A 1153433-nucleotide genomic window follows, 5' to 3' on the forward strand; every position below is an offset into this window, starting at 1 on the left:
TCGATGTGTATCATACAAAGACAATGATAATTGTAAATTCCTTTTATGATCTGCGTTTGTCTTCCTTTGTTTTTACCTTCTGTTGGATGGCTTTTGTAGGCTCAGCACACAAGACGCATATCAAACTGAGGTCTGTTAAGAAATTGTAATTATTTGTTAATTATTACTTGAAAATAGAGTTCATTATTATTATAAACATGAGTGAATAATTATTTGTAACTGTAATTCCTCTCTCAGTAAGCATTATCTGTGTTAATTGTTTCTTTCCGCTGCAAGGAGCGCAGCCATTGATGATAGCGATTTGTATCGCGTTTTTGTCTGTGTTTTCCTTAGAAACAAATCAAATGTTTGCTTGATGAAGTCTAAATAGTGCACAATACGAAAGTAAAGTTTCTGTAAAGTTTAATAAGCAGTTAAAATACTTATTTGGTCTAACAACAGAAAGTCTCTATCAATTGTCTGCCGCCATCTTAACAATTGTCTCAGCGGCAAATTCAAATTACGCAACTCTGCAGACATAAATGCTGAACGTAATACAAATGTGTAAAAATAAATGTGCACCGGTGGTCCCGAACTCATTTGAATGAAAATGATTCGAATCAGACTGGTTCTTAAAAAACAGTGCTCATAGCACGAACGTTATAACAAACTTTTCTAGCTGATGTATGGAGCCGAAATTAATTACGCACGAGTTGCGAAGAATATTGTTTCAGGTAACATACGTCAGTGTTGTGCGCGGCTGATATTCGGTGGTTTTAATGATCATTTTCCTGAAGATAACTGCTTCCATCTTAATCAATAGTTGTATAGAATCTGTTGTATGAACTGTGATTTAGTGACACTTACACAACTTACAGACAACACTTTAACACGACGTTAACTTGGAGTTCTTTAGCAACTTGACCAAATCTTTAGCCGGGAGAAAAATTATTCAGTAATTACTCAATGTAATAAAATAAGATTATAATTTCCATTTACAAATTAGTTAAATATCAAACCACTGAATAACACAGCGAACGCCACATAACCTAAGGACATCACACACATCCATGCCCGAGGCAGGATTCGAACCTGCGACAGTAGCGGTCGCGCGGTTCCAGACTGTAGCGCCTAGAACCTCTTGGCCATCCCGGTCGGCTGATGAGAGGCAACAGATGCCGATACAGTATGGCGGTGGTGTACAGTTCTGCAGTAGAGTTCCCTTTCTCACTCCTTGCCATGAACAGAAGTCGTACGCGATGGCACCCCGTGTTCCACAGTTTCTCCAGGTACATTAAAACTACGCCTCTGCAAAAAAGTGGAAGAGTGGGACCAGGTCACCACCATACTTGTAAGGATTCCGCAGGCTGTTTCAGGTAACAACCGCAAATGTGACGGGGCGACGACGTGATTCGCACACGATACGGTGGTCCTCCATAGTGACGGTCAGGACTTTGGTAGACCGGAATCTTGACGACGAGTATATCTGCTCTCAAGTTTCCATGTATTCTATCATCTGGCCACTGTGATATACGAATGCCACACAAATCTTGATACTGCACTATTAGACCAGAAAGGCTAATACAGCCCCCGCGATAAGGCCCCTTTCAAACCCACTCAGTTACTGATTACACTGTCTCACACGTGTACACGCCGTATCTGCGTCCTTCGCAGTGTTCAGTCAACGTTCGACACTGCTCACGTCTCTTATATACCAAACCAGATCTACGTCTACATCCACATCTACATCCACACTCCGCAAGCCACCTGACGGTGTGTGGCGGAGGGTACCTTGAGTACCTCTATCGGTTCTCCCTTCTATTCCAGTCTCGTATTGTTCGTGGAAAGAAAGATTGTCGGTATGCCTCTGTGTGGGCTCTAATCTCTCTGATTTTATCCTCTTGGTCTCTTCGGGAGATATATGTAGGAGGGAGCAATATACTGCTTGACTCCTCGGTGAAGATATGTTCTCGAAACTTCAACAAAAGCCCGTACCGAGCTACTGAGCGTCTCTCCTGCAGAGTCTTCCACTTGAGTTTATCTATCATCTCCGTAACGCTTTCACGATTGATAAATGATCCTGTAACGAAGCGCACTGCTCTCCGTTGGATCTTCTCTATCTCTTCTATGAACCCTATCTGGTACGGATCCCAAACCGGTGAGCAGTATTCAAACAGTGGGCGAACAAGTGTACTGTAACCTACTTCCTTTGTTTTAGGTCTGCTTTCCTTAGGATTCTTACAATGAATCCCAGTCTGGCATCTGCTTTACCGAAGATTAATTTTATATGGTCATTACATTTTAAATCACTCCTAATGCCTACTCACAGATAACTGCTTCAGTTTCTGACCGGCTATATTGTAGCTAAATGATAAACATTCTTTCTTTCTATGTATTCGCAGCACATTACAGTTGTCTACATTGAGATTCAATTGCCATTCCCTGCACCATGCATCAATTCGTTGCAGATCCTCCTGCATTTCAGTACAATTTTCCATCGTTACAACCTTTCGGTAAACTACATCATCATCCTCAAAAAGCCTCAGTTAACTTCCGATGTTATCAGGTAATAACACAATACAGAAAAAAATCTAATGCCCTTTCGTGGCTATTCAACCTGTCGCAAAGAAATGCTACTCTTGATCGTTTACCTTCCAGTCTGCAGTGTGTAGGCTCACAAACTTACATTGACATCCGCCCGGTCCCGGTGGAGGTTCGAGTCTTCCCTCGGGCATGTGTGTGTGTGTTTGTCCTTAGGATAATTTAGGTTAAGTACTATGTAAGCTTAGGGACTGTTGACCTTAGCAGTTAAGTCCCATAAGATTTCACACACATTTGAACATTTTTTTGACATCCAACCATGTCTTCTCGGTGCTTCATTCTGTATGTCAGACACCGTCTTTTAGAAGCGTGTTCCTTCTCGAAGTATTTGTAAACGAGATTCATGTACATTAGCTGAACAATGAAGGTTTCATTAACGCACCACAGAGACCTTTAACATAGTCTTCCTGTTGGAAACAATCTCCGCTAATACACTGAAGCGCCAAAGAAACTGGTGTAGGCATGCGTATTCAAATACACAGATATGTAAACAGGCAGAATATGGCACTGCGGTCGGCAAAGCCTAAATGGTTCAAATGGCTCTAAGCACTATGGCACTTAACATCTGAGGTCATCAGTCCCCTAGACTTAGAGCTACTTAAACCTAACTAACCTAAGGACATCACAGGATTCCATGCCCGAGGCAGGATTCGATCCTGTGACCATAGCAGGAGCACGGTTCCGGACTGAAGCGCCTAGAACCACTCGGCCACAGCGGCCGCTGGCAAAGCCTATGTAAGACAACAAGTGTCTGGCGCAGCTGTTAGATCTTTTACTGCAGGTTATCAAGATTTATGTGAGTTTGAACATGATGTTATAGTCGGCGCACGAGCGATGGCACACAGCATCTCCGAGGTAGCGATGAAGTGGTGATTTTCCCGTACGACCATTTCACGAGTGTACCGTGAATATCAGGAATACGGTAAAACGTCGCTGCGGCCGGAGAAAGAACTTGGAAGAACGGGACCAACGACGACAGATGAGAATCGTTCAAGGTGACAGAAGCACATCCCTTCCGAAAATTGCTGCAGTGTGCTGGGCCATCAAAAAGTGTCACCGTGCAAACCATTCAACGGAACATCATCGATATGCGCTTTCGAAGCCGAAGACCCGCACCCGTACCCTTGATGACTGCACGACACAAAGCTTTACGCCTCACCTGGGCCCATCAACAATGACATTGGACTGTTGATGACTGGAAACATATTGCCTGGTCAGACGAGCCTTATTGCAAATTGTATCGTGCGTATGGACATGGACGCGTATGGAGACAACCTCATGAATCCGTGGACCGTGTATGCGATCAGGGTACTGTTAAAGCTGGTGGGGGCTCTGTAATGGTGGTGTGCAGTTGGAGTGATTTGGGACCCTGATACATCTTCTTTATACGACTCCGCCAGGTGACACACACGTAAGCATCCTGTCTGATCACCTACATCAATTCATGTCCATTGTGCATTCCGACGGCCTTGGGCAATTCCAACAGGATCATACGACACCGCACACGTCCAGAATTGCTACAGAGTGGCTCCAGGAACACTCTTCTGAGTTTCAACACTTTCGCTGGCCATCAAACTCCCCGAACATGAACATTATTGAACGTATCTGGGATGACTTGCAAAGTGCTGTGCGGAAGAGATCTCCATCTGGACAGCCCTGCAGGATGCATGGTGTCAGTTTCCCCCAAAACTACTTCAGACATTAGTCGAGTCCATGTCACGTCGTGTTACGGTACTTCTGCTTGCTCTCGTGGGCCCTACACGATATTAGGCTGGTTCTTCAGTGTGTGTACAACTAATCAAGCTACTGTGCATAATACGATTATTCTTGACTGTCTTCTAACAGTCGTTTTCCATCACACCTTACTTGTTTTCGAATATATTTTTCGTCATTTTCTCGTTATACTGTTGGGAATTTGTACTTTTTTTTCAGAAAGGTTAGCCATGGGTATAAGAACCAGCATTGTAAATTCTAGACTTTACCTTCAAGACCTTGTTATGAATGGTCGGATATAGTTTTCAGACAACAGATTTAGCAATACTTGGGTTCCTGAGACTGAGAATGGTTACACAGTTGCTTGTTATTTGTTCCGTAGATCAAATATCGATAAATATTGTGAAATGGAACGTGTCAAGAGAGCAGACACAGAAATCTTACATACATCTGAATAAAAAAGTGTAAAATAATATTAATAAGGCTGCAGGCTGGAAAAGTGCTGGATTTCTTCTTCTGTGTTTTGAAAATGAGTAATTATCCTTCCTCAAGAAATCCTCTATGATATAGAAGGAGTTCTTAAGGAGATGCATCTTAATCTGTATTTGAAAACACTCCTGCTGTCTGTCAGACGTTTCACTTCCATGGATGGATTGTCAAACTCATCCCTTTTTGCGACAAAGTTAGATTCATTGAAGGTTTGTCCAGATAATTTTTCCTTCTAGTGCTCTATTTGTGTTATTCTCAAACTGAGAGTGATTGTTGATAAAAATTTTCATAAGCGAATATATGTACTGTGAGGCTATGGTTAATATTCCCACCCCCTTATAGAGGTACCTGCTAAATGTAGGTGTGTGATCTTCACACGTAATTCTCATTTCTTTCTTTTGTGCAATGAAATCTTCTTGCTTATCAATTCATTAGACTTCAGTGCGTGAAAATATGAAAAATATGTTCACTTACTGATTTATACAACGCCAATGTTGGCTGTTGGTCTTTTGGCAAAAGTATCCCCACTTAAACGTTTTATCAAGTCTGCTATACGGGTTTTCCAGTTTTCCAGTTTTCGTCAATATTCACGTCCAAGAACTTTCAATTTTCTACCCTGTTTACTCGTTATCATTGCTACGCTAGTTTAACTGGATCTGGGATATTTTTGACAGTACAAAATTGGCTGAATAGCGTTTTACCCAAGTTAAAAGCTAGCTTATTTGTCCAAAACACTTCAGAAACTTTCACAAGGATGCCATTTACCATTTTCTCTGTTGATGCTTTGCTCAGTTTCACGGCAACCCTTGTATTTTCTGCGAACAGGACTAATTGGTGAAAAGAAAATACCAGGTCATTGAAATGTAGTGAGAACAGTAGTGAGCCAGTAATACGGCCTTGTCGGACACCCAATGTAATTTTTACACGTGCAGATTATGGGAGGACTCTCTCTGTATTACTTAAACAGCCTATGGTAACTTTCAGTATTACGTTTCATAAATAAGAACTAAACCCTGTATTTTCTGCAGTACGTATTCCATAACAGAATATTACGATTAACACAATCAAATGACTTCGTTAAGTTACAAAGGATCCCAAGTGACGATATTTTGTCATTTAAACACTTTATCATGTACTCAGCACATGTATAAGCAGTTGAATCAGTAGAAAGGCCCTTTTGGAAATCAAGTAATATCTCATTACTATTGGAGGGAGCCGCCAGTTCTTTGTAAACATAAGTTGAGATCCATGCTTCAGTGACCATTGTGCAGCTTGGCTGTGGAGAGTTACGTGGCACAGGGATACTGTTGTGTGTTGAATTCCTAAGGGACCAAACCGCTGAGGTCATCGGTCCCTTGACTTACACACTACTTATCTAACTTAGCGCTCAGGACAACACTCAAACCCATGACCGAGGGAGGACTCGAACCTCCGGCGGGAGGGACCGCACCATTAGTGACATGGCGCCTCTAACTGAGCGGCTACTCCGCGAGGCCACAGGGATACTGCCTTAACTGCCAGGATCACCAGAACGGCAACAAATCCCAGTGGAAGGGTGATGTCACTGCAGGTTTTTGCATTCACTCTACATAGGTACCTCAGGCAGATAAACGACTTTGCGCCCCCCTTCCCCCCTCCCCCATCCTCTACCTGCAGTTCTCCTTGATCGACAAATCGAAAACTGAGTAATTTGGTATCGCCTGGTAGCTAACTATGGATTAAAAATACAAATGGCGCCACATATGTTTAAAATGGCTCTGAGCACTATGAGACTCAACATATGAGGTCGTCAGTCCCCTACAACTTAGAACTACTTAAACCAAACTAACCTACGGACATCGTACACATCCATAGCCGAGGCAGGATTCGAACCTGCGAGCGTAGCAGTCACGCGGTTGCCACATTTGTTGATGTTAGAGCAAAAACCAATGCAGAAGCACATTTCCCAACACGATTTGTATATTTTTGTGACTCTAAACGAATCTGTGCCAAGATTTCGTGCTGTGAATCAGACTTATTTACCACAACACGCAGAAAATGGTCATCAGACCTGTGAGTGGAAACCTCTGAACCCATATAAAAAGAGTTATAGATCTCGAATTTGCCATAAAGGCATAGGTAATTGTTTCCTGAGATGCCAGAGAGATTCTTTTAACAGATTACTTTATAAATACAGTAACGTAAGAAGCAACCGGAAATATTATAAAAGGAAACCGTGTTTTATCAGTGGAGTACTACAGCTGGAATATTCACTTTGTCACGAGCATTTTCACCGTATAAATTTCATAAAGGCCAACATTTAAGGAATTTTGTGTCCGAGAAATGTTTAGAGTTGAATAATGAGCTAATATCAACCATTGTTTTCTTTCAGACTTGCAATATTCGACTTCACATATTGAACGCATTGACTAGAAAGAGTTTTAAAATACCAGATCTAAAAGAGGAATAATTCGAAATTGGTGGAGAGCTTAAACTTAAATGTCTAGGTGCGTTGATGTGAATATTCTACGGTTTCGGTCCTATATTTGATATAAGCTACTGTCTTTTCTTTTCTCGTAACATTCTGCGACCACCACGTCCAGAATGGATCTCCTATAACGAAACAGTGTGACTTCACATTGTCCCTAGGGCCTTATAAAAATATGATTTCATTAATTTATGAATATTTAATGACGATTACACAGAGAAAGATGTAATCAACACCTTGTGAAACTGTAATGACTTCATATTGTGTATTTACCCGTTGCTCTATCCATAAGTCTATGAATGAACACGAAATATAAATAATCTCAGCTCGTCTTAAGAGTGTTTATAATAATTATTAGGCAAGCATAATATTTTGCAAAAGAACTGCGGCAGCCATTAACTGCGGCAGCCATTAGGCCTGAGAACGACCAAGCCGATACCCTTGTCATTCCTCCTAAAACATGTATCCTACAAAAGGAACGCGCCGTAGGTTGACCCAGTCGACTTTGGGTGGAAGGTGCGCCTTGGCATTTTTCGTTGTGAGAACGCCTTTTGTCTAATAAGAGATATGCTGCAGAAAGACTGGGCTGCAGTGAGTAAACTGCCAGTACTGATAGTGAGGTCATGTTCTGCAAGACACTGAGTACATGTGCTAACTTTGGAACGGTTGATGGTAATAAGTAATAACGAGCATTTGTGTATTTCAAAGGCGTCTCTGTTATATCTCTGGCGTGGATGTGTTTTCCTGGCATTATTAGGTTCAAATGGCTCTGAGCACTATGGGAATCAACATCTATGGTCATAAGTCCCCTAGAACTTAGAACTACTTAAACCTAACTAACCTAAGGACAGCACACAACACCCAGTCATCACGAGGCACAGAAAATCCCTGACCCCGCCGGGAATCGAACCCGGGAACCCGGGCGGGGGAAGCGAGAACGCTACCGCACGACCACGAGCTGCGGACCATTATTAGGTCTTGCAAATGTTACACCATATTATTTCAAGTATGCTGCTCAAGAGTAGACGTTATGGTACTTCGGCCTACTCAGTTCATTACAGAGGTGAAGTATATGCAGGAGTATCTTAGCACCGTCTCCTCATCTGCTTTCCGTCACACAAGGCAAGCTATAAATACTCTGTTCTTTAGTATTACGTAGAGAGCCAAACTTAGGTTAATTCAGATTTTGTGGAAAGTGGCTTTGATTTAAAAAGCAGACAGTGAGTTGTAATGAGAACTGTTATTTCGTTTCAAGCGCCTCTTTAATATGGCTTAAATCCTATCTTAATGTTAATAATTTCTGGTTTGAGAGTTGAACCACTTAAAGCAATAACACTGTTGTGTTTTAATGTAAGAAATGGAGTCGCACAGCTTTGACCGGGCGCCTTGTTTCAGTTTTCGATTGGCTTTTATTGGTTTAAATTCATTGACTCGAAGTTCATGACTAAAGTAACTGATGCCTAAAGACCGTTTCTGACTTCAGTTATATTTACAAGTTCCCTAAAGTGATACTTGAGTACGAAGTAATTTTGATGTCTGTAGGTCACATTCTGGTTTAAAATACTTTAATTACGATCCGTGTTTTTTAAGAAAGTACGGTTTTGAAATTAAAAAAAGACGTGCTAAGATAGCTCAATGATTTTACTTCTACATAAAAGCCTGTACCTTAATCTACGCACTGACGCCATTACTGTCTGATTCTTCCTTGTTTACGTTGTGTAGTGAGTGTTTAAAATGCCTCCGATAATCTTGAGTCCCGCCGACTGTGAAGAACGGGGTGTTATAAGATTTCATAGTGCTAAAAGCCTAAAAACGATCGATATTCATCGAGAGATCTGTGCAGTTTACGGAGAAAACATTATGAGTGATGCAATGGTAAGAAAGTGGGAGAGAGCATTTAAAGATGGCCGCACAAATGTGCATGATGAACAACGGAGTGGGCGTCCTTCGGTCGTTATTGAAAGTTTGGTGCAGGAAGTGGACAATAAGGTGAGAGAAAGCAGACGCTTTACGATTTACTCCTTGCGGGATGACTTTCCTAATGTTTCTCCTAGAGTTTTGTATGGCATTATGACCGAGCACTAGAGTTACCGAGAACTGTGCGCACGTTGGGTACCGAAAATGTTGACGGATGTGCACAAAACCAAACGTTTAGACAGTGCATTGACTTTCCTTGAGCGGTACCACAACGACGGTGATGATTTCTTAAGCCAAATTGTTACGGGCGATTGAACATGGGTGGCCTACGTCACACCAGAGTCAAAGCAACCGCCCATGGAAGTTGAGCAAGGGCATCGTTTGGCTGCAAGACAATGCCCGCCCGCATGTGGCGAATCAGACCAAAGATCTCATCACATCTTTCGATGGGAAACTCTAGATCATCCCACGTACAGACCCGATATTGCGCCCAGTGACTACCGTCTGTTCCTGCACTTGAAGAAACACCTGGACGGTCAGCGCCTTCAAGACGATGACGAAGTAAAAAAAAGTGGTGATGCAGTGGTTAACAAATCAGGCGGCAGACTTCTATGAGGAGGTTATTCAAAAACTAGTACAACGCTATGAGAAGTGCCTCATTATTGACGGATATTACTTAGAAATGTAGACTGAGGTACAGGCTTTCATGTAAAAATAAAATTATTGAGATATCTTAGCACGTCTTGTTTTAATTTCAAAACGGTACTTACTTAAAAAAACACGCCTCGTACATTCGTTGAACAATAAATTCACTAACTGTTCAAACGTGAACAAACAAGTTGACTTTTCCAAAATTCGTCAATACAAGACGGTTGGACCTTTTATAGCACATAATTGTGTTAGAAAAGGATTGTTCAGAATGTGAGTCAGTATTGATTCTGACAGAACAATGTACACTGTCATTGCAATTTACTAGAAAACATGCATCAGAAAGATAGATTAAGGTAACAAGTGGGTTTCGTAACTTTGTTTAGCAGCGACCGCTTAGTTTGTCCACTAAATGCTTCTAGCTAGTTTTCAAAGAGTGACAAACACTATTAACTATAGTAAGAGTGTGAATAGTAATGTTAAATGTGATTGTGCTGCTGGTTTGACTGCCAGCTGAAAGTTATAATTTATGGAATGCAGCCAAAGTGGTAACAAAGTTCACGCCACTTTGCAAGCGCAACCAGAATTTCTTAAGATGAGACGATTGTGCAACGCTATATTTGACAGATAGGAAAGAGGATGTTAGTGTTGCTACTCTCTGATAATCCTTATCATTGTGCACATGTCAGCTAGGCATAAACAATTTGCTGAGGTATATGGTAAATACGCAATTGAGGCAGTGCAACTCCATCTACAATTTCTGCCCACCACTAACTGCTTCCCAGTGTCACGGCTGGCTGTCGAGGCGACCAGTTTGGATATTGAACTAATCGACCATATCTCATTAGTCAACTTCGTAACGACTTTCAGCTGTAGGTAAGGAGGGAATGTAGCCAATAACTATCCACGCTGTTGCTAGAGTGAAGAAGGACAGAAGCATTTAATATCCAGTCGACGAGGCGATAAGATTGAACCAGAATGTGGAATGAAGTCGATAGTGTCCTTCTCAGAGGAACCAGCTTACCATTCTCCTTACACAACTCTGGGAAACCACGGAGATCCTGCAATTCCACGTCTGGATGGGACGATCCTCCAAATTACGAGTCCAGTACATTGACAACTGCACTACGTTGTTCAGCATCACCAACACGGATTCCACAGAAGTTCTGCCACATTCTACTCCAAATAAAGGTTTACCTTTATTAGTATTAAGTGGACCTATAAGGTTAACGGTAATGATGGGACATGGGAGCGGTGCGTCATTGTGGAAACAAATGTAGTACATTGGCATACTTGACCCTCTTAGCTTAGTTTTATTCTATATGCCTTTCCACTATAAGGACAGAGATTACTTCTCTTACTTCTCAGTCTGTCAGTTCTAAGAAGATTAATGCCTCATTCCTCCATCCATACTGGCTGTGAATGGATCCTTGAATGTTGTTGGGGATCTCTTTACACATCAACAATCCTAGTAAAAGACGGTGCTATAAATGGTAAGTCTTATTGCATACAAAAGAAGCAGGGTCAAGGCATCACTACTACCAACGCAAAAAAATGACGGAAATATGAGCTGCATATTTCCCAGCGAGTTTGTAGTGGTTATGTTAATTCATCCAAATCTTGGGTGTGAATTTTTCTTTTAGTATCCTTCAGTTATTAGCTACAGGGGGGTTTATTAGTTAACTGACCCTCTCAGTCACAGTCACTTTTATTACGTAAGCTGTGCTTGGATGCATTTAGAGAAATCGCATAAAATCTTAATATTTTATGGCAGGAATACGAACCGCAAGGAAGGCAAGATGTCAAAAAAAAAAAAAAGCCTCTGTTCATAAAGTATCGAGAGTGGCACTAAAATACAAAGAAAGTTGTAATGGGGGTACTGACGCTTCAGATGTTTTCCTTTTCAACCCCCTTTCCATCCCACTTCAGTACAGCAGAACAGAACGTTCATTCTACCATGTGAAACTGCCAGAATTAAGTCCTTCTTTGGGAGGTCGATCAACTCGCGTATTACACTGGTTTCAATATCGGACATGTTGTCCAAAGTTGGACCCTTCATGAGAATTTCTATACTTTGTCGTTTCGTGGTAGTTTGGTACTGTTGACACCGAGTGTCGTCAGAAAAGTCCTGGTTTTATACTTCAATAAAGTCACGGCCGGCGTACAAGGTCTCGTTTCCTTTTCGCAGTCAAGGATAGGGAGGTAAACACTGCGCGAACTTTTCTCTTCTTCAAAACTTTGTGGAAAATACGTGAATGCTCAATATTATTCTTCGGTCAATCAAAACATTTTTCTAATCAGTAAACAATAATTGCAGCGAAGCAACACATGTTTGTTCCATTATTACGCTGACGCACATATTTTCTGTCTGGAATTTCATTATAAGAGGCAAGTATTTCTCTCTAATACTGAACACAGATTCGGAAAAAAAATCATGTTCCCCTTGCGAAAAATTAAAGAAGCCGGTAATTGGCACTTTCTTCTTTTTCCAGAGACGGAGGTTTCTTAACCCATGACCTTGTTCGACATGAGTTTGTGCTGTCGTGTGGGACGGGAGATTTAGCGCCTCTAGAGCACTGTGATTCTCTCAAGACGTTGTGAAGGCGGTGTCTTTCATGCACTTTACGGGTAAACGGATTTTTTTTTTTTTTTCGGAAGAGATGCAAAGCACTCGGGGCTTTGGTCTAGTAAGTACTTCTTCAAATGGTTCAAATGGCTCTGAGCACTATGGGACTTAACATCTATGGTCATCAGTCCCCTAGAACTTAGAACTACTTAAACCGAACTAACCTAAGGACATCACACATATCCATGCCCGAGGCAGGATTCGAACCTGCAACCGTAGCAGTCGCGCGGCTCCGGACTGAGCGCCTAGAACCGCTAGACCACCGCGGCCGGCTAAGCACATCTGGTCGTAGCTCTGGCATGTGTGGTTCGTACCTGGGACCTTTCCTGAGACCGACTTCACTTGCGAGTAGTTTAGACTGGAGAGCCTGTGGTGAAGTTCTTACCGTACTGACAGTGTGACTCCAAACGTCTCGGACTACTCGTTTGACGAGGGCGCACTTATTCGTTTTTGGTTTACCAGTCTTGACGTTTGGTATCCTTGTGCGCTCTGTCATATAAGTGAGCTAAATTGGTCCTTGGTACGACCAGCAAACGGGTGTGTCACACACTGAAATCCACCGTGATATCAGGGATTTGGTAGAGAGTAAATTGTGATCTGTCTACCTGATCGCTAGACCGTCAGATCTTTGCATTTCTTTCGTGACCGTGGTCGATTCACAGGTGCAGCCTCCACGTCTCACCTTCGCCCCACACATCGCGCGGGCTGCAAATTACACCACCGCACGAAATAAGCACGGTAACATACTGCCGCTTCGGCATTGTGAAGGTGTACAGACTTCAATCGCCACTTGTTCTCAGCCGCACCTATGTAGAGAAACTTCAGTAGATTTTATCAACCAAAGTCTGCTGAGGGTCAGATCAATTCAGCTTGCGTTATCCACATTTTTAGGGCCAGAGTACCTGACTCACTGTTCACATGGTTAAACTGTCTCTGCCACCAAGGATCCACCCGATGTAGTCTTAAATCACCTTTTAGTTGTTTACGATATTTCATAAATAGCTTGTTTATCATAATTTATGTCTATTTTGGAAAACAAATGTTGTTAGTACATTAAATTTTGGTTACATTCTCAATCATTTAAAGAGTCCCACCAGGGTTTTCTTCCAACTCTAGCATTCAATTTCGACTATTTTGCATTACTATTTATTCGAAATACTTCTAAATGGAAGAATCTTGGAGATACTAAAAGGTATCAGATAGATTATATAATGGTAACACAGAGATTTAGGAACCAGGTTTTAAATTGTAGGACATTTCCAGGGGCAGATGTGGACTCTGACCACAATCCATTGGTTATGAACTGTAGATTAAAACTGAAGAAACTGCAAAAAGTTGGGAATTTAAGGAGATAGGACCTGGATAAACTGACTAAACCAGAGGTTGAACAGAGTTTCAGGAAGAGCATAAGGGAACAAGGGACAAGAATGGCAGAAAGAAATACAGTAGAAAAAGAATGGGTAGCTTTGAGGGATGAACTGGTGAAGGCAGCAGAGGATCAAGTAGGTAAAAAGACGAGGGCTAGTAGAAATCCTTGGGTAACAGAAGAAATAGTGAATTTAATTGATGAAAGGAGAAAATATAAAAATGCAGTAAGTGAAACAGGCAAAAAGGAATACAAACGTCTCAAAAATGAGATCGACAGAAAGTGCAAAATAGCTAAGCAGGGATGGCTAGAGGACAAATGTAAGGATGTAGAGGCCTATCTCACTAGGGGTAAGATAGATACCGCCTACAGGAAAATTAAAGAGACCTTTGGAGATAAGAGAACGACTTGTATGAATGTCAAGCGCTCAGATGGAAACCCAGTTCTAAGCAAAGAAGGGAAAGCAGAAAGGTGGAAGGAGTATATAGAGGGTCTATACAAGGGCGATGTACTTGAGGACAATATTATGGAAATGGAAGAGGATGTAGATGAAGATGAAATGGGAGATATGATGCTGCGTGAAGAGTTTGACAGAGCACTGAAAGACCTGAGTCGAAACAAGGCCCCGGGAGTAGACAACATTCCATTAGAACTACTGACGGCCTTGGGAGAGCCAGTCCTAACAAAACTCTACTATCTGGTGAGCAAGATGTATGAGACAGGCGAAATACCCTCAGACTTCAAGAAGAATATAATAATTCCAATCCCAAAGAAAGCAGGTGTTGACAGATTTGAAAATTACCGAGCTATCAGTTTAATAAATCACAGCTGCAAAATACTAACGCGAATTATTTACAGACGAATGGAAAAACTGGTAGAAGCCGACCTCGGGGAAGATCGGTTTCGATTCCGTGGAAATGTTGGAACACGTAAGGCAACACTGACCTTACGACATATCTTAGAAGAAAGATTAAGGAAAGGCAAACCTACGTTTCTAGCATTTGTAGACTTAGAGAAAGCTTTTGACAATGTTGACTGGAATACTCTCTTTCAAATTCTAAAGGTGGCAGGGGTAAAATACAGGGAGCGAAAGGCTATTTACAATTTGTACAGAAACCAGATGGCAATTATAAGAGTCGAGGGGCATGAAAGGGAAGCAGTGGTTGGGAAGGGAGTGAGACAGGGTTGTAGCCTCTCCCCAATGTTATTCAATCTGTATATTGAGCAAGCAGTAAAGGAAACAAAAGAAAAATTCGGAGTAGGTATTAAAATCCAGGGAGAATAAATAAAAACTTTGAGGTTCGCCGATGATATTGTAATTCTGTCAGAGACAGCAAAGTACTTGGAAGAGCAGTTGAATGGAACGGACAGTGTCTTGAAAGGAGGATATAAGATGAACATCAACAGAAGCAAAACGAGGATAATGGAATGTAGTCGATTTAAGTCGGGTGATGCTGAGGGAATTAGATTAGGAAATGAGGCACTTAAAGTAGTAGAGGAGTTTTGCTATTTGGGGAGCAAAATAACTGATGATGGTCGAAGTAGAGAGGATATAAAATGTAGACTGGCAATGGAAAGGAAAGCGTTTCTGAAGAAGAAAAATTTGTTAACATCGAATACAGATTTAAGTGTCAGGAAGTCGTTTCAGAAAGTATTTGTATGGAGTGTAGCAATGTATAGAAGTGAAACATGGACGATAAATGGTTTGGACAGGAAGAAAACAGAAGCTTTCGAAATGTGGTGCTACAGAAGAATGTTGAAGTTTAGGTGGGTAGATCACGTAACTAATGAGGAGGTATTGAATAGGATTGGGGAGAAGAGAAGTTTGTGGCACAACTTGACTAGAAGAAGGGATCGGTTGGTAGGACATGTCCTGAGGCATCAAGGGATCACAAATTTAGCATTGGAGGGCAGCGTGGAGGGTAAAAATCGTAGAGGGAGACCAAGAGATGCATACACTAAGCAGATTCAGAAGGATGTAGGTTGCAGTAGGTACTGGGAGATGAAGGAGCTTGCACAGGATAGATTAGCATGGAGATCTCCATCAAACCAGTCTCAGAACTGAAGACCACAACAACAACAACTTCTAAATTACTTTATACACAGATAGAGAACGCGAAACCCATCGAATAAACATCAGAGTTGGTTCAAGTATATTTTCTGAGTATTTTGGTATAGTGACGCGCGCTATCCACGGGATTTTTGCAGAGTAATGTGGTTTGTTCGGTTTCTTATTTTCAGTTCATCAGTTCTTGCCAAAATATAAAGTACAAAAGATGGAGAGGTGCTACAGCATTCAGATTAAACACGTCAACTTTTATCGCAATGAATTTAATTGTTTCTAGCAGTGTACAGTACAGTACGTAACTGATGCAGAACTGTTGCCTTACAGGTATTGGTTGAAATGTTGACCGCCGTGATCACGGCATGTTGTAAAGTGGGGTGTCATCGATTGATTTACGTGCTCAAAAATCCCTTCAGTTTGGCGAACTGTTTCACCAGTTTCTCTGGAATTTCTTAAACTAGGCACATAACATGCCTTCACAAGAAGATTTAGATCGAAGTCACGTCTGGTGACCTAAACGGCCATGTACTATAGAAAACTGAGTAGTAATGAACCCAAACTTGAAAGCAAAGTTGAAACACGCATGTAACATAGCAGCGATGGCGAGGCATTGTAGCATCTGTGACCAGAGAGTATGCGCTTGACCGCGCGAGTGTTGCGAGCGGTTCTCAGTCTGTCAGTCGTTGCGAGTCTGTAGCTCTGTCTAGTTGAGAGCAGTACTCTAGTAGTAGTCGTACAGTGCAGTACGCTAATAGTCGTCATGCAGAGCGGTCGGTCAGTGATAGCAGTCCAGTGCGGGTGATGTAGGCGGTCGGCAATACTGGTCAAGATGCTGAATAAGGTATACTGTTAATTAATATAATCATTAGATAATGTAAAAATTTATTTGTTGTAATTATTCTCTAACAAGTGCCCCAATAATAGTTTTTATTTCAAAAGCATTTTTTTTCAAAAATTTAATTTTTATTGCACTAAAGATTTCGTTGCACTTCCCATTTCACTCCACTTCTTTAAAAGAAAATTTTCAGTAAAATCACAAAAAAAAGAGAATATTATTATTTGCAATGCAGTTCCTCCAAGCGGTGCGCAACAACAAGAGCAGAAATGTGACATCCATTTATTCTGAGGTAAGACTTTAACTCCGATTGTTTTACACAGGGCCAAAGACCGATGTTTCGGTTTAATTGAATTTCCTTATCACTGAATGGACTTTAATTTTTTTTGAAGGATTTACATTCGAGTCAGATTGCGTATTTCACATTTTGTTGCCATTGTCAGTACATTTCATTGTGGGCAGGTTACGCTTAGAGCAGTGTCCATTAGCATTCATAATTAAATATTGTCATATTTCATTTTTCATTCAAATTTTTGTGGGGAGGTTACACTCGGCTCCCATTTGTATTAAGTATTGTCCTTTTTTTCATTTCTTTAAAATTACGGTGGGGAGGTTACACTTGGCGACACCCAATCCAGGATCGTATTTCGTTGAGAGTCTTTTGAGCGACAGTCAGATATCTGCTCTTATTTGCTTAGATATAATTAGGATTTAGCGCAACGCTTTTACTAATCTTGTGACTTTCTTTCCACAGATCAACGACAATTTGTTGCTTTGTTGTATTTGTGTGTTGCTTTTGCATTGTGCTTATTTATTTTGTGAATAATTTTGACTATTGTTAAAATGCCGCGAAAGACTGTGAATAGTGTATCGCGAGGTATTATGAATGAAATTACCGACCCAAACAACTTTGCCGATAGGACATGCGACACGCAGTGTAATGATGACAATCCTGCGTTCACTAACAATCAGTGCATTCCAACCACTAATGATGACTTTCACCTTAATGATGAACAAACGAACTCAATTGTCTCGTCTGTTAACTTGACGACAATTGATGACGCAGAACGCTCTATTGCAATGAGCGCTGCCCAGCTTAACACACCCGATTCGGAAAACTCAAGTAATGTACAGACAAATTTGTCTAATGAAAACGAACAGGACACTCAAACTACGATGGATCTATTTAATTCCGAAATAATGACCGACAGTGGACATTCGACTGACAAACCTTTTTGTGAATCTCAAAATAACCAAATGGTTACAGACAGCGAAACAATTCCAAATCCACCATTAAACACCACAGAGAATAGAAATGCTAATTTTTTGTCGGATCCACTTAAGGCATTGTTGCTACAAATTCTTGAAAATCAAGACAACAGTAGTAAAGATCTCAAACAACAACTTAATGAACAGGACAAAAAATTTAATAAAATTGATGAAAATTTCAAACAACTTAGGGAAGATAACAAACAAAATGGCGAAAATCTCAGACAGCTTAGTGAACAAATTAGAGCCGTTGCCGCGCAGTGTCATGACACTAAGGAACAGTTGCGCACGGAAATTGAGGCGTGTTCACAAAAAAATAGCGTAGAAATTAAATCTGTTGCGCAAGAATTAAGAGAAATGCAAACAGTTGCAACAGAAACACTCAGAGACGAAATTAGCGGAGTCGCTAAACAATGCTCTGAAAAAGCTGCACAATTACGGGACGAGTTTAAAGCAATAACGGTAGAACTTTCGCGCACAATGGACGCAAAGATAGACGCGAAATTCGAACAGCAGAACACTCAGATTAACGAGCGCTTTAATCAGCACATACAGAACAGTGATACGCGTTTCCGCAAATTTATTCAAGATCAAAACAAAGTAAAACGACAAGTCATGGAATCAATCACTGCACAAAGACAAGAGGACCAACGTAAAATATTCGCGAAAGCGAAGACGTATGTAGACAATAATATTACTACAGTGTCCGACAAAATTAATACCATAGAACAATTGAACGCGGGATTACGGGATGAAATTTCTGACCTTAAATCAAAAACAGATACACACACAGTAAATATTCAAACAGTGACAGACAGATTCGAACAATTAGATCTAACACAGGATTGCGATGTCATCAAAGCTGATGTTAAAAAACTGAGCGAAACTACGCGTAAGTTGCAAAAACAGATTAATGCGTCCGATTCTAAAACCGATGATCAGGTTAAAATACTGACTGAAAAATGTGATGAATTGGCCAGTCGTATTGATGTTATCGAAAATACTAATGACAATAAATCAGACGATACTGCACCGGTTTCATTTATCCAAACACCTGAATTTCAAAATTTACAGCAGACAATTAATGAGATCGATTCATCTAACAACACGTTACGTAGGAAGTTATCAAATTTACAACAAGAAGTAACAGAGATGAAAAACATTTCAGTTAATAACATACCACAACAGACGCCACTTTATGAACATGTGTCAGACTCACGCAGCGCGTATAATTTGGGTAATCTGCAGAGAGTACGGGACTTAGATTCCGAACAACCACAGTTCAATAGATACTCTTACGATCCTGAACCTGTTGCATCACACAGAGATGATAATTTCGATTACAAACATTTTCTGTCAGTAAGAAAGTTCAAAATATTTAAAAACGATAGAACGCAGATTCACCCACTGGATTGGATTCAACAGTTTAGTTTTGCTCTTCCACCGACTTGGCCTGTAACACATAAACTTGAATTTATTTGCAGTTTTTTGGAAGGCGAACCGGCAACTCGTATGAGACCGATCGCGAGACAGTGTTACTCGGTAGAGGAATTTCAGAATGCTTTTCTGTCAGCGTACTGGTCGAAGACGACACAGCGCGGAATTAAAGATCAACTAATTAGTTTGCCAAACTATGAAAACTCAAATTTTCCCAGTGTAACGCAATTTTTTGAGCACATGGTACAACAAAACCAATACCTGAGTGAACCGTACAGTGAATCCGCACTTATACAATTATGCATTTCCAAATTACCACGGTCATTACGAGTGTCACTTCTAACGGGTCAGCAAAAAGAAAACATTTCAGCATTCAGAGATCTTTTACAGCTCTTGGAAGTACAGCAATCTGATTATTCTTTTGTAAACAAAAACTTTTTGAGTAACAACCAAGGTCAACAACAGTACTGCAATTATGATCAGGGACGTAATTCCAATCGGAAAGATAACAGACGTTTTAGGAACGACAACTACCAAAACTTTAATAACAGCCAAAATTCTAATTATCAATACCGTCAAAATTTTCAGCAACAGGAACAACACTTTAGTAACAATAGAGGTGTTTCACAACAACAACATCAAAACCAGCCGGTTAACATACCTAACCAACAATGGAATACACAAGGTCAACCAGGCTTTAATGTTTCGCCGCGTGGACGTATAGCCCCTGGTCCAACAAATAGTAACGTACGTCAGCAAGGAAACAACTACGTACAAAGAAGACAGTATTTCAGTTCCTATCGTAATGCGCCGTATAGGAATGACTGTTACGACAGACGTAAAAACGATGAGCACAGTTACCAGCGTACATATAATAACAGTCGGTCTCACCAACAGCAAAATCATACGCAAGAGCATATTCTCATGAATGAACCCGACAGTAGGTACCATCCAGAGCGTAACACGTCTGGAAGAAGTAATAGAACAGTTCAAATAGTCGAAATGCCACAGAATCCTCCTAATAATAATAACACGTCAGATAGAATCTGACTAGATAATGTACAAGACGCATCTTGCAATAATACAAGCACTACCTTAGACACGCAAAATGTTGTTCACGAAAATGTAATTACTTTTGACGACATCAGAGACACTCTTTTACAGGAAAGACCAGTTATTCAGAAAACCATTTCACATCCTGTTATCGAAATTAAAATTGGTTCATCGAAATTCTCAGCAGTAATTGATTCCGGCTCACCTATATCAGTAATAAACGAGGAGACTTTTAATGAGTGCAACAAAGAGAATACCTATCCGACACTACCTTTAGGCAAAACAAAAGTGAAAGGAGCAGTATCGAGTAAAGGTGTAGACGTTAAATTACAGACGCATTTATCATTTTGTATTGGAGGTCATACTTTCCACTCTAATTTTTGGATTGTTCCTTTATTGACAACAGACATTATTTTAGGCACGAATTTTCTGGTACAACACGACGCAGTCATTGATTTTCAGAATTCTTATTTAATGTTAAAGGATGAAAATGTACAACTTGCTTTAGAATTTCAGCACTCATTATCTGCGGAAGAACAAACAATCAACCGCACAGAGGTCATTTCCGCAACACGTGACATAGACTGTAATCCCGCATTGTTCACGGATACGTACGTACACAACTATAATACTCCAGACGAAGCTGACTACGATGTAATACAAATGATTTCCGATAAAGTTAAAGAGAGTAGTGCAATTACAGACGACGAACGAACGCAATTACACAAAATTCTTTTACAGCAAGCTCCAGTTTTCGACAACATTCCTGGTACTATGTCCGGATTTATGTATGAATTTCAAGTCAAACAGCACGATACATTTAAAGCTAAACATTATCCTATCCCATATATTCACAGAGAACAGGTTAAAAAGGAATTGCAGGATATGCTTGACCAAGGAATTATAGAACCAGCAGTTAGTCCGTACATAAACCCGCTACATATTGTTAAGAAAAAAGATGGCTCACTTCGCCTTGTACTTGATTCACGTCACATTAATGACATTATTATTAATGAAACAGATCGACCACAGACACTAGAGGAACTTTTACAGAAATTTCATGGTACAGCTATTTATTCTACACTAGATTTGAAATCGGGATTTTGGCAAATTCAACTTCATCCGAATTGTAGAAAATATACAGCTTTTCTCTGTTTCGGCGACTGTTATCAATTTTGCAAACTACCGTTCGGCTTAACTATTTCTTCTGCAGCTTTTATTCGCGGTTTGAATACTATACTTCCGACAGAACTTAAGGACAGAATTACGACGTATGTAGACGATATTCTTATTGCAGAAGCTAACTGGTCTGAACACAATATGATTCTTGAACAACTGTTGCAAACTTTTCATGCTCAAGGACTCACAGTTAATCTTAGTAAATCGCACTTTGGCAAAACTTCCATAAAATTTCTTGGACACGTAATTTCAGCAGAAGGCATTGCACCTGATCCGGAAAAACTTCAGGCTTTACGTGACATTACTGTTCCTACAACAAAAAAGCAATTACGCAGTTTTTTGGGCTTAATTAACTTTTTTCGCAAATTTATTCATCATTCTGCTTTAGACACGCCTAGACTATGCCAGTTAACAGGTAAAAACAGTATTTGGTCTTGGGATAAGCAAGCACACTCTGAATTCATGAACCTGAAACATGCTTTGTTGAATGCACCACTATTATCGCACCCAGATCTTACTAGAAATTTTTCCATTGCCACTGACAGTTCCAACACCGCTTTAGGCGTACACATTTTCCAGGAAATTGAAGAAGATGGTTCTACTATAATTAAAAACATCGCATTTGCAAGTCGCATTTTGTCACCCGCTGAACGAAATTACTCTGTTACAGAATTGGAAACATTATGTGTTGTATGGGCTTTTACGAGATTTAGGCATTTTCTTTATGGCAGACATACCACCGTCTACACAGACCACAGAGCTATACAATTTTTGCTTTCAGCTAAATTTACTCACGACAGATTAAGTAGATGGAAACTTTATTTACAGGAATTTAATTTTACAATTGTTCACATTCCCGGCACACAAAATGTTATAGCAGACGCACTATCGCGTTCTCTCGGCAACAATCAGCAAGACGTAGCAACCAACTTCTGCAAAACAAATTTCAGTGTCATGTACAATCAGCAAGTTGCATTTGAAAACTTTATTTCATCGTCATTACAGGACATAGCAAAGGAGCAAAATAAAGACAATGTGTGGAAAGAAATTAAACACCTTTGGCAAGATAGAAAAAATGTTACGATTAGAAACCATTACACTGTACGCAATGACGTTCTGTTTCGCCGCTCTCATCCTGACAGCAACAATTGGTTATTATGCATTCCTGACGAACTGGTCAACAAATTAATTTGGTACACTCATTTAAGCTACGCACATTACGGAGCACGAAAATGTTTTCTTGTATTGAGACAGAACTGTTATTTTACTAACATGGAGAAACGTATACGACGAGTTTTAGCGTCTTGTAAAATTTGCCAGAAAGCTAAATCAGACACCACTTCACATATTCCTCCTTTATATCCCATTATACCTGTTAAATTAAGACATATGGCCGCAGTAGATATTTTTGGTCCGATTCCGAGAACTAACAGAGGTTTTTGCTACATTTTTGTCGCTGTTGAGCTCACTTCAAAATTTGTTACTTTCACTCCGCTACGCAAGGCTACTGCTAAAACTGTTTCGAAAGCATTTGTAAAACATTTTCTATCTCATGTAGGGCATGTAATGAAAGTAATTTCTGACAATGGATCTCAATTTCGTAGTAGCGTATGGACACGCATGTTACGAGCCAGAAACATTTCTCCGATCTATATATCCAAGTACCACGCTTCTTCGAACCCCTGTGAAAGATTAATGAAGGAAATTGGTAAACTGTGTAGAATATACTGCCACAAAAGACATATTGATTGGGATACACACATACTCTCATTCCAAGATGTAATTAATTCCATTCCAAATGAATCCACTATGCTATCTCCGACTGTTATACTGAAAAACGTTGAACCACCGAACAAAATTAAAGAATTAATAGAATTTCCCAAAAGTCGTCGCCTACGACACCACGAAATAATTGACATTGCGCTGAAGGACATCAAACGTGCCGCAGAGCGCCGGAGAAGACAGCAAAAACAGGTTTGTACACGCCGCGACTTTCACGTTGGACAGAAGATACTAGTACGTACACACTATTTATCCAGCAAATTAAAAGGTAAGTGCCGTAAATTTGAACTTCTATACGCAGGTCCGTATCGGATTCGCAGCATCCCTCACCCCAATGTTGTACACGTCGAAACTTTGAGAACTAGAAAATCGAAAGGCAACCACCATATCTCAAACATTAAACCGTTTATTGAGTGAAACCACTGTATGATTCAACACACTATGATGCCATTTACTAATGCAATTATTTCACGTGACTAATTACTGATGATTATCGTATTTTTTCTTGGCAAGTGCCCGGCAAGGTAAGGTTAGCAGGTCGCTTTTCTTGTCGTTACACATCAGACCGTGCATATTTTTCCAAATGAACTTACGTATTTTATGAATAATTATGCAATTCTATGTAATGACGTATTAATTGTATCAAATTCTCTCTCCATTAAAGTCTTTAATTCTCGCCTCGATTAACTACACTACATACAAGCTGAACACAACGAACGTCACATTTTGTCTTTTTATGTATGATTGTATTCCAGTTTTGTTTATATGCACTGTGAAATAGTTAAGATATAACACACACCAGTCGACTTTGACTTTTTTTTTTGCCCTATGATATCTCAACATCGTGACTGTTTTACATTTTTCCTTTTGCTGCTGCATTGTATTATTCTGTGTATATTTTTACATTTGAACACTGTCAATGTTTTTGACATATTACGTTTTCTGTCATGTTATGCTGTATGGTTAATTATGTCACCATAAACAGTCATTATTTAGTGGGTATATGATTTAAATGCAAGACATTAATCTCTGTTCATCAATTTCAGAAAGAAATGATGCATATAAGAAATAAATTCAACAGAAATGGGAATTTCACCTACGGAATAAACGAAAGAAGATGCAATAACTTTATGAGGAAGAGTAAATGGATCAGGATTAACAAGCATTAACAAGAATATACTATACTCATCATAGAATAGCAGCCTTAGCTAATTTTTTCTTTCAGAATACAAGGTGATTGATGCAGGCTGTCAGACTGAACTACACATCTTAGTTTTAGTGATGAAATATGCTAGAGATAAGGAATAGTTATGTAATGAGTAATGAAGTGATTTTTTGCAGATGATAATGAATACTGATGAATAATGATGAAGGATATGATGTTATGAATAATGAAGTTTTTCTTTACAGGTGATGATAATAGTGAAGTTATGATGATATGGATAATGAAGTTTTCTTTACAGATGAGGATAATGTTGAAGTTATATATTTATGTTATGTAGTTATTTAAGTATTTGTTGCAGTTTGCTTTGACAGCAGGTGTTATATTGCATAGTAGGATGACGGAAAGTTTTGGAAAGGACAGCTATGGAACACATTTTTATACACATTTCACTACCTGTTAATTCGAAGTTCACTACTTTTCAGCATAGTGTGCGTTTCTTCTTTCAGGTCAATAATCCATTTTGTATTTTTTCCAGGAGAAGCTTTTCATGATACTTACTAAACCTGTTACTTATTATACCTGTTCTAGTACTTGCATTTTTATATTTTACCCATTTTTGTCTATCATTTATAAATGTGATCACATATACTGCCTTGTTACATAACCTTGGTACAGCTGACTCATGACGAATGACGTTACCTATCCTCGTTTGCAGCAATAGGTCAAAAGCAAATAGTGTTATGTCTCAGCAATTAATTATCGATCCCAATGCAATGCATTGCTAACAAACAAACAAAAAAAAAAAAAAACCAAATAGTGATACCAGTTTGAGAAAATACTGAATAATACTGATTAGCTCTGAATAGTATGTCGCTTGAGTAATGACTTCTTAATGAGACAAAAAAAAAAGTATATATTTAAGATAATGCTTTGTCACCAGCTAATAACTGCCACTGTTTATTGTAAGGATACTACTTATAATGCCTGTGATTATTAATGCTTTGACTGTAATTAACTGATTTTAATAATGACTTTGTAATGATCTGAATACTACTGAATGAGGAATACTGTTTATGGTAATGAGACTACTTATAATGCCTGTGATTATTAATGCTATGACTGTAATTAACTGATTTTTAATAATGACTTCGTAATGATCTGAATAATACTGAATGATGAACTATGTTTTATTCTGTTCAATACTTGCTGGCCACTGAGTGCCAATAATTAATGTCACTTGAAGAATTGTTATTAATTATGCCATTAATTAGCTCTTTTTTATGTTGAGTTTTCATGATTTGGTTAATGGCCAATGAGTGCCAATAATTTGTATCACTCAATGTATTATGTTAATGCGAGGCCAATAATTGACTCTCCTTTTCAACTAAGACTTCTGATGAACATTATTCTGTCTTACTAAATATACTTTGTAACTGGCCAAGGACTACCACTGTTTATTGTAATACGATTACCCATGATGCCAGCTAATGATTCTTAATAGATTGGAATGACACATAATTAATTAACTATGGTACTGTTTAATAATGCTTTGTAATTAGAAGAAGACTAATAATTCTTACTATTGGAATGACAAATGATTAATTAACGACAAATGATTAATTAACTGTAATTAGACAAATGATTAATTAACAACAAATGATTAATTAACTGTAATTAGACAAATGATTAATTAACGACAAATGATTAATTAACTGTAATTAGGAGAAGGTTAATGATTCTTAATTACACTCTGTAACTGAAAAGAATGCGATTATTTCATAATGCTTTGTAACCAGGAAAAGAAGGCTACTGATTCTATGTAAAACAATTAATGAACATTTTTCTGTAATACTACATACTTGGTACAGAAATGTTCAATAACTAGGCTATGAAATGATTATATTAATTAACAGTATACCTTATTCAGCATCTTGACCAGTATTGCCGACCGCCTACATCACCCGCACTGGACTGCTATCACTGACCGACCGCTCTGCATGACGACTATTAGCGTACTGCACTGCACGACTACTACAGTACGCTAATAGTCGTCATGCAGAGTGGTCGGTCAGTGATAGCAGTCCAGTGCGGGTGATGTAGGCGGTCGGCAATACTGGTCAAGATGCTGAATAAGGTATACTGTTAATTAATATAATCATTAGATAATGTAAAAATTTATTTGTTGTAATTATTCTCTAACAAGTGCCCCAATAATAATTTTTATTTCAAAAGCATTTTTTTCAAAAATTTAATTTTTATTGCACTAAAGATTTCGTTGCACTTCCCATTTCACTCCACTTCTTTAAAAGAAAATTTTCAGTAAAATCACAAAAAAAAGAGAATATTATTATTTGCAATGCAGTTCCTCCAAGCGGTGCGCAACAACAAGAGCAGAAATGTGACATCCATTTATTCTGAGGTAAGACTTTAACTCCGATTGTTTTACACAGGGCCAAAGACCGATGTTTCGGTTTAATTGAATTTCCTTATCACTGAATGGACTTTAATTTTTTTTGAAGGATTTACATTCGAGTCAGATTGCGTATTTCACATTTTGTTGCCATTGTCAGTACATTTCATTGTGGGCAGGTTACGCTTAGAGCAGTGTCCATTAGCATTCATAATTAAATATTGTCATATTTCATTTTTCATTCAAATTTTTGTGGGGAGGTTACACTCGGCTCCCATTTGTATTAAGTATTGTCCTTTTTTTCATTTCTTTAAAATTACGGTGGGGAGGTTACAAAGTGTAAAGCGGAAGTTAGCGTTGTCAAGAGCAGACACCATAAGTAAAATGACCAAGTCTGTTTCAAAAACCGGAAACACAGCACATACTGTTAAAATCTGCTGGTGTACAAAAAAGAATGAGTAAAATACCGATACATTGAAGAATCAGTTAACACCATGCGACGCCGCTGGAAGCAAATGAAACGACTGTCCGTGAGGGGCCGAAGGTGTTTTGAGCGCTGTGCTGTCGGCGCCACCGCCTCCATCACTGACATCTACGCCGGCATGCACTTGGAAAATTGTGATGAAAAGTAAATACCTATACTACTAATTGGACAATGGTTATTGGTGTCCATCACCATGTCATCTTTTATGCCCCTCGCCTCACAACCGCTCATCTCTGTATAACCTAAATTAAATCCGTTACAACATTCTGTCAAGAGTACAATCCTAAGTATTCCTTTACCGATCACTATTACTGAGGAGGAAAGAAAACATAGAGTCTCTCATTGCGCGTATCAGTTTTCGGTAGTATTCACCAAAGTTCGTGTGCGATTTTCGAACACGGAACTACTCTCATGCTCATAAATTAAGGAAAATTGCAGAATGTGGTGCCACACAACGAAGTACTGCACAAAACTGGCGCTAATAGCATAGGTACATAGGGAACACACACGACACAGATCTGTAAGTTGACGGTATTTGTGATACTTTGAGAAATCCGTCCCAAAACGCATGCGCTACATAACACTACTGTTTCCTGCGCTTGTACTCCGGCATCAATATGCGATATGATCACCATGCACACGTACACAGGACGCACAACGGGTTGGCATACTTTGTATCAGGTGGTCAAGAAACTGCTGAGGTATAGCCTCCCATTCATGCACCATTGCCTGTCGGAGCTCCTGAAGTGTCGAAGGGGTTTGAAGACGTGCAGTGATACGTCGATCGAGAGCATCCCAGACGTTCTCGACGGGGTTTAGGTCTGGAGAAGAGGCAGGCCACTCCATTCACCTGATATCTTCTGTTTCAAGCTACTCCTCCACGATGGCAGCCCGGTGGGCCGTGCGTTATCATCCGTCAGGAGGAATGTGGGACCCACTGCACCCCTGAAAAGACGGACATACTGTTGCAAAATGACGTCTCAATACACCTAACCTGTTACAGTTCCTCTGTCAAACACATGCAGGGGTGTACGTGCACCAATCATAATCACACCCCACTCCGTCAAACCACGACCTCCGTACAGGTCCCTTTCAGGGACATTAAGGGGTTGGTATCAGGTTCCTGGTTCACGCCAGATGAAAACCCAGCGAGAATCACTGTTCACACTATAGCTGTTCCAATGACAGTGTACTGTGTTCTTGACACCAGGCTTTATGGGCTCTCCTGACCAGGGCCCAGTGGAATGCACGTTGCAGGTCTCCGGGCGAATTAACCATGTTGCTAATTCGTCTGTAGACTGTGTGTCTGGAGACAACTGTTCCAGTGGCTGAGGTAAGGTCCCGAGCCAGGATACCTGCAGTATTCCGTGGCCGTCTGCGGGCACTGATGGTGAGATATCGGTCTTCTTGTGGTGTTGTACACTGTGGACGTCCCGTACTGTAGCGTCTGCACAGGTTTGCTGGAATCGTTGCCATAATCTTGAGATCACACTTTGTGGCTCACGGAGGGTCCGTGCTACGACCTGCTGCGTTTGACCACGCTCCAGTCGCCCTAGTATTCTACCCCTCAAACGTCATCAATATGTGTTCTTTGAGCCGTTTCCAACACACAGTCTCCATTAGTACGTCTGAAATCGCCTGCACCGTACTATGACAAGCACCAACACGCCTCTGCGTATGTGGACTGCTGCCAGCGCCACCGTGCGACGACCGCAGGTCAAATGCACCGTATGGTCATACCCCGAGTGATTTAAACCCGCAAACCGCCCACCAGAGCGTTGTTTCACCATGTATCAGCATAATCTTTTATTTATGAGGATGAGTGTAGTTAATCACCGATGCGGACAACACCCTTCTGCCGGAACTGTTTTCTCTGGTGATGCAGCGGAGGGAAACGCGGTGGTGGTTGAAGGACTGGTAAGGGTACTACATACATCAAAAAAGTTTTGCGTCACTGCGGTTCTCAGAAATCCAGAAGACAGACGTAGACAGTGGATATTGTATCACATACACCGCCCCTTGGACAGTTCAGAGATGCCACTAAACCCTCCCAAAATTGTAAACAACCATGCATGAGCAGCGCTTATTAGACGGAGGAGGTTCGATTGCCGATCAGTTCCAGTCATTCCACGAGGAAGGAGGTACACGGCTCGTGTTGTCTGTAGTTCAACCATGCCCAGACGGCCAATACCGCGATTCGATCGCGTCTGCATTGTTACTTTGTGCCAGGAAGGGCTCTCAACAAGGGATGTGTCCAGAGGTCTCGGACTGAGCCAAAGTTATGTCGTTCGAACATGGAGGAGATACACAGAGACAGGGACTGTTGATGACATTGTAGAATGAAGGCTTTCACGACCGGGTGACATGGCTGTTGATATACTTTCCGGGATGTGAGGTGGTGGTCCAAGAACTTTTCTGCTCCTTACGTTTCGTCCAGGACTGCGCTGGACTTCCTCAGAGGCGCTGCTCCGCTGAGTCTTTCCGACTGACTGGTCGGGTGTCTGAGAGCGACTTATATATTGTGAGAAAGGGGGGCGTGGTTCAGGTGACACGTGATGAGCAGTGATAATCCATAGCAAAGATGAGGTTGACTATCGATTATCACCTTGACAAAGATAAAAATTGTTAGCAATTTTGTAGAGCCACTGTACATATATCGCTAAGTTTCATAGCCTCTTCTTTCCTATTGAAATTATCGTGATGTTTATAAATTTCGATAGCTTCTCTATAAAGCCGTGGATAGTAATTTAACGTTATAGATAAAACTTCGGTATCCGAAAACTTCACTTGGTGGTTGCCTGGTTGAAGAGCATGTTCCGCTACAGCTGACTTTTCTATTTTTCCAAGTCGACAAAGACTTTTATGCTCTTTCAGTCGCGTGTTTACGCTTCTTTTGGTAGTACCAATGTAAACTTTACCACAGGTACATGGAATTTTATACACACCACATGTCGACAGGGGAGGGCGTTTATCCTTCACAAATCGTAGTACTTGACCTATTTTCTTTGTTGGTTTAAAGATCGGTTTTATGTCATGTTTTCGTAAAATCTTACCGATCCGATCTGTTACTTTTTTAATAAAAGGGAGAACTACTGTATATTTCTGTCGTTGTGGTTCATTCTTATCTTTTGGGTTTCTGTTCCTTGGACGCAAAATTCTATTTATCTCTTTTCTTGAGTAGCCGTTTTTTTCAAAAGCCTGCTTCAGATGATTCACTTCAGCATCCAAATGTTCAGGTGTACATATCCGTTCCGCTCGATCGACAAGACTTTTTATGACACCTCTTTTTTGTTGAGGATGATGATTAGAATTTTTATGTAAATGTCTGTCCGTATGTGTTGCCTTCCGAAAAACTTTACATTCCAAGCTTCTATCGGGCCGTCTCATAACTAAGACATCCAAGAAAGATAATCTGTTTTCCTTTTCTGTTTCCATGGTAAACTGTATTTTTGGGCTGAATTTTATTTAGATAATCAAAGAAACCGTCCAAGGCCTTTCTGCCATGGGACCAAACTACAAATGTGTCATCTACATATCGATACCAATGAGATGGTTTGTTATTAGCTTTGTCTAGGGCTGATTGTTCAGATTTCTCCACATAAAGATTGGCAATCGCAGGGCCTAATGCATTACCCATTGCTACTCCATCAAGTTGTTCTTAAAATTCATTATCCCACTGGAACTGACTTGATGTAAGACAATGTCTGAAAAGAACAGTCAAATCTTCTGGAAAACATGACATAAACCCGATCTTTAAACCAACAAAGAAAATAAGTCAAGTACTACGATCTGTGAAGGATAAACGCCCTCCCCTGTCGATATGTGGTGTGTATAAAATTCCATGTACCTGTGGTAAAGTTTACATTGGTACTACCAAAAGAAGCGTAAACACGCGACTGAAAGAGCATAAAAGTCTTTGTCGACTTGGAAAAATAGAAAAGTCAGCTGTAGCGGAACATGCTCTTCAACCAGGCAACCACCAAGTGAAGTTTTTGGATACCGAAGTTTTATCTATAACGTTAAATTACTATCCACGGCTTTATAGAGAAGCTATCGAAATTTATAAACATGACGATAATTTCAATAGGAAAGAAGAGGCTATGAAACAGCGATATATGGACAGTGGCTCTACAAAATTGCTAACAATTTTTATCTTTGACAAGGTAGTAATCGATAGTCAACCTCATCTTTGCTATGGATTATCACTGCTCACCACGTGTCACCTGAACCACGCCCCCCTTTCTCACAATATATAAGTCGCTCTCAGACACCCGACCAGTCAGTCGGAAAGACTCAGCGGAGCAGCGCCTCTGAGGAAGTCCAGCGCAGTCCTGGACGAAACGTAAGGAGCAGAAAAGTTCTTGGACCACCACCTCACATCCCGGAAAGTATATCAACAGCCATGTCGATGACATACCACGCTGAGGTCGCCCAACAGCTACTACTGCAGTGAATGAGTGCTACCTACGGATTATGGCTCGGAGGCACGCTGACAGAACGCCATCGTGTTGAATAATGCTTTTCGTGCAACCACAGGACGTAGTATTACGACTCAAACTGTGTGCAATAGGGTGCACAATGCGCAACTTCATTCCCGACGTCCATGACTAGGCTCATCTTTGCAACCACGACACCATGCACCGCGGTACAGATTTGCCCAACAACATGCCGAATGGACCGCACAATTTGGCATCACGTTCTCTTCACCGACGAATGTCGCATATGCCTTCAACAATCGTCGGAGACGTGTTTGGAGGAAACCCGGCCAGACTGAACGCCTTAGACACACTGTCCATCGAGTGCAGCAAGGTGGAGCTTCCCTGCTGTTTTGGGGTGGCGTTATATGGGGTCGATGTACGCCGCTGGTGCTCATGGAAGGTGTCGTAACAGCTGTACGATACGTGAATGTCATCCTCCGGCCGATAGAGTAACCACATTGGCAGCGTATTGGCGAGGCATTCGTCTTCATGGACGACAATTCGTGGCCCCATCGTGCACATCTTGTGAATGACTTCCTTCAGGATAACGAGATCGCTCGACTAGGATGGTCCAACCACTCTGCTTGATCTGTGCCGAATCGCCGTTGAGGAGTGGGACAATCTGGACCAACAGTGCCCTGATGAACTTGTGTGTGATGAATACAGGCATGCATCAGTGCAAGAGGATGTGCTACTTGGTATTAGGTGTACCGGTGTGTACGGCAATCTGGACCACCACCTCTGAAGGTCTCGTTGTGTGGTGGTACAATATGCAATGCGCGGTTTTCGTTATCAATAAAAAGGGCGGGAATCATGTTTATGTTGATCTCTATTCCAATTTTCTATGCGGATTGAGGAGCTCTCTGAACCGAGGCGATGCAGAACATATTTTGATGTGTGTAGATTACACCGGCATGCATTCAAACGACCGTAATGATGGGCCACGTATTATTCAGCAGCTTCTGTAGTTTTATTCCTGACATTCTGGGTAATGCTATGACAATAGCAAGTTACTTTATTTCTCTGTTAGGAAAGAAAGGGGAAATTAAGAATTTCATAATGTTTACTGGTGAAACCCTTCGTGGAGACAACTCGCTGTAGGTCGTACTTATGGAGTGCCTGCCATGGTCGCTTTACGAAAGCGTTTTATTAGCACATTTGACACTTGCGTACCGGGTATGTAGCGCCCGTATCCGTATCGTTGGTCGCTATTCTGACCACTGCTCTGATTGGTGAGCCCCTTTATTTGAATGTTACTGGTTTGAAAATTGTTCTTTGGTTCCCCAGTTTAGGGGGCTCTGTTGAAGCTCCCCTGCCCAAAGTGTACTCTGTTTTCCTAAAACGCCGGCTCAGTTACGCGATTTGGCTGTTCCCACGATTTTAGTCCCTCCAGCATACCACGTTCTAATGAACTTCGGGCTTGTTAATTAACTGGCGATTATTGTAATTCCGGAACTTCTGCCTCCGAATCGAGGGGGATCTGGACATTTAAGTGCTCGCGCTTTGAGAGCGGGAGTGTAACACAAGTATTGTGAAGTGTAAAGACGGCTCAGTACAACCTTGTTGTTTTTCATGATGTGAACAATTATTTAAAAGTCTCTTTACCTCTTGAAAATTTGCTTAAGCTTTGTAGAAGTTCTTTTAATTTGTCTTTAAAACGTGCATCAGGATAAATTTTTCCTATTTTAATGCTCCTGTTAGATGTGGTTTAGTGTAATTTAAATTAAAATCTTGGAGACATTTTTATCCACTCTTGAAAGTTGGGTGACTCTGAATTTTACTCTTTTGTACGCATTGGTTGAAACTAAACTTTAATGTTTTCATTGAGGTCTGGTTAATGTAGTGGTAAGCCTAAGTAAAGTTCTGATAACTTATCCATTAGATGAGTATGATGCATTAATTGCCTTTTGATATGTTTAGATCAGTTCAATTTATTTGTGTGACATCGATGAAGTTATTCTGCATGTGGCCGGCCACCTGAGTCATCTAAGAGGTCTAAAGCGCGATACCTGCGTTATACGTTGTTCTTAACCTTCTGGGAACATTCCCTTCTATCTAAATCCTAAGTAAAGCTATGAAATTTGTGTGCATGTTTATTTCCTGGTTTCCCAAAATTTCACCGTTTTTTTGGTAGTGGGAAACATTTCGTGTTTTTAGACTTATAGCCACATTTTGATTGAAGTAAAGTTTCTCAGTACACTCCTTTTTTTTAGTTTGTTTTACTAGTCACATTGCTACATATGCCAGTAAAGTCATACTTTGCTTAACTGTTTACAGTTAAATCTTTTGCCTTGATTAGAATTTGTCTAAACTTTGTTCTGATTCTTGGTAGTACCGCTCAGAGCGCTGAGCTTTTCTTTAAAAACACAACTTGCTTCATGGATCTATATAACTACAAGTGCTTTGCGTAAAAAAAGAAAAAAAAATTAATTTTGCTTCGTCCTCAACTTAGGTTTTCTCCTTCCTATTCAACAGGCCGTGCCTTGCGATCTTACCTTATCAATATGAAACAAAAAATCTGCTGAATTAAATAGTGAGGAAGCCAGTTACCAATACTGTACTGCATTGTTCGCCAACAGCGTTCGTGTGCCGGGTTAAGCAAGTATGTGAATCAGCACCGCGGTTCACCAAATGTGCTCTACACCAACATAGAGATCTCAGAACCATTGCAAATTACGAGGAATCCATACATATTACAAATGGAGATATATGCATGTACACTATGTGATAAAAAGTATCCAGACACCCTCAGAAACATATGTTTCTCATATTAGGTGCATTGTGCTGCCACCTGCTACCAGGTACTCCATATCAGTGATCTCACTAGTCATTAGACACCGTCAGAGAGCAGAATGGGGGACTCCACGGAACTCACGGACATCGAAAGTGGTCAGGTGTTGGGTGTCACTTGTGTCACACGCCTTTACGCGAGATTTCCACACTCCTAAACATCCCTAGGTCCATTGTTTCCGATGTCATAGTGAAGTGGAAACGTGAAGGGACACGTACAGCATAAAAGCGTAAAGGGCGGTCTCGCCTGTTGACTGACAGAGACCGCCGACAGTTGAAGAGGGTGGTACTGTGTAATAGGCAGACATCTATCCAGACTGTAAGTAGGCTGTTTAGGTTTTTATGTTGGTAACTTCACCTAGCGCTCTGTATGAAAATCACTGGATGTGCTGTGTGCAGTCTGTGGCTGGTAGGCATTGTTGAAATAGTCGCTGTTGTAGTGTTGGGCAGTTGGCTGTTAACACCGTGCATATATACGGCGGACTTTTGAGAACGGATGATCTGGACGTGTGTCCATCAGAGACAGTAAATTTGTAAGACTGGATGTCATGAACTGATATATATATATATATATATATATATATATATATATATATATATATATATATATATATATATATATATATATATATATTATTATTGGTGTTTTGCCCTTAAAGAGCGCATTTGGACTAAACTACATGGCCAGTTCCTTTTGCTGCCTTCCTTGCTGCCCAAACTTCCCTCATTCGCTCGCTGTGTTTCTGTTTCCGGTCCTCTGTCCATGCTTCTTGTCGGCTTCGTGTCTTCGGCTTCATCTTGATTGCCTTTTTGGTTGCCCATATTTCTTTCATCTTCTGGCTGTGATCTTGCTTGCGTTCTTCGGTCCATTTTATGCCTGTTCGTTTGTCGCATTGTATCTCATGTAGTTTACTTTTCTTAATGACGTTTCTGAACTTTATTCTGTCGTTTATTGTGTCTGCTGTTATGTTGAGCTGGTTCAGGTCGTTTTCTACCTCCGCCACCCATTTGTTGTTTCTAGTGGTTACCCAGTCAAAGATCTGTTTGGTCAGCCTGTGTGATGGCATTCTGTATAGGTGTCCATAGAATTGTAGTCTGCGTTTTCTAATCTTATCTGTGATTGTCTCCGTATGTTTGTACAGTTCCTCTGTAGGTTTCTTGATCCATATTCCATTGTTGTTAGTTGCGCCAAATATTTTCCTAAGTATTTTCCGTTCTACTTTTTCTAATTGTCTGATACGTGTATGCCATCGGATTAGTGTGGTCTCTGCTGCATATAGTGCCTCGGGGAGCACCACCGTGTCGTAATGGCGTAATTTGGCTTTTTGTGAGATAGACTTCTTGTTGTAATGATTCCACACTACTTTGTATGCCTTGTCCAGTTTAGTCTTTCTTTCTTCATTTGAGTCTCTGTTATGTCCACTCATTTGTAGTGTTTCACCGAGGTATTTGAAGTTTGCTGTTTTGTAAATCGTGCCATACTTTGTGTTCAGAGATGAGAGTTTCTTTGTGCTCATAAACTGTGTCTTTTCGTAAGAGATCTGTAGTCCAGTTTTGGAAGCGATTTCGTGCAGTTTTTCAATAGCGTCTTTTGTTTCCTTTATACCTTTCGTGACAATCGCCAAATCGTCTGCAAAAGCCAGGCATTTAATCTGTAGGTTTCCTAAGGTTATCCCCTGTTGTGATGTTTCCCATTCTTTTATGACCTTATCTAACACCAGATTGAAAAGGAGAGGTGAGAGGCCATCGCCTTGTCGGACACCTGTGCGAATTTCAAAGGGCTCTGATAGTTCCCCACAGAACTTTACTTTGGAGGTCGTGTTGGTTAAAGTTTGCTCTATGATAGCCCGTGTTTTGTTGTCTACTTTGTCTTCTGCTAGAATTTTGAAGAGAGTTTTCCGGTCGATAGAGTCGTACGCCTTTTTGAAGTCAACAAAGGTAATGATCAGGTTCTGTTTGTGTTGTAAAATCATTTTCAGGTTCCAAATTTGTTCCGCACAAGACCGCCCTTTACGGAAGCCTGCTTGGTATTCCCCAATCAAGTGGTCGGTTTGGCATTCTAGTCTGTTCAGTAAAGCTTTAGAGAGGATCTTGTATGTGACCGGTAGTAGGGATATTCCTCTGTAGTTGTTCGGGTTAGTCTTGTCACCTTTTTTGTGTAGTGGGTGTATCAGGGCAGTTTTCCAGTCGTCAGGAATTTTCATGGTCTTCCAGATGTCTTCCAAGATCCTGTGGATGTCTTTGGTGAGTTCTGGGTCTTGTAACTTCCAGATTTCCGCGATGATGCCATCTTCTCCTGGTGCTCTACGATTCTTGAGTGACTTTATTATTTCTTTAACTTCTTCTAGAGTTGGAGGTTCACTATCTGGATTGTATGTGCTCGTTTCTGTCATCATTTCTTCCATGGGGGGGGGGGGGGTCCGTGTTGAGCAGTTTTTCAAAGTACTTTGCCAGACACAATTGTTTTTGGTATTGGTTTCTAGGGTTCCATCCGGTCTTATGAAGCACAAGTTGGGTGGTTGATATCCAGTCATATTTTCTCTGAACGTTCTGTAGAAGTTTCTTGTATTGTTCTTCATAAAGTCTGATTCGATCTCTGTCAGTCGCCGTTTGTCATACTGTCGTTTTTCACTGCGAATGATTTTGCTTGATTGCTTCTGCGTTTTCAAGAAGTTCATCCAATTCTCTTGGGATTTATGGCAACTAAATTTTTTCCATGCACTGATTCGTTGGTCAATAGCTTGGTCACATGTGTGGTTCCACCAACGGTGTTTCCGTGTTCGTGGTGCTTGTGCTAGTTTCATGGCCTCTCGGATTCTTCGTGAAAGTTGTGTCCAGTCTGTCGTTTTCTCCATTTTAATTTTGTGTAATATTTGTGTCTGGTTTAAAGTAACGTATTCTGGATCTGGTCTAACAATTTTGTTCTTCTGGAGCTTTTTCTTGGGCAAAGGACGAATCCTGATCTGTAGTAGGTGGTGGTCTGAGTCGAAGTAGCCTTTACGGGTGTCTATGTTCAAAATTTCTTTTTGTGAGTCTTTCTGCACTATTACGTGGTCGATTTGTAGTTCTTGCTTTCCGCTGGGGAATTTCCATGTGGTAAGTTTTCGTGTTGGTTTCTTGAATTTTGTTGACATAATGGCGAGGTCGTGGCTTTTGAAAAAGTCTATCAGATGTTTTCCGTTTTTGTTGGTGTCCTTGTGTGGAGTATGTTTTCCTGTGATATGTCTGTATATCTTTTCTTTTCCGAGTTTGGCGTTGAAGTCTCCCAGTATTATTTTGACTCTATGTGCAGGAATTTTTCTGATAGTTTCTTCCATTGTCGTCCAGAAGTCATCAATTTCGTCTGGGTTTTTCCTGTTGTAGTCATTAGTTGGTGTATGTGCGTTGATTATTGTGTAGGATTTATTGGCTGATTTCACTGTGATGGTGCTGATTCTTTCGTTTGGTGACGAAAAGTCGATTATGCTGTCCGTGATGGACCTGTGTACTGCAAATCCTGTGCCAAAAAGCCTTAGGTTTTTCAGTTGTCTCGATGGTTTTCCTTTGTATATTCTGAAATTCTCCGTGTTCAAATGGTCTTCGTCTGTGAATCGTGTTTCTTGCAGTGCACATATTTTGATTTGAAATTTTTCGAGAGTGTCTGTCAGTTGTTTCATCTTTCCTGTCTTCATCGGTGTGTTCACGTTGAGTGTGCCGATGTAGTGTTTGCGTTTGGTCTTGAGGGAGTTTGAGAAGCTCCGATTCTTCTCATGATGTCCGTGAGCCCCCGGAATCCGATGCTCACGACAATCCCAGTCTATTGACTGGGCGCCGGGGTAATGAGATTTTTCTCGTTGTACCATCATGATGTTTAGTAGTTGGATGTATGGCATGCTGCCGAGTACAACCTGACTTTCCAGATCAGGAGGTTGGTTGAGGCCGCCACTGACATGTGGAGCAGACGCCTTTGGTAGCCGCCCACTGTGGGAACAGACGCTACTAGTAGTTTTGGGCCGCCCCGAGTATTTCATTTCCTCGGTACCACCTATATCTAGGAGGCATTCCCCTATCCGCCACCTGGGGAGGCGCCGAACCTGGTGCACATATTTCTTACTATCTGGAAAGAAATATCGTGGGTGGTGGGTCTGGAGAGGGGGGAGGTAAAAATCAGCGACCTGGTATTGGAGTGTGAGTGATAATGTGGAGAGAGAAAGGGAAGGAGGAGATATGCAGACAGAGAAACAGGGAATTTGGAGGAGGTGGATAGAAGGAGAGAAGGAGATGGACAGAGAGGGATGAGGAGCAGGTGGACGGAGAGAGGTGGGAAGAGGACGTAGACAGAGGGAGTAAGACGAGATGGACAAAGAGAAGGTGGTAGAGGAGGTGGACGGACAGAAGGACGAGGAGGATATGGGGAGAGGGAGGAGAGGAACACACGCTCAGAGTGGGGGGCGAATGAGGAGGTGGACTAATAGAAATCTGGAAGAAATGCGAAACTGAGCAACATTGGGAACTCAGCTAGCGATATGATAAGAAACTTGTCTATGATTATGGAAGCAATTTCTGAATTTTAGAATTAGCTGGAATTCACTTTCGCGTTTTATTGTTTTATGTCTAACGATAAGGCTTTTTAAGCAGATCGAACGTTTACCCATGGACAGCTACATGTCAGCTCTTTTAGCAGAAGTTTTTGAGAACAACCTTGAGAACAAATTTTTACTGCGTTACATTCGGATATACTACTCCGTAGCTACGAGATATGACACGTTATACAACTTATGTACTTTACTTAGATTGAATTTTTTACTCGTATAGTTTCGTAAGCACGATATTGGAAAAAAAATGTAACTTTTTTCATTGCTCAAGTCCTGAAGCTGAACGACGTTGCCCGAAACCGTGTATTTTGAAGTAAAAATAGCGATCGGCAGACAGAAAATAAGTCTGTTTGCTAAGAATTATTGCATTTTTAATGAAGGTAGCTCGTGCTGCCTTTTTGCTACTGCGTGACGGGACAGGGTGCAAAAGTTTAGAAGAATGGCGGTACAAATTTTGCACACGATCCCCCTAGTGTATTGTAATTCCTTATTATCTCTGCCGATGGCCGTTTCTGTCTTTTCTTCGAGTCGAATTTCACAACTGTTCGAAACTCAGGTGCATTTAAATCTATTTACCTTCTTTAAGAGGATAATGTCTGTTTGAGATTTATCTATGAATTGCTGTAGTGTAGCTACTTTCATATAGGATCTAGTTCCTCTAATGTTCAGTTAAATAATTTTGTATGCCTGTGATATTGCATAAGGGGATGGTCCTCTTTAAAAATTTCAAAAAGTTTTTTTTTCTTAAAGTGTTCTTTGTGTGTTGCGTTCATACCCAGTTTATTAGCAACTCAGTTATAGAACTACAAGGCGATTTGTGAAATGTGTCTCCGAAAACCATTCACAGCAGGAACAAAATTGTCGAAATCGTGGCCGGTATGGCCCGACGTATTCTAAACGATGGCGTTAAGGTATTACGGAAATTATGAACGTCCTCGAACTTGAGATCGGACCAACATGCTACAACTTCTGCACGAAAGTGGACGAAGAGCGTAACGGGCGAGCTGCCAAAGACGTCCGCGGGATTACCATGGCCACAAAGAAGATGGAGGAGGACCTCTTTTCGTATCTGGAAGTAATGCTACATGGTTCAGCATCGCTGACTAACCCTTTATCTGCGGTTGATTTCATTGGAAATCCTCTTTAATCGGGCCTGGCATACGATGGACTGCTGTGGAAGATTGCTGGGAAACAGATGTTCCCTCCGGTGGACTGTTGTAGCAGTGTGTTTACAGTGTTGCTAAGTTAAAGTGTTATTGGGAGACCGTCCGGCGCTATCTAGCGGGCTTACTGGAACCTTTAGTGGCATTTATTGCCACTAGATGTCAGTGGAACTCACTTTCCATTCCTTTACTGGGCAAAGGATTTATGGGCTTTCTGTTTTCAGTGCAGTGCGAGCGGAGCCACTTTTCTTGACGATATACACAATATGTACTGCCTATTTTCTAGGCTATAGGTGTTTCACTTTGTGAATGGTTTTTAGTTTGAATATGACTAAACATTTTACTCAGCAGGAGAAGCCTTGAAGTTGCTATTACACAGTGATTTTTAGATTAACAGTGAAAATGAATCTGGCAGTGATTCAGTACCACGGCCCAGGGCTTCGGCAGAGCAACCACTGCGGCGGCGCGGTTCTTCCCGTCCCTTTACGACGAACCTTCTCCTACCTGTGAACATTGTCTCAGCAGATCATCAGTAGGGAAGCCGAGCGAAATCTACTGTACTTCAACGTGAACCAGGATGCAATTAAAGTCACTAGATCTACGTTTCGGGAGAAAGTTTTCACACGAAATGAAAGGTTGGAAATTTTTTCCTTAAATAATATATTCTGAAACTTAGATGAACAAAGGTGAACAAGTATCATTGCCAAACCCGTGCTAGTCTTAACGCAGTCATTCACTATCCCTTTCACTCACGTTAGCAAGTTTATGGTGTTGCATTTCCCGAAAACGTAATAGCTACAAAAATACGTATTGTTTTTGGTTGAGAATGCTCGCCAAATATGAAGTCTGTCGGTACCTATGCAGTCACAGTTTTTAGACACCGACCTGCTAAATACGCCACACGGAGTGTATGCCTTTTCTCGTCACAAAATTCACTTGAAACTCCGAAATTTCCACACACCCGTTGGAATAATTATGACGTCACTTTACCATACCTCTGATGTACGAAACACTGCTAGATCCGGCAACTTATCATTTCCAGCGGAACTACTACTACACACGTTCGTACTGTTTCATGGATAGGCTCCCACTCTTCTCTAGAATACTCTAAGTCTTCTCTACCAGCAGAGAAAGGCGCGCGAAGAATATTGCTTTACCATTGGGCAGTTTACTCAACAGGCAATAGCAAAATAACATTCTCCATCGTCAATCCACGCTTTTCACCAATAACCAATCACAAAATAGTAACCTAATGAGTACACTTTTTACCGACGTAATTATTTAATATGCTGAAGTTTTGATGTACATTAAGTTATTTACTATTGTTATTTATACCTGAATTAACTTTCCCCTTACCATAAACCTACTTTAAAAATCAATTCTACAAAAATACCCTTTGTCCACATCCATACTTCTTCGAAATGTTCCCACACTAAAGCCCATTACATAACTCGTTAAACAATTATCTTCATATTAACCTTAAATCACACTCACACATTATTCATACTACTAAAACACATTTATAACATTTTACATACAAAAAAAGACATAAAAACACTTGAACGTCCCCTTAGAAAAATATTGAATTATGGTGCTGGTAAACAACTTACGTTATTTGATTTTCAAACAGCTGAGCAAAACTGAACGAACTCAGACATTTCTCTCTTTATTTATTCTGATCATCACTAAACTGATACAAAATATTTTTACCTCAACGCAATCTGACTTTTAATAATCCCTACAAAAGAATGGCCCTGACTAACAACAACCTATACCATTCATGAATCACTTACCTCACAAAATCTTCGTTACTTGAACTACTACAATACAGCGAGCGCCAATACTGCCAGCTAAATAAAAGATTCTAACTGCTGAAGTCACTAACTACTGATAGGCATAGTTAGTAAATGAAAGATTTTGATAAAGAACAAACAATGTATTTACCTTAATAGTGTTCAAAAGTCGTAATATATATATATATATATATATATATATATATATATATATATATATATATCTTTATGACATCCAGTCTTACAAATTTACTGTCTCTGATGGACACACGTCCAGATCATCTACTCTCAAAACTCCGCCATCTCTCTCCCTACATCCACCACTGCTGGCGGCTCACTTCCAACTGCGCAACGCTATGCGCTGTTAACAGCCAACTGCCCAACACTACAATAGCGACTATTTCAACAATGCCCACCAGCCAGAGACTGCACACAGCACAGTCAGTGATTTTCATATAGAGCGCTATGTAACGTTACCAATATAAAAACCTAAACAGCCTACTTATATAGCCCCCATGCTCCCCACACAAAATTTTACAAAGTGATTTGGGCCAGGGCCAATACAGATTTGAAAATTTTTACATAATTACAATAACAAAGATATCAAATGCACACACTTATTGATAAAATGTTGGTCAAAAGCTTAAATTTTCTCACAGTCCATAAAGACAGTCCTGATCATTCACCACAGTAAAATTGCAGTTTTTTTTCTCAAAGTCTGAGCAGTAAAAGAAAATGCACACAGAAGTAGTGGATTTCCGGTGTTGTCCTTCCAACAGAAAGACAGTGCTGACTCTTGACATGTAGACAGGTAATGGGCCACAACAGAGCAAACCCACAGCAGGGTCAGTCGAAGTTTTGAAGAACATTGGTAGGTAGGTCATCACAGACAGACCACTGTAGTCTTGTTAGAGATTACGGTATTGGTGGGCTACCAGAGGTGCACATCCACTGCAGCCCTTGTAGAAATAATGGTGTTGGTGAGTCATCAAAGGTGTAGACCCACTGTAGTCCTTGTAGAGATGGCTAGCAGCAATCCGTTGCGACTGTGCAGGTGCACAATCACCATTGAAGAGTCTTGTGGACAATATAGCTAGTCCATGAACCACCACTTGTGCACTCACAAACTGTTTGGTATGTCCTTAGAACCAGCAATGCTGTTAACCAGTCCCTTGCTGAATTATCAACACACGTGCAAACACTAACAGTCCCAACTTCTCATCTATTGTGCATATACTATGACCAATCGAAACGTGTGCAGTGAAATGTAACTTAATTTGAAGAACTGCTGTCTATACAATTATAAATTTACAGCTTAAGAATACAATTACAAAGGTAAAAAATACATCATTAAAGAACATAACAATACAGATAACATTTGTAGTAATACGGGCTTTACAAAAGAATCGAAATAACATATACATCAGTGTTACAGGAATTATGACGTAAGTACATACATAAAAGATCAGAATAACTTTTGAAACATCAACTTCACACATGAGCAACAAAACAGAATAAATAATGTCTAAACATCTTTACAAAGTAAATAACATATTATTAGAAAAATTCTACAACATAACTCTCATTAGCTAAACACATAAAGACAGGAAAAACACAAATACACAAGGGTACACAAACACATAGCGGAATAACACAAAAGGAAAGGACAGGGTTTGTTTTCAGTGAGACGTTTGGTACTGCAGACCAACCCAAAACTTCATTCCATAGAACTTTTCTCTTATTTCAACATTTGTTTCCACCAACAACAAAAAATCCTATCCAAGCATGCTTTCAGTATTCTATTCATATCCTCTTTGAAAATAGTTATTCTCCACTGTACACTACCTTTTTGGCCAAACCATTTTCTTATAACTTCTCAATGCATTTCTTCCAATTCATCACAACTCGTTCTCTTATATAGCCTACACCATCTTAAGCTAACTTAACTCTACTGAGCTCAGATGTGTAAACTAAGGGACGAGGCAATGCAGCAGCTTAAAAAATTAACACAAACACCAATGACAAAAAATGCAAATCGGCAAAGCAAGCAGCAGTATATCTAAATTAGCAAAGCAAATGCTACATTACAACTAATATGAGCCAATGTGCAGCAAGCAAGAAAAATAAATCCATAATAAAGCTGCCTCAACAGAGTAATACAAAGTGAAATTCAGTAGAACAATGCCTGGCAAACAGCAGCAGCAAATGCATTAACTTATATCTAAACATGACAAAGCTTAAGCAGAAAAAATATTAGAGTAAAAATAGGAAATGTCTAATAACTATGTCGCATCTTAACACTAGAGTGATGCATCACCTTGACTAACTCTACGAAACAAGTTACCCAGCCATTGACAAAAACTATGTATGCAATTCCTGTGAAGGGAAACGTCTTTTTGTGCTCCCTCGTTTCTATTGGAAGTAGATCATAAAATAATTATTTACGGGATCTGTAGGCACAAAATATCTGTATTAGTACATCTATCAAATTTTATTTTAACCAATGCTGCAGTGCAGCTAGAAACTAGATATTAAACAAAACAGGCAAATATATATACAAAGCATGAAACATCATTCACTAGGTAAATGGCGTCTCCAAAGGCAGTAAAAAATCTCTCAACTAGAAAGACAATAGATGCAAAATGTTTCTCATCATTTCATTAGGCATTTTAGTAAATATCATACATTAAGAGCTCCACATTGTAATCATATGTTTTCAAGTTTGAGCGTGTCGTATTTGCAATGCTTTCTACAAAGGAATGTCAATGGCAAGGATAATGCCCTCTTTTATTTCACCTAATGGCTGTTACTCCAGGCAGCTGGCACAGCTGGACACCCACGACGCAGGTCACTTAGCTTTCTTACCGAAATATTTATGACAGCAGTTTGCACTACAGTGACAGTCTGATATAAGAAAAAAAAAATTCACAGGTCGAGAATTTGCTTTACAAATGTGTAGAAACAAAATCCTATAAATATAACAACATCCAAAAAATTTTTGCTGGGACTGTGATACTTTCACGCATTTACACACATTTCATAGCTCTTAAAGTACGATTCTTGGTTTCCAACATCCTTTTCCACAAGTCAGAGTCCCTAACCACTACTCATTATACCTTACCTTATACACAAATACATATTCGTCGACACTTCTATATTTCATCATAATAAATATGTAGCATAAACAAATTCCTCATATAGCATCAGCTTATTGATCATAAACATACCTAAGCAGCATAATACACATCGTCGTCGTGATAATAACATCATAACACCTCAGTCAAATCTCAAAAACGTCGTAGCTTTCTGCAATAATTTCAAATCCTAAAAAAAATTCTCTGCTCATTTAAATAGTCTCATCTACCTCAAACATACTTTAAAATTCATGATCCCATACCAAACACATCATTCAGAGCTCTCATAGTATCACAATGGTTCCGAAAAATATGAACAGTTCACAAAGTACAGACAAAATACAATTTCATAAGTGTGTAGTTATCCAACTGTGTAATTACGTAAACATCTGTGACTGATGTAGTAAAAAAAATGTTTCTTTCTTTGTTAAATAATCAGATAGCTGTGTAATTTATGTATTAGAGAAATATGGTAGCGATGTGTAAAGTTATATAAGCAAATACCATATTAGCTAGGGCTCCCTATGCTTGCCAAACACATGATACACAAAGTAAGCGTGTATCCTCCTGAGGATTAATGTAATTATATCCTCAGGTGTTACAGATTACAGCAATGGAATGAAATGTATGATGGAAAACCTTTGTATCATTGTAATTGAAAAATCTTTAAAAATACATGTTTTAAGTACAAAATTAATCACTCAAATATGTGTACTGTAACGCTAAACTGTGCGTCTTGTTGTAAGACAAACTCTGTCATTACTTAAGGGTAAAAAACGTGCCAAGTGTCGTAATTATCGTCGTCTGTAAGCAATGTTATGTAGAAGTCAATGTACTTACCTCGTAATAAACAAAAGTGAAATGCTCTGCCTATAGATATCGTAGTTATTACGCTTATTGCCGTGATGAAGTAAGTACTGTACTGTAATGTATTGTTGTGCTACGGAAAAGGCTGTCTCATTGTAGCTATACCACAAAGTTACTACTAAAACATGTTTACTTTCCAGAATAATACAGAAAAACTGTGCAAATTTTAAAAGAGATACATGGCAAAAGCAACAATGTAAATTGTGTCACATTTTAGTAGCATCGTGATATAATCGTGTAGCTATCAAAGAAACCAAATGCCAAGTCATCTTTAATCTCACAGAATGTACTCCAAATAAAGAATATCTTTTCAAGTAAACCAAAATGTAGCATTAAAATCTCATTAGCAGTATATGTTCTAAGTATGTAAGCCATATATCCGTTACGTAATCGTGCAACTAACAAGCAAGAATGTACAAATAACAACACTGTGTCGTCTGTTCACTATAACAGTGCATTCGTAATGTCTGTTTAAATAAGTTCTCTTGGTTTTTGACTGTATATTTAACTTCAAACATTGTTGCATGTTAACAGATTCAAAGTCTGACAAAGCATACTAGTAATGTAAAGTGAAAAATTTTATATCAAAGACTAAGTTAAAAAGCAGATTATCTCTCAATAAACGGTTTTACATGTGAAATATGGTGTAACCCTTTACCCTTCCTAGTACGCAGAGTGTCAACTTCAACGCAATTATCATGTGGTATACGTCGGTAGAGAATACTAGAATTTTTCTCAAGGTTAGCGTCTATGTTATTTCTCTCTGAGCCAGCCAGCGCACGTGGCTGCCTGCGGTGCGAGTCATTGACTGTCTCTTTGTTTGCGCACGTCGTTACTTGGATTTGGAGGTCTAACTTCTATAAATTCACCTTGTCGACAGAGCCCTGCCCTGTTTTAATCCCGCCAGTTCTGATGAAATTCAGATCTGTCGTTACGATTATATCGTCTGTCTTCATATCGGTAGATTGTATAGTATCTTTCTTGTCGGTCACGTGGTGGAGAATTTCTCCCTGAATCGTAACTATGCGCTGAACTGTTGGGTCTGAAGTTATGCTGTCTCCCTTGATAATAATTATTTTGGTTCCCATATCGTCTGTTTCTATGGTTATCTCTGTCATATCCTTTATTACGGAAATGCTATCTTTCTCTGTGATTATTATTACTCTGTCAGTGGTTGTCATATGGATGGTGTCTGTTTTCGTCACGATTTGTGTTGTAAGAATAGCCTTGTCATGTCCAGTTATAGTTTCTGTCGTCACGGAATTGTGACGGATGTGACCTGTAATTGTTGTGTTCCTGTTTTCATGTCCCGCGATTGTCAGTACCAATTTCCAATTCTTGTAACAGTCCCTGAAAAGCTTCAATGTCGTCTTTGCAACGTCCTGCTAAAATAATATGTCGTAAACGTTCAGGCAATTTGATTAAGCAAATGTGGATGAGTTCTGAGCGCCTGTATGGGTTTGACAGGTACTGAGTCTTGTGCAACATGTCTTCAAAATATTTCACAAGACTGGAAAATTCAGATTGTTTGAAATGTTTCATCATTATGATGCTATGTTTTACTCGGTCTTGTGTAGCTTGAGACCAATATGCTGAGAGGAAGGCATGATAAAATTCTCCTTCACTGTGACAATCGTGAATGACCGATCGCATTCTTACAGCTGATTCATTCTCTAAGTAGCCACACAAAGATTCTAATCTGTGCTCCAATGACCAGTTGGGAGGAAAACAACGAGAGAACTGATGAAGCCACGCTTTGTGGATGAATGTCGTTGCAGGAATTCTTGAATGTTTTGAATTTACGTGTAGTAATAAACAGCTTATAGTCAAAATCACCATGTCGGTTAGACGCATATCGGTCATTGTTACATCGTTTCGGCGGTTCCATCTCAAAATTCAGTGTACCTTGCCAATTTCTTTCATAATTTCCGAAATGCCCTGTGTTATTATTTTGTGGCTGTTCCATATTTCTAAGTTCCTCTTCCTGTGTTGGAGTGCGAGTGTCCTCTGAAATATGTAATTCTTGTATTACTTGTGCCAAATGTTCTTTTACTTCCCGGATTTCTCTTTTGTCTTGAGTATTAATTTGATTCTGATCTTGTTTGAAGTTCTTAATTTGATCATACTCTTCTGTGTCAGTGAAGGCTACAGGCCTTGTGTCATTCAGATCATCATCCACCTTTGTAGACAAGTTAGTGAACTGATCCGAAAGTTCGGCTACTTTCTAAAATAGTGAACTTATTTTGTCAGTGTGTTTTTCTGAACCAAGTTTCAGAGTGTCCATTTGTGTTGAAATCGTATCTACAGTGTCCTTTAAGTTTTCCTGAGTTTTTGCAAGTTGCGTAACCAAATCGGTAGATGCAACTGAGTTTGTTTTAGCTTGCAAGGTGTCGCGATTTTCATGAACAATAGTTTGCAGTTCCTTCATGGCTGCTTCGCGATTCTGTAATGCATTTTCAGGACGCGAAAAAATAGGTTGAAAATGCTCACAAATTTGTGTTTTTACGTCATTACAGACTTTTTGACAATTGGATTATATTTTAAGTAACTCAGCAGTTAAACCTTCACGTGTTTGTTCAAGCGTGGTGTCTAACTTTTGAAGCTGTTGCTGTGACTGTTTCTGATTTTGTTCCATTGTGTCTAACTTTTGGATCCTCTGTCCCATTTGTTGCATTAACTGTAATAACAATGCACTGGTGTCTGAAACATGTTCCTCAGTGCTGTTCGGCAGCGCATTTGAACTGGCAATATTCGAATTTTGAAAAGCAGAAAATGTGTCTTGACTTATTTGAGAAAACGGTGAGGACGCAAAACCTGAATCTACAGTATTTGCAAGATTGTGAGTCCTGTCATTTCGGATTCCTGAGGCGAGCTGTTGCCAACCGATCGATAGATAATGCTTCCCAGTTCACTAATCGTTTCACTGTCTACACCATTACTTACAGCCCGCTCCATTTCCGTATGCACAATTACCAAATTACTAAGTTGAAAGTCTGCAGCTCGTGGTCGTGTGGTAGCGTTCTCGCTTCCCGCGCTCAGGTTCCCAGGTTCGATTCCCGGCAGGGTTAGGGATTTTTTCTGCCTCGTGATGACTGGGAGTTGTGTGGTGTCCTTAGGTTAGTTAGGTTTAAGTAGTTCTAAGTTCTAGGGGACTGATGACCATAGATGTTAAGTCCCATAGTACTCAGAGCAATTTGAACCACTTTTTTAACTACTTTGAACATTAGTTAATTCATTACTCGGTGGCGCTAACACACTGCTTTCGTCTTCACTGTCATTTCTCAGTTTACTTTGGAGCCTAGTATTACGTTTTTCACACGCCATTATTGTCACAATATTTCACACGATAACATATAAAAGCACAATTTGAAGGGCAAAATAGAAAAAACACATTAACATAGCACCGAAAATAATATCTCGTTATTGCTAGTGCAGCTGCGAAACACTTGGTGCAAATCTACATGCATGCCACAACTGTTTTACTGTACAACAATGAAAAACTACAACTACAAAGGAAATTCTCTCTATAATTACGCCCCAGCTATAAACAATAGTTACACTAATTACACAAACTACAAGAAAAAAATCAGAAGATTCCAATGAGGTACCCTCGGCTAAGGGGTCGAAATATGAAACGTCCCCGTAGAAAAATTATTGAATTACTGTGCTGGTAAACCCCTTACGTTATTTGATTTTCAAACAGCTGAGCAAAACTCAACGTACTCAGACATTTCTCTCTTTACTTATTCTGATCATCACTAAACTGACACACAATATTTTTAGCTCAACGCAATCTGACTTTTAATAATCCCTACAAAAGAATGGCCCTGACTAACAATAACCTATATCTTTCATGAATCACTTACCTCACAAAATCTTCATTACTCGAACTACTACAATACAGCGAGCGCCAAGACTGCCAGCTGAATAAAAGATTCTAACTACTGAAGTCACTAACTACTGATGGGCATAGTTAGCAACTGAAAGATTTTGATAAAGAGCAAACAATGTATTTACCTTAATAGTGTTGAAAAGTCAAAATATATATATCAGTTCATGACATCCAGTCTTACAAATTTACTGTCTCTGATGGACACACGTCCAGATTTTCCGCTCTCAAAACTCCGCCATCTCTCTCCCCACATCCACCATAGCTGGCGGCTCACGTCCAACGGCGCAACGCTATGCGCTGTTAACAGCCAACTGCCTAACACTACAATAGCGACTATTTCAACAATGCCCACCAGCAACAGACTGCACACAGCACAGTCAATGATTTTCATATAGAGCTCTACGTGACATTACCAATATAAAAACGTTAACAGCCTACTTACACACTTTATGAAAATATTAGGACAGGTTATGAAAAACATTCTATTACTTTAGTGCGCTCTAGTGGGCACAATCGAAACTAAATCAGTTCCCTATCCAATATTATCCTCTATCGGCTGACGCCTAAACTACGTGCGCGTCCACTCTGTCGTCTCCATCTGTCACTATCCAGCTCTGAGTCACATCTCCCACTTAACCACCTCAAATGCAGTATCGTTGTACGGCGCTACGCCTCACCACATTCTGCAAACCATTCGATGGCTTCAGGTATTCCGACGTCTTCGGGTACATCGGTGTTTTCTCAGCAGTATCAGATCCAGGAATATCTGATGACTCATCAGAATGCGAGAACGACGAAGAAGTAACCACGCCTCCATATATAAAACAGAAACTGGTATGGGCCATTAACAATCTAACACCATAAAATCATCGATTTCGTCCAGTTTCTGGACTGAAAAGTGCAGTTGACACGAGAAGTTTCTTTGGCTTGTTATCTTTGTTTGTAAGTGAAGAAATGGGGGCTCATATTTCTAGCGAAACAAATAGCCATTTTTCTCAACGTTCTGGACACCAGAAAGACAGAATGAAAAAATGATGGACAGATGTGACACCAAATAAATTCTTTATTTTGTAGCTGTGTCTCAAAGTTGACAAGAGTGAAAGGACTGTCTCTGTCGGAGTTCTGGAGAAAACATTCACTACTTCTTTCACTAAATAGATATTTGCCAGTCTTACAGTTTTTACACTTAAATGATAATACTGTGAATACAACAGACTACTTGTTCAAAATTTGTAATATTTTGGATCACTTTCATATTTTTTCAAAAAGCTGTTTTACCCAGTTGTAAACTTTTGTGTGGTTGAAGAACTCCTGTCCAAAGAGAGACTAAAAATAAAACAGTATGTCCCATCAAAGCGTTATCGTTTTGGAATAAAAAGGTTTTCGATTTGTGTGGATCAAACAAATTATATTTCTTACTTCATTATTTACTGCGGAAGTGACACAGATGTCACAAAACACAATCTCGGCGTCTCCAGAGACGTCATCGAAACTCTAATGGGGTCATATTAGCAGAAGGAGTTGTTTTGTGATAATTGGTACACGAGAGCACCAATCATCTGTTGTCTGTATAATCGGGCAGCTAATCCTTGTGGCACAGTACGGCCTTACAGAAATGACAAGACCAAAATGGCAGAGAATTTTCAAAAGGGAGAACTGACGTTCAGGTCTGTCTCAGGGCTAATGTTGACTATGGAATGATGTCACAGAAGGATTGTCTACCTGCTGTGAACTTTTCATTTATCAGAAATGCAAGAGACACCTAAAAAGGAGTACACAATAGGTGTATAAAGCATGAAACATTCCGTTGTAATTGATTATAACAAGTCAACAGAAAGCGTTGATAGGAGTGAGACGATCATGAAAATCGCGGAAAATAGCGGGAGGTACACCAAAAGGTAACGAATAATTTTCTTCCACTTAATAGACACAATAAATGGAATATAGTCGCATTTGAGAATATGGACATCCATCAGCTATATAGTGGTAGGACAACTGAAAATTTATGACGGACCGGGACACGAACCTGGATGTCCCGCTTACCGCGAACATTCGCTTAATCATTTGGTTATCTGAGCACGACTCACAGCCTGACCCAACCTTCCGTAGTTCTGGAATCAGTTGCACGTAATTCAGAGTAACACAGGCATTGTAATATTGTATTTATCTACAGACATGGTGTAAGGTACACCAAGAAGAAATGCAGATGATAAACGGGTATTCATTGTACAAATATATTATACTAGAACTGAAAGTGAATACATTTTCACGCAGTTTGGGTACATAGATCCTGAGAAATCAGTACCCAGAACAACCAATTTTGGCCGTAATAACGGCCTTGATACGCCTGGGCATTGAGTCAAACAGAGCTCTGATGGCGTGTACAGGTACAGCTACCCATGCAGCTTCAACACGATACCACAGTTCATCAAGAGTAGTGACTGGCGTATTGTGACGAGCCAATTGCTCGGCCACTATTGACCAGACGTTTTCATTTGGTGAGAGATCTGGAGAATGTGCTGCCCAGGGTTTACAGGACCCGCAACAAATGGTCGTGCAGTATTCCGCTGAAATGTAGGGTTTCGCAGGCATCAAATGACGGGTAGATCCACGGATCGTAACACATCTGAACCGTAGCGTCCACTGCGAACAAAAGGTGACCGAGAGGTGTAACCAATGGCACCCCTTATCATCACGCCGGGTGATACACCAGTATGGCAATGACGAATACACACTTCCAATGTGCGATCACCGCGATGTCGTCAAACACGGATGCGACCATCATGATGCTGTAAACATAACCTGGATTCATCCGAAAAAATGATGTTTTGCCATTAGTGGACCCAGGTTCGTCGTTGAGTACACCATCGCAGGCGCTCCGTCTGTGATGCAGCGTCAAGGGTAACCTCAGCCATGGTCTCCGAGCTGATAGTCCATGCTGCTTCAAACGTCGTCGAACTGTTCGTGGAGATGGTTGTTGTCTTGCAAGCTTCCCCATCTGTTGACTCAGGGATCGAGACGTGGCTGCACGATCCGTTACAGCCATGTGTATAAGATGCCTGTCATCTCGACTGCTAGTGATACGAGGCCGTTAGGATGCAGCAAGGCGTTCCGTATTATCCTCCTGAACCCACCGATTCCGTATTCTGTTAACAGTCATTGGATCTCGACCAACGCGAGCAGCAATGTCGCGATACGGTAAACCGCAACTGCGATAGCCTACAATCCGACCTTTATGGAAGTCGGAAACGTGATGGTACGCATTTCTCCTCCTTACACGAGGCATCACAACATCGTTTCACTAGGCAACGCCGGTCAACTGCTGTTTGTGTATGAGAAATCGGTTGGAAACATTCCTCATGTCAGCATGTCGTAGGTGTCGCCACCGGCGACAACCTTGTGTGAATGCTCTGCAAAGCTAATCATTTGCATATCACAGCATCTTCTTCTTGTCGGCTAAATTTCGCGTCTGTAGCACGTCATCTTCATCTACATCTACATCTACATTTGTACTCCGCAAGCCACCCAAAGTTGTGTGGCGGAGGGCACTTTACGTGCCACTGCCACTACCTGCCTTTCCTGTTAGAGTCGCGTATGGTTCGCGGGAAGAACGACTGTCTGAAAGCCTCCGTGCGCGCTCTAATCTCTCTAATTTTACATTCGTGATCTCCTCAGGAGGTATAAGTAGGGGGAAGAAATATATTCGATACCTCATCCAGAAACGCACCCTCTAGAAACCTGGCGAGCAAGCTACACCGCGATGCAGAGCGCCTCTCTAGCAGAGTCTGCCACTTGAGTTTATTAAACATCTCCGTAACGCTATCACGGTTACCAAATAACCCTGTGACGAAACGCACCGCTCTTCTTTGGATCTTCTCTATCTCCTCCCTCAACCCGATGTGGTACGGATCCCACACTGATGATCAATACTCAAGTATAGGTCGAACGAGTGTTTTGTAAGCCACCTCCTTTGTTGATGGACTACATTTTCTAAGTACTCTCCCAATGAATCGCAACCTGGTACCCGCCTTACCAACAATTAATTTTATATGATCTTTCCACTTCAAATCGTTCCGCACGCATACTCCCAGATATTTTACAGAAGTAACTGCTACCAGTGTTTGTTCCGCTATCATATAATCATACAATAAGGGATTCTGTATTCGCAATACATTACATTTGTCTATGTTAAGGGTCAGTTGCCACTCCCTGCACCAAGTGCCTATCCGCTGCAGATCTTCCTGCATTTCGCTACAATTTTCTAATGCTGCAACTTCTCTTTATACCACAGAATCATCCGTGAAAAGCCGCATGGAACTTCTGACGCTATCTACTAGGTCATTTATATATATTGTGAAAAGCAATGGTCCCATAACACTCCCCTGTGGCACGCCAGAGGTTACTTTAACGTCTGTAGACGTCTCTCCATTGATAACAACATGCTGTGTTCTGTTTGCTAAAAACTCTTCAATCCAGCCACACAGCTGGTCTGATATTCCGTAGGCTCTTACTTTGTTTATCAGGCGACAGTGCGGAACTGTATTGAACGCCTTCCGGAAGTCAAGAAAAATAGCATCTACCTGGGAGCCTGTATCTAATATTTTCTGGGTCTCATGAACAAATAAAGCGAGTTGGGTCTCACACGATCGCTGTTTCCGGAATCCATGTTGATTCCTACATAGTAGATTCTGGTTTTCTAAAAACGACATGATACTCGAGCAAAAAACATGTTCTAAAATTCTACAACAGATCGACGTCAGAGATATAGGTCTACAGTTTTGCGCATCTGCTCGACGACCCTTTGAAGACTGGGACTACCTGTGCTCTTTTCCAATCATTTGGAACCTTCCGTTCCTCTAGAGACTTGCGGTACACGGCTGTTAGAACAGGGGCAAGTTCTTTCGTGTACTCTGTGTAGAATCTAATTGGTATCCCGTCAGGTTGTGGGGCGGCGGATAAGTTCGTAAAAATAATAAAAAAATCTGATTGCTGGATATACACTTGCATGTAGAATCAGTTTCTGGCTTTTAGAATGTTGTTAATGCTGTCTTTCGCCGTTCTCAACACTGGCTCTCTATTTACTTTTTGGCACCCAGAAAGTGATTTAATAAAACATGGAACCAGTAATTAGAGATCCTTGTGCCCACTTTATCTGAGAATGTTATTATAGCTGCAGCTTATAGCTCTGAGGAATTAGGAGATTGTCTGGGATTTCTAATCAAAAACGGTTTTCCAAAATAGTTGAGTATATTCTGAAATTCACTGATAAAAAACACAAGTATCCCTACAACCTAACTAACAGAGCAGTTCAGAGTCTAATGCGCTGATGCAACTATAAATGTCCGAATTAAATGTTAAAAAGAATGCTCGCCATAATTTGATGAATATACTTCATCAAACGCCACGCTAAATTTTCGGTAGAATGTCTGTCCCGCGACGGCACGTGAAAATACGACAATACGCAAACTGAAGCTAGATAATGAAAATCATCCCAGAATTAACACTTCACAAGAAATGTTTTCATGGTTCCGCGTATCTCTAGTAACTTAATACGGCACCCGAGGCTGTTTGTAGCAGTGACACTGATGCGACGCGACTCCTGACACAGATGGCGTGTCATTCAGCGTCTGGAGAGAACTGGGGCCTTTCTTCCTCGCGCAGCGTTCTTATATATAAAGCCGCGGTGCGGACGGCTAAGGGAACGCCTGATCTTTTCGGCTCTCCCGACTAGCCGCTGGGCTAGTAACACACCACTTCAAGTTACATAATAATTTATAGCTTCTTTTACTAATGGCCGATGTAGCTCTTAATTTAAACGTGCATTCAGCACGCAGGTAAGTATTGATAATAAAATTTTGACGTGGCTAAGTTAAATATTTTGGGCGAGAGAATTAATTAAATTACACTGCACGCAGTAGATGAGCTCTGAACTGGCCCTTTTGAGATCCGCTATCGCTATAATTTTATGGGTATTCAAAAGAAACTTTACACATCTTCATAGTCATAGCGGACCTCCAACCTATTTAAATCTAAACATCCTAGCCTTATTTATTAGCCTACTTAATCTATCTTGCTTCCTTCCGTTTTGAGATGAAAACCAGAAAATCATGAATTTCCACTAAAGTCTTAATTTGTGAAATCCTAAGTACTGTTTTTATTAAATCATTATGAAAGATGAATCTAAATATAAATTTTGAAGTGTCTAGCTCTTTTCTGTTGCGCCAATGATTTTTTTAGAAAAACGTCCAAATTTCGAAAATGACTTAAGTTATCGTACTGATATTCAACACACATTAATTTAGTATTATTCCTGATATGCTAGAAAAGTTTTAGGTCATTTGCTTGATTTTTAAGGTATTGCGCAAGTTACAGCTAGTTACAGCAGACTGGCTGGCACACAATAGAAACAGATGTGAATTTACTGCAGCGTGAGTAGGCTGCTTCCCTACAAGGTCCAGTGGACTTTCCTCTGTTGAGTGATTCCTGGACACTTATTTCGATGTCAGCCATTTTTTCGTTTGTGCGAGGATTTAGAGAAGGAACTGCAGTGCGGTCATCCTCTGTGAAACAGCTTTGGAAAAAGGTGTTTAGTATTTCAGCTTTACGCGTGTCATCCTCTGTTTCAATGCCATCATCATCCCCTAGTGTCTGGATATGCTGTTTCGAGCCACTTACTGATTTAACATAAGACCAGAACTTCCGAGGATTTTCTGTCAAGTCGGTACATAGAATTTTACTTTCGAATTCACTGAACGCTTCACGCATAGCCCTCCTTACGCTAACTTTGACATCGTTTAGCTTCTGTTTGTCTGAGAGGTTTTGTCTGCGTTTAAACTTGGAGTGAAGGTCTCTTTGCTTTCGCAGTGGTTTCCTAACTTTGTTGTTGTACCGCGGTGGGTTTCTCCCGTCCCTCACAGTTTTACTCGGCACGTACCTGTCTAAAACGCATTTTACGATTGCCTTGAACTTTTTCCATAAACACTCAACATTGTCAGTGTAGGAACAGAAATTTTCGTTTTGATCTGTTAGGTAGTCTGAAATCTACCTTCTATTACTCTTGCTAAACAGATAAACCTTCCTCCCTTTTTTTATATTCCTATTAACTTCCATGTTCAGGGATGCTGCAACGGCCTTATGATCACTGATTCCCTGTTCTGTACATACAGAGTAGAAAAGTTCGGGTCTGTTTGTTATCAGTAGGTCCAAGATGTTATCTCCACGAGTCGGTTCTCTGTTTAATTGCTCGAGGTAATTTTCGGATAGTGCACTCAGTATAATGTCACTCGATGCTCTGTCCCTACCACCCGTCCTAAACATCTCAGTGTCCCAGTCTATATCTGGTAAATTGAAACCTCCACCTAAGACTATAACATGCTGAGAAAATTTATGTGAAATGTATTCCAAATTTTCTCTCAGTTGTTCTGCCACTAATGCCGCTGAGTCGGGAGGTCGGTAAAAGGAGCTAATTATTAACCTAGCTCGGTTGTTGAGTGTAGCCTCCACCCATAATAATTCACAGGAACTATCCACTTCTACTTCGCTACAGGATAAACTACTACTAATAGCGACGAACACTCCACCACCAGTTGCATGCAATCTATCCTTTCTAAACACCGTCTGTACCTTTGCAAAAAATTCGGCAGAATTTATCTCTGGCTTCAGCCAGCTTTCTGTACCTATAACGATTTCAGCTTCGGTGCTTTCTACCAGCGCTTGAAGTTCTGGTACTTTACCAACGCAGCTTCGACAGTTTACAATTACAATACTGATTGCTGCTTGGTCCCCGCATGTCCTGACTTTGCCCCGCACCCGTTGAGGCTGTTGCCCTTTCTGTACTTGCCCAAGGCCATCTAACCTAAAAAACCGCCCAGCCCACGCCACACAACCCCTGCTACCTGTGTAGCCGCTTGTTGCGTGTAGTGGACTCCTGACCTATCCAGCGGAACCCGAAACCCCACCACCCTATGGCGCAAGTCGAGGAATCTGCAGCCCACACAGTCGCAGAACCGTCTCAGCCTCTGATTCAGACCCTCCACTCGGCTCTGTACCATAGGTCCACAGTCAGTCCTGTCGACGATGTTGCAGATGGTGAGCTCTGCTTTCATCCCGCTGGCGAGACTGGCAGTCTTCACCAAATCAGATAGCCGCTGGAAGCCAGAGAGGATTTCCTCCGATCCATAGCGACACACATCATTGGTGCAGACATGAGCGACCACCTGCAGATGGGTGCACCCTGTACCCTTCATGGCATCCGGAAGGACCCTTTCCACATCTGGAATGACTCCCCCCGGTATGCACATGGAGTGCACATTGGTTTTCTTCCCCTCTCTTGCTGCCATATCCCTAAGGGGCCCCATTACGCGCCTGACGTTGGAGCTCCCAACTACCAGTAAGCCCACCCTCTGCGACCGCCCGGATCTTGCAGACTGAGGGGCAACCTCTGGAACAGGACAAGCAGCCATGTCAGGCCGAAGATCAGTATCAGCCTGAGACAGAGCCTGAAACTGGTTCGTCAGACAAACTGGAGAGGCCTTCTGTTCAGCCCTCCGGAATATCTTTCGCCCCCTGCCACACCTTGAAACGACCTCCCACTCTACCACAGGTGAGGGATCAGCCTCAATGCGGGCAGTATCCTGGGCAACCACAGTCGTAGTCCGATCGGGGGATGCATGGGACGAGCTGGCCATCCCCGACAAACCCCCATTCGGACCCCCACAGTGATGCCCATTGGCAACAGCCTCAAGCTGTGTGACCGAAGCCAACACTGCCTGAAGCTGGGCGCGAAGGGATGCCAACTCAGCCTGCATCCGAACACAGCAGTTGCAGTCCCTATCCATGCTAGAAACTGTTGTGCAAAGAACGTCTGAACTAATCTACAGAGAGCGCATACAAATCGACACAAAATTTAAACGGTTATTGAAATACAAGATTGCCTAGTAAATGCAGTAATGCTGCTACATGCGCACTGCTGACACACTGCACGGCGGCGGAAGGAGGCTACGCGATCTTACACTATTCAGGTACTAAAACGCGATGCTACAGCTCTCAAATACTATAATACGCCCGAAATTTATGAATTAAACAATGCAAGTACCAAAAACACGCAGAGAAATTAAGAATTAAACTATGTAACAAATGAGTGAGCTAGGAGTATACGACTTGCTGCTGCAGCTGCTTATCCAACGGCGGCAGGGAGCACACTGACTGACCAACCGACACTGGCCGTTCAAAACAAAAGCAGAAGACAGACGACTACGCGAATTTACACTATTCAGGTACTAAAACGCAATGCTACAACTCTGAAATACTATAATACGCCCGAAATTTATGAATTAAACAATGCAAGTACCAAAAACACGCAAAGAAATTAAGAATTAAACTGTGTAACAAATGAGTGAGCTAGGAGTATACGACTTGCTGCTGCAGCTGCTTATCCAACGGCGGCAGGGAGCACACATTGTGTAGCAATTGTAATGGCCAGTAGTGTACATAATGGATGTACGAGTACAGGTTGTAGACACACGGTTAATGACGTATGGAATATCAGGAAAGCTGCTAAATCTGCAGTTTGTAGCTGCCATGTACTAAATAAGTTGAAATTTGAAATGTTACAATAATTCGGATCACGTATGTCGTCTGGTTATAAATAGATAACTATCTTTCATACATACATGTTCATGGAAAGATAAGATACTGAAGATAGCACGAAGTTTCTAATGTTCAGGAAGCAGTATTCAATTATTGTGCTGTGTATAGACTACAACCTCTTACAGATTAAAACGACACTGAAGGTGATGTGTGTTTGTAGACCGCTGCCGTTTGATCGTAAAAAACATTTGTTGCGCTACTGCAGAAAGTAGGTTGCTAAGTATGCAATGTATCTGTAGCCGAGAAAAAGTCGAGACATCTATACAGGTGTCGCCTCATATTGACCTTGCAGGTGCAAGTCAATATGCAACATGAGATACCGGTGTCAGTATATGCATGTGAACAGGAAACAGGTGTTGGAAGAACTAAACGTTACTCGAGTGCTTTAAAAAAGAACATTCGTAGCAAATGTGTGTCTCTTTTAATGTGGGAAGAGTGGGTGACAGGAAAATGCAACGGACTTTACCACCAAATAGTTCCAATAGCGAGTTGAAGCCAGTGTTGTGTTTGTCTCATAGTAATAACTAGCACTCCGCAAAGAACCCATGACATAGTTATTAACAGAGTGGGCGTACTGTTGTTTTACTTTTAATCTTAGAGTGTGATAGCAGTGACTGATTCTCAGGTACGGAACATTACTCGTTCTGTACCGAAACTAGTGACGGTCACTTTAGACAAATGTTGCATGGGGGCTTAATTGAATTAATGAAAATAATTTTTTAATTTGGTAGCTGTATGTCCGATTACGCTGTGTCTCGTAAACGGTTGGCCCTGACTAGTATTATTACGCAATCTGACTGCATAGAACAACAACAAAGAATGAAATGAAAATTTTCGTTAACACAATTAATTAATTAAGTCCCCAGCAACTATAAAACCTACGAAACCAAAGCACAAGTATAGCTGTTCTGTGTGTAGAAGTATGACTCAACGTACACATCTGGCACGGTTCTTCTTCAATAAGACAATAAATTTAAAATACCATTTATACTAGCGAGATAAAAAAAATTAGAAATACTATAATTGCGCAAGAAAACCAGAATTACACTCTAATACTAGAACACAAGCCAGATGCTTTGTTGACTGAACCTGTAATGACGCACTATTCAGGACATTGAAATAATGAGAAAAAAAAGAAAAGTAGTTTGTTACCTTCATTTATATTGATGAAAAGCACTCTAAACATTACAATATCTCCACACCGACTCGCTACTACCACATCTCAACAAGAACTGACTACTGCCACATCTCGACAAGCACTCTTCACTACGACATCTCAGCAAGCGCTCTCCACTACGAGTTCTCAACAAGCACTGCCCTCCGCTACTTCTCAATAATCACTGCCAGTGGAGGCGGCGAAACAAAACTCTCTGGCGCTGTGGCTCAGTGTAGCCACCTTTCAATGTTACGAACACAAGTTTTTGCTATAAAATGGTTGTTGTTAATATTAATTTATAGAAATAAAATATTTATTGCATATAGAATTACATCTCCTCCCGGTGTTCAGTCTAGGTCACTGTACGATCAGTACAATTTCCGACCTAACGGTTAGGAACACTGTAAATAAAGCCTTTTGATCTGCTTCTCTGATTTAAATGTTTTCTACATTCAAAAGTATTCCTTAAGCATTATGATCTTACAAACAAATTCTTCATTGGACAAATGGAAACAATGTTTTAATTACCCTCTCACTGCGTCTATTTATGGAGTCCTGTTCAGTATGATTGTCACGGATTTAACAGTGACAATGACACTAATTCGAAAAAGATATCTTAAATGTCACAAGAACTCATGTATTAATTATTTGTATCATTTCCAACAAATTTAGATCTGAAATAATCATCAGGTCGACGAATGTGGCCAACGTACAGGATTATAATTATTGAACTAAATGAAATGAAGTTGTTATAACTTCTGAACGGTTTGTGTTATGACGTTCAAACTGCATAGTTGACCGCGAGGAATGATGGGAATCCGTATGTGAATATGGTTGATTTACCGTCGTAGCCCTTTCATTTGGGGGACCGAAAATTCGCATTTCGCGATCGAGAAGTCTCTTCATCCTCAACGAATGACTGTGCGTGGGCATTGTCCAGTCACAGAATAAACAGTTCGATATTCCTTAAAGGCACAGTGAGTACCGAATGATACGTGAAGGTTTTGGAAGGTGATTTCATGCCCATTGTTGAAAGTGATCCTGATTTCGACCGAGATGTAGTTCATGCAAGACGGAGCTAGACCCAATCGAAACAGGAGAGTGTTTGATGTGCTAGAGGAGCATTCTGCGGATCGCGTTTTGTCTCTGGAGTACCAAGAGGCCACTTTCTTTGGCCTCGGTTGGTCGCCATATTCTCCGGACTTGAACACAAGCGTATCCTTTTTGTGGGGCTGTGTTAAAGACGAGGTGTACAGCAATAACGTCAAATTATTGCTGAACTGAAAACAGCCATTCAGGAGGTCATAGACAGCATAAATGTCGCGGCACTTCAGAGGGTCAAGTAGAATTTCGCTATTCGTCTGCGCCACGTCATCGCCAATGATGGCAGGCACATTCAACATGTCATAATCTACAACCGAGTATCTGTAATGATATTTACATTTTAAATAAAGTGTGTACACGCCGTAGTTTGTAACTAATTAACGATTTCTTTTCACACAGTTTAGTAATTGTCACCCTGTAACCGAGGAAGATGGTTTGTTGACTTGAAAAGTACAGGCAGAATACTAAACTTAAGTGTATCAACTATAGCGCTTTAATAGTACTTCATTTTATACTTCCAGCTAATGAATAATCACTGCCTCGATATTCCACATCTTACAGCTCTGAAATGAAGATTACTAATAGGTCTCGAAAGGTCAGAGTTCCGGTCATGGTCGAGTGCTGCACTGACAGATGGACGATGAGGACAGGAGGCACAGGGACTAGGATGATTTATGTCCCCGATTCCGGACGGGGAAGACGCCTGTCTCCCTTCGTTTCTGTCTGCTGGGGAACTACGTGAGAATACGGACCAGAGGCTGGGCGCGCGCGCTGCGCTCTTCCTTTGTTCGGCAGCCGAGCTGTGGCGCTGTGATTCGCAACTGTTTCCTGCGGGAGCGCGGAACAATGGCGGCGTCGGCGGTGCTGCTGCCTCGTGCCGACAGACCGCAACCGCCAACCGTCCGGAGATGACGGAATCGGATGCGGCTCCAGCGCACGGATAAGGTCTGTCAGCGCGAGGCGAGGCTAGCAGGAAGGATGGGGTAGTGGGGTGGCGATGGCGGTTGTGGTAGCGGCGGCGGGGGATGAGGACGGAGCAGGGTAGACGGGCGAGCAATTTTAATCACGACTCCCATTCAGGCGGGACATGCGGCGCCACTCGTGTTGAAACAGAAACAATTAAAACTGCGGCGGGGCTGAGTCGAGCCCGCGCCGTGCACCCTCAGATGACGTCGGCAAGGGGCGCCTACTGTGCTGCGCCCTGCTGAGAGCCGCAGCGAATCAAACATTTAACGGCCTACGGCACTGGGAGCCTGGGGTGCAGGTGGAAAGTGGCTTCGGCGAGTGGAACGCACCCTACCCCTTCCGGAAGCTTGCTTAACTCTAGCAGCGACGTGAAGGCTTCTTAATCGCTTCCTTAAAGTGTAGCCCGTGCGCTCGAAAGCAAAAACATAAAAATGCTGAATCATATTATACTTCCTCTTCCATTAACTACTTAGGGAAGCAGGCTCTCGTCAACTGGAAGATCGCTGTGCTTTACTAACCGTGGTCGTGTTGAAAGTGTTGTGACTTCGAAGCTTTAAACTGACAAGGGGAAGGCCTCAGATACGGCCAACCGATTCGGCTCAAATTTGGCAGGTCGCTTGTGTACAACCTAAAACGAAGGAATCTAAGATATTTTGGGTCAAAACCCCCGCGTTTTTTAGAAAATCACCCCTAAAGGTTATAACGAGCAATCGACTCAAAATTGGCGGGATCGATAGATAATTGTAAATAGAGCATCTTTCGTCATGAGATGTGGGGTCTGAAAACGCATACTTTTCCAGAAATCGAGGTAAGGAACTATTACAACTGCCGTTTCTGTAGCCACATGGTAAACGCTTTTCGCCGGCAGCACCGATAGCGCAATGGCCAAGGTAACTGGCTTATTTATTTACTTACCTTATTAACCCTCCTATCCCTGTCAATTGAGATATGGAAAAATACAAACGAAAAGAAGAACACTCGTTAGGTTTCTTCGAGATTCGAACCCGGGTTCTCCGATTCCCAGCCAGTTACCTTGGCCGTTGTGCTATCTTTTTTTTTATCTCATTTTGTTCGTTTTCGTTCGTTGTATCTGATCGGAGCGGACGTCGCAAGACACGTGTTTCAGTTCGTCGTTGATCCATTAACTCAGTTTTTTTTTTTTTTTTTTTTTTTTAATTGCAGAGGACAGCTAACCCTCTGACCGAACACGCTGAGTTACCGTGCCGGCGCGCTGTCGGTGCTGTCGGCGAAAAGTGTTTACCATGTGGCTACAGAAGCAGTAGTTGTAAAAGTTTCTTATCTCGATTTCTGGAAAAGTATGCGTTTTCGGACTCCCATACAGTGTATAAACTTTTAGATGGCAGACCTCTCCCTGGTCCTGAATCGGTAGAAGTCGGTAAACGACAGGAGGCTTCGGTAGGCACGCAGTTTCGACTGCTGCCAACATTACGTAGCTGACTGTGTTGTTCAAGGTAGCCATTGTCGTCTGCTTCGTTATTGTTTTGCGCTGTACCGTTCGGCGAGTTTTTTTTGTGCAGTTGTGCTAAACATTATCAAAATGAGTGAAGAGGTAGTTGCTGGCCCATCTCGGGAGTCGCCAACAACCCCTACCGGTAGGCCTACGGTTGGAAGGAAACCAGTATTACGTATATTACGTAGCGACGCTGGCAAAATTATATTGCGTGTGATTGAATGCTGCGAAAGGGAAAGGGAGCAGAAAAAATTGCTTCACCCCATTTACAAATCTTCAGTGAGAGCTGCTACATACACAGGACAAAGAAGGCGTAGCATTGGAAGATTCAAAGAGTTTTCCAAGAATCATCCTGGCGTATCACCACAAACGCCTGGCAAGAGAAGGTGAGTTTTCATTTCAGATATTTTGTTCGCGATCACTTTGAAGGAGCCCCCTACTTCGTCCGAATTACCTTATATTTCATTTTTCCTTGCTACCGTATTGCTTTGTATGGAAACACCACTGGTTACTGTATTATTTCGAAACACGTTCATATTACAGTACATTTCCAAATTCAAAAAAATATATGCAGTGCAGAAGGCATTTTCTTATAAATCTTTCTCGCTTTTAACTTAGGAAAAGAAGTGGAGAAATCGAAGTAATGATCGATGATTTCAACCAGCGTGTCATTCGCGACACGATAGCGGAATTTTATTCAGTGCGGAAGATTGTGCCGAGCCTGCGAACACTGCTTCCAGTTCGGAGAACAACTCACCAAAGTTTCATTGCAATCGGATGAATGGTTTGTGAGCGCATAGTAGACAAACATATACACATTCATTTATATATATATATATATATATATATATATATATAAATGTACATGACGATTTCAGTTTAGTTTACGAACGACATTTAAAGCGAGTTTTACTTCCAAGCCTTTCGTCTGCTTTCGTGTAAGCATGCCGCGCAATTTGTAGTGCCAGCACTGCAACTGGTAGGCGTGCCTTGTCCCCACCCAACGTCTCCTCTCCATTCGCCAGCCAATGCTTACTTCCTCCTCTCCCCGCACTCCCCTCACAACTCCACCGTCTTACAGTTAACACACTGTACCTGATGATGAAAAATGCTCTATTTACAATTATCTATGTATCCCGCCAATTTTGAGTCGATTGCTCGCTATAACCTTTAGGGGTGATTTTCTCAGAAACGCGGGAGTGTTGACCCAAAATATCTTAAGTTCCTTCGTTTTAGGTTGTACACAAGCAACCTGCCAAATTTGAGCCGAATCGGTTGGCCGTGTCTGAGGCCTTCCCTTTGTGAGTTACATGGCTAGTGACCAGTTACAGGAGAACCCAATATTTAACCTGCACTCTCAACTAAGATGCAGCTCGGCATTTTTCACATCGAAAAACACTGCCATTTTATTGCAAGTTCCATAAGATCAAATGTCGGCAGTATAGGACTGTTGAAACAGGTCGCCTCGAAACAATAAAAGTGTCGACAATGCGATCGCGACCTACGAAATGCGTTCATTTTCAATCATACCAACTGCCCCACAGCACATCACATGTACTTTGCACCATGGGTACGGTAACGACTTGTAACGCCCCTATGTCCTTCGTCATACGGAGACCATTTTCGTAGGATGCCACAAAAAGAGGATTTGTTGTATTTATCACTTTGATTCTGATGACCCGTCTGTCGATTGAGAGTAGAACCTTGCGATTTTCGTTAACACTTTTCGTCATATAGTTCCACATTGGTGTGCACTAAAGACCTATGTAAGAGCAAAGCAGCGGTCTTACGAATGTTATACCAGATACGTTAAAGAAAGAAATTATAGCTTTAAACTGAGCGCGCGCCATTCGGAGATATCGGTCGGCGAAAAAGCACGAACAGCAGTCAGAATGGATGTTGGAACTGAACTGCTGCTGATGCGCAGTGCTATTTGCCTCGAATTTTAGCTGCTTTCTCGACACAACCAGAGACAAATGAACATCCTCTCCTGTGCTGTGTTACGAATATGGATGTTACGCTACATATCATACAGACTGGGGTTGAACCTTTGGCTTTCGTATCAGTAGTTTGGCACCTAAATATTTTCTTTTTAAATTTTTCGATAACCTCATTACGGTGTAACAGTTTTATTAACAGTTTTAATAATTATCGACTTGTCTCGTATACAATGACTTTGTCTTAATTACATGGCTGTATCACTTCACTAATAAAACGCCAATAACTGCTTTCTCGATAACCGTTGTACTTGAAACTAACAAAAAGTACAATCTAAGCATCTAAAGTTAGTACGTGAGAAGAGTTAATCGAGTCAACGTTTAAAACGAAATTTGAATTTTTCATGTATCACTTTCAGTCCGATTCAGTGATGTTACGGGAAGAAAAGTGTACCTTTGAACTCTACTATCAATCAACGGAGATGGGCTTAAAAAACTGCTGTGCTCCACAGGGATTATACGAGTCGACGAACGATGGCGGTTGAGTTTACGCGTGTTCTGTGTACCTACATCATACATTCTGCGACTGCCAATAAGCATTCAGTAGTGTTCTTCCGTGAACGTCACAGCGAATGCGGTCATTAAACGTGGTCGTAGCTAGTTATTTAGTGAATTGCTGTTCCATTTGTTGCGAGTTGTCATGGCTGATGGTGGTAATAAGCGATAAATTCTACATAAACAAGCGAGAGACATAATTCGCAGGCTGCATCTACAACTGCAAAGCAAAAGTATATGGATACCGCAGCTGTCATTTCGAACCAGCAACATTTCAATCGTGATGACTGGGTGTTGTGTGATGTCCTTAGGTTAGTTAGGTTTAAGTAGTTCTAAGTTCTAGGGGACTGATGACATAGATGTTAAGTCCCATGGTGCTCAGAGCCATTTCTTGAACAATTCAATCCTCGTCCTTGCCTCGACCTGAACAAACCAACGTCGTTCGCGAAAGGGACTATACTGCATCATTAGTGTCCCACGCTACATCAGCAAACAGCCCTATTGTTACTTCAACGCCTCCCATGTTTGACATACTCATTCCAGTCGGTGCAACAGGTTCCTGGACCACACCTGGCTGCCACTGAAGCAGCAAGTGGATCACTTGGGTTGGTAGTGTCCTCAGGAGCACCTATGGGGGTCAGTTTAGCTGTACAAACACAGCCACAGCCAGTTCTCCAGCATCCAGTTAACCTCACGACAGAAGCTCTTCACCGTGACGAAACTCCTGCAAGAATTATCTTTGAGCTTCGAAACTGGGCCATTGCTTGTTAGTGGAATTCGATTTGACATTTGGATTACTCCCACATTTACTACTAATGCATAAGCTATAACTAAGAACTAACGTCCCTCTAATGCAAATCATAATTCAAATCAAATCTGTATATTGAGCAAGCAGTAAAGGAAACAAAAGAAAAATTCGGAGTAGGTATTAAAATCCATGGAGAAGAAATAAAAACTTTGAGGTTCGCTGATGACATTGTAATTCTGTCAGAGACAGCAAAGGACTTGGAAGAGCAGATGAATGGAATGGACAGTGTCTTGAAAGGAGGATATAAGATGAACATCAACAAAAGCAAAACGAAGATAATGGATTGTAGTCGAATTAAGTCGGGTAATGCTGAGGGAATTAGATTAGGAAATGAGACACTTAAATTAGTAAAGGAGTTTTGCTATTTGGGGAGCAAAATAACTGATGATTGTCGAAGTAGAGAGGATATAAAATGTAGACTGGCAATGGCAAGGAAAGCGTTTCTGAAGAAGAGAAATTTGTTAACATCGAGAATAGATTTAAGTGTCAGGAAGTCATTTCTGAAAGCATTTGTATGGAGTGTAGCCATGTATGGAAGTGATACATGGACGATAAATAGTTTGGACAAGAAGAGAATAGAAGCATTCGAAATGTGGTGCTACAGAAGAATGCTGAAGATTAGATAGGTAGATCATATAACTAATGAGGAAGTATTAAATAAGATTGGGGAGAAGAGGAGTTTGTGGCACAACTTGACCAGAAGACGGGATCGGTTGGTAGGACATGTTCTGAGGCATCAAGGGATCACCAATTTAGTATTGGAGGGCAGCGTGGAGGGTAAAAATCGTAGAAGGAGACCAAGAGATGAATACACTAAGCAGATTCAGAAGGATGTAGATTGCAGTAGGTACTGGGAGATGAAGAAACTTGCACAGGATAGAGTAGCATGGAGAGCTGGATCAAACCAGTCTCAGGACTGAAGACCACTACAACAACAACAATTCAAATCACCACCTTCAATAACATTAACACTGTTAAACACAAATTGCCGTGTTCCTCTACTTCACTTCACCACATCCCCGACGCAAATTAGCTGAAGGACAAGGATCTTCTTTCTCTGAGACACCGAGACATGCTAATGGATGAATTTTCCACTGCATAATTTCCCTCAACGACCTTTATGGCTTACACTCACGAGCGAAGACTTTGTGATCACTTTTCTTAATATCGTGCTGGTTCACATTTCGAACGCAGTGCATCGGCGATGCTTCACGTCTTCGATTCATCAATGTCTGTTTAGGTTTCTCCAGCTACGCGGCGTCTTACGTCTACGCAGAAGTTTCGAAATTACCGCAAATTAGGGAACGGTGGTTTGTGGGTGCGGAGATAACATCTCAGGTGTGCTTCAATGGGTACAAATGGTTCAAATGGCTCTGAGCATTATGGGACTTAACATCTGAGGTCATCAGTCCCCTAGATTTACACTACTGGCTATTAAAATTGCTACACAAAGAAGAAATGAAGATGATAAACGGGTATTCATTGGACAAATACATTATACTAGAACTGCATGTGATTACATTTTCACGCAATTTGGGTGCACAGATCCTGAGAAATCAGTACCCAGAACAACCAGCTCTGGCCGTAATAACGGCCTTGATACGCCTGGGCATTGAGTCAAACAGAGCTTGGATGACGTGTACAGGTACAGCTGCCCATGCAGCTTCAACACGATACCACAGTTCATCAAGATTAGTGACTGGCGTATTGTGACGAGCCAGTTCCTCGGCCACCACTGACCAGACGTTTTCAGTTGGTGAGAGATCTGGAGAATGTGCTGGACAGGGCAACAGTCTAACATTTTCTGTATCCAGAAAGGCCCGCACAGGACCTGCAACATGCGTTCGTGTCTTATCATGCTGAAATGTAGGGTTTCGCAGGGATCGAATGTAGAGTAGAGCCACGGGTCGTAACACATCTGAAATGTAACGTCCACTGTTCAAAGTGCCGTCAATACGAACAAGAGATGACTGAGACGTGTAACCAACGGCACCCAATACCATCATTACGGGTGATATGGCAGTATGGCGATGCGTTCACCGCGACGTCGCCAAACACGGATGCGACCAACATGATGTAGTAAACAGAACCTGAATTCATCAGAAAAAATGACGTTTTGCCATTCGTGCACCCAGCAGCTCAAGGGTAACCACAGCCATGGTCTCCGAGCTGATAGTCCATTCTGCTGCAAACGACGTCGAACTGTTCGTGCAGATGGTTGTTGTCTTGCAAACGTCCCCATCTGTTGACTCAGGAATCGAGACGTGGCTGCACGATCCGTTACAGCCATGCGGATAAGATGCTTGTCATCTCCACTGCTAGTGTTATGAGGCCGTTGGGATCCAGCACGGCGTTACGTGTTACCCTCCTGAACCCACCGATTCCATATTCTTCCAACAGTCATTGGATCTCGACCATCGCGAGCAGCAAAGTCGTGATACGATAAACCGCAATCGCGATAGGCTACAATCCGAGCTTTAGGGAAGTCGGAAACGTGATGGTACGCATTTCTCCTCCTTACACGAGGTATCACAACAACGTTTCACCAGGCAACGCTGATCAACTGCTGTTTGTGTATTAGAAATCGGTTGGAAACTTTCCTCATGTCAGCACGTTGTAGGTGTCGCCACCGACGCCAATTTTATGTGAATTCTCTGAAAAGCTAATGATTTGCATATCACAGCATCTTCTTCCTGTCGGTTAAATTTTGCGTCTGTAGCACGTCAACTTCATGGTGTAGCAATTTTAATGGCCAGTAGTGTAGAACTACTTAAACCTAACCAACCTAAGGACATCACACACATCCATGCCCGAGGCAGGATTCGAGCCTGCGACCGCAGCAGCAGTGCGGTTCCGCACTGAAGAGCCTGGAACCGCTCGGTCACAGCGGCCGGCGTTATTGTGTTCAGACTGTGTGAATTTGGGGGAAAGGCCTAACCGTGAATTCACTATCATTCCAGTATCATTCTCTTCAATACACAATAGCACTATTATGGCCTGCTAATACAAACGCCATTGCGAGAAGGGGTGACATGAGGTATACAGGGATGCAGGTGGACGCAACAGAATTCACGTAATCCATAGCTATGATGTTGTTCTCAATTACTGCCACAGATTCCATTAACGCCCGGGTGAACGACCCACATAACATGATGCGGTCCCCACCGGCCTCTGTCCGTGGCGCTGTACATATTTCGATGAGTCATTCCCCTGAATGACGCTGTATCGGGACAGTATCATTGCTCTGATGTAACGAGATGAAGACATATTTCCACTGATGCACGGTTCAGTCTCGACGATTCCGTACCAACTGCAATCGTAATTGGTGATGGTTCAAATGGTTCAAATAGCTCTGAGCACTATGCGACTTAACTTCTGAGGTCATCAGTCGCCTAGAACTTAGAACTAATTAAACCTAACTAACCTAAGGAAACCACACACATGCATGCCCGAGACAGGATTCGAACCTGCGACAGTAGCGGTCGCTCGTTTCCAGACTGTAGCGCCTAGAACCGCACGGCCGTAATTGGTGATGTCGTTGGGTCAACATGGGAAGAAGTAGAGGTCTTCTGATGCTGAGCTCCTTATTCTACAATGTGCGCTGAACGGTGTGTCGAAAAGCACTTTTGCCTCATCTCTGTAGGGCAATTATCTATAGATCCTGAGTCAATGTGTGGTGTGCACTAGGGGTAAGGACCAGCATCGTTCATGGTGTGCATAACAGACTTAGCACGTCTCGCGTGCAGTCACCTATGAATGAATTCTATCTGGTACACATTGTAGAAATATCCAATTAGGTGTCGAATAAATAAATACCAGCTTGGTGCAAAAATGACAATAGCCACTGATGCAAAATAAAGAATCTCATGAAAGTTCGTCTTTTGACTACAGAATGGATGATTCCCTATTACGGTCAGTCGGATTATAGACTATGCGTACAAATTTCTGAGAGCGACAGTGCATAGACATGCGAAGTGAGGGTGTCAGTAAAGGAAATGGAAGACTTGATTCATTGGTAGGGTATTGGGGAGCTGTAAATTATCTGCAAAGAAATATATATATACAAAAACTTGTGTGGTCCATTCTTCAAAACTGTTTACCTCTTCGGACTGTTATAAAATAGGACTAACTGGGAGGCATATACAGGTGATAAGCACTTTAACATGGTAAAGCTCGTATATTCGACAGTGAAACTACAGGAAACTTCAATCTGAATTTTTCCATGTTGTAATAGCGAAAGTAGTTCCTCGTGGCAAAATTTTGTCCTAGCACCTACTGAATCGAGTTTAGGTAATGGTAACCGTAGAAATGGAAGAGAATAAAAACCAAACGTAGTAAACTTACGGCTTATTTCTGGACGCATAACAACATGCACAAAGCAAAACAACTAATATATAACCACATACACAACGCCAACAAAAGACGAAAGGTGAACACCCAGCAACAACTGGTAACAGTACAAACTGTAGACACACACACACACACACACACACACACGCACACGCACACGCACATTCAACACATAATGAAATGTGCCAGTCAAGGGTTCTAGTAACTGTGGGTTAAAACGAAAAAAAGCCGGAAATCGTTCATCTGGGGTGTGGCTTGCAAGTTCCCACATCTCCAAAACAAAACACGTGGACTAGCAACATTGTAAATACTAACTAACAGCAAACAGTGTAAGTAGGCTGTTTAGGTTTTTTCATTGGTAACGCCACCTCTGTATGAAAATCACTGGCTGTGCTGTGGGCAGTCTGTGTCTGCTTTGCATTGTTGTAATACTCGCCATTGTAGTGTTGGGCAGCGGCAGCTGGATGTTAACAGCGCGTAGCGTTGCGCAGTTGGAGGTGAGCCGCCAGCAGTGGTGGATGTGGGGAGAGAGATGGCGGAGATTTGTAATTTGTCATGAACTGATATATATATTATGACTTGTGATGATATTAAGGTAAATACATTGTTTGTTCTCTATTAATATCTTTCATTTGCTAACTATCCCTATCAGTAGTTAGTGCCTTCCATAGTTTGAATCTTTTATTTAGCTGGCAGTAGTGGCGCTCGCTGTATTGCAGTAGCTTGAGCAGCGAAGATTTTTGTGAGGTAAGTGATTTGTGAAAGGTATAGTTTAATGTTAGTCAGGGCCATTCTTTTGCAGGGATCTTTGATAGTCAGATTGCGTTGCGCTAAAAATATTGTGTGTCAGTATAAGCACAGTCCAGTATAATTGTTCAAAGGGGACGTTTCATATGTCGACCCTTAGCCTAGGATACCTCACTGGAATCTTCTGATTTTTTCTTGTAGTTTGTGTAATTAGTGTAGATTTTGTTTATTGCTAGCGCGTAATTGTAGAGAAAATCTCCTTTGTAGTTGCAGTCTTTCATTATTGTACAGTAAAACCGTTGTGGCATGCATATAGATTTGCACCAAGTATTTCGCAGCTGTAATTAACTAGATATTATTTTCAGTGTTATGTTAATGTGTTCTCTTATTTTTGCTCTTCAAATTGTGTTTTTCTGTGTTGTCGTGTGAAATACTGTGACAATAATGGCGTGTGAAAAACGTAATACTAGGCTCCAAAGTAAACTGAGAAATGACAGTGAAAATGAAAGTAGTGTGTTAGCGCCACCAAGTAATGAATTTACTAATGTTCAAAGTAGTAATTTGGTAACTGTGCACAGGGAAATGGAGCGGGCGTCAAACAATGGCGTGGACAGTGAAACAATTAGTGAAGAGGGAAGCATTATCGATCGATCGGTCGGCAATAGCTCGCCTCAGGAAGCCGAAATGACACGACACGATCTCGCAAATACTGTAGATTCAGGTTTTGGATCCTCACCGTTTTCTCAAATAAGTCAAGACACATTTTCTGCTTGTCAAAATGTGAATGTTTCCGGTGTAAATTCACTGCCGAAAAGCACTGAGGAACATGTTTCAGACACCAGTGCATTGTTATTACAATTAATGCAACAAATGGGACAAAAGCTTGAAAAGTTAGACACAATGGAACAAAATCTTAAAAAGTTAGACTCATTGGAGCAAACTCTTGAACGAACACGTGAGGATTTAACTGCTGAGTTACATCACATTGAATCGAAATGTCAAAAAGTCTGTAATGACGTAAAAACACAAATTTGTGAGCATTTCCAACCTATTTTTTCGCGTCATGAAAATGCACTACAGAATCACGAAGTAGCCATAAAAGAACTGCAAACTATTGTTCATGAAAATCATAAGACCTTGCAAGCAAAATTTGACTCAGTTGCATCTACCGATACGGTTATGCAACTTGCAAAAACTCAGGAAAACTTAAAGGTCACAGTAGACACGATTGCAACACAAATGGACACTCTGAAACTTGGTTCAGAAAAACATAGAGAGGAAATGATTTCACTATCGGGTAAAGTAGCCGAACTTTCGGATCAATTCACTAACTTATCTACAAAGGTAGATGATGATCTGAATGACACAACACCTGTAGCCTTCATGGACACTGAAGAGTATGAACAAATTAGAAAATTCAAACAAAATCAAAATCAAATCAATACACAGTACAAAAGAGAAATCCGGGAAGTGCAAGATCAGTTGGCACAAGTAGTACAAAAATTACGTATTTCAGAGGACACTCGCGCCCCAATATGGGAAGAGGGACATACAAATACGGAACAGACACAAAATAACAACACAGGGCACTTCGGAAATTGTGAAAGAAGTTGGCAAGGTACGCCGAATTTTGAGATGGAACCGCCGAAACGACGTAATAATGACCGATATGCGACTTGCCGACATGATGATTTTGACTATAAGCTGTTCATTACTACACGTAAATTCAAAACATTTAAGAATTCTGGCAACGACATTCATCCACAAGCATGGCTCCATCAATTCTCTCATTGTTTTCCTCCCAACTGGTCGTTAGAACACAGATTAGAATTTATGTGTGGCTACTTGGAGAATGAACCAGCTGTAAGAATGCGATCGGTAATTCACGATTGCCACAGTGAGGGAGAGTTTTACCATGCCTTCCTCTCAGCATATTGGTCTCAAGCTACACAAGACTGTGTAAAACATAGCATCATGATGATGAAACACTTTGAACAATCTGAATTTTCCAGTCTTGTCAAATATTTTGAAGACATGTTGCATAAGAATCAATATCTTTCAAACCCATACAGCCCCTCAGAACTCATCCGCATTTGCTTACTCAAATTGCCTGAACATTTACGACATATTATTTTAGCAGGACGTTGCAAAGATGACATTGAAGCATTTCAGGGTCTGTTACAAGAACTGGAAATTGACACTGACAATCAGGGAACGCGGAAACAGGAGCACAACAATTACAGGTCACATCTGTCACAATTCCACGATGAAAGAAATAATAACTGGACACGACAAGGCTATTCTCACAACACAAATCGTGACCAAAACAGACACCACCCATATGACAACTATTGGCAGAGTAGTAATAACTACAGGGAAAGATCACCTCTCCGTGGTAATGACTATCACAGAGACAATAAGAGAAACAGACAATATGGGAACCAAAATAAATACTATCAAGGGAGGCAGAATAACTTCAGACGCAACGGACCAGCGCGCAGTTACGATTCAGGGAGAAATTCTCCACCATGTGACCGACAAGAAAGAAACTATGGCATCTACCGACATGACGACAGACGATATGATCGTAACGACAGACCTGAATTGCATCAGAACTGGCGGGATTTAAACAGGGCAGGGCCCTCTCGTCACGGTGAATTTGTAGAAGTTAGGTCTCCAAATCCCAATAACGACGCGCGCCAACAAAGGAACAGACAATGACTCGCACAGCAGGCAACCACCTGCGCCGGCTGGCTCAGGGAAAAATAACATAGACGCTAACCTTGAGAAAAAATTTTAGCACTCCTCACCGACATATACCACATGATAATTGCGTTAAAGTTGAAACTCTGCGTACTAGGAAGAGTAAAGGTTTACACCATATTTCACATGTAAAACCGTTTATTGAAAGATAATCTGCTTTTTAACTTTGTCTTTGCCATAAAACGTTTCACTTCACATTACTAGTATGCTTTAGAAACTGTTACCATGCAACAATGTTTAAAGTTAAATATCCAGTCAAGAACCAAGACAACTTATTCAAACAGAAATTACGAATGCATTGTTATTGCGAACAGATGACACAGCGGTTAGTTAATGTGACAGCTACACGATTTTATCACGACGCTACTAACGAGTGACAATTTACAATGTTGCTTTTGCAGTGTATCTGTTTTATATCTGCACAGTTTTTCTGAATTCTTCTGGAAAGTAAAACATGTTTTAGTAGTAACTTTTGTGGTACAGCAACAATGAGATTGTCTTTTCCGTAGCACAACAATACGTTACAGCACAGTACTTTCTTCATCACGGCAATAAGCGTAATAACTAAGATATCTATACATAAAGCATTTCACTTTTGTTTATCATGAGGTAAGTACATTGACTTCTGCAGAACTTGGCTTTCGGAGGACGATAAGTACGACACTTCCACAGAATTATCTTACAGCAAGACGCACATTTAGCGCTACAGGACACGCATTTGAGAGATTTTGTACTTAAGCCATTTATTTTTCAAGATTTTTGAATTACAAAGAAAGTTTTCAGTGATATATTTCATTCTATTCCTGTAATCTGTAACACCTGAGGGTATAATTACATTAATCCTCAGGGGGGTACACGCTTACTTTGAGTACCATGTGTTTGGCAAGCACAAGGAGCCCTAGCTAATATGGTATTTGCTTATACAACTTTACACATCGGTACCATATTTTTCTAACACTCAAATTACACAGCTATCTGATCATTTAACAGAGAAAGAAACTTTTTTTACTACATCTGTGACACATGTTTACGCAATTACACAGTTGGGTAACTTCACACTTATGAAACTGTATTTTGTCTGTACTTTGAGAAACGCTCATATTTTTCGGAATCATTGTGATACTATGAGAGCTTTGAATGACGTATTTCGTATGGGGTCATGATTTTTAAAGTACGTTTGAGGTAGATGACACTATTTAAATAAGCAGAGAATTCGTTCTAGGTTTTGAAATTATTGGAGGAAGCTACGACGATTTTGAGATTTGACTGAGGTGTTATGATGTTATTATTACGACGACGATGTGTATTATGCTGCTGAGGTATGTTTATGATTAATAGGCTGAGGCTATATGAGTTATTTGATTATGCTTCATATTTATAATGACGAAATATTGACGAGTGTCGATGGATACGTATATGTGTAATAAGGTAAGGAGTAATGAATAGTGATTAGGGACTCTGATTTATGAAAAGGATGTTGGAAACCAAGAAACGTACTTTAAGAGTTATGAAATGTGTGTGTATATGCGTGAATGTATTACAATGCAGACGAAAATTTTTTTGGACACTGTTATATCAATAGCATTTTGTTTCTACAGATTTGCAACGCTAATTCTTGAACTGTGAAATATTTCTATGTGAGACTGTCACTGTAGCGGAAACTGCTGTCGTAAATATTTCCGTACGAAAGTTAAGTGACCACCTGCACGTAATGCGTTGTGGCGCCCAGCTGGGCCAGCCGCCCTGAGAAAAAGCCACTAGGTGGAGAAAAAAAAAAAAAAAAGAGAGGCCATTAACCTCGCTTCTGACATTCCTTTGTAGAAAGCATCGCAAAAACGACACGGTCGAACTTGAAAACATATGATTTTTGTAATGCGTTGTGGGCACACAGCTGTGTCAAACACCTGGAGAACAAGCCATTAGGGTGTGCCTTTCATCGCTAATGCGACACCCTCGTTACTTGAAAACATATGATTACTCGCACTTTGTGCTAATTACTGAAATGCTTATGAATTGATGGGAAATATTCGTACATCTGCACACCTGATTACGACAAGCGTCTTTCTACGAGAGTTGAGAGAATTTCTACTAACTTATGAAATGTCACATGACTATTGAACGATGTTCTTACGCTTTGCTTTGTACTTGCTTATTTCATTTGATATCTAGTTTCTAGCTGCACTGCAGCATTGATTAAAATAAAATTTTATAGCTGTACTAATATAAATATTTTCTGTCTACAGATCGAGTATATAATAATTTTTTTCAAAAAAATGAGGGAGCACAAAGCGACATTTACCTTCACAGGAACTGCATTCATAATTTTCTTTTCAAGTACTTCGTAATTTCTTTTGTAGAATAAATTGTGATGCATCACTCTAATGTTAAGATGTGACATAGGTATTAGACATGGCCATTTTAGTGTAATATTTTTTCTGCTTGCGCTATGTCATGTTTAGGTATAAGTTGCTGCTGTTTGCCAGGCATAGTGTTATTGAATTTGACTTTTGCTCATTTATGCTGCTAGCTTTGCCAATTTGCATTTTTTGCATTGCTGTTTGTGTTGATTTGTTATGTGATGCTGCATTGCCTCGTCCCTTAGTTTAGCATCTGAGCTCAGTAGATTTAAGTTAGCTTAAGAGGGGGTAGCCTCTAAGAGAATGAGTTGCGATGAATTGGAAGAAATGCATTGAGAAAACAAGTTTAGGTAGGATTTTCTTGGAAATAAATGTTGAGGTAAGAAATGTGTGAACATATAAATACAGAAAGCATGCTTAGATAGAATTTTTTTGGTGGAAACAAAGGATGAAATAAGAGGAAAGATATATGAAGTTTTGGGTTGGACTGCAGTACCAAATGTTACACTGAAAACGAACCCTGTCCTTTCCTATTGGTGTTATCCCACTATGTGTTTGTGTACCTTTGAGTATTTGTTTTCTTCCTGTCTCTGTGTAGTTTCATAGAATTTTTTCTTCTTTTAATATTAAGCTACATTCACTATGATGAGGAATACTGTTATCCTCGAATATAATTGGCATTAATAATATGTTATTTACTTTGTAAAGATGTTAGATATTATTAATTCTGTTTTGTTTTAATGTGTGAAGTTGATGTTTCAAAAGTTATTGTGATCTTTTATGTATGTACTCATGTCATAATTCCACTGATGTATATGTTAGTTCGATTCTTTTGTAAAGCCTGTACTACAGATGTTATCTGTATTGTTATGTTTTTAATAATGTATTCTGTACCTTTGTTATTGTATTATTATGTTATAAAATTGTAATTGTCACCAGTTCATGATATTATTAACTTGTTAGTTACATTTCACTGCACACGTTTCTGTTGGTCATAGTATATGGACAATATGTGAGACGTAGGGACTGTTAGTGTTTGCACGTGTGTTAATAATTCAGCAAGGGACTGGATAACAGCACTGCTGGTTCTAAGAACAATTTCAAAAACTTTGTGAGTGCACAAGTGGTGGTTTATGGACTTGCTATATTGTCCGCAAGACTCTTCAGTGGTGATTGTGCACCAGCACACTCACAACAGATGGCTGCTGGCCATCTCTTCAAGGACTACAGTGGGTCTACATCTTTGATGATCCATCAATACCATTATCTCTACAAGGACTACAGTGGGTCTGCACCTCTGGTGGCCCACCAATACCATTATCTCTACAAGGACTATAGTGGGTCTACATCTTTGATGATCCATCAATAGCATTATTTCTACAAGGACTGCAGTGGGTCTGCAACTCTGGTGGCCCACCAATACCGTAATCTCCACCAGGACTACAGTGGGTCTGTTCTGTGATGACCTACCTACCAATATTTTTTAAAACTTCGAATGACTCTGATGTGGGTTTGCTCCATTGTGGCCCATTACCTGTCAGCATGTCAAGAGTCAGCACTGTCTTTCCGTTGGAAGGACAACACTACTTCTTCAAGACAGCATGGAAATCCACTACTTCTGTGTGCATTTTCTTTTACTGCTCAGACTTTGAGAAAAACACTGCTATTTTACTGAGATGAATCAGGACTATCTTTATGGACTGTGAGAAAATTTGAGCTTTTCACCAGCATAATATCAATAAGTGTGTGCATTTGATTTCTTTGTTATTGTAATTATGAAAAATTTTATCAAATCATTATTGGCCACTGCCCAAAAAAAAATTTGTAAAATTTTTGTGGGGAGCATGGGGGCTATGTAAGTAGGCTGTTTAGGTTTTTTCATTGGTAACGCCACCTCTGTATGAAAATCACTGGCTGTGCTGTGGGCAGTCTGTGTCTGCTTTGCATTGTTGTAATACTCGCCATTGTAGTGTTGGACAGCGGCAGCTGGATGTTAACAGCGCGTAGCGTTGCGCAGTTGGAGGTGAGCCGCCAGCAGTGGTGGATGTGGGGAGAGAGATGGCAGAGATTTGTAATTTGTCATGAACTGATATATATATTATGACTTGTGATGATATTAAGGTAAATACATTGTTTGTTCTCTATTAATATCTTTCATTTGCTAACTATCCCTATCAGTAGTTAGTGCCTTCCATAGTTTGAATCTTTTATTTAGCTGGCAGTAGTGGCGCTCGCTGTATTGCAGTAGCTTGAGCAGCGAAGATTTTTGTGAGGTAAGTGATTTGTGAAAGATATAGTTTAATGTTAGTCAGGGCCATTCTTTTGCAGGGATCTTTGATAGTCAGATTGCGTTGCGCTAAAAATATTGTGTGTCAGTATAAGCACAGTCCAGTATAATTGTTCAAAGGGGACGTTTCATAACAGTAATTTAACCTCACGAAACTTGTGCTGCAAAACTTCTTTCTAACCTGTATTACAGGCCACTGAAGATGCTTCATAAACAAAAGATGCGAAATACGTATAGTAAAAAACAAACTGCCTTTTATATAGCTGCAAGACAAAACATACCTAATGAAATTTGAAACAACTAAGGGCCGACGGATAACGGAAAAAAATGATGACATGTCTTACTACTGAGAAAAAAAAATCTTTGGGAAGAGACAACCACAGCTCTGCTATGACTAATGGTGGATTTGAAAATGGAGGCTCTAGGCCACACTCTTCTGTGTAACTAAGCTGCCTGGTGACTGTCCCGATGGTCTATCAGCCCTGGGAGTGTGTGTATACGTCGTAAGCGAATAACATGTATAAATAATCGAAAAGAACTGTCTTTTCCATCAGTTCCCCAATATATGGGTGGCTGGACTGCTGGAAAGTCTCAAAGGCTGCACATGCTGCGATGACGAACACCAGAGTAGACAGTTCGGTTGAGGGGTAAACGACACCTCTATAAAGGGCAATCGCAGAAGTCGGACTGAAAAACGTAGGTACAAGGAAGGTAGCAGCAAAGAAAATTAGGCTAAAAAAAAGTGCTTCAACTGCGCTACGAAGGAAGAATGTACAAAAAAGTTTAGTGAAGGCAGGTTCAAATTGTTCAAATAGCTCTGAGCACTGTGCGACTTAACTTCGGAGGTCATCAGTCGCCTAGAACTTAGAACTACTTAAACCTAACTAACCTAAGGACATCACACACATCCATGCCCGAGGCAGGATTCGAACCTGCGACCGTAGCGGTCGCTCGGTTCCAGACTGTAGCGCCTAGAACCGCACAGCCACTACGGCCGGCGTGAAGGCAGGGACAGGCAGTTCGGTTGAGAGGGAGTGGACATCTCTAACAAAGGCCATCACGCAAATTGGACAGACAAACATAGGTACAAAGAAGCTACTTGTGAAGAAAATTAGAGTCCAAGAAGGAGTACTTCAACAGGCCGACGAAGGAAGGCTATACAAACATGTTCAGGGAAAGACGGGGATACATCATTATAAATCACTGAAACCTTTCCGTCTCCTCTATATCTCTTTTGTTGCGCAACCTTCCCTTTTACAATATCCTGTGAAACCTTTCCTTAGGATTTCTATTTCTTGCTTAATAATAACAAATGAAATCTTGCCTGTGAAATTTATTCTCTTTCTCAATCATCGTATACAAATTTAATTGCTGATTATTAAAAGTGATTTTCTAATTATTTCGACGAAACATAGAATGTGTCGTCGTCGTGGTCCTCAGTCGTTATCTGCAATAACCCAAAACTGTTCCTTACCTTTTTTACTGTTACTGGATCGCCATCTGACTGCTACATCGAACTGCGATATGAATATACTTACTCTGGTTTACTATACTCTATTAATTGCTAGGGGGCTGTCATAATAAGTGGCTTTATTTATTACCAAAGCTGACTTTATTCTTTAATTAATTTGACTGAAGTTACGTAATTCATAGTTACACTTTTTCTTGACAACAATAAAATTTTTGCAAAGTTTTACGTTGATGATTTTTGAGATGGATTATAATCAGTAATGCAACATTGCTTGCAAAAATTAATTATATTCTGAAAACATTTCTTACTTTTTACAATAATCTTACAACTAGCATTGCGCAAACGTACCTTCAGTAGTCTTGAGTTTCGCAAAGAAAATAATTCAATAATATTAGTTCCTCTTATGATAATAGTTACCTGATGTCTCTGTACATCCGTTTATAATCTCTTGTAAATCATAGCTGGTGGTTGGCAGGCACACCGCTCCTCTCAACCTCTCGCTTCAAACCTGCTACAGACTCGCTTCACATCTCGCTTACTACTGATTCCAACGAACGCTGAAGTGCGGTCTCTCCTGCCAACAATGCTTTCTGGTGCAGACAATCCCTGCTACCGTTACAAAATGTATCAATGAGCGGTCTTTCCCGCTCTTTTCTTAAAATGTATCCATATGCGGTCTCTCCCGCCCTTTTTAAAATTACATCAACCTGCGGTCTCTCTTGCCAGCAATACTTTGGTTCAGAAGTTCCGTGCTACCACAATTATTTCCAACACGACAAATATTAATTATTTCTACTTAATCCTATTAATAAAATATAAACATCTTCCAAAAATTGTAGTTTGACAATAGACATTAGAAATATACACGTCTTACATCACATAACGAAAAAAGTTAATAGGAAGTACAGGATGTGGTGCGAACGGTCACAAGCATATCTGGCTGGTGCGAAAGTGCAACACAAATGTCGAAATCTGTTAACTATCACAAATGAAGAAGGACGCAGGGGAGTCCACAAGTTTTCATGTCAGTGGGGCAATATATTTTCCCCGTAAGAGTGATTTACAAATTTTGAGGAAATTATTATTTGCTCATTGTTTTCTCTTAGTTTCTATAATGCACCTTCAGTACCTGATCAAAAGTTATAAACATAAACAAATTTACACTATACATATTTATAGAAAAAACGTTTTGCCACATTTCCTGAATTTCACATTTTCTGCCTTTGGCTATTTCTTTGTTGACCCTGCCGTACGACTTGTTTTCTCAGTTAACTGTTTTCCTACCATTAAAAATTTCGTTCGGATAGCATTCCCACATTTTGCCCTTTTGAACCAGTACCACAAATTTCAACGTCGATTTATGTGGAAGCTATGTCGTATTGCCGCTCACACTCACGCACAACCTGTAGGATAATGCATACGATAAAACTGTAAAGTTTGTTTCAGATTACTTAGTCGATCTCCATCAGTACAATGACTGGAATTTTCAGCAGAGATATTTGCATCTGACTCACCCTCTTCTTGTGATATTTCATCGCAGCTAGTGTATTTTTCGATTTCCTCATCATTCGTTTATGAGGTACCAAAAACGTACGAATATTGGTTATTTTATCCTGTATTCACTATGATTTTACAAGTAACAACACCAAAACTCTTGAACTACAAGCAAGCACCACTGTTCGTTCACAACTGTGGAAAAGTTGAGGGATAAGTTCTTTCAACACTCTCGTGCCGTGCCGGTGCGTTTAGTTTAGTGACAACGCATTACTGAGACGTTCACTGCTCAAATGTATTTCTTATTTGCAGGACTGATTGCGAAATTAACTAAATGAAGGCTGTTTTACAAGAACTACTCAACGAGTGCCACCCACGGTTGGATCGCTTAGTTTGTAGTACCAACAGCGACCTATTTCAACCAAAAAGTACCGATCACACTATGCAGAAAAGTATCCCTTCAGCAAATGGAAATAAATATAACACAATTTGCTACTTTAAAATAACGCCTGACAGTTGTTAGCCATTATGTGAATTTCGAAGGAGTAAGCTTGTTTCGGGAGTGTGTTGTTGCTCAAATAGCAATTTGAGGTTCATGGACACCTGCGCACTTAGTGACGTGGGTGCTCGGAGGGTGACTTTTTCGTTCCCTAGGAAAAGGAAACATCTCTGAGACGAAACTCTCACGATGGATACCCCACTTAATCTACAAATTTCGTCAATCAGTCTTTCGGCAGGTTCATTTCATTACAGCTTAGCAGCAACGCCAGGAGTTTGTTGTTATATAATCTTTCCTTCCATATGATCTACGCTGCATTCACAACTACTACAATCCAAAATAGTCTTGATAGAGAAATGCGAAATTAATTTTGAATTTTCAATGACGTGATTTTTAAGATTTTACTTCATTTTCTACGCGTTGGTATCTAACGTTCGACAAAAGTGATTCTTTTAATGTTGGTAATAACAAACAATGCGTATGACTCTACAGTGTTGCGCAAGAATATATACTTACAGGTGGACAAAAATTGATGCTTCATCTGCTCATTGCAATTGTTCCGTTATTGTTAACTCTCACCAAGTTTGGCAAGGGTACTGAAACCAAAATATACCGATGTTTAGTACTGATATTGAGAAAACTTAATGTTCATGTGCGAAACATCGACATTCGTGTTTTGATCTTTTAGATTTATTTTTTAAACTACAGGAAAATATTAAATGAATGCTCTAGTTGTTTCTGCAAATGTTGGAAGATTTTCTGTTTACAAGCACGTGTTGTCCAACAAGATATATTCGCTTTGGAGATATAATAAAAAATACCAACTGGCGGTATTTTTTATTTAATGTTTGTAATATTTGAAGAGTGAATGTAAAAATAGCATTCTCAGTCGAGCAGCCGTTCTGGTCCCCTAACTGTGATACACTAAGTAAATTGTTTATACTAAACTGTAAGACTACTCTGGAGTACATTACTTCTTCTATGATTTGGGAAAAGCTGTCAGTAAGGAAACTGGATGATAATTATCGAAGTCTTCCGTCTCACCTCATGGGCGAGAATGTGAGGAGTGGACCAAGCAGTCGAGTGGTACCACTCGCTTTGTTCATTTGTCATTACCACGATCATCTGAACAAGGAGTACCTGGCTCCATTATGCAGCACATTATTTTCAAGTTCCTCGCTCGGCATGGTGTAAAATCAGACGCAATTCTCAGAATTTTTCAGTCAGACACTTTTAAGATTTCGACTGTTTGCTTGGCACAAGGTATTTGCGGAGACTCGCCAGTGTGTTGAGAATGATGGCCATGATCGCCGTTCCAGAATCAGTACCACAGGTAAAAACATTCCCCGTGTTTAACAGGCTACTGAACGTGACAGGTGTTTGAAGGTCGGTGAGGTTACGGATGGTAAGTTGAGGAAGCGCTTTTACCATTAACTCCTCTTGATTAAATGCCAGGATGAGGGAGGCTTGTTTCTGATACGCGTTTTAGCTTTTGATAACACGTGGGAGTACCATTACACCGCTGAAGCGAATAAGCGAGCGGGGAGTGACTAAAGAAGGCCGAGCCATGAGCGATGAAAGCCAAGTCATGTCTGTCAGCTTTCAAGGTCGTGGCAACTGTATCTTTTCGGCTGTCGTGCCTAGTTGCACATCGACTTTTTTCCGCGGACGACGGACAATAAACTCTGCACACTGTTGCGATGTTTTGAACGAGGTTAGGCAGGCATATCACCGAAAACGACGTTTATCAAGAAGAGAAGGCGATGTGCGTCTCCATACAACAGCACTGACCAAACAAAATACTGAAGTATCTAGGCTGGGAAACTAACAATTTCCCTTTAGCCAAGACCTATTTCCATGCGTCTTCCATATCTTGGTCCTATCAAAAACGGTTTTGGAGTTCAAAGGTTGAAGAACGCTGGGGTTGAATCCTATGGGAGCAGATGGCTGCAGATACAAGGACGGCGTACGAAAGTTACCAATTCGCTGGTGAAATGTTATTAGAAAGCCAGAGGATATGTGGAAAAATTACCTACCCTTGTAAATTTCACTGTCAAATTAAAACTTTTGAAGGGTTTAGTTTATTTTTATTCATACTCGCAGTTTATTAATACAGTTATTGTGCACTATCTGATCAAAAGTGCCAGGACACCACTGTGTAGTGTGGGAGTAGCCACTAGATCTCGCGAGAGAAGGATGAGCCAGTGAAAAAGGAGGAGGGCAGTACTGTGATGTTAGTGAGAAGCAGTAACAGCAGAATGAGTCCGAGAGAAGAGCTCATTAACGTCAAATGTGGACTAGTCATTGGATGTACTTGAGTAGCTAACCAATCACGGGTATTTCAGCCTCACTAAACCTCCACAAGTCGACTGTTGGGGATGTGATTGAAAATCGCAAATGAGAAGGAACAACCATAGTGTAACTAATATCAGGCAGACCTCTCTACTGAAATGAAATGATCGGAAGACATTATTGCCCGGGAGACCCAGTGTTGGGTTGTAACGTCGCCTGGTGCTGCGAGTCTTTCTACCGGTATCTGACGCCACTTCACGAACTTTACGGTCGTTGAAAATGAGATGAAATGTTGATGAAAAGACAAACATCTAATTTTACTCGTAATTGATCGTAGTATTTGTTCTGAGCGGACGTCCTATGACACTTGTTGAAGTTCATTGTTAATACATTAACTCAGTTTTTTATTACAGAGGGCACGCTGAGCTACCATGCCGGCAGTTCCTAGACCGTGAAATAAGGACACCTCAGGTACTGACGGACAGCGACCGTGGAGCATTATGGAGGATGATTGTTAAAACTCTCATCAAATCATCGGAAGGAATCAATCGTGAGTTTCAGAGTGCTACCAGCAGTACGGCTTGTATAATGACAGTACGTAAGGAGTTACAGCGATATATTCCTATAGCCAAATGCTAAGCGATGCTTTATGTGACGCCACTAGACAGTGGATGATTGCGAACGAGTACTTCCTTTTAATTTACGTTCCGCGTCCAAGTGAGAAAGCCAAAAGCCTTGCCACAGTGGTAACACCGGTCAGACCGACGAAGTTAAGCGCTGTCGGGCTGCCCTAGCACATGAGAGAGCGACCATCCGGCCTGCCGAGCGCTGTTGGCAAGCGGAGTGCACCCAGTCCTTGCGAGGCAAACTGAGGAGCCTCTTTATTAATAAGTTGTGGCTCCGGTATCGTAAACTAACATACGGCCTGGAGAGTGGTGTGCTGACCACATGCCCCTCCATATCCGTAACAATTGAAGCCTGTGGGCTGAGGATGACGCGGCAGCCGGTCGGTACCGTTGGGCCTTCATGGCCTGTTCGGGTGGAACTTAGTTGGTTTTAGTCCTAGCGAGAAAAATTCTCTTCTTCCAAAATCTGCATGTTTATAGCCTTGTCATTGCATGAAATAGATGTTTTATTGTGCAAACCAGCTCCATCCTTGAGCATATGACATACGATGCATTAGCATCTTCTGTTCAGGTCTCTACATGTAGAACAGTGTGGTTCCTGCTCTTATAGATTTCCTCTTTGGTGTTATGGTTTGCATTTTGCAGTTTCCAACCATTAAGACACGCCGCTGGTGTCAATTCGGCTTTATAGCTATTGAGCTGGTGCGTTTCTGGCACCAATTTCCACCGATCGTCATTTTGATCTTTAAATTTTGTACATGGTTGCACGTTCAGAGACCGTGAATAGTTACAATTGAAAGAAAACAACTCTTTGTCACTATTTTTAACGAACTAATCGGGTTTCAACACTGCTAGGAGTGTCTTCCTCAGAATTTAAATCAAAGAATGGCCCATAACATGGTCACAGAATTATGACTGAAAACGCATGATACAGGTTGCAACCTGTAACCGTGTAAGAAACGAACAGCCCTTAGTGGCTCGCCATCACAATTTTTTATCTTAAATATTTTTGTGACTAATGCCCTTTTGGCATATTTATTATTTTATAAACGACATATAAGTACTGCCAGTCTCTCACGATGATTCTGTACTTATACTCTGTATCATACGTTTTTAGTCATAATTCTGTGACCATGTTGTAGACCATTCCTTGATTTAAATTCTGAGGAAGACATTCCTAGCAGTGCTGAAACCCGGTTAATTTGTTAAAACTAGTGACCGAGGGCTGTTTTCTTTCAACTGTATTTTGATCTTTGATTCGCCTTCGATGCTTACTGGTCTTCTTCACATCTTTGGCGGCGGGATTTAACGGCAGCTCGTGCGCTCTCCCAGAGCCGGGTGCGGGTATCCGCGGTATGAGGTGGAGTGACGTCAGACTGTATGTACGTAGCACGCCGAGAGACCGAGTCGGCATCACGAAGGAGCGTGACCAGCCGCTACGACGTGTTTAACCGTGCAAGGCAGATCCATTGCCCATGGTGATGGGGTTTTCAAAGAGGTTGGAAGGACAGGTTCCTTCGAGTCTGTTACAAGCTACACAGGCCGAATGAATTGGAGTCGTCGAGTTGCTTCGGTGGGTTGTGTGCATCTTAACTGAATATTCCAGTGTACTAAAACCATTTGGTACTGTTCTAGTTGTTTATCAATCAATTCGGTGTCATGACTTCATACCTAGACGGCAGTTAAGGAAGTGTAGCTACACCCAACAAACAGACACGAAGTATGGCTAAATACGTAGCTAGAAGTGCAACAAGTAGTGAGTAAGTCGGTGTCTGGCGTTCCAAGCCACGCCGGGATATTTCTCCCATTCTATCTTCTAGTTCATTATTGTAGTCCGGCGTTTAAATGTGCGCCGAGATGATTGTGTGTCTTTTTAACTTCTAGGCCGTTATTTTATTGGTAGTTTTAAGCAAGTGGTTCATTAAATTTTAAGGGCCGTGACTGGCCAAGGAACTCACGGAGGTTAATTGTGCTTACATTTAGTTGTGACGTATATCATTGAAAGTTATTGATAACCTCTTATCTAGATAAGATTGTGTATCTCATGCCTCAGAATATTGTCTGTCGCTGATGTGTATTATGTTGCAGATCACTGGCAGTGGTCGACGTGAGCAGAACGGGAGCCGAGTACCACGGTGGCAGAGTGATATTTAAGGCCCTGCCCCCCTCCTTTCCGCCCCCCCCCCCTTGCATATATGGTTATATTGTTACTGTTTTGTGATTTCATTCGTTACGCTGTAGAGTTATGGTGTATGAAGTTTAAATTGCTGTGCAAAGTTCAGTACATTTGTATTTCATTTTCTGACCCGTAGATCTCTTGTATTGGTTAAAATCCTTTGGTTTGCTCGCATCTGATTCATACGCATAATTGAAGTGGTCTCATTTTAAGGGCTACTTGTCAGATTGATATATTCTAGTAGCAATGGTTTTATGAATATTTTTTGTTAATCAACTTGACTAACCAAACTTAAAAAAAATTGTTTGGTGAAATTAATGCACCTCCTTAGTCGTGAAAGTGGTCTTGTTTTTACTAATAAAGCTTTTATGAATATTGTTTTATTTAAGGAAAGTTGGCTAGCCTAATGTTGCAAAAGCTGTGTTTTGGACTTAATGTATTTGTATTTTCTTTGCGGTTGGAAGTAATTAGAGTTCTGTTAGGAGTCGTGTGGACATTAGTTTCATCTACATAATGAAATTTATCTGAGTTCACACAGTCATATTCAATTTTTCAGGTTTTATGGGCATTGTTTTAATTAAAGAAATTTGTTTATGTCATTTGTTAAAGTTATCTTTGTATGATTGTTATGATTGTGATTTGATAAAAGCTTTATGATTGTAATAAAGAAATATGCGGCAAATACAACGGATTTCTCCTGTGATTTCGGTGTATCCCTGAGATTCACATCCGAGCTATATTGTCCTTTGGATGGAGTTCTTGACGAGTTGGAACTGTCTGGTGGTTACACATTAAGTGCCATGGGTCGGTTTGCTCTTTTTCCCTCTTCATTTCATCTGCACATTGTGACTTATATCTGTTGAAAATGGTCGCAAGAGAATAAATTTTGTGGGCAGGTGTAGGCCTCAAACATCTAGTGATAATCCTGACAACCTTACTTAAAGCAACGTCTTTGTGTTCCGTTGCCCGATATTACCGGCTGGTTTAACAAGAATTCACGTGTGCCATGGTATTAATAAAAGCGGATTAACTGACACACTTATACAGTTTCAGTTAACGTTATTACCATTATATTTCCAAAATTAAATTCTCCACAACTTCCGTTGAAAACATTGCGAAATTGTCTGACATTTAAAAAAATTGGGCCAAGTAGTCAACTAATAAAAAAAATTAGGAAATTACTTCTTTGCTTCTTTGGATGTTCTGGAAAACTACTGCAGATACACGTCTGGGACATATTTTACTAGATTCACCAGACCAATAACTACAAAATAAATGGAAATCGTGGTTTACTTTATTCTTGTACAGTTTTGCGATGGTTTCATACATGAAGAAACAGAGATATTTTGATTGCTGGTGACTTTAATGCAGATTTTCTAATGCAATCTTCCAGTAAACATTTACTGCAGTTAGTAATGTTGTCTTTCAATCTAACCCACACTGTAAACTTTCCAATTAGGGTCACTAAATCTGCAAGGACAGCTATTGATAACATTTTTATAGACTAATCAAAGGAACAAAATGATATCATAAATCACATCAAGACTGCTAAATCTGAGTACAGGAGAGTAGTCAATCGACCAAAAATTGAGTGTTTTAGAAAACTGCTCAAAGATATGAACTGGAAAGATGTTTATAGTGCTCATGACATGAATGAAAAATATATCACATTCATGAACAATGTCAGTACCATGTTTGAAAACTGTTTTTCTCTAAAAGTTACTCAAATTAAATAATCCATGGATTACACAAAGAATAAAGATTTCCTGTAAGACAAAAAGGAAAATGTATCTGTCGTCCAAGAACAGCTCCAACACTGATGATTTACCTAAATACAAGGAATACTGTAAAATATTTAGAAAAGTTATTTGGACGTCTAAACAAATGCATCTCGAGAAGAAGACAGCAATGTCAGGGAACAAAATAAAAACAATATGGGATACAGTGAAAGAGGAGACTGGTAGAACCAAAAAGGAACAGGAGCAAATAGCATTAAGGGTAGATGACACTTTAGTAACCGATGGGCATAGTGTGGAAAATATATTTAACAAGTACTTTATGTCCATTACTGATAGAATTGGATTGTCAGGATCAGTAAGTAATGACCTTGAATATCTGAAACTAGCCTTTACAAGTAGCTTTAGGTACATGAATATATCACTCACTTCACCAAAAGAAATAACTTCCGTAATAAAATCTTTAAAAACAAAGCATTCTAGTGGTTACGATGAAATATCAACAAAGTTAATTAAGGCATGTTCTTGTGAGTTTAGTACAGTTCTAAGTAACTTGTGTAACCAGTAAATTATAGCTGGGACATTTCCTGACTGGCTAAAATATTCAGATGTTAAGCCTCTATTCAAGAAAGGGGATAAACAGATACCATCAAACTACATATCGATTACAATTTTGCCAGCATTCTCAAAAATTTTAGAAAAAGTTGTGTACAGGCAGCTTCTCAACCATCTGACCACAAATAACATATTATCAAGAACTCAGTATGGATTTCTGAAGGGTTCTGATATCGAGAAGGCTATTTACACCTACAGTAGAAATGTACTCAATTCATTAAATAACTAATTACAAGCAGCAGGTATTTTCTGTGATTTGTCAAAGGCATGTTATTGTGTGATCACAACATCCTTTTAAATAAATTAGAATTCTATGGTGTCATAGGCAGTGCTGCAAAATGGTTCAAGTCATACCTCGCTAACAGGAAATAAAGAGTGTCAGTGCAAGGAACTAGTGAATTAAGTCATCAGTCATCATTAGAATGAGACGAAATTACATGTGGTGTCCCACACAGATCCATCTTAGGGCCATTGCTTTTTCTTGTCTACATTAATGATCTCTCATCAGTTACACTGCCAGAAGCAGAGTTCGTTTTGTTTGCAGATGACACAAGTATTGCAATAAAAAGTATGTAGAGCGTAAATCTAGAAATATCTGCTAATGATATTTTCATGGATATTAATAAATGGTTTAAAGCCAATTCACTGACATTAAACTTCGAAAAGACTCACTGTATGCAATTCAGAACCTGTAAGAGGTTTAGACCCAGCATATGCATATGAAGAAGAGCAGATAGAAGAGGTTGACATTCTTAAATTCCTGGGATTAAAACTTGATAATAAATTCAGTTGGGAGGAGCACACCACAGAACTGCAGAAACGCCTTAACAAATCTGTATTTGCAATTCGAGTGTTAGCAGGAATAGGCGGCATAAAAATGAAAAAGCTTGCATACATTGCCTACTTTCATTCCATAATGTCATATGGTATAATATTTTGGGGTAACTCTTCAAGTCAAACAAAAGTTTTCAGAGTCCAAAAGCGGGTGAGGTTTACCTTTTTATGTATTTTTTCTCTAACTAGGCAATTGTCATTTTGGGCAGTCCGTCTGATACTTGATACTAACTGCTCTTTCCTGTTTAGAGGACGATGCGCATATAACGAATGTTATTGACAATCTCGAAACGCTTCTTGCATGTTTTTCTATATAAGACAATATAATATTATTAGTGGAGTAAATTCATGGACGTCCTGTAGAAACCTCTTCAAAGAACTGCTTATACTAACTACTGCCTCTCAGTATATTTACTCCTTGATGAAATTTGTCTGAAATTATATATCTCTTTTTCCAACAAACAACTCAGTTCATACATACAATACCAGGAACAAAAATGATCTGCACAAGGACTTAGAAGCACTTAGACTTTAGTTCAAAAAGGGGTCCACTAATCAGGAACACTCATCTTCAATCATTTACCACCAAATAAAGATCAGTTTAAAAGGAGCCTGAAAGACTTCCTAGTGGCCAACTCCTTCTACTTCATTGACGAATTTTTTGATAGAAACAAATGATGTATTGTATATACTAAAACTATTAGTATTCTTATTTCAGCTTAAAAAAATTGGCATCTTCCACATCCACGAGTATCTCCTCAGCAAGGATCTATGGAACGAAAAACTAATCTAATCTAAACTAATCTAATCTCATATTAGCAAAGTTGCTAAATATCAAGGAAAATCTTTTATTCGCGCTAACTCCTAACTACATATTTTATATGAACTTTTTTCTTTAGTTTTACTCGTAGAAAAACATATTCAAGTATTTGGATATCTTCGTGACTCACCCTTCAGAAAGAAAATACAGTTCCATACCGTTTATTGTTTCCCAAATTTTGTCAGGGGCATATTGTCCCAGAATTTAATTTTATGTAGTTTCCACCCCCGGTTCTGACGTAGGTTTTCTTGATGTTTTCCATGGTCCCGAGGTAAATGCCAATACCTGAAATGCCGTCCAAACTATTCCCGATTCGGAATGGGAAGCTTCCTGTCCCACAGTCGTGTCACTTTGTATTTAATTGGTAAGTACATAACGCGGCATTGGGTCGGTACTGAGAGAGTTTCGCTACCTAGAGAAAAAAATGCTTTGTGTTGCCTTAACTTAATATCATGCCGAATAGTCATCGCTAGGAAACTTGTAAATAATAGATTTCAACTATCAGTAGTCCTTTTGAAATTTTATTGGCAGATCTAGATTTCAGCTAGAAACTAGCCATTCTCAATGCACTATCATTTTTGATCAATGCATGTAATGCCTGTTGGTCGGGCTTCATCCACAGTTCATTGAATACTCAAGTATTGCAATGATCAAAAATGACAGTGCATTGAGAATGGCTAGTTTCTAGTTGAAATCTAGATCTGCCAATAAAATTTAAAAAGGACGACTGATAGCTGAAATCTATTATTTTCAAGACAGTCGCTGCGTGCAACAGGCTCTGAATGGAGGGTAACCAGATAGTGAGAAAAGTCTGGAATAAAGGAGTCCAGTTTTTAACTTCGTTTTGCGAGGCATAATTTTCAGTGGTTTTAGGCAAGTTTGCTAATGTATGCATCTGTTATGAAAGCAGTGAATGGAGCGTAAATAGTTCATTACAATCAATATCGTTCGACTATCATCCATTCCACTGAGCTACATAATTTGTAGCGCTGATAAAAGCATATCGGGAAAAGTGCACGTTTGGCATTATTTTCAACGGTTTTGCCCTCTCTCCTTTGGAATCATACACAAGTGCATTTAGAGATCTATTTTCTTTTAATATGTCTTCTTATGAAGCCAACGAGTGTCCGGACAAATTTAAATAATACTATTTTTTATTTCTGTAACGCAATAAATCCTTTTCTTATTGAAGCACTTGATAACGATTAATATTTCCGTACAGGACAGAAAATGTCGCGTGTGCATTTTGAGCTAGCAACCAGCAGATAGGTGTTGCAGAGCTTCAGCGTTTGAGTCGAATGGAGATATGCAGTACGTAGAAGAGAGCGTTTTGGGTACCTGCTCTTGCACAATACATAGGCACTATGAAGAGAAAGTAGGCAGCTCCTCACGCGACAATTACACAGGGAAAAGCGCCTAAACAAGCCACTGAAAATAAATCTGTAACAAACAAATATACCGAACTGTGATTTTCCCTTAGATGTAGTGAACACAGTAGAAATTTTTGTGTCGTCCCAATTATTTTGCAGCTTATGTTGCTGCCAAATTATAACATATTTTTTAATTGAAGTATGTAATTTTTCTTCGGTATTAGAAAGTGCCATCGAAGAAGGCTTCAATGACATAACATGTGTGGAGCTTGCTAAAATAATAACTTGATAACAGCGCCGCAAATTGCTGTCCTGTCGTCAGGAGCGGGGATTGTACAGACATCTGCATACATTAACAAAATTAAGTGAACTTGTAACTGAGTTACGGTATGCGCATTTATTATTAAGAAAATCAAGTATTCAAAATGTTAACGTTGAGCGTTGACAGTGCTATAAAGCGATTCTGGGTTCATAATAGTGTCAGTGAATTTCATCTGGACGTATTCGCGGCACAAGCCCTTGTTATATGGCATTTCATGTCTTCGGGAGCCGTTGTTGTTTCCTTGTAAACACCTTGATTTAATTTTCTCCAAAGAAAAAGGTCTAGAGTTGTTAAGTCTGGCGAGCATACGGGCCATTTTATTTTTCCTTGAACGTCTGAACAAGTGATTGCCAAATGTTCTGTTAACTTGGTCTGTAATTATTTGTGTGGTGTTGACGGTACTTTCATAACACTGGTTTCATAAGAACTGCTGTACATCCAGTATAAATGATATGGTGTGTACTGAGCAAGAGGTACACAACAAATACCTCGACAGGCTCTCACAGCCCAGGTGCAGCAATTCATAGGACGTCTCTCAGCTCATACAATAGACTCCAGATGGCACTCACTAATGAGGGCCGCCTCCTGCTTCCACTCCAGTTCCTCCAGCATGTCATAAATCTGCCAATAAGGTGGTCAAAAGCCCATAGGGAACGCTGTCAACCGAAGATTACATCGCTTCTGTATTCTACTGGTGGACACTGAGATCCTTTCGCCAACAGGCACAAAACACGGTGCACTGCCAACATTCACGCAACTTCACACCAGAAAGTATTCGGTCGCGAACCACGACTTAGTCAGTCCAGATCATTGCCCGCGTCCAACCCAGTACTGTACTTCTTGTATTGTCTTCCAACGTAAGAGTCATTGCTTACAGAGAACTATACAAGAAGAAAAATGTCTGCTAACTTTGCTGTCAGTGATACTGACAAATTACAGACTGCTAAGAGATAGCAAAGTTAGCTAGATCTCATTATATTAGGTGTAGCACATCAAGTGCCAAGTATCAGACTGTATTAAAGCTAAGCACCACTTGTAACATGCTCTTAACAAATGTTATTTGTTATTTCTTGTTGTGCTGTCACATTTCTGATACAGAGCTACCTATGAAAATGGTGTTTATTTGCAAGCGTGTAAATCAAATATCATTAAGGAACTATGGCCAGGAAACAGTTTCCTGCTACTGTGGTTGTTTGGACTGAATTAACAGCAGCATTCAGTTATTACATTCATATTGTTTTTGTGACGAGGCAAAACTTTAAGAAAAAAATGGCTCTGAGCACTATGGGACTCAACTGCTGAGGTCATTAGTCCCCTAGAACTTAGAACTAGGTAAACCTAACTAACCTAAGGACATCACAAACATCCATGCCCGAGGCAGGATTCGAACCTGCGACCGTAGCGGTCTTGCGGTTCCAGACTGCAGCGCCTTTAACCGCACGGCCACTTCGGCCGGCGCAAAACTTTAAGACTTGCTAACAGTTTTCGTAAGGCAACATTTTGGTGGCATAGAAAAGGATATTCACGCTTTTTCTGCCAACACTCAACAACTGGAGATGACAAAAAATTTGCAATTTTTCCCTAACAGCGAAGCAGTTTACTGCTACCGTGGATATTTAATCTGAATTAATAGCAACATTCGGTTATTACATTCACATCACGATGAAAGGTATTACAATGCAGTATTCCCTGAATATTCCGTTGGCAGAACCCACTCACACATCAATGTCGTGATGATGTTTAGATTGTGTGTTACCACTGTTAAAATGTTGACTACATTTCTCTCATTATTACATTTCGGTGGAGTATTTTAGTCTTCATTATTTCATAGTGACTGATAAGACATATCGTGTAGGCTTCAAAGAATCGGAATACTATCTGTATTAGAATCGCACCATTTTTCTAAGAGCTCGGATAAATTTGCCACGAATGAAAACCCTTTCCATTGGTTCTGTTGTCCTATGTAAATGTCTGAAGAGTTCCACGAGGAAACTGTTTGATCGTTACAACAACAACGCACAAACTGATGTGATTCAAGCACATAGGTAAACACACAAATCATACCTGAGTTTCTTGTTTGCTTACTTTTCGTACAATAGGCTGTTCTCGGGATAGTGGTTTGGGACACAGATATCTTGTTACTATCTGATACAGTGCCACACACGCTACTTCGCTGAAATTCTCTTCGGAGACTATTTTCAAGCGTGTAGTGAAAGATCGATGTGTAGAATATCTAATTGCACACGTCTTATGCTACCAACCACTTCTGCAATTGTTGAACATTTATTTCCAATTCAATTATTCAATAGAGTATAATAAAACAACATTTAGGAATTCCGTTATTAAACAATATATATTAACAGCAATACGTGTAACAGAAAACCTCATGAACCGTGATACCACCTACCACTTCGGTAATGCTTGGAAACCCATAGTTTCCACTACACACGAAGAAGAAAGAGTACGCCGACGGCCGCGGTGGGCGGCAAACCTCACGCCAACTGACGCTGAAATCGTTATAGGCACTGAAAGCTGGCTAAAGCCGGGCATAAACTCAGCCGAAACTTTTGCGAAGAACCTAACGTGTTCCGAAAGGATAGGCTAAACACGGTTGGCGGTGGCGTGTTAGTTGCTTTCATAAGTCGTTTATCTTGTCGCGAAATTGAGTTAGCATGGGCAGAAGTCTTTATTGGCAATCGGAATAAAATAATAATAGGATCCCTTTACCGACCTCCCAGTTCAGATGATACAATTCCTGAAAGATTCAAAGAAAACGTGAGTTCGATTTCAAACACGTAACCCGACTCATACGATTATAGTTGGTGGTGACTTTAATTTACCCTCGATGTGTTGACGAAAATACATGTTTAATTCCGGAGGTACCAATAAAACATTATCCGAAATTGTGCTAAACACATTCTCAGAAAATTATTTCGAGCAGTTAGTTCATGAGTCCATGCGAATAGTAAACGGTTGTGAAGACACACTTGACCTCTCAGTAACAAATAATCCTGAGTTAACACCGAGCATCAAAAGGGATACAAGGATTAGAGGACACAGGGTTGTCGCAGCGAGATTGATTATCGTAACCCCCAAATCCTCTAAAAATAAACGAAAAATATACCTATTCAAAAAAGCAGATAAAAATTCACTTGACACATTCCTGAGAGCCAATCTATACTCCTTCCAAATTAACAATATAAGTGTAGAACAGATGTGTGGCTTGAATTCAAAGAAATAGTATCGGCGTCAATTAAAATATTTATGTCACAGAAATTAACAAACCGAGGAACCCTATCCTTCATGGTACATAAAACGGGTCAGAACACTGTTGCAGAAACAACGAAACAAACATGCCAAATCTAAACAGACGCAAAATTCCCAAGATTGGTGATCTTTCACAGAAGCTCGAAATTTATTGGGAATTTCAATGCGAGATGCTTATAATAGTTTCCACAACGGAACTTTGTCTCGAAACCTGGCAGAAAATTCAAAGAGATTCTGGTCGTATTTGAAGTATCCTTGCGACAAGACGCAATTAATGCATTCTTAGCGCGATAGCAATGGAGATACTATCGAAGACAGTGCTGCCAAAGCAGAGTCACTAAAGACAGCCTTCCGAAATTCCTTCACAAAAGAAGACGAAGTAAATATTTCATAATTCGAATGAAGAACAGCTGCCAACGTGAGTAACGTAAAAGTATATATCCTCAGAGTAGTGAAGAAATTTAAATAACTTAACAAAAGCAAGTTTTCTGGTCCAGACTGTACACCAATTCGGTTCCTTTCAGAGTATACTGATGTAATAGCTCCATGCTTAACAATCATATACAACCGTTCGCTCGATGAAAGCTCCGTACCCAAAGACTGGAAAGTTGCACAGCTCGCACCGACATTGTAGAAGGGCAGTAGGAGTAATCCACTAAATTACAGGCCCATATAAGTAGCGTCGATATACAACAGGATTTAGGAACATATGTTGTGTTCGAACATTATGAATAACCTCGAAGGAAACTGTCTACTGACACACAGTCAACATGGATTTAGAAACCATCGTTCTTGGGAAACACAACTAGCTCTATACTCGCATAGTGTTGAGTGTTATTGACAACGGATTTCAGAGTGATTCCGTATTTCTGGATTTCCGGAAGGCTTTTGACACTGTACCACACAAGAGCTTGTAGTGAAATTGCGTGCTTATGGAATACCGTCTCAGTTATGTGACTTGATATGTGATTTCCTGTCAGAGAGTTCACAGTTCGTAGCAATTAACGGAAGGTCATCGAGTAAAGCAGAAGTGGTTTCTGGCGTTACCCAAGGTAGTGTTATAGGTCCTTTGCTGTTCCATATTTATATGAACGATTTGGGAGACAATGTGTTCAGCCGTCTTAGGTTGTTTGAAAATGACGCTCTCGTTTATCGACTAATAAAGTCATCAGAAAATCAAAACAAATTACAAAACGATTTAGAAAAGATATATGTATGGTGCGAAAATTGGCAGTTGACCCTAAATAACGAAAGGTGTGAGGTCATCCACATGGGTGCTAAAAGGAATCCGTTAAGCTTCGGTTACACAATAAGTCAGTCAAATTAAAGGCCGTAAATTCAACTAAATACCTAGGAATTACAATTACGAGCAACTTAAATTGGAACACACAGAATTTGTTGTGGGGAGGGCTAACCAAAGACTGCGTTTTATTGGCAGGACACTTAGAAAATGTAACAGATCTTCCAAGGAGACTGCCTACACTACGCTTGTCCGTCCTCTTTTAGAATACTGCTGCGCGGTGTGGGTTCCTTACCAGATAGGACTGACGGAGTGCATCGGGAAAGTTCAAAGTAAGGCAGCACGTTTTGTATTAGCGCGTAATATGGGAGAGAGTGTCACAGAAATGATGCAGGATTTGGGCTGGACATCATTAAAAGAAAGGCGTTTTTCGTTGCGACGGAAGCTTCTCACGAAATTTCAATCACTGGCTTTGTCCTCCGAATGACAAAATATTTTGATGACACCGATCTAATTAGGGAGAAACGATCACCACGATAAAATAAGGGAAATCAGAGCTCGTACGGAAAGATATAGGGTTTCGTCCTTTCCGCGCGCTATAAGAGATTGCAATAATAGAAAATTGTGAAAGTGGTTCGATGAACTCTCTGCCAGACACTTAAATGTGATTTGCAGAGTATCCATGTAGATGGAGAACTAGGTTCCAGATTTGCACCACTGAGGGCTCTGTCCCCAAGGTAGTGTGGTCATTCTTGCAGCACTGTGCTAACGCATGCGCGGAATCCAGACACCGCCCTAATAAATTGCGGAGCGAGGGAAATCTTTTTCTGTCTTCGATCATTACCTGAATATGGCCGGCAGGTGCCCAGCCGAAATACCGCCGATTGCAGTTAATGATGACTGACAGAAAGACAGAAACTTGTCACAATGTTCAGTTCGTCGGGACAAATACCTAAAATTCAAATATTCGTTTCTGCTTTATACACACCAATACTGCAAGAAAGAAACAGAAGAAGGAAAGAAGTAAGACAACTAGTGGACACGCGTAAAAAATTCAGTTACCCACATACTGTCACCCTTCTCCACGACACTCTTCTAATTTGTTCGTTCGCTAACGACTGTCTCGCTCAATGGCAATTCTCCGCTAGATTAATTACGTGTAGTACAGCACGTAAACAAACATTTCCACTGTGGCAACCGATTCTATGATTCACCTCCCTGTCACCGTCAATACTTCAGACAAAGACGATTCGCAACCCTGAAGACCTTCAGTGATGCCATCTCCTCACCGGTGCAGAATGCGCACCGCGCACAGGAAGGGAAGGTACTCGTAAAACACTGTTGTGTGGTTGAAAGCATCGTGGGCTATTCCCTGGTCCGTACACCACTAAGTGAAAGAGAGAGACTCAGAAATTATGGTCAATATTCGCCAATAATACACTTAGAAAATTCTCACACTGCCTTCTGCGGATGCACGTTTCATGTGCACTGTAGGCATGTATACGCCTTTCGACCACGGCGTCTTCAATTTTGCTCTGTCAGTGACATCGTAAACATGACCACTGCTCTAGTACACACATTAAAAAAAGTTTTGCACCACCCCGGTTCCCAGAACTCCTGAAGATAGTCGTTGACTGTGGATATTGCATCACAGACACAGTCCCTTTGACTGTTCAGAGATGTCACCAAACCCGCCCGAAGATGTAAACAACCATGCACGAGCAGCGCCTATTAGACGGAGGGGATCCGACAGTCGATCTGTTCCACTCATTCCACCAGGAAGGAGGTGCATAGCTCGTGTTTTCTCTAGTTCAACCATGCCTAGACGCTCAATACCGTGGTTCGATCGCGTCCGCATTGTTACTTTGTGCCAGGAAGGGCTCTCAACAAGGGAAGTGTCCAGGCGACTCGGAGTGTGCCTAAGCGATGTTGCTCAGACATCGAGGAGATACAGGGAGACAGGAACTGTCGATGACATGCCTCGCTCAGACCGCCCAAGGGCTACTACTGCAGCAGATGACCGATACCTACAGATTATTGCTCGGAGGAACCCTGACAGCAACTCCACCATGCTGAATAATGCTTTTCGTGCAGCCACAGGACGTCGCGTTATGACTCAAACTGTTGCAATAGGCTGCGTGATGCGCAACTTCACTCCCGACGTCCATGGCGAGGTTCTTCTTTGCAACCACGACACCATGCAGCATGGTACAGATGGGCCCAGAAACATGCCGAATGGACCGCTCAGGATTGGCATATCATGTTCTGTTCACCGATAAGTGTCGCATAGACCAACGAGACGATTGTCGGAGACGTGTTTGGAGGCAACCCAGTCAGGCTGAATGCCTTAGACACACTGCCCAGCGAGTGCAGTAACGTGCAGGTTCCCTCCTGTTTTGGGGTGCCATTATGTGAGGCCGACGTACGCCGCTGGTGGTCATGGAAGGCGCCGTAATGGCTGTACGGTAATTGAATTCCATCATCCGGCCTATAGTGCATCCACATCGGCAGCATATTGGAGAGGCATTCGTCTTCATGAACGACAATTTGCGCCCCCCTTCGAGCACATCTTGTGAATGACTTCCTTCAGAATAATGACATCGCTCGACTAGATTGGCCAGCATGTTCTTCAGACAAAAACTCTATCAAACACGCGTGGGATAGATTGAAAACGGCTGTTTATGGACGACGTGACCCACGAATCACTCTGAGGGTTCTACGCCGAATCTCTGTTGAGGAGTGGTATAATCTGGACCAACAGTGCCTTGATGAACTTGTGGACCGTATGCCAGGACGAATATAGGGATACGTCAGGTAGGTATTGGAGGTACCAGCGCGTACAGCAATCAGGACCACCACCTCTGAAAACTCTCGTTGCATGGTGGTAAAACATGCTACATGTGGTTTTCATAAGCAATAAAAAGGGCAGAAATGATGTTTATGTTGGTCTTCATTCAAATTATCTGTACAGGTTCCGGAACTCTCGGAACCAAGATGACGCTAAACCTTTTCTGATGCGTGCAGTTTCCACAGAAGGTGGGACTATGAGCAGTGGTTCTACTTCTGTGCTCGTAAGGGGTGTTAAATTCATCACCGAGTTTCAGCACAATACGAGTGTATTCCGGCGTCATGTAAAAAGTGTTTGTTTGTGGGTCGTGATGTTTGATTCTGCCGGACGAGTGTGACACATGACGATGGAATAGGACACCTGTCACTGTCCACTGCCCCAAAGGTACTAAAGAGTCCCTTAGCATAAGAGGTGGTTCTAACGGGTAGAAGAGTTACCATCCAATAGGAATATCTTCTTTGGACGTTAATGACAGTTTTGTCTGTGAAATCATCCAAGGTGAGCTCAGCTGTCGTAAAGTTTGTGCTAACCGCTTTCTGGGACGCTAAAGGGAACCATACTGCAAGTATGCACTGCAAAGGGAATAATAGTCGGTATAGTATGTTACAGTGAATTATTCGATAAAAGCTAAAGTCAACGGTCCGCAGTAATCGACGAGGTATGCTGTAAATCAAAGGCTGTTGCACGATATCGCCCGCCCGCACATGGCTCACCACACCGCTGAAACCATCAAGATACTGGATTTTGAGTTGGTGGAAAACCACCAATACAGCTCAGATCTATTTACAACCGATTTTTATTTCTGTGGGCTGCTCAATGATGCTTCGCGAGGTCGTTGACTTCTATATGTAGATACAAACAGTGTTGCAAGAGTTGCGTCACGACAAAGAAAATACCTTCTTCTCGGCAGAAACATGAAAGCTTGTGGGCCTATGACCAACCCGTTAAAAAATTATATGTCAAAAAATAAGATACACGTCAAGCGAGTGTTCTTTAGGTCTACAAACCATGGGTGTGACACTAACATCGCTTCCAATTATGCTCTACGTTAATCTCCACACCCACCTCTAAGATGTGTCTTAATTTAGCTTTATTTGTTCTCGACTAACTTGAAATTAAATACAAAAAGTTTAAAACATATGTTGCTATATTTCAGTATACATCTATACACAGATGCAGCATCGATCGTAGAGACTATGGAACACTTCGGCGATAAATTGAGAAACGTCGGCACATTCCGTTGAATCTTCGCAACATCGTGAATATCGTCCCCCTATGGGCACATTTTACAACAGCGAAGAGCACGACATCTGCAAGGAACATATCAGGTAAATTTTACTGGGTGGAAGAAACAGGGTGGGGAGATATTTTTCGACGACTGCCATTCCTGTTTCCTGTAAAATGAGGAACGAAAATGCTGTTGTTGGCTGAAAAAGAATGGCAAAGGTTAAACATGCAACCCTGCAAATCTCGTGCATTCGAAAATGATCTTTTTCAACTGGTGCAAAAAAAGAATTTCTACTGTTAGTAGAAGAAACTAAAGCCTACATTCTTCAATATTTGATTGACTAATAGCGCAACAGCTTTCTCGTGACCTAGTTCAGTCGCAGAAATTATTGCAGTAATAATGTTGCAGCTTACTATTTGATAACACTTCGGCGACTTACACGTCCTCGTGATGAAGATGAGACTGAATGATTAGGACAATACAGACACCCAATCCCTCAGCGAAGACAGTCTCTAGCCCAGTCGGGAATCGCATGACATAGAGATAACTACGGTGCCACTGCAACACGAGCTGCAGACTAGGATCTTATTGAAGTGACTATACATAAATGTATTTATAGAACGGCTCCGGTAAACACACGACTTAGTTTTCGGGCAAAAGAAAAACCTGGGATGATGTTACTGTAGCATTGTGAGAAGAAGTGGTAGGCTTCGGAAGGAGGAGTCGAGTCCACAGTTCCCGGTATTACTGAAGTGACTGGAGACAGTCCCGATTACCTGTCATCCCTGGGAGAGGGCGTAGATGTGGGAGATGAGTAACATGTATAAATAATTAAATCATAGACTCATTGGTGACAGCTTCGATGCTATATAAACCACCGCAAACGATTCATTATCTCTATGCGTACCCTCAAACCACAGTGAAATACGTGACAAGATAGCCTACTTCACCTTACAGCACGTCCTGGGGTTCCTTACATTTCCATTTGCGGGGTAGAATGATAGTTTAACCCCCTCTTTGTGAGAGAAAATTATTGTATTGTTATCCTCAAGGGCTGTAGCGTATTCCCAGATTTCTAATCTATTACTGGTTCTCGAAGCTTTACAAATAAGCAGAAAAGGGGCAATTGGCGTCTGTCTTGAAGTGTTTGCAGATGAGGTTTTACAGAATTTCAGTGATGCTCTGTCGTGCGTCAGGCGAAACAGTGATCATCGGTGATGTCCTTATCGTACACGTTCAGTATTCCCTCTTAGTCCTATTTGAAATCGATCCCAGACGCCACACTAGCAATCGAGGGTGAGTACACAATCACTTTTAAGCAGTCTCCTTTCATGACTGACTTCATTTTCTCTGTATCCTTTTAAAGAATCGAATTCTGCCACCTGCTTTACCCACAACCCAATCCGTGCGATCATTGAATCACATATCTCGACAAATCTCACCCAGATATTTGCACGATATGACAGACTGCAGTTGCTTCTCATTGACATTTTAGCTACTGGATGGTATTTTTCTGTATTACGTGAAGTGAGCAGTTTTACATTTCTGAACACGCAAAGCGTGTTGACGGGCTTCGCTCCACTTTCAAATTTTACAAGATTCTACTCGATATTAGTGCAACATTTTTCTGATAGTGCTGCATTACAGAAAATTAAGTCATGTGCAGAAAGTCAAAGGATTCTATTAATATTGTTTGCTACAGCGTTAAACTGCAAAATGAACAGTAAGGATCAAAATACACTATCTTCAGACATGCCTGAAGTTACTTCTACATCTGTTGATTACTTCATCCTTGATGACATAAACATAGTGTGTCCTCCGTATCAAGAAGTTCTCAGTCTAGTCACACATTTTGTTTTCTACCTCCCTATGGCACTAGTTTTATTCGTAAACGTTTTGTGTGGTATCGAGCCAATTAATTTTCGAAAGTCAAGAAATACTTTATTCACATTATTTGCTTCTTCTATGAACACACTGATATAATCATAGTTTGTAAAAAATTCATTAGTTTGGTGTTACACAATTTTGACACTGAGTTCTGTACGAAAACGTCACAGAGGCTTTCACCAAAACCACAGTATCTCTGCCTACGCTCCGACCGAACTGCAACTGCACTCAGACGTCTGTCCCGCGGGTGGCCTAACCGCAGGCGTCGTCCAGTTACTGCACAGGCGCCGGCATGGAAGATTCCTGGTAACAAGGTAGCAGGTCAACATAACAAGAACGCAGCTTGATGTAGCTGGAAACTCTGGACACCATCTCTGCTGGCGCTACTCTCGCTAACAGGAGGTGTCCCAATCGACAATAGGAGACATATCCAGCGCATCCGGCGCGGGATTATTTCCCTTTCCAAGCCACACGGCAAAACATAATCCACGCTGTGTACCTCAAATGTTCAAATGTGTGTGAAATTTGATGGGACTTAACTGCTATGGTCATCAGTCCCTAAGCTAACACACTACTTAACCTAAATTATCCTAAGGACAAACACATACACCCAAGCCCGAGGGAGGACTCGAACCTCCGCCGGGACCAGCCGCACTGTCTGTGTACCTCGTCCTTGCCCTTGCCTCCTAGAAGCCAGTCATCGTCACGAGTTTCGCTGGGCAATCGTGACGACCGCTCTGCAGTCCCCCCATTCGGAGTAACTTCCGACCAGCGCCGACCTCCGCCGATGAATCCTTCTCTCAACGGGCACCGTCTCCCACACAAAGGCCTTCGACTACATCTCAGAGTTAGGCTCCACCACGTACCTACGACGGAATTACCAACCGGGTGATGTCTTCTCTAGTGACTCACCAGGCTAAGTGCATAGGGTTTCGGTAACCCACATAGACGGTACAGTTGCTTGAAAGTGTTATTTCGTCCCCTAATTGTTCCTAATAAATGAGTATCATTCCAAATCCAATTCGCTTGACTTCTATACGTACGGAATTCTGTTACACGACAAAGCTCTAATAAATTACAAAGCCCTAACAAATTACAGTTCACGGATCGCAAATGCTATTCCAAGGTTAGAGTATTATTCACGTTCCACACATTGAACAATATTGCATCACAGTCCTTTCATTTCTTCCTACTCATGCAACACCTCCATCCCATTTCATAGTTCTGCATGTAATATTAGGTGGACTGCATTTACATTGAAACTTCAAAAATTATTTGACAAGGCTTTTTATGCTGTTTTGTGCTAATGTGATTTTAGATAATATATTATAATCGCATCAGTGAAACCAAGTTACCTAAATGCTTTACGTGCAACTATTGCGTTGCAATCATTCCATTTCATATCCCCACAATTTTCTATACACGGGTATTGTGTATGTTGATTAGTTTCTATTATGACTCATTGATATTATTGGACACTATGTTCTATGCGTTTTGTGAAGTACGCAATTTCTGAACATTTAAAACTGATAGCATTATCTGTACCACTTTGAAATCTTAATAAGATTTTTATAGATGACCGCATGATCTAGAAAATGTCTTTAGTTACTAGTAATATTTAGAACGAAGTTTCCCGCCAAGAATTTCTTTTGTGAAACATTCTTGGTTTTCTTACTTACTTGCTTACTCTTTGGCCTGTCTGACGATCGCAGCCCAGTCTTGAAGAGCTTCTACTCTTTTCCACCATCTTCTTACTACCATCTTTCTCAAGTCATTCTCCACAGCGTCCAGCCATCGCTACCGTGGTCTCCCTTTGATCCTTCCGCCACCTGGATTTGTATCTGTTAACCATCTTGAAAGATCTATCCTGTGACAGTCACTCTGCATGGTCCATCCACATTAATCTATTGCACTTGATTTTTCCATCTCTTGTATGAGTCCCCGTAGAGCTACTGGTTTGTTCAAAGTGCTCACGTTCCAAGTAGCAAAGAAGATATCATTTTACCGTTCGCATTGTCCTTTTCCTTGCTTGGGTCTTCATCAGAATCATCTGTTGCTGTTTTTGACTTTCCTAAAAGCATGTCTTTTCCCGATGTAGGGATGTTAGACCCATGATCAACCCCAGCCTGGAGGACTAAGATTTGTATCAGATTTACCCATCTGGGGTACCTGGCTTCAGCATGGCTCTAGAGTCCTCCCTGCCTTATGTTGTGATACACATATCACATTGTCTGGCTCCTCTGTCAACACCACTTGGGTGACCCAGGAGGTGACTGTCCTACCTTGTTTATAGCCCTTGACTTCGTCGGAGAACGCAAACCCGAACGCCCGACACTTGAGGGGACCACACAGTGGTTCAGGTAGAAAAAAATCGATTTTCAGTGTTCGTCATATTTCGGTAGATTATGGTTTTATTTAAGTACTCTGAAAAGGATTTTGCTGAAAAAAATTTTTCGAGCATTGAAAGAGCATTTTCCTACCACGTGTGTTTATGTGCCACGATCAGTTTTCTGTCACCGACTGTCAACCCGCCCACTGTCAACTCTAAGCCATATGGAGACGCCATTATTAGCAAAATAGAATGTGTACGCCATGTCCAAAAACGTTTGGGAACAAACTAATTGTTTATATGAGAGGAAAAAGATTAGAAGATCGAAAATTGTTGACCGGATGGGGTCGGTTAACTAAAACTGAAACAGAAAACTTGCAGGTATACTATGGGCAGGCAAATGGGAGAAATAAAGAAAATCTGGAGGCAATGAAGAGAGATGTTTGGGCCTTATTCTTCCATATGCCCTCTACTGATGATAAGAAATGTCATGGATTGTGTACAACAGGAGAAAATTCGTGGTGCAAATACAATAGGGCTCAGGCAACTGGAGAATCTAATTCTGACCAGCATTCTCTTCCTGCTGCTGTTATTACAGCAATTAAACCTATTTTGAGAGGCTTGGCTCATCCTTACTTTCTAAGGAAATGTCTGCATGGGCAGACACAGTACCCAAATGAATGTTTCAACAGCATAATTTGGAACCGCCTTCCTAAAACTGTATTTGTAGGCACGCATACAATCAAACGATGAATTCATGATGCTGTTATTACATTCAATTGTGATAATATTATAAAGTGCTGGGTACTGAAAAAGCTGGGACTTAATCCTGGTCGAAATATGATCACTGGGCTGCAACATTGCGATAAAATGAGGATAGCTGATGAAGACAGGTCTGCATCTAATAGGGCCAAGAAAGCAAGACCAACATCCGGGCAGGTGAAAAAGAAGCTGGAAGAACTGCTAAAGGCCAAAGAAGGGCCATCATACGCAGCAGGTCACAAGTAACGAATTTCAAAATTTTTTCTTCAAAGTCAGTTTCTCGCAAACTGAAATTTTCAGTAGATATGCCCCATTATATCAGAAACTATCATAGATAAATGAATGAAATTTTCGGGGAATCTGCATAACATAAAAATCCACCTCTGGTACTACATTCAGTAATACTCTACCTTTAGGAAGGTCAGAAAAAATATTTTCTGCAGAAAAAACTTAATATTTTTTTTAGTAAATTTAAAAAAGTATTTCTTAATAACTATGAACTGGATAAAGTAGATTTTAATACGATTGACTCTGTTAGCATCATGTAACATACAGCAATAATATTAAGGTCCTGCATCAAATAGTTTTTTTCAGAAATGGGTGAAATACTTGCTTAAATTGACATGGGTTAGATAGGCAGGGTGTGGTCCCCTTAAGGCGGCTTCAACAAGGCGGTGTCCCCTGGGACGGTATTGGTTTTCTTCTAGCATGGAATCTAGGCAGAAGCTCAAGTCTTCTGTTATCACCACCAGCAGCAACTGACTGTTGTGGCTAAGCGTGCTCGTCAGATACAACTATCAGAATCTCCACACGGCAGTATGCCCGTTCCACTTCAGAGTGCTCAATATATGAGAAAAAATGAGTGGGTGTGGCTGTTTAGTTTGCATGCAATACAAGTGTGAATCTCTTAGTATCATCTCTTGGCGCTTATGAATCGAGTTTGCTGGCTCTTGGCGCATTGTATCGATGAGCTGGGACGAAGCAGCAGTTTTCTTACAGAATGATAGTTGGATGATTGCCCTAACTTTTGTCTACATATGTGCTTTAGAGTACAGTTAGAAATTCGAAAACTTTGTTTTGGAGAATCTGCTGTCTTTTCAGATGGGTGACTGCGAGTGTTGATTGCAGTTTAGAACCATACAAGGTGGCCAGAGTTATGATATCAAACCAAACTGTCACTGTCGTGAATGCCATTGTGGTGGCATTTTATAGACAACAATTTACTTATGCTGTTCTGTCGGCCTGCGTCATCATGACATAATGATGATGGACACAGAGAAATCAGAAATAGTGGACTATAAAATGACACCACAGCAGGGATCACAACCGTTAGTTGCTGCTGAAGAAGAAGATGGCGATGGCGGTGAGAGTGGCCGGAAGCTTGAGGTTTTATCCATGGTTGGCGCAGCAAAAAAACCGAGATTGGTTATAATCTTAACACTGTCTGCCAGGAAGTGAGTAATGGGCAACTGCGGCTAATCTCATATTTTCATTCGCTTACTTCAGTCCCGAAGCTCGAATTCTTTGTGTATTGCCATTCATGCAGTCTAAATGACAGGGTGCATTTAGTGTACGAGGTTTATTCGGAAAGTAAGGAACGATCGGTCGCAAAATGGAAAATACAGTGAAAATATGATGACGCTTTGTGCAGATGAGTAGGACACTGTGTCCAGAACGCACATCGACTGCATCATGTCGCTCTTTTCAGTTCTGAGCTCACAGTGAGAACGTTAAGATGGCTAGAAACTAGTGTCTCCCGCCAAGTATGAGGGCCTGGCGAAAGATTTCGCCTGAAGGTATGCAATCGACATAGCATAACTGTCATGCGGTTCATTCTACACGATAATTCTCGGCTACACTCTGCAGGGGCAATGAAGATGCTCCTGCACCATTTCCGATTGGAAGTGTTTTATCACCCACAATACAACCCGTTATTGGCTACCCCTGAGGTTCATCTCTGCTCAAATGAACCACTGGCTATGAAGACAATATTTTGACACAGACGACGAGATGCAGTCCAGAGTAGAAAATTGTCGAAAAGCACTGGCGGCTGTTTTTTCTAACGAGTGAATTGAAAAGTTGGCACAACGCTAAAACAGATGTCTAAGTGTGAGCGGCGACTGTGTAGAGAAGTAGCGGGAAGGTGTAACTAACAGTTGCAAATAAAACAATTTTGATATTCACTGTGGTTTCAATTTCGCGACCTATCGTTCCTTACTTTCCGAATAGCCCTCGTACATTTTCGTTGGATTTGCGATTTTCACACGCATCAGCGTAAATCGGAAGTGTTGCAGTTGGTACCAGTCACTTTCAGCGGCGGCCGGACGCCAGCTTGCAGCCAGTCGCGCTGACACCTCCTGCTTCGTAGTCGCGACAAAGAATGCCCGCCCACTCCTTGACGCCCCGATCGTCACTGCTGGCCCAACCCGCCAGTGCCTGCTAAGCCCTTTTAATTACTCGCCGTGTCTGCGCGCGGGCGGATCACAGCGCTCCCGCAGGAAATTAAAAATGAAGAATCGCGGCGGCGCCGACACGAGCCGGCGACTCACTTCAATCGCCTCGCCAATACGAGCGCAGCAGAGTGGAACAGAGCAGAGCTGCCTCCATCCAGCACCCCCCCCCCCTGCCACTCTGGAAATGGGTGGGGGGGCTGGTAGCGCCTTTGTGTCGCCCCAGTAATATAGAGGGCTGACGTCCACAATGGAAGGGCGACCAAGAAGTTCCGGGGGCTAAAGCGCTGCTGTATTGCGGGCAGTGTTACAGCTTTGAAAAAGAAGCATGTAGCGGGGAAAACGTAAAGGGAAAATGGTGATCAACCTAACTACTTCTGACGCAAATTCCTCCCGAAATTTTAGTGCATCCGTCAATGAAAAACGTGTGAGTTTTGTGAGCTACTGTAGTGTCAATAGTTTCACATCTTAAGTGAGTGCTCTGTTTGTTTCTGACAGTGATGTGGAGCAGGTACCAGACGATATTTGGCTACTGGCCCATCTCTTTACAGTGGAGTGCCTGTTTATATGCCAGTCGGTTGTCAGGACTCACCAAAGTAACATAGGTCGAATGGAGCGTAAGGGTTGGTGTAATGGAGCTCTCACGTTTGGATGAACAAACTGAGGATGATGTAACCCCATTTGCTTGTGTATCATCGTAGACTGGCAAACTTTTGTACAAGAACTGGTACAGAATAGCACCCATATAACACAGCCTGGAAACAGTGACAGCAAAACAATCATAACCCGCACGAACTACAGTCTTAAACACACCGAGGCCGTTCACCGTGAGATCTTATGCCCAATCCTGTAGTGTGTTAATAGTTTTTTTTCGATGTTAATGTTAACAACTGGAGAGAAATTGCAATTTATTGTAGTTTGCGTTGCGTAAATGTTACTAACTCACATCTAACCAGCTCTCTGTTAAAGGTATTAGCTTTGCCATTTTGTGTGGTGAGATCTGTAGTTGTATGTTCTTAACTCTATAGTTGTAATAATGATAAGTTCCTTTTACCTTTTATTTTTGTGTCTTGTAAATTATTATCACTTAAAGTAATTTAATTTAATTTTATCTTGATTGTATCTGAAATGACAATATTATGAAGAAGTCTGAAAACAAAAATCCATTGACGCCAATATTGTTTAGTTTATGTTCAACCAACTGGAGTTAGAAATCGTTGTTGGTAAAGCACAGTCACGTACGTTACGGATAAAAGTGAAGAATCATCAAAGAAGTGTATTCTACCACAAATCGACAGCTATTGCCGACAATATCACTGAGGATCTGTTTCATTTCCTTTTTACACTGAGGCATCAAAAAGTCTGGTGCTGCGATATGTACAGTCGGTGACAGTATTCGCCTGTTCGTTACGTTCAACTGCAAAGCTTTGCTGTCCGCTTCAGAACGTAACGGCGATAGGAGACACAAAGCTACCAACATTATCAGTTACATGTGTAACTCGTGTATGTTTCACAAAAAAGCTGAGAGGAAAACAGTTATCTTCGAGCGTCACAACCAGCAGTAATAAAACGAGCGCTTTTTACTGATAAAAGAGGTAGGTCTCGCAGATGGATTATAAAAACTGCATTGCAATTTTCCCTAAATATTTTGAGCTAGGACTATTCACGGACGATACATTCTTTTCTTCATCCCTTTTATCACAGCTTCGGTGAACGAAGGCAGCAATAACAATTGACATGTTACAGTTTACAGCACCTTATTCAGGAATATCTAATGCATTACGATGTAGAAGGTGCTTCCATAACATGGCGCTTAAATAATACTGATGATAGGAAGCAATGTATCGACAGTAGCTAGTGATTAAAGTAACTTTGATCACAAAAGTTTGAGTCGACAGACGTTCAGTGGCTACTTCACCGGCACATTTGCTGGACCCACGCTAACAGCACTTATTCGTTGGCAGGACAGACTAAATGATTCCAGTTCTACGCCCTTTGCTACGAATCCCTATGGGCCACGGTGCACACCGATATTCGATTTTTGCCCTCTCCCCCCCCCCCCTCCCTCCTTTATTTTAGGCACTAGAATGGTGACAAATGTTTGGTGTGACGGACCGCTGGCAATTTTGTTCTCCACTGATTTATCACGCTCACTGATTTTTAACACTTTATTTTAACGTTTTGGTTCACGTGATAGTGAAAATATTAATGTATATTTAAACAAATATCAACTACCTGTGTTACTACTAATGAGACTTCCGCCTATAGATACGTTATGAATATAACAATCTACCGTTCGTCTTGTGTCGATCTCGAAACAAGAGTTCTAACGATACCCCAAGAAAAATAAAAACTTCGAGCTGCACGTTACTGTGGCAATTAATTTTAGTAATAGTGTGTCCTTAGTACACACGTAATTGAGAAACAAATTTTGTAATTTCTCGGATGAGAATGGCAAACGTACCCAAAACTACAAATGTTGTCAATCTACTGGAAACATTCACTACTCCTGCTAGTTGATAGAAAGTCGGTATCTTACTTCAATCTTCAACGGCAGGTGTACGAAAACATACTGGAACCTAATATTAACACATTTGATAATTTCAAATGGAAGAACCATCTTTGCTAACAGATAGCTTATTTATTGAAACTCAAACTATTGGTTACCAAGCGATAGGAACGTTATGCCGGCAGTTGACTGATTTCAGCACGGTAGCTCAGGATGTTCGGACAAAGGGCTGATTGCCCTCGGCAATATACAAGAAAAAAAAAAAAAAGAGAACAAAAACTGAGTGAAATATTCAACGATCAATTGAAAGAGGTATCATTTGACATTTGTGCAGAACACACAACGAACACGATAAAAGTGAAAATAAAGTAGTTCTGCATGGGTGTCAACCCTACGGCGGCTTGAGTTGTTGCTTCTAACTGCGATGGGTACCAGGGTAATGAAAATTGCCACACTAAAGTCTCTAATGAAATTTGAAGAAAATCTTACACATTAAGTCCGTCAGACTCTCAATTCTCTACACTGTTTTAATGACCATAATTGTCCAGTGTGCTGAGAATATCGAGTTGCATCATTACACAAACATATCTGAAGAGATCCGAATCGACTGTCAACGATACGAATTACAGTTTTGTTCGTCAAATAGCACCCATAAGCCAGGGGAATAGTTAAGAGGTGAACGTAATGATAAATATACTTCCTCCTTGCTTAATTTCTGTATAAGCTATTAGAACGCCTTCTAGACTTTCGCTGACGAAAGGGCTTGCAATTTCCTTGAACTCAGGGTAACTTCGAATACGAAGAGTTTTGTTGGTTTAAATCGAATTAAATAGCTTAAATATCACTTTCAATTAGCGTTTGGTTCTCCAAGAGACCATGTGTGATCCCCAAAATGTACAGTGAGCCGGAACTGTATCGTATTTACATTGTTTATCACACACATGTACCGTAGAGAACCAAAAAGCAACAGTAAAACGCATGGCACCAGCGTTAGTAACTGTTGCGTGATTAGTGCGGTATAAAAGTCATCGTATTGAAACGTGTCGTCTCTCTCCGTTACTATCAAGTGTGAAATGCATATCACAGACTTTTTGTGAAGTATTACTTAACAACAGAAAAGCATTTTATACTGTCCAAAGCGATGAGCGAGAGCGGGCACTATCGACAAGGGGTAAGGAGCACAGCTCCATCAGTACTGTGTCTACCGGGAGACAGTAAACGTGCCCCGGGTAGCTGTCATGTTCAGAGGCAGAGAGTCTGCCAAGAAATCTGTCGTAAAAGTATTACTGGGTGGAACTGTATTGCTGGTGTGTCAGAAAGTAGCTGCGCTATCATTAAACTCACGACATCAGGATTCATATGAAGGACGCTTAACACAAATATGTAAACACGAAATGTTGTCAACACCAAGACGCCGAATTCGCATCTCACGCGTTTTATCAAAGGCGTAGACAATAAGATTGACTTGGAATAAAGACAAGACTTTCGACACGAAATACCTCACCCACTACAGTGGTGTCAGATTGTGCATTGTCAGATTGTGCAATTTCTTTTTTTTTCCATTTTGACGTATTTCTCATTATTTTTTTCTCGTCTCAAAGACAAAGGCATATAAAATTTTAATAATAATCAGTTTCGCAAATTATTGTTGTAATTTACCGTCTTGTTCAAAAATCCTGAAATAATCTGGATAATAAGGGAGAAAATGAGAAAAAGAGAATTGTGACGCATCAAGGGAATTTCTCGAAGCCATTGTACCTAAACACATAATTACGTTTTTATTCTGTATTTTTTAATAATCACACAAAAGCTGTATTTTGAGTGCGACCGACAATAATAATTTTAAATGGCCGCGACTTCTGCCTTTGTCATGGTCTAATGTAACAGTATTTCAGACCTGTCGGAAGAGGGAGAGCATCATGTTAGACTAGAATTCTAGTAACGACTGGTCCGGCCTTCTTCACTTGTCACTGACAGATGTGAAGGACGTTTTTTGGTGTGAGTAAAGGTTTTTATCACTGGTGAGTATCTAAGGAAAGGAACAACCCTTTATTGTGAGTAAAGGTTTTTATCACTGGTGAGTATCTAAGGAAAGGAACAACCCTTTATTGTGAGTAAAGGTTTTTATCACTGGTGAGTATCTAAGTAAAAGAACAACCCTCCAGACCATTGTCTCCCACAGCTGGAAGTGAAACACGTCGATCATCTTATACTAACGTCAGACATAAGTTCCAAGAAGCAGACCTTAATTTCGTACTGTGTACAGCGAAACCGAAGACGTTGAGCAACTTGTAATAGGCAAAAGTTCGAGCCTAATATTCAAGTTTTGGGGTTTGTTCTTCGTAGCAGCAGTCGTACTGTGTCAAAATAAGGAGACAAACAGGACAAGTGCGAGTAAGACGTCTCCTCGGACAGTTTCGTTCAGACTTAATTATATACATTAATAATAATGTATAATAATTTCGCGTTGCTCATTGGCTTGGTGGTAGCCTTTCTATTGGACGAGAATTTGGTGACTTGCACGTTCTTACGACATCCTAGTTACCCAGCTGTGGAAGGGGGACCTATAGCGCACGAACCACGTGTTGTTTCTGTCAACTCCTTACATAACTGAGAAGTGAAGGCTAGGTTAAAACGGAGATTAAAAATTCCCATGTGTCGACAAAGATTAGTTCCAGCGAACCTAGAATCCCACCACGCCCTTTATCGCTAGACCACCAGAACCGACGTGGTATAAAAAGGAAGGTCAGCAGGTTTGAAAGGTGAGACTGAGAATATCAATATATGTGATATGTTTGGGCGTGTATGTCGATTGCATGGCCTTAGAAGCTTAAATTATTTACCTCACCAAGGAGCCGTACACCTTAGCATTTTACATAAATTGTGATTTGCTACTTCCGTCTGACAATAAAAGGCAAACATTTTTTATGTGTTATAATGGTAAATTAATACCTTTCGGAGTTTTTCCTTTACTTTTACTGTGAAACCTTACTTGTGACCAGATTTCATAATTCTAGGCCACTGGGCAGTATCCAATGAGTCTTTCTTGAGTTTGTGAGTATCAAATATGGAACATAAATGTCCCTATGTTTTGACTGCACTGAGTTAGAAGTTAAAATGTTTTAGATTTCCAGGGGACCGTAGACCTCAGTGTGTCAAATAGATTTCAGTTTGTCAGCTTTACCTGTTTCTGAAGAAAAGGGGTCTTAAGAATCGGACAGAAAGATAGACTGGCAGGAAGGCAGACAGCCAAACGGATGACAAAATAATCCCATAAGGGATCCGTATCTACCGACTGAGGTGTGAAACCCTAAAAATGAATGAAATATGAGATGGTTAATGATTCGTACCCTGATCCCCTGAATATATAGAAGTCAACACTAATTCTTCTTCGAAAACAGATAAAGTAGGGAAGTTTAATTTTGCAATGGGACTTCGTTACTAGCTAGAAATCAAAATTGCGGCCGCCTGTCTCTGATGAAAGGGTGTGTGATTTCCGTATGGTGTGTGTCACTCCTTCATAAATACTAGGTTCTCGTAAACGATCGAAAGTCGGTAATGCTAGTCTTCTTACATTACAGGGGTAGTAAGTTTATTCACCCATTCAATCAATTTTTAAACTTAAGTCCAGTTCATGATGTAAATTAAAAATAGACAGAAGAATGTAATGTCATTTCCGGTCACATTCAAACATTGTCGATGCTGAAACTTCCTGGCAGATTAAAACTGTGTGCCGGACCGAGACTCGAATGTGAGGACGGGGCGTGAGTCGTGCTTGGGTAGCTCAGTCGGTAGAGCACTTGCCCGCGAAAGGCAGAGGTCCCGAGTTCGAGTCTCGGTCCTGCACACAGTTTTAATCTTCCAGGAAGTTTCATATCAGCGCACGCTCCGCTGCAGAGTGAAAATCTCACTGTCGATGCTGTTCGTAATACATAATATGTTCAGTTTATATTTGGGTATTGGTGGTGCAAGAGTAAACACACTGCTGCCCATAACGAGGTCCTAGGATCGAGCCCGTCCCACAGCAGGTTTATTTTTTAATGTGCACCCTTCTTCGTCACAAAATTTGCTATCCGTGTAGTTGACATTCAGAAATACAAACGTCACGTTATGTAATAACTCACATAATCACTGTGCGAACTGCTTGACAACAAACAAGAATCAACTTTCCAGCCGCTGGATGGTTTTGTATTCTTATTTCACTCCCCACTGCCAATGGGAAATCTGATTGTGTGCAGATGATTTGAGCAGCTCACCACTGCCACCGAGGAAAGGTAAGAGAGATTCTACGAATCATAATGTGAATATGTTCCATGTACACATCATATTAGTACATAAAGAATGCCTTTAAACAAAGTCTTCAGGGCACACGTAGTATGCATTTATTAACATCAGATACAGTTGTAGATACAATTTATTAGGTACAACAAGTGCGTACTGAAAAAGCCGCATAATTTGATCTCAGGACGTCAACGTTGAACCGTGAATTTAATTTCAAAGAATATTCTTAAAAAATTACTTTATTTACTAGCTATTCATCAAGAACATTAACAATTTAATCACACTGTGTGAGCGTGGAAGCAGTTGCCACGGAGTAACTGATGAAATCAAAATGAAATTGCTTTTAACAAATGTGAATTTTATTCATTAAAGCTTTTTTTTAGAAACAGATTTAAAATTATAAGCAGAAAGCACTCTCCAAACATCAAGTTACAATTTATTCAGAGGCAGAAAGAAACAAATTTTTGAGTCTGTGAGCTTTCGGGCTGAGAACCTTGCCGCTCCCTTTCGACACGGCCGTAGTCACGACCGCTCACAACAACCTCTGAAAGACTGCACAGGTGCAAATCTGCAACGCACCAGACTACCTTAAAGTAAAAGTTTTAACAATTCATACAAGCACACAAACTATGCACCCCGTAGGAGGGATGAAAATGGTACAAAACACTAAAATTAAAAGATTAACTTGCCACCGAAGGTGCAACTTGATTTTAACTTCTATGAGAAGTCTTAGGGTGGAAGGGTGGGAACTTTATATACTAAAATGACTTTTAAAATAAAAGCCCGTGAAATGCATTCTTACATAAAATTATAGAAGGTCGGCCAAACATGCTCTACAGTACACATATACCGCCTCTCACGATGATAGGCAAGATAAAAATTTTTTTCAGGAACTAGGCCGTTACATTTCATGCAATAAATTGGTTAACACACCGAATCCGACAAACATGACAGAGGCAGCTATTAAAGTCCGGCAGATTGATATGGAAATTACCGAAGGACCCGAACCGCAGGTTGCTCTAACCCGCCGCTATTCCACAAGGGAAAAACGGACCACCCAATTCATAAATAACCATCTTCCCGCGGGTGGGCAAACGGAGAAGAATGGTGGGACGACCCCAAAACAAAGCGGCTGGTGACCTCACCAAGAAAACAAGTAGAATTTAACAAGTACATGAAACAGCATTTCACCAATCACTTAACTTCTAATAAACTGCGATTTCTGGCGAAGACCTGGCGCAATACCCCCAAAACGCTCTCCCGAACCGTTCGCTGCCAGCCGCTTCAACGGACGCAGGAAGGCGCGCCGATCTCCCGTTTCACGGCGTCGCAGCTCGCGCCGGCCAGACCGATGTCGTGGGTTGACTCCTGTTGCTCTCGTGTCGGCCGCGAAGCCACTACCCCTCGCTATACGGCGCGGCCCACTGGAGTCACGTGGCGACCTCACATGCGCCGACGCTCAAGGCGGGCAAGTCATCTTGTGTCTCAGTGCGCGACCGACTAACCGATCGATCCAACCGCCAATGACCGTTGCCTGAGCAACTCGAGCAGACTGGCGGCCTAACGCGCAGACTCAGCTGCAGGAACTCAGCCCCCAACCGAGCGACCACTCGTTGAGTTCTCTCACTGCGCCACAAATTCGGACGAGAGGCAGACTAGCAAGCTGGGGAGGAGAGACTGACCCCAGACTGACTCCAGCCTCACCCAGACTGACTAAACAGGTCGACTCGTGCTCATAGCGTCCCTTAAATACACGTGAACAGGCAACCTTTCCCCTTTCCCACCAGAGGGAGACACCAAAGCTGCGATTGCCACAGCGGCGCCACCGCCAGAAACGGAGGGCGACTGTTTCACACTACGCGTTGCGGCGCGCTTTTCAAAACAGCAAATTTTTACATCGGCTCAAACGTCGCATGCATTGACAGATTGCTTACCACTGAGCCTCCACTGCTCCAGAACGAAAAGCACTGGACGTCACAGTCATGAACTTTACACATGCTGAATGACGGTTCAGTCATTGAGGGGAAGTTCGCATACTTCCGCACTCCTTCTTATTAACGAAAATTCAATCAGTGAAAAGCTCATCATGCAGAGTCCGCTGGCTGAGAGTGTTGAGAATGTGAAATCCTGAGTCCTCTTAGATTAGCAGCAATAGCCAAATAACTGATCAAATACTGTGATTGGAGACATCTCTCGCTTTAAATTCATAAAGACATAAATATTCTGCTGTGTCTATAAACGCTGAATCCCTGAAACAGGTACAAATCTAAATTTTTTACAAAGACATTTATGTCACGGTGTTCTGTCTCGTTAATGAAAATTTATCTATAGTTGAAAGCCACATGCCTTAACAGCTGAGTAACGTTGCGAAAAACGTAGGGCAAGAAGTGTTCTAAAACACACACAAGAAAGATCTTTATTAGTATGTCGATGTGTTCATTCCACTGTAACTCGGTGTTACATTTCCCATGAATGCAATGACCCTGAGATACCTATTTATTCATTAAAAAATCTGTTAAGTTCACAGAAATGTGCTCATGTATTACGACACCATGCGTTATCATTTTCCAATTTTTGACTTCCATATTACCAGCACACATAACGGAAGTAAGAAGCATTTCTAAAACGTCTGGGGTGTACTGAAAAATATTCCATGAATTTTTAAGTTGCAACAGGTTATCGTGTAAGGCGGAAATCCTCTTTATCGCTGTCTGCCGTGTTCTCTTGTGCCACAGTTTGTTCTTGAAAGCCGCGTCCTACGTAAGTGTCAAAAGTGACCAACAGCACGCGGTGTCTGTTTGTGCAACAAGCCGCAGAATCTGGCGATACGCTTTGGAATCCTGCGTGCGAGCGACAATCTCCCACTACAAGATGGCTACTACAGCAGACTAACCGCTTCTATTAAACGGTGCCCGTAAATCGTAGAACACTGCAGCTCAAGTGTGAGGCAACACATTTAGCCTTCGTTAGGAAAGTAACGCGATAGAGGAGTGCTGTGTGTGAAATTTAGAAAGGGAGGAATCTTCAGGGAGAATTTCATAATTATTTATATAATCAGAGATGAGGTCACCAGACAAATTATTCGAATATGGGGGGATGAGCAGAGATACGTTCGACTATCTCATCAATAAATTATTTTATTTCTTCCTTCTTATAGCTTTTACGCAAATCATTTCAAAAATTAGCCCCATTAGAAGTTTAATATCGGTTTAGCAGATGTCAGTACCTTCTCCATTGAAGCATACTGCCATCATATGTCCAGAAAAGCACAAATTGTATGAGAATATTGAAAGGACGGATTGACTATTCATAGCCACTGATTCTTATTTATGTATACAGTGTGGTCCATTGATAATGACCAAATATCTCACGAAATAAACGTCAAACGAAAAAACTACAAAAAACGAAACTTGTCTACCTTGAAGGGGGAAACCAGATGGCGCTATGGTTATCCCGCCAGATGACACTGCCGTAGGTCAAACGGATATCAACTGCGTTTTTTTTAAATAGGAATCCCCATTTTTATTACATATTCGTGTAGTACATAAAGAAATATGTCCGTCAACCTCATTGCATTTGGCAATACGTGCAACCACATTCCTCTCAACAGCGAGTAATTTGCCTTCCGTAATCTTCGCACATGCATTGACAATGCGCTGACGCATGTTGTCAGGCGTTGTCGGTGGATCACGATAGCAAATATCCATCAACTTCCCCACAAAAAGAAATCCGGGGACGTCAGATCCAGTAAACGTATGGGCCATGGTATGGCGCTTCGACGACCAATCCACCTGTCATGAAATATGCTATTCAGTACCGCTTCAACCACACGTGAGCTGTGTTCCGGACATCTATCATATTGGAAGTACATCGCCATTCTGTCATCCAGTGAAACATCATGTAGTAACATCGGTAGAGCATTACGTAGGAAATCAGCATACATTGCACCATTTAGATTGCCATCGATAAAATGGGGGCCAATTATCCTTCCTCCCATAATGCCGCACCATACATTAACCCGCCAAGGTCGCTGATGTTCCACTTGTCGCAGCCATCGTGGCTTTTCCGTTGCCCAATAGTGCATATTATGGCGGTTTATGTTACTGCTGTTGGTGAATGACGCTTCGTCGCTAAATAGAACGCGTGCAAAAAATGTGCCATCGTCCCGTAATTTCTCTTGTGCCCAGTGGCAGAACTGTACACGACGTTTAAAGTCGTCGCCATGCCATTTCTGGTGCGTAGACATATGGTACGGGTACAGTCGATGTTGATGTAGCATTCTCAACACCGACGTTTTTGAGATTCCCGATTCTCACACAATTTGTCTGCTACTGAAGTTGCCGATTACCCGCGACAGCAGCTAAAACATCTGCTTGGGCATCATCATTTGTTGTAGGTCGTGGTTGACGTTTCACATGTGGCTGAACACTTCCTGTTTTCTTAAATAACGTAGCTATCCGGCGAACGGTCCGGACACTTGGACGATGTCGTCCAGGATACCGAGCAGCATACATAGCACACGCCCGTTGGGGATTTTGATCACAATAGCCATACATCAACGCGATATCGACCTGCTCCGCAGTTGGTAAACGGTCCATTTTAACACCGGTAATGTATCACGAAGCAAATACCGTCCACACTGGCGGAATGTTACGTTATACAACGTACTTATACATTTGTGACTATTTCAGCGCCATCTATCACAAAGCAAAAAAGTGGTCCAATTAAAACATCCACCTTTCTTTACGTACTACACGAATATGTAATAAAAAATGGGGGTTCCTATTTTTTTAAGAAAGCAGTTGATATCCGATTGACCTATGGCACCGCCATCTAGCGGGCCAACCATAGCGCCATCTGGTTTGCCCCTTCAAGGTGGACGAGTTTCGTTCTTTGTAGTTTTTTCGTTTGATGCTTATTTCGTGAGATATTTGGCCCGGTCACTATCAATTGACCACCCTGTATGTCAAGCAGTTGCGATACTTTGGCAAGACCTTAAAATATTCTTTGGGATGAAGTGTAAGGAGTATAGTCAAAACTTAGGACAGATAACGAATGATAGGATTGTATTTCAGTCAGTTAAAATATTAGAAATAACTTGGATCGGTCCCAGGACGCTCGGGGAACCAGATTCATTCACCCCCTGCAAAGTACCTCACGTTGTTTTCTATTAATCAAACATCCTTGTGCACTTACCGGATTTACTGATGATAGTGTCGGTCATATTTCCGCTCATCCCTGTATATTCGAATAATTTGTCTGGTGACCTTCGTGGCTGATATAAGTGAGAATGAAATTCTCCATGAAGATTCTTCCCTTTGTAAATTTCGTGTGCTACAACCCTTTATCGTCTTACTTTCCCAAGTAAAGTTAATTTTGCTGTCTTACCCTTGAGCCACAATATTCTACGATTTATAGGCGACGTTTTATAAAGATAGCTGGTTGGCTCTCCTAGCCATCTAGTAGTGCGAGATCGTCGCTCTTATGCGAGTCATCCGAGAGTATTACTTGATGCGGTTGCTTGTTGCACACCCAGACATAGCGCGCTTTTGGTCGCTTTTGACACTTACGCTAGACGCGGCCCTATGCAGATCTGTAGCTGGCACAAAACAGCGGTGCAATGGCGTGACGAGCGCTGCGACTGAGTAAAGTATTATCTTTCCTCGACTGCTCACTGACGACTGTGGATGCAGCGCTTCTTGTACTGGCAGTTTGCTTTATGAGGGCTGGTTGACCTGATAACGGTCTACTAATGGTAAAACAAGGACTTCTAGTTTATACTGTTGCGCCTTGGACGTACTGCTCCGAGTTAAACCGTATATGCATATTGTGTAACTTCCTGGCAGACTACCGAGCGAGGTGGCGCAGTGGTTAGACACTGGACTCGCATTCGGGAGGACGACGGTTCAATCCCGCGTCCGGCCATCCTGATTTAGGTTTTCCGTGATTTCCCTAAATCGCTCCAGGCAAATGCCGGGATGGTTCCTTTCAAAGGGCACGGTCTACTTCCTTTCCCGTCCTTCCCTAATCCGATGAGTCCGATGACCTCGCTGTCTGGTCTCCTTCCCCAATAACCAACCAACCTGGCAGACTAAAAGTGTGTGCCGTACCGAGACTTGAAATCGGGACTTTTGCTTTTCGCGGCGAAGTGCTCTACCATCTGAGCTACCCAAGCACGATTCACGACCCGTCCTCACAGCTTTAATTCTGCCAGTGCCTCGTCTCCTACCTTCCAGACTTCACAAAAGCTCTTCTGTGAAATCTCGTAGAACTAGCACTCCTGGAATTGCGGAGACGGGGCTAAGCCACAGCCTGGAGGATGTTCCCAGAATGAGATTTTCCTTATGCAGCGGAGTGGGCGCTGATATGAAACGTTCTGGCAGATTAAAACTGTGTGGCGGACCGAGACTGGAACTCGGAACCTTTGCTTTTCGCGGCCAAGTGCCCTACCATCTGAGCTACCCAAGCACGATTCACGACCCGTCCTCACAGCTTCAATTCTTCCAGTACCTCGTCTCCTACCTTCCAAACTTCACACAAGCTCTTCTGCGAACCTTACAGAACTAGCGCTCCTAGAATAAAGGATATTGCAGAGAGATGGCTTAGCCACAGCCTGCGGGATGTTTACAGAATGAAATTTTCGGTCCGCAGCAGAGTGTGCGCTCTCGTTTCTTGACGATCTCGTTTGTTGGAAAAGCAACGGAAACCTCAGCCATAGTGTCTCCAGTAAACCTACCCACATGGATCGGCATTTGCACGGTCTTAGCCATGCCATCCGGCAAATGGACGTGGCATCCTGATCACCCTCGCCCACCGTGTTCAAAGCGTCTCAGACGCTGAAAACTTGCCACTAAACTAAGCCAACTCCAAAATGTCGTCTGGGAAAGCGGCTACCCTTATCGCCAGATGTCATATTTCTGGTGAGACACGTAGAAAAAGAAAACAGCAAGAATCTTTTAGCCTTTTTGGGACACAGTATCGGGAAATATTAGCCGGGTGCTGAAGAAACACAACATCTCGTCAGTTTTCAGTTTCCGAGCAAAGATACGACGGATCGTGATGCCTGTAAAGGACAATCTAGGGCTGAGGATGCCTGGAGTGTACAAAATACCATGTCGGCGTGTCTGCTGCTGCGTCGGCCAAATTGTACGCACTGTGGAACAACGCCGGACGGAACACGGGAGGTTGGTTGGTTGTTTTGGGGAAGGAGACCAGACAGCGTGGTCATGGGTATCATCGGATTAGGGAAGGATGGGGAAGGAAGTCGGCCGTGCCCTTTCGGAGGAACCATCCCGGCATTTGCCTGGAGTAATTTAGGGAAATCACGGCAAACCTAAATCAGGATGGCCGGACGTGGGATTAAACCGTCGTCCTCCAGAATGCGAGTCCAGTGTCTAACCACTGCGCCACCTCGCTCGGTAACACGGGAGGTGCTTACGCCTACGCTGTGCTGAAAAATCAGCCGCGGTAGAACACGCTTTAGATAATCGACAACGCATTCTATTCGACGACACAATGGTCATTATGAGGGCGAAGGCGTTTTGGGACAGAGTCATAAAAGAAGCGGCAGAAATAAAAATATCTGAAAACACTTTGAGTAAGGACGCTGGCTTCCAGCTCAGCAGTGGCTGGGATCCGGCCATAGCGAGGCTGAAGCGGGTGCGATGGACGCGGGACGTTAATATTAGCGCAGTTGGAGAGGAAGAGAGCACCAGTGACGTCAGAAGCAGCAGCGTTGCTATATAACGGTGAGGCCACGGCGACCTGATAGTGGCCGAGGAGAGCTAGGTCGAAGGCTCGGGGAACTTTATCTACCATACGCGGATGGATGCCCAAGAAAATTTCATCAAGTCGTAGGTGTTTTGCCGATCTCAGGTTTAGATTAATGAGTAGGAGTTAACGTTCTACATCAGTACTTGTTCAGTTTACATACATTTTGGGTGTTGTTTTTACAACAAATATCTTTTTAGTACCTGGTTGTCCTACTTTTCCTAGGATGATAATCCAAATACCAGTCCTGATTAAGTTAGAGTAGATCAGGGCTTAACAACTGGCCGGTTTTGAGCGCGAGTACTCGCGTCTGCTCAGGCACGTGCTCGCGAGCAGCTGCAAGGTCGCGGAGTAGGGAGGGAGCGGAGGGAGGGGAAATGCGCGCGCACGTTTCAATGTGATCTCGCGGTCTTAGCGGATTTAACTAGCCATCTGAATGCTTTGAACATTTTACTACAAGGTAAAGATCTGCTAATTACTCATTTCATAGATCGAATACGAGCTTTTAAAATGAAATTGACACTTTGGGTGAGTCAGCTGGAAACAGGAAACCTAGCTCATTTTCCTAAATTATCATCCGTGCAGGATGTTCACAAAGACTGTGAACGTTATTCACATAGTTTAGTTGATCAGCGCTTTCAAGATCTGACAGCACTAGACAGTGATTTTGATCTGTTGTCTCCATATTCAGCGAATATTTAAGAGATTCGTCCTGAGCTGCAGCAAGAAATTATTGACCTGCAGTGTGACAGAGAATACAGAGAGAAATTTAAGAACAAGAAAAACATTTTGGAATTCTACAGACGCTTCCCTCAGGATAGATTTCCTCGTTTGCACAAACTGGCGGCTACAATAATATCAATGTTCGGATCCACGTATGTTTGTGAACAACTGTTCTCTGCAGTGAAATGTAACAAGACGCACCTGAGAAACGCATTGTCTGATCGAAATTTAAACACGCTGCGCCTAAAATGCACAAGAACAATTACTCCGAACATAGACGCAATTGTAGAGGGCAAAAAGTACAAGATAACCGAGAATCCCACACTTCAGTGACACCTTTTATTGTGTAACAGTTCACAAATTAATGCGAATGTAGAGGCATACACTAAGCTAATAAAATTATGTGGCATGTGTACATTCTCCTTTATTTGTTTCATTTGCCGCAGTAATAATTCGTGAGTGATATCCCTGCAGGTGGCCGCAGATTTACACTCCTGGAAATGGAAAAAAGAACACATTGACACCGGTGTGTCAGACCCACCATACTTGCTCCGGACACTGCGAGAGGGCTGTACAAGCAATGATCACACGCACGGCACAGCGGACACACCAGGAACCGCGGTGTTGGCCGTCGAATGGCGCTAGCTGCGCAGCATTTGTGCACCGCCGCCGTCAGTGTCAGCCAGTTTGCCGTGGCATACGGAGCTCCATCGCAGTCTTTAACACTGGTAGCATGCCGCGACAGCGTGGACGTGAACCGTATGTGCAGTTGACGGACTTTGAGCGAGGGCGTATAGTGGGCATGCGGGAGGCCGGGTGGACGTACCGCTGAATTGCTCAACACGTGGGGCGTGAGGTCTCCACTGTACATCGATGTTGTCGCCAGTGGTCGGCGGAAGGTGCACGTGCCCGTCGACCTGGGACCGGACCGCAGCGACGCACGGATGCACGCCAAGACCGTAGGATCCTACGCAGTGCCGTAGGGGACCGCACCGCCACTTCCCAGCAAATTAGGGACACTGTTGCTCCTGGGGTATCGGCGAGGACCATTCGCAACCGTCTCCATGAAGCTGGGCTACAGTCCCGCACACCGTTACGCCGTCTTCCGCTCACGCCCCAACATCGTGCAGCCCGCCTCCAGTGGTGTCGCGACAGGCGATGAGAGTCGCTTCTGCGATGAGAGTCGCTTCTGCCTTGGTGCCAATGATGGTCGTATGCGTGTTTGGCGCCGTGCAGGTGAGCGCCACAATCAGGACTGCATACGACCGAGGCACATAGGGCCAGCACCCAGCATCATGGTGTGGAGAGCGATCTCCTACACTGGCCGTGCACCACTGGTGATCGTCGAGGGGACACTGAATAGTGCACGGTACATCCAAACCGTCATCGAACCCATCGTTCTACCATTCCTAGACCGGCAAGGGAACTTGCTGTTCCAACAGGACAATGCACGTCCGCATGTATCCCGTGCCACCCAACGTGCTCTAGAAGGTGTAAGTCAACTACCCTGGCCAGCAAGATCTCCGGATCTGTCCCCCATTGAGCATGTTTGGGACTGGATGAAGCGTCGTCTCACGCGGTCTGCACGTCCAGCACGAACGCTGGTCCAACTGAGGCGCCAGGTGGAAATGGCATGGCAAGCCGTTCCACAGGACTACATCCAGCATCTCTACGATCGTCTCCATGGGAGAATAGCAGCCTGCATTGCCGCGAAAGGTGGATATACACTGTACTAGTGCCGACATTGTGCATGCTCTGTTGCCTGTGTCTATGTGCCTGTGGTTCTGTCAGTGTGATCATGTGATGTATCTGACCCCAGGAATGTGCCAATAAAGTTTCCCCTTCCTGGGACAATGAATTCACGGTGTTCTTATTTCAATTTCCAGGAGTGTATATTGACTGGCGGCAGCTGTTGTGTGCCCCACGTGACTTTCCCCACTCTCCGCTCTGGTCCGGTAGTGGGGGTAGCGTGCTCGCGCTGCCCCATGCTCGCGCCTTGCTGCTCACAGCTTACTCCGCGAGCACTTATGTTGTGAAGCCCTGGAGTAAGTATTACAATACCTTGGGGGACTTATGCAGATGTTATTCCCCCCATTACAGGTTGTCAGAGCAGAGATAATTTTACTGAATTTTTAGACGCGACCAACGCATTGAGAACATAACATTGGCATAACTCGTCACGTTTCCCGATGATTCTTCCCCATTGAAGTCACCCAGATATTCTCTCCAGGTCTCTTCGCAATGTGAAACACCACCACAGTGCACAATAACTTCTAGCTGGTTGATACTCTCTGTCTTGCCTCGTTCCTTCAAGTGCCACATGTTGCGAGGCCAGACTGATTTGGCGCTATGTAACGCCATGTAACGTCCAAATTTCTGCCCACAACTGGGAGACCTGTGGGAACAATATTCTGCACACCCATTCATATCAACCATGTAGTTAATGCGTGCTGAACTGACCAAAGTCATGGGATACTTATTTTGCCCGGAGTAGTGCAGCAACTCGACGTCGTAACTCCACTGCAGAAATACGGAGCCATACTGCCTCTATAACCGTACATAAATGTGAAAATGTTGTTGGTGCAAGATTTTGTGTACAAACTGACCTCACTATTATCTCCCATAAATTTTCGGTGATATCGGGTGATCTGGGTGGCCAAACGGCACTCTCGAACTCTCCAAATGTTCTCCAAAACCAATCGCGAACAGTTGTGGCTCGGTGGCATGGTGCATTGACAGTCACGAAAATTCCATCGTTGTTTGAGAACATGAAGTCCATGTACCCGTGGTCTAGGGGTAGCGTCTTTGATTTATAATCAAAACGTCTTCGGTCCCGGGTTCGATCCCCGCCACTGCCTAAATTTTGATAAATAATCAGCATTGGCGACCAAAGACTTCCGGCGTAAGAAGTCAGCCCCAATCTGCCAACGGCCTTGTCAAAGAGGGCGGAGGAGCGGATAGAGGTTCATGGCACTCTCTTGTCCTAGGGGTGGGAAATTGCCCCTAAAGGCGGAAGAATCAGCAATGATCAACGACATGAGGATGCAGAAGGCAATGGAAACCACTGCATTATAGACACGTAACGTGTATCAAAATGGCTCTGAGCACTATGGGACTTAACATCTGAGGTCATCAGTCCCCTAGAACTTAGAGCTACTTAAACCTAACTAACCTAAGGACATCACACACATCCATGCCCGAGGCAGGATTCGAACCTGCGGCCGTAGCAGTCGCGCGGTTCCGGACTGAACGCCTAGAACCGCTAGACCACCGCGGCCGGCTAACGTGTATCCACAGGACATGTGGCCTGTAATTGAAGAAGTGTCATGATGATCTTTCCATTGGCAAAAGATTCCGGAATAGTCCCCCATTCGGATCTCCGGAAGGGGACTGCCAAGGGGGAGGTTACCATGAGAAAAAGATTGAATAATTAACGAAAGGATAGCGTTCTACGAGTCGGGGCGTGAAATGTCAGAAGCTTGAACGTGGTAGGGAAACTAGAAAATCTGAAAAGGGAAATGCAAAGGCTCAATCTAGATATAGTAGGGGTCAGTGAAGTGAAGTGGAAGGAAGACAACGATTTCTGGTCAGATGAGTATCGGGTAATATCAACAGCAGCAGAAAATGGTATAACAGGTGTAGGATTCGTTATGAATAGGAAGGTAGGGCAGAGGGTGTGTTACTGTGAACAGTTCAGTGACCAGGTTGTTCTAATCAGAATCGACAGCAGACCAACACCGACATCGATAGTTCAGGTATACATGCCGACGTCACAAGCTGAAGATGAACAGATAGAGAAAGTGTATGAGGATATTGAAAGGGTAATGCAGTATGTAAAGGGGGACGAAAATCTAATAGTAATGGGCGACTGCAATGCAGTTGTAGGGGAAGGAGTAGAAGAAAAGGTTACAGGAGAATATGGGCTTGGGACAAGGAATGAAAGAGGAGAAAGACTAATTGAGTTCTGTAACAAGTTTCAACTAGTAATAGCGAATACCCTGTTCAAGAATCACAAGAGAAGGAGGTATACTTGGAAAAGGCCGGGAGATACGGGAATATTTCAATTAGATTACATCATGGTCAGACAGAGATTCCGAAATTCAGATACTGGATTGTAAAGCGTACCCAGGAGCAGATATAGACTCAGATCACAATATAGTAGTGATGAAGAGTAGGCTGAAGTTCAAGACATCAGTCAGGAAGAATTAATACGCAAAGAAGTGGGATACGGAAGTACTAAGGAATGACGAGATACGTTTGAAGTTCTCTAACGCTATAGATACAGCAATAAGGAATAGCGCAGTAGGCAGTACAGTTGAAGAGGAATGGACATCTCTAAAAAGGGCCATCACAGAAGTTGGGAAGGAAAACATAGGTACAAAGAAGGTAGCTGCGAAGAAACCATGGGTAACAGAGGAAATACTTCAGATGATTGATGAAAGGAGGGAGTACAAACATGTTCCGGGAAAATCAGGAATACAGAAATACAAGTAGCTGAGGAATGAAATAAATAGGAAGTGCAGGGAAGCTAAGACGAAATGGCTGCAGGAAAAATGTGAAGACATCGAAAAAGATATGATTGTCGGAAGGACAGACTCAGCATACAGGAAAGTCAAAACAACCTTTGGTGGCATTAAAAGCAACGGTGGTAACATTAAGAGTGCAACGGGAATTCCACTGTTAAATGCAGAGGAGAGAGCAGATAGGTGGAAAGAATACATTGAAAGCCTCTATGAGGGTGAAGATTTGTCTGATGTGATAGAAGAAGAGACAGGAGTCGATTTAGAAGAGATAGGGGATCCAGTATTAGAATCGGAATTTAAAAGAGCTTTGGAGGACTTACGGTCAAATAAGGCAGAAGGGATAGATAACATTCCATCAGAACTTCTAAAATCATTGGGGAAAGTGGCAACAAAACGACTATTCACGTTGGTGTGTAGAATATATGAGTCTGGCGATATACCATCTGACTTTCGGAAAGCATCATCCACACAATTCCGAAGACGGCAAGAGCTGACAAGTGCGGGAATTATCGCACAATCCGCTTAACAGCTCATGCATCGAATCTGCTTACAAGAATAATATACAGAAGAATGGAAAAGAAAATTGAGAATGCGCTAGGTGACGATCAGTTTGGCTTTAGGAAAAGTAAAGGGACGAGAGAGGCAATTCTGACGTTACGGCTAATAATGGAAGCAAGGCTAAAGGAAAATCAAGACACTTTCATAGGATTTGTCGACCTGGAGAAAGCGTTCGACAATATAAAATGGTGCAAGCTGTTCGAGATTCTGAAAAAAGTAGGGGTATGCTATAGGGAGAGACGGGCATATACAATATGTACAACCACCAAGAGGGAATAATAAGAGTGGACGATCAAGAACGATGTGCTCGTATTAAGAAGGGTGTAAGACAAGGCTGTAGCCTTTCGCCCCTACTCTTCAATCTGTACATCGAGGAAGCAATGATGGAAATAAAAGAAAGGTTCAGGAGTGGAATTAAAATACAAGGTGAAAGGATATCAATGATACGATTCGCTGATGACATTGCTATCCTGAGTGAAAGTGAAGAAGAATTAAATGATCTGCTGATCGGAATGAACAGTCTAATGAGTACACAGTATGGTTTGAGAGTAAATCGGAGAAAGACGAAGGTAATGAGAAGTAGTAGAAATGAGAACAGCGAGAAACTTAACATCAGGATTGATGGTCACGAAGTCAGTGAAGTTAAGGAATTCTGCTACCTAGGCAGTAAAATAACCAATGACGGACGGAGCAAGGAGGACATCAAAAGCAAACTCGCTATGGCAAAGAAGGCATTTCTGGCCAAGAGAAGTCTACTAATATCAAATACCGGCCTTAATTTGAGGAAGAAATTTCTGAGGATGTACGTCTGGAGTACAGCATTGTATGGTAGTGAAACATGGACTGTGGGAAAACCGGAACAGAAGAGAATCGAAGCATTTGAGATGTGGTGCTATAGACGAATGTTGAAAATTAGATGGACTGATAAGGTAAGAAACGAGGAGGTTCTATGGTGAATCGCAGAGGAAAGGAATATGTGGAAAACACTGATAAGGAGAAGGGACAGGATGATAGGACATCTGCTAAGACATGAGGGAATGACTTCCATGGTACTAGAGGGAGCTGTAGAGGGCAAAAACTGTAGAGGAAGACAGAGATTGGAATACGTCAAGCAAATAATTGAGGACGTAGGCTGCGAGTGCTACTCTGAGATGAAGAGGTTAGCACAGGAAAGGAATTCGTGGCGGGCCGCATCAAACCAGTCAGTAGACTGATGACAAAAAAAAAAAAAAAAAAATTGCTTGTCAGCACGGGCAGCTCTATGCAAATGCCGCTGCTCTCTGTCGTTAAAAGAAGGCCGTCGGTCACTGTTTTGTCGCGAGAGGTCATGCCTGAAATTTGGTATTCACGGCACTCTCTTAACGCTGTGGATCTTGGAATATTGAATTCCCTAGTTATTTCCGTATGGAGTGTCCCTTGCGTCTAGATCAAACTGGAAGTCCGGCAATTCCCGTCTTATGGCCATAATCACATCGAAAAACATTTCACATGAGTCACCCAGTATAATTGGTAGCTCCTGTAATGCACTGCTCTTTCATAACTTGTGTACGTGATACGTTAAGGCTCTGTGCAATGCACAGCGACATTTTATAACATTTCTCATCGTGGTATGTTGAGCATATTTTCATTTATTTATCAAGTTCCGTGAGACCGTGTGAGTCAAAGTTACTTGAATATGGACCGAATCAGTACGTAGTGTAAGTACTGCTGAGCAGAAAATTAATAAACTAGTCCTCTTCATTAATGCGGAGGGGACAGGGGGTATTCGCCGGTTCATTACATTCACCACTTTGTCCATGTAACACAGAAGTCTGTGTCATTAATAATATTTTTGGCTTAAACATTCCTGTGCCTACAGTCGTTGTGAATAAAGTATTGTGAGATTTATTTGTTGAGAAATGTGAATGACATTATTATTCTGTTTTTGTATCGATATATGGTTGTAAAATATCACATTCGACGGTACCCAAGCCCATCTTTTGGATACAGAGGATAGCGATGTGCGGCTGTTTGCTGATGGTGCTGTGGTGTACGGGAAGGTGTCGTCGTTGAGTGACTGTGGGAGGATACAGGATTTGTGATTGGTGTAAAGAATGGCAGCTAACTCTATAGATAAATGTAAATTAATGCAGATGAATAGGAAAAAGAATCCCGTAATGTTTGAATACTCCATTAGTAGCGTAGCGCTTGACACAGTCACGTCGATTAAATATTTGGGCTTAACATTGCAGAGCGATATGAAGTGGGACAAGCATGTAATGGCAGTTGTGGGGAAGGCGGATAGTCGTCTTCGGTTCATTGGTAGAATTTTGGTAAGATGTGGTTCATCTGTAAAGCAGGCCGCTTATAAACCACTAATACCACCTATTCTTGAGTACTGCTCGAGCGTTTGGGATCCCTATCAGGTCGGATTGAGGGAGGACATACAAGCACAATTCAGATTTGTTACTGGTAGGTTTGATCATCACGCGAGTGTTACGGAAATGCTTCAGGAGCTCAGGTGGGAGTCTCTAGAGGAAAGGAGGCGTTCTTTTCGTTAATCACTCCTGAGGAAATTTAGAGAACCTTCATTTCAGGCTGACCGTAGTACAATTTTACTGCTGCCAACTTATATTTCGCGGAAAGACCATAAAGAAACGATAAGAGAGATTAGGGCTCGTACAGAGGCATATAGGCAGTCACTTTTCCCTCGTTCTGTTTGCAAGAGGAACAGGGAGAGAAGATGCTAGTTGTGGTACGAGGTACCTTCCGCTACGCACCGCAAGGTGGATTGCGGAGTATGTATGTAGATGTAGAAGTAATGCACCAATTTTTTTTCTTCAACAATTCTTTATTGAACATAATGAGAACTTCACACATGAAAGAATGGTGTTTTATCTATACACCCTATTTTTCCACGTAATCTTCATCCCGTTGTACAGCCTACCTCCAGCGCGAAACCAATCCTCGTGATTACTCGGTACCAATCTTTGTACTGGTGGCGCAGCCAGTACTTCACTGTGTGAATCACCTCCTCATAATCATCAAAATAGCTTCCACGAATGGCATTCTTTAATGGTCCAAACAAGTGGACGTCCGAGGGGGCTATGTCAGGGCTGTAGAGTGGATGGTGTTAACACTGTCCAGCCCTGTTCAGTAGTCCTCAGACTTGTGTGGGGCTTACCGTTATCGTGTTGGAACAAAACATCTCCTTGGTTTCTATGGGAATAAAGTCGCCGGAAGCGTATCTTGAGTTTGGTTAATGCGTTGATATACGCTTCTGTATTAATGGTACCACATCTTGGCGTCATATCAATGAGAATCACACCTTGATCATGAGTTTACCGGCGGGAGCAGTTGCTTTGAATTTTTTCTTCTGTTGGGAGAGGGAAGGACGCTATTCCATCAACTATCGTTTAATTTCCGACTCAAAATGGTGAAACCAGGTTTTATCACGCGTCAACAAGGCCTCCCGCTCAGCATCAAATCGTGGCAACTAATCAAGATAAATGTTTTTTCTGCACGATTTGCCATCCACCGTTAGACACCGCGGGACCCATCTTGGACACGCTTTTGAATATCCAAGAGTGCCGATAAATGCATCCGCACTTCCTTTGTTGACTGACAGATGCAGCACCAACTGTCCTCGTGAATGCCAACATCAGCTCGCTGCAACATGTCAGGTGTGACGTCTATGGATGGTCTCCCCGACCGCTGCAAATCGTGGAGCTCCGTCGAACCCCCTTCTGATGACCTGACCCTCCGTGCCCAGCGACAAACAGTACTTGTATCGACAGCAGATGATCAATCGACTTTGCACAAGCGTATGTGAATATTCCCCACAGTTTCTTTCCGTGCAGTGAGAAATGCAATGACGCCACGTTGCTTGTAATGTACACCCCTCACAGCCGCCATTTTGAAACTGTCCTGCAGCTACGCTATCTGTCGGAAGCAACGGAAACTTGGAGAGCTCACTCAGGAGACTTCAAAATAATACATATGTAACGTTTCACATTCGTAGCATTGTTTTCAGCAGAGAAAAAAAAATGCAGTGCATTACTTTCTGGGCAACCCTCGTATCACTGAAAACCAGTCTGTTTAGCAATAAGTTATCTGACGATCGCCTAAAATACGATAGCTGGTTCGCAGCGAACTGTAAAATAAAAAAAACTACTCCCTATCATCAAAACTATTTATAGTAATTTATGGAATGTCCGCCCCCTGTAGTTGAGTGGAAAGGCGTCGGGTAATTCTCGACGCCGGTAAGGACACAAATCACATGCAATACTATGCAGCGAACAAAATACACAACTAATGCCGGCCGAAGTGGCCGTGCGGTTAAAGGCACTGCAGTCTGGAACCGCAAGACCGCTACGGTCGCAGGTTCGAATCCTGCCTCGGGCATGGACGTTAGTGATGTCCTTAGGTTAGTTAGGTTTAACTAGTTCTAAGTTCTAGGGGACTAATGACCTCAGCAGTTGAGTCCCATAGTGCTCAGAGCCATTTGAACCATTTGAACACAACTAATAACGGGTTACACCTGTTCCTGGGACTGCTCCCGACTTCTCAATAGTGTTATTAACTTCATTTGACGTTTTCATTAATTTATGTTGCCTGTGCATGTCTTGTTATCCGTTCGTATGCTACAAATGACTTTCTGTGAAGAGTTTGGACGGTTGTAAATCAATTGACAGAACTGCAATTCTAGTTCTCTTTAATATGTCTGCGTTTTGCTTCTATTTCTCTGTCTGGACTGAATGTGCTATTGTCAGTTTAATATTTTTGTTCTGTTTTGTAAGCTTACAAATGGCACTATATTGAAATGTGTTCTTTAGTCTATTGTAGGATACAATTCGTGTTGAAACAATTCCAGCACTTAATTATTTTGTTTTTGTGCTTATGTGTTTATATGATTGTTTTAATAAAGAAAAAAAAATAGCTTAGCGGTTACAGAAAAAAATAAAATAAAATAAAATAGAAGTTGTCAGCGCGACAGAATGTCAATCCTAAGGGCCCGGGTTCGATTCCTTGCTGGGTCAGAGATTTTCTCCGCTCAGGGACTGGGTGTTGTGTTGTCCTAATCATCATCATTTCATCCCCATCGACGCGCAGGTCGTCGAAGTGGCGTCAACTTGAAAGACCTGCACACGGCGAACGGTCTACACAACGGGAGGTCCTAGCCACACAACTTTTTTTTAATTTATGGAATGGAGCTACTGGACGAAGCAAACATTCACGGTATAAAGAGCGCAACGAGAGGACCGTGGAACTTTGCAACGCTGCAGAAAGACATTTGCGGATGGCTACCATAAGAAAACAGAGAGAACGTCATGTGCAGCAAAGCGCGCGTTGGCAAAAGCACCGTCAGTCACACACATCCGGCCGTGAAAAACCTCGCACTGCGCTCACAGAGGACGCGACTGCCACCGGAACTGGGACACGCCATTTTTTCCGCGCCCCCCCTCCCCCCCCCCCATCACACCCCTCGTTTTTTCTCTCTTTCCTTTTTTGTGGCAATTAGAAAGCAGCGTCCGTCCCCTGCCCGGCTGGTAATTTGTTCAGGCCGTACGTCACGGGCTGGGGAGGGCTGAATGAGATATGTGCGCCGCGGCGCCTTCCACCCCTTTCCTACCCACCCGCTCAACCCCCCAACAGCCGAGCCAGCCGGCAAGCGACCTGCGCAGCCAGTGGGGGATTTGCCGACTGCATCAGTTCCCGATCTTGTAAGCGGCTTACTCAGGAACAGAGCTGTAGTACGAGGCGGCCGTCTGCGGATTTCCTTCGGATGAAGTCGTACAGCGGGCCTGAAAAGTTTTTGGCGCTGTTGCGTGCTGCAGCGGAGTTCGTATCTCTGCCTCGTACATCGTGCTCTACGTTCTGCGATCGCGTGGTTCTGTCAAGGTACCTGCGTTCGAGGCTACGTTCTGCGAAGCGCATTCCAAAACAGGGAAACTTCCCACGAGTTTAAGGAAATGAAAAGATATGATGGTGCAGCATTATTGGCCGGATAACGTCACCCGGGGGAGTTTTGCCACCTGGTAAAAGTCCTTCTACACTGAAGTGTCAAAGAAACTGATTTACGCAAGCGTGTTCAAAAACAGAGGTATGTAAACAGACAGAGTATGGCGCTACGGTCGGCAACCCCTATATAAGATAACAAGTGTCAGGTGCAGTTGTTGGATCGGTTACTGCTGCTACAACGGCAGGTTGTGAGGATTTAAATGAGTTTCAACGTGGTGTTATAGTCGGCGCACGAGCGATGGGATACAGCACCTCGGAGGTAGCGATGAAGTGGGGAATTTCCGGTACGACCATTTCACGAGTGTACCGTGAATATCAGGAATCTGGTAAAACATCACATCTCCGACACCGCCGCGGCTGGAAAAAGATCCTGCAAGAAGGGGACCAACGGCGACTGAAGAGAATCGTTCAGCGAGATAGAAGTGCAAGTCTTCGGCAAATTGCCGAATATTTCAGTGCTGTGCCATCAACAAGAGTCAACGAAACATCATCGATATGGGCTTTCGGAGCCGAAGACCCACTAGTGACTCTTGATGACTGCACGAGACAATGCTTTACGCCGCGCCTGGGCCTGTTAACACCGACAATGGACTGGTGATGACTGGAAACATGTTCAAATTGTATTGAGCGGATGGACGTGTACGCGTATGGAGACAACCTCACGAATCCATGGACCCTGCATGTCAGAAGGGCACTGTTCAAGCTGGCTTTGCAATGGAGTGGGCCGTGTGCACTTGGAGGGATATGGGACCGCTGATACGTCTAGATACGACTCTGACAGGTGTCACGTACGTAAGCATTCTGTCTGATCACCCGCGTCCATTTATTTCCATTGTGCATTCCGACGGACACTTGGGCAAATCCAGCAGGATAATGCGACACCACACATGTCCATAACTGCTACTGTGTGGCTCCAGGAACACACTCTTGAGTTTAAATATATCCACTGGCTACCAAACTCCCTAGACATGAACATTATAGAGCATATCTGGAATGCTTTTCAACGAGCTGTTCAGAAGAGATCTCCAGCCCCTCGTACTCCGACGGATTTATGGACAGCCCTGCAGGATTCATGGTGTCAATTCCCTCCAGCACTACTTCAGACATTTATAGAGTTCATGCCACGTCGTGTTGCGGTACTTCTGCGTGCTCTCGAGGACCCTAAACAACATTAGGCAGTACACCAGCTTTTTTGTGTCTTCAGTGTATTTGACGCCAATTTGGTGGCTTGTGCGTCGATGAAGCTGCGACGAACTGGTGAGGACAACACAAACGCCGAGCGGAGAAAATTTCTGACCTTTCCAGAAATCCTGCCTGGGACACTGGAATCTAGGGCCAGCGTCACTAACCACTAGACCAAGGGCGGCCAAGAATTCGGCATACGAGGATAACTCTGGCTCATGCATCAAAGTTCTCTAGTCTTGTTCCACACTTCCTCCACCGCCACGCCGCGCTGTCTGAACTAGAGGAGGAGTAACGAGGGGGAATCTACGAACATGCCTTACTCAGACAGCAATGCAGTCGTAGTTTAATATTTCGCATTTCTCAGCAACTTGAATCTTAAAAAACAATTTCCAGTATTATTTAATTGTTTATGGTCTTCGGAGAAAATAACACAGTTATTGTCTGGTACGGACAGACGCAGACAATTTCATAGATTTTCGTATTCAGGTTGCCACGTAATCGTGACTTACTTAGTTTCGTAATCGAAAAGGAGTCTTTCACACACGTATGTCGATCGAAATATTGTAGCACTCTGGCGACCTCGTGATGGAGACGTGGAAACTCTACCTGAGGAAAACAATGTCGACGTCTTAGGCAGCTTTAACTTCAAAAGATTTGTCTTTGTAACGTGAATTACACTGCAGATCAACCAGTTGCATCTGTACATGTGCAGCGGTGCTTTCGGCAGATTGAACGGTAGATTGTCTCGAAAACAGATGTAGGATTATAAACCTCCTTGAACATTTACAATACTATCCCTGTAATTAAATCAAAGTTACAATGAATTCTTAAGACCTCACCCCTTCTTTTTTATTAATGACAGTGATGTTAGGGAAATGGACGGTGCGTTTTGTCAGAATTTGTCTCTTCCAAAACCCGATTTCCTTTCTAAATGCATCTCTGTCAAATACGAAACATGTTTCCCACCTTACAGTGTCTTACAGTGGGTAGTGTGAAGTCAAGTATACTTACAATGCGAAGTCTGAAATCTATTCCTACTGCTCAAATTTTCTTTCCTGTTCTTCTTTTTCTCTCTTGATTTCAATAACAGAGTCTTTTCAATCGAACAATCATTCCACGAATGACCCTTGACTGAACCGACATACCATGCAGTAAAATACAAAGTTCCCGTACTCTTTATTCAGTTCCATCGAAAATTGCTGCAACTGACAGTGGAATAATGATTATGACTTCAGAAAATATACTATTCATACCACCAGTTTCATCATTTGCTGCATGCCTGCAAATTTGGCGTAAACTGTTTCTTGATTACAGACTAATGATAGCCATCTCTCGATGGCTTTAACAAAACAACTTTAGTTAAGACACGCTATTTAAGACGCTTTCAATTCCAATTCTTTAACATTACATGTAAAACAACACTGGACACACAGCCTCAATTTTAACACAGATACTTAGAACATATTTATTAAAACGTAGCTTCGGCCAACTTGCAAATTACTAAACTAGAGAACCTTGTAGAACGAACCACGAAATTATTAAAATGCCCATAGGCTTGTAAGATGGGCTTTTAGGGCATAGAAAGTTAGAACTTGGTACAATCATAAATGTGTAACAACAGAAGTAAGGCTCAAGCTTGTAAGGGCGAAGCTTAACCACGAACGGTGGAACCGACGAAGGGAAGTAATATATAACTTCGAACCAAGACGTGGCTCCGTTTGCAACCCCGCATCGAGTAGCCCACCGAAATGTGGACCCAGCAGATCCTACCGATGAGGAACACACGAGCTCAGGCGAAGTCCATCGCCCGTAAGTTAAACTTCTAATCTAAAGGGAAGCTCTGCGCTTCGGCTGCCCGCTGCCTCACTCACTGAAACACAGACCACACCTGACAACAGGAGGCCAGAAACTTTCCTTAACTTTAACATTCAAGATTGACCAGTAAATTAACACTATAAATTCGAGGCTAAACAACAACTAATTTCACTTGCAAGTACTTTCTTTAAATGAAACAGTACCTGATAAACAAACGCTAAGACTGGGAAATAAACTGGCTCCCGAGAACCAACACTCACTAGAACTTACTAACACACATATTGGCCACCTTAAGTGGGCATGAAAAGCTCAACATGGTAACCTTCAGAAATAAAAACTCTGACGCCCGGCAGAGGATATATTGACATGGATTAGCCGATATCGTAAGCAAATTAAACACTTGCTAACAATACCTAGTGAACTAAATTCTGCAAATACATCAATATTATGCGGAAACAGAGCGCACGCTTAGTAAGAAGCATCAAATGAAGTGGAACACACATAACATCACCCTTCCGGCAACGTCTTACTGTACCAAGAACGATCACAATCACAGTTAACTAAGCGCTCTTAGTAATTAGAGTACTTAAATGGGTGTCTTGATGCAGGGGCGATTTTGCGAAGATCATCACTTCGCAAGACCTTAACAGCGTGTCCCTCCAAGTAAGCGGGCACATCCACAGCTCACGAGGTTGTCAGAGAAATGCACAGCGCCGGCCAACTCCCACACCTTCCAGTTTATTTATTTAACCGTATGGCTAGCCCCCACCCCCGTCGGGCAGACCGTTCGCCCGGTTCCGGTCTTTCAATTTGACGCCACATCGGCGATCTGCAATCGATGAGGATGATGTGGTGAGGATAAGGACGGAGAAAATTCCCCGACCAAGCCGGGAATCGAACCCGGGCCCAGAGGACCGACAATCCGTCACGCTGACTATTCAGATACTGGGGGAGGAATCCGCCTCCAGTATAGCCACGTGATAACTGCCGCCCGGCCTCAGGCAAGCCATCTTCGCTTCTGCCCACCAGCCAATAGCCGACTCACCCACCGCCACCTTCGGTTCTCGAAGCGTTCTTCCACTTCATTCGCTTTTTTTTTTCTTTATTGATTATCAATTCCCCCCGAAGGTGGCGGGCTGGCAGCAGCTTACTATGCTGCTCTACAGCCTACAGACTTGTTTTAAATAAAGGAAGAAGAAAGAAACGAGGAAAAACAGGCGATAAAATGGTGATTTAAAGTGTAAAATGGCGTAAAATTGCGGAAAGTTAAAACAAAGCAAAAGGGGTTGGCAATGTAGATAAAATACACAGGAATCAAACAAGTAACATAGTAGACACACAATTAAAAAACATGGCGAGAGTCTGGTTTCTGTTCGCGAGAGATAAAAGGCACACCCAGCGACAGTATGATGGCCGTTCGCAACCAGTCCCAAAAAACACAACACAGAACACTCACTGTAAAACACGCACTGTAGAACACTCACTGTAGAACACCGCACGAAAGTGGCAGCACAAAGACGACACTCCCGAGCCAAAGGCAGATGGGGGGGGGGGGGGGGGACCTGCAGGAGGGGGAAAAACAAGGAGGGAGGAGAGGAAAAAACGAAAAGGGGAGGAACCAAGGAGGGAGAGGACTAATAAAGGGGGAGAAGGGCAGACGCGAGAGGGAATGAGAGGAGGCAGAGGAGGGAAATGGAAAAGGACGTGGGGGAGAGAAGGGGGCAAAGAGAGGGGAGGTGGGGAAGAAAGAGGATGGAAGGGGGGGAGAGGGAGCCCGGGAAAAGGACAGAGAAAAGGAGGGGGAGTGAGGATCAGAGTTGATAGGAGGGGTAAATGGAGGGAGAGAGGGCATCATCCGGGAGGGGGAGTTGATGGAAGACTTAATTCGCTGTCGGCACTCGCTTATATCCCGAGACCTCCTAAGCCCAAAGACAAACCTCTGTACTAGGAGATCGATCGTACTCAGGTCAGAGATACTACTGGCGCCGGTCCCTCTACTGCTCATCTGTCTTCCTCTACAGGTGTTAGCCTCTAAAGCTCCCCCTAATATTATGGAAGTTATTTGCTGATGTCTTAACATTTGATACACCGGAATTCGTCGTAACCCAGTTTTATGCGTATTTGGGTGGTGCTTTGAGTGTTGCCATGTTGAGAAACGTCCAGGAAAACTCTAAACTATAACCAAAGGATAACTTGGTCTCTAAAATGAATAGTATTTTGTCACACATAGATTTTCTGAAATAATCGTTTTTATTTTAAATTTCATAGTCGAAACTCCACAGTATTTCATCAAACATCGTTCTATCTACATCTACACCCATACTCCGCAAGCCACCTGACGGTGTGTGGCAGAGGGTACCCTGAGTACCTCTATCGTTTCTCCCTTCTATTCCAGTCTCGTATTGTTCGCGGAAAGAAGGATTGTCGGTATGCTTCTGTGTGGGCTTTAATCTCTCTGATTTTATCCTCATGGTCTCTTCGCGAGATATACGTAGGAGGGAGCAATATACTGCTTGACTCTTCGGAGAAGGTATTTTCTCGAAACTGTAACAAAAGCCCGTACCGAGCTACTGAGCGTCTCTCCTGCAGAGTCTTCCACTGGAGTTTATCTATCATCTCCGTAACGCTTTCGCGATTACTAAATGATCCTGTAACGAAGTGCGCTGCTCTCCATTGGATCTTCTCTATCTCTTCTATCAACCCTATCTGGTACGGATCCCACACTGCTGAGCAGTATTCGAGCAGTGGGCGAACAAGCGTACTGTAACCTACTTCCTTTGTTTTCGGATTGCATTTCCTTAGGATTCTTCCACTGAATCTCAGTCTGGCATCTGCTTTACCGACGATCAACTTTATATGATCATTCCATTTTAAATCACTCCTAATGCGTACTCCCAGATAATTTATGGAATTAACTGCTTCCATCTGCTGACCTGCTATTTTGTAGCTAAATGATAAGGGATCTATCTTTCTATGTATTCGCAGCACATTACACTTGTCTACATTGAGATTCAATTGCCATTCCCTGCACCATGCGTCAATTCGCTGCAGATCCTCCTGCATCTCAGTACAATTTTCCATTGTTACAACCTCTTGATATACCACAGCATCATCTACAAAAAGCCTCAGTGAACTTCCGATGTCATCCACAAGGTCATTTATGTATATTGTGAATAGCAACGGTCCTATGACACTCCCCTGCGGCACACCTGAAATCACTCTTACTTCGGAAGGCTTCTCTCCATTGAGAATGACATGCTGCGTTCTGTTTTCTAGGAACTCCTCAATCCAGTCACACAATTGGTCTGATAGTCCATATGCTCTTACTTTGTTCATTAAACGACTGTGGGGAACTGTATCGAACGCCTTGCGGAAGTCAAGAAACATGGCATCTACCTGTGAACCCGTGTCTATGGCCCTCTGAGTCTCGTGGACGAATAGCGCGAGCTGGGTTTCACACGACCGTCTTTTTCGAAACCCATGCTGATTCCTACAGAGTAGATTTCTAGTTTCCAGAAAAGTCATTATACTCGAACATAATACGTGTTCCAAAATTCTACAACTGATCGACGTTAGAGATATAGGTCTATAGTTCTGCACATCTGTTCGACGTCCCTTCTTGAAAACGGGGATGACCTGCTCCCTTTTCCAATCCTTTGGAACCCTACGCTCTTCTGGGTATCTACGGTACACCGCTGCAAGAAGGGGGGCAAGTTCCTTCGCGCACTCTGCGTACAAGTAAGTAAAACAATGTTACAATACAGAATCAAAGAATACTGTTTATGTGAGTACTAATAACATTTTTATATCTACGGACAAATAGGGTAAGTACCGAGAACTTGTGGAAGATTCTAAAACGAAGCAGATAACCAACAGACTCTGCATGTTTTCTTGTTTATTGCAATCAAGGAACTAAAACGTAAGACCACACAACTTCAGTCGATAATTAAAAGTATTAAGAAATACACACATCAAAAAATGTTTTGCTTCACCCCGGTTCCCAGAACTTCTGAAGATAGACGTTGACTGTGGATATTGTATCACAGACACAATCTCTTCGACTGTTCAGAGATGTCACTAAACCCGCCCAAATATGCAAACAGCCATGCGTGAGCAGCGCCAGTTAGACGGGGGGGGGGGGGGGGGGGGGTCCGACAGCCGCTCAGTTCAAGTCATTCCACCAGGAAAGAGGTACACGGCTCGTGTTGTCTGTAGTTCAATGGCTGAACTAGAGGGACTAGAAGGTCAATACCGCGGTTCCATCGCGTCCGCATTGTTACTCTGTGCCAGGAAGGGCTCTCAACAAGGGAAGTGTCCAGCCGACTCGGAGTGTGCCTAAGCGATGTTGTTCGGACATGGAGGAGACACAGAGAGACAGGAACTGTCGATGATATGCCTCGCTCAGGCCGCCCAAGGGCTGCTACTGCAGTGAGTGACCGCTATCTATGGATTATGGCTCGGAGGAACCCTGACAACAACGCCACAGGACGCCGTGTTACGACTCAAATTGTGCGCAATACTCGTAGGCTGCGTGTTACGCAACTTCACTCCCGACGTCCATGGCGAGGTCCATCTTTGCACCCACGACACCATGCAGCGCGGTGTGGATATGCCCAACAACTTGCCGCATGTTCAAATGTTCAAATGTGTGTGAAATCTTATGGGACTTAACTGCTAAGGTCCTCAGTCCCTACGCTTACACACTACTTAACCTAAATTATCCTAAGCACAAACACACACACCCATGCCCGTGGGAGGACTCGAACCTCCACCGGGACCAGCCTTGCCGAATGGACCGCTCAGGATTGGCATCATATTCTTTTCGCCGATGAGTGTCACATGTGTCTTCCAGAAGACAATCGTCAGAGACGTGTTTGGAGGCAATCAGGATGAACGCCTTAGACACCTGTCCAGCGAGTGCTGCAACGTGGAGCTTCCCTGCTGTTTTGGGGTGGCATTATGTGGGGCCGACGTATGCCGCTGCAAGTCGTGGAAGACATTGTAAGGGCTGTACGATAGGTGAATGCCATCCTCGAGTGATAGTGCAACCATTTAGGCAGCATATTGAGGAGGGATTCGTCTTCATGGACGACAATTCGCGCCCCCATCGTACACATCTTGTGAATGACTTCCTTCAGAATAACGGCATCGCTCGACTAGAGTGGCCAGATGTTCTCCAGATATGAGCCCTATCAAACATGCCTGGGATAGATTGAAAAGTGATGTTTATGGACTGCGCGACCCACCAGCCACTCTGAGGAAACTACGCCGAATCGCCGTTGAGGAGTGGGACAATCCGGACCAACAGTGCCTTGATGAAGTTGTGGGTAGTATGCCACAACGATTACAGGCATGCATCAATGCAAGATAATGTGCTACTGTGTATTAGAGGTACCAGTGCGTACGGCAATCTGGACCAATTTCTCTGAAGGTCTCGTTGTATGGTGGTACAACATGCGATGTGTGGTTTTCATGAGGAATAAAAAGGACGGAAATGATGTTTATGTTGGTCTCTATTCCAGTTTTCTGTATGGGTTCCGGAATTCTCGTAACCGAGGTGATGCAAAACATTTTAGATATATGTATTTGGAAATAAAGAGTTGACAGAATAGTCTAAGCTAGGATGGGCTCAGAGTTGAGACATTCGACAATAGTTTTTGCTTGGCTGTTTTTTGTACACATACTCGTTACACTTGATGCATATGTTTCATGCTTCATTCCCCTTCTGTTGTTTGCTGGAAACCTGAGACTGACAACGCCTTCTATTACCATATTGGCCAGTGTCAGTATCGAGAGCCAGCTCCTCTATACAGCTTGTAGAAGGCAGCAAGCCCATCTGCTACTCTAAGAATAAAGTCTCGGCATTATATTTTACAGGTAAGTAGCTTCAAAATTGTGTGACCATTGAGCATGGTAAGGTTCAAGAATATTGTGAAAGACATGCACATGTCATCGGTGGGTGCCAGCTCAGACACTGTAGTGTCTATCCGTTTTGTCAACTATATCGACTCCACCTTTAGTTTCATTATAAGACTTCACAGTTTCCGAAAGTTTCTTCTCAGTGTTCTCATTCACGCGACATCCAACATACATGTTACACAGAATAAGGTCTATTTTTTTCTTTTCCTGTTGGTATGATGTGATAAGGTTGTTGGCTTACTTGTACAAGTGCGTTACATGCAGTGCATCGTCTCCACTTCGCGGAGGACCTCTTTGAGTGATCTCCGGCTTGTGCCAAATAAACTAGCTCCTTTTCGTTTCAGCTCATCCGCCAGTTTCATGGAAGTGAAGAAGTTGTCAGTCGCGTTGTTACGATCACAGTTGAGGAATGGCTGTACCAGCTTTATAACGACATCATGAACAAGGTTCTTGTCTAGATAATTAGTTTCATTTTTACCACGGGAAGGAAATCCATTGAGGATGTAGCGCTTGTCAGCATTACACAAAAGCCTATACTTTATCCCGTACTTATCAGCTTGACTCAGCATTTGCTGTATGAATGGGCACATAGCACTTATAAGGATACAGTTGGTCGTCGACAGTCATGTTTTCGTCCGACATATTGCAGACAATGCAGCTGTCAATAAACAAATTCCACATGTCTGAAGCAAGGCGGAATTTATAAGTTTCATTACGTTTTTTCTTGATGATATACAAGCAAACCTAAGATGTATGCATATTTATGGAAATCTGTTCCTTTACATGGTGCTATGAAAGAAAGGAGGTCCCCACCTACTGCTTCACAAGTCTTTGGAGGAATTACGCTAAGCGCCATGAGCCCCAGGAACGTAGAGTAATCCAATGAAAGCATGTAGTTCTTCCAGGCTTAGGGACCGCTCATTATTACCAATTGTGCAGTGAGCTTTTTCTTCAATTTATTTTTTTATCAGTTTCAATAACTGACGTATAGCCGCAAAGCAAAGAGTGGAGAGTCGTCTACAACATGTCGTTCGGCGTGTCCCGTCTGTCCTGTTATCTCCCACAACACATTCTGGGCTGTGCGCCTGCCTGCTGTGTCGCCTGGCATTTGTCCCCTTGGCCGCACTGGAATTCCCCACTTCCACGCCAGGGAGTAGGTACCGCATGGCGCCTCCTCTTCCTCGTCCACCATGAGATGCTTCACCACGTGTGGCACCCAATGGATTGCAACCATGTCCACTTCTCGCTGTTCTGTCAACTGCACCCACCGTCACGTCGTAGCCATCTTGTGAGTAGTGCACAACTTCTGGATCATCGCCATTGCACTGTCAGCTGCAAATTGAATCATATGCCAAAATTCCTTGTAACTCTTGAGAGATAGGGAATTACTGCAAAAGACCGGCCATGACGCAAGATGTTCAGTGACACTGCGCTGGAATTTTGAATAAAGATTTATTTATCAGTGACTTACCGACTCCGTCAGATGCTGACGCCATCATCGTACTTATCGAAGGTCCCGACCTGCATTGCACACACGTTTGTCTCGTCGTTGGGAGGGACATGCACGCCTTCGGGTGTAACCGGTAAACCTGACACAAAAGAACAGAAGAAAGCCAGCTGTATGGCCGACCGCGTGCTCATTGGTTCAAAAAATTAGGTACAATGGTTCATGCTTAGATTGTGTAAGAGGTAGGTTATAGTCAGATGGATCAGATTCTAATTGCTGTTCATTTCAATGAGTCTGAATCACTAGAGTCAGCAGTTTACTCCGAAATAAAATAGTCGTTTTCCTCCGAATTCGGACCACTACCGGGTTCATCACTCAATTGCGTCGGTGAAACATTCTCCAGACAGCGCTGAATCTCGGCCACAGAAAGGCTACCTCGTCTTGCCATCGTAGCTTCAATGACTCGAACTGGCGAAAATAAGCTGCCTCAGCTCGCTCAGCTTGACCACAGATGAAGATATACCGACAGGAAAATTCCGTAAGAGCGACGCACCTGACATCTGCTGTCATGTAAAAGAATTATTATCAGTGCCTCAGACAGCGGTGTAGGACGGGGGAAGACCTCCAAACTGTATTATATCTCACTCTGTGGCTTGACAGACTTATTTCGTAAGTCTGCATGTCCCCAGTCCGTAGAAATCGGAAGTCGCACTAATGTGGAGTACAGCCCGATCGCTGAATTCTTTGATTTCAAGTTCATTTGGATCCAAAGTGTCGTAATATACTCCTACATCTCCCGAAGAACGTCGAGGCATTCCCAGAAGCTGAAAACCGGTGTCACCGATACCAAATTACGTTAAAAGCCATGTGGATAAAAAATGACCCACTGCTGCAACAGGTAAAGTTTTCATGCTTCTAGGTTGGCTAGGAGGGATGAAATTTCGGTGAGTTGTACAACTTCACAAATGATGAAAATTCACGGGAGAATTTGATCCTGCTGAAACCTCAATACAACTTGGGATAGGAAAAGAATCACATGGAGTGGTGGACCCACAGTTCTTCCATTATTTGTCTTTTGAATGATCAGATTTATTTACAATGCACACGATAACACCAAATAAAATCTAATAATCATCAAGTATCTCTGAACATAAGAGGTTGTTATATGAAAATAAACCTTTTTAAATATTAACAGCGGATTGCCATGACTTAAATTTCAATTCTTGATACCTCAAGGAATCAGTGCCAGCAACAAATAAAAATAAATTTCTTAAACTCTAAGAAAGTAAACGGTAAATCTTGCAGAATCTTCTTAAACAGTCACAGTTATTAAGTTAATAACTTGTAATTTAGAATAAACACCCAAGCATGGCAGATTTGACAAATTTTGTTGTATTCATAGAACGGCTGCGGTGTAAAATTGAACCCAAGCAAACAATAGTGAGCTATAATTAAAAATAGGAATCTAAAGAGATGGCAATCAGAACAAAAATTACATTAAAGTTTTCCTCAACACGCCAAGTATATATATAAATGTTTGAATAGGCAAAGGAACTGCCTCAAAGTTTATTTATAACATGGCTCACATATTGACCTTTATGCAGCGTATTAAGGAGCAGGTATATCAGAGCCTTAAGAGGAAAAAAATGGTTCAAATGGCTCTGAGCACTATGGGACTTAACTTTTCAAGTCATCAGTCCCCTAGAACTTAGAACTACTTAAACCTAACTAACCTAAGGACATCACAAACATCCATGCCCGAGGCGGGATTCGAACCTGCGACCGTAGATGTTACGCGGTTCCAGACTGTAGCGCCTAGAACCGCTCGGCCACTCCGGCCGGTTCCTTAAGAGGAAGCAAGCCACCAAAGTGAACATTTCCACTAAAGCAATAGCGAACACACCTCAAACATAGCCGGAAGGCATGTGCAGGGGCACAACAGAAACAGGCCCTTGCGGCAAGGAGCTGCAGAATGTCGAATTCGCACGTGACAAGGCTAAGAGGCGCTGCTAACAAACACCACATACTTTAGGTATACGTTACAGAAATACAAATTACATGAACAACAATCGCCAACTTCTTACGACATCACGGATGTAAGCCCAAAAAGATCCATCATAAAATAAAGTAACAAATATTACTCTCCCTCCCTGCCCCCCACACAAAAAAAAACAACTGCCTACAAGAAATAGGTCTTAAATCACTGGTAAGGAAGTATAAATATATAATAATTAACGTCACCCCAAACAGTTCAGGAAAACTACATCAAAATCTCACGCCCCGGTGCCAGCGACGCCAGCAAGAAGTGAATATAAGCGGCTCTCCCGCCAGCCTCGGACGGACATTGGTGGAAAGTATTCGTGGGGTATTAGCACGGCCTAGCAGAGTGTGCTACGAGAACTTTTATCAGTGTTCCATAAACTGTGTTTAAAACTAGCAGGAACATTGCATAGCCAAGAGTATTACTGATTGCATGTCGCCCATCGCTTGCGACTCAACCCATCAAATGTCAGTGTTAATCTGCACTATAGAAATAAAGCTATTAATTTCATTTGCTTGAATTGTTGTATAGCATTCCGAGAACGCAGTATTCCTGTAAGCACCCTATACGAGACGAGTGTGCAGGACCCAACAATTTCAATCGAACAGATAGAACAAATGGATGATTAAGCTTACCCCTCCTAGGGAATACTTAGTGACTAGGCGGTACAAATAGTGTTTTCTTGAATCAGTCTTCGGCCTTAACAAACATCTAGAATCTAGTTTAAAAACAGACTTGGCAACACATGGAACTCCTCTTAAAATAATTTAAAGGTAAAATTATAAACCCTGTTTGTTGTTGTGGTCTTCAGTCATCTCCATGCTACTCTACTCTGCGCAAGCTTCTTCATCTCCCAGTGCCTACTGCAGTCTACATCCTTCTGAATCTGCTTAGTGTATTCATCTCTTGGTCTCCCCTCTACGATTTTTACCCTCCACGCTGCCATCCAGCACTAAATTGGTGATCCCTTGATGCCTCAGAACATGTCCTACCGACCGATCACTTCTTCTGGTCAAGTTGTTACACAAACTCCTCTTCTCCCCAATTCTATTCAATTCCTCCTCATTAGTTATGTGATCTACCCATCTAGTCTTCAGCATTCTTCTGTAGCACTACATTTCGAAACTATCATTTCTCTTCTTGTCTAAACTGTTTATCGTCCATGCTTCACTTCCATACATGGCTACACTCCATACAAATACTTTCAGATACGACTTCCTGACACTTAAATCTATAATCAATGTTAACAAATTTCTCTTCTTCAGAAATGCTTTCCTTGCCATTGCCAGTCTACATTTTATATCGTCTCTACTTCGACCATCATCAGTTATTTTGCTCCCCAAATAGCAAAACTTCTTTACTACTTGAAGTCTCTCGTTTTCTAATCTAATTCCCTCAGCATCACCCTTGTTTTGTTTTTGTTGATGTTCATCTTATACACTCATTTCAAGACACTGTCCATTCCGTTCAACTGCTCTTCCAAGTCCTTTGCTGTATCTGACAGAATTACAATGTCATCGGCGAACCTCAAAGTTTTTATTTCTTCTTCATGGATTTTAATACCTACTCCGAACTTTTCTTTTGTTTCCTTTACTGCTTGCTCAATATACAGATTGAGTAGCATCGGGGAGAGGCTACAACCCTGTCTTACTCCCTTCCTAACCACTGCTTCCCCTTTCATGCCCCTCGACTCTTATAACTGCCATCTGCTTTCTGTACAAATTGTAAATAGCCTTACGCTCCCTGTATTTTACCCCTGCCACCGTCAGAATTTGAAAGAGAGTATTCCAGTCAACATTGTCGAAAGCTTTCTCTAAGTCTACAAATGCTAGAAACGTAGGTTTGCCTTTCCTTAATCTTTCTTCTAAGATAAGTCGTAAGGTCAGTATTGCCTCACGTGATCCAACATTTCTACGGAATCCAAACTGATCTTCCCTACGTCGGCTTCTACCAGTTTCTCCATTCGTCTGTAAAGAATTCGCGTTAGTATTTTGCAGCTATGACTTATTAAACTGATAGTTCGGTAATTTTCACATCTGTCAACACCTGCTTTCTTTGGGTTGGGATTGTTATATTAATCTTGAAGTCTGAGGGAATTTCGTCTGTCTCATACATTTTGCTCACCACATGGTAGAGTTTTGTCAGGACTGGCTCTCCCAAGGCTGTCGGTAGTTCTAATGGAATGTTGTGTATTCCCGGTGCCTTGTTTCGACTTAGCTCTTTCAGTGCTCTGTCAAACTCTTCACGCAGTATTGTATCTCCCATTTCATCTTCATCTACCTCCTCTTCAATTTCCATAATATTGTCCTCAAGAACATCGGCCCTGTATAGACCCTCTACATACACCTTCCACCTTTCTGCTTTCCCTTCTTTGCTTAGAACTGGGTTTCCATCTGAGCTCTTGATATTCATGCAAGTGGTTCTCTTTTCTCCAAAGGTCTCTTTCATTTTCCTGTAGGCAGTATCCATCTTACCCCTCGTGAGATAAGCCTCTACATCCCTACATTTGTCCTCTAGCCATCCCTGCTTAGCCATTTTGCACTTCCTGTTTTGGGACGTTTATATTCCTTTTTGCCTGCTTCACTTACTGTATTTTTGTATTTTCTCATTTCATCAATTAAATTCAGTATCTTTTCTGTTACCCAAGGATTTCTACTAGCCCTCGTCTTTTTACCTACTTGATCCTCTGCTGCCTTCACTATTTCATTTCTCACAGCTACCCATTCTTCTTCTACTGTATTTCTTTCCCCCATTCCTGTCAATTGTTCCCTTATGCTCTCCCTGAAACTCTGCATAACCTCTGGTTCTTTCAGTTTATCCAGGTCCCATCTCCTTAAATTCCCACCTTTTTGCAGCTTCTTCAGTTTTAATCTAAAGTTCATAACCAATAGATTGTGGTCAGAGTCCACATCTGCCCCTGGAAATGTCTTACAATCTAAAATCTGGTTCCTAAATCTCTGTCTTACCATTATATAATCTATCTGATACCTACTAGTATCTCCAGGATTCTTCCATGTATACAATCTTCTTTCATGATTTTTGAACCAAGTGTTAGCTATGATTAAGTTATGCTCTGTGCAAAATTCTACCAGGCGGCTTCCTCTTTAATTTCTTAGCCCCAATCCATATTCACCTACGAAGTTCCTTCTTTTCCTTTTCCTACTGTCGAATTCCAGTCACCCATGACTATTAAATTTTCGTCCCCTTCACTACCTGAATAATTTCTTTTATCTCATCATACATTTCATCAATTTCTTCTTCATCTGCAGAGCTAGTTGGCATATAAACTTGTACTACTGTAGTAGGCGTGGGCTTCGTGTCTATCTTGGCCACAATAACGCGTTCACTACGCTGTTTGTAGTAGCTTACCCGCACTCCTATTTTTTTATTCATTATTAAACCTACTCCTGCATGACCCCTATTTGATTTAGTATTTATAACCCTGTATTCACCTGACCAATAGTCTTGTTCCTCCTTCCACCGAACTTCACTAATTCCCACTATATCTAACTTTATGCTATCCATTTCCCTTTTTAAATTTTCTCTACAAAACGTAAAATCAAAATCTCAAAGTTAGTGAACATGAATTATAACCCCAGGTCTTGACAAAATTAACAAAAGTTTGTAAGGAACTTTATTAAACGCTAAAACTTAAACTGCAAACTGCCATCCACATGAGGCGAAGGTAAAGTTCACTAGTAAACCACTGAATTTGAAAGGGCTGCTCGGCTTACTGCGTTAGTAATCCACAGCGAGTAAAGATCTCAGTGCTATACTTGATGGCCAAAGCAGGGACAGTCACTAATTTATTCTCAAAATTTCCACCAGTGACATAAATACAAAGGTAAAACACGGGTGCGGCCAAGATTAATCGTAATAAATTAAAATGTTCCAGTGATCCATAGAGAACCAACAAGAAAGGAAGAGGTACTAGCACGAACAGAAGAGGAACAGATATCAGTGCATGAACAATAATGACCGCACAATTTTCCTGTAATGATTCTTGCATACCTGGAAAAGATGAAGTAAAAGCTGCAAACGTCCAGGTCCACACAGCATGGGTAAACAGGAAATTGCTAATCCACTGAAGGCACTGTAGGCAGTATCCATCTTACCCCTCGTTAGATAAACCTCTACATCCTTACATTTGTCCTCTAGCCATTCCTGCTTAACCATTTTGCACTTCCTGTCGATCTCATTTTTGAGACGTTTGTATTCCTTTTTGCCTGCTTCACTTACTGCATATTTGTATCTCACCACAGATGCAGCAGTGTGACTGCCAGTATATAAAGGAGTGACATGTCGATCTCAGCACAAACAGAGCTGATGGCCGAAGGAACCGTTTCGCACACAAACCCCAGCATTATACCACCACACGGCACCTCTTCTGTCCGTTTTCACCTCACGACCCACTGACGCCCTATTGAAAACTCTCTGAAGTAAGTAGTGATCATCTATGAAAATTGCATGTTAAATTCGCGCCCCCTTGTCGGAGCGTCAATAAAAGAAGACATCGGGAAGACAAAGATAAAATGAACGGGGCCATCACACCCAACCGCAATAACTTTGAAAGGGGGCAGGGCCCATGAAAAACCCTTGTGGGTAACAAGTGTTAACATCCTGTCTCATTGTTGAGACTGCTACAAGTTTTGTTTAGAAGTAGTGGTAGCGCTATTCGTGCTACTGTCTCTCAGACATTCATGCATGTTTTAAGGACATTGCAGCCACTGCGTTATAGTATTTCATGAGAAGACGAGGCCTCGACAATAATCATACGTCTCTTCCTGTCCCGGAATCACAGCAGTCGCGCGGATACAGGACGTAGACAGAGGGCTACTTACGGAAGTTCGGGTCCGAATCAGTGCATGGATTGAGGAGGGTCTATGGCGACAGCATGAATAAAACGGGAAATCCGGTTTAGAGCAGCTGGAATCTGCCCATATTTTAAACTGCGAATACATTTCTTGTGAGACAGTTTAGGCTGATGGTCGCAAGAAAGCCTACATATCGTCATATACAGTCAAACCTCGATATAACGAATTTCATGGGACCACGAAAATTAAATTGTTGTACCAGGGTTATTGTTATAATGAGGTTTTGTTATCGCGTCTCGGAGCAAGGAGCCATGGTATCGTGGCTGAGAAGTACATTACTGTAGTAACTTTCTGATGAAAAATAACATTAAAAGACAAATAATAAAACACATTTTGTTCACGTCATCTATTAATACTGTGCCTGTAGAATATATAACTTTGGTATACAGAATAACTCACCTATTTTCCTTTGTTTCTATTTTCTTAAAGATTCTCTTTTTAGTATTGTCCTTATCTCCTCTAACGCAATCAATTGCTGCGTTAAAACACTGTGGATTGAAGATGCTACTTGCTGAATGGTTTCCAAATGACCTATTAGCTCCATCAGAGGAAGGGGATTCGCATTTATCACATCACTGTCATCGTCAGAATCTTCAACAGGCCAATTATCCTTTAACTCCTCGATGAAATTGGAAATTTGTGGTAAGTTCCTATGGGATTAAACTGCTGAGGCCATCCGTCCCTAGGCTTACACACTACTTAATCTAACTTAAACTAACTGCAGTTTAAGGGCAACACACACAAACGCATGCCCGCGGGCGGCCTCGAACCTCGGACGGGAGGAGCCCTGTGGACCGTGGAAACGTGCCCTAGACCGCGCGGTTACCCCGTGCGGCACCTCGATGCTAGATTCGTCGGTATATGCTTCAAACACCAACGCCTCATCATTCACTGAAAAGTATTCAATTACTAAAGCAACCATGGTTTTACCAGTAACTCCTGAATAAATCTCCAAATCACTCTGAATATCATCCTGCGTTATTTCATCCACCACAACACTCTCACCAACATCTTCACTTTCGGAAATTCTTTCCAGTAGTTGACAGTCACGTTCGGCTGTATACTGTTCCACGAAGTTGAAATCATGTCACAAGCCTGCTTCACATTGAAACTGTAGGGGTTGCTCACCTTCCTTTCAATGTTTGCGATCACGTCATGAACTAAATGTGAACGGTATTTTGTCTTAAAGTTCTTAATTATCCCCATATCTATTGGCTGAAGTTTCGGAGGACTTTTCGGGGGGAAGTATCATAGTTCTACGTTTTTCAACGCTGGTATATTGTTACTACAATTATCCACCAGCAATAAAATTTTCCTATTCTTCATTGAAATCCCTTTATCAAGCGATTGCAGCCACCCACAAAAAGAGTACACATCATTCGTACTTTTCAATTTGCCTTGAATGTGTCTGCAAAAATGAAATCACATTTACAATACGACTGTAGCAAAATAATTACAGCTGAAGGTAAAATAAAATGTGTGTACCCTCTTACCTGGGAAGCTTGTTACAATTTTGGAGCACCGCGGGTTTGCTGATCGTCCGATCACCAGTGGTGTCAATTTATGTGTCCTGATGCGTTGCTGCAGAAAAGAACAGTTAGACGTACTTTACACTGCTTCCCTCCTTTACACGTTTGTCCTGTTAAGACCATCGTCTTCTCTGTCATCAGTTGATAAAACAATCCCGTCTCATCTGAGTTGTACAAGTATTCTAGACTGTATTTTTCTAACAGTTCACACGTGGAGTTTTTCCTCCAAAATTCTGCATCACTTAAAGGTGCTGATATCTTGTCTCCTGAAATCACTTTAAAAATGATCCCATGCCTGTCCTTAAATCTTTGCATCCGCCTGTTACTTGCCTACTTAGCGAAATATAAGGCTTTTTGACATATCAACGGACCACTAATTGGTACATCCTACGCATGCATCTGATTAAACCGCCGCAGTGAAGCACTGTCCACATCGTCAGCAGCAGCCGTCTTCATTCCTTTTCTTGACGGGTTAAATATGCCATCCACGAAATTTTCTTGAATTTCCTTTCTTTTTTTAAGCAGTGTAGCTATCATTAATTATGCAAGTCCATACTTCCTCGCCACGCCTACTTGTTTCATTCCACCGCGGCCGGCAACAAAAATCATCCACAGACCGCAAACATCAGGGAGATAAGCTGCATATGAGCCCGACAACACACTTCTGTGTGCTACTAAAGCTCTACCATGGAAAAACTAAACAATCGTTTAAACAAAGGAATTCTTTGACGTCTGCCGCTCAGCACAGCTCGCCCGCGGCTGTACGCTATTCTCACTACCGCTAGAATAAACACAGTACTGTAGCATGTAGCGAAGCTTCTGGAAATAAAGCGCCGAAACTATAGTAGCTAAATAAACAATACCTACCGCTATAGTAAGCTTCTTAGAAGTATGGAAATAGTAATTCCTAGAAATTTTATCTTCGTTATAACAGGAGGTTGCTAAATTTATTTCACTGCTGTAATTAGAGGTAATTAACAAAGTATATATAGGAAGGCAGCCGGGGCCATAAAAAATCATCGCTGTACTCGGGTTTATCGTTGTATTGGTAATCGTTATACGGAGGTTTGACTATACTGGCGTTCCACGTCCATGCACAGAACTAGGTTTTTTTTTTAAGTAGCGATGAATTACGCATCTACATGACTTCATAATTTAAAAAAATCAACAAAGAGTTAGTGGAAAGTTACAAACCAACATTCGTACAAACATCACTTTCACCTACAGTCAAATCAATGAAATGATCCAGATCGAAAACTTATACAATAGGTTTCTACTAGATCAACATAAACAGATGGTTCATAAAACTCCGACGGGATAAGTAGGCCCAGTCTACGAAAGTGCTACGTGATAAGGAGCATGGTTTAAGCTTCCAGAAGTAGCATAGATCCTTCCAGCTGAAGTCACAGTAAACCGGGAGGGACGCAGTTACACAAAACGATTCTCGGAAGACACGCTATAAAGCAATCAGACGATCGGCGATGACGCTATAACATATCATCTCAACAACGACAAAACAGTTATCTCGTGTACTGCGTCTTAGCCGTGTCCACACGCGCAGCTCAGCACAAAACTAAGAAAACAGGCTCGGCGCAGCGCTGCGCATGCGTTCGTTGCCAGGTGTTCGGTTTTTTATCCAACTTTTCGTGATATCATTCTCGTGTCCGGTGTCCCGTACCGAAGTGTGAGTGGTTCATTAGTTTTAGAATTCCATTCATATCACTAATTACATTATTTGCTTACAAAATTAACATACTTGGCTAACATTGAGCTGGTGCGTTTTCTGGCGCCAGTTTCCATCGATCGTCATTTTGATCTTTGAGTCGACTTCGATGCGTATTTGTCTTTTGCTCACCTTTGGCGACACGGATTTAACGGCAGCGCGTGCGCTCTGTTGGGGAGGTGCGTCGGAATCGGCGGTGAGCGAGAGTCACGTGGGACTGTGTACGTAGGCAGGACGGCAAGAGGACCAGTCGGACAACGGAGGAGCGGGGCCAGCGGCTACGGCGTGTTGAGTCGCGTGGGCAGATCCACCGCCCATGGTGGTTTGGTTTACCTAGTGGTCGGAAGGATAAGCTCCTTCGAGTCTGTTACAAGGTACGTCGGCCGATTGAATTGGAGTCGCCGAAATAATTCTTGTCATCTTAACTTTAGGACATGATTTTTAGCGAACTTATTAATCGAAGTTTAAGGGCTGGCACTGGCCAAGTAACTCACGGAGGCTAATTTATCTCAATGCAGTTGCATGGATCACCTGTTCTCTAAATAAGATTGTGTAGTTTATGTCTCACAATATTGGCTGCCGTTGATGTGTGTTTTGTTACAGATAATTGGCAGCGGTCGATGTGAGAATACTGGGAGCAGAGCACCAAAGGGGCAAAGAGATATTTAAGGCCCTGTCCTCTCCTTTACATCTTGGGTTATGTTGTCACTGTTGCGTGATTACATCTTTCCGGTGGAGAATTACAGCATCCGAAGTTCAATTGCAATGCAAAGTCATTTCCTGTCTCGTGGATCTCTCGTATTGATTTGAATCCTTGATCTGCTCGCGTCTAGCGCTAATTCACACGCAATATTGAAGCGATCTCATTTTAGGGGTATTGTCGTATGGTCATGTTCTAGTTGTAATTATTCTAAAAATATTGTTGATTAATCAACTAAGTAAATTTGAAGATTGGCTTGGTCAAAATTAAAGCACCTCTTTCATTGTTTTAGTCATTTGTATATAGTTTTATTTAGGAAAGTTGGCTAGCCAAACCTTAAAAGATCTGTGTTCTAACCCTTAATCTCTTCCTCAGCTGATAGGAAGGAATGAGAGTTCTGGTGGGAATTGTATGGACATTTGTACTATTTAAGTAAAGCTTTACGTGAGTATATTTACCTAGTCATATTCAAATTTCATATTTTATGAGTCTTGTTTCGGTTAAAAAAATTTATTTGTTACTTGACCAAGTGATCTGACCTTGTAAGCCGGCCTGTGTGGCCCAGCGGTTCTAGGCGCTTCAGTCTGAAACCGCGCGAACGCTACGGTCGCAGGTTCGAATCCTGCCTCGGGCATGGATGTGTGTGATGTCCTCTGGTTTGTTAGGTTTAAGTAGTTCTAAGTTTTAGGGGACTGATGACATCAGTTGTTGAGTCCCATAGTGCTCAGAGCCATTTGAACCATTTGGCCTTGTAAGGCAGTCTCCTGTATTATTGTGATTGTGATTTTATAATGCTTTTGTTTGTAATAAAATATGTAGCAACTACAACGGATTACTATCGTGATTTTGGTGTGTCATTACCATTACCACATTTCAACATTAAAAAAATATCGAAGAGATAGTGGCGGTTCGATGCAGCTTTATCTATGTGGAAAGAGTCTTGGGTCACGTGAATCATTTATGGTTTGTCGCTGGAAACAAACTGAGTGTCGATACGATAACAGAAGAATTACGTATTCGTTCTATTTTGAAGTTTGCACTATACGATGAGTTTTACCAAAAAACTAAAAGTAACAAAACTTGATTGAAAACTATACCCTCCCCCCCCCCAAAGAAAAAAGAAGAAGGACAATGCTCCGTCCGAACAGGCATCGGAAGACCCAGCGGTAGCGAACAACCGACCGCACGCCGTGCCATCCTAAGCTAATATGCGTCATTGGATGCAATTCAGAGGTGGGCTGCTAGATTTGTTACCGGTAGGTTCGAACAACACGTAAGTGTTGGGGAGATACTTCTTCGGGAACTTAGATGGGAATCCCTGGAGGGAAGGCGACGTTCTTTTCGAGAAACGCTATTGAGAATTTTTTGAGAACCAGCATTTGAAACTGACTGCCTAACGATTCTATTGCCAGTAACGTACAATGCGCGTAAGGACCACGAAGATACGAGAAATTAGGGCTCATACGGAGGCATACAGACAGTCGTTGTCCCATCACTCTGTTTTCGAGAGGAACAAGAAAAGAAGTGACAAGTAGTTGTACAGAGTACCCTCAACCAAGCACCATACGGTGGCTTGCGGAGTATCTGTGTACATCCAGACACGGATGGGCAGGTGGTCAGCACACCGCTCTCCCGGTCGTTGTCAGCTTTCGTGACCGGTCCCGCTATTTCTGAGACAAGTAGCTCCTTCATTGGCCTCACAATGGTTGAGTACACCCCGCTTGCGAACACCGCTCGGCAAACCAGAACTGCACCTATACAAGTGTTAGCCAAGGCCGACAGCGCTTATCTTTGGTGATCTGACGGAAACCGCTGTTACCACAGCGGGCAAGGCCGTTGGCGAAAGCTATAACTAGCAATAATAAATATAATTTTTAATATTTACTAATGTTTTATTGTGTTCACCCTCAGCCCTCAGTAGAGCCGTCCGACAGGTAATGTTCGGTAATTCTGTCAGTCTAATCCGACAAAACCTAGGAGCGGCAAATGTGGACGTCAAACCACGCCATTCCGCGCCACACTGTGAAACAGTGAACGAGTTGCGGTCAGTGACGGTACATCAGAGGAAATGGCTCTGTTTGGACGGTTTGTCTCGTTTTCCCTTGCTCTGCAACGTTCTGCGCTGCTGTCTGCCGTGCGTTTGTGTGCGATGCTGGGCTGCGCATTGCGCCGCGTCCAGCATGGCTGCGGCTATAAATGTAGGTCTGGAATTATCGAACAAGGGAACAAAAACCATACGAACTCATATTCTGAATGAATGGGCACGATCAAATTAAGGGTAGTGAACAACTCAATACTTTGTACTCTAAGGGTTTTCTCCGGATTACGAAATACGACAAATTACCACCATGCATTGCAACCAAAAGGACCAAATTTAGGAAGTATGGGAAGATATTAGGCAACATTAGTACCCAATGGACGAAAGAATCCTTCGATTAAAGGAAGTAATTGTAACAGAAACTTCAAAGTTACTTATCGCTCCTTAGGTTTATTCACTGGAGTTTCGTAAGCACTACATCGAATAGCAGACTTAACATGTTCCCCTATCCCTACCGTGACTGCGTCTCTGTAGATGACCTCAATTTTCCTCGGCTTCCCACGAAGAAAGCATGTAACTTGGAAATTACTGTAGAAAGTGGTGTCGTCGGGAAACGAACATCCCACCCGAATGAATATCTTATTAGCGACAAGTAGTATAAGCATACAGGGACACATACACGACTTCTTAGTGGAAGGTCAAACTAAGATACAGATTCACCTGCAATCGTTTGTAAGCGATTAAAATATAACAAAATAATTATGCTAAACTTTGTCGCTCTTATATAATTTTAGGTTTTTGTCCGTACCTGTTGTTTAGGAGCTGCGGTCTGCATTCCTTTAACAAAGATAATAACCAGTCATCAGCTGCTCAAAAACTTTTATTAAATTCGTTTTATAGGTTTCAGCAGATTAATCTATCATCTTCAGAAATCTGTTACAGTCTTAAAACCTAGTTACGCCAACGTCAAATAAGGATCGGACAATAAAGGTGCCCTGCGTTAAGGAATTTTAGGAAACACTGATTCATCTGTAAATTAGACCGCATAGCCTAAAAAACTCTAGTGCGAGCCATTCTTGAGTATTGATCGAGTGCTTCGGGACCCCATCAGGTCCGATTAAAGGAAGACATCCCCTCGCGCAGGAGTTTCGAATCCTCCCTCGGGCATGGCTGAGTGTGTGTTTTTCTTAGCATAAGTTAGTGTAAGTTAGATTAAGTAGTGTGTAAGTCTAGAGACGATGACCTCAGCAGTTTGTTCCCTTAGGAATTCACCCACACATTTTCCAGTAGGTTCGATCAACACGCAAGAAAGAACTTAAATACCTTCACCATTTCGCGACCCTATCATCAACTTCCAGTACAGCACTCGTGCCTGCCGCATCGCGGTTGCGAAGTGGGGCGGAGGCATTTCCAGATAAGTTTTATAGTCTGACGATAATTTGTGGATTTGTACTTTTACCTTGACGATGTCCACTATGGAGAAGCGGTGGTTACCGTTTTTCTGAAGAAGGCTGGGTTATCCCGACTGAAACCTAGGTAAATTCTAGGTAAACGGTGCAGCTGAGGCTGTTGATTATCAAAATTAAAATCAACACGCAAGTGTTGTGGAGGTGCTTCGGGAATTCAAATGGGAATCACTGGAGGGAATGACACGTTCCTTTCGCGAAGCACTATTGCGAAATTAACGGAACGAGCATCTGAAAGATCACTCCAGAACGATTATACTGCCGCCAATGTACATTTTGTGGAAGTACCACGGAAATAAAATAAGAGGAATTAGGGCTCGTACGAAAGCATGTGGACAGTGGTTATGCAGTGGGTAAGCAAAAGACTACAAGTGATACAGGTACCCTCCGACATGCACCATAAGGTCGGCTTGAAGAATATGTTTGCAGATGTAGACGTGGAAGAGCCAATGAATAATGTAGTCATATCATGATGAGCTGTTCTGTACTATAATACTCGTATATGTATACCTGATAAAACACATGGTGACTTGCTGTGTGGGTCATGTTCGAAGAACAATACATTATGAAAAGACGTGAAACATACAAGAATGTCTATAAATGATATTTCTGTGTTAAACGTTGCTGTTGGTTGAAGTCGGGTTATTACGTTCCTTTTGTAATCGCAGTCACTGAAGTGCCACGCAAGAGTGTGTGCTCTTTGCACGTAGACCTTGTGACTGGTGTAGGGAGAGTGAAGGACACAACAGCTGACGCATTTGTATTTACAGTTCTGTTGAAGTTCGTTGTATCTAACAAGTGCTGGAAAACAGGTGGTGATTGTTACCGAAGAATGGCGCTGTTTGCAACGACCCTTGAAAACAGTCATGGAGCCTGCCCAGTAGCGATTCGAGTCGTTATGTTTTAGGCTGCAAGGGCTGTTTACAGCGCAGTTGGCCTCTGGGCACGACGGAGCGGCAGCTGCGATGTGAGCGCGAAGCGTGGGTGGAGGGAGAGGGAGAGAGAGAGAGCCACCGCCGGCCCCCGGCTGCTTAGTGGCCGCGTGATTAGCACTCTCCAGAATACGGGCCGTCCCTCCAGTGCTCCGCCAGCTCCAGAGGACCCCGCCGATTTGTTCTGCAGGCTCCCGCCGGGCGCCGACGCTATAACGAAGCAGCCAGCTGCCAGCTCACGCGCTGATCCCAACCCATCACACAGTTGTTGCGTAAAGTGAGCCAGTGACAGAAGGGCGTAGGACGGATGGCGGAGGGAAGAAGGGTCGTGGAGGGTGCTATGAACTAAACACACTAGCTTTTCTCAGCCACCCAAGATCACTGTGGTAGGTTCTAATTTAGAAATCCTACTCTTACCTTCTGAGACTGTAGTGGATGAATGACATTAGTATAACTGGGGAAACCACTGCGCATCACCATATTCCTATCGGACAGATGGTAGCACTCATCTGCTAATTTTCTTTCCCTGTACCATGAAGATGTGGTTCAAATGGCTCTGAGCGCTATGGGACTTAACTTCTGAGGTCATCAGTCCCCTAGAACTTAGAACTACTTAAACCTAACTATCCTACGGACATTACATAAATCCATGCCCGAGGCAGGATTCGAACCTGCGACCGTAGCGGTCACGCGGTTCCAGACTGTAGCGCCTAGAACCACTCAGCCACCCCGGCCGGCCATGAAGATGTCTGTCTTCTTTACTTGGTAGGTATTTCGTCGCCTAACGGACAGTTTAATTTAAAAGGGCAGTGGGACAGAGCGAATGATATAGGACGATAGCCAGCAAATATGATTAAACTTGAATTTGTTTTGTCAGAAGAGAAACAAATGCATGATAGTCAGTTACAGTGTTTTATACACTAAAGAGTCAAAGAAACTTTTACACCTACCGTGTAGGGACCCCGTGAGCACGCAGAAGTGCCGCAACAGGACGTGGCATGGACTCGACTAATGTCTAAAATCCGTTAAGAGTTCGAGGGGATGGAGATCTTTTCTGAATGGTTCTGAGCACTATAGGACTTAACAGCTATGGTCATCAGTCCCCTAGAACTTAGAACTACTTAAACCTAACTAAGCTAAGGACAGCACACAACACCCAGTCATCACGAGGCAGAGAAAATCCCTGACCCCGCCGGGAATCGAACCCGGGAAGATCTTTTCTGAACAGCACCTTGCAAGGCATCCCACATATTTAAAATTATGTTCATGTCTGCGGAGTTTGATGTTCGGCGGAAGTGTTTAAATTCATAACAGTGTTCCTGGGACCACTCTGCAGCCATTATGGACGTGTGAGGTGTCACATTGACCTGCTGGAATTACACAAGTCCGTCGGAATGCACAATGGATATGAATGGATGCAGGTGATCAGACAGGATGCGCTTGTCAGAGACGTATCTAGACGTATCAGGGTTCCCATAGTACTTAAGCTGCACACGCACACACCATTACAGATCTCCATCAGCTTGAACAGTCCCCTGCTGACACGCAGGGTCCATAGATTCATGAGATGGTCTCCATACCCGTACACGCCCATCCACTCCATACAATTTGAAACTCGACTCGTCTGATGAGGCAGCATGTTTCCAGGGCAACATGTCCCCCGTCATCAACAGTTCAATGTTGGTGTTGACGGGCCCAGGCGAGGCATAAAGCTTTGTATCGTGATATCATGAAGGATACTTTGAAAGCCCACATCGATGATGTTTCGTTGAATGGTTCGAACGCTGACACTTGTTGATGGCCCAACATCGAATTCTGCAGCAATTTGCGGAAGAGTTGAACATCTGTCACGCTGACGATTCTCTTCAGTCGCCGTCGGTCACATGCTTGCAGGATATTTTTCCGGCCGCAGAGATGTCGGAGATTTCACTTTTTACCCTATTCCTGATATTCACGGTACATCCGTGAGATGATCGTACGAGGAAATCCCCACTTCATCGCCACTTCGGAGATGCTGTGTCTCATCGCTCGTGCGGTGACTATAACGCCACTTTCCAACTCACTTAAGTCTTGGTAACCTGCGATTGTAGCAGCAGTAAGCCACCTAACAACTGCGCCAGGCACCTCTGTTACGTATTCTGCCTGTTTACATATCTCTGTGTTGGAATACGCGTGCCTATACGAGTTTCTTTGGTATTTCCGTGTAGACAGCATTCACAATTCTGGATGACTTGGCGAGATGCCGCCTTACTGCAGGAGAAGCAATGAAACTAAAACCAAGAAACGTCAAACAACGAGAAATTTAAGCGAAAAGAAAACCACTCCGTAGACATAGTGAGTGGTGTTGAATTGAAACGAGTCAAGAAATTTAGAGTTGCTAACAATGAGTTCCGTAATATGTATACAGAGCTAGGGCCGCAAGAAGAGAGCTCGCCACATGGCTATCAATGAGGTCGGAATGTTGGAGTCTTACGCTGAAGAACTGTTTGACCGTACGAAAGAAACCACAGTAGGTGCTACGCGATACTTATCACGTGCATGCTGACTAATCCAGATGGCTCCCACGGACATAGCAGGCGGTGGTTGCGTACCAAAATCGCGGTAACTGTCGGACTCCTGCTCTGCGTTGCGTACTCGTCCAAGATCAGCAACCAAAAGGGTCTTTGAAGTTCCTCTCGTACCATATTTAATCATGGACATCGCACCGCAGTTTTGGTCTGCTATTAAAAAATAATCTGCCCCAGCAAGCAGGATTGGGAGAGGATGAAAACCATTGGTGCAGGCTCACCCCGGTCTGCAGCACGGATTCTTTGTCTCTCAAGTTGGGATACTTGTTTCGAGGTAGGTTCCCTATGACTTTGCCTGCTGTGTTTTTCCTCTTACATTCAGGTGTAACGGCCAGGAACATTACAGGAAATTTGCCATATTCAGCAATTTCTACTTTTAAAACCCCCCGCCAATTGATGGTCCATCATGTAGGCAGTCCATCTTTGGTATTGGCTGGCTGGGGAAAATTAGTTTAATTTCATAAACTGATCGGTTAAGTCTTGTAACTGTTTGATTAATGATCTGTCTACTCTAAGTTTATTATCAAAGAGCTCGGAAGCTTGTAACCAGAATTTGTGGTCGGAATTCTGAAATTAATGTTATTTGGCTGTCTTTCTTTGTGACAGGGACTGGCCAAATCAGCTGTTGTGCCGCCCCATGCTCATTTTACGATTTCAAAAAGTCTGTGTTATAATACGCAAAAGGAGTTGTACCAAACTAATACAACAAATAGCTAAAATTCAGGAGAGGTGTAAGACTGGGTTGCCCTCTGTCACTTGCTGATTTAATATGTTAGTCGATAAGGCAATAACAATAATGAAAGGAAAGACGACTGGAATAAAAATTAATGGTACCGTATTCATATTCACGGTATCTGATTTGCCGCTAACATTATGATAGTGACAGCCTCTGAGAAGGAAGTACAAACAATGTTTACGGTCTTAAATAAAGAGGTACCGAAGCTAAAAATAAATACCAATAAGACAAACTGTGACTGCAGATAAGAGAGGAGGTGCCGATAAGACTCTCACACGAACCAACAATAAGCAGCTCGAAGAAGTCATCGAATTTCACTGTCTTCGTAATAATGGAAAGGAAAACAATATATGTCTCACGAAATTCAAGAGAAGAACAGCACTCACAAACTGCGCCTTTTTCTAAAAAGTCGCACAAGACTCCACACTGTGAAATGATTTGTAAAGAGCTTTATATGGTTTGTCTTGAGATATGGACATGAAACCCGGATGTTAGCAAAGAAGTAGAACCTGACCTCGAGGGTGCGGAAATGTGCTGTTGGAAGAGAATTACACTGACTAGTCGGTCTGATCGAAAAACGACTGAGCTAGTTCTGTAAGAAATAGGACAGGAGATAGGCCAGCACAGAGCAAAACTCGTTTTTTTTTAACAAAACAACTTCGAAGGTAATATTGTAGGGAAGAAAACGAGATGAGGATCGAGAATGTCCTGTTTGAAAATGTGAACAGTGAGATGGGGTGTGGCTGCAAAGACAAGGCTTAGCCTTTTGAAAGACAATATGAATTGCATACAACTGATTAGAGTCGTTCTCCGACAATCCCAAGTGAAAGTTCATCTGACTATGCCCTACATGGCGACAACAGTTAACCTTGGCAAACGCATCATAAAACTTGCTCATGTACGTAAGAAGGATATGATTAGTTAGTACCACAAGTGGATTAAGTGGTGTTCCGGCATAAAGTCAAGCGACGACACTCCAGTTGGGGTCTATAGAACAGAGAGGGCTGTGAGAAGACGTCAGCCAATCGCACGCTGACCGACCTTTCTCCAGGACGACAACGCGACAGCAGCGGCTCCTATGTGCAGAGGACGTAAGCCCAACTGGTCGCGGCGCAGTTGAAGAGTAGCTTCAAGATTAGCGAGTTCTATAGCAGCACTGGCACTGATTACTTTGCTTCTACAATCTATGTAACACGGACTTGGTAATTGTTTGTACTGAAGAACCCTGCTTATTTTGCATGTTGCCCTTTGCTTGCGACGGATCTGTGCAATCTCAAAAGTTAAGTACTGTAATCTGTTCATTTTGTAATAAAACTCATTAATACGATTTGTTTGAATGTCGTCTAGAGATCCGATAAAGACACACCATTTTCACGACTAGGCTGCATTTAAAAGTCTAATTAAGGGAGTGCAAAGAGCATTGAACTCTTAGTGTAGTGAAGATAGCCTTATACACACTCTTTCGTTCATTTACGCTGTTTGTGCCATCTGAAACAAGTCTGAATCTTACTTAACTGCACAAACTCAGACTTTTGAAAACATGAAAGAAGTTGATGTGAAAGCATTAGGTGAGAGCTGATCTGCACCGTATGCCGGAAGCGCTGCTGCATCAGTCTTCTTACGAGTACATACCATAAATGCTCAAAAGACACGTAATATATAATACTACTCAGGACATTTTCAAATGTTCAGTATTTATGAGTGCCAGTAAAATTGGACGGGACATAAAATCATTTTATTGTCTGTTGGAGGCCGTGTGCTTATATAAACACGTGGTTGTAACAAAAGCAAAGAAGATTTGGGAAAAAGAGCACATCGACACCAGATTTGTTAATAACTTGCTATGTTAGAAAACCACTTCTTCTACATAATATGCAGACACGCAGTGAACCTCCATAATTAACATTGAAATTTCAACTCAGCGCAAAAGGAATAAAGCACTTCGTAGTAGACGGGTACGTAACGTAATGTTATAAAAGGATCGAATTGACTAGTTACAGGATGAAAGGGCGCTGACCTGTACCCAAAGGATCGCGGTATCAAGACCCTGTACGGAAAGCATTTCAATTTTTTCGTTACTTATACTAAAATTAAACCAAGTAATACTTAGTATATTGGATTTAGCAATATTTTCATAAAAACCATTAAAAGTAGAGGCTAAGAATACTTTGGGATTCTCAATAAATTTTCCAAGAAAGGATTGTAAGAACTTCGTATATAAAATTAGATTCTGTTATATTATTTTACAGGTATCGATTAACAGGTGTGGGGTGACATTAGTCGTATAAAACGGGGGAACTACTACTTTCGTGCAACCGCCGAGGCCTGCCTGGAGGGCAAAATAAAACTGACGCAAGCCCTGTACCCTTTAATTACGATCCCTTCTCGGAAAGTTATTTGCAGAGTCTTCATGGAAGCTAAGCGCAATCCGTTCTTGGAAATTATTTGCAAACTCAAATTATCTTTTGTCTCTCCTTTACATGTCTTTTATGAAGATAACTATGAATACGATAAGGGATATTATTTCAATGTATTTGCGATGAAATTCAAGGAAAAATTTAAAATTGTGAAACGGACAAATGTTACCGCTAGAAACTCGATCCAACGACCCTCGGACTACCGTTCTACGCTCTCTCTGTTGACCCAAGCACTTATTAGAAACTACGCTAGCATAAAATGCTCATATCTCGCCCGATCCGCATCAAAAATACTTTATTTTCTAAATAACTGGAAATCTGCAGCTCCCATTTCCGTCATTCCCATGCAAGTTCTGCATACACGCTGAGGTTCCAAAGAAAGTGATATACGCCTGCGTATTGAAATACAGAGATATGTAAACAGGCAGATGCGGCAACGCCTACATAAGACAACAATTGCCTGGCGCAGTTGATAGATAGGTACCGGCTGCTACAATGGCAGATTATCAAGATTTAAGTGAGTATGGACGTGGTGTCACGGTCGGCGCATGAACTATGGGACACAGCATCTCCGAGGTGGCCATGAAGTGGGGACTTTCCCGTACAACCATTCCACGAGAGTACGGCGAATATCAGGAATCTGGTAAAACATCAAATCTCCAACATTACCGCGGCCGGAAAAAGATCCTGCAAAACCGGGACCAACGACGAATAAAGAGAGTCGCTCAGCGAGAGAAAAGTGCAACCCTTCGGCAAATTGCTGCAAACTTCAATGCTGGACCATCAATAAGTGTCAGCGTGCGAACCAGTCAATGAAATACCATCGATATGGGCCTTCGGAGCCAAAGGCCCTCTCGTGTAACTTGATGACTGCACGACACAAAGCTTTACGCCTCGCCTGTGTCCGTCAACACCGACATTGATGACTAGAAACATGTTGCCTGGTCGGACGAGTTTCATTTCAAATTGTCTCGAGCGGATGGATGTGTATGGGTATGGAGACAACCTCTTGAATCCATTGACTCTGCAAGTCAACAGGGGACGGTTCAAGCTAGTGGAGGCTCTGTAATGGTGTGGGGCGTGTGCACTTGGTGTGATATGGGACCCGTAGTACGTCTAGATACGACTTTGACAGGCGACAAGTACTTAAGCATCTTGTCTGATCACATGCATCCATTCGTGCACATTGTGCATTCCGACGGACTTGCGCAATTCCAGCAAGATATTACGACACCCCAGACGTCCAGAATTGCTACGGAGTGTCTCCAGGAACACTCTTCTTGAGTTCCAACACTTCCACTTGGCACCAAACACCCCAGACATGAACATTATAGAGCATATCTGGGATTCCTTGCAACTTGCTTTTCGGAAGATATCTCCACCCCCTCGTATTCTTAAAGATTTATGGGTAGCCCTGCAGGATTCATGCTGTCAGTTCCCTTCGACACTACTTCAGACATTAGTCGAGTCCATGCCTAGTCGTTTCGCGGCACTTCTACGTGCTTGCGGGGGCCCTACACGATATTAAGCCGATGTACCAGTTTTTTTGTCCCTTCGGTGTATATGCAATCTGTTTCTTCTGCCAGCAGCATCTGGTGATCTCATCAACAGATTTTCAGCGGCATGATGTTGAAAAGCAATCTTCACTCGTCGGACCGAGCAGAACTAAGACCGAAACAGGAGCAAACCTCACCAGCAACTAGACCACGCGACGCTAAGTTCACAACGAGTTCTTGTAGCAAACCATCTGATTGGCCACTGCGAACCAAAGAGCATCCTGTGCTTCAAACCAGGAGAAATATCTACGCAAGGGAGTACAACGTGGAAACGAGCGTGTTTACATGCATACTTTTTGGGTAACAGAGGATAGAAGTAAGTTAATCAATGAAACGGCTCAAATCGAAAAGCAGATGCATTTCGACTTGATCAAGGGATAACCAAAAAGGATTGCCACCGCTAAGAATATCATAATTTCACTCAATACATTAGATATAATTCTCGAAAATGGGCTGAAACTGCAATGTAAGTATGATGAAAATACAGAAACACTAGATTCAATCGAAAACTTCTTCCAACATTAGTTCGTAGACCTTAAAAATTTATTAATTGATGTCAGTTCAGCTTTACTTGGGTGATTTTACTCGTAAAACCATCTGCGTTAACTTTTCCGCTTTTACGTTAACGAAGGAGGTAATTTTGGATAATTTTAAACTAATTTAAGAGGTCATAAGTGACAGGGAGGTCGTCCCATTTGAAAAAAATGTTGTCAATTTTACCCCCTATCTGTAGTTTATGGTGCGAGTGGAGGCATAATAAACAAGATCTCTGCTACAAACACCTTATGATGAACATGTCAGCATGTCGCGGATTATCCGATGTTGAATGTGGGTTAACCAGTGCGCGCTCCACAACATATCGTAGGTCACACAATACGTCGTGTTACCGAGGCTATCAGTGTCAATGAAGGATATTCAGTACCGCAGAGGCCACGTTTGCATACGTGTAAATCGCCAACCACGACTATCACAAGATGTTTGACGAACGGACGTCACGTCCATACGCAGTGAAGTGCGGGGAGATACCCCGTCAACTGTCAGTCAGGTCACTGCTGATTTGAATATGGGGCGTCAGCAAGTTAAACTATGTAATCAAAAGTTTCCGGACACCTGGATGAGAATGACTTACAAGATCGTGGCACCCTCCATCGGTAATGCTGGAATTCAATATGGTGTTCGCTCACCCTTAGCCTTGATGACGGCTTCTACTCTCGCAGGTATACGTTCAATCACGTGCTGGAAGGTTTCTTGGGCAATAGCAGCCCATTCTTCACGGAATACTGCACTGAGGAAAGGTGTCGATGTCGGTCGGTGGGGCCTGGCACTAAGTCAGCGTTTCAAATCATCCCAAACGTGTTCTATAGGATTCGGGTCAGGATTCTATGCAGGCCAGTAAATTACAGGTATGCTATTGTTGTGAAAGCACTCCGCCACAGGCCGTGCACTGCGAACAGGTACTCGATTGTGTTGAAAGATGCAATCGCAATCCCCGAATTGCTCTTCAAAAGTGGGAAGCAAGAAGGTGCTTAAGACAGTTTAGGCCTGTGCTCTGATAGTGTCACACAAAGCAACAAGGGGTGCAAGTCCCTGCATGAAAAACACGACCACACCATAACACCACCGCCTCCGAATTTTACTGTTGACACTACACACGCTGGCAGATGATAATCACTGGGCATTCGCCACAACCACACCCTGCCATGGGATGTGCACATTGTGTACCGTGATTCATCACTCCACACAACGCTTTTCCACTCTTCAGTCGTCCTATGTTTACGTTCGATGCACACCAACCGAGGCGTCGTTTGGCACTTACCGGCGTGTTGTGTGGCATATGGGCAGCCGCTCGATCGTGAAATCCAAGTTTTCTCACCTCCCGCCAAACTGTCATAGATCTTGCAGTGGATCCTGATGCAGTCTGGAATTCCTGTGTGATGCTCTGGATAGATGTCTGCCTGTTACACATTACGACCCTATTCAACTGTCGGCGGTCTCTGTCAGTCAACAGACGGGGTCGGCCTTTAAGCTTTTGTGCTGTACGCGTTCCTTCACGTCTACACTTCATTATCATATCGGAAACAATGGACCAAGTGATGTTTAGGAGTGTGGAAATCTCGAGTAAAGGAATATGATACAAGTGACACCCAATCACCTGACCACGTTCGAAGTTCGTGAGTTCCGCGGAGCGCCCCTTTCTGCTCTCTCACGATGTCTAATGACTACTGAGGTCGCTGATATGGAGTATGTGGCAGCACAATGCATCTGATATGTAAAACGCATGTTTTCTGTGGTGTCCGGATACTTTTGATCATATAGTGTATTTCTACCAGGAATGTACGAAGCTGTAAGCTTCAGCACACAACAACAGGATCATATCTAATTAGCGTCTATCATTTTGCAGCTAGTGTTTTTTGTAATCAGCAGGAAGGCACATACGATAGGGAGTAGTTCGGTAGTTACGGCCAGTTACGAAGTAAATATTTGCTCTCCTTTTGTGAAAATTTCTGGACAATCCTGTAACAAAGGGCAAGAGCCTTCTACCATCCTCGAACCCGATAACGAAGTTAGCAGTAAACATCTAGACCATATAAATAGTTGTATGTAATACTCAAAGGATGACGAAATGGGACGAGTACTAAAAATTTATACGAGTACTACGGCCCTTAGGATTGATACCACCGTTCTGTTTAAGTGTGGTGCATCTACGAAAAGAATCGTACAAAAGACGTTAGTGTAAGAGTTCCTTTCTGTAGTCTGAAGTTTTCATGGAGTAATGACAACTACGATCTTAACGAGGAAGCACAGCCCGTATGAAAATGTAACAAACATTATTACATCGTACTGCTGGCGTGCATCCGGAATACTATTAACTGACTCTGACACATTCGGAATTACTCCTCGTTAATGTCTAGGATGAATTAAAGATCTTGTTACCGTTTCAGCCTGAGAATCGGTGATAGCTTGTCAACCGAAATATCGGAGGAAGAATTAATAACATCCTGGATGCAAGCCCTAATATCCGATCCGCAGGGAAATCTTGGAGAAACACATGTAACAGAGACGCTTGGTGAGTGCATAGAAGAACATTTGTAAGATAAGTGAGCTGTTATTGCTAAATCAAGTTCCACTTTTTAATTTGATATATTTTCTGTGAATTTTGTTGTCTTTTTTGGTAGAACATTGGTAAAATTACCACTAGCCGCCAGTACGTGAAGGGAGATGATTGTCCTTTCTCATGTGTGCTGAGTTGCTGTGTCCTTGGCTGATGGAAAACAACAACAACAATAATAATAATAGTACCAATAACATCAATGATACGTGTTTTGATTTTGATGTGTACTGCAGACAAGGAAACTAATAGTCAAGTATGCGCACTATGGGACTTATCTTCTGTGGTCATCAGTCCTCTAGAACTTACAATTACTTAAACCTAACTAACCTAAGGACATCACACACATCCATGCCCGAGGCAGGATTCGAACCTGCGACCGTAGCGGTCACGCGGTTCCAGACTGAAGCGCCTTTAACCGCACGGCCCCACCGGCCGGCGGTGCATTGCATTCTCATGGATTAGGGATCAACAATGCGGACGATTACGACACGCCGATAGCATCAATTAAGTGAAAATTATTTTTATACATACCAGAAAAGCTCAGCTCTCGTGAACTATTACTGGAAATAATTTTGTAATAAAGATATTATTTGTGTTAAAGCTGCGTAGTTTTTCATTTTCAGTATCCTTCATCTAACTGAAAATCCACTTTGTTTTGAACAGCATTTCAGAATTCAAATTAAAATCTCTGTGTTGCAATTTTAGAAGCCTGTTAACTTTCGACACCGTCCCCATTATTGAAAGTTAGTAGTACTATTATTAGTGGTGATATTGAAGTGCTCAGTCTTTATTTTACATTCGCTTTAATTACCTGTAACTATGTTTTGGATTTTTGCAAGTGTTGTTTTTTGCATTTGCATGTTGCCCTGGTTTTCTGTTCAGTTTCGTATTGGGCACTGCTGTATGTTAAGAAAATAAGGGCATTGTGCAGTGTCCACCATTAAGCTAGCATGCAGAGGCCAATCACAAATAGCCGGTGTGTTCGCATTGGTGAAGTACTTCGATAGTGGAAAACTTTTGGTTTTGCTTGACGTGTGATGATTTATGCTTATTCATATATCAATATCCTCATGCTACCGTTTTATGAACCAGTGTAAGGCCTTGTTTAAGTCTGTGGGAAATGGTAGTAGTCCATTCAATATGTGTGTGCCTACTGTTCAATTAATCCCGGGAAACGTTATATATTCTTGGTTTCAGCTACCTCCGAACTTGTATACATGCGACATTGGTTGCGCATCAGGGGAGACGTATTAGGTTTTCCCTACTTTTGTTACACGCACACAGTCATTTGCATTAAGATCAACATTCCAGAGGGTTCTTGATTTGACACAGACGCGCCCAGACATCTATCGCTCAGTATTCAAACAAAGCAGGTAATATACTGCCTAATAACAAAAGAGAACAACCAGAAGGGAGGGGGAAACGAAACTTCACGGATTGGGAGGGTATGTGACGTTAGTCGAGTGATTACAGCTTCGAGCCAAATTTACAAAGAACTAGACAGTATGAGCATATTTATCTCTATGAGATTGCAACCCCTGTAGGCTAGATGCAAGCACTGATTCGATTGGAAGGGTGTCAAAAAACCATTGTAATATCTCCTAAGCCAGATGGCCGTGGTAGTAACTCAACATCACGCATACAGTTCGTAATATGTCATATATGGACGAGGGTTGACTTGTTGGAAAATCGTGCTGCGATACAGTCGCATGAGAAGTAATCCATGAAGACGCGGGATGTCCGCGACGTGCTGTTGTGTTGTAACATTCGACCAGACTCTACCAGCCGTGGCTTGAAGTAGTACCCGACGGCTGCCCACACCATGACATGAAAGGCATAACCGCTGTGCCTCGTCAAAGCAATGGAAGAATGGGATCTCTCCCCATGTCGCTGCCATATTCGCCTACGATGATCGCTGAACACATTGTGACGCCATTCATCAGCAGCTATGCTTAGTGGTAACTTCATCAATTAACATGCAACTTTCGTATTGTGATGTTAACGGCAGCCTACACTAATAACACTATGCACTCTCCTGGAGGTACAATTTTTTGTCATGCAGTGCAAAATCGCCGATATTGCTACTCCGCACCACTTTGTGTAAAGGGGCTTGTGGGCTATACAGATATAAATAATGACAACCTTACGGATCTGTATGTCTTGTGAAAATGACGTAGTTTGTTTAGATAAGTGTGTTTAGACCGTCAACGGAAAATAGAGGTAAAAACGAGAGTCTGCTTTGGTCTTGTTGGTTCCAAGACTATAAAAAGAAACTGGTAGGAGTACCCAAAATAATTTTTTTCAATTTTCTAGTGGACTGACAACATAACGTACGCAAAGGGAAACCAGTGTCTTCCCAATGGAGAATGAGCGAGATGTATTGGCATTAGCCTAGTATTCAGAGATCTAACGCTATAATAAGTAGCAATCATGACGTTTATCGTTCAACAGGCGTATATTACTTCCATTATTTGCGCTAGTCTTCAAATACGTGTTGAGATGGTAACACTCAAAGGCTGGGTAACATGAGCGAGATGTATTGGCATTAGCCTAGTATTCAGAGATCTAACGCTATAATAAGTAGCAATCATGACGTTTATCGTTCAACAGGCGTATATTACTTCCATTATTTGCGCTAGTCTTCAAATACGTGTTGAGATGGTAACACTCAAAGGCTGGGTAACAGATCGTCGTGAACCATGTCGCTTCCCTCTGCTTGAATTTCGCTATGTCGTTCTCACCGTCCCTATAGTACCTACATAAAAATCAGAAGATGATTTTGCAACCTTCTCTCGACTCTAATGATCTGTGATAAATGAAAATTAACAACTGAGCACTCACTCCATATGAGTTAATTGCAAGATGTTTGCTTAAGACAGAGAAATTTTTGATTCAAATTGTAGTGAGGGTAAAATTTGGGCACTCATCAGTATTCAGAATGTGGTATTCAGGATGTAAACGTTCACTGCGTGAGTTCCTCCCCCAGTAGATTCAAGAACCGTACTCTCAGGGCTACAGCGAACAGGACCTTCTTCCTTCGGTTCCAACTCTTTGAACTTACATTAATACTGAGCGCAAAATAAATTACACAAAACCAGCACAAACGATATTAATAAACCGACAGCAGGGCTCAAATCCAATAAACAATTTTAACAGTGTAAACAGCCAAGATGGAACCGGTAAACTCTTTAAACAACTCAAATCAAAACGCTAGTATAAAGAACACTACTGCATAGTGGATAGAGCCAAATAACTGTTCATATTGTCTACGCAATGAGATGCTCAATGAACAATTGCAGCAAGCGCTGATGACTAGGGCGCAGTAATGCCACTTTGCCTGTGAATTCTGCATACACCAGATAGCAGGGCAAGTTCCCAGATCGTCTTCAACCAAATCCGGGCAACGTGCTTCTCGGGTGTGGGTGTCTTTAGTATCTGACGGTTCCAACGAAACGCAACAATCGCTTTGCAGAAATTTCATCCGCTCCCTTGCTTTCGGCCCACAATTTATTCACAGCGCCAAGATCCCCAGTGCCAACGGTCCTTACATCTGCAGGCCTCTTGCCTGTGTGCAATCAATCGGCTCACTCCAGTTTCTCCAGGCATAAGCAAGCACCGATTACTCCGGGGTGGCCTTTTGTCCCTCATGCTCAGCGGAGTTGAAAGAAAAATTGGACCAACTCATGAATTTATCTCAGTTACTCTGAGACTGGTATGATGGCTATGATAAATAATTATCTCTAATTTAAGGTTGTGATTGACACGTCAAGCGATCAACGGTTCATTATAGTACGGGAGGTGGTGATATATGACACGACGCTACTATACAGCCTTTCCTAAATTCTCTAGAAGTGAAGATAGGTGTATTTTCGGTGACTAATGTCTTCAGAGGTCCAAATGAAGACCATATTTTATGAAGATGCCGAATTGTCAAACTTATGGCCATATCCTTACTTGCGACAAGCCACTAAATGGTAGCGAAAGCATCCACCACAGAAAATACTTACTGACGCTTTTAGTGCGTGGAAGCGTCCCTGAGCAAGCGACAGACAATTTGTCCGACGGCCTGTCTTCCCGACGAGGGTACAACAAACCACGACTAGAATTGGGACTTGGCTTGACAGACTAATATTTCTGACATCCTTTGGCTAAATTCCTACCATCGGAGTCAAGGGATGGCCAAGTAATGTGTTCTTTAATCTACATCAGTGGTCCCGAGCCTTTGATTAATTACTCCTTAGGGAGTAGACTCAAATTGATGATGATGATGGCGAGTCCCATACTTCTTTACAGAGCGTAGGGGAGCGACGAGGGAGAACCGTGCCGCCTTACTAAGGTCCTAGTGGAGCTGGTTTGCCATTGCCTTCCTCCGACCGTAATGGGGATGAACGATAATGATGAAGACGACACAATAACACCCAGTCATCTCGAGGGGTAAAAACAAAAATCGTTTCACTGTGTTTCTCGTGAAACTTCATTATTTTTAAGAGATCATTACCATAATCACAGTTTCGTAAGACGCTAATATTGATTATGTAAGTTATCAATAATCACTTTTTCTGAGTCACTATTATTTTAGCGATCACTGTGCAGTGAAGGTTACAGGTTCCTCATATAGTCCCCCCTATACGTACATACTTTGTAGTTTCAGCAAAATAATGAAGACGGAAAAGTGGGACACACACGTAACAAATACAAAATGTCTCATGCTAATATCTTCTACAAATTGTAGCTAGTTCCCACAGTAGATCATAGGTTCCTTGATTACTCACTTCGAAACAGATAAATGAGGTAATTGATAACACGATACAACGGTGATAACGTAAGGAATAGTAAAGAGCTGTACGCAGTAATATTATTATTATTATTAATAATATTATTATTATTATTAGAGTGGTCAGATAAAAAGCGTTGGCAGCCTGAAGTCTTCAAATTTCTGCCCTTACGGAAGTAAGGAATCCAGGAATCAAGTGATTACAAAAGTAAGTGTAGTGCACAACTTTGAACTTGGTTGATTTGAAATGGTGGTTCAGGGTCGGGGTGAAGCAACTACCGATAGGGAAAGGAGTAGCTCAACGGAACCATTTTTGGAACAAGCTTCTATATTCCTGTGGAAAGTTAAGTTTCTCACCTGAAAAGGAATCACGGACCCAAGATGCACCAGGAACTGCTTCATCATTCATTCTAACACACACACACACACACACACACACACACACACACACACACACACACTATCCGAACTCAACACATAGAAAAGAAATTTGTCATTCAATATTTATAGACGTCGACGTAGAGTAGAGTTCTGAATACGGTAGCAAAGAAAATAGTAGCAAATAAGTGGATAGACTTCGAGCATGATTTACGATGTGCCCTGAAGAAGAGCAACGCAAATATAAAAATATTGTTGTCCACGGACCTTGCCGTTGATGGGGAGGCTTTGTGCCTCTGCGAAACGCATAGCTGTACGATAGGAGTAACCACGATGAGGGGTATCTGTTGTAAGGCCAGAGAAACGTGTGGTCCCTGACGAGGGTCAGCTTCCTTTTCAGTTGTTGCAGGGGCAACAGTCTGAATAACTGACTGCCTTGTAACACCAACCAAAACGGCCTTCGTATTTTGGTACTGCGAACGGCTGAAAGCAACGGGAAACTACAGCCGTAATTTTTCCCGAGGACATGTAACTCTATTGTGCGGTTGAATGATGAGGGCATCCTCTTGAGTAAAATATTCCGGAGGTAAAATAGTCCCCCGTTTCGATCTCCAGGATGAGACTGTTCAGAAGGAACGAAACTGGCGTTCTACGGATCGGAGTGGCGAATGTTAGACCTCTTAATCGGGCCGGTAGGTTAGAAAACGTAAAAAGGGAAAGGGGTAGGTTGACGTTGTCGCAGTGTGGGAATTAGTGAAGTTCGGTGGCAGGCAGGAGAGGACTTCCGGTCAGGTGAATACAGCATAACAAATACGAAATGAAATATTCATAATGCAAGAGTAGATTTTTCTTTTAATTACATAATTTTGTCAATTATAGACCGCTTAGCACCTAAGACAAAGGTACAAACTTTTTGATTTATCTTCTCAGAACTTCACCATGCCGTGGCTGATGAACAGCCTATGTTCATTTGATATCACCCTCCAAGGTTGTGAATTCTGTTGTTGGACAGGAAATTTTGCAGTAATGATCAGTAGCCCGAAACTTCCCCTGATCTGTATTGTTTCTTCAGTGGCGTGAAGTATTCTCAAGTCCTTTCTTGTCTTTAGCCAGCCATCCTGTGGTGTTTTTTTTTTTTTTTTTTTTTTTTTTTTGCCAGTGCTAGTCTGCTTGCTTCATCCGCCATGTGTTATTTTGCTGACTAGTTAGTAGAATTCCTTAATTTCATCTACTTTGTGATCACCAGTCCTGATGTTCAATTTCTCGCTGTTCTCATTTCTGCTGCTACTCATTACTTTCATCAGTCTTCAATTTACTCTCGGTTTATATTCAGTACTCAATAACATTGCTCATTTCATTCAGCACACCCTGTAATTCTTCTTCACTTTCACTAAGGATAGCAATGTCATCAGCCAATCTTATCATTGATATCCTTTCACCTTGAAATGTAGTCTTACTCTTGAAATTCTCTTCTGGTTCCGTCATTGCTTCTTCATATGCACAGACTGAGTAGTAGTAATTAGAGCACATGGTCAGTGATCTTCCACTCTCATTATTCCCTCTTGGTTCTTGTAAATGTTGTATACAATCCATCTTTGTCTATAGCTTACGTGTATTTTTTCACAATTTCGAACATCTTCCACCTTCTTACGTAGTCGAAGTGTTATTCCAGGTAAACAAATATTGTGAGCGTATCTTGATTGTTCTTTAGTCTTACTTCCATTACCAACCGCAACGTCAGAACTGCATCTCTTGTGCCTTTGCCTTTCCTAAGGCCAAACCGATAGTCATCTAACAGTTCCTCAGTTTTTTATTTCCATTCTTCTGTATATTATTTTTGTCAGCAACTTGGGTGCATGAGCTGTTAAGCTGGCTGTGCAATGATTCTCCCCCCTTTCAACTCTTTCAGTCTTGGACATTGCCTCGGATGACACACATGTTCAGTATGGTGTTAAATTGGCGATGATGTGTAAGTGTCTACTATAGGTTTCTGAAAAGCCAATTCCTGATTCAGTGTAAAACACGATTTCATGTAAATATGAAAATATTTGTGAAAAAGATGCCTTGGACAACCTATAACTGTTATATCGTGCCGATCTTAGGATCATGTGAAATATTATCTATGACTTTTTACAGTTCTTGGTAAATAAAGATTAGCAACTTGCTGGTGTACATTATTAGTAGACTGGCTCTCGAAATCGTTTCGTTGTCTTCTTGACTTTATGAATAAAAGAAAGTCAAGTGCATCCTATTACTTTACCATTCTGTTATGGGCTGATTATTTCATGCGCTTTAGAGTCAGCGGCCGGCAAAGAAGAAAGCAATCAGGAAGACGATTACGAGTCATCTTTACAAGACAAGAAGTAAACAATTTGCTGCCAGGAGTGCCAGAAGAAGTGCGAGTTGATGTTAGATTCAGATATCCTCAACGTGTGCAGCACCTGGCATGTTTTCTTGATGGAAATCATTACATTCACCAATCCACTGTGTAGTAGATGAGGGATCCAGTTCGCATCTTTTGGGAAAAAGAGCCAGTAGCTGTCTGTGATCGCTTGCATGAGGAAACAGTCTGAACAAGTGGAGCCCTCATAAATATTATATCAGTAATACCAAGTAATCACTCTCAGTTAATGGGTAAATGATCTGAAGAACTACATGATCGAAAATTTGATGGACAATAGCCTGCTACTGTAATTTAACCAACAAACACCAATATAAAAGTTCTATTGTTCTGTCAACATTCTCCACTGAGAATTTGATTTATACAGTAGTCGCAATACAGTTAAGTAAACGATAAAAATGATTCAATACATCCATATTAGCTCCTTCCTGCGATATACACTCCTGGAAATGGAAAAAAGAACACATTGACACCGGTGTGTCAGACCCACCATACTTGCTCCGGACACTGCGAGAGGGCTGTACAAGCAATGATCACACGCACGGCACAGCGGACACACCAGGAACCGCGGTGTTGGCCGTCGAATGGCGCTAGCTGCGCAGCATTTGTGCACCGCCGCCGTCAGTGTCAGCCAGTTTGCCGTGGCATACGGAGCTCCATCGCAGTCTTTAACACTGGTAGCATGCCGCGACAGCGTGGACGTGAACCGTATGTGCAGTTGACGGACTTTGAGCGAGGGCGTATAGTGGGCATGCGGGAGGCCGGGTGGACGTACCGCCGAATTGCTCAACACGTGGGGCGTGAGGTCTCCACAGTACATCGATGTTGTCGCCAGTGGTCGGCGGAAGGTGCACGTGCCCGTCGACCTGGGACTGGACCGCAGCGACGCACGGATGCACGCCAAGACCGTAGGATCCTACGCAGTGTCGTAGGGGACCGCACCGCCACTTCCCAGCAAATTAGGGACACTGTTGCTCCTGGGGTATCGGCGAGGACCATTCGCAACCGTCTCCATGAAACTGGGCTACGTCCCGCACACCGTTAGGCCGTCTTCCGATCACGCCCCAACATCGTGCAGCCCGCCTCCAGTGGTGTCGCGACAGGCGTCAATGGAGGGACGAATGGAGACGTGTCGTCTTCAGCGATGAGAGTCGCTTCTGCCTTGGTGCCAATGATGGTCGTATGCGTGTTTGGCGCCGTGCAGGTGAGCGCCACAATCAGGACTGCATACGACCGAGGCACACAGGGCCAACACCCGGCATCATGGTGTGGGGAGCGATCTCCTACACTGGTCGTACACCACTGGTGATCGTCGAGGGGACACTGAATAGTGCACGGTACATCCAAACCGTCATCGAACCCATCGTTCTACCATTCCTAGACCGGCAAGGGGACTTGCTGTTCCAACACGACGATGCACCTCCGCATGTATCCCGTGCCACCCAACGTGCTCTAGAAGGTGTAAGTCAACTACCCTGGCCAGCAAGATCTCCGGATCTGTCCCCCATTGAGCATGTTTGGGAGTGGATGAAGCGTCGTCTCACGCGGTCTGCACGTCCAGCACGAACGCTGGTCCAACTGAGGCGCCAGGTGGAAATGGCATGGCAAGCCGTTCCACAGGACTACATCCAGCATCTCTACGATCGTCTCCATGGGAGAATAGCAGCCTGCATTGCTGCGAAAGGTGGATATACACTGTACTAGTGCCGACATTGTGCATGCTCTGTTGCCTGTGTCTATGTGCCTGTGGTTCTGTCAGTGTGATCATGTGATGTATCTGACCCCAGGAATGTGTCAATAAAGTTTCCCCTTCCTTGGACAATGAATTCACGGTGTTCTTATTTCAATTTCCAGGAGTGTAGAACCAGACTCGCGATCATCCTCTACTCTTAGTTGATCTCCAGAAACTTCTTTCCAGAAAAAAACTTTAGTATGATGTTCGAGTTCCTTAACCTTATTTTGAAACTTTTCCTTTTCAGAGCCCTGCTTTAATTGCTTAAATTCTGTACCTGTTTATTGAAATGGTCTAGATGAGCATGCACACAAAATGACTGGGACCGTGGCGGGTAACTATCCTAAAGGAGGTCAACGTTGTGTTGCACACTGGCTGGGGACTGGAGACAAACAACAATATTATGCAAATTGAAGGTGGAGGGCTGAGAAAGTAAAGTAAAGGAAAGGAACTAATGATGTCAGCTGCATCAGAACTTTAGGCAGAATCGGAGGTGATGAGTGAAAATGTGTGGCAGACCATGACTCGAACCTGGTAGCTTTTGCTTACTGTGCACCTGCGTTAACCGCTGCGCCATACGGACACAGAGTGCGTCGGAATTGCGATGTCTGGCCCGGTACGCCTACCCGTCGACCCAGATTCCTAATCAGCGCCACCTTCCCGCAGTCCTGGCCATGTACTTCATGCTCGCTGGAGTTCGAAGTAAACGTGTATCCGCACGGAAGGTGGTGGATTCATTGACCATTGAGGCGAATCAGTTATATGAATGAGTGGCGTCTGTTCTTTTAGGACATGTTCTAAAGGATAAACACCACACATTTATGTAACACAACAACAGCTCGACTTACCTCAGCGAAGCAACGAGACTCAGCTGCAGTGGGCACTCCAGTGTACTGTGCAGACGCTGTGTCAGATCACCAACACTGCCTGGTGCCGGATTTTGAATTCATTTATCAACCGGTCTTTCTTCAGGTGCCTCATGCAAACCTAATCTCATGCAGCCAAAAATGAGAAAAGAATTAGCTGGGAACAAAACAGCCGAAATCTGACCAGCCATCAAGAAAATATTTACAAAATAATTTCTTATGCCTCTTCTTGTATGACAAATTATCAATCCACAAACCTGCAATCATCACTGAAATATGTCAGCAAGCAAGGAGCTGGGAGTGGTAAGGTGCTAGGCTACTAAAAGAAGGAGAAAAAGAAAGAAAAAATTGTTCCGAAAACAGTTTATTTAGAAAAATTCTCCAAAATGTTCTTATTGAATCGTTTTTACACATGAAATTGAAGAAACTCAAATTAATGCAAGAAAATCACCAACACACCTTTAACAAATGAAATTTGAGGAAAATCCAGTTAAGATTAGAAATCATTAAGTTGCTTAGAGCTTCTTCTCAAACTGAGTAAGGCACAGTACTAATCCAGACACTACCATAACAGAAAGAAAAACAGATCAGTTAACACCCATATAACATTCAACAGTTGGTAGTCATGGTAGGTGGTTACTCTCTCTCCAAGCTCTCAACATCAACACCCATAGTTTCAAAATCTACATGTTGTTTTGGATATATCGCAGTGCTTTTCATAATTTACTGATCGCTTCTGTTTAATACTGTTATAAAAAAATCGTTATTTTTAGTTTTCATTCTTTTTGTCGCCTTCTGATATTTAAAAATTAAGTTCAGTGAATATCTGTTAGTGGTTTACATTCTAGTGTAAACTTTCAGCCACTATCTGTTGGTTACGTGTTGTTTCATAATTTCTGGATAGTTTCTCTTTAAGACAGTTGTTAAGAAAGTACCGTGGTTTTTGGTCTTCATTTATGCCATGGCTTCTGATACACTAAACTTTCGTTCACCAAGCATTTGTGTGGTGGTTAAATTGTCGTGCTTTTACCTCCGCCTTCCGTCCGGAAGTCAGACGAACAATTCATCAATTGATATGTTTTTACTAATTATTACTAAGTCTAAGTGTGTTTATACTTTCTTGTTCATTGTAAATGTAGCGTTACGTGTGACAACTCTGCATGTAACTCTAGGTTACTTAGTGTAGGAGAAACATCTCAGGGCTGTGGATTTATGTTTCACTTTCGTGATTGTAGCAGGGAATCAAATAAAGTATCAGATGACGCTCTGCCATAGATCTGTAAATTGTTTAGTGAAGACAAGAAAATCTTCTAACAAGAAGAAAAATTTATACCCATCAGACAGAAATTTTAATGGTATATTTCGATTCAAATAGGTTGACGTTTGGACAACGGGAGCTGTGAAGAGGGACACAAGTAACAAACAAAACTAGCAAAACTCATAAATCGCATTTCAAATTCTCATTAGCAGTGTTTGACCTACTATCTGAAATAGGAGAATAGTCTCAAGCAGTTTTTGAGTAAATTAGCAAGGATGCAACAGGCCCGTGGAAACAACTGTAAGGTTAGGTCAGCACAAAACTCGAGTAGGAAGAAAAGGTTCCAGCTGCCAGGTTGCAGTCGCAGAAGGCGCATAGGCAAAATGCTACGGGAAAAGCTAGGTGTAGAACATCAAGTCACAAACATCATGAAAACTAGCACCTAGCTTCGGCAGATGACAGAGGACATAGGAGCTTTGTGCAGGATGTTTGATGAAGAGGATCAGTACTTGTAGCAGGAGGAGCAGGGAACTGCCTGGTCAGCAAGTTACATTACTAAAGTTGACCCGGAGGAAATAGGAGCAGCAACAGCTCACGCTCACGTGGGGTTTGTGCAGCTTTTGTAGTGTCATAACTAGCCTTGACTATCAGTCGCCTAAACAAAGAGCCGAGAGAACTATTTATGACTGAAAAAAGTCTCACATCGGTGCTGTGTCTGTTGATGCAACTGGGAGATGAGGGCACAGCAATCATGCTCTGCACACGAGTAGAAGGAGGAAGGAAAGATTAGCTGAGAATCTTAGAGAAGCCAAAACCACACACGGCAAAACCCTTGTGATAACTGGATTCAGAAATGCACGTTGTTTTGGTAACATCCAGTTGTATGCCGGACAGTCTTGAAACAAAATAGAACAGAACACCTAAAACGGTGAGTTGCAAGTTGCAACTTACGTGTAAGTTGGACACAAACTCAAAAATATTGAGTTTTTGTGTAGAACAAAACCTGCGTGTGCTTGTGAGATGTTATTGTAAAATACTTCTGTGTTAATTATAAAAGCCTACAGATCCCCTATAGGGAAGCTTCAGCTGTTTATAAGGAATCTAGGAGTGTTGTTTAGCTACCTAAAGAAACAGTAGTTTTTGCTAATTTCAGTGCAGGTTTCTTAAAAGATACGGACAGGACAAGTGAACTGGAATTCGTATGTGCGTGTTTCACTCAGTTAAATTCGAGCAATGAGCTTCTTGGGCATGTAAGTTGGTGGAATAGAGAATGAAACACCCACTCAACGCGATATCCAACAGACAGTGTCAAATTCGCACACGACTGGCACCACTCGTACTTGGACGGTAATCTGGTAGTCATCGGTGATAAATGACAGCGCCAGAGCTCACATGCATCGTCATTAAGTCGGTACAGTAGAGTAGCTGAACAAGTGAAGAGATTGTGTCGCGCTTTCGATGCACCAAACGTATTACCGAATGGCCAGACGTGGATTTCTACCTCCAACGTGACGAATGTGGTCCAGTGAGGTAAACAGCGCCCCACCTCCTTCGGCTCCCTCTGAGTACTCTGTACAGTATTGAGTTCCAGCCCTTCTGGTTCGCTTGAGTAACTTTGAATAATCAATACAACAAATCCTTCAGTTACTCCTTAAGGAATCATCTACCGGGCTAGTGCACCCGAACTAAAGCGTTTGTTCAAGAAAGACGAGCATTAAGAATATTGTGTAAAATGATAACCATACATCTTTCAGAAGAATTTTGGAGTTCGGACACTCACTTCCCGATACATTTACTCCTAAATGATTTTTCCTACTGGCAATAAAAATCAGTTTCAACTTAACTGTGATATGCACTATCAAAACACAACACATGGACATCTTCGTGTAGGCATTACTTTCAGAGTGACGTAACATACAACTTGTGGTGTACCAAGTCTCAGCTACGCAAGAAACGCCTGGTGCCATGATGTTTATTTCGAAGTTACACCAGCCAGCAGCATTGTATGTAAGTATGAAAAACGTAAATTATGAGTTAAACCAAAATACGAGGGCTATTCGAAAAGTAAGGAACGACAGGTCGCGAAATGGAAACCCCAGAGAGAAACAAAACTGTTTTATTTGCAACGGTTAGCTACAGCTTCCGGCTACTTCTCTACACGGTAGCCGCTCAGGCTTAGCTTTGTACCAGACGTAGCTTTGTACCAACTTTTCATTCCCTCGTTATAAAAGACAGCCGCCAGTGCTTTTCGACAATTTTCTACTCTGGACTGCACCTCTTTGTCTGTGTCAAAATATTGTCGTCATAGCCAGCAGTTCATTTGAGCAGAGATGAACCTCAGGGGTATCCAGTTACGAGCTAAATTGTGAGTGATCAAACACTTCCCATCGAAAACGCTGCAGGAGCATCTTCATTGCTCCTGCAGAGTGCGGCCGAGAATTGTCGTGTAGAACGAACCGCATGACAGTTATGTTACGTGGATTGCATAGCTTCTGGTGAAATCTTTCGGCAGGCCCTCATACTTGACGGGAGACGCTAATTTCTAGCCGTCTTTGCGTTCTCACTGTGAGCTCAGAACTGAAAAGAGCGACATGATGCGATCGACGGGCGTACTAGACACAGTGCTCAACGCATCTGTGGAAAGCTGCATCAGAATTTCACTGTATTTTCCCATTTCGCGACCGATCGTTCCTTACTTTCCGAATAACCCTTGTATTTTCTCCTGACAGGTTATGCTAAACTTCTGAAAATTGCGCCACAATCGGAACTGTGGAATAGTAGAAAGTAAAAAGTGAAATGGTATTGTAAACCAAGTAAGGACAAATTATTGACGTTAAGAAATTAACTGAGGTTTTATCTGTCTTTTGTGACGCCACACAACCTTTCCCCTTTCTTAGTCTGTTCTCTCATCTACGCCTTTTGCTGACGGCACAGAGATGAGGTTTCGTTATAGTGACAAAAGTGCGCGACTTGCTAATAGCAGCAGGTTCCAGAGGCTGGGGACTGGGGGTGGGTGGAGCAGCTGGCGGTTGCTTCACCCCCACCTCGGTAATTGCAATGCACGCCCCAGCCGCCCTAATCGAACGTGCGGCGGACCTCGTCAGCCTGTGTGACGTAACCACAGTGTCTCTGACACCTGTTTCAGTGCCGTCACTCAACCATCATACCGCAGGTCCATCCTACACTTGATGACTTACAACGTCAACAGAAACATACAGTTTTATTTAAAGGACAACACTATATTCTGGAATTTACACCGTCGTTGTGCATTCAAATACGTGGGTAAGTCAATAAAAACCTTAAATATTTTTGAAAATATTATTTATTGTTCAGATGTGGTACAAATCTGTATCACTTTTCAACTTTTCTCCCTTACGCTCAATGCAAGTCCTCCAGCGCTTAAAAAGTGCATAAATTCCTTTCGAAAAAAATTCTTTTAGTATTCCGCGCAACCACTCCTGCACCGCGTGGCGGAACTCTTCATCACAACGGAACTTATTTCCTCCTATTGCGTCTTTGAGTGGTCCAAACATATGGAAATCACTTGGGGCAAGGTCTGGTGAGTATGGTGGATGAAGACACTCAAAGGCAGGTCTGTGATTGTTGCAACTGTTGTACGGGAAGTGTGGGGCCTTTCATTGTCATGTTGCCAAAGGACACCTGCTGACAGCAATCCACGTCGCCTTGATTTGATTGCAGGCCGCGGATGATTTCTTGGGAGATCTGTGTATGATGCACTGGTGACTGGTCATTCTAGGCATGTAATGCTCCAAAATGACGCCTTTTTCGTACCAAAAGAGAGTCAGCATAACCTTCCGCGCCGATGGTTCTGTTCGAAACTTCTTTGGTTTTGGTGATGAGGAATGGCGCCATTCCTTGCTCGCTCTCTTCCTTTCCGGTTGGTGGAAGTGAACTCAGGTTTCGTCAACAGTAACGATTCTTGCAAGGAAGCCATCACCTTCTCGTTCAAAGCACCGAAGAAGTTCTTCACAGGCATCAACATGTCGTTCTCTCATTTCAGGAGTCAGCTGGCGAGGCATCCATCTTGCAGACACTTTGTGAAACTGGAGCACATGATGCACAATTTGGTGTCCTGACCCATGACTTATCTGTTAACATGCTGCAATGTCATTCTGTGTCACTCGATGGTTTTCCTTCACTACGGCTTCAACTGCTGCAATGTTCTGTGGAGTCACAACTCGTTGTGCCTGGTCTGGACGAGGAGCATCTTCCACTGAAGTCACACCATTTGCGAACTTCCCGCTCCATTCGTAGACTTGCTGCTGTGACAAACATGCAGCACCGTACTGAACCTTCATTCGTCGATGAATTTCAATAGGTCTCACACCTTCACTACGCAAAAACCGAATAACAGAACGCTGTTCTTCCATGGTGCAAGTCACTAGTGGGGTGGCCACCTTTATACTGATACTGCGACGGTATGTGTGCATCTGCACTATACTGCCACCTACAGGCCATCCTGCACGCTGTTGGTAGCACGATTACCAACTTACAAGATAACGGCGCGAAATTTTGATTTGTTATTACAAATTTAAGGTTTTCATTTGACTCACCCTCGTAGTATTAAGGTTTAACATTCTTAATAATAAATTAAAAGCACAGTATTGCGTATATTGTGCAGAATTAATTTATTCAGTCAACCGGTTTTTGGCATACGTCGTCTACATCAGACTTTATATGACTATCGTCGTCAAAGAAGTTGAGCTAACTGGACAAAAAATAAACCAGCTATTCAAATGCACATGCACAGATCAATCGTTAAGCCTTTAGAGATGGTGCAGCGATCACAACACGCCCTCAACTACATGCGCACTGGGTCTGCATTAGATTAGGACAGCAGGGATTAATGAGACACTTATTTTTCAAGATGATATTATACGTAAACCTGGGTGTCAGAGCGGCAGAAAGGCGCTGTCGTATTTGGCCGTGAATATGCGGAACTGGTCGAGGCCATAGATTTATGAAGTTTCGGGATTTTTTAGTGTTCGCGGCGGATTATTCAACGTGTCTACAAGCAGTGGTGTAAAACACACGACCGCGAAAGACGACATTAGAATTGTGGTCGGAAAAATATTGTGACAGAGAGGGACCAGAGATGTGTTTCACGGCTTCTGAATCACAATCGCTTCCAAATGCGACAGGAGCTGCAGCAGTCATTGAATGAGGCTGGATCCCGACCTGTCTCCTTATGAGAGGCCAAGCCCACACTGGCACATAAATACGACAACAACGAAGTTCCCTGGAGCTGGAAGAAGATGTGAATGGTTTCTTGAACACTCTAGATCACCTGACCTGAACGTCACAGAAAATCTGCTTGTAAAACGACGTCATCAGCATCCCCGCAATTTGGTGGGACTGCGCGATCAAATCCTAAGAAATTGACTTAACCTGGATCTGACGTATCTGCACAGCCTTGTGAACTCACTTTCCAACTGAATCCAGGCGGTTATCAAGTTCAGGGGTGGAATTACACGGTATTGAACGAAGCTTTCAATTATTTGTGTAGGGGTGACTAACTTTTCTGTTTGGTGAGATTACAATGTATGTAAACAAAAAGAAATGGCTCTGAGCACTATGGGACTTAACTTCTGAGGTCATCAGTCCCCTAGAACTTAGAACTACTTAAACCTAACGAACGTAAGGATATCACACACATCCATGCCCGAGGCAGGATTCGAACCTGCGACCGTTGCGGTTGAGCGGTTCCAGACTGTAGCGCCTCGGACACTCAGGCCGGCGTTTGGAAAAGATGTTATTCAAATAGACTGAGATACGAACACACGGGTAATATTGAAATTTAAGAGGTAAAATGTTGAATAATAAATAAATAGAAAGGGAAACAACAAGGAAAACATTAACACTAAACTCGAAAACAGTGAATGTATAACGAAGTACATTAAATAAACAAACCTAATGAAATAAAATTAAACTAACACCCGGCAAAACTACTTCCAGAGGTATTACTCATGGAAAGTGATACAAAAACCAAGTAAAAGAAAGAATTAACAGATATAACAACAGAACGAATGCGGTACGTATGCGATCACAATGAAATAGAAACAAACGAATAAATACAAGAAAAAAGAGGCACAGCAAGGAACAGAGTGAGAGGTAATGGAAAACTGATAGGATTGTGGGAATTTAACCTGTATTTGGTCATTTAAGTTTAAGTTAAATAAAAACTGTGAGCTAGATGTGTGTTGATTTCCAGGAGTTATTACTTGAGGAGCTTTTGGCCTTTATTTTCCAAGTTAAAGACATGGGACTATCGCCGATAGCTGTGCCCTCATTCATTACATGCTCAGAAACACAGGAGTCATAATTCTGCAACCTCCAGCTGCGTTCGTGTTCAGTCAGCCTAACTGCTATATCTCTGCCTCATAGATCAACATAAGACTCATATTAGTGAAATTATTTTTGTGTATACTTCTGCCCTTGGCAAGTAATTTAATCTCATCTTTGCTATTGAAATTACAGTAGGCCGTGGTGTTCTTCACATAGCAGGAAATCTTATAGTTTCAGGATTTCATTATCTTTGCTATACTCTGTGATACATGTCCCAGATATGATATTGTATACCACTTCTTGCAGACAGTAGATTAGGTAGTAGAGGGAGCATAATCTTCAAGTTTTGTTTCCTATTCAAGATGTAGTCGATGAGGACAAAATTGTAGCGATTGGTTGAGCAAAGAAATTACATCGAAATATTCTTTCGGCATGAGAAAAGATATAAGATGGTGCACCATTGTGTGGAAAGCTGCATGTTTGTGTGTTACTGAGTGTTGTGTGCAAGATGGTATTACTGAGACTGTAGGTGTATTTTTTCTATAAATTTTGAAGCAGTGTGTCAGCGTACTGTAATCAATGGTGAGATCTAGGAATTTTATGGGTTTATTGCCAATTTCCATTTCCGACTGTACTGGACACTACACATTGCAGTTTGAGTAGTTTCGCTCGAGCCCCCACGTGCTATGGCACGCAAATATATATAATTGTCACACTCAGCTTAATTGAGGGGCCCAGAGATGTGACTGGTCTTCAATGTTTGGCTTCGTTTTACGTCACAGGCTGCCAGCGCACATCTGTCGTAAACTCACGTTTTAAGCTGAAATAAAATATAACAGAACAATGCAGGCAGGTGTTGTTGTTGTGGTCTTCAGTTCTGAGACTAGTTTCATGCAGCTCTCCATGCTACTCTATCCTGTGCGAGTTTCACAGGCAGGTATTACGGTGAATTTTAAAATACTGAGTCACTCACGTTGATTTATAATTTGAACAAGTAGTTTATTTTTCTTCAATATATTCACTAAACACTTAAAATGCAGTCTGAGGGGCTCTTACGTAAGGGCGGCCGTTAATAACTAATGCTACAACACTTCAATATAAAATTCATATGTTCCGATCATAGCGCTCGACAGTCTGTTCACAATTCACAAATACACTCTTGTCTGCTGTCCTAAACCAGTATATAGCGCTCCACTTGACCGCTTTCGAACATCGCTACATACATACTTCTCCCCGAACGTGGCTACCAACCCACTACTACCCCCAGATGCGTGGCTCTTAGCGTCGCTGAAACCCAACTGTACCCAATGATCAAAGATGGTCGCCCTATGCACCCTCTAAACGACTGCCTAAAACAATGTATGACAAAAAGAGTTACGGATATTCTAAAACTAAACACAAAAACACATATGATACATTGAAAAATACGGAAAATTATCGGGCAATAACAATTTAAGGTCCAATTTTCTGCTTCTGCAACCGTTCTTTCACAGATAATGTTCTTATGGTGTCATATTGCTTTTCCTGGGTTTTGATACTAAACATAAATAAATAAAAATACGTACTTAATTACTCATCTACCTCTTTAAACTTCAGAATGCTGCCGCTAGTTTCGTCTTTTTAAATTTGTTTATTACCAAAAACACAATTTCTCTCAGTCGAATCCCATATTCCGAACTCTCATTCAAAATTGGTACACACTATGCTAAATCGGCTATGGTTTCTCGATGCAGTTCTACTAGCGGCAGCCGTAAACACTTTGTTCATATTAATTGACCGAAGCATTGGCGAGATATTAGCTTTTGAAATTCCTCAAATTTACAATTTTTAAGACCACGATAACTTTTAAAGTATTATATATTTTTGTGATGCGTCTAGATAATTTAGTTTTACATGTCTCTGTCCATGAGTGGCAACTCGCACCTCCGTGTCAATCTCAGTTTTGTTTTTATCGATTTTTCTCTGGAATATAAATTCCTCCTAGTGCGAAAACCCGGCCGTACCACCCCTGCCAAGCGCTGGGGTTGTTTCAAGGCCACGTAAACGCTAGCCGCTCGTCACAGCCCCGTAGCAACCTCCAGCCACGTGCTCTGCGGCGGGAAACTGCCGCTCTTATCTCCCACCGCAGCTTGTGAGCCGTGCGCTGCTCGTGTTCATGCCGTTTCTTGCTTGACAGCTTGTCTTTACGGAACTGTCGCCTCCTTTCTTACTCGATTTACTGGCGTCACTAAAATACTGGTTTGCCTGCCCGTGAGTGACAGCAGCAGTGCTTGTTGATAAGAGGTCGTATTATCTTTGAAGTGACCGCTAGTATTTGCGGCTCGTCGTGTGTCGGGGGTTCAGTTGGGATGGAGCTCCAGTGAGGTTTGGATAGCCAGTACTCGCCCGACCGTTGGGGACACACACATATACTGTCCGACGGAAGAAGACTTGAGCGGTGACGACCGTTGCTTGGTCGTTCTGTCGGTCGTCTCAACGGGTGACGTATATTTGGTCTTCCGATCGCTTCTGGGCCCCTTCAACTGATCATCTTGCGGGACTTGGGTCGGTTCCTTCTTTGTGCAGAGATGTCGGATGGCCAATGAGCAAGTGTTCCCTCTGCATGGTTGGGTCTCAACCAGTGGCTCCGGGTCGTCGTTCGTCCGAAGGCAGTGGGGACGGAGCGCCAGTGAGGTCAGGACAGCCACTACTCGGCGGCCGCTGGTGACACACAGGAACTGTCCGACGGAAAGAGATTGGAGCGGGAACGACCGTTGGTTGGTCGTTCGGTCGGTCGTCTCATCAGGCGATGTGAATTTGGTCTTTTGACCATTTCTGGGTCTCATCAGTTGGTCATCTTGCCGGACGTGGGTCGGTTCATTCCTTGTGCAGAGATGTCGGGTTGCCAATAGGCAGGTGTTACCTCTGCATGGTTTGGTCCGAGCCAGTGTGCCCGGGTCGCTGTGTCTCCGAGATCCGAACGGACATGGAGTTGAGTCGGGATGGAGCTGCAGTGAAGTCCGGAAAGCCAAGACTCGGCCGACTGTTGCTCACACACATGACTTGAGTGGGGACGACCTTGCTTGGTCGTTCTGTCGCTCGTCTCATCGAGCATTTTGTTGCCGACCGCTTCGGGTTCCCTGTGTGTGAGTCGACTTGTCATTCGTCCTTGTTGTTCCACAGTGATTGCTTTTACGATTGTTCGAGTTCTTGTGGAAATGTTTTCTTGGAACTGTGTGCAGCTTGTGTAATTTCGACTGATCAGTTATGTTAATGCTGTCTGCGTTCTGGAGTTGGCTGTCGGTCGGTTGGGACAGAGCAGCGAGGAAGTCTCCGCGGCAAGGACATTAGCGTAGTGTTCCGCAGTGTGTTTTTCCTCTCCGTGTTGATACTGCGGTACCGCTTGTAGTTTGACAGTCTTTGGTGGTGTTCATGTTTTTGAGTGGTTATTGTGTCTTAACTGTTTTTAGTCGCCAGTTTTGAAGACGTAGTGCTGCTGGTATCTTCGTCCTCGGCTGATATTTTCCGTTGTCGTGCAAGGTTGTTGGTCGGTCCTTCAGCCGTCCCGGGGTCGGGTTGCCATTTGATTACTTAATCTTATTCTTGGCTGCCTATCTCACCTAACCTTACGTTAGAGTTACCTCCTCGGGCCGACCATTGGAACACTTCTGAGCACCATTGTTATGTTCTGTATAGATTGTGATTTTTGTCTCAAGCACTGTGCGAGGCCTTCAGCCGCATATTAATTTAGGTTGTTTTAATTTTAAGATAAGGCCATCGCCCGTCTCAAGATAAAACCTTGAAGATTCTTGTTTGAACTAATTTTCTTTTAAAATTGCTCTATTGCAAATCCTTGCTATTCAGGCCTTAAGCATTGAGTTGTTCTGTGTTCAGTATGTGGCCTTCAGCCGAGCTTTTATGTCGAATATTTTTAAGCTAAGGCCTTCATCCGTCTAAAATTAAAATTTGAAAATTCACTTGTTTAAAACCTTTTTAAATTTTCTTCTTTGTTGGAAATTGTTGTTACCCAGGCCTTAAGCCTCAGTTCTTATATGCCCAGTGTGTGGCCTCCAGTCGAGTATTTACGAAACTTTCTTTTTAAGTAAGGCCTTCAACGGCGTGTATTCCCCTTAAAATAATTTTAATAACTTGTGTTCTGGCTTTCAGCAGTATTGTTTTTGAATCCTTTTAAGGCCATGTGTGATTAAGTGTTTTTAGGAAAATAAAGTTTGTGTGTTTTGTGCAACTAACAGTAACAGGTTTTGGCCCCTTTCCACAACCATAACCTGATCCGCTCTGCCCTGCGAAACCAGATTTCAGCTTGTACGCTCACACAGTGTGAACAGATTATTTTTATGTCACTGTTCAAGTAATGCAGAAACGTCTTGAGTTGACTTGTAGTGTCTGTCCACATACACCGTACACCCCCTACATATTTGTACTAGGTTTTAATATTTGCTTTCAAGGATTTTTTATTTTAAAATAAATGGTTGTTTTTAGTCAAAAGTAGCCTAAGACAGGACCCACTGGCTAAGTCATGTAGCTGTTTATACAGAGCCTCGTAGAACTGGAAATAGTTGGATGGTAAGCATATCTGAGTGGGCACTCTCAAGTCGTTCTGTTATTCAGTCGATCAGGGTTGACAGTGGACCCGCACACTAACTCTGTCAGAGCATCCACAAATTCCCGTACCGGTACGTTATAAAACTAACTGCAGACATCAAAGGATACTAAAATCAAGACTAACTTCAGATACAAGTGTATGGATGGATACGCCTTGCTTTTATAGTTTAGAAACCCATATTGCCTAGAAGCGACTGGGTTCGTATTAGCTGACAGCTTTGCTTCGAAATTAGAAAATAGACTTTTGACAGAATTGGTTACACATATAATATCGCCTTGGAAGCGTTTAGTAGGGTAATTAGGAAGGGCATGGAGTCATGTGACATTCAGGAAATGACTAACTTTTTCCACGTAATCACGTTTGTTCAGAAATACAATATTGTTGTCTTTGTCTGATTTCGTGGCAATGTTATCTTGATGATTTAACTTGTTTTTAAGGGTCTTGAGAGTATCAAGATCATTAACCTACGGAGTGTTACACCCAGATGGTGATCCTTTCTTTTGTGCATGGTTAACTAAACGCTCTGTAGCACTGTCTTTGGTTAAATCAAATTCTATATCCAGTTTCATTACATCAAGTTGTTTTCTGATGGAGGCTGCGAGGGAGGCTTTTAACACCCTAACATACTTCTTTTCACACGAAAACACAGTTCATTTGAAACAAAGAGATTTGGGATTTACTCTTCAGCTTATTCACATGGCTTGTTGAACGAGAACGCCGTCTATAATTTCCTCTCCTACTTTTCCTGCAATGCTAATGATTGCTGAAAGTGGACTTCGTCTGAGCGGCAATTTATTTTATGTAACCGCCGTGGCCATTACGCGGGATTCATGTCGATGGAAATATTACTAGTTTGGCAAATGAGCTTCCACAGCCAGGGTCACGTTACGGTGGCACTATTCGACTCCACTGTATCAGGTTCGAATCTCTGGAAATGTAAGAAATTTTGATCTTCATCATTTGGCCGGCAGTCAGAGATGAGGTGCCGATATCACGTTCCTGATAGCCATTTCTGCCACTGTGCGTCATTCAAAGCAGATATGGAGCACTGTTGATGGTGATCAGTTCTTCGGATGTGGACGCTAAACTTAATGGCCCTTTTGATGCTATACAAGGAACAGAAGACTTAGTACCGCTACTGGGTTTCATCCTTCACCCCTAACAATACCAATTGTACACTGAACAATCGCTCGTCACAGTTACCTGCACAAAAATTTGACCCTTAATAAAAAGTGGATCGAAGGCAGCGTCTAAACACTAGGGTTGTTGATAATGTAAGTAGCCTGTTTATGTTTTCTTATTGGCAACGTTACGTAGCGCTCTGTATGAAAATCACTGGCTGTGCTGTGTGCAGTCTGTAGCTAGTTTGCATTGTTGTCTGTCATTGTAGTGTTGGGCAGCTGGCTGTTAACAGCGCGTAGCGTTGCGCAGTTGGAGGCGAGCCGCCAGCAGTGGTGGATGTGGGGGAGTGAGATGGCCGATTTTTGAGAATGGATAATCTGGATGTGTGTCCATCAGATACAGTACATTTGTAGGAATGGATGCCATGAACTGCTATATATATTATGACTATTAAGGTAAATACATTGTTTGTTCTCTATTAAAATCTTTCATTTGCTAACTATGCCTATCAGTAGTTAGTGCCTTCCGTAGTTTGAATCTTTTATTTAGCTGGCAGTAGTGGCGCTCGCTGTATTGCAGTAGTTCGAGTAAGGAAGATTTTTGTGAGGTAAGTGATTTGTGAAAGGTATAGGTTAATGTTAGTCAGGGCCATTCTTTTGTAGGGATTTTTGAAAGTCAGATTGCGTTGCGCTAAAAATATTGTGTGTCAGTTTATAAGCACAGTCTTGTACAAATTGTTCTAAGTGGACGTCTCAATACTATATATATATATATATATATATATATATATATATATATATATATATATATATATATATATATGAAGATCTTATTTCAATAGTGGTACAAGTCCATTTTTGTTCATTCTGAGATACAGAGTCCTAAAGTTATATGAGCGCTGAAAAATCTGCAGTTTGGATACCAGAAATATTCAAGCATATGTCTTCTTGCCAGAGATGAACCTTTCTTTCTGTTTGTTTCGACCATTAATTTCAGAAGCATTACAGGCAGAAAAGTGGAGGTAATGGACTTGTATCACTACTGAAATGAGCTCTTCATATATGCCCGCCATTTTCTTACACCGAAATGCCGATAGATTAATATTCAAAATGACATTATCGAGTGCCGATATTTTCATTTTATGTCATATTTTTTTCGGATTTTTCTGTAAATATTTTAAATTATTCTTTTCAATTTACTTTCACTGTTTGAAGGAGCATTACTACCTTTTGAGCTTTCATCACGTCTAGTGTTTCCCTTTCATTGTGTGAAGCAAGTATAGGTGGCACAAAGAAGAAGTCCTATTGCACTGGGGGAGGGGGGGGGGGGGGAGTTGAATGGAATAACAATATTCTCTATGTGAACTAATAGCACACCAGTTGCATTAGAGAACAATTTCTAACGCACCTAGTGTGTTATTTCTTCACATCAGCGCTCTTCAAAAACAATTACTGAAAATGATAAACAGAACTTTAAATTTTGATGAGATGGTTGTGGAGTAGTTGCGATTGATATAAAATTAACTTAGTATTAAGAAAACAGTCTTAATCGCGTTCTTTTTATTTATTTGGTGCCGACCGGTTTCAGCTCATCGCAGGGGGCATCTTCAGGGCGAACATACCGCTCAGTCTTCTGCCACACCTCGGTAGACGTGACGCCACCAGCAGTCGACCAGCGGTATGTTCGCCCTGAAGATGGCCCCTGCGATGAGCTGAAACCGGTCGCCACCAAATAAAAAAAAAAAAAAAAACGCGATTAAGACTGTTTTCTTAACACTAAGAAATCTGAATGACATGACTGGTCGTCACGGTGGGCGGAGACGTGCGAGTGGAAATGCTAACGTAATCGGCGGTCGCGCTACCGACGAAAGCTGAAACCTTTAACTTCAGGCAATTTTGACACAATTGCTAGTTCGCTGGTGTTTTCAGAAATGAAGAAACAGGGAAGCCGACATGAAGCTTCCCGGAGAAAACGAACATGTGACGAAAACGAACGACGGAACCATCGGACACCATTTATTGCGCCATTTACGTACAGTTACCATTGTTAGCAAAGTGGCAGAATGGTTCTCAATAAGCGTGAACGAGCTTACTTTTCCTTTCAGTTCTTGATCTAAGGGGTATAAGCAGGCTGCTAGCTTGTTGATGTACAGACTATCTAATAATAAATCAATACTTATATATAGAGCTCTAAAATTGCAGGTGCATTTCCAATGTGCAATCGATGTTTTTATAGGCCCGTACGTCGATATTTCTTCCGTCGATATATCATAAATTCTTAACGACGTATTGAGGTCCGATAATGATATATTTTTTAAATATCGATCTATCGGATTCCCGATAACTCTAAAAATATGAACAGCCCTACTAACCACCTTCACTGAAACCTTGCCCAGGACGTCAATGCAGGATTCCCGTATGTGATCTTCTGCACTCCCGGCCTCCCTCCAACGTCCTCCCCCCCCCCCCCCTCCTTCTCACACAAAACGCTGCAGTTGATTTCAACTCATGCAAGACATTTTACAACAGCCAGAACTTCTTTTCATTATTTCCAACCTGTTTCGATTTTAAATCATCATCATATCGACAAATATTATCCCAATCACTTTGAAGACCTGTTAGTTGACACCGCAAACGTACACTCTGTCAATCATCTTGGTCATATAGTATAGTTCATTTAGTTGATTTTTTGTCTGTCATAATCAAATCATGTTCACCAAAGATTACTCCCATAGCTTTGTGGCTATGAAGACGAAGGCATTGAGTACCCGGACACAAATAGAGCACGCGTTACACGTGTGTATGGTCCATTCACGTGAGCAAATCCAAGGGCAGCGAGGTGTGTTCATATGAATTCAAAATTCTTTTAGGAGGAGCGCTGATAGACGTGCAATAATAAGTGATGGGTATAATAAGGCAGAACGGTCCATGTCCCAACAAGTATGCTTTCGCAGACGTATGTTTACGTGGCTTTTTTCTAGTTTCTGCCAGTACTGTCTCCTATATGTACGTCGGACACTTCATAAACAACCGCTACAAATACAAATTTCATCAGTTTTGTTTTAAGATTGTGGTATTACACTCTATTTGTGGACTGTGGTAAACCTTTCGCTAATGGGTAAAATATGATTTAGAAACGAAGGTCAGTTGACTTTGAAATTGATTAGTAATTAAAAGACGTACGCAAATATGTGACACTGCATCTCTAACAATAATAGAATTCTGATTGAGAACAAAACGAAACATAAACTCTACCTACAAATGATAAAGAAAGCAATTCTCAAGTATCTGACTTCGTGTTTTAAAATATTCTGTAGCAACTCCTAACAACTGTTCCGAAATGCCCCTGTACGCATCGGACAACTTACCTTCTCTTGCCCTTGCAACTGCACGACCAACAGCATACTAACAATATTTCAAAAACAATACTACGGTCCATGCACAGTGCAATACCATGAGTATAATAATTGCAACAACTACTACCATTTCTTCATACAGGAACTGAATGATCAGGAGCGGTTTGGTCAACTAACTTTAAATGGTGTAAAAAAATAAATGAAAGAAACCAATGGAAACTTTAATTTACTATATTCACAAAATAGATTATTTAAACACTGACAAATTTAACATGGTAATTATTCCACAATGTCTATACTCAACAAACACGTATCTGCTCACAACAGAGATACGAATATTACTCTGAGTGTATGCATACACAAATGTAACAAAATCCATCCAGCGCGCAAGCAAGCAAAGAAAAAAGCAAATTACCGAAAATCCTCTATTAATACCAATGTCTCCTCCGGCGCTACTACACGACCACGGCAGGTTATGTGGCGCAGCTTTTCTCCACCGCAGGTTGCGTCCGACTACTCCAGACTCCTCTCAACAACTGTTCGGTGGATACTGCTCGCGATAATAGTATCTTAGACTCAGAGTTCTTGTACGTACCACACAGCAGAATCATTGGTCAATCTTGCAAGGAAGTAGTAACATCCAACTTTCATCTTTCATGAGAAATGCTGTGACTGGACCGTGAAAAACACGGCTCACGGTTTTCTTTAAAACTATCTGTGAACAACCCTTTCCCATTCGAGAATGCAGGTCTTCTCGACCATCTTCACTGACGAAATCTTCTTCGGTTGTCAATGAAATGGCAGTGTGATCTTCAAGGAACTTCTCACCTAGTCATCATTTTCAGGTAAGCAGTTTTTGAAGTATCCTGAAGCTGCTTTATGTTTCCTCCATGTGGAGGTGTGCTACATGCGAATGCACACCTTTCGGTCAAACGTCATTGATGAAATCTATGGTTATCCTCTGCCTGGTAGCTTCGTCCTGAAGCAGTCTTCCAACGGGTTTTCAATCGTCTTGTTCAGGTCATAGTTTTGCATCAGAATGAAGCTGCGTTGGTTGCTTTTAGACAATACAGATTTTCTCGACAAATTTCAGAAGTGAAATTTTCTCTTGCTATCAGCAGTCTGGCTGCATCGTCCTGAAGAAACTTTTCAACGAGTTCTCATCTTCGCATTTTAGATCTTTTTTGCAGTTTCTTGAAACTATGTTGAATATGTTCCCTGTAGAGTTGAATCATCTGCAATTGTATGTTCTTCCGACGAGTCTTACTTATTCTCAGATTATCGACTGCATATCGGCATCTAGCCGAAAGAAAGTTTGCACGAGTTTTCTAACAGATACCCTCAGCTCCTAGTTTTGAAACGTCTTGCAGGACGTGGGTTCTCCTATTCATAGAGGAATATTTTGTTAAAAATCAGACTCTCTTGGACAGCCTCACTGATGAAATCTCCTGTTATCTGCCGAGTAGTAGCGTGGTTGCGACGAGTTTTCTACTTGTCATCTCGAAGAATGCTTAGACCGCTCATCGTTGCTCAGAAAGGCAGGCTCCTGGGTTCGGTTGTAATTACCTGACTCCAAGACCCCAACAAAGTTCTGGTGGGTCAGGTGAATTCGTTTAACACGTGCCATCTGATAACAGAGTGGACGACTCAAACTGGAAAATACTTCTGCACCTACATCTACATCTACATGGATACTCTGCGAACCACATTTAAATGCCTGGCAGAGGGTTCATCGAAACACCTTCACAATTCTCTATTATTACAATCTTGTATATCTTTCCGTACGAGCTTTGATTTCCGTTATTTTATCGTGGTGATCGTTCCGCCCTATGTAGGTCGGTGTCAACAAAACATTTCCGCATTCGGAGGAATTGGAATTTCGTGAGAAGATTCCGTCGCAACGAGAAACGCCTTTCTTTTAATGATTTCCAGCCCAAATCCTGTATCATTTCTGTGACACTCCCACACCGCCCAACAGCATTCTAAAAGAGGACGGACAAGCCTAGTGTAGGCAGTCTCCTTAGTAGATCTGTTACATTTTCTGTGTCCTGCCAATAAAACGCAGCCCTTGGTTAGCCTTCTCCACAACATTTCCTATGTGTTCTTTCCAATTTAAGTTTTACGACTTTTAGATTAGAGTGATTTATCGTGTAACCGAAGTTCAACCAGTTCCTTTTAGTACTCGTGTAAACGACCTCACACTTTTCGTTATTTTGGGTCAACTGCCACTTTTCGCACCATTCAGATATTTTTTTCTAAATCGTTTTGCAGTTAATTTTGATCTTCTGATGACTTCATTAGTCGATAAACGACAGCGTCATCTGCAAACAACCGAAGACGGCTGCTCAGATTGTCTCCCAAATCGTTTATATAGATTAGGAACAGCAAAGGGCCTATAACACTACCTTGGGGAACGCCAGAAATCACTTCTATTTTACTCGATGACTTTCCGTCAATTACTACGAACTTTGACCTCTCTGACAGGAAATCGCAAATCCAGTCACATAACTGAGACGATTCTCCATAAGCACGCAACTTTACTACGAGCCGCTTGTGTGGTACAGTGTCAATAGCCTTCCGGGAATCCAGGAATACGGAATCGATCTGAAATCCCTTTTCAATAGCACTTAGCACTTCATGTGAATAAAGAGCTAGTTGTGTTTGACAGGAACGATGTTTTTCTGAACCCATGTTGATTGCGTGTCAAATGGTTCAAATGGCTCTGAGCACTATGAGACTTAACTTCTGAGGTCATCAGTCCCCTAGAACTCACAACTACTTAAACCTAACTAACCTAAGAACATCACACACACCCATGCCCGAGGCAGGATTTGAACCTGTGACCGTAGCGGTCGTGCGGTTCCAGACTGTAGTGCCTAGAACCGCTCGGTCTCTCCGGCTGCCCAACTGTGTGTCAATAGACCGTTTCCTTCGAGGTAATTCATAATGTTCGAAAACAATATATGTTCTAAACTCCTGCTGCATATCGACGTTAACGATATGGGCCCGTAATTTAGTGGATTACTCCTACTACCTTTCTTGAATATTGGTGACCTGTGCGACTTTCCTGCTGCATCGTTGACTGCCTGCCATACTACCTCTGGATGTATACCAATCATATTCCTTTTTTTCTCGCCGAATTCGGGTATCGCTGCCCCCTCCGGACACCCCTTCCCTCCCCCCCTGCCCCCCCCCCCCCCCCCCCCGCCCTCCCAGTCATCTGCAGACGCAGTTGGCTCGCTGCGTATCGCGCATATTCGAGCAATGGCAGACTAAGGAAAGGTTCGCCGCGGGCGCAGATCTCTGGAGAAAGAAAGAAAATAAAATGAAGGGCAGAAAAATCCGCATCACCTGGGGCATGGTTTGCCTTTTAGGAAATAAAAATTAAACGCTCCGGCGGGCCAACTGCGCTTGTTTTCCGCCGCCGGCCGCCTTCCTCGCGCGGTATTAAGCATTGAAAGCGGTCCATTGGAGCGCGCCCTGCCACGTCGGCCAGTTTTTCAATAGCGAAGCCAGTGTCCGGCTGCCGCTTGCCACCCGTTAATATGCAAAGCGCGCCAGACCCCACGGCATACAACGTTTTCGGCCAAGGGCCGTCGCAATTTTTTTAATTTTATTTTGTGCGAGGCGATTTGTTTGCTGAAAAGAGAGAGACAGCGGTAGAGAGAGAGAGAGAGAGAGAGAGAGAGAGAGAGAGAGAGAGAGAGAGAGAGAGAGCAGGAGAGATCGTAAACGTGTGGTCGATCATGCTGCGTGCTCACCCCGTAAACGGAACCGGAGCAGATAGCCGCACTAAAAAAAAATAAAAAAATAAAGTGAAAACGGAAGAAAAAAATATAATGCTGACTGTCTGCTTCTGATATATGGGAGTTAGACGCCAGCGACCGTAGTCAGTTTCAATAAAATTCCATCGTGCAGCGGTGTATAATATTTCACGTTTCGGTCACTGATCCCAGCGGCCTTCAACAAGATGCATGCTGCAACACACTGATGAAGGCGACCCGGCTGCCTTCCGATACGTTCAATTATTTTACATCGTCACGCGGTACCTCGGAAATTTATTGAAACTTTTTGGTTCAGAAAAGTTTTTTCCCTTAATGAAATTACGCTACGTTTATCACATGCGACGAGGTAAAATTGTGTACTGATATGATGGTGGACTTTGGATGGGTGCGAGGGTTTGGCGACAGTTCCGAATATCTTTCCAGGAACGGAGGCTCACACATAGATTACAATTTTGTGCTTTGGAACGTATTCTGTTCTGACAGCCATCTATGAATTGTACCGCTGAGATGCTCTTCAGGTTCAGATAACGTCTAACCATTTTAAGCGGGATAGTGCCACTAGAGCATTTAGGTGAAAATTTCCGCTGATTAGTTATGGTGTAAATGTTACTAACGTCGAAAAAGCATAACACGTGCGACGATCAAAAAGCGTCCATTTGAGGGCGTTGCCGCAGCGTAAATGAAACATAGCGGGTCCCTGACGCAGATATATAAGCAAGGGTAAGTAGGCAAGCTATCAGCGTGGCATTTGTGTCTATCAGACGTGCCTGCGATAAAAGCGGGAACGTGAGCTATGACCGTATTATTTCTAAATGCGTCCCAACACAAAAAAGTGCTATTATTCTTTTTTTCGCTGCATCAGGACGATCACCAGTAGACATCCATCGGAGAATGAAGAACGTGTGTGGTGCAACATGTCTGTCGAAAAACGCCATTGTGGAATGGTGCGGCAATTTCGGTGCTGGTCGCTATTCGACAAAAGACCTCTGGGAAGCCTCGGCTGGGAGACAAGTGGAAGACAATCGAGCAGCCGTCCTATAGTCCTCATCTCTTTCCGTGCCAATATCAGCCATTCAGTCCCTTAAAAAGGTACGGAAGTGTGGACGATTCCTGTCGGACAAAGATGTGCAGCAAGCAGTTGTGGAGTTCTTCTCGTAGTAGGACACAGTGTTTTACCAGAAATTATCTTCAGTTTGCTGCGCGCAAGGAATGATTGCCTTAGTGCTCATGGTGATTTTGCCTGTTTGATACACCGATTCTGGTCACTATCTCTTTCGAATGGGAGCTTTTGATAGCCACTTAAGCCGGCCGCGGTGCCCGTGCGGTTCTAGGCGCTGCAGTCCGGAACCGCGGGACTGCTACGGTCGCAGTTTCAAATCCTGCCTCGGGCATGGATGTGGGTGATGTCTTTAGGTTAGTTAGGTTTAAGTAGTTATAAGTTCTAGGGGAGTGATGACCTAAGATGTTAAGTCCCATAGTGCTCAGAGCCATTCGAACCATTTGATAGCCACTTAAGCAGCAAGATGATATGGCTGATGCCTTTTGCAGTGATGAAATTACGTAAATTCTGACATCGAACGTAATTGGGCAGTCAAATGAATACAGTGGCAACAAGGGAACATCTGTGTTGCACCAGGATTCTAACCCTGAACTCCCGCTTTACACAAGGTGTCACTTTAAATGCTTCGACTCTCTGAGTACGCTCTCTGGCCACCCTAAATTACCGACTTACCGCATACTGCTTATGTAGCACCCCTTTCCACGATGATCACTACTCAACAGTCTCTATCTCTCTCTTTTTTTTTCTGCCACATCTACCATTGTGCGTTGAAAATCAAGTAATCCTAACAACAATGTAACGAAGTTATCTAATGCTTTCAAAATTTGATCGAATATGAAGTCCATTTTCTTATTCTACATTGTTATGTGTACATATTCTTATGAATTTCATAAAACAGTGAAATACCCGAAATAGAGGTTTTTATTCTTCAGCGGAAGTGGAATTAACACTTCTGCAATGTAAAATTTTGTAGCAAGAGAGCTAACTTTTTGTAGTTTAAGCTCGCATGAACCCTGTCCACGTTGAAACGATGCTGCGAAGCAGGGTTTCATGATTCGATTTTGTTCTCCATAAGCTACTTGTTATAAAAAAATATCTTCTTCATTTTACTGCCTGTAATGCCTTATTGTCAAAGAAGTGGACACCATATTGTTTCAGAAAATAGTACAGAAGCTGTCTAATCACTCACAGATTATATGATGGTTCTGTCTTTATTAAAATCCGAGACAAATTACATTAAATATCGAAAAAATAAACTATCCGGTAATAGTCTTCGAAGTTAAAACAGTTCTGTTCCATAGCTGCAGTCATCATGTTCATCTTGAAATGCATTCTTGAGTCTTCTCATTGAGCCTCTTTTTCATTACCGTGCTTTCTTTACCGTACGTGTGAGAGCAGTGCGCCTTTCGTAGCCTTGCCTGATCTAAGGCTAACACGCCACCAGCTGGGTATTTCTGAAGAACTCGGCATTTCGTAATGTTACCTTGGTTAAATAATTCCCCAGCATCATATACACCAAAACGAAGAGTTTTAATAGACACAGACACTCGTTATGGGAGGCAGTGCCATATTACACCCTCCATGCTTTCGTTTTGTGTTCTGTGTTCTCCTTTGAACACATGTCTCTAGAGTGTTTACGTCAGACAGATGCCAAAAGGCTAGGGTCAGTATTGCCTCGCGTATCCCAGCATTTCTACGGAATCCAAACTGATCTTTCCCGAGGTCGGCTTCCACCAGTTCTTCCATTCGTTTGTAAAGAATTCGTGTTAGTATTTTGCAACCATGATTTATTAAACTGATAGTTAACTATTTTTCACAACTGTCAACACCTACTTTCTTTGGGATTGGAATTATTATATCCTTCTTGAAGTGTGAAGATATTTCGCCTGTCTCATACAACTTGCTCACCAAATGGAAGAGTTTTGTCATGGCTGGCTCTCCCAAGGCTATCAGTTAACATATCCGCAGCGATCCTTCACTCGCGTCATGTATGGCCCGCGATGCACCACATTTGCTGGAGTCCGGTTTTTAACAGCGCCATTTTGGCATCCACGGTATAATTTAACAGTGACGGCACACGAACAGTTTGCAAACTTAGTCTTTTCGGAAATTCTTCCACCCTTGACCCGAAAGCTAATGGTCATGTCCTTTTGGTTGTCAGATAAATCACTAGTTCCAGCATTACGAGAAAGACTGAACTGTTTTCCGCTTCCCATCGACGCGTATTATATACTCTCCAATCTTAGTGCTACTACCTACCGTCTTTAAGTGGTTATTGCTCCTTGACATCGAACATAGACCATGGTCACTTATAGAAACTGAGCAGCCACGCAGAAATGGCATTCAACCCAAGGAGGAAAGTAATTTTTATAACACGTTTTCGATTTCAAGTACTTCACACAGTTTTCTTACGTCGATAATTTCAGAAACCTGACGCATTTATCACCCATTTTGTACATATTTTCAGCTTATTTAAGTTTCCTAGTAGGAGCATGAGCTTCCTAGTAGAAGCACTAACAGCAGAGGAAGGTGCAAATCTTTCGGTTGCGTTCTCTGGACCACTTGATTATCGCCGTTCATGACATTGTAACTATGTTTCCTATTGCCAATTCACATTTTGTCAGTATATTTCCACTATTCCTAAGCATTTTCACGCAAATATCAAAGAATAAGAGGGAAATCCTTTTAAAAAACAATCGCATTCGTCACATGTAACGAACACCGAACGCAAAGATATACGCAGGAAACAAGAGACCACCTTTTACAGGCTGGAAAAATGTGAAACTATCACTGGAAACTGGGATTCATTAAATCATGATGAAGGATGTACAAATCTTGTGTCAGCCATGACAGTCTGCAGCGACAATGACAGCATGCGTCACTTCTGGGAGCTGGGCTATTAATATCGTTTCGATGGGAACACAACAACGTGCAATGCACCGTTTTGAAGAGGAAGTCCCATATAAAACTTAAAGACCGTATAAAATCATTATTTTCAAACTAGGGAGCAAGTTTCGTTACACTCTCTGTGTGTGCTGCAATATGTTGCCACTTGCTAATGATTTCACAGCTGTGTGGAATGTGAACTGAAAGTCCAAATATTTCGACATATATCTTGTTGAGGTGATTCATGGGGATCCTAACTCTCGAATAACGATAGCCGAGAGATCACACTGAGGCTCTAAGCACTATGGGATTTAACATCCGAGGTCATCAGTCCCCTAGACGTAGAAATACTTAAACCTAACTAACCTAAGGACATCACACACACCCAAGCCCGAGGCAGGATTCGAACCTGCGACCGTAGCAGCAGCGCGGTTCCGGACTGAAATGCCTAGAACAGCTCGGTCACAGCGGCCGCCAATCACACTCAGGTTTAGTACACAGAATGAACTGCATTGTTTTTAAAAGTCTTGACGGCAATTAATTTTGTGAGATTTGTTGTTCCATATAGTTCCGTACATCATGTTTCAAATAGACGCATACGATTTAACAAGGCTATCTTCGACATGACTGAAGGTAGGAATTGGGGGTGCATTTTAACTTACGCACATGATAACAAAGTTTTGATTTTTAATTTTGAAACGATATATCCGACATTATAAGGATGTGCAACTTTCACAACAATGACATACAGTATTTGGGTTCTTTTTATAACTATTCTTATGTTCAAAGTTCATTCAACTTCCACGAATGTTAAATGTGTCTATCACCTGACACACGACAACGTCCAGGCGGTAGACAAACTGGTACCATTCTTTTCCGAGACTGCTTGGTGTTACTACAATGCATCACTGTTCCCCGAAGTTGTCGGAAAGGAGGATTCTTTCACTAAACCGTCTTCCACCCCAGTCGAAAAACATGGTCTCAATACATATACATAGACATAATTTTCCATGGAGCGCAGCGATCTGGTGCCAACTTTGATTAAAACAGTAGTCTAGATCGCAATAACTTGTTTATTATTTCCATGTTACCGGTTTTGGCTTATGTTGAAGCCATCCTCAGATTTTATGTTTTATTTTTAGCCCCCCTATGGCTGGTGCTGGCACGATCGTACACTGGCAGTGTACGGTCGTGGTATCACGTGAAGAACCGAGGAGCCACCAGTACCAGCCATTAGATGTCTAAAAAACTCTGAAGATTGCTTTAACATAAGCCGAAACCGGTGATAATAAACATATATTATTGCGGTGTCGACGGTTATTTTTACCATTGTGACGGTAGATGGCTTTTCAGGCGCATAGTATCACGCGAGATCTGTACACTTCTTCCAGCTGATGCCCTTAAAGTGAGGGGCGAGTGGAACGGTCCTGATACCTCATGAACTATGAAATTTTGGACATTTTTATGCGATGATGGAAATAACCAGCTCTCCAACATATCCAAGTTCGTGGCTGTTGTAGTCGTCATTTTCCGCAAAGAAGAATGGACAGAAATCTTTTCCTGGGTAGTGCTCATAAAGCTTTTGAAATTCCCTCTCGTGGTCACCTATGGTGTGTGGCTGCTGTATTCCCTATATTGTTCCACTGTAATGGTTCACTTTATCACTGAACTTCGACATAAGCTCATCACTGAGCAGTAAATATGAAAGGGAATTAATATCTTCCAACTCCACGGCTAGAATGAACTCACAAACACTAATCATTCGTGTTTATCGCCATCATGAATAGACAGAACTAGTTGAAACCTGTATGGCCTAAACCACAAATTTCGCCTCAAAATACACGAGTTAGACATTGCAATAACAACAAACTGTCGTTCGGCACCATGAACCCAGTTCAGAGGACTGTGAGTAAAACTCAGTTGAATGCGGTCGGGGAAGACCTGTGGATTTCTCCTTGTATAATCAGTACCTTGAAATTGCTGCGCCGTTGTCGAATGCCTGTACCTGCGTGAGATACATCGTCATACTCTTGACGAAGGACTGCACATGAAACTGAGATTGCTAAACACCTTTTATAGCTGTAATATCGTAATCTCCACCCGATCCACGTATCCGTTCCAACGAGATCTTTACCGACAATCACGTGAACCAACCTACAACTGGTGCCGTGATGAACTTCTAGGTTCGACGTAGAACTTAAAATAAACCCCATATTTTCATTCTTCAGTTCTACATCTACATCTACATCTACATTTATACTCCGCAAGCCACCCAACGGTGTGTGGCGGAGGGCACTTTACGTGCCACTGTCATTACCTCCCTTTCCTGTTCCAGTCGCGTATGGTTCGCGGGAAGAACGACAGTCTGACAGCCTCCGTGCGCGCTCTAATCTCTCTAATTTTACATTCGTGATCTCCTCGGGAGGTGTAAGTAGGGGGAAGCAATATATTCGATACCTCATCCAGAAACGCACCCTCTCGAAACCTGGCGAGCAAGCTACACCGCGATGCAGAGCGCCTCTCTTGCAGAGTCTGCCACTTGAGTTTGTTAAACATCTCCGTAACGCTATCACGGTTACCAAATAACCCTGTGACGAAACGCGCCGCTCTTCTTTGGATCTTCTCTATCTCCTCCGTCAACCCGATCTGGTACGGATCCCACACTGATGAGCAATACTTAAGTATAAGTCGAACGAGTGTTTTGTAAGCCACCTCCTTTGTTGATGGACTACATTTTCTAAGGACTCTCCCAATGAATCTCAACCTGGTACCCGCTTTACCAACAATTAATTTTATATGATCGTTCCACTTCAAATCGTTCCGCACGCATACTCCCAGATATTTTACAGAAGTAACTGCTACCAGTGTTTGTTCCGCTATCATATAATCATACAATAAAGGATCCTTCTTTCTATGTATTCGCAATATATTAAATTTGTCTATGTTAAGGGTCAGTTGCCACTCCCTGCACCAAGTGCCTATCCGCTGCAGATCTTCCTGCCTTTCGCTACAATTTTCTAATGCTGCAACTTCTCTGTATACTACAGCATCATCTGCGAAAAGCCGCATGGAACTTCCGACACTATCTACTAGGTCATTTATATATATTGTGAAAAGCAATGGTCCCATAACACTCCCCTGTGGCACGACAGAGGTTACTTTAACGTCTGTAGACGTCTCTCCATTGATAACAACATGCTGTGTTCTGTTTGCTAAAAACTCTTGAAACCATCCACACAGTTGGTCTGATATTCCGTAGGCTCTTACTTTGTTTATGAGGCGACAGTGCGGAACTGTATCGAACGCCTTCCGGAAGTCAAGAAAAATAGCATCTACCTGGGAGTCTGTATCTAATGTTTTCTGGGTCTCATGAACAAATAAAGCGAGTTGGGTCTCACACGATCGCTGTTTCCGGAATCGATGTTGATTCCTACATAGTAGATTCTGGGATTCCAAAAACGACATGATGGTTCAAATGGCTCTGAGCACTATGGGACTTAACATCTGTGGTCATCAGTCCCCTAGAACTTAGAACTACGTAAACCTAACTAACCTAAGGACATCACACACATGCACGCCCGAGGCAGGATTCGAACCTGCGACCGTAGCAGACGCGCGGTTCCGGACTGAGCGCCTGAACCGCTAGACCGCCGCGGCCGGCAAAACGACATGGTACTCGAGCAAAAAACATGTTCTAAAATTCTACAACAGATCGACGTCAGAGATATAGGTCTATAGTTTTGCGCATCTGCTCGACGACCTTTCTTGAAGACTGGGACTACCTGTGCTCTTTTCCAATCATTTGGAACCTTCCGTTCCTCTAGAGACTTGCGGTACACGGCTGTTAGAAGGGGGGCAGAACAGACGGTCTTCTGATATCGATTGGTATTTCTTCCACATATCACTGAAGCACCAGAGTTTAGTGGTGAACACCATCTACAAAAATCCGCTCCTAAAAAATGGACGATCTTTTGTATTCCAGGAAAAACCATTGTCCTCATTCTGCATTTTCGGTGCTTCTGGGGTGAAAAGAGGATCCCTTCTTGAATTTTAAATCCATTCAGTCCCTTCCGACTCATGAACCTCCCAACTGTATCACTGTTCTTGACTTTCCTCAGGCGCAATAAGCTGTCACAATGTTTAGCTATTGAGGTCACCGTGGAAAACGTTGAGAGCAACTCGAAAAAGTTTTCAGTACCCTCTCCATGTGCTTTCCGCTCCCTGTTACCATTGACCTTTCTGTCACGTGACTGCTTCGTCCTTCAGAGTCACATTGTGAAAGCGTTACACATTGACAGGTATTTTGTTTTGCACAGTCGTCTGCCCTTCCATGGAAAATTTCGAGTATTGTAGCTCTCACACAATCTGCGCTGCTAACTACTAATTGTAGTGACCGCCTGTAGGGCTTTTATCAGTGACAAAAACACAGAAGCCATACGAGCCATCTCTCAAAGACCAATATAGTGGGGGAAGCACACGTTCTCCTACGAGTGGTCGGTATTGCGTATATCTGAAAAAGCATCGCTGGTGGAATAAAACTGACGTTGACATTAGAAAGCGGCATTTTGGAACTAAAAATAACTTGGAAAGCAGACGTTTCGACCATTCTTTCACTGTTTATCTTCAAGGCGACTGATACTGCTATTTTACTTCCTTGCAATTAGTAGCAACGCTTTTGTGACCTACTTTGTATTAATTAACCAATTACTTTTTTTTCCTTCCTCCAGTTTATTTTTTATCATAAGAAGGTAGTGGCAGTGCTGCACCTCTGATACCTTATGCCAACCTTCCTTGAGGTCTCTCAGGTTACTGCTATTGGTTTATGACGAGCATAAATCTAATGCTAGCCTTCGTTTCCCATCAGGCTTATCCTACCCTTTATTGGCGTCCTGATAGGGACTAGGAGGTACCGCTGTCATAAACGCATGGTGATCTATGTCGGTCTGTGTGTTTAACGAATCGCGTGAATATTTTCCAGAAAATTGCTTTGAAGGTTTCTATTTGAATCGCATCGTCACAAAATGTCTTAATTCCCTAGAACCTTTTACAGTTATATGTTGGAGGCTATATCCCCCGCAAGGCATCGATACAGGATGGGAAATACACTTGCCCCGTAGAAACTAATCTTCATTTTTGTTTGAAACTCGTCGCTGATGAAGAATGGCACCAGTGCCTGCACCATCTGGAGGCATTTTTGTCGTTCGTAGAACAAGCCCTGGTGTCGAGCGTAGTTCCGAGTGGCTTGACAAGTGGGCACCATGAAATCCGGTGGCCCTGTAGGGGATAGCGATATGCACATATGCAGATACCGGTAGTATCGTGAACACAAAGTATAAGAGGTCAGTGCACTGGCGTAGCTGTCAGTTGAGCTCAGGTGATTCGTGTGAAAATGTGTCCGATGTGATTACGGCTGCACGACAGGAATTAACAGACGTTGGACCCGGAGCTACACGCAAGGGATATTTCATTCTGGAAATCGTTAGGGTATTCTGTACTTCGAGATGCACTGTGTGAAGAGTATGCCGGGAATACCAAATTCCAGGCATTACCTCTCACAATGGACAACTCACTTGCGGCGACCTACACTTAAGAATCTGGTGCTAACAGACAAGTAACAGTGCGCGAAATAACATCGGAAATCAGTGTGGAACATCTCTCTTAGGGCAGAGCGGCGAATTGCCCGCTCAGGACATAGCGCGCAGCTCCTCTTCTGGGCTCGTGACCATATCGGTTGGACCCTAGACGACTGGAAAACGCTGGGCTGATCAGATGAGTCCCGATTTCAGTTGGTAAGAGATGATGGTAGGGTTCGAGTGTGGCGCAGACCACACGAAGCCATGGATTCGAGTTGTCAACAAGGCACTGTGCAGGCTGGTGGTGGCTCCACAATCGTGAGGGCTGAGGTTATGGTTCAAATGGCTCTGAGCACTATGCGACTTAACTTCTGAGGTCATCAGTCGCCTATAACTTAGAACTAATTAAACCTAACTAACCTAAGGACATCACACACATCCAAGCCCGAGGCAGGATTCGAACCTGCGACCGTAGCGGTCGCTCGGCTCCAGACTGTAGCGCCTAGAACCGCTCGGCCACTCCGGCCGGCAGGGCTGAGTTTACATGGAATAGACTGGGTCCTCTGGTCCAAATGAATCCATCATTGATGTGGAATGGTTGTCTTTCAGAGACTTAGGGACGATCTGCAGCCATTCATTGACTTCATGTTATCAAACAACTGTCGGCCGTTGTGGCCGAGCGGTTCTAGGCGCTTCAGTCTGGAACCGCGTGACCGCTACCGTCGCAGGTTCGAATCCTGCCTCGGGCATGGATGTATATGATGTCCTTAGGTTAGTTAGGTTTAAGTAGTTCTAAGTTCTAGGGGACTAATGACCTCAGATGTTAAGTTCCATAGTGCTCAGAGCCATTTGAACCATCAAACAACTATGGAACTTTTATGGATGACAATGCAATGTCTCAACGGGCCACAGTTGTTCGCATTTGGTATGGAAAACATTCCGAACAATGCTATCGAATGAGTTGCGCACCCAGATCGCCCATCGAATATTTATGGGACATAAGAGAGCGCCCAGTTAGTACACAAAATCCTGCACCGGAAACACTTTCGATATTATGGACGGCTATTCAGTAGTTCTGCAGGAGACTTCTAACGACTTTTGGAGTCCACGGCAGGTCGAGATGCCGCACTATGCCGGACTATAGGAGGGCCAACACGATGTTAGGAGGTATCCCAAAACCTCTGTCACCTTAGAGTATGTTTTTATTTCTGTATCTATTGGCAAGTAATGTTATCAGGAGTTCCCTTAAGATGTGTTGGAGACTATCAGCATTCATGCCGCATCTTTGGTCAACTGGATTTATTTATTTATTTATTTAGCGTATGGCTCATAACATCACAGTAAAAATTACAGAAACAACACGCCAAGATAGATACGAAGCCCACACCTACTACAGTAGTACAAGTTTATATGCCAACTAGCTCTGCAGATGACGAAGAAATTGAAGGAATGTATGATGAAATAAAAGAAATTATTAAGATAGTGAAGGGAGACGAAAATTTAATAGTCATGGGTGACTGGAATTCTGGTGTAGGAAAAGGGAGAGAAGGAAACATAGTCGGTGAATATGGATTGGGGCTAAGAAATGAAAGAGGAGGCCGCCTGGTAGAATTTTGCACAGAGCACAACATAATCATAGCTAACACTTGGTTTAAGAATCATGAAAGAAGTTTGTATACATGGAAGAACCCTGGAGATACTAAAAGGTATCAGATAGATTATATAATGGTAAGACAGAGATTTAGGAACCAGGTTTTAAATTGTAAGACATTTCCAGGGGCAGATGTGGACTCGGACCACAATCTATTGGTTATGACCTGAAGATTAAAACTGAAGAAACTGCAAAAAGGTGGGAATTTAAGGAGATGGGAGCTGGAAAAACTGAAAGAACCAGAGGTTGTACAGAGTTTCAGGGAGAGCATAAGGGAGCAATTGACAGGAATGGGGGAAAGAAATACAGTAGAAGAAGAATGGGTAGCTTTGAGGGATGAAGTAGTGAAGGCAGAAGAGGATCAAGTAGGTAAAAAGACGAGGGTTAGTGGAAATCCTTGGGTAACAGAAGAAATATTGAATTTAATTGATGAAAGGAGAAAATATAAAAATGCAGTAAATGAAGCAGGCAAAAAGGAATACAAACGTCTCAAAAATGAGATCGACAGGAAGTGCAAAATGGCTAAGCAGGGATGGCTAGAGGACAAATGTAAGGATGTAGAGGCTTATCTCACTAGGGGTAAGATAGATACTGCCTACAGGAAAATTAAAGAGACCCTTGGAGATAAGAGAACGACTTGTATGAATATCAACAGCTCAGATGGAAACCCAGTTCTAAGCAAAGAAGGGAAAGCTGAAAGGTGGAAGGAGTATATAGAGGGTCTGTACAAGGGCGATGTGCTTGAGGACAATATTATGGAAATGGAAGAGGATGTAGATGAAGACGAAATGGAAGATAAGATACTGCGTGAAGAGTTTGACAGAGCACTGAATTACCTGAGTCGAAACAAGGCCCCCGGAGTAGACAACATTCCATTGGAACTACTGACGGCCTTGGGAGAGCCAGTCCTGACAAAACTCTACCATCTGGTGAGCAAGATGTATGAAACAGGCGAAATACCCTCAGACTTCAAGAAGAATATAATAATTCCAATCCCAAAGAAAGCAGGTGTTGACAGATGTGAAAATTACCGAACTATCAGTTTAATAAGTCACAACTGCAAAATACTAACACGAATTCCTTACAGACGAATGGAAAAACTAGTAGAGGCCAACCTCGGGGAGGATCAGTTTGGATTCCGTAGAAACACTGGAACACGTGAGGCAATACTGTCCTTACGACTTATCTTAGAAGAAAGATTAAGGAAAGGCAAACCTACGTTTCTAGCATTTGTAGACTTAGAGAAAGCTTCTTTCAATGTTGACTGGAATACTCTCTTTCAAATTCTAAAGGTGGCAGGGGTAAAATACAGGGAGCGAAAGGCTATTTACAATTTGTACAGAAACCAGATGGCAGTTATAATAGTCGAGGGACATGAAAGGGAAGCAGTGGTTGGGAAGGGAGTAAGACAGGGTTGTAGCCTCTCCCCGATGTTGTTCAATCTGTATATTGAGCAAGCAGTAAAGGAAACAAAAGAAACATTCGGAGTAGGTATTAAAATCCATGGAGACGAAATAAAAACTTTGAGGTTCGCTGATGACATTGTAATTCTGTCAGAGACAGCAAAGGACTTGGAAGAGCAGTTGAATGGAATGGACAGTGTCTTGAAAGGAGGATATAAGATGAACATCAACAAAAGCAAAACGGAGATAATGGAATGTAGTCGAATTAAGTCGGGTGATGCTGAGGGAATTAGATTAGGAAATGAGACACTTAAAGTAGTAAAGGTGTTTTGCTATTTGGGGAGCAAAATAACTGGTGATGGTCGAAGTAGAGAGGATATAAAATGTAGACTGGCAATGGCAAGGAAAGCTTTTCTGAAGAAGAAAAATTTGTTAACATCGGGTATAGATTTAAGTGTCAGGAAGTCATTTCTGAAAGCATTTGTATGGAGTGTAGCCATGTATGGAAGTGAAACATGGACGATAAATAGTTTGGACAAGAAGAGAATAGAAGCATTCGAAATGTGGTGCTACAGAAGAATGCTGAAGATTAGATGGGTAGATCACATAACTAATGAGGAAGTATTGAATAGGATTGGGGAGAAGAGAAGTTTGTGGCACAACTTGACCAGAAGACGGGATCGGTTGGTAGGACATGTTTTGAGGCATCAAGGGATCACCAATTTGGTATTGGAGGGCAGCGTGGAGGGTAAAAATCGTAGAGGGAGACCAAGAGATGAATACACTAAGCAGATTCAGAAGGATGTAGATTGCAGTAGGTACTGGGAGATGAAGCTTGCACAGGATAGAGTAGCATGGAGAGCTGCATCAAACCAGTCTCAGGACTGAAGACCACAACAACAACAACTCACAGAAGAGCAATCACAAACAAACGTCCAGCTTAGATAATATGTAGTGGATTGCCTCTTGGGTCACCATTAGTAAATCCTGTGGGTCACCCTCATATGCCCTTAGTGAGCATTCCTGCACGATGTGTTTGACCGTCTGTCTCTCAGCGCCACAGTCGCAAGCGGCCGAATAAAGTTTACCCCATCTGTGTAAGGAGTCGTCGCATCTCCCACAGTTGGTTCTGGTGCGATTAAGAGTTGACCAAACTTTGCGAGGGCAATCAAATCCTTTTGGTTTACTAAAGATGCATAGCATACTGTGGCAGTTTACAGGACTGTAAACGTACGTAAGCAAACGTTCTTCTGTCCCGGATGAGGATACAACTCTGCAACCAAATAGCTGTTGGAGTTATTCAGTTTCCTACAAATCTTATTTAATAGTTTGCTGCTAAGTTCTCTGTATAAGTACACATTCAGAAAGGAAATCGAAATCGAATGTCCAGAAGCAATTCAGTCGCATCGAATAAGACGGCTACACAAACGACTAAAACGTCAGTTTTTCTGCATTTATCATTTTTGCATTTTAAAAATGAGCCACGCGAACCTTACCAAGGCGCCTAATACCGCGCGGCGTAGTGCTCGATGTATCTCCTTACTAGTACAGCCATTCTTCACGAAACTCGACCGTAGATGTTCAGTCTCATGTGTTAAATAAACAGGTTCACAATTTTTTACGCCGCGTCTACCAGGGCTTTTATTGCACCTCTTACTTGTCTAGAGTGGTGGATTGAATCTTTGTGCAATTAACAGTCAATATGTGTGGCCCTCTATACACATTATAGCCCAATGTTCTGTTCCGACGTTTAATCACATACACACTCAGAAAATTCAATTGTCCATTACTCTTGGATTTTCGTATTAATGCTGTTTAGATGTATCAGGAAGGCATCCAACTCCTCTGCTCTGTGTGTCCAAACTAAGAAAGTGTCATCGACATAGTGATAACATCGGGCTGGTCTCTTGCTGCCACTGTGCAATGTCCGTTGTTCAAACGTCTCCATAAACAAGTTAGTCACAGCAGGACAAACAGGACTGCCCATAGCCACCCCGTCAATCTGTTCATACAGGGTGTTTCAAAAATGAGCGGTATATTTGAAACGGCAATAAAAACTAAACGAGCAGCGATAGAAATACACCGTTTGTTGCAATATGCTTGGGACAACAGTACATTTTCAGGCAGACAAACTTTCGAAATTACAGTAGTTACAATTTTCAACAACAGATGGCGCTGCGGTCTGGGAAACTCTATAGTACGATATTTTCCACATATCCACCTTTGACAACGTGTCTGGCGGAATGGCTTCACATGCAGATGAGATGTACTGCTTCAGCTGTTCAATTGTTTCTGGATTCTGGCGGTACACCTGGTCTTTCAAGTGTCCCCACAGAAAGAAGTCACAGGGGTTCATGTCTGGCGAATAGGGAGGCCTATCCACGCCGCCTCCTGTATGTTTCGTATAGCCCAAAGCAATCACACGATAATCGAAATATTCATTCAGGAAATTAAAGACGTCGGCCGTGCGATGTGGCCGGGCACCATCTTGCATAAACCACGAGGTGTTCGCAGTGTCGTCTAAGGCAGATTGTACCGCCACAAATTCACGAAGAATGTCCAGATAGCGTGATGCAGTAATCGTTTCGGATCTGAAAAATGGGCCAATGATTCCTTTGGAAGAAATGGCGGCCCAGACCAGTACCTTTGAGGATGCAGGGACGATGGGACTGCAACATGGGGCTTTTCGGTTCCCCATATGCGCCAGTTCTGTTTATTGACCAAGCCGTCCAGATAAAAATAAGCTTCGTCAGTAAACCAAATGCTGCCCACATGCATATCGCCGTCATCAATCCTGTGCACTATATCGTTAGCGAATGTCTCTCGTGCAGCAATGGTAGCGGCGCTGAGGGGTTGCCGCGTTTGAATTTTGTATGGATAGAGGTGTAAACTCTGGCGCATGAGACGATACGTGGACGTTGGCGTCATTTGGACCGCAGCTGCAACACGGCGGACGGAAACCCAAGGCTGCTGTTGGATCACCTGCTGCCCTAGCTGCGCGTTGCCCTCTGTGGTTGCCGTACGCGGTCGCCCTACCTTTCCAGCACGTTCATCCGTCACGTTCCCAGTCCGTTGAAATTTTTCAAACAGATCCTTTATTGTATCGCTTTTCGGTCCTTTGGTTACATTAAACCTCCGTTGAAAACTTCGTCTTGTTGCAACAACACTGTGTTCTAGGCGGTGGAATTCCAACACCAGAAAAATCCTCTGTTCTAAGGAATAAACCATGTTGTCCACAGCACACTTGCACGTTGTGAACAGCACACGCTTACAGCAGAAAGATGACGCACAGAATGGCGCACCCACAGACTGCGTTATCTTCTATATCTTTCACATCACTTGCAGCGCCATCTGTTGTTGAAAATTGTAACTACTGTAATTTCGAAAGTTTGTCTGCCTGAAAACGTACTGTTGTCCCAAGCATATTGCAACAAACGGTGTATTTCTATCGCTGCTCGTTTAGTTTTTATTGCCGTTTCAAATATACCGGTCATTTTTGAAACACCCTGTAAAAGGCACTATTGAACTGAGAGTAGGTTGTGGTGAGGCAGCGTCGGTAGGAAAAATATCCGCTGTGCATGAGATTGCTTCGTCTACAGGAATCATGGTCCATAACGACAGAATATCGAAACTAACGAGGATACCATCAGGACCCACGCTCATTTCCTTCAAATTGTCAATGAAATGATCTGAATTTTTATATTACCAGAGGCAGTCTCATAGCCGACGCCACCCGGTGGACAGTGGCGCCCTCTGCACTGCCTACATTATCAGCGCTTTCTCGAGTTCTCTTTGCAGTTCGCCGCTTTACCTCGGAGGATGCCTCCCTCAGTCAGAGGCGTAACGTCGAGGGAGAGTTATATACATCGACCACGGCCTATGAGTCCGAAACTTTTAAATGAAGAACTAAATGTGCCGCTGTTAGCATTACTAGGCGGGGAGGCAGATTTCAGTGAGATTACATCATGATCAGAGATTCCAGAATCAGATAGTAGACTGTAAGGTATACCCAGGAGCAGATATAGACTCCGATCACAATTTGATAGTGATGAAGAATGAGCTGAAGTTTAAGAGACTAGTAAGGATGGATCAATGCGCAATAAAGTGGTATGCGGAATTCCTAAGGAATGAAGAGATATGCTTCAAGCTCTCTGAGGCTATAGATACTGCGATCATGAAGAGCTCAGTAGGCAATTCAGAAAAGAGGAAAGGACATCTCTAACAAGGGCAAGCACAAATGGTGGAAAAAAAACAAAGGTACAAGGAGGTTAACTGCCAGGACTGTTTATTACGAGGCCTGTTCAGAAAGTAAGCTCCGATTGATTGCCAAATTGAAACCACAGTGAACATCAGAAATGTTTTACTTGTAACAATTAGCTACACCATTCAGCTACTTCTCTACGTAGTCGCCGTTCTGACTTAGACTTTTGTCATAGCGTTGTACCAACTTTTCAATAGCCTCATCATAGAAGGCAGCCGCCAGTGCTTTCCGCCAATTCTCCACGCTGGCCTACACCTCGTTGTCTGTGTCAAAATGTTGTCTTCAAAGACAGCGGTTCATGTGACCAGAGATGAAACTCAGGGGGAGACAATTGCGGACCGTATTGTGGGTAATCTCACATTTCCATTTGAAAACGATGCAGGAGCATCTTCATTGCCCCTGCAGAATGCGGCTGAGAATTGTCTTGAAGAAGAAACAGCACGACAGTTATGTAATGTTAGCTGCATAGCTTCAGGCGAAATTTCTCACCAGGCCCTCGTACTTGGCGGCAGGCACTATTTTCTAGACATCTTTACGCACTCACTGCGAGCTCAGAAATGAGAAGAGCGACGTGATGCTAACTGGGGTTATGCTAGAGACACTACCCAACACATCTGTGCAAAGCTTTATCGGATTTTCATAGTCGTTTCCATTTCGCGACCGATCGGAGCTTACTTTCTGAACGCCCCTCGTACTTTTTTACCGTGTGGTTTTTAAGCACAATATTAAATATAAGACAGACAAAAAAACGTGTAATTTACAAACAGACCACTAAATTTTTAATATAATCAGTTGTCACGCGCTGCCATCGGGAAATCGTCGAAAGTAGCACTATTAATTCTGTTGGGACATTCTGTAACTACCGACGAACGGTTTGCCTGGCTGCTACACAGCCGCAATTTGGAGGTGAAGCCTTATCCCATCTATGAAGAATCAGTGATTCTGACAATAGTGGTCCGTATTCTGTTACACATTGGCCATGTTTTGCGCATTCAAAGGCAAGTGTATTTTATTTATTTATTTATTTATTTATTCAGGGCAGGTTCTGGCAATGTGGAGCGCAAGCCTCTGTCTGGTTTCGTTCCCATGAGCCATTCGTCGAACATACATAGACATGTGCAGATACAATGCTGTTCTCATGGCTGATTTTCTTGATCAAGCCTGTTTTTTTTGTAGGATAATGGCATCTTGACCGATAGGGACTCGGGGATGGCCTTGTGTGCCTCTCAGCTCACTGAGTGGGGTTGGTTTTCGTCGAAGTCGAGAAGGCGGAATGTGACTCAGTACGGACAGCCATGCGACTGAGTTCGGTCTTCGTGTACCATTGATAATTGTCATAGACTTGTTCAGCTATGCGTTGAGAATTAGTGGTGTACAGTAATGAGCCACACTGGATCATCATATTCTTCAGCAAAGTAGACAAGCCCAAGTGCTGAACTGCCAGAGTTTCAGCAGCGGAGTCCCAGGTTCTTCAGCACAGCTCATGTACGATGTTGTTCCTATTTGGTATTTTCGCAGCTGCATTTTCCAGATGCTTCTTGTAGGACAGTTTTAGGTCAAAGTACCACTAGATATTTTGTCTGCTCATTGTGGTGAAAACGTCTATCACCACAGTAGACCTGGATATGTCTGTTCGCCGCTCTGTTGCGTAACTGAAAGCGAGCCGTCTCTCTCTTGATGCGGCTTGGTTTCAGTCTCCATTGGACCCATTATCACCAGATCAGATGTTAAGATCTCTTCCTTTCGTTCAAAATTTCCATGTTCCACTGCCATCACTCACTCAGCGGCGTGTCCAAACTCACGAGAAACAGTTTTAGGCATCTCGGAGACATACAGGTTAAACAGAAGGGGGGAGAGGGCAGATCCCTGGTGCAGTCCACCATTTAGCGTTTTTAAAAAGCTTATCCTGTTGCCCATCCTGCCCCGAAAAGACCTTTCAATAAGGGTTCTATTAATAAGTTGGACTGTTTTTCTGCATTGGATTATTTGAATGACGTTTTAGAGAAGACCGTGTCTCCATACTGTGACACAAACTGATGACAGATCTATAAATTCTTTTGAAAGCCTTTTCCTATGTAGGTCGTGAATGACATTATCTGGTCCATACAGATTCTTTCTCGGTGAAAACTATCTTTTTCAATCGGATTTTCTCAAGTATTACAGCCGAGATTCTTTTGTAGATTGCTCTTTCAAGAAGCTTGTATATTGAGCTAAGAAGGGCTATTAGGTGGTACGTTTCCGGCCCGTTGCTTAGTTTTCCCCGCTTTAGAATAACGGTGACGCTTGACTAAAGACGTCTGCTAGATTTTAATTTTTTTAATATATTTTTACTGCAGTTGAGGAGGAACTCAGGATGAATTCCATTAGGTACTGGCGCCTTTCCCAACTTAACTTCTTTAAGAGCCATTGTTATACCCTCGACACTAAATGACTGGGAAAATGTTATCTCGTCTGGGCTTGACGTCTTCAAAGCTGTGAATTAATGTTTGGTATTGGTGATGTGTGCTTCGTCCCGTGTGGTTCATGAAGTAGGAAATCGATTCGTAATCCGGTCTGGGTGCAAGACTACTTCACCTCTGGCATCAGTAGGACTTCTGCCTAATTTCTTTAAAAAGTTACTACGCTTCTCGGCTAGAACTTTTGAAGTCCAAGTTGACGACTGTTTGAAATCAAATGGCTCTGAGCACTATGGGACTTAACTTCTGAGATCATCAGTCCCCTAGAACTTAGAACTACTTAAACCTAACTAACCTAAGGACATCACACACATCCATGCCCGAGGAAGGATTCGAACCTGCGACCGTAGTGGTAGCTCGGTTCCAGACTGTAGCGCCTAGAACCGCTTGGCCACCTTGGCCGGCACGACTGTTTTCATTTCTCACGTCGAGCCATGTCCATTGTGCGTAGCAGATCATCAGTTATCTTCCCCCCCCCCCCCCCCGCTTTCTACATCTACATCTACGTGATTACTCTTCTATTCACAATAAAGTGCTTGGCAGAGGGTTCAATGAACCACCTTCAAGCTGTCTCTCTACCCTTCCACTCTCGAACGGCACGCGGGAAAAACGAGCACTTAAATTTTTCTGTGCGGGCCCTGATTTCTCTTATTTTATCGTGATGATCATTTCTCCCTATGTAGGTGGGTGCGAACAGAATGTTTTCGCAATCGGAGGAGAAAATTGGTTATTGAAATTTCATGAGAAGATCCCGCCGCAACGAAAAACGCCTTTGTTTTAATGACTGCCACTCCAATTCACGTATCATGTCTGTGACACTATCTCCCCTATTTCTCGATAATACAAAACGAGCTGCCCTTCTTTGTACTTTTTCGATGTCATCTGTCAGTCCCACCTGATGCGGCTCCCACACCGCACAGCAATACTCCAGAGTAGGGCGGACAAGCGTGATGTAAGCAGTCTCTTTAGTAGACCTGTTGAACCTTCCAAGTGTTCTACCAATGAATCGCAGTCTTTGGTTTGCTCTACCCACAATATTATCTATGTGATCGTTCCAATTTGGGTTATTTGTAATCGTAATCCCTAAAATTTAGTTGAATTTACAGCCTTCAGATTTGTGTGACTTAGCGCGTAATCGAAATTTAGCTGATTTATTTTAGTACTCATGTGAATAACTTCACACTTTTCCTTATCCAGGGTCAACTGCCACTTTTGACACCATACAGAAATCTTATCTAAATAATTTTTCAATTAGTTTTGATCATCTGATAACATCACAAGACGGTACAATCTAAGGCGGCTACTCCGATTGTCTCCAATGTCGTTAATGTAGATCAGTAACAACACTTCCTTGGGAAAGGCCGGATATTACTTCTGTTTTACGCGATGACTTTGCGCCTATTACTACGAACTGTGACCCTTCTGACAGGAAATCACGAATCCAGTCGCACAACTGAGGCGATACTCCGTAGGCACGCAGTTCGGTTAGGAGACGCGTGTGAGGAACTGTGAGGAAAGCCTTCTGGAAAGCTAAAAATATGGACTCAATTTGACATCCCATGTCGATAGCACTAATTACTTCATGAGTATAAAGAGCTAGTTGTATTTCCAAAAACGATATTTTCTGAAACCGTGCTGACTATGAGTCAATAAATCGTTTTCTTCGAAGTACTTCAAAATGTTCGAATACAGTATATGTTCCAAAACCCTACTTCAAATCGACGTTAGTGATATCGGGCTGCAATTCAGCGGATTACTCCTACTTCCCTTTTTGGATATTGGTGTGACTTGAGCAATTTTCCAGTCTTTAGGTAAGGATCTTTCTGTGAGCGAGTGGTTGTATATAATTACTAAATATGGAGGTATTTTATCAGCATACTCTGAGAGGAACCTATCTGGTATTCAATCTGGACCGGAGGCCTTGCCTTTACTAAGTGATTTAAGCTGTTTCGTTACTCCGACGATATCTACTTCCATGTTTCTCATCTTGGCAGTTATTCTTGATTGGAATTCAGGAATATTTACTTCGTCTTCTTTGGTGAAGGAGTTTCGGAATACCATGTTTAATAACTCTGCTTTGGTGGCACTGTCATCAGTGACTTCAACGTTGTTATCGCGCAGTAAAGGTATTGATTGCTTCTTGCCACAGGTGTGCTTTATGTATGATCAGAATCTCTTTGGCTTTTCTGCCAGATTTCGAGACAGAATTTCGTTGTGGAAATTATTAAAAGCATCTCGCATGGAAGTATGCGCCATATTTGGAGCTTCTGTAAAGTTTTGCCGATCATCTTGGGGATGTTCCGTTCCTTTAAATTTGGCATACGTTTTTCGTTGCTTCTACAAGAACGATCTGACCCGTTTTGCGTACCATGGGGGATGAGTACCATCACTTATTAATTTAAGTGCTGTATATCTCTCAGTTGCTGTCGATAATATCTCTTTGAAAACATTACACAACTTTTCTATAGTTAGGTGATCAGATCGGAAGGAGTGAAGACTGTTTCTTAAAAAAGCATTAAGAGCATTTTTATCAGCTTTTTTAAATAGATATACTTTGTGTTTCTTTTTTATGGTTGTAGGTGTTACGATATTCAGCCTAGCAGCAACTGCCTTGTGGTCGCTAATCCCTGTATTCGTCACAATACTCACTATTTGTCCAGGATTATTTGTTGCCAAAAGGTCAAGTATGCTTTCGCAACCATTTACGCTTGGAGTGGGTTCATAAACTAATTGTTCAAAATAGTTTTCTGAGAAAGAATTCAGTACAATTTCGCATGACGTTTTATGCCTGCCGCCGGCTTTAAGCGTATAATTTTTCCAGCATATCGAGAGTTGATTAAAGCCACCACCGACTATAATTGTACGAGCGGGGTACTTATTTGAAATGAGACTCAAGTTTTCTTTGAACTTTTCAGCAACTGTATCTTTTGAACTATCTACTTCAATTTCGCAACAGGACAAACTACGTCTGACAGCAATAAGTACTCCATCACCAACTTTATTTAATCTTTCCTTCCTGTACACTGTTAGATCGTTTGAAAAAATTTCGTCAGAACTTATTTCCGGCTTTAGCCAGCTCTCTGTACCTACAATTATCTGAGCTTCAGTGTTTTGTATTAGGGCTTGGAGCTCTGGTTCTTTCCCAACACAGCTACGATAATTTACAACTACAATACCAATCGCTTCTACAACTACCTTATTGTGTTTTACCTGACCACTTTTAGACGAACGTCCCTTCTGTGGTTCCCTGAGACCCTGTAGCCTAAGAAACCGCCCAGTCCCTTCCACACAGCCCCCGCTTCCCGTGAAGTCGCCTCCTGTGTGTAATTGACTCTTGACCTATTAAGCGGATTCCGGAAACCCACCACCCAACGGCGCAAAACAAGGAATCCGCATCCTACACGGTCAAAGAACCGCCTCAGCCTCTGATTCAGACCCTCCACTCGGCTCTGCACCAAAGGACCACAGTCGGTTCTATCGACGATGCTGCAGATGGTGAGCTCCGCCTTAATCTCGTAAGCAAGACTGGCAGTCTTTACCATTTCCCCTAGCCGCCCGAAACCAGACAGAATCTGCTTCGATCCAAAGCGACACACGTCATTGGTACCGACATGAGCCACCACCTGCAGTTGGCTGCATCCTGTACTCTTCATGGCATCCGGAAGCAGCCTTTCCACATCCGGAATGACTCCCCGCGGAATGCACACGGTGTGCACACTGGCTTCCTTCCCCTCCTCGGCAGCCATATTTTCTAAGGGGCCTCATTACGCGCCTAACGTTGGAGTTCCCAACTACCAGCAAACCCACCCTCTGAGAATGCCCAGACCTTCCGGGCCGAGAACTTTCCTCTGGAACAGGGTGGACGACTGCATCCGGCTCAGAGACATCGTCAGCCACAGACAACGCCCGAAAACTGTTCGTCAAACGGACCGGGAAGGCTCTACGATCAGCCCCTCGGAAAGTTTTTCGCTGCCTGCCAGGCTTTGGAATGATCTCCCACTCGACCACGGGCGAGTGGTCAACCTCAGTGCAGGCTGGAGGAGCTCCTTGCGTAGCTCTTAACATCGATCATTCCATCCTGGTATGTACTCCTTGCGGAATCCTTTGGCTGTGGTCTTTTTTGCTGTATCAATCACTGCTCTTGTGAACATTTAGTGGCTTTCGATAATAGAATTTTAAGATGGCGGATTGCAAGAACTTCTTAATCCACCTTGAAAAAAGCTTATGCTGGACGAATCCATTCCACCCTAAGTATTTGTCAAGGTGAGTAGAGAAGTTCTTCCAGTGCGCCTTCTTAAAATTCCAAGTTGTACGGGGATAAGACCTGATCAAAGGAATGTTTATTCCATTTTCATTTAGCGCTGATCGATGTTGGCCGTGTGGGAAGTCTTTAAGTATTCGCCGGGTCCCTTGCAGTGGTATGTTCTCATTGTCTTTGATTGCCAAGCACAAATAATGGCTGTATTCTAGGCTACAAGCTGCTGATTTGAAACATCCCTTCAAGTTTACATCAACTACCAAGAATAGATTGTTATCATCGGCCTAGATTGCAAGTGTTTCACCGATGCTATTGTTGATCCTTTATTTCAATTGTGTGTGGTGACTACTAAAGATCCCCACATAGAACGCTATGTGGGGCAATAGTGGCGGCGCTTCTGGTGTCCATTCCATGGCGGATTCCATGAATGTTGTTGGTGATGGACGTCTTAACCAGGTTAGTATGTTCCACGCAGGAATGAACAAACGTAGCGACCCCATAAGCGCGGTGATATGTGGCTCCTTTCAAGTCATATCCTGGTATTTTCCGTGTTTTGGTTAGTATGGGTTTTCTTGACAGCTAAGATGTTAATATCATCTATCATAATTTTAAAGACTTGACATTTGGCCCAGTTTATCCGTTCTGTATTTGAGTTGGCAGAGAGGAACCTGGCCCAAGTTTTCTTGTCAGAAAGCTTTGAGAAGGTCCTGTTACATTTGATGTATACTCAGGCATCACGTGGTGTTACATGCTTCAACCAGGAGATCCGGAGTTTGGCAGCCAGTATTGTCAGCCCTTTAGCATTATCCAAAGTACACCACATGGAGGTGTACTGACAATGAACAACAAATGAATGGGAATCATGGAAAACACTCCAGCTGATCGACGAAAGGAGGAAGTCCAAAAATGTTCAGGGACATTCAGTAATATATAAAACAAGTCATTTAGAATCGAAATAAACAGGAAGTGCAGGGAAGGGAATATGAAAGGGCTGCATGAAAAATGTGAATAAACTGAGAAAGAAATGATGAACGGAAGGACTAACCCAGCATACAGAAAAGTCGTTGAAATTAAAAACAAGGGCTGTAACATTAAAAGTGCGATGGAGAGAGAGAGAGCTGAATAAGTGGAAACAGTACATTGAAGGTCTCTATGAGACGGAACTCGCAATAAAACGACAATTGACGTTGGTGTGTAGAATGTAACAGTATGGCGGCACACTATCTGATTTTCAAAAAAATGTCATCCACACAACTCCGAACATTGCAAGAGCCCACAAGTGCGAGAACTATCGCACAGTCAGATTAACAGTTCATGCGTCCAAGTTTCTGACAGTAATAATTTACAGAAGAATGGAAAAGAACACTGAAAATGTGATAGATAGCGATCAGTTTGGCTTTAAAAAAAATACAGACACCGCAGAGGCAGTTCTGGCGTAGAGGATGATGACTGAAGTAAGATTAAAGAAAAATCACTACACGTTTACAGGTCTTTTTTCGCCATGGTAAGAGCATTCGACAATATCAAATGACGGGTCTTCCAAATCCTGAGAAAATAGTGAAAACAGTACTGGGGCCAATACGAAGAATAATGAGAAATTGAAAGGGTTTGCTTCCCATGCTCCCCTGGGTGCTCCTTGTGTGGTATACAACATGTGTGGAAGCAAGAGGACACAACAAGAGTGGAAGACGAGGAACGAAGTACTCAAATCAAAATGGGTGTGAGATGGGGATGTAATCTTTCGCTCCTACTCTTCAATCGAAGAAGCAGTGACAGAAGCAAAAGAAATGTTCAGGAGTGGGGTTTAAAATTCTCGGTGGATGGATACCAACGATACGATTCGGTTATGATACTGCTATCCTCTGGAAAAGCGAGAAGTATTACAGGATCTGTTGAATGGATTGAAATGTCTAATGAGGACAGAATATGAACTCAGAGTAAATCAAATAAAGACAAAAGGAACTTGAAGTAGGAGAAATGAGAATAGCGAAAACTTAATATCAAGACTGATGGTCATGAAGTAGGTGAAGTTAAGGAATTCTGTTACGTAGGCAGCGAAATAACCGATGACGGACGAAGCAAGGGGGACAACGAAAGAAGACTAGTACTGGCAAAAAGGACATTTCTGGCCAAGAGAAGAATACTAGTATCAAAGATAGGAATTAATTTGAGGAAGAAATTTCTGAGAATGTAAGTTCGGAGCACAGCACTATACTGTCGTGAAACATGGACTGTGAGAAAACCAGAAGAGGAGAGAAGAGAATCGAAGCATTTGAGATGTGATGCTATAGCAGAAAGTTTAAAATTAGGTGGCTCGATAAGGTAAGCAACGAGCAGATCTAGGTCTACATTTACATGTACATAGATACTCTGCAAATCACATTTAAGTGCCTGGAAGAGGGTTCATCGAACCACCTTCACAATAACTCTCTATTATTCCAATCTCGTAAAGTGCGCGGATAAAAGGAACACTTATATCTTTCCGTGCGAGCTCTGATTTCCTTTGTTTTACTATGGTGACCATTTCTCAACAAAATATTTTCGCACTCGGAGGAGAAAGATGGTGATTGGGATTTCGTCAGAAAATTCCGCCGTAACGAAAAACGGTTTTGTTTTAATGATGCCCACTATAAATCCTGCATCATTTCAGTGTCACTCACCCCCTATTTCACGATAATACAAAACGTGTTCCACTGCAGAATCAGCGGGGAATTGAATATATGGGAAACACTGACAAAAAGGATGGTGGAATGGTAGGGGATCTATTAAGACATCAGGCAATTACATCCATGGTACTAGAAGGAGCTGTAGAGGGTAGAAACAGTAGATGAAGACACAGATTGGGAGATATGCAGCAAATAATTGAGGATCAGGTTGCGAGATGAAGAAGTTGGCACAGGACAAGAATTCTTGCCGGGTCGCATCAAACCGGTAAAGTGACAGGTGAAACTTGTTTGGTATACCAAATGTGGAGACGCAAGAGAGAACAAGAAAGGTGGAAAACAAGGAACGAAATGCTAGGAGTAAAAAGGATGCGAGACAAAGAAACAGGGATGCAGTCGTTCACTTCCACTGTTCAATCTTTACATCGAAAAAAAAATTTTTACGTCGAACATCGGGCCGATGTAGAAGATGTAGACAGCATCTACTACTAGATTTGTGATGACTACTTGTAGTGACAACGAGGTCAGTATTTGATGAGGATATAATATCCAAATTTCGGCCATGGTCAGAACACTTGATCTGCCAATTCATGAATATTTCTAATTACTCTGGAATCCTTAATAAAATTAATTAACAGGAAAGACAGGGGATCGTTTAGTCGGGGCGAAAGCGTCTCGGTAGTGGTCAACAAATTCCAGTGGCAGTTGCTGCCACAGAAATGTTTACTGCAGGATTTCCTAGAGTGTACGTTCCAGGAAGAGCCGAGCCACCTATTACTATCAGCCACATACATCATGCAAAGTAACTAGATAATCAGAGAAATATACGCCAGTATTTAGCTTCCATGGCTTATAAAAGGGATGTTTTTGAATATTCACACAAAGATAAAAAAAAGTAAAACGCACAAGAAATTCATTCGGTTTGCGACAATAGTAGATTCCATTGTATAGTGTCTCCACAGCAGTGTTGCCCCTATTTAAGTTCCAACCTACGTCATAATAATATTAATAATAACAATAATATATATTGTGTATACATCATGTTTTCCAGGCTGTTACATTCAGCTGCTACGATCTTCCTCTTTATAATAAGGGCACCTTCTGTTTGGACAAATCTACCTCTAACTACATTCCTCGATTCATTTCTACTGATTTTACCTCCTGCGTATGTAAGTGAGTCAGTTACTTGATCCGATTCTGAGTTAGAGATTTAGTTACATTGGGACATTTTAGTGATTAATAGTGACGATCCTGCCTTTACTTTAATCTCTCTGGTTCCTCCCTATACTACTTTTCTCTTTCCGTGTGTGTGCGTGTGTGTGTGTGTGTGTGTGTGTGTGTATGTATGTGTGTTTGTGTATTGTCTGAATCACAGTGTCTGTGAATCGAGGCCAGAGTGCAGGACACTCGTTGCAGCTTTACTGTTACTGGTGGATGCAACCTAGAGATGAATGATTGATCGCTAGACGAACGTCGCCCCAGTCCTGTATTGGTGCAGGCGGCGGCTTAATTGAGGCTGCTTAAGGTCCGCCATTGAGCGGTGCCGTGGCGGCGCCGTTACGTCACCAGTGTCTGGGGCGCCGCACAGTGTCGCCGCCCTCGCCGACGGCCTGTGTCCCAGAGCAGATCTCAGGGCAGTTAGCGCTTCATTACGGCAGAGGCGCAGGCCACCTGCGCCCGCGATCACCCCGGCCGTATTGCCTGTGGTTCAGCCGCCGCCTCCCGCAGCTGTTCCCACAGGCAGCGACCGCATTTCCACTTCGGCCTGCGCTACCGTCTGCCTGGTCTACAGCAAAGCAGAACGTCTAAATACCGCCCATAATTCTGATTTAAATCAGATGTTATCTGACGGGGTAGCGACGCGTACTGTCTGCAGACAGCCGCCACAGCGGCTCTGCTCTCCACCACGAAATAAGCTCCCTTTTAAAACTCGCACAAAAATGATGGAAATTATCTGAATTTCACGTGTACTATATGAGCCGCGCACGGCTCACGTTTATCCCATCTTCTATTACGGTACTGCCGCCTCGTTTCCTTATTCCATTTACTGGCGTCACTAACTTCTTGCCTTACTTTCCCGTGAGAGGCAGCAGCAGTGCGTATCGATGCACTGTCGTACCATCTCTGGAGCGATCGATAGTATTTCCGGGTCTTCTTGTGTCTGGCAGTCAGTTGGAGACGGACCAGGAGTGCAGTCGGGACGCAGCAGCAGTGAAGTCGGGGAAGGAGCGCCGGTGAGGCGCCGACAGCCAGAGCTCGCCGACCGCTGGCGACGCACATGAACTGTCCGATGGAGGGAGATTGGAGCGGGACGAGCGTTGGTTGATCGTTCGGTTGGTGGTCTCATCAGGAGACGTATAGTTGGTCCCTTCACCGTTACCGGGCCTGGACAGTCGGTCAGTTGGCGTGGAGCAGCGAGGAATTCTCCGCGGGACGTAGTTTGGCCGGGGCCGCTGGCGGTCTCTACGCGGTGTCGGGTGTGTGGGGCCGTTCCCACTGCTGCGAGGTCCGTGGCTCACCGATCCTGGATACGAAAGTTGAGTTTTGATTTAATCTACCAACAAGTCAAGACTGTTCACATTGTGTCGTTTGGAGTTCGTTGTCGGCTGTTGGGATATTCCGGCGAGCAACAATATGGTTTTCAAGTTGGGAAATTCTAGCCACCCTCTGGTGGAGTTTCAATGTATTTGGTTATTTGAATTGAAGTGCGACAGCAGAATCTTCTGCCTTGTGGCCGTTGACGTTCCGGTTACCTGCCCTGGCCTTTGACGTAAATTTCAGGCAGTGTAGTTTCCTCACCGTGTTGTTGCTGACCAGCACGGAGTGTAGTTTGACAGCTCCTTGTATGATTGGTTGTGGGAGCCAGTATCTCCTACGTTGTTCCTTTCAACTCCCTGTTGGGACCCGGTCGGGTGAAGTGGAATATATCTTGTCGGTGCGTCAATTGACTGTCGGTCGGTTGGGTTCTCGTCGGATCGTGAATGGTTGGCCCTACTGCCTGTCTCACATAAGCGTGCGTTAGTGGTTGACTTCCAGGCCAACGCTCGAACATCTGAGCACCGTTGGGTGTACTGCCTTTTTTATTTGTTCTTGTTGTTTGTACTTTTATGACTTCTAGCCGATTGTTTTTAAAAATTAAAGTTGTTTTGCCATTAAGGCGTAAGATTCTTTAGGCCTTCAACCTAATTTAAAGAACTGTTTCACGTAAGACCTTTGGCATTTTAAAGGTTTTAATGTTGTTGAATTTTAAGTGTTAGGCCTTCAGCCGATTTCAATTTAACTTATTTGCTCTTGAAGTGTCTGATTATTTGGGCCTTCATCCTAACAAAAGAACTGTTTTAAGATAAGGCTTTGCCTTTTAAATTTCTGTTTTGGTTGAGTTTTGCCTATACGAACTTTTACGTAAGGCCTTTGTTTTTTTTTTTAAACAATTTAATGTTAAGTGTTTGGCTTTCAGCCGATTTTGAATTCAAATTGTTTGCTCTGAAAATCTGATTCTAAATAAAGAACTGTTGTAAGATAAGGCTTTCCTTTTAAATTTCTGATTACGCTTGCGCTTTATGTTATTGACCTTGAGCCATTTTTAAATTGAATTGGCTTTCAGCTGGTAATTAAGTTCCAAAGATTAAAGCTGTGTGTTTAAAATAAAAATTTGTGGGGGGCTCTTGTAATGTTTGATCTAATAATATAATTGTTTGTTCGAGTGTAACTGACACCCCCTTATTTTGGCCCCTTTCCACAATTTAAACTACCTGTTCTGGGGCGCCTCAGTATAAATTTCTACACTGAGTCTTAGGCACATCAAAAACATGGTAAGGTTGCATCATGATCCTCTTCAGTTTCTTCATGTACAGTCTAGGGACTCCCCATGTATATACAGGGGATGTGTGACCGGGTGTGAAGTCACGTTTCGTCCACGTACATCACACGGTTCGCATTTTCACAGTACTTTTTTGGCGTTGTAGCACTATTTTCAAGATGTGTTTGAGTTACTTTGGGATTTGTTACTCATTGTTTGCTTTTTGATTGGACAGCAATCGACATCCAGCGGAAATATAACATTTTATCTGATCATGTGGGCTGTGCTGCTGATGGTTCAGATGGCTCTAAGCACTATGGACTTAACATCTGAGGTCATCAGTCCCCTGGACTTAGAACTACTTAAACCTAACTAACCTAATGACATCACACACATCCATGCCCGCGGCAGGATTCGAACCAGTGACCGCAGCAGCAGCGCGGTTCCGGACTGAAGCGCCTAGAACCGCTCGGTCACAACGGCCGGCTGGCTGTGCTGCCTCCTCGGCTTTAGCCTACGTCACATTTGCCGACTACACAGTGATGGGTTGCGATGGGTTGTTGCCCCACTTCTTCGAGTCCACCACAACCGGAACAACCTGCAGTTCGAGCGCAGATGAAGCCCCCTCCACCGTCCGGGCCGAGTCTTCCGATTCCGGCGCTGGTGGCTCCCATACCGCCGGCCTGCAGACTGCCGACCCACACGCCACTGGACCGCAAGTTCCCGACCTGCAAGCTGACAGCCCTTACGGCACTCATATACTACTAGCACACTCAATACTCTCCTCCACTTGCTTCAACCTTCCATTTCTTGAATGTTCAAGTACTGTCCTCTTCATGTCACCTTCTCGGTCCGATGGTGACGATATTATTTCGACTCTGATGACCACACTTTGTCCCGCCTGGACACGTTGCCATTGTTTCACCCTTTTCTTTGCCTCCTACCAAAGTTCAGCCATCATCTCCGAGTCCTGCTTCATCTCTTTCTTCCCTTCAGCGTGGGGTTCCCACTCTCCTCCAACAGGCACACTCATGGCGCACGACACACTTTCTCCTGGGATCTGCTCTGTGTCGCTCTACTCTGGTCGCTGACCTCCGACGTCTCCAGGCTTGGTCTTCTCCTAAGTCCTCCAGGGCCTCCTAGTTCCAGCTGACCAGCTGAGTCTTTCCTAGGGTTACCGTCTGTCAGTTTTCCTCCCTGTTTCATTGGTCACAGAAGCACCGCTGCAAACCTGATCTTAGGGTCAAAATCTTGTGGTCAAACCCCGTGTCCATCGAATTTCATTAATAGCAAGTATTTTTTACTTTTATTTAAATTTCGTATTTATTGTCAAATGGAAATGATCTCAGATAAATAATCAATCAAAGTTTTATGTTACCGAACCATGGCATTATTGTACTTGGTCTCCTGTGGCCGTTATCGGAAACATTCGCTGATGCTACAGTAAAATAATACAGGGGTGGGTTCCGCTGCATAACTATAGTTGTACTGTCCTTACTTCCCTCCGCAAACCCGATTAAATTCTGAGTCATGATAAACTCAGCGACGCGCCCTCCCTCCTAGTGCAATAACATAGTGAAATAACATCTTTTTTATTTGTATTTGTTGGGCCTAAGAAATAAGTTATATATTGATACAACCAAGCGACATTAATTATTGTTAAATGAGAAAGTTACTTACATTAATAATAATGACAAATTCTGTAAATGTTTGTTTCCCTGCAACACGGAAGAAAAAACTATTAGAGGACTCAAAACGAAAATAATGAAATTAAATTAAATTACTCTTAATAAACAATGTTCGGCATTTAAACGTATTCGTAAATATGTATGTATGTAATATTGTGTCTCACTGTTTAGAGGCACAAAACGCGTGGGTGTTTCCAGCTCGTTTCCAAATGCAAATAAGTAGGAGGCCGAGTTGATAGGAGCTGAAGGAGTCCAGGTTGCAATAATATGCGGTACGGCACACTGTTAGAGAGAAGGATTATTATTCAAGAAACACATAGTACAATGAAATTACTTATCTTCAGCAGTTTGTAGGACTGCAGCTGCGGCTATGAACTGACAATCTCGTAACAAGGAATACCATTAACTAATACAACATATTCTCAGGGACTAAGCCTGATGGGCCCTCCTCAGAGAATCAATGCAAACATTATAGAACTGGCTGAGGGCCTATTATGAAAGTGCGTCTGCCTAGGTTGAAATCTAGCTAAGAAGTGAACGAGGCACACTCCAGTTCCGTCGAGCTGCACAGCCCGCTAGAGTGCGCTGTGCTCGGCAGACGACGGGCTGCCAACCTTGTGTTGGCGCGGCGTTCTAGTAGTATCTGTGGCAATGATACTACATGTAACCGGAGTGGTTAATACAAAACCTCATGTTAAAGCTGTTGTACAGCGGAAAATAGCATCCTCTTCATGAAGTATGAAATTAGGGCTGCTTATAAAATGGAAGATGCTCTACGTTCTAAAATGTATACATTACATATTTCATTGAATAACATGATGTACCTTCTTTTCTTTTGCGTTTTACTCGAAGTAATAGATGATAAAATTGATTACATGTGGGAATTCATTGAAAAAAGTCGCAGTGTGAAAATTGATGAATTGTGTGCACAACAAATTGATACTCCCTCTAAGTTACCTGCACCGGTGTATCAGTTTTATGCACGAGGTATCAATTTAATGGACCATAATATTTGGTCATCTGAAACAACCTTCCTCAACAAAGGGCTAAGAGATAAAATAACACCTACGTTAATTATGCTTACTTCAAATTAGCATCATTGCTGATATAAGAGTTCAGACTACATGGGACAAACAACATAAACAAGATACATACAACATTTCCTTAGAACCAAAGAATTAACAGACTGTAACGCACACAAGTTACTACGAGATAAGATTCGTTGCAGTAAGGCACGCAACCGTCTAGTACGGTGGCTTCAGGATGGCTATGTCTTCATTTTTTTTTTTCACTCTGCTCACAGAGCAGCTGACGCTGCCGGCCGTGAAAACTGCATAGAGTAATAGTCGATACGAAGATTCATACCCTCTACAAATGTAAATAATACATATTAGTTATTATCTGATTTTGTTGAAATTTGGTACACAAACTTTTTTTATTAATGGAAAGATGCTGGCAAAATTTCAGATTTTTATTTATTATAGTTCCAGAGATAAAGAGAATTTCCTAAAAGTCCTAAAACCTACGCTTCTGAACAATAACATATTGACTTCCATTATCATTTGAAGCCATCACAAAGTTGTCAGTGCATAAAAATCAATTAATTATAATTTTCTTTCTAAAACTTTTACCACTTTACATTACGTAATATAAAAATCGGTCAAAATAATTATTTGATTATATTTTGTTATGTGAGTGCGTGAAAATAATTCAGAGAGTGTATGTGCGATATACGTTAGAATTTAATATTCATTTTACGTAAAACCTTGTAAAAACGAACCGTGAGAAAGTTATGTTGCAAACACGATTCAGGTGGCGTGTGTCGGTGTGTGCTTGCTTTTGTACAAAAGCAGTCAGAATGTAAGTTAGAGGCGGAATAAGTTCATTTATCAATTTGAAGAATATTTCGCACTTTCCTTATTTTGATTGAACATAATACAAGAAATTGACGTTTTGCTGACATTAATTATTATCAGATTAGTGATTGGATAAGGCAAGATTTGCCGCGAGAATGATCAGGAAGGAACGTTCTGATTGGTCGTTTAGATCAACAGCCAATCAGAATTAAGCTGTTACTGCACGAAAAGAGGAATGGCATATAGGAGAGTACCTCGAGAGGAGTCGCTTGCTAGCCGGTCTACGGATAACACGATGTTAGATCGCTTCTTAAAAATACTCTGTAAGATAAGGAAATAGTGAGTTAATTTCGGTTAAAACATATCGTAACTGAAGCGACTGGAGTTATGAACATTTTAATGAAAGTGTGGTTCAAAAATGGTTCAAATGGCTCCAAGCACTATGGGACTTAATATCTGAGGTCATCAGTCCCCTAGACTTAGAACTACTTAAACCTGACTAACCTAAGTACATCACACACATCCATGCCCGAGGCAGGATTCGAACCTGCGACGGTAGCGGTCGCGCGGCTCCAGACTGAAGCGCCCAGAACCGCTCGGCCACAAGGGCTGGTGAAAGCTTGGTGTTCCTAAGTTAAACAGTTCGAGAGATATGAGCGTGTGAACTTTCTGGTCGCAATAACAAATCCGCGTGGGGAGTTTCGTGCTCTATCCGGAGTATTTAGGCAAGCACCTCTTACGAAGAAGACCACTGAAACGTCCGAATGTTCAACTCGAGAATAGTGGGTCTGTGACTGGTAGAACGTAAAAATTAGTCGGGTCGGACTTGCTAAGATTCTGGCTACTTTTTCGAGTGAATATTAGTGATACAGACAGTGAACTTTCAATTATAAAGTTTCACCATACTAAATATGCACTTGATAGACACTTCATGTGCTTCAGTATAAATAAAAAACGTAGTTAATGTAATTTTAAACGCTTTTCTGCAAGTATACTGAGTATCCCGAACGCCCGATTTTTAATCATGAACTTTCAGGAACTGACTTTCAACTAGAGTTATGTGGCCTCTGTGTGGTAGCTATTAGGTAGTGGTTTCATCAACGCTGCTTTACACTGCCTAGCACGTATCTGCTACCACAGAGTGAAGGGACTCGGCAAGAATCCTATCGAGGTAGATGGACTGAACGATAGCGTTAACAACAACACAGACGACCGACGCGGCCCCGCCGCGAGACAATAAGAAAAGACGTAAAAATACGAGTAATCAGAAAATGTCACTAGTTAAAGGGATTAACAATAAACTTTTGTTACATTATTCTAATATCGCGAAAGTGGATAAAGGTAGTGCCTTTGTGGTTATCTATGAAGAGGAATGCATTTCTAAAATAATAGAATTCTTTAATGAAAAACATAGCAAAACATCCAGTTACAAAATTTGAAGCTACCAGTGGAAAGTTAGTTGATAAAAATGACTGCCTATTTCCACAGCTACCTAGGCTTAGAGCTCAAGTTACATAAGACTGAACCAGATACAGCCAATTGTGAATATTATTAACTGCCCTTCATACGTGCTTAACAAAAGCTCTATGAAACTTTGAAAGAACTCTGCAATTTAGAAGACAATTATAATGTTAAGAACAGGTATGAATAGCAACAAATATTTACAATACAATTATTTCGGCAGGAGCTAGGTATGCCTCACTGGATATAAAAATTAATATACTAACATCCCAATAGCAGAAACTATTCAGATTATTAAAAATAAGCATGGAAAACATAGTACGATGAATTTTGAGGAAATTGTAGAACTATTACACTGTTTAGAACCAAGTTATATTTTAATACATTTAATAACAAGTTTTATGTACAGAATGTTGAGTTAGCCACAGGGACACATTTTCTTCGTATTCTTAGGAAACCCGCCATGACTGATGGTGTTATTAATGCTCTTTCTCGTTATCTCACGAAATACAAGAGAGCGTTCTTTTAACAATAAGAACAGTATGATTGAAATTCCTTTGTCCCCAGCTGAAATACAGAAAAAGTTACTGTTTCAAAAACGAGCTGCATTTTCCAATGACTATGATGGACAAATTATTGGTGACATGTTTCAGAAAACACGATCAAAGCAACTGCTGCTACCCCTAAAATGATATACTGTGGATCAGGAGTATATAAATTAACCCTCAATGAGTAAGAGACAATATACAGGGTGATTATGATTAAAGTTACGCTTTGAAACCGCTGTAGTCAGAATGACGTCAGATTGCACCGGTATATTGTCGGAGAAGGGGAATAACGTGTGGCTGAAGGAAAATAAATAGCTACAAATTATAGCAATAGATGGTGCTGTAATTATCGTAATTTAATGGTGGTCGACTACAAATGACAAATGAATCATACAATAATGACTACAGTGTACGTTTGACGTTAAACACACTGTACTAGTGTGTGCAGGGGTGTACAGGTGTGATACTGTTCGCTACGTAAGCCCGTGCATCACGGCAACATCATATCACATTGGATGGGAAAAATCGGTTTTTAATTGTCCTGAGGCCAAAAACCGCCTAAAAAGCATAAATCATGTCGGTTTTTAATTGACCTGAGGCCTAAAACCGCATAAAAAGCACCAGTCACATCGGTTTTTGACTGTCCTGGGGTCAAAAACCTCGTAAAAAGCATCAATCAAAATCAGATTGGATTATTAATTTCCATATGACTGGCGCAAAACATGTTCAGTAAGCTATCCACCGTTTTCTCCAACACGTTGAAATCGATAAACAGCTTGTTCCACAACTGATACAAGTGTTTCTGTGGTCAAGTTCAGAATGTGTTGCGCAATGCGTGCGTTCATTGCAGCTAAGTTAGCAATCGGAACACTGAACACAACATCTTTCAGATAGCCCCACAGCCAGAAGTCACACGGATTAAGATCAGGTGATCGGGACGGCCAGGCTGTAGGGAAATGGCGGCTGATAATTCGAGCATTTCCGAAATGGCGCTTCAGCAGCTGCTTAACTAGATTTGCAATGTGCCATCTTACATAAAAATAATCCGATCCACACTTCCACGCTGTTGGAGAGCTGGGATGATGTGGTTGCGCAAAAGACCCTCGTAGCGCTTAATGTGGCCCTGCGAGAAATGATGCCGTAAACCCGCACTACACAGTGACCTGTTCAGGACGAAATGGTGCTGGTTGATTTGCGTGTGGATTTTGCGTTGCCTATGTTCGACAGTTCTGTGTATTGACATATCCTGTAAGATGGAAGTGGGCTTCGTCTGTCCACAAAAGCTTCCACGGCCAATCATTGTCCACTTCCAAGCGAACAAGAAATTCTTTGCACTCCACCACTCGTCTCCTCCTGCATTTCCTCCTGACGTCGACTCAATTTGTTTCCTCCCTCTACCACGTTGCACAACAAAAGAAACCACCTTTTGTAATTTCAGAATCATTTTCTCCAGACCCACGGCAGTCATCGGACTAACGCGTTTTTTTTAAACTCAGCAGTGTCCGTAACTTCTGGAGAGCGACGTGTCACAGTCATCATTCTTGTAGTACAGCTTTGCAAGCAGAACTCGATCCTGCATTGAGACCAGTCATCGAACGTCGCGGACACAAAAGGACGAAAAGCCGTGTATTCGGCGTGTTTATACCAACTTCAATGGGTCAAGCGCATGACAGGTGTTTTCATTTACGTATTCTGACACATACAGTGCCATTTATTGATCAGTTTTCAAACTATTTTTTTTCTTCTGTCATACCTTTCCCCCCTTCTCCGATAATATTCCGTTGCAATTTGACGCATTCTGACCAGTGGTGTTATTTCTACAGCGTTTTTAAAGCTTAACTTTAATTAGTGCAATTACCCTGCATATTGACCAGACTGGTTGTAGTTCAAGGAACATGTCTCAGGTGTGTCATGTAATAGATCAGTTTTCGGACAACACCTTGCTAACAGCAAATAATTAGAAAGCGATATAACGGAAAATCTTTAATTTGTGCACCACACTTCTGAAAGTTTACTTCTGTATATTTTAGAAGAGTTCGCAATATTTGTGCATTAGAAAAACAACCCGTCAGCTCTTTTTAAAAACAGTTCGATTTCCACGATGAAGCCTTTTTATTCTTATTAGAAGATATTATTTAAGCAAGAGGCTCCCTGTTTTTCTAGGTGTACTTCAGGTTTTTGTTTTGACTCTTACAGAATTTTCATATCATAGCCAATTGTAAAATGACAATGATTCTTACAACAGTACCTGTTTATTCTAGAGGTTACTGTCTCCTCTACGTAAAAGACGCATATTTGGTAAAATGTATCACATCAATGATTTCAGCTATTCCATTTTTGTAACTGATATTTATACGTTTTTAACACAGTTTCATACATCGACTTCAGTTCTTGGGAAAATTTTTTACTAACTTTCAATTTTCAAATATCGGGCAACGTCTTGCTGTTGACAACAAAATTTCAGCCCACTGGCGTCACTTCTGTTAGCGACACCATTCTCTTCATATTTGGCGGTGAGTATTGACCACTGTCATCAAGGGAACACATGGCGTCCATCGAATACATCTTTGGAAACCGACAGCCATTTCGACAACGATGTCTCCATGCAAACGGCCTTCTTAGGCATTCTAATTGATGCCACGAAACGGCACTCATTTACCACGAAGCTTGTAATTTTCCGTATTACCTTGAAGTATTTTTTAACACTCCAGTTATAGTAATGTGAATACTGATGTATTGAATCTTTACATAGGCATTTCGTATATCTTATTCCATTATGAATGTATATTTGATGACTTAATAGCAGTTGTTAAGGAAACAGCGTCTTGATAATTCTAAATATTGTCTCTGGATGACGTTCTGGGTCACAGTTTAACCTATCACGTTGGTTTGTTGTTTAATGTATTATAAAAGCGATTTTAAAGTATGCGATGTCCATAGGGTCTTGAAATTCCTATTTTTTAGCTGTTTATGTTTTTAAAAATAGACTTTCAAATCTTAACATATGACATAGAAATAGCTTACCATTAACTCACTTACGTCATGCGGCTGATGCGCTCCCACTTTCCCTGTATTTATCCTGTGTCTTCTCAGCCAGCAGCAACATTTTTGGGACTGGAATCAATACACCTGCTCCAAATGGTATCATAGTCAGTTGGATGGGTAGTTTTAACGTAAATTCTTTTTAATATTTACTGACTTCCCAATGTAAATCAACACTATTAATTTTTGTATTTACAATCAATTATCTGAAAATGGCTTGCTACTATGGGCCGAAATATGTCATATTTTTAACAAATGACTATGTGACCGAGACTCTTTTTACCGGTTTTATTGATGAAGAAATTAGTAGTAGCAGAGGAGATATAGACTACCCAGCAAAATTATGCTTGATTAGTTGACTAGCAGGTTTTTATGCCGATTCTATTCAGCCTCTTTTATCTCTTTTACACAAGAGGAATCTGTTAGATAACTCCTGTCAGGGATGCCTGTCACAATGATTGTTAGCTCCTTTATTTTACGCACAGTGACTCTTAAAGTTTTGGTGACTGTTTTAGTTGGTTCATGTAAACTGTTGAAGATGTGACCGTTCCGGTCGCGGGGTGGCCGTGAACGAATGTGCGGCGGGACCAAACGGGAGCAGCCCACGAACAAACAAGACGGACGAACGGGAAAGGATGGACATGCACAACGACATACGGCCGAGAAAGACTACAAGAAAAACAACACGCAAGAAGCAACGGGGTCACAAGCGAAAACCTCACGAAATCTACAACGTCCTGTCATACACGGAAATAAGCAAAGTAAACATGATTTCTGTAAGCGAGTTATCCAGACTCACGCGGATATCAGACTGCCTCGCTGAGTGAGAGGCAGGCGCATAAATACATGATAGGGTACGTCGTTATTGGGCGATGGGACCATATGCTCCACAGTGACACCTTCACATTATACGCGGGTGAGGAGCGCGCGCAGCCACTGCTTACGGAGCGACTGCTGCAGATACAGGGTGTTTCAAAAATGACCGGTATATTTGAAACGGCAATAAAAACTAAACGAGCAGCGATAGAAATACACCGTTTGTTGCAATATGCTTGGGACAACAGTACATTTTCAGGCGGACAAACTTTCGAAATTACAGTAGTTGCAATTTTCAACAACAGATGGCGCTGCAAGTGATGTGAAAGATATAGAAGACAACGCAGTCTGTGGGTGCGCCATTCGGTACGTCGTCTTCCTGCTGTAAGCGTGTGCTGTTCACAACGTGCAAGTGTGCTGTAGAACACATGGTTTATTCCTTAGAACAGAGGATTTTTCTGGTGTTGGAATTCCACCGCCTATAACACAGTGTTGTTGCAACAAGACGCAGTTTTCAACGGAGGTTTAATGTAACCAAAGGACCGAAAAGCGATACAATAAAGGATCTGTTTGAAAAATTTCAACGGACTGGGAACGTGACGGATGAACGTGCTGGAAAGGTAGGGCGACCACGTACGGCAACCACAGAGGGCAACGCGCAACTAGTGCAGCAGGTGATCCAACAGCGGCCTCGGGTTTCTGTTTGCCGTGTTGCAGCTGCTGTCCAAATGACGCCAACGTCCACGTATCGTCTCATGCGCCAGAGTTTACACCTCTATCCATACAAAATTCAAACGCGGCAATCCCTCAGCGCCGCTACCATTGCTGCACGAGAGACATTCCCTAACGATATAGTGCACAGGATTGATGATGGCGATATGCATGTGGGCAGCATTTGGTTTACTGACGAAGCTTATTTTTACCTGGACGGCTTCGTCAATAAACAGAACTGGCGCATATGGGGAACCGAAAAGCCCCATGTTGCAGTCCCATCGTCCCTGCATCCTCAAAAAGTACTGGTCTGGGCCGCCATTTCTTCCAAAGGAATCATTGGCCCATTTTTCAGATCCGAAACGATTACTGCATCACGCTATCTGGACATTCTTCGTGAATTTGTGGCGGTACAAACTGCCTTAGACGACACTGCGAACACCTCGTGGTTTATGCAAGATGGTGCCCGGCCACATCGCACGGCCGACGTCTTTAATTTCCTGAATGAATATTTCGATGATCGTGTGATTGCTTTGGGCTATCCGAAACATAGAGGAGGCGGCGTGGATTGGCCTCCCTATTCGCCAGACATTAACCCCTGTGACTTCTTTCTATGGGGACACTTGAAAGACCAGGTGTACCGCCAGAATCCAGAAACAATTGAACAGCTGAAGCAGTACATCTCATCTGCATGTGAAGCCATTCCGCCAGACACGTTGCCAAACGTTTCGGGTAATTTCATTCAGAGACTACGCCATATTATTGCTACGCAAGGTGGATATGTGGAAAATATCGTACTATAGAGTTTCCCAGTCCGCAGCGCCATCTGTTGTTGAAAATTGTAACTACTGTAATTTCGAAAGTTTGTCTGCCTGAAAATGTACTGTTGTCCCAAGCATATTGCAACAAACGGTGTATTTCTAGCGCTGCTCGTTTAGTTTTTATTGCCGTTTCGAATATACCAGTCATTTTTGAAACACCCTGTACCTGTAGTGGTAATCGAGGTCCATGCCGTCTGGCGCGGATTCGAAATCCGCTGCGCGCGGTACCAGATAAATACTATTTTCTCCACCATGTGTTGTCACGTGCCGACATTCTATGAACAACATTTCTTTAAACTGTCGTGTACGCAACCAACACGATTCACAAAGGAGTATTCGCGATTATTTATTTATTTCGATACGAACGGTTTTCTTTGCAACTTCACCCTTCTTACGACTAATACTGACTATTCTCAATTCGAACGATCATCGCGTCATTTATAGTTTTTTGTAGTGAGCTGAATCATTTCCGAAAGTTGAAATCTTTTGCACATAAGAACTTAAAGATATCTATTATACTGCGTCGCGAACTAAACCAAGGTTCTGAGAGTCTATTTTCTGTAATGTTAGTGTATTACAATAAAACACAACCACAGTTACAACAATTTTAATTAATTCTTCCAGTATGTGCAATGTAGGTTAGCTGAATTCATTGTAATAGTTCATTCTAAATTCTCCAAACGCATTTTAGCAAACACGAAGTAGGTTTTTCATCTTACCATAAGAAGTACAAGTCTGAAAGAAGAATCTTGTTCTTCTTACTAAGCTCTCTTTGCACTATGTTGCATACCATTATAATGTGATTTTTAATATCAACTAAGCCATATTTTTCCTATTTCAATCAGTGTTTGCTCTAAATTTTTGAAAGTCTATGTACTGCTACCTGGCCTCGAGTCCTAGTTGCCCGTTTCCAATCACTTGTAGGCTACTAAGACTTTGTCTTCTTTCAAAATATTTATCGAGTGAGGAAACTGCTGGTCAAAGCTACAAATGTATGGCAACACACACGAGGTCCCAAAATGACTGTTTAGGAACATTTTACAAAACTTGCATTGAGAGACAGTTATCGGATGTATTTGAAGTTTCCTCATAAACAAACGACAACTTTTACCCTCCTGAAGTTGGGTTCTGTTTCCTGACTGAGACATTCCCTAGTTTTGATTTCACCTCAGTCTCTCTTTAGTTGGTGCATTTTGCTGCTCCCATCGCTGTGATATATGAGCTGTAGTGAAACTACCTAGCAAGCATATACCTGGCTAGTCATGTTGGATTGATAGCGCAACTTGTAAGGTGCAACAGGCTAAAGAGTCCCGTGAATCTTCCCAGGCCTGCGGAAACGCAAGTTGGCGTGCTTTAGCCACTGTGCTTTGATACACGTGTACTCTTGTGTCTCCGTTGCGGCAGGTTGAGCTGCTTTAATAGCTAGGGGAGATAAGGTGAAAAGAGCATTCATACCCTTCTGCAACACTTCGCAACAGAGTCTTTGACCGCACCCCAATAATTACGTAAATTCTACTTTTGTTATACATAAGACATGTTTCTAACATTAACGCCACATTACTGACTGTCTGACCAAAAAAAACCTTCTGAAATTGTATTTTCAGACCCCAGCAAGAAATGGAGTTTTTGAATGTTGTAACCCGATAAATCCAATACCCCATTCTCAGCTACCATAAATAGAAGAGCTATAACAACTAAAGATAGGAATAGGATAAGAGGTATCATGGGGACTCCTCTTTTGGCTCATTATAGAACTGTATCAGATACGGACAAAGGAAGCTAGTGTGCAATACCGAAATCAAATTAAAAGATGTTTTCAAACATACAGGTAATTCTACTGCTCTTAGACGACAAAAGACCTGCTGCACATCTGCAACTGGATTGCAAACATAAGAGGTAAATTAATATTACTAATATATTTAGGAACATCAACCTAAAAATTCTGTTATCCAAAGATTTGGAAATATGGCTGTCGCGCAAAACCTTAGACCAGTTTGTCCTTCAGCGCAACAAATTCTTTCAGATGAGACACTTTTACATAACATTTTAGTCACTGTAAATTATTTTTGCTTTATTGTTCTAAGGTGTCAGAACCATTTATGGACAGAGTGGATGTTCAAATATTGTTGCATTCACATTTGTATACATTCCAAATGGTTTAATTCACAAGCGAACTTCTCTTTCGTGCTAAAAGTATTATAAATTAAATTATTGCTTGCCAGCAGGCAGCATGTTTCAAGTGTGAAGTACTTATTTGTTCTTAGTTTCGTGACCTCACATCCCCAAATTTGGTGGGGAAGGCATGACTATATACACATTCTGGAGAGACACCACTAGTAATTCGGAGTGAAATGTCAATGGGGCATGTCATGTGACTTAAAACTCATGTATTTGTTGTGACTGTGCTTCAAAATTAAGTTCGCAAATCGGAAACAACATGGCAGATATTTTGATATTGTGGCTCTTGTGAACTGTTATTTCTGTGAACGGTGTTTACCAAATAAAGCAAGTACTCCGAATTAACGTGTCTACTTATTTATTAATACGTGGAACATAGCACTTTTAGTACAAGTGAACTCAAGGACCAATGTTCTGGAATGGTCTGCAGCTAACATTATTCGTCATTGTAATCAATGAGCTCAATTATTGTATGTGGACTGGTGACATAATTTAAGTTATGGGGGCTCAAATTTAACAACCGAGTTCAGAATATTCTTCTGACCTGTGACATGGAGCATTTTCATCCATAAAAATTCTGCCATTGTATGGGAACGTGAAGTTCATTAATGGCTGCAGACGTTCCCCAGGTAGCCGAACATAATCATTTCCCTTCAAAGATCTGTTCAGTTGGACCAGAGGATGCAGTCCATTTCATGTAAACAGCCCACACTCGAACACTACCATCACCTCTTAGCAATCGAAACCAGGATCCATCTGTCCAGGCAATGGTTTTCCAGTCGCTTAGGATCCAGCCGATAGCCGATATGGTTACGGGCCCAAGACAGACGTTGGAGACGACGCAGTTCTGTTAGCAAAGGCAATCCCATCTGTCGGCTGCTGCCTTAGCCCATTAACGCCAAATTTCGCCGCACTGTGTTAACAGGTACTATAGTTGTACGTCCCACACTGATTTCTGCGGTTATTTCACGCAGTGTTACTTGCCTTTTAACACTGACAATTGTACGCAAACACTGCTGCTATCGGTCGTTAAGTGAAGGCCGTTATCCGCTTCGTTGTCACTGGTGAGAGATAATGCCTAACATTTGGTATTCTTGGCATGTTCTTCAGTGCGGATCACTGAATATTGAGTTCCCTAATGATTTCCGAAATGGAATGTTCCATGTGTCTAGCTCCAACTACCATTCCGAGTTCAAAGGTCGCTATCTTCCGTAGCGTGCCGCTTGGTGAAGCCGCGCGGTATTGGGCACCTAGCCACGGTTCGCGCGGCTCCACTCGTCGGAGGTTCGAGTCCTCCCACGTGCAATTGCATGGGTGTTTCTGTTGTCCTTAGTGTAAGTTAGTTTAAGTTAGATTAAGTAGTGGGTAAGTCTCGGGAGCGATGACCTCAGCAGTTTGGTCCCAGAGGAACTTATCACAAATTTCCAAAATTTCGAACCTTCCGTTGTGTGGCCACAAACCTTTCCACGTGAAACACCTGTGTACAAATGACTTCTCCACCATTGCACTGCCATTTTATAACTCGTGTATATCATACTACTGCCGTCTGTGTATGTGTATATCGCTGTCCCATGGCTTTTGTCAGCTCAGTGTAGTTTAATAAACATTCCCTCTCTCTTGCTCTGCCTATTTCGCTGTCCATCCAGAGACAGTGGCTCACCAAAAGTAGCCAGAAAATTTTCACCCAATAACGGGGAACCTCTTTTGTATAAGTGTAAGCTACACTGGTCTTTGACATTTCTTAGCTGAGCACCCCAGAAGATGCTGTAGAAGCTGAAACGTGGATTGTGTGAGAAGAAACTGAAGAGAATCATGTCACGTGCTTACAACCTAGAAGACTTTATCTTCATTAACAACGGCAACGAAAAACCTGTATACTCATATACTTCCAAATTTGTACATAGTTTCTAATAACGCCACATTAATTTTTTTCAACTAGGTGAAAGCTTCCCGTCCGGTAAACAGCTTTAAACTTCCAGAATGAAATTTTCACTCTGCAGCGGAGCGTGCGCTGATATCTGCCAGGAAGTTTCAGCTTTAAGCTTATTACGCCATTTCTTGAAAACGACAAAATTTATTGAAACTTTTTCTCCCAGTGTTGCATATCACATATAGTGTAACGTATATACAGGGTGATTTTTTACACCTTGCATAAACTCCAGGGATTGATCGATTAGAGGATTCGCAACAAAAAAGGTCTAATGAATTTACGTTTAAAAATGCATGGTTTCCATGCTAGAGATCATTTATTGTTGCAGAGACTGCACTATAATACGCGCTGTACCATGCAGCCACAGTTGCAGTATGAATCGTTTTCACTAGGGGGTGGTACTGTTCCTCATACGTCATGCCCTAGCGCCCTCTCCTGCCATAGTAAATGGTAATGTTGTGTCCGATTCACTTCTCTTGCTGACTGATATTGTAGTCAATGTGATACAGCGTTGTACACAATGTACACAATGATTCCGCATTGGAATCGAGAGCTTGCCGAAGTGGTATATATTTACGGGAAGGCAAAAGGTAATGGGCGGTTGACAGCATGGTTGTATCAGGAGACCAACCCCGCCGACAACAACCACAGCATTCAATGTTTGTAACAGTGTTTACCCGTTTTTCTGGGACAAGGTCGTTTCAGGAAGCAGGATATCATGACAGACGTACCGGAAATATTCGGACACCAGACTTGGAGGAAAACGTGATAAACAATGTGGAAGGCAGCGCCGTGTCAGTACCATGCCAGTACATGGTGGCATTCTGCATGACAATTGCTACCACCCTTGTCACTTACAGCGTGTGCAGGGCTTACTAACGACAGATTTGTCACATAGGGAGCTGTTTTGTCACTGGTTTATTCACCAGGCAACCACGATTCCGGGATCTGTGCCATCCACCACATTCACAGATGAGGTTACCTTTACGCAGAGTGGTATCTCCAACTTTCATGACGGTCATCTGTGGAATAGTATACAGAACCCCCGTGGTATGGTGAGAGCGAATCATCAGCATCGGTGCAGCCGGAATGTGTGGGCCGGAACAATTGGCGACCGTATTTTGTGACACGTCTTCCTTCCATGTCTTCTAAGAGGCCGAACCGAGCGCGGTGGCGCAGTGGTTAGCACACTGGACTCGCATTCGGGAGGACGACGGTTCAATCCCGTCTCCGGCCATCCTGATTTAGGTTTTCCGTGATTTCCCTAAATCGTTTCAGGCAAATGCCGGGATGGTTCCTTTGAAAGGGCACGACCGATTTCCTTCCCCATCCTTCCCTAACCCGAGCTTGCACTCCGTCTCTAATGACCTCGTTGTCGACGGGACGTTAAACACCACTAACCTAACCCTAAGAGGCCGGAACCATCGACGTTTCTTGTGGGTAATTTTGCCTCTCCTGCTGGAAGAAGTGTCATTGATGACTCCAAGGGCTATGTGGCTGCTACATGATGGTGCTCCAGCCCACTTCACCGGTAACGTCCGGACGCATGTCCATCGTGTCTTCCCCGGTTAATGGATCGGACAAAGAAGTCCTATTCCATGGTCTGTTTGTTCACTGGATCTCAACCCGTACGATTTCTGGTTATGGGACCATCTCAAAAGTATCGTGTATGCAGAGTCCACTCCAGATGTGGAGACACTAGAGCAGCGTAATCATGTCGCCTTTGGCACTGTTCAGATGCAGCCTGGCCGATGTCAGCGTGTGAGGCAACATGCTAAGGCGTGTTCACGCATGCGTTGAGGCACATGGAAACCATTTTCAACTCATACTTTAACTGTGGCTGATTGGTACAGCGCATGTTGGACACCAGGGTCCGTAGAAATGTACGTATGATTGCATAAACGGTCTATAGCTTGGAAACCATACATTTCCGGACATAAATACATTAGACGCTTTTTGTTCCGTATACTCTCATCGATCAACTCCTAGAGTTTATACAAGGTGAGAAAAACACCGAAACTATATACTCACATACATACAGTTTCGGAAAACAAAGCTTCGTTTGTGCAGTTCTGTCAGCGTCTAACTCGTGATAAGCTTGATATTTAGACTTGACCTCCTTCAAAAACAGCCTAAAAGTTCTGCCTCAAGTATAAATATCTATAATAGTCCTCTACGTACCTCTTTAGGCTACTTTCATCGGACATCGTACGGCTGGGGTAACTAAGGGTTACACTAATCTCCTATTGCAACGACTTCCTGATAACTGGCAGGCACAATGCTTTATGCAGCTGGAGCCGTAGCACTGTGGGCGTCGACAGTGTCAGGCTCCCTTTGGTATATCGCATAAATGGTCGATGTATCGCACTAACTATCAAATATGAACGAATTCAAATGACAGCACTGGGTCGAAAATACGACTAGTGGGGTTTGATGTACTGCGAGGTACTGCCCTTCCTCAAACAGAAGTTGAAAATAATTTATTAAAGCTTGTAGTTCCGTGAACATTTGAACTCAGTGCATTGTTCTCTGTCAATGAAATGGGTGATAGTTCATTCTCTCGTCTCTTAAAACTTTTGCGCATAAATCTTCCTTATTTCATTACGGATTACTGTTTAGCACTAGCCCTATAACTTTTTACCCATCTTGATAAGTGCACTCGAAATTTCTATCATCTATTCGGAGTTATAGGTTGGGATTCGTTTCCATCTCGTTCATAATCTCAAAAGTCGAAACGTTATTGTAAACTCCTATTAATGGTCGAAAATCAGACTACAATTTCGGGAAGGGCGGTCTTAGTGGTATTTTTTTCAGAATGCCTATAAAGTATCATACGTCAATTCCAAAGAATCAGTGGAGACAGACAACATCAAATATACTGGAAAGCAATCCATAAGAAGAAAGAAAATAACATTTATAATCTTTACTCTGCTAAATCTTTCATTGTGCTTCTTCGTACTCTGACACATATGAAAAGAAAGTAAAAACTCAAAACAAAAGAATTAAAAGAAATTGAAAGGAAATTTTTTCATGAAACAGAAGGAAGACGGTTTTTCAGAATAACTTTTTGTTGGAGAAAGCGTTGTTAATGAGCACGTACGTGATAAAGTTTTACCGGTGGCAATATGGACATCTGGCGAAGAAGATCCAGCTTGTCGTTTCTACGAAGTACAGTGTTCAGGCGACAACAAAGGACATCCTTAGACTACGTGCGTGGAATCTTCGCTCTTATCACGACTGTGCTACAACAGAAAAAGATTTCTGCGTCTGCGAGTTTCGTAAATGGATTCAGAAAATAATATAATTTTACTTTGATAGTATGTTGGATTATTAATTTGCTGTTGCACCGCTTACTTTAGTTTTATTTGTTTTTTCGAAAGTTTTTTGTGAATTGTCTAAATTTATTTTTTCATCAAACATTTCCAAAGAAAATTTCCTCCCTTTTACTATGCGCAGTCACGTAGAATTTCAAAACAAAGCCTCTAGCTGTTATGTAATTTCATTACTAGTTTTTTATCCAGTAGATGTGGAGAAGAAAGTTAGAACGGCCTTATACTAAATCTCGTACAACGGAAAGCCAAATCTAATGAGCCAACTTCAGAATTAGTCCTGCCAATCAAAGCTAAGACTAACAACCCTACTCTCTAATTACCTTGTCATTCAGAAGCAACTCTAATAACCTCACTCGCTTCCTCTTCTTCACTACTTATTATTTCTCTGTAGCTCATTTAATTAAGTAGTACTGTGCATTTAACTGATTTAAATAATAAGTTTCATTATTTTAATTAAATGGTCGTATATACAAAGTAGTTTTGAGGATACCACACGGGTTAATAAGAGAAATGTAATGTAATTAGTTACTTTAGATTAAAAACAGAATTTATGAGCGATGTCTCTTCTTTATTGTATCTGATCAGGTAGCTCATGAAATGGTTACATTGAACATAGTTCATGATCTAGCTAACCAACTTGCTGTCAGTAACTGAAGACTCTATGACACACTTCTGTTTGGCCAGTAATAAACACCATCACTTCTTACCTGCTTATCCTTCTCCTTCTTTAAAACAGTTTTTAGCAGTGTAGTGCATACAGCTAAAACAGAAGTCAGTTATTATGATTAACCTATACGCCTGAAAGTTTAGTTATTCTAAAACGTTGTGAAAGTCCTTACCTTGTAAAGCCTGACTATGCCAGAGTTTTATTATACCTGTTAATATTTCGTTTGAAATGTAGCATTAACATTGTGTTAATCAGGATACGCTCTTACTAACGTGGAGAGTTGTTATGGTGCCCTAAAACAGCTCAGAATAGAATTAATGTTTCTTTTGAGGAAACCAAGTTTGGATCAATTAGAATACTGTGTAGACATTGAGGCTATGTTTCTCTACGAATTTAATAGACCTATAATTCAAAATATTTACTTGCAAAGTTGAGAATGTACTGCTAAAAAATTAATTAAACCTACCTCCCTATCACTCAATGAGTATTAAATTCAGATATTAAAAACTACTGTTAAGAATTTTCTTTTTTCATCAGACTGTCATATAGTCTCGACTGAGTGACAGTATAAGTTAGTTCTATCAGCAGAAGGTGGTAAATATTTTGTACTGCAACTTAAAATGTTTATTCTGACGTAGACTTGCTATAAAATTAGATTACCTTTGAAAAAGTAGGTGAAAGTGGGTTATTGATGGCACAGCAGTCATACAGACTCTTGGTGTCAGCATAATATATATGAATGACTTTGAAACATGTTCAAAAGCATGTAGTTGAAAGTGTATGAAACCTCATTTCTTATGTTCATGAATATGTATTAACTTCAGTTTTTAAATCTAATATTCAATATATAATTTCTTTGAAGTGTTCTGTAGTTTTTATTGCATGACAGCACAAGACAGTCATCGTCTAGTTTACCTTAACCTATAAGTTAAGTAAATAGTGGCACATGTGTTTGTGTTGTTGTAGAATAAATAGAGGCAGTTTTTGGTTTCTTTAAAGCATGGTACAAATATGGAAATATTCTCAAGGACAAGTGCATATTAATCTGTAAGGTAGATCAATAGTGACCATGTGCTTTTAATAATATTATAGAACAAATGTTTGTTATTTCGTAAGTAATACATAGAAATTTTGGTTAGTAAACATCACAGCATTCTTCGAAAATTCGTTTACTTACATACCAGAGGAACATAACCACAGGTAGGTCAAAGAGTAAATATAATAAAATTTGTATTACCACCCAATAACATTAATTACATTTTTCTTGGCGCATTACGTTCTTCTCTTCTAAAATGGTCAATGACCAGTTTGTTTTTGTTCCACCATTAGCATTGCCTCATTTAGGCCTAACAGGAATGGAAGACAGAGGTGAGCGGGGAGGAGAGAGGAAACAGAGGGGGGAAGAGGGAGAGGCATAATTGGAGAGAGGAGGGAGGGGGAAGAGGAGGAGGAGGGGGAGGGGAGAGCTTAAGGGGGTAGGATGGAGAGAGAGAGTGGAGAGGAGATGGAAGTGGTCTGGGGGAGAGATAGATAGGGGCAGAGAGCGGAGGGGGAGTCAGGGGAGAGCAGGGAGGGGAAGACGGACGAAGGGGACGTTGGCATGGTGGTGGAGGGAAGGGACAAGGTGAGGAGAGGAGAAGTGAAATTTACTAACTACCACAACTACTTACAGATATTGTGTGCATGTGTCATGCAACTGCCGGCCGGAGTGGCCGAGCAGTTCTAGGCGCCACAGTCTGGAACCGCGCGACCGTATACGGTCGCAGGTTCGAATCCTGCCTCGGGCATGGATGTGTGTGCTGTCGTTAGGTTAGTTAGGTTTCAGTAGTTCTAAGTTCTAGGGGACTGATGACCTCAGAAGTTAAGTCCCATAGAGCTCAGACCCATTTGAACCATTTTGTCATGAAACTGTCAACAAAAGTGATGTCCCTCATGTAGGAAGATCTCTGACTGGCTCATTCATTTTGATAGCTAGTGAAACACTGGGCTGTCATTGGAGAAGAGTAAGGATGTGTGTTTTGGCTTAGGTCTCTGACTGACAAACTTGTGTGGTTTAAGAAGCAATTAGAAGAAGTTGATCGGTTGCTAAGATTCTAGGTTGTGGTTTTGAGATGTAAATATGTGTGTGTACGCTTAAACGCTCTCTGCTCGCACTATTTCCAAGGAAGGTGTTGTAGGTTGTTGGATCCTGGACATGCCACGTAAAGGCCTACATATGTGGTATGTAAACAAGAATCGAAACAGTTCAGAAACTGGCATAGCTATAATACTCAAGTGACTGGCGCTCTTGCCAAGCGTGGTAATTCCAAGTGGAGATATCAGCGATACTGAAGATACATGAAGGCAAAACATCTCCCAACTTCTGCGAAGATGAGTGATTCTGCTGGCTACGCTAAGTATACAGTGGGACTGTATGACACATTCCTGTTTGGAAAGCAGTATCACAAGGGGCAGCAGAAGAAAAAAAGAAATCGTAAGCAGAATACAACAGGCCAAAACTGAATTTAATTTGAGAATGAATTTACTCACCAGCAAGAAAATAAGCCTGCAAATTAAGAAATGGGTCATGGAAGCATTTATTGGGATAGTGGGGTACGTGAGTGTGAAATTAGGTAACAGGACAACAAGAGAGAAATAAGGAAATGGTTAATGGAAGTATTTCTTTGTACTGTGGCCCTATGGAGGTGTGAAACTTAGGCAATAGGGCACAATAGACAACACGACTAGAATACTTGGAAATGCTACACAAGGATGATAAGTCAGCCGAAGACAGAAGTACGAATGGAGAGGTGCTGAGAAAATTGCAGGAAACCATATCTCTACGGAGGCACAATCCAACAATAAGAGACCAACTCATTGAACGGTTTCTAAGACACGATATCTTTGCAAAAATAGCTGAAGGATCTACTGAGGAAGGAATCGCTGGAAACGACAAAGGACGTAATACAGGAAGTAGATTATAAATGATGGATGCACTACACATGCGGAAATGAAGAGAACGGCGGACAGAATGGGGGAATGAAGTGCTTGTCTAAGCTGACATGAGGGCTGAACAGTAGAGAAAGAGAAAGAGAGAGAGAGAGAGAGAGAGAGAGAGAGAGATGGAGAACAGATGCCTCTACAGATTTAATGTGGTGCAGCCTGCGGCGCATCCAGCTGAGAAACACAACGCCACATTCTGCACTACTTTTGGAGTTCATTGGAACGTACATATTTATATGTCTGGTATCTGTTCTTTCTTACGTGTCCAAAGCCACTCCTTTCTTTGCTATGCAGTAATGTTGTAATATGATTTGCTCACTTCTGTTTTCACTGCAAAGAAACTAAGGTGATGTGTCAATTTCCATTACAGTTTCAGAGTCCAAATAAATTGTAAGATTAGGCAGTATTTCTCATCCTCAGCGAACAAAAGGATTAGCTTGTTTGAGGGTAATAATAAAAGTGCCAAAGGTGATGAAAGAAGGAACAAGAGAGGACATCAAATCGCATGTGCTGATAATGTGCCGTTGATGTGCAGTGATACTTACGCAAACAGTGTCTATTGCAATCTTTTTAACTGTTGTGCAATGGAATTGACAGAAGATTTTTATCAGTAAATTGTGCAACTTAACGTAAAAAGAAAGGAATCTGGGTGCAAAATTTGTAAGAAAGCTGGGACACTGGGCAAGAAAGAAGTAAAGAAGGTATGGATATTCCACAAGAGCAGTAACAGTTTGTTGCTTTGGAGAAAGTGTAATTGACCAGATGACATCGCTCTGTAACTAAATCTTCAAGCAAAAATAGAGCTGTTATGTTTAAAGCTTTCCTGGTGTACTGATTGTTGCATAAAAATACGGGAGAACTGCCGAATGTCAGTAGCCTCCTGCCACGACATTTCGGCGCAGAGTCTTCTGGCCATCTTCAGCTGTCTACCACTGTAGTAGTACTGGCGAGTAAACGCTGAGCTCCGCTATTTAAAGCCTTACTGAGCTGACATTGCGCATGCGCTGCTCAGCGTGCGCGTTCATAACAACTCCGTGCGCTGCGACTCGCACCCTCTGCGGTGAAAGCTTGGCTGCTACAGTGGTAGTCACCTGAAGATGGCCAGAAGACTCTACGCCAAAATATCGTGGCGGACGTTACTGACATCCGGCAGTTCTCCCGTGTTTTTATGGAACAAAAACAGAGCTGAAAATGTTTCTGCAGGAAGCGAAAAATCTTTGGAATCCATGGTAAAGTAATGAAGAAGCAAAGTCAGCAAAACCTCAAGTTTTTAGGTCTGCCTGCAAAGTTGCCAAAAGCAATCAACAGTTAAATGATTCTGAGTCAGAAATTGATGTTCAGAAATTAAATGGAGCGGACATGGGTCGTATTCATCATCCCAGGTTTACGTGCGTCAACTTATTAAGTCATATTGCTGCAGAAATCATAGTCAGTTATAAAAAGATAACTGGATCACACCGCAAAACTTTTGCTTCATGCTTGATGAAAGTTCAACAAACATTCGAACACTGCTACGTGATATGATAGCACCAGCTAATATACGTCTAACTGAAATAGAATGCACAACTCAAGATATTTTCAAAGCTATAATGAATACTTCACAGATTTCAGATTCTTCAGTAAATTTTAAATGAAAATCTCATTTCTGTTACTAAATATGGCGCAGCATTTATATTCGTGAAACAGAAAGGAGCAAATGCTTTGCTGAAACAAGCTTTTTCACAAATTCTGAGTTGGCACTGCACCAGCCATAAACTAGAGCTATTTGTTGGCAACATTGTAAAAACGTCTTTCTTTTAGAAATCAGCCATGTACTCGATAGGTTCCCTGTAGTTTTGGGGAAATTATGGGGCACTAGTTGCACATTTTGCTGGTACTAACAGTACGAGAAACAACAATGATAGGAAATTGTGTGAAGGGCCTGTAAAGAAAATCACCAGTATCAATTTTATTTCGGATGTGGTTTAATGTGTCATGCGCTACAGGAGTTGTCTGACCTTTGCCTTAGTTTAGAACAAGTCTCACGATATGACTCTTCAAACTGCTACCAAAAAAATAAAAACAAAACTCACAATGGTTAAAGACAGAAAAGTAAAAAGAGGTCCATATTCTAATGAACTTCTCAAACCAAAAGAACAATTACAATTCAAAGGGATCTCTTTTTCAGAAAGTTAGACATTGGTAACAGGTTATAACACTTCTCCTGCTACTGCTATACCGTAACCTTAAAGTTGGAGACAGGTCATGAAAAAAAACTATCTTGTTAAAGCAATTATGGTATAACGCAACAGAGCAATGTTACCTTCTGAGAGGAGTATTGTTATGTTGACTGTGTTGTACCTAACGGAGGTGGCTTATCGGAAGTGAAAGACAGAATTACGTAGATATTCAAACAGTAACAAACAATAATTTACTTATCCACACTGTTCAAAGAATAAAAAAAAACGGTCGCCAACCTAATTAGGCAAGATAATGATTGACATTCTTCTTCAAGAAAATAAGTATGAGTAACTTTAACATACAAACACAACCTAAACTTTGCCGCACGCGAGTACAATGAACTCTGGCACCTGAATACAGTATGTTGACGTTAAAGTTGGAGCTACCAGATTAGAACGAACTATTTGCTTAAATATAACCTTGTAACACTATACACTATTACTTTCAGGGCTTATTCAAACTGAATGGTCTTTATAACATTACTATTAATATTCACTGAAGAATCAAACTGGACATAGGTTCAGTATTACTTTTCAAACCTTTTCCTAGCTGACATAAAAATTGTAAATGTAGTTCACTGCAAAATTATGAACTGGTCACATGTTAAGGCTGTGTCAGCTAAATAGTTTTCTATTTAGAATGAAAGTTAAGTGGAATTCACTAACGGATTATTGCTCACTGTCTTTTGAATAAAGAAATTGTTTTCATAGATAGTGGTCTTTCTATTAATTGTTATTTGTCATGAGCATAAATGATAATTACACTATTAATATGCACTTTCAATACATAAAAGAAACAGTTGCTTAGCAAGTATGAGTATATAACTTCCCAAAAATGCAGTTTTCAACTTTTACTACAGTGAGACACAAAATTGACATTTGTAAGATACTGACTCACCTTTTGCGATTTACAACACGCAGCAATGTGATCATTTATTAAGCAAAACTTTATAAGCCTCAATTTTAAGAACGTTCAATTTTGAAGTTGGCAACAACATATTAAGCAGTTTTAATAGGAGTATTATTTTCAGCAAGCATCATTTACTTTAGCTCACTCTCTTGCCACTTTAACTTTCTTTTTACAATGTTCAAGAGGCATTAATTAGTAAAACAGTGGACATTAATGTTCTTTCAGTAAGGATACTCGATAATCACTTTAGTTCAAACGGAGACGAACCTGAGAGGTGTTATGATATGGAAGAAAATCGAGGTAGGTACATAAATTCAGTTATAAATTACCTTATATTTGAGTAACCTAACACATCCAATAAACTGATCCTTCACTGTACATTACTATAACGTTCCATTACAGTGATTGCGCAGTGTGGTGGCGATTCCATGTTGGTAGGTGGAGTTGCAGGCTGAATTGCTGGACTCTGTCATTTCTTGGTGGCGATGATAGATACCAATTTCAGAATAGTTCCAGCTCTTTACCCATCCATCCGAGGCATTGGAAAGCGTCTGGAAAAGCCTCTCTCGGAACCAGCACAATATAAAACTTTTACATGGGCAGTTCACAGTTTGGTAGCTCGTCCCCGACTGGCTCTCAATTCCACCTTTCTACCTAGGCTATCCACTATTTGCGCGCGCTACACAGTTACGTTCCCGAAGGGAACCACAACACCTTTTACGTATGAAGTAACTAAGATCCCTAAGTGAAGGTCAGCAGTTTACATAATAGCAAACAATCATTTTAAATAATACAGAACTTTTGCATATATTGGTAGTTCTACACAAAATTATTAAAATAAAATTATTTAATTTTAAAGATAACCAAAGAGATTATATGAGTAAGACAAAAGATCATTACAGAGGTTATACTTCATTACAGTATCGAATTAATCGTACACTAATTACAGAAGTTCAACGATGGGATGTTGAGCAAAATAGAAAGCTAAATCAATCAAAAAAAGGTATGTAGTGTCTAAGCTATGGTGTTACAAGGTCATTTAACGTTTTACCAGAAAATCAGCATCGATTACACCCATTCAGAAATAGATCGCACATCGTCAGAGCGTCCTTGCTCTGTTGTTGGAAAACGATGAGGAGAAGGCAGCTGCCGTACTGTGGTCCCGGTTAATGCCCCACACGTGTGGGACGACAAGATGGTGGATTGCACAGTAGCACGGTCCGTGGACAGCGCTTATCTGTGCAGTGCCCCGGGCTAGCGCTGGCAGATTCCCAGAACTCACGGTCGCGGAATGGTCGCCGAATTGCTGGCATTCCCGGCCACCGGCATGCTGCTATAAGTCGTGGGACCGAGTCCTGACCCCGCTGCGGAATACACGGAAACGCGGTGACAGGTGGTGGGCGCTTTTTCTCCTAGCACATTCCGCTGTCACCCGGTGGTACAAAATCAGCACGCATACGAGGGGTGCAGCTGGAGAAAGGGGCATCTGAGTGAGATGGAGACTGAGAGAGAGACTGAGGGACGGAGAAATGGAGAAACAGACAGACCGGTCCGCTGTTCGCATTGGACATTCCACTGGACATCCGTATAGACTGAGGGCACAGCTGTTTCCAGCGGCACGCGGTTCATTAGAGGGCTTTAATACTACGCGTCCTTCAACTAAAATGGTGCCACGTGTCCCTGAAATTATTCAGTTCGATTTTGCAATGAACAAACGGACAGCACTACACAGTTGCTGAAATTCAAACTAAATGTCAATCCCCGCGTAAAATTTCCGAATCTCTCCCCACACTCCCTAGAGGTAATCTGCAGCAACTCTGTGCTCCCGTAACAGAAATATGTGTAGGGCTTATGTGGTAGCAAATCTAGGCGCAATGTGATCTGATATGTGGATGGTTCTATTTGCGTGTAACACCCTTCCACGCTGTTCTTTACCCAATACGTTGTTCCACATTCACAATGACGATGCAGTTCGTAGACGGAATTCTACAGTAAACGTTATCGTGCAACAAAACATTTCGGTAAAGCTAAAATAACTCATATAAACGGATGATATTACACCGATTTTTCAATAGATGCGTTATAAAAAGAAACTTATGCACCAAATGTAATATTAACAGAATATAATATTAAAACATCTTCCAGTAAATCTAATATCGGAGTTTTATGGGAAATATACAATGAGAACTAAGAGTAGCTAATGCAAAAACATGCGAACGGGTATAATATTTTAACTATCCCTGATGTAAAATATCGTATGAACGCGAAGAAGATAAGCAAATTATGTTGAACAGATTTGTAAGTATCTGGGGAATAATTAACAGAATTTTAAAGCATGAAACATCCAATGAAAGGAGACCAAAATTTTATAATAAAACACTAGCATTGGCAATCTTGCTATACGGAAATGAACTGTGGGTATGAAATGAGAGACACCAAAAGCAAATACAAGGAATGTAAATGAGATTTCTTAGAGCGGTTAGGGGATGTAAAAAATGTATAAAATACGAAATGAAGAAATTCAAAATGAGCTATAACTGTGAGTGTGGAAGAAATACTAAATGAAAACAAAAAGAATTGGGAAGAATATCGACAAAGAATCGAACAAAGAACTCTAAACTGAAAGGGAAAAGATATCCTCAGAGACCGAAAGAAGATGGCCAGAATTGCACCAAGTGCGTAAGAAGAAGACGATGATTCCGTACAAAGTGACAGACAATGTGTGCGTTTGAGCACACAACAGCTAGTACACCGCTGCATATAACATCTTCATTTGATGACAAATACACGACGCAAAATATCTTACGACAATCAGTGCCAATAACAATTCCAGTAATTCCGATGTTCGCGCCCACATCACAAGCGGAATCTGAGCAGGTAATGAATTAATGTGAGGCTATCGAGGTGACAATGCAGCATGTGAAGGGAGACGATAATGTAATAGTCGTGGGGGACTGCAATGCGGTAGTAAGGGAAGAATATGGGGTTGGTAGTAGAAATGGCACTGTCCTGAAATAAATCTCAGCTAGTAATATCTAACACACCATTGAAAAACGGCAAAAGGCGGAGATGTAACTAGGTAACGGCCGGAGACTCTTGAAGATTGCGGCAAGATATCATAGTGATCAAAGAGAGAGACCGATATGAAATATTGCATTGGAAGGCGTGCAGTGGATCACTTACATACTCAGATCACAAAGAGCTGAAGATAAATGGTAGGCTAAAGTTGAAGAGAATCGTCCAGAAAAATGCATCTGCAGTACTAAGGAATCGTTGTGGAGCACTAAGGAATGATGAAATACATTTGAAGCCCCCTGACGCTGCATATACCCAGATAATGGACAACGCAGTACGTATTTAAGTTGAATAGGGATAGGTACCTCTAAAAAGGCTAGCTGGACAGGCAAATATTGATAGAAGAAATCTTTGGTAACAGATAAAGTACTACTACAGAACGATGGAAGAAGGAGGTACTAAAATGTTTAGTGAAAGACACAGGCACAGAAAAATAAGCCACTAAGAAATGAAATAAGCAGGAAATTCCAGGAAACCATGGAGCAATGAGACTAGGAAAACACGAAAAAATCGACAAGGGAATGGTCGCCGGAAGGACTGATTCAAAATACGATGCACAGGAGTGGAAAGAGTACATTGAAGGCGTCTTAAAAGAGAAGACGTGTGATGCTGTAAGACAACAAGATACGGCAGGTGATATAAAAGACGTAGGAGATCTAGTATTACAGATAAAAGAGCAGTGGAAGACTTGGGGTCAAATAAAGGAAAAGCGAAAGAAATCACCGCTTCGCAGTTTTTTAAATCTTTGATGCTAGTGGTAATCAGTCGACTGTTAGGGTTGATGTGCAGAATCTATGAGACTGAACAAATACCGTAACCTTTTCGGAAAAATATCATCCACACGAAGCTCAAGATGGCAAGGGCTGATTAGTACGGGAACAACCGCTCACTTGTGGAAGTTACTAACAAGAATGTAAGAAAATGCAAAAGAAAATCGAGTAAGTGTTAGATAACGATCAGTTTTGTTTAAGGAAAGGTATACGAATCAGAGATGCAGTTCTGGCATTACTCTTGATAATGGAAGCAACAGCGAAGCCAACTTAAGACATGTGCATAGGATCTTGCAATCTACAAAAATGATTCGACAGTGTAAAATGATTCAAAATATTCGAAATTCTTTGGAAAATGGCGTACGTTATAAGCAACGACTATTTGTACAGGAATCAAGAGGAAACAAACAGAATGGAAGGTCAGAAACGAAATGCTCGGACTAAAATAAAGGTTGTAAGACAAGGACAAAGTTTTCTTCCGTATTGTTTAACCTACACGTCGAAGACGCAATGACGCAAATGAAAAAGGAAAGGTTGAAGGGTATCAATAGATAAGATTCGTTGAAGTCATTGCTACCATCAATGAATAGAAGAGAGAATTACAGGATCTGTTGAACTGAATAAGCAGTCTAATGAGTAGAGAGTATAGATTGAGAATAAGACGAAGAAAGATGAAAGTAATGAGTACTAGCACAAACAAGGTCATCGATAAACTTAACATCGAAATTGGTGAGCACAAAGTACACGTAGTTAAGGAATTCTGCTACCTTTTAAGCAAAATAACCTATAAAAAGCAGAAGACTAGCACAGGCAAAGAGGATATCTACTAGTACCAAACATAGGCCTTAATTTGAGGAAGAAATTTTCTGAGAATAAGCTTTGGTGCATAGCATTGTCCAGTAGTAAATCGTGGACTGCGGTGAAAAATGTAAAGAAGAGAATCGAAGAATTTGAGGGTATGTAACACTTATATCTACTAGAAGTAGGTTTATATTATGTAACTGTGTACATGCAATAATTCAGTGTATATTCTTTGTTATTTAAATGTCTTGATTTGTGGCAGGAAAATTAGAATTTCGTAATGTATATATGATAAAAGCGAAATGATTTGTTAAAATGATAAATTATTATAATATTTATATATATTTGAAAAGAATATCTTTATTGAAAGCTGGTTCATGCTTATGAGACTAGTATTTGTAATACACAATAGATGTAGGGAAGTTCTTCCGCAACGGAAGTGGCATGGCGCGAGGTAAAAGGTGGTTTGGCGGTCGAACTGAGCAGATCTGTGGTGTGAACGGTACGCAGTAAATGGCTAGCAGTAATACCGTACACTTCGACGGTGCTAAGAGAGGCGACTGGAAGTTGCTTTACAAAGGATTTTCCTCGGATGTGGATCTGGCTATTATTTGGTATTCTCAGTCAAAGAGCAATGGCTCTAATATAGTGAAAATCTGACGCCAAGGTTATAGAGCATCCAAACTTCAAGAGCCGTGAGTACAGATACCCACGACGTCGCTTGCCACCAATCTTCGCCACTGCTTCACTAGCTTCATACAATCAGTAATATATATGGGCATGGACCAGTTAATTTGTGTGTGGTTTGAATTATAACAACAAAAACAAATTTGTGTCCTGAACCATATTTTCTATCCTGATGACGAACCTATGCAGGGTCCACCGAAGTAGTACAAAAACCGAGTATCCTGATTTAAATGAACAATTCTTGCATTCAAGTGTTTTAAAGTGATTTTTGGCCTAATGTAAAAGGTGTAGTAACAGTTAAAGTTCAAACTTCAAAAGTGAAGTTAGATAGTATTTTGCTAAAGCATCCTTAGTTTACTACAAAGTACAGTTTTGTAGGAAAACAGTGCAAGATCGTGTAAATACTACTGTCTAGAATACCTGCTTCACAGATGATAAAAAGGTCAAATAAGTAAAGTACATTTTCAAAAATAGTGTGGCTTTGATTTCTGTTATGAATGTGTTTTATTGACTTACAAAGTAAATTATGAACTACTACAAGTGAAGTGAGTGATTATCTTTTTGAATTAGTCCCTTTTTGCTGTAACATTCAGAGAGAGCTGACTAGAGATACTATACTAGTTTGTGGGTCCCCATCATATTCTCCACTTACTAGCAAAAAATTGAACTATTACTGTTGCTCAGGAAAGCTAATGTATGTAAAGGAGCTTAAACCGTGTATTTTATGATACTATTCGTGTTTATTGATTTTTTATGTCAGTTAAGATAAATGCCCATCATGTCCAAATTTAGTTCTGCACCTCATACACTGCTGGCCACCGTAAATGCAACACCCTGAAGGAAGCATCCGAATCAAGTGAAATTTACACCATGGGTTTGCAGCGATGAGATATGCAACTGATTAGAATTTCAGCGCAGACGCACATCACGCGCGCCTGTGGCGCCACCTCATAGCGCCATTTAAGGCTTGGCGATTTCGACGAGTGTACGTTCGGCACGTGTGTTTAACTTGTAGTTGTTTCACAAGACGATCAGTTATGCCTCGTAGACAACAGCGAACATCGTTTGATCAAGTATCCGAGTTCGACAGAGGAAGGATAGTGGCTTACCGAGATTGTGGATTATCATACAGAGAAATCGCTAGTCGTGTTGGACGAAACCAAACAACTGTAATGCGGATATGTGACCGTTGGATGCAGGAGGGTACGACGGACCGACGTGGTCGATCGCATTCACCTCGGTGCACCACTGCACGTGCTGATAGGCAAATTGTGCGCATGGCAGTGACGGACCGCTAAGTGACATCCCGAACCGTAGCACAGCACATTGCGTCTGTAACGCATCATCCAGTGTCTGCGCGTACCATTCGACGCCGTTTACAGCGCAGTGGTCTGTCCGCAAGACGTCCATTGCTTCGTCTACCATTGACGCAGAACCACAGACGTCTCCGTCGCCAATGGTGTGATCACAGACGGATGTGGACGGCAGAATGGAATGACGTTGTCTTTACTGACGAGGCACGCTTCTGTCTGCAGCACCACGATGGTCGGATTCGAGTGTGGAGACACCGTGGAGAGAGGATGCTGGACAGCTGCATTATGCACCGCCACACTGGTCTTGCACCGGGTATTATGGTATGGGGCGGTATTAGATATTACTCTCGCACGCCTCTAGTACGCATTACCGGTACTTTAAATAGCCGGCGTTACATATCCGAGGTGCTGGAGCCAGTTGTCCTTCCTTACCTTCAGGGCTCGGCCACAGCCATATTTCAACAGGATAATGCGCGACCACACGTGGCACGCATTGTCCAAAGGTTTTTCGTCAATAACCAGATTGAATTGCTTCCCTGGCCGGCTCGCTGTCCGGATCTTTCGCCGATAGAAAACATGTGGTCCATGGTTGCTCAACGAGTGACCCAGATTACATCCCCACCTGCCACACCAGATGATCTTTGGCAACGTGTGGAAGCTGCTAGGGCTGCTGTACCCCAGGAACACACCCAACGTCTCTTTGACTCAATGCCGAGACGTGTGGCAGCAGTGATCTCCAACAATGGCGGCTACTCTGGCTACTGATTCTGGCAGGAACCACATGTCACAGAAGTCTGTAAAAGTAATCATTTGATACTTGGTCAACATGTTATCTACAAAATAAATTTTGTTGTGCTACCTCTTGTCTTTCTTGGTGTTGCATTTACGGTGGCCAGCAGTGTAGAATAACATTTCAGTATTTGATTAACTAATGCTGTTGAGTGGGGCTGTCATTAGTATGGGCTTGACGCAAAATTACTTCTTATAATGTACTGATATGTGCGTTATTGGGAACTGCTGCTACACACAGTTCAAAGTGTACTGTGTCAGTTTGTATACTGTTTGCTATTCGAAGGGAAATCTTAACGAAAGTAACTTCAATAACCAATATTCAATTTTCTTAAACGTATATTTCCAAATTAATGGGCCAAGTTGGTCTGGCGACCGTTCATTTCATTTAATTCACTTATGATTTTATCCCTTTCATTAGCTCCAAAGGTTAAAGTCCGTTTGGTGTTTTTCACCAAATTCAAAATTGTAGTCCAATATCTTTGTCAATTAGACACACGCGGGGTCAATCTTCATTCTCCTTCCGTACGTTAACATTAGCTTGTTTCACGGCAAGTTAGTGTTATAGGTAGTTCCACAGACGAATCTCAAAAACGAAATGGACTTAAAAGATAAGGAGGAGGAGGTTCTCCACGGAATGGACGAAGGTAGAAACGGACCTGAAATATTTTTGATATGGAAAAAAAAGAGGGAGGACGACGTACATGTGTTAAGGCATCAGAGAGTAACTCTCATGGCTGGATAAAACTGCACGGGGTTCAATTGCAGGGGAAGCAAAGTTTAAGCAGGTTTTAAATTGTGGTCTGGAGAGTTATGTGCCTAGTGATTTAAAAAAGGATCAAAAAGACCCACAATGGTTTATTAATGTGATTCGTAAAATGTCGATGAAGCAGAGGCTGCTGCACACAAGACTGTGCACAGATAACGGTAAGTGAGGGTTAGTAGAGACCAGCGCGACTGTGAAAATATCCATGCGCGAAGCATACAACAAATACCAGCGTCACAGCTTGGCGAAACATCTGTCACAGAACCTGAGAAAATTCTGGTCCCATATAAAATCGCCAATCGGGTCTAAGGCTTCCATTCAGTCCCTTGTTGAGCAGTCCTGTGTAGCAGCTGAAAACAGCTAAACGAAAGCCGAAGTTTTAAATTTCAGTTTCAAGACTTTGTTCACACAGGAGAATCGTACAAACAAACCGTCCTTTGACCATCTCGGACTCCTTATGGACGACATATTAATAAAAATCCGTGACTTAGAGAAATAACTGAAAGATTTTAAAGAAAATAAATCACCACGTCGGAATGGAATCCCAGTTCTGTTTAACAAGGAGTGATCTTCGGCATCAGGCCCAAGCGTGTGGAAAAAAGTGCAGGTGATTCCAGGGTGTACGAAGGGTAGAAGAACGTACCAGCAAAATTACGGACCAATGTCCCAAACTTCGATTTGCAGCAGAATCCTTGAACACATTCTCAATTAGAATAATAAAGTTTCTTGATACAGAGAAGCTTATGTCCACGGATCAGCATAGTTGTAGAAAGCATCTCTCGCGCGGAATTGAGCTTCCCTTTCTTTCACATACTGAGAACTATGGATGAAGGACAACAGGCGGAGTCAATATTTCTACATTTCCGGAAAGCATCTGACACAGTTCCCCATTGGAGCCTGTTAACGAAGGTACGATAATGCGGAATAAATTCACAGATATGTTCGTGATTCGAAGGCATCTTAAGTAATAGAACCCAGTATGTTGCCTTCGACGCCGCGTGTTTATCAGAGACACGGTTGTTGTCACCAGTGCCACCAGGAAATGTAATAATACCGCTGTCGTTCTCTGTATACACACATCAAAAAAAGTGTTGCATCGCCTCGGTTCAGAGAGTTTCGGAACCAGTACTGTAAATTGGAATAGAGGACAACATAAACTTCATTTCCGCCCCTTTTATTGCTCATGAAAACCACACATTGCATGTTGTACCACCATACAACGTGACCTTCAGAGGGCGTGGTCCAGATTGCTCTACACACCGCTACCTCTAATACCCATAGCACGTCCTCTTGCACTGATGCATGCCTGTATCCGTCGTGGTATTCTATTCACAAGTTCATCAAGGCACTGTTGGTCCTGATTGTCCCACTCCTCAATGGAGTTACGGTGTAGATCCCACAGAGTGGTTGGTGGGTCGCGTCGTCCATAAACCGCCCCTTTAAGCCTATCCCAGGCATGTTCGATAGGGTTCATGTCTCGAGAACATGCAGGCCACACTTGGCGAGCGATGTCGTTATCCTGAAGGAAGTCATTCACAAGATGTGCACGATGGAGGCGCAAATTGTCGTCGATGAAGACGAATGCCTCGCCAATATGCTTCCGATATGGTTACACTATCAATTGGAGGCTCGCATTCACGTATCGTACAGCCGTTACGGCGCCTCCCATAACCACCAGCGGCATATGTCGGCCACACATAATGCCACCCCAAAACAGCAGGGAACCTCCAGTTTTATGCACTCGCTGGACAGTGCGTCTAAGGCGTTTAGCCTGCCTGAGTTGCCTCCAAACACGCCTCCATCGATTGTCTGGTTGAAAGCATATGCGACACTCATCGGTGAAGAGAACGTGATGCCAATCCCGAACGATCCGTTCGGAATGTTGTTGGACCCATCTGTACCGCGCTGCAGGGTGTCGCGGTTGCATGGACGTTGCGTTGCGCATCATGCAGCCTATTGCGCACAGTTTGAGTCGTAACGCGACGTCCTGTGGTTGCGCGAAAAGCATTATTCAACATGGTGGCGTTGCTGTCAGGGTTCCTCCGAGCCATAATCCGTAGGTATCGGTCATCCACTGCAGTAGTAGCCCATGGGCGGCCTAAGGGAGGCATTTCATCGACAGTTCCTGTCCCTCTGTATCTCCTCCATGTCCGAACAACATCGCTTTGGTTCACACCGAGACATCTGGACACTTCCCTTGTTGAGAGCCCTTCCTACTAGACATGGTTGAACTATAGACAACACGAGCCGTGTACGTCCTTCCTGGTGGAATGACTGGAACTGATCGGCTGTCTGACCTCCTCCGTCTAATAGGTACTGCTCATGCATGGTTGTTTACATCTTTGGGTGGGTTTAGTGACATAACTGAAAAGTCAAAGGGACTGTGTCTGTGATACAATATACACAGACAATGTCTATCTTCAGGAATTCTGTTAAGCGGGGTGATGCAAAACTTTTCTTGATGTGAGTACATAAATGATTTTGCGGACATGGCGGGCAGAAATCTCCAGATGTTTGCTGATGCTGCTGTGGTGTACGCTGAGGTGTCGAGGTTGAGTGACTGTAGGAAGTTACGACTCACGCAAAATGTCTAGTTGGTGTGATGAATGGCAGCTTGCTCTAAATGTGGAAAAATATAAGTTAATTAGGATAAGCAGGAAGAACAAACCTGTAATGTCGGCATACAGTATTAATAGTGACCTGCTTGACACAGACAAGTCGTTTAAGAATCTGGGCATAGCGTTGCTTTTGGTAGGGGAGGCTAATGGCCGACTTCGGTTTATTGGGAGAATTTTAAGAAAGAGTGGTTTACCTGCAAAGGAGACCGCATATAGGACGCTGGTGCGGCCTGTTCTTGAGTACTGTTCCAGTGTTTGAAATCCATACAAGGTCGGATTGAAGGAAGACATCGAAGCATTTCAGCAAAGGTGGGCTGATTGATTTGTTAGCGGTAGATTCGAACAGCACGTGTTATGGAGAAACTTCGGGAACTCAAATGGGAATCCCTGGAGGAAAGGTGGCCTTCTTTTCGAGAAACTCTATTGAGAAAATTCAAAGAAACTGCATTTGAAGCCGACTGAGGAGCGATTCTACTGTCGCCATCGTACATTGCCCGTAACGATCACGAAAATATGACACGAAACGTTATTGCTCATATGGAGGCATGTAGATAGTCGTTTTACCCTGGTTCTGTTTAAGGGTGGAACAGGAAAGCAAATGAATATGTAGTGGTACGGGGTACCATCCTCCACGCAACGTACGGTGGCTTGCGGTGTATCGATGTAGATGTAGAAATTGGAATATATTTTTTTAATTTCCCGAAGGCTTTTGACACTGTCCGTCACAAGTGACATCTAATCAAACTGTGTGCCTATGAAATATCGTCTCAGGTGTGAGACTCGTTTCGAGATTTCCAGTGAAAAGGTTCACAGTTAGTAGAAGTAGTCTGAAAGTTATCGAGTAAAAAAGAAGCAATATCTGGCATCCCCAAAGGGGATTAACGATTTAGGAGACAACTTGAGCAGCTCTTTTATATTTTTTGCGCATTATGCTGTCATTTACCGTCTTGCAAGGTCACCATATAATCAAAAAAAGATGCAAAATGATTTATAATAGTTATCTGTGGATGTTTCTGCAGTGTCTGTGGTGTTAAGAAGAACGGTGCGATGTTCCTTCGGAAATATATGCATGTATGAAAAGTTACTGCGATGACTGCAGGCCTTATGTAACACCTGAAATCTATTCGCAGTTGCGAATACAAGCTACCAGCAGCTGTGTAAGGAAATGAGAACGATGAAATCTTGTGGTTGGTTGGTTGGTTTGGGGAAGGAGACCACACAGCGTGGTCACCGGTCTCATCGGATTAGGGAAGGATGGGGAAGGAAGTCGGCCGTGCCCTTTCAGAGGAACCATCCCGGCATTTGCCTGGAGTGATTTAGGGAAATCACGGAAAACCTAAATCAGGATGGCCGGACGCGGGATTGAAACGTCGTCCTTCCGAATGCGAGTCCAGTGTCTAACCACTGCGCCACCTCGCTCGGTTGAAATCTTGTGCCAGAGCGGGATGTGAACCCTGACTTCCCGTTACACATGCATGCATGTCCGAAGGAATCTTTCTGAAAATGGTAGATTAATACAGGGTGTAACAGCAGTGGAAATTTTAAACCTGTATCTAGAACCCAAGCAGGGCTGGGTGATGTTAATTTAGCTGCCTGGCGACTGTTTATTTATTTTTGGTGGAGAACAAATCCAGATCGCCAATAAAGATTTCAGAGTAAGTGCATCAAGTAATTTGCCTCGTGCGGCGCACATCACTAAGGATGTAAGTGACACTTCGAACATCACGAAAGCCTCCACGAAGAGGCGCAACGATCCTTTCACAAGAAATGTCATTCGACAACCTTATCCATTCCTTTCAGAAATCTCACTATTTATTTCCTAAGCTAAAGCAATCATTTCGTTTTAATGGGTTTGACACCGGAATTATTTGCTTATCTTTATTCTTACTCGGCCTTTCGCTGTTTACTGTTCGTGAATTTCACTATGAGACGTGGTTTTATTCGAGCTCTTCTAATCCAGGCGTCTCATATAGATTCCAGAGTATGCAGGAAAAATTAAAAACTGTCCTTAGTCTCACTGACATTAACCACATAGTCATAATGAGCAAAAGGAGAATAGTGTGAAAAATAACGGTTCTGTTCTGATTGAATGGCTCATCAAATTCTGCAGCGATAGTAATAAACATTATTTTCTTGAATCACAAACAACAAAGAATTTCCTCCGTTTATTACTGCAGCTAGATTTATGTTGATCTGAGAGTTTGCAATCGGTGAAATTTTACGAACCAAGGGAAATAAAGCCATTCAACTCTGAAACTCTGCGAAAAAAATAAGGGGTGTATTAAAGGTGCAGAGATAACTAACTCCCGACTTTGTTCTTTGTGCTCGGAGAGGGCAATCCAATCAAGAAATAAATACACTGCGTACTTCGACTGGGGATATCTTCCTTCTATGTATGAATAATAAAATTTCAGATGTGGCTATATCTGTAAGATATTCGTAACAGTGGTGTTACTACAGTAATAAAATCGTTTGACTATCTTTAATTATTATCTATTTGTTTGAGAGTATGTCACGTAAAAGTACCGTACTTAAAAGATTAAAGCTTATACGAATATTACCAACGATACTTTCGACACACGTATTATGTAAAATTCCTGTTTAGCTGCACATTTAGCTTTGAAAATGTAAATTTTATTCCTTTTTCTGGGTGACAACATTTTCGACAATTTGAGTGACATGTTCCCCGAAGGCTACGATTTTACACTGGACTTTGGTTCGCAGCAGTTTTTGTTAACGAAGTGACAAATTCAGATGCAGCGCTTGTGACATTATTGTGCATATTTTTTAAAATTTTTTTGTAAATATTTTATTGAAACCGTTAAAGCAGAAGTAGAGACATCTTGTTTGAATTGAAGTCGATACTGAAACTCTGTGATAAGATTAAAATGAATGTACATATTAAGAAAAAGGGTGTAATATTTACTTTTAAATATTGTAAAGATATCTATTTGTTGTAATTATTAAATGTAGATTGGTGCTATAATGTAATTATGTATGAAATAGTTAATGGCTCTCACTTAGGGCTGTTTGAGATATGTGTAGTATAAAAGATGGAGGAGTTCCGTCAGGAACGGTAAGCTGGGTAAGCGTAGGAAAAGGTGGGAGCGGAAACGTTTGGCGCGCTTTGGCGGGAACGCACAAAGTCAGTCGGTGGCCAGTGAAGTTAGAGGCAGCACGTACAGCGCCAGCATAGTGTGGAGTGCGCCATATTGTTGCACCTTGCCTCGGTTGGAAACTGCAGTTTATCACGGCCTGGTATGGGGAGAAAAACGGTCTATTGGTTATAAGATGGGTCATCGCTATGAGGAGGAAATAAGTCCAACATGGATGAATGCTCTTGGCCGTTCTGATAAAATGCAGTTGTTGCCACCAACGCCACCGTCGCTGATCACAGCTTACAGGGTACGACATTTTAGCTACGTACTATAGAGTGTGCCAGGAAGTTGAAATGTGCTTTAAGAATAATAACCATCATCCAAATCAAGAATTGTGTCCACCTGGTAATTTATCACGCTCATAAACCAAGTAGGATCCTGTCCTGGTAAATGAAAATTCCGAGTGACGTGTATTCAGCCAAGACTGTGAATCTTTAATATACTGTTAGAAAAGCAGTGATTAATCAGTGAGATGGTTCAAATGGCTCTGAGCACTATGGGACTCAACTGCTGAGGTCATTAGTCCCCTAGAACTTAGAACTAGTTAAACCTAACTAACCTAAGGACATCACAAACATCCATGCCCGAGGCAGGATTCGAACCTGCGACCGTAGCGGTCTTGCGGTCCAGACTGCAGCGCCTTTAACCGCACGGCCACTTCGGCCGGCAATCAGTGAGATAATTGATGGAAAGAATAACTGAGAATTTCATAATTAACATTGCTATTATTTTCTGACCCCCCCATTAACCATGGACCTTGCCGTTGGTGGGGAGGCTTGCGCGCCTCAGCGATACAGATAGCCGTACCGTAGGTGCAACCACAACGGAGGGGTATCTGTTGAGAGGCCAGACAAACGTGTGGTTCGTGAAGAGGGGCAGCAGCCTTTTCAGAAGTTGCAAGGGCAACAGTCTGAATGATTGACTGATCTGGCCTTGTAACAATAACCAAAACGGCCTTGCTGTGCTGGTACTGCGAACGGCTGAAAGCAAGGGGAAACTACAGCCGTAATTTTTCCCGACTGCATGCAGCTTTAGTGTATGATTAAATGATGATGGCGTCTTCTTGGGTAAAATATTCCGGAGGTAAAATAGTCCCCCATTCGGATCTCCGGGCGGGGACTACTCAAGAGGATGTCGTTATCAGGAGAAAGAAAACTGGTGTTCTACGGATCGGAGCGTGGAATGTCAGATCCCTTAATCGGGCAGGTAGGTTAGAAAATTTAAAAAGGGAAATGGATAGGTTGAAGTTAGATATAGTGGGAATTAGTGAAGTTCGGTGGCAAGAGGAACAAGACTTCTGGTCAGGTGACTACAGGGTTATAAAAACAAAATCAAATAGGGGTAAGGCAGGAGTAGGTTTAATAATGAACAGGAAAATAGGAATGCGGGTGAGCTACTACAAACAGCATAGTGAACGCATTATTGTGGCCAAGATAGATACGAAGCCCACACCTACTACAGTAGTACAAGTTTATATGCCAACTAGCTCTGCAGATGACGAAGAAATTGAAGAAATGTATGATGAAATAAAAGAAATTATTCAGATTGTGAAGGGAGACGAAAATTTAATAGTCATGGGTGACTGGAATTCGAGTGTAGGAAAAGGGAGAGAAGGAAACATAGTCGGTGAATGTGGATTGGGGCTAAGAAATGAAAGAGGAAGCCGCCTGGTAGAATTTTGCACAGAGCACAACATAATCATAGCTAACACTTGGTTTAAGAATCATGAAAGAAGGGTGTATACATGGAAGAACCATGGAGATACTAAAAGGTATCAGATAGATTATATAATGGTAAGACAGAGATTTAGGAACCAGGTTTTAAATTGTAAGACATTTCCAGGGGCAGATGTGGACTCTGACCACAATCTATTGAATATGACCCGTAGATTAAAACTGAAGAAACTGCAAAAAGGTGGGAATTTAAGGAGATGGGACCTGGATGAACTGAAAGAACCAGAGGTTGTACAGAGTTTCAGGGAGAGCGTAAGGGAACACCTGACAGGAATGGGGGAAAGAAATACAGTAGAAGAAGAATGGGTAGCTTTGAGGGATGAAGTAGCGAAGGCAGCAGAGGATCAAGTAGGTAAAAAGACGAGGGCTAGTAGAAATCCTTGGGTAACAGAAGAAATATTGAATTTAATTGATGAAAGGAGAAAATATAAAAATGCAGTAAATGAAGCAGGCAAAAAGGAATACAAACGTCTCAAAAATGAGATCGACAGGAAGTGCAAAATGGCTAAGCAGGGATGGCTAGAGGCTTATCTCACTAGGGGTAAGATAGATACTGCCTACAGGAAAATTAAAGAGACCTTTGGAGAAAAGAGAACATCTTGTATGAACATCAAGAGCTTAGATGGAAACCCAGTTCTAAGCAAAGAAAGGAAATCAGAAAGGTGGAAGGAGTATATTGAGGGTCTATACAGGGGCGATGTACTTGAGGACAATATTATGGAAATGAAAGAGGATGTAGATGAAGATGAAATGGGAGATATGATACTGCGTGAAGAGTTTGACAGAGCACTGATAGACCTGAGTCGAAACAAGGCTCCCGGAGTAGACAATATTCCATTGGAACTACTGACGGCCTTGGGAGAGCCAGTCCTGACAAAACTCTACCATCTGGTGAGCAAGATGTATGAAACAGGCGAAATACCCTCAGACTTCAAGAAGAATATTATAATTCCAATCCCAAAGAAAGCAGGTGTTGACAGATGTGAAAATTACCGAACTATCAGTTTAATAAGTCACAGCTGCAAAATACTAACACGAATTTTTTACAGACGAATGGAAAAACTAGTAGAAGCCTACCTCGGGGATGAACACGTGAGGCAATACTGACCTTACGACTTATCTTAGAAGAAAGATTAAGGAAAGGCAAACCTACGTTTCTAGCATTTGTAGACTTAGAGAAAGCTTTTGACAATGTTGACTGGAAAACTCTCTTTCAAATTCTAAAGGTGGCAGGGTAAAATACAGGGAGCGAAAGGCTATTTACAATTTGAACAGAAACCAGATGGCAGTTATAAGAGTCGAGGGACATGAAAGGGAAGCAGTGGTTGGGAAGGGAGTACGACAGGGTTGTAGCCTCTCCCCGATGTTGTTCAAACTGTATACTGAGCAAGCAGTAAAGGAAACAAAAGAAAAATTCGGAGTAGGTATTAAAATTCATGGAGAAGAAATAAAAACTTTGAGGTTCGCCGATGACATTGTAATTCTGTCAGAGACAGCAAAGGACTTGGAAGAGCAGTTGAATGGAATGGACAGTGTCTTGAAAGGAGAATATAAGATGAACATCAACAAAAGCAAAACAAGGATAATGGAATGTAGGATAATTAAGTTGGGTGATGCTGAGGGAATTAGATTAGGAAATGAGGCACTTAAAGTAGTAAAGGAGTTTTGCTATTTGGGGAGCAAAATAACTGGTGATGGTCGAAGTAGAGAGGATATAAAATGTAGGCTGGCAATGGCAAGGAAAGCGTTTCTGAAGAAGAGAAATTTGTTAACATCCAGTATTGATTGTGAATTGATTTAAGTGTCAGGAAGTCATTTCTGAAAGTATTCGTATGGAGTGTAGCCATGTATGGAAGTGAAACATGGACGATAGATAGTTTGGACAAGAAGAGAATAGAAGCTTTTGAAATGTGGTGCTATAGAAGAATGCTGAAGATTAGTTGGGTAGTACACGTAACTAATGAGGAAGTATTGAACAGGATTGGGGAGAAGAGAAGTTTGTGGCACAACTTGACCAGAAGAAGGGATCGGTTGGTAGGACATGTTCTGAGGCATCAAGGGATCACCAATTTAGTATTGGAGGGCAGTGTGGAGGGTAAAAATCCTAGAGGGATACCAAGAGATGAATACACTAAGCAGATTCAGAAGGATGTAGGTTGCAGTAGGTACTGGGAGATGAAAAAGCTTGCACAGGATAGAGTAGCATGGAGAGCTGCATCAAACCAGTCTCAGGACTGAAGACCACAACAACAACAACATTATTTTCTGCGTTAAAATAATTACGTAAGGTTATGCCAGATTCAGAGATCACATTAGATAAATTGTTTGCTTCTTTCACATTACGTATTAATGAAAGGAAATACTAAGTTGATGATTAATGGTGAAAAATAGTAACGTTAAACAGTTTATAGTGAACCAATGAAATGTTGAGCACGAAATATGTTGATGTAGAAACCCCCGCCCCGTGCAAATTTACTTTTGTTTTCATGAAATCAGTCTGATTAAGCAATTGGTTGCTGTAGTTTTGTTTCAAGTGGCTAAACTTTTCTTCTATTGCTGAACCACATTTTATCTAAATCTAATGTGAAGTCTGTGAGGTAAGTAGGGAGTTGCAATCTTTTCTGCTGTCTTACTCAGCTTCATTACGTGTGCCTAATTCGACCGGTGAATAATAGTGTACTACTAACCACATATATATTTTTATCGATGCAGAATAGTAGTCTAACTACTGTTATTTGCCATACCTCTGAACTAATGACTTATGTGAAGAAACGAGTTAAAGTCTGATGCTTATTCCGTAGGTTAGCACACACGGTTATTACACTTGTTTTTTGTGGTTTTGCTGTCCGTATAGGTAACTGTATTTTCATTTGTTACATTGCTTATTATTAACAGTATAGTATAAGAATATTACAGTTGGCTCTGCATGACAGTATGTTTTGTAAACCAATTCAGAAAATACAAAATACACGCAGGTATTACAACTGGTTCTACATATCAGGACAGTAAATAACACACACAACGTAAGGAGGAATATTACACGCTTCGCACTATTCTTCTCCGTAATACTGTTTTATACTTTTAGCACATACCGAAGGTATTTGATTAACATTTGATTATTAAGTTCAAAAATTTCTTCTTGTTGTGCTGTAACAGCAATTTCCACAGGCATTTTTCCTTTGATACGAAAAGCAGCTTCAGTGGGTTTCAGGAGTGACACTCAGTTTTGATTTTACGTTTGATTGTCATACGATCAAAACAGTTGTGACCATAATTTTTACGTAAATAAAATGTTACTTGTAATTACGGCCGTCTTGCCAAAACCTGCATATCTTATCATGTGTTGATAGGTTAGGAGACGTACTTCCACTTTATTTAACAAATTTCGGTACATACTCACGTCCAAATCTCTTCGTTTTCTTATTTTCACTCTTGCTTTTCGTTAACTAAGTGATCTAATAAACTTCACTTTGGCTATAGCCTAACAAACGAACATTTTTTGAGACTGCAGCTGTGACATTTGTCGTACTATAAATCTGACGTTATTGGCATATCAGCAGCGTACCACATCATTTACGAAAAAAGCATAAATTTGGAACAATTACGGTGTAAACTGTTTTAAATCTGTAAGCGTCGGGTGTAAACTGAAAACTATGATTTATACCAGAATTACATTGATGATGCCTCTAATATACGAAAGGCAAAACACATCTGTAAATGCCGTTGTTTGGCTTTCCACAATGCCTCCTTATAGAAACATTCAACAGCTTCTCTGGATCTAAAATCCTTAACGAAAGACAATATTGTATTATTAGTTGTTGTGTTCGGACAATGAAAAGTACATTTAGCTATTGGAGTTTCTATGTACATTAGTATTTATAAATACACTATTTGTTGACCTAGTTGGATTTGTAGATACGCAGAGAGAAAGTGGAGAATGAGACAAAAAATTCAGTCTTCTGTAGTGGAACGTTTTGGTGAAATTCCAGAGACGGTAGTGAGTCTTGTGAGTGTGAGTAAATACAGATTGTTCAAACCAGTAGTGGTATGGATGGTAGCAAAATCATTTATGTAACCGGAAAAATGCCTTTTATCACGAATGGTGTTATTTTATTTAACTAACGATAGAGAACCGCCACTAACAATTCTTTGAAATGAGTTATTTAAACAATATTCATGGCACAAATAGAACCATATATACGAAATAAAATTATTAAATAGGGGACAGTGGTGGCAGAATTGTTTGGACATACGGTTCCTAGGAATTACGTTCAGATCTGTATCAAAGACATCAAGGTTTGTCCACTCATGAATAAAATCACATAGTTCACGCAAGCACTCACAAAATGAAAATATCGGGCAAGGATTTACTCTGCTGTCTATCTTCAGTAAGGCAAGAAGAGAAAGAAAGCCGTGGGCAGTAGATGCCGTTACATGGAAGACACGTGACTGTTAGCATTTTGTAAAAATCAGAAGAATGTTTATCGTACTTTAATCTTCGACACGTACAGGTATTCGTTCGGATCTGGTTTTTACGCATTACAAAATTCAATGCACTGTAGCTTAGCAGTCGTGAGGACAGAAATATGTAGCGTTCTAATCAGACGAAGACGGATCTGCTCGACACAAAGGATCCACCATTGAAATGATATTGAACTTCACATTAAATTCTCCACTCGATACAAAAGTTAACGATAGACCAAGTTTTACAACCGATAACCCTGTATTGCTTAAGGGGCTCCGGAAAGGCTCAAAATCATGAAAAGTTCAATTTTTACTTTTTTGCGTTTTCTGAATCTGCAGACTAATACCTTTTAATAGATATATAATTTATTCAATTCCGAAGACTACAACTATTTTTAAATTTTTTTTGAAATGTGTTCTACATGGGCGTGACCCACTGTGGCGCTGTTAAACTGCTGTCAAATGGTGTTATTATTAACGTCCGTGTTCATCAGGTACATTTTAGTCTGCCTCATGCAATAATGGAGGTGATAAAACCTCTTTTCAGAGACTTAGCAGCACCTGAACTGTTGAAAAAGTGTATTCACGGAAAAACTCAAAACCCCAATGAAAGTGTAAATAGTGTTATATGGTCGAGAATCCGCAAGACTGTATTTGTTGGAATAGAAACACTTCACTATGGTGTGTATGATGCTGTTGCGACTTTCAATGATGGCAAAACTGTAAGGTGCAAGGTATTTAGAAATATGGGAATGAAGATAGGTTCTAACATGGTACGAGCGATGCTTGCTTTAGACATGTAACGCCTTCGGGCTGCAGACAGGGCTGTAAAGAGTCTAGAAATACAAGCAAGAGTAAACAGGAGGAGGAACAAGAGGAAGCTGGAGGAGGAGTTTGCAGAGGATGAAGATAATCCATCCTATGGACCTGGAATGCACTAAAAAGGTAATCCAATCTTTGTCGCTCGATTCCCAAAACTTTTATTTTCTCAAACTAATTACATGTTTTCTAAGGATCTTCCAAACATATTTGTTTCAAACTTTCAGTAAATGTTACACAGTACCTTCAGCATAATTTAACACAGCCTTTTTCCAAAAAACTGTATATTTTTGAATATATAAATAAAAAATTGCAAAAAAAAGTTGTGAATTTTCATTACAATTGAAAAAAAATCATCTTTAATAACTGAACTAAAATTTTGTAAAATCCCTGTGTTAAGTTGTAGCCCATATTCCAATAAATAATCTGTAAGAAATTCAACTTCCTACCTCAAATACTTTGTGAGGAAAGATGTAATTTATAAGCGTTATTTTAACATTGCAAGTATAGGGCGTTCCGGAGCCCCTTAAGGCATTGAAAACGTGGTGACGGGGCAACTTCGATCAACGCAGTAGCTATGAAACTACTCTCTTGCACAAAATGTAACCCAATAGCCAAACTGAGGGACCTCGTACCGTTTCCCTAGGGGTAAACGAACCTCAAATAGGACGTATCAATCATTTCTACAGCTAGACAAACACATAAAAATACCCGTATCTTCTATTGAAATAGACAGGCCCTCAGAGCGCGTTCGTCTATTTACACAATCACAGTCATAGCGCCAATGCACTGGTGTGGGCAAGAAATCCTGTATTAAAAATCACAGTAACTGAGAAGTCGCAGATATAACAATAAGAACCTTACAGAACCTGGCTGTGATTCCAGTCGAAACTAGAAGACGCAAATGGTATTTACATTCAATGTCACCTTACATTATGGTGTACAACCTACTTTGGTATGAACCAAGAAACTATCTACCCCTCCCTTACCACTAAATCTGGATGACAATGCTTGGTTGAAGGGTGATAATTCGGTTTAGAATTGGTGAAGAAAACGAATGTGTATGCCAATTAAAGGTTATGCTAATAGGTGGACATATAGCTGAGCCTAATGTTTACACTTGTGCCACATTTAAACTTACTGAACGTACATTTAAATATAAAACCTAAAGCTACAATATAATTTCAGGAAATATAGACAAGGCTCCGATGAATATTCTTACCTGGAGTCAAAGATTAACTAGAAGATCACTACCCTCCACCGATTTCACTTGGACACAGTTAGACTTACAAAAGGCAACCTTACAGCCTAACCTAGACCATGGTTTACGCTAAAGTTCATTGTCATGACAACCAACATTTCCTAGTGAGGGAGCTACAGAGGGTGTGAGACTGTCCAATATAACACTCTAGAAGTCATTGTCAATAACCAGTTTTAAGCTGCAAGTTCTTCAAGAGATGTCTTGAATCTTCACAGTTATCTCTTCTAGACGTTGATGGATACATTGAGCAGACAATAATCTAACTGGGAAGAGCGTCTGAAAAATCCCGAGGATTATTAAATTCTTCTGCTGTTACTACTGTAGTTACTAGCAATATAATTCACAGTGCTCAACTGCTAATATACTGAGGTGCAAATGTCATGGTGTACTGATATCCACCTATATAAATGGCGCTCGTATCGAGATCATAAGATAAGAAAGGGCAATGCATTAGTGGAGGTGTCATTTGTACTCATTTGATTCATGCGAAACGGTTACCGAACTGATTACGGCTGCATGACAGAAATTGACAGACACCGAGCGTGGAATGGTGATTGGAGGTAGACGCATGGGACATTCTATTTCGGAAATCGTTCGGGATTTCAATATTTCAGGATCCACAGTGTCAAGAGGATGCAGAGAATACCAAATTTCAGGAACTACTTCTCACCACCAACAACGCAGTGGCTGACGTCTTCACTTAACGACCGAGAGCAGTGGCGTTTGCTTAGAGCTGTCGGTGGCAACAGACAAGCAACATCCTACGACATATCCACAGGAATCAATGTGGGACGTACGGCGAACGTATCTGTTAGCGAAGTGCGGCGGAATTTGGAGTTAATGAGCTACGGCAGCAGGCGTCAGTGCGAGTGCTATGGCTAACAGCTCGACGCCGCCTGCACCGTCCCCTCTGGGCTCATGATCATATCGATTGTCCCCTAGTTGACTGAAAAGGGCCGTGGCCTGGTCAGATGAGACCTGATGGTTAGAGATAACATTCTAAGAGTCAGGGTGTGGAATGTCAGAAGCTTGAATGTAAAAGGGAAGCTCGAAAATCTCAAAAGGGAAACGCGAAGGCTCAGTCTAGACATAATAGGTGTTAGTGAAGTGAAATGGAAAGAAGACAAGAATTTACGGTCATATGGGTATAGGATAGTATCAACAGCAGCAGAAAATAGAATAAGAGGAGTAGGATTCGTTATGAATATGACGGAATGAAAATTTGTGGTAAGGTCTTATGGGAACAAAGTGCTGAGGTCATAGGTCCCTAAGCTTACGAGCTACTTAATCTAAATTAAACTAAATGACGTTAAGAACAACACACACTCGTGTCCGCGGAGGACTCGAAACTCCGACGGGGAGGGGGGGAGCAGCGCGAATCGTAGCAAGGCGCCTAAGACCTCGCGGCTACCCCGCGCGGTGAATATGAAGGTAGAGCAGAAAGTGTGTTGCTGTGAACAGGGTTTTTCGTATTAGAATCCACAACAAACCAACACCGACAAAGATAGTTCAGGTATACATGCCGACGTAGGAAGCTGAAGATGAAGAAACAGAGAAAGTACACTCCTGGAAATTGAAATAAGAACACCGTGAATTCATTGTCCCAGGAAGGGGAAACTTTATTGACACATTCCTGGGGTCAGATACATCACATGATCACACTGACAGAACTACAGGCACATAGACACAGGCAACAGAGCATGCACAATGTCGGCAGTAGTACAGTGTGTATCCACCTTTCGCAGCAATGCTGGCTGCTATTCACCCATGGAGACGATCGTAGAGATGCTGGATGTAGTCCTGTGGAACGGCTTGCCATGCCATTTCCACCTGGCGCCTCAGTTGGACCAGCGTTCGTGCTGGACGTGCAGATCGCGTGAGACGACGCTTCATCCAGTCCCAAACATGCTCAATGGGGGACAGATCCGGAGATCTTGCTGGCCAGGGTAGTTGACTTACACCTTCTAGAGCACGTTGGGTGGCACGGGATACATGCGGACGTGCATTGTCCTGTTGGAACAGCAAGTTCCCTTGCCGGTCTAGGAATGGTAGAACGATGGGTTCGATGACGGTTTGGATGTACCGTGCACTATTCAGTGTCCCCTCGACGATCACCAGTGGTGTACGGCCAGTGTAGGAGATCGCTCCCCACACCATGATGCCGGGTGTTGGCCCTGTGTGCCTCGGTCGTATGCAGTCCTGATTGTGGCGCTCACCTGCACGGCGCCAAACACGCATACAACCATCATTGGCACCAAGGCAGAAGCGACTCTCATCGCTGAAGACGACACGTCTCCATTCGTCCCTCCATTCACGCCTGTCGCGACACCACTGGAGGCGGGCTGCACGATGTTGGGGCGTGAGCGGAAGACGGCCTAACGGTGTGCGGGACCGTAGCCCAGCTTCATGGAGACGGTTGCGAATGGTCCTCGCCGATACCCCAGGAGCAACAGTGTCCCTAATTTGCTGGGAAGTGGCGGTGCGGTCCCCTACGGCACTGCGTAGGATCCTACGGTCTTGGCATGCATCCGTGCGTCGCTGCGGTCCGGTCCCAGGTCGACGGGCACGTGCACCTTCCGCCGACCACTGGCGACAACATCGATGTACTGTGGAGACCTCACGCCCCACGTGTTGAGCAATCCGGCGGTACGTCCACCCGGCCTCCCGCATGCCCGCTATACGCCCTCGCTCAAAGTCCGTCAACTGCACATACGGTTCAAGTCCACGCTGTCGCGGCATGCTACCAGTGTTAAAGACTGCGATGGAGCTCCGTATGCCACGGCAAACTGGCTGACACTGACGGCGGCGGTGCACAAATGCTGCGCAGCTAGCGCCATTCGACGGCCAACACCGCGGTTCCTGGTGTGTCCGCTGTGCCGTGCGTGTGATCATTGCTTGTACAGCCCTCTCGCAGTGTCCGGAGCAAGTATGGTGGGTCTGACACACCGGTGTCAATGTGTTCTTTTTTCCATTTCCAGGAGTGTATATGTGGATTTTGAAAAGGTAATACAGCATGTAAAAGAAGATGAAAATCTATTAAACATGGGGGAGTGGAATGTAGCTGCAGGGGAAGGAGTAGAAGAAATCATTTCAGGAGAGTATGGGCTTGGGACAAGGAATGAAAGAGAAGAAAGACTAATGGAGCTCCGTAGTAAACTTCAGCTGGTAACAGCGAATACTCTATTCAAGAACCACAAAAGGGGGAGGTACACTTGGAAAAGGCCGGGTGATACAGGTAGATTTCAATTAGATTACGTCATGGTCAGACAAAGATTCTGAAATCAGATACTAGATTGTAAGGCGTACCCAGGAGCAGATGTAGACAGATCAAAATGTTGTAGTCATTAAGAGTAGGCTGAAGTTTCAGACATTAGTCAGGAAGAATCAATATGAAAGAAGTGGGATACAGAGGTACCAAGGAATAACGAGATACAATTGAAGTTCTCTAAGGCTATAGTTACAGCAATGGTGGATAGCTCAGTAGCCAGTACTGTTGAAGGTAACTGCGAAGAAAGGATGGGTAAGAGAGGAAATGCTTCAGTTGATCGTTGAAAGACGGGAGTGCAAAAATGTTCAGGGAAATTCAGGAATACACAAATACAAGTCACTGAGGAATCAAATAAACAGGAAATGCGAGGAAGTTAAGGTGATCGGGCTGCATGAAAAATGTGAAGAAATCGGAAAATAAATGATTGTCGGTCTAGTACCGCGCGCCGTGGAATTTGAATCCCCACCTGACGTCATGGACGTCGAAGACCCATAGAGGTCTCTGTACCATCGCGCCGTAAGCTGTGGCGGCGCGCGCCTCCTGGCCCGAATTTAGAGTGGGGGCGCCTCAGTGGTACACGTGGTTGCAGCAGCCAATAGCGGCGCCCCCGATCGAGTACTTAAGCGCCTGCCTGTTGCTCAGCCGCTGGTGCAACCAGTGGTTGGTCAAGGTCAATCCCTCCAAAACCCAGGCGATCATTGGAGGCAAGACCACCCCTTCCTTCCGCCTCCTTGATTTCTATCTCACCATCTATGGCCGTCCTATCGCCCTTACCCCCACCCTTAAGTACCTTGGCGTCACCCTCGACCGTCGACTCTCCTGGACCCCCATCTCTGGACAATCCAAGCCAAGGCACGCTCCCGACTCCGTCTCCTCAAGCTCCTTTCCGGCCATACGTGGGTTCTGGACCCCTCCACCATACTCCACACCTATAAATACCTCATCTGCCCTATCCTTTGTTACGCCCATCCGGCCTGGATCTCCGCCCCCCTACCTTTTATAGATCCCTTCAAATCCTTGAACGTCATGCTCTCAGCCTCGCCTATCGCATCCGTCTCCCCTCCCCCACGCGGATCCTGTACAACCTAATTCCATTCCCCCACCTCCTCCTTTTCCTCGAACAGATACGGATCCTGTAAACCTCCTGCAAGCTCGATCCTCCTCACCGGCTGGTCTCGCCCATCCTCTCCCACCCCCGCCCGCTGCTGCGCCTGTATTCCCATGTCCCACCCGGTCTCCATCTCTCCACCCTCCTTACCCTCTCCCAAGGGGGCTTCCGCCAGCTCCCTCTCCCTGATGATGCCCTCCTCCCCTCCATCTACCCCTCCTACCAAACTTTAATCCTCCCACCCTCTTTCTGTGTCTGCTCCTTTGGGCACCCTCCCTCCCTTCTCTCCCTCTTCCCTCCCTCCTTCATTTCTCCCCACTCCTCCCCCGAGCTTCCTCTCCCCTGTCCCTCTCCTCCTCCCCCCATCTCCTCATCCATTGGCATCCTTGTTCTCCCCTCTGCCCCACCTCACCCTTATTCCCCTCTTGGCAGGTCCCCCGACTCGCACACGCTGACATTCGCGCGCCGGAGATCATCGCCATCAGTGTCTCGTGTGTGCCATCGTGTTTAGTGTTCAGTGTTCACCACCACACTCCATCGTTCACCAGTGCCATCGACATCTTCAGTGTTTGTGCTTCGTGTCAACAGTTTTTAGTGTGGATTGTCATCGAGAGTGAACGGCTTCATGTTTTTTATTTCTCTTCATGTGTCTACTGTTTTTTCCCCGCCGTTTTGTTCCAAGTCATGTGTCTTCTCTGTTTTTATCATTGTACTATGTTTGGCTGAAGAGCGGCGTCTTGTGCTGCTGCCAACCTACCTGTTCTATGGGTTTTAAAATCACAATAAAGAAAAAAAAAAAAAGCTCAGCCGCCAGTCTAGCCTCGCGTGCGTCTCAGGACATATCGCCTCAGACAGTGTATTGACTTTCGTGTTTCTATACGAGTGGACGTGGTCGTCTTGTTTGGTTCGTGACTCTGTTGTTTCGTTATTGTTGTGTCGTAAGGTCCTCCGTTGTTCGTGTCCCTCCTCTGCCGTTGTGTTGTTGTTCGCGGGCCGCTCCGCGGCTCCCGCCGCGTTTTGCGTCACTTCAACCCCGCGACCGTGCCGGTCGCCGATACAACGGTCGGAAGGACTCACTTAGCACACAGGAAAGTCAAAACAACATTCGGTAAAACTAAAATCTTGGGTGATAGCGTTAAGATTGCAACGGGATTTCCACTGTTAAATGCAGAGGAGAGAGCGGACAGTTGGAAAGAGTTCATTGAAGGCCTCTCTGAGGGAAAGAATTTGTGTGATATGATAGAAGAAGGAACAGGAGACGATTTAGAAGGGACAGGGGATATAACGTTAGAATCAGAATTTGAAAGATCTTTGTATGATTTAAGATCAAACAAGGCAGAAGGTATAGATAACATTCTATATAGATAACATTCTATAATCACTGGGGAAAGTGGAAATAAATCGACTATTTGCATTGGTGGGTAGACTGTATGAGTCTTGCGGTAAACAATCTGACTTCCAGAAAAAAATATCATCCACCCAAATCCGAAGATTGCAAGAAGTAACCGGTGCACAACTATCCCACAATTAGCTTCACAGCTCATGCATCCCAGTTGCTGACTAGAATACCAAACAGAAGAATGATAAGATAATTGAGAATGTGTTAGATAAGAATCAGTTTGGCTTTAGGAAAGGCAACGAACCAGAGACATAATTCTGACGTTGCGGTTGATAATGGACGCAAGACTAAAGAATAATCAAGAATCGTTCATAGGCTCTGTCGACCTGGAAAAAGCGCTCGATAACGTAAAACGGTGAAAAGTGTTCCAAACTTAGAGAAAAATAGGAGTAAGCTATAAAAGAGACGGATGATATACAACATTTACAAGGGAAATGATGGAGTAGAAGGAGTGGACGACCCAGAACAAAGTACTCGGATTAAAAAGAGTGTGAGATAGAGATGTAGTCTTTCACACCTATTGCTCAGTCTGTACATCAAAGAACTAATGATTAAAATAAAATAAAAGGTCCAGGAGTGGGATTAAAATTCAGGGTGAAAGGATACCAATCATACGATTCGCTGATGACATTGCTATTCTGAGTGAAAGTGAAGAAGAATTACATAATATGCTGAATGGAATGAGCAGTCTAATGAATACAGAATATGGATTGAGAGTAAATAGAAGAAAGATGAAAGTAATGAGAAGTATCAGAAATGAGAACAGAGAGAAACTTAACAGAAGGAGTGATGGTCTCGAAGTAGATTAATTTAAGGGATTCTGTTACCTAGGCAGTAAAATAACCAAAGACGGCAGAACAAGGATGACATCAAGAGCAGACCATCAATTGCAAAAAGGGCATTCCTGGCCATGAGATGCCAACTAGTATCAAACATAGACCTTCATTTGAGGAAGAAATTTCTGTGAATGTACGTTTGGAGCACAGCATTGTGTAGTAGCGAAACATGGACTATGGGAAAACCGAAAGAGAAGAGAATCGAAGCGTTTAAGATGTGGTGCACAGAACTAGATGGACTGATAAGGTAAGGAATAATGAGGTTCTACGCAGAATCGGAGAGGAAAGGAATATGTAGAAAACAGAAAACACTGACAAGGAGAAGGGACAGGATAATACATCTTTAAGATATGAGGGAATTAATTCCATTGTTCTACATCTAAATTTACACGGATAATCTGCAAATCACATTTATGTGCGTGGCAGAGGGTTCATCGAACCACCTTCACAATTCTTCGTTATTCCAATCTCGTATAGCGCGTGGAAAGAATGAACACCTATAGCTTTCCGTACGAGCTATGATTTCAATTATTATATCGTGGTAATTAGGTCGGTGCCAACAAAACATTTTTGCATTCGGAGGAGAAATTTGGTGATTGGAATTTCGTGAGATGATTCCGTCGCAACGAAAATCGCCTTTCTTTTAATGATGTCCAGCCCAAATCCTGTATCATTTCTATGACACTCTCTCCAAGCTGTAGAGGACAAGAACTGTAGAGGATGACAGAGACTGAAATACATCCAGCAAATAACTGAGGACGTAGGTTGCAAGTGCTCCTCTGAGACGAAGATGTTGGCACGGGAGGGGAATTCATGGCGTGCCGCGTCAAACTGGTCAGAAAATTGATGACTCAAAAAGAAAATAAAAGAAAAGAAAAGAAAGGAAAGAAAAGAAGAAGAGCTGATGGTAACGTTAAAGTGTGGCAAAAGCCCCAGAAAGCCATCGACCCAGGATTTCAACAAGGCACTGTACGAGCTGATGGTAGCTCAATAATGGTTTGGACTATGTTTACAAGGAATGGACTGGTCCTCCGGTCCAACTGAACCAATCATTGACTGCAAATGGTTATGTTCGTCTACTTAAAGACCATTTGCAGCCTTTCATGACGATCATGTTCCCAAACAACGATGGTATTTGTATGGATGGGGGAATGATTTGGCCACCTAGGTCGCCCAGTGTGAGTCCCATCGAATATTTATGGGGCATAGTCGACTGGTCAGTTTTTGAACAATACCCTGCACAGAAAATTCTTTTGCAATTAGGAACGGCCTTAGTCAGTATGGCTTAGTATTTTTGCAAGGGACATCCAACAACTTCCGAGTGCACGCTACGTCCAGTTGTTGCACTATGCCGGGCAAAAGGAGCACCGACACGGTATTAGGAGGTATCCCACGACTTCTGTCACCACAGTGAATTTGTGGTAACGAAAACAGTTGAGTGCGTGAGACTTCACACATGGCAATAAACGATTTCACTATGTTCGTTCATAAATATAAAAGCTAACCTATCTTCTGATGAAATGGTTCAAATGGCTCTGAACACTATGGGACTCAACTGCTGTGGTCATAAGTCCCCTAGAACTTAGAACTACTTAAACCTAACTAGCCTAAGGATGTCACACACATCCATGCCCGAGGCAGGAGTCGAACCTGCGACCGTAGCGGTCGTGCGGTTCCAGACTGTAGCGCCTTTAACCGCTCGGCCACTCCGTCCGGCTCTTCTGATGAAGAAAGTCTAACAACGCTGTGGCAACTTCTCCAAGTCTTCTGTCAATGATATTTTTAATTTTCGGTAAATCGAGTGAGTGAGGTACATGTCTCTTTCCAGACAGGAGTTCCCGTGTTACAAGAGGAGCTCTGATGGTGTACCTTAGTCAGCGGTGCTGTGATATTGGTTAGCTGAGTTGATACTGATGGAATTTGAAATAAATTGAACAGTATAAGAGGTGTGCATTGAATGCAGAGATTTGTCGGTCACATACCGCACGGAAATATCATGACGAGTTGAGGTTTCTCCACCTGTTTACACGTTGCGCAAGCATTGGTTTTCTCTGGGTGGGAGCTGTGTTAATCTGGTATTGTTATTCTTTAAGAGTAAGCAGAAATGTATGTGATACTATACAGAGAACTGTTATCGATAATTTGCGTAGGTAATATATGGTAGTAACGAGTAGCTGTTGAAGGGAGCTAGTATTTATGTTATGTGAAAACGCATGAAAGACCAGCTATATCTGAGGGCTGATTTCATGATCTGTCGTTTGTATTAAGTGATTTTGTATGGAGGCTACATTGCACGACAGAATTAAAGGATCACTTCTTTGACACCCCGTAACTACTTCCCATTCCAACGCATAAGCGTGAAAATTGGCTCAAAGGTATCTAATACCTTTCTCTGTAGTGGTGCAAAAATGTTGTTTCGAAACATGCGAAAAAAAGACCACAGCTCAGAAGTCCATGTGCGATATAAGAGGGGCTAATGATCTCACATTTGTACCAAATTTCACCGCCGTTCTCCCCAAAGCCACAGTAGACGTGTCACGCGTTGAGAATTTCGCAACAGCCCCTCTTACCCACATTTCACCTCCTATTTCGTTGCTTCTGCGATGGAGGTCAGAACAAGGATACCCAACGGTGAAATCAGGTAGTTTTCTTATGGGTGGCCGAGGGAAACGACGTAGACATGCTGTCGCTTAGAATCGACAGTAAAAAGGTCGCAGGGGATGGCGTAAGAGGAGTCAACCGAAACAACCATTTTTCCTAGGCATTGATTCGTATACTTTTCGAGGTCGAATACGGCAGTTGGCAGCGCGTTGAGGACACGAAGACTGTTTTGACAACAACGCTTCCACCCTTCCCTAAGGACATTGTGGGGTTGCATCCCCTTTGAACGCGATCGCAGCCCTTTTGAGTGCAGCGCAACCGCAACTTTTGTTCGTCTGATCAGGCTGGAACCACTAGGGACCGTCCAAAGCCAGTCGACGAGATGTGAACATGATCCGAGGTAGCAAAGGGTGCTTATCCTTTTTCACCCTTCCGGCGCGTTACGCCTTCCTGATGCTGGATCATGGAGGAATGTAACAGTAACACGTGCATGAATAACATGACAAAGAGTCCCTTTACGACGTACCAGTTCAACAGCACCCTCCGTTCCATACATCTTTGTTGACCACGTTTCGAACGTACCTGTCAGAAATTCCGACACGAGCTCAGCCTCGTGACTACTCTAGTACCCGACGGGTAGGCAACCCGTTTCACACCTAGAGGAGCTAGAGCAGCCGCGAGGCTACATTCTTGTCGAAATTTCTGACAAGTGTTTTGAAACATGCTCAAAAATGTTGCGTGTATGGCACCAAAGGTGTTGCCTAGTTTTGGTGATTGGGGGAGGGGCGTTGCGTCTTAGAGGGATCATTTTCGGTTGTTTTCATCTACATTTTTATGTAGTACTCTACCACGAGGGCCGAATAAGCATAAGTACAGTTTGCTCTTTTGGATCTCGTTCAAGTTTAGTCTCACGGTGTTGAGCAGTCCCCAGCGTTTTCAACCTATACAAGAGACCAAAAATTTTGTGATTGCTATTTAAAATCTTGGCTACGAAAAAACGATTAGACAGACCACTTTTATGGCCAACTTATGTCTTTTTCTGCCGTTCCGCAAATACAACTATAGGGACCTCAGTTAGTAAGCACTAGCACCTCATAGTGGTCAGTTTCATGCAGTGGCTTGGGACATTAAAGTTCATACAAAGACTTGGTTTTAACGAAAATCTCATTATCAGCAGTAATTAGTGAAACGTCCCCTTTGAAGAATTATACATGACTGTCCTTAAACTGACATATAATATTTTTAGCGCAACGCAATCTGACTTTCAAAAATCCCTGCAAAAGAATGGCCCTGAGTAACATTAAACTATACCTTTCACAAATCACTTACCTCACAAAAATCTTCGCTACTCAAGCTACTGCAATACAGCGAGCGCCACTACTGCCAGCTAAATAAAAGATTCAAACTACTGAAGGCACTAACTACTGATAGGGATAGTTAGCAAATGAAAGATATTAATAGAGAACAAACAATGTATTTACCTTAATATCATCAAAAGTCATAATATATATATAGCAGTTCATCACAAATTACAAAACTCCGCCATCTCTCTCCCCACATCCACCACTGCTGGCGGCTCACCTCCAACTGCGCAACGCTACGCGCTGTTCACATCCAGCTGCCGCTACTCAACACTATAATGGCAGACAACAATGCAAACTAGACACAGACTGCACACAGCACAGCCAGTGATTTTTATACAGAGGTGGCGTTACCAATAGAAAAACCTAAACAGCTTACTTACATTAGTAACTCTTTAATACAAGCAGGGATCTACACTCGAAAAGCAATGTAGAATACCTATATACTTATTCATCATCGTCATCTACTTACAGTGTTGTGAGGGACTTAAGGACGAAAGTAACTTTCCCATGATGTCTCACTGCCAAGTAAAATAGTCTGATGAAACCTGGACCATACATAGAAAGAACTGCTACAGTATAGTACTAAAGATAACAAAGAAATACGCAACGATACAAACAGTAATGCCCTCTACTATTACGGGTAACTCTAAAATATTTCTGTTTCCTGATGACACTAGATTGGTAGTAAAGGATGTTGTGTGTAACATTGGCTCGGTTTCAAATAGTGCAGTTGATGACCTAAGTTATTGGCTTGTAGAAAATAAACTAATACTAAATCACTGTAAGTTTTTACAGTTTCTAATACACAATTCAACAGAACCTGACGTTTTAATTACACAGAATGGGCATATGATTAGTGAAACTAAATAGTTCAAATTTGAAGGTGTTCAGATAGCAAGCTGTCGTGGAAAGCCCACGTTCAGGATCTTGTTCAAAGACTTAATACTGCCATTTTTACTATTCGAAAGGTATCTGAAGTGAGTGTTCGTTCGACACGAAAATTAGTCTACTTTGCTTATTTTCATTCGCTTATGTCGTATGGTATTATATTTTGGGGTAACTCTTCCTATTCTAAAAGGATATTTTTGGCTCAGAAACGGGCGGTTCGGGCAATAAGTGGTGTAAGTTCACAAATCTCTTCTGGACCCCTCTTCACGAGTATGGGTATTTATACATTGGCCTCTGAATATATCATCATCATATTATATATATATATATATATATATATATATATATATATATAATTTCTTGTTAACAATATTGACTTATTCCCAAGAATAAGCAGCTTTCACTCGGTTGATACTCGGCAGAAATCCAACCTGCATTTGGATGTAGACGTAGATGTAGAAGACGTCCTCGACAAGCCGGGTACTTGGATAGGCGAATGCTCTGTCATTTTCAAGACAAAACTGCGAAATGACAGGGTGTGCACCTGTCGAAATATCGGTGATTGTCGGCAAGGTCACCACGCTACATACCCGTAAGTTATTTGGACGTTGAAAGGAGAAAGTTAGACATCTCAATGCTTTACGTTTTCCCCACTCTCGCAGTATGAGCCTATTTCAAACATTGCAACATTTGTACAGCAGTGTTATTTCGGCGCCACCCTTGTATCATACATAAATTTGAGACGCAACTTTCCGAAGTCTTTATTTACTGTATATTCTCGATTAACTTTTTCCCAAGTGCTTCATTTTCTTTATACTAAGGAATCCTAAAAATTTATCACCCCAGAGAACAATGGACACATAGTGTCAAAGCCGATCAAAAGGACGCAATGAGGAAAACGAGATACGTGCTATACGATATAATTCATTTCGGCTTACGATACGTTGTGAATGAATGATCTGTGCCTAGCTTAATTATAACGTGATGCTTGTAATTGTGTTTTAAGTAGCTGAAGTGCCAGTACTGCCAGTGTCGTCGTAACTCCCGTCTGCTGTGCAGCAAGCTACGTAAATTTAAGTATAAACTGTGTTTTCCTTACTTGTCACTTCCTTTTTCATGTGTTTTTGCTTTTAGGAAGCTTTAATTTTCGAGTACTAGCAATAGTGTTCCATAGATTTCGTGTTTGTTTTGAATACAGTCCAGAGACAGTCAGTGCTTATTTTCATTGTTTCCAACAAGAAGTGTCTAGTACCAGAGTTTAGTCAACATCAGCCGCCTTTAGTGAATTAGCAGTCTAGTTAAAAGTTGATTACTTAACTCCCTACAACAAGTTGTTGATTTATAACGATGGATAGGATGTGTGAAGGCTGTGTACGGACGCAGGATGAGCTGGCCACTGTTCGCGGACAGCTGAGCGTGCCGATGGCCGTAGTCAGCTGTCGTCAGGCTGCTGCCTCGGTGTGTAGCGGCAGTGGGGTGTCTGGTGCGTCGCATGGTACACTGCAGGTGTTACATGCTTCACCCACAGTCTCTGCTGTCGAGACATCTTCGCAGGTACCGGGCGCGGTTGGGCCACCCTCTCCCCAAGGCGAGTGGCGGGTTCAGCGGCGTTCGAGGCGCACGAAGCGGAGGGTCAATGTGGAGGCTGACCGTGGGGCACCGCCCGCTCTGCCTGTGAGTGGACATGTGGCCGCTGCTTCAGCAAGGTCCGAGCAGGCACACGGGGGAGAGGGGTTTATTAGTGATGGGGATCTCCAATACTAGGCGGGTGATAGAGCCCCTTAGGGAAATAGCGGAAAGGTCGGGGAAGAAGGCCAGTGTTCACTCTGTCTGCTTGCTGGGGGGGTCTCGTTCGAGACGTGGAGGAGGCCCTGCCGGTGGCGATAGAGAGCACTGGGTGCACCCGACTGCAAATTGTTGCACCAATGACTCCTGCCGTCTGGGTTCCGAGGTCATCCTCAGTTCGTACAGGTGGTTGGCACAGTTGGGGAAGGCCGAAAGCCTCGCCCGCGGGGTGGAATCTGAGCTAACTATTTGTAGTGTCTTTCCCAGAACCGATTGCGGTTCTCTGGTTTGGAGCCGAGTGGAAGGCTTAAACCAGAGGCTCAGACTATTCTGCGGAGATCTGCGGTGCAAATTTTTCCACCTCCGCTATCGCGTGGAGAAATGTAAGGTCCCCCTGAATAGATCAGGTGTGCACTACACGCAGGAAGGGCTACAAGGGTAGCGGATTAGGTGTGGAGAGCACATGTGGGTTTTTTAGGCTAGCGAATTCCCTCCCTAGACCAGACAAGCCGCCTCCTGAGAGACGACAAGGTAGCAGTAGACAAAACGCAACAGGGAATGACAGTATTAATGTGGTAATAGTAAACTCCAGGAGCGTCTATAGGAAGGTCCCAGAACTGCTCTCATAAATAACCGGTCACAATGCCGACATAGTACTAGGGACGGAAAGTTCGCCGAAACCAGACGTAAACAGTAATGAAATCCTAAACTCAGATTGGAATGTATACCGCACAGACAGGCTGGACAGTGAAGGGGGGGGGGGGGGGCGTGTTTATAGCGATAAGAAGAGCAATAGTATCGAAGGAAATTGACGGAGATCCGAAATGTGAAATAATTTGGGTGAAGGTCACGGTTAAAGCAGGCTCAAACATGGTAATTGGATGTCTCTATAGGCTCCCTGGCACAGCAGCTGTTGTGGCAGAACACGTGAAGGAAAATTTGGAAAATATATCGAGTAGATTTCACGACCATGTTATCGTTTTGGGTGGAGATTTTAATTTACCGGATATAGACTACGGGACTCAGACGTTTATAACGGGTGGCTGGGACAAAGAATAGACTGAAATTTATTTAAGTGCATTAACTGGAATCTATCTTGAGCACCTAAACAGAGAACCGACTCGTGACGATAACATATTAGCCTTCTGGTGACAAACAGCCCCGAACAGTTAACGCAGAACAGGAAATCAGCGATCATAAAGCGGTTACAGCAACGATGATTTCAGCCGTAAATAGAAATATTAAAAAAGGTAGGAAGATTATTCTGTTTAGCAAAAGTGACAAAAAGCAGATACCAGAGTACTTGACGGCTCAACACAAAAGTTTTATCTCAAGAACAGATAGTGTTGAAGATCAGTGGACAAAGTTCAAAATCATAGTACAATATGCATTAGATGAGTATCTGCCAAGCAAGATCGTAAGAAATGGAAAAGACCCACGGTGATACAACAACCGAAGTAGAAAATTGCTACGGAAGCAAAGGGAACTTCATAGCAAACATAAACATAGCCATAGCCTTGCAAACAAATGAAAATTACACGAAGCGAAATGTTTTGTGAGGAGGGCTATGCGAGAGGCGTTCAACGAATTCGAAAGTAAAGTTCTATGTACTGACTTGTCAGAAAATCCTAAGAAATTTTGGTCTTATGTCAAAGTGGTAGGTGGATCAAAACGAAATGTCCAGACACTCTGTGACCAAAATAATACTGAAACAGAGGATGACAGACTGAAGGCTGAAATACTAAATGTCTTTTTCCAAAGCTATTTCGCAGACGAAGACTGCGCTATAGTTCCTTCTCTAGATGGTCGCACAGGTACCAAAATGGTAGATATCGAAATAGACGACAGAGGGATAGAAAAACAATTAAAATCGCTCAAAAGAGTAAAGGCCGCCGGACCTGATGGGATTCGAGTTCCATTTTACACGGTGTACTCGAAGGAACTTACCCCCCTTTTTGCAGCGGTGTACCGTAGGTCTCTAGAAGAGCGTAGCGTTCCAAAAGATTGGAAAAGGGCACAGGTCATCCCAGTTTTCAAAAAGGGTTGTCGAACAGATGTGCAGAACTACAGAACTATATCTCTAACGTCGATAAGTTGTAGAATTTTGGAACACGTATGGTGTTCGAGTCTAATGACTTTTCTGGAGACTAGAAATCTACTCTGTAGGATTCAGCATGGGTGTAGAAAAGACGATCGTGTGAAACCCAGCTCAAGCTATTCGTCCACGAGGCTCAGAGAGCCATAGACACGGGTTCCCAGGTGGATGCCGTGTTTTTTGACTTCCGCAAGGCGTTTGATACAGTTCTTCACAGGCGTTTAATGAACAAGGTAAGAGCATATGAACTATCAGACCAGTTGTGTGTTTGGATTGAAGACTTCCTAGATAACAGAACGCAGCATGTCATTCTCATTGGAGAGAAGTCTTCCAAAGAAAGAGTGATTTCAGGGGAGTGTCGTAGGACCGTTGCTATGCACAGTATATATAAATGACCATGTGGATAACATCGGAAGTTCACTGAGGCTTTTAGCAGAGATGCTGTAGTACATCGAGAGGTTGTAGCAATGGAGAATTGTACTGAAATGTAGGAGGATCTGCAACGAATTGACGCATGGTGCAGGGAATGGCAATTGAATCTCAATGTAGACAAATGTAATGTGCTGCTAATACATAGAAAGAAAGATCCTTTATCATTTAGCCACAATATAGCAGGTCAGCATCTGGAAACAGTTAATTACATAAATTATCTGGGAGTAGGCATGAGGAGTGATTTACAATGGAACGGCCATATAACATTAATCGCCGGTAAAGCAGATGTCAGACTGAGATTCATTGGAAGAATCCTAAGGAAATGCAGTCCGACAACAAAGGAAGTAGGTTACAGTACCCTTGTACGCCCACTACTTGAATACTGCTCACCGGTGTGGGATCCATAACTGGTAGGGTTAATAGAAGAGATAGAGAAGTCCAACGGAGAGCAGCGCGCTTCGTTACAGGATCACTTAGTAATCGCGAAAACATTACGGAGATGATACATGAACTCCAGTGGAAGACTCTGCAAGAGAGACGCTCAGTAGCTCGGTACGGGCTTTTGTTGAAGTTTCGCGAACATACTTACACGGAGGAGTCAAGCAGTATACTGTTCCCTCCTACGTTTATCTAGTGAAGAGACCTTGAGGATAAAATCAGAGAGATTAGAGCCCACATAGAGGCATATCGACAATCTTTCTATCGACGAACAATACGAGACTGGAATAGAAGGGAGAGCCGATAGAGGTACGCAGGGTACCCTCAGCCACACACCGTCAGGTGGCTTGCGGAGTATGGATGTAGACGTAGATGTAACGGTTGACTATTTTAATCACATATGTTCTTACAATCTTTGAAACTGTAAAAATGGTAACACAGACATATTACACCCAACACTTCGCTGTGCTAAATGATTGATTATAAATACTTCCTTTTATTGAAATTACATTATCTTTCAGATACGGCACTGAACACCAAAACAAAAACAACATATGAGAATGATCTCGTTTGGTCCCAGGGGTTGAAACCTAAGGTATACTTATTAGTAGCACACTGGTTTGCTAATTTTAATTGCATGAAGCAATTTAGTTACAGCTTCCTCTGTAATGGTGCCCGTGGGGAAAACAACTTAAATGATAATGATGTTGGTTTGTGGGGCGCCTAACATCGTGGTCATCAGCTCCCGTACATATTCCAAATCATTCTATTTCCGTCTCGGCGCTTCCCCAATGATAATGAAATGGTGAAGACAACACAAACACGCAGTCCCCGGGCGGAGAATATCCCAAATCCGGCCGGGAATCGAACACGGGATCCAGTGATCCAGAGGCAGCAACGCTAGCCACTAGACAACGGGCTGCGGTCAACGTACTCAATATTTGTGGCCCAGTACTGCACAATTTGCATCATAAAACGAAAATAATGACGGATACACTTTAATATCTTTATAAATTCGTAATATAAATTAATTATCTCAATGAAACTGGCCTAGAAGAGCCGTAATTACCAAAGCTAGTTGTACCGACCGTAATGGTCGACAACAATAAGGTAAGATCGTAACTAATAAATCTTCTGATAGCTACAGAAAACGACAAAATTGTTTCAATAGAAAGAAATAACATTTTCTATTCTGGAAATTATTTAGATAAATTAACAATTATTACACTTATTACAGACGTCTTACTATGGATCGTAGGAAGAGTGCATCTTGTTAGGTCAGGGGTACAACTCGAAAAAAAGTACAAGGTCTTTTTTTCATTCAAATGAAAATTAAAAATTTATTGTCTTCTTTAGTTATTGTCTACACAGATAATACACCGTGCTTATTACCTTTATCCTTTTTACTCAACGCACTTCACATGAAAAGATGTCAATGTTTTTCACATATTACAGAAAAAAATATTAAGTTCTTTTTACAGATATGCGCACAGGGAAAAATAAATCAGGAGGCAGCACACGTGCTCGTTTAAACTTGCATTATCCGCTGTGACAAAGCCTGGATTGATTTATTCACTGGGCAATATCCGCTGCGCCCTTAGTCATTCAATAAATGAAACATGTTAAATAGCGAATATGACGTAGTCGGAAGCGCACGTACTCATCGATATGTGCACGAAAACCAAAACCCTATTTGTCTCCTCTAACTTTTTGTGTGGTACACGTTAAGCGACGCGTGAGGTGCTGTAAAGGGAGACACCGTTCGACAGAGGACGACGGTCACCGAATGGTTTTGACCAATGAATCAAGCTATTCCCTGTGGCAACCCAATGGAGGGGTCTGGGTTTGCCGAATGCCTAGAGAACCTTACCTACCAGCAGGGGTACGGGCAACAATGAAGTACGGAGGGGGAGGTGATACAGTATGGAGACATTTTTCGTGGTTAGCGTGTCGTTCTCTCGTTGCGCTTAAGAAAACGGTAAAAGCAGAAGAGTATGAAGATATTTCACACTATTCTATACCGCAAACAGCAGGGGACTATTTGTATCAGCATGAAAATGCACCCTGTCATAAAGCAGCACCTGTGAAATATTTCCTGAAATGAACTGACATGCCTAGATACGCCAACTGAACACAGTAGAACACCTCTGGACGAGTTAAAACTTCAACGCCGCTCTAAACCCCATTGTGCAAGTCAGGACATTAATATCCCCTTATAGGTGTCCGGATACTTTTTATTGGAAAGTGTATTTTAATATTTAATATATATTTAAGTAGAAGGAAGCTTGATGCGACAGTCAATGTGTGGAGCGACTCCTCACATACAGTGTCATTCAGTCAAGCTCTTCACGTCATATACCGTATGTCTTTCCAAAGACTGATCAGGAGCATTGTCTCTGGTGTTTCTGGAGACATCCGCAGTTTTGTTTCTGCAATATGTAGCTGGAGTCAGCCGAAACGGATACTGCTTATGACGTCTTTCATGCGATGTCCAGTGTCGACGGGTGGCATCTATTTGCTTCCCGTTACAAACAAAATGAGTTTTAAAGCGGAATTACACGTGCCCATTTGATAGAGCGGTCCAATATTAATCTAGTACCATGTTCGTTGAGCATGTTTGAGGCATTGTCCTTGCAGATTTCAAATGATTTCTTTCCACACCAGCAGATCCACAAGTACACGTGGCAGAGTCCTTCCTGAAATGCCCAGACAAAAGAGACCATACTATTCAAAATAAAAATTCCAGCACAAGAACAAAGACTGTTGGAGTCTACAGGGATGTAGAATGTGGCTCAGACCATTTCATTTTGTGGTCAATGATTGTTGTAATATCCAAGAGCCAAATACAAATTAAAGAGACAAATATTCCTACGAGGAAAGTGGATAATACGCAGTACAACTTAGAAACGTGATCATTTGTCTGCGCACTACATAAATTACGGTTGACAAACAAACTGAGGCACTTAGAAGAAAAAATGGTGGAACATATTCACCAAGGAATTAAGAAATGCATACATGAAGCGATTGGAAATTAAGATGGAGAAAGAAAGTGGCACACACAATGGTGGACTGAAAGCAGTGAGGAAAAAGTGAATCTAAGGAAGATGTTCTATAATAATTCGTTGAAAACACGTGACAAATATGACAGAGACCTGTATGTTAGAATGGATATAGTAGTAAAAAAAGAACATCTGTAAAAGGAAAAACGAAACCTGGGAGGATAGATGCGAAAAAGCCGATTGATGGATGAGGACAACATGGAAAATGATTTCAGAGCTGAGGAAAGAAGTAAAAGGAACAGCAAACCTGCCGATTACCATTGTCATAGAGTGGAAGAAGCATTTTAATGATTTCTTAATAGACGGAAGGACAGAGTAAGAGGAAATGAAGTGGAAGACAGGAAAGAACCAGGAGAGTGAACAGGTAGAAAAAATAGCTGCGAATGACCTACAGAAGGATACTTCACAAACTGAGACTTGGAAAACAACAATGCCAAGAAATGTGCAACTGGAATTAGTGAGGTATAGTCCAAGCATTCTGTATGAATAACTTAAAAAGTTAGTTAATAAATGTATGTGGGATGGGAAGGAAATTCCAGCGGAGTTGTTTGTAACGTATCTAAGCCCCATACATAAAAAAGGGAGCAAGAACGTATGTAACAATTTTTGTGGCGTGTCACAGATACAATTAGCAGGCTATATGGGAGGAATATTAAATCAAGAATGGAGAAGTCTTAAATGAAGTGGAAAAACAAAGTGGTTTTAGAGAAGGCAGGACATGTGTAGATAAAATCTTTACCCTAAGAGAGATCATGGAGAAGAGATTGGACAGGAATCCAAGCAGTCATTTGATTTTCAAACATATTGAGGAAGCATATGATACACTGCCACTTGAGCTACTCTTCGAGGTGCTGCGGTCAGGTGAACTGCCAAAATTTTATGTAAGGCCTAAACCTCTAAAGGTCGGTAGAGTGTGTCATTACTGTAGGGAAAGAAATTTCTACTGAGACCCTTAGAATAACTAAAAGAGTGAAGCAAAGAGGCCGTCTGTCTCTCACACTCTTTAAGATGTATGTGCAGATGTGCAGGAGGTACTGAATCTACATCTACATCTACATTTATACTCCGCAAGCCACCCAACGGTGTGTGGCGGAGGGCACTTTACGTGCCACTGTCATTACCTCCCTTTCCTGTTCCAGTCGCGTATGGTTCGCGGGAAGAACGACTGTCTGAAAGCCTCCGTGCGCGCTCTAATCTCTCTAATTTTACATTCGTGATCTCCTCGGGAGGTATAAGTAGGGGGAAGGAATATATTCGATACCTCATCCAGAAATGCACCTTCTCGAAACCTGGCGAGCAAGCTACACCGCGATGCAGAGCGCCTCTCTTGCAGAGTCTGCCACTTGAGTTTGTTAAACATCTCCGTAACGCTATCTTCTCTATCTCCTCCGTCAACCCGATCTGGTACGGATCCTACACTGATGAGCAATACTCAAGTATAGTTCGAACGAGTGTTATTGTAAGCCACCTCCTTTGTTGATGGACTACATTTTCTAAGGAATCTCCCAATGAATCTCATCCTGGTACCCGCCTTACCAACAATTAATTTTATATGATCATTCCACTTCAAACCGTTCCGCACGCATACTCCCAGATATTTTACAGAAGTAACTGCTACCAGAGTTTGTTCCGCTAACATATAATCATACAATAAAGGATCTTTCTTTCTATGTATTCGCAATACATTACATTTGTCTATGTTAAGGGTCAGTTGCCACTCCCTGCACCAAGTATGTATCCGCTGCAGATCTTCCTGCATTTCGCTACAATTTTCTAATGCTGCAACTTCTCTGTATACTACAGCATCATCCGCGAAAAGCTGCATGGGACTTCCGACACTATCTACTAGGTCATTTATATATATTGTGAAAAACAATGGTCCCATAACACTCCCCTGTGGCACGCCGCCGGCCGCGGTGGTCTAGCGGTTCTGGCGCTGCAGTCCGGAACCGCGGGACAGCTACGGTCGCAGGTTCGAATCCTGCCTCGGGCATGGGTGTGTGTGATGTCCTTAGGTTAGTTAGGTTTAAGTAGTTCTAAGTTCTAGGAGACTTATGACCTAAGATGTTGAGTCCCATTGTGCTCAGAACCATTTTTTTGTGGCACGCCAGGGGTTACTTTAACGTCTGTAGACGTCTCTCCATTCAGAACAACATGCTATGTTCTGTTTGCTAAATACTCTTCAATCCAGCCACACAGCTGGTCTGATATTCCGTAGGCTCTTACTTTGTTTATCAGGCGACAGTGCGGAACTGTATCGAATGCCTTCCAGAAGTCAAGAGCCTGTATCTAATATTTTCTGGGTCTCATGAACAAATAAAGCGAGTTGGGTCTCACACGATCGCTGTTTCCGGAATCCATGTTGATTCCTACATAGTAGATTCTGGGTTTCCAAAAACGACATGATACTCGAGCAAAAAACATGTTCTAAAATTCTACAACAGATCGACGTCAGAGATATAGGTCTATAGTTTTGCGCATCTGCTCGACGACCCTTCTTGAAGACTGGGACTACCTGTGCTCTTTTCCAATCATTTGGAACCTTCTGTTCCTCTAGAGACTTGCGGTACACGGCTGTTAGAAGGGGGGCAAGTTCTTTCGCGTATTCTGTGTAGAATCGAATTGGTATCCCGTCAGGTCCAGTAGACTTTCCTCTGTTGAGTGATTCCAGTTGCTTTTCTATTCCTTGGACACTTATTTCGATGTCAGCCATTTTTTCGTTTGTGCGAGGATTTAGAGAAGGAACTGCAGTGCGGTCTTCCTCTGTGAAACAGCTTTGGAATAAGGTGTTTAATATTTCAGCTTTACGCGTGTCATCCTCTGTTTCAATGCCATCATCATCCCGGAGTGTCTGGATATGCTGTTTCGAGCCACTTACTGATTTAACGTAAGACCAGAACTTCCTAGGATTTTCTGTCAAGTCGGTACATAGAATTTTACTTTCGAATTCACTGAATCTGTGGTATAGAATGTGCAAGGGCATGGGGATTGACGTAGGGGACCAGTGTATGTACACGCTTTTCTATACTGATGATCACTCCGTTGCAACAAACGATTAAAAGGATCTATCTTACATGCTCACGAAGTTGTATAGAAAGTGGAATTTGAAAATGTATTTTGAGAATACTGAATATCCATGCTGTGGAGAAGAGGGTAGTGACCTGGACCCCTGGATGACAATATTTTTGGCGAAACGTATTAATAGCGGCAGTAGAAGGTGAAGAATACCGGTGACCGAGCAGCGCCGAGGCTCTTGGTGACTGCTCTTTGCTAAGAAGCCAAGCAACTGTGCGGCTCAGTCGCTGCTGGCGTACTGCTTAATCTTAGTGTTTTTCTGTCCATGTTAATATCGCTCGACTAATTGGGGACCACTCTGTCGAATGGGCTCGTAAATTTCCCATTTGACATGATAGTCAAATGCCACGTCATAAAAGCAAACCAACCATTTGGTAAGAATCACAACATATAAAAATATATACAAACATGTAATGTTGAACAAATAGAGGATGCAGTAAAAATATTCTATTGAAAAAATATCTTGTACAACTATATTTTGGACTATTGTATTTCTTTTATTGTAATTTGAGTGCATTTGTATCTCTCTGTGACTGTACTATAGTGTTCACATATCCTTTAACTAGTTCTTGACCTATAATCTTTGACTTCGGGTTGTAGCTTCTTAGATCAACTCTTGCGTGTGAACCTACTCGGTCTTGCGTAAGTATCAATTTTCTCACGTTCTCAAGTCAGCAACAGCGTATGCTTCCCTGGTTAAATAGCATGTGGGACATATGAAGTTATTACAGCAGATAGTTTCCTAATTACACTTCATTTTTCCGACTGTAAATTCTTATCAAAATGTAATTTGTTTTGAGAGACATAGTTTTCACTTTGTTTCCATTTTCGTGCTAGCACTGTGAAGATGTTCAATGATCGAAACACGTAGTGAATAAATGTATCGTGAGACAACACACAGTGTATCATGCATTTCTCCTAATCTATCGATGCTGTTGACAGTGTTTGAAATTTTTTTTTTGAGCTTTCATTTTGTCTGTATCGTTCTGGAGAGTCGATTGGTGGTTAGTTACGAAAACTAAATGTCGCTTACAAAGCATGTAAGTCGTGATACGCTATCTCTTTAGGCAGCACGTGGAAGTAGCTGGTAGACAACACTCAGGAAAAGCATGGGTGACACCGATATTCCTATAATTACTATAAATACGAAAAGAGACTGATTTGAAACAGTTCTGGAAATATACGGGATGAGCAGTTTGGCTGAATCACCACATAGCGTTAAAATGTTAATGACACACAATACAGAAAGAATGGAAACAAAAGCTTTCAAATATTTATGTTGTTAAAGTTCGCTGAAGGTTAGATGGATTGACTAGAGCCTAATTAAGCAGACATGAATTAAATACAACGAAGCAGTTTCACGCAACTCCTTGATTGAAAGAAGGAATAAGCTCACAGGTAAAGTACAATAAATAGATTAAAAGAAAGGTCAGCGTTGGCCATAATATTGATGTTTTATTGATGGCAGAATCGATTTTCGGTCACATAGTGATCATCTTCAGTGCTGGAAATTAAAAATTTTTTACATAGCGATCAGTGACTAAAAAGAAACCACAAATACACCTGAGTATAAACGAACTGTTGGAAAGAACATACCTGATATGTACAAATTAAACTCAGACACTGGTCTCAAGTTATCAATAACGAAAACTGAGAAGTTATAACAATAACTGAAGCCGCTGTTTACATTCACCTATACAGCAGACCTCGGTGTGACAGGGTCTTGGAACGCCCTCTATGTGGTGTGTGCCGCGTAAAGACTGAACAAATCTTTATTGGCCAAGAGAGTACCACAAAATACCAAAGTGCAACTGTAAATCATTAATTGAATATTTCAATTTTAAAACTGTACATTAAAAAACACATAGGAAAAAAATAATAGATTCAAATGGATGTCTGTTGCAATAGATATGCAGAGATGAAAGAAGCTTGCACCAGACAGACTTTCTTTTGTCATCAGTAATCAGAGAATTTTCATGTGGCCTGCCACAAATTCCTCTTGCCTGTCAACGTCTTAATCTCAGAGTAGCACTTGCACCCTACGTTCTCAATTATTTGTTGGATGTATTCCAATCTCCGTCATCCCCGATAGTTTTTCTCTCCAAAGCTCTCTCTGGTACCACGGAAGTTATCCCCTGATTTGTTAACAAATGTAGTATCGTTCAAAAATGGTTCAAATGACTCCGAGCACTATGGGACTTAACTGCTGAGATCATCAGTCCCCTAGAACTTAGAACTACTTAAACCTAACTAACCTAAGGACATCACACACATCCATGCCCGAGGCAGGATTCGAACCTGCGACCGTAGCGGTCGCGGGGTTCCAGACTGTAGCGCCTAGAACCGCTCCGCCACACCTCCGGCTGTAGTATCGTCCTGTTCCTTCTACTTGTCAGTGTTCTCTACAAAGAGTCCCAGATATGGTGCGACAAACATCGCGGGGTTATTGTGGGTCTCTTAGGGAACAAATCTAGGATAGGAAACCTTGCCCGAAAATGACATCCAACGATGCTACAGAGCATCGAAGTTATAGGCGCCGTTGCATACCACTAGGCCACCCATTCGGCAGCAAACACGACTTTGTAGAGGAGGTCCAGTAGGCAGAAGGTGTGGTAATGTTGTCTGTTATTTAGCGATCGCGAGTGATTGCCACGATCGCGAGCGGAGATGACGCTGCATAGAAAGTCCACCGAATGCGATGCACTGTTGCCTCAGTGGATGACGTTTCCGAACATGGAATCCATATCTCGATTTGATCCTGAAGACATCTTCTACAACACCTCGAAGTTTGTCAAAACATTTCTGGGGCACACTGTACATGTTTCTTTCCGCACCGATTCTGTGAGACTCCACACTCCTCGGCGTATCACTCCAACTAACTCTCAGAATTTTCGGTTGCACATACCCAATGCTTCGATTCTCTTCTGTTCCTGTTTTCACACTGTCCATGTATCACTACCATACAGTGCTCTGCTCGGAAGGTACATTCTCAGAAATTGCTTCTTCTAATGAAGGCGCATGTTTGATTTCATTAGCTACCAGACAGACTGGTGCGAAGAAATGACTAAAGCATGTGAAACGTTAGATTCTTCCTGTATATAAAATTTTGGAACGACTTATGGGGATGTAGCCGGTTGAAGCCTTCGATAGCCACCAATATTCCGACATCTGAACAATCTATTTTCAAGGCACATGTGCAACGAAAGAGCATTGTGAAAGGAAACTTAAAGCCTCGTTAGACGGTGCTACGCCGACCAACAGGAATCATACGGTATGTAGAAACAGAAAACATTGACATCGGTAACAACTGTCGCTATGAACTACACAAAGATGGACAAAAGTTTTCGGTAGTGAATATTAAATATCAGCTCTGTTCGTAACCTTCCACTTACTAATCGCCCTATCCTGCTTGCGAAATAATATATGACCGTGGATCGCGTGAATGCCTAATGGATTTTTACTACACTACTGGCTATTCAAATTGCTACACTAAGAAGAAATGCAGATGATAAGCGGGTATTCATTGGACAAATATATTATACTTGAACTGACATGTGATTACATTTTCACGCAATTTGGTTGCATAGATCCTGAGGAATCAGTACCCAGAACAACCACCTCTGGCCGTAATAACGGCATTGATACGCCTGAGCATTGAGTCAAACAGAGCTTGGATGGCGTGTACAGGTACAGCTGCCCATGCAGCTTCAACACGATACCACAGTTCGTCAAGAGTAGTGATTGGCGTATTGTGACGAGCCAGTTGCTCGGCTACCATTGACCAGACGTTTTCAATTGGTGAGAGATCTGGAGAATGTGCTGGCCAGGGCAGCAGTCGAATATTTTCTGTATCTAGAAAGGCCCGTGCAGGACCTGCAACATGCTGTCGCGCATTATCCTGCTGAAATGTAGGGTTTCGCAGGGATCGAATGAAGGGTAGAGCCACGGGTCGCAACACATCTGAAATGAAACGTCCACTGTTCAAAGTGCCGTCAATGCGAACAAGAGGTGTCAGAGACGTGTAACCAATGGCACCCCATACCATCACGCTGGCTGATACGCCAGTATGGCGATGACGAATACACGCTTCCAATGTGCGTTCCCCGCGATGTCGCCAAACACGGATGTGACCATCATGATGCTGTAGACAGAACCTGGATTCATCCGAAAAAATGACGTTTTGACATTCGTGCACCCAGGTTCGTCGCTGAGTACACCATCGCAGGCACTCCTGTCTGTGATGCAGCGTCAAGGGTAACTGCAGCCATGGTCTCCGAGGTGATAGACCATACTGCTGCAAACGTCGTCGAACTGTTCGTGCAGATGGTTGTTGTCTTGCAAAAGTCTCCATCTGCTGACTCAGGGATCGAGACGTAGCTGCACGATCCGTTACAGCCAAGCGGATAAGATGCCTGTCATCTCGACTGCTAGTGATACGAGGCCGTTGGGATCCAGCGCGGCGTTCCGTATTACCCTCATGAATCCACCGATTCCATATTCTGCTAACAGTCATTGGAACTCGACCAATGGTAGCAGCAATCGCGATAGGCTACAATCCGACCTTTATCAAAGTCGGATATGTGATGGTATGCATTTGTCCTACTTACACGAGACATCACAACGACGTTTCACCAGGCAAGGCCTGTCAACTGCTGTTTATGTATGAGAAATCGGTTGGAAACTTTCCTCATGTCAGCACGTTGTAGCTGTCGCCACCGGCGCCAACGTTGTGTGAATGCTCTGAAAAGCTAATCATTTGCATATCACAGCATCTTCTTCCTGTCGGCTAAATTTCGCGTCTGTAGCACGTCATCTTCGTGGTGCAACAATTTTAATGGCCAGTAGTGTAATTGGATGAGGCTATCTTTGCCGAAGAAGCAATACCGACGAGTAGGAGGACAGTGTACAATCGACCCTTCTAAGGGAAAATTCCACTAAAATTGAAAGTAATTAATCCGAACAGGGCTATGATTTGGAAAAATGAAAGTTATTTTGTGCATTCACCCACGAATGACCCCAGACAGTAAAGGGATACCACTGATCATGAATCCCAAAGTTACACTAATGAACGTAAGGGAAATAATTAATTGTCGCGAGCCCACTAGGCCAGTTCACATTCAAAATCCTGTACAAGACGATGGGAAAGAAAAACATGTGCTATTAAAAACTGACGTGACAACTGAAGGTTGCACGTTTTTTGACCCTTAATTTTAAATGAGTATGTAATGATGAAAAAAATTGAGAAGTCACTCTTACGTTATGTTCGGCATTAAATTTTGAAAAAGGCAATCGAGTAATGAATTGAAAATATGCAATTAAACTGTATGATAGTACTGATCTTCGTTACATGAACGATAACTTTGTGTCCTCAACATAACGTCATCATAGAAATTTAGAAAAAAAGGAGCACTTCTTACTTTGCCATTACTTATTTTGCAAATTGGATTTCATATTATTGTCTGAACAACTGAGCCTTTTTTAGTGTCTTGAACAGAATTAAATACTAGAATATGTACCAAACGAAACAACCATGTGCTCCAAGCTATATGTAAAATAAATAAAACTTCTGCACACTTAATTTGTGCATTTTATGTAGATTTGGATTTTTCCAGTGACAGATTCTCAAACTTGAAAAATGAAATTGCTTTACTTTCGTCATAAACTGAAGCCTCTGTGGTACAACAGTTAATTGATGGTTGACTGAGGCTAAAATTCTTAAAAGTGAAATTATTCATTAATAAACTGGCTGTAACTATTCAGTTTGTTTCTTATGTCACTAAGTTAGCATATAAGCGACAAAAGGAGCAAGGGTGCTGCTTGGTAACAATGTCTGAGGACAATGAGGACACAACCGCCATGAGTTTAACTGCTTATTATTTAAATAAATTTTATCAATCAAATAACATTCAGTTGTGCTGCTGGGTTAGCCGTTAATACTTTCTACCAATGAACAGTTTTACTTCAGTGCTCTGCATACAACAAAACTCGGAGCCGATGACGAAACTGTGTTGCTGCAACTGCTGCGTTTGTTGAAGATGGTAGCATCTTGCGGAGCCACGGCTAATTACAGGAATGGGCAAACGTAATTAATACAGCCTCTTCCGCCCGTCCACTATCCGTACTCCTGCTACTAGACATCTATCCGGCGAGAGTACATGATACCGCCGAAAATGGTACCATTTACTGCGAGAGCGTTAACACCACTCTTCCGCACACTAAAAGCGCTGGAACCCGTCTCTCTCTCTCTCTCTCTCTCTCTCTCTCTCTCTCTCTCTCCGCGCGCTCCGCGCAACAACTCCCTATCCAAAGATTTTGCAACGCACAGGCGCTGCTGTTATCGTTGCTAGTCGTTGCAAATAACAATTCCTTTGGCTTTTTCCCAGAGCTTATAAGTTTCACAACCGCTGGAACCCGTCTCTCTCTCCCTCTCTCTCTCTCTCTCTGCGCGCTCCGCGCAACAACTCCCTATCCAATGATTTTGCAACGCACAGGCGCTGCTGTTATCGTTGCTAGTCGTTGCAAATAACAATCCCTTTGGCTTTTTCCCAGAGCTTATAAGTTTCACAGTAAGACACAGATAAATACAATGAAACGTCGACAGACTTCTACCTAAATTAACACATACAGCGAAGCAATGCCCTTAGTTATTGAAAGAAAGGATTTAAATTACAAATATTTACATATACTTCAGCAGAAAAAATTATATATCGGTAGCAGGTGCCACGCGTCCTGCATTTTCGGTATTACATATTGGTTTGCTGCCCGGCTCTAACAAGACAGCGAAACAGTGAAAGCTACTTACTCGCCAGCTGGTAATTCAATATTCAATGTCGATAACTTCTGACGAAGGTCAGTTTTGGTTGTGTGCGTGTGTGTGTGTGTGTGTGTGTGTGTGTGTGTGTGTGTGTGTGCTGTTTATCTTTCCACATATGCAGTATTACTTCATTTATGTGTCAAAAATAGCAGGTTTTCACCTACTGTAATAGCAGCGGTTGTCGAACACGTCACTCTCTGCAAGTTGTCTATCAAACCAGTCTTCGGAAGGAAGTGGGAAGGTTAATGTTCAGCTTTCCATCGACAGTGAGGGCTTTAGAGACCGAGTACTAGCCTGTATTACGAAAGGATCTGGAAGGAAACCGGCCGTGTTCTTTCCAAATGGAGCATCCCGGCATTTTCCTAGAGTGATTTAGGGAAAATACGGATAACTTAAATCATGGTTGACGGAAGCGGATTTGAACCATTGTCCTTCCGAATGCGAATCCTGTGTGCTAACAACTGCGCTACGTCGCTCCGTTCTTCGGTAGGATGACTAAGACAAAGAAGACAGTGATCCGTAGTACTGCTCCTGTTCTTGAAGCTACCAAGGGACGTCGTACTCTGTAACAGAGATTGTAGTACGTTTCTTTCGCCTGTCTTGGGAGGAGAGAGAACCTTAGGAGCAACGCAGAAAAAGCGATGGTCGAGCTTTGTGCGACGAAAGACCGCCTGGCGTGGCGTCATGATTCGTGCGGGCGCTGAAAGCGCCGTTATGGGCTCCCATTACGGGGACGATTCATATCGGCCAGTCTGTCGTGATGCCTTCCGCCCGACCCACACAATGAGCTTCGGTCCCGTTCCGCAGCAATTATTTAGCGATCAATTAGGGCCACACGCGCTGGAGCAGCTGCCCCGAGGCGTTCTGGCCGCGGTGTTGTCTGTCCCTAACGGGTGTTCTGACGTCATCTGTCCGACCTGTACAGTTACGTTCGGCCCCAGCTTGGTGCTCCGCAGCTATTATTTAGTGATCAGCCACTATTCAAGTTGACGTGTAGAATCTATCATCCTCTAGACATACCTTCAGCCTTCCCGAAAAATAACTCCCACGAAATTCAAAACATAGCAAAAGCAATAAGACAGAAAAATATCACTTAATCAGCTTTAATTTGCTGACAAGAATGGAATTCAAAAGCAAGGATAAGAAAAGTGAAGATCCGCTACGTGATCATCAGATTGGCTTTCGAAAGGTAACGAGAGCAGAGAGAAAATTCTGACGTTGTGTTTCGTAATAAAAGCAAAATTTAACAAAAATTGTGACATATTAATCGTATCTGTCGACTGTAAAATGATGCAGTTACTTGAAATTCCGAGAAAACGGCATAGAGAAAAGCAGACGATTCACAGTATTACATGATAAGAAGGAAAGAATAGTAATGGGAGAACAGGAACGAAATGAAACTTCCTGGCAGAATACAACTGTATGGCGGACCAGAATCGAACTCGGGACCTTTGCCTTTCGCGGGCAAGTGCTCTACCAACTGAGCTACCCAAGCACGACTCACACCCCGTCCTCACAGCTTCACTTCTGCCAGTAACTCGTCTCCTACTTCCAAATTTAACAGAAGCTCTCCTGCGAACCTTGCAGAACTACCACTCCTGAAAGAAAGAGCACTTGCCCGCGAAAGGCAAAGGTCCTGAATTCGAGTCTCGGTCCGGCACACAGTTTTAATCTGCCAGGAAGTTTCATATCAGAGCACACTCCACTGCAGAGTCAAAATCTGAATCTAGAAACACCCCCAGGCTGTGGCTAAGCCATATATCCGCAATATCCTTTCTTTCAGGAGTGCTAGTTCTGCAAGGTTCGCAGGAGAGGTTCTGTTAAGTTTGGAAGGTATGAGACGAGTTACTGGCAAAAGTGATGTTGTGAGGACTGGGCGCGAGTCGTGCTTCGGTAGGTCAATTGGTAGAGCACTTGGCCACGAAAGGCAAAGGTCCCGAGTTCGAGTCTCGGTCCGGCACAGAGTTTTAATCTGCCGGGAAGTTTAACATCAGCGCACACTTCGCTGCAGAGTGAAAATCTCATTCAGGAAAGAAATGCTCGGATTAAAGCCTTTCATCCCTACTGTTCAATGACGAAGCCTTTCATCGCTACTGTTCAATGTATACACCGAAGAAACAATGGCGGAAATAAAAGATTTGTTGATGTAACAAATTTATTCATAATAATCCCTGACACTGCATCTCGTGATGCAGGGATAGTCGTGATTGTAACAGTGACAAAACTATTGCGCATAATGGAACACTATCGATTAGCTGTTTGAAAATTAACCATGGCCACAAGTTATGTTGTGTAGGTACATAGCTACAATATCTAAGTGCAACAATAAATCATTAAATAAAAAAGCTACGAACCGGGAACATGAATTTATTGATGACATGACACAATATTAGGGTGACCGTAAATGTACCCTTGAAAGAAAATCTATCTTGAAAATTTTGGTTCAAGAGAAGATATGCATTTAGTAGTAGTAGGATAAAAGCATAATCCCATCTTATTCATAATTACTAGAGGGGAGACTGGGGTCAAACTAAAGTAGGAAACTAGTGCATATCCTTTTCTTTTAATACCACGACACAGGTTCTCGAAAATTTACCTGAGCGTATGAAGACCACCTGACTAACACAGGAAAAGAAGAGGAATATAAAGAGCATCACTACTTGTCTAAGTTGTCTACCTTATACGAATCACTGTCAATTTATCCCCACGTTACCTAACTCGAACCCTACGTCTCTTCCCTCCATTGTGAACTCAATGCTTCGCATTGCACACTATCGTTACCATGGCTGGTTCGGTACTTATGGCAGCAAACGGCGAGATATGACTGCAATTTCCGCCCTCGCTTCATTTGATAGACAGTCCATTTAACCACTGGACGTGCTAATCACTGAAAATTGGCGAACTGTTGTTCCCAATCGAGGCAAGTTACAACTTACCGAAAAGTTTCAAAATTCAATCAAATGAGCAATTTCTCTGGAAGCAAGTTATTACTCCAAGTCTTCTCCATCTGAACTGAAAACACAAAGCATCCTTAGTTAAAGTCTGTAATTTTTCATCTAGCCTCGTATCAGTGCACCCATGTCTGCCCCACAAGCAGTCACTAGGAAAACACAAGACACAGCTACCAAACAAGAAAATTGGCAATAATATTTAAGAACCCCACCAGCCTGCTCAGCGTAGAGAATCCAGTCAAACTCGCCCTCGCGTAAGGTAGAATGTGCGCCCGAGATCACCCCTATAGATTCACATTCTGGATTTGAATTCCTCTCCCTCTCTAGCAAACAACGTCTTTTGTGTGTGTGTGTGTGTTCATTTACACAGTTTTCTGCAGCTGGAGACTCCGTTTTACAGCCTCACAGGGACTCAGTTGTAAATTCCTCTCCCATACCATTAGTGAAAGAACAGAACTTACGCCACGAACCAGTTGCAAAGAATGTACTATACCCTGCCGCAACTCTGAGTGCAAGAGCGACTATGAAATGAAATTAAGAGAAGAAATCATTATGTCTGAGCCTAGTAATCACTCATTGACTGAAAAAGAAAAAAAGCTTGTTACTAAACAAAATGAAAAGCTGTAAACTCCAGAATTAAAGAGGAAAGAGCTAGTACAAACCAGACCAATGCCCAAATCACCTCCACCACTGGAAAAAAAAAACTGAAGCTGGTAAGATTACTCCAAGAAACACGGCATTGCCTTTCCCAGTCGATTTCTCCCTAAACCTCCTGACATGGAAGAAACTAAAAGAAAATTTTTGTGGATACAGAAATAAATGGTGATAGTGAAGCTCTACAGTCTACTACCTCCAGAGTGTTTACTCCTTGTGCGTGGAGAGTTTGACGCCATTTACAGCCTGCAGCACGTTTGCCGTTGATGAGTGGCACAGGTTTTGGGACTAATCTAAGCGCAACGGATATGTGCTCTGCTGCACTCATAAGGCGAATATCGGATGTGTTCGGTACATTGGCGTGTTAATATTATAATTAAAAGTTAATGACTTAGCTTAACCAGCTTCTACTTGGCACTGTTCTTTGAAGATGCTTTTTTTTAAAAGGATTTTCTTCCACGTGGTCATACGGCAATATATTTTTGTAAACAGTGTACTACACAGTCAGCAGCTTTTACAGTGCCTTTTGTGCTAAACAAAAACGAATCTGTTCTGTTCTTTGAGCTATCAGTTGATTTTAATAGTTTTATTGTAAATGTTTTCAATATTTCTGCTATTGAACTTAATGTTCTAAGCTATTACTTTGAAGGTTTACAGTTATTCACCTACTGATAATTACTATGTTTTACTGATTAATTTAGTGTCACGATGGTTTTGCTCCAAGTTGCTTCTCATGACCATTTTGCAGAGTAATCTATTTTCTGTTTTAGTTCCGCTATCGAACTGCAATGTGCCCACGGGCAAAGACGAAGACAAAACTGGCGTTCCAACTGCTATTAGGATATTTTTTATTGTTTAATCCAAGAGCATGCATGAACTGAGATTAACACCTTTGCTGCTGCGCTTATTGAGTTAAGCTTTCAATAGAGTTTTATTAAGCTGGTTCAACTCGTCTAAATGATTAAAAATTATGATTTAGCTATTACATGAGTAGTTTCGTAAATTACAAATTCAAATAAAGATTTTTTCAAATATTTTGTAATGTTTTACCTTGCCCCTTCTGCTCTCCCTAATCATCGCTAGCAGTTTTAAATATAGCAGAGCGTGTGGTGTGAATTGACTGGATTTTTTTATACCAGGGAGAACACTAAAAAGTTGTGTGCATTATTGTATTGTAACTGTAATTATTTTCCTATAAAAATACAGCGACCAGCTACCTTTTTAATGTGTTTTATTTATACCAATATGCATTTCGGGTTTGCTCCCATCTTCAGCTGGCAAATTACATGTATCTTCAGTTTCTACAGTGGTACAATCTCGACAGCAGTTTGGAAGCTGCAGCTGGCATTCTCCTCTCCTTGTTTTTTCTTGGCTTTTCTTTTTTGTAACAACACGAACACTTTTTGTCACGTATTTTACACAGGTGCACTGCGTTATCCGCTGCGTAATCAGTCGACAACATGGCGGATAACGCAGTGCACCTGTGTAAAATACGTGACAAAAAGTGTTTGTGTTGTTACAAAAAAGAAGAAAAGCCAAGAAAAAACTAGGAGAGGAGAATGCCAGCTGCAGCATCCAAACTGCTGTCGAGATTGTACCACTGTAGAAACTGAAGATACATGTAAATTGCCAGCTGAAGATGGGTGCAAAACCGAAACGCATATTGGCATAAATAAAACGCATTAAAAAAGTGGTTGGTCGCTGTATTTTTATAGTAAAATATCATTATCCACGCCCACGCAGCTCAACAGTCCACATACAATGGACAACTTGTTAACTGTAATTATATTCAAAACTGATAACCTTTCAGTGCGATGTGTACTGCTTAAGGTTTGGGTTTCATGCTCAGCTGTGTAAGACGGCTACAAGCAATGTTTAATATATGTACTTCAATTTCGTAAGCAGTCGTTGGACAGAAATGTCGCAGAACTGATACAGACGTTCCGCTGTCTTGTCGACTGTCCGCTTCACATCACTCCAGAGATGTTTGTTTAGTTAGGGGACACGGTCCGCGTAGGTATCCAGCTGTTTACCAGAATACAGGGAAATGTCGAGCTGTTTCAGTGTAATGCTCCACATTACTCTCACTTGTATCGAGTTCTTTCTCATCTCAGTCCTCTCCATAGTAGGCTACTAGATATACAAGTCCTGATAAAAAATTAATATCGACTAGTTCCTAGGAAAAATTAGTCTTCGACATAAAGTAAATGTGCTTCAGAGAGAAAATGATACGGATGAGGAAGCAGTGTTGTCAGATGGCGCTAACCAGGATAACATGTCACTGAAAAGCAGGCGGACTGAGCTTTGGACATCATTCAGTAAAATGCCTAATCTGATGTTACTTATTCTAGAGGGTACTGGTCAGCTTAGCATTGAGACATCAGTGAATATTCTGAAAATTCTGTGGGTGCTTGGCAGATGAATGGTTCACGTTAACGAATTTCGTGTTGTTCGTGTTGTTATGTTGCAAATGAATTTTTCGTTGGCTGTAGAGTGGTTAGCGGAATCAGCAATAACATTATTCAAGAAGTTGAATTATTGCAATATTTACGCTATAAAATGATGAAGGAACGAATGTTATTCTCTGCTTAGTCGCCAACGGAGACTTTTTCCACCTACAACGAGAGTATTAGAATAGCTGAAGTTGCTCTAAGCATTCAGTTCACTGAAGAACAGTTAAGAATTTCTCTGAGTACAAGCTGGTGGAAGATCGTTCGAGAGTGTCTCTCTCTGAGAGAAGTCTGTTACGTTGAGTGATCGCGTTGCTAGTATTACTGACGGAATTCGTTTTAGCGAGGAGAAGAGGGAGGTTCAGACAGCTGTCGTCAAAGTTTACGGTTCATCTTTTGCCCCAATGTTCTCTGAGAAATGAATTCCTCTCTATCAAAGTAACTGTTTTCGTTGCAATGGGTTAGGTCATTTTGCTCGAAATTGCCCGGGGCTTAAGAAGCTGAATAATACCGCCTGACGACATGAGCTGCGGCTAGCAACATGTGATAATAGTACTGCCGTGCTCCGAAGCGCATTTCCGCGTGTGTGCACCCAAATTAACAAAGAGCCGATCTCTGCACCGTGGGATTCGGGAGTAATTTATGCTTAATGAACCTGCAGGCATTTGTAAGTCTTCGGCATTAAACTCAGTTCGGCAAAAGTATTGTACAGCCAATCATGTGTCCGTTCCTGATCTTGGGTAATTTAGAGCTCAAATTAAAATTCAAGATTTTTCATGGACCACTAAGTTTCACGGGGCAAAAAATTTTGTCAGTGGATGTCATTTTGGTTTGTGATATTCTTGGTAATGCAAACTGTATATCGGATTTTTCTAACATGACATTTTGATTTAAGTTCCGGCCCAAGCAGAGGTTTGTTTCTTGTAATCATTCTAGTTTTGGCGTTAACTATGTTCAACCTGGTGAAACGGACTTTGCTGTTTCTCATTTAAAAGGGGGGAAGTTAAACGCTTATAGCAGTTATTAGAGAAATTTCCCGATGTTGTTAACGAGCCTTTAAGGTTTACTAACCGCCTTTAATATCAGGTTCAATTAAGTGGTACAATTCCTGTTCGCCAATCATCTTATAGATTTTCCTCACCTGAAAGGAGATCAGAAAGATTATCGATACGTTTTTGCAGGAGGGGTCATCAGACCGTCAACATCTCGGTCACCTTACCCGTGTTTCATGTTCCCAAACCGAGGGACGTAGATTACAGATCCGTTGTCAACTATAAGGAGCTAAACCGCAATATGGTTCTCCAGTCGATGTCTCTTCCACTGCACGTGTCCGATGGCGAGCGCCTTACTTTGGCACATGCACATTGTGTAGAAGTTAATTATTCTGTATACGAGTTTGCGCTCTGGAAAAATTTTGTTTCTATTTAGGACAGCGACTTTTCTTACTTGAGGTAGAAATCAGGCCTTTAGTAATGCGATAGTTAGGCCGCGTAAGACTGGTCGCTTTGCGAGGTAGGCGGTCCAGATCTCAGCATTCCATTTCACTGTTAGGCATTTTCAGGATACCGACAATCAGCTGTCTGCTGCTCTCAGTGGAATGTTTAATGGTAGTGAGGAGGCGGAACCGGTGCAGGATCAGGATGAGTGTACTTTCGACGCTATTAGTTAGTTTCCTGAATTATTTCAAGGTTTAGCCTCACAACGGGCTAAGTAACGCAAACTTAGCAGCATTTTCCAACAACTTATTCGGGTAGAGAATTACCAGCTTCCAGTTTCGGAAAGGACTACCTAGCTGTCGCATCGGAGGGGATGATGCGATCATGATACGTCTTATAGCAAATTTGCTACCCGTCGTTTTTCGTTATTTTCATCACTATATCTGCAGGGGCACTGGGTGTTTTTAAGACGATATCTAAAGTGAAGGGGCACTAACGCTGCTCTTTCTCCATTTTAACACCCGTCAGTTGGAACAATATCTGTAACGTCCCTCCTCTCACTAATCGTTTATTGTGGGAATTCGACAGTGTTTCGCGTTCACCCAACATAAAGGATAACATTTTGAATAACGCTACCGTTTCCGAAGAAATGCGACACCGAGTAGACGGAAGATTCGTACATCAAGCTATTCCAAAAATTACTTACTCCACTCCTACATCTTTGCTGCTATTACACTTTCCGTTATCTTCGTTGATAATTAGAGCAGTCACTCATGGAAGGTACTAAAAGAAAAGGGGTATCACAAGGATAGACTAGACCACAACAATAGAAGTGAAATGCTTTAATATGATTAACAATTACGATCGTAAACAAATTAGGGCAGCTGCTGTTCGATAAACTAGTAAATACTTCAACAGTAGTTGCTTTAAATAATATTGAAATAACAGCGCGTCAGCAGAAGACTTACACACTTAGTTAAAACTACAAGCAAAAATTAGAAATAAATGGTTATTGCAGAAAATGACTTTAGATAATATAATGCAGTTAAATTAAATACTGTGGAATGTGCTTTGAAATACACGAAACTGAATTTAGCGAACTGAAGCGCACTGTTGTTACGACAAAGCTTATGTAACCTCACGCTACTAATTACTCGATATTAGCTCTTTTTGAGAACACACAAATTAATTGAAGTTTAGTGAATAGTTTGCAATACGTCTCCTTATCAATGTTGTCAGTTAATTTGGCTGGAAACTAATAACGTGCTTGATTATGAGAATTGTAACACACTTCGGATTATAACGGTCGCAGGTTCGAATCCTGCCTCGGGCATGGATGTGTGTGATGTCCTTAGGTTAGTTAGGGCTAATTAGTTCTAAGTTCTAGGCGACTGATGACCTCAGCAGTTAAGTCGCATAGTGCTCAGAGCCGTTTGAGCCGTCGGATTATAAACTAAGAACCGAGCCAATGCGCTCGAGGATAATGTTTTTATTTCTTCTCCATGGATTCTAATTGCTATTCAAAAATTTTCTTTCGTTTCCTTTACTGCTTGTTCAATGTGCAGATTGAATAACACGTAGATAGGCTACAACCTTCCCTCACTCCCTTCTCAATCATTGCTTCCCTTTCGTGCTCCTCGACTCTTACAACTGCCTTTTGGTTTCTGTACAAATTATAAACAGAAATTGTATGTATACTTGCTATTGAAATATATTTGCCAGTAATTTTCATTTGCATTTATTTTCAAACTCAGAGTGAACAGTGCCTCTGATTATTCTGCAATACGGACAGTTAAGTTTGCGAGGCATTTCTAAAAGTGAGATTGGGTTCCATTAGGAAGTTTTGCAGCATGATCATACAGCTGCGACCAATGCTGGAGTTTCCGTTGTTTGCAATAAGTTTCTAATAGTTGCATGTGATTACTTTTAAATATCAAGGCAGACTGGGAGATTTTTTATTTATTTATTCAGTTCTCTTTTCTCGCGCATTACACTCGGATGAGCACTCAGCGGAAAGGTATGGACCCTGTCTAGGTTGCAATGACTGAGGTTAAATAACAATATGAAAACCTTATAGCCTATCTTATTGCATGAAAAATGATCAAAATCAAGTAACTGTGTAATGCCTCACGGTTTCCAAATAACGTGAATGATTTTACAAGATCTCACAGTTTTTTGAAGTCGCCGAGATGCTGCAGCCGTCTTAGGCGACAATGATCCAACAACTCCAATTTTGGCGAGCGCACTTGCTTTGGCCACCGAAGATTCAGTGTCCTACCAACCGATCCCTTCTAGTCAAGTTGTGCCACAAATCCCTCTTCTGCCCAATTCTACTCAGTACCTCGTCGTTAGTTACGTGATGTGTGCGTACTGTAAGACCTTCGGTACACACACCATCAGATTATTTGACTTGTCGCACCAACGAAGTAGGCGAGTGTCAGTAATATGTCTCGTGGTCTTATTGTGGCGTGTTTATCTTCTGCCGTTTGGTCAGACGATAGAAATGCCACTTGCATGCTTAGAGTAGCAGATTGACGATGACCAACTTTAAACAGAACTTGATTAATTTTCACACACATTTATTAAAATAGTAAAAAGGCATTGATATTACGTAGCTTGATTCTGGATGCTGTTTACAACTGACAATCTGAAGTTCCTTTGGTCTTGGTACGTTAATCTTATTCTCACATATCTCTGATACTTGACAAAGTGTCTATTCACTTATCTTCATGGCTATGTACAGGAATATGGTAATCTTATTAGGCGCAGACCGAAACTTGACTACGGGCTAATGCAAACTAATGCAGACAAACGCAGACTGACTAATCGGAGGTCTGTACACTCGTTATAATACCTCGCGCGTTCAGGTTATCACTGCGCGAGTGTGATCCGCGAGGAGATAAGGTTCTACGTTAGCAGCAATCTCATTGGCTGTGTGACATATTAATACGCGGATCGGCGGAATCAGAATTTGGTCCGTCTCTAAGACAGCGCCATCTCATAGTGCGGAGACGCATGAGCGCTGCGCCTGCGCTGTTGTGCTTAGCGGGGCGCGCTCTAGTGGGAAGGTTGTGTACGCGCTGACTACGCGGAACTATGTACACAACACGTGATCTACCCATCTAATATTCAACATTCTTTCGTAGCGCCACATTTCGAAAGCTTCTATTCTTTTCTTGTCTAACCTGTTTGTCGCCCATGTTTCACATCCATACATGGCTACACTCCTCACAGATACTTTCAGAAAAGACTTCCTGACAAATCTATACTCGATGATAACAAATTCCTCTTCTTCAGGAACGCTTTCCTTGTCATTGCCAGTCTACATTTTATATCGTCTCTACTTCGATCATCATCAGTTGTTTTGCTCCCCAAATAGTAAAACTCATCTACTACTTTAAGTGTCTCAATACACAACCAAATTCCCTCACCATCACCTGATTTAATTCGGTTACATTCCATCATCCTCGTTTTGCTTTTGTTGCCGTTCATCTTATAGCCTCCTTTCAAGCCACTGTTCATTCCGTTCAATTGTTCTTCCAAGTCCTTTGGTGTCTGTGACAGAAATACAATGTCATTGGCAAACCTAAATGTTTTTATTTCTTCTCCATGGGTTCTAATTCCTATTTAAAAATTTTCTTTCGTTTCCTTTACTGCTTGTTCAATGTACAGATTGAATAACACGTAGATAGGTTACAACCTTCCCTCACTCCCTTCTCAATCATTGCTTCCCTTTCGTGCTCCTCGACTCTTACAACTGCCTTTTGATTTCTGTACAAATTATAAATAGCCTTTCGTTCCCTGTATTTTACCCCTGCCACCTTCAGAATTTCAGAAAGGGTATTCCAGTCAACATTGTCAAAAGCTTTCTCTAAGTCTAAAAATGCTAGGAACGTAGATTTATCTTGCTTTAACTTAGCTTATCAGATAATTCTTAGGGTCAGTATTGCCTAGCGTGTTCCTACATTTCTACGGAATCCAAACTGATCTTCCCTGAGGTCAGCCTCTAGCAGTATTTCCATTCTTCTGTAAGGAATTCGTGTTAGTATTTAGCAATGGTGACTTATTGAACTGATAGTTCGATTATTTTCACACCTGTCCGAATCTTCTTTCTTTTAAATTGAAAAGTCCAGGGGAAGAAGCAGATAAGTTTAGAATTCCAAAGTTTCAGTTTTCTTTCATAATTTAATAGACCAGTCCGTGTAGTTTTAGCTAGTTTCACAGAACTGATCAAAAACCTGATGAGTAAAGAGATATTCTGATATCCTGTAAGCATGTGCAGGTGAAAAACATTATAATACCACGCAAAACAGGGGAATATCCTGACAAGTCCAGAGAATGCAACGATTAAATTTTATGACTTAATGATTCCCAATCCGCGCAGGTCTGGTTACACTAATGTTATCGTTGTTTTATCATTGTTGTCACAGTCATTGTTGTGTATAAGTTGACCATTGCTGTTAGCTTTGTGGAGTTTGTGAAGGAAGTTATGTATAGCATTGTATGCTGTCAGTGTAAAATGAATAAAGAACGTAGGGACTCATATACTTGCGAAGAAAACTATAGAATGTCATTAAATAATCTTAAAAAGAAAAGGAAGAAGTATGGTCGCGTTAGAGATGCCTCCAAACGTTTAATTTGCAGTCACATGAAACAGGAGAACCATGTAAGTGCAAAAAGAATGGTTTGGATGTTGTCAGTGATGAAAATAAAAGGAATATAATTAATAACATGAATCACTTTCACAATCATGATAAAATAAACCTCTATTTTAGTGATTACGTCACAGTGGTCCCTGTACAGCGCCGGCGTCCTTGAGGAGAAGAGCAGGAAGCAAAGTTTCGTGAAGAATCATATAAATTCAGTGTTTGTATTACCATTTATGGAGGTGTCCAAGAAGTACATGTGTGCAAGAAAGCATTTATGTCGTTACATAGAATAAAGATGGGCAAGGTAGATCATTTACTGAAGAAACTTAAGTCTGGAGACCAACCTCTACGAGACGGCCGAGGGAAACGCAGATCCCGCCCACAGGCTTTGAAAGATGAAACACGTGCAATAATACGAGGGCACATTAAATCGTTTAAAGGTCGCAACAGCCACTACATTTTGACGAAGTTAGAAAAAATTTATCTACCAGAGTCTTTGAATATTAAAAAATTGTTCTATATGCTCAAGGAGAAGTTTCAGGATCAGAACGTGTCGTACAAAACATACCGCACCATATTCAATTCAGATTTCAATATAAGGTTACGATATCCACGATCTGATACTTGTGGCTCCTGCGATGAGTATCTAGCCAAGTAGAAAAATTTGGAGAAGGAACTGACTTTAACATCTTCTGTTGAAAATAAAGTAAGGCGTCATTCCGAACCTCGGTCCAATGAAATAGCCCATGAATTGCATCTCAGAAAACAAAAACTGTTCTATGACAGGAAGAAAAAGGCAAAGATGGAATTTCAAAAAAATCCATCAAAGGTTGAAATTACGATGGACTATAGCAAAAACTTTCCTTGTCCAAATATAACGACAAATGAAGTTTTCTGTATTTATATTCCATGTACATGTTTTGGCTACAGGGGACAGCTATTTTTACATGTATCCAGAGAGCACAGGCCGAAAAGGAGCAGACGAAGTTTCATCATTCCTTCATCATCTTGTGCATAATTTTCTAAATTCAGAAGTCAGACATCTGGAGATCTTCTGTGACTCCTGTGGAGGGCAAAACAAGAATGCCACTGTGTTCAGATTCCTTCACCGTCTGTCCATACAGAAAAACTATTGGACTATGTAAAGATGACATTCCCCATAAGTGGTCATTCGTACCTCGAATGTGATAAAAATATTGGTATGATAAACCAAACACAGGAATGTCAAATTCCAAAGGACTGGTGTCAGGTTTTTCAGAATTCATGCAAACACCCTTCGCCTTTTGTCATCATTGATGTTGAGGAGCAGCCAGAGACAATGAAATGCTGGACAGAGTATCTGGATAATACAATATACAAGAAGCAACTCCCTTTCCAGTCCTGGCCAATAACATTATTCGAAGTCACGTGGCATCATGCAGCACTGGTTCGGTATAGAGGAAGCTACAACGGAGCATAGGAGCAAGCTTCATTTCTTCTTCGTGGAAAGAAAGGGCGAGATTCAAGCCTGAAAGAAGGCGAGTTCAGCCTACCCTCTGCTAAATATGAAGGTATAGTAATTCTTTTACAGCAATATGATTTGAAAGTTTTTCTATTTATTGAAATAAGTATTTTTTTAAGTATTGGTCATATAGCTATTTAAATTAAGGGATTCTGATTTTTTGCAGGTGATCTTAAAATATCTACTGAGAAATTTAGAGATTTACAAGACTTGAAAAGATTTTTCCGTGAAGTGCAAGTGTATTTTGATCGTCTTTTGTATTAATCCACCATCGAAAAAGCACAGGACTCTATATAGAAGATTATTAAATGATTATATGAGATAATTTGTTGTAACATGAATTTGAAATATTGTAGTTACCTGCAGTATTTTAAGTAATTGTGATATTTTTCCTCTGTACGACCTGCCTTCGTAATAAAAATGCATCATATTGTTATAAATACTATTTAGATGTGTATAATTTCAGCAGTACTCTTTCTCTGAAAGGTATATTAAGGTGTAAAACAAAAATGAAGAATATAACTTGAAAAACTAAAATTTTATGAGACTTGAAACCTTAAATTTCGTCTCCAGGAAAAAATAAGAATTGTGACTTATCAGGTTTTTACCACTGGATTCTTCAATTGGACTTATTGTATTTTTCTTGAAGTTGTATTTCGCCTGTCTCATACATCTTGTCAACCAGCTGGAACAGTTTGGTCATCGCTGGTTCTCCCAAGGCTATCAGTAGTTCTAACGGAATGTCGTCTACTCCGGGATCTTGTTTCCACTTACGTCTCTCAGTGCTCTGTCAGATTCTTCATACTGTGTAATATCTCCCATCTCATGTTCATCTAAGTCCTTTTCCATTTCCATAACATTGCTCTTGTATGGACGCCCTATATACTCCTTCTACAAAGGCTTTCCCTTCTTTGCTTAGGACTGTTGCATAATTTGAGCTCTTGATATTCAAACAGGTGGTTCTCGTTTCTCCAAAGGTCTCTTTAATTTTCTGTGGGCAGTATCTATCTTACCCTTATGATGTAGGCTTCTACTTCCTTCCATTTGTCCTCTAGCAATTCCTGCTAAGCCGTTTTGCACTTCCTGTAGATCTCATTTTTCAGAAGTTTGTATTCCTTTCTGCATGCTTCATTTACTGTAGTTTTATAATTTCTCATTTCATCAATCAAATACCCAAGGATTTCTACTAGCCCTCAGCTGTTTACCTACTTGATCCTCTGCTTCCTTCACTATTACATCTCTTGAAGGGACCCATTCGTCTTCTATTGTATTTCTTTCCCCTGTTCTTGTCAGTCGCTCCCTAATGCTCCCTCTGAAACTCTCTACAACCTGTAGCAATTCAGTTTGTCCAGGTCCCAGCTCCTTAAAATGCTACCTTTTTTTTCTTCTGTTTTAATCTATAGTTCATAACCAATAAATTGTGGTCAAAGTCCACATCTGTCCCTGGAAATGTCTTACAATTTAAAACCTGCTTCCTAAATCTCTGTCTTACCAATATATATTCTATCTGGAATGTTCCAGTGTCTCCAGGCCTCTTCCACGTATACAAACCTCTTTCCATGATTCTTAAACCATAGCCATTATTAAAAAATTCTACCAGGTGGCTTCCTCGTTAATTCCTTTCCCCTAGTTCATATTCACCTACCTTTCCCTTCTCTTCCTCCTATCGAATTCCACTCCCTCATGACTATTAAATTTTCGCCTTCCTTAGCTATTGGAATAATTTATTTTAGCTCATCATACATTTCTTCAATCTCTTCATCTGCAGAGCTAGTTGGCGTATAAATTTGTATTACTGTGGTAGGCTGGGCTTCCTGTCTATATTGGCTAGAATAATGCGTTCATAATGCTGTTCGTAGTTGCTTATCCGCTTTCCTATTTTTTTTATTAACTATTGAACCTACTCCTGCTTTACCCTTATCTGTTTTTGTATTTATAAACCTATATTCACCTGACCAGAAGTCCTGTTCGTCCTGCCATAGAACTTCAATAATTCCCACTATATTTAACTTTAACCTATCCATATCCCTTTTAAATTTTTTACCCCACCTGCCCGATTGAGGGTTGTGACATTCCGTGCTCCGATCCACAGAACGATAGTTTTGTTTATCCCTATAACGACATCCTCCTCAGTAGTCCCCACTCGGAGATCCGAATGGCAAACCATTTTACCTCCGGAGGATTTTACCCAAGAGGACGCCATCATCATTTAGTCATACAGTAAAGCTGCATGCCCTCGAGAAAAACATTACGGCTGTAGTCTTTCCTTGCTTTCAGCCTATCACAGTAACAACACAACAATGCTGTTTTGGTTGATGCTACTTTCCATTTGAGTCATCTAGACTATTGCCCCCGCAACTACTAAATAGACTGCTGCCCCTCTTCGTAAACCACACGTTTGTCTGGCTTCTCAAGAGATACCCCTCCGTTGTGGTAGCACCTACGGTATGGCTATCTGTGTCGCTGAGGCACGCAAGCCTCCCCATCAACGGGAAGGTCCTGGGTTCATTTGGGTGGGGAGGGGGAGGGGGGCAAATTCACATAGGTAAGCTTAAATATAAGAGGAAATGCTAAGTGCTAATACCTGTGCACGAGATCACAGTAGTAATAAAACATGCAACAGTAAAACAAATTCCTTCTTTAAAAGAAGTGCTGGATCTCACGAAAATCCACAGAAAGCGAGCAAACATTCTTCGGGCCGCTGGAGTTTGCTTGTCACGACCATGCCTTACGTTACAATTCATACACAAGTCGGGAAGCAAGAACTTGTTACTTTAAAAGTCAAGCTCGATATTCGACCTCAGTGGTCACTAATATATGCTCTACGACATATGACAACCAAATTAATTTCATACCCAAGCAATAACGATAAGATAACCGAAATGCTGAGCAAATTGCAATAAAAGGAAAAAACAGTTTAAATTCACTCAAATATATCAAGTGTAAGGGGAATTCACACAGAGAGGGCAGGGCGAATTTGGTAGCTCGAGTACGGGATGGCGGAACAACAGGCATTCCAGCGTAACGGGAGCAAGTCAAGCATCGGAACAGGTGCCAAAATACGCAAACAGAAGTCTCTCACCAAAAATATGGTAGGAAACCCGGGGAAATCAACGTGATCACTACGCCCACACCAGTAGACGGTCACTCGCAAACCAGGATAGCCAATCGGGTGCAACAGCGTAGAGACCAATGTTCATCACCGACACGGCCTGTAATGCGCATCGCCCACGTCGCTCCGTAGCGCTCCCACGAATGGAATAGGCAGCGATGGCACTTGCTGTGGCGGGCGCTGGGTGTCCCGAGATAGCTGTACCAGACGTCACTGAAGACAGTCAGTTCCAACATGGCCTTCCTGCTCGCTGCCAGAGCAGGTTTCCGGATGATCACTGTATGTTATGGCGGCTCGGCAGCCACCTATTGTCACATAAGACAGTATGAGCTTCCAGAGTTCAGTTTTTATTTGACGCACTCCGCTGCGTATGAGACACGTCTCGAAGGTGGTCCATTTCTCTGCAGGACTATTAACTACCGTGCCACAGGGGCGAAGAGCTGCGACAACCATGTCCACAGAAACTTAGAAGTTAGAATGCACGTACCGTTCTCATTCCGAGATCGGGAGAATCAACAGAAACTACATCCACGTTTCCGTCGGTGTCCGGCGCGGCAAAAAAAAAAAAAAAAAAACAGTCGGTGGATCGACGAACGAGTGTGCCGGACGCTGCCTCGTCTATGAGTTTTACGTATACGTCGCTAGCCAGTATTGATAGGTGAATTCCTATCAGCTCCAGGGGATCTAGTTTTACCACTTCGCCGATGAAAAAATGGCTCTAAGCTCTATGGGACTTAACATCTGAGGTCATCAGTCCAACATCTGAGGTCATCAGTCCCCTAGACTTAGAACTACTTAAACCTAACTAACCTAAGGATATCACACACATCCATGCCCGAGGCAGGATTCGAACCTGCGACCGTAGCAGCAACGTGGTTCCAGACTGAAGCGCCTAGAACCACTCGGCCACAGCGGCCGCCTCGTGCAGGAAACTTTCGATTTCGTGTGCTTTTGGTCTTGTGTATTGTGCGTCGAACGTGAAATTGATAGTCGCCTTCCGGGAAGAAAGATCCAATGCAGCGCTATGCAAAGCCTCACGGTTGTAAACAAAGCTGGAGTGAGCTAGTCGCGTAGGAGCCGCTACAACGCTGAAGGGGGACTCTCCCGAGACCACGGCTACATTTTGCAGAAGAATGGAAAAGAAAATTGATGATGTGGTAGATCAGTTCATCTGCAGTAAAAGTAAAGGCACCAGAGGGGCAGTTCTGAGGTTCCTATTGATTATGGAAGTGAGACTAAAGAAAAATCAAGACACGTTGGTAGCGTTTTTTGACTTGGAAAAGCGCTCGAAATGTAAAGTGGGGTAAGATGTTCTAAATTCTAAGAAAAACAGGGTAAGCTGTACGGAAAGACGGGTAATACACAATGTGTACAAGAGCCAAGAGGAAACAATAAAAGTGGAAGACCAAGAACGAAGTGCACATATTCAGAAGAGTGCGAGACAGGTGAGCCGTGCTGCCTCGTTCCGGGCTGTTATATCGTTGCCTACTGGCGCAATGCGTTTTCCTGTCAGAAATGGTTCAAATGGATCTGAGCACTATGCGACTTAACTTCTGAGGTGATCAGTCGCCTAGAACTTAGAACTAATTAAACCTAACTAACCTAAGGACATCACACACATCCATGCCCGAGCCAGGATTCGAACCTGTCTGTGACCGTAGCGGTCGCTCGGCTCCAGATTGGAGCGCCTAGAACCGCACGGCCACTCCGGCCGGCCGTTTCCCTGTCACTTCACCGGGTAGGACGTTGGTCGTCTTGTAGTTGGCTCTTCGGCTGGAGGAAGTTGGAGGCAGGCTGTTGACGGACGGTAGGGCAGGAAGAGAGAGGAACGGGTGACTAACTGTGAGCATGCGATTACGGAGTCTAACCGGCGGTCGCTCGTCCAGGTAGGCGGCACAGCAAGTGCCATCGCTGCCTATTCCATTCGTGGGAGCGCTACGGAGCGACGTGGGCGATGCGCATTACAGGCCGTTGCCCGTAGAGTCTGCGAGTATCACCCCCTGTTCCACTTCACTGATGGCGCAAATGACCTTGTCACACCATTATCTAGCATCCGTCCACAGCTCGTGGTCGTGCGGTAGCGTTCTCGCTTCCCGCGCCCGGGTTCCCGGGTTAGATTCCCGGCTGGGTCAGGGATTTTCTCTGCCTCGTTATGACTGGGTGTTGTGTGATGTCCTTAAGTTAGTTAGGTTTAAGTAGTTCTAAGTTCTAGGGGACTTATGACCATAGATGTTGAGTCCCATAGTGCTCAGAGCCATCTGAACCATCTAGCATCAGGTCGCTGTGGCTGATCGGTTCTAGACGCTTCAGTCCGGAACCGCGCTGCTGCTGCGGTCGTAGGTTCGAATTCTGCCTCGGGCATGTACGTGTGTGATGTTCTTAGGTTAGTTAGGTTTCAGTAGTTCTATGTCTAGGGAATTGGTGACCTCAGATGTTAAGTCCCATAGTCCTTAGAGCCATTTTTTGAACCATCATCCAGCTGCGGAGATACGGTCCTGCCACTCTCCAGTCGAACCCATCTTGAGATGTGGAAGCGGATTCGCAAGAGGATAGCACTGAATTGCATCCCTCAGCAGAAGTGGAGGCTCCACAACGAAAACAGCAATCAAAGAAGCGAAAGAAGGGGTTGTCCACACAAGAGGAGCACAACAGCCGAGGCGATGAACAAGTCAGAGGAACGATCATGATACGTTTCCACCGACTTGCCAGGGCGATGTCACACCTACAGCGTCTGTGCTACAGACTGTGGAGGAGCCGCCACACCAAACAGACGTGATGTATACAATTATGCAAGAGGATTACGTCCGGTCCACATATGAATGCCCGTCAATAACGGGAGTCCTCACCGAGGAGGAGGTGGGGAAAAAGAAATGGATCAAACTGATGAGATGCAAGAGGTCGACGTTCAGTTATTTGCTCTCTCCGACACCAATTCTGGAGTCAACGTTGTCCTTGGCGGCCAATGAGGCAGTGTCGTGTGGTCCCGGCGCACGAAAAATGCAGCGTAGACAGCCGGTTCGTAGGTGCATGACTTCCTAGCGGTGCACAACCGATAACATGTCACACGTGTACCGTATTAGTACAATTAACATCAGTGGTATTCGCTCTCCATTAAAGATCTAAATGCTACAAAACATGCTGCGGGCAGCGGACGTCGACATAGTTTTTATGCAGGATGTACGAAACGATGCTGCAGTTGAGTTCTACGGTTATGACGTCTATCGTTTAACACGTTACGACGGTGGCCGTGGCTCAGCCAAGCTGTTATGAGAAGGAATAGTGGCGGAAGATGTGGGAAACTTACAATCGAAACGTGGTGTTACCCTGACTGTAGGGGACGTCCGCTTGGTGGGTGTTTACGCACCATCTGACTCGACGAAGAGACACGAACGACCAACTTTCTACACAAAGGAAGTGTCACCGCTATGTCGGGGACGTCAGGAGAATTATTTTGTCGGCGGCGACTTCAACTTCGTTCTGCGGCCCGAGGACCAAAGACTGCACTTCGTCCCACGCCTGGCGCTACAGATGTTGGTCCGGGATCTTGCACTGCATGAAACCAAGGAAAGGACGGACGGCGACAGCCGCGGATATACAGGGTTATTACAAATGATTGAAGTGATTTCACAGCTCTACAATAACTTTATTATCTGATATATTTTCACAATGCTTTGCACACACATACAAAAACTCAAAAAGTTTTTTTAGGCATTCACAAATGTTCGATACGTGCCCCTTTAGTGATTCGGCAGACATCAAGCCGATAATCAAGTTCCTCCCACACTCGGCGCAGCATGTCCCCATCAATGAGTTCGAAAGCATCGTTGATGCGATCTCGCAGTTCTGGCACGTTTCTTGATAGAGGAGGTTTAAACACTGAATCTTTCACATAACCCCACAGAAAGAAATCGCATGAGGTTAAGTCGGGAGAGCGTGGAGGCCTTGACATGAATTGCTGATCATGATCTCCACCACGACCGATCCATCGGTTTTCCAATCTCCTGTTTAAGAAATGCCGAACATCATGATGGAAGTGCGGTGGAGCACCATCCTGTTGAAAGATGAAGTCGGCGCTGTTGTCTCCAGTTGTGGCATGAGCCAATTTTCCAGCATGTCCAGATACACGTGTCCTGTAACGTTTTTTTCGCAGAAGAAAAAGGGGCCGTAAACTTTAAACCGCGAGATTGTACAAAACACGTTAACTTTTGGTGAATTGCGAATTTTCTGCACGAATGCGTGAGGATTCTCTACCGCCCAGATTCGCACATTGTGTCTGTTCACTTCACCATTAATAAAAAAAATGTTGCTTCATCACTGAAAACAAGTTTCGCACTGAACACATCCTCTTCCATGAGCTGTTGCAACCACGCCGAAAATTCAAAGCGTTTGACTTTGTCATCGAGTGTCAGGGCTTGTAGCAGTTGTAAACGGTAAGGCTTCTGCTTTAGCCTTTTCCGTAAGATTTTCCAAACAGTCGGCTGTGGTACGTTTAGCTCCCTGCTTGCTTTATTCGTCGACTTCCGCGGGCTACGCGTGAAACTTGCCCGCACGCGTTCAACCGTTTCTTCGCTCACTGCAGGCCGACCCGTTGATTTCCCCTTACAGAGGCATCCAGAAGTTTTAAACTGCGCATACCATCGCCGAATGGAGTTAGTAGTTGGTGGATCTTTGTTGAACTTCGTCCTGAAGTGTCGTTGCACTGTTATGACTGACTGATGTGAGTGCATTTCAAACACGAAATACGCTTTCTCGGCTCCTGTCGCCATTTTGTCTCACTGCGCCCTCGAGCGATCTGGCGGCGGTAACCTGAAGTGCGTCTTCAGCCGAACAAAACTTTATGAGTTTTTCTACGTATCTGTAGTGTGTCGTGACCATATGTCAATGAATGGAGCTACAGTGAATTTATGAAATCGCTTCAATCATTTGTAATAGCCCTGTACGTGCTTTACAAGCCACTCGTCCAGTCGACGAGACAGAACTTAGGTGTCACATGGGCTACGCGAGGCAACGACTGACGATGAGGTGTGGCCAGACTCCCAGGCTTACATCTGCAACATCGCTCTACCACGACAAAGGACATGACGCAGTAGGGCCCCATGGAATCTCAACGCTACCGACCTGCGGGATGAGAACTGTTCACGGGAGGTTGAAGACACATGATGTCCATGTCAACGGTGTCAAAGTTCGTACGATTCATCGCTTAAATGGCGACTCTGCTGTGCCCAACCGGCGTTACGCCGAACTTTCACACGATATGGCTCAGATACGTCGCACTGACAACGAGCGACTTTCGAATTTTATTTCCCAGCCCTGCGTGTGTTGGCGACATAGCCGCTGTCTCCCGACCGTCAGCAGGCTGTACAACGTATCACAGCGCAGCTGCTGCCTCTTACAGCAGTGAAGTTACAAGGAGTGAAAGTAAATGCTCGACAGATTCTGCAGCGAACGGCCGTCATTACACTACACAGTGAGAGAAAGAAGGCAGCGGCGGCGTACACTTATATGGGCTGTCGAAATGGCCGATGGATCGCACGCCACGTCACAGAAGGATATTGCACGTACTTTCGCTCACCACTATCGCAGTTTCTATGCGGGGGAACTGTTGGACAGACGTGCCGCGAAATGCCAGCGGATGAGCATGTGAGCATGTGCCCCTACGCAGGGACACGGAACGGATGGGAATCCTCCCCACGTTTGTAGACACGATCTTAAGGCTGATTCATGGCGCGCACTAGAGAGTGTTGGTGAAAGGTGCTAGCTCAAAACCTATCGCGATCCAGCGCTCAGTGTGGCAAGGTTTCCTCATTTCGGCCACCTTATTTGCAGGTCAAGTTAGCAGACGAAACCCAGGCTGCACTGGAATGGATTCAGCAGTATGGAGCGCTGACGGATAGTGCTCTCAATGTACGAAAGACCCGATGCATGGAAATGAGCAGAGGGCTACCGCCATGGGCAGCAGAGCTTATCAGCAAGGTTCCCATTATCAAATGTTTGGGAGTGGTATTCCAAGGAAACACAGGACGTACAGCGTCGGATAATTATCGACGGCTACTGCGACAGATTTGCGCATTAGTACGACAACACACACTGCGATCCACAGATGTGTTCCAGAGCGCACATTATGTCAGTGACTATTTGTCACCAGAAATAAGTCTCTTGGCACACATACTGCCTTTACCCACCACCATTTCGTCGAGACTACAGCCGACCTTCGAACATTTCGTGAGTGCCGACCCCCTCTTCAAAATCCGCTTCGATACTTTGACGCTGCCACCGAGAAGAGGCGGCATCAGACTCGTTAACTTGAGGAACAGACCGCGTGCTTTATTTCTCAGTACGAAGCGAGAACCGAGCACGTCACCTTAGTAGGCGTTGTGGTCAAAGAAGTGGTCCCTCATTCACTCTGTCCACCAGTCACTGTTGGCCACATCATGGCAACGCTCGCACACCTTCAGGACCTCTTCGACGATTACAGTTACCTTCAGGACAGTTTACCGGAAACCAGGCTGCCCACAACGAAAGACATATATCGAAGATTCCTTCAGCAACAATAACGCAATGTGGTCGAAGAGGATTACCTGGCGATACGGTGGCAGAAAATGTGGATAGCGATTCATCTTCCCTCTCTCCCTACAGAAGTACGTGCGTTGTGATACGTGGAGGAGAACGGCAAGTTCCCGAATCGCCAACGACTGCGCTTTATTCGCCTGATCGACAATCCAATATGCCCCCACTGCGCGGTCGTCGACTCCGTTTGACACCGTTTGATTTTTGGCAGGGAAATCGACTGTTGGCTTGTAATGAGGAAAATGCTGACTCTTTCACTGCGTATGGCGCACACGGTGATGAAACCTAACGATCTACTGTTCCCGTACAAAGTATACTTTCCCACCACCAGAACAAAGTCCATAAACTGGATAGAGGAATGGCGACGTATTATCTGTGTTTGACCAATGACAACAACGTCATAGACTTCTGGTACATACTGCAAGAGCAACATATGATCTTGCGGCGGCACGTGAAATGTGAACATCTTTTTCCAGTTACTTAGGTTCTTTATTCATGGACTCTTCAGCTAACTGGACTTCGGATACCTGGCGTGTTCCGGATATCAAAAGCGAAATGAGAAGATAGCTCAAAGTTCAGAAACTTACGTTCATTCCTGATGTATTCAGGGGACTACATATCGTTTTCAAGCTAGAGAGAAGCCGATCTGGATATACGCCATCACCGCCGTTGCAGGGTCCCGCTTCTTTTTTTTTTTTTTTCTTTTTTTAGTGAACTCTTTAAACCTAGATGGCATTGGCAGCCGTCTCTACGTTTGGATGTGTTGACTGGCACCTTTAGTTCCTACATGTTGTGTTTTGCGCCTATCAAAGGCAAAACAAATCAATAGCCACAAAAATAACTCAAATAAAAGTCAAATAAAACTTTATAAAAATAAAAGAAAATAAAAAATTTCATACCTAGGACCACATCCCCACAAAAATGGAGGGAGGAGACATTGCGTCCAGGCCTCTGGTTCCGACCCTTGCCCACTCTGCCCCCGCCAGCCATGAGGAAAAGACTGAATGACCGAAGATAGGATAACGTTTTACTAGTCGGAGCGTGGAATGTTAGAAGCTTGAACATTCGTTGAATTTTAGAAGCTTGATCGTTAGAAGCTATACAATCTTAAAAGGGAAATGCAGAGGCTCAATCTAGACATAAAAGGGATCAGTGAAGTGAAGTGGAAAGGAGGCAAGGATTTCTGGTCCAATGTATATAGAGTAATGTCAATAGCAGCAGAAACTGGTATAACTGGAGTAGGATCCCTTATAAATAGGAAGGTAGAGTGTGTTACCGTGAACAGTTAGTGATAGATGTCGCAAGCTAAAAATGAAGAGATAGAGAAAGTGTATGAGGATATTGAAAGGGTAATACACTACTTACAGGGAGATGAAGATCTGATTGTCATGGGGGACTGGAAATGCAGTTGTAGGGGAAGAAGTAGAAGAAAAGGTTACAGGAGAATATGGGCCTGAGACAACGAATGAAAGACGAGAAAAACTAATTGAGTTCTGTGTTAATTTTCAGCTAGTAATAGCGAATACTATGTTCAAGAATCACAAGGTCGCTCACTACCGGGACCATCCGATCGCCGTGTCAGCCACAGAACGAATCACAAGAGGAGGAGGTATACTTGGAAAAGGTCAGATTTCGGTTAGATTACATCTTGGGATACGGAAGTACTAAGGAATTACGAGATACACGTGAAGCTCTCTAACGCTATAGATACATAGATACAGCAATAAGGAGTAGTTGAGTAGGCAGTACAGTTGAGAAGGAATTGACACGTCTAAAGAGGGCAGTCGCAGAAGATGGAAAGAAAAACATACGTACAAAGAAGGTAATTGCGAAGAAACCTTGGATAACAGAAGAAATACTTCAGTTGATCGATGAAAGAAGGAAGTACATAAATGTTCAGGGAAATTCAGGAATACACAAGTATAAACCGTTGAGGAATGAAATAAATAGGAAGTGCAGGGAATCTAAGACTAAGTGGCTGAATATATCGAAAAAGAAAGTGTTGTCGGAAGGACTAATTCAGCGCAGAGGACAATCAAATTAACGTTCGGTGAAATTAAAATCAAGGGTGGTAACATAAAGAGTGCAACGGGAATTGCACTGGTAAATGGAGAGGAGAGAGCGGATAGTTGGACAGGGTACATTGAAGACCTCTGTGAGGGGGAAGATACGTTTGACGTGATAGAAGAAGAAACAAGAGTAGATTTAGAAGAGGTAGGAGATACAGTATTAGAATTAAAATTTAAGAGAGCTTTGGAGGAATTACGATCAAATGAGGCAGAAGAGATTGTAAACAATCAATCAGATATTCTAAAATCATTGGGAGATGTGGCATAAAAATGGAGATTAACACTGGTATGTAGAACGTATGAGTCTGACTTTAGTAAAAATATCATTCACAAAATTCCGAAGATGGCAACAGCTGAAAAGTGCGAGAATTATCGTAACATTAGCGTAACAGCTGATCCATCGAATTCCATGACAAGAATAATATAGAGAAGAATTGAAATGGAAACTGAGGATGTATTCGATGACGATCAGTTTGGGTTTAGGAAAGGTAAATGCACCAGAGAGGCAATTCTGACGTTGCGGTTGATAATGGAGATTAAAAAAAAATGAAGACACGTTCATGGAATTTATCGACCTGGGAAAATAGTTTGACAATGTAAAACGGATGCTGAGAAAAGTAGGAGTAGGCTACAGGGAGAGACGGCTAATATACAATATGTATAAGAACCGAGGGGGAATGATGAGAGTCGCCGAAGAAGAACGAAGAGCTCGGATTAAAAAGAGTGTAAAAGAGGGATGTAGTCTTTGTCCCCTATTAAATCTGTATATCAAAGAAGCAATGATGGAAATAAAAGAAAGATTCAGGAGTGGAATTGTAATTCAAGGTGAAAGAATATCAATGATGCGACTCGCTGATGACAGTGCTATCCTGAGTGAAAGTAAAGAAGGATTACAGGATCTGCAGAATGGAATGAGAAGTCTAATGAGTACAGTTATGGATTGAGAATAAATCGAAGACAGATGAAAGCAGTATAAATTAAACTCAACATCACGATCAATGGTCACGAAGTAGATGAAGTTAAGGAATTCTGCTACCTAGGCAGCGAAATAACCAATGACTGATGGAGTAAGCACTTCAAGAGCAGATTAGCACTGGAGAAAAGGGCATTCCTGGCCAATAGAAGTCTACTATTATCAAACATAGACCTTAATTTCCGGAAGAAATTTCTGAAAATGTACGTTTGGAGCACAGCATAGTGTGGTGGTGAAACATGGACCTTGGAAAAAGCGGAACGGAAGAGAATCTAAGCATTTGAGATGTGGTGTTACAGATGAATGTTGAAATTAGGTGGACTGGTAAAGAGGAGGACTGACAAGGAGAAGGAACAGAATGGTAGGACATCTGTTAAGACATGAGGGAATGACTTCCATGTGCTGTAGAGGACGAAAACCGTATAGAAGGAGAGAGACTGAAATATATCCAGCAAACAATTGAGGACGTAGGTTGCAAGTGCTACTCTGAGACGAAGAGATTTTCACAGGAAAGGAATTCGTAGCGGGCCGCATCAAACCAATCACAAGACTGATGACTCAAAGAAAGACGAAGTGATCATCTAACAGATCCTCAATTTTCTTTTCCTTTCTGCTGTGTACTATTCTTGTCACCAACCTGGACGCATGAGCTGTTAGTCCGATTTTACGATGGTTCGTGCACTTGCAGTTTTCGGATCTGTGTGGATGATGAAGTCAGGTATTATATCACCAGACCTGTATATTCTACTTTCCAACCTAAATAGTCTTTCTGTTTCTATTTCCGCCTACGATTTAGAAACTCTGATTGAACGGCATCTATGCCTGCTGCCTATTCTGCCTATTTGATTTTAACTCTTCCAAAGGTCTTTCAAAATCTGATACCAGTATAGGATACCTTATCTCCTATATATACCCTCTTGTTTCTTCTTTTATCACTTCTTCAGACAAGTCTTCCCCCTCATAGAGGTCTTCAGTGTACCCTTTCCACCTATCCAGCTTTTCCTCTGCATTAGCAGTGGAATTCCCATTGCACTCTTAATGTTACCACATTCGATTTTAATTTCACCTACAGTTGTTTTGACCTTTGTGTATGCCGAATCAGTCCTTCCGACTACCATTTCTTTTTCGATTTTTTCTCATTTCTCATTCAGGCGTTTCTCCTTAGCATACCTGCATTTTAGATTTATCTTTCTCCAAAGCGACTTGTATTTCTCTGTTCCTGAATTTCAATGAACGTTTTTGTACCTCCTTCTTTCATCTATCTACTGAAGTGTTTCTCCTGTTACCACCAGGGTTTCTTCGCAGCTACCTACTTTGTACCTGTATTTTTTTTTTTCCTTCAGACTTCTGTGAATGCCCTTTTTAGAATTTTCCATTCCTCTTCAACAGAACTACCCACAGAGCTGTTCATTGTTGCAATATCTATAGCCTTAGAGACCTTCAAGCGTCTCTTTTCGTTCCTTAATACTTCCGTATTCCACTTTTTTGGGCATTTATTCTTCCCGACAAGTCTCTTGAACTTCAGCCACCTCTTCATTACTGCCACATTGTGATCTAAGTCTCTATCTGTTCCTGGGTCCACCTTACAATCCATTATCTGACTTCGGAATCTCTGACTGACTATGATGTAATCTACCTGAAAACTTCCTGTACCACCCGGCTTTTTCCAAGTATACCTCGTCCTCTTGTGATTCTTGAACAGAGTATTCTCTATTATTAGCTGAAATTTAGTACAAAATTCGATTAGTCTTTCTCCTCTCTCATTCTTTGTCTCAAGCCCAATTCTCCTGTAAACCTTTCTTCTACTCCTTTCCCTACACCCGCATTCCAATTTCCCGTGACTATTAGACTTTCATCTCCCTTTACGTACTGAATTACCCGTTCAATATCCTCATATACATTTTCTCTCTCTTCATCTTCGGCTTATTGTGACGCCATGCGGTGTTGGTTTGCTACCGATGCTTATGGGAACAGACCTGTCACTAAACTGTTCACAGTAGGACACTCTCTGCCCTCCCTACCAATCCATAACGAATTCTACTCCAGCTATAACATTTTCTGGCGCTGTTGATATTACCCTGTACACATCTAACCAGAAAACCTTGTCTCCCTTCCATTTCACTTCACTGACCCCCACTGCATCTGAACTGAAATTTAGCATCTCCCTTTTCTAGCTTCCCTGCCACGTTCAGACTTCTGACACTCCAAGCCCCGTCTCGTAGAACGTTATCCTTCCGTTGGTTATTTAAATTTTTCTCATGGTCATCTCCCCCTTTGCAGTCTCCTCCCGGCGATCCGAACGGGGACTAGTCCGGGTTTTTTTGATAATGGAGAGACCATAATGACACTTTTTGATGAATGGGACATGTCGTATGTATACATATTATATGCCTTTAATGCAGTGGTTTCCATTGCCTTCTGCATCCTCTTGTAGTTGGTCATTGCCTTTAGGGGGTTAACTTCGACTGCTCTTTAGGACACACCAGGCGTGTGGTCTCCAAGGAAACTTGCAAAAACTGTATTTCCTTCAACCAGAAATCGAATGTTTGGGACAAAAAACAATTAATTATCCTTTGTACCACATGGACAGACTGGACAAACATGCTGAACCCATCACTGAGCCACCGCCACCGACTAATTTAAAGGGGCTGCAATCATTGCTTGAGATAATAAAGTACTATGGAAATTTATGCTTAAAGCGTAAGGCATACCACCAAAGAACTACGTCATTTACGCGTACAATTGAAATGGACAGAGGAAGACCAAGCAGCTTTCAAATATCTTAAGATATGCTTTAAGAAATCCTCTTGCCTAGCATCGGTTGATCGCACAAGACCACGGACAGCACGGAAAAACCCATCACTTATATATTAAAATCTTAAACAGCAGCCCTGATAAATCACAACGAAAATGACAAATAACATCTAGTGCTCATTCAAATAATTAAAGGCTTCCATTTCAGGAAATAAACTCGATTTAATATTTCCGTGAAAAGATAGACTTAATTCGTGCCCACGACTCATCAACAAACAGCTACGGCCATCATAGCTGACACAGCCTTTTTTCTTGTAATTCGTCGATAGCTGGATCTCTGTGGTTGTCTTTAAATTTATTCCAAGTGCCTCAACACGACGAGGAGAGAGCAGAGTCACGCGCACTGTGCTCTTCGAGGAGGACCAATATTTGGGACGATTTGGCGAAAACAGCTTAATCTTGGTTCAACGCCAGTACTTAGTAAGGACCGCTTCCGCGACGTCCGACTCAGTAACGACGGAAGGTCCTAGTAACTTAACAACAGGCGGTAACTTAATCGCTGGGAGTAAAGGAGAGAGGGTCAGAATGAAGAGAAAGACTCTATCTCAGACATTCTGTGGATAGTCAGCCGTTCCATGGTGGCTGGTGATCTCGAGGAAGCAGGATTCTTAGGGGGCAAGATTTACAATACACACAAATAATTTAGTCGATATTGCCAGTGGCTTCACGAAATTGCTCGCAGACGATGCTGTAGTGTTTAGGAAGTTTGCAACACCAGAAGAATACAGAAAATGCCACAAAAACCTGTGGTGGATTGATGACCAGGGAATGGTAGCTGATCCTGAACGTAAGTAAATGTAACAAACTGCTCATTAATAGGCAAAGATATCCACTGCTATTCTTTTTAATGTGGGTGAAAAATAACTGGAAATCGTAAGAAACGTATAGCACACCTTTAGGCGTAGATACAGAGTCGATATCTGGACTAACACAGTGTTCACCTCTTAGGGACCTTCAGAGCACCATATCGAAGACTGGCAAGAGTTCAGTTTCAACTCTTTTCAATACTCCCCCCGCAACATGTGGTGTTCTGTTTTACATAACACCCGTATAAAAACATCGAACAAAATATTTGAAAGCGAGCGATGCAAATAAATTCAAATCAATGCATAAAACGTCTGTACTAAATATGATGCCATCTCAGTATGCAAACGACCATCTCGCAACAAACAAACCGATAAATACTTTCGACAGATGGTTTGCATGCAGATGAAAGTCTGTTATATCTTTCGGCGTGTAGAAATTTGCCAGTGGTGGGTCCCAGAAAATAGGTCCTCACGTCGAAAATATTCATCTAGTGGAACATTATACAAATTGTAACGGGTATGAATGCAGATATACACTCCTGGAAAGGGAAAAAAGAACACATTGACACCGGTGTGTCAGACCCACCATACTTGCTCCGGACACTGCGAGAGGGCTGTACAAGCAATGATCACACGCACGGCACAGCGGACACACCAGGAACCGCGGTGTTGGCCGTCGAATGGCGCTAGCTGCGCAGCATTTGTGCACCGCCGCCGTCAGTGTCAGCCAGTTTGCCGTGGCATACGGAGCTCCATCGCAGTCTTTAACACTGGTAGCATGCCGCGACAGCGTGGACGTGAACCGTATGTGCAGTTGACGGACTTTGAGCGAGGGCGTATAGTGGGCATGCGGGAGGCCGGGTGGACGTACCGCCGAATTGCTCAACACGTGGGGCGTGAGGTCTCCACAGTACATCGATGTTGTCGCCAGTGGTCGGCGGAAGGTGCACGTGCCCGTCGACCTGGGACCGGACCGCAGCGACGCACGGATGCACGCCAAGACCGTAGGATCCTACGCAGTGCCGTAGGGGACCGCACCGCCACTTCCCAGCAAATTAGGGACACTGTTGCTCCTGGGGTATCGGCGAGGACCATTCGCAACCGTCTCCATGAAGCTGGGCTACGGTCCCGCACACCGTTAGGCCGTCTTTCGCTCACGCCCCAACATCGTGCAGCCCGCCTCCAGTGGTGTCGCGACAGGCGTGAATGGAGGGACGAATGGAGACGTGTCGTCTTCAGCGATGAGAGTCGCTTCTGCCTTGGTGCCAATGATGGTCGTATGCGTGTTAGGCGCCGTGCAGGTGAGCGCCACAATCAGGACTGCATACGACCGAGGCACACAGGGCCAACACCCGGCATCATGGTGTGGGGAGCGATCTCCTACACTGGCCGTACACCACTGGTGATCGTCGAGGGGACACTGAATAGTGCACGGTACATCCAAACCGTCATCGAACCCATCGTTCTACCATTCCTAGACCGGCAAGGGAACTTGCTGTTCCAACAGGACAATGCACGTCCGCATGTATCCCGTGCCACCCAACGTGCTCTAGAAGGTGTAAGTCAACTACCCTGGCCAGCAAGATCTCCGGATCTGTCCCCCATTGAGCATGTTTGGGACTGGATGAAGCGTTGTCTCACGCGGTCTGCACGTCCAGCACGAACGCTGGTCCAACTGAGGCGCCAGGTGGAAATGGCATGGCAAGCCGTTCCACAGGACTACATCCAGCATCTCTACGATCGTCTCCATGGGAGAATAGCAGCCTGCATTGCTGCGAAAGGTGGATATACACTGTACTAGTGCCGACATTGTGCATGCTCTGTTGCCTGTGTCTATGTGCCTGTGGTTCTGTCAGTGTGATCATGTGATGTATCTGACCCCAGGAATGTGTCAATAAAGTTTCCCCTTGCTGGGACAATGAATTCACGGTGTTCTTATTTCAATTTCCAGGAGTGTATTTATTGGTTACCGGGTTCGGTGTACTGAACATTATTAGATCAGTGTTTACTTCTTTTTTGGACTAATAATTATAGGTATTGTAAGTAATGTCTTTTTAGATTGACTAGTACCTCCAAGCACATGTGGCGAGAGCACGCCATTAATGCTTATTTTAGCCGGCCTCTGTGGCCGAGTGAATCTAGGTGCTTCAGTCCGGAACCGCGTGACCGCTACGGTCGCAGGTTCGAATCCTGCCTCGGGCATGGGTGTGTGTGGTGTCCGTAGGTTAGTTAGGTTTAAGTAGTTCTAAGTTCTATGGGACTGATGACCTCAGATGTTAAGTCCCACAGTGCTCAGATCCATTTTAACCCATTTTTTGATTGTTTATTTTTCACTCGGCAGCCGCTGTTGAAGTATACACGCGTGGGCACCAAAAGGTAATCATTAATGAGAGGTGTAGTCTACTTAGTGGTGCAGTTACAGTGTAGGAAACATCAAATTGTACAGTTTCCAGGACGCTTCTCCAGGTGGGTGTGAACTGAATTTGAGAAATGGAAAATAATAAACGCTAAAATGAAGATTTGGCCCTGTCTGACCACCCCCTGAAGCAGATCTTAGGATATCTTAAAGGACTTTAACATATAAATTACAACCTAAACATAAATGAATGATTAAGGCAACTAATACTACTAAATGATGAACGTTGTTCCTGTTTATATATTTATTGTAGATTAAAAAAAACATTCATATTACAAAGTTTACATTTCCTAAGTGTCCCTTATTATGACTACACGATCTGATATTAATAACGCGGAATGACTGACATCATCTACGTACCAAACACTAGAAGACATTACTTTCAAAGATGATCAACGGTGGTGTGGAACCTCAGTGGAAATAAACTAACGTGATCACAGCTGTTTAACTTTTATAGCCCTAATATGCCGAAGAAGTTTGCGATATCACCGTATGTACTGTGTCCGATGTGTCGAAGTGAAAGTTCTCGTATTCGTCTGCGACGATATAAGAACTCCAGCCATAAATAAACTCTTTCAAACACTAGGACGGCAGAAGGCCGTCCTCTGACTAATATACTCTAATACCGTCTTCTCCTCTCTGTGTTCTACAGACGAGAAACGTTAACTCCTAGACACGAGGACGGAGTTTAGATAACGTCACAACATAATTATTGGCAGCAGAGGTGCTCTCAATTACTGCACGCTCCGTACTCAACGACTTCCGACCCGGAGAGGAGGTCCAGAATTGTGTATGTTCTCCTGAGAGCAAAGACAGCAGGTCCGCCTGCACCAACGAAACTGATACTGGACGACTGTCAAATCGGAAGACGTCTTCTCTCCACCACTGGCACCCCCAACATGGCTCGGCTCCCCACCATTGTAATTCGGAAAACGAATCATATTCCCGAAACCACAGAATATTCTCCCTCTCTACAGATTCTTCTGAACGCCAACCAACCACATTTTAATCTTTTTTCGTCCAGCGTGGAATGTTCCGAGGAAAACCCTATCCTCGTACGATTGTACGCTTCTGAGTAAAAGTCGTTGGAAATAACCCAACCTGCGTGGTTTATGAGGTGCCTCTTCTTCGTTCCTCTCGCCTGCGCCCAAGATTTTCGTAGTTTCTGAGGTATAATCTTTCTGGAAACCCTTTATATAGGTACCCGTGGTCTAGGGGCTTGTGGTATAAAGTAAAACCAAATTAAGAATGTATTAAAACCGTAAAAAAAATAAATAAATAAACAATAATTCCCACAAAAGATTTCCCCTTCCCATCCCTGACTCCTTGACGGACGAGGGGGACACTGCGACCAGGCCTCGGGTTACGACCCCTGATCGCACTGCCTCCCGCGCCCTCCCCCACCTTCTTAAAAAAAAATAAAATAAAATAAAATAAAATAAACAAAAAAAGGGGGTAGCTTCTTTGATTCATAATCAAAACGTCTTCGGTCTCGGGTTCGATCCCCGCCACTGCCTAAATTTTGATAAATAATCAGCATTGGCGGCCGAAGACTTACGGCATAAGAAGTCAGCCTCATTCTGCCAACGGCCTTGTCAAAGAGGGCGGAGGAGCGGATAGAGGTTCAGGGCACTCTCTTGTCCTAGGGGTGGGAAAGTGCTCCTAAAGGCGGAAGAATCAGCAATGATCAACGACATGAGGATGCAGAAGGCAATGAAAACCACTGCATTAAAGACACGTAACGTGTATCCACAGGACATGTGGCCTGTAATTGAAGAAGTGTCATGATGATCTCTCCATTGGCAAAAGATTCCGGAATAGTCCCCCATTCGGATCTCCGGGAGGGGACTGCCAAGGGGGAGGTTACCATGAGAAAAAGATTGAATAATCAACGAAAGGATAACGTTTTACGAGTCGGGGCGTGGAATGTCAGAAGCTTGAACGTGGTAGGGAAACTAGAAAATCTGAAAATGGAAATGCAAAGACTCGATCTAGATAGTGGTCAGTGAAGTGAAGTGGAAGGAAGACAAGGATTTCTGGTCAGATGAGTATCGGGTAATATCAACAGAAGCAGAAAATGGTACAACAGGTGTAGGATTCGTTATGAATAGGAAGGTAGGGCAGAGAGTGTGTTACTGTGAACAGTTCAGTGACCGGGTTGTTCTAATCAGAATCGACAGCAGACCAACATCGACAACGATAGTTCAGGTATACATGCCGACGTCGCAAGCTGAAGATGAAAAGATAGAGAAAGTGTATGAGGATATTGAAAGGGTAATGCAGTATGTAAAGGGGGACGAAAATCTAATAGTCATGGGCGACTGGAATGCAGTTGTAGGGGAAGGAGTAGAAGAAAAGGTTACAGGAGAATATGGGCTTGGGACAAGTAATGAAAGAGGAGAAAGACTAATTTCTGTAACAAGTTTCAGCTAGTAATAGCGAATACCCTGTTCAAGAATCACAAGAGGAGGAGGTATACTTGGAAAAGGCTGGGAGATACGGGAAGATTTCAATTAGATTACATCATGGTCAGATAGAGATTCCGAAATCAGATACTGGATTGTAAGGCGTACCCAGGAGCAGATATAGACTCAGATCACAATATAGTAGTGATGAAGAGTAGGCTGAAGTTCAAGACATTAGTCAGGAAGAATCAATACGCAAAGTAGTGGGATACGGAAGTACTAAGGAATGACGAGATACGTTTGAAGTTCTCTAACGCTATAGATACAGCAATAAGGAATAGCCCAGTAGGCAGTACAGTTGAAGACGAATGGACATCTCTAAAAAGGACCATCACAGAAGTTGGGAAAGAAAATATTGGTACAAAGATGGTAGCTGCGAAGAAACCATGGGTAACAGAGGAAATACTTCAGTTGATTGATGAAAGGAGGAAGTACAAACATGTTCCGGGAAAATCAGGAATACAGAAATACAAGTCGCTGAGGAATGAAATAATTAGGAAGTGCAGGGAAGCTAAGACGAAATGGCTGCAGGAAAAATGTGAATCCATCGAAAAAGATATGATTGTCGGAAGGACAGACTCAGCATACAGGAAAGTCAAAACAACCTTTGATGACATTAAAAGCAGCGGTGGTTACATTAAGAGTGCAACGGGAATTCCACTGTTAAATGCAGAGGAGAGAGCAGATAGGCGGAAAGAATACATTGAAAGCCTCTATGAGGGTGAAGATTTGTCTGATGTGATAGAAGAAGATTCAGGAGTCGATTTAGAAGAGATAGGGGATCCAGTATTAGAATCGGAATTTAAAAGAGCTTTGGAGGACTTACGGTAAAATAAGGCAGAAGCGATAGATAACTTTCCATCAGAATTTCTAAAATCATTGGGGGAAGTGGCAACAAAACGACTATTCACGTTGGTGTGTAGAATATATGAGTCTGGCGATATACCATCTGACTTTCGGAAAAGCATCATCCACACAATTCTGAAGACGGCAAGAGCTGACAAGTGCGAGAATTATCGCACAATCAGCTTAACAGCTCATGCATCGAAGTTGCTTACAAGAATAATATACAGAAGAATGGAAAAGAAAATTGAGAATGCGCTAGGTGACGATCGCTTTGGCATTAGGAAAAGTAAAGTGACGAGAGAGGCAATTCTGACGTTACGGCTAATAATGGAAGCAAGGCTATAGAAAAATCAAGACACTTTCATGGGATTTGTCGACCTGGAAAAAGCGTTCGACAATATGAAATGGTGCAAGCTGTTCGAGATTCTGAAAAAAGTAGGGGTAAGCTATAGGGAGAGACGGGTCATATACAATATGTACAACAACCAAGAGGGAATAATAAGAGTGGACGATCAAGAACGAAGGGCTCGTATTAATAAGGGTGTAAGACAAGGCTGTAGCCTTTCGCCCGTACTCTTCAATCTGTACATCGAGGGAGCAATGATGGAAATAAAAGAAAGGTTCAGGAGTGGAATTAAAATACATGGTGAAAGGATATCAATGATACGATTCGCTGATGACATTGCTATCCTGAGTGAAAGAAGAATTAAATGATCTACTGAACGGCATGAACAGTCTAATGAGTACACAGTATGGTTTGAGAGTAAATCGGAGAAAGACGAAGGTAATGAGAAGTAGTAGAAATGAGAACAGAGAGAAACTTAACATCAGGATTGATGGTCACGAAGTCAATGAAGTTAAGGAATTCTGTTACCTAGGCAGTAAAATAACGTATGACGGACGGAGCAAGGAGGACGTCAAAAGCAGACTCGCTATGCCAAAAAAGGCATTTCTGGCCAAGAGAAGTCTACTAATATCAAATACCGGCCTTAATTTGAGGAACAAATTTCTGAGGATGTACGTCTGGAGTACAGCATTGTATGGTAGTGAAACATGGACTGTGGGAAAACCAGAACAGAAGAGAATCGAAGCATTTGAGATGTGGTGCTATAGACGAATGTTGAAAATTAGGTGGACTGATAAGGTAAGGAATGAGGAGGTTCTACGCAGAATCGGAGAGGAAAGGAATATGTGGAAAACACTGATAAGGAGAAGGAACAGCTGATAGGACATCTGCTAAGACATGAGGGAATGACTTCCATGGTACTAGAGGGAGCTGTAGAGGGCAAAAACTGTAGAGGAAGACAGAGATTGGAATACGTCAAGCAAATATTTGAGGACGTAGGTTGCAAGTGCTACTCTGAGATGAAAAGGTTAGCACAGGAAAGGAATTCGTGGCGGGCCGCATCAATCCAGTCAGTAGACTGATGACCAAAAAAAAAAACCCTCATGGTTCAGCTACAAAACCGGCCGGTCGCGACTGTAGGTGCTATGACGTCCGTCTTGCTATTTCCTCTGTTTAAGCAGGACCAACACACCTGTGTGGGGCTTGGGTTCTGTGTGCCATTTCATTTCCACTGTCCTTCCAACCTCTTCTAGTATGACAATAAAGGCACTGTGTCACCTTTCATGCAATAAGCGTTAACAGTTATTTATTCATATATACGATTACTACCTATCAAATAATACCTAAGGTACGAAATTATAGCCACTTTACAAGTTCATGACGTGTTTGTGGGAAGACTGTTTGACACAGAGAAAAAGCAACCAGCGACCTGAAGTTTGTACATACATAAAAATATGTGCACTTATACCCGTTACACCCTACATAAAAAGCGATAAGTAAATATTCTCCACTGGTAGATTATTCACCTCTGGTTATTATCACTAGTGGGTAACGGAGAAATGAGTGGTTGAGTAGTGACACAGCTCAAGAGATAATTCAAAGTGCTTTCCCGATAATGAAACTATTGATACTTATTCATTCATCCCCCTCTTTTCCCGTAAGGGTTTCACTATGTCCAATGTAGGACGAAACATACTCCTCTTTATCTCTTATGTTAATGCTACTAACCGAATTTTAAAACATTGAAAACAATAGTATATGGAGTTCTACGTCAGCATATCGACTGTCTGATCACAGTCAATTGTGCTAACTGCTTACTGCCGTTGCACAGTCAAGATGCAATAAATCGTATCAGCTGCATTTAAAGTGTATGAAATCGCAATTAAGTAGCTAGATTTCGAAAACCTAGCCTAAATTGTAAATTCTTGATCAGGTAATTACTTTCCACATGTTCAAAAGCGGGAAATTTTTTCCTTGTCTGCAGTATGGCTGAACTGATGTGAGAGTCGCCCCTAACCAATGTTACTATTCATGCAGGGTAATTTTACTAAATAGGTATAAACTGCAAGAAACAATCCCTACAGGATAAGGAGCAATAAGGTCACATGTACATATGGCCTTAAATGCGTTCAATTGGGTATATGCCCACTTCAGTGTGGAAGTAGAGACTCTTTGACAGTGTCGGTTCCACGGGCTGAAAGCACACATGAGAATTCACCAGGTGAGTTGAGAATGTTCCGCCTGTAGTAGTATTTTACATCCACACTCAAGACGGTGAAGCTACAGCAACATCATGCAGTAGCCACGGTACACTTGAGAGGTTCCATGCCCTCTTTTGCATGTCGCCTCTCATATTCATTAATTTCATTAATGTGTTATGTCATTGCACGGTGGTACCGGGCCGAAAAAGGTTACCGTAATGAATTTGTACTGAGAGCTCAAAATACTTTTCACGTGATTCGTATGCTTGATGGGTTACTTCCCTGGCTGGCCTGTGCGAGGCGAGCATCGGAGGACGCGGCACACTGCGTTTCCGGTTGGGTGGTTGCACCTCTGCGAATACTGAGAGGGTCCTACATCAGTGAACTTAAGCACCTGGTGGAACGACTGACGTCGGTCGAGTTTCGCCTATTGTATGCGGGGCGAAACGACTTGCGACACGTCTGAGTGTCGCCTCAGTTTATGTGTTTATCATTCCGACGCATCCGCAATGAAGACTGCTCGCACTGACTGACTGCGTTGTCCTCTTGATTCTGAGAATACTTGTGGACTGTGCCCTGTAGGGCGCAACTGTCTGGCGCCGAATGTCCGGTGGTCTAGGCTTGTTGTTTTCAAAGCTGGTCAACTGGCAAGTTCAGTGGCCTCAACTCAGTAGCAGAGGCATGATTTCTCAACTTAAACTGAGGCTAGCTGATGTTATAAAGCCCTGCTCGAAATTGGAGGGAACTGTCGTGTGCCGATTTTCGGCACGATTGTGTTCCGGCCGCGAGTGTTAAGGACGATATTGGCCTCGCCAGAGATACTGGGGGGGCCGAGTGGCCCTCTGGCGACGATGAGTGGAGGAGTAGACAGTACCGAGCGAGAAGAACAAAAAATGGTTCAAATGGCCCTGAGCACTATGGGATTTAACTTCGAAGGTCATCACTCCCCTAGAACTTAGAACTACTTAAACCTAACTAACCTAAAAAAATGGTTCAAATGGCTCTGAGCTCTATGGGACTTAACATCTATGGTCATCAGTCCCCTAGAACTTAGAACTACTTAAACCTAACTAACCTAAGAACATCACGCAACACCCAGTCATCACGAGGCAGAGAAAATCCCTGACCCCGCCGGGAATCGAACCCGGGAACCCGGGCGCGGGAAGCCAGAACGCTACCGCACGACCACGAGCTGCGGACTAACTAACCTAAGGACATCACACGAATCCATGCCCGAGGCAGGATTAGAACCTGCGACCGTAGCGGTCGCGCGGTTCCAAATTGTAGCGCCTAGAACCGCTCGGCCATCCCGGCCGGCGAGAAGGACAGAACAGCAGTTGGGTCCGGATGGTCCGAATTGTACATTTAATAATTTTGGCCCTCTGTGGTTGTTGACTGATGGTGAAACCGAGACGCTTGGGAATTTAACGCTGCTGTGGAACCATAAGCCTTGGGATCTGCAATTGTATGGACGCAATTACAGCGAGCTGTGGCCGATGTCGCTAGTGGGTGGTTTGCCACGGCAGATAAACGAGACAGTGTGGATCCAACGTGAACACGCTGTGCTGTAGCATGTTCGCCCACGATAAGGAGTTCATGATACTGGAGAAGAAAGTAATGGACTACGGTACGTGTATTAACCTTCAGTGAGTTCTGCGGGGTTAGTTTGCTTGACTGTATGGAGATTGAGCAGTAATTGTCACTTTTCAGAGGAACTGACGAATGTATAAAAGTGTGGCCAATGCTAGATGGGCGTTGTCATAAAGTTGTTATATTTTTTATTTGTGAACATAATTTTGTTATCAGGATTACTCACTGGATAGATTTGAAATTCAGTTCTGCGCTGTAGTTCAGCGTGTTATAGATACAGGAATTTAGCATATTTACTAATTGTGAGTTTTGTATATGGTTTTATATCTGCGTGTTAAATGAAAGTAAATTCTGAATTTTGAAGGGTACCTTTCTACCATTACGATTCAGTAAGGTTTTATTTGGAAGTGATGTTGTTTGCTACTGTTATCGGTTGAGAATTTATTACCCAAAGGAACAGTTATTTAATCAGTATATTATGATGTGTTTCAAGACTTGTTGTTGTTCGTGAACTATTACTAATAAATTACGTAAATTAGTAATGTTGTGGAAGCTGTTATGGAAGGCACCCATCTCCATTAGCCAATCAACCATTGCCAGTTGGGAACGGGCATAGATGTAACATTAGGGAACTAGAGGCCAGTTGCTAATCCTGTAGTTTGTTGTATTGTTGAAGTGTCTAGTTGCCCCTAAATTAAATTAAAAAGTTCTGCACATTGGTAGCAGAGCGTGGTTGATTGGCTGGAGCTAAGTGTCTTCAAAAAAGGTTCAAATGGCTCTGAGCACAATGGGACTTAACTAAATACATATCCATGCCCGAGGCAGGATTCGAACCTGCGACCGTAGCGGTCCTGCTGTTCCAGACTGAAGCGCCTAGAACCGCTCGGCCACTACGGCCTGCTAAGTGTCTTCAAACTGCGAATAATTAGGTTGCATTGTAAGGTTGCTCCCAACTATTTTTGATCTGATACTGGTGTAATTATTCCAGAATGCCGTCGAATCTGGTGAAGGGCGCGGCTTTATTGAGGAGAAGTGAGCTGATGTACGAACTTCAACGGAGCGGTTTGGATCCACCAGGCAATGTAACTGAATTGTCTGAATTATTCAGGAAGAATATGCATCTCCCGGTAACGATAAATACTACTGAGAAAAGAGAGGTAAAATAGCCAGCTGCCGTTATAGTCTCACCGATTGAGGAAATGTTGGAAAATGTTGACGGTTTTGATATGGGTTCACTAACCGAAAGTCAGGTTGGGAGGCTACAAGCGAGACATGCCCCTTACCTAAATCGGGTGGATGATTTAGTAGGTATGGAGAGGGAGGAAGAGAATGTAATAAGGGATTATTTAAAGCGAATCAGTGATGAGTTTCCTTTAATCTACGTCTAGGGTCACAATCTTTTCTGTTTAACAGATTACCGGTTTCGGCCTTTAATGACCAACATCAGATCTGTTTCATAAGCACAAAGTCCTAATGTACTACAGCCATAGTGGCATCGTCAAATGTTAAATGCGGAATCGGCACCAGCATCGTCGAGCACATATAATTCACGATGCGTATAAATGACGATGCTGGTGCTGATTCCGCATTTAACATTTGACGAAGCCACTATGGCTGTAGTACATTAGGACTTTGTGCTTATGAAACAGATCTGTTGATGGTCATTAAAGACCGAAACCGGTAATCTGTTAAACAGAAAAGATTGTGACCATAGACGTAAATTAAAGGAAAGTTATTACATATACGGGTCACTGCGTTTTTTCGTGACGATGTCGCAGCTTGTGAATCAGTGATGGGCTGTCTCGCATCGGAGGAGTGGAAAGCGAAGCGGAATGTGTAGCGGCGCAGGTCCAGCGACGCTGTGTGGGGAGGGGAATGCGGTTTCAGATTGGCCGTATTTGAAATTACCGCGCCCCATGCAAGATTATTTGACAGAAGGTAAGGAATGGTGTTTAGATTCGGTGGAGTATATTGTGGAGCTTTTGTATTTCATCGTCGGTTTTCAGCGTATTGTGGAGTTTTTGTATTTCATCACAGGTTTTCAGCGGAAAGCGCAAGCTATTGATATGACGAACTTGGAAATTTTAAAACTCTTAGTGGTAAAGTGAAAGGGAGAGTTACTAGAACACCTGTTGAACCCGATTTAGGAGAGACTAACGTTGGAGCAATTTAGAGGGAAAATTTGCTCCTGGATTCCACCCCGTGCGTTGCAAGAATTAGTTTATAGGGAGTATGGTCAAGAGCAGGGGGATAATGAAAAGATTGACGACTTGGTCAAGAGAGTTAGAGAGAGTGCGCTAGCCTCGTGCCTCCCATACTGCGAAGGAGAAATTGTATTACATATTGTTGAAGAATTACTACCAGACGATAGAGAGAGGGCAGTATTTGGCGGGACACCGCAAACGTTTGCCCAGCTGATTGAAGCAGTAAGTCACATCCAGGCTATTATGTATGTAGACTCACGGAGGGCGTGGCGGGCCATTAATTGTGAAAGGGTACGTGGACAGGAGAATCGGTTGGATGAGAAGGAATGGAATAGGAATGTTCAAGCGACCAATAGGAATAGTATGGAAATTACGAGGGTTGTTTTTTAAGTAAGGGCAGTTTTTATTTTTAAAAAAAAGGTACAAATACTTTTGTAAAAAAACTTTTATTTTCTGATTCTACACACTTTTACCTATTTTTCTACATGGTTGCCTTGTTTATTTAAGCACTTGCCATACCGTACAACTAAGTTTTTAATTCCTCTTCAAAGAATTCGGCCGCCTGCTCCGACAACCAAGAGTTCACGGCCGCTTTCACTTCGTCGTCGTCATTGAAGCGCTGCCCACCAAGATCGTGTTTCAGGTACCGGAAAAGGTGAAAATCCCTAGGAGCAAGGTCGGGGCTGTATGGTGCATGGTCCAAAACTTCCCAGCCAAAAGAATCAATCAAATCCCGAGTCTTTTGAGAGGTGTGAGGCCTAGCGTTATCGTGCAGGAGCAAAACTCCTTTTGTCAGCATGCCGCGCCTTTTGTTTTGAATTGCTCTGCGGAGCTTCTTTAGAGTTGCACAGTAGGCATCTGAGTTGATTGTCGTTCCTCGTGGCATAAAGTCCACTAGCAAAACACCGCGCTGGTCCCAGAACACAGTTGCCATAATCTTGCGCTTTGACAGCGTCTGTTTGGCTTTGACCTTGACGGGTGAGGTTGTGTGTCGCCATTCCATCGATTGTCGCTTGCTTTCGGGAGTGATATGGGATACCCATGTTTCATCTCCTGTGACAATTTGACTCAACATGTCATCCCTTTCTTCCTTGTAACGAATCAAAAAGTCCAATGAAGTGGCAAATCTCTTCCCTTTTTGGTCCTCTGTGAGGAGTCTCGGTACCCACCGAGAACACAGTTTCTTAAAGTTTAGGTTTTCAGACACAATTTTGTACGAAACCGATCTTGAGACTTGTGGAAATTCCAAAGAAAGAGTGGAAATTGTGAATCTTCTGTCCTCACGAATCTTTGTTTCGACTGCAGCTCCAAATCATCAGTGATCACAGAGGGACGGCCTGAACGTTCTTCGTCATGGACGTTTTGACGGCCATTTTTAAACTCTCTAACCCATTGACGCACTTTACCTTCACTCATTGCATTCAAGCCATAAACTTCTGTTAACTGACGATGAATTTCTGCAGCTGATAGGCTTCTCGCGGTCAAAAAACGTATCACTGACCGTATCTCACACGCTGCGGGCGATTCAATAACTGTAAACATTATAAAGTAGCACAGCGATGCGTACACGTCAGCTACAGAGCTGCAACTTGCATCAGTGTGAACGGGAAGGATGCCGGCAAGTGGCGCGGTGGCTTGTTGCGGCGTCCGCGCGAACTACGGGACTATACGCGCGAACGGCCCTTACTTAAAAAACAACCCTCGTACTTATACGAATCAGCAGTGGGAAAGGAAAGCAAGATAAGGTGTTGGATTTGTGGGAAGTTAGGCCACATTAGTAGGAATTGTCGGAAGAGCAAGCCAGAGACGTCCTGACAATTACAACAAAAGGTAGAAACGGAACGAAAAGAGATTTGTGCGATAAGTAGAGGGGAGGAGCGGGGTTTACCTTTTGTATGCTGTGTTGTGAATGAGGAACCTGTGTGTGCGTTGTTGGACTCTGGTAGTGCTATTACGGCGATTGAAGAAAATTGGTTCAACCGTAACAGTGCTATTTGTAATTAGGGTAAAATAGGAAAGGATACAGTGTAATACAAGGCGGTAAATTAGTACAGTGTAAGAGTGAAGGTTGTCGCATGGGTTAAACTGAGAATTAGGGATTTCACGTGGAGGGTGATGATGCGATTGGTAAGCGGGCTTGCCGCGACATGCATTCTAGGAGATGATGTTATTAAAATGATTGGATTGGTGACCGACTGGAGTGCAAGCGAATTTGGCTTCAGATTTAAACCAGAGAAGTGTTTTGAATTTTGTAAGCACCAAGGGGAAGTTTCTATGGCAGCTGTGACTAGTGAAGTGGCATTACAAACCAAAAAGAGACAAGAGGAAGAGTTGCAGTAGGAACATTTGGAATTAGAGTCGAAAGAGGAAATACAGAAATTAGTAGTGAATTCCAGGATGTTTTGACGGAGAGGTTGGGGGTGACGTCTCTCGTGGTATATCACATCGAATTATCTGATGATGTGCCTGTTAAGAAAGCACAGTATAGGTTGGCTCCATCTCGAAAGAAATTGTTGAAGAAAAGATTGAAGAGATGTTAGATCAGGAAGTAATTCGGCCCTCAGGTGGTCGATTATAGGGATTTGAATGAAAAAGTGATATTGTGGCCAGTACCTCTTTCGGACCTGCAGTCCTGTTTTGGATGGTTTCACGGTGCCAGGATATTTACCACCTTAGATTTAAACCAGGCTTATAATCAAATTCCGCTCGCCGAAACTTCTAAACCGATTACGGCCTTCTCGACTGCTTGGAATATTCACGAATTCAATAGGGTCCCGTTCGGATTACCTACGGGTGCTGCAGGTCTATCTTAGCTCCTAGACAAAATATTCTCTGACATGAAGTTTAAGGTTATATACCACTACTTTGGCGACTTGGTAGTTTATAGTAATTCCATGCAGGAACATTACCAACATTTAAAGGAGGTTTTAGTAAGGTTAAGGAAGGCGGATCTTACGGTGAATCCAGCCAAGGTAAAGTGTGATTCTGAATCTATGCACTTCTTGGGTCATGTGGTCTCTCTGGAGGGGGACTGAGGAACCGGTGGGAGCTATAAGGTAGTTGCCATTCCTAGAAATGTGAAGGAGGTTGCGAAGTGAGTCATGGTAGCAAATTTCTTCCGTAAGTTCATCCCGCAGTTTGCGGAGAAGGCGGCCCCGTTGAATGACTTACGTAAGAAGGGGCAAAGGTTTGAGTGGGGTCCTTCGTAGGAAGCCGCGTGGGAATCCTTGAAACAGTGCTTGGCGTCAGCACCAGTACTCGCTCTTCCGGATTTCAATGCTCTATTTATACGTCAGACTGACGCCTCAAATGCAGGGGTGGGGAGCGGTCCAGAAGAAGGCCTATAGCGTACGCTTCGTGTGCCTTGAACCATTTAGAAAATAGCTATTCTATTTACGAGCTGGAGGTGCTCGCGGTATTTTTTGGCAATGGGAAATTTCGGTATTACGTGGAAAATACACAGTTTTTCTTAGATACCGATAACCAGTCGCTCACCTGGGTCCTTGCACGTCCTCGTAAGACCGGAAAGATAGCCAGGTGGGCAACAAGGGTCTTGGCAATTAAGTTCCAAGTCAAGAACATTAAAGGATCAGAAAACCAGGTATCCAATGGTCTCAGCCGCCTTTTTCGGGAACCTGACATACAACATTATAGTCATGAGTTGGATGAAGGTAGTGCTTCCACAGGGAGAATTAGTTCGATTATCACTGATTTTCCACAGCTGTTTATAGACATTCGGGAATATCAGGAGAAGGACGACGAGGTGCGAGAGATAAAACAAAATTGAGGGAAAGGTGGTGATACCACACCTGCTTAGAAATGGTGTATTGTGTTGCAAGGCTCTGTGCTACAAAGGTTACAAAATTGTGGTGCCTGGGGATTTGGTGCCTTTCATTTTTAAATATTTTCATGAATCGCCGATGGGTGCCCATTTGGGAATATTTAAAACTCGTTCAAAAATTCGTCAGCATTTCATATGGAAGGGAATGTATAAAGATATTAAGGACAATTTTAGTACATGTCGGGTGTGTGTTACTGCCAAACCAGCGCAGGATGGTAGGATTGGGTGGCTGGAATCCGTACCTGCGGGCTATCCTCTATAGAAAATGTACATCGACCTCGATCTAAGAAGGGTAATAAGTACATCCTAGTATGTATTGATGCCTTCACAAGGTTTACTTTTCTGTATCCCACTAGGGTAGCGACGACTGAAATTGTGATATAGAATTTGATAGAAATATTTGGCGTGTTTGGTCCGCCGCAGTAATTGATTAGTGACAATGCTTCATGTATTACTCCAGGAAGGTTTAAGAACTTTTGCATGGGAATGGGTGTTACTCATGGGAACACGACTCCATATTACCCGAACCCATCGTATGCCGAAAGGGTAAATAGCAATCTCAGGGTGGTATTAATTGCCTATCAAAGTAAAGACCGGGAGAACTGGGATCGCATGCTCCCTTGGCTTATGATGGCGTTTAACAAGGCCAAGCATGAGGCGCATTTGTCGACTTTTGCGGAGCTCATATTGAACTTTAAGATTTCCACTCCTCTGAGTAGCCTATGGTTGCTACCTGAGCACATTGAACCTCAGCAGCTGGTGAAACAGTGGAAAAGGGCGAAGCGCAATATTCTTAAGGCTCATCAGATTCGCGCAAAGCGTTAGAATGAGGGGCGGCTGACAGACCCGTACAAATTGGGAGATTCGGAGTATGTAAGGTGGATAATGTTCCTAAAAAGCTCCTCCCACGTTTCATCGGACAGTATCAGCCCATCTCTCTCAGATAAAGCCGGGTTCATCACCTATTCATTCTGGGGGGGGGGGGGGGGTGGAGTATGTGCCGATTTTCGGCACTATTGTGTTCCGGCCGCGAGTGTTAAGGTCGATATTGGCCTCGCCAGAGATTCTGGGGGCGCCGAGTGGTCCTCTGACGACGAAGAGTGGAGCATTAGGCAGTACCGAGCGAGAAGGACAGAACGGCAGAGTGTTGGGGTGCGGATGGTCCGAATTGTGCATTTGATAATTTTGGCACTCTGTGGTTGTGGACTGATGGTAAAACGGAGACGCCTGGGAATTCAACGCTGCAGTGGAACCATAAGCCGTGGGCTCTGCAATTGTATGGACGCAATTACAGCGAGCTGTGGCCGATGTCGTTTGTGGGTGTTTTTCCACGGTAGATAAACAAGACAGCGTGGGCCCAACCTGAACACGCTGTGCTGTATCATGTTCGCCCACAATAAGGATGTCATGATATTGGAGACGAAAGTAGTGAACTACGGCAGGTGTATTAACCTTCAGTGACTTCTGCGGTGTTAGTTTGCTTAACTGTGAGGAGACTGAGCTGTAACTGTCACATTTCAAAGGAACTGACGAGTGTGTAAAAGTGTGGCCAATGCCGGATGGGCGTTGTCACAAAGTTATTATATTTCTTATTTGTAAACATAATTTTGTTATCAGGATTACTTATTAGATAGATTTGAAATTTAGTTCTGCGCTGTAGTTCAGCGTGTTATAGATACTGGAATTTACCATATCTACTAATTGTGAGTTTTGTATATGTTTTTATATCTGCGTGTTAAATGAAAGTTAATTGTGAAGTTTGAAGGGTACCTTTCTACCATTACGATTCTGTAAGTTTTTATTTGGAAGTGAAGTTGTTTGCTACTGTTATTGGTTGAGAATTTATTACCCAAAGGAACAGTTATTTGATCAGTCTTATACGAATTGTTGTGAGACTTGTTGTTGGTGGTGAACTATTACTAAGGTATTACGTAAATTAGTAATGTTGTGTAAGCAGTTATTGAAGGCACCCATGTCCATTAGCCAATCAACCATGGCAAGTTGGGAACGAGCATTGATGTAACATTAGGGAACTAGAGGCCACTTGCTAATCCTGTTGTTTGTTGTATTGTTGAAGTGTATAGTCGCCCTCAATTACGTAAAAATTCTGCGCAGTCGCTATTGGAGCGAATGATGTTCTGAGACAGTGTGGGGGCATTTTGGAATAAGCACTGAATGCTGATTCGCGGTTTTCGAGCATCGTAGGGAGTTGAGAAATGTTGGCTTCACTCTTGCGTTGTGCGGGCGCATGCATTCGGGATCTAATCTTTGTCGGAGTCGGACGGTCTTGCGACTTAGTCGCTCTTTTTTTCGGCAGAACTTGGAATTCTCGGACAGCCTTCGAGGTCAGGGTTTGAAACAGAGTTGCTGCACAGCAGATGTCGGCACCCACATCATCAGAACGCTGCCTACGGACGACGTGCTGCAGATTTGAGATCTGGTACAGTATTTTACGGCTTCGGCATTGTAGGACATATCATTTTTATACTGAATCCTTCATCAGCATGTGTGCTCGCTTTGCTGCAATTCCACCGTGCTTGTTCCTCCATGTGATCCCATTTGAGGTCTCAGTACTAATCGCAATACTGCATTACAGTCGGGGGAGTAATATTTGATTCATTAGGACCTCCAGTCACTATCGTCAGTCTATTGCATCACAGAGAGTAGGACCCCCTTGTTCACGAACCAACTCTTATTCTCATAATAGTTCTGTATAACTTGCCCTATAGCATATTGCTTGTATTGACAATCAGGTACCTTTGTGTTCAGATTTATAATAAATAACATTGTTATAGTTAATCCACATATCATTTCATAGATAAATGCAGTACCCCATTTCCTGTCGCTTATTATGACAAAATTTCGCTTTTTCTTTACTGAGTAGATAATGATTTTTATTAAACTATTGTGAGTTTGCACTCCTTTTTTACCAACTAGGAGTGTCCACCATCAATTCCTTTCGTTACCGCCATTCACATAATCAATTCGGTAGTAGGTAAGGAGGGGGGCGAGTGCATGTCCAGTTCTCACACAGAATTCGCCAGAATGGAAGAGGTACAAACTCTTCTCCACCCTGGCACCTAACACCCTTCCTACCACCAACGGCAAGTTTTAGACATGGGAAAGTGGAGTCACCCACAGTAAATGCATATACGTCTCGCCTGTATGGCGTTGTGGATGCATGTCTGGTCTCCTAGAGCGGTGGCTAATAATCCCCACCCGCAGACTGAGGTTGAACCAGTGCTGATGGTTCGTTGACACTGTATCATTTGGATTCTCAGCGACCCACAGATGAGTGTTGTAGAGGCTGAACGCACCTGCCCCCGTAAAGGTTGCATTATCTGAGAATAGAATAGATGACAGAAAGCCTAACGCCGTGGTGCCCTGTCGACGAACAAACGACAAAACCGTCACCAAGAAGCCAGCATGCTCTTGTCAGTGACACGGATATCTGCATTTGCGGTGGAGAACGTTCCATACGGTCTTCTCAGTTATCCTATGCTGATGGGCCACGGGCTTGGTGTTCATCACTGTCGAAGATCATTTACCTCCACCTTCTAATGAGTGTACCTCCCTTGCAACGCATTTCCCGCCATTTATCCATACATAAAATCACGCTGTAGACTAAAATAACGTGGAAAAAGTAGGTTCAATAACTGATCAGTGAACCAGATGATGAGTTGTTGGAAAGTAAAAGATATAAAAGCCAGAGATAACGTAGTCTGCAGTGCTTTTAATAAGCTAAAGTGATAGGGCCTTCAAAACTAAGCTTCGCTGGATATGAAAGAGAATGTTCACAATCACTAATGAGAGTTGCTGCAAGCTCTTGCATCGCTTGAGGCATAATGAGAATACAGCCCAGGTAATCAATGTAGAACAGTTTTACTGAAAAGTACATAAACGAAAAGACTCCTCCTTTGGAAGAAATGTAGTGACTACAATACTTTGTGACAGTTGGTGATTAGGAATGGGTTATCCCAAGTCCGAAGTTAGGCTGAAGGTCGTAGCAATGAAACAGTCAAAGTGTAGTATTCACTTGGAAGTAAACCAAAGTAATGTAATGAGGGTCGATGGTCGATATTTAGTTCCTGGTCGTCTCTGCTGCAGAGTCCTGATGGTGGTAAAACCAGACACTGCTGGTTACCTCAGTTGGCGGAGAATGGTGCAGCAAGGCTTTGTTCAGAGCGAAGGTTCTGACTTAGAGATGCAGATGTAGACGGCGCCAGGCCCAGAGGTCGATGTAAGATGCCTGAGAGCAGCTTTGCGCCATCCTAAATAGCCAGTTCACACAGAGATATTAGAGGAAGTACTTGCGATCCGGTTTCCTTTGGAGGCTAACAGGTCGGCGTGGCCAGCAATCTCTGTCAGCACTGCCTCCGCCGCCTGCTGGCCCACGCAGCAATCCTGGTTGAAGCCCAGTCGTCTGCTGACGTAACCGCTTCAGGATTAGATAAGTGCACACCATTGCTGTGAGAAGTGTTGCCAGCCTCTGTAGGGTGTACAGCCCATACACAGCACCCCACCTCCACCCCTTCAACGAGGGACAGAACAGTGCGTGGCACATATCGATGTTCAGGGAACCTGGTGCCTCTTCATTGACCCTTTGTGGAACAGGTGACTCCTTTGGGCTGAGGTCGATGTCCATTTGAATTGTTGTCTCAACTGGGGACAAGTTGCCCTCGTCAGAGGCCGGCAGATGTAGAACCGGCAGCTGTTAGGATTGTGCCCCCTTGCTCAGAGAAAAGGAAAGTGGGATATTTGACTCTGCAACAAAATACTGTGATAAGCCACTGCTACGAGGAGACGCTGTTTTCCATGGGCGTATCTGGTTTACATGCTTTTAACAAATGGGGCTGTCATGGAGACATACTTCCACTATGGCCCGTACCAATAAAAGGGTGATCCTTGTTATGGCCCGTTGGCGGCGATTTTTAGAGCAGTCCAACACCCAGACACCATCTTCGATGGAATAACAGTGGTGCCGAGAACGCAGATAGGGAGAAGAAGTTCTCGTGGTGCACTATGGACAGTTGCTACCAGTTCGCCGTCCGTGGAGGTTTCCGGTGTAAGTCACGCTGTACTGAGGGATGGAGTGATAAGATGTCTAAAAGAAATTGGTAGCTTCATCTGTCACTAAGGCAGTGCTACTTTGCTTGTTGTGACTAGACTAAATGAACAAAACATATCGTAAATCCATCGGGTGTTGGATGAAAAGGCGTTGCCATTGTCAGAACAAAAAGTGGTAATTTTGTAATATTTGACCTGAGTTCAGTTGTTGGTAACCATGGTTTCTGGGAGTCCTTCTACCGAGAACACTCATCCCAGAGTCTGGATAGTCTGTTCTGAGGACGTTGAAGACGTCCGAGAAACCGAGAAAGAAAGGGAAATCTGGTTCCCGTGTAGACTCTGATAAACCACGAATAGACGAAGAAGAGGTCTGCAAAGCCTTCAAATTCTAAATGGAGTTGCGTCCAGGGTGCTGAAGCACCCAGCATAGGGAAGTACATGTGAGCAGGTGCTGCCTGTTTCCTTTGGAAAGTCTCGAATGCTGCCACCAAGATGTCAATATCTACATCGATACCTCATCAATACACACGTTGAAAGGCAGCCTCTGTGTGAGAAGAATTCCCCAGTGGCCCTGTTGTAGGAGGGAGAGGCTGCGATATCATAATGAATGCGGGATCACGACATATGTGCACACTTTGTTCCTTACAAAAAACAACACATCATTCAGACTGAAGAACTCGTGGTGTTTGGACTTACGGATGATGTAACTGTTCCACATCCGTCAGCCATCCTTGATATACTAGACAACTGGATCGTCTGAGGACTGATGGACGATGAACTTGAGAGAAGGGTGGCTACAGCTTCTTCCGTTTCTGAGTCCACGTGGCAACAGAACTATGGTCCCAAATCTAATTGTGTGCTCTGTCCCAATAGTAAACTGTAGCATGTTGAGCAGTCGAGCTCTGATTGTCGCAGAAGGAGCTAGACAAAACCAGTAGCCACTTCTGGAAGCAACACGCCGATTTGTTCGGATCATTGGAGGCTGCAGTGAATAACGATAAAAGAGATTTAATGTCAGTCACCAACGTGAAAAGGCGGCCATAAACACAACCGTGGAATTTCTTGAGTGTGAACGCGATAGATAGGGCCTTTCTTTTATTTGACTTTTGCGTTAATCCTTTGTCAGAGTCTTCAATGTGGAAGCATAACGTGTTCTACACCATCTCCTTCATGCGATAACACTATGCCTGACTACAATTATAAGCATCAGCAACTACAACTAAGGTGCCTTACTGGATGACGGTAAGGCATGTTGGATAGATCAGGGCTTCCTTGATATCTTGGAAGACTTTGTCACAGGTGGGAGAGTCCAATAAAATTATGGTATATTGATAATTTTTATTTATGGACAGTCTGACAGCAACAGAAAAAAAACACAATCTTAGTGCCATACGCGTTTGGCCCTTATTTTCTGTAAGACATTATCAGTGGCTTGGAATATGTACGTTTGCTGTTTAATTTACATTTTGTTCACTGTACCTATAGGTTACGAACAGTTCTGGTGGTTGGTATTTCCTATTAAGTAGTAATGTTTTGAACTGTACTTACAGGTTGCGTGGACGATTTCCTACATATTACGATCCTGTTGTATTTTTGGTGTTGTTCTTCCTCTTGTAAATTCCAATTCTCTGTTTTTTCCCACATTTCACGGCACTATACCCTGAAACCTTGTTTCGAAGCAATGTTTTGGGTTCTATTGGCGACTGTCAGTTGTTTTTGCCAGAGATCGAATGTTATTGCCAAACTTTCGAGTATAATTATTGAAGTATCTGTGATCTGTTCGTGTATGCTTTTGTGAGTGTGTGTGTGTGTGTGTGTGTGTGTGTGTGTGTATGTGTCTGTGCGTGTGTGCGCGTGTGTGTGAGTGTGTTTATGTTTGTGATATTTTTTTTGTGTGATTTTTTTTGTGTGTGGGCTGTGTTTCTATGTGTGTCCAGAAGGCGAAGGGGGAAGTGTCTTTTTCTTGGTTGTGTGAGAGGAACCATTGGTTTCTTTTCTTTTATCTTATCATTTCTTTTATTAATCGTAGTAAAGAGCCTGTGCTGATGTGTGTTTGTTCATTTATCACATGTTCGTTTTCAGAGATGGCTATCTGAATGTGGAAGTTTTCTTGCGTTTGTATAAGATGTTTGTCATGGTTGCTTATTCTCATTATTTTCATTTCTTGTTCCATGTTTGTAGGATGGTGGTTTGGTTTGTATAAGATGGTTGTCATTGTTGCTTATTCTCATTGTTTTCATTTCTTGATCCATGTTTGTAAGATGGTGGTTATGGCGTTTCAAATGTTCTGCAAATGTGGAATGGTTTGTTTCGTACTTCCAGCATCTGATATGTCTTTGTATCGTGTTTTAAAATTCCTGCATGTCATGCCTATGTATACTGCATCATCACAACTTTGACATTCAAGTTTATATATTCCTGATTGTTGGAATTTGTCCCTCTTGGTAGCTAGTTTGCTTAGGTGTGATTGGAGGGTTTGTCCAGGCTTATATACTGTCTCCTCAGAATGTTTGCAACTCTGTTTGTTAGTTTATGTGTGTAGGTCCTGGTGCACCATCTGGTTCTTTTCTGTGTGGTGTTGTCATTGTGTGTGATTGTTGAGTGTGTTTATAAGTTTTCAGCTTGTGAGTTCCCTTGTATTATGGAATTGTTGTATTTGTTTTGTTTTAATGTTTTTACTTTTTGATTGAGTTTTGTACTACACATGTGTCATACCCATTGTTCCTAGCTATTTGTGTAATTGTACTCATTTCCTTTTCATAGTTTTTCTTGTTGAGTGGGATTCTGTTTAATCTGTGTACCATATGACTTAGTGCTGCAAGTTTATATCTGTGGGGATCGTTAGGTGTGGAATGTATTATTGTGTCTGTGGTTGTTGGTTTTCTAAAGATGTTAAATGTATGTTTGCCATTTTCTTTTTTTATTGTAATGTCAAGAAAATTTATTCTATTTTTCCCTTTTCTTTTTCAAGTGTGAACTTTATGTTCTAATGAGCTTTGTTGATTTCTGAATTGAGTTTATCAATTTTTTCACTTGGCTCATCTACCAGACAAATAATGTCATCCAGATATTTGTACCAATGTATGATTTTGAAACTTTCATTAGTGGTTATCTTTCCAAATACCTGATTTTCTGGATGACTGATCAAAATGTTTGCTAATGTTCCTGATATTGGGGATCCCATGGGGAGTCCATACCGGATTTGAACCCCACCACCACTTTATAGTGTTTTGTAACTAACTTTTGGAGGTGTTTGGCCATATGGTATGTTGGGGATCTCTTGAAGTTGATAACAGCTCTCACTGGCATTCCGTCTTTATGTACTTTCGGTTGACTGCGGAGTGTTGGTGCTTGTGGGTTTTTCTGTGTTCTGTAGTATATCTGCTTGCCTGTGAGTGTGTGTTCAAGGTTTTTCAGTGTTCGTTTCACGTTTGCCTGGAATCGTGGATTTGGATCTGACTTTAGTTCTTGTATGGCATTGGTGTTTATGTATTCCTTGGATTTTGTGATGTATTGCTCTTTATCCATGAGTACTGTTAATTTCCCTTGTCTACTTTTGTTGTTAAGATGTTATTGTTTGTTAACATTTGTTTTAACCTTTTCATAGTTGCTGCTTCTGTTTGGTTGTTCTTATTGTGTGTCTGATATGTTTGTTTTATTATGCCTTTTATTTCTTCTTTTTCTAGTTATCTTGTCAGTCCTACGTTTATTTCACAATCATTATGTTATTTCTCACGTGTAAAGATGTGTTCAGTTTCTACTATGAGATATTCTATGTATTGATTGTTCACTTTGCTGTTGGTGCTATGCTTCAACCCTTTTTCCAACAGCCGTTTTTCTTTTCCATATAGTTTCGTCTCTGTTAGGTTAACTAAATGTGGATGGAATATGTATTGGTGTTCATGTGGTATCACATTTAAAATGTCACTGTATTTTTGAGTCTTTCTTACTGTTAGTTTCATTATACTCTGTTTGTGCTTGTTTTGTAAATGTTTCACTGCTGTGTATGTGATGCATACAGTTTTTTCAACTAGTGCCATGAAAACTGTGGCGTTTCCTATGTTTTTTGCCAATTCTATATGAGTCTCATAGAGCATCATGTTTAGGTACTGTTTTTTCGAATATAGCATCTTAATTTCATTTAGTAACAAATATCGTTCTGCAACTGATTTCGACTTTCGTGCCACTGTTGAAGTGATTCAACCTTTACATTAATTTAACCTGTAATTAAATCGTTCTTTTGACATGTTCTGTTGAATTTTAACCGATACTGAATTTTAACGTTTAGGTACAGTGACCAGAATGTAAATTAAATAGTAACATATGTACATATTTCAGGCCACTGATGATGCTTTGCAGAAAATAAAGCCGAGACGCGTATGGCACTAAAAATGGTATAAGTAAAAATTATCGGTATACCGTAATATTGTACGCAACTGATGAAGACAGGACTACAAAAGTTGAAGAGTCCAATAACAATTGACTTTTTTGCAATAAACCTGGAGCTAACCAAGCACAAATTATAGCTGCTTAATGCCCTTTGGGACTGGAAGTCGAGGACAGCTTGACTATATTGTGGTGTGGGTTGCATTCCGGAAGCACTAAGAATGTGACCTACAAATTCCATATGAGGTAAAAAAATGATATATGTCTATGTTACACTTGAGATTGGCTTGTTGAAGAACAGCAAAACGGGTATCAAGGCTAGCCACCAATACCTTCAATGTCAGCTGAGACAAGTAGCGCCATCAGATAGCTAGAGCTCTGATGAAGGCAAAAGGAAACCTGTTGCAGTATAATAGTCTAAATGAAGTGTTAATGACCAGAGTGCTCCATAACGACTAATCCAGAGGGAGCTGAATAAAGCAATTTAATCTTGACGGGAAATTTTCCTTCTGCATGTCGCGCCATAGTAACTGCTGGTGATGGCGGTGACAATCAAAATTGGTTCAGATGGCTCTGAGCACTACGGGACTTAACTTCTGAGGTCATCAGTCCCCTAGAACTTAGAAGTAATTAAACCTAACTAACTTAAGGACATCACACACATCCATGCCCGAGGCAGCATTCGAACCTGCGACCGCAGCGGTCGCGCGGTTCCAGACTGTGGCGCCTACAACCGCTCGGCCACTCCGGCCGGCGCGGTGACAATCTCTTCCTCCTGGGGGCCCTGTAGTTCGTTCCAAATGTAACGCATCCCCCAAATAGAATGGTGCAATCCATGTTATTAGAAGCTGCGAGTGGAAGAAGGTGGACGTGAACCCCAAAACTAGTGACACCAGTGGTAGTATGAGAAATATCTGACTTGTATATGTATAGCTTAAGTAGGAGCTAGTCCCGGAAGTGAATGCTTCGGTGGAGTCATGTGCTTCCAAGCCCAAATATTTAAAAAGGTCCCAGCCAAGGATGTTCGTGGTTACTTCAGTGTTTACCAACAAGGTATCCGTCATGAAAACGTAAGAATGATGCTGAATGCAAGCCACAAGTTTTCCTTTCACATTGACAGTATTGTTGCTGTAATTATGCCGGTTTCTAGATAATTACTGTATCAGAGTTAAGCCGAAACGGCAATGGTCTCCCTGACAGTCGTGGAAGAATCCAATCAACCTGGAACTTCACTGGAATTGTGCTGACGACCACTTAGAGTCTTAAGAGTCTATCAAATTCAGGGGCACAGCGTAGACTTGTAGAAGTTTGGGCTGAAGGCTTTGGGCACCTCCTCAAGTCCAAGGGTCCATGGGAGGGAGGCTCTGTGTGGATGTAATCCACATTCATCATGGCGAAAGACGTGCAGACCTCCATCTTGTGTCCTGTCTTGCTGTAAGAAGATCCTTTAGCCTACTGCTGTGAGTGAGTAATAAAGCAGGGTAACCATTGCAGACAACGTAGATTGGTTGAGGGATTTCCACCCACCGACGAACCAGAATGCTGTGAAGGCCACGGCTCAGGCTGGGAGCAGCGAGTTGGAAAATGTCTAATGTGAGATCCTTGAGATTGAGGCGGTCCTTCATCTGCTGAATGTAAAAGGGAAATTGTGTATGCCTGTTTACATTGAGGACTAGTAGAGTGGAAGCGACAGTAATGGGATAAACCCTGCACTTTGGCAATCCGCTCTCAGTGTGCTCGTCTACTAAGCTTGTGGCAGCTGATAAATTTATGTCGGCCCCTCTTCAGCGTTGAATTTCTGCATTAAACGATTCTAGTCCTGTGTGAGCCAAGAAGAACAGGTGTAGCTGGGTATTGCTGGTGATACCATGGGATAGGAAATGTTGCTGCATTCTGGCCACGTAGTTCACCCATAGGACGATTTTCTGGTTAAACACCTGAAACGGTGATGGCGGCGTCCCTGTGAATACTTCCACCAGTGGATCGAGGTAGAACAGCCGACTGGATAGCTCTATTGTAGATGCAGTGATGACTGACATCTTGTCCACCATAGCCTGTCGTATGTTATGACGTATCATCTGAACTTGGGTAGAGACATACGAAGGGTTAACACGGAGAAGCAAAAATTCATCGTCAAGATCTTCTCCAGTTAGGATACACTCACGCACACTTACACTGTCTACCTGTGGTATGAAGCATGAGTAGAAATATTAGGTACACAGAATTTCCTTACCGCCGCTTATTAGGCCTGGCGCCGGTTAAGACACAGTGAGAGAACAGTCCAGGTGAACAATGTAGAACAGTTTTATTGAAAAGTACACAACAAAACACCGCTCCTTCGGCGAAAAGTCACTATATTAGTTTGTAAAAGTTCATTATTAGCACTGAATTTACACAAGAATGAGCTTAGGCTTAAAGGTCGTACAGTGAATTAGTCAAAGTTCAAAAGTTTAATATTCACTCAGCTGTACAACAAAAAAACAGTACTGAATGTCAACGGCCGATACCAAGTTCCTGGTTGTCTCCGATGCAGAGGCCAAGTCTTGGTGGTGATAAAGGTAGACACTGGCTGGTCCCTTGGTTGGCGGTGGCTGCTGCAGTATGGCATTGTACATAGAGAAGTTTCCGATCGAGACCCTGACTGAAAAACTGTGGGTGAAGTTGGCACCTGGCCCAGAGTTCGACGGAAGATCCATCGAAGCGGCTTTGTGCTGCTGTAAATACCCAGGCCACACAGATACTAGAGGAACTGTATGTGATCACGTGACCCATGGAGAAATGGAAGTCCTCAGGGTAAGAGGCTTGTGGCGGGGCTCGCTCTGCAGCCTGAAGACCTAGGCAGCCTGCATAATAGCAAATCTGTAGTCTGCTGATGTTACCCCTTTAAGGTTGGGCTGCTGGTACACCAGTGCTGTGAGAAAGGTTGCCGGTTTCAATGGCATACGGACCCTGCGCAGCAGTTGAAGATGTATTTTGAGAATAAGTATGAGATTGAGGAAAAAAGTTATTCAGAGGACAGCCTTTTTGAAGACGACTTAACTGTCACCTTAATGATAAAGAGGAGTAAGAGGACAGGATATGTAACCAGGAAAATGGATGGACGCTGTATGAAGGAAATTCTTTGCTGCATTTAGAGATACAAAAAGATCAAGAAGGTTAATTAATACAAAGGAGAACAATATGTATGTGCTCAACAAAGGACCTCAAGGAATGGAAAAATCTAGAGAAGGCTTTTATTCGTGAGTGAATGGTGAATGTGTGATGATGCTGATATACTGAACAACAGTTTTCCTTTCCTAACAAACGAAATGAATTTCTGTACGAGCCCGTTATCACCGTGAATATTTTGTGAACACAACCATTTACATAGCTAGTAAAATATAGTATTTTTATAACGCCTTTTCCGCTACTGCCAACATCAGATAAGAAAAACCTTGCAGAACAAGGTTCACTGTGAGTGTTAAGGGGATATGGAATGGCCTATCCCTGCAATGCTAAAAGATTCCTGCTATGGGGTACATTTTCTCATTAACTAGTGGAGACAGAGAGATAAAATTTTTACTGTATGTGCATTGATATAACAATTCTGAAACAACAGTTTATTGTCACAGTATTTTCTTACAGAGATACTTTACATTTATTTTTAAGTAAATTTTTTCCATTATTTTTTACGAGATAATCATCCGTTAGTCTTTTGTAAATCAAGTAATTAAAAAATCGTTTTTTCGGTGTGTAAAAGAAACCGATGTGACATAGTTATAAAAATTTCAGACTTCTAGGTTCGCCAGTACCTGAGATAATGTTCCTAGAAGAAGTAAAAAGCAAACTTACGGGAAACGGAGAAAGAAGATTAAAACATTCCTCATCCATGTTTAATACCCCATTCACAGTCTTCATAGTCATCTTAGGGTCTTCTTTTGGCACTACTCTGTACCTGTCTTACTTTATTCACTAATGCCTTGATTATGTTGTCAGCATGCCTTAGCCTGTGCTGATCTAAAGTCAACATAGCACGTGCTGTACGGGAAGCGACACGAAAACCCAACTTTTGAAGGACCTGGCATTTAGTTACATTCCCAAGACTGAAAGTTTCCACAGCATCATACACATCAAAATGTAGTGTATTAATTCCGACAAACCACTGTTTTTGGCAGACAGTGCCATATCACACTATTCAAGCACTCGTTGGGGTTCTGCGTTTTTCCATGAAGACATTTTATCAGAAGACTTCTGTTTGCCAGATCTCGGAAAATGGGCTTTATTTCTTCCGTGATGGCTAATGGTAGACTGTGGTGGTGAAGGTATTTCTCTCCAGTGGTTAGTCCTCTATTGTATTTACAGCAGCTCTTTTCACCTTTGGGGCACAAACCATGTTCTGGATGCTCATCTATGGATGCGGTATGGAAATAAAAAGCCCATTTAGCTTTCCTCATTTCTTCAAGATTGCCTGTATTTTGCCTGATTGCAAGGCCATAGCAATTCTGAATGTCTTCTATTATGGAATCAGTCAATCTTCCTTTACCATGCAATTTTCCCATCATCGAGTTTTTCCCTTTCATAACTGATTTTAGCCTTCTCAGCCTGGCACCCATTCTCTTCTGCACATGTCCTATACATTCAAGTTTGCTTATATTTACACTGTTCCCATGTGGTTTACTTTCCGAAACTTCTTTGAATGCTTTAGAGTCACCATCTCCCAGATACTTGATATAGCGAACATTATACCACTCTGAAGAGCGATGAAAAATTTTTTTCACCCCAGCAACCTCCATGCCAACTACTATCATAATAATTAGGAACACAGTCACCACTATGTTCATTTTTCAGCCTGTTTATGCATCTACAGTATTTAGACACTATTGCAACATCAATAACCTTGCCAGTGTCAACACTAGTTGCTGTTACAACAGCACTGTTGGAGGTGTGACTCCTTTTTTGCCACGTGCCATCAAAAAATACTATGAGGTCACGACTACCATAATTTTCTTTCACTGCTTCTTCCACAGTTACCTGCATTGACTTCAGTACTACATCTTGAACTGCTGATCCTAGTACATAGTTGTAAGCATCAAACTCTGAAGGTACACTTGGAAGATTTAGAACATCACATAGCATATCACCAGCTGCTTTCCCCTTACCAGTTACTCGCATTCCCTGAACTAACCTAATTTTTACACTATAATGTTTAGTTTTCTTGTATCCATTATTTACAGTTACTGAACCAAAAGTAGGGAACTTACAGCTGTACTTACAAACACTGCATATTAAATTAAACTGGGCAGCCAGGCCAACATGGGATTCTGCTTTTAGAGAAACGTTTCCTTGACTTTTTTGCAGCACACACTGTTTTCAAGAGCTTCGCACAATATACTTGTATCAATGAATTCAAAAACTTCTTTCCATTTATCAAGTAAATTATATTTAAAGTAGGGAACTTACAGCTGTACTTACAAACACTGCATATTAAATTAAACTGGGCAGCCAGGCCAACATGGGATTCTGCTTTTAGAGAAACGTTTCCTTGACTTTTTTGCAGCACACACTGTTTTCAAGAGCTTCGCACAATATACTTGTATCAATGAATTCAAAAAATTCTTTCCATTTATCAAGTAAATTATATTTCTCTTCCAAATCCCTTAGTTTTTTATGAGAAGCACTGTTTTAATTTGGAGTAATTTCGTTCGGCAAATCAATAGTAAGTGTACTCACATTTTCCAACAGTGATGACGAAGATTTTCTTTGCTAATGAAACACATTTCTTTTCATTTGGCAGTTCACTCACTTCTTAAACACTTTTGCTCTAGCTCTAGGCATTTTCACTACGAGAAATGAAGCACTAAATACGAAATAACTCGACAACAACAACTTTCATATAGCACACTGTTTACAAACAGTCCCGTCATAAAGTCAAAGAGTAACTAGAGGAAACCAGAGGGAAACATTTTCGGACAAACAGTGTATACAGAGTCCCAGGAAGGTGGGATATTTGAATTCATGTCACATAAACGTACTGCCAAAAAGTTTATGGTCAGCCATGAGAGACGTGCATAACTAAAGCGCAATACCCGATCTCACAAATCTATAAAAATGAAACAGTTATAATTCTAGTAGAGCTATGTACGATACGTCATTTTAAAGAGGAAACTTGGCGGAGTATAATACCTCAATAAAACGAAAATTCATTTTTTAACCCAAAATCCGATTCCGTATCCCCTTAAAACATATGCCTCACAGTGATACAGGCAACAAACGGATGTATCTTAGGAGGACACCGGTCCTAAAGGAAGAGATAGGGAAAATTATTGAACATCGTTTGTTACTAACTACTCTTTAAAATAGTTTATTAGCCAACAATAATTTCTTTTCTCGACAGTGACGAGATACAAAATTCAACTTAAAAAAGAAGAAACACCATGAAACATTTAACTTGAGTTTTCACCCTTAGGAAAAGTTATTAAAAATGAAATACCAGAAGCAAGACAGATTAGACATTCCTTAAAGCTTTTCTTGAAAAAACAAAAACAACAATTCAGCGAAACATTACGTATTAATAATTTACATTTGGCTCATTTCAGGTCAGGGCGTAGCGCGCAGTCAGCATAACAGAGCCCAAACGGAGACCTTGGGACCTAACCCCGTTGTTACAAGAACACTACAGAGGAAAGGTAGTGCCCTACAACACATATAACAAAGCTCTAATAAACAGTGTACACGTTAAATAAAATCAAAGCCTTTTCCCGGCTCTAAAATAAATCCAATAAATAACATTAAGAGAGAAGCGCCGTTTAATGTTAACAGGTTCGTATGAGACGCACACTTAAGCAAGAATTGCTACCGGCCAAGAACCGAACATTGTTAGTCTCTTATGTGTAGATCAAATATCACCACAGTCTTAATAAATGCAGAAGCAGCTTTAAAAATACACTGAAGCGACAGAGAAACAGGTATAGGCTTGCGGCTCCGCAGTCGGCAACGCCTATATAAGACAAAACTTGTCTGGCGCAGTTGTTAGATCGGTTACTGCTGCTACAATGGCAGGTTATCAAGATTTAAGTGAGTCTGAATGTCGTGAGACACAGCTTCTCCAAGGTAGCGATGAAGTGAGGATTTTCCCATACTGTGGCGGGGCGTGGTCAGCCGTCTGCGTTTCTGTTGACGCTGTCGTTCAGTCCACCTACCTCGACAGGATGCTTGCCGATCTCCCTTCACTCTGTGATAGCAGATACGTGCTAGGCAGTGTAAAGCAGCGTTGATGAAACCACCACCTAATACCTACCACGGAGAGGCCGCGTAACTCTAGCTGAAAGTCAGTTCCTCCGGCCACTGTGACCGAGCGGTTCTAGGCGCTTCAGAACGGACCTGTCTCGGGCTTGGATGTGTGTGATGTCATTAGGTTAGTTTGGTATAAGTAGTTCTAAGTCTAGGGGACTGATGACCTCACATGTCAAGTCCCGTAGTGCTTAGAGACAAAGTCAGTTCCTGAAAGTTCACTATTAAAAAAATCGGGCGTTCGGGATCTTCAGCCTACTTGCAGAAAAGGATTTAAAATTAGATTAACTCTGCTTTTTATTGATACTGAAAGATATGAGACGGCTATTAGGTCCGTATTTAATATGATAAAACGGTATCATACAAAGTTCACTGTCTGTCTAAAAAATATTCACTCGAAAAAGCAGTCAGAATTTTAGTAAGTCCGACCCGACTAATATTCACGTTCTGCCAGCCACAGACCCACAACTACTCTCGAGTTAAGCATTTAGTTGTTTCAGTGGTCTTCGTTAGAAGTGCTCGTCAAAGTATTCCGTACAGAGCACGAAACACTCCACGCGGAGTTGTTATTATGAGCAGAAAGTTCACACGCTCGTTTCTCTCAAACTATTTAACTTAGAAACAACAAACTTTCATTAAAATGTTCGTAACTCCAGTCGCTTCAGTCACGATATGTTCGAACCGAAATTAGCTCATTATTTACATCTACATCTACATCCATACTCCGCAAGCCACCTGACGGTGTGTGGCGGAGGGTACCTTGAGTACCTCTACCGGTTCTCCCTTCTATTCCAGTCTCGTATTGTTCGTGGAAAGAAGGACTGTCGGTATGCCTCTGTGTGGGCTCTAATCTCTCTGATTTCATCCTCATGGTCTCATCGCGAGATATACGTAGGAAGGAGCAATATACTGCTTGACTCTTCGGTGAAGGTATGTTCTCGAAACTTTGACAAAAGCCCGTACCGAGCTACTGAGCGTCTCTCCTGCAGAGTCTTCCACTGGAGTTTATCTATCATCTCCGTAACGCTTTCGCGATTACTAAATGATCCTGTAACGAAGCGCGCTGCTCTCCGTTGGATCTTCTCTATATCTTCTATCAACCCTATCTGGTACGGATCCCACACTGCTGAGCAGTATTCAAGCAGTGGGCGAACAAGCGTACTGTAACCTACTTCCTTTGTTTTCGGATTGCATTTCCTTCGGATTCTTCCAATGAATCTCAGTCTGGCATCTGCTTTACCGACGATCAACATTATATGATCATTCCATTTTAAATCACTCCTAATGCGTACTCCCAGATAATTTATGGTATTAACTGCTCCCAGTTGCTGACCTGCTATTTTGTAGCTAAATGATAAAGGATCTATCTTTCTGTGTATTCGCAGCACATTACATTTGTCTACATTGAGATTCAATTGCCATTCCCTGCACCATGCGTCAATTCGCTGCAGATCCTCCTGCATTTCAGTACAATTTTCCATTGTTACAACCTCTCGATACACCACAGCATCATCTGCAAAAAGCCTCAGTGAACTTCCGATGTCATCCACAAGGTCATTTATGTATATTGTGAATAGCAACGGTCCTATGACACTCCCCTGCGGCACACCTGAAATCACTCTTACTTCGGAAGACTTCTCTCCATTGAGAATGACATGCTGCGTCCTGTTATCTAGGAACTCCTCAATCCAATCACACAATTGGTCTGATAGTCCATATGCTCTTACTTTGTTCATTAAACGACTGTGGGGAACTGTATCGAACGCCTTGCGGAAGTCAAGAAACACGGCATCTACCTGTGAACCCGTGTCTATGGCCCTCTGAGTCTCGTGGACGAATAGCGCGAGCTGGGTTTCACATGACCGTCTTTTTCGAAACCCATGCTGATTATTTCCTCGTCTTACAGAGTATTTTTAAGGAGTGATCTCACACCGTGTTATCATTAGACCGGCTATCGAGCGACTCCTGTCGAGGTACTCTCGTCTCTGCCCACTCCTCTTTTCGCGCGGAACACTAATTCTGATTGACTGTTGATCTAAACGACCAATCAGAACGTTCCTTCCAGATCATTCTCGTGGCAAATCTTCCCTTATCCAGTCACTAATTTGACATTAATTAATGACAGCAAAACTTCAATTTCTTGTATTTGTTTAATCAAAATAAACAAAGTGCGAAATATTGTTCAACTTGATAAATAAACTTATTCCGCCTCTAACTTCCATTCTGGCTTTTATACAAAAGCAAGCAAACACCGACCTACGTCGTGGTTGTGACATAACTTTCCCCCGGTTCGTTTGTACAAGGTTTTAAGTAAAATGAAATATTAAATTTTAATATATGTCCCACGTACACTCTCTCAATCATTCTCACGCACTCACACGGCAAAATATAACCAAATAATAATTTTGACCGATTTTTGTATTAAGTAATGCACTAAAGTCTTAAAAAGAAAATTCTAATTAATTGATTTTTATGCACTGATAAGTTTGGGATGGCTTCAAATGAGAATGAAAGTCAATCTGTTATGGTTCCTAACTTTGTTTTAAAAACAAGCGTAGGTTTTAGGAGTTTCAGGAGTTTCAGGTAATTCTCTTTATCTCCAGAACTATAATAAATAAAAATCTGAAATTTTTACAGCATCAATCAATTAATAACAAATGGCTGTGCACCAGATTTGAAAAAAAATCGGATAACAACTTCTTATGGACTGAATACTACGCTATGCAGCTCCACGGCAGACAGCGTCAGCTGCACTGTGAGCAAAGCGACAAAAAACTTTAGCCCTGCAGCCACCGCACTAGATGGCTGCGTACCTTACTGCAACGAATGTCATCTCGTAATAACTTGCTGCGTTACTGTACGACCATTTAGCGAGTGTACCGTGCATGTGAGTAATCCGGTAAAACATCGAATCACCGACATCGGTGCGGTCGGAAAAAGATACTGCAATAACGGGACAAACGACGACTGAAGAAAATCTTTCAAAGTGACAGAAGTGCAACATTCCGCAAACTCCTGCAGACCTCAATGCTGGGCCATCAACAAGTGTCATCGTGCGAACCGTTCAACGAAACATCATCGTAATGGGGTTTTCGAGCCGAAGGCCTGCTCGTGTAGCCTTCATGTCTGAAAGACACAAAGCTTTACGCATCGCCTGGGCCTTTCAGTACCGACATTGGACTTTTGACGACTGGAAACAGGTTGCATTCTTTGACGAGTCTCGTTGTATCAAGCGGATGGATGCTTACGGCTATGGAGACAACCTCATGAATCAATGGACTCGGCATGTCAGCAGGCGACTGTCAAAGCTGCTGAAGGCTCTGTTATAGTGTGGGGCGTGTGCAGTTTGAATGATATGGGACCCCTGACACGTCTAGATGCAACTCCGAGAGGCGACACGTACGTAAGCATCCTGTCTGGTCACCTGCATCCGTTCATGTGCATCGTGCATTCCGACGGACTTGGGTAATTGCTATAGAGAGGCTCCAGGAACACTCTTCTGAATTTAGATCTTACCTCTGGCCACTAAACTCCCCAGACATGAACATTATTGGGTATATCTGTGATGCCTAGCAATGTGCCGTTCGGAAGAGATCTCAATCCCTTCGTACTCTTTTGCATTTATGGACAGCCCTACAGGATGTAGGGTGTCAATTCCCTCAAGCACTATTTCAAACGTTAGTCGAGTCCATTCCACGTCGTGTTGCGGCACTTCTGCGTGCTCGATATTAGGCAGATGTACCAGTTGCTTTGGCAGTGTAGTATTCACTATCCAAGGTCTGCAAATGGTTAGCTCAATGATCAAATCAGACGTTCTCGAGAACTTCACTTGTACTCGAGGAATTGTTCCTAGCACAATTTTGCATATAATTTAACAGAGACAAGCATCATTTAACTATGAAATAAAATATTCCATGTGGTCCTCCCAAAGGAAAAGGGGGGAAAAACTTACTGGCCGCAAGAAACAAGTCAGTGTCACTAAACAAAGCGGATCTCTCTTTTTAAGATCAACGTAGTGACAAACACGGGACTGAATTGAACACAGGCCTCTAGGCATCAAATTTACATCACCAAAACCAGAGGCTGAACTTTTCTTAAAATTAGGCGCACAAAAATTTGTAAGAGCGTTCGCACGAGACATAAGACAATTTCGTCACGGGAGGGAATTGAGCACATGCCACAAACCCTTTCAAAATCACGTTAAATTGAAAGGCGGGGATCGCAGCACGACTAAAACATGTTGAAAAACCAAGCGGAAGGCCAGCACCAAGCTGCTTCAAACGCAAGCAACAGCAGTTAATGGAGACGAGTTCTCCGAGAACATACAATGACTCTCGCCGTAAACATAAAGAAGCGTAATCGCGCTCTTCCCTCGATCAAGGAACCCGAAGAAGGCGTTGATTCGGTGCCCAGAAAAATCCTGTGGTAAGGCTGTAAGTAGCCTGTTTGCTTGCGGGCAAGGCTATAGACTGTGTTAATATCGCTGACAGCCCTCTGCACCCTCGGGAAGAGATTCTGTGGTTGGACGGACTAAATGGTTCAAATGGCTCTGACCACTATGGGACTTAACTTCTGAGGTCATCAGTCCCCTAGAACTTAGAACTAGTTAAACCTAACTAACCTAAGGACACCACACACATCCATGCCCGAGGCAGGATTCGAACTTGCGACCATAGCAGCCACGCGGTTCCGGACTGAAGTGCCTAGAACCGCACGGCCACTCCGGCTGGCTGGACGGACTAGCAGTAAACTAGTGGATAGGGGAGCGCATGGACACGATATTTTTAGTGGAGACTCTGTGTTGGAAGGACATGCATTGTAAAGTGAGATGAAATTATGTGTGTATACGAAAACACACAAGGAAACGTATGAGGATGGATGTAGTATTTATAATGTTTGGTGAGTGGAATTACTGACAGTGTGAAGTAACGGGCGAGTTGTGGTGCCCTGGAAATATTCTATGTTCGGAGTTGTGGCGGCCGCACAGGATGCTCGTCAAAGCTGCAGCTCGTTAGCAGCTGCGTGGTGCCGAATGTTAGCCAGGGTCTAGGCGTGGCGTGGCTGGGAACTCCTTGGTGAGGCTGTATCGATGAAAGAGACATGTCGTGAGTGCCAAATATGGTGGACTTTGTGAAACCATAATGGCAGACATTTCGCAGTTCATATAGAAATTAATAATAGCCAGAGGAATCATGATACCTCAAAAAGAAACATGTACATTACCATGATTTTCACAATTCTTATGGTGTAATTAGATTTTCAATATCTTTATTAGTTTAAAGTTTAGTATGTGACTGTAAATTATACAAGTAACACCCAGCAATGAATTTCCTAAATCTAAACGGTTCATCCGATTTTGTCGATCGACATGTTTGTAGAAATCTATTAGTGTAAACCTGAATTGGTGTAAATTACAGGCATGTAACTTGAATAGGACGTGAGTTATTGGAGGTCAAAGGGGCCGATTACTATCGATCGCGTCAGTCCGTAAGTACTCCACAGTTACACGAAAAAGCGGTAGCAGCATGCTTATAAATATATATATTCATCTATGTCTTTTCATATCCAATATATACTACTCATGAAGGAATTCGTCAATTATTTACTGTGTTTTAGAAAGCACAGAGACATTAGGCTACTGGCCTACCTTTTGTTTCTATTCCTTTGATATATATTTATTTGATTTGTTTATGTATTTAATAATGCGTGTTAGAGCATGTTTATGGTCCAGCCGTTGGAATAGTTATTTAATTTAAAGTTATTTAAATGTAAATCCAGTATTTCGAATGTGTTTCGAAATATTTGTGAGTGTGCGTTGGCTTGAATACATGGCGGCGGCGCTATAGCCAATCACAGCGCTCGTTACTAAGGGAGGCGGCCGGCCGAGGGGTTCTGGGCGCTACAGTCTGGAACCGCGCGACTGCTACGGTAGCAGGTTCGAATGCTGCCTCGGGCATGGCTGTGTGTGATGTCCTTAGGTTAGTTAGGTGTAAGTAGTTCTAAGTTCTAGGGGACTGATGACCTCAGAAATTAAGTCCAATACTGCTCAGAGGCATTTTTTAAGGGAGGCGACTACCGAAGTGATTGGAGGGGTAGGTCAAAACAGGGCGGCGCGAGGGACATCCGAGAGGACACAGACAGTTCTGGACAATACGGGAGACGACACGGAGGGTCCTGGACAGGACGGCGTGACGGACGCACGTTCGCCGGAAAGCCTTGGAGTGGAACAGTTTGCGCGTGGTCGCGAGAGATAGAAATATTTAGTAGTGCTGACTTGTGTACTTGTGAGATTTCCGTGGCTTCTGCAGTGAAGACGTAGTACGCGATTGGAAGTGAATATCTCGCGAACTATGTTGTTGTTCGTAGCTCATTACGTGAAGTAGGAATCTACTGTTTCCCTGTTATTGAACTTATATTTTATTTAATTGCTGGACCATCGACACCAATACGTGTTTTACAGTAATAAAGGGCGTTCTTAAAGGTACTTCTGCTACCGTACTCATCAATTAAAGTCGTTAAAATAGTACATGCAGAATTTATTTAATTTCAATCTTTTATTCATAAATTACTATGTTGCATTAAAAATTCGCGATTGCCGAATGATAGGAACCTTCAACCATTCGATTCACGTGTATATTCATATTGTATACTGTAGACTCAGCAGTATTTGGCTTGTAATGTGGCATCTATGTATCCCAGCCCATAGACAACGAAACCAGACAAAACTTTTAATATTTCAACTGGGGATACGTAGTTGAGTGCCATCACATCACACCACACCATTTCATTTCTATTTTGAAAGCCCGCAACAACTATTTAATTTTTGGAACTCTATGTCGCATGAATAAGGTAAAATTTTCTAAATACATTGTTTGCTCTTCAACAAAATCTTTCTTTTTGCTAACCATATGCCTCCTACTAGTTAAACTCTATAGTAGCTACAATCTTTTTATTTAGCTGGCCGTTGTTGCTACTTGCCATAATTGCTGTAGTTCGTGTTACGAAGATTTCTATGGGGTAAGGGACTTAGGAAAAGAATGGGGTTTGCACTATTGGGATTTCGTGACTGAAATGAGTTTAGGCAGTTAACAGAGTTGGAGGTAGTTTTACATTTCTTTAATTTCATGTTTTTTCGATTTGTATTACTGTTAGGATTTCTTACAATTCATAGCCATTCTTTTGTGTTAATTATTGTAAGTCAAGGCGTCAATGCGTAGCAGTCAGATTGCGTTGGGCTTGTATACTGTGGGTAATAAATGAATAGGTTATGTTTGAATTGTCTTCGTCAGGGAAAATTCTGTAGGTTCGTGTTTATTAATAAAAACAATAATTAAAGATTTAATTTCAAGGCGTTCCGTTCGTAAAGTGCAGAATAGGACACGACCGGGAGGCTTCGCCAAATCCCATCAAATTTTCCAGAGGAAACCCGGTACTGTGTGAACATCCAGGGTAGGAAAAGGCTGACTCAACACGGCAGATCAACAGCCGCAGCTCCCGGCACGGAGAACACCGACCGCCGACGCTCACACCAGTAAAACAGTGTACCGCCAACGCTCACCAATTGCTCTCCACGAAGCACCTACGTTCCACCCAATACACTATCCACCATAATCACCCAGTCCCGACTGCCAAGTTGCCTTTTCGCACAACGCACTTCCTCTCTTCCACCGGAAAGAAAACCAAAGATCTTCCAGCCGGAAGACGACGTAGTCAACTCGCAGGGCGCGACCTTTCGTATTCGGCGCAGGACTCACACAGGTTGTAAAGCTGACATTATACTTTGTTCTACTAGTTAAAATCTTTTTCATATCTGATGGCTGTAACCGAGACCCTGACATATTATTTTAATAGTGACCTAGTCGGTTTATTCACAAAATATTTGTCATTTCGCTTATAACAGAAGTACTCCAGGAGCTAAGTAGAATCTTGACGTGGTATTTCCAGTAGCAACGTAGTACTGAAGTCTGTTTATTAGACGGTTGAGTGGCACTTATAGATGGATTCATAGACGATGGCAGTCGAGTTAAGGCTTCTTCTGCTCATCTACGTCAAGCATTCTCGGTCAGCTAATGAGCGTTAAGCAGTGTTCTGAGCGCTCTGTTGTGAATGTTGTATGCAGCGAGAGCATTATACGTGGTCATGGCGAGATATTTAGAGAAATTTTATTCCTTTTGTTGTGGGTTGTCATGGCTGATGGTAGTTGTAAGCGGCAAATCCTACACAAGCAAGTATGAGACATAATTTTAGGATACACGCTTACAACAAACGCAAAGCATGTGTACAAGCGTACCGCGATTGTTGCTTGAAACCGACAACAATGCGATCCCCGTCCGCTTAACGTCCTGCGAAAACCGCCATCGTTCATGCGTCGGACTATAGTATAAGGATCCACGTCATCAACGCTGCCACCTCATCTTGGACAGTTCAGCCTGAAAACGGATTAATGTAAACCGTTTACCTTCAGTCTGGAACTGCGCGACCGCTATAGTCGCAGGTTCGAATCCTGCCTCGGGCATAGATGTGTGTGATGTCCTTAGGTTAGTTAGGTTTAAGTAGTTCTAAGTTATAGGGGACTGACGACATCAGATGGTAGGTCCCATAGTGCTCAGAGCAATTTGAACCATTTTTAAACCGGTTACCAGTCCAGTGTACGAGGAAGTCTTCAATGAAATGTCATGCGCTCTCCGCTGTTCTGCCCATTATGAGCATAACATGCTCTGCATGAAATCGGCGCCCAATATAACCTATCTGGTTTTCAGGAACGTTTTAGTTTGTAACTACAGAATAGTACTCCAGCGATCTCGTTTCACACATATACTCATCAAGCCGCCTTATGGGTTCTGGCGGAGGGTGTACTGTGTACCACTGTGACCTTCCCTTTTCCTGTTCCTGTCGCGAGTGGTGCGCTAGAATGACAATTGTTGGTAAGCCTTGATTCGAACGTGAATCTCTCTAGTAATACCTATATGATCTCTCCGGTAGATATAAGTATGAGGAAACTGTATTCGGGACCGATGGCCTTTGTAGTCTGGTCCCTTCAACCCCCACAAACCAACCAAACTGTATTCTTTTACTCCTCTACGAAAATGTTCTCACGGAATCATCATGACGCCCAACGCATCCCTTGTAACGACTCCCACTCGAGTTTTGTGACTACCCGTGAAGCTTTCGCGCTTAGTAAACAGTTCTGCAATTCCGAAGACTGCAAGAGCCGACAAGAGCGAGAATTATCGCACAATCAGTTGAACAGCTCGTGGATCCAAGTTACTTGCAAGAGTACTACACAAAGAATGGAAAAGAGAATGCGTTAGATGACGATCAATTTGACTTTAGTAAAGGTAAAGGCACCAGATAGGCAATTCTAACATTGTGGTTGATAATGGAAGCAAGACTGAAGAAAAATCAAAACACCTTCATAGGACTTGTTGACCTGGAAAAAGCGTTCGACAGTGTTAAATAGTGCAAGATGTTCGAAATTCTGAGAAAAGTGGAGGTAATCTATAGGGAGAGACGGGTCATATACAATATGTACAAGAGCCAAGAGGGAATAATAAGAGTGGACGATTAGGAACGAAGAGCTCGGATTAAAAATGGTGTAAGGCAAGGATGTAGTCTTTCGCCCCGACTGTTCAATCTGTACATCGAAGAAACAATGATTGAAATAAAAGGAAGGTTCAGGAGTTGAATTAAATTCAAGGTGAAAGGATATTAATGATACGATTCGTTGATGACGTTAATATCCTGAGTGAAGTGGAGACGAATTACATTATCTGCTGAATGGAACGAACAGTCAAATGACTACAGAATGTGGATTGAGAGTAACTCGATGAAAGACAGAGAACAGCGAGAAACTTAACTTCAGGATTGACGGTTACTGAGTAGACGAAGTTAAAGAATTCAACCTCCTAGGCAGCAAAATAACCAGTGACGGAGGGAGCAAGTAGGACATCAAAAGCAGACTGGCACTGGCAGAAGGGGCATTTCTGGCCAAGGGAAAACTGTTAGTATTAGACAAAGGCCTTAATTTGAGGAAAAAATTTCTGAGAATGTACGTATGGAGCACAGCATTGTATGGCAGTGAAACAAGAACTGTGGGAAAACCTGAACAGTAAAGAATCGAAACATTTGAGATGCGGTACTATAGACGAATATCGAAAATTAGATGGACTGATAAGGTGAGGATTGAGGATGTCCCGCGCAAAATCAGAGAGGAAAGGAATATGTGGCAAACACTGACAAGGAGAAGTGACAGGATGATAGGACATCTGTTAAGACACCAAGTAATTACTTCCATGGTACCTGAGGCTGCTGTAGAAGGCAAAAACTGTAGAGGAAGACAAATATTGGAATATATCCAACAAATAATTGAGGACGTAGTTTGCAAGTGCTACCCTGGGACGAAGAGGATGGCACATGTGAGGAATTCGCGGCGGATCGCATCAAACCAGTCAGAAGACTGATGACTCAAAAAAAAAAAAAGAAAAAGAAAAAATTCTGAGACTAGATGCCCTGCTTTCAATAGTATTTTCTATATTTCCTTTAACAATCGCTTCTAGGATATGTCCCAGACTCATGAGCATGCGGAAATATCGGTTGAACTAAGATTGTTCCAACGACTGCATCTGCTTTCTGCTTTACTTTTAATGAGTTTTATGTATGCGTTTCACTTTCAATCGCTCAGCACACAAACTTCCAGATATTAATGGACGTCACTGCTTCCGGTACTTGTTCGGAAATTGTGTACTGTTAAAATACCTAGCCTTTCCCCCTAGTTATGTACAGTAAGTCATATGTGTTCATGTCGGGCATGAACTGCCAATCCCTGCACCAAGAATCGATCTGCTGCAGGTTCCGTAACAATATTCCAGCTTTGCGCCTTCTTAGTCAGAGTGTTCAGGAGGAATGGTCAGTATTCAGAGATATGCCACGAAAGATGATTCGCAGCAAAAAATTCTAGTAAATATAGATTCTCGAAAGCCTACCATAAAAAGTATGAGCAGTTCTTGATCTTCGACAATGTGAAACAAATATCTTCTTGTGCAAGCTCTTTGATTTTCATATTTTTGCAGGAGGTTGTACGGACTAAAACAACAAAAAGTTTTCTAGGGAGCGTGGGCTCTAAAATGTATACCTTAAGAGCTATGACGAATTGTTCAATAGAAGAGATGTGTTTCGCAATATCGAAGATGAACAAGTGCTCCGATCTCCTGACGTGTGGACTTTGCAGCCCATGTTTACCAGACTTTTATGCTTCGAATGGTCGCTCCTGTGTTATCCCAGACTACTGTCCGTTCCCACTGGGAGAAGCTAGAATATTGGTGGGGAACCGGGTACTCTTGTGTTCGAGTGGACTCACAGTACCATATGCAAACTGGACTACGTGAAACAAGTTGTTGCTCAGTTTTCCCGTAAGTTGAGCGTTTAGTTACGGCTAGTGACTTGCAGGCGGGGCGATGCTCAGTGAATACTTTGTAATGTGCGGAGGGAGTTACAGGCGAATATTATGTCATAAACCAAGTCGCTTTACATCAGTATGTACAGTGCGGTGATTGTGAAAAAATTAATTTAATATCTTTTTACGACTGTGGATTTGTTCCAAACTCCGTGGTTTTTTGTTAATTCAATGGATCTTGTTACTGAAACTGAGGTTCATTCATGTATATTGTGAACTGCTAAATTGTCTTATATGAATGAATCCTGTGTATAAGTATATACAGAGTGAGTCACTTAAGACGTAACATCTCTTTTATTTTGTTAACAAACACACATATCAAAAATCAGTTTCCGGTACGTATTTTTTGTTTGGTTCTACATCTACATCTACGTATTGAGGCCTAGCGCCGTATAACGATCTTGCCTTGGAGGCGGTTAAGTGGGAGATGTGTCTCAGAGCTGGAGAGCTGGATAGTGACAGATGGTGACGCGAGACTGGACGCGCACTTAGTTTATGTATCAGCCGATAGAGGACAATATTGAATTGGGGGGACTGTGATTCTAGCTTCGATTGTGCCCACTAGAGTGCACTAAAGTAAGAGAATGTTTTTCATAAACTGTTCTTGATTTTCATAAAATGTTATTATTTCTTTTTGTGTACGTAAAATGTTATAAATGTGTTTTAGCAGTATGAATGATGCTTGAGTGTGGTTTAAGGTTAATATGAAGATAATTGTCTAACGAGTTATGTAGAAGGATTTAGTCTGGGAACATTTCGAAGAAGTATGGATATGGAAAAAGGGGATTTTTGTAGAACAGATTTGTAAAGTAAGTTTATGGTAAAGGGAAAGTTAATTCAGGTATAAATAACAATAGTAAATAACTTTATACATAAGCAAAACTTCAACATATTAGATAATTACGTAGGTAAAAAGTGCAGTCGCTAGGTTTACTATTTTGCGATTGGTTGATGATGAAAAGCGCGGACCGACGCGGGAGAATGTTGTTTTGCTATTGGCTGTTGAGTAAACTGACCAGTGGTAAAGCAATATTCTTCGCACACCTTTCTCTGCTGGTAGAGAAGACTTAGAGCATTCTAGAGAGGAGTCGAAGCCTAGCCATGAAAGAGATCCGACGTGTGTAGTAGTAGTTCCGATGGAATTGAAAAGTTGCCCGATCTAACAGTGTTTCATACATCAAAAGTATTCTAAAGTGACGGCACAATTATTCCGATGGGTGTGTGGAAATTTCGGAATTTTTAAGTGAATTTTGCGACGAGATAAGACAAATATTCCGCGTGGCGTATTGAGCAGGTCGGTGGCTAAAAACTGTGACTGGATTTGATAGCGACAGACTTAATATTTGGCGAGCATTACCGATATAAAACAATCAGTATTTTTGTAGCTATTACGTTTTCGGGAAATGCAACACCATAAACTTGCTAACGTGAGTGAAAGGGATTGACTGTGTTAAGACTAGCACGGGCTTGGCAGTGATACTTGTTCACCTAAGTTTTAGAATATATTAATTGAGGACAAAATTTCCAAACTTTCATTTCGAGTTTCTCCCGAAACGTAGTTTAGTGACTTTAATTGCAGCCTGGTTCACGTCGAAGTACAGTATGTTTCACACGGCTTTCCTACTAATGATCTGCTGAGACAATGTTCACAGGTAGGTGCAGGTCCGTCGTAAAGGGACGGAAAGAACCGCGCCGCCGCAGTATATACTCCGCTAGCCACCAAGCGGTGCGTGGCGGAGGGCACTATTTACGCCAAAGTCATATTCCCTCCCTCTGTTCCACTCGCAGGTTGCGCTAGGGAGAAACGACTGTCAGAATGCCTCAGAGGGACCTTTAATTTCCCTTATCTTTGAATGGTGATCATTGCGCGATTTAAAAGTTGGTGGCAATAATACACTGCTGGCCACCGTAAATGCAACACCCTGAAGGAAGCATCCGAATCAAGTGAAATTTACACCATGGGTTTGCAGCGATGAGATATGCAACTGATTAGAATTTCAGCGCAGACGCACATCATGCGCGCCTGTGGCGCCACCTCATAGCGCCATTTAAGGCTTGGCGATTTCGACGAGTGTACGTTCGGCACTTCTGTTTACCTTGTGGTTGATCCACAAGACGATCAGTTATGCCTCGTAGACAGCAGCGAACATCTTTTGATCAAGTATCCGAGTTCGACAGAGGAAGGATAGTGGCTTACCGAGATTGTGGATTATCATACAGAGAAATCGCTAGTCGTGTTGGACGAAACCAAACAACTGTAATGCGGATATGTGACCGTTGGATGCAGGAGGGTACGACGGACCGACGTGGTCGATCGCATTCACCTCGGTGCACCACTGCACGTGTTGATAGGCAAATTGTGCGCATGGCAGTGACGGATCGCTCAGTGACATCCCGAACCATAGCACAGCACATTGCGTCTGTAACGCATCATCCAGTGTCTGCGCGTACCATTCGACGCCGTTTACAGCAGAGTGGTCTGTCCGCAAGACGTCCATTGCTTCGTCTACCATTGACGCAGAACCACAGACGTCTCCGTCGCCAATGGTGTGATGACAGACGGATGTGGACGGCAGAATGGAATGACGTTGTCTTTACTGACGAGGCACGCTTCTGTCTGCAGCACCACGATGGTCGGATTCGAGTGTGGAGACACCGTGGAGAGAGGATGCTGGACAGCTGCATTATGCACCGCCGGCGCTACATATCCGAGGTGCTGGAGCCAGTTGTCCTTCCTTACCTTCAGGGCTCGGCCACAGCCATATTTCAACAGTATAATGCGTGACCACACGTGGCACGCATTGTCCAAAGGTTCTTCGTCAATAACCAGATTGAATTGCTTCTCTGGCCGGCTCGCTCTCCGGATCTTTCGCCGATAGAAAACATGTGGCCCATGGTTGCTCAACAAGTGACCCAGATTACATCCCCAGCTGCCACACCAGATGATCTTTGGCAACGTGTGGAAGCTGTTTGGACTGCTGTACCCCAGGAACACATCCAACGTCTCTTTGACTCAATGCCGAGACGTGTGGCAGCGGTGATCTCCAACAATGGCGGCTACTCTGGCTATTGATACTGGCAGGAACCACATGTCACAGACGTCTGTAAACGTAATTATTTGATACTTGGTCAACATGTTATCTACAAAATAAATCTTGTTGTGCTACCTCTTGTCTTTCTTGGTGTTGCATTTACGGTGGCCAGCAGTGTATAAGCTCTACATCCTCGTCGAAGATCAGATTTTGGAATTTAGTGAGCAGCCCCTTCCGTTTAACGCGTCGTCTACATCTACATCTACATGATTACTCTGCAATTCACATTTAAGTGCTTGGCAGAGGGTTCATCGAACCACAATCATACTATCTCCCTACCATTCCACTCCCGAAGAGCTCGCGGGAAAAACGAACACCTAAACCTTTCGGTTCGAGCTCTGATTTCTCTTATTTTATTTTGATGATCATTCCTGCCTATGTAGGTTGGGCTCAACAAAATATTTTCGCATTCGGAAGAGAAAGTTGGTGACTGAAATTTCGTAAATAGATCTCGCCGCGACGAATATCGTCTTTGCTTTAATGGGTTCCATCCCAACTCGCGTATCATATCTGCCACACTCTCTCCCGTATTACATGATAATACAAAACGAGCTGCCCTTTTTTGCACCCTTTTGATGTCCTCCGTCAATCCCACCCGGCAAGGATCCCACACCGCGCAGCAATATTCTAACAGAGGACGAACGAGTGTAGTGTAAGCTGTCTCTTTAGTGGACCTGTTGCATCTTCTAAGTGTACTGCCAATGAAACGCAACCTTTGACTCGCCTTCCATACAATATTATCTATGTGGTCTTTCCAACTGAAGTTGTTCGTAATTTTTACACCCTTGAATTGACAGCCATGAGGATTGTACTATTTATCGAGTAATCGAATTCCAACGGATTTCTTTTGGAACTCATGTAGATCATCTCACACTTTTCGTTATTTAGCGTCAACTGCCACCTGCCACACCATACAGCAGTCTTTTCTAAATCGCTTTGCAACTGATACTGGTCTTCGGATGACCTTACTAGACGGTAAATTACAGCATCATCTGCGAACAACCTAAGAGAACTGTTCAGATTGTCACCCAGGTCATTTATATAGATCAGGAACAGCAGAGGTCCCAGGACGCTTCCCTGGGGAACACCTGATATCACTTCAGTTTTACTCGATGATTTGCCGTCTATTATTACGAACTGAGACCTTCCCGACAGGAAATCACGAATCCAGTCGCACAACTGAGACGATACCCCATAGGCCCGCAGCTTGATTAGAAGTCGCTTGTGAGGAACGGTGTCAAAAGCTTTCCGGAAATCTAGAAATACGGAATCAACTTGAGATCCCCTGTCGATAGCAGCTATTACTTTGTGCGAATAAAGAGCTATCTGCGTTGCACAAGAACGATGTTTTCTGAAACTATGCTGATTACTTATCAATAGATCGTTCCCTTCGAGGTGATTCATAATGTTTGAATACAGTATATGCTCCAAAACCCTGCTGCAAACCGACGTCAATGATATAGGTCTATAGTTCGATGGATTACTCCTACTACCTTTCTTAAACACTGGTGCGACCTGCGCAATTTTCCAATCTGTAGGTACAGATCTCTCGGTGAGCGAGCGGTTGATATGATTACTAAGCAGGGAGCTATTGTATCAGCGTAATCTGAAAGGAACCTAATCGGTATACAATCTGGACCTGAAGACTTGCCCGTATCAAGCGATTTGAGTTGCTTCGCAACCCCTAAGGTGTCTACTTCTAAGAAACTCATGCTAGCAGCTGTTCGTGTTTCAAATTCTGGAATATTCCATTCGTCTTCCCTGGTGAAGGAATTTCGGAAAACTGCGTTCAGTAACTCCGCTTTAGCGGCACAGTCGTCGGTAACAATACCATCGGCACTGCGCAGCGAAGGTATTGACTGCGTCTTGCCGCTTGTGTACTTTACATACGACCAGAATTTCTTCGGATTTTCTACCAAATTTCGAGACAATGTTTCGTTGTGGAACCTATTAAAGGCATCTCGCATTGAAGTCCGTGCCAAATTTCGCGCGTCTCTAAATTTTAGCCAATCTTCGGGATTTCACGTTCTTCTGAACATCGCATGCTTTTTCCGTTGCCTCTGCAACAGCGTTCGGACCTGTTTTGTGTACCACGGGGGATCAGTTCCACCTGTGACCATTTTATGAGGTATGAATCTCTCAAGTGCTGTTGCTACTATATCTTTGAATTTGAGCCACATCTCCTCTAAATTTGCATAGTCAGTTCGGAAGGAATGGAGATTGTCTCTTAGGAAGGCTTCTAGTGACACTTCATCCGCTTTTTTAAATTAAATTATTTTGCGTTTGTTTCTGGTGGATTTGGAAGAAACGGTATTGAGCCTAGCTACAACGACCTTGTGATCACTAATCCCTGTATGTCATGATGCTCTCTATTAGCCCTGGATTGTTTGTGGCTAAGAAGTCAACTGTGTCTTCGCAATCATTTGCAATTCGCGTGGGTTCGTGGACTAACTGCTCGAAATAATTTTCGGAGAAAGCATTTAGGACAGTCTCGGAAGATGTTTTCTACCTACCACCGGTTTTGAACATGTATTTTTGCCAACATATCGAGGGAAGGTTGAAGTCCCCACCAACTATAACCGTATGAGTGGGGTATTTATTTGTTACGAGACTCAAATTTTCTCTGAACTGTTCAGCAACTATATCATCGGAGTCTGGGGGTCAATTATTAACTTAGTTCGGCTGTTAAGTATAACCTCCACCCATACCAATTCGCACGGAGTATCTACTTCGACTTCACTACAAGATAAACCCCTACTGACAGACACAAACACTCCACCACCAATTCTATCTAATCTATCTTTCCTGAACACCCTCTGAGACTTCGTAAAAATTTCTGTAGAACTTATTTCAGGCTTTAGCCAGCTTTCTGTGCCTATAACGATTTCAGCTTCTGTGCTTTCTATTAGCGCTTGAAGCTCAGGGACTTTCCCAGCACAACTACAACAATTTACAACTACAATTCCGACTGTTCCTTGATCCAAGCAGGTCCTGTATTTGCCATGCATCCTTTGAGATTGCAGCCCACCCCGTACTTTCCTGAGGCCTTCTAACCTAAAAAACCGCCCAGTCGACGCCACACAGCCTCCGCTACCCGTGTAGCCGCCAGCTGAGTGTAGTGAACTACTGATCTATTCAGCAGAACCCGAAACCCCACCACCCTATGGCGCAAGTCAAGGAATCTGCAGCCAACACGGTCGCCAAACCGTTTGAGCCTCTGATTCAGGCCCTCCACCCGCTCTGCACCAAAGGTCCGCAGTCGGTTCTGTCAACGATGCTGCAGATGGTGAGCTCTGCCTTCATCTCGTAAGCAAGACCGGCAGCCGTCACCAAATCAGATAGCCGCTGGTATCCAGAGAGAATTTCCTCAGATCCAAAGCGACACACGTCATTAGTGCCGACGTGTGCCACCACCTGCAGCTGGATGCACCCTGTGCTCTTCATGGCATCCGGAAGGACCCTTTCCACATCAGGAATGATTCCACCTGAAATGCACACGGAATTAAAACTGGATTTCTTCCCCTCCTTAGCCGCCATATCCCTAAGGGGCCCCATTACGCGCCTAACACTGGAGCTCCCAATTACCAATAAGCCCACCCTCTGCGATTGCCCAGACCTTGAAGGCTGAGAATCATCCTCTGAAACAGGGCAGGCAGCTGCATCTGGCTCAGCCAGAAACAATGCCTGAAATCTGTTTGTCAGATGCACTGGGGAGGCTTTCTGATCAGCCTCCGGGGACGTCTTTCGCTGCCTGCCATGCCTTGGAACGACCTCCCAATCAACCACAAAAATGGCTCTGAGCACTATGCGACTTAACTTCTGAGGTCATCAGTCGCCTAGAACTTAGAACTAATTAAACCTAACTAACCTAAGGACATCACACACATCCATGCCCGAGGCAGGATTCGAACATGTGACCGTAGCAGTCGCTCGGCTCCAGACTGTAGCGCTTAGAACCGCACGGCCACTCCGGCCAGACAATCAACCACAGGCGACGGCTCAGCCCCACTGCGGGTAGCAACCGGGGCAACCACAGCGGCAGACCGATCTGGGGACAGACGGGACGAGGTTGACATCCCCGTGATAACCAAGTCCGGCTCCCCACAGTGGAGCCCATTGGCAACAGCCTCAAGCTACACGACCGAAGTCAGCGCCACCTGCAGCTGTGAGCGAAGGGATGCCAACTCAGCCCTCATCCGAACACAGCAATCACAGTCCCTGTACATTCTAATCGATGTTGAACAACACTTACTGAAACACGAGTCCGTGCCTCGATAACGCAAGGGAAACATGCAAAGAATGTAAGAACTAACCTGTACAAATGCCTAACGACTGCGCTACAATCTGCCTGAATTTACGATTACGGTAACTAAAACTCGAAATTACACCTCCTATACGAAACTATGTAACAAATAAGTGAGCTAGGAGTATACGACTTGCTGCTGGCAGCTGCTTATCAAACAGCGGCAGGGAGCACAGTGGCTACCTGCAGTGAGTTCCACTTCAAACTTTCTATAAGATTTGTAACGCTCTCGTGATGGCTGAATGTACCAGTCACGAATCTTTCCGCTCTTCTTTGGACCTTCTCAATATCTTGAATGAGACCCACATGGTAAGGGTCCATACAGTCTAAGACTGGACGAACTAAAATATTGTAAGCAATTTCCTTTGTTGAAGGACTGTATCGCTTCAGGATTCTATGAATCAACCGCAATCTAGAGTTCGCCTTACCTGTTACTTGTGTAATCTGCTCGTTCCATTTGAGATCATTTCGAATAGTCACAGCCAAATGCTTGATGGATGTTACGGCTTCCAAAGACTGAGAATTTATTTTGTACTCGTACATTAATGGGGATTTTCGCTCTGTTATACCCAGTAGGTTACACTTACTATTATTGAGAGATCCTTAGACACTTTCAAGTGTTACTACTTTCCTGTAGACTACAGCATCATCGGCAAACAGTGTACTGCCGCTGTCAGTACCATCAACCAGGTCGTTTATGTAAATCGTAAAAAACAGCGGACCTGTTACGCTACCCTGGGGAACACCTGATATTACACTTATTTCCCCATTCAAGACGACATACTGCTCTCTGTCTTTTAGAAAACTTTCTATCCAACCGCACATGTCATCGGATAAGACCGTAAGCGCACACTGTTTGGAGCAAGCGACAGTGCGGAACTGAGTCGAACGCCTTTCGAAAGTCGAGAAATATGGCATCAACCTGGAGCCGGTATCTAGAGCCTGTTGTATATCCTGCACAAAGAGCGCCAGCTGTATCTTGCATCACCACTGTTTCCTACAACTGTGCTGGTTTCTGCAGATGAATTACTCAGAGTCTAGGAAATCATTGTGTCTGAACACAAAATATGTTCCATGATTCGTCAACAAATTGATGTCAGTGAAATTCGCCGGCTGCAGTCATGAACTGTGCGACTGGTCCCGGCGGAGGTTCGAGTCCTCCCTCGGGCATGAGTGTGTGTGTTTGTCCTTATGATAATTTAGGTTAAGTAGTGTGTAAGCTTAGGGACTGATGACCTTAGCAGTTAAGTCCCATAAGAGTTCACACACATTTGAACATTTGAAATTCGCCGGTAATTATGAGCATCGGGTTTTCTACCATTTGTATAGATTGCTATGACTTGAGCCTTCTTCCAGTCCCGTGGAACTTTCCTCTTTTTCAGTGATCTCTGATAGATTATGGATAATAATGGTGCTATATTTGTAGCGTCGTCAACATAAAATCTTACGGCGATATTGTCTGGGCCAGATGCCTTCATGGCGTCTAAGGATCTTAACTGTTTTAAAATCCTAGATACACTAAACACTATGTCAGCCATCCTTGCCTTTGTTCGATGATTGAAAGGGGGAATGGCGCTGAAGTCCTCTAACGTACACGAGATTTTGAAAGCTAGGTTAATGTTTTTAGCGTTGGTACCAATGGATATATCGAAGGAAGTACGTTTTTTTAAATGGTACCGTATACTTTTTATAGCTGCATTCGAAATCTCTTGGAAGACAGTATCACAGATAAAGCGTTTAATAATGTTGACACTGAAACCTGTCGTAAAAATTCCAGTGACGTCGTAGAATTTGAGAGCACGATGATCGGAATCGGCATCAGCGGTGCAGACACTGCCAAGCGGGCTTCTCGTACCAGGCTGCGTGGTTGTATGTGGGCTATGAGAATAATGCTTTATTTCTCCTTGAAGCAATTCACGACCTGGACGCAGGTTCACCTACGAGTGTTGTATATGGAAATACGACATGGACTAGAATGTAGCGTATCACAAAGGGCTTAAGAAAACTATTTCACATATTTGTATTCTCCCATATTTACGTGAGCTGAAACAGAGAAACCAACTGTTCATTCTTAAATAATGAAGAGGTGTTATAGGCTGCAAAAAGTTACTACTGTATTAAATTTCTAAATGTTAGAAGGAAGATGTGATCTATCTTTTCCTGTAAGTGGCTGTATGCTTCTGAGAGGTAAAATACATGCTATGCCTACGTGCACTGCTCTAAATTATATCATGGAAATGGAAATGAGCGTGTGGCGTCATTGGCCGGGAGGCCCCTTACGGGGCAGGTCCGGCCACATTGGTGCAGGTCTTATTACATTCGACGCCACATTGGGCGACCTGTGCGCCGGATGGGTATAAAATAATGCTGAAGACAACACAACACCCAGCCCCTGAGCGGAGAAAATCCCCGACCCACCCGGGAATCGAACCCGCGCTCGTAGGACGGCAATACATCACGCTCATCACTCAGCTATCTTTTTTTTTTTTTTTTTTTTCCCCGAAAGAAAACAAAGACTCCGATTATACTGGTTTCTCCTTCCAGTAAACATAAATGAGTCTCCTTCGTCTTGTTGGCGAAGAAGCAATCCTTTGGAACAAAAAAAAGTTTCTCAAAGCCAAAATCAAATTTCTTTTTACTTTAAGAACAAACTATGAGGAAGAAATAAGGAAAAGCTTTTTAAGTCGTCATGCGACTTGTAGTTAAAGTCTAGTTCTTACAGGAGCTCCTGAAGTGTATCCGCCTACAGCATGCCAGCTCGTCCAAACGTGTCTTCTCATGGCGTAGGCGTGAGTTCTGGGTAGCAGATCTATTCAGTTCGGTTCGTTTTATACAGTTTTCAGCTTCTCAGGGCTTGGACGTTCCAGCTACTAGGTGGGTCATCGAAAGTGCTCCGTAAGAAATTAGAAAAATATTGTTTATAGCGTGGGTTGCGTATCAGGACGCAGTGACGTTCGTTGAGATAAGTCCAATATCCTATCGTAGACTTGTCGCCTGAAGTAAAAAGATAGCGGATCGTGTGGCCACAGATCCAATTCACAGAGTTAGTTTTGGCGGAGGGGTAGAAAGTCTTATCGGGGTACAAAAGCATGTGGACGTCGATCTGAGCCGGTGTCTGGCGAGTAAGAAACGCCAAAATTCGCCGCGCAAGTGTCCAGACGTCTAGCGCTGTGCCACAGTGGAACCGGTGGACATCCGTGTCATCCACGCCACAGTGGGTGCAGAGGGATGAATCGGCGAGATGGATGCGGTGCAGACGATCTCGGTTAACTTGTTTGCCATTCACGGTGATGTACCACGCTGATTGAACGTCTGATTCGAGAAAACGCGCATGGATCGCCTTCCATATGTGTCGCCACACGTACTGTGGATACTTACGTTCGATGGGGTTGGACGGGCGGCACTGTTTTAACAATTCGGAGACTGTTTTCGTGAGGTACAAACGTGGAAGTGGTAAGGACCGGTAGATATAACTGAACTCCAGGAATAATCGTTGGATGTAATAAAAGGAGGTTGGAATGGTCGATATCAGTACTGGGGCGGACAAGAAGGCCGGTGCAAAGTTGTGAAGCAGGAGGCTAGTAAGGCTCTGCGGGCAACGATGCCAAAGTTTGAGTTGGGAGCTGACGTATAGTGCCTTGACACGAGTCGGCACGTGGATGAGTCCCACCCCGCCACGATCTCGTGGCAGTGCAAGGGATTCATACTGCACCTTGAATAACATCCCCGAGCTGACGAAGGAGCCGAAAGCCATCAACAGTCGTCGCGCCAGGAGATTTGGGACTGGTAGTACTTGAGCCACGTGTGGTATACGGGAAGCATGATACATGTTCACGTATTGCGCGCGTTGGATAACGTCGAGAGCTCGTAGCCGGTGTTCTGCGAGATTTGCTCTGATTGTCTATAGCAAGCGTCTACCATTGATAGCCGCTGAGCGGCGCAGGTCTGCTGTGAAATCAAGTCCAAGACACCATATGGTGGCGGCGACACTAAGGGGGGCAGCGCATCTCTCCAGCAAGCCCTCACCAATGAGCAGGACCTTGGATTTTGACACGTTGAGGCAGCTCCCCGACGCTTCGCCGTAAGTCGCCACCCATGTCAGTGCTGCTCGTACTTCATCTTCACTGCGCAGATATAGTACTATGTCGTCTGCGTAGGCTGTACAACAAAAACGGTGGCCTTCCACAGCCATGCCTTCCAAACGTTGGCGCATGCTTTGGAGCAGGGGTTCCAAGGCGAAAGCATACAAAATCGTGGAAAGAGGGCATCCTTGCCGTACAGATCGTGCGATGACCAGGGACGGTGTAAGACGACCATTGTACATGATTTTAGAGGTTGCACTACTCAACAGGCGCATAACCACTGTTACAATACCGCCTGGAAAACCCATATGCTGAAGAACTGTCCGTAAATAGAAGTGGTCAACACGGTCGAAAGCCTGGCTAAAGTCCAGTGAAGCCAAGGCGCCAGGGAGACGCTGATGATGCGGTAATGCTATCATGTCTCTGTAACGGCAAAGGGCCGTACGAATGTTGTTGTCGCCTCCTAGGGAAGTCTGGTCGCAGGATGTGACGTAACGTGCGACCTTCTTGAGTCGCGATGCCAGTAGCCGTGTGAATATTTTCATGTCGCTGTTGAGCAAAGTAATTGGTCGATAGTCCTGGACCCTCGATAACCCGCGCTGTTTATGTACGGGGATAATAATTCCTTCTAGAAAGGCGCTCGGGACCACTGTCCTCGGTGACATCAGCTCTTGTGCGATTGCCGTCCACGTGGAAGCCAACAAATACTGAAAACTTTTATAAAATTCGATGGGTATACCGTCAGGTCCAGGAGACCTGTTATCGGAACCCGCCTTGATAGCATCTACCACTTCATCTGTGGTTACGTCGTCTTGGACGTCATGCATTGCATCCTCCGGAAGAGTGTTCGTAGTGAGCTGAGCGACTTCTGTGATCAGTGCTGCAGAATGCGGTACGGCTGCGTATAGCCCGGCAAAATGAGCATGGAGAGCACGACCGATGCTTTGTTGGGTGTCGTGCCGGCGCCCTTCCACATCAGTGAGGACTTGGATCAGAGCTCGTCGTCGTCGTTGTCTTTCCTGAAGGAGGTGGTACATCGACGGACGTTCTTGAGGGATTCGATTAGAAGCTCGAGAACGGACTACAGTGCCTTCCAAGTTACGCCGCATGATCAAGGAGATCTGCGCCTTCGTGCGATGGACCATCGACTGCCGGGCTGGTGAGAAAGGCATCGTCGCACAGTCACGTAGAATGGTGTAGTAGAAGTGCAGGGTATTAGTTTGCCACGCCTTTAATTCCTTCCCAAAACTCATCAGAGTCTTCCTGAGGGTCGGCTTTGCACAGGAGAGCCACCATGATAAGGTGGAGTCATAGGCTTCTCGACGATGGTGGCAGCGTGCCCACGCTTTTTCGACCATACGGCGACAGTCTGAGGAGGTCAGGTGAGCGACATTGAGTTTCCACAGACCACGACTATGCCACACATGCTGTCGGGCGAGAGTGACGTCACAGAGGTATGCATCATGGTCTGAAAAGGCCAAGGGCCAGACTTCCGCATGACGTGTGCCATCAGCAAGGGAGGTAGAATGTATAGCCCGGTTGAATTCCGTGGAGCTTCTTCCATGTGTCAACAAGTCGGAGACGGTCGATGACCACTGAGAGAGATGCACAAGGGGAATGTCGCGGGAGTTGGTCCGCGGGCTCTTGTGTCGAGTTAAAATCCCCACCGAGTACCAAATCGTCCTGTGGACCGGTGAAGAGGGGTGTGACGCTTTCGGCAAAAAAAGTTTGTCGGTCATGACGGCGGCCAGTGCCGGACGGAGCGTAGATATTAATAATACGCACGCCGAACAGTGTGAGGGCCATACCTCGCGCAGTGGGGAGGTAGATGACGTCCTCTGCAGGGAGTCCGTCGCGTAGCAGGATGGCGACGCCGCTACCGGTATCGGATGCGGGGGAAACATGGGCGTTGTATCCGGTGGGAACTAGGAAGTCAGCCACAAACACCTCTTGTAAGAGTGCTATATCCACATCCGCAGAGTAAATAGTGTCTCTGAACATGGCCAGTTTATGGGGGGCACGAATGGTGGCAAGATTCATCGTGGCGATACGATATTGCTGTGTGCGGCCATCCTCAGTATTTGCAGAACGTGCGGTAGAAGTAGCCGGCAGGTGGAGACCCGCCGGTGGTCCCGCAGTGGTGATAATTACTGGCGGGGCGCCAGCCCCAGTGTCGCCGAGGTGGACTCCTGTGCAGACACGCTGGCAGTCTGTTCCGCTTCTTCCTCAACGTCATCGGCCCAGGAAGCTGACGACGTGGACATGTGACGGTCACGTACTTCCGGAACGGGTGTTGTGGATTCCGCAACATGAGTGGCAGGGGGACCGCCGTCATCATTCGTTGACAACGGCGAGGACACGTCCCTGGCTGGGAGAGTAGGCGTCACAGGAGGGGCTCCTGTTGCTGCCACATCGCGTGACTGGACGCATTGTGGGAGATCACCATCAGACATCAGGTCGACATCTCGTGGGGCCGTCTGAGAAAGGGCGTCATCGGAAGGCGTTCGTCGTCGTTTCCTGTGTTTGCGAGGCGACCGCTGTTTTCTGATGTGGCCTTCTGAATCAGAATGTGGTCGCCCGTCGTCTGACGCCGAACCCGTCTGGACAAAGGCAGACGTCGGCACGACACCGAGGTCGACGTCCATGGTTCCAACAGGAACATCGGTTTCGGTCTGCAAACCGGACGGTCCTGAAGCGGGCACTGGAGGTGACGCCGTGCTTGTGTCCTCGGCGCGTTGTGCTGCGGCGGGTGGCGTTGACGATGCTGCTGGCGCAATCGAGATTGGTACGACGGGGTCCTGTGCAACCTTGGCGTAGGTGATGGGTAAGGTCGTGACCATCGAAGCCTGGGTCTCTTCACGTAACGGCGTCTGTATTAAACGGCGGTGTAAGCATTCGGAACGTACATGTCCCTCCTGGCCACATCCTGCGCACGTTCGTGGCTGTCCATCATACATGACGATGGCCCTCACACCGCCAATCAGCAGGTACGATGGGACATGTTTCGTCAGCTCATTTTTTATTTGCCTGACGCCATTTAATACGGGGTAGGTCGTAAATGTTTGCCACTTCTCCGCGACGTGACCCAAGACGGTGCCATATGGTTGGAAAGCGGCAATGACCACATCCTGAGGCACCTCGAACGGGTGTTCAAACACCCGCAATGTCCGGAGACCGAATCCAGCATGGGCGACTGTCACAGCACCCATATGTCCATCAAAGTGTTTAAATTTCAGTCCGGTGGCATGACGGTGAATTATGTCATTGCAAATTTCCTCCGTCGACATCTTGATGTAGACAACACTTCCAGTGATGGAAAAATGTATGCCGATTACGTCTTGGGGGTTCAAACGTAGATCCTCACGTATGAACTGTTAGACTTCGAAAGCTCTGGGTCGTGGATGTTCGGCCTGAAACGTTACTTTGATCGTTGCACGGCGGTACGAGTGCGCCATGGTGTACGTTAGTACTGGACTCAATAGACACAAACACCGCGACGCGGAAGTAAACACCGCCAAGAGCGGAGCGTCACACGGCGCGCGGAGCAGCTCCGCACGCTAGCGCGGCTGTGAGCCGACTGTCGGGGCGGACAGTTATATTATACATTCACTGAACTAAACATTTTATTAAAAATACTTCACCTGTGCACCGCAAAAATATTCTTCCTATCGCGAAATGCTGAACGTAAGCGTGGAATGACAGTGTCACGAGCTACGTGCAATATACGCTGCCGATTTATTTGACAATGCAAAACAATTTCGTGCAAACATAAATGAAATAAGCATTTTACTAACTACGATCTGATAACCATCCAAAGAGCAAAACATAAATTTTGTCTCCCAAAAATAAAACAACTTTATCTTTTATTGAACTATGCGTTCAATCTGAACAGGAGCTCTGCTTGGCAGTGTTTGTGCTCCAGTGCCGATTCCGGCCACCGTTGTCTCATATTCTAGGACAACGTCTACATTAACAAACGCTGTACCACTATAATCGTCTTCCGAGAGATATCGAATGCAGTTATAAAAACCATACGGTTCCATTTAAATAACGTACTAGCTTCAATATATCCATTGGTACCAGAGCTAAAAACATTAACCAAACAAATTTACGTGCCCATCGACGCTCTAAACATTTGCCGGAAACCACGTTTCGATGTGTGTAACCATTCACGTAAGTAAAGGGGTGTTACATTTTATGTGACTCACCCCGTATGCACTGTGAACGTTAATACGAGGGTCACTCCAAAAGAAATGCACACTATTTTTTTAAATCCATCTTTTATTCTACATGTTTGAAAGTTTTACAATGTGTAGATTCATCCTTTAGGAACAATATTTTCATTTCTGCACATAATTTACATCCCTCTCAACTGCCTTACGCCATCTTGGAACCAGTGCCAGTATACATGAACGGTAAAATTCTGGACCAACATGTTGGATCCACTGTTTGGCAGCGTGCACAAGGGAGTCATCATCTTCAAACCTTGTTCCACGAAGAGAATCTCTCAGTTTCCCAAAGAGATGATAGTCTCATGTAACCAGGTCAGGACTGCAAAGCGGGTGTTTCAGTATTTTCCATCCGAGTTTTGCGATCACTTCCACGGTTTTGTGATTGACATGTGGCCGTGCATTTTCGTGCAACAGCAAAACATCCTGCTTTTACCGATGTGGTCGAACACTACTCAGTCGAGCTTGACGTTTCTTCAGTGTCATCACATATGCATCAGAATTATGGTGGTTCCACTTGGCATGATGTCCACAAGCAAGAGTCCTTCGGAATCTAAAAACACCTTAGCCATAAATTTTCCAGTAGAAGGTGTGGTTTTGAATTTTTTTTCGTGGGTGAATTTGCATGATGCCACTCCATTGATTGCCTCTTCGTCTCTGGTGAAAAATTATGGAGCCATGTTTCATCACCAGTCACAATTCTTCCAAGAAATTCATCTGCACCATTCTCGTACTGTTCAAAAAGTTCGCTGCATACCGTTTTCCTTGTTTCTTTGTGAGCCACTGTCAACATCCTGGGAACCCACCTGACACAAACCTTTTTTAACACAAACACTGTCAGTATTCTGCAAACACTTCCTTCCCCTATCTCAACGTAGCGTGACAATTCGCTCACTGTGATGCGTCTGTCAGCAGTCACCAATTCGTTAACTCTCTGCACATTGTCTGGAGTGTGTGCAGTACGAGGCCTGCCGCTGCGGGGACAATCCTCAATATTGCCGTGCCCGCTTTCATCAAGGAACCTCCTTTCCCACCGACTAACTGAACTGCTATCGACAGCAGCATCTCCACACACCTTTTTCAACCTCTGGTGGATGTTTCCCACTGTCTCGCTTAACAGCACAAGAATTTTATGACAGTACGTTGCTTCTGACGAACGTCAGTTTTTTTTTCTTTATTGAGTCTCGATTAGCCCTGAAGGGGGTGGGCTGGCAGCAGGTCAGTACGCCGCTCTTCAGCCTACAGAATTTGTTTTAAAAAGACGAATATAATAATTAATAAAGAAGACCATAAAATCGGTGGCTTAAATGGTAAAATGGCGGAAAATCGTGGAACTTAGAACATAAAACAAAGGGTTGATGATGGTAATAAAATACATTTGAAGCAGACGGGTAAAATAATAGACATACAATAAAAACACGGCGACAGTCTGGTTTCTGTTCGTAAGAGATATAAAATTCACACCCAGCAACAGCATGATTTCTGTTCACAACACTTTGGAAAGACGAACAACACTGAACATTCACGTGAACACTGCACTAAAAATCTGGCACAAATATGATACACCACAGCCTAGGGCAGATGGGGGGAACCCGGACAGATGACGGGAAAGGATAGGGGGAGGAGAGGAAAAAACGAAATGGGGGGAAGGAGGGAAAAATGGCTCTGAGCACTATGGGACTTAACTTCTGAGGTCATCAGTTCCCAAGAACTTAGAACTACTCAAAACTAACCAACCTAAGTATATCACACACATCCATGCCCGAGGCAGGATTCGAACCTGCGACCATAGCGGTAGCGCGGTTCCAGACTGTAGCGCCTAGAACCGCTTGGCCACCCCAGCTGCCAAGGGGGGACAGGTGCTGAAGGAGCAGGAGGACCCATAAGAGGGAGGCAGGTGCTGGGTAGATGCGACAGGGAGTGGGGAAAGGCAGAGGAGGGGTGTATAAAAGGACTCAGGAGGGGGGGAGAAGGGAGGCAGAGAGAGGTTAGGTGAGGAGAAAACAGAATGGAAGTTGGGGGAAGAGGGGGCCTGGAGAAAGGTCAGAGGAAAGGAGGGGAGGTGAGGATCAGAGTTGATAGGACGGATAAATGGAGGGACAGAGGGCATCATCCAGTACGGGGAGTTGATGGAAGCCACCTTGGGAAAGGAGATGAAGGGTGTAGAATGGAGGGTAATGAGGACAAAACAGCAAAGGTGTGGGAGAGGGCGGGGATTGGAGAGGAGAGGAGCAACCAGGGTGAGAGGGGGATCGAGGCGGTGGGAGGTGTAGAGGATGCAGACATATTCGAGGAATAGGAGCAGATGGGGGAAAGGAATGAGGTTATAGAGGACCCGCGTGGGTGACAGGAGGCGTATATGGAAGGCGAGGCAGAGTGAATGGCGCTCGAGGATCTGGAGGGACTTATAGAATTTGGGGGGGGGGGGGGGCATATATCCAGGCAGGGCTGGCATAACAGAGGATAGGACGGATTAAGTATTTGTAGATGTGGAGGATGGTGACGAACGTCAAGTGTAGCAGCCATCTTGAAGACATGCAGTGACGGCATCACTCACGGGCTCCCGTGAACTAAGTTTGAAAACAAGCGGGTAGGAATGTATCTACACACTTAAATTTTCACACATGCAGAATGAAAACTGTATTTTTGCAAAGATAGTGTCCATTTCTTTTGGAGTGACCCTCGTAAAACCGACAAATTGCAGGGACGGGTTCCTGACTGGAAATGAAGGAAAAAGTTCTATTAACACGTATCCGGAAATGCATCGATAGTGCGGTAAATGGCGCTGGCGAATAGCATTGCCTCTGGCCAAGAGCTTTGTGTTCCTTGTGTGTGGCAGGCCATGTGATTGACGCAGCATAGTGTAAGCAGCGGATCAGTCTGGTATTTATGCCGGGAATAAGCCGAGATGGTGTTTGTGTGCAGCCAAGCAGATGGAAACGGTCGAGAGGCAGCACGGCTATACCAAAAAAAGTGCCCTCACAGACACCAACCACATTACGCAACATTTCAAGCCCTTTTGCGCGTTGTGTGATACACGAGTCCTTTCGGACAGACGAACGTGCAGGGAAATGAAGGACTGCGTACGCCAGATTTTGAGCACCAGGTTTCATAGGACACTGAGATAAACCCTAGTAAAAGCTCCAGGAAGTGGCCTCTCAGTATGGTGTAAGCCAAAGTACGGTTATTTGCGTCCTGAATGACAATTACTACTATCCTGCAATACCATTGAGGTCACTTTGAACGTCCGTTGTTCAGGGACGATCTGCTATCATTGCACGCATACCGTCCGTTTCCGAACATATATTCATAGGATATTTTTTCCTCCATTTTCAGTTAGGAATCCGCCCTGCCGTTTATCGGTATTATTAATATTCATCGCGTATACGATATCTCTCCTCAGGGTCTCTGATGGCACGGCAGGTGTTTGCAGTTTCTTTTTTGCATTGTTTACCTGGAGTCAGCCCAAACAAATAGTGCTCCTCAAATCGTTTCTCCGATGCCCAGTGCAGGCAGAAAGCGTCGGTTTGTTTTCCATCATGAGCAAAATTACTTTTAAAGCATAGTTTTATGTGTCCATTCGATTGAGCGGTGCCCAACCAGTCTAGCGCGATATTCGTTTTATTGATCTGTATTAACAGTAACAGTAAAATGCGAACAAAACCCGTATCCCTGCAGCAACAGAACTGCCCAGACCTGCGCCGACTTCTGCCGCCTAGCATGCAGCGCTACCGAGTCGCTGATGAATTTCTGTTTATTCTTCGTGTTTTCATGTCCCTGATAATGAATAATGATAAAACTAACATCGCAGTGGTAACACCGGTTCTCGTGTGATCACCGAAGTTAAGCGCTGTGGGGCTTGGCTAACACCTGGATGGGTGACCATCCGATCTGCCGAGCGCTGTTGGCAAGCGGGGTGCACTCAGCCCTTGTGAGGCAAACTGAGAAGCTACTTGATTGAGAAGTAGTGGCTCCGGTCTCGTAAACTGACATACGGCCGGGAGAGCGGTGTGCTGACCACATGCCCCTCCATATCCGCATCCAGTGACGCCTGTGGGATGACACGGCGGCCAGTCGGTACCTTTGGGAACTCATGGCCTGTGCGGGAGGAGTTAAGGTCGTTAATGTCACACTATACTAATTTCGGGACGATCAATAATATGAGCACATAAAACACAGCCATAAAATTAATTTTGCACGTAACAGGAAAAAAAACGACACTTTCTGTCGGCAGTGGGCGCCACATGAACGACTTGATGACCAGTGTATTGCTAGTTAGTGTCTTAGTGATCGGGAATAGCTGGTAGTAGCCAGGCAAGCAGTAGGTGGTAGCGATTTTATGCAGTTTTATATTATGGAATACGAAATATTTTCTGGAGCAGTAAGTTACTATTGTCATAAGCAGTAATGCATATTGTAACGTGTGATGTCATTATTTCGGTTGTTTATGTGAGGGCAGACTGAATTGTTTTGTATTAATTGTTGCTATTATTTCAAAAAGACATTTTGAGTTGTTCAAATCATATTCCATTTTATTCGGAGCTCAAATAATACTGTTGAAAATAGTGTTTTAAAGCCCAAATTTACTGGAATTTTTTCTTGTTTTGGTCCACATTATTGCCTCTCAAAATACAGAAAGCAAAGGGCTTGTAGCAGAAAACGTATGTTCCACAGTATCAAAGATAAAGATGTGCTGGCATCTCTTAAGGTATGCGTTCTAGAGCCCTTGTTTACTAGACTTGCCCATGTTTACAACTGTTATATCCCAGAAAACTGACCATTCCTCCAGGGACACTCTATAAACAATACCATCATTTGCAGACAACTTTATGGAGCCTCCGACGTTATCCACTAGGTCATTTATGTATATTGCGGAAAGAATTGGTCCTAGAACTTTCTCTCTGGGTATGTTTCAGGTTCCTTGTACTTCTGAGAATATCTCTCCGTTAATAACGACTTGCTGTGATCTCTTTACTAAGCACTCTTCAGACCAATCTCAGAGCTGGGCTGATATCGGTATGCATGTGCATAAGAACAGGATTTTTCCGGGGCTGATAACTTGGGTTCTGTTGGTGATAGAAAGGTAGGATCAAGTGTTCCGGATAGCCCTTGGGCTAAGGACAATTTGTATCACCAAAAGAAGGATCATCGTATGGTAACTAGCCTACAGTACAGCGTCAAAGTTTGAATATTACACGGTTTCCCGGCTTAGGAAAATGGAGCAAGCCGGTTAGTTCTTCCTGCATTAGAAATGGTCTACGGTGAGCCTTAAGGGTATGTTGAAGCACCATATAGTTCGCTGACGGTTTCCGAACAATCCCGGAAACAGTGTTTCTCACCATATTTTGTCCGTCACCAGCAGATATCTGAGTAGCTAACCACACAAAATTGTTCAAATTCCAGCGACATATTTTCTAGCCATTCATCTTCTCGTTTTCAAAAAAACCCGAGCCACGGATTTCAGGGTGGCTGTGCACAGCAAACAGCTGAAATCCTTAAGATATAGTCCTACCATCCCGATATCGAATACCCTTGAAAATTTATTGATATCGTTACCGTTTCCGAGATACAGAAGTTCAAAATCACGCTACTTGTGCAAGTAAAAGACACACATAAAATCCGGTGTGAGGAGAAAGTGTAGTTTATGAAGTGGCGTAACACGGAGAAATGTGTTGTAAAGAGTCTCCGTTATCATCAGAAGGTTTCTAGCAATCCCATGTTGTAACACTGAAGCACATGCAAAATTTTTGTCCACATAAAATGTTGTCTCAGGTGTAAAATTAGTTTTGTATTATTTCAAGTTCACATAAGTGAAGTATCAAAACTTTATTGATCCATGAAGCTCTTTTCATATGACATGCCCCGCAGGAACAGAAAAAAGAAGGAGACCAGCAGAAAAATTCTCTTATAGGTGCACATTTTTCCGGTGCGCCGGTGGTCTGTTTCAGTTTTTTGTTTTTCTTTTGCTCGTTCCTTTCGTCCCGTTACACCCGAAGCTAAGCCAGCCTTCCGTGTCCCCAGGGGCCTCACTGCCTCATTCCCTCTTGCTCTCCTCTTCTCTCTCCCTCTGTCTCTCTCTCTCTCTCTCTGTCTCTCTGTCTCTCCCCCTCTCCCTCTGCCTCTCCCTGTCTGTCCCCTTTTTATGCTTCCTTCCTTTTGCGTAGCGTCGCTGTCGCGTGCAGTCCAACGTCCAGCGTTTTCTGTTTTTCAATTAATATCGGTGGCCGCGGCCACAGCCGCGCCGCAGCCATCGCGCGCAGGCAGAATTCATTTGGCCGACATCTACGCGCCGGCAGATAACTTTGGCGCTGTTCCACAAATTTTTCACCGCTGTGCAGCTGACGCGTCGCCAGTTTCCGCCCGCCTTCCCATCCTGCCGGAGATCACTTTTTGTTCCTCCGCTGGCTATCGGTCTCTGTCGGTTAGTACACCATGGATAACGAATCATGTGTTGACAGAAGAAAAAAATCGTTACTGGGATGCCACAGGATTCGACGCTGACTCTACTGCAAATCTCACAACGGACAAATCTCTTCTTGTCACGTTGCAGGAAATCATAAATATTAAACTAAACTACTCCCGAACAGGCCATGAAGGCCCAACGGGACCGACCGGCCGCCGTGTCATCCTCAGATCATAGGCGTCACTTGATGCGGATACAGAGGGGCATGTGGTCAACATACCTCACTCTCAGCCTTATGTCAGTTTCCGAGACCGGAGGTGCTACTTTTCAATCAAGTAGCTCCTCAGTTTGCCTCACAAGGGCTGAGTGCACCCCGCTTGCCAACAGCGCTTGACAGACCGGATGGTCACCCATCCAATTGTAGCCCAGCCCGATAGCGCTTAACTTCGGTGATCTGACGGGAACCAGTGTTACCACTGCGACAAGGCCGTTGGCAATCATAAATAGACTGCCGAAAAAAATCGTAACATCGAAAACAAATTAATGTAGAGTTATGAAAGTTCTGGAATACCTTTGCCTAGGTAACATATTTAAGTGATTAACATTGCAAGATCACTGGTAAACGTAAGCGCGAGATAAGCCACTTCAATGTGAAATGCTGGCACATTAATAACCGGTGTAACTGACAGAATCAAAAATCCAAGCACGCAAACGCGTAGGTGTTGTGTTGTACAGGTGCCGGATGTCAGTTTGTGCGATGTAGATCCACGCCTCTTGCGGTTTGTTGGTCAATACAGGGACGACAAATGCTTTTTGTGGCTGAGTCTAGAGTTGCCGTCCAACGATGTCCCACATGTGGAGACAGATCTCGAGAACAAGCAAGCCAAGGTGACATGTTGGTTTATAACAGCGTGTTATGGTACTTGAATTACGTAACCATTACAGAACCTCTCCTCAACCTTTCGATACCAGCGATATTCTACCTGTGTTTCTGTAGAGTAGTTAACATATTTCTGTCACTACATTAAGATTTGATTTTATTCATGTAGAGGTACTTTGATAGATCGATATGTTTATATTGCAATGATATTAGTTTTAGGTGAATTCTTTCTTTTGTCACTATGATCATTGACGTACTTCTAACTCTGATTTTTGAGCGCGTAAGGGTTATAAGGGAGTCAAGTCTGGGTCGTCATGTTGAAAAGACGCAAATTGTAGTCAGTTTATGAAATGTGAACTTTAACAGTGAGGAAGATATTTTCAAGTATGTTTTATATTGTGAAGTGACATTGCAACAAAAGTAATAAAAAAAGAAGTGTAACTTAAATTCGGAGTGCTGATTACTTTTTTACATCACCATTGTGCTAACTTGAAAAAGTTTAATCTTCAAGAATGGTTTATGAAACACATCTATAAAACTTTTGAATGTCGCAGAATAGCAGCTAGGCCTCTTTGCATCCCAGCCTGGAATCATCACTACCTAGATTTTCGACGATTGAGACATGAATTCACAACGAGACCATCGTGGGAAACACGAAAATATGAGTGCCTAGTTTATCCATTATTTCATTAAATGACTTTATTAACTGTGCTCTAATGACACCTGCCACATAGTATAACTTTGATGTTGCCCGAAAATGCAATATTTAGCAGCGTGAGCAACACTACAATCATAATTAATTTATTACCTTTGTTGTAGTATGGTTGTTAGAAGCGGTATGTGGGCGAGCGTTATCCTGTTAGAACTGGATTGCTGTTGATCAGTGACAGCATAACAGGTCGAATCACCGTACTGGCGTACAGTTTCGCGGTCGGGGTTCGTGGGATAACCATAAGAGTACTCCAGCTGTCATACGAAATCGCACCTCAGAACATAACTCCAGGTGATGGTGTAGTGTCTCTAGCACACAGACAGTTGGGTGCTGGTCGTCAACTGTTCTTCTTCTAACCAACACACGGCTGTCACTGGCAAAAGGCAGAACCAGCTTTCGTCAGAAAACAGTACAGACCTTCACTCTGCCCTCCAATGACTTCCCGCTTGACGCCAGTGAGGTCACAAACAGCGGTGTGTTGGGGTCAGTGGAACGCACGCTACAGGGCGTCTGGCTCGGGGCTGTCCTACTGATCGCTGATAACGACTGATTTCAACAGTTCGCTGCGTCACTGCAGTGCCAACTGCTTCTCAGTTTACAGCTACGATGGGCCAGAGCAATACGCCGAACACGATGGCCTTCCCTCTCGGTAGTGCAAAGTGGCTGCCCGGAGGCGACACCACCTAGACTACAGGCATGCGCGCACACTTGTGACGTCCCATACTGATGGCCGGGTCTGTATCTGAACGCTCCTGTTAAGGGGCTCCGGAACGCCCTATACTTGCAATGTTAAAATAACGCTTATAAATTACATCTTTCCTCACAAAGTATTTGAGGTAGGAAGTTGAACTTTTTACAGATTATTTATTGGAATATGGGTTACAACTTAAACAGGGATTTTACAAAATTTTAGTTCAGTTATTAAAGATGATTTTTTTTCAATTGTAATGAAAATTCACAAAATTGTTTTGCAATTTTTTATTTATATATTAAAAAATATACAGTTTTTTGGAATAAGGCTGTGTTAAATTATGCAGAATGTACTGTGTAACATTTACTGAAAGTTTGAAACAAATATATTTGGAAGATCCTTAGAAAACATGTAATTAGTATGAGAAAATAAAAGTTTTGGGAATCGAGCGACAAAGATTGGATTAACTTTTTAGTGCATTCCAGGTCCATAGGATGGATTATCTTCATCCTCTGCAAACTCCTCCTCCAGCTTCCTCTTGTTCCTCCTCCTGTTTACTCTTGCTTGTATTTCTAGACTCTTTACAGCCCTGTCTGCAGCCCGAAGGCGTTCCTTGTCTAAAGCAACCATCGCTCGTTGTTGTGTTCGTAGATTTTGCTACAATTTTCTTCAGTTGCAGTTACTGCAACACTGTTCCAAAAGGTGGTCATGTATGAACACTTATCACATTTCAGTTGTATTTCACTAGCAAGTCCTACGTGCTTTATTATGGAGAGTTCCAGACCAACTTCACTACAATGAATACGTCTTACACAGTATGAAAAAATTCCTTTGAGAACCGACATATCAAATATTTCATTCACATCCGATTCGCCCATAAAACATTCACAGTTTTCACTCATTGAACCAAGCTTCTTCTGTGAAGTATTTTCTTTCCCACTTTGACTGCTATGGGCAGGTGTATTTGAGAGGTTAGGTTCACTCACTTGGTTATCGTCTTTATTGTTTACAGTAATAACACATACTTTTGGCTTTCCAACATTTCTCCTTTTCTTAAAAGCCTTCAGAGGATTTCTAATAACTTTACTTTTACTCATTATTATACTCCAACAGAACAGAGACTCAAGAAACAGAATTAATTACGAATATTTTCGAGATAACGACAGAGTAAATAAACATGAAACAATCGACAATCACACCAGCGATATATATTGAACCATCACAGGTTAGCCACAACACATACTTTATCTCACATCACTAAAATGTACCTGATGAACACGGACGTTAATAATAACACCATTTGACAGCAGTTTAACAGCGCCACAGTGGGTCACGCCCATGTAGAACACATTTCAAAAAAAATTTAAAAATAATTGTAGTCTTCGGAATTGAATAAATTATGTATCTATTAAAAGGTAATAGTTTGCAGATTCAGAAAACGCAAAAAAGTAAAAATTGAACTTTTCATGATTTTGAGCCTTTCCAGAGCCCGTTAAGCACCCTGCAGCTATACGAACTTTACTAGTTTTAGAGCTGAGACCGCATAGGGATTCTCGTGCTTTCCTCTTCTACATGACCTTGTAATGAAAGTATGGAAATTTATGTCATTGCGTAAAGTAACTGAACATAACTGCCCTATGTTATTTCAAGATGTAAAATTATTTTGACGATTTGCCTTAAATACGCGTTTCTAGGCTTGAATACAAACTTTAATTTTAAATTCTGCCTTTTACCTCAGGAGCTACGTTTTCTTGCAGTAAAAAATCGGCAATATACAACAACAAGCAGACGTATTCGGTTTTAAATAAAGCAGCTGAAGCTCCTACAGAATTTAAGAATTTGTTTCCCCGGTTATTTTCGTAAATTTTCCTATCCACTTCAAAATTGATGACCTCACACGGAACTCAAATTATTCGACGAAATGGAGCACCTCCTGACATAATGTTTAATAAATTTTAAAAAAACCGAAGAAATATTTTATTTCCCTGTTCCTCCAGAACTTTAGAACCTTAAACATGAAAAGATTGTTTCTTTTATATCCTTGACCGAAATACGTGTCACAGAGTGCTGTTAATTTAATCGCAATGCACTTACCTCGAAATTTTGCTTTCTATACTGCTTAATCTGTCTAACGCTGAATTCATTAATGCAATTTTCTATGGTAGTTTACTCAAATTGAAATTATTTCCGAATAGCTGCGTATGTAAAACTGAACAAAATAATTCTGTAGCTCTTGCAAATAAAAGTACTGGAAACTCAGTAATCTGGTAGGAATGATAAGGAATACTAAACATTTTCGAGCCACACTAATTAATATAAATATTCTGTGTGACAATAGTTGCAAATGTGAGAGACATTTCACAGCAACAGTTGTCCAGAATTAAGAAACAAATTATACTGGTACATGATACATAACTGCTTTTAAAAACAATGTGGTGCAATGGAAACAAATAACACGCTGTAAATTTTTTTGTCATTTACTTACCCGTGAATGACGCGTAGACACAAATTCATGTCTGTGAATAGCTGCAATCCAGCGATTTCTCAACTTTACACATTTGGGAAATCGAAGCATATGCACTTTCATGCCGTTTTGGGACTTATAATTTCCCTGGCAAAAAGGAACGCAACAAATGTGTCCTATACTTCGAAGAACTGTAGGCGAATACTGTATGAAATATATATCAGTTTCACGTGGCACACACTTTCTACACAAAATACACGCCAACAGGTTTGCCGACTAAAGATAAGATGGCCAACAGTTTGTGACGTCACGTACCAATATGGCCGCTGTGCGTAGGCCTTGTATCTAGAAGGCTTTGCCGGACTCCGGTCTTCCTGCGACCGTACGTTCCCGTGACCGCTGCTGCTATCAATCATGTACAGTGCGTACATTCCTGCTAAGTCTTTCTGCAGTATCGCAGAACGAACATCCAGCTTCTCGTAGCCCTATTACACGACCGCGGTCATACTCAGCAACGTGTTGTTAAAGACGTCTTCGTCTGCTTAAATGCGTTCTTGACTAACATCAACTCATCACGTCCAATCTCAAAGGTAACTAACGCTTGCGACCGTTGCATCGAATATTTAAAGCTTACCTGCTTTGCATTCTTATGCGAGAGGCGCGAAACACGTCTTCCAACGTCCTTTCATGTCGCACAACTCCTTCCTGGTGCCGCAATTTTTTTTGCGTATCTACTTTGTGTAAGCGGTTGTTGTCAGCTGTAAGATCTTTCAAGAACTTTTCAATGTATACACCACCTAGACTGGCTTTTATTGACTACTCAGCGACCGATTTCGGAGCGTACTGTACCACTTTCAAGTTACATAAACATTGATCAGCTGAGCACTACACAATACCATCCCATGCAACACGTCTCCGGCATGACATGCAGAAGGTGTAGGAAAAGGATTATCTGCTGAAGACGTTTCACATTGTCTGAAGATAGCGGATATTGCGCGGAACTGGTTGTTCAGTAATAAACAAAGAAAACAGTGCATCTGCTGTGCATACAGGGAAATTCGTAAAATAAATAATCCTAACGTAAAGAACGATAGCAGTTAGTAGTAGAATCTGTAATTTATTGCAGGCCTAGATTTCTACTTTAACATAGTAATCAACGGCTTCGGTATGGTTATACCATTTATAGATAACGTCAGTTGTCAGATGTTTACGCTCTGATACGATTATGACTATATAACTTCTCTGATAATGCATCGATGACGTACATGTTACAGATTTGCAATAAACTACAGCTTCTGCGACTATCTGCTGTCCTCCTTTACATCTGAATATTCAGCGGTCTCTATGCACCAATGGATTCCAATTTAGTTATAAATAATTCTGTTTTGTTGACGATGATTACTTGAAAGTAAGGGATAACAAATACGCGGAGGCAGAAATAACAGTTAAATGTTCAGCGGAATTACTGTCTGTTTAACTGCAAATGGATTATTAATTAACAAACAACAATTCATTCAGGGACGTTCAGCCGTAACTTAAAAAAACGGGGACAAGGTAAACTGTGAAACTTAATTCAGAAAGTTTCTAGATCTGCATCTTTAAATGAACTTAAAGAGGAACTCACATTCTATACTCCGTCCTCCACGATAACTCTCAACAACTTTGGTTCTTCATGTAATTATTAATTTATGTTTTCGAATGTCGCAATGTTAGGTACCTTAGAAAATTTTCATTCTTGTAGCTTACACAGAATTATAGTGATATTCTACATTTATATATACGATACCCACAGAACAAAAATTTACACTAAATATTATATGTTCCATATCTTCGAGCTTCCTGGAAACAATTATCTTTTTCCCCTAGACAGACAATAGATTTGCTTCTTTCGTGTGACATATCGTTAAGAAAAATGCAGACAAATTCTAAAGGCGAAGTAAACTCTAACAGTCCTATTCGCAATTTCTCCCTCTTCGGTACAGAAAAAGGCAAATTATGGTCGTAGAAATGTTCGACCGCCTCAGTTGTGAATGAACGGTAATGACAGTATGAGTAAGTTGAAAGACTAATTGAATTTCATTTCGGTTGATAGCTTCTTTTAGACCATGTAATAATTTTGTGATAAATCTCTCACTCTCTTTTTCAATTTGTGTGTGTGCGCCTGCACGTGCGTGTCAATTAACAATTTTAAGAACAAGGTTAAGTATTACGTAAGTATAAATTAATATGTGTTATTTAAATCTTCTGCATTTAGATGTATCTTCTCCATGAAAATGTATTATTTTTTAAAAAAACAGTTACCATGTTTCAGACCTCACCGAAATGACGCCAAAAACAACAGTTTCACATAAGTCTCAAATGAAAATAAACAACTTAACGTAAGTGTAATTCTTCTGACTGAAAATCGCTAGCTGTTGGTCAAGTCCATCAACCTTCATCTCTGCAGTATTCACAAGACTAAAAATTAATATTATCCTTCGCTCATCACATTCATTCCAGAGGATTCACTTTATGGTTTCCAAAAAGCTTTGTTATATCTGAGGTTGCGGTGAAATATTCATTGTTTAATGATATACTTTTAGCCTCTTGCTAGCAGTGACTTCACTCAGACGAGGTAATATTGTTTCCTCTATGACACAATGTTGCTTTGCGTATAGTTGTTACACATACGTAAAATAAAATATAGTTATCAGATAGCGAGTAAATGACGGAAGTAGAAAGTCCAGTATGTATCGAATCTTGTGGATAGAAATGTTTATCACGTGATGCGTATATCATTCCTTTAGGAGCTGAAGTTCTTCAGCTAAATTAGTACTAAGGAATTTTTTGCTATGCCTCAAACACTTGCTACGTCAGTTCAGTATACTGTTGGCTTGGGACTAGTAAGGCGGTGTAAGTTTTCCATTGCATCCAAGAGAAACTCTGTGGGTGATAAATTTAGAGACAAGGCAGTCCAGTCAAGGCTCCGTAGACTCCTGAGGACGTATGTGTTGCGAGCGACAGCTTTCGGTCTTGCATTATTCTGTTATCCTGATGGAGCATGACAGGTTGTAGCCTGGTGAGCATTAAACCTTCTTTCAACTACCACTAAATCAGTTCCTTTGTCATATCCAACTGCTCCCCAAACAGTTTACAAGGATGTGTCAAGATACGGGTCTCTAAAATCGCTACTTCTTGTGATCTTTCACCATGCTGTTTATGAATCGACTGGATCGATCTAACGACTGATTCATTCCTGAACACTGTGGAATGCAGCTGAGTGTCTCCTTGGACATATCCTTCAATTTAATCATTTCATCTTCGTCAGAGTCAGAAAGGTGGCCATACTATGCACTACGCGTTCTTCGGGTATGCTGTGTTGCGATTTCCACTTCAAAACTCCGAGTAACGTTATACACGCCCAGCAGACATAATTACTTCCACATCTACAGGAATGATTTTTGCTGTACTGAAAATAACTTCACTTAGGGATGAAATTTTAGGTAAGGTATTGCACAAGCATAGAAACATTGACTCTTCAGTAATCTTGTGCGATTCTATTAGGTGTAGTGTAAAACGTTCCAGTTCTGTCTATGAATACCCGATGATAATCGTCAACGGAAAACAGCGGTTTGTTTCCCGTTACAAACATCAAATGAAATTTTTCGTGCCCGTTGGATAGAGCTGTTCCACATCAGTCTATATATATATATATATATATATATATATATATATATATATATATACAGGGTGTTTCAAAAATTACCGGTATATTTGAAACGGTAATAAAAACTAAAAGAGCAGCGATAGAAATACACCGTTTGTTGCAATATGCTTGGGACAACAGTACATTTTCAGGCAGACAAACTTTCGAAATTACAGTAGTTACAATTTTCAACAACAGATGGCGCTGCGGTCTGGGAAACTCTATAGCACGATATTTTCCACATATCCACCATGCATAGCAATAATACGGCGTAGTCTCTGAATGAAATTACCCGAAACCTTTGACAACGTGTCTGGCGGAATGGCTTCACATGCAGATGAGATGTACTGCTTCAGCTGTTCAATTGTTTCTGGATTCTGGCGGTACACCTGGTCTTTTAAGTGTCCCCACAGAAAGAAGTCACAGGGGCTCATGTCTGGCGAATAGGGAGGCCAATCCACGCCGCCTCCTGTATGTTTCGGATAGCCCAAAGCAATCGCACGATCATCGAAATATTCATTCAGGAAATTAAAGACGTCGGCCGTACGACGTGGCCGGGCACCATCTTGCATAAACCACGAGGTGTTCGCAGTGTCGTCTAAGGCAGTTTGTACCGCCACAAATTCACGAAGAATGTCCAGATAGCGTGATGCAGTAATCGTTTCGGATCTGAGAAATGGGCCAATGATTCCTTTGGAACAAATGGCGGCCCAGACCAGTACTTTTTGAGGATGCAGGGGCGATGGGACTGCAACATGGGGCTTTTCGGTTCCCCATATGCGCCAGTCCTCTTTATTGACGAAGCTGTCCAGGCAAAAACAAGCTTCGTCAGTAAACCAAATGCTGCCCACATGCATATCGCCGTCATCAATCCTGTGCACTATATCGTTAGCGAATATCTCTCATGCAGCAATGGTATCGGCGCTGAGGGGTTGCCGCGTTTGAATTTTGTATGGATAGAGGTGTAAACTCTGGCGCATGAGACGATACGTGGACGTTGGCGTCATTTGGACCGCAGCTGCAACACGGTGAACAGAAACCCGAGGCCGCTGTTGGATCACCTGCTGCACTAGCTGCGCGTTGCCCTCTGTGGTTGCCGTACGCGGTCGCCCTACCTTTCCAGCACGTTCATCCGTCACGTTCCCAGTCCGTTGAAATTTTTGAAACACATCCTTCATTGTATCGCTTTTCGGTCCTTTGGTTACATTAAACCTCCGTTGAAAACTTCGTCTTGTTGCAACAACACTGTGTTCTAGGCGGTGGAATTCCAACACCAGAAAAATCCTCTGTTCTAAGGAATAAACCATGTTGTCCACAGCACACTTGCACGTTGTGAACAGCACACGCTTACAGCAGAAAGACGACGTACAGAATGGCGCAGCCACAGACTGCGTTGTCTTCTATATCTTTCACATCATTTGCAGCGCCATCTGTTCTTGAAAATTGTAACTACTGTAATTTCGAAAGTTTGTCCGCCTGAAAATGTACTGTTGTCCCAAGCATATTGCAACAAATGGTGTATTTCTATCGCTGCTCGTTTAGTTTTTATTGCCGTTTCAAATATACCGGTCATTTTTGAAACACCCTGTATATATATATATACATACACACACACACACACACACACACACACACACATATATATATATATATATATATATATATATATATATATATATATATATTACTACTCAGGCACTGCTCAAAGAATGATTATTCTTCGTATATCACTGTCTGTGTTAATTGATCTAACATTAAGCTTAATACCGCACTTAACTAATTTTGGGGCTCTCTATCGATTGATCACATAAAATTCCACCTCTAAAAAATGTTCTTTCGTCAGGTGGAAGAAACCGACACTTTCCGTTAAAATTGGACGACGCATGAAGAAATGATGAGCAATATTTCTGTTAGTCGTCTCGTAAGGGACGGCTATCTTCGTAGTGTCAAATGATCAGTCTTCTCTGAAACTGTGCTCCAGCATATTTTAGAATATTTAATGCTCATTCTCCTTGACGAAATAGTCGATTACTGACGGTGCATACAATAACTGCAGTCGAGATTCAATAACTCCAGTGAATGTCCTTTTTGTTGCTTTCTGCTCATTTCTCTTTCAAAGTACGGTGGAGAGACTGCTCAATTGAAAGCCTACGGACTGACTAGCAATAGATATGGATCCTTTTAAGAGAAGGTGCCTGCCATAAAATTGTTCCAAATCCGAGACGGGGGCGCAGCCACAGGTAGGCGAACAAGCATACTGTTCCGTATCACTCCACGTTACCCAGACAGGACTTGGGATGGCCGCTTTCTGTGGAAAAAAACATAGAATTTAGCGAATCAGTCTTTTAGCGAGATAAGAGATCTCTTGCCTGGTGCTGATGCTCAGAGGAGAGTGTGAATATTCGTTACGATGCTGTGAAGGAATATTTAGTTTCAATTTTCAGAAGCCAGAGTTCCGTATTGTTCTTACTGTTATTTTTTTGTAGAGCATGCAGTTCCTCTGCTGCACCTACTTGTCAGGCTTTTGATAGATTTTTAGAAAATTGTGCCGTGAAGTGGGAGAAATTTTCTGCCTTCATGCCTCACCTCAGTACTATTGGCTGAAAAGAACAAACATCGTAAGAGTGGGAGATTGTTTACCATCTTGACTGGAGTTTGACTGGACGGAACTTGAAATCTCTGCTGCAATTTCTGTCTTACGAGTCTCTGCTATGGCAAAAGGTAGCCGAGTTATAGAACGTTCACAAAGAGGACACTTTGTTAGGCTTTTGCAGAGCAAACACTTCACGCTAGGAGAGAACAGAAAACTTTAGCTTCTGGGAGATTGTGTAGCAAAGACTTGGCGCTGGTTGACTGACGATACTGGCCATGTGGTTGCACAGAATGATGTTATCACTTGAGCACTGTGGGAACAGAGAGAGAGAGACGTACGCAAGGACACACATCCACTACTTTTGCTGCCTTCTACATCCGGCTACGAGGGTGCTAAGATATGCCATCGTTGCGATCGACATTTCTGTAGTGAATCGGCATCTAATCACCCCATTCAGTAGCCAGTTATTCCATTTTAATACCTCGCAGCCAGGTGGTAATCTTTCAGTATGCAATTTCGAGATCTCGATGGTGTTACACCGTATTTTTCCATGTTCTTGTTCTTCTTGCAAGTTACTAATCATGCTCACAGTTACTGGTTATATTCGTGTATTTCTCCATAACTTTGCGTATACTGTGCTCACCCACCTGTGCCAAGGTTACAGTTCACTATTAGTGCCCTCACGTTCAAATATTTAATGATCAATTATTTGTATCAGTGGGTAACATGTGTGTTTTACTTTAAGATAAAATACCTCATGATTTTAGTGGCCACCTGTTTCTGTTATAGATTATATGCTTACTCCTCTGATTAATATGTCTATGGTACGGTATACATTTTGTCATGTTTGATTAGGTCAGCCCTACTAATTTCCATTCACTGAGACCTTCACGTTGCATATGGTGAGAGATATGGATGACGGTCAATAGGCATAGACAAGATTTCGGGAAGACGTTTGACACGGTGCCCCATTGCAGGATATTAACGAAGGTACGATTAAACAGAATAAGTTCACAAATACGTGAGTGGCTCTAAGATTTATTAAGTAATAGAACCCAGTATGTATTCTCGATGGCAAATGTTCATCAGAGACAAGGGTATCGTCAGGATTGCTCCAGGGAAGTGTGGCAGGACCACTGTTGTTCTCTACACACACGAAAGGTTAGGCGGACAAAGTCGACAGCAATGTACAGTTGTTTGCTGATGACGGTATGGTGTAAGGTAAATTGTCGAAGTTGAATGGCTGTAGGAAGATACAAGACGACTCAGACAAAATTTCTAGTTGGTGACATGAATGGCAGCTTGCTTTAAATGTGGGAAAATGTAAGTTAATGAGGATGAATAGGAAAAACAAACCTGTAATATTCGCATGCACTATTACTAGTGTCCTGCTTGACACAGTCAAGTCGTTTAGATATCTGAGCGTAACTTGCAAAGCGATATGAAAAGGAATGAGCTGGAGTAGCGAAGGCGAATGGTCGATTTCGGTTTGTTGGGAGAATTTTAGGAAAGAGTAACTCACCTGTAAAAGAGACCGCGTATAGGACTCTGGTGCGACCTATTCTTGAGAACTGTTCCAGTGTTTGGGATCCGAACCATATAGGATTGAAGGAAGATATCGAAGCAATTCATAGGCAGGCTGCTAGATTTGTTACCGGTAGGATCGAACAACATGTGTTACGCAGATGCTTCGGGAACTGAAATGGGAACACCTGGATGGAATGCGACGTTCTTTTAGGGAAAAACTATCGAGAAAATTAGAGTTCCGGCACTTGAAGACGACCACTGAGGTGTTGTACTACCGCCAATATACACTGCGCGTAAGAACCACGACGATAAGGTACGAGAAATTACGGCTCATATGGAGGCATACGGATAATGGTTGTTCCTTCGCTCTATTTCCGAGTGGAACCGGAATTTAAGTGGCTATTAGAGGTACAGGTTACCCTCCGCAACTCACCGTACGGCCGTTTGCGGATTATGTATGTAGATACAGAGGAAGATGCAGATGACATTATTATTTCCCTTAGTTAACTTGAATGAACCCTTCTCTATTAACCAAGCGGAACCTGCACACCACAGTAGGTTCCAGTTACATTGGTGTTGGTTATCGTGCACAGATGCTGCCTGGGAGAGGCCACTGTGAGATATGTGATCGACGGGTGTACCACTGTGGACTGGACGTGGAGAGGCACGGATGGTGGCAGGAGTCAGCTGGTCTCAAGTAGAGAAAACTGGCGGCGAATCTGTGGCTAGGGTCAGTGGCGCGCGTGGTGTGGAGTGCTGATGGCTCTGCGTAAGCTTGCAGGGTGGACTGTTAGTAACGGAGAGTTGCCGGGCGGTTTCCGAAGAAAGCAGTTCTCTGGAAAGTCAAGTCCAAGACCTGCACCAGGTTGATGTGCTCATCGATATTGGGCGGATGGATTAACCCCTCAGCAAGGGCGGTGTTGGCATGTGGACAAGTGTCTGTTCGACCAGTTGTTGTTTCCTATGGTTGCAAACACGGCTCTGTACGAAGCTGAGGGATGGTCTCAAAAGCTTGCAAGGAGAACAATAAGAGTGGGCTGAAGCTAGTGTCCTGGTGCTCTTATGATCAAAATGAGTCATAGTGTTTCATACGGAGATCAATTGAGTGATATCATTTGTAGCTTACTTCATCTGCTAGTTAAGAGCATTGAATTATGGCTTTTTGTGGCTACTGCACGTGGAGCATAGCTACGTACACTACTGGCCATTCAAATTGCTACATCACGAAGATGACGTGCTACAGAAGCGAAATTTAACCGACAGGAAGAAGATGCTGTGATATGCAAATGATTAGCTTTTCAGAGCATTCACACAAGGTTGGCGCCGGTAGCGACACCTACAACGTGCTGAAGCGAGGAAAGTTTCCAACCAATTTCTCATACACAAACAGCAGTTCATCGGCGTTGCCTGGTGAAACGTTGTTGTGATGCCTCGTGTAACGAGGAGAAATGCGTACCATCATGTTTCCGACATTGATAAAGGTCGGATTGCAGCCTATCGCGATTGCGGTTTATCGTATCGCGACACTGCTGCTCGCGTTCGTCGAGATCCAGCGACTATTAACAGAATATGGAATCGTTGGGTTCAGGAGGGTAATAAAGAACGCCGTGCTGGATCCCAACGGCCTCGTATCACTAGCAGCCGTGATGACAGGCATCTTATCCGCATGGCTGTAACGGATCATGCAGCCACGTCCAAAGATGGGGACGTTTGCAAGGCAACGACCATCTGCAATAACAGTTCGACGACGTTTGCAGCAGCATGGACTATCGGATCGGAGACCATGGCTGCGGTTATCCTTGACGCTGCATGACAGACAGGAGCGCCTGCGATGGTGTACTCAACGACTAACCTGGGAGCACGAATGGAAAAACGTCATTTTTCGGGTGATCTAGGTTCTGTTTACAGCTTCATGATGGTCGCCTCCGTGTTTGGCGACATCGCGGTGAACGCACATTGGAAGCGTGTATTCGTCATCACCCTACTGGCGTATCACCCGGCGTGGTGGTATGGGTGCCATTGGTTACACGCCTCGGTCACCTCTTGTTCGCATTGGCGTCACTTTGCATAGTGGACGTTAATTTCAGATGTGTTACGACCCGTGGCTCTACCCTTCATTCGATCCCTGCTAAACCCTACATTTCAGGAGGATAATGCACGACCGTATGTTGCAGGTCCTGTACGGGCCATTCTGGATATAGAAAATATTCGACTGCTGCCCTGGCCGGCAAATTCTCCAGATCTCTCACCAACTGAAAACGTCTGGTAAATGGTGGCCGAGCAACTGGCTCGTCACAATACACCAGTCACCACTCTTGATGAACTGTGGTATCGTGTTGAAGCTGCATTGGCAGCTGTACCTGTACACGCCGTCCAAGCTTTGTTTCACTCAATGCCCAGGCGTATCAAGGCCGTTATTACGGCCAGAGGTGGTTATTCTGGGTACTGAGTTTGAAGTTCTATGCACCCAAATTGCGTGAAAATTTAATCACAAGTCAGTTCTAGTATAATATATTTGTCAAATGAATACCCGTTTATCACCTTCATTTTTTTCTTGGTGTAGCAATTTTAATGGCCAGTAGTGTATACATCTGTATACGAAACGGGGACGTGCAAATGTGAATGTTGTGATATAAAACAAGCAGGCTCATATCAGTACGCAGTGTAAAAATGATTGCGGAAACGGAAAAGCTATTTTAAAAATCTTGTACGATTGTGGAAACGTTCTTTACTCTGCGGTTCTAATGTTCCTTCACTACATATTCTATTATTTAACCTTGGGTTGTGTATTGTGTATTCTGAATTGCTATATTCTCTCACATTAATAAATTCCTTGTATATGTAACTTGTGTATTGATCTCTTAAATATAAGCGTGGTTAGTTCAGCAGTGGACTGGTAGTTGGTTTCTTGATGATACCGGGTAGATAGTAATAGCCGGGCAAGTAGTAGCTATTAGTGGTTTTACTCAGTTTTCGATATTAGATAAACGAATAAAGCCGGCCCCGTGGCCGAGCGGTTCTAGGCGCTTCAGTCCAGAACCGCGCGACTGCTACGGTCGCAGGTTCGAATCCTGCCTCGGGCATGGATCTGTCTAATGTCCTTAGGTTAGCTAGGCTTAAGTAGTTCTAAGCTCTAGGGGACTGATGACCTCAGATGTTAAGTTCCATAGTGCTCAGAGCCATTTGAACATTTTTAAACCGATACATGGTCAATAAAATTCTTCTGGGCTTGAGGCCACATTGTCAACTATGAAATTCCGATGTTTCGGTGACTATTGCAAGACGCCTTCCCCAGGGTGTACTGCTAGCTGCTGAATGAGCACTAGTTTGGTTACTTACATACTACGGAGAAGTGCTGTCATGGATATGAGGGTGAGGAGGAAGGGTATTAGGTGTTCTTTTATCGGCCTTAGCATTGCGTGTTGTCATTGGCGGAAATAGGCATTTTCTATTGGAATTTCCTTTATTCCTTGCCATTGGTGGAAATCGGTGAATAGGAAACTGAGCGGCGACTGCTGTGTAGCGTTGTTTACTAACTGCCTAGTATCGCCTAGGGCGCGTCAGCACTCTGTGTAACCTCTATAGCTCTGGCCTACCGCGCCTGTTGCTCTGCGAGAGCTGTCCTTCCATAAAGCTGTCACTGTTGCCAGCCAAACGCTGAAAGTCGGTACCCGTCTTCTCTCTACAAGGGAATACATGACGTATAATGATAAATTTTTGTCGTACCCATTGAAGTGTTACGTCGCTATCTGGGTTGCCAATGTGGAGCCAGATTGAATATTTTTGTATTGTTATTGTTATTATTTCAAGACGATTCTTGTGTTGCATACTGCCTGTTCAAATTTATTCGGCCTCAAGGAATCATTCGCTTATAATAGTGTTTTCTAGCTTGTTGAACTGGTCTCAGCATAGTAAATAAAGTATTCAAAAATGGTTCAAATGACTCTGAGCACTATGGGACTTAACTTCTGAGGTCATCAGTCCCCTAGAACTTAGCACTACTTAAACCTAACTAACCTGACATCACACACATCCATGTCCGAGGCAGGATTCGAACCTGCGACCGTAGCGGTCCCGCGATTCCAGACTGTAGCGCCTAGAACCGCTTGGCCGCTCCAGCCGGCTACATAAATTATTAATCAGAATATTCTCCCCACTGTAACGTTGCGATTTAATTTGGGACTATAAGATGATAATAAATTTTCACACTGCTCTTCTTTCTCATTCTTATCGGAGAAATAATTTTCTAGTGGTGAAGTTAATAATTGTTGTTTCCACCAAAGACTGACCCATAGCCCCCATGTGCACTGGTACGGATATAAAAATTGAATACAAGCAAGTAAAAGTGCTGCTCTTTAGGACCTCCTATTGCGTGGTTGGATTTCAAATTGTTTCTTACGTCTGTGTTCAGGATCAATCCAATGTATCAGTCGCATTAACAAAAAAAAAAAAAGGGGGACGAGTTTAATATGTGCAGTGTGGTGTTACCGCCAGACACCGTACTTGGTAGGTGGTAGCCTTTAAATCGGCCGCGGTCCGTTAGTATACGTCGGACCCGCGTGTCGCCACTATCAGTGATTGCAGACCGAGCGCCGCCACACGGCAGGTCTAGTCTAGAGAGACTCCCTAGCACCCGCCCAAGTTGTACAGCCGACTTTGCTAGCGGTGGTTCACTGACAAAATACGCTCTCACTTGCAGAGACGACAGTTTAGCATAGACCGCAGCTACGTCATTTGCTACGACCTAGCAACGCGCCATATTCTTCAAGAATGTATTCTGAACAGATATTGTGAATCATGTACCGTCAAGAGCGACGTGCATCATTAATGGATTAAAGTTAAGTATCAAACTAATTAGGTCCGCTTTCTGAATTCTAATTCCTTGTCAGTATAGTCCTTCCCTCCTCACGCCAGCCTGCGTGAGCTACAACGCGTGCATTTCGGCCTCCATTAGTAACACGATGTTGGCTCTTCTGCCAACACAACATGCAGACATCAATTTTCAGTGATATAATTTTACTTCACTAAGTGTTTTAAATTTTAAAAAAAATTGTATTTATTGCATTAGATTAAAAGACCCTTCACACTATTCACAAACGTTTAACGTTAAAGTAATGTCTGTCACTGAAAAGGCCTAAATAAGCTGATCAGAGTTATGTGTTTGCTTAAACTTTCGAAAATCCACAAAAATATTTAATGTTGCTTCAGCACAGTTGTAAATTGATGCTCTGTGATCGCAAACTAACGATGATATTCTAAGCGCCGAAACCCCCAAAGATAACTCTAGAAGATTCTTTCAAAGTTTAGACTAAGTAGCCTATCTATAAATTATTCAGAGTCTTTGCGACCGTCACACGCAAAGTACTACTACTCCCATTTAACTAGTTCGCCCTACGCGCATTATTTTAAGTCCATACGATTTACAAATATTTCAGAGACCTCGCAATCGTCAAACGCTAAATTTTAGCAAGTCCATGAACAAATACCTAGAAAATATTTCCGGTACACACAGACGAGACGATGTCCAGCAGCACATTCATCGTCAACTCCGCTCCAGCTGCCCTCCGAATACAAAGTGACCCCGCGCGAAAATACCGCCGTTACTTACAGCCTCACACTCACATAGCTCAAAATTGCTCGCTTCCCACTTCTGAACATAAACGATCAACTTATTGTAGATATTACATAGCAATTAGGATACATATTTCCAGTTTTCCGACGCTCGTCGTAGTTTTTGTGTGGCTTTAACGTTTTTGGTCACAAATAGTGCAAACTTACGTTTCTAGCGTTTGTAGACTTAGAGAAAGGTTTTGACAAAATTGACAGAAATACTCTCTTTCAAATTCGGAAGGTGGCAGGGGTAAAATACAGGGAGCGACAGGCTATTTACAATTTGTACACAAACCAGATGGCAGTTATAAGAGTCGAGGTGCATGAAAGGGAAGCAGTGGTTGGGAAGGGAGTGAGACAGGATTGTAGTCTATCCCCGATGTTATTCAATCTGTATATAGAGCAAGGAGTAAAGGAAACAAAAGAAAAATTCTGAGTAGGAATTAAAATCCGAGGAGAAGAAATAATAACTTTGAGGTTCGCCGATGACATTGTAAATCTGTCAGAGACAGCAAAGGACCTGGAAGAGTAGCTGAACGGAATGGACAGTGTCTTGAAACGAGAATATAAGATGAACATCAACAAAAGCAAAACGAGGATCATGGTATATAGTCTAATTAAATCGGGTGACGCTGCGGGAATTAGATTAGGAAATGAGACGCTTAAAGTAATAAATGAGTTTTACTATTTGGGGAGCAAAATAACTGATGATGGTCGAAGTAGAGAGGATATAAAATGTAGACTAGCAATGGCAAGGAAAGCGTTTCTGAAGAAGAGAAATTTGCTAACATCGAGTATAGATTTAAGTGTCAGGAAGTCGTTTCTGAAAGTATTTGTAGGGAGTGTAGCGATGTGTGGAAGTGAATCGTGGACGATAAATAGTTTAGACATGAAGAGAATAGAAACTTTTGAAATGTGGTGCTACAGAAGAATGCTGGAGACTAGATGGGTAGATCACATAACTAATGAGGAAGTATTGAACAGAATTGGAGAGAGGAAAAATTTATGGCACAACATAACCAGAAGAAGGGATCGGTGTATGGTAGGGCATATTCTGAGGCATCAAGTGATCATAAATTTAGTATTGGAGGGCAGTGTGGAGGCTAAAAATCGTAGAGGGAGACCGAGAGATGAATACACTAATCAGATTCAGAAGGATGTATGTTGCAGTAGGTACTGCGAGATGAAGTTGCTTGCACTGGACTGAAGACCACACACACACATCGTCAATAAATATTAAATAAATTACGTAATCATCGTAAACATGTCTACCACAAAAATTCGATTGCATTCATTGAGACATATCCATGACACTATGTTTGTATGAATTGGTTAATGCCGCGCAGCGTGAGGCACCTTGTCACCGTTCGCGCGGCTCCCCCCGCCGGAGGTTCGAATCCTCCCTCGGACATCGGTGTGTTGTCCTTAGTGTAAGTTAAAGTTGAATTAAGTAGTATGTAAGGCTGGGGACCGATGATCTCAGCACTTTGGTCCCATAGAAGTTTACCACAAATTGAAAAGAAAAAATTGTTTAAGGTGTTAGGGAGTTATTACTTTTCAAATATAATTTTATATAGAACATCTGTAACATCAAATAATTTGAAAACTAAATTTCCTGGAGCGAGCTAACGTCTTTACTTATACAGTGCTCAAATTTCAGTCTGTAAAATCATGTACTGTGTCAGTGATTTGGTTCAGCTTTTATTCAAAGTTTCCCTTATTCAGTATTTTCTTCATGCAGTCCATTTGGTCCTGGCAGCTACCCTCCCTAAGCCATCCAAGTGGTCGGGTCACTCCCATTGTGTGTTAGTAGCCTCAGGCTGGCTGACATGCACATGTACTTTGAGGCCTGCCAGTAATCGAACCTCAAACGAGCTCCTCCAGCCCAGCAAGTGCATCCCCATGCTCCCCCTCCCCCTCTTAGCTGTCAAAACACGCTCTCCTGATTGTCATAACATTCACCGATTTGGCTGGTAACACACATATGGCAGCGTTTGTTGTTATAGTTCTTCATAGTCATTTGTGGAATGTCACCACAATTGCATAACACCGAGAATGAACCCCACTCTATCAAAATTCCACTCTGCATTTTGGTAACAGAGTGTGGTTGTACACTGTGCAGGTGGGGGTGTGGTCAGATACCCTTAAGATGTCAATCACAGATTGTGTGTTCAGTCACAGCACTCACGGACACGCCAGGGGTGGGTTGGCTTTATAAAGAACAACTTGCTTATGAAGTGGTCATGCATGAGCTGTTTCCAGCAGGCGTAGTGGTGGAACCATCCCAGGAGTTACTGCACACTGGCTAGTGTGTCAGTACTACATGAAAGTATGGTGTGTTTTAAGATTCCTTTTTCGTAACATAGTAAAATTATGTGCTGCATTCCATGTGGAAGCTTGCTGTACTTGATACACTTAAGACTTGTGAATTTATATCAGCCGTACGATCTATGTGTCAAAGTAGGACACATTGTAAGAATTCTTGGCAAAATGTATCCTGATGTAGTTTTTATCTATGTTACATTAGGACATGGAATGAACGTTAGGGCAAGCATGGGCATAATTTGTAGTAACTTGGTTGTGCCACCATAAATCCGTAAGAGTACGAGGGGTGAAGATCTCTTCTGAACAGCACATTGCAAGGCATCCCAGATATGTCTGGGGAGATTGGTGACCAGCGGAAGTGTTTAAACTCAGAAGAGTATTCCTGGAGCTACTCTGCAATAATTCTGGACGTGTGGGGTGTCGCATTGTACTGCTGGAATTGCCCAAGTCCATCGGAATGCACAATGAACATGAATGGATGAAGGTGATCAGACAGGATGCTTACGTCTGCGTCTAGACGTATCAGAGGTCTCTTATCACTCCAACTGCACACGCTCCACGCCATCACAGAGCCTCCACCAGCTTGAACTGTTCCCTGCTGACATGCAGTGTCCATGGATACATGAGGTTGGCTCTATATCCGCTCGATACAATTTCAAACGTGACTCGTCCGACCAGACAACATTTTTCCAGTCATCAACAGTCCAATTTCGGTGTTGATGGGCCAAGGTGAGGCCTAAAGCTTTATGTCGTACAGTCATCAAGGGTACAGTAGTGAGGCTTCGGCTCCGAAAGCGATATCGATTACGTTTTGTTGAATGGTTTGTATGCTGATACTTGTTGATGGCCCGGTATTGAAATCTGCTGCAATTTGCAGAAGGGTTGCACTTCTGTCACGTTGGGCGATTTTCATCAGTCATCGTTGTTCCTGTTCTTGCTGGATCTTTTCCGGCCGCAGCGATGTCGGAGATTTGATGTTTCACCATATTCCTGATATTCACGGAACACTTGTGAAATGGTCGTACGGGAAAATCCCCATGTCATCACTACCTCGGAGGTGCTGTGTCCCATCGGTCGTCCGCTGACTACAACACCACGTTCAAACTCACTTATATCTTGATAACGGGCGATTTTAGCCGGAGAAACTAATCTAACAACTGCGCCAAACACTTGTTGTCTTATATAGGGGTTGCCGGCCGCAGTGCTGTATTCCACCTGTTTACATATCTTTGTGTTTGGATATGAGTACCTATACCAGTTTCTTTGGCGCTTCAGTGTATGTGACCAACAGGAACGCACCGTGGATGTGCTCGGCAAAGGTGCGGACAGTGGAAGGCAGGAGCTGAACTCAAGTATGATAGACATACAGATCTGTCAGACGCAAGTACCGAGACTTTGCGCGCGGTCAGACCTGCACCGTCGACGGTCAGGGTGGGCTCGAGGCTCTGTGGCGATCGCCGAGGATGGAGGACTCGCTAGTACCTGGAGATTACGTTCCTCTGTGTTTTCTGTCTTTTTAAACTGATCTACACATGGTAAATAAAGTGGCAATAAAAGTATTAAGCTCCACATCTGCACAAACCCGAGGCCGAACTCCAGTCTAAATCCCACATTACAGTTTAGACAGACTCCATCTAGACCTTGTAAAACGAAATTGCAAATATCTGCCGAAACACCAGACATAATGCAGTCTTATGAGACGCACACCATATACCGATCGTCTCTCCTAAGGGGCCTCAGGCGTATTTTTTCTGGTGCTTTGGCAGATATTTGCAATTAGCTCTTACAGCGTTCTGCTGGAGGCAGCCCAAACAAATCCTGCTCATTATGTCCTTCATACGACGCCCAGCGTTCTTTTGTTTCCAGTAACAAAGAAAATGATTTTTAAATCGGAATTTTAGCTGTTCGAAATTAATCTAGTGGGTTATTCGTTTTATCGACATGTACATCTATTAACAGAAACAGTAAAACGCAAAGATTAATCAGTACTGTGGCAGCGAGTGAGTAGCGCGCCTCTGTATCGCAGTAACAGTCAGCGCGGGCCATGGCGTTGCATTCGCTGATGGGGTACTGGTTATTCTTCCTGTTTTGTTGTCCCTGTCAATAGATACACAGAAGACGAAAGTCCACTACACTAATTTTGTACCGTTCTGTCGAATGGGCACCTAAACCTGCACGTTTTCCATCGACACTGGGCATCGCAAGAAAGACGTTATTAGTAGTATTTGTTAGTTCTGACTGCAGCTACATGGTGAAAAAACGATATTGTAAGTATCTGCTGAAACACCAGAGAAATTGCGCCTGTCGCCTGTTAGGAGAGACACGCTGCATACTATTGAAACGAATGCAACCGTTCGTTTCATGAAACATGCTAGTTTCACCTTGGGAAGACCAAGCTGTTTTACCGAGCGAGGTGGCGCAGTGGTTAGACACTGGACTCGCATTCGGGAGGACGACGGTTCAATCCCGCGTCCGGCCATCCTGATTTAGGTTATCCGTGATTTCCCTAAATCACTCCAGGCAAATGCCGGGATGGTTCCTCTGAAAAGGCACGGCCGACTTCCTTCCCCAGCCTTCCCTAATCCGATGAGACCGATGACCACGCTGTCTTGTCTCCTTCCCCAAAACCAACCAACCAACCAAGCTATTATCTTCTTCTTTTTCCACTTTCTCCAGTGGATAATACTTTATTCGTCCGTAGCTCGTGGTCGTGCGGTAGCGTTCTCGCTTTCCACGCCCGGGTTTCCGGGTTCGATTCCCGGCGGGGTCAGGGATTTTATCTGCCTCGTGATGACTGTGATGTCCTTAGGTTAGTTAGGTTTAAGTAGTTCTAAGTTCTAGGGGACTGATGACCATAGATGTTAAGTCCCATAGTGCTCAGAGCCATTTGAACCTTTTTTTCCTTTATTCTGTGTTTTATCAGTGTTTGTGGTTGGAATGAATGAGTCTTTGAAAAAACAAACACAGAGGAACGAGAAAAGGGAAGAGAATGGAAGGATGAGAAAGCTCGACCTGGGGCGAGAGTGGCTGTTCGGCATTTTAAACTGAGCTAATCTCTCCCTTCCACTTCATAAACAGAGAAACCGTTTTCTAGTTAGCGTCGTTTTGGAACAGGGCATGATAAGGAAGGAAGAGCTAAGCCTGGGGCGAGAGAGTTGGATGGTCATTTTAAACTCAACGAATTTCTCCCACCCACCTTATAAAAAGAGCATACATTCTCCAGTTTGCTTAGTTTTAGACACGCAGTTACAGAGAACAAGCCATGATAACGATGAACCAGCGAAGCCTGCGGCAAGAGAGCTGGTTGGACTCTTCAATTTGCTCTCCACCTTTTTTAATGCAGAGTAGCCATTTCGCTAGTGACGGGCGATGTTCAAACATTCCTGGCTGGGCTCCGTGAGTGAACAGATGAGCTTTTTCTGAGCGTTCCTGTCTGGTCTTGGAGGAAGGTCTCAAAAGTGTTAATATTGTGATTTATCATTTTCATTTTCGTTTGCTTCAGTCTGATTATAATAGAAAAGTGTTTCCTGTTACTTACTTTTGACGATATATTGGTATGCTTAATAATAGCTAGTGATTTGACCTTTGACCATCACAGTAGTCAGTTATAAGTGAGTAACTCTTCCGCGGTCAAATATTGTCTAGGGTCCCTCATTGTAACTTTTGTCAGATTAATCATTCTTGCGTTCTATTGTTCGATGTAACGAGTTTCTGTTTTGACATAGTAACAATTATGTGTTGGTAATTATCGTGATACTAGTTATTGTCACAACGCAGTGCATGAAGCTCGGAATATAGGGCAGAAAGAAGCCCTATATGGCCCATAAGTGAAACGCCCTATCGCTCCAGAAATTTTGTTTTCAAGTTATTTGATGTTACAGGTATTCTATATAAAATGACATTTAAAAATTTCGTGCGGCTAGCGGAAATGGTAAAGATTGCCAGTCTTACTTGCGAGATTAAGGCATAGGTCACCATCTGCAGCATCGTCGACAGAACCGACTGCAGTTCATTGGTGCAGAGCCGAATGCAGGGTCTGAATCAGACGCTCAGGCTGTTCTGTGACCGTGTAGGCTGCAGATTCCTTGACTTGCGCCATCGGGTGGTGGGTTTCCTGGTTCCGCTTAATAGGTCAGGAGTCCACTACACACAGGAGGTGGCTATACGGGGAGCGGGGGCTGTGAGGAAGGGACTGGGTGGTTTTTTATGTAAGAGGGCCTCAGGAAACCACAGAAAGGGCGTCCGTCTAAAAAGGAGCAGGTAAAACACGGTAAGGTAGTTGTAGAAACGATCGGTATTGTAGTTGTTAATTGTCGTAGCTGTGTTGGGAAAGAACGAGAGCTCCAAACCCTAACAGAAAGCATTGAAGCTTAAAATAGTTACAGGTACGGAAAGCTGGGTAAAGCCGGAAATAAGTTCAGCCGAAATTTTTTCAAACGACCAAACAGTGTTCAGAAAGGATAGATTAAATATAGCTGGTAGCGGAGTATTTATTGCTGTCAGAAGTAGATTACCCTGTAGTGAAATTTAATTAGATAGTTCCTGCGAACTAGTATTCGTAGAGGTTATACTTGACAATCGTAGTAAGCTATTAATTGGATCGTCTTACCGACCCCCCGATTCAGACGATATAGTTGCTGAAGAGTTCATGGAAAACATGAGTCTCATAGATAGGTACCCCACCCATACAATTATAGCCGGTGATGACTTCAATCTACCCTCGATATGCTGGAAAAATCATATGTTTAAAGCCGGCGCCAGGTATAAAACATCATCCGAAATTGTACTAAATGCTTTCTCAGAAAATTATTTTGAACAATTACTTCATGAGCCCAATCAAAGCGTTAATGGTTACGAAAGCATACTTGACGACTTAGCAACAAATAATCCTGGACAAATAGGGAGTATCATGACGAATACAGGGATTAGCGACCACAAGGCAGTTGCTGCAAGGCTGAATGCCGTAAAACCTACAACCATCAAATATAAAGGCAAAGTATATCCATTTTAAAAAGCTGATAAAAATGCTCTTAACGCCATTTTAAGAGACAGTATCGATGGCAATTGAGAGATGTATACCACATACATTAATAAGTGATGGTACTGATCCGCCATGGTACACAAAATGGGTCAGATCACTGTTGCAGAAGCAACGAAAAAGGCATGCCAAATTTAAAAGAACGCAAAATCACCAAGATTGGCAAAGTTTTTCAGAAGTTGGAAATATAACGCGTCCTTCAATGCGAGACACTTTTAATAAATTCTATGACGAAACTCTGTCTCGGAATCTGGCTGAAAATCCGAAGAGATTCCTGTCATAAATAAAGCACACCAGTGGCAAGACGCAATCAATACCTTCATTGCGCGATAACAACAGTAAAGTCACTGATGACAGTGCCACTAAAGCAGAGTTATTTGTAACAACTAAAACGGCTTCTGATATCAAATGTAACAGTTGTGTTACTAAATGTGACACTTCTGTCACTCAATGTAACTGTGTTTTCACTTTTGATGCTGTCAATTGTCAGGATGAGCATTCTAAACCATTCTGTCAGGGTGAAAATATTAAATAAATTAACTTTTCTCTCTTAACAACATGTGGGCAGGGTGGGTTCTTCCTTGGCTCGGGTATGAGGTCGAATGAAACATCATTTTACATAAGATAACTTTTATTGAAGATTTGTACAACTGTATCTTACTGGGACGTTCTGGTTCGGAGAGCGGCGGCTGTGTCGTTTGTGAAGTCTTCTGCTGCGGCAGCGGCAGTGGCGGCGGCGGCGGCGGCGGCGGCGGCGGCGGCGGCGGCGGCGTCTGATTACGCGTAGCGGTGTGTATCTCGTGTCGCCGTCTCGCCCAGCTGACCGGAGACGCGCAGCGCGAGGTGGCCGGTTTAACTATTGCGAGCGAAGTCGTGCATCGGATGATACCTTGGGTGTGGCGTCCCAGTGTTTCTCTTCTCTAAGCGGCCGCGTGTGTTTGCGTTGACCAGCGGAGCGGCGCGGCGGGGCAAGGCCAGTGTCCCAAACTCGAACCACGGACTCCCGCTTGCCAGTCTTCGGCTGTCAGGTCTTTATCCCAGCTCACAGGTGACTGCTGAGGTGAGGCCGTCTCCTTCCCGTCCTCACGAGTCACCCGGGTATGTAAAAACCAGACTTCAAATTCCTTTTGACTTCTGTCTTCTGGCGCCGCGGCTGCTGCTTGCTATTCCATTACAGCGGCGGACTTGGTGCGTCTGTGCATGATGCAGTCTCTTCTTGCATGACCGTCTTCAGCACCGAAACTGACTGAAAACAACTGCTACGCTTCTTCACTTCTTCGTCTTCTTCGTCTCTCGTCTCCGTCTCCGTCTACGTCTTCGTCCCCGTCTTCATCTGTCTTCATCTGTCTTCATCTGTCTTCATCTGTCTTCATCTGTCTTCATCTGTCTTCATCTGTCTTCATCCTCGGGTCCACCGCGTCTCGCGTATTTATTCACTTCAGTTCACTGGAGGTGAACGACTCCACGGCCATTGCCTCTTCTGTCACGTTGAAAAGCTTCTCGAGGAATCTTCTTGACCTCGGTCATTGGCTCTTGGAATGTAGGCGGGGGCCTCTGATCGCATGTGACGACTGAGAAACACGTGAGCCGGTCATTGCCTCTTCCGTCACGTTGAAAAGCTTCTCGAAGAATCTTCTTAACGTCGGTCATTGGCTCTTGGAATGTAGGCGAGGGCCTTTGCTCACATGCGACAACTGAGAAACACGTGAGCCGGTCGGGCGATGCCCTGATGGCTGAATCGACAGCGCCCGCTTATGTGGAACTTGCTGACTTCATATGGTCATTGTCTCTTCTGTTCTGCCCGCTGAATGCCAGTATGTAACTCTCTAAACTAAACCAAGTTTTCCATTTATATTCTAATTTCTAGTTCACTTTGATTTCACTAATTTATTTACTTAAGTGCCACTCAACATTCCTCCACCCTTCGGAGAAATTCGCCCTCGAATTTACCACTCAACATTCCTCCACTCTTCACACGGAAAAAGCACAAGCACTGAAAACTCTCGACTTAGAAGATTACACACGCTTCACATTAAGTATGTGGAAAATACTTTATCACTTTACAAAAGCACTGAACGGTCATGAATCACATAGTTCTTACATAAATGGTTGTAATAAGTGTAACATATCTTGATGACAATGAATAAACAAAAAATAGGTTTTGCCCTTAGAAAATTACAGAGCAACAGCTGTTTAATCTACCCTGTACTAATGAAAGAATATCTATTCTACAGTATTGTTTATGTTAACAAGAGACTGTTTAATAAAGAATGAAGTACAATAATCCAAATTAATACACTGTCGTTCCAAAGCCTTTGTATTAGATTTTTGAACCTTTTTCCATACATCCTTCATCATTCGACTGAAATCTCTTACTGTTTCTCCGACTTTTCCGTTTTTCTGCCTGATTACATCAAAAGGGGGCGGCATTTTTTTTCCATAGACCACTTCATAAGGTGACATGCCAGTTGCTTCATGCGTTTTGGCGTTGTATACCGACACGATTATTGGTAAATACGTATCCCAATTAGAATGTTGTTCGTTAATATAATAACTAAGCATCTTGCCAATTGTCCGATGAACTCTCTCTGTGCGCCCGTTGCACTGAGGGTGTAATTGAGTTGTGCATAATTTGCGCATTTTTAGTAAGTGACATAGCTGTTTCATTAGTTCAGACATAAAATTAGATCCCTGATCTGTGATAATAGCTTCAGGTACGCCAAATTTAAGTATCCAGTTGTTAACTAAAGCTTGGGCAACTGTCTAAGGTGTTGGGGAACAACAATTCGCGGTCCAAGTTTTGTTTTACGGCATAATACACCATCTTCAAAGCAAAATTGTTTTTGAGTTGCGTATTTTTTACATTCTGTATCCTCATCTTGTGCCTTTCTCCAGTCCTCAGTATCTCGGCCTGTTGCTTCCAAAAGTGCTATTTTCCGACTTACGCAATCTGCATTCGTGTGTTTTTTGCCTGGTTTGTGGATAACTTCGAAATCCATTTCGGAAAGACATAGGGCCCAACGGGTAAGGCGACTAGATGGATCCTTTAATCCAAGCAACCATTTTAAAGCTGCGTGGTCTGTAATGACCTTGAATTTTCTACCATACAAGTAGCATTTAAAATATTTGATACCATAAATAACACTTAACAATTCTTTCTCCATTGTGGAATAATTTCTTTCCGCCGTTGTTAGTTGTCTCGAAGCGTAGGCTATAGGGTGTTCCGCGCCATTAATATTCTGACTCAAAACAACTCCTACTGAATGACCACTTGCGTCACAGGATAAAATAAATTCTTTATTATAATCTGGGTAGGCTAATACTGGACTGTGTGTTAACTTATCTTTAAGGGTTTGAAATGCTGATTCACAATCTTCAGACCAATGAAATTTTGCACCATTTTTCAATAATTGGGTTAAGGGTCGGGCAATTTCAGCAAAATTTTGAACATATTTTCGGTAATACGATGCGAGACCAATGAAACTTTGTACTTCCTTAACGCGTTGTGGTGTTGGGAAGTCCTTAACTGCCGAAATTAATCGAGGATCTGTTTTAATTCCTTTTTCACTAATGACATGCCCTAGGTATGTAACCTCTGTCAATGCAAAACTACATTTTTCCATATTTAATGTTAATTTAGCTTTTCTAAGTCTCTGAAAAACATTACGCAGACGCACAGCATGTTCATTAATGTCTCTGGAGAATACAATAATATCGTCTAGATAAACACAACATTGCTGAGTTTTGAGTCCTCGCAATACTCCATCGAGTAGTCTTTGAAAAGTTGTTGGTGCATTTTTCAAACCGAAAGGCATTCTTTTAAATTGCCAGTGGCCTCCAGGGGTAGAAAATGCTGTTTTATGCCTATCTTCAGGAGCAACTTCCAATTGATGATATCCACTACGTAGATCGATTGTTGAAAAGTATTTACTGTTACCCAAACTGTCAATGATATCTGTAATGTTTGGAAGAGGATAAACATCTGAGATAGTTTGTTTGTTAAGGTGTCTGTAGTCACAACAAAATCTATATCGTTTCGTACCGTCGGGAGACTTCTTTGGAATAATTACAATATTTGAATTATAAGGCGAATCAGAATATTCTATAATTCCATCTTTTAGATGCTGTTCCAAAAATTCATCCAGTACTGGCTGTAAGTGATTCGGAACTCTATAAGGCTTCCTATAAACTGGGGGGCTATTTCCTGTTGGGATCCTATGCTGTGTGATGTCTGTTGCTGGCAATGGACCTTCTGCATTAAATAAAGCTTGGAACTCAACTAAAACTGCTTCTATTGTGTCTCTATCCTTTCCTTTCAAATGCTCAATCTTCTGGCGCAATGCGGTTTTATAGGCGTCTGGTTTCTGACCATCATTAATATCTGACCAAATTAAATCTTCTTCTTCAAAAGTACTGACTGTAGCCACTAATATTCCCTTATGTAACTCTTTGTCCTCCACTCCGAAATTATCAATATGTACCGGTACTTTTCTTTCTCCCTCAACGTCTTGAACCCGTACAACACTCCTACGTACAAAACAATGTGATACATCTAATTCCTCATTTTCCTCTAAAGGCTCTATTAGACACACTGTATCTGTAGGTACGTCGTGGTCAACGGTCATCCAGAGAAGTTTTCCTGAGCCAGATGGTATCCGATCCCGCGAATCAACCTTCAAGGACGTTGCACGAAGTATAGTTGATTTCGCCTTCCGGTTAGGGAAATCTTGCGGCAGAGGGCCCTTTGCAGCGGTGTCGCCTAGCTGAAACACTATTCCGCTAAGTTCTACAGTTTGCTGTCTGAGGTCGATTTTAGCGTGATGTTTATTCAGGAAATCCAACCCTAGGATCGCGTCGTACCCGTCAGTTACCTTTGTTACCACTTCTACATCTTCCTGAAATTGTACACCGTGAATATAGAAAATCAATGATGTACATCCTAATGACTTAACTGTACCTCCTCCTACTCCACTCAATCTATACCTTGGAGGGTCATATTTCTTTTCTCCAATACATTCATTACTTACTATTGATACGTTTGCGCCTGTATCCACCAGTATCCTTGCCTCTTTATCCTGTATGGTAGCAGATAACCAGCATTCCGCCTTCACATTCGCCTTAATGGCATGAAATTTTATTGGGAACGCCTGGCGGCGGCTCCGACATTCCCGTTTGAGTTTAACTGATTTCTATTTCCAAAAACTTTCTTAGACCTGCATTCCTTGAATGTGTGACCTATTCTTTGAGAATTAGTGCATTGAGGTTGTCTGCAGTTTTTTGCTATGTGTCCGTGTCGATCGCACCTAAAACATCGTACTCCTGCTGAAAATATATTTCGCTTCTCCTTGTATCTAGTGGCAATGTCAATTTCTTCAAAAGCTGTCGCCACAGATACAGCTTCTGCTAAATTTTTAGGAAACTCTGCCCTGACACGACGGGACGTTTCAGGAGGTAACCCACGTAAAAATGTATCCAGAGCTCTATCTTCTGCCTCTTGTAAAATAACTTTATTTGCTTCATCACTAGTTGTCAACTAATAGGTGTTAATATTAACTTTTCTAATCCTATCTACAAAGCTTTCTAACGACTCGTTTTGCCTCTGAGTGATAGTGTTTAACTGTTCCCTATAAAATCTACAGCTGTTCTGTTTTTGAAAACGTTTAAGCAATCCTTTCTTCAATTCCTCAAATGTTGGAGCATTCCGTAATTCTTCATGGTATAAGACGTGTGCTTTAGCCTCTCCTGTCAATCTTTAACTTTGTCATTTGTAAGAGCTGTTCATCTGACCATGATCCTAACTTTGCAGCTGCTACTAAATCATCAAAAAAGGCTGTTATGTCCTCGCCAGGTTTACCTGAAAAAGGAGTTACCAAGGCTGCTGCTGAGGAATCTAGGGTGGGAGGGATTGAACTGGTTTGCCTAACCTCACACAACTGCTTAAATAATGCATTATTATCATTTTTAAACTGTGCTATTTGATTAACTAAGCTCTGAATAGCTTCATCAGTAGAAACCGCTTGTGGTGCTGACTCTGACTTTGTACAATTTCGTGTCATCATTTTACAAATTGTTAGTTACACAATCTTCCTACACTGAATTTAAAAGATGTTTAAATATTTCCGACAAACTCTTAAAATCATGAGAGAAAATACACTTCTAAATAAAGAAAATATTACGACTGGTATGCAAACCTCTATCCCTTCACACATTAAAAAATACTAACTGTGGACCTTTAGTGACTGTCATTCACACCTCATATTGAGCCAAGGGTTTTTTCTCTGACACCAAATGTAACAACTAAAACGGCTTCTGACATCAAATGTAACAGTTGTGTTACTAAATGTGACACTTCTGTCACCCAATGTAACTGTGTTTTCACTTTTGATGCTGTCAATTGTCAGGATGAGCATTCTAAAGCATTCTGTCAGGGTGAAAATATTAAATAAATTGACTTTTCTCTCTTAACAACATGTGGGCAGGGTGGGTTCTTCCTTGGCTCGGGTATGAGGTCGAATGAAGCATCATTTTACATAAGATAACTTTTATTGAAGATTTGTACAACTGTATCTTACTGGGACGTTCTGGTTCGGAGAGCGGCGGCTGTGTCGTTTGTGAAGTCTTCTGCTGCGGCAGCGGCAGTGGTGGCGGCGGCGTCTGATTACGCGTAGCGGTGTGTATCTCGTGTCGCCGTCTCGCCCAGCTGACCGGAGACGCGCAGCGCGAGGTGGCCGGTTTAACTATTGCGAGCGAAGTCGTGCATCGGATGATACCTTGGGTGTGGCGTCCCAGGGTTTCTCTTCTCTAAGTGGCCGCGAGTGTTGTGCGTCGACCAGCGGAGCGGCGCGGCGGGGCAAGGCCAGTGTCCCAAACTCGAACCACGGACTCCCGCTTGCCAGTCTTCGGCTGTCAGGTCTTTATCCCAGCTCACAGGTGACTGCTGAGGTGAGGCCGTCTCCTTCCCGTCCTCACGAGTCACCCGGGTATGTAAAAACCAGACTTCAAATTCCTTTTGACTTCTGTCTTCTGGCGCCGCGGCTGCTGCTTGCTATTCCATTACAGCGGCGGACTTGGTGCGTCCGTGCATGATGCAGTCTCTTCTTGCATGACCGTCTTCAGCACCGAAACTGACTGAAAACAACTGCTACGCTTCTTCACTTCTTCGTCTTCTTCGTCTCTCGTCTCCGTCTCCGTCTACGTCTTCGTCCCCGTCTTCATCTGTCTTCATCTGTCTTCATCTGTCTTCATCCTCGGGTCCACCGCATCTCGCGTATTTATTCACTTCAGTTCACTGGAGGTGAACGACTCCACGGCCATTGCCTCTTCTGTCACGTTGAAAAGCTTCTCGAAGAATCTTCTTGACCTCGGTCATTGGCTCTTGGAATGTAGGCGGGGGCCTCTGATCGCATGTGACGACTGAGAAACACATGAGCAGGTCATTGCCTCTTCCGTCACGTTGAAAAGCTTCTCGAAGAATCTTCTTAACGTCGGTCATTGGCTCTTGGAATGTAGGCGAGGGCCTTTGCTCACATGCGACAACTGAGAAACACGTGAGCCGGTCGGGCGATGCCCTGACGGCTGAATCGACAGCGCCCGCTTATGTGGAACTTGCTGACTTCATATGGTCATTGTCTCTTCTGTTCTGCCCGCTGAATGCCAGTATGTAACTCTCTAAACTAAACCATGTTTTCCATTTATATTCTAATTTCTAGTTCACTTTGATTTCACTAATTTATTTACTTAAGTACCACTCAACATTCCTCCACCCTTCGGAGAAATTCGCCCTCGAATTTACCACTCAACATATTAAACACGGTTTTCCGAAACTCCTTCACCAAAGAAGACAAAGTAAATATCCCTGAATTTCAGTCAAGAACAACTGCGAAGATGAGAAACATAGAAGTAGATATCTTCGGTGTAGCAAAACAGCTTAAATAACTTAATAAAGGCAAGGCCTCCGGTTCAGATTTTATACCAGTCAGGTTCCTTTCAGAGTATGCTGATACAATAGCTCCATATTTAGCCATTATTTACAACCGCTCACTCACAGAAAGATACGCATCTAAAGACTGGAATATTGCTCATGTCACACCAACACCCATAAAGGTAAATATAAGTCATCCGCTGAATTACAGGCCCATATCACTAACGTCGATTTGCAGTAGGGTTTTGGAGTATATACTGTGTTCGAACATTATGAATTATCTAGAAGAAAACGATCTGACACATAATCAGCACGGATTCAGGAAACATCGTTCTTGTGAAACACAACTAGCTTTTTATACCCATGAGGTAATGAGTGCTATCGACAGGGGATCTCAAATAAATTCCATGTTTTTAGATTTCCAGATTTCGACACCGTTCCTCACAAGCGTCTTCTAACCAAACTGCCTGCCTATGGAGTATCGCCTCTGTTGTGCGACTGGATTCGTGATTTCCTGTCGGAAAGGTCACAGATACTAGTAATAGATGGAAAGTCATCGAGTAAAACAGAAGTAATATCCGGCGAGTGTTATATACACTCTCTTCTTCCTGATCTATATTAATTACCTAGGAGACAATCTGAGTAGCTCTCTAAGATTATTTGCAGATGATGCTGTCATTTACCTTGTTGTTAAGTCATCAGATGACCAAAAAGAATTACAAAAATGATATAGATAAGACATCTGTGTTGTGCGAAAAGTGGCAATTGACCCTGAATAAAGAAACGTGTGAAGTTATTCACGTGAGTACTTAAAGGAAATCCACTAAATTTCGATTACCCGATAAATCACACAAATCTGAAGGCTGTAAATTCAACTAAATACTTAGGGATTACAATTACAAATAACCTAGATCATGTTGTGAGTAGAGCAAATCAAAGACTGCGATTCATTGGCAGAACACTAAGAAGGTGCTACAGATCTACTAAAGACTGCTTACGCTACACTTGTCCTCCCTATTCTGGAATATTGCTGTGCGGTGTGGGATCCGCATCAGGTGAGACTGAAGGATGACATCGATAGTTCAAAGGAGGGCTACTCGTTTTGTATTATCGTGAAATAGGCGAGATAGTGTCACAGACATGATAAGTGAATTGCAGTGGCTATCATTGAGACAAAGGCGTATTTCGTTGGCACGGGATGTTCTCATAAAATTTCAATCACCAGTTTTCTCCTCCGATTGCGAAAACATTCTGTTGGCACCCACATACATAGGCAGAAATGATCATCACTATAAAATAAAAGAAATCGGGGCTCGCACAGAAAAATTTAAGTGCTCGCTTTTCCCGCATGTCGTTCGAGAATTGAACGGTAGAGAGACAGCTTGAAGATGGTTCGTTGATCCTCTGTCAGGCACTTAATTGTGAACAGCAGAGTAATCACGTAGATGTAGACGTAGAATAACTCACTAACACCTCAGTTAGTTCATACAAACATAGTGTCAATGGATAGGTCGCTTTTCAGCATAATAGCATATTTTTCGCAATTTTTTTTTTTTTTTTTTTTTTTTTTTTTTTTTTTTTTTTTTTTTTTTTTTTAGTTTCGTGGGTCTTCAAGGTTCCCTCAGTCGGTGCTCCCTCCCCACTCTTTCACCACTGCTGTAGTACCTTCGTGAAGAGTTAATACCAGAATGGTATACCTTTCGTGTTTATCTTCGATGAATTCCAAAGAGTGAGACCTTTTTTCTTTATCACAAAAGATTATCTCAGTCCATCGTCAATGAGTGCACTTCCCGTCATTTTAAACTAGTGTCCCATTAAACTTAAACCATCTTGTATCAGGGGACTACTTGCACGTTTATTGTGAATACAATCATTTGCAATGTAAAGGCATGTTGAACCACTTTCCAAAGATGTAAAAACATGAAATAAAAGATTGGTGTTTAAAATGTTATTACAGAGTCATTTCACCGTTTATCCAGAGCAGATTAAAGATGCACTGGTTCGTGTTTGCTTGTTATTTCATCCTAATCACTGACGGAGCTCGCAGGAAAGGTGTCACGAGGAAGCAAAGTAGAGACAGCTGAGGTAGATGCGTAATCTTTCACACTTTTTGTCCGGGAATCGTGGAAAGGACTTGCCACGTTTGAAGATGCACCTTGTATGATACCGAAAGTTGAAGCCGTGTGGTGTATGACGCGAGTGTAGTCAGATTGTTAGTGAACATGGCAGCACGTCACGAGATAAGTGACTTCGAACGTAGAATTAGAATCTGCTCATGACACATGTGTCATTTCGTATCGGAGGCGACTCACAAGAAGTCCTGTTTCCGAATCCAGAAGTGACTACAGTGGATCTTCAGTAACGCATTTATAACTTTGCCATAAGAGTAAACAGCCGCACAGGACTGCCGTAAATGTTTGCCCAACTCACGTAACGGCGTCTCCGCAGTGCCGTAGGAGATGATAGACCATTTACTGTATGTCATATTGTAACCGAAATGAAACAGGAATGTTTACGAACCCATTTATAACAAGACTGTTGGGACGCAAATACATCGCATAGTCTTCGCTAACCAATGAGCGATCAGTGCCTATCTATAATATCTGGCCACTCAGTGTATTTTGTGAAGTCTCTCGACTGCGACCTCAAACGGCAACCCTGTTAAATAGAAATCAAAGAATATTTCTACTCCAATCAGTCTCTCCACATATCAAGCTTCCGATTTTGTTGAGAGCGCTATCGTTCGCTCTAGCCTTGCTTTTACTAGAAGCTGAGCTGACCAACGTGCACGTTACATGTCAGGTAGTCCCCAGATGTAGCAACGTGCCTCTCCCACCCCGCACCACATCATAGCTCCAGTCATATCATCATCATCTTCTTCCACAGAATATCATAAATACAAAACACTTTTTACAGCGTTTTAAATATGCGTTATCATATTCATTTATCTTCTAAATACTTCTTGAACATCAAATGGTATTTGGCTGATGAGTAGTAATATTACTGTTGCTACAACCCGTGTAGGGAAAATAAACTGCTAGGAAAACAATACGACAGTTTGTAAGAGTACTGTAGTGTCATTGCCCTCCTCAGTGTCGACAGTTGCCTCTTGAGAGTGGAGAGTGTGATTGTTGAGTGAATCGTGCGTGGGAATTCGTTGTCGTTGCCAGTAGTATTGCCCCATACGTGGCTTACAAAACGTCGATTGTTGTATTACAAAAAAAGTTAAAAGTATCAGTAAATTATTATAAAAAGTGTACCTCCTGTGTTTAGATAACATTCAGTCGCGCCGTGACGGTTACGGAATCAACAAACAGATATTTGACTACTAAGTGAACATTCTAATTGAGAGAGAGACCTATTCACTGTGCACAATTAAAATTCGCTAGTTGAGATACATCATGACACGAGATCAATAGTTAACCACGTCACGGAACAGTTACGCCTGCGCTCGTGAAAGTGAAAGGTCCTGTCATTAATATGAGTTAATGTCAGTTACAAGAACTGTGCCGACTCAAATCCAGAATTAATTATTTGAACAATGATTTTTAAATGACCGAGGTGGTAGTAAACAAAGAGTGTGGCCGAACAGCACAGTAGAAGTTTTCAAAGATCGCAAAACGACCACTGCGGCTGAAGTAATATATAGAGCTTACAACGATTGTGTAACCGAAACGGTGCATGGATAGTGCAGCCCACATTATTGTGTTTTACTACAGGAATACATGCGGATGTATACCGGATATTTGTGGTCGTTGTCATGTAAATGTTCCCCCAACCTGCCTCAGATTAAATAAGTAGTTAGATGATTAAATTAGTGGCCGAAGCAGCGAGAGCCGCGCGGGATTAGCCGAGCGGTCTAGGGCGCTGCAGTCATGGACTGTGCGGCTGGTCCCGGTGGAGGTTCGAGTCCTCCCTGCGGCATGGGCGTGTGTGTTTGTCCTTAGGATAATTTAGGTTAAGTAGTGTGTAAGCTTAGGGACTGACGACGTTAGCAGTTAAGTCCCATACGATTTCACACACACACACACACACACACACACACACTCTCACGAAGCAGCGAGAAGGTATGAGTCGAGGAGGGGAAACAGTTACGTGCGATCTAGGCGCATCAGCATTAAATATTTCGGTCCACGTGCGTGTATTGTGTAGGCTTAGCAGTGTGAGAGTACTGTTTTAACCCCACCCCCCCCCCCTGCCCCCAAGCGGATCGTAAACTGTTTTATTTTTTGTAATAATTCTGACAGTTTACTGGGGTAGGGAGTGCTGTCTAGGTATGATCATCCTTTCACCAACTGCGACATATTCGCGTGTACAGACAGTAATCCAATACTGTAAAATGCTTTATTATTTGGGATCAGAGACTGGAATAATAAAGCATGATCATCCTTTGGTTTGTATAAACCATCTTTTATTATTTACTACAATTGTCTTTTGTCTGATTTAACGATCTCATGATGGTTAATTTCAGTCCCTAAAAAAATTACTGTTTCTCGTTCAAGGCTGAAAAATGAATTCTAATCTTCAGTATTTCTTATACTGTTTGACGTAAGAATGTTGGAATGATCGAGGACTTTGTGGGGAATGCTCCATGGAAGATGACATGGAAGACGTTTATCAGATGGTAACCGCTGTCAGAGGGGTTGGCGAGCACTTACAGGGTTATTACAAATGATTGAAGCGATTTCACAGCTCTACAATAACCTTATTATTTGAGATATTTTCACAATGCTTTGCACACACATACAAAAACTCAATAAGTTTTTGTAGGCATTCACAGATGTTCGATATGTGCCCCTTTAGTGATTCGGCAGACATCAAGCCGATAATCAAGTTCCTCCCACACTCGGCGCAGCATGTCACCATCAATGAGTTCCAAAGCATCGTTGATGCGAGCTCGCAGTTCTGGCACGTTTCTTGGTAGAGGAGGTTTAAACACTGAATCTCACACATAACCCCACAGAAAGAAATCGCATGGAGTTAAGTCGGGAGAGCGTGGAGGCCATGACATGAATTGCTGAACATGATCTCCACCACGACCGCTCCATCGGTTTTCCAATCTCCTGTTTAAGAAATGCCGAACATCATGATGGAAGTGCGGTGGAGCACCATCCTGTTGAAAGATGAAGTCGGCGCTGTCGGTCTCCAGTTGTGGCATGAGCTAATTTTCCAGCATGTCCAGATACACGTGTCCTGTAACGTTTTTTTCGCAGAAGAAAAAGGGGTCGTAAACTTTAAACCGTGAGATTGCACAAAACACGTTAACTTTCGGTGAATTGCGAATTTGCTGCACGAATGCGTGAGGATTCTCTACCGTCCAGATTCGCACATTGTGTCTGTTCACTTCACCATTAAGAAAAAATGTTGCTTCATCACTGAAAACAAGTTTCGCACTGAACGCATCCTCTTCCACGAGCTGTTGCAACCGCGCCGAAAATTCAAAGCGTTTGACTTTGTCATCGGGTGTCAGGGCTTGTAGCTTTTGTAAACGGTATGGCTTCTGCTTTAGCCTTTTCCGTAAGATTTTCCAAACCGTCGGCTGTGGTACGTTTAGTTCCTTGCTTGCTTTATTCGTCGACTTCCGCGGGCTACGCGTGAAACTTGCCCGCACGCGCTCAACCGTTTCTTCGCTCACTGCAGGCCGACCCGTTGATTTCCCCTTACAGAGACATCCAGAAGCTTTAAACTGCGCATACCATCGCCGAATGGAGTTAGCAGTTGGTGGATCTTTGTTGAACTTCGTCCTGAAGTGTCGTTGCACTGTTATGACTGACTGATGTGAGTGCATTTCAAGCACGACATAAGCTTTCTCGGCTCCTGTGGCCATTTTGTCTCACTGCGCTCTCGAGCGCTCTGGCGGCAGAAATCTGAAGTGCGGCTTCAGCCGAACAAAACTTTATGAGTTCTTCTACGTATCTGTGGTGTGTCGTGACCATATGTCAATGAATGGAGCTACAGTGAATTTATGAAATCGCTTCAATCATTTGTAATAGCCCTGTATTTTTAGGGGACCACCCAGCTCTTGTAAGCGATGAACGTACAACGCGCTCCACTCATATGCTCAGAGGGGCTACACAGAGCTGCAACACTGGACCCACCTCCATATACTGCAGTCACGAGGCGAGGTATTTCTGGCAGCATCACGCGGCTCGTCCTGTTATTGAGCACCGCCGCTTGTTCTGCCGAGTGTAACACGCGTAGGCCGTCAACGGCCCACAGCGGTTGATTAATGGATACCCTACCTCCCATCCACAGCGGTCTTCCCTTGGTTCTAAACCCGCACGCGCACGCACACACACACACACACACACACACACACACACACACTCCCACACCTTGTCCTCCGCCACGGCTGTGCAGAACGACGAGAAACCTCATTATAATGATGAAGGTTCAGAGGTCACTTAGTCTCATATTACACAAACGCTACATTCTGTACGCATCCCGACGTCCAGTCATGGTAGCGACTTCATTTTGACGTACAGTATATCAGTGACTCAGAACATGATAGCGTACCATAACGCACACCGCATTAGATCGCAAGACAGGTAGCTGAACCAGACTCGTATTGACTCACGAGCCTCATCCTGCAAGAGTCTTACGTGGTTTCACGTGTTCTGTCACACACCTGGTGGGCTCGTCTCCAATTTACAGCCCAGAAAACGTAAGACAAAAACAAGCTGGAACATGGTAACGCGCAGTTCATTCGATTCAAAGATCGACAATGTACAAGACGTTCCCCTAATAAATGTTATGTACTGACGTTGTTGACAGCAAGGACATCTGGGAAAAATTTTGAAATAAGTAATACTTTCAAATCATGAACAAGCGTGAACCTAGTATGAAGAGAATAACATTTCGACAGATGAGCAAGTCGTCTTTATCGGATGCTGCCACCATTGGGCAAAATTGGAATGTTCGGAAAGCAGCCTGATAAGCACACGAACACGATCTTTGGTGCACAGTCTGCGCTCAGATCCTCCGGGGTCGTAATTGAGGGTGATTTTGACCATGGAGCTGTCGTGGCTTCTGGTAACGCGCCCATACAACTAATGCTTGTTTTTCTTTATCAGTGATTGCTGTCGCTCGCATCCATTCCCTTACATGTTACTTCTTCATACAGCCTAAGCCTTGTGGCAACATTTTTATTTCAATTTCGTACACTACTGTTCCAGTTACTCAGTCGTCCTTGACGTTCAATAACAAGCTGTTAATGCTTCAATAATTCGTTAATTTGCCTAATACTCTAAACTGACTAGAGTCACAGACTCGTCGAGTTGACAACACGATTTTCACATTAGAATAGTTTCGCATTTTCTCATTACATTGTATTACAGTCCTGTGGCATCAAACGTGTTCTAGTATCTGGGTGACCTCTAAACTCAATCTAATAAAGGAACCGAGTTATTTAAACTATGTAGTTTTTCAACTATGTAGTTTTGCTAAGTGGTTGCTTTTTTGGGGTCCACTCCTGTTCCATATATATGTGAGTGACCTCCCACTTAATATTCAACAAGCAGAATAGACACTTTTCATACGATACTAGCGTTTTAACAAACCCCATTAAAGAGAAAGCAACAGCAAAAATAGTGAATGACATTTTCGAAAGAATAATAAAGTGTTACTCGGAAAATGGAATCACCCTAAATTTTGAAAACACACACACACACACACACACACACACACACACACACAAACACACACTGTATTCAGTTCTGTATAACAAACACAGCCATACAAACAATCGATGTAAGACATGATCAGGACTCAGTACATAGGGTAGAAGACTTCAAATTTTGGGTGATCATATCGGTAGAAACCTGAACTGGAAGAAGCTTGTTACTGAACGTCTCAAATAAGCAAGTTCATCTGGTTTTTTTCTTCGTATAACTATCTTGGAAATAGGCGAATGAACCTCCTGACATATTTTGCATTTTTTCACTTAATGTCTTATGGAATAATATTTCTGTGGTAACTCGTCACTTGCACGGAAAGTATTGATTGCACAAAAGTGAGCAGTATGAATAATTTTTATGCAGCCATGGGCGTCATGTAGGTAGGTACCTCTTCAGGGAACTAGGCATTTTAACTGAATCGTCGCAATGAATATATTCGCTAATGAAATTCGTCATAAATAATCTATCAGAATTTGAGAAGATCAGTACTCTAAATACCCACATCTAGAGAGAAAAATGACCTTTATTAACCACTAGCTGAACTGTCAGCGGCTCAGCTCAGGCGTTCCATAGCAACAAAAGAATTTCATCATTTGCCTCGTAACATAAAATGTCTGTCAGGTAGCAGAGAAGGCCACGCGGGATTAGCCGAGCGGTCTATGGTTCTGCAGTCATGGACTGTGCGGCTGATCCCGGCGGAGGTTCGAGTTCTCCCTCGGGCATGGGTGTGTGTGTTTGTCCTTAGGGAGAATTTAGGTTAAGTAGTGGCCGGCCGGTGTGGCCGTGCTGTTCTAGGCGCTTCAGTCTGGAACCGCGCGACCGCTACGGTCGCAGGTTCGAATCCTGCCTCGGGCATGAATTTGTGTGATGTCCTTAGATTAGTTAGGTTTAAGTAGTTCTAAGTTCTTGGGGACTGATGACCTCAGAAGTTAAGTCCCATAGTGATTAGAGCCATTTGAACCATAAATAGAAGAATGACATGTAATGGTTAGGTCTAGGGGTAGGGGTATGGTCTTCGGTTATTAATGAAACCGTTCTCGGTCTCAGATTCTAATCCCTCCACTGCTGAATATCTGAATAAAAATCATCATCCGTGACGGCTGAAGGCATATGTAATAAGAAGTCACCCTCATTCTACCAATGGACTTATCAAAAACGGCAGAGAAACTGACAGAGGTCCAGGGCACTTTCCTGCAGTTGGCGGAAGAATGAGGAATACCCAACGGCATGAGGATGTGGAAGGTGCGAGCTACTACGGACGAGAAATACCCATCTGCGAGCTTCGCTGGGTCGAGAAAAACATTTGCGACGTGCTACGGTTTCTCTCTATGCGCGAGATCGGGAGAAACACACGGGTTGCACTGGGTGATCACAATAATTTTAGTTGAAAGTCAATTAGCTAGTAAAACTAGATAGCTCGAGGCCCCACGCGCTTCTGCAAGAAAAAAAAAAAACAAAGAAATACAGTCATCACCCAACCCTCAACATAGTATCCATCAGCTTAGGATTCCGTAATACGTGGTTGGACTTACTAACTAGTTGGTTACGTTAGGTCTGAGGGATGCCAACCACATCCGCTGTACTATCAAAAGTAATTCTAAATAAATGTCAAGTTTATAAAAACAAATTTTAGCAGGCAGGAATAATTTTTAGTGAACACAATACGGTTTTAACTAATTGGAGTTTATTTTATATCGTTCATGTCAGATTTGACTGAAATACTGTTAAGTGTTCTAGATTGGACCTCAGATATTTACCGAGTTAGTTCAACAGCGCCACTCAAATATTAATCACAATCAATCAGCAATTATTCACTTAATTTTTCCTTTAAAATAGCTGAAACCCCAAGATGAACAAAGTTCCCAGCAGAGAATGCTTCTCCAAAAATAATAATAAACCAAACACAATCCGAAGTCCAACCGCAAGCTGAAATCACTATGTCCCACAGCGGTTGTTCAGAGTTAAAGTTCGACACGATTTCGCGGTACGAAAATATTCCAAGTTCAACTCATGCCCGAAATTCTTTACAAGTCTCACAAACGCACCGCCGAGAATTCTTCAAAGTCCAGCAGCACCCAACTGCTGAAAATCACAAGTTACACGCGACTTCACGGTCTGAAAATATTCTAGTTCCAATTCGTGCACGGACTTTTGCCAATCACACGTGCTAGCCCTTTCAACTCAGCTGAATGACTGCCCCCTATCACAGAAAATGGCAGCCCTTAAAAGCCCTCGGTCTGAACACTCTTGAGTCAAATCAAGTTTGTTTGCACATAACATTTCCTTTTACACTTAATACAGATACAATAAAATGCATTTAACACTTCTATTCAGACTGAAACTATCCGCTGAATTTAGATTCAATATCAGAGTTTCTGCACGGGATCTCATTCTCATATTATTAAAATTTATTTGTTCTTCATATAGAACTTTTCATTATTTAAAATACTTTTAATGCTCAAATAACTGATATTATTATTGTATTACCTGTTTCCTTATGTCTACTTTTTCGTACTGTCGTTTTATTTGTAGTTCCTATTTTTTATTTGTCAATATTCTGCATTTTTAATCACAAAACAGCGTTTCGGTTCCTCATTTGCAGTTTTAATACATGTAAAAAAATTTACATAGATATCTTAATACTACTCATTCAGACCTTTCATTTGACACCTCGTTCGCAAAATTTTGTCAAAGCGTCTCCAAGATGTCCAATTTACAATCTTACTTAGTTATTAAAATATTCAATTTATTATAATTAAAAAACTACCAGGGCGACTGGAGGCGCGTTTATATGCGCTCAACCGGCTAATTTTCTGCTTTCAAGTGAGCGTACAAGCCCCTTTGTGCCACATTGGGATCATTTTTTATTTGTTTTTACATCATACATTCACTTTAACTCTATGCTAAAAGCGGCCCGGAGAAAGCCCGCCATAAGCCAGCGTGCTGGCCACTGAGTTTCCTCGTCACGTGGCTGGACGCCAAACTGACCGTACTCATTTTAAAGTACCGCCATCTGTCAGTCAGTGCCGAAACTAGGACGATTCTGCTGCTACCAAGACGGCTGACACACACCCTTCTTAAATGTAAACACGCCAGATTCTCGACTGCCACTTTGCTGCGATTTTTACTACATAAACTGTGGTCTTCACATCTGCCCCCAAAACCTGTCATCTCGCAAAGGTAATGAGAACCACTGCATTAAAGACACATAACATGTATCCACATGACATGTGATCTGGAACTGAAAAGGTGTCATGGTGATCTCTCCATTGGCAACTGATTCCAGACTAGTCCCCCATTTGGATCCTGGAGAGGGGATAGCTAAGGTTGAGGTGACCATGAGAAAAAGACTGAATAGCCAACAATGGGACAACGTTCTACGAGTCGGGGGTGGAGTGTCAGAAGTTTGAACATGGTAGCTAAGCTGGAAAATCTGAAAAGGGAAACGTTAAGGGTCATTCCAGACATAGTGGGCGTCATTGATGTGAAATGGAAAGAACACAAGGATTTTGGTCAAATGAGTATAGGATAATATCAACAGCAGCAGAAAAAGGAATAACGGGGGTAGGATTTGTTGTGAACAGGGAGGCAGTACAGAGAGTGAGTTACTGTAAACAATTCAGTGATACTGTTGTTCTCATCAGGATAGACAGCAAACCAACACTAACAACAATAGTTCAGTTATACATGACGACGTCGCAAGTAGAAGATAAAGAAGTAGAGAAGGTATGTGAGGATATTGATCGGGTAATTCAGTACGTAAAGAGAAATGAAAATTTAATAGTCATGGGGGATAAGAATGGTGCTGTAGGGGAAGGAGTGGAAGAAAAGCCTATGGGAGAATATGGGCTTGCTAGTAGGAATGAGAGAGGAGAAAGACTGAGTTCTGCAATAAATTTCAGGTGGAACAGAGTATAGTATGATCAAGAATCACAAGAAGAGGAGGTATGCTTGAGAAAGATCGGGAGATACAGGAAGACATCTCTTCGATTACGTCATGGTGAAACAGATAGTGTAAAATAAGATATTTGACTGTAAGGCGTTAGAGAGGCAGATATAGCTCAGATCACATTTTGGTAATGATGTAGGCTGAAGTTTAATAGACTAGTCAGGGAGAATCAATGCGCAAGTAAGTGGGATCCGAAAATACTAAGGGATGAAGGGAGAGACTTGAAGTTACCTGAGGCTATAGATACTCGGATAATGAATAGCCCAGTAGGCAGTTCAGAAAAAGACGAATGGACATCTTTAAAAGGGGAGATCATTGAAGTTGGAGAGGAACACATAGATATGCGAATGGTAACTGCGAAGAAATCATAGGTAACAGAAGAAATACTTCACCTGATCGACGAAAGAAGGAAGTTTAAAAATGTGCAGGGAAATTTAGGAATACAGCTATACAAGTCACTTATGAATGAAATAAACAGGTAGTACAGGGAACCTAAGGCGAAATAGCTACATAAGAAATGTGAAAAACTGCAAAAGAAGTGGTTCTCGGAAGGACTGGCCCAGCATACAAAAAATTTAAAAAAAAATTTTGGTCAAATTAAATCGAGGGCTGTAGCGTTAATGGTGCAATGTGAATATTAAAAGCAGAGGAGAGTGCGGATACGTGGAAAGAATACACCGAGCGCCTCTATGAGGGTGTCTGATGACTTGATAGAGGAACAAACAGGAGTCGATAGGGAAAAGATAGGGAATCAAGTTTTAGAATCAGAATTCAGAAGAGCCCGGATGACTTAATGTTAAAGTGAGGCAGAAGGAATACATAACATTCAATTAGAATTTGTAAATTCATTTGGGGAACTGGATAGAAAACGATCACTCACTTTGGTGTGTAGAACAAATGGAACTGGCGGTATACCATCGGCCTTTCGGACAAACATCACCGACATGATTTACAAGCTTGCAAGAGCCAACATGTGCGAGAATTATCACACAATCAGCTTAACAGCACATGCATCCAGGTTGCTGAAAAGACTAATATACAGGAGAATGGAAAAGAAAATTGAGCAGCTGTTAGAAGATCAGTTTGGCTGTAGGAAGGGTAAACGTACCTGTGATGCAGTTCTGTCGTTGCGGTTGACAATGGAAGTAACACTGAAGAAAATCAAGTTCATTGGATTTTCCGAACATGGAATAATCATTCGACAATGTAAAATGGAGCAATATTTTCGAAATTCTGTGAAAAATAGCGGTAAGCCATAGAGAAAGGCGGATAATATACAATATGTATAAAAACCAAGGGGAAACAGTGAGTGGAATCCAAGACTGGAATTAAAAAGTTGGATTCGGTGAACTGGTAAGGAAAGGAATATGGTGGTGCTCAGCAGAATTGGCGATGAAAGGAATATATGGAGAACACTGGCAAGAAGAAGGAAGAGGATGACAGGCCATCTGCCAAGACGTCACAGGAGCTTCTCTGCACTTGGGAAACGGGGAAGGGGGGGTGGGGAGGGCGGGTCTATTTGTTAGAAACTGTAGAGGAAGACAGGGATTGGGATACATCCAGCAAATAATTTAGAACGTAGGTTGCAGTTGCTACTCTGAGAAGAAACATTTTTACAGGAGTGGATATCGTGGGGAGCTGCATCACGCAAAAGGATAGGAATTTTTCTAGTTATTTTTCTGACAGCAGCGGGCTGTGTCTAGTGACGTCCTTTCCAAAACCACAGTAGATAAAGGAAGTTTGTACAGCACTTTCTAGATGACTACCGTAAGTAAATTTCATCGCTAACATATTTAAGTGCTCATTTCTCGTGTGAATATGGATGATATGAGGTATGGTGAATTATTGCATTCGTTGCAGGTTGCTATTATATACTGAATAGGTCTTGGGTGCTGTGAAAGCAATAATAGAGATGAAACATTATACTGGAATGCACAACAAAACAGAATCGATAATGGTGAGGAAATGAAAAAGAAGAGACAGGACTACAAAACCATCATTACAAAAACCCAGTGGTACACTTAGAGAAAGAGCAATACATTGATAACACAGAAAAGTTAGTCACGGATTATGCAGTGTATTATTAAATCAGATTGAACTGAAAGGTTCCACACATTATTGAGAAATTCCCTAAAGATACTGAACACACACTGGAGGGGTAACATACAAGGAGAATGTTACCAAAGGAAAATCGCAATGCTACCTCTCTTCGATGCTCATAAAAACTACACAAGAAAGATCTCCAGCTAAGAGGTATTGTTAAGTACAGGAATGTTCCGACACACCAATTTGCGTTACAGAACGATAATTTACATCAGCAATTTATTCAATATCTCACACACAGAGATTCCAGACAAAGGCATCTTCTTCTTCTCTGCTGTAGAGAACACGCATTTCACCGTTTAGAACAGAAAAATAGTCTTCGTGGCACAAGATATGTTTATTTAATAAAAGATTAAATAAACCTCTCATGTGCAACCAAGACAGTTTTTTTTTGCTGTTCTATATATCTATTAAGGGCTGCTGCACCGGTGCCACTGCGGTAGTCATGGAATGGAGTGATTTGAACGTATTTCACTGTAACAAGATCAGAAATATTAAAAATCATACAAAACTATCTTCATACAAACAGTAATACTTCTACATGAATACATCACAGAAACAATAAAGTTGTTAGAAGTAATAAGCCATAATTATTTACAGTTCAGTAACGAATCTATTCACCTTAGCAAACATATATACGAACCACACAGAACGTCGTATTTAACAAAATATTGCAATACAGGTACAACATCCTGTATTAGACATGTATCTCATGGGAAACTGCAATGTTAAAATAATACTAAACAATGAAAATAATGAATTTGCTCGCTAGAAATGTAATACTTATACGGCGACGGAACCGTAAGGTCATACTCAGCCCCTGTTAAAGCTAATACACGCTACAAACTGCACCAGTTGTGCTGTACTGTGCTATATTAAGCGTATTAAGTAAGGCCAGAACGAGCGTTGCATAGAGGTCTTGCATGTAAGGTGCGACTATCGGACCCGAGGCGAAGATTCAATTTACTTTTTACGTTTGTTTAGTTTTTAACGCACTTAATGTACGTGAAATGACCTCTTACGCAAATTGTGCGTGAACGAAAGTGTTATCGGCACTAATAAGGGGCGATTTGTCAGCAGGCAGATCAAATACGTAATAGAAATAGGGGGAACAAAACTGCCCTGACATTCATCATGTCATAAAATGCTGGAAGTGATGACCTTTCTTGTTTATGCACACCAGGACCCGCTGAGGAAAAGACCTTATTGCGTGCAGAAATATTCGCGGTGCACTCGTACTTCATCTGCAGGTTTCTCTGCCGGGTTGCCGGAGATGTTCGGTATTTTCCGGCGTTTGAATGCAAACTACTTTTCTACATGACCTCTCAGGAAGATGGCTAATGCTGCTAAATACGGTGAAATGGCGGGCCAAGCAACGGTATCTCTTCTTCTTCTTGCGTATATCCCTGGAAGTTCCTCGTTCAGACGGATACGAACGGGCAAAGTCGTAGGTGGCAGAGCTCCATCTTGATGAAACCACATCGTTAAACTATCTTGGAATGTCACACACTCCAGCAGCAACTGGAGTTCCTGACGCAGGAAGTACACGTAGTGTGTGCCTGTCAAATGACCCTCCAATACGACGATCACGCAGGATCCCAGATTCCATACCAGACATTCTCTACCCATCCAAATTAATGGCTTGCCTTTCGCACTCAGTGAGGATTGCTACTGCTCTAATACTGAAGGTAGCGGGGATTGATGGTCCCATTATTGTGTAATCGCTATTCGTCCGAGAACAAGATACGCGATAGTAATGCATCGTTTTTCTGATTTACTAGTAACCACTGATAGAAATTCGTTCGAGTTTCCATGGAGCTCTTGGTGTAGCAGCAGGCGGTATGGTTGATATCTATGTGAATGCAGTGATCACCGTACGGACTACTGGTAAGTGTTCTACTGTTCAGAAGCTACCCTTGTACTCATGTGTGGATTAGTATGAGCTGTATCCAGGACGGCCTGTTCATTTTCACCAGATGTTAGGAGTCTTTGTCGGCCAGGTGTCCTCACACATCTTTAAGCACTGCGGAACGTCTTTGCTGCAGTGTGTCGCTTCTCTGGATACCGTTCCTGATGTAGACGCAGTGCCTCGAACACTTTTTTTTATTTCTTCATAAATATTGAGCATGTGAACGTTTTCTTATGTGGAATACGTGACGACTGACAGCAGAGACTACAAAAAAAAAGGGTTCAACTGATTCTAAGCACTGTGGGACTTAACATCTGAGGTCATCAGTCCCCTAGACTTAGAACAACTTAAACCTAACTAACCTAAGGACATCACACACATCCATGCCCGAGACAGTAGTCGAACCTGCGACCATAGCAGCTGCGCGGTTGCAGACTGAAGAGCCTAGATCCGCTCGGCCACAGCGGCCGGCGCAGAGACTGCATTCAGGCCGTGTATCAGTGCACTGTGTGCATGGAACAATGTCAATAAAAGCGTCGTATTCCTGAGTGAATGTGACGAACTTTGGGCTGTGTTTGCGTATTAAAACATCACACCGATATGAATACTTTTTTAACGACGTAGGATTCGAACCATCAATAACACGTTTCGTTACTTGCTTGGGTAACGCCTAACAACTTGCGTCACTCTACACTGGTGAGAACGTGCTTGCATTAATAATAAATTACAGTAGATAAACCGACGGTTCGATGTTTAATACATTATTTATTTCTCTGTTGCCTCGTTTAAAGCATTAATTTCGTTCTCTGAGCACCGAGTTACTCGATCCGACATACAAGATATACGATTTAAAGGACTGATGTTTTGCGAATGGACTGTACCGTCTGCCAATTGTATTCAGAATCGTTTGCAAGATGAGCTTGCTAAACAGTAGTACCATACAGTAAGCGAGCAGGAGAATGTTCGACGCCATTGGGTCCACACGTTTGTTAGGCTCGAGTTTCGACAGGGGAACAGAATCACTCTATTTCTGTGGATGAAATTCTATGCCTCATAGACGAACCAGGTAAAAAGAAATTGAAAAAATAGTCAAATTGCTTGTTCATCCAGATATAGATTCAGAACAAGCAAGCAGCATAGTATAGGATAAACGTAGAAACCAGAGAAAATCACTCATGTTTTATTAAATACAATCAGAAATTACCACCCGTCACACAGACTTGGAAAGCATAAGGATAAATATCTCACGACACAAGAAAACTGCCACATTTATAAAACTGCAGCAGAAGAGATAGGGCTTGTAAATGGTACGTAAATTATAACACCAACCGCGCATAACACACAGTTTTTTAAATTATAGTATAGTATTGAATACAGAATATGAAAGTGTACTTAAGACCGACAATGCGTTCACAAGGTTGGCAGTACTCACAAACCATATGAAAAACAAATGAACACACAAAAACATAGTGCTGAGTGGGTAATAGGTGAAACAAAGGTATTTCTACGAATATATCTTTTGCGAAGTCTCACAAAAGTTAAATGTGAAGAACACAAATGTAACAAAAGAAAAAGTGGCTTACCCAAAAGCGGAAAAATCACAAAGGGTGCAAATGGTACCAGTTTCTTTCTACTTCAGCCTCCACTGTAAATGAGAGTACAGTCTTTTGACTGCGGAACACATAATAAAAGAGAAATAAACAAAGTAACTAAACTACATATCAAATTCATAAAGAAAACTGTAAAAACTTGGTGTCTTTACTATATTCACAGAAAAATCCCTGATGAAAAAATGTTATTTAGAAATGAAAGCGAAACGTGTCTGGTGTAAAATACTCTCAACTAGCAGTACGTAAAATAAGAAAAGACAAATAAGTGAAAATAAAGTTCACACTTGAGTGTGAAGTCCATTCCTCACTTACAAATTTTCTGCAAGGTCAAGGGTATGATTTAAATGCTCTTTCATCGATCTATAGCTGTTTTTAGAGCTCCTAGGACAGTCGACATACCGTTTTCGTTTATTGAACTGTTTCATATGATATGTGTAGTTCAGCTGAGTCATTAATGGACTGACTGCCAAATTAAAACTAATAGAATGGCTCTATACAACAACCAATTCTCGCTTTTGCTCGTATCTCGTAGATGAATGTATAGCGTAAACGAAAGTAAAAGAGCTGTAATGTACAGACCATGTTGAAGTAATAATGGGACAAACTGAAACAGTAGCAGTCTCCTTTGCAACTAGGTGCATATTGCTAACTGAGTTCCGCAGTGTAGAGTGATGGGTCGATTCGCGATCTTTATATAAACTCAATAAGCTTCCACCTAACATACGTAAAGCAGAACTGATATTTTGGCGGATTTCATAAACTGTATAATTTTTCCTGTTGGATATAGGAATAGAAGAAATTAATGTTTTTCAAATAATTATAAAGTGCTTCCCGGTAAACTAGCCATTTATTTATTTTGTAAAAAAAAAATAGAGAAACATGATGCGTTCAGTCCTGCACATCAGATTTATTGGAAGTATAAACGGAATCACAAACAGCAATGAGTGAATAGCTCAGGATGTTCCTTCATTTTTCGGTTCGAACCGACACTGAACCTCTCAAACAGCAATGCTCAGCAATTTTGCTCCTCACTTAGTTACTAGATTGGGAAAGAAATAAGCATGTAAAAGTATCTTCTACGTTTTCGCACACCAATATTTTAGGGGGTAACTAACAACGCAGAAAGAAAGCATTGCTTTCAGAAATGCATGCAGTGACATTAATATTTCGTTTCTATTCACAGTCATCCAGTGTGTGCCTCTGCAAAGAAAAATCGGCGCCTTAGCCACGGCTGCAGAATGTATATCTTACAACGACATTAAATTAAACACAAATAATTCGCCACAACTTGGGAACAACTGAGAGAGTCCGTGAAGACTGATGTTTGTAATGTAATGAGAATTCGAAAAACCAGCCCACAACCATGAAATTACACTGGCACATGTGTCCAGATAATAGTACATACATTGAAAAATACAGCATGATTCAACTACGTTGTCACCTTAGACAATTCCTGAAACGTTTAGGATATGGTAATATGTTTTCACCCAAATGAACTCTGAAAACTGTGATTTTTCAGATGTTACTACAGCACTTTCTACTACATGTATCATAGGTCAAAAAGAGACAAATTCAGCGATGTTTCCATCGTCAGAAATCGATTAGTAGTTTCGAGAAAATCGAAATATATAGCACATAGGATTTATCTGAAATTCAAACCAGTTACTGACTTATGCGGAAGTTCGTATTGTTACACGCACTTGTCGTATCAGCCCGATAGGGCGATCCAGCTTGATTTAGATTAGTTACTGTGAACAGTTCAGTGATAGGGTTGTTGTCATCAGAATCGAACGTAGACCAACACCGACAACAATAGTTCAGTTATACATGCCTACGTAGCAATCCTAAGATGAAGAGACAGAAAGTATATGATGATATTGAACAGTATGTAAAGGGAGATGAAAACTAATAGTCGTGGGGGATAGGAATGCGGTTGTAGGAGAAGGGGTAGAAGAAAGGGTTACGAGAGAACATAGGCTTGGTATTAGGAATGAGAGGGGAGAAAGGCTAATTGAGTTCCGCAATAAATTTCAACTACTAATAGCGAATACTCTGTTCAAGAATCACAACAGGAGGAGGTACACTTCAGCGTCTGCAGGAATAAAAAATGCGCAAGGAATTTCGTGAAGACACAGATACGTCACATAAAAATGAAACAAGTAGGAAGTGCAGAGAAGCTAAGACGAGATGGCTGCTTGAAGAAAGTGAAGATATCGAAAAAGAAATAAGCGTCGTAAGGACGGAATCAACACAGAGAAAAGTCCCAACAATCTTTGCTGACATTAAAAGAAGGGGCGGTAACAGTAGGGGTGCCGTGGGAAATCCACTCTTAAATACATGGAAGAAAGCGAATAGGTAGAAAGAGTACATTGACGGCCTCTGTGGGAAGGAGCTCTCGTGTAATAGCGTGAAGGAAGACGAAACAAGAGAGATAAGGAGACTCAGTATTAGAGTCATAATTTAAAAGAGATTTGGAGGACGTAAGGTCAAATAAGGCAGAGAGGAATTAGAATATATGAATGTATTGACATTGGTGATATGTCATCAGAATTTCGGAAAAAGATCATCGACAGCAATAGTAGAGTAATTTAGCATGAATAGAAACAGATGTAATAATCTGTATAGATGGACAGTAAACATGTTATTTGCATCAAAAGAAATATGAATAAACTATCATATGAAATAAGGACAAAACAGTAAGAACACTAAGGCGACACTAAATTTGTTTGACGTTTATGTATGCAATAAAGTTACATAATTACATAAAGTAACCACTCCTTTTCGTGACATTTGAATCAGGATTTTGTCTCTCCGTAAGAGAGGGAACGATAAGCTATGTTAATGAAATGACTGTTCCTTGAAGATGTGCTATATAACAGGAACATATCAGAAAAGTTTGGCGGAAGTTACTGCACTAATTCTCTGATATGAAGAAAACGTCTCGAACATGGATTCTGAACACATTTGTGATAAAGACAAATTGGTAATTGGTATTGCAGAAAAGTGTGATACTCTTGGTATCTGAGGGAAACGATTGAGGGGGGGGGGGCATAATAGTATCCTACCTCGTCTTCTTTAGTTTCCTATTGAGCCTCACAATCGCCATTTTCTCAACAGCTCATAGTAAGCTCTCTTCCAATGAACTGACCAGAGTTATTGCGTTACTTTTCATACAATATTTCTGTAGAATAAAATGTTGTCGGGTTTTCAACCGCGTCAATTGCTTAAAACTACACGAGCTCTCGGCCAAGCACTCCTTGGCCATTGTCAAGCGGTATGACTGCCAGTGGGCTGTCGGTGCGCCCTTATATACGCTAGCTGCCGGCTGTGACGTCACTGGTGCCCGTGACATTGCCATATATGAACATGTTTTGAGTCGGCGTTCGATGTGCCCTCTTCAACCGCGCGATCGCTGGATCCCATGCAGCGCTGAGCTGCAAGACACCGTCTCTATTCAGGGTGTTTGCGTTAATTTTTATTTCAATAGCTTCCTTTATTAAACTGTCCCAGAAGCCGTTAGTGCGAGCCACGACACAGGTATCGTCAAATTTTATGTGGTGACTGTTTCCTAACGCATGCTCAGCTAACGCAGATTTCTCTTGATAGCGTAGCCGATAATACCTCACACGTTCTTTCATGCGTTGTTCCACAGGGCGCACTGTTTGTCCGATGTACTTCTGGCCACACTCACAAGGTATTTCGTTGACTCCTGGTGTTCTGAGACCTACTGCGTCTTTAACTGGTCTCAGTAATTGACGGATTGTCGTTGGAGGCCTGAAGATTGATTTGATCTTGGGTCTTTTCAACAGTCGGCTTATCTTGGCCGCCACAGAGCCACAGAAAGGCAGCAAAGCGAGTTTCTTTTCCTGCTCTTCGTCGGTGGTCTTATACTGATATTTCCCAGAAATCACTTCTTTCACTTGATGGGCGCTGCAGCCGCTATTCCTGAAAACCTTGCGTAGGTGGCTCAGTTCATGGGGCAGGTTATCGTCGTCTGATATTACTCTTGCACGATGCACCAATGTTTGTAATACTGAGCGCTTCTGTACTGGATGATGATGGCACTTCGAACGCCGAATCAAAACATGCTCATATGTGGCAATGTCACGGGAACCAGTGACGTGACAGCCGGCAGCTAGCGATATAAGGGCGCACCAACAGCCCACTGGCAGTCATACCACCTGACAATGGCCAAGGAGCGCTTGGCCGAAAGCCAAGTTTTAGGCAATTGACGCGGTTGGAAACCCGAGAACATTTTATTCAATGTTATCGCTGCAAGACTCTGCATTCATACAATATTTCTGTAGTCTTAATGTCATTCCTCATGTTCTTTTGATGTTACCTATTTCTGTTCCTTTTTTCCTTTCTTTGACCGTCGGTTAATATCTACATTAGACAGAGGACCTTTTTTCCACTCTCTTCTGAGAATGAAGTTGATGATTTTCGATAGTCGACATTCCCACAGGGGTTTTAGCAGTGACCGAGTTACCCAGTGTTAGTTGTCTATTTACTGACTATTCGCTGTAGGTTACATAAAAACGACTCACTCAAAAGAAAAGTGGGGACCATGGAAGAATACACATGGAAGCTGCGCACAAAATACGAGAATAAACAACACCTGCATAACTTACTCCACAGAGGCATTGTAGAACTAACGTGTGGAACTGCTTAATGACTCATAACACAGGCTAAATTAGAATGTAGGAATTGGTACAGGAATATGTTCAGTCAGAAATCATATCTCAGCAATATCGGAAACATGTATTCCCCGACTGAGCAATGCGTTGGTTAGATACGAAACGTAAACTGTTTTCAATAAAGAGGAAAGTTAGTGGATTAAGGCGGCTGTGGTCGACGTTCTGCTCTTTGAGATAAAAGCCATCGAGTAGCGGCGGCACGAAGTTGTGCGAACCGGACGCCGTTCCGCCATTGATCCGAAACTTGTTTTTCGACTTACCTGAAAACTTTTTGGTCGCTTTATCCACTAAAGACGGAAGCCGCATTGCAAGATTCTGAAGCAGTCTGTGACGTAGAGGTAAAATGAAAAGACGTCTCCCAACGCCTCTTAGCTTGAGAAAAGCCATTTCTCTTATCTCTGAATCTCCGAAGGGGCTGTGCACGTTTTGGCTGTGGGAATGTCATGATCCTAACGAGTCAGTGATAAACACCTGCCGATACTATACCCTGTATTACTATGAGGCACTTATAGGCATCATTTCTCCAAGTGGTGAATGGCAGAGATTATAATAAAGGAATGTAGTAGAACTATCCATTCTACGTGGAACATCATCGTTATTCATTTATTGCTAAAGTCGACAGCTTGGTATTCGGTGGTGTAAGGTTATGGGTTGAAATGCTCTGCGACTTTCTCAATGGGCTACTCAAGAAACAGAGAACACATCCCTTTCATTTAAAGACTAGTCTAACTAGATTGTTTTCTGACTATAACGAGAAGGGCAAGCAAATAGATACATGTTTCGTGGATCATTTGCACGATAAATCGTAATGACGCCGAACGAATCGTTTTACACATTAAAAGACATATCGAAAAAAAGATACTATTTTCGCAAAGAAAGGGTTCGCAAATAGGACAGTTAATTCTAAATAATCAATATCAATGAGGTTAGGCGGTGGAGTATCTTTTATAAAAACAAATTGACAACGAAGGTGATTTGGTTCATTGATGATAACTAAAAATGCTTTCTGGACAGTTTCATCTGTGACAGGAAAGAGACAGAAATCTTCTACAGCAAGGTGAATGCTGTAAGAAATAATACGCATAGGTTCCTGCAAAAGAATAAGACACAGGTAACTTCATCGTATTTTGATGATTATTGGTGACGCAAATTTTCCATAAAAGACGGAAGGGGCTACAGAACCATGAGGTGAGATGTACAGTTTGGATATACATTTGACTCTACTTGGAACACTGTATGCGAGAAGAGAATTTGAGTCCAATTGGATGCTGTATGCGAGAAGAGAAAAACAAATGTTATAGCACGTGCGGGAGTGTGTGTGTGTGTGTGTGTGTGTGTGTGTGTGTGTGTGTGTGTGTATCGTATGACAATATGAAGTGCAGTACTGACAGTATATATCGTTTACATTCTCTAGTATTTACAAGAGTTCAGTCAGCTGAACACTTAACAATTTATCTAATATCTGCTAGAGTTAACTTAGCTGTACACTTAAAAATTTTCGGCATTATAGGGCCTGTAGCGTAATATATGCTACAGAACGACATTCCAGTCAGTAGTTAATTTCTGTTACCATCTTAGAGTTTATTATCCTTACGTGTTATAAGCTTATTTCAGCGTTATAATCATTTTCTAGTACAATTAGCAATGCTTTTACATAGTACATACGCAGTCAATTATATGACAGTTTACACGGAATAGCTAAGAAGCTCTGCTTGCTTTTAAGTTGTTCATAGCGTACATACATACTGAATCTGTGTCTGGTCGCTACTTTCTTGCTGTCTTATATTATGAACAGCTATGTATTTGTCATAATATTGGACAGCTAACTAACATGATCCAGGTTTATTTAAATTAACCTGTTACAATATACTTGTATACTGGATGTTTATATGGTTGTAACTTTCTTACTGTCTTATGTTGTATATAACCACAAATTTTTCGCAAAATTTGAAACTTGGTTTCATATTGACAGTTTCGTAGCTTTATCAGAGATGCTGTATGTTTACATCTAATTATCTATACCATAGGTACCGTGCTTTGATTTCTAGTTTGTTTAATTATTTTGTGTCTTAATTTGGTTTAAAGCTTCTAAACGTTAATAAAAGTTTCTAAATAGGGTTTATGTTTCAGTTCTGTTTATTCGCGTAGAACATCTTGCTGACTATTGTTCATGTGTATACAATTTTTTTCCTTATAAAATATTCACGCTGTTTCCTTTTAGAATTTTGTGCAGTATCTGGACTGTTGTTTCGATGTTTTCTATTTTATAATGTATTTCGCAACATTTTTTCATTCTATATATCGAGGAAGCAATGACGGAAATGAAAGAAAGGTCCAAGAGTGGGATCAAAATTCAGAATGAAAGAATATCAGTACTGAGATGCGCTGCTGACATTTCTATTGTTATAGAATGCAGGAAGGATTGCAGAACGCACTGAATGAAATCAACAGTCTGAGATCTGGAGATGCATCCAGAGATAACAGAAGAAAGACGAAAGTAATAAGGAGCAGGAGACATAAGATTAGAGATAAACTCAACATCAAAAAAGGGGAGTGAAGTAGACGAAGTTAAGAAAGTCTCCCACCTTACGGGCAAATTAACACTTGACGGAAGAAGCATGGAGGACACAGAAAATAGATGAGTACAGGTAAACAAATCATCTGCCTCAGAAAATTCTGCTATTACTAAAAATCAGTCTTAAGCTGAAGAAGAAACTTCTGGGAATGTACGTCTGCAGCAAAGCATTGTAAGGTAGTGAATCATCGACTGTGGGAAAACTGGGAAAAAAAAGATAGAAGCTTTTGAAATCCGGTGATACAGAAGGATGTTGTAATGAGACGATCTGAAACGATCAGAAATTAGGATGTTCTACTCAGAATCAGCAAAGAAAGAACATGCATTTTAACGTTTTTATCGTGTCATTAATACAAATAAGAAGAAGTCTGTACTAGTCACTACCGCGTACACATAGTATGTTGATTGACGAACATGGCACTATTGGTTTGTCAACCCTACAGATGATTCTGTCATGTCTGATGGTTAGCAATGGCTATATTATTAAATGTCGGGTGCCTATGTAACAGCGTCCACGAGCAACAAAAAATCCGATTTTCGACGTTTCATACATTTATACATTTATTGACCGTATTTCTAACGTTGTCATAACCTGCTGACTTAACGGTATTTTCTTACGTTAAAGGCTTAACGGAGTAAGACATTCATTATAGTCAGAAACTGTTTATATGCCTTGAATTGCAAATTATCCACACTATATTCGACCAGTATTTGAGAATGAGAGCAGTCAGTGACTTCAGAAAAATTTACGCATAATTCTAAACATCTTATAAACTTTTTCACAAAATAATGAAAGGAAAAAAGTCAGCTCACTTGACTTGCATTTGGGAGGACCACGGTTAAAATACCCGTCCTGCCATACTAATTTAGGTTTTCCGCGATTTCCATAAACAGATCCAGGTAAATGGCGGGATTTCTACGTTTAAAAGGTTGCGGTCGATTACGTCCCCCATAATTTCGAAATTCGATCTCGTGCTTCGTCTCTATTGACCGCACTCTCGATGCGGCGTTAAGCTATAATCTTCCTTTCGTTTTCTTTGCCAACTAAATTTTCGCTGCTCACGCAGTAAAGCATCATCAGGAAAGAAGTTTTAATTGTTACGTCTTTACTACAAACTATAGGAGCAAGAGATTTTTCAGGCAGAACACCGCTGAATATACCTACAAAATTATATTATTAAATGACACTTAATTCAGGAGACATGATATCCTAAATATTGAGATCAATAAAATACTAAGCTGTCTTCAACCGTAAAGATTTTACGTGCTAAACATCTAATATTTAAAAAAATTAACTTATTTGTCAAGCAATTAGACGGTTAAAGCAACCTGATACGTTGGACTTCAGTTCTTTAAAGAATCGTTAAAAGGGAGGGGGGATATTAGTTAAATCTATAAACACAGCTTTCTTCATGACAATTCACCGAATACACAAGAAAATTAAGTAAAGTGTGTTTTCCAATGTCTGGTGCCTTCACAGAGGAGCAATGACGGCTTGATTTGCATGTCATTAAACTTATTGACTACGGACTACGAGGAGAAAGTAGATACGGAGCGAGCAAACGAAATTTTATCAGTGAGTGAAATATGGTTCTAAAAATTAAGGCAGAAAGGACACTGTGCCAAGGGAAGTGGCGTTCGAGAATCTGCACCAAAGAAATCATAGTAACACAATAAATATCCCACTGACAACATCTATGTATGTATTATTACTGAGTCATTTTTGCGAAATTCTGTTGTTGTTGCTTTGGTCTTCAATCCAGGGACTGGTTTGATGCAGCTCTCCATGCTACTCTATCCCGTGCAATGTCCTTCATCTCCCAGTACCTACTGCAACCTACATCCTTCTAAATCTGTTCAGTTTATTCCTCTCTTGGTGTCCCTCTACGATTTTTACACTCCACGCTGCCCTCTAATACTAAATTCGTAATCTCTTTATGCCTCAGAATATGTCCTACCAAACGATTCCTTCTTCTGGTCACGTTCTGCCACAAATTTCTCTTCTCCCCAGATCTAATCAGTACCTCCTCATTAGTTATATGATTTATCCATCTAATCTTCAGCATTCTTCTGTAGCACCACATTTCGAAAGCTTCTATTCTCTTCTTGTCTAAACTATTTATCGTCCACGTTTCACTTCCATACATGGCTACACTCCATACAAATACTTCCAGAAAAGACATCCTGACACTTAAATCTATACTAGATGTTAACAAATTTCTCTTCTTCAGGAACGCTTTCCTTCCCACTGCCAGTCTACATTTTATATCCTCCCTACTTCGACCATAATCAGTTATTCTGATCCCCAAATAGCAAAACTCCTTTACTGCTTTAAGTGTCCCGTTTCCTAATCTAATTGCCTCAGTATCACCCGACTTAATTCAACTACATTCCATTATCCTCGTTTTGCTTTTGTTGATGTTCATCTTATATCCTCCTTTTAAGACACTGTCCATTCCGTTCAACTGCTATTCAAAGTCCTTTGCTGTCTCTGACAGAATTACAATGTCATCGGCAAACCTCAAAGTTTTTATTTCTTCTCCATGGATTTTAATTCATACACCGCATTTTTCTTTTGTTTCCTTTACTGCTTTCTCAATATACAGATTGAATAACATCGGGGATAGGCTACAACCTTGTCTCACTCCCTTACGAACCACTGCTTCCCTTTCGTGCCCCTCTACTCATAACTGCCGTCTGTTCTCTGTACAAATTGTAAATAGCCTTCACTCCCTGTATTTTATATTGTGGACTGACCCGATAGCCAATCCACTAGGACGGGTAGCCGAAAGGCACGCGTTTAATTACACGCTGACTGCCGTGATGTCTGAAACAGGATACGTAATGAATGCTATAAAGAAAAGTACGTAGCTGCTGGAATACTTAACTTTAATCTATAATTGTAGAACATCGCTCTTGATGATACATGCTTCATAATATTAAATATCAATTGAATACGGCGCCTTGCTAGGTCGTAGCAATTGACTTAGCTGAAGGCTATGCTAACTATCTTCTCGGCAAATGAGAGAGTCTTCGTCAGTGAACCTTTCCTTGCAAAGTCGGCTGTACAACTGGGGCGAGTGCTAGTACGTCTCTCTAGACCTGCCGTGTAGTGGCGCTCGGTCTGCGATCACTGACAGTGGCGACATGCGGGTCCGACGTATACTACCGGGCCGCGGCCGATTTAAAAGCTACCACCTAGCAAGTGTAGTGTCTGGCGGTGACACCACATTTTACACCTGCCACCTTCAGAATTTGAAAGAGAGTATTCCAGTCAACATTGTCAAAAGCTTTCTCTAAGTCTACAAATGCTAGAAAAGTAGGTTTGCCTTTCCTTAATCTATATTCTAAGATAAGTCGTAGGGTCAGTACTGCCTCACGTGTTCCAACATTTCTACGGAATCCAAACTGATCTTCCCCGAGATCGGCTTCTATCAGTTTTTCCATTCGTCTGTAAGGAATTCGCGTTAGTATTTTGCAGCCATGGCTTATTAAACTGATAGTTCGGTAATTTTCTCATCTGTCAACACCTGCTTTCATTAGGATTGGAATTATTATATTCTTCCTGAAGTCTGAGGATATTTCTCCTGTCTCACACATCTGGCTCACCAGATGGTAGAGTTTTGTCAGGACTGGCTCTCCCGAGGCCGTCAGTAGTTCTAATGGAATGTTGTCTACTTCCGGGGCCTTGTTTCGACTCAGGTCTTTCAGTGCTCCATCAAACCCTAAACGCAGTATCGTATCTCCCATTTCATCTTCATCTTCATCCTCTTCCATTTCCATAATATTGTCCTCAAGTACATCGCCCTTGTATAGACCCTCTATATACTCCTTCCACCTTTCTGCTTTCCCTTCTTTGCTTAGAACTGGGTTTTCATCTGAGCTCTCGATTTTTATAAAAGTGGATCACTTTTCTCCGAAGGTCTCTTTAATTTTCCTGTAGGCAGTATCTATCTTACCCCTAGTGATATGTGCCTCTATATCCTTATTTGTCTTCTAGCCACCCCTACTTAGCCATTTTACACTTCCTGTCGATCTCATTTTTGAGTCGTTTGTATTCTTTTTGCCTGTTTCATTTACTGCATTTTTATATTTTCTCCTTGCATCAATTAAATTCAATATCTGTTCTGTTACCCAAGGACTTCTATTAGCCCTCGTCTTTGGACCTGCTTGATCCTTTGCTACCTTCACTATTTCGTCTCTCAAAACTACCCATTCTTCTTCTACTGTATTTCTTTCCCCCATTCTTGTCAATCTTTCCCTAATGCTCTTCCTGAAGCTCTCTACAACCTCTGGTTCTGTCAGTTTATCCCGGTCCCAGCTCCTCAAATTCCCACCTTTTTGCAGTTTCTTCAGTTTTAATCTACAGTTCATAACCAATAGGTTGTGGTCAGAGTCCGCATCTGCCCCTGGAAATGCCTTACAATTTAAAACCTGGTTACTGAATCTCTGTCTTACCATTATATAATCTATCTGATACCTACTAGTATCTCCAGGGCTCTTCCATGTATTTAATCTTCTTTCATTATTCTTGAACCAAGTGTTACCTATGATTAAGTTACGCTCAGTGGAAAATTCCACCAGGCGGCTTTCTCTTTCATTTCCCCCCCCCCCCCCAACCCATATTCACCTACTACGTTTCCTTCTCTCCCTTTTCATACTATCGAATTCCAGTCACCCGTGACTATTGAATTTTCGTCTCCCTTCACTATCTGAAGAATTTCTTTTATGTCATCATACATTTCATCAATATCTTCGTCACCTGGAGAGCTAGTTGGCATATAAACTTGTGCTACTGTGGCGTTGGCTTCGTATCTGTCTTGGCCACAATAATGCGTTCATTATGCTGTTTGTAGTAGCTTACCCGCATTCCTATTTTCCTATTCATCATTAAAGCTACTCCTGCATTACTTCTATTTGATTTTGTATTTATAACCCTATATTCACGTCACCAGAAGTCTTGTTCCTCCTACCACCGAATTTCACTAATTCCGACTATATCTAACTTTTACCTTTCCATTTCCCTTTTTAATTTTTCTATCCTACCTGCTCAATTAAGGAATCTGACACTCCAAGCTCCGATCCGTAGAACGCCAGTTTTCTTTCTCCTGATAACAACGTCCTCCTGAGTAGTCCCCGCCCGGAGATCCGAATGGGGAATTATTTTATCTCCGGAATATTTTACCCAAGAGGACGCCATCATTTAATCATAGAGTAAAGCTGCATGCCCTCGGGAAAAATTAAGGCTGTAGTTTTGCCTTGCTTTCAGCCGTTCGCAGTAACAGCACAGCAAGGCTGTTTTGGTTAGTGTTACAAGACCAAATCAATCATCCAGACTGTTGCCCCTGCAACAATTGGAAAGGCTGCTGCCCCTCTTCAGGAATCACACGTTTGTCTGGCCTCTCAACAGATAAACAGATACCCCTCCGTTGTGGTTGCACCTACGGTACGGCTATCTGTATCGCTGAGACACGAAAGCCTCCCCACCAACGGATAGGTCCATGGTTCATGGGGGGGGGGGGGGGGGAGGGTGGGAGGGGGGGTGCGATATTATAAGCAACACAATTAAATATCACTTTTTTCAAAACAGAACTGCTTTTATCTCACAGAACTGATAAAGACTTTAAAAAAATTATTCTTCCTATGAAGTTTGATTTTGCAAGGTGTCAGAATAAAAGAATATTCACACACATAAGAGGGTAAATAGTGTTATTTGTAACATATATATATATATATATATATATATATATATATATATATATATATATATAACAGAGTATTACGAAAAAATAAGCATCGGAATTACGGAGTGAATTTTTCATGAGAAATATGGATTCTTACGCATTGTACTGCGAATACCTTTTGTGAGAGTGATAGTCTTCGTGAAGTATTCCCAAATAAAAGTGGCTGTTACTCTTTATATAGACGTGTAGTGTTAGAGCGCACCACCTGTGAGAATACGGACGCTTGACAGAACTAAGAGCCGCGGTGGTCTCGCGGTTCTAGGCGCGCAGTCCGGAACCGTGCGACTGCTACGGTCGCAGGTTCGAATCCTGCCTTGGGCATGGATGTGTGTGATGTCCTTAGGTTGGTTAGGTTTAAGTAGTTCTAAGTTCTAGGGGACTGATGACCACAGCAGTTGAGTCCCATAGTGCTCAGAGCCATTTTGACAGAACTAAGAGTTGCCAAGCGCGTGATTGTGCCTGTGTGGTGGCGAGCTGTCACGGTATTTATTGTGTCCCTCACGCTTGGTACTGTGACGTCTCTAATTAGTGGTAAAAGTTATTACAGAAGTATGCTCTCGACAAAGAATATTTATTACAGGTATTGAATTGAACTTTAGATTTCTTGGTGACTTGCAAAGATTCCATGAACTACTAAACAAAGAAAAGACGCCATGCTATCTTCCTCATATCACTTGTCTTTTTGATCTTGTGTTTAGCTCTTGTCTTGCGCTCGTGGCTCTGTACACCATTCGATGTACAGAGGCTTCCTGCCTGTTCATGTATGATGAGTTACAGTTAAATGATAATTATCGGTGAGGAATTAAAAAAAAAATTCTTGCTCTGTAACAGAAACCTCTCCTTACTACTTGTAAATGCGGCCAGCGCGTTGTACGGGTGGAAGCTAGTGTGGTATTTTAAGCAAAAAAGTAGCTTAAAATTACTTTTCTTTCCTTTCTCGAGCTCTTCATTCGGAACCACCTACATTTTAAAGCCATTTACGAAATCCGATTTTCAGTTAACACAGCGCGGTTATCTTTGACTGTAGAAAATTTATCTTTACGTTAAACGACAGTAGCAAAAGTTTGCATTAACTATGGCGAGAGCGTGCGAGGAACGATTTACAATTTATTTCTGGTCAGAAAGAAAAATATTTAAAATCCACACCAGAGAGTTTTTCGTAGCAGTAAAATGCATCTGTGATCTCAGAACAGTAATACCTAACAGCATAATATTTTCACTTTACGTAAACGATATATTTGAAGTGCGATTTTCACACTTCAATGTAGGAAGGGCAGATCGTAATAATAAAAGGAATTTATTCTTGCTTTCATCATAATTATTTGGGGTGACGTTTTTCTCATTTTCCCGTAATAAAATCACTCGAGTCATTAGAAAGCAAGGGTAAGAGTCGTGTGTGCAGAATCCAGAATCTCCTCCACCACATCGGAAGCTGCATATCTTCGCTGTCCCCTCTCGATACAGGGAGATGTAGGACTTCCATTAGTACACAGACGTCGATCGAGACGCCCAAATGTCTTCCGATATGGACATCGCCACTGCGGGTATCTCTTCCAGGCCAAGCGACAAATCACCACAATGTTGCCTCCTATCGTACCCTTTATGGCATTCTCTTCTTCCGGCAGCTGAGCTGCAAATATATCTAGCATAACAGACGCACATAACTGAGGCTTGAGCCTCGGCTGTCGGTGAAGTCCTAGCGCCTCTAGGGCGCTTCTCCTTGTGACTTGATGTGGGGGGAATTACTTGGTGATGCTGATTGGGACTTGGCTTCCTGCTTTTTTTTAAGATGAAAGAGCAGTTAGAGGGATAGTAGAAGAAGCCGGAAAACGAACGACCCAATTGACTGGCCGGCGCAGTATTTAAAAATGACAGATGAAAGGCAGTAGAAGGGACAGTAAGAGAGTTAGGAAAACGAACGGTCCATTGGCTAGCTGGTGGCTTACAAATAAATGACAGATTGAAGGAAAGGAGTAGGGACAGTAAGAGTTGAATGAAAATCGAAAGGCCATTGTCCTGGCCTCATCTTCATCGCGGCGTCGGTGATGGTGGTGCCAGACAGTTTTGAGGGGCTGAAGTGGTGAAGGGGGGAGGAAGAGAAAGATTCGGAGAGTGATAGATGGAGAAGTGGAAAGGGAAGGGCCTGTAAGGATTAGGCCGGCATTGTGGGGGCGTGAGGGGCTGTGAGGGAGACTGGATATCATGACGTGGTGATGAGATGGAGCGATGATATGAGAAAGATAAAGAGACATGAAGTGAAAGTGGCTAGTGAATATGGGGTCATAGTGGGCGGAAGAGAAGGTCAGGCCATCGGGTGGTGGCCAGACGGTGGACACGGGTGCCCAGGGAAAGGATTAAAGTGTTGGGAGAGTGGCGGATTTGCTGGTACAAGGAAGTGGCTGCGGGAAGGATGCGGGAGTGGAGGAGTGGCACCTCGGCCAGGATGTGGAGTTCTTGGGTAGGGAAGTCGAAGAGGTGGTGGAGGGCACTCCGGAGAGCTCTATTTTGGACGGTTTGGAGTCGGCAGAGGTGGGTGGGGGCAGCATTGCCCCACACCACCGCCTCGAACCCAAGGATGGGACGAACAAGGGAGGTGTACAATCTGACAGCAAGGTGTGTAGGGAGTGAAGAGGTGGGACTGATAAGGGGGTAGAGCAGGCATAGCTGCCCTATCGCCTTTCGACCCACCTCATCAATGTGGGGGCGCCAGGTGAGGCCTTGGTACAGGGTAACGACCAAGTACTTCGCAGTACGAGTCCAAGTTACTGGGGTGCCAAGGACGGACACCTGCGGGAGCGGAATGGGAATATGGCGCCGGCAGATGATAAGGGTTTGGGTTTTGGAGGGATTAAATGCCAGACGCCAGGTCCTAGCCCATTCAGTAAGGACATCTGTTGTCCCCTGGAGCTGCTGTTGAAGACCTGCCGCACACCAAGAACGAGAGAAGAGTGCCGCGTCATCCGCGTAGAGGGCTAAATGCACCCGTGGCGCAGAGGGTAGGTCAGCCGTGAAGAGGGAGTAGAGTAGCGATCCAAGTACGCTGCCTTGCGGTACTCCTGCCCTGATATGTCGTCGTGTTGATTTCACTTCAGTGATCCTAACATGGAAGGTGCGACCTTCCAGGTATGTGGCTATAAGCCGTACATGGGATACTGGAAAGCCGAGTGAGAATAACATTTAGAGCAGCCCTTCGTGGCAAACCGCATCAAACGCCCTGGACGTCGAGGAGCATGGCCCCGAAGTACTCCCTACGTTCTATGATGTCCAGTGCCTCTTCTACAAGGCGCAGGAGTTGGTGAGTGGTTGCATGACCCTGCATGAAGCCAAACTGCTCATCAGGGAGGACTCGTTCTCGGGCAATGTGGACGAGCAGTCGTTCGAGGTACAACCTCTCCAACACCTTGGATATGGCGGGCAAGAGACTGATGGGACGATAGCTGGCAGGGGGACGAGGATCCTTCCCAGGCTTGGGGATGGCGACCACCTCGGCTTGTTTCCAAATAGTGGGAAATAACTTGTATGTCGGAATCAACCGTATTATTAATACCTTCCCGTAATGACAACTACCTGAGGACAGAAAAATCTTGTGTTGTGTATCATTGTTATGAGGGCCGTAACTCGGAAACAAAGCATTTCTGGACACGTGTAGTAAAGTAATTTCCTTATTCTGTACATATGGCGGACATATCTCTGATATCATCTGTTTTTTAAAGAGGCTGCAGACACGCGTCACACGGAAGCCAAAGGAATTTTTATAGAATTTGCTATACTTCACGCTACAGCGGCAACATTCAAAATCCAGTCGACCTGAACTTAATAACATTGGAGACAGTTATGTCAGTTACACCGGTTAAAGAAGGGAGAAACTCCTGAATACTTCTATGTGTGAATATAGTTAAATAAAAACAGGTGGGTTGCTGTATTTCTTTAAGTACTTTAATCTAACGGTATGGAGTTTAACCACCATAATCACTGATTCTTATATTTCGGGAATTATTGGACGGAGGTACATCTTTGGCAGAGACCAAGGACAAACGGCGGTAATTAAGTCACATGTCCGCCGGCGAGCAAGTCAGCTTCCTGGGGAATGAAAAAGATAACGTTATCACTGGGCACAAGGCAAATGCAGGTCTTGTCTCCTTGAGCAGTCGCATCAAGGTCATGGACAATTTCGCTAAGCCACTGTCTTCTGACCACCACTGGCGCTCGTCTCTGAGTACGGCATCGTTCCGCACTGTTGACTACGCCGAATCCGATATCTCACCCTGCTCTATCACCAGTCGACTTTGACAGCATCAACAGCGCCTTATTACCCGTGATAGAGAGTCTGGCAAATATTTCCCAAGACATCTGAGCTGCCGTTGATCATGTGGTGTGGAGCACTTTGAACTTTCTGACGCTATTATCACCTGATAAACGTTGATATTCTAGAACTTCAAGTGTCGATTCTTTCTGATTCGCTCAACTTTCTGTGCTCTTTCATTTTTCAGAAACGCAAGGATCCTGCGATTTTACTGCCCAGTAAACATTGTAACATTAAAAGTGTTTATTTACTGCTGTAGGCTACAAAATAGTGTCAGTGAGGCTAGACATGGAAAGGCGTGGTCTCATAATAATGGGTGTGTATGCTGCAGAAGAAGGTAGGAGAAGTCTATGAAGACTTGAAAAAGTGAACAGTCCAAAACAAGATATTATCTGTCATTCTTCAGTTTCTCCCAGCGTATTTATTGCTTGAACAGTCCACATGTGTACTGCTGGTCTGTAGTGTCCAACGGGCAGTACACCACTGGACTGTTCAAGAAAGATATTATGTGATTATAAGCAAAGACCTTAATGCACGTGTAGAAAACTTACCGATAACTGGAACAATGCGAACATCTGGAGAGGACGTAACAATTAATAATGGACATGAATTATCTCACTTTATAAAATATAACAAAATAAAAGATACCATCAATGTCTTTAGAAAAAAAGAATATTCACAAATTCATAAGGAATGCAAGGGGCTATATAACGATCAGTGACAATGTCATAGTGAACAGGAAGCTGAGAGGAATAGTCCACGATTTTACCGTACACAGAGGTGATGATACAGAGTCAGATCATTTCCTGGTGATTGCCAAGGCTCACCTGAACACTGAATTGATCAAACAAGCTATTAAGAGTTTGTAGTTTTCAATGTCTACATTCTGTATCAAGACTGCGTGAGAAGTCTACTTCAGCAGCGACTGAAGAATTAGTTACATAATAAATGTACAGAACGTAATATGAATAAATGGAGGGAAAACATGTGTGGTCCAAGCAGTGTCAGAGGCAATAGGGAATGAAAGAAAGTGTGGAGGAGAAAGGATGCCAAAATATGGAATGAGATATAGTAACTGCTGTTAAAGAGAAACAAAATGATTACATTACAAATCTAGAACATCGTAGTGGCACCACCATTTGGGATATGAAAAGTCAGTTTTGATGAAATATCTCCGAGTGCACAAGTTACAGCCAAGCTCAGGCCTGTTTACAGTAAGTCACACTCACCAGCAGTTTCGAAGTAAAATAGACGCCACAGGGGCGTAGAACCGCCGGAAACAGTATACGCAGCAGTTTGCATGGCACAGGTCACAGGCAGAAGGGGACCACAGGCCAACGTGTGTTTTGAGTACATGACACGGAGCACCGCGTTCAGCAAAACAGAGGCGCACAGCCGAAAAATAAATAAAGTGCCGGTTCACTAACAAAGCTTTCAAGTGTGGCAGCTCCCCTGGAAGGTGGGGCGTGTCACATTACCGGCTACACATAGCAGCAGATCGGTCACCAGCGATCCAGTCCACAGAGGGTCGCTGGTTCGACCCTCTGAGACCGACGCGGGGTCCGTAGCCAGCCATGTGACGGGCCACTCCACAGCTCGCTACGGTGGGCAGTCATCTTGGCTCCCAACACGCACCAGAGACATCTAGGGTGAGAGCCACATATTCGGATGCCGGATCACGGGCGCTAGTTCTCGCCACATTCTTAGCCACACCGGCGAGGGAGCGTGCTGCAGGTCGCCTTGCAGTGGGCGGCGCTTAGGCGGCAAAGGCTATTGAGTCGGCTGCCGGTGCATCCTGACGATGCCGCAACTCCACTGCCGTACAAGGCCGACACGCAGCAGTGCGTGCACGGGTCGCTGAAGCAGCCATCCATGCCAACCCGTTTCACAGACAGCAAAGTGGTGTCCTCAGCGTTGCAGCACCCAGTGACGCAGACCGAGAGGAACGGGAGCACTGTAGTTGGAAACAATGAATCACAGATGTGTCTACTTCTTCCTGCTGCATTTGGTGCTGCTGTTACATTCGGTGGCTGAAGGTGCCACTACAGCATGATACGGAATGAAACGAAAGTGTAGAAATTGTAAGCCGTAACTAAGATAAAAAAAAGTACTGAGAGAAGCCCATCAAGAACGATATTAAATATATGCATGGTAGCCAAGCGATGGGTTATAAATTCCTGAAACAACTTATCTGACAGGAAAAAGATTTTGAGCTGTTACACGTAATAGGGAAACGAACTTCGATAAATCACTATCATGAATTGTGGTCCGAAAATAGTGATAAAATTGATTTATCGAAATTAGACCACGACAACGGAGAAAATGAAGTACACCAAGTGCACAATATGGCACTGGAGGAGAAACAAACAAAGGTAAAGTAAAATAAAAGTGAGAAGCAGCAGGAGTGGATAATATTAATGCAGAATTTAATGAAGAAGATTAATTTGGAATTGACTATGTTGCATGTATTAAATGAATGTTCAAAGTGGTAAGTGATACCCATCTCTTGGGAAGTGGCGGAGGTAATATCACTCTATGAAACAGACACTAGAAATGTTTGTAACATTACAGAGAAATAAGTCTGCTGAACATGGGCTACAAATAATTATATGGTCGAATAAATAATGACAGACAGAAGAGGTTAGGTGACGCCCTCTTATTGAATGTACAAAATGGTTTTGGAAGATGATCATGCATTGACAGTATCACGATATCTTTTAGTGCAACATGTAATTGAAAGATTATGAAAATCCTTAAGATTACGAAAATCCTTCAGATAGAGTGAGCAGGTACAGTATATGCTGTCGAGTATAATGGAAATACGAGGTTACTGTAAACGTTTAATAGAAGTGATAAAAATTTTGTATTTCAGGCAAGACAGAAGATGACCAATAGCAATTAAGGGACGAGTGCAACAATGGTGAAGTCCCTCACCCATTTTATTTAATGTATATAATGACGATATCCTTGGAAACTGATACGAAAATACTAAGCCAGGTATAAAATTAATTTATATAAACGCACGTTTAAATACTGTATTCTTTGCTGATGATCAAACAAATACGACCTACAATTTTTTCTACATCAGTTGGAATTAATATGATTTGATCATATTAGAAAATAAAACTTTTCGACTCTTAAAGGAAAGCATTAAGTACATTCTAAAGCAATGTTAAACAGAAACTCAGCCGAATAGATTTGTCACTTTCAGCTATTGGGATGTGATACAAGTTATGAATATTGAGCCGTGTGGATTCGCATGAATTACTGGCGCCACGGCCGCACAGCAGCCCAGTGATTTCCGACTACTATCGATCATTGCGTCCTTCCACGAGGATCTTTGACGGCGGGTTTGGCGCACATTTTTGGGCGCGAAATACCGGACACGAAAGGGCGGTGGGCAGTTGGAGATGGGGCAGTTTTGGAGCAGTGGTTCCGCGGAGTCACGTTTGCGCGACGTGTGAAAGCAAACAGCGAGAGGACGGAAATAGGCCGTCTATATGTTTTGCAAGCGACCGGAGGCTGATTGCGCAATTACTACTGCTGGAGGGCGGAATGGCTTCAGGATTTAAGTGCACCTTGGGTGGTGTACAATTGCTAGATAGTGTAAAAGAAAGCAGTGAGCTAGTTCGTTTGATGAGCAAAGCTGAAAGTGTAACTCACAGTATTGTGTATTACTCGCCTGTCATTCGATTAGTATAATAAGGTGGCATGTGGCTTCTGTTCGTCGGAACTGACTCTTAAGTTACATTACTTAACGTCAGTTGAATTTAACTGTTCTAAACTGTCGTCTTGCTTACGTGGGTCTTATCATTCTATTCTGAGAATAGCGAATGAGCAAGTAGTGATTTGTTTCGCGAATTCTGCGACAGCTGTAGCTGTCCTTGCAAAAATAGTCGGTGATATGTGGCTCACTAAACATTTTCCGCCCGGATACCTTGCTCTTTGAGAGGTATTCTGTTCAGTAGAATCTCTCGGTATCTCGCATCTATTAAGAGATTAATTGAAGTATAAGCCTCCTGAAGGTGGATCTGTATTCACGTCTGTCGTAAGAAACTTCACGTACTCTTGATTATTCGCCCAAGGATTTGGAAGGCTGGGTGCATCGATATACTACCTAGGCATTGGTGCTCTTCGTTAAGCGCTAATATTGTTAAAAATTAGGGTTTCAATAGGGGTTGTGGTGCAATAATTATTGGGCTATTTGTTAAAGTATCCAGTGGCATAAATGAAGTACTGTCTCTTATTTAAAGAGACTGCCATAGTTAAATTATAATTTGGAAGTCATAAATACTGCTGTTTTAAAATTGGGTAGTACAATATCAAGTGTTTTTGAGTACAGATAATATTTTATTTGATGCGAGCTAAATGTGGGGTTGTTTTGAGTGGGATATAATACTGTTCCAAAACGGGTTAGAATGGCCTAAGTTCACTTGAAATTTGTTTTTGTTCGCTGGCAGTTGTCTTCTAACGGCCAACTCTTTGAGCTCAGTCGTTACCTACAGATACTTACAGTATCTTGCCCTTACTAATTGCATAGCCCTATCGTCTAGAGCGGCATTTAGCGGGTATTGTAACCACGAACGGCAAATAGAATTTACCGTTCTAACCAACATCTTTAAGTAGCTTGGGCTCGAGTATGGGCTTCCACGTTCATCTCCAAGATCACTCGAGCCATTGTGAATTTCTACTTCTTCGTTGTGTAGTCCTTTGTTATTTATGTAATTGTACTATTGTGATTATAAAATTGTATTTTGCTTCCCTACGTCCTTGAGTTACGCCAGTGCCCAAAGGGTTCTCATCCGAGATCGTAATTTGTTCGAGAACGGGTTTTCCGGGTATACTGTATATTTCGGTGATCTATGATTGGACCGATGCCTGTGAGGAGTCAGAGCCAGATTGGAGTAAGCTGTAACCCGAAGAGTAGTGAAACTGTTATATCTAATCCGTCGAAACTACCACCAGCTGTGGTGTCATTGTAAGTGCATATGTTTTTCCAATGGATTTGTTGCCCGTAACTTATTAAGCCAGGGATGTGTTATAGTTGCATGAACTAAAAATTGTTAGGCAAGATTTAATCAATTACTTGATTGCCTGGGAGTACATTATCTCTGTAGTGTCTCCCTTCATTTGTCATGGATTACCTGATCCATTCGAGGGTTTTATCACATCAGGGTTCTTGTTATTCCACATTTGTGGTCTAATTAATTGTTTTTGTTATTAGTGAGGTGCTGAATTGTTAACATGGGACTAAAAGTCCGTCGTGAGGGATGTAATTTATTGATTACACCTTGTACAGCTATCTGAGACATTAGATCAGATGTGTGTACCTCTGATTTGCTAATTTCAAATTTTTCTCTGATTGGGCATCATTCTGCCTCACTAAATTTATTTGTAAATGAAAGAACTTCGCATAGCTGTTCAGAGTGACAGTTTTCCTTAGTCTTAATAGTGTTTACTTAGAGTAACTGATTAATTTTAAATTTTGCTCCACTGACTTTCATAGTTGTCTTGGTATATTATTAAAGTAACTTCTAAGAAAAAGTGCACTTATTGTAAGTTAATCAATTCCCTTTAATGGTTGCTGTGTCCGGCTTTGCAGCTGTTGCCATTCATCGTTCATTATTTATCTTTTACTGCTGTTACAACAAAATACTGTGAACGAAGTTTGAGAAATTTTCTCTTTACGCCTTGATGTCCAATTCAGCAGCCTATTGTGCTGGCGCCAAAGCGGTGCATGGTTCCATGTATGATAATAATATCTCCAGTAAGTTAAGAAAGTCTCATATGATACATAACGCTATACGTGGAACATTAGCCAATACGACCATGAAAGGCACAGAGACAAATTTCTACAAAACTAATGGCGGAAGTAAGATGTGGATAAGAAAGACCACTGACGTATACAGTAAGCAAAAATGAAATTTTTGAGGAAAGTAAAAGTATGTACTCTGAGAGATCAGGTAAAGAGTTCTGAAATGAGGAAAGAATAAAATATATTTTGCTCGAGACAAACAATGGAATGGGAGATAAGAAAATGGAAGAAGGACATTGAGAGATTAATTCATCAATGAATTATTTTCTCCAACATACATCTCGTGTAAAGACCACGAGAACAAAGCTATAGGAAGTCTAACTCAAAGATGGGGCTACCGAGGGCGTGTCTTCCTTAGAACCATCCGCAAAACCATCCGCAGTTGGACCTCCACAACATCTACATCTACATCATTACTCTGCAATTCATATTTAAGTGCTTGGCAGAGGGTTCATCGAACCACAATCATACTATCTCTCTACCATTCCATTCCCGAACAGCGCGCGGGAAAAACGAACACATAAACCTTTCTGTTCGAGCTCTAATTTCTCTTATTTTATTTTGATGATCATTTTTACCTATGCAGGTTGGGCTCAACAAAATATTTTCGCATTCGGAAGACAAAGTTGGTGACTGAAATTTCGTAAATAGATCTCGCCGCGACGAAAAACGTCTTTGCATTAATGACTTCCATCTCAACTCGCGTATCATATCTGCCACACTCTCTCCCCTATTACGTGATAATACAAAACGAACTGCCCTTTTCTGCGCCCTTTCGATGTCCTCCGTCAATCCCACCTGGTAAGGATCCCACACCGCGCAGCAATTTTCTAACAGAGGACGAACGAGTGTAGTGTAAGCTGTCTCTTTAGTGGACTTGTTGCATCTTCTAAGTGTCCTGCCAATGAAACGCAACCTTTGGCTCGCCTTCCCCACAATATTATCTATGTGGTCTTTCCAACTGAAGTTGCTCGTAATTTTAACACCCCGGTACTTAGTTGAATTGACAGCCTTGAGAATTGTACTATTTATCGAGTAATCGAATTCCAACGGATTTGTTTTGGAACTCCTGTGGATCAATTCACACTTTTCGTTATTTAGCGTCAACTGCCACCTGCCACACCATACAGCAATCTTATCTAAATCGCTTTGCAACTGAGACTGGTCATCGGATGACCTTACTAGACGGTAAATTACAGCATCATCTGCGAACAACCTAAGAGAACTGCTCAGATTGTCACCCAGGTCATTTATATAGATCAGGAACAGCAGAGGTCCCAGAACGCTTCCCTGTGGAACACCTGATATCACTTCAATTTTACTCGATGATTTGCCGTCTATTACTACGAACTGCGACCTTCCATAAGGTAGCTGGTAGAGTACAAATATAAACATTTCTCTCAAATGCTTTGCCTTTCCATGATTAAATTTTGTGGCTATCTACGTACGATACCTTCTTGCCCGCGACGTGATCTCCTTAATACTCGCACAAGACATCACAGGCGCAGCGGCATCTCGCCAAGATGCAGGCCGCGGCGCCGACGGAAAAACTTGGCTCTGCCCTGAGGGAGTGAGGGGTGAGGCACGCTTGGGGTGCGACGTGAGAAGCGCGATAGGTAATCTTGGCGAGGCGAGAGCTAATTTCCGACGTCGTAAACACTGAAGAATACCTCGGCAGTATAGGGGCGCGGGCGGCGTCGTTAAACGGTCACCGCTCGCAGCTTCGTCAACCCCCTACGGTCCCCCAAACGACCGGTGGTTGAGACCGAGGCGCCGCACACACAGACATACGAGGTGTTATGGCGCGGTGTTGCCCTGTTTGATACGTCGTTGCTGTTCTTTTTACAGGCCAATAGTGGATACCGCACGGTGCTTACGCACGCTACTTTCATTGCTTGAGGAGACACTTTGCGGAGGAAGAGCACCTTACGTTGCTCCGAAACTCGAAGTGACGAGATAGGATCAAATTTTCTGCAGGGTGTGAGGCAGGAAACTGATTTTCTTGGTAGCTTAACACCTGCAGAGTATAATGCCACCGTGACCGTGTAAGAACACTGCTGTAGTTGCTACAAGCAGTACCCAAATCATTTCGAGACCATTAGTTTTTACATCCCCGATCTCTTTTTGTATCTGCTCCTCGCTTGCTCTTCTTCTTTTTCATCTTCTTCGTCTTCGTCTTCTTCTCTCTCTCTCTCTCTCTCTCTCTCTCTCTCTCTCTCTCTCTCTCAATCGCAACCCCCTACCGCTTTCTCTTAAAATGTTTGAAGTGAGCATACAACAAGGCAAATATACATATGCTGATCGAGCTCTCCCTACCTACGTCGTTTTACGCACTCAACAGTGTTGTACAGTATGATAATTATGAAACTACATGACATAAAATCCTCATAACTTCTGAACGGTTTGCGTTAGGACGTTGAAACTTCACGGTTAGCCGCGGGGCATAATGGAAATTGGTATTGTGGTTTAGAGACGAGGCTCACTTTCATTTGGATGGGTTCGTCAATCATCATATTTGGCGCATTTCTGGGAGTGAGAATCTGCATTTCACGATCGAGAAGTCTCTTCACCCTCCAAGGGGGACAGCATGGTGTGCAATATCCAGTCACGGAACAATCGGTGCGATATTCCTTGATGGCATGTTGACTACCTATTGCAACTTGAAGGATTTGGAAGACGATTTCATCCCCATTATCCAAAGTGACCCTAATTTCGACAAGATGTGCTTCAAACAATATGGACATTGACCCCATGGAAGCAGGAGAGTGTTTGATGTCCTGGAGGAGCACTTTGGGGAACACATTCTGGCTCAGGGGTACCCAGAGGCCACTTGTATGTGCCTCCATTTGGGCGGCATTTTCTCTGTGACCGAACACATGCGACTGCTATTTCTGGGGCTATTTTAAAAACAAGTGTCCAGAAATAATACCAAAACCATTGTTAAGTTGAAAACACTCGTTCAGGATGTCATCGACAGCAAAGATGTTCCGAAACTTCATCAGGTCTTGCAGAATTTCGCAATTCGTCTTGCGCCACATCATCGCCAATGATGGCAGGCATACCGAACATGTCATAGCCTAAATCCGAATATCTGTACTGACGTTTACACGTTGAATAAAGTACATGCACGCAATAGTTTATATTAATTTACTGTTTTTTCACGTGCGAGACTTTCACATTCTCTCGCTCGCTACGCGCCAACTACGAGTATTAGTCCTACAGGAAAAATGAACGGGAATTTTTCGTATTAAATTTAATGTACTTAGATGTTGCGTGGGGGTACGTTTTCGAGTTATTCTAGAAAAATGTGCAACAGTGACCTTCAAATGCATGCCGACTCCCATTCTCTGGCCCCACCGCTTTATCTTACCATTGGACAATCATTTGCTACTGCAACAATTATTTCCCACATTTTTTGGTCTTCAGTAACTGCCCTTATCAAGCCACTGGCTTACTTGAGCACTTATAAATTGTATAAAACTGATTTATGTTTAAATTTTAGCTACATACATGGTTGTATTCGTCAGGGATTCTGATGGCGAAATTACTATCTGGTAACGGTTAAGTCTGGATCGAGCTGTCAACGTTATTAGTTTTAGTGTAACGTTTACAGTTGTCTATTCTCGTTCGTTAGTCTAAACTAATAATGTTAACGAAGTAGTCGACCATGTTGGTGGCTTAGTACCACATAGAGGACGAATATAGGGAACAGCTCGTGTTGTTCGGAAATTTTTGTACGTAGTGATACGCGGGAGTGCATGAACAACGTACTAGAAATCCTGACTGCGGAAGAATGAATCGGTATTGTAATTGTAAACTGTCGAAGCTGCGTTGGTAAAGTACCGGAACTTCAAGCGCTGATAGAAAGCACCGAAGCCGAAATCGTTATAGGTACAGAAAGCTGGTTGAAGCCACAGATAAATTCTGCCGAAATTTTTACAAAGGTACAGACGGTGTTTAGAAAGGATAGATTGCATGCAACCGGTGGTGGAGAGTTCGTCGCTGTTAGTAGTAGTTTATCCTGTAGTGAAATAGAAGTGGATAGTTCCTGTGAGTTATTGTGGGTGGAGGTTACACTCAACAACCGAGCTAGGTTAATAATTGGCTCCTTTTACCGACCTCCCGACTCAGCAGCATTAGTGGCAGAACAACTGAGAGAAAATTTGGAATACATTTCACATAAATTTTCTCAGCATGTTATAGTCTTAGGTGGAGATTTCAATTTACCAGATATATACTGGGACACTCAGATGCTTAGGACGGGTGGTAGGGACAGAGCATCGAGTGACATTATACTGAGTGCACTGTCCGAAAATTACCTCGAGCAATTAAACAGAGAACCGACTCGTGGAGATAACATCTTGGACCTACTGATAACAAACAGACCAGAACTTTTCGACTCTGTATGTACAGAACAGGGAATCAGTGATCATAAGGCCGTTGCAGCATCCCTGAATATGGAAGTTAGTAGGAATATAAAAAAAGTGAGGAAGGTTTATCTGTTTTGCAAGAGTAATAGAAGGTAGATTTCAGACTACCTAACAGATCAAAACGAAAATTTCTGTTCCGACACTGACAATGTTGAATGTTTATGGAAAAAGTTCAAGGCAATCGTAAAATGCATTTTAGACAAGTACGTGCCGAGTAAAACTGTGAGGGACGGGAAAAAACCACCGTGGTACAACAACAAAGTTAGGAAACTACTGCAAAAGCAAAGCGAGCTTCACTCTAAGTTTAAACGCAGCCAAAACCTCTCAGACAAACAGAAGCTAAACGATGTCAAAGTTAGCGTAAGGAGGGCTATGAGTGAAGCGTTCAGTGAATTCGAAAGTAAAATTATATGTACCCACTTGACAGAAAATCCTAGGAAGTTCTGGTCTTACGTTAAATCAGTAAGTGGCTCGAAACAGCATATCCAGACACTCCGGGATGATGATGGCACTGAAACAGAGGATGACATGCGTAAAGCCGAAATACTAAACACCTTCTTCCAAAGCTGTTTCACAGAGGAAGACCGCACTGCAGTTCCTTCTCTAAATCCTCGCACAAACGAAAAAATGGCTCACATCGAAATAAGTGTCCAAGGAATAGAAAAGCAACTGGAATCACTCAACAGAGGAAAGTCCACTGGACCTGACGGGATACCAATTCGATTCTACACAGAGTACGCGAAAGAACTTGCCCCCCTTCTAACAGCCGTGTACCGCAAGTCTCTAGAGGAACGGAAGGTTCCAAATGATTGGAAAAGAGCGCAAGTAGTCCCAGTCTTGCACAGAAGGACAAGAATCGAGATGGTTCGTTATGTCACCGTAAGTACGAGACCATCTGACGGCTTATATCCATCTGGTGAAATACAACTATCCTGGAGTAGGAACGTATGGGCTGATAAGTAAACCTAAGTCACTGAAAGCTTTGGAATATAAAGAACGACACGCACAATAAATACACTGCCGTCTGAAGTTCAGCAAAGATGACGTACTGTTCGCTCAACAATGCTGTACCATCCACCAGGATGGCCGGATGGCAGAATGAGTTCAAGCTCCCTTTTAAAGGAGTAGAGGAGGCACGCTAGCCTTACGTTTTAAGTACTTAGGAGAATAGATGACAAGCATACCCAAAGATACGATAGCCATAGAAAATGAGTTGCATAAAAAGGGAAGGGAATTCCAAACGGCAAAACTAAGACAGTATCAAGCAGTGGTAAAGTCTGAAACACTGAGTGCAGCAGAAACGCAAACTAGCAAGATTTGGGGAAAATACTGGGACTTAAAGGTAACATTAACGTTGAAAACAAAATAACATCAAACAGAGAGCTCTATTTGAAAATGGAAAAACTGGTGTAATGAAGAAAGGAAGACTGAAGTTTTAGACACACATATCGAATGGATAATAAAAGAGTAACCAAGCAGACCTTCAACTTACTAAACAGCATGTGGTTCACCGAAATTGACAAAGATATGAAAAACACAGGAATTAGAATGGGAATATTAGATAACAGAATACTTTTTAGAGAAGCAGCAGAGAAGGGCAAGGTTTTAGGAAAGAAATAGATCTGCAAAAGGAAAGAAGTGGACACAGGAATGGGAGGAACGACAGTCTGTAAGGAAGAAAGAAGTCTGGGAGCAACGAAAATTAAACACTAAGAAGTAAGCCCAAAGTTGGTTTGTCTTAGCCTCCAAAGGGGTCATTCGAATAAGTAAATAAATTTTGGATTTGTAGGGATCTCCTGCCTCGGGCATGGATGTGTGTGATGTTCTAGGCGACTGATGACCTCAGAAGTTAAGTCGCATAGTGCTCAGAACCATTGTATGGATCCACAGCCGCCATATGCTTAACAAGTGTAAACATGGTTCGTAGTAGGTTGTAACGCAATGTTTATTTAATCGTGCGATTAGCTAATGTCGACTAAGCATATTTGTAACACACGTATTTCATGTCATTTTCAAAACACTCTCGGTTGCAAATAGAACTTTGATATACCTACAATAAAATGGTAAGCTACCATATTATTGTACAAAGAGCAAACTTCAGAATGCGATCTTAAAAAGTGTCACTGCGGTGTGGATCCTATCGTAAAATGAGGGAAAATAGCTAATTTTTACTTGCAATTAAGAATGATTTGAAAATGACATGAAATACAAAAGTTGCAAATGTGCTTAACAATAACGCTTAGTCGGAATTAGCTAATCGCCTGAGTAAATAAATATAGCATTGCAGCCTACTGCGGACAATGTTTACGTTTTTAAATAAATAAATATGACGATCCCGTGGAGACACGTGGTAAGGCTAAGAAAAAGAAGAGGAAGAAGAGTGTCAACAATGTCATCGCGAGCTATGTTCAGAACTGCCACCAGGTCATTTAATACAGCAATAACAATCTCGGGAAATAATTCTGGCGCCCTGTCCCAAGTGCACTAGACATCGCACAAACTTCATCTGATGCTGTAAGTACCCTAGCGAGAAGTGTTTCTTCGTCGGAAAGTGGTGTGGAGTGGATGAGGCTCTACGATTTTCCTGAGGTGTAGTCTGTATTCCCCTTCTGTCAGCTCTGGAACGAAAATTTTTCTTATGATTTTGCTTTCTTCCATCAGCTTGATTCCCATGTCGCTTTTCGTACGGAGTGTCAGTGTCGCTGGGTCGGTCGAGAAGTGGATACCGAATATTAGATGGGTGCTGAGATAGAGAGCAAAATAATTAGAAGCACACATAATATGTATGTAACGTCGTTTAATTAACTGTCTTCTGCAAGTCTGAACAGTATTTCACACTAGTCCGTTACACAGGCACGTTCGCCTTTACCGATGACAGTATCAGATGCCGGTAACACTGCCAAGGTTCCATGTGATCTTTACGACTAAACTTGCTGGAATCGGTGCGGCGTCTTCTTAAGCCGTATTGCTTGTAGTGCTACTCGCGTGTACAGCAAGGGTGTGTCTGTCAGCCGGCTGCGGCTGGCAGGGCAGTCTCATGCGCTGTTACGAATCTCTGGACACAAAATAATTGGCGTCGTCTCGATAGTTTACCACCACAATTGTCACGTGGGCATAAAGTGCTTCAGGCGTGGTTCACCTGTTCTAATGTCTGATTTTTATGTGAATGGAGATGTACGAGTATTTGTTATTGTGCAGAATCGTTCAACAGCCCCTACCGCTGTCTTTCTGAGCAACCCGCATTGTTGTAGCTGACTTTCATAAACCACGCGCATGATTTTCAAATTCTATCGCTCGCTACGCACAGAATACTAGTCTTGCAGAAGAAATGAGCATACCTTTCTGCAGGAAATTAAATTTAGTTAAATTTTTTACCGGGATATGTGATACGTGGGGAGGCGCCGGCGCCAGTTGCTTTCTCCGTTCGATTCACCCGGATCGATTGTTTCCCTCTGGCGTTGCTTATCTTTGCCTCGTCGGCCGGTGGTGGTGCTGGTGGGCTGGCCGACAGACTGGGTTTTGGCTTCGGAACGGCCGGTACGTGTCGCTGCTCAGAGGGTGAAACTTGTGTTTGCGTGGAGTTAGCTGGATTTGACCGGTGTATGTGGCTCAGAGTATGGAAGCGGGTCTGTTACTGCAAGTTCTTGAGGCGTGACTGGGCGATGGTCTTCTACACAGGACGCTGAGCTGGCTAGTGGAGTAGAACTATCTACCACGCAGCTGTCTATTGAAGAAGTAGACATTCAAGCCTTCTAGTTTTGCAACGGGGCCTACCCGCGTTATCACTAGCTTCTACCTTTTCTTATGAGTGTCAATACTGTATTGGGACTGCGACGTACTGGTGTAATAATATTATGCTTTCTATTACTATTAAATGAAACAACAAGTTCACTGTTACTGTTCTCTCTCTACCTCTCCTTCTGCCTCCAGCCCCTCACTTCACATCTGTTTATTAACCCCAATCACAAAGTGTGTAATGTATGTATGATTTTACTGTTATAGCCAATATGATCATTGTAATTACAGTCTGTAACATTTCACCTAATTGTTATCAATAAGTATGAAGCTTAAGCCATTTTAAAATTTCACCTGATTGTATAAACGAGTACGAATGTTTGCTGTTTTAACTTTTCAGAATTGGATTTATATACCACCTGAAGTACGCACACATATATTTGACACCTCAAAACAAACACCGCCAAATGCTTAAAGCAATTATTCTGTAATAATATTGTTATGATGTATATTCTTTGCACTTTGCGATTATGTCTTCACCTCTGCTATACGAACCTTGCACCCAGCTGATTCCAGACGCCCTATTTGTTTACAAATGTGGCAGTATACATGTGATGTGTTACGATAGCAAAAGGAACCTGTGATCTCTGAAGATACTATAGTTTACTTACTTAATGTATACCATTAGATATCAGTTTAATTTTTCGTCAAAAGTAATCCTAAACCACATTCTGAAATAGTGTCTCGTTTCTCCACTAGGCAGTGCCACAAGTTCCTCCAAAAAATCGTAACACAACACACACACAAATGTAATACTTACTAATGTTAAATCCACCCGATGATGGAGGTTTAAAGCTTCGAAACGCGTCGTGGAAATAAATAAAACGGTGACTGGTAACAGTGAACCTGTTGTTTCATTTAATGTCAGTAACAGTCACGGTAAAGCCTAACCTAAAAATATTCGCTTTCTATTACCGTTTCCCTTTCAAAACTAGTCTATTTGTGCTGGGGCAATTTTACATATTTTGAAAGTTGAAGTCTACAGTTAATGCTTTGCCTTTGTCTTGATGTGATCTATCTTTGCAGAATTTTATCTTACTATATTCTGGGGCTGTTAACATTGTTTCTTTTGGCTGTGGCTGTGTGTTTGTGCTTTTCTGTTGCAGCACTGCAGCGGGCACCTAGTCCATGTCTAAATCGATGTCCGGAATAAGACGCCTTGGCCGACCAGTACCAGAGGGAACGGAGGTTCTTTTGGCCGCGGGGAAAATGGCAACAGATACGGCGGCCACTGAGTTCTTCGGCTTGCAGTGAGTGGAGATCTTGCATTAAGTTAAGTTTCATCTGCATTGGGAAGCCAAGGCGTCTGTTCCGTTTGCTATACTGCTTATATATTTACCTTTAAAACCATAAAGGAAGGAGACTAGTGTTCTGAATTATATCTGACGTGCAGCGGGAGTTGAACTTAGAGAAATACTTGATGGTCAGCGGAAATTGAAAATTATGTGAATTGTCGTATTGCGCTTGCCCAGGTGACCTATTTAAAAGAAACTTGTTTCACCTTTATGATTCAAATGCCCTTTGTTAAATGAAACTGATTTTACCTTTTATTATTGAAATGGTTACAGTTAGTATAGAAGTTATAATAAGTTCTTGTTTGCAAGTAATTCAATCAGATAGGTACTGTGTAATGTATTTTTTTGACTTGTGTATCCTGTTCAAAAGAAACTTGTTTCACCTTTATTATGCAAGTGCCCTTGTTAAATGAAACTGATTTTTCCTTTTATTATTGAAGCGCTTATACGAAGTTCTTCTTTGCACCTAATTCAATTAGAACGGTACTGTGTAACGTATTTTTCTGATTTGTGAATAAGTGACATTTGTACAAAGTTTTGGGTAAATACTGTGCCCTTTGGGTTAAACTGTTTATCAGTAATAAATTAGTTGTATCTTGCAAGTCCTCTGTATTTATTATTTCACTTGTCACGGTTTGCACGTAATCACCACGTTGCAATAAGTTTTCGCTGAAGGCTACGGTTTAGAGTTATTCAAGAAAACCGTACGAGACGGCCGTGGTGGCCGTGCGGTTCTAGGCGCTGCAGTCCGGAACCGCGGGACTGCTACGGTCGCAGGTTCGAATCCTGCCTCGGGCATAGCTGTGTGTGATGTCCTTAGGTTAGTTAGGTTTAAGTAGTTCTAAGTTCTATGGGACTGATGACCTAAGATGTTAAGTCCCATAGTGCTCAGAGCCATTTGAACCAAAACCGTACAATCTTGATCTTCAAACGCACCTGCACCCCACACTACATCTACATCTACATTTATACTCCGCAAGCTACCCAACGGTGTGTGGCGGAGGGCACTTTACGTGCCACTGTCATTACCTCCCTTTCCTGTTCCAGTCGCGTATGGTTCGCGGGAAGAACGACTGTCTGAAAGCCTCCATGCGCGCTCTAATCTCTCTAATTTTACATTCGTGATCTCCTCGGGAGGTATAAGTAGGGGGAAGCAATATGTTCGATACCTCATCCAGAAACGAACCCTCTCGAAACTTGGCAAGCAAGCTACACCGCGATGCAGAGCGCCTCTCTTGCAGAGTCTGCCACTTGAGTTTGTTAAACATCTCCGTAACGCTATCACGGTTACCAAATAACCCTGTGACGAAACGCGCCGCTCTTCTTTGGATCTTCTCTATCTCCTCCGTCAAACCGATCTGGTACGGACCCCACACTGATGAGCAATACTCAAGTATAGGTCGAACGAATGTTTTGTAAGCCACCTCCTTTGTTGATGGACTACATTTTCTAAGGACTCTCCCAATGAATCTCAACCTGGTACCCGCCTTACCAACAACTAATTATATATGATCATTCCACTTCCAATCGGTCCGCACGCATACTCCCAGATATTTTACAGAAGTAACTGCACCCAGTGTTTGTTCCGCTATCATATAATCATACAATAAAGGATCCTACTTTCTACGTATTCGCAGTACATTACATTTGTCTATTTTAAGGGTCAGTTGCCACTCCCTGCACCAAGTGCCTATCCGCTGCAGGTCTTCCTGCATTTCGCTACAATTTTCTAATGCTGCAACCTCTCTGTATACCACTGCATCATCAGCGAAAAGCCGCATGGGACTTCCGACACTATCTACTAGGTCATTTATATATATTGTGAAAAGCAATGGTCCCATAACACTCCCCTGTGGCACGCCAGAGGTTACTTTAACGTCTGTAGACGTCTCTCCATTGATAACAACATGCTGTGTTCTGTTTGCTAAAAACTCTTCAATCCAGCCACACAGCTGGTCTGATATTGCTTTGTTTATCAGGCGACAGTGCGGAACTGTATCGAACGCCTTCCGGAAGTCAAGAAAAATAGCATCTACCTGGGAGCCTGTATCTAATATTTTCTGGGTCTCATGAACAAATAAAGCGAGTTGGGTCTCACACGATCGCTGTTCCCGGAATCCATGTTGATTCCTACATAGTAGATTCTGGGTTTCCAAAATCGACATGATACTCGATCAAAAAACATGTTCTAAAATTCTACAACAGATCGACGTCAGAGATACAGGTCTATAGTTTTGCGCATCTGTCAAGTTTCTCGCTCTTCTCATTTCTGCAACTTCTCATTACTTTCGTCTTTCTTCTATTTTCTCTCAGTCCTTATTTTGTACTCATTAGACTGTTCACTCCATGCAACTTCACTTTCACACAGTATAGCAATCTATAGTATCATTGATATCCTTTCACCTTGAATTTTGATCTTTCTTTTATTTCCATCAATGGTTCTTCGATGTACAGATTGAACAGTAGGGGCGAATGACCACATTCTTGTTTTACACCCCAAGCCGACAAATCCTATGAACGTGTCTTGATTTTTCTTTAATGTTGATTCCATTATGAACCTCAATGTCAGAATTGCCCCTCTGGTGCTTTTACCATTCCTAAGGCCAGACTAATCGTCATCCAACACACCTTCAATTTTCTTTTGTTTCTTCTTTACATTATCATAGTCAGCAGATTGGATGCATGAGCTGTTACGCTCACTGCGCGATAATTTTCGCACCTGGCAGCTCTTGCAGTCTACGAAAATGGTGGATGATATTTCTCCAAAAGTCTGGTGGTATATCGTCAGACTCATACATTGTATACAACAACGTGAATACTTGATTTATTGCCGCTCGCCGCAATGATTTTGGAGATGGTTTGGTGTTAAGTACACCGAATCTCTCTTAAGTTCAGATCCTAATGGTGGATCCCCCATCTCTTCCATATCGACTCGGGTTACTTCTTCTATCTCCTCAGACAAATCTTGCCCTCATAGAGGCCTTCAATGTACTCTTTCCACCTATCCGCTCTCTCCTCTGCATATAACCGTGGAATTCTCGTTGCACTCTTAATTTACCACCCTTGCTTTTATGTCACCAATGGTTGTTTTGACTTTCCTATATGCTGAGACAGTCATTCGGAGAATCGTTTCTTTTTCGATTCCTTCGCATTTTTCATACAGCCATTTTGTCTTAGCATCCCTGCACTTCCTACTTATTTAATTCCTGAGAGACTGGTGTTTTTGTATTACCGAATTTCCTTGAACATGTTTGTACTTCCTTCTTTCATCTATCAACTGAAGTATTTCACCTGTTACTCATGGTTTCTTCGCAGTCACCTTCTTCATACCTATGTTTTTCTTTCCGACGTCTGTGATTGCTCTTTTTAGAGATGCCCACTCCTCTTCAACGTACTGCCTACTGAGCTACTCGTTATTGCTGTACCTATAGCCTTAGATAACCTCAAGAGTATCTCGTAATTCGTTAGTGCTTCCTTATCGCACTTCTTTGCGTATTGATTCTTCCTGACTAATCTCTTAAACTTGAGCCTACTCTTCGCCACTACTACACTCTGATCTGAATTGTATCTGCTCCTGAGTACGCCTTTCAACCCAGTATCTGATCTCGCGATCTCTGTATGAATATGTTGTATCTAACTGAAATCTTCCCGTAGCACCCGACCTTTTCCAAGTACACCTCCTTCTCGTGTGATTGGATATTCGCTATTACTAGCTGAAACTTGTTACAGAACCCAATTAGTCTTTCTCCTCTCTCATTCCTTGTCCCAAGCCCGTATTCTCCTCCAACCTTCTCTTCCACTCCTTCCCCTACAACTGCATTCCAGCCCCCATGACTATTGGATTTTCATCTCCCTTTATGTACTGTAATACTCTTTCAATACCCTCGTATACTTACTCTATCTCTTCAACTTCGGCATGCGTCGTCGGCATGTATACCTGAGCTATGGTTCTTGGTGCTGGTTTGTGATAAGAGCATCGCTATCACTGAACAGTTCACAGTTAAACATTCTGTGCCCTACCTTCCTATTCATAACGCTTCCTATTCCTGTTATACCATTTTCTGCCGCTGTTGATATTCTCCTATACTCGTCTGACCAGAAATCCTTGTCTTCTTTCCATTTCAATTCACTGATCACTACTGTACCTAGATTGAGTCTTCGCATTTCCCTATATCTATTTTCTAGCTTCCCTAAGACGTAGAAGCTTCTAACATTCCACACTCCGACCCCTATAACGTCATCCTTCCGTTGGTTATTCAGTCTTTTTCTCACGGGCATCTCCTCCTTGGCAGTTCCCTCCCGGAGATCTGAATGCTACCTACTCCGGAATCTTTTGCCAGTGGAGAGATCATCCGGACACTGTTTCATTTACAGGTCACATGTCCCATGCATACACGATATGTGTCTTTAATGAAGTGGTTTCCATTGCCTTCTGCACCTTCCTGTCATTAATCATTGCTGATTCTTCCACCTTTGCTGACATTCTCCTACCCCAAGGGCAAGAGAGTACCCCGAACCTCCGTCCGCCTCTCTGCCCTCATTGACAAGGCCGTTGTCAGAATGAGGGTGATTTATACGGGAAGTCTTCGACCGCCAATGCTTATTATCAATCAGAATTTAAGCGGTGGCGGGTTTCGAACCTGGGACCGAGAAAATTTTGATTACTAATCAATTTCTCAATTATTTACACATATTCCTTGCTGTCGTCTTCGAAGCACATACACAAGTCTTAATAATGTTCCCTGTGTTTTCCCACGATGCATCTTACTTCCGTTATTTTGTCCTGGGTGCCTCCGCGTTTTCTCATCCCTGCTTGTATCCTTGGCACCCCCCTGTCCATGTTTGGTTCTAGTTATTTCAGTATGACATAATACTGTCTTGTTGGACTCTGGTATGAAAGAAATTCTGTAATTTTCATATTTTTATGGATTCCTTGTCTTTAGTGTATAATATTACAGTGTATCTATTAAAAGCCTGCGTAAAAAGTTACTTATTCTGTACATGGTACTTCACTGAAGAAAATATTCGCCAAACCAATATCGTTCATTGGAGCAAACCGACAAACGCTATCCATGGAAATCACCACTGTCTCATGGCTTAAGACGATCTTTCCCAACATCTAAACAGGATGAAAGAAGAGTGAATAGGTGCTCATGGAAGATACGCGATCTGCAAGCGTTTGGTGTTTGATGGTGACACAGAACAGGTTACATGTAATGAATATGGGCATCAACGTCTAATGGATCAACTTAACAGTCCAGTTTTGGATGCGGGGAGGAAATCGTTTATAATAGAATATATAAAATATCAATGGGCAAACAGAACAGAACTTTGTACAGCCAGAGAATGATGTCGTAGGACGAGGTGATGGGTACTTGTTTGTAAGCCAAAACTGAATGGATGTAAAAACAAATCTGAAACACGGCTGTAAATTCAGCATATTCGGAGAGTTTTAAAATATCAGCTAAGCTGTTGCAACTATAGTTTTATTGGGACCCGTGACCCAGGGCTGGACTATGTTAAATTGTCCACTTCAGAAGGCATAATCGACGCTAAAAATTACGTTAATGGTTACAAAAGTATTTGGAGCAAAACAAAGAAGCAACAACTGTACACAAAACCTGGAAGATAAGCGTATTCACTCGTTATTGGTAAGGTGTAGGATTGGTAAGCAGGGTATATGGGCTGGTTCAAAGACTCTGAGCACTATGGGACTCAACTGCTGAGGTCATTAGTCCCGTAGAACTTAGAACTAGTTAAACCTAACTAACCTAAGGACATCACAAACATCCATGCCCGAGGCAGGATTCGAACCTGCGACCGTAGCGGTCTTGCGGTTCCAGACTCCAGCGCCTCTAACCGCACGGCCACTTCGGCCGGCGGTATATGGGCTGCTGGAATGAAATGCTGACCCCATTTGAGCATACCAAAATTTATTTTCACAACGTTAATTAAAACAGAGCACTAGTAACGACACAATGATTAATTACCATCTGCAGATTGAGGTGATCTACATTGATTATTCAACAGTATAAAAGCAATTAGAATAATTGAAACTTTTTTTAAAGAGAGACAGCCTTAAATTAGTAAAAATTACTTTACACAAATATAACTTTGACAAAACTGCAGATCTGAGCTCACTAGTTGTGCAATTAAGTCAATTATCAGGCCTTTTCAATATGAAAAATAACAGTCTGTAAAAGCTATTAGGTTTGAAAAATACTAAAATAGCAAGATCTCATAAATACGTAAATTAGCTATTATGGAAAACATTCGGCAATATGATTTTATAAAAGCCTGAAGGATCTACACAGATATCAGCGCATTCTCGACGTTTGGCGTTCACATCGCACGCGAGTCTGATTTCCATGCTCCAAAGCTCAAGTGACAGCAACAGGCATGAGAGCCTGTGGCAGTTACTATTAAAACAATAGTTCATTAAACAGTCTTCAATGACGTGAAATTTCACTTGATAAATTTACAAACCACAACTAGCTCAAGATGATAATGACCAGGCAATCCGCTCACAACGTTAAATACCAAAGTACCGTTTCACGGCGCTAATTTATTACTATTATAGTTGGCAATAAAGAATAAGTTTGCAATTCCAATTTAAAATAGCTTCTGAAGTTTTATACTTTGATTTATAAAATTGACCACTTAGCATATCAACTAACAATAATCATAGAAAAGGAATCGCCGAATATCGGCCACACTTGTAATTCAAGATAAATGCTAAGGAACCAGGGCAGAGCGCAGTTACATGGGCTTACCATACCAAGTATCCCGGACCAACGTCCACGTTATTTAATGAATGACTAGTCAAAATCTAAGTGGCTACACCGAACACTCACATCCAAAAGTTCCACCACAAAATGGCTCACCATTTAAAGTTAGTCCAGGAGATCGCTGCTAACATCCACGCCAGGGCAAAATTCCCGCGCTCTCCTCAGGATTCGAGTTAGACACGACTCTTGAACAGAGCCTGTGTTGACCTGTGACTGCTTCCGCACTCCAGTTCCGCTCGCCGCCAGGCCCAGGAGCCGGAATGTCAACACCGTGCGTCCTCAAAGTACACCAAACGCCCTCTGACTAGGACGCCGCAAAGCGCGTAACTTCGACGGAGAAACTATCCTGCCAAGAGCGTCGCAGGAAGTCACGGCTGAGTTGAATGAAGCCAAATATCTCTTGTCCTATAAGACGTTATATAAGGAAGACAAATAATCTCAACCCATGACTGCAGACTGCAGCAGCATAGTATTTCCGGTGTGAATAGTAAAGGCCAAGTGTGATAGTCCTTTAACATAAGCCTCTTGTCGACCTTTAGCTTTGAAAAAACAATTTTCTAGGTAGTTGATTAAAATAGCGGTAATAGCACTAGTTGAAGGCCTACCTAGAACTAAACCACAGAACTGAACATCACAAGAAAAAAGGAAGCTGTCTGTAGAAACTTAAAGATAGTATCTTGTTTTAACTAAAGCGTTTAAAGAACATCTTAATTTTCAAAATAATTTTATCTGTAACAGTATCAATGACGGGTTTACGTAATCGTAAATGCGAAATTGAACCTAGGCATGAAAAGAAATTGACAAAATTTAAAAACGCTATACAGATGAGTTACAATGTCAAACGTATTTTTTTGTTACTCAATGAAGTTGCACTCTGTTTCTTTACAGGGTGTAGAGTAGTGATTGCTACAAGTCACAATATTAAGTGATTTTATTTCATACACGAGCTGTTTCGGGGTTGTGCCCAGCTTCAGGTGGTTTTCATTCCGCTACATATTTCCATACTGAGTGCTGTGGATAAATAAACCTGGGGTATCCATATCATGTTCACATTACATTTATCACATTTTGTACAAAAATATTTCTCTTGTATTAACTGTGTCTTATCACTTTGGTAATTACTGGTGCTTCCATATCATGTCTTTAATAAAGTAGTGACTTTTCGATGTTGGTGACTGCAGACACACATGTACTCACATTGTGAGTTGCATCTAAGGTGACACTACTTTATCATAGACATACACTCCTGGAAATTGAAATAAGAACACCGTGAATTCATTGTCCCAGGAAGGGGAAACTTTATTGAAACATTCCTGGGGTCAGATACATCACATGATCACACTGACAGAACCACAGGCACATAGACACAGGCAACAGAGCATGCACAATGTCGGCACTAGTACAGTGTATATCCACCTTTCGCAGCAATGCAGGCTGCTATTCTCCCATGGAGACAATCGTAGAGATGCTGGATGTAGTCCTGTGGAACGGCTTGCCATGCCATTTCCACCTGGCGCCTCAGTTGGACCAGCGTTCGTGCTGGACGTGCAGACCGCGTGAGACGACGCTTCATCCAGTCCCAAACATGCTCAATGGGGGACAGATCCGGAGATCTTGCTGGCCAGGGTAGTTGACTTACACCTTCTAGAGCACGTTGGGTGGCACGGGATACATGCGGACGTGCATTGTCCTGTTGGAACAGCAAGTTCCCTTGCAGGTCTAGGAATGGTAGAACGATGGGTTCGATGACGGTTTGGATGTACCATGCACTATTCAGTGTCCCCTCGAGGGGACGGGGTGTACGGCCAGTGTAGGAGATCGCTCCCCACACCATGATGCCGGGTGTTGGCCCTGTGTGCCTCGGTCATATGCAGTCCTGATTGTGGCGCTCACCTGCACGGCGCCAAACACGCATACGACCATCATTGGCACCAAGGCAGAAGCGACTCTCATCGCTGAGGACGACACGTCTCCATTCGTCCCTCCATTCACGCCTGTCGCGACACCACTGGAGGCGGGCTGCACGATGTTGGGGCGTGAGCGGAAGACGGCCTAACGGTGTGTGGGACCGTAGCCCAGCTTTATGGAGACGGTTGCGAATGGTCCTCGCCGATACCCCAGGAGCAACAGTGTCCCTAATTTGCTGGGAAGTGGCGGTGCGGTCCCCTACGGCACTGCGTAGGATCCTACGGTCTTGGCGTCCATCCGTGCGTCACTGCGGTCCGGTCCCAGGTCGACGGGCACGTGCACCTTCCGCCGACCACTGGCGACAACATCGATGTACTGTGGAGACCTCACGCCCCACGTGTTGAGCAATTCGGCGGTACGTCCACCCGGCCTCCCGCATGCCCACTATACGCCCTCGCTCAAAGTCCGTCAACTGCACATACGGTTCACGTCCACGCTGTCGCGGCATGCTACCAGTGTTAAAGACTGCGATGGAGCTCCGTATGCCACGGCAAACTGGCTGACACTGACGGCGGCGGTGCACAAATGCTGCGCAGCTAGCGCCATTCGACGGCCAACACCGCGGTTCCTGGTGTGTCCGCTGTGCCGTGCGTGTGATCATTGCTTGTACAGCCCTCTCGCAGTGTCCGGAGCAAGTATGGTGGGTCTGACACACCGGTGTCAATGTGTTCTTTTTTCCATTTCCAGGAGTGTAATATGGAAGCACCAAGGTGACTAATATACAGCTTTATTGATCTCCAAAGCTGAGTATGGAAACATGTAAAGGAATGAAACCACCTGAAGATGGTGTGTAAAACGAACTCCTCTTCTATTGCTACTGGAAGAAGTTACTATGCTACACCGTATAATGCTGTTAAAATTAAAGCGTTTAATAGAGCAAAGCATAAGTTTTTCATAAGGTATTGAAAGAAAACCCAAACTACCTTCACGCAGGAAGAAGACTTATTTTTACGAAAATTCTAGAGTGCAATGTGACTAATAGGCACATTGATTCTGCTTCTACTACAGACAGCTTCGTTATTGAGAGTTTAATTGGCTTAAACAGAGTCAAAACTGACAAAACCCAACAACCTAACGAGTTATACAGATAAAAAGTTAGTACTAAACCTACAATTAACTTGATAAGACAGACTCTGAACTGTTGGATAACGCTGAAAACCTTATTTGGAAATTTCAAAAGAAATGGTTAGCGAACATAAATACTAAGCCTCCTGTCTCGAGAACCCAGTTTAAGGGAGATAGGGAAAAGTGTAGCGAAAACTGTTTAATAATCTCAAGAGGAGGAGATGTACTTGAAAAAGAATGGGAGGTACGGGACTATTTCAGTGAAATTATGTCGTAGACAGAGATTCCGACATCAGATATCGTATTGTAAAGGGTTCCCGCGGGAAGATAAAGGCTCAGGTTACAATTCAGAAATGATGAAGAGTGTTCTGAAGATTAGGAAACCACAAAGGAAGAATTGATACGCAAGGAAGTGGGATACGATATACTAAGGAATGAAGACATGTACTAGAATTTATCTGAGGCTATAGTCACACCGATAACAACTCAACAGGCAGATTAGTAGAAGAGAAATCTAAAACTCTACAAAGAGAAGTTAGAAAGACAAATATAGATACTGCGAAGATAAGTGCATAGAAACAAGGGGTAACTGAAGAAACACTACAGTGATCCACATAAGAAGGTAGTAAAAAAAAGTTCAGGGAAGTTTGTGAATACAAAGACACAAGTCACTTAGGAATGAAATAAATAGAAAGTGCAGGGAAGCTACGGGGTAATAGTTGCATGAAAAACGTGAAGAAATCCAAAAAGAAATGACTGTAGGAAGGAGAGGCTCAGCCTACAGAAAAGTCAAAACAATCTGTTGAAAAGAGAAGCAACGGCGTGAACGTTATGACAATCCATCGGAATTTCTATCTCATTGAGGGAAGTGGCAACACAACGAGTATTCATGTTGATGTATAGAATGTATGAGACTGGCAGTGTACCATCAGATTTTCAGAGAAACATCTAACACACAATTCTGAAGACAGCAAGGGCCGACAAGTACGAGCATTACCTCACAATCAGCTTAACAGCTCATGCATTCAAGTTGCTGACACGAATAATGTACAGACGAATGGGAAATTTATGATCTGTTAGAGGATTATTACTTTGGATTTAGGAAGGTAAACGCACCAGAGAGGCAATTCTGACGCTGTGATTGATAATGGAAGCTAGACTGAAGAAAAATCAAAACACGTTCATAGGACCTAGTTAAAGCGCTCGACAGCGTAAAATGGTGCAAGACGTTTCAAATTTTGAAAAACAAAATGGGGTTAGCTACATGTAAATATGTGTAATTTATATGCTTACATTATTTACAAGAGGCAAGATGGAAAAATTAGAGTGGAAGATCAAGAACGAAATCCTCGGGATAAAAAGGGTGTAAAGCAAGGATGCAGTCTTTCACCCCTTCTTTTCAATCCATAGATCGAAGAAGCAATTACAATAATAAAAGAAAGGTTCAAGAGTGAAATTAAAATTCAAGGTGGCAGTATGTCAATGATAAGAATGGCTGATGACACGGCTGTCCTCAGTGAAAATGAGGAAGAGCTACAAGATCTGATGAACAGAATGAATCGTCTAATGAGTACAGCATATAGACTGATGTAAGTAGAAAAGAGAAGCAATAAGAAGTAGCGGAAATGAGAACACCGGGGAACTCATTATCAGAATTGGGGTTTACGAAGCAAATGAAGTTCAGGAATTCTGCTGCTTAGACAGCGAAACAGCCCATGATGGACGAAACAAGGAAGACAGAAAATGTGGACTAACACTGGCAAAAAGGCATTTCTGGCCAAGGGAAGTGTGGAAGTATCAAACATGCAGTGAGGAAGAAATATCTGAGAAAGTAAGTTTGGAGCATAGCATTCCACTTCAGCTGGTGTTCTCAGCGATATTTTTACTAACTTTCTAGAAGATGGCTTCTTTAAAACTTAATCAGCGTTAGAAAGCAAGGCACGGTTTTATGCCCTATATGTTGATGACTTAACTTTTAAATCCCGTGCGATTGCATAGAATTGTTAAGTGATGTTTGACACCCTTAACATGTGTCATGACAAAATTAAATTCACTAAAGGAGCTCAAAATGACAACGCTGAGTTCAGTTTTCTTTATCTGAAATTATCTATACACAATAACAATGTTAACTTTGATATTCAACGTAAGCCAACTTAATCCAACAACATTATTCCAGCACACCCATTTCACTTACAGTTTCATGAAGTATTCATCCTCCGTTCCACAATCAACCACGCTTTAAGACGAAGACTTTCCTCCAACAATCTACGGAAAGAAGTTAATCTTACACTCCTGGAAATGGAAAAAAGAACACATTGACACCGGCGTGTCAGACCCACCATACTTGCTCCGGACACTGCGAGAGGGCTGTACAAGCAATGATCACACGCACGGCACAGCGGACACACCAGGAACCGCGGTGTTGGCCGTCGAATGGCGCTAGCTGCGCAGCATTTGTGCACCGCCGCCGTCAGTGTCAGCCAGTTTGCCGTGGCATACGGAGCTCCATCGCAGTCTTTAACACTGGTAGCATGCCGCGACAGCGTGGACGTGAACCGTATGTGCAGTTGACGGACTTTGAGCGAGGGCGTATAGTGGGCATGCGGGAGGCCGGGTGGACGTACCGCCGAATTGCTCAACACGTGGGGCGTGAGGTCTCCACAGTACATCGATGTTGTCGCCAGTGGTCGGCGGAAGGTGCACGTGCCCGTCGACCTGGGACCGGACCGCAGCGACGCACGGATGCACGCCAAGACCGTATGATCCTACGCAGTGCCGTAGGGGACCGCACCGCCACTTCCCAGCAAATTAGGGACACTGTTGCTCCTGGGGTATCGGCGAGGACCATTCGCAACCGTCTCCATGAAGCTGGGCTACGGTCCCGCACACCGTTAGGCCGTCTTCCGCTCACGCCCCAACATCGTGCAGCCCGCCTCCAGTGGTGTCGCGACAGGCGTGAATGGAGGGACGAATGGAGACGTGTCGTCTTCAGCGATGAGAGTCGCTTCTGCCTTGGTGCCAATGATGGTCGTATGCGTGTTTGGCGCCGTGCAGGTGAGCGCCACAATCAGGACTGCATACGACCGAGGCACACAGGGCCAACACCCAGCATCATGGTGTGGGGAGCGATCTCCTACACTGGCCGTACACCACTGGTGATCGTCGAGGGGACACTGAATAGTGCACGGTATATCCAAACCGTCATCGAACCCATCGTTCTACCATTCCTAGACCGGCGAGGGAACTTGCTGTTCCAACAGGACAATGCACGTCCGCATGTATCCCGTGCCACCCAACGTGCTCTAGAAGGTGTAAGTCAACTACCCTGGCCAGCAAGATCTCCGGATCTGTCCCCCATTGAGCATGTTTGGGACTGGATGAAGCGTCGTCTCACGCGGTCTGCACGTCCAGCACGAACGCTGGTCCAACTGAGGCGCCAGGTGGAAATGGCATGGCAAGCCGTTCCACAGGACTACATCCAGCATCTCTACGATCGTCTCCATGGGAGAAAAGCAGCCTGCATTGCTGCGAAAGGTGGATATACACTGTACTAGTGCCGACATTGTGCATGCTCTGTTGCCTGTGTCTATGTGCCTGTGGTTCTGTCAGTGTGATCATGTGATGCATCTGACCCCAGGAATGTGTCAATAAAGTTTCCCCTTCCTGGGACAATGAATTCACGGTGTTCTTATTTCAATTTCCAGGAGTGTACTAAATTTATTGCCAGCAGTAACGGCTCCGATTAGTGTATGGTCGACCCGCTATTTAGCAATAAAGGAACAAAAATTTTAGTTTAGGGTGTAAAAAAAAATTGTGAAGTGGAAAATTGCAAGATTAATAAAGAGCAAAACTGCAAGTTTATTTGTACACCATTTTAATTGATAAATGTGTCTTACAGGATTACCCGAATTTGACCGAAGAGTATAGATGTAAGGTAACTCTCTCCACTAACAACATTTTCAAGAACAAATTCAGTAAACCGAAGAAAATTCTTTTACAAACTCAGGCATCTACTAAATGGTATGAATTAGTCGTCCTAATTATTGTGTAGGACACACTAGAAGGACTATAATAGGAGCCTCCGCTGCGAAAACACGTTCGATGTACATAACTCCTCTTTCTCAGGTGTTTCCTTATTTTTGATCATTCTCCAAGATATCTGGAACAGACAGTAATTTTACCAAAGGACGCAAAAGGCTAGATATTCAATATGATAGAAAAACGTCAAATATTCAATCTTTTAGCTAAGAGAAGTGGTAACATCTTGAGTGATCAAATGCAGCTGGGTAGTCAGAAGTTTCTTCATGTCGTTAACCTGACAGTCACAACCACATTGCATTTGTTTACTTGTCTCTCTCAGCTTCGACGAGCATTAGGTTGTCATCAAAACACTTACTCTCTTCGGTAATTTTACACCGTATTTCATTTTATGTCAGTTTTCCATGTTATATAGCGTTATTCTCAAACTTTTCGTCTCTTCTTGGTAATGTTTGGATGTTCTGCTTCATCTGCCGTTCGTAAACGTCTCTAAAGCTAAATGGAAGTTTCACCGTTTTATCAATTAACTTTCAATAAAGCTTCTGTTCGCGTTTCTCCCACCCCAATTCTTTTCAGTATTCACAGAATGAGATTTTCACTTTGCAGCAGAGTGTGCGCTTATATGAAAGTTCCTGGAAGATTAAAACTGTGATTCGGACCGAGATTCGACCGCGGAACCTTTGCTTTTCAGGGGCAAGTGCTCTACCAACTGAGCTACCCAAACACGACTGACGACGGTTCCTCACGGATGTACTTCTGGCAGTACCTCGTCTCCTACCTCCCAAACTTCGCACAAGCTCAGTTGGTAGAGCACCTGCCCGCGAAACGCAAAGGTCCCGAGTTCGAGTGTCAGTCTGGCACACAGTTTTAATCTGCCAGGAAGTTTAATATCAGCGCAAACTCCGCTGAAGAGTGAAAATCTCATTCTGGAAACATCTCCCACTCTGTGGCTAAGCCATGTCTCCGCAATATCCTTTCTTCCAAGAGTGCTAGTTCTGAAAGTCTCGCAGGAAAGCTTCCGTGAAGTTTAGAAGGTAGGAGGCGAGGTACTGGCGGAAGTAAGGCTGTGAGGACGGGTCCTGAGTCGTGTGTGGACAGCTCAGTCGGTCCATTCCCGCTTCGCGGGTCGGGCGAGTAGGTTGTGCTATTAGTTCCGCCTCTACCGTAGCGCTGCGTGTTTTCCTCGTGTCCGTTTAGTGTCCTGTTGGTCTCCGTGCGCGTCGCATCGCTGGTTGTCGGCTAGTGGTTGGTTTTCATGCGGCTCTTCCTGTCGCGGAATCGTCTCGCGCCGTGATGTCCACCACAGTTCCCACGAAAATTCCAGCGTACAGGTACTGTCAGCTTCACCTTCGATAAACCCACAAGCGTCACTTCCAGCCCGGTTATTTGGAGAGACATGACTGGTTAGTCGATACAATTAAAGTCACTACTGATCAGGTGCATACTGTATATTTTGACACCGAGTTATATGTGTTTTTTGCTAACTTTCTTGGCCCGCTCCAGGTTGATAGGATACTTTCTCGTCACGGTTCTCAGGTACGCTTTACGCACCGTGATGGTTCCACTACTGTGGTTCTCTTGGCAAATGCAGAAGTGATCTATACGAATGTCCGGGTGTTTAACCTTCCGCCCGAAGTAAACGACAGTTTTCTGAGGCCCGTTTTGCTTCCTTATGGGGAAATATGGCATATTCGAAAGGAAAGCTGGTCTGTTCAGCACCACTTACATTTCCATAGTGGTATTCGGTCGGTGGAAATGGTGGTCAAAAAACATTCCTTCTCATCTACAGGTATGTGGTTATAGGGTCCATATTACGAACAGTGGCCAAAAAGGAACATGTTATTATTGTAATCAAACCGGTCATTTCCTAGTAATTGTCCATGGCGTGTGGTGGTATTAAAACCTACATACAAACAGCGTAAAAAATTGACTTTAGCTGATCTTCTCCCGCAGGGATCTCGGACTGAATCGCTCCCTATTACTGAGGAACGCAGTGATCCGTTGACCGACAACGTCCGCGATTTTCCCCCGCTGTCCTTGCGTCGGGATGTTGATGCCGTTAATTCCGATGTGCCTGCCGTGATTTTTCACAACAAGATTCGCCGAACACAGGATGATGCAGCAGATGAATCTTCCCTATTGGCTCGCCCTTCCCGTAACGGACCCCCTTTCTCAGTCTGAAGTCGTGGATGAGGATGCCACAGGTGCTTTCGTGCCTGTGCAGAAGATCCCTGACACATTGTCTGGCGTTTTTCCTGTTGTAGAACCCGCCCCTTTGGAGACGACCGTGAAGGAACTTGCTTCCGATTCCCACGTGTCTTCTCCGTTTCTCTCGGACACTTCGCCGGCCAAAGTGGCCGTGCGGTCCTAGGCGCTGCAGTCTGGAACCGCGAGGCCGCTACGGTCGCATGTTCGAATCCTGCCTCGGGCATCGATGTGTGTGATGTCATTAGGTTAGTTCGGTTTAACTAGTTCTAAGTTCTAGGGGACTAATGACCTCAGAAGTTGAGTCCCATAGTGCTCAGAGCCACTTGAACCATCGGACACTTCACCTGTTTACTCTGTTTCCCTCCCCCTTCTGTGACTTCTGTCGCCCGCTTTATGTCACAACCTTCTCCCATGAAACAAGTTATTGATTCTCAAGAGCCAGTGGATTCCGTTGTTATTCACCAACCGTCCCTCCGTGAACCCATGTCTGCGGACGAATGGCATGTAGAGGCCTCTCTGTCTGAAACGGAATACCTACATGGCGCTCCCACGCGACCGGACGTGGCAGCGCCGGATCCGCGGAGCCGCAGTAGAATCCGTAAACAGAGCCGCGTCACGGTCGAAGAAAAAGCAGTGGGAAGATGTGAGTTCTGTTTCGTAGTTCTTCTCTCTCTGGTTCATTGATTCTGGTATGGTTTTACTTGTATGTTGATCCGTCAACTGACGGATCTCTACTTTGTTCTTCTTTCTTCTTAATATTAACAGAATATGTTCGGAGTTTCGGCTCGGCGCTTTGCGACAGTTTATATATCAACGAGGGGCAGATGTTTTTTTACAGGAAGTCTTATTCGACCAGTTTTCAGTTCCTGGGTTCTCAACCTTTTTTTTAGTATAGCTTCCGAACTTTCTACGGTACTGCCTTTTTTTTTAAGGAAGTCATTACGTTGATGTATTTTGAAGTACTCAGTTTTGTAAGGGAATCGGGTGCACGTTTTGTGATCTTAGTTTATTCCTTCTGTATGCCCGTTCGAGTTTCTATAAAGAAGACATCATTCACCTGCTTCGTAAATCCCCGACACAGATTATCTTAGGTGGGGACTTCAATTGTGTTCTACGGCCGGTGGATCAGTCTCCTAATTTTAATTTCAGTTAAAAACTCGACGACCTGGTGCGCTCCTTGCACCTGCGTGACTTGTGGGTTTCTCGCTTTCCTACCCTTGTGTGACATACATACTTTACTCCCACGTCTAGCAGTCTCCTCGATCGCTTTTACCTTTCCGATTGCTTGTGTGGGCATCTTCTGGATGTTGATGTGATAGTAGCCTGCTTTACTGATCATTTGGCCATAGCAGTCAAGTTTAATTACGAGCGTCAACCTGTAAAATTGTGTCGTCCTTCCTAGATTCTCAATATAGCCTATTTGCAAGATACCTCTCTGGGTGTCGTCCTGGAGGACGTATGGCTTCGTTGTTCTCGTAATATGGACCGCTACTCGTCTATTGTGGCCTCGTGGACACTGCATGTTAAACCACAAATCCGCAGGGCACTCGTGCGTTTTGGAGGTGCGAAGGCAGCAGAGTATCGACGAACGCAAGAATTTTACTACGCAGTCTTAAGTCAACTGTACGATAGTGCTATGAATGCTCCCCTACGGGTTACTGATATACTGCGCATCAAAGTCAAATTGCTGCACATTCAAATGGAGGGACTGCGGACGAGGTCTCAATCACATTGCCTTTTACAAGACGAATTGACGTCACTATACCACCTAGTCCGTTTACGGGCGCGCCGGAAACGTGTGTGCCTTGCCTCCCTCACAACCGCTGACGGCCGCATGTTCACCTCTCACAGTAACATTACCGACTTTCTTTACAGCTTTATTACTGATCCGTACGATACCCATGTTCCGGCTGAAAACTCGACGACTTTACATCGTTGCAGCACCGTGTCGTCTCTCCTCAATTAAATGACGCCTTTCTGCGTCCCTTTTACATGGATGATATATATGATGATACAGGATCTCAGTCCCGCAAGTCGCCTGGATTTGACGGTATTTCTAAGGAATTTCATGTTCAATTTTGTCCATTCATTGGTGACACCTTAACGTCAATAGTAAATGAAGTGATGTGAGGAGTCTCCCTTCCTGCTCCTTTTCAGGAAGGTAAACTGTTCTTCCTCCTGTAATCCACAAGTCGACCTGCTATTGATTCTCTCCGTCCCTTTACTCTCCTTAACCTCGATTATAAAATTGTCGCTCGAGCAATTAATATCCGTCTCTCTAAGCTGCTCAATACCATTATTGCCGCCCAATAAAGCTTTGTGCCTGGACGCACGATACTGACTTCTGTTCTCGAATGTCGCGATGTAAATTCTGTGGCGGCTGCCGCTAATATCCCAGGGGCTTTGCTTTTACTTGATTTCCAAAAAGCGTTTGAACGTGTCAGACATGATTTTTTAACGAGAGTGCTGTCGCCTTTAATAATGATGCTTGTCAGGTCTTAACTCGCCGTTTTACCGGTGTCGGTGTCACCGTGATTGTGAACGATGACCCTACCCACCAGATATCGATCAGTCGGGGTTTACCTCATGAAAGCCCCTTATCCGGTTCCCTTTATGTCTTGTTCATAGAGCCCTTACTTTGCCGCCTCGCCATGCAATTACGTGGCTGTATTATATTGGGGGAACTTTTCTCGGTCCTTGCATGCGCCGATGACGTCATGGTTTTAGTACTACATGTCGAGGACATACCGAGACTTAAAGATACCTTGGATTCATTTTGTCGTCTTGCTGGTGTTCGTATTAATGATCGTAAACGCATGTTCCCACCGTTGAGAGGCTTCGATCGTGTCGTCATTCCTTGGGCGACGGTCGTCAATCGCCATATGACCTTAGGGATTATTACGGTATATTGATAATTTTTACTTATGGACCGTTTGACAGCAACTGAATAAAAAACAATTTTAGTGCCATACGCGTTTCGCCTTTATTTTCTACAAGGCATCATCAGTGGCCTGGAATATGTACATATGTTAGCTATTTAATTTACATGCCTGTAGGTTATAAAGAGTTCAGGTGGTTGGTATTTCCTATTAAGTAGTAATGTTTTTAACTGTACTGACAGGTTGTGTGGACAATTTCTACGCTCGCGTTGCATTTTTGGTGTTGTTCTTCTTCTTGGAATGCCAATTTGCATTGAAACAAGCGTTCAGTTCATAGTGCTGTGGAATGTGGGGAAAAGAACCGCACTTTGGCATTCATAAGAAGAAGACCAACACCAAAATAGGAAATACCAACCACCAGAATTGTTTATAACCTATGGGCACAGTGACAAATTGTTTTATTCAGTTGCTGTCAGACGGTCCATAAGTAAAAATTATCAATATACCGTAATATTACACGCAAGTGAGGAAGACATGACTAAAAAAGTTGAAGATGACCTTAGGGATATTAGTGGATCCCAATCCAATCAAAATGACGACACTAAATTGGCGTTAGGTTACGAGTTATGTTCACCGTGCGATCCTTGAACATGAACGCCGTTCCCTTTGCCTCCTTCAAAAGGTACGGGTTTTAGAAACCTATGTCTTCAGTAAAGTGTATTACGTTGCACAGGTCTTCCCGCTTCGCGTGATGATGGCCCAGAGACCGAAACAGCTGTCTGGTCGATTCCTGTGGCAGCGCCATATCTTCCGTTTCCTGTATGAAGTAGTGGCCAGGCCTCGAAAGCTTGGAGGATTGTGACTTACAGATATCAAAATGAAGACATCCATCTTATTTGCCCGCGGCAATGTTTTAACCTGTACGCGGGCTCCGCATTCAGTTACCTCTCGTTTACTTCCCCGCCTCCGGCCGGTCTGTCTGACCTCTCCTGTTGGTGTTGGACGGATTATTCCTAAATTGCTGCACATTCGTGAATACTTTCTAACTATCGGTAATTTAGGTGCTGATATACTTTCTATGAGGCATATTAATACCAACATGCTATCATCCCGTTGGGGTGCACCATGTCCCCTTTCTTCTGTTGAACTTGCTTCCCCGTTGGAAAACGGTCTGGTCTGTCTTCCTATATTGCCGATGGAGATTGCTTCAACATGGTATAAGGCCATTCACCGTCTGATACCTACTGGTGATGTCTTTTTCGTATTGGCCTTTGTCCGACTAATCAGTGTGAGGAATGTCATCAAACTTACTTCACAGGCTTGTTGCTTGCGGACGGTATCATTGGCTCTGGGTCCGTCGTCAATTAGCCTACCTTCTCGAGGGCCTGAAACCGCTTTCCCAGACGACGTTCCCTTACATCCGGACATATCCTTTCTTCCTCAGACGAAAACGAACACGATTGTCTGACTCTTGGGTTACTATGTTCACTATGTCGTTGAAAGTGGGAATGACCCAGATCCCTGCATTTATCACTATTATCTGACAACTGAGCATTGGCAATGGCAGCGGTTGCCACGATACCGAACGATTTTTGCGAATATGCTTTTTCTTGTGTTTAACCGTCAGGGTGTTGGTTAAGCTCTCCTGTGATCCCTATTTCTTCCCTGAGCTTGAGTCCCCTTCCTTGTAGCTTTTTCTCTTCCACACGTATAAAAAAAATTGACAAGAAGGGTGGGATAATGGGTTAGCCTTCCCGTTCAGAATTTAAAAATTGTTTGTGCTTGAACTAATTTGTTGATTTCTTATGTAGCTGGTATTAAATGATGATTTGACTATGGTTGTTAGATTTTCATGAAATTACCAAGTCAACCTGATAATTAAAAAAAAAGTCGTTAGAGCGCTTGCCTGCTAAAGGCAAAGCTCCCGAGTTCGAGTCTCGGTCCGGCACAGTTCAAATAATAACTCATGTTACTGATTAAAGGAGAAGATAGTCGTGAAGTTTGTGATGCTAACCGTAGGCGTTCTTCTTCTCCATAACGTCACAATTTTGGGTTTTGTCCTCTTTTTTTATTTACTCAGCTAGAAATTTATAAACTCTCAGGTAGTGCCATTCGTTTATTGACAGATTTTTGGATATTAACTGCCAAACGTCTACCGGTTTTGGCGACCTTGTATTATTCTGTTTAACTTCATCTTTGGTTCACTGTCAGGTCATGAATTTCACTTATTATGTTATTGAATAAATTGTGTCTTGCCAGATCAATGAAATTCATTTGGTAGTTGTAAGGGGAACCTATTCACATTGATTGCAATGGGTTCCTTAACCATAAGCTTGCGATTATGGCCACGATTAAATCTAGTAGGATAATAGGCGTATCCTTCATGTGCACTGTTGGTCCATCAAGATGGCTCCGTGTAGCACTTGATTTGGTGTACCAGGGAAAAGAAAAAGTTACCATGTCAGCACACGAAGCACTCGTTAAGCCGATGGTTAGCAGCGAGGCACCGGCTTCTTGCACTCTACATGATAAGATAACTCTCAATATTCAGCTGTGCACAACAAAAAGAATCAAACGAACAACTGATTTAGGGCATGAATAGGTGACGGTAAACAGATTAAAATGCTCCATAGTTCCTGATGTATGTACTGAAGTCACTTGAAATGGAAAAAAAAACACATTACAGTGATGTTCTTCGTGTATTTGTTGGTCTTAGAAAGAAACGAATAAGTTTTCTCACATATTTCGCATATTTCTACTCAATGCCTTATGGAGTGATTTTCTGGATTAACTCATGACTTGGGAAGAAAGTACCAATTGCGCAAAGGCTAGTAGTAAGAATGATGTATGTCTGGTCTCCTCCCCCAAACCGACCCCCCCCCCTTAAGAATGGCATACGGTGTTACCCTGTACCCGTGATGTAGATTCGAGTACCTCCCAAGGAATAAGGGCTTCCAGATGCTTCATCCTAATACATATTTTTGCTATATGCTTTACTCACACGATATACTGCGACCTATAAGTGAAAGGTAACAGGAAGGTGTAGAAATTGAATGACTGTAGGAGGAAACTACTAAAACAAATTTTATAGTTGGGTTGATGAATGGCAGCTAGCTCTAAATAACAAATAATATATGTTCCGGTACAGCATTAGCAGTGTTCTGCGTGACACCAGTCATGGCTTTTAAATATCTAGTCTTTTGTTGTTGTTGTGGTCTTCAGTCCTGAGACTGGTTTGATGCAGCTCTCCATGCTACTCTATCCTGTGCAGGCTTCATAATCTCCCAGTACCTACTGCAGCCTACATCATTCTGAATATGCTTAGTGTATTCATCTCTTGGTCTCCCTCTACGATTTTTACCCTCCACGCTGCCCTACAATACTAAATTGGTAATCCCTCGATGTCTCAGAACATGTCCTACCAACCGATCCCTTCTTCTAGTAAAGTTGTGCCACAAGCTCCTCTTCTCTCCAAATCTATTCAATACCTCCTCATTAGTTATGTGATCTACCCATCTAATCTTCAGCATTCTTCTGTAGCACCACATTTCTAAAGCTTCTATTCTCTTCTTGTCCAAACTATTTATCGTCCACGTTTCACTTCCATACATGGCTACACTCCATACAAATAGTTTCAGAAATGACTCCCTGACATTAAAATCTATACTCGATGTTAACAAATTTTTCTTCTTCAGAAACGCTTTCCCTGCCATTGCGTCTACATTTTATACCCGCTCTCTTTCGAGCATCCTCAGTTATTTTGCTCCCAAAATAGCAAAACACCTTTACTACTTTAAGTGTCTCATTTCCTAATCTAATTCCCTCCCCATCACCCGACTTAATTCGACTACATTCCATTAGCCTCGTTTTGCTTTTGTTGATGTTCATCTTATATCCTCCTTTTAAGACACTGTCCATTACGTTCAGCTGCTCTTCCACGTCCTTTGTTGTCTCTGACAGAATTACAGTGTCATCGGCCAACCTCAAAGTTTTTATTTCTTCTCCGTGGATTTTAATACCTACTCCGAACTTTTCTTTTGTTTTCCCATATTGCTTGCTCAATATACAGATTGAATAACATCGGGGAGAGGCTACAACCCTGTCTCACTCCCTTCCCAACCACAGCTTCCCTTTCATGTCCCTCGATTCTTATAACTGCCATCTGCTTTCTGCACAAATTGTAAACAGCCTTTCGCTCCCTGTATTTTACCCCTGCCACCCTCAGAATTTGAAAGAGAGTATACCAATCAACATTGTCAAAAGCTTTCTCTAAGTCTACAAGTGCTAGAAACGTAGGTTTGCCTTTCCTTAATCTTTTTTCTAAGATAAGTCGTAAGGCCAGTATTGCCTCACGTGTTCCAGTGTTTCTACGGAATCCAAACTGATCTTCCCCGAGGTCGGTTTCTATCAGTTTTTCCATCTAGATATAACGACGTAAAATTACATGAAATGGACTGTGGTAGGGAAGACAGATGGTCGACTTTGTTTTATTGGAAGAACTTTGGAAAAGTGTGATTCATTTGGAAAGGACGCTGGTGCGACCTATTGTTGAGTATTGCTCGAGTGTTTGGGATCCGCGCAAGGTCGGATTAAAGGAAGATAACAATGCAAGTCAGGGGTGCGATGCTAGATTTGTCACCGGTGGTTTCTAACAACTATAGCTACGACACTAGAGGAAAGAATTATCTTTATTAGCCATTATAAAGGCTGACCGTGTCTCAGAAAGCAGTTTAGTATGCAAGAAAAAAATTTTTTGTTACCTGACCAGTAACATAAGATGTCTGACAAGTAGTAAAGAAAACTTAAATCTACACTAAAATCACTTTTCCTGGGCAACTCCTCCATCCCATAAACGAATTTTTGTTTAAAAACTGGTAGCCTATGAAAAAACTAATTTTCACTCTATGTTGCCTGTTGTAATTGTCAACTTCCAGTTGATCAAGTTTTGTGCGTTCTTTAACTCGCCAGCAGCGTTTGTTAAACATATTTTCCTACGAAATGAATTCTCTTTAGTCACTCCTGGCTACGCTACAGTGGTTTGTCGTAACTATGGTAATTGGAAGAGTGCTGGCTCATCCGGCCAGAATTCGAGAATTATGGCCTGTGGACACTGTGTAGTCGAAAGAATCTTGGCTGCTCTGAAATAATTACGTCCAGAAGAACGTGAGAGTTTATAACAGCAACTGTGAACAGAATTTCTCTATGGACTAGCGCCAGAATAAAACGTAAGATTTGGTGTAAATTCGTTTTTGGTAAACAGTATTGAAACACGGTACAACTGTCTTTGCTGAGCTATTATGATTAGCAAGGTGGGACGCTCAGTTCCTATTAGTGTGGGCTACCTTTGGTTGTGTGTCAACGGTATACATTGAGGTGAAAAATGTCATGGGCTACTTCCTAATATCGTGTCTGACTCCTTTTTCCCTGCTTAGTGCACCAATTCGACTGGGCATGAACTCAACAAGCCGGTGAAAGTGCCCTGAAAAAATGTGGCGCCGTGCTTCCTCTATAGCCGTCCACCAACGAGTAAGTGTTGCTGGTGCCGGATACTGTCCACGATCTGACCTCTCGATTATGTTCCATAAATGTTCGATGGGATTCATGTCGGCTGATCTGGTTGGCCAAATCATTACGTCGAATTGTCCAAAATGTTCTACAAACTGTGAGCAAACGTCACGGTGACATTGATCAGTTAATGACTGCATATGACTTCCAAGTATCTGAACAAAACCATTTCCAGCCACTCGAAGGTTCAGTTGCATCATAGGTCATAGTCCTTTCCATATGAGCACATATGTCCTTTGGTTATGAATGCATGTCCGAAGGAACATCGCAGCGTAACTCAACGTAACAAAGGCACTGTAATATCTTGTTTATTCGTAAGGCGCTGCAGTCATGGGCTGTGCGGCTGATCCCGGCGGAGGTTCGAGTCTTCCCTCGGGCATGGGTGTGTGTGTGTGTGTTTGTCCTTAGGATAATTTAGATTAAGTAGTGTGTGAACTTAGGGACTGACGACCTTAGCAGTTAAGTCCCATAAGATTTCACACACATCTGAACATTTTTTTCTTTTGTGTGTTTATTCGCCGACACTGGGCGAGCGACTTTCAAGTAAAATGTCTCGCCTGTACGGTAACATGTATTAAGGACGTACGAGTACAAGCTGTACACTCATCGTTGTCGGCATATGGAAGTTTGGGACTGGGCATGAGTCGTGCTTGGATAACCAAATAGTAAGGCGAAATCCGGTTTCTAGTCCCGGTCCGGCACAAATTTTCACTGTTGTCGTTCCATTACGAAGCTGATGGTTGTCATTACTCGCAATTGCGAATACGTTTCATGTATTCCTTAAAAAACGGTCAGAATTACTCCACAGCTGCAGCTTCTTATAAGAACAGACGTTCGAAAAGGATTGGTTAGATACTATTGATCATGAAGTGTTCATTGATTTCAGAACTAGTTCAACTTGAAGTGAAGTTGAAGTGGATTGTTCCTGTGAGTATTGGTAGAATAGTAATAAATTAGTAACAATTGGAATAAATTAATAACTGGTTCCTTTTACCGACCTCCGACTCAGTTGATACAGTTCCTGAACTGTTCACAGCCTCAGTTCAAACAGGCACCCTATTGTGTCGGCTACTGTGGAGTCAGCACCGGCACAAAAAAGGAAGAAGAGAAGTTGCGATGGTCGGTGGCAGGAATCCAAAATCATCTGTAGAAAACATTTTCAAAGTTTTAGAATAGTTTATTTCTAACATGAAAAAACACAGCTTGCTTTCTCTGCCTCCTACTTGCATATATTTTTATCTCCTACTGTTACTCGCAGAAGGCAGGCTAAATATCGTCTTTCTATTACTCAGTATTGCTGTTCTCGAAGTCTGCAACCGAACTGGGACCTACCGGAGATGGGTGGCTGGTTGAGTCAGCGCTGACAGGGGGCGCTGAACTCTGTTTTCCTGGATGTGTTGTGCTGCCCACTCTTTCCATTGGCGCAGGGGTCCGCGCCTTCTTGGTGCTCTTTCGCAGCGCTGCGCTGCTTGGTGTGTCCACATACTCCATCCACTCAACCATTGTAGATGGTGGTGAATTCCATCAAACCTCTATATGTTGTGAACATGTTAAAATCGGTGGCAGGCATAAAACGCCGTATGAAATAGCTGAATGCTCTCTCAGAAAATTATTTTGAACAATTATTTCAGGTGCCCACTCGAAGTGTAAATGGCTGCAAAATTATACTTCACCTCTTAGCAACAAATGGTCCAGAGAAGATAGAGGACAAAGGACTAGTGACCACAAGGTCATTCTAGCAATATTGACAACCGTATTATCCACACAATATGCGAAAAATAAAGGCAAAATATATCTCTTAGAAACACATCAAATGCCCTTGATGAATTCCTAAGTTACAATCACGGTCCTTCGCAACGTCTGCGAGATTGGCGAAGGAAGAACTTGCGGGAGAACCTTACCAGCCACACAAACCACAACCAAAGAAAGAGGTGAAAATACTGTTTCTGAACGAGCTTGAATCCTTCAGTGACAAGTATTTAGAAGTGGGAAATCAAATCCTTTGACCACTATAAAATAAGAGATCAAAAAATCTAATTTCGGGAATTTTATGAATTCATTATTTTATCTGCTTTTGTGCCAATTAATAGTTTCAGAACCAAATTTTCGTCTGACAGTTCCGCTGCCCGTTATCTATATTAATGATTTGCGAAACAACTCAGCATCCTTCAAATATTGTTTGCAATTGATGCTGTCATTTACCATCCTGTAATGTAGTCAGATGATCAAAACTAATTGTAAAATAACTTCGACAAGATGTCAAAGTGACATAAGGGCAACTCTACGGCTCTGAATAAAGCTTGTCTCGTAATAGTCTAGGGAAGAACAATGTACCGTCAGCTTAACTCCATGTCACTGTACTAGCATGAGGACAGACAAGTAATGCCAGTCATACTTTCATATGTCTTCGTTACATACTGAGCCGTGGTAAAAAAAAATTTAAAAAAAATTAAAAAAAAAATAATTTTGCTGTTTTTGAAGACCGCGCCGCAGCGTGTTGTGTGAAGCAGTCGCCCTCCGTTTCTGGCGGTGGCGCCGCTGTGGTAATCGCAGCTTTGGTGTCTCCCTCTGGTGGGAAAGGGAAAAGGTTGCCTGTTCACGTGCATTTCAGGGGCGCTATGAGCTCTGTAGGGGAGAGTCGGTCAGTCGAGGCGAGTCCAGTCAGTTGGTCAGCTGGCTCAGTGTGGGGCAGTCAGTGTCTGTCTGTCGTCCGAGTGCGACTATGTCTGTCGTTTGGATCAAACGTTCAGCCAGAAAATGATAGTCTTGCCACACCGCCAGTAACAGAACTCAGCTAGTGGTCGCCCGGTCGGGGCTGAGTTCCTGCATCTGAGTCTGCGCGTTATGCCGCCAGTCTGCTCGAGTTGCTCAGGCAACAGTCATTGGTGGTTGGATCGATCGGTTGGTTGGTCGCGCACTAAGACACAAGATGACTTGCCCGCCTTGACCGTCGGCGCATGTGAGGTCCCTACGTGGGTCCAGTGGGCAGCGCCGCATAGAAAGAGGTAGTGGCTTCGCGGTTCACAAGAGAGCAACAAGAGCGGAACCACGAGCTGCGACGCCGTGCGACGGGAAATCGGCGAGCCTTCCTGCGTCCGTTGAAGCGGCTGGCAGCGGACGGTTCGGGAGAGCGTTGGGGGTGCTGCGCCAGGTCTTCGCCAGCAGTCGCAGTTTATTGGAAGTTAAGTGATTGGGGATATGTTGTTTCATTTGCTTGTTAAATTCTACTTGTTTCCTTGGTGAGGTCACCAGTCGCTTTGTTTTGGGGTCGTCCCACCATTCTTCTCCGTTTGCCCACCCGCGGGAAGGTGGTTATTTGTGAATTGGGTGGTCCGTTTTTTTTCCCCTTGTGGAAATGGGGAGGTTTAGAGCAATCTGTGGTTCGGGTTGTTTAGTAACCCCCCCCCCCCTTCCTGTCAATCTTCCATGCGTTATTAGCTGCCTCTGTCATGTTTGTCGGATTCGGTGTTAACGAATTTATAGAATTAAAATAAGGGCCGAATTCCTTAAATATGTGTTTATATAGCGTATCATCTTGCGAGGCGGTATATGTGTAACGTAGAGCATGTTGTACACTTTATGTAAGTCTGAATTTAATGGGTTTTATAAAAGTTTTTATAAAGTTACCACCCGTCCACCATAAGAGCCCTTTTAAAAACAAATTGCAAATTTGGGTGGAAAAATAAGTTCTTAGTGTGAGTGTTTGTACCATTTCCATCCCTCTTACGGGGTGCATAGTTAACGTGTTTGTGTGAGTTGGTAAAAATTTTTGTTTAAAGCAATCTGGTGTGTTGCAGATTTGCGCCAGTGTAGTTTTTCAGAGGTCGTTGTGAGCGGTCGTGACTACGGCCGTGTTGAATAGGGGCGGAAGCTTCTCAGCCCGAAGGCTCCTACTGTAACAATAAAAAAAATTTTATTCTGCCTCTGAGTAATTGTAATTTGATATTTCGAGGGTGCTTTTTTGCTTATAATTTTAAAACTGTTTTGAAAAAGCTTTTAGGAATAAAATTCACATTTGTGAAATTGTAACTTGATATTTCGAAGGTGTTTTTCTGCTTATAAATTTTAAATCTGGTTTTGAAAAGCCTTTTATGAATAAAATTTCCATTGGTTGAAATTTAATTTGTTTCGATCAGTTACTCCTTGACAACTACTTCCACATTGGTTCAAATGGCTCTGAGCACTATGGGACTTATCTTCTAAGGTCATGAGTCCCCTAGAACTTAGAACTACTTAAAGATAACTAACCTAAGGACATCACACACATCCATGCCCGAGGCAGGATTCGAACCTGCGACCGTAGCGGTCGCGCGGTTCCAGACTGTAGCGCCTAGAACCGCTCGGCCACTCCGACCGGCTACTTCCACATTCACGTAGTGTGTTATCGTTCTTGATGAATCGCTAGTAAATAAAGTAAATTCTTTAAAGATTTTGAAAGTAAATATTTACGGTTCACATACCATTACAAAATGTGTCGTAGCGTAGCCCACATAGCTTGCCTATCGGCAGCTGCAATCGGATAGTTTTACTTCAATTGGTTTTTGCATTCTCACCTTACCTTCGTACTCAAGTCTACCACGCTACCACCCTCGTGTAGGAAATCCTGATTATATCCATTTGATAAATTACATAATTCTTCCATTTCTGTAATTGAAATATTTTCAGTGTGGTCAATAATGTCTAATCTGCTCGTTCAAAAATTCGAAACTATCCCAAATGTTAACATTTTCGGTGTGGGTGTCACAACGTGCCCCTGTTAGAATATCTTGGGTTTCTTATACTACAATTAAAATTCAAAATACTTTTATTCACGTTTAAAAGATGAGTTGTATTCACGCAAAAAATCAGTAAACAGTAAAGCATTTTAACTAACTCATTGACTATGAGAAATCTCGTACAAAAATTGTTTTTTTTATATCTTTTCCTCTTTCTTCCACTTCTAACGCATACATCTCCTCTATTGAACAACCTTCCACCTCTTCCTTTTCTGCAGCTATTTCATCAACCATTTCATTCATCCCTTTTTCGCTTCTTCTCTTTTCAGTTCCCACCTACATAGATATCTTCATGTCCTCATGAAACCATATGCGATGTTTTCACAGAATTTCTGGAACTGGGAAACGTATTCGACAATGCAAAATGGTATAAGACTTTCTAAACTCTCTGTAAAATATAAGTAAGCTATGAGGAAAGACGAATCGCATAACTTTGTATATGAATCAAGTAGTAAAAATACGAATTAAAGTGGAATAAGACAAGGATTTAGCTTTTCGCCCCTCTTGATTAACCTCTGCACCGGCAAAGCAACGACGAAAAGAAAGGGGGACTAAAATTGAAGGTGAAAAGTTATCAGCGGTGTGATTCGCTGAGATCATTGCTTCACTCAGTGAAAGTGAAGATAAATAATAGGATCCGTTGAAAAGGAAGAACAGTATTATGAGCACAGAGTAAGGGATGAATGTAAACCAAATACAGACGAAAGTAGTGAGTGGTGGTAGTAGTGAGATTAGCGATAAACAAGAGAAAATTGTGGACTACAAAGTAGACGAAGTTGAGGAATTCTGCTACGATGGCAGCAAAATAATACATGACGGACGAAGCAAGGAGGACGTAAAAGCAGATTGTCACAGGCAGAGAAGGCATTCGTGGCTAAGACATTTCTCTCAACATGAAACGTCGAGCTGATAGGGGAAGAAATTTCTGATGGTGCACATTTGTAGCACAGCAGTGAATAGTAGTGAATCATGAACTGGGATGAACGGAAAGTAAGGAATTCGAAGCACTTGATGTTTAGAAGAAAGCTGAAAATTATATGGATTGCTAAGGTATGGAATGAGGACGTTCTTCTCAGAAGAAAGAAAATTAATAAAACGCTGACAAGAGGGTATATGATACGATACGTGTTAAAACATCAGAGAATAGCTCCCATGGTACTAGGTGAGACTGTAGAGTTAAATGCAGTGGGGAAAGACGTAAAATGAAATACATTCAACAAATAACTGAAGACGTATGGTGCAAATGCTACTCTGACGTAAGGGGTTGGCAAAAGAGTGGAATTCGTCACGAGCCGCATCGAACCAGCGAGAAGACTGTTGACTCCCTCCCCACCCCCACCCCAATAAACGAGAAACTTTCTTGTTGAGAAACCTAATTCTCTTAGATTTCACTTGTGGGTTCAATAACAATGAAACAAAAACACAAATGTAACGCAGATTCTTATATGACTTGAAACTCGAAATTTGTGACATTCTTTAGAAGGTATGAATGCTGTCTATCCAATACTTCCATTCAATTTTTTCAAAATGTTATAGAATATTGATTGGAAAGCGTACGGAGAATTCAGAGGAGACTGGAGGGATAAAAATGTGGAATGGAATACGCTCCCGTTTAAGCTGCACTGCTCCTGTTTTACGATATCGACAGAAGGGTTAAGCTGCACATCTGGCAGCTCACGCCACGTACCGCTTGTCGCAGTGTGCGATCCACGCCGACATCGGCTTCGCGACGTTCCATTTATCAGCAGCGTAGCGCAGCGGCGATCGGTGTACCCCTGCCAGAGCTGCCACCCACCACACATCCCGGACTACATTTTGAGTGCTGTAGGCGCCGAGCTTTCTGTTTGTACCACTGCTAGGTAAACTGAATCCAATTCGCAGAGAGCGCCTTTAAACAATGGTCTCAGGAGTAGATTTTGATTTAACTATCTCCGGATGGTTATTCTCTTACTTCCGTATTTCCTTCAGTCATTATCCGAGCCACTAATAGTGAATATCTCTTCAAGTTTCTTCTATTTCACTCGGTTCTGTGTCATCAGTAACAAGCGTGTTAAAGCAAAACTGTTCAAACCGTTATGTTTTTCTCGCCAGAACTTCACTAGCACCTCGTATTTATTAGGATATAACACCAGTGCGTTTTGAATCCAAATGGAAGATACAAGCAGATATTACAGTTGGGAACACAATGGATAGTGTGCTTTGACCCTGTGCGAGACTCCTTAGTGTATTGAATACCATCTAACAACAATTATGACGAGCTCCACTTTACTGCGTGCTAACTGCTTTCATGTGCTGTCAATTAACGATTAACTTACAGCACAGTCGCTATGAGGTACTTAACAAGATTTCTGTTTGTCGACTGGCTTACGGGTACACCATGAACTATACTCAGTTTCCAGATGGCTATAATGAACTACTCTGACTCTGACAGAGGTGCTGTATAAAAAAGTAAATCGGAGAGGTGGACATTGTTCTTCTCAACACCATCAGTGGCACTGTCCACCCGTCGTGATTTGGCACTCTGTCACAACATATCGCTGAAAGTACTGTTACCTTATCCCGTTACGTTATTATTTTTTATGGAACATCCTACGTCATGGTAAATTTATACACAGACCGCGTGGAATTCATATTGTACTCTGCTTCAATGAACTACACTACACTATAGTAAGGGAACAAACCTGCTTCGGCAGTTCTATCAGGTTTTCCTAGAAGGAGCGTAATGTTCGCTTGGAGGCGACATGTCACATATACAGCGACACCTAGGGTTATACTTTACAGTAAGAACGTTAGGCTTGACTGTTCAATGTGGGCAGCCTCCAACTGTAGAGTAAAACATATATAACATAAACTATATGTCAAATCATGAGGTGACATGTCACATATTCAGCGGCACCTAGGGTTATACTATACAATAAGAACGTTAGTCTTGACTGTTCAATGCGGGCAGCCTTCAACTGTAGAGTAAAACATATATAACGTAGCCTATATGTGAAATCATAAGCCGAGGAGAGGACAACGTTATTCACAACAATCTTGTAAATACTATAAAGTGACCAGACACGTGGTTACGGGAAGCTTTTTAGGTCTTCCTTAGCTAAGCAACTTGATATTACCAGGCTGCAGACAACAGCAGAGGTGTGCAAAACGTTTCAGTATAAAATGATGACTTGTCTATCAACTACTCATTCTGGGATGTAATGACATCAGTTCGGCAAGTAGTGGTAATTCCACGCCGCTATTGTTGCTGTAATCACATTATTTCTTCTGTTTTCCATGTTTTACGACATTGATATCTTCGTCTCCGAAAACTGGCACTGTCATGAAGTAACACTACAATGTTGAGGTACCATGTATGATAATTTTTCAGACGTTTTGTGCAAGCATTGATTGTTGGAAGTCCTAACATGATGTACTTGTGGCTTTGATATTAAGCGTTTATTTAAACTGACGCAGCATCGTGCGTTGTCGGAATCTCTAACGTCATTTCAGGTTGTGACCCACTAAATTTTAATACTTGGTAACTTCCACATCCACAAATCTGTCTGTTGTAGAGAATAGCATCACTTTAATATATGTTGTGGCATTTGTTTAGCAATTATAGTAATAAAGGTTGGTCCTACAACTTCGATTTTTCGTAGCGATTTTGTCTATTTTACGATGAACATGTATTTTAATAAGTTATACAGAAAAATTTAGGTGTAGCAATAATTTCTGCTTGCCAAGTGTGAGACATTTCACAACATATGACAAACAGTTTTCTTTATTTTTCGAGATATCGACTCTGACTTTGTGTTTAGAAACGTCTCTCGCTGTTACCATGTTTGGTTGCGTTTTTACTAGCAGTCTAAGTCCTTCTGCTGTTTAAGTGATATTTAGTAAGAAAGGCACCTTATTTCTTCCCTCTCTAATAAGACAATTGTGCTGTGCACGTGTCAGTAATGAGTATACTTGGATAAAAGCTTTATTTTTGAGAGCCATAGATTCCGGAAATACCGACTGAATACACACGTTTGGTATCTGGATACCACCACTGCAACGAGAAAAGCGCACTTCTCCCGTTGCCGAAGTTTTTATTTTTTTTATTTTTTTTAAGAATACTGTACAAACTGCTGTTATTTATGTAGCCTAGAGTAGGACTGTTTTATTTGTAATAATAGCAGTAATGTTCAATCTACATAATTGCAATAATGGCAGTAATTTTCAATCTATATCATCGGTGATAATTTTTTTAGTGAATAACATAGTGCATTGTTTCTGCCTCTCTTGAAATGGAGCGCCAGAACAATTTAAATGCGGGAATATATACTTTGAGGTTGCATTGTGATTTACATCATGAATAGGCCTAATTAGTTACATCCAGTCTTTATAACTGGCTACTTAGCGTAGTGTTTTTAACTAATACTTATTTCTTCTGTGTTTTTAAGTGTGGTAAGGTTAGTTTTTCAACATTGAGTTAGTGGGCCTAACTTTTAAGATATCAGTTTATTAAATTGGGATTCCAGCACTGAGGTACATAGTTTAAATTCTTGAGCATTAATTTCGTGTACATGTATGTCTATGGAAATTAATTAGCACTTTCTTTTACATTTCAGACACATGTGAATACACATTGATTGGAATAGACCTATCTCATTTGTAATGATAGCAATAATTGTCAATCAATAGGATTACTTACTTTTTTTTAGAGAATGATATGATGGAATCTTTGTCTACACCAAAATGGTTCTTAATAATATTGAGGGAGTATTTAATTGAAGGGTGGGTTGTCACGTCAAGATGAGGGTAATTAGTATATCTGTTTAGTGTAGTATTTCAGCTAACACGTATTTTTCTGCAGTAATAAGCCTGATAAGCTTCGTTTTACAATCTCGAATTATTAGGCCTACTTTCTGTAATGTCAACTGTTATTAGGTGCGGATATCTAGCATTGGAGAACATATTTTAAAGATTTGGACTGTGATCTGGCAAATATGTGTATATGTGGAAATCAAGTCACACTTCCTTTTGCACTGCACATGTATTTTTGCAATATTGTGACATCACGTTAATTAATTAGTCTTTCAGGGATTTTTTCGTGTATTAACCTCAACTAGCAATGTAAACATCGCACTTCTCGCATTGCCGACTTATTTTGCAACCTTTTTGGAATTTTTTCAGTATATTAGATATGAAAAATAATTACTTTACGACTCTGTTGCGTTTTTTGCCCTGCAGCATTCTGTTGCCAGTGCAAAGAACTTGTGCTTCAAAAATCAAACATCCCCTGATTTTAGAGTGCAGCCATCTGCTGGTGGCAGTAAGTAGTAATTTTCTGCAGTGCTGCCAATTGCTGGTGACAAGAGAATGCAGGATGTTAAGCAGGTTTTGCATTTATTTTGTGTTTTCAGGGTCTATGGGATAGTTTTTAAGGTTTTTTTTATTTCTAACAAATATTTACTCCTAATTCGTAATTTATATTTTAATTATTATATTTGTTATATTATTTACATTTTGATTAGTATTTATATTTTATAAGCAAATGTTGCTTTTTAATTGTTAGTAGAGAAATAAGAGAATGCTATGTGCTCGTTTAGTTATTTCATGCCAAATGATTTATAGCTTCAAATGAAATTTACCAATGTGACTGGTTAGCTAATCCTTAATTATTGGGAGTCGGTAATGCAAACATGCTGACACATTTTTCGGTAGTTTAGATACTTCACCACATTTTACTGCTGTGTGTGGTCACTCAAGGGGAAGGGGAGGGGGGGGGGGGGAAGGTCCGCCTGCTCCCCTCCATTCCCATCCTAGGTGATGATTCTGATGTCATGATTCCTAGAATAGCTGTGGAGATAAAGAAACGCTGATACTGATGTGACCTGATATCTGGTCCCTATTCACGCCTCTCCCCTCCATTCCACCTCCTCACCGTTAGCCATGGCAGGTGTCTTGATTCATAGAATGCCCTTTGAGATAAGGAAGTGCTGATGCTGCTGTCAGCGAAATATGACAAGCGCAGTTGCGTCATTTCGCGGTAGTTGGAAGCACTGACTTCCACCGTATCAGCGTTTTTGGTCAGAGTATACACCAGCGTATACAGTACCCTATTACTGTTAACCACTGCAGTGAGTATCGATGGAGCAATTTTACATGTGTTAATTTGATTCCCAATAGCAGCCTTGAAGGCATGATATCAGTTTTTAACAGTACATCCCTATCGAATATAATGGAAAAATATAGGAAACTGTATGAAATACATGAACTTTATTCGCAGTTGGAAATACGGACAACCATCATCTGTATACTGAAAGGGCTGCAATGAAAATCTGTACGGTATCGGGACTCAAATCCGGATTTCCCTCTTGTCACGAGCGGTCGCCCTGGCATTAGGCTACTCGAGTACGTCTCATAGTCAGACACAAACTTTCCCAAGTCGTCAACCATGTGTCTACAGCCTGCATTCGTACATTCAATATGTATACTCCTGTACAAGGTAGACATTTCAAGTCGTGTGCCCAGTGTTGGCGAATAAATACGATATTGCAGTGGCAGTGTTGTTCAAAAGTGCGATGCAGTGTTCCTTGGGACTCGCATGCATCAATTGTTACAATTTGCGCCCCCATAATTTTCATGGTGCGGGAAAACTATGGAGAACAAAATCGGCTGCGCCGTTTCTTCAGAGGAACCCTCATGACATTTGCCTAATCTTGCAAAATCATGGAAAAATCAGATCGGGATAGCTGGAGAGAGATATGAACCGTCGTCCTCCCGACTTTGAGCTGGTCAGCAACCACTCTTTCATGGCTCAGCCATTACGAAGCAAGTTCCTAACCACATCACTTCAGCAAACACTCTCTCTTTAATCAGTGCTTAATGGGCTCGTCTCTCGTAACGTCATTCCTCTAGATATACCAGGCGAAAAAAACATGAAGGAAAACGAGAGTGTTCGCAAGGTGGCTTACCAACAATGCTCGGGGACTGTTTGCAAGTGGAACACAAGGTGGAGCCGGTAAGGGGGTGGGGGCGATCTAAATGACAGATGTACGCTCCACCATACTAAATTAGATTTCTTCCGGAGTATATACGTACATTTCTATGCAGAAAGTGGACGTGTTAACCAGTTAACACACGGTTTGGGCAGGACGATATGATGTCGCGCGGACGAAACCAATGACTGAAAGCCAGGACAGGAACTAAATGACAGATTCAAGGAAACAGCTACGGTAAAGCCAAATGTGAAAGGGAGACCGTCTTTGAGTACCTGCTATCCCAAAAAGATGATTTGAAGGGAAGGAATCCAATGCACCCTGACTTGCTTTCGCAGCCGTGAGAATTGTGAAAACTGTGTGAAAACTACATTATACATAGTGAATGCTTTGTACGGCAATTGCTGCCTATGGCGAATAGAATATGAAGATATGGGCCAGTTCATTTTACAAGTCTTTTCGTATCTAAAATAACATTAAAAACTATTCTTAGATTCTTTTGTAGAAATATTTACAAAAGGCCGGCCGAAGTGGCCGTGCGGTTAAAGGCGCTGCAGTCTGGAACCGCAAGACCGCTACGGTCGCAGGTTCGAATCCTGCCTCGGGCATGGATGTTTGTGATGTCCTTCGGTTAGTTAGGTTTAACTAGTTCTAAGTTCTAGGGGACTAATGACCTTAGCAGTTGAGTCCCATAGTGCTCAGAGCCATTATTTACAAAATGCCCTGCCGTTCCTTAAGAGAAACGAGCTGAGATCAGTGTCAGCTACTGGAATGACCATTCAGTTAAAAATCGGACTGCAGCAAAATCAGAAGATTAGCGGATATAGTTTAGTCGCCCAGGACCTTTGCGAAAGACGATACAAACCTCCACTTTGTATTTGCTTTTGTTTTTTTAAACTGTGACAGTTAATTTGAAATATACAACTGTGGATCAAAAATTATCCCTCCGAAGGCCGTACAGTACAGAATCTCTATGCAAATCAGCCAAAATCGCCATGACCATTCAGGCAATTATACCACCTACGCTCCAGGTTCAATATACGCATTTGGTAGAACATCGTGTCCTGCTGCGTGAAGATGACCACAACTGCCTCGTCCAGCAACAATCGTCGACCGTCCAACGCCCTTTCCAAGCGACCTAAGGTGTGATAATCGCTTGGGGAAAGTGTCTCCCACACAAGATGACGTTAACTTCCGCGTTATTACATTTGCGGTAAGGGGAAGTGCATCATCATGAACTACCAGCACCCGTTGTCTCAGAGCGTTGTTTTTCGAAAGTCATGCTGCCCCATACATATTCTTCATTCTCCGATGAGTGTCACTCGGTGTTTGCGATCTGTAGCCAAGAAAAGAATAACAGCAAGTCGTCCTGTTCGGAAGCTTTTGCTAGTATAGTCCCGATGGTTCACGTTTCTGCGTATACCTTACACATTGGGAAATCACAAATGTCACACTACTACATGTCGGTGTGGGGAGCAGCGGTTGTATAATAATTACAGAATATAAATATATTCGTCTCCGTCTTCTTATAAGAGTCTGAGAACAACTATTGCGGCCAGCCAGAAAGCGGTGGAAAATATACTGACCATAATTTCCAGCCTTTTCGTGCCCACTGAAAGTAAATGTTCCTAGTAGCTTTTTCACAATCTGGATCAGAACTATAACTATAAAAAAAAGTTTTGAGCTCTAACTTATTAATATATTCAGTAAAAGTTCACTTGCACGAACATAGAAATATTCCTAATAATAATAATTATAATAATAATAATAGTAATAATAATAATAATGTCCATATCATGAACTGCAGTGTGAGCAGTTCAGAAGCGACCTCTACGGTAAGTTCCAATTAAAAATAGTTTTCCGCTGTAACTTCTAATCATCAAAGTTAATTGCTCGCCACAAAACTGGAAAATAATCTCACCACTGGCCACACGGGTTTGTCAACATTACTGGCGGCGAACAAACAGTTAATCCGTGAAATCCAAGCGATCCAGGGCGGTGTACAGTCCTCGTTAATTCACTTCCTACTTTTACTGAGAACATGCGTTTAGTAGCAGCCTGGCTGTGACGCCATTCGAGACTGTTTCCCGGCGTTTGCCTGACGCGGGAATGTGTCTCTCCTACCTCTTTTGCCGTATTTACATATCGATGCAGCGGACTGCCGAAAGGAACATCTGCCGTCAACCGCTCCCTGAGCAGGTAGTAGTATCTAAATGGCCGCTCTCTCAGACACACATTATTTAATAACTCCGTCTTGAATCAGTTTACAATATTCGTAAATTTATGTGAGTTGAGTTGAGTTGGCTCTCATTACAGAACACGTTTCAGCTCGACTGCATTTATACTTTGCCAGCTAGAATTTTTAGAATGAAACAGGCAGCAGAACCTGACATCTGAACTATTTCTTTAAGAGTCATTGTATTGACTGTTATTTACATTAAAGTCTTGAAATTTGGTACAGTTGTATTTCATAATGGATGTAATGAAGTGCTGTAATCAGAGTTTCCTGTCATTATTACAAAACATACATAATCTGTTACGAATAAGGACGTTTTTGTTCTAAATTTAGTTTATACTAAATTACTTGAAAACTATTAGAGGTAGCCTGATCAAGTCACAAAATTAATGTTTCTACATGAAACTGAAGTTTCGTACGAATTTCCATCTTCCTGAGTCAAATATTTAAAGTCTTCAATCTATCGTATAAACGCCGATTTTGACCAAAATATTGCTCCGATCAAGTTGAGACCTGTAACAGTTGATTGTGACATACCATCGCACATTCTGAACAACGTTTAACCTCTTAGCTGCATTATTTAGTGCCACTTGTTTTCTGTTAAATAAAGTATTTAGTGGAACATTTTCATCTGATTTTTCTGTGATGTAGCAGTTTCAACATTAATATACCGAAGAATGTATTGGAAAAGTTTGGAAAACCAACATTAATTTCTAACTTCATTTTAAATTATGGCGCAATACTTTGTATGGTAAACACAAGCGCATTATGATGACGTGGCGCTATTATCTGATTCTTAAACTATGACGGTTCGCGCATGTCGAGGCATAGACGGAGACTACGTTACTAACGATTACAAATGACAGTTAGGGTAGCCACATGCGCATGGTTTCCGCTTGAAGGAAGCGTGTTTCATGCAAATTATGTTTCTCCCTTGATTCTGGAGAATTTATTACTTACCTCCACTGTCAGTGATGACGATTCGCTGCCAATTGAATATAAGTTCACTATACAACTCACGACGATCATGTTTAATGCTCGCATTAGCTACATCATAAACAGCAGAGCGCCCACAGTGCTACTGAACGCTCATTGGTTTTCGGAGAATGCGTAACTTAGGTGTGCAGAACAAGCCTAAATTCGACTGCCTTCGTTTGTGACTCCATCTGTAATAACAGTGAAATGGTGTAAGTCCCGGGTCACTAGCTTGTCTCTGTATCCCTCATATGATACAGCACTTGCTTTTCCACATCACCCCATATATATTTTTGTGAAAAATTTATTTTTGAACGAAACTGAATAGTAGAAACAAGTGATGTTACTATAGCTGACCTCTAATTTTACGGTACTCACTAATTTAATCACAATCGTAGGCATCACTGTGTACATCCATACGACCCTCTTTCAGTAAAATATTTAAGGTAGAGCTTGGCACTCTCCTTTACATTGTATTACAAAAGGGAAAGGGGAAGATACGCTGTAGATTGATTCCTTCTCGCTTTCTTCTCAAATACAGCTTGTAGGCTGCCTTTTCATGAAGCGTCTAATCCCTGAGAAACAGATAACATAGCCTAACTTATGTTCTGAACTTACATCTAAGGGAGGACAAAACACATTCTTTATTCTATTTTCCTTCTACAATTTAAATAAACAATTGAGAAGTTACCAGAAGTTTTTTACTACTTGGATATTTACTATTAATGTTTTCAAAATGATTATTGCCAATATTTTCTTCATAAAATCGTGACGTTTTACTCATTATTAAGCCTGAAACAGGCTTTGTAATTTTTGTAGCTATTGTGTTCCGAAAGTCGATATGTTCTTAGATAAACACGTTTTGGGCTAGTTTGCATTTTACTTTATTTTAGACATTGCTGCGTTTAGAAAATCAAGTAACCTATGTAATTTCTACCCTCATATGGCTCAGTCATCATACGATTTAGTAAGATAAAGAAGTAATTTACGACAACAGTTACTTTCCGTTGTTACACACATAATTAGGAAGCTGTTTTTATTATAACATGCCAATATTCTGCAATCTCCATTTCTTAAACCGTTCGTATATCTTTATTGTTGCCTATAGATGCTTATATTTGTCTGTTAAATGTCCATCTGGCTTTTCCAAGTTAACGCGTTCTCATCCCTTTTTACGAGGTGTCAGGGGATTACTCATCACTTTTCCACCATTTTACCGTATGTCAGCCTACTAACTTCATTACTTCCATTTCTCCCTATTTTAATCTGTTCACATATTTCGACGTTTCTTTCTCACTTTTATCACCGTCAACCTACTGACCTCATTATTTATACATACTTTTGGTGCGATCATCACACCACTTCCACACATCTCCTTTAATTGATATCAACATGGCCAGTCGGGGTGGCCGAGTGGTTCTAGGCGCTACAGTCTAGAACCACGCGACCGCTACGGTCGCAAGTTCGAATACTGCCTCGGGCATGGATGTGTGTGATGTCCTTAGGTTAGTTAGGTTTAAGTAGTTCTAAGTTCTAGGTGACTGATGACCTTAGAAGTTAAGTCCCACAGTGCTGAGAGCCATTTGAATCAATATTAACATGCTTTTGCTTGCCTCTAGTGGTACCATTTTATTACTCTCTTATCTTCGGACTGTTTTACTCAAACCGAACTGAAAATTTTTAATCTATGCAGAGCTTAGTGTTTCAGATTTTAGAAATTTTCAGCTTTATTTCATTCTCTTACCGTAAAGTGTATGCATTTTACTGTTACTAATCATTTTTACGGCTCTTATTTTATTTACTTGAGCCATTATTTTTGTATCATTGCTGCTGTTATCGTCATATTTAGAATTTGCTATTGCAAACTACCTCTTCTAAAATAATATAAGTCATCATTCGGGTATAATCATTTCCGGGAATCATTCTAACTCACTAGAAAGATATTACAAACTAATAACATTTGTGCAATATGAGGACATACATTTCTTACTAACTATGATAGTACAGTAGAAGTGAATGAAACCTGAAATGGAAATAAAGTTTCATCCAGCTAGGTCGGCACAGTAAGCCAAACTGTGTATGCGCCAAAGAGTGGCAGACTTCTTACAGAATCTAGATACTGTCGCTTCTGAAGCGCTTCGGATCTACATGATCCTGCAGACCTAATTCTTTTTATTTTCCGGGTATTCCATCGCATTTGCATGAGGTTTACTTATTTTTCTGAACAGTTCTTGATAGACATGCATAAACTTCTTTGTTTCCGCTGAAATTTTCTTCGATTTCTCTTTTGTTTTGACTAACACCATCTCACCAACGTTAAAATAGTGTGTGAAGATATTGCGGCGTGACTTATTTTTCTGTCCAGAGCTCTTTTACGGATGTTTCCACTAGCCTGGCCCTTTCTCATCTATAGAGCTCTGAGGTAGGATTGGAAAATCAACCCTATTTGAAACGATGATGTGCGATTCCTGAATAAACGTTAGTTCAGAAGGAGAAAGTCCTGTGGCATCGTGTTTAAGATTTTTGATGATAACTTCAAAGTTTCTGACATGATCAGCCCAAGTCGAACGCTTCCTGTCACAATCTGTTTAGCTCACGCACAACTCTCTCGCTCATATTTTCCTGTGGAAAATACCCTAAGATCTTTTAGTAGCGAATTCCTGCGTTTTCTAGACACCCTTGAAATTTTTCAGATACAAACTTCAGACCATTATCCGATAAGAGCCTCTTAGGCTTGTAAATCTTTACAAAACAGTCCTTTTCAGGCCCGTCAACCAGTGTTCTTTCATTAGCTCTCTTTAGTGCATGTAGTTTGACATACTTGCTAAAACCGTCAATCACCGGGAAAACGTGGTTACGTCCTCATTTAGATGTCGGTAGGGGGCAAAAAAGATCGGTTGCACAATACTCCAGGGCTTCCACAGGTGCGTATATATCGACAACGGCATCGCGCTAAGAAAAAAAGTTCGGGTTACAAATATCGAGTGGGCGCAGTGGCTGCCATACTGAACCCACATACTGAAGGAGAGAAGTTCGATTATCTGCTTGGTGAGCGTGATTTACATTTTCCTACAAACCCCCAAGCTACTCACGCTAATGGGGAAATGGTGTTCAACAAAGTTTTATTTCTATGGCCTTCCTCTGACTCTGATGACTGAACAAGAATATTTAAATTTAAATTTCTTATAGAATTTTTTCGTTACGATGACCATGTTTCAGTCATCTGCAATACTGAAACATCTTGTCTTTTTGATTTAAATTCGCATTCTCCATTGTTTCTTTAATCTTTCTGATTATTTCGCCAGCCGGTGCAGTAATTTGGAAAATGGGTTTAATTTTAAAGTCGCGTAGTAATTCTTGTCGTGAAGCAGCGTTGCGACAGTAGCAATTTACACAAGTGGAAACTATGCCACAGAATGTTAATAAAAGATAAGTAATATTTAACACTAAGCTGGCTGCAACATTCGCTAGTGAGTGGCCTTTCTAATAACTACTGCATTTGGGGATGATGGTAAGAAATTGTAATTATTGTAAAAGTCACTTACATTTGACGTATACGGGTCTGGTAGACGCACGTATTTTCTTAGGTTTACCTTTCCTTGTGACCTGGTTGCAAAGAATATCGGTTGTGGTGGAAATAGGAATCAGATAAAAATTATAAAAAAAGGAATCGGACTTCGTTAGAAAAAGAGAAATTATGAAGATTGCAGGTAACAGTGTCGCGGCAACTGACAAAATTAAAAAAAAAAATAAATGAAAATGGCAGCGACAGAGGAAGAAAACAGCATGTTGACATACCTTCATTTTTGTTTTGCGCCGTCGCGAAGATCGCCGCTGCTATCTTTATCCATCTCGTATAAGTAATAACAACATTGGTCCGGAGGGAATGTGTTAATGGGGCTTCCATAAATAACGACAAACGCGGAGATTTCGTTATGACTTAAACTGGTGATTATTCAAATAAACTTTAACCTAAAGATGTCATGCACCCGTATAATAGGATAAAAAAATAGAAAGCAAATAATAGGCAGACCCGCAATCATCTAGAAAAAAGAAAGAATAAAGATAACCTGAAAAATATTCCAATAAAATTTTACGGAGAAATATCCCAACAAATAGAAAAGCGTTTTAATAAATCTAAAGTTAGATGTAGTTTTCAAGTTAACAACGCTCTAAAACTCCGTGTAAAATGTAGTTTGAATAAAGATTCTGATAAATTTGACGGTTCTGGGGTTTACAAGATCGTTTGTAGAAGTTGTGCAAATTTTACATAAGTCAAACTGGCCGTTCTCTTAAAATTATATTCAGGGAGCATTTGCAGGCACATAACAAAATTGCATTGGAAATGCATTTGACAGAAACCGGCCACACCCTAAGCAATATCGAGAGTTGCATGCGTATTCTGCACAGGTCTTGTTAGAGGAGTTGGAGATATACAAAGCGAAAACCCATGTCCCACTAGGGTGCCCAACGCCTACTTTGCTTCGTTTGATAACGTACTACGATAACCAGATATCTTTTTTTTTTTTTCATTTATTGAATTTCAATTCCCCCGAAGGGGGCGGGCTGGCAGCAGCTTAGTACGCCGCTCTTCAGCCGACAGATTTTGTGACAGAGAGCAAGAGAACAAATAATAAAAAAAAAACAGGCGATAAAATCGGAGACTTAGAGAGTAACAAGGCGAAAAGAAATCGTGGAACTTAAAACAACAACACAGGGATGATGACGCTAATAAAAATACATACGAAGTAGACAGGGAAAACAATAGACAATTAAAAAACATAGCGACAGTCTGGATTCTGTTCGCAAAGGAAATAAAATTCACACCGAGCGACAGCATGGTTTCTGTTCGCAACACGAGAAAGACAAACAACACTGAATAGTCACTGGAACACTGCACTAAAAAGTTGGCAAATGTGACACCACAGTCGAGAGCAGGTGGGGGGAAACTGGACAGAAGATGGGAAAACGAAAAAGGGGGGGGGGAAAGGAGAGTAAAAGCGAAGGGGGGAGCCGGGAAAGGAGTTGAAGGAGGATGAGGACCCATAAGAGGGGTGGGGGGCAGATGCGACAGGGAGTGGGGTAGGCAGAGGAGGGGAATACAAAAGGACTGGGGGGGAGAAGGGAGGTAGGGAGAGGTTTAGTGGGGAGAAAAACAGGACAGAAGGGGGGGGGAGAGGGAGCCCAGGGAAAGGACAGAGGAAAGGAGGGGGATGGAGGATCAGAGTTGATAGGAAGGATAAATGGAGGGAGAGAGGGCATCATCCGGGAGGGGGAGGTGACGGAAGACACCTTGGGAAAGGAGATGGAGGGTGTAGAGATGGAGGGTAGGGGGGACACAACGGTGAAGACGTGGCAGGGGGCGGGGACGGGAGAGGAGAGGAGCAACCAGGGCGTGAGGGGGTTCAAGACGGCGGGAGGTGTATATAACCAGATAATGCCTCGCGTGTTTATACCTAGCCTTACTTGATGATTTATGTCGAGAACAGAAGGCATTTGCCTAACTTCCATACATTAATCGCACTAATCCTGTAACTGATTATGTCCTACCTACTCATTGAATGTATAACCAGGTTATATAATTTTATTTATTGACTGTTAATATGTTGTTTAAAAGTTTCCTGTGGGAGATATATGACGTTGAATGTAAAGCCCTCTAGTGATTATGTTCTTAAGATCGGTGCACGCCTAAATAACATCCTGGTGGCCGACCAAACAGAGGGCGCTGATCATTGATCTGTCCTTTTTTTCAGCTGTCATATACACATTTTATCTTTCATAGGCAATTTATAGGTGGCCACAGGCAATGTAATACGTATATTAATTGTTGACCGTAAATTCACCATAAAAAGGATTGGTCCATCTATTCATATATTTCCTTTTAATAATTTTATATGGGTAACTGTATTCGTCTTTTAATGTATCACAATTTAGTTTCTATGATAGTTATCAATTTTAAAAGTCTGCTACATGTATTTTACATTATGTGTTTTTATCAGATTATGTTTTTTGCGTAAATGACTACATCTAAGTCGACAGTAGTGACATCTAGGGATGATGTAGGCAAACAGATTTCTGGTAGCTACTGTACTTCAGTAGCCAGTTGCAATAATGACTGTGTGGACGATGCGGCCTATTCTACACCTTAATTTAGATCTATATGACGATGCTATGCTGATTACATTTATATGTTTTGACGATGCCATTATGGCTTTATCACTTTAGGACATGGTGTAAAAAAGGGTACGTTTTACGTATTTTCTGTACATCTCCCTGGTTGTATGATAGTATATTGTGATACGTATTGCTGAATTATGTTGAAAGACACACTGATCACTAGGTGTATACATTTGTATATTATAGATCTGAGGATGGTCATTACGGACTGAAACCGGTCATCGTGTAAAGAATTGACATTGTGATCAAAGACTGGAATAAAAAAAATTTTCGTAAATATAGTACCAGGTTTCTCATATACGTCTACACTTTACGAGGAACAAGAACAGAACAGAAGACTACCGCTAAAGCTAATAATTGAAGAGCGTAATTATGTCATTCTCTCTCAGAGTCTAGGAGTGCTCTTACTTATCAGTGATTGGCCGATCGATATTTTTATATTACTTTTATGTTACGATGAGCATGTTTCAGTTCTCTGCAACATTAAAGGTATCTTGTCCTTTCGATACCGCGCGTGTATATGTGTGTGTGTGTGTGTGTGTGTGTGTGTGTGTGTGTGTGTGTGTGTGTGTGTCACTGAAGAACTTAGGATCATGCTATGAATCGTCTGGAAGATGATAAACAATAATTGATGTGTCTGTCTACTATCCGCACAACAGGCTCTGCTGACCAATTTGTTTGCAGTGGAGCAAGCGGAACCGTCCTAGGCGCAACTACGCTAGTTACACGTCCGCTCGGAAAAAAGACGTAGAAAGAAGTCAGTTTCTACCTGCAGATTGGCCGCTGCAGGACTGCTCAAAAAATTTAATTAAAATCCTCTGCGCGGCGTTACCGGCTGGCTCTGGTTGACGGACCGACACTTTGACAGACGAATCGCTACAGTGGCCGCTGTCTGTTGCTGCTTCCTGCACCCCACGTAGTCTTCTCTCTGCACCCGACCGCAGACTGGCTGCGTCTCGACAGGGCGAACCTGACTTTTCTCCGTCCGGAGCTACTTATGTGACGAAACATTAACAATAATATTTACTTAAACATTTCAGAAGCCACTGTACATTGTATGGTGAAAGGTACTTCCTACTGTTATGTATCTGTACTTTTTCCTACCTAGTGGTGAATGGTGCAGGTAAAATACAAAGCTCTGAGCGTTCTAATGAGATATATATTATCAAGGACCACTGCTGGAGTAAATTAACAGCCATGAACACTTTTCTACGTACAGGGTGTCCGAAGAAGAGTGGTCGTTATTCATGGTTATGACAGCAGGCATCAGTGGAAGAAAAAAAATGTAGTAAACTTGTGCTGTAAAACGCATGTGGTGTCTTACGAGCTATGGGCACTTCTTTATGTGAGATATTGTAAAACAAACCTCTTCAACTGCAAGGTCCCTGCTTTTCGTATTTTGCGAGAACGTAGTATGGATCAAAATAAGAAAAATAAATGTCTCGTAAACATGGGCTCTAAAATGCATTTAATGCGTACTTCAAGAGCAACGAGCAATTGTTCAATAGAACAGATAGATGTGTTTTAGAGTAGCTAAGATGAGCAAGCGCTCAGAGCTCCTGAAATTACCCAGTTTACAGCCTTTGTTTCCTCATGGAAATTTGTTTTCTTGTTTTGGTCCACACTACCACCTGTCAAAATAGTGAATGCAAAAATATTGAAACACAAGAGATTTGTTTCGTATTACCGAAGATGAATAACTGCTCATTGCTTTTAGAGAAGGATTTTAGAAGCCATATATACTTGACTTTTTTGCTTCGAATGATCTCTCTGATCTTTCCTGTCACATCCCAGAATATTGGCCGTTCCTCCTGCGACAACCAGTTTTGTGAGTAAAGAGAAGTGCTCGCCAAGTTAGAGCTTCTGGCGTTATTGGCACCCAGTCTTAACAATCATACCCTGAACTACTTTTGCCTTTATAGAACCACCATCACTACGAAATACTGCGTATCAATGACAACTTAGATAAATAATATCACCTATGTTGCGATAACATGTGATCTGTGTCGATAGATCGATAGTGAAGGGTAGCTGATAGAATGAGTTGCAGCCGTCGTTGATATAATGGTTTTCGTTGAAGACAGGAGCAGTTGTGATTTCGCATGAGTTGAACAGTAGTTGTTAACGAAAATGACTGCAGCAACATATGTAGTTAAAGAGACGTTTTTTCCGATGTTCTATTGTTTATGAATAGATAGTTTGGAGCAAAATAACTGCGCACTTTAAAACTAAACCTTTATGGATGAATATAATGATGAGTGGTTTTGTTTAAGTGTACTGAACAGCAACCAGAATGTGATTTGAGACTTTCTCGGCGTATTCCATTCGTGAAATCTTCTCGGGTGATCAGCCGAGTAAAGGCGTCGTCTTCTCGCAACGTTTCGAAGGGTTTCGTACCCATCATCTTCAAGCGAAGTGTGAGAGTAACCAGAATAAATATTTCTACTCTTTAAGCACAATTAAAGAAAATAATTACACATGAAGCTTTAAATATGTTACAGTCGATAGAAAGTATTGGTGTGTTACTTGTAGTTGGCGGTTTTTCCTTAATTCTTGTCAGAGATTAATTTGAAATTGAACGTGAAAAAATATTTACCATCTTGAAATATGTGCAATTACGATTGAAGCATCTGGTTCTATTACTTCCCTGCAGTCAAACGTTGCTGAAGATACGAGGATTTGGGTTTAATTGCGGCAGTGCACTTTCATTATGTAGTTATCTCAACATCGTTGTAAGTATAAAACTGTAATTATTTACTTTCACGATAGCATTGATCAACGGGAAGTAAGGAAATACCATTTCAAGTCTGCCTGCTGATCGTAATTTTTATAGAATGTGCCACTTGCGAAGTTCTTTAAATGTAATTACAATACTGGCCATTAAAAATGCTACACCACGAAGGTGACGTGCTACAGACGTGAAATTTACCGGACAGGAAGAAGATGCTGTGATATGCAAATGATTAGCTTTTCAGAGCATTCACACAAGGTTGGCGCCGGTGGCGACACCTACAACGTGCTGACATGAGGAAAGTTTCCAACAGATTTCACATACACAAACAGCAGTTGACCGGCGTTGCCTGGTGAAACGTTGTTGTGATGCCTCGTGTAAGAAGGAGAAATGCGTACCATCACGTTTCCGACTTTGATAAAGATCGGATTGTAGCCTATCGCGATTGCGGTTTATCGTATCGCAACGTTACTGCTCGCGTTGGTCGAGATCCAATGACTGTTAGCAGAATATGGAATCGGTGGGTTCAGGAGGGTAATACAGAACGCCGTGCTCGATCCCAACGGCCTCGTATCACTAGCAGTCGAGATGACAGGCGTGTTATCCGCATGGCTGTAACGGATCGCGCAGCCACGTCTCGATCCCTGAGTCAGCAGATGGGGAGGTTTGCAAGACAACCACCATCTGCACGAACAGTTCGAAGACGTTTGCAGCAGCATGGACTATCAGCTCGGAGACCATGGCTGTGGTTGCCCTTGACGCTGCATCAGACAGGAGCGCCTGCGATGGTGCGCTCAACGACGAACCTGTGTGCACGAATGGCAAAACGTCATTTTTTCGGATGAATCTAGTTTCTGTTAACAGCATCTTGATAGTCGCATCCGTGTTTGGCGACATAGCGGTGAGGGCACAATTGAAGCGTGTATTCGTCATCGCCATACTTGCGTATCACCCGGCTTGATGGTATGGGGTGCCATTGGTTACCCGTCTTGGTCACCTCTCGTTCGCTTTGACGGCACTTTGAACAGTGGACCTTACGTTTCAGATATGTTACGACCCGTGGCTCTACCCTTCATTAGATCCCTCCGAAACCCTATATTTCAACAGGACAATGCACGACCGCATGTTGCAGGTCCTGTATGGGCCTTTCTGGATACAGAAAATGTTCGACTGCTGCCCTGGCCAGCCCATTCTCCAGATCTCTCACCAATTGAAAACGTCTGGTCAATGGTGGCCGAGCAACTGGCTCGTCACGATACGCCAGTCACTACTCTTGATGAAGTGTGGTATCGTGTTGAAGCTACATTTGCAGCTGTACCTGTACACGTCCAAGCTCTGTTTGACTCAATGCTCAGGCGTATCAAGGCCGTTATTACGGCCACAGGTGGTAGTTCTGGGTACTGATGTCTCAGGATCTATGCACCCAAATTGCGTGAAAATCTAATTACATGTCAGTTATAGTATAATATATTTGTCCAATGAATACCCGTTTATCATCTGCATTTCTTTTGGGTGTAACAATTTTAATGGCCAGTAGTGTAGATGCAGTTCGTGACTTTTGATAGTCACATTGATAATAATGTCCACAGACCTATCCACCGATCGAGTTTGTCATTCTCTTGATGAAACTGTTGTTTTAAAATGGCGTTACACAGTTATTGTTATTTATTTTCCAAGAACACAGGTTGGTAATTGTAACTCGATATTTTTGTGCATAATTATTAGTTTTCGTGTGAGGTAATGGAGACTGGTTATTATTGTCGGGATTAGTGAGTCCAATAGACTATGTGCAAAGTTATGGTAAAAAAAAAACTTGCGCATGGTACTTGAACGCGACGTAACGTAGCTCGATGAAACTTGAACCATACATAGAACGAACTGCTACTGTATACTACGGAAGGTAATTAAAAGGAATACGCAATGACACGAACAGAAATCACACTTTTATTCAAAGCCAATAATTACACTGAAGTCACCGGATTTATGATCGTCACCTGAACGTTACAGAAAGTGGGACACCGTTCATAATATGGCGTCAGATCACCACTGACGGCTATGCATGATTTGAAGCGTGCCCCCATGCTGACCATAGCGTCGGTAGGGAGTTTTTGTGGAAGGGAGTTCCGTTCAACCGTCAGAATGGTTGACAGCTGCTTGATGGTAGTTGGTGGATGCGGACGTGTTGCAGACTTGTCTCCAACACGTCCCACTCATGCCCGATGAGACTTACGTCGGGGGAACGGGCAGGCCAATAAATTTGATAAATATGTCTCGTTGCAATTCTGTAGTGTCTCTGTTGACTCCTTATATTCTAATAAATTCGCAGTTTTATTATATTACACTTCCTGTGTCTTATTTTAGTAATAAGCCACTCTACAGATATCTGATATACTGATAACGTGAAGGATGGGCAATTTTACTTTTAAAGCAGAAGTATAGCACACAAACTTTTAATAGAACCGTTGCAACACTGGTATTTGTAACACTTATAGTCGTTATGTTATAATGTTGTTTGTCTCTGTATTGATGGATGTCCTGGAACTTGTTCTGTGGTAATTTCTCCTCTCCACGAAGCCATAAGCTCAAGCAATGATTGTAATAGGTAGAAATTAACTGCTTTGTTTAGTAAAGTTAGGTTTTGTGTTGATATCACATGTGTCAGTTTTTTTCGACTATTCCAGTGCAGATCGTAATAGCTTGATTGGAACCGACCCACTGATTGTAGCTGGAAGGCGAACCCACCCTCCTGCTATATCACAGGTTCATCTATATCTACATCTACATACACAGTTCGTGAGCCGCTGCACGGTGCATGGCGGAGGGTACGCCCTATCTCTACTTGTCACTTCCTTTCCTGCTCCGCTCACGGATAAAGGGAGGGAAAGACGACTATCTATACAGCTTCGTATGAGCCATAATTTCTCGTGTCTTACTAATAATCAACATAGCGCTGTTTCGTAACTCTATTTTTATCCGACTTTGTATGTCCGTTAGATTTGAATAGATTAGATTAGGTTCAGTTTTCATACCATAGACCCAAAAGTGGGATGATTCTGTAGGTGTGGATAAAGTCAGAAAGTATAACACATAATTCTAAAACATTTCAATATAATACTTACTACACTGATTATTTGTCAAGACATTTTCAAACTGTCACTACATTACAGTAAAATCGAGCTCCTAACATTTACAGAATTAGTACACTGTCAGAATGAAACGTAGTTACGCACTTTTAATACATTTATCACACACAAAATACCTAATACTGGCTGTAGTGAGTAAGCGATGTCAATACTGAAACCTAACAGACATTTTCATTTAACCTGGTCTAACAGTCCCTGTTAAGATATTCATCTATAGAGTAGGAAGAGTTGTCCCTCAAAAAATCTTTCAAATTCTGTTTGAACTGTGCTTTATCTGAACCAAATTTCTAACGGTTGCTGGAAATTTAGTGAAAATGTGTGTTCCTGAATAGTGGACTTTTTTTGGACCAAGATAAGTGATTTTAGGTCTTTATGTAGATTGTTCTTATTCTCATACTGATACCATGTATTGCGCTATTGGTTGTAAGTATAAATACATTACTTGCAACAAATTTCGTTAAGGAATAAATATACTGAGAAGCAGTGGTTAGAATACCAAGTTCCTTGAAGAGGTTTCTATCTGTTGTTGTTGTTGTTGTTGCTGTTGCTGTTGTTTTTGTTTTTGTTGTGGTCTTCAGTCCAGAGACAGGTTTGATGAATCCCTCCATGCTACTCTATTCTGCACAAGCTTTTTCATGTCCAGGTAACTATCGCAACCTACATCCTTCTGATTATTGTATTCATCTCTTGGTCTCCCCCTACGATTTGTACACATGACACTGCCCTCCAATAAGAAGTTGGTGATCCCTTGAAGCCTCAGAACATGTCCTACCAACTGATCCCTTCTTCTAGTCAAGTTGTGCCACAAATTTCTCTTCTACCCAATTCCATTCAGTACCTCCTCATTAGTTGCGTGATCGACACATCTAATCTTCAGCATTCGTCTGCAGCACCACATCTCAAAAGCTTCTATTCTCTTCTTGTCTATACCAGTTATCGTCCATATTTCACATCCATTCTAGGCTACACTTCATACAAATACTACCAGAAAAGACTTTGTGATGAAGCATGCTGGGGTATTTTTACTTCCCCTCTTGTTTCACCATCTGTCTCCTTAAATTATTTTTTTCATTTTGGACTAAATTTGTGAGTATAATCTGCATTTTCATAAAAGAGAAAGGTTGGCCCTTAGTTTTAAAGAATAACACTAGATCTACTTTTGTGCTTAGTTTCATGTATGTAATTGATTTTCTAATTGATTTTGACAGTTCCTAGTTAGTATCTTTGGTTATAGGGTGAAATCAGTAACTGTTTAGTAACTTAAATTATATTGTTGAATTATAAAGAAATATAAAATCTGTGCTAATTATAAACATTTGGAGGAACAACTAATAGCATCCTAAAAGTATTTACTGGTCTCTATTCGAAAACATATTAGCAATGCCAGCACTTAATTAATTCCAAAGTAATTAATAGTTTCGTCAAAGGTAATGTTTGCGTAACTACATCTGTTAATTTCATCATTCAATTACAATTCGGCCTAACTTTTGTAGTAGAAGAAACTGTTAAAAACACGGAATTTTTCGATGTATTCATGTAATTCAATGAGTTATGTTTTAATTGTAATTTCTGTAAATAAGTCAAACAATGTGCCTATTATTGTGAATATATATAAGGGTACGATTTTTGGTCCCGAAACAGTCAGTCCACGGGCGAGTTTCAGACAAGGAACCTGTATTGCTTAGATCAACAACAATGCATCCACTTAATTGTCAAATAAGTGTAATAGGCTTTGTGCTAAAACAATGACAGTGTCTGTACAGTACGTACCATATTATGCGGCAAGAGTTATGTGGTCAGGTTTTTACTGCTGGTAGATGTTCAGTGTAAACTACTGTAGCAGTATGTTGTTTGCCTGCAAACAATTAATGAGTGTAGTCGAAAGTCAAAAAATAGTCCACCGGCCATATAACTGTGCAATATTGGGGGGTTGTGAACAGTGAAAGTAAAGAAGAACTGTGAAACGCAAATGAGCACCTGCCTTCTACATCATTTAAAGTAGTTAGTATTGAACTTCCACCCCCAATTTTTCAGCTAGTGTAGCAACGCAGTACGTTGACACAGAGGCCAATCAAAGAGGAAAGAAAGCAGGCGAATGTCACAGCTTTCTGACACTTAAATCAATACTCGATGTTAACAAATTTCTCTTCCTCAGAAATAATACCCTTGCCATTGCCAGTCTACATTTTATATCCTCTCTACTTCGGCCATCATCAGTTATTTTGCTCCCCAAATAGCAAAACTCCTTTACTACTTTAAGTGTCTCATTTCCTAATGTAATTCCCTCAGCTTCACCCCACTTAATTCGACTACGTTCCATTATCCTCGTCTTGCTTTTGTTGACGTTCATCTTATGCCCTCCTTTCAAGACACTGTCCGTTCCGTTCAACTGCTCTCCCAGGTCCTTTGCTGTCTCTGACAGAATTACAATGTCTTCGGCAAACCTCAAAGTTTTTATTTCTTCTCCATGGATTTTAATTCCTACTACAAATTTTTCTTTTGTTTCCTCTACTGCTTGCTCAATATACAGATTGAATAACATTGGGAATAGGCTACAACCCCATCTCAATCCCTTCTTAACCACTGCTTCGCTTTCATGCCCCTCGACTCTTATAACTGCCATCTGGTTTCTTTACAAATTGTAAATAGCCTTTCGCTACCTGTATTTGATCCCTGCCACCTCCAGAATTTGAAAGAGAGCATTCCAGTCAACATTTTCAAAAAGCTTTCTCTATCTTTAAAAATGCAAGAAACGTAGGCTTTCCTTTCCTTAATCTGTCTTTTAAGATATGTAATAGGGTCAGTATTGCCTCACTTGTTCCAACATTCTACGCAATCCAAACTGATCTTCCCCAAGGTCAGCTTCTACCAGTTCTTACATTCGTCCGTAAAGAACTCGTGTTAGTATTTTGCATCCGTGACTTATTAATCTGATAGTTCAGTAATTTTCACACCTGTCAACATCTGCTTCTTTTGGGATTGGAGTTATTATATTGTTCTTGAGCTCTGATGGTATTTTGCCAGTCTCGTACATCTTGCTCACCAGATGGTACAGTTTTGCCTGAGCTGGCTCTCCCAAAGCTATAAGTAGTTCTAATGGAATGTTGTCTACTCTTGAGACCTTGTTTTCGACTTAGGTCTTTCAGTGCTTTGTCAATTTCTTCTTGCAGTATCATATCCCCCATTTCGTCATCATCTACGTCCTCTTCCATTTCCATAATATCGCCCTTGTATGGGCCCTCTATATTCTCCTTTCACCTTTCTGCTTTCCCTTCTTTACATAGAACTCGTTTGGCATCTGAGCTCTTGATATTCATACAAGTTGTTCTTTTCTCCAAAGGTCTCTTTAATGTTTCTGTAGACAGTATCAATCTTACCCCTAGTGATATATGCTTCTCCATTCTCACATTTATCCACTAGCCATCCCCACTTAGCCATTTTGCACTTCCTGTCGATCGCATTTTTGAGACGTTTGTATTCCTTTTTGCCTGCTTCATTTACTGCATTTTTATATTTTCTCCTTTTATCAGTTAAACTAGCTCTCGTCTTTTTACCTAATTGACCCTCTTCTGCCTTCTCTATTTCATCTCTGATGCTACCCATTCTTCTTTTACTGTATTTCTTTTCCACTTTCTTCTCAGTCGTTCCCTAATGCTCTCTCTGAAACTCTCTACACTGGTTCTTTCAGTTTATCTAGGTCCATCTCCTTAAATTCCCATCTATTCACATTTTCTTCAGTTTTAATCTACAGTTCATAACCAATAGGTAGTGGTCAGATTCCACATCTGCCCCTGTAAATGTCTTACAATTCAAAACCTGGTACCTAAATCTCTGTCTTACCATTAAATAAACGCTGGATTACATGTCAGAATCCTACACGGTTCTGACTGTTCACGATATCAATATTATTCACCAGTTACCAATGATTCAGGATCGCCGTGCCAGGCGCTTATGGCCGCTTTCATGTCTGCTGCGGACACTAAACCTAAGACATTCATAGTAGGTAATCCAGTTACGAATAAAATTCCGTACACTGGAATTCCTTTTAGTAAATTGTACGTTATATTCAAAACCACTTGGACCCCACACAACACGATTATTTTTTACAATAATTAAAAGAACATATGTCAGATTAATCTTTGATCTCAGTCACTTCGTGCATCATAGAGAACAATAGATCGGAAAATTTCACAGACAATACAATGCCAATACATTCCTTTAATGGTATTATCCTTTGTTATACGATTATTCTTTGTAGAAAACTGTGTATAAAAATAAAAAAAGAACATGTTATTGGAAATTATTTACATTTCACCGTTCAATAATAAGTCATTTCTTTATCAGTTTTCACATACAGGTTTAAAAGTCATTTCTGGAGAAGTATTCATCACTTGACAAATCTCGAACACTGACGCATACACTGGTGACACAAAATATTGCCGTTGACATTACAACCCTTCTTAAATTTGCATTAGGAATAATATCCACCAGTGAAACTATAAATACGGTGTTTTCCAAGGTCAAAGTATTTACATCTCAAGAGTCGTCCACATCAGAAGAAGACCAAAAAGTGTCAGTTCATGTCAATTTAAACAACGCTAGAATGATAGATCCGACTGGTAGGCAACGATATGCAGATTTGCTGGTAAGCAGAGTACTACGTAGTAGTGCGTGTACCAGTACTGTATAGTGCAATGAACAAGGTTTTAGGAGTGGATTTGCTGGCAATGCATTTGCCTAATAGCCAAGGAAAACCTCCTGTATCGCGGTTCGGAACTATTTTGATTTAATTTCCGGACAATGTTATTGCCCCGTGCCGCGAATCCATAGGCCGCGCCACGTTCTCAGTAGTATTCATCTTTGGCCAAAGGGCGTTCCAAGCTGCCAGACAATCCTTGCTTTCTTGAGGTTCGGGTATGGGACTGGGAGGTTGGTAGAGGAGCAGAGCAGGGAGTGGGGTCAGCATTTCACGCAGTGGTGGTTCGACTGGTCTCATATTCTGCATCTGTGGTTCGCGTCCGTAATCCTTCCTGGTGCACGCGAGGCTTGCTGATCGTGGTGATCGGGAAGGGTCAGAGTGGGACCGGCCCCAAGGAGTAAGCCGCCAGCGTTTGGCTCCGTAGCAGCGGCTTGTGGACAACGGCTAGGGGAGAGGTAGTCCTGCCACTGGGGAAAGGCGGCTCTCACCCGGAGTCAACTTGAGTTTTCTAACAGCTTGCTCGATTTTACTAAGAGTGACCACGCTTTGCCACTTTCCCAGTTCATAGCGTCGCAGTATCTCACGTTGTGCTCTTGGAGCAACAAAGTTTGCTGTTCGACTAATTATTTCAATCTCTTCAGTGTTTTTAACCGAAAGTGTTGTGTATTCTGCACCTCGTGTGGTTCAGAATGGTTCAAATGGCTCTGAGCACTACGGTACTTAAATTCTGAGGTCATCAGTCCCCAAGAACTTAGAACGATTTAATCCTAACTAGCCTAAGGACATCACACACATCCATACCCGAGGCAGGATTCGAACCTCTGACGGTAGCGGTCGCGAGGTTTCAGACTGTAGCGCCTATAACTGCTCAGCCATCCCGGCTGGCGTACTTTGTGTGACTGGCTGGTATAGATCTGATTTTCTGGGACCGGGAAAGCAGATAGTTAAACTGTGTGAGGTGAAACTCAGCCTCCTTTAGTATTTCTGGTTTTTGTACTTACGTTTTTAAGGTGTGTCCTCTTCTGAATTTTGTTGATCGTAAAACGGTTTTCCACTGCACTCCGCGCTTGTGCTTTGTTTGAATGGGCTCTCCGATCCGGGTAATTTGCGAGAGAAATTTCTGAATTAATTCTGCTCCCTTTTGGTGTTGAAGGGAAACGTCTTTCGCTTGGCACAGAAACTCGGCCTGCAGCAGGCTCTACTGTTGTTTCTACGGCGAAGGAGGTTCGTATGTAACGGGTATTGGCATTTACGTAACTTGTTAAAGAACTTGATTTTTATGAAGATATTAACTGTGATGCATAAAAATTTTACGGTATACTTATCGCTCCAAATTCAGATAAAATCCCAACCTTTCGATTAAATGCACCATTATTTTCGTCAAAGACTAAAAGTATTGTGAGCTGGCAAGGTTCCCTCTTTTATACCTCCATAGAGGCATTCGATTGGCTGCATTACGTGTCTCTATTGAAATTGTTTTCACTAAGTCTGATTTCAACAGCTTCTTTTCTCGGGGTCCCAATAGTTCGAAGAGTGAGCCTCTATTGTCGAGAGTTCGAACAAGATCTTCGGCTTATTTAACAGACTGTGCTCTGCCACCGCTGAATAATTTCAGCAGAAACATCGGTTACGCATTTAGGTTACATGGAAGCGTGCACTTTAAAAGGAAGAGACACAGAGGAATACTTCCAGCTGTTCACCACCCGTTGTCATGAATGGCGCTGTAGGTAAAGTTAGATAGAGATCGCGCCACCTCTGTACCCACCATCATGAGGCAATCCAGCCAATTGAATGCCGTTCTAGGGGTGCAAAAGAGAAATCCAGCTCACGATAGTCAGTTTTGGTCTCTGACGAAGATAATGGTGGGTCTCATCCAAAGCTTGGAATTTTATATGAATTTGTCGCGGCGAGTGAACCGAGAAATTCTTGTGCAAGAACTCCGCCGCGAAAAACTTCGTAGTCGTATTAACTTGGAAGTTGCTTGAACGTCTGTTTGGTTAGTATTTAAATGCTGACTTTAGAGTGTCATACTAATGTAACGTGTCTAAAAGACAGTGAGAGTGCTAGTGCAACCTATTTTTAAGTACTTTTTTAAATCTGTAAGTACCTTTTTAAATTTTTCGTCAAGTGTTAATCTTTCTGTTCTTGTATAAGCCCATGAGCGTTCTTTAAATCTTGGGCACCTCGCTATCAAATTTTGGTGCTTGTCCATTTGTATCATCTACTTTCTCACCCTTTCGTATACATGTGCGCCATTAGAAATTACTGGGAGTTGTTTTTATTCCATTTTAATTTAACTGTTATTAGAGAAAAAGATTCCGTTGGTTAATGGCAGTACCTAATGTGTAAAGCTGATCAGTTATCATTCTCACTTTATTGTTATTTCGCGTGTGAGTTTTAGAATGAAATGGCTTCTTACTCCTCTGATCAGTTTAGAACGTGGAGGGCCCCGATTAACCGGTAGCGTCCTATTCCGTTTGCGTTCAGTTAACATATTCCGTTCTTTTGTTGACTTCTCGTATTTTTAAAGAGACTTGGTAATTGTAATGAAACGTATTTAAAATTTATTCGTGTCAAGAATTATCATGAAACTCTGTTTTCCCAGTTCTTCCATCCCCAAGGAAACGAAGCCGCAGTCCGCATGACGGTTACCCAAGTTGCTAACCAAGCGTTGTTGCACCACGAAATCGTGTATCAGTGCAATTGACTACGTTGCCAACAGTGAGAAGTGAAGATTGTTTGATACAGTATGCCAGCTTGCACGTTGTGTAACTGTTTAAAACTGTCGTTGACAATAAGTATCTACTAGACCTTCGATGTTTCATTCAATCGGTAGTTTCCAGAAGAAAGGGAATGGTTATGGTTGAAAAAACTTTCTCCTATTATTTTTAATTTCGTCTTACCAAAATAATTATCTTCTTTACGTTAACGTCCTATCTCAATATCTTGAAAAGGTGGAGTGTCCGTAATTACGCATTACAATATTTAAAATTGAGGGGTTTGTTCCCTCCTTAAAACTCAATTTTAATTAGGCATTAAAACTTCTTATTACATCAGAAATATTATATTTTCACAAAGCATTCTTAATAAAGCATATAGAGGAAATGTCTGTACTACTGGAAGATTTTGAAACCTTTATCTATGAAATTTACCCTGAAAGTCATTACTGTCCTTCACTTCTGCAGTAGCTGTTGTTACCAACACCTCATAAAATCGACTGTACTCATTTTGAGTGTGTGTCTATCTTGCGCACATCCTTGTCTTGTATTGGAATTTTTCCATGATATGCCATTTCCGCTGGATTGTGGAGTACTCCTGCAAGAAAGTGTATTTCATCAATGAACACAGATGCGACTAAATAACCTTTAGGTAAGAAGTATTGTAATTGCCTGTATTTGGACATCCAAAATGAGGGCTTCCCATGGACTTCCTTTTTCTTTTGTAGAACTTAGCCCTCCAGTTGTTGATTTCCAGGATACTTTCAGCAACGATTTTAGTAACACTGAATCCTATCTTCCCCGTGGACTGAATCAAATCAACGTATTGTTGTGGTGTGTTAATTCCGTCAAGTCGTCTTCATTTCCGGATTCGCAGCACTGCAATCACATTTGAGAAACGAAAGCTCTGGCAACGAGACGTACTGATAAATCTTTGGAAATAGCCCAGTAGCAAGCACTGTAAGGAGAAAGCGCAGTAAATAGTGTTATTGCCGTTTGACATCCGCAGGCGTCACTGGAAAGGTGACGTTCTTTCATCTTAGGATCAATGTTTATTTACCACCACAGCACGCTACGTGCTTCGTCATGTCCACGTTTAGCTTCTCCTTCCACCTAAACGTAAAAATGAGGAAAAATCTATTTTCATAGCTTGTATGCAGAATACATTAACCAGCATTTTCACAGACAGAATAACGAGCGTTTTCACAGACAGAACATTTCCTTAGCAGACATTTATAGTAAAGGGAAGTTTCCCATATAGTAAAATGCTAGTGCTCTGACCTTAGAGTCATTAGAAGAAAGGGTTCTAATTTATTTGTATTTGAAATTAACCTTCCGAACAGGACGATCATGACTGATCTTTCGGACGACAGCAGATCGCCATGGATTGTCGTTTAGATGCGAACTTATTATCTTTGCAGTTAGTTCTTCACAACTACTACAGACATCCATTTGAGGACGTCAAAATCTATAACCATAATATTCGTGGAAGTATTGTCTATATAAGTCGTGTTGTCATACACGTTCCTTGAAGTTATGTTCGACAAACGACTATGTTAAATTTTCATTGCTGTAGTTTGTTTCTTCAGTGCTGCAGTGTTTCTTCAACAGTAAATTCGCTTATGTATTCATCGATAAAAACATGATATTCGGTATTGCATTAAACGGATGTCCATGCTAGCCTCAAACGAACTACGAAAGCCTAGATTGCAGCTATAGATGATATTAATAGACTGCTTCATCATTTGTGCAATACACAACGCTAACTGCATTTTACACAGTAATGTGTTCATTGGATTTCGTAATACAATAAATAAAAATGCTATCTCGTTTCACTGTTATTTCTCTTTGAGACCGCCCTCATAATGGCAAATTCCACTCAATCAGCAACATTAAGAACGTACCGTGTTCATTTGTGGAACGTGTATCAAGCAAAGTTTTCAAGTGAAGTTAGTTTTCATCTGTACTTAAATTTTCGGTACACTTATGTTTACAAGAGCAAACGGTTCTATTATTCGTCTTAGACGGTGCTCTTATACCCGTCCTAACACACGTTTACACGTCACCAGTAAGTCGTTTGTTTTACTGCGCTTCGTACGGTTTATGGACGACGAATAGCTTTCTTCATTTTTACCGTAGCAGAGTCACCATCACATTCAAATATGGATGAAGACATTATAGCAAGTACCACAACATTAAATAACTGAAATGTTGGTCTGCAAAAATGAACAAGACACCACTTGAGAAACACCAAACTAACACGCTTTTGAAACACCTACAGTAGTTGCTTTGTCGATACCTACAGACTAAAGAATGTTATGAAGTCCGATTAACGTGGCATCTTTTCGTTTCATTTTTATAGCTGATAATATGCATCTACAGCGCGCAATACAAATAAAGGTTCACTTTCTCGAAATCGCGGAATTGTCTCCAATCAACGGATAAGTTTGAAATTTGTCTCTAAGGTGCTTACAACCTACTATGCAATTCTTTAAAAGTGTGATGCTCTGTGACACTTCCCTCTGGCTCGAAGACGCCTCAAACGACAAGGTGTCGACACACGCGAAAGAAAGGGCTATATCTCAAAAGTTTATGAGAGGCGTAAAGTGGATTAACGATGTCACTTAGGCACTGCTTTTCACCATTATTACGCCCAACGCCACTATGGACGTGTCCCGTGATGGGATCATGCCTCCTATTACACACAGATCACACCTAGCTTTCAAGACTCTGCGATGAAGGTCAAAACCATGAAACCTAGCATTCAGATTATGCGGTTTTCGTGTAGTTGGCCGAGGAAAATATTTCAGACGCTAAATCGCTCAGAATCGACATGAAATGGCTTCGAAAGGTGGCATAAGTGGCGTCAGTGATATCACCCATTCTCTGGAACCATTGATTCCCACACATATCGTGGTCGCAACGACAGCTGGCAGTGTGATGAGCAAGGGGACGACGTTCTTGACAATCTATGACACTGACACCCCTGGAGGAGTCAGCCATTAGCTGACGGCATGCTGTTATTGTGAACAGTTCAGTGAAACGGTTGTTTTAATCAGAATCGAGAGTAAGCCGACACCGACAACGATGGTTCGGAATTAGAAGCAGGCTTCGCGACCTAAAGATGAAGAGATAGAGGAAAAATATGAGGATACTGAACGGGTATTTCAGACGGAAACCTATGAGGGACTGGAATGGAGCTGTAGGGAAAGGAGTAGAAGCAATGGTTACAAGAGAATATGGACTCGGTAGTAGCAATGACAGAGGAGAAAGACTAATTGACCCCTGCAATAAATTTCAGCTAGTAATAGCGAATACTATGTTCGGGAATCACAAGACGAGGAGGTATACTTGGAAAATGCCGGGAGATATGGGAAGATTTCAGTTAAATTACATCATGGTCAGGCAGAGATTCTGAAATCATATACTAGATTCTAAGGCATACCGAGGAGCAAATACAGACTCATATCACAACTGAGTAATGACGTAGAGTAAGTTGAAGCTTGAGACACGTCAGGAAGAATAAACGTGCAAAGAAGTTGTAACACTCCGGTTTATTCTTACTGACTTATCCCGCTCGATCGAGATCTGATAGCAGCCCAAAACAGACATTAATTAATGTGACCGTGTACCTAATGGGGCTGGCAATCGGATTGGACTGCTACGGAGATGTTACATTCCATTCTGTCCTTCTCAAATGCTGTAATAATAAAATGTCTGGTGGCAAGAAGAACAACAATACAGCTTCATCAATCAACGACCTATATTCATCACAAAAACACCAAAATAAGGAGACAGCCACTGCCTTCGTCTTACAGAGTTAATAACGGCTAATCTTAGCACAGGCCTCCTTGTTATTCATTATCGTCACACGCAAATTTTAATCACTGTATCCAACACTGCAATCCAACACTGCAATCCAAATGATGCCGGCGCGGTAGACGCGTAATTACAAATATCGGCACAAAAATATCACTGATCACTCTATTAATTATACTTTTCCACTTTCCCGTATATAAACCACGGCGATGGCCACTCCCTTTGTCGGTACGGTCTTGCATTCCAGTCACAGACCTCCACCCGGCTCGGCCCACAGCATGGGTCCCACTCTACTGTCTCAACACTCGCTCTCGCCACCCGACACACATTATCGATTGTTTGTCCTGCCGACCTGTGCTGTCGCAAAACTTATAGTAAGGGCCTACGGACCCCTTACAAAGTGGGAGATAAAAAGTGCTAGGGATAAAGAAATACGGCTGAAATTCTGTTAGGCTACATATACAGTGCGAAAAGCCCCCCTGCGGGTCCGGGGATTAGAATAGGCCCGCGGTATTCCTGCCTGTCGTAAGAGGCGACTAAAAGGAGTCCATCCCCCTCACGGGGGTAGTTCGCGCCTGCGTCCGGAGACGGACGGTTCCACGACCTATCATCGTGGTCCCTTTGGTTTATTCACTTCTCGTTTCTTCCTTCCCTTTGTTGGTTCCTTTCTTTGCTCTTCTCCACCTCACTGTCTTCCTTACTCTTTCCCTTGCCTTCTCCTTGCCTTTTTCTCCTTGCCTTCTCATTGCCTTTTTCTCCTTGCCTTCTCATTGCCTTTTTCTCCTTGCCTTCTCATTGCCTTCTTCTCCTTGCCTTCTCATTGCCTCCTTCTCCTTGCTTTCTCATTGCCTTCTTCTCCTTGCCTTCTCTGGTCTCCGCCTCGGCGTTTGAGACAGTCTGTCCTCTTTCTCCCTCTCTCTTCTTTTTCCTCTTCTTCCTTCCTCCCTGTGCGTGTCTGAAGGCCGACCCACGCGTTCGCACGCGTAGCCGGTGACGGGGTAACGCGTAAGTCCCCGCCCTGGGTAGACATGTAAGGCACGCGCGTACCCCCTGGTAAAGGCCAGGCCCGGGGAGGGGTGATTGCCTGAGCTGATACCTTCTGACCATGCCGATTGGTCCCTCCGTCTGTTTCTCGGGAGGTGTGACCTGAGGTGTAAACATTCACCTAAGGCGGGAGTGCCCTCTGAGAGGGTCCCCACAAGGAAGGAGCGCGCCATCGGAGACGCTGGCAATCATGGGGGATTCCTCCGCAATGGATTCTACTCCATCTCTTTCGACTTCGACCCAAAAACGGAAACGTGACCAGCCAACAGTGACAAAAGTACTACCGCCTGCCCCACAGTTCCTCGTAGTTTCTCGAACTGAGGACGGAAAGGATTTTTCCTCTGTCAACCCTTTCGTTATTCAGAAGGGCGTAGATGCCATAGCCGGATCTGTCAAATCCTGTACCAGGTTGCGTAATGGCACCTTATTACTAGAAACTGAGAATGCCTTTCAGGCACAAAAACTGCTTCGGGCCACCCTCCTGTACACGTTCCCTGTCCGGGTGGAGGCCCACCGAACTTTGAATTCGTCTCGTGGTGTGGTCTATACTGGCTCCCTCGACGGATTGACTGACGAGGAGCTCCAATCATTCCTCGCTGAGCAGGGCGTGACGGCTGTCCATAGGGTCATGAAAAAGGTCAACAATGACCTTGTACCGACCCGGACAATTTTCTTGACCTTCGATAGTGTTAAGCTGCCATCGCGCATTAAGGCGGGCTACGAGGTTATTTCTGTTCGCCCCTATATCCCGACACCTACGCGCTGCTACCAGTGTCAGCGTTTCAATCACACTCGACAGTCTTGTTCCAATGCGGCTAAATGTGTCACCTGTGGCAGGGATGCCCATGAGGGTGACTGTCCACCTCCGTCTCCTCGTTGTGTGAACTGTCAGGGTGACCATGCAGCATCCTCCCGCGACTGTCCTGTCTATAAGGAAGAACGCTGTATCCAGGAAATTCGGGTCAAAGAGAAAGTGTCCACCTCGGCTGCTCGCAAGCTATTGGCTAGTAGGAAGCCCACGCTGCTCCCAGCGGGGAAATACAGTACTGTCCTCGCCTCTCCTCGGCCTACCCGGGAGGTAGCAACCCAGACATGCGATCTGACCTTCAGCACCACGGTCGTCCGTTCGGCCAGTGCTAAGATCGCGCGGTCGACGTCTCCTCTTCCTCCCATCACCCCACAGACACGAGCACCTTCTTCAGCTTCTGCTAAGACGAAGACACCGAAGTCAGATGCACGGGCCTTCAAGAAGGAACCATCCCGTGCAGACTTCCTCCGTACCTCGACCTCACAGCCTTCGACCGGTACTTCCACTACACGTCCTTCCAAAAAGGCGCATAGGAAGCACAGTTCTCCTTCCCCGCCACGGCGCATTTCTTCTCTTGCGCCACCCAGCGGCTGCCGCCCCAGGCCGTCATCCGTTTCGCCTGGCCGCACCACTGGTCGCCGTACATCTGGCCGTTCACTGGCGGAGGAAGCTCCCCCTCCCGGCCATCCTCCCGAGATGGCCGATGACCCTATAGACCCAATGGACGATGACTGTCCGCCTACTGATAGCGGCGGCAGTGCTCGCTCGAAGCCAGGCCCTAAGCGGCCTTCGAGGTGACCACTTCTCTCATCTTTCTTTTCTTACGATGGCACTTATTCACTGGAATATTCGCAGCATTCGCTCCAACCGAGAGGACTTGAAGTTGCTGCTCCGCTTGCACCGTCCGCTTGTCGTAGCCCTCCAGGAAACGAAGCTACGCCCATGCGATCAAATTGCCTTGGCACACTACACCTCTGTGCGTCTTGACCTACCCCCTGTGGTAGGTATCCCAGCTCATGGAGGGGTTATGTTGCTGGTCCGGGATGATATTTACTACGATCCCATCACGTTGCACACCGGCCTGCAGGCAGTTGCCATCCGCATTACTCTCCCCACTTTTACGTTTTCCTTTTGTACCGTTTACACTCCATCGTCATCTGCCGTTACCAGGGCAGACGTGATGCAACTTATTGCTCAGCTACCTGCACCATTTTTGTTAACTGGAGACTTCAATGCCCACCATCCCCTTTGGGGCTCTCCAGCATCCTGCCCGAGGGGCTCCTTGTTAGCAGACCTTTTCAACCAGCTCGATCTTGTCTGCCTCAATACTGGCGCCCCTACTTTTCTTTCGGACACATCTCACACCTATTCCCATTTAGACCTCTCTATATGTACTCCCCAACTTGCACGCCGGTTTGAGTGGTATGCACTTTCTGATACATATTCGAGCGACCACTTCCCGTGTGTTATCCATCTCCTGCAGCATACCCCCTCTCCGTGCTTCTCTAATTGGACCATCTCCAAGGCAGACTGGGGGCTCTTCTCTTCCAGGGCGACCTTTCAGGATCAAACCTTTACAAGCTGCGATCGTCAGGTCGCACACCTCACGGAAGTCATTCTCGCTGCTGCTGAATATTCCATCCCTCACCCTCCTTCTTCTCCACGTCGCGTACCGGTCCCCTGGTGGACCGCAGCATGTAGAGACGCTTTACGTGCCCGTCGACGTGCTTTACGCACTTTTAAACGCCACCCTACAGTGGCGAATTGTATCAATTATAAACGATTACGTGCTCAGTGTCGTCGTATTATCAAAGAAAGCAAGAAAGCCAGCTGGGCTGCTTTCACAAGCACCTTCAACAGTTTTACTCCTTCTTCTGTTGTCTGGGGTAGCCTGCGCCGGCTATCTGGCACTAAGGTCCACTCCCCAGTTTCTGGCTTGAAGGTCGCGAATGAAGTCCTTGTGGCCCCTGAGGCTGTCTCCAATGCCTTCGGCCGCTTTTTCGCAGAGGTTTCGATCTCCGCTCATTACCACCCTGCCTTCCTCCCCCGAAAACAGGCAGAGGAGGCTAGGCCACCTAACTTCCGCTCCTCGAATCGTGAAAGTTATAATGCCCCATTCACCATGCGGGAACTCGAAAACCACTTGCCCGGTCACGGTTCTACGCTCCAGGGCCTGATTCTATTCATATTCAGATGCTGAAAAACCTGCGGGTAAAGGTTTACTTCTTCGTACTTATAATCGCATCTGGATTGAGGGACATGTTCCCGCATGCTGACGCGAGTCTATTGATGTACCGATTCCTAAGCCGGGGAAGGACAAGGACTTGCCTTCCACTTATCGACCCATCTCGCTTACCAGCTGTCTCTGTAAGGTGATGGAGCGAATGGTTAACTCTCGTTTGGTTTGGCTGCTCGAATCTCGACGCCTACTTACCAATGTACAATGTGGATTTCGTAGGCGCCGCTCTGCTGTTGACCATCTGGTTACCTTGTCGAACTTCATTATGAATAACTTCTTGCGGAAGCACCCGACCGCGGCTGTGTTCTTTGATTTGGAGAAGGCTTACGACACCTGTTGGAGGGCGGGCGTTCTCCGCACCATGCATACATGGGGCCTTCGCGGTCGCCTTCCTCTTTTTATTCGTTCCTTTTCAATGGATCGACAGTTCAGGGTACGTGTGGGTTCTGTCCTGTCAGACAACTTTCGCCAAGAGAATTGGGTGCCACAGGGCTCAGTTTTGAGCGTCGCTCCCTTCGCCATAGCGATCAATCCAATAATGGATTGCCTCCCAGCTGATGTATCAGGCTCCCTTTTTGCGGACGATTTTACCATCTATCGCAGAGCGCAGCGTACATGTTTCCTGGAGCGCTGTCTTCAGCGTTCTCTTGACCGTCTTTACTCCTGGAGTGTCGCCAATGGCTTCCGTTTTTCTGCCGAGAAGACGGTCTGTATTAACTTCTGGCGCTACAAAGAGTTTCTCCCACCGTCCTTACGACTCGGTCCCGTTGCTCTCCCATTCGTGGAGACAACAAAATTTTTAGGTCTTACATTTGACAGGAAACTTAGCTGGTCTCCACATGTCTCATATTTGGCTGCCCGTTGTACCCGTTCTCTAAATGTCCTCCGTGTTCTCAGTGGTATGTCGTGGGGAGCGGATCGAACCGTCCTACTTCGCCTATATTGATCGATCGTCCGCTCCAAGCTGGATTATGGGAGCTTCGTATACTCCTCTGCACGGCCGTCCATCTTATGCCGCCTCAGCTCCATACAACATCGGGTATTACGTCTTGTGGGTCTGAGCACTATGTGACTCAACTACTGAGGTCATTAGTCTTACGTCTTGTGATCGGAGCGTTTTATACCAGTCCCGTCGAGAGTCTTCATGCTGAAGCCGGTGAATTGCCACTCACCTACCGGCGCGATATACTGCTTTGTCGGTATGCCTGTCGGCTACTGTCAATGCCCAACCACCCGTCTTATCGTTCCTTTTTTGACGACTCTCTCGACCGTCAATACGGGTTGTATGTCTCTGCCCTGCTACCCCCTGGAGTTCGCTTTCGTCGCCTCCAACACCTTGATTTTTCACTCCCTGCAACCTTTAGAGTGGGCGAGAGCCACACGCCACCTTGGCTTCAGGCTCAGGTTCGCGTTCACCTTGACCTCAGCTCGCTCCCAAAGGAGGTTACCCCCGGTTCGCTATATCAGTCCCGTTTTGTCGAACTTCGTTCAAAGTTCATTAATATGACTTTCATTTATACAGATGGCTCTAAGACAAATGACGGGGTCGGGTGTTCTTTTATTGTCGGGGCACAAAGTTTCAAACACCGGCTCCATGGCCATTGTTCGGTCTTCACAGCTGAGCTCTTTGCCCTCTACTAGGCTGTTCTTTACATCTGCCGCCACCGACATTCTGCTTATGTCATCTCCTCCGACTCCCTGAGCACCATCCAGAGCCTCAGTGATCCGTATCTGGTTCACCCTTTCGTGCACCGGATCCAACGCTCTCTTCAGCAGCTGGTGGACAACGGGTCTCCGGTTAGCTTTATGTGGGTTCCTGGCCATGTCGGTATCCCTGGGAACGAAGCTGCAGATGTCGCGGCTAAGGCTGCAGTCCTCCAGCCTCGGATAGCTTCTTGTTGTGTCCCTTCATCAAATTGTAGCAAGGTCATTTGTCGGCGCATTTTATCGCTGTGGCATGCCGATTGGGCTGCATTTACTGACAACAAGCTTCGGGCCTTGAAACCTCTTCCCGCGGCTTGGACGTCCTCCTCACGCCCTTCTCGGCGGGAGGAGGTCGTTTTGGCCCGGTTACGAATTGGAGACTGTCGGTTCAGCCATCGCCATCTGCTGACGGCTGAGCCGGCGCCGTTCTGCCCATGTGGGCAATTGCTAACAGTCCGCCACATTTTAACGTCCTGTCCGGATTTTAATACACTGCGTCTTGACCTTGGCCTGCCATATACTCTGGATGCCACTTTAGCGGATGACCCAGGAGCAGCTCTCGCGTTCTTCGTTTCATCAACTTGACAAACCTGTCTCAGGACATTTGATAATGCTGTTTGTTTTTTAATCCTCTGCCTGTATGTCTTTTATAGTATTGTCCCTTTTAGTTGCTGTTTTAACCTTGTGCCTCTCGGTGCATTCCTAACTTAGTCTGGGCGCTAATGACCATTGTAGTTGTGCGCCCTAAAACCACAAAAAAAAATTCCTGGCCAAAGAAGTCTACTAGTGTCACATACAGGCGTTAATTAGGAAGACATTTCTGGGAATGTACGTTTGGGGCACAGAAATCTATGGCAGTGGAACATGGACTGTGGGAATGCCGGAACAGAAGAGACTCGAAGCATCTGAGATGCGGTACTGCACAAGGATGTTGAAAATTAGGTGCGCTCATGAGGTAAGCAATGATTAGGTTATCTGGTGAATGACGAGTAAAGGGCAAGAAGAAGGGACAGAATGGTAGGACATCTATTAAGACAGAAGGGAATAATTTCCATAGTAGTAGAGGGAACTGTAGAGGATAAAAACTGTGGAGGAAGACAGAGATTAAATGCATCCTGCAAGTAAGTGAGGACGTAGGTTGAAAGATTGAATCCGAGATGAAAAGTTTGGTACAGGAGAGGAATTCGTAGCGGAAGTCATCAAACCAGTCAGAAGACTTGTGACTTAGCAGCTAGATTGTAAGTGATCGCACTCCTTTGCAGCTCAGTGCGACAGCAGTTTCAGCTCTGGTGTACAAGGTGGAACCAATAGGGGCCGTTCAAAACCATTCGACGAAATCTGAATGCGGTCTGAAGAAACAAAGGGTGCCTTCCTGTTTCGCTCCCTCGAGTAACGTGATCACAGAGGGTTCCGACATTGACACTCGTGTGAAGAAAGTGGAAAAGCTTCCTTTTAAAATCTTCCAGTTCAATAGAACCCATAGTGCGACGGACGTCGCCTTTGTTGAGCTCTTCAAAAATGTTCCTGAACGGGGAAAGTGTGTGGCATAATCCTAGGCGCCTGCAGACAGGCAACTACTTAGATACTGCTGCATTTAGGATGGCCTAGTAGTAGGTGCAAGAGTAGTAGCGTAGCCTGTCTGCAATCGCCTAGGACCCTAGTCAAGGCACTGAGTGCGTTCCCCAACTTGAGAGTTTGGGAATCTTTGCGTCGCACTCCTATGTGATCACCCCTCATGAGACCGCAAAATAGATGGGCTGAAAAAGCGTGGGTCCCTTCACTGCTTCGTTCAAATTTTGGTCGACTGGTTTTGAACAGTCCCTGTTGGTTCCACCCTGTACGCCAGAGTAAATATTGCGGTCACACTGCACTCCAAAAGGGAGCGATCACGTACAGTGGGTTTACTGGCCCACCATGTCCTTAAGGAATGGTTGACTCGAGGAGGGGGGGGGGGGGGGGTGTTAGCACTGTGAAAGATTGTCAAGAATGTTGACATGTTGCTCATCACATTCCGAACCATCGTTTTCAGGCGTCAAATGAGGTGGAATCAACGCCTCAGGGGAATGATGTTTTAATTGACTCCATTTATGCCTTCTCCTAAGGCCATTTCGTGTCAGTTCTGAGCAACAGTGTATCCAAAATGTTTTCATCGGCCACATATAAGAAAACCGCTTGGTTTGAATGCTGGGCGTCATGGCTCTGACCTCCATCTGGGAGGCGTCATAAGAAGGGGTGAAATGAGGGTAATACGGGCTGTGACGACCTTTCAATCGCGTGACACGTCCATGGTAGCGTTGGAAATAATTGTGATGAAGTTTGGTGACAATGCGACCTCTTTAACCAGTCTTACACGTCAAGTGAATTTCTTAGCTGTGGCCTGTCTATAGCCTGGTTTGATACCTATCTGTTTGAAGTGCCGACGAGCCAGAGAGTGACGTCACAGAGGGCCACGCTTTTTCAGTATCACAGGAGGAGGTTGTAGCTACTTTAGAGACCAATTTCAAAGTTAGACCTCGCGTTGAGAGACCATTGCGGGGTTAGAAAAAATGATCCTTTAATTTTGTTACGCAGTGTACATGCAAACACAAGTTGGGTAAAAAAGAAAAAAAAATGTCTATTTTAGGCACTTTTTCCCTTCTTCGACTACAGGTTCAATGCAATTTCAACTCCACACAACAGATGAGTCATGAAAAGGCAGTTTCGGTTGGTTACTATAATCTACTGGCGTTAACATTCCATACAAAGCGAAGTAGAAAGCAGCTAAAACTTGGTCCTGTCTTACTTCGGTATGCAGCCATTGGGATGTGATACATTTGAAGATGCTCTGATATGTCTGCATCACATATCGCAAGATGGCACAATCTAACCGCGTCAATTTATTTAAATTACTTCGAAAATTATCGTAGTATAACAACCGCCCACGGATCCATGTAACAAGTGACCTACAATGTTAAACGACTAGGAACAGTATCAGGGATAATATCAAGTAGTTACTGTAATTATTTGGCTCACGAAGACGAGGTTCGAGAACGTTTGCGTGCGCCGGCAATAATTATCTGATGACGCGAAGTTTACTGCAACAAGGATACACTGATATTTAATCACGCAGCCTTTGTACTAAACAATAATTACCACCGAGATCCTCTCCATTTACGTCAGAAAACTTCGGTGTAACATAAAATTTCCAGTCTGATTTAGTGCGTGACTTTCAGTACAGATTTTCTACGCTGATCACCCGTCCTCACTTCCGTAATTACTTCGCCCAACTTCTCAGCAAATAATCTTCTTGAATGGTACCAGCAATATTCTTCCTTTGCACATTGTTCCAACTTGCTCAGCACGTAAAGTCTCTACTTCACAACATGGATGACAGACCTCATTTACCTAAAACTGGAAAGGTAAACTTTGACCTTCGCTGATTAGAAATACAATCAATCCGGAATTTATGGTCAGATTCTCAATGCCCATATTTTAAAGAAAAACCAAATTTTGAGGAAATGTGGTGCAACAATAAAATCGTGAGACCTAACTCATTACCAACTATTTTAAGTACTTCGTTGTTTTGCTTCACCATTAGCTTTGTACTGTAGGAATCTCAACATTTAACTGTTTAAATGATGTTACTTTCGTCATTTAACAGAAGTAGTGCATCCGGGAGAAAATAGAGTAAGACACATTTTGAAAGCATTATAATTTGGACAATCCTACATGACTGTGACTCGTACCAATGGTATTATCGACTTACGCACTTCCTCTTCCGTGGTAGGATTGCATTACTACATAAATTAAACGAGACTGTTCCCATTACTAAGCAACTGTTGCCACTGTAGTGCGCATCTGTTTTTCGACTCCAAACTGTGTCCTTAGAGTGTGACGAGTTTCATCAAAATCGTTCTATACGTTTTGCTTTTGTTCTTCATTGGAATTCCCGCTACTGTGATATTCCTCTCTTGTGCCAGCCTCTCCGTTTCAGAGTAGTCGTTATATACATTCCCAAATCTCTTACGAAGCTCCAACATAGTGATGGAGGGTAGGACCGGCAACTTGGGTTACTAAAATCTTTATTTTCGTTGAGCGTACGTCTCTATAATAGTCATTTCATTGTGGCGATTAATTTCGGACAATCAAGTCCATTTTCAAATAACCACTGTACAAGTGAGTAACCAAATACACATTATACCTCACCATTAGCCATTACAAAATGATAAACTTGGTATGAGCATACAGTGTCAATTCTTTCCAGTCAAACGCAGCAAACACTCTTATTGCAAGTATGACATTACTTAAATCCACTCCGCCAGCTGAGTTTGGGTGTCCTGAGAAGACATAATTCCAATTACATGCATGCAGGGGCTTTGCTTCTTGAATTATTGACGGCTCTACCTCTCATGTTACTATCATCCTTTTCTGCCTGTACACCTGTGATCGCTGTGTTCCCGCACGGTGCCATCATCATCATCATCATCATCATCATCACACATCATCACCATCAGCCAGCTTACATCCGTACACTCGCTGCCGAATAATCGTAGTCCTCTAGACTATTGGACACACTACGATTATGACAAATAAGCTATGCGAGTTCGTGTTATTCCATTTTCTTCTGACATTTACCCATATTTCACTCGGTCGTCATCTGTCTTTTTCATTATTCCCGTCATCCAGCAAAGAATTCTGTCCGTCCGTCTACCGTCTAATCACCTGGAAAAATGTCCTGCGCACCTATATTTCAGTTTCATTACTGTTATCATCTACTCCACTCAGTCTCGCTGTCTCTCCAAGTAATTCATTTCGCACTTCTCTCGTTTTCTCGCCACAAAATAGTTTTAAATGTGTTTCACATCAAAAGTCCTTGTCTAACTGTCGTAAGTCAGAGCTGGTAGGACACATTAATTATAAACATTTCTTTTCAGTATCTCACACGGTGGTCGCTTTTCACGTGATGTTAAACGCAAAGTGTTACATAAGCCTAAGAACAACTCGAACACTGCTAAAGCTAATTTATGCACTCTATTTCGTATTGGCGATCGCCGCCTTTAACGTAGATATCAACAGATTGATAAGGACACCCTGTCCTTTAATTAACATCAGAAAATATTTCTATCATGTGCAGCGCTCACAATGCGACTGTCATTGTAGTCACTATTACTGATGATTGTCACATGTAGCCTACATGGCTAATCGTCTCATCTCCTACAGACGTAGTACGTTATGTTGTGTTGATATGGGATAAACTGATTCCCTCTGCTCCCCACCCTCCTTCACTTCTCCCCACATAGACAAAAAGCAAAAGCGTTTAGAACAATCCTTGAAGGCTCAACGGTACCGACCGGCCGCCGTGTCACCCTCAGCCCTTATGCTTCATCGGTAGCAGATGCGGACGGGCATGTGGTCAGCACACTGCTCTCCCGATCATTGTCAGTTTTCATGACCGGTGCCGCTACTTCTGTCAAGCAACTCCTCAATTGGCCTCAAAAGTGCTGGTGGGTGCGTCCCTCATTCCAACAGCACTCGGCACTCCCGGATTGTGACCCATCCAAGAACTAGCCAAGCGCGGCAGCGCTTAACTTCGGTAATCTGACGGGAACCTTCTTACCACTGCAGCAAGGCCGTTGCCAGCATGACAAAAAAGTGAAGTACGCAGAGTACATTGTCGGATAGCTTCGTGCACATTCACACCAACGATGGATATGTAAATGATGAGGTTTACAATTATCTCTGACAGGTACAGTCGTGCTCAAAAGTATCCGAACGACCTGAATTGCATTTCGCCTGATTCGCATGCAACCAGCATAACGCAGCTGTCTAGCAGGTCCTCTAATCGCTCCAGGGTACAGTCGTTTGACTATTTAAAAAGGCTCCAACAAGTCACCCCTAGAAAACTCGGCTCTGTAAAACAATAACTCAAACTGTAAAGTCATACCACGATACTACAAATATCAGGGAACACCTTATCACAGATATGACTGTCCTTAAGGCTTGTAAGCTCACATTTATTGCAGTAAATGACATACCTGAAAGGTTACCACTCTCATTATTACGTCAGATATGTAATGTACCTAGTAAGTACGTCGTATTCACGACTTCCTCTTCGAAGTAGCATACAGTACTTGTTCTGTAACACTAAAGACATTAGAAACTTAAGTTATTCACGAGAAGCTAGTTGAGGACATGTATGAACTTCCAATGACACAACTAACCGTCTCGTTCTGCATATGGATTCAAACCCAGGTCATGCAGACTAAGATTTCGTGACTGACGGAATCTAATAGTCATTCCTGACTAGGCATACAGAGAGTGATATACCTCGATTTTAGACAGTATCAGTTAGCAAATATCACCTTTAAATTACATAACGTAAACATTTTTAACGGACGCGAATTCCTACCGAGCATCTATTGTCCCTGTTAACGAACTACGAGAGATGTTAAATATTGCTTCTTCACAGGTAACTTACTTGAAATGCCGTGACGTACAGCTTTGTGTTGGACAGGGATTCGAACACAGAACCTAATCGGATTGTTATCGAAGCACAATCAACTGTGAAATATCGGATTTTCTCGCCAGTAGCTAGATGTTTTAACTGAAATGACGAGACGAAACATTAATTTTTTGCTTCCCAGGACTCCAACCCAGAACCTATCGCTGTTATAATCTAGAGAAAACGAACGTTAAATATGGGTTTGTTACATCAGCAGTGACATGTGAGCATGTTTGAACTAGAAATAATATGACGAAGAGATCAGTGCTGACTGGGAATCGAACCCCATATATACCGTTGTTGACTACACACAAAGAGACGATAGCTACCGAATTTTTCTCCACCAGCATCTCGGAATAACATCGTTGAACTTACAGTGATCTCTCAAATGGTCCTGTCTCTCACTGGGAGTCAAAACTGTCAGATATCGTTAGCGTTAACAACGAATGAAAATTCATTAAAAATCAAAATTATTATCCACTAGCAAACAGGTAATCTCATGCTAGAGCCTGATAATACATAATGAAAACTTTAGTGCCAGGCCAGCATTCGAACCCATTCACGCGCAATATGTGGAGATGTTGAGGAATGTGCAGTTTTGAACAAACAACGTGTTGTGGACTGACAAGACAGCCAGTCCACAGTGACGGGTAACCGAAAGGCACGCGCTTAAACTCACGCTGGCTGGCGTGAGGTCTGAAACAGGATACGTAATGAATGCTATAAAGAAAAGTACGTAGCTGCTGGAATACTTAACTTTAATCCACAATTGGTGAACATTGGTCTTGTTACTGTACATGCTTCATTAGATACATAGCAAAGGATAAATGGCGCCTTGCTAGGTCGTAGCAATTGACTTAGCTGAAGGCTATGTTAACTATCGTCTCGGCAATTGAGAGCGTAATTCTCAGTGAACCTTTCCTAGCAACGTCGGCTGTACAACTGGGGCGAGTGCTAGTAAGTCTCTAGACCTGCCGTGTGGTGGCGCTCGGTCTGCAATTACTGACAGTGGCGACACGCCGGTCCGTCGTATACTAGCGGACCGCGGCCGATTTAAAAGGCTACCACCTAGCAAGTGTGGTGTCTGGCGGTGACACCACACAACAAAATTGTAGTCGAGCTGTGTCGTCACGAAGGGATAAAATTCCGCCTTCCCATTCCAAGTTCAGAACCAATTTTTAAAAACTGGTTCAAATGGCTCTGAGCACTATGGGACTTAACATCCATCGTCGTCAGTCCCCTAGAACTACTTAAACCTAATTAACCTAAGGACATCACACACATCCATGCCCGAGGCAGGATTCGAACCTGCGACCGTAGCGGTTACGCGGTTCCAGACTGAAGCACCTAGAACCGCACAGCCACACCATCCGGCAGAAGCAATTTTATTGACACACACAAGCTCAAATACAAGATGGAATAAGGGTCCTGTGACCCTACATAGCGTTAGTTTCGTCACTAGAAATAAATAACTAGTATAAGAAAGGTTACTGGTGGTAGAGTTCCCACATTTCGCCACTCCTGACTTTATTGTCGTTCAACCTTACGTCTACTTGGTAGAGAAGGAATGTCATGTTTAATGTGAATTTCAGACCACAATGCCATTATACCTTCTTCACTTGGCGTAGCCATAAGAGATTGGAATCTGTCTCTCCCTATTAAAAATCACTGGCAGAAGCTGGAATCGAACCGAGACCATCATCATAGGAACCTATCACCAATCCAACAGACAACCAACGCCTCTTCTGTATGACTCATTTTCTGTCAAAACACCGTTGCGGCGCACTCGACAAGAATTCTGACACACAGGCTCCCTGTATTGGTTTGCAGCATGTTCAGTACATTCATTTACTTGGTTGAACGAATCGCCATGAACTAACTGCCTCAGCTACCCAGTGCATACATTCGACTATTTTGTAATCACCGAAATAAAATCACGTAACTGCCACCTACACAGAACTTCCAACAGTGTAGGATGCAGAAATTTAAATAGGAAGTGCTCCTTTCCAGTTGAGCTACTCTATTGCGCTATCTGTTTGTTGAAAACGTCCTGAAGTGCAAAAGAAAAGCTGTAACTGTCTGTCTCTCAGAAGTCTAGATCCGACCATATGGATTATCTCTCAGCACTGTGGAATGTCGAAGTTCTGGAAGAACTGTTCTTGACATGTGGAGGCGCTGTAGCTCGATGACAGCTAGTAGCGTCTCTGTAAGTGTCGCACACCGTAGATAAGACGTCGCGAGTTCTATTGCATTCGCTGCCACATTTTTTTACAACGCAATTCTGCTGTCTGCTGAAGTTACCAATTTAATGGAACTTTGAACAAAATTCCGTTCACATCTCAACCCAAAATAGCCGCATGTGGAAAAAGGGCTAATTTCTGCGACATTTTGTTCTTTTCATGTTTAATAGATGGCCAGGCAGTAGATGCATCTCGAAGCTTTCGTATTATGTATGGGGAGAGCGCATCGTGCCAAAATAGTCAGAAAAGTATTTTCTACATTAGCTGTCGTCTGGACGTGGCATTTTATTCTTCTTCAAACCTTGTTTGACAACTTTAACTCAGAACAAGTTTTCTACATTCATGAAATCAATAAACTGCATGTGCATTGTCAGACTGTCATAGGTAACATCATAGAATTCGCGTATATCGTTGATGATTAATTTCTCTATCATGCTTAGTATTGTTTTAACAACACTAAAAGAAACCTTACGAAACTGCCAGTGTGGCATTCATGAATAAAGTTACATATTCCAAGAGACCCAAAATTTGCTTGTCAGCAGCGGAACGAGGCGTTAACTGTTGTGCAGCATTGTAGGTTTTTCACCATTGCACTATGAGCTGAAAGTATTTTCTAGCGATTTTCTTATCGATGCTTGATCTGACTGCTTGTAGCTCTTTCACAGAAGGAATAGAAACGTTACACTCAGCGAGGATGGAACCACGAACCATAACAGACGCTTTTTTAGACGTCAGCACGTCACCACAGAGCTAGCGAAGACGTATGTGTTTTGTAATCTTCTTACGAGGCCAATAGTGGCTAGAAGTCGTAAATCGCTATTTACAGGACGAGTTTAGTTGCGATTTCCACATGCAACGACTTTACTGGGCTCAAAACTGCACTTTTACAATCTTTTGTTAACCTCAAGCGATAATAACTCAGATTATTCAATGGAAATGACAGGAAAAATCAAGTGAACTTTGAGGCTCAATTCCGTGCACACCAGGAAGGAACTCGTCGATCACAGAGTTGCCAAATATACCTTGCCTTGTTGCCAAATCTCAGTTACAGTGCTAGCAGGAAGAAGACGAACCCATGTGATCCAACAGCGGGCTGGGAAGTGACCATAGCTGGCCTCTGAAAGACGCGGGTGCTATGGCCTGGAATACGTAATGCGTCTGATTCGCATTTCTGTTGCCAGGTTTAGGGAGTGTACCGTAGTTACAAATAATACTCAGAACTGACTGCAACCTTAGCATCATAAATCAGTAGCTCTCATACTTGTTTTTCTATTTCTTTCGTAACTGTGCTCAAACTAAGAAACTCATTCACAGACGTTTTCCAGCCTCGCCGATAGTCAATCACACCAAACAAATAAAAAAAAGTGTGTGTGTGTGTGACTGTGTGTGTGATTGTGTGTGTGTGAGAGAGAGAGAGAGAGAGAGAGAGAGAGAGAGAGAGAGAGGAGACACGGAGGGAGAGAGAAAGAGAGAGAGAGAGAGAGAGAGAGAGAGAGAGAGAGAGAGACAGAAAAGAATGAGATTTAAAATTTTTGTAAAGAAATCTTTTATTAAAATAACACATTCCACATCATTGCGAAATGTCGTATTCATGATCCATGGAATAAGTATTAATCTCATCTAATCATATCATATTGCTGACTAGCCCTGAAGAGTCGTGAATTACCGAAATTTTCGACAATATCTGTAACCAAATCCAAACTTGAAAACAAAGGACGACAGTTTTTGTAATACCGGGACTCCTATCAAGACCGCTTCATCCCTGTTAACCAGCCACGAAAGATATCTTATATACCTCCATTCAGAAGTAACGAAGTGTGTATGCATGTAAAGATGAAGTGCATGATGTGAAGTTCTGGACGGAGGTACGAACCCAACACGTAATCGGATTGTTAACTAAGAAAATCAGATGTTAAGCATTTGTTTTAGTTGTCAGCTGCTAGATGTTTGAATCTAAAATGAGGACACAAATTTTTGTGCCTGAGCGACAATCGAACCGCATTCCTATCGTTCTTCTTTATTGTCTACGAATATAGCTTAAGTATCAATTGGTTACTCACCCACAGTAAAAGGTGTGCGTGTTTCACCAGAAATTGTTGGCAACACATAAACAGGCATTAAAAATAACTATAATTTTTACTAGCAGGTTGGGGTGCACGTGATAGGGCTTGAAATGATACTATGAATATTTTTGTACTGGATTAGGAATCGGACCCACATACTCACCTTTGGAGGAGACCTAGAGAAGATTGCAGTCTTGGAAAAAGGAACGAAATTATTAAACTATACCGTTCCGAGAGATTCAAATCCTCGAAAGAGGAGATACGAATTCGAATCACAGTCCAGCACCAAATTTTTCAACGTCTCTAGTTCAATCAAATACAAGTACAATCAGAGCCCTGTTTCTTTAAATGGCTATCGGTTTATCAAATTGAATAAAGTTTTGTAATGTAAGTAATTTCACTGGCGACAGTATTTCTGTTTACAATGACCTCCGCCTATGTCATTACTCAAAGCAAACCGGCTCTGTCTAGTTGGGAATGAAGGAACGTGGTGTTTAATGCGGATTCTGGATTATAACGTCTTTGTCTTGATGTTACCAGAGGTAAAGTAAATCTGTTTGTGCCGCTGAAAAGTAAATTCCTGAACCCACGCATTGCAGTTGTGATAGTTCGTTCCACCAGACCATTGTTGCCACATTTCCCAGCCCCTGGAGTGTGCTGTAACGGATGATGTTCATAGCTTACAAAATTAGTCACGGCGGGAAAAAAGGGGGGGCCTATTAAATGGTTAAGTATAAGCAAGCTTCTGACGCGGAGATTATGCTATTCTCACGTCATCAGGATGTAAACACTCTTCTAGGCATCATAGCCTCAATGTGAAGCCATTTTGAAATTTTCACTAATTCAGGAAATTTCTTAGTTCTAGATATCCACTGTGAAGAGTAAAGTTACCGAATAAATCGATTATTACCGTCATTATTACTATCATTTTCTTCATATTGCTGCTGGAACACATGTGCTTGAAGATCATTTAAGGCCTTTTGGTCATTATAGAGGTAGTTGTTCAAGAACAGGTTCTTTCCCTGACTACTGAATCCTTTTCATGTTAATATCAAACATCAGCAATTACTTTTAGATTACATTAAAACTAAAGTAATTGATGAAGAAGTTACTTGATAGCAAAAACGCGCTGCCTTTCTCCATTTACTTGCGCCCAGAAATGGCTGTCGAATACTGCCAAACCAAAAGCCAAGGTATCTTACTGCCTTCCGATATACGTCGCTGTCAGTTCTTCCATATGATTTGGACGACATGACCTGTTTCAAGTTGTGTATGACAGAGAACGTTTTAGAAAATCAATTGTTTTCCTTTGCAGTAAACAGAAAGATTTTCAATCTAAGCTATCAAAGTTCAAAATTTTCTCAATATTAGTTCAAATTTAATATTCGCTTCTATAATGTGGTAAAGGATTTCACAGTTAGAAAACCCGCATCCGACTCATTGTCCTAGCACTTAGTTCAAAATGGTTCAAATGGCTCTGAGCACTATGGGACTTAACAGCTGATGTCATCAGTCCCCTAGAACTTAGAACTACTTAAACCTAACTAACCTAAGGACATCACACACATCCATGTCCGAGACAGGATTCGAGCCTGCGACCGTAGCGGTCACGCGCTTCCAGACTGTAGCGCCTAGAACCGCTCGCCCACTCCCGCTGGCTTACACTTAGTCGCTGACCATAAATTCTAGCTCAGAGTGACACCAGTTTAAGTAACCAAATGTAGTGAAGTCTGTTTCCCAGTGCTGTTTCTTACCGGTAAATCTGCAATTCACTCTTGTACACTGTAACGGTGGTTTCTGTGTGTATGCAATGCACACGGATTGTAGAATTTAGTGGTGCTCTCTCTTCAACTTCTGTATACAATATGCCTAACTTAAAGGGCCCCTTCATCATTACAATCCCGTGGCGTTGCAACATCATACTTACAACAGTAATGTGCTTATACTGACAACCTCACTGTTCGTTTGACCTGGTTTTGTAATCGTTTAAATAAAACATGACCTTCCAGTGGGAGACATTTCGTCCCCCATTTTCTGGTGTGAAATTTGTCAGTAAGCTTTTTGCCTTCCAGCCAGTGAAATGCGGCAGAGTACGGCCGGTAAACGATTCACAAACCACAATTTAATGCCGTTAAGACGATTTCTTTAAACATTGGCGTAGCTAAAGGAATTTAGTTTCTTCTTAAATCGTCTTATGCAGCAACGTTCACAGATATCTCAAATAGGAAAAGCTTTTTAACCAGGTACGAAGGTTGTGAAACAAACTTCCCATAGTTTGTGTCAGGTTGATCTTTTCGTCTGCCGGTAGGCAGCAAACGTGTCCCAAAGAACTCAGACGCATGTGGTTTTCAGAGGCAGATGATCGTCTGATAGGACTGCGTAAGTATTTTGTCTAAGAGGTACCACAAGTAATGTTCCTGTAGCTGTAGGAATCATTGGTTGAAAACGAGTTTAACACCAGTGGGTACAGCACTGCTAAATATTCAAAATGATTATCAACCTATGTCTGAGTTCATCCACAAAGTGAGGCGTATTTATAATATTGAAGCTATACTGTGTATCCTTGTCTTCCTTGAGTGGGCATCGGAAGGCGTTTACACACACTTATACGAGGGTAATCCCAAAAGTAAGGTCTCCTAAGGGACACGCTTGTGCCAACGCAGGCACAAATGAGACATCCTTAATTATAATGCTAAGCAGAGACCACAGTAGTAGCTCCATAGTGGCAAAGTGATAAAGAGAAAGAGAACGAATACGAATGTCTCAGGTTCAATCCCTCGTTAGGCCGACGATTTATATGTGCCATTTAGCACTTATTTCCCGTCAGGCAGTGTTTGTTGATGTGAAAAATGCTGAGTTGCACTGTGATCCGAAAGCCACGTTAAACTGTAGATTCCCCTATTAACTGGCTAGGGAAGTTAACTCAAAGGTTGGAGGAGAGCAACGGCATATCATCTCCAACATGACCGTGCCTATTACAGCACTGTGGTGTTCAAACCCCTCTTCCGACTGATAACTGCTTTACTTTCTAAGGGTTCCAAAGTTAATGATCTTCGGGTTATTAACATTTTTGTGCTTTCATGCTGTAGCTTTGATACCAGCAAACGTAAGTAACCGGAAGAGCACTGTAACCGTTCGAGTTGTCAAGGTGGTAGACGACAATGCTGTCGACCCCAGTTACAGTGTTGGTCATGGCTATGTTCCAGTCGAATACCTCCATGTGACTTTCTGCGTATTTCAAGATATGCTTTTATACACTTGGTACGCATCCAAATTGATATCTGATAGAGCTGTATTTAGCAACATGAGTCAGATATGTTTTCCGTGCAATATATCGGACAACACGTCAGTGCAGCGAGATTTCGTTTGTGTGTTGCGCATGGTGCAAGAAATATTTGTGTTTTGTTTGCTTCTGTGATAGGTTTCACCCTACTGAATGCAAGCAAGCTCACGAATAGACACTCAATAACTGGAATTACGAAATAATAGACTTAAAAGTTGTATTTTTGAATTATGTAACCCAATGAAAATAACAGTAAACAGGTTATATGCCTACTTGCTTATTATCCGCGCTTCTCCATGCTTTCTTAAAAAAAATAAAGATAAAAGAGAGACAGAGAGAGAAAACCGAAATGTATTTCAAATATCAGCTCGGTGACACCGTGTTCGTCTCGTGATGTAAAGCAAGGATAATTGGTAGGTAATATCTCGTTGTACTAGCGATATGTATGGCTAAAGGGTTCTTTCTTTTCTCTCTGCAAACAACCAGAACAAAATTCAGTAACCAAGTGGTAAGAAAACCTATGCAGTGGGCCAATTAAACACTCAGCTTTTCTTGGTTATTTTGTTAATCGTCTGTAATGCAGTAACATCCTTGATTAATGATTAGTTATTACTACCATTCTTATTGTTATTCGTCACCTCACAACAGCTTCCCTATCACTCATTGTAGCCGATGCATGTAATGAATGGATCAGGATGAATGGAACATGGGATGTTTCGTCACGGAGAATATACACATTTATCTCGGCGTCTTGTGTTCAGGGTAATATGAAATTCTCAATAAGAGAAGACGACAACGGAATGCCGGTGATGCAGGCAATAACACCCAACTATTTCTGTCGAGTTAATACCATGACGAATGGACTGTGATTCGAATTCGTATCTCCCGCTTTGAGGATCTGAATCTGTCGGAACAGTATAGTTCAATCATTTCGTTCCTTTTTTCCAAGACTGCAATCTTCTCTAAGTCTCCTCCAAATGTAAGTATGTGCGTCCGATTCCTGATCCAGTACAAAAATATTCATAATTTCATTTCAAGCCCTATCACGTGCACGCCGCCCTGCTAGTGAAAATTAACATGTATTTTTAATGTCTATTCATGTGTTGCCAACAATTTCTCGTCAAACACGCACACGTCTTACTGTGGGTGCGTAAGCAATTGATACTTAAGCTATATTCGTGGACGATAAAGAAGAACGATAGGAGTGCGCTTCGATTGTCGCTCAGGCACAAAAATTTGTATCCTTATTATAGATTCGTACCTCCGTCACAGAACTTCACATCATGCACTTCATCTTTACATGCGTACACACTTTGTTACTTCTGAATGGAGGTATATCAGACATCTTTCGTGGTTATTTAACAGGGATGAAAGGGTCTTGATAGGAGTCCCGGTATTACAAAAACTGTCGTCTCTTATTTTCAAGTTCAGATTTGGTTACTGATATTGGCGAAAATTTCGGTAATTCATGACACTTCAGGGCTGGTCAGCAATATGATATGATTAGATGAGATTAATACTTGTTCCATGGATCATGAATACGACATTTCGTAATGATGTGGAATGTGTTATTTTAACGAAAGATTTCTTTACAAAAATTTTAAATCTCATTCTTTTCTGTTTTTTCTTTCTTTCTCTCTCTCTCTCTCTCTCTCTCTCTCTCTCACACACACACACACACACACACACACACATACACACATACACACACACACACACACACACACACACACACACTTTTTTTTTATTTGTTTGGTGTGCTCGACTATCGGCGAAGCACGAAAACGTCTGTGAATGAGTTTCTTAGTTTGTGCACAGTTACGAAAGACATATAAAAACAACTACGAGAGCTACTGATTTATGATGCTTAGTTTGCAGTCAGTTTTGAGTATTATTTGTAACTACGGTCCAGACCCTAAACCTGGTTACAGAAATGCGAATCAGACGCATTACGTATTCCAGGCCGTAGCACCCGCGTCTTTTAGAGGCCAGCTATGGTCACTTCCCAGCCCGCTGTTGGATCACATCGGTTCGTCTTCTTCCCGCTAGTACTGTAACTGAGATTTGGCAACAAGGCACGGTATATTTGGCAACTCTGTGATCGACGAGTTACTTCCTGGTGTGCACGGAATTAAGCCTCAAAGTTCACTTGTTTTCCTCCTGTCATTTCCATTGAATAATCTGAGTTATTATCCCTTGAGGTGTAACAAAAGATTGTAATTTTTCGGTTTTGAGCCCAGGAAAGTCGTTGCATGTGGAAATCGCAATTAAACTCGTCCTGTAAATAGCGGTTTACGACTCCTCGTAAGAGGATTGCAAAACACGTACCTCTTCGCCAGCTCTGTGGTAACGTGCTGACCTCTGAAAAAGCGTCTGTTATGGTTCGTGGTTCCATTCTCGCTGAGTGTAACGTTTTTATTCCTTCTGTGAAGGAGCTACAAGCAGTCAGATCAAACATCGATAAGAAAATACTTTCAGCTCTTAGTGCAATGGTGAAAAACCTACAATGCTGCACAACAGTTAACGCCTCGTTCCGCTGCTGACAAGCAAATTTTGGGTCTCTAGGAATATGTAACTTTATTCATGAAATGCCACATTGGCAGTTTCGTAAGGTTTCTTTTAGTGTTGTTAAAACAATACTAAATTTGATAGAGAAATTAATCATCAACGATATATGTGAATTCTGTGATGTTCCCTATGACAGTCTGACAATGCACATGCACTTTATTGATTACATGCATGTAGAAACTTGTTCTGAGTTAAAGTTGTCAAACAAGGTTTGAAGAAGAATAAAATGCCACTTCCAGACGACAGCTAATGTAGAAACTACTTTTCTGACTACAAAGTTCCATTAAATTGGTAACTTCAGCAGACAGCAGAATTGCGTTGTAAAAAATGTAGCAGCGAATGCAATAAAACTCACGACGTCTTATCTACAGTGTGCGACACTTACAGAGACGCTACTAGTTGTCATCGAGCTACAGCGCCTCCACATGTCAGGAACAGTTCTTCCAGAACTTCGACATTCCACAGTGCTGTGAGATAATCCATATGGCCGGATCTAGGCTTCTGAGAGAGACAGACAGTTACAGCTTTTCTTTTGCACTTCAGGACGTTTTCAACAAACACATAGCGCAATAGAGTAGCTCAACTGGAAAGGAACACTTATTATTTAAATTTCTGCATCCTACACTGTTGAAAGTTCTGTGTAGGTGGCAGTTACGTGATTTTATTTCGGTGATTACAAAATAGTCGAATGTATGCACTGGGTAGCTGAGGCAGTTAGTTCATGGCGATTCGGTCAACCAAGTAAATGAATGTACTGAACATGCTGCAAACCACTACAGGGAGCATGTGTGTCAGAATTCTTATCGAGTGTGCCACAGCGGTGTTATGATAGAAAATGAGTCATACAGAAGAGGCGTTGGTGGCCTGTTGGATTGGTGATGATGGTCTGGGTTCGATTCCAGATCTGCAATGATTTTTAATAGGGAGAGACAGATTCTAATCTCTTCTGGCTACGCCAAGTGAAGAAGGTATAATGGCATTGTGGTCTGAAATTCACATTAAACATGACATTCCTTCTCTACCAAGTAGACGTAAGGTTGAACGACAATAAAGTCAGGAGTGGCGAAATGTGGGAACTCTACCACCAGTAACCTTTCTTATACTAGTTATTTATTTCTAGTGACGAAACTAACGCTATGTAGGGTCACAGGACCCTTATTCCATCTTGTATTTGAGCTTGTGTGTGTCAATAAAATTGCTTCTGCCGGATGGTGTGGCTGTGCGGTTCTAGGTGCTTCAGTCTGGAACCGCATAACCGCTACGGTCGGATGTTCGAATCCTGCCTCGGGGATGGATGTGTGTGATGTCCTTAGGTTAATTAGGTTCAAGTAGTTCTAGGGGACTGACTACGACAGATGTTAAGCCCCATATTGCTGTCATTCGAACAATTTTTTGATAATTGGTTCTGAAGTTGGAATGCAACTTAGACCGCCCTTAAGGCGGAATCTGATCCCTTCGTGACAACACAGCTCGACTACAATTTGTTGCTTGTTCAAAACTGCACATTCCTCAACATCTCCACATATTGCGCGTGAATGGGTTCGAATGCTGGCCTGGCACTAAAGTTTTCATTATGTATTATCAGGCTCTAGCATGAGATTACCTGTCTGCTGGTGGATAATAATTTTGATTTTTAATGAATTTTCATTCGTTCTTAACGCTAACGATATCTGACAGTTTTGACTCCCAGTGAGAGACAGGACCATTTGAGAGATCACTGTAAATTCAATGATGTTATTCCGAGATGCTGGTGGAGAAAAATTCGGTAGCTATCGTCTCTTTGTGTGTAGTCAACAACGGTATATGTGCGGTTCGATTCCTAGTCAGCACTGAACTCCTCGTCATATTATTTCTAGTTCAAACGTGCTCACATGTCACTGCTGATGTAACAAACCCATATTTAACGTTCGTTTTCTCTAGAATATAACAGCGATAGGTTCCGGGCTGGAGTCCTGGGAAGCAAAATATTAATGTTTCGTCTCGTCATTTCAGTTAAAACATCTAGCTACTGCCGAGAAAATCCAATATTTCACAGTTGATTGTGCTTCGATAAAAATCCGATTAGGTTCTTGGTTCGAATCCCTGTCCAACACAAATCTGTACGTCACGGCATTTCAAGTAAGTTACCTGTGAAGAAGCAATATTTAACATCTCTCGTAGTTCGTTAACAGGGACAATAGATGCTCGGTAGGAATTCGCGTCCGTTAAAAAGTTTACGTTATGTAATTTAAAGTTGATATTTGCTAACTGATACTGTCTAAAGTCGAGGTATATCACTCTCTGTATGCCTAGTCAGGAAGGACTGTTAGTTTCCGTCAGTCACGTAATCTTAGTCTGCATGACCTGGGTTTGAATCCATATGCACAACGAGACGGTTAGTTGTGTCATTGGAAGTTCATACATGTCCTCAACTAGCTGCTCGTGAATAACTTAAGTTTCTAATGTCTTTTGTGTTAAAGAACAAGTACTGTATGTTACTTTGAAGAGGAAGTCGTGAATACGACCACCTTACTAGGTGCATTACCTATCTGACGTAATAATGAGTGTGGTAACCTTTCAGGTATGTCATTTATTGCAATAAATGTGAGCTTACAAGCCTTAAAGACAGTCATATCTGTGATAAGGTGTTCCCTGATATTTGTAGTATCGTGGTATGACTTTACAGTTTGAGTTATTGCGTTACAGAGCCGAGTTTTCTAGGGGTGACTTGTTGGAGCCATTTTCAATAGTCAAACGACTGTACCAAGGAGCGATAAGAGGACCTGCTAGACAGCTGCGTTTTGCTGGTTGCATGCGAATCAGGCGAAATGCAATTCAGGTCGTGCGGATTCTTTTGAGCACGACTGCACAACACACTGCCAGACTGAATTAATGATGATCATCTTTACTGCTCTTACCAGATCTGGTAGGTTATATGAGAGCCTTGAACAGCTTCAGCTGTTGAATGATTGTTGTGATGGACGCAGATATGTCGCATACTCATATGAGACAGCGTTGTCACCACCAGACAGAGTTTGAAAGGGTCTCATTGCGGGTCCCCACCTGGCAAGCTTGGCGAATCGTACAGTATTCAGATCTTTTTGATCATTCGGATGTGTCGATGGGCTGATGTTGGTCTGCATGGGACCGTGAGAGCAGGTACAATCGTAGGCATGGTACATGTCGCACATGTCTGTCAATCAGAAGGAAGAATGTAATAAAATGGAACACCTACTGCAGTCCTTACAATGTTATTTATTATATGGCTACCAGTTTCGATGCTTCAGTACACCATCTTCAGGCCTTAACTAACACTGCTGGGATTAACTTCAATCGTAAACATGATTCGTCAGTGGCCAACATGTATGAACTGATTTCGCAGACTACCTGTAACAACGATGTGGTGTCCCCAACCATCGACTGCAAACTGACAGAAGAAACGTTCAATATATTATCTTACCAGTACTCTCTTACTGATATGCTGCAGCATGCAATAAACGAAAATAAGTAAACCTAAGCAGCTGAATAATTATTGGAACGAACTGAATTAGTTTTGATTTACAATCTTATCTTTCCAATCACGTTGAAGAATGGCGCAACTTTTGCAATTGTACTTTACTTCGACAGTATCAACTTCTCAGTTCGAAGAAACCGCACAAGATTGATGTTAATAATTAAACTGTGCTGGAAAGAAGTGGGAGTGGTACAGATGGGCCAAGAGGATGTAAAAACTCATATGTGACATCTTTATTACAATAGAATAACGTCTGAGAGTCAAGTAGCGGAAGTGGTGAGTGAGTGCTGGGTTGAAATACAAATATAAACAACCTCTTCATCGAAAATTTAGTACCAACACTATTCATAAAAAAACTTCAAAGCTCAACGGTCATTTACAACATTACACAAGGCACAGTTTCAACATTTACAATACCCATAGATCAATACAAGATTTAGCACACTGGGCCAAATGATGGTCGATCCCTAGCTTCATTTATCACTTGAAGAGGACGTAACATAGAAACTACAAGTCTTACACAGAAAAACCGAGCGAGGTGGCGCAGTGGTTAGCACACTGGACTTGCATTCGGGAGGACGACGGTTCAATCCCGCGTCCGGCCATCCTGATTTAGGTTTTCCGTGATTTCCCTAAATCGCTCCAGGCAAATGCAGGGATGGTTCCTTTGAAAGGGCACTGCCGACTTCCTTCCCCGTCCATCCCTAATCCGATGAGACCGATGATCTCGCTGTTTGGTCTCTTTCCCCCAAATAATCCAATCCTTAAACAGAAATTCAGTTAACTAGAATAAGTACAAGATTTAATTCATAATCACAAACGCTGATCAAAATAAAGCCTGAGCTATAACTGAATCCTACCTGAGAAGCATACCAAACCCTCAAATAAAACTTAAGTTGACTAGAACTCAGTAAGAGATTTAACTCAATAGCACCAATGCTGCTAGTACAATAGCTCCCGTTACTACACAGTGCAACACAAATAATCATTTTCTCGAAATTTGGCTCAAAGGTGTCTACAGCTTTCCCCTGTATTGGTGCAAAGCCTGGTATCCTGCAATGTCACCCTAAGGCCCGGCTACCCTAGACAAGCGAAATAAAAAGGCCACAGTTCGGAAGGTCATGTGAGCTGTAAGGCTGGTTAATAATGTCACATTGGCACCAAATTTCACCACATTTCTGCCCAGCGTCACCATGAGCGTGTCACACGACGATACCATCGTCACATCATCTCCAAATTGCATTTAAACAATTCTTTTGACTTCCCTGAGATGGAAGTCAGAACCGCAACAACCAACACACCCAGCGCTGAAATCACGTTGTCTTTTATGGGTAACCGATTAAAATATTTCTGACATTCCGATTCTCATAATCGGCACGAAAAGGCGTGATGGGGTGGTATAAATGGTGTCAATGAAACCACCCCTTTTCCTGGAGCAATGGTTCCCTGACACACAGCGATTGAAATCGACAGTTCGCAGTGCGATGAGTAACAGAAAGATTTTGTTAGCAACCTTTTACATTGCTGACACCCCGGGGCGTTTCAACCTTCCTCTAAGGGCACACTGTGGCTACATCTCCAATTAACGTGATGGCACCCCTTTGGATTTCAGCGCAACTGTAATTTTTGCTCATGCGTACAGGTACCTTTCAAACTAATTCAGTAAAATTTGAGCGCCATCTTTTGCTTATCCCTCCTGTTCCTCTCCCTCCTGTGGTACGTTCTCGCTGTAGTGCAACATTAACACGTATACGAATAAAACGGCAAAGTGTTCCTCTGAGGATCCCCAGTTCGGCAACACTCTCAGTGCCACCTGCGCACCTTTGTTCGGCTCGTTAGAAATGCGCCTTCAAAAACCTCGACGCCAAATCAGCCTGGCGGCTGCTATAGCGCCTGACGGTTATGCAATCCCTTTGATACTATTTAGGTAGGGTTGCCCGGGGGTGATTTCGCAGGACGCCACACTTTTGCACCGTTAAAGACGAAGGCTGTAGTCACCTTTGAGCTAAATTTCCATCTTACGCGTTTCAGTTGGAGGCAGTTACTGGGTTTCAGAAACGAGATATTTAATTATGTTTGGCAGTGTATTTAAGAGCCACTGTAGGTGTGTAACGAGATTTTCAGGTAAAGTGCAATTAACTAGAATTAGTTCCAGATTTAATTCAGAAGCAGAAACATTGGTCAAGCTCCAGCTTGAACAACCTGCAGTCTTACACCATTACCAGTCGGCACTTCACACAGGTGACGGTTAATCCCGCTTTTCTAGAATAACTGGCACATGTTTAAGCACGCCTGGATGTATTCGCTAACTAGATACAGAATACAGATACACCAGTTCCAAAATAAATAACAGAATAACAAAATTGGTCAATTGATATTAAGGAGCAGGGAAGACGGCGGTGAGAGGGAGGGGGGGGGGGGGACAAAGAGTGCCATATCTAAACAACATGTGCTCAGATTTCAAATACACACCAGAAACTATTCAGTACTCACTGTCCCTCAAGTTCAAAACAACACCAACCCCGAAGGTAATTTGAACCCGTCAGTATGTGCTGGCTTTCACGCGAACAGCAAGTTCCGTGCCTACACAGCCACGACCACAACGCATTCTTCCAAATAGACGTTAGTTGCAAAATTATCTTCCCTAGATACAGAAGACAGGCTAGCAGTACTGTGGTGTCACCGCCAGACACCACACTTGCTAGGTGGTAGTTTTAAATCGGCCGCGGTCCATTAGTACATGTCGGACCCGCGTGTCGCCACTGTGTGATCGCAGACCGAACGCCACCACAAGGCAGGTCTCGAGATACGGAATAGCACTCGCCCCAGTTGTACGGACGACGTAGCTAGCGATGCACACTGACGAAGCCTCGCTCATTTGCAGAGCAGATAGTTAGAATAGCCTTCAGCTAAGTCAATGGCTACGACCTAGCAAGGCGCCATTAGTAACATTGCATCTATCTAAAGAGTCTCACTTGTATCGCCACAATCTCCAGATGTACCAAAAGGATGGATTAAAGTTAAGTATTCGAGAAGCTACGTACTTTATAGCATTCATTACGTATCCTGTTTCAGACCTCACGCCATCCTGCTTTAGCTAAACGCGTGCCTTTCGGCTTCCTCTCATTGTGTCTAGGCTGTCTTGTCTAGACACAAGAAGTACATCAAAACTACACAACCGATGCGGAGGTCAATGATTACACACCGGACGATTGAACAGAAGATATCGGTAGCCACACTAGCGAATCAACGCTCAAAATTCTCTAGAGCTACGAGGCTCAGAGATCCACTAGTCTATAATGCCTCCTCACTGAAATCGGTAAAGACCACGAAGAGAATAATTCTCGGCGGTTGTCAGTACAGCCGACGACAACAACACCTCACACTCCGGCGATCTGCCTCTCGCCACCTCCGTCTTCTTCGGTGACGTTAACTCCTTCCCTGTTGCACACCAAGAGACTCAAGGTGTTGCATCAAGGCCGCTCTTCAGGTACCGCAGTGTCGTCAGATGTTAGGGCGGACCAGGCATTGTTAGTCCAGCTGCACACTCTTCGGACACAGCGGGTGCTCGCGAGATTTTCAAATGGTTGTGCGAGTGGAGACGAGTAGTACCGTCGCAAATCCGAAATGAGGTGGTATACCTCCAGATTCCGTTCACAATTATCACTCTCAACAGATCCAAGGCACAGCCATAAAGTAACCTTAAACAGACCTTAAATCAAGTCCTAAAAGATTGCTGTAAACAATAATTGCTTGCATGACATACTTTCTGCAAGTAATCTGATACCTACAGAACTAAATTATTGACTAAAGGAAAGAATCGTATCGAATAACAAATGTAGTTGAGTGGAACCTTATTTAATCTCATAGTGCCTAACAGGGATGTTAAAACAGATTTATAGAATCAAAAGAAAACACACACAGCTGTATGAAAGTTGGTGCAAGAAACAGTCATGCACAGTAATAATTATGATTTTGGAGAAAGCCTGTTCAATCCATCTAAAACACATAAGGGGAAACTTAGAGGAAGATACCACTGGATTTCATGTGGTAACACTAATCTCGTGGAGTCTCCCAGGAAGTCCCTACGGCGCCAAAATATGTTAGAGCTTTCTCTTCTACAGGTTCTCCCTTCACACTGAGACATCACAGTGGTACGGCAGTCCGCTGTACATGTTCACTGTAATCCACACCAGTGATCATTTAAATTAAAATAATTAAATAAAGAACTGAGCAAGTGACTGCGTGGAGAATATTATTAGCATAGTGGTAGCCGAAACCACAACGCACAACGAGATCACGAAACAATCAGGTTTCAATTCAGCTCATCGAGCTTAATTCACCAGTAACAGAAGTGAGTGGTCTCCGCCATAGTCGAAGAGTAGGACGGTGTTGGACGAAAAACGCCAATCATCAGTGCGTGGTTGTATCTACAGCTATGAAGGCTGGCGAATGGATACGAACTGTCTCCTAGGCAAAAGTACTGCGTAGTTAGCAGCAGCAGAACCCTCTTATTTCCTAACCGGGGAACGGATCTAGGGTGAAGGTAAGAGTCATTGCCACAGTAGGGCTGGATAATGTTACTTATTGTAATAGCTGGGAGTGAGCTAAAATTCTTGCACGTATTATCTCACTTGGAGCTATTGATGGAAGATATTATCCTATCAAAAACAGTAACAATTCTGAAAGCTGATGGCGTAATATCATTGTCGCCCTGATGGGGCAGCAGCGAGGAGGATGCGCCATTGTTCGTGGAGAACGCCACTGGAGTCTAGAGCGGAAGATATCGAAAGCAGAATCCGCAGTTACGCCAAAATACTCTTTGTCTTTGCACGTATTATATAAATAATGTATCTGTAAGTCAAGTTCTGTAGGAAGTGATTTTGGATAGTGACTAATTATTTTTGTTGGTACTAACTCGCAAATTTAGAAGTTGTAAAACAGTGTGCATAGCTTACACCAGTAGCGGCGTCGTTATCTCCATGCATGTAGGTAAGCTGGCTGCGTTTACTGTTCCGACGTGTACTGCCTCACTGTGAATATATCGTCGCTGCTGACCATTTGGTTGCGACAGGGAGAGACTTCCTTAATTTTGTGTTTGCTGCGAGAATGCCGACATATCCTAAACTATCCTGGCGAAGTGGTGGCATGACCCGCGTGGCAAGTACAGTTTAAAACAGAGCATAATGGTGGGAAATTATTATTGTGAGTTTTTGGCGCAAGTATCTTATATTGCGTACTGAGAGTGTCTGGCCAGGAGGTAAAAGTTACGCACTTCGGCTTTTGATCCAAGCAGCTGGAATTACGTGCCGTAACTGTACAACTGCGAAACTGGAGGAAGCTGGCCCTCGACAGCACGTCAAGAGCCGGCCGTAGTGGCCGAAAGGTTCTAGGCGCTACAGTCTGGAACCGCGCGACCGCTACGGTCGCAGGTTCGAATCCTGCCTCGGGCATGGATATGCGTGATGTCCTTAGGTTAATTAGGTTTAAGTAGTTCTAAGTTCTAGGGGACTGATGACCTCAGATGTTAAGTCCCATAGTGCTCAGAGCCATTTGATTTGCAGTACGTCAAATTTTAACAGATTTGTCTGGGGTTTGTTTACGAGTATAACAACTTTCCCAAAGTATACAGTGAGGTGACAAAACAAATGGAATACCACCTAATACAATGTCGAACCTCCATTTGCCGCAACTCGTCGTTGCTCGGACACAAGAAGTCGTTGGAAGCCGCTCCCCCCCCCCCCCACCCTACCCCTCCACCCCGTACCCCACAGGAATTTTCAACCGTGATGCCTCTATAGCCATCCATAATCGTGAAAGTGTTGCCGGTGCAGGATTTTAGGCACGAACATTGAGCCGTGCGTGGCTCACTATTCTGACCTGTCCTTCCTGCAATTCTGAAACGGCGATAATATTTTTTTAATTTTCTGTTAATGTCTTCTGGTGCCACTATCCTTGTAACTACGTAGGCTTTCCCGGCGTAATAAGTCTTGAAAGTCTTTTCGGGTTTGCTGCCGGATCCTAAAATCAACTTGACTCGATATTTCGGCGATCCAACTGTTCGCCATCTTCAGGGAATGCTGCTTCTGCTGATGAGTCCCGCTGAGAACTGACGCAAGATTGCAATTCGACGTCCTATATAGGCCACCGTTCAGTACACGGCGCATGCGCCGCCCATCACGGTTTCTGACTTCCAAAACAGGGAGGTGGCGCCGCCCTTAGTGAAACACTGCTGGCAACGATATATCGCAATCAAGGCCGCACCGAAGAACGTTCTGTTTTAATGTGAGATAATACAGGATTCCACGTTTTACTAAGAGGAAACCCATTGTCCCTGTTGATTAAATTATCAGCCAACCTAATTTCGATCGCCTCTTTATACACGCTATTCCAAAACCCGGAAATGTTGGCAATTACAACAGTTTCCTCAAATTTCATTTTGTGTCTCTCATTCAGACAGTGTTCTGCTACGGCCGATTTTTCCGGCTGTTGTAGCCTCGTGTGACGGCGATGTTCCACACACCTGTCATTCACTGTGCGAATTGAACGACCAACGTAAGCTTTCCCACATTGACACGGGATTTTGTACACCCCGGGTTTTCTAAGTCCCAAATCATCCTTCACAGAGCCGAGCAGAGCCCTAATCTTAGAGGGTGGACGGAACACACTCTTAATGTTAAAACTCCTTAAAATTCGTCTAATCTTAAACGATAAGCCTCCAGCATAAGGAAGAAAGGCCACAGATCTATGTTCCTCTTCGGACACCTCTGGAGACGGTCCAAATTCCATAGCCCGACGAATCTGACTCTCGGTGTATCCATTTTCCTTAAAAACAGTCATCAAATGTTCAAGTTCTTGGGTTAGGCTGTCTGCATCGGAAATGGCATATGCTCTCCGTACCAAAGTCCTCAGGACGCCACTACGTTGGTGTGGTGGATGACAACTCTTAGGGTGCAGATACAAATCTGTGTGTGTCGGCTTTCGGTGAACGCTATGTCCCAAAGTTCCATCTGGTTTTTTATAAACCATTACGTCTAAAAATGGAAGCATCCCATCATTTTCAACCTCCATAGTAAATTTGATACGGGGATGAAGACAGTTGAAGTGGTCCAAAAACCTGTTAAGAGCATCACGTCCATGCGGTCATACGAAGAAGGTATCGTCCACGTATCTCCAGAAGCACGTTGGTTGCAAAGCTGAAGTCCTCAGTGCCATAGCCTCGAAGTCCTCCACAGATAAATTGGCGACTATGGGTGACAAAGGACTACCCATAGCCACTCCGTCATTCTGTTCAAAAATGTTACCGTTAATTTGGGTGCACCGACCTATAACCTGGCAAAGTACTTATCATCTGCTCTCAGTCCATTTGTTGGCAAATGTGAACACCATATATCCAGTTCGGTGGACTTTATTCGACGATTGGGATCTTTGAAGTTGAGTCCTTCAGATCTGTTAGTGAGTTTCGATGTGGTATCCCTATTTGCACAAGTTCCTCTGGAAGAGTCCCTTAGTTTGATCAGTGAAAAACTGGATGAAGAGCGGGTGAAGCTTTGTCGTCATGTGCTGACCTCTACGTATTTTTTATTTAACGGTAACATTTTTGTACAATGGTTTCCTTACTGAACTGTTCTGGCTGGGATAGCGGCAGCTGTGTCGTTTGCGAAGCCTCCTGCATTGGCAGCGGCGGCGTCTGATTACGCCTGGCGGTGTGTATCTCGTGTCGCCGTCTCGCCCAGTTGACTGGAGACGCGCATCGTGCTGTGGCCCGTTTAGTTATTCAGAACGAAGTCGTGAATCGGATGGTGATACCTGGGATATGGCGTCCCAGTGTTCCTCTTCTCTAAGCGCCCGCGTGTGTCACTGTTGCGCCTCGGCCAGCGGAGCGGCGCGGCGGGGGAAGGCCAGTGTCCCGAACTCGAACAACGGACTCCCGCCTGCCAGCCTTCGGCTGTCAGATCTTCATCCCATTTCACAGGTGACTGCTGATGTGAGGCCGCCTCCTTCTCGTCCTCACGAGTCACCCGGGTACGTAAAAATAAGTCTTCAAATACCTTTTAACTTCTGTCTTCTGGCGCCGAGGCTGCTGCTTGCTTTTCCATTACAGCGGCGGACTTGGTGCGTCTGTGTATGATGCAGTCTCTTCTTGCACGACGATCTTCAGCACCGAAACTGACCGAAAACTACTGCTACTCTTGTCACTTCTTGTCGGGTACGCTGCGTCTCGCGTATTTATTCAGTTCAGTTCACTGGAAGTGAACGACTTCACGGTCATTGCGTCTTCCGTCACGTTGAAAAGCTTCTCGAAGAACCTTCTTAACGTCGGTCATTGGCTCTTGGAATGTAGGCGAGGGCCTTTGCTCACATGTGAAAACTGAGAAACACGTGAGCCGGTCGGGCGATGCCCTGACGGCTGAATTAACAGCGTCCTCTTATGTGGGAAGGGCGATGGCTTCTCCTGAACTTGCTGACTTCACGGTCATTGTCTCTTCTGCTCTGCCCGTTGTTTGCCAGTATGTAACTCTCTAAACTAAACCAAGTTTTTCATTTATTTTCTAAATTCTATTTCACTTTGATTTCACTATTCTATTTACTTATCTTACCACTCAACATTCATAATAAGGATTAAGATCCGATAAGCAGCTCCATTTACAACAACGAGGAGAGAAAGCTCGTATATTTGCGAGATCACCGACGTCCGTAGTTTAGGACGCTAACGATGTAGGATAATTTTTGCTGGCCTCTCTCCCTCTCTCTCTCTCTCTCTCTCTCTCTCTCTCTCTCTCTCTCTCTGTGTGTGTGTGTGTGTGTGTGTGTGTGTGTGTGTGTGTGTGTGTGTGTGTGTGTGAGTGAGTGAGATGCTCTTGAGGTAAAACATTTGATTTTGATTTTAGTATAGTTTTTTTTAACTTTAGGCCATTTTAACCGCACTCATCTCGGTATAGTCTGCAACTGCAAATAAAGACCTTGAAGGCATACGCCCAAAATAGACTATCTTCACCATCATCATTATGTGTTCTGTGGGCCTTACAGAATACTTTTCAGTCATCGGACGTACCAGCTGTATCATAATGGTACGTACACAGTGGTACGTTCTCAAACGCCAGTTTAACAAATTATCTAAGACGTCGCTACATCCGCTAAGATTCTAACCCCTCGGGGTCTGTCGAGGACGGATGTAGTGAGTGGCAAGGCCTGTAGACGCAGTGCAGGGTGCAGCGTTCCTCGCATGCAAAGGTACGGGCAGTGTACAAACAGGAGCCGCGGTCATTGCGTGCGCTGGTACGGCGGGTTACGGCAGCGGCCTATCTCCAATCAGCGGGCTTAGTGGAACACGGAAAGGTGAGCGCCAACGGGTTCCCAGCGTCGGCCAAACAGGTGACGACTGTTTCAAAACTGGCCGCGCCGACGCCCTCCGTAGCGGCTCACCGGCATCTCGCCCGCCGCCTCCCATGAACCCACTGTGGCGATACCTGCAGGTGGCTCCCAAACCATACGACAGCAGCCCACATCATATCGATGCAACGTATAGAACACCTGTTACGGCTGCCACATGTACACTGATCATCCAGAACATTATGATCACCTAGCTAGCAGCCGGTATGTCCACCTTTGGCACGGATAACAGCGGCGACGCGTTGTGGTACGGAAGCAATGAGGTCTTGGTACGTTATTGGAGGAATTTGGCACAATATCTGCTCACAAAAGTCACCTAATTTCGCGGAGCGACCTCTGCCACCACGTTCAGTTCCATCCCAGTTGTGTTCGATCGGATTCATATCTGGCGAGTTGGGTTGTCACCACATCAATTCCAAGTCACCACTGTGTTCCTCGAACCACTCCAACACACTTCTGGCCTCCTGACGTGGTGTATTATCTTGATGAAAAATGTCAATGCTGTCGAGAAACATAATCGTCATAAAGTGGTGTGCGCGGTCAGTAACCAGCGTACGATACTCCTTGGCCGTCATGGAGCTTGCACGAGCTCCACTGGACCCATTGATATCCACGTGAATGAATGTTCCCCGAATTACAATGAAGACACTGTCAGCTTGTCTCCGTCCCGCAGTACAGATATCACGGAGCTGTTCCCCTGGAACATGACAGATTCGTGCTCCTACCATCTCAGCTCAGTTAGTATTTGATGGTTGGAGACACAACGTTGTTACAGGTAGTCTTAGAAAACCAGTTCACACATGTTGGCCACTGAGGAATCGTGAATGCGATTGGAGTTAACCCCCTCAGCGTCAGTTGAGGCCTGAAGATGGTGCACTGAAGCACCGAAACTGCTAGCCACATAATAAATAACATCGTAAGGACGGTTGTAGGCTATCCATTTTATTACATAAGTGAATGCACGAAGTCTCTCAAACCTCCAGTCAAAAAGATGGACGAACAGAGACACAGGACATCGAATACCAGTTGAACGGAATGGATAATTTTGTGAATAGCCACCGTCTCCGAGCTGATAGACCATACTGCACCAAACGTCGTCGAACTGTTCGTGCAGATGGTTGTTGTCTTTCAAACGTCCACATCTGTTGACTCAGGGATCGAGACGTGGCTGCACGATCCGTTACAGCCATGCGGATAAGACGCCTGCCATATCGACTACTAGTGATACGAGGCCGTTGGGATCCTGAATGGCGTTCCGTATTACAATCCTGAACCCACCGATTCCAGATTCTGCTAACAGTCATTGGACCTCGACCAGCTCGAGCAACAATGTCGCGATACGATAAACCGCAATCGCGATAGTCTACAATCCGACCTTTATCAAAATCGGAAACGTGATGGTAGGCATTTGTCTTCCTTACATGAGGCATCACAACAACGTTTCACCAGGAAATGCCGGTCAACTGCTGTTTGTGTATGAGAAATCGGTTGGAAACTTTCCTCATGTCAGCACGTTGTATGTGTCGCCACCGGGGCCAACATTGTGTGAATACTCTGGAAAGCTAATCATTTGCATAGCACAGCATCTTCTTCGTGTCGGTTAAATTTCGCGTCTGTAGCACGTCATCTTCGTGGTGTAGCAATTTTAATGGCGAGTAGTGTATATACGATGTATAATATATCACATGATATCTAATTGTGTTTGTAGGTGACGGCAAAGTATGTGGACGGGTTCTAGTAACTTTCGAAATTATAGGTAACTTACAAAGTGTAATTTTAGTGCTACTTTCATTCTCGGAATAAATATGCTGGTGTGCAGCGTACTGTTAGCTGCTTTGTAAGTAAGTCAGTCAAATTGACAGGTGTGGCTGGTACGGTTTTACCTCAGAAATACAGAATCCCATCGGCGTGTTTACTAATCAATGGACCAACACTCCCCATTAAGAGTCAGGCGTCCTGATACAGGCAGTTTACATGAAGTACGTTGTTGCTTAGAATTTGACCCGTCGTTACGATCTCTGGTAGCAGACTGTTGTGTTTTATTTCGTTGGACACGAAAAATGAGAAAAGTCAACTTACCGTAAAAGGCGAGGGGAAAGACCGAATAGGTTACAACACAAAGGAAACGGGATCGGTACGGACCCAAAGCAGCGTGTCATTAGCCTGTTCAACTCGTGGGCCGAATTCAGCGACCGGCTGAGGCACGTAACAGCAACCTCGCTTACCACCGAGATGACGCAGCCATTGTTAACGCCTTGCTTGCTCCACGGTGAAAGAAATCTCCGCCAGCAGAATTTAGCGAACTGAAGCGCTCCCAGTTGTAGCGGCCAGGACATGCGCTTCACTTGGCTCACGCGCAACCCGACTGCGCGGCCTGACGGAACTGAACCCCCACATAAACAGCACTCCACTACTTCTTTAACGACACGCAAGGTCCGGATGGAATCCCAGTTCGGTTTTAACGGCGTCTCCGTGGCGTTATTCCCTTAATTAGTTTGTATCTATCGCGGAACTCTCGCCAGCAGAAAGTCGCATACGACCGGAAGAAAGCGTAAGTGGCTCCCGCATGTGAAAAGAGTAAAAGGAGGACACACAAAATTACAAACCAATATCCTTAACATCAGTTTGCTGTACTATTCTTGAACATATTTTCAGTTCCAATATAATGAAATCCGTTGAGATGGAAAGCCTCCTGTATAGAAATCAGAACGGTTACAAAAAGCGTTGCTCATGTGAAATCTAGCTTGCCCTTTTTTCGCATGATATCCTGTGAAGTATGCATAAAGGGCAAGAAGCAGGTTCTTTATTCATAGGTTCCCGAAAAGCATTTGACAAGGTACCCCACTGCAGACAAGAGTGTCTCGAAGGCTTCTTGATAGGACTCAGTACGATTTCCGTGACCGCGAGTGTTCATCAGAGACAAGCGTATCGTCAAGAGTGCCTCGGGAAGTAAAATTGGACCACTATTATTATCTGTATACATAAATGGTTTGACGGAGAGGGTCAGCAGCAACCTGTGACTTTTTCCTGATGATGCTGTGATGTACTGGAAGATATCGTCGTTGAGTCACCGTAGGAGGATACGTGATGAATGAAACAAAGTTTCTAGTTTGTTTGATTAATGACAGCTAACTCTAAACGTAGAAAAATGTAAGTTAATGCAGGGTAGTTGTACTGTTTCTCCTTGGTGCACTTGACTTGGGTTTAAAACAAGTGTAAACTAAATAATCGACAAGTATGCCAAACAAGAAGAGATAGAACTACAATGGACATGTTATTCCTTGGACTCTTGCGCTTATATGCATGAAATATCTTTCCTTTGTCTTTCACTTATGTTATCTGCTTGGATTCGGACCTAAGAGGACGTTCTTGTGTACAGCTCATCTTGCTGTACCAGCTGATAATGTAAGTTGTACTTAAAACCCGAAAAATATAATGGTTATTTTGTCAAAAGAATTTGTGTACGTGGTCAATCAATTGGTGGTCTGATACCTGATTGCCGTAAGTAGATATGTGCCTTATCAAAGAATTTTCATTGTTAGGCGCCATCTTAGAAAAATCTTTAACATTTTTCTTTGAGCTCATCTACGAGGCGTGCCGTCGGTTAGGACAATTATCCTTATATCAGATTCCACGAGAACAGAGGCAGCTACTAATAATTTAACAATTTTATTTACAGATTTTCTTTGTATAACGAGATAACATCCCTGGCAGTAAAGGTCTGGTCACAGGATTCCAGATCCATTATAGGATTTCATTTGTAGATGCTACTCTTGTTATCTCGTATATTTGCCCGCATCTCGTGGTCGTGCGGTAGCGTTCTCGCTTCCCACACCCGAGTTCCCGGGTTCGATTCCCGGCGGGGTCAGGGATTTTCTCTGCCTCGTGATGGCTGGGTGTTGTGTGCTGTCCTTAGGTTAGTTAGGTTTAAAGTAGTTCTAAGTTCTAGGGGACTGATGACCATAGCTGTTAAGTCCCATAGTGCTCAGAGCCATTTGAACCATTTTTTATCTCGTATTGGGGAATCGAGACGAAACCACGATGTTAAATTACGTATTACAGTAGTGTACATCGAACAACTTGGCAAATATTCTCTGGTTCAATGAGCGCACGACTTCTCACGAGCCTGGAATAACATGTGTAGTGTTGGATAGTTAAGAAAAGGACAATTCATTATCGACGATTACGTAACTACCCTGAGAACTGAGCTAGTATACTGGGTACCCCACGTCGGGCTAAATTAAACAACATATTGCGCTGTTAATAATATTCCTACATTATTTATTTCTCTTTTATACTGAACCATTGCATTAATTTGTGTTTCTCTTTTATAAAAGTCACGGCTCATATTCATTCTGTTACATTACACTGATAGGAAAGAAAAAGAGTCACAAATAACTTTTATTTTATTACATTACATAGTCTGCTTATTGACGGTCAGATAGACGTAGCGTTGCAAAGCGTTATGAATTGGGACGAGCATGAACGGATTGTAGTGGGGAAGACGAGTGGTTGCCTTGGCTGTATTGGGAACAGTTTTGGCAAAGTATGATGGTTCATCTGTAAAAGAGACCGCATACAGAATACCAGTGCTACCAATTCTTTAGTCCTGCCCGAGTATCTGTGATCCGCACAATGGCAAGGAAAGCGTTTCTGAAGAAGAGAAATTTGTTAACATCGAATATAGATTTAAGTGTCAGGAAGTCGTTTCTGAAAGTATTTGTATGGAGTGTGGCCACGTATGGAAGTGGAACATGGACGATAACTAGTTTGGACAAGAAGAGAACAGAATCTTTCGGAATGTGGTGCTACAGAAGAATGTTGAAGATTAGATGGGTAGATCACATAACTAATGAGGAGGTATTGAATAGGATTGGGGAGAAGAGAAGTTTGTGGCACAACTTGACTAGAAGAAGGGATCGGTTAGTAGGACATGTCCTGAGGCATCAAGGGATCACCAAATTAGTATTGGAGGGCAGCGTGGAGGGTAAAAATCGTAGAGGGAGACCAAGAGATGAATACACTAAGCAGATTCAAAAGGATGTAGGTTGCAGTAGGTACTGGGAGTGGAAGAAGCTTGCACGGGACAGAGTAGCATGGAGAGCTGCATCAAACCAGTCTCAGGACTGACGACCACAGCAACAACAAGTTCGGAAATGTTTCAGGAACTCAAAGGGGAATCCGTGGAGAGAAGGCGACGTTTTTTAGAGGATAACTACTGAGAAAATGTAGAGAACCAGCATTTGAAGCAGACTACAGTACTATCCTACTGCGGCCAAAAAAAAAAAAATTCGGCGCATGGGCGTCGAACGTGAGATATAGGAAATCAGAACTTTTACGGAGGCATATAGGCAGTCGCTTTTCCCTCGCTCTATTTACGAGCAGAACAGGAGGGGAAATTATTAGCGGTAGTACAACGTACCCTCCGCCACACACCGTACTGCGGCTTGCGAAGCAAGTATGTAGATGTAGATGTAGATGTAGATTAATTTAGTTAATTTACACTGCATTCGTGAATCGCAATACGAAATTTCTCAGAACAAAGAGATAGCTGATACCAGCTTTACAGTAGAAACCGCGCACTTTGACACAATGAACGAAGCACTACCGCTTGTTCGTTCTCCGCCGCGCCGCTGCGCAATATTTCGGCAGCAGTGGAGCATTGCGAGTGACGAGCAACCGTTGCCCGTGAATGCTTAAATGCAGTCCGTGCAGAAGGTGATAACTGGGTAATATCAGAATTATGGCCCAAATTTACGCGCGGTATCTGTTTCTGGGGCTGATATCTTGCAAATGAGCTTTTTTATGTTTAAGATATGACGTAAGTTGGTAATGTTCTCTTGTTAGCAGCACACCTTTCCGTTCTCTCCGAAAGCTACCCTCACAGCGGATAACACAGCCCATGTACCGACACGTTGATGGCGAAGCACGTGATGGCGGTGAACAAACGTTGGAGCAGTCTCTCATACCGCTCCGTGGCAGCGGTGTTGCTATACTGAAACAAATAGGTGCACACAACTTTGTGAAATTTATTTGGCGTTGAGTTAATTTCCAATTAGTAAATTACACCACGATTTTCTTTACAAAACAGTTTCATTTCACAATACGTTTACTTCTTTGTATAACTCCATAAACGCTGAAATGACCGATATTTAGGTAAGTTCTTATTAGACTGAAATTGTTGGTTTTAAATGTGGTCTCAGATATATGCAAACGAGTTTAATATGACCTCTACTATCCACATCTGTGGAAAGAATCAGGTGGATAACCTCTGAAGAAATTTGAGGCTGTCCAGGATTTCGGCTGTTTTGCTCCGACAGGAAAGTCACATTGCCAGAAAGCCGTAGTGATATCCAGGAATACATGCGGAGAGTGGACACTTGGTACAAGTGGCTCTCCAGGTTAGTTAACGTGGCGTATTAAGCATAAGGGGGAAAGCTCTATTGTCTGGTTACAATTCTCAAGAAAAGCCACTAGAAACAGTTGCAGCCGTACAATATACGGGAATATGCGTGCCGAGCAAACTGCGCGACAGCAATGGAGATACTATCGGAGACAGCGCTGCCAAAGCAGAGTTATTAAACATAGCCTTCCGAAATGTCTGCACGAAAGAAGACGAAGAAAATATTCCAGAATTCGAATACAGAACCGCTGCCAACATGAGTAACGTAGTAGTAAATATCCTAGGAGTAGTGAAGCAACTTGAACCACTTAATAAAAGCAAGTCTTCTGGTCCAGATTGTATACCAGTTAGGTTCCTTTCGGTGTATGCTGATGCATTAGTTCCATACTTAACAATCATATACAACCGTTCGCTCGACGAAAGACTGGAAAGTTGCACAGATCACACCAATATTCAAGAAAGGTAGCGGGAGTAATCCACTAAATTACAGGCCCATATCGTTAACGTAGATATGCAGCAAGATTTTGGAATGTATATTATTTTCGAACATTATGAATTACCTCGAAGAAAACGGCCTATTTACACAGAGTCAACACGGGTTTAGAAAACATCGTTCCTGTGAAACACGACTAGCTCTGTATTCATATGATGTGTTGAGTGCTATTGACAAGGGATTTCAGATCGATTCCGTATTCCTGGATTTCCAGAAGGCCTTTGACACTGTACCACACAAGCGGCTCGTAGTGAAATTGTGTGCTTATGGAATATCGTCTCAGTTATGTAACTGGATTTGTGATTTCCTGTCAGAGGGGTCATAGTTCGTAGTAATTGACAGAAAGTCATCGAGTAAAACAGAAGTGATTTCTGGCGTTCCCCAAGGTAGTGATATAGACCCTTTGCTGTTCCTTATCTATATATACGATTGTCGTTTATCGACTAATAAAGTCATCAGAATATCAAAACAAACTGTAAAACGATTTAGAAGAGATATCTGAATGGTGCGAGAATTGGCAGTTGACCCTAAATAACGAAAAGTGTGAAGTCATCCACATGAGTACTAAAAGGAACTCGTTAAACTTCAGTTACACGATAAATAAGTCTAATCTAAAAGCCGTACATTCAATTAAATAGCTAGGTATTATAATTACGAACAACTTAAATTGGAAGGTTGTGTGGAAGACTAACCAAAGACTGCGTTTTATTGGCAGGACACTTAGAAAATGTAACAGACCTACTAAGGAGACTGCCTACACCACGTTTGTCCACCCTCTTTTAGAATACTGCTGCACGGTGTGGGATTCTTACCCGATAAGACTGACAGAGTACATAGAAAAAGTTCAGAGAGGGGCAGCACGTTTTGTATTATCACGAAATATGGGAGACAGTGTCACAGAAATGATACAGGATTTGGGCTGGACATAATTAAAAGAAAGGCGTTTTTCGTTGTAACGGAATATTCTCACGAAATTCCAATCACCAACTTTCTCTTCCGAATGCGAAAATATTTTAATGACACCGACCTAAATAGGGAGGAACGATCACCACGTTAAAATAAGGGTATCAGAGCTCGTACGGAAAGATATAGGTGTTCATTCTTTCCGTGAGCTATACGAGAGTGGAATTATAGAGAATCGTGAAGGTGGCTCGATGAACGTTCTGCCAGGTACTTAAATGTGATTTGCAGAGTATCGATGTAGATATAGAACGACCACATGAGCCATTTATGTAATGCAGATGCTAGACCACGGGTCGTCAAACTGTGACCCGCGGGCCGCAAGCTGCCTCGAATCAAGACTTCGCGCCGCCCGCGGTTCTCAGCCGCATTTCATAATAATATGCGTCTACCAAGTAACGACGGAATCCAAAAACGTCAACTGACGTCGAGATTTTCTCAAGTCTGCAGTTCTAAAGCATGGACTGCACACAGACCAGAGCAGCACCGCGAAATGACATTAAGAAGACGCTGACCCGAACTAATGGAGAGAGCGGACAGCGCCACACCTTCTAGAAGACTCAGTTCAGAACTCCCTGTCAACGCTGAGAAGGGGAGCCCACGGCACTGGGATCACAGATTTACTTCAAACTTCTTTACACCTCTAGTAGGCCACTATAACAACATAATGTGCCACTGGTAAGGTGCACTACTCTGGCAATTCCCAGAAAATTGCAAAAGAAGTTTTACGCATCTACTATGTGGCTAATGTATCTGCGCGAAGGTGCTGCATGTTAGAGTTCATGGTGGTCAAGTGAGGTCGGCAGGTAGCTCAGCGTGTTCGGTCAGAGGTTTAGTTTCCTTCTGTAATAAACAAAAATTGGGTGACTGGATCAACGATGAACTTGACCAGGTGTCGCGGCACGTCCGCCCGAACAAATGCAAAGAATAAAATGACATAAAGAATGTAAATAGCGTTAGAGTTTCGTAAGACTAACGTGTGTGAGGCGACGGTTCGTCTCTCGCTTTAAACTAATTATTAATGTATATTTTTCATCATTTTTCATCACAGATCACATTATTTAATTTTCAAAATGTAATCGAGGTTTCCCTTAGAAGCTCTGAACATTCCCTGTAAATGAGCGGAAATTGCATTCGTTCGTTGTCGTAGATGCAGTTGGCGTTCATATTTTCCACGTCTGTATGACAAATATCATTCTCTAGTGTGTGACGTCGAGAGAACATCCGATGAGTAATTGTACATACTGTCACGGTCTGGCACATTGTGACTTGCTGTATTACTGATTATGAATAACGTCATTCATATCATTATTTATCGAGGTTTGACTTGGGCTTTCCAAGCCTGTCCCTTGTCCTTGAAAATTTAATTAAAATAGTAAATAGTCAAAGAACATATGAAAATCACTATGACCCATGAAAATACACGTGGTTTTTTTTTTTTTTTTGTCGTATTAACTCTCAAATGTCGTATAAGTTAAAAATAATATGAGCAGCGATAAAAGGAAGTAGTTTAAAAGTAAGTGTTGGCGGTTATGGTTCGATGTATTTGGTCATGGCGAACGTCACATGACGGCCGTTGAAGTTGGTCGTTGATCCTTTTACTCAGGATTTCTCCGCCAGCTCTCTGACTGAACACTCTGAGCTACCGTGCCGGCGTTTTCTTCTGATCTCATTTTGTTCGTTATTACTCGTTGCATTTGCTCGGGGAGGACGGCCCACGACACCTTTTTAAGTTGACCATTGATCAGTTCACTCAGCTTTGTTTATTGTACAGGGCCTCTAATCCTCTGACCGAACACCAGAGTTACCGCGCCGGCGGGGGGATTCGAACCGACACATCGCCCATAATCCTCACGCAGAGCACGAATGCTAATCACTTCACCACAGTGACTTTTTAGAACCGGCACCTTCGCGCAGGTACATCACTTATGCAATACACTCGTAAAACTCCCCTTGGAATTTTCTCGGAACTGCTTGAGTAGTACATCTTACTACTTACTCACTCACTGTTGTTTTTAAAGGCCTACTAAAGGTTCACAAAGTTGGAAGTAAATCCGTGATCTCAATGTTGTGTCCTCCCCTTATGAATTAACCAGCCGCCATCGCTGGTCGGGGCAGTTCGGTCTCAGAGAGCATGAGTACTGAGTAATAGAAAGACGATACTCAGCCTGCGTTCTGCTAGTAGTAATAGTGTGTAAAAGTAATTCCTCGAAGGAAGCACATCAAGCTACCTCATAACCAGAAGTTCTGCTTCTTTCCCTTTTAGAAATGAAGTTTTATATTAATCTGCAAGAATTACGTACAGATAATTTTGGATTTTTGCCACTGGTCATCTCTCCTTCCTTGTTTGTGTCAGTGCTGACTGCCACAAAAGCCGACTACACATCAAGAGTGTGGCTGTCGTACTCGGTAACGAACAAAAATTCTTACAGTGAAGTAATAAGTGCTTAGTTGGCCACTTACCTCGGGGTAGAGAGGTACGTAGCACAACTCCTGCTGTGTTAGAGGATATGAGAGAGAGAATGTTGTTTTCTCTTCCAACACAGGCAACTTTCGAACACGTGGCAACTAGGCAAGCAGTTGCTATGACATAAATTTTGTCATGGATCTAACATGGATTAGTGAAGCGCCGTATAAAGATGATCATATTCCAGTACGGTTCATTTTTGTAGCAGGGATTATGAAATTACATTAAGGCTGTTGTAACAGAATGCGATGAGTAGAAGAAAAACGAGATTTGGTAATTATTTGCCATCGTGTCTCGTGTTTCATAAGGGGTTCAAATACTCGTTAATTACAGTTGTTGTTAGTAACCAACTATCTGACAAACACGATATGGCTGTGGTATTCATATCGGCAATTTTTTTTTATTAGAAACTGAAAGAAAATATGAACTGTGTTTGCAGTGTAATAGCGAAAAAATTTCGTTTCTATGTATTCGTGAAAATACCTTTGAAATTATGAACGAATCGTACGAAGAAATATATGTATGTGCAAAAATATAGCTACAGCTGCTTCCCGCGTCTACAACGCCATTTAGTAAACGTCTCTATGACAACGCCTCTTCATAGCTCTACAGATGACTGTTTTCGCCACTCTTGTTTCACAGTTGAAAGCTGTCAAAAGCGATGTAAGGTATCAGGGAGTTCCTTAAGTTGAATAGTCTGTAGGAGTGTCTTAGTATTAAAGAATAAATGTATCACATCATAATGCATGATGCGGCATTTTTTCACGCATCACAGTGTTGTACAGTGATTTATTTGTGTAGATAATTTCAGCGACATACGTAGATACGGTCTGGAAATTATGTTATGAATACAATTACTAGCAAGGAAGTAATAAATTTAAAGGTCATGCACAGTATGGCATCTTTTGGTGCAGCTCAGTGTTCATGACGTCATATTTTCTGAAATATGTATGGTACCATAATACAATTCTGTAGGTGCATTTAGCAACATATGTGGATTCAGTCTGCGAAATTAATTGCGAATAGGGTTAGTAGCACCAAAATAATATAAAACAAAAATGATTCAAATGGCTCTAAGCACTATGAGACGTTATATCTGAGTTCGTCAGTCCCCTAGAACTTAGAACTACTTTAACCTAACTAACCTAAGGACATCACACACATCCATGCCCGAAGCAGGATTCGAACCAGCGACAGTAGCAGTTGCAAGGTTCCAGACTGAAGCGCCTAGAACCGCTCGGCCACAACGGCCGGCTAATATAAAACACACGCACACGCACGCAAGCACACGCACACACACGCACACACACAATTTTTTTTTAATATTTACGGATGGATGAATTGTGCCCCACAACTCAAGATAGTGCACAGTTCAACCAGCCAGTGAAATGAAAGCCCACAATGAGGCCACTTTTAAACTCTAGCTGATATACAATGTAAGCTTTCACGGCCGGCACTGATATGAGTTGAAACTTTCCGGCTAATAGACTGTGGTCGATAGATAAAACTTGCTCCTAATGTTTCCTCTCCGACTGCGGCAGACATATTCAGAGGTAAAACGGCGAACTGCAACCAAAACTTGATAGAGCTCTGAATATAAGTGCAGTGTAGAGGGCACCACAGACGAACACGTGACGTCGGTTACAAGATTATCTCTGGTAATGCCAACATTTTGGACTGAGAGTAATCAATCATCATTCTTACGTTGCGACGTCGACAGCGAAATTTCATCTAATTTAAGACCTTTCTCCTTTCTGTTGTTTATAAATCTCAGTTGCTCTCTACACAAGCGCGCATGGTAATGCGATGTTTCCGATACGACGCTAGTATCACTTAATTTTATTTCATACTCTCCCTCTTGGTAAGCAAACCACTAAGCCCGATTAATCCGTATGTGCCAGGCAGCAGTTCGTCTTGTGTTCAGGCAGACGGGTGTTAACACTTAACAACTGGAGTGCAGACCTCGAATAAAAGACCATCCAAGTGGCACCGCTTGTCGACGATACTTTCGTAGTATGGATGCACTGTGCAGAGAAATTTTATGCCTTCCTGATACATCTCAACAGGATAAATCCGAAAATACAATTTACTATCGCAATGGAGAATAAAGGCAACAGAAGTTTTTTGAGTGTGTTACCAAGCAGAGTAATGCACGTTCGGCCATGGGGCATATAGAAAAGCCACTCATACTGAACGCTATCACCTAAAGATCCTAACCAAAATCCCAGACAAAGAAGAGGTGCAATTAAAATTTTGGTAGACATGGCGTACAAAATTTGCCAACCGACCTATTTAAAAACAGTTACGTCGATCACTTCGTCCTATGGAGGGAATCAGAACCGACGAGAAACGACAGCCGTCCACGCGGAAAGTTTTCATTCAATTCATTAGTAAGACTGCAGATCGTTTTGCGAAAGGACGGAGGAAGTATGGTGTGGAATCTACCTTCAGACACACCAGGAAGATAAATGACTCCATAAGATCGTCAAAATATAAACGACATCTTCTGGCTACGCCACATCTACATGAAATTTCTTGGCCGGCCGCTGTGGCCGAGCGGTTCAAGGCGCGTCAGTCTGTAACCGCGCTGCTGCTACGGTCGCAGGTTTGAATCCTGCCTCGGGCATGGATGTTTGTGATGTCCTTAGGCTAGTTAGGTTAAAGTAGTTCTAAGTTCAAGGGGCCTGATGACCTCAGATGTTAAGTCCCATACTGCTCAGAGCCATTTGAACCATTTTGAACCCTACTAAGCCTGGTAAAATCACAGAACACGGAGAATAGTAACATACTCTGGCGCCTGTTCACCTATCACAGAGATTTGCTCCTCTAATCATTTACGTACCTGCCGAAAGCGTGCACACGTACGAAGTAAATCCGAAAATGTCTCTTCTAGATGCTTCACTTTTTTGTCAGGCAGACAATTTCGTATAGCCGCCTGTTAAAGGTATTAGGGCCGCAATTCACCAATCCCCTACCAGTGACAGTGACAACGCGAAAGTAAGGGCGTGGACTTACAAATGGAAGCAGGAGCCGACATCTTCATAAAGTGGAGTCTACAGCTGTATCGTCCGATACGACGCTGGTATAGAGACCGACCGCAGCCTTATTCTCTGCACAAGCAGTCTGGATACGAATACCGCAGGACGCCACGTAGCTCCGCAGCTGTCTTCCAACCTGTTTCCCTGTAACTAGGATCGAACCTGAATCACCCTTTTAGCAGTCTCGTATGTTACCTACGAAGTAAATGATACCAGCTACCTTATTTATGGAGGTCATCAGTTTTCTGACTGGTTTTATTGTTACCCGCCACCTGTAATAAGGCACCTTTCTTGTACATATACGTTATGCGTCTTTAATGTCATAGTTTCCACTACTTTCTGCATCGTCATATCGTTGATCATTTCTAATCATTCTTCCTTTTAGAGTTACTTTTTGACCAGAAGGGCAAGAGATTTCCTTGAAACACTTTAATCTCCTCAGCCCTCTTTGACAAAGCTGATTGCAGAACGATGATGACTTCTTGTACCGGAAGTCTAGTTTCGTAATGATCGTCAAAATTGAGAGAGGAAGCTTGGAATTTAATGTATCTTTGCCAACAAAGTCACAAGAGGCGAATGCTAAGCCAGAGAAGGGTTGATGGGTATTCGTTTGAGCTGTGAAAGGAAATCACGAAATTAGAATATACAGACGGCTGTACGGATAGCTGAACCTAGTATTATCCGAATACTACTCTTGTGCATTAAGAATGTTCCACTTCTCTCATTAATATTAAAAGTACAAAATATTTTGTATGGCGCTTGCCCTTGTTAAAGGCGTGGAACACATGGGTACGATTCTAGATATGTGACAAAAAATATCCGGACATCCCCAAAGACATACGTTCTTCATATTAGGTGCATTTTGCCAGGTACTCCGTATCAGTGACCTCAGTAGTCATTACACATCGTGAGAGAGCCGCGGAACTCACAGACTTCGAACGTGGTGATTGGGAGTCATTTGTGTCACAAGTCGGTTCGCGAGATTTTCACTCTCCTAAACACCCCTAGGTCCACTGTTTCCGTTGTAATAGTGAAGTGGAAACGTGAATGGACACGTACAGCACAAAAGCGTACAGGATGACCTTGTTTGTTGACTGGCATAGACCGTCGGCAGTTGAAGAGCGTCGGCCACTCCGCTTATGGTGCACCTGGTGGTAAATTCCACCCAGCGGTGTCCGGATACCTTTGATCAGTTAGCTTATCTTATTTCCTCGGGAATTTGATACATTGGAAACATTATGAAGTCCGCCGGCAGGTATGGCCGAGCGGCTCTACACGCTTCAGTCCGGAACCGCGCGACTGCTACGGTCGCAGGTTCGAATCCTGCCTCGGCATGGATGTGTGTTATGTCCTTAGGTTAGTTAGGTTTAAGTAGTCCCATAGTGCTCAGAGCCATTTGAACGATTTGAAGTGGATGAGCATCGTAATGTGTAATAGGCAGACATCTATCCAGATCATCACACAGGAATTCCAAACTGCATCATGATCAACTGCAAGTTCTATGACCGTTAGGCGGGAGGTGAGAAAACTTGGATTTCATGGTGGCTGCTGATAAGCCAAACATCACGCCGGTTAATGCCAAACGACGCCTCGCTTGGTGTAAGCAGCGTAAACACTGGACGATTCAACAGTGTAAAAACGTTATGTGGAGTGACAAATCACGGTACACAACGTGGCGATCCGATGGCAGGATATGGTTATGGCGAATGCCTGGCGAACGTCATCTGCTAGCGTGTATAGTGCCATCAGAAAAATTCGGTGGCGATAGCGTTATGGTGTGGCCTTGTTTTGTGTGGCACTATCACAGCACAGGCCTACATTGATGTTTAAACCACCTTGTTGCTTCCCACTGCTGGAGAGCAATTCGGGGATAGCGACTGCATCTTTCAACGCGGTCTAGTACCTGTTCATATCGCACGGCCTGTGGCGGAGTGGTTACACGACAATAACATCCCTGTAATGGACTGGCCTGCACAGAGTCCTGACCTGAATCCAATAGAACACCTTTGGGATGTTTTGGAACGCCGACTTCGTGCCAGGCCTCACCGACCGATTTCGATATCTCTCCTCAGTGCAGCACTCCGTGAAGAATTGGCTATCGTTCCCCAAGAAACATTCCAGCACCTGATTGAACGTACGCCTGCGAGAACGGAAGCTGTCATCAAGGCTAAGGGTGTGCCAACACCATACTGAATTCCAGCATTACCGATGGAGGGTGCCACGAACTTGTAAGTTATTTTCAGCCAGGTGTTCGAATACTTTTGATCACATAGTGTAGCATAAGGAGACTAAAAACGCAGTTTACAGGAAAATGTATGCAAGTTACGTGAAAACTATCTGCTATTAAAATCACAAAGTTCTCATTCTACATATTCAACATAGAATCAGCGGATGAGCCAGTGTATTTTTCCTCCGTTCATCCTTTACGAATGAGTGAGTAGTGTCGATACATGGATGTGGAATTGTAAGGGACAATGGGGGAAGAAATGACGTCAGAGCACATTCTCCACGGAAACCACGCTTGGTATTGTCGTACTTCTATAGAAGGAAAGACGATGTGTAATTTAGGTGTGGTTTCAGATACAGCATTCTGTAGTGGTGAACGTATTTAGACGACAACGCCGTCTTCTACAAGTCGCTGTAAGCGCAAAAGCAGAGGGGGCGGCGTCGATGCTGTCTGCCAATTATACGAAGGCATGCCGCGGTGTCTGAGCACGTACGAACATCTGTGTCACTAAGTTACCCTGCCCTGAAAGTTATCCTTAAGAGTATACAAAAGCTCATGTTGCTCAGAAGTACGTGTTGCCTTTAACAAGCGCCTATGATTCTTGCTTGTATCTGCCTAACGTCTAGAGCCCGTGCCTTCTCTTGCAACTCCCGTGCACGCTAGCTTCATGTTAACGTATTGTCCAACGTGACACTGAGGTAATGCAAAGTTGTACTTCATAGTTGGTACACTATAATTGGAACTTAATATTAACGTTGAGCGGCTGAACCTTTTATGTCGATTGTGGATGGGAACAGATGTGCCACCTTTGTATTTATTGGCCAGATAACTGAGATGGCGTTCACACCGCTTACGACGACAAAAAGACACACCACAGTGGAAAATTGCAGGTTCCTCAGGGAGTGTGATTTAGACAGTGTGTAGCTTCCTGTTTCACTCGCGCCCAGCGTTGCTGCTCACACAGAATCGTGCAGTCAGCAAAACCAGCAACTAGAATGGTTTGCAGAATTACACCGCGACGACAAGAGAGTTATCGTTCAATGGGTGATAGGGCGCTATGGTACCTCAGAAAATGTTCTCCATAAGAGGATTATTTGCCATGGGACAAAAATGTATGACCATGTTCTAGAAACAGGTCTTCTTAAAGACGTGTGACGGTAAATCACACTCATGGAATAACAAGTGACTCTTACTGTACCAACTTAGGAGAATAGGTAACGCGCATACAGGGTGGTCCATTGATAGTGACTGGGCCAAATATCTCACGAAATAAGCATCAAACGAAAAAAACAACAAAGAAAGAAACTCGTCTAGCTTGAAGGGGGAAACCAGATGGCGCTATGGTTGGCCAGCTAGATGGCGCTGCCATAGGTCAAACGGATATCAACTGCGTTTTTTGAAGTAGGAACCCCCATTTTTATCACATATTGGTGTAGTACTCACAGAAATATGGATGTTTTAGTTGGACAACTTTTTTTCGTTTTGTGATAGATGGTGCTGTAATAGTCACAGACATAGGACTCACAATTTTAGACGAACAGTTGGTAACAGGTAGGTTTCTTAAATTAAAATACAGAAAGTAGGTACGTTTGAACATTTTATTTCGGTTGTTCCAATGTGATACATGTACCTATATGAACGTGGCATCACGTAACATTCCGCCAGTACGGACGGTATTTGCTTCGTGATACATTACCCGTGTTAAAATGGACGGATTACCAATTGCGGAAAAGGCCGGTATCGTGTTGATGTATAGCTATTGTGATCAAAACGCCCAACGGGCGTGTGCTATGTATGCTGCTCGGTATCCTGGACGACATCATTCAAGTGTCCGGACCGTTCGCCGGATAATTACGTTATTTAACGAAACAGGAAGCGTTCAGCCCCGTGAAACGTCACCCACGACCGGCAACAAATGATGATACCCAAGTAGGTGTTTTAGCTACTGGCGCGGCTAATCCGCACATCAGTAGCTGACAAACTGCGCGAGAATCGGGAATCTCAAAAACGTCGGTGTTATGAAAGCTACATCAACATCGATTGCAGCCGTACCATATTTCTATGCACCAGGAATTACATGTCGACGACTTTGAACGTCGAGTACAGTTCTGCCACTGGGCACAAGAGCAATTACGGGACAATGACAGAGTTTTTGCACGCGTTCTATTTAGCGACGAAGCGTCATTCACCAATAGCGGTAACGTAAACCGGAATAATATGTACTATTGTGCAACGGAAAATCCACGATGCCTGGGGCAAGTGGAACATCAGCGACCTTGGCAGGTTAATGTATGGTGCGGCATTATGGGAGGAAGGATAATTGACCTCCAATTTATCGATGGCAATCTAAATGGTTCAATGTATGCTGATTTCCTATGTAATTTTCTACCGATGTTACTACAAGATGTTTCACTGTATGACAGAATGGAGATGTACTTCCAACATGTTTTATGTCCGGCACATAGTTCGTGTGCGGTTGAAGAGGTATTGAATAGCATATTTCATGATAGGTGGATTGGTCGTCAAAGCACCATACCACGGCCCGCACGTTCACCGGATCTTTCGTCCCCTGATTTATTTCTGTGGGGAAAGTTGAAGGCCATTTCCTATCGTGATCCATCGACAACGCCTGATAACATGCGTTCAAAATGGTTCAACTGGCTCTGAGCACTATGGGACTCAATATCTGTGGTCATCAGTCCCCTAGAACGTAGTACTACTTAAACCTAACTAACCTAAGGGCATCACACACATCCATGCCCGAGGCAGGATTCGAACCTGCGACCGTAGCGGTCGCGCGGTTCCAGACTGAAGCGCCTAGAACCGCTCGGTCACACCGGCCGGCCACACTGTAATAGCATTGGATCTCAGAAATGATAAGTTCATAAAGGTACATGTATCACATTGGAACAACCGAAATAAAATGTTCAAACGTACCTACTTTCTGTATTTTAATTTAAAAAACCTACCTGTTACCAACTGTTCGTCTAAAATTGTGAGTTCTATGTCTGTGACTATTACAGCGCCATCTATCACAAAGCGAAAAAAGTGGCCCAACTAAAACATTCATATTTCTTTACGTACTACACGAATACGTAATAAAAATGGGAGCTCCTATTTAAAAAAAAAACGCAGTTGACATCCGTTTGACCTATGGCAGCGCTATCTAGCGGGCCAACCAGAACGCCATCTGGTTTCCCCCTTCAAGCTAGACGAGTTTCGTTCTTTGTAGCTTTTACGTTTGACGCTTATTTCGTGAGATATTTGGCCCGGTCACGATCAATGGACCACCCTGTATATCGAGAACTTTCTGCACACTAATGTCACAATTCTGTGATGCATCACAGGAAAGTCCTTGTCAAGTTATTTTTCGTCCTCAGGTAGGCGGAAGGAGTGGGCAGCAACCTGTGTTTTTTTCCGATGATGCTGACGGTAAGGGTCGAACCCGAGTGACTGTAGGAGGATGCAAGATGATGTATAAAAAGCTTCCGGTTGGTATGATGAATGACAGCTAGTTCTAATCGTAGAAAAACGTTAATGCGGATGAGCGGGAAAAACAAACCCATGTAGCTCGGATACAGCATTGGTGACGACCTGCTTGACACAGTCAAGGCGTTCAGATATCTGGGTGTAACGTTGCAAAACCATATGAAATGGAACGATCATATGAGTACTGTGATATGAAAGACGAATGCTCGACTTCGGTTCACTGGGAGAATTTTGGGGAAGTGTGGTTTATCTGTGAAGGAAACCACACACAGCATGCTAGTGTGACTTATTCTTGAGAAATGCTCGAGTGTTTGGGTTCCATACTAGATTAGATTAAGGGAAGATATCGAAGCAGTTCAGACACAGGGTGCTAGAATTGTTACTGGTAGGTCCGAATATCATGCTGGTGTTAAGGGTATGCTTCGTCAACTCTACTAGGAATCCCTGGAGTCAATGGGAAGTTCTTTTCGAGGATCACTATTTAGAACATCTGAACAGGGGACTTGTCATGGAACAAAGCATCACCATTGGGGAACAAACACTGCATCATGGCATGGACATAATCAGCCAAAACGGTCACACAATCCTAGGCAACAATGGGACCCTCCTCAGTAACCATCAGCCGAAATGGTCACACAATACTAGGCAGTAATGGGACCCTCCACAGTAACCATGGGGTCGTTGGAGGACCACGACATGGCTACCTAAAGCAGCACCAAATACCCTGCCACGTTTCATTCTCGTGACGTATAGTCTGCCAGAAATTGAAAACAGTGAGAAACAAGATTCATCTGACCAAATCACTTTCTTTCATTGCTCCATAACCTAGATTTTATAGCTTCTGCGCCACGTTTTCCAGTTGTAGGTATTTGCATCACTGATGTGTGGTTTTGGAATTCTAGCCCGCCCTGCACTTTTCTGCTTCTGAAGCTCCCTTCGCGCTTTTTGGTATCGATATGGTTCGGTAGTGCGACTTGAAGTTTTGCAGTGGCTTTCGGAGTTCTCGTACCGTTATTTCTCTTCACAATCGTCTTCCATGACCGACAATCATTATCATTCAACTCACTTTCGCCAGCGTGGAGACTTAGCAGATGATGATTTCCCGTTTTCCACGCATATGGTGTAAATCTTGGAGACGGAGTCTCTTGAAACATCAAATACGTCCACTATTTTGGTTATAGAAGTACCCGCCGTTCGGGCACCAACAATTTTCCGACGTTTGAGCTCACTTAACTCCGATCTAACGCACATACAACTACACCTAACACTGTTATGACTGCATGTGACATGTGTCTAGGACACTGCACAGGTGCCGTTACTGTTCAAATAAAACAGTACCATCTATTGCAATTCTCCACGGACTTGTTGTCTCCTTGAACGGAGTCTTCAGCGTTATTGTCTTTACTCGTGGAGCATCGACAGTGGCTTTCGTTTTTCCACTGACGAAACCGTCTGTATGAATTTCCTGCAGCGAAATGGATTTAGCCGGTCGTTGTGGCTGAGAGGTTCTAGGTGCTTCAGTCCAGAACCACGCTGCTGCTACGGTCGCAGGTTCTAATCTAGTCCTCAGGCATGGATGTGTGTGATGTTCTTAGGCTAGTCAGGTTTAAGTAATTCTACGTCTAGGGGACGTCACCTCAGATGTTTTGTAACGCCAGAAATGCATATCCTCCTTTTTCCATCTATTGTACTATAAATGTTTTTTTTGTTACCTGAAGATATGACATTTCTGTGTCTTTATATATTGTAATTGTTGTACTGTTTGTATATATAGAGAACCAAAGTGTTCAGGATATTTAGTAGTGTTAACTCTGCCACACGGAGCGCGGGCAGAGGGAGTCTGGCTGGAGAAGGGCGGTGGAGCAGGTGTGTTGTGTGACGCTCCTGCGAGTTGCCGCGCTTTCGGGCTTTGGCAGCATGTAATTGCGCTCGACTTGCTATTATAGTTTCTGCCACGGTGTCGCGGATGAGAAGCATTTGCTGGCGCACATCAAGAGCCCGTTTCGCCTGGTGACCGCGTCGCGAAGAAGGCGAGCCAACATCCAGCCTCTGCAACAGCGACGGCCGACAATGAGTGACTGTCGCCACCTCCTCGATCGACGGATTCAAACCATCAATCAACCAACAAGGAAGACTGGAAGCATGTAAAGTTTTAGAACTGTATGGCAGACCTCAGCTTTTCAAACTGTTGCATCACAAAAATACAGCAACTTTGCCTGAAACTTTGTTGCTCATTTTTCCAATTGCATTACCAAGCAGGGTCCCTTCCTTTTCTGGAATGAACCCAAGTGCCATTGAAATTCATACGCCAGCATTAAAGTAATATCATTCCATTTCACTGTTTCAATTGCAAAGTTCAGTTAAGGTATTCATATCTGGCTACAATATTTAGATTACACGAGCAAAAATTAAGAGTGCGAGTTTTGTTACCGTATTTTAGCTTAATTTCGTAGTGCTTCAGAAACAAAGTTCACTATTAATTTCAGTCACTAAATTAACTTTCAATTTTCCAGTTTTATTAATTCTTTTGCTAAATTAAGTCTGAGTGTAGCGAAATTTATTACTTCTGACAAACATTGTTTTCACACAACACGTGTCAACCTTCGGTGGTTATGTGCATTAATCTTTCATTTCCCGTTGTTATAGTAGCTGTCCATAGGACTGGCGACCGTAATTTTCCCCAAATCTCAAATATCTAATGAACGCCAATTAATTGTTAACGTAACGACCGCACGTTTACTTTCTTCATTAATTTACCCTTTTCTCAAAATTAATTTCCACCAATTTCATTTGCTTTTTTCCTTTCATTTAGATGTAACCCTTTCCTCCCTCTTTACCGACAAATTAACTTCGGTGACGATTGCTTTTCCCAAATTTCCATTAGGTACACGTCGTTTAATTTTTCGCTGTCATTAAGGTCGATAAGTGAGGGGAGGTTACAAAGTCCCTTAGTGCTTAGAGCCTTTTGAACCATTTCGAGCAATGTATTTCTTCCACCGTCTTTACGTATTGGGTCTGTCGTTCTTCCGCTCGTTGGAATTACGAAATTCCTGGGGCTCATACTCGACAGGAAATTTTCTTAGTCACGCGTGTCTTACCTGGCCGCCCGCTGTACCAGGTCCTACATGTCCTCAGCAGTACCTCCTGGGGAGCGTATCGGACCACCCTTCTCCGTCTGTACCGATCTCTTGTCCGCTCGAAACTAGACGATGGATGTTTTGTTTATGCATCTGTACTTCCGTCCATCTTACGTCGTCTCAATTGAATCCACTTTAGTGCCATCCGTTTGGCCACTGGCGACTTTTACACTAGGCCAGTTGAAAGACTGTATTCAGAAGCTGCCGAACTACCGCTGTCACAGCGACGTGATATTCTCCTCAGCGAATACACATGCCGTTTGTCTGCCGTGCCAGCTCCTCCTTCGATGACTCCATTGACCGCCAATATGGTGCATGTCTCTCTTCTCTGTTAGCTCCTGGAATTCACTTTCGGCTACTGCTCCGTATCACGGTATAAGTGTATATTTTTTTATTTCTATAATTATATATTTTATGATTTTGGTTGAGGTGGCTATAAATATTGTAGGCTAGCATGAGACTTTTAATTAACTTATACCGCAATAACACTCGTACGGGCATCGGCTGCCCCGAAGTACATCTACATCTATATCCATACTCCGCAAGCCACCTCACGGTGTGTGGCGGAGGGTACCCTGAGTACCTGTATCGGTTCTCCCTTCTATTCCAGTCTCGTATTGTACGTGGAAAGAAGGATTGTCGGTACGCTTCTGTGTGGGCTCTAATCTCTCTGATTTTATCCTCATGGTCTCTTCGTGAGATATACGTAGGAGGGAGCAATATACTGCTTGACTCTTCGGTGAAGGTGTGTTTTCGAAACTTTAACAAAAGCCCGTACCGAGCTACTGAGCGTCTCTCCTGCAGAGTCTTCCACTGGAGTTTATCTATCATCTCCGTAACGCTTTCGCGATTACTAAATGATCCTGTAACGAAGCGCGCTGCTCTCCGTTGGATCTTCTCTATCGCTTCTATCAACCCTATCTGGTACGGATCCCACACTGCTGAGCAGTGTTCAAGCAGTTGGCGAACAAGCGTACTGTAACCTACTTCCTTTGTTTTCGGATTGCATTTCCTTAGGATTCTTCCAATGAATCTCAGTCTGGCATCTGCTTTACCGACGATCAACTTTATATGATCATTCCATTTTAAATCACTCCAAATGCGTACTCCAGATAATTTATGGAATTAACTGCTTCCAGTTGCTGACCTGCTATTTTGTAGCTAAATGATAAGGGATCTATCTTTTTATGTATTCGCAGCACATTACACATGCTTGTCTACATTGAGATTCAATTGCCATTCCCTGCACCATGCGTCAATTCGCTGCAGATCCTCCTGCATTTCAGTGCAATTGTCCATTGCTACAACCTCTCGATACACCACAGCATCATCTGCAAAAAGCCTCAGTGAACTTCCGATGTCATCCACCAGGTCATTGTGTATATTGTGAATAGCAACGGTCCTATGACACTCCCCTGCGGCACACCTGAAATCACTCTTACTTCGGAAGACTTCTCTCTATTGAGAATGACATGCTGCGTTATGTTATCTAGGAACTCCTCAATCCAATCACACAATTGGTATGATACTCCATATGCTCTTACTTCGTTCATTAAACGACTGTGGGGAACTGTATCGAACGCCTTGCGGAAGTCAAGAAACACGGCATCTACCTGTGAACCCGTGTCTATGGCCCTCTGAGTCTCGTGAACGAATAGCGCGAGCTGGGTTTCACACGACCGTCTTTTTCGAAACCCATGCTGATTCCTACAGAGTAGATTTCTAGTCTCCAGAAAAGTCATTATACTCGAACATAATCCGTGTTCCAAAATTCTACATCTGATCGACGTTAGAGATATAGGTCTATAGTTCTGCACACCTGTTCGACGTCCCTTCTTGAAAACGAGGATGACCTGTGCCCTTTTCCAATCCTTTGGAACGCTACGCTCTTCTAGAGACCTACGGTACACCGCTGCAAGAAGGGGGGCAAGTTCCTTCGCGTACTCTGTGTGAAATCGAACTGATATCCCATCAGGTCCAGCGGACTTTCCTCTTTTGAGCGATTTTAATTGTTTCTCTATCCCTCTGTCGTCTATTTCGATATCTACCATTTTGTCATCTGTGCGACAATCTAGAGAAGGAACTACAGTGCAGTCTTCCTCTGTGAAACAGATTTGGAAAAAGGCATTTAGTATTTCGGCCTTTAGTCTGTCATCCTCTGTTTCAGTACTATTTTGGTCACAGAGTGTCTGGACATTTTGTTTTGATCCAACTACCGCTTTGACATAAGACTAAAATTTCTTAGGATTTTTTGCCAAGTCAGTACATAGAACTTTACTTTGGAATTCATTGAACGCCTCTCGCATAGCCCTCCTCACATTACATTTCGCTTCGCGTAATTTTTGTTTGTCTGCAAGGCTTTGGCTATGTTTATGTTTGCTGTGAAGTTCCCTTTGCTTCCGCAGCAGTTTTCTAACTCGGTTGTTGTACCACGGTGGCTCTTTTCCATCTCTTACGATCTTGCTTGGCACATACTCATCTAACGCATATTGTGCGATGGTTTTGAACTTTTTCTACTGATCCTCAACACTATCTGTACTTGAGACAAAACTTTTGTGTTGAGCCGTCAGGTACTTTGTAATCTGCTTTTTGTCACTTTTGCTAAGCAGAAAAATCTTCCTACCTTTTTTAATATTTCTATTTACGGCTGAAATCATCGATGGCGTAACCGCTTTATAATCGCACGATATAATATTATCCAAACACAGCGCGCAGCTCACCGCCTTCTAATAAATAGTTTGCGTGAGCGCTGTATTTAGAAAAGAAAATATGCGTATTCTTACGCAAACTGTAATTATTAATATGGGTCTTAGGGGATACTGGTTATTTATGTACCGAATTACACAATGATTAACTGAGATATTGCGCAGTGTAATGATTTTTAGTATTTCTTTTTCATTATTTGCAAGGCAAAACTGGAGAGAATCTCGTCTGCCGTTACGGGGACAAAATGAAACATACTGCACCCACTCGGTATTCTAAATATTAATAAACGAAATCTTTGGAGTCTTTTTAACTTTGAAATTAATGAAGGATCTAAATTAAGAAGTCTCTCGCATTTACGTTTAATATTATGACATGATATTTTAATTAAATAAACAGTCTGCGTAATGGCCGACTAAATCCTTCTAGGGGAGATGAACTCCCTGCATTACGAAGTTCTGTAAAAATTTTGTTAATTATGATTAATGGTTGAAATTGTGAGAGGTGACAACTAAGACAATAATATACTCTTTCCAATAGCAATTTCTATTATATTTTTCAAAATACAGATAAAACTTACGTTAATTATCAGACAGCACTACAATGGCGGCCTACCGCTAGACGAAACAAAGCAGGAGAGCTAGTTCAATCAAAGCATTGTCTCTGATCTTCATGACCTATATTACACAAAGATTATACCAAAAAACTGTGTTCTGTTTATTACATCGATATTTGTGTTTTCATAATAATAACTTACGTTCTTTACTATTTGTTATACAGGGTGTTACAAAAAGGTACGGCCAAACTTTCAGGAAACATTCCTCACACACAAATAAAGAAAAGATGTTATGTGAACATGTGTCCGGAAACGCTTAATTTCCATGTTAGAGCTCATTTTAGTTTCGTCAGTATGTACTGTACGTTATCATGATTTCATACGGGATACTCTACCTGTGCTGCTAGAATTTGTGCCTTTACAAGTACGACACAACATGTGGTTCATGCACGATGGAGCTCCTGCACATTTCAGTCGGAGTGTTCGTACGCTTCTCAACAACAGATTCGGTGACCGATGGATTGGTAGAGGCGGACCAATTCCATGGCCTCCACGATCTCCTTACCTCAACCCTCTTGACTTTCATTTATGGGGGCATTTGAAAGCTCTTGTCTACGCAACCCCGGTACCAAATGTAGAGACTCTTCGTGCTCGTATTGTGGACGGCTGTGATACAATACGCCATTCTCCAGGGTTGCATCAGCGCATCAGGGATTCCATGTGACGGAGGGTGGATGCATGTACGAGTATCCTCGCTAACGGAGGACATTTTGAACATTTCCCGTAACAGAGTGTTTGAAGTCACGCTGGTACGTTCTGTTGCTGTGTGGTTCCATTCCATGATTAATGTGATTTGAAGAGAAGTAATAAAATGAGTTCTAACATGGAAAGTAAGCGTTTCCGGACACATGTCCACATAACATATTTTCTTTCTTTGTGTGTGAGGAATGTTTCCTGAAAGTTTGGCCGTACCTTTTTGTAACACCCTGTATATGGCGCACACGTACACAGTCTTGAAATAATTTATAATTCACACGTCTCATAACAAAAACTTCCTTTCCCTTTCTCCATATGTCCATTTATGTGACGTACCGTCACATCCGGCAGCTTTACTTCACGATACTTGCAGCTTTCCGGATGGGTGTGAATTCTTCACCACCTTGGCTTCGTAGGGAGGTCCGTGTTTATCTTGGACTTCATTCGCTTCGTATGGACAGTACTCCAGACTTGCTCTATCAGTGTAAATTTCTCGACCTTCGCAGGGAATTTCGCGATAGTACCTTTGTGTACTCTGAAGGCTCTCGGAGTGACCGTGTTGTTGGCTGTGCCTTCGTCATTAGCACTGACCTTTTTGTTATCGGCTTCCGGAACACTGCTCAGTATTTACAGTGGAGCTCTTCACCCTGTATCAGGCCATGCAGTACATCTAGCGACACAGACGTTAGAATTGTGTCGTTTGCATCGACACTCTGTTACCTTCATAGCCTCTGTGTGCAGTACACCGTCCATCCCTTAGTGCAACGGGTGCAGGAAAGCTGTACTTGCTCTCTCTTGATGGAGCCACTGTGTTGGTTATATGGGTACCTGGTCACGTCTATCTGACTGTAAACGAGGCCGCTGAAGCTGCTGCCAAGGCAGCAGTCCTTGTACCTCGGCCGGCTAGTTCTACTATTCCCTCCTGTGATCTCTGTGTTGCCGTCTGTCAGCAGGTGGTGTCACTTCGGCGTCACCACTGGTCTTCCCTTCATGGGGAAAAAGCTCAGTGGAATTAAACCTTTCCCAGCGGCTTGGCCGGCCTCCTCTCGGCCCTCTCGCGGAGAGGAAATCATTTTAGCTAGGTTGCGTATTGTGCACTGTCGTTTTAGCGATCGCCATTTGTTAAGTGGTGATCCCCCACCATTTTGTGCTCATTGTCATCAACCTTTGATGGTTCGCCATTTCCTGACGGAAAGTGCTTTTTTTTTAACCACTTACAATCTAATTTATGTTTTCCGTCTGAATTGTCGGCCGTTTTAGCGAACGACGCGATGGCTGTCGACCGCGTTTTACTTTTTATCCGTCGTAGCAATAAGGCGAAGGACATTTAATCTTTATTTCAGGTCCTCCGTTGTCTCTATGACGTATTTTACGGCTCTTTCTCCGAGAGAAAGTCCCTGTTCGTAGACGTCTTTCCTTCTGTGGGCTGGGCTTAACCCTTAGTCGCATTTAACTCCTTTCTCGTGTTCCGTCCCCCTTCCCTTCTATCGACAATGTTAGAAATATATGACCGTGTAAGAGCATGTGCCTAAACAATTGGAATAAAATTCTTAAAAGACTATCGTTCCGAAGATTCAATATAAAGTTGATAAATGAGGGGGAAGTTAACAACAAGATGCCTTCTAGGACAACTTATTTCGCTTACTTCATTACTGTAAAATTTAGCACGATTGTTCGAAAGGTTTGTGCTATCATTCACGTACTGTGCCAACGAGAAGGGGTAGCACGTGGATCGGAGCAGAATAATAAGAGTTACTGAAATAATTATAGCTAAAAGAAATAGGGTCGCCAGCCCAATTGGGCAAAATTTCTGTTCGGTAGGTGAATTAATCAGCCGAACAGTCAATGTCAAGAATTACTCGAACACGCGCGGCAACAGAGGGCTACACGCACGTTAGCAAAAACAATTGAAACATTTACGTAATAAAGCGCGAAAGAAAAGAGTTTGCACTCGAAATATCATTAACTAATAGAGCTGAAATTTTGAAAACATACAAGATAACACTTGGATTAATGGTTACTTACTGTTGTGACAATGGCGCTACCTCACAATAACGCCTACTATTTTCATTTGAATTTTGGAAAATGGAAAAAAATAATCAAAAGAAACTCTATTGACTTCTGAACAGGGAAGTAGAAATTGATAATTACTGTATCAAAAGGTAATTATTATACTTTCCCATGACTGAAAGTCAAAATGTGAACCAGAACTTTACTAACAACAAATTACAGTAATCACTGATATTTGCACTCACTCATTAATTCTAGTTAGTGCTTTTGTTCATAGCGCCAGGAACCATTTTAATTTGATTAGCTGATTTACTATTTGCAACAATTAGATCGCCTCAGATTAAAGTTCAAATTTAAAGTTAGTGAGACTGAAATTACTGAATGCTTTACGTTCAAATCTTTAACTGAATCATTTAGTTCATAAGCAAAAGTAACTGACACTGCAATTGTTATTTTTCATAAACGGTACTCGGATTATTGTAGCAATAGGACAGGACAGGAACCTACTTTGTGAATGATTTTAAGAGAATTTTGATTAAACTATGTTAATTATTCACTCGCAAAACACCACAAAGCTGAGTAACGCCGTTACAAAACTAGTTTACACTAAGCTGTGCTGCAGCAATCTTACTTCAGTCCACTCTCGCTGTGACGAAGTTGCTGACGACGATACTGCTGCTGGCTCCTTTCCATGATAATTAGTGAGCACGGGAGTTACTGGCAATGATGTTGGCGTGGCGGGTTCTTGACGTTGCTACAGCCAATATTTCCACCGCCCACGCCCATCACTTGCCACGTGCCGCTAAACAATCACTCCTCCAGTACAGAACACGCCATCCATGCGTCCGCACTTCACCAAGTCTCACACCAGAGTTCTCCCTCTGTGTAGAGCGCGCTCTAACATCCTCCCGCGTCCAGAGACGCCGCTACTCCAACGATACTTATTCGTTGACAAAAACCTAACGTTTCCCTAACATACCCTCAGCGATTACTTAGCGATATTTACATAATATACATAACTGATTATACAGCAAAATAAATAAATTAATGCATACATCGTGCACATATAAATTTACATAAAGATAAAAGCAAGTATATGTACAATAACAAATGGTCAAAGGGCACATCGGCATGAAAGTGTTACACTCGTCTTCGTGTTCTACGTTTCTAACCTGTGCGCGTATGACCTTAGTTGTTTTTCCGCTCTAAAACAAAAAGCAACCTTTCTTGTTTGTGGTGATGTATCGCACACCACGGTAGCCGTCCGCTATTTGCAGCTGCCCCACACTTGTTTACCCGCGAAGAGGTGGACGGACAGCACGGCGCAGCGCCCAGCACGTGGCCCGGGAGACTGGCACGGAGTGTGCGTCTGCGTCTGCGTCGCCAGCTAGTGGGCCGGGAGTGCAGTGTGCACAACACCTCCACAGCCTTCACCGCATCGCAGAGACGCTCACAGGCCACCTCCGCGCCATAAAGCTCTCACACCACGAATGGATCCTTCCATTCCACCATCGCAGCTAAACGTCAGCCCAAGCGAACAAGTTTTAATTTCATTTAATTATTTTCTAATTTCCTTTAGTGTGCTATTTAGGTACAAGAACAGACCAGTGTTTCACACAAGTTGTAATAAACCTGATAGTACAGGGTGTCCGAAAAGACTTTCCCTGATTACATAAATTGATAACTCGGGCCAGAAGTAAGATACAAATATGAAACTTGTGTCGAATTGTTTACAACTATCGAAGTTTTTTTTTCTGTTTTAGGTTCGCAGTACGTAAGTAGTCGATGAGGTGCCCAAGAAGACATGTTAACCAATCAGGAGAAGGCACAGTATGTCCTGTGGTACCATGTGACACGATCACCAACCACAGTGCAGACACACTTCCAGAACACATTTGGAAGGAATCCACCTGATGTCAAGAGCATTAAAGCCTGGTATGAGAAGTTCAAGAACACAGGATCGGTTGCTGACCTCCCTGGTCGACCAAGAACTGCAGCAGACAGGGTGGAATCTGTAAGGTAGTCTTTTCTGCGAATTCCGAAGGAATCGGTGCGCAGTGCCTCACGTGAATTACAGATGCCAAAAAGCTCTCTCAATGACATTTTACACAAACGTTTATTGTTTCGTGCATACAGAGTGCAAATCGTTCTGGCCTTGTCACCCAATGACAGTACACGTCGATATGACTTTGCGGTCGAAATGCTATCACGTAATGAGGACGATGATGGTTGTCTCAGACGAATTGCCTTTTCCTACGAAGCGACCTTTTTTGACAGTGGAGTAGTGAATCGCCATAATGTGCGCATTTGGGGTTCACAACCCCCTGGCGAGGTCATGGAGTGCACCAGAGGCAGTCCAAAGGCGAATGTTTGGTGCGCGCTATTGCACGATCTTATTGGGCCATTCTTCTTCGTTGAGGCTACCATCACATCTGCAGTGTATCTGGACATGTTGCAACTGTATGCTGTTCCTCAGCTGTTCCAGTATCACCCCGATGTCTTGTTTCAGCAAGGCGGTGCACTGCCTCATTGGAGTTTGGACGTCCGTGCCTAGCTCGATATGACCTTTCCTGAGCGATGGATTGGTCGTGATGGACCAACGGTTTCGCCTCCATGCTCTCCTGACATAACCCTATTAGACTTCTTTTTATGGAGTTATGTCATGGACGAGGTCTACCGAACACGTGTACCAGATCTTGAAACCCTGCGGCAACGGATAACCACAGTCGTTGTATCGATCCCTCCAGTGATGTTGGCTAATGTGTGGACGGATACTGAATATAGCCTAGATGTGCTACGTGCTACCAACGGTGCTCATGTGGAAGTTTACTGATGTGTGAAAAAAACTTTGATAGTTTGTAAACAATTAGACACCAGTTTCTTATTTGTATCTTACTTCTTTCCTGAGTTATCAATTTATGTTATCAGGGAAAGTCTTTTCGGACACCCTGTATCTCAACACTATTTCAAATGTGTAGTACACTAAGCATTATGGTGTTTAAGGAAAAAGGTGTCTTAAAATATCTACTTCAAAGTACACTCATAAAAAAAAGTTTTGCATCACCTCGGTTCCGAGATTTCCGGAACTTGTACAGAAAATGGGAATAGAGGTCGACATAAACATCATTTCCACCCTTTTTATTGCTCATGAAAACCAAATATTGCGTGTTGTACCACCATACAGCCAGACCTTCAGAGATGGTGGTCCAGTTTGCCGTACACACCAGTTCCTCTAATACACAGTATCATGTCCTCTTACACTGATGCGTGCCTGTATTCGTCGTGGCATACTATCCACAAGTTCATCAAGGCACTGTTGGTCCAATTGTCCCACTCCTAAACGACAATTCGGCAGAGTGGTTGATGGGTCACGTCGTCCATAAACAGCCCTTTTCAATCCATCCTAGACATGTTTGATGGGGTTCATTTCTAGAGAACAAACTGCCCACGCTAGTCGAGCGATGTCGTTATCCTGAAGGAAGTTATTCACAAGATGTGCTCGATGGGGCGTGAAGTGTCGTCCATGAAGACGAGTGCCTCTCCAGAATACTGCCGATATGGTTGCGCTATCGGTCGGAGGATGGCAGCACCTTGCTTCACTCACAGAACAGTGTGTCTAAGGCGTTCACCCTGACCGGGTGGCCTCCAAAGATCTCTACGACAATGGTCTCGTTGAAGGTATGTGCAACACTCATCGGTGAAGAGAACGTGATGCCAATCCTGAGCGGTCGACCTCGGCATGTTCTTAGGCCCATCTGTACCGCGCTGCATCGTGTCGTCGTTGCAAAGATGGACCTCGCCATGGACGTCGAGGGTGAAGTTGGCCATCATGCAGCCCATTGCGCACAATTTTAGTCGTAACACGACATCTTGTGGCTGCACGAAGAGCATTATTCAACATGGTGGCGCTGTTGTCAGGATTCCTCCGAGCCATGATCCGTAGGTAGCGGTAATCCACTGCAGTAGCAGTCCTTGGGCGGCCTGAGCGAGGCATGTCATGGACAGGTCCTATCTCTGTGTATCTCCTCCATGCCCGAACGACATCGCTTTGGTTCACTCCGAGACGCCTGGACACTTCCTTTGTTGAGAGCCCTTCCTGCCACAGAGTAACAATGCGGACGCGATCGAACCGCCGTATTGACCGACTAGGCATTGTTGAACTACAGGCAACACTGGCCGTGTACCTTCACCCTGGTGGAATGACTGGAACTAATCGGCGGTCTGACCGCCTCCGTCTATTAGGCGCTGCTCATGCATTGTTGGTTACATCTTTGGGTGGATTTAGTGGCATCTCTGAACAGTCAAAGGGACTGTCTGTGATTCAATATGCACAGTCTACGTCTATCTTCAGAAGCTTTGGGAACCGGGCTGATGCAAAAATTCTTTTGATGTGTGTAATATAAACATTTTTAAAACTCTAGATGCTGCTGATCTGTTGCGCTATGCTACATTGTTACATCACAAATTTCAGATTTGAATTTGTACGTTGCACTATGCTATACAACACTTCACTTACCACTCTACACAGCACTACGTTACTGTTATGCCGGTCTGCAAGGAAACGAAGCTGCTGACGCCGCTGTTAAGGCAGCAGTTCTCGTACCTGTGCCCACGAGTTCCTATATTCCTTCCGACGATCTCTTTGTTGCCGTCTGTCAGGTGGTGGTGTCCATTTGGCATCGCCAATGGCCATCCCTTCACGGGAAAAGCTCCGGCTTGTTAAGCCTCTTCCAGGGGCTTGGACAATCTCCTCTCGGCCATCCCGGCATGAAGATGTCATTTCAACTAGGTTGCGTATTGGGCACTGCCTTTTTAGCCATCGTTATTTGATAAGTGTCGCTACCCCACCAATTTGTGCACATTGCGCCAAGTTTTAACTGTCTGCCACTTCTTGACGCACTGCCCATTTTTTAACAATTTACGTTCGTGCTTGGTTTTGCCGTGTGAGTTATCGGGCGTTTTAGCAAACGACGCGCAGGCTGCCGACAGCGTTTTACTTTCTATCCGCCAAAGCAATTTAATTTTTAATTTTGGACCTCCGTTTCTGTATGGTGTCCTTTTTTAGCCATTTTTCCACATGCCTGTTTTTAGCTGTTTTCAATTGTGTTATTTGGGACTGACGTACAGTCGTTTCCTAACCCCTCTCTGTCTTCGTGTTCTATAGTTTCGACTTGGGCACGTATGACCCCAGTTGTTTTTTGCGCCCTAAAACAAAACAAAACAAAGCAAAAACCAAACCAACTACGTTACTTGGTATCAGAATGAAACTAGATCCTCTCGTTTGTCTGGATTTACATTTCCTGTTGCTCTGAGCCAGAACTCATGATTCACAGGGCTGTGTTACCGTGCCAATCAAGGCGTGGAGACTGGGAGATGGCTGTCAGGGTCTTCAGGAAACCCTTACTGGTCCTCCCCGTGGATCATCTCCCGGCGGCTTCCGGAAGGTTGTTGTAGGTAGATGTTCTATCGTGGTGCATCTCGTTGTTATGTTGTACGGTCTCAGCTTGGTTGTTCTCGGTCTTGTAGTCTTGCAATTCTTAAGCAGATATTTTGCTGTCAGCAAGTTAAGCTTGTACCACAGCTAGTAATTTCGACCTTGTTTTAGACTAGTGTCTGGTCTGAAACATCGTGTCTAATGTCAGTCCCCCAGACGATGTGATCCAGGCTGGCGACTGGTCCACATCCACGAGTGTCTGTGCATCGTTAGCGTAGTTTCAGTAAGTAGCGGGGATATGGATCAAGTGCCGATAGGTAGTATATAGCTCTAAACCTCCTAGCTGATTAAAACTATATGTCGGACCGGGGCTCGAACCTGGGACGTTTGATTTTGCACGCTACTCCTCTACCAACAGAATCATCCAACCACGACACACTACATGCCCTCGTATCCTTATGTCCACTAGTACCTCATCCTGTAAACTTCACAGAAGTTGTCCCACAAATGGGACTAGCCCTCCGTGAAGGAAGGATATTACTGAGACGCGACTAAGCAACAGTCTGGGTGGATGTTTCCAAAGCACTTCCAGTAACTTTCAAATCAACACACACTCCGCTGCAGAGTGAAAATTCATTCTGGAAACAATCCCTCGAGCAGCGGCTAAGCTATGTCCGCGCAATATGCTTTCACCCAGGAGGGCTAGTTCAGCAAGGCTTGCAGGAGGACTTCTGTCAAGCTTGGAAGGTTTTTGATGGCGCCTTGGTGGAACTGCAGTAACGAGTTGCGCTTGTATCACTCAATGGGTAAAAAGCACTTACCCAAGAAAGGCAAAGACCCCAAGTTACAATCGAAAGCTCGTAATCGGTGCTCACTTAGCAACTCTGTGAAAATTCATTGTGGAGTTTATAGTACTCCTGGTATTAAGCAAGTCCGAGGTTCTTGACTATTTTTTATGTTAAGAAGGAAGGGTAGGTTCTCTTCACCGTTTCTGTCCGGTATCACATTTCTTGCCATTCTGGTCACTTACTTGGTTATTTGTCGCGAATCCCTCGCCCATCGGGAAGCGTTGTTGTTGTTGTGGTCTTCAGTCCTGAGACTGGTTTGATGGAGCTCTCCATGCTACTCTATCTTGTGCAAGCTTCTTCATCTCCCAGTACCTACTGCAGCCTATATCCTTCATAATCTGCTTAGTGTACTCATCTCTTGGTCTCCCTCTACGATTTTTAACCTCCTCGCTGCCCTACAATACTAAATTGGTGATCCCTTGAAGCCTCAGAACATGTCCCATCAACCGATCAATTTTTCTAATCAAGTTGTGCCACAAATTTCGCTTCTCCCCAATTCTGTTCAATACCTCCTCGTTAGTTATGTGATCTACCCATCTGATCTTCAGCATTCTTATTTAGCACCACATTTCGAATGCTTCTATTCTCTTCTTGTCCAAACTATTTATCATCTATGTTTCATTCCATACAAGCCTACACTCCATACAAATACTTTCAGGAACGACTTCCGGACACTTAAATCTATACTCGATGTTAGAAAATTTCTCTTCTTCAGAAACGCTTTCCTTGACATTGGCAGTCTACATTTTATATGCTCTCTACTTCGACCATCATCAGTTATTTTGCTCTCCAAATAGTAAAGCTAATCTACTACGTTCAGTGCCTCATTTCATAATCTAATTCCCCCAGCGTCACCCGACTTAATTCGACTACATCCTATTATGCTCGGTTTGCTTTTGTTGATGTTCACCTTATATCCTCCTTTAAAGATACTGTCCATTACGTTCAACTGCTCTTCCATGTCCTTTGCTGTCTCTGACTGAATTACAATGTCATCGGCGAACCTCAAAGTTTTTAATTCCTGTTCCAAATTTTTCTTTAATTTCCTTCACTGCTTACTGAATATACTGACGGAATAACATCGGGGTAGGCTACAGCCCTGTCTCACTCCCTTCCAAACCACTGCTTCCCTTTCATGTCCCTCGACTCTTATAACTTCCATCTTGTTTCTGTACAAATTGTAGGCTAAGTAGCCTTTGGCTCCCTGTATTTTTTCCCTGCCATCTTGAGAATTTGAAAGAGAGTTTTCCAATCAACACTGTCAAAACCTTTCTCTAAGTCTACAAATGCTAGAAACGTATGTTTACCCTTCCTTAATCTATCTTCTAATATAAGACGTATTCCCACATTTCTAAGGAATCCAAACTGATATTCCCCGAAATCGGCTTCTACCAGTTTTTCCATTCGTCTGTAAAGAATTCACGTTAGCATTTTGCAGCAGTAACTTATTAGACTGATAGTTCAGTAATTTTCGAATCGGGAAGCAGCAAGCGAAAAAAATAATAAAATAAAAAACCAATGGCGGCTTGTGTATATAAGAAGAGTAAGAGGAGAGCCGCAGAATTACAGACCAAGATCCTTAAAATCTGTATGCCGCAGATTTCTTTAAACATGTCGTATGTTAGAGTATAACAAATTTTCTTGAGGCAGAGGAACTTCTCTACAGATATAAGCGTGGGTTTAAGAATGCAGAGTTGGAGCGAAACTTCGCTTTCCCTTTTCTCACACAATCTCTTCCGAACCCTGGATGAAGGACAACTAGCGGATTCTGTATTTCTAGATTTCCGTAAACCGTCTGGACACTTCCTCACTGCAGACCTGACGAAGGTCCAATTAAATGGAAGAGGTTCCCAGACATGTGAGTGGATCGATCCATTACCTTGCGCTACGCGGATTAGCCGAGCGGTCTTAGGCGCTGCAGTCATGGACTGTGCGGCTGGTCCCAGTGGAGGTTCGAGTCCTCCCTCGGGCATGGGTGTGTGTGTTTGTCCTTAGGATGATTTAGGTTAAGTAGTGTGTAAGCTTAGGAACTGATAACCTTTGCAGTTATGTCCCATATGATTTCACACACATTTGAACATTACGTTGCTGTGGACGGCGAGAGTTCATCAGAAACAGTGGTGTCGTCAGGAATACCCTAGGGAGGCGTCACAGGACTGAGGACAGGGTGAGCAGCAATCTGGGGCTGCTTGTTGGTGAGGCTGTGGTGTGCGGGAAGGTGTCGTGGATGTGTGACTACAGGAGGACATAGGCTGACCGATACGACGTCTATTTGATGTGATGAACGGCAGCTTGCTCTAAATGTAGAAAAATGTACGTTAATCCAGATTAGTAGGAAAAACTATCTTATGATTTCAAAATTTTTTACATTGCTGCGGCAGCCACAGTAGGATGAAATGTACTTGTAGAAATAATAAACAGACAACCAGTTGCAAAATGGAAGATTTGTTGAAACACCTTTATCATGATTTCAGCCTTTATAAAACGCCTTCTTCAGACGGAAATGTTGACAGTTGGGTTACATGTTGTTGCAGGGATAAAATGTAGCCACAACACGTAACACAGTTTATAACACAACCACCCGCTATTGCTACACCATAACCTCAAATTTGGAGGCAGGTCATGAAATACAACTATCTTGTTAAAGTAATTATGGTATAAAGCAACAGAGCAGTATTACCCTCTAAGAGGAATTTTGTTATATGGACCGTGTTGTACCTAACGGAGGTGGCTTATCGGAAGTGAAAGTCCGAATTACGTAAATATTCAAACAGTAACAAATAATATGTTACCTAGCTGCACTGTTTAAAGAATAAAGAAAACGGTCGCCAGCCTAATTAGGCAAGAGAAAGATTAACATTCTTGTTTAAGAAATTAGGTATGAGTAACTTTAACGGACAAACACAGCCTGTATTTTACCACACGCGAGTGCAATGAACTTGACACTTGCATATATTCACGGTAAGATTGGAAGCTGACAGAGCGTAACAAACTATTTGCATAAATATAACAGATAACAATACACACTATTACTTTCAGGGCTTATTCAAACTGAATGGTCTTTATAACATTACTTTCAATGTTCTCTGTAGGATCATAGATTGGACATATGTTCAGTACTACTTTTCACACATTTTCCTAGCTGACATAAAATTGTGAATGTAGTTCACTGCAAAACTATGAGCTGATCACGGGTTAAGCCTCTCTCCAATTGAATACTTTTCTATTTACAATGAAAGTTAAATGGAATTCACTAACAGGTTACTTCTCACTGTCTTTTGAATAAAGAAATTATTGTTTTCATAAATAATGGTCTTTCTATTAACTGTTATTTATCATGAGCATAAAGGATAACCTGTGGATACTATTACACTATTAATATGCACTTTCAATACCAAAAAGTAACAAGTGCTTACCAAGCATGAGTATGTAACTATCCACTATTGCAGTTTTCCACTTTTACTACAGTGAGACACAAAATTAACATATTTGTAAGATACTGACTCACTTTTTGCGATTTACAACAAGTAACAATGTGATCATTTACCAAGCAGAACTTTATAAGCCACAGTCTTAAGATACCCCCAGAGGGTCCACAACTCTTTCGTGGATACGTGCGTGGCGAGCACGGGGCCCCGAGCCATTGCAGCCTTCTTTCTCTCCCGGGCTGCATTTCCTTTCCCTTCCCCTCCTTTCCCCTCCATACCCCTTTCCCCTCGCCCTCTCCTCTCCCTCTATTGGTGTCCTTGCTTATGTTGGCCCCCGCTATCCTCCTGGTTCTGTTGGTTTTACACTCTGGCTTTGTTGCGTAATCATCTCCTCCTTTTGGCATTCCTTGGTCCCCCTCTGGGGTTTGACCTCCATTCCAAGATTTCTCTTCCGTAGTGTGAGCCATTTGGGGAAGAGCACCTTACCTAGTGTCTCCGACGTGTGCCCTCCTAGTATATTCCACCTTTTCTTCTACGTCGTTGTCTGATGCTAGGGTGCATAGCCAGCACGGTAGCCAGCCTGTGTGGTGGGGTCGCTATGTACCCTTTTGGTTGAGCCCCCTGAACACACAGGGATCACACTTCTGATACCTGAGCTGTGACCTCCTCATGCATGCCTTGGAGTGGTTGCTCATCATCCTGGAGCATCGGAACTCCCGGCAATGGCCGTCGTGCCAGACGGCCCTTGCTGTGGCTGGGTGGCGCCCGTGAGGAGAGCCCCTGATCGGAGTGGGTGGTATCAGGGCGGACGCTATGCAGATGAAACGCATAAGGGTCCAAACCTCTGGCCGCTCTTCTGCGGCCGTCTCTCTGCGTGGTACTGATTCCTCAAGTGCTGCTTCTCTTGCCCCTTCGGCCTTCCCTTCCGTGGCTACCCCCTGGGAGGAGGGTCAGGCCCGTCGTCTAGGGGCAAAACCTTTCCCCCGTTATCTAGTTTGCACCAGGACTGATGGAGATACTTTCACCAGTGTCAAACCTTTATTCTTTGTGGAACACATTGAAGACAAGTTCGGCGAAGTGGACTCCCTGAGCAAGATGCGGTCGGGTTCGTTACTGATAAAAACGGCTTCGGCTGCCCAATCTGCGGCCCTTCGTGCCTGTACCCATCTTGGCACAATTCCCGTGTCCATTACCCCTCACCAGTCTCTAAATATGGTACAAGGTGTGATTTTTCACAGAGACCTCATCCTTCAAACTGATGAGGAACTTCGGGACAATCTCGGACGGCGGGGTGTTCACTTTGTTCGGCGTGTTCAGAAGGGTCCTAAAGATAATCGTATTGATACTGGTGCCTTTATCCTGGCCTTTGAAGGGGATACCCTTCCTGAGAAAGTTAAGATTATGGTCTATCGCTGTGATGTGAAGCCGTACATCCCACCTCCTATGCGGTGTTTTAAGTGCTTGCGTTTTGGCCACATGTCTTCTCGCTGTACCCAGGACCCTCTCTGTGGTGACTGTGGACGTCCACTCCATGAGGGGAGTCCCTGTGTTCCCCCTCCTGTATGTGTAAATTGTCATGGTAGTCATTCTCCACGTTCAGCAGATTGCCCAGTCTATAAGAAAGAAAAAAAGATACAGGAGTATAAGTCTCTTGATCGTTTAAGCTACACAGAGGCCCGTAAGAAATATGCACGATTGCACCCTGTGTCTATGACATCTAGTTACGCCTTGGTTACATCTTCATCCCTTCCTCCCCCTTCCTTATCCCCGTCCCGGACCCCTCTCCTTCCCCCCTCCCCTGCGGCTCCCACACCTTCTCCTCTGGGCGCCGCTCCCCCTCCCCAGCCGGAGAAGTGTCCCACTCCTTCGGCGTCTGCCGGGCAAGGGCGCCTCTCCCGGGATGCCCCTTCCCGGCACCTTCCAGGTCAAACGTCTGCTGCAGCGCGGCGACCGCGAGAGCCGCGGTCTATCGGCCCCCAGGTCGCCCGGTCTCTTTCTGTTCCTGATCTTGCTGCCACTGGCTCCATTATGCCACACAGCCCTCCTCGATCTCAGCATGAAAAGAAGAAGAAACATAAGTCCCGGGACAAAGAGCCTCTGGTGTCACCGGAGGTCCCTTCCCCGGCTTCACAACCGGATTTTGACCTGTCGTTTATGGATGTCGCCCCCTCCTTGTCGGTGACGGGTGGGGACCTGGCGGTATGACTGGATTTAGCGTGTTCAGCCCTCATTTAAACCATCGTTCTGTGGTTCTCCAATGGAATTGTAATGGCTACTATCGTCACCTTCCAGAATTGAAATCCCTTCTTTCGTCCTACTCAGCAGCTTGTGTGGTTCTCCAGGAATCTCATTTTACTGATGCTCACTCACCGACCCTCCGTGGGTTCCGTGTTTTCTGTCGAAATCGGGTCGGACCCTTGCGGGCTTCTGGTGGCGTTTGTACGTTGGTCCGTACAGACATTGCTAGCACGTGGATTCCTCTCCAAACTACATTGGAAGCAGTTGCTGTTAGGATCCACTTAGACTCTGCAGTCACAGTATGCAATCTTTATCTCCCTCCTGACAGGACTCTTACACCTGCTGCCTTAACCACCCTTCTTCAGCAACTTCCTCCTCCCTTCCTCCTCCTTGGGGATTTTAATGCTCATCATCCTTTATGGGGCAGTGCCTTTCCATCTAGACGAGGTCTTCTTATCGACCAATTTATTGCAGACCACGACCTGTGCCTTCTTAATGTTGGCTCCCCTACTCATTTCAGTGCTGGTCATGGTACCTTTTCTGCCATTGATCTTTCTCTTTCTTCTCCCTCTCTCCTCCCTTCATTACACTGGTCGCCACACGACGACCTTTGTTATAGTGACCATTTCCCGTTGATTATCACACTCCCTTCCCGCTCCCCGATGGAGAGGTTACCTCGTTGGTCTTTCCACCGCGCCGATTGGCCTCTATATACTGCACAGGTCGAGTTTTCTCCCTCTTTGTCGGGTTGTATTGATGACGTCCTACGTGACGTGTCTGACGCGATTGTTCGCGCTGCTACCCTTGCTGTCCCGCGCTCATCTGGACAATTTCGTCGTCGGCAAGTCCCGTGGTGGAGTACGGCCATTGCCATTGCCATCCGTGATCGCCGTCGAGCTTTGCAACACTTTAAGAGGCACCCATCTGTAGCCAGCCTTTCTACCTTTAAGCGCCTTCGCGCTAAAGCCCGTTATTTAATCAAACAGAGCAAGCGGATATGTTGGGAACGATTCGTTTCTTCCCTTGGTTCCACTGTCCCTCTGTCACGGGTATGGGCTACACTTCGCTCTCTCCAAGGTTGCCATCGGCAGTCCACCCTCCCAGGCCTTCACCTCCCAGATGGCATTTGTACGGACCCATTAGTTCTTGCAGAACATCTTGCGACCCATTTTGCAGTGGCATCAGCGTCGGCCTCCTATCCAGCTGCTTTCCTTCATCAAAAACAGCAGGCTGAAGCTGTCACCTTATGTTTCACCACTTGTGAGTCAGAATCTTACAACGAACCTTTCACTGAATGGGAATTTCTTTCTGCTCTATCTGCTTCTCATGATACGGCTCCTGGCCCAGATTCCATTCATAACCAGCTGCTTCAACATCTCAGTGCTCCACAACGGCACCATCTTCTTCGGGTGTTTAACCGTATCTGGCTCCAGGGTGACTTCCCTTCTCAGTGGAGGGATAGCATTGTGGTTCCTGTCCTTAAGCCTGGTCAGAACTCCCTATCTGTTGACAGCTATCGGCCAATTAGTTTGACCAATGTTGGTTGTAAGTTACTTGAACGGCTGGTAGCCCGTCGGCTCACTTGGGTCCTCGAATCTCGGGATCTATTGTCCCCTTACCAGTGTGGCTTTCGAGAGGGACGATCTCCAATCGATCATTTGCTTCGCTTGGAATCCGCAGTTCGGCAGGCTTTTTCCCAGCGCCGCCATTTGGTTGCAGTGTTTTTTGACCTTCGCAAGGCCTATGACACGGCCTGGCGCCATCACATCTTACTAACCCTTCATCAGTGGGGTCTTCGGGGCCCACTCCCGATTTTTATCCGCCAGTTCCTGATCCATCGGTCATTCAGAGTTCGAGTTGGTACTGCTTTTAGTTCTCCACGGACCCAGGAGACGGGCATCCCACAGGGTTCTGTCTTGAGTGTCCTTCTTTTCCTCATTGCTATCGATGGACTTGTGGCCTCTGTCGGTCCCTTGGTCGCCCCTGCCCTGTATGTGGATGATTTCTGCATTTGGGTTAGTTCCTCCTCGATGCCATCTGCAGAACGGCAGCTCCAGGTGGCTATACGGCGTGCCTCTGCATGGACCCTCTCCCATGGGTTTCAATTCTCTCCTTTAAAATCGCGGGTGGTCCACTTCTGTCGCCGTACTACGGTCCACCCTGATCCAGAGCTCTATCTCGCTGCACAAAGATTGCCTGTGGTTCCACAGTTTCGTTTCCTAGGTCTTCTTTTCGACAACAAGCTCACTTGGCTGCCCCATATCAGACTCCTGAAGGTAGGATGTTTCCGTAAACTCAATGTCCTTCGCTTCCTTGCCCACTCCTCCTGGGGTGCGGACCGTTCCCTCCTCCTCCGTCTTTATCGTGCTCTAGTTCTGTCACGTTTGGACTATGGTTGTCAAGTTTATGGTTCAGCTGCTCCTTCCACGCTGCACGTGCTGGATCCAGTCCACCATCGTGGTATCCGTTTGGCCACCGGTGCCTTCCCTACTAGCCCTGTTCATAGTCTCCTGGTTGAAGCTGGGATCCCCCCGCTTTCTGTTCGGCGGTCCCAGCTTCTGGTGTCTTATGCCCTTACTATCCGTTCTTCTCCCGCTCATCCTTCCTATTCTATCCTATTCCCAGACCATGGACGTCGCCCGCCTGACTCCCGCCCTCGGGCGGGTTTACCGGTTGGGCTGCGCCTTGCGTCTCTTACCCGTGATTTTCGGCTTCCTTCTTTGTCCTGTCTTCCTCGCTCCCTCCCCTCCACCCCTCCTTGGTTAGTTCCTCGGCCTCGAATTCGGATGGATCTCCGCCGCGGTCCGAAAGATTCCATCCCCCCGGTGGTGTTCCGTTCCTTTTTCCGCCAAATTTTATGGGAGTTTCGGGAGGCTGTTGTTTTTTACACTGATGGCTCTAAATCTGCTGATCATGTTGGGTATGCCTTCACGTCCTTTGTTGGAACGGAAAATCATCTACTGCCACCCTCATGTGGGGTGTTTACTGCGGAATTGATGGCAATTTCCCGGGCCCTTACCTTTATTAAACAATCCCAACGCAACCGCGTTTTGTTATGTACGGACTCGATGAGTGGCCTTCTTGCTATTGACCGGTGTTTTTCGCGCCATCCCTTGGTCTCTGCCATCCATGACCATCTCGCTGATCTTCACCGTGCTGCTTGTTCCATTGACTTCCTATGGGTCCCGGACCATGTGGGTATCCCGGGTAATGAGCTCGCTGATCGTTTGGCTGGGGGAGCAGTTACTTACCCCCCCGTTTTCCGTAACCCCTCCTGCAGCGGATTTACGGCTTCACATCAAATCCCACTTTGCACAGTCATGGGCCAATTCTTGGGAGGCTACTCCACTGTCCAATAAACTTCGTGCCATTAAGGTGAATACAGGCCCATGGCGTTCTTCCTTTAGCCTCTCCCGCAAGGACTTGACCACACTGTGTCGTCTCCGCATTGGCCATACCAGGCTGACCCATGGTTTCCTTTTGCGTGATGAGCCACCCCCGCTATGTGGTTGTGGAGCCTTCCAGTCAGTGGCCCACATTTTGGTTGAATGCCCCCTTCTTTTGGCTCTGCGTGCTAAGTACAGACTCCCCCACACTTTACCTTTGATGTTGGCTGACGATTCCCGGATGGTCTCTCTGGTTCTAGGTATCCTCCGGGAGAGTGGTTTTTATTCTCAGTTTTAAAGTTTTTAATCTCCCTCTGGTGTTGGGGCAGGGCGGTGAGTGTTTGGGTGTCTCCCACTGTAGGCAGTGTTCAGAGATTCCCGATTCACCTCCCTGACCGGAATCCTCTTTTCTTTCCCTTTTACTCTGTTTTTACCCCTTCTTTTTAAGGCTTGGTTAGTTTTTCTATTCCCATACGTACTTTCTGCATTATAGCAGTTGTACCTTTTAAGTCACAGGTGGTCTTGCCTATGCTGTTTCAGCATAGTGTTGGGTTCGTTCTCTTGCCAACTTCCCTCATTTGTTTTTACTAATGACAACGTGACTGCCCTTTTACGTTTTCCCCTTTTTCCGTTTTATTTTCTGACTATACTGAGTTGTCCCGTTAGCAGAATGGAGTCTATTTGAAACAAGGGACTGATGACCTTGCTGTTTGGTCCCTTTAACCTCAAACAACCAACCAACCAACCAACAGTCTTAAGATATTTTAATTTTGAAGTTGGCAACAACATATTAATAAGCAACTCACTCTCTTGCTACATTAACTTTAACTTTCTTTTTGTTATGTTCAAGAGGCGTTAATTAGCAAAACACTGGGCTTTAATGTTCTCTCGGTAAGGATACTCGGTAATCACTTTAGTTTAAACGGAGAGGAACCTAAGAAGGGTTATGATCAGGAAAAAAAATCGAGGTAGGTACATAAACTTAATTATAAATTACCTTATACTTGAGCACACTAACACATCCAATAAGCTGATCCTTCACTGTACATTACTATAGTGTTCCGTAACAGTGATTGCGCAATGTGGTGGCGATTGCATGTTAGTAGGTGGATTTGCAGGTAGAATTGCTGGACTCTGTCATTTCTTGGTGGCGATGATAGATACCAATTTCAGAAAAATTCCAGCTGTTCATCCATCCATCCGAGGCACTGGAAAGCGTCAGTAAAAGCCTCTCTCGAAACCAGCACAATATACATGGGCAGTTCACAGTTTGGTAGCTCGTCCCCGACTGACTCTTTTTGCACCTTTTCTACCAAGGCCAACCACAACTTGCGCGCGCTACTTAGTTCCGTTCCCGAGGGGAACCACACTACCTTTTACACACAGGATAACTAAGAATCCTAAGTGAAGGTCAGCAGTTTACATAACAGCAAACAATCATTTTAAACAAAACATATCATTTGCACATATAGGTAGTTCTAAAAAAATTATTTAAATAAATTCCAAATATATACGGTAAGTTTTGTCTCCCTCCAATTGGGACAAAGGATTTAAATGACAGATATACTACATTACATTGAATCAAACCATGACATCAAAGTTTTAACAAAGAAAGGGAGTATACAATTTGTGTTATCGATTCAATCAAACAACATTTACAGAAGCTCAACGATGTAACATTAAATGAAACAAAAGCAAAATAAATCAGTAGAGCATTAGAGTTAAGGTGTTGCAAGTTGTCGGTATTATCTGCTAAAGAAGACGTTTTTCTACACGTTGAACTCGCGACGAAGGGGTTTTAATAAACCTTTCATTTTGCAACTGATTATTGTTATTATATCTACAAGAGGATAATTATTTAATGCTAGAGAACAGTATTACTGGTATCCTGCTTGACAGTCATCTCGATCTGATATGTGGGCGTGACTTTACAAAGCGATAAGAAATGGAACGAGCACATCAGGTCGGAAAGGGGGAAGGTGAAAGGCAGACTTGGGTTTACTGTCAGAATCTTTGGCAAGTGTACTTCGTCTATAGAGGAGACCGCATACAGAACACTAATGCGACCTATTCTTTAGTACTGCTCGAGAGTCTGGCATCCGCACTAGGTAGGAAGCCATCGGACCAATAAAAAGCGGTTTGCTAGAACTGCTATTGACAGTTTCCAGCAACATGCTAGTATTACGGCGATGGTTAGTGAATTCTAGCTAGAAGCCTTGGAGGAAAGACGACGTTCTTTTCGCGAAACACTATAGAGAAAATTTAGAGAACCAGCATTTGCGGCTGACGGTAGAATGATTATGCTATCGCCAACACAAATTTCGTGTAAGGTCCGCGAAGACAAGATAAATTGAGGTCGGTACGGAGGCATATAGATTCTTTCGCTCACTCATTTGTAAAGTGGAGCAGGAAACGGAATGACCAGTAGTGCTACAGTGTATCCACCGTCACGCACAATATGGTGGCTTGGGGAGCATATATGTAGATATAGACAGATTAGCGATAGTCGTTCTTCCCGCACACGATTCATGGATGGAAACGCGGTAAAGCGTATTGGAGCCAGAAATAGCCACCACCAGACACGCAAATGTGACATTACGACTGCCGCTGTACACGTACAAATGGTTTTTGGAAATTCTCGTAACAGACTTCTAGGGCTTGTGGAGCGGAGAGAGTAGATAATATTTCAGTTTGGTACCCATGTCCGGAAACGCACCGTTTGAAAACATGTTGTTAGCGCGATCATCTTTAGAAGTAACTGATTAGGCATGACCAAGTATATCACATTTGTTTTACAATTCGACTCATTAATAGCAAAGAAATTGTTCCTGTATTCGTGGACTGGTTCTCTTCAATGTGATACAGTACGGCCTCTTGCATTTCGTATGTGCGGCGTCTGCTTGGAGCACTACAGTCACTCCTACTGACGGTGAACCTCCTGGTCATGTCGGTCTGCCAGGAAACGCTGCGGCCAAGGCTGCAGCCCTCGTACCTCAGCCCACTAGTTCCTGTATTCCCTCCAATGATCTCTGTGTTGCCGTCAGTCAGAAAGTGGTGTCACTTCGCCATCTCATTGATCCTCCCTTCATGGGAATAAGCTCCGCATTATTAAGCCTCTCCCAGCGGTTTGAACGACCTCCTCTCTGCCCTTCCGCCGGAAGGAGGTCATTTTAACTAGGTTGCGTATTGGGCACTGCCTTTTTAGCCATCGTCGCTCTTTAAGTGGCGTTCTCCCGTCACTTTGTACACATTGTTTTTTATTGAAAATGAAACTTCTCTAACTGCACGTAACAGATGCGTCAGCGTCATCTTCGAATGACGTTGACGCAACGTCGAAACTAGTAGCTAAATAAATATGAAATCTTAAGTACAGCTGGAGGATTTTCATTTTCAGTAAAAAATTGTACCAGCTGATGTCCCACCAATATAAATACGGATGTAGGAAGATTGTACACATTTCGCCCATCCTTTAGTTGTCCACCACGTCATAACGGATTGCCCATCTCTTAACCGTTTGTTCCCGCTTGGGTTTGCCGTCTGAGTTACCGGCCGTTTTAGCAAATGACGCTCTGGCTGTCGACGGCGTTTTGCTTTTTATCCGTCATAGCAATATGGCGAAGGCTATTTAATGTTTAGTTCTGCACCTCCGTTTCTGTATAGAGTCTTTTGTAGCCATTTCTCCACGTCCCAGTTTTAGCTGTCTTCTCTTACGCCAGTTGGGATTGACGCATGGTCGTTTCTTATCTCCTGTCTGTCTTTGTGTTATATAGTTTTGACTTGGGCGTGTATCACTCCAGTTGTTTTTGCGCCCTAAAACAAAACAAACAAACAGTAGCCCGTCTTGAAACCGTTGCTTACTTGTGCGAAAAGGGTATGCTATGAAGCGACGAGCAGCTCTTCCATTACCGTGAGCTTCGCCATTCAGAAGGACCATGCTGATGTATTCTGAAAACGTGTTCCCAACCATGTTGATCTAGCCCTCACAGACATGTGAACGAGGCCCAAACCAAGTCAAGGATAGGCATCAAGTCAAGGATATGCGTAAAATGACATCAGCCGATTCGACCTAAACACCCCCACCCACGACCACCTTACTGCGTACCTATGTAGGAAACATATTTCCAAACGGCTTTAGGACAGAAACGGTACGTTTTCGGGCATCGGTTCCCATCCAAAATATTATGTATTCATTACCCTCTACAGGCCCTAGACGTATGTAACGGGAGTTTCCAAACACCCTGTACATCAGCAGACTAATTTCTGATAACAGAAACTTCCTGTAATGAAACATTAGGGTTTGGTTAGTTGATTTGGGGGAGGGGACCAATCACGGAGGTCATAGGTCCGATCGGATTAGGGAAGGATAGGGAAAGAATCTGGCCGTGCCCTTTCTAAGGAACCATCCCAGGGTTTCACTGAAGCGTTTTAGGGAAATCACGGAAAACCTACATCAGTATGGCCGGGCTCGAGTTCGAACCGTCGTCGTCCCGAATGCGAGTCCAGTGTGCTAACCACTGCGCCACCTCCTTCGGTCATTATGGTTCCCATTTAAGTTCGACGACCTGTAGAGTGGATTGTTTCTTGGACATCCAGTTTTAAGAAATAACAGGTAGGAGACGGATATGGTATTGATCCAACGTTACGGAACAGAACTCTCTAACAAAATTCGTGTTTAAGAGCGTGCGGTCGCCTTCTGACTGGAAGAGAAACTTTTAGTAAAGTACTTTGATAATGAAATCAAAACCAGCGGCTGTATTCTTTGTAACACACGCTACGAGTTTCGACACCACATGGTGTCGTCTTCAGGCCCCGAGCGTAACCTGCCATTCACAACTGTTTTCATGTGCGATGAAAAGAATCGTATATAGCGGGCCCAAAATTAACTAAATTCCGTACCTTTCGTGGCAATAACAAACCCCAGAATGTACAGAATCCAGTTAACTTTGGCCCACTGCATATGATTCTAATGGCTCTGAGCACTATGGGATTTAACTTCTGAGGTCATCAGTCTCCTAGAACTTAGAACTACTTAATCCTAACTAACCTAAGGACATCACACACATCCATGCCCGAGGCACGATTCGAACCTGCGACCGTAGCGGTCGCGCATTTCCAGACTGTAGTGCCACCCCGGCCGGCGCATACGATTCTGTTCATGGGATACGAAAACGGTTGTGAATGGCAAGTTACGCTTGGGGCCTGAAGATGACACCGTTTCATGTCGAAACTGGTAACATGTGTTAAAAACAGTAAGCGACGTAGTTTCAGATGCAGCCTCTTGGTTTTGTTACCAGTATGCAATACATTGTATCCAGCCACAGTCCCACTTTCCTTGATGGGTTACCAGACTCTTAACGAAGCGTCGTTTTCCAGTTGTCGTTTACAATCATGATGTTACAAATCGTACAGTAACTTTTGGAGAGTAGCATACATCCTTGATGTTGTTGTTGTGGTCTTCAGTCCTGAGACTGGCTTGATGCAGCTCTCCATGCTACTCTATCCTGTGCAAGCTCCTTCATCTCCCAGTACCTACTGCAGCCTACATCCTTCTGAATCTGTTTAGTGTATTCATCTCTTGGTCTCCCTCTACAATTTTTACCCTCCATGCTGCCCTCCAACACTAAATTGGTGATCCCTGGATGCCACAAAATATGTCCTACCAACCGATCCCTTCTTCTAGTTAATTTGTGCCACAAACTTCTCCCAAATCCTATTCAATACCTCCCCATTAGGTATGTGATCTACCCATCTACTCTTCAGCATTCTTCTGTAGCACCACATTTCGAAAGCTTCTATTCTCTTATTGTCCACACTAGTTACCGTCCATGTTTCACTTCCATACATGGCTACGCTCCATACAAATACTTTCAAAAACGACTTCCTGATACTTAAATCAATACTCGTTGTTAACAAATTACTCTTCTTCAGAAACGCTTTCCTTGCCATTGCCAGTCTACTTTTGATATCCTCTCTACTTCGATCATCATCAGTTATTTTGCTCCCCAAATAGCAAAACTCGTTTACTACTTTAAGTGTCTCATTTCCTAATCTAATTCCCTTAGCATCACCCGACTTAATTGGACTACATTCCATTATCCTCGTTTTGATTTTGTTGATGTTCATCTTATACCCTCCTTTCAGAACACTGTCCATTCTGTTCAACTGCTCTTCCAAGTCCTTTGCTGTCTCTGACAGAATTACGGTAGGGAAAAATTTGTTTCGTCTAGCCGCCATGAAAATATTCCAGCAGTTGTTTCACCGACGGGCCAGAAAGCTCAGTTTTGCCTTTCGCGTCTAAGTGGTGACTGACGCCGGAATAATAACGGGCACTGGATCAGTTGAAAGCGTGACAACCTTTTCCCATCTGGCCGGCGCGGCAGAGCGGTAGGCCCGTACTACACCGCGCGGAGGGGTGGTCGCTGCTGCGCATGCGCCGTCACAGCAGCGCGGGGTGTACGGCGAGGGGTGAGGGGCGAAAGGCGAGGGCGCCGGTGTGCGTAGCGTCGGCGGGCGTCGGCCGGACTCAGTGCCGAGCGCGGCGTGCCGTGACGTGGTGGTCCTCGCTCCAGACAGCAGCCTCCAGTCACCTCCAGACTCGCGCCGCTCCAGCTGTCACGTGGCCGCTGACTGCCCGCACATGGCTCCAGCGCTGACGCTGCTCGCCGCCGCCGCAGCCGTCGCTGCGCTGACAGGTACTGTCACAAGGCCAGACTACATTTTGCAAACACATCTCTCGTTCCTGTTATCAGCGCTTCGGTGTGTTTCGTTCAAAACGTCGTCAATAGTGACTGACCACCGGACCATTCTGGTTTCCTGACAGACTGTATGATTATAAAACAGCCACTCAGATTATATATTTTCAATGGACCTGATGATAATCTGCGTGATAGAAACACGTGGCACATTAGAAGTTTGTCTAAAATCAGCAGTTTGCTCTTATGGTCGTGAAGTCTTACAATTTTTCGTATTCATATGTGTATCTTTATAGTCTATCTGTTTTGCCGCTGGTACAGATAGCCAGGATGTAGAGAACTGTCCGCGACCATTCTTTAGCACACTCCTCACTGTTCATCATTCACGAGTGGGACGCTTAGGAATAAGCGGAAATAAGCGGAATCAAACACTTGTTCACTTTTGGGGAGAACAACATACAGCTTGCGGAGAGGGTGATTCACTTATTGCAAGGTATGGTCTATTATTTATTTGATAGAATCACTTTTTTAATGATACAGTCAGAACCGGCTTCGGCCTGCGTTGGCCATCTGCAGATGCTACGGGTGGAATTTGGTGAACAAGTGTTCATGTATGTAAACTAATTTGCTAACTTAATTTTAGCCGAGTGTCTCAGTATGTTTGGTACTTCACCATTTCTCCTTGGGACCTTTCCTCGCTGTAACGGTGACATCACGAGTTTGCTGCTTTATTCGTATTTGTGATGCGTCATGCATATCAAAACTATACTTGAATACAGCTCAAAAGTAACTTACTACATCTTTCACAACCATCAAATTCATCTCACTGCAATTTTCTGGCGCTAAGTATCTCATAAAATTCGTGTGTAGCTCTTAGCTACCGCAACTGATTGAGCACTTCATCATGGTACCAGTCTGAACAAACGACTGCGACCCAATATCGAAAGCTTACCATTAGAAGAATATGTTGGTCATGATGGGAGTAAGTTACTTTTGAGCCATATTCAACACAGTTGCCATCTAAAATGCGTGTTATTAAAAAAATTATACTTTCTGCTAGAAGATAAAATTTTGTTTTGATGGCATTACATAATAGTGGAAATAAATGAAACCACCCACCGAAACATTATGTAAAGGCGAAGAAATCGTAAGACCGTTCACACATGATAGGCTCTACCCATTTCGAAACAACAATATGCACGAGGAGTAGGGAATTATATGTGAAATTGGAATTGCAATTTTTTCGCAAAGTGAAACGACAGTCGGACAAGTAAAAATTAGAAACAAAAATGAGGTACAAAGGTTCTTGTCACGAGAAACAACCGTGGAATATTTTCACTCAGAACAAGACATACATTTTTATTTCCCACTACAAGCCATTTACATATGAGTTGCAGGATAATCCTACGTCTCGTCAAGTGATCTTCACTGTGATTGTATGAAAACATTCGGAACGTTTACAGTCATTAAGAGCGACTGCACACAAGGCAAATACTTTGAAAACGGATTGCCACTGTGAGCTTCCTCACAACCCTTGGTGTTACTGAAAATGATCCAAGAATTCAGTCCACACAAATCTTTATTTACGCCTCTAAAAGTGCCTGTATCCCACACTTACAACTTCCACGACAGTTACACATTAGTAACATTCTGTGTCAGCTTTATTTGCTAACAACTACATTTAACTGGAAACCGACGGATAGTTTAGTATTTCGTTATATCCAAGCGTATCATCCACTTACTCTTTACCGATTCGTTTTGATAGGGTAACTTGAAGAAATTTTTCTTGTCCCCACATTTATTTTGTTGCAGTTACGTTTCAGATGAAAGTAATTACCCAAGTGAAAACTAAAGAACAAACCCGTCGTAAAAAGCTCGATATCTATCTCACTTGCTTACAGAATCTCTGTCGTTTGTCTTCAGAGGCACGTATCCCTGGCGGTAACAGGATAATTGGCTGTTGCTACTTGTTGCTCGAAGACCCCTCCGAAGTTTGAGACGTGCTAGGATTATTGGCAGATTAACTTGTTGAATAAGAGATGAATTTCCATTCGAAGTTAGGACCCTTCTTCTCCTCAAGTCGACAAGTGTTGTACGGTGTGTGTGCATGACGACCACTGCTGTGAATGCACAGGTCCGATAAACAGAACTATCAAAGTCAGCGTATAGGCAAAATAAGGGAGTCAGAAGTTACAAGACCAGATTACAGCTCAAACTGCAGACCAAGGGTGCGTTTTAAGCCCTTGGAGTTTCTGTCCAAGTAATCTGCATGTTGGCAGCTTAGAGACGTTCGATAAAAGGTCTCTATCACAGGGAGGTCTCTATCACAGGGAGTTATCTACCTCAGTACCACGATCAGTTTTGTAAGTATAAAACGTCAATTCTCTATATACCGAGGATCTAGTGAGCTGCTGGCCGTTGTAAGAGAGAACTACAGTGGCTAATCAGTTCGCCACTCCTTCATCATCTACGCTAAATAATCAATGATGGACGCTGATTATGTAATATGTTTCATACTGGCCATCCAGTCTACAGTTCTTTGACGTAAGGTAAACTAGGTAATATTGAAAGATGCTGCTTGTTATCAGGCAATCTGGGGCGGTATCCTTTTTTTGTTTAATATTTCACTGCCACTTTCACACTGTTGATCCCGTCATGGTACTCTACAATTCTTTTGCTTGAGTCCCTTTAAATGTTATTTACGTTGTAAATTTAACTCCATACCTTCTTACTCATTACTGACTCTGCAGAATAGCCTAAACAATCTTTGACTAGCCACGGTGACGGTGTATGCCTTGTTTTCTCAGTGAAATTAAAATTAATATGGGTAAAATGTTTTGTATGTGCAGTCCAATTTTTGTTTAACTTTTTGTATGTTATATTCTCTGGGTTCTTAGGTACACTACTGGCCATTAAAATTGCTACACCAAGAAGAAACGCAGGCGATAAACGGGTATTCGTTGGACAAATATATTATACTAGAACTGACATGTGATCACACTTTCACGCAATTTGGGTGCACAGATCCTGAGAAATCAGTACCCAGAACAACCACCTCTGGCCATAATAACGGCCTTGATACGCCTGGGCATTGAGTCAAACAGAGCTTGGATGGCGTGCATAGGCACAGCTGCCCATGCAGCTTCAACACGATACCACAGTTCATCACGAGTAGTGACCGGCGTTTTGTGACGAGCCAGTTGCTCGGCCACCATTGACCAGACGTGTTCAGTTGGTGAGAGATCTGGAGAATGTGCTGTCCAGGACAGCAGTCGAACAATTTCTGTATCCAGAAAGGCCCATACAGGACCTGCAACATGCGGTCGTGCCTTATCCTGCTGAAATGTAGGGTTTCGCAGGGATCGAATGAAGGGTAGAGCCACGGGTCGTAACACATCTGAAATGTAACGTCCACTGTTCAGAGTACCGTCAATGCTTACAAGAGGTGACCGAGCCGTGTAACCAATGGCACCCCATACCATCACGCCGGGTGATACGCCAGTATGGCGATGACGAATACACGCTTCGCGTTCACCGCGATGTCGCCAAACACGGATGCGACCATCATGATGCTGTAAACAGAACCTGGATTCATCCGAAAAAACGACGTTTTGCCATTCGTGCACCCAGGTTCGTCGTTGAGTACACCATCGCAGGCGCTCCGGTCTGTGATGCAGAATCCATGGTAACCGCTGCCATGGTCTCCGAGCTGATAGTCCGTGCTGCTGCAAACGTCTTCGAACTGTTAGTGCAGATGGTTGTTGTCTTGCAAATGCCCCCATCTGTTGACTCATGGATCGAGACGTGGCTGCACGATCCGTTACAGCAATGCGGATAAGATGCCTGTCATCTCGACTGCTAGTGATACGAGGCCGTTGGGATCCAGCACGACGTTCCGTATTACCCTCCTGCACCCAACGATTCCATATTCTGCTAACAGTCATTGGATCTCGACCAACGCGAGCAGCAATGTCGCGATACGATAAACCGCAATCGCGATAGTCTACAATCCGACCTTTATCAAAATCGGAAACGTGATGGTACGCATTTCTCCTCCTTACACGAGGCATCACAACAACGTTTCACCCGGCAACGCCGGTCAACTGCTGTTTGTGTATAAGAAATCGGTTGGAAACTTTCCTCATGTCAGCACGTTGTGGGTGTAGCCACTGGCGCCAACCATGTGTGAATGCTCTGAAAAGCAAATCATTTGCATATCACAGAATCTTCTTCCTGTTGGCTAAATTTCGCATCTGTAGCACGTCGTCTTCGTGGTGTAGCAATTTTAATGGACAATAGTGTATTACCATGTGAGGTGACTAAGTAAAGAAAAAAAATTTTTTTTAAGTTTCCATGCTGCAAACGGTATAAAAGGAGCCCTTACTCGATCACTTTGTTGTCTGTATATCTGTCTGAGAATATGTCTGTTTCTCCGACTGTTAGGAACCCATCTTCTCAGGAACGGCCTGCCTTCAGCGTCAAGGCCATTTATCTCGCATACGTTGACAGTCGCAAAGCAGCTCATCAAAATATTTGTGTACTTTCCGTTCACCTAGAATCATGGAATTTGGCAGAAAGCAAGGTTACACAATACAATTACAGAAAAAAAATCGTTCATTGTTCGTCTATTGTTGTACGACGCTAAACAAACATTTTTTTGTCAGTTGTTATCCGATTGTTTGCTCGTCCGAATCTTAAAAACCATTTTTTCAGGGACGGGTAGAGGTATCAATTTGAAATTTGCGCGTACTCAAGCCTATAGTCGCTTTCAGTTGCAAAACATGTTGTAAACTTGTAAGTCAGTGCAGTCAAAACAGATGGCCATTTATAAGACATATTTTGATATTCGCTAACTTACTCATCAAGAAGTAGTTTTTAATAGGGCCAGCCACAGCCGTTAAAAGTCATAATGAATTGAAGTGAAATGTATCGCTAGACAGTTGTAATTGGCGATTTCTTAGTCTGAACCGGTTTCGCTTCATTAAAACAGCAACATCAGATGTTCTAAATAGGAAGAAACGATCCATGTAAGTTACATGATGGATTCTATACGATGCTTTCAAAATTTTTAAAAGATTTTTAATATTTTTATAGATCCCTGTACAGTTTTCAAACTGGCAGATAAAATCAAAATTATAACTTACATACAACAGTGTCACATTGGCGCACCAAAACACTCCCAACGTTCGTGGTCAAAAATGAAATTCCTGAAGAGAGAAAGTACCAAAATAAAGAAAACATGATATCGGGACGAATAGTGCGGTGGCGTACTAAGAGAAAAAAACACTTGTGTAAGTACAAAGAAGGACAACGAAAGGCATTCATACCGAAAGATCAAAATTGGGTCCTTCAGTGAGCTAACCACCCACCCCCACACCCCTCCACACACACACACACACACACACACACACACACACACACACACACACACACACACACACACACACACACGCACCATTACGAATATATGTTACGACCGGAAGACACTGAGCACCGGCCGAGCGGTTCTAGACGCTACTGTCTGGAACCGCGTGACTGCTACGGTCGCAGGTTCAAATCCTGCCTCGGGCATGGATGTGCGTGATGTCCTTAGGTTAGTTAGGATTTAGTATTTCTAAGTTCTAGAGGACTGATGACCTCAGATGTTAATTTCCATAGTGCTCAAAGCCATTTGAACAGACTGAGCAATAAGCCGATAAGCAAAATTCTGACGTAGTTGTTGACACGTTTAAAATTCTTTGTCAGGCTGACTATATCTAGTGAAAGAACACCTAATCATCACAGAAACTTAAGGCAATTAGATAGCGTAGGACTAGGATAATATAAAACGAGAATCTATCTATACCACATAGCAAACGGCTAAAAGAAGTAGAAGTAACATAAATCAATAATCTATGCATACGCTTTGGTGATTGGAAGGATACAGCACAGAAAGCGGTCAGGTATGTACTAATGCAGAAAGATGACATACGATGGGAGGCACTAGTGAGCGACGGTAAGACTGCCACATAAAGTAAACGCGTCACAAATTTTGATTCGGGAAGGTTGCGGAGCCTCATCAATAAAAAAATAATATACCGAAAGATATAACACTAAAAATATTAAAGGCGACAACTGCTCATTCAAGGAAATGTAGACAAGGTGATGAAAAAAGTAATACACGTAGAAATAAGGAGAATCACAAAATAGACGAAATTAAAATCCCTCTTTTAGACATATGAACAGCTCATTCAAGGAAAGATAATGATGGAAAAAGTAACACACGTGCAAAAAAGTAGAATCACGAAGTAAATGCAATTAAAGACCACTTTTTAGACAGTCAGAAGACAACAGCGTCTTAGTTCCATCTGATTAATGAGAGAGTGCAATGGGGCGGCATTCTTACAGCGCATGATTTCCATCTCCCCAAGCACGTTTATAATTCTTTCTTGTAGTGCAAGATCGATAAATTGGGGTGTAGGTGAGCAACTGTGTGTCCCGTTTCAGGAAAGTGTGCACTTAAGGCAGAAGTCGAATCGGTCAAATTAAGATACTCGCGGAAACGCACACTGCAATATCTGCTAGTCGGGCGAATACACATTGGGTTCTTTCCGTTGACCTATAATAGTGAAACATGGCAAGAAGCAAGGTTTCATAGTACCGGTAAACCTAAAATACGAAAATTGTTAATTTGTATTTATAGCATACTCTCTGTCTCTCCGTCATTTAAGATCCCTTTTTCTGAGGAACGGGTAGTCATATCAAATTAAATTTATGTCACGTACTAAGGTCTACGGTCCCTTGGCACTGTAAAATAAGCTTCTACGTCAATTTTATCAAAAGATAAGCTCATTTACGTCACGTATTTTGATATCTTGCCAGTATCGAAGTCGACACCAGGAAAAAATCTTCGAATTTCTTGAATCCCGACGTGGATAAATTGTTTACAAATATAATTAAGTTTGTACGGAATCCTCTGTGGGCTAGTCCTGCTCGCATTTGCACATATCCGGATTTATTCTTTAGTTACTGAAAGGAATCACCAAATGATTGATGACGATGTATACAGATTTTTTCATTGCTTCTTTTTAGATTATTACTTATGGCTCCTAAGTAACCTGACTGCAGTCCAATTTATAGCTACGCACTTATCAAAAGCGCATTGGCGCACTTCCCTGAATCTCCCTTTGGTTATCTAAAAGAAGAAATGTCCACGCCCCTCATTCCCTAGGCTGCTTTAAGTACTCCTCACCTGCAAGAGATGCGAAAGAGACTGCGCTATAACCTTCCGACGATGCATGAAATCATTCCTTTCATGTATTTCTACTCTCTCATTACTTTAGTGCTAATTTAATTATAGTCTGAGGTTCCACACTGTTATTTAATTGCGCAACATTTTCAGCAGTATAAAGTGGTATATGCATTACACTAGTTGTACCAAAATAACGAATAAAAATTAATTTGTAAGTCTGCCTTTCGATCTGAGTACGTAATAAACGCATAATGTTTCTGACATACCTGTTTTAAACAACAACCTAATATACATATTTTTCTGCAGTGACGGTAAACCAATTTAAAAAATAACAACAAGCGGGTAATGTTGCATATAAATTGACAAAAAATCCCCACTAGCACTTTCACTTCAAATAGTATTTTCCCAATGTAAATTTAACGCAACCCAACATGCAGTCGTCACGTGGACGTGCTAAAATAATTTCATTCCAGTGTCTTCAGTTCAATAATTTACGATCAAAAATGGTTCAAATGGCTCTGAGCACTATGGGACTTAACATCTGAGGTCATCAGCCCCCCTAGAACTTAGAACTACTTGAACCTAACTAACCTAAGGACATCACACACATCCATGCCCGTGGCAAGATTCGAACCTGTAACCGTAGCAGTTCCGCGGTTCCAGACTGAAGAGCCCAGAACCACTCGGCCACGTCGGCCGGCAATTTGCGATCAGTTAGTTGTAAGTCTGCTTCAGAAAAGCACTCTTCTGTAAGGTTTACGACAAGAGCTGTAGCCACCGATCAGACGCTGAACTCCTATCAAGTGAATTTACCCGTTACATTGAGGTGGTACAATTCCATTACATCGGAATTCATATCGCAGTGATTCTATCCATGATGGTAACAAAAATTATGTACTGACAAGTTCGCCCTACCAGGCACACGATAGCAACTACTTCAGTGCTGCACTTAATATAACAGGCTCGCCAAAACAGCGCTGTGCATAAAATTTTCAATTTTATTTTTTTAATTTTAAATGTTGTTGCTTTAAATTATAATTGTCTTGGTATAACGTAGATCAAGCGAGCTTGAAACTGGTGATACAACAGTAAGCTTGCTGTCACCAAATGACTTCAATAAATCCATTGTTGACCTTTAATGTTTCTTCAATAGCTCTCTTAAATAAGGAATAGAGGAGTTGCTTGTTAATCACAAATGCATGAAACATTTTTCATGCACGAAGATTTCTAAAATACCAAGTTTCCGATGTTAGTAACTCAAGTAAATCACGCGGCTTTGGTTTGCTGTGTGTCTATTGGGCCTGCTGCCTCGACGTAGCTATTCTATCTCGTGGGGGTCTTGATAGCTATGACTGTAAAATCCGACGGCCTCAGTGCTTTTATTCTCTTTTTCTGTTTCAAACTTCCAGTCTGTGGCAACAAATACGGAAACATCAATATTTAGAGCCTCAATGTCGTACTGATACCGTCGACTTTGTCATCTGGTGCTCAAGTTCCCGGATTCACAGCTACGTGTAATATATCTCATTCCACTACACAGCAGCCTTTCCATTAGACATCTAACTCCGTAATTTGTAGAGCGATCTGCACGGGACACGGAAGTCGGAAGGTGTGGGACGTATTCTAGACCTGGTAATGACCGTCGTTAAACTGATACAACGACCAGCTTAGGTGTGGAAGTTACACTGTTACCCACCACAATTCTGTATTTCTGCTTGGGGAGCACTGTTACGGTCCAAGAAATCGGAATATTAGGGTCTAAAATCCTGTCAGTGACGATGTCGTTACACACAGAGCACCAGTTGAGATTTGTGAAGCACAGAGAATTTAATTATCTTCTGCAAGTGACGTCGTTCAGAATTCGCTTAAGAAATTCAAGAAAACCATACATAAGCTATCTTAATGGCCAGACGGGGGTTTGAGCCGTTGTTCACCAGAAAGCGAGACCCTTGCTTTTACCACTGTATAACCACTCTGTGTTACCGTAGGAAAACACGCTATACTGAGTTAAGCGATTCTCTTGCAGATCGCTTATACGACATGGCGTAGCCTCATTGTTGAGTAAGGTACGCTGATAATATGTACGGCACACAGGCAAGAAGAGAATTGCATGACGTGTTTTATTATAGTTTGAGTCAACAGTCTTCTGACTGGTTTGATGCGGCCCTCTTTAAATTCCTGTCCTGTGCCAACCTCTTCGTCCTCAGTTATTGTCTAGGTGTATTCCCACCTCTGCCTTCTTCTACAGTTTTCACCTTGCACAGCTTCCTCCAGTACCTTATAAGTTACTCCCTGATATGTTAACGGATGTCCTACCACCCTCTCCGTCTTCTTGTTAGTGTTGCATACATTCATTTCCTTGTTGATTCTCTAGAGGACCACCTCATTCCTTGCCTCATCGGTCCACCTAATTTTCAACATTCTTTTGAAACACCACATCTCTCGTACCTGGCTTCTCTTATTTTTTAGTTTTATGTATCACAATTCCTTAATTTCATTTACTTCGTGACCATCAATCCTGATAAGTTTCTCTGTGTTCTAATTTCTGCTACTTCTGACTACTGTCGTCTATCTTCGATTTTCTCTTAATCCCTATTTTTCTCTCATTATAGTGTTCATCCCGTGCAGGAGATGCTGTAATTCTTCACTTTTACTGAGGATAGCAATATCCTCTCACCTTGAATTTTAGTTATACCCTTGAATCTTACATCCACTTCTGTAATTGCTTCTTTGGTGTTTAGACTGATCAGTAGGGGCGGAAGACTACATCCCTTTCTGGCACCCTTTTTAATCTGAGCATTTTGTTCTTCGTCCCCTACTCTTATTATTTCCTCTTGATTCTGGTACATATTGTATTTTATCCGCTTTCTCCATAGCTTACCCCCATCTTTCACAGAATTTCGAACATATTGCACCATTTTACATTATCGAACGTGTTTTCCAGGTAGACAGATCCTACGAACGTGTCTATATTTTTCTTGCTTTCTTTACCAACCATAACGTCAGAATTGCTTCACTGGTGCTTTTTGCTTTTCAAAAGCCAAACTGATCGTCATCTAACATGTCCTCTGTTTTATTTTCCGTTATTCTGTATATTATTTTGGTCAGCAACTTGTGGGATAATTCTCGCTCTGGCCGGCTCGTGCAGTCTTCTGAATTGTGTGGATGATGATTCTCCGAAAGTCAGACAGTATATCGCCAGACTAATACATTCTACACACCTACGTGAATAGTCGCATTGTTCCAACTTCACCAAATGATGTTAGGAATTCTGATGGAATGTAATCTATCACTTCTGCATTATTTAAGCTTAAGTCTTCCAAAGCTCTTTTAAATTTTGATTCTAACATTAGTTCCCCTATCTCTTCCATATCGACTCCTGTTTCTACTCCTATCACGTCATCAAGTGTCAAGTCCCTTCTCTCTTAGCGGGCTTCAGTGTACTCCATCTACCTATCTGCTCCCTCCTCCGCATTAAAAGTGCAATTCCCATTGCACTCTTGATGTTATCTCTCTTGCTTTTAATTTCAGAGAAGATTGTTCTGACTTTTCTATATGTCGAGTTACTACTTCCGGCAATCATTTAATTTTCGATGTATTCACATTTTTCATGCATCCATTTTGCCTTAGTTCGGCTGCTTTTCCTATTTATTGCATTCCTATATGACTTATATTTCTGAATTCCTGAATTTCGCAGAAAATTTCTGTACTTCCTTCTTTCATCGGTCAACTGAAGCATTTCTTGTGTTACTCGTGGTATCTTCGCAGTTATCTTCTCTGTACCTATGTTCTTTCTAGTACATCTGTGATAGACATTTTTAGACACGCCCATTCCACATGAACTCCAGTGCCTACTGAGCTATTCCTTATCACAATATCTATAGGCTCAGAGAACTTCAAGCTTATCTCCTCATTTATTAGTACTTACGTATCCCACTTCTTTGCGCATTAATTTTTCCTAACTAATCTCTTTGAGTTTAGCCTAAGCTTCATCACTACTAAACTGTGACCAGATCCTGTATCTGCTCCTGAGTAGGTCTTGAGGACGTATATAATTTCGGAATCTCTGCCTAACTCAGGAACACTCATTTTCAATAATTTGCCAGCAAACATAAAAAATTTAGCTACAAATCAAGATCAGTTTAAAAGGAGCCTGAAAGACTTACTAGTGGCCAACTCCTTCTACTCCATTGACGGATTTTTTAATAGAAACAAACGATGTATTGTATATATTCAAACTATTAGTATTGTTATTTCAGCTTAAAAAAATTGACATGTTCTACATCCACGAGGATCTCCTTAGCACGGATCTGTGGAACGACAAACTAATCTAATCTAATCTAATGAAACTGGAATCCTTCTGTACCTCCCAGCCATTTCCAAGGATACGTCCTTCTGTTGTGATTCTTGAACAGAGTATTCGCTATTACTTACTGAAATTTATTGCAGAACTCAATTAAACTCCCTCAACTTTCATTCATAATACCAAGCCAATATTCTCCCGTACCCCTTCCTTCTGCTCATTCTTCTATAACCGCATGTCACATACGGGCTTAGGAAATGCGACGATAACTCGAAGATGGAAATAATGATTCTCTTCTGCAATGAACCATCCGTCGTTGTTTTCAAGTTCATCTCTGAGTATTCTAGAAACATTTTTCTATATTCATTACGACAGTCTCAGTTGTTGATAGTCACACTTCATAATTAGTTTCAATCGGGTATAGTTATCATCTACAGATCTGATTAATCACGACATATGAAGCATCAAAATTCTTTCAGAATAATAGCTAAAGATGTAAAACAACGGTAGCAACACAATAGTACACTTGTGAGAACGTTCGTGACATTTAATCGCACTAGCGCTTCAACTACACCCACGGTAAGCTACAAACATTTATGTGTTCATCTTTGGCAAAATTTATGAGTCAACATTTATTAAACAGTGATTGGAAAGTTCGTTTTCGTTCTTCGTTTCTAATTGTTTACAATGTGTATCGAAGCATCTGACCAGTATTTAGGATCTGTATACTCCAATGAAAGATAAACGGTAAATAGGATGCTTAGAATGCAATATGTCACAAGAGCAACAACTTAAGTTTCACTGTAAGTTACATAACTTTAATCAAACGAATGGCACCATCGGAAGAACTTTTCTAGGAATACTGCTGAAAAGCTACAGACCATTGTCAACCCTAGTTTCAAAGTATGGAAGGAACACTTGGGAGACAACGAGCAAGAACACACTATATTTAAAGTTATTTGTTATTATTATTATTATTATTATTATTATTATTATTATTAATTGCAAATTCTCCCAACAAAAGAAAGACGTTAAGGAAATAACTCAATTAACTTTTCTTTATTTCCGTCTCGTTGTTCCGGTAAACTTGTAATCTTTTATTTCATCTTATTTACGTTCATCCGACCACTTTGATCTATACTGTTTCTGTTCCGGTTGCTCTGTTGTAGCTTCCCATTTGTGTACCTTGTGTCTGCAGGCGTCGCAGGTGTCTCTTTCTAAAACGTCGGTTGGTCTTATATTTTCGTTTTTGAGGTCTTTTCGAATTTCGTTCAGCCAGGGCGTTCAGTACTTTACTGTCCTTCACGTTAATCGCTTTTCTGGTAGTCTGTTTAGATGCCGAAAAATTTGATTCGCCTTTCGTAATGTCTGTTTAGATGTTTGAAAAATTTTGTGCTGTTTTCATTGCTTGTAGGCTGTAACCGTCTCAGGTATGTCTTGCTTCGAAACTTTTCCTACTGATCCCCCTCTTTTCTTTCTTCATCTCTTCAATTTCATGTCTTTTTTTTCTTTCTTTTTGGTGCCAGTGTTTCGCTCCCGCAAAGTACTACTGGTTTCATGATTGTATTGTAGTGCCGAATTCTTGTATATCTTGAAACAGATTTTTTTTTGTAGAGGTTTCGGGATGAAGCTAATGCTTTTTTGACATTCAGGAGGCGATTATACTGTGGTTTTTTTATGACCGGTCTGTTGGATGAATTATTATTGCTATTAGTATTATTATTATTACTCCTATTACTACTACTATTATTATTATTATTATTATTATTATTATTATTATTATTATTATTATTTCCTTCACTTTCTGAGACGTTAAGTCCGGTTAAAAATGGAGTGACGCGGACCTTGATCAAGCGTCACTTCCTTTTAACTGTACGGTATGTGTTATATTGCATTTAGGAACTTTCGGGTAATTGAACATGTATCAATAATTACGGATTTCTGTAGTTGTATTTATATGTTTGGATGTAGCTGTATTGCAAAAAAATGGTTCAAATGGCTCTGAGCACTATGGGACTCAACTGCTGAGGTCATTAGTCCCCTAGAACTTAGAACTAGTTAAACCTAACTAACCTAAGGACAACACAAACATCCATGCCCGAGGCAGGATTCGAACCTGCGACCGTAGCGGTCTGCGGTTCCAGACTGCAGCGCCTTTAACTGCACGGCCACTTCGGCCGGCAGCTGTATTGCATTGATGTACTGGTGGATATTGTGTGGTATGACTCCTGTAGCTGATAGTATAATTGGTATGATGTCAACTTTATGCTGATGCCACATGTCTTGGACTTCCTCAGCCAGTTGGATGTATTTTTCAATTTTTTCTCCTGTTTTCTTTTGTATATTTGTTGTATTGGGTATGGATATTTCGATTAGTTGTGTTAATTTCTTCTTTTTATTGGTGAGTATGATGTCAGGTTTGTTATGTGGCGTTGTTTTATCTGTTATAATGGTTCTGTTCCAGTATAATTTGTATTCATCATTCTCCAGTACATTTTGTGGTGTATACTTGTATGTAGGAACGTGTTGTTTTAAACGTTTATGTTGTAAGGCAAGCTGTTGATGTGTTATTTTTGCGACATTGTCATGTCTTTTGGGGTATTCTGTATTTGCTAGTATTGTACATCCGCTTGTGATGTGATCTACTGTTTCTATTTGTTGTTTACAAAGTCTGCATTTATCCGTTGTGGTATTGGGATCTTTAATAATATGCTTGCTGTAATACCTGGTGTTTATTGTTTGATCCTGTATTGCAATCATGAATCCTTCTGTCTCACTGTATATATTGCCTTTTCTTAGCCATGTGTTGGATGCGTCTTGATCGATGTGTGGCTGTGTTAGATAATACGGGTGCTTGCCATGAAGTGTTTTCTTTTTCCAATTTACTTTCTTCGTATCTGTTGATGTTATGTGATGTAAAGGGTTGTAGAAGTGGTTATGAAATTGCAGTGGTGTAGCCGATGTATTTATATGAGTGATTGCCTTGTGTATTTTGCTAGTTTCTGCTCCTTCTAGAAAGAATTTTCTTAAATTGTCTACCTGTCCAGAATGTAGGTTTTTTATGTCGATAAATCCCCTTCCTCCTTCCTTTCTGCTTAATGTGAATCTTTCTGTTGCTGAACGTATGTGATGTATTCTATATTTGTGGCATTGTGATCGTGTAAGTGTATTGAGTGCTTCTAGATCTGTGTTACTCCATTTCACTACTCCAAATGAGTAGGTCAATATTGGTATGGCATAAGTATTTATAGCTTTTGTCTTGTTTCTTGCTGTCAATTCTGTTTTCAGTATTTTTGTTAGTCTTTGTTTATATTTTTCTTTTAGTTCTTCTTTAATATTTGTATTATCTATTCCTATTTTTTGTCTGTATCCTAGATATTTATAGGCATCCGTTTTTTCCATCGCTTCTATGCAGTCGCTGTGGTTATCCAATATGTAATCTTCTTGTTTAGTGTGTTTTCCCTTGACTATGCTATTTTTCTTACATTTGTCTGTTCCAAAAACCATACTTATATCATTGCTGAATCCTTCTGTTATCTTTAGTAATAGGTTGAGTTGTTGATTTGTTGCTGCCAGTAGTTTTAGATCATCCATGTATAGCAAATGTGTGATTTTGTGTGGGTATGTTCCAGTAATATTGTATCCATAATTTGTATTATTTAGCATGTTGGATAGTGGGTTCAGAGCAAAGCAGAACCAGAAAGGACTTAATGAGTCTCCTTGGTATATTCCACGCTTAATCTGTATTGGCTGTGATGTGATATTATTTGAACTTGTTTGGATATTAAGTGTGGTTTTCTAATTTTTCATTACTATGTTTAGGAACTGTATCAATTTGGGATCTACTTTGTATATTTCCAATATTTGTAGTAACCATGAGTGGGGTACACTATCAAAAGCTTTTTGGTAATCAATGTATGCGTAGTGTAGCGACCTTTGTTTAGTTTTAGCTTGATATGTCACCTCTGCATTTATTATCAGTTGCTCTTTACATCCTCGTGCTCATTTGCAACAGCCTTTTTGTTCTTCATTCATAATTTTGTTCTGTGTTGTATGTGTCATTAATTTCTGTTTAATGACTGAAGTTAATATTTTGTATATTGTTGGTAGGCATGTTATGGGGCGATATTTAGCTGGGTTCGCTGTGTCTGCTTGATCTTTAGGTTTCAGATATGTTATTCCGTGTGTAAGTGTATCAGGGAATGTGTATGGGTCTGCAATGTAACTGTTAAATAATTTGGTTAGATGTGAATGTGTTGAGGTGAACTTCTTTAACCAGAAATTTGCTATTTTATCATTTCCAGGGGCTTTCCAATTGTGAGTAGAGTTAATTGCTTGGGTGACTTCATGTTGCAAAATTATCACTTCAGGCATTTGTGGTATCATCTTGTATGTGTCTGTTTCTGCTTGTATCCATCGTGCATGCCTGTTATGTTGTACCGGGTTTGACCATATCTTGCTCCAGAAGTGTTCCATGTCTGTTATGTTTGGTGGATTATTTTAATGTGTGTGTTATCTATTGTCTGGTAAAATTTCTTTTGGTTTGTGTTGAATGTTTGGTTTTGTTTCCTTCTATTTTCACTTTTTTTGTATCTTCTGAGTCGTTTGGCTAATGCTTGTAATTTCTGCTTCTTTTCGTCTAATTGCTCTGTCGCTTCTTGTTGTGAGATTTTACCTAACCTTTTTCGTTTTTTTTCCGAGATTCCATTTCTTATAAATTGTGTTATTATTATTATTATTATTAGTTTAGTTATTACTATTATCAGTTTCGGTTCCGTTGCAGAAACAAGTTATCCCGATATGAACATGTTTTTCCTTCACGGCCATCTCCATCTTTCTCATTTAATCATCTAACTTCCGTAAAATTAAGAACTTAAAAGTTCTAAATCCCATAAGAAACTTAGATAATGTCATTAAGGTAACCAATTACTTAGTATCCATAACGATATTCTGTATTCTTTGTGGGTAACCGAAACTTTTTAATTATTGAGCACTATATGGAGCATAAACATAACGAAGATATACAGTTACATAGTATCCCAGCAAACTGCACTTCATTCAATAAGGTAACAATTGAAATCTATTACGCGACATGAAGAGCATGGTTAAAAAATGTTGTTTATGGATAATATCGATTGTGTCCAAAAGCACATGCCGCACAGTCACCTAGTAACGTATTCGCTTGTACATTCAATAGATAAGTTGCTGTAGCATAATTTTTTTAAACCGCTCGTCCAATAAATTTGGAGTATGATTTTATTCCTAATTTATAAGCGACATCAGTTCAGTAATTACGGTGGCAGCTTGAACCAACAACTGCAACGACAGATGTGTATTCGACCAGTCAGCTATGAGCACGCAGTGTTAAGCAGTGGACGTGCGACCGTAGTGTACCAACCATATTGTCACATACCACAGTGGAGGAACTTCTCTAAATTAAGTGTTCAAGACATGTTACAGAATGTTTTGATGACGAGGAAGATGTGTGCAGAGTTTGTTCTGCACACCTTGATTTACGAACAAAAACGAGTCGTTCACACTTGCGACGAACTGACTGAAAACCCAAAATCGAACGGTTCGTTTCCGGAAACTTCCTCACTGAGGACGAGATCTGGCCTTATCAAATGAAATCACAAAACAAGCAAGTGCAGAAATTCACACGAACGGTCAATGCTTTGACGATATAATACACACTCAAGCCAATGCGAGGCGTGACTTAACAACATTCCAAGGAGGGCTTTTCTGACACTTTCATATGGTTGTGTGAACTTTCTGTGTGTCGCATGCTAGAGGGAGACTATGTAGATGAGATGAAGCATTGACGTCATATCTTAAATATTATGTAGTTTTCATTAAGCCAGTATCTAACTTTATGGACACATGTCCTCAGGCTAAAAAATAGTTGTTGGACACAGGTTATGTGACATAATGTGTGATAAGTTCTTGGACGATCTGTTTTTGTAGAGGATGAAAAAGTGGCCCAACAAAGTTTATGGTTGATGTCTAACATGGAACCCTTGTTGCGAGGATGGAGTTGTTTGTAAGCCTAATCGAATGGTTCATATGGCTCCGAGCGCTATGGGACTTTACATCTGAGGTCATTAGTCCCCTAGAACTTAGAACTGCTTAGATCTAACTAACCTAAGGACATCACACACATCCACGTCCGAGGTAGGATTCGAACCTGCGACCGTAGTGGTCCCGTGGTTCCAGGCTGAAGTGCCTAGAACCGCTCGACCACACCGGCCGGCAAGCCTAATCGATAAGGAGGGTTGGGAAAAGAGCCGTAACCACCTGGCTTACCTATTCGCATGCTCGCTATGCAGTTTGCAGACGGACCAGTTATTTCCTATCCATTCAGTTGATTCTCTCAGTCAACAGTCGTATGAGGTATACAATTTACACAGAGATCTACATTTGTTAATTGGATTGGAACTCATATGATCAAGCTGCGCACAGCAATCGTTGAATGTAGGCAATGGAGAAAAGAACCGATGATCTAGATTTCAGCTATTACATGATCAAATTCAGTACATAGTCATCTTCCGTAAATGTCAGAATAGACGACATCAGTCCAAAGACTCCGCTAGTAAACAGCATTGGTTGTTGTATAGCATACAGGTGTCTGACAAGAAAGACAATGGATTTCGCGATCGATTGCTGTTTGTATCTCCGCTCTCTATTTGTATACTTTATAAATACCTTTCGTTGTTTGAGATTGTATAGCTCTGGTCTCACTTCCCCTCCTTGCTGCTGTGCTCGAAAATCGTACACGTAGAGAATGATTGTCAGTAAGGCTTTGTATAAACGGGAATTTCTCGAATGCTGACGTCTCCTTTCTTGAGACATTTGTGTGGGCAAGTAATTTATGTCTGTTCGTGGAATGTACGCTCTTAAGAGTTTTGACGGTGAGCCTCTGCGTGTTGGAAAACTTCCGGCGTGCCACCTGAGTTTTATGGGCATTCTCGCGGTACGGATCCGTGACGAAACACGTAAATCTTTTTCTCAGTCTTTTGTGTCTACTTTATTGTAACGACGTAATTCAGTAATAATGTGGAGACATGAGATATGGCTATATTTTTCTAGAAAGATTACTTCTATGAGTACATTTTCAAACAAGACCAGTTTCCAGCGCTTAGATCGATACATTTAAATCAACATGTAACTCTGAAGTCCTTGTTCCGTTGAGGAATACCCAGTGTATTTTACTAACCCCGTCTCCTAATTGTCGTAGGATCGAGAGCAGTACTCAAATACCAGCCCAATGAAGTATTTCTAAGTTACGCATTCCGTCGATGAATTCAACTTCCAGGTAATTTTTCCAGCGAATGTGGAGAGGAAAAAGGGAAGTCTAGTATAGCCACCCGTCAATGAGTAGGTCGTTAGAGACGGAGCAGAACCTCAAATGGACAAGGAAGATGAGTCTTACCTCGTCAGTCGAAAACCTGCCGAGACTGGAATAATAAAAAACAGAGGAATATTAAGACGGCGTTTTTAAAACTTCTGGTGTTGTACATAGCCTCAACCCCCCCCCCCCCCCTCCTCCTCTCCACCTTACCACTTGAGTGCAACGCACAGAATGTTCATACAACCACGTGAAACTATCAGAAACATTGTTCTTTGGGATGTTGTTCAACTTGCGCGTCACATTGGCTTCAATGTCAGTTATGTCCACAAAGCGTGGACACTTCATGTGAATTTCTCCACTTTGTCGTTTTGTGGTAGTTTCGTATTGCTAATACCAAGCGTCATCTGTGTTGATTTTTTCCAGAAAAGAATTGTCCGCGTTATGCATCTCAAACAACTTCCGGTAGGCGTAGACGCATCGCTTGTGTTCGGGAGTCAAAATTAGCGGGAAATAATTTACACACACTTTTCTTCTCCAAAATGAGGCTTTTTTCTATTGTGATTTGTGACAACAACGTTGAAGAACTATGTTCGCATATTCACTGCTTAACACTGCCTGCTCGCAACTGACTTTTCGAATGCACATCTGTTGTTTACAGTTGTCAGTTTAAACTACCACCGTAATCACAACGATATGGTCGCCTATACACCGGGAATAAAATCATCTCGGAAGTTTATAGACGGGTAGAACAGCAATATGTAGCAATATCTATCAATATGGCGAAGGTCATTTAATATTTAGTTCAGCAACTCCGTTTCTCTATGGCGTATTTTACAGGCCTTTCTCCGCGTCCCTGATTTTAGCTGTTCTCTCTTCTGTCGTTCGGGATTAACGTGTAGTCGTTCTTAACTGTCTTTGTCTTTGTTTTTCACATGGGCTTGCATGATTCTAGCTGTTTTTGAACCTTAAAACAAAACAAAACAAACGAAACATACGTAAAAAGTGGCTTACGAATTTTGAAGTCAGACAATGTATTGTGGAATCGGTAACTATTATAAACATCAGCTGTAGGTTTTCATGTAGTTACAAGGGCTAAAGGCACCGTAGTTTTCAACTTTATGAAAGGAATAAAGATATGAGCCTGCATGGCTCGTGACATACCATAGACCCACATAGCCTCCCAGTTTTCTTTCTTCATATTGAAACGTCCCCTCAGAAAAATTACTGAATTACTAAACCTCTTACATTATTTGATTTTCAAACAGCTGAGCAAAACTGAACGTACTCAGACATTTTGCGCTTTACCTATTCTGACCAACACTAAACTAACACACAATATTTTTAGCGCAACGCAATCTGACTTTCAATAATCCCTACAAAAGAATGGCCCTGACTAACATTAACCTATACCTTTCACAAATCACTTGCCTCACAAAAAACTTCGTTACTCGAACTACTGCAATACAGCGAGCGCCACTACTGCCAGCTAAATAAAAGATTCAAGCTACTGAAGGCACTAACTACTGATAGGCATAGTTAGCAAGGGAAAGATTTAGATAGAGAACAAACAATGTATTTACCTTAATAGTGTTCAAAAGTCATAATATATATAGCAGTTCATGACATCCATTCTTACAAATGTACTGTTTCTGATGGACACACGTCCACATCATCCGCTCTCAAAAATCCGCCATCGCACTTCCCCACATTCACCACTGCTGGCGGCTCACCTCCAACTGCGCAACGTTATCCACATCATCCGCTCTCAAAAATCCGCCATCTCACTTCCCCACATTCACCACTGCTGGCGGCTCACCTCCAACTGCGCAACGCTACGCGATGTTAACAGCCAACTGCCCGACACTACAATAGCCAGCAACAATGCAAACCAGCCACAGACTGCACACAGCACAACCAGTGAATTTCATACAGAGCGCTACGTGGCGTTACCAATATAAAAACCTAAACAGCCTACTCACAATATTTAGGTCGGCTGCTCCTGTGTTTTCAGCGCGTGTAACCACTTGACAGATGGTATAGTGGGTACTGTAGTAAACAGTTTTATACACATATTTTGTGATCCTGTATTAATGAAATAAAAATACACGACAATCTTAATTGGCAGAGAGGGACTGAAACGCTCACTTTTCCAAAACTAGTTCGGTGTATCAATCGCTTCGCCACCACGCTCTGTTGCAGTCAAACATCTTTTCCCACAACGTTCTTTTTAGTCATTCCACCTGAAGTAAGTCAGGTCACACAATTGTTTGTATTTTACGGCTGTTGCTTTTTCGTTGTGATTGGTCGCCAACTTTGTGCTCGAACAGTAATAGGTCTTTTTTCCTCTTGGCTATGATTGGTACAAAAAGACAATCCTTCGCAAAAATCGGAACATAAGTCCTTATTTACACGCATCCGCAGAAGTTAAGTTCCCGTGATAGGAGCCTGTGGTAAAAATGTTCGTCTGGTGAAGCAGAGACGTATTACACTGCTGGCCACCGTAAATGCAACACCCTGAAGGAAGCATCCGAATCAAGTGAAATTTACACCATGGGTTTGCAGTGATGAGATATGCAACTGATCAGAATTTCAGCGCAGACGCACATCACGCGCGCCTGTGGCGCCACCTCATAGCGCCATTTAAGGCTTGGCGATTTCGACGAGTGTACGTTTGGCACGTGTGTTTACCTTGTGGTTGTTTCACAAGACGATCAGTTATGCCTCGTAGACAACAGCGAACATCGTTTGATCAAGTATCCGAGTTCGACGGAGGAAGGATAGTGGCTTACCGAGATTGTGGATTATCATACAGAGAAATCGCTAGTCGTGTTGGACGAAACCAAACAACTGTAATGCAGATATGTGACCGTTGGATGCAGGAGGGTACGACGGACCGTCGTGGTGATCGCATTCACCTCGGTGCACCACTGCACGTGCTGATAGGCAAATTGTGCGCATGGCAGTGACGGGTCGCTCAGTGACGTCCCGAACCATAGCACAGCACATTGCGTCTGTAACGCATCATCCAGTGTCTGCGCGTACCATTCGACGCCGTTTACAGCAGAGTGGTCTGTCCGCAAGACGTCCATTGCTTCGTCTACCATTGACGCAGAATCACAGATGTCTCCGTCGCCAATGGTGTGATGACGGATGTGGACGGCAGAATGGAATGACGTTGTCTTTACTGACGAGGCACGCTTCTGTCTGCAGCACCACGATGGTCGGATTCGAGTGTGGAGACACCGTGGAGAGAGGATGCTGGACAGCTGCATTATGCACCGCCACACTGGTCTTGCACCGGGTATTATGGTATGGGGCGGTATTGGATATTACTCTCGCACGCCTCTAGTACGCATTGCCGGTACTTTAAGTAGCCGGCGCTACATATCCGAGGTGCTGGAGCCAGTTGTCCTTCCTTACCTTCAGGGCTCGGCCACAGCCATATTTAAACAGGATAATGCGCGACCACACGTGGCACGCATTGTCCAAAGGTTCTTCGTCAATAACCAGATTGAATTGCTTCCCTTTCCGGCTCGCTCTCCGGATCTTTCGCAGATAGAAAACATGTGGTCCATGGTTGCTCAACGAGTGACCCAGATCACATCCCCAGCTGCCACACCAGATGATCTTTGGCAACGTGTGGAAGCTGCTTGGGCTGCTGCACCCCAGGAACACATCCAACGTCTCTTTGACTCAATGCCGAGACGTGTGGCAGCGGTGATCTCCAACAATGGCGGCTACTCTGGCTACTGATTCTGGCAGGAACCACATGTCACAGACGTCTGTAAACGTAATCATTTGATACTTGGTCAACATGTTATCTACAAAATAAATTTTGTTGTGCTACCTCTTGACTTTCTTGGTGTTGCATTTACGGTGGCCAGCAGTGTACATTTGGTACTTCGTACATGTTAAAGAGTGATTCAGAGCACCTTACACAAAATATTCAAAACGTAACTTCTGCAGTGAGTTCCAAACCACTTTGACAGGGCAAGCGCTTTGTAACTCTATTAGGAAGAAATTCCTCACTGACAGCTTGTCAACGATCTACAACTGTAAACAACTGTGAACAACAGATGTGCATTCGAAAAGTCATTTGCGAGCACACAGTGTTAAGCAGTGAATATGCGAATATAGAGCTTCAACGTATCAGGGGTATGTAAAGCAACATCGCAGCCTGTAAGAAAGAAACCAGTGAATGAAACAGCAGTCACTACCGTATAATGTTTCTTGTATGGCATGGCCCTTCTACCTCCAACTATATATTTGTGTCATATTATTTAGAAGCATCCGTGGACGTTCTACCATAGTTCCTACAGCTTGTATCACATTCTCTCTTGAATATCCAGCTATGAGACTGAGAAGCTCCACATTGGACCGGAACTTCATTTTTACCTTGACGAATCTTTGTAAGAGGGTTACACAGATAATGTGGGGTGCACATTACATTTTCCCCGATAAGGAATGTACGAAAATAAACTTCCTGCATAAATCTCGACCTCTGCATATGAACCATTTTCCATAATGATAGTACTGAAATACGCGAGAGTCAATGTTCCAACAACAAAAATCAATTTTCTCATCATTTAAATATACAATTACTCATGCCTAAATAAATATGTACCCAGCCGTGAGGTTCTAGGCGCTTCAGTCTGGAACCGCGTGGCCGGTACGGTCGCAGGTTCGAATCCTGCCTCGGGCATGGATGTGTGTGATGTCCTTAGGTTAGTTAGGTTTAAGTAGTTCTAAGTTCTAGGGGACTGATGACCATAGTGCTTAGAGCCAAATATGTACCCAACAATTCTCTTGAACTACACTCTTTTATCAGGCGTTCTTTCTTGGTAAGTTATTTTAGCATGTCGTCAATCTAAATCGATGAATCCACCTGATCGTCATTAGCACATTTCAGTGACTTAAAATCGTTCCGTTTCTGCTGAGACAGTTCACCAGTTCACCAGTTCTCGCAACCATACAGAGGTATGTTAAAAACGTAACACGTCATGAACGTCTTTCTGGTCTCAGGGACTGTATTTATGGACAGAGGGAGCTCTTTTATCTTATGGAAACCCTTATTACTATATCTTTATTGCATCTTATTCCTTCATCTGTTCTGCTTCCAAGACAATAAAGTACCCCTTTTCAGAATTACTTCCATCTATCGCACATTTCCACCTACTGTGCACATCATCAATTTAGTTCTCTTTCGTTTACGTGCATGTTATACCTATCAATTAGAAAATGCGTTGGGTTTCATTAGACCATGAGTCAGTTACTGTACACCGTCGGCGAGTTCTGTTATCAGGGAACCGCTAAGTTTCTCTGCCAGATGAAAAACAATAGCGTACTCTACAGTACTCAAAATGATATAATGATCGCATATATCGGTCGGGGAAATCCGTCACGAAAGCGCTTCTCGCTCTCCAGTTTACAGGCAAATCACAGCATGCTGTGCACATACATCTACATCTACACCCACATGAATACTCTGCACATTACATTTAAGTGCCTGGCAGAGTGTTCATCGAACCACCTTCAAAATTCTCTATTATTCCAATCAAGTACATCGCGCGGAAAAAACGAACACCTATATCTTTCCGTGCGAGCTCTGATTTCCCTTATTTTGTCATGGTGATCGTTTTTCCCTATGTAGATCAGCGTCAGTAAAATATTTTCGCATTCGGAGTAGAAAATTAGTGATTGAAATTTCGTGAGAGCATTCCGCCGCAACGAAAACACCTATCGGTACTCGCCAATTACGGCAGTGGAAATTTTTTGACGAGGAAACCGTTAGAACTTCCGTCACAGATTTGTTTCATATTAATAGGGTGTGTAGGGCACAGTAAGGACTTTCAATACATGTAAACACGAAGACGCAAATCTCAACCGTTTTCGAGAAAATGGTCTGAAAATTTTAGGCGTCCTTGTATAATTTGTTTGATAGTATTTGAAGAGTCCTTAGCCGAGCGAATAAACACTTAGTATGCGCATAATTCTATAGGCCCAAGGGCTTTGTATCAAACTTCAATACCGGTCCTTTTTTTACAGGCAGGTGTACAACTTTCTAAAATGAGTACAAGATTGCGTGTGCATCTTCGAACAGAGTAGAGGGGGCTTCAAGAGAATATTGTGAAAACATTTTGTCGATCGCACACTATTAGTTGTCTGTACCAGTATTCGGTGATATGATTGGACGTGCGTGATGTACCGCGAAATCGAAAAAACCAAGTGCATGTGAAAATTTAGCGATCATTACATGTACTGTATGTCGCACTAATTACTGTTTTCCTTACTTCTTGCGATCAGTATCAGCCTGATTTGTGCAGTTCTTCGCGAGTTACACATTACAGCTGTCACAAATGTAAATACTATAATGTGAAGAAAATGACCTAACTGGTGTGACAAATTGACTTTTGGTTTCCGTCTCGTGCTCCACCGCCGACGTTTATTTGATGATTTTTCTGATGTTTCACGAGCACCAGTGGCTGGCACTGTGAACGTTTCACGTTCTATTACTGGTGGTTGACTCCAACCACCAACAATTGAGGGTGACACTCTCACAATTCCAGCTACTGGTTGTGGCGAAATATCAAAAAAATCATCAAACAAACATCAGCTGAAGAACTCGAGACAAGAAGCTAAAAGACAATTTTGCAACAAGTGGCCACGAAAGCCTCAAAAACTTTGTATTCTGATTTGATCGAATATTCTGGTGTATCTTCTTTCCATTTCGTCTCCTTACAAAAGAAGCATAAAGATTATGATTATAATAAGTGAATCATTAAATCTTGGTGATTTTAAGCCACAATATATCAGTTGTTAGAGTTATCTGGAAATAAAAACAAAAGGAAGAACGAAAGTACTGACAGCAAGAATCCTTCCACCGACTTCGGGCTTATGAATGTAAGCGCTTACTCGCTCGGCTGCGGACTCGTTGATTTCTAGGCGCCATACAAAGAATACAAGCACGCCTAAAATTTTCAAACACGATTTTCTCTAAAATGATTGAAAGATGCATCTTCCTGTTTCCATTATGTTGAAGCCCTAGTAGTCCGCTACACACCATGTTAGATGAGGGAAGATCGGACGGTTCTCTCGCAACCCCTTTGGCTGCAAAATTTCCTGCAGTGGGACACTGCAGTGGGTTACCGAGTATCCAAGCATACGGAACAGGTTCTCAGGAATGTGAGGGGCTTTAAGCCTTCTTGAGTACTAGAACCCAGTACATTGTTCGGAACGGCAAGTGATCATCGTGGTGGCGTCACGAGTGTCCCATTCAAGTGCGATAGACCTGCTGTTCTTCAGCATCTACATAACAGATCCGAAGGACCGGGTGAAGTGCAGCCTGCGACTGTTTGCTGATAACTTTGTATTGTACGAGAAGGGATCACCGGAGAGTTGCAGTCGGAGGGTACAGAATGATTTAGAATCTCTATTAGGTATAATTACTGGCAGACTGCTCCAAATGTAAAGCAAAGCACTCCGTCTTCAGGCCACAAGTGGAACATCGTGACCATCCGACCACCGTGTCATCTTCACTGAGGATGCGGATAGGAGGGGCGTGTCGTCAGCACACCGCTCTCCGTGTCGTAATGATGGCCTCCTTTGGCTGGAGCCGCTACTATTCGGTCGAGTGGCTCCTCAATTGGTATCACGAGGCTGAGTGCACCCCGAAAAGTGGTAACAGTGCATGGCGGCCCGGATGGTCACCCATCCAAGTGCCGACCACGCCCGAAGCGCTTAATTTTAGTGATTTGACGGGAACCGGTGTATCCACTGCGGCAAGGCCGTTGCCAAATGTAAAGGAAATGTACTATAAAGCAGATAAGGAGGAAAAAAATCTGTAAACTTCAAAGTACAATGCTGGTGGTGTGCTGCTTCACAAAGTGACGTCGATTAAACATCTGGGCATAATGTGGCAAGGCGATCTGAAATTGAAAGAGCGCGGTCGGTAGCAGGAAAAGTGAATAGCCCACTTCGGTTCAGTGGGATAATTCCGGGGAAGTGTAGCTCAACTTTGAAGAATAATGCGTTTAGAACGCTAGTACGCTCCATTCTTGAGTACTGCTCGAACGTTTGAGATGCTCACCAGGTCGGATTAGACATCGAAACAGTTCAAAGATGTGCTGCCGGATGTATTACAGGAAGCTTCGGACAAGGTGATGCTTCGTGAACTCAAATCGGAATATCTGGAGAGACGACGACGTTCTTTCCTCGACACAGGATTGAGGAAATATGGAGAACCAGCTGACTGCAGAACGATTCTGCTGCCGCCAGTGTACATTCCGAGTAAGGACTGTGAAGACAAGATGAAAGAGAAATTTGGGATTGTAAGAAAGCTTACAGACAGCCGTTTTTCCCTCGTTCTAATTGCAGCGGAAAAGGATAGCGAATGATTAGCAGTAGTGCAAATGCCGCCAACCCCATTCATCATGCAGCGTACGGTGACTGTCGTTGTACGTATTTCTATGTAGATGTACCACGTTCGGTACTGCTGTACATTAGCCACATAGCAAAACAGCGGTCTTTCGGCGAATAAAGGTGTGAATTCGCTGCGCCGCGTTGCAAGATTAGCGTGAAGCGCATCGCCGTGTTCCCTGCAGCATTTAGGACGGGACTGCTTGTACCATTAAAAGTGTGGTCAGCGGCGTCGAGGGGCAAAGCATTCGGCGCGTGTAGCCGGTGCGTGTGACGTCACAGATGGGTTCTGCGTTGTGTACGATACAAGGCGAACACAATAATGACACATCCCTGTAGAATTTTAAGATTCTTCAACTTTTATATGTGCGATGCTGTTGCCTAAAGCTTGGTTGGAGGCAGTTTTCAATGCTCTTCTCTCCATTTAAGATTAGATTCCGGATACTTCCAGAAAACGTGTATATATATTAAATGTTAACATAATTACCTGTTTAAGAAAAAAATTTCTTTTTATTGGGTGTTTTTTATTGGGTGTTTTTTATCCTCTTTACCGCTATCACCAGAATTTTTCTCTGCTACTTTAATTTCTTTTCCTAGTATAATTCCTCAACAAAACCTGATTTATTTCGACATTTCACCATTCTTATTTTGTTTCTGTTGAGTCTCTTACAACCTCTTCTCAAGACAATATCCATACCGTTCAATTGGTTTTCCAAAACCTTTGTCGTCTTTTCGAAAAATACAATGTCTTCAGCAAACAAAGTTTTATTTCTTATCCCTCCACATTTTAGATACTTTCTGAAAGAACAACAATATGCCACTTTCATAACAGAAAATCACGTTAGTAATATATAGTCTATAGGATTCAGTTATTTTTCATTCCTTCCATTACTGTTGCCAGAAATGTAGCGTACCTGTCTGATCATCGTGAAAGTCTCGGACAGTAAATTTTCTGCCAACCCTGAGTCAATTACACTGTAAGTTCACTGAGGCATATGGCAAATTAAAATAATGGTATGAACTCTCACTGTCAAAGAACCATATGTCGCATTCCCTTCCATTTTCTTAACATGGTCAAATGCCTCATATCATCTGCTAATGACCGCACTGAACAAAAAATCTCCCTTCCAAGATGATACACTAAGCTCTACCCAGCTTAAAGCATCAATTGTTGAATGGAGTCTGCAGAGCTAACAAACAGCTGTGATGATGATTGATACGTTTCACCCACTGTCACATACAGTCCCAGACTATGGGGTCAATTTAGGGTGATTTAGCGGTACAGGCAAGTGTAGCAGGGTTCCTGAGTGTTTTCGAAATCATGAACGTGTGATTGTAGACCTGTGAACACGGCTGTTAAATGGTTCAAATGGCTCTGAGCACTACGGGACTCAACATCTTAGGTCATAAGTCCCCTAGAACTTAGAACTACTTAAACCTAACTAACCTAAGGACATCACACACACCCATGCCCGAGGCAGGATTCGAACCTGCGACCGTAGCAGTCCCGCGGTTCCGGACTGCAGCGCCAGAACCGCTAGACCACCGCGGCCGGCCACGGCTGTTATCCTGAAAGTCGAGGGGCCACACTGGAAACTCGTGAAGAAGATATAAAATTACGGGCTACGCTTGGTCACTGACAATGTTGAAATAAGCACCCCGGTTCTGCACCCAAGTCATGAAAAAAAACAGCACCCTCAAAACTCTACAGAACAACCTTCGACCTGAGCTACGCCCGACGTGACTTTTCCGAACTCTTCTCCTGCGCTAAATGCTTCATCCCTGCGTAATACTTGCACACAACGTCCATAGTTATTTGTTGGATGTGTTGGATGTATTCAAATCTGTCTTCCCCGAAAGATTTTAATCTCTACAGCTCCCTCTAGTGTCATAGAAGTTACTCCCTGTTAACACATTGGTTGTGTTTCATCATTCATCAAGGCTTTAGCCACACAATACAGTAGTTGGTAAACAGCATTAACTCAGCATAACGCCTTTCGCTTCCATTAAGTAGACATTTCGCTAGCCAACACAGTAAGGAAAGCGTTACCACAGTATCTGTTAGGAAAACTATTCTTGCTGATATAAAGCTAATTCATCAACAGTAGTTAAGCGTAGTCAATAGTAACTCTGGTCCACAGTGGTTTTTTTCTGTAGAAACCGAATTAGCTGGCTGTTACAGCTTTCGACGCGTTGAACACAAATGCCAAGATTAAAACTGGTCTCTAGTTAGGGTTACAGTTAAGTTGGGACTTAGCGTCTCCAATGTAATCAATCTATTATACAGATTAATTTAACTTACTTAATTTATTCGCGTCGTTACTTTGCCTTCCTCTTGAGGGTGGGGTCTGGGCGGAAATCAGATGACACAGCAGTAGCCAGTCGTCCTATGTACCCCTTTTTCATGAGAGAAATGCCCTAGTGGAGCTGCTCGCTGCACTATTAACTGAATGCACTACATTCTGCAGCGAACACATCGTGGTGGGAGTAAGGAAGTGCATCTTCAGGCCCATGTACCAGCCAATGACGTAATAAGCATGAATTAGCTCGTCCACAAGGTATCTGTCATTTTTCGCTATCCTGATCCCTAAGAAGAATTTTGTCACGTTGCGCAAACAATGCCACACTTACAGCTAATCGAGCTGAGAGTGGACTCAAAGTGTGCGTCCTCCAAACAATTGTCTTCAGTGAAGACTCCCACTTTGAAATGAGTCTCAATGACTCGGCCTTTTCCAAGTATAACTCCTCTTGTGATTCTTGAACAGAGTATTCGCTATTACTAGCTGAATTTTATCTCACATCTGAATTAGTCTTTATCCTCTTTCATTCCTACTGCCTAACCATATTTTCCAATAATTATTTGTTCCTTCCCCTGCAACTGCGTTACAGTCCCTCATGATTGTTATATTCTCGTTTTCTTTTATGTACAAAATTACCTTTTCAAAATTCTTATATATTTTCTACATCTGTTCATCTTTAGTTTGCGACATAGGTTTGTATATTTGAATTATGTTGCCGGCGTTGGTTTGCTGCCGAATCTGACGAGAACAGCTCTGTCTCTTAACTGTTCGGAGTAGCTCACTTCCTGCCGTACTTTCCTATTCATAATGAAGACTTCTCCCGTTATACCATTTTCTGCTACTATTAGTATTACCCTATATTCATCTGTCAAGATACCGTTACCTTCTTTTCGTTTCACTTCATTTTCTCCCAATGTATCTGCATGGAGTCTTCACACTTGCGTTTTTAGATTTTCTAGCTTTCACACTGCGTTAAAACGTCTGAAATTCCATGCTGTGAGTCGATGAATGATATCCAGTTGTTGGTTCTTCCCTCTTTTTCTCATTGTCACCTCATCCTTCGCCGTCCCCCCTGGAGGTCCCAGGATGACTAATCCTGAATCTTTTGCCCCTGGAGAGATCATCATGACACCTTTTCACTTGCAGGCCACATGTCATATCTATAGACAATGTGTTTCTTATGCAGTGTTTTCCTTTGACTTCTGCATCCTCATTCCGATTATCATTGCTAATTCTTCCGCGTTTTAGCTCAAAGTTCCCACCCCATGGGCAAGAGAGTGCCCCGAACCTCTATCCTATCCTGAGCCCTCTTTGCCAAGGCCGTTGTCAGAACGAGTGTGACTTTTTATGCCAGGAGTCTTCGGCTGGCATTGCTGGATGTGAACCCGGTACCCATGACGTTTTTTTTTTTTTAACAGTAAATGACGCTAACCCTAGACCACAGGTGACTGTGAAGTACTGTTGAAACAGACTGTTCCGTATGAAGAAGAAGTAGCTTTCTAGATTCCAATGAAGAGGTTTATACAACGGCAGCATAGGTAAAAATACGAATATTTGTGATAAGTATGGGTTTCTTATAAACAGACTCATTTTTCTGGAAAGTTGTCGCTGTATGAGACACTGAGAGTTACGGCTTCCTGGTTTATCAGCACGACTAGACTTTGAGACGTTGGGCAGAGGGTAATTTTTGCAGGCCCCAGGCGCTGGCCGCGGCCGAGGCTTCTGCTAATTGCTCGACCAGTGGGGCCGTATCTGCAGGCAGGCCTGCCAACCCCTGCGGGCCATTAGCTCCTTATCTGCGCCTCGAGGCACGCAGGCCGCAGTCTGCTGGCCCACTGCCGGAGCCTCTTTTTCCGCGCATCGGCTGGCTCTCTCTGGCTGGGAGCACCCTCCAATTCACTAACTTGCCTCCTCCTTCCTGGTATAAAACTCTTCATTGCAGTTTCTAGAACGCTACACTTTCTTCATACAAGACGATCTTTTTCAACCACACTTCTCGGTTATTTTCAGGGCTAATAACAAATAATCCAAAAATTATAAATTTTTATGTATGGGACATTCTCAACTGTTCGGCAAAATGTTCATGGCAAAAAATTCCACCACAGTCATAAAATACTTCATTCATCAAAATCTTGCACGACAAAAGCTGAATGTACGTCATAAATTAGACAAATGTTGTACTACTGCTGTTATACTTCAGATGTAAGATATATCTGATGATTGGGCTAAGACCCAGGAACCGTGGTAGTGGATAGCGATTTCCGTCGTGGAAGACTTGGGTCAGTAAAGAATTTTATGATTGTGGATGATTTGTTTACCATGTACATAATCGTGAAAGTTTGGTAGGGTAAAATACTGCTTTGAAATATACTATACCTAATTTGTATTCGTTATCGCAGTGAGTCTTCAATTCACTAAATCGCAACTTGTCAAACTAAATACTGCACAAAACCGGAATATTTGTACAAGATCACATTTCCACTTAGTGGTAAGTTCATTTGATCAGATTATAACGGCAACTACGTATCCATCCGATAAATTCCAAGCAATAGAAGTAGGAACAAATGTTACATTACAAGTTCGATCAATTCATATAGGAAGATTCGTTAAACTGAATGGTAAAAATATGTAAATAACATCTTGAAATCAGCAGCAAGAAAGTGAGGCTGTAAAAGTCCTTGAGGAGTTGCAGGGGTTATCTCATATGTTATTCAGTTTGCACATTGAGCAGGAAGTACAGGGAGCCAAAGGAAAACGTGAAGAAGGAGCTGCTGTTCAGAGAAAAGAAATAACAACTTTGAGGCTTGCCGATGACATTTGAGTGAGAGACTACAAATGACTAGGAAGAGCAATCGAACGGAATGGCTGGTGTCTTGGAACGAGAAGATGTAATGAACAGCACATGTTAAAAAAAAGGGTATTGAAATGTAGTCGAACTCAGTCAAACGATGCAGTGGAAATTATATTAGCAAATGAGAATAAAAAGTAGAAGGTGATTTTTGCTATTTTGGCAACAAATAAGTAATTGTAAGTAAATCTGGTAGGATATAAAATGTAGAGTGGCTGTAGTAGCGAAAATATTTCAGAAAAAGAGGAAATCCGTTACATCGAATATAAGTTAAAGAGCTAAGAAGTCTTTTCCGAAGATATCTGTCTACAGTGCAGAGTTGTGTGGAAGTGAAACGTCGACGATAAACATTTCAGATAAGGAGAGAACAGAAATTTCTGAAAAGAGGTGCTACAGAATATCGCTGAAGATTAGCTGTGTAGATCGCGTAATTAATGAGGAGGTACAATGTCGAATTAGGGAGAAGAGTCTTCGGTTGATAAGACACATTCTGAGGCCTCAAGTAATTGTCAATTTTGTATTGAAGGGAAGTGCGGAAAGTAAAAGTTGTAGAGGGAGACCCAGGCGTCAGTACAGTAGGCAGTATCAAACAGATGTAAGTTGCAGTACTTATTTGGAGATGAAGAGGCTTGCACAAAACAGGTTAGTGTGGAAGGCTGTATCAAATCAGTCTTCGAACTGAAGACTACAACTACTACAACAAAACTTTTCAAGTTCTTCCTCGTAACCTCATTCTGTATATTAGATCTGTAGAACGGTGCTAAAGGCGAAATCAGGAAGGAAATGACCAGGTTCCCACTACTGCTATGTAATTTGTTCATTAATGGGGCAATGAAGAAGACAAAGAACTGACTATCCACGAGCGCTATTTCTCATGGACAGAAAATCAGAATGATGGGATGTAAGAAGCTGCCGCGAGTGTTTTATCTGAGAGCTACAATATTTATGCAGTTTGTAATGTAATTAACAGAGAAACGTGACTCAGGTGAAGATGTAAGGTTGGAACCAAAATATTCCGGTAAACATGTGTCCGCAAACGAGCTATTTACAAAGTAATTGTGACTGTGTTGTTAGGAACAATCAGGACCTGCACCCCGCCCTCCAAAACAAATAGCATTTGGATTTTTCTGTCTGGGGTCACCTCGAAACTCAAGTGTACAGAAATATCATTGGTGTTATTGAAGGGAAAGCGAAGCGAGCTATACAGTCTTGTAAAGATTTGCGAGATGATCCGGGGCGAGGCGAATACGCTATTGTATCCAAATGCGAACATGTCACGTGGATCACCTTTGTTAATGAACAGGAAGTTTCAACATGAACAGAGCTTAAATCGTATTGTACCGGGTGATCCAAAAAGAAAGAACGGAGCCGGCCGCGGTGGTCTAGCGGTTCAGGCGCTCAGTCCGGAACCGCGCGACTGCTACGGTCGCAGGTTCGAATCCTGCCTCGGGCATGGATGTGTGTGATGTCCTTAGGTTAGTTAGGTTTAAGTAGTTCTAAGTTCTAGGGGACTGATGACCAGAGATGTTAAGTCCCATAGTGCTCAGAGCCATTTGAACCATTTTTGAAAGAACGGATTTCAGTTGTTTATTACAGACAAACTGTAAAAGATAGAACCACATTGGGCATGTCACTAGATAGAGGTACGTTGAAAGTTTTGACACACCTGCACTGTTGTTTGTTTGTAGTAACATGGCTGCAGCTCCACAAGAGAAACCATTTTGTGCACTGTAATTTGCGCAATGTCAGTCCACTGCTCAAATGCAAGATGCATTCCACCGTTGATTCAGCAAGAAGGTGCCTCTGCTCAAGTATATTTGAGACTGTCGTACAAAAGTCTTATAAGCTGAAGTCATATTTAGGGTCAAGAGCACTGGTCGACCACGCCCGTCTGATGAAAATGTCGAACGTTTCAGAGAGACCTTCACATGGACCCCTCGTAAGAAGGCAATAGGGGCAGGCCAGGAACTGCAACGTCCTCAAACAACGGTGGGGTGTTATATGAAATGACGCTCGCAGATTGCAGTTACTGCAGCAATTCCATCCTGGCCACCATAACAGAAGGCACGTGTTTTTTATTTAGTTTCTGCAGGATGTGGAAGGTTTACTGGGAGAGTATACTTTTCTCCAGTGATTCATCTTTCCAGACGAATCGATGTTTCATCTATGGGGTAACCGCCATAAAGGGAGAATGCTAGTGTTGTCGTCCAAGACGAACGAGACCGAAACTGAAAGTGTTTTGTCCCGTCTCTGTTCAAGAAGGTTATAGACCTTTCCTTTCTGAGGAGGAAACTGTGACAGGAAAGTCATACCAGAACAGGCGGCAAGATTGGTTGTTTCCTCACATTCACGAAGATTCCACTGATTAAATTTTTATCCATGACCGCGCCCCGCCTCATTTTCAGCTTGAGATACGACGTTGTCTTAACAGTACCACCATACAAGGAAGGCTTTCGCGACCAGATGTTTCAGCTGCCGAGAATTCTTTCGGGTTGTATGGCCGTCGTCCGTGGAACTCTTCTATCCCTGACCTTTCGTCCGAAGCTACGTTGGACATCTTCGGAGATGCTCCTGGTTGTGCTGAGTCTTGCAGTCGGCAGTCAGGGATAGAAGAGTTCCATGGACCACAGCTATACAACCCGAAAGTATTCTCGGCAGCTTAACAATACCATCCCACAACGTTTGACTGGAAGAGGTGGACAACTAGACCTTACTTAGTGATTGGTCTCCAACGTCACCAGACCTCACACGTTTCGATTTTTTTTCTGTGGGGGTACATTAAAGGCTGAGGAATCGAATTGTTGAAGCTGTTGACTCGATAAATAGTGAGTTGTTTATTCGTGTATGGAATGAAATGGACTACCGTTCTGATGTTTCTCGAGCAACGCATGGTGCTCATCTTGAATATATGGTGTAGTGTCTGTGCCAACATGTAACTTTGAACCTCCTCTATCCAGTGACAGGCGCAGTATGTTTCTGTCTTTCATAGTTTGTAATTAATTACAGAAATATATTCTCTCTCTTTATATCACACTACACTTCTTCCTAAGGTACGCCATGAGCCAAATTGACCTTAATTTGATGGCACTTAAGCGAAAAGAATACACTTGCAAGACCTTTGAACTGAAGCAATTATTCTTACTGAAGGGAGTATCAGATCGCAAACACCCATGCCCAGTTACCCCCCAAAGCGCTACTTTTCAGACCCATTCTCTTTGAAATGTTTTTCTTTGTATTATCGTGTACTTTCACCTGTAGCTGCGTTCGCTAATAATTATGGTACGCCCTGTTTAACGAAAACTGAACCGTTTACGGTATCAATAAATGGACATGCTGAATGACCAAAAGTTGAACGTGCACAGCAGACTCTTGTGGAGACCTGAAGATGACACCAGAATCTGTCGAAAGATGAATTAATTTAGGAAATAGAATAGATGAATAAAGTAGATGCAACAAAGATACAGTAGTAGCCTTTACCCAAAGCAAAAGAGCTTTCTTCAAAAGGAAACAGCTACTGACATCCAAAGAATATTGTTGAGTTATGTATGTATTCTGCTGTAGTAGAAAATAAGTCACTTTAAAATATCTATCGTATTTCGTACTGCTTTATACTTTACGCACAGGTTGTCCGATAATAGCTTTGTATCTTCCAGCTCTTCCATTATTTCTATAAAAGATTACTTGGGTATTTTGGGAACTCAGTCTCCCAATCCTTCGCCTGCTGTCTCTTCTCAAGTGTTCATATATAGAACGAATACTAACCTGCCTGATCTCCGTGTGTGACTATTACGGCAACATCACTTCTGCAAATCATCAACAGTACATTCAGCAGATGGTACTTGTCGAAGGCAATACTATTGCACCAGCGAGTGAGGGCAGTTTGGTCGACTTACGATGGTTTTTGTCGTGATATGTTACTAGAACACGCTGAACAACTTGATAAAACACACATCAAAAAAAATTTTTGCATCGCCTAGGTTCGGAGAGTTCTGGAACCTGTACAGAAAATTGGAATAGAGATCAACATAAACATCATTTTCGCCCTTTCTATTGCTCATGAAAACCAAACATTGCATGTTGTACCACCATACAGCGAGTCCTTCAGAGGTGGTGGTCCAGACTACTTTACACACCGGTACCTCCAGTACCAAGTAGAATGCGCTCTTGCATTGATGCATGCCTGTATTCGTCGTGGCATGCTATCCACAAATTCATCAAGGCACTGTTAATCCAGATTGTCTGACTCCTCAACGGCGATTCGGAGTAGATCCCTCAGATTGGTTGGTGGGTCACGTCGTCCACAAACAGCCCTTTTCAATCTATCCCAGGCATGTTACATAGAGTTCATGTGTGGAGAACATGTTGGCCACTCTAAACGAGCGATGTCGTTATCCTGAAGGAAGTAATTCACAAGATGTGCACGATGATGGCGCAAATTGATGTCCATGAAAACGAATGCCTCACCAATATGCTGCCTATATGGTTGCACTATGGTCGGAGGATGGCATTCATGTATCGTACAGCCATCACGGCGCCTTCCATGACCACCAGCGGCTTACGTCGGCCCCACATAATGCCACCCAAAAACAGCAGATAACCTCCAACTTGCTGCACTCGCTGGACAGTGGGTCTAAGACGTTCAGCCTGACCGGGTTGCTTCCAAACAATTGTCTGGTTGAAGCCACATGCGACACTCATCGGTGAAGAGATCCTAAACGGTCGATTCGGCGTGTTGTTGAGCCCACCTGCACCGCGCTGCATCGTATCGTGGTTTCTAAGATGGACCTCGCCATGGACGTTGGGAGTGTAGTTGCCCATCATGCAGCCTATTGCACACAGTTTGAGTCGTAACAGAACGTCCTGTGGCAGCACTAAAAGCATTATTCAACTTGGTGGCGTTGCTGTCAGGGTTCCTACGAGCCATAATCCACTGCAGTAGTAGGACTTGGGTGGCTTAAGCGATGCATGTCATCATCCCGTCTCTCTGTATCTCCTCCATGACCGAACAACATCGCTTTGGTTGACCCCAAGACGCCTGGAGACTTCCCTTGTTGGGAGCCCTTCCTGGCACAAAGTGACAATGCGGACGCGATTGAACGGCGGTATTGACCGTCTAGGTTGAAGTACAGACAACACGAGCCGTGTACCTCCTTCCTGGTTGAATGACTGGAACTGATCGGCTCTCGGACACCCTCCGTCTAATAGGCGCTGCTCATGCATGGTTTTTTACATCTATGGGCGGGTTTAGCGACATCTCTGAACAGTCAAAGGGACTATGTCTGTGATACAGTATCCACAGTCAGCGTCTATCTTCGGGAGTTCTGTGACCCGGAGTAGTGCGAAACTTTTTTTGATGCCTATATGCACAACTGTCTTCAAATGATTCACATTGCGATCCACTTTCCTCAGTCACTGCTGTACTTACTTACCGTAGCGTCACGAGACGCCAAGTTCAGTAATATTGTGGTTGTAAAAGAGCGGTTTCTGGATGCTATGTAACGCCTTCTGGATACTATGCAACCCTTCTTGTCGAGGAGCATGGTGGGTTACTGTGTAGCGTAGTTGCTTTCGCGACTTTGTTCTTACGTGCAACATTGTAGAACAGCGTCAACTGACATAGATAATTTGTTGGCGTCAGCAAAATTACGTTCTGCTGGAACAAAAATCAAATACTTTAGCAAAGAAGTTCCGCATCTGAAACTGCTTTTGACTCATAAGAAATGTTTTGGCTTTCGGCAAGTGGACGTTAATAACTATGCAATTCCATTTGCACCACATGGACGCACTGCATCTGACTCAGTAAGAAAGTGGATTCATCACTGGAAAGAACGTCGTACCTCGTGGGCCGTAAAAATTTTTGATGCCCACTTTTTCAATCCGTCACGCTGTGTACAGTATCGATAGGATTTCTTTCGGATGAATATTGTTAACAAGGACGGCGCTGATACAATATCACGAAGCACGCTGCTCTTGCTGGAATTTGTATTTATCTAACTTGTTCTGCAGGCTACAGAACGTCCACTTTGAGCAACCTGTTTGCTAAGATGACCAGTGTATGGTCATAACAGATCGGGGTTAAAAGCCCGTTGTATGAATGTATATATTACGAACTGTTATCCTCTTTATCCTCTTTTCATAACACGGGAAATGCCACTATAAGAAACGCAGAAATCCGACATTTCTGTATGGTCCCAGTGCTTAAAGCCGGAGCAAGGGTACTCTACGTATATACTAGGGTTGCCCAGAAAGTAATGCACTGCATTTTTTTTCTTCAACAATTCTTTATCGAACATTATAAAATTACACACGCGAAAGAATGATGTTTTATCCACGCACTACTTTTCCACGTAATTTCCATCCCGTTCTATGGCCTTCCTGCAGCGCGAAACAAGGATTTGTATGCCATGTCGGTACCAATCACCGTCCTGGTGGCGGAGCCAATGCTTGACTGTGTGAATAACCTCATCGTCCTCAGAATGCCTTCCTAGAATGGCATCCTTTCATGGCCCACAAATCAAGACAAATCTTGTTTGTGTGCGATTTGTGATCCTCCGTCAGACACCGCGGGAGCCATCATGCACACACTTTTGAATATCCAAGAGTGCGGATAATTTCACCAACACTTCGTTTGCTGATTGACACATCCAGCGCCAACTGCCGAGTCATAATGCGTCTGTCCTAACGAATGACCACATCAGCTCGCTGAAACATGTGAGGTGTGACAGCCGTGGATGGTCTCCCCAACCACAGCAAATCGTGGAGCTCCACCGAACCGCCTTCTGATGACCTCACCCTCTGTGCCCAGCGACTAACTGTACGTCTGTCGACAGCAGATGCTCCATAGACTTCGCACAAGTGTTTGTGAATATTCCTCACAGTTTCTTTCTCTGCAGTGAGAAATTCAATGACGGCACGTTTCTTGTAACGTACATCACCTACAGACGCCACTTTGAAACTGTTCTCCAGCTACGCTATCTGTCGGAAGCGGCAGAAACTTGGCGCGCTCACTAAGGAGACTTCACATAATACATACGTAACGTTTCGCATTCGTAGGATTGTTTTCGGGTGAGAACAAAATGCGGCGTATTACTTTCTTGGCAATCCCCGTAAAAAATCCATTTCCTTCATACCTGATGCTATGATACTCTGATCAGCAAAACATTACGGCAGTCAGTTTAATTGCGTGATGGTGCATCTTCGGAACGTCACAAGCAGCCATTCCACTCGGCATGGATAGGAACTCTCTCTCTGAGTACGTCTCCGAAACCGTGCGGCACTACATCTCTTCGTACAGGTCCCAGAATGCCGAAAAATTACGGGCCGGTGGTTTGTGGACTCCGTGTTGCCGTCCGTGAGCGTCCCCAGATGCAATATATGACGTTCATAGCAGGCGAATTTCGTGACCACAAATTCAACACGAGTTCACAATCTGGCTCCGCAAGCCACTATACACGTTTCTTAGTGACACTTATATTTGTTGCTAGATATTGCCATGTCTATCTGAGAACATGTGCAGCAGGAAAGGATGCAGGTGACCCACAATAGCTTTCTCGTAGTCCACGGTTCTCATTTTTCCTTCGATTATTAAACATCACATAAAATATATTTCCTGGGTTTGCTTTTAGAATACTCCATGTCAACTAAGTACAAGAATTCTCAGCCCCACCTCCACCGCTAGAGGTAGCAGGATTATCTTACTACCAATCATTCACACACACGTAATGTATATGAGTTATATATCAGATTTGGTAGCATTAAATCCCATATCTGTCACACACGCAGCTTAACAATCTGTTTCAAAAGACAATGCTGTCGTCAACATATTGCTAAAATTTAACTCATTTTTGAAACTCGTGAGCTAAGATTTTAAAACGGTATAACTAGAGCATTGTCTCATTGATGACGAACGAAACAAACCTTTTCTCTCGTCCATAGTACAAGGTACTACATACCAGATTCGGTTGAAAATGCCTCAGGAGATACTGAGATACGCTTGTATGTCAAAAAAATGGTTCAAATGGCTCTGAGCACTATGGGACTTAACAACTGAGGTCATCAGTCCCCTAGAAATTAGAACTACTCAAACCTATCCAAAGCGCATAGAACCGCTCGGCCACAGCGGCCGGCACTTGTATGTCAATCCTTTCCACCTCCACTTTGACGAGGAACGCCCTGACTGCGAGATCGTAGGTTCAATCTATAGTAAGGCTCATTTGAATGTGTTGTCTTAACAATGATGACAGAAAAATATTAGCTGCTAATAACTCACTACGCGCATCAGGTGGGCGACTGAAAATGAGTGTCCAGTAGATGCAGATATAGCCTTTTGTGGAACATGTGTACTACATTACAGGTCGTCGACATTCAAGAACTGTTCAAACAAACCGTTAACAAGCACCATGAATACCGAATGAAAAATCGCGCGTCACAGTGATCACAAAGGTTCGCGCAATAAAGATCGAAGGCAAACTCCCTGGGACTTAAAAAGGTGTAGCACGTTGAACTAGGTATCCACTCTTAAAGAATGCATATGGAATCATTTTGGTGTAACGGGGTGATGAGAAGTGATGCAATGTGATGGCATGCAATCGAATGAAAATAGTCTGTCGTGGAGCTTATCGTGAAAATATGCGTTTCTTGAAAGCATAGCTGGAGAAAGTGCGATAATATGTATATAGCCATGGAAGAAACACAAACATGCAGTGGCTACATTTGTCCACTGGTTCCAGGTGGTATAAATTTCATGAACACACACTTTTCAGGAGGAATAGCTTTAAAGCAGTGTGATTTTTATATGTAGACCATGAATCGAGCAAAAGCAAGTTATTTTGTCCAAAAAATGACCAAACGTAATGCTCACACCATAGTTGTACACTACGGGCTATTAAAATTTCTACACCACGAAGATGACGTGCTACAGACGCGAAATTTAACCGACAGGAAGAAGATGCTGTGATATGCAAATTATTAGATTTTCAGAGCATTCACACAAGGTTGGCGCCGGTGGCGACACCTACAACGTGCTGACATGAGGAAAGCTTCCAAACGATTTCTCATACAAAAACAGCAGTTGACCGGCATTGACTGGTGAAAAGTTGTTGTGATACCTCGTGTAAGAAGGAGAAATGCGTACCGTCATGTTTCCGACTTTGATAAAGGTCGGATTGTAGCCTATCGCGATTGCGGATTATCGTGTCGCGACATTGCTGTTCGCGTTGGTCGAGATCCAATGACTGTTAGCAAAATATGGAATCGGTGGGTGCAGGAGGGTAATACGGAACGCCGTGCTGGATCCCAACGGCCTCGATCACTATCAGTCGAGATGACAGGCATCTTATCCGCGTGGCTGTAACGGATCGTGCAGCCACGTCTCGATCCGTGAGTCAACAGATGGGGACGTTTGCAAGATGACAACCATCTGCACGAACACTTCGACGACGTTTGCAGCATCATGGACTATCAGCTCGGAGATCACGGCTGCGGTTACCCTTCACACTGCATAACAGACAGGAGTGCCTGCGATGGTGAACTCAACGACGAACCTGGGTGCACGAATGGCAAAACGTCATTTTTTTCGGATGAATCCAGGTTCTGTTTACAGCATCATGATGGTCGCATCCGTGTTTGGCGACATCGTGGTGAACGCACATTGGAAGCGTGTATTCGTCATAACCATACTGGCGTATTACCCGGCGTGATGGTATGGGGTGCCATTGGTTACATGTCTCGGACACCTCTTTTTCGCATTGACGGCAGTCAGCAGTTTGAACAGTGGACGTTACATTTCAGATGTGTTGCGACCCGTGGCTCTACCCTTCTTTCGATCCCTGCGAAACCCTACATTTCAGCAGGATAATGCACGACCGCATGTTGCAGGTCCTGTACCGGTCTTTCTGGATACAGAAAACGTTCGACTGCTGCCATGGCCAGACCCATTCTCCAGATCTCTCACCAATTTAAAACTTCTGATCAGTGCTGGCCGAGAAACTGGCTCGTCACAATACGCCAATCACTACTCTTGATGAACTGTGGTATCGTGTTGAAGCTGCATGGGCAGCTGTACCTGTACACGCCATCCAAGCTCTGTTCGACTCAATGCCCAGGCGTATCAAGGCCGTTATTACGGCCGGAGGTGGTTGTTCTGGGTACTGATTTCTCAGGATCTATTCACCCAAACTGCATGAAAATCCAATCACATGTCAGTTCTAGTGTAATATAATTGTCCAATGAATACCCGTTTATCATCTGCATTTCTTCTTAGTGTAGCAATTTTAATGGCCAGTAGTGTAGTTCTTTGACGTCCATTTTCCCTCTTGCTTGCTGTCACGTAAATATTCACCACTGCCCTTGCAAGATCAAGCACACAAGAAAGACTCGCACTGGGCAGAGCACTTCCAACTTCTCGCAGCACAATAAATAACGTCCCATCCAATTTATCATCCAAATTAACTGCCGGTATACGGGTAAACGAAAGGGTTATGACACTAATATTAGCTGATCCTCATACAATCGTCTCGGTACCTCTAATTTCGGGGTTCCTCTCATATGCATTTCCTCAAATCCCTATTGTTCAAGTTGAAAAGAAATTCCTTACTAAAAACTGAGATCAGTTTTTTTTTCATCCACAAATTTTCTAGCTGATTCTGCAATTTGCTTTGTTTGAAATTTCGTTATTTTACGTCTTCCAATTCTGTAGCACGGCTTGAAGTCATACAACGATCCACCGCCTCCCTTGAAATCGCTATAATCCATACTGGGAGCAAACCGTCGTACATGACGAAGGAATTCAGTATCATGCACGTCCTGTATACTTTATTGAGCATCCTTGAAACGTAAACACCAGTTTTCGTAACAAGTGCGCTTTGTCCTCCCTTGGATATCCGTAGTTCTTCTTAAGCACTACACGGTCATATTGCTGCGGACTAATTCGAAATCTGTTCATAATTGTTTTTCTACTGCCTGCGGATGATCTTCAATGTACATTATTATGTTTAGTACGCAAACGCACTCCTCGGACGGTGATTGTCCTATGCTACGTTTCACTGGAGACGGGATTTGTGACTCCCTGCCCGACAAGGATGGTGAACTACACGGCTCAGCACCTGTTTCACGTGTTAAACACGAGTCGTCGTCATTGTTGTAAGTATCATGTAAGTTGCCCGCACAGTCGAGCGCATACGACATGACTCTTTCCACTGGCTCGTCCTGCAGAAACGCTAAGGTTTCGTCTGCCATTTCTTTCTCATTCTGCGAAATTCCTTGGGTTCCTCTCTGAAAAAACGTTAACTTTGGCAACTGCTGTTGTAGATATAATGCAGTGTCTGCTTTGTTCATCGTTGGCACTGCTCTGCTTTGTATCATCACCACTAACACAGTAGCAGTGATGTGAGTTACTCGTCGACTAAGCAGTTCATCTACGGTCCGTAGCCCCCTGTTGTGCTTACCATTGGATACCTGTAGTCCCGCACCCTGTGCCCATTAGCAGCCAATATTGTGGTTGCATGGCCTTTTGCGACATCCGTGTCAGCCATAGGGGTGCTACTGATTTCTTATTGCCAAAGTAATCTTTTTTTCTTGATACCATGCGACAAGTTGGTTGAAATTGATCTAATGTTTCGAAAGATGTAATATGAACATACACATATAAAATGATATTCACGACTATATAGATCTTATGGGGTTACAGAACAGAAGAGCTAGGCCCATAAAAAGTAAAATTACCAAAACATCACGATATTAGATATTCAGTGGAATATTAGATGCATCAAATGAACAGACTTAATCTCCAAATTATGTCCTGGTATCAGGTTTAGGCAATATATAAGGAAAATATCCAGTTTGTTACATTAACACATTAATTTATTTGTATCTGTTGTGGAAACTAGAGCCATCTGTGTAGATATTCTGGAATTCGATTGAAATAACTCAGTTGTTTCTAAAGACTGTTTCGAAACATTTAGTTAAAACAAATGGCGCAATTTTCTCTCTCTCTCTCTCTCTCTCTCTCTCTCTCTCTCTCTCTCTCTCCCCCCTCCCTCCCCCCTCCCTCCCTCCCTCCCTCCCTCCTTCCCTCCCTCCCTCCCCTCTCTCTCCCCCCTCCCCCCCTCTCTTCCCCCCTCTCTTACCCCCCCCCCCCCCGCACACACACACGCAACCCATTGGCTCAGTGCGAATGAAAGTCGGTAATGACTGTCAGTTCTGGCCAATGTCATGAGGTACAATTTCTAAAGAGGTGATCATAAGCGAAATCTACATATAGCAATTCACTGATTCATAATGTGTAAAATGATTGGTATGGGAAAAAAATGCAAGAAATCTTATTTTACCAGCTTTTAGTGCGTGACAGCTCAGAATAGAGAATCAAAGCACATTTTTTTCCGATATGATCTTACTGATATCTTGTGACAGCATACTACCGACCTTTGAAATTTGAGAGCGAGAGATTTCTGATGATTAAAATGGGGCTACTGAAATACGTTCTTGTAAAGGAGTATCGAGTGAGCTGTTACTCCTAAAACAGTTCCAATGATATCAGTGGTCTGGAGAAATGGAGATCCTAATTATTTTCAACAACTCCAGTTATACGTACGGAACGGTACTTGCTGTGGGAGACATGCCAACCATCCCATGTGCTCGATTCACGTGTGATTAAATTTTATTGGAGTTCAGATGAACCAGGTTTTACGTGAGTGAAATTTATCGTTTGTCGATAGAAATAGGGCGTCTACCAGCCAGAGGCGGAAGCCTGCAAGAATTTCAATTAAAACTCATTCCTCGCTGCGCAACAACCAAATTACTTGGATATGCTTTTGTATACAGCCCTGGACATTCTGGAGAGAGTATGTGAAGAGAAATTAAAATCTCATTTCTCGAAATCTAAGTTCAGATCACTAGACGGACGGGATAATATACACGTTTACCCCAGTTACATCTATTTTTATGTTAGTGTTTTTCAATTTGGGACCCGTCATCTTTTTTAAAGGAACGTGTACTACGCTTTGCATTAGACGGAATTCCGAAGGAATTTAAGCTCGAAGCTACGCTTTAATTTCCGTGAAATCGTGAACCCGAGGTAACATATCAAACGTTCCCAGATATTAAGAGAACGATGGACGCTTTGTGTAATTGATGGACCACGTTTCTCACAAAAAATTTCGCTGTGCTTCTGTCCGTAACCGGCTCGTCGTTCGCAATGAGTAAATTCTGAGAACAGTGTTGCTTTTGTTATTGGATCAGGACGATGAAACATTTCAACCGCGTCTCTAAACTGCAGAGAAGATGTTCGCCCATGTATCGATTACAATGTTTCATTTCGCATCGCCAGGAAGGCGATTGACAGGAAATTTTAACCGGTTTTTGAATATAAATTTAACGATGGCAATCTGAGGAGTTAGCTAACTTGCAGGTCTTTGATTAAACAGAAAAACTTAACACGAAGACAGCTTGGTCCAGCATTCACCAGATAACATTAACTTACGGTCCAGTTTTCTTCAGCAAGGTAAGTCACACTATTTCTAATTTTATCTCTTCGTGCTTTCTACACGACCCGCCAGTATTATAGAAAACTATCATCATTAAATTTGTCATTTCTGACAGTGAAATGTCTGCAGTGAACCAACCTGGCAATTCTGTAAAATTGTGATGCAGTAAATTTCTTCAGCAAAATAAGTCACACAGTCCCCATTGTAATCTCTTTACATTCGCTACAAGGCCATTCAATAGGACATCAAACTATCATCGTTAAATTTGCCATCCCTAACGGTGAAAAGTTTGTAGTGAACGAACTTGGTGATGCCGTAAAATAGTCGTGATACATCAGCGAACATCATCTATGTTGTTCGAAATCGTTCCTGGAGACTTTCGCCTTGCTGATCCGATATACAACCAGTGTGGAACTCAAAATTCATTCGTAATGAATGGCGAACCGATTGTGATAGCAGACGCACGTAACAACCAGAACGTAACCAAATTTTTGTAGCAAAGCTGGTGACAGTGTCTTCACTAAAGTTCTTCGGAAAGTCAGGACCGCTAACTAACGCAAAATAGTAAAGTTATCCACGACAGGTATCGTATAAAATTTCACAAAAACTTGTTTCTTCTAAGCCTAAACAAGTAGTTTTAAGTCAACAGTAATTAACACAATTACTCGTTCGGCAGCATATCATGATAAACTCATGTCATGTGTGACTCTTCAAGCTTTCCCGGCGGATGTGTTGTAAATAGTCTTCACTGGTTTCCGCCGGATCACGTTGTGTATATTCCACAATATTTCCTCGGAGCATTTGTCCGACATCTTCACGTGGTTCAATCTTGCTCGTGGCTAGGTACGACTGACGGTATCCGCACACCGACGCCCGTTTTTAGAACACGCGCGCGAAGAATGCGCAGCCGCAGAAATCGCGCATGCGCAGTGATTTGCCATATTCAAACTCCCTCTGCCGAAAATCTCAGAGCGGCTCTTCCGTGTGCATGTGCTGTACGCTGCGTTTGTCAAGTAAGGCCAGACGTTACTCACCAACGGTCATACTGGGCCAGTGTTATGACGGGCCTGTTACCGAAGAATCTTACCGAGCGAGGTGGCGCAGTGGTTAGCACACTGGACTCGCATTCGGGAGGACGACGGTTCAATCCCGTCTCCGGCCATCCTGATTTAGGTTTTCCGTGATTTCCCTAAATCGCTTCAGGCAAATGCCGGGATGGTTCCTTTGAAAGGGCACGGTCGATTTCTTTCCCCATCCTTCCCTCACCCGAGCTTGCGCTCCGTCTCTAATGACCTCGTTGTCGACGGGACTTTAAACACTAAGATCCTCCTCCTCCACAGAAGAATCTTGATTTTCGCGTCGTGATTTAATAGCAGCCAATGCAGGGTTCCAGGCTGTGCTCAGTTGAAATCCCGCATCCCTGTTGTTGAGATTATCGGCTGTACGTATGTGTATTGGTTCCTTAATGACACAATCCCAGGAAGATGATGCCGGGGATAAAACTTCCGTCTTTTCATGAATCATCTGATGTCCTGTATTCAGTCAGTATTCCGCAAATGCCGACTTTTCTGGTTGACGAAGGCACGTATGACGCTGATGTTCATTGCAGCGTTCTTGTACTGTGCGGCATGTCTGGCCTATATACGCTGCCCCACACTGACAAGGAATCTCGTACACACCACATTTCCTCAGTCCAACGTCATCCTTAAACGAACCCAACAGGTTTCTTAGTTTTGCAGATGGTTGAAAAACACACTTAATTCCATATCTCCCGAGGACTCTTCCGATTCTTGACGACATGGCACCAAAATACGGAATAAAGGCCAAAGTGGTGGGTGTCTTCGCATCTTCATTCTGCTCAACTAAAAGTTAACTTCAAACGGCATCAAAACCAAATACTTTATAACACCACTTGTGAAGCAAGTGATTTTCACTGACAAATTTTATAGTACTGAACATTAAAACACTGACATTTGTAAATTAGAAGCAAACCAAACCCCACTGGAGATTTTTATAAATTCATCAATGAGTACCTCCCTTGATTTCAATGAAACCATTAATCTCACTATCCAAATTTATATATTTTTGCCTTCCGAAGTTAGACACAATCAAATAACACAGATTACAATCATTATTCACACACAGGATACTCGGTCTTTAGTAATTTTGAGGAGAGAGCCCTGTTAGGTACCACGAAAGGAGTAAATTTATGGTTCGAACAAAAAGTGCAGCAATATTTGAATTATAATTGCAAATTAATTCACACAAATACTCTGGTTCATACTGTCATAAAGTTCTAACCTCTAGGATCTGGTGAAGTAGTTGCGCAATAGTGGTAGCGAGCACATGGCGATTACCTGGTCTCTCCTTTGGCAGTAATATGCTCTATTTAGTTCTTGGCGACGTGAGTATCATTTTTAGAGCCATTTCCATTTCACAGCCGCAATTACACCGTAGGCCATCCCATTTCAAATTTGGTACTGGATGCCTCGCTTGGCTCCTGCGCTGTTGACTGGTCGGCTGCTGCCTACTGACTGCCCACTGTACTCTCTCGCTTCCCGCTCAGATTGAGCCCCAATTCCACCTTTTAGCTCGCGCCACACCATTTTCGTAGCGGAGGGGAATCACTATGTCTTTTGTATTGTACAACACAAAGTTCTTAAGTATGAACCAGTTAAAAGTTTCATGTTTTAAACACACTGTTAAAATTCTACAAAACATATTTCGCAAAACTCCACCTCCTTACAGTAATTCAAAGACATTAAGCAGTAAAGAGTGAACACTTTATACTTCACATATTTAATTACACTGTGTAAACTACTCACTATCGATTGTGGTGTTACAATCTATATAAATCTTAAATCTAAAGACATTAGAAAATCACCTCAGAGCATTAGCGCATAAAGAAAAATTTTCCTTTCTCCAGAAAAAAAAATTAGATCTGAAAGAGGTAAATAAGCGTTTTCTTAGTTACTAGTCATACAGAAACATCTTTACCAGACGGCCGCCGTGGCCGAACGGTTCTAGGCGCTTCAGTCTGGAACCGCTGTGCTGCTGCGGTCGCAGGTTCGAATCCTGCAAGGGCATGGATGTGTGTGATGTCCTTGGGTTAGTTAGGTTTACGTAGGTCTAAGTTTAGGGGACTGATGACCTCAGATGTTAAGTCCCATAGTGCTCAGAGCCATTTGAACCATCTTTACCATTTAATTAATTAGAGACTATGTCCGTAGAATATGACCTAAAACGAACTTTAGCTAATGTGTTAGCCTCGCACCTGGAAAGACGTTACGTGGCCATGAGTCTGGAAGACAGCTGCTGGCGGAAAGCGGGGTGGGTGTTACGTATCTTTCGCTACTGTTACCAGCCTGAACTAAGAACGTTTCGACTTACCTCGCAGTTGTTTCTGCAGCTACTGCTTATTTCTCCAAATCAAACTAAAGTATTAAGCTCTCTTAAAAATGCGTATGGAACCTCTTTAGCATTATTATTTGACAATAAACTGTGAATCTACACGGAATGTAGCTGGGCGCTGTTCGACGCCAGAACCTCGCAATGAACTATTATCAATAGTGTCCAACAAATCGCTCAAGAATGCTATCCCCACAGGCCTACACATCGCATCGCGTTGATCATCCGTTATCACGTTCACTGGTGCTGGAACAGCGCCAAATTATGGTTACTTTGTGATTTAATACACTTACATTATTTTAAATCCCCGACGCCCTCTAGTTCCAGTGAGCTGAAGAAATATTCCCGGCCGAAATTAAGCCCTGCTGCCCCCACTATCGTCGGTGGTTTGACATAGTAAACCATAGCCCTCAGACACCGCTGTTCTCTGGAACGTCCGCACCGGCCGTTGTGGCCGAGCGGTTCTAGGCGCTTCAGTCCGGAACCGTGCTGCTGCTACGGTCGCAGTTTCGGATCCTGCCTCGGGCATGGATGTGTGATGTCCTTAGGTTTGTTAGGTTCAAGTACTTCTAAGTCTAGGGGACTGTTGACCTCAGATGTTAAGTCACATAGTGCTTAGAGCCATTTGAACCATTCTGGAATGTCCGGCAGCTAGGTACACACCATTTCCTGCTGGGGCATTGTCTCGCTGTTACGTCGAACAATGCCGAAGTGCCACAGGTCACTCACCAGAATGCGAGGTGGATGTCGCTGCACGGCTTTCGTGTGGGGTGGTGGCGTGCCGTTGATTCGCACCAAAATTTGTTGAACAGTTAGCGGATTCGACGTAACATGAGCTTGGAAGTTCTCCGGTGATTGTTAGGGCAAGAGTGCATGATAATTCTGTTCATTCACAGAGGATGCGGGTAATTACCTCTTTCATTAGCCAGTAGCGTCTGTTGGTGTGAAATGTATATTGCTAAACGGCTAACCCGGTATACGCCGCACAGTTGGACGATTACATTGGCAGATTGCCTCTCTAATGGCTTCCAGGGGCAACAGAAATTTGAATTTCAGTATTTCATACAAATATTGAACAAGTTTAAAATGATGTCATAACTTACACAATAAGAAGTATAACTTCCAATTAAACATATAAAACAGTAATAATAATAATAATAATAATAATAATAATAATAATAATGTAATTACAATTTATGTACACGTCATGAGGCAGTTTCCTTAACAGGGCGTAAATTACCCATACAATATTCATTCAGTATTTCAGGATGACAGTACTTAGCGACTTCCAACAAATTTTACATGTAATTTCCTCGCTGGCGCCCCCCCAGAAAATTATGAAAGTTAAGAAGTTTATTGCTTAACACTTTCTCCTTTCACACACAATACTTCAGCAACAGATACGACGTCTTAATTTATTACTTCTTTACTACTAGCTCTCTTTGCAACGTATATGTAGACAGTACCTACATATACCACTGAATCTACCTGCAATATTATATCATTGTATGACACATCGTTGTGGGGATATGAAGTCGTTAACTTTGAGACGAATGAAAAACATTCTTTTGCTTAAAACGGAGCGCAGTTACACAGACTACTAGGGGCGTTTGAAAAGTACGAGAGATGGCACTACCGGCGCGTATCGACGTCATGTTTAGTTAGAAGCATCTTTGGAAAGAACGCACACCGCGTTTCAGCCATATTGGTCTATTTCTGTGTGTTTGGCATTCGTGTGAATCAAGGAAGTCAAGTGACTGTCAAAAAATGGACGAAAACATTACTTTATGAAAGCCAAAAAGCCTCAGGAGACTAAAGAGAAGCTTGATAAATATTACGGTGACACTGCACCGTCTATTATAACATTTTATAAGTGGTTTCAAAATTTTAGGAGTGGCCATATAGGCACTAGTGATGCTGAACGCTCTGGACGCCCTGTGGAGGTTACGACTCCAGAAATCATTGATAAAATCCATGATATGGTGATGTATGATAGAAGAGTTAAAGTGCGTGAGATTGCTAGTGCTGTGGGAATCTCGAATGAACGGGTACATAATATTTTGCACAAATATTTGAACATGGGAAAGCTATCCGCAAGATGAGTTCCGCGATTGCTCACACTTGACCAAAAACGGAATCGTGTGAAGTGTTTGCAAGGATGGTTCGCAGCTGTTCAGGAAGAATCCACAGGACTTCAAGAACCGTTTCGTCAATGTGGATGAAACATGGATACATTACTACACTGCTGAGACCAAACAACAATCGAAATATTGGGATACCAAGGGAGAATCTGCACCAAAATAGGCGAAGACCATTCCTTCGGCCGGAAAGGTTATGACGACTGTCTTTTGGGATTCGCAAGGAATAATCCTCACCGACTATCTGGAAAAGAGTAAAACTGTTACAGGTGCATATATTCATCGTTATTGGACAGTTTGAAAACCGAGCTGCAAGAAAAGCGCTGTCGATTCGACCGCCAAAAGGTCCGTTTCCATCACGGAAATGCACCAGCACACACCTCAGCAGTTGTGGTCGCAAAATTATTAGAAATAGGATTCCAACTCCATTCACATACCCCCTACTCTCCAGACTTGTTCCCCAATTTGAGGAATGGTCTGGCAGGACAAAGATTTTATGCAAACGAGGTGGTGATTGCAGGAACTAATAGCTATTTTGCAGACTTGGACAATTCATATTATTCGGAAGGGATCAACAATTAGAACACCGTTAGACGAAGCGTGTAAGTCTAAAAGGAGACTGTCGAAAAATAAAAAAAGGTTTACTCCAAACACGTAGGTAGTTATTATTTCTGGACGTACTTTTCAAACGCCCCTCGTACATTCATGCAGTGGTTGATAATGAGAGAAATTAGCTAGTTACGACAAACTTTGAACATAATTTCAAACCTTCTGTAAATTTTTCGTTGTTCTTTGGTTGAATAATCCTAGAGTAATAAAATTAACGTTTTAGGATTTTGTGCCTTCCCGACCACAAAGATTTTATTTGTTTAACTTCAAATATTTAACACATTATCTCATACGTAATCATACGTTTGTAGCTCTTTCATAAATGGGAGCTCAATTCCTTGAAGAATCGGGGAGGGAGGTTACTGGTATTATTACTCACAGTTATAATTGCTAAAGCGGCCTGTCATAATGTGCAATATAAATATGAAAAAGAAATAAGTAGTCGCAGACTTAAAGAGTAAAAAGTCCGACCAAGATTTAACTGTTAATACGAGCACTTTTAGTGTGGGTATACTATTTTAGAATTCAGTAAACGAAATATGCTGTTATCGTTTCAAAGCAATATTCTTGTACCTAAAATTTGAGAAACTTTCGATTTCGTAAAGTAAGGACGTATGTTTTCGTTATAGGCAACAGTGAGAGAGTTCGCAACGTAGCGCGTTCTCTCTGGTGACTATCCGGTGCCCTCGTCCGATTGATGGAAACTAAACGGTTACCATCAAGCACGAGCAAAAAATATAAAACTAAGGGGAGATTACAGTGTCACGCGTCTTGGGATGGCAATCGTAACAGAAAGGTGTTTTTCGTTGCAGCCAGAACTTCTCAGGATATTACAATGACCACCTTTATTCTCTGAATGTGAAAATACTTTGTTGCCTCATAAGTACATAGAGAGAAATGAGTAGCGTACTAAAATGAGAAAAATCAGTGCTTATATGGGAAGATTTATGGGTCCATTGCTGCAACGTACTGTACCGGAGAGAAACAGTCGGGAAATTGAAAGTGGTTCTATGATTGCTGTGCCAAATACTTGATCCTTAATTGCAGGCAAGTCATGTTCATGTCGATACAGATATCTGCTAGTTGGTCCTCTTCAGATCTATTGCTATGAGGGCTATTCGGAAAGGAAAGTCATGAAATGGAAACAACAGTAAGAAACCGATGAAGCTTTGCACTGATTTGTTGGGCAGCGTCTCTAGTACGCCTGTCGACCACGTCAGTCACTCTCCCCAGTTCTGAGCGAACAGTGGGCAAGTAAAGACGTCTATAACAACAGTGTCTCCAGCCAAGTACGGGTGCCTGCTGTGAGGTTTCGCCTCATTTCAGGCAACCCCACGTAACTGTTCTGCCACGCACTTTCTTCTTCATGACAGTTCTCCGCCGCACACTGCAGGGGCAATGAAACCCTCCTTGCAGTGTTTTCGATAGGGAGTGTTTGATCACGCACCAAACAGCCCGGACTTTGCTCCCTCTCATGTTCACCTGCGGTCACATGAACAGCTGCTTATAAAGGCAACATAGTGGCACAGACAACGAACAGCAGACCAGCATCAGAAATGGCGGAAAGCACAGGCGGCTGCCTTCTATGACGAGGGTATGGAAAAGTTGGTACAACACTGCAATAGACTTCCAAGTCGGAGCGGCGACAATATAAGCAAGCCTCTGGAAGCGTAAGAAAAACTGTTATAAATAACAGTTTTTTTTTTGTCTTTCACTGTTGTTTCCGTTTCGACACCGATCGGACCTTACTTTCCGAATAGCCCTAGTGTTCTAGTAACACCTGCAACATGGCAGCCGGTACCTGCTAACTGGCGTCGTGTTACTGCCGTTATGCTCGCTGCTGACGCTGCCCTGGCCACAGTAACGGCGACTTGATTAAACGGAGCCACGACTGCGCACTGCGGTCGCTAATAAGCCTCTTTTGGCGAGGAAGTTGTCCGCCGCCGCCGTGTGTTGGGCAAGTAAACAGCGCGCCTTCCTCAGCCAGCCGCGGGCAAGCGCGCCGCCGATTATCCGCATTAGGCTAATCCCGTCCCACCATCAAACTGCACTTAGCGGAGCGTGTGTGTGTGTGAGAGAGAGAGAGAGAGAGAGGGAGTGAGAGAGAGAGAGAGAGAGAGAGAGAGAGCGCTGCTAACGACCGCAACAATTGTAATCCCGCCACGGCCACCGAACCCGGCCACGCGCCGCGGTACAGTATGGAGGCGGAAAACGACGATGCAGGAAACAGCGTCTGCGTCCTTATACACTGAAGGAAAAAAAAAAAAAAACAAACACCAGGTAGGCTCACGTGACACAAACGAAACTTAGTAGGCACTTACTACAAGGTGGTCCATTGATGGTGACCGGGCCAAATATCTCACGAAATAAGCATCAAACGAAAAAATTGCAAAGAACGAAACTCGTCTAGCTTGAAGGGGGAAACCAGATGGCGCTATGGTTTGCCCGCTACATGGCGCTGCCAAAGTCAAACGGGTATCAATTGGGTTTTTTTTTTTTTTTTTTTGTTTAATAGGAACCCCCATTTTTATTACATATTCGTGTACTACGTAAAGAAATATGAATGTTTTAGTTCGACCACTTTTTTCGGTTTGTGATAGATGGCGCTGTAACAGTCACAAACGTATAAGTACGTGGTATCACGTAATATTGCGCCAGTTCGGACTGTATTTGCTTCCTGATACATTACCCGTGTTAAAATGGACCGTTTACCAATTGCGGAAATGGTCGATATCGTGTTGATATATGGCTATTGTGATCAAAATACCCAACGGGCGTGTATTGTGTATGCTGCTCGGTATCCTGGACGACATCATCCAAGTGTCCGGATCGTTCGCCAAATAGTTACGCTATTCAAGGAAACAGGAAGTCTTCAGTCACATGTGAAACGTTAACTACGACATGCAACAACGATGATGCCCAACTAGGTGTTTTAACTGCTGTCGCGGCTAATTCGCACACCAGTAGCAGACAAATTGCGCGAGAAACGGGAATCTCAAAAACGTCGCTGTTGAGAATGCTACATCAACATCGATTGCACCCGTACCATATTTCTATGCACCAAGAATTGCAAGTCGACGACTTTGAACGTCGTGTACACTTCTGCCACTGCGCACAAGAGAAATTACGGGACGATGACAGATTATTTGCACGCGTTCTATTTAGCGACGAAGCGTCATTCACCAACAGCGGTAACGTAAACCGGCATAATATGCACCATTGAGCAACGGAAAATCCAAGATGGCTGCGACAAGTGGAACATCAGCGAAATTGGCGGGTTAACGTATGGTGCGGCATTATGGGAGGAAGGACAATTGGCCCCCATTTTATCGATGGCAATCTAAATGGTGCAATGTATCCTGATTTCTACCGATATTCTACCGATGTTACTACAAGATGCTTCATTGCATGACAGAATGGCGATGTACTTCCAACATGATGGATGTCCGGCACATAGCTCGCGTGCGGTTGATGCGACATTGAATAGCATATTTCATGACAGGTGGATTGGTCGTCGAAGCACCATACCAGGGCCTTGCACGTTCACCGGATATGACGTCGCCGGATTTCTTTCTGTGGCGAAAGTTGAAAGATATTCGCTATCGTGATCCCCGACAACGCCTGACAACATGCGTCAGCACATTGTCAATGCATGTGCGAACATTACTCACTGTTCATAGTAATGTCGTTACACGTATTGCCAAATGCTTTGAGGTTGACGGACATGATTTTGAGCATTTATTGCATTAATATGGTATTTACAGGTAATCACGCTGTAACTGCATGCGTTTTCAGAAGTGATAGGTTCACAAAGATACATGCATGACATTGGAACTACCGAAATAAAATGTTCAAATGTACCTACGTTCTGTATTTTAATTTAAAAAACCTACCTGTTACCAAAGTTCGTCTAAAATTGTGGGCTTTACGTTTGTGACTACTACAGCGCCATCTATCACAAAGCGAAAAAAGTGGTGTAACTGAAACATACATATATCTTTACGCAATACTCGAATATGTAATAAAAAACGGAGGTTTCCATTTAAAAGAACGCAGTTGTTATCCATTTGACCTATGGCAGCTCCATGTAGCGGGCCAACCATAGCGTCATCTGGTTGCCCCCTTCAAGCTAGACAAGTTTAGTTTTTTCTAGTTTTTTTGTTTGACACTTATTTCGTGAGATATTTGGCTGGTCACGATCAATGGACCACACTGTACATCTGACAGATATCTATTAAAATTTCGCGTCAGTCGCATAGGAGTGGTGCTAGCAGCGCCACTACGAGCGTGCAGATCATGTTTGCTCTAAGTACAGGCTGTAACGGTCGTGAGCGTTAGTTACTCTTGAGACTGGACGTTGTGAGCTGATATTAGTCAACAATGTCTTTAAGTCGGGGAAGACACCAGTATCAAGAGGTCATTACTGAATGAGGTCGTGTAATAGGGCTACGAGAAGTTGGATGATTTTTCTGCAATATCGCAGAAAGACTTGCCAGGAATGTAGAAACTGTACATGATTACTGGCAGCGGTTGTCGCGAGAGTCTACAGTCATAAAAAGACCGGACTCTGGACAGCCACGTGTCACTGCCTAGAGGGAAGACTATCGTATTCGGTGTGTGGCTGTGGCACATCGTAATGCATCTGCAGCAGCTATTTGAGCAGCAGTTATCACCACAGTAGCACAACGAACTGCTAAAAATCGGTTACTTGAAGAATAGCCCCGAGCTAGACGCCCTTAAGTGGGTATTCCACTGACCCCAAGTCACCCCGTCCCGTGCAAGGGTGGCCGTGTGTAACTTTGAAATCTTCAGTGGGAACCCCCGTTTTTATTGCAGATTACTATTCTGTGACAAAATCGAAATACATTTTGTCTCAAGCATTTTCTTGTTCAAATGTGTGTGTAATCTCTGCCAAGGTCATCAGTCCCTAAGCTTACACACTACTTAACCTAAATTATCCTAAGTACAGACACACACACACCCATGCCCGAGGCAGGACTCGAACCTCCGCCGGGACCAGCCGCACAGTCCATGACTGCAGCGCCCCTAGACCGCTCGGCTAATCCCGCGCGGAAAGCATTTTCTTCATTTCGCCACAGATGGCGCTGTAATCGGAGGAATAGAGGTAGGTACACAATCGTATTTTACGACATGCCATGACCAATGGCACATGGGAAATAACCTCCATGCTGTGAGGGTAGCACAAGCCAGTACTTCACACCTTCTAATTGGAAATCCCATTCGCAACGTTGTATTGCCCCTACATATCAAAAAGGTCACTACTAGACGCAACACTGTGGCTGTGGCTCGAGGCGAACGCTACTATATTTTTTCCATTTACAGTAAGTTCTTAAACGTAGTACCGCCAACTTCAATACATTTAGTGTTCTGCTTTTCAAATGACCATTTATAGGACAAAAGCCTATCTGTCGGAACGACGGAACAGGCGTTTCTAATGCGATCGACCATGTCTTAACGGCCTGTTGACACTTGCTGGTACACGTTATCTTCTAAATATCCCCACAGAAAAAAAATCTGGCTCTCTAAGGAGCCAATTGACAGGGCCACCCCTGCCGATCCACCGACCACTGTAAATGCGTCTAATACATCGCTGCTTCAAATTCGTAAACCGCTTGGCAGCCGTGATGCTGAAACCACAATCACTGTCGAACGTCTAGGGCAACATCCTGCAGTAGTATCGGTGGTCCCAGTTTCAAAAACGTTCGATATTTCCGTCCATTCAACTTCCCGTCGATAAAATGTGAGCCAATGAGTTTTTTTCTCATTGACGCCACACCATATGTTAACCGACCGAGGAGTTGATGGTCAACTTGCCGTAACCAGCAGGGATTATCTACACTCCATTAATGCGCATTATGCCGGTTAACGCTACCATGCTTTGTGAATGTAGAGTTATCGGAAAATAGAGCCTCGACAAAGAACATGGGATTCGTTTGGATTTGTTAATATGCCCATTCACAAAACATTACATGGTTATAAAAGTCGGCACATGAAATTCTGGATGTAGTGATACGTGGTATGGGTGATACTTCTACGCTGCAGTTTTGTGACAACTGGCGCCTGGAGATGCCTCGAATATGTGACTGGCGTGAGCGCTTTGGACTTCTGCGACGTCAGTATAACTGAGACTGTATAAAATTAACTTTCTCATGCGTTGGGTGGCAGCAGCTGGCGGGTGCGATGGAGCGCGCGTCCCTGGCCTGGTTTGACAGCTAACGAATGCGTCACTGCACGGTCCTGTCGACAGGGTGTAGCGGAGGGTACTTACGCGCGTTGATTGCATTATTTTGTGAGCAGGTCTGTAGGCTGTGCTATGCGTTATTTGGACAGTACTGTGCGTGTACTGAGCGTGTCTACACATCACTGTGCTGCATTATTTAGGGGGAGTCTGAATGTCTGTACTTAAGTTATTTGTGTAAATTAGTAGTTTGCGTGTCTCCAGACTGTATATTGTGACGCCAAGCATAACATGGCGAGTGTTTTGCGACAGTGTGATAAATATATTCGATCCCTAAATAAAATGTTTCAAACTAAATAGAGTGCACTCCTTTACTCTCCCCAGCAGCCCAGCGCAGGCTGAATCGGTTTCGCAACATTTTCCCCTCACCATTTTGATTTACGACACGAAACGGACGACAGCATCCTCTGCTGGTGGTACTGAGTACTAGATCTTGTGGAGAACATACTGTTTACCGCCATCATGGATAAATGTACTTGCGTCATCACTTGTGACACTGAGGCGTCCTCTGGCGGTGACGAAATGTACTAAGACAGTTGGGGTCTGGGGCTCATGGTGAGCCCACTAGGTGGTGCCATCTTAGATTACGGTACTTGCGTAATCACCTGATATCACTACAGCGTCCTCTAGTGGCATCGATATGAACTAAGTCAGTTGGACACTGGACTCGGTGGCGAATACTCTCGGTGGTGGTGCTGCTTCCAATTTTTTTAAATAAAGGCTGGTGTTTGATTTCGACAGTTGATGATTAGCAAGCAGTCTTTTAGATGCATTATTATTTTGACAAATTAAGAGTTATTTGGCTATCTGGACGTAAATATATTGCATTCTTTCCAAGTGACTCACATGTCTGTATTTTGTGCAATGCATTATTTTTAATGGTTTACAATTAGCAATCGTATGTGTACAGCCTTATGTTCGACAAAGAACATGGGATTCGTTTGGATTTGTTAATATGCCCATTCACAAAACATTACTTGGTTATGGAAGTCGGCACCATTTTTGATGTAGTGATACGTGGTATGGGTGATACTTCTGACGCTGCCGTATTGTGACAACACTACTTAACGGACATATCGGAAATGCGGTGTAATTGCCGGGCGCCTTTCCGTGCGTTGTGCTGTGCTGTCGCTAGTACAGCTATTTCATTATCATCGCCTCTAGCGTGTTTGTTTCGTTTCCTTTCGAAGGCCTGTACGCTACCATCAAACATAAACGCGTTCACAGTCTCGTAAAAGAACGAACGAGAGCGAGCTTTCTCCGGCAAACGCTCGTCATGCAAGGCAACAGCAGCCTCAACATCTCTCCTACATTCTCCGTAAACCAGGATCATTTCAGTTTTTTCTTTTGTGGTTGCAACGTGCATCGAGCACTTGGGCATCTGTTCTCTTAATGGCAGACAGGTGTGCAGGCAATAAACACTACACAAGTATTGCAGTGTTTAGAACCGCTATCTGTTCTACGTCTACACGATACGTGAGCTCCGGTCTCAGTGTACGACCTGTAATGACATGTCGCAGTGCGCGACACGGCCACAGTGGTGAGTCGAGTAATCCCTCGTTCGGTATGTCGGAGGAATACAACGTTGCGAATGGGGTTTCCAATTAGAAATTAGGAAATCCTGCCCTGGCCTGTCCTACCCTCGCAGCATGGAGGTGGGGTCCCACGTGCAATTGAATGTCCATGGACCATTGAATAACATGTAAATTACGATTGTGTGCCTATTTCAATTCCTCCGATTACAGAGAAATCTTAGTCGAAACAAAGTAAAAGTTTCTACCTGGTTGTGTTGTTATTAAAATAAAACTGACTGCTTTTCCCATTTTCTGTAATAACCGAATGTAGCAAAGCAAAGTCGATCACGACCACTACCAACAGACACTTTGACCGTGACCTAAACTAATGTTGCGTAAAATCTATTTTTTTTCTGCATATACTACGTTCATAACTGCAGCACTACATTCCTCATCGCTTGTTCTTCCATAGACACAATACAACCCTTCCGAATTTGTATTTCAAGATTCATTACCAACACATATTTCGAGTGTAGCAACCAATTAAATTCGGCATCTCATGTTTTGTTACCATGAAATGGTCTGCAATGACTAAAGATCGCAACAGGATAATAGGTTTCGTTGGGGACCTATTCATTTGCCTGTTCGGAAACTGTGACAAGTATTAATGCAATATGAAACTCAGTTAGAGGGCTGTTGTGTAAAGTAATGCCTTTCAACCAAAGCCAGGGAACAAATGACTATATTTACACGTACGGCTTTAAACAAAACACATCAACTGAATTAATAATAATAAATTATAATTATAATATTAAATTCTCTGTAACATCAAAAATATTACAGTCTCCTCGAATATAAGGCCAGTTTAGGAATAAGGGCAAAAATTACTTTAACTCGAGACATTTCACTGTAGTTGTAACTTCCTTAAGGAATGCATTTACTTTATTATCCTAACATGACAGTACGATTTATGGAAGGAATAGATAACTCGGATATTACTGATACACGTTAAGATTAATTTAATATAAAAGGTACGAACTCTTTTTTTGTAAAAACTAATATAAATTGCAATAGTGCTAACCATCAGGCGTACTTATTGCTTGGTACGTGGAACACGATGCCAGCACAAGTGAACTCTGGAGCCAAACTCCTCGAATCGATTGGAGCCAAATTAATTAATTCGAACGTTACGAAATCCCAAATTTTATTCATGATGGGTTCTATGGGGGCTTCGACTTAAGTTCTTTACTGACCTTGAGTTTAGAACATGCCACAGGCTATAGTGAAATTTAAATCATTTACCAGCCATTTTTTTTTTTTTTATTAAAGTGTCCTTGGTATACTGTGTGCAGAATCTTTTTCTTCTCTCCAGACCGAATTTCTGCAATACTTGCGATGAAAGACCCGATTTCTTCTCTGTCATATTTTTCTCTCCGTGTAAACCTCGTCTTGCAGATAAAATTTTTGAAAAGAGTGAACTGAAGGTCATATTTCTCAATAAAGGTGATCGCTCCCATAGATGGATGTTAGTCGTTGGTTTTTACTGAAGTAGAGCCTCATACGCCTACAATCTTGTGCATCGTGTCCCTAGCATAAAAAAATCGGTGAAGTACCAAAACTAATGTGTACCAGCAGAATATTTTAGAGAATATCCTAACGTGTTCCTTTACTGTACGCTCTCTCCGATTTATTAATGTTGTCAAGCCTTATAGGATCCTCGTGAGCAAAGTTATTGAAAGAAATGAAAGGAAAACAAAAAGAAAATACTGCTTTAACATAAAACGAGCAGTACGATCTCTTCATCATATACATTTTGTCATAGTTCCTAACGACTTTCGTGTTGCTTCTGAATAAGCGAATACTCGCAGCAGTCAATTTAGGCTACCGCTGTATGTGCTGTGCTTCAATATTACAGGGCAAAAGCTTCTTCGAAGTGGACTAGAGCAGTTCTGAGACCGTTTTTCTTACTGTCCCGCAACGGACAGCACGTCACCGTCATGACACAAGAATATTGTCGGAGTCACGGGCGCACGTGATGTCTTTCCCACACTAGTTTTTAGTTCCCTGTTACCGTACAGTTCTGCGATTGGTGACCGACCGCGGACACGAAAACTGTACGCCCGCCGAAAGCAGGGAGACTAATTTGGGATCCAATTACCGTCAGCCACGCGTTATAGGTGTGTGTGTGTGTGAGTGTGAGTGTGAGTGTGAAAGAGAGAGAGAGAGAGAGAGAGAGAGAGAGAGAGAGAGAGAGAGAGAGAGAGAGATTGAAATAAACCCATATCCCAGCGTTCCGATGATAAATAGGAGACCGGTGCAATGGAAGCGGAAGGAAGGTCCTGTCATCGTGATTCATGGCGCTTCCACTACCACCGGTGCATTAAAGAGCCAAACTCACCGGACGGAATTATATTAATAATCCCCCTAACGAGATCCTGCCAGCGATGCCGAATGCCAACCGCTTTCACGTTTGTGCTGGCAATATTTTTGAGATTATTATGGTAACCGGAGAAAGCAGACAGATTCCCTGTTTATGTTCCCCAGTTTGCGAAATTACTCGTTATCCATTCATTCAGAAGGTCTGCTAGAATAATTATTGACTAAAGGAGCATCAATGGGAGCTATGTACATTTCTTCACCTTATTTGAAGTTGTCCATATTTTAACACGGAAATATGTTCTTCATTTAAATTATGCAGTAGTAATAGTGATCAAATTTAGCACTTTCTCTTAGTATCGTACTAATTTTGTAGATGTGTATGTTATAATATGTTACAGTACTGTGTCCGATTTGTCTATGAGGAATACATATTAGACTTAATTTTCTTTCACCAGACGTGTTTCAGCATATGTATCCGATGATTAGAGGTTGCTTATTGCTTTACATATGTTACTTACTGGTTTCTTTGATGTGGTAGGACATTCATTAAACGGTTGAGCAGTGTCTCTGCCATGTTATTATCGTTATGAATATGTTACTCTCATGAAGACAGAGGAAAAAGACGCTGTACGTGGCAATTCATTAACGGCAGTCCAAGTTTGATAAGCGTCGACCTCGAAAACATCGTGAGTGTCCTCGTAACATACGTGTGCCTCCGGCATAAGTACTATCATTGTTTTAAGCCAGTGTCCAGCTACAAATAACACTACGAAATTAAATATGTGCAACGTTTTACGCCACAGTCTTCACCTGAGGAGTGTGTGGATGTAAGTTATATTTTCGTATGAAGCCACAACACATTACTCAATCATTTAATAAATGTTCTGCAAAATAATAGACTAGCAATTAAGATATACATTGAAATAAGAGCCGATTCATGATGGTATTTTTGTAATAAAACGTGTTTGGACAAGAAAAGTGCAGAAAGAGTTTCATTAAAATAGTTGGAACCCATTCCTAGAATCTCGCCTATTTTTGTAACACCAAAAACGTGAAGAGCGTAAAATACGCAGTGAACGGCTCGTTGTTGTAGATTATAGCCAAACAGTTATTTTGTATATTACTTTACTCCCAGCTCTAAATATAATTTAAGTACAGATGTCAAGTTAAACTGTAGATTCTAAGCAAACGCGTGAGTCCACTACAACTGTGAAGATAAGCACCGTACCCAGATGGTACCGTCTGATCATCAGTTGATATTTTACATTTCACTTGTGAGTAACTTTTTTGTTCAATATGAACGAAACAATAAAAACTGCAATGATTGGTCCTACTTTCAAAAGTGCATTAAGTCAGGAGTGTAATGTTATGCCAAAGTTTCACCATCGCTCTCATTCACGTATGATGCTGAAACAAGTACTCCCATGTCGAGGAAGACAATGAATACTTAGGCGCGGCGGTGCCAGACCCTGGCACATTTCCTATTACACTGACTCCAAATAATTTGAATTCTGTCTATTAACGCCTGCTTTCAGAACTGGACCCTGCTAGATCACACAATGTACAACAGGGGGCATTTCAGGATTCACATTTTCCTTGTGCCCATGTAATTTTCATTATTTGGAATGGGATCTGTTCCTGTTCTCAGACGAAATTGTTCCTGTTTTAAGTTTTCCAGCATGGCCAACATTTTTGTCGTGAATTTTAACCCATAATTTTTATGTTGTATCTGATTTTGTGTTATACCTGGTTCTTTCAGGTTTATTGAATAAGATTGACATACATCAACTTTTCAATGCCTGGAAACGGAGTAATTTTCAAATGAAGATCAAATACTCTCATCTTCAATACTCGTCAGCACTCACCGACATAATTTAGAATGTATCAGTTCCATAGGGATCACACAACAGAATGCACTCAAAAATTTAATAAATTATACACGGTGTACTAAAGCTTTATATTTTGTGCCCTTTACGTTTCTGATATACATACAAATTATTCTTTTCCTAGACAATATTTCAGGGTAAACAGATTATCATTAAAGAATAGGAGACTCAGTACATCAACGACTGGCAGACCCTCACAATACAAATAGTGTACTACGACGTGAAGAAGAAACTGTGGAAAGTCTTAAGATTTTTAGGTCTACTTGTAGACAATCTTCACTTCATAAGATAAGCATGACAGCCTGAACTGGCTCCCGATCGGGAGACGGAAGGGGTAGTGAGACCATATCTCCCCCCTTCCGATCCAACGCTCAGGAAACGTATCCTGGAGAAGCGTGGCAAGATGCTTGGTAGGAGGGGGTGCGGGGGAGGGGGGAAACATCCTGCTGGAAAATGACTTTGGAGGCATTTGAGGAACTGCAGAATTTACAAACATGTCGAGATATGGGTGTGCCCTGTTGCGGCCGCGCATGCTCCATGCGACTCAGAGTTGTTTATGAAATGGTGAAGGTCACATCCTGGATAGTATCTGTATAGATTGCGTATTTATCCAACTACATAAAATATCCGATTTTTCGTTACAAAGATTTGTTCGCGTGTAGCTCTAGCCATGATATAACGTATATACTTCCGATTTCTTCTTCTTCTTCTTCTTCTTCTTCTCCTTTTTCATCTTCTCCTTTTTTTTTCCTAACCGTTCTCTCTATGCTGGCAATGTTAGTGTTAGTGAATAGCCGTATACGCTTCCTGACGCCACCACTTCTCCACCGGAGTGAGTTTGTACACCCCACCTGTCTGCGTCTAGTGTAACGTTCGAGGGAGAGAACGTACGCTAAATATTTCACCTATGCAAACGTTTTCCTTAAGCCTGCAGGGTTTCGTGGCCATTGTCACTGAGGCTAAAATCTTGCAGGATGCTAGGCCGCGTTATGTTTAAACACCTTCTACACAACCGACGTTTAGGCGCCTTCACTGGGATCTTCTTCAGCATCTTCTGCTTTTCGCGTGTAGCTATCCGTGAACACCAGAAGATGCTGAAGAAGATCGCAGAGGACGGGTCGAAACGTCGGTCTTGTAGAAGAAATTTAACATAATTTGGCTTAGCATCCAGCAGGATTTTACCTTAACTATTCTAAATATTCTGGGAGCGTGTATTTGAGACAGAACGTGGGTGCTGGCCGGCTATTTACCTATTTGGATGTTAAATTCAGTAAATACTACTACCAAACTGGCCGGCACGTCCCTCGTCCTTAATCCGCCAAACGGATTACATCCACGGACAATGTGCCTCCCTGTGTTCCAGAAGAGGGAGTTTTAATGCATTCGGCTATCCAGTTGGTCTTAAGGGGGGTAGGATGTCAAACGGGCCGACTTGGAGCAGGAGAGGCGCCACAGGACATTTTATTTTCTACTGTCTATACTTTTACAAATAAATTCATAAAACTTTGTCAGCATGACCAGGAAGGATTCAGGATTCACACTCATAGCAGTGGAAGTGCAAAAACATAAGAAAAAAAATTTTTTTACATATGAAATTTCATCATTTTTTCACTTACTGTTGGCTGCATTTGTTGCTATAGGTACATTTTTCTTCACAAGTAAGAGAGATTCTTTGATGAATTTTGCACAGCATACAAGCCATACTTACAGGTGTATGAAACTCTAGAATTTTCCAAATCTATTAAAAACTGTGGTAAAAATTGAGATAATTAACTACAAAAATTGATTTTTTCTGAACATAAAGTTTAAAACGTAACAGCTCATTCACTTTTTCGTACATTAAATAGATTCTAGAGTTTCAGACACCTGTAAGAATGGTTTGTATGCTGTGCAAAATTCATCTAGCAGTCTCTCATGCTTATGGAGAAAAGTGTACCTATAGCAACAAATGCAGCCAATAGTAATAGTAAGTGAAAAAATGATGAAATTTCACATGTAAAAAAAATTATTTTGTTATGTTTTTGAACTTCTGCTGCTACGAATGTGAATCCTGAATCCTTCCTGGTCATGCTGACAAAGTTTTATGAATTTACTTGTAAAAGTATAGACAGTAGAAATTAAAATGTCCTGTGGTGCCTCTCCTGCTCCAAGTCGGCCAATTTGACGTCCTACCTCCTTAATTTTTATCATTTAGTGGTGGATATGTACATATTCTGATCAAGAACTGTTACTCTCTGCTGTTTACTGCTTTTCCCGCCATATACCGCCTTCTCTGTAGCTTATCACCACGTAGCTCTAATGTTTGCCACGATATGTAGCTCCAAACGTCAGCTTAAACGTGGAACAATAGCAAAATATTATACAGGACAGTCTTAATCACATAAAAACACTTCTGTTCATAAGTGGTGTCCAGTTTCGACCAGTTGTGGACCATCTTCGGACCATACTCCATTGATCACATGTGGAGACGATGGCATGGAGCAAAAACTGTGGATATTCCCCACTGATCTCGACTGCTGTGCATGTGGTATCCACAGTACTTCTTCCATGTCACTGTCTCAACACATCACTGGAGTATGATCCGAAGATGACCCATATCGGATAGAAACCGGTGACCACTTACGAATAAGAGTTTTTTATAGGATCAGGACTGTTCTGTATAGTATTTAATTACGGTTCATTGTGATTTTTGCTATGCCAAGGTGTTTACAGAAATTAAATATGGAGTAGATAACAATAAATTACGTACATAAACCTCTCTGAAGACCCAGTATACTTCTTAGTTGAGATTGTATCAAAATCCCTACAGTTGCTGCTGAGATTAGTCTTCACATAGAGGCAGAAAAAAGCGGCGGAGGATATAGATTTGTACAGATATATACACTGAGGTCACGAAAGTCGTGAGATACCTCCTTACATCATGCCAGACCTTTCTTTTTGCCTGGCGTAGTGTAGCAGCTCGACGCGGTATGGACTCAACAGGCCGTTAGAAGTCCGCTGCAGAAATATTGAGCCACGCTGCCTCTGCAGTCATCCAAAATTGTGAAAATGTTGCCAATGCAGGATTTTGTCTACGAACTGTAGTCGCTCCACCTTCTAGGATAGGGAAAGTTAGTTAAGTGCATTATCCTGAGCGCACAAGTTACAGCCAGGCGCGGACCGGTTGACATCAAGTTACGGTTGCGAAATTGAATGGAGGCCACAGGATCGTCGAACCACTGAGAAGAGTAAATGCAGCGGTTTTCTTGGTGCCAGTTACAGGCGGAAGGGGCCCACTTGTGCAACCTAGGTGTGATGAGTATGTGACTCGGAGCAGCATGTTAGCAAACCAGCCGAGTATAAATAGTTGCCATTTTCTAACAAGAGTCATTGAAGTGTGGCAACTCTCCTGGTTGGTGGGGCGTGTCACACCACCAACTACATGCAGCAGCAGATGGGGCGCCAGCGTTCCAGTCCACAGCGGGTCTCTGGTTCGACCCTCTGAGGACGACACGGGGTCCGTAGCCAGCCAGCCAGCCAGCGGCAGGCCACTCCACGGCTCGCTACCGCGGGCAGTCATCTTGGCTCCCAAAGCACGCCGGCGGCATCCGAAGGCGAGGACCGCAAATTCGAATGACAGATTGCGGGTCCTTGTGGGTGCCATGGTCTCAGCTATGCCAGTGAAGAAGGAAGCAGCAGGCCACTAGGCGGCTCTGAGCGGAGCAGTGTTGAGTCAACAGCGAAGAGGACCACTGAGCCGGCTGCCGGCACAGCCCTGACGACACGGTTCTACAAGGCTGAAACACAGCAGCGCGTTGCACTGTGTCGCTGGGGTGGTGGTCTCAGCATTGTGGGAGCGTGTGACGTGGACCGAGGTGAACAGGGCACCGTAGTGGAAACAAATAAGTCATTTGGAAAGCTCGGATGAATCTTAATACGGTGCCTTCTACCTCTTCCCGCTACATCTGGTCATGCTGACACATTCAGTGGCAGAAGTTTCCACTACAGAACTGACATCTCCATTATGTCCCATAAATGTTCAATGGGGTTCATGTCGGGCAATCTGGGTGGCCGAATCATTCGCTCGAATTGTCCGTAACGTTCTTCAAACCAATCGCAAACTAGTTTGGCCTGGTGACATGACGCATCGCTTTTTGGGAACATGAAGTCCATGAATAACTGCAAATAGTCTCCACATAGCTGAACATAAAAAATTCGAGTTAATGACTGCATTAGTTGGAGCAGGGAACCAAGTACATTTTATGTAAACACAGCCCACACCATTGTGGAGCCATCATTAGCTTGCACAGCACTTTGTTTACAACTTGAGTCCGTAGCTTCGTGAGGTTGGCGCCACTCTAGAACTGTACCATCAGCTCTTACCAACTGAAATCGGCATTCATCTGACCAGGCCATAGTTTTTCAGTCGTCCTTGGTGCAACTGATACGGTCACGAACCCAGGAGAGGAGCTGCATGCTATGTCGTGCTGTTAGCAAAGACACTCGCGTCGTTCGTGCGCTGCCACAGCCTATAAACGCCAAATTTCGCGCACTCCCCTAACGGATACGTTCGTAGTATGTCGCACACTGATTTCTGCGGTTATTACACCCAGTGTTGATCCTCTGTTAGCAGTGACAACTCTACGCAAACGCCGCTGCTCTCGGTCAGTAAATGAAGGCCGTCTGCCACTGCGATGCTCGTGGTGAGATGTAGAGCCTTAAATTTGGTATTCCTGGCGCGCTCTTGATACTTTGGATCGCAGAATATAGAATTCCCCAACTATTTCCAGAGCGTAATGTCCCATGCTTCTAACTCCAACTGCCATACCCGCCGTGAAGCCACAATCACGTCGGAAACCTTTCACTTGAATCATCTGAGTACAAATCCGAGCTCCGGCAATGCACTGCCCTTTTATACCCTGTATATGCAACACTACCGCCATCTGTATACACGCATATCGCGAATCCATGACTTTTGTCATCTCATTGCACGAGGGTGAGTCAAATGAAAACCGTAAATTTGTAATAACAAATCGAAATTTCGCGCTGTTATCCTGTAAGTAGGTAATCGTGCTACAAACAGCGTTCACAATGGCCTGTAGGCGGCAGCATAGTGCAGATGCACACATACCGTCGCAGTATCAGTATAAAGGTGGCTACCCCACTAGTGACTTGCACCATGGAAGAACAGCGTTCTGTTATTCGGTTTTTTCGTAGTGAAGGTGTGAAACCTATTGAAATTCATCGACGAATGAAGGTTCAGTACGGTGCTGCATGTTTGTCACAGCAGCAAGTCTACGAATGGAGTAGGAAGTTCGCAAAAGGTGTGACTTCAGTGGAAGATGCTCCTCGTCCAGGTCAGGCACAACGAGTTGTGACTCCACAGAACATTGCAGCAGTTGAAGCCGTAGTGAAGGAAAACCGCCGAGTGACACTTAATGACATTGCAGCATGTTTACAGATTAGTCATGGGTCAGCACACCACATTCTGCATGATGTGCTCCAGTTTCACAAAGTGTCTTCAAGATGGGTGCCACGACAGCTGACTCCTGAAATGACAGAACGACGTGTTGATGCTTGTGAAAAACTTCTTCGGTGCTTTCAACGAGGAGGTGATAGCTTCCTTGCAAGAATCGTTACTGGGGACGAAACCTGGATTCACTTCCACCAACCGGAAAGAAAGAGCGAGCAAGGAAAGAAGCCATTCCTCATCACCTGACACTCATTTGGGACGTAAAAGGCGTGTTTCTGGAGCATTACATGCCTAGACAGACGAGTGTCACCAGTGCATCATACACAGATCTCCTCAAAATTCATCTGCGGCCTGCAATCAGATCAAAGCCACGTGGATTGCTGTCAGCAGGTGTCCTTTTGAAACATGGCAATGCAAAGACTCACACTGCCAGTACAACAGTTGCATCAATCACAAACCTGCATTTTGAGTGTCTTCCTCATCCACCATACTCATCAGACCTTGCCCCAAGTGACTTCTATATCTTTGGACCAATCAACGACGCAATGGGAGGCAAAAGAGTTCCTTTCTAATGAAGAGGTACGCCACGCGGTGCATGAGTGTTTATGCGGACTACCAAAATAATATTTTTTCTAAAGGAATTTATGCACTTTGTAAGCGCTGGGGTACATGCAATGAGCGTGGGGGAGATTATGTTGAAATGTGATACAGCTTTGTACCACTTCTGCACAATAAATATTATATAAGAAAATATTTAAGGTTTTCATTTGACTCACCCTCGTATGTTGTTGTTGTTGTGGACTTCAGTACTGAGACGGGTTTGATGCAGCTCTCCATGCTACTCTAACCTGTGCAAGCTTCTTCATCTCCCAATACCAACGGCAGCCTACATCCTTCTGAATCTGCTTAGTGTCCCTCTTCGATTTTTACCCTCCACGCTGCCCTCCAATACTAAATTTGTGATCCCTTGATGCCTCAGAACATGTCCTAGCAACCGATCCCTTCTTCTAGTCAAGTCGTGCCACAAGCTTCTCTTCTTCCCAATCCTATTCAGTACTTCCTCATTAGTTATGTGATCTACCCATCTAATCTTCAGCATTCTTCTGTAGCACCACATTTTAAAAGCTTCTACTCTCTTCTTGTCCAAACTATTTATCGTCCACGTTTCACTTCCATACATGGCTACACTCCATACAAATACTTTCAGGAACGACTTCCTGACATTTAAACCTATACTCGATGTTAACAAATTTTTCATCTTCAGAAACGCTTTCCTTGCCATTGCCAGTCTACATTTTATATCTTCTCTACTTCGACCATCAAAAGTTATTTTGCTCCCCAAATACCAAAAACTCCTTTACTACTTTCACTTCTCATTTCCTAATCTAATTCCCTCAGCATCACCCGACTTCATTCCACTACATTCCATTATCCTTGTTTTGCTTTTGTTGATGTTTATCTTACACCCTCCTTTCAGGACACTGTGCATTCCGTTCAACTGCTCTTCCAAGTCCTTTGCTGTCTCTGACAGAATTACAATGTCATCGGCAAACCTCAAAGTTTTTATTTCTTCTTCCTGGATTTTAATACCTACTCCGAATTTTTCTTTTGTTTCCTTTACTGCTTGCTCAATATACAGATTGAATAACATCGGGGATAGGCTACAAACCTGTCTCACTCCCTTCCCAACCACAGCTTCCCTTTCATGTCCCTCGATTCTTATAACTGCCATCTGCTTTCTGTACAAATTGTAATTAGCCTTTCGCTCCCTGTATTTTACCCCTGCCACCTTCAGAATTTGAAAGAGAGTATTCCAGTCAACATTGTCAAATGCTTTCTCTAAGTCAATAAATGCTAGAAACGTAGGTTTGCCTTTCCTTAATCTTTCTTCTATGATAAGTGGTAGGGTCAGTATTGGCTCAAGTGTTCTAACATTTCTATGGAATCCAAACTCATCTTCCCCGAGGTTGGCTTCTATCAGTTTTTCTATTCGTCTGTACAGAATTCGCGTTAGTATTTTACAGCTGTGACTTATTAAACTGATAGTTCGGTAATTTTCACATCTGTCAACACCTGCTTTCTTTGGGATTTGAATTATTATATTCTTCTTGAAGTTTGAGAGTATTTCGCCTGTCTCATACATCTTGCTCACCAGATGTTAGAGTTTTGTCAGGATTGGCTCTGCCAAGACTGTCAGTAGTTCTAATGGAATGTTGTCTACTCCGGGGCCTTGTTTCGACTCCGGTCTTTCAGTGCTCTGTCAAACTCTTCACGCAGTATCATATCTCCCATTTTATCTTGTTTGGTAAGACTCAAATTCGATTCACCAATTAATGAGACAGAACAGTACCATTTTCTGTTTTCAGTGACAGATATGGAAGTTAAGTTCTCCGTCAGGTATTAACAGGACGATCGACCGACACGTTCAGAGGCCTGAGAGCCGATGGACTCCCCTTTTCTCACCACAGCACCGTCATCATCGCCACTACTACACTATCCGCTCGTAGCGGTCCCTCATTACTTGTGGATTAGACGCCGTACAGCGGTGACCTTTGGATTCCAGAGGGTCGCGCGGCCTGTCGCAGCCGGGATGAAACAACAGCCAGACAGGCTGATGCCGATGGTGCGAGCGAGCGCTGTCGGACACGACAGCACGGAGCAGGCAGGCGCCGCAGTAGCCCGCAGCCCGCAGCCCGGATTTGCAAGTGAAATTCCGGCGCCGTAGAAGCGCCCGGCGCGGTTCGCTTTGTTTGCCGGGCCGTGTTGTTCGGGCAGATGCCGCGCGCTTAATCGGCCGGCGCGCCCACGCCGACGCGCTCCCCACATTCCTGCAGCCTCGCAACGCGGCACGGTCCTGCTTAGCGTCCGGCTAGCTAGTGCCTAACGTGCGGAATTTGCTTTCCTTGGTTCGCTTCTTTGACTATCAGATCATAGTTCGTCTGATAGCTGCGAGCACTACCTGCCCCAACCCCGTAAAAATTACACGTCGCTACCCACATCCGGACAGGTAGCCTTGAGCATGCGTACCTAACTGCGTAATGAGGCTCCTGACACAAGTCACCCAAAACTAGTAAATACACTACTGGCCATTAAAATTGTTACACCAAGAAGAAATGCAGATGATAAACGGGTATTCATTCGACAAACGTATTATACTGGAACTGACATGTGATTACATTTTCACGCAGTTTGGGTGCATAGAACCTGAGAAATCAGTACCCAGAACAACCATTTTTTGCTGTATTAACGGCCTTGATACGCCTGGGCATTGAGTCGAACAGAGCTTGGATGGCGTGTACAGGTACAGCTGCCCATGCAGCTTCAACACGATACCACAGTTCATCAAGAGTAGTGACTGGCGTATTCTAATGAGTCAGTTGCTCGGCCACCATTTACCGGAAGTTTTCAATAAGTGAAAGATCTGGCGAATGTGCTGGCCACGGTAGCAGTCGAACATTTTCTGTATCCAGAAATGCCAGTAAAGGACTTGCAACATGCGGTCGTGCATTATCCTTTTGAAATGTAGGGTTTCGCAGGGATCGAATGAAGGGTAGAGCCACGGGTAGTAACACATCTGAAATGTAACGTCCACAGTTCAAAGTGCCGTCCATGCGAACAAGAGGTGACCGAGACGTGTAACCAATGGCACCCCAGCCGGCCGGTGTGGCAAAGCGGTTAAAGGCGCTACAGTCTGGAACCGCGCGACCGCTACGGTCGCAGGTTCGAATCCTGCCTCGGGCATGGATGTATGTGATGTCCTTAGGTTAGTTAGGTTTAAGTAGTTCTAAGTTCTAGGGGACTGATGACCTTAGAAGTTAAGTCCCATAGTGCTCAGAGCCATTTGAACCATTTTTTGAATGGCACCCCAACCATCACGCCGGGTGATACGCCAGTATGGCGATGACGAATATACGCTTCCAATGTGCGTTGACCGCTATGTTGCCAACACGGATGCGACCACCATGCTGCTGTAAACAGAACCTCGATTCATCCAAATAAATGTTTTGCCATTCGTGCATCCAGGTTCGTCGTTGAGGACACCATCGCAGGCGCTCCTGTCTGTGATGCAGCGTCAAGGGTAACCGCAGCCATGGTCTCCGTGCTAATAGTCCATGCTGCTGCAAACGTTGTCGAACTGTTCGTACAGATGGTTGTTGTCTTGCAAACGTCCCCATCTGTCGACTCAGGGATCGAGACGAGGCTACACGATCCGTTACAGCCATGCGGATAAGATGCCGGTCATCTCGACTGCTAGTGATACGAGGCCGTTGGAATCCAGCACATCGTTCCGTATTACCCTGCTGAACCCACCGATTCCATATTCTGCTGACAGTCATCGGATCTCGACAAACGCGAGCAGCAATGTCGTGATACGATAAACCGCAATCGCGATAGGCTACAATCCGACATTTATCATAGTCGAAAACGTGATGGTACGCAATTCTCCTCCTTACACGAGGCATCACAACAATGTTTCACCAGGCAACGCCGGTCAACTGCTGTTTGTGTATGAGAAATCGGTTGGAAACTTTCCTCATGACAGCACGTTGCTCTGAAAAGCTAATTATTTGCATATCACAGCATCTTCTTACGGTCGGTTAAATTTCGCGTCTGTAGCACGTCATCTTCGTGGTGTAGCAATTTTAATGGCCAGTAGTGTACAATGACAGAAACTGAAAATCATTCACCATGCAGAAACAGTGTGATATTTGTCAAACTTTGTTCAGTTGTTCATCATATTACACGTATTACCATAAACGTGAACACCACTCATTGGTCAGGTCTTAGGCCCATTCCGACCGGACAACTTCTGCTTGCAAGGCAGTAGGAGTTTGAGCGTACATGCTGTGGTGGAAGATTAGAGCGGCAGTTTCCCGCCGCAGAGCATGTGGCTGGCGGTTCCTACGGGGCCGTGGCGAGCGGCTAGCGTGCACGCCACCTTGGAAAAACCCGACCGGGCGCTTGGCAGGGGCGCGTATAGCCGTGTATTCGCACTTGGAGTAATTTATACGCCAGAGGAAATTTGATAAAAACAAAACTGAATATGAGACGGAGGTGCGAGGTAGCACTCATGGACAGAAAAATACGTAAGGCTAAATTATCTAGACGCGCCACAAAAATATAGAATAGTTTAAAAATTATTGTTGTCTTACAAATTGTAAATTTATGGAAGTTCAAAAGCTAATATCTCGGCAATGTTTTGGTCGATTAATATGAACAAAGTGTCTACGGATGCGGCTAGTAGAACTGCATCGAGCAGTCGTAGACGCCGGCCGAGGTGGCCGAGTGCTTCCAGGCGCTGCAGTCTGCAACGGCGCGACCGCTCCGGTCGCAGGTTCGAATCCTGCCTCGGTCATGGATGTGTGTGATGTCCTTAAATTAGTTAGGTTTAAGTCGTTCTAAGTTCTTGGGGACTGATGACCTCAGAAGTTAATTCCCATAGTGCGCAGAGCCATTTGAACCATTTTTGAATCATAGCCGACTCAGCATAGTGTGTATGATTTTTGAATGAGAGGTCGGAATATGGGATTCGACAGAGAGAAACACTGTTTTTCGTGATAAATAAATTTAAAGAGACGAAACTAGCGGCAGCATTCTAAAGTTTAAAGATGTAGATGAGTAAGTATGTATTTTTATTTGTTTATTTAAGATAAGTGTCAAAAATCTGGGAAAAGAAATAACACACCACAAGAACATTGTTTGTGAAACAACGGTGGCAGATATTGAAAATTGGACCTTAAATGTTTTTTGTTTAGTTTTAGAATATTCGTAATCCTTTTTGTCAAACATAGTTTTGAGTTAAGCAGTCGTTTGGAGGGTGCATAGAGCGGCCATCTTTGATGACAGGGGAGTTGGTTCTGAGTGACGCTAGGAGCCGAACGTGCGGCGCATCTGGGGGTAGTAGTGGGGTTGGTAGCCACGTTCGAAAACTATCAATTCGAGAGCAATATAGTGGCTTAGGGCAGCAGACAAAAGTGTATCTTGTGATTTGTGAACAGACTGTCGAGTGCCGTGATCGCCACATATGTATTTTGAAGTAAAATGTTGTAGCATTTGTTGTTAACGGCCGCCCTCACACTGAATTTTAAGTGTTCAGCGAACATATTGAAGAAAAATAAACTATTTGTTCAAATTATAAATCAACGTGACTGACTCAATACTTTAAATTTCACCGCAGTACTTGCCTGCATTGTTTTGTTATATTTTATGTCAGCTCAAATCTGAGTTTATAACAGATGTGAGCTGCCGCCCTTTGACGAAAAACGTAGCCAAAAAATTGAGACCAGCCACATATCTGGGCCACTCAATTGAGCTGGGTATAAAAATTATATATAATTTTGTACCTTAGCACGTTGAGCCTCGAGCCAAACTATTAACACTTCAATGTATAGTGCCCAGTACAGTAGTAGGAGCTTAGGAGCTACCTATGGTTGTGGAACATGTGATCAACTTGTAAGTTTCATTAAATGTATCTTTTATGAATTTCTGGAACAGTGGCCTTAGGAAAACAGCTATCGTTAAAAATAAAATTATTTCAGTAAAACAGTCTACATCTAGACTGTTTCACGGAAATAATTTTAATGCAACTTTTCTATTCAGTGTAACTTTCATAATAGTGCTGTTTTCAAAAGTGAAGTTTCGCTTTTAAATCTCTGTGAAACCTTTAGACTTTAATGTGATTGTGTACGGGACGTACCTTTATGCCCACAAGCAGCTGCATGTAGCCTTTAATTGTGCTGCAATCGGAGTTTCTGTGTTTAAACCACCTACGTGAATAATTACGTACGCTGTACAGATTCCTTATCAGCAACACACATCTGACCTACAACATGTGATACCTACACGAGACAGTCACATTAATGTGACCACCTAAGTTGATCACCGTGCGATATACATTCATACTGGCACTGGAGGGTAACGGTAATGGTGGTAAGTTCCAACGAGGCCAAAGTGCTGAGGTCATCGGTCCCTAGGTTTACATACTACTTACTATAACTTAAAGTAACTTACGCTAAGGACAACACACGCACCCGTTCCCGAGGGAGGACTCGATCCTCCGACGGGGGGAGCCGCAAGAAACGTTGCAAGGCGCCTTTAGACCGCGCGGCGGCAGCTGTGGAGGGTGTAAGTGTCGGAGGGACTCGAGAAGACAATGCAGTAGTTACCGTAGTGCGCTTTATGTGACATGCAAAAGGATAATTATCGGTTTTCTTGCCAAGGGTGGAAGTACCGGGTGATCAAAAAGTCAGTATAAATTGGAAAACTTAATAAACCACGCAATAATGTAGATAGAGAGGTAAAAATTGACACACACGCTTGGAATGACGTGGGGTTTTATTAGAACCACCCCATATCGCTAGACGCGTGAAAGTTCTCTTGCGCCCGTCGTTGGGTGATGATCGTGTGCTCAGCCGCCACTTTCGTCATGCTTGGCTTCCCAGATCCACAGACCTCAGTCCATGCGATTATTGGCTTTGGGGTTACCTGAAGTCGCAAGTGTATCGTGATCGACCGACATCTCTAGGGATGCTGAAAGACAACATCCGACGCCAATGCCTCACCATAACTCCGGACATGCTTTACAGTGCTGTTCACAACATTATTCCTCGACTTCAGCTATTCTTGAGGAATGACGGTGGACGTATTGAGCATTTCCTGTAAAGAACATCATCTTTGCTTTTATCTTAATTTCTTGTGCTAATTATTGCTATTCTGATCAGATGAAGTGCCATCTGTCGGACATTTTTTAACTTTTGTATTTTTTTGGTTATAATAGAACCCCATGTCATTCCAAGCTTGTGTGTCAATTTATTCCTCTGTATGTACATTATTCAGTGATTCATTTAGTTTTCAAATTTATACTGACTTTTTGATCACCCGGTATTTTCGAAAAGACTAAGTTTGTAAACTGTTGCCTTGCCGCCATGGATAAAGTGTAACTAACATAGCAAAGTGCCGCTATTCAAAACCGACGCCGACACATCTAATGATCGCCACAGGCCGCAAATGACAGAGGTGAACGACGGCTGAGGGGATGTATACGGACGAATAGAGGAGTTGAGCATCTGACCGCCCAAATGAACCAAGGGGCTAGCAACTGTGACTCCTCGACGACCATTCCAGCGGATGTTGCTGCGCATGGGCCTCGGCAGCAGGCGCCTAGTTCACGCACCCACGCTGACTGCTGTTCATCGGCGACGAAAGCTATAACTGGCACGCCAGTACCGCAACTGGTTCAAATGGCTCTGAGCACTATAGGACTTAACTTCTGAGGTCATCAGTCGCCTAGAACTTTGAACTAATTAAATCTAACTAACCTAAGGACATCACACACGTCCATGCCCGAGGCAGGATTCGAACCTGCGACCGTAGCGGTCGCTCGGCTCCAGACTGTAGCGCCTAGAACAGCACGGCCACTCCGGCCGGCTACCGCAACTGCACGTCCACTGTGTGCCGACAGATGGCCTTCTCTAATGAATCTCTTACGGTCCCCCCAACAGATGGCCTTCGGCTTGTACATCCTTATAACAGTCGTCGAAATGGTCCAGACTGGACAAGAGAGAGTTATGGTCCGAAAAATGTCTTCGTGGCATTCTCTTGGTGATCTCGTCATTGTGGAAGGCACAGTGGATCAACAAAGATGTGCAGCTATCATTGTATCCATATTTGTCCCGACATGCAGTTTGTTTTTCCTCTCACGATGACATCTACCAGCAAGGCGATGCAGTGTGTTACGCAGCTTACAGTGCTCGTACATGGTTCAAAGATCACCAGAATACGTTTACCGTATTCTCCTGGCCACCAGACTCCCCACTGCTGTACTCAGATGAGAATCTGTAGGGCCAACCCAACTGGGCTGTTCACTCCGTGGTTCCTCAACCGAGAAATCTAGCGCAACGGGCCACAGCACTGGAGGCAACGCACCCATTTCGGTACCTTCCAGAACCTGACTAACTCACTTCCTGCACATCTCGCAACAATCTGCGCTACAAAATGTGGTTATCCATGCCACTGACTGGTGGTCACATTAATGTGACGGGACACTGTAAGTAAAATGAGTAAATACATTGGCGGAAAAGGAAAATGTTACACCATGCAGTACCACTTCCATATTTATTAAAATTTATGTCCTCGGAGTCTTTCGCGACGGCATACATGAATAAAACTCACTCGGTTTTCAAGGCGCGTCAGTTCGAATAATATCCTCGAGCTTTCGAAGACCATCTCCGCCATCATCGTCAGGAGTTCACTAACTGCCGGGGCTGCTACGGTTTCTCGCTTATATAGGCACGATGACATCATCAACTGCCAGCCAGATCGACCCAAGGTGGCGCGCACGCGTACGTAGACCCGGGCGTTAATTTCTTCATCACTTCATCTGGTAAACCAGAATCCTTTAATAAACTCCCTGTCTGTGTAGGATCACAATACAGCAAAAGATACATCGCAAACGCTTACGACCTTTGCTGCAGAAACATGGGCTAAGACCAGTGTTTCGGCCCGCCCGCTAGATACGAGATATGTTGCGTCCTGTTAAAGACGACATTGCTCTTAGAGTGTCCGGCATGTATGTTGCACCCTGTGAATGTTGCAGCACGTATATCGGACAAACAATTCGCACGGTTGCGGAGCGTTGTACTGAACACAGGCCCATATAAAACAAAGGGAGCTTGACAAGTCGGGCATAGCGGAGCATTGCCTAGAAAACGGACATAAAATACAGTTCGAAAATACAAAAGTGTTGGCTCATGCATCTATATATTGGGACTCCGCTATAAAGGAAGCGGCCGAGATTCGTTAGACAACAATAATTTCAACAGAGGCCAGGGGTACATACTCAGCAGGGCATGCGGGCGGCCGATGGACATCGAAAGAAAGCAAAGACAGATGCGCGACGCGGGAGCGGCAGTTTCAAACGTGGCGCCTGCCCCTGGCGCCACCTGACGTCATCGGTGCAGGCACTGGCAATAGCCTCGCTAGCTGCCCGGTCGACTTACGCGCGCGCGCCACATTGGGTCGATCTGATTGGCTGCTGATGATGTCACCATGCCTATATAAGCGAGAAACCGTAGCAGTCCCGGCAGTAGAGATGGGCAAACTGAAACACGTAACTGTTTCGAAACAAATGAAACAGTACAATGTAATGTTTCGATACGCTGCTTCGAAACAGTGCAACAGTTTGTGTTTTGTTATCTAATAAACCCACACATTTTATCATCTTGAATGTGTACTGTATAAGTGTGTCCATATAAACACAAATGAGGTGCGAGAGCGCTAATCATATCGCAGAAAGTATGAAACTATTACTTAGGAGTCTTGGCAGTTTCGTATTTCCTGCAGCAAATGCGCTGCTTTCGTGTCGTGTGACTTTCATACTTTTCAGTTGGCTGTGGACAGCCATAGCCTAAGACAGAAGAACCACCACGAATGGAACTGGAGATGGGAGCAAACTGCAAAACAACTATGCTATGGGATTCCCACATTCCGTTAGTATGGGTAATATACCCATCCTGCTAATTTCCATGCACACAGAGGGAATCATTGTGGATAATAGGCACAGTGACTATAGTCTCACAAATAATGCCAAATAATTCGAATAAATAACAAAATATAACAGAAAAAGTTTTTGTCGTTCAAGGTGTTTCGAACCGTTACTATAAATTCACCTTGCGTGCCAGCCCTTCCCGTTCACCATTACACTATCAGTGATATGTCAAACAGATTGCTTGCAATTATCCCTACATCAAATTTATGTATATGTCTAATAACTGTCACTCTACGCCTTTTTTTATTCGAGATGTTGTAGGCTTACTTGCGTTTCTTAGTATGATTACTGTACATGAACAGAGAAGCGTATGTTATAAAAAAAGTGTAATTTAACTGAATGATTTTCACATATTTATTATTTTGAATGTGAATAGTATACGTTGTTTTATTGTTTGGTTAGTGTTTATAAAGCAGATGTTACGCCATTTCGGAATAGGACAGTCAGCTAGAATCGAAGCTTTATTTTCGGATATCTTAAGCTTCATGCTATTGCTTGTCAAAAAGATTTCGACACTCTTGAAAGTGTTTCACGAAGTGGTATGTTGTGTTTCAGTACCTGTGCCGAGCTCGAATCTGGTCCAACACAGAGCGGAATGAAACAAAACTGTTTCGATACAATTAGTCCGTTCCAAGCAAAGGTGGACTGAAACAGCCTTATTTTCAAACAACGATACAGTTTCTGTGTCTGGCTCGAGATCGAATCTGGTCCGGTTATCCGAGACGGGGGCGGAATGAAACACCACTGTTTCGATACAGTGAACCACAGCCGTTCCGAAACACTGAAACAGTTCCACGTATCGATACACTGTATCGAAACATAGAAACAGTGGCCAAGTCTACACGGCAGTCACTCCCTCCACGCGACGGCCTTAAGCCGTCGGCACACGGACCGTGCGTCCGAACGTTGAGCGTGCCGAGTTTCTGACGTCATAGCGTGGAACAGCACGTTCGGGAGTCTTTCCGAACGTGCAGAGCAGTATCTGGCATGTCAGATATTCTGAGCGTGCGTCTGAGCGTTGACCAATGAGATGGCACAACGCCACCTACGTCAGAAGCACGCCGTCTCCCTTCAGTACAGAGTTGTGAGGCGCCATATTGGCATTCATTTCAAGCCTATATGTATATATGCCGTTTCTGAGCACCAGCAAATTGAGAATCACTGCAAAATCCGTCGTTAACTGCGTGATTCGTTCCAATAAAATAATGAGAAACGTCATATTCGTGGTAAAAGAATTATTGTAGCATGCGTATTATGAGAGTAGGCTATTTGAAGACAGCGACAAACTGATAATCCACCCAAAACGTATTGTTCTTGGTACAATTTGTTACAATTAAATTTCAATCAGTAACGTATCTACGGTTAAGGTTTTCAGCACGGTGTAACATAACATGATTACATGTAAGAGCTGTGCAGTTCGTGTAGCGTAATGAGTAGTGTCACAGTGCTCTTACGAGGTGTTGTTTGGGGCGATGGTTCGCGTCTAGACACTCCTAAATATTTTTTCCTAACATTCGCGTTTTATTAGGTTCTCATACTCTATTAGTTTAATATAAATATATACTATATTATTTGATGTTATGTAAATATAAGTTCCCCTTTTCTTGAGGGGTGACTTTCTTCTATTGGCTTAATCTATAGGACAGCTTGCGCTACTTGTATAAATGTTTTGCTCCTTTTTCTTTTACGCTTCGTAATTCACATGATGCAAAGATTCTGCTACTGGGTAGGAACAGTGATCAAGTAAGACTGACCTTGGGATTTTACTAAAATGTGGGAATGATGAAATAATGTTTATCTTATGCGGAGCAGTATTCCAAGCTTGTAACGCCCTGTTTGTAATGGAAATTTTATAAGCCTGTGTCCTTATTGATTGGACATGGTACCTTCCTTTTCGTGGACGATGGAGATAATGTGCCTTTTAATAGAGCTAGCGTTGGAATTTTACACGCGCCCGTTGAGTTAACAGTGTGATTTAGGAACTAGAAACATCCCTCAACTGCCGCTGGAGGGCGTTGCGATCGCTTATAGCACGTTGGAGCCCACATACCGTATGCACAAGTAGCTTCGTTCCTGAGCGTTGAGCAGCACGTTGAACTTCGTACGCTCAATAGTAACGTTCGACAGCACGGTCCGTGTGCCGACGGCTTTACTCTGTACCTGGCCCTGGTTCGGCCGATACTAGAGTACGCTGCCGTGGTGTAGGGGCAACGCTGCCGACACGCACATCGCGACGCTCCAGCGCGTCCAAAACAGGGCGCTGCGCCTTGCCCTCCAGAAGCCGCCTCGCTACCCAACGAGACTGCTTCACGAGGAAGCAGGCGTCCCGCTTCTGCGGGATCGCTTCCGGCACATCACAAGAGTGTTCTACAATAGAGTGCTGCAACGCTCAATGTTTGACCGGTCACTGCTCGCCTGTTGACAGGGGGACCGAGCCGCTCGTGTCCGGCCCCACACGACTCGACTCGGTCACGTACTCGACCCATGTCTGTTGTCCGGATTCCGGACACGCGGATAACCGAGCATGACCGGTCACCGCTGACGTCTCACCTCGCCTCGCCCCGGCTCGCTGCACTGTACTGTACGAATACAACGCCTCTCTGTCTCTCTCTCTCTCTCTCTCTCACACACACACACACACACACACACACACACACACACACACACACACACACACAATGTATTTATCTCTGTCTCTCTCTCTTTTAATACAAAAGTAACGTTTCCCAGAACGGGTACGCAACACAGCTAAATTCATAGATCACTTTCTTTTATAATATTTACTCTCGTCTTCTTAACGTCCGGGAATTTTGTTGCAAATAAAACATTGTTCACAAGTAACCAATCTGTGTTAATGTAATGCGTTGTCAGCGTCAAATAGTGCACCTGATTATGCGAATCAGTCCACATATCAACTGTAGCAGCACATGTTTTATTAATAACTTACGCAATAACAGAAGGCATTGCGCTGTTTCATATTGCATCAGCTTGTTCTTTGACATGTCTGCTTATAGTAAAGGGATGTTGCATGACATCGCCGGCCGCGGTGGTCAAGCGGTTCTAGGTGCTCAGTCAGGAAACGCGCGACTGCTACGGTCGCAGGTTCGAATCCTGCCTCGGGCATGGATGTGTGTGATGTCCTTAGGTTACTTAGGTTTAAGTAGTACTAAGTTCTAGGGGACTGATGACCACAGATGTTAAGTCCCATAGTGCTCAGAGCCATTTGAACCATTTTTTTGGCATGACATCTGCCACGTTAACGTCTCCATAATGCGCACCTAGATGTATTAATTCTAGGCCTAGTTCTCTGAAACCTTCACCGGAAACAGCATTAAAAGGTTTCATATCTTTAGCACACATTGCGACACACTTAGCTGTAATACTATTTTTTATTACTGCCTGTATGCCTGAAGGAGCTGTATCTTTGTGAGGTTTCTAGCAACTGTGTTTCTTTAAATGAGTGGTTCCCGACTGGAAACACAATAATGTGGAGCAGTTTATGCACGATACGTACCCAGTAGACGCACTGTTTTCGTCTACAACCAACAAACATGTGCTCCATACTTGGCTTTTTAGACTTTCCCGTTTCTTCAATGTGTAAACATTGGTTTCAATCTTACGTGTTACTGCACTGGCTTCCTCGCGGTGCATGATTACAGAGAGAGAGACCCACACTACAAATGAGAAGCCCGTACTGGCTGCAGTCTCACACGGATAATGACACGTGTAATGTGTTTGAAGTAACGTGCTACGTATTCGGTCACTGCTTCTATGCTCGCTCACTAGAACTAGTGCGGGCAGCCTATCCAGTTAGGGTATGTTCGTCCCATCTCGTATTTTGTGCTCGCTTACTCGGTCCTGCAGGACTCTATTCTACAACACTACAGAACACTTTGGCAGTCAGGCGACTTCCTCGAGAAGCAGCCTCGTTGGGTAGCGAGGCGGCTTGTGGAGGGCAAGGCGCAGCGCCCTGTTTTGCACGCGCTGGAGCGTCGTGATGTGCGTGTCGGCAGCGTTGCCCCACACCACGGGGTCGTCAGGTCCACCACAGGCCGACAACACGTTGGCCCGATCTCCTGCGGGAGTAACCAAACTCCCGCGGTGTCGATGTCGCCACTTAGAGCGTCTCCATAGTCAGAGACGCTCCCTGAGGGTAGCTCACAAAGATAGGTAACTCAGTTCAACCCTGAAGTCAAAGTAGGAACAGCAGCTACGCTGATCATAGCATGTAAGCTTTCACGGCCGACGTCTTCTTAATTAAAACTTCTGGGCTGAATTGCCGTGGTCCATATATAAAACTACTTCTCCTTCCTGACGTTTCGTTGCCGGCTGCGGGCAACATCTTCTGAGGTGAGTCGGCAACTGGCTGCTAGGCGCTGGTGGTCATACTTATATAGAGCACTTAGATGGTGCCACCACTCGTCACCTGCTTTCAACTTTATCTCTGGCTAGTGCCATCTCTCTCGATTACAGGTAATCGATTGTCACGTCGTTGGTACAAAGTCGAACGCCATATCTTGTCTAGTTTTAATCCTTCTTCTTTTCTATTAAAATTATTTCCGTGCTTATAGATCTCTATAGCTTCTCTATACATGCGAGTGTAATAATGTGAGGTCCTAGATATCACGTTTGTCTCACTAAATTTTATTTCGTGATCACCGTCTTTGAAAACGTGTTCCGCTACAGCTGATTTTTCAATCTGTCCCAGTCTACAGTTCCTTTTGTGTTCCGTTAGGCGGGTATTAACACTCCTTTTAGTTGCTCCAATATAAACCATGCCACAGCTACACGGAATTTTATACTCACCTGGGGTAGCTAAGGGGTGTCGTGCGTCTTTCACCGATCTTAAACTTTCACTAATTTTCTTGGTAGGTAGAAAGATTGTCTCCACTTGAAACTTGGCCAAACCTTTACCAATACGGTCCGTGATGTTATGAATAAATGGAAGAAAACCTTTTCCACCCGCCGGTTGTTGTTGTCGTGTATTTTCGGGCACTTTTCTTCTAGGGTGGAGTGCTCGACCTATTTCCTTGTCAGTGTACCCATTTCTCTTGAATGCTGTTCGCATATGGCTTAATTCATCTTGTAAGTAAATTGGCTCACTGATGTTATTAGTTCTGTCCACGAATGTTTTTATGACTCCTCTCTTCTGCCTAGGAGTTTATCGAAAAACTGAGGGAGATCACAGTTAGTCCAACTGACATCCTTGTCAGTTTCGATGTAGTATCCCTGTTCACCATAGTCCCTGTTGACGAGGCTCTTTCTTACATAGCTGATATGTTTCCTACTGATTTAATAGCTTTGTTTTTGACATTGTCTGTCCTCGACTGATTTTCAATACAACAACGAGTTTTATCAACAAATTGATGGGGTGGCCGTGGGTAGCCCTCTAAGCCCTGCTGTTGCTAATCTATTTATGGAATTTTTCGAACAACAGGTGCTGCAGTCGGCCAAAAAAAGCCGTTTGAAATGGTATCGATACGTGGATGACACCTTTGTGATATGGAATCATGCTGAAGAGGAACTGAGTGATTTTTTGGCGCACATAAACAGTTTCAATCCAAGGATACCATTCACCATCGAGAAAGAGAGTAATGGGCAACTAATTTTTTGGATGTGTTGGTTATCAAACGGGCAGATGGGACTCTAGGACAGAAGGTATATAGGAAAGACACACACACACACACACACACACACACACACACACACACACCGGTCGTTACCTACATAAGAATTCGAATCATAATCCTAGGCAGAAGAGAGGAGTCACAAAAACTTTAGTGGACAGAGCTAATAACATCTGTGAGACAATTTACTTACAAGATGAATTAAGCCATTTGCGAACAGCTTTCAAGAGAAAAGGGTACACTGACAAGGAAATAGGTCGAGCACTCCACCCTAGAAGAAAAGTGTCCGAAAATACACGGCAACAACAACCGTCGGGGGGAAAAGGTTTTCTTCCATTTATGCATAACATCACGGACCGTATTGGTAAAGGTTTGGCCAAGTTTCATGTGGAGACAATCTTTCTACCTACCAAGAAAATTAGTGAATGTTTAACATCGGTGAAAGACGCACGACACCCCTTAGCTATCCCAGGTGTGTATAAAATTCCGTGTAGCTGTGGCATGGTTTATATTGGAACAACTAAAAGGAGTGTTAATACCCGCCTAACGGAACACAAAAGGAACTGTAGATTGGGACAGATTGAAAAATCAGCTGTAGCGGAACACGTTTTCAAAGACGGTGATCACGAAACAAAATTTAGTGAGACAAACGTGATAGCTAGGACCTCACATTATTACACTCGCATGTACAGAGAAGCTATAGAGATCTATAAGCACGGAAATAATTTTAACAGAAAAGAAGAAGGATTAAAACTAGACAAGATATGGCGTTCGACTTTGTACCAACGACGTGACAATCGATTACCTGTAATCGAGAGAGATGGCATTAGCCAGAGATAGATTTAAAGTCGAAAGCACGTGACGAGTGGTGGCGCCATCTAAGCGCTCTATATAAGTGGGACTACCAGCGCCTAGTAGCCAGGCGCCGACTCACCTCAGAAGATGTTGCCCGCAGCCGGCAACGAAACGTCAGGACGGAGAAGAAGTTTTATATATGGACCACGGCAATTCAGCCCGGAAGTTTTAATTAATGAGCAGCTACGCAGCTTACACTGCATCTACACCTGGAAGATGTCGCCAGTGTCTTACAGCAGCAGCCCCGGCAGTCAGTGAACTCCTGACGACGATGGCGGAGATGGTCAACGAAAGCTCGAGGATTTTATTCGAATTGACGAGTCTTGAAAACCGAGAACGTTTTATTTATTAAACTTTGTCAGCTATTCATTATATCACACATATAAACGTAAACGTAAACACCACTAACATATTACACCTTAGTCCTGTTCTGACTGCCCGATTGCTACCTACAAGGCAGTACGAGGAAGGATATATGACCATGGGCAGTGCGTTCAGGTTGGCGTCAATCCCTCCAGCCCTTTACATGGTTCCTGATGTGCAGCTGCTTCTGTATTCAAGAAGTTTCTCATTTTACCTCACGAGGCTGAATGGACGCCATCTCATTTCTCTCTACCTCATGAAAAAAATCTGAAGAGATAGCGGGAATAGAAACAGGATCCTTCCACACAGAAGTAAGCGACGGTAACTACTTACTTTTCTTTTTTGTTTGTCGTCTTTCATTCGATCTAATTCTTCCTCATGTTTTCATCACTCATTCGAGGCAGATGTCTCAAGTTATCATCCAGATTCCGTCGATGAGATCTTCACGCAGTTTTCTACAACGGAGGATGGCCCTTCCTTTGAACACCTAGACCTACCATGCTGGCAACAACATGGCAGCCGATAGATGTATTAGGCGATTTACATTTTTATTCTGTTCGAAAATGTTCATACTCAGCGTAATTATAACGAGGAATTTCTTTCCATATCCGAAAAATACGAGAGGAAGGATATCAGTCATTAGATTCACTAATGACGTTGATACCCTCAGTAAAGGAGAAGCAGCACAATGAAGGAGAAGAAGAAAGACATGGTAAGTTGAATGGAGTGATCAGTGTAGTGAGTATAGAATAGGGACTGGTAATAAACCGAAGAAAGAAAAAACTAATGGAATCTAACAGAAATGAAAATAACAGGAAACTTGACACAAAGCAGAAGAAGTTATGAAATTTTGCTACCTCGGAATCTAAAAACACATGAAGGACTCAGACTAGCAGAAACAAAGAGGCCATTCTTGGACAAGAGAAATCTACTATTATAAAACATAGGCTCTAATTGAGGATAAAATTTCTGATAAAGTACGTTTGGAGCAGAGAATTGTATGGAAGTGAGAAATTGCGCAAAACCCAGAACGGAACAAAATCTAAGAATTCGAGTCGTCGTGCTACAGACGAATATTGAACATTTGGTGCAGTGGTAAGGAGAGGAATGAGTAGGTTCCCCTTAGAATCGGTGAGGAAAAGAACATATGGAGGACAGTGACGACAACAAGGGACTGGATGATAGAACTTCGGCAGTAACATACCTGGAAGAAGGGATACTGCAGAGAGATGTGTTGGTACAGCCTGGGAAAAGTTCCCAGAACGAATTTTTCACTCTGAAGCGGAGTGTGCGTTGATATGAAACTTCCTGGCAGATTAAAACCGAGTGCCGGACCGGGACTCAGGACGTTTGCCTTTTGAGGGCAAGTGCTCACTTCTACGCACACTCCGCTGCTGAGTGAAATGTTCATTATGTAAACACCCACCGGGCTGTGGCTAAGCCATTTCTCCGCAGTATGCTTCTTTCCATTAGCGGTAATCCTGCAAGTTTCGTGCCGGCCGCGGTGGGCTAGCGGTTCAGGCGCTCAGTCCGGAACCGCGCGACTACTACGGTCGCAGGTTCGAATCCTGCCTCGGGCATGGATGTGTGTGATGTCCTTAGGTTAGTTAGGTTTAAGTAGTTCTAAGTTCTAGGGGACTGATGACCACAGATGTTAAGTCCCATAGTGCTCAGAGCCATTTTAGCAAGTTTCACAAGAGAACTTCTGTGAACTTTGGAAGGTAGGAGACGAGGTACTGATGAAAATAAAGCTGTGAGATTGAGTCGTTACTGGTGCTTGAGTAGGTCAGACGGCAGAGCCCTTGGCCAAGGAAGGCGAAGGGTCCGAGTTCGATTCTCGGTCTGGCACATTGTTGTAATTGGCCAGTAATTATTAGACCAGGGAATATCTTCCATGGTACTGGCGAGATCTGTAGAGGGTGGAAACTGTGAAGGAAGACAGAGATTGTGTGCAAGTGCTACCGTGAGCTCCGGCATGAAGATGTTGGCGCACAGGAAAGGAACTCTTGGCGGGCCACGTCAGAGTCAATCGACACTTAGTATTTGTTTGTGTCGTGCATGTCTGGTTTGACATTTCTTCATTTTGTTTCTGTGTGTGGGAGAGAGAGATAGACAGAGAGAGAGAGAGAGAGAGAGAGAGAGAGAGAGAGAGAGGGGGGGGGGGGGAGAACGGACAGGGGGATTAATTATGTAGCTTGTTTCTCAATTGCATTTCTGGTGGCTACGTTTTAGTGACTAACGTGAGCAGTACATCAGCAGTATAGCAGTACATCACGGATCACGTTAGCCACTAAAACAATAACAAACATAAGAGTAAAATAATAAATTAATTCTCTTTCTCCCTCCCTCCCTCTCTCTCTCTCTCTCTCTCTCTCTCTCTCTCTCTCTCTCTCTCTCTCTCTCACACACACACACACACACACACACACACACACACACACACACAAACAACAAATAAATCTTCAACACAAAAAAGACGAAAGATAAACACCCAGCGACAGTTGACAACATTACATACCGTAAACACAAACACATTCAAGAAACGGAACACCGAAAAGTGCAAGTGAAGCGTTTTAATACATGTGGATGAGAAAACGTCAAAAATGGGGCATCTGCACATAGAGGCCGAGTAAACACATCTCCAGGGTGACACAGATAGACTAGCAACATTGGAAATTGGGAATGATACCAATCGATAACTTAACCCTACAAAACTTGTATAGGAAAAGTACATAATACTTTTGTGCCACTGAAGAGGCTTCATAGATGAAAGAAGCAAAAGGCCAATAGAAAAAAAGAAAAAACTGCCCTACTTTTGCATGCAAAGGCGAGAAACACCTTCGTGACTCATAAAAAAATTACTTGCTCTCGATAGTAAAACAATAAGATCTCCAAAAGGGCAAGAAAATTTTATATATATATATATATATATATATATATATATATATATATATATATATATATATATATATATAGAGGATATAAAATGTAGGCTGGCAATGGCAAGGAAAGCGTTTCTGAAGAAGAGAAATTTGTTAACATCCAGTATTGATTTAAGTGTCAGGAAGTCATTTCTGAAAGTATTCGTATGGAGTGTAGCCATGTATGGAACTGAAACATGGACGATAAATAGTTTGGACAAGAAAAGAATAGAAGCTTTCGAAATGTGGTGCTACAGAAGAATGCTGAAGATTAGATGGGTAGATCACATAACTAATGAGGAAGTATTGAATAGGATTGGGGAGAAGAGAAGTTTGTGGCACAACTTGACCAGAAGAAGGGATCGGTTGGTAGGACATGTTCTGAGGCATCAAGGGATCACCAATTTAGTATTGGAGGGCAGCGTGGAGGGTAAAAATCGTAGAGGGAGACCAAGAGATGAATACACTAAGCAGATTCAGAAGGATGTGGTTTGCAGTAGGTACTGGGAGAGGAAAAGGCTTGCACAGGATAGAGTAGCATGGAGGGCTGCATCAAACCAGTCTCAGGACTGAAGACCACAACAACAACAATATATATATATATATATATATATATATATATATACACCGGGTGTTACAAAAAGGTACGGCCAAACTTTCAGGAAATATTCCTCACACACAAAGAAAGAAAATATGGTATGTGGACATGTGTCCGGAAGCGCTTACTTTCCATGTTAGAGCTTATTTTATTACTTCTCTTCAAATCACATTAATCATGGAATGCAAACACACAGCAACAGAACGTACCAGCGTGACTTCAAACATTTTGTTACAGGAAATTTTCAAAATGTCCTCCGTTAGCAAGGATACATGCATCCACCCTCCGTCGCATCGAATCCCTGATGCGCTGATGCAGCCCTGGAGAATGGCGTATTGTATCACAGTCGTCCACAATACGAGCACGAAGAGTCTCTATATATATATTATCTCAATAAAAAAAACCTGCATTCAACAACGAACAAAACCTTTACTTTATCCCGAACAACTTGGATCTATAACATACTACAGTATCCACGAAATCAGTGCCAAAACAAACAATAATATTACAACATCTTTTCACTAAAACATAATTCTCTTAAGTGGTCTAGCCGGCCAGGGTGGCCGAGCGGTTCTAGGCGCTTCAGTCTGGACTGCTACGGTCGCAGGTTCGAATCCTGCCTCGGGCATGTATGTGTGTGATAGGTTACTTAGGTTTAAATGGTTCTAGGGGACTGATGACCTCAGAAGTTAAGTCCCATAGTGCTCAGAGCCATTTGAGCCATCTTATGTGGTCTCTCCATGTTTTCAAATTCAAGAACAATAGCAGTACAGATTGCACCTCAGCCTCACTCTATAAATACATGTCTTACAGTTATGACACAGTCAAAACCTCCCAAGGCCTCGCCATGCTTGAAACAAAATTGTCAAGGTCCTACTTCAGTGACCCGGATGCAGCACTGCCGCACTGTATTTTGACCGCTGAGATCACTGACTACTGCCAATGCCCGCCAGCTGCAGTGGAACAAGTAATTATTACACTTTACTCTGTACCACAAGAGTACCCTCCATCTACATCTCTGTCAGCTGCCATCTGTTCTGAAAGTAAAGCTGAAGCGTGCAGGGGCCATATAGGCTGCACGCGTGCCCGAAGTGTCCGAATGGTTGCCGATATTTTTGCGCAGATTTCTGGTATTGCAAACGTGAGTCCAGTCTCTTAACCCGTGTGCCACCTTGCACAGTAGAAAATCTCCTGGAAGAAATTTATGAAACTGGAGAAGGCTCAGTCTTCGAAAGCATAAACGTGAAAATTAAGATACAGTCATTATAGTATGTCTTAGGTAACTCGTATCTAAAAAAAATAGCATTTATTGCTTCGGCTCTAGCAGTCATTGACGAATGAAGCATTGATCCAATCTACATACCGAGCGGCGTGGAGCAATGACAAAGGGATTGCACTCGAAGTCGACCAAAGTTCAGTTCCTCTTCAGAATACCCACATTTAAATTATTCATGGTTTCCCGAAATCGTTTAAGGTAAGCGTTGAGCTCGTTCTCTTGAAGAGGAGACTATTTCCTTATCTATATTCCCCTTATCCGTACTTCTGTCGCGCCTCTAATGACGAGATGTTGTACCCTAACCTTCCTTCCTCTATTTGACTTACTTCAAAGATATTCACATAAGAGAATGCAGATTTTGAAAATTAGATAAAAGCTGCTGCGAGACATTTTCATTTATATATTTGGATAAGGCTATTGATTATGCTGTGTGGAAACGCGAAGAAATATCATCTAATCTGGAAAGTAAGCAGTAATAACAAACGCTTTTTTAAAATTTTTTATAATAAAACCGTCCCAGCTGCATAGAGATATTTGTTTATTTACCGGCGACCGGTTTAGACCGCTGCTCTGGTTTGTCACACTAAACCAGCATGATACAGTTCGCTGATGAAGTAGAGGCAGTCACCGAATTTAAAGGAGGAACTGTGTCGTGATTAATGAAATGTAAAGTTTTCCAGCTGACGACTATAATATGTGCACAATAAAAGAAAAACAAACGTAATGATGTCTTCGTGCTGGATGGCTAAATGTTAAACTTGAATAAATGGACAAATTTATCTCTCTAGAAAGTCATTGTTCATATGCGTGGCTTTTATTACATCGACCTATTTCGGTTACATCATTATCGCTGTATGAACGATTAAATGTTAATCATACGTCATAGCTTACATCCATACGATAATCCTTATATGTACTTACTCTCCTATCTGAAGTGCTGCGCACATACAGAGCGGGACACAAAAGGTGGTGTGTCCCACTTGCAGTTCAAATTGTTTGATGTTCTCTTTGGTTACCGGTATTTCCCACTGAGCACAATTATGATGTGTCGTTATGAAGTGAAACCAATTAGTTGCACAGCTGTACTACATTTTGAAACGTCCTGGCGGGTTAAAACTGTGTGCCGGACCGCGACTCGAACATAGGACCTATGCCTTTCGAGGGCTAGTGCTCTAGCGTCTGAGCTACCCAAGCACGACAAGTACGACTCAAGCTCCTTGTCACAGCTATACTTCTGCCAGTACTTCGTCTCCTACCTATCAAACTTCACAGAAGCTCTCCTGCGGACATTGCAGAACTAGCACTTCTGGAAGAAAGAATATTACGGAGACATGGCTTAACCACAGCCTGGGAGATGTTTCATTCTTCTATCCCAAAGGATGTGGCTGACCCATTTCTCCGCAATATTCTTTCTTACAAAAGTGCTGGTTCTGCAAGGTTCGCAGGAAAGCTTCTGTGAAGCTTGGATGGTAGGAGGCGAGGTACTGGAAGAAGTGTACCTGTGGGAAGGGAGCGTAACTCGTGGTTGTCTTGCTTGGGTAGCTTCGACGCTAGAGCACTTTCCCGCGAAAGGCATAGGTCCTGAGTTCGAGTCTCAGTCCGGCACACATCTTTAATCTGCCATGAAGTTTCATATCAACGCACACTCCACTGCAGAGTGAAAATCTCGTTCTATACTACATTTTGCTAGCAAAAAATATGGCAGTATGCTGACCCTTTACACGGCTACCTTAAGCTACTGCTTTTTTTCTTTTTTCACAAATAGTGCTTTACATTTAACAATGTTCAATCTCTCTCTCTCTCTCTCTCTATCTCTCTCTCTCTCTCTCTCTCTCTCTCTCTCTCTCTCTCGTTCTGTCGATGGCTCAAAAACTGAAGTGCATTTTATGTTGTTATACAGTCAGAATTTCTTTTTTTGTCCTATGAAGTAGAATGAGTTGTCAGGTAGTTATTATTTTTCTGTCCCAAGTTGATTTTATTATCTGTTAAATTTCGTACATCATTGGGTACATGGTCAACGACTTTCATGGCTGGAAACCTTGGTCCTTTATGTGCTATACTGTGGGTGGATAAGAAATAGGTAAAGAATAGTATATAATTTCTCGTTCTACCATTACCTTTAGAAATTTTTGTGTTGTTTTCGAAATGAGACCGATTATGACAAGAAGCTTCACATTGTACCGCACAAGATCTTTAAAAAATGCCCACAATATCTCAGTTCAATGCCCATGCTTCCTTCCTCAGTGACCAGTTACGCCAGAATACTATGACATAAGACATAAGAACAGGAAACGTAAGTCAACACTCCGTCGGTTTCACCTCTAAAACCAAATGTTATAGCTGAGACAGAGGAAATAGTGCTTAGGTGTTTCAGGAGCTTTGTGACATGATCTGAATCTAAGGTTCATATCAATATAAACAGTAAAATGTTTACAATTTCCTGTGTCTTTTAATCGTTTATGCTCTTATATTCTTTATAACTTTACAGTTAAGCATTTTGCAGTACAGAATTGCGTGTATTGTTTACCATCTCAGTGGTTCTACATCTACATCCATACTCCGAAAGCCACCTGACGGTGTGTGGCGGAGGGTACCTTGAGTACTTCTATCGGTTCTCCCTTCTATTCCAGTCTCGTGTTGTTCGTGGAAAGAAGGATTGTCGGTATGCCTCTGTGTGGTCTATAATCTCTTTGATTTTATCCTCATGGTCTCTTCGCGAGATATATGTAGGAGGGAGCAATATAGTGCTTGACTCCTCGTTGAAGGTATGTTCTCGAAACTTTGACAAAAGCCCGTACCGAGCTACTGAGCGTCTCACCTGCAGAGTCTTCCACTGGTGTTTACCTATCATCTCCGTAACGCTTTCGCGATTACTAAATGATCCTGTAACGAAGCGCGCTGCTCTCCGTTGGATCTTCTCTGTCAACCCTATCTGGTACGCGTCCCACACTGCTGAGCAGTATTCAAGCAGTGGGCGAACATGCGTACTGTTACCTGCTTCCTTTGTTTTCGGATTGCATTTCCTTAGGATTCTTCCAATGAATCTCAGTCTGGCATCTGCTTTACCGACGATCAACTTTATATGGTCATTCCATTTTAAATCACTCCTAATGCCTACTCCCAGATAATTTATGGAATTAACTGCTTCCAGTTGCTGACCTGCTATATTGTAGCTAAATGATAAAGGATCTTTCTTTCTATGTATTCGCAGCAGATTACACTTGTCTACATTGAGATTAAATTGCCAAGAGAGATGAAGAGGAGGAGATGGGCTGAGAGAAGGCGGTGGAGGAGTTTAAGGTGTATATCCGATTCCTACACATATTTAGCAATTACGAACGAGCACTCTTTTGGGAGTCTCTCCGCTTTGATTAATCGCTGTTATATCGATGTCCGTCGAATGCAGTCCTCTTTAAGCTTTCGTAGTCTAAGTACAGAGGCGGCCAAGTTCCTTTGCAGCAGATGACTCATGTCCGTACTGGTGTCCGTATTGACAGGCCAGTATTCCCCGTTCCGTGTGGCAAGTGATCACTCTGCAATTGCGAGGGAACGGCCAGCCCGGCTAGACCCGTGAGAATCCATCTGCGCTCCCGAGACGCCAATGGAGGCTGCCCAGCCAAGCGTTCGCCGTGGAGACAGGGGGAGACGGCGAGCGGGCGCAGCGCTACGACCCCGTGGAATTCTCGTAACGGCATTACGCCTGGGCGCTTATCGCCGAATTAGGGCTAACCTGGTTAGGAGCACTCCATCCCCTTGTTCCTCCATTTGGCTCTCCTTTGAGCGTTTTGTCTGCGACACATTTCTCTGTCGCTTGGCGGCTCTCATCGAAAGCGAGATTCCGTGCAGTGGGAATTACGAGATAGGAAACGGCACATGCACTGCAGACATGTTAATGTAGCACAGGAATCTAGCTAAATACGGAAATGATAAGTTGCGCACTGAGGCAGCAATAACTCCACGGAAACAGCGCCACATGCAGTCTCACATTTAAATATATGATCACTGGGAAAACAGATGAAAGAAGGCATTTGCTGTAATACCACCTATTACGGCTTCTTATGACAGTCTGCTCCCTCTATGTGCGAGCTGTTATTTTTCTAATTTTATTCACATTGGACAGACATGTAGGGAACGAGGGATGGAAATCGGGAACGCTGTTTCTCGGTAAGTTGAGATTAGGTATAAACTAGCGTAATTGCTAAATATGTGTAGGAATCGGATATACACCTTGAACTCCTTCACCGCCTTCTCTCAGCCCATGTCCCGCTGTTCATCTCTCTTCTCCATCTCCTCTTCCTAATGCCCCGTCTCACAGTGCATCATTTCTTCCTCCTCTGTCTGTTAATGTTAACCACGCCTGCCGCCCCTTTTCGTATCCTCTTACCCTTCTCTCCCACCTTGAGCCTTATTTATTTTTATTGCAAACGAAAAGTGGACTGGGAACTGAAATCACTTCACCATTTGCGAGATTTCTGTGAATCTGTGAATGGTTAGGATTACAAAGACTCGGTCGATACAGATTACGTAGTGGTGTTCTAATCAATAGCATGTTGTTGTGGTCTTCAGTCCAGAGACTGGTTTCGTGCAGCTGTTCATCCTACTCTATCCTATGTAAGCTTCCTCATCTCCCAGTACCTACAGCAACCAACGTCCTTCTGAATCTGCTTAGTGTATTCATCTCTTGGTCTCCCTCTACGATTTTTACCCTCCACGCTGCCCTCCAATTGGTGATCCCTTGATGCCTCTGAACATCTCCTACCAACCGATCCCTTCTTCTAGTCAACGTGTGCCACAAATTACTCTTCTCCCTAATTCTGTTCAGTATCTCCTCATTAGTTATGTGATCTATCCATCTAATCTTCAGCATTCTTCTGTAGCACCACATTTCGAAAGCGTCTATTCTTTTCTTGTCCAAACTATTTATCGTCAACGTTTCACTTCCATACATGGCCACACTCTTTACAAATACTTTCAGAAACGACTTCCTGACACTTAAATCTACACTAGATGGTAAGAAATTTTTCTTCTTCAGAAACTCTTTCGTTGCCATTGCCAGTCTACATTTTATATCCTCCTACGTCGACCGTCATCAGTTATATAGTTCCCCAAACAGCAAAACTCATTTACTACTTCAAGCGTCTCATTTCCTAATCTAATTCCCTCAGCATCACCCGATTTAATTCGACTGCATTCCATTAAACACGTTTTGCTTTTGTTGATGTTCATCTAAAATCCTCCTTTCAAGACACTGTCCATTCCGTTCAGCTGCTCTTCCAGGTCCTTTGCTGACTCTGACAGAATTACAATGTCATCGGCGAACCTCAAAGTTTTTATTTCTTCTCCATGGATTTTAATACCTACTCCGAATTTTTCTTTTGTTTCCTTCACTGCTTGCTCAATATACAGATTGAATAACATCGGGGAGGGGCTACAACCCTGTCTCACTCCCTTTCCAACCACTGCTTCCCTTTCCTGCCCCTCGGCTCTATATATCAAAAGCACATATGCTACTAATACCACTGTCCTGTTTTGTCCAAAACAGACAGCGAAGAAGAAAACAAAACAGCAGTTATGTATACAATTCTCCTTTAAAAAAATATACATGGGAGAAACAATTTGTTCACATGATCTTGTATTGTAATAGAAAATGACTGAGACAACGAAATCGAAACCACACTTTTTCATAGCACAGCATTTTCTGTGTCGCAGTCGGTTTTAATAGAAAAGTACTCAAATATACAGCGTTTCCGTCATCAACTTCAGTATAGTATCTTCTTAAAATCAGAAGTGAAACTGTCTAGAAATTTATGGTAACAGCGCTTTCTCTCTATATGCTACATGTATACGCATATTATACATGTTCCAAAATTATGTAGCCTATGCCCGTCCGAATATTCATTAGCATATCATGTAAAAATTAGAAGTACTGTTGTCGAGTACTTTCCAGATTTTTGGTAACAGCATTTCCCTTTTATGTATTAAATATATATTTATGTATTAGATACTTCTAAAAATATGTAGCCTATGTCTGTCCAAATGTTATTTAAAGTCTTGCGTAGAAATTTAAGTAAATTGTTCAAGAACTCTTCGAGATTACTGGTTATAACGTTGCCCCTTTATATAATATTTATAAATTAATATATCGTATGTATGAAAAAGTACGTAGCATACGTCGTGTCGAACGTTAATTAGAGTATCGTGTAAGAATTTGAAGTAAATCGACATTTTTGGTAACAGCGTTAGACAAAAACTTGTCATTATATTGTAATGTGGAATAGAGTACACTCTGATAAATCGAAACATTATGAGCACTACCCACCGCGACGTTGGATGCCGCGTGGTGGCTTTTCGGGCACGTGACGCGGTAACAGAAGTATTTAAGCGAAGCAGACACTGACGGGGATCACTCTAGCGAAGACATGGGCTGCAAATGGCGTAATCCATTACGATAAAAGACTTTGACAGAGGACAGGAGTTTATTACGAAGAGCCTGTTAATGAATACCTCGAAAACGGCGAAGCTGGTCGAATGTCCACGTGCTACTGTCGTGAGCATCTACGGAAAGAGATAGGACAGTGAAACTACCACAAGGCACTAACTGGCCACGACTGTTCACAGGACGAGGGGTTCAGAGGCTTGTCTGGTTTGCAAAGTAGGATAGAGGGTGATCTACTGCAGCTCTGCCAAAAGAGCACATCGTACATTGTTGAACATGGGGCTCTGGAGCAGGCCACCCCTACGTCTTCACATTGTCAATTACGATTTCAGTGGGCGCGAGACCAACGGGATTCGAATATCGGTCAGTGGAAACGTTCAGCTCTTCGGCTGAACCACATTTTTGCCACACTAGGTCGATGGTCGTTACCAGAAACGCCGTCTCCGAGGTGCACTGTGGTTCGAAACGTGCAGCGACCCACAGTTGCAGTCTGGTAATAGCAATGTTACGCTGTGGGAGACATGGCATCCGTGGCAGTAATCTAAGACGTGCTGACAGCTGTGAACCACTTGCATCCCTTCATGCTTGATGTCTCTTGCTTTATGTCTTTCCCGCTAGCGATGTCATCTTTGAGCAGTATAATTGTACGTGTCTCAGAACCAGAAAAGTGCTACAGTGGTTTGAGGAACACTATAATATACTCATGTTGAAGACTCGGCGACCAAATTCAACTGATACAAAGCCTATGGAAGCCATCTTGGTTGCTATTCGGCGCCATAACCGATTACGCATATCAGCGGCACGTTACTTACGCGAATTACACGATCTGTGCGTAGAAATACAATGCGATATACCTCCACCAACCTACCAGGAAACTGTCGAATCCCAGATACGCATAATCAGTGATGTATTTCGTTTGAAATACGGACAAACAAGCTATTAACCTGTTCGTCATAATATTTTGGCTCATGAGTGTATACCGCATACATTTAAAAATGTATAGCCTATGTCCGTCTGAACGTTTATTAGAGTACTGCGTAAAAATCTATAGCAAATTCGTCAAGCACTTTTCGAGACTTTGGTAAAACCTTTAAACAATGACTTGCCTTTATACGGTATAGATTTGCCTCTCGCTGGAAAAATGATGTTAAGTGTCTGTTTACTGTGTACTGGGCTACCATCACTATCCTCAGACTCCTGGTATAATTACACGTAATTGATATGAGGTGTGTTTTTCCTACGATCAAAGCTTGCAGTTATCACCATGCTGCAGTAGCGTGAACTGTAAAATCCGCAGCACTGCTCGGGATTTGACCCCCCTGCATACGTAATCTGCTGGAGACCGCCGTATATCTGTCTCTACCTGAACATTTTAATCTCCTTCTTCTTGACTGTTCCCACTGGGCCGGACAGCAAAATGGTTCAAATGGCTCTGAGCACTATGGGACTTAAAATAATCTGAGGTCATCAGCCCCTAGAATTTAGAACTACTTAAACCTAACTAACCTAAGGACATCACACACATCCATGCCCGAGGCAGGATTCGAACTTGCGATCGTAGCGGTCGCGTGGTTCCAGACTGTAGCGCCTAGAACCGCGCGGCCACAGAGGCCGGCGCCGGACAGCATGCCCGACTGTACAAGGCAATCGTGAATCTGGGAATTCGCTACCAACAAGCGTCACGAACTTCGTCCGACAGCAAAAACTCTATGCCCACATCGCTAGATACTTTCAAGAGAAGGACATTCATCTCTCAATTATGAGACGTGAAGATACCGGTGCGCATTGCGCGCAAAAGCCTGATTGCGTCCACAGGTGCACACCAGCCGCTGTCAGAAAATGTAACACTGTCCAATCATTTAGTCATCTTCCAATTTATTACTCGTTTACAACGTTAAGCTCTTGACCAAATAGTGACTTATTTTGGAGAAGCTGAGCTTCTTAGCCAAAATCGCTTGAAAACCACCTTTATTTTCGATTACCGGTTTCGTTAATCATGATTACCACCTTCATACGGCGACATAAGGTTATATTACACGTCTCCTGTATCAGCTATACAAGTAATCTTTCTAAACCATTGACCGGTGTGTGAGAGACGAGAGGAACGATGCATCTGCAGGTCACTGTTAAGATCACAATGGCCGCGGTGGTCTAGTGGTTCTAGGCGCGCAGTCCGGAACCGCGGGACTGCTACGGTCGCAGGTTCGAATCCTGCCTCGGGCGTGGATGTGTGTGATGTTCTTAGGTTGGTTAGGTTTAAGTAGTTCTAAGTTCTAGGTGACTGATGACCACAGAAGTTAAGTCCCATAGTGCTCAGAGCCAGCCATAAGATCACAATATACAGAGTAATTCATGTCCCATACCACTTACCGCTGTGGACTTCATTGCAGACAGAGCACTGCTGCAGTGAAGCACACAGAAGTATGTGGTATACATAATGGCATCCGTCCATCCTTGAGTGATGATGGTGTAACATGCTTGGCTCAGTCTGCAGCGTCTGCTGTGGCTAAAAAGTCCCACTTGAGAGAGGCAGTCACTACTACAGTTTGGACATGTGAAATTTGAGGGACTTAGAACAGAAGCCTCTATGTCTCTTCGCTTTGTCCTCTTCCTGATTTGTTCCTCTGTGCGTTCGTCTCCGAGAGCTTGACGCCGTTGCGCACAGTTACTCGCCAGTTGACACCGTCATCTGCAATGCTTTCCCAGCGACTTGGATTGATTCTGATCTTGGTCAGGTCTCTCTTGCAGATATCCTTGAAACGAAGAAGCGGTCGTCCCACTGGCCTCACACCTGCTGAAGTTCTCCGAACAGCAGTTGTTTTGGCATCTCTTCAGGATCCATGCGCATGACATATCCCAACCATCTTAAACGTCGATGACTCAGGACTACAAAGACTTCGGTGTTTGGTACTCTATCTCTCCAAGAGATCTGAAGGGTCTTCCGGAGACAGCGTAGGTAGAAGCTGTTGAGTCGAGATTCATGCTTAGAAAGAGTTGTCCATGTCTCACAGCTATAGAGAAGGATGCTTATAACACAAGCGTTGTAGACTTTTAATTTAGATTTTGTGGTAAGCAGTCCATTGTTCCATACTCTGATTTTCAATCTAGCCATGACACATGATACCTTTGCGATTCTGTTAGTAATTTCAGTGTCCATGGACAAGTTGCTACGTATTGTGGATCCCAAGTAGGTAAAGTCATCAACTACCTGGAGAGGATTGCCATCAATGCTGATGGCTGGAAGGTTGGTAGTGCTCTGCGCCATGATCTTAGTCTTTTGGAGGCTGATGAGTAGACAAAATTTTTCACAGGTATGTGATAATTTGATAATTATCTGTGTTCGCTACTACACCTGCATCGTCCGCATATAACAACTCATGGATAACAACTGTATTTACTTTGGTCTTGGCCTTGAGGCGAGCAACGCTGAAAAGATTTCCATCAGACCTCGTATGTAGATACACTCCTATCTCACAGTCTTCAAAGGTAAATCTGAGCAGAAGGGAAAAGAAAATCCCAAATAATGTAGGAGCTAACACACATCCCTGTTTCACGCCGCTATTAACAGGGAATGCCTCTGATGTTTTACCGTTAAGCAGATTGTTGCTTGTGTTTTCTCATGGAAAGAGACAATTATTTGTAGTAGTTTAGGTGGGCATCCAATCTTCTGCAACAGTTTGAAAAGTCCATTTCTGCTCACTAAATCAAACGCTTTAACAAGGTCAGTGAAAGCAATATAAAGTGGCCTCTGCTGCTCACGACACTACTCTTGTAGCTGTCTTAAGGAGAAGATCATATCTACGGTTGATGGGCCAGGCCTGAAGCCACACTAAGATTCTGGGTAGATTCTGAAAGCTATGGTTTGTAATCGCATTAGGATGACTCTTGCATAAGCTTTCCCGGTTACACTTAGTAATGAAATGCCTCGGTAATTGTAACATTCACTTCTGTTCCCTTTCTGTTTATATAGAGTAACTATCCTCGAATTCCGCATACTCATCGGGACATAACCTTCTTCCCAGCTCGTTGTGATAAGTGAATATAAATGTTTGAGAAGAACAGTATGTGGTATGGGACATGAATTATTCTGCATATTGTGATTTTAACAATGACTTGCAGATGCATTGTTCCTCTCGTCCCTCACATACCGGGTAGTGGTTTAGAAAGATAATGTGCCCTAATAGGTTTCCGGTTAGAATTAATTAGACGGTGTACTTCGTGGTTCAAATTTTGATGTTAACCTTATCTTTAAAGTAATTTCTGCTGTACCTCATTACTAAAGAGGTGAATAGTCGATGTGCACGTATATTCCTTGTTGGCTAGAGGAGTTTCTACACATATTGTTGTTAATAGCCCACATCGTACAAAAGCCTTGGGCGGGTCAGTAGGTAGTAGGAGTGTTCATCTCCTCATGGAGGTCCTGAATTAGGAGGCCTAAGGAAACACACGCTCTGCCACACACTGACACATCCATGGCTAAGGTGTGATACGGGCCATTAAGTACGTCGTAAGTTTCGATACGCAACCAGGTTACAAACGATTCATGTAAGCGCTGGCGGTTAACTTCTGTAGTCACCTTTACTGAGCTCAGTAGTACTCTATGGGAGATGGAACCTAATTCCTTTCTACTTCTGTCTTTCTTCTGCTTCCTCTCAGTTTTTAGAGTCATTTAACAAGTCCTACAATTGTTCCTGACTTTCAGTGAAGACTTCAATGTCATCAGTGAACCTTATCGTTGATATCCTTCAAGTCTACATTTTAATTCCATTCCTGAGTTCTTTTATTTCCGTCTTTCCTTCTTCGACTAACAAAGTGAAAGATAGGGTCAAAACACTGGATCCTTGTCTTACATGGTTTCTAATCCGAGCACTTCGTTCTTGATTGGTTGGTTGGTTGGTTGGCTGGTTGATATGAGAGGAAGGGACCAAACAGAGAAGCCATCGGTCCCATTGGATTAGAGAAAGGTGGGGTAGCAAATCGGCCGTGCCCTTTCAAAGAAACCATCCCAGCATCTGCCTGAAGTGATTTAGGTAAATCACAAAAAACCTACATCAGGATGGCCGGAATCGGGTTTGAGCCTCCGTCCTACCGAATGCGAGTTTCTTGATAGTCCATTCTTATGTTTCCTACGAGTCTCATATACTTCTTGTGTATTACCCACATTTCACTACATCCTACATTTATTCCTGATAATTTCGAACACATCTTCTTCTAGTCAACAATTTCAATGAAAGTATCTTGTTAGGAGTAGCAGTAACAATAGTAATGGCCGTCAGACACCGTAACGCTGCTTGCGGAGAATGGGATGTAGATACAGAAGTACGACATTATGTGTGCAAACGTCGGCTCGTTCTGTCAATGCGGGGAACCGCTCTGTTATACGGGAAACCCGTTCGCCTGGAACACACAGGCTGCTCCGGTAGACGCCTTTCGGGAGCGTCTCGCGCCGTCAGATTTCATTTCCTATTTCTGCGCGCAGAGTGTCTGTCTGGCTCGTAAGGGACCGCTCCCTCCGCCTTGCCGAGAGATTGCACCGCCGACGCGACGTGACGAGGAAAGGCCAAGGGCAGAGGCTCACTGAGCATCGAAAAAAGAAAACTTATTTCAACTTTTATTTCCACACTCTGTAAAACAAGCGAAGGAAGGAAGATTAGTGTTTAACGCGCCCTAGCCACAGAGAAATGCGTGGCAGCGGGTACTCCCCATTATAAGAGTAGTTACGGCTTCTGCCAGTTCCTTTCATGTATGCAGCGCGGAAAGAATAAGTGCTCCAACATCAATCAGCACTAGGCAGTCTATAATTACTCCAATCTTGTCTTCATAGTTGCTATGGGAGCGACACATAGAGAGTAATGTTTTGCCAGAATCATCACTTACAATAAACTGAAACGTTGTGAACAGCGTTTCACGGAAGAGATTTAACTTCAAGCGTCTGCTAGTTCGGTTGTTTCATCATCTGCATGACGGTCTCCCGTGGTTCAGAAAAACCTGTGACCATTCATGTTGTCCTTTTCTGTATACCTTCACCATCCATTATTCGGCCCGCTCGCTTGAGCAGCATTCTGGGAAGTGTCATATGAGTGTTTCGTAAGCAATCTCCTTTGAACCTATGTGACATGTCCCTACAAATTATTACTTCCACGTATTTGTTTCAGGTGACCGATTAGATGGAAACACGTACGTAAATACTGATATATTCCTTTGTACTAGTCGAACGCTTCCAATTGCGACTTATTCATACCGTGTATTCCACTGAAAGTCAGTGGCTCTGAGCACTATAGGACTTAACATCTAAGGACATCAATACCATAGAACTTAGAACTACTTAAACCTAACTAACCTAAGGACATCACACACATCCGTGCCCGAGGCAGGACTCGAACCTGCGACCTTAGCGGTCGCACGGTTCCAGCTTCTTTACAGCTATAATTTCTGTGTGACCGAGTAAGCTATTTTGGCGCAATAATTCTTGACAGTCTCCTCGGGACATCTGCTGAATCTTAATATAAACATGACTCAACAATTCGGCGATCCATGCGTCCGCCATCTTCAGCCAAACCGCCACCACCGTTGCTGCTGCTGCTGATGATGATGAAAACACATGCCAAGGCTTCGTTCTTTATTTATTTTGTTACTTATCTCGTGTGTGTAAAATCGATTTCATGGCCTAGGGCTCACACTGGACAGGAAACTTTGTTGGTCTCTGCACGTCTCTTATTTGGCTGCCCGTTGTACACGTTCCCTTAATGTCCTCAGAGTTCTTAGTGGTTCATCTTGGGGAGCGGATCGCACTGTCCTGCTTCGCTTGTATCGGTCCATAGTCCGATCAAAGCTGGATTATGGGAGCCTCGTCTACTCGTCTGCTCGGCCATCCCTCTTACGTCGTCTCAACTCCATCCACCATTGGGGGTTACATCTTGCGACCGGAGCATTCTACACTAGTCCCGTCGAGAGTCTTTATGCTGAAGCTGCCGAATTACCATTGACCTACCGGCGCGACGTACTGCTTTGTCGGTATGCCTGCCGGCTGCTGTCAATGCCCGACCACCCCACTTATCAGTCCCCTTTACCGATTCTCTCGACCGTCAGTAAGGGTTTTATGTGTCTACCCTGCTGCCCCCTGGAGTCTGCTTTCGTCGCCTGCTTCGGCAATTGGATTTTGCCCTCCCTACCACCTTCAGAGAGGGTGAGAGCCCGACACCACCGTGGCTCCAGGCTCCGGTTCATATTTATCTCGACCTCAGCTCGCTCCCGAAGGAGGGTACTCCGGCTGCAGTGTATTGCTCACGGTTTGTCGAACTTCGTGTGCGACTTGCCAGTCACACCTTTATTTACACTGATGGCTCCAAAACTGACCATGGTGTCGGCTGTGCCTTTGTCGTCGGGGCCGGCACCTTTAAATACCGGCTCCTCGACCAGTGTTCCAGCTTTACGGCCGAGCTTTTTGCTCTCCATCAGGCCGTTCAGTATGCCCGCCGCCACCGCCATTCATCGTATGTACTCTGTTCTGATTCACTCAGTGCTCTTCAGAGCCTTGGAGCTCCATATCCGGTCCATCCCTTGGTGCAACGGATCCAGCAGTCCCTCCATTGTTCTGCTGCTGATGGCTCTCCTGTCAGCTTTCTGAGGGTTCCCGGCCATGTAGGAGTGCCTGGGAATGAGGCTGCTGATGCTGCAGCCTTTCCTGCCTCGGCCAGCCTCCCATTGTGTCCCGTCATATGACATTAGTGGGGTTGTTGGTAAGAGGCTTGTGTCTTTGTGGTGGGATACTTGGTCATCACTTCAAGGAAATAAGCTCCGGGCAGTAAAACCGTTCCCAACTGCTTGGACAACCTCCTCCCGACCATCTCGGCGAGAAGAGGTGCTTCTGACCAGGTTGCGGATTGGGAATTGCCGGTTTAGCCACCCCTACCTGCTCTCCGGTGACCCAGCCCCGAAGTGCCCTTGTGGTCATGCATTAACAGTGCGCCATGTTTTATTGTCGTGTCCCCGTTTTAGTCAATCTATTGTTGTCCTGTCTCTGCCATCTACTTTACAGGATATTTTAGCTGATGACGCTCGAGCAGCTGCTCGTGTTCTTCGTTTTATTGCTTTGACTGGCTTGTCCAAAGACATCTAACTCCTTCACTTATTTTATCTGCATCTTTGTAAGAACTTTCTGGGGTCCCCACCCCCTTGAGTTTTACTAGATTCTATGTGCTCTAACAATTGTGACTGGGCGCTAATGACCTCAGTAGCAGAGCGCTCTTAAACCCCAAACAAAACCCCAAACAAAAAAAAACAAACAAAAAAAATATTTAATGGCATGTTTGTCTCATCTTAAGCTGTCCGATAAGCCTGCTTTATAAATCATATACTCTAAATACTGTTACTGCCGTTCCATCAAGGGCGAGGCCTGTAATGCGTCTGCCAGACTGAACATACTTGTCAGTTAACAATTCAGTTGATTTTCGTTTGACATTGATAGCAAAGAATGTTTGAAACGATTTATCAAAGGGGGCAGACGCATTATAGGCCAATACAGTACTTAGAGTATTCGATTCATGAAGCACGCCTAACAGGTACCTGGAGATGACACAATACTGTCTTGAAAACAGTACGTAGGTGGTTCCACGAAAATATTGGCATAGGATACTATGTTTTACCGTATTGTGACGTGTACAGTTTTACTTTTATGAAAATTTGAAAAACGTTGCCAATCTTTGCACCACGTTGAAGTCTTATCAGTAGCTGACTGAATATTTGTACAATTTTTTTGACTGGCGTTACTTTATTGTGGGCAACTCCACGGTCTGGAAAAAGCATGAGGACACTGTTTTTTGTATCCCGCCTGGAAGGCGGCGCATGGGTAGGAGAAGGAGCAGGAAAAATACGTCGGTACTGCAGTGAGTAAGAATGGTTTACTGGTGCAAGAAAGAATACATAACTTTGTACAGATGCGAAGTCTTCGACCCGTCGTATGGAGAACAAACTAAAGCGAAGTGTCCTGGCTGGCTGCACCTGATCAAATGGGCTGAAGCAGTCACGGAGCTCGTAGACCTCGACAGCACCGGCTAGAGGGCACTGTCGCCTGTGTCTCGTGGTAGTGCCAACCTTTGAAACTATGCGTTGCTATCGGTACCACACAATTAACCAACAGACATAATAAATATAGGCGTGGTTTGTGCTTGCATATCGCTATAGCTTCGCAACATCCCCTCCCCCCCTCTTCACCCACGCCTCTTTCTTTTCCCAAGGTATTTACATGGAATGGTAGCTTTTCACCCAAGCCAACCACATAAAAGGTTTCAGCTTGGAACTGCAGGGGTTGGAACACACCAATGGACTTCTTACGACATGTCGGTGAAGCAGCTACGAATAGAGTGCCCAAGTGGCAGAGACTGACGAAATTTTCCTTCTAGAATACCAGGAATGTTGTGGAATGTTCCAGAATGTTCTAGAATTTTCCATAATTTGCCAGTATGTTGTAGAATGCTCTCGAATATTCGATTGGCCGATTGCGTTGGGAATAGGTTCCATTTGAGAACGGTATATATAGTCGATGGTGGGAAGCTTGTGCCAACATACTTAAATTTGTCAATTAAAGAGGGTCAAGGCAAAGTGAAAATGGTAGAAATAAATTTAAGTGGAAGTGAATTGCTTCAGGGCGTATTAACTGTAATTTTTGTGTGTTAGGTAATTTCAGCATCTCACTGGGTGCTGAAACGTTAAAGAGGAGGAAATCTTGTTGGCGATGAACTGAAAAGTTGGAAACAGAATTAACAGTGTAGAAATGAACCAGATGAGGAGCGAGAAGCCCACTTAACTCCACAACGGAAGAGAATCAATAGAGTGCGAGAAAACGTAACGGGAAATTAGAGAGAAGTGATTGAGTCACTTAGTAAACACACACAGAGAAACTGCCTAACAAACAAGATTACGAAATGAAGTATGTAGCGTTACTGAGAGTGAAGTTCATGAAAGACAACTATCGCAAGGGCGTAAGTAGTGGAGGAGAAGTGCAGAGCAGGAGTAATAGACATTAGGGTTTGGCATACGAATGTTTTCGACTGTTCTGGAATGTTTGAGAAACTTCCAGACATTTCTTCAAAGTTGTCGAATATTTACGAATATTTGGAAATTTGTCGCTTGTATGAGGAAATGAATGATACAGTAATTTACTTTAAATTAGGTTGCTATTGAATATTTAAGTAGATTTAAGAATATTTAACAGTATTTTAGAATATTTCAGAGTTTTTTTTGAAAGTGAAATACGTCTTTACTCTTTTTTGAATGCTCACTTTTATCACGTTCACTAATTTTTTAGTGACCTGTAATGTTCTCCGGAAACAAACAAAAATAAAGACCAAGCAACGGGGCTGTCGTTCAGCGAGCATTGCAATAAGATACCGACGGGTATCCCGCCGTATAAGGCCGCCCGTAAGGGTGACGTTCCGACGTTCCGGAAAGGCTACACCCTCCTTCCCCTCTACTTATGTATGACTTGTCCACCCAAACATTGGTATGTTTCCACATTGCCCTTTGATATGTTTCCTTCGTTCTTAGTGGTCAGAAACTATGGTTATGTAGTTTGTATTACTCATGATTCTTTACAGATTTTTTTTTCAGATTAATTTGCGGGTGATAAATAAATCGTAATGCACCATTAAAGAAAGTAGTCACTACACAGCCTGTGACTACCACGTATTTATTTTGACGTTCGTAACAACTCTGCTACAATCCTCAAAAAATTGGTACCGCAACAATGAACTTGCAGTGTAGTAAACAAGCTGTGACAAAATTTGTGCGAAGGTGCAATATGGATGAGCATCTCCTGCATATACCACGCAGTTTCCACATTCCATTAGGCCAACAGAGCATGCCATCTGGAAAGTAATTCAGCTGAGTACGCCACAGACCCAATTCACATCTGTTTGTCTGGTGGTTCCATTGCCGGCGGGAAATCTGATGTGGCTGGAAATAGGAGGGAATCATATAAGACACGAAATGTGCAATTAACTAACAAGGTCTGTGTTTTTTGAAAGAGACCGCCCTCGCACTCGTATTAAATTGTAATAACTCAATGAGCACTTACCAGACTACTCATCAATATTACTCCTCATCCTGTGATATCTGCTACTCACTATCTTCTCTGTGACTCTCGCCGTACTGGATATTCAGTTGTCTTTTCTGAGTCTCTAGTTAGTCGATATTATGGGGAATGGATTGGCCGACAGTTGGGCTAGAGATGCGACTACTAGCTCATAATTTGCTTTGACGATCGCAGGTTCCGATTTCAGAATGCAAATAGGAACTCCATGTAAACATCTGGTGGACTTCTGCCCCCTCTAATGAATTCCGCACTATTAAGGGAACCGGGGATGCTTGGCATTCCTCCTGCCGTATCTCGCAGGAGGGATCCACCGTTCCATATCGCTTCCACATCGATCGTACTAGATTGATCCATAGTTCTATCTTATGTAATGAGCCATCCCCAACCTGTGGTTGTGGGGCCTTACAGCCCGTAACTCACATGCTGTTCGGATGACGCCTCCTTCTGCCACTTCACGCAAAACATGGTCTTCCGTATACAATGCCTCCAATATTGACGGATGACATATGGACAGTTGAAATGATTCTTTGTTTCCTCCGAGACAGTGGTTTTATTATCGGATCTAGCTTTTCAGATTGCTTTCGGGTCGGATTACGGTAGTTTCGGTTGTGAGTACTGCTTGACCTGTGAAGGGACGTTATTCTGTTTTAAATTATTTTAGACGTAGTTAGCTCTTTCTTCCTACTGCAACCTATGACACCACATCTCTGTGGATGGTCATATATTTTCTACCTGTTGTACGAAGTTTGTTTTATTAGTTGAGCTGAATATTAATCTTGTAAATATTTTGTCAAGCTGCAAATGCTATTTGTTATTTAAGAAAGATAATACACATGCAATGTTAACATTTTGTAAGAAGACAATCTGGCGTAGTTAGAGGAAAGCTATTGTAAAAGAGTGTAGTAAACTGTAAACGCACTATCACTCGGCGTGCGAGCGCGCCAAAAAACTAGCAGTTCGGAGTCGCGAAGAGAGGATTGGTATCGCTGGTTATGTGTATTCGACGGTATGGCTACCCAAAAGTGCGGAGGTAAAAAGTCTGTTTCAGAAGTGCGGAGCAGTGAAAACTGAAACGGTTGTTTTTACGGGTGTTTAATATGGGAAAGCTACGTGTATGGCGATTATTGGGCACAGTACAAATCTACATCTACATGGATACTCTGCAAATCACATTTAAGTGCCTGGCAGAGGGTTCACCGAACCACCTTCACAATTCTCTATTATTGCAATCCTGTATAGCGCGCCGAAAGAATCAACACCTATATCTTTCCGTACGAGCTCTGATTTCCCTTTTTTTTATCGTGGTGATCGTTCCTCCCTACGTAGGTCGGTGTCAACAAAATATTTTCGCAATCGGAGGAGAAAGTTGGTGATTGGACTTTTATGAGAAGACTCCGTCGCAACGAAAAACGACTTTCTTTTTATGATGTCCAGCCCAAATCCTGTATCATTTCTGTAACACGCTCTCCCATATTTCGCGATAATAAAAACGTGCTGCCTTTCTTTGAACTTATTAGATATACCCCGTCAGTCCTATCTGGTAAGGAGCCCCCACCACGCAGCAGTATTCTAAGAGAGGACGGACAAGCGTAGTGTAGGCAGTCTCCTTAGTAGGCCTGTTACATTTTCTAAGTGTCCTGCCAGTCTTTGGCTAGCCTTCCTCACAAAATTTTCAGTGTGTGCCTTCCAATTTAAGTTGTTCGTAATTGTAATACTTAGGTATTTAGTTGAATTTACGTCTTTTAGATTAGACTGATTTATCGTGTAACCGAAGTTTGAGATCCTTTTAACACTCGTGTGGATGACCTCACACTTTTCGTTATTCAGGGTCAACTGCCACCTTTCGCACTATTCAGATATTTTTTCTAAATCGTTTTGCAGGTTTTTTTTTGACCTTCTGATGACTTCAATAGTCGATAAACGACAGCGTCATCTGCAAACAATCGAAGACGACTGCTCAGATTGTCTCCCAAATCGTTTATATAGATAAGAACAGCAAAGGGCCTATAACACTACCTTGGGGAACGCCAGAAATCACTTCTGTTTTACTCGATGACTTTCCGTCAGTTACCGAACTGTGACCCCTCTGACAGGAAATCACAAATCCAGTCACATAACTGAGACGATATTCCATAAGCACGCAATTTCAATACGAGCCGCTTGTGTGGTTCAGTGTCAAAAGCCTTCCGGAAATCCAGAAATAAGTAATCAATCTGAAATCCCTTGTCAATAGCATTCAATAATTCATGTGAATGGAGATCTAGTTGTGTTTCACAGGAACGGTGTTTTCTAAACCCATGTTGACTGTGTGTCAATAGACAGTTTTCTTGTAGGTAATTCATAATGTTCAAACACAATATATGTTCTAACATCCTGCTACATACTGACGTCAACGATATGGGCCTGCAATTTAGTGGATTACTCATATTACCTTTCTTGAATATTGGTGTGAGCTGTGCAGCAAGAGTAATTCACATAACAGCAAGAGTACTGCATGCCATTGTTATTGGCAATGGTATGGCAAGAAGATCAACCTGCGCCCTATTTTACCACTAAATGAAGCCACCCGACAAACCAACGGCATCATGAAGTGAAGTAAGATCAAACATTTTATAACTAGAAGTTGGAATTTTATTGCTTGAATAACATTGTTTTCGTGCATATTGTCATTATCCAAGTAGCATCCATTCTATCGCTTTGTACGAACCGAGATAATCAGAAAATGAAATGAAAATGAAGTGAATATTAATTCTTTAGATAATCAAAGAGTAATTTTTCCAACTTTTGGAAAATGACGTAATAATGAAATCTTTCGTTGTTGTATGAATAATGTCAGAAACAGAATGATGCAAAATCCAGTATTAATTCATTTGCTAAAGTAGAATAACTTTCATACTAAAAAAATTGGTAGTAAATCTTTACGTAACTTGGACAACAAATTTCATTGTTAAAGGATAGTTGTGAGTTACAGCATGGCACATAATTTATAACTACGAAGAGTTAGGTAAAGGTAAAGGACAGTCATTACAAATGAGTAAATTCAAAGAATCTTTCTCCTTGCTTCAATTCCGACAGCCAGTATTGCGGTGGGTAACGTAAAAAAATTTTTTTGTCCATAGCCAGTAAATAACCTTACTTTAATTGGTTGTTGAAAATTAATATAATACGTTGTAGGTGTTTGCTATTTTATTATTGTCTGACTACTGTGACGTGTGGTGTGGAGTACTTTAACGTGTGCGTTAAGTATTGCTCCTACGTCATGACGCCAGTAACTATTATTACGTAAGGCTTCTTACGAGTATAAAGTTAAGTTTCAATTTAATTATTTTCGTTCCGGTGAAGAAATGGCGACCATAGCTTATTTTCATTAACGACGTACTTCGGAAAACTTTTTCTCAAATTTTCTGCTAATTTCTGTTAATAAAAATCTAGTTTACGTAATAAAAATATACACTACTGGCCATTAAAATTGCTACACCAAGAAGAAATGCAGATGACAAACAGGTATTCATTGGACGAATATATTATACTAGAACTCACATGTGATTACATTTTCACGCAATTTGAGTGCATAGATCCTGAGAAATCAGTATCCAGAACAATCACCTCTGGCCGTAATAACGGCCTTGATACGCCTGGGCATTGAATCAAAGAGAGCTTGGATGGCATGTACAGGTACAGCTGCCCATGCAGCCTCAACACGATACCACAGTTCGTCAAGGGTAGTGACTGGCGTATTGTGACGAGCCAGTTGCTCGGCCACCATTCACCAGACGTTTTCAGTTGGTGAGAGATCTGGAGAATGTGCTGGCCAGGGCAGCAGCCGAACATTTTCTGTATCCAGAAAGGCCCGCATTATCCTGCTGAAATGTAGGCTATCGCAGGGATCGAATGAAGGGTAGAGCCACGGCTCGTTGTAACGTCCACTGTTCAAAGTGCCGTCAATGCGAACAAGAGATAATCGATACGGGTTACCAGTGGAATCCCATAACATCATGCCGGGTGATACACCAGTATAGCGATGACAAATACACGCTTCGAATGTGCGTTCACCGCGATGTCGCCAAACACGGATGCGACCATCATGATGCTGTAAACAGAACCTGGATTCATCCAAAAAAATGTTTTGCCATTCGTGCACCCAGGTTCGTCGTTGAGGACACCATCGCAGGTGCTCCTGTCTGTGATGCAGCGTCAAGGGTAACCGCAGCCATGGTCTCCGAGCTAATAGTCCATGCTGCTGCAAACGTTGTCGAAGTGTTCGTACAGATGGTTGTTGTCTTGCAAACGTCCCCATGTGTTGACTCAGGGATCGAGACGAGGCTGCACGATCCGTTACAGCCATGCGGATAACATGCCGGTCATCTCGACTGCTAGTGATACGAGGCCGTTGGGATCCAGCACGGCGTTTCGTATTACCCTCCTGAACCCAGCGATTCCATATTCTGCTAACAGTCATTGGATCTCGACAAACGCGAGCAGCAATGTCGCGATACGATAAACCGCAATCGCGATAGGCTACAATCCGACCTTTATCAAAGCGGGAATCGTCATTTCTCCTGCTTACACGAGGCATCACAACGACGTTTCACCAGGCAACGCTGGTCAACTGCTGTTTGTGTATGAGAAATCGGTTGGAAACTTTCGTCATTTCAGCACTTTGTGGGTGTCGCCACCGGCGCCAACCTAGTGTGAATGCTCTGGAAAGCCAATCATTTGCATATCACAGCATCTTCTTCCTGTTGGTTAAATTTAGCGTCTGTAGCACGTCATCTACGTGGTGTAGCAAATTTAATGTCCAGTAATGTATAAAGTTAACTGAGCTTTGTTTATAATCGTCATTTCTAAAGTACTGAGCAGTGGCGATTCGGTTATAACTTCATCTACTTCTCTCGGCCTTACATTGTTCTTGGGAGTAGATGCCCTTTTCCCCACAGATTAGTTCAAATGGCTCTGAGCACTATGGGACTTAAGTTCTGAGGTCATCAGTCCCCTAGAACTTAGAACTACTTAAACCTAACCAACCTAAGGACATCACACACATCCATGCCCGAGGCAGGATTCAAACCTGCGACCGTAGCGGTCGCGCAGCTCCGGACTGTAGCGCCTAGAACCACTCGGCCACTCCGGCCGTCTTTCCCCTCAGATTAGGGACTTACGGTACATGATCATACAGGGGAAGCTTAATTGACCAGAGAGGTAGAAGGGTTATAAACCTACTTTACTTTTTAGGAAGGCCCCTGATACAGAGAACTCGGATGAATGTAGATCGATGTCGAAAAATTCGTTGAAAAGAGTAATTGTGCTTCCTCTGAGAGAGTGGGTTTTATTCCAACCTTTAACTAATTATAAGGAAACAGCGAGGTTTGCGGAAGGAAGGCCACGTAATGGACCCCTGGGGCGCATTCGATTGCGCCCACGCACCTACCGATAGGATTATTTTTCTCTTCTTATTTTACTATTTTCAGTCTTCGTAGAGTTCAATACTTTTTATCCGTTTAACGTTTGCTATTTCGAATCTCCTCTCCACCCGGCTTCAATGAAGTATTTATTCCGTTGCAGCTTTACTCTTTGTGATACCCCCTTTTCTAAATTAATCTGGCAGTCGACCGTTCCCAGGCATGGAAAGACGCAAAGCTGTAAAACACCCACGTAAATACATTCTGTGAAACAAATGATTCTAGCTTTTTAGAGAGGTATCTTCTGTCAGACTCCCTACTTGCCTCGTGTATAGACCCATGCTTTGAAAGTAGGCCTGGTAGTTCTTCACGTTCATCTTTGGTGACAGTATTTTCGTTAAACTTCAAAACGTTCCTTTTTTAGAAACGGCCATTGTATCTACCTTGTCCTAACCGGTATTTCTCTGTTTCAGCAGTAGTGAGACGAGGCGATATGGAAATATTGATAAGGTGATGCAATTGCCCGGCCTCCATTGTAGCAGCTATATGCAAATTTGCGAGATCAATAACAGAACCTGCCTTCACTGTCTTTTCGTAACATACGAGGTCCGATTACAGTTTGTTGCACGCATCTTTACCCAAGCCAACATTGTCGATTCAAACCTTTGTTACCTGTACATGGTCTAGTAACATCCCCTTAGTGACTAACCACGAACTCCGGCTACGCCGATCATTTCATTTCCTTTAACAGAACGTCTCATCCTTCTAGTAATAAATTCCTGCTCTCGTCAATTCCATAAGCAAACATTTTACATCATTTCTAACCGGAACAAGAAATTTATTATATCCTGCATCCGGTCAGTGGAAGAGGGAGGAGCTTCAGTCGTGGGGGAGGATACTGGACGGACCTGTACCGGTACGCACGTGACAGCAGGCGCTATTAATATATTCCTAGACACGCGCATAAAAACGGCATTTTCCGGGGCTCATACCTTCGGTTCTGTTGTTGAGAGAAAGGTAGAATCAAGCGTTTTGTATATCTTTTGAGTAAGAGACCACTTGTATACTGAAGAGAAGGATCGTATTACTGCAACCATCCTACAGCATGGTCAAAGATTGAATATTACGCACTTCCTCCAGGCTAGACAAACAAAAATAAGTAACCGCAGCACATTGCTCAAATTGTTATGATATATTCTGTAGGTATTTGTCCCATCTTCGTGTTTTCAAATATCTTTACCCGTTGTCTACCAACATCAAAACAGGGCTGTGGATTCCTACGTGGGTATGCGCAGCAAATGGCTGTAATTTTTACGACATATTTCTAAGATACCGATCTCGAATAACCTTGAAAATTCTCCTTGTATCTTTATCCGTTTTCTAGCCCAGAGGTTCAAAGTTATCCCACTTGTGCACGTAAAATAAGTACGTAAAATTCGGTATGAGGCGAAGGCGTAGAATGGGGAGATATGTTGTCAAACGTCTGCGTTATCATTAAAAGGTTTCCAGGAATCCACTGTTGTAGTATTGATGCACATGCAAAATTTTTATGCAGGGCAAATCCGCTCTGAAGTGTAAAATTAGTTTCGCATTATTCCTTTTTCATATGAGTGAAATATCAAAATTTTACTGAGTCATTAAGTTCTTTTAAGCCAACGGCCTTGCCGCAATGGTAACACCGGGCCCGTCAGATCACCGACGTTAAGCGCTGTTGGGCAGGGCTAGCACTTGGATGGGTGACCATCCAGACGGCCGAGCGCTGTTGGCAACCGGGGTGCGCTCAGTTCTTGTGAGGCAAACAAAGGAGCTACTTGTTTGAGAAGCAGCGACTCCGGTCTCGAAACTGACATAGGCCGGGAGAGTGGTGTGCTGACCACATGCCCCTTCATATACGCATCCAGTGGAGCCTGTGGTCTGAGGTTGACACGGCGGCCGGTCGGTACCGTTGCGCCTACCAAGGCCTGTTTGGACGGAGTTAACTTCTTTTCTTTTCATATAAGTCACATGACCTGATGTAGCGGGGAAAAGGAGGGAACCTGCTGAAAAAAAGGCCCGTATTGGAGCACAAGAAAGTCGAGGACTGACTGAAAATTTCTACTGGGATTTTCTATTGCATTCCTTTATTACTGGTCCCTAGCATCAACATTGATGTTAATGCCTCAATTTTATCAACATTCTAACTCGATCAGATTTCCAGCTGATATACTAACTCCAGATATTGAACATGGGACGATTGACCTCGTGTTGTTCACAGTCCCTCAATCCGCCTACCCCCCCCCCCCCCCAACAACCAACCAACTCAATAATTGTGACGTAATTATTAAGTTTTTCCAACTTCTGCTCAGTGTGTAGCTTATACACCGCTTCGGTCTTTTTCCAGTCGATATTTACCCTTAATTTCAAACTCACTCCCTTCGTTCTTGAATGTGGATGCTCTAGACGGAAATCATGTAGTCTCTCTGAGAAAACGCGAGGTCGTCTCAGGAAGTGCCAATAATACACAACTGGATATTAAAATTGCTACACCACCAAGATGACGTGCTACAGACGAGAAATTTAACGGACAGGAAGAAGATGCTGGGATATGCAAATGATTAACTTCTCAGAGCATTCACACAAGGATGGCGCCGGTGGCCACACCTACAACGTGCTGACATGAAGGAAGTTTCCAACCGATTTCTCATACACAAGCAACAGTTCACCGGCGTTGCATGGTGAAACTTTGTTGTGATTCCTCGTGTAAGGAGGAGAAATGCGTACCATCACGTTTCCGACTTTTATTTATGAAGGTCGGATTGTAGCCTATCGCGATTGCGGTTTATCGTATCGCGACATTGCTGCTCGCGTTGGTCGAGATCCAATGACTGTTAGCAGAATATGGAATCGGTGGGTTCAGGAGGGTAGTACGGAACGCCGTGCTGCATCCCAACGGCCTCGTATTACTAGCAGTCGAGATAACAGGCACATTATCCGCATGGCTGTAACGGATTGTGCAGCCACGTCTCGATCCCTGAGTCAACAGATGGGGACCTTTGCAAGACGACAACCATCTGCACGAACACTTCGACGACGTTTGCAACAGCATGGACTATCGGCTCGGAGACCATGGCTGCGGTTACCCTTGACGCTGCATCAAAGGCAGAAACAACTGCGAAGGTTTACTCAACGACGAACCTGGGTGCACGAATGGCAAAACGTCACTTTTTCGGATGAATCCAGGTTATGTTTACAGCATCATGATGGTCGCATCTGTGTTTCGCGACATCACGGTGAACGCACATTGGAAGCGTGTATTCGTCATCGCGATACTGGCGTATCACCCAGCGTGATGGTATGGGGTGCCATTGGTTACACGTCTCGGTCACCTCTTGTTCGCATTGACGGCACTTTGAACAGTGGACGTTATATTTCAGATGTGTTACGACCCGTGGCTCTACCCTACATTCGATCACTGCGAAATCCTACATTTCAGCAGGATAATGCACGACCGCATCTTGCAGGTCCTGTACGGGCGTTTCTGGATACAGGAAATCTTAGACTGCTGCCCTGGCCAGCACATTCTCCAGGTCTCTCACCATTTGAAAACGTCTGGTCAATGGTGGCCGAGCAAGTGGCTCGTCACAATACACCAGTCACTACTCTTGATGAACTGTGATATCGTGTTGAAGCTGCATTGGCAGCAGTACCTGTACACGCCATCCAAGCTCTGTTTGACTCAATACCCAGGCGTATCAAGGCCTTTATTACGGCCATTGGTGGTTGTTCTGGGTACTGATTTCTCAGGATCTATGCACTCAAATTGCGTGAAAATGTAATTACATGTCAGTTCTAGTATACTGTATTTGACCAATGGAAACCCGCTTATCATCTGCATTTCATCTTTGTGTAGCAATTTTAATGGTATAGCAATTTTAATGGGGCAGTAGTGTATATACTGCTTCTTTTTCCACTTGGTAGAGGTGGAAATTTACGTTACAGTCGCTTAACGCAGTTTTGATTATATTGAATGGCTTCGTTCTCCTTCCAGTTCTGGAACTTGCATTGTCCAGATTAAGTTTAATGTAAGCTGTAACATGTCGCAGTTTTTCAGGCCCTGTGGTAAGGTAAGATCCACATGACAGTGTGACGGCGGCGCTCTTGCTTGTCGAGCTCCACCTTATCCCACAGAGACCTTCACGGCCAGCAGAAGACAGATCCCTCCCCCAGTTCGCTTCTTACTTTCTCCTTTCTGGCTGATCCGCGTCATAGGCAGCCAGTTACGCGGCCAATTAAAAGACGGACTATCCGACTCTCCCCTAATTGCGCTGTCCGGCGCTTTTCGGGTCCCCAGACCCCTGTTTGACGGCGCTGGGCTGTTCATTAGCGTCGACAAGGGCATCTGCCCTGGTGTACCGCCTTTGTCTCATTCTGTCCGGCGACGTCTGGTTCCGTCTCGCGCACGCGCAGATGGTCCGCGCAGCGCTGCACGGGCGGCCCCGCCCCGGAAAATCAGCTCCCATTGTCTACCGCCCACCCGGCGCTGGCGATGCTTTCCGGCGGAATAATGACCGCCGAGGAATGCTCCCCTCAACCTATTTTTCCGCAAAATCTCTCGGAATACAAGTGGACGCTTCCGCCCGTTCATTTAAGTTTGTGGACTTGAACAGCTGCCCTGAGCGAAGATGCAAGGGTCGACGCTTAGCATGGGAGAAGTGCAGTATGGGGAGAATACAGAGCACACGCGAAAGCAAGAAATGATGCACGGCAGTCCTCCACGCACGGTGGACACAGACGAATGTGGCCATCTGTTAGCCTTCCGAGCAAGTGGCGTCTCAACTCTCCCCCTCCCTTCCCACTCCCTCTGGATACGCTGACACATATCTACTGAATACCTGACTATTAACGACCGAGCATTATCTCAATCGCTGTTTTCAAAACATTCTTCGCTCTATCAAACAATATGTCTTTATATTCTTTTATTTTCGCTGTAAGCGGGTGATCAAAAGTCATTTGTTGTTGTTGTGGTCTTCAGTCCTGAGACTGGTTTGATGCAGCTCTCCATGCTAATACACTCCTGGAAATGGAAAAAAGAACACATTGACACCGGTGTGTCAGACCCACCATACTTGCTCCGGACACTGCGAGAGGGCTGTACAAGCAATGATCACACGCACGGCACAGCGGACACACCAGGAACCGCGGTGTTGGCCGTCCAATGGCGCTAGCTGCACAGCATTTGTGCACCGCCGCCGTCAGTGTCAGCCAGTTTGCCGTGGCATACGGAGCTCCATCGCAGTCTTTAACACTGGTAGCATGCCGCGACAGCGTGGACGTGAACCGTATGTGCAGTTGACGGACTTTGAGCGAGGGCGTATAGTGGGCATGCGGGAGGCCGGGTGGACGTACCGCCGAATTGCTCAACACGTGGGGCGTGAGGTCTCCACAGTACATCGATGTTGTCGCCAGTGGTCGGCGGAAGGTGCACGTGCCCGTCGACCTGGGACCGGACCGCAGCGACGCACGGCTGCACGCCAAGACCGTACGATCTTACGCAGTGCCGTAGGGGACCGCACCGACACTTCCCAGCAAATTAGGGACACTGTTGCTCCTGGGGTATCGGCGAGGACCATTCGCAACCGTCTCCATGAAGCTGGGCTACGGTCCCGCACACCGTTAGGCCGTCTTCTGCTCACGCCCCAACATCGTGCAACCCGCCTCCAGTGGTGTCGCGACAGGCGTGAATGGAGGGACGAATGGAGACGTGTCGTCTTTAGCGATGAGAGTCGCTTCTGCCTTGGTGCCAATGATGGTCGTATGCGTGTTTGGCGCCGCGCAGGTGAGCGCCACAATCAGGACTGCATACGACCGAGGCACACAGGGCCAACACCCGGCATCATGGTGTGGGGAGCGATCTCCTACACTGGCCGTACACCACTGGTGATCGTCGAGGGGACACTGAATAGTGCACGGTACAACCAAACCGTCATCGAACCCATCGTTCTACCAATCCTAGACCGGCAGGGGAACTTGCTGTTCCAACAGGACAATGCACGTCCGCATGTATCCCGTGCCACCCAACGTGCTCTAGAAGGTGTAAGTCAACTACCCTGGCCAGCAAGATCTCCGGATCTGTCCCCCATTGAGCATGTTTGTGACTGGATGAAGCGTCGTCTCACGCGGTCTGCACGTCCAGCACGAACGCTGGTCCAACTGAGGCGCCAGGTGGAAATGGCATGGCAAGCCGTTCCACAGGACCACATCCAGCATCTCTACGATCGTCTCCATGGGAAAATAGCAGCCTGCATTGCTGCGAAAGGTGGATATACACTGTACTAGTGCCGACATTGTGCATGCTCTGTTGTATGTGTCTATGTGCCTGTGGTTCTGTCAGTGTGATCATGTGATGTATCTGACCCCAGGAATGTGTCAATAAAGTTTCCCCTTCCTGGGACAATGAATTCACGGTGTTCTTATTTCAATTTCCAGGAGTGTATATCCTGTGCAAGTTTCTTCATCTCCCATTACCTACTGCAGCCTACATCCTTCTGAATCTGCTTAGTGTACTCATATCTTGGTCTCCCTCTACGATTTTTACCCTCCACGCTGCCCTCCAGTACCAAATTGGTGATCCCTTGATGCCTCAGAACATGTACTACCAACCGATCCCTTCTTCTAGTCGTGCCACAAACTCCTCTTCTCCCCAATTCTGTTCAATACCTCCTCATTAGTTGTGTGATCTGCCCATCTAATCTTCAGCATTCTTCTGTAGCACCACATTTCGAAAGCCTCTACTCTCTTCTTGTCTAAACTATTTATCGTCCATGTTTCACTTCCATACATGGCTACACTCCATACAAATACTTTCAGAAACGACTTCCTGACACTTAAATCAATACTCGATGTTAACAAATTTCTCTTCTTCAGAAACGCTTTCCTTGCCATTGCCAGTCTACATTTTATATCCTCTCTACTTCGACCTTCATCAGTTATTTTCCACCCCAAATAGCAAAACTCCTTTACTACTTTAAGTGTCTCACGACTCTTATAACTGCCATCTGGTTTCCGTACAAATTGTAAATAACCTTTCGCTCCCTGTATTTTACCCCGTGCCACCTTCAGAATTTGAGAGTATACCAGTCAACATTGTCAAAAGCTTTCTCTAAGTCTACAAATGCTAGAAACGTAGGTTTGCCTTTCCTTAATCTTTCTTCTAAGATAAGTCGTAGGGTCAGTATTGCCTCACGTGTTCCAACATTTCCACGGAATCCAAACTGATCTTCCCCGAGGTTGGCTTCTACCATTCTCCATTCGTCTGTAAAGAATTCTCGTTAGTATTTTGCAGCTGTGACTTATTAAACTGATAGTTCGGTAATTTTCACATCTGTCTACACCTGCTTTCTTTGGGATTGGAATTATTATATTCTTCTTGAAGTCTGAGGGAATTTCGCCTGTCTCATACATCTTGCTCACCAGATGGTCGAGTTTTGTTAGGCCTGGCTCTCTCAAGGCTGTCTGTAGTTCTAATGGAATGTTGTCTACTCCCGGGGCCAGTATAAATTTGAAAACTTAATAAACCCCTGATAAATGTAGATAGAGAGGTAAAAATTGACACACACGCTTGGAATGACCTGGGATTTTACCAGAACAAAAAAAAAAAATCAAAGTTCACAAAATGTCCGACAGATGGCGCTGGACAGCAAAACGTCAGTGGCTTCGCATGACAATTCGTGTAAAAAAGGAGCTGTAATGAGAGAGAGAATCAGATGCGCCAGTAGTCGCAGCATGTTGACGTTACCTGAAAAGGCGCTTTTAGTGAAGCTGTATTATCAGAATGGGGAAAGTGCTAGTTCAGCGTTACGATCCCATCGCCATAGGAAGGGGATTCGAACGGGTAAAGGTCCGTTGACAAATGCAGCTGTGGCGAGAATGATTTCGAAGTTCGAAGCCACGGGTTGTTTAGACGATAGACCGCGTAGTGGCGACCGATCACAAGGCGTAATGCTGCTGGGACAGTTCAGGTAGAAATGGAGACTGTAGCGGTGTCGTCCATGCACGGGGAAGTCAGCGCTCGTGCAATCGCACGTCGCACCGGCATTCCATACACTGGCACTGTGGTGTACCCTCCGATGCTATCCGTACAAAATGAACTGTTACCTGGCGATTTAGTGAAGCGGAGGGCATTTGCGGCGTGGGCGTTTCAAAGGATGCCAGAAGATGACGATTGGTTGAGCAACGTGTTGTGGACCGACGAAGTTCATTTCACGCTTCGAGGGTCTATCAACGCCTACAACTGTAGAATTTGGGCTACCAAAAATCCTATAACTGTCGTGGGAACGGCATTGCACGACGAGAAAGTCACAATATGGGTTGGATTTACCACATCTACCGTTATCCGGCCTTTTTTCTTCGAGGAAATGCACGATTCTGGTTTTGTAACTGCTACCGTGACGGTTGAGAGGTACGCCGATATGTTACAGAACCGCATCATCGCCAGCCTGGCTGATAAACACCTGCTGGAACGTACGATGTTTATGCAGGATGGCGCTCCATCCCATATTGCTAGACGCGTGAAAGATCTCTTGCGCGTGTAGTTTGCTGATGATCGTGTGCTCAGCCGCCACTTTCGTCATGCTTGGCCTCCCAGGTCCCGAGACCTCAGTCCGTGTGATTATTGGCTTTGGGGTTACCTGAAGTCGCAAGTGTATCGTGATCGACCGACATCTCTAGGGATTATGAAAGACAACATCCGACGCCAATGCCTCACCATTACTCCGGACATGCTTTACAATGCTGTTCACAACATTATTCCTCGACTACGGCTATTGTTAAGGATTGATGGTGGACATATTGAGCATTTCTTGTAAAGAACATAATCTTTGCTTTGTCTCACTTTGTTATGCTAATTATTGCTATTCTGATCAGATGAAGTGCCATCTGTCGGACATTTTTTGAACTTCTGTATTTTTTTGGTTCTAATAAAACCCCATGTCATTCCAAGCATGGGTGTCAATTTGTACCTCTTTATCCACATTATTCCGTGATTTATTCAGTTTTCAAATTTATACTGGCTTTTTGATCACCCGGTATTATAATGTATTTACCTACAGTTTTTATCCTCTCAGATCCCCAACCAGTACCTCTCTTGTACCTTCCAAACTTCGCAGACATTCAAGGTTCCTGATTGAAGTCCAGTTCTGTCACAATGTTTTAATTTGCTAGGCAGTTCCTTAACACAACAAGCTTAAAAGTATCTTTTACAACAGACTATTGCAAGACCACACTAATGTTTGATGAACCCACTAGAAAGAGGACGATAAAATTTAACAGTGAATTCGTTGATCCCATTATACGTACAACACATTAAGAACAAAGATTCTAAGAACAGTAAAAGAAACAAACGTAAAACTTGTCGCAAGACTTTTCTGTAAGGAAATTTCATAAATAAGCTGCAATGTTTCTGAAAATTAAACATTACAAATCGTGTGCTACCAGTTTTGATCTGTGTCTGTTGTGGTATTCAGTCAGAATACTGGTTCGATCTAGTTCTCCATGCCAATATACCTGTACAAATCTTTCTCTATCTCTGCATAACTCCTGTAATCTGCACCTATTTGAAACTTACCGTATTCACGTCTCGTCTACCTCTATAATTTCTAGCCCTCACACTCCCTCCAATACTTAAGTGATGACTCCTTGTTCTCTTCACCATGTCCTTCCTTTTAGTCAAGTTGTGCCACAAAACTTCTTTTTATTCAACTGTATTCAGTTAGCCGTTACTCGCGCGATCTACTCATGTTATCTTCAACATTATTCTGTAGCACCACATTTCAGAAGCTTCTATTCTCTTCTTGTCTGAAATGCATATCGTCCATTGCTCACTACAGACAAATTCCTGGGAATATTTATTAGATGTTAACAAATTTCTCTTTTTCAGAACCGCTTGCCTAGCTGTAGCCATTCGGCATTTGTATTCTCTCGTCTTCGACCATTATTAGCTATTTATCTGCCCAATTAGCAAAACTCATTTACTTCATTTAATACCTCACTTCAAAATCCAACTCCCTGAGCATAGTGTGATTTAATTCAGCTACATTCCATTACTCTTACGTTACTTTTGTTGATTTTCATTTCCTTTCAAGAAACTCTACTCTGTCCGACTGCCCACGCAAGTACATACCTCCTCTGACAGAATTATAACGTCGTTGGGAAACTTCAGAGTTTTTATTTCTTCTCCCTGAACGTTGATTCTGTCTCCAAATTTTAGTTTGTGTAAGGATCAAATAACATCGGGGGGATAGCTGACAATCCTGTCCCACTCCTGTCTCAACTACTGCTTCCCTTTGAGTATCTTCGACTAGTATAATTTGCGCTTGGTTTCTGCAAGCTATAGATAACTTTTCGCTCCTTATATTTCACCATTGCTGGATTTAGAATGCTTTGATTTACGGGAGTTGAAATATGGACAACAAATTTTTAAAATAATCAGAAACAGGAGGGCACTCAGCGAGCAATAAAGTGTTTTGGGTGTCAGTTATGGTCTCGAAATAGTAGGGGAAAAAGTATCAATAAAATATATCGTATATACAAGCGAAATGAAGGGTAAATGCAGGTATCTGGGACATGTCCGCATCCTGGAGAATGGATTGTAGGTTGGCCATAGAATTCCTTTACTCGATTCTGATAATAATGGTTCAAATGGCTCTGAGCTCTATGGGACTCAACTGCTGTGGCTATCAGTCCCCTAGAACTTAGAACTACTTAAACCTAACTAACCTAAGAACATCACACACATCCATGCCCGAGACAGGATTCGAACCCGCGACCGTAGCAGTCTCACGGCTCCGGACTGCGCTCCTAGAACCGCGAGACCACCGCGTCCGGCTGATGATAATGAAGATGATGATTAGACAATCAGTTTATCAAAATGTTGGTTACCTTCTGCTCTCTCTGTCAGTGGTTGGAGTTTTGTGTATTTCTTTGCTGTTAATCTACTGGATAAAGGAAGACAGTGACGAACAGATTTTTAAGTTTCCCACTTTTCCTTACTGGACGCCACTTCGACGACTTCTGTACCCCTAAACTATCCCACTTATCCAACTGTGGAAAGGGGACTTACAGTTTAATGTGGAATCCGAACCGTTTTGTTTCTGGCGGCTCTTCACATCGTTGAGAGTTGAAGCTCAGGTTAAAATGAAGACTGAAAAGATCATTTTTAAACAAGATTCGATCCCGCGACCTTTCGGTGTCCAGGCACACGCATGCATCTGACGTTTACACCCGATCGAATATCTCGGTGTGTGTAGTTCCGCGTATGCCTGGCATATATCGAGCCTGCCACTTTGGACTGGAGGAGCAGCTGCACTCGATTTCTCTGAAGCGCATTCGAGGTTCTCATCCTCGAATTGCCAGGCCATCTACTAGAGTAATGCGAGCGCCTCTCATTCGCCCGCTGTGGGAACACGGTGCGTAAACCTGAGATGAAGGACAGTGCGAAATCGAAGCTCGATTTGAAAGAATATATCCTGAATGCGAAAGGCGATGGTCGTAACAATGTCTGGGAGAGATTTTAATTAGTGACTGGTATGTGTGCCCGCTATATGTACTTTGGCAAGTGCGCTGCTCTCCTTACGGATCGGCCGTCACACATGTAAAGGCTCATATCTGCAGAACACGAAAAGCGTAAGTTATGAAGCATTAATAGTTTAATTGAACGTTACGGTGATTAAAAAGGTGCTTAGAAATGTGTGCCAGACATCTTCATCAACTCAAATTAAGTATAGGATTTCGCACTCTACGTTAGCAGATTGTAAACATGTGTTCAGGCTTGGACCCTGTAGAAGTCTCCAACATTTTGCCTCATCTTACGACAGTATCACGGAACAATGAAGGAGAACCCGGTGATAAGTGAGAGAATAAAATTCCCAGCAACATCCAGGTAAGTGGCGTGAGTGCATATGGTGGGTACAGCGGATATGACAGACACATATAGGAAGATGTGTAAAATGTCTACTACTGCTCATTTTCTTTATCAAGGTCAGGTACTGCGAAATATGATACTGGTGACAACTCTGTATTCTGCGAAGAAACGTTTGAATAACGTTTTCTAAATAAATTCCACAAATTGCTAGGAGTGATCATATAGTATTTTAATAAGATTACATTTGTAAGTATCCGAGACGGTAACATATGCAAAGCACTGCAGCCTTTCAACAGTGTGCATGCATTACACATGTTTCGACAACAGTTCTGACCACCATTTCCGAAGGCAATCACTTCATGATCGAGGTTGCAGTGGTCTATTCCACGGGTTATGCTGCCAATGACACTATGCGTTTCAGAGAAGCTTGAAGCAAGAAATGAAGAGTAGGTGAAACAATTTGTTTAGCATGCTGCAGGCTGTGGTTACGCAATACGATACAATCATGAAGATGCTTCTGGAGGGAGGCATCTCCAGAAATTTACTGGTTACGACAACAACGCTGCAAAAGAGCTCATGTTATTTTTAGACCCATTCAGAGATGGATTAGGAATACTCGACGCGAGAAGTAAACAATAATTCAGTCTGTCAGGTTACCATCCATTACAAACGCTGGTGCACTCAAAGATTGTAATACGACTTTCAAATGAAAGAGTATAGCAATCAGTCGTCCTTTTCTTGGAGGCTTCATTCGGCAAATCCTGATTTCGGCTAGTGTTTAGCTATTATCAATGCACCATTTCATAGTATCAATGCACGTTCTAGTATGCACTCCTCTGTTCATCAGGCGTCTGTAACAGTTATTTTAAGACTCATGACTTGAGACGCCGGAACAACAGTTGACTGACGCACTAGAACATGCGTGGATCCTGTGAAATGGTGCATTGATAATGGCTAGGCATTGGCTTAAATCTAGATTTGCCGAATAAAACCTGCAAGAAAAGGACGACTGATTGCTGTGCTCCATCATTTGAAATTGTCTGTTTTTTATGGGTGCACAAACTGAAAAGGCATTACAATACAAGGCCCAAAAATAAAGAAATATGTTTACATTACTGTAAACAAAAACAAAAAATGTGTGTGAAATCCTAGGGGACTTAACTGCTAAGGTCATCAGTCCCTAAGCTTACACACTACTTAACCTAAATTATCCTAAGGACAAACACACACACCCATGCCCGAGGGAGGACTCGAACCTCCGCCAGGACCAGCCTCACAGTCCATGACTGCAGCGCCTAGACCACTCGGCTAAACCCGCAAGGCTGTAAATCAAGTTTTGTTGTTTAATACACACTGCGTGCCCAGAAAATGAAAATTGGACTTAACAGCAAAACGCATGTTCCAGTGTCGCTGATATTTTGGCATTACAGTATAGTTGTCGTATTATCGTATGTCAACTGTATATACTACGAGCGCTGAAAGAGCGCTGTCTCCGTCGCATAGACGAGAAAGTCTAAATTCAGACTACACAGAGCAGTAACATTCCTATGGTCGCCCTTCCGATTACTGAAAATTCTGGTCTGCTAGAGATTAAACGTTAAATACTGTCAGTCAAATATGTGATGAAATATCAGCTCTTGACAGAATTATGACATGGCTGTAATATCTTACTTTGTTTTTGTGATACCTGTAAATATTTATTTAGGTCCACTGAGCGAATGTCAGCCGCGCTCCGTAGGAAAAAGAAAATGAAATTTTTGGAGTGATTAGACTGTGGGAAATGTCGTACTCAGGCTACCGATGATGCTGATTTTATTTAATCCGAACGGATAGTGGCGACGACGAAGATCGGCTTGATAGTGGACAACGTAATCGTAGTCTCTTTCCCACGATATATAATTTATCGAGAAGAATGTTTTCTGCTCCAGCCTCAGATGTGACTAGCGAAAGATACGTCATTGTGACATGGAACTTTATGTCGGACGAACAAAGAAGATTTGTTCTGAAACAAGTCCATTCATTGTAATTACGGCAACAGGGAATAATTTGGATATAATTTTGTTCATCCTAGATATCTAATTCCATACGAGTTAGGTTCACATATGTTCATTTCAGTCAATAAAGCTTATGGGGTTATAAAAAAACAGCATTGTGATTTTCATTACCACCATTACAAAAGTTGGTAGTTACATAAACTCTGTGAAATTACGAACTGCATCCAAATTTTCGTATTGCCTAATGCAAGCTATTTCCTCTTGTCGACGACAATGATGTCGCGATGGGGAAACTACCACCCAGCAATATACGTCTCTAGCGTATCTACACTGATGATCATAAATTAAGGGTAGTTGCAGAATGTGGTGCCACACGACGTGGCACTACACAAAACTGGCGCAAATAGCATCGTCACATAGGGAACACACACGACACAGATCTGTAAGTCCATGGTATTGGTGATAAGTTGAGAAAACCGTCCCGAAACACATGTGCTACAAAACGCCACTGTTTGCTGCCCATGTACCCCGACATCAATATGGGATATGATCACCATGCATACGTACACAGGCCGCACAACGGATTGGCATACTCTGGATCAGGTGGTCGAGCAGCTGCTGGGGTATAGCCTCCTATTCTTGCACCAGTGCCTGTCGGAGCTCCTGAAGTGTCCTAGGAGGTGTGACGACGTCGACCGAGAGCATCCCAGACGTGCTCGATGTGGTTTAGGTCTGGAGAACACGCAGTCCACTCCATTCGCCTGATATCTTCTGTTTCATTGTTCTCCTCCACGATAGCATCTCAGTGGGGCCGTGCGTTATCATCCATCCTGAGGAAGGTGGGACCCACTGCACCCCTGAAAAGGAGGACATACTGGTGCAAAATGGTGTCACGATACATCTGACCTTTTAGAATTCGTCAAAGACATGCAGGGGTGTACGTGCACCAATCATAATCCCACACCACACCATCAAATCACGACCACCATACAGGTCCCTTTCAAGGACATTAATGGGTTAGTATCGTGTTCCTGCTTCACTCCAGGTGAAAACCCGCCGACAATCACTGTTCAGACTGTACCTGGACTCGTCCGTGAACATAACCTGGGACCATTGTTCCAATGACCATGTATGTGCTCTTGACACCAGGCTTTACGGGCTCTCCTGTGACCATGGGTCAGTGCAATGCACCTTGCAGGTCTCCAGGCGAATAAACAGTGTATGTTCAGTAGTCTGTAGACTGTGTCTGGAGACAACTGTTCCAGTGGCTGCAGTAAAGTCCTGAGCAAGGCTACCAGCAGTACTCCGTGGTCGTCTGCGGGCACTGATGGTGAGACATCGGTCTTCTTGTGGTATTGTACACTGTGGACGCCCCGTACTGTAGCTCCTGGACACGCTTCCTGTCTGCAATCTTGAGATCACACTGTGTGGCACACGGAGGGTCCATGCTACGACCTGCTGTGTTTGACCAGCCTCCCGTGGCCCTAGTATTCTACACCTCATAACGTCATCAATAAGTGTTCTTTGAGCAATTTTCAACACACAGTCGCCATTAGCATGTCTGAAAACGCCTGCACACTTACTCGCTGCACCGTACTCTGAGTTGCATCAACACACCTCTGCGTATGTGGACTACTGACTGCGCCACCGTACGACGACCGCAAGTCAAATGCACCGCATGGTCATACCCCGAGGTGATTTAAACCCGCAAACCGCCCACCAGAGCGTTGTTTCACCATGTAACAGAATTATCCTTAACTTATGAGCAAGAGTGTAAATTGATCTGCGTGTACTTCCATCAGCTGGTGGGAGTATATCAGAGGCGACAGCAGCCTACAGACAGACAAAGCTGCTACTGAAGCGATCACAACAGCAGCGCGCATTGTGTGGCCACAGCCTCCTGCTGCGAGCATTCCCACGCGGTCACGCCGTACACGAAAGTACTGGGTGAGAGAGTATGACCGAACAAAACGCCTTGTTCGCAGATCTCTAACACGCTTTAACCCTAAATCCACCAGGCCCGAAACGACTGCACACAGATGGTCTATAGGCTATGACGAGTAAGACCGCGAGTATCAGAATATGTTACATACATGGCCGGGTCTTTTGGCCACATTGATTCAGAAGCTGAAAGTATTTACTCCACCAAGGGACTGTAGACGTTAGTAACTGACAAACATTTAAACTTGAAAGTTGTACCCGTTACTGAGAAAGAATGGTCATAACAGTCACACAGACATACAGACAACAATGTAATCCAATAAGCCATCCGTTTATATCGATTGAGGAACAGTAACCTAAAACGGAGGCTAAAAACTAAACAAAAAAATCTTTTTGTTTATATGTTATAACCTCTGTCCACCTCCTCAGTTTCTTAATCAATTTTAAACCTTGCAAGTAGGAACTAATTCAATTGCCTTGCGCGGTCAAGACTGAGACCACAAGTAACAATAAATTACGTAATAAAATAAAATATACACAGACGTCGTTTTGATGTTATTTTATTACATTGCAACCAGTTCAGGTGACTCAATACATCGTCTTCAGGCCTGTATGCACGAACAGTAATGATAGCATTATCAGCTTATTAACCACGCAAACACTAAGACAGATCAGAAAGAGAATAAAAGTGAAAGGCAGTACCATATAAGTGAATTTACAGTAATCATTTCATGAAAACCAACAGATACATCAATGCAAATATTAAAACAGGTCAGAAATAGCATAAAAACAAAGGGTAATACTACGTAGTGAATTTACAGAAATCGTTTGTTAAATCACAGCAGATACATCCACTTGTGAATGTATATCTTGGTTTTTATCAATTGGTTACTGTAAATTGACTTAAATTCTGTTGCCCTTGATTTTCATTCTGTTTCTAATCTGTCTTCGTATATGCACGGATGGTAAGTTGATGACGCCATCATTACTGTTCATGCATAAGGATGTGAGCCGACCGGTTGTGGCCGAGCGGTTCTAGGCGCTTCAGTCTGGAACGCGCGACCGCTACGGTCGCAGGTTCGAATCCTGCCTCGGGCGTGGATGTGTGTGATGTCCTTAGATTAGTTAGGTTTAAGTAGTTCTAAGTTATAGGGGACTGATGACCACAGCAGTTAAGGCCCATAGTGCTCAGAGCTATTTTAACCATACAGACGTGAAGATAGTGTATTGAATCACCGAAAAACCTGTTGCAATGTAATAAAATAACATCAAAACCACGACTGTAGGTGTTCGATTCTTCTATGTAAGATAGCGGCCTATGTCCCGAAGATCAACTATAAGAATGAACATAGAAAAATTTAATAATTAATTTTCCCACGGACCGGGCTTAAGTTGGAGACACTCCTGTCCCATCATTTAAATGGTGCGCGCTGCTATTAGACAGTGTCACCTTCCTGTAATGATACATTCTCTTGAAGAGTTTTTTATTACTGAACACACATTTACATTTTTTAAAGTCATCATGTTCGCCAGTGGCCGTAGAAAGTAATTTATTTTACTTCATTATTGTAAATTCGGTCTTTGGGCCATTATCAAGTGGCACTGAAAAAGAGTTTGCTTAAATACATGTCAGACGTCTAAAACCTTCCGACATGCGTACATGTCATAGTCAGGGCTAAGCCTTTTCACTGCAGGAGTATTTACATTGCCTTATGTGGCGTGGGTTGACTGATTGAGAGGCCTCTGTACTTCCAAAACGAACCTCTATAGTTCCAAAACGAACGCTGCTCTGCAACATATCGGATCCCCCAGTCAAAAGGTGATTGGCATTCTTTTAGCGCCCGTGCGGAGTCCTTCACTGAAATTTTGCGGTGGGGCAAAGCCGCTCGCCGCAGGCAGTTGTTTGTTTAGCTGCCCACCTCCCCCGCACACACACACACACACACACACACACACACACACACACACATACATACACACACACCACGTCTATAAACTCAGGCAGGCGAACGATCCCTTTAGCCCCGCAGCCATTGTCTCTGATACCTGCCTATCGGGCCTGCCTTAATGCTGACGTGGTTTTCACTCTCTCTCTTTCTCTCTGTATCTCCGCTTCGAGACTCTTCGCTTTCCCGCACTTTGTTTTGCAGTCTCTGTTATTCCTGTTTGTATTTACTCACTTCGGGATGCGGGCGGTAAACACTGGCTGAAGGTCTGCGTTCGTGTTTGTTTTCCCTGAGGTAATCCGCTGCATGAAAGAAATATCACCACCTTTCAATACCGTGCGTTCTCGTGCGTTCATCAAAATACGTCATTTGCTAAATGGAAAGAAGCACAGCAGCTCCTTTCGTTAGGAAGAATTCTGAATCTGTATGACGACACAAACTACAGAGTTATGCGTATGCATTAAATTTCGTCATGAAGCTTTATCACTAATACCATTAGTGAATTAAATTCCGTGATTACCAAACAGAAATTTTGGAGAAGGAGAGATAGGGAGAAAGATAATGGCAGTAGTAATATTTTTATTCATCTTTTGCAAAGAAGGATGTTGGACACGTCTTGGTGTTACAATTTAAAGGTAACAAAAATGAAATAGTTGGCATGTTCAGGCATTTGTAGACTTGCAGGTCTGTGATGACAGAAAGGGTCAGGTAGACGGCCGTGGCCTTTAACAACATTCGGCGGAAATATATATAGGGAAACCACGAGAAACTTAAACAGGAAGGCTGGATGAAGATTGGAGACTCCGCCCTCCCGAGTAAAAGGCCACACTGTTTAAAACTTCATTCGATTTGTGCCTGTTGTAAAGTACTGTTTTATAAGTAGAGTTATTTCATAATAAAAAAGGCTAATGCTAATCTGTTCATTCATTTCACGCCACCAGTCACTATACACACAACACACACGATACACACATTGGTTCATAACACTGCATACACTACACACACAATGTCAACGGATGTCAGGACCACTTGATGCACTGAAACTTCCCATTTGTTTGCCTGAAACACTTACTCAGCATCGCTGTATAAAGAGTGAGATGTTGAGCTGAAGAAGAGGATAAGATGTTAGTATTATACGTTGCATAGCTGTAGGCGTAGGTTTCTACAAAAGAGGAAAGAAAAGAATAAAAAAGTGTGAAGTGTTTTGCGGAATTTCAGATGTTTCATTATCGTTATTATTTTTGTTACGTTTTTCACCCCCTCCCCCCCCCCCCCACTCCCCTACTTGTGTTACCCCAGTAATGAACTGAATGCTTGAATTAACAGCTACTCTTTAACTGGTGTTTTAAATTACTTTGTTTTGGGAATTCCTTTAATCTCGTTTGGTAATTTATTGCACAATTTCATTGCTTTGTAGGAAATGCTGTTCAAAGTTTTATGTTCATTGTTTCTTGTAAGCACAGTCTATATCTTTTTCCACGGGCATGGACAGAGCTCTCTGTGCAATAATTATCAATGCTATTTTGGATATGTTCAACCAATTGGTAAATATATTCTCACGTTGTAGTTAAGATTCCCAGTGTTTTGAACAGATCTTTACAATGAGCTCGACTACTGATTTTGGTCTTTATTCTTATAGCACTTTTGTGCAGTTAGAATACCGCATTTTTCCCCAGAAAAAACTGCGTGTACATATGAATATTGTATAACTAAAAGATACAGTCTGTTACATACTAATGACTGAACTCTAAGGACATAATATGATAACGACATTTTGTTTCCAAATAACTTTGTATACTCTCGCCACTTCAAGTGAGAATCAGTCTTCATTCCTGAAAATTTTGCTGGTGTTACCTCTATTAATTTAACAGCCTCATCTGTTTTATGTTCAATGTCACTTTACCGCATAATGACCAATTACAAACGTCCTTTGAGGGTTTCATTTACTTTCACTGCAAGGAGTTTTCTCTCAGTGACTGTAATACTGTGGCCATCAGCAAAGGGAATTTTTCCGTATGACTAACACTAATGAGAAAGTCGTTTATGTATATCAGGAACAGTATTCGTCCAAAATAAAAGTCAAAGAGAGAGTGAGTGGGGAAGGGGGGGGGGGGGGGTGCCAGGAATGGGCAGAGGTAAGGAGAGAGAAAGGGAGAGGAGACGGAGCAAAAGTCATAATGTGTGACAATTAGAAATTTGAGAAGGGGAAACGTATTTTGTTTGTTTATCAAAGTGTGCCCAGCCACTAAAATGTGTCTGATTCCCCATTAGCGCTAGAGGTGCGATGATAAAGTAAGGATTTCCAACCACTGCGCATCTGCGTAGTTATGTTTACATACCTCACGAGACATTTTTAATGTGTTGATTCATTTATTGTGAAACGGGGGAACTAGGCCATTTCATTCATGCAACTGCCATGCTACATACACTATGTGATCAAAAGTATCCGGACACCCCCAAAAACATACGTTTTTCATACTAGGTGCATTGTGCGGCCACCTACTACCAGGTACTCCATATCAGCGACCTCAGTAGTCATTAGAGATCGTGAGAGAGCAGAATGGGGCTCTCGGCGGAACTCCGGGACTTGGAACGTGGTCAGGTGATTGGGTGTCACTTGTGTCATACGTCTGTACGCGAGATTTCCACACTCCTGAACGTCTCTAGGTCCACTGTTTCCGATGTGATAGTGAAGTGGAAACGTGAAGGGACACGTACACCACAAAAGCGTACAGACCGACCTCTACTCTTGACTGACAGAAAAATGGTTCAAATGGCTCTGAGCACTATGGGACTCAACTGCTGAGGTCATTAGTCCCCTAGAACTTAGAACTAGTTAAACCTAACTAACCTAAGGACATCACAAACATCCATGCCCGAGGCAGGATTCGAACCTGCGACCGTAGCGGTCTTGCGGTTCCAGACTGCAGCGCCTTTAACCGCACGGCCACTTCGGCCGGCTTGACTGGCAGAGACCACCGTCAGTTGAAGAGGGTCGTAATATGTAATAGGCAGACATCTATCCGGGCCATCACACAGCAATTCCAAACTGCATTATGATCCACTGCAAGTACTATGACAGTTAAGCTGGAGGCGAGAAAACTTGGATTTCATGGTCGAGCGGCAGCTTATAAGTCATACATCATGGCGTTAAATGCCAAACGACGCTTCGCTTGGTAGAAGGAGCGTATACATTGGGCGATTGAACAGTAGAGAAACGTTGTGAGGAGTGACGAATGACGATACACAATGTGGCGATCCGATGGCAGGGTGTGGGTACGGCGAATGCACGGTGAACGTCATCTGCCAGTGTGTGTAGTGCCAACAGTAAAATTTGGAGGCGGCGATGTTGTGGTGCGGTCATGCTTCTCATAAAGGGGCCTTGCACCACTTGCTTTGCGTGGCATTCTCACAGCACAGGCCTACATTGATGTTTTAAGCACCTTATTGCTTCACACTGTCGAGCAGCAATTCGGGGATAGCGATTCGACCTTTCAGCACGACCGAGCACCTGCTCATAATGCACGGCCTGTGGCGGAGTGGTTACACGACAATAACATCCCTGTAATGGACTGACCTGCACAGAGTCCTGACCTGAATCCTCTAGAACACGTTTGGGTTGTTTTGGAAGGCCGGCTTCGTGCCAGGCCTCACCGACCGACATAGATACCTCTCCTCAGTGCAGCACTCCGTGAAGAATGGGCTGCCATTCCCCAACAAGTCTTCCAGCACCTGATTGAAAGTATGCCTGCGAGAGTGGAAGCTGTCATCAAGGCTAAGGATGGGCCAACACCATACTGAATTCCAGCAATAGCTATGGAGGGCGCCAAGAACTTGTATGACATTTTCAGCCGGGTGTCCGGATACTTTTGATCCCATAGTGTATTTTGTGCTGCATTCATTAGTATAGACATGTTACAAGACATCAGTCATCTAATATGGAACGCAACAGTGAAGATAACTGTGACATAAATAGTGGGAACAGAAGTGCTGTGTGATTATAATTAAAAGGAAGCTACTCACGGAGATCCATTGTAGGCTGTAATTATCGTGTGGCAGTGAAAGTTGGTACATATGCTAATGCGTTAACGTGGAACTGATTTGCTCTGGAAAAAAATTAGTTCCAATTTTGGCCACCAGGTGCAAATCTCGCGTTTGCAGCATCTCATCGACGTTCCAGTGCGGATATTGCACAAATTGTATAAAAAGCGTTAATAATAAAATAAATTATACCTTTCTCAGTTTTTTGAATTTTTCTCCCAGCGTCCTGTATCTAATCCATTACATACGGGAACATTTCTATATGTCTTACTTACATTTAGAGCGCCTGATTTGCACATGGTGACCAAAATTGGAACCAGTTTTTTCACCACAAATCGGAATATTGAAAAACATCGCTGGCATACGATGATTGCTGCCCACACTGGAACTCTGTGAGAAGCTGCACTTTATTACGACCACCCATTACCTATAACAGAGAGAAACACCGTTTATATTCTTTGGTGAAAAGTAGAACAAGACTCATATTACAGACACAAAGATGTAAACAACTGGAAATGTCAGCAGTAGACGTCAGAGGAGAATTGGGAGAGAATAAGAGAAACTTGGGTTACTTTAGGCAATAAGGTGGGGGAAGGGGGGATGAGGAAGGAAGTGCAGGCTTGACTATAGCTAAGAGAACCAATGCACACGTATGTGAAACATAACAGTAAATCTTACGTTTATCTGGTGCTGTCGTTTCAGTTGGATTAACCGGTATTCCAGTTCCTAATTAGTTTTTAGCGTTTTCAGTCTTTATTCGATTCTGTTTCCTTTTAATCCATGTCCAATGCGACAAGTGGTGCAAGTCAAACAGGTAAATCGAACGCAACAGAGAAACGTGCTACACGGCCAGGGCGCGCAACTCGTGTGTTCTGTGAGAGATTACTTTAGGAAATAAAAGGGAAATGGTGAGCTTTTATTTCTCGTTGCTCAAATTGTAAAGAGGACTGCAGCAGCTTTGGAAGTAAGGAAAAACATAGGTGTAACTTTCGTAGTACATGAAATGTATTCGCTGTTGCGAATATGGACAACCATCGACTGCGTGAGAGAATTATGACACTGAACATTTGTGCCAGACTTGGACTCGAACCCGGATTTCATTTCCTGCTTATCCGAGCGGCCGCCATACTATTTTGCTGTCCGTGCACTTTCGACGGCCAGAACTAAACTTCCATATGTCGTGAAGCATGTGTCTACCATCTGCACTCGTACATTCGTTACGTATATATCCGTACAGGGAAGACATTTAATCAAAAGTTGCTTGCCCGGTGTCGGAGAATAAATAAGATATTGCAGTGTCACTGTTGTTCATAATGACGGTGCTATGTTCCTTCGGACGTCTGCGCACGTCCGAAGGACCACTGCGTCGTAATTCTGAACAACAGTGGCACTGCAGTAGAGCGTACACTGTCATTAGAGTAGCATAACAAGGCTACAGACACTAGGAAAAAATCAGTACAGGAATACCCAAGTCACAGATTCGATATAGTGGCTGCGAGTGGCAGCAGCGATGCTAATGTGAGATTACTGTACATGGTGTCTCTGGCTTTGTTAGCCGAGTTGTATGTAATTTCTAACTTTTGTTTTGTTTTGGTGTTGTCTTCCTAGCAATAGCAGAGAGAAGCATATGTCATTGTATGATAGGGATAGTCCGCCACTGCAATCAGAATTGAGATTTTAATGTTTAGTGTCTAAGTAGAAAAGGTAGAAGGATTAAATACCATTGTAATTCGAAAGAACTCATCTTGATGAATAAACAGCGAATGAAATCATCGTCAAAGGCAACAGAACAGGAATATGTAATTCATTCTTTTAAAAATCCGACACTTCACATTGGACATTATGAATGTTTAATTTTTCCAGCAAGATTTTCATCCTGTGGCGAAAATAATTTCAAGAGCTTGCATCGAATTTATAGTAACACGGATCAAAAGCAGCGATGAGCGACGTTGCCATGTCTTCTTAAAAGTAATGTACGATAGCCCGGACGTGGATTTATTCTCACTAAAACGATTAAGAATCTGCTGCCATTTTCATTCCCATCCTGTTTTTCCTTGAGATTGTGCAGAACCATCAATACTAAATTGTCGATCGCCGCAGCTTAGGAGTCCCGGGATGGACATCACCAAGATTCAGATGAAGAATTCTTGCTCCAGCGAATCTCCATTTCTGGAGATACAAATACGGTCATAATAATTATTAATATTTTCAGAGAATCTTCAATATTTTTTGTTAGGGAAAGTATTGCAATTGACTTCAAAAACGTTCATAATATTCTGGTTTTATTTTTTTATCTGCACAATCGCCCAGTATAGTAAACGTTCATACAAGAGAGAATTAGTACATTTTTTCAATTAACTTGGGGAAGGGGTATTATGATATTTGAACACATTCAACCTGTATCTGTAGCGAATTTCACTCTGCAGTATTGTTTTCACTCAGCTCATTATTTCCCTTTGTTTTGTACAATGATATAATTTTACCGGTGTTAGTGTTATATGTGGATACTGCCTGCTAATTGAATTGTAAACGGAGAGAGCAGTAAAGAATTAATACATTAAAACGTGATGGCTGATGCAGAAATTTTACAGCATAAGCAGTGAGAATGTAGTGAGCTATAAACTTTACTTCCTTTCATCATTCTGTGGGAGGTTTCAGCAAGAAAGCTCTCTAATGGTTTGAAAGTGCGTGCAAATTGGGTTGCCAGGCATTAAGTGCTATAGTTCTCAATTACCGGACGAATATAGTCTGGCTATTTGCGCGCTGTGAGCCACACTACTTTTTCACCAATACCCCCTACCCTTTTGAAAGGTAGATAGCTCTTAGCCTCACGGTAGTAATATGTGTACCAGATTTAATTGAAATCGACTCACTGTTTTAGGAGGACATGTGGAACATACTTACATACCTGAACTTGAATAAATACATCCACCTTCATAATGTGTATGGATTTCAAGAGATGCAAATGTCCCACGTTATCGAACCTGCTCGGGTCGCTTCAGATTGTGATCTTTCTAAAGGCAGGAAATTTTCTATGGTGCGCAAAGACATAGGCTTCAGCTATTCAATTGTTAATGCGCGTAAAATATTAACGGAAAGAACAGTAGTCATTCCACAGCAGAGTAGATTCCTGCTGCGGATCATGGATGTGACATCTGAAAGTATTATGTGGCTTGACGAAACTAGGGTAAATGTCAGTCATTCATGTGTCCTAGGACACATTGACAGTGCTTGCTGCAAAATGAGGGCGAATTGTTCTTATACATGCAATAGAGTAGGAGGGATTTATGCTGCATCATCTGTTAATGTTTGGTTGATTATCGTAAACAAATTAGTAGCGTAATTTTTAGGAGTGGTTCGAAACATCGTTCACGGCAAATCTCATAAGGTCATCCGTCATTGTTACAGATAATATACCGTATCAGTCGGTCGCTTATGATGAAACACCAACTTTATCAAAAAGGATAGGCGAAGTTATTCACTTGCTGAAAAGACGAGGTGTGTGTATCAGAATATTTGAAGAAGGTTGTATTGATGTGAACTGTGGAACAAAAAAAGAAAAAGAAATAGACAAATTCCATCACCTATTACCCATTAAAATATGAGCTGCATGTTCTCGCGGTTTTTGTTTTGTCACTTGAGTACGGAAGTATAGCCACTTCGAATGAGATGCCGGGTTTCACATCCGACAACATCGCCATCTAGCTGCGTGAACTGTCAACAAAAATTATTCGTCTCATGGACTATAAGCGGCGTTCAAAAAGAAACCAGCCGGAGAAAGTATTGACCCTGGCTGTTGAGACACGTGTCCCACTGTGACACAAGGCGGTGAATGGTTGTCTCATAAAATTCCTGGGACTTCGATGTTAACCAGTTCCCCACGAGGTGAATCGTTTGCCCCTGTGCTGACGTTCTTCTTCGACCAAGATGGCTCCCTTCTGAATCACTTCCCGCTGCACGGGACAACAGTGAACGCCCAGCGTTACTCGCAAACCTTGACAACCCTTCGCCAAATGATCAAATCAAAACGACCAGACAATCTCACACGTGGGGTCATTCTGCTCCACGACAATGCGAAGTCTCATACGGCCAACACGAACGCGGCACTCCCGCAGAAATTCAAATGGGAGGTTCTCGGCCACCCTCCATACAGCCCGCACCTCTCTCTCTGTAATTACGCCATTTTTGGTCCTCTTAAAAAGGCTCTGAGGGGTAAGCGATTGACCTCGGACGACGACGTGCAGCTGTACGTGCGTAACTGGTTAACATCGCAGCCCCAGGAATTTTATGAGGCAGCCATTCACCGCTTTGTGTCACAGTGGGACAAGTGTCTCAACAACCAGGGTCAATGCTTCTAACAAACAGCTACTGGTTTCTGTAATTATGCCTCCGGTTCATTTCTTTTTGAACGCCCCTTATATAACGGAGGACAGAAAAGACGGACAGGCAAAACCGGTGGAAAATCAGTCTATTTACTTTACTGCTTTACATGAGAACCGGTCATACAAGTTAATTTTTCTCAGGTGTAACAGCACACTGAATTGTGCGTAGAGTAAAGCGTAGATGATTCAAGAGGCATAAGACAGCAGATTCGGAGAGGGCGTTTATTCTATGGATGGGTTCAGCTGGATTCTAGATAACTGTGACTGTGTGTTGAGATTTATATGACACACAGCTGATCTATGACCTGCGGTACGTAGTGCAAACATTCTGAGAAACTGTTGAATTGGACATAATAAACGGTCGTCACGTAATTTGTCTGGCTGCAACCATCCTAAACACGGTGAATGAAGTACTGATACAATCAAATAAAAAGATTTTACGGATTTGGCGCACGCAAACATTCACGATTAGTTCTAACAATCTAAAGTTTTGACTACTAGTGCTGTGATGGATACTGAGAATCAGCGGAACGTGTGAGTCTACGGGTTTGCGTTTCCCATAATGTGGATTGATGTATCGAAACTTACGGAGGAGGCCGTTGAGGGAAGTGGAAGACCTCCTTCACATGGCCGAGACGCTCATCGAAATTTAAATAGTGTTTCCTCGCAGTTTCCTGATAAAATTGCTATGAGGGAGGGGGCTTTGAAATGGAGTGGAGACTGCCGGCTGGTGTGGCCGAGCGGTTCTAGGCGCTTCAGTCTGGAACCGGGCGACCGCTACGGTCGCAGGTTCGAATCCTGCCTCGGGCACGGATGTGTGTGATGTCCTTAGGTTAGTTAGGCTTAAGTAGTTCCTAGTTCTAGGGGACTGATGACCTCAGATGTTAAGTCCCATGGTGCTCAGAGCCATTTTTTGGAGTGGATACTGCCAGGGATAAATTTATTTGACGCGAATATCACCCAAGAATTTATTCATAATAGCTTAACACCCCGCTACAAAACGGTTATTAACGAAAAGATTAATGAATAACCCTTTTAAAATTACTGAAGAAAATTCAGAAGATAACAAGATAGTAGAATACATAGTAGGCGTTTAAACACTCAGTTACCAAAAAAAAGAAATTATAGGGAGAACTATAGAAAATCTTTTTCAAATTACTGAAGAAAACTCAAAGCACGATAAAAAATACGTTGAATGCGCTCTAAGGAACCATAAGACAGTGCAGTTATGTAAGAGTCAGTATTGCCCAAGACTGCGCGGAAGACGAGTTACTCCTCTTACAGAATAACACACTTATATTTAAGTCAAAGTACAATCATAACAACAGTTTAACAGACCGGCATGCGAATAAAAAGAATATATAATGACTTATCAGCTGAAGGCTATTAATTAAATGGAAGCCACTGCTATTCAATTATAACTGTGCAAGAAATGCTATTTTAAAAGCAATACACATGCGAGGCAATTCCAGTAAATGCGGGATTACTCAAATTCCACAGCGTTCAAATTACAGCGTTACGCAATTATGTTATGAACATAGGGAATAAAACAGAAATACCACGTTTAAGCGAAATGAATGTCAAGTGTCTAACATAGACAAGGCTAAATAGTAAAGTTGATTTTGCATTCAACTGCAAGGGCTTTCAAAATCCAGTCGCGATTGATTACTTCCGCTTGTTGGTGACAATTCAGAATTTACAATGAACTACCTGATTGCCAGCCAACAGCAGTTGCTAGCTTATCCGCTCTAGTAAGATCAGACTAACTGGGATTGACTGGCTGGACAGCAACGCCCACAGTACATCAGTAATTATAAGCCAGAGAACAGTGACCAGCACTACAAGAGATAAGACACAACTATACACAGGCTTAAAATATGTACTGTTACACGATATTCAATTAAATCGGCAAATCCGGGGAAGCACATACAGTGTATCTACTTAGTACACACAATGAAATAGTACTATCAGGATAGCTGAACTGCAGTGTCTGTTGTTTTGCAATTTATCCACTCCACTGGCGACGAACGTCGTGTACTACTTGAACAACCAACTTCAGATACAGGTTCTTCTTGTCCTTCAAAATCTGTATATCTATCCATTGTAACAACATGCATTTCTATGTTTTTGTTTTTTCCTTTGCAGTATTTCAGCTCCCCATCTGGGGCATGCTGGCAGCAGCATATCCTCTGCTCTTAAGCCAAAAGACATTAAGTATGTGACAGAAGATAACTAAAACAACATAAAGGAGAAAATATGGCGATTGATAGACATAAAAAGGGGTAACATAATAGAAGAGAGCATAGAAAAAAGGGAGTGATAAAAATGGAGATAAAAATCTAAAAAAGTAATTTACACAAGAAACCACACACTGCAAGGATTAAAAGAACACATGGCGAAGTATGGCTGGTGCATAAAAGTTGCAATGGGCGGCGTAGCACAGAACTATGATGGATAGCAACAGTATTTACAAGTCAGGCACACAATTAAAACCACAGCACTGGAAGCCACAGTAGAATGGCACTGAACACAACACTGACGTAGCACACTGATGAGGAAGGACAAATAGGAGGATCTGCCAAGGGTAGGAATACAAGGGAGAAGGGAAGACGGGGAGGAAGGGGTGGCACTAGAGAAGATGAGAGAAGGGGAGACGGCGCAGGGGGCGTGGCGAAGGGGGCCAGGGAGGGAAGGACAGGAGAGGAAAAGAGCAGAGGACGGAGTGGGGAGATGTCAAGGCAAAGTTCTTCATCTGGGAGGGGGAGGTGCTGGAAATTGCCCTGATGGAGTATATGGAGGGTGTGGAGGTGGAGACAGGGAGGGATACAGCGATAGAGGGGCGGCAATGGGTGAGGTGGATCAAGCCTGCAAACAGTGTAAAGGATGCGGATGTGTTGGAGAAAAAGGAGAAGGTTGGGGAAGTGGATGTTTCATACAGGAGCTGTGTGGGGGACAGAAGGTAGATACGGAAGGCAAGGTGGGGCATGTGAAGTTCTAGGATTTGGATGGCCTTATAAGAGTGAGGGGGCGGGGGGGCGGTGATCCAGACAACGCTGGCATAACAGAGGATAAGACTGATGAGGGATTTGTAGGTGTGGAGGATGGTGGAAGGATATAATCCCCATGTCCAGCCGGACAGGAGTTTCATGAGGCAGAGGTGGGTATGGGCATTCTGCTGGATGGTCAGGAGATGAGGGTTCTGGGTGAGGTGAAGATCAAAGGTAAGGCCAAGGTATCTCAGGGTGTGGGTGAGCTTGATGGGATGGCCATAAATGGTTAGGTAGAAATCATGGAGACGAAAGGGTCGGGTGATGCGGCCTATGATGATTGTCTGGGTCTTGGAGGGGTATATGAAGGAACCACTGGTTGCACCAAGTGGTGAACTGGTCAAAGTGGGTTCGGAGGGTGCATTGGGACCGTTGGAGGGCGGGATAGAGAACCAGGAAGGCAGTGTCATCAGCATATAGGAGAAGGTGTGGGTGGGGGAGGCTTGGGTATAGAGGAGAGGGTAGAGGATGGAGCCTTGGTGCTTGCTGTTGGTGGTGGGATAAAAGATACGGGAGATGGTATCATGGAGGGTGATATAGGAAGGGTGGCGTGAGAGGAAGGAAGCAACCAGACGGACAAAATTGATAGGCAGGGTGTAGGGTTGGAGTTTAAAGAGGAGACCATAAAGCCATACACAGTCGTAAGCATTCCAGAGGTCGAGCATTTCTCTGTTATTCCCACTATATTTCTGAAATATCATGCTATATAATACACCCGGAAACTCTCTATCCTCGACACCGATTTCATTTCCATATTCAGCACGTAGCAACTTCTTCCCTAATATTTGGACTACATTCTTAGAATTAATTTTCTACATGATACCACTGTACACAGTTTACACACCGAAAATTCCAAGGCGGATTCGTACTGCAGCTATACCATTGACGCAACTCAAGCACTTGTTAGTGCAGCTACAGCATGCCACCGTCTGATGGCGCTAGCAGCCAAGTACGGAGTTTTACACGATAATGAAACAGGCCACTGTTGCCTTTGTGATCGAGTTTTAGTCGAAGCATGGTATCGTGCGATTCCAAGCGTTCATGGTCAAAGGTGTCATTTGTGAGCGTTATAACGGGCAATACAAGCATTCGCACGGAGCAGCACTATTGCAATATCCAGGAAAAGAATAAGAGGCAGCTTTCAGGGACTTCTGGTAGGAGACAAAATTCACTCGGGACTTCATTGCATTTAGTTTCTCCCGGGCTCTCTGCCCATTCGAACCTGAACCGGGATCGTAATTCATCTAGACGATGACAGAATTGAAATCTTCACGTCTACAACGCAAGTAAAGCTGGAGGTCTTCGATGAAGAAATATTTACAGGAGGACAGAATGCTCGAGACGTCATTGACATACAAGTACCTGTCTAAGAGCGCGGAAAGGCGAACAAAGTTTAAAGAGACACTCTTGCTATTCGGGTGGGAAACTTGCTCCTACAGGCGAAAGAATAAGCGATGGTCAATAGCATGAGGCGGCAGGAGGCAATGGACAACGATATGCTGAAGACACATAATGTGCATCCACAAAACATGTGACTTGTAATTAAAAAAAAGTGTAATGATGATCTCTCCATTATGAAAAGTTTCCAGAAGAGTCCCCCATTCATATCTCACGGAGGGACTGCCAAGACGTACGTGACCATGAGAAAAATCGAATAACGAACGAAAGGATAACGTTCCATGAGTCGAGGTTTGGAACGTCAGACGTTTGGACGTGGAGGGAGAGCTAGAAAATCTCAAAAGGAAATTGAAAAGGCCCAATCTAGATGTATTGATGTTCAGCGACATGAAATTAAAGAAAACAAGAATCTCTCGTCAGACGAATGTATGGTAGAATCAACAACAGCAGAAAATGGTAATGATAGCAATCTAAAATGTAGACTTTCACGGCCGGAAATATCATGTCCATTAAAATTATCCGGGCTGTTATGCCGTGGTCGGTTGATGAATTCTGTGTCGATTCCCAACGTTTCGTCTCCGACTGCGGGAGACATCTTCAAGGGGGTCCGTAGCTCGATGGAAGGTCCAACACACCCACTGGCTCGCTACTGACTTCCATCGAGCTACGGACCCCCTTAAAGATGTCTCCCGCAGTCGGAGACGAAACGTTGGGAATCGACACAGAATTCATCAACCGACCACGGCATAACAGCCCGGATAATTATAATGGGCAATGAAAGCATTCGTTACAAAGGAAGCTAGGGCAGAGAGTGAGTAACTGTGACCAGTTCAGTGATAGGGTTGTTTTCATCAGACTGGACAGAAAATGAACACCGACAACGATAGTTCAGGTATACGTGGCGACGTCGCTAGCTGAACATGAAGAGATAAAGAAAGCATATGAGATACTGAACGCTTAGAGATGAAAACCTAATCATCCGGGAATGGATCCGGTTGTAGGTGAAGGTGCAATAGAAATGGTTCGGGAGAGTATAGGATTTGTACAAGGAATGAGTTCTGAAATTACTTTCAGCTAACATTAGCAAATTCTCAGTTCAAGAATCAGAAGATGAAGAGGTACGCTTGGAAAATGCGTGGATATAAGGGAAGATTTCAGTTAGATTACAATATAGTCAGGCAGAGATTCTGAAATCAGATATTTGATTGTAAGGCGTATCAAGGATCAGTTAGAAACTCTGATCTCAAAGCAGTAATGATGAAGAGTAGGCTCAAGTTTTAAGAGACCAGTCAGGGAGGAACAATGTGCCAAGAAGTGGGACACGGAAATAATAGGAAATGAAGAATACGCTTGAAGATCTCAGAGGCTATAGATAGTCAGGAGGCAGTACAGTCGAAGATGAATGAACATCTCTACAAAGGACAGTCACAGAAGTTGAATAGAACAAAATAGGTAAAAATGAGTTTCCGTGAAGGAACCTTGAGTAACACAAGAAATGCTTCAGCGGATCGACGAAATAAGGGAGTAAAAAAATACTAAGGGAAATGCAGGAATTCAGAAATACAAGTCACTTAGGAATGAAATGAATAGGAGGTGCATGGAACCTAAGGTGAAATGGCTGCATGAAAAACGTGAAGAAATCGAAAAAGTTCTTCGACGAACTGACTCAGCATGTGAGAAAGTCAAAAAAGTCTTTAGTGAAATTAAAATCAGAGGCAGTCACATTAAGAGTACAACGGGTATTTCACTGTTATTTGCAGAGGAGAAAGCAAATAGGTGGAAAGGGTACATTGGAGGCCTCTCTGAGTGGAGGGGATTTTCTGATAACATGATAGAAGAAAAAGTAGCAAGAGCCAATAGGAAAGAAATAGGGGATACAGTATAAGAATTTAAGAATTTTGGAGAATTTGAGGGCAAATAAGCCAAGTGGGATTGATAACATTCCATCGGAATTTTTAAAATCATTGGGCAAGTGGCAACAAAACATCTACTCATGTTGGTGTGTAGAATGTATGAGTTTGGCGATGTACCATCACACTTTCGGAAAAACATCAACACAATTCCGAAGGTAGCAAGAGTCGGCAAGTGCGAAAATTATAGCACAATGTGCTTAATAGCTCATTCATCCACGTTGCTGACAAGAATAGTATATAGACGAATGGAAAAGAAAGCTGAGGATCTGTTAAAGATGATCAGTTTGACGCTAGGGAAGGTAAATACAGTTGTGATGTTGAGCTTGATAATGGAAGCAAGACTGAAGAAAAATTAAGACACCTTCATAGGATTGGTCGACCTGGAAAAAGCGTTCGACAGTGTAAAATGGTGTAAGGTGTTTGAAATTCAGAGAGACGTAATACGAATACGTAATATGTACAAGTTCCAGGAGGGAACAATAAGAATGAGACCAGGAATGAAGTACATGCGTTAAAACGATATGACAGTGATGTAGTTTCTGGCCCCTACTGTTCAATCCATACATCGAAATAGCAATAACAGAAATTTTAAAAAAGGAAAAGATTCAGCTGCAGGATCAAAATTCTGGGTGAAAGCATATCTATGATAAGATTCGCCGATGACATTGCTATCTACTGTGAAACTGAAGAAGAATTACAGTATTTGCTGAATGAAATGAACATTCTAATCGATACAGATATGCGGATGTAGAGTAAATCGAAGAAAGACGAAAGTAAGGAGAAGTAGAAGAAATGAGAAAAACAGGAGTCTTAAGTTAGAATTGAGGATCACGAAGTAGACCAAGTCAACGAATTCATCTATCTAGGCAACAAAAAAACCATGGCGGACGGAGCAAGGAGGTCATAAAAGTCAGATTAATATTGCCCAAAAGGGCATTCGCGGCTGAGAGAAATCTGCTTGTTTGGAACATAGGCCTTAAATTGCGGAAGATATTTTTGAGAATGAATGTCTGGAACTCATGAAGTGTGGAAAAAGTGGAACCGAAGATAATCGAAGCCTTTGAGATGTGGTGCTACAGAAGAATGTTGAAATTTAGGTGAACGGATAAAGTGAGGAACGATGAGTTTCTTCGCAGAATCGGCGACGAAGCGAATATAAGGAAACATTGACAGGAAGAAGGGGCAGTATGTTAGGACACATGATAAGACATCAGGAAATAGCTTCGGTGGTACTGCAGGGAATTGTAGAGAGTAAAATCTGTACGGGAAGACGGAGGTTTGAGTACATGTAGGAAATAGCTGAGGACGTATATTGCACATGCTACTCTGGGATGAGAAGGTAGGGACAGGAGAAGAATTCGTGGCGGGCGCCACCAAACCATTCACATCTCCCCCCCCCCCCCCCCCAAAAAAAAGGAAAGCGGTGGAAGCAGAATGAGTGGTGTAGCACTAGCGAGAGAATATGCCTTCACGGTGACATTTCATTTTCGAAAAGAAAACACCTGCTGGCTTTTTCTGAATTAGCTTGATGACCACACTGGAACACTATTTGAACATTTTATCAGTCTAATTTTTATGATCAGTATGTGAAACTGAAGATATCAAATGTCTTGCGAGGATCAAATAGTGTTAATATTGTCACTTAACGTTTTGTTATGAGGTGTATCAGGTCATCAGTTACCTTAGTATAGTCAGATTCGGTAGTGTTAACGAAAACTGGACTGAAATTTGTCATATAAATTGAGTTTCTATAGGTATTCACTCACTTGATCAGTAATAGAGATGGCAACGTAAGGTGAAATTCTACTTTCTGATCCAAGACAGGAAAATCGAATACGACCGACCGCCGTGTCATCCTCTGCCAAAGGCGTCATCGGATGTGGTATGTAGGGGTGTGTGGTCAGCACGCCGCTCTCCCGGTCGTTGTCAAATTTCTTGACTTCGCAGCCGCTACTGATAGATCAAGCAGCTCGACAGCTGGCTGAGTGCACGGTGTATAAGGAAAACTCCCTGGCAGTAACGTGAATCGAACCCGGGTCCCCCGCTTGGGAGCCAGGACAGAGGCCGACAGTACAGAAGATACACAATACTTCGACTAGACTACGTTAGGGAGAAAAGTTAATAAAACCGTATGACAGCAGCACAATTGACGCCACATCTTAGCATTCTTGAACTTTTTGTTACGATAAACACAAACTGGATCACGACATTTATTTACAAACAGCTGGTTTCCGTCTGCGTTGCAGATGATCTTCAAGGATGCCTCCGCGAAGTGTAGTTAGTCAACGTTGTGAAACTAGTTTCAAGGTGTTTGTTGACTTATAAAAATTCGCGAAACCAACTTTCATTTTAGTTAGCACCATACGTGACAAATCCAGTCAGCTGTTGTAAACGAAATAAAAAGAAATATAATTTGTTTTGTTTAAGTCTGCCAGTTCGACTTTACATGTGTATGACGGAAAGATGATAACAAAACTTTTTAAAGTAAATCTTCGAAAACTGATGAGATTTACACGTAAGTGGTAACGGCCTTCTACTAACGGAAAGCCGGCCGGAGTGGCCGAGCGGTTCTAGACGCTACAGTCTGGAACCGCGCTACCGCTACGGTCGCAGGTTCGAATCCTGCCTCGGGCATGGATGTGTGTGATGTCTTTAGGTTAGTTAGGTTTAAGTAGTTCTAAGTTCTAGCGTACTGATGACCTCAGAAGTTAAGTCCCATAGTACTCAGAGCCATTTTAACCATTTTGAACTGATGGAAATCGCAGAACAGCTAAAATTGAGCAGAACATGTGTAACCGATATTCAACGCAATGGGCAACAGCCTGTCGGCGTACTACCAAAACACTCATACAAACGTACGCATGATAAATGACCCGTACGTATGACAGCATTCATTTATGCAATGTTACAGATCCATGAGAAATTTAACTACAACATTACGTATTCGAGATGGATTCCAAGAGAGTCGGTTCACGTCTATTAAAGAGTCGTGTCAGCTTTTGTTCGAAATTCAGACAATGGATTTTGACTGGAGATATCTTTGTAGAGCTTTATAAAGTGCGATGGGAAGTGAAGTATCCACTATGGTCATGAAATAAACTGTAAAATGTCGAATTACAACATCCTGATTAGCTCACTAAAGAAAAGCATCGGATCTCATTAGTCTGCTGCTAAAGTGATGCGACCGGCATTCTTGAGCTATCAAGGGAAAGTGGAAAGCGTGATTCCTCTGCACGAGAAAGATCGCCCCCTTTTACTGTCCAGAAGACACAAGAGACGGTTGATAATTAGGATTTAGATGTTCTTACAATTTTGCTTTAAAATCCTGAATTCTAGTGTTTTCTAGCGAGATGGTTTTGCATGGGAGACGATTTGGATACACTAAATTTAGAGTTTCTTTTTTTTTCACTTAATCGTTTTTTGCACTGCTGTGTTAGTTCCTCTAAAGGGAACGTAGGTAAACTGTACAGGTATTGTTAGTTCCTAAACTGCTCCGTATGTAGTGATATTGTTGACGGCATGTAAACCGCTATTATTCCTTCCTTCTCTCTAGGTGTTCTTTGAGAGATTTGCTATTGTCTGAAGAGTGAATAATGTGCTTTAAGTGCAGCTGGTGAAAGAAAATTATTGTGATGATGGCCTTTGGACTATAAGCCAGAGTTTGTATACTCCCTTGACGTTGAAAGAGAAGGGAGACTATAAAAGTCAGAAGAAAATTTACGGAGATGCCGACCCCACCATCTCGATAACATACCACCGTCACCATAAGGGAGTAACACAGAATACTGATGCGTAGTTTTGTAATCTAGAATTTCTCACATCCCCTCCGCTTATGCTCGTTTACTCTAACAGACCACTTAGGACACTGTTCTCAAAGATCTGAGGGTTACTACAACTCTATAGCTCGTGTGGGGAGATAAGCTCTAATCTACATTCACCTCGAATCTCTATATGAAGTTCCTTGTCACAAGGACCATAATGTTACGGTCATCACTCACCTTTGTCGCTACGGGGAAGGTTATGATTTCGATGGTAGCTGACAGCGATTTATTTAACTAACGATTTAGGATGCCTAGACACATTTTGAGAGAGACAGTGCCCTGTACATAAGCTAAAGTGAAGAAAACACCTTACTATCATCTTGAGGACTTCTTTCAAACGGATAGCTGAAAAATTCACACGAACTTACACAGCATTGGTTAGAAAAGATTTGAGATATCTGACGTGGACTAGCATTAGAATCTTTCTACATTTACTATTGTAACTGAATGAACGTGATGCAATTAATGCGTTTTATTTGGAAACTGTATGGCTTTTAAATTCCGATTACAGATTCCGATCTAGCTATCCCACTTTTGAACGCAAATGTAACTGTGAAAACAATCTTGTAGATAGGGCAACCACAGGTATGAGTAACCATCCTGGATATTAATAAGCCGCTTCAGCTGTGTTTACTTCTCTATTTTTAAATCGCTACCGATTTCATGGCACTAACACCCATGTTTTCAGGTGACCATGTAACTAAAACTTTAGACCTAACAGTTTCGGAACATTGTACCCAACATTCGGTGTCCGTGAGAACAAAATTCCGCTAAGAGATGGCATGTCATCGAATAAGAACAGCCAAATTCCGATCCTTTATGGTGGATGAATCCTGCACCAAACCCGTCAGATAAATACTCGAACTAAAATGAACACTATCCTATTTTCAGAATTGTCATGCCATGATGAAAATTGCTTCTACACGTGGTTTTTAAATAAAATGTAATATACGCCTAGCTCTTTTGAATGAAAATCTTTTAATTAACAATGGTGGTAGGATAATAATTAGTAAACTGACTGCATGACTAATAGTTCACCTGGATACCAGCATGTAAATATAATTAAACGCAACAGTAATAATACACTAAAATAATAATGACAGCAAAATAAACTCAAACCCAATTACTTTTCTGCTAAAGTATCGTCTCTCTGTTAAATCATCTCAACTCATACTTTATCCTTAACCCTCAATTACAGTTTCACTAGGCCACGTTTAAAAAAAAATCTTTCGTTCTCGGTGCAGCACGTTCTCCATCCTAGCTTGTCACTCTGCCTTGACACAATACTATTCTCTCTCTCTCTCTCTCTCTCTCTCTCTCTCTCTCTCTCTCTCTCTCTCCCTCCCTCTCTGTAGCCGACTACTGCTTCGCTCGCTCACCCGAGCTATAACTCGATAACACAACTTCAGGTAGGCAAAGTATACATACCACTCATACGTTCAGACATGCGTAGGTGCTCACAGTGGTAGACATCCTATGTCAAACATAATATATATATATATATATATATATATATATATATATATATATATATAAAAACATGTTTCTTTTATGTACACTTCTCAACCTGAATTGTTTGCAGGAGGGCGACCGCGCCTAACAAATGGCTCAAATGGCTCTGAGCACTATGCGACTTAACTTCTGAGGTCATCAGTCGCCTAGAACTAGGAACTAATTAAACCTAACTAACCTAAGGACATCACACACATCCATGCCCGAGGCAGGATTCGAACCTGCGACCGTAGCGGTCTTTCGGTTCCAGACTGTAGCGCCTAGAACCGCACGGCCACACCGGCCGGCGCGCCTAACACATCCACGCCTTGTGACTACCAAACTTGACCTCTGTCCCCCGTATTCATGATGATCAGTAGTGGCTTTTGTTCTTTCTTTCCTAGCCAGTCGGAAGTCAGAGAGAAGCCACAGTCTATTGTAATGTGATTCGATGTGTCTGCTGCTGTGGCCTCAGAGGCAACAACTGGACAGAAGGACACGTGTTGTTATCTTGTAAGGCAATATTACGTGTTCCACCACGCAGGAAACTAGTGACTATGAGTTCAGGCCATTGCTCACTATTTTGCGTTTTTGCATCACAAAGGAGCCTACTACTGAAACAGCCTGAATTCTTTTGTTCATACATGACGTTAGCGGCACAAAACTACCAACCGGAAGTGCCATTGGCTGAAACATGTGAAGTACCAGTCACTTCATGATCTTTGCGTACGCAAGGATGTCTTTTTCTTTTATTTTTTTAATTTTTAGCCATCAGTCTTCTGGCTGGTTTGATGCTGGCCGCGACGAGTTCCTGCCCTGTGCCCTTAATCTCAGAATTGCACTTCCATATTATGTCCCCAGTTCTTTGCTGGATGTATTCCAGTCTCTGTTTTCCTCTACAGTTTTTACCCTCTACAGCTCCTTCTACTACCTAGAAAGTCATTCCCCGATGTCTTAACTCATGTCTTACCATCCCGTCCCTTACTCTTGTCAGTGTTTTCCATACAATCCTTTCCTCGGCGTGTCCGTGGAGAACTCCCTCATTCCTTATCTTATCGGGCCAACTAATTTTAAACATTCTTCTGTAGCACCACATCTCGAATTCTTCGAGTCTCTTCTTTTCCAGCTTTCCATCAGTCCACGTTTCACTACCATACAATGCTGTGCTTCAAACTTACTTGCTCAGAAATCTCTTCCTGAAATTGAACCGCGTATTTGATATTGGTAGACTTCTCTGGGCCAGGATTGCCCTTTTTCCCGTTGCTAGTGTGCTTTTTGATGTCCTCCTTGCTCCGTCCATCATTGGTTATTTTACTCCCTAGATAAAAAAATTCCTTAACTTCATCTACTTTTGATCACCGATCCTAATGTCAAGTTTATCCCTGTTACCTTTTCTGCTACTTCGCACTTTCTTCCATTTACTCTCAATCAGTAATCCGTGCTCATTAGACTGTTCACTCCACTCAACAGACCGCGTAATTCTTCTTCACTTTCACCGAAGATAGCAATGTCATAAGCGACGCTAATCAGTGATATCCTTTCACCTTGAATTTTAATTCCACTCTTCAAACTTTTTTTTTATCTTCGTCATTGCTTCTTCGATGTATGGATTGAACACTATGGGCGAAAGACTACATCCTTATCTTAGAACTTCCTCAATCCGAGCACTTCGTTGTTGCAAATGTTTTTAAAGAGGAAGAATATGGATGTTACTGCTGCACGTCTCTTTCGAGCCGTATAAGCTGTCCTCTTAGGTTCATGCCTAAACACACACTCGGAACTCACTAAAGGTTCGGAAACAAATTGCCTGGTATTAAATTCATCCTTTGTCCTCTATATACGCCACACGAAATTTATGAATGACATCGAATATTGCAGAAGATACTTGTATTACCATTTACATTCATAATAAACATCCAGAATATCTTAATAACGCTACGATGAAAAGAAAAGTATTAGAATTATAGCTGTAAGCGAACGTACGTCCTTTACCCCGTGATCCACGACGATATCCAATACGAATTATTTTTATTTGTGCTTCGCTGCACTTGTCAAGTCCTTTGTGACTCCAGTTTCGGATATCATCTCTTGAGAGCTTGTATCGTTGACATGTTATTGACATTTAATGGTAGGGATGACGTGTTTATGACACATTTTTAATGCGGCGCTGTCTTCAAATGGTATATTGCAAGTTATAAGACAATACAGTTACGTTTGCCAAAATGAATGCGGCGCCTGCCGCATTGTGTCAAAGATATTTCCGTACCACTAAGGTACAATAGTCTCTGACCGTAAACGGAAGCAGCACAATTCTGCAGTTAAAGTATAAGCCTGATTAGTCACGAACGTTACATCGTAGTGGTGAAATCCCAGTGGTCTACATTTCTCACAACACAGGAATTTGTAACCAGCTACGAGTCTTGATGGTTTCACTTTCTCTCCCCATTCGAATTTGTAACTAGCTACGTTGAGATTGCGGAGATAATTAATGTTTCTCTCTCTCTCTCTCCCTCTCTCTCTCTCTCTCTCTCTCTCTCTCTCTCTCTCTCTCTCCCCTCCTCGCTTCCTCTCACTCTCTCTCTCTCCCTCTCTCTCTCTCTCTCTCTCTCTCTCTCTCTCTCTCTCTCTCTCTTTCTCTCTCTCTCTCTCTCTGGCAGGATGTCAAGGTAGGATGCGGAATGCAGGATGGTAGGGATATAAGTGCAGATATTGTGATCATTGAAAGCTTAATATATACCGACTACATTGTGTTAGTTGTTTCTTCTCTATCAGTCTTTCCGCAAACACGTCACACAATTCACTACCTGGTGCTTTCTGCACGGTCGTAACCGTACTACAAAGTGGGTTACACCTGTCGGTATAGACTAACCGATTTGGATCCACGGATCCACACGTCAGCACCTGACCTGCTGCTAAGGGGAAAATAAGCATTAATGGCTTGCTCTCGCCACAAATATTTGGAGGTACTAAGCAAGTAAAATCATACTGCTCCTGATGGGTATAGTTATTTGTCTGCGAATCAAGTAAATACTGATGTGATGTTGTACAGTACACTGACCTCAGTCATTAGTAAAAAATTTCTGTATTTATATTCTCAACATCCTCTACAACATCCATGTTCTTTAAACTCGTGTTTTCAACAGGCCATTTTATTTACAAAACCGCTAAGTCGACAGTATCCAAAACTGTCCTCGAAACATGCTAACAGAGGCTCGTTTATGAAGAAGCCAGTCACACTACCAGCTCAGCGGTCTGTATTTTAGTGGCTTGAGCCCTGCATCGCAAGAGTGTTAGTACCGCGAAGTAGGCGAAAGAGCGGCACGGATATGTCACGAAAATTGGCGTGGCAATCATTAAAACAAAGGCGTTTCTCGTTGCGACAGGATCTTCTCGTGCAATTTCAATCCCAAAATTTACCCCAAGTGTTGGCGCCCACCTACATGGGGAAAATTATCATCACAATAAGATAAGGAAAACCAGAGATAACAAGGAAATATTTAAGCGTTCGGTTTCCCTGCGCGATGTTTTAAAGTGGAACGGTAGGTAAATACAACTCTTTAGCGCTAGAGGGCGTAGTGTGTTAGGTTGTGGTGTGTTGGGTAACTATGTCGGTGGGTGAGAAACTACTTGCTGTAAAGGAGTAAGCACGAATTCGAAGAGTTCGTCCACACATGGAGCGCCCTCGCCTTCAGCAAGACAATGCAGGTCCACACACAAGCCCTGCCACTTCTGCAACAGTACGACGCTTTGGGTTCGCTGTCATCAGTCACCCTCCATACAGTCCACACTTGGTCCCATCAGATTTTCCTTTGTTTCAAAAACTTAAAGAACGCCTTAGAGCACTTCATGTTGATGGTGATCAAGTGGTGAAAGCAGGGATGAGGTTGTGGCTCCTTCAAAAAGGCAAAATTAGACAGTGAGGGAATCAAGAAAAAGATCTTTAGTTTGGAGAAATTTGGTCGTCGCCAGGTGACTATGTTGTGAAACAAACATGTAGACAGGAATAATAAAAATGTATAGCACTATCAACATTTTTTTTTAAATTTAAAAGCCTTCTAGAGATTTCACATAACAAACTCGGCGGCATTACTTTACAGCACACCCTACGATTCAAGTTCCGGCTGGACTGCTTGTCCCTGTATCAATAATCAAACCTCTGGCGATCATCTTCCAACTCGCTTCAATATTCTAGCGTTGCTGTTTCGTACAGGCTTTCAGAACTTCCGGCGTTACTCGCTATATCTTATATTACGATGTTGTTGTTGTTGTTGTGGTCTTCAGTCCTGAGACTGGTTTGATGCAGCTCTCCATGCTCCTCTATCCTGTGCAAGCTTCTTCATCTCCCAGTACCTACTGCAGCCTACATCCTTCTGAATCTGCTTAGTGTATTCATCTCTTGGTCTCCCTCTACAATTTCTACCCTCCACGCTGCCCTCCAATACTAAATTGGTGATCCCTCGATGTCCCAGAACACGTCCTACCAGCCGATCCCTTCTTCTAGTCAAGTTGTGCCACAAGCTCCTCTTCTCCCCAATTTTATTCAATACCTCCTCATTAGTTATGTGGTCTACCCATCTAATATTCAGCATTCTTCTGTAGCACCACATTTCGAAAGCTTCTATTCTCTTCTTCTCTAAACTATTTATCGTCCACGTTTCACTTCCATACATGGGTACACTCTATACAAATACTTTCAGAAACGACTTCCTAACATTTAAATCTGTACTCAATGTTAACAAATTTTTCTTCTTCAGAAACGATTTCCTTGCCATTGCCAGTCTACATTTTATATCCTCCCTACTTCGACCATCATCAGTTATTTTGCTCCCCAAATAGCAAAACTCCTTTCACTACTTTAAGTGTCTCATTTCCTAATCTAATTCCCACAGCATCACCCGATTTAATTCGACTACATTCCATTATCCTCGTTTTGCTTTTGTTGACGTTCATCTTATAGCCTCCATTCAAGACACTGTCCATTCCGCTCAACTGCTCTTCCAAGTCCTTTGCTGTCTCTGACAGAATTACAATATCATCGGCGAACCTCAAAGTTTTTATTTCTTCTCCATGGATTTTAATATCTACTCCGAACTTTTCTTTTGTTTACTGCTTGCTCAATATACAGATTGAATAACATCGGGGATATGTTACAACCCTGTCTCACTCCCTTCCCAACCACTGCTTCCCTTTCATACCCCTCGATTCTTATAACCAATAGATTGTGGTCAGAGTCCACATCTGCCCCTGGAAATGTCTTACAATTTAAAACCTGGTTCCTAAATCTCTGTGTTACCATTATATAATCTATCTGATACCTCTTAGTATCTCCAGGGTTCTTCCATGTATACAACCTTCTTTTGTGATTCTTGAACCAAGTGTTAGCTATGATTAAGTTATGCTCTGCGCAAAATTCTACCAGGCGGCTTCCTCTTTCATTTCCTAGCCCCAATCCATATTCACCTACTACGTTTCCTTCTCTCCCTTTTCCTACTCTCGCATTCCAGTCACACATGACTATTAAATTTTCGTCTCCCTTACTACCTGAATAATTTCTTTTATCTCATCATACATTTCATCAATTTCTTCGTCATCAGCAGAGCTAGTTGGCATATAAACTTGTACTACTGTAGTAGGCGTGGGCTTAGGGTCTATCTTGGCCACAATAATGCGTTCACTATGCTGTTTGTAGTAGCTTACCCGTACTCCTATAACGATGTACTGAATTAGTTTTGCAGGGAAATCCTGAATCCAATCACAAGTCTGCTCGTGTACTCAGCAAGCCCATATTTTGTTCCATAAACGGCAGTCCGGAACTGTACCGAAAGTCAGAGAATACGGCATCAGCCTAGGCACCGATGTACGTTTAGCTCATAGACGAACACATCAAGCTGCGTTCCGCAAGATAGGTTACCAACAAAACAAATACTTCATATTAAGCGACCTTGCAGCAGCACGTAGACTCATTCGCCTCTTTGAATAGGTTTAGTAATGTTAAGATAACTCTTCAAATGATGGGAGCAATAGATATTGCTCGTCATATAGCTTTCTTTGTTATGTTACCCTCAGACCACAGCAGTCTTACTGCACTAGTTCTGCATATTCGTTGCAATGATTTTGGTTCGTGACGTTTTACCTAATACCAAATCTGATCGTCGGTTTTTAACCCTTGCTAAGCGAACAACAAATCGCACTAAGTTTGGCAACATACCAACACGCTTGTCTCCTGTGTTCGAGGAGCAGCAAAATATGATACTGTTTGTCAGTTTTACAAACACACTCTAAAATACAGAACATTTTACAATGGATAAATGAGAACGTAAGCTTGAAAAGTTTATACTGCATCCATGAAAAGTAAATTATCTTACAGATTCGTGTGTGTGTGTGTGTGTGTGTGTGTGTGTGTGTGTGTGTGTGTGTTTGTGTGTTTGTATTTAATAGAGGCAGACGGGCTGAAAGAGAAAGAAAGAAAGAGAGAGAGAGAGAGAGAGAGAGAGATTATTTACTGCACACGGCACATGCACTCTCGAAATGACTTGGATGTTCTGTTACTGACATGGAGTAATTACGTACTGGGATGCTCAAATGCTTCTTTTTAATTAGTTTTCCTGGGAACGTACACAACGGCTGCGATATGAGTGGCCTTCAATTGCACAGAATAATTAAAGCTACTAGCTACACACGTACGTAATTCTCAAATTCTGAGTAACCACCGTAATTACTTCGTCATGCCGTAAACACGAATTCATGTGATGTTAGTGAAATCCTGTTTCACAGTCCTGTGGATCTGTTAAATCTCTTTCCGTTGCTTGTTATTTCGAGACCTTTAGCATTCGTGTAGCTTATACGACGACAAGTAAAACTATAGAAATGTATGCTACAGTGCAGCTAGAACACTCCTTTCATTAAGGGACTCATTTAATTTCTCTTCTCGTATAAAAATAGGGAACTCACCAATATCGGCTAAACTGACAGGGCGGAATTGTTCGTTAAGTAAATCTATGCTGTTGCCACTAGATAACAGATTGTTCTTACAGTAGATACACTGTCGAACGTCTCTGCCATGCTGCCAGATACAGTGGTCGCTGAGATACACGTAAAAGAAGAGCAACAGATTCCGTTGCACATGATTCGCTATCAGACTCACGCGTTATTTTTTCATTGAAGACTGTCAAAAAATAATTGTTTCTTTTTACTCTGTGGCATATTTACGCTCATAATGATCCGATCAGAAAAGGAAATACTTCTATGACTTTGCCAAAATATATGGTTGGTAACTCAAGCTACACGCTACTAAATGTGGCAGCATAGTGGAATTAGGTAAAGATCTGAAAATTTTGCTCCCTTCATACCTAGCAGATAGGAAGCAGAAGAGTGGACTCCATCGTCAAAAAACAACTGAAAAATTTGAATCTGACTAGGACACAACGAAGACGTGGGGCCACAGAGCTGTGTTCTAGGTCTAATGCCAACGTATTAATTTTATACACTTTATGGGTACCAAATTATTGATTTTATTACGTATTCCAAATGGGTACTGGCACAGTGAAAGTTACTTACTGAACGCCTTAAGCTCTCATACCTTATTCTGATAATCACTGCCAGAGATATACGGCGTAGAAATTTAAAAAGTAAAACTACAAAAATATTTTAATGCCTAGGCAGCAGTTGCAAAAGAAGATTAAAAGGTGACGATTAGCTAGTTATGTTGTGACTACTTGGGAGAGCCGTCAGTCCGGCTGGACGTAGAAGCTTTTTCTTTCATTTTCGGTGATGTAACGGAGACCATTACACATTTTATATTTGATTACCAATTTAGTAACCAGGACGTAAGACCATTCTCAGCTTTTGTGCAATTATAAATTAATGATGAATTTGATCCGTACTGGTACTATCGGTTTATTTACCTTCGTCTTATATGAGTATGATGTACAACCAGGCTCGGTTCTGTTGTTGCTGTCCGTACTTAATATATTATTTATGTTGCGTTCTACACAACAGTACTTCACTGTCTGACGGTTACTCCAGGCAGTTCAGTTTGCGTTTAACTTGCATTCGAAGTAAGAGTCATATGTTGAAGATCTAATGGAAATGTGAAGTAGATATTGACAGATATTTGTAGAAAAATTTAAATTTCAACTAACTACGTGATGGTCACCTTCTCCAATTTCTGCTAAGGTCAGACATTAATACATATATACATTTGGCATAGCAGAAATGTTCCACAGTGGCCTTCGGAAATACTTTCCCTAAATGTCAATGTTTTCTAGTAAGGAGCATGGAGTGGTAACGTGCTAAGCTACAAAAACATAAGATGTCACTCAGGAAAGATAAATCCGTTTTATTTCACAAGTTGTGCAAACTGTTGTCATGATTTTTTGCGTGGAAATTTGAAAAACTCAAATGAATGCTGTTATTTATAACGGTCCAAGAAATTGTTCAATAAACATTTAGTATTTCAGATGTCATCATTATTAATTTGAGACTTCAAATCGTAACGTTGCGTACAGTTATATGCCACTCAAGTAGTTTTGTCTCAGGATAAGTTCAGTAAAGCACAGTATGAATTCAGGTACTACAACTCAACGAAAGAAGTGGCTTATAAGGCGCTTGTACGCCCGATTCTTTAGTATTGTTCATCTATCTGGGATCCCTATCGGATAGAACTGATAGAGGAGATATAGAAGATCCAACGAAGAACGGCGCGTTTCGTCACGGAATCGTTTAGCTGGCGAGAGAGCGTAACGGAAATACTAAACAAACTACACTGGCAGACGTTACAAGAGAGGCATTATGCACAACGGAGAGATTTACTATTGAAATTTCGGGACAGCACTTTTCAGGAGTCGGACAACATATTACTTCGCCCCACATACATCTCGCGTATTGACCACGAGGAGAAATTTCGAGAAATTAGAGTCAATACAGAGACTTACCGACAATCATTCTTCCCACGCACTATTCGCGAGTGTAACCGGGTTGGAGGTATCAGATAGTGGTTCCGATATTGCCTTCCGCCACACACGATTAGATGGCTTGCGGAGTATGATGTAGATGTAGATTCAAATTAACATATTTTCCAGGATAATACATCTAGCATCAGTACACATTTAATTAACACATTAGTTAACACCTGTAAGCATACCAAACATAACGAGCAATGAACAACTATAAAAACATTGTGAAATATAACACTTACGTAAATCAAAGGAACATTATTTGTCGCCCGCTCTGACCGAGCGATTCTAGGCGCTTCAGTACGGAACCGCGCTGCTGCTACGGTTGCAGGTTCGAATCCTGCCTCTGGCATGGATGTGTGTGATGTCCTTAGGTTAGTTAGGTTTAAGTCGTTCTACGTGTAGGGGACTGATGACCTCAGATGTTAAGTCCCACAGTGCTCAGAGCCATTTTGTTAAGTCCCTTAGTGCTTACAGCCATTTGGACCATTTGAAAGTTATTTGAAACCTCATAAACAGGTTACAGTTGTCTCATTAAAGAGCCCGAGATTAGGAACAAAGAGTGAAACGTGGAATTAGGTAGAACGCAAATCTCAGCCAAGAGATAATGTACCAGTTTTCGTACCTTGACTTCAATTTGTAATAACGTAGGCTAGTTTTATAAAATAATTCATACAAAGAATTTAAACAACAACGCGCACATGGTTCAGACTACAATAGCAGATAGCAGGACTTAATTTACATTAATCCCGGCTACAGAACCAGTTACAGGCGGCCAGCGCATATAACATTCACGGATTGCCAGCAGGGCTCAAACCCAATAGACAGGAACTAGAGAACCCACACCAAATAAATGTGTCGTAAGTAATTTTAGCCATGTAAGTTAGTCAAGTTGGAGCTGGTAAAATCTTTGAATGAAATCATGGTTAATTCAGACCTAATGCCATTTAATATATGTGCTTTACACACTTACGGAACAGTGGATATCTCTGAATAACTTTTCAAGCAATCTGCACTCTACGGTGCATACCAGTTAAGTCCAAGAAGTGCCGATAATTACGGCTCACTAATCCTACCTTGTCCGTGACTTCTGTAGAAGCAAATATCAGAAGAAATTCCAAGGCTGTCTTCCACGAAATCTGAGCGATGAACTTCTTGGGCATGTAAGTTAGCAGAATAGAGAATCACACACCGGCTCAGAGTTACATTCAGCTTAGGCAGATGCTCGTAGCTTCCATGTGCCACTTGACAGCGCTTATCTTTCGATGGCTTCCTACAGTTGTCGGTGGTAAACGAATGAGAACGAGCTCATGGGCAATACCCCATTAAGTCGGGGGAGTAGAGAACACGCATGGGACACAAAGGAGGCAGTTGTTCAGCAACATCGGCAAAGAGTTGATAACAAAACACTGCACGAGTCACTAAATCTCCCGATGTGGATTCGAGAGATGTACATCGTCTTTTTTCCAAGGATTCCCATGACAAGTACCCTAGCATCTCTGACACGGACAATACCAACCAGTTACAATCCAAACAGCGCGTCTCCGTATCACTCTGTCTACTGACGTGCCTTCCTAATCAGGGCTACAAACGCTGGAAAAATATTCTAGAATTCGTCGCACCATCTCAAACATCCCCTTAGAAAAATTAATGAATTACTGTGCTGATAAACCTCTTACATTATTTGATTTTCAAACAGCTGAGCAAAACTGAACGTGCTCAGACATTTCTCTCTTTACTTATTCTGATCAACACTAAACTGACACAAAATATTTTTAGCGCAACGCAATCTGACTTTCAATAATCCCTACAAAAGAATGACCCTGACTAACAATAACCTATACTTTTCATGTAACACTTACCTCACAAAAATCTTCGTTACCCGAACTACTGCAATACAGGGAGTGCCAATACTGCCAGATAAACAAAGGATTCTAACTACTGAAGTCACTAACTACTGATAGGCATAGTTAGCAAATGAAAGATTTTGATAGAGAACAAACAATGTATTTACCTTAATAGTGTTCAAAAGTCATAATACACTCCTGGAAATGGAAAAAAGAGCACATTGACGCCGGTGTGTCAGACCCACCATACTTGCTCCGGACACTGCGAGAGGGCTGTACAAGCAATGATCACACGCACGGCACAGCGGACACACCAGGAACCGCGGTGTTGGCCGTCGAATGGCGCTAGCTGCGCAGCATTTGTGCACCGCCGCCGTCAGTGTCAGCCAGTTTGCCGTGGCATACGGAGCTCCATCGCAGTCTTTAACACTGGTAGCATGCCGCGACAGCGTGGACGTGAACCGTATGTGCAGTTGACGGACTTTGAGCGAGGGCGTATAGTGGGCATGCGGGAGGCCGGGTGGACGTACCGCCGAATTGCTCAACACGTGGGGCGTGAGGTCTCCACAGTACATCGATGTTGTCGCCAGTGGTCGGCGGAAGGTGCACGTGCCCGTCGACCTGGGACCGGACCGCAGCGACGCACAGATGCACGCCAAGACCGTAGGATTCTACGCAGTGCCGTAGGGGACCGCACCGCCACTTCCCAGCAAATTAGGGACACTGTTGCTCCTGGGGTATCGGCGAGGACCATTCGCAACCGTCTCCATGAAGCTGGGCTACGGTCCCGCACACCGTTAGGCCGTCATCCGCTCACGCCCCAACATCGTGCAGCCCGCCTCCAGAGGTGTCGCGACAGGCGTGAATGGAGGGACGAATGGAGACGTGTCGTCTTCAGCGATGAGAGTCGCTTCTGCCTTGGTGCCAATGATGGTCGTATGCGTGTTTGGCGCCGTGCAGGTGAGCGTCACAATCAGGACTGCATACGACCGAGGCACACAGGGCCAACACCCGGCATCATGGTGTGGGGAGCGATCTCCTACACTGGCCGTACACCACTGGTGATCGTCGAGGGGACACTGAATAGTGCACGGTACATCCAAACCGTCATCGAACCCATCGTTCTACCATTCCTAGACCGGCAAGGGAACTTGCTGTTCCAACAGGACAATGCACGTCCGCATGTATCCCGTGCCACCCAACGTGCTCTAGAAGGTGTAAGTCAACTACCCTGGCCAGCAAGATCTCCGGATCTGTCCCCCATTGAGCATGTTTGGGACTGGATGAAGCGTCGTCTCACGCGGTCTGCACGTCCAGCACGAACGCTGGTCCAACTGAGGCGCCAGGTGGAAATGGCATGGCAAGCCGTTCCACAGGACTACATCCAGCATCTCTACGATCGTCTCCATGGGAGAATAGCAGCCTGCATTGCTGCGAAAGGTGGATATACACTGTGCTAGTGCCGACATTGTGCATGCTCCGTTGCCTGTGTCTATGTGCCTGTGGTTCTGTCAGTGTGATCATGTGATGTACCTGACCCCAGGAATGTGTCAATAAAGTTTCCCCTTCCTGGGACAATGACTTCACGGTGTTCTTATTTCAATTTCCAGGAGTGTATATAAATCAGTTCATGACATCCAGTCTTACAAATTTCGTTTTTCTGATGGACACACGTCCAGATCGTCCGCTCTCAAAACTCTGCCATCTCTCTTCCCCCCCTCCACCACTGCTGGCGGCTCACCTCCAACTGCGCAACGCTATGCGCTGTTCACATCCAACTACAACACTACAATATCAAATATTCCAACAATGCAAACGAGCTACAGACTTCACACAGCACAGTCAGTGATTTTCGAATAGAGCGCTACGTGGCGTTAGCAACATAAAAACCAAATAGCCTACTTACACATCCTCCTATAGGAGTTTCCTTTTACAGCTGATCCCACTTTTCCAGATACCTCCTACACATCTTAATCACCCTTTTACTTTTAATAATAATGGCTTTACGTGATCATCTCAATTCATATAGATTCTTAGTATTACCACTGAATACTTATTACCGTAAGGAAATGTTCACAACTACTCTTCTATAGAACACTGTCGCGTTCTTTCTATTTGAACGCCCATTACTTCACATTGATCTACATTTAAAGAGAGCTATTATTCATTACGGAAAGTGAAAATTTTGTCGAAGTCTTTCTGCTTTTCTTATCATTGTCCAATGACGATTCTCCTATTTAGAGGTCACCCTCAATGAACCAAATTTATAGTACTGCTGATTCTGCGGGATAAATCGTTTGAATATATTCAAAAGTTAAGAAGTCCTATCTTTTTCCGTTATTTGATGTTACTTTTGATACTGCAGAGAAAGTTACAAAGACAAAATCTGCCTGCTCACTACCTTTTATTCTTTGGAAGATGTCGTGTGCGAATGAAACAAACTGTGATTTACGTCCATGGTATTTCCTGAATGGCCCACCGCTTACAGTGGTAGATCGTTTCGCAGATGTTATTGCGACAGACGAAGAAGGTACTGTAAAAAACTTTAAGTCCCAGATACAATTTCGATTAAAAACATTGCACCTATAGTTCCGAGTACAGAACTCTGTGCCGGCCATAGTGGCCGAGCGGTTCTAGGCGCTACAGTCTGGAACCGCGCGACCGCTACGGTCGCAGGTTCGAATCCTGCCTCGGGCATGGATGTGTGTGATGTCCTTAGGTTAGTTGGGTTTAAGTAGTTCTAAGTTCTAGGGGCTGATGACCACAGCAGTTAAGTCCCATAGTGCTATGAGCCATTTGAACCATTTTGAACAGAACTCTTTCAAACGTGAAACATGATTGTCATAGGCCGATGAACCAATAAGCCAATCCGACCATTTTAAACTCATCGGACCATCACCTATGACCACAGATCTATGTCACTAGTGAGATGACTTGGCATCACCAACAGCGGCCATGGGTTCGAGGTGTTACTGCGCCTGCTTTCGGCACTAACTGCTTCACTGGATTTGATGCCGCGGCCCTGACGACTTGCCGTCCGCACCCGCTGCCATCCACGCTGAGTTTATAATGGTTGTTGGCCCCTCAGTGTCAGACGCTACGTGAATCCTGTCAGAGGGCGGGGAGTCGGACCCCATGGACAGCCACATCAACACGCCGCCATGGTTACGCTTGGGGAGCGACGAACAACCAGAGGTCTACGCCACCGAGGGAAGTACCGCAGCGCTAAAGTCGACAACTGTGGCCTCCAAAGGCTGCCTGCCTACCACGGGCCTGCCGTCAGCGTCGCTGAGTGCATCCTCAGCATCCAGGGCGGAAGCTACCAACCATAAGTCAGTGTGTGCCAGGAACAACAGAGAGAGAGAAGCGTGTGTGCCTCACTGAGCCACGACGCATCATGTATTGTAGTTAACAAGTCATTATTTCCAATCAACAGTGTTTCCACTAGGTCCTCCTGCCCACCACACATCCTTCTGACTTTCGTAGTATATGAATGTGGATAGCTGATAGCAACAGCTAAAATTTAAATCACGTAAAGTTCAGAGGAGACGGAATAAAGAAAAATATACAACAGAAGCTAAAGTAGATTATAGTGTATAGCCATAAGAGTATGCCATTACCCAGGTGTTGCATTCCATTCCTAGAGGTAACTTGAAGATTTTCACAAAGGCTCACCAATCAGCAGTTTGGCATCAAGGTTCTCTTATGGGCAGCTTCCCGCCGCGAAGCAGAATAACATCCAACAACAGGCCTGAACAGCCGATGTAACCATGTATAAAAGCAGTAACACACACACAATGGCCGATGGATGCCTCCTACTGAACCAAGTGGAAGAAAAATTTAACAGCAAATTGGAGCGGCAGCAAAATGGCATTAGATTATAAGTCATTGCCCTGACTCAGTTGACATACACTTCTCGATAAAGGTCCCAATATAGACTTCTTTATGCAATACAGTCCAGCTGTAGTCATCCATGTCGCCACTGTATGTCATGCGTCACCTTCCCAGTTTCTGTCAGGTCATTTATTGTTTCGTGAAATGCGCCAGGTAGCTTCCTTTCTTCATTTATCACCTGTTGTTCTAGCTGCACTTCATTTTCACTGAATCCATTATTCCACATTCGTCCGCAGTAAGTTTTTTTGAAACATTTCATTTTATGGCTCTCCTACTAATTCTCTAACGCCTCTCTACATTCCTTAGTGATTCGCAGTTTTTTAATATTAATACATTATTATCCATAGGCGTCACTAACAGGAAAAGAAACAGTAAAGGCTTACACTGATGTGTCGAAAGCCGTAGGATAGCGATATGCACATATACAGATGACGGTAGTACTGCAAACACGAGGTGCAAAAGGGCAGTGAATTTGCGAAGCTGTCATTCGTATTCAGGTGATTCATGTGAAAAGTTTTCGACACTATTATGGTCGCATGACGGGAGTTAAAAGGCTTCATCCCCGGAATAGTAGTTGGAGCTAGACGCATGGGACATTCCATTAAACAATTAGTCAGTGAATTCAATATTCTGAGATCCACAGTGTCAAAAGTGTGCCAAGATTACCAAATTTCGGGCATTACCTTTCACCACGGACAACGCAGTGGCCGACACTCTTCGCTTAACGACCGAGAGCAGCGGCGTTTGCGTAGAGTTGTCAGTGCTAACAGACAAGCAACGGTGCATGAAATAAGCGCAGAAATCAAAGTGGGTCGTTCGACGAACGTATCCATTACGACAGTGTGGCGGAATATGGCATTACTGGGCTATGGGAGCAGGTGACGTACGTGACTGTCTTTACTAACATCACGACATCGCCTGCAGCGCCTCTCCTAGGCTTGTGACCATGTCGGTTGGACGTTAATTACTGGAAAACCGTGTGGTCAATTGAATCTCGATTTCAGTTGGTAAGAGTTGATCCAGGGTTCGAACATGGCGCAGATCCCACGAACCATGAATGCAGTTTATCAAGAAGGCACTGTACAAGATGGAGGTGCACCCATAATGGTGTGGACCCTATTTGCATGGAAGGTACAAGGTCCTCTTCTCCGACTGAACGGTTCATTGACTGGAAATCCTTATGTTCGGGCAACTTGGAGACCAGATTATGCTTATCCATTGCGGATATTTTAGATCCGTGACTGTATATTAATGTAAATAAATTATACACAACTGCAACCAGTCACTTTTTTCATTAATAATGCTTTATTACATTAACCGGTTTTCGAACCCTTTCAGGTTCATCTTCAGATGATTTCGGGAGAATCCGGGAAGTTACATCATTACTGGTAGTAGCATAATGCTGGGCGCTGGTTCTATGGCAGAAAGATGGGTCACACTTTAATGTATCGCCATGACTATAGATTATCTGTCGATATGGATATGAATTTAGTTTTTACCTACTGCGACAGTATAGGCGGCTTTTTTCGTATCTGTCTGCCTCTGCTGGAACAAACATAAGCTGCCTTTACCAATATCCCAGATCACTCTAATGTTAGAATAAAAATAAGTCAACAGTTAAAGAATTTTTGTTCAAACAGCTTTAATCCATTACAATCACTTTAACTCTTATACATATACCTTTAGCTAAAATAAGCAGAATCTGCTCTTGATAATACTACAGATCACATTAACGTAACAACAGAAATAAGCCAACAGTTCATCTGAAGATTTGTTATTAATTTAAATATACAGGTCCTAGTCATACAGACAGCTGCACCTCACTGCAGATACAATAACTCCGTATTGTTGGTTCCTTGGGATTCATGTTAGCGCTAAACATGATAAATGCTAAAAAAACTGCCTGTAACATACAAATAGAAATAACATAACAGATCACCTGAAATTTATTCTTGTAGTAATTTATTATTATTTTCTCTAGTGCTCTCATGTTATCACCATTCTGATGAAAAAACTTGCCCTTATATCGACTTTAACACATGTAAAGAACAACAAATTACATCTCTGTACAAAGTAGGCTTATGCCATATCTCTCTGTCAAGATCTTTGTTATAAGCAACAGTTGTAAAGCGCATGCTGGATGCTGGTAAAGTGTCACTGTTAAAGTGTGAACTAATATAGTTCGTGTGAAAGTGTTCTGGACATCAAAATGGAGGCAGACAGATACGAAAAAAGCCGCCTATACTGTCGCAGTAGGTAAAAACTAAATTCACATCCATATCGACAGATAATCTATAGTCATGGCGATACATTAAAGTGTGACCCATCTTTCTGCCATAGCATTATGATACTACCAGTAATGATGTAACTTCCCGGATTCTCCCTAAATCATCTGAAGATGAACCTGAAAGGGTTCGAAAACCAGTTAATGTAATAAAGCATTATTAATGAAAAAAGTGACTGGTTGCAGTTGTGTATAATTTATTTACAATAACTTGGAGACCATCTGCAGCCAATCGTGGACTACATTTCCCCAAACAACGATGGAATGTTTATGGATGACGATGCGACATGTTACCGGGCCACAATTTTTCGAGAGTGGTTTGAAGAAGAATCTGTATAATTCCAGCGTCCGAGATAAATCCCATCGCACATTTATGGAACATAATCGAGAGGTCGGTTCGTGCAAAAAATCCTGTACCAGCAACACTTCCGCAATTACGGGCGGCTATAGGGGCAGTATGGCTCAATATTTGTGCAGAGAACTCCCATCAACTTGTTGACTCGATGCCACCATGTCCAGTTGCTGCATCACGCCGTGTCAAAGGAGGTTCGACACCACATTAAGAGGTATCCGATGACTTTTGTCACCTCAGTATACAACCCCCAACTCTTCGACACATCCGTATCTAAAGACTGGAAAGTTGCACGGGTCGCACCAGTACTGAAGAAAGGAAATGGGAGTAAGCCACTGAAATACATGCGCGTATCACCAACGCCGATCTCCAGTAGTATTTTGGAACATACGCTATGTTCGAACATTAAGCATTATTTCGAAGAAAACTAGTTATTCACAAATAGCCAACACGGATTAAGAAAATATCGTGCTTCTGACACACAACTAGCTCTTGATTCTCCCTGAGCATTGAGTCCTATCGGCAGGGGATGTCAAACTGATACCATATTTGTCACATTTCCAGAAGGCTTCGACACCGTTCGTCACAACCCACATCTACTCAAACTGCGTGCCTACGGTGTATTGTCTGAGTTCGGCGAATGGATTTGTTATTTCTTGTCACAAAGAGCACAGGTAAATGACGAAGAGTCATTACGTAAAACAGAAGTAATATCCCCAAGGCGTAGTTATAGGGCCTCTGTTGTTCCTGATCGATATGAACGATTTAGAAGACAATCTGAGCAGTTCTTTTAGATTGTTTGCATATGATCCTCTCGTTCACCGTCTTGTAAAGTCATCAGATGATCAAAACAAATTGGAAAATGACTTAGACAAAGTATCTGTACGGTGTGAAAATGACAACAGACTCTAAAGAATGGAACGTGTGAAGTCAACTATGTGAGTGTTAGAAGGAATCTGCTAAATTTCGGTTACTCGACGAATCGCAGAAGTCTAAACCTGTGAATGCAGTTACACACTTACCAATTACAGGTACGAACAATTTGGATGGAATGAACACATTGATAATGTGGGGAAAGTGAAACAAGGATGATTTACTGGTAGAGCATTTAGAAAATGCAACATGTCTATTTAAAAGATCGCCTACACTACGCTTGTCCATCCTCTTCCGGAGAATGGGCACACGGTGTGGGATTGTTACCAGCTAGGACTGACGATGGACATCGAAAAATCTGAGAAAAGGGCAACTGCTTTTGTATTATCGCGAAATAGGGGAGAGAGTGCCACTGATATGCGTGAAGTGCGTGGCAATCATTAGAACAAAAGCGTATTTCGGATCTTCTCACGAAATTTCAGTAACTAGATTTCTCCTCCGATTGCGAAAATATTTTGTTGGCGCCCACCTATTCTGGGAGAAATTATCAATATAGCAAAATATGAGAAATCAGGGCTCGCACACTTTTACTTATGTTCTCGTTTCTCCCGCGAGATATGCGAGAGTGGTACGGTACAGAAATATCTTGAAAGTGGTTCGAGGATCCACTGCCATGACTTAATTGTGAATTGCAGAGTAATCTTGTATATAAAGATGTAGATCAAGATTTAGAAATGTAGCACTGTGCAGTCATTGAAATTAAAAGGACCATCACGGAGAAATGAAAGTGTAAGGGAAAGAAAGGTTGTACGTCCTGTAGGATGGTAGTGTGTGAGTATAAAGAAAGGAGGTATTAGGGGGTTTTGAGTATGAGGGGTAGGACAGAAGGTTGTAGTAGAAGAGAATATGTGCTAGGGAACTAAGGAAAGCCAATATGACCCATTCCATTGTCAGAAATGAACAGGGAAAGTAGGAGACAGGGCTAGAGAATTATCATGGGGGATAGAATAGCGGAGAGGGGAGGGAATTTAGAGCTGATAAGACAGATCAATAACTATATCTGGTAGTGCGTGCCGGAAGAGGTGCCGAGCTCGTTTAGGAACGGTTTTGGTGGACTGTTTCACACAGATGCCGTAGAACACCGGGATAGGAAATTACACGGAGAGAAATAGAAGCCTAGGTTGGGAAGAGTGCAGACGTTCATTGTCTGCGAGACTATTAAGGGACCCATTTGGTGCAGGGTAAACGGACACAGAATGAAAGGTAGAGTGCATAATGTTTGGTGATTCGTTGGAACTTAAAAATATGGGAGGGACCTAGAACAATGCACTATTTGCATAAATAGCAATGGAGAGTGAAGGCATCATAGGGAAGTATGTTGGTTGTGGGATTTAGTCTGCCTACCCTTTCATATATCCAGAATGAGTTTTCACTCTGCAGCGGAGTGTGCTCTGAAGCTCTGATCTGAAACTTCCTGGCAGATTATGAAGAGAAGGTAGGAGATGAGGTACTGGCGGAATTATAGCTGTGAGGACGGGTCGTGAGCTGTGCTTGGCAAACTCAGTCGGCAGAGCACTTGCTCGCGAAAGGCAAAGGCGCTAGGTTCGAGTCCTGGTCAGGCACATAGTTTTAATCTGCCTAGAAATTTCACATTCATCTCTACTGTATGAACTCCTGGTCAACGTCAGTGGGAGAAAAGGCTAGAAATATTAAAACTTCCGCTTCTACAGGCATATTTTGAAAGCTACCGTACGGTGCATGGCTGAGGGTATCTTGTATAACTGCCAGCATGTTCCACTCCCAAGTGCAGAGAGGTGCAATAGACTGTCTTTATGGCTCCCTACGAGCCCTTACTTCTCTAACCTCAATAGCCCTTAGGCGAAGTGTACGTTGGTGGCAGTAGAGTGATACTGCAGTCAGCTTCAAATGCCGGTTGTCTGAATTTTCTATGTAGTGTTTCGGGAAAATAACGTCACCTTCGCTCCAGGGATTCCCATTTGAGTTCACGAAGCAACTCCGTACTACTAGCGTGTTGATCGAAACTTTCAGCAACAAACCTGAAATGGTTCGGTGTCGTTCTTTAATCTGACGCGGTGGGGATCCCAAACATTTGAACAGTATTCAAGAATCTCTCTCTCTATTCGTTTAGTCGGTTCCGACTCTTCGTGACCCCATGAACCAAATCACGCCACTTTTTCCTGTCTTGCACTTTCTCCCGTAGACCTTCCAGGTTGGAACACATTGCTTCTGTGATGCCATCGATCCATCTCATCCTCTGACGTCCTCTTCTTCTAATTCCTTCAATCTTCCCCAGCATTAATGTATTTTCCAGCGAGGCATGCCTTCGCATTGTGTGTCCAAAGTAGGTCAGCTTTTGTTTTAAGATCAGACCTTCCAGGGAGAAATCTGATTTAATTTGCCCCAATATTGATCTGTTGGTTCTCTTTGCCGTCCGTGGAACTCTAAGAAGTTTCCTCCATCACCACAATTCGAAGGAGTCAATTCTTCGCCGTTCAGCCTTTCTAATGGTCCAGGTCTCACATCCATACATCACAACTGGAAAGACCATAGCCCTCACAATACGGATCTTTGTTGCTAGTGTTATATCTCTGGACCTTATAACCTTGTCAAGGTTCAAGAATAGGTTGCACTAGTTTTCTGTATGCTGTCTCCTTTGTAAATCAGCTAGGCTTTCCCAAAATTTTCCAAACAAAACAAAGTCGACCATTCTTCTTTCCTACTACCGTCCTTAAGCCCTCCTTGTTTTTAATATCACTTTGCAACACTGTGTCAATATTTAATCTACGCGAGTGTGTCAGTCATCACACTACTAATGGTGTATATAGACTTTACGGTATTGCTTTTCCTGCTATCTGCATTAGATAACATTTTTCTCGAAGGGAGTGGTGAAATGTAGTGCCTTGAAATCTTGTATGTGAAAGCTCTTAAAGCTTCTTAAATAAAACAAACATTATTGATATTATTCTACGTGCTATGCTTCATGTCTACGTAATTGCAACCATTCGCTGTTAGAGGGGTCCGAATTGCTGCGTGTAACGTGGCAGTGAATATTGTAACTGCGTCGAAGCGAAAGAAACGGCGTGCTGTAATGGAGTCTCGAATTCGAAGAGTTCATTCACACATCGAGCATCGTCTCCTTCAGCATGACAACGCCACGCTAAATACAAGTGCTGCGACGTCGTCAACAGTCCGACGCCTTGGTTCCATTGTCATCGATCAGCCTCCATACAGTCGCGTCTTGGCTCCATCCCACTTTCATCTCTTTCTGAAACTTAAAGAACCCCTTCGAGCATTTGACTTTGGTAGTGATGAAGCAGTGCGAGTAGAGATGTGGTTGTGGCCCGGTCAACAAGGTCAAACATTCTACGGTGACGGTATCAACAAACTGGTCTCTCGCTGGAAGGAATGTGATCGTCGCCAGAGTGACTGAGAAATTAATATGTGGAGAAGAAGAATAAAGATGTAAAATGTCAATAACGCCTGTTTCTTTTAAAAATCTCTGTGTAGTCACATAAAAATTTCAAGGCATTACTCTTCAGAAGGTCCTCGAATATTTAGAGTAAGATGCCACTTGTTACAACTACTATAAATTTCATTAGGTTGCAATAATGGCTTAACTCATATGGTTTGTATATTACATATCACTATCATTTTTATCAATGCATGTAATGCCTGTTGGTCGGGCATCATCCACTGTTCATTGAATACTACTGTTTGCGGAAGGCGGGCTGTATGGAGAACACGTCGGTTGGTTACATGACGCCATCTATGTGAACCACGTATAAATCTCAAGGGAAGTAAACCACTTCAAATTTTATGTGAACCACGTATAAATCTCAAGGGAAGTAAACCACTTCAAATTTCAGAATGAAATTTTCACTCTGCAGCGGAGTGTGCGCTGATATGAAACTTCATGGCAGATTAAAACTGTGTGCCGGACCGAGACTCGAACTCAGGAGCTTTGCCTATCTCTAGCAAGTGCTCTACCAACTGAGCTACCCATGCACGACTCACGCCCCATCCTCACAGCTTTAATTCCGCCAGTACCTCGTCTCCTACCCTACAAACTTTACAGAAGCTCTCCTGCGAACCTTGCAGAGCTAGCACTCCTGGAAGAAAGGATATTGCGGAGACACGGCTTAGCCACAACCTAGGGGATGTTTCCAGAATGAAATTTTCACTCTGCAGTGGAGTGCGCACTGCTATGAAAGTTGCTGGCAGATTAAAACTGTGTGCCAGACCCCTAGGCTGTGGCTAGGCCATGTCTCCGCGATATCATTTCTTCCAGGAGTGCTAGTTGTGCAAGGTATGTGCAGGAGAGCTTCTGCGAAGTTTGTAGGGTAGAAGACGAGGTACTGGCGGAATTAAAGCTGTGAGGACGGGGCGTGAGTTGTGCATGGGTAGCTTAGCTGGTAGACCACTTGCCCGCGAATGGCAAGGGTTCCGAGTTTGAGTCTCGATCTGGCACACAGTTTTAATCGGCCAGGAAGTTTCACTTCAAATTTAATTACATGAAATGAAACATAAGTAAAGTTCTTACATTTTCATCCGACTTATTTCATATTTATCATCAAGTACTACAATTTCCATGTTCAGTTCTTTTTAAAAAGGACGACTGATAGCTGAAATCTATTATTTGCAAGTTACTATAAATTTTCTGTATGTCATCTTGCATCCTCCTACAGTCATTCAATAACGTATCTTCCCGTAGACCACAGTGTATTCAGCACACAGCCGCAGATTGATGTAATTATTAATAAATGTCCTTGAAGAATCACTTGTTCAGATGAAAGCATCTCAGCTCTAAACAAACATATACGAGTATTTTTTTATATTTTTGACATAAAGTTAAGCCTGCTTGGAACAGTAGTGCCAGTTAGATACTTTTGCTTACTTGGGGATTTTGTCGCGTTCTGGAAGACGACTTCGTCGGGAAACGTGTGATAAAGAAAATCTTGTTGAAATACTGCCGTTTGTTTAGTGGTCTTTTTATTACGCTATGGTAGCACCAGTGGTTGACACTGCCATCCAGCATTGCATTTAGACTGGGACACCAACAGTACAGGCTAATTTTTTGACATTGGCAGCCATTGATGCAGGCGAAAACTCAGCTAAATCATTACGCAAACGTCAGCCGAAGATCTCGAAATGAGATTCAATAGGCAATACGTCAATAAGAATCCAGGAAAATGTAAACAATTTTGTAGAAATCTTCTTATTGGTTCAGAGCTTGCCTAAAGCACTCTGGCTGTCATGTTGCTTGGTTACGAGGATTTCTCGCCGACAGTTATACGTTCTCCATATTCAGCTTGGTTGATGTTGGGGTAGAACGGAGTACAGACTCGTGTTCCGGAGCCGTACTGGGTGTCACTAAGCCGGCCGCGCTTTGTAGGATTACCTCTGCAGGAATGGTGGGAGTGGCAGCGGTCACTGACCCTGACGGGCGGGCGCAGGTGTCCGCCGCGGAGCCGTAATCCGCCCCACCCCCTCCCACATCCTACCTCCCCCGCCCCTCCGCAGTGTCCCAATCAGATTGCCCAGCTGGCTCTCTCAGTTAGGCAGATTGCGACGGGACGCACATCTGCTCGCCGGGTGCCACCAGCTCCCCGTAGCTGGGCACCGTGAAGATTGGCGGAACTAGGCCCGGAGTCTGTAGCCTGTGACTATCAATTTACTCAAAACATAAACAGCACCTCACTAGATTATGAGGTGTGTATGCGTTCGTGTAATAGTCAAAGTGTGCTGATTAAAATCAGTCCCGATCACAACAGGGCGGTCTCTTTCTATGTAATTCCAGACTTAACTAGCTCTACTCAAAATAGACATAGCGTTGAAGCAAGACACATATTGTAACACCCTGATTTCAGTTTTTCTAATTCGTAAACCACTTGACGAAACACAGTTGTGATTCCCCCACAGATTTTACTCATGCTTAAAGGGAGGCGGAGGTGGTCAAAACCAAAAAATTACAATTTTTTTTTTTTTTTGCTACCGAAAATTAATTGGAACATTCCTCTATAATGTAAACTTGGACTTATTGTTCTACTCGCCCTAGAAGTGGAGTTATTACCATTTTCCCCCACGCCTGCAGAGGAAATGGGCTGCCGCTGAATGCATCTAACACCCTCTCGTGACTTTCTGGCGAACTGCTTGGGATTTTCTCGGCCTGTTACGCATACAGCGCCTTATGTTACGCATACAGCGAGTGTGCAAGGGTTGGCTACATTGTTTTCTGTGACAAATATTACCCGTATTTCCTTACAGCTTACTCCTATTTTCCTCAGAATTTCGAACATCTTGCTCCATTTAATATTGTCGTACACTTTTGTTCTGGTTATGATGCCACAATTTAATAACCGTGTATATAAGATGAGGAAGAACGTAGGGAAAAGAAAATTAACACTAATACCAAGTTGCGATACTACAATGAATAAGAGCGCGGAACATCGTCTCTTTGCTGTTTACCGTTTCGAATTAGTTCAGTGTTGCGCCTGTTGTTGGTAGTATTAGTCCTATACTTCTTGTGTAAAGCGGGTGATATGCAGTATGTACAAGAATCAGGAGGGAACAATAAAACCAATTTTTCATGACTTAGCACAGCCAGAATTGTTACACAAATGCCTACATGGAAAGACGCAGAATCCTAATGAGAGCGTAAACAATTTGATTTGGAAAGTGATTCATTAAGGGTGTTCGTAAGCGTAAAAACACTGTACTTTGGCATTTATGATGAAATAGCAACCTACAACCAAGGGAACAGTGTGAAGTTCTAAAGGCATTAGGATTTACAGCTGGGGTGAACACTGTACGAGCACTAAGAAATATTGACAGAGAAAGGATAAGAGGAGCAGAAAGAAGAGAAAGCCATATGAAGTATGATGGAACAACAGGCCAGAAAAGAAGACAGAAGAGGAAGCTTTTGGAGGATGAAGAAGAAGAGCCTGATAATCCATCCTATAGTGCAGGAATGTATTGAGAAACTTTGGTAGCCATTTCTCGTAAATTAGAATTTTTCGAATATAAGGAACATTTTCTCAAAATCCACTCAAGCTAGAGAGATGAAATTTTTATACAGCACTCTGGTCAAACTTACATTGTAACACAGCCATTTGGTAATATGTTCAGTAGTTTCATTTCAGTTTAATTATAAAGCAATTATTTGTAAAACAATTGGGTCATTAATAAAAAAAATAATTGGAAGGAAACTAGAAAAGATACTCCAAAATCCCTCTGTCATAAGTGCAATACTAAACCACTCTATATGTAAAAAAAAAATTCAAATATTTCTATTTGGTAGTTTATTCATGAATGTTCCTTAAACCCAGTGATTTTAACATGGGCAGCATAGGCACGTCCGGCTCCCCTTAAGAGCTTTCTGTATTTTTATTATTTAATGAATTATTTTCGCTCTTATGTGATCGGTATGTCTCTTTAAACATCGGTTAGCACTTATTTATTTTCCTCTCGTAGTTGCAGACATATTCCTTATTGGTCATTAGTATCGAAGGGGTCTGATCATTTTCGAATCATTGCCTATTCCAAAATTTACATAATTAGTGGAAAACATAAATAGTAATCGTTGAAATATATAAGGTAATACTTAAGCGTCCTGTCTATATAAGCCGGCCGGTGTGGCCGTGCGGTTAAAGGCGCTTCAGTCTGGAACCGCGTGACCGCTACGGTCGCAGGTTCGAATCCTGCCTCGGGCATGGATGTGTGTGATGTCCTTAGGTTAGTTAGGTTTAATTAGTTCTAAGTTCTAGGCGACTGATGACCTCAGAAGTTAAGTCGCATAGTGCTCAGAGCCATTTGAACCATTTTTTGTCTATATAATCACGATTCATTATAACGGCTTTATCGTGATTATAAAATAATCCCAGTGTAACATACAATAGTTTTAATGTGTTCTTTCAGTGTATATTCTAATCGTATATCGTTGGCTTAACTGGCTTCCACACTCTAGGTCAACTAAGAAAATATGTTTGAGTGTACTTCACAGACGCAATCAGTCATCAGTGCGTGTTTGTTGGCACTGTCATCATGTCACTCTACCAGTATCTCTCCACTTATTTTAGGAAGTACCTCAGTCTGTGCCTTTCTATTTCACAATCAAAATATGTGTGAATTCCTAAGGGACCAAACTGCTTAGGTCATCGGTCCCTAGACTTACACACTACTTAAACTAACTTATGCTAAGAACAACACACACCCATGCCTGAAGGAGTACTCAAACCTCCGGCGTGAGGGGCCGCTCAGTTCGCGACATGACGCCTCAAACCGAGCGACCACTCCGCGCGGCATGTTAAAATCACATTTGCACACAAATATTAAAAAATTCATTTTTTTAAAAACTTTTAAAATTATTGAAATCTTTATAAAGATCGTTTGTGACTTTACACGATGGTGACTTTACACGACGGTGACTTTACACGACGGTGACTTTACACGACGGTGACTTTACACGACGGTGACTTTACACGACGGTGACTTTACACGACGGTGACTTTACACGACGGTGACTTTACACGACGGTGACTTTACACGACGGTGACTTTACACGACGGTGACTTTACACGACGGTGACTTTACACGACGGTGACTTTACACGACGGTGACTTTACACGACGGTGACTTTACACGACGGTGACTTTACACGACGGTGACTTTACACGACGGTGACTTTACACGACGGTGACTTTACACGACGGTGACTTTACACGACGGTGACTTCACACGATGGTGACTTCACACGATTGTGACTTTAAACATTGGCTTAAAAACTGAATATGATGAAGGCGCCAATATGTGAAAAGACTGTATTCCATATCTTGTCCATGGATTCTCTGAGGCAATACACTCATTTTCCATCCAACTTTCCTTAATGGCTGTGTTCCACTTCTTTCCTTATCTCTATTTTGCCTTCTCTTGTGCAGCCGATCACTAAATTAAGGGATTTCATTGCTGATCTTTCAATTTCTCTTAAGTCTTTTAATCTTGATGTCCATCTTCCTGCTCCATATGGTACTGTGGGTCCCACTATGAGTTCGTAAAATTTAATTTCGGTCTCCTTTATGGATTTAACCTTTCATGTTCTTCTTATCGTGCCACATTTATGTTGATAAGTCTTAATGTTCTTATTTATATCCTTCCCTTCTTCAAAAGTTGTTTCGTATCATACATTCTGGGAATGGGACCCCTTTTATTTTTGTATCGCAGATGATTATCTTGTCCTTGAGAGATATTTTTCCTAAAAAGTGCAATGTTCATGTTTGTGTTGCTGATACCTTAAGGTTGTGCCAGCCGGTGTGGCCGTGCGGTTCTAAGCGCGTCAGTTTGGAACCGCGTGACCGCTACGGTCACAGGTTCGAATCCTGCCTCGGGCATGGATGTGTGTGATGTCCTTAGGTTAGTTGGGTTTAAGTAGTTCTAAGTTCTAGGGGACTGATGACCTCAGTAGTTAAGTCCCATAGTGCTCAGAGCCATTTGAACCATTTGAACCTTAAGGTTGTAATTTAGGATTATATTGTTTATCGCTAAATATGTATGTATCGCTAAATAAATAAAATATAGTTGCGGGACTTTTATTGCAGCACAGCGTTGGAACTGCACAACCATACATTAGCTTTTACTACAGAATTACCTTGTTCCTGATTCTTGGAAAATGTTCGCCAGTTTATTTTTCGTCCACTCCTACGCTGGGTAAATACTTGTTCAGTACAGCCTGTAGACCGTACTGTGGAATGAGCTCTTCGTCCGTCATCCTGGTGTCGCTAGCTAAACTATATACACAACAAAATAGTCTCTATCTTGGATGAAGGACATTGCGATGATTTTTTTAAAACTTAAGTTTGGCAGCTCGTTCGTATAACCACTTCACCAGTAGTATGGAAATCTGTCATTTTCGTTTTGGAAAACGTCATTACTCTACAGTCGTAAATATGTCAATGTACTCGAACCTTCTTTCTCTTGAACTGCATTACGTATTCCCACCTCTTGCTGTAAGAGGATACTACCAGTATTGCAGAATCTGATCGTTTGGTGGTACAGGGTTTGTGGTGCGGAGAGGCTTAATGTTCCATGGGCGTACTGATCTCTAAATCTTTGAACATGGTACACTCACTGCTCATTTTATTGTGACTCTATACTCCTTCCTCACGTGCGTCTTCCTAGGGTCGCATTTGACCTGACTTCATTTTTATAGCTCACAATGTGGGATACCGTCGAACAGGACAGGTGAGGGAGCCTTTGGAACGAGAGAAGGTAGGAAGATTTTTCTATTTAGCAAAAGTGACAAAAAGCAGATCTCAGAGTACTTGACGGCTCAACACAAATGTTTTGTCTCAAGTACAGTTAGTGTTGAGGATCAGTGGACAACGTTCAAAACCATCGCACAATATGCGTTAGATGAGGATGTGCAAGCGAGATCATAAGAGGTGGAAAAGAGCCACCGTGGTACAACAAACGAGTTAGAAAACTGTTGCGGAAGCAAAGGGAACTTCACAGCAAACATAAACATTGACAAAGCGTTGTAGACAAACAAAAATTACGCGAAGCGAAATGTAGTGTGGGGAGGACTATGCGAGAGGCGTTCAGTGAATTCGAAAGTAAAGTTCTATGTACTGACTTGGCAGAAAATCCTAAGAAATTTTGGTCTTATGTCAAAGCGGTAGGTGGATCAAAACTAAATGTCCACACTCTCTGTGACCAAAATGTGACTAAATGTCTTTTCCCAAAGCTGTTTCACAGAGGAAGACTGCCCTGTAGTTCCTTCGCTAGATTGTCGCACAGATGACAAAATGGTAGATATCGAAATAGATGACAGAGGGGTAGAAAAACAATTAAAAGCTCTCAGAAGAGGAGAGGCCGCTGGACCTGATGGGATACCAGTTCGATTTTACACAGAGTACGCCCCCCTTCTTGCAGCGATGTACCCTAGGTCTCTAGAAGAGCGTAAGGTTCCAAAGGATTGGAAAAGGGCACAGGTCATCCCCGTTTTCAAAAAGGGACGTCAAACAGATGTGCAGAACTATAGACCTATATCTCTAACGTCTATCAGTTGTAGAATTTTGGAACACACATTACGTTCGAGTATAATGACTTTTCTGGAGACTAGAAATCTACTCTGTAGGAATTAGCATGGGTTTCAAAAAAGACGATAGTGTGAAACCCAGCTCGCGCTATTCGTCCACGAGACTCAGAGGGCCATAGACACGGGTTCCCAGGTAGATGCCGTGTTTCTTGACTTCTGCAAGGCGTTCGATACAGTTCCCCACAGTCGTTTAATGAACAAATTAAGAGCATATGGACTACCAGACCAATTGTGTGATTGGATTGAAGAGATCCTAGATAACAGAACGCAGCATGTCATTCTCAATGAAGAGAAGTCTTCCGAAGTAAGAGTGATTCCAGGTGTGCCGCAGGGGAGTGTCGTAGGACCGTTGCTATTCTCACTATACGTAAATGTCCTTGTGGATAACACCAGAAGTTCACTGAGGCCTTTTGCGGATGATGCTGTAGTATATCGAGAGTTTGTAACAATGGAAAATTGTACTGAAATGCAGGAGGATCTGCAACGAATTGAGGCATGGTGCAGGGAATGGCAATTGAATCTCAATGTAGAGAAGTGTAATGTGTTGCGGATACATAGAAAGAAATATAGCGAGTCAGCAACTGGAAGCAGTTAGTTTCATAAATTATCTGGGAGTAGGCATTAGGAGTGATTTAAAATGGAATGATCATATAAAGTTGATCGTCGATAAAGCAGATGCCAGACTGAGATTCATTGGAAGAATCATAAGGAAATGCAATCCGAAAACAAAGGAAGTAGGTTACAGTACGCTTGTTCGCCCACTGCTTGAATATTGCTCACCAGTGTGGGATCCGTACCAGATAGGTTTGATAGAAGAGATAGGGAAGATCCAACGGAGAGCAGCGCACTTCGTTACAGTATCATTTAGTAATAGCGAAAGCGTTACGGAGATGATAGATAAACTCCAGTGGAAGAAAATGGCTCTGAGCACTATGCGACTTAACTTCTGAGGTCATCAGTCGCCTAGAACTTAGAACTAATTAAACCTAACTAACCTAAGGACATCACACACATCCATGCCCGAGGCAGGATTCGAACCTGCGACCGGAGCGGTCGCTCGGCTCCAGACTGTAGCGCCCAGAACCCCACGGCCACTCCGGCCGGCTCCAGTGGAAGACTCTGCAGGTGAGACGCTCAGTAGCTCGGTACGGGCTTTGTTGAAGTTTCAAGGACATACCTTCACCTAGGAGTCAAGCAATATATTGGTCCCTCCTACGTATATCTCGCGAAGAGACCATGAGGATAAAATCACAGACATTAGAGCCCACACCGAGGCATACCGACAATCTATCTTTCCGCAAGCAGTTCGAGACTGTAATAGAAGGGAGAACCGATAAAGGTACTCAAAGTATCCTCCGCCACACACCGTCGGGTGGCTTGCGGAGTATGGATGTAGATGTAGACGTAGAGACTTGCCCATTTCCCCGACTTAAATCCCATTCAACAAGTGTGGCATGCCATGTGGAGACATACTGTAACATGTCCACATGGAGCAACGAGCATCCAACAGTTACCAATAGTGCTTGGTGAGGACTGGAATGCCGTACTACAAGACATCATATTAGACTTGTGGTCAGTGTGATTGCGCGTTACAGACCGTGCACTGCTGCCGTGATGCTCACACACCCTATTAAGAACCATATCCCTCCCTCTGTATTGTCAAAGGGACATCCATGAATCGCTGTTACTTCAGTGTGAATACTGGCTTTGAATAAAAGTGACATTTTTGCAAAAACAGACATAATGTCTTATGGGACAACCGCAATCAGTGATTTTATAATGTTACTTAAAATCCGTCTTGATTGCAAATTTTTTTATTATTATTCATATGACCGGTTTCGGTTCATTCAGAACCATCTTCAGATCTGATATTTAAGTTACAGGAGTAACCCGTCCAATTCAGCAACTTTCACATGCTACGTCACATGTGAAAGTTGCTGAATTGGACGGGTTACTCCTGTAAATTAAATATCAGATCTGAAGATGGTTCTGAATGAACCGAAACCGGTCACATGAATAACAAAAAAAATTTGCAATCAAGACGGATTTTAAGTAACATTATAAAAGTGTCATTATTCTTCGTGTAATTGCGCATTGTTTCAGTTACCTTCTGTGCTTTACTTTAGCAGTTTTTCCTATGTATGCCCCAACTTTCATGAAACTGTTATTTGGCAATGAGACATGATGCGTGAGCCGTGCGTGGCTCGTGTTCCCGCCATCATGTATTTTGCACCCTCTTTTTAACGTACTTCCACCTGATTACGTTAATTTAAATTACTACTGTCACTGAGTTGCTGCTTTGCCTGACCGTGAGCGGCGTTAGCAGCACGATCGTTATATCCCCTCTCGTAGTGTCTTTGCTCGACTGCCATTACTTCCCGCCCGTTGTCTGCTGGAAGTTAGTTGGCCGCAGTTCGCAGTTCGGATCGCGAGTTCGGGCCTGCCAGGCAGTTGGAACGTGTCTGGAACGCAGTCTGGACCTGCCAGTCGGGAGTCGTAATGCGGCACTAGTGCAGTCGGGTTGGAGCAGCAGTGAGGTCTGCGTCGACATGACTCACCCGAGCATTGCCGCCACGCAACACTTGAGCCGGGCCACGGTCTTGCTGGATCGTCGGTCGGTCGTCCTACCGGACGACACGTTTTGGCTCGCTGATCGTGCATGAGTCGGCTGTGTGTGTGTGTGTGTGTGTGTGTGTGTGTGTGTGTGCGCGCGCGCGCGTGCGTGTGCGCATCGACTCCCGATTTGTCTTCGTGTGTGCTCAGTTACTGTTGGGTATCGTTCTGGTCTTCATGCAAGAGTTTTTCAGGTTGTGCGTGTAGTTGGCGTTATTTCCACTGACGACTATTTTAGATGTGCCGGCATTCTGAGAGAATCCGGTTGTTGCGGACGAGGGAAGTTATCTCCGCGCGGTGCAGTCGGCTGGGGCCTCTGGCAGCCCCTCCGCAGAGTCGGAACGTGTGTGGAGCTGTCCGATTGCTACGAGCTTAGTGGTTCACCGACGTCAAAGTTGAGTAGTGGTTTCAACTACCCAAGCCACGTCTATTCATATTATGGTGGTTTGCTTCGGTGGTTTGTTGTTGGGGAGGCTTTCCGGTGAGCAACACTGAGTGGTTCTACTGCTGAGATTTAGCCGCCATGCGGTGCAATTAACTATTTCGGTCGACTATTATTTGAGTGCACTAGTGGAATTTTCTGTCTAGTGGCCGTTAGTGTTCCAGTTACCTACCCTGGCCACTAACGTAATTTCAGGCAGCGTCCTTTCCTCACCTGCGGCCGCTGCCCAACATGGTGTGTAATTTTGACAGCTAATACATACTCCGTTGTGGCTTATCACGTTTGTAACATTGCGGGTACTGATTGACGGGAAACAATTCGTTGTGTCGCCGGCCGCGGTGGTCTCGCGGTTAAGGCGCTCAGTCCGGAACCGCGCGACTGCTACGGTCGCAGGTTCGAATCCTGGCTCGGGCATGGATGTGTGTGATGTCCTTAGGTTAGTTAGGTTTAAGTAGTTCTATGTTCTAGGGGACTGATGACCTCACAAGTTAAGTCCCATAGTGCTCACAGCCAATTCGTTGTGTCGGTCTGTCCGTGGCTGTCCCCTAGTTGGGTTCCGACGGATCAAGTGTAGTTGGGCTCACCACCTGTCTCACCTAAGTGAACGAGGGCAGACTGACCTCTCTGGAGGCTTTCTGTGTGCCACCGGTGTTTAATTATCTGTTGTCGGCTATTTTAAATTTTAGGATTGTGGTTACTGGTTTTGTTTTCTTAAAATTTTGCAAAATTAATTTCTAAATTTATCTTTCAAGCTTAAACACTGCGGCCTTCTGCCTTTAAAGATTATAGTAATATATTTTAAAATTTTTAAGTTCGATTGTGGCCCTAAGCCATTTTTATTGCACGTTGCATATGTTGCTTCTTTAAATTATTTTATTGCCATCTTAATTGGATTTTTATTTTGTTAAGATTTCCTGTTGGAGGCCTTCAGCCGTAGAAGAGTTGCATTCGGTAAAGATTCGGGTATATGACGCTTTGGTTGTGAAGGTAATTAAATTAAAATAAATGACAATTAGAAGCAGTCTGACGTCAACCCTTGGTCCCTTTCCACAATCCTAATACCTGTTCTGCCCAGCGGATTTAGCGGGCGTCTCAATGCGTAAGTTACTTTCGTCTTTCAGTTTTGCACACATGCGTATTTAAAAATATATTTTTTAAAATATGTATGCTCTGATTTTACGTTAGTGTCCATAACATAAGCAGTGTACTCAATTCGACATCAGCTTCCTTAATATGCTAATCAGTCGTTACTATTCTAGAATGTGGATCTCATAAAAAGCCCCTTGCGAAAGTTTCATAATCTCATCGGATTTTGAAATAACGATGTGACGCAGGGCTAGGTCCTGGTTTTATTTCAGAGACGCACATTTACCGGAGGGAAACTGAAGCATGTCCGTGAAGCGGTCCACACTCTCGGCAAGCCACTTGCAGGAACGTCAATTTCAGGAACAGACGCAGCCAAATGGAGTCCTCTGTGAGCGCGGAATCCCGGTAATCATCTGTATGATGGCGCAGTCCCCCATTCCCCGGTGTTGTGCAGCGGACGCAGAGGCTGAAACACAATTTTATACCCGCCCGGCGGAGTAAACGCACCAAAACAAAAACATTAGCATACAGATTGAATTGCTTTTCTGATTAGTTCGTTCCGGCAACAACAAATGGGATCGGCACTTTGCTCGAAACGAGATCGGCAAATTTCGGATATGGCGATCGATATAGTGTACATGCAGAAGCGGCGGCTGCGTTCTGTAAGTTACGCACGAGTCTCCAGTTCTTGCTCTGCTGCACAGTGTTGACAATTGTGAAGCACTGAGATTCAGCGATAAGCGCTGTCCGCACTACGGATGACGACTACGACGACGACAATGACGAAAGACTGCGGGGGCGTTAAGACACTGATGGAAAGCACCATTACTTTGAATATGTGCCATTTACATCTACGTGATTAATCTGCTATTCACAATAAAGTGCCTGGCAGAGGGTTCAATGAACCACCTTCAAGCTGTCTCTCTACCGTTCCACTCTCGAACGGCTCGCGGGAAAAACGAGCACCTAAATTTTTCTGTAGGAGCAATGATTCCCCTTATTTTATCGTGATGATCATTTCTCCCTATGTAGGTGCGTGCTAAAAGAATGTTTTCGCAATCGGAGGAAAAAACTGGTAACTGAAATTTCATGAGAAGATCCCGTTGCAACGGAAAACGCCTTTGTTTTAATGATTGCCACTCCAATTCACGTATCATGTCTGTGACATTATCTCCCCTATTTCGCGATAATACAAAACGAGCTGTCCTTCTTTGTACTTTTTCGATGTCATCCGTCAGTCCCATCTGATGCGGATCCCACACCGCACAGCTATACTCCAGAATAGGGCGGACAAGCGTGGTGTAAGGAGTCTCTTTAGTAGACCTGTTACACCTTCTAAGTGTTCTGCCAATGAATCGCACTCTTTGGTTTGCTCTACCCACAATATTATCTACGTGATCGTTCCAATTTAGGTTACTTGTAATTGTAATCCCTAAGTATTTAGTTGAATTTACAGCCTTTAGATTTGTGTGACTTATCGTGTAATCGAAATTTAGCTGATATCTTTTAGTACTCATGTGAATAACTTCACACTTTTCCTTGTTTCAGATGTAATTGTATTCTTCTTTTATGGTTACACAGATAGTTACTTGGAAGATTTCTTAGATTACTAGCTTCTTGCTCGTCGCTATGCCTGCGCAAGCACATGTCACATATTTCGCATTGGGAAGTCAGATTCTTTGTAACTTCAGAACGGACATTGTTAAATGTATCTGATGTACAGTGCCGTGTGGTATACTGTTTGACCCGAAACACGCTTACAGAATTACTACATTGTCCCAGTGCTCTGACTGTGCCCAGACTGACGCAATGAAACACATGTAAGGGCCAGATTACAGTCCATACTTTTAAAGTGCTCCAACTGAGTACAGGAAAGAAACACCAAGAGGTTGTTTTCGAATATTTATGTGTCTCCCCATCTGATCCCCGCCTCGACCCATGGACGTGGTAGCGGTATCTTACTTGCACAGTATTTTTGTACAAATAATGAGTTTTGTATACATCAAATTTAGTTGAAATTGCTTCAGGAGGGGTGCGTCAGGCATTTATGTTAACCTTCTTCACCCCCACTTTCAAACATTAGGATGTCTTAGTGTCAGAATAATTTTTACAGACAGTGGTACATGAGCCCAGTTTGATACTAATTGCTCCACGCATTGCAGAGACGTAATGTTATGTTACCATGACCCCCCCCCCACACCCCCCCACACACCCCCCCACCCACCCCTCCTTCTCGTCAACCCCACCCACGTAAAGGGAGGAACGTCGTCAGGAATGTCATTACTGAGTCTAGCTGTGGTGCCACCGCAAGGCACCATACTTAGTATGTTGTAGGCTTCAAATCGGCCGCGGACCGTCAGTACACATAGGACCCGCGAGTCGCCACTGTCGACGCTAGCAGACCGAGCGCCGCCACTCGGCTGGCCTTACGAGACAAGCTAGCGCACTGGCCAGTTCTACAGCCGACTTTAATAGGAACGGTTCACTCGTTATAGCTTCAGAGATCTCATTTGCAGAGACGCTAGTTACCATAGCTTTCAGCTAAGTCAGAAGATACGACCTAGCCAGGCGCCACATACAGTTTATCCGTTGACAATTGATCTATATGTGTGAAACAATCAGAATTGTGAAGAAGTATTCGCAGTTCAGTCTATAACTGCACTTGTAAGTATTACTGTACAAAGTCAAGATCGACGTTCACCGCTGATACTGAATTAAAGCTAAGTATTTAATTGTATTCCAGTCTACTAACTTCCTAATCACCTAAGATGTTCCAGATACATCCCGTCAAGTATAGTTCATCGATCCTGACGTCATCCTACGTGATCAACGAGTGCAATTAATGGCTACATCTTTTGATCAGACTAAGAGTCAAATTGTGTGACTCAGCCGGGTCACCCTTTTTCCATGAGGCACAGCAGTTTCGCCTGATACATAACACTAGCGACAACAAAAATTGTGGATTGATTTTTTATTTCCTTATCCGTTGTTGTGGCTTCTTACCCCTACGGATGGTACGGGTTCGTTACCCTCATAGTACTTCTGTAGAAACAATTGTACAAATAATAAAGTAAAGAGTCACTTGTATACAAAATTTGGTTGAAATGGTTCCAGACGTTCCTCAGTTATGATTCTGTGGCACCCCGTTTTCGTTCCCACGGCCGTCGCTGTGGCAGGTAGGTGGTTGCCATCCTGCCATCCCGACAGTGCATCTTTCTGGATAGTAGTTTGTGTATCAAGTGTGAGTGAAATCGATCGCGTGCCTTAAGAGAAGATCTAGAACATAGATATATACGTACATTTACTATATACTATATACTAGCAGAATACCCGGCGTTCCCTTGGTATGTATTCATTCCAATCTTCTATTAGTCCATCTTCTCCTTCCCTCTCTGTCCATCTCCTCTCCTGCCTCTCTCGCTGTTCATCTTCTCCCCTCACTCTCTTTCACTCGATCTCTTCCTCCCTCTTTCTCTGTACATCTCCTCCTCTCCCCTCACTCTGTTCATCTCCTCATCTCCCCTCCCTCTGTCCATCTCCTCTTCCCCTGCTTATATCTCCTTCTGTCGATCTCTTCCTGCGCTTACCTATGTCCATCTCCCCCTGTCCCCTTTCTGTCTATCTATCTATTTCCCTCCCACCCTTCTCTGTCCATCATACCCACCGCAATAAGAGGTTGGCGATCCTTAGCCCCATAACACTTCTTTCCAGGTAGTTACTCATATGTATACCGAGCTTGGTTAAAACCATCCAGGCAACAAGGAGTAGATTTTTTAAACACGACGTTTCCCGTGTACGGGCGTGCCACACACATCAGACATATTTAACATATTTAGCACATACTTGTACAGATTTTCACATGTATCTCTACCGAATTCAGTTCCGTAATTTCATTTTCATGCAGTTCAATGTCTACGGCGTCATATCTACTGAACTCAGAATCGTACAATACCGTAATTTCGCAGGTAAATTCATTGATATATACAAGTACTGTCAGCAAAATTTACTATTAGTGGAGTTAGTAATAAATTAAAACGTCTTGCCTGATGCTGCAATTTTACTGCATGAACATCGAAAATGTAGTAAGCGACAAATTCTTTTCTTTTCATTATTTGGGAGGGGGGTATGGGTGTCACCAGGAAAAAGTCTACATGATTACCCCACAGGCTACCTTCCGCTGTGGTAAAGATTTGAAATTACGTGTAAGCTTTGTTGCAAGACATTAAGTACTCTCTTTCTCAAACACCGGATGACTAAAGTCTCCATGCCTGAGGTTCATTCATCTTTTTAACCCTTACCCCTTTGACAGATAGGTGGTTTTTATCCAAACAGCGCCTTATTTATAGACAGTACGTGACATGTCAACCATGTTTGGTTGAAGTCGATACATTAGTTTATGAAGAGGCGCACAAAATACAAACATCCATTCATACATTTTTATAATGCCTATGGATATATATACAATGATTCTATATTTCCTTTTTTTAACTATTAAGACTCTGCCGATGAGCACTGGCAGTTGTAAACCACTTACAGCACTGTGTAATACTTTTACAGTTGTTTCGTAGAAATGAAGGAACGTAATCAACCACGTAGTCTCCTTGCACAGTACATGATTTTTGAAACATGAGTATCATTGACAGAGGCTATCTAGCTAGCCAGCCAACTTCGGTGTGAACGTCTGGACTGGACTGGTGACCTGCTGTTCGCTACCCTGGCGTGTGGGTCTTCGTCGGCCGTGTCGAGTTGCCGCCTCTCACTATCGACTGTCGCTCAGTGCGCCGTCTCGGGTAGCTCATTAAGATTCCAGCGCCGACACCATCAGCTGCACTCCACCACAGCAGCCTGCAAAGGGCCAGCCGTTACCATCTACGGGCAACGAGAGATATGATGCAACGGTCAAGACACCAGATACACTTTTCAGACGACTGTAATTCAAATTCTTATCAGGCTCTCCAGATTTAGGTTTTTCATTCTTAGCCTAAATTATATTACACAAATGGCGGGATGGTCCTTCAGAAAAGAATATAGCTGATACCCCTATTGTTCCCCTCACCAACCCTCAATATTAGTGCAATCCGCCCGGAAACGAACGAAACTGGTGTTACGAATTCAGGCGCTGAGAAAATACGTTCAGTTAGTGGTAGTCGTCTTCGAAGGAGGACATTCTTGAGTCCACGCAAGACGCAGACAAACTGAAAGAACAAGAAGTTGTTGTGAGTTTCAAAGGGAGCAGTAGGCGAAGATTGACTGAAACGTGGGCGAGAAATACAGTACAAGAGAAACGAGAACGTTTGAGAGATGAAACAGTGAAAGCAGCAGAGGATCAAATAGGCAAAAATGCATGGCACTGTAAAATCACTTAGATTACAGGTGAGGTGCTGTATTTAAATGGTGAAAACACAAAACAAAATAAAAAATGTAGCAAATGGAAGACGCCAAAGGGTACAAAGTCGTCTAAGTAATTAGACTGACAGGAAGTGAAAAATGGTAGCAGAAGTGGCTGGACGACAAGTACAAGGCTGAGGAAGCATACATAATTAGTGGAAAATATAGATGCTTTTAATGGCAAAATTCAAGAAATCTTTGGAGAAATGTAAAACGTATTTTTATGTGGTGGATGCTGGAACACTCACAAAACGCAGATAGCTGTCGCATTTTTATCATTTTGCATACGATAATTAAAATAATTCTGTCATAGCTGTGTCCGTTACCACCAAGATCATGACACTTTTATTAAGGACGCCATCAGATGCAGCTTCCTTCATACAAATGTGTGAAAGATAAGATGTTATGTAACTACAATTTCTCACTCTGAAGCAAATAAAAGAGGTAGCTTGTTAATCGGTAAGGGCTGAAAGTAGCTAAGAACTAAATGATGAAACAACGCGATTTTTTCAGAAACAAAAGCAGTCTGCATAGGAAAACAACGTCCCTCAAGAAAAAGAAATGTAGCGTTGCGAGTATCAGAATCCCTGCATCTACATGGGTACTCTGCAAATCACACTTAACGCAGTCTTTGGTTTGCTTCCCACAACACTTTCTCTGTCTTATTTCCAATTTTAGTCGTTGGTAATTCTAATGGGTGTGTGTGTTTGCCGTTAGGATAATTTAGGTTTAGTAGTGTGTAAGCTTAGCGACTGATGGCTTTAGCAGTTAAGTCGCATAAGATTTCACACACACATTTGAACCGCTTGTGTGATACAGTGTCAAAAGCCACCTGGAAATACGGAATCGATTGCACTAAAGATTCGTGTGAGTAAGGCGCTGGTTGTGTTTCACAAGAACAATATTTCCTAAATCCGTGTTGACTGTGTGTCAATAGACCGTTATCTTCTAGGTCATTCATAATGTTCGAACACAACATACATTCCAGAATCCTGCTGCATATCGACGTTAACGCTATGGGCCTGTAATTTGCTGGATTACTCCTATCTTTCTTGAATACTGGTGTGATCTGTGCAACTTTACACTCTTTGGGTGCAGATCTTTCGTCTAGAAAGAGGTTGTATTTGATTGTTAAGTATGGAGATAGTGCATTAGCATATTCTGAAGGGGACCTAATTCGTATACAGTCTTGACTGGAAGATTTGCATTCGTTAAGTGATTTAAGTTTATTCACTACTCCAAGGATATCTACTTCCAAGGTACTCATGGTGGCAGCTGTTCTTGATTCGCATTCTGGAATATTTACTTCGTCTTCTTTGGTGAAGGAATTTCGGAAGGCTCTGCTTTAGCAACGCTATTGTCGATAACATTTCCATTGCTATTGCGCAGTGAATGCATCGATTGTCTCTTAGTGCTAGCATAGTTAACATACGACCAGAATGTCTTTGGATTTTCTGACAGGTTTAGAGACAGTTTCCTTGTGGAGAATCTCGGATTGAAGTCCGCGATAAATTTCGTAATTCTGTAAAAGATCACCAATCTTGGAGACGGAAAATCAGTACTAAGCAAAGAAAGAAAAGCTAAACGGTGGAAGGAGTATATTTAAGGGTCGTAATGGGGGAACGAACTTTAAGATGATGAAGTAGATGAAACTGAGATGATAGTTACGATACTGCAAAAAAAATTTGACACGTCACTGGCAGACATCACGAAACAAAGCCCCTGATGAAGAAGACAGTGCCTGAGAAATATTCTAATTCTAGGGAGAGGGAGCTATGATGTGCAAGGCAAATAGGACAGACGAAATATCCTACAACTTCGGGAAGAATACAATAATTTCCATTGTCAAACAAAGCGGGGACTCATTGGTGTAAATATTACAGAACTATCAGCTGAGTAAATCGAATAACTAAGAAGGAGGTACTATGACTCGAACCCAGATTTTTTTTTTAGTTACACTGACTTTACCGAATGAGCTATCCACGTCAGACTGACGATACGCCTCCAAGCTTTACTTCCGCCATTACGTCCCTCCTACCTTCGAAATTTTCATCAACTACCACTGTAATAGACGATTTTTCTGAAGCTAAAAAAAAAAAGGTTAAAAAAGTTCACGCGCCAGCATGTCTCAGTGCATGTACTATCAGTGCATATACACCCTTCCTCTCTCTCTCTCTCTCTCTCTCTCTCTCTCTCTCTCTCTCTCTCTCTCTCTATAGTCGAGTATGACTTCACTGCAGTACATGGAGGGCTTTATAGAAAAATCAAAGTTTATTACATTACGATTCCTTTTTATACCTCGATTATATGTAGAAGGAAAGTACACGATTATCTTCTCCTTCTTCTTTGTAAGGCCTTCTAATGACAAAATCCGAATGTATCTACATACACATCCATACTCCGCAAGCCACCTGACGGTGTGTGGCGGAGGGTACCTTGAGTACCTCTATCGGTTCTCCCTTCTATTCCAGTCTCGTATTGTTCGTGGAAAGAAGGATTGTCGATATGCCTCTGTGTGGGCTCTGATCTCTCTGATTTTATCCTCGTGGTCTCTTCGCGAGATGTGCGTAGGAGGGAGCAATATACTGCTTGACTCTTCGGTGAAGGTATGCTCTCAAAACTTCAACAAAAGCCCGTACCGAGCTACTGAGCGTCTCTCCTGCAGAGTCTTCCACTGGAGTTTATCTATCTTCTCCGTAACGCTTTCGCGATTACTAAATGATCCTGTAACGAAGCGCGCTGCTCTCCGTTGGATCTTCTCTATCTCCTCCATCAACCACATCTGGTACGGATCCCACACTGCTGAGCAGTATTCAAGCAGTGGGCGAACAAGCGCACTGTAACCTACTTCCTTTGTTTTCGGATTGCATTTCCTTAGGATTCTTCCAATGAATCTCAGTCTGGCATCTGCTTTACCGACGATCAACTTTATATGATCATTCCATTTAAAATCACTCCTAATGCGTACTCCAAGATAATTTATGGAATGAACTGCTTCCAGTTGCTGACCTGCTATTTTGTAGCTAAATGATAAGTGATATATCTTTCTATGTATTCGCAGCACATTACACTTGTCTACATTGAGATTCAATTGCCATTCCCTACACCATGCGTCAATTCGTTGCAGATCCTCCTGCATTTCAGTACAATTTTCCATTGTTACAACCTCTCGATGCACCACAGCATCATCTGCAAAAAGCCTCAGTGAACTTCCGACGTCATCCACAAGGTCATTTATGTGTACTGTGAATAGCAACGGTCCTATGACACTCCCCTGTGGCACACCTGAAATCACTCTTACTTCGGAAGACTTCTCTCCATTGAGAATGACATGCTGCGTTCTGTTATCTAGGAACTCCTCAATCCAATCACACAATTGGTCTGATAGTCCATATGCTCTTACTTTGTTCTTTAAACGACTGTGGGGAACTGTATCGAACGCCTTGCGGAAGTCAAGAAAAACGGCACGTACCTGTGAACCCGTTTATATGGCCCTCTGAGTCTCGTGGACGAATAGCGCGAGCTGGGTTTCGCATGACCGTCTTTTTCGAAACCCATGCTAATTCCTACAGAGTAGATTTCCAGTCTCCAGAAAAGTCATTATACTCGAACATAATACGTGTTCCAAAATTCTACAACTGATCGACGTTAGAGATTAAGGTCTATAGTTCTGCACATCTGTTCGACGTCTCTTCTTGAAAGCGGGTGTGACCTGTGCCCTTCTCCAATCCTTTGGAACGCTACGCTCTTCTAGAGACCTACGAGACACCGCTGCAAGAAGGGGGGCACGTTTTTCTGCGTATTCTGTGTAAAATAGAACTGGTATCCCATCAGGTCCAGCGGCCTTTCCTCTTTTGAGCGATTTTAATTGTTTCTCTATGCCTCTGTCGTCTACTTCTATATCTACCATTTTGTCATCTGTGCGACAATCTAGAGAAGGAACCATAGTGCAGTCTTCCTCCGTGAAACAGCTTTGGAAAAAGACATTTAGTATTTCGGCCTTTCGTCTGTCATCCTCTGTTTCAGTACCATTTTGGTCACAGAGTGTCTGGACATTTTTTTATCCACCTACCGCTTTGACATGAGACCAAAATTTCTTAGCCGGCCGATGTGGCCGAGCGGTTCTAAGCGCTTCAGTCTGGAACCGCGCGACCGCTACGGTCGCAGGTTCGAATCCTGCCTTTGGCATGGATGTGTGTGTTGTCCTTAGGTTAGTTAGGTTTAAGTAGTCCTAAGTTCTAGGGGACTGATGACCTCAGATGTTAAGTCCCATAGTGCTCAGAGCCATTTGAACCAAAATTTCTTACGATTTTCTGCCAAGTCAATACATAGAACTTTACTTTCGAAATCGTTGAACGCTTCTCGCATAGCCCTCCTCCCACTACATATCTCTTCGCGTAATCTTTGTTTCTCTGCAAGGCTTGGGCTATGTTTATGTTTGCTGTGAAGTTCCCTTTGCTTCCGCAGCAGTTTCCTAACCCGGTTGTTGTACCACTGTGGCTCTTTTCCATCGCTTACGATCTTGCTTGGCACATACTCGTCTAACGCATATTGTACGATTGTTTTGAACTTTGTCCACTGATCCTCAACACTATCTGTACCTGAGACAAAACTTTTGTGTTGAGCCGTCAGGTGCTCTGTAATCTGCTTTTTGTCACTTTTGATAAACAGAAAAATCTTCCTACCTTTTTTAATATTTCTATTTAAGGCCGAAATCATCGATGCAGTAACCGCTTTATGATCGCTGATTCCCTGTTCTGCGTTAACTGTTTCAAATAGATCGGGTCTGTTTGTCACCAGAAGGTCTAGTATGTTATCGCCACGAGTCGGTTCGCTGTTTAACTGCTCAAGGTAGTTTTCAGATAAAACACTTAAAAAACTTTCACTGGATTCTTTGTCCCTGCCACCCGTTATGAACGTTTGAGTCTCCCAGTCTATATCCGGCAAATTAAAATCTCCACCCAGAACTATAACGTGGTGGGGAAATCTACTCGAAATATTTTGCAAATTATCTTTCAGGTGCTCAGCCACAACAGCTGCTGAGCCAGGGGGTCTATAGAGATATCCAATTACCATGTCTGAGCCTGCTTTAACCGTGACCTTCACCCAAATTATTTCACATTTCGGATCTCCGTCAATTTCCTTCGATACTATTGCACTTCTTATCGCTATCCCCCCAGGGGTCCACAACTCTTTTGTGGATACGTGCGTGGCGAGCACGGGGCCCCGAGCCATTGCAGCCTTCTTTCTCTCCCGCGCTGCATTTCCTTTCCCTTCCCCTCCTTTCCCCTCCATACCCCTTTCCCCTCGCCCTCTCCTCTCCCTCTATTGGTGTCCTTGCTTATGTTGGCCCCCGCTATCCTCCTGGTTCTGTTGGTTTTACACTCCGGCTTTGTTGCGTAATCATCTCCTCCTTTTGGCATTCCTTGGTCCTCCTCTGGGGTTTGACCTCCATTCCAAAATTTCTCTTCCGTAGTGTGAGCCATTTGGGGAAGAGCACCTTACCTAGTGTCTCCGATGTGCGCCCTCCTAGTACATTCCACCTTTTCTTTTACGTCGTTGTCTGATGCTAGGGTGCATAGCCAGCACGGTAGCCAGCCAGTGTGGTGGGGTCGCTATGTACCCTTTTGGTTGAGCCCCCTGAACACACAGGGATCACACTTCTGATACCTGAGCTGTGACCTCCTCATGCATGCCTTGGAGTGGTTGCTCGTCATCCTGGAGCATCGGAACTCCCGGCAATGGCCGCTGTGCCAGACGGCCCTTGCTGTGGCTGGGTGGCGCCCGTGAGGAGAGCCCCTGATCGGAGTGGGTGGTATCAGGGCGGACGCTATGCAGATGAAACGCATACGGGTCCAAAACTCTGGCCGCTCTTCTGCGGCCGTCTCTCTGCGTGGTACTGATTCCTCAAGTGCTGCTTCTCTTGCCCCTTCGGCCTTCCCTTCCATGGCTACCCCCTGGGAGGAGGGTCAGGCCCGTCGTCTAGGGGCAAAACCTTTCCCCCGTTATCTAGTTTGCACCAGGACTGATGGAGGTACTTTCACCAGTGTCAAATCTTTATTCTTTGTGGAACACATTGAAGACAAGTTCGGCGAAGTGGACTCAGTGAGCAAGATGCGGTCTGGTTCGTTGCTGATAAAAACTGCTTCGGCTGCCCAATCTGTGGCCCTTCGTGCCTGTACCCATCTTGGCACAATTCCCGTGTCCATTACCCCTCACCAGTCTCTAAATATGGTACAAGGTGTGATTTTTCACAGAGACCTCATCCTTCAAACTGATGAGGAACTTCGGGACAATCTCGGACGGCGGGGTGTTCACTTTGTTCGGCGTGTTCAGAAGGGTCCTAAAGATAATCGTATTGATACTGGTGCCTTTATCCTGGCCTTTGAAGGGGATACCCTTCCTGAGAAAGTTAAGATTATGGTCTATCGCTGTGATGTGAAGCCGTACATCCCACCTCCTATGCGGTGTTTTAAGTGCTTGCATTTTGGCCACATGTCTTCTCGCTGTTCCCAGGACCCTCTCTGTGGTGACTGTGGACGTCCACTCCATGAGGGGAGTCCCTGTGTTCCCCCTCCTGTATGTGTAAATTGTCATGGTAGTCATTCTCCACGTTCAGCAGATTGCCCAGTCTATAAGAAAGAAAAAAAGATACATGAGTATAAGTCCCTTGATCGTTTAAGCTACACAGAGGCCCGTAAGAAATATGCACGATTGCACCCTGTGTCCACGACATCTAGTTACGCCTTGGTTACATCTTCATCCCTTCCTCCCCCTTCCTTACCCCCATCGCGGACCCCTCTCCTTTCCCCCTCCCCTGCGGCTCCCACACCTTCTCTGGGCGCTGCTCCCCCTCCCCAGCCGGAGAAGTGTCCCACTCCTTCGGCGTCTGCCGGTCAAGGGCGCCTCTCCCGGGATGCCCCTTCCCGGCACCTTCCAGGTCAAAGGTCTGCTGCAGCGCGGCGACCGCGAGAGCCGCGGTCTATCGGCCCCCACGTCGCCCGGTCTCTTTCTGTTCCTGATCTTGCTGCAGCTGGCTCCATTATGCCACACAGCCCTCCTCGATCTCAGCCTGAAAAGAAGAAGAAACATAAGTCCCGGGACAAAGAGCCTCTGGTGTCACCGGAGGTCCCTTCCCCGACTTCACAACCGGATTCTGACCTGTCGTTTATGGATGTCGCCCCCTCCTTGTCGGTGACGGGTGGGGACCCGGCGGTATGACTGGATTTAGCGTGTTCAGCCCTCATTTAAACCATCGTTCTGTGGTTCTCCAATGGAATTGTAATGGCTACTATCGTCACCTTCCGGAATTGAAATCCCTTCTTTCGTCCTACTCAGCAGCTTGTGTGGTTCTCCAGGAATCTCATTTTACTGATGCTCACTCACCGACCCTCCGTGGGTTCCGTGTTTTCTGTCGAAATCGGGTCGGACCCTTGCGGGCTTCTGGTGGCGTTTGTACGTTGGTCCGTACAGACATTGCTAGCACGTGGATTCCTCTTCAAACTACATTGGAAGCGGTTGCTGTTAGGGTTCACTTAGACTCTGCAGTCACAGTATGCAATCTTTATCTCCCTCCTGACAGGACTCTTACACCTGCTGCCTTAACCACCCTTCTTCAGCAACTTCCTCCCCCCTTCCTCCTCCTTGGGGATTTTAATGCTCATCATCCTTTGTGGGGCAGTGCCTTTCCATCTAGACGAGGTCTTCTTATAGACCAATTTATTGCTGACCACGACTTGTGCCTTCTTAATGATGGCTCCCCTACTCATTTCAGTGCTGGTCATGGTACCTTTTCTGCCATTGATCTTTCTCTTTCTTCTCCCTCTCTCCTCCCTTCATTACACTGGTCGCCACACGACGACCTTTGTGATAGTGACCATTTTCCGTTGATTATCACGCTCCCTTCCCGCTCCCCGATGGACAGGTTACCTCGTTGGTCTTTCCACCGCGCCGATTGGCCTCTATACACTGCACAGGTCGAGTTTTCTCCCTCTTTGTCGGGTTGTATTGATGACGTCCTACGTGACGTGTCTGACGCGATTGTTCGCGCTGCTAACCTTGCTGTCCCGCGCTCATCTGGACAATTTCGTCGTCGGCAAGTCCCGTGGTGGAGTACGGCCATTGCCATTGCCATCCGTGATCGCCGTCGAGCTTTGCAACACTTTAAGAGGCACCCATCTGTAGCCAGCCTTTCTACCTTTAAGCGCCTTCGCGCTAAAGCCCGTTATTTAATCAAACAGAGCAAGCGGATATGTTGGGAACGATTCGTTTCTTCCCTTGGTTCCACTGTCCCTCTGTCACGGGTATGGGCTACACTTCGCTCTCTCCAAGGTTGCCATCGGCAGTCCACCCTCCCAGGCCTTCACCTCCCAGATGGCATTTGTACGGACCCATTAGTTCTCGCAGAACATCTTGCGACCCATTTTGCAGTGGCATCAGCGTCGGCCTCCTATCCAGCTGCTTTCCTTCATCAAAAACAGCAGGCTGAAGCTGTCACCTTATGTTTCACCACTTGTGAGTCAGAATCTTACAACGAACCTTTCACTGAATGGGAATTTCTTTCTGCTCTATCTTCTTCTCATGATACGGCCCCTGGCCCAGATTCCATTCATAACCAGCTGCTTCAACATCTCAGTGCTCCACAACGGCACCATCTTCTTCGGGTGTTTAACCGTATCTGGCTCCAGGGTGACTTCCCTTCTCAGTGGAGGGATAGCATTGTGGTTCCTGTCCTTAAGCCTGGTCAGAACCCCCTATCTGTTGACAGCTATCGGCCAATTAGTTTGACCAATGTTGGTTGTAAGTTACTTGAACGGCTGGTAGCCCATCGGCTCACTTGGGTCCTCGAATCTCGGGATCTATTGTCCCCTTACCAGTGTGGCTTTCGAGAGGGACGATCTCCAATCGATCATTTACTTCGCTTGGAATCCGCAGTTCGGCAGGCTTTTTCCCAGCGCCGCCATTTGGTTGCAGTGTTTTTTGACCTTCGCAAGGCCTATGACACGGCCTGGCGCCATCACATCTTACTAACCCTTCATCAGTGGGGTCTTCGGGGCCCACTCCCGATTTTTATCCGCCAGTTCCTGATCCATCGGTCATTCAGAGTTCGAGTTGGTACTGCTTTTAGTTCTCCACGGACCCAGGAGACGGGCATCCCACAGGGTTCTGTCTTGAGTGTCCTTCTTTTCCTCATTGCTATCGATGGACTTGTGGCCTCTGTCGGTCCCTTGGTCGCCCCTGCCCTGTATGTGGATGATTTCTGCATTTGGGTTAGTTCCTCCTCGATGCCATCTGCAGAACGGCAGCTCCAGGTGGCTATACGGCGTGCCTCTGCATGGACCCTCTCACACGGGTTTCAATTCTCTCCTTTAAAATCGCGGGTGGTCCACTTCTGTCGCCGTACTACGGTCCACCCTGATCCAGAGCTCTATCTCGCTGCACAAAGATTGCCTGTGGTTCCACAGTTTCGTTTCCTAGGTCTTCTTTTCGACAACAAGCTCACTTGGCTGCCCCATATCAGACTCCTGAAGGTAGGATGTTTCCGTAAACTCAATGTCCTTCGCTTCCTTGTCCACTCCTCTTGGGGTGCGGACCGTTCCCTCCTCCTCCGTCTTTATCGTGCTCTAGTTCTGTCACGTTTGGACTATGGTTGTCAAGTTTATGGTCAGCTGCTCCTTCCACGCTGCACGTGCTGGATCCAGTCCACCATCGTGGTATCCGTTTGGCCACTGGTGCCTTCCCTACTAGCCCTGTTGATAGTCTCCTGGTTGAAGCTGGGATCCCCCTCCCTTTCTGTTCGGCGGTCCCAGCTTCTGGTGTCTTATGCCCTTACTATCCGTTCTTCTCCCGCTCATCCTTCCTATTCTATCCTATTCCCAGACCATGGACGTCGCCCGCCCGACTCCCGCCCTCGGGCGGGTTTACCGGTTGGGCTGCGCCTTGCGTCTCTTAACCGTGATTTTCAGCTTCCTTCTTTGTCCTGTCTTCCTCGCTCCCTCCCCTCCACCCCTCCTTGGTTAGTTCCTCGGCCTCGAATTCGGATGGATCTCCGCCGCGGTCCGAAAGATTCCATCCCCCCGGTGGTGTTCCGTTCCTTTTTCCACCAAATTTTATGGGAGTTTCGGGATGCTGTTGTTTTTTACACCGATGGCTCTAAATCTGCTGATCATGTTGGGTATGCCTTCACGTCCTTTGTTGGAACGGAAAATCATCTGCTGCCACCCTCATGTGGGGTGTTTACTGCGGAATTGATGGCAATTTCCCAGGCCCTTACCTTTATTAAGCAATCCCAACACAACCGCGTTTTGTTATGTACGGACTCGATGAGTGGCCTTCTTGCTATTGACCGGTGTTTTTCGCGCCATCCCTTGGTCTCTGCCATCCATGACCATCTCGCTGATCTTCACCGTGCTGCTTGTTCCATTGACTTCCTATGGGTCCCGGGCCATGTGGGTATCCCGGGTAATGAGCTCGCTGATCGTTTGGCTGGGGGAGCAGTTACTTACCCCCCATTTTCTGTAACCCCTCCTGCAGCGGATTTACGGCTTCACATCAAATCCCACTTTGCACAGTCATGGGCCAATTCTTGGGAGGCTACTCCACTGTCTAATAAACTTCGTGCAATTAAGGTGAAACCAGGCCCATGGCGTTCTTCCTTTCGCCTCTCCCACAAGGACTTGACCACACTGTGTCGTCTCCGCATTGGCCATACCAGGCTGACCCATGGTTTCCTTTTGCGTGATGAGCCACCCCCGCTATGTGGTTGTGGAGCCTTCCAGTCAGTGGCCCACATTTTGGTTGAATGCCCCCTTCTTTTGGCTCTGCGTGCTAAGTACAGACTCCCCCACACTTTACCTTTGATGTTGGCTGACGATTCCCGGATGGTCTCTCTGGTTCTAGGTTTCCTCCGGGAGAGTGGTTTTTATTCTCAGTTTTAAAGTTTTTAATCTCCCTCTGGTGTTGGGGCAGGGCGGTGAGTGTTTGGGTGTCTCCCACTGTAGGCAGTGTTCAGAGATTCCCGATTCACCTCCCTGACCGGAATCCTCTTTTCTTTCCCTTTTACTCTGTTTTTACCCCTTCTTTTTAAGGCTTGGTAAGTTTTTCTATTCCCATACGTACTTTCTGCATTATAGCAGTTGTACCTTTTAAGTCACAGGTGGTCTTGCCTATGCTGCTTCAGCATAGTGTTGGGTTCGTTCTCTTGCCAACTTCCCTCATTTGTTTTTACTAATGACAACGTGACTGCCCTTTTACGTTTCCCCTTTTTCCGTTTTATTGTTCTGACTTTTCTGAGATGTCCCGTTAGCAGAATGGAGTCTATTTGAAACAAGGGACTGATGACCTTGCTGTTTGGTCCCTTTAACCTCAAACAACCAACCTACCAACTTCTTATCGCTATAAACACGCTTCCCCATTCACTGTCCAGCCTGTCTCTGCTGTATACATTCCAATCTGAGTTTAGTAATTCATTACTGTTTACGTCTGGTTTCAGCCAACTTTCTATCCCTAGTACTATATGGGCGTTGTGACCGTTTATTAATGAGAGCAGTTCTGGGACCTTTCTATAGACGCTCCTGCAGTTTACTATTAGCACATTAATATTGTTATTCCCTGTTGCATTTTGCCTACTCCTACCTTGCCGCGTCTCAGGAGGCGTCTTGTCGGGCCTAGGGAGGGAATTCTCTAACCTAAAAAACTCACATGCGCACTCCACACGTACTCCGCTACCCTTGTAGCCGCTTCCGGCGTGTAGTGCACGCCTGACCTATTCAGGGGGACCCTACATTTCCCCACCCGATAGCGGAGGTCGAGAAATTTGCACCCCAGATCTCCGCAGAATCGTCTGAGCCTCTGGTTGAAGCCTTCCACTCGGTTCCAAACCAGAGGACCGCGATCGGTTCTGGGAACGATACTACAAATAGTTAGCTCTGATTCCACCCCACGAGCGAGACTTTCCACCTTCACCAATTCAGCCAACCGCCTGTACGAACTGAGGATGACCTCTGAACCCAGACGGCAGGAGTCATTGGTGCCGATATGAGCAACAATTTGCAGTCGAGTGCACCCAGTGCTCTCTATCGCCGCCGGCAGGGCCTCCTCCACATCTCGGATGAGACTCCCCGGCAAGCAGACAGAGTGAACACTGGCCTTCTTCCCCGACCTTTCCATTATGTAAATTTTTAATCCTGTTTTGGTCTTTCGTTTTCTCCCATTTCTCCATGTTTCGTTTTCCAGTCTTCAGACAGGTTTGTACTAGCTTTCGTTTCCCTCTTGTGGTGGAATTCTTCCGGTTTAAGAGCTTTTCCCACAAAAATCTTTCTTTCCAATACTTCTCCACCTCCTGTGTTATTCTTTTGCAAGCCTTTCCGACTGGCTGTTGATTTCATTTCCCTGCGACGTCTGAAGATCTATTTGGTGACTCTCCTGCCTTCTATTCTGCAAAGCCTCTTCCTTATTGTTTCTGATCCGTTTCCTGTCTTCTGATAATTTTCATCATTACTTCTTAATTTAAATACTGATGCATTTTTATGAGGATCTTATATTTTCAGCATAATTCTCCTTTCGAACTTTTCTAATTTATTGATCTAATAATGTAATACTGACACTCGCTATCGTACAGTTATTGTGGTTCCACTAATGTGCTGTAGTGATTCACTTTAATTTTTTTTATATATCCTTACTTACACCATACACTTTTCCCGTCTTTTATGTCATTTCCTCTAAAGCAGATTTTTTTTTTAATCCTTCGGAAGTATAGCACTCTTTCGGCTTGTCTATGTTCCCAATTTATGTTTCTTCTGGTTCACTTTTTAATTTTGTCATAAATTCTGTCCTTCCCGCAGAGATTCTTAAGCGTCTAGTAGTAGTAGTAGTAGTAGTAGTAGTAGTAATAATAATAATAATAATAATAATAATTTATTTGTTTCCGGAATAATATAATGCTTTGCAGTCACGAAAGTTATAGTTGTAAAATTAGAAGAAGAAAATTATAAAATGCGACTATAGCCCAGTAATATTCAGATCGCCGCACAGCCGGTTGAGCCAGCGGTCTTACTAGGCGGTTAGCACTCTCATGTAGTACTCAACAGCTTTGTATAACGTCGAGCATGGACTTCTATACAACGTTTGAAAAGCATATTGCACTAGAGCAAAATTTCGTCTATCCAAGTGTTTATTTATTTATTTTTTTTGGTCATCAGTCTACTGACTGGTTTGATGCGGCCCGCCACGAATTCCTTTCCTGTGCTAACCTCTTCATCTCAGAGTAGCACTTGCAACCTACGTCCTCAATTATTTGCTTGACGTATTCCAATCTCTGTCTTCCTCTACAGTTTTTGCCCTCTACAGCTCCCTCCAGTACCATGGAAGTCATTCCCTCATGTCTTAGCAGATGTCCTACCATCCTGTCCCTTCTCCTTATCAGTGTTTTCCACATATTCCTTTCCTCTCCGATTCTGCGTAGAACCTCCTCATTCCTTATCTTATCGGTCCACCTAATTTTCAACAATCGTCTATAGCACCATATCTCAAATGCTTCGATTCTCTTCTGTTCCGGTTTTCCCACAGTCCATGTTTCACTACCATACAGTGCTGCACTCCAGACGTACATCCTCAGAGATTTCTTCCTCAAATTAAGGCTGGTATTTGATATTAGTAGACTTCTCTTGGCCAGAAATGCCTTTTTTGCCATAGTGAGTCTGCTTTTGATGTCCTCCTTGCTGCTTCCGTCATTGGTTATTTTACTGCCTAGGTAGCAGAATTCCTTAACTTCATTGACTTCGTGATGTTAAGTTTCTCGCTGTTCTCATTTCTACTACTTCTCATTACCTTCGTCTTTCTCCGATTTACTCTCAAACCATACTGTGTACTCATTAGACTGTTCATTCCGTTCAACAGATCATTTAATTCTTCTTCACTTTCACTCAGGATAGCAAAGTCATGAGCGAATCGTATGATTGATATCCTTTCATCTTGTATTTTAATTCCACTCCTGAACCTTTCTTTTATTTCCATCATTGCTTCCTGGATGTACACACTTCTTAATACGAGCACTTCGTTCTTGATCGTCCACTCTTATTATTCCCTCTTGGTTGTGGTACATATTGTATATGACCCGTCTCTCCCTATAGCTTACCCCTACTTTTTTTAGTCTCGAACAGCTTGCACCATTTTACATTGTCGAACGCTTTTTCCAGGTCGACAGATCCTATGAGAGTGTCTTGATTTTTCTTTAGCCTTGCTTCCATTATTAGCCGTAACATCAGAATTGCCTCTCTCGTCCCTTTACTTTTCATAAAGCCAAACTGATCGTCACCTAGCGCATTCTCAATTTGCTTTCCCATTCTTCTGTATATTATTCTTGTAAGCAGCTTCGATGCATGAGCTGTTAAGCTGATTGTGCGATAATTCTCGCACTTGTCAGCTCTTTCCATCTTCTGAATTATGTGGATGATGCTTTTCCGAGAGTCAGATGGTATGTCGCCAGACTCATATATTCTACACACCAACGTGAATAGTCGTTTTGTTGCCACTTCCCCCAATGATTTTAGAAATTCTGAGGGAATGTTATCCATCCCTTCTGCCTTATTTGACCGTAAGTCCTCCAAAGCTCTTTTAAATTCCGATTGTAATACTGGATCCCCTATCTCTTCTAAATCGACTCCTGTTTCTGCTTCTATCACATCAGACAAATCTTCACCCTCATAGAGGCTTTCAATGTATTCTTTCCACCTATCTGCTCTCTCCTCTGCATTTAACAGTGGAATTCCCGTTGCACTCCTAATGTTACCACCGTTGCTTTTAATGTCACCAAAGGTTGTTTTGACTTTCCTGTATGCTGAGTCTGTCCTTCCGACAATCATACCTTTTTCGATATCTTCACATTTTTACTGCAGCCATTTCGTCTTAGCTTCCCTGCACTTCCTATTTATTTCATTCCTCAGCGACTTGTATTTCTGTATTCCTCATTTTCCCGGAACGTGTTTGTACTTCCTCCTTTCAACAATCAACTGAAGTATTTCCTCTGTTACCCATGGTTTCTTCTCAGCTACCTTCTTTGTACCTACGTTTTCCTTCCCAATTTCTGTGATGGCCCTTTTTAGAGATGTCCATTCCTCTTCAACTGTACTGCCTACTGCGCTATTCCTTATTGCTGTATCTATAGCGTTAGAGAACTTCAAACGTATCTCGTCATTCCTTAGTACTTCCGAATCCCACTTCTTTGCGTATTGATTCTTCCTGGCTAATGTCTTGAACTTCAGCCTACTCTTCATCACTACTATATTGTGATCTGAGTCTATATCTGCTCCTGGGTACGCCTTACAGTCCAGTATCTGATTTCGGGATCTCTGTCTGACCATGATGTAATCTAATTGAAATCTTCCCGTATCTCCCGGCCTTTTCCAAGTATACCTCCTCCTCTTGTGATTCTTGAACAGGGTATTCGCTATTACTACCTGAAACTTGTTACAGAACTCAATTAGTCTTTCTCCTCTTTCATTCCTTGTCCCAAGCCCATATTCTCCTGTAACCTTTTCTTCTACTCCTTCCCCTACAACTGCATTCCAGTCGCCCATTACTATTAGATTTTCGTCCCCCTTTACATACTGTATTACCCTTTCAATATCCTCGTACACTTTCTCAATCTGTTCGTCTTCAGCTTGCGACGTCGGCATGTATACCTGAACTATCGTTGTCGGTGTTGGTCTGCTGTCCATTCTGATTAGAACAACCCAGTCACTGAACTGTTCACAGTAACACACCCTCTGCCCTACCTTCCTATTCATAACGAATCCTACACCTGTTATACCATTTTCTGCTGCTGTTGATATTACCCGATACTAATCTGACCAGAAATCCTTGTCTTCCTTCCACTTCACTGACCCCTACTATATCTAGATTGAGCCTTTGCATTTCCCTTTTCAGATTTTCTAGTTTCCCTACCACGTTCAAGCTTCTGACATTCCACGCCCCGACTCGTAGAACGTTATCCTTTCGTTCATTATTCAACCTTTTTTTCATGGTAACCTCCCCCTTGGCAGTCCCCTTCCGGAGATCCGAATGGGGGACTATTCCGGAATCTTTTGCCAATGGAGAGATCATCATGACACTTCTTCAATTACAGGCCACATGTCCTGTGGATACACGTTACGTGTCTTTAATGCAGTGGTTTCCATTGCCTTCTGCATCCTCATGCCGTTGATCATTACTGATTCTTCCGCCTTTAGGGGCAATTTCCCACCCCTAGGACAAGAGAGTGCCCTGAACCTCTATCCGCTCCTCCGCGCTCTTTGACAAGGCCGTTGGCAGAATGAGGCTGACTTCTTATGCCGGAAGTCTTCGGCCGCCAATGCTGATTATTTATCAAAATTTAGGCAGTGGCGGGGATCGAACCCGGGACCAAAGACGTTTTAATTATAAATCAAAGACGCTACCCCTAGACCACGGGTACACCTATTACAACCGTGATAACGACGAGCAAATGCTGTGGTCCTATGAGTCTATGCTCCTTGTTAGCGGAAACCTTAACGGCGTCTAGAGACACATTGTTCATGTAAACGTAGGACGAAGGCGTTTTGTTTTAAGCTCTTGGCTCCCACGTACAGAAAAATGAACTCTTGGCAGCTGAGTACCAGACTCATCGCGTCCAGAGCGATGCGCTTGTGTTACTGGTGGCAGAAGCCGGCTCCAACTTCGTACCCAGCCTCCAGGCAGAGTCCTCACAAGAGCTGAAAGGCTCTATGAGGGAAGACTGGAGGCAAGTTGCAGCAATATTGACAGTGGGGGCGGCACGCCTCTGGCGAGGAGAAGGCAACGGAGGGGCGGGGAGGGGAAGGGTAGGGAAGGGAGCGGAGGGGTGGCTGGTGCCGCCTCCGGCTAGAGGCCTTCCGGACCCCGACGTGCTCTGCGGAGGCAGTTTGGATGCCCTGGACGAAGACTGGCTGTACGGAACTGTCACCACTGCGTTACTACAGCCCGCGGTTGTCACCTACAAGAGTTTACGGTAGAACAGTAGAATCACTCGATTCGGAATTATTTGGAGAGAAATGAAGTTTCGTGCCTCATCACCAGTAGATTTCCATAGTACTATCGTATGCTGACAATAAGTGTTTCACACAAATGTATCAGTGCGTACGCTTAAGAATCTCATAATACGAAATATAAGAACGCTATTGAAATTTCCGGAAAGGAAACGTCAACCCTAAATTAAAAAACATATTTCAAGAATATTCGTTTCTTTCGTGAGACTATGTCCTTTACATGAACTGAGCTACAGAGATTCCGGTTGACCCAGTGACGTTCAGACGCCTGCAGACATTTTATGAACATGGTAAACAACCGTAATGCCACTTTTAGGCATCTATTACCAACAATCCACTTGTTATGAAATGTAAAGTTTTAAAGGATGTGCTCAGTAAACAAAATTTTTAATGAAACTTCCTGGCAGATTCAAACTGTGTGCCGGACCGAGACTCGAACTCGGGACCCGAGTTAATCTGCCAGGAAGTTTCATATCAGTGCACACTCCGCTGCAGAGTGAAACATCCCCCAGGCTGTGGCTAAGCCATGTGTCCGCAATCTCCTTTCTTTCAGGAGTGCTAGTTCTGCAAGGTTCGCAGGAGAGCTTCTGTAAAGTTTGGAAGGTAGGAGACCAGGTACAGGCAGAAGTAAAGCTGTGAGTTCGGAGCGTGAGTCGTGCTTGGGTAGCTCAGCTGGTAGAGCACTTGCCCGCGAAAGGTAAAAGTCCCGAGTTCGAGTTTCTGTCCGGCACACAGTTTTAATCTGTCAGGAAGTTTCATATTAGCGCACACTCCGCTGCAGAGTGAAAATATCATTCTCGAAAATTTTTAATGATCAAAACTACGGTCGAATTTTTCAATGGTACATACTTCATGTGTATGAACGCACTGCCTTTCGGTACTCCTTACAATAGCATTTAAATAAAACTTCTCACTTTTCACAAAAGTTCAGTGCTATATATACAGGTTGCAGTAGTGACATTCAAACGTTAGACAAACTCGTCCCATACCTCGAAAGCCTTCTACTTCCGTTTCAGATTTAGACTTTAACAATAAAATGGGAAGGTACTGTTCAAAAATGGCTCTGAGCTCAATGGGACTTAACATCTGAGGCCATCAGACCCCTAGAACTTAGAACTATTTAAACGTAACCAACCTAGGGACATCACACACATCTATGCCCGAGGCAGGATTCGAACCTGCGACAGTAGCGGTCGCGCGGTTCCAGACTGAAAGGCCTAGAACCGCTCGGCCACACCAGCCGGTCTAAGGTACTGTTAATCAGAACTCAGGGAGAAGTTGTGATCTAAATGACAATAGATTTATTCATCCTTAACATCACAAGACAACAAAAATGACTAAGGAAACGTCACACGAACAGTTTTATTTGACAAACGCTTTCACTAGCATGGGGTCTATAGTGGACAAAGTGATGGGTTGGGGATCGACACACGACACTAACTGGAACACTAATCGCTTTATCTGACTTCATACACGTGAATCCGAGTTATGGCACAAAACTACACCACCATCAAGCATCTATATTCTACCATTCCAAAAAGAAAAAAATATGGTTCGAAAGAACAGGGTGCTGAGAAACATACATTGGAGCCCTACTCCGTATCAGCGAATACCTTACCCTCCTGCTGGTCAGGGCAGCACACCACGATGCCTTCCGCAACTGAAGTCAAGGACGGCTGCAATCTGTTATTAATGGCGCGCACACCAAAAATGTAAGTAAGCGGTCTCGCGTTCGATTAATTCGGATTGGAGATACTTTCCGATGAGCCTCTGAGACCCCAGTGGATTCCAGTGCGCAGGTGGACCCATTTGCTGGTGAGCCAAACCAATTTGACTCCGTGCCACGACTATGCTTGACGGAACATGTCAAATGGTTAGACGGCCTACTCAAGACAAATAAGTACACATAAGCATCACTCATTGTGTGCGTGATGCTAGAAGCAATATCTCTGATGGTTCAGAAGGTGACTGGCACAGTCTCTAAGTGGCACACTAGCAAAGGACACAAGTCTCACCGTTTACGTAGAGACCTGCAGTTCTTTACTAGCGAAGCGCCAGTACAAGAGAGATCTCTACTCTTTCTGTCCGCTTCCTCCTCAGCTCGGTAGCAAAAACCTATTTACATCTTAGACTTCCCGCACTTTAGCACAAGCCAATCACGAGCCTGAGCACGGCATTCGAATCTCAGAGAGCGCCTCTTGCTCTGCATACACCGATTTGACCAATTAGAGACTTTAAAGTTAATTGGGAGAAAAGGAAAAAAGATTCAGCTTCGCAGCCTCTTTCCCATGCATTTACACAGTGTCTTTTGCTAACATAGTGACCAGGATGAAATCACAGCCCTCCATAAAAAGCTTGTTATCTCCCCTGTTGTGTCCATTTCGAAGTTTCCAAAGAATGGCCATAAACTGTATTAAAGCCTCGTGCGTTCACAAATATGTTTTGTAGCAGAGTCTGGATGTCTGGTAGCCAGTGACCTCTCCCACGGAAATTCGCAGAATGCTCGCAGTTGTCTTGTCAGCTTGCTGCCTAACGAAGGCCCATCCTTTGCTTTATTGCCAGCCTACAATGCACTGGCCATTGCAGTGGCGTCTTCTTGGTGCTAGTCAGTCTACCTGGACGTGGCTGCCTCCCGACCGGCGCCATACAACATGCCTGCACAATGAGACTGTGGAACTCGGCCATCCGGAAATGTTTCCACCCAGGTTCCGCAGAAAACACGCGCTTCCCTCGGCCTACCGTCGCCATGCGCTTTTACTGCAGTTGTTTAAATCTGCACCCTATTCCTTTGAATGCAGGTAAAGCTTACCCTTATTCCTTCCCTAGAGCACATAAGCAACAGCATTAACTATTGTTCATCATGATGTATGAAGTCAAATTGAAATAAAGATCATATTCCCTAAGAACATGAAGCGACATAACACTGAATCGGAAATGAGAGTGCCTTGCTGTCTCTCAAACTGTCCAGACCACAATTCACCAATAATATCTAGAAGTGTACACACAGACTATTTCACAACCCCCCCCCCCCCCACAAAAAAAGGATATTATCATCCCGTGACATAAGGCGACATTTAGAGGTCAGGAATGCAACACAAAGGCTTACAGCTGATCCATTGTTGGAGTGCCATGCTCATGAGAGAAATCACACCATGCAGCTGTAACCGATGAAACGGGGAACGAAGTACGCATTCAGATGTCGTGTTACCTTCACCTCGACGAGACAACCGTTAGACAATGAACAAGGCAGCTATCTGGACCGAGAGGACCTCGGTCGGTAACCGCATAAACCAGCAACTGGCAACTGGCACCGAAGGTAAGCTTGCTGTTTCGATGCATGCGTTACATTTCTGTCCATGTTCTATCTTCATTTATGTTGGAGATACAGTCTTGTGACATCGGATGAATTTTCGATACTTTCTTCAACAACCCCCATTTTTCTGCCATTAGTATTTCGTGGTTTGATGCTGTCCATGTTTTCCCATCTAGTGTTAATACTTCTTTCTCTTTTCAATAACCACTCCCAACATCCTCAAACTGTTTTAATTAATGTATGCACGGTGCAGTGAGTAAAATAAAAGACAACTGTAGATTTCCACCATGAATTTCAATGAATGTAGTCAGTGACTGCCTCTAAAATTAAAAAAAAAAAAAAAAAGAAAACAACTGACATATTGCCAAACGGAAGTATGCGACATTCTAAATGCTTGTATCCTAATGTATTGCGTCCAAGATAACTTGAAAATTAAGATGTTCGTATTACCGGTTCCGGCACCTGATTGCCATCTTCGGAGGAGATTAATCGGCCAATAGCTTCGTCAAGATATACGACCTTCCAGTTAAGAATTCTGAACATCATGAAGTCTTGTAACATATGTCAGTCAATATACGTCATAACATCATATATTAAACTTATTTTTCATTTCTCTATTTTGACAAAGATGTTTGCGGAGTATTACATCTGAAGATGCCAACCATGTGTTGAAACAAATTGAGCATTTTGAGGCGATATCGGACGTAATAAACTAATGTAACCCTCATTTTTCTCCCTCTACAGCACGTAACAGCGTCACGTTATTATTGGATTGCGTAACAGATATTTCTGTAGGTCAGGTTCGGCCGTGGCGTGCCAAAATACTCGTAAGCATGAAGGGTGCCCTGCGTTCGGGCAGGGGCTCGGCCAATCTCGGCACTACTCGGCTCGTCTCGGAAGTACTTCGTACTGAGCGACATTTCTTTGGCATTGTGGTGTCGCATTTCTCAGTCTGAATGATTTTCTTCAGTTCATCAGAATCGTGGTGTCAGCCATGTTAACGAACTAGGTGGCTCAGTGGCTAGCGCACTGGACTCGCATTCGGGAGGATGACTGTTCAAACTCGCGTCCGGCCATCCTGTTTTAGGTTTTCCGTGATTTCGCTGAATGGCTTCAGGTAAATGCTGGGTTTTTTTCCTATGAAGAGGCACAGCCGATTAACTTCCCCATCCTTCCCTAACCCGATGGGACCGATGACCTCGCTGTTTGGCCCCCCTCCCGAATTAATCAACCAACCATCAGCGCTTTTTACCGTTTGTTATTTGTTCATGGTGTAAAGGAAGATCACAGGTCCGGTGACTTCTCGCGCTAAAACAGGCAGCCTAATTATCTATCGGCAGAAGCCTTTAAAATTAATGGGAATGACAGAAAAGAAGGAAGAGAATTCTCGATACGCAGTTGCATAATAGACGGGTACAATAGATTTGCGACAGAACGACATTACAACTTCATACGGAGATTTAAAGATTTAGTTGACGATGAAGGAGTAAAACTAGCGATGGAAAGGATTCATTATGCTCTACACCAAGAAACACTTTGAGCTAAATTTGCTGGAATGGAGTACGCAATAAAACCGGTGGTATGAAAGGCAAATTTTCTGTAGCCACACGCATTATTACACTGTCACTTGAAACAGCTGTCGATGAAATTGAACTAAGAGTATAGAGACTTTATACGAGGAGCGTTTAACTAAGTAATGCTATACATTCTTTTTTTCGATCAGTTTCGGCTGAAAAACGCGGAATTTTTCGTAGAACATTCACACTTCAGCCTCTTGCAATTTCGTATTATTGTAGGTACATAGCCTCCGAATTCGTGTCCGTAGGAGGTGCGTTCCAAGCACAGTACTATCATTTAGTTCCTTTGGCAGCAGACCAGATCGCTTGTGCAACGTCTACTGACACCTGGCAGTGAACAAAATCACGGAGGGTCATTGGACGAGGCGTCTGTCATCTTCGCAATAAGATCGCCCAAACCTGTACAATGCCCGGCGTGTCGGTTGGTCTCACAGAGCTCTGACTCCTGCATTTTTGGAATATGCAGACATTCTCATTCGAGGTGATAGACGGATCACAAACATGTCGCTAAATAGCTAGACTCACACAGTATTCACACGCTAGAGGAACTAACAAAACTTCACTGGGCGGTTCTTCCTCATCCATCCTGTAGCACGGATCTCGCACATTCCAATCTCCATCCGTTTGGCCCAGTGAAAGATGCACTCCGCAGGAAGCAGCAAGTGAGTGATGGTGATGATGGGGGGGGGGGGGGGGGACAGTGAGGGTTATTAATACAGCAAGACGTTGACTCCGACGTCAACCAGTAGAGTGTTTCCACGCGGGAATACAGGCCCTTCCCTGTAAGCTAGCGTAGGGCCGTCACATTGAACGGAAGTAATGTTGAAGACTAGGATTTTGTAGTCCAAAGAGTGGGGGAATTATACGGCATATTGGAATCCTGAATAAACGCAATATGCTTTGAGAGAAAGCGTATTGGCTTATGTATTGAACACCCCTAGTGTATTACTGCAAAGGTCGTAGGTTAAGTCGAGGGGCATGCCTAGAACGAATTTTCAATTAAAACCATCTATCGTTGAATTTGTGAAGGAAAAAAAGAAAGCACGAAGTAAAATTAGAAAAACTTGAATGGATTGCAGATCTCGGATTTGAAGTGTGCTTGACTACAGTATGAGACTTCAGGGAGAACAACAAGTTACTTCTGATTTGATGGAGGTGCATCAGAACGGAAAATCTCACTGTAGAAGGGACAAGTTCTGGCACAAAACACCACTCCTTGCTCTACACCCAATGGCGTCAAAGCAAACGCGAATTTGAATAATTTATCTTGGCTGTGAATGAAATACAAGGAGAGTTATCTAAACGTTTTGAGGATACTGCTTTTGAAGAAACTGCCACTTTTATATCTGTTTTGGACTGATCATCAGTGTAATTCCCGCTTAAAAATTCTTCTACGTTTAAACTGACCAGGAGGTCCGCAGTGTTTCCCTCAGGAAAAGTTTCCATGTCTCCACAATGAGGTTGCAAATGTGGGATAAATATTATGATCAACATACGTGAGTGTAAGACTATTTTCCATTTTGAAACTAAACAAATAATGATTACATGGCAAACTGAATGCGAAAATCTGTGAAACTGTCCACGTCAGACCGTATGTCAACAGTTTGTACCACATAACGAGTATATTGCATCAAGATGCCAAAAACAATTACGTAATACTAAAAATTTGTTTGTGATCTGCGTTGTTGGGAAACATAAAAAATAAAACCAAGTCGTTTGTAGTGCGACTGCTCTTCCATCTACACTGAAAAGCCAGAGAAACTGGTACACCTGTCTAATGTCGTGTAGGGTCCCCGCGAGCACTCAGAAATGCAGCAACATGAAGTAATGTCCAAATGTGTGTGAATTCCTAAGGGACCAAACTGCTGAGGTCATCGGTCCCTAGGCTTACACACTACTTACACTAAACAACACACACACACACACACACACACACACACACACACGCCCGAGGGAGGAATCGAATCTTCGGCGGGAGGCATGAAGTAATGTCTGAAGTAGTGTTGGAGGGAGTTGACATCGTGAATCCTGCAGGTCTGTCCATAAATCCATAAGAGTGGGAGGGGGTGGAGATCTCTTCTGAGCAGCACGTGGCAAGGCGTCCCAGATATGCTCAATAATGTTCATGTTTGGGAAGTTTGGTGGCCAGCGGAAGTGTTTAAAATCATAAGTTTGTTCCTGGAGCGATTCTGTAGGAATTCTGGACGAGTGGGATGTCGCATTGTCCTGCTGTAATTGCCCAAGTCCGTCGGATTGCACAATGGACAAGAATGGATAGAAGTAATAACACAGGATGCTTACGTACGTTTCACCTGTCAGAGTGGTATCTAGAGTCATCAGCGGTCCTATATCACTCCAACTGAACAGGCCCCACACCTTACGGAATCACCACCAGCTTGAACAGTCTCCTGCTACATGCAGCGTCCATGGATTCATGAGGTTGTCTCCATACCTGTCGTACACGTCCATCCTTTAGATACAATTTGAACCGAGACTCGTCCGACTAAGCAACGTGTTTCCAGTCATCAGCAGTCCGCCACACCGAGTAGCCGCGAGGTTTGAGGCGCTATTTCACGGATTCATGGGTCTGTGTGTGTGTGTGTGTTTGTGTGTGTGTGTGTGTTGTTCTTAGCATAAGTTAGTTTAAGTAGTGTGTAAGCATAGGGACCGATGACCTCAGCAGTTTGGTCCCTTAGGAATACACACACATTTGAACATTCAGTCCATTTTCGGCGTGGACGGTCCTAGGCGAGGTGTAAGGCTTTATGTCATGCAGTCGTCAAGGGTACACGAGTGGGGCCGGCCGTGGTGGTCTAGCGGTTCTAGGCGCTCAGTCAGGAACCGCGCGACTGCTACGGTCGCAGGTTCGAATCCTGCCTCGGGCATGGGTGTGTGTTATGTCCTTAGGTTAGTTAGGTTTAAATAGTTCTAAGTTCTAGGGGACTTCACAGATGTTGAGTCCCATAGTGCTCAGAGCCATTTGAACCATTTTTGGTACACGAGTGGGCCTTCGGCTCCGGTACTCCATGTCGATGACGTTCCGTTGAATGGTTCACACGCTGACACTTGTTGTGGCCCAGCACTGAAATCTGCAGCCGTTCGTGGAGGGTTACACATCTGTCACGTTGTAGGATTCTGTTCAGTCGTCGTTGTTCCCGTTCTTGCCGGATCTTCTTCCGGCCACGGCGATGTCGGGGATTTTATGTTTTATTGGATTCCTGACAATCAAGGTGTTCTCGTGAAATGTTGGTATGGTAAAATTCCCCCAGCATCGCTACCTGGGAGATGCTGTGTCCCATCACCCGTGCGCCGACTAAAACACCACTTTCAAACTCACATAATTCTTGATAATCTGCCACTGTAGCGGCAGTAATCGATCTAACAACTGCGCCAGACACTTGTTGTCCTATGCAGGTGTTGCCGACCGCAGCACCGTATTGTGCCTGTTTACATATCTCTGTATTTGAGTACGCATGCGTATACCAGTTCCTTTGGCGCTTCAATGTAGGTGCGGCGTGTTTGCTGTTTCTCCCTCCCCCCTCCACTTCTTGGCAGACAGCGAGGCGTGGTAATGGGGGAAGTGTGCAGCCAGGTGAGAGAGCTATGCCACTCTTGTTCGAGTACAGCTAGTGTTCCGAATTCCTGTCTGTCGCTGCTCTAAGCTCTCCCATCTTCAGGTAACTGTTTTTCACAGACTTTTAACCCCATTTATTGTTGTGTCGTCCGAACAAGACATAGCCAGGGCAAAAGCATTACAGGGGCAAAGATGCCAGCTTGTGACAGTGCCATAGAGACTATCCACATGCGCGAGGATGAAGATATCGACTTCGTCTCGGCCAATTGCCGGCTGGTTAAAATCCGCCTACTACCAGACGACAACGGAGAGAAGTCTACTCAGGAGATAGAAGAGCAGTCCTCGTATAATTGGTTGAAGATCATCATCCAGGGCTGACTTAGACAGGGAACGTCGTTTAGTGATCTCTTAGAAGTGAACAGACAGTTGTTGCAAATTGCATTTGCCATGTACTGTGAAGTTTACCTACGATTATTTTTGTGTTATATTACAAGCAGTGTTGAAGACATCAGTATCCAACAACTCAGAAAGATAAGCAAATATTTAACTCATTTGTGTGACTTTGCTATTAATTTGTTGGGCTGTTGTAGAACCTTCGTTCTCCTATCCTGTTACCTGACCCTGGTGCATAGCTGTGTAATAGTGTGAGAGAGAAACTGTGTTAGCAGAGTATTGGACCAGAACGCTTTTCACGAGCTCACAAACTCGGTCTACCGTAACAACAGTGGCGACTCGGCCTCCGTAGAAGTAGCGACGAGGCATTTATCGATGAGCGTTCATTTATTTTTGATAGTTCTACATTTCCAATACTTTGAATTTCTTCATCTCCCGATTTCAGTTCCACGTTCCCAATTCATGTAGTGCTGTGCTCCAAACGTACGTTTTTCTTTTTTTTCTTTGTTTCTGACGACCAGTGACATCTGAACACAGCTCTCGTTGGTGAAGCACCAAATGACTAACGAGTCACATATTTAGCATTTTTTTTTGTTTCCATAGTTTAATTCTTCAGTTAGTAGAATGGATAGGACGTGTAAGTGTTACAAGTGGATGCAGAGGAGCTGGCTGCAGTTTGTGGACAGCTGAAGACATTATGGTCACGGTCAGTAATCGGCAGGTGTCTGCTTCGGGGTGTGGTGGGAGTGGAGAAACTGGCACTTCGAGTGGGACACCGCAGATGTTGCCTGTTTCGGGCATGGACTCTGCTGTCGCGGTACATTCCATCTCCCAGTCAAGGGGGAGATGGATGCAGGATGAATGGCGGGTTGTCATACGGTCACGTCGCTCGAGTAGGAGACTTGTGTAGAGGCTGGCCGTCGGGCTACGTCCATTCACTCTGAGAAGGGCCAGGTTGTCACTCTCTTAGCAGGGTCCAAGCAGACACACAGGGGCTAAGGTTACGTAGTTATCGGGAGCTGTAACGTCAGGTGCGTTGTGAATCCCCTTGAGGATATAGCGTCTAGGACTGGAAAAAATTCCATTGTGCATTCGTTGTGTCTGCTTGGGCGGCCCCATCAGAGATGTGGAGGAGGTCAGCCTGCGGCTATTAAGGGTGCAGGGCACAGTACTCTTCAAATTGTTGGTTCAAATGGCTCCAAGCACTATGGGACTTAATATCTGAGGTCATCAATTCCCTATACTTAGAACTTCTTAAACCTAACTAACCTAAGGACATCACACACATTTATGCCCGAGGCAGGATTCGAAACTGCGACCGTAGCAGCAGCGCGGTTCCAGCCTGAAGCGCCTAGAACGGCTGGGCCACAGTGGCCGGCTGCAAATTTTTGATCGACACCGATGGTGGATGTCACACGGGTTCTGAGGCCATCCTCTGCTCCTGCCGTGGCTGGTGGAAGTACTGACGACTGCTGACCTAGCACGAAACTCACGGTTTGTTGCATCGTACCCAGAGTCAATCGGCGTACTTTGGTGCCGGCCGCTGTGACCGAGCGGTTCTACGCGCTTCACTACGGAGTGTCTATGTAGATGTAGATGTAGCGCTTAGGCATTGTTGAACGCAAAACAGCAAAACAATGCCGTTGCCGGAGACACTCTGATTCAAATTCTCCAGAGAACCAGCGATGAGTATAGAGAACGATTTACTACTTCATCGACTATCGATAATTGCACACTTCTTGCAATCTTTCCCGAGAATGAATTTTCTTGATTAAGTCCGAAGACATGATTACCTGGAACCGCGCGACCGCTAACGTCGCAAGTTCGAATCCTACCTCGGACATGGATGTGTGTTATGTCCTTAGGTTTGTTAGGTTTAAGTAGTTCTAAGTTCGAGGGGACTGATGACAGATGTTAAGCCCCATAGTGCTCAGAGCCATTTGAACCATTTCATACTTTGGTTTCGATCCGAGTCGAGGGTCTCAACCAGAGGCTCCTTCGATTTTGCGATGGTCATAGCTGCAGATCTCTGAACCTGCGTTATGGGCTGGAGTGTTGCAGTATTTTCCCTTGTGGGTGCACTATACAAGGGAAGCAGTAACTCGTGTAGGAGACTACTCCGGGAGAGGAAATAGGGGATTTTAGACTAGGAGGTAGTTTGAGATCCTCTGATGAACGCTCTCCAGTCGATATAAAGAGAACGAAATCAGATAGAGTACGAAGTTGGGATACTTTGACAACATACTGTTACAGCTTTGTCAATCTGTTTTCGTAACAATGTTCCTAAACTTACTGCCCTCCAGGAATGTTGCCACCCTCAAATTTTCCTCACCACCTCTACCTGATGTAGATAACTCTGAAATACTGTCTGATGTACGGTACTTAAATAGATAAGACGTATTAGACGCCATGGGTGAGAGAATATCCATTGCTGTAGCAACAATATTTTGTCCATCGAGGTCGAAATTGTGTCTGACCGTTCAGGTATCTGGACATGAGTTGCATGTCCAGACAAACTCTCTGTAATTGTCGCTGGCCACCTGATCTCGCCGCAACAGTTTTAGAATCATTCACGGGAAGTCTACGCTCAACAGTACGGAAATACACAGATCATGCAGTATTAGTTAGAGCCGACTTTACCGTACCTAGTATATATTGGGACGTCCATGGATTTACTCCAGGTGATACGAGCAGACACCCTCATGAAGTACTTTTGAACACGTTTTCCATAAACTGCCTTGAACAGCTAGTCAAACAACTCATCCTCAAAGGAAATATTTTTAACCTTGTAGCTACAAACAGACGTGACCATATCGACAGTGTCAGTATACAGACAAGGATTAGTGATCATGTCATCACAAATGTGACGATTACTAAAGTTAATAAAGTTACCGAAAGTCTAGGAGAGTATCTATGCTAGAAAAAAACAGATAATCAGTTTTTAGTACCCCACTCGAACAATGAATAGAGACCATTAAGTTCTAATGTGACGAACTTAAAGGAATTATGATCAAAGTTTAACCTGATTGTAAATCGCGCCTCTGGAGATGGATGTGCCACGTAGGTGGATTAAGGATGGGAAAGAACCTCCGTGGTTTAATAATCAAATTGTGAAATGCTGTTGAAGCAGAGGTTGTTGCACTCTCGGTTCAAAAAAGAACGCGCAAATGTCGACGGGCGAAAGTTAGCAAAAATTCGTGTGTCCGTAAGAGGGCCAATGCGTGGAGCATGCAAGAACTTCCACAGTCGTATCTTAGCGAAGGATGTAGCCGAGAACCCAAGGAAATTTTGGTCAGTTTAAAATAACTAACCAGCCTTAAAGCTTTTGTCCAACCGCTCGTCAACCTGTCTGGATTAGCAATATAAGACAGCAAAAGGAAGTTTTAATTTTTACGTTCAAGAAATCATTCACGCAGGAGGACCGTACAAACTTATCGTCGTTTAACTGTCGCACAGACTCCCCACTCCGACGGCGTAGAAGTTGTCATCCGTGGAGCAGAGAAGCAACGGGAAGAGTTGAAAACAAATGAGCGGCCAGGTCCTGATGGAATCCTATTTCAGTTTCACACCCTCCGCGGCACTGGCCCCTTACTTAGCATTTCTCTCGAATCTCTCTCCCAGCACGAAGTCCCAACTGACTGGAAAAATGTGTAGGGGACTAGTGCATATAAGAAGTTAAATGGACGTACACGCGTATTTACAGATCAGTAAACTTGACGTCGGGCTGCTGCAGAATTATTGAACACGTATTGAGTTTGAATATAATAAACTTCTTTGAGACAGTGAAGCTTCTTTGTACTAACCACTACAGGTTTAGAAAGCATCGGTCGTACGAAACTTAGCTTGCCCTTTTCTCTCTCTACAAACCATGGATATAGGGCAACAGGCAGATTACACATAACTGGATTTCCGAAAAGCGTTTGATACGGCGCTTACGGATTAGGTTCCCAGATATGTGCGTGGCTAGAAGACTACTTAAGTAATAGGTCTCAGTTCGTTGTTCTCGGTGGCTAGTGTCCATCAGAGATAAGTGTATCAACAGAAACACCCCAGCAAAATGCGATAGGACTGCCCTCATTTTATAGTACATACATAAAAGATGTGGCAGACGGAATGAAAAGCAATTTAATGCTGTTTGTTGATGACGCTGTGTTGTTCGGACTGGTGTCGTCGTCAAATGATTTTAGGAGGATACAAAGTGAATTGCAGAGGATGTCTAATGGGCTGAATGGCAGCTTGCTCTAAATGTAGAAAAAGATAAATTAATCCGGTTGAGTAGCAAATACAATCCTATAAAGTTCAAATACGATGTAAGTTGAGCGCTGCTTGACGCAGTCACATCGATATGAAATGTAATGAACACAGAAGATTCGTAGTAGGGAAGGCTAATGATAGACTTCGTTTCATTGGTAGAATTTTGGAATAATGTAGCTCATCCGTAAAGAAGACACCAAATAGAAATATAGTGTGGCCCGTTCTTGAGTACTTCTCGAGTGTTCTGGATCCCAACAGGTCGGACTAAAGCAAGACATTCAAGCAATTCAAAGGCGGGTCCTAGCATCGTTACTGGTAGGTTCAATCAATACGCTAATATTACGGAGATGCTTCGTGAACTCAAATGACAAATGCTGGAGAGAAGACGACGCTCTTTACACGAGGAATTATTGCGGAAATTAAGAGAACCGGCATCTAAGGCACATTTAAGATCGATTCCGCTGCCGTCAGCGTACATTTGGCAAGAGGTCCACGAAGGTAAGATGAGAGAATAAAGGGCTCCTACAGAGGCTTATAAACAGTCGTTTTCCCCATATTCCGTTTGCGAGTGGAACAGGAAAGGAAATGACGGATAGTGGTACAAGGTATCCTCCGCTATGCACCGTACGGTGGCTTGAGGAGTATCTATCTTGATGCAGCATTTAGGCGTTGTTGAACGCAAAACAGCAAGACAATGTCGCTGCCAGACACACTCAGATTCGAATTCTCCAGAGAACCAGCGATGTGTAAAGGGTACGATTTCCTACGTGATACGGCTATCGATAATTGCACACTTCTTGCAACCTATCCCGAGAGTGAATTTTCTTGATTAATTCCGAAGACGTGATTACCACATACTTTATTTGCTTTATCGACTCCTTCCTAATCCTAGTCTCAACTGTCTGTCCTCAAATACAATATTCATACATTCGTAGTACACGTGATATTACAATATGGATGACTTAATTAACGATCACAACCGAACATTTATGCCAGACCACATCTTGGTATGGTTTGGTTTGGTTTGGTTTGGTTTGTGGGGCGCTTAGCTGCATGGTCATCAGCGCCCGTACAAAGTCCCACTTTTCACGAAGTCCAAGTTTTACACAGTCCAAACTAGCCACTGTCACGAATGATGATGAGGATGAAATGATGAGGACAACACAAACACTCAGTGACCCGGACTGAGAAAATCCCCACTCCAGCCTGGAGTCGAACCCGGCACCCCGCAATCCAGGGGCAGCAACGCTAGTCACTAGACGACGAGCTGCGGACACGCCCCATGAGCCAATCGACAGTACAGTTGTTGTTGTTGTTGTGGTCTTCAGTCCTGAGACTGATTTGATGCAGCTCTCCATGCTACTCTATCCTGTGCAAGCTTTTTCATCTCCCAGTACCTACTGCAACCTACATCCTTCTGAATCTGCTTAGTGTATTCGTCTCTTGGTCTCCCTCTACGATTTTTACCCTCCACGCTGCCCTCCAATACTAAATTGGTGATCCCTTGATGCCTCAGAACATGTCCTACCAACCGATCCCTTCTTCTGGTCAGGTTGTGCCACAAACTTCTCTTCTCCCCAATCCTATTCAATACTTCCTCATTAGTTATGTGATCTACCCATCTAATCTTCAGCATTCTTCTGTAGCACCACATTTCGAAAGCTTCTATTCTCTTCTTGTCCAAACTATTTATCGTCCATGTTTCACCTTCCATACATGGCTACACTCCATACGAATACTTTCAGAAATGACTTCCTGACACTTAAATCAATACTGGATGTTAACAAATTTCTCTTCTTCAGAAACGCTTTCCTTGCCATTGCCAGCCTACATTTTATATCCTCTCTACTTCGACCATCATCAGTTATTTTGCTCCCCAAATAGCAAAACTCCTTTACTACTTTAAGTGCCTCATTTCCTAATCTAATTCCCTCAGCATCACCCGACTTAATTAGACTACATTCCATTATCCTTGTTTTGCTTTTGTTGATGTTCATCTTATATCCTCCTTTCAAGACACTGTCCATTCCATTCAACTGCTCTTCCAAGTCCTTTGCTGTCTCTGACAGAATTACAATGTCATCGGCGAACCTCAAAGTTTTTATTTCTTCTCCATGAATTTTAATACCTACTCCGAATTTTTCTTTTGTTTCCTTTACTGCTTGCTCAATATACAGATTGAACAACATCGGAGAGAGGCTACAACCCTGTCTTACTCCCTTCCCAACCACTGCTTCCCTTTCATGTCCCTCGACTCTTATAACTGCCATCTGGTTTCTGTACAAATTGTAAATAGCCTTTCGCTCCCTGTATTTTACCCCTGCCACCTTTAGAATTTGAAAGAGAGTATTCCAGTCAACATTGTCAAAAACTTTCTCTAAGTCTACAAATGCTAGAAACGTAGGTTTGCCTTTCCTTAATCTTTCTTCTAAGATAAGTCGTAAGGTCAGTATTGCCTCACGTGTTCCAGTGTTTCTACGGAATCCAAACTGATCTTCCCCGAGGTTGGCTTCCACTAGGTTTTCCATTCGTCTGTAAAGAATTCGTGTTAGTAATTTGCAGCTGTGACTTATTAAGCTGATAGTTCGGTAATTTTCACATCTGTCAACACCTGCTTTCTTTGGGATTGGAATTATTATATTCTTCTTGAATTCTGAGGGTATTTCGGCTGTTTCATACATCTTGCTCACCAGATGGTAGAGTTTTGTCAGGACTGGCTCTCCCACGGCCGTCAGCAGTTCCAATGGAATATTGTCTACTCCGGGGGCCTTGTTTCGACTCAGGTCTTTCAGTGCTCTGTCAAACTCTTCACGCAGTATCATATCTCCCATTTCATCTTCATCTACATCCTCTTCCATTTCCATAATATTGTCCTCAAGTACATCGCCCTTGTATAGACCCTCTATATACTCCTTCCACCTTTCTGCTTTCCCTTCTTTGCTTAGAACTGGGTTTCCATCTGAGCTCTTGATATTCATACTAGTCGTTCTCTTCTCTCCAAAGGTCTCTTTAATTTTCCTGTAGGCGGTATCTATCTTACCCCTAGTGAGATGGGCCTCTACATCCTTACATTTGTCCTCTAGCCATCCCTGCTTAGCCATTTTGCACTTCCTGTCGATCTCATTTTTGAGACGTTTGTATTCCTTTTTGCCTGTTTCACTTATTGCATTTTTATATTTTCTCCTTTCATCAATTAAATTCAATATTTCTTCTGTTACCCAAGGATTTCTACTAGCCCTCGTCTTTTTACCTACTTGATCCTCAGCTGCCTTCACTACTTCATCCCTCAAAGCTACCCATTCTTCTTCTACTGGTTCTGAAAAATCTGTCTTACCATTATATAATCTATCTGAAACCTTTTAGTATCTCCAGGGTTCTTCCATGTATACAACCTTCTTTCATGATTCTTAAACCAAGTGTTAGTTATGATTATGTTGTGCTCTGTGCAAAATTCGACCAGGCGGCTTCCTCTTTCATTTCTGTCCCCCAATCTATATTCACCTACTATGTTTCCTTCTCTCCCTTTTCCTACACTCGAATTCCAGTCTCCCATGACTATTAAATTTTCGTCTCCCTTCACAATCTGAATAATTTCTTTTATTTCATCATACATTTCTTCAATTTCTTCGTCATCTGCAGAGCTAGTTGGCATATAAACTTGTACTACTGTAGTAGGCGTGGGCTTCGTATCTATCTTGGCCACAATAATGCGTTCACTATGCTGTTTGTAGTAGCTTACCCGCATTGCTATTTTCCTATTCATTATTAAACCTACTCCTGCATTACCTCTATTTGATTTTGTGTTTATAACCCTGTAGTCACCTGACCAGAAGTCTTGTTCCTCCTGCCACCGAACTTCACTAATTCCCACTATATCTAACTTCAACCTATCCATTTCCCTTTTTAAATTTTCTAACCTACCTGCCCGATTAAGGGATCTGACATTCCACGCTCCGATCCGTAGAACGCCAGTTTTCTTTCTCCTGATAGCGACATCCTCTTGAGTAGTCCCCACCCGGAGATCCGAATGGGGGACTATTTTACCTCCGGAATATTTTACCCAAGAGGACGCCATCATCATGTAATCATACAGTAAAGCTGCATGCCCTCGGGAAAAATTACGGCTGTAGTTTCCCCTTGCTTTCAGCCGTTCGCAGTACCAGCACAGCAAGGCCGTTTTGGTTATTGTTACAAGGCCAGATCAGTCAATAATCCAGACTGTTTCCCTTGCAACTACTGAAAAGGCTGCTGCCCCTCTTCAGGAACCACACGTTTGTCTGGCCTCTCAACAGATACCCCTCCTTGTGGTTGCACCTACGGTACGGCTATCTGTATCGCTGAGGCACGCAAGCCTCCCCACCAACGGCAAGGTCCATGGTTCATGGGGGGGGACAGTACAGTAACCCGTTAAAATCAAAGGATTACATATGTCCTTAGTTTATAAATCTTATGATTTAGAACCAACATTTTCGTACAAGTTTAGACTAGTTATTTATGCCATGAAGAATAGCACATCATACAACAAACAGATATAAGATGGATAACGCAGCGTAATTAGAATAGTAATGAGGAGAACAATCTTACGCAAATGGTGATGCCTTACTAACATTAATTGTGATCTCTTGGTTTTATTAATTCAAGGTCTAACGAAAACCACCCAAGCCGATTGAGTAAATTCTGATAATGTGCATTAGTAGTAATTGTTCGTTACTGTTTATTGGCACAGAAACCTCAGCCTTTTGATCACTATTGATATGTGGACGATGTTCATCTCCCCTGCCAGAAGTTCTAGGAGAAAACTGTATTTTCGTCAGATTTACCTTACGATCTGAAAATCAAGGTACCACGCTAGTGTGTTGTGTCCCTGATATACCAGGTTCTACGGACTGAGTGATTTCATTCAAAACTGAACATGAACACCGTAACGTCATAAATTTGTGATACAGGGAAAAGGGGGAAATAAAACTGATTATGTTTGTTGGTGGATTAATCTGCCTAACGCTATAAGTAAAAAACAAAGTCATATGTACAATTTACCCCTTGTAGCCCTGCCCACATGTTTCGATGTTCGAAATAATTTCTTCAAACAGTGTAAAAAATAATATGCCAGACCGGATAAACAAATCGTTTGAAGAGAGATAAGCTTTGTGAAAGTCATTTGCTGTTTAGAATGCCTCTCACTGAATGAGGCTTCTAATCATACGTGCTAGAGAATAAGTGCTAAGTCTAACAAAGGCTCACGTTCAGCGCACGAAATTACTCATCCGATAAACAAGAACTCATTTGGAAACAAACTTCGACACAATTACTCACAGCAACATGCATTTCCGCCGTATTACATCAGTGTCTGCTGCTCAGAAGCTTCCATCTTGTGAAAAGGTGCTTGAACATGGCATACTCCTAATTAGTGTATCTGTCTCAGTGATCGGAAGACCAACCAGCAGCTGATGACTACTACAGAATGCATTGTGTGCTACGAGCCACGTGACCAGAACCAGCCAAAATAACCGCCACGCTTTCTTTTGGTCTGCTGGGGGCTCAAAATACCTTAGCGTCTCAGAAGACGTCACCGCATACTCCCACTAGCAAAGATGAGTAACATCCGAGCCTTGCAGTCGACACACTGATCGAGAGCCCGACCAAACAAGTGACAAACACAATGCCTACTGCAGATTCTGGAGGACTGAAAGGAAACATGGAATTAAGTAGCCGCCTTCCAGCAGCACCTTTTGACAATATACAGAGTTTGAATAGCTAATGTATATGTACCAAGATAAATTTTCGTAAACAAGCTTTATTTCGACAGGTGTACTCCCTATGAGAAGTCTCACTGAAACAGCCGATGGGTCGGTGATGTTCTATGTAGAAATGTCAGCTCAATCGGGGGTTTTACGTGTCTACAGTCATGTGAATTAATTGTAAAGACTTACCACTTGGAGTTGTTTTAACTCGGTTTACAGCTCACTGAGGAAATAGACTCCAAAATCAGCATTCCCAATAGCAATATCTAAAATCTGAGACAAACGTTAACTCATTGCTAATGTTTTCTCTTTCTTCTTTTCCTCTCCTTTCCTCCCTCCCTTTGTCATTTTTATTATATTAATTATAATAGGAATCCCGTTAATTGGCATCATGGACAGCATTCCAGCAAAACAAATAAATAAAAATAAGAAATTCAGATTACGAGTAGATAGAATTTTCCGAGACTAAAGTTAGTAACCTTTGAGATAATTTGATCCAGACGTTAGAAGCAAATGGAATATTGGTACGCGTAGATTACCCAATCGAGATTGTAATATCATAACATCAGGGCTTTATTACAAAAATATTGGAAAACCTGTAACACAGGTGTCATACGTTGGAAATATGTTCTACCTATTGGTGTATGTTTTTCTGTGTGGCTGCCGTCGACGTTTTGGAACCCCAGAGTCACTTACGAATATTTCTGTGTTTTGACCTTTTTAAATGTGCTGCGTTATTACCATCTCCATTTTTTTCTCAGAATGTATACGTGAAAGGTAACATTTCCCTCTGAAGCAGTAATGAACTGAGCGGCTCTGTGGTACTCGGAACACACGATAACTTTTCCAAACGTTGCCTGAATACCTAGAGACCAGCTACTGGTTTAATTTGCTTTGAAGTATGATGTAATGAAGTGAAGTATGCGTTAAAACGATATTTCAAAGGGCAGTGTAAACACGAAGTTTTGTCTAAAATATCTCCAGCGTATCGTGATAGCTCTTAGCAGAATTCCGTTTCTGTCGCAACCGACGTGAAAGGTATGATAAAAATGGTTCCTAGAATTTTTGTTGTAGTTTGAAATTAAAAATTAAAAACATTCTTCGGCTTCGTAGCACAGAATTTTCGCTTCGAGCAAATTTCTGTCTAAGCTTATGCGGTCAAAGAATGGAATGTTCGCCAGAGTGGCGTGAAATTTATCAGGCCAGCGTATTTAACCACAAGATTCGCAAGGACTTAAATTATTATCTGCGGTATCGTTTTCGTGGAAGTACACATGCAGAGATCCTTGTATTCAAACTACAGTATTGACAGCGTATTTTCTTCGAAAAAATAACACATTTCTTCTTAACAATTTTTTACGCGTTCGCCTGCGTAGCTGTCCCCGCTCGGGAACTGGGTGTTGTTTTGTTTCATCGTCACTGACAAACAAGTAACTGAAGTGACGTCAGAATAAAAAGTGTGCACCAGGCGGCCGATCTAACCGAAAGTAGACTCTGGGTGGTCAGTTGCTCAACAGTTAACCATTCCGCAGGTGCCTATAGCTGTGTCCGATTTCGAATAGCGCCATTTTTCCACGCACCGTATACCTCAACCACAGCGGCACATGAACTGTTTCATGACACAACCGATTCGCAAATACTTCCACTCTTGGTCCGAAAACCAATGATTATGCCCTCATTATGTCTACTGCGACCCTCGACATGCTTCGTATATCGCCTAGTACTGCAGTCTACTGTTTGTGTGTTGTTATTGCAAGTTGGTGTCCACATAAGCGGTGTTCACCTTAGTGTGACTGGGCCGTGTAACTGTAAAGACAAATGCAACAGCCCATTGTGGCAAAAATTATCAGAATAGTTGTTGTTGTTGTCTTCAGTCCTGAGACTGGTTTGATGCAGCTCTCCATGCCACTCTATCCTGTGCAAGCTTCTTCATCTCCCAGTACTTATTGCAACCTACATCCTTCTGAATCTGCTTAGTGTATGCGAAGGGGCAACCACAGCTAAATCAAGACCAGGGAGACCTGATGTACAAACGAATACTACGCAGGCTGATTGTAAGAACCAGCAGAAGCAATCACCCGTGAGATGCTACCAGCTGTCCAGACAGCAGGAAGTTAAAAAATTGGAGTACATGGATCGAGCAGCTATTCTTAAGTCACACATTTTTGTTGTCAATGTCAAGCGACGCTTCATCATCTCTAAAGAGCGATGCCACTGGACAATGGATGACGGGAAATGAGTGATTTAGAGTGATGTCTATAGGGGTGGTGTCACTCTGGCGCCTCGTAGGCGACGACTTGCATTATGACGGAGACTATAATGATGCCTGCAGTGACAGTGACGACTCCAAACTGGTGGCAGCACTGAGTGACGCAGGCTCTCCATCATTTCAACACCTCATGACCGTCAATGACGACGAGGTGACTGCCATTCCTTGATATGCCTTTCTGTCGATGTTGTCCATGGTTCTTCCTCCCTAGTAGATCGGTGGAATATTCTGGTGTTGCTCGGCTGGTATGACTAACACGATTACCACGCTCGATGTTGACACCCTGACGTGCGGCTAGCTGCTTCTTGTTATGTTCTCCGCTGGTCGGTGACGCAGTGTTCTGCTTTATGTTGCTCGACTCGGTGCTCCGCCACCCCACTCGTGTCAGAGTAGCATACACTGAACTGTGCAACAGAATGGAACACACATTTGACTTTTGGCGCACAATATTACTCCGCATTTTAACTAACTTCATTACTGTAAAATTCCTACCTTTAACTAACTTTTTAACTAATTTTATCGCTCCAGTCATTCGACTCTTTATAGAAGTACAAAAGAGATGATGTTACGGTACGGAGAAGATTTTCGTGGTTGTAGTGTGGTACCTTTATTGCCCTTAAGGAAACGCTACATGTTGATTGATATGAACATTTTTAGAGCAACTTGTACCGCATACAACAAAGGAACATTTTGGAGACTAAGATTATTTGCATCAGCATAACAATTCACCCTATCATAAAGCAGCATCTATGAGGCAACAACTTGTGGACAGAAACAGTACTCGAATGAACTAGCCTGTCCACAGTCCACGTTATTGTTGTTGTTGTGGGCTTCAGTCTTGAGACTAGTTTGATGCAGCTCTCCATGCTACTCTATCCTGTGCAAGCTTCTTCATCTCTCAGTACTTACTGCAACCTACATCCTTCTGAAACTGCTTAGTATATTCATCTCTCGGTCTCCCTCTACGATTTTTACCCTCCACGCTGCCCTCCAATGCTAAATTAGTGTTCCCTTGATGCCTCAGGACATGTCCTACCAACCGGTCCCTTCTTTTTGTCAAGTTGTGCAACAAACACCTCTTCTCCCCAATTCTATTCAATACTTCATCATTAGTTATGTGATCTACCCATCTAATCTTCAGCATTCTTCTGTAGCACCACATTTTGAAAGCTTCTATTCTCTTCTTGTCCAAACTATTTATCGTCCATGTTTCACTTCCATACATGGCTACACTCCATATAAAAACTTTCAGAAACGACTTCCTGACACCTAAATCTATACTCGATGTTAACAAATTTCTCTTATTCAGAAATGCTTTCCTTGCCATTGCCAGTCTACATTTTATATCTTCTCTACTTCGACTATCATCAGTTATTTTGCTCACCAAATAGCAAAACCCCTTTAGTACTTTAAGTGTCTCATTTCCTAATCTAATTCCCTCAGCGTCACCTGACTTAATTCGACTACATTCCATTATCCTCTTTTGCTTTTCTTGATGTTAATCTTATATCCTCCTTTCAAGACACTGTCCATTCCGTTCAACTGCTCTTCCAAGTCCTTTGCTGTCTCTGACAGAATTACAAAGTCATCGGCGAGTATCAGAGTTTTTATTTCTTCTCCATTGATTTTAATACCTATTCGCGAATTTTTCTTTTGTTTCCTTTACTGCTTGCTCAATATACAGATTGAATAACATCGGGGAGAGACTACAACCTTGTCTCACTCGCTTCTTAACCACTGCTTCCCATTCATGCCCGTCGACTATTATAACTGCCATCTGGTTTCTGAACAAATTGTAAACAGCCTTTCGCTCACGGTATTTTACCCCTGCCACCTTTAGAATTTGAAAGAGAGTAATCCAGTCAACATTGTCAAAAGCTTTCTATAAGTCTACAAATGCTAGAAACGTAGGTTTGTCTTTCCTCAATCTTTCTTCTAAGATAAGTCGTAAGGTTAGTATTGCCCCACATGTTGCAATATTTCTACTGAATCCAAACTGATCTTCCCCGAGGTCGGCTTCTACCAGTTTTTCCATTCGTCTGTAAAGAATTCGCGTTAGTATTTTGCAGCTGTGACTTATTAAACTCTTAGTTTGGTAATTTTCACATCTGTCAACACCTGCTTTCTTTGGGATTGAAATTATTATATTCTTCCTGAAGTCGGAGGGTATTTCGCCTGTCTCATACATCTTGCTCACCAGATGGTAGAGTTTTGTCAGGACTGGCTCACCGAAGGCCGTTAGTAGTTCTAATGGAATGTTGTCTACTCTCGGGGCCTTGTTTCGACACATGTCTATTATTGCTCTGTCAAACTCTTCACGCAGTATCGTATCTCCCATTTCATCTTCATCTACATCCTCTTCCATTTCCATAATATTGTCCTCAAGTACATCGCCCTTGTATAGACCCCTTATATAATCCTTCCATCTTTCTGCTTTCCCTTCCTCGCTTAGAACTGGGTTTCCATCTGAGCTCTTGATGTTCATACAAGTGGTTCTCTTTTCTCCAAAGGTCTCTTTAATTCTCCTGTAGGCAGTATCTATCTTACCCCTAGTGAGATAAGCCTCTACATCCTTATATTTGTCCTCTAGCCATGCCTGCTTAGCCGTTTTGCACTTCCTGTTGATCTCATTTTTGAGACGTTTGTATTCCTTTTTGCCTACTTCATTTACTGCACTTTCATCAATTAAATTCAATATTTCTTCTGTTACCCAAGGATTTCTACTAGCCCTCGTCTTTTTACCTACTTGATCCTCTGCTGCCTTCACTGCTTCATCGCTCAGAGCTACCCATTCTTCAATTATTGTACTTCTTTCCTCCCTTCCTGTCAATTGTTCCCTTACGCTCTCCCTGAAACTCTGTACAACCTCTGGTTTAGTCAGTTTATCCATATCCCATCTCCCTAAATTACCACCTTTTTGCAGTTTCTTCAGTTTTAATCTACAGTTCATAACCAATAGATTGTGGTCAGAGTCCACATCTGCCCCTGGAAATGTCTTACAATTTAAAACCTGGTTCCTAAATCTCTGTCTTACCATTATATAATCTATCTGATACCTTCTATAATCTCCAGGATTCTTCCATGTATACAACCTTCTTTCATGATTCTTAAACCAAGTGATTAAGTTATGCTCTGTGCAATACTCTACCAGGCGGCTTCCTCTTTCATTTCTTACCCCCAATCCATATTCACCTACTATGATTCCTTCTCTCCCTTTTCCTACTACCGAATTCCAGTCACCCATTACTATTAACTTTTCGTCTCCTTTCACTACCTGAATAATTTCTTTTATCTCATCATACATTTCTTCAATTTCTTCATTATCTGCAGACCTAGTTGGCATATAGACTTGTACTATTGTCGTAGGCGTGGGCTTCGTGTCTATCTTGGCCACAATAATGCGTTCATTATGCTGTTTGTAGTAGCTTATTCGCACTCCTATTTTTTTTAATTCATTATTAAACCTACTCCTGCATTGCCCCTATTTGATTTTGCATTTATAACCCTGTATTCACCTGACCAAAAGTCTTATTCCTCCTGCCGCCGAACTTCACTGATTCCTACTATATATAGCTTTAACGTATCCATTTCCCTTTTTAAATTTTCTAACCTACCTGCCCGATTAAGGGATCTGACATTCCACGCTCCGATCTGTAGAACGCCAGTTTTCTTTCTCCTGGTAATGATGTCCTCTTGAGTAGTCCCCGCCCGGAGATCCGAATGGGGGACTATTTTACTTCCGGAATATTTTACTCAAGAGGACGCCATCATCATTTAACCATACAGTAAAGCTGCATGCCCTCGGGAAAAATTACGGCTGTAGTTTCCCCTTGCTTTCAGTCGTTCGCAGTACCAGCACAGCAAGGCCGTTTTGGTTAGTTTTACAAGGCCAGATCAGTCAATCATACAGGTTGTTGCCCCTGCAAATACTGAAAAGGCTGTTGCCCCTCTTCAGGAACCACACGTTTGTCTGGCTTCTCAACAGATACCCCTCCGTTGTGGTTACACCCACGGTACGGCTATCTGTATCGCCGAGGCACGCAAGCCTCCCCACCAACGGCAAGGTCCATGGTTAATGGGGCGGGGGGATCAGAATAGTTAGTCGCACGAAATAATGTAAGGGAACTTTCAGCACTTAAGTCCTACTTTTTAGTCATCTGATAAAGCAGTTTTATGGCGTTCGGTCCATAGCACAACTGATTCCCGTATTTAGTTTGCTTCCCTACAAAAGCCATCCAATCAAGTGAGACTTTAACGCCTTACGAACTAAACTCTCCTGTTAATTTAAGAACAGACATTTGAAAATTTTAGTTCAGGTTCTCTGAAGTAAAAATGTAATGGCTACATAATTCTAACTAATATATTAGATTAAATATCTCGTTTCCGACCGTATTCAAGAATGAGCCCGTTAGAACTGTTAATGATTGAAGTTTATAACAACAGTTCATATGTCCATAACAATGTAGACAGGTGCTCATGTTGATGCCGTGTTCCTTCACATCGAGGAAGCATTTTATCAAAACACCAGCGTCCGAACAGGTCTCGGAAGACCCTAACGGTACTGACCGACAACCGTGTCATCCTCAGCCCATAGGCGTCACTGTATGAGAATATGGAGGAACGTGTTGTCAGCTACCACTCTCCCGGTCGTTGTCAGTTTTCGTCACCGGAGCCGCTTTTTCTCACAAATAACTCCTCATTTGCCCTCACAAGGGCTGTGTGCACCCTCTTGCCAGCAGCACTCGGCAGACCAGGATAGTGAACCAGCAAAGTGCTAGCCAAGCTCGACGGCACCTAACTTCAGTGACCTGACGGGAACCGGCGTTACCATTGCGGCAAGGTCGTTGGCTGAAGCTTACCGAATGCCGGACAAGATATCTGACTGGATTCAAGACTTCCCTGCAATCAGAATGCAACAGTTCGCTCTTAATGGATAGAATCTACAGATGTAAAGGTTATTTCAGGACCACCCGAAGGAAGTGTGACAGGACCGTCACTCTCTCCAATACACGGAGTGTTAGGTTTATGAATGCAGATATTTTTATTAGTGACTGCGGACAGCGACCAGGCTAATGATTATGGCTGTAAACAGTAATATAATTTTAGGTTGGTTAGTCCCTCCAAGTACATGTAGCAAGAGCACACCATTTATGCTTATTTGCCCCTGGGCAGGGCTAATGATTATGGCTATAAAAAGTAATATGTTTGTAGGTTGGTTAGTACCTCCAAGTACGTGTAGCAACAGCAAACCATTTATGGTTATTTGCCCCTGGGTAGGGCTGATGATTATGGCTATAAAAAGTAATATGTTTTTAGGTTGGTTAGTACCTCCGCCACACACCGTCAGGTGGCTTGCGGAGTATGGATGTAGATGTAGATACATGTAGCAAGAGCAAACCATTCATTCTTATTTGCCCCTTAGCAGCAGGTCAGGTGCTTCAATGTGGTCATATGGATGTAAAACGGCTAGTCTATACTGACAGGCGTATTCCCTTTACAACGAACGCCTTTGATCTCTAACGCTCGGAACCGCACAAAACCAAGTTGAAACTAACACTCAACAATGAAAACAAACGAGGTCTGTGGCATTTTCTCGCAAAACTGAGCACATATCTGCTAGCGACATCAGACGGTGGCATGTGGCTGAACTGAGAAATGCTGGAGTTGCTTAACTGTTATAGCCGCAGTTTGAATGTGTCTCTTGGAGTGTTCCCATCCTGGTTACTGTGTAATCTGTGTACGTTGACCCTACGAATTTGTTACAGATATTAGGGTAAAAAAAGTGTGTGAATTCCTAAGGGACCAAACTGCTGAGGTCATCGGTCCCTAGACGTACACACTACTTAAACTAACTTAAAATAATTTATGCTAAAACAACACACACATCTATGCCCGAGGGAGAACTCGAATGTCCGGCGGGAGGAGCCGCACGACCAATGACAGGGCACCCTGGACCGCGCGGCCACTCCGCGCGGCTGTTTGTGACAAACTTGTGACGTGCTGAATAGGGAAATGAAATCGGGGTCGAGGATAGAGAGTTCGTGGATATATAACATAACACAATAATTCAGAAATGTAATGAGGATGACACAGAAATACATGACGTTACGCTGTGTAGATGTAATGAGTTTCAACGGCAAGAAGAACCTGAACCTGATGGTAGCTGTTCAAGCAATATACGACGTTCATCTCCAAGAAAATAGAAACAGTCCTGCCAAAGTGATTTCGAACTATTTCCACCCCAACACTCGAGGTCCAGTGTATTAGTAGGTACTGTTGACAGTGTACTGGAAAACATTTATTAAGACTACTATAATCGCGGTTCAGTTCCTATATCAAACCAATGAGATGCGATGAGTATATTAAAAGTAAATAAAACTGCAGATTAGTTCTAACTTATGTGTGTAGCAAAAGTCGAGCAGGAGCTCGTTCCATAGGAAACACACTGTCTCAATTACAAACAATGGAAGAGTATGTAGTATAGCAAGTTGATAGAGCAAGGTCGTATTGATGTACAGTTCGCTATCGTCATATGCAAATGTGTGAACTGGAAGTGTCTAAAATGGTTGCTTTGGAAAATTTCAAAGCTTCGATTTCTTTTATAGACAATCTTACCGCTGAATATGGCATTTCATCCAGGCACATTTCTACATTTGTTACACATGAGGAAGCAGAAGCCGATAGTAGTATACGTCGGAGGCCAACAGTTTGTAGTGGAAGTGAACATGTTTATGACAGAAGAAGATGTGGGAAAAGGAAATGTTTGGGACAGAGAGCACACTCAATTTCAGTATGAAATGTTTTCACAGCCAACACTGTCTCACAGAGAGAAAACTACAGCTAGTGTACTGCAGCCTGTACATAGTTTTGTCCGCAGCTATTCAGTTGATGTGGCTTTATCAGTGACAGGCAGACTAGCAAACAAGTTGCACACCTGTTTTCAAGCGGAAAAAGTTACCTTAGACCCAAACAGTTCAAAGAAATTGAAACAGATTGTGCACGAAACATTCATGGGGACGTAAGCAGAAGTGGAAAAAATGACTAAAGATCAGATGAAATGTTCTCTGACTTCAATGTCTGCCGAACATGTAACAAGTGAAACTAATCTATTTCTGTGTGATTCCTGGTCACGTCATACAGATCGTACCCGTCTAAGTGCAAGTTTTCCAAACAATGCTTTTATGCTGAACATATTGCCATCGAAAATAAAATACTGTCAATCACTTGATCTTTACCTCTTTCGGCGAAGTAAGTACTATATCGGAAGGATTTCTGATTTTATAAGACTAAAATACGCCGAACCACAAGTGATGATCGTTATTTCATTATCAAACATCGCTCCATGACCCACAACCAATTTCCTGCACCAAAGTATACGCCTGCGTTGCAATATGCCTGGACGAAAGGAGGATCACGACACACTGTTATACTCTTATCATCATTTGAAAATGTAATTAGTGTGGCTTTTGATATTGGATTGCTAGCATGCGAAAGTAATTTTGAATGTAAAACGTGGTTTTAGTTAGGTGTACACGATATTATCTTCCAATTTGTTTTAACTACTTCATCGAAATCCCGCATCTGTGCTATGAGGGCTAATACACTGAAGGGCCAAACAAACTGGTACAAAAGCCTACTATCATGTGGAGCCCGCGCGAGCAAACAGAATGCCGCAGCACGACGTGAAATGAAGTTGACTAATGTATGAAGTTGTGCTGGAGGGAACTGACGCCCTGAATCTTGCATGGCTATCCATAAATCTGGAAGAGTACAAAGGGGTGCAGATCTTTTGAGAACAGCAAGTTACAAGGCATCCCAGATATGCTCAGTAATGTTAAAGTCTGGAGAGTTTAGTGGTCAGCGGAAGTGTTTAAACTCAGAGGAGTGTAGTTGAGCCACTGTAGCAATTCTGGACGTTTGGGGTGTCGCATTGTCCTGCTGTAATTGCCCAACTTAGTTGGAACGCACAATTGATTTGAATGGATGAAAGTGATCAGACAGGATGCTTACGTACGTGTCACTTGTCAGAGTCATATCTAGATGTATAAGGGGTCCCCTACCACTCCAGCTGCATACTCTCCACACCGTTACAGAGCCTCCACCAGTTTGAACAGTCCCCTGCTGACATGCACGGTCCATGGATTCATGAGGTTGTGTCCATACCCGTACACGTCCATCCAATCGATAACATTTGAAACGAGACTCGTCCAACCGGACAAAACGTCTCCAGTCATGAACAGTCCAATGTCGGTGTTGGCGGGCCCAGGTGAGGCGTAAAGCCTTGTGTCGTGCAGTCATCAAGGATACACGATAGGGACTCTGGTTCTGCAATCCGATATCGATGACGTTTCGTTGATGATTCGTACGTTAACGCTGACCCAGCATTGAAATCTGCAGCAATTTGCGGAAGGGTTGCATTTCCGTCATGTTGAACGATTATCTTTAGTACTCGTTGGTCCCGTTTTTGCAAGATCTTTTACCGGCCACAGCGATGTCGGTGATTTGATGTTTTACCGCATTCCTGATATTCACAGTACACTCGTGAAATGTTAGCACGGGCAAATCCCTACTTCATCGCTACCTCGTAGATACTGTGTTCCATCACTTGTGCGTCGACTATAACACCACATTCAAACTCACTTAAGTCTTGAAACTTCCTGGCGGATTAAAACTGTGTGTCGGACTGAGACTCGAACTCGAGACCTTTTCCTTTCGGAGGAGAGCTTTCGTGAATTTTCTTAGGTAGGAGACGAGGTACTGGCGGAATTTAAGCTGTAAGGACTGGTCGTGTGTCGTGCTTGGGTACCTCGGTCGGTAGAGCAGTTGCCCGCGAAATGCAAAGCTTCCGAGTTCGAGTCTCGTTCCGGCAAACAGTTTTAATCTGCCTGGAAGTTTTATGTCAGCGCACACTCCACTGCAGAGTGATAATTTCATTCTCATCACTTAAATCTTGATAACCTGCCATTGTAGGAACAGTAACCGATGTCCCAACTGCAACAGACACTTTTTGTCTTATATGGGAGTTGCCGACCGCAGCGCCGTATTCTGCCCGTTTACATATCTCAGTGTTTGAATACGCATGAGTATACCAGTTTCTTTGGATCTTAGTCTATAAGCACTATGAGGTATGTATGCTACGTTTTGCATGGAAATAACATGGACCACTATTTTTCTTTTATGACCGAGTGTTTTTCAAAATGTAGTTTCGTGTGGTTCATAGTGTTTAGGGTCAAGGTGTCCCTGGCTTTTGATGCAGTTACGACCTTGCATAAAACATCATATAGTAAATTATGTGACATGTTTGCTGGAAGATTGCTAGATGCAGAGAAAAACTAACTGACATAGTGAAGTGGGTCATATTAAGGTACCGATGACCTATTGGATACTGTCAGAAGCCCCGTGAATCTGCTTACAGGTAATGCGGCTCTCCGCAAGAAAGTAGCAACGTTAGGAAAGGGTTGCCAAACGCAGGAAAACCTTTAGTGTATAGATGAACTGCTCAGGGCTTTCAGTTGATCCTGAATGTAAAAAATTGTTACATAGTGCGCGTAGATAAGGGAAGTCGACTACTGTACATTTACACTATTGGGAACAAATTGCTCGAAATGGGAACTACCGTAAAATATCGAGATGTAACCATCCATAGCGACCTTAAGTCGTACGGCAACATAAAGGAAATAGTAATCAGGAAAAGCAGATGGCAGACTCAGATTCATAGGAAGAGTCTTAATGAAATGTAATTCATCGACGAAACAAGTAACTTACAAAATACCGGTACCACCAATTCTTGACTATTGCTCATCAGTCTGCTGTCCTTACCAGGTAGGACTGATTGAAGAAATGGACAAGATCCAAATAAGAGAGGCGCGTTACGTCACGGGGTCGTTTAGTCGGCCCGAGAGCGTCACGGAGGTAAGGAACTTCAGTTGCACAGGCTGCAAGAGAGGCCTTTTGCATCACGGAGAGGATTTCTATTGGAATTCCGTGAGCGTGCATGCCGGGAAGAGTCTAACGACATATTACTCCGCCCAACATACGTCTCGCAAAATGAGTACAACGAGAAAGTTCGAGATATTCTTTGCCAAAATTCATTACTCCCGCGTCCCATTCGGGAAGGTGTGTCAGGTGGTGGTACACGAAGCACTTGCCACCAAACAACGTCATGTGGTTTGCGGAGTATACATGTAGAAATAGTGTGTGAAAGCAGGATGAATACCAGCTGCTTAAAATGAAGAGCTCACATTTGTCGATGAAAATGCAGAGACCTTTTTTACTATCGTGAAATTGGGGTGGCAGTCGTTAAAGCAAAGGCACTTTTGTTGCAGCCGGACTTTTCATGAAATTTCAATCATCAGTATTCCCCTCAGAGTATGAAAATATTTGGTTGGTGCCCACTTACATAAGGTGAAACGATCATTTTAATAAAATAAATCAGAGCTCACTACGAAAGATTTAATTGATCGTTTTTCCTGCGCGCTATTCGAGAGTGCAACGATAGAGAAGTAGGCACTTGATTGTGCCTGGCGCTTAATTATGAATTGCAGACTAATAATGGAGGTATAGTGGATATAGGTGGAACATATCTATTATCAGGTCAGCAGTCATTCATATTAATTGTTAGTCCATTTCTCCGCATTATGCTAATGTTTTCATCAATATATAGTATAGAAGTAAGTGTACAAACTGCGTACCGCTAAAATCCAGAAACGAGTCCTGGTATGATCAAGGGGGTTGTATGGTGTGGTAGCCCTCTATCCTCCAATCCCCCATCCGTCAAGAAGGCTCCCGTTTTTAACTGGAGGTTGTGCTTTTGAAGATATAATGAGTGGGAAATTTCGCCCTCTAGAAATTTCTAGAACATTTCAGATCACTGGACAGTATTCGAGAGCATCCCAGAACATTCCGGAATGTTACACGCCGATCCGGGATGTTATGAAATGGTCGGAAATAGTCTGGAACATTCGGGAAGATTCCAAAATGTTCAGGAACATCCTGGAACATCTCAGATCATTATGGAACATTCCAGAACACCCTCGAATGTTGTGGAACGTTCTTGAACATTGTGAAGCAGTAGAAGCCTTTTTGGTATGGCCTGGAATTTGCCACTGGTGGAGCTACTCATTGATGGGGCTGTAGACAGTGAAACCCCTTGTGGGTTCGAAAGTCAGCTTCTTATCAGTCACGAAGGGAGGAACCGAAAAAGTAGGGCAGTAAATGAATAAAAGCAAACAGTGAAGTGTCAGTAATCAAAGTGATACAGTGAATGAATATAAATCGAAAACAAAGCATGGAAAGTGTATGCACGCACGCACACACACACACACACACACACACACACACACACATATATATATATATATATATATATATATATATATATATATATATAATCGACACGAAGGAAGCGTTGAAGGAAGTGTGAACTTCTCTACAGAATTTCTAAGCACTTTGCATGTACCAGGAATGCCATTACACTGCCTAGGACTTAAAACTGGATCTCCGATTATACTACTCAGAAATCTCAACTCACCGAAATTATGTAGCGGAACAAGGATGATTGTCAAACACCTATCGAATAATTTTATCGAAGCCGAGCTTATCACTGGAGAGTACAAAGGATACACTCTACCTCTCCCCAGAATACCACTGATCTCTACTGAACTGTCATTCCAGTTTAAAAGACTGGAATTTCCAATCAAATTAGCCAAGAGTCTTACAAATAACTAACCGCCATCACAAACTTTAAAACATTATGGCATCAACATCAAAGACTGCTTCTTCTCTCACGATCATCTATACCTACGAGTAGCTTGCTCTCGAGAAGGAAATTCGAAAAATTTGTACGTATATATCCCGCTTAACAAAATGAAAAATGTTGTTTATAAACAACTACTGTAAACAGTCAGAATATGATTTCTACAAACATTTTTACCTCTTACACTCTCATAAGTATTGTAAATATTTAGAATCCGTTTTCATTAATTTTTTTCTCGTAGATTTCCAAGTTTATTCTTCTGTTGCAACTACCACACAATCTCATATCAATTTCCCGAGCGGAGTCGGGTACCTCACCTAGTATCAACATAACAGCTACAGCCAATATTCTCCATAGAGTGTTTTACACATGCTACACTTCGTCAGCTCCTACTCTTTCCCACTTTTACTGCTCCTTCCAGTGCCAGGTTAACTGCTCCTGGTCAGCCGGCCCCGCATACTGGTGCAGACGGACCGTTCGACCTTCGGTCGTATCATCATCTGCGAATTGCGCCGTTCAGATGCGATATGAACGGAGATGGGGTCAGCACACCGTTCTCTCGAAAATTGTCTGCTTCCCAGACCAGGGAGCCGCTAGCCCTCAGTCAAGTAAATCTTCAGTTATCCTCACGAGGATGAGTGCATCCCGCCGCCCCATTCCTTTCCTCACACCAAGGAAATATCTCGGGTGATAGTGGGTGTTGAAACCGGGACCTCCACATAGCCGTCAGTCAATCTGGCTATTTACCTACGAAGGCGGACTGTACTCTTCGATGCCGTTGCAAATTTCCCAACACGATATCTCTTCCTCTGGTAAGATCTCCTTTAATTACTCTGGTTAGTACTCTAAGTTTTGTGCTATATCTGCCTACTTCTTTCCATTTCTCTTAGACAGCGCGACTGATGTACGTCACTTAGATCAACATCAACCCTCACACATTTCCCAACTATTAGAAGCTGATAGCTCCTACGGAAAATGTCTTCATATCCAACCAAATCGAAGTCAATATGGATTATGCCCACCAGTCGCTCTTATGATGTCTTCCACTCTGATGGGTACTCTTTCAGTGATGTGTCAGAATCGATAGGAGTACTGCACAATTGCTGTGTTGTTGACTAAATACGAAGCTACAGCTGATGAACCAGTGACTTTATTTGACGCGTTCCTCGTAGATCCAACCTCATAGACACATTGGCGCTGAGAAATATAAACACAGAACGTAACAAACAAAGCTGTCATGGCAGACTCAAAAACCTAATTGTTTTATACGAGGGTTGGAAATCAAATAGTGGCAACTATTTATTAACAACCGATGCCAAAGAGTTACATGTTTGCACCTGTTACTTCCCTTCAGAGTAGTCACCGGCGTTGTGTATAACCCGTTGCCAGCGATGTGGAAGGCGTAGTAAACCGTCAGCAGAGCCTGTTCTGTTGATGGTGCGAGTGGAAGGTCGACTGCCTGTCGAATCTCTGGAACAGTTCTAAAGCGAGTGCCACCAAGTGGTTCCTTCATTTTCGGAATGAAATCAAAGCCACAAGGATTTAAGTCCGGGGTGTATGGTGGATGATACAGTACTTCTCAGTCCCATAGACCGAACAGATCAGCTACAGCTTGCGCTGTATGCCCCACGCCTTGTCGCGCAAAAATGATGGGTGGGCTGCGCGGAAAGTGTCGCCTCTTCTTTCGCAAAGCTGGTCGCAGGTGATGCTCAAAAAACGAACAGTAATACTGTGCATTGACTGTCTGACGTGGAGGAACGTAATGCGTTAGGATAACACCATCACAGTCGTACACGAGAATCACCATAACTTTAGACTGCTCGATTCGCATCACCAACAGAGCAGGCTGTGCTAACGGTATACTACGCCTTCCTCATCTCTGGCAACGAGTTCTACACACCGTTGGTGACTACTTTGAAGGACAGCAGCAAGTGCAAACATGTAACTATTTTGTATCGGTTTTGAATAAATAGTTGCCACTATTTAAGTTCCAACCTTCGTATATGCGATCACATAGATGTTCATGACAATCGGAGCATGGGTTCTACACGAAACGCGCCAGATAAGGTTATTAGTTTATGAGCTGTTTCTTCTTATTTAGTGACCAACACGGTACCTGTACAGTACTCCTATTGATTTACTACATGGTGGCATTCTTCCTGCATGATTGTATGTCACATTTACAAGGTGTGTAAATGTCTGTGTTATGGCAACCCATTCTCCTCAAACCAAGGAAAGTAGTGATAAAAGACACTGGGGTATGCAGCGACATTCAGAGGTGTTTCTTTCGGTTCAGGTAAGGACTGTGGCAGGGGTAAAATATAGGGAGCGAAAGGCTATTTACAATTTGTACAGAAACCAGATGGCAGTTATAAGAGTCGAGGGGCACGAAAGGGAAGCAGTGGTTGGGAAGGGAGTGAGGCAGGGTTGTAGCCTCTCCCCGATGCTATTCAATCTGTATATTGAACAATCAGTAAAGGAAACAAAACAAAAATTCGGAGTAGGTATTAAAATCAATGGAGAACAAATAAAAACTTTGAGGTTCGCCGATGACATTGTAATTCTGTCAGAGACAGCAAAGGACCTGTAAGAGCAGTTGAACGGAATGTACAGTGTCTTGAAAGGAGGATATAAGATAAACATCAACAAAAGCAAAACGAGGATAATGGAATGTAGTCGAATTAAGTCAGGTGATGCTGAGGGAATTAGATTAGAAAACGAGACACTTAAAGTAGTAAGGGAGTTTTGGTATTTGGTGAGCAAAATAACTGATGATGGTCGAAGTAGAGAGGATATAAAATGTAGACTGTCAATGGCAAGGAAAGCGTTTCTGAAGAAGAGAAATTTGTTAGCATCGAGTATAGATTTAAGTGTCAGGAAGTCGTATCTGAAAGTAATTGTATGGAGTGTAGCCATGTATGGAAATGAAACATGGACGAAAAATAGTTTGGACAAGAAGAGAATAGAAGCTTTCGAAATGTGGTGCTACAGAAGAATGCTCAAGATTAGATGGGTAGATCACATAACTAATGATAAAGTATTGAATAGAATTGGGGAGAAGAGGAGTTTGTGGCACAACTTGACAAGAAGAAGGGACCGGTTGGTAGGAGATGTTCTGAGGCATCAGGGGATCACAAATTTAGCATTGGAGGGCAGCGTGGAGGGTAAAAATCGTAGAGGGAGACCAAGAGATGAATACACTAAGTAGATTCAGAAGGATGTAGGCTGCAGTAAGTACTGGGAGATGAAGAAGCTTGCACAGGATAGAGTAGCATGGAGAGCTGCATCAAACCAGTCTCAGGACTGAACACCACAACGACATGGACTGTGGACAGGCTAGTCCATTCCATTAATGCTCCCGCCGACAAGATGTTGCCTCATAGATGCTGCTTTATGATAGAGTGAATTGTTATGCTGATACAAATAATCTTAGTCTCCAAAATGTTCCTTTGTTGTATACGGTACAAGTTGCTCTAAAAATGTTCATATCAATCAACATGTAGCGTTTCCTTAAGCACAATAAAGGAACCACACTATAACTACGAAAACCTCTCCACATAGTAACGTCATCTCTTTTGTACTTCTATAGAGAGTCGAATGACTCGATTGACAAAATTAGTTAAAGGTAGGAATTTTAGAGTAATGAAGTTAGTTAAAATGTGAAGGAATATTGTGAGCCAAAAGTCATATGTGTGTTCCATTCTATTGCATAGCTCAGTGTATGCTACTGTGATGCGAGTGGGCTGGCGGAGCACCGAGTTAAGCAACACAAAGAAGAACGGTGTGTCACCGACCAGCGGAGGACATGGCAAGAAGCAGCTCGCCGCACGCCAGGCCTTCAACATGGAGGGTGGTAGTCGTGTTACTCACACCGGTCGAGCAACACCAGAATATTCCACCGACCTACTAGGGAGGAAGAACCATAGACATCAGCGGCAGAAAGGCATATTCAAGGAATGGCAGTCACCTCGTCGTCATGACCTCGTCGGTCATGAGGTGTTGGAGAGCCTGCGTCACTCAGTGCCGCCACCAGTTTGTAGTCGTTACTGTCACTGCAGGCATGATAATAGTCTCCGTCATAATGCAAGTCGTCGCCTAGGAAGTGCCAGAATGACACCACTCCTATAGACATCACTCAAAAACACTCGTTTCCAGTCATCCATTGTCCAATGGCATCGCATTATAGACATGATGAAGCGTCGCTTAACCTTAACATGAAAAATGTGTGACTTATGAACAGCTGCTTGACCCCTGTACCCCATTTTTAACTACCTGCAGTCAGCTCACGAGTGATTGCTTCTTCTGGTTCTTACAATCAGCCTGCACAATATTCCTTTGTACATCAGGTCCCCCCGGTCATGGTTTAGCTGTGGATGTCCCTTCGCATTATCTTCTCACAATCACCTCACCAACAGTCGACTTGGACAGCCTCAGAAGAGATGTAACGCATCTTAAGTGTTTGGTACGCAGGTGACATCCAGTGACTAGCCCCACTTTGCATCCTCAACTGACAGCACAAGACTCCCACATCCCATTTATACTTACGGGTCTGCCTCCTTTATATTTAGTAGTCAGTTACACATTACACAGTGGATACTTTTGATCAAACAGTTTAGAGGTTTGGCAATTTCAATACAATGACCCCGACATGAACATCTCTTCATAATACTTGTCCTCCGACTTCATTTCGGGCGACCTGTGCGGCCGAACTCTTCGCTCCAACTGTCCATAAAGTTTTTAAAACCAATCGCGATCAGTTGCGGTTCGGTAATATGGAGTATTATCATACATAATAATTCCACTGTTTCTTTGGGAACATAAAGTCCATAAAGTCTGACAATTGTCTTAAAGTAGCAGGATATAACTATTCCCAGTCATTTATTCATATACAGGATGTAAATTTTAAGTTGACCTGAATAACTCGAAAAATAAGCTTCACACGAAAAAAGGAGTAGAATCCAACGTAGACTATTTTGGAGGGGGTCATCTGCTGGTGCTAAAATTAGCCCGCCACCCCAGCATCCTGGGGGTGGTACGGGAGGCAACTTTAAAATTTCAAATGGGAACCCCATTTTTTATTGCAGAATCAGATTATACATAAAAACTATGTACATTTTGTCTTAAACATTTGTTTTGATTCTTCGTAGTTGGCACTGTAATTCAAGAAAATTCATGTTCTCATTTTTGCGTGGAAAATGGTTATGAATAAATAAAAAATACTTGTTTACTTCGTAAATTGTGATTAGCTAAATGAAAAGCTCTCGCTCCCTCCCCATAAGGTGGGATTTGAGAGAGAGGAATTAGAGTTTTACAAATATTCAAAAAAAAAAAATGGTTCAAACGGCTCTGAGCACTATGGGATTTACCTACTGCGGTCATCAGTTCCCTAGAACTTAGAACTACTTAAACCTAACTAACCTAAGGACATCACACACATCCATGACCGAGGCAGGATTCGAACCTGCGACGGTAGCGGTCGCGCGGTTCCAGACTGTAGCGCCTAGAACCGCTCGGCCACTCCGGCTTGAACAATGCTTTTCGTGCAACTACAGGACCTCGTGATTGGACTCAAACTGTGCGCAATAGGCTGCGTGATGCGCAACTTCATTCCCGATGTCCATGGCGACGTCCATCGCTGCAACCACACCATGCAGTGCGGTACAGATGTCACCAACAACATGCCGAATCGACCGCTCAGGATTGGCATCACGCTCTCTTCATCGATGAGTGTCACATATGGCTTCAACCAGACAATCGTCGGAGACGTATTTGGAATCAACCCTGTCAGGTTGAGCGCCTTAGACACACTGCCCAGCGAGTGCAGCAAGGTGGAGGTTCTCTGCTGTTTTTGGGTGACATTATGTGGAGCGGACGTACGCCACTGGTGGTCATGGAAGGCGCCGTAACGGCTGTACGATACGTGAATGCCATCCTCCGACCGATGGCGCAACCACATCGGCAGCGTATTGGCGAGGCTTTCGTCTTCATGGACGACAATTCGCGCCCTCAACGTGCACATCTTATGAATGACTTCCTTCAGGATAACGACATCGCTCGACTGGAGTGGCTAGCATGTTCTCCAGACATGAACCCTATCGAACATGCCTGGGATAAATTGAAAAGGGCTGTTTATGGACGACGTGACCCATCAACCACTCTGAGGGATCTACGCCGAATTGCCTTGATGAACTTGGATAGTGTGCCGCGACGAATACAGGCATGCATCAATGCAAGAGGACGTGCTACTGGGCGTTAGAGGTACCGGAGTGTACAGCAGTGTAGACTACCACCTGCCAAGGTCTCACTATATGGTGGAACAACATGCAATGTGTGGTTTTCAGGAGCAATGTTGTTCTCCATTCCAGTTTTATGTACAGGTTCCGGAACTCTCGGAAGCGAGGTGATGCAAAACTGTTCTTGCTGTGTGTATAATGACAGTAAAGAACAAAAATTCATAGGTCCCTGTATAGTGGCAAACGTAACAAGAGTGAGTGGCATCAGTATCTTAGTACAGGATAACCTGACAAACAAAACTGTAAGCACAAAAATTTTATGATAGAATTTTGAGGAAATGAACCACTCTCAAAGGCTACCGGCAGTCGTATTAAGATGTTTTTGCGAACATGACGTGTTTTAAGCCATCGAAAGAATGAGTACGGGTGAGCGGCAGCTGATCCTTTAGTAAATTCCCATCTTTGTGCTCTAGATGTTTATATGTCTCCAATTCTTCCCACAGGTGCATCCTACACCATTTGATTTCTCTATGAAGAATATCTGTTTCTTCCAAATCTTTCGAAGTGGTTGACAATCAGTAGATGTTCATCAAACGTAGCGTTATGTACGTCTGCTCCTTTCCTTCCTAACAGATGCTCTTTATATCTTGTCCTCACAGATCTGCCTGTCTGACTAATGCAATAGCGAGGGGAGTTGTTGATGGTTAATTTATAGACGCCTGAAATGGAAACCGATTCACCGTTATTTTCCACTCCGTGCAAAAGTGTTCCCTGAAAACCACTGTCTGCAGAGAAAGACACATTGCAGTTATATTTATTCACTAGGAGGTCTTCAATCCTATAAGAAACATTTTCTAAGAAAGGAATGGATGTTCATTTCTTATTGTGGGAGGAAAGGTTGTCGCACAGCGTCGAATATTTTTGAGAGGTTTTCTTTCTGAAGATGTGGTCTACCACGCCCTGGTAATACCGATTACTGACTGCGATCGACTTAATGACGTTTCACTCATTTAGCTGAATGGCAGTCGATAAACGTGTAGTTACAGGACAATGTATGGTGGAATGAAAAACGCTCGTTTGAGATTTCGGATGCTTCGACTTAGCGGGATAATATTGTCTGAATAAGTTTTCTTACGGAAGATGATAAAATAGAGAGAATCACTCTCTAAAGAAGTTGTTAAATCAAGAAAATTTAGTTGTTTTTCAGTTTGAAGTTCTTCCGTGAAGCAAAACTTCTTGTGCAAGTTATTAAATCCATTGAAAAGCATCTACAGCTCGTCGTCGTTACCGTCAAAAGCAATGTTAATATCGTGAACATATCCCGGATAAAAGCGAATTTTTTTAACTAGTTCCGAACTGGATTTGAAGAAGGTTCTTTCAAGTGCGTTGATGGAGACGCCAGTCAAAATACCTGCAACTGGACTCACCATAACCAAACAGTAAGGTTGAATATAAATTATATGTGAGAGGAACTTTCAGTAAACTCATGAGTTCAGTAGTCTGCATTGTACCATTTTTTTATGCTGTCATAGGTTCCTCTCAACGAGATCTGTATCTGTAGCGACAGGAAAATTAATATACAGAGTGACAATATCAAAAGAGACCATGCTAATAATATACGGATAATATATCGTGACAGTTCTAGGTCGGAGGTGTTCTTTACTATGGTTGCGTAAGATACCGGTAAAAGTCGAGCCTGGACTACCACTGCCAACCGCAGCAAACAGTTGTTCTATAGCCAGTGCCATGTGCTTTGTGTGCTACAATTTCGTTTTGAAATGTGTGAAGAGATTACTCCTGGCGCACAAAGGGATTCGAATGCAACTCTCACCATAACAAAAGGAACCAGTGATCCTCACCGAGCGAGGTGGCGCAGTGGTTAGACACTGGACTCGCATTCGGGAGGACGATGGTTCAATCCCGCGTCCGGCCATCCTGATTTAGGTTTTCCGTGATTTCCCTAAATCGCTCCAGGCAAATGCCGGGATGGTTCCTTTCAAAGGGCACGGCCGACTTTCTTCCCCGTCCTTCCCTAATCCGATGAGACCGATGACCTCGCAGTCTGGTCTCCTTCCCCCAAAAACCCATCACCACCACTAGTGATCCTCACGATCGTTCCGTCGGTTCTGCTTTCGTGGAAGCACAGAACACGGACGTAGGGTGGCAGCACTTTGAAAGGGAGGTAGGGGTTATTCCCTTGCACTGCTCCTCCCCTCTTGAGCAGTCTCTTGTGTTTACGGTCGCATCCGACGGCATAATATCAAATATACTCTGAATCGTTTGTTCACGAAAAGACCAGACGCAGATCGCTTGTAGACAATCTTTCGATTTTTTTTCACACCCATACTGTACACAGAAAGATCCCCATACGGCTGCCGGTAGCTTTTGCGAGGGGCTCATTTCGTCAAAATTTTATTATACAGTTTCTGTGCTTACAGTTTCGTTTGCCAGTTTATGTTGTACTAAAATATTTATGCCATCCACACATGTTACGCTTGCTGCTAAACAGGAACCTATGAATTTTTGTTCTTCACTGTCATTATGTTTAATAGCGTGTTTATGAACTGCTATTATTACTTTTCCGGCGATGATGTACTGGAGGTGATATTTCTCTTTTTGCTGTCATTATGCTTGTAATAACGTACTTAAGCACAGACATCGTTATTTGTTTACGATTATGTACTGATAGTGTAAGAGGTATGCGATGTATGCGCTGCCTGCAATAGGCAAGGCATAGGAGAGTCTCTGACCAGAGAGCAGTACGTAGTTAGTTGTTACTTGTCGCTAGTCGGCAGTATGTCTGCAGTTGTCTCCGTGAGTCGGCAGTAGTCGGCAGGAGTCTGCGCGTGTCAGCAGTCTGCTCTGGTGGGGACTCTGGAGAATGAGTATTATTGTAGAAGGTAAAGAAGCAGCCTTGCGCATGTCTAGTAATGTATGTTAACTGTCATCCAATTTCTTTTAAAAAATGCCCCAATAATAATTTTTATAATATAAAGTAATTAAAAAAATTGCTTTATATTATAAAAATTATTATTGGGGCATTTTTTAAAAGAAATTGGATGACAGTTAACATACGTTACTAGACGTGCGCAAGACTGCTTCTTTACCTTCTATAATAATACTCATTCTCCGGAGTCCCGACCAGAGCAGACTAGACTGCCGACACGCGCAGACTACCGCCGACTACTGCCGACTCACGCACACAACTGCAGACATACTGCCGACTAGCGACAAGCAACAACTAACTACGTACTGCTCTCTGGTCAGAGACTCTCCTATGCCTTGCCTATTGCAGGCAGCGCATACATCGCATTCTTCTTACAATAGTAATACAAGGGTCTTAACGTATACTAGTGTGGTTTTCGCATTTGTCTTTTTCAACATTTTATTCTCTACTAGTTGGATGGCATGGTGTCTTTCTGTAATTCTGTTAGTTATTTCAACGTGCTTACATTTATTGGCTATTTATGCCGCCAGGTGTACATGTTTACCGATGCATGCGCCGCAAGTTTTGTTTTCCTGGTAATCACGCTCTCCACTCTCCCTCAGTCGGCATGTAGCTCTTAACATGATCTTGTATTCTGTGTGATTAGTTTTGCTGACGTGACGAGCCCTTGATTCCAGAGCCTTAACTTTTACAAATGGACCTACAGACAGCTGCCGTAATATTTCATGTAGAGATCGCTTTACTGTTTGTTAATATGAAATTTGTAAGTGCTAATTATCGTATGTTGGTATACTCGTGTATCATATGGTCAGTTACGTGCCTACATTTGTAGTAGTAGTTTATGTTGAGCATAATATTGGTCCATGATGTTTTGACTGTAAGTTACGTTAATGCATGTTATACAGGTTTCTTGTCCTTCTGAGGGCTTAAAACCGTTGAATCCACGGTAAGGATTAATTGAAAACCACCATTTATTGCATCTGGTTGGCTGTAATTCACCTGTTATTGTCTGTTACTCGTCGACTAAGCTGTTCAACTACTTTCCGTAGCCTCATGCTGCGCTCACCATTGGGTTCAAATGGTTCAAATGGCTCTGAGCACTATGTGACTTAACATCTATGGTCATCAGTCCCCTAGAACTTAGAACTACTTAAACCTAGCTAACCTAAGGACAGCACACAACACCCAGCCATCACGAGGCAGAGAAAATCCCTGACCCCGCCGGGAATCGAACCCGGGAACCCGGGCGTGGGAAGCGAGAACGCTACCACACGACCACGAGATGCGGGCTCTCACCATTGGGTATCTCCAGTACCGCCTCTTGTTACCATTAGCAGCCAATATTGTGATTGCATGGTTGACAAAATGTGGGGCGAATGCCATAAACATAATTGGTCATTTGCGACCTCGGACTGAAGCGTTTCCTTGTTAGTTTTCAAATACAAACAGCAACAGCATCATATAAATTCAATAGGACAGAATCCTTAGAATGAAAAACGGCAGTCGGGCCAGCAGTGTGGCAGGACTTCCGATTCCATTCAAGTGATTAGATCATCCGTCACTCCAACGCTCCTGGGCATTCAAGTCGAAATATGGTGGTCAACCGTCGATTTGACACTAAACCATCTCGCGGAGAGAAAGAGGTACGGTCTACAGCGACTGTAGCAGCACTGCATCGAATACTTGGCCCTAATAGCCGATTCTGCATGATTAACCACAAAAAATTTAAAGTGTATTGATGCCAGTGATCTGAGATAGGCGTGATGTATAGATGACTCACGTTCATAGGATTTACTGATCTAGAAGAGGAGATCGACAATGAAAATGGTGCAAGTGTTAGAAATTTGGAGGAAATAGGTGTAAGCCATAAGGAAAGACGGGTAATACCCAATAAATGTAAGAACAAAGATGCAAAAATAAGAATAACAAGAACGAAGCTCAAAACTGTTAAGGCTTTCGTGACCACTTGTTGATGAACTGCCTTTTGGCTTCTGTCTCGGGTTCTTCGGCTGACGTTTTTTGGACTACTTTCCTGACGTTTCGCCAGCACGAGTGGCTGGCATTGTCAAAGCTTAACCTTCCATTGGTGGTAGTCAGCTGGAGCCGCGTTCGCGACTGCAGATTACATGTACCTGCCGCGCCAACGTCCAAGGGATTTTTCGTGGTCGTTGAAGACGAGTATGTGCGGTCCGCTTGACAGTCGTGAACAGTTCATGGAAGTACATGTAAGTTTCTCAAACTAGTGATAGTGATTTATTGTAGTGTTTATTATGTTGAAATAAAATTATGAAGAGGAAAACGTTCTACACCAACCATTACATAATGGAACAGCTAAACACATCTCGCACTTAGAACAAAGTTTGACAGAAGTGTCTTTACGACACTTATGAATCGTCGCATATTAATACGAATGTGATGGACGATACGTTATAGAGTGAACTTACAGGTCTGGGCCTAGCTCAAAAAATTGTGTAAATTAAATTTTAATCATCCTACTGGCTTCATTAAGGTAATAGCTATGTGTTACTTTGTGGTTGACTATATGGATGAAAATTCCAGCACTGACAGGAAGACTGAAGCACCTGACACCCGCAGAGTGTTCAATAATAGCTGTTTCTATTGTAGGAGAAGCTGATTTATCAGCTCACAGTTCCAGAAATGAAAAATTAGAGAGAAAAATAAAATTACCGCGAGGAATATGCCGATAATTACAAGACAAAGTAGCTTTAATATCATCTGAAGCTAAGAACTGCGACAATTCACAACTTACACTATATAAATAATTTAATTGCTCATGTGGTACGTTTTTTAACTAAATATTTAACACATCTGGTTCCATTTGGGTTTCCTTTCATTTCGTCTGTTAGATTAGATAAGAATGTGCATTTCGCGCAATAGTAGTGGCTAGGCAACTTATCTTTTCGCGTCTACTCGGTTTCAATATGGTGTCGAGCGCAACCCTTGACTTACTGCAATCAAAGGAGACGCCCTCAGCTTTCTGTATACTCTGTATTCCGTGACAGGTTCTGTGTGGATCAACAAGCGCACGGCATTTCCGCGATGCACGAGAATTGATCACTACGAAACGGCCGCCAGTCAGCATTCTTAGTGCAATAGCCTTTGTCCGATGTGCCTACGCGTGAATCCTAGACAAAATATTAGTTTATGGTCGTGTCTTAGTTGTACAATTTCGTTTATATGCAGTGTGTATCAAAAACGAGGAAAATTGTGCAGAGGACTCATACTGTTATGCACAAGAAGTCGAGAACAATTATTTTCTTCCTCCTGGATATATTTTTAAGAAAATAAGTGCCAGAGTCAACCATTTTACGAGAATCTAAAGTAACTCAATATGTGGACATTTCATCTGCTTACCGCCGTAACAGCATACCACAATCCTGACTTGCATCAATCAACTCTCAGGCGATTCGGAAAGGAAGTTATTCGCATCGTATAGCACGAGCAGTCGTACAAGAGCGGGTGAATCACCAGTTGTCGGAAGTGACAGAATATACAGCCTCGTCTCAAGTGATGTTTGATGTGTGTACGGAAAGAGTGGCCGGAGTTTACCACACTGATAGGGTGTCCAGTCCTGCCGCATTTCTCTCAAGGCTTAAATGAAGCACAAGCGAATGCTTAAAAGTTCCATTAACATTTCCAAATTTTATAAAATCCAGTTGCATTTCTATTCATTGAAAGAGGAACACTGGGGAAAACAGTCCTGAATTTAGTAGCTGTAGCTCAGTGCGTACACAATGAAAAAAAATTTTCTTAACTAATAATTCGCTCTGTGTACAGGATGTTTAAGAAAAGTGTCCGATATGAAGAACCCACGACAAAAACGGGGCTAGTCACATTTTATACATTTCTGAGCAGAGGAGGTTTAAAGTTTCAAGATTACAAAAATAAAAAATACCTAAGACACTCCAATCTGGTGTAACTAATATACGTAGGTAGGAACTTAAATAGTGGCAACACTGCTGTGTAGACACTATGCAATGGAATCTACTATTGTCGCTGATGTCACACGTAGTTGACATACCTAATACCTACCTTACCTCTAAGCAAATGTACTCGCCCGCCCCACGTCACCGGCGTGCGCACAGTCGAGGGAAAGACAGTCACTTGTGAGTGAGCGGTCTAACGTAACTGTATCACTATGTTTTCGAAACAACGGAGTTGGATTAAGATTGAATATGCCAGAGGTCGTACAGCACGACAGTGTCATCAAGGTCTTCAAGAGGCGTGCAGGTAGTCGGCATTGCCGTACAGGACAGTGGCACGATGGGTAAAAACCTTCAATGATGGTCGGCAAACTGTGTCAGACATGCATCGGGCAGGTCGTCCTAGCGTCTCCGAAGAAGAAGTGCATGCTGTTACCGCGTTAGTGGACAGTGATGGACGCCATACGATTCGCGAGCTCGCCCACGAAAACGGATTAGCGCATACGACTGCGCTTCGCATCCTGAAGGAACTCCTGGGCATGCGAAAAATTGCATCACGATGGGTTCCGCATGTCTTGGTGGAAATGCAGAAATTGATGCGTCACGAAGCTGCTCAGACGCACTTGGAGCGCTATGAGCGTGAAGGAGAAACTTTCTTATGCCGTATCGTTACACCGGATGAGACATGGGCCACATCGTACGTGCCAAAACTGAAACGCCAATCCAAGGAATGGCGTCATTATGGATTACCGCGAAAGTGGAAAGTGCGTCAGAGCCCCAGTGTGGTGAAAGTTACAGTGATTTTCATGTACGACTGTGATAGTGTTGTCCTAACGCATAACGTTCCTGCACGGCAGACCGTCAATGCACAGTATTACTGTTCGTTTTTCGAGCATCACCTGAAACGAGCTTTGTGAAAGAAGCGGCGACACTTTCTGCGCAACTCACCCATCATTTTGCACGACAATACGCGGGGGCAGACAGCGCGAGCTGTGGCTGCTCTGTTCGGTCGGTGGGACTGGGAAGTACTCTATCATCCACCATACTCCCCGGACTTAAGTCCTTGTGACTTTGACCTCATTCCGAAGATGAAGGAACCACTTCGTGGCATTCGCTTCAGAACTGTTCCAGAGATTCGACAGGCAGTAGACCGCTCCATTCTCACCATCAACAGAACAGACTCCGCTAACTGTATACTACGCCTTCCACATCGCTGGCAACGGGTTCTACACAACGCTGGTGACTACACTGGAGGACAGCAACCGGTGCAAACATGTAACTCTTTTGTATCGTTGGTGAATAAATAGTTGCCACTATTTAAGTTCAAACGCTAGTAATTACGATGCCAAATTTAGTGATTGTAGAGGATGTACATTAGAAAAAATGGCAGTTGAAATTATGTTATAAAAAAGACAACAAATGCAAAGGATGTATATTTTTATCCCGTACAGAATGTGGTAAATTCATTAGTTTTTGTTAAGCTTTCCTCCCTCCTTTGTGTTGGAAGTTCCTTTTTGTTCGTCTTGGATTTTAATTCGTTACCTGGTAGATTGGAACAGAAATTTTTTACGCCTTGACCACAAAAATGTTCGCAGTTGTTGAAAGTCTGCATGTTTATCATGAGGTACTGGCAAGAGCTATGAAAATCTACCCTCAGAATTAGTCACTTGAAAAACAATAGTGATTTAGATTTCAGAAGGATTCATATTACAAAACACTCTCCAGGACACGCTCGATGAGGCCGTTAAGAATTTGTCAGGACCCTGCGGTTGATGCTCAGGCTCGACGAAGACCAACAGAATGTTCCAAACGTACTGTTGTTCAGGCTCCATCGTAAAGATACCTGTATTTGAACAGCTCATCCTCCCACACATCCGGAGATTCTCTAAGCTGTCATGTCTTCAAATACACTTCATTTTGTAACATTCTTTTAAAAAGGTCGCTCGATCTCGCAAAATTTCTTGTTGAGCAAGAATGATTCTGTATGTTTTGTAATTCACTCTTGCGATTTCAGAAGCATAAATCTCGATCTTCTGGTAACTCACCAAAATATTTCCTTTTATCAAACCAAAGTATTTATCACATTCCATGTAACATGTCCTGTTATTGGAAATACTATTTTGGCACTAGCTAATATCTTAATGGTATGAACGAGATAGTGAGGGAATATAAATACAACATAGTTCTTATGATGTCCTGAGCAGAAACGACAGAATATTACAAGAACCCAAACTTTTACATCAAAGTGAAAAAACTAATTTCATTCGCTCTTTTATTACTTAAGCTGTTCTCTTTCGTGGAGTTCTGATTTGTTCTAGATTCTCAAACAGCGAGCAATTGCAGTGACTGGTAAATTCGTTAGACATTGCCTTAAGATCCCTACAAACAGCACTCATTCTGTCATAACTTTTCCTCTTTTTAACTGACTGATTAAAAGATGACTTCTCACCTTCATCTTGCGATCAAACACATATTTGAAAGATTCTACGAGGACCACACTACTAGCACACTAAAGCCATTACTATATGGAAGTAACACTGAGTAAAAAGCTCAACCAATCATGTTTGCAGCGTATTTCCGCTGACATATCAGATGTACTGCAAACAGCTGAAGCACACCTTGGACCTGGCCCACTTTTTCCTTGAGGAGATCGGGTTATAACGTTCTTTCCGTTGCCACTAAGAGTAAAACCCTTTGTGTCTCGGTACCTTGGCACGTTATTACGTTATTTGGAAGTCATTTTAACTGCCTTGTAGTACCGACGGCTGCCCGTAAACTGATTTTCTGTTTAAATGGAGCTACCACGTTTTGTCCGTGGGGTCTTCATATTGCTATAGGAGGCAATACTCATGCAAGCTACAAGAAACTTTCTGTAATTTGTTCGGAAAACGTACCTGCTGAGATATACGGTTGTATAACTCGTGACAGACTTGTAGGACTATGCACTGCACACAAACGGATTAATACACGCAGTATATAGCGGATTTCGGCGTGTTGTATTATCAGCGCTATTGCAAAACGACCCCCTTGCAGAAACAAGACTTTGGCTTACGCAGTATGGGGCACCATCCCATTTTCTACTGGTCGTGCGACAGTATTTCACATAAATGTTTCAGGGTCGCTAGATTGGTCGAGTAAGTACGGTAGCATCTCATCGCTATTCACCGGATTTGAATCCATTGACCCTTTTGGATATAGCGACATTTAATAGCGATGGTGTATGTCCAAACCACTGAAAAGTGCTGGCGTTACAGCAGTGTATGACCAATGCTTTTGACGCAAGGAGCCGTGCGTATTTGAAACCGTGCCTGATTCACAGGGACGAAGAGTTGGAGGACGTGTAGCCAAATGCAGCAGTGCCTTTGGCGTCCACCTCTACGTGACAGGCGGAAATGAGAGGGCAAACTAGTCCATACCTCAACGGGAATTGGTTTCCGGTATCATTATAAGAATTTATTTGTAGTTTTCGCTAGTACTATCACTTGTAGGAATATGTGACATTAAAAAAAGATATGTATACATCTAACTCCTTGAAGAGATCCCTAAAAGATGACGGCCGATGTATATATATTCAATTACAGAGATATGTAAACAAGCAGAACACGGCGCTGCGGTCAGCAACGCCTATGTAAGTCAACAAGAGTCTGGTGCAGTTCTTAGATCGAGTACTGCTGCTAGAATGGCAGGTTATCAAGATGTAAGTGAATTTGAACGTGCGTTACAGTTGGCGCAAGAGCGATGGGACACGGCATCAACGAGACAGCGATGAAATGGGTATTATCCCGTACGACCCTTTCATGAATGCACCGTGACTATTAGGAATCTAGTAAAACATCAAATCGCAGACATCGCCGCGGCCGGAAAAAGGTCCTGCAACGACGGGACCAACGACGACTGAAGAGAATCGTTCAGTGTGACAGAAATGCAGCCCTTCCGCAAATTGCTGCAGATTTCAGTGCTAGGCCATCAACAAGTGTCAGCGTGTGAACCATTCAACGAACAATCATCGATATGGACTTTCAGAGCCGAAGGCCGATTCGTATACCCTTGATGACTGCACGACAAAAACATTTACGTCTCGCCTGGGTCCGTCAGCACCAACTTTGGACTGTTGATGAATGAAAACATGTCGCCTGGCCGAACGAGTCTCGTTTCAAATTGTATCAGATATGGAGACATGTACGGATATGGAGACAACCTCATGAATCCATGGATTATACAAGCTGGTGGAGGCTCTGTAATGGGGTGGGGCGTGTGCAGTTGGAGTGATATGCAAACCCCTGATACGACTAGATCTATTGATGTCCATTGTGCATTCTGACGGGCTTGGGCAGTTAAGCAGGATAAAGCGACACCCCAGACGTCCAGAACTGCTACAGAGTGACTCCATGAACATTGTTCTGAGTTTAAAATTTCCACTGGCCACCAAACTCCCCAGACATGCACAATATTTAGCATATTTGGGATGCCTTGCAACGTGCCACTCGATCGTGTCAGTTCCCTCCAACACTACTTCAGACATTAGTCGAGTCCATGCCACGTCGTGTTGCGGCACTTCTGCGTTCTCGTGGGAGTCCTACGCGATATTAGGTAGGTGTACCAATTTCTTTGGCTCTTCAGTGTATATAATCTCGTATATTAGAGCTCATGCTTCCTAGACATTTCTTTTGTTGTACTGACCCACACTGTCACGTCCAGAAATATTAAAACCAATGATTGTGCAATTAAAAAGATGTATTTCACAATACTGAAGATGAATAAAGTCTCAAATATTAAGGTACCGTATGCATTTTAGAGCACACGTTTCCTAGATATTTTTATTGTTTTAGTCCATCGTACGAACTCTGAAAGTTGCCTCCCCCATAGTCGCAGTAACAACACTATCGGTACCTTAATTCCACTGTCATGGGTATCAGAACGATTTTCGTTCACGACGCAGTAGTTTACAGACCAGGATGCCTTATCTCCCTTACCCTGGTCTGTCATCCGTGAAAGCTTGTTTCATCGCCTGGGGATCACCCAGTATTATTACCACAGGGACGACATATCCGCTTTCGAAGTACAACTGTAGAGTCTGAGGAAACTTTTGGTTCCAAAGTGTTTCAGTGCTTTGATCAGTAGTTTCAGCGAAGGAATTAATACCAATATGTTGCATAATGCATGCGGAGCCATCATTGAATGGTGAATAAAGTGACACGATTAGATTTCCGTATCTGCATGGCTCGTGCCGTGTAAGAACTGAGTTGAAGAACCAGCGGTAGCTATAGCACTGCTTCCAGATCCCCAGTGGGGCTCTCCAGTAGCTGAATGTGATTCTCTCAGTGGGCCTTTCACTCAGGATTTCCGACCGATATCGGAGCCCGCTCAGAACCTTCCGTGGCTCCCTTCCCTACCCTCACCCTCCCAAGCAAGCGGAGAAATTTATCTCTCTCTCGCGCACGGGAACGAAGGGTGGGGAAAAAATTGCGACTGGCGTACCACCTGATTCGAGCAATCCTTCTTACGATCTCGATATATTCTCAATCATTCGACGATAAATTAAAGGGTGTTCGGTAAGAAGACATGGAAAATGGGAGTATGAATCATTGTTTGTGAAATGGTAAAGAAGATATAAAAGCTTAGAAAACCCTCTCCACGTAACTGATGCAATTAGCGACTGCTGTTGGCTCAGAATAGTTATTAACCTTTTTTAAAAATATTTCCCTACCATAATGAAGACAAATTCAGTTTTCATACATTTTCATTAACTGCTCATAAGTCTCATTTTAAATATATCAGAGATGTTTAATATCTCTCCGAATTACCGTAGATTCTGACGCATGTAGTGTGGTGTATTTGTCTGCGTCACCAGCCAGCTTGCTGCAGGTTACCAGTTAAAACCCGACCACCAACAGTTATTTGTTATTTAGTATGTATCATTTCTAGAAAGTTCTTGAAATTTGTTTTCAATGTTTTCGTATTCTCCGGTATTAGATACATGAGTGAATACAAGCATTCTGGAAAATCAGTGTTTGTAGAAATAGCTGCTTACTCAGTTCAGAAGGTCAGTTCTATTCGGGCTGTAATTTGGCCTTAGTAATCAACGTGGTCTCGGTTCTGACAAAGAGACACCACCAACTTGATCTCATATTTAAAGGAGATGGCAGCCCCAATAAGCGATCTCACGAGTAAGTTTTGGCCATAATTCCGATAGTACACGTAACGTTGTTATAACTTTCTGAAAACACAGCTTTTAAAATTTAGAGCGTGCTGGATGTTTGTCAGCTACTTCGTCCCACTGCAACCGCCTAATGCCCGATCGTGAACTAGTATACAGTCAAGTGGATAAGAAGTTTGTGCATGAGGCCTACTGTTGTCACATTTGTAACAGTTTTGTCCACTGGGTCTCGTGCAGCTAGTACCAGAGATCCCTTTGATTTGTTCTTTCTACGTTGCTATTCGTAAATGCAGTGTAAAGGAATGCAACGAATTAACGTGTAATTAAAAAAGTAGTTCAAAGCCATTTAATTATTAACATCGCCGTTGTTAGTTATTTTCTTTACATTTTGAAGCTAGCACTGTAAAAGTGGTGTACATTTGCAGGAGATGCGTTTCTCTTGGGGGTGTATGGCATAACTAAATTGTATATCCAAAATCAGTAACTTTATTTAATGATAGTGTTTCATTTGTTTAGATTTATTCATTTTGACATTGGGAAGTATATACGAAGTGGTCAGAAACAGTCTGGAATGCCTTAAGGGAGTTGTAGTGAATGTTGTGCTGAGTAATAACCGTTATGAAAAAAAAAAAAATCGAAGTTACGGCGTTTTCGCGTCAGTTACCATTGAAGTTAGCCTGTCAAGCTGTTGCGAGCGCACGTTCAAGCAGCTCGCCAGAGATGGTGTCACCAAACAGATGTTCGTTTGGCTTCCTAAAACTGGATAAGGGAGCGATACAAAAGTTGGACAAGGAAATAAGCACGCGCGGAGGCCTGATTGGGTATCTTCAGCGCCAAAGTAACTCTGAAACCGCGCAACGTACAGAATTTGTTCTCATCGGTTATTTCTCAGGACAACTTACCGCGCAATACCCTTACAAGTTTTTTAGACTGTTTCTGACCAACCTTTACAGCTCCCGACACCCTCCCCCCCCCCCCCCCCAATTACAAAAACGTTATTGAGACAATATTGAAAGTGATGCAGAAAGAGACAGCCAGAGTCGTAACTAAAATGGATGTTTATCTACCGACTAAATAAACATCCGTTTTTATTGCAACTCTGGCTGTCTCTATTTGTACCACAATTTGAAATGAGTTGTTCTCCTATATTGCCTAGCACGCTGGAGTTATACCACACTGGACGTAAATGTGTGTTTATTTGACATAGTACGCATTCATGTTAATACTGTCTTTCGCGTAGAATAACGTACTCTGGAACAGGATTTCAAAACACAGTGGGCAGAAGTGTTCACTTCCCGCCTCCTCTTCCCCCGCCTTCAGTAGCGCACGAAGAAGAGAGCTCTAGTTGTTTCTCCGCTGTATAGTATTTCGCGCTAGGGCATTAGGCGGCTACTGCGGGGCGGAACGAGTGATAAACAACTGGTTCGCGCCGAAGTTTAAAAGCCATAGTTTCAGGAGGTTATTACTCTGTACTGTGAGAATTGTGGCAATGCTTTTCGCGCGGGATCGATTGCTGTGGCTGATGTATTGCAAGTGTGCTTTCTTCTCATTAAAATGCAAGGTCAAGTTGGTGATGCTTATTTTAGTATTTGTAGTTTCGGCGTGGCAGTGTCAACCATGTACCATCAGTGTTGAAAAAAGAAATGATGACAAATTCGTTACGTAAATTGTAGTATTAACTTTAATACAGCCAAATTCGCAGCACTAGTAAATCGATCACAGTGAGAGATATGCAGAAAATCTTGTATAGTTGGTGCTCGGGTCCATTTCCGACATCGTCCTAGAAACGGTATTTTCATTTAATATTGTCCTTACTGCATTCTGCCTCACCACTAGAGCGATTTTCCCTGAGTGGTAACTCTGTTCAGACTCAGATGCTAGCACCATTTGAGCTGGAGGAACACGGCTTGGTGTCAGAAATGGTTCAAATGGCTCCAAGCACTTTGAGACTTAACATCTGAGTTCATCATTCCCCTAGACTTAGAACTACTTAAATCTAACTAACCTACAAACATCACACACATCCATGCCCGAGGCAGCATTCGAACCTGAGACCGTAGCAGCAGCGCGTTTCAGCCTAGAACCGCTCGGTCACAGCGGCCGGCTTGGTGTCACCAGCATGTAGTTTTTTCACCACAGGTACGTGGTCTTATAGGACTGCTACACAGCAAAGTCAGCAGTAGGAACAGCCTTCGGCTCCAGCAGCAGATGGCTGTGGCGTCATGAAGATGAAAGGAGAGAAGATTAGTGTTTAACGTCCCGTCGTCAACGAGGTCATTAAAGACGGAGCACAAGCGCTGGTTAGTGAACGATTGGGAAGGAAAACAGCTGTTCTCTTTAAGAGGAACCTGCCCAGCAATTGTGGATACGCAGCTTCAGTTTCGTATGGAGAATGGGACACCGCCTGGTCAGTACATGAGAATTAATGATGACAACTTCAGCCGTGTTTTGAAATATGTTTACTGAAATTCGAAATGTGGACCCGCCCATGTGTTGCCAAGGTTGTTTCCCACACGCTGCAATGTTTCGCTGGTTCACTCTTGTACATCCTCCGTACAATCCCGATTTCTTCCCACACGATTTCCACTTTATGGAGCCATAAATAAAGGCATTCGTGGCATCGATTTGCTTCAGATGAGGAGGTGCAAGGCTAGATACAGTCATGGTTCCGTAGGTAACTGCAAAGATTTTTCCATGGGGACGTAAAATATCTATTCTCAACGTGAGCTAAATCTATTAACTGTTATTGTCATTACATTTGAAATGATAAAAAATATGTTTACTTATTTTCCATTTTTCTCGCTTTCATTTGACTGCCCTTATACTTCCTATAGAGAGCCACAATCGCAAATTTTCCATCTTGAATACGATCTGTCATTTTCTTCACATACAGAGTCACCTGGTACTGTCATGTACATCTTGCAAGTGCTGACCAATAACAGGTCCATCTATTATTTAATTACTCTGTCTGATGAAAAGTAAAGCACCAAGAAGACATGGTCAGATATTAATGTAACTTCATCCGAATGCACGCTATCTGCTGGTATATAAAAGATTAAGTGTTACAGTTCATTGTGACAGGCATAACAGCCACCAGAGTGTTAGTACTTCTGTTTGTTATCGTCAGGTGTGGGGTGTGTGTGAACAGTGTCAGATATTAAGGAATGAGTGTGAAGTACACGGCAATGCTGTGTACTCATGTAAGACAGCGTTATCAGTACCTGACTAAGTCTGAATGTGGCCTCATTGTGGGTCTCCATTTTAGGAGGCAGTTCTTATGTGACAGTGACCTGATGTTGTAGGGTGAAATTCGTTAGAGATACCAATGAAACACATGTACAAATATATGTGAACCAAATCAAATGTAAGTGAAATATATTTGACACATGAACATGGGTGCAAAGCGACGGTAACATCCGCATTGTAGATCTCTGGAAATATTTCAACCAAAATTTGGTTCACATATTAGTTATAAACTGGAAAGACATGCTTGGGGACAAGAACCACCACCCTCCTATTCAGGTGGGGTTGATAATGTGGAAAGAGAAGGTGGGAGAAATAGGGCAGCGAGGGGAAAGAGGAAATGGCCACAAATGGGGAAGGATGAGGTGGACAGGGAGAGGTGGAGGTGGAGATGGTATCAGATAGGGGAGGAAGAGATGGACAGAGGGGGGAAAGAGCAGAAAGACAGAGGGGAAAGAAGCAGACGGACAGGGAGTGGGGTGAAGGGGAGGAGCACATGGGTAGGTAAAGAGGTAGGGGTAATGGACAAAGAGAGGAGAAGGAGGAGATGGACACTGAGTGGGGGGGGGGGGGGGAGTGCAGGAGTTAGACAGTGGGAGGGGTTGAACAGGAATAGAGGAGGGGAGAAAACGCCAGAGTGGGGGTGGGTGGAGATGGTCTAATAGAATGTTCGATTAAATACATATGTGAGGACTGTGTGGTATTCAGCTGGTAGTATATAAAACTTGGAATTCTCTATGTTCTACAATTCTGTAGTCAAACAACTAAAGTGAGTAACACTGTAACAGCTATAAAAACAATAAAGATGACAAATTTATAAAAATGCAGTTTAAAAAACACGGAACAATAGGGCAAGAAACTGTCAGTCAAAAGAGAACCGCACATCTTTTCCTGAATGTGTACTTGCCCCTAAATGAATGTCGGCAACCTGCACTAACAAATTGCACTGATGCCCGTCTTGCTCTACTACTATCCAAAACAGGAAAAAAAAATTGGCACATGTTCTACGAGACAAAGAAGTGATTGAACCATGTGGAATTTCACGTGATGCAGGACGACTAGTGTAGCATGAGCTAGAATGACAATGTTGCAGCTGTGTGAGTCGCTACAAGGTGTACGGAAGCCGTGTTTACGCGCTCAGAGCAGCGCCCTGTGGGGATCAGCGGAGCTGGAGCTCTCGTTCGGCGTGTCGGTAGGCCCGGGACGACGATAAGGCCGCGGCCGTAAAGTCTGGCTGCGGAGTGCCCCGTGTATCACTGCAGGGTGGTGGGAGAGTGGGGGGGGAGGGCTCGACACGGTCCCCAGGCGCGGCTCTACCCTGCTTTTTACGGACACACTAAAGTAGCGGCTGGCGGGCCGCGGCGCGCCGCTGTCCTGTCCTGTCCGAGACCAGCACCGCACGCCCGTCCTCTGCGGCTGCGGTCAGCTGGCAGCGGTTTGGGTCAGAGCGGTGGTAGCCGGCGCGATCCGCGGTACGGCGTGGCGTATCCCAGGGCGGTGAGCGTCAAAGACTGCCTTGCGACTGAGCCCGAGTCCGTGACAGCCATTAGGGTACGACACAGGTGCTTAACGCAGCTACTACGATGTTCATGAGGACCAGTCATAACATCTCATCACTTCGAGACATCGTAATTAATCTTTTGTTTGTTTGTTTGTTTGCAGATACCTTGTGAAGGAGCTCATGACAAAGAAATTCAGCTATTTTATACTACTTCGTGTTTTAATATGACGTTACTGGCGACTTAACAAACAAAAGTCTGTTATCACAAAGCTTAGATCCTGAGACATGCGACTTTCGTGCTCTAGACACGATGGTAATTGCTGAAACACCCGGTTTTAAGTTATACTGGTTTTTTAATCTCTACTATAACCTGACTGTTAAAACCACTCAAAACATCCGGTTTCTGAAGTTTCCGGTTTTTGATTGCTATTATTTCCACCAATAAACGTAGACACTGAACGAAGATAGGGATATTCTAAGACTCCCTCGGACTTTTCCGTTATACCCTGATGGGAAAGAGAATTGCATCACCAAATTATGATTAATGTAGAGTAATGACATCTGCATCTACATCTACATGATTAGTCTGCAATTCACATTTAAGTTTTTGGCAGAGGGTTCATCGAAACACAAGTATACTATCTCTCTACCATTCCACTCACGAACAGCGCGCGAGAAAAACGAACACCTAAACCTTTCTGTTCGAGCTCTGATTTCTCTTATTTTATTTTGATGATCATTCCTACCTATGTAGGCTGGGCTCAACAAAATATTTTCGCATTCGGAAGAGAAAGTTGGTGACTGAAATTTCGTAAATAGATCTCGCCGCGACGATAAACGTCTTTGCTTTAATGACTTCCATCCCAGCTCGCTTATCATATCTGCCACACACTCTCCCCTATTACGTGATTTACGTGATAATACAAAACGACCTGCCCTTTTTTGCACCCTTTCGATGTCCTCTGTCAATCCCGTCTGGTAAGAATCCCACACCGCGCAGCAATATTCTAACAGAGGGCGAATGACTGTAGTGTAAGCTGTCTCTTTAGTGGACTTGTTCCATCTTCTAAGTGTCCTGCCAATGAAACGCAACCTTTGGCTCGCCTTCCCCACAGTATTATCTATGTGGTCTTTCCAACTGAAGTTGTTCGTAATTTTAACACCCAGGTACTTACTTGAACTGACAGCTTTGATAATTGTACTATTTATCGAGTAATCGAATTCCAACGGATTTCTTTTGGAACTCATGTGGATCACCTCACACTTTTCGTTATTTAGCGTCAACTGCCACCTGCCACACTATACAGCAATCTTTTCTAAATCTCTTTGCAACTGATGACCTTACTAGACGGTAAATTACAGTATCATCTGCGAACTACCTAAGAGAACTGCTCAGATTGTCACCCAGATCATTTATACAGGGTGTTACAAAAAGGTACGGCCAAACTTTCAGGAAACATTCCTTACACACAAAGAAAGAAAATAAGTCATGTGGACATGTGTTCGGAAACGCTTACTTTCCATGTTAGAGCTCATTTTATAACTTCTCTTCAAATCACATTAATCATGGAGTGGAAACACACAGCAACAGAACGTACCAGAGTGACTTAACTTTGTTACAGGAAATGTTCAAAATGTCCTCCGTTAGCGAGGATACGTGCATCCACCCTCCGTCGCATGGAATCCCTGGTGGGCTGATGCAGCCCTGGAGAACGGCGTATTCTATCACAGCCGTCCACAATACGAGCACGAAGAGTCTCTACATTTGGTACCGGGGTTGCGTAGATAAGAGCTTTCAAATGCCCCCATAAATGAAAGTCAAGAGGGTTGAGGTCAGGAGAGCGTGGAGGCCATGGAATTGGTCCGCCTCTACCAATCCATCGGTCACCGAATCTATTGTGCATGAACCACATGTTGTGTCGTACTTGTAAAGGCACATGTTCTAGCAGCACACGTAGAGTATCCCGTATGAAATCATGATAACGTGCTCCATTGAGTGTAGGTGGAAGAACGTGGGGTCCAATCAAGACATCACCAACAATTCCTGCTCAAACGTTCACAGAAAATCTGTGTTGATGACGTGATTGCACAATTGCGTGCGGATTCTCGTCAGCCCACAAAAGTTGATTGTGAAAATTTACAATTTGATCACTTTGGAATGAAGCCTCATCCGTAAAGAGAACATTTGCACTGATATGAGGATTGACACATTGTTGGATGAACCATCCGCAGAAGTGTACCCGTGGAGACCAATCAGCTGCTGATAGTGCCTGCACACGCTGTACATGGTACGGGAACAACTGGTTCCCTCGTAGCACTCTCCATACAGCTACGTGGTCAACGTTATCTTGTACAGCAGCCACTTCTCTGACACTGACATTAGGGTTATCGTCAACTGCACGAAGAATTGCCCCGTCCATTGCAGGTGTCCTCGTCGTTCTAGGTCTTCCCCAGTCGCGAGTCATAGGCTGGGATGTTCCGTGCTCCTTAAGACGCCGATAAATTGTTTCGAACGTCTTCCTGTCGGGACACCTTAGTTCTGGAAATGTGTCTCGACACAAACGTACCGCGCCACGGCTATTGCCCCGTGCTAATCCATACATTAAATGGGCATCTGCCTACTCCGCATTTGTAAACATTGCACTGACTGCAGAACCACGTTCGTGATGAACACTAACCTGTTGATGCTACGTACTGATGTGCATGATGCTAGTACTGTAGAGCAATGAGTCACATGTCAACACAAGCACCGAAGGCAACATTACCTTCCTTCAGTTGGGCCAACTGGCGGTGAATCGAGGAAGTACAGTACATACTGACGAAACTAAAATGAGCTCTAACATGGAAATTAAGCGTTTCCGGACACATGTCCACATAACATCTTTTCATTATTTGTGTGTGAGGAATGTTTCCTGAAAGTTTGGCCGTACCTTTTTGTAACACCCTGTATAGATCAGGAACAGCAGAGTTCCCAGGACGCTTCCCTGGGGAACACCTGATATCACTTCAGTTTTACTCGATGATTTGCCGTCTATTACTACGAACTGCGAACTTACTGACAGGAAATGTTTAGAATACGTTGGTCTATATATTTAAGTGAGTAACACTGCAATATCACAGGTTAATGGAGGCGCTAGGTAAGCCCCTGCAGATGTGGAATACTAGTACATTAGTAACCTATGTAACCGCCAGAATGTTGAACCCAAGCATGAAAACGTACATGCACTGGATTGTTCACGTGCCGGATGTCAGTTTGTGGGATGGAGTTCCATGCCTGCTGCTCTTGGTGGGTCAATATGTAGACTGGACTAAGTGCTGGTGAAGGACCTTGTATTTTATGTCACGGACTTCTGAAGGCATTAACTGCTTGTATGTCACTAACTGACATTTTATTTTAACAAATCACACCAAGAACGACAAGCTCTTGACGAGTCTTTAGTGTACCACTGCATTCAAACGGTGTATTTTTCATAAAGCGCGAGTTATAACTCGTAAATAATCCAATACGAAAATTCTTTAACCACTAATATGACGTTTCTCGCCACTTTATTGCAACAAATCGTATCTATAACGGCTTGTTCTCGACTGATTCAATGTGGTGCTGCATATAAAAAGTGTGTATGAGTTAATACGTAAGAGCCACCGAATATGGACTTTAACCGAACACGAAAAGTACAATATGGCGTCTCGCAAGATCGGTTTGTGACGTAAAGAGCGTTCTTGCTTCTAATTAGCTCTACCTTACGAAGCACGTTGTCGAAACATCGCAGAAATTATTTTGGCTCCTCAACGTGAACTAGCATGACGTGATGTCACAAAACTCTTAGAACGCCATGTCACTAACTCAGCAGCCTGTGGAGTGCAGGATGGTGAGGCGGGAATGTTGCAGTGCTCTAGTGGCCATACCAAACCAATGACGTAGTAACGTGTAATTAAAGTTACGCAAGGTTGAGCTACGTCACTTCAACACCACATTTTTTTAGACAGTGAGTCATATACGTAAAAATGTTGATGAAACTACTGCAGACATGTGACCATCTTCACACTCCCACCCCTCACAAATACGGGGACTATGAGTGCACTATATTGATAGTTTAATATATACGTGTGGGAGTTGGAAAATAAGTTTTCACTGTTGCTTGTGGTCAGATTTTTGTCTGAAAGGAAAAAAAAGAGAATGAGACATTAAAGATAAGACATATCTTTATTTTTCTACATAATTTCCAAGTACATTGAGAGACTTGTCATTGAGACATTTGTCATTTCAGAAAGCCTTTCAGGAAAAAATCTGGGCGTTGCATGCAGAAGAAGCGTTGAACGGCTTGTTTAACGTCAGCATTGCTGCCAAAGCGCCTTCTGCCGAGAGTCTTCTTCAAAGCAGGAAACAGATGGAAGTCACTTAGTACAAGATCCGGACTGTAAGGAGGACGGTGTAGGCCTCCCAACCAGGAGTTGCAATATGGTTTTGCGTTGCCGTCACCATGTGTCTGGTCTCGCATTGTCATGCAACAGCAGAACGCCAGATCTGAGAAGGCTACGCCGCTTTTTCCGAATCACTTGTTCCAATTTCGACACAGTGGCACAGCGCCCAGCAGCATTGATGGTTGCATCCTCCAGAAAGTCCAGCAGCAAGACTCCTTTGGCGCCCCAGAAAACGGAGAGTAGCGCTTTACCTGCAGACGGAGTGCTTTTGAACTTCTTTCGGCCAGGTGATGACCGATGTTTCCACTCCATGGATGCAGCCTTCGATTCGGGCGTGTAATGGTGGACCCTCGTTTCAGCCCCTGTCACAATCCGAAACAGAAGATCATTGCCACATTCATAATAACGTACGAGCTGTTCCAGACTGAACATGCGCATTCACCTGCCGTGTCGTCTTCTGCCCATATCACACAACTCTGTCCACAGTCAACAGGTGAAACTTATTTTCCAACTCCCCCATATATATATATAATTTTGTGGCCAATGTCAATGAAATTTGGTACACGAACGACTTATCCAAAAAGCGACAGCGAGTGTACCACGCCTAGGGAAGGAGATGGGAGTAGCCTAGTAGCCTAGGTAATGGGGTGAGAGATACGTGATTTTTCTTGGTATTCAAGAATTACACTTACGTCTCACCCCGTTCCCATGGCTACTAGGCTACTCCCAACTCTTTTCCTAGGAGTGGTACGCATGTCCCATACTCGCAGTAGCGTTTCCGATAGGTCGTTCGTGTACCACGTTTCATTTGCATTGGCCCAAAATTTTAAGAGTTGTGTATTTGGTACACCTTCCTGGCAGTACCCCACCCCCCTTCCCACATCTTCCCAGTTGTAACGGTTCTTATTCATTGGGGCCAGTGCTGTATTTAGAATTTATAGATCCCTAGGCTGAACCTATGGGACTGACTCAATCAGCAAAAGTTTTGTGAATACCTACTCGCAGAAGTAGCATTCTAGATTATTTTGCAAATGAAAAGTATATAAAGCAGTATAAATAATGTATTATTTAAATTGCAGTTGTTTCAAAGAAAATGCCTTTTTAGCATGCTGCACATCGAAATTTTCATTTTTATTTATGCACCCGGACGTGTTTCGCCTTTTTTACAAGGCATCATCAGTGAGTGTCCTGAAATATTACATGATTTGTCCATTTTTACAGATGGGTTATGGTTTTACATCTGGGATATAGATTTAGAAACAGTTCCTTAACGTTTTTCATGAAATGGAAAGGTACTTACGGGTAACTTCTAATTCATTGCGTCTAAACAAACTGCTTTTTCTCATCTGGCAACCAGGAGGACATCTTACAGTTCACTTTCAGTTCACTGTTTACGTTACACATCACTGTTACTGCCATCTTTTTAATAGAGAGTTTCATTTGTTTTTCTAAGTGTTACCAACATTCTCAGTTTTCTGCATCCAACTGTTTTGTGAATGTGTGTGTGTGTGTGTGTGTGTGTGTGTGTGTGTGTGTGTGTGTGTGTGTGATGTGTGTGTGTGTTTGTGTTTGTATTAGAGAGGGAGAGAGATTTTTTAATGAAATAAAAAAAATATTTTATTTTTATTACTATATTTGTTTTCTTAAAAAATAAAATAATAATAATAATAATTAAATTTTCCTGTATATACTTATGAAAGGAATCAGATGTGTAATCATTTGTTGGGATTTCTGTCTATTATACGATCAATCAGCGTAAACAGTGAGTTGTTAGTCATATCTACTTGGTCATTTAGTAGTTGTTTGTCCTCAGCCTTTATTTTGTATATATGATAATTTTCCTGTAATGTTAGAAGATGTCTTTCATTATTTATTTGATTTATTTTCATATCATTTTCTCTTGTAGTAGGTTTGTGGTTATTTTCTCTCAAATGTTCTGCAAAAGTTGAGTGGCTCGTTCCATATTTCCATCCTCTCAATTGTACTGCTGGTTTGTCCTATACGCTTTCTATCACATGTGTTGCACTGTAGTTGGTATATTCCTGCTTTTTGGTAGATATCTGTGTTTTTTGTTATTTTTGAATGTGCCTTTGGATTGAATTGTCTGTTTTGAATGCTATGTTTATCCCTTGTCTTTTGGAAATGTTTGTTATTTTATGTGAGAGTTTGTGCTTACATGTCATTGTGTACTGTCTTGAATTTTCTTTCTTGTTTTCCTGTATTCTTTGTGTCGTTATTGTTCTGTGACTGTTTGTGTCTGTTTGTGTAGTGTTTTGTTGCACTTTTGTTTGTGGGTGTTTATGTACTGTATTCACTGACTGTGTTCGTTTTTTAATTTTTTTGTTTAATGTGGTGACTTGATCCCTATTGTACCCATTGTTTGTTGCTATTTGTGTGATGATCTCTAGTTCTTTCTGGTAATTTTCTGTGCTGAGTGGTGCTGTGTTGTGTCTACGATGCGTGTATCTGAGTGTTGCTTCTTTTTGTGAGAGTGGGTGTTTAGAAGTCTGATGTAGAATTGTGTCAGTTGTTGTAGGCTTACGCCGGCCGGTGTGGCCGTGCGGTTCTAGTCGCTTCAGTCTGGAACCGCGTGACCGCTACGGTCGCAGGTTCGAATCCTGCCTCGGGCATGGACGTGTGTGATGTCCTTAGGTTAGTTAGGTTTAAATAGTTCTAAGTTCTAGGGGACTGATGACCACAGCAGTTAAGTCCCATAGTGCTCAGAGCCATTTGAACAATTTTTTGTGGGCTTACGGTAGATTTCAAAGCCATGCTTATCGTTTTCTTTTTTAATGGTTATATCTAAAAAGATTATTTGGTTGTTCTGTTGTTTCTCCATTGTGAATCTTATATTTCTGTGTATTGTGTTTATATCTGTATGCAACTGGTCAATTTTTGTCTGAGGTTCATCTGTTAAACAAAGGATATCATCCACGTATCTGACCTAATAAAGTATGTTTTAATTTTTTATAACATTTTTGAAAATTAAGTTTTCTACGTGGTTTATAAAAATTTTTGCTAGGGTACTTGATAATGTGGATCCCATTGGTAACACATCTTCCTGTAAATAGTATTCGTTATTGAAATCAAAGTAGTTCTGTTAAGTTATCAGTTCCAGCAACTTGTGTATTTCTTTGATATGTTCGTCTGGTAGCTGGCTGTTGTCCTTCAGGTTTCATTCTATGATATTTATTGTTTCTGCTTTTTGAATGTTAGAGTACATTTAATATTTAATTTTATATTATTTTACTGTACAATTATATGATTTAATGAATTGATGAAAGAGATCTATTCATTAATTTATTTAATACGACTTATTAATACTGCAATGAACAAATATATTTGAGAAAAAGTAACCTTGCCTTCATTCCACTCGAAAAAACCTGTATTTCAGATTCAGATATAACGTATTGTAGCTATAAATAATTGGTAGTATATAATTGGTCAACAACATAGTATAATTTTATAAAATCACATTCGTCTTAACTGATTGGAAATCCCAATGAAAAAGCAAATGGTGACTCTGTAACTTTGCCCTGACGTCATCAGTTATCCACCTATAGTCCTAATAGCTAATTATGCCGTGCGACATACGCAACTACGTATCAAGACTTTTCTATCAACTTGTATATACATAACAGAGATTAGGAACTGCACCAAGAATTAATTTTGGAAAATGTTCTTTCAGCCTGGAAAAACTAAATAAATTTTCCAAACGTATTACTTTCAAGATTTCATCACTTCCCGTTATTAGCATAGGAGCGAAATCGTTATCACTGGAAGGATCCTCGTTCTTTCCCAAGCTGGTTGGAGGGATGTATGAGACTATTGATTCCTAATCTGGAATCTTAATCAGATTTCTCGTCGCGGTATGCACACTGAAGTTTGTCATTGTACCTACAAATCAACTGATGCTAAAGCAGGAGTAGGTTTCGTCCAAAAGCTATCTTCATGTATGTACGGATCACCTAGCGCCTCGTTCTCGATGTCTTTGATCCTGATTGTATATTAAAACGTAATTTTCTTTCATTTTCTACTGTTTTTGAAAGGATACCCCCCATGTACGTATATGGCTCGACGTAACTTGGGAGCAGAAGATGCCAAAACTGAGGCACTGCTTTAAGATATCAGTATTATTAGGAGCTCTTCGATTCATTCAAAAGCTTGGTTTGGTATTCTGTACTTTCGTTTATTATACATCAGGTGAGAGTGCAGAACTGTACCGAAAGTTTTCCGGAAGTTAAGGAACACGGTCTAAACATGGCCGTCAGTTTCGTTGGCCTTCACCGTCTAGTGAATTAACGGTGCGAACCAGATTGATTCCTACAGAGGCCATGAAATATGTTCCAAATTTCTTCAAGTAAATGACGGCTGTGACAAAGATTTGTAGTTGTGTACATCCGTTCGGAGTCGCTTCTTGAAAACGGGAATTGCCTCCGCATTGTTTTTAATCATTAGGAATGGGTCGTTCCTCCAGCGATCCGCGGTAGATGCTGCTAGAAGAAAAGCAAGGAACCATAGTCAATCACTCTTTCATTGCTGTGAAAGCACCAGCAATGACGATAAAAGAGCACCGGCCGGAGTGGCCGTGCGGTTCTAGGCGCTGCAGTCTGGAACCGAGCGACCGCTACGGTCGCAGGTTCGAATCCTGCCTCGGTCATGGATGTGTGTGATGTCCTTAGGTTGGTTAAGTTCAATTAGTTCTAAGTTCTAGGCGACTGATGACCTCGGAAGTTAAGTCGTGTAGTGCTCAGAACCATTTTAACCATTTTTGAACGATAAAAGAGCGTCTGCAAAAATGAAGTTTGTTGACGACAAACATAGATGTGAGTGTTTTAGGAAGTCTATTCTGGCGGAATATCTCTACGGTGCGAAAGTGAAACGTGGACGAAAAGTTACTCTCCCAAGATGATCAAAGAAACTTTTGAAACATGGTGCTGCAGAAGACTGCTCAAGATGAGATGGGTACATTGGGTAGATAATGAGGAGAACTAAAACGAAATTGAGAGAATTGAAGTTTAAGCCACAACTTGGATGAAAGAATCGGTTGACAGGAGGCATCAACGAATCGCCAGTTTGATGATGGAAGTATAGGGAATAAAAACTCTAGAGCTACACTGAGGCAACAATGCAGTAAGCAGGTTTATTCGATTGCAGTAGATATGCAGAAATGAAGAGACTTGCCCATAACAGCCCTGGGTGGAGAGCTGCATTAAACCAGTGTTCGTACTAAAGACCACAACAACAGTGTTTGGATCAGTTATGATCATTCATATCACTTATGTTACCAAAGGTATCAGTGTTTCTAAGACAGCAAAGACCTCGACTATTAAACTACACACTTACGTGAGGAAGCTTGTACTCCGTGTCCTTTTCCTTTGATTCCTTCATTAGGCAACAGTGTGCGAGGCCTTGTTGGTGTGGTCATATCGGTCAGTAGTGTTAACACTAAATTCCTCACCGACCTCTCTCGCTCCCCTCCCCACCAAACTTGTCATCGCTGTTCCTCTCTCTCTCTCTCTCTCTCTCTCTCTCTCTCTCTATACCTCTCTTTGTTTCTGTCTGCCTCATTCTGTATCTGAACCGCAATCAAGCTGCTGAAAGCATTTGCTCAATGCTAAAGCACACTCGCCACTGTGTGAAATCAATAGCAGACGCAAATCGCTTTACAGGACAATAGCGACAATTATCAGCAGAGAGAGATCTGCGAAGCATTATTAGCGGTATACAACATCAAGCCAAGGACTGCTTTGCTGAGAGAAGCGAGTTTGTGCTCTAATAATCCGCTTAGCCGTGTGGTAGTAAGAGCGAACCAAATCAGAACCCAGTTTTTGCCTTTGACGTTATCCAGTGGCGAGTATCTGTAAATTTGTTTTTCTTTTTCCTTTTCTTTTCAAGTATGCGCTTCAGTTGCGAATAACACCTCTCTCGTTATTCCAATGAGACCACATACCACGAGATAAGCTATGTCTGGTCTAGACCTATTTTAAACTCAGTTAAACTGAAACTGTTTGATCGGATACTCCGTTTCATCTTTAATCACCTACAAACTCGGAAAATAACGATAAAGAAACATTAAAATTATTTATCACGCTGGGGCTCATTTATTTTCTTACGAGGGTGAGTCAAATGTAAACCTTAAATTTATAATACCGAATCGAAATTTCGCGCCGTTATCCTGTAAGTTGGTAAGCTTGCTACAAACAGTGTGCAGAATGGCCTGTAGGTGGCTGCATAGTGCAGATACAAACATACCGTCGCAGTAACAGTATAAAGATGGCCGCCCCATTTGCCACTTGCACCAGGAAAGAACAGCGTTCTGTTATTCGATTTTTGCGTAGTGAAGGTGTGAGACCTATTGATATTCATCGACGAATGAACGTTCAGTACGGTGATGCATGTTTGTTACAGCAGCAAATCTAAGAATGGAGTAGGAATTTCGCAAATGGTGTGACTTCATTGGAAGATGCTCCTCGTCCAGGTCAGGCAGAACGAGATGTAAATCCACAGAACTTTGCAGCAGTTGAAGCCATAGTGAAGGAAAACCACCGAGCGACACTCAGTGACATTGCAGCATGTTTACAGATTAGTCATGGATCAGCACACCACATTGTGCATGATGTGCTCCAGTTTCACCAAGTGTCTGCAAGATGGGTGCCACGGCAGCTGACTCCTGAAATGAGAGATCGACGTGTTGATGCTTGTGAAGAGCTTCGGCGCTTTGAACGAAAAGGTGATGGCTTCCTTGCAAGAATCGGTGCTGGGGACGAATCCTGGGTTCTCTTCCCCCAACCGGAAACGAAGAGAGCGAGCAAGGAATGGCGTCATTCCTCATCGCCAAAACCAAAGAAGTTTCGAACAGAACCATCAGTAGGGAAGGCTATGCTGACTATCTTTTGGGACGAAAAAGGCGCCATTTTTAAGCATTACATGCCTACAGGGACCACTGTCACCAGTGCATCATGGACAGAGCTCCTAAAAACTCATCTGCGGCCTGCAATCAAATCAAAGCGAAGTGGATTGCTGCCAGCAGGTGTCCTTTTGCAACATGACAATGCAAGGCCCCACACTGCCCGTAGAACAGTTGCAAATATCACAGAACTGCATTTTGAGTGTCTTCCTCATCCACCATACTCACCAGACCTTGCCCCAAGTGATTTCTATATATTTGGACCACTCAAAGACACAATGCGAGGAAAGAAGTTCCGTTCTGATGAAGAGATACGCCACACGGTGCTTGAGTGGTTGCGCGGACTACAAAAAGAAGTTTTTCTAAACGAATTCATGCACTTTGTAAGCGCTGGAGGACTTGCACTGAGCGTGGGGGAGGTTATGTTGTAAAGTGATACAGCTTTGTACCACTCCTGCACAATAAATAATATTTAAAAAAATTTTAAGGTTTTCATTTGAGTCGCCCTCGTATAAACAGTACTAAGTATTCTGTGTCTCAAAAACCACTGTGTTAACCAGGAGAGATAAATACGGATATTTCATTAGAAACTGTTTTTGGTACATAAATTTGGTTTTATCTAAATGACGAGAAGCTGTTTTTCTGACACGTACGACTATAACAGTAATGTCGTAAGGGCGTATAAACCAAAAGCTCTAAAGGGTACGTGGAGGGCTACGCAACGCAAAAGTAGCTGCCTTGAAATTTATTATTCAACACCAACACATACATATATTCGGTTGAAACCAAAGTATTGTGCCTGGCGGAAACTATAAAATGAAATGACTTGCGAAAAAGCAGTATCAAGTGATACACAGGCACATTTCCACACAACACTGTGTTACAGAAATTCACCCCATAAAGCAGCAAACTGGACTTAGCTATTTGAAGACGCTCCCAGCTTTGTAACTGTCGATTCCAAACACAGTGCTGTCGTTCATGTCTTGTGAAGCAATATGTGGTACCGTAGGAAACATTGCTTATTTACTTTTTATTTCTTCCTGTTTTCCTGTAAGGTGCACTGCAGTGGCAGTTTAAACAGAGCATGTTTCTTCAGTAGGGTATCAGAGAGGATGTTCTACATCTACATCTACATTGATACTCCGCAAGCCACCCAACGGTGTGTGGCGGAGGGCACTTTACGTGCCACTGTCATTACCTCCCTTTCCTGTTCCAGTCGCGTATGGTTCGCGGAAAGAACGACTGTCTGAAAGCCTCTGTGCGCGCTCTAATCTCTCTAATTTTACATTCGTGATCTCCTCGGGAGGTATAAGTAGGGGGAAGCAATATATTCGATACCTCATCCAGAAACGCACCCTCTCGAAACCTGGCGAGCAAGCTACACCGCGATGCAGAGCGTCTCTCTTGCAGAGTCTGCCACTTGAGTTTATTAAACATCTCCGTAACGCTATCACGGTTACCAAATAACCCTGTGACGAAACGCGCCGCTCTTCTTTGGATCTTCTCTATCTCCTCCGTCAGACCGATCTGGTACGGATCCCACACTGATGAGCAATACTCAAGTATAGGTCGAACGAGTGTTTTGTAAGCCACCTCCTTTGTTGATGGACTACATTTTCTAAGCACTCTCCCACTGAATCTCAACCTGGTACCCGCCTTACCAACAATTAATTTTATATGATCATTCCACTTCAAATCGTTCCGCACGCATACTCCCAAATATTTTACAGAAGTAACTGCTGCCAGTGTTTGTTCCGATATCATATAATCATACAATAAAGGATCCTTCTTTCTATGTATTCGCAATACATTACATTTGTCTATGTTAAGGGTCAGTTGCCACTCCCTGCACCAAGTGCCTATCCGCTGCAGATCTTCCTGCATTTCGCTACAATTTTCTAATGCTGCAACTTCTCTGTATACTACAGCATCATTCGCGAAAAGCCGCATGGAACTTCCGACACTATCTACTAAGTCATTTATATATATTGTGAAAAGCAATGGTCCCATAACACTCCCCTGTGGCACGCCAGAGGTTACTTTAACGTCTGTAGACGTCTCTCCATTGATAACAACATGCTGTGTTCTGTTTGCTAAAAACTCTTCAATCCAGCCACACAGCTGGTCTGATATTCCGTAGGCTCTTACTTACTGACATTCTCATCACGTACGGTAAAGTAATGCATAATGAATGTACAGATGTGTCGAGAGAGGGAAAGTCTAGTACTGGCATGTAATAACTACGTTGATGCTTGTCTGTCTACCATAATATCAAGGCAGCAATGTGTAATGCACTAGGAAGTAAAACGTGATAACAAATTTCTTGATCTGTGCCAGAAGAAACTAGCAGCATGCCATTAACGTCTTTGACAGCATCTTAATGGTGTAGATACAAGGGATGTCCCATTTATCTTGACAAGCTCAGATAACTCTTTGTCCAGAAGTAAAATAAAAAATTTATCAAGCAAATGTTTAGTTACCATGATTGCCTTTCCTGTAACATTGTTCGCTGCAGAGATATAATCTGCAGGAGGAGAGAGTGCTGTATATTTATAGACTTTTCGGTGTCATCTCTAACCAGCCCTGTAACAGAATTTCGATATATTTTGTTACTCCATGTTTAAATGAAGGCATTAATTTTTTATGTGTTAGAAATCTTTTCTGAAACAACAAAACTTACACCTGAAAATTCGGGTTTCTCCAAATGTGAAAATATGTCCCGGGGTACAATTAGTCTAGTGGCTGAATCTTTTTAACTCTAATACAAACCAATAGCGTAATCAGTAAGTTAAATAAAACTACCAAAAAGTATTACCAAAAACCAGTTACAATTTAGATACATTTTGAAGCTGAAGCTTACGTAAATGTTCACATGTTACGTAAACAGCTGAAGAAATATATAGCCTTTGACACATCATAAAATTATGTTCCTGAAGAATGAACAATGTATTCCAAATAGCTTTAATATGTTATACAGCACTTCAAAGTGAAAAACGCGAAGTATTAGCAAGTGCTATAACAATATAAAATGTAGAAAATGACGGGAACTGCTTACGGCGCTGTCTAGTGCTATTTCCTTCATGTATTTCAACAGTCAGTTATTAGACTGAAGAATCGACCAAAAAACATCATGTGTTCCTAGGTACACTACCCTCTAGGTACAGCACACTCCCCTGTCTCCTGCGTATTTTTTTAATAGAACCTTTTATTTTTTATTCTATAATCATCTTCCTCTCGTCAAGACATTTGAAAAACTTAGCACAGTGAACCATTCACGTAAGAATGAATTTTACAAAAACATAACACGAAACTGACTTTGAGTTTCCTGTACTACCGCATATTGTAAGTACTTAGAGTAATGTAACTGGTCTACTTGCTGGAGTTGACAGTAACAAACAGAACCACAATAAAAAAAGCAAAGCACACCAGTTGTTTACTCAGTCGTCTTCAGCTGAAGTTTTGTGTGGCTGCAACGTACGACAACGAAATGATACTCATCTATCTAGAATGTATATCTGCAGAACAGTAAAAGCAATACTGTATGTTCCCATTTGAGTACTGTCAACTACAGCAAGTGGACAATTTAAATTATCACAGGTACCAGCAACGTGTATTAATACAAGGAGGTCAGTTTCGTGTTACGCTTCTTTTAATACCGATATTTGCATGTTAATGGTTCACAGTGTTACATTTCCTAACAGATTTTGAGGAGCGGAAGCGGAATACCGAATAATAGATACAGTTTGCTACTTAAAATACAGGCACTGCTGCTCATATCTTCATCACAAAAGAAGTTACTAGAAACAAGCAGTCAAGCTGGTTAATTTTCTCCAGGTAGTTAAACAACATTTGCTGGAGATATTTTTTACTTTGCTTAAGAACAAAATATGAAGTGGAATGGTATCATGTCAGCGTGCTTATGACACTTTAGGAATACTACGATACCAGATGATACCAATTACTTCGTTTACAAAAAGAAAATTTCATATAATAACTATACATGGTGGTCCACTGATCGTGACCGGGCCAAATATATCACGAAATAAGCGTCAAACAAAAAAACTGCAAAGAACGAAACTTTTCTAGCTCGAAGGGGGAAACCAGATGGCGCTATGGTTGGCCCGCTAGATGGCGCTGCCATAGGTCAAACGGATAGCAACAGCGTTTTTTTTTAAATAGGAACCCCCATTTTTATTACATATTCGTGTAGAACGTAAAGAAATATGAATGTTTTAGTTGGACCACTTTTTTCGCTTTGTGATAGATGGCCCTGTAATAGTCACAAACATATGGCTCATAATTATAGACCAACAGTTGGTAACAGGTATGTTTTTTAAAGTAAAATGCAGAACGTAGGTACGTTTGAACATGTTATTTCGGTTGTTCCAATGTTATACATGTACCTTTGTGAACTTATCATTTCTGAGATCGCATGCTGTAACGACATTCCTCCCAGCAGCGAGTAGTTCGCCTTCCGCAATGTTCGCACACACTCACTGACAATGCTCTGACGCATGTTGTCAGGCGTTGTCGATGGATCACGATAGCAAATATCCTTCAACTTTCACCACAGAAAGAAATCCGGGGACGTCAGATCCGGTGAACGTGCGGGCCATGGTATGGTGCTTCGACGACCAATCCACCTGTCATGAAATATGCTATTCAATACCGCTTCAACTGCACGCGAGGTATGTGCCGGACATCCATCATGTTGGAAAGTACATCGCCATTCTGTCATGCAGTGAAACATCTTCTAGTAACATCGGTAGAACATTACGTAGGAAATCAGCATACATTGCATCATTCAGATTCCTCCCATAAGGCCGCAACATACATTAACCCACCAAGGTCGTTGATGTTCCACTTATCGCAGCCGTCGTGGATTTTCCGTTGCCCAATAGTACATATTATGCCGGTTTACGTTACCGCTGTTGGAGAATGACGCTTCGCCGCTAAATAGAACGCGTGCAAAAAATCTGTCATCGTCCCGTAATTTCTCTTGCGTCCAGTGGAAGAACTGTACACGACGTTCAAAGTGGTCGCCATGCAATTCCTGGTGCATAGAGATACGGTACGGGTGCAATCGATGTTGATGTAGCATTCTCAACACCGACATTTTTGAGAATCCAGATTCTCGTGCAATTTGTCAGCTACTGGTGTACGGATTAGCCGCGACAGCAGCTAAAACACCTACTTGGGCATCATCATTTGTTCCAGGTCGTGGTTGACGTTTCACATGTGGCTCAACACTTCCTGTTTACTTAAATAACGTAACTATCCGGCGAACGCTCCGGACACTTGGATGATGTTGTTCAGGATACCGAGCAGCATAGATAGCACACGCCCGTTGGGCTTTTTGATAACAACAGCCATACATCAACACGATATCGACCTTTTCCGCATTGGTAAACGGTCTATTTTAACATGGGTAATATATCACGAAGCAAATACCGTCCGCACTGGCGGAATGTTACGTGATACCACGTACTTATACGTTTGTGGCTATTACAGCGCCATCCATCAGAAAGCGAAAAAGGTGGTCCAACTAAAACCTTGATATTTCTTTACGTACTACACGAATATGTAATAAAAAATGGGGGCTCCTATTTAAAAAAAAAAAAAAACGCAGTTTATATCTGTTTGGCCTATGGCAGCGCCATCTAGCGGACCAACCATAGCGCCATCTGGTTTTCCCCTTCAAGCTAGACGAATTTTGTTCTTTGTAGTCTTTTCGTTTGATGCTTATTTCGTGAGATATTTGGCCCGGTCACTGTCAATGGACCACCCTGTATAAGAATTAATCATTTAGGACCTAAATATTTATGTTCATGTTTTTAAAACGATACTGAAATTTTGTAAATTCCGATTCTATAAAGTTTTTCTAAATATGAACCTGCGATTCTCCCTGGCAAGGATATAAGCGTTTTGTCTTCATCGTGTGCAGACTTAGCAGAAGTTGTGGTGAATGGTGGTCAAGTCGTTTGTGTGAGGCCGCAGAAACCTGAAGGCATTATTCGAACTGTTTGTCCATATTGTCTCATTACAATATGTGAAAAGTCTCAGAATACAAACGGTTACAATATGTTGTTAGTGGACAGAAAATGTAATGTACATGGATTTTTTGGCATTGAAATTTAGGACATACAGACAAGATCTTATAGACACAGAAAAAATGAAAGCGTCAACAACTGGTGGGGACAAAGTTCAATAGTTAACGCATGGCTATGTTACGATGAGCTTGTCGTAATGATTTTATGACATAGATGCAAAAACATTTTGATGGACTGGAATATCTATAAGGAAATCTTGATAGAGGTCTGAATTGTGTGGCTAACGACATCCGTTCTCTCGTTGCAGGTAAGGCGAAATGGAAAGGACGGTTGGTGATGAACCAGGAGGAACGAGCTATATTTCGCTTTGTGTGCAAAACTAAATGCGCTGCAAAGGTAAGAACGATAAAGCTACGTTACATTCTGCATCCGGGATGATGTGTGCTCCTGACATTCGGAAGAGAGATTAGTAGTTAACATGGCGCACTGATTACGTTGCATTGTTTTTGACACAATTGTTCACAAATCAGGCGGGTCACACTGTTGTTATAACTAATTATTATTAGTTTTGCGTTAAATCAACAGTTTAAGATATGGAAGAAGTGATACGCTATCATTAATATCCACTTTAGCTTTTTGTATATTACATTTATGTATTTTAATAAATCTTCCAAACAACAAACAAGTTACATAGCGTTTTGAAGCGAAGCACGTTCACTGCTTTCCCGTCATAAAACACTTCTGCGACACATATCGCCGGGACAGATTACAAATACGATAATATGAATTCTGTCGTGAAGTTTGCAAAGGTTGTTCTGGTGTATTTGTAAAGCGTTTTTCTGCAATGCTACATGACAATAACGTGTTACAATTGGAAGTTCGATTTTACAAACATTTACTTTTTTTATATTCTGACTGCCGTTATATTATGTGCATTGTTCATTTATTTCCAGTTTTTGTCGTCCAGTTCTGCCACAGAGTATAAATGGCATTGTCACTGTTTTGTGGAACTTTGTTACGGTTTCTTCCCTCACCGTTTTATTTATCATTCTTATCTGCCCCCATTAATAGAACTCAAGCTTTCAATTATTTTCCGTATTCCTTTCTCGTGTGTGGAGGAAATCTTATTTCCCAATTAGAATTCATCCACTATATTCACTCGTAGGATGGTCGGGAACGGGTAGTACTTGCGCTCTGACGGTTCCGCGAAAACTTATTTATGTATGTAGACAGTTCATCCATTCCGGGAATCGAGGATTTCGACTATTTTTCCCTGTTATCGACATTGATGCTGGCTGGATATCAGTCCGAGGGTCTACAAGAGTTGTTTTAATTCCAACTTCGAAGTTGGATAAAAAATGACAAAACGAATGCTTTATCGTGTGGTGTAATCACAAATTACAAAAATCTATGATTTTCTCCCGTTACTTGTACTGTGAAACATATCCTCTTGCCAAACGTCATGATTTTAGACCAACAGGAAGTGTCTTGTAGGTTACGATGAGTTAGTCTGCGAGTATCAAAATATTTGTCATAAATGGCCGTATCTGTTGACTGCATTGACTTAGAAACAAACTTTTACTATATCGCCAAGGAAACATAGACCTTGGCATTTGACAAAGTTTCAACTTCATACATCGACCTGACCCTTAGAAAAAGTGGTCTTAACAGACGGACCGACAGACAGTCAGATAACAAATGACAGGGAATTTTATTTCGTGTGATGTAATTACAAATTAATAATTTTCGGATCTTTTCCTATGTTTGTACAGTGACCCCTTCTTCCTTGCTAAATTTCACTATTCTGGATCAACGGTAAGTACCCTGTATGTTTTCATGACATGTTCCGAGTATCAAAATAAGACGACATGCGCCGGAATACGGTCTCACCCTCAAATGTTAAAACTTAAGAGATAAGTGTTGTCATCTGTTGCTGGGTGCGGAAAATATAAAAATTGTCATTGGTCTCACCCCTAAGTATCCTACTGTGATATTTAAGGGTGAGACCAATGTAAATTGGCAACAATTACCTCTAAGCTTTTACATTTGAGGGATAGCCCGCTTATCCGCGCATGCCTTCGTATGCCACAAGTTGCCGTAGCTTTTGAGTGCATTGTCTTAGAAGCTTCACTTTTTTACGTCGCCTAGGGACCGTAGACCTTAATATGTGATATAAATTATACCTCGATACGTCTATCCGATACTAACAAGGGAACCTCCCCTTAGTACCCCCCTCAGATTTAGTTATAAGCTGGAACAGTGGATAGGCCTTGAAAAACTGAACACAGATCAGTCGAGAAAACAGGAAGAAGTTGTGTGGAACTATGAAAAAAATAAACAAAACATACAAACTGAGTAGTCCACGCGCAAGATAGGCAACATCAAGGAGAGTGTGAAGTCAGGAGCGCCGTGGTCACGTGGTTAGCGAGTGCAGCTGCGGAACGAGAGGTCCTTGGTTCAAGTTTTCCCTGAAGTGAAAAGTTAACTTTTTTTATTTTCAGACAATTATTATCTGTTCGTCCGTCCGTCTGATGGATTTGACGGTGTGCACACGGAAAAATGCTCGCAGCTCGTGGTCGTACGGTAGCGTTCTCGCTTCCCACGCCCGGGTTCCCGGGTTCGATTCCCGGCGGGGTCAGGGATTTACTCTGCCTCGTGATGGCTGGGTGTTGTGTGACGTCCTTAGGTTAGTTAGGTTTAAGTAGTTCTAAGTTCTAGGGGACTGATGACCTTAGATGTTAAGTCCCGTAGTGCTCAGAGCCTACACGGAAAAATTTCAAAACGTTAAAAACATATGTTTTGACAGAGCACAGGGAAAACTGTGCGACTGCGAAACTGTTGCATTCATTTGTTGCAGTTTATGTGACAAACTCTTATGTTTTCATCACTTCTTTGGGAGTGATTATCACATCCACAAGAAAACCTAAATCGGGCAAGGTAGAAGAATCTATTTACCCATTCGCCAAGTGTACAAGTTAGGTGGGTCGACATCATATACTTGTCATGTGACGCACATGCCGTCACCAGTGCTGTATAGAATATCTCAGACGTGTTTTCCTGTGGAAGAATCGGTTGACCTATGACCTTGCGATCAAATGTTTTCAGTTCCCATTGGAGAGGCACGTCCTTTCGTCTACTAATCGCACGGTTTTGCGGTGCGGTCGCAAAACACAGACGCTAAACTTATTACAGTGAACAGAGACGTCAATCAACGAACGGATAGATCATAACTTTGCGAAAATAAAGAAAGTAAACTTCTCACTCGAGGTAAGACTTGAACCAAGGACCTCTCGTTCCGCAGCTGCTCACGCTAACCACGTGAGCACGGCGCTCCTCAGCTCACATTATCCTTGATGTTGCCTATCTTTCGCATGGACTGCTCAGTTTGTATGTTTTGCTTATTTTTTTCATAGTTCCACCCAACTTCTTCCTGTTGGAAGATCTGTGTTCAGTTTTTCAAGGCCTATCCACTGTGCCAACTTATAAAACTAAATCTGGGGGGGGGGGGGGGGGTGCGATGGGGAGGTTCCCTTGTAAGAAAAATGAGTGTGAAAACTCCGACGATAGACAGACAGGCAGACAGAGTTACGACAAAGTGATCATATAAAGGTTTCCTTTTTTGCCGATTGCGGTATGGCACCCTAAGAAAAGGTATCACATATTCCTACAGGACGTAGTATTGTACGAAAATGGAAGAGAAGTATCTGTAAAGGAGCGTCCGGACATCAATAGTTGTTGAGAACTGGGCCAATCCTCTCATTCCCATCTGTGAGGTAGAAGTAAACACTATAAGCATCGCTGCATGTGGTTTAGACGCATCTTAACATGTTTCTCAGATCTTCTTCGCAGTTAATCACATTAATGACGCACTTTTTGAAATATAGCTGGCTTCAGTCTAACTGCACCACATGTGTTGAACAAACGTTCCGGTAACGTCTGCACATTGTCGATGGGTTGGACATACACCTATGTTTATAAATGATCTCATAGCGAGAAACGTATTCCGGTCAGTTGAACGGGAAGGCCACGCTACCGGAATCTCTCGATCCATCGCCCCCCCCCCCTCCCACGCCACCTTCGAACACTACGGTAAGGTATTGTGGCACAGTCCGTAGAAAACGGGGTAACTGCCCGTCATGCATAAACCACAGCCGTTGTCTTTTTGCAAGGGTCACGTTCTGCAGTAACGTTGGTAATTCTTGATGCAAAACTCGGTGATACACAGTACCTGTTAATCTGTTCAGTATTTTGCCCTATGAGTCTGTCAGTGACAATTACTGTCCATACATTGACACTGAAGCAACTCTAGTGTCCTGCTTCCTTGATTGCTTGAAGATTTGCATGCACCCACATGTGAGTATTGCGGTAATTAATTTCACCATCTACCGAGTGAGGTGGCGCAGTAGCTAGCACACTGGACTCGCATTCGGGAGGAGGACAGTTCAAACCCGCGTCTGGTCATCCTGGTTTACGTTTCCCGTGACTTCCCTAAATCGCTTTAGGTTAATTCCGGGATGATTCCTGTGAACGGATACAGCTGGCTTCCTTCTCAGTCCTTTCCTAATCCAATGGCACCGATGACCTCGCCTTTTGGTCCCCTCCCCCGAATCAACCAACCATCTTCGTCATCGCTTGTGAATTCTGTTTCACGTGATAATAAAAGTAGCATTATTCGTCAGGAGTAAGACGGATCATATGTCAACAGGTATTAGTTTCCAGATATATAATTACGGGACCGTTTCTTCCAATATTCACCAGTGCTACCTCCTGTAGGAATGTGAGACAGTTTTTTTGACACATTTTGTATACTTCATCCGTCCAAAAACTTGCACGACTGATTTTGTACAAGCGATATCAGCACAGCGACTACGTTAGCAGTTTGAACCAACAACTGTAAAGAACAGACGTGCTTTCGACAGGACAGTTGTGGATTGGCGGTGTCAAGAATTGCATGCATAGCTGTAGTGTGTCAACGTTCCTGTGTTAGAAATCGGGATGGAGGAACATCTCTCGATTAAGTATTCGAGAGATTCTGCAACATGTTTCGAAGAACAGAAAATCGTTTACAAACTGTGATCGGCTTTCGTACGATGGGACTTCGCTGGAAAGCTAAACGTTGACAGATTTTTCTTGGAAAAAGGCATCACGGGCGACGAGACTTTGTGTTAGAGACACTGACCTACCACAAAACGACAGAGCGCAGAAATTCACATGAAGCGTCATCGACATATTGGGCAATCAAACCAACATCATTGCAAAGGGCGACCTTTCTGACAGCTACACATGGTTGTATGAACGTTCTGTACGTAAGTTGGGGCCATTATGCAGGTGACCTGAAGCATTAACTTTTCCGTGTTCTTTATTAATGTAGTCTCGATAGAATGTCGAAATTTAGAGTTGCAAAATTAATTACTGGAATGTAGACAAAGCTTCATTATTTGAGGCGCATGAAGTAGATTATATAACAAATTCATATAGTATTGTAACTTAGCAAAGTATTACGAGTTGTCACCTTGCATTGAAAACGTAGCTTGCCGTAGAGCCGGAAGGAGAGGTGATGTTGGTTCTGAAGCTCGCATAGCTAACGCTGGCTACTGGGCCAGGCGAGCAGTGTACTTGACAAACGCCACGCACAATATGTGACACATACTCTATGAATCTGAAGAAGTACTGTTAAATATTAATCGATGATGTTCATACTTAGTATACCAAATTCTTTGGATGACATAACTATAATGCTAAAATTTCAAAGTAATATCTTCAATACTTTCGGAGATATAAATTTTACCTACAACACACAGTAACTGTGCGGCCATTGTAAAACCGAGATAGGGACTGTAATGTATTCATCAGCAGTATCAACTGATACTACAACTAAGAGGATACGTTTATATAATCCAATTCTCTGGAATTTTCGTTAGTTTCATTGTCGCAGAATTCTGATGTAATTAACAGTACATTTGAAAATTATTATTTCATTGTATTATGGTTATGTGTGTTTTGGAGAGATTAAGAGAGTGAATGGAGGAGATACGTAGAGTGGGAATGTGATGTTTTAGGAAAACTATGTAAATGTAAGCTTGAGAATGTTGCTGTGTAGTAGGGGAATTTGTGACGTATATCGGAGTGAGCTTGATTTTGTAAAAGGCAGCCAGAATTGGCATTGAGTATTAAATTCATTAGTCATTGATTTTGTGTGAAAGGAATCGTATTTTATTTTCATTAAATTTTATCTAGTTTCGGAATTACGAGATTTCTCGTCTGAATTACGTGTGGTAATCCGATTGGCTGAAATTTGGAATACCGCTGGTATAGAAATGCTCGAGGCAATCTGATTGGCTGCTTCACATACTACCCAATCGGAATTCAACATTTGCCGCGCGTTTGAGTAGGGCTTTGTGCCTCAGATCTATGAGTCGATATAGTCGCTCGGGAGCCGTCTTCTGGTTAACATCTACGTTGAATCGCGCTGATCAAATTTGCACCAAAATGGATAAATCCTCGCGTTTGATCGATTCTCATGTAGTTAGTGAAAAGCGAGTACAGTACTGAGTATTGTGAGAAAGCTTGAGCTATGTGAGTGATTTAGTTTATGAGATTTCGCTTATGAACATTTGGGTCTTAACTTTTTACGGAGACAGTCAATAACATTGCATACTTAATGTCGGAATATTAAATAAGGATTTGACAGCTATTTCTTGTGTTCTAAAGACAATAAACAAGCTTAAGTAAATTTTAGACACTTTTCAAATACGTCATGCAAGAATGCCGAACGCCTGGTAGTTTAACTAACTTTGAGATAGACTGGAGTTATGTTGCTTTTGCATGTAGATATTTAGTCGAATTTTTGTCAACACTGTTTTTGTCGGCTAAACCAATATCTACCATCGCATAGTGAAGGGGCACATAAGCTGGAGCCTGTCCAGGGAGGTGGACGGATTGTTTAAAGGATAATGAGAAAGCAACCCGGCCCGCCACAGTATGTAAGTTTTCTATTTGGGCAACCGCACTTTAATCAATCCTAAGTTAAAAGAAATGTTGTGGTCAAATCTTATAACAGATTATAGAGTCCGCTTGTAGCTGCTAATCCTTATTTTAGTGTGCAATCAACGTACGACCGATTCAGCAAGAATGAAACTCATCTTGAGATTGAATTTGGTTGGATTACATTAAGCCATTAAAGCAGTACGAAGTTAGAACGTTCTGTATCCATATGAACGATTACTCTGCAATTTTTTATGTGCTTTAAAAAATTTCTGAATTAACGTAGTTTATCGACCAGTGTTGTTAACCATGACTGTTTAACCTGGGGCGTACTTTGGAGACTGAGACGCCAATTACGCGCCAATGAAGATGCGTTTCTCTGTCGAATATTTCACACTCCGGCAAGAACCGTGTGAGTAAAAAATGCAATAATTGAGAAAAATCGAACAAGAGAACAAAACTAAATGTCCACATTACTGTTGCATGGCGTATAATGGAATCTACTGCGAAAAGCACTTTCATGAAATCCAAATGAAGCTTATACTGACTCAATATAAGTTACATAGAATTTCTTCAGTAGATTTTGATCAGGTACTGCACTTATGAGTTCCATCACTCTTCTTCCCAGATGCGATAAGGTGAGCTGTCGCTTGGTGCCCATAGTCAACGCGAAGAGAAATCTGTTTCGTAAACTTTCGTATTACGCTTCATTGTACGACACTGGAGATACTAATATAGTTTCAATAAAAGAGTAGAAGAAATCAGTATAAAGGCAAGGATATCTGGAGGAAAATTAACATTGTCGGGTGGAGCAGTTGTGTACAGCTTGTATGACACCCAATGTACCAACAAATTCAGTCAAATGGTATCGCATTTGATGTCAGTAGTACAGTATGTAAGAAGAGATCAACGATTCTGATGGTAGTGGGTGGAACTTAGCACACACGTCAAAAAAAGTTTTGCATCACGCCGGTTCCCAGAACTCATGAAGACAGACGTTGACTGTGGATACTGTATCACAGACGCAGTCCCTTTGAGTGTTTAGAGATGTGACTAAACCCACCCAAAAATGTAAACCACCATGCATGATCTGCGCCCCTTAGACGGAGGCGGTCTGACAGCCGATCAGTTCCAGACATTCCACCAGGAAGGAGGTACACGGCTCGTGCTGTCTGCAGCTCAATCATGCCTAGACGGTCAATACTGCGGTTCGATCGCGTCCGCATTGTTACTTTGTGCCAGGAAGGGCTCTCAACAACGGAAGTGTCCAGCCATCTCGGAGTAAACCATAGCGATGTTGTTCGGAGATGGAGAAGATACAGAAAGACAGGAACTGTGGATGACATGCGCCATTGAGGCCGCCCAAGGGCTACTACTGAAGTGGATGACCGCTACCTACGGATTCTGGCTTGGAGGAACCCTGACAGCAACGCCACCATGTTGAATAAAGCTTTTCGTGCAGCCACAGGACGTCGTGTTACGACTCAAACTGTGCGCAATAGGCTGCATGATGCGCAACTTCACTCCTGACGTCCATGGAGAGGTCCATCTTCGCAACCACGACACCATGCGGTGTGGTACAGATGGGCCTAGCAACATGCCGAATGGATCACTAAGGACTGGCGTCACGTTCTCTTCACCGATGGGTGTCGCATATGCCTTCAACCAGACAATCGTCGGAGACGTGTTTGGAGGCAACCCTGTCAGGCTGAACGCCTTAGACACTCTGTCCAGCGAGTGCAGCAAGGTGGAGGATCCCCGCTGTTTTGGGGTGGCATTATGTGGGGTCGACGTAAGCCGCTGGTGGTTGTGGAAGGCGCCACAACGGCTGTACGCTACGTGAATGCCATCCTGCGGCCGATAGTGCAACCATATGGGCAGCATATTGACGAGACATACGTCTTCGTGGTCGAGAATTCGCGCCATCATCGTGCACATCTTGTGAATGACTTCCTTCAGGGTAATGACATCGATCGACTGGAGTGGCCAGCATGTTCTCCAGACATGAAGCCTGTAGAACATGCCTGACATAGATTGAAAAGGGCTGTTTATGGACGACGTGACCCACCAACCACTCTGAGGGATCTACGCCGAATCGCAGTTGAGGAGTCGGACAGTCTGGACCTACAGTGCCTTGATGAACTTGTGGATAGTATGCCACGACGAATAAAGGCATGCATCAGTGCAAGAGGACGTTCTACTGGGTATTAGAGGAACCGGTGTGTACAGCAATCTGGACCACCTCCTGTATAGGTCTCTCTGTATGTTTGTACATCATGTAATGTGTGGTTTTCACGAGCAGTAAAAAGGACGGATATGATGTTTATGTTGATCTCTATTCCAGTTTTCTGTACAGGTTCAGGAACTCTCGGAACCGATGTAATGCAAAACTTTTTTTGATGTGTGTGTAAAGGCAGTCGCCCCTGTGCGGCTATGGTGTGTGTATACATACCATTACTGGAAGGAGTAAACAAACACCAGTAATCATAGTGAGTATTGTGCACATTAACCAATATCATGATAGTTCCACAGGAAAAACAGTTATCATCGGATAAAAAAGCAAAAATCGGCGTGTACAAGAATTTTTTTATTTTTTATTTATATTTTTTTATAAGAGATGGGGCCCCTCCACGCCCGCACCAACGTGGTGACCAAACCAAAAGTTCTACTGTCACCTCCGTCAACATGTTAGTCATCTAGTAAGTGGATCACACGATGCTGGGCTGTGATGTTATCCGTGCGTCTGGGTAAGACTATGCATTAACATGGTCCATCAGATGATAGTGGACGAAACGCGAGGGAGGGTAGCGATTTGAAGAGCAGAGGGAAAAATGTGCCAAGGCTCGTGCTGTGGGAAAAAAACCCCGGCGACAGTGGGATGGGTAGTAAGAGCAGTAGTGGCTTACTAGCTGAGATAGTTCATGCAAGGTTGGATTTGTTAGTATGGGTATCATGCATCATTACCGTGGCAAGAGATGGCGATGTAGCCCAGTTGCTGCAGCCGCTACATTCCTGGAACAATCAAGATCGTTATATAGTAGTGGGAGCTCAGCCATAGGACATCTCACTGTGTGGGGGATGTGCGGAGCTTGTCTGCATGCAGTGTACGGTACGGCTTCCCTGCGTGGTGTCAGTTATTCGGCAGTGTATTCCAGCTGGATATCCAGTAATGGCGTCTGATTAACTGGGGCTCACCTGTACCGTTGTGTTTGAGAGTGCTTGGCCATAGATGTTAGGTCCTTACAAGTATGTCGTTTGGTCTTTTATTTTTCCATCTATGGTTGTGGTCGTAGTTCCCCAGATTCAGAATAAACGGGTTCTGCGAATGTCTGGAGTTTCTATATAGTCTTGTGGTGGGTTTGTGGATTACCTCCGTGAGAGTCTCAAGTCGGTATTCCCGGTGAAAGTCCGCGATGCGTGTGTATCGTGGAGCATTGCTTATGATTTAGAGTACTTTGTTTTGTATGAGCTGCAGACGGCGCAGGTGTGTAGGCGCAGCGTATCCCCAGACAGGAGCTGCGTACGTCATCAGGGGTCAAATAAATGTTATGTACATGGACCTCGACACCCTTCTGTTGAGTGTGCTACGCCTGTTGAGCATAGGGTAGAGCTGTTTGGGCCTCGCGCTAGCTCGATTGGTCATGTGTTGTATGTGGTCCCCCCAGAGTAATTTCCGGTCCAGCCAGACACCGAGGTATTTGACTTTCTCACGGAAACGTATTGGGCGTGCATGTAGAGATATTTGTCTGCCGTGTCGGTGTTTGCGAGTTGCTTCGGTCTTCTAGTGAACAGAACGGCTTCGCACTTGTCGACTTTTACTCTAACACGCCATTTCTCCAACCAAGGCTCAGCCACTCTGAGTGCACCGAGCGAGGTAGCGCAGTGGTTAGCACACTGGACTCGCATTCGGAAGGACGACGGTTCAATCCCACGTCCGGCCATCCTGATTTAGGTTTTCCATGATTTCCCTAAATCGCTCCAGGCAAATGCCGGGATGGTTCCTTTGAAAGGGCGCGGCCGACTTCCTTCCCCATCCTTCCGTAATCCTATGAGACCGATAACTTCGCTGTTTGGTCTCTTTCCCCAAACAACCAAACACTCTGAGTGCAGTCTGTAAGCGTGACGTAATGTTTGATGGTTTCCAATCGTGCGCGAGGGTGGCTGTGTCATCCGCGTAGATTGCCATCGTTGTGTTGTGTGTGGTTGGGAGATCGTTTATGTAGAGGTTGAACAGTGGGGGCCCTAGGATGCTTCCCTGGGGTACTCCCGCGTGTATACCGTGTCGTGTTGAAACTCCTCTCTCTGAGATATGAGTGTATTAGACGCACCAGCCCGTCCGGGAATCCCGCGTCGCTGAGTTTGCAAATGAGGCCGTTGTGCCATAGAGGGTCGAAAGTCTTTTCGATGTCCAGGCACACCGTCCCTGTTGCTTTGTTTGTGTTGAAGCCATGTGTTATATGTTCAACGACCCGTAAGAGTTGTTGTGTTGTGGAGTGGTGATTCCTGAAGCCGAATTTCTCCGGTCTCAGGATGTCATTTTTTATGCAGTGCCTAGTGATGCGTTTGAGAATCACCTTCTCAACAATCTTACTGAGCGAGCTCAGAAGGCTGACGGGTCAGTAATTTTGTGGGAGGCTGTGGTCTTTCGCCGGCTTCCTGAACATCAGAACCTTGGCCGACTTCCAAAAGGCGGGGAAGTATTGGTGTTTTAGTATGGCATTCGTTATGTGTGTTAGGTACTCAGTAGCTTTATCCGTGAACTCCTGGAGGATACGGTTTTGAATGTCATCATGACCAGGGGCTTTCCTAGCAGCGGAATGCATTATAGCCCAGGAGACTTCGGCTGTGCTGGCATGTCGAATGTAGTCGCGCGATGGTTGGGCTAGAATTCGTGTAACCTCCTGGTCAGTAGCGTGTATGAACACTGGATCTGATGGTACCAGGTTCGGTGTGAATGACGCTGCGAGTGAGTGTGCGGGCCATTAGTTCTGCTTTCTCTTCCGCTGAGTATGCAGGTCCGTCAGGCCCTTGAAGCTTTGGGGTATATATTTTCTCCCTTGTGAAGTGTCGGGCTAGTTGCCACACGGCAACTCGCGCGGTGCCCAGCCCTTCGAGTTTTTGGTTCCACTGTTGTGTTTGTATTTTATCGTGTATGATACCCTGTAGCCTGTTAATGTGCCGTTTGAAGTACTGACGCCTGGTTCGCTGCCATTGTCTCCTGAGGCGATTCCTCATTTAGGCCCAGGGTTTCCTGGGGCAGGACCACACTGTCTTGTTGTGAGGTGCGATCAGGTACGGTGCCCGCCATTGCGTCCTGGACGGCGTTAGTGAAGGTTTCTACTGCCTCGTCAATTTGTGCTGTTTCGTTAATTTTGTGTATGGGTGGGATGTGGCTATCGAGCGTTTCCTTGAACAATGTCCGATTCGCACACCCGTAGTCCAACATCCTGCGTTGTTCCATGTGCTGCAGTGTTTCCTCAATGTATAGTATTACAGGTTGGTGGTTTGAGGGCATATCGTTTTCAATGGCAACGTTGAGTGTGAATGTAATGCCCTTGATGAGGGCCATGTCTGACACGTCTGGCCTGTGTCCCCTCTGATAGGGAATGTCCGTCGGTTCAGTCGGCGCAAGTATAATGTAGTTTCTGCCTAGTGAATGTTCCTACAGTTTTTTGCCGTTGGGATTTCGTATGCGTGAATTACATTCCGGGTGTTTTGCGTTCAGATCTACAGTGACTATTACTCACGGTGAGATGTTGAGTAGTGTGCTGATATCGCGTGTCGAAATGCCTACAGGGCTGTTGTATACCGATATCAGTGTGGTGTAGGCTCCGTTGAACTTGACTCTGACGGCCGTAGCCTCGATTTTTTCCAGTTCAGGGAGCTCTATGTTTGTGTGCTCAATGTCTTTGTGTATGACGATTGCAGTTCCACCTGACACGGCGTCGCCGCGGCAAATTCTGCCCTTTTGTTGTGGATCGAGTCTGCATTCCAGAACAGGATCTGTGATAGGGTGTGCGGGTTTGCGTTACGGGCCGGGTGTGGTATATTATTCATGTAACAGTGTGAAAGAGTGTAGTGATGGCAGTGTGTATGACAGCCCAGTATTGCCCGGGTTCGGCGCTCATGAGCTGGATGATGAGTGTGGTGACGGCCGTCAGCACCTTGGTAAGGATTTGAACCGTCGTGTGTCGAGGGAATAGTGTTTCCAGTATTCCCCCAGGTGATGTGTTGGGGTTGGGTGTGGCAGCCTGAGGTGCAGTTGTAGAGTTAGCGGGCGCTTGTGCGGGTATTGGTGTGTTGTTAGGAGTGGTATTTGGGTTTATGTTTTGTGACAGAGGTTGTGGCGCCTGTGTTACTTCTGTGGTGAGGGGGATGGTAGTTTGGGTTACAGTCTCGATGTCTTGTTGACTGTTTTCCTGTGTGTTCTTGGTCTGTTGTTGCTGGGTGGCCTGTTGTGGTGATTTGGTGTTCCCCGCCCTGCGTTTACGTGTAATTCTATTCTTCCTCTGGGCTTGGGGTTCTGGGGGTTCTTGTGTGGGTGTGTTTTCCTGCATAGCGTGCGTTTCTTCGCAGCATGCGACTTCAGGGTGTGGGGTCGTGCTGTTTTGGGGCATAGTTGTTGGTACCATTGCTTGTTGGGTTCCAGGTGTTGTCTGTGGCTGTTGTGTAGCTGTTGCAGCGGTTGTTCCGCGTGTGTGTGAAGGGCGCTGAGGTTCCGCGGCCTGTGCCGTTCCACCAGGGCGTGCAACCGTGGCAAACGTTATGCCTTTCCTTACTGGGTTCGGCGCTGGCCTTGGGCGTGGAATTCCGTTCTGTACCCTGTTCGTGTCTTGTTTGCGCTTCAGCGCCTGTTTGTATGCACTGCAGTGCCTGAAGTTGGCCGCATGGGGCCCACTGTAGTTGGCACAGCGTCGCTGGTTTGGCTGTGTTTGTGTGCAGGTGTTGACCGGCCGGAGTGGCCGTGCGGTTCTAGGCGCTACAGTCTGGAGCCGAGCGACCGCTATGGTCGCAGGTTCGAATCCTGCCTCGGTCATGGATGTGTGTGACGTCCTTAAGTTAGTTGGGTTTAATTATTTCTAAGTTCTAGGCCACTGATGACCTCAGAAGTGAAGTCGCATAGTGCTCAGAGCCACTTGAATTTTTTTGTGCAGGTGTTGGATCTGTGGTTGCCAGCACATCCGCGGCAACGAGTTTCCAGGCCACAACGGAGGGCCGAGTGGTCGAATCGCTGGCAGTTGTTTTTCTGCAAGCGTTAAATGGCCAGTAAGTTGAATCGTCAAGTGCAATGATAGATAATTTCGTTAGATTAAGTGCATGGATGGAAAATACAGGCAAAGCAGAAAACTATCTGAGAAAATCGAAACGGCTACATTGGCCCAAAGCAAGGGCCGAAAACCTTTATCCTTCTCAACATGTTGCTGATTTACAATTGTCAGTAACTGCCAGCCGTCAACGAAATATTTTGTTTCATGACAAACATCTTGCATTCCAAAAACGGCTGCAGAAACCTCTAACACCCAAACATAAGCAGGCTAGATAGTAATATATGTTATGGACTTGATAATGGGATAAATTGATGAGAAGTAGTTTTTAATTAAATAGGCTGGATGGGTTTTAGTATTATTGGCATGATCTGAAAACAGAACAGCATGTAATACTGAGCAGAAAATTTCGTGATGGAACTGTTACGATTTGGGCAGCCTTCTGCAGTAATGGTAAATCGCGCATTGCTTGTGTGACAGCTTGACTAGAATGTCTAACGGTTCGACAAGATAATGCATCTGTGCATGTTTCAGTTACAACCGCAAAGTGGTTTGAAGGTGAGGATATCAATGAATGTTCTGTCCTGGCCTGCACGCAGCCCGGATGTAAAACTATTGGAAAACCTTTGGGGAAAACTTGAAAAGCATGTTTACCGCAATGGGAGGCAGTCTCAGGCCTTACCTGAGGTGAAAAGTATAATACGAGAGTAGTGGGTGACAATTACACTGCAAGACCTGCAATCCCTAACAAAATCAATACCGAAGAGCGTTTTTGAAGTGATGAGGAAGAACGGAGGTTGGACAAAGTACTAAAAGTGTAGTAACACAACAGACAGTGAGTTCCTTTACAACAGTTTCCCAATCCTCTTTTTCTTTTACTCGTGTTGTGAAAGAAACTACGCTATTGGCCACTTAAATCGCTACAACAAGAAGAAGACGTGCTACAAACGTGAAAATTAACCGACAGGAAGAAGATGCTGTGATATGCAAATGATTAGCTTTTCATAGCATTCACACAAGGTTGGCGCCGGTAGCGACACCTACAACGTGCTGACACGAGGAAAGTTCTAACCGATTTCTCAAACACAAACAGCAGTTGATCGGTGTTGCCTGATGAAACGTTGTTGTGATGCCTCGTGTAAGGAGGAGAAATACGTACCATCGCGTTTTGATAAAGGTCGGATTGTAGCCTATCGCGATTGCGGGTTATGGTATCGCGACATTGCTGCTCGCGTTGGTCGAGAGACAATGACTGTTAGCAGAATATGGAATCGGTGGGTTCAGGAGGGTAATACGGAACGCCGTGCAGGATCCCAACGGCCTCGTATCACTAGCAGTCGAGATGACAGGCTTCTTATCCGCATGGCTGTAACGGATCGTGCAGCCACGTCTCGATCCCTGAGTCAACTGATGGGGACGTTTGCAAGACAACAACCATCTTCACGAAGATTTCGACGACGTTTGCAGCAGCATGGACTATTAGCTCAGAGACCATGGCTGCGGCTACCCTCGACGCTGCATCACAGACAGGAGCGCCTTCGATGGTGTGCACAACGACGAACCTGGGTGCACGAATCCAGGTTCTGTTTACAGCATCATGATGGTCGCATCCGTGTTTGGCAACATCGCGGTGAACGCACATTGGAAGCGTGTATTCGTCATCGCCATACTGGCGTATCACCCTGCGTCATGGTATGGGGTGCCATTGGTTACATGTCTCGGTCACCTCGTTCCGCATTGACGTCACTTTGAACAGTGGATGTTACATTTCAGATGTGTTACGACACGTGGATCTACCCTTCATTTGATCCCTGCGAAACCCTACATTTCAGCAAGATAATGCACGACCGCATGTTGAAGGTCATGTACGGACCTTTCTGGATACAGAAAACGTTCGACTGCTGCCGTGGCAAGCACATTCTCCAGATCTCTCACCAATGGAAAACGTCTGGTCAATGGTGGCCGAGCAACTGGCTCATCAGAATATGCCAGTCACTATTCTTGATGAATTGTGGTATCGTGTTGAATCTGCATTGGCAGCTGTACCTGTACACGCCGTCCAAGCTCTGTTTGACTCAATGCCCGGGCGTGTCAATTCCGTTATTACCGTCAGAGGTGGTTGTTCTAGGTACTGATTTCTCAGGCTCTAGGCACCCAAACTGCGTGAAAATGTAATCACATGTCTGTTCTAAGTATAATATATTTGTCCAATGAATATCCGTTTATCAGCTGCATTGCTTCTTGGTGTAGCAATTTTAATGGCCAGTAGTGTATATAATTACTTCGTGATTGTTTACGTCATATATGTGCCTACTGCTTTTATAATAAAACGATGCAGCGTGCTACAAACATTGTACAACTACCTCCCAAAGAGCCCTGTCTTTATACTGATGTCCACTATTGCAGTATCGCAGTTCAGTTCCCATTACGTAAGGGAGGACGCCGCTAGAGCGGCGACGTGCCGCAGCGCTCTTTTTGCGGACACTCGCTTTGACCGCGGGCCTTCCACGCGCCGCCGAGTGGCCGGCGAGACCATTAAGACGGGTGCGGCGAGCGCCGTGTCTGAGGCCAGCCCGGGACAGAGCGCGGCCGAGCAGCGAGCAACAAGTGCCCGCAATTTGTCGCCGCTCCCACACCACAGCTCAGGGCCGCCCCACAGCCGATCTGTAATTGAGTGAACCCAAGGCGTGGGAGGGGCGTGGCGAGGGGAAGAGAAGAGAAGGGATGGGAAGGGAAGAGGAGGCGGCTTGGCTTCGCGGACCGGGCTCTCACTTTCTCCAGATTTCTCTGGAGACACTGCCGGCTCAAGCCGGAGGCGGAACACAATGTGTATTACCGGTGAGATTTCAGATAAACACGGTGATGGTTAGGCTTTCGTTTCCACATACGAGGCAAAGAAATAGACCTTTTGTAAGTAAGATTACACGATATACGAGGGTCGTCGGCAAAGTAAGTTCCGTTTCTGTTTCTATCCGCGGCAGCGGTACGATAGCAGCGCCGAGCAAGCGCGGCAGTTACTCTGACTCAAGGAGAAGACATTGAGGCGTAGCGCCGTATAACGATCCTGCCTTGGAGGCGGTTAAGTGGGAGATGTGTCTCAGAGCTGGATAGTGACAGACGGTGATGCGAGACTGGACGCGCACGTAATTAATGTATCAGCCGATAGAGAACAACGTTGGATAGGGGACTGATTTAGTTTCGATTGTGCCCACTAGACTGCACTAAAGTAATAGAATGTTTTTCATAAACTGTTCTAGTATTTTCATAAAGTATTACTATGTCTTTTTGTGTTTGTAAAATGTTATAAATGTGTTTTAGCAGTATGAATAGTGCGTGAGTGTGGCTTAAGGTTAATACGAAGATAATTGTTCAACGAGTTATGTAGTGGGATTTAGTGTGGGAACATTTCGAAGAAGTAAGGATGTGGACAAAGAGGATTTTGTACAATAGATTTGTAAAGTAAGTTTATGGTAAAGGGAAGTTAATTCAGGTATAAATAACAATAGTAAATAACTTTATGCATAAGCAAAACTTCAGCATATTAGATCATTACGTCGGTAAAAAGTGCAGTCGTTAGGTTTACTATTTTGCGATTGGTTATTGATGAAAAGCGCGGATTGACGCTGAAGAATGTTGTTTCGCTATTGGCTGTTTAGTAAACTGACCAATGGTAAAGCAATTTTCTTCGCGCGCCTTTCTCTGCTGGTAGAGAAGACTTAGAGCATTCTAGAGAAGAGTGGGAGCCTAAGCCTGAAACAGTTCGGACGTGTGTAGTAGTAGTTCCGATGGAAATGATAAGTTGCCCGATCTAGCAGTGTTTCATACATCAAAAGTGTGGTAAAGTGACGGCATAATTATTCCGATGGGCGCGTAGAAATTTTAAGTGAATTTTGTGACGAGAAAAGACATATATTTCGCGTGGCGTATTGAGCAGGTCGGTGGCTAAAAACTGTGACTGCATTTGGTAACGACAGACTTAATATTTGGCGAGCATTACCAATCAAAAACAATCAGTATTTTTGTATCTATTACCTTTTAGGGTAAATGTAACGCCAAAAACTTGCTAACGTGAGTGAAAGGGATTGTGAGTGACTGTGTTAAGACTAGCACGGACTTGGCAGTGATACTTGTTCACCTAAGTTTCAGAATATATTAATGGAGGACAAAGTTTCCGACCATTCATTTCGTGCGAAAACTTTCTCCCGAAACGTGGATTAGTGACTTTAATTGCAGCCTGGTTCACGTCGAAGTACAGTAGGTTTCGCTCGGCTTTCCTACTGATGATCTGCTGAGACAATGTTCACAGGTGGGTGCAGGTTCGTCGTAAAGGGACGGAAAGAACCACGCCGCCGGAACATGTACACCATTTTAAGATCACTGCTGCCGAAATGTGCTTTGAAGTGCTTCTCTATAACGTCAGCCGTAATTGAAAATGCCACCGCGTGTGAAATCAGATCTGTGATTCGTTTTCTAAATGCAAAGAAAGTTAAACCAAAGGAAATTCATCGGCAAATCTGCGAAGTTTACGGACAAAATGCTATTAGTGATTCAACAGTTAGGAGATGGGTCAGAATCTTCACTGAAGGACGTGATCAAGTGCACGATGAAGAACGAAGTGGACGCCCGTATATAGTTACTGATGAACTGGTCCACACAATTGAAGAGAAGACTAAGCACAACCGTAAGTTTACACTTAGTGCCCTTGCTATGGAAGATCCGTAAATCTCACGATAAGTAATTCATAAAATTGTCACTAAAAAACTGAAATTTCGAAAACTTTGGTCACGTTGGGTACTCAAAATTCTTACTGAACATCACAAAAAACAGCGGACTGGCAGTGCACTTCAGTTTTTGACACTCTACAATGAATAAGACGATGGTTTTCTTTCTCAAATAGTCACGGGGGATGAAACTTGGGTATCGTACGACACCCCTGAAACAAAATGGCAATCAGTGGAATGGAGGCACACTTCATCCCCAACGGAGGTTAAGCCTAAGAAAATCTTGACACCTCGAAAAGTCATATGCACCGTTATTTTAGAACAGAAAAGCATTTTGCTGATTGATTCCTTACCACGAGGCCAAACAATCAATGCACATGGTTACTGCGAGACCATTAACAAATTGCGCAGAGCAATACAGAACAAGCGCCGAGGATTCCAGTCAAAAGGTGTTTTTTTTTTTCTTTCACGATAATGCCCGACCTCACACGGCGAATGTGACCAAACAACTCTTAGTGGAATTTCACTGGGACATGTTTGATCATCCTCCATACAGCCTGGACCGCGCTCCTAGCGACTTTTATCTCTTTCTTTCTTTTGCTTGCCCCTTTGTCCCACAATGACGCAGGGTTAATTTAAGGGGTGGCCGGATGTCCTTCCTGCCGCCACCCCGTACCCCCAGGGACAGAATTAGTGTACCCCAACTGTCTGCGTCTAGTGTAATCCATGGAATAGTGCGAATGTGTTCAGATGTCTGCGAGACGTGTAACTGAGGTGGGACGTGGGGACCAGCCCGGTAATAACCTAGGGGGATGTGGAAAACCGCCTAAAAACCACATCCAGACCGGCTGGCACACCGGCTTCCGTCGTTAAGCCGGTTGGCGGATTCGATGCGGGGCCGGAACGCCTTCCCGAGTCCAGGAAGCAGCGCATTCGCGCTCTCGGCTAACCTGGCGGGTAGCGACTTTTATCTCTTCTTACACCTAAACTCTGTCCTTGGTGGTCGACACTTCAACGATGATGGCAAGCTGAAAGAACATGTTACCACATGGTTGAATACACAGGCGGCAACCTTCTATGAAGAAGGCATACAAAAACTTGTCCCACGCTATGACAAGTGCCTATAAAATTTCGGAAGCTATGTAGAAAAGTAGTTTAACCGTTGTAGATTTTTTCAATAAATATTTTTTCTGTATCTGTGCATGTTTGTTATATATAACCAAACTAAACTTAATTTGTGGACGTACCTCGTACACTGACGTTAGAGAAATTGCAGTACCAAGAACAGACGTGTGACGTAAATGGAAGTTGGCAGGCGTTTATCTCTGTCTGAAAGATGATGTCTATTAAAATTTCGCACCAGTCGCATACGAGTGGAGCTAATAGCGCCGCTATGAACATGCAAATCGGATTTGCCTTAAATACAAGCGCTAACGGTCGCGAGTGTTAATTACCTTACAGATTAGACATATTAAGTTCATATTAATCAAGAATACGTATAATGAGTCAAAGATACCATTACCCTACCTCACTGAGTTTGAACGAGGGTAGTGTATAATAGGGCTAGAAGGAGCTGAATGTTTCTTCTGCTATACTGCAGAAAAATTAGGCTGGAATATACCTACTGTACATGACTGCTGGCAGCGACGGTCACGGTAATGTATGGTCGCAGGGAGACCGGGCTCCGAACAGCCACATGGCACTACAGAGAGGGATGATCATCGTGTTCGGCGTATGACTGTGGTGCATTGTACAGGGTTATTACAAATGATTGAAGCGATTTCACAGCTCTACAATAACTTTATTATTTGAGATATTTTCACAATGCTTTGCACACACATACAAACACTCAAAAAGTTTTTTTTACGCATTCACAAATGTTCGATATGTGCCCCTTTAGTGATTCGGCAGACATCAAGCCGATAATCAAGTTCCTCCCACACTCGGCGCAGCACGTCCCCATCAATGAGTTCGAAAGCATCGTTGATGCGAGCTCGCAGTTCCGGCACGTTTCTTGGTAGAGGAGGTTTAAACACTGAATCTTTCACATAACCCCACAGAAAGAAATCGCATGGGGTTAAGTCGGGAGAGCGTGGAGGCTATGACACGAATTGCTGATCATGATCTCCACCACGACCGATCCATCGGTTTTCCAATCTCCTGTTTAAGAAATGCCGAACATCACGATGGAAGTGCGGTGGAGCACCATCCTGTTGAAAGATGAAGTCGGCGCTGTCGGTCTCCAGTCGCGGCATGAGCCAATTTTCCAGCATGTCCAGATACACGTGTCCTGTAACGTTTTTTTCGCGGAAGAAAAAGGGGCCGTAAACTTTAAACCGTGAGATTGCACAAAACACGTTAACGTTTGGTGAACTGCGAATTTGCTGCACGAATGCGTGAGGATTCTCTATTACCCAGATTCGCACATTGTGTTTGATCACTTCACTATTAAGAAAAAATGTTGCTTCATCACTGAAAACAATTTTCGCACTGAACGCATCCTCTTCCATGAGCTGTTGCAACCGCGCAGAAAATTCAAAGCGTTTGACTTTGTCATCGGGTGTCAGGGCTTGTAGCAATTGTAAGCGGTAAGGCTTCTGCTTTAGCCTTTTCCGTAAGATTTTCCAAACCGTCGGATGTGGTACGTTTAGCTCCCTGCTTGCTTTATTCGTTGACTTCCCCGGGCTACGCGTGAAGCTTGCCCGCACGCGTTCAACCGTTTCTTCGCTCACTGCAGGCCGACCCGTTGATTTCCCCTTACAGAGGCATCCAGAAGCTTTAAACTGTGCATACCATCGCCGAATGGAGTTAGCAGTTGGTGGATCTTTGTTGAACTTCGTCCTGAAGTGTCGTTGCACTGTTATGACTGACTGATGTGAGTGCATTTCAAGCACGACATACGCTTTCTCGGCTCCTGTCGCCATTTTGTCTCACTGCGTTCTCGAGCGCTCTGGCGGCAGAAACCTGAAGTGCGGCTTCAGCCGAACAAAACTTTATGAGTTTTTCTACGTATCTGTAGTGTGTCGTGACCATATGTCAATGAATGGAGCTACAGTGAATTTATGAAATCGCTTCAATCATTTGTAATAGCTCTGTACTTCATCTGCAGCATCAATTTGAGAAGCAGTGTGCACTACAGTGGCACAACGAACTGTTACACACTGGTTACTTCAAAGAAACCTCCGAGCCAGACGCCCTGTAGCGTTACTGGTCCCAAACCACCGCCATTTGCGATTTCAGTGGTGTCAGGCGAGACATCATTGGAGGAAAGGGTGGAGATCTGTGGTGTTTCCTGATGAAAGCTGGTTCTGCCTCGGCGCCAGAGGTGGCCTTTTGTTGATTAGGAGGAGACCAGCTCAAGGCCTGCAACCTACCTGTTTGTGTGCTAAACACGCTGGACCTACAATTGGAGTTATGGTCTGGAATTCGATTTCGTACGACATTCGGAGCTCTCTCGGGGTTATGCCAAGCGCTCTGACTGCGAATTTTTACCTGTCTGGAGATTCGACCTACTGTTCTGCCATTCATGAACAACATTCCAAGGAGTTCAAATGGTTCTGAGCACTATGGGACTTAACATCTGTGGTCATCAGTCCCCTAGAACTTAGAACTACTTAAACCTAACTAACCTAAGGACATCATACACATCCATGCCTGAGGCAGGATTCGAACCTGCGACCGTAGCGGTCATGCGGTTCCAGACTGAAGTTCCTAGAACTGCACGGCCACACCGGACGGCTCCAAGGAGTGTTTTCCAACAAGAGAATGCTTATCCATTCACCGCTGTTATAACTCAACATGCTCTACAGAGTGTTGACCCGTTCCCTTGTCCTGTTCCATCACAGATCTGTCCAATAGAACATACATGGGACATGACTATATCTTCAGCATCATCCACAACAAAACCTGAACGTCCCTGTACTGACAGGCATGGAACTTCATTCCACAAACTAACATCCGGCACCTGTACAACACAGTTTATGCACGTTTCCATGCTTGCATTCGGCATTCTGGAGGCTACACCGGTTATTAACGTATAAGCACCTAACTTTTGCGTAAGTTTATGTCGCAATTACATTAACTTTAGGTCTTGCTGTCTTCATCAGTTACATATGTTACCTAGACAAATGTATGTCCCAAATTCCATTACTGTACATTAATTACTTTTTGGTGTTGCTACTCTTTTCTGTTAGTGTATGAGGCCTGTCCAGAACTAAGACTCCGAAGATACAATGAGGAAGTGTTCCATACACTTCAGTGACAATAAGCATTTGTCCATGTTAGATAGCTTATATAGTTGTATGTTAGGCATTTTTGGTGATAGGGAATAAACTACTGCTGTTCCATGGTTTTCAACATTGAAACTACTAGTTGTTACAGTCGTAGAACATACATTTTTCTTATACTTTTCGTAATGATACAAACCTTAGCTTCAAGTTCAATAAAGGTGTGCCAGCAGGAGGAACAATAACAGGAACAACCAGAAGTAGTACTGACAATTTTTAGCAATTGCTAAATCATTAGCCGGCCGAAGTGGCCGTGCGGTTAAAGGCGCTGCAGTCTGGAACCGCAAGACCGCTACGGTCGCAGGTTCGAATCCTGCCTCGGGCATGGATGTTTGTGATGTCCTTAGGTTAGTTAGGTTTAACTAGTTCTAAGTTCTAGGGGACTAATGACCTCAGCAGTTGAGTCCCATAGTGCTCAGAGCCATTTGAGCCATTTAAATCATTGCTGGAGCTTGAACTCTTCTGTTCCTCCGTGTCTTCGCAAAACAGTATGGGTCTGCCGGTCCACCTTGATGCAAACACTTTCCGTTTTAGGGTTCCGTGCATCAGTCGGTAAAAACGGAAACCACATGGGATCCTTTGTTGTCCGTTTGCCTGTCAGACTGTTAAAAACCATCTTTCTCAGGGACGGGTGAAGTACCAAGCTGAAATTTACGTTACACGAATTTTGACACTCGCAAACTCGCTCATCAATAGCTGTAGGATACTGGCGTTGGCCTAGAATCAGGAAATATGCCAAAAACAAAGATTTCACAATACAACGAAAGGAAAAAATCCGGAAATAGTAGGTTTGTAATTATATCACACGGCAAAAATATTTCTTTCAGCATTCATGTTGACTGGGTCGCAATGGTGAAAGTAATGTGACGCGTTTCGGAATTTATCTATCGTCAGGTCCGATTACTGCACACAGGTATAGCGTTTCTAGTTGTATGTGAAACGAACATTTGCAGACCGACTAGCCCGTTCTCCTGGATATCTGGTGATGGATAAATTCCTAAACGCGTTATATGCACGATAAAGTCATTCGTTGCCCGATGTTTGATTTTTGCCGCTGCGACCCAATTAGCCTGCTTGGAGAACTGCTGATTATTAAAATAATGGTCGCCTGACTCGTACGTGATTTTATGTCACATTTATGTTACTGAAATTAAAACATTCTCGAAAATCTTGGAATACCTGGGGTTTATATTTTGGAAGTGTCAGAGTCGATAACAGGAAAAATGGAGGAGATTCTCGACTCCCCGAATGGGTGAACTATCTGTATTCGTAATGTTTGCACAGAACCCTCAGTGTGCGAGTCCTGCTTGCACCTGGCTATCTTTTTTATTTCCCTCTACTAATAGGAGTAAACCACATTCCCACAAAAGTCGAAACTGATGTACACATCCCGAAACGCATCAACACCATACACTGGAAATTTATAACAAAGCTATTACATACTGGGAGACAAAACCGTAATAAGTGAACACACAGGACTTCAACAACACAACCGTTACGGCTTTCACAGAACTGACTTTGTACACGGAACAGAAATAAAACACCCTCTTGCCCCCCCCCCCCACACACACACACACTCACATATGTACACACATGCGCAAACATGATAACCCCCCCCCCTTTTCCCCCGTCCAAACGGGGGACCCATGTACCTAATGGAAACCGTCAAAATTCTCCCCACAACTTTAAAAAATTCTCCCGATAAGTTTCGCTACACAAGTCAGATGTAAGGTGGCATAATATCAGAAATACTGCCAAGATGAAAAGTTATGCTTTATCTGCATTATCTCAGCAAGTGAAGCCGGCCAAATAACTTGAGTACACTACTGAATACGTAACCAAGCTAGTGTCCACTAATATAATGTCACAACACAACTGTAAATTCCACTTGTAAAAACACAGACTTTTTAACTTCTTAGTTTCATCTTTGGAATCGAAAGTCGTTCATATCTTTGCAGATGACGTGCTGTATCGAGAAGAAATGGAACCAAATGTAAAACTAAAGCAATGACTCTCAAATAAAAATGTACTACAAAAACCTTTGCACAAATCTGGAACCAGATAGTACTCATGTTACAATTCTTTCGTAAAGCATTGTAACGATTCTAGAACTTTGTTTTTCGCGTTTTACAATAAAGAAGCCTACTGATGATAGCGGTATTAAGCCGGAAACAATTTGGTGGAATACACAAACAAAATTGTTCTCGTCCATTCGCACTCACACTTTTACAAACTAATAATTACGTATACACACTGATTAAAAAGCTAATTTGAAGTCACGCATTAAACATATCAAATTTTTGATTCAGCAACATTTGCTCCGCTTTTAATCACTGATTTTGGTGATGAACGTGTCGGAAAGTTGATTTATCGGTGCATGCTCCTATTTGTTAATGAACATACCGAACACTGGCCATAACGAGTTTGCTGCATCTATATGGAATTTATTTGCTCGTGAGAAGGCTCGTTTACTCCAACGTTATTACTTACTGTGAAGGGAACAAGGCTCAGAGGATGGAAGGTTAATTCTTAACTACCTGTCGGCGTTTAGATCTTACCAGCTTATATATTGCACTCACTGGGAAGGAAATTGTCATATAATCCTATGCATCAGCCTCGCTGTAGTTTTTATTTCTGCCGGTGTAGCAGCTTCCTGGAATCAAAAAAATTACTCTACAAAACTGATAATTTGATACAGGTACGTTTCCACCAAAAATTTTAAGCTCCTAAACTATCATCTTTTTAGTGATGATGTTGGCTGCACGTTAAAATGGTAATCGCAGTCTAACAGCTGTAGCGTCAATGCTCTTTACTGTGGTAGTTTTTACCGTTTGAGAACTGGAGTCTTACTAGCGTTCTTGGCTGTGAGAAAACATGCCATCTCTTAAAGTTATTTTTCCTATTCGAATAGCATTTGTTTTTCATTCTTTTTCTATACAATTCGTATCTTCTTATTGTGCATCCCTAGCGTTCCTCTAATATTATATGTGGACGATACCAAAGTAAGACTGAATAGAAATAAACGGAAGAATGAAATCAAATAACGTGAAACATGTTTAAAAAGAACAGAAGCGGCAGTGAAACAAAATACAAATACAGTATTTCACTCCCATGAAACACTGTCATTGCTTCCACGCGTAAAAAGTAACAATATTCTGTTAGTCCTTTCTTTTGTCTTAGTCATTAAGCAACCCGTTTTCGAAAATCTGTTTATTAAGAGATGCTTCCAACCAGGTACAGAAATTTCCTGAAAACTTCGTAAGAGAACTGTGATGCATTAACCGCAACACATTACGTCGATAATTCCCAGGAATGTGATATCCCTCGGGAAATTTTAGCCCAGGTAGCACAGTGTTATCACAAGTAAGTTGCGCATAGAACAATTCACTTCATATAGTACATGAAGAGGTTAAATGCCTCTGTACATAGACGTCAACTGGTAACAATCAATATTGGGCAGAAAAGTATATACGTGCAGATAGACGAAACCCAGCCGAAGACACTGACAGGAAAGACGGCGTAGACTAAGTAAACAACTAAATAAAGTAGTAAACATTGCAAATTCTGATTACAGTAATATGCTCATGGTTTAGAAAGAGAAAAAGTAATCACTCATTTCTGTGGCGGGTCGGAGTCTTGTGACACTAGATATTTAGCGTCAGTGACAAATGGGAGCAAAGTTCATTATTGGAGGACGAATTTTTCCATTTTCCACCTCATAACAATCTTGTTTGTCATTCCCTGGTAAGTGCAAAGATAAACGTAGAAGGTAAGGGCACTTCACAAACTTAGCAAAGCACTAACAGGTTTCATTAGAATTAATGTATGCGCTGCTCTTACTCGGAACTGTGACAAAAGTTTGCAGTAGCAATAATAATAAATTCTCTCTGCATGGTGTATCAACGGACAATAAGGGAGGAATGTGCTCTCATTTGTTTACCGTATGCTATTGGTCGTTCGTAGTTGCAAGGAGCTTGCGATAGAAGCGATGTGTTTCACTGTAGTGAATTGCTTATAGCCCTCAAGGTATGCACTTTAGACCCCATGTTTACTGGACATTAATGTCTTGTTTTTTGTTCTATTCTATCATCTCTCAAAGCATGCATTATGTGTTTTTTTTTTAAATACCCTGTGCACTACTGTCACCTGGAGTCCCCAGCAGCCCGTGCTGTGTCTGGAGATAACAACTGAGACACGTGTCATTGTCTCATCACCGTCTTACCTTGAGGACGAGTTTCGACGCTTCAGTTAGGTATATACGCATTCCGACAAACTGAGTCGCTTCTGCACCGTTCTGACTCTCGTGCCGCAGGTCATATAGCGTGTATTATGATCTCAGTAAAAGCCACACCTGTGTGTTAGTCCAGTTTCATAGATGCTCTCGATGCTGCTGCTGGACGAAATAAGAATCGCAGAGGCGAGGAGCGCCTCTTTGAGAACTGGAACAGTGGGGCGCGGCCATACGAAACTCGCGTCCCCAAGCGAGCCGTGGGACAGCTGGTAACGCAGCCGGCCCAGCTAATTACAGGACGCGCGGTTAGTCTACACAGCAGGGGACGGGCATCACGCACATCGCGTCGCCTTACACGGCGCGCGGGCGACCTTAGCAGCGTCAGGCTGGAGTGAGGCGGGGTAGGGGGTGAGGAGGCGCCAGCCGGTATCCTCTTACCCCTCCTTGCGACGCTCGGGCTTCACAGAGTTAGCCAACCCCTAGCGTGATCCACTCTCACGGCTGGCCAGTGGTGAAATGAGGTGGCACCGGCGCCAGAACTCGGGGCGGTACATGCAAGCTCCACATAGCGATCGTGCCTCAACGCTTCGTCGGAGGTTGTAAGTTACGTCGATGCAATTTCAAGCGCGCAACTGTGTAAGCATATCGTTCAGGAAATTCTCGGTATTATCCATAGAACGGTAGAAATGCAATGCAATACGGGAAGAATGGCAAATATTTTAGAAACTGAAAGCGTGGACTAACGTGAACAAGACATTCCGTATAACAGGCGTCCGAGATTACTGGTTACAGAGGTACAGCTGTCAAAATGTGACCCGAAATAAGTACAGCAGGTGCTAATCAAAGGCGAATGATTGTGTTCGAAGTTGATTTTTATAAATTTCAGGAGCTTCTCCACATGCGCTGTTCGACACGCTGAGGTCCATTATAATGAAGTCACGGCCAGATTCTCGCCAGAAGCGACGCCCTTGAGGAAGGAGTACAGTGGCACGATAACGTTAACCGGTCACTTCACGGAGTTCAAAGATTTCTTGGTCATATGCCCATGCAACATTATGCCTCACCACGTCATAACGCCTGGACCACCAAACCGATGGCATTTGACATCCTTGCTCAATGCATTACCTGTACGTCCCCGGTAGCTGAATGGTCAGCGTGACGGATTGTCAGTCCTCTGGGCCCTGGTTCGATACCCGGCTGGGTCGGGGAATTTTCTCCGCCCAGGGACTGGATGTAGTGCTGTCCTCATCATCATCCTTGCACCCTCATCGACTGCAGGTCGCCGAAGTGGCGTCAGATTGAAAGACCGGCACCCTGTGAACGGACTGCCCGAAGGGGGGCCCTAGCAATACGATTAAATAAATAAATGCTTTACCTACCTTCACATGGCGAGAGTTAGGTGCCCGCAATGCATCTAGGAACGTTTTCGAGCATGATCGTTTTGATGGCGTGGGAAGGCATCATCTTGCATGGATGTACTGACCTTCAAATTTTTGAACACGGTAGATTCCCATGTCAACGTTATTGTGACCTCAATGTATGTAGTACAGGGTGATTCAAAAAGAATACCACAACTTTAAAAATGTGTATTTAATGAAAGAAACATAATATAACCTTCTGTTATACATCATCACAAAGAGTATTTAAAAAGGTTTTTTTCGCTCAAAAACAAGTTCAGAGATGTTCAATATGGCCCCCTCCAGACACACGAGCAATATCAACCCGATACTCCAACTCGTTCCACACTCTCTGTAGCATATCAGGCGTAACAGTTTGGATAGCTGCTGTTATTTCTCGTTTCAAATCATCAATGGTGGCTGGGAGAGGTGGCCGAAACACCATATCCTTAACATACCCCCATAAGAAAAAATCGCAGGGGGTAAGATCAGGGCTTCTTGGAGGCCAGTGATGAAGTGCTCTGTCACGGGCTGCCTGGCGGCCGATCCATCGCCTCGGGTAGTTGACGTTCAGGTTTCATAACTAACCTTTTTCGTAGGACTCTCCATACAGTTGATTGTGGAATTTGCAGCTCTCTGCTAGCTCTGCGAGTCGATTTTCCTGGCCTGCGAACAAATGCTTCCTGGATGCGTGCTACATTTTCATCACTCGTTCTCGGCCGTCCAGAACTTTTCCCTTTGCACAAACACCCATTCTCTGTAAACTGTTTATACCAACGTTTAATACACCACCTATCAGGAGGTTTAACACCATACTTCATTCGAAATGCACGCTGAACAACTGTCGTCGATTCACTTCTGCCGTTCTCAATAACACAAAAAGCTTTCTGTTAAGCGGTCGCCATCTTAGCATCAACTGACGCTGACGCCTAGTCAACAGCGCCTCAAGCGAACAAATGTACAACTAAATGAAACTTTATAGCTCCCTTAATTCGCCGACAGATAGTACTTAGCTCTGCCTTTTGTCGTTGCAGAGTTTTAAATTCCTAAAGTTGTGGTATTCTTTTTGAATCATCCTGTATTTAAATAAAAGTGTCATTTTGTGTTCATTTCATTCCAAATTTCCTTCCGTTACCTTGTGTACCACACCGAAGTAATGTAACACGTCCGGGAGTACAACTGGTGGGGGACCGGTAAACTGTTCTCGCTTTAACCGTGCACCCTGTCTACGCCACGTACCTGGTACTCCCTCGGCGGTCTGCTCCAAGCTGCTGCTGGCTTGTCTGAAATTTTGTTTATAAATATGCAAGCGCATTTAGGGTAGCCACTCAACACTTAAACACAACACTGTTCTACGTCTAGTATGAACAATTATAATCTGAGGCGATAAGAAAATCGCAGGTTGCATTGTTTAAACTCTAAGTTGTGTTGATGCCAATTAACATTCTTGCTGATTTGATGTTCGATATTCTTGACGATGTCAATGTCTGTCACTATCGTACTTCGCGCCGTCACCCGCATTTCACAGTCTTACTCTGGCCGAACCTTCAGTGATAGATACACAGGCGGTGATGATGATTATCTGTCCACAGTTATCCCTTGGACGAGCGTACGTGTAACCGACACCACGCGGGTGATTGTTGATGACGCGGAAGCTGAATAGTCGAACGAAGGTTCTTACGCTCGTCACATACCCACAGGTATCTGGTACCATGACACTTGTATTAATATAGCGCTGTTCATAAAGTTAATTTACAGTTCACAGTTCTCACTCGTACGAGCCTGCGCGTAACCGTCGCGACGCTGTTCAATGTCGAAGGCGAAGACCGAACGCATGTTCTCACGCTCGTTGCAAGTCACTGGCTCTTGATTGCTCTCCTCCGAGGTAAACTATTTTACCGATTGACATTATTTTCATTCTGTGAACCCGAACATGAGGCGGTTGATTGATATTGTATGGTACGACACGCAAACGGGCGGAAACCCAAATACGTAACCGGCAGCACTGCTCGTTTTTAATCATTTCTTTATCCATTTTCACTGAATCCACTTCCATATCTCATTATTTCACGATAATAGTACTAGCAGCCACACTTAAAATTCCATAATAATGCCTTTCCCACGCAGAGCTACCCACAACATAGCAGCTCCGTGTCCCGTGCTCGATTCTGCAAAATGCCGCCGCTCGCAAAATACTGCATCTATAGGAAGATTTTCTGGCTTTATTGAATAAATAACATTACACATGCAAAGAAAACCATGAAACACGTCACTGTATGAAAAAAATTCACTAATTTCAAAAACTATAGATCATTTTTTGCAATAATGACAAATAAAATACAACTTACTTAGTTAGTCTACACAAACAATATGGGTCCACTCTTTATCGTTTAGTGCATTGTACCCATTCTTCTTCAAATGATTCACAGCGTATTACACATATTGTGTTGTCATCCGTTGCTATACTGTCCCCACCAAATACCAATTTATTTTGACTCATCCTATTTGTTGCATCTTTATTTGAACTAGTTCTGTTAGATGCTACAGCCGTTTCTTTATTGAACGTTTCACCTAACTTCAAGTTTCTTTGTTTCCTTTTCTCTGCGCTTTGTCCTTTATTCGACCACCTACAATGTTCCTCTGAATATGAAAAAAACTCAGCTGCCTGCCTTGCTGTCTCGTAGCCCGATATTACTTCATTTAGTGCCATCTCTATATTCTCTTCAGTCCATTTTCCTTCTATTGTCCCCTAATTCTCAGCCATTTCACTCTGAAAAGTGAAGAGAAGAGCTATTATTATTTTTCCCCCTAACGTTCTGACTGGTCGGTACTGGAAGACAACTGGCCGGCCAGTATTGTACGACGATCACGCAGTAAAAATGATACCGGTTGCGTATTGTTTAATACACAATGCCTTTAAACTCTTACAGTTACAGTATCCCTAAACGATACATTTAAATTAAATGTATAAATAAGTTAAATTACTCACTTCATAAACGTGTACCACACAAACCACATTAAACGCTCACAACACACAAACAACTGGACACAGGAAAAAATGTCCGACGTATCATGAGTGGGACCATGGCGTCTTAGAGCTCTCCGCTTGCATGTGCCGCCACCTAGTACTATAAATGAGAACTACCGATGGCCGGTACTGTAAGACGGTCGCTACTGTACGATTCTCCCCTATCAATTGTTGTAGCCAAAGGATCGTTTTTCAATAATCGTGGTAGCTCGTTTTCAAGAAAGCCTAGATGACAGAGCTTCGTAAGACGGTGAGGCAACACAACATACCCAATCGAGTTGTTGTTTATCAGACCACACCGCACATTTAGTAAACATGCTTCTTGGCAATACATCTTCACAAAGGCGTCTTGGTTTTCGTTAGAGCACCGATGTGAGTTACTCATACCGTCACTAATGAAACCCGTTCCACAAATAAACCGTATTAATGGGATTACTCGGCGGTTTACAATCGGCCAAGGACAAAATGCTAATCTCAAAGGTGTTTAATCCGCTGTGAATGGGGTAAGAGATGGTGTATACCTATTATTTCATAAGATACTTATCACTACACACGACGTGCAACACAAAGGATCGTTTTCACGAAAATGCGTTATTATTTCCCACTGCAAAATTTGGCTGAAAGGTACCTACAACCATTCCCGGTAATGGTGCAAAAACATAGAGCCCCCTCGGGCTCGGCGATAATTTAAACAGCAAGTTGTAGACACATGCGAAAGAAAAAACCAGAGCTCTGAAGTTCATGTGACTTGTAATGTAGGTTGACGAGGTCACATTGGCAGCAAATTCAGCCGAAATCCACCGTTGGCATTCCGCACCAAGGGAAGGTCGTCGCACCCTATCTTACCCACATTTTGCGCCCTCTTTTGTCGTCTTCCTGACAGAGGTTATAATCGCGATCCTCAACGTAGAAATCACGCAGTTTTCTTGTGTGTGGACGAGAGAAACGTTCTAGACACACCGTTTCTCAAAACCGACAAGAAAACACCTCAGGGGATGGCATAAAGGGCGTCAATGAACCCACCCCTTTCCCTGAGGCGTTGATTTCCACACAATTTGCAGCCGAAGACGACAGTTCACAGTGAGATGAGAAACAGGATGACGTTCTTGACAATCCTCGACAATGCCAATGTTCCACTGATGCTTCACCACTTCTTTAAAGACATCGCGAGCCAACAACCTAATTTAACGTGATCGCACCCCTCTAGATTGCAGTGTCATGGCAATTTTTGCTCTGGAGTACAGTGTGAAACAACAAGGCGGTTCACGGAAAATTTGAACGCGTTCCAAAGCAGCAAAAACTGCTTATCCTTTATCAGCCCTCTGGGTTTGCACCCTCCTGTGGCGTGATAACGGAGTAGTGGGACATTGACATATGCGTGAATAAAACGGCAACTCCCCACATCGGCAACACAGCTAGTGCCAGCCGACCACATTTGTCAAACAATTTAAAACAATGTACCTGGACAGACAGAAAATGGTTCAAATGGCTCTGAGCACTATGGGACTTAACATCTTAGGTCATCAGTCCCCTAGACCTGAGAACTACTTAAACCTAACTAACCTAAGGCAATCACACACATCCATGCCAGAGGCAGGATTCGAACCTGCGACAGTAGCAGTCCTGCGGTTCCGGACGGCAGCGCCTAGAACCGCACGGCCACCGCGGCCGGCGGACAGCCAGAACCCGTGTTAGAACACTAGCCACCTTCTAGTAGGCATGCCGGAACGGAGAGGTACCAATTTGTTCTTTACCTGTGATACATGACATAAGCTTCTCAGCTCTGTCGTTTTTTTCCCATGCGTCGACATCTTGCTGTCTGAAGCGTCACCGCGCCAGAGGATGATGTCGCAGAACTACAGACTTTTGCATCGTTACATAGAAACGTTGTAGGCAGCTTTGAGCCAAATTGCAAACTTATACGTACAGTTACGAGGTTCCGAAAAAGGGAGCCTTTAATTCTGTTGTGCAATGTATTTAGTTAAAGGTTGTTTGAAGTGGAAAATTAAGCGCCTCAAACTGCTTATGGCATACAAGATAGCCTGGACGTATACGTGTGGGAGATGAACGAGCTTATGCCATTCTGCCTCCACTGTATTTGTTGTGGATGTCCTAAAAGGTTTAGACTCGGACTGCAGTCACCTGTCAACATCAACTGCACAACTTCAGCAAGAAATTTTGGATTTGTGATCGAGTGAAAGATTTATGTGACACGGTCACTCGGGAACTTTTAACATGAATAGTTCACACCTTACAGCAGCCTTGCTTGCGTACCTCGCTGAAACACTTAGAGCACCTATCGTCCTGGAACGCCAGAACCGCAACTGTGTAGGTGGACGCCATCCACCCCCTGCAGCCGCACCGCCATGTCCCCCTCATCAACCCTTGGCAGGCGGGGCGCTGGATCTCCTGCGATTATTTCCGGCCCAGATTTACTGCGCGCCCGGTCGATACCGCCAACGGCTGGCAAAATGACTGCCCTGCATCTGGCACAGCGTCCAGTTTTATACATACCTCATACCTCCTTAATCTGACTTCACTACCACACTGTGCACACGATGTTGCTAGTAGTACATTCTAGTAAAGTTATTTTCCGCTGTTTCCGCTCTATCCTAAACTGAGTGGCCAAAAGTCGTGCGAATGTTTGTCCTGTTTGAAGATGAGCAGTGTATAACGTAGTAATGTTGTAGCTAGATACTGCGTATATGGCGAATGTCGTCACGATATCGTAGCAGACCGTTTACAGACAGTTGCATGTTGAACTTTTTAGTACGTAGCTAGTTAACCGACAGTCAGTATAATAATACGCATAATACGCAATAATACGCATGTCACAGCACTTTGACTTTTACAATGCAGTTATTTATTTACATAGGAAGTTATTTCGATTATGTCCAACAACATGGACGTATAACTACAAATATGACTTGTCATCTTTCTTCTGATTGGTGTGATGTGAACCAACATGAATTCCTGTCATGTGCCAACATCTTCATCTCAGAGCAGAACTTACAACTTACGCCCTCAGTTATTTTCTCTATGTATTCCAGTCTCGTCTTCCTCTACAGTCATTACCCTCCACAGCTCCCTCTAGTACCACAGAAGTTTTTCCGTGATGTCTTAACATATGTCGTGTCAACCTGTCCCTTCTCCTTGTCAGTGTTTTCCATTTATTCCTTTAGACGTTGATTTTGCGGAAAACCTGATCAGACCACCTAATTTCCAACATTCTTCTGTAGCACCACATCGCAAATGCTTAGATTCTCACCACTACTATACAACGTTGTGTTGTGGTTCTATAATTGCAAAATGATAACTATAGTCTACGCATATATTAAAAATGTATATCTCTGTGTATATATCACATTTACTCCTAAACCGCTTGGCTCCAGCCCGGAACCGCGTTGCTGCTACGGTTGCAGGTTCGAATCCTGCCTCGGGCATGGATGTGTGTAATGTCCTTAGGTTAGTTAGGTTTAAGTAGTTCTAAGTGTAGATGACTGATGACCTGAGCAGTTAAGTGCCATAGTGCTTAGAGCCATTTGAACCACTTCAACCATTTAAGACTGGAAAGAATCGCTTTGTGGGTAAGAACCACTTACGTATCGAAGGCATGGGAGTGTGTGTGAAAAAGTAGTGTAGACCACGATGTGCGAAACTCAGATGTTATTAATGCAGTATTTGAGAATGATAGCTCTTAGTAACTTGCAACACGCTTTACACATAATTTCAAACCGTTATGAAACCGATTCTCGTTGAGAATTCCCACAATATGATGAAAAGAAGAAAATTTATTGCGGAAAGTATTCGCACACACCACTGAACGTACTTGCAAAATTATATCATTTCACGAACACACAGTTTAGGAGATATGATGTCATGAACGGTGAGAAGCACGAGAAAGTTGTAACCTCCCCACAAAAATTTTAAAAACAATATTTAATAGAAATGGAGCCAAGAAGCAATATTGTCCCCACAAAAATATTTAAATAAAAAACATAATAATAAATGGGAGCCAAGCGTAACCTCCCTAGCAATTAAATTTAATGAGAATAAAAATGAGAATCGCAATCTGACCCAAGTATAAGTTCCTCACAAAAATAATGAAAAACAATTCAGTGCTAATGAAACTTCAGTGACAATGAAAATTCAATTAAACCGAAATATCGGTCTTTGGCCCTTGTGCAAAAATCAGAATTAATTTCTTACCTCATTGAAACTGCTTGTCAAATTCCTGCTCTTATTGTTGCGCACGGCTTGGAGGAACTGCATTGCAAATAATTTTTTTTTTTTTTAACTGAAACTTTTCTTTAAGGGAAGTGGAAGGAAATCGTTAGTTAAATTAAATAATTTTTTTTTGTAAAAATTGCTTTGAAATCAAAATTATTATTGGGGCATTTGTTGGAAATTAATTACAATAAATAAACTTTACATTATCTGATGATTACCTTAATTAACAATATACCTCATTCAGCATCTTGACCAGAATGCCATGTCGACGCTCGCCGATTGCTCACACACAACTGCACTGGGCTGCTACTACGGACATACTGCCCTGCTCACAGACTGCCCACTGACAGACTGCTCGCAACTGTACTACACGACGACTACTAGCGTACTGCTCGCAACACTCGCGCGGTCAAGCGCAGACTAACCACGATAATAGGCTCTCTGGTCAAAGATTTTAACGTGCCTCACCATCGCTGCTACGTTACATACGTGTTTCATAACCCTCCACTGGGGGGGCAAAAATTTGGCAGCGATGGTGAGTCATTTGGACTTGCCATCGCAAGAAATTTTTACAATTTACAGAATATTCAAATTTTGTACATAAATTAAATGTGGTGCACACGCACCGAGTACAAAATATATAAGACAAAGACAAAATGTGAGTACAAAACATAGTAGCAAATCAGAAAACTGTATATACAAATTATTTGACAGAAAACAAAGTGCACATGCACTGAAAAATTTCTTTAGCATTTTCAGAACAAATAAACAGAATGGCAGAAAATTATGTTGATAAGTGACATGAGTGTACTCGCATGGGAGTTGAGAACATATCAGCAAATGACGAAATGTATATACAATGAGTAACAAATGACATAAGTGCATACCCACTGAAGTATTGAACATACAGAATGAGTACAAATCATATTGAAAAATTAGAAAAGTGCACAGGCACTGAAATTCAGTAGAAAACATATTAACACCTAACATAAGTGCACATGCACTGTAGTTCAGAACATATCATTAAAATAAAAAATGTATATACAATATAAAAGGCAAGAGTGTACGTATACTGTACTTCAGAACAAATCAAAAAAATGTCTTTAGCATTTTCACAACAAATAAACATAATGGCAAAAAATCATATCAACAAGTGCCATAAGTGTACTCGCACTGGAGTTCAGCGAATCGAAAAAAATGTATAACCCATGAACATAAATGATGTTAGCAAAAAAATGATCTTCACTATGTGACAAGAATTAGGATAGGAAAGGGAAGGATTGCATCATGGTTGTAGCACCTTAGATTGCACACAGCTGTCCTGAAAGTCCATATCTTTCCACAGAAGTACAACACCAAGTGACACAATTTGAAGTTCTTTTCCCATCAGAATTTATCAGCGTAGCCAAGACACTGAACTGTCGTAGTAATGTCCCATGTTTTCATTTTGGCAGTACATTAGGTACACTAAACAGTGGGACCATAATAACGTCTTCATAGCTCACGGTGGTGGACAGCATGTCGTGTCAACACCACGCTCTTACAAGGCACACCAACGTAGAATTAGTGCAAAACCAAAGATAGTGCTCCATGATCACTAGGATAGACAGGACAAATGGACATTGCAGTAATTCAGGGTAGTTAGCTCATAAGGTGAAGGACATTAAGTCACATACCATTCTTCATTAGTAGTTTGCGGCATTCATAGCCCAGTTATTGAACATTTCTGTACCATGTATGTAGTATTACAGAAAAATGTTCATTAATTGTTTTACATAGAATCAGTAGCCTTCTTTTCCTAGTTACAAAGCATTATTAAATAATCGCATTCTTTTCCAGTTACAAAGTATAGCATAGTTAATAAATCATTTGTCATTCCAGTATAGAATTAATCATTAGCCTTCTTCTAATTACAAGCATTATTAAACAATCACATTCCTTTCCAGTTACAAAGTATGGCATAGTTAATTAATCATTTGTCATTTCAATATAGTAAGAATCATTAGCCTTCTCCTAATTACAAAGCATAGCATCATTTGTCATTTCAATATAGTAAGAATCACATTCTTTTCCAGTTACAAAGCATAATTAAGAATCATTAGCCTTCTTCTAATTACAAAGCATTATTAAACAGTCACATTCTTTTCCAATTACAAAGCATAGCATAGTTAATTAATTATGTGTCATTCCAATATAGTATTAATCATTAGCTTTTTCCTAATTACAAAGCATTATGAAACAATCGCATTCATTTCCAATTACAAAGCATAGCATAATTAATTAATCATTTGTCATTCTGATAGTAATAATCATTAGTTTTTTCCTAGTTACAAAGCATTATGAAACAATCGCATTCATTTCCAATTACAAAGCATAGCATAATTAATTAATCATTTATCATTCCAATAGTAATAATCATTAACTTTTTCCTAGTTACAAAGCATTATTAAACAATCACATTCTTTTCCAGTTACAAAGCATAATTAATCATTTGTCATTTGAATATAGTAAGAATTATTAGCCTTCTCCTAATTACAAAGCATTATGAAACAATCACATTCTTTTCCAGTTACAAAGTATAGCATAATTAATTAATCATTTTCCAAGTGACATATTATTCATTGCTGTTCAGCATTACTCAGAACTTTCTCAAACTGGTATCACTATTTGGGACTGGTAATACATTTTTTTGTTAACAATGCATTGCATTGGGATCGATAATTAATTGCTGAGGCATAACACTATTTGCTTTTGACCTATTGCTGCAAATGAGGATAGTTAACGTCATTCGTCATGAGTCAGCTGTAGCAAGGTTATGTAACAAGGCAGTATATGTGATCACATTTATAAATGATAAACACAAATGGGTAAAAAATAAAAATGCAGGTACTAGAACAGGTATAATAAGTAACAGGTTTAGTAAGTATCATGAAAAGCTTCTCCTGGAAAAAATACAAAATGGATTATTGAGCTGAAAGAAGAAACGCACACTATGCTGAAAAGTAGTGAACTTCAAATTAACAGGTAGTGAAATGTGTATAAAAATGTGTTCCATAGCTGTCCTTTCCAAAACTTTCCGTCATCCTACTATGCAATTTAACACCTGCTGTCAAAACAAACTGCAACAAATACTTAAACAACTACATAGCCTAAATACATAACTTCAACATTATCCTCATCTGTAAAGAAAAAACTTCATTATTCATTATCCATATTATCATAACTTCATTATTATCATCACCTGTAAAGAAAAACTTCATTATTCATAATACCATATCCTTCATCATTATTCATCAGCATTCATTATCATCTGAAAAAATCACTTCATTACTCATTACACAACTATTCCTTATCTCTAGCATATTTCATCACTAAAACTAAGATGTGTAGTTCTGTCTGACAGCCTGCATCAATCACCTTGTATTCTGAAAGAAAAAATTAGTTAAGACTGCTATTCTATGATGAATATAGTATATTCTTGTTAATGTTTGTTAATCCTGATCCATTTACTCTTCCTCATAAAGTTATTGCATCTTCTTTCGTTTATTCCGTAGGTGAAATTCCCGTTTCTGTTGAATTTATTTCTTACACGCATCATTTCTTTCTGAAATTGATGAACAAAGATTAATGTCTTGCATTTAAATCATATACCCACTAAATAATGACTGGTTTATGGTGACATAATTAACCATACAGCATAACATGACAGAAAACGTAATATGTCAAAGACATTGACAGTGTTCAGATGCAAAAATGTACACAGAATAATACAATGCAGCAGCAAAAAGCAAAAAAAAAAAAAATGTAAAACAGTCATGATCTTGAGATGTCATAGGGCAAAAAATGTCAAAGTCGACTGGTGTGTGTGATATCTTAACTATTTCACAGTGCATACAAACAAAACTTGAAAACAATCATACATAAAAAGATAAAATGTGACGTTCGTTGTGTTCAGCTTGTATGTAGTGTAGTTAATCGAGGCGAGAATTAAAGACTTTAATGGAGAGAGAATTTGATAAAATTACTACGTCATTACATAGAATTGCATAATTATTCATAAAATACGTAAGTTCATCTGGAAAAATATGCACGGTCTGATGTGTAACGACAAGAAAAGCGACCTGCTAACCTTACCTTGCCGGGCACTTGCCAAGAAAAAATACGATAATCATCAGTAATTAGTCAGGTGAATATAATTGCATTAGTAAATGGCATCATAGTGTGTTGAATCATAAAGTGTCTTCATTCAATAAACGGTTTAATGTTTGAGATATGGTGATTGCCTTTCGATTTTCTGGTTCTCAAAGTTTCGACGTGTACAACATTGGGGTGAGGGTTGCTGCGAATCCGATATGGACCTGCGTGTAGAAGTTCAAATTTACTGCACTTACCTTTTAATTTACTGGATAAATAGTGTGTACGTACTAATATTTTCTGTCCAATGTGAAAGTCTCGGCGGCTACTCACCTGTTTTTGCTGTCTTCTCCGGCGCTCTGCGGCACGTTTGATGTTGTTCAGCGCAATGTCAATTATTTCGTGGTGTCTTAGTCGACGACATTTAGGGAAGTTTACTAATTCTTTAATTTTGTTTGGTGGCTCAACGTTTTTCAATATAACAGACGGAGATAGCATAGTGGATTCATTTGGAATGGAATTAATTACATCTTGGAATGAGAGTATGTGTGTTCCCAATCAATATGTCTTTTTTGGCAGTATATTCTACACAGTTTACCAATTTCTTTCATTAATCTTTCACAGGGGTTCGAAGAAGCATGGTACTTGGATATATAGATCGGAGAAATGTTTCTAGCTCGTAACATGCGTGTCCATATGGCACTACGAAATTGAGATCCATTGTCAGAAATTACTCTCATCACATGCCCTACATGAAATAGAAAATGTTTTACAAATGCTTTCGAAACAGTTTTAGCAGTAGCTTTGCGTAATGGAGTGAAAGTAACAAATTTTGAAGTGAGCTCAACAGCGACAAAGATGTAGCAAAAACCTCTGTTAGTTCTCGGAATTGGACCAAAAATGTCTACTGCGGCCATATGTCTTAATTTAACAGGTATAATGGGATATAATGGAGGAATATGTGAAGTGGTGTCTGATTTAGCTTTCTGGCAAATTTTACAAGACGCTAAAACTCGTCGTATACGTTTCTCCATGTTGGTAAAATAACAGTTCTGTCTCAGTATAAGAAAACATTTTCGTGCTCCGTAATGTGCGTAACTTAAATGAGTGTACCAGATTAATTTGTTAACCAGTTCGTCAGGAATGCATAATAACCAATTGTTGCTGTCAGGATGAGAGCGACGAAACAGAATGTCATTGCGTACAGTGTAATGGTTTCTAATCGTAACATTATTCTTATCTTCCCAAAGGAGTTTAATTTCTTTCCACACGTTGTCTTTATTTTGTTCTTGTGCTATGTCCTGTAATGACGACGAAATAAAGTTTTCAAATGCAACTTGCTGAATGTACATGACACTGAAATTTGTTTTGCAGAAGTTGGTTGCTACGTCTTGCTGATTGTTGCTCAGAGAACGCGATAGTGCGTCTGCTATAACATTTTGTGTGCCGGGAATGTGAACTATTGTAAAATTAAATTCCTGTAAATAAAGTTTCCATCTGCTTAATCTGTCGTGAGTGAATTTGGCAGAAAGTAAAAATTGTATCGCTCTGTGGTCTGTGTAAACGGTGGTGTGTCTGCCATAAAGAAAGTGCCGAAACCTCGTGAAAGCCCATACAACACATAATGTTTCCAATTCTGTAACGGAGTAATTTCGTTCAGCAGGTGACAGAATGCGACTTGCAAATGCGATGTTTTTAATTACTGTAGAACCATCTTCTTCAATTTCCTGGAAAATGTGTACGCCTAAAGCGGTATTGGAACTGTCAGTGGCAATGGAAAAATTTCTGGTAAGATCTGGGTGCGATAAAAGTGGAGCATTCAACAAAGCATGTTTCAGGTTCACAAATTCAGAATGTGCTTGCTTATCCCAAGACCAAATACTGTTTTTACCTGTTAATTGGCATAATCTGGGTGTGTCTAAAGCAGAGTGATGAATAAATTTGCGAAAAAAGTTAATTAAGCCCAAAAAACTGCGTAGTTGTTTCTTCGTCGTAGGAACAGTAATGTCACGTAGAGCTTGAAGTTTTTCCGGATCAGGTGCAATGCCTTCTGCTGAAATTACGTGTCCAAGAAATTTTATAGAAGTTTTGCCAAAGTGCGATTTACTAAGATTAACTGTAAGTCCTTGTGCACGAAAAGTATGTAATAGTTGTTCAAGAATCAGATTGTGTTCAGACCAGTTAGCTTCTGCGATAAGAATGTCGTCTACATACGTCGTAATTCTGTCTCTAAGTTCTGTCGGAAGTATTGTGCTCAAACCGCGAATAAAAGCTGCAGAAGAAATAGTTAAGCCGAACGGTAATTTGCAAAATTGATAACAGTCGCCAAAACAGAGAAAAGCTGTGTATTTTCTGCAGTTCGGATGAAGTTGAATTTGCCAAAATCCCGATTTCAAATCTAGTGTGGAATAAATAGCTGTACCATGAAATTTCTGTAAAAATTCCTCTAGTGTCTGTGGCCGATCTGTTTCATTAATAATAATGTCATTAATGTGACGTGAATCAAGTACGAGGCGAAGTGAGCCATCTTTTTTCTTAACAATATGTAGCGGGTTTATGTATGGACTAACTGCCTGTTCTATAATTCCTTGGTCAAGCATATCCTGCAATTCCTTTTTAACCTGTTCTCTATGAATATACGGGATGGGATAATGCTTTGCTTTAAATGTGTCGTGCTGTTTGACTTGAAATTCATACATAAATCCGGACATAGTACCAGGAATGTTGTCGAAAACTGGAGCTTGCTGTAAAAGAATTTCGTGTAATTGCGTTCGTTCGTTGTGTGTAGTTGCACTGCTCTCTTTAACCTTATCAGAAATCATCTGTATAACGTCGTAGTCAGCTTCGTCTGGAGTATTATAGTTGTGTACGTACGTATCCGTGAACAATGTGGGATTACAGTCTATGTTATGTAACGCGGAAATGACCTCTGTGCGATTAATTGTTTGCTCTTCCGCAGATAGTGAGTGCTGAAATTCTATAGCAAATTGTATATTTTCATCCTTCACCATTAAATAAGAATTCTGAAAATCAACCTAAAATTACGTCTGTTGTCAATAAAGGAACAATCCAAAAATTAGAGTGAAAAGTATGACCTGCAATACAAAATGATAAATGCGTCTGTAATTTAACGTCTACTCCTTTACTCGGTACTGCTCCTTTCACTTTTGTTTTGCCTAATGGTAATGTCGGATACGTATTCTCTTTGTTACACTCGTTAAAAGTTTCTTCATTTATTACTGATATAGGTGATCCGGAATCGATTACTGCTGAAAATTTCGATGAACCAATTTTAATTTCGATAACAGGATGTGAAATGGTTTTCTGAACAAATGGTCTTTCCTGTAAAAGTGTGTCTCGTATGTCGTCAAAAGTAATTACATTTTCATGAACAACATTCTGCGTGTCCAAAGTAGTGCTTACGTTACTGGAATATGCAATCTGTACTGTGTCTGGTCAAATTCTGTCGTACGTGCTATTATTTACGGGAGGATGCTGTGGCATTTCGACTATTTGAACTGTTCTGTTAACTCTTCCTGACGTATTACGCTATGGATGACACCTATTGTCTGTTTCATTCATGATTATTTGTTGTTGCTGATGTTGTTGCTGCTCATAAGATCGACTGTTATTAAATGTACGCTGAAAATTGTGCTCATCATTTTTTTTTACGTCTGTCATGATAGTAATTTCTATACGGCGCATTGCGATACGAGTTGAAATAGTGTGTTGTCTGTACGTAGTTATTTCTTTGCTGCCATGCGTTACTATTTGTTGGAGCTGGGACTATTCGTGCACGCGGCGAAACATTAAAGTTTGGTTGACCTTGCAGACCGCATTGTTGGTTACGTATGCTAAGCGGCTGACTTTCATGCTATTGTAGTGAAAAACATCTATTGTTACAAAAATGTGGTTCCGATTGCTCAAAATTTTCTACATACTGATGATTACGATTTTATCTGTAATTAAAATTACGGCGGTAGTTGTCATTACGGGAGTGCTTACTGAAAATTGTCACATTCGGTAAAAGATTTGTCATATCGGGTTTTCCTTACAAATTCTTAATCCTAGATAGAGCAATAGTTAAAGAGCAGTTTTGATAGATATAAAGGATAGTAGAAGAAAAGGCAGCAGTGCAGAAAACTAAAGATGAAACAGCACTACTACAGCTCGGGGCCCTATGCTCGCTACGGCACATATTCATTAAAGCGTAATGAATCCCCTGAGGTCTATTACGCACTGCAAATAAATTTTGGCTTTTGCGTTACAGGCAATTGCGGTAAAAATTCAAAAGCAAATTGTTGTATCCATGTTAATTCTTGTTTCTGCATTATAGGCAATGCTGTTGTAAATACAAAAATAAATTGTCGCATCTGTTTCAAAGCCAGCTTCTGCATTACAGGCAATAGCGGTGAAAGCAAAAAAATAAATTGTCGCATACAGTGCAAATCGTGTATCTGTGTTCTGCCATTATTAAATTCCTTAGATTTTCTTACAAATGCAAATTGCTCGAAATCTACGTTCTCGTCATTGAATTTGAAAACACGTTCAGGTTTGTGTGTGAATCTGTTCGTCTGTGTCATTTCGGATTTCAAGTTGCGTAGCTTTTCAAATTTTAAGTCGCGTAGCTTTTCGGATTTTAATTCTCGTAGTCTCTGTAAATTGCTCACATTATACGCGCTGCGTAAGTCTGACAAATGCTCGCAACGTGGCGGATTCTGTGACGTATTGGTGACTGAAATAGTTTTCAACTCTGTTACTGTAACACTTTCGTCAATTTGGTTGATATGCCGTTCACTTTTATTAACAACTTCCGTATTCACAGTGTGTGAAACTTCCAGTGACTTTAAATTAAACTCGTCGCGTATCTGTACTGCGTTTTTAGGGCATTGTTCGGTGACTGCATTAATTTCGTGTACCTGTGTTGCGTTTGCTGAACATTGTTCAGTGACTGCATCAATCTTGTCTTTATGTGATTCTGTTGTGCCTACACGTGTGCTACTTAATTCTTGTGCAACAGTGCCAACTTTTTCATTACTGTTATTAGCACAAGTCTTAGTATTCACACGTAATTGTCCTCTATTATCATAATATTGCGCGGCAATGGCTTTAATTTGTTCACTAAGCTGTCTGGAATTGTCGTCTAATTTTTCATTTAACTGTCTGGAATTGTCGTCTAATTTTTCATTTAACTGTCTGGAATTGTCGTCTAATTTTTCATTTAACTGTCTGGAATTGTCGTCTAATTTTTCATTTAAGTATTGTTTGAGTTTTTCATTATCTTGTTTGTTATCTTCCCTAAGTTGTCTGAAATTGTTGTCTGTTTTCTCACTCTGTTGTTTGTTTGATTCAAGAATTTGTAGCAACAATGCCTTAAGTGGATCCGATACAAAATTAGCATTTCTATTCTCCGTTCTATTTAATGGTGGATCTGAAATTGTCTTGTTTTGCGTGACCATTTGGTCATTCTGTAATTTACAGAATGGTTTATCAGTCGGATGTACACTGTCAGACACTATTTCGGAATTAAATAGATCCGTCGTACTTCCAGTACACTGTTCATTTTCAGCAGAAAAATTTGTCTGTACATTACTTGGATTTTCTAAATCGGGTGTGTTAAGCTCGGCAGCGCTCATTACTATAGACCGCTCCGCGTCATCAATTGTCGTCAAATTAACAGACGAGACAATTGAGTTCGTTTGTTCATCATTAAGGTAAAAGTCATCATTAGTGGTTGGAATGCACTGATTGTTGGTGAACGCAGGATTGTCATCATTACACTGCGTGTCACAGTTACTATCGGTCACGCTGTTTAAGTCGGTAATTTCATTCAAAATACCTCGCGATACACTATTCACAGTCTTTCGCGGCATTTTTACAATAGTCACAATTGTTCACAAAAGAAATATGCACAGATGCAAAAAGCAACAAACACAAATACAACAGAGTAACGAATTGCCGTTGACCTGTAGAGAGAAAGTCACAAGATTAGTGAAAGCGTTGCGCCAAATCCTAATTATATCTAAGCAAATAAGAGCAGATATCTGACTGTTTTTCAAAAGACTCTCAACGAAATTCGATCCTGGACTGGGTGTCGCCAAGTGTAACCTCCCCACAAAAATTTTAAAAACAATATTTAATAGAAATGGAGCCAAGAAGCAATATTGTCCCCACAAAAATATTTAAATAAAAAATATAATAATAAATGGGAGCCAAGCGTAACCTCCCTAGCAATTAAATTTAATGACAATAAAAATGAGAATCGTAATCTGACCCAAGTATAAGTTCCTCACAAAAATGAAAAACAATTCAGTGCTAATGAAACTTCAGTGACAATGAAAATTCAATTAAACCGAAATATCGGTCTTTGGCCCTTGTGCAAAAATCAGAATTAATTTCTTACCTCATTGAAACTGCTTGTCAAATTTCTGCTCTTATTGTTGCGCACGGCATGGAGGAACTGCATGGCAAATAATATATATTTTTTTGAAATTTAACTGAAACTTTTCCTTAAGGGAAGTGGAAGGAAATCGTTAGTTCAATTAAATAAATTTTTTTTTGTAAAAATTGCTTTGAAATCAAAATTATTATTGGGGCATTTGTTGGAAATTAATTACAATAAATAAACTTTACATTATCTGATGATTACCTTAATTAACAATATACCTCATTCAGCATCTTGACCAGAATGCCATGTCGACGCCCGCCGACTCCTCACACACAACTGCACTGGGCTGCTACTACGGACATACTGCCCTGCTCACAGACTGCCCACTGACAGACTGCTCGCAACTGTACTACACGACGACTACTAGCGTACTGCTCGCTACACTCGCGCGGTCAAGCGCAGACTAACCACGATAATAGGCTCTCTGGTCAAAGATTTTAACGTGCCTCACCATCGCTGCTACGTTACATACGTGTTTCAAAGTGCTGCATCATGACTTTTAAATTTGAATGCTTTGCTACTAATTCTGTTCCCAACACATTTCGCGGACGGTATCCATATATTTTACTGAATCTATCTACAAAATTACATCATTTTACGACACATAATTCGTAAGACGCGATGTTATGAACATTGAGCTACGTGAAAACAAAACTTCACGCCGAAATTTGTGAGATAGACAGGTGAACTATGTGTACCTGAAATACGTTAAATAAATGTGAAGGATACGTGACATGCACGTGCGTGGCAGATCTACGCGTGGAAAGGTCCTCCTCTCAATCTATTTCAGTTAAAATTTGGTACATATATTACTTTCTGTATGTAAATGGAAACTGTGAGAGCAAGAACCGGCATCCTCCTACTGGGTATGTATCATAAAATGGTGAGAGAAGAGGACAAGATAGGATGGACAGATAGGGTGGGGGAAGGAGCCTACGGACACGAATGGAGGAGGGGGGAGGAGAGAAGTGGACGGAAAGGGAAGACGAGAGGATGGACAGAGAAAGGAAAGCGGAGGAATTGACGGAGAGAGATGGGAGAAACTGATGGGCATAGAGATGGGAAGGAAGGACGTGGACGTAGAAGGTGAGAGGAGGAAATAGATAGAGAAGAGGAGATTGACTGAGCGGTTGAGGAGGAGACGAGCAGAGAATGGGAGGAAGAGGGGTGGAGTAACAGAAGACTGGAATAAATACATATCTGGGCAACGCCAGATACGCAGATAGTAATAAGCAGTTACTATAATAAGAAATAGTAGGGCCTAATTATCTACGTGAATGTATTAAAATACCAAAGTGCTTATGTTCCAGTGTAACGTCAAGCGCTGGCACGACGGTCAAGAACATCAGAGTAGAGGGGGCTGAGGAGACGTCGTCAGCCAATAGTACTCTGGCCGACCCCTCCCTCTCACGACAATAACACAGCAGCGGCATCCACACGAAGAGCACATAAGCGCTTCGCCACCTGGCCGCGGCCAAGTTGAAGTCTAGCCGACCTACGAGCTTTACAGCAGTGACGTAGGACTGTATTACTGGACTTCTGTTGGAATTGTATATACTGAAGAGATTGCTTAAGTTTGACTTCGCCCTTAGCTTATGACATCTCATTGTACATTTCTCAAAGCTAAGTATAGTCAATTATCTTACTGTCATAAAATCTCATTATTGCAATTTTCTTGAAGTGTTGTCTAGCTATCCGAGAAATCAGGTTTCCTAGGAACTGTATATAAGATGCGTGGGCAGGACCCAACAGCATCTCGAGGATTGGACCCCCTGAATTCGAAGTCGACAGATTATACTGCCTGGGTTACCAGAAGGGCTAGCCTGGCCCTCGTGCGTGAACGTATCAGAGACACACGCCTCCAGCTCGACTCCATAGGGCGCAAACTTTTTGCCCTACATCTAGAATTGGCGCCCCTGCTCTCTCCTGTAACTTGGGAATCGGTTGAATCTTCCTCCTGGGCACAATACGAGAGGACTCAACGAAATGCAACTACGAAACAGTCATCAAAATTTGTTCGGCTTGCACCAAAACAGCCCAAACAGGAGACTAAACGCACGGTTATGAATCTTACAGGGAAAACCATCGACAACGCTGCGTTGTCCGTGCTAGAAAAAGGCTTAAACTTTGCTCCAACAGCAGCAGCAATCCCTGTCGCAGAAATCATCAGCGGAGTTGAACAAGTCACCTCCAAGCTGCCCCCCGACGCGGCGAAGGAGTTACGACGGGAAACGTGCCGCACACTCGCCAGAGCCTCGCCACCGAGACACATCATCTCCAGACGGGAAAGGGCCGCGCTGCGTTCTCTGCGTGACGATCCAGACATTGTCGACCTCCCAGCGGATAAGGGGAACATAACCGTTCTACTAACGGTGGCAGAATACAAAGAGAAAATGTACAAGATCTTGGACGACCCTGCTTACAGGAAGATGACGACGGATCCAACCAGTAGCATACAGCGCAAGACGATTGAACTTCTTCGATGTACCTTTACAGAAGAGACAGCGAAGGAACTTCGGCCGCGTGCTGCTGCACCACCAAGAATCTACGGACTTCCAAAGGTACACAAGATGGGCATTCCTCTGTGACCGATAGTGAGCACTATAGGAGCGCCAACATACCAGCTTTCCAAACACTTGACCGCAGTATTGAGTCCATTGCTTGGCAAATGTGAGCACCACATCAAAAACTCGGCTCAGTTTGTAGAACGTACGGGGAAACTCTAGTTGGCCAGCTCAGATCTTATGTTCAGTTTCGATGTTGTATCACTTTTCACGAGAGTTCCACTCAAGGATCCGCTGGATCTTAATGAGAAGAAATTTGGGCTCACATTCACGAAAGTATTTTACTTTGTGCTCACGTCAACATATTTTCTTTTTGACGGACATTACTACGACATTACTATTATGGTGGCCAACATGTACATGGAAGAATTTGAGGAGAAAGCGTTAGAATCAGCACCACTAAAACCAACAGTCTTCTACAGATATGTTGACGACACTTTCATCATTTGGCCTCACGGGGAAGAGATGCTCCAACTGTTCAGACAACATCTGAACTCTTTCTCAACCCTCAAATTCAGTTCACCATGGAGGTGGAGAAAAACGGGCAGGTACCATTCTTGGATGTTCTGGTACGGAAAAAGCCTGATGGAACACTAGGACACAGTGTCTACTGGAAGACAACCCACACGGATCTGTACCTTCACGCCTCCAGCTGTCATCACCCATCACAAAGAGAAGGAGTACTAAATACATTGGTTCACAGAGCCCCTGTGATCTCCGACGAAGAAAGCTTAAAACTGGAACTAGATCGCCTCAAGGATGTGTTCCAGAAGAACGGCTGTAGTGACCGCCAAATTCGACGCGCCTTCAAGCAGAAGACCACACCACAGCCGACACCTGATGATGATCCACCGAAAGCGACAGCCTACATACCATATGCGGGCAACGTATATGGAAAAATAGGAAGGATTCTAGGACGTCATAACATCAAATTCGTCTACCGCCCGCCGCCAAAGGTTAAGTCCCTTGTAGGGACAGTGAAGGACGGTTTAGGATTCCGGAAATCTGGAGTTTATTCAACCCGTGCGAGTGTGGGAAAGCATATGTGGAGCAAACCATTCGCACCATCGAGGAAAGGTGTACTGAACACAAACGGCACACCGATCTCGAACAGCTTACAAAATCTGCCATCGCAGAACATTGCCTCGAGACAAATCATCGTATGGAATACGAGAACACAGAAGTCTTGCAAAACACATCACGCTTTTGAGACTGTGTATACAAGGAAGCTATCGAAATCCGGTTGCACGAGAACCTTATTAACAAGGACAACGGATTTCAACTCAGCCAAGCGTGGTCTACAGCAATAAAAGTTCTGCAGGAGCAGCGGAAACGGGGTACCACACCCGCCGAAGGCGGCATGCGTACTGACGCCCATCAGTCATCTCGTCAGCGCAAGCTACCCCCACCACCGCGGCCTGCACATCCCTCGTTCCATACGCGGAGTCAGTGGAGGGGAAAGGCGACAGGTATATATACCACACCACCCGCTGCCCTAGGAAGTCAGTCAACAGGAGTAACCTGATGATGATGGCACGTTACGCTGTCAAAAATTCGTTCAACAACGACCAGTCAACCCGGCTGCATGCCCGAGAGACCTTCAAGCATCTCATTCGCCGGGAAAATCTACGAACAGGTGGTGTCTGTTTTGGTCACCAATTCCGTTGTAAGAATAGCCTTGTCATGTCCAGTTATTATTTCTTTCATCGTGGAATTGTTACGGATGTGACCTGTAATTGTTGTGTTCCTGTTTTCGCGTCCCGCGATTGTCAGTGTCAATTTCCAATTCTTGTAACAGTCCCTGAAAAGCTTCAATTTCGTCTTTGCAACGTTCTGCCAAAATAATATGTCGTAAATGTTCAGGCAATTTGATTAATCAAATGTGGATGAGTTCTGAGGGGCCGAATGGATTTGACAGATATTGATTCTTATGCAACATGTCTTCAAAATATTTGACAAGACTGGAAAATTCAGATTGTTCAGAGTGTTTCATCATCATAATGCTATGTTTCACGCGATCTTGAGTAGCTTGAGACCAATATGCTGAGAGAAAGGCATGACAGAATTCTCCTTCACTTTGACAATCGTGAATGACCGATCGCATTCTTACGGCTGGTTCGTTCTCTAAGTAGCCACACATAAATTCTAATCTGTGCTATAATGACCAGTTGGGAGGAAAACAATGAGAGAATTGATGAAGCCACGCTTGTGGATGAATGTCGTTGCCAGAGTTCTTAAATGTTTTGAATTTACGTGCAGTAATGAACAGCTTATAGTCAAAGTCATATTGTCGGCGAGTCGCATATCGGTCATTGTTACGTCGTGTCGGCGGTTCCATCACGAAATTCGATGCACCTTGTCAATTTCTTTCATAATTTTCCGAAATGCCCCGTGTTATTATTTTGTGGCTGTTCCGTATTTCTAAGTCCCTCTTCCCGTGTTGGAGCGCCATTGTCCTCTGAAATATGTAATACTTGTATTACTTGTGCCAACTGATCTTGTACTTCCCGGGTTTCTCTTTTGTGTTGCGTATTAATTTGATTCTGATTTTGTTTGAATTTCCTAATTTGTTCGCACTTTTCTGTGTCATTAAAGACCACCGGTCTTGTGTCACTCAGAGTATCATCTACCTTCGCAGATAAATTATTTAGCTGATCTGAAAGTTCGACTAATTTCTCTGATGAAGAACTAATTTCCTCCATGTTTCTTTCTGAACCAATTTTCAGAGTGTCTACCGTGTCCTTTAAGTTTTCTTTAGTTTTTGCAAGTTGCGTAACCAAATCGGTAGATGCAACTGAGTCAATTTCAGCCCGCTAGGTCTCGTAATTTTCATGAACAATAGTTTGCAGTTCTTTTATGGCTGCTTCGCGATTCTGTAATGCATTTTCATTCCACGAAAAAATAGGTTGAAAATGCTCACAAATTTGTGTTTTTACGTCATTACAGACTTTTTACCATTTCGATTCGATGTTATGTAAGACATAAATCTACATGCATGCCATGATCGCTTTACTGTACAACAATGAAAAACTACAACTACAAAGGAAATTCTCTCTACAATTATGCTCTAGCAATAAACAATAGCTATGCTAATTACACAAACTACAGAAAAATCAGAAGATTCCAGTGAGGTATCCTGGCAGGGTCGCCATATGAAACATCCCCTTACAAAAATGTTATAAATGACAGTGCTGGAAAACCTCTATGTTATTTGATTTTCAAACAGCTGAGCAAAGCTGAACGTACTCAGACATTCACTAAGCTGACACACAATATTTTTAGCGCAATGCAGTCAGACTTGCGATAATCCCAAAAAATAATGGCCCTGACTAACAATAACATATACCTTTCATGAATCACTTACCTCACAAAAATCTTCGTTACTCAAACTACTGCAATACAGTGAGTGGCAATACTGCCAGCTAAATAAAAGAATCTAATTACTGAAGGCACTAACTACTAATAGGCACTGTTAGCAAATGAAAGATTTTAATAGAGAATAAACAATGTATTTACCTTAATAATGTTCAAAAGTCATCATATATATATCAGCTCATGATATCCACTTTTACAAATTTACTCCATCTGATGGACACACGTCCAGTTCGTCCGCTCTCAAAATTCTGCCATCTCTCTCCACACATCCATCACTGCTGGCAGCTCACCTCCAACTGCATACCGCTATGTGCTGTTCACATCCAACTGCCCAACACTACAGTAGCGAATATTCCAACAATGGCAACCAGCCATAGACTGCAAACAGCACAGCCAGTGATTATCATACAGAGTGCTACGTGACGTTACCAACATAAAAACCTAAACAGGCTACTTACAGCTGTTGGCATTTTTGCTACTTCTCATTACTTTCGTCTTTCTTCGTTTTAATTTCAGTCTGTATTGTACAAGCATTGGACTGTTTAATCTATTCAAGAGATCCTGTAATTATTTCCTCATTTTCGCTGAGGATGGCAATGTCATTAGCGAATCTTATCATTGATATCTCTTCACTCTGAATTTTAATCCCAAAGCTTTCTTTTCTTTCAGAGTGAAATCCTGCCCTCTGTCTGACGCCCTTTTTAATCCGAGCCCTTTATTCTTGGTCTTCCATTCTTACTGTTCTCTCTCGGTTTTGTGCATACAGGGTTATTACAAATGATTGAAGCGATTTCACAGCTCTACAATAACTTTATTATTTGAGATATTTTCAAAATGCTTTGCACACACATACAAAAACTCAAAGTTTTTTTAGGCATTCACAAATGTTCGATATGTGCCCCTTTAGTGATTCGGCAGATATCAAGCCGTTAACCAAGTTCCTCCCACACTCGGCGCAGCATGTCCCCATCAATGAGTTCGAAAGCATCGTTGATGCGAGCTCGCAGTTCTGGCACGTTTCTTGGTAGAGGAGGTTTAAACACTGAATCTTTCACATAACCCCACAGAAAGAAATCACATGGGGTTAAGTCGGGAGAGCGTGGAGGCCATGACATGAATTGCTGATCATGATCTCCACCACGACCGATCCATCGGTTTTCCAATCTCCTGTTTAAGAAATGCCGAACATCATGATGGAAGTGCGGTGGAGCACCATCCTGTTGAAAGATGAAGTCGGCGCTGTCGGTCTCCAGTTGTAGCATGAGCCAATTTTCCGCGGGCTACGCGTGAAACTTGCCCGCACGCGTTCAACCGTTTCTTCGCTCACTGCAGGCCGACCCGTTGATTTCCCCTTACAGAGGCATCCAGAAGCTTTAAACTGCGCATACCATCGCCGAATGGAGTTAGCAGTTGGTGGATCTTCATTGAACTTCGTCCTGAAGTGTTGTTGCACTGTTATGACTGACTGATGTGAGTGCATTTCAAGCACGACATACGCTTTCTCAGCTCCTGTCGCCATTTTGTCTCACTGCGTTCTCGAGCGCTCTGGCGGCAGAAACTTGAAGTGCGGCTTCAACCGAACAAAACTTTATGAGTTTTTCTACGTATCTGTAGTGTGTCGTGACCATATGTCAATGAATGGGGCTACAGTGAATTTATAAAATCGCTTCAGTCATTTTTAATAGCCCTGTATTGTATATTACCCGTCTTTCCCTGTAGATTCGAATATTTTGCACCATTTCACACTGTACTACGTTTTTCATGGGTCGAAAAAACGAAATAACAGAGTCTCTATACGAGGTGCGACAGTAAAGTAATGAGACTGATGTGAAAAACAATATTGCTTACAGTTTTAGTCAAGTTTAGTGTTGTCTTCTTTAAAGCAGTTCCCTTCTGACTGCACACACTTTTTCCAACGCTTCTCTCATCGATGGTAACATTTCTGGAACTCATCTTCTGTAATATCCTCCAAGACACTCGTCACAGCTTTTTGGACATCTTGTGTTGTTTGAAAATGGTGTCCCATGACCGCCGTTTTGACTTGGAAATAGAAAAAAGTCGCACGGAGCGATATGTGATGAATAAGGTTGCTGTGGTAGTACTGAAATTTGTTTTGAAGTTCAAAATGGCTGTACTGACAGAGCAGTAAGGGATGGCGCATTATCGTGATGCAGAATCCAACAGCAGTGTTGGCAAGGACACAGAGAACTCTTTTACGAAGTCTTTCTAAAATTTCTTTGTAGTTATATTGGTTAACTGTTTGTCCAGGAGGCACCCACTCATTATGAACAATTCCCTTCGAATCAAAGAAACACACAAGCATACATTACACTTTTGACTTTGACATGTGAGCTTTTTATGGTCTGGGTGATCCCTTTGAGCACCAATGCGAACTTTGGCGTTTTGTCTCTGGATCGTACTGAGAAAACCAACTTTCATCACCAGTGATAACATGGCTCATCAATTCTGGATTGATTTCCGTTTGCTCTAGCAGATCGGCTGCTACATTTTTCCTTGTTTCTCGCTGTTGTGCTGTGAGATTTTTGGGGACCATTTTTGCACAAATCATTCTCATACCAAGATCTTCAGTTATTATAGACGAACCGTTTCTCGATTGATGTTCAGTTCTTCTGCAATCATTTTCACAGATAATCTTCAATCAGATCGTACGAATTCACACACCGTGGCCAAGTTGACATTCGTCCTTGAGGTTGATGGTCGTCCACTGCGATCTTCACTTTCAACATTAGTTCTGCCTTCACTAAACATTTTATGCCAACGAAAAACTTGAGCTCCTGACATAACCTCCTCTGCAAAGGCCTTCTGAAGCTTATTGTAAGTTGTCGTCGCGTTTTCACCCAATTTAACCCTAAAAGAAATGGCATACCGTTGCACAATATTATGCTGTTCCATTTCCGTGACGGGAGATAGAAACATGTGTTAACTTATTACAGCACTACTCACGACTGAGCAGTTGCATTGATGTGCCGCTTGGACTAGAAGCTGCTTATAGATCAATGTCAAAGATGTTATGCCTACCCAAGCCTGCAGGGTTGCCACATCTTGCAAAGAAATTCAGTATCATTGCTTTACTGTCGCACCTCGTATCTTCTTTTATATAGCTTACAGTGTTAAGCGCGCCGTCAGAACGCTCCCTCTCGTGCCTTTACCTTTCTAAAAACCAAGTTGATTGTCATCTAACAGCCATCCATTTTTCTCTCTATTCTTCACTTGGTACATAACAGATAATTTAGGACATAGGATGCAAATGCTACTGTGGCTCTGACGTTCAAAAATTGGTTCAGGATAGGAATTCGAGGAGAGTGACGTGACACCAGTCGAAAGACTGATGAACAGCTCGCAGTTCCCCATTTTTTCCGCACACAGTTAATTGGTCCTCACAAGGGAACCTCCCCATCGCACCCCCCTCAGATTTAGTTATAAGTTGGCACAGTGGATAGTCCTTGAAAAACTGAACACAAATCAATCGAGAAAACAGGAAGAAGTTGTGTGGAACTATGAAAAAAAATAAGCAAAATATACAGACTGAGTAGTCCATGCGCACGATAGGCAACATCAAAGGTAGTGTGAGCTCAGGAGCGCCGTGGTCCCTTGGTTAGCGTGAGCAGCTGCGGAACGAGAGGTCCTTGGTTGAAGACGCCGGCACGGTAGCTCAGCGTGTTCGGTCAGAGGGTTAGCAGTCCTCTGTAATAAAAAAAAACTCAGTTAATCGATCAACAACGAACTTAAAACGGATGTCATAGACGTCCGCCCCGAGCAGATGCAACGAACAAAATAAGATTTTTTTCAAAGAAAAAGTCTTCCCTCGAGTGAAAAATTTAATTTTTTTGGAGTGATTATCACATCCACAAGAAAACCTAAATCGGCCATGGTAGAAGAATCTTTTTACCCATTCGCCAAGTGTGCAAGTTAGGTGGGTTGACAACATATTCCTCTCACGTGACGCACATGCCGTCACCAGTGTCGTATAGAATATATCAGGCGTGTTTTCCTGTGGAGGAATCGGTTGGCCTATGACCTTGCGATCAAATGTTTTCGGTTCCCATAGGAGAGGCACGTCCTTTCGCCTACTAATCGCACGGTTTTGAGGTGCGGTCGCAAAACACAGACACTAAACTGATTACAGTGAACAGAGACGTCAATGAATGAAAGGACAGATCATAACTTTGCGAAAATAAAGAAAGTAAACTATTCACTCGAGGGGAGACTTGAAGCAAGGACCTCTCGTTTCGCAGCTGACCACGCTAACCACGGGACCACGGTGCTCTTAAGCTGAAAGTGTCCTTGATGTTGCCTATCTTGCGCGTGGACTACTCAGTTTGTATATTTTGCTTCTTTTTTTTTTTTTTCATAGTTCCACACAACTTATTCCCGTTTTCTCGATTGATCTGTGTTCAGTTTTTCAAGGCCTATCCACTGTGCCAACTTATAACTAAATCTGAGGGGGGTGCGATGGGGAGGTTCCCTTGTCAGTAAGAGGCCTTCACTGGACTGCTCTCCTGGCTCTCATTAGCTACATTTACAGTTTCGTTTGCAGGTTACCATGCAGGGGTTGTATGCTAGCGGGGCTCCGATCACGCTTCGCATCACATTGCATCGGCAGACACGGGCGGCCGCGCCTCAGCGATTTCCGCCCCCCCCCCCCCCCCCGCCCCCCTCAGTCTGTCCGCTGGAGTGCGCTTCCCACTTCTTGCTGCGCGTCGGCTCGCTAATTAATTAATTCCGGCCGCGCGGGGTGAACGGAGCGGCTCAGCGCCAGACACGTGACTCTTGTATTAGCGGCGCGACAACTAATTACCGACCCCGAGTCGACGCCTCCACTTGAGGTCGCGCTGCAGTCAACACGCGGAACGGGAACTCGCTGGAGGTGGCCAGAATATCACCCACAAAAGCCTCAAAATTGTCGAGTATACGGGAAACACTGACATAATACCAGTAGGCCTAGTATACGCAAGACGTTAAACCCGCAACACGCACATGACGTAAGAAGCACCTCACCTTGCGCAAGCGCGAAGCCCGTTTTCCCCTCCTCGTCTCTTGTGACTACGAAGAATATTCGTGCGATTGCTGCTCGTTTCGCTCTCAGCAATTTAAGCTGTCCTCTTAGGTTCCTACCTAGCCCAGCCACCCACACACACACACACACACACACACACACACACACACATATCGCCACATATTCGGAAATAAACAGCCAAATACTGAGGGGTAAAAAAAAAATGTATCCACTGTTTAAAGGTCCATAACTGGCAAACAAACTGACGGAGTTGTCTCATCTTTGGTAGTGTAATAGTTTGTAGTTCCGAAAATCGCCACACAAGCGTTGTATTGCGTTGTTTTGTTTTGTCGGATGACAGTAGCCAGATACTCAGTGTTTTGTTCTTAGTTGCACTCGTTACTTGAGTAAACATGGCTGGCGCAAGGCTTACATTCGATGAAAGAAAGTCAGTTTTGAAGTGGTATTTTAAGTACGAAATATTAATGAGGTTCAACGGCAGTGGCGAAATGAGTTTCAAACAGAGCCACCGACACGTTTAACGATTCGTCGCATTCGAGACAAATTTGAAGCCGAAGGCTGTGTGAAAGGTGTACACATACAACGATCTGGACTACCTGACAGTAACAAGTCCAGATAACTCCCGTCGTGTGTTACAACAACTCACTCGCTCACCACAGAAGTCTGTGAGACAGTACGCCCTGAAACTGGAATGAGTCGCTCAAGTGTTAGCCGAATTTTGAAGACAGCAGAGTGGAAGTGCTACATCCCACGATTGCTACACGCAATGAACGAGAACGACCTAGATCGTAGGATGGAGTACTGCGAGTGGTTTACTAACATGGTGCGCAACGATGAAGAGTTTGCAGAGCTGATTGTGTGGTCTGATGAGGCACAGTTCAAACTCAATGGTACAGTAAATGGCCACAATTGCATCTAATGGGCCGCCGAAAATCCGAACGTCCATGTAGACAAAGCCGTGAATTTGCCAGGAGTAAGTGTGTGGTGTGGGTTGTCTTACCGGGGATTGAGAGTGCCATTCTCCTTTGACGGCTCAGTTACCGGTGAGGTGTACCTCCAGAAGCTTCAGACATCCATTTTACCTACCATCCGAGACTGGTATGGAGACGGAAGAGTTAACTTTCAACAAGATGGTGCCCCAGCCCACTACGAAAGTCTACCAGGAAGAAGTGCTGTGAAGTATCCACCACGTTCCCCAGACCTAACTCCTCTGGACTTTTACCTGTGGGGACCACGACGCCGTTTATCGACGAAAGCCACGCACATTGGATGAGCTTCAAGAATTCATCGTACATTCATGTGCAAATATCCAACTGAACACGTTTCAGTCAGTAGTTTGTGCTGCAGTTCGGCGGCATCGTTTGTGTGTGGATGTTAATGGTGACCGTTTTGAACACCTACAGTGATATCTTTAAGTTGGACTTTAAGCTACACTTTCACCAAAAATGAGGCAACTCCGTCAATGAGTTTGCAAGTTATGGACTTTTAAACAGTGGATACATTTTTTTGACCCCTCTGTATTTATTTCATTCTTCGTCTTTTAATCGGAGACGAATATGAATAGCATCGAATATTGCAGAAAAATTTGTATTACATTTGTAAGAAAGTCACAGAATGTGTTAATAACACACACACACACACACACACACACACACACACACACACGCACACACACACACACACACACACACACACACACACACACACAGGCGAAATAGTGTGAACACCTGTACTTACTTGGGACGGTTTAACAATGTAGAGTTGGGCTCCCTTTTTCCGATAATACAGCTGAAATTATTCTTGTAATACTGGAATATAATTATTGTATAGTCTCCAGCTGAGAGTTATGCCGCTCTTCGATCAGAAACTCTTCTGTCTCCTGTAGTGACTGTGTGCTCCACTACCGCCCACAAGGGTTCGATAATGTTCAGTCCGGGGACTGTGTTGGCCAGGGAAAGCGCTGCTGTTCAGTTGCATCCTCCTCATACCACGATTGTACTGTCCTGGCTGTGGGAATGCGTGCATTATCGTCCTGAAATATGTCATCACTGTGGGGGAACAACATTTGAAGCATGGGGTGCACCTGGTCACCTAAAATGTTCACATAACCGTTGGCTGTATCCTGGCCTTTCAGAGTAAAGATGGGGCCAGCAGAATGCCATGATATGACTGCCCACACCATCACACTCCATGCTTAACCGTTTGAACTAAGCAGTCAAGATTGTAGGCTTCTTTTGGCGTTTTCCAGACTTAAACGGGCCCGATGTTGGAAATAACTAAAACGTTGACTCGTCGGACCATATGACGTGTATCCACTGATCAGGCGCCCAGGATTTACGCCCCTGACACCATGATTTACGCTCCTTTGCGTTGGTCATCGTCACTAATGATTTCGATATAGCATCTCTTTCATGACTGTTCACTTTATGGAGTTCTCGGCAAACAGTGCCCATAGATACGGGGTCTCGAAGAATGCTATTGAGCTCTGCAGTCACTTTAGCCGCCATACTTTTCTGTTGTTTTGAAACAATTCGTGTTAGCGTACGCCGATCTCTGTCATTTAGTTTTGATTTGCTCACACGATGATATCTTTCCATGTTTTGTGTAGCCTGTCATGAGTGATGAAACAGTTGCTCTTGAAACATTCAGTAAGTTGGCTGTCTTGGTTACTGATCCTCCAACGAATCGGGCCCCAACAATCACCCCTTTTTGGAACTCTGTTAGGTCTTTCATTGCACGTGAATTTCGGCCTCTGATTGCAAACACGGAGTGTGCACTACTCGTAAACAACCTGCTTTGTGACCGTCAAACATAACTATCCAATTTACTACCACTGTTCGCATTATTCTGCCTATCCGCTGTGTATATAATTAGCATCTATTTGAACACGAACATGTAGTTCACAACTCTATTCAGTACACGACAACGAATTCGTACGATTATTCTTTTTTTGTCATGCATCATATTGGCTCTTGAAGGCTTATATCACTGATGTCTCGTGAACTGACGTTTAACGAGACAGGTGACGTGTTTGTGATACTGTAAATATTCAATGCGCTGTTACCTTGAAACAGCACACTGCACGTTGTAGTACAAAACAGTTTGATACTCCCAAATAAATATGGCGTCACTCGCACGGAGTCGCTTCCGTTTAAGGCAGATCTCCTGTTGTGGGTTTAACGTCTTAATAAAAATAGTACCAAACTTTTTAAATGAGTATTCATAGCAACGACAAAAAACTGGAAGAATTACGCAAAGGGTACAAACTGATACGTATGTACATTGAGTAAGGTACGAAATGCAGGATGCGAAGTCTTACCTGCGACAAGCGTTTGCCCGCATCTCGTGGTCGTGCGGTAGCGTTCTCGCTTCCCACGCCCGGGTTCCCGGGTTCGATTCCCGGCGGGGTCAGGGATTTTCTCTGCCTCGTGATGGCTGGGTGTTGTGTGCTGTCCTTAGGTTAGTTAGGTTTACGTAGTTCTAAGTTCTAGGGGACTTATGACCACAGCAGTTGAGTCCCATAGTGCTCAGAGCCATTTGAACCATTGACAAGCGCTATTTTGTTCAGAACTTTTCTCCTAAAACAGGGCATCCGCAATTGGCAGTACTAGTTTTATTGGATAGCAGCAGCAGGTAGACCGAACAATTCATACGACCGTTCCTGGCAATTGCCACGTGTTCAGAACTGAATGGATGCTGCTATGTGGGGTACCAAACGAAATTTGTGACTAGATTGAGCATTTCACGGTAGGGAGAACACATTGTGCTACCTCGGATGGATAGCCATCGACAGATGAAGAAGTAATTTCATCAGCTGAAAAATGTTCCAATTGGAGCACAAAAAAGGCGCATATGTTCCCCTTTAAAAGACTTTGACAGAACAGTGAGAAACCAGCACCCTCAGTACTCATTGCGCCTTCCCCAACAAAATTTTTTGTACACGAACATACACGCGCTCTTTTAACAGAGAACGTTGTAAATCTTTCACTCAGTATCTCTTTGGAGTGTTCGCACTCAGCACCTCCCCCTCACTGCCGCTGTGTAGGTCTGTATCTCTCCCACGGTTTCCTTTTTCTTCTATTGTCAGATTCTCCTGCATATCTCTCACACTGCCACTATCTTCACCCCCTTTCCGTTACTCTTCTGTAACACTGTTCCGTTCTCTCGTATTTTCACTATCTCCCCATCCCACTGCCATTGTCTTTGTTTCATTCCTTTTCTCTCCCACTGCCACTGTCTCTTTCTCATTTACAGACTGTTGCCTTTCCCTTCAACATCATTCTCTCCTCTCCACGCATGTTTGCGGGTATGGTTTGTTGTAGAGTTTGCCCCTAGACCGGAAAACTTTAAAACGTCGGTATAGGGAATGGGGGAAACTTGGAAATCTTATCCCTGTTAAGGTTGTACCGTTTGGGGGCGGCTCCAGAGTCCCTACGCCCCCTTCCCAGTCGTATGTATGGTCCCCACTTATCTCTCTTTTGCTCCCTCTGATACTATCTCAATACACCTTTCTTTCTCTTTTTCTGTCGCTGTTTCTTATTGACAATTACTATACTCTGTTTCTTTAGCCCCCACTGTTATTTTCTTCATCCATCTCTCTTTTTATTTCACTGCCACTTCCTCTCTCTCAACATCACTCTCTCCCCTCTCTCTCTTCTACTGTCTGCTCATACTTCCGTCATCACTGTCTCTCTGCCACTCTCTTTCAGCACAAAAAGCGTGAATATATTTGCGTGCCAAAAATTTCGGTGAGGAAGGCAGAATGAGGATTGAGGCAGCTACTTCCTCATTTTTGTGTCTGAATCTTTTAGAGAGGAACATATTCGCCTTCTTTGTGCTCCGACAGGACATATTCGCCTTCTTTGTGCTCCGACAGGAGCATCTTTCCCCTCTTTGCCCTGTTTCAGCAGGTTGTCCTGCTTATACAAAAAGACTCCTGTAGCTCATTCCCGTACTTTGACACATCGAACAGCAAATAAGTATGCATGCTAAAAGATTAACACAAAATCGTCTCCCGCTTTACAACAATTTAGCCTATACCTAAAGTATACCAAAAAAATGCAGTGTTTGATTTGCAAGTACAAAAGAATTTCGTGTGACAAAATAATATTTTATAGGTTGCTTACGCCAGGTGACAACATCGAGTAATTCCCACGTCAAGATACGTGATGTGAGGATAAACAGAGAGGGGCCATCATAAAGTTTTACTGGTGAAAATGGTTTCTAAAAACATGCTTTGGTGATCTCAGAACCCTTGTGTTGACCGCAGAAGCCTTCCCATATGTTCCCTACATGAGGTAATACACATTTACGTCTCAGGCCAGATATTAACATGTATATTTCATCTGCGTAAGTTAGCTTTCAACCTCTGTATCTTAGTAACGGATAATGATATCGAGAAAAGCCTTAGAAGTTCCGCTGTAACATCATCTTAAGACAGTATGGTAAAAATTTAGAGGATCTGCCATGAATAAAAATGTTAGAAGTGGCTATCCACGTAATTGGTACTTTTGGTACCCTGAGATCATGGTTTTGTCGGGAATTTCTCAGGAACCGCCCATGAACAAATTGTGCTTTTATAAGCTACTTAGCGCCCATACTAGACCACAAATTTTGCAAAAAATTTAACCGATTTGTTCAGTTTGCTTAGGCTAGAGGAAGTGTGTAGGCCAAATATTTAAATGTTGACCCTATTTTGCAGGATAGCTTCAGTACACGCGTACTTCCAGAAGATATACAAATGGTCGATAGGCCAAGAGTATCTAAAACACTTGACCTCTTACTTCCGTGATCAATAGAAACCGGAATGTGAGCCCCTGGAAAACTGCATTTTCGTGCGCAGCATTTTGGAACATAATGGTACATTGCAGTAAAGTGCGATGGGAGCTTTGCTGTTCATTTATGTTAACGACCTGCCTAACGATGTTAGTTGTAACCTCGGACTTTTTACGGATGATACACGAATATTCAGTCAGATCATGATAAAAGTTGCGCAAAGACTGTGAAAGGTGGCTACACTGAGCCACTGCGCCAGAGATTGCGCCAAAGAGTATTACTAAGCCGCCTCCACAGTGCCTGTTAAGAACTCGTAGAAGTCAGTGCCTGTTAAGAACTCGTAGTAGTCAGTGTCTGTCGAGGTCTCGTGATAGTCTGTGCTGAGATGATGTAGCAGAGAGAGTTTGTTGAGATGTGCTATTAGGCAGTGCTTGCTGAGATGTGATATTGGCGAGTTCTGGTTGAGATATAATGTAAGGATTAGAGTGATTTTCATCAATATAAATGAGGTAATTAACTGCGTTTGTTTTTATTTCTGTGTCCTAAATAATGCGTCATCACAGGTTCAGTCAACAAAGCATCTGGCGTGTGTTCTTGTATTAGAGTGTAATTCTGCTTTCCTTACGCAATTATCGTATTTCTAATTTTCTTTTATCACGTCAGTATAATTGGTATTTAAAAATTCTTGTTTTGTTGAAGAAGAACCGTGCCAGATGTGTACGTTGAGTCACACTCCCACACACAGAACAATTACATATGTGCTTTGGTTTCGTAGGTTTCATAGTTGCTGGGGACTTAATTAATTAACTGTGTTTATGAAAGTTTTCATTTCATTCTTTGTTGTTGTTCCTTGCAGTCAGATAGCGTAATAATACTAGTCAGGGCCAACCGATTACGAGACACAGCGTAATCGGACATACAGCTACTAAAAAACTAAAAAGTATTTTCAATTATATTTCATTAAGCCCCCATGCAACTGGTAACTTGATTTAAATATTCAAAAATATAACGCTTTTTATTTCAAAAAATGTGAAAACACAGGAGCTTATGACTGCAATATACAGGAGTCACAACCACAACGAACTTATAGAAACAACTGTGTGTAATAATTTGTAGGAATAAGAAACACGAAGAACTATTACATAGGCTCAGTTGTAGAGAAAGTATGTAGTAGATTTCGGGACACTGGTAGTCTTCTGGGAAAATACAGTCCATCTATAAAAGAGAATGATTACCAAACTCTCGTACTACCCGTCGTAGTATATTATTAAAGTATGTGACACCCATACCAAATAGTACTAATAGTGGATACTGGAAGCATATAGTAAAAGCATACAATGAAAGTGTACAAAGTAAATATATCATCTCGTAAGCATGGATCGTCATCAAATATAAATGACTTATGATCCAGTGTGATAACATACAACAAAAAGAACTCGGTGTTAAGATCATTGCTCTGGTACCAGTCATGTGGTTCCTGAACTTTAAAATAAGTCCTGGAAGCATGAAATTAGTAAGGTGTTTGAAATGGAGAGCACTGAGGAAAGGACAACAGCGTTCATTACTTAAAAATTTTTTCTGAAGTACGTGATAATTAATGTGTCCCACAACGTGAACTCATTAGCAGTTATTTTTGTGTTATGGAAGTTAGACCATCACCGCGGATGCAAACACGATCCCTGCAGACCTCCACTGTATGTCGTGAAATAATGAATCATCCATTTCCCGTACAGTTGTTCCGTGTATCACGACATAAGAATATTCAACAAACGTTGTTGTTGTTGTTGTTGTTGTTGTTGTGTTGTGGTGGTGATTGTGGTGGTGATGGTAGACGTGGTGTTGGTCGTGATGGTGATGGTGGTGGAGGTGCTGATGGTTGAGTTGATGGTGATGGTGGCCATGATGATAGTGTTGGCGTTGATAGCGGTGATGATAATGGTGGTGGTGATAATGTGACTCAGCGAAAAACAGCGCTCAAAGAAGAAAATTACGATGCGCAAGTCACGATTTCCAACTGTCTTCTGTCTCAAGAAATTTACAGTACAGTAAAGGCAAAAAGTTCAAATGGTTCAAATGGCTCTGAGCACTATGGGACTTAACATCTGGGGTCATCAGTCCCCTAGAACTTAGAACTACTTAAACCTAACTAACCTAAGGACATCACACACATCCATGCCCGAGGCAGGATTCGAGCTTGCGACCGTAGCAGTCGCGCGGTTCCGGACTGAAGCGCCTAGAACCGCTCGGCCACCGCGGCCGGCCATTAAGTTCAAAATAATTATTATAAGGACTATCCAAACTATAGAATCTCATTATTGGCAATCAGTCAGGCATTTCAGACAGACCTCTGTCAGAAGCAATTATTAGTTGACTTCCAACAACTATAACAAACATAATACGATAAAAATAACTAAATTATCTCTAATGCTATTATTGTAACAACAGCTGCCGAAGGTAAACATAAAAAAATACCACTGAGCTGCATAGTGATATTTTTCTTCAACTTAGATTGTGTGATGGAACACACAATTAATCTAAACAACAGTCTTATGTCTACAATGGAAATCAGAGAGGTGTGAGTGGTCACTTCCTGCTGATGGAAAAGAAATGACAGTTGTTTTGTGCGGTATCGATACGATTCCCTCATCTTTTGTCAGACAGTAATTTTCCTTAGTCCTTTCTCGAACGAGAGCATGGTTTACTAAGTAGGCGGCGACTGAAAGGCCTCGGAGTGGTTAGCCCGGAGCCCTTTCCGAGATTTTCGTTCTTCGCCTCGTCCTCTTCCTTCTCCTTACTTGCCTCCTTACAGCATAGGTCATTTCAGGGAACCTCATTTCCCGGATGGCCGCATCATTATACGACCCACTCCTGCCTTTGGCGATGGAGATCGTTAATGATGTCGTTCCATGACGGACAAAAGCTGTGCCGGAGCGAGGCTTGTAATTATTTTTGGGGCTACCTGCGCTCCAGGTTCAAGCGGTAGAGCGTTTCTGCGGGCAAATAATTTCGCCTCAGATGTCTACGGCTGTCTTATGACCGTCACCCACGCCTCACCTTGTCGGAGACAAGCGCAGGGATACACGCAAAAGAGCTTTGTTGCTGTCTCCGATATGAAGTAGCAGAGAATGACGTAAAAGGTTCATTGTGTGTTTACCTAATGGATCTACTGAGTCACGAGAATATTCTTGTCAAAAGAATTCGCACAAAATAAGAAATTTTGAGTTGATTACTTTCTTTTCGGAGAGTATTCTTTAACTTACGGTACACCATCCGCCGGAATAACTTCTACAGGCTTCCGTATTAGTCTCAGTCTGCAGTAGTGTAGTGTTTAATTGACCTGGAGGGTATTTTCGTATACGGGGTCTGTTCTAATGCAATAATATTTTTTTTCTATTCCATGTCAACGAAGTGGCATAATTGACGCCACTTGCACGACTGTATCCGTCGTAGCGCCTGAAATTACCACACCATTGATACCTCACTTCATTTCCGAGCTGCTGTGATATGAGTAACAGTACGTTGAGCATATAACTTACCTCTTCATTTATACAAACATTTTAATTATTTCAGTATTGATTAAAGAAAGTACGTATATATCAACCTTGTGCGTAGATAGCAAAACCTCAATCAGTAAATGGTTTTTGGAGAAGGTATTGAGAATCTGATTCGGCAGCGTTTTCGTATCACTCTTTGCGGAGTTACTTCACTGAAACTATCTGTACGAAAACATATCATATAAACAGGAGATTGCTCTGAATTCCAGTAAATGTTAGTAATGCTGAGGATACTTCCTGGAAATAAATTAGATACGAAAATTCGATTCACACGGAGAAAGCTGATAAATTAAATACAAATAACAGTATCGATATGTAAACATACACATAATGTCAAGAAATTTAACCTAGTAGCCCTAAAAAATGAAATGAAATGATTGTATGACATTACTGTCTGGGGTAGTTCGGCCATCTAGTGAAACTCTTTCTGTTTGATTCTGCTACGTCGGCAACCTGCATGTCGATAATGATGACATAATAACGGCGACATGTTGTATGTTATAACGTACCCCTTACCAGCAGATAACAGCGCATTTTACTTTATTTCCAGCTTTTCTATTGCACATACGTGAAGTGAATGTATCACGCTGTAGTACGTACGGTGTAAGGAGCAAGCGGTTAGGTTCCCACTCTGGCTAGTAGAGACAGTTGGCCATCCGGAGCTTCCAGAGCCAGTGGCATGACATGCCGATGGAGCATTCGCTCATGACGTCAGCAATGAAATACCTAGGGAAAGCACATTTATTCTGGCACGAATCCAGTAATTATTATTAAGAAATATTTGCTAACAGAATTTTTCCTCTGCTACTCACACAAAAGCAGAGTTACGGGTCATAAATTCTATCTTTCTGCAATTTTACAACGCCAAAAAACATTGATACTAATGAATAACTTTGGGATAACTGAAGATGTACGATCTTATACGAACTAAAGTCATTGCACCCTCAAGTTACAGACTGTGCGCCAAAGTCAGCAGTCGTCGATAGGATTACTTTAGATCTAGTCATGATGCAGATTAGCTTATAATCGCTGTGAACAAGTTCATTTTACAGTGTCTCTTAAATAAACGCACCATAATGGCATCTCGTGTGAAAATTATTTGCACAGAAATTACCTCCTGCTTCATTTCGTAAAGCGACAAGCTGCAAGTCGACATAAAACTACAGGAGTATGTCCACATCACAGGTAGGAAGAATTCCTTCCCGGCAGCTCTCTGAGTCAGTTCAAGGAACGGTCTGTCTTATAATTATCGCAAAACTCGGGTGGGTAAGGGTGGCCAGTTATACCGTGCGCCCCTTATACGGCCATCTATGGACTCGCCGGCTAAAGTGAGAGATTTCTGGAAGATTAGTACTTGCAGTGTCGCAGAGATTCTTTTTTCCACGCTACATTTGGATTAGTAGGGCCCACCATATAATTAATTTCGTGAGGGCTGTAGTGCGCAACTCAGTCCACTTAACTGGAATCAGTAGCTCCCACCGTGCAGCTCTCAAGCTATGCATCTGAGTGATTGTGCTCTGTTGCCCTTGCAGCACCACTGGCAGGTGATGCCTCCTGGATATCTTTTGATCTCTTTTTTTGTTTCAATGGTAGCTTTATTATACTCATAAAACTGCCATACATCATATTGGTGGATGCTGCTCCCCAACGGAGAAAATCTTCAACGCAATCTTGGACCACACGGTCTAGAACAAGGTCGGCCAAAAAACTCATCAAGCTTGTGTTTTCACAAGCGAGTGGAATTCTATCGCCTGGCTGTCAATTTTACCCACTATTACACCACGCTGTTTGAGTGGGAAGAGGGGGGAAAGGCAAACGCGTCGCATTTAGATGGCAATGCAATTGCAATCGGAATGCTGAACATCTTGCGTGCGGCTTGGTTTCGTTTTTCATAACAACATATCTCGCTACTAAACAGATTTTCAGTATTATTAAATGTGTCTGACGCGCTGAAGACGTAATAAAACTTATATCTGATACAAACCCTCAGCACACGGGTGCGTGTAGACAAATTCGCAGATTTTTGTCACTAGGGTTGTCACGTGATCATGACGCAATTAGTTTCATAATCGAAAACTTGCTTTAACACGCAGGTGTTGATCCAAACATCGTATCGCGTTTGCAGCCACATCACGGAGGCGCTGAAATTCTTCCTGAGGAAAACAACGTAGAACACCTGAACGTTTTTAATGTAACGTTATTTGACTTTTAAACTGGAACTGGTCTGCTCATCCATCGGTTCCATGTGCATATGTAGCGTGGTGCTTTCAATTGAAAAGGCAAACGGTCTTGAAAGCAGCTCTAGAACAGATGTATTACTGGCAATGTCCTCAAATCGTTTAGAAAACTGTTACTGTAATTCGTTCAGCGCTACACAAAAGTACTCAAAATTCGTATTTACTTTAACTCCCTTTAACTCCAGTGACCTTAAGGAAAGAGATTTTTTTTCTTAGCATTCAACGCTTCCACAACGCAGTTTTCTGTTTAAATGCATTCCCACCATATTACAAATAAATAGTTTCGACGTTGCAGCGTCTTAGTATGTAAAAGCATGCAGTCAAGCTCATTTAAAATGATAGGGCCGCAATCCATCCTAAATGTTATAATTTTCGTATCTTCTTTCCTCTTTTGTTCAGTAGAACACCAATAGCGGATCTTAAATCGAAAAATCGTTCCACACATATCTCTTGAATTTAACACTTCTCATTAATATATAACGTTTTTATACTCTGTACAGTTCTATGATAAACTGTTGCAACTGACGATGAAAAATACATGCGAATTCAGAAAATGTACAGTTTGTACCGTAAATTTCTTCAAGTGCGCCATGCCAGAAAATTTAGCACGTAGCGCTTCTTGATGTACGAAACAATAAGTCGTAAATTCGTCTGTCGATTGTTGTAACTTTGTGCTGTTTCCATTATCGACTAAATCCTTATAAATTCTTTCCGTATACTGTTGTAAAGCTGATCCATAAGAAATTCACGGCTCCCGTCTGTTACGCGACTGCATAATAGATATTGAGAATCCTCATCCTTCCTTTTTATGGTTCCCATTAATTTTTAAAGTATTGCTGCGATAGTTCACTTCATAGCCTCTTTTTACGCAATCAAGCGCTGGAACTATGAACTTCCTTTACACAACGAATAAATGGTAAAGGATAAACATGATAAATCACTATTGTGAAGAAAGTCGTGCCGACCGCAAAATGCCGCACCAGATTCGACAACAAAAAAAGTCACATCGAACTGTTAAACAAGATGTTTTATTGCACCGAGTAGATCCCAGAAGGACCGAGCAAAGCCTAGAGGTGCCGCGACAGGCTGAACCTTGGACCACACGTGTGCAGCACTTGGTACACACGTGTAACTTTGCATGCTGTGACCGGCCTTTGTTTGGAGGCAGCAACATAAGCTACGGACAGTAGCTGAAAGTGTCTGTTATATGACACCAAAACTAACTTCTATTGAGGCTACGATGAAGAAAGGCTGTTTCATTTCAAGCAGTCGATTGGGTTAATTTATTCAGTTTACTCTTGATCTCAGTGGTTGTGAATCAAATTATTTTAATATGGCGATTCCTTTAGGTAAATGAATGGTAAACGCACAAGACAGGCAGTTATGATGTTGCGGTTGGTCTACAAGAACCAACTGGAAGAAAAGCGAAAACCAAGTGGTCAGGTTGAACTGGGTATAAGAGAGGAGTATTGTCATTCGGCTCCACAGTTCAATCTTTACATCGAAGAGGCAGTGACGGAAATAAAACGAAGGTTCAAGAGTGGGATTAAAACACAATATCCTCACTGAATAAGAAGGACCTCTTGCATGGAATGAACATCTACTGAGTACAGAGTAAATCGAAGAAAGACGAAAGAGATGAGAGGTATCAGAAAAGAGAACAGCGAGAAACTTAACATCATGAAGATGATCACAAAGCAGATGAAGTTAAGGAATTCTGCTACCTAGGCAACAAAATAGCTCGTGATGGGCAGAGGAAGGGTAAAGCAGAACATTAAAAGCGGACTATCGCTGGAATTCCTGGCCAAAAGAAGTAAACTAGTATCAAACATAGATCTTAATTTGAGGAAGAAATTTCTGAGAATATACGTTTGGAGAAGAGCATTGTATGGTATTAAAGCACGGAATGTGGGAAACCTGTAACAGAAGGGAACTGACTGATCTGAGATGTGATGCTAAAGACGAATGTAGAAAATTAGGTGGACTAACAAAGCAAGGAATGAGGAGATTTTCCGTAGAATCGCTGAGGAAACGAATATATGGAAAAAAATAAACAGCAACCAATTAGCAAGCAACCACTTCCTTATGTATTTTTATTTACACTAATTTGCGTTTCGGTCTTTCGCCTACCTTGAGTTGGTGCAATACTTATTTAAATTTCAAAATTATATTTTTGTGGGCGTCCACATCCTCAACATGTTTTGAGAATGAAAACATGGTCCAAGTAAGTTGTATTTTTTAAATTATCTGTGCAATCGGCCAGTTTGAACTACGGATCATTTCCGAGAACGGATCTTAAGCTTCCGGCTTCATTTCATATTGTGAAACATCGCTAGTATATGTGGGCAGGCATCGGTCTCACTTCTGTGCGTATCTCAAAAATAATACAATATTGTACATGGCCTCGTCTATTAGTATAAGAGAATAAGCTACTCATAGACGTGACCATGTACAGTATTGAACTGCTTTTGTGCCACATACGCACAGAAGTAATATATATTCCTGTCTACATATTCGAACCATGTATTACAAAATAAATTGAAGCTGGAAACTTAAGACACGTGCTTGAAATTGACCCGAGATTGAAACTGACGGATCGCACGGATAGTAAAAAGTATACAGCATACTAGGACCATGTTTTCGTTCTCAAAACATATTTAAATATTAAATTGACACACGGTGAAAGATATAGACTACAGTTTTGATGGTGCAGCTGTCCTGAGCTAAATAATAATTTGATTTGTGACACTTTGCGAGTTGGGGTATTTTCAATATATTACTCTTACACGCATTTTCTATTGTGCTTCTTGTCGCTGCTTTTTTTCAGCATTTATAAGCATCATACAAACACTGCTTTTCATGATGCACATAAAACAGCGCTTTATCCACCACGATGCAGACTGACATGTTTGTTTACATCAGAAGATCATACTTACAGTTAGTTACACTCAGCCGTTCCGACAGTGGCGGCCTGATATCACATCCTAACGTGCCACAGCACACTGTAAATATCGCACTAAAATTATGCCTTTTCACTTCGAATACGACCCTCAGAACCCACTACAATTACACCATTTCTCTTTGGACACGGAACGTCGCACTAAAATTGCTCTATTTCTCTTCGAATGCATGCTGGTATGCAAATAAAGGGGACGAAAATAAGTTTTGTAGTGCTCCGTCCACGACACCTAGGGACCAGTATCGAGTGCTGAAATGACGGTGAGCCACGCTACGATTAACTCAAAGAAGCAACGCAGCCATCTGTTTCCTGCTGCACGTGCTATGTTGTGACATCGTCCCTTCTGGCGCAATCACTGCTACGTTATTCTCACAATCAGATCGCTATATCTCTTTGAAACTGATACCCTTGTAAGTCAAAGGCTGTAAACTAGATGGTGATAAAACAAGCGAGTGTACGAGGAAATTTAGTATGAAAGTAGACGCTCCACAGATGATGTGCTAAAGAGGCCCTTTTCCAAGAAACATTTGGAAGAGAAAGTGAGATTTAAAGAAGTATTCAGATGAGTTCCAAATGCTAGTCTAACGACAGAGGGGCATGGGATGAGGATTACTGATTAGATTTATATAAGGCTGAAAATTTTTAAACACACAGTTTATTCAGCTTCTTAAGTGTCCAGAACCAGTCTATAAGCTCCCATTGCGAGCTAACGTCTCAAAGATGCTGGCGCTCACATGCGGATCCTCTTCTTCGAAATGTCTTGGCTCAAGCTCGTCTAGGGGTTGACCCGCACGTGTTGCATTACACGCCCTAAATTAGACACTTGTGACCCTTTGGTTAAATTCTCCGTCTTATGGCAAGTTTGCAAAACACAAAGTTAATATAACATATAATAACAGTAATAACAATATCGGGAACTAAATTAACGACCCATACATAATGTAGACCACACAGTTGAGATTTGGTTAAAATAATATTTATTTTGAAAGCAAACTAATAGCGAAAGTGGTCGTATTTAGAGTTACTGCTATACTCGAGCGCATATGCATTTGACAGAGTTCGATCATTCACAACCTCATCGCAAATTACAAGTCCAATACTCCTCCTCGTTAACTATGCGCACAACGAGAAATTCTCTAAGTCGTTTCACTACCTAGCTACGTAAAGACCGGTCGTCCGCTTTCGCGTCTCCGCGAACACTGTACTGTTTGGTGTCTGGACCAGAACTGTCTCTCTGTCCGTGTCCGGGCGCGTCTCCCGCTTGCCGGACGTCGTCGCTCAACTGAGTAGGGCAGTTCCCTTTCCTGAAGCCGTCCATCTGATTGGCTACAGCTTATTATACATTATTTTTCAATTTAACATATTTAAATAATCAAAGCTCGACCACTTTATCATTCTAAATAAAGTAACAGTAATATCCATTACATAATAAACGTTAAATTCTTTTAAATAGAACCAATACAATTTCCTTCTTAACTTTGAATGCCATGGCCAGTAGCGTTCCACCAATGTGCTTTCTGATAAATAAATAAAGAACAAAATTAACTACTATGCAATATACTTTACAACAAATATTCTGTTACCTAATGATTCAATAACGTGTCATGCTGTCATCGTTCAATATGTTTTGTGTGGAGAAAATGATGATCTGATGCTTAACTGAAAATAATGATAATTTAAATTTACTATATATTTTAAACAAATAAAGTTACAGAGTTGATATTTACAACATTTGTAATTTTAATGATGCGCTTTTATATGAAATGTCGATCGTTAAGATCGACCAAAGCCTTCAGATTTTAGCATTCAGGTCTTTGTTACAAAACTTGTGAATTTCACTTTAACAGTAAATTTTAAAGTATTATAGATATGATTAATATTCACGTTTTATTGGGATCACCATGAAAATTTGTGAAGTGTGTTAGATTAAAATTACTGTGGCTTTATTCCCTGAATTACTACAGAATTAAATAGTTTTCATAAATGTTTCCCTTTATGGCCGGTCTTAGATCCGCCATATTTAACACTGCTACGCTTCCTTGGTCACAGACAGCTTCTACAGGGTTCCCCTATGACGTAGGTTCTCGTCTGCCTCACTCGCACACTACAGGCGCTTAGGCCTCATTCAGTACAGTAGACGTCCGTAAATCTCCCATCTCCTGGCGAATCTTCGCTCTTTGTGGCACACGGTCCTGGAAGACAGGGTTCGTTTCACAATTCCTGAGGGTTGACTCTTTCTGCCATATACTTCAATGAGAGCGAAATGTTCGTTAACTCACACCATGCTCAAACACTCATGAAAATCTAGAACCAGATTTATCCACAGCTACAAAAGAAATTCTAGAAGTTTTAAAACATTATAAAGTTGGTAGAGAAGGCTCTGTTACACCAGAATATTTGAAATGGTATCTGCCAATAATAAGAAAATGGGGTAAAATTAATCTTTGAGAAAACTTGGAAAGCATACAAGCTACTAGGAGAGTGGAAGGTGGCCTTGATACATCCACTACATAAGAAAAGAAATAAACAAGATGTTTACAACAACAGAGGCATTTCTTTGCAACCATTGCATGTAACATATTTTCAAAGATTGTGATAAACAGAGTACTAAAACACTGGAGAGTAATTTAGGTGGATTTCAAAGTGATTTAAGGAAGGGTATATCATATTGTGCACAAATATTTAATCTGAAGCGGATCATTTGCCAGAGATTACTGAATTGAAAATGTCAGCAATTTTCTATGAAATTGTGTGTAGCAAATCATGCAAGCGTAGATCATGATGGATTTTCAAATCACCATTGTTATGACACCACCGTGAGTGACTGGTCTAAGACATAGTTCGGTAGATAGCAGACCAGGACTCGACTCCTGCGTATACAAATTTTTTCTTTTTCCATTTTATTGTATTCCTCGCAATGTGAAAGCATTAATTCTAAAATTTTAAGTATATTTAAACAGTTCAATTTGTATATGAAGTATTTTATATGATGAGGACATTTTCCTCTCATCTGTTCACCTGTTACAACACATAATAGTTGAATTTTCGGATGAAGACATAGTATAGTCGAAATCGAAACCAGATTAAAATTTCGTTAGAATCGGTTGTCTGTAATATAGAAATCATAAAAGCTAATATATTTAGTTTAGTTACGATTACCGCCGTTGTAACTAGACAGGCTGTAGGCCACCATGTTGTAGCACATGCGTATAATTCTGCACGAGCCGACACTGCTTTCTCATGTACACGAACACGTCAGTCAGCAACAGAGCAGGTACAGCAGTATTTTATGCATCATACAAGGAAAAAGTGCTTGGACTACGCTTATAAACCCGGTAAATAGTAGATAGAACAAATGGAACAGAAATTAAATCCACCTAACGAATAATGTCTTGTAAATATGCAGGGTAATCCCGTGCTAGTGATACAGCAGAAGGGTAGATGTGTCAATTTGTGATAACGGGTCCCGGTAAAGAGACCACCGAGTCCAAAGTTGTAAGCGGAAATCTTTCTGATACATGTGACAATCTATCTCTTCTATTGCAAGCTCTTTTCTTTCCATCTTTTGAGAGATGTTAGTACGAAAAAAAAGTTGGATAGTAAACATGGGCTTTAGAATGAGTACCTTAAGAGCTTGTAGAGCAGAAGAGAAGTGTTTCGCAGTATCAAGATTGAACAAGTGATAGCAGCTCTTTAGGTCCGAACTTTAGAGACCATGTTTACTCGACACTTTTATCTTGTTTCGGTTTATACTACATCCTCCAGAAACACATAAAGCAAAGAATTTGCAGTAGAAGAGATCCACGGTCAGAGGTATAAGAAAGAGTTTAACTTATAATTTTCGACTCAGTTGTTTCCGGAGAACGGTGCCGTGCCTAAAACTGATACTTCACGATAAAATTCTGTCGTCAGTTACAAATATATTTTTATTTTGCTTTATCGCTTTCGACAAGTTAATTACTTTCAGAAAACTACATTAGGGATACTACGAATTTTAGAATTTGGCTATATATTTATGGCAATTACAAAATCTAAATACTGCAGTTGATGAAAGTTAAAGCTTGGTAAAATTATAAAATGATTCATTTAGCCTTCTCCAACTTCCCAGAATGTTTGTAACATCATCACGGTATCACCCTGTACAAGTCAAAAAATACAGTAGATCATCAAAATTTATTTTGCAGAGGGTAGCTGCAGTTTCCAAATTGTAGTCTATGTTTTAAGTGGGCTCCTAATTGAAAGTTTAAATATATATTAACCCAACAGAAGACGGGCGAAAGACCGGAACGCTTACTGGTACATAAAATTGCGCTGTATTTCTTAAGGTTAACGTTTACGTATAGTTGGTGGGCTAGCAGTTCGTATTTGATCTACAGAAAGAGTGCAGAATTCTTTACAATTACATCGCAAGGTGTACAAAGTGATTTCATGTGTGGTGAAAGAAAACGCACATGGAGATGATGGAACTGAGACAGAGTCGCATAAAGCTGGAGACAGAGTATACAAAAGTAAATTTTGAAACTGTTTGCAGAATGTCTGTAGTGTAATACGATTTCTGGAACTACGGCGTTATGAGTTTATTTTACAGGGCAACTCAGTACGAATCTGTCCCCCCTGGTAGCTGAGTGGTCAGCGCTACGAAATGTCATGCCTAACGGCCAGGGTTCGATTCCCAGCTGGATCGGAGATTTTCTCCGCTCAGGCACTGGGTTTTGTGTTGTCCTTACTTGATTTTGTATTAGTTATAAGTTTTTCTAATGCTGCACAAAAAAAGATATCAAATGGATCTAAACAGAGCCCGCCTCCACGTGGCGGGACACGGGCAACGGTGTGAGTGGGGACGGGAGCCGGGGTGGTGTTACTTTAAGTCACTGCGGACCCCGGACCCAGTCACAGCGGCTAAGTGGCAATATACGACCCACCATAAGAAATTAGACGGTGGGTCATAAAATATAAGCAGCTAGTAAAAAAAAAAAAGTGTCCTTATGATCAACATTTCATCCCCATCGACACGCAAGTCGCGGAAGTGGCGTCAACTCGAGATACCTGCACCAGGCGAATGGTCTACCCGACGGGAGGCCCTAGCCACACGTCATTTCCATTTTACTACGGATCTCTGAGCCTTGCGGATCGTCGCAGCCGGTTGTTGTTCCCCACAAGGAAGCTCATTGTGGTAAGCAGTTGAACAATTCGCTCCACCCCATCTGCCCTGGTGAATGTGGAGCGCAGTCGCACAGTACAAAGAAGGGGCGCTGGGGCGGAACTCAAAATTGGGCAACCGGAGCGCGCCGTTTCCCCGTTCCCTGGCAACGCATCGCCAAGCTCCCGGTTTCCGAGCACGGCCCGCCTGCCGCTTTTGTGCCGAAGGGCGAGCGCAGGGACGGAATTCTGCAATCTGTTGGGCGGTGGCGTTGACCGCCCGCCGCGGAGGCGCGGCAGAGGTCACTGGAGTGCGATTGGACGCGCGAGGACCTCCTGCACGCCATCTGACGCTGGGCGGCGCGTCGGCCGACCGTACACACAGCTTTGGCCGCTCGCCCTGCCTTCGGTTTGAGTGCACGGCGTCGCTCTGCGATAGCGCCGGACTCGAGCATAGCACACCTCTACGCTGCACAGCAGAGAATGAAATGAGGCGTCGGTAACGCTACTTGCAAGCAAGATCACTCACACACACACACACACACACACACACACCCACACACCCGTGCGGGGCAGCCGTTCGAGTCGTCCCTCGGGAATGGGCGTGTGTGTTGTCCTTATCGTAAGTTACTTTAAGTTAGATTAAGTTAGGGACCGATGACCTCAGCAGCTTGGTCCCATATTGTTGTGTACATAGTTCCGCGTAGTCAGCGCGTACACAACTTTCCCACTAAAGCGCGCCCCGTTAAGCACAACAGCGTAGGCGCAGCGCTCGTCCGTCTCCGCACTACGAGATGGCGCTGTCTTAGAGACGGACCAAATTCTGCTTCCGCCGACCCGCGTATTAATATGTCTCGCAGCCAGAGAGATTGCTGCTAACACTCGCTGATCACACTCGCGCAGTGATACCTGAACGCGCGAGGTATTATAACGAGTGTACAGACCTCCGATTAGTCAGTCTGCTTTAGTCTGCATCAGTCTGCATTAGTCTGTACCAGTCTACAGTCAAGTTTCAGTCTGCGCCTAATAAGATTACCATATTCCTGTACATAGCCATGAAGATATATGAATAGACACTTTGTCAAGTATCAGAGATATGTGAGAATAAGATTAACGTACCAAGACCAAAGGAACTTCAGATCGTCAATTGTAAACAATATCCAGAACCAAGTTAAGTTATTTTTATGCTTGTTATTATTTTAATAAATGTGTGTGAAAATTAATCAAGTTCTGTTTAAAGTTGGTCACCGTCAATCTGCTACTGTAAGCGTGCAAGTGGCATTTCTATCGTCTGACCTAACGGCAGAAGATAAACACGCCACAATAAGACCACGAGACGTATTGCTGACACTCGCCTACTTCGTTAAAGCGAGAAGTCAAATAATCTGATGGTGTGTGTACCGAAGGTCTTACAGTACGCACACCACACATATGAACTTACCACCACCATCAACACACACACACACACACACACACACACACACACACGCACACACGGCTCAAGGACCGACATTCGACCTATATCCCTCTCCTTCCTTGGCCAGTAGTTCATACACCCCACCCCCCTTTTCTAAACACTGACACTACGTCCGTCTCGATGTCCCTACCTCTAAAAGCGCTTAAACGGTTCTTGTCACTGCAAGGGACACGTATTGGTACAGTAAATTTATACTCCTCCATCTGTATTACTACACTGAAGCACCAAAGAAAGTGGTATAGGCATGCGTATTCAAATACAGAGATATCTAACAGCCAGAACACGGCGCTGCGATCGGCAACGCCTATATAAGGCAGAAAGTGTATGACGCAGTTGTTAGATAAGTTAGCTAGAATGGCAGATTATCAAGTTTTAAGTGAGTTGGAACGTGGTGTTATATTAGGCGCACGAGCTATGGGACACAGAATGTACGAGGTAGCAATGAAGTGGGTATTTCCCTGTACGACCAGTCACGATTGTACCGTGAATATCAGGGATCCGGTAAGACATCAAATCTCCGACATCGCTGCGGCCGGAAAAAGATCTTGCAACTACGGGACCAACAACCTCGCCATGCCCCGTCAACACTGACATTGGACTATTGACGACTGGAAACAAGTTGCCCTGTCGGACGAGTCTTGTTTCTAATTCTATCGAGCGGATTGACGTGCAATGGTGTAGAGACAACCTCATGAATCCATGGACCATGCATGTCAGTAGGGGACTGTTCAATCTGGTGGAGGCTCTGTAATGGTGTGAGCCGTGTAGAGTTTGAGAGATATGGGACCACTGATACGTCCAAATATGACTTAGACAGGTAACACGTACGTAAGCATCCTGTCTGAGCACCTACATCCATTCATGTCCATTGTGCATTCCGACTGATTTGGGCAGTTCCAGCAGGACAGTATGACACCCCACACGTCCAGAATTGCTATAGAGTGGCTCCAGGAACACTCTTCTGAAATTAAATACTTCCGCTGGCCACAAAACTCCCCAGACATGAACTTCATCGAGTATATCTGGGATGCCTTGCAACGTGCTGTTTGGAAGAGATTTCCATCGCCTCGTACTCTTACGGATTTATGGACAGTCCTGCAGGATTCATAATGTCAATTCCATCCAGCACTACTTCAGACATTATTCGAGTCCATACCACGTTGCGCCGGCCACTGTGGCCGAGCGGTTCTAGGCGCTTCGGCTGGAATCGCGCTGTTGCTGCGATCGCAGGTTCGAATCCAGCCTCGGGCATTGATGTGTATCATGTCCTTAGGGTAGTTAGGTTTAAGTAGTTCTAAGCCTATGGGGCTGAAGTCCCATAATGCTTAGAGCCATTCTAGAAAATAAATGGTTCGAATGGCTCTGAGCGCTATGGGACTTAGCATCTGAGGTCATCAGTCCCCTAGAACTTAGAACTACTTAAACCTAACTAACCTAAGGACATCACACACATCCATGCCCCAGGCAGGATTCGAACCTGCGACCGTAGCGGTCACACGGTTCCAGACTGAAGAGCCATTCTAGAGCCATACCACGTTGCGTTATGGCATTTCTGCGTGCCCGCAGAGGTGTACCAATTTCTTTATCTCTTCAGTGTGTATGTACACTGCTATATAAAGACAATTATCTTTTCTTCGTGGGGGACCACGGTCATATAGGATTTCGTCTAAAGACATTTGCGACGTTGTTCATTTATTTTACGCAGTCTTGGTATCGGCCATATAGCCATTTTCAAGTACATGTTGAAATGTTAAAATAATGCCCTGTCTGTGTTTGCGATGATGACTTATGATAGACGGGTCAGACATATTTTAACACTTCAACATGCCCTTCAGAAAGGCTACAAACACCGAATTCATTTGGCTATATACACCGAATCCTTGATTGTGTAAATTAAATGAGGAATGAACAGTCAAATGGCAGAAATCTGTTCCAGAAAATATAAAGACAAATTTGTGTTTGACGTTGTTACAGAAATGACGAAAAGTTCTTCACGGAAAACTTCAAATTTTTGTGCGGTGCTCTTACACGCATTCGGAAGGATATAGGCGGCATATTTTTTTGCTATATAAAGGAGAAACACTAAAAAATTCGAAAAGTTACTGAGCGATTTACTTCAGACCCTTACACAGTACTTTAATAAACGTTCAGAATGACATGAGCTACGTATTTTTTAAATATGTATAGTATACTAACATGTAAACAATACCTAAAACCACAACATAATTAGTTATTTAAGATTGTTAGCAAAAACCTCGAAGAGTTCTTTACCAATATTAACGCGATCCTCCAATAAATGTACGGATGAACATAAGCTACATTTTCTTTAAGTAGACGACATAGGTTATATATTTCTTCAAATAACAATGAACAGATTTTGCGTTACACCGAGTGCGAAAAAGAAAATTCTATGCTATGCCACACTGCGAAAATGTGTGGTCTCGTTTTCTTTATCGCAGTCAGTTTTAACTACGATATAAGAGCGTTTAAATCAATATATATATGGTTTCCCCATTCATTTTTCTACTTATGTATAATTTTAAGCAAAAGTTGGACACACAACTATGTGCAATCGTTTTTATCAGAAAGTAGGAAAACTTTATTCATGGCTTATCAGGTTACGATTTGAATACAGCCACGGAAACTGAATCGTCCAAAACTTTGTAATCCTACCCGTTTGTAGATTAAAACTATGCAGAATACTGTCATTGAAGTTACTATCCTCACATATATAGCAGCAGGAGAGGTCTCCCATATCCTGTATACCAAAGATACCAACCGATTTAATAACTCATTTCAATCGACTTCAGTTCCCACCAAGGTATGGTTGGCAATAACAATAAAAAAATCTGTCAGTGAGAATGGGGGAGCAGAGGTGCAGAAGGGGCGAGGGTAGGAAACTGACACAGAGAGAGGGAAGGAGGAGTGCACAGAGAGAGAGGGCAGCAGGAGGAAGATGTGGAGAGTGGTAGCAGGAGGAGCAAATGATCAGAGTGCGGCAGGGAGGGGTAGGAGGGGGGAAGTTGATGCAAAGCCGGAGGAGGAGTTGGAGGAGGAGAAGGAAGAGGAGGAGTAGTAGATGGATAATGAGAGGGGATAGGCAGGAAGAGGAGATGAGCAGCGAGACGAAGAAAGGAGATTTGGGAGTATATCCTATCCCCATACATACTTAGAGCTGCGAAGCGTTCCCAGGTTCACTAATCGGGAATATAGGCTCTAGGATACTGTAAAATGAAGTTTTCCCCAAGGTTCTGTTGTACGTCGACCCCATTTCTTCACATCCTGGGTATTTAACACAATATACTGACTCGCCATGAGTATGTTCATTATTAATATCAGACAACAGAATGTTCACCTGCTTGTTTGATCCGTTGTTCACATAGCTTAACACTCAATTTTTCGATAGTATACCTCAAACATCTTAACGTAATTTTAATTCGGATTTCATTCTCCCTATTATAAGGCAGTCAAGCACCACACAGGAGGGTAATGAGTGCGTAACACCTGTTTATTCCCCACTTCATTTATATGACACTCAAAACAACATCAACTTCTCAGAGAGTAAATTCATGTATCTTTGTTACATGAACTACTATCAGATGTATTACACATATCTTCAAAGATTAATGAAGGCAGGGATTTGCACTACGGGTAGAACATTGCTGTGCTTTAAGGAAGAATGAAATCCCAAAAAATGGAAACGGTATGCTACAAAATAAAGAAAACTAGAATGCAGGACAATGTTAACAAGACATGATACGACACTGCACTAAGGTACAGGGAGTGCGCTCTCCTAGTGGTGAACAGGAACCCCCTCCAGAGTTTACAATTTTGTAATTTCAGGTTTCAAGCAGCTCTTCCATGCACGTGAAATTCAGTAACAATAATTTTTGTACTTTCTGCATAATATCGTTCAGGTGGGAAGTGATTACTGCCTTAGCGTTAGACAGATGACACTTCCGATACGTTGCTTGTATGAATGAATCTCCCTGTAACAGTCTTACAAAACTGACACTTTACCATGGTCGGAGCCACCGTCTTTTGCCAGACTGCAGTCAGTGTCGTATGCTTCCCCATCTGAGCCCACCTGCGAAACCATTGTCATGGTGCATACCATGAAGCATGTAATCGTATTCGATTTATATTCTTGGTCACAAGGAGTTCAATAGAGCACGGGCGTGAAATCAGATATTAGAAGATGGTATTTGAAGCGAGAGCCAATATTACCCATGCTAAAGTGCCACAAACACTGTTTAATACACAGTGACTTCATAAATATTAACAGTTCAAAAAAAGTCAGTCCGCGCTGGGTCTTTCTACAATTGTAAGCAGAGACCTGGAAAAGAATCTAGAAAGTCTGTGGTCACGCGCTTGTGACGTAGGTGAGCTAGAAATGCTGAAGAAATAGAGCTTCTAACTATCTAAGTTCTTCTCTGGGCGTCCGTTTACAATTACAGCACAACCCAACGCTGACTAGATTTGTGAACTGTCAATATTTATTAATCTACATGTATTAAACAGTGTCTGTTGCACTTTGGCAAGTGCAATATTGGCTCTCACTTGCAATACCATCTTCTAATATTTGCTTTCGCGCCCCTATCCTACATCTAAAAGTTGGGCAATGTGGTGAACAACAGTTCCTCTCTCTATTACGATAAAATTAAGTTGAGCATATAGTAAAACATGCAAATCATATACGGGACAAGTGAACTAGGCGATTCTTCTTGGGCGGCCGCTGTGACTGAGCGGTTCTAGGCGCTTCAGTCCGGAACCGCGCTGCTGCTGCGGTCGCAGGTTCGAATCCTGCCTCGGGTATGGATGCGTGTGATGTCGTTAGGTTAGTTAGGTTTAAGTAGTTCTAAATTCTAGGCGACTGATGACCTCAGAAGTTAAGTCGCATAGTGCTCAGAGCCATTTGAACCCAATGTTTGCGGGGTGGAGTAATTATGGTGTACCCATACGTGGAGAGTGTTTGCGCAGCAATCGCCGACACAGTGTAACTGAGGCGCAATGAGAGGAACCAGCCCGCATTCGCCGAGGCAGATGGAAAACCGCCTTGAAAATCGTCGACAGGCTGGCCGTTACACCGGACCTTGCCACTAATCCGCCGGGCGGATTCATGCCGGGGACCGGCGCGCATTCCCGCTCGGGAAGCAACGCTCTAGACCGCGTGGCTGGCTGGGTGGTTGTTGTGGTATTAGTTAGCGTAATCTCCTGTGTGGCGGCCTCTCTGTCTACTGATCCCTTCCCGTCGTCCAGGCTCTCGCTTTGTGATGACTGTTGCGACTGGGGTGGCTAACCACCATGCTTCATGAAAAGGCGCCGGCAGAGTCACCGGCAGAGTAGCCTTGTAGGGTGGGGACAACACGTCCGTACGCCGTAATTGAGCGACCCGTCGTATACATTCCTACCTGTATACACTTCATATCCCGAGCATAAGCAGGTTTGGCCGTCATACGTATTGTGGCTTTGCATCTCCCAATGCAGAGGTAGGAGAGCACGTCTCTACGGAGACCGATACGCGTTTGTCGGACACCATTCCGGACATGATATGTCTTGAACTGCCCCTGTTTCTCGGCTACGTGGTCGAGGACCGTGCCGTGGGCCTATAGGGTGCTATCATAGCTCCAGCAGGTAGTTCAAAAGGCACCTCCAAAATTCTAATTGTTGGGACCTCAAAAACCCAGATCATCGACAGTCACAGTGCGGACGTTGCAATCTGCGTGGCAGAAGCGGAGTCCTTGACTTGCCTCGCTAATGATCTGTTCCCACCTTGGCGTCTGATAATCTTCACGTACACAGTGATGCTGAGATATAAAAATGTATTCCTATTCCGCACGGGGTAGCCGCGCGGTCGAGGGTGCCTTGCCACGGTTAGCGAGGCTGTCGACCCCCCGTCAGAGGTTCGAGTCCTCCCTCGGATGTGGGCGTCTCTGTGTTGTCCTTAGCGTAAGTTAGTTTAAGTAGCATTTAAGCCTAGAGACCGATGACCTCAGCAGTTTGGTCCCATAGGAACTTACTACAAATTTCCAATTTCCAATGCACTCCTATTATGTCCGATGCTGGTATCGTTACTTCGTCTCTTAGGGAACGTTAGATATTGAGTGCTCCAGGTCGTTCAGAGTGGGGGTAGAAGGTAAATCTTAGCGTTGCTTGGTTCGCCAAATGGTCTTGCTAGTACAGCCGGCGCGCGTGTAACGGCCGATAGAAACACAAACACTAGCAAACGCTGCCCCGGTGGCAGAACACAGGCCCGCGTCCGCACTGTAGACCTGCCAAAGGCAGACTGTGGGATATCTTATCACGTCCAATATCTAGACAAAAACTACCATATGTCATTAATCACGTTTCTACAGTCTGCACTCTTACATTCAATATCTATATTCCCGTACAAAGGAGACATTTAAATTGAAAATCACATGCCGGGTGTCGGCTAATAAACACTATATTGGAGTGCCTGTGTCGTTCATAAATTCGATGCCATGTTCCTCCAGACATTCTGAATAACAAAGACACTGCAGTACCGCATAACGAGAGGCGAACTCTCTAGACAAAAGGAGGAGGTTAAGTATGGTACTGTCAGAAGAGAAGCAGTAACTGGATGAGTTCGGAGGGCTGAGCAACTTCGAACATACACTAGTCACTGGATGTCACCTAAGGAACTATTCCAGCAAGGGATTTTCAACAGCGCTAGAGCTACAAAAGTTTACTGTTGGTGATGAGATTACGAAGATGAAACGAGAAGAAACTACCACAGCTAATCCTAGACTAGATACACTTCATGTATTGACGGACAGGGTAGAGGGTGTTTGAAAAAAGCCCCACGAAATCTTCGGAATGAATCATTCGTAAGCTATAAAGTGCTATCGGTAGTCCAGGTAGCATAATAACTGCACGTAGGGTGTAAAAAATAATAGGGTACAATAGTCGAGCAGCTCCTCGTAAGCCACATATTTGCGTATTCTATACCAGTGACGCCACTGGACAATAGATGGCTGGGTACGAGTGATTTGCCGTGATGAATCACGGTATACCCTGAAACAATCCACTGCAAGGAATTGGGAGTGGAAAAGTCCTGGAGAGCGTTACCGGCCATCATGTCTCATCTAACAGCGAAGTACGGAGGAACTGTGTTTTACACTACTGGCCATTAAAATTGCTACACCACGAAAATGACGTGCTACAGACGCGAAATTTAACCGACAGGAAGAAAATGCTGTGATATGCGAATGATTAGCTTTCCAGAGCATTAACACAAGGCTGGTGCCGGAGGCGACACCTACAACGTGCTGACATGAGGAAAGTTTCCAACCGATTTCTCAATCGCAAACAGCAGTTGACCGGCGTTGCCTGGTGAAACGTTGTTGTGATGCCTCGTGTAAGGAGGAGAAATGCGTACCATCACGTTTCCGACTTTGATAAAGGTCGGATTGTAGCCTATCGCCATTGTGGTTCATCGTATCACGACATTGTTGCACGCGTTGGTCGAGATGCAATGACTGTTAGCAGAATAAGGAATCGGTGGGTACAGGAGGGTAATACGGAACGCCGTGCTGCATCACAACGGCCTCATATCACTAGCGGTCGAGATGAAAGGCATCTTATCCGCATGGCTGTAGCCCGCATCTCGTGGTCGTGCAGTAGCGTTCTCGCTTCCCACGCCCGGGTTCCCGGGTTCGATTCCCGGCGGGGTCAGGGATTTTCTCTGCCTCGTGATGGCTGGGTGTTGTGTGCTGTCCTTAGGTTAGTTAGGTTTAAGTAGTTCTAAGTTCTAGGGGACTGATGACCATAGATGTTAAGTCCCATAGTGCTCAGAGCCATTTTTCGCATGGCTGTAACGGATCGTGCAGCCACGTCTCGATCCCTGAGTCAACAGATGGCGACGTTTGCAAGACAACAACCATCTGCACGAACAGTCCGACGACGTTTGCAGCTGCTAGGACTATCAGCACGGCCGCATGTTGCAAGTCCTATACGGGCCATTCTGGATACAGAAAATGTTCGTCTGCTGCCCTGGCCAGCACATTCTGCAGATGTCTCACCAAATGAAAACGTCTGGCCAATGGTGGCCGAGGAACTGGCTCGTCACAAAACGCCAGTCACTACCCTTGATGAACTGTGGTATCGTGTCGAAGCTGCATGGGCAGCTGCACCTGTACACGCCATCCAAGCTCTGTTTGACTCAATGCTCAGATGCCCAGGCGTATCAAGGCCGTTATTACGGCCAGAGGTGGTTGTTCTGGGTACTGATTTCCCAGAATCTATGCACCCAAATTGCGTGAAAATGTAATCACACGTCAATTCAAGTACAATATATTTGTCCAACGAATACCCGTTTATCATCTGCATTTCTTCTTAGTGTAGCATTTTTATTGGCCAGTAGTGTAGTAAGGGGGTGTTTCTCGTGGTTCGGGTATGATCCCCTTATTGCGCTTAAGAAAAATCTAATTGCAGAAGGATATGAACAATTTAGAGCATAGTGTACTGCATCCGGTAGAGGAACCGATCTGACACGACGGTTGTACCAGCATGACAAACCACACTGTCATAAAACAGCGTCTGCGAAGCAGTAACATTCGTGAATTGGACTGGCCCGCACAGAGACCCGACTTCACCCTAATTCAACACCTCTGTCATGAGTTAGAGCGCTGAATTCGCTCTGTAAACCGGCGTCTTCGTCTCTTGAGGAAGACGGCCAATCATTCCTCCACAGCCATTCAGACACTTTGTAGAACGTGTCCTCAGAAGGGTTCAAGCCATCATAAAGACAAAGCATGGACACACCCCATATTAATGCTAACGAACAGGTGTCCTAATACTTTTGAGCAGACAGTTCACATTGTTTAACATCGGAGCAATAGGACGTCCGCCGCTCGTGGTCTAGTGGCTAGCGTTCCTGCCCCTGGATCATGGGGTCCCGTGGTGATCCCCGGCTGAGTTGGGGATTTTCTCTGCCTGGGGTCTGGGTGTTAGTGTTATCCTCATCATTTTATCATCATCATCATTCTTGGCAGGGGGCTGATGACCGTGTACTTGAGCGCCCAACCAAACCAAAAATCATCATCATCGGAGCAATAGGACTGTTAAGCGTAGCAAGTGGACCGCGTTTCACGTCAGGGTACACGGTCGTAAGAAATATTGGTGATGTGTTGTTTCCTCTGTTAACACACTCCATTTAATCATCCAGTTACTGATTTCAATATCAGCCCATAGAAAAGCCACAAGGGTCTGTTGCACTTACTTACTGGACATACTTCCGCTCTTAAATATTCTTCGACATGTATTATGTTATAGCAGCAGCAGTTCCGTTTTATTTATGTTGCGAAATTACGCAACTTTAAATTTTTATTCATTCTCCCGGTTTCACGCACAAACTCCACCTCTTTATTACCAGTTTAAGAATTGAACTAATGATTTATTTCATGAGTAGTGATGTTTTTTCGTATTTCTTTTGCGTTAAGTTTAAATAGTTAACGTAATCCAAACTCGAAGTAATGTAAATGTTCGATTATTAAGTGTGATTCACACTACCTGTCTTAGCATGGCAAATTACAAGTAAATAGTAGCAAATAAGCTACAAAAGTAAATTGAAATGAGATTATGTTTCTAGGGCAAGGAGAAGAGTATGTTTTGCCCAAAAAAACGATAAACTACGATACTGTTTCGTGATATTCAAGGAATTCGTTATTCGAGGATCTCAGGATTTTTAGCTCTACAATCCCTGTGCGCGAAAAATTTTACCTCAGTTTTCTTCCACAGAAGACTAACTTCTTGCTCGCACACGTGTTTCGCCTTGTCACCGTGCTGCTTATGATGTACATTGTAAATGTTTTGATACAACTTAATGTTGGCCACCATGAGATCGGTTTTGTATGAGTTGCAGTATATCCTGACCCTTTCACTCACTAACATGCAGTGATTTCGACTGACGCAGCCGTCAACAAATCTGTCACTTGTATGGCACTTGTTTAAGATCAGTGACGCTCAGGCATGCACACCTGTAAAGCATTTGGTTCAGTTTAGAGAGACCATAAAGGCCGGTGACCAGTTTTCTATGTCCACAATATATTCTCTGAATTGAACGGTTCATGTGAGACTTTCATTTCCTCACCCTTTAAATGAGATTTGGTGAAATTTTGCGGGACCTATAACTTCCCGTTTTGGGCTCACTTATTTAACGGACATTCTCTTAACTAGTAGATTATGACAGCATTTATGTTTCGACGCTCGATCAATTACTACATGAAAGTCAGGTAACCGAATTTATGTTGCCTCTGGAAGCCGTTAGACAATTCACAAATGGGACGGGATAAGTAGTCGTTTGGTGACATACAGTACCAGAGAAATAGGAATCAATGCAATCGTATGGATGTGTTTACTACCGAGACCGTAAATTGTGACGAGTAGTGCCGAAATATGACGTTGAGTGGAAGAGAACTGAAGTGCCTCTGCGTCATGATTCCTTCAAAATATGGGCTACTTTATCGCCACTTCAGGATCACTTCGAAGTCATTAAGGTGCAGCGCACTTGACATTTCCTCTCTTCTGGACTGTCATGCGTAGAGGGGAGTGACATGAGCAGAGTCTGCGTGACGAGTATTGCATCGCATAATCCGACCCTCCGAGAGACGTAATTGGCGCTCGAGCGCACGTACTCCTGAAGAAGTGCTCTCAACTCAGCACGGACCGCCAGCGCGGACCCCACCTGTGCGAGTAGCGCATGTATAAGCACACCACACGCACGAGCCCTGCTCCCTCAACCATCGAACTCATCTGTTTCCTCACGATATCCTTCAACTATGCTCCGTGCGTGGTATTGTCAGCGTCAGGTGGCGGTATAATGACAGACACCTGCCACTTGTTCACCCCTCACTCACCCCTGACACCCAACTTCATTGTCTTCAAAATGGTTGAAATGGCTCTGTGCACCATGGGACTTAATATCTTAGGTCATCAGTCCCCTAAAACTTAGAACTACTTAAACCTAACTAACCTAAGAACATCACACACATCCATGCCCGAGGCAGGATTCGAACCTGCGAGCTCAGCGGTCGAGCGTTTCCAGACTGTAGCGCCTAGAACCGCTCGGCCACCACGGCCGGCTCATTGTCTTCCCTATGCTTCATCCACGTGAGAACTTGCAGTATTGGTTTGGAGTGGTATAACTCCTCGAGCTTGGAAGCTACCTCCTTCTTTTACAGTTTCAGATTACATTGAATCAGGGGAAAAACACCTATTTTGTGTCGGCTCCTACTTGGTACCACTACTTGAAAATTCGTACCTCTTGCACTAACCGACATTTAGAGAGGTCAGCGCGACCTACTTGCTTCTTACAGTCATATTGTCAGCTATGAGTTCTGTGTGTTAAGTTGCAGATCCTCTGAAGGCAGCGTAGATTTTGTTACAGTTTTCATCTAATTTTTGTATACGTGTCGAAGAGTATCATTGTTACAAGATAAGTGGCAACATAATGTTTTATTTATATACGAAATACTCTTTCTTTTCAGTTACGAATCTACATTCTTTGTGATTCGATTATAGGAAACTGACAAAAAATAACGACGCTGCCTCCAACATACCACTATAGGTTTCTGACATTATTCAAATGGTTCAAATGTGTCTGAGCACTATGGGACTTAACATCTGAGGTCATCAGTCCCCTAGAATCTAGAACTACTTAAACCTAACTAACCTGAGGACATCACACACATCCATGTCCGAGGCAGGATTCTAACCTGAGGCCGTAGCGGTCGAGCGGTTCCGGGCTGAAGCGCCTAGAACCGCTCGGTCACAGCGGCCGGCTCTGACATTGTGACGGTACAATTTAATTAACTTACTCGTATATCGAGCGTTAAAAATTCGTTTAGCACTGAAAGTGAAATATAATGTTAGGTTGAGGAGAATTTTCTAATGTGTTCATTACCCTAAGTTGTTAATTAAATAATTATTTTGTATTACTGTAACGAAACAGAAGGGCATTACTGAAAGAGGATCACAGATGAACAGCATTTAGCTGTAACCGTACAGCTACACATAAAACGTGCTTAAGCCCTCAATTAAGGGGCATGCTGAAAATAAAACTAAAAATGCAAACGGCAATATAAAAGTTTTTGTCTATGAACAAAGTGTCCTTCAAGGTAGTTGAACACGAATTGGAAGAGCATATTCTTACATTTGAAGAGATGGTGTTCGGTTTATACATGTCGGACGCAAGAAACTTGCTTTCGACACTACAGAAAGAAATGGATTGCCCAGTAATATCAATGCAAGATGTCCACCTGAGAAATATCGCCGAACCCGAGGGAAATAATTGAAGTTTCAAACAAAACTTCAAGACCTAGCCAAGGAACCTATGAGCTGACAAACGCGGGAAAAAAAGGAAAGAAAGTTCCGAAGCAAACAAGGCAAGACGCATTCCGCACGTTCGACAGCAATCACCCTGTACAATCACTGTCTGCGGTACTGTACTTACTCATCCCTCCAACCGAACTGCATTTTTCTCAACCTCATCATGATGATAAGCAATTTTGTTTATCTCCTTCCTACTTTCTTCTGTCGTTCACTGTTGTTATAGTTTTTGTTATAATTCCTTTTCCTCGTAGTATGAGTCACATCCACTCTGTTTTCCTTTCGATAACCACATTTAAGAAAGTTATTTGTTCTCTTATTATTTCTAGTACTTCACTCTTCTTCAACTTATCCATCAGTTTTATGTTCCCCATTCTTCTCCAAGCCAACATCACCAACTTTTCGTCTTCATATCTTTCTCTCTTCTTTAATGTCCATCTGTCACAGCCATACAAAGGAACATTTAACCAACTTTTTTTCTGAGTCAAATCCCCAATTTTTCTGGAAAGCTTGCTTCGCCATTGCAGTTCTTGGTCTTACGTTTTTTTCACTCTTAGAGTGATAGCATGTTCCCAGAGTACCTGTACTACGCAACGTTTCCAGTTGGATGCTGTGTTGTTTCCACTTCCATGTCTTCTTAACCATGCTCCATATTAATTTTATTTGCGTTGATTTTCATTCTATACTCTTGGAATTATATCCCTACGAAGCTTAACCATCTTTCGCTGCCTGACCAAGAATTCCATGCAAATAAATACCCATCTTTCCAGTTTTAAATGAAAACTTCTCTTCCCATTTCAGTTTCCCCCTCCTTCCCCCCCCCCCCTCCTCCCCCGCCCAAACACCCCTTTCCAAATGCTTGATTCAGACTTTTCCTCCACGCTGTTTCCGACCTACATCCTTTACGTCACACTTTCTCTCCAACAACGCCTTTCACCAAATGTTCACTCAGAACAAATCATTCGACAGAACTGATTTGCCCCATTTTCATAGACTGCCATCAACTGACATTTTTATGAAGAAAACAATGTTTTACATTAAATCATCAACATAGAACGAAATGTTTTTATACTCTCAGAAACTTGTACATAAGCCGTATATATTTAATTTCTTTGTAGAAGCTATGTCGGTGTATTTTGTTAATGCTCTAGGCTAAGTAGTAGCCATTAACTGCTGACACACCGTGACGATTAAGAATAGAACATTTTTTCCATGTGCGTGGTTCACCTAAAGGTTGATTTTTGGTTGTCAGGTGAAATGTAGAAGTCTAGAGTACTTCAAGGCACTTATTTTTTGCTATAGAATACGAACTGTAACTGACATTAGATGGTATCACTTTTTTTTAAATGTAGTTTTACCCCTGTCTCACCCACCAAAACGTCTCGTAGTGAAGCGTATAGAGCCTTCATAATCCATGCCAGTTGAGTCTTTGGTGACTCCTTGTACGACGCATAGTTCTTGAGATATTTTGATGACGTAAGTGTTTCGCCCCATAGAACATGGTGTATGTATCACGCACTGAGTAGGTACCACGTACACCGTTCCGTTTCTGTCTCGCGTGCCGTTGTGATGACCATCTGCAGACTACGTATGGCGTGGCGCCTGTGGTACCGCAACCCGCAGCTCAATTCGGGCCGCCGACCGTAGGCTGGCTTCGGTTAGGATGCATTCCCCCGTGTGCCACTGGTCTGGTTTGGCGCTGCGGTTGCAAAGGCATACATTATGTATCCGCTGCTCCGGCGTTGCGTAATGTCGTGTAAATAACTGACGGTTAGGCAGACTGATCAGAATACGCAGTATGGTACCAAGTACTTGCACCAGACTACAAATGAACACTCTGTGCCCATTCGCTTTGTGAAACAACTACCATTTTTACATCTTCACTATGTTTATACTCCAAAAACCACTGCACAGTGCATGGCGGAAGGTGCATCTCGCTAATATTATAGATTTCACGAACTGCGACAAGTTGCAGCAAAAATTAACAATGATCCAGGATAGGTATATTTTACATATATTACACTTACTGAGGACAATAGTTTACATCAGATAATTAATTTCGATCTGTAATTTCGAGCCGGCCGCTGTGGCCAAGCGGTTCGATGCGTTTCAGTCAGGACTCGAACCTACGACCGTAGCAGTCGCGCGGTTCCAGACTGTAGATCCTAGAACCTCTCGGTCACACTGACCGGCCTCCAAGCCTGCAGCGCCGACGGAGACTAAAATTATTTATACAGCGTCTTTGGTCTTAACCTTCAGCTTTTACCCGCTAAAGCTCCGTTTACTATCATGGAGGTTATTCCCTCATGGTACACCGCGGAAATGTTGCGGTTTCACATGACAAGTATGAGGTTGAAATTTTCCAGTAGGCAATAAAAGAATCACAGCAAGCTGCAGCCTCACCAGAAAGATACACTGGCGGGAAAAATAATTGGTACACCTGGAATGACGCCGTCAGTTTTCATCTGATAACGGTATACACCCCCTGAAGGATAGAAGGTGTACAGATAATAGATTTAGCGTCGTCCGCCAGCAAACAGCATAGTGGCATAGCTACCAGAGCGCCATCTGTGTCTAGCCTGTAACAGGGAACGCTGACAGCTAGGAGGCTCAGTGTGGAGCAAGCGTGTGAAACAAGCAGGCAACCATGCCACGGAGACGCAATCGTGCTTCCTGGAACCACCTGAGACAGTTTGAAAGGGGCCAATTTTTGGCCTTGCGAATGGCGGGATGGTGCTTTCGAAGAATTGCCACACAAGTTAGATGCGCTGCGTCACTTGTGCAACGATGCTGATATCAGTGGTGACGTGAAAATTCACACACTCGTAGACGAGGTTCTGGACATCCAAGCAGCACAGACGCGCGCCAGGGTCGTTGTCTGTAAGGGCAGCAGTGGCAGATCGTACAGCTACCGCAGCACAGAGAAGAGAGCTTGTGAGCATGTGCAAGTCAACATGGAATGTTGCGAAAGGGTTATTACCAGTGGGAGTACGGGCACGCACACCTGTCTCCCAGTCACGCCACAGCATCGACGTGCACGGCTCGACTGTTGTCGTCAGAGGATCGCTTGGAAGATGGAATGGCGCACTGTGACCTTCAGCTACGAATGCAGATCCTGCCTGCGCACAGGTGATTGTCGTTTGCCCGTACAATGTAGTGCTGGTGAGCAATGTCTCGTAGACTGCGTTCGTCTACGACACACTGGCTCCGACGCAGGCCTTATGGTCTGGAGTGGGATAAGCTACAACTCTCGTTCACCTTCCGTGTTTCTGGGAGTTGAAACACCCCCGTTATTTCCTTTATTGGGTTTCGTGTGATTACTGAAGCCGCCAAACAAGTAATTATAATAATTATATGACCGTGCGCTTAATGGATGAAAGACTATCGGTTATTCTGCTGTGGTTTCGGGGGTATATCAACCCAGTGAGGCTGTTCTGAGACAGAATAGTTAATGATCGAAAGTTTGTCTATTATTAAAGACCGTAAAGGTTGCGATGTACAAACTGATATGTATTTTCTACTAACACACAAATTCTGAGGAAGTTCCTACTTTCGCCTTACACGTTTAATTACGGTTATATCTTTTATTGGTTGCTGATTTTAAGTACTTCGTCACACGCAGTAATGATGGTTAACATACACAACAAACCTCACTGCAATCCATGGTTGTTGCTGGCCGACGCGGTTGACGCGAAACACGTAATTCGGCGCTTGTCACTTTTGGTTTCATATCACTCGCGAATCGGTAACGATGAGGGTCAACCCCACGACGATCAGGGGGACGCGCTCATCTGTCATTTACCGTTTACTGCTCACTCGACCACCATTCTTGCCCGTCTCCCCAGTACTACTGCTCACTCGACACTAATCTCACTGCCTCCTGCAGCGCTCGACAATCGACTCCTGTCTGCTATCGACCTGGGTGTCTAATCTCTATTTTCGTAGGATCACGAATACCTTAAAAAGTGACCAATGTGACGGTAACCAGTACTCGGTATGAGAAGAATGTTGTTAGACGCGTTTATTTGCCGTTCCCGCAACAGGAAGGTGATGTGTTGTTCCAACAGGATAACGTCCGACCACACAGGGCCAGCGAAATTCAATGTGGTTCAAATGGTTCAAATGGCTCTGAGCACTATGGGACTTAACTACTGAGGTCATCAGTCCCCTAGAACTTAGAACTACTTAAACCTAACTAACCTAAGGACATCACACACATCCATGCCCGAGGTAGGATTCGAACCTGCGACCGTAGCGGTCACGCGGTTCCAAACTGACGCGCTTAGAACCGCACGGCCACACCGGCCGGCGAAATTCAATGTGCTCTGCGAGATTTGTAGCAATTTCTTTGGCGACCACGATCTCCAAACTTGTCTCCAATCGAACTTGTGTGGAATATTACGAGACGAGAAGTGACTTGTCAGACTCGACAACCAACAAGTCTTACAGAACTAAGTGAACAGGTCGATCAGGCGTGGCATAACGTATCCCAAGACAGTATTGGCCGCCTGTACGATCGACCCGATGCCAGACTCAGCACTTGCATTCCCACCCACAGAGGATAGACAACGTACTAATGTGGGTTTTTCAGCGTGGGTCGACACCTGGCATCACAGACCCATTTGTGCTGTCGATGTATAACGTAATCATTACATTGGAGGTATAAATTAAACAACGCCTTCAGTCACAACCTTTTCTTGTTTTATTAAATACACGATGCATTTCGGACCCTGTGGGTCCATCGTCAGGTGTAATTTGTCTTAGGGTCCGAAATGCATCATATAGTTAATAAAACACGAAAAAGTTGGGACTGAAGGCGTTGTTTAATTCATATCTCCTATGTTTTGAATACAGTCACGCTCTAAGCTGCAAAATATGGATAAAATTAAAAAGTAATCATTTCATGCACTCCATATGCACTGTTGCAACGATGAATCTAGACTGAACTGGAAATTTCTAAAATGGCTTACTAAATTTTTTCGGCAGTGCATCTTCATTTAGTAGACCAAAGTACAGAACTGTACAGAAGGCTTTCTGGAAGTCAGGAAACATGTCATCAATCCCAGCTATGCTACCTGGAATGCGTAGCGTCATGTATCTGCAGATACATCTAGTGGACACTTTAGGATACAAGACGGAAGGCAGTGTAGGATATTGTGAGAGACCACTTCTTTGAACACTGCTTGCCTTTGCGTCTGATAAGCCGAAGCTTTAGGTGCCCGCTGGCGGGACTTCCGGGGCGCCCTGTGCCGGCTGGAGGCGGCGCGGCCTCCACCTCCGCCTCCACCCCCACCTCAGCCACTGCCGTGGCTTTGCCACACCCCAACCCCACCCCCTCACACTAAATTGGGTTCGGTGCTGTCCCCAGGGCCCGTGCTTTTCACTTTGTCCTTGCAAGCAGCGCGCAGCCTCCATCCCCCCTCCCCCCGCCACATACCCTCAGCGGCCTGGCCGCCGTAAACTGATTATTGTGCTCATATAGTCTCCCGGCGGTGCAGAGGCACGAGTTGGACAGCACAGGAAGGGACGGGGCCGTCCGTCTGATGTTCATAGGATGCTCTCTCCAGCCGAGTGTGGGCAGCTCATCCAGGCCGGAGGGACACTTCACCAGAGCCCGACGGCACGCTGTCTACGGTGTTACATTTCGTCAGTGTACAGCCTCGTCCTTTCCCTCTCCAAAGACCCCTCAATACTCACGCGATTCTGTCTCTATCAAGTGCCACGTTTTGCGAAAATGGTCGTAGACAATTGATTGCAAGCGACGCTGCACCTACAAGTTCTAGAAAATCCATCCTTGTAAGTACTAAATATAGGATTTGTATTATTCATTCATACGTCGTCGTGGTCTTCAATAAATAATATACTGGGTGATCAAAAAGTCAGTATAAATTTGAAAACTGAATAAATCACGGAATAATGTAGATAGAGAGGTACAAATTGACACACATGCTTGGAATGACATGGGGTTTTATTAGAACCAAAAAACTACAAAAGTTCAAAAATGTGGACTGATGGCGCTTCATCTGATCAGAATAGCAATAATTGGCATAACAAAGTAACACAACGCAAAGATAAGGTTCTTTACAGGAAATTCTCAATATGTCCACCATCATTCCTCAACAATAGCTGTAGTCGAGGAATAATGTTGCGAACAGCACTGTAAAGCATGTCCGGAGTTATGGTGAGGCATTGCCGTCGGATGATGTCTTTCAGCATCCCTAGATATGTCGGTCGATAACGATACACTTGTGACTTCAGGTAACCCCAAAGCCAATAATCGCACGGACTGAGGTCTGGGGACCTGGTAGGCCAAGCATGACGAATGTGGCGGCTGAGCACACGATCATCACCAAACGACGCGCGCAAGATCTTTCACGCGGACATTTTGTGAACTTTGTTTTTTCTGTTCTAATAAAACCACATGTCATTCCAAGCATGTATGTCAATTTTTACCTCTCTATCTATATTATTCCGTGGTTTATTAAATATTCAAATTTATACTGACTTTTTGATCACCTGGTATTTAGAAAGGATTTTTTTTTTAGATTTGTTGGGACTAAGATCAACTGCTATCCTTAGAAACTTGGCCTTTTTTCCCCTTAAGTGTTCCGACTGGTTTGATGCAGATCACGACGAATTCCTCTCTTCTGCCAAGAATTTCATCTCGGAGTAGCGCTTCCAACCTACGTCCTCAATTATTTGCTGGATGTATCGCAATCTACAGTTCCTACCCTTTACAGCTCCTTCCAGTCCCATGAAAGTTATTCTCTCATCTCTTAACAGAACTCGTATATTCCTCTCCCTTTTCTTTTTCTTGTCAGTGTCTCCCATGTATTCCCTCCTTCGCCGATTCTGCAGTGAACCTCCTCATTCCTTAGCTGATCGGTGCACCTAATTGTCAACGTTCTTTTGCAGCACCACATCTCAGATGCTGCAATTCTCTTCTACTCCGGTTTTCCCACAGACAATTTCCAACAACCACACATTGCTGTGCTCCAAATGTATGATTTATACTAGCTCGTGGTCTTGTCGGTAGCGTTGCTGCCTCTAGATCACGAGGTCCCAGATTCGATTCTCGACCGGGTTGGGGATTTTCTCTGGTGCTTGTGTTGTCCTCATCATTTCAACATCATCATCATTCGTGCTACACTGGACTGCGAAAAAAATTGAGCTGTATAAAAATTGGGACTTTGTACGTGCGCTGATGAGCGCGCAGCTGAGCGTCCCACAAACCAAACATCATAATTAGACTCTTGATGCCATTCAGCAGGCCCTGCAATACTTCTTCACGTTTACTGAGGAGAGCAATGTCATCAGTGAATCTTAACACTAATATCCTTTCGCCTTAATTTTAATCCCACCCTAGAAACTTTCATGTACATCCGCCATTGCTACTACGACTTACAGGATAAGCAGCAGGAGCGAAACGCTGTACTCGTGTTTTACACCCTTTTCAATCCATACATTTTGTTCTTACTCTTTCTCCCTTATTGTTCTGTCTTGGTTCTTGCACATACTGTATGTTATCCATCGTTCCCCTGGCTACCGAGCTGTAAACTGCCTTTCGATGCTCAAACGGAGTTGCTACAGGGTGTTTCAAAAATGACCGGTATATTTGAAACGGCAATAAAATCTAAACGAGCAGCGATGGAAATACACCGTTTGTTGCAATATGCTTGGGACAACAGTACATTTTCAGGCGGACAAACTTTCGAAATTACAGTAGTTCCAATTTTCAACAACAGATGGCGCTGCAAGTGATGTGAAAGATATAGAAGACACCGCAGTCTGTGGGTGCGCCATTCTGTACGTCGTCTTTCTGCTGTAAGCGTGTGCTGTTCACAACGTGCAAGTGTGCTGTAGACAACATGGTTTATTCCTTAGAACAGAGGATTTTTCTGGTGTTGGAATTCCACCGCCTAGAACACAGTGTTGTTGCAACAAGACGAAGTTTTCAAAAAAAATGGCTCTGAGCACTATGGGACTTAATATCTATGGTCATCAGTCCCCTAGAACTTAGAACTACTTGAACCTAACTAACCTAAGGACAACACACAACACCCAGCCATCACGAGGCAGAGAAAATCCCTGACCCCGCCGGGAAACGAACCCGGGAACCCGGGCGTGGGAAGCGAGAACGCTACCGCACGACCACGAGATGCGGGCGACGAAGTTTTCAACGGAGGTTTAATGTAACCAAAGGACCGAAAAGCGATACAATAAAGGATCTGTTTGAAAAATTTTAACAGACTGGGAATGTGACGGATGAACGTGCTGGAAAGGTAGGGCGACCGCGTACGGCAACCACAGAGGGCAATGCACAGCTAGTGCAGCAGGTGATCCAACAGCGGCCTCGGGTTTCCGTTCGCCATGTTGCAGCTGCGGTCCAAATGATGCCAACGTCCACGTATCGTCTCATGCGCCAGAGTTTACACCTCTATCCATAAAAAATTCAAACGCGGCAACCCCTCAGTGCCGCTACCATTGCTGCACGAGAGACATTCGCTAACGATATAGTGCACAGGATTGATGACGGCGATGTGCATGTGGGCAGCATTTGGTTTACTGACGAAGCTTATTTTTACCTGGACGGCTTCGTCAATAAACAGAACTGGCGCATATGTGGAACCGAAAAGCCCCATGTTGCAGTCCCATCGTCCCTGCATCCTCAAAAAGTACTGGTCTGGGCCGCCATTTCTTCCAAAGGAATCATTGGCCCAATTTTCAGATCCGAAACGATTACTGCATCACGCTATCTGGACATTCTTCGTGAATTTGTGGCGGTACAAACTGCCTTAGACGACACTGCGAACACATCGTGGTTTATGCAAGATGGTGCCCGGCCACATCGCACGGCCGACGTCTTTAATTTCCTGAATGAATATTTCGATGATCGTGTGATTGCTTTGGGCTATCCGAAACATACAGGAGGCGGCGTGGATTGGCCTCCCTATTCGCCAGACATGAACCCCTGTGACTTCTTTCTGTGGGGACACTTGAAAGACCAGGTGTACCGCCAGAATCCAGAAACAATTGAACAGCTGAAGCAGTACATCTCATCTGCATGTGAAGCCATTCCGCCAGACACGTTGTCAAAGGTTTCGGGTAATTTCATTCAGAGACTACGCCATATTATTGCTACGCATGGTGGATATGTGGAAAATATCGTACTATAGAGTTTCCCAGACCGCAGCGCCATCTGTTGTTGAAAATTGTAACTACTGTAATTTCGAAAGTTTGTCTGCCTGAAAATGTACTGTTGTCCCAAGCATATTGCAACAAACGGTGTATTTCTATCGCTGCTCGTTTAGTTTTTATTGCCGTTTCAAATATACCGGTCATTTTTGAAACACCCTGTATATGCTCCGTACGAAGTCAATATGGCGGGCAACAAAGAGAAGCTAGCTACCACGACAATGGAGTAAATATCGTCTTACGTACAGTGATTATAAACATACAGCGACACAGCGTTGGAGGGTGATCATTCTTGCTCACTTTCTTACTCCTCCTCTTCCTCCCTTCCCTGGAAATACACTTCTCTGTAAAACTTTACGTGGAGATGTATAAGGTAATATAACGTATTAACAACTCTGTGAAAATGAATGAAAGTGAGGGATTACGTTAGCAGAGGTCTCCCAGTCGTGCACAGAAATCTGGACGACACATAATGTGAGGTCAACGAAACTATAGCGCTAAATGGGGCTTCCCACGCAACACGAGGCAGCTAAATAAAAGTCCACATCCACCAACGAAACAACAGCACTTGTCAACCGCGCTGATGGAGGAATAGAACAAATAACCAGCCTCGTGAGCTGCGTGGGAGCGCGTTGCAGAGCGTGCGTTATCTATTGTGGTGCTCACATGCCCTATTTGTACCCTTTTGTAATGTCCAGGGGATCATCATAAATCGCGGTGACTAATATAATCATTATCTTCTAATAAAAGTGTCATTTCTGTTTGTCTCTTTCCGTTACCTTATGTACTATAACGTAGCAGTTCTTCCTACACATGGTCCAAGGTTCCGGTAGTTATGTTACTTGGCAGTGACATGTCATGAAAGTTACCTTAATCATTATCTTTTGCACACCAGTGTATAAACGTGGGAGGGCTAACGCACTAAAGTACTATGTTTAATTTAGTGTTGTGAAGATGAAACACCTGCTGACGTTTATGTCACTGTATTGTTACCGACACCGAGTAATATGTGCACTATATGTACTCTGTATTGGACATTTACTGGACCGTTTTTCATACTGATGTACCTTAACGTACCCTCCTCTACATTCAGAGCAAGTTGCCTTTCATCGCAGGAAACAGAAATTCTATCATGTCACCCTGTACCTTCCTATACTCACTCGACTACCGCCCTTCCCACCACTCTACAGCTCTCCCATCATTCACATCGTTTATGAGTATCCAGAACAAGATCGGTTGTGTCGCTGGAGCAGTCCTGACCACACCTTTTTCTGCGATGAATATTCTGGGTTCCATTACTTAAGAAATCTTCTAGTCAGACACCTATTTTACTAAGGAATTTATTGTCTTTGGACCCTTGATAATCATGTTAGACCTGTTTTTGGAAATAAACGCAGCGATTTGCTGATTCTGGAGTTCTGTTGTAGCAAAATAATTGATAACGGGAAAATCTCACACTCTACATTCAACACCTTGTACGTATGTGCTGTCTGTAGTACAAAGTGACAGTTACAGATTATAAGTAGGTTATAGTGACAGCGTTTACTGGTGGTTATGCGTAACATGAAATCCAGACGTTAGCAAAATTTTGGCATCCAGTTACAGGTCATGACAAAAAGGACATGTATACAAAATTACTTGAAAATAGATTTTTAATGTAATACGTTATTAAATTGAACTAACAAATGTAATATAATTTCTCCTCTGTATCTACATCTACAGACATACTCTGCAAGCCACCGTGTGGTGGGTAGTAGAAGGTAGGTACCACGTGCCGCTACTAGTATTTTCCTTTCCAGTCCCACCCGCAAGAAGACAGAGGGAAAGCAACAGTCCCTATACCTCCATACGAGCCCAAATATGTCTAATGCTGTCTTCATGGTCCTTAAGCTAAATTTGCGGCTGGTGGCAGTAGAATCGTTCTTCAGTCAGCCTCAAATGATGGTTCTCTAAATTTTCTCAATAGCCTTCCTCGAAAACATCGCCTTTCCTCCAGTGATTCCCATATGAGTTCACAAAACATGTCCCGTAATACTTGGGTGTTGTTCAAACCTACTGGTAACAAATCCCGACGTCCGCCTCTGAGTTGCTTCGATGTCTTCGTTGAATCCGACCCGGTGGGGATCCCAAACACTAAAACAGTACTCAGAAATGGGTCGCAATAGTGTCTCACGTACGGTCTCCATTACAGATGACCCACATGTCCCTAAAATTCTCCAAATAAAGCGCAGTCGACCATTCGCCTTCTCTACCACAATCCTTAGATGCTCGTTCCATTTCATATCGCTTTGCAGCGTTACACGTAGGTGCCGTCAGTGTAGGGCCCGTCAGACCGAGTCTGCAGCACTATCTGCTTCCTGTAAAAGCTGACGACGAACATCGAAACGCTGTAACGCAAGATCCATACATGGGCATCTTTTTCAAATACGTAAACATGTCGAGTTTCATACCTACGAACTACGGTTTCGAGCAGCATTGGCTTTCTGTTATCATCTGAAGAAAACTGCTACGGAATCACATCGAATGCTTTCGGCGAATATGCTCTAGGGAAAATACAGTGTTTCGAGTGGTTCAAAAAATGCTAAAGCGGTGATTTTGACGTGAGAAACGACGAGCTCGGGAAACCAGCGAAAAAGTTCGAAAACAATGAATCGCAGGCCTTACTGGATGAAGATGATACTCAGACTCAACTGGACCTCGCGGAATAATTGAATGTGCTGCAGAAAACCGTTTCTCTTCGGTTGAAAGCTATGGAAAAGGTGCAAGAAGTCGGAAAATGGGTTCTGCATGAACTGAATGAAAGACAATAAGCAAATCGGAAGGCCACTTGTGAAATTTCTGCTCGAAAGATACAACAGAAAGTAATTTCTACAACTGATAGTGACAGGGGATGAAAAATGGATCCTAAGCGTCGTAAACCATGGGTGAATCACGCAAACCATCGACATCCATTGTTGGACCAAATCGCTATTAAAAAAGAAAATGCTCTGTGTTTGGTGCGATCAGAAGGGTGTCATCTATTGTTGTTGTTGTGGTATTCAGTCCAGAGACTGGTTTGATGCAGCTCTCCATGCTACTTTACCCCGTGCAAGCTGCTTCATCTCCCAGTACCTACTGCAACCTACATCCTTCTGAACCTGTTTAGTGTATTCATCTCTTATTCTCCCTCTACGATTTTTACCCTCCACGCTGCCCTCAAATACAAAATTGGTGATCCCTTGATGCCTCAGAATATGTCCTACCAAGCGATCCCTTCCTCTAGTCAAGTTGTGCCACAAATTTCTCTCCTCCCCAATTCTATTCAGTACCTCCTCATTAGTTATGTGATCTACCCATCTAATCATCAGCATTCTTCTGTAGCACCACATTTCGAAAGTTTCTATTCTCTTCTTATCTAAACTATTTATCGTCTTCGTTTCACTTCCATACGTGGCTACACTCCATACAAATACTTTCAGAAACGACTTCCTGACACTTAAATCTATACTCGATGTTAACAAATTTCTGTTTTTGCCTTGCCATTGCCAGTCTACATTTTATATCCTCTCTACTCCGACCATCATGAGTTATTTTTCTCCCCAAATGGCAAAACTGATTTACTGCTTTAAGCGTCTCATGTTTTATGAGCAAGTGACTCCTTCTGTTGGTAAATTACTGATCACTACAGTGATTTAGCAACAGAAGGAGGCGCCTGCTCATACAGAATTTTGGTCTAAAGATGACCACAGGCGTGGTCTTAACCGGTTACCAGAATAAATAAATTTGTGATTAAGACTGATTTTAAAAGTAACTATTAGTAACAACATTGATCACTGTCCCCCCCACGTGTATTCAATAGTAACCAATTGAAAAATGTATACCGAACAGGCGGACAAAGAAGGAAGTAATATCTCTCTCTTCTTCCCCAACATATTTCAATTCAGTGGTGCCTATTCGCTTGCATTCCATTTAGAATGGATTTTGAAATTGCCAGCACAACACTCTGGGCCTGTAGAACAGTGGATATGTTGGGTATAACCAGTCGCTTCTCACTGCCAACTCTCAAACCGCTCCGAGTATACTGACAAGAGAGCAAGTTAATATAGTATTACCATCCAGTCCTGAGCTACGTTTGAAATTTCAAGTCTCTAGCTCATCAGGAAGTTAGTATGAAACAGCTGCAAAGAGACAAAGAGACAGGCAAGAAAGCGACCTAATAAAAATTGGTAAAAATTATTAAGGTCACGCGTGTCTGTAACTCGTATGTATGTGAGAACTTTCTAGGGCGAGTGGACAAAGCGCCGTTTCGCACACATGTTGCCGCTGGCTGCCGATCGGTGAGCGGTCAGCGGCGGCTGTATAAAGGCGGGGGTGATGGCTATCGCCCGGTACAGCGCCCGTGCATTAGCCCCCGGGGCGCACAGTAGCCGCACGACGCGGACAGAGCACGTGGGGCGAGCCGTGGACGACGCCGTTCAGTGCTGCAGCCCGTGGCAGCCGTCATACCAGCAAGTTTCAAACCGCTTCACACGGTCAGCATCCGAAGATTGCTCATCAAGTACAAATTACTCTCTCGAAGAATGTTAAACCAGGATGGTCTTAGGCCTTCTCTGCGTATTCAATATTCAATGTGACACATTTTTCCCCACGTTTTGATGGAGGCGTTGCTAACAGAAGTCTGAATTTTGGCTTATCGCGAAACATCCCACATCTAATATCACATCGTTGTTATTCTGGAAATTCTTGCTACGCAATAGCTTCTTCATCCGACGTAAGAGGAAGAATTCACAATTACGAGTTTACAAGGAATGAGGGAAAACTTAACAGCTGTAAGAAGTTAAAAACCTACATCGCTTTCATTAATTACGTAGAAGCTTTTGGTATGGTAAATAGAGAACTGTTAGAGCACACAACAAACAGGAATGGATGGTCCAAAGAGTTTATTCAAGTTATCCGTGATATACGTGCAAAGACGAAAACTGATTTAGAATCGGGGCACAAGTTAATAGAGGTAGTTCTAATTAATCAAGGAGTACACTAGCGGAGCAGCCCATTTCCAATGCTCCTCACTGCATAGGGTGTCTCTTGTAAGTGTTCAAATGGCTCTGAGCACTATGGGACTTAACAGCTATGGTCATCAGTCCCCTAGAACTTAGAACTACGTAAACCTAACTAACCTAAGGACATCACACAACACCCAGTCATCACGAGACAGAGAAAATCCCTGACCCCGCCGGGAATCGAACCCGGCAACCCGGGCGCGGGAAGCGAGAACGCTACCGCACGAGCACGAGCTGCGGACATCTTGTAAGTGTCTTCAGGCGCAATTCTCTGGTATATCGGCAGATACTTGGAATTTTGTATTTGGAATGTGTACCTGGTGTCAGCTCAAACAAAGACTGCTAATCACTTCTTTCGTGACAAATGTCAGCGGAAACTATTGACATGTTTCTCGTTACGGAAAGTAAAGGAAACCCCATGATCTAAAAATGAACGAAATGAACAATAAAGCAGAGTTCTGTGTACCCATTTCATACAGCGATTCTAAATTAGTCGAATGTGATATTCGTTATGTCAGAAAATACTTACAGTTGCAGTAAAGCATGAAGAGTAACCCTTACTCCGGCAGTGAGGGACAGCGTTGCTGCATCGCGGCAGCAGGCTGTACGACCGAGGACTGTGCCGTCGCTATTGGACTAGTGGTTATTGACGTGTTTACTGTCGCTGTTAATTAATACCGATAAAACGAACATCTCACTAGATTTATCTGGAACCGTTGTATCGAATGGAAACGCAAAATTCGGTTTTAAAAATTACTTTGTAGTTGGAAACAAAGCAGTACTATCCGTCGAAAATGAGCATCGCATGAAAGACGTAACGAGCTGTATTTCTTTGGATTCACTCTAGACACACGTTACAGAAACGAAAATACCTGAACACCATAGGAAATGGTGCTGACGACTCGTGATCTGCAGAGAGAGTGAGTGAGTGAGTGAGTGAGTGAGTGGGAGGGGGATGGGTGGGGGTGGGGGCAAGAGAGAGGGTGAGAAAGAGAGAGAGTGGGAAAGAGAGAGAGAGAGAGAGAGAGAGAGAGAGAGAGAGAGAGAGAAGAAGAGGGAGGAGGGAAAATGGAGGGGGAAAGGTAGAGGGAGAGGGGTAAAGTGAGAGGTAGTGTCAGACTGAGAGACAGACAAAATATTTAGGAACTGGTAGGAAATGTGGCTTCTAGAATGAAAATAAATAGCAGTATGTGCATGAACGTTACGGTTTTTGCAGGTAATCGATTCATCGTACAATATGATGAAAATAAGTTTTAGTAATCGTTACATATGCTGAATCCCATTTGTAAAAGCTATAATTTACATATACCTAGGATAAAAGCGAAAGTTATCTCTTGGTATGGAAAATACCCCATTAGAGTAAAGACAATAACTGACAATCAATCAACAAGTATCAAGCCTTACATACCTGAGTTGTGAATAAATTTATGACGATCAAGTGAAGAAAAAGCATCGATTACAACATCTGTATGGAACACTTCGGGGAACAGTGAAAGGTAAGATGAGAGAAGAGATTCAGATTTTATAAAATTATGGCTGTGGCAACACTGATTTACAGAAGCGAGTCTTGCATGAATAAACACCAACTGTAGAAACAAAATGCAATCGACCGAAATGTTTCCTCAGATCTGTGAAAGGATACTTCATAAAAGACAGAAAACGTAGTGAAGGATAAGCAAATTTCCGTGATCTGACACAGACAGGCGAACTGGGACCGACCAACAAACCGACTTCTGTGTCTACCCCGCGTAATGGTCTCACGGGATACGCTAGGGAAGGCCGTGGGTTCAGCAACTGCTCTCCCGGCCGTGTGCGGCTTTCTAGACCTTGGATCCGTTACGTATCACTGGGGTAGCTCTTCAGTAGGCATCATGAGGCCGAGTGCAGTCCATTTCAGTCCGTCTAACAAGGATAAACCGGTGACAGTACCGAGAATCGAATACTAGACCTGGGCACTGCAGCCAGACACACTGACCACAGAGCTGCGGAAGCGGTATAATGAAGAGAGATGGTAACAATTAAATAAACAGTATGTAATGGGTGTCAGTGCAGATACTTTTTTATTTGGTACCTTAATATGTACATAAATAATTTTCTTTTTTATCTATGCGTCGAACAGTCTCCCCACAAACAAGTCACGTAATTTACTACCTAACGTTTTCTGCACGGTCGTAATTGCAGCACTAACAATGAGACATGTGGAAACTTACCTTGAAATTTTTTACACAGGAAGATGACAACGAAAGAAATGCACTGCCAGAATTTTGGCTACTAAGAGGCACTGCAAGTATTTTGTAAAAAATGTTGAAGTTACGCATTTTTGTCGCACGAACAACAGTTTATAACAGCGGTTTGTTCAGTCCTGCCCGCCTAGCGCGCGACAATGCGAATCACTCACGCAGCGCCGAGTAGCGGAGTTATCCGGATTTCATAGTCACCAATTTTAAGCACCTAAAGCGTGATTTACAACGGAGCGGAAGGAAACGAGAACGTGCGAATGAGCAATTGCAGAAAGTTCACTGCCATTCGCTTGTATACGGGTAGATTCGTTTATACTAGAGGCAGTGGAAGAGAACACGAGGTATCGAACATTGTCCATGAACGCCGTAGTATTAATTCATAGTATTTGGAGCTAATATTCGGCATACAGGATACAATTCTATCTTGTGAGAGCCACAATGCAAAACTTTGCTATTCAGTGAGGACTGTTTTGCATGCTGTGGACACTGTTCTTGACAGAGTATGCAAAATGGTGCAGGGAAGGAAGAATTTAAGTGTCTCAGTTTGTGTAAACGTGACGTGCTTGGAGATCGTGCACCTTACACGCCATTGCATTTCCATCTCACCTCAGCACTGGTCCAAAAGTTTCCTTGTACGTCGGCTGCCATTTTTCCCTGGCTTCTCATCACCGCTGAGGGGAGATTTATAAACAGAATGCTAGTTACTGACTTCGAGCATCATCTCAAGAGGTGACACACCTAGCGTTTCCACCACGCGTGTAAGGTCTAATGGTCATATTCTTTTTTGTTGTTTTTTTTCCTAAAATGAAAATTGTCTAGTGGCAAAGCACGCGCTTTGTGATTCAGACAGCGGGTTTTCGAATCCCTTTCAGACCCCTTTGATTTTTAACCGAGAATTCACTTCTCACAGATGTTGGGGCGGCCACAAAAGATATATGCTTCGGGTGCCACATTACACTGCAGGTCTCCAATCTTCTATTAGGCAACTGGGGAAGGTTAGGGACACGTAAGTAGCTGCAGTGGTGTACAGTTGAAAGACCTGCAAGAGGCCTACCGGGTACACTAAATAGAATCCTGCTTTGCTCGTGCTTGTTAGCTTGTTTGCTCCAGTGAAAACCTGGCTTAATCTATACAAACATTTTTGTGTATAATTTCATAACAAACAGTTAAGTTCTTGCACATGGGGATAATGAAATGGGGGTGAAAACCTGATAATCATGTGGGCCAGGAACGCGATTGTAAAGGAAGGAGTAGATCAAATGGTTGCGGGAGATTATCAGCTTGGCGTATGAACGGAAGAGGAGAGAGACCGATTGACTTCTGTAATAAATTTTAGGTGGTGATAACGAATCATAAGAGGAGGTGGTACCGTTATTAAATAACAGTCAAAGAGGGAAGTATCCATCTGGATTACAGCATGGTAAGACAGAAATTGTAAGGAGTATCTAGAAGCAGATATAGACTCACATCACAATATACTAATGAATAAGAGCAGACTGAAGTTAAAAAGAATCATCTAAAAGAAGCAGGGTGGAAGTAAATGGGATAGCAAAGTACTGAGGAATGATGATATGAGATGCATCACTGATGTTGTAGACACTGTAATAATGAATACCAGATTAGGCAGTTCTGTTGAAGATAAGTGGAATCTCTAATAAAGTCAATCACAGACATTGGAAAGACAATCACAGTTATAGGGAAAGTAACTGCGAAGAAATCTTGTGTAACAGAAGATATACTTCAATTGATTGAGAAAATAAGAAAGTACAAAAATGCTCAATGAAAGGGGAGAATACATGAACATAAATCACTCAGGAATTAAATAAATGTGTAGGGAAGCTAAGGCGAAGAAGCTACAGGCAAAGTGTGCGGAACTGAAAAAGAAATGATCGTCGGAAGGATTAACTTAACACACTGAAAAGTCTAAACAGTCTTCAGTGAAATTAAAAGCAACTGTAGTAATGTCAAGAGTGAAATGGGAACTCAGTTCTTAAACGTAGAGAAGAGTGCGGATAGCTGTGAAGAGGATACTGAATACATCTTTGAGGGGAAGGTCGTGTCTGACGACGTAACAGAAACTGGAGCCAGTAACGAAGACATTAGGGATGCGGTATTAAAGACATAGTTTGAAAGAGCTCTGGAAGTCTTGAGGTCTAATGAGGTAGGCGAGATAGATATTATTCCATCGGAATTCCTAAAAATATTGGGTTATATGCCAAGAAAACAACTATTCAAGTTGGTGTGCAATATATCTGTGTACCAGACAGGCGAAGAACCATCACACTTACCGGAAAATATCAACCACACAACTACGGAGACAGCAGAGATCAATAAGTGCGAGAACTATAGCACAAGCAACTCAGCATCTCATGCATTCAAGCTGCTGACAAGAATAATATACAGAGGAATGGAAAAGAACACTGACGATGTCTTAGATGACGTACAATTTGGCTTCAGGAAAGATGAAGGCACCAGAGAGGCATTTCTCACTTGGCGTCTGCTAATCGAAACAAGATTGAAGAAAATTGAAGTCATATTCATAGGACTTATCGGCCTAAAAAGAGAGATATTCAAAATTCTATGAAAAATAGGGTTATCTGTAGGAAAAAACGCGTACCATACAATATGTACAAGAACCAAGTGGGAACAGTAAGACTAGTAGAGCTGCTCAGATTAAAAATGGTGTAAGACTGGGATGCAGCTTTTCACCAGTACTGTTCAGTCTATCATCGAAGAAGCAATGACGAAAATAAAAGAAAGTTTCAAAGGTGGGATCGAATTCAGGTTGAAAGGATGCCAGTGATAAGATTCGTTAATGACATTACTATCCTCAGAGGAAATGAAGAAGAATTACAGGATCTGTTGATAGGAATAAACAGTCTAGTGAGTACAGAATATGAATTGGGAGTAAACCGGAAAAATACAGAAGCAGTGGGAAGCAGCTGACTTGAGAGTAGCGAGGAACTTGCCTTCAGAGCTGAAGATCACGAAGTGGACGAAGTTCGGAAACTCTGCTACCTGGCAAACAAAGTAATTAGTGACGGACGAGGCAGGGAGATCATAAAATGCAGATTAACGCAGGCAAGAAGAACATTTCTGGACAACAGAAGTTTACTGGTATCAAACAGGCCATAGAATGAGAAATAAATATCAGAATTTTATGGTAGAAAAACGTGGACAATGGGAAAACAGAAGAGAATCCAAGAGTCTGAGATCTGGTGCTATCCAAGGATGTAGAATGATTAGATAAGGAATGAGGAGGTTCTCTGCAGAATGAAGAAAGGAACATATGGAAAGCACTAACAAAAAGAAGGGTTAGGTTCATAGGATACGTGTTACGACATGAGGGACAATCTCTAAATACTTGAGAGAACTGCAGGTGTAACTTACTGGGAAAGAAAGAGGTTTGAATACATCCAGTATATGAGAACGTAGGGTGCAAGAGCTGCTCTGGATTGACGTTGTTGGCCCAGGAGAGTAGTTCATAGCGGGCTGCATCAAAACCGTCAGAAGACTGTACTGCATGTCGTACTTGCGAACAGCATCAAGCCAACGGGAAGGGAGCCCCATAACCAGAGAACAGCAAGGCGAGCTGCAATTTCAAAGCCGCACATCAGTGATGAAAACATCTGTCAAAGGAAAACGTTGTGCCGAAGCTATGAACATTGGACTATGGAGCAATTGGAGTAAGTTATCTGGTCGAGTTTACGTCCCTCGAATGAACTACGGCAGCGGTGTGGTGAAGATTTGGAGAGCCATATCGTGATACTCGAAAGGCCGAATGGTTTCTCTTCAAGGACGCATTATTGCGAAGGATTATGTGCCCCTTTCGGCTGATCAGGTAAACCCTATGCTGAAGTGTTTAACCTCCAATGGTGATCCTTTGATTCAAGACGATAGAGCTTCTAAGCACACAATTCAGAAATCCAGGGCTGGTTTCGTGCTCTCCAAGATGAAGTGTCCTATCTCCTCTGACTACCGCAGTCATCAGATCTCAATATACTTTGTACTTTGGAAAGAAAGCAGTGTGATCGCTATCCACGTCCATCATCTTTACTTGAACTTGGCTTTATTTGGCACGAATAAAGGTATAAGATTACTATAAAACAATACAGGACCTGTATTAATATTGTCCGAGACGAATGGATTGTGTTTTGAATGCCATCTGTTTCCCTGCACTGTATTAGGAGTGGTAAAGTATTGTTTCTCTGGTTCAATATTATCGTCCAACTTCTGTACCTTCTGTTCGCTGCCGCACATTGGTCACTCACAAACATTCAACTAAAGATATTTCACTGAATGCCTTGTGTTCATTTTTCCTTGTCTTTGATTTTTCTTTTTTCACTGTCATCATTTGCAAGAAGTAACTTGGAGGCAGATCGCATCCTGCAGGAGAAATATTCTGGAAACAACTCTCTCTCTCTCTCTCTCTCTCTCTCTCTCTCTCTCTTCCTCCCTCTTTCTCTCTCTCTTTCTTTCTCTCTTTCTGCCTCTTCCTCTCTTCCTCTGCCCCGCCTCTATCTCTCCATCACTCGGCCTCTCTGCTATTTTTATTCCTCTCTCCCCCCTTGTCTTTCTTTCTTCCTCCTCCTTCCCCCTTTCTTTCCCCACCGCCTATCTCTCTCACCCTCTTTCTCGCTTTCTCTGTCTCGCTACCTCTTTTCTTTCTCCCCTTCCCTCTTTCCCTCTTCCCACCCTCTTTCTTTCTCCCCGCTCCCCCTTTCCCTCTCCCCACCCTCTTTCTTTCTCCCCCCTCCCCCTATCTCTCTCTCTCTCTCTCTCTCTCTCTCTCTCTCTCTCTCTCTCTCTCTCTCTCTAAGTCTGCACGTTTCTCTGGACGGTGGGTTGTTATAGAACAGATTATAACGACCTCTCGGTGGCTACTGCCGCCGGCTGAGCCATGTCACACTTGCTACAGCTTTCCTGCGGGCCGGGTCCGTGATGCGCGCGTATTAATATTTGCGTGCACCACAATGAATGCACATCTAATTAAGGGCTCTGGCCTGGGCTGCGATGCCGGGTCGGCCCCGTGGCGGGTAGCGCGGTCGACTCCCGCATAAAGCAGCCGCTCATTACCCACCTAATTAGCCCGCCCGCCGGGAACCGGCTTTTTCCCGTCCGTTTCCGCCGTTCGAACGCCGCTGTGATATATATTAATAACGGACCAGCGTCCGAAACTAGTCCAAGTGGCGGATAATGCGACCCACAGGATCATGGCGTGTTTTGGGCGCACGGTAATCCAGGAAACACAGTTAATTTAAATAAATACGCCGGACATTAAACGTAATTAGTTAGTACGCATATTCGCGGGAACACATCAGGCTCCACATGCAAGAATAAATCTCTCCGTGTCTGTTCCATTTGTTCGCAGCCAGCATCGTGTGCAATGGCCACTGGCTGCCCGGAGTCAATCCGAGATAGATACGAAATTCATTTGGTTTTCTCCAATTCGCCAGTTTTAGTCGGACTAGAAGCAGACATATGAACTGCTCACACAGTACCTTTACATAGCAATGATCATGACAAAGGTGCAGGGGATAATTTTTATCAGGATAGTGGCACGAAGATTTTATTACTTTAAACTTGTACTAACTGATAAATAAAAATTTTTTTAACACTTATTTTCACATTTCACCATAGAAGAACATTTACTGGATTTAACTGTAAAATTAATATCCACGATGTTTGTAACAGATAATAATAGCTGAACTCATTAATAAATATTACTTCAGAATATCAGTCACATTATTAAACAATAATACCTACCACTATTAATTAACCACCCTTGTTTCAAAACAATAAATGAAGTATATTTCTGGTTCACTGGTGTTGCCATAATTTACCGACTGAGCCATAGAATGGAAATAACAGATGAACAGGATAATAAATAACGCATCACAGCTGGCAGAAAGCAACAGAATGAAAATATCATTTATACCATTAAAACATCAATTTAAACACAGATCAGGTCCATCCAGAAAAGCTTGGGAGGTGCATGAACATACTTGGCTGAAACTTTGAAACACACAAAATTACAGCAGAACATATACAAAGATAGTTATTGTAACCTGTATTCTGCTTTGGCACTCCTGAAATCAACATAGCTTAAAAATAACAAATAATAGTTTAAAATGGGAATTCAAAGCTGAGGTAATTGGAAGAAATGAAATACAATATTGAACTGTTGTCATGCTACTCTGAGGAATAACAGTGCATGTTAACACTCAGAGGAAATTACGCTGCTCAACCAAACACAAAATGTCTACCATAGCTAACAGCAGTAAATTAAAGTTCGATGCCAATGTCCGGAATCGAAAGGACAATGTTTGACGTAAGATTCGGCGCAAAATAATTTTCCTCTATGACTGTCTTACCATAACGATATCATAGCGTTGGTGTCAAGAGCAAACGTCAATGAACTCGGGCTGACTTCCTTCTTAAGGTGTTTCTCGAAGTTAGTAGCTTAGCCGACCGGGACTGCAGGAACTGCACGAGAAACAAGTCCCCAAGAAGAAGCCTTCCCCTTGGTCACAGCAGGGAGTGACATCTCCCAGCAGCCTATGTAACCCATGAGTGGTGAAACTGTCCGCACTTTTTTTCAGTGCACGGCCCCCACGGCGAGTCTGGCCCTCCGCTTACGCCCATTGTCCCTTCTGGGCAAGGAAGGTAAATACGTACTCCTGTGACTAGCAGAGCTAAAGTCACACACATATGGATCCTATGCACTCGCACGGGTCAGTATTCTACGTCTTCATTCTGCATTTCACTATGAAATACATAGAATAGGATGCTTCCCTTCATAGCACGTATTTTCCCCTCCACCTTGTTTGTGTATAGAACGCGGGATGAATGACCACTTAAATGTCTCAGTGTTCCCAATCCCCACTGAAGCATGACTGAGATGGTTGTCGCATATTCCTGTACTAGTTTTGTGAAATCTGACGAAACTTCTTGAAACATCTTACATTATTGATACATGGCTACTACAGGACCGGACCAAAAACTGAAGCCTGAGGGACTCCTTACAGGAGAACATCAATGATGATTTCACCTATCCCAATACGACACCTTCACGTAGGGATGCTTATAGTCTACAAGAAGACATATTTTAATGAAGAGCTTTTAATGAGTTGGTTAATCCAGGTGGTGCAGGTACTCGCCACGAAGTCAACTTAAAAACTGAGTAGGGACAGTGAACACGTCATACTAAAGAGAGAAAGTAAACGACGAACTCATGAGACGAGGACAAGATTCGCTTGACATTAGGGACTTCAGGCGAGTGTGTTAGAAGTCGCAAAATTATTTCCTTTGGCAAGTGAACGAAGTAGGCGCAGTCTGATTAAAGCCGCGGACAGGAGCGGAATACGAAATGGAGTGCTCCTCCGCTGGCCACCAGCCAGTGACAGAACTACGCGGCCTGACCCTGACACGGCATCACTGGAGACGGACGGCTGGGATGGAGGGCCGACCGTCCAAATTTAATCAGCGGCTCCAAAGTTCGGCTGCGTCGGGGACCACTTCATTTAGATGTGCCTCTCACAGCCCCGCAGCTCTACATTTCTCACTTCATATCCGAGCTCTCTCACAAAAAGAGAATGTGAGTCAGCCACCAATCTTCATAACATCACTAAATTGGAATAGAAGCGAAGGAGAAATCATGTAGGGTGTTGTCATTGGGTGATTGCAGTTTAATTTTCAAGTTTTGAGTAAACGAACTCATCTCCACTGTCGAATTTTTGGAGTACATCGTGCGAGTGTAGTGTAGTATCGTTGCCCACCTCAGAATCTATACTCGCCTCACTCGAGAGCGAGGTACGTGACCGTTGAATGGATCGTGCGTGAGGTTTTATTGTGGGCGTCACGAGAAACCTCACTGCTGGAGGCGTGGCCTACAAAGACAACTGTAACGTTGCCGAAAACGGCCAAATTCGTCACCGTGTAAATTGTACACTACTCGCCATTTAAATTTCTACACCAAGAAGAAATGCAGATGATAAGCGGGTATTCATTGTTCAAATATATTATACTAGAATTGACATGTGATTACATTTTCACGCAATTTGGGTGCATAGATCCTGAGAAATCAGTACCCATAAAAACCACCTCCGGCCGTAATAACGGCCTTGATGCGCCTGCGCATTGAGTCAGAGCTTGGATGGCGTGTACAGGTACAGCTGCCCATGCAGCTTCAACACGATACCACAGTTCATTAAGAGTAGTGGCTGGCGTATTGTGACGAGCCAGTTGCTCAACCACCATTGACCAGACGTTTTCAATTAGTGAGAGATCTGGAGAATGTACTGGCCAGGGCACCAGTCAAACATTTTCTGTATCCAGAATGGCATGTAGAGCACCTGAACATGCGTTCGTGCGTTATCCTGCTGAAATATAGTGTTTCGCAGTGTTCGAATAAAGGGTAGAGCCACGAGCCACGGGTCGTAACACATCTGAAATGTAACGTCCACTGTTCAAAGTGCCGTCAATGCGAACAAGAGGTGACCGAGACATGTACCCAATGGCAACCCATACCATCATGCAGGGTTATACGCCAGTATGGCGATGACGAATACGCGCTTCCAATGTGCGTTCACCATGATATCGCCAAACACGGATGCGAACATCATGATGCTATAACCAGAAACTGAATTCATCCGGAAGAATGACGTTTTGTCATTCGTGCACCCAGGTTCGTCGTTGCGTACACCATCGCAGGCGCTCCTGTCTGTGATGCAGCGTCAAGGGTAACCGCAGCCATGGTCTCCGAGGTGATAGTCCATGCTGCTGCAAACGTCGTCGAACTATTCGTGCAGATGGTTGTCGTCTAGCAAACTTCCCCATCTGTTGACTCAGGGATCGAGACGTGACTGCACGATCCGTTACAGCCATGCGGATAAGATGCCTGTCGTTTCCACTGCTAGTGATACGAGGCCGTTGGGCTCCAGCACGGCGTTCCGTATTACTCTCTTCAACCCACCGATTCCATATTCTCCTAACAGTCATTGGATCTCGACCAAAGCGAGGAGCATTGTTGTGATACGATAAACCGCAATCGCGATAGGCTACAATCCGACCTTTATCAAAGTCGGAAACCTGACGGTACGCATTTCTCCTCCTTACGCGAGGCATCACAACAACGTTTCAGCAGGCAACGTCGGTCAACTGCTGTTTGTGTATGAGAAATCGGATGGAAGCTTTCCTCATGCGACCACGTTGTAGATGTCGCCACAGGCGCCAACCTTGTGTGAATGCTTTGGAAAGCTAGTCATTTGCATATCACAGCATCTTCTTCCCGTCGGTTAAACTTCGCGTCTGTAGCACGTCATCTTCTTGGTATAGCAATTTTAATGGCCAGTAGTGTATGTATTATATCGAGGTTCATCAGCAAAAGACTGTACCTTCCGCATTCGTGTGTCGCTTCGTAGTCGGGGTAGCAGTTAGCTGTACAGTGACGGTTACGTAATTAACAGGTGTAGGTTGACCATAACTTAGCTTTCTGACTGAGAGGGAGAAACTATTCACGAGTTCAGATACTGTACTCGTAGTTCTTATATCGTGTTGCGTTGTCACCGGCCGCCCAAGTCGCGAAACGGTGACGGGTACGCTCGTGAAATTTTAGAGGTAGTAAAGTTAATTACACGAAACTTAGTCGACCATCAAGGGCCTAGCCAATTCCTGAACACTGATTTCTGAGTGATTCAGGCGCTGGTTGAGGAACAGTGTTACGAACAGCACGAAAATGTGTTTCAATGTTTGCAAGTAGGCCACTGAGAGTGAAGTAACAAGTTACGTGTATCTACTGTGAAGCCAAAAGGTATGTGTGACACTGTAGCCCAGGCTCATCTAAGAACTGCGCCCGCCGGCTCAAGGCAGTGAAGCTCAGCGTCTCGTACGTGACCGTGTGTCGCTAGTGTCGGCATAGGAGCGAGAGACACAGCTGCGGAGCGAGTGAGACCGCACAGCACTGCTCTGTGCTGGACTGTCCCGCGGTCAGATCCAACGTAAACAAAGTAACAGAGGAAGCGCAGCTCTGTAAAAGTGGTAGATGAGCGGTAAAACAAGCAAAGCATTTACTGACAAAGGGAACAACTAGTGTTCGTGTGACAGAATTACTACGCAAAGCTTTAGAAAACAATATCCAAAATAAGAATCGAAGAACGACTTAGTAGTTTTCTGACCCACAGGTTGATTCTACTTGTGGGAGTTGACAAATAGGTTTCCCCTGCCGACTGTGATAAGAGTTGTGTGTGAAAGGAAAGGAAAGAGAATGAGACAGTAAAGATAAGACATATCATTATTTTTCTACATAATTTCCAAGTACATTGAGACATTTGTAATACCGCTTTATAAGCTTCATAAAGGCTTCCAGGAAAAAACCAGGGCGTTGCATACGGAAAAAGCGTTGAACGACTTGTCTGACGTCAGCATTGCTGCCAAAGCACCTTCCGCCGAGAGCCTTCTTCAAAGCAGGAGCCGGCCGCGGTATCCGAGCGCTTCAGTCCGGAACCGCGTGACTGCTGCGGTCGCAGGTTCGAATCCTGCCTCGGGCATGGATGTGTGTGATGTCCTTAGGTTAGTTAGGTTTAAGTAGTTCTCCGTTCTAGGGGACTGATGACCTCAGATGTTGAGTCCCATAGTGCTCAGAGACATTTGAACCATTTGAACCAAAGCAGGTGACAGATGGTAGTCACTTGGTGCGAGATCCGGACTGTAAGGCGGATGGTGTAGGCGCTCCCAACCAAGAGCAGCAGTATGATTTGGCGTTGCCGCCGCCGTGTGTGGTCTCGCATTGTCATCCAACAGCAGAACGCTAGATCTGAGAAGGCCAGGACGCTTTTTCCGAATCACCTCTTTCAATTTCGACGGAGTGGTACAGTACCGCACAACACTGATGGTTGCATCCTCCAGAAAGTCCAGCAGCAAAACTCCTTTGACGTCCCAGGAAACGTTGAGTAGCACTTCACCTGCAGACGGAGTGCTTTTGAACTTCTTTCGGACAGGTGATGACGGATGTTTCCACTCCACGGATTCGGATGTGTAATGTTGGACCCACGTTTCATCCCCTGTCACAATCCGAAACAGAAGGTCATTCCCAGATTCATGGTAACGAACGAGCTGTTGCAGGCTGAACGCCATGCGCTGTTCCCGTGTGTCGGGGTCAGCTGGCGGGGCACCAATCGTGCTGACCCCTTCCTGCATCGAAGAATGTTGTGGATGATCGTGTGAGCTTGCTCATGTCCGATTCCAAGTTGTGCCGCTACCCCAGCGATCGTGATACGCCGGTTCGCTTTAATCATGTCATCCAGCTACCTGACATTAGCATCGGTAGTGGCCGTGCGCGTCCATCCAGGTCTTGGTATGTCCTGCACTTTCTGACGTCCATCACTAAATTGCTCACACCATCACCGCACCATTTGCCTCGACATCACACCTGTCCCATACAGCTCAACAAGGCGGTTATGAATTTCTGTACCTGATACTCCACGTGCCCATTCATAGCGGATAGCAGCTCTCACTTCCGCCTTTGACCACGATTCCAAAACTCACCTTCTCTCCATAGCTCCGGGAAAAGACCGAGCGGCTGGCCTCCGCTTTGCGCAGGCACTGCGACAGCGCCATCTGCTTGATCCCGGTCGACTTCTACCCAATGGTGTACCGGTGTCTTGCAAGTGCGCGTTCACCTGCCGTGTCATCTTTCGCCCAAATCACACAACTCTGCCCACAGTCGACATTGGAAACTTATTTTGCAACTCCCCCTCATATTAGTACTGAACTTGCACACTAGTCACGAGTACAGTAGGCGTCTTCTAAAAGGTATATCGATTTCTTAAATGAACTAGTGTCATAAACATTCTATTTTAGAAACAATTTTACGTAAGGGATATAGAGTCTCATTATTACTGTTAGTAGATACAAGTAAATATTTTTTGTTGTACTTCGTCCTACTACGTTTTGTACCCCTTTTGAGAGTTTACATATCGGATTCTTAGTTTGCAATTTTTTTCAAAATAATTTTAGTCAACCAAGTTTGAAAACTTATTAAAATAATAAAATTTAAGTTATAGAGACCTTTAATCCTTACAGTCAACATGGTTAAAGAAGACTATTAACATTTTACACTTTTTCCTTTTTCGGGGAAATGATTTGTCTGGGTTTGATACAATGTTCCGGTAGACTGCTAACCTCAAAGAATTAGTAAAATTCTTATCGCTAACTAGTGCACGGTTGTTAGTTTTAGCAACCTTTAAATGTGAGAAAAAGCGCTCGCTAATATCCGTGGAACCACGCATTGAGAGAACTTTGGCCGCGTGCTTGTGCAAAAGAGGATACTTTCTCGTGGAAAACAGCTATAAAAGTCATCCAAAATTTTACACACAAGAAAGGGGTCCTTCAGGCGGAAAATGCGCTACAGGTCAGTCAACTCTTGTTTAAACACTTGTGAGACGTCCTCCGCCCGAAGGGAAAACGGGCGAATAAATATATCTAAGGCCCGTTGAAGCTCACGTAGCTCCAAAAATTTGTTTTCAAACTCTTCTTGTATTCCACATCTTCTTTAAGGCTCTCTAATGCAGCGGAGTGTCCACAATTTTCCTCGCGCAACTGTTTTCCCACAAAATAAGTTTTTGTTGAAATGCTTGAGTCGTCTGTATTAAATCAGCAAGAGGGTGCTTCTCGCCTTGGAGTGAAATGTTCAAAGAATACAAATGAACAGTTATGTCACTCAAAAAACCCCAATTCGCCACCCACGTAGGATCACAAAGTAATTCTTCTGGACGTCCTTTAATTTCCAAAAAGGTATTGATTACGTCCCTCACGGAGAAAAACCGATGAAGTACCTTCCCCCTGTTCAGGCATCTTACTTAGGCGTGGTAGGGGATGGCCCGGTATTCCGCTTCGATATCAGCCAGAAATTGTTTAAATTGGCGCTGTGTGAGTCCATGCGAGCGAAGATAATTAACAGTTCGAACAACTGTGTCCATAACATTTTTTATGTTGACAATCTTCGCACAAAGTGCCTCCAGGTGTATCATACAATGGACTGCCGCGAATAAGAAACAGCCGACTTCAGTCATTTTTGACATGACGTAACCCACGAATCCAGTGCGTATCCCTCGTAGCGCAGGAGCCCCGTCCGTTGTTACACAGGTCAAGCATTCCCATTTTAAACCCATTGACTTGAACAGGTTTTCCACAGCTAGAAAAATATCCAAACAAGTAGTTATATCTTTTAATGGTGTAAGATCGAGAAATTCTTCGGTGACACGCAGGCTGTCGTCAACACCCCAAATGAATATGACGGGCTGAGATATCTCCCAATGACTGTGGACTCACCAAGAGCGATAGAAAATGTAGTTTGCCGCCTGCTCCATGTCTGAGACCATATCTTCGACTCGGCGAGCAATAGTTTGAGGCGGGGAGCTATTTTTTGACATTTGTCCGTGATGTCGCAGGACAAATATAAGCCGCCTGGTCGACGAGGCAATCCTTGATGAGATTCCCAGCCGCAAAGGATTTCCCTGCTTTCTCAGTTCTCAGCGAGCATTTGTAACTTGCGCGCAAACTTCGACCCGTTTCCTCCTCCTATCACCCCAAAATAAAGAAAAAAATCTTATCATTAATTTTGTACAATCATGTTTTTAAACACTTTTTTCATTTTTACAATTAACAGCTTCATTCATTGAAACCCAAATAAAAAACTAACAAAAAAAAAAGATTGGTTTCAGTTGCGTTTTGCCCCAGTTCCAGTGAACAGCGGTCATAGACGCTAGCAAGGACAGCGAAATGTGGTCGCAAAATAAATTTTTATCTACTGGAATATTCGCGTTTTAATTAATTAAAACATAGATCAAAGTACAACATATCCTTTCCCATCCATCAAAACACAAATACACAATAGCAAAGAATAACTCTTAATGACACTTTGCTGTCCGAGAGAGCGTTTGTGACGGCTTTTCAGAAAGTGGCCAAAAATAACGCACCTGAAACTTTTTCTTACGTCTGTGCGACGCGATTTAATGCAACCTAGATATGAAAATTAACCGAAAAGAAATAATCCTTGTTGCTGACAATCTGATATTCGATAACTGGCACATTGCTTAGTGGCGTATCAGATTATCAAATATAGTTTTATTTATCATCTTCATAAATAATAAAGAGCCATACGATAAGAAGCTCTTACTTCACTGTAATCTTGCTTGAAATTTTCTTTCTGGACTTCAAGCTTGACTGGCGTCCCACTTGGGACAAATTTTCCAACTGATCTTTATAACGGGTATTGAAGTATTGTTCAGTAGGGTATTTTTTAAATACCTGAGGTTCCGATGACATACTAAACATTTGGCATGATTTTCGACAGCAGTACAGAAGAAATTAGTTTTCCACTCGGGTTTGAATAGTGCGGACCGCCGCCACTCCCCCCCCCCCCCCCCCCCCCCCCCCCCCCCCGTACGGTTTTGTGCTGTACGTGTTCCTTCAAGTTTCCACTTCACTATAACATCGGAAACAGTGGACCTAGAGATGTTTAGGAGTGTGGAAATCTCGCGTACAGATGTACAACACAAGTGACACCCAATCACCTGACCACGTTCGACGTCCGTGTGTTCCGCGGAGCGCCCCAATCTGATCTCTCACGATGTCTAATGACTACTGACGTCGCTGATATGGGGTACGTGGCAGTAGGTGGCAGTACAATGCACCTAATATGAAATACATACGTTTTTGTGGGTGTCCGGATACTTATGGTCACACAGTGTGCGAATTCGCCCGGGGCGCTGGCCTCGGTTGATCGCGGGCACAGTTCGGACGTGCCTGCTCTAGCCTATAATTATGTGTTTTACTGCTAGAATATAGTCGGATCTTTACCTGATAATTGTGGTACTCGTTACTCACGGGATCCATCCAACCTTTAGCTAGGTAAATAAGCATTTTCAGGATTAAATTTTACTTGGTGGTTGCAGCATTGCACACGGTTATTAAATCTCCCGATTGACGAACCTGTATGGTGTAACATTAGCTGTTTCTGAGTGATCTCGTATCTGATAACAGATCACAACCGCCGCCCCCACCACCCTCCCATCCCATGGCAGCCTAAAAGTGGCTAATACGTACCTATAACGACCACCGTGATGACCGTTTGAAACATCACACATCACTCGAGCTCTCCGTCGTTGTTAGTTGTATCGCAACGTGAAGTATGTATGACAAGTGCCTATCTTCCACATAAATTATTTATGCTTGTAAGTTACCATTACTTGCTGATAAACTCTGGTTCACTCTCTCTCATCGTGTTGTGACTGTACGTTCTCAGCAGGATGGTGGAACACCTTCAATCTTTTTTTTTTTCCTCTAGTCATCAGTTTTCCGATTTGTTTGATGCAGCCCTCCACGCATTCCTCTCCTTCCTCTCCTGTGCCAACCTCTTCATTTCAGAGTAGCACTTGCAGCATAAGTCCTCTATTATGTGCTGGATGTATTCCAATCTCTGTCTTCCTCTACAATTTTTATCCTCTACTGCTCCCTATAGTATCACTGAAGCCAGTCTCTGAAGTCTTAACAGATGTCCTATCATCTTGCCCCTTCTCCTTGTCAGTGTTTTCCAATTCCTTTCCTCTCCGAATCTGCGCAGAACCTCCTCATTCGTTATCTTATCAGTCTAATTTTCAACATTCGTCTTTAGCACCACATCTCAAATCCTTCGATTCTCTTCTGTTCCGGTTTTCCCACTGTCTACCATACAATGCACTCCTCCAAACGTATATTTTCAGAAATTTCTTCCTCAAATTAAGGAATATGTTTGATGCAAGTAGACTTCCCTTGGCCAGGAATGCCCTTACTGCTAGTGCTATTCTGCTTTTGCTGTCCTCGTTGCTCCGTCCCTCATGGGTTATTTCGCAGCCTAGATAGCAGAATTCCTTAATCTCATCCACTTCGTGACCATCAGTCCTGATGTTAAGTTTCTCATTTTTGCTACTTCTCGTTACTTTCGTTTTTCCTCAATTTACTCGCAATCCACATTCAGTACTCAATAGACGGTTCATCCCATTCAGCAGATCATCTAATTCTTCTTCACTTTCACTGAGGATAGCAATGTCATCAGCGTATCGTATCTTTGATAACCCTTTACCTTGAATTGTAATCCCACTCCTGAACCTTTCTTTCATTTCCATCATTGCTCCTTCGATGTGCAGAATGAACAATAAGGGCGAAAGACTACATCCCTATCTTACGCCATTTTTAATCCGAGAATTTCGTTGTCGGTCGTCCTCTCTTATTACTCCCTCTTGATTCTTGTACATATTGTATATTACCCGACATTCCATAAAGCTTACGCCTATTTTTCTCACAATTTCGAACATCTTGCATCAGTTTAGCCGAACGATTTTTCCAGGTCGACAAATCCTACGAACGTATCTTGATTTTTCTTTAGTCTTGCTTCCATTATCGACCACAACGCCAGAATTGCCTCTCTGTTGCCTTTGCCTTTCCTAAAGCCAAACTGATCGTCATCTGACACATCCACAATTTCCTTTCCCATTCGTGTGTATATTATTCTTGTTAGCAACATGGATGCATGAGCTGTGAAGGTGATTGTGCGATAATTCTAGCACTTGTCAGCTTTTGCAGACTTCAGAATTGTGTGCACGATATTTTTCCGAAAGTAAGACGGTATATTGTCAGAGTCGTACATTCTACACAACAACGGGAATAGCCGTTTCTTGCCACTTCCCCTAATGATTTTAGAAATTCTGATCGAATTTTATCGATCCCTTATGCCTTATTTGATCTTAAGTCCTCCAAAGCTCTTAAATTCTGATTCTAATACTGGATCCCCTATCTCTTCTAAATCGATTCCTGTTTATTTTTCTATCACATCAGACAAATCTTGCGCTCATAGAGGCCTTCGGTCTACTCTTTCCACCTATCCGTTCTCTCCTCTACATTTAACAGTGGAATTCCGGTTGCATTCTTAATATTACCACCCTTGCTTTTAATTTCACCGAAGATTGTTTTGACTTTCCCATATGCTGAGACAGTCCTTCCGACTATCATTTCTTTTTCAGTTTCTTCACATTTTTCACAAAGCCATTTCGTTTTAGCATCTCTGTACTTCGTTTTTATTTCATTCCTCAGCGACTTGTATTTTTGTGTTCCTGAACTCCCCTTAACGTTTTTGTACCCCCTTCTTTCATCAATCATCTGTAGTATATCTTCTGTTAGCCATGGTTCCTTTGCATTTACCTTCTTGGTACCTATGTTTCTGCTTCCAGCTTCTGTGATCGCCGTTTTTAGAGATGTCCATTCCTGTTCAACTGTACAGTCTACTAGACTATTTTTATTGCTATATGTACACCCTTAGAGAACTTCAAGCGCATCTCTTCATTCCTCTGTACTTTCGTATCCTATTTCTTTGAATATGGTCTCTTCCTGACTAATGTCTTAAACTTCAGCCTACTCTTCATCACTACAACATTGTGATCTGAGTCTATATCTGTTCCTGGATACGCCTTACAATCCAGAATCTGATTTCAGAATCTCTGTCCTGACCATGATGTAATTTAACTGAAATCTCGGGTGTCACCCGTCCTTTTCCAAGTATATCTCCTCCTCTTGTGATTCTTGAAAAGAGTATTTGCTATTGCTAGTTGATATTTATTACAGAAGTCAGTTAGTCTTTCTCCTCTCCCGTTCCTTGTCCCACGCCCGTATTCTCCTGTAACCTTTGCCTCTACTCCTTCCCCTACAACAGCGTTCCAGTCCTTCATGACTATTAGGTTTTCATCTCCCTTTGCGTATGGCATTACCATTTCAGTATCCTCATATACTTTCTCTGTTTCTTCATCTTCAGCATGCGACATCGACATGTATATCTGTACTATCGTTGTCGGTGTTGGTCTGCTGTCGATTCTGATAAGAAGAACCGTGTCACTGATGTGTTCACGGTAACACACTGTCTGCCCTACCTTCCAAATCATAACGAATCCATTCCCGTTATACCATTTTCCGCTGCTGTTGATATTACCCTACACTCATATGACCAGAAATCCTTGTCTTTATTCCATTTCACTTCACTGACCCCTACTACGTATAGACTGAGTCTTTCTATTTCCCTTTTCAGATTTTCTAGCTTCCCTAGCACATTCAAGCTTCTGATATTCCACGCACCAACTCGTAGAACGTTATCGTTTCATTGATTATTCATGATTTTTTCACATGGTCTCCTCCCCCTTGGCAGTCCTCTCCCGAGATCTTGTTGGGGGACTATTCCGGAATCTTCTGCCTATGGGGGGATCATCGTGACACTTTTTCAATTACAGGCCACGTGTCCTGTGGATACTGTTGTGTGTCTCTAATGCAGTGGTTTCCATTGCCGTTGATCGTTGCTGATTCTTTCGTCTTTAGGCGCAGTTTCCCACCCCAAAGTCAACAGAGTGCCTGAATCTCTGTCCGCTCCTCCACCTTCTTTGACAAGGCCGTCTATGCTGATTGTTAATCAAAATTCAAGCAGTGGCCCGTTTCGAACCCGGACAGAGGACGTTTTAATTATGAATCCAAGTCGCTACCCCTAGACCACGTGTTATAAAAAAACACATTCATAATAGATCTATATTATTATATTTAGATTCGGATTAAAAATAATACGTACTGTTACGCTATTATTTCAGTGTATCTTCTACGTTACAAACGCCCGTGCACCGTTGCATTCCCAAAATAAAAAGTAAACTGTATTTTAATACTGCAATTCATTCTATTTCATATGTCCTATAACCTATCTCATCAGTCCACGATAAAGTTACTGCAGCATCACTGGCTTCGATATGTACTTACCTTATACGCACATGTTAGTTAGAGATCATTTCAGTGAAAGATTATCTGCAGTTTGTAAACTCCCCATTCCTAATCAGCGTATGGGGATTTTGATGTTAATTACCGCGAATGCAGGTGTCTAATGAAATTTTTACAGTGAGTAGGGTTATCGTTATCAAAGGAAAATGATACCAGTTAATAGGAGGAAAGGGTACAACAGACCCTTCTGAAGGAAGAATCTGTTCTAAGCCTAATCTAAATACGGATATTAATTTTTAAGTGTGTGGAATATAATGCAATCGCTCATGAACCACAGAGGGAAGAAAAGGATGCCACGTAAAATACTGATTAGCAGAGAAAGGATCATTCAACGGCCGCCAGCCCACTAGGGCAATGACTATCCAAAACCCGAAAAAAGGTAATGGTAAAGAAAATTAAGGAAATGATCACTGGCATGACAACTGAAGGCGTTCACTCTCTTCCACAACACACCAGTTCACGAGAAAATAAATGAATCAGAAAGCGGAGTTTGCAGTTACTTACTCTGCAATACCAAATTTTGAAGCAAAGTTAAATGAAATTGTTGGTTAAATAACTGACAGACTTAACTGAAACTTTATTACGTAAAAGGAAATACTTTCAGTAACCTCAGGGTAAATTATTGCAAAATTCGGAAAATGGCAAGCAGTTTACTTTTAATTATTGATAGAATGAATTAAATTTACTTTATGCAAATGAGCAACAGATTTACTTTTAACTTAAGAAGAATGAAATACTTATGAAGGCAGCAAAAGTAACTCGTTGAGGTAAATACAGAATAAGTGAAATTGTGCAGTCTTACTTTGTGTTGTATCTTTAGTTATTAGTTTTTCCAATGAAATTTTACGTAACTTTAAGTTATTAAAGTTAATACTCAAAACTGTATATTAGCTAAGCTTCTGTTATACAATACAAGAATTAACAGTTACTGAGGCACCAAAATTTAGTCTGATACTTGTCATTAGCATACAAGCAAAACTAGCAGTAAATAAATAGTTCCATATTTTTGCGACTATCTGTGATCACATGGAAAGGAGAGGGGCCCTGCTTGGTAATAATGTCCGAGCACAATAACAACACAGGTGCGCTACAAGTTTTAACTGCTGGGGGCTATTATTCAAGAATATTATTAAAGTTTGTGATAGAAACGCCACTGGGTAATGCCGGTACAATATTAGTTACACTTTTTCACTTAACAGTCTTACGGTGTTGTAGCTGTGCAGACGAGTAGAATGTAGTCGACGACAATGCTGAGCTGCTGCTGTTGCTGCTGATTGAGAACCACGGGTCGTTTACACAACCACGGATAACTATGGCACAGCCAATAGTCCGAACTGCAGCTTCCTCCGCCGGTCACAGCTGCATACCGCGACTGCAGGAGCGCCCAACAAACAATTCTGTACTGTTTGAAGACTCAAGCTGGTGTGTCTCCTGTTTGCTTGAAGTTTACAAAGGTAAACAACGGAACAGCTACTGCAGTTTTGAGTTGCTCCCGATATACTTAAATAAAATTCAATTGTCGATTACCCAGAAATTTACAATATTTGTATTATAATGACAATCAATTATATACATTCACAAATAAACACACTATTAGATCAATTACGTATTAAATATAGTGTCTGTAATGAAGCTTAAAGATTCATAAATAGCAGTATATTACAAGTTATCAATGGCTGTTAAACGGCGAAAATTCTAGATGGTACTGAAGGCATTTTAAATGCATTTTCGGTGTGACAAGTTAGTTTGAGAAAATGTTACTGCACAATACTTGTTTCGATAAATTCCATAGAACGCCATTCTCTTCTCTAGAACTAGCGTGCCCGTCTCGGTCAAGACCTAAGTTGGTATCCATATAAAGGACAACTCATGATAACAACGCCATGCATTCCGTTTGTTTAATGTTGTGTAGAGTTATTGAAAATTCTAATTTTCTGTGAGTGATGCCCTGATACTTCCCTTATGGATATCTTTAAAAGTAATTAACATATATTCATTAATTTTTAGATGCAGGAAACTGAAAACTTGTGTTTGTAAGGAGTGTTGGAGGTAATAATTCTCTCACAATTATGACACCCAAGGTACCATACATTAGGCAAAAATGAAAAAAAATGGGTAACGGTAACCGATAATGGAGTGATAGATACAACAATTTTGGAAACAAGGCAACACCTCAGAACCCTAAGAAGTGATAGTACACACTGCACTTTCGCATACCACCTAATACAAGAAAATCACCACCCAAAAAACATGGAGAATGATCTGAAGATCCTCAGAGAAAGTAACAGTCTCTATCAAAAACTCACAACATTGGAGAACCACTTACAAAAAGCAAGAGTCCTAAAAGAAAATGCAATACTGTGCAACATGGAACACTCAATGAACTATACAAAAATGACTCCCCACAAAGAACATAAAAAATCTCTGTTTTCTTGGTTCTCAACCTGCTTCTCTCTCTCTCTCTCTCTCTCTCTCTCTCTCTCTCTCATACACACACACACACACACACACACACACACACACACACACACATTCAAAATCAGCACCACAACAAACACAAGACCAACGATGAACAAGTGATCAACGACAGCAACATTTCACCCCTCATTCAGCGTGTTGTCAGAAGTGTCTGTGCAGATCACATTTCACCACATTTTATGCAAGTGCATGTGAGGTGAAGTAGTGAGCGGAAATTTGTGATAAACTAAGTGAAAGCAATGTACTAAACGGCAGCTGATTGAGACACCAACCAGGGACACGAAAGTGGTCAGAAAATGTAAGTACAGAAACGTACATAACCTCCACCCTCGAAACAGCTCTCCACAAATATGTAATAATTTTCTTCATGGCTAGTTTGCAGATGACATGCTGTCAAAAAATCGACGAAAACGAGGACTAAAATCGATGTATGATAATACAGTTCAGTTAGCAATGTAATTTTAAGATGAGTGTCCAAACAAAACGAAGCAAATTGCAAATATTGTATTTCTTAGGTCTATAGTGGTTAAATTATTACAAATGTGACATTGTACTTTACAGTAATAAAAATTTTAGCCACAGAAGATGACACATTGGTGTCGAAACATGTCTAGGTAAATATTTAAAAAAAATTTAGTAAACTAATTGTGTTTTCATAACGCTGATTTCCAAAACCACCCAGTTTTTAATCGAAAACACGAAAGAAAGAAAAGTTGAGCTTCAAACCTTAGTAAAATGAGTAAGGCGAAGCATATAATTAAGTTCTAATTCTGTCACTTTCAAGTTCAGCACAGCCCCGATTTTTTAATAAATCCATTATCATATGTTTCTTGATAACATGTTTACGTTGTGTGTACTGAATCCAATCCTTTTGCTCATTTTACGTAGAAGTAGTCATCTCAGTCACTGCAGATCTCTACTGAGAACTATTGCTATGGCGTAAGTGACATTCTGTTGGCAGCTTTACTGTCTATTGTTGGAGTTGTTCTTAGTTGTTGAACTGGTGATTTCTCAGGGATCTTCACCCTTTGAGCTGGCAATTTGACTTCTGAGTCGGTCTCTGAGACACAGAACTCGTTGAAAATGAGGTTTCTGAAAAAACATTTCGGATTTATGGAAGAATTCCAATCGCTCTAAACCCATAACTAACATTGGCAAGTGTTACAGCTCGGTACCATGCTTCAGAAAATAGTTTTGGAAATTGTAGCTACCCAAGTGATCGCTCTGGATTCTGACGACGGGAAATGTCAGTCTAAACTTTAAAAGATTTGAAAAACTCTTGTCAAGGAACTGGAGCTCATGACTGCTAAGGGTAGGAAGGCAGAGTATCTTGATACCTAGTTCTTCTGCTACATCGAGTACATTGACATCCATGTGATTTGTATGGTCGCATCAGATGAACAAGCAGTTTTCAGGAAACCGGTATTGGTTAAAAAGTCTCAGAAATGAGCAGGAAATCTCACTAGTGACGTAGCCCTTTGGTGTTATCGTAAATACGGTGCCAGTTGGCAAGTCATCTCGGAGCTTCTTTTTTGCATAGACGTTTTTGTAAAGGACCATGGGCGTGTATACTCATGTTTGTGTGATGTTTATGTCTCTGTGTGTGTGTGTGTGTGTGTGTGTGTGAGAGAGAGAGAGAGAGAGAGAGAGAGAGAGAGAGAGAGAGAGAGAGAGAGGGAGGGAGGGAGGGAGGGAGTTCCTCTGTGTTTGTGTGTGTGTGGGAAGGGGGGGGGCGGTGTATGTTGTGTGTGTGTGTGTGTGTGTGTGTGTGTGTGTGTGTCCGCCCCAGGTGGGTCGCGGCTGCCGCACAGTGATTTGAGCGGCGGGGCGGCTCGTAAAACCCTCGGCCGCCATAGCCCCCAGGGGGCAGTTACAGCGGCGCCTACACGTTGTTTAATCCGCGCGCGCGAATAATTCAGCGGTGGCTCACTGCTGCCGGCAGTGCGCGATGCCTTCTGCCCCGCATGGGAATGGCCAGCTGGATGGAAATAAAAACTTCACAAAACTCTTCAGCTAATGGGATTTGCTGCTTATCCACGTGAAGCGTATTTGATGAAACGTACACGGCGGAAATGGTTTTATGTGCTAGAAAGGACAATGGTCAGATTTCTTCAAAACGGGCTGAACTTCACAGGATTACGAGGAAAACGTAGGACAGTCGAACTTTTATAATTTTTATACTGATCTTACGATAAGTTCAGGATTCAAATATCAATCCTCCAAAGCTGTCTGATGCAACTCTCGAAAATTCTCAAGAAATCGACTTTGAAGTTTTCCACTCATCTTTAATAAGCTAAACCACCGTCAGTTTTCCGAGAAGCTCTGTATCTCTATGGAAGTATGATTCTACGAGTATGTGTCGGTAACGGGAAAGTCTACGAAAGTAAACTGAGATTCTATGGGTGTGTGTGAGTTGTAAACGGAGGCTAAAAATGTATAGAAACACTGCATATTGAATGCATTGTCAGTTGCTGTGAACGATAAATAAATTCCTAAGTGGTAAATTGAAGCCTTTGTCTCAGTCGAAGACAAATGGACAAAAAATTAAAAAAATATATAAAAAGAATTTTGAAAGAAGTAGAGCGCTCTCTTTACGTGGGGCCTGTGGGTTCGACTTCCAGCAGATTCAAATTGTTTAGCAAAAATGCATTTCTAGTGCACTACCTGAAGCGTAAAATATGTAAACATGAAAAATTCACTAGCCCTCGAGACGGTAAACGCTGGATAGAATATCGATTTGGTCATTATTTTACGTTTCTGTTTCCGTTCAGTTTGAATAACTATGTCATAATATAAAACACATAAAATATATGCTGATTAACATACGACAAATTTTTATTATTATGAAAAACGCACAGCATCTTCTCTCTAATTATACACCACACACAAATATCCAGTTTTCATGCAAATACAAATTCTTAATTATCGATCTCATTTCAAAGGAACTGGTGCAGTTCAGGACTATTGCACTTATAATCAGCTGTTGCGAAAATGGCCACCACAAGAAACTTGTTTTGTAACAGATTTTAATCAGATTATTAAACAAAATTGTTTACACCTGAAAACATAAACCAAATATTTTTCCATGTTTTTTCTATTTTACTCTTTACCCTTGGCTACAAATAAACACCCACTACGAAATGATCCTAGGTCACCCACAAAACAGGCTATCACCGTACCACAGAAACCCGCTGCTTGTCAACCAAACGACCTGACTTTGGGGTATGAAAGATAGCTGGAAAAATTCACAGCCTGTTTTCTCGAATATTGTTGAGAATTGCATATTCTATGGATGAGTGACGTTTGAGTTTCGAACTTCATGTACCATAAATGTAAAAGGTACAAAACGCCGATTGCTGTATCGTCTCCTTGTAAGAAGAGACTCGAGTTTCATCCAAGGTGTACTGCATGGCATGCCAGATTTATAGGACTGAGGCATGTAGGTGAATGTCCTCACAGGTAACGACGTGTCCGCAGAAAGCTCTTGACGTCATTCCGATAGAATACAGGAGCAATATGATGATCGGTTCTATTGCTGAAACTGCCATATGTTCTTTAGCTTCCAATACTATGAACGTAACAAGAAGTAGATTGCTACATGTTTCAACATTAAGAGACATGGAAAAGATGTCAGGAGCCTCGTCAGATTCTATGCAGACGTCATCCACTCGATAATACACTGACGGAAAAAAATCACAACACCAAGAAGGAGTTGTGCGACATATACGAAAGTTTTATTACTTATATGGATATGGTGTCTGTTCTTTCGGACACGTCCGAAAGAACAGACACCATTGATGACCTGCAGCCGTCTAGAACGAAATTAGAATTATACCTTCAGCTACTTACAATCAACGCGGACAGGTGAAAATGTGTGCCCTGACCGGGACTCGATCCCGGGATCTCCTGCTTACATGGCAGAGGATAGCGCGACTGCAGGATCTATCTCGCGCACGCCTCACGCGAGACCCAAATTCTCACCTTGTATGTCCACACTCTACATTTGTAGTGTCCCACCCCAAGACACTCGTTACTCGTAGAAGACATTCTTACCAAGTCCTGTAAGGGTTCGGGGAATATGTGTGCATCCGCACAGAAGAAGAAGGTCATGGCCGGTATTGCCATAACTATTACTTATATGGATATGGTGTCTGTTCTTTCGGATATATGACCCGAAGGTCCGCTCTTGTAACCTTGATGGCTGCACAACACAAAGCCTCGCCTGGGACCGTCAACATCGACATTGGGCCGTTAATGACTGGAAACAAGTTGACTGGTCGGACTACTCTCGTTTCAAATTGTATCGATCGGATGGACGTGTGCGGCTGTGGAGGCAACCTCATGAGTCCAAGAACCCTGCATGTCAGCAGGGGAATGTTCAAGCTGGTGGAGGCTCTGTAATGGTTTGAGGCGTGTGCAGTTGGAGTGATATGGGACCTCTGATACGTCTAGATACGAATCTGACGGATGACAGGTACGTAAACATCCTGCCTGATCACCTGCATCCATTCATGTCCATTCTGCATTCCGACGGACTTGGACCGTTCCAGCAGGACAACGCGACACCACACACGTCTAGAATTGCTACTGCGCTGCTCCAGGAACACTCTTCGGAGTTTAAACACTGCCGCTAGCCACCAAACTCCCGAGACATGAACATTAATGAGCATATCTGGGCTGCCTTGCAACGTGCTGTTCAGAAGAGATCTCCAGCACCTCGTACTCTTACTGATCTGTAGAAGACCTGCAGGATTCATGGTGTCAGTTTCCTCCAGCACTACTTCAGACATTAGTCGAATCCTTGCCACGTCGTGCTGCGGCTCTTCTGCCTACTCGCGGGTGCCCTCCACTGTATTAGGCAGGTGTACCAGGTTCTTCGGCTCTTCAGTGTATTTATACTTCAAAAGCCGTTCACACATCAGTAGTCAAAATAGTGTCAGTTTAAACAACACGGACCTGACAGGCCCGAATGGTAGGGAGTGCTATATACAGGGTGATTCAAAAAGAATACCACAACTTTAAAAATGTGTATTTAATGAAAGAAACATAATACAACCTTCTATTATACATCATTACAAAGAGTATTTAAAAAGATTTTTTTCACTCAAAAACAAGTTCAGAGATGTTCAATATGGCCCCCTTCAGACAATCGAGCAATATCAACCCGATACTCCAAATCGTTCCACACTCTCTGTAGCATATCAGGCGTAACAGTTTGGATAGCTGCTGTTATTTCTCGTTTCAAATCATCAATGGTGGCTGGGAGAGGTGGCCGAAACACCATATCCCTAACATACCCCCATAAGAAAAAATCGCAGGCGGTAAGATCAGGGCTTCTTGGAGGCCAGTGATGAAGTGCTCTGTCACAGGCTGCCTGGCGGCCGATCCATCGCCTCGGGTAGTTAACGTTATTCGAGCTGAGGGAACAGCCAATTCTCTAACATCTCCAGATACAGTAGTCCAGTTACAGTAGCACCTTCGAAGAAAAAGGGACCAAAATCTTTATTGGCTGAAATGGCACAGAAAACGTTCACATTAGGCGAGTCACGTTCATACTGAGTTGTTTCCCGCGGATTCTCAGTGCCCCATATGCAGACATTGTGACGGTTGACTTTCCCGTTAGTGTGGAAAGTTGCTTCATCACTAAACACAATCTTTGAAACGAAAGATTCATCTGTTTCCATTTGAGCAAGGATAAAATCACAGAAATCGATTCTTTTAATCTTATCAGCTGCAGACAGTGCTTGAACCAATTTCAGACGATAAGGTTTCATAACTAACCTTTTTCGTAGGACTCTCCATACAGTTGATTGTGGAATTTGCAGCTCTCTGCTAGCTCTGCGAGTCGATTTTCCTGGGCTGCGAACAAATGCTTGCTGGATGCGTGCTACATTTTCATCACTCGTTCTCGACCGTCCAGAACTTTTCCCTTTGCACAAACACCCATTCTCTGTAAACTGTTTATATCAACGTTTAATACACCACCTATCAGGAGGTTTAACACCATACTTCGTTCGAAATGCACGCTGAACAACTGTCGTCGATTCACTTCTGCCGTACTCAATAACACAAAAAGCTTTCTGTTGAGCGGTCGCCATCTTAGCATCAACTGACGCTGACGCCTAGTCAACAGCGCCTCAAGCGAACAAATGTACAACTAAATGAAACTTTATAGCTCGCTTAATACGCCGACAGATAGTGTTTAGCTCTGCCTTTTGTCGTTGCAAGGTTTAAATTCCTAAAGTTGTGGTATTCTTTTTGAATCACCCTGTATATATTCTGATAAGAAGAGGGCTGATCGCATGTTCAAATGGCTATGAGCACTATGCGACTTAACTTCTGAGGTCATCAGTCGGCTAGAACTTAGAACTAATTGAACCTAACTTAACTAAGGACATCACACACATCCATGCCCGAGGCAGGATTCGAACCTGCAACCATAGCGGTCGCTCGGTTCCAGACTGTAGCGCCTAGAACAGCACGGGCACTCCGGCCGGCTGATCGCATGTCCCTTCGTGTATGGGACTCACGGTACCTGTGCGAATATAGGACGTAAACGAAAGCGGTGACATTTGGAAGTCTAGGGCGGTCTCGGGAGCGGGCTTGTGTGGCCGAGGCCGTCATGGTGACTGCACGCGTCACAAGGAAGATCCGGGTTCGAGTCCCAACCTGGCACAAATTTTCGTTGCGACCAATGGATAGTGTAGCCCAAGTTTAGACATATTGCCAAATGCGAATGTCATTCTCGAATTTCGTACGGTTGTCGGTCGCTGCACAGCATGCAAAGTACATTATAACAATGCAGGCTCTGCAGTTTAGTTGTCTTGACGCGCTCCACTGTAAGCAGACTGCCTCTCCAATATAATACTCAAGCTCCTCTGTGGAGCCGCGCTTGCTTATTGTCTTAATAGCGGACCTCATGTCCTCTCGCAGCGTGCCAGACAAAAATCAGACACCCGAAGTGAACGCACAGCCGCTAACTTGCCAGTCTATCGATAGGAACTTTCAGACTTATTCTTGTACTTGGGAAGCTTTGCAGTATGAAGACAAAGCATTCGCTTGTATGACCTTAATAAGGCCCTTTAGAGGACCCAGAATATGAAATTCAGCTGTAACTGCTAATATGTTAATTGAAAGGTAAATATTCATTTTCTTGAATTATGTTTATAGAATCAGTTAACTCATTACCACAGCTTTCGATTTGAAGAGTGATGCCAAAGATTCAAAAATGACTAAAATTGGCCATTTGAAAATGAACGCTGAAATACGAGGGGCAGAAACCCTATTCATGGACGTACTTCGTGTAAAGTACTCTTACCTAATGCCTTGATACATGCAATGTATGTATCCAATATGTATCGATACCTACGAAAATCCACTGCCTGACAAAAAACTGAGGCACCTAAAAGATATGATTTGACATCAGTGTAGCTTCGTATACGTACACCCCATCGGTTGGTACGTAAATCATTAGAAATGCAATTCTGTATAACAGATAAAACGCCCACCAGAGTTCGTTTTCTGTATATTGTAGTTCGTGTTTAATGTAGTAACCACGCCTGGTAGCATAAAAAAGGGGAGTAACAGTGTCGGATGTTGAATGGTCACTATGAAGGACATGGAATTGCTTGCAGTCGTGTGAGACAGCGTTATCAGCACCTGACATAGCGTGAAAGAGACCGCATAGTGGGTCTCCATTTGGTCAGCTGATCAAATCGTGTAACATCCAAAGTTTTGGGTTAATTGCATGTGAGAGTTACCTGGACTGTATGACTACGTGAGGGCACGCTAAATTGGTGAATACGTTCCGTCAACCAGGTCTGACCACCATAAAAGAGGACTGTCATATTGTGCTCCAAGCACTTCTTCAAATCTACATCTATCTACATCCATACCCCGCAAGCCACCTGACGGTGTGTGGCAGAGGGTACCTTGAGTACCTCTATCGGTTTTCCCTTCTATTCCAGTCTCGTATTGTTCGTGGAAAGAAGGATTGTCGGTATGCCTCTGTGTGGGCTCTAATCTCTCTGATTTTATCCTCATGGTCTCTTCGCGAGATATACGTAGGAGGGAGCAATATACTGCTTGACTCTTCGGTGAAGGTATGTTCTCGAAACTTTGACAAAAGCCCGTACCGAGCTACTGAGCGCCTCTCTTGCAAAGTCTTCCACTGGAGTTTATCTATCATCTCCGTAACGCTTTCGCGATTACTAAATGATCCTGTAACGAAGCGCGCTGCTCTCCGTTGGATCTTCTCTATATCTTCTATCAACCCTATCTGGTACGGATCCCACACTGCTGAGCAGTATTCAAGCAGTGGGCGAACAAGCGTACTGTAACCTACTTCCTTCGTTTTCGGATTACATTTCCTTAGGATTCTTCCAATGAATCTCAGTCTGGCATCTGCTTTACCGACGATCAACATTATATGATCATTCCATTTTAAATCACTCCTAATGCGTACTCCCAGATAATTTATGGTATTAACTGCTTCCATTTGCTGACCTGCTATTTTGTAGCTAAATGATAAAGGATCTATCTTTCTGTGTATTCGCAGCACATTACACTTGTCTACATTGAGATTCAATTGCCATTCCCTGCACCACGCGTCAATTCGCTGCAGATCCTCCTGCATTTCAGTACAATTTTCCATTGTTACAACCTCTCGATACACCACAGCATCATCTGCAAAAAGCCTCAGTGAACTTCCGATGTCATCCACAAGGTCATTTATGTATATTGTGAATAGCAACGGTCCTATGACACTCCCCTGCGGCACACCTGAAATCACTCTTACTTCGGAAGACTTCTCTCCATTGAGAATGACATGCTGCGTACTGTTATCTAGGAACTCCTCAATCCAATCACACAATTCGTCTGATAGTCCATATGCTCTTACTTTGTTCATTAAACGACTGTGGGGAACTGTATCGAACGCCTTGCGGAAGCTGTGAACCCGTGTCTATGGCCCTCTGAGTCTCGTGGACGAATAGCGCGAGCTGGGTTTCACATGACCGTCTTTTTCGAAACCCATGCTGTGCCTACCATTTGAGAACAAGTAATGGACTCCACGCCACACTGTCAGCCCGTTCCATTGTTCAGCCGTTAGCAACAGCCGGGCTAGGGTCTTATTGTCCATTCGCAGGCTACTATTAACTCCACAATACAAACGGCTGCGTTTGGAGTGTTAGCGTGACCGATATGCACGGACTGCTGTTGTACGGATTCACATTGCGTTCAGCGATGATGTGTTCTTTTGCATCACTACAGATAACCATTTCCGGATAGTACGGCTGCGACGTGGGGAGAGGTCCTGTTGTTTCTATTCTTCGTCCTTCTGCGTCAGTAGGAGGGAAAGTAGTGCTCCAAGGAGAGACCGCATATGGAAGTGACCGTACTGTATCACGTTGAAGAGAACCCGTCAACGAGTACACGAGGAATTTCTTTGGCTACTAATAAGTGGAGTGTTAAACAAGGGATGTGCTGGGGCATGCCTAATTAGCTGCTTGTAATGGTGGCCGCATTATCAACATGTTTTCAAAGGGTTGTAGCACGGAAACGGTACTTTTTCGGACATGGACTCCAATTCAAAACACTATCTGCTCACTGCCCTATACAAGTCCTAGTAGTCAGTAACGAGCATTTCCGAACACCATGCATATATGGTGTTTTTCCTGTACATTCGGACATGTCTGAAAGAACAGACACCTTTTTCAACCTGCAGTCATTATAAATGATGACACAAAGGAATTAAAGACATTATCTGTCACTGAACATTTGTTTACATCAATGGAGCAAGTTGATATAAGTGCCAGACGAGGTCTCGAACCCAAGTCTGCTGCATATTAGGCAGATTCCCTGATCACTACTCCGTCGAGACACAAAGGTTACCACAACTGCATGGACAACCATAACACATCACCCGCAAGACCAAAATTCTCAACTTACACCTTACACTACTGATGTAGTGGCCCTGCTCATTTTCCTGTTTACCGCAACATCTCGCTGATTCCTGCAAGAGTTACTGAACATTTGTTTACATCAATGGAGCAAGTTAATATAAGTGCCAGACAAGGTCTCGAACCCAAGTCTGCTGCATATTAGGCAGATTCCCTGATCACTACGCCGTCGAGACACAAAGGTTACCACACCTGCATGGACAACCCTAACACATCACCCGCAAGACCAAAATTCTCAACTTACACCTTACACTACTGATGTAGTGGCCCTGCTCATTTTCCTCTTTACCGCAACATCTCGCTGATTCCTGCAAGAGTTCGAGCTTGATGTGAATCTGTGGGACTATTCTTCCGGACATGACCGAAGAAACAGACAATATTTTGATCCTGCAGCCATTGTGAATCAAGACACAAAGCGATTAAAGACTTTAAGTGCCAGGAGGCATTGATTTACATCAATGGGGTAAGTTAATTGGTGCTAGACTGGGGTTCGAACATGGGCCTTCTGCTTACTAGGCAGATGTCCTGAGCGCTGCACCATCGGGACTCAGCGGTCGCCGTAGCCGCAAGGACTACCATAGCACGCCTTCCCTCAGACCCAAATTCTCAGCTTATACCGCCGCGCGGGATTAGCTGAGCGGTCTCAGGCGCTGCATTCATGGACTGTGCGGCTAGTCCCTGCGGAGGTTCGAGTCCTCCCTCGGGCATGGGTGTGTGTGTTTGTCCTTAGGATAATTTAGGTTAAGTAGTGTGTAAGCTTCGGCACTGATGACCTTAGCAGTTAAGTCCCACAAGATTTCACACACATTTGAACAATTTTTTTGTAGGGGCACTACACCAGTATCGTATGGTTTAAGTTGAGAATTTGGGTCTGGCGGGAGGCGTGTTAGGTTAGTCTGTGCATTTGTGGTGACCGTTGTGCGTCGACGCTGTTATGGTCAACACAGCTGCCTCGTAAGCTGGAGGCTCAGGTTCGAATCTCGGTCTGGTACATAATTTAAACTTGACCTCCTGATATAAATGAGTGCCCACTGGTAGCTTAAGACTGTCAGAATGAAATTTTCACTCTGCAGTGGAGTCTCCGCTGATATGAAACTCTCTGGCAGATTTAATCTGTGTGCCGGACCGAGACTCGAACTCAAAATGTTCAAATTTGTGTGATATCTTACGGGTCTTAACTGCTAAGGTCATCAGTCCCTAAGCTTACACACTACTTAACCTAAATTATCCTAAGGACAAACACACACACCCATGCCCGAGGGAGGACTCGAACCTCCGCCGGGACCAGCAGCACAGTCCATGACTGCAGCTCCCCTAGACCGCTCGGCTAATTCCGCGCGGCGACTCGAACTCGGGACCTTTGTCTTTCGCAGGCAAGTGCTGTACCGACTGAGCTACCCAAGCAAGACTCAGGACCCGTCCTCACAGCTCTAATTCCGCCAGTACCTCATCTCCTACTTTCCAAACTTCACAGAAGCAGTTTGGAAGGTAGGAGACGAGGTACTGGCGGAATTAAGGCTGTGAGGACGGGTCGTGTGTCGTGCTATAGAGTAGCTCAGTCGACGACGGCGTGGTAACTCAGTGTGTTAGGTTAGAGGATTAGCTGCCTTCTCTAATAAAAAAACAAACAAAAACAACTGTGTGAATGGACTAAATATGAGCCTGAACGGGTGTCATGGAACATCCAACCCGGCCGGCCGGAGTGGCCGAGTGGTTCTAGGCGCTACAGTCTGGAACCGCGTGACCGCTACGGTCGCAGGTTCGAATCCTGCCTTGGGCATGGATGTGTGTGATGTCCTTAAGTTAGTTAGGTTTAAGTAGTTCTAAGTTCTAGGGAACTGATGACCTCAGAAGTTAAGTCCCATAGTGCTCACAGCCATCTGAACCATCATCCAACCCGAGCAAGTACAACAAACAATTACGAACAAAATAAGATCAGAAAACAAGTCGATAGAACACAAGGCCCCGTAAAGTAAAGGCCCCGAGTTCGATTCTGGGTCCGGTACACAGTTTTAATCTTCCCGTTTCAGCTTGAGGGTTTAATTATCTGTGTCTACGATGAAATGGTTGCATCGAACAAGGGTTTGTTGGATTGCGGATCCTGTGCAATGTTTGTAGAAGTATATGTTGTTCTTTATGTGCCTTTACCTGTTAGTTTTTTAACAACTCCATTTTACCGTGCTTCAAACATTCCAAAGGACGATATTGCATCCTTTGTCATGACGGAGTTATTTCACTGGAACTAACAAAGGATGCAGAAAAGAAGGCACGTATGCCCGTCTGTCGCACGTTAAGAAAACTGATGGAGTGGAAAATTTCTTTTAATCTCATCCTTCCTGTGTTCATTGGTATGCGTTGGGTACATATTGTTTTACGAATAAATCTGAAGCTGGTTGGGAAAGAAGAGTTGACTGATCTTAAAAAATAAAATTGTAGAGAAATTCATCGCCTCGCTAATTATTTTTTTAAAAATTCCGGGGCAGGCATCACATTTTCGTCTGGTCTCGAGTTTCGACAAGCGTAATAATTTCAGTTTTCCGCGCTGAAGCATGAAGAAAATAGCACGCCAGTGTCTCCAGTTTTTTAAAAATTTGTTATTCGCGTATTTTCATCTTCCTAGCACCATCGGCAGCTGCGGTCGATGCGTCCACCCATCCGGCGAGTGGCCAGATGCGTGACGCATTCGCCACCCTGCAACCCTTTCAGTTTTCACGCACACTCTATATCAGTCTAGCGAAGGTAAATGTTTAATGAGGCGATCCGGAACGGTGAGCTGCGAGTTGCGCGTTGGCGAGAGTATTTCGCTTGGCGTTTCCAAAACTTCCCCAGAAGGCTACAGCCACTGCAGCGTAAATGCACCGCTGCGTCCGTCAGTTTCCTAACTCGCCACCCCGCGGGAACGGCAATGTACACGCCTCACAGCACAGCCCAGAACTGTTGCTGCACGCGGCTTAACATGGCGCGAGTGCAGTGGTTCCCGGCCGATGTGTAAATACCACCTTGCCGGTTAAATTAAAAGTTTCAGAAGGGTAAAAACTGGAAAATTACGAATGTTGTCTAGTGCTGAAACACGAGGGTGGGAAATGTAATACAAGCAACTTCTGGGTGTTGTCACATGTTTACACAAGTTAGTATTGGTCAAAACTAGAAGAAAAGTTCCCGCAATGTCCGCTTCAGAAACGAGCCAATCTGTCCTCTTATCTACATTTGTATGTTACTTAAAACTAAACACTATGGGCAGTGGTGCTTGCAGTTACCAGGCATCATGACACATTGTAGTGATTTTGTTTTCGTGTGTTGGTTGTGTACGTGTGTGTGTGTACCTTTTGCTGTTCGTAATGCATCGTAAGATCACATAAGGCTACACACAGCATATTAACTACAACTTGCTACCGTGGGAGAGTATTAATAATTTTTATATTGTCAAGGCTTTTTATATTGAACTGCCCCACAAGTAAATTACTTTGCAGTGACTGTATCAAACCAGCAACTGCTCGGTCTGAAGTGCCTTAATCTTTTACATTCAGAAGTATCTCAGGGTTGTAATTGAATGTTTTTTCACTTGAATAACAATTGATACTTCCGTGGATTCGCGTGGAGAAACACCTTTTGCATGGTACACTTATTATTAATTCAAACTAACAACTTTCTGAACTGTAAATATCTCGTCACTTGAACAAAAGATAGCCGTAAAGCGGCAGCCACAAGAATGTTTTAATATCGGTACAACTCTTTGGGAAATGAATGAAGTTGATTTGACTTTAGTATGTTTACTCAAGAATGAATTGTAAACCCTCTCCATTTTGCATTACGTCACTTAATAATTGGAGTAATTTGAACAAGAATCTGCCGTCTTGCAAATGGCGGTCAGCAGTACAAATTACAACTCGCGCTGCACTGCACGTTATAAATCTCTGAAGAAACGTACTATTAAATTCTCACACATGTCGTGATCCTACCGCTACTGAAATTAGTGGTTTAGTTATAAATTTTGTTGTTGTGATCTTCAGTCCAGAGACTGATTTGATGCAGCTCTCCATGCTACTCTACCTTGTGCAAGCTGCTTCATCTCCCAGTACCTACTGCAACCTACATCCTTCTGAATCTGCTTACTCTTGGTCTCCCTCTACGATTTTTACCCTCCACTCTGCCCACCAATGCTAAATTGGTGATCCTTTGATGCCTCAGAATATGCCCTACCAACCGATCCCTTCTTCTAGTCAAGTTGTGCTACAAATTTCTCTTCTCTCCTATTCTATTCAATACCTCCTCGTTAGTTATGTGATCTACCCATCTAATCTTCAGCATTCTTCTGTAGCACAACATATCGAAAGCTTCTGGTCTCCTCTTGTCTAAACTATTTATTGTCCACTCCATAAAATACCTTCAGAAACGACTTCCTCACACTTAAATTTATACTCAATGTTAACAAATTTCCCTTTTACAGAAAGCTTTTCTTGCCATTGCCAGTCTGCATTTTATATCCTCTTTACTTTGACCACCATCAGTTATGTTGCTCCCCAAATAGTAAAACCCATTTACTACTTTAAGCGTCTCATTTACTAATCTAATTCCCGCAGCATCACCCTATTTAATTCGACTACATGCCATTATCCTCGTTTTGCTTTTGTTGATGTAGTTATAAATATCAGAATATATTTACCATAAATATGTTACCAGACACGTATGTCTCAATCCACGTCTTTCTCATATGAAAAATCGACCCAAAGTAAAATAATGCTAAAAATCTATTTCTTTTGTTTTCATTGTTCTCCAACCATAGATTATCCTGCAAGATCGATACTGCTTTTCATATATATCACAGTGACATAAATAGTATTTCCACTTATTCGTTTGAACGCAAAATAACAGTTCATTTAAATATTTCTTGTGAACCGTGAAAAATATGTTTCTCGTTCCGTGGGGACCATAAAACATCCTTCAACTCTTGTTTCCAGTGTATCATGCACTCTTTATAGTCCCAAGGGAGTTCTATAAGTAATGCAGCACATTTTTTTCTGAAAGAAGGTGGTTTTATTCAGAATTCCTAAACATTATATTATTCACAAATCTCCTGGCTGCTAAATCCTATTTTTCAACATAATCTCCGTTCAGCGTGACAGCCTTACTTCACCTTACTGGGAGAGCCTTTATGCCAGCATGCTTCTGGTCGACGTCAGTGTCAGCATCTTACTGCATCAATAACTTACCCTTCACCCACGTATTGCTTCCAGCGGAATTTATCCTTCATTGGGCCAAGCAGATGGATCTCGGAGGATACGAGATCCTGTCTGTGAGGTGGCTGAGGAAGAACAGTCCAATGAAGTTTTATTATTTCCTCTCGGGTGCGCGGATTTGCGTTGTCGCGACAAGGGGAAGTTTGTTTCTTCGTGACGACGAACAAGCTGAAGTCAAATGGTTCAAATGGCTCTGAGCACTATGGGACTTAACATCTGAGGTCATCAGTTCCCTATAACTTAGAACTTTTTAAACTTATTGAAACTACGGACGTCACACACACCCATGCCCGCATCAGGATTCGAACCTGCCACCGTAGCGCCTAGAACCGCTCGACCACCGCGACCGGCCATGCTGAAGTCGTTTCTTCAATTTCCTGAGGGTAGCACAATACACTTCCCAGTTGATCGTTGCTCCATGAGGGAGGACATAAAATAGAAAAACCCGTCCTGAGTCCCAGGAGACTGTAGCCATGACTTTATCGGCCGAGGGTGCGGGCTTGAACTTTTTCTCGGAGTAGGGGTGGTGTGGCGCCTCTCCATAGATGGCAGTTTTGTTTCCTGAACCTATGTTTCATCGCCTGTGATGATCCTCGACAAAAATTTGTCACTATCGACCTCTTAACCTGCAAGCAATTCGTCACAGATCGTCGTTCGTTATTGCTTATGGTCTTCTGTCAGGTGGTGAGGAACCCAGCGGGCAAACACCTGGTGGGCGAATATATCAGCGCTACCAACAGAAACGTCCAGTTGTGCAGCGAGGTGTCTGACTGTGATCCGTCGATCACCTCGAATGAGAGCGTCCGTACGTTCCAGCATTGCAAGACTCACTGCTGTGTGCTGCCGGCAGGCACGCGGGGGGCCCATACAGGTTTGGATTACCTTGTTGCGCTGATTACAGACGCTTCGCCCAACGACTCGTCGTGCTTTTGCTCTCCGCCAGGGCTTCGTAGACATTCTGCAAACGTCTATGAGTATCTGCGACACTCAATCACAGCTCTCAGTGATAGCTCAATCAGAACACTCTGCTTGGAACGCACCTCCTTTATAGATGCCATTTTGAAAGCCAAGTATAGCACCTCAACGTATTGAAACTTCATGGAACTATAGGCTGAAGCGGGAATATTCTGCGATGTTCCACAACAAATTCCGCATTTTTCAACCGAAACTGCTCGAGTACAAATTTTTGTTGCTTCTCGTAGATCTGGCATCACATGCGTTAGTCAATACTCCTGCCAATGCGCTGGCATACGTCTATGCCTTTAAATGTTCCCGTATGTTCAACGAATTCTTCTCTGATAGTTAGGGAAGCTGTCTTACCGGGCCTTCACAACCAATCTATCGCCTGAGGTAATGTCTCTGGATCAGTCGTTGTCTTTCAGCAAGGATCACCTTCTCCAACTGCGATGTCAATTCATCTCGCAGATATCATTGATACACAGCATCTCTTAATCTGTTCGATAAGGTTTGTGGTCCCATGAGTCTGTCACCGGCAACTCCTGCCCTTTCATTGGTGCTGAAGCAATCCTGATACCTTCTCTTCATTAGTGTTCGATGCTTGCATTCGTTCACAGCTGATTATTGTGGTAATTTACTATGCCATCTCTAGTGAATGCTGTCTAGATCACTGAATATTACACATTGCTCGTGAAAAGTTAACAGGCCTATATTTCGAGACGTATTGTTTCTTGGACATCGTTATGGGACCTTTTCCACTTGGTTCGATTCCCGGCGGGGTCAGGGATTTTTCTCTGCCTCGTGATGGCTGGGTGTTGTGTGATGTCCTTAGGTTAGTTAGGTTTAAGTAGTTCTAAGTTCTAGGGGACTGATGACCATAGATGTTAAGTCCCATAGTGCTCAGAGCCAGCCTTTTCCACTTGTTTTGAACAATGCCATCATCGGTAGTCTTTTTCACTACCCTGTGAAGAATTTTAAGAATTTTATATAGCTTTAGTTTGTGTTGATATTATCAGTAGTTAACTAAACCAAAGTTCTTAAATTCTTAGAATAATACACAAGCAAATCTTTTCCTGGTCCTCCCATATTAAGTAAGGACTACGTCAGTGTTATCAGCCTCCAAATATCTGCTACTAAAGTAAAGTACTTTGAACATGTCCTTAACTGTGACAAGCCTAATTTAAAATTGGTCTTTACAAAAACGACTACAAATTCAGATTCGAAACAGCCAGCAGTCAAAGTGGTAGAGGATATTATAAAACATCTAAAGAGCAACAGAGCCTCCAGAGAAGAAGTCATTATCACTGAGATCTGGCAACTGAAAGGAAATTCATAAAATTCGCGCAGATTTATGGATTATAGAGAAAATCCCACATGAATGTAAACTCGAGTTGATTCACCCGCTTCACTAGAAAGAGCGACAAGAAAGAGCAAAATAAAAGAGGTAACTCATTATTAGCTGGCGCTTACAAAATTCTCTGCAATGCGTTACTCAACAGACTAGAACCAGAAGTTGATAGAATAAATACTGCAACAAATTAGAGGAAAGTTGCAAAAACAAGCATGGATATCAATTGATCAAACCACAGATTCCATTGGAAGATATACTGCAAATGTCATTATAGGTGCTTTGGAGGACGCTGATAAACAGTGACTATTTACAAAAAGTTGGTTTTTCTTCTGTTATTTAATTGTTCGACTTTTCTGTGGGAGCCAATGGCCCGAAGACGTTAAGCATCAGAATGTATTACTCTTCGTAGCAGACTCTGTGCCTTATATGGTCAATATACTGCCGAGTCACTAAAAGCATTATGCTGTAAAATATTGCGTGTGACATTTTGACCTCACGCCTTGCTAAAAGTTACCAAAGAGATTCGTAACAAATTCAGTGATGCTGACAAGTTTATTGGATGTGTGAAAAAAGTATTTTTGAAAGCCCGTTCACGTGCTGCAGAGATAAAGTTGTTGTTAGTTGCTTACATTTTCTTATCGCTATCTCCCATTTTGACATGACGGGAGTCCTGTATTGATGCCTGCAAATTTTACTGCCAGAACTTCAGCTTTATAAAATGCATCATTAATTTATTTGACAGCAGTGAAGCAGCTTCAGTTTCACTTGCCCCAGAATTAGTATCTGATGCTGAAATTCCGGGCAAGCTTTCGGACATAAACACCAATTTTGCATCTATTCCTGCTGCAAAATCTGGTTTGCAGTAATCTGAATTACCACAGCTGAAGCACATAGTGCAACAGAAAAAATTGTGAATAAATTAGAAGGTGTTTATGTTAATGTGAGAAAAATGTGTCAAAGAAAATGGAAAAGGTGACATGAAAACAAGAACTGGGTTCCATTTCAGCTATTTTGTTGGTGAAAAGCTTTGTCTTAATCATTTATATTTAGATTCAAATGCTGTTGTACATTTTAAATATGCTCCTCTTGTGTTAGTTGAAGTAGAGAGATTATTTATCGAAGTACAAGGCTTTGTTGGAAGACTATTAGAAATCTTTCTTATTTGAAAATTTGCGCGACGTATTCATTGTATATTGCAATTCATGGCTCGCAAACTGCACTAAAAATGAAGATGCACTAACGAAAATACATAGTACAGGTTAACTATATTCTGATAATGTTAACAAAAGCATATTAAAACATGAATTTTTATAGTTTTTGCTTTTTATTCACGGACATCTTATTCATAAATGAATAGTTCATTGTCATGAACTGAATAATTTATTTTACAACAAATTTTAACTAACTTTAATGTAGTTGGGTAATATTTTTGTCGTAGATAGGTTCTGCATAAAGTTTAAAGAGCACCTTTACCAAAGCCAGTCGAAGATTGTGTTCCAAATTTGAACAGTTACGTAGTCTATTGAAGTTTTTCCTTTGGGGAATGGTACGAGTTAAGATAACACTATCATAGTCAGAGAATTACCATCACTTCCAAATTGGTGGCATTCTGACGAATTTTCAATCGTCCTGGTGTTTGCTGATGATACCAATAGCTTTACGGAGTTTCACGTGTGGCTTGTAAGATTTTACTCATCTGTCATCCAACGTAAATGACACGGCGTCCCGAGTGGTGTTGAGGATCCATTGGACGCAGTGGAAATGCGTCAACATAAATCGCAACTTGGACCAAACACAATTTTCTGTTGTTTACTGTCTATTGATTCACCTCACACCGTCACAAGCGAATTGTCTTTATTTACTTATCAGCAAATTTGCTTGTTCATATTACTGTGTAGTGCACTGCAGTTGGTATTTTGGTACCATTCATTAGCTGTAATTTGGTCGTTTTTGTGGTGGCGATTTTCGCGATGTCACAACTGTGTAAATTTTATTCGCAACACGTTAAGTAAATGGTTGAATAGATAAATATACAGTAAACAATGAAACACTGCATGTTGTGCATACAAAATATAACACTGTAAGTATAATAATCATTATTATTATAAATTTTTGCCCTTAACAGTCTTTGAACTTGAATGTTAGATAATTATTCGGTAATTTCTTGTTTCGTTCTTCTTCTCTCCCCAAAATCTCTTCAGTCTTTGACTGTGTTTCTATTTCCTTTTTTTCTGTTTTATTTTCCCTCTTTTCTTCCTTTCTTTTACTTTAAATTTCTTGTTCATAATTTTGTTTCTCAGTTTGTCATATTTATTATTTTCCTATGGATTCCTGATTGTTTTAGAACTTCTTCAATTTCTTGATGCGAATTGGTTGTTTTCTTTTTTTCTTTTGACTCAGCTGTTTACTACATAAAAAATTATCTTGTAAGTCTTCTGTTTTTCACTCGCTGTAAATATCCACAGAATATTATTCCATGTTTTTTTTCTTTTTTTGTCTATGTATCTGTGCGTATCGCTTCAAAATATTTTCTGAGGAATTTAGTCTATTTTTTTGTCTCTGTGATGTCTGATGCGCCGATCGTAATCCTTTCTGAGGCATACAAGGTCCCTCGTAGTACAACTGTAACATAGTGCCAGAGTTTGACCTGTCTTGACATATTTCCTTTATTGTGGTGCGTCCACGCGCTTTGCATGGTTTCTGAAGTTTTTCTGTTCGTTTTATGTACGCTCCCTTACTTGACCCTCGTGTTCCCCTAGATACCTAAATTTTTTCACTCTTAACCTTTTCGTGTTCTTGGCTTTTGTGTTATTGTCCTTCATTTCAATGTATTGCGTTTTATCATACGATAGCTGTAGAACTGTTTTGGTAGCGACTTCTTGTAACTATTCCAGTGCTTCTGATGCTTTTGGTATTTTGTTTCTGAGTATTGCCAGGTCATCTCCAAATATTAGGTATTTAAAATTATATTGTTTTCACGTGTTCTTCCTAACTGAATCCCTTTTACTTTTTCTTCCGATTTTCATAATTTTGTCCAATACAGAGCCTGTTGCTTGTCAGATTCATATACATATCTCAACTGATACTGAGAATCCTCCCATGAATTTTATTTTGGATTTGGTGCGTGTGAGTATGTGTTTTATAAGTGCACTACTTCTTCTGTCTATCCCACATTCTTCTAGTGTGTCAAAGACAGTCTGCCTTGTCTATGGGGTCGTAGCCCTCTTAAAGTCCAGGAATGTGACTATAGTGTTGATCGTCTGTCTGACCATCAGGAGTGTTCGCAAGTTCCAAATCCGTTCAGTGCAGCATTTAACTGTTCTGAAGCTTGCTCGGTATTCACCAGTCTCTGTATCAACTTCTGGTTCCAGTCTGTTGAGTAAGGCATTGTAGAGAATTTTGTAAGCGCCAGCTAACAATGAGATACCTCTTTGACTTTGCCCTTTCTTGTCGCTCTTTCTAGTGAAGCGGGTGAATCAACTCGAGTTTACATTCATGTGGGATTTTCTCTATAATCCATAAATCTGCGAGAATTTTATGAATTTCCTTTCAGTTGCCAGATCTCAGTGATAATGACTTCTTCTCCTGAGGCTCTGATGCTCTTTAGATGTTGTATAATATCCTTTACCTCTTTGAATGCAGGCTGTTTCGAATCTGAATTTGTCGTCGTTTCTGTAAAGACCAATTTTAAATTAGGCTTCTCACAGTTAAGAACATTTTCAAAGTACTTTTCTTTAGAAGCAGATATTTGGTGGCTGATAACACTCTATGCCTTGACTGTACATTTTGTGCAAATTTCTCATGTTAGTTCTCTTGATATCTTTCGCGATTTCATTTAATCTACTTTTGTCGTGCGCCCCTTTAGTTCTTCTGATACCATTCGAGATAATGTATAGACTTTGTGAAAATCCCGCCATGTTTCTTTTGTTCTCTTACTGCTGTACTTTCGTGAAGTTTCGGTAAGCGATGTCGAAGTGCATCTTTAAAGCGACGACATCATGAGAGGAAAAGCAGAAACTGTCAGCACGGGCTAAAAGCAACTGTAAGCAACTTTGCTCGGATAGTCGTTGCTCTCCATAGCAATCCTAATTTTGTTCCCGTTAGCAATGTCAAATGCTTTAAACAAATCTATGAACGCTATAAGGTTTTGTAAGTTACGTTCTCATCTTTTCTCTGTTACTTGTTTCACAGTTAATAGATCGTCTGTGATCTTCAGTTTCTAAATCCAACCTGTTCGTCACTAATGGGTGGTTTAAGAAATTATTTTAATCCAGACATTTATTGTTCTTGTACACAACTCTTGTTCTGACCTGAAAAGACGTATACCTCTACAGTTTTTACAATATTTCCGGTCACTTTTCTTAAACATTCGTTTTTGGAACACAACCTACGACCAGCTTAGAGACAGATGTGATAACACTTTCTGCAGGACCTCACCATCATTTTGCAGGACACTGCCCAAGCTCATACAGTGCAAGCTGTTACTGATTTGTTTGACTGATGGGGCTGCTATGTGCTATACCACCTATTGCACTCCCCTGACTTAAGCCCTCGTGAGCTCAACTCGATTTCTAAACTCAAGGAAACACTTCACGGCATCCGCTTCAGAACTGCTAAAAATTCGTTGGTCAATAGACCGCGCCGCTCGAACTGTCAACACATCTAGCACTGCTAAAAGTATCCTACGACTTCCACATCGCTGGCAGCGGGTTATACACAATGCTGGTGACTACTTTGAAGGTCAGTAAAACTCTGAAACCCGTATCTATTTTGTACCAGCCGTAAACAAATAGTTACCACAATTAAAATTCCAGCCGTCGTATTTTACTTAATTAAGTAGGTATAACAGCTTCCTGTGTAACAACACGCCTGTAGTAGCTTTGTGTTTATCTAATTTTTTTCACTTGCTTTTCTGTTTCTAATTTCTTTTATGGTTTTCTGAAGCGTCGCATTGTAATGGGTACATCTTCTACAGGTTCGCCATCTTCTTCTTCTTCTTCTTCTTCTTCTTCTTCTGACTGAACTTGTTGTTCTCTCTGCTGGCAGCACAGGTCTTCGCAGTGCTGAACCCATCGATCTTTCTCTATCACATCTAATTTTACTCCGTCTTTCTCACTCTTTCCCATGTGTCTGAACATTTTATACGCAAACTTCTGTATTTAGTGAGTGTCAATCTCAATTTGGTTTATAAATTTGTCCAGAGCTACTCATTGTGCTTCCCTAATTATTTTTCCTTTTATCTTGCTTTAATATATCCCGAGTTCTGTTGCAAATGTCGAATGTGAGCAATGGTTTTTTTCAAACATTCTTCTATTATCTGGTTCCATATTCTTAGAACTCTTCTGTTTCTTATTTTCTTTTTCCGAAGGCCTTCTGTTGCTGTTTTTTCAGCGCAACAGCGAACATTCTGCCACTCCATGACTTGGTAATTTTCAGTAGATTTTGTAAGGTTTTATGGAACCATTCCTAACAGAATCAGCGCACTGTTCCAAACATGTAGGCCTCCAACGTCATACTGATAGGTGGTCCCATTATGCCAAGTTGTTTGTACATCTGACTCTCAATCCGTGAAGTTGCATTTCGTTTCTTGCTCCTCTTTCTGAGTGTCTCACTTATTTTATCAGGCAGTGTGTTTGGCACCTGATAGAGGAGCTAGCACTGCACTAGCAAAACCGCGCTGTTCCGTAAAATACAGAATTCCACTGACGGTGCTCTAACTTCACCGAAACGTGTGGATAAATCATGAACAACAAGGCGAAACCTCCACTTACACTACTACTTGGAAAAAGTGAAACACTCAGGAGTAGTAGTCTACAAAACGTCACGATAAGAGGACGTGTAAATAGCGGAACCATAATAAGCGATTTAAATGGCAGAGAGGTTCTGTGCATTTACGTCCAACAGCGCCTTCTTTTGTGTGACCGAACAGGTCAGTGTTAGGCAATGTTCAGTCAGTGTGGAGCCGTCGTACGAAGTGGAAACGTGTAGCCAGGTGCCACTATGCCTCGCCGGCATCATAGGGTGGAAAATCGCCAGGTGAGTGTGTTCGGACGGGGCAGAACGATAGGTCTCTGTCGTTCCGTGACACTGCAGCTCGTACAGGGCAAGCAGCTTCAACACTGAGGCGTATGTGTATCCAGTGGAGAGAAGACGGCCTTACACAGCACCGTCATGGGTCTGGACGACACAATGTGACCACATCCTGAAATGACCGCCATCTTGTCCGCTTCGTCCACAGTGATTGCACCATTTGGAGCACTGCAACGGGTGTGGACATGTCTACGTCGACGGTTCGATGCCGTATTCTTCCACTGACCAGAACCCACCAACGCAGCAGTCTGCAATGGGCAGGTAACGCCGACACTGGCGTGCTGAGTCGCAAAATGTAGTGTTTTCCGACCACTCACCTTCAACTCGTCCTACAGTGATGGCCGCATACAAGTTCGACCCTACTGTGGTGAACACAATATGGAAGGTTGTGCTGTTGAGAGGCATTGCGAACAAACGCTGAGAGAGATGGTTTGGTAGGACGCCATCGCCCGTAACACGTGATTTCGCCTCCTACGTCTTGAGGGCAGACTGAACAGCTGTCTCTTCACCAGTAAGGTCTTACAGCTCGAGGCACTGCCACTCTTGCAGGCTGTTCCACATGCCATATTTCAGGTCAACGTTCTGTCGCATTTCTTCTTCGATGAACGACGGGTACCACTGCTTCCCTGTGTAGTGACCTCCTCTCTCTTAGTGCTTTTCCGTATTTGAATTTATTTTATACGAGGGTCTTTCACAAAGCAAGATTTGTTTCTATTTCTATCCGCGGCAGCGCTACGACCGCAGTTCCGAGCATCCGCGGAAGTTACTCTGATTCAAGGAGAAGACACGTACGCCATTTTCAGATCGCTGCTGCAGACGTGTGCTTTGTAGTGGTTCTTTATAATGTCAGCCGTAATTGAAAATGCCCCCGCGTGTGAAATCAGATCTGTGATTCGTTTTCTAAATGCAAAGAAAGTTAAAGCAAAGGAAATTGATCAAAAAATCTGCGAGGTTTACGGACAAAATGCTATGAGTCACTCAACGGTTAGAGGATTGGCCAGACTGTTCAATGAAGGAAATGGTGAAGTGCACTATGAAGAACGAAGTGGACACTCGTCTGTGGTTACTGATGAACTGGTTCACGCAACTGAAGAGAAGATTAAGTACAACCGTAACTTTACACTTAGTGCCTTTGCTGTGGAAGTTCCGCAAATCTTACGATCACTAATTCATGAAATTTTTACTGAAAAACTGAGATTTAGGAAACTTTTCTCACGTTGGGTACCCAGAATTCTTACTGAACAACACAAAAAACAAAGGATGGGCAGTGCACTTCAGTTTTTGACACGCAACAATGAAGAAGGCGATGGTTCTCTTTCTCCGATAGTCACGAGGGATGAAACTTGGGTATCGTACGACACCCCTGAAACAAAACGGCAATCAATGGAATGGAGGCACACTTCATCTCCATCGAAGGTTAGGCCTAAGCAAATCTTGACACCTCTAAAAGTCATGCGCACCGTTTTTTGGGACAGAAAAGGCATTTTGCTGATTGATTTCTTACCACCTGGCCAAAAAATCAATGCACATGATTACTGCGAGACCAGTATGAAATTGCGCCGCGAATACAGAACAAGCGCCGAGGATTGCTGTCAAAAGGTGTTGTTTTTTTCCACGATAGTGCCCGACCTCACACGGCGAATGTGACCAAACAATACCTTACGGGAATTTCACTGGGACGCGTTTGATCATCCTCTGTACAGCCCGGACCTCTCTCATAGCGACTTTCATCTCTTCTTACACCTAAAATCTGTCCTTTTTGGTCAACACTTCAACCATACTGACGAGCTGAAAGAACATGTTACCACATAGTAGAATACACAGGCGGTAACCTTCTACGAAGAAGGCATACAAAAACTTGTGCTACGCTATGACACGTGCCTACAATTCGGAAGCTATGTACAAAAGTAGTTTAACAGATGTACATTTTTGTACAATAAATATTTTTTCTGTGTCTGTACACGTTTGTTTTAAGTAACAAAACGGAACTTATTTTGTGGACATACCTCGTATATAATGTTTAAGAATGAATGACCGCATTGATCTTACTTGGTAGGTGGGTACGCCACCTGAATTGCCTGTAATGATTGACATATACACGGACCGCAGCTGCTCGCCGTGGAGAACAATGAAATGAGTACTGCGACAAAGCACAGAAAATGACCTAGCGTTTGTCACTGTTAATGATTTGACATTACGTGTGCAAAAGGTTTTGAAATGTTGTTAATATTAATCTTCCGAACCAATACGTCACATAAAGCTTCGCTTGTACGACGTCAATAGTATAAAATTGTTTAGGTTTGTCCGGCATATGATGAACACTTTCGACAGGGATTGCTATTACAAACAGTCGCCTACGGAAAATGATTGTAATGAAGTAATTCTTATTATTGGAGCAACCAGAATGAAAAACAAATCGACATAGGTTATCTGTTCAGTATTTGTTTTAAAGTTAATTATTTAATAAAACATTCACTGTCATCAGATTTCATGAAGCGAAATCGATCAAGTTGGATCATTTTATTACTTACGCAAATGAGAAATTATTCCTGAACACTCATGTTTTGTGGTATCATTAAAATACTAAATATTCTACTGATTTTTATTCCTGTAATATTATTCAAGAAGACAGGTGAAGACTGCGAATTATTTCATAAGTATGAAACTGTTGGCGGTTTATGACCACAATCTACATCTACATCTACATCCATACTCCGCAGCCCACCTGACGGCGTGTGGCGGAGGGTACGTTGAGTACCTCTGTCGGTTCTACCTTCTATTCCAGTCTCGTATTGTTCGTGGAAAGAAAGATTGTCGGTATGCCTCTGTGTAGGCTCTAATCTCTCTGATTTTATCCCCATGGTCTCTTCGAGAGATATACGTAGCAGGGAGCAATACACTGCTTAACTCCTCGGTGAACGTATGTTCTCGAAATCTCAACAAAAGCCTGTACCGAGCAACTGAGCGTCTCTCTTGCAGTCTTTTCCACTGGAATGAGTACTTTCGCGATTACTAAATGATCCTGTAACGAAGCGAGCTGTCTCCGTTGGATCTTCACTATCTCTTCTATCAACACTGTCTGGTACGGATCCCACACCGCTGAGCAGTATTCAAGCAGTGGGCGAACAAGCGTACTATAACCTACTTCCTTTGTTTTCGGATTGCATTTCCTTGGATTCTTCCAATGAATCTCAGTCTGGCATCTGCTTTACCGACGATTGATTTTATATGGTCATTCCATTTTAAATCACTCCTAATGCCTACTCCCAGATAATTTATGGAATTAAGTCCTTCCAGTTGCTGACCTGCTATATTGTAGGTAAATGATAAAGGATCTTTCATTCTATGTATTCGCAGCACATTACACTTGTCTACATTGAGATTCAGTTGCCATCCCCTGCACTATGCGTCAGTTCGTTGGAGATCCTCCTGCATTTCAGTACAATTTTCCATTGTTTCAACCTCTCGATATACTACAGCTTCATCCGCAAAAAGCCTCAGTGATCTTCCGATGTTATCCACAAGGTCATTTATATATATTGTGAATAGCAAAGGTCCTAAGACACTCCCATGCGGCACACCTGAAATCACTCTTACTTCAGAAGACTTCTCTTCATTGAGAATGACGTACTGCGTTCTGTTATCTAGGAACTCTTCAATCCAGTCACACAATTGGTCTGATAGTCCTTGTGCTCTTATTTTGTTCATTAAACGACTGTGGGGAACTGTATCAAACGCCTTGCGGAAGTCGAGAAACACGGCATCTACCTGTGAACCCGTGTCTATGGCCCTCTGAGTCTCTTGGACGAATAGCACGAGCTGGGTTTCACACGATCGTCTTTTTCGAAACCCATGCTGGTTCCTACAGAGTAGATTTCTAGTCTCCAGAAAAGTCATTACACTCGAACATAATACGTGTTCTAAAATTCTACAACTGATCGACGTTAGAGATATAGGTCTATAGTTCTGCACATCTGTTCGACGTCCCTTCTTGAAAACGGGGATGACCTGTGCCCTTTTCCAATCTTTAGGAACGCTACGCTCTTCTAGAGACCTGCGGTACACCGCTGCAAGGATAGGGGCAAGTTCCTTCGCGTACTCTATGTAAAATCGAACTGGTACCCCAGAAGGTCCATCGGCCTTTCCTCTTTTGAGCGATTTTGTTTTTCTATCTCTCTGTCATCTATTTCGGTGTCTACCATTTTGTCATCTGTGCGACAATCTAGAGAAGGCAACGACCTGCAACGATTTGCAATGGTTATGGCCGTTAAATAACTCTTATGAATTTCAGGTTGCCCTCCGTGGGGTGGGTGCACGCAACGACTGTGGTTATATTGGGTTAGATAGAGCAGCAATCAGTCGTAGAATTAAGTTGCTTCAATATGACATTTATAGTCACAACGCATGAATTTATTTAATACGAGGGCTGTTCGGAAAGTAAGGTCCGATCGGTGGCAAAATTAAAACCATAGTGAAAATCAAAAATTTGTTATTCGCAACAGTTAGCCACAACTTTCAGATACCTCTCCAAACAGTCGCCGCTGCGGCTTAGACATACATTGTGGCGTTGTACAATCCTTCCAGTACCCTCGTCACAGGAAGCAACCGCCTGTTCCATCCGCAAATTCTCTGAGCTGGTCTGCTTTCGTCGTTTGTGCCAAAATGTTGTCTTGTTAGCCAGCGGTTCATTTGGGCTGAGATGAACAACGGAGGGAGCCAGTTAAGGGCTGTATTGTGGATGATCAAAGACTAGCCATCGACAACGCTGCAGGAACGTCTACGTTGCCACTGCAGAATGCAGCTGAAAATTGTCTTGAAGAAAGAAATGCATGACACATACGTTATGTGGGATGCATTGTTTCAGGCGAAATCTCTTATCAGGTCCACATACTTGGCGGAAGACTCTGTTTTTTAGGCATTTGTAGGTGATAACTTTGCGCTCTGAACTAAAAAGAGCGACGTGAAGCGATCGACAGGCACACTTAAGACACTGCCCAACACAACTGTGCAAAGTTCCATGGGATTTTCACAGTAGTTTCCATTTAGCGCCTAATAGTACCCTAATTTCCAAATACGCCTCGTAGTTCAAGGAGAGGAGCTTTCCAGAAAGCAGCGAAGTAGGTTAATATTTTAACTGTGGAATGATATTCTGAAATTAAACACAAACTAATACATTTACCACACATACCTTTTGGTTTTACAAGTAGTGAGTGTCAGAGGTGCTGTTACACAAATACATTCTTCTTCTGCACCGAGACAAAGAGATTCTCTCTGGCAGCGCTCTAGATGTTTATTATGCCAGAGCGGCTGATGAGTTTATCCAAAGCAAACATTATCGTCTGCTACTCTTAATACATTTCATATGTTGTGGACGCACTGTACTGGTTTTCATTTCTCACTTCTCCATACTTTCACAACACGGCACTGTTTACTATTTTATCGCCGTGACAAATATAAGACTTCAACTGGGATAGTGCACCTAGTCTGTCAGTGCGCCTGACATGTCGTCCATCGAACTGCCTGGGATATGATCGGTCAGCAGTCTGTTCGTTCAGGTCAACCTGCAGCCACAGCCACTTTGTGCCTTCGCCCACACACGGCGTGGAAGAGTGTTCCCTAGAAGCGTATTCAGGCGCTCTTTGATTCTACAATGACGTCTAGCGGTTCTGATTGCAGCATATGATGGCGCTACTCCGTACTGAATTTCCACAGTAGCGGTGGATATACAGGCCTGTAATACTAATCATTTGTGTTTTCATGTCCCTAATCGGTGGCACAAATTTCATTGTGATAACATTGCGAGGTGCTGGCGTGGAGAAGAGTTTGTACCTCTTTAATTCTGTAAAATTTTGCATGCGAACGAGACTTGCACTCGACCCCCTCCTTGTCTACCACCTAATTATGTATGCACACAACGGTAACGAAGGGAAATGATGGTGGACCCTGCTAATTGGTAAAATAAGGAGTGCACACTCACAATAATTTAATAAAAATCGTAATCTTCTCAGAAAAAAGAGAACTTTATCATAATAAACAACAGGAAATGGGATTCTGCATATGTCTACGAAATGACATGCGGCTTAAATATTACAGTGAGATTTATTATACATTAGAACATAAAGGCACATGATTATCGACACAATCAGTAGGTTAAAGGATAGGGTATTCTGAACTATTATGCGAATAAGAGTTGGCTCGAGAGCAAGGGCTTCTACCCTCTGTGATGCAATAGATTGACGATAATGACTGGGGGTCCTAAACAATCAAATAATGTATTGTATTGTATGTTAACCAGGGACCTACAAATGACGGAGAGGCTCCGTCCCCGCCGCAGCCGCAGTGGTCCACAACCCCACGACGACTACCGCAGTCCACTTCACCCCTCCGCCGCGCCACACCGAACCCAGGGTTATTGTGCGGTTCGACCCCCGGTGGACCCCCCCCCCCCCCCCCCCCCAGGAAACGACTCACACCAGACGAGTGTAACCCCTATCTTTGCGTGGTCGGTTAATGGTGGTGTACGCGTACGTGGAGAACTTGTTTGCGCAGCAATCGCCGACGTAGTGTAACTGAGGCGGAATAAGGGGAACAAGACCGCATTTGCCGAGGCAGATGGAAAGCCGCCTAAAAACCATCCACAGACTGGCCGGTTCACCAGACTTCGACGCAAATCCGCCAGGCAGATTCGTGCTGGGGACCAGGCGCTCCTTCCCCCCCAGAAAGCCATGCGTTAGACCGCACGGCCAACCGGGCGGGCAATCAAATATTACTCTCTCGACTAAATTGCAGTATCGCGATTAATAGTGAGAGCTCACATGGGATCACATGGAGAAACAAACAAGCAAGCGAGCACGCGTGTGGCTGAGAACTTAGTATAAAATTGATAGGTACAATGCCGGAGCCGCCAACTACTTTACCAATCCTGAAATTTGTAGCAGGTCGTCTGTAGGCAGCTATCTGATGATGTAGGCTTCGACTTCTGGTGTGCTGCAACTCTGTTTCAACCCCTGACGCCGGCCGGTGTGGCCGTGCGGTTCTAGGCGCTACAATCTGGAACCGCGTGACCGCTACGGTCGCAGGTTCGAATCCTGCCTCGGGCATGGATGTGTGTGATGTCCTTAGGTTAGTTAGGTTTAAGTAGTTCTAAGTTCTAGGGGACTGATGACCATAGATGTTAAGTCCCATAGTGCTCAGAGCCATTTGAACCATCAACCCCTGTCCTCAAAGGTTGTCCGAGAATTTTAAGTTCTGCTGAAAAAAGGTTCTTACTAAGTTGCTACACCGTCTGGCTCTGACGAAGAACAGATCCCGAATCCCCTGTACGTTCAACGCAAGAGCGAAGATAACATTGCTCAACTCCCTACTACCCTCGAAAACCACGAATCAGCGTTCAATGCTGATTCCAAAACTGCCCCACACTGTCTCAGAACATCATTCGCACCAACAGCGGCCGTTCCCTCCAATTTCGAGCAGGGCTTTATGATGTCAACTAGCCTCAGTTGAAGTTGACCAGTCATGACTCTGCTATTAGGCTGAGGACACTGAACTTGCCGTTTGACCGGCTACGAAAACAACCTGCCAGACCATTGGCCATCCGGCGCCAGACAGTTGCACCCAGCAGAGAACAATCCACAAGTATTCTCAGAATCAAGAGGACAATGCAGTCAGTCGGTGCCAGGAGTCTTCGCTCCGGACGCGCAGGAACGGTAAACACATAAACTGCGGCGACACTCAGATGTCTCGCAGGTCGTTTCGCTCTGTATACAATAGGCGAAACTCGACCGACGTCAGTCGTTCAGCCTATTGTGCGGACCCCTCAGAATTCGGGGAAGTGCAGCCTCCAACCGGAAATGCAATGTGCCGCATCCTCCGATACTCGCCTCGTACAGGCCACACAGGGAAGTAAAGCAACATGCATAGTGTGTGTGGCGCGTGCCCCCGGACTCCAACCGCGTGCTGATGTAGTCGACGCCGTAGAGCTGCTACTGCCACAGCTCTCGCGGCAGAATAGAGACAAGATGCGATATAACGTCAGTCCCCGCAGATTTACGTGAGGAAAAAACCTGAAGAACTTCCGAAAATGCGTTCCTCGCGTAGTCGTTGTATCTCAATTACAAGTCCGCAGCGTTTCCACTTATGCGAACTCGTATAATTGATGCTTTTTATTATTAATATTGTATTGTTAATTGCCCGGATTTGAAGTAGTTATTAATTCTTCCCTCGTTCGCATAGCACACACCACTGATCGCGAGGAAGTATTTTAGTTAACAGTTGCTATGGAATTGTTGTGCTGGTATGCAGCGAGATCCAGAGATAATCTTTAATTCAGTCTTTGTAAGACTGCGTCGTAATATGAAAATATTTTAAAGTTCACTTCTCAACTAATGACGTCAATATTTGCACTTCAATGAAATAGTCTTTCATGAGTAGTCGTTGATTTAGTCATTTATCAAACTATTTAATGATGTAGTCCACACCAGGTATTTAACTGGTAACGAACAGTTTATTGTTATTTTGTCACTAAATACTTATAACTCCCGCACAACACGCGCAAGAAATAGTTTAGTTAAGTCAGTCCGATTGAGTTATAGTTTCTTGACAATTACCACAACTCACCACTTTAGCGTAATTGTTTTATCTTCATGATGTCGTGTACTTGGGTCCTACTCAAGACTATTTGCGTGTATTCTTTCATAGAATGTTCACTTCTCCTTAAGGTCCAAGTAATTTAAAGTCAAGTCCAATGTTCACTAATTCCGTTATTACATTTCGATTAACCCGTAGTGCACGGTTAAATGAGTCTATCTGTTCCTGTCTCAGTCCATAAAATCAGTTTCTTAAGCCTTGAATCCCGTCACGCAACAAACACTTCTAAACTCGGAAACAATCTCGTCACGATTCGCAATCTCAATAATTCAGATCAGAACTGCTCTCTTACGTCTGCACTGGATGAGTTCTATCAAGCGACTTCTTCTGTGGAAGAGCATTGTAGGCGCATTGAATTTCTTCGTTGCGCTTACAACTCTCTTCCACATAACAGTTATCTCTGATGACATTACTTTGGACTTAACTTTTGAGATATTAATTTCACATTTGTCACATGGATATTTGTCCATTGCTGAAATACGATGATTCTTCTTTCTCTTTCGCTAACAAATATGCTCAGTGGTGTACAATGTAGTTGTTGACAAAACTCTTTCGTGTTAGCTCATCGGCAAAGATGTCGTAACTGCCGAGATAACTTTCCCTATTTCATGTTCTTTCTTAATTGACTTTAAGGTGGTCGTTGGGGCGTTACAATAGGAATCAAGTGGAAAGTATTTTTGAGCTCTCAGTACAAATACTCTCGTTACAGTAACCTTATTCGGTCTGTTATCACCGTGCAATGACATAGAAAATTAATAAAATTGATGAAAATGAGAGGCGACATGGAAAAGGGGGCATGGAACCTCTCAGCACCTCTTCGTGCTTCATTCTTGCCAGACAGTAATGTGTATTCGTATTTGAAGTAGACACAAAAGCTGAACTTTATGCAGAAAATCTCGTCAGAGTACCATGTGCAGCGTAAAAGCTGCGAGGAGCTGCTGCGGCAGCTTGGGAAGGGCGGACCTACTTGGCGACTGCTGTCGCAGACTATGCGGCGGCTGGCAGCGTGGAGCTAGAGGCGGCTGCTCCGTCCGTCGCGGGGGCTCCATCTATAATGCACGGGCCATCCCAGTGTTTGCTGTGCGCGTAATGAGCGCACGCGGCGTCTCAATGGCGTCGCGACGCCGGCGTCTGCCGCCGGGGGCGGCGGCGAGCGGCTGCCCCCAACCAATCACCGCCCTGAAAGCCGGCTGTGACTACGCGGCGCGCGCGCCCGGCGTGTAGACTGTAGAGGCACTCGCTACACTCTGCGCCGCTGCCTACTGTCTTTCACCCCGACAGCACGGCATTGTTTCTCTGTGTTGGCCTTCTCGCTGCCGACAGCAGATCCTAGATGTTATCTGACGTAATTTAGCAGGTGTTCTCCTCTAGGAGGAAATGAGGTGTGCCGGACTCTTCTTTAGGCAGAGCCGTAATGGGTGCTGTTCCCTCACGCTGACTTTACCCCATAAATTCACAGCTTGTCGCTGGATACTGGCTGACGCCTGCAAGACAGGGCAGTCGGAACACACTGAAACGTCCCCTTAAAAAATTATGAATTGTTGTGCTGGTAAACCTCTTACATTATTTGATTTTCAAACAGCTGAGCAAAACTCAACGTACTCAAACAGTTTTCTCTATACTTAATCTGATCATCACTAAACTGACACAATTTTTTTAACGCAACGCAATCTGACTGTCAATAATCCCTACGAAAAAAAGGCCCTGTCTAACAATAACCTATACCTTTCATGAATCACTTACCACACAAAAATCTTCGTTACTCGAACTACTGCAATACAGAGAGCTGCCAGCGAAATAAAAGATTCTAACTACTGAAGGCACTAACTAGTGATAGGCATAGTTAGCAAATGAAGATTGTGATAGAGAACAATCAATGTACACTCCTGGAAATTGAAATAAGAACACCGTGAATTCATTGTCCCAGGAAGGGGAAACTTTATTGACATTCCTGGGGTCAGATACATCACATGATCACACTGACAGAACCACAGGCACATAGACACAGGCAACAGAGCATGCACAATGTCGGCACTAGTACAGTGTATATCCACCTTTCGCAGCAATGCAGGCTGCTATTCTCCCACGGAGACGATCGTAGAGATGCTGGATGTAGTCCTGTGGAACGGCTTGCCATGCCATTTCCACTTGGCGCCTCAGTTGGACCAGCGTTCGTGCTGGACGTGCAGACCGCGTGATACGACGCTTCATCCAGTCCCAAACATGCTCAATGGGGGACAGATCCGGAGATCTTGCTGGCCAGGGTAGTTGACTTACACCTTCTAGAGCACGTTGGGTGGCACGGCATACATGCGGACGTGCATTGTCCTGTTGGAACAGCAAGTTCCCTTGCCGGTCTAGGAATGGTAGAACGATGGGTTCGATGACGGTTTGGATGTACCGTGCACTATTCAGTGTCCCCTCGACGATCACCAGTGGTGTACGGCCAGTGTAGGAGATCGCTCCCCACACCATGAAGCCGGGTGTTGGCCCTGTGTGCCTCGGTCGTATGCAGTCCTGATTGTGGCGCTCACCTGCACGGCGCCAAACACGCATTGGACCATCATTGGCACCAAGGCAGAAGCGACTCTCATCGCTGAAGACGACACGTCTCCATTCGTCCCTCCATTCACGCCTGTCGCGACACCACTGGAGGCGGGCTGCACGATGTTGGGGCGTGAGCGGAAGACGGCCTAACGGTGTGCGGGACCGTAGCCCAGCTTCATGGAGACGGTTGCGAATGGTCCTCACCGATACCCCAGGAGCAACAGTGTCCCTAATTTGCTGGGAAGTGGCGGTGCGGTCCCCTATGGCACTGCGTAGGATCCTACGGTCTTGGCGTGCATCCGTGCGTCGCTGCGGTCCGGTCCCAGGTCGACGGGCACGTGCACCTTCCGCCGACCACTGGCGACAACATCGATGTACTGTGGAGACCTCACGCCCCACGTGTTGAGCAATTCGGCGGTACGTCCACCCGGCCTCCCGCATGCCCACTATACGCCCTCGCTCAAAGTCCGTCAACTGCACATACGGTTCACGTCCACGCTGTCGCGGCATGCTACCAGTGTTAAAGACTGCGATGGAGCTCCGTATGCCACGGCAAACTGGCTGACACTGACGGCGGCGGTGCACAAATGCTGCGCAGCTAGCGCCATTCGACGGCCAACACCGCGGTTCCTGGTGTGTCCGCTGTGCCGTGCGTGTGATCATTGCTTGTACAGCCCTCTCGCAGTGTCCGGAGCAAGTATGGTGGGTCTGACACACCGGTGTCAATGTGTTTTTTTTTCCATTTCCAGGAGTGTATTTACCTTAATAATGTTCAAAAGTCATCATATATATATCTATCAATTCATGACATCCATCTTTACAAATTTCCTTTTCCTGGCGGACGCACGTCCAGGTCGACCGCTTGTAGTAACCTCTAAACTCTGGCATCTCTCTTTCCACAACCACCACTGCTGGCGGCTCACCTCCAACTGCCGAACGCTATGCGCTGTCCACATCCAACAGCCCAGCATTGCAATAGCGATTATTCTAACAATGCCAACCAGCCACAAACTGCACACAGCACAGTCAGTGATTTTCATACAGAGCACTACGGGCGTTACCAACATAGAAACCTAAACAGCCTACTTAGAACACCTGTGTCTACTAACGGTACTACGTTTACAAGGGATATCGAACGAAATTTCTTGCTGGATTGAGCACTTCGTGGTAGGGGCGACGGAATATGTGTAACAATCCGGTTTGCCTAGCTACAACTTCTCTCGCATCCATAAATGAGGCTGCTTCGACCGTTATCAATAATACTAAGAATTAATCTATACTCCTATAAAAAAAAAGGTTGTTTAAAGTTGTTACCGTAAATCTCGAAAAGTTCGTGACCGATTTACATCAGTTTTTTACACGATACTCTAATAAACATTCGGAGGTACACAGGATATACAGTCTTTTAATATTCAGTACAAGGCATTTTAATATATCTGTAAATTCTATTCTGTACTACCATATAGAGACAAGTCTTTGTTTAATGGCGTTACCAAAATCTCGAAAAGATCTTCGCCAATTGAGCTTAGATTTCTACACGGCACTCGAATAAACGCACTGTTACACAATGAGATTTAAATACAACTTTCAAAAAAAATGGCTCTGAGCACTATGGGACTCAACTGCTGAGGTCATTAGTCCCCTAGAACTTAGAACTAGTAAAACCTAACTAACCTAAGGACATCACAAACATCCATGCCCGAGGCAGGATTCGAACCTGCGACCGTAGCGGTCTTGCGGTTCCAGACTGCAGCGCCTTTAACCGCACGGCCACTTCGGCCGGCGAATACAACTTTCCTGTTACCTTTAATACCAACTGCGAGGAAGAAAACTAAACAGCACATAGCTGTGTTTACAATATTTGTTTGAATTTATACCGGATGATTCACGAAGATATACAAATATTTTAATAGGTCATTCTACAAGTAAAGCTAAAGAAAAAAATTTCGTATAAACATACGTCCGCAAATGTTTGGTTACGGAGCTACAGCTAATAAAATATTTTCCTGAAATTTAGCAACATCGCTAATATGAAGCCATCGCAAAACTGTACGAGGTTAAAGTAAAGCACGATTTCCATTTATTTCGTTGTTATTGGTCTGGTGAATCTAATAAAACATGTCCCAGATGTGTATCTGCAGTAGTCTTCCAGAACATCCAGAGAGGCAAAGATTGTTATACAAGTGAATTTGTTTACTTTCCATTAAGAATGCAGAAACGTTTATATTATTGTTGGCAACCGTCAGGGAGTGGTTTCAGTCGTTTCCTAACTTTGAAACGAGTTGGTTTTCTGTATTGTTCAGTGAAATAACACAATAACAACAGTGTATTTAAGGGAAAACCACATAGTAACTGTTGTAGATGGTAGATTACTTATGAAATAGGAATGCCTTTCAAATTTACGACAGAGGAATACGCAGATATGGTGTGTATTTATGGTAAATGTGATGGTAACGCTACAGCTGCAGGTAAAGAATATCGCGTAGCGTTACCCAACTTGGAGGATTCCGAATGCACGAACCATTAGTGGAGTATTTTGAATGTTACGGGAGACAGGTTCTCTACCTAGCGTTCATAATCTGTACGAGCACTCGAGACGAGGAGACGAAGATGAGGGTATTATGGATGCTGTTCAACGTAGCCCGAGTACCAGTACACGAGGTATTCAATGTTTAGGCATTTCACAATCTAAGATATGGCGTACACAGAAGTACAATAATCTGTATACTTATAAACAAAACGCCCATCACTTACATCCGGGAGATCCAGACCTTCGCCTGGAGTCTTGCAACTTGTTAAGTACTACTCGGCAGTTACACAAATACATTTTATTTACTGATGAGGCACATTTTACTCCAGATTCTATAAATAATTTACATAACGAGCACGTACGGTCAGTAGCAAACTCACATACAACAGTGCGACGCAATTTACAGCAGCGATTTAGCAGAAATGTGTGATGTGGCCTAATAAGCACACACTTTATTGGTTCATTCATTTTCCCCAGGCGTCGAACTAGGGAGATATACATACAATTCACGTGTGCTAAGGTATTAATAAAAGCATATTATCTGACACATTCATATAGTTTCAGTTAACTTTATTACCGTTATTTTTCCAAAATTAAATTCTCTACAATTTCTGTCGAAAACTTTGTGCAGTTGTCTGGAATTTAAAAACAAATTGGGCCAAGTAGTTAATAAATTAAAAATTCTACGGAATTACTTCTTTGCATCTCTGGATGTTCTGGAAAACTACTGCAGATATACTTCTGGGCCCTTTTTTATTAGATTCGCCAGATCAATAACAACAAAATAAATGGAAACTATGGTTCAAATGGCTCTGAGCACTATGGGACTCAACTGCTTTGGTCATCAGTCCCCTAGAACTTAGAACTACTTAAACCTAACTAACCTAAGGACATCACACACATCCATGCCCGAGGCAGGATTCGAACCTGCGACCGTAGCAGTCGCACGGTTCCGGACTGCGCGCCTAGAACCGCGAGACCGCCGCGGCCGACTGGAAACCATGCTTTACTTTAAATTCGAACAGTTTTGCGATGGCTTCATATTAGCGAAGTTGCTAACTTTCAGGCAAAATCTTTTATAAGCCGTGACTACGCAACTAAACATTTGCGGACCTAGGTTTACAAGAACTTTTTTCTTTGGTTTTACTTCTAGAATATCATACTAAAATATTTGCATACCTTCATGAATCACCCTGTATATGAGGAGAAACAACTTGTTCAATCTCGCAGTAGCTTTTATCAGAAAACCCATATATTATTGTTTGAAACTTTCAGTGCCGTGGGAGATAAGTTGAAGACTGACTTGCAAGACAGTCACTGACTCTGTGGGATTATTTCAAAGATTAATAGAGCATGTACGTTAAAACGTCTATAACATAACTGCGGGAATATTTCCGGAAGGTAGTAATTCTTTAGAGCGACTGTCGCCCCATACCGTCGTCTTCAGTTAGTTCAGCAAATATTCCATCTTGGGTGCCACTACAAGAAGGGAAGACCTGAGATTTGCTGAAACTGCAATCAGGGTGTCATCAACTAAGTAGTTAAATGGATAACACTAACATACAACCAAACGTGATGCACAAATCGTGCACAAAATGAAACGGAATTAAAAACCAGGAAGTTGCAGACTTCAAAAATTAGAGAAGATTCTACATAGATTCTGATGTACGACATTTTTCAGTAATCATAGTCTACGACTATCAATTCCCCATAAACCCGTGTTCTGGTTGATGCGTAGCAGTGGGCACGAAGTTGGATGGGCGGCTACCAAATCGTCCACTCTCATATACACTTACGGAGGTCGCTACCGATAAATATTACGGTTTTTTCTTCAGTTAAATAATGTTTTATGGTTCTGATGATCTGGTAGTATAGGTGACTTCCACAGCGTAGTTCGTAGCGTTGTTCATGAGCACCCTAGATTTTTCTATGTTCTGCTATGACACCCGTTCAACCTAGTGAAGTAAAATGCTGCTTGAATGAAGAAGCAGTAAGATCGATAAGCAATTCTCCACTGTACGTTCGAGTCAAACGTCATGCATCAGCCTTACAAATAATATTGAACTTTGTCATGCATTCAGTCTGCTGTCAATGCAGCTTCCTACGCGTTACGACCTACAAATTTTTCACACGTTTTACTACAAGATTTACTGACGAATAACGTACTAAAACCGACCAAAGCTAATTTACTGTTATTCTTAGCTCAGTATATAATCTCGGCGCAGGGCGGTACGAAGTAACAACTCGTAAGAAAAGATAAGAGTCTTTAGGGAGTCATTGAGTTTTCTCAAGTGCCAACTGATGGTCATTACTATGCTGTAAAAATAAAGTTGTCACTTAAAACAACAGTTTCGGTTGGTTTCCATAAGTCATTAACTTATTAGAACATAATACCTGACACATTTTTTCCGCAAGGTCTTATTTCCCTTATAGCATATTATTACAGTTAGACTAATTTGTACATAAAAGAAGTTCGAGACAGGTCATGTTCACGCAGGTACTCACCTCAGAATTGAATTTCAGCCAGAAGAGAAGAGTATCGACGTTATTTACTTTTTTGGGAAACCTGACGAGAATATGGCTACGAAGGTGACAAGCTGGAAACATTCCCCTGGAAGTACCAAATGGCTCTGAGCACAATGGGACAATAGCTGAGGTCATTAGTCCCCTAGAACTTAGAGCTACTTAAACCTAACTAACCTAAGGACATCACACGCATCCATACCCGAGGCAGGATTCAAACCTGCGACCGTAACGGTCGTGCGGTTCCAGTCTGAAGCGCCTAGAACCGCTCGGCCACCCCGGCCGGCCCCTGGAAGTACCTGAATGTAAAAACAGTCTTGCAAGTTGCGCTCTTCAACAGAGGTAGACGTATGACGACGTGATAACTCGCCCATACAGTGGCTTAGAGAGGGAGGGCGCGTGAGCCAGCCGACACACACACACACACACACACACACACACACACACACGGCACGGACACGAACGTCAGGGATCTCTGCAGGGCGTAACTTCCGTCGACACGTAAATGTCAGACGCCTCGGGCCGACGTGAGCGCATTCAGCGGGAGACAAGGGAACTAATTTGGGACGCTGTGGTTGAGAATCCGCGTCTTCTTTGTCCCCGTTGAAGTCACTTGTCTCTTATGAGAATTTCTTTGCAGGACCCAGCAATGGTTGGCAACAGATCAGAGTAAAATTTTCATTCCCAATTTACAGACTGCTCAAGACTATCTATTGTTTAGCAGATAAATATTTTGGGGTTCTTTTATTAATTAATACGTGTAGCTACAGAACGAATTAGATTTTGGTTCGTCTTTGAAGGATGTGGAGTAGCCTAGGGAGCCATATAAATACACTGTCCTGTTACATTGATGCGCCCACCTGTCTAAAGCCAGAATAACCACCTTTTGCAGCCCGGACCGCTGAGACACATGCAGGAAGAGATCAGTGAGGTTCTGAACTGTAGCGACAGGGATGTGGAGCCTCGCCGACTCCAGTCTCGTGGCCAGCTGCTGTAGCTTTCTCGACTGACAACCAATGGCGCGTACTGGCAGATTGAGGTGGTTCCTAAGAATGCCGATTGGATTCAGATCCGAGGAGTATGGTGGTCAGGCGAGTACGGTAAATTCATTAGGGTGCTCGCCGAACCATGCTTGTACCCTGTGAGCGGTGTGACGTGTTGCATTGTCATGCTGGTAGAGAACATCGTGCTGAGGAGAAACAAAGCGCATGCAGGGTCGACGTTTAACCCAAGGATAAAAGCATACTTGTCGTGATACATTGAGCCTTCCAGAATGGCGAGGTCACCCAGGGAATGCCACGAGGACATTTCCCAGATTATAACGAGTCCTCCTCCGGCCTTAACCTTCCGAAGATTGTTGCAGGACGTGTGTTTTCAGACGTTTCACGACGTACAGGCCAAGGCCCATCTGTCCGACGGAGAATGAAACGTGAATCGTCTGAAAATGTCACTGGTCATCACTCAGTGGAGTTGCCGCATTGGCGTGCAAATTCCAGCCTTCGTGCCCAGTTAACAGTAGTATTGGTGCACGAACATGCACCTTATGCGGAGGCCCATACGCGCCTACGTTCGCTGAGCTGTCGTTGAGGAAACATTGCTGGTAGCCACTTGGTTCATCCGGGAGCACATTTGCTTGACAGTTGCACGTCTATTAGCCCGTACACATCTCCGCATCACCTCATGGCCCTTGTTTCACCGCAGCTGCGTCGGCACTAGTATTGTATAACGAAGTTTTGCCATGCACACTATACTACAACCAAGGTCTACAAACTCAGCAGTCTTAGAAACGCTTCCTCCCTTGGCCCGAAAGCTAGTGATCATACCGTTTTGATTGGCAAATAAATCGCAGTTGCTGCAACGTCTGCATTGTTTTCGTGTGCACCCGACGCGTTTTTTCATACACTCCACCTCCAGTGCTGCCACTTCTGCGTGTGATTTTTTATTGCACGTCGACGTCGAACAAAGGTGACGCCCACATTAATCTGACTGCACCGTGTATAATACGGGCTGTTGCATAAGGAACTACTCAAAGTGGGATAAGAGCGGTTATGTTATTGGACGGAGTGGAGTGGTAATCCAATCTGTACGACTATGTGCTGGGTATGGTGACAGAACGTCTGATATATGTCGTGATATCATCGATCAAGAATTCGTTATAAATTGCGGGTTACAGATAGCACTGTTAGGTACCATCCGCCGTCACTTTGAGCCTGTTCGTTGGGATCCGATGCCAGATGAGCACACACATTGTAGCTCAGCACGTAAACACGTGGTTGTTCTAGAGATACCTGACCTTAAATTTGTGAAAATGCCCCTCATGCAGATACTTGTACACATCTGGGCCAAGACTCTTCAGAAAATTATTCCATTGGTTTGATTGTTTTCAGATTTGAGTTACATTCAATAAACCTAACTTCAAATAAGGACAAAAAACCAATGAACGTAGAGAACATCCTTTTCATAGCTTCAGAATAATAGTATGGAGAGTTAGTTATCATTTTATTTATTTTCTTTTTCTTTTTTTTCAAATTTTTACTGGGCGCTATCACTGTTTCAGTGATGTACCACAGAAGAAAGTGTTGTAGCCGAATTAGCGAATGCAAATTATCTAAACATGGTGTACGAATTGCTTTTTAAAACTTGATAATGCACAATTCACATGTCTGGTGGCGTTACTTGGAATTCGTAGATAAATATTTCGTGAACGATTTCCTTTATGAGGAGGTGGTGTTGTGTGATTTTCAAGCACACAACTTTTTCCAGCATGAGATATATATTTTCTCACAGATCTGCCTCTCTACTTCGTAACCGGTATATTGTAATATGAATCTCGAAATTCGGAAACTCTCAAGAAAGCTTTCACATACGTGTGGCCATAACGTTCCTGCGTGTCTTATGATGCTACCTATCCGAATTCCTTTAGGCTTTGTTCTCGTCTTTTGTTATGCTTTTGAATGCAGCGGAAAACTTCCTCGGCCCATCGAACATCCACTCGGCTGACAGCACGTATGATCCACCCATAATTCAAATTCATTGGAGGAAAGAAAAAGAAAATAATTGAGATTTGCGTCTCATCGAATACGGTGTCAGTAGAGATGGAAGTTTCAATACAGTCATAATCTCATCCTCGAGTTTGTTCCCCTGTAGTGTGACATTCAAATGTATGCAAATACTTTTGTAATGTACATCCAGAATATAGTTTTATTTAATCCAAATGCAATATGATATTTTCGTTATTAGTGCAAAATTTTTCTAATGTAATCGTTTCTGTATGGCGATATTACTCTTTAAATGAAGTTTTGGGGATTTTTAATTTCTTCGCTCATGTTGCAGTTACTAATTTTCATTAAGACTGGGGAGACAGTTGTCCCTGAGCGCAAGGGTGTATCCACTGGGAGGTAAGGGACTGTTACAAACCGTAAGATAATAGCATAAAATGTTTTTGCTACGTGTGATGCTGGAAGTCGCCTGTGGTGTGTGTGGAAATTTGTGGGAAGGGCTTATGGCACCAAACTGTTGAGGTCATCGGTCCCTAAGCTTACAGCCGGCCGGGGTGGCCGAGCGGTGCTAGGCGCTACAGTTTGCAACCGCGCGACCGCTACGGTCACAGCTTCGAATCCTGCCTCGGACATGGATGTGTGTGATGTCCTTAGGTTAGTTAGGTTTAAGTAGTTTTAAGTTCTAGGGGGCTGATGACTTTAGAAGTTAAGTCCCATAGTGCTCAGAGTAATTTGAACCTAAGCTTACACACTACTTAATCAAACTAAAACTAACTTATGCTAAAGACGACACACACACCCATGCCCGAGGGAGGACTCGAACCTCCAACGGGGGCAGCCGCGTGGACCGTGAGAAGACGCCCTAGACCGCGCGGCTACCCCGTGGGGCTGTGGTGTGTGTGCTTGTCTGCCTAACACACTTATGAACTCAGCTCTACGAGTGCGATAGCAGTTCCTGTTAGATCTGTCAAATAAATTTATTTTAATCTCTGCCAATAAATCTAAGTGTTTTGTTGCAACGGAAATACCGCGACAGTGAGACAATAAATTAGACGTGCGACTGTCTTATCACATTTGTTATTTGAGAGTCACATAATCAGTATCAGCTGTAGAACACTAGGTTTGGAAATGGAAAGCAAGTTTGCGTCTAACAGTGCTGATTTATTGACGCATAGGTCGACATGAACCAGAATTTAAAAAAAAACTAGTAATCAGTTGTTAGCGAAATGAACATCAAGTCTCGTGTATTTTACAGAAAAGAGTGGATCACTAGAAGCTGAAATGCATAGCGAATGTACCGCTGATACTTTGAAGAATACGTGACACAATCTGTGAAGCTTACAGATGCGGAGTAAAGGGATTAACGATTTATGAAACAATAAAGGTAATCAGGCAAAGCAAAGTGCATAGCACATCATACAGTTTGTGAGCTGTTGAGAAAGGGGATAGCACAAACACAAAGCAGTCAGCAAAAGATTAATTTCGTCTCCATAGTTTATAAAACATGATTTAACATACAAGAGGTTGGTACTGGCTGATAGCAGTGTCCAAATCAGCGGTCGAGCACTTCACACCACGGCGAAGAGGCGAACCGATATGCCTGTAGGAACTTTAGTCTCGCTCAATGATTCTCTAGGACCCGGGGTAGTTCAGCACAGGCTATAACGGTGAAAGCAGCCGTAGCTGACAAAAACACAGAGTTGGCCTAGCCTCGCTGACTTCTACGAACCTCAGCCCCATGGGGAACTAATACCTGTGCATAGAGAGCCGTGCAATAGGACAGAGCAGGAAATCCCACGTGGATTTTCTCGTCTCCATCAAGACAATGAGAAGCTTTATTCATTTACATTTATAATCTGCAAAGCTTTGTGAAGCGCATAACAGAGGAAACATCCCATTGCGCTAGTTATCAAGGTTTCGTCACTTTCAATTCATGTATTGAGCGTGGGAAGAATTATTGATTCATTGCCTCTATGAGAGCTGTAATTAATCTAATCTTGTCCTCACGATCCCCTTGGGAGCGATACCTAGGGAGTTGTAGAATATTCCTAGAGTCTTGTTGTAAAGCCAGTTTTCGATATTTTGTAAGCAGGCTTTCTCGGGATAGTTTACTTCTATCTACAAGAAACTGCCAGTTGAGTTTCTTCAGCACCTCTGTGACAAACTGACACAGGACAGACAAACCTGTGAACATTCGTACTGCCCTTCTCTGGATACGTTCAATGTCCCCTCTTATCCTATTTCGTATGGCTTCCACAAACTTGAGCAATATCCTAGAATGAGTTGCAAAAGAGATGTGTATTCAGTCCCCTTCGTAGACTGATAGCATTTACCCACTATTGTATCAATGAACCTAAGTTAACCACCTGTTTTACTGACAACTGAGCCTTTCTGATTATTCCATTTCATATCCGTACAAAGTATCCATCCAGGTTCCTGTATGAGATGGGGGAATATAGTTGTGATTCACTGATATTGGAGTTACTCGATGCTACTCTTTTTCGTTTTATACAGTGCCCAATTTACATTTCTGAACATTTAAAGCAAGTTGCTAATCTTCGAACCACTCTGAAATCTTATCTAGATCTGACAGAATATCTACGCAGCTTTTCTCAGCCAGTACTTCCTTATAGATAACTGATGCATTTGCAGAAAGTCTGAGGTTGCTATTAACATCGTCCACAAGGTCACAAAAATACAACATGATTAACAAGGGTCCCACAACACGACCCCGGGGTAGACCCGAGCTTACTTCTACATCTGAGGACGATTATCCATCCAAGATAACGTTAATACTCTGCGTTCTTCAAGCAAGTAATCCTTAACCCAATCACAAATTTCGCTTGATACCCCTAATGAGCATAGATGACGTACTGAATCAAATGCTTTCTCGAAATCTAGAAATACTGCATTGACCAGATTGCCTTGATCCACAGCTTCCAATATGCCGTGTGAGAAAAATATGAGTACCGTTTCGTACGATCGGTATGGTCAGAATATATGCTGGTTGGCTTGAAGGAGGTCACTTTGTTTGAGGCATCTCATTATGTGTGAGCTCAGCATATGTTCAAAGATTCTACAACAAATAGGTGTCAAGGATAAAAGAGGGTAGTTTTGTAGATCACTTAGACTTTTTGTAAACACATGTGACCTGTGCTTGCTTCCAACTACTGGGCACGGTTCCTGGTTCTAGGAATCTACGATACATTATAGTTAAAAGAGAGGCTAACTCAACCGCAAGTTCAGTACAGAATCTGTTAGGAATTCTGTCTGGCCCATAGTTATATGAAACTATAACCTCACAACAAATCTGAACTTCCTGCTCATCTATATATAGGGTGGTCCATTGATAGTGACCGCGCCAAATGTCTCACGAAATAAGTATCAAACGAAAAAACTACAAAGAACGAAACTCGTCTAGCTTGAAGGGAGAAACCAGATGGCGCTATGGTTAGCCCGCTGGATGGCGCCGCCATAGGTCAAACTGATATCGACTGCGATTTTTTCAATAGGAAAACCCATTTTTATTACATATTCGTATGGTACGTAAAGAAATATGAATGTTTTAGTTGGACCACTTTTTTTGGCTTTGTGATAGATGGCACTGTAATGGTCACAAACGTGGTATCACGTAACATCCGCCAGTGCGGACGGTATTCGCTTCGTGATACATTACCCGTGTTAAAATGGACTGTTTACCCATTGTGGAAAAGGTCGATATTGTGTTGATGTATGGCTATTGTGGTCAAAATGTCCAACGGCCGTGTGCTATGTATATTTCTCGGTATCCTGGGCGACATCATCCAAGCGTCCGGACCGTTCGCCGGATAGTTGCGTTATTTAAGGAAACAGGAAGTGTTCAGCCCCACGTGAAACGTCAACCACGACCTGCAACAAATGATGATGCCCAAGTAGGTGTTTTAGTTGCTGTCACGGCTAATCCGCACATCAGTAGCAGAAAAATTGCACGAGAATCGGAAATCTCAAAACCGTTGGGGTCGAGAATGCTACATCAACATCGATTGCACCCGTACCATTTTTATATGCAAAAATAATTGCATGGCGAAGACTTTGAACGCCGTGCACAGTTCTGCCACCGGGCACAAGAGAAATTACGGGACGATGACAGATTTTTTACACGCGTTCTATTTAGCGACGAAGCGTCATTCACCAACAGCGGTAAAGTAAACCGGCATAATATGGACTATTGGGCAACAGAAAATCCACGATGGCTGCGACAAGTGGAACATCAGCGATCTTGGCAGGTTAATTTTGGTGCGGCGTTATGGGAGGAAGGATAATTGCCCCCCATTTTATCAAAATGGTTCAAATGGCTCTGAGCACTATGCGACTTAACTTCTGAGGTCATCAGTCGCCTAGAAGTTAGAACTAATTAAACCTAACTAACCTAAGGACATCACACACATCCATGCCCGAGACAGGATTCGAACCCACGACCGTAGCGGTCGCTCGGCTCCAGACTGTAGCGCCTAGAACCGCACGGCCACTCCGGCCGGTTCCAATTTTATCGATGGCAGTCTAAATGGTGCAATGTATGCTGATTTCCTACGTAATGTTCTACCGATGCTACTACAAGATGTTTCACTGTATGACAGAATTGCGATGTACTTCCAACATGATGGATGTCCGACACACAGCTCGCATGCGGTTGAAGCAGTATTCAGTAGCATATTTCATGACAGGTGGATTGGTCGTCGAAGCACCATACCATGGCCCGCACGTTCACCGGATCTGACGTCCGCGGATTTCATTGTGTAGGGAAAGTTGAAGGACATTTGCTATCGTGATCCACCGACAACGCCTGACAACTTGCGTCAGCGCATTGTCAATGCATGTGCGAACATTACGGAAGGCGAACTACTCGCTGTTGAGAGGAATGCCGTTACACGTATTGCCAAATACATTGAGGTATCGGACATCATTTTCAGCATGTATTGCATTAATGTGGTATTTACAGGTAAACACGCTGTAACAGCATGCGTTCTCAGAAATGGCAGATTCACAAAGGTACATGTATCACATTGTAACAAGCGAAATAAAATGTTCAAACGTACCTGCTTTTTGTATTTTAATTTAAAAAACCTATCGGTTACCAACTGTTCGTCTAAAATTGTGAGCCATATGTCTGTGTCTATTACAGCGCCATCTATCACAAAGCGAAAAAAGTGGTCCAACTAAAATATCCGTATTTCTTTACGTGCTACACGTATATCTAATAAAAAATGTTGGTTCCTATTTTGAAAAAAAACGCAGTTGATATCGGTTTGACCTATGGCAGCGCAGTCTGGTTTCCCCCTTCAATCTAGACAAGTTTCGTTCTTCGTAGTTTTTTCGTTTCACGCTTATTTCGTGAGATATTTTGCCCGGTCACGATGAATGGACCAGTGTATATATACTCTGCAATCCTTGGTGAAATATCTGGCAGTGGTTCGTTTTATTCTACCACATATCCTGACAGAAAAGTAAAACACCCAGAAGGAGAGAAAGAAACCATAGCGATATGTGACTATAACCTCACAACAAATCTAATCTACCTACTCAGCTATATATATACACTCTGCAATCCTTGGTGAAATATCTGGCTGAGGTTCGTTGGCATACTACCAAATATCGTGACAGAAAAGTGAAACACCCAGAAGGAGAGTATGAAACCAAAAGGAACTTGGCGTGTTGAGAATGTATGTGGTACTATTGCAGTGATTAAATTATCGAGTCAAATTTACAAACAACATGGCAGTATGAACCTGGTTATCGATATGAGGTTGCAGCACCTCTGACCTGGGTGCATACAATGACTCGCATGGGAAGGATCTCACACAACTGTTGCATCCTCTCCTGAGGCAAGCTTATCTATAGCTGTAGTACTCGTCCTTGGTATCACAGGAGGGCTAACACACGAGGACGCAGGAGTCCGTGAGGAACTGTTGTGTCGTCAGATTTCCCTCAGTCACTACCAGGTATGACTTGAAGTCATATCCGATGACTCCCCACTCCACAGTGCCCCACCGCTGAGCCTCTCCAAACATTGAAAGAATGGGTCTCTCCCCAGGTCACTGCGGTACTCGACGACGATGACCTTCCGTGGCACTGTACAACCGCAGCTCATCGCTGTACACATGCGACGCTATTCATTAGCAGTCGACGATTCCTGTTTAGGGCACCACTCGAAATACAGCCGTTTCTGCTGTGGTGTTAACTGCAGCTTAGGCATCTGTTGGCAATTTCCGACCAATGGTGGGGGGGTGACACAAAATCTTACAGGTAGTCCACATATGCGAAGGCATTGCTATGTGCTTCGCGCCAAGAACGGCCATCCTCCCTTATGCTGATTAGATATGCTTGACCTTAACCTTGACGACGAGCATGCCCGCTCTCAAGTTTCCATACAGCCCATCACCCGACACTCACATTCGAATGACCCACGGACCTGGATATTGCACAATTCGACCAGTTGACATAACGAGACTTACAATGAGACACCTTTCAAACTGTCAAGTGCGGATAATGCTGCAAGGCATCTCCGTGAACTTCATATGATGCTCTTCAGGCTCCTTATATACACTACCAGGGTACCAAACACTAACAACACCAATGCACGCTGGTGGCCGTCCTAATCGTCACAGAGGATTTCAACTTTAATCATTTACAAGCCCGCTGACAGTGTGTACATGTGCGAAGTAACATTGATATCTGGCGGCGTGTGTTGGGTTCTTCACTCAGGTGGATTATTAAAGTTCTTTCCCTTTGGGCATGGAGGGGCGGACGAATGACTGCTCCAGTGTCTGCGTGCGTGCTGAGATTAGTTCCGCCTTCGTGGTATCCACACAGCCGATATGGAGGTTACTGTATTACACTACTGGCCATTAAAATTGCTACACCAAGAAGAAATACAGATGATAAACGGGTATTCACTGGACAAATTTATTACACTAGAACTGACATGTGATTACATTTTCACGCACTTTGGGTGCATAGATCCTGAGAAATCAGTACCCAGAACAACCACCTCTGGCTGCAATAACGGCCTTGATACGCCTGGGCATTGAGTCAAACAGAGCTTGGATGGCGTGTACAGGTACAGCTGCCCATGCAGCTTCAACACAATACCACAGTTCATCAAGAGTAGAGACTGGCGTATTGTGACGAGCCAGACGCTTTCAATTGATGAGAGATCAGAAGAATGTGCTGGCCAGGGCGGCAGTCGAACATTTTCTGTACACAGAAAGACCCGTGCAGGACCTGAAAAATGCGGTCGTGCATTATCATGCTCAAATGTAGGGTTTCGCAGGGATCGAATGAAGGGTACAGCCACGGGTCGTAACACTTCTGAAACGTAGCGTCCACAGTTCAAAGTGCCGTCAATGCAAACAAGAGGTGACCGAAACGTGTAACCAATGGTACCCCATGCCATCACGCCGGGTGATACGCCAGTATGAGGCTGACGAATACACGCTTACAATGTGCGTTCACCGCGATGTCGCCAAACACGGATGCGACCATCATGATGCTGTAAACAGAACCTGGATTCATCCGAAAAAATGACGTTTTGCCATTCGTGCACCCAGGTTCGTCGTTGAGTACAGCATCGCAGGCGCCCCTGTCTGTGATGCAGCTTCAAGGGTAAGAGTAACCGCAGTCATGGTCTCCGAGCCGATAGTCCATACTGCTGCAAACGTCGTCGAATTGTTGGTGCAGATGGTTGTCGTGTTGCAAACGACCCCATCTGTTGACTCAGGGATCGAGACGTGGCTGCTCGATCCGTTTCTGCCATGCGGATAAGATGCCTGTCATCTCGACCGCTAGTGATACGAGGCCGTTGGGATCCAGCACGGCGTTCCGTATTACCCTCCTGAACCCACCGATTTCTTATTCTGCTAACAGTCACTGGATCTCGACCAACGCGAGCAACAATGTCGCGATACGATAAACCACAGTCGCAATAGGCTACAATCCGACTTTTATCAAAGTCGGAAACGTGATGGTACGCATTTCTCCTACTTACACGAGGCATCACAACAACGTTTCACCAGGCAACGCTGGTCAACTGCTGTATGTGTATGAGAAATCGTTTGGAAACTTTCCTCGTGTCAGCACGTTGTAGATGCCGCCACCGGCGCCAACCTTGTGTGAATGCTCTGAAAAGCTAATCAGTTGCATATCACAGCATGTTGTTGCTGTCGGTTAACTTTCGCGTCCGTAGCACGTCATATTCGTGGTGCAGCAAGTTTAATGGCCAGTAGTGTATATTCACAGACTAGTCACTTAAAATTGATTCTTGAAAATTTGTATGAAGGGCTTCGAGCGACAGTGTACGTGTATCTACAGTTTCCAGCTATTTCAGCATTTACGTGACGCCGGCGCCTGAGACAACAGACACAGAACTTACCAGCTGCTGAACGAGACGGTATGTGTGAAACGTAACCGTCCTAAACCCGAATTCTGGTTTGAATACTGCATTGACGTACTGTGATATGTGAGGTGGTGTGCTCTTTGTACTGGCATACACAACCAGTGATTAAGTACCTGCAGTTTAACGTGGGTTCTGGACCACACTGTACAATGCTAATTGCCACATATACAGATATACCTCAAGTAGAAATTAGTGTTAAAAGTGAAGAGAAAGGACCAAAGAGAGTCTGAGGATTGAAACGGAAACATATTAACTTGTGTGTGAACCCCAAAATAAATGCCCAATAACTTTAGTTGTTCGTCCCGCTCCATTTCCCCGTTCTTTCCGTAAAAGTAATTCTCTGAGAAATAAAAAGCCGAGGCAAAAACGGAGGTATGCTAGTTCCTTGCTGGGTCCTATTTAGGACCTATCAGGATCACATAGTCACGTTTGTTAGATTTCTGAGACAGTCAACAGTTAACGTGTACTTAGTGTCACTGTGAATCACAGTTGATCTTTCGTTAGGCATTGCATTGGAGGTATAGACACTGCATATTTCACTGACGTTATTTACTGACTGCCTTTCTCTCTCTCCCTCTCTCTCTCTCTGTCTCACACACACACACACACACACACACACACACACACACACACACACACACACACCCCTTTCGAAATTTCATAATACCAGAAGTTATATACAGAGTGCCCCAGAACCTTCTAAAGTATTCAGTGTTTTCCGGTATATAGGAGAAAAGTAAACTGTAGATTGAATCCTGTGTCCGAAACCGTCATCCACCAAGGCCACAGACCATTGCATTCACAGCAGACAAGATGTGTCTACGCAGCAGCTACTTCCGCCTTCTCCATTGGCGATCGTGGCAATCAGACGCGATCAGTGAATAATAAACAACATAGTGAGACGTTCCGCATATGGTGCGCCAGCGTAGAAAATCACGTTTGTTGACGAAGAGGCGGTCTTGTAGCAAGTTCCGGCAGCAACAGCTATTGTCGTTGGGTGACGTTTCTGGACACGGGTTCCTACCATCGATTTGTTCTTGAAGACACGCTCTACAATCCCTCAATATTTGCTTCAAACTTCTCAGCGACGCCCTGTTCATAATAGTGAGTTGCATAACTTTATAGCCTCAAGTTACTTTTGACACGTCAAAGACATTCGTAATGTTTTCGTTCCGAGAAACAGTGACGACGAACAGTGACCAGGGGTTCATGAAACGTATAGCAGTAGGTTATCACGACTTCATTAGTAACTTTGATACAGTCATAAACGTTCTTTAATGGAACTATGTCATATTAAGCCTTCAGAATATTAGATTACGATTACTAAAATTCAGTGATGTAAGTCTTTTGTCGATCTGTCAAGAAAGAAAACAGTGGAACTTCAGTATCAATGCCGGCCGAAGTGGCCGTGCGGTTAAAGGCGCTGCAGTCTGGAACCGCAAGACCGCTACGGTCGCAGGTTCGAATCCTGCCTCGGGCATGGATGTGTGTGATGTCCTTAGGTTAGTTAGGTTTAAGTAGTTCTAAGTTCTAGGGGACTGATGACCACAGCAGTTAAGTCCCATAGTGCTCAGAGCCATTTGAACCATTTTTTTTTATGTCAGTGCAGACTATTTGCGTGTGTTGTTTCCTGCACACATTCTACCTTCCCCTTTTTCTTTTGCAAATACCACACACCTGCGCGGGTTCGCTATGGTTACTACTACATTTGACGTGATTAAATTTAAATGGTGACCTTGCTGTTGGCAGCCACCCTGCGTGAAGGAATAAATGTACCCAAATTGTTAACGTTTACTGTTATCCATGCGAAAGTGAGCTACCGTTTTCTAAATGTTTGCGAATAGTGTAACTCAGGTGTGTACCAGCCCAGTTATCACGTCGTATGATGTGGAAAACCGTCCAAAAAAAAAAAAAAGAAACCACCACATCCAGCTCCTTGGCACACCGGCTCTTGTCGTTGATCGACAGGGTAGATTCTATTCGGGGCTGGCGCACCTACCCGAATCCTGAAAACGACGTGCTAACATGAGTGGCCATCAGGGCGAGTTTTGCGTGCATCTTTCAAGCACTGTATATTCGAATTATCGATTCAAATTCAGCTCTTTCCAGTGCTGTCATTGAGGTCGGCCATGATTAACGTTGCTCGTTCAGTATGCCCAATATTTCTTTTGTCTCTCCCCTCTTTCTTTTCTGCTATCACTCCTGGTAACTTACATCACGTACCATCCTTGGTTCCCTGAGAAAACCTCTTTCTGAATGGTTTTTGTGTTTAAAGCCCACGTCTCATAGCCATAACTGAAAACTACTAATCCTGTAGAACTCCGGTGATAGAACATCAGCTTTTGTGATATGTCGAGGTCAGCGTGAGGTCAGGAGGTCAATGGTCGACCACCTAATGGACGTGATTACTCCGACTCGAAAGGAAGATGATTGTTTGAGACCCAAAGGCGTTGTTTAAAAAAGGATTACAACAGTAAGAATTTGTTGTTCACAAAATACAACGCGGAAGCCAACTTTGGCAGGGCCAGTACTGAATGCCACAGTCAGCACCTGGCACGCAGTTAGGTCACGTGTTAGCATGTAACCTCACTTGCACCAAGTGAGGCTACACATAGCTTCCAGGAGATAATGGACAGGTCTCCGACGTCACCATCATTGACAGCACTAGAGTGAGGCGTCTACCACCTCTGCTTGAAGTGAATGAAGTCTCCAGATGAATGCTGCGGCCTCCCACCACAAGATATACCAGCAGCATCAAAGTCTGACACAAGAAAAGACGTAACCGAAACAGTGGCGTACCGTCACGATGATGGATGATAGTCTGCTACTTAGCGATCTGGATGGTCTGTAGGCCGATGACAGCCACAGCTCCCCATGAGTCATGACTCGGTATTTGGCACTGCAGCTCAAAGTGTATAACCCCCTTGAAACAAGACTTGCTGCTCTGTAGAAGACTGAAGGTTGCTGGATGAGTAAAGGGTCGATCGACATGAGTCTCCCCTATGAGCTGGATGGCTGCAAACTGAATAGAACTGGACCACAACAGAAGTAGTATTTACACAGTAGAGGTCCTGTGGTCTGCTACAGTGAGGTGACAGTGACATCATTCGCTCACTTGTCTCGTTTGGTCAGCTGTCTTGGTTATTTCAGACTTTCACAACTCTGTCTTTCAAACGATTTTTCTGCCATGTCAGTATTCTGAATAGTTGTTCTTAAGGCTACTTGTGACACTTTGTGCACTGACCATTATGACGACATCCCTCAGTCTCCATGATGTCATTCTGCTACATTGCTGGTTCGAGTGCTCAGCTCATTCAGAGTGCTCAAATGGCTCTGAGCACTATGGGACTTAACATCTATGGTCATCAGTCCCAGAGAACTTAGAACTACTTAAACCTAACTAACCTAAGGACATCACACAACACCCAGCCATCGCGAGGCAGAGAAAATCCCTGACCCCGCCGGGAATCGAACCCGGGAACCCGGGCGTGGGAAGCGAGAACGCTACCGCACGACCACGAGATGCGGGCATTCAGAGTGCTGTAGTAACTTCCGTAACTGGTGCTGCGTCATTGGCACTTATTTCTCGCTGGAATTTCGCCCTGTTATTGACCCATTCTGCTCTGCCTCTGGCATTGGCATAGAAGATCTTTGAAATTTTTCTGGTTGCACCAAATTTACTACTCTGTTATGCAACAACACATTGCTCTGCAGACACATTGGATGCTGTGAAGTGCCTACTTAGTGTATCAAAGCCACCCCAGGCCACTTTTTATTCTCTATTCTTTTCCCCTTTTACAGTAAAACCAATCGTAGCCTTTAGCATCCCTAAATACAAAAACTCATGACTGAGTTCGATTGCTTCGCTTGAACAAAAGTACACACACATATATGTATATATATATATCCACTGAACAGAGTCACTGAAGACCATGCGCTGCTTCCACAAACTGTCTCCATTGCTTTCTGTTTTGCGCTCAGTTCTTCCAGGTGTGACTTCACTTGTAATTGCTAAGATTCTCTTTTCGATGTGATTTGTCTCTTTATAGCTGATTTTTAAGCCACTACTTGCTTATAGGCGGCAGTGAAACTGGTCAGCACTATAGAAAAAAAGAGTATACATCTAACTAAACGTAGTTCATATTCCAACCAGCTGCTCTTATTCCTTCTTTGTTTTCCCATTTTAACAATTTGAAAATTTTTGCTTAATTTATTAGAAAAATGATATTAAATAAGCCTTCATGGGTTCATACGATTTCCTTAACAACTATTATCGTAATTGTAATCAACATAATAATCTAACGTTAAAACTTTCTACAGTCTGTTACCTGACTTTTCTTCAACTTGACTTCAGCGTCGTCATAGCCGCATTGTTTGTTCAGTGGTATTCGGTTTCTTTCTTCATGTGCTATCAACTTTCCTCTTACCTGATTAACAGCCGATCTTTGAAGCCGCTACTGAGGAGCAAAATAAATGCGACTTTTTTTTTTTTTTTTGCTAGATTTCATGTAACTTGGCTATTTCATTTCACTCTACCACCTAAAACGTAAATTCAGTTATGTCACATTTTCGAGGCGCGGAATGAAGAGCTAGTAAAGCCTTTGCTTCGATTTAGAGAAGAATTTTCCGTTGAACCATCAACGAACTTTTGTGCCCTTTCCCTCTAGATCTATCAGTTTGATTAGCCCACCATGGCTTCCTCTCCTGTTCAAGTTATTCATTAGAAAGTAACATTTAGCTAACGTCCTCATTTATTCCTTAGATCTCAGTCTGTGTCTTCCCCTAGAGTTCTTACCCTCTACAGCTCCCTCAAATATCATGGAAGTTCTTGCTTGATGTCCTAACACATATGGTATCACACTTCCTCTTAGTCAAGTTAATGTTTCCCACGTATTCCTTTCGTAGTCGATTATCTGCTGAACATAATCATTTCTTATCTTTTTAGCCCCCTTAAATTTCGGCATCGCTCTGGAACATCTTAACTTAAACGATTACATTTCCCTCAGCCCTGATTTCCCCTCAGCCCATGATTCACTTTCTTTTGAAGCTGTGCTCGACATAAACAGTGTGAGAAGTATTTAAACCGACAAACTCGGGGAGGTTGTAGGGGACATCAAAACAAATATTTTTCCCTAATGTCATTTTTTCCTATGAGGATTATTTAGACTGGTAGAGGAAGCTTTCTGTGGCAGCAAATTAATTAAACCAAGAAACACTTTTCCATTATTTTATGACCAAGAGACAACACATTAACACAACCCAATTTCAATTACAGTAGATTTTCAGAAATGCCTCCATTGACACGTAAACAAAGGTTACACTGTCGGAACATGTTCTGTCTGACACGGGCAAAAACCCCAGGAGTATCCTGAATTGTTCCCGCTGCTGCTACTATCCGGGCAACCAGATCCTCTTCTGATGCAACAGGAGTTGCGTAAAGAAGGTTGTGCATCTCTCCCCACTCAAAAAAGTCCAGAGGGGACATATCTGGGGATCGAGCAGGCCATGATACAGGACCACCTCTGCCAATCCACGTTTCTGGGAACCGTCGTGCAGGAATCGACGCTCACGACGACTGAAATGTGCCGGCACCCCGTCATGTTGGAACCACATGAGTTGTCTCGTAGGGAGTGGTACGTCTTCCAGTAATTATGGCAATGCTCTGGCGAGAAAATTGTAATAAGGCCTGCCATTTCAGGACCTAGGTAGCAGATACTGCCCAATTAAACAGCCTCCAACCACACCGACCCACACATTAACCAAGAACCGCACTTGATGAGCGCTAGTAACTGTGGCATGTGGGTTATCCTCACTCCAAACATGCGAATCGTGCATGTTGAAGACTCCATCACGCCCGAACGTTCCTTCATCGGTAAACAACACAGAGGATGGAAATATAGGATGCATTTCACACTGTTCCAGGTACCACTGCGAAAACTGTGCTCTGGGTGGATAATCAAATGGTTCCAGGTTGTGGATACGCTGTAAGTGAAATCGACGTAACAATTGCTCTCGAAGGACTGTTCTTACATTCGTCTGATTCGTCACCATGTTAAGTGCAATTGTACGAGTGCTGATTGAAGGATGCCGCTCCGCATGCTGCAAGACAGCTTCCTCAAATTGCAGCGTTCTTACTGTGCGACGGCGTCCCTGTTCAGGTAATTTACTAAATGACCCGGTATCACGTAGACGTTGGTACACAGCAGCAAATGTTGTATGATGCGAGATACGGCGATTAGGATAATGTTGTTGATAAACCCGCTGTGCAGCTCGTCCGTTGTGGTGCGCTACGTAGTACGCACCAACCATATCAGTGTATTCACTCCAGGTTCCATTAGTTCAAAATGGTTCAAATGCCTCTGAGCACTATGGTACTTAACTTCTGAGGTCGTCAGTCCTCTAGAACTTAGAACTACTTAAACCTAACTAACCTAAGACATCATACACATCCATGCCCGAGGCAGGATTCGAACCTGCGACCGTAGCGGTCGCGCGGTTCCAGACTTCAGCGCCTAGAACCGCTTGGCCACCCGGCCAGCGCTCCATTAGTAAACAGAGACAGTGCACCACTACACTGGTGGACAGCAGTTGCCTGCAACTGAAGCGCGTAATACGCCCTCTAACAACTGAAGATGGTAATACGGCCTCCACTGGTTTAAATAATCCTCATGGAAAAAAATGACATTTAGAAAAATGTTTGTCGGTTTAAATACTTTTCACCCTGTGTATCATCAAATTTTTCTCTTGCCTTGGTAATAGTAGGCAGGCTTTTAACAATGACTGCCTGCCATCTTTGCTTGCGCTAGTCTGCTCCTTGTATCCTTTTTGATTCTTCCTTCATACTTATCGCCTGATCAGTGTAGAGTGTAAATTGCTGCTTCCTTTCTCACGATCTCAAACGTGCGAGAGCAGTGGAAGGGAGCTTGATCGTCTCGTGAATGTGATATACGAGCAAAGTCTCCAGATTTGGCATATTATTGGGACCCAAAGGAGGGGAAAGAGACCAATGAAATGAAATTTTATCGTTACAGCCCTCCCACAGAAGCAAGCTCCAAACGCCGTATATTTTAACGGTTTGAAGAGTTCGCCTCCTGCCGCACCATTCAGTGCTGCGGCATTGAAACTTTGGCGAGGAAATCGCAGTTTCGCCCTCTCACGGCGGCCCGGTGATTACGACGGCTCGCGAAGTGCGGGATGTCAGCCGAGACGCGGGGCTCGGCCGCGTATTCATCCTGGCCGCTTCATTACACCTGTCACCGGCGGTGCGCGCCGTGTGTGTGCGCGACTCGACACACGTGCGTGAGTCCCCAGGCGCGCTCTGATGAGGCGCGTAGTTACGTTTCCGACGCAGCTTGATTGGAAAGCGTCGGCAGAGCCGGCGACACGCTGGAATATTCACAGCGGCCATCTTACACGTGTAGCGCCGCGCGGGAAACTCCCGTCCCTTTCTTTCCCTCTCCCTTTCTTTCCTTTTTTCCTTTTTTTTTTTTTTTACCTCTGGCTCCCTCTGTACCTCCAACCCTCTCTCGGCCAGCGAAACGCGAGGCTGAGGGGGCGACGAGGGAGGAACGGGTGGGGTCTCACAAGAGGCGCCTTTTATCTTGCAAGCCGAGAAATGTCCCCGCCGCTGCGCTCTCGGGCAGGCTTTGATATCGCCTGCTATTGAAAAGTATTGTGCCACTGTAGGAGGAAGGGATCAACCCGCGGCTGGAGATTGGAAGTGCCACGCCGGATTCTTGATCTCGTACGCTGCGGATTTTCCTCGAACTAAACGGTCATCCGCCTTTTGCAATGCTCACATACATGCCTACTGCATGTGTTTAAATGTCGATGAATGATTTCACTACCGCTTCTTTAGTCTACGATCGCCGCCGTAATCTCCAAACGAAATTGTTGTACGTATCCATGTCGACACCTGCACTTCCCAGGAAACTCTTGTAACGTATTACTACCTTTACGACGTTTCTCATCGAGCCATATACTTTATCTCGCATTTCTAGCTTCTTCTCTAACACAAATAATGATAACAATTCTGATATTCAGGGTCGCCACCAGCCAAAGACCTTCGTAACCATTTAGAAAAAACGGAGCTGGAAAATTGTTAGTTTAATTACTTTAATAATTTAATTACAAATACGCAAATTTCTTTAAGCAGCCAGATAAATAGCACTCCAAGTCGTGCATGAAGCAGCTTGATTAATTCAGGAATGGAAATCAGAGTAAGGGGGTAAGATCGACACCAAAGAATTTATCTTTCACGTAAATTATTTATTGTAAGTAAATATTTGGTTGCACATCCTAACTACACATAACCGGTGTCTGACTTGAAATATTTAAGTAAGAATTACGCGAGAATGAAACAGAGCACAATTTAACTACAGCAAGAAGAAACACAGAAGACGGGGGTGGGAGACAATTATACTATCATCTCCTTTGAATTAATACCATAAAAATAACTCAGTGAGATTCGCATACGATTCTACGCATACTCTATTCTGGACACAGGTTTAACCAATACACAAGGCTGTGTGATAATTATTTAACATACTGCGTCTGCTGCTTGAAAACGGGCGAACTAGAGCACGTGGTGCATTCTGAGTCAAACTGTTGTGCTGCTTTGTAGAAAGCGCACGAAAGAGCAGACATTCTTGCAGAAATTGTAGCTCATTAAACAAGCAAACTGTTAAAATAAAGCCTATTGCGGTGCCGTGGTGAACCAGAAGGGTCATTGATTACCAAACACGTGGCACAAAATCGACACACAAAGACAAAAGCAATTTCCACAAAATATAAGATTAAAATCATTAAAAAAAAAAAAAATAACTCGCTTCACACGCTTCAGATAAACTAAAGTTCTTAAGTATTTTACCAGTTAAACATGACGAAGTCCTAACTCAACCTGATTCCTATCACATGAAACCCCCCTTAAGAGCTAACATCCGTACTCCCCAAGCGTACACCGAAGAGTGCACCTTTCTCTTTAGACATTACCTAGCTCCCCGTGCAGCGGAAGCTACCAGAGGGGTAGCCCCCGCCACAAACCTCACACACACAGAAACAGCCTTCCACACAGCCTTCGACTAAGATGGGTAAACCTCTCTGTACAGGTATTGGAAACCTAAGTTGGTCATCCTGTGCTCTCCTATGATCGAGAAGCAACATCGTCTGCTCCCAGCAGACGATGACCGATTCAGCGATTCCCACAAAACAAAACCGAAACCCACATTAAAATACACATATACTGGGTGATTCAAAAAGAATACCACAACTTTAAAAATGTGTATGTAATGAAAGAAACATAATACAACCTTCTGTTATACATCATTACAAAGAGTGTTTAAAAAGGTTTTTTTTTCACTCAAAAACAAGTTCAGAGATGTTCAATATGGCCCCCTCCAGACACTCGAGCGATATCAACCCGATACTCCAACTCGTTCCACACTCTCTGTAGCATATCAGGCGTAACAGTTTGGATAGCTGCTGTTATTTCTCGTTTCAAATCATCAGTGGTGGCTGGGAGAGGTGGCCGAAACACCATTCCTTAACATACCCCCATAAGAAAAAATCGCAGGGAGTAAGATCAGGGCTTCTTGGAGGCCAGTGATGAAGTGCTCTGTCACGGGCTGCCTGGCGGCCGATCCATCGCCTCGGGTAGTTGACGATAAGGTTTCATAACTAACCTTTTTCGTAGGACTCTCCATACAGTTGATTGTGGAATTTGCAGCTCTCTGCTAGCTTTGCGAGTCGATTTTCGTGGGCTGCGAACAAATGCTTGCTGGATGCGTGCTACAGTTTCATCACTCGTTCTCGGCCGTCCAGAACTTTTCCCTTTGCACAAACACCCATTCTCTGTAAACTGTTTATACCAACGTTTAATACACCACCTATCAGGAGGTTTAACACCATACTTCGTTCGAAATGCACGCTGAACAACTGTCGTCGATTCACTTCTGCCGTACTCAATAACACAAAAAGCTTTCTGTTGAGCGGTCGCCATCTTAGCATCAACTGACGCTGACGCCTAGTCAACAGCGCCTCAAGCGAACAAATGTACAACTAAATGAAACTTTATAGCTCCCTTAATTCGCCGACAGATAGTGCTTAGCTCTGCCTTTTGTCGTTGCAGAGTTTTAAATTCCTAAAGTTGTGGTATTCTTTTTGAATCACCCTGTATAATAATCAATAGACCTTATTTGAGTGCTCAGTGTTTCTGGAAGAGTTCATAAATTGATCTAAAATCAGGTAATAAAATGAATAGGTTGTACCGAATTCGACAAGCGTCTAATGAAACGACTTCACAGAGACGTTTCACTCTCTTCTCTGGACTTCATAATGTTTCCATTGTATCAGACTCCCGAGGTAATAAGATGCGCTAACTGATCAAAGGTATCCGGACACCGCTGAGTGGAACTGACCACTAGATGCACCGGTGGCGGAGTAGCCAAAACAAACACAGGCGGGGTGCATCGTGTTGTCAGTTGAGTAGCAGCAACACCAGAACGGGTAGGCCAGGGGAACACAATAGCTTCGAATGTGAACTAATCACTCGATAGGACATGAATAACTAATCCATCAGAGGCATTTGAATCCTTATAAATCTGCAAAACAGAGACCAGGCAGACCTAATATACTGACAAACAGGCACCTCGAGCATTGCAGAAGATGGCTGTAAAAAAATCGCTTGAAATTGGGGGAAGGCGGCACTCTTGAGTTCGAAGGTGTTACCAGTAGTCCAGGTTGGGCAATGGATGTGCGTAGGGAGTTAAAAAGAAAAGGATACACTGCTCGATCAGCTGCTCATAAGCCACAGATTTCTGTAGTCGGTTGAGGTGGTGTAAAGAGCAGACGAACTAGATAATGAATGATTAGGAAAGAGGAATCTGGAGTCATTAATTATGCTATACCCTTTGGCAATACAGTGGAACGTTGGGTTTTGTTAACGTCTGTAGAACGTTACCTTCCGTCATATGTAGGCCATGCTACCAACAGTGAGGAGCGAAGGATGTGGCGTTACGATGTGGGGTTGATTTTCGTGGCTAGTGTGTGGTAATCTTATTGCGCCTTAGAAAAAGAGAAATGCAGGAGGATTTTAACATATCTTACACCATTCTGTACAGCAGGGGAACACTTCGGAGACGATGATTGCATCGTTATGATAACGCACCCCGTCATAAATTAGCATCTGTGAGGCAATCGTCTGTGGCCAGTAACACGCCTAAAATGGACTGGCCTACCCAGAGTTCCGATTTGAAACCAATGCGGGTCACGATTACGTTGGTACCCTGCCGTTGTCCGGGGCGTCACGGGGCACATATTCGGCCAGGAATCTCACTGACGTGTGTACAGTTCTCTTCAGTGATGAGTCTCGTTCCGAACTGAACACCAATGAGCAGCGAAGAAGTGTTTGAAGCTGCCCCGGACGGGGGTGGTATGCCAGCTCGACTGTCGCACCCCATAATGCGCTTCGTCAGCCATTACCAAACCGAATAACTGCTTACATGAGGGTGAAAGGTGGACTAACGCGTTGTTGACTTGCTCAATTTTTGAAGCTCTTTCTCTTGAAAAAAATCATCCTATTTTTCTTGTAATCATTTGTTTGTCTCTACATGTACCTCACATCTAACGATTTCTGTCCCATTCTGACAGTCTCTTTATTGTACAACTTTTTTTGTTATTTACTATTTTACTTTTAATTTTTTTGGCGTATACTATTTTTCAAAAATAAACAAAACTCTGGTTCTAGTTAAAATTCGATTTTTGACATTCTTAGACACATTACAGGTCTCAGTACGATACGTTAATGTCGATATTTTTGCGTGATTTTCTTAGAAGAGTGAGGTTTGAAAATAATTCTCCGTCTCCCACGAAGAGCAGAGCACTATGGTCGCTGCCCTCAGAGAGTACTTCTCGCCACATGGTTACAACGTCGAATCCAGAACGTTGGGTGCTAATTAATTTGAATGACACGATAATGCGTTTCTGATGACAGAATAAATGTGGTAGCACGTCATTCCTAAGGAACTGTTCATTGTTACTTGCTTCACTTTTTTGTTGCAAACATCTTGTATTTTGACACCCGTGTCATTTAGGTTTGGATATATTGTTAGCTGGAGTACGAAGATGCCCTCCACTTTTGCTCATTACAGGCCTATAACAAACATTGATAACGTATTCCCACTCTCTAAGAGAATCTAGTAAATTTGTGATATTGAGGCTTATATGTATATGGATCACGTAGATTCGTGACAGGCAGCCCTTTCTACACCCCTTGGATTTCACATGCGGCGAGCAGACGCTGGTTTAACGAGATGGTGTCACTCAGCTGCGTGGCGTATAAATGGCTGCCTGTCACACTGGCACCTAGGAATCATTGAAAGGCTAGCTAAGTACAGAGACATTTTGGAAGTGGCGAAGAAAGGCTGACATGTGGCAGCGAGGGTGTTTCCGAATTGGGGTGGGATGGGGGTGGGCAGGTGAGGGACTGTTTTAGAGTCTAACGTTGCCATTTTGTTCACGCGTATGTCAATGTCGCATGCCTCTGTGAGCGCGTCACAGGAAGGCGTGAAGCAGAAAGGCTGAAACAGCCTAGGCACCCTTTGCTGCTTCACATCGCATCCTAATTTAGTTAAATAGTTTTGAAGGTCCATAGTGGTTCTAAACTGTACACCAGAAAGAAAACTGCGGTCACACTTCAGTTCAAAGGGGTGCGAGCAGATTCAGTGTGGCTGCTGGCCCACGACATCCTTAGAGATGGCTTGAATCGTTCGGAGGCTGTCAGGAGTGACACAGGTAGTCACGAACGTCGTCCTGCTGGTCATCGCACTGCGAACTGTCGACTGCGACGGCGAAATCTGGGGGAATCGACGCTCCAAGGGAAGAGAGGGTTTCATTGCCGCCCTTTATGCCAGCCGTCCGAGAAGCTTTATCGTGTATATTCTGAGCGGCAGTGCGTCTGAAATGTTTCCCTCGCGTGATTTCAACGCTGGGCGTCGCGGTACCGGCCTCCACTGCACATCCGTCAAAATAATGAGTTAAATCTTTTTAAAAGTGGGTGTGACAACCTTCTTCCCATGTGGCACGTCCACCGTGGCATTGAGCAGAATTGTACTGAAACTTGCAGCAAGTGTGGCGCGATTAACCCACTTTACAGCTCACGTGTACTTCTGGCCTCTAGCCTTTTGAACTGTGAATTTACTTTCAAAATCTTTTCTTAAGGAATTTACTTTTTTTAATAGCGATTCATCAAGAAAATTAACACATTTAATCACACTAGATGAGCGTGGAAGTAGTTGCCAGGGAGTAACTGATGAAAATGAAATTACCTTTAACAAGTGGGAATTTTATTCATAAAAATATCAAGTTACAATTTTATTTAGAGGCAGAAAGAACAATATTGACAGTATGGGCCTTCGGGATGAGAAGCTTGCCGCTCCCTTTCAACACGGCCGTAGTCACGACCGCTCACAACAACCTCTGAAAGACTACACAGGTGCAATCTGCAACACACCAGATTACTTTAAACTAAAAATTTTAACCACTCACACAAACACATTAACTCTGCACCCCGTAAGAGGGATGGAAATGATACAAACACTCACACTAAGAAATTATTTGCCACCGAAAGTGCGATTTGTTTTTAAAAGGACTCTTACGGTGGAAGGATGGCAACTTTATAAAAATGACCATTTAAATAAAACCCATGAAATTCAGACTTATATAAAACGTACAACATGCTCTACATTACACATATATTGCCTCGCAAGATAATAGGTAAGATAAAAACATATTTCAGGAATTCGGCCTTTACACCTTAATTCTATAAATTCGTTAACACCGAATCCGACAAACATGACAGAGGCAGCTATTATCGTATGGCAGATTGACAGGGGGATCACTGAACAACCCTAACCGCAGATTGCTCTAAACCTCCCCAACTCCACAAGGGAAAAACGGACCACCCAATTCACAAATAACCACCTTCCCGCTGGTGGGAAAACGGAGAAGAAAGGTGGGACGACCCCAAAACAAAGCGGCTGGTGACCTCACCAAGAAAACAAGTAGAATTTAACAAGTAAATGAAACCACATATCTCCAATAACTTAACTTCTAATAAACTGCGATTTCTGGCGAAGATCTGGCGCAGCACCCCCAACGCTCTCCCGAACCGCCCACTGCCAGCCGCTTCAACGGACGCAGGAAGGCGCGCCAATCTCCCGCCTCATGGCGTCGCAGCTCGCCCCGGCCAGCCCGATGTCGTGGTTTCACCCCTGTTGCTCTCGCGTCAACCGCGAAGACACTGCCCCTTTCTATACGGCGCAAGCCCACTGGACTCACGTGGAGACCTCACATGCACCGACGCTCAAGGCGGACAAGTCATCTCGTGTCTCATTGCGCGACCGACCAACCGACCGATCCAACCGCCAATGATCTTTGCCCGAGCAACTCGAGCAGACTGGCGGCCTAACGCGCAGACTCAGATGCAGGAACTCAGCCCCGAGCGGGCGACCACTAGCTGAGTTCTGTTACCGGCGGAGTGGCAAGACTCTCAGTCTGTGGCTTAAAGTTTGATCCAAAAGACAGACATACTCGCACGCCGATAACAGGCAGACAGTAACTGGCGCACAAATGCGAACGAGAGACAGACCAGCAACTGGTGACGCGTGAATGACTTAGTCTCACTCCGACTGACCAACTGCCGAGCTGATAGCGCCCCTTAAATACACGTCAACAGGCAGCCTTTCCGCTTTCCCATCAGAGGGAGACATCAAAGCTGCGACTGCAACAGTGGCGCCACCGCCAGAAACGGAGGGCGACTGCTTCACACAAGGCGCTGCGGCGCGCTCTTCAAAACAGCAATTTTTTTAATACGGCTCACCTTTCTTTAACATGTTTCAACATGCTGCTCTTTGAAGAATCAACGAGTGGGAGGCTTTGTAGTGCGCCACGCCTTTGCTTTATTATAGAGGAAGGTTGTTGCGTTTAAGCGTAATTCCAAACTTCTTCGCCGCAGTGATACATAAGTACGGGGTTTCGAAAAAGTGAGCCTATAGTTGTTTTGCGCAGTGCAAGTACAGGGTGTTTCAAAAATGACCGGTATATTTGAAACGGCAATAAAAACTAAACGAGCAGCGATAGAAATACACCGTTTGTTGCAATATGCTTGGGACAACAGTACATTTTCAGGCAGACATACTTTCGAAATTACAGTAGTTACAATTTTCAACAACAGATGGCGCTGCAAGTGATGTGAAAGATATAAAAGACAACGCAGTCTGTGGGTGCGCCATTCTGTACGTCGTCTTTCTGCTGTAAGCGTGTGCTGTTCACAACGTGCAAGTGTGCTGTGGAGAACATGGTTTATTCCTTAGAACAGAGGATTTTTCTGGTGTTGGAATTCCACCGCCTAGAACACAGTGTTGTTGCAACAAGACGAAGTTTTCAACGGAGGTTTAATGTAACCAAAGGACCGAAAAGCGATACAATAAAGGATCTGTTTGAAAAATTTCAACGGACTGGGAACGTGACGGATGAACGTGCTGGAAAGATAGGGCGACCGCGTACGGCAACCACAGAGGGCAACGCGCAGCTAGTGCAGCAGGTGATCCAACGGCGGCCTCGGGTTTCCGTTCGCTGTGTTGCAGCTGCGGTCGATATGACGCCAACGTCCACGTATCGTCTCATGCGCCAGAGTTTACACCTCTATCCACACAAAATTCAAACACGGCAACCCCTCAGCGCCGCTACCATTGCTGCACGAGAGACATTCGCTAACGATATAGTGCACAGGATTGATGACGGCGATATGCATGTGGGCAGCATTTGGTTTACTGACGAAGCTTATTTTTACCTGGACGGCTTCGTTAATAAACAGAACTGGCGCATATGGGGATCCGAAAAGCCCTATGTTGCAGTCCCATCGTCCCTGCATCCTCAAAAAGTACTGGTCTGGGCCGCCATTTCTTCCAAAGGAATCATTGGCCCATTTTTCAGATCCGAAACGATTACTGCATCACGCTATCTGGACATTCTTCGTGAATTTGTGGCGGTACAAACTGCCTTAGACGACACTGCGAACACCTCGTGGTTTATGCAAGATGGTGCCCGGCCACATCGCGCGGCCGACGTCTTTAATTTCCTGAATGAATATTTAGATGATCGTGTGATTGCTTTGGGCTATCCGAAACATACATGCGGCGGCGTGGATTGGCCTCCCTATTCGCCAGACATGAACCCCTGTGACTTCTTTCTGTGGGGACACTTGAAAGACCAGGTGTACCGCCAGAATCCAGAAACAATTGAACAGCTGAAGCAGTACATCTCATCTGCATGTGAAGCCATTCCGCCAGACACGTTGTCAAAGGTTTCGGGTAATTTCATTCAGAGACTACGCCATATTATTGCTACGCATGGTGGATATGTGGAAAATATCGTACTATAGAGTTTCCCAGACCGCAGCGCCATCTGTTGTTGAAAATTGTAACTAGTGTAATTTCGAAAGTTTGTCTGCCTGAAAATGTACTGTTGTCCCAAGCATATTGCAACAAACGGTGTATTTCTATCGCTGCTCGTTTAGTTTTTATTGCCGTTTCAAATATACCGGTCATTTTTGAAACACCCTGTAGATGGGAAGAGCGCGCGAAGCGACCGAGGTCTGCGGCGCTCACAGCCCGTGATATGCTGTGCTGTGCCGATACACGCGAGGCGTCGTGACGCGCCGGCTGATTTCTTTTGGAGGCATTAGCGTCGGTGGTGGCAACCAGGAGACGGGGCCGGGTGATGCATTATCGGCACAGGGGAGGGAAGGGTAGAGGCGGCAAGGGTGGGGAGGAAAAGAAGAAGACGTGGGAGGAGGAATAGGAGGAGGAGGAGGAGGGCGTGGAGGAGGAGCGCGGGGCGGTGCAGCGTCTCGCGGGATGCGCTTGTCTCGTCGCGGACGTCGGCGGCGGCGTCGGATTACAGCCCGGCCGTCTGGAAAGCTGCCACGCGGCGGCTCATCCCGTGTCCGGCGGCCGGTAATGCCTGCGGGATCCGTGTCAGGAGGCGGCGGCCGGGGCGGCGGTGGAGGCGGCGGTGGGGGCGGCCCCAGGGAACCAGGCGCGCTGGGCTGCGGAAGCCTCGCAAACGTCTTACGGCCGCGGCTTGCCCTGCCACGGCAGAGGGCGCAGTCGCCGCGTCTCAGGCTCACACGTCTGCTGCAGTGGCAAGGTAATCCAGATGGGCAGGTGCAAGCTCTATGTGTGCACCACCTGATCAAAAGTATCCGGACACCCCTAGGAAAGGCGTAATACCACGGGAGGAGGATCCACTAGTATAAAAGGAGACGTCGGAGATTTTGCTGTCGGTACAAAAACAATGACTGCCGATTGAGTCTGCTGAATGAGCTCAGTAGCTAAGAACGTGGACCAATCATTGGATGTCACCTGAGTAAGAAATATACACTACTGGCCATTAAAACTGCTACACCATGAAGATGACGTGCTACAGACGCGAAATTTACCCCACAGGAAGAAGATACCGTGATATGCAAATCATTAGCTTTTCAGAGCATTCACATAAGGTTGGCGCCGGCGGCGACACCTAACACGTGCTGACATGAGGAAAGTTTCCAACCGTTTTCTCATACACAAACAGCAGTTGACCGGCGTTGCCTGGTGAAACGTTGTTGTGATGCCTCGTGCAAGGAGGAGAATTGCGTACCATCACGTTTCCGACATTGATAAAGGTCGGATTGTAGCCTATCGCGATTTACGTTTATCGCATCGCGACATTGCTGCTCGCGTTGGTCGAGATCCAATGACTGTTAGCAGAATATGGAATCGGTGGGTTCAGGAGGGTAGTACGGAACGCCGTGCTGGATCCCAATGGCCTCTTATCACTAGCAGTCTTGATGACATGCATCTTATCGGCATGGCTGTAACGGATCGTGCGGCCACGTCTCGATTCCTGAGTCAACAGATAGGGACGTTTGCATGACAACAACCACTTGCACGAACAGTTCGCCGACTTTTGCAGCAGCATGGACTAATGGAATATCAGCTGGGAGACCACGGCTGCGGTTACTCTTGACGCTGCATCACAGACAGGAGCGCCTGCGGTGGTGTGCTCAACGACGAACCTGGGTGCACGAATGGCAAAATGTAATTTTTTCGGATGAATCCAGGTTCTGTTTACAGCATCATTATGGTCGCATCCGTATTTGGCGTTATCGCGGTGAACGCACATTGGAGGCGTGTATTCGTCATCGCCATACTGGCGTATCACCCGGCGAGATGCTATTGGGTGCCATTGGTTACACGTCTCGGTCACCTTTTGTTCGCATTGACGCCACTTTGAACAGTGGACATCACATATCAGATGTGTTACGACCCGTGGCTCTACCATTCATTCGATCCCTGCGAAACCCTACATTTCAGCAGGATAATACACTACCGCATGTTGCCGGTCCTGTACGGGCATTTCTCGATACAGAAAATGTTCCACTGCTGCCCTGGCCAGCACATTCTCCAGATCTCTCACCAATTGAAAACGTCTGGTCAATGGTGGCCGAGCAACTGGCTCGTCACAATATGCCAGTCACTTCGCTTGATGAACTGTGGTATCGTGTTGAAGCTGCATGGGCAGCTGTACCTGTACACGCCATCCAAGCTCTGTTTGAGTTAATGCCCAGGCGTATCAAGGCCGTTATTACAGCCAGAAGTGGTTGCTCTGGGTACTGATTTCTCAGGATATATGCACCCAAATTGCGTGAAAATGTAATCACATGTCAGTTCTAGTATAATACATTTGTCCAATGAATACCCGTTTATCATCTGCATTTCTTCTTGGTGTAGCAATTTTAATGGCCAGTAGTGACTAGCGAAATTGCAACCCTTCTGTTGAGTATGGGGATGTGAAGTGAAACGCCAGCAAACGACCCCAGCTAAACAAGACCACGCGGAACTTACGTACTGACGGTCGGGGAACATCAGGTATTCCAGAGGGTAGGGAAGGAAACATTCATGAATTTCAAAGCGCTGCCAGCAGGCTGGTGTCCGTTGCGTAATGAGTTACAAAGAATATGGTACGAACCAAGGGAAAGAGATAGCGTGCCCTTTGGCGTGCGTAACAACATTTGACATTACAGGTCGTACGAGTTACAAAATGGCTCTGACCTCTATGGGGCTTAACTTCTAAGGTCATCAGTCCCCTAGAACTTAGATCTACTTAAACCTAACTAACCTAAGGACATCACACACATCCATGCCCGAGGCAGGATTCGAACCTGCGACCGGAGCGGTCTCGCGGTTCCGGACTGACGCGCCTAGAACCGCACGGCCACCGCGGCCGGCTCGTACGAGTTACAGCGACCGTTTCTGGCGGGGATCAAATTGCTGCTTTATACTTGTTTAATAACTCTCGACTGTGCATTTTAATACGTGCGATGTCTCGATAACACGTGGCCAGTTTAAGACCTTTAGTAAGTACTTTAATCCTGACATACTGATTTCCCGTGAGCCCCGGACGAATCTGTTTCGGGAAAGCAACTCCTGTAACATCACAAGTTCGTTACGGGACCCGTATTTCTCGTGGTCCTCGAGTATAATTGTGTGTCGTCATGAGACGTCTCACGCCCGCTGAAGTTTAAAACGCCATGGCAGCAATGACCAAAAATGGTTCAAATGACTCTAAGCACCATGGGACTTATTATCAGAGGTCATCAGTCCCCTAGACTTAGAACCACTTAAACCTAACTAACCTAAGGACATCACACACATTGATGCCCGAGGCAGGATTCGAACCTGCGGCCCTAGCAGCAGCCCGCTTCCGGACTGAAGCACCTAGAACCGCTAGGCCACATCGGCCGGCTAGAAATGTCCTCTGAAAATAAATATATGAAAAGAGTGAAGTACGGCATAGTGCCTGTTCTTGTGTCCTGAAGCCATTTACGGATATGCAGAGTGAACCAGAGCTTTCAGAGATTCTTCAGGTGTACTTTATGAGTACTTTGGTACAAGCGATGCAAGATCTCAAGCTGCTCGTTACAGAGTAATAATGTAATTTGATTTACTTGTTTTTTAGCAGCAATCAACCTAGTAAATGTTAAAATACCTTCCCAGCAGTCAAGAAGCCTGCAATAACGAATAAACAAAACAATACACAACACAGAGTTTAGCAACAACCCTCAGGTGAAACACTGAACTGCGATGCGTTTCTCGTCGCTGCGGGAACAGCACAGCGCATCCTGCAGTACCACTCTTCCATTGTATTCAGTGGACCCATACACGAAGTGCACATAGGGCAACTCTTCGTCACTATCAATGCAGTTGTATATCACTTGTAATGTACAAGGAGCACCGATGGAGAAATAATCCAACACAGAACCTGTAACACGCCCGAGAGTACAGATGGGTAGCGTACCTTTGAACTGGTTGTCGTTTCGACTTTTGTAGACCGTGCGCCCTGTCCACACCACGTACTTGATAATCCCGCAGCTGTCGTATTGTTCTGCCCCACACTGCTGCTGGCTTGTCTGAAATTATCTGTCGAAATATGCAAGCGAATAAGGGGAGCCACAAAACGTTAAGCACAACACTGTTCTACGTCTGGTATGATCATCTATATTCTGAGGCGATATGGAATCACAAGGTTGCACTGTCTACACTCTAAGTCGTAAATGTTTATGCCAAGTGACAGTGTTGATGATTATCTGTCCACAATATCACTTGGACGAGCGTACGCGTAACTGAACACGGCGCAGATGATTGTTGATTATGCGAAAGCCGAGTAATCGAACGGAAGTTCTTACGCTCGCCACGCATACACAGATTTCATTTGATACCAGTCCTCCTTGACACTAGTAATGATACAACACTGTTCGTAAAGTTAATTTTTCAGTTCTCAGTTCTCACTTGTAAGAGCGTGAGCGTAACCGTTGCGACGCAGCTGATTGTGTCCTGAAGCCATTTACGGACATGCAGAGTGAACCACTTTCAGAGATTCTTCAGGTGTGTGATGATCGAACGCACGTTCTGACGCTCGCTACAAGACACTGTCACTTGTTTACAGTCTTTTGTGCTAACGAATTTTTGCTGATTCACGTTAGTTCATTCTGAGAGACCGAACACAGCTCGGATGACTGATACTGTACGGTACGACACGCAACGACAAGATACACAAATACGTTATCAGCGGCACTGCTCATTTTTAAATTACTTCTTGACGCACTTTCCTCTGAATCATTTGCATATTTTATCACTTTACTGTAAAGCACTTGTAGTAACACTAACTTCCATACTATCAATGCCTCTCACATGCAGAACTACCCACAACATAACATAACAGTTTCGTGTACCGTGCTCCACTCACTACAGACGCGGCTGCCCGCAAAGATACTCCACAACTAAGCCAGCGATATGACAGTACGCTTACAAACCGAGCACCACTGAATGGAAGCTTTGAGACGAAGAGTAAATTGGTACTTACTGTCGCTAATGCATGTTGGGTTGATTTGGGGCAGGAGACCAGACTGCGAGGTCATCGGTCTCATCGGATAGGGGAAGGATAGGGAAGGAAGTCTGCCGTGCCCTTTCGAAGGAACCTTCTCAGCAATTGCCTCAAGCGATTTAGGGAAATCACGGAAAACCTAAATCAGGATGGCCGGAGGCGGGATTGAACAGTCGTCCTCCAGAATGCAATCCCAATGGAGCAAGGTGCTCGAGGTGCGTTCAGTAAGTAATGCAACACAATTTTTTCTCCGCTAATATTAGTTGTAAAAATGTGGAATATGTTGTGGTACGTCGTGGAATATTCCCGCTTCAGCCCCTACATTTTTATAAAGTTCTGACATTTGACGGCGCTATACGCAGTCTTCAAAACGGCGTTTGTAACGGAGATGTGTTCCAAGCAGAGCGAAACCAGAACATCGCAGATATTTACACGCGCTTGCAGAATGTCTGCAGAGACCTGTGAACAAAAGCACGACGAGTCGTTGGGCGACGCTTTTGTCATCATCGCAACAAGGTCGAGCAAATTTACCCGATTTCTCTCGTACCGGTTGGCCGCAGACAGCTGTCACTCTTCCTATGGTGGAAAGTGCGGAGACTCGTATTTGAGGTGATGGACGGAACACAATCAGACACATCGATGCTCAACTGGACGTCTCGGTTGGTAGTGCTGACACAATCGTCCACCAGCTGGGGTAATCAGAGGCCTGTGCCCGCTGGGTCGTCGCCGTCTAACAGAGGGCCACCTGTGAAGAATTGCTAGCGCGTTATGAGACGGATTGTGACAATTCTTTGTAAAAAATCATTTCAGGCAATGAAACATGGGTTCATGACTTCGGACCGGAGACAAAACGGCAATCCATGAAGTGGCAGCACATCACCTCTCCCTCGAAGAAAAGGTAGGAAGCCACACCCTCAGATGTTAATGTTATGACGACGGTCCTATGGGACTCTAAAGGGCTTCTTCTGTTTGATGTCCTCCCTCATGATGCAAAGATCAACTCTGAAGTGTACTGTGCTGCCCTCAGGAAGTTGAAGAAATGACATCAGCGTGTTCGTCGCCACAAAAATGCAAACAATTTTCTCCTCCACAACACAAGGCGTCATACAATTCTGCACGCCCGAGAGGGGCTCACAAATCTTCATTGGACTCTTCTTTTCCTCATCAACCCTACTGATCAGCCCTCGCACCTTCAGATTTCTGTTCATTTAGCCCAATGAATGATGCACTCCGCGGGAAGCATTACTTGGAGAGATTATTGATGGAACAGGTCGCTGGCTCCGAAATCGACTAGACGTGTGATACCATGCGGGCACATAGGCCATCCCAATAATGTGGTGAAGGTCGTCACGTTGAACAAAGATTGTGTTGAAAAATAGGATTTTGTAGCCAAAAGAGTGGGAGTAATATGATGTACTGAACCTTGAAGCCCGCCGGTGTGGCCGAGCGGTTCTATGAGCTAGAGTCTGGAACCGTGAATGGATTGTGCGTTTACCGTATGTTGCTGTGTAAGGCGGGTGACCTTGAGTGGGACTTAGCCGCTGAGCGAGGCGGTTGCGCAACACTCACGTCCGGTTGCGCAACGGCGCTGATAACTGTCCGAGCGGGCTCTTCTCAGTGGCAGCATCCGGTACAGAGGCAGCTGCAGGCTCATTCGACTCGAGGCAGCCGCACGCTACACATCGCCATGCCGTACACGAGGAGAATGTATAGAAGAAGGAGCAGATCACCAGTGTACAAGACAGTGGATACGTTTTCGATTATATCCAATGAAACTGGTCAACAGGAGTTACTACAAGGACCTATTACTTTTGTTGGTTGCAAGATTCAATTTTCTTGTACTACAACAGAAGTAGTTAGTGGCAATTCATGGTTAACAATTGCTATTGTAAGAGCTACTGACAAACCTCTTCAAGGATTGGAGGCCTACAATGAAAGAGACATTATTTCTTATCGCACGTTTGCAGTTGGAGTTATACCTAACATGGATTATGGTACATGTGTGGTTAGTTAGGTTTAAGTAGTTCTAAGTTCTAGGGGACTGATGACCTCAGATGTTAAGTCCCATAGTGCTCAGAACCATTTGAACCCTTTTTTTGAACCCTGAATAAAACCAACCTGCTTTCAGGGAAAAGGAAGTGTTACATTACTTACTGAACGCCCCTGTAGGCAGAATGTATAGTCCAATGAGACAATTACCTTGAACGTGTAACCAAACATTCAATAAGAAACTTCTCCAAGGTAGTAACATGGAAAGCAATTGCGTTTACGTTATAGCTGAGTCCAAATCGGTAGAAAAGATTACTGTTCAAGTACATTATTTGGATCTATGGAACGGTTTTGCATCTATTCGTAATATCGTATACACTCGCATGTGTCTTTTTTCGCTGTCATTTGTAATACTTACTGTACTTCTGTTTGTGTATGTGCACCTACCGTCACATATGAATCGGAATACGAATATGGAATTAGCCTAAGGATTACTGTAAAAATTCTAATACATCCGCAGAACATAACAGCGGTTCAGTGCATTACATTCGTCGTCTCTTTACGTCTCGGTACTGACTTCAGAATGCATTTCGGGTTCCGTATTTCCCAATTTCTCAACACAGAGGGAAAACAGGACGCACGGATATCTGCGCAGGCAAATTACTGCGTACATGAATTCCGCGAGTGGTCTTCTGCAGCTCCCGGGGAAGGGATGCGCGTCCCTGCTCCAAATTCTTTATGATGCTCGCAACGAGCTCCCGATTTAAAATTCAAATATTTGTCAGGAGCCGGAGGATGAACACGCGAGGGTTTTAACAAGCAGGGTGAGTAATCTGCATATGTGGTTACCAAGTAGCGGACGTGTCCCGTTTCGAGAGACGTTCCCCTGTGAGAAATGAGTTCGCGGCTCGTCTTTGGCAGATGCATAGAGGAAATTTTGCGCACTGCGTATTCTGTAGAAATCGTGTGCCGCTAGGGTAGCGAGTAAGCATAACAATAAACTTCCTGCTATGTCACATAGTGAACCATGTACGAACGTAATGAATGATGGTCCAGGACTGTGACTGGGTTGAAAATTTAATAGAAGATAAATTTGGGCATGCTGACCCTTTCAGTGTATCAAAAGGTGTCAGGTAGGGTTGTATTGTGTCCCAGCCGCCCCCCACCCCCTGCCTCACTCAGCTGTACAATATCTACGCAGAGCATGTCTTTAGGAATGTTCTTGATGGTTGGATTAAAGACATCTCAATCGGTGGTAGAACTATTAACAACCTCGGATTTTCTGATGACACCGCGCTTTTAGCCAGAAGCAAGGGCGAACTTGCTCAGCTATTAACAAAAGTACAGTACATTAGTCTTTCATATGTATTTGACCTCAATCTCAGAAAGACCAGCCTCATGATACTTGATCGATGATGAAGGCTTTTGACTGTGTTGACCACAAAATATTATTGCAGAAGTTGGACTATTATGGAGTGAGGGTAGTAGCTTACAAGTGGTTCGCCTCTTACTTTAAGAACAGAAAGCAGAAGGTAATTCTCTGCAATATTGAGAGTGGTAGTGATGTTCAGTGCCAATGGGGCACTGTTAAGTGGGGCGTTCCCCAAGGGTCGGTGCTGGGGCCACTGCTGTTTCTTATTTATATAAATGGTATGCCTTCTAGTATTATTGGTGATTCAAAAATGTTTCTGTTTGCTGATGACACCAGCTTGGTAGTGAAGGATCTTGTGTGTAATATTGAAATAGTATCAAATAACGTATTTCATGAAATAAGTTCGTGGCTTGTGGTAAATCACAGAAAGACTCAGTTTTTATAGTTTCTAACTCACAATTCAACAAGAACCGATATTTTGATCAGACAGAATGGGCATATTATAAGCAAGACGGAACAGTTAAAGTTCCTAGGCGTTCAGATTGATAGTAAGCTGTTGTGGGAAGCCGATGTTCAGGATCTTGTTCAGAAACTAAATGCTGCTTTATTTACCATTAGAACAGTATCTGAATAAGTGACAGTTCAACACGAAAATTAATCTACTTCGCATATTTTCATACGCTTATGTCGTATGGTATTATTTTTTGGGGTAATTCTTCTGATTCAAAAAGGGTCTTTTTGACTCAAAAACGGGCTGTTCGAGCTATATGCGGTGTAAGTTCGAGAACCTCTTGTCGACCCCTATTCAGTAGTCTGGGAATTCTGACATTACCGTCACAGTATATATCTCCTTTAATGTCGTTTGTTGTTAGCAATATTAGCTTATTCCCAAGACTTAGCAGCTTTCACTCAGTTAATACTAGGCAGAAATCAAATCTGCATGTGGAATGCACTTCCTTGACTCTTGTGCAGAAAGGAGTGCAGTATTCTGCTGCATCCATTTTCAATAAGCTACCACAAGAACTCCAAAATCTTAGCAGTATCCCAAACTGAAGAGTTTCCTCATGGCTCAGTCCTTCTATTCTGCCGAGGAGCTCCTGGAAGAGCTGAAAAATTAAGCAAATTGCAGTGTTACATTATTGATTTTCTGTATTTAAACTTAAGATTTGTCGCCTGAATATATTTCTTATATTTCATTTTATATGTTTCTACTATCGTGTTATAATTTCATGTATTGACTCGTTACATGACCATGGAGATTTCTTTTCAATTTGGTCCCACGGAACAATAAATAAATAAAATAAAAAATAAAGTACAGGTGCAAGTCAAAGGTCGATTAAAGGGACTGGAAGTCGTGCATTCTTTCACTTAATTTAGGTCACTCATTTGTGGCACGGGAAACTGTGAAGGTAATGTAAGAAGAAGAATCACGCTAGTATGTGTGGATACGAAGGAGTTCTTCAAGATCTGGCAGAAGAGAGCAACAACGAACACCACAAAGGTCTGGCTTGTTCAAACACTCGTGTTTTCGTCGTCTTTTATGGTAGTGAGACAAGGACCCTTAAAGCTAGATGCATTTGAGCTTTGGTGCTGGCGCAGGATGCTGCGCATAAAATGGACTGAAAGAAGATCAAATGTGTCCATGATTGAGCACCTCAGTATATCCACACGGTATTGTTCTCGTGTGAACCAAACAGTTCTCCAGTTATTTTGCCATACTGTGGGAAAAGATGGAGAAAAACGGAAGAAAACAATCATGAAAGGGAAGATCGATAGCAAGAGACCGAGAGAAAGAGGAAACGGGTGGACTGATCAAGCCAAGAACAACTTGGGTCTACCTCTTCAGCAGGTTATATGGGAAGATGGTGACTGTCCTGAATGGAGAGCTTGGTTCACGGGGTCACGACACTCAGCAGTGAGCACAACGACCTCTGATTATGACAGTTGATCATGTCGATTGCAAAGAGAAGAAATCATTGCGTGTACCACAAAAGGCCCCTTCACAAATATTTACAAATGACTTGATGGATGACAAGGAAAACGCGCCAGGGTGATGCCACATGTCACAGAAACACATATACGCCCCTTAGCTGGTACGTCAGCGCGTCTGACTCACTTGAAACGAGTCTGCGATCGATTCTCGGTCCAGTCGGAGATTTTCTCCGCTCCGGGACTGGTTGTTGTGTATTCTTCGTATCGTTTCATCATTATCGACACGCAAGCAACTCAGTGGCCGAATTTCTCCAGGTGGAGCTTCCGGCCGTCAATACCATGCGATCGTTTTATTTTGCACACTGACAGATGACTAAAACGAAATGCAGAAAGGAGGACACTATTTCATGAGGCGTTCGCGCAGTATGCAGGAAGGTGGTTTGAGGATGCACATTACAAACCAGTTCCCGACGCTAGAAGAGGGACGTCGTTGTAGGAAGGACTTTTAGTCTTAAAATTCTGAGGCCATTTGTGACAAGGAGAATCAAGCAACATAGTACCACCTCCTATTAGTATCTTGTATGAAGTTCGGAGACATGGTGATGCTTGCAGTTCCTAGTTATTACTTCAGACCCTCTACAAATGGATCTAAACAGGGGAAAATTGATAGGGTTATCATAGCGCCCTCTGATGCACACTGTAAAGTGTCCAGCTGAGTACAGATGCAAGTGGTTCTTAACCAACCTTCTTGAAAAGCTCATCTAACAACTGAGAGAGGTTGCGCAGCTGTTATGGCACAGATATTTGTTTATTTAATTATTTAATCGCTTGATTACCTCCAGGTCCTCTGTTACATCGGATAACACACTTTACAGACTACACTGTGGAGATAAATGTTTTTACGCGAAAACTTTTTACGCGAAAACTAAAGACTACATGTGAGACAGTACAAATGGTTTTGGAATAACTAATTACATATTTAAAAATTCCCTAGCTAAACTTACTGTATTACAGTCAAAACTTATGATGAGAAATAGAAAGTAAGGCAAATAGAAGAAAAATAGTTGGAAAAGTATGGGGATGCAAGGTCCTTAAACGGTTTTCGCTAAATATATTGAGATGGGTCCCAGGATGGTTCCGTAAAGAAGGAGGGGGAAGATTTGCTTGCCTCTACTTGAACAACCCGAGAAGTTTGTTCTGTCTCTAATTCTGGACTCGAATTTAGGAAGACAGCCAATCAAATTCCTGTGAAGCCTTTCAAATTTTTGTTTTCTGAGGTTCAAGTGAACCACTCTTTTACGGTATGATCCATATCTTCTTGACTTTTTCTTTATTTTGCCATAAGCTGTGAGTCACGTAAGACATAACACCCCTTTTTTGGTGAATGGTTCCAGGCATCGAAACAAGATTCTCTGCAAATGGTAGTACACTAAGGGCATGTTCTTTGGTATATGATAAAGTGCCTTAACTCATATGAGATATTGAAGCAAGTATGACTTTTACAGAATGATATTCATTTTTACAGAATCCGAAAGTGCTTGAAAAGATGAATACAGTGATATAATGCTTGTTTATGTAGAGGTTGAAACTCCTCGTAAAAGAATCCGAGAAATGTACTAAAATCTCAGAGCAATTTGGCCAGAGTCAGCTATTGCGATGTAAACACCAGGAAGCAGATTTCTCGTATAAGGCTCCGCCGTTGTAAGCAAAAAGACAAGCCTGCGCTTCTGAGATAAAACCTCATTTCCTCTACGAGATAGATATAGCCTCAGCTATGACTTCTGAAACCGGAACTATGGCGTATGCTAGCTTCTAGCGCGTAACGTGGCACTTAGAAAAACGGTTTCAAATGTTTGAACGTCTCAATCATTTTATAGAAACAACTACAGCTACATTTTCGATTTAAAACCTCATGTCATTGGTTACTTGTCAAAGCCCAAACACAATCATCGGTCATCCATACTTCGTAATGATAAAGAACCGCATTCAAGGAAAAAGGAAACTATTAAAGTAAAAAATTAATTGAAAAATTAATACCTGATATGTCTTCGCCTAAAGGCGTCTGAGTGCTTCTTTAGGTAAACCACCTGCTGTCGGAAAAATGTGTCCATAAATTCTACTAGAAATTATAACAAGGCGGAACACACATTAAATAAACTAAACAACACGTTTCTTAACTAAAAGTAATTTTACATTGTACTGAAGTATGTGCTCGATTTGTTTATCACCGATTGTAAGTCACAGTTCCAGTCACTGTTCGAGAGAAATGAACAGATAAAAGTACGTTGGATCGTATGCCGTTAAATGCTGTGGCGATTCGACGGTGCATATCGCCTGGCGTAGATGTGGTATCACGATAAACTGTTTATGTCTCAGTGCTTCCCACAGAAAGAAATCAAGAGGAGTCCAATCGAGAGCCCTGGCTAGCCACTGTACTGCAGCGTTTCATCCTACCCAACGTTCAGGGAACTGTTCCTTAAATATTTGCGTTGCAACAGGGGAGAAGTGAGCTGGACGGCCATCGTATTGAAACCACATACATTGCCGCTTATCCAGTGGTACCTCTTCTAGAAGAACAGGTAGAATGTTAGTAAGAAAGTGTGATTACTTTTTTAAATGATTTCTTGAAGCCTTCAGCTGTCATGTTCTTTATTTCCTGTACGATTGTGCAATTTAGGCCTTAGGACATTTTCAAGTATCTAAAACGGAAGTTTCAATCATTGGATACATTAGTAACACTTGTGATTTTGATGTAGGATGTCACATCTGTAGATACACTAGGCGCATTATAACTTATTTTACGGATGATTTTTGGTAACGGATTATGTCAAATACGTCGTTGCTCCTACGACATTATGTCATGCTCATAAATTAGTTCGAGGTGTTCACGCTAATTTAGGAGCACGTTACTTTCGAGCAGTTGTTGCAAAGCTCTTATATATAACGTTCTTAACGCTAATAATATTATAACTATTTTACAGAATTTTGCTTCTTAACTGTCATATGCTTATGTTCCCAGTAATTTTTGATGATCGTTCATCATTGGAATTCATCGCAGCTGCGTACCCTATCGCACTGAAAATTAAAGTGTGATTACGTATGTCCATTTAGATACCAGAGGTAAAGAAAGGTCCCCCATATGAATTTGCGATGATGCCGCACTACAAGTTTACGATTCACGATCGTTGTTGTTGTTGTTGTATCTAAAGAAACCAGCAAGAATTTTCAGCTGGCCGGTTGTAGATGTTACGTGAATTTACATTACTGTGAATCGTAAATGTTGCTTGGTCAGTAAAGACCACTCGATGGCAAAGCAACAAAATTGCATACGACTTTCGAAGCCACGTCCTGCGGGTGCCTAATGTAGTGACAGCTGACATGGGTGGAAGTTGTATCGATGCTGTGGTTGATTCCACTTTTTTGGCAATGCTTCTCGTGCCACAATTTTCCATATAAAAATTAACGCGTCTAACATCTCTTCACTAGTGTACATGTCTGAAAGCAAGGAATTTTGAAGCAGAATTGACCTGCCGATAACCGGCCGGAGTGGCCGAACGGTTCTAGGCGCTACAGTCTGGAACCGCGCGGCCGCTACGGTCGCAGGTTCGAATCCTGCCTCGGGCATGGGTGTGTGTGATGTCCTTAGGTTAGTTAGGTTTAAGTAGTTCTAAGTTCTAGGGGACTGGTGACCACAGCAGTTGAGTCCCATAGTGCTCAGATCCATTTTTGACCTGCCGATAGACAACACAGTTCTTGTTTGTTATGCAGTGCAGACAAGTAAACAGTCGAAAGGCGTGACACAACGATGTGAGCTGCCATACGCGCGTTTATAACGCAATGGCCTGTTCCAGCCGGCTTGTCTTCCAGTTTTAGAATAGGCTTACTTCTCGGATTGTCTTGCGAAGAGTTGCAACATGAACATTAACAAGCATTATATCACCGTACTCGTCTTTTCAAGAGCTTTTGGGTGCCGTTAAAATGTTTGTAATTCTACTATTAAAGAATCACACTTTATTCAATAGTTCAGTCGATAAAAGAGTTGACAGTCTGCATCGCATACCAAAGTATATGCCCCTTAGAATACTATTATTAACCGTAAACCTTGTTTTGACATCTGGAACCGTTCACGAAATAAAAGAGGTTTTAGCTTTACGTGGCTCAACCTATGTTGTTGTTGTTGTGGTCTTCAGTCCTAAGACTGGTTTGATGCAGCTCTCCATGCTACTCTGTCCTGTGCAAGCTTCTTCATCTCCCAGTACCTACTGCAACCTACATCCTTCTGAATCTGCTTAGTGTATTCATCTCTTGGTCTCCCTCTACGATTTTTACCCACCACGCTGCCCTCCAATACTAAATTGGTGATCCCTTGATGCCTCAGAACATGTCCTACCAACCGATCCCTTCTTCTTGTCAAGTTGTGCCACAAACTCCTCTTCTCCCCACTCCTATTCAATACTTCCTCATTAGTTACGTGATCTACCCATCTAATCTTCAGCATTCTTCTGTAGCACCACATTTCAAAGGCTTCTATTCTCTTCTTGTCCAAACTATTTACCATACATGTTTCACTTCCATGCATGGCTACACTCCATACAAATACTTTCAGAAACGACTTCATGACATTTAAATCTATACTAGATTTTAACAAATTTTTCTTCTTTAGAAACACTTTCCTTTCTATTGCCAATCAACATTTGATATCCTCTCTACTTCGACCATCATCAGTTACTTTGGTCCACCAATAGCAAAACTCCTTTACTACTTTAAGTGTCTCATTTCCTAATCTAGTTCCCTCAGCATCGCCCGACTTAATTCGACTACATTCCATTATCCTCGTTTTGCTTTTGTTGAAGTTCATCTTATATCCTCCCATCAAGACACTGTCCATTCCGTTCAACTGCTCTTCCAAGTCCTTTGCTGTCTCTGACAGAATTACAATGTCATCGGCGAACCTCAAAGTTTTTATTTCTTCTCCATGGATTTTAATACCTACTCCGAATTTTTATTTTGTTTCCTTTACCGCTTCCTCAATATACAGATTGAATAACATCGGGGAGAGGCTACAACTCTGTCTCACTCCCTTCCAGTCAACATTGTCAAAAGCTTTCTCCAAGTCTACAAATGCTAGAAATGTAGGTTTGCCTTTTCTTAATCTAGCTTCTAAGATAAGTCGTAAGGTCAGTATTGCCTCACGTGTTCCCATATTTCTACGGAATCCAAACTGATCTTCCCCGAGGTCGGCTTCTACCAGTTTTTCCATTCGTATGTACAGAATACGCGTTAGTATTTTGCAGCTGTGACTTATTAAACTGATAGTTCGCTAATTTTCACATTTGTCAACGCCTGGTTTCTTTGGGATTGGAATCATTATATTCTTCTTGAAGTCTGGTGGTACTTCGCCTGTTTCATACATTTTGCTCACCAGATGGTAGAGTTTTGTCATGACTGGCTCTCCCAAGGCTGTCAGTAGTTCTAATAGAATGTTGTCTACTCACAGGGCCTTGTTTCGACTTAGGTCTTTCAGTGTTCTATCAAATTCTTCACGCAGTATCATATATCTCATTTCATCTTCATCTACATCCTCTTCCATTTCCATGATAATGTCCTCAAGAACATCGCCCTTGTATAGTCCCTCTATATACTCCTTCCACCTTTCTGCTTTCCCTTCTTTGCTTAGAACTGGGTTTCCATCTGAGCCCTTGATATTCATACAAGTGGTTCTCTTTTCTCCAAAGGTCTCTTTAATTTTCCTGTAGTCAGTATTTATCTTAACCCTAGTGAAGTAAGCCTCTACATCCTAACATTTGTCCTCTAGCCATGCCTGCTTAGCGATTTTGCACTTCCTGTCGATCTCATTTTTGAAACGTTTGTATTCCTTTTTGCCTGCTTCATTTACCGCATTTTTATATTTTCTCCTTTCATCAGTTAAATTCAGTATTTCTTCTGTCACCCAGGGATTTCTACTAGCCCTCGTCTTTTTACCGACTTGGTCCTCTGCTGCCTTCACCACTTCATCCCTCAAAGCTATCCATTCTTCGTCTACTGTATTTCTTTCCCCCATTCCTATGAATTGTTCCCTTATGCTCTTCCTGAAACTCTCTACAACCTCTGGGTCTTTCAGTTTATCCATGTCCCATCTCCTCAAATTCCCACCTTTTTGCAGTTTCTTCAGTTTTAATCTACAGTTCATAACCAACAGATTGTGGTCAGAGTCCACATCTGCCCCTGGAAATGTCTTACAATTTAAAACCTGGTTCCTAAATCTCTCTCTTACCATTATATAATCTATCTGAAACCTGTCAGTATCTCCAGGCTTCTTCCATATATACAACCTCCTTTTATGATTCTTGAACCAAGTGTTAGCTATGATTAAGTTGTGCTCTGTGCAAAATTCTACCAGTCGGCTTCCTCTTTCATTTCCTTCCCCCAATCCATATTCACCTACTACGTTTCCTTCTCTTCCTTTTCCTACTATCGAATTCCAGTCACCCATGACTATTAAATTCTCCTCTTCCTTCACTATCTGAATAAATTTCTTTTATCTCATCATACATTTCTTCAATTTCTTCGTCATCTGCAGAGCTAGTTGGCATATAGACTTGTACTACTGTTGTAGGCGTGGGCTTCGTGTCTATCTTGGCCACAATAATGCGTTCACTATGTTGTTTGTAGTAGCTTACCCGAACTCCTATTTTTTTATTCATTATGAAACCTCATCCTGCATTATCCCTATTTGATTTTGTATTTATAACCATGTATTCACCTGACCAAAAGTCTTGTTCCTCCTGCCACCGAACTTCGCTAATTCCCACTATATCTAACTTTAACCTATCCATTTCCCTTTTCAAATTTTCTAACCTACCTGCCCGATTAAGGGATCTGACATTCCACGCTCCGATCCGTAGAATGCCAGTTTTCTTTCTCCTGATAACAACGTCCCCCTGAGTAGTCCACGCCCGGAGATCCGAAAGGGGGACTATTTTACCTCCGGAATATTTTACCCAAGAGGACGCCATCATATATGTTATATTTACTGTTGACAGGTTTCGGTTACTTCAACCGTCATAAAAATTACGATATTTGTTGCTTGAAGATTGCATATTTCTCATGGAACACACTATCATATAACAAATGTAGCGATGCCAAAACGTGCAATGCAATATAACCAGATTTTGACAGTGTCTTGAAAAACATCGGCAAGCTTAAGATGCACTTCAGACAGTTAACAGGTGAGTGCCATATTAGGCCTTAGGTAATAAAATGGAACATCGACAACTGTGCTTTCGATGGTTTTGTCATATGGCTGCCACTTTCGGTGATTCAGTACACCAACGTCAGGACTTAACTGACGCTGGGGGGGGGGGGGGGGGGGGGAGTGGTTAACTCCAATCGCATACACGAGTCCATCAGCGGCCAACATCTACAAACTGGTGGTGTCTCTAACCATTCAGCTGGTGGCGATATAATAAATACCATCGAAAGGATGGCTGTAGGTGTTCCATTTTATTACGCAAGTGAACGGCCTAAGTTACTCCATACTTAGAAGGATGGACATAAAAAACTTAGGCCTTAGGCTCTGACATAATGCACTCACGACAGAGAACAGTGTTGCAAATACGACTGACAATTATAACGTACTGAGAACATTGCACAGGTGGTCAAATAGGAGGGACGTTCAACAGGTAATGGAACACTTTTCTCCTGACCAGTTTGATCAGACAAAATGCGGAATCGTGGATATCGTGGAATAATCCCGCCTGTAGTTTCATGAAGTTTCGACAGCTGACGGCACTATACGTAGCCTTCAAAATGGGGCCAGAAACGGAGATGGGTTCCAAGCAGAGAGAAGCCACTGAACCTGGGTGCACGAATGGCAAAACTTTGAACAGTGGACGTTACATTTCAGATGTGTTACGACCCGTGGCTCTACCCTTCATTCGAAAGCTGCGAAACCCTACATTCGAAAGCTGCGAAACCCTACATTTCAGCAGGACCTTTCCGGATACAGAAAATGTTTGACTGCTGCCCTGGCCAGCACATTCTCCAGATCTCTCACCAACTGAAAACCTCTGGTCAATGGTGGCTGAGCAGCTGGCGCCTCACAATACACCAGTCACTACCCTTGATGAACTGTGGTATCGTGTTGAAGCTGCATGGGCAGCTTTACCTGTACACGCCATCCAAGCTCTGTTTGACTCAATGCCCAGGCGTATCAAGGCCATTATTACGGCCAGAGATGGTTGTTCTGGGTACTGATTTCTCGCGATATATGCACCCAAATTGCGTGAAAATGTATTCACATGTCAGTTCTAGTACGATATATTTGTCAAATGAATACTCATTTATCATCTGCATTTCTTCTTGGTGTATCAACTTTAATGGCCAGTAGTGTAAAACTGCGCACGTGAGAGGAACTCACTAAACTGTTGGACTTTCCTTCCTCATCCATATTACAACCTGAATATCGCAACTTCCGACTTTGGACCAATGATGCATACATTACACGAGAAGCATTTCGTGGATGATGGGAAGGCGATGCAGCGAGACGCGGTACCATACGGGCATACAGGCCCTATCAGTAAGGTGGCGTAAGGCTGTCAGATTGAACGGAAATTATGTTGAATAGTAGTGGGGACAACCTACTTTCTAAACCATGTGTTAGATATGTTATTGAACCTCTCAAGTACAACAGCGCAATATGCCGGCTTGCCTAGCGTCTACGTTGTTGTTCAAGGAAGCATTTCTCTCGTTGTTCCCATACTTTTGTCCAGCCACTGCACCTCGATACAGAGTACGACTGTTGCTGTGGCCATCACGTTCTCCAGATCTCATCCGTCTAAAACAACTGATCAGGAGTTAAAAACAACTCAATAGCCAAGACCGCATAAAATACTTTTTTTTTTTTTGTTTTGTTTAAGTCAACCGATTTCTACAGACTACGCTGTCATCTTCAGGTCTTAAAACTTTTGCTGTAAAACATGCTCATTTTACGCTGACTTACGCACAAAATGTAAATGGATTGAAGTAGCACATTATGAAAGGCTTTTATCCACTTTACGTCTTGTGCTTCAGGTCAGCGTAAAATGAACAAAAGATTTAAGACCTGAAGATGACAGGACAGTCTGTTGAGACCAGTTGCCGTAAATAAAAAAAAAATACTTTATGCGATCTTGGCTGTTGAATGGTTTTTAACGACTGAGCAGTGCTCGCAAAATTAGAAATTTGATCATGAGCCGGACACGCCGGTACTCGCCAGCCACTGCCGTTAGTGGTACAGAGCAGAAGCTGCACGGAACGACAGGAGCCATCGCCACACAGACCGTGAATTCGAACGTCAGTGTTGAGCGTGCCGAGTTTCTGATTTCGCAGCGTGGAATATCACGTTGGGGAGTCTTTCCGGAAGAGCAGAGCAGTATCTGGCACGTCGGATAAACTGAATCTGCGTTTCAACGTAGACCAATGAGGTGGAAGAACGCCATGCACGTCACATAAACGCCGTCCGAGGCCCACGGGAAAGACACGACCCGGCGCGTACATCGCAGCACTTTCTTTCTTTCTTTGGCTCGTGCCTTTTTCCAGCAGTGTCGCAGGGTCGGCATGGTTAATCGGAATTGGCAAGGTTAATTGAAGGGGTGGCCGGATGCCGTACCCCCCAGGATAGGATTAGTGGACCCTAGCCGTGTAAGAGAGGCAGAACGTGGGGACCAGCCCGGTATTCACTCAGTGGGATGTGGAAAACCTCCTAAAAACCACAACCAGGCTGGCCGGCACAGTGGCCTCCGTCGTTAAGCCGCCGGGCGGATTCGGTTGGTTGGTTGGTTGTTTGGGGAAGGAGACCAGACAGTGTGGTCATCGGTCTCATCGGAGTAGGGAAGGATGGGGAGGGAAGTCAGCCGTGCCCTTACAGAGGAACCATCCCGGCATTTGCCTGGAGTGATTTAGGGAAATCACGGAAAACCTAAATCAGGATGGCCGGACGCGGGATTGAACCGTCGTCCTCCCGAATGCGAGTCCAGTGTCTAACCACTGCGCCACCTCGCTCGGTGGCGGATTCGGTCCGAGGACAGCGCGCCTACCGGAGTCCAGATAGCAGCGCATTAGCGCTATCGGCTAACATGGCGGGTCGCGCGCACATCGTAGCACGTGAGACTGCGAGTCTAGTGTGACGTCACAAGTTCGTCACAGGTCCCTTATATCTCCTTGGACTTCCATGCCGTCTTTCTTCAGTACAGAGTCGTGAGGCACCACATTGGTTTCAGTTGAAGCCCAAATGTGTGTATGGCGTTTCTGAGCACCAAACAATTGGGGATCTCTCAAACACATGTTGTTAAGGGGGGGTAGGACGTCAAACGGACCGACTTGGAGCAGGAGAGGTACCACAGGACATTTTAATTTCCACACTGTATGCTTTTACAAAAAAATTCATAAAACTTTGTCAGCATCACCAGGAAGGACTCAGGATTCACACTCATATCAGTGGAAGTTCGAAAAAATAACGAAATAATTTTTTTTAACATGTGAAATTTCATCATTTTTTCAATTACTAATGGCAGTATTTGTTGCTATAGGTACACTTTTCTTCATAAGTAAGAGAGATTCTTCGATGAATTGTGCACATCATACAAACCATACTTAAAGGTGTATGAAACTCTAGAATTTTCAAAATCTATTAAAAACTGAGGTAAAAATTGAGGTAATTAACTATAAAATTTGTGTTTTTCCTAAGCATGAAGTTTAAAATATAACAGTTCATTCGTTTTTTCATAAAGTAAATAAATTCTAGAGTTTCATACAGCTGTGAGTATGGTATGTATGATGTGCAAAATTAATCGAAGAATCTAACTTATGAAGAAAAATTTACCTATAGCAACAAATGCAGCTATTAGTAAGTGAAAAATGATAAAATTTCACACTTAAAAAAAATTATTTTGTTATGTTTTCGAATTTCCATCGCAATGAGTGTGAATTCTGAGTCCTTCCTGGTGATGCTGACAAAGTTTTAGGAATTTATTTGTAAAATTATAGACACTGGAAATTAAAATGTCCTGTGATGCCTCTCCTGCTCCAAGTCGGCTCGTTTGAAGTCCTCCCCCCCTCAGTTGTATGATATGTTGTAATAAAATGACGAGAAACATCATATTCGTAGTTAAATAGCTGTTGTGTATTATTAGAGTATGCCGTTTGAAGACAATGCCATATTGAGGATGCATCAAAAACGCATTGTCCTAGGTACAATTTGTTATAATTAAACGTCAGTTAGTAATATAGCAACGATTAAATTGTTCATGAGTTGGTAGAATGCCAGGTATGTTTGTCAAACATTCACGCTCAGTGTAATGCAGCTACTTGCACGCACACCAAAGTACTGCAAACTCTTTGTAAATTGTTTCCGCAGTGTTTTCGTAACCCCTTCCCCCGTCGCTAGCTGCGGAGTGCCACGTTGAGTGTAATGTATGGCGCAGCATCTCATCAAAGATGCAATGACCTTAACCGCAAATAGTGACAGAGGAAAGCTATTAGATGTCTCCAAGGACGCTGCATTCATTGATTGACATAGAAAACTTTAGTGGCAATGTGCAAGAAAGCTCCATTAGCACTATTTCTGGTAGAAACATTCTTTTCGCTGAAGTATAGCAAGCAATACACAAAGCTATTTCACTTTATACTTAGAATCACATGGTTACTGCAGCATTTTGTTTCATAGTATTTTCATTTGTGCAGATTTACTACTTATAACCAAGCAATTAAAAAAAAAGTCAGAATTAAAGTCACGGTGCCAGGTAGGGGTAGATCTGAGTTTCATTTATTTTATTTTTGAAGTTAAACATAGTTGGATGCGAAGATGGTTCCACGACAAAGAAAAAGGTTAGCGTCTTTGAGGAAAAAAAGAAAGAAACCGCTAAAGCCGTGACGTCCGAAAGTGAAGACTCGCAATTGGGACCTGGCTACATAAAAAAAAAAAAAACAGCCGGAAACTGCGTGCCTGGAAACCGAGAGTTCGCGGGATCGAATCTCGGTTAGACAGAAACAAATAATGAGTAGCGTCGAAGGAATGTAAGGTATCAGGTGATGTACTGGTGATTCGGGTTCCACTGGATCTAAGTATTTTTTTAGCAATTTTCGCGTTTTCTGATGGGTTCTGATACTTTCATATTGGTTTAATATAAATATATTCTATAATACGCAATGTGATGTAAATATAAGTGTGCTCTTTCTGAGGAGTTCTTTCGTTCCATTGACTAAATCTATTAGAGAGCATGCACTACTTCCAGTAAGATATTTTGCACTTTCTTGTTTAGCCTTGTTACTGAGCAGAAACAGCGATCAAATAGTTGTGTTTGCCTTATGCAGAAGACTTTTGTAAATTTGTATCGCAGTATTCGTAATTGAGGTTTTGTAAGCTGATTTCCTTAATGGCAGCACATGGAACTTCCTTTCTTCTCTTATAATGTATTCAAGGCCACTGAAGTTTTTGTTTTTGTAATAAAAATCCTAACTAGCATATGGACAAGAGAGCAATGGTACAGTTAATAGAGCCACAATAGGAATTTTACGCTCGTCCGTTTCGTAAACAGTGCGATTTACGAGTCACATACAGCAGACAACTGCCGCTGGAGAGCTCTTCGATGGAGTACACCGCGTTTGCGCACACGTACTGAGCCGTGCGCGGCTCGCGGCCATACCGTTTATTGCTCGTCATCTTGTTTCTGTGGTTCTGTCGCCTCCTTTTTCTTTTAATTCGAATTACTGGCGTCGCTAGGTTGCAGGTTTGCTTGCCCGTGAATGGCAGCAGCAGCGCTTATCGATAAGGGCACTGTTGTACCATCACTGGAGCGATCGCTAGTATTTCCAGGTAGTCGTGTGTCGGGAGTTCAGTCGGGGACGGAGCGCCAGTGAGGCGCGGATAGCCAGTACTTTCCGACCGCTGGCCACATACATGAACTGTCCAATGGAAGGAGTTTGGAGCGGGAACGACCGCCGGTAGGGTCGTCTCACTGGGCGACTTGTATTTGGTCTGTTGACCGTTTCTGGGCCTCGTCAGTTGGTCATCTTGCCGGACGTGGGTCGGTTCCTTCCTCGTGCAGAGATATCGTCGCCGATAGGCAAGAGTTACCTGTGCACGGTTGGTTCCGAGCCAATGAGTCCGGGTCGCCGTGTCTCCTAGTTCCGAACGGACATCGAGTTGAGTAGGGTTGGAGCTTCAGTGAGCTCCAGACAGCCAAGACTCGCCCGACCATTGCCGACATAAATAATTTGAATGGGGACGACGTTGGATGGTCCTTCGGTCTGTCGTCTCATCGGACGAAGTGTATTTGGTCGCCGACCGCATATGGAAACTCTGTGTGTGTCGACTTGTCATTTCTCTCTGTCGTTCCATCGTGATTGGTTTTAGGATTGTAGGAGGTCTTGGTGCAAGTGTTTACGTGGAACTGTGTGTAGCTTCTGTGATTTCCGCTGAGCAGATGAATGCTACCTGCTTACTTGAGTAGCCAGTCGGTCGATTGCGACAGAGCAGCGAGGAAGTCTCCACGGCGTGTGGTCAGGTTTTCCTCGCCCTATTGATGCTGCCCGGCACGGCGTGTAGTTCGACAGCTTCGGTGTTTTGCTTTTTTGTCTTTGAGTGGTTATTGTGCCTTGGCTGTGTTTAGATGCTAATTATCAAGACGTAGTGCTGCTGCTATCCTCGTTCTCGCTGATATTTTCGGTTGTCATGCCGTTGGATGGGTGGCAGGGGGAATTTATCAGGTTGTTGGTTGCTTCTCCAGCCGTGCCTAGGTCGTGCTGCCACCCGATTATTTAGTGTTACGCTTGACTGCCTGTGTCACCTAAACTGTTGTTAGAGTTTCCTCCCCAGGTGGAACACTTCTGAGCACCACTGTTCTGTTTCTGATTTCCTTTTGTCGCAAGTACTGTGCCAGGCTTTTAGTCGTGTATTAGTTTGCCTGTTCTATGTTCAGTATATGGCCTTCAGCCGAAAATTATGTGAAGTATTTTAAGATTAAGCCTTCATCTGTGTTTTATTTAAAACTCTTGTTTGCTCTGTATTTGTGCCTACAGCCCCGTTTGTTTTAAAATTTGTGGCTTTCAGATGTAATGTGTAAATTCCTGTCTGCAAGGTTTCTCTTTCGTTATCTTGAATTCTTAAAATGGAACACTTTTGTGGAAATATTTATCTTAATGTTTGTCTTTAACTATTTTGAATAACTGCTTGGGCCTTGAGCCTTTAAGATATTTCAAGTTTTCTGGAGATGGTTTTTTGTTGTATTGTGTAAATGCTTGTCTTTAAAGGTTGCTTTTTATTATGTTGAAATATTATTGCGCGATCAGCCGAGGAATTAATTAAGATTTTCCTTCATATGACTTTTAGCCGAAATTGGTATATGCTGAAATATTATTCGGGCATTTAGCCGAGAAGATATTTTAATTTTACTTAAGTAAGGCCTTTAGCTGTTTATCTACATTCTTGTGCCTTAAAAGGAAATATTTAAGGATATTTTAATTTTAGTTAAGTAAGGACTTCAGCCGTGTCTCTTAATCTTGTTTTTAAAAGGAATTACTTACATTTTATTATTGAGTAGTTACTTTGGCCCTCAGCCGTGAATTGATCCTTGTGTTAAAGAGAAAACTTTGTATTGTCTTTTAGAGGAAAAAAGTTCTGTGTTCTTGTGTAACTAACAGTAACTGACCTTGGGCCCTTTCCACAAACTGATCCGCTCTGTCCTGCGAAACCAGATTTCACGTACCATAAGCACAGGTTGCATCGTTTCCGAGCGTTCAGTAGCACTTTGAACTCGAGTCGCTCAGCGTTGACTTCAAAAGCACGGCCCATGTCCCGACGGCTTTACCAGCAGCCTTCATGTAAGGTCAGCTCCACTCGATGCACAGCTGCTTTAGAGCTGTTGTTGCGGCCTAGTGGACTAAATTCAGCACCCTGTGTTTCTCATAACCACGTATAAGTTTGATCATGTATTCTTCTTATTGTACTGCACACGCACAAGACGTTGTTGTTGTTGTCTTCAGTCCTGAGACTGGTTTGATGCAGCTCTCCATACTGCTCCATCCTGTGCAAGCTGCTTCATTTCCCAGTACGTGCTGCAGCCTACATCCTTCTGAATGGCTTAGTATATTCATCTCGTGGTCTCCCTCTACGATTTTTACCCTCCACGCTGCCCTTTAGTACTAAACTGGTGATCCCTTGATGTCTCAGAACATGTCCTACCAACCGGTCCCTTCTTCTTGTTGTGCCACAAACTCTTCTTCTCCCCAATTCTGTTCAATACCTCCTCATTAGTTATGTTATCTACTCATCTAATCTTCAGCATTCTTCTGTAGCACCACATTTCGAAAGCTTCTATTGCCTTCTTGTTCAAACTATTTGTCGTCCATGTTTCACTTCCATACATGGCTACACTCCCTACAAATACTTTCAGGAACGACTTCCAGACAAATCTATAATCGATGTTAACAAATTCCTCTTCTTCAAAAAGGTTTTCCTTGCCATTGCCAGTCTACATTTTATATGCTCTCTACTTCGATCATCATCAGTTATTTTGCTCCCCAAACAGCAAAACTCGTTTACTACTTTAAGTGCCTCATTTCCTAATCTACACTCCTGGAAATGGAAAAAAGAACACATTGACACCGGTGTGTCAGACCCACCATACTTGCTCCGGACACTGCGAGAGGGCTGTACAAGCAATGATCACACGCACGGCACAGCGGACACACCAGGAACCGCGGTGTTGGCCGTCGAATGGCGCTAGCTGCGCAGCATTTGAGCACCGCCGCCGTCAGTGTCAGCCAGTTTGCCGTGGCATACGGAGCTCCATCGCAGTCTTTAACACTGGTAGCATGCCGCGACAGCGTGGACGTGAACCGTATGTGCAGTTGACGGACTTTGAGCGAGGGCGTATAGTGGGCATGCGGGAGGCCGGGTGGACGTACCGCCGAATTGCTCAACACGTGGGGCGTGAGGTCTCCACAGTACATCGATGTTGTCGCCAGTGGTCGGCGGAAGGTGCACGTGCCCGTCGACCTGGGATCGGACCGCAGCGACGCACGGATGCACGCCAAGACCGTAGGATCCTACGCAGTGCCGTAGGGGACCGCACCGCCACTTCCCAGCAAATTAGGGACACTGTTGCTCCTGGGGTATCGGCGAGGACCATTCGCAACCGTCTCCAAGAAGCTGGGCTACGGTCCCGCACACCGTTAGGCCGTCTTCCGCTCACGCCCCAACATCGTGCAGCCCGCCTCCAGTGGTGTCGCGACAGGCGTGAATGGAGGGACGAATGGAGACGTGTCGTCTTCAGCGATGAGAGTCGCTTCTGCCTTGGTGCCAATGATGGTCGTATGCGTGTTTGGCGCCGTGCAGGTGAGCGCCACAATCAGGACTGCATACGACCGAGGCACACAGGGCCAACACCCGGCATCATGGTGTGGGGAGCGATCTCCTACACTGGCCGTACACCACTGGTGATCGTCGAGGGGACACTGAATAGTGAACGGTACATCCAAACCGTCATCGAACCCATCGTTCTACCATTCCTAGACCGGCAAGGGAACTTGCTGTTCCAACAGGACAATGCACGTCCGCATGTATCCCGTGCCACCCAACGTGCTCTAGAAGGTGTAAGTCAACTACCCTGGCCAGCAAGATCTCCGGATCTGTCCCCCATTGAGCATGTTTGGGACTGGATGAAGCGTCGTCTCACGCGGTCTGCACGTCCAGCACGAACGCTGGTCCAACTGAGGCGCCAGGTGGAAATGGCATGGCAAGCCGTTCCACAGGACTACATCCAGCATCTCTACGATCGTCTCCATGGGAAAATAGCAGCCTGCATTGCTGCGAAAGGTGGATATACATTGTGCATGCTCTGTTGCCTGTGTCTATGTGCCTGTGGTTCTGTCAGTGTGATCATGTGATGTATCTTACCCCAGGAATGTGTCAATAAAGTTTCCCCTTCCTGGGACAATGAATTCACGGTGTTCTTATTTCAATTTCCAGGAGTGTATTTCCCTCAGCATCACACGAGTTACTCGACTACATTCCATTATCCTCGTTTTGCTTTTGTTGATGATCATCTTACATCCTCCTTTCGAGACACTGTCCATTCCGTTCAATTGCTCTTCCAGGTCCTTTGCTGTCTCTGATAGAACTACAATGTCATCGGCGAACCTTAAAGTTTTTATTTTTTCTCCATGGATTTTAATTCCTACTCCGAATTTTTCTTTTGTTTCCGTTACAGCTTGCTTAATATACAGATTGAATAACATCGGGAAGAGGCTACAACCCTGTCTCACTCCCTTCCCAACCACTGCTTCCCTTTCATGTTCCTGGACTCCTATAACTGCCATCTGCTTTCTGTACAAATTGTAAATAACCTTTCGCTCCCTGTATTTTACCCCTGCAACTTCAGAATTTGAAAGAGAGTATTCCAGTCAACATTGTGAAAAGCTTTCTCTAAGTCTAGAAATGCAAGAAACGTAGGTTTGCCTTATCTTAATCTAGCTTCTAAGGTAAGTCGTAGGGTCAGTATTGCCTCACGTGTTCCATCATTTGTACGGAATCCAAACCGATCTTCCCCGAGGTCGGCTTCTACCATTTCTTCCATTCGTCTGTAAAGAATTCGCGTTAGTATTTTGCAGCAGTGACTTATTAGACTGATATTTCGGTAATTTTCACATCTGCATCACCTGAATTCTTTGGGATTGGAATTATTACATTCTTCTTGAAGTCTGAGGGTATTTCATCTGTCTCATACATCTTGTTCACTAGATGGTAAAGTTTTGTCAGGACTGGCTCTCCCAGGGCTATCAGTAGTTCTAATGGAATGTTGTCTACTCCCGGGGCCTTGTTTCGACTTAGGTCTTTCAGTGCTCTGTCAAATTCTCCCATTTCATTTTCATCTACATCCTCTTCCATTTCCATAACATTGCCCTCAAGCACATCGCTCTTGTATAGACCCTCTATATACTTCTTCCAATTTTCTGGTTTCCCTTCTTTGCTTAGAACTGAATTTCCATCTGAGCTCTTGATATTCATTCAAGTGGTTCTCTTTTCTCCAAAGGTCTCTTTAATTTTCCTGTAGGCAGTACCTACCTTAACCCTAGTGATATGCTCCTCTACATCCTGTAACGTCCCCTTAGAAAAATTATCGAATTACTGTGCTGATAAATCTCTTACATTATTTGATTTTCAAACAGCTGAGCAAAACTGAACGTACTCAGACATTTCGCTCTTTACCTATTCTGATCAACACTAAACTGACACACAATATTTTTTTGCGCAACGCAATCTCAGTTTCAATAATCCCTACAAAACAATGGCCCTGACTAACATTAACCTATACCTTTCACAAAGCACTTACCTGACAAAAATCTTCGTTACTCGAACTACTGCAATACAGCGAGCGCCACTACTGCCAGCTAAATAAAAGATTCAAACTAATGAAGGCACTAACTACTGATAGGCATAGGTAGCAAATGAAAGATTTTGATAGAGAACAAACAATGTATTTACCTTAATAGTGTTCAAAAGTCATAATATATATAGCAGTTCATGACATCCATTCTTACAAATGTACAGTTTCTGATGGACACACGTCCACATCATCCGCTCTCAAAAATCCGCCATCTCACTTCCCCACATCCACCACTGCTGGCGGCTCACCTCCAACTGCGCAACGCTACGCGCTGTTAACAGCCAACAGCCCAACACTACAATAACAATGCTACCCAGCCACAGACTGCACACAGCACAGCCAGTGATTTTCTTGCAGAACGCTACGTGGCGTTACCAATATAAAAACCTAAACAGCCTACTTCTAAACAGCCTACTTACAATCCTTACATTTGTCCTCTAGCTGTCCCTGCTTAGCCATTCTGCACTTCCTGTCGATCTCATTTTTGAGACGTTTGTATTCCTTTTTGCCTGCTTCATTTACAACATTTTTATATTTTCTCCGTTCATCAATTAAATTCAATATTTCTTCTGTTACCCAAGTATTTGTACTAGCCCTCGTCGTTTTACCTACTTTATCCACTGCTGCCTTCACGCCGGCCGGTGTGGTCGAGCGGTTCTAGGCCCTACAGTCTGGAACCGCTACGGTCGCAGTTTCCAATCCTGCCTCGGCCATGGGTGTGTGTGATGTCCTTAGGTTAGTTACGTTTTTTTTTTTTTTTTGGTCATCAGTCTACTGACTGGTTTGATGCGGCCCGCCACGAATTCCTTTTCTGTGATAACCTCCTCATCTTAGAGTAGCACTTGCAACCTACGTCCTCAATTATTTGCTTGACGTATTCCAATCTCTGTCTTCCTCTACAGTTTTTGCCCTCTACAGCTCCCTCTAGTACCATGGAAGTCATTCCCTCATGTCTTAGAGAATGTCCTATCATCCTGTCCCTTCTCCTTGTCAGTGTTTTCCACATATTCCTTTCCTCTCCGATTCTGCGTAGAACCTCCTCATTCCATACCTTATCAGTCCACCTAATTTTCAACATTCGTCTATAGCACCATATCTCAAATGCTTCGGTTCTCTTCTGTTCCGGTTTTCCCATAGTCCATGTTTCACTACCATACAATGCTGTACTCCAGACGTACATCCTCAGAAATTTCTTCCTCAAATTAAGGCCGGTATTTGATATTAGTAGATTTCTCTTGGCCATAAATGCCTTTTTTACCATAGCGAGTCTGCTTTTGATGTCCTCCTTGCTCCGTCCGTCATTGTTTATTTTACTGCCTAGGTAGCAGAATTACTTAACTTCATTGACTTCGTGACCATCAATCCTGATGTTAAGTTTCTCGCTGTTCTCATTTCTACTACTTCTCATTACCTTCGTCTTTCTCCGATTTACTCTCAAACCATACTGTGTACTCATTAGACTGTTCATTCCGTTCAGCAGATCATTTAATTCTTCTTCACTTTCACTCAGGATAGCAAAGTCATCAGCGAATCGTATCATTGATATCCTTTCACCCTGTATTTTAATTCCACTCCTGAACCTTTCTTTTATTTCCATCATTTCTTCCTCGATGTACAGATTGAAGAGTAGGGGCGAAAGGCTACAGCCTTGTCTTACACCCTTCTTAATACGAGCACTTCGTTCTTGATCGTCCACTCTTATTATTCCCTCTTGGTTGTTGTACATATTGTATATGACCCGTCTCTACCTGTAGCTTACCCCTACTTTTTTCAGAATCTCGAACAGCTTGCACCATTTTATATTGTCGAACGCTTTTTCCACGTCGACAAATCCTATGAAAGTGTCTTGATTTTTCTTTAGCCTTGCTTCCATTATTAGCCGTAACGTCAGAATTGCCTGTCTCGTCCCTTTACTTTTCCTAAGGCCAAACTGATCGTCACCTAGCGCATTCTCAATTTTCTTTTCCATTCTTCTGTATATTATTCTTGTAAGCAGCTTCGATGCATGAGCTGTTAAGCTGATTGTGCGATAATTCTCGCACTTGTCAGCTCTTGCCGTCTTCGGAATTGTGTGGATGATGCTTTTCCGAAAGTCAGATGGTATGTCGCCAGACTCATATATTCTACACACCAACGTGAATAGTCGTTTTGTTGCCACTTCCCTCAATGATTTTAGAAATTCTGATGGAATGTTATCTATCCCTTCTGCCTTATTTGACCGCAAGTCCTCCATAGCTCTTTTAAATTCCGAGTCTAATGCTGGATCCCCTATCTCTTCTAAATCGACTCCTGTTTCTTCTTCTATCTCATCAGAAAAATCTTCACCTTCATAGAGGCTTTCAATGTATTCTTTCCACCTATCTGCTCTCTCCTCTGCATTTAACAGTGGAATTCCCGTTGCACTCTTAACGTTACCACAGTTGCTTCTAATGGCACCAAAGGTTGTTTTGACTTTCCTGTATGCTGAGTCTGTCTTTCCGACAATCATATCTTTTTCGATGTCTTCACATTTTTCCTGCAGCCATTTTGTCTTAGCCTCCATGCACTTCCTATTTATTTCATTCCTCAGCGACTTGTATTTCTGTTTTCCAATTCTCCCGGAACATGTTCGACTTCCTCCTTTCATCAATCAACTGATGTATTTCTTCTGTTACCCATGGTTTCTTCGCAGCTACCTTCTTTGTACCTATGTTTTCCTTCCCAACCTTTGTGATGGCCATTTTTAGGGATGTCTATTCCTCTTCAACTGTATTGCCTACTGCGCTATTCCTTTTTGCTGTATCTATAGCGTTAGAGAACTTCAAACGTATCTCGTCATTCCTTAGTACTTCCGTATCCCACTTCTTTGCGTATTGATTCTTTCTGACTAATGTCTTGAACTTCAGCCTACTCTTCATCACTACTATATTGTGATCTGAGTCTATATCTGCTCCTGGGTACGCCTTACAATCCAGTATCTGATTTCGGAATCTCTGTCTGACCATGATGTAATCTAATTGAAATCTTCCCGTATCTCCCGGCCTTTTCCAAGTATACCTCCTCCTCTTGTGATTCTTGAACAGGGTATTCGCTATTACTAGCTGAAACTTGTTACAGAACTCAATTAGTCTCTCTCCTCTTCCATTCCTTGTCCCAAGCCCATATTCTCCTGTAACCTTTCCTTCTACTCCTTCCCCTACAACTGCATTCCAGTCGCCCATGACTATTAGATTTTCGTCCCCCTTTACATACTGCATTACCCTTTCAATATCCTCATACACTTTCTCTATCTGTTCATCTTCAGCTTGCGACGTCGGCATGAATACCTGAACTATCGTTGTCGGTGTTGGTCTGCTGTCGATTCTGATTAGAACAACCCGGTCACTGAACTGTTCACAGTAACACAGCCTCTGCCCTACCTTTCTATTCATAACGAATCCTACACCTGTTATACCATTTTCTGCTGCTGTTGATATTACCCGATACTCATCTGACCGGAAATCCTTGTGTTCCTTCCACATCACTTCACTGACCCTTACTATATCTAGATTGAGCCTTTGCATTTCCCTTTTCAGATTTTCTAGTTTCCCTACCACGTTTAAGCTTCTGACATTCCACGCCCCGACTCGTAGAACGTTATCCTTTCGTTGATTATTCAATCTTTTCCTCATGGTAACCTCCCCCTTGGCAGTCCCCTCCCGGAGATCCGAATGGGGGACTATTCCGGAATCTTTTGCCAATGGAGAGATCATCATGACACTTCTTCAATTACAGGCCACATGTCCTGTGGATTCACGTTACGTGTCTTTAATACAGTGGTTTCCATTGCCTTCTGCATCCTCATGTCGTTGATCATTGCTGATTCCTCCGCCTTTAGGGGCAATTTCCCACCCCTAGGACAAGAGTGTGCCCTGAACCTCTATCCGCTCCTCCGCCCTCTTTGACAAGGCCGTTGGCAGAACGAGGCTGACTTCTTATGCCGGAAGTCTTCGGCCGCCAATGCTGATTATTTATCAAAATTTAGGCAGTGGCCTGGATCGAACCCGGGAACGACGACGTTTTGATTATGAAGCAAAGTCGCTACCCCTAGACCACGGGTACGTTTAAGTAGTTATAAGTTATAGGGGACTGATAACCACAGAAGTTACGTCCCATAGTGCTCAGAGTCATTTGAACCAATTTTGCTGCCTTCACTACTTCATCCCTCAAAGCTACCCATTCTTCTTCTACTGTATTTCTTTCCCCCATTCTTGTCAATTGTTCCCTTATGCTCTCCCTAAAACTCTGTACAAGACGTAACACATCGTTATTTGCTGTCCTCTCTGGCGAAGGAGTCTTTATGGTCAGGGATGTCATTTGGAGAGTGTGGAAACAGAAGGTGGTGAGAGACGATTTTCCGCGATTCTGCCGCGGCGACTGGGTGTTGTGTCTGAAGATCCTTCGGCGCCAGTAAGGCGGGCCCGAGATGACTGCAGCAGATCCGCAGCGGCTGTAGTCCTGCCGGTGCCACTCCGCTGTGCCGCGTCTGTCTGCAGGCGGCGGCGCGGCCGGTTTTAATAAGCGCAGCGCTGGCTGGCTGGCTGGCGTAATATGGGCGCGCGCTCTGTAATCCCGGATATATTGCGCGTACTTGCCGCCAAGTGCCTGCGCCGCTCGCCTGCTGGCCACGTCCGCATGCGGACCCTCTGCCCGGGCTGCCACGTGCCACCCAGTCCCTCCCATAACGCGCCGTTCGAGAGCGACGTACCCTGAGTTAGCGCTGGTAGCGGCGTACAGCCTAGCCACGTAGTACCTCTTAACCCTTTCAGACGATGTGGTTCTGTTGATGCCACCTCATACGATCTCTTCGTATAATGTATCTCCAGCAGGTGCTGCCCTCTAGCAGCTGCAGCATGAACTGCTTCATATGATTTTCTTTACTGTTTTGAGGTGAAACTGAAGCGCTAGCAACTTAGTGGCTGGACTTCCATGTGGCAGGTAGATGGGTAACAGTATATCTTACAAGGATAGCAGACTCATGGTCCTTGACCCATTATGACATGTAGGTTACTGGGGTACACGTTGCTCGGGGACTTCATTGACGGCACGAGGCATCCTAATGTGATGGCAGTACCGAGTGTGACAGAGAACGTGTATTCCACGTGTCAACCGTATATGGCAATTTCTGTGTGGTGCGTATGGTCGACAGTTGAACAGTTGGTAGATCGAGGACTCGTGCCCACTTCTGTGCTACTAGGATGAGACACAAGCACCGGTTCCGAAGTCATTGAATGGGTCGGGGCTTTGAAGAACACGTTGTTCCCCACGAAGAAAAGTCGTACAAGATCGCTGGGAGGACCGTTGTTCGGAAGAGGCGCATTTCTATCGGTGCTGGCAAGCAGACAGTACCATTGTATGATGAAGAGGATTATTTTCACCCGTTTATCCTGGACGAGGAGATTACTGTCCAGGGCGACCCCAAAGTATTTGATATGGTTAGTCCATTCCAGTTCTCTATAGTGAAGATTGAGCCGGCCGTGCAGGTCGGGGTGCAAGCGTCTAAACATTACAGTGCGGGTCTTGCCAGTGTTAAGGGTGATGGCTTTGTCTGCACCCCACCATTCGGTTGCGATGAGCAGCTGCTGAAGGGGCCTAGTAATTGCATTCACTAGACAACTGCGCTTCAGTAAGGCAGTATCATCAGAAAACTGGGCCAGTACTACACGCAGTTGGAAAATTGATTACATAGGTTGCAAACTTGCTACTTTATTTTGTGATCAGGACTTTAATAAAAATGGGAAAGGTAATGTTAATCATAATACGGGGAGGTTGGTTCAAATGGCTCTGAGCACTATGGGACTTAACATCTGAGGTCATCAGTCCCCTAGAACTTAGAACTACTTACACCTAACTAACCTAAGGACATAACACACATCCATGTCCGAGGCAGCATTCGAATTTGCGCCGTAGCGGTCGCGTGCTTCCGGGCTGAAGTGCCAAGAACCGCTCCTCCACCACACCGGCTCGTCTTTTTCATGGAGGGGGCTTGCATTATTACAGCACAGGCCTACATTGATGTTTTAAGCACATTCTTGCTTCCCACTGTTGAAGAGCAAATCGGGGATAGCGATTGCATCATTCAACACAATCGTCCACCTGTTCAGAATGCACGGCCTGTTGCGGATTGGTTACACGACAACAACATCCCTGTAATGGACTGGCCTGCACAAAGTCCTGACCCGAATCCTATAGAACACCTTTGGGATGTTTTGGAACGCCGACGTCTTGCAAGGGCTCACCGACCGACATCGATAACTCTCCTCAGCGCAGCACTCCGCGAATAATGGGCTGCTATTCGCCAAGAAACCTTCCAGCACCTGATTGGACGTGTGCCTGCGAGGGTGGAATTGTCATCAAGGCTAAGGGTGGGCCAATACCATATTGAGCTCCACCACGAACTTTTAAGTTACTTTGAGCCAGGTGTCCGAATACTTTTGATCACCCTGGCGACGAACACGTTTATCCCAACGAGCCACAACCTCACCTGCGCTCCTACCGCTTCATCACCATCAAAGGCGTTCTCTAATTTTTGAAAACTGACGTTAGTGAGATGGGGACAATTTGGGTTAGTATGTAGGCTGTTTGATGACTGTGAACCCAAGGCCTCGGGTTATTGCAGATGTCTTAGCGCTCGCCTGTAGCCGGGCATTATCATGCTGAAGAAGACAGTGCTCCATGTATGGATGGAATCTTTGAATTCGAAACTCGATTGCAACGCACTGTTTCACATGTTCCGACATAGTGACGTTGAACGCCGCCGTGTTTCACGCTGCACTTCGGAGCCCTCTTGCGGCAAAGGGCTGCAAATATGTAGAAATGAAGAATAATGATGTACAACGTTAATAACGCTTGTTTTACTCTTGAAGCTTTGAGAGTTTTCACATAAAAATTTGTAGGCACTAGTTTTTGCATCCGCTCGTTGAGTTACATGTCAATAAGTAAGAGATTGTTCTCTTGCTATAAAGAATTTGTTTCCTCACCTGTGCGTTCCCTAAAAGTTTGCGGTACCTCATTATCAAATTAATAGAAATATTTTTTGTAACACTCTCTCTCCCTCTCTCTCTCTCTCTCTCTCTCTCTCTCTCTCTCTCTCTCTCTCTCTCTCTCTCCACAAAATCAGACCATATGACCCCTGTTTGTCTGATTTTGTGAAGTTTTATGTGCTGTTGCCTTTACTCATTAGACCTGCAACATTCCTTTTTCTCTTACAA

The 1153433-nt window shown here is 43.0% G+C and overlaps 1 pseudogene; it reads right to left on the bottom strand.

The window, feature by feature from the left end:
* Positions 1 to 406731: 406731 nt before the first annotated feature.
* LOC124796550 lies at positions 406732 to 406848 on the bottom strand (annotated as a pseudogene).
* Positions 406849 to 1153433: the final 746585 nt, after the last annotated feature.

This window comes from Schistocerca piceifrons, chromosome 4, assembly GCF_021461385.2.
Source record: "Schistocerca piceifrons isolate TAMUIC-IGC-003096 chromosome 4, iqSchPice1.1, whole genome shotgun sequence".
Lineage (NCBI taxonomy): Eukaryota > Metazoa > Arthropoda > Insecta > Orthoptera > Acrididae > Schistocerca > Schistocerca piceifrons.